Source organism: Schistocerca nitens, chromosome 1 (assembly GCF_023898315.1).
Source record: "Schistocerca nitens isolate TAMUIC-IGC-003100 chromosome 1, iqSchNite1.1, whole genome shotgun sequence".
Classification (NCBI taxonomy): Eukaryota; Metazoa; Arthropoda; class Insecta; order Orthoptera; family Acrididae; genus Schistocerca; species Schistocerca nitens.
In genome coordinates this window covers 458,264,956-459,418,388 of record NC_064614.1, presented here as the reverse complement: position 1 = coordinate 459,418,388, position 1,153,433 = coordinate 458,264,956, and the positions used below count along the sequence as shown (strand labels likewise).

Below are 1,153,433 nucleotides of genomic sequence, written 5' to 3'. Positions count from 1 at the left end.
GTACTTCCAACATGATGGATGTCCGGCACATAGCTCGCATGCGGTGGAAGCGGTATTGAATAGCATATTTCATGACAGGTGGATTGGTCGTCGAAGCCTGCACATTCACCAGATCTGATGTCCCCGGATTTCTTTCTGTGGGGAAAGTTGAAGGATATTTGCTATCATGATCCACCAACAATGCCTGACATGCATCAGCGCATTATCAATGCATGTACGAATATTACGGAAGGCGAACTACTCACTGTTGAGAGGAATGTCGATACATGTATGGCCAAATGCATTGAGGTTGACGGACATCATTTTGAGCATTTATTGCATTAATGTGGTATTTACAGGTAATCACGCTGTAACAGCATGCATTCTCAGAAACGATAAGTTCACAAAGGTAGATGTATCACATTGGAACAACCGAAATAAAATGTTCAAACGTACCTACATTCTGAATTTTAATTTAAAAAACCTACCTGTTACCAACTGTTCATCTAAATTTGTGAGCCATATGTTTGTGACTATTACAGTGCCGTCTATCACAAAGCGAAAAAAGTGGTCCAACTAAAAAATTCATATTTCTTTATGTACTACACAAATATGTAATAAAAAAATGGGGGTTCCTATTTAAAAAAACGCAGTTGATATCCGTTTGATCTATGGCAGCGCCATCTAGCGGGCCAACCATAGCGCCATCTGGTTTCCCCTGACAAGTTTTGTTATTTGTAGTTTTTTTGTTTGATGCTTATTTCGTGAGACATTTGGCCCGGTCACAATCAATGGACCACCCTGTATACAACCAAATCTGCAGAACAGCCGTGGGCACCTACATGGCACCATCTTATGCCAATCTGTTTATGGGCAATCTACAGGATAGCTTCCCAGCCTCCCAAACCCCAAACGTCTGGTCTGGTTCAGGCTTGTTGATGATATCTTCATGATCTGGACTCATGGCCAAGACACCCTGTCTTCATTCCTGCATAACCTCAACACCTTCTCTCCCATCTACTTTACCTGGTCCTGACAGCCCAGTATGGAGCTTCCTGAACATTGACCTCCTCTCTGATGGCCCCATCCACACCTCTGTCCACATTAAACCCACCAACGACCAACAGTACCTGCATTTTAACAGGTGTCATCCCTTTCACACTAAGAAACCCATCCCACACAGCCTTGCCAGCCACGGATTTACAGTGACAAGAACTGCCTTTCCCTGTATGCTGAAGGTCTCTCCAAGGTCTTCAAAGACGGGCACTACCCCTCGGACCTAAGCTGCAAACAGATTTCCTGTGTGTTTCCCCACACACCCCCAAGCCTTCCATTGCCCCCAAGAAACACTTACAAAAGAGTTCCCTGTTCATCACCCAGTACTACACTGGACTGGACACCTGAACCACATCCATCGTCAGGAATTTGATTATCTATCACCATCACCTGAAATGAGGGACAAGCTATGTAAGATCCTTTCCACCCCTCCTAAAGTGGTGTTCCATCACCCAACCTACCTCCACAGCATCCTACACCACTCCCAATACCAGTCCCTTGCCTCAGGGGCAGTCCCTATATAAAAGTCCCAGGTGGAAGACCTGTCCTATCCCCCCCCCCCCCCCCCCAGTACTTCCTATTCTGGTCCTATCACAGGCTTATCTTACCCCTTCAAAGGCTGAGCCACCTGTGAAAGCAACCATGTTGTCTACCACCTATGCTGCTATCATTGCAGAGCTTTTTATATTGGTATGTCTGCCAACCAGCTGTTCATCAGGATGAATGCCCACTGCCAAATGTAAGCCAAAAGCAAAGTAGACCACCCTGTGGCATAACATTCTGCTTCACAACCTGGTCCATCTGGATACTCGCCTCCTCCACCACCAGCTTTTATGAACTGCACAGGTGGGAGTTATCCTTAGAACACATTCTCCGTTCCCGAAATTATCCTGGTCTCAATGTTCGGTAACCTACCGCCCCCATATCTCCCACCCAACAGTTTCTGCCCCCTCATCCTATTGTCTCCTCCCCTCTCATATTCCCTCACCCTTTTGTGTTCCATGCTCTGCCTATGCACCTGTCCATCCTTTTCCCTTCTCTGCTCCCCTCCTTTTCCACTTCCCTCTTTTTCCGCTCCTCTCCCTTTCCACACCTCTCCTTTACCACTCTCCTCGTTTTTTTCCCTCTTTTCCTTTTTCACTCCTTTTTATTCCCTGCCACCCCCACCCCACCTCCTGACACTGCGCTCGGCAGTCTCTAGTCCTGCACGCCCTGCCAAACAGTGCTCTTCTCTGTCCCCAATAATACCCAACTATCCCTCCCCCTTCCTCCTCCCACTCCAGATTGCTGTTCACATGACAGTCACATTCTGGTTGGATCTGACAGTGATGGCAGCTAAGTATGCATGACGTGTGCTTTGCCCATGTGAATGTGTATGTTTTCTTTGACGAGGAAGGCTTTGGCTGATAGCTACATGTGTAACAGTCTTTTTGTTGTGCCTGTCTGTAACTCAATGGGTCATCTTTATGGTGAGTAGCAATCTATCCTGTTCCTAATAGTGTTGTTATTCCAACCTGGAACTTCTATTGTTTTAAATGAGTAAGCTGTTTTTCATTTATCTTTGATGTCCTACCTAGACTTCTCCAACCTAAACGTTTTTATTTAAGCAACAATAAGTTTCATTCACTTGCTCATTGCACTACATCCACAGCATAAAGTTTACAACTATGACTTAACAATTAAAGACTAACTTTAACTTCTGATAAATCTCCTTTAAAGTAATGCTTTAACATTTCACAAAATTAACTGTTTAGTAATGGATTAATGTTGCCCATCTATGCTACTGACAAAGGCTCCACCACTGTAGTCATGAACACCAGGGAATACCACATGGAGGGCATCCGTAAGCTGTCGGATATGCCATCCTACAAATCTTGCCACAATGACCCCATTTCAGAGGTCCAGTAGGATGCACAGCCCTCCTCAAATCCTTAGGTCCATCCCAGAAACTCTCTCCTCACCCCCCCCCCCCCCATCCACCATTCTCTGCACTCCTCCCTCCTGCAAGCTTTCTAAATTCCTTATACCCAACCAAACCAGGGTGCCCCACTGTGGTCCATTTCTGTGCCTCCACTGAGAAGATCTCTGTTCCCATGGACCAATACCTTCAGACTATTACCCATAACCTATCCTCCTAAATAAAATACATCAACAGTTCCCTCTAACGACTCTCCACAGTTCCTGTTCCTTAACTCCCCCCCCCCCCCCCCCCAGCACCCAGCTCATCACTGTAAATGACAGCTCCCGTTAACACTGATATCCCCAACGCCCGTCACCTTGCCGCTATTGATCACTACATTTCTCAATGTTCAACTGATGCCAAACCTTCCTGGTCACCATCATCAGTTACTTCTTTGCAAAATTACCTCTCCTTTGAAGGCATCACCTACAAACAAATCCTTGGTACAACAATGGGCATCCATATGACACAATACTATTCCAACCTATTCATGGGCCATCTGGAGGAATTCTTCCTCAACAACCAGAATCTCAAATCTTTCACCTGGTTCAGATTCACTGATGACACCTTTGTGATCTGAAGTGAGGGTGAGTACACACAATCCACATTCCTCCAGAACCTCAACACCTTTCCCCCTGTTCCCTTCACCTCGTCCTCCTCAACCCAACAAGCTGACTTCCTTGATGTTGACCTACATCTCGTGGATGGCTACATCAGTACATCTGTCCACATCAGACCTACCAACCATCAACAATACCTCCACTTCAACAACTGCCACACATTTCAAACGAAGAATTCACTTTCATACAGATTAGCCACATGTGGTCGTAGTATCTACAGTGGTGAGCAGTCCCTCTCCAAGTATGTCAAGAGTCTCACTGGGGCCTTCATAGATGGTCATTACCCACCAATTCTTGTCCAGAAATGGATCTCTTATGCCTTGGCCCTCCAGTCACCTACCATCTCCCACAAACCACAGTCTGACTACAAAAAGAGCACTCCTTGTGATTCAGTACCACCAAGGACTGGAGTAACTGATTCACTTTCTCCATCTGGGTACCAACCACCTGTCACCATACTCTGAAATAAGGAGTTACCACTCTCACAGTGGTATCCTGCTGCCCATCAATCTATGCAATATCACTGTCTGTCACTACTCCACCTGTGTTCCCAACTCCTTACCTTATTGCTCTATACAGGCTATAGACCTAGATGCAAGATCTGTCCTGTTGATCCTCCTACTATCACTTACTCCAGTCCTGTTACAGACATATACTACCCCATCAGAGGCAGGGTTACCTGTGAAAGCAGTCATGTGGTCTACAAATTAAGCTGCAATGACTGTGCTGCTTTCTATGAGAGCTTGACAACTAACAAGTTGTCTGACTACATGAATGGCCACCACCAAACGGTGGCCAAGAGACAGATGGACCACCCAGTTCCTGAACATGCTGCTCAATACAATGTGCTTCACATCAATGACTGATTCACAGCCTGTGCCATCTGGTTCCTTCCTAACAGCACCAACGTTTTAGAAATGCACAGGTGGGAACTCTCCCTACAACATATCCTATTTTCCCATGACTCAACTGGCCTCAACCTTTTCTAGTTCCTGTCCCCCATCTAACTATCCTCTCACCAGCTCCCATTGCAGCACAATACATGCCTTCCATTCCACCAATGCACCTTCCCCTTCTCTACATCTCTCCTCTCCCTCCCACTGCGACCCCAGCACAACCACCCGATTCTTTACCTAACAGTCCATCCTGTTGCCACCATATTGCTGAATGCTCCCACAACCACAAGCTGCACATCTTTCTCCGTCCCTAGCCTGCTATCCCTTCCTCTTCCCAACTCAAGTCTCATTCTTACCCACACCACCCACTTCAAATTGCTTCACACATCAGATGTGGGTCAGTCTGCAGTCAGGTCCAGCAGCCTGAGACAGTAGCCATATGTGTGTGTTTTCTAGTTTGAAAGAATAACTGTTTTGTCTGAAACCTTTAACATTTAGCAGTCTTCTGTTGGTGTGAGACCTGCAGCCAGTGAATACCCGTCATCCACTCCACCATTCCAGTAGAGACATGGCAGCTAGTACTTACAGCCCATCAACTATAGATCCTAGTTGTGACAGTTCGAGTGAATCTTCAGCACCATGGTCCTTGTGAGCATCCCTTGCCACAAGGGTCATATCCCTGTGGAAGACCCAGGTGTGAAACCTGCCCAATCCACCCACCAAGGACTTCGTAATCCAATCCTGTCACTGGTTTATCCTACACCATAAGGAGCTGGGCCACCTGTGAAGGCAGTCATGTCATTTATCAGCTCTGCTGAAATCACTGCACAGCTTTTTATATTGGTATGACTATCGGCCAAGATGAACAGCCACCGCCAGACTTTGACCAAGAGCAAAGTAGACCATCCTGTGTCACAACATGCAGCTGAACATAACACACTTGATTTCAATGACTGCTTCACTACCCAAGCCATCTGGATCCTTCCCTCCACCACCAGCTTTTCCGAACTCCGCAGATGGGAATTATCCTTACAACACACTCTCCACTCCTGCAGTTATTTCCGCCTCAATCTATGGTAATGCACTGTCCCCACACAGCAGCTTCCACTCTCTCTGTCCTATCATCTCCTCCCCATTCTCCTCTTCCACCTTGTTTGTTTGCAGCCCTCTGTCAACACACCTGCCCATATTTCCCCACTCGTCTCCTGTTTTGCTCCTTTTTTTCCCTCCTCCCTGTCCCACAACCTCCTGACACTGCTCCTGTTGGCAATCTAGTGCCTGCAAACTCCACCAGACAGTGTTTGTCTCTCCCTCTCCACCTGCACACTACCATTCCTTTCCCTTCCCAACCTCCTCTACATTGTTACTTGCATCCATGTTAGCTGTACTCTGGCCCAACACTGCCTCAACTTAACGTGTCTTTATTATCGTAAGTAGTATTGTTGACTCTATGGTAAAAAGTATTAATGCATTGTGGGCACTTGATGGTGTAATTCCTCATAGCATTTACAAAAAAAATGGTTCAAATGGCTCTGAGCACTACGGGACTTAACATCGTAGGTCATCAGTCCCCTAGAACTTAGAACTACTTAAACCTAACTAACCTAAGAACATCACACACATCCATGCTCCAGGCATGGAGCATGGATGTGTGTTAAGTTAATTGAACCTATCCTTTATTTTGTTTTGTGATTGTTCCTTTACCATTCTGTATAGGATAATAAACGACGACTTCTGTCATGAACATTAAAAATCTGCATTAAGTGTGTAAATTTTTCAGTAGCACAATAATTTTTCCCATGATTATTCTTCTGGAAATACCCTCAGACTTCAAGAAGAATATAATAATTCCATTCCCAAAGAAAGCAGGTGTTGACAGATGTGAAATTACTGAACTATCAGTTTAATAAGCCACAGCTGCAAAATACTAACACGAATTCCTTACAGACGAATAGAAAAACTGGTAGAAGCCGACCTCGGGGAAGATCAGTTTGGATTCCATAGAAATGTTGGAACACGTGAGGCAGTACTGACCCTATGACTTATCTTAGAAAATAGATTAAGGAAAGGCAAACCTACATTTCTAGCATTTTTAGACTTAGAGAAAGCTTTTAACAATGTTGACTGAAATACTCTCTTTCAAATTCTGAAGGTGGCAGGGGTAAAATAGTTGGAGCGAAAGGCTATTTACAATTTATACAGAAACCAGATGGCAGTTATAAGAGTCCAGGGACATGAAAGGGAAGCAGTGGTTGGGAAGGGAGTGAGAGAGGGTTGTAGCCTATTCCCGATATTATTCAATCTGTATATTGAGCAAGCAGTAAAGGAAACAAAAGAAAAATTTGGTGTAGGAATTAAAATCCATGGAGAAGAAATAAAAACTTTGAGGTTCACCGATGATATTGTAATTCTGCCAGAGACAGCAAGGAACCTGGAAGAGCAGCTGAACTGAATGGACAGTGTCTTGAAAGGAGGATATAAGATGAACATTAACAGAAGCAAAACGAGGATAATGGAATGTAGTCGAATTAAATCAGGTGATGCTGCGGGAATTAGATTATGAAATGAGAGGCTTAAAGTAGTAAAGGAGTTTTGCAATTTGGGGAGCAAAATAACTGATGATGGTCGAAGTAGAGAGGATATAAAATGTAGACTGGCAATAGCCAGGAAAGCGTTTCTGAAGAAGAGAAATTTGTTAACATCGAGTATATATTTAAGTGTCAGGAAGTCGTTTCTGAAAGTATTTGTATGGAGTGTAGCCATGTATGGAAGTGAAATATGGACGATAAATAGTTTGGACAAGAAGAGAATAGAAGCTTTCGAAATGTGGTGCTGCAGAAGAATGCTGAAGATTAGATGGGTAGATCACATAACTAATGAGGAGGTATTGAATAGAATTGGAGAGAAGAGAAATTTGTGGCACAACTTGACTAGAAGGAGGGATCGGTTGGTAGGGCATATTCTGAGGCATCAAGGGATCACCAATTTAGTATTGGAGGGCAGTGTGGAGGGTAAAAATCGTAGAGGGAGACCAAGAGATGAATACACTAAACAGATTCAGAAGGATGTAAGTTGCAGTAGGTACTGGGAGATGAAGAAGCTTGAGCAGGATAGAAAGCATGGAGTGCTGCATCAAACCAGTCTCTGGACTGAAGACCACAACAACATCCTTCTGGTGCAAATTCTTCGCTGTAAAGGGGAGGATTGTAGTGGCATGTTCACTTGCTTCTGAAAACCACTGCCTTAAAAATCTTGTCACGTTGTAACAGTCACCAGAATACTGCTTCAGCAGTCAGGACTCAGCACAATATTAACAACCACTACTTTGTGATTGATTCTCCCAACTAACAGTGCAGAACAGTCTGACACTGCTAGGCCTTTACTGGTCACTCATACAAGTTGCTGAGTACTTAACACTGGCCTATTAAAATGGCTGTCGACCTGCCCATAAAAAGAAGCCACTAACACCTGCCTCATGTTGATTCAAAGTCTTGGTGTCACAAGTTCCATCACTGTTAGACTTGTTGTAGATTTGAATTTTGTTGGGAGGACTGTCACAATAAGTATATTGAAGTTATTTACTGAGTCCTCAAAGTTAGTACCCCGGTCAGCCGAGCTGCAGCTACAGATGACACCACTTTTCAAAGCCGTGCCATGTCTGCCTCTGTTCAGGAACCGCAGTCCCTGTAGCACCCATCTGATATGTTGTTGATCAGGCCATCCTGAAATTCTCTATTGTTTTACTCCAGCTTTGTTACAGTTATGTGGTACTGCTTACCTGGCTGTATGTAACTGTAGTTTCCATTATTGAATCTTATTGATAACTTGTTCTCTTCTAGAGGTATACTTATTATGTTGCAAAGTTCTCACACATTTTTGATATTGTAAATAATTAACCTTTACTGTACTGGGACAAAGATGACTGAGCACACTGTAGGAGTGGTGGATAAGATCCTTTACTGTGTGTTGAGTCTTACCTTTGGTTGACTTGTTAGTCAGTTGTGCAGCGCTGAGTCATTCTTATTTGAAGTGTACTAGGATGCAGTTGAGGTTTCGAAAGAATATCGGTTTCTTTGCATATTTGGGAGAAGCTATCTTGAATACTTTATTATGCAGATAAAGAGACTGATGTATAATATTTTCTTGTTCTTATATTGATGAAGATTTTTGAGGAAATTTAACGGTATGTTTGTAATGAGAGAATTTTGTAATTGTCTTCTTGTTTTGTGCTGCTTTTCCTCCATAATCAGAGTTTGGTTTCTCAAAAATGATTTTCTTTGAAGGAAAACCTACCTCCACAATTTATAGTACAATTTTGAATTTTTATCATGTGTGCATTGCACCTCAAGAAACATTTCTGAGAAGATTGTTTACAGAAGATTATTTATCTTTAGCTGCAGCATCTGCTGATTTGTATTTGCTTTCAATAGCGTCAGTACAAAAACAGCTTGTTGAGTAACAGGTAGGTCACTTTTACATCAGGACATATCTTACCTTGCATTCTTGTGCAAATGGTGTGTAGCCAGGATTTTCATGTGTCATGCTAGCAAGTACATTAATTTTTAGTGGACAGTGTTGGTAATTTTAAACAGTTTTTTTCTTCTGTGTAGACAGTAATTTATTTTTGTTGATGTTCTAACATTGCACTTCACATTACACACTGTTAATAATGTACTTTGATATTGAGTTTCAGTTATATTGTTTTCAGTGTGCAGACGATTAGTTTCTTGGCATTTAATCTCAACACTCTTCACATGTTTGACACAAAGCCAACCAACAGTCAGTCTTGCTCAGCAACTGAATACGTTATCTAAAGTACACGTTACATAAAGGAAAGTTTTTGAAATCAGTGTATTCAGTTTTCTCTTATACAGACAATATTTCATAGAAAGTTTACAAAGTAACCTGTTACAAATAAATTTATATCAATGTTTCATAATAGCATATGTTCATGTGGTTCTGGTAGTGGTGTGGGGAACATTACATTTTATTATTTGTCCTGAATAATGGCTAAATAACTTACTTGTTCAAACGTATGTGAGGTCTTATGGGACTTAACTGCTAAGGTCATCAGTCCCTAAGCTTACCACTACTTAACCTAAATTATCCTAAGGACAAACACACACAGCCATGCCCGAGGGAGGACTCGAACCTCCGCCGGGACCAGCCACAGAGGCCATGACTGCAGTGCTTTAGACTGCTCGGCTAATCCTGAGCGGCTAACTTACTAAGTTGATAATATGAAGAGCTAGAATTACCTTTTTGAGCATGAACAGAGGGACTGATGAGCTACTCATAACTATGGTCTAATTCATAAAAGGTGGCTGAACACTGTATGGCTTGTTCATTTGTTGTCATAAAATCACCTATTAAGAAAAAAATTCTAGTCTTTGGTTTTCAAAGGATTTATCAGATTTCTATAGGGACTATTCTGTTCTTCGGGAATTGTTCATTTTTTTGTTGTGTCTGTGTCCTTCAAACCAGCCAATACAGAATTGTGTCACTTGCTAATTTTAATAACTTTTATGGCATAGCCTGCATATTATTTTATAAAAAGAGGCGTGGTTCACCCACAGTGCCAAATAAAAATTTTACAGGTTCTCCTATGAAATTACTTAAGCTACCTTGGGCCTTCAGTAATGTCCAGTAAGTTATGTGACCAAAATGGTCATGGTGTTACCTTCGTTTTGTACCTCTCAAATTGCTGTCAAGCATGTTAGTGTGTTGTGGCTGCATTTAAATTATGTGATCATTGATGACACTACTGTGTGACCTACTTTGTAATTATTTCTACCTTTGTAAGCTTATTCTTTAAATTCATTACATTGACACATACGGCAGTTAATCACATGCCCCTCATGATCTCTGCTTCCTGTCTGTTTCAGTAATTGAGAAAATAATATCAACAATGTCGGAAAAGACAGATTGCTACTTACCATAAAGAAAGAATGTCAAGCTGCAGACAGGCACAATTAAAAGACACTTACATAAACTTCCAGCCACAGTCATCACTAAAGGAGAGATGCACACCTTTCTTACGCACAAGCAAGCACACCTCATGCACACGACTGCCAACTCCAGCACCTTGGGCCAAGATACTGGAGGTGGCGGTCAGGTGTGCATGAAGTGTGCTTGCTTGAGTGTATCTCTCTTTTATTGATGAAGGCTGTGGCCGAAAGCTTTATGTAAGTGTCTTTTAATTGTGCCTGTCTGCAACTTACCATGTCTTCTTTACAGTAAGTAGCAATCTGTCTTTTCTTACATTGTCGGTAACAGACTGAAGAACCAAAGAAACTGGTACGCCTGCCTAATATCATGTAGCACCCCCGCGAGCATGCATATGTGTTGCAACATGACATTTCATGGGCTCAACTAATGTCCGAAGTAGTGCTGGAGGGAACTGACACCATAAGTCCTGCAGGGCTGCCCATAAATCCATAACAGTATGAGGCAGTGGAGATGTGTTCTGAACAGCATGTTGCAAGGCATCCCCAATATGCTCAGTAATGTTCATGTCTCGTAGCCAGTGGCAGTGTTTAAACTCAAAAGAGTGTTACAGAAGCCAATCTGCAGCAATTCTGGATGTATGGGGTGTCACATTGTCCTGCTGGAATTAACCAAGACCGTCAGAATGCACAATGGACATGAATGGATGCAGGTGATCAGACAGGATACTTACATACGTCTCACCTGTCAGAGTTATATCTAGACACATCAGGTGTCCCATATCACTCCAACTGCACACGTCCCACACCACTACAGAGCATCCACCAGCTTGAACAGTCCCCTGCTGACAGGCAGGGTCCACAGATTCATGATGTCTCCATACTCCAAACCCGTACAAGTCCATCCGCTTGATACAATTTGAAACAAGACTTGTCTGACCAGGCAACATGTTTCCAATCATGAGCAGTCCAGTGATGGTGCTGACAGGTCCAGGCGAGGCATAGAACTTTGTGTCGTGCAGTCATCAAGGGTACACGCATGGGCCTTCGGCTCTGAAAGCCCATATCAATGATGTTTTGTTGAATGGTTCACACGCTGACACTTGTCGATGGCCCAGCACTGAGTTCTGCAGCAATTTGCTGAAGGATTGAACTTCCGTTATGCTGAATGATTCTCTTCAGTCATCGTCGGTTCTGTCCTTGCAGGACCTTTTTCTGGTCACAGCAATGTCGGAGATTTGATGTTTTACCATATTCCTGATATACACAGTAAACTCGTGAAATGGTCGCTACCTTGGAGATGCTGTGTCCCATCACTCGTTTGCCAACTATAAAAGCATGTTCAAACTCACTCATTTCTTGATAACCTGCCACTGCAGCAGCAGTAACTGATCTAACAACTGCCAGACACTTGTCTTTGCAGGCATTGCCAACTGCAGCACTATATTGTGCCTGTTCCCATATCTCTGTATTTGAGATATACCAGTTTCTTTGTCACCTAAGTGTAATAAACCATAGACTCTGAAATAAAAAAATCCTTAGTTTCAGTTTGTGTTGTTTTAAGGTTATTTTTAAAATTTTTTGTACACATACAATTACAAGACTTCAGAATAAATAACACTTAATTTTTAAGGGAAGCTGTAGGTGGTTCGAGAAGTTTGAGAGAAGAACAGGCATCCACAACGTTGTGAGGCATGGCAGAGCAGCAAGCTCTGACACAAAGTTAGCAGAAAACTTTATCAGCAACTTCAAGATGTTTGTAGATTCTGAGAGTTATCTGCTGCAATAGGTCTGTAATTGTAATGAGACAGGTCTATTCTGGAAAAGAATGCCAAAGTGTACCTTGTAATGGTCCACCTGGTCATCGTTGATATCGCTAATTGCTGTAAACGCACTATTTCACTCCAATTTACGGAGCTTGTTAGCACTTGATGTTAGGTTGGCGCCATTACAATGTATTGTATTGTAGTAATCGCTGCTGCTTGCTGGATCGCTGCTGTGTCTCGATGCTGATGCTGGCTCTAAATCTGGTTATCTAGGGTTAAAAAACATGAGGTCCCGTGTTTTTCATGTGCTTTTGATGATAAAGAACGAGCGAAACCAACATGTATGTAAACATCAAATATTTATTACTTTAGTGGCCATATTAATTGCACTGTCCACCAAAGACCATAACACAACACAAAGTAGTACTTCCTTTACATGTTCTTTGCCTTGTTTTGCCAAACAATAACACAGAAACACACTTCACCAAAGTGACATTCCGACTGCCCCGACTGCCTCCGACTGCTCTTTTGACCCTTCTTGCTGCTTGTATTTATAACATTGTCAAAGAACTACTAAAAAGAGATATAGTTTATAAGTCACATGTACATCTGTTATCATAATTTGTGCAGAAAAGTTGTTAATTTGCATCGAGTGACATAATTTAACATGTTATTAAAATGACAGACAGATTTGTTGACTTGACAGAATAATTCTTTGTTACAAAAAGGCAGTGTTTTAGAAGTTTGTCAACTGACTTCTCTAATTTGCATAAATAAGTAAGTAACATGAATTATGAAGAATTACATTGGTTTTCGTCTAAAATAGGATTGATTACGTGAATACTGAGTGAAAACGCTCCTAGTGAACAAATAGGTTTCACTGGGTGATTTTTATTTAAGGAGATCCAAAATACCTATGTTGGCCACTATTTTTCGTACTTCATATTAATTATTTAAGATAAACTTAGTGTTTTTCGTGATGACATTTGCTGTATCAGTGATCAAGTGATATAAACTTTTGTGTGGGTCAGTTATTCAGTATAATTTAATGGGTTGACTGTTTATGGAGACATGTTGTGCAATCATTGTTAACATACACAATAACTTTTCTATAATCATAAATACTCGTTAAACTGGTTGAATTTGGAAGGGATCGCATACTTCATTAAAGTAAAGCCTTTAATATGTTCCGTTACAACCTTTACAACAGCTGAGGAGAATTCATTGTCCGGTCACTAGCCAATGAAAAACCATCTCACACTGCTATTCTGTGCCAATGCAAGTAGTGATTCGAAAATTAAACTGCTGCTTGTTTACCATTCAGAAACTCCAGGAGCCTTCAAGAAGTGTAAAGTCCAGAGAGCAGGTGAAGAGCTTTGGAAAAATCATTTCAAACATCGTTGCCTACATCAAGATGATCATAAAGGTGTCGGAAGGGTTTACCAAGAGAACTCTCACTTCTGCTTGGATGAAGCTTTGGCCAAAGTGCATTGTTGAATGTGACTCTGAGGTAATTGAGTCAGTACCTGTGGAGCTGGAAATCAATGAGATTGTGTCTTTGGCCAAGAGCATAGGACTATAAGTCGATACCAATGAGCTTGTGGAAGATCACAGCCAAGAAATGACCACCGAAGAGCTTATGGAGTTGCAGTGTGTTTCACAACAGGAAGTGGTGGAGAGGAATTTCTTCTTCTTCTTCAGAGGAGGAGGAGGTGACAATGTTAAAGCAGTAATCTTGTGGTGCAATAAGATAAATGCTGTAAGCACAGGAATCGGTTGCATCATACATTGAAAATCATCACCCCAATAAAGCAGTGACTTTGAGTGCTACAAATTTATCTGACGATAATGCTGTGTTGCATTTTCACCAAGTGTTGGAACGTTGGCAAAAACAAATGACTATAGATAGCTTCCCAGTAAAAAAGAATTAGTTATGTATCATGAATAATAAAGTATATAATACTGTATTCATAATTTTCTTTGAATAAATGGCATGAATAAAATAAAACTTTTAGTACTTTTTCTGCATGGATCACATTATAATATTTTACATTAATTTATATGGGGCAAATTGTTTCGCTTAGTGACTGTTTTGCACTACAAGTAAGATACTGCAAGGTTCCACTGTATTTTGGTTAGTGACATTTACATACAGAAAGCCAAAGACCAAGTTCTTGTCATGAACCTGTAACTGTATCAACTAAAACAAAAACTGGAGCTGTAAACTTGAACTGTCTGGAATACTGTCTTCATTGCAAGAACATTTTTCATTGAGAAAACACATTATTGCAGCCAGATTAGAATTTTAGCAGCAGAAAAAAGACCTCCATCAATAATATGTGGACTGGGTCAACAACTTACAAAAATTACATCAGATTTGTAGTTTTATTTGTTTGAGCTGGCAGAATTATGCAAACTCTATAATTAGGGGCACTGCGTGCATTTTACACAGACTCGGAAGTGAAAAACCATGCAATGACGAAATCAGAATCGTCTTTGATCGAAATGTCAACTGCTCAAGACTATGAAACTGTCCACGAGGCCCAAAGTTTGTTCTTGATGCGAGAAGACGTCACAGAAGTCAGCTCTTCAGCATTGGTCACACAGTGTGTTGCACCATCTCCAGCAGGCCCCCACCTGCTCCACAGCTTAAACAACCTCGTAAACAATCGTATGGCAATGGGCCACATCAGCAACAGTGGCGTTGCGCCGCAGCAATAAACATTGTTTTCTTTGCAACATAGTGTATGCCACCATCGGTATGCAAAATGCCACAGTTGTGTCAGGAAGGGACACCTGAAAGAGGTATGTTGTAGCTGTTCTGACACATATGTCTCAACCTTTGGAAGTGTATCAAGTGAGTGATACACCTGTGGAAGAGAAGACTTTGCAGGACACAGTCCACCGAAATGCACTTAAGATGCATTTATAGGCTAACACCCTGTGAAATTACTTCTGAACATTGGTGCTTCTGTGTCCTTGCTAAACCAGTTTACATATTTAACTTGATGGTTGCACCCTTACAGGCAGCCAGCACAAATATTTGGGCCTATGGACATCATCAGGTCTCCTTGGTAGGGAATCTTTCAGTTTTATTCACTTACAGACAAGTCACTTGCAAAGTAAATTTCCTAGTGGTATCTCACCCCCAAGTGGGTATGTTTTTGGGACAGATTCTTTCCACACTTTTGAATTTACAACTCATGAAACAGTGTACCCTATACAGGGTGGTCCACTGATCGTGACCGGGCCAAATATGTCACGAAATAAGCATTGAACGAAAAAACTACTAAGAATGAAACTTGTCTAGCTTGAAGGGGGAAACCAGATGGCACTATGGTTGGCCCGCTAGAAGGCCAGACAGATATCAACTGCGTTTTTTAAATAGGAACCCCCTTTTTTATTACATACCTGTGTAATATGTAAAGAAATATGAATGTTTTAGTTGGACCACTTTTTTCGCTTTGTGATAGATGGCGCTGTAATAGTCATAATAGTCACAAACATATAGCTCACAATTTTAGATGAACAGTTGGTAACAGGTAGGTTTTTTAAATTAAAATACAGAACGTAGCTGCGTTTGAACATTTTATTTCGGTTGTTCCAATGTGATACATGTACCTTTGTGAACTTGTCATTTCTGAGAACGCATGCTGTTACAGGGTGATTACCTGTAAATACCACATTAATGCAATAAATGCTCAAAATGATGACCGTCAACCTCAATGCATTTGGCAATACGTTTAACAACATTCCTCTCAACAGCAAATAGTTCGCCTTCCGTAATGTTCACACATACATTGACAATGCGTTGACACATATTGTCAGGCGTTGTTGGTGGATCACGATAGCAAATATCCTTCAACTTTCCCCACAGAAAGAAATCAGGGGGACATCAGATTCGGTGAACGTGCGGGCCATGGTATGGTGCTTCGACAACGAATCCACCTGTCATGAAATATGCTATTCAATACCACTTCAACCACACGTGAGCTATTTGCTGGACATCCATCATGTTGGAAGTACATCGCCATTCTGTCATGCAGTGAAACATCTTGTAGTAACATCAGTAGAACATTACATAGGAAATCAGCATACATTGCACCATTTAGAGTGCCATCAATAAAATGGGGGCCAATTATCCTTCCTCCCATAATGCCACACCATACATTAACACGCCAAGGTCGCTGATGTTCCACTTGTCACAGCCATCGTGGATTTTCTGTTGCCCAATAGTGCATATTACGCCAGTTTACGTTATTGCTGGTGGTGAATGCCGCTTCGTCACTAAATAGAATGCATGCAAAAAATCTGTCATTGTCCCGTAATTTCTCTTGTGCCCAGTGGCAGAACTGTACACGACATTCAAAGTCGCCACCATGCAATTCCTGGTGCATAGAAATATGGTACGGGTGCAATCGATGTTGATGTAGCATTCTCAACACCAACGTTTTTGAAATTCCTGATTTTCGTGCAATTTGTCTGCTACTGATGTGCAGATTAGCCATGACAGCAGTTAAAAACACCAACTTGGGCATCATCATTAGTTGCAGGTCGTGGTTGACGTTTCACAAGTGGCTGAATACTTCCTGTTTCCTTAAATAACATAACTATCCGGCGAACGGTCCGGACATTTGGATAATGTCATCCAGGATACCGAGTAGCATACATAGCACATGCCCGTTGGGCATTTTGATCACAATCGCCATACATCATCACACTATTGACCTTTTCCACAATTGGTAAACAGTCCATTTTAACGTGGGTAATGTATCATGAAGCTTATACCGTCCGCACTGGCGGAATGTTATGTGATACCACGTACTTATATGTTTGTGACTATTACAGCGCCATCTATCACAAAGCGAAAAATGTGGCCCATCTAAAACATTCATATTTCTTTACGTACTACACGAATATGTAATAAAAAATGGGTGTTCCTATTTAAAAAACGCAGTTGATATCAGTTTGACCTATGGCGGCACCATCTAGCGGGCCAACCATATTGCCATCTGATTTCCCCCTTCAAGCTAGACAAGGTTTTTCTTTGTAGTGTTTTCGTTTGATGCTTATTTCGTGAGATATTTGGCCCGGTCACTATCAATGGACCACCCTGTATATTCGAAAAGGCCTTGTGTTATCATAAAGACTCTCTTTGCCAGATATGCTCAAACTTCTCATCTAGATTAGGAAGACAATTGATTTTGAAGCTCACAGCACTCTTCAAGCCATATGTCACCCATAGGAAAATGATGTCTAATCTCACTCCCAACATCCTTTGTGGCGTTATAACAACTTAGTGCCATTCCAACTGAATGAAACAGCCCAGCAGAGTACTGTCTCAGCTGGCAATCACATGCTACACCCACTGTCAATGCATGTCATTGCTAAGGCCACTCCCTTCCCACCATAGCATAGGACCAGAAAATCAAATATCACCAAATCTGGATCCGTAAGTGAACTTCGCCTATCATGAGTCCATTTTGTTTACAGTGGCATCCCCCTACTCACCAACGCTGCCAAAATCAACTTCGCTTTTGCCAGCCTGATCAGGAACAGCTGGTTTCTCCAGCCCCGTGGCAACTTGTTCAGCTTCTGTGGCACCTAGTCCTGCTCTGCACTTCCGCAGCAACACCTATAGGTATCAATTTGTCACCTTTCCTGGTGGTGGCACCTCTGGACTGTGCACCACCTAAATTCTTCTCTGCCATTTGTTGCTGCTGAGGGTAAGGGGATGTAGTGGCACCACCTGATGTCACTATGGAAACCAAAAGATTATTAATGACCACGGTGGCATCACTACCCTGAAGGCACTGGTTATCTGGAATAGCCCTGAAGAGATCACACAACAATTTGGCTTGTAATATTAAAGAACAGAAAATTCTGTTTGAGAATTATGAATTATTTACAAATAGAGAAGATGACTCACAAAAAGGCAGAAGCACTGTGTCGTCGATAGGCACACAAACAAAAGGTACAGAGCTTCGCTAGCTTTTGGAATACACTTCCTGTTTCAAACTTGTAACAAAAACACATACACACACAGGCCCTGATAGGTAATCGAAGCCCTGACGAAGGACATGGTTGAGTCGTTCCAGTCCAGGGTGGTATTGGGTGACCAGAGAGACACTTCTTTGTGGTTTGTTCTTGGGAGGATCAGGTGTGTGTGAGAATATGCACGGGAAATCTGTTTGTGAATTACGTCTGGAGGCTATTGCCTGTTTGCGAAGGCCTTTGTGAGGCCTTCAGCATACTGGATGAGGGAGTTCTCATCACAGCCTGGCCACCTGTGGTAGACACATCTGCATCTCACAGCCATCCCAAGAACCAATCACAAAGAAGCGACCCCCTTGTCACCCAATACCACCCCAGACTGGAACGCCTCAACCACATCCTTCGTCAGGGCTTCGATTACCTATCATCATGTCTTAAATAAGGGACATCCTACCCCAAGATACTTACAACCCCTCTTAAAGTGGTGTTCTGCCACTCACCCAACTACCCCAACATTTTAGTCCATCCTTATGCCACTCCCACCCCCAATCCCCTGCCACAGGGATCATACCCTATAGAAAACCCAGATGCAAGATGCGCCAATCCACCCGCTCAGCACCACTTACTCCAGTCCTGTCACAGGCTTATCTTACCCTATCAGGACAGGGCCATCTGTGTAAGCAGCCATGTTACATACCAGCTCTGCTGCAACCACTGCACAGCATTTTACATTGGTATGACAACCAACAAACAGTCGACTAGACTGAATGGCCACATCAAACTTGCCAAAAGCAAGGTGGACCACCCAGTGGCACAACATTCTGCAGAGCACATGAGAGTCTGCTGCATAGCCCGTGCCATCTGGATGTTCCACACCACTACCAGCATTTCTGAGCTGTGCAGATGGGAGCTATCCTTACAGCACATCCTTCACTATCATAACCTTACTGGCCTAATCCTAAGGTAACTCGGATCACCACCCAGAAGTGTGTGTGTGTGTGGGGTGGGGGGTGGGGTGGGGGGGGGGGACACTTGCATGTTTGGACGTGTGCGCACCTAGAGTGTGTGTGTGTGTGTGGGGGGGGGGGGGGACACTTGCATGTTTGGACGCGTGTGCACCTTTCCCCTACAAGTTTGAAAAAGAAAGTACATTCTGAAAGCTGGCAAAGCTCTACGCCTTTTGTTTGTGTACCTATTGACAACCCAGTGCTTCTGCCTTTCAGTGAGTTGTCACTTTTATTCCTAAATAATTTGGCATAAGTCAATTGTCATGCGATCTGTGCTGTGGACTGAGCAACGAGTGTGCTACTGGTTTGGTGTGTTGGAGCTAATACCTTGGACTCTCTCTCTCTCCTCTCAATAACGAGTCGCTGATTTACAGTGATGGCACCCAATAACAAGCCATGTGGGGGTTCCACAAGATTTACACCAGGCGAACTTGGTCACTGAGACATCAACGCGAGTGCACTATAATGCTCCTCAAACCACTGTAGAATGGTTCTGGCTCTGAGACATACACAGTTCTACTGCTGAAAGATGAAATCACCATCAGAGAAGACATCAAACATGAAGTGATGTAGGTGAGTCGTGGCTGTCAGTGTATTTTTGGTTACTACCACAGGTCCCAAGCAAGTGCAAGAGAATGTCTCCCAGTGTATGAGGGCTATCCACAAAGTACATTACCTTTTGGAATTAAAAATAAATAAAGTTTTGGAAATTTTTTTTATTATATACAGATGAAAGCCACACTTAAATACTACTTTTCTACATAGTTGCCATTCAAATTAAGGCACTTATCGTAGCAATGGACGAGCTTGGAAATTCCTTCGTCGTAAAATTCGGCCGCCTGCGCCTTCAACCACGTGGCGACTGTCTTTTGGGACAGAAAAGGTGTGATTTTTGTGGATTTCCTGGAAAGAGCCACTACAATAAACTCTCAAAGGTATTGCCAAACTCTGCACAACCTCATAAGAGCAATACAAAACAAGCGCAGGGGAAAGTTGGGCTCAAAGATCTTGCTGATTCACGACAACGCCCGGCCCACACGGCAAATGCCACTCGTGAAGTTCTCGAAGCTTTTAAGTGGGAGTTGTTTCCTCATCCGCCGTACAGTCCCGACCTGGCACCGAGCAACTTCCACTTATTTCCAGCAATGATGAAGTGGTTGGCTATGCAGCGTTTTGATGACGACGCACAGCTTTAAGAAGAGGTAACCACGTGGTTGAAGGCACAGGCGGCCGAATTTTACGACGGAGGAATTTCCAAGCTCGTCCATCGCTACGATAAGTGCCTTAATTTAAATGGCAACTATGTAGAAAAGTAGTATTTAAGTGTGGCTTTCATCTGTATATAATTACAAAAAATTACAGTACTTTATTTATTTTTAATTTCAAAACGTAGTGTACTTTGTGGATAGCCCTCGTATAATACTGCTCCCATCAGCATGCACCTGTGGCGTTGCATGTTTTGAGCCGTCATTCACCACAGAGACTGTTTTTGTGGAGATGACCAATTATATTGAAGACAACCAACGACTTACTGTAGCAAAAATGTGATTACCCGAAGAGTTGACACATTTCCACTGATCAACAATCGAACCCCCATGGTCTCATCTCCACTGCAACCCTAATTGACAATGTCGATGGGTCAACATGTGAACATGTAGGGGTGGTCTGCTGCGGAACTCCATGTTCAACAAAGTACGACGAATGGAGTGCACCGAAACAATTGTGCATGTGCCAGCATTGTGTTGTTTTGGTAGAGAGACCATAGGTCACCATCTATCCTACTTCCCAGAGCAGACAAGCCTCTGAACACCACATTCTGTGAAGTCGTGGATATCCAACCATTTAGCTCCTAGTGGTAGTTTCATTGTCATACTTCTTTCCATAGATGCTCACAACAGCAGCACTTAAACATCCAATCAGCTTCACCATTTTTTAGATACTCATCCATAGGCTCTGGCCCTTTGTCAAAGTCGCTTATCTCAATGGACTTCCCCGTTTGCAGTCACCTGGAACACCACCAGGTGGCACTCAACACTGTGCTGGCCAGTGGTCATAATGTTTTGGCTTAGAGTATCTTGTTATACGTAAACCATGGTGAGACCCTGTTAGCTCATGTGCAACTTGCCTTCAGAACTTCTCAGTATATCATCTTTGGACTGAAACTTGAACAATGCTTATTAATGTAGTATTTTTGACCTCTCTCTGATACCTCCTTCATTTTTATCTCCCTAGTACTCACAATGAGTGGGTACCTCCATCTAGTGTTGTGGGTGACCTCTCCTTTTTAACCTTCCTCATCATATCCAGTCTCTCCATCCTATCACACAAGATTTATTTTTTATCATCCCATCTTTCCTGTAATCTTTGTACATTCGTGTTCTCAGAATTATGTTTGTCATTCTCCAACTTTAGATATTTTTTTAGCCAAAAGAGCCTCAGATCAGTCCTAGCTTCTGTTCAAATTTTCCTCCTGATGTTAAGCTTAAGATCAGACTTATCTGCACTTATACCTCCTCTTAAATAAAGTTTATCATCTTTCAGTAACTATATTTTTCTCTTCTGTCTACATCTGCATCTAAGTTCCGCACATCACCTTATGGTGTGTTATAGAAGATACTTTTATGTACTACAGTCATTTCTCCCTTTCCAGTTCCAGTTGTGAATGGTTCACAGGAAGAACGAATGTGACTTGTAATTTCCCTGGTTTTACAGTCATGACCTTTTTGCAAGATATATGTAGGAGGAAGCGCTATATTGGTTGACTCTTCTAAAAAATATACGCTCTCAGAATTTTAACAGTAAACCACACTGATGCACAATGCCTCCGTTGCAACATCTGCCACTGGAGCTGGCTGAGCATTTACATGACATTTTTGTGATTACTAAATGAACAAAACACACTGCTCTTCTTTGGATATTCTCTATTTCTTCTGTCAATCCTATCTGGTACAACATAATGACGTGCAATATTCAAGAATAAGATGAACAAAGGTTTTGTAAGATACCTCTTTTGTGGGTCAATTACACTTCGTGAGAATTCTTTCAGTGAATCTGTCTGGAATGTCTTACCTGCGATTAGGTTTATGTGGTTGTTCCACTTTAAATCACTCCATACATGTACTCTTAAGGTGGATTTACACCTAGTTCAAAACACGTTCTGCAACAGTGTTCATGGCTCGTGGACTACCACAGTTCACAAACTGCAGAAACTGTCTGAGATGGGCTAAAACTGAAGTAATTCCTTCACAGGAATTTCTTTTCTGAAATGTGTGTCTTTCTTTGAAACAACTGGCTCCATAATATTTATTGTAATTTCAAAATCCAAAGGTACGAACACTAGAACTGTCTTGCTATTCAGCTCACACAGCATGTCATTCCCAACATGTCTTCTATAGTACCAGTAAATAACCTCTGATTATTTTACAAATGTGTTAATGTGTTAAATACTCGACATGAAGCTTGTAAGTAAAAAATTTTTTTAAATTATGCTTATAGTTTCTTGGAAGTCACTACATGCTCTCTTCTACCAACAGTAGTTACATCTTTTTCTCACTATGAAATGCTAGATGAACATAGTTTGGGTAATTTGAACTCCATTTTAAGCAAAAACAAATTTTTTGCTCATCTGAATATATATTATGCCATATCTCCTGCACTGTGTGTCACACACTGATAGTTTTACTCACACATTCAATGGTATATGTAGATGCTATCAGCAAACCTGTGTTGTGAATAGGGTCTGTAGTAAAAAAGTGAGAAATTGTCATGTCTGATGCTGATGTTTTACTGCATGAACAGAAAAGGAAAGCCATAAACTTTCCTTTCTTCATTCTGTGTGTGTGTGTGGGGGGGGGGGGGGGGTCAACAAGAAAAAGGTTTGGAATTACGTGCAGAGTGTGTTGGAAGTCACTAAATGCTTTCATCCACCAACAGCAACTATGTTTTATTTCCTTATTTCGTCAAGTATTATTAATGCATCACCACATATCTATCATTAGTTCTTCCTTTTTACTGTCATATGGTAGCTCTTGCTGTGACAACACAATGTGAAAGGTTTGCTGCCAGTTGAGCATAGCTGACTATGTGAATAGTTATGTAAAAAGGTTGGCACTAGTGTAGATGGAAACACGAACAATGAACCTTACTGCCAATATGTTGCTGATTTCAGTGGAATAGTGTTGCAAATAATGATGTAAACAGAAACATGTTTTTAAATTTAGTGTACATGCAGCTACAGGTGCATCTGCTTCCAGTGACTGTTCTGCAATCATGTAACCCTACAATATTGGCTCTTTCTGCCTAATTGTGTGCAACACATTACATTCATTTATGTTGGTGGTCAACTGCCAATCCCTGCATCAAACAACTGTCTGCAGGTCTTCCTGCATTTTGCTACAATTTTCTAGCATTGTGACATGCTGTACACAACAGCATCATCTGCAGAAAGCTCATGGAACTTTCACCACTAGGTGATTTATACATGTTGTGAAAACACTCCCTTGGGGTACATCCGAAGTTAATTTGATGTCTAAGATTTCTCTTTGTTGAGAATAACATGTTGTAATCTGTAACAATATTGTGAAAATGAAAGTTGCTACTCACTCTATAGCGGAGATGCTGAGTCACAGATAGGCACAACAAAAAGACTGTCACAAATAATAGCTTTCAAAGCCTTCGTCAGAATTAGACAGCAAACACACACAGACACACCCATTCCATCAGAGGCCACACTCATTCCAACTTGGATTTTCCATTGTTTGACATGTTGTGATTTTTTAATAGACTCTCATCATTCCAATCACACAGCTGGTCCAATATTCCATAGACTTTTATTTTGTTTATTAGGTGGCACTGTCTAACTGTATGTAGTAGCTTCGGGAAGTCAAGGACCACAGCATCAACCTCAGTGACGCTGTCTACTGCTTTATGGGTCTCATTAACAGAGTGAACTGGATTTCACCCATATTTATTCCTTTAGAGGAGAACTTGCCTCCAGAGCCTACACATGTTCCAAAATTTTAAAACAGACCAACATCAAATATACAGGCCTATCGTTTTGTGCACCTATTCAATGAACCTTTTAGGAAAAAATCGAAATGACCTGTGCTTTCTTCCAATCACTAGGAACATTTCCCTCCTTCAGAAAACTACATTACACAGCTGCTAGAAGAGGAGAGAGTTCTTTTGCATCATTATGTAGAATCATACTGGTATCCTGTAAGGACCAGTGGCCTTTCCTCTTTTGAGCAATATCAGTTGCTTTTCTATCCATGGTGACTTATTCCAACCACCCTCATTTTGACATATTTATAACGATTTAAAGGAGAAACCAACATGATCTTCCACAGTGAAACAGTTTTAGGAAAAGGTGCTTAGTATTGTAGCCTTCTCTGTATTAACCTCTATTTTGATGCCGTTGTGGTCACAAAGACTGTGGACAGACGGCTTCAATACATTTACTGATTTAACGTTAACATCAAAACTTCTTAGGATTTTCAGCTGAGTTGGTAGAATTATACTTTTGAATCACTAAACACTTTATGCATGACTCTCTTTGAATTAATTTTGGTTTTCTTCAGTTTTTGTTTGCAAGGCTTTGGCTATGTTTAAATTTGCCCTCTTTGCTTTCGTAGCAACTTTCAAACATGGCTGTAACCATGGTTGGTCTTTCACACATCCCTCCACTTTCCTTGGCACTTCGCTGACTAATGCATATTATACAACACACACTAATTTGTTCATTTATGCAATGCATTGTCAGTGATGTTGTTTGATGTTGACCATTCAGATAAACTGTTTTCTGTTGATTTTGCTAAGCCAAAATATCTTCCTACCTTTCTTTATATTACTATTTACTGCCTTACTCTGGGATGCTAAAATGGCCTTATAATCATAGTTTCCTGGCAATTGCTGAGTCGAAAAGTTCATGTCTGTCGATGACCAAGAAATTCAATATATCATTTTTATAATTCAGTTCAACAGTTAACTGGTCGAGGCAATTTTTGGATAAGGCACTTAGAACAATATCACAGTATTCCCTGATCCTACTACCATATCTAATTACTTGAGTCTCCCAGTCTGCAATTGGCGAGCTAAAATCCCCACCTAACACTGTCACACGACCAGAGAATTTATGTGACACTATCCTCAAACATTCCCTCAAATGTTTCACCACTACTGCCCTTGAGGCTTGGGGTCTATAAAAGCACCCAATGACCATGTCTAATACAACTTTTACACATATCTTCACCCAAATTACTACAAATTTGGAATCTATACTAAATTCATTAAGTACATTTTGACTGCTATAAACATGGCTCCACCACAGGTGTTCAACCTATGTTTGTGATATAGTGTATTTTGATTGGAATTCAGACTTTAATTGCTATTAACGTCTGCTATCAGACTTGTTCTGGGACCTTTCCATTGATGCTCCTGGACTTACTGACAGTATACTGTAACATTTTGTCTCCAATCTGCCATGGCAAATGTCACTTTCAGTAAGTAATAGGTATAGTGCTCTTCCCTGTCTGAAATCAGGAAGTATATTGTTGGGCTTGTGGAGGGATTAATCATTATTAAAAAACCAGCGAAATGTACTATACTATCCTACTAGCGACTTCCTGCGCGTAAAGCATGCCTGACCTATTAAGGGGAGGAGAGGGTCCTCCAATTCTCCAGCCAAATGTGGAGGTTGAGAAATCTATATCCAACATTGTTAAGGAATCATCTGGACCTTAGGTTTAAGTCTTTCACTCTACTCCAAACCAGAGGACTGCAATTGGTTCTGGGAACCACGCTGTGAAATGCTAGCTCTGCTTCCACCTCACAGGTAATGCTAACTGTCTTCTTCACAGCATCCACCTACCCTCTCAACCCAGTCATTCATACTGACAGGAGTCACAATTTGCAGAGCCTCCTCCATATCTCAGATGTGACCTCTCTGACAAGCAAAGTGGACTCTGACCTTCCTACCCACCTAACCTTGGAGAGCACAATGACAAGCAATCCCAACATCAACCTTTCTGGAAGGAGGGGGTGGGGGGAGAGGGTGCACCCCCCCCCCCCCACACACACACACACTGAAAATTCAAACTCTACTGTAGTTTCTGATATTTGGTCTTGTGCACTCATTTCACATTATGTTGTTCAATATTCCAAATGTAATATCACTTTTAAGCAGTTGCTACTTGTAAATGACACACGACTGGATAGAATAATTTTTAAGGACTTCAGAAACATGCAGAAGAAAATAATGTGACAAAGGCGTTTTAATAGCAATGAATATACATTTGTTTCCCAGTGTGATATCCTCACAGACAGCAGAAATCACTTGTCTTCTCAGTATCATATCAGTTGGCCAAGTCTCACGTGTGACACATATTTAGAAAAGGCAACTCTTACAAAATCAAAACAAAAACTTAAAAGTAACAGCATGAGAAATCAGGTCTAGCCCTGATCGCTATTTTTATCATCCCAGAGGAAACACTCAATGTATTAATAAATAATGTAACAACTTCACACAAAAAAAATAGTTCAGGATAGACAGGTAGGGAAACAAATTTATGTAATCGATAAATATGATGCACCCCAAGCAGGTCTTCATCGTGTTCACACTTCACTGCTCTCTTCAGTTACTCCTGTCGAACAAGCTTCTTGTTCTGAAAGATTAAGTTCTATATTTTAACATATGCTGCATACTTGCATTAACTGCCAACTACAATCATCTGCCAAGGGTGATTCTACTGTCTATGCTCTGCATTATTAAAAATAGATATTGCTTTAAATTTTTTAAGTTATAACAGTACTGTTGTGAAAGAGCTTTTAATGTTCGCATTCAACAGACACATTGCTAAAAATTGTGTACATTCACTCTTGTCAAGTGAAACACGAAATGCTACCAATAATAAAGGAGCAGTGGAGCTTTCTTTGGCAGGCAAAAAACAGCACTTCAAAAGTTCCACAGCAATATAAATGACAGTATTTTAACCAGAACATACAGGATGTGTCCCTGCTTCCTTTACATCTGCTTTTTGTAAGTATACACGTCAACAAAATCATGCATATTGTACAATGTGCCTACACACACTGTTTGCTAATGTCAAAACACAACGTTAAACAAATTATGTCCATATGGTTTTATGCCATTAGACAGAACTGCCAGAAAATTAGGATTTGTTGAACAGGGCCTTGTGGATTGTTCCAATATCAGGAGCAACTGATGACTTCGTGCCTGTTGGCAATTTTATTGCTGCATCGGAAGTTGACCGTAAACCACTGAAACATAAAAATATACTGTTTTGTATCAATGGTGACTAACATTTTCCTTTAAGTATCTAAATCTGTTCAGAAAATTTTTAAATGTGTTCAGAAAATTTTCAAATTACACTGTTCTAAAAAAAATTCTGATAAAAAAATATTGCGATCCTAGTTTTTTTTTTTTTTTTTGGTCAGGGATAGTTTATGAGTAATCGCAATTTTACTTCTCTTTTCAGTTTCTGATATAGAGCAGCAAACATGAGGTGAAATTCGACAAACAAATGCACATCTTTATGATGTTATAAGTTCATCACATTAATGGAGGATGGGATCTAACATATAACACAGAAACCTTTGTGTATACACTTTGAAGCATTTATTTGACATGAGAAATTGTCTATTTTCTGTAAACAATGAGCCACTGCCTTGTAATGCACATCACTTTTTTCCTCTTGTATTTTGAATCTTTCTTCTCTTGAATGATATTCCAGCAATAATCCGCTAACATAGAAGATACCCACTTCCCTTCATAGCGCCTTTCTATGGTAGGAATGTCTTTATGGAATCTTTCCTCATGTTCATCCGATACGTCACTACAACTCTCTGTGAAGTAGTCCAGATGAGAGTCCATCATATGTACCTTCAAAGACATATTGCACCCCAAACCCTGATATGCTTTGATCATATCCTTCACCATTGCTTTGTAGTTAGTAGCTATTCTTCTTCAGGAAGTTTTCCGACAACATCTTGAAACAGTCCCATGCGGTTTTTTCTTTATCAGTTAAACATGCTTCAAAATTTGCATCTTTCTGCAGTTCCCTGATTTGTGGGCCCACAAATACACCTTCCTTTATTTTTGCAGCTGAAAGACGAGGGAATTTGGTAGCTAGATATGCAAACCCACAGCCTGTTGGATCCATGGCCTTCACGAATTGTTTCATCAGGCCAAGTTTGAGGTGAAGCGGTGGAAGTAGTACATATTCAGGAGCTACCAGACTTTCACGTTGTACATTCTTTTCGCCAACTTTCCATCTTCGCCTAGGCCATTTCTTTTTCACGAAGTGAGAATTTCGGTCTTGACTATCCCACTCACAAAGAAAACAAGGCATACTTTGTGTAGCCTTGTTGCATTCCCAGTACCATAGCAATTACCTTGAAATCTGCACATATTTTCCATTTGTGTTCATTGTATTTTAATGAATTTAGCATCCTTTGTGGGAATTCGTAATTCTCTTTTGTCAAACTAGCATAAGCTACTGGAACAGAGGGTATTTTATTTCCGTTATGGAGCAAAACACCCTTCAGACTTGTTTTCGATGCATCTATGTAAAGTCTCCACTCCTGTGAAATATAAGTGAAGTTTAATACTTTCATCAGGCCAGCAATGTCATTGCAAAATGTCAGTGCTTCGTCAGTTGAAAAATAAGAAATAAAGGCATGTTCTCTGTGCCTGAACACACTGATTTTAGTACTTTGGTGCAGTAGATTATACTCTTGTAATCTTGAACCAAGCAACTGCGCCTTTTGTTTACTTAGTCCTAGATCACATACTAAAGCATTTAAATCTGCCTGTGCTAACAAATGTGGCGATGACTCACTTGTGCAGTGATATAAAGAATCATCATCTGTGATTTCTTCAGTACTACTAATTTCACTGTCACTCGGAATTTGACCTCGAGCTCTTGAAGGTACTGGAAGGTTGTCAGAATGCTGCACTGGCATTCTCGCTGAAGGCAGATCTGGGTAAACAATGTGCCTCTTCGACCTTTTGTTTGTAAAACCCTGAATTTTTGTTAGACAGAAATAACAATCAGTAACATGGTCCTTAGGCTCCCTCCACACCATGGGAACAGCAAACAACGCCACATTCTTTTTACCTTTCCACCACTGAATTAGTTTGCAGTAACATGTAGCACAACAGAAATGTGGTACCCATTCTTTATCTTGGTCTCCTACCTCTACTCCAAAGCAATGTTTGTATGCTTTCTTTATGACTGAAGAAATTTTCTTCCTATTTCTAATAAAAGTGAACTTCCCACAGATGTAGCAGAAGTTGTCCGGCTTATATCGACATCCACGACGACGTGGCATTTCTGCAAATTTAAAAATACCGCTTTGGTAATACACCTGTATTAAATTAATAGTAGGGAACTAGAGGAACGCTGATGTGTAAAAACAAGCAGTCGTTTTACCTTCAGCACCAGGCTCAATCAGTTTACACACAGGAACTAAAAACTTCAACCGTGCTCGGAAATATGACAGACAGTTACTTGTCAGCCAAAACCGCCCCTCGTTAAGACTGACACAAATTGCAGCTAACACCACTGTTGTAAACTCTATGCCATGAATTGTGAATATACATATATATACATAATACATAAAAAGTATTCCTGACAACGATATTTTGTTTACATATTTGAATTTCCCATGGTAAAATGGTCTAGAAGCACGTACTTTAATATCAGAAATAGAACCCATGCCGAACAGTGTTATTGTACTACTACACAATGCAAGGTATGGGCAAACTCATTTTCACTTTATTCGAAAATAGCATACAAATGGTATCTAATACACAGTGCAGTTCATTAGCTTTAAGACTATGGCAATAAAAGAGACATTAAATATTGACTGTTTGCTAAAAAATATAATTTGAAATAATGTGCAGTTGCACAGGGTGTATATGCGGACAAGGAAAAACAATTCCTGGATTTCCCGGCTAAGAATACACTTTCTCCCGGATGAAAATACACTTTTTCCCTGTTAAGTGACAGTATACTTTCTCTCGAAACTGTAAAACTTATCAATCCTTTGAAGTGTTCAGGTTTTATGCATCAGCTTAAAATTCCCAGTACATCAGTAAACGACCGCAAGTGGAAAAAAAGGAAATATATTTTGATGTGCAGCAACAAGTACGCTGCATATTTTCATATTACAAAAGTATATATTCGAATGCCACCAAGCACAGCATGTTAGTTTCCAAAACGTTGAAACTGAGATTGCGATGTGCTTTTTTAAGCCAATCATAGTTCACATCACGTGATCTCACCAGCCAATAAAAGCAGATATTCAGAGCACACAACTCTGTCATATAGTCAGTCCACAGCAACTTCACTTAAGTAGCATGAATACACAAGTAGGAAAATTAAAGGGTTTAAATTAATATAAAAGTGTGGCTACAAGAAAAGCTTCGCTTTCACATATAATACCGGTCTCTAAGATCAATAAGCCACCAGAAAAGCTATGCTTTCATGGATAAATTTGTCCTTTTTTAAGTGTGTGTCACTTTAAGATACATCACACAAATGTGCCAGTAAAATTTTAAATAATGACAAATGTCTGGTCTGTGTGTCTGCTCCTCAAAATGTTAAGTTTTAAATGAGAGTCAAACACACTGTGATTTAAGAAATTCATTATGATTCGCAATATTTTCCCTTGAGCTATTAGAAACAGATTCATTTCAGCACCTGCCATTGACCACCAGAAAACAGTTGTTACTGCGTGTATGGAGATACAATGATGTGGGCAGCCTGTATGTTTCTACGTTTAAAGCATTAAGAGAGCTTACATTACGTCATAAAAGAAACAGGACACACATTCAGAGTATCAGAATTTCGTAAACCGTACTAACGTGCACTTGAAATCTAGGAAACAGTTTAAAGTAGCGAATAGTCTAGAATGAAACACTTCGTTACAAAAAAACCGACTGCCTCAGCGGAAAAGATTAATAACAGCCAAATTTCTTTAGCAAACTGACGAATATAACTTCATCATCCGCAAGGTGATTAATGCTTGACTGTCAAAAATCTGGAAATAAAATAAAACAAAAAACTGAAACTAATAACATGTTTTAGCCTTCCATAATTATGAGGACTATTTTAATTCAACTTATGGCTCCTGGCCACAGAAATCCATTTTGTTTTCATTTGACGTGAGAGCTGCACACGAAGAGGAAACAGCAGAATCACTAAATGTAAACACTGCATGCCAGAAAAATTTTTGCAGGCAGCATTTGACTGCTTGCTACAGTCAATACAACGAACAGCCACACTTTAAGCAGCCAGAAGTGGGAGAATGTACTGTTCACATGCGACTCAACTGCGCAAACGCATGAGCCCGCCGGCAAATGCTTTAACGGTGCTAATGTAAATATTTGTGACGTCACACTCATTGCAAACTGTTTATTGTTATGAAGTATTGCATAGTCTTTCGTCCTAATGCCTTTAGAACATTTTGCTGTTGGCAGACACTTGCATGGGCAGAGTGTTTCACTGTACATAGCCCATTTCATTTGCAACATTTTTATTTTTTTCTCTTTTTTATGTTCTATTGCTGCAGTATTTTTCTGCAGTAGTGGGATACAGTAATATTCTCTGTTAGACTATCAGTTCTTAGCAGACAAAAAATTACAAAAATTTAACTGAAAACTAAAACACTGAAAAATTCCTGGAATTCTAAAAAATTCCCATGTTTTTCCCAGTTTTCTCCCAGATGAAAAAATTCCCGGGGTTTTCCCGGATGTCCTGGTTCATATACACCCTGTTGCTGTATCTTCAGTGTCTCAAACAAGACGTCTTTCGGAATGTTTAAGTTTGTCAGCCACAGCCACAGAGATTTATATAGTGAAGTTGCATCTTCAACACTTCCTTTAAGTAAATTTTTTGTTTCTGGAAGCAGAACATGTCTGTAGGTGACAGAGGTGGTGGATAAGGTGAATGATGCAACAAAGAACTGCCCACTGTCTCTTGACATTGACATACAAAGAGAGGGAGGTGGGGAAGTGGGGTTAACAGGCCTGGCTTTTTTCCTTTTGATATTCCCACAATCTACAGTTAATACTTTTATCACAAAAGCTTTACTTACTGTTCTACTTAGAGGCATGAATGCTTTGTGAACGGTGCCACAGCCATCCAAGAAAGGGGATTTTTCCCAGAAGCACAAACCCCAACCACCCGGCCTCATCCCAAAAGTAATTTAAAATGTTGTTTCTGGAGAAAACTGCCCAACCAGTTTAATTGTCTGAGTCATCTGCCTTAGCGGCAAAGTATCCAAATGACCATGCTTAGCAGGCATTGAGAGCTACGAGTGAGGCATTCCCTCAGGACATGAGCTACTGTCTGTAAGGCTTATTACATTCAATAAAACTAGGGGTTAATCTGGCATGACTGATGCAGAGATGACACCGGGTGGCAGATTCCTTCTGTGAAGAACTAAAGCTGCAGCACCATGCAAGCAGAGTTTATTAGAGGGGTCAGTAAGCCACAACATGCTCAATCTCTGATGAGAGATCTTATTTGCACCTGCAAATCTGTACCCGAGATCATCAAACCAAAAGCTGTGCAAGTAATAAAATAATTGCTTCTCTGACCGAACTGTCAAATGTGTTCATTCCCTGACATACCCGTACGGCTTGGGATCCACAGAAAGACACGTGCAGAGGCAATTCAACTAAGGTCATGAATAGCAGGTATCACTGAGTGAGAAGATTATGACTGATCAAAGGCCTGGAGGTTGCTCAATGAGTCATTACAAATTAAAATGTGGTTGAGGGGGGCCTGTTTAATAAAAGATAGGGCTCTGTTAATGGCTATCAGCTGTAAAAACACTACATGTTGTCCATAGCAGGCAGAAGCCATCAGTGAAAATGATTGCAGACCCTGATACTCCTGAAGAACACAGGAAAATGCCAAAAGTCATGGGGAGAGAGTAGCACCTGAGACGTGGTAGGATTTTCCGTCTTGAGATGGGACCATTCAGTAAATTGCCACTTAAAGAGTTCATTGAATACTTTTCAATATCACCTGCAAAGAACTTTGTCCTAACAGGGTAAAAGGACTGTCCATCTGTTCAGGTGTTAACCAGGAATTACGGGGAGTATTAAGTGTCTGCAAGTCATTTGATTTTGCTTTCGTTCCCTGGTGTGATGAAGGAGGGTTGTAAAGATTTGCACTGAATTGTCATTTGTCTGAAGACACTACCAATGTCTCATTGACAGTGACTGAAATTTAGTTTCATGTAGCCAAACATCTTGCCGCCCACTGCATACGAGGGCTCTCATCACGGGAGCCAACCAGCCAGAGCAAAGGCCACCTGGTGCGGTGCCAGTGCCTTGAGTGGACAGGTTGACTCGTTACTGAGTATGTACTGTTATCTATCACCTGCCATGTGCAACTTTTAATTTTGTAGTATTCTATGAATCACTTATAGCTGTACAAATATTTTTTAAGGAAAGTTTAACCAAGGACAAAATTGATACTACAGCTCTATATAAGAGTAGATGAAATCACCTTTGGCCTTGTGAACTGCAAACCAAAATAATATAGCAAGAATGGGACTAACACCTCAATGAAAGTGTTCAAATGGTTCAAATGGCTCTGAGCACTATGCGACTTAACTTCTGCGGTCATGAGTCGCCTAGAACTTAGAACTAATTAAACCTAACTAACCTAAGGACATCACACACATCCATGCCCGAGGCAGGATTCGAACCTGTGACAGTAGCGGCCGCGCGGTTCCAGACCGTAGCGCCTTTAACCGCTTGGCCACCACGGCCGGCCCAATGAAAGTGTATGAGCCACTCTCAAGGACAAATGATACAAATAACAGAAATTTTTGGAGAACAGCAATGTACAGATTCAGCAGAAATAAGTGCATCACAAACAGCTGAAAATTACTCACGTGGAAGAACTTCGACTGCCACTTTGTAAGACAGGAGGTCGAGAATTCACCAACATGCACTTCATTGGCTGCCCATCAAGTTGTCGATTATGATAAACGTCAACTGCACGTAATGCATCCTCAAGTCTAGCATACACAACTTCCGCAGTGCCTGGCCGCACCAAACGTGATACAACTAATGTTCCAATGTCTTCAAACAATTCCTGCAAAACAAGCAAGAGTTTTAAAAATCAAACTATTAAGTTTTGCTTAATTTAACTAAAAATAACTAACACCCACTCCAACCCAATACAGAAAGTTAGTAAAAATTTTACTTCATAGTAGCTATGAAGTAAACGTAGCTCATACAACAAGACACTGCAAAAGATCACAAAAGGATGTTATGAGAAGTATGTTTATTGTAGCAAAAGAACTCAAAGAAGTCGACAATGAAGAGGAAAAACAGGGTGTATACGTGGACAAGGAAAAAAAATTCCCGGATTTCCCGGTTAAAATTACACTTTCTCCCGGGTGAAAATACACTTTTTCCATGTCAAGTGGCAGTATACTCTTCCTCGGCACTGTAAAACTCATCAATTCTTTGAATGTATGTTGACGTTTTGAAAGACATTTGATGTGCAGCAACATGTACGTTGCATATTTCCGTATTACGAAGGTATAAATTTGAATTCCACCAAACACCGCATGTCACTTTCCGAAGCACTGAAATCGAGATTGTGAGGCGCTTTTGTAAGCCAGTCATAGCTCATTGTCATGTGATCTCGCCAGCTGATGACAGCACGAACACGTGATGTAGTAATCCAATAGCAAGATCGTTCTTAAATAGCACGAACACACAAATAAGAAAAGTTAATGGTTTAAATTAATATACATAGAATTCGCATATAATATTGGTCTCTAAGATCAATAAGCTGGAAGAAAAGCTAAGCTTCCACATATAATGTTGATCTTTTTTGTGCGTGTTACAATTTAAGATACATCACATAAATGTGCCAGTAAAATTTTTAATAACGACGTAAATGTTTGATCTTCTGGGCTCGAAATTCTTCTAAATGGTCGTCCTCAAAGAGCTGACTTTTAAATGAGAGTCAAACGTTTAGTGATTTAAGTAATTCATTGTACATTCTCGCACATAGTTCATCTCGCGTAAAAGGAAATTTGGTTTGAATGTAACGCTTTTCAAACCACCATTCGCAATATTTTCCTGCGAACTGTTAGAAATAGGTTCGTTTCAGCATTTGGAAGAGAGCGCCAGATAATAGGCGTCACCGCGCTTACACAGCTACGATGACGCAGGAAGCCCATATGTTCATACGTGTAAAACATTAAAAGATCTTACATTATGTCATAAAAGAAACAAGACATCAGAGGATACCTCAAGAGCATTGGAATTTCGTGAACCATGTTAAAATGCATAATTCGGCGTAAAATACACATTCATATGTCCAAATTCATATATATATTTTCTTGGAGTACCAGTACTGTATTATCTCATGTTTGATTCTTTAATATGGCATAATGCCATACGTGCACTTGAAATGCAGTAACAGTTGAAACTAGCCAATAGTGTGAAATTGAACACTTCGTTTCAAATAAAACAGAAAAGATTAATGAAAGCCAAATCTCTTTAGCAAACCGACAAAAATATCTTCATTGTTCTGCAAGGCGATTAATGCTTGACTATCAGCAAGGTGGAAATAAAATCTAAAACTAAGAACATATTTTAGCCTTCCGTGATTATGCGAACGTGTTTTAATTCATTTGATAACTCCTGGCCACAAAAATCCGTTTGTTATCATTTAACGTGAGAGCAATAAACGAAGAGGAAACACCAAAATCACTGAACGTAAACACTGGTCACGTGGAGACGACCATCTCCCCACCACAACTCAGACTGTTCTGGGCATCAACGCCAGATTTACTATATTTCCGAACCGGAGCAATATTAAGTGGTGGCGCCCAGCCATACTTCTGTAACCAGAAGCGGGAGAAGGTAATACTCACACGAGACTCAACTGCGCATGCGCAAGAGCCCGCCCGCCACTGCTCAAACGATCCTAATTTAAACAGTTGTCATGTCATGGTCATCGGAGGCAATTTGTTGTTAGGAAGCATTGCATAGTCTTCCTAAAGCCTTTGACACACTTTGCTGTTGGCAGACGCTTGTATGAGCACTGTGTTTTGTTGTTGTATACGGCGCATTTCCTTTGCAACTTAAGTTTTATTTTAGTTTTTTTTTTCCTCTCGTTCATGATTTGTTGCTGCAGTATTATTCTGTAATAGTGGGATACAGTAATATCCTTTGTTAGAATATTGGTTCTACCCAGTCAGAATCACAAAAATTTAGTTGAAAACTAAAACATTGAAAAATTCCCGGAATTCTAAAAAATTCCGAGGTTTTTCCCGGTTTTCTCCTGGATGAAAAAATTCCCGGGTCTCCCGGTTGTCCCGGGTCGTATACACCCTGAAAAACTATTGGTAACTGCCAATTAAGGCAAGTTCACAATTTTAGGCAATAAATACCACCACATTTATCTGCAATTAAAACATTTGACATTCGAGTCCAAATTTAGAGAGCTGCAACATTTCTGTCAGGAAGAGTGAAGAGTCAAATGTTCCGATCGCAGCATATTTGACAATTTAATAGTTTTCTTTCTTCCTTCTAAAATGTTTCACAATTCCACTGATCTATCCTTTTACCCCTATCTGCAGATCCTTTAAGATTGTAGATAATACAGTTCAGTTATTTTCATTTGTCCTTGCTATTCTAGAGGTGTAAGGATAAGGTGACATTGTTACTAGATATCAGGCAACTGGCTACTATTAAAAGGTGAAGGAAGACAGGTGTACGAATGTCTCACATTTTCAAACTGCCAAATAGTCCAAGACTTTCTTGCGAGTCAATGTGCTAAGAGATCAACACGCTAATTACAACAAACTGAAGGTCTGAATGTGAACTATAAATTATCAAAGAAAGCACAAGGAGTCTCCATTTATGAAAGAAAGGATACACCAGCTGAAAGGTTGCTGAAAGGCAATAGAGGTAACAAGATGGAGACAGGATGATGAAAATGCAAGGAGGGATAAAGATGCATGGCTGAGAGAACAACAATGGTAGAAAAAGAAAATTGTTGTTAATTGGCTTCTAGTTTAATATTAGTATACTGGTAAGGTTGTTAAATTTATCATTAGTTTGGCTTGACACGAATGAGTGATTTCCATGTAGGAAAAATACTAGCATTTTTATGTAGTAATTTACAGACATCACTGAACACTAAATTCACGAACCATGGGTCAACTTTTGATCCAAGCTATGTCTGGGTACAAACCCACAGTTAACTACTGCACCTCCTCAATTTGTAGCAGCTGAATGGGTAAAAGTAGTAGCCAATGGGTTGTGAAATAGTGTGTGGAGAACAAAATGAAGGACATGAAACTGATTATCTTACAGGTGACAAATGGAAGAGGAAGACAAGTGGGAAGTTACATGCATTATGTAGAACAGACAATACGAGGCATGTTTTTAACAGAACAGACATAATAAAATGCATGTTTTTAACTAAGTACAGTTTTGAAATCAGAATATAACAAGTAAATTTCTCCAAGCAATTTTATTTTTACATGAAAGCCTGTACTTTAATTTACTTTTCTACATAAGTCTCACTAATATTAAGACACTTATCATATTGTACAATCAAGTTTGAATACCATCCTAGTAGGAATCTGCTGCCAGAGTATAATTTTCAATAATTTAAACATTTTGTAACAACTGCATAAAGCACAATTTACTTGAGGAAACACATCACATTACATTAAATCATGAAGGGTCTGTTCTCTCGCATCTTTTCATTAACTTTCTGCATCAAATTATCAGTAATGACTAAAGGTTGCCTACTTTGTTCTCCTCATGCACATTCGTAGAACCATCTTTAAAAGCTCTCATCCATTTCTGTACCATCCCATCAATCATAAGTGTCACGAAGTGTGTTCTATGAAATTGTTATAGACCATTTAAATTATCTAAAGTTATGCGCAGGCAGCACATTTTTATGAGGATGGTATTCAAATCTGGTTATATGGTACTATAAGTGCCTTAAAATTGATTGGAATTATGCGAAAAGATAGTTAAAGTCCAGGCTTTCATGTAAAAATGAAATTGCTAAAGAAGTTGACTGGTTTTATTTTTATTTCAAAATGGAACTTACTTAAAAAATAGGCCTCACACATAGGTGCTGACTGGCAGACAGGCACATTTAAAAATAGTTGGGCCTCAGTGCCTAGAGGCATTCCTGTCTGCTGATTAATTGTCTCAACTGTGGTAATTTATCCTACTTTATATTGTTATTCCCTCCCAGATTTTTCACTAAGACATAACACGTAAGTAAACACAGAAACAGCCAAAAATGAAAAACTGAAACTGAGCAATATGAAAACAACTGGGAAGACTATTAGAAATGACATAGCAAGTGTTTCACAGAAGGGATGGACAGATGGACTAAATACTGTCAGAGTTTTGTTGTTACACAGTTTCAATCTGTGCAGATGTTCAGGAATTGCACTTCAGTTTTACTCCACTGCAGCAGCAAAGTGTGCACAGGACAGCCCTGGACTCATGACCACCAAAATAGTCAAGAAGATTAAAGGGTGTACCTCCCAACTCTTCACGCAGTCCATGCAGACCTGCTCAACTGGACTAACATATGAGGGTCAGTCCAGAAGAAATGCACACTATTTTTTTAATCCATCTTTTATTCTTCATGTTTTAAAGTTTTACAGTGTGTAGATAAATCCTTTAGGAACAATATTTTCATTTCTCCACCTAATTTCCATCCCTCTCAACTGCCTTACGTCATCTTGGAATCAGCGCCTGTATACCTGCACAGTAAAATTCTGGACCAACCTGTTGGAGCCAATGTTTGGCAGCGTGCACAAGGGAGTCATCATCTTCAAACCTTGTTCCACGAAGAGAGTCATTCAGTTTCCCAAAGAGATGATAGTCACATGGAGCCGGGGCAGGACAGTAAGGCGGGTGTTTCAGTGTTGTCCATCCAAGATTTGTGATCGCTTCCATGGTTTTTTGACTGACACGTGGCCATGCACTGTCGTGCAACAACAAAACATCCTACTTTTGCCGATGTGGCCGAACACGACTCAGTCAAGCTTGAAGTTTCTTCAGTGTCGTCACATATGCATCAGAATTTGTGGTGGTTCCACTTGGAATGATGTCCACAAGCAAGAGTCATTCGGAATTGAAAAACACCATAGCCATAACTTTTCCAGCACAAGGTGTGGTTTTGAATTTTTTCCTTGGGTGAATTTGCGTGATGCCACTCCATTGATTGTCTCTTCGTCTCTGGTGAAAAATGATGGAGCCATCTGTCAAGAAATTCATCTAAATTCTTGTACTGTTCCAAAAGTTCGCTGCATACCGTTTTTCTTGTTCCTTTGTGAGCCACTGTCAACATCCTGAGAACCCACCTGGCACAAACCTTTTTTAACACCAACACTTTCAGTATTCTGCAAACACTTCCTTCCCCTATCCCAACATAGCGTGACAATTCATTCACTGTGATGCGTCTGTCAGCAGTCACCAATTCATTAACTCTCTGCACATTGGAGTGTGTGCAGTATGAGGCCTGCCGCTGCGAGGACAATCCTCAATATTGTCATGCCCGCTTTCATCACGTAACCTGCTTGCCCACCGACTAACTGTACTGCGATCGACAGCAACATCTCCATACACCTTTTTCAACCTCTTGTGGATGTTTCCCACTGTCTCGTTTTCACAGCACAGGGATTCTATGACAGCACGTTGCTTCTGACGAACATCAAGTGTAGTAGCCATCTTGAAGACATGCTGTGACGGCGCCACTCACGGGAACAGGTTGAACTAAGTTTGAAAACAAGTGGGAAGGATGTATCCACACTGTAAAACTTTCACACATGCAGAATGAAAACTGTATTTTTACAAAAATATTGTGCATTTCTTTTGGAGTGACCTCATAGAAACTATTATCACACTACTGGGTAACACGCCACACCAATCCCGTAAAGCAAACATCAACACAATCTCTCAGATCCTGTTTTGGAATGCCAATGGTGTCATAAACAAAAGAACTGAAATGGTTGCATTCATGGAGCAAAAGGGTATCCGAATCGCTCGTGAATGAAACGCTGCCTACACCTCACAAACAACTAAATATTCCAGGTTATTGCATCTATCATACCGACCAAGCAGACGGCAGGAATGGGTGCGACACAGCCATCATCATGTACAAAGACACAGAACACACGAACATTGAGCTCCCTGTACTTGAGAGACTAGAGTCTGTGGCTGTCAGGGTCAAGTACAACGGAACTAAACCCCACTCTGGTACCACTATACAACCCACCTAAAATCATAGGAACACATGATACCAGTACAGTTCTCAACATAGCACTGTGGGTAATCACTGCCGGAGATCTAAATGCAAAACACATTGAGTGGAATTCACAAATATGTACCTCCAATGGCAAGAAACTATATTTAACATGCACTAGGCGAAAACTACATTATACTAGGACCAGATGTCCCCAAGTACCAGACGTGTTAAACACAGACTTTATCAAGGGAATCACATGCTCAGTCAGTCTTACAGTTGGAAACCGATCTGGACTCAGACCACATGTCTGTAATACTTCACGTGGAAGAAACACTGCAGGACACAGAACCACACAGGATATTAAACTGCAAGAGCGCATATTGGACTCTTTTCACGGAAACGCTTGACAGTCATATCCCAGACACTCCCGAAATTAACAACACACAACAAACTGATGAGACGATGGAGTTTCTTACTACCAGTGTCCAACATGCAATGTCTGATACAATTCCACATACAACGCTCCCAGAAAACTTGACAGCCTTGCCCAGGTAATCCTGGGTCTTATCTTTATGAGGAACCGCCTTACGAGATACTGGCAGCGTACCAGGTACTAATAGGGAGAAAATACAAACATTTAGAAACGATCAATAGGGGCAGAAACCCTCAGGGCTAGATGCCATATGTCTTGGCATGTGGAAGTTCACCAGACACTTCACCAGGGATAAACATTACATTCCTACTCTACAAGGCCCATACTGCCCTGCATACTTTGCAAAGTAGAAGGCAGAGCTGATGGCAACAACACCTTCAGTGTCTTTCATGCCAAATCTGGCTCCTTCAGACCCAGTATTCACACTTTAAACGGACCAGGAGGTTACATGACACATAGCCCAGCCCACGTGTAACGAGATCTGACGTACTAGCATGAACGAAATCACTAGAGCTATCAAGTATTTCAATGCTGGGAAATCCCCTGGTCCTGATGGCATTCAAAACCATGTCCTCCAGTAGCTCACAGAGCTGCAGAATACCTTACATACTTAACGAATGTCACCTTGTAACACCAATATGTCGCTGACTTTGGAAGGCAGCAAAGGTCCTGATGTTCAGAAAGCCAGGGAAAGACCACTCCCTCCCACAAAACTATCGTCTCATCAGTCTGCTGTGCTCACTCAGCAAGATTGTTGAGAAGGTAATACTAAAACGCATCACTAGGCACTGCATCGTCAGTGACACCTTAAGATTTGAGCAATTCGGCTTTAGGAATTGCCACTCAACAGCACAACTCCTCTGCATAGTTGAACCTATAACACATGGCTACAACACGAACAAAGACACGGGGGTTGTGTTCCTTTCAATTGTCTCAGGCACAACCGCCTCATATGCAAACTAAGTGATGTTGGTTTCCCCAATGGGCTTGTATGTCTCATATCTCACAAACAGATGTTTCAACATTGACGTGCACGGCAAACAATTGACACAACATGGTATTCAAGCTGGAGTACATCGGGGAAGCATAATGGGGGTCATCTTGTCCAACCTCTACATTAATGATCTCCCAGCAACACAAAACACAATGCTGGCCGTCCATGCGGACGACGCAGCCATCCTTGCACAGACTGGAAACCGTCAAACATTAAATCATGATTACAGATAGCAGTCAGAACTTCTGAGCCTTTGTTAAACGGAACGTCAAAAACTGTGAAGAAGTTCTGTTCATACGCAGACCAAAACTACTGCGCAAACATCAACACTGTAGGCATGTAATAACACATGCATGCCCAACGTGTTTCCAAGAGAAAATCAGATACCTCAGTGTCTGGCTGGACTGGAAACTTGCGTGGTGGAACCACATGGAATACGTTCCCAACAGAGCGCATGTGAGGGTCAAACAAAACGTTCAACAGGGAAAGAGTACTAAACAGGAAGGTACATGTCAGTGATCACACCTCTGATGTACGCAGCTTGTGTCTGGGGATATGCAGCTCCTACTCACCTGCAATTCATATAGAACAAAGTGCTATGCATCATTAGCAACACTTCACACTGTGGACCTTCACAATGAATACTAACTTGAAACCCTCAAGAAAGTACTCAAAAAGCTCGTCACACCACTACACAGAAACTCTTAGACACACTAACAATCCTTTTATCCTTACTCTGGGGAACTACGATCACAACTGCAGGTGGAAGCATAAGTGACTAAAAACAAAGCTAGCCACGGCATAACCAACAATGGCAAGCTAACAAACAGTCACAAATGACAACATTGGCCAGCCCCTGCACATCAGCAATGCTGACTGTATATGCCAGCTGCTATCACAGCTGACCAACAGGCAACAGCAAAGAAGCTGACAAACTTTCATACTAATGCACAAACAAACCACCAATACTACCCTACACTGTGAATCCAGTGTGTGACCTATTGGACACTAACCTATGAACCCAACCGTTATAGATACGCTGATGTTGGTCGAGAAGTCAACATCGGTACCCAGCTGCGACAGCCAAGTAACAATGCCTCAAAGTAACGGGCACCCACCTGCATGATACCCACCACTAACTTACCTAACCCTTGCATGATCTGTCACAGATAGCAAGCAAACCACTACCCGACACAACTACGAGAGATGTTTTTTTCCCCCACTTAGTGCTTCTTATTCCCCCTCTTCCCTTCAAACTGCTATGCTTCATTCAACACTCAACCTAATGTATCTCCAGAGGAGCTTAGTAGTGATTTATCATAACCAGACAAATGCAAACATCAAAGTATGTACATCCTGTGAAGAACTCACTCAGTGAAAACTAACCACCATGCACAGATGGCAGTAGACTTACTGTGTTGGCCATCATGCCAGTGCGGGCATAGAGGGGCACTCTTTTTGACAGATTGAAGTTAGCAACCTAACTGAAGAGTACAGTTAGCACCTGTAAATCCAAGCATACAAGTTCAATTTGCAGTCTAAATATAGTATGTTACATGAAAGTCTGCCTATCGGTTTCCAAATTCTGAATCAGCACACGTCAGAGGGCTTCAATTAGTAGTTAATGTTGGCTGCAGCCAACATTATCTAGCTGATAGTAGGGATGGGAAAACCCACTGGTTAAACCAATACCGATATTTTAATTCTGAATAATGCATTTTTCAGTATTTGTTTGGTCCTGGTTATAGCAGGTGTATTTCATATTTTACTAATATCCAAAGTTGAGTAGTTTAGCCTATTCACAAATTTACCATTGCTTTGAAACACTATATGAATACCAACATTCAGAAACTAATCAACACTATCTTAATAACAATGCCTACAAACATTTGGCGTTTGCCGCAGTAATAACACCAGCTCCTGTCAGACCACAGAAGTTAAGCGCTGTCAGGCTGGGCTAGCAGTTGGATGTTGACCATCCGGTCTGCCGAGCGTTGTTGGCAAGTGGGGTGCACTCGGCCCTTGTGAGGCAAACTGAGGAGCTACTTGATTGTGGAGTAGTGACTCTGGTCTTGTAAACTGACATTCGGCCAGGAGAGTGGTGTGCTGACCACACGCCCCTCCATAAACACTTCCAGTGACACCTGTGGGCTGAGAACAACACAGCGGCCTGTCGGTACTGTTGGGCCTTCCAGGGCCTGTTCAGATGGAGTACAAACACATGGCATAAGAATCAGTAGACACACAATAATTTAATTGTTGCTGTGTGGCACGGCATACTGGACGCTATGTGTGTACGTGCACTGTGTAATACTTGGCCCCAACTGATCTACATCTACATAAATATCCATAGGGACCAGAAAAATTTTCATTTTGTGATAAATGTGAAAAATAGGCAAATTCTGCCTCAAAATGCAAAATTACTTAATAGGCGCTGTTTCATAGAAAATTGTATCTATATGAGCTACTTAGCAGAGATGTTTGAAACAGCTTTATTTTCTGCATGCAATATCAAAAATTCAAGCAGTTACTGGCATATATATATATATATATATATATATATATATCATCTGGTGAAGCCCAATTTGGCAACAAGAATGTGCTAAGAATGCAGTTGCAAAGTAAATTGTATGAAGGCAATGATGTATTGATGTGCTCAATGATATGCTGCATGCCAACTGTGGATGACTGACTGGTCTGTTTAAGATACACATCGTACAATGCAATATAGTCCTCAGCCATGGGACCTAGTATTTTACAAGGAAAAATGTGTAGTTTGTTAGCTGTAGTTCAAGACATAGTATAATACAGACAGATTTAACTTGGCAAATTACATGGCAGATGTTTTGAACTGTTGTAGCATCGACTATCCCCTAGAGTTCAGGCTGGAACTACATCGTTAACAATACTGTCAACTTCAATGGGCAACTGTGAAGTAGCCGACCCCACCAATGCTTTGTGTTGAGTGTTGCTCATTGTTTACTTTTCTTATTTTGAAATAAGTAATGTGACTAATCCTGGTCCACCACAGGTTTCTATTATGACCCTTATAACAACAGAAGAGATCGGTGACCCCTGTGGCAATGTGTCAGTTCTGCTGTAGGCTGCTGCTGCTCAGTGAAAGAGTGTCGAGGTTTGTTTCCCTGCAACGCTCCTTCCCCTGTGGCGGTCAAAATTTTAGTCTGTTTATGCTCACGGCTATTTGCGACTATAGCCTATAGCACCCACCCTCTGCGATATAGCGACTGGAAAATAAAATCTGTAATATTTTTCAATGGCACCGAAATTCTTCCCCTGATGTTAAAATCAAGTTGCCATACGTTTGGTTCTACTTCTACGCTAAGTGCCTTGTCAGTTCTATCTGTAGTGTTGTCAAGCATGGGTGATAGGGCTATGAATGCCCATGAAAGGTTGAAATTAGTAGTGTGCAGATTTTTTAATCTTCATATTGGTCGGGAAAAGACAAATAATGTCCAGAAACACCTAATATCAGAGACACATTCACTTAACTGGCAAGAAAATGCTGCTGCTTTTCAACAGAGCAATCATTTTTGAAAGCTTAAGTACAGCCAAACAAAGAAAACAAAGGTCATTTCGGAAGAAAAAGATGTTGAAGTTTTCACTCAAATAAACATTTCAGTCAGAAAGTTCCCAGTCAGCACTTTTTAGTCAATTTCGAAGAACTAATAACATGTTTGTCATCACTCATGTAGCGTGACAACCTTTTAAATTTCTGCATCTCATTTACGAACTAAAACTAGTTGTAAAAAGAAAGGGGGGTGGGTGGGTGAGGGGGGAGGGGGGGGGGGGGGGAGAGAGAGAGAGAGAGAGAGAGAGAGAGAGAGAGAGAGAGATGGATTTTGCCAAAAAGTAGATGCTACATTTTCCGGTCCCTAAATATTCCGTAATTCACCATATAGTATGATGTACCACTGCTAATTACTTCCATTTCTGTTCCACTTGCAAACAGAATGAGGAAAACCAACTGCCTATACATCTCCATACTAGAAATAATTTCTTTTATCTTTGGTGCCCTTACGTTGGTCGCAGTGGAATTATTCTGCAGTTGGCATAATTTGCCAGTTTTCTAAATTTTCTCAATCATGTTCCACAGAAAGAACATCGTCTTCCATCCAGGGATTCCAATCAGGGCACACAAAGCAGCTGTGTAATACTTGTGTTTTAATCGATCTTACCAGTTGCAAAATGGCTTTGATGTCTGCCTTTAACCCGACATGGTGCAGATCCCAATACTCTAGCAGTACTCAACAATGTACCGTTCAGATTGAACTGGAGATGAAAAGAACAAATGTATCTGAAAACTAGTTGACTCAGCAATAACTGCTATCCCTAGTAGACAGTAAATTCTGAGGTAGCCACTGTTGTCTGCTGTATTGTACTTCAATATTTCACAGTTTATCTTCCGTGTAGTAAGTGTATGCAATTGCCGCAGCTACAAATTTTATCACAGGGTAATACACGAGGCCGGTGTTGAGCTTGGTGGGTGTGCAAAACTTCACACGTGCACGAAGTGCCATCCAGGGCTCGGCCAGTCTCAACAATACTCTGTACAGCTCGGTTTTTTCTCAGCTGTCCTCTAAATTGCTCTGTGCAGCAAAATATTTCACCTAGCAGGTTGATGCAACACTTTCTTTGAGCACCTGTTGCAGCATTTTTCTACCGGAACGACACTCTGCAGTTCAGCGAGTCCTAATATCAATGGTGTTTGTTCTTAGCTAGTCGCTTGTGGTATAAAGGTAGTTCACAGGGCCCATGGCTATTCACATAAAAAAGTGGCAATCTCGTGATCTATTATCACAACCTTTAAAAATGAATAGGAATCACAATTCTTTTTCAAAGAGCCGTAATATAATCGAAGAATATTGCAAATTTAATACTGAATGCCATTACACCATCATGCACAAATAATTAAAAGATTTAGTTGGGGAGGAGGGGGGGGGGGGGGGAAGGGGGTCAAGTGTGAGTAGGACACACACACTGAGGAGGGTTCCATGAAAACAATTTTATATACATATTTTTTTCTATCCATCCTGGAAATCTAGGATCTCAACAATTTATGCCCATATTCTGAATAGATACTGTAAGGGTATTGGTCCCGGGAATTCCAAGATCTTATCAAAATCTCTACGGTAGTTCCTTAGACTAGCCCAGACACACCAACAGAAGCGAGCAGAGGAGTTCAGTTTGTATACAGGTTGATAATTATTGAACAATATGAAAAAAAGGTAAATTAGTTACAAACTACATCGCACACACACTTTATTCAACATGTAAACGTCACTACAGATATTCTGATTTAGGTTCGGACACATTTGATACGCCTGCCATCCTTGGCGGTGATGTGGTGCAGACGAACAGTAAAATTGTGCATGACCAGCTGAAGTGACTGAAAAATCGATGCTGTTGATGACCTCCTGAATGGCCGTTTTCAGCTCAACAATGGTTTTGGGGTTATTGCTGTACACCTTGTCTTTAATATAGCGCCACAAAAAGGAGTTGCATGTGTTCAGATCCGGATAATATGGCAGCTAATCCAAAACCTTCATGTACTGTTTGGTAGTCACCGTGCCATCAAAGGAATATCGCACTGTTTATTCCGTGACTGGACACTGTACACCACACAGTCACTCATTGAGGGTTAAGAGACTTCTCAATTGCGAAATGCTGATTCGCAGTCCTCCAAACAAGCCAATTTTGCTTACTGATGAACCCATCCAAATGAAAGTGGGCTTCATTGCTAAACCAAACCATATTCCCATCAAAGTCATATTCGTCAATTCTGTGGACAACAGTGTTGGTAAAACATAACCGCTGTTCCATGGCCCTGGGGCTTAATGGCCAATGTGTTCCAATTTTGTATGGGAAGACATGCAGGTCTTCAGCAACATTTTGTTGCAGTGTCTCCTGGCTGATTTCCACCTGTTGTGCAGGCAGCTTATTTGATAGATTTCCTGGGGCTGATTTGAAAAACAGCATGTGTCTTCTCTATGTTTTCATACATTTTCTCCTTTTTTGGATGACCGACGTTGCCACCACTGTCATCACGAACACTGACCATTCTCTAAAAGTTGCAAATCAAATTATTGATTATTAGGACAACTGGACTCACTGACTTCAGCTTGAACTTGGTCGCAAACTTTCTCTGAGCTCCCACGTGGGCTGCTGTTTTGACTTCACAAGCGCTATAGACACAACCATGCTGTACCATGACCTCTTCACGTGCAAATGGCCGAAAACAACATGACGCGTGTGCATATGCATACTAATTCCCATCATGTCCCACAGTCAACCACGCAGTTTGGGTGTCCTAACTCAAACCATTCAGAAGTTATAATGATTTTGTTTCATATACCGGGTGATCAAAAAGTCGGTATAAATCTGAAAACTTAATAAACCCCGGAATAGTGTAGATAGAGAGGTAAAATTTGACACACATGCTTGGAATGACATGGGATTTTATAAGAACCAAAAACAAAAACACCCCATATTGCTAGACGCGTGAAAGATCCCTTGCGCGCGTCGTTTGGTGATGATCATGTGCTCAGCCGCCACTTTCGTCATGCTTGGCCTCCCAGGTCCCCAGACCTCAGTTCATGCGATTATTGACTTTGGGGTTACCTGAAGTCGCAAGTGAATCTTGATCGACCGACATCTCTAGGGATGCTGAAAGACAACATCCGACACCAATGCCTCACACTATTAACTCCGGACATGCTTTACAGTGCTGTTCACAACACTATTCCTTGACTAAAGCTATTGTTGAGGAATGATGGGGGACATATTGAGCATTTCCTGTAAAGATCATCATCTTTGCTTTGCCTTACTTTGTTATGCTAATTATTGCTATTCTGATCAGGTGAAGCGCCATCTGTCGGACATTTTTTGAACATTTGTATTTTTTGGTTCTAATAAAACCCCATGTCATTCCAAGCATGTGTATCAATTTGTACCTCTCTATCTACATTATTCCGTAATTTACTCAGTTTTCAAATTTATACTGACTTTTTGATCACTCAGTACTTCAATAATTGTCACCCTGTATGTAGACATAGAAGGTTTAATAAAATATTTTTTACTTACTTACGAAAACATGAACTACAACTTATATTTCAAGTTTACATGCAGTAATGTTTGTCTATGGTGAATGCAATGTATGTTCTAATGGCAAAAACATTTTTTTCATGATGTAATTACAATTTGCGATTTTAAGATGTTTTTACTTGTACAATGAAACTTTGCTTCTCGCTAAATTTCACGATTCTCCATCAATGGGAAATACCCTGTATTTCTTGATTTGTTTTCAAGTATCAAAATATAGATGGCCATATCTTTTGACTCAACTGACTTACAAGCTTAAAATTTTTATGCTGGCAAGAGACTATAGACATTAATATGTGACAGACATAACTTAGAATGATATGTCTCCTTGGCCCCTGAGAAAAAGAGTTCTTAACAGTTGGACAGTCTGAAAACAAAGCTATTCTATAAGAGTCCCATAATTTGTATGAGATTCACTGTTCTGCATACTTTAGGCTAAATTTGCATCTAATGAAATTGATGGTACGAATAATAAATGTTCTCACATCGCAACAATAAGTTTCAACAGTTTTTGATGGAACTGAAAGAAGACCATGGGGAGATTATATATTAGTGCAAAGTACGACTTAAGGGGACATCTGAATTTCTGAAGGAAAAAGGAAATTATAAGATATGGGATGAGTTTTAGATACCAGATTTTAAGCAGACTAGTGTGTACTGCCCTCAGTAAGATGTTTTGCAAGGAGAGAAGCAACTGATCACCGACTTGATGGTGGAAGTGAATGCATTTAAAAAGAAACTCAATTTGTGGAGCAGACAACATCTGGCAAAGAATACTGTCCACTTCCCTAAGCTCACTGGCATCAAAGAAAACATGAATTTTGAAGAATTCATTGCAGCGTTGAAAGAATTACAGGAATGGTTTCCAATTTTTTTTTCAAGACACTGTCAGTCTCACATCTGTTTTTAAGCTGTTTTCAAGATCACTTCAGTTAAAGTCTCTCTGAATGTGCAGATGGAACTGATGCATCCGCAATGTAATTCCTGCTTAAAAGCAATTCTTTTATGTTAAAATTGTCCAGGAGTTCTATGAAGACTTCCTCGTAGAGTTTCACACCTCAATAATGAGGTTGCAAAAGTTATATCCATGTTCTGACAAAAAAACATTAAAAGGTATTTTCAATTAAATGGCAACCGGAGTGATGAAAATCTGCAAGATGTCCAAGTCTATCAGTATGCCAATAGTTTGTGCAAGACAAATTATAATGTGTCTTTGGTGAGTCAAAAATAATTAGATAATACTGAATATTTCTTTTTATGATCTTTGTTGTTGAGAAATATGAAACTAATTTGCATAAAAAGCTATTGTTCCATTTCCCTTTAATGCGGCACTTTTCCCACTCACAAGGGAATGATCCAATAAGACATGTTGAAACCTACCCTGAAATTTTTTTTACACAGGAAGAACACAATGGAAGAAAAACCACTGTCAAAATTTTAGCTGCTAAGAGGCACTGCAAGTATTAAGGTCAGTGGTACATTTGTAACCAGGAAACATGACAACCCAGATCACGTATGAAACAGATTGACCGTCCTTACGGCGGAACAGGCAACCGTAAAAATAGTTTTCCCGTCGATCAACAGATGTCGCAGGCGACGCTACAATGCTAACTGACCTGTCCATGTCGCGGAATTGGCAACACTGTATCTTCGGTGACGTGAATGATGCTGATTCGTGTTCAGTTTGAGCACTGCGCGCGAAATGCATTCGTCACACAGCTGACTGTAGCTCATGATCGGCTGTGGTTTTTCCAGAGTTTTCAATCAAAGAATGTAGATTACCTCCTGTAATTCTACAAACCAAGTTTATTTCTACTGTAGGGATATTTCTCACAATCATATGCGAAATGAAATAAATGAAAAGTAACACACAAACATTTCTCGTGAGTTACTGTTTAAATGCAGACTGTATTGCAGTCGCATAGGTTTTACACTCGCCTTCCATGCCATCTATTTCCTCTTTATTATACAGCTCTTCTGATACGGATTATAGTGGTAAAAAAGATCTCCACATGCAGGTTAACACTAGAAAGTTTTCAAAATCTTCTCAACGTCTTTGAAATATAATCAGTTAATTTACTGACAAACATTGCACTGAACAGTGGGTTTCGCGTCCTGACACATTACCGACATGATTATTTATTTTGCATAGAGTATCTACAGGGATTAGGTGAGTTATAACGACAATATATTTTTCACATTGAAACTGTAAATAAGTTAAAGAAACAGATTTTGCATCCTTTCTAAGAATTTCAGTAAGCGTTCTTAAGTATAATCATAATTTGGATAAGATTACTGTTAGTTGTAAACGAATATAATTTCACGTACGCACTTAACAACGATATCTTCGGAAAAAAAACAAAAAAAAAAAAAAAAAAAAAAAAAATATTGTGGAACTTTAAATATCGTGAGTAAAAAAAAAAAAAAAAAAAATTCTGTGATGGTAAACATCTTAACTTTGCGGTCAGCACATCTACTATTGTCACAAGCAGTACTGTTTTGCTCAGATTTAAGACATTGCTTCTTTCTAGTTAAACGCGGTAGAGTGATCAAGGAAAGGCAATGAAACTTATTTGTGCAGCCTAACGGAGAATCTTTATTTGGTACTTAAATACAATATGAATAAACTACATATTTTATAATTTTCAGTTTTGAGACAGTTCTACTACATTTTTAGTTTAGGATTTGTCTGTCTACTCCTTCCACAGTTGATATACTCTCAAGCCCTCGGCATGACGACTCGATCCACTACCACCGGTATGTCAGAAATAGCTGTACTTCACAGACGCCGAATGGTGGAGAGCTGCACGCGTTCTGACGATGTTGCCACATATTTCACAGAACGGAGTGCCATCTAGTAGTTGGTGCCACAAGTAAGGGTGTGACATTGTTGCCGCCTGGTGGCCGTTCCCTGACAAGGGTTGCCTGCTAGACCAAGCGATCGGGCAATCTGTTTCTTACGTGATCTGGGATGACAATCTGATCTTGACTTGTAAAGAACGTTCCAGTTACTGTTCATTGATAGTTTCTCTGACACAACAGTACACAGTCATTATTCTCTTGAATTAGCCACTGAAGTAACATCTATTACGAATTATCAGTTGGGTTTCGCAGTATTGGTAAGTAATGACAATACAGGTAAAGCTGAATTAATATTTATTGTGCTTTCGTAAGGCATGCCTGCTAATAGTACCTTGTTTGTTCTTCCAGTTTCACAATAATGTGGAATCCAATTAACGTTCTCAATTTAGCAATGATGATATATTAAGAACGTGGTTTCCTGCCGAAATCACTTACTCCTCCTGAGAACGTACATATGTGTAATTTGTTAGCCGATTTCCTTGGCATTAATTTGAATGATGACATTTCATTTGAAATTGTGGATATGTTAGAAGAACTAGGAAATAACTCTACTGATTCCATGAATTGTGGTTTGGACGACGTCAGTTGTGCCAGTAACAGTTCCAAAGCAGAATACCTTCCAAGACTTTTTAATACGTACTGCAACAGCTTTCAGTGACAAAGAAAATGCAGTTAAATATTGGATAAACAAAGGAGGGAAGAAATGCTTGAAGTTACGCAGTCTGCAAAGGCATTTTCGCTACGTAAAATCTGACCATGAACTGCACAAATGGAAGAATGAATTACACGTAATAATAAATATGCACCAAACGGAAACTGTAAACCATCTGAATGAAAAAACTCTTTGAAAGTTTCACAACTGCTCGTGAGAGGCTATGCACTGTTACTCATGGATATCTATGACACTGTGCCCTCCAAATTACATCTGACAAATACATTTCTAATTTCCAGGCTTCATCGACCCGGCTACAAAGGTTCAAGAAATCTTACAGAATAGGAAGTCACAAAATTACCAAGTTTACGTAAGTGTGCAGAGCAGCTGCCAGTGATAGACAACGCTATAGAGAAATTCATGGCTAACAAAGACAAAACTTACAGTTATCCTCACAACTCCTGTTTCTAATGCTGAGCAGTCAGGTTTTGTGGAAGAACTGCCTGCACAATGCACTTTACCATTTCGGGGTGATACAAAGATGTAGTCTGTTGCCCAATCAATTAATGCAATGACACACACACACACACACACACACACACACACACACATACGATAATGCCAGTGATAAGTATGAGTGGTTTACTGTTTCTTCAGGTCTATATCTGTCTTCAAGAACAGCAAGAAATTAGGACCAAAAATGAAAAATGGACTGTTTAGTTGCAAATATCTTGTTATCAACCCATCAAAATCTGGAAAAATGGGAAAGAATAATTTTCAACATTTCATTCGAAAGGTATTCATACCAGTTGCAGAAACTAATTCACTGTTCCTTGAACAGTCCACGCGTGTACTGCCTGTCTATAGTGTCCAACGGGCACAATATTTCGGCGATCAGTAATGTCACCATCGTCAGGTGTGCTGACGAACTAAGCTCCGAAGGGCGGGCGGCCGTCCTAAATCCCCTTCTCCCATGAGAATAATTCACTGTTATTGCTTGATTCATGGTCTGGACATAACGACGCCTCTGTTCTTGTGGAGTACGACGAAAAATCTGTAGATATAATGTGGAAATTGTTTCACTGATAGACAAATGTACAACATTCAAACATTATTATTATTATTATTATTATTATAAGGAATGGCCTACAGGAATTGTTATAAAATGTAGTGCTGCAAAAAAATTTCATTTCAACAAATTACAAGTCCTCATTGATGGAAGTCGTCTGCGACGTCAAACACTGCCATGGTTTTATTTTCTCTGCTAGAAACTTATCAGAATTACAAGTGCCGAAACAAACAAGCTCACAAGCAAGAGTAAAATAGAATTGTGTCTGGTGTACACAGTAGCCCTCTTGCAGGTCTTTCAACTAGACGTCACAGCACCTACTTACATGTCCCTAACCTTCCCCAGTTACCTACTTGGAAAATGGAGACCTACAGTTTAACATGATATCCAAACCACACGTCTTTCGTGGCTACTCCAACATCTGTCAGAAGTGACTGCTCGGTTAAAAATCTTAGTGAAGAAGTTGTTGCCTGAACGGGATTTGACACCGCACTCTCTGGATCACAAAGCATGCGCTTTGCTACTAGACCAATTTTTTTTTTTTAAATGACCATTAGACCTTACAGGCATAACAGAAACACTAGCTGTGTCACCTCTTGAGATGATGCTTGACATTGGTAATTAGTGTTCTGTTTATAAATTTCCCATCAATGGTAATGACAAGCCAGGGGAAAATAGCAGCCGACATACAAGGAAAATTTTGGACCAGTGCTAAGTATCGAGAGAGAGAGAGAGAGAGAGAGAGAGAGAGAGAGAGAGAGAGAGAGAGATGCAATTCCGCGTAAAGTGCACGATCTCCACGCAGGTCTTCCATACAAACTGAGACGATTAAATTATTCCTTCAAAATAACTGTCACGGAATACCAAAGTTTCGCACTGTGGCTCTAACAAGATAGAGTTTTATCCTCAATGCTGAATATTAGCTCCAAAAACTGAAAATAACAACACAGCTTTCATAGGCAATGTTCACTACCTCGTGTTCTCTTTCGTTCCTTCTAGTACAAACTATTCTACCGATATACAAGCGAATGGTAGTAAATTTCTGCAAATGCTCATTCGCACGTATTCGCTTCCATACATTCCATCGTAAACCAGGCTTTAGATGCTTAAAATTGGTGTCTGTGAACTCGAGGTAATTCCACTATGCGGCACTGCGTGAATGATTCACCGAGTCCTCTATAAGAAAGGTAACAGAGGGTGTATACGCGGATAAGGGAAAAAAATTCTCAGATTTTACGAAGATATCTTGGGGGGGGGAAAAAAAAAAAAAAAAAAAGAAAAAAAAAAAAAAAACTTTTTCCCGGGAGAAAATACACTTTTTCTGTCCTAAGTGACAGTGGGTTTTCCATAGATTTCCCTCGGAAGTGTAAACTTTATCAATCTTTTGAATAATTTAAGTTTTATACACTGGCGTAGAACTTGCCGGCACCAGCACTTCAGGGGAAAAAGAGAAAAGTTTTGAAAAGACCTTTGACAAACAGCAACAAATACGCTGCATATTTTCGTAATACGAATGTACAAATTCAAATTCCACCAAACACAGCACGTCAGTTTCCGGGGCGTTGAAATCATGATTGCAATGCCCTTTTGTCAGCCTATCATATATCATGCCTTGTGATCTCTCCAGCCCATGACAGCAGATGTTCAGAGCATAGGACACATGCTGTAGTCAGTCAATAGCAAGATTACTGTTAAGTGGCACGAACACACAAACAGGAAAAGTTAATAGTTCATATTAATATACTTAGTGTAGCTACAAGAAAAGATAAGCTTTCACATATAATATTGGTCTCTAAGATTAATAAGCTACATGAGAAGCTAAGTTTCCACATGTAATATTCGTCTTCTTTTTGCGCGTGTTATACTTTAAGATACATCACACAAATGTGCCTGTAAATTTAAAATAATGACATAAATGTCTGGTCTTCTGAGCTCAAAATTCTTCTAGTGGCTGGTCCGCAATGTGTTAAGTTTAAAAGAGAGTCAAACGCTCTGTGATTTAAGGAAGTCATCCCACGTAACATAATTCATCTTGCGTAAAAGGAAATTTACCCTGAAAGTAACGCTTTTCAAACCACCATTGGCAATAGTTTCCTGAGGCTGTCAGAAACAGGTCAATTTTAGATGTCGCCAGAAAACAAGCATTATTACGTGTACGCAGCTGCAGTGACGTAGGAAGCCCTGATGTTCTTATGTATAAATCATAAAGAGGTCTTACATTACGCCATAAAAGAAACAGGACATAAGAGGATACTCTAAGAGCACTGGTATTTCTTAAATCATACTAAAATGCATAATTTGGCTTGAAGCACACATTGGTTTGTCCTGATTCACAATAAAGTAGGCCCCACCTGATATTAAGCTGTTTTCGGGATGTAAATCTTCTTACAGTACCAGTACTGTACAATCGGTTCTTTATTGTATGGCATTATGGCATATGTGGAGAAGATAAAAACATGCACCTGAAATTCAGTGAAGAAGTGAAACTAGCCAATACTGTGGAATGAAACTGTTTCAAATAAACTGAGGGTCTCGGCGGAAAAGATTAATAAAGCCAAATTTCTATAGCAAACGAACAAAAATAATTTCATTGTTCTACAAGGTGATTAATGCTTGACTGCCATAAACGTGGATATAAAATAAACTGAAATTAATAATATATTTTTGCCTTCCGTAATTATGTGAATGTATTATAATTCACCTGATAACTTCCAGCCACATAAATCCATTTTGTTTCCATTTGACATGGACCTGTCAATGAAATGGAAACAAGGAATCACTTAATGTAAACACGGGTTGTGTGGTCCCTACCCCCACCCCCACTACAACTCTGCACGTGTGCGAATCTGACAGCTACAGTGTACAAGAAAAAATTCTCGTAGCATGTGGCCGCTTGCTGTTACTGCTCATATGGAGTCAACTGCGCATGCACATGAGCCCGCTGGCAACTGCTCAAACGAACCTAATGCAAACAGTTGCGATGTCACGTTCATAGAAAGCAGTTTATTGTTACGAAGTATTGCACAGTCTTTGCCCTAAGGCCTTTGATACATTTTTTGCAGACCCTTATGCGTGCATGGTGTTTCGTTGTTGTAAATGGTGCATTTCCTAAAGTTTTATTTTGGTTTTCTCTCATTAATGTTTTATTGCTGAAGTGTTATTCTCAAGTAACACGATACAGTAACATTCTTTGCTAGAGTATCAGTTCTTACCAGACAAAACAACAAAAATTTAACTGAAAACTAAAACAATGAAAAATTCCTGGAATTACGAAAAATTCCTGGGTGTTTCCCAGTTTTCTCCCAGATGATAAAATTCTTGGAATTTTCCCGGATTTCCCGGGTGATATACACCCTGTAATAGAGAGATGTCAGTAACTAATGACCCTTTTCTTCATTACTAATATTATTCTCCAAAATTTTTGAGTGTCATGTATTCTAGAATAGTATCCCACCTGAGCAACAACATCTTAACAGTTTGTATTTCAGGAGAGTTGCTCAATGGAAAATACCATTTACACATTCACTCATCAAATTTTACGAGCATTAAAAAACAAAATTGCACCAGTTGCTATTTTCCATGACATATTTGAGGTATTTGACTTTATGAACCACAATGCTCTCATGGATAAGGTGAGATTTTATGTAACTGACGATACAGTCAATCAATGTGGAATGTCATATGTAACCAAAAGATTGCAGTAAGTTGTACTTAAAATTAAACCAATAGAGTCCAGGGATGTAATTCTGACTGGGGAGAAATCACATACAGGGTTCCTGAAGGCTTTATCTTAGGTTCAGTATTGTTCCTCAAATATGTAAATGATCTTCTGTGTAATATACAACATGCACAATTAGTTCTTTCTGCTGCTGACACTATTACTGTGATCAATCCAAGCATAAATACAGAAACAGAAGAAATGGTAAACAAAGATCTTAAAAGAATAACCAACTTTCTTCCATTCTCAATTTTAAAAAGACATGTCCAGTTTTGTACATCCTGAGGTACTACACCAATATTAACTGTAATATATGGTAGGAAAATAATGGATACAGTGGAAACAAATTCTTTGCTGTCCATACTGATGAGAATTTAAACTGCAAAAAACAGTACTTTTGGAACTCCTAAACCAACTTATTTCAGCCACATTTGCACTTAGGAGTCAATACAAATCTTGAGGAGAGACAACTCACTAAGTAGACACATTTTGCGTATTTTCATTCAACAATGTCATATGGAATAATGTTCTGGGCTAATTGATCCATTGCTCAAAAACATGTTGGAAGAATAATACACTGTGTTCGTCCAAAATCACCTTTAAGACATCTATCTAAGGATTTTGACTACTGGTTCCCAGTATCTTTATTCTCTCAAACTTTGTTGTAAATAATCTTCTACAGCTGGAAAGGAGGAAAGATGTACATAATTACAACAACAGACGAAAAAATGACATTCCTTACTCCACACTGGAGTTGTCTTTAGCACACAAAGTGGTGGACAAAGCTGGAAGCAAAATTTTGAATCCCTTATCAAATGATATAAAATGTCTGACAGGACAGTAAAAATTGGAAACAAACTGAAAAAGTTTCTCCTTAACAACTTCTATTCCAAAGAAGAATTTTTGTTATTGTAATAAGTAAAATGTGAGTTAGTAATTCCTACTCATCACATCTGCATATTTATAAACTAAATAAACAAAAATGTGCCCTTGTAAATAGTCAGCATGTAACCATATTTACAAATTAATTTATTATTTGAATGTAAAACGACTTGTTCCACATTATTGTGATTGATCATGCAAGTTATCCACAGAAGATTAGTGAATTCACTAATGTACATATTTGTTATCTCTCAGGTTTTCTCTGCATGACTGATTAATAATGAGCTGAGTGTCCAGTCAAGTTCTTTCCATTTTTTGCACAATATTCTGACAACCGACCCAGGTGTCTTCTTCAGGTGCTCTACTATGCATACTCACTGCATGGACTCCAACCACACTATAAGCTATTGATGGTCTCAGGCTTCTATTTATTACCCAGTTCGATTTCTGACTTTCACAGCGCCCTTTGATATGCTTCTTTGTTTTACAGAGCATGCACTGATACTTTATGAAACACAAATTTCCTCAGCATTTCCCAGTTCTGATGGGTGTGATGACTGGTGACATTTTAATAAACTGAGTGCCAGCCCCCAAATGTTACTTAAATTGAAACCTCCATCCCTGTTTGTTAGGTTTTCTGACATATGTATTTCAAAAGACTCCTTAATTATGCTGTCCCATAAACTCAGAATTTGCACTGTGACACAGCCCTCATGGTATTTCATTTCATGATTATGTTCAAGGCAATGCCCAGTGACAGATGATTTGTTTGTGGGATAGCAATGTATTAAAATCTTACCGACCACCACATCCATCAGAGTTGGAAAACTCTGAGGGAATTTTCAGTGCATGCTCCGTAAAAGGGGGCGGTGGATGTTGGGAATACGACTTATAAATAGCAGCATGAGACTAACAACAGCTCACACTCTTCTTGGAGTCCAGGCAGCAAACACACACAACAGCAAAACTCTCCACATCTGAGGAAGACGGCTTGGTTGTTTATTGAAATATTGTGCAGGAAATGGGAATCTCAACTTGGCTGCACATCTGCACGCTCACTATTAAATATAGTTGTTACCAAAAATAATTTAACAGTTGAGTTACCCTTAAGCACCTCCTCCTGTGTTTCTAAAAGATCAAGCAAATTCTGTTAATCAGATTAGCTATATTCTCTGTCTCATTATAACACATTTCATCAACACAAACAAATTTTTCATCCTTCTGATATAAAACATATTGAAGAAAGCTTCAAACTTTCACAAAAATGTATGAAATACAGCAAATAATTAATGCTGATAAGAAATGCAATGCCATTAACAAACAGGTCACTATGTTGTTATAGAAATCTAAGGCAATACTTAAGTCTGAAGATAAATGATATCACACCAACATATCTCTCTCTCTCTCTCTCTCTCTCTCTCTCTCTCTCTCTCTCTCCCGCCCCCCTCCCCCTCCCTTACACACACACACACACACACACACACACACACACACACACACACACACACACCACAAAAGGTGTGTACTGTGTACAATTAGTGATTCACAAAATAAAATCATATTTTAACTACATACCCTTATATCTTCCTGGGTCACACTTGGTTGCAAATTGGAAACTACAATTCGATGTCCTTGAGAAGAGGATGGTGTGTGGTGAACACTGCTGGGTGTATCAAGTCGTGCCTTCAGTTCTGAACTCATTCTGTGCGCCCATGGACCCTCCTCTTCCGAATCATCAAGTCCTGATCTGCAATGGCAATATGCATAAAACACCAGAAACAACACTAGTTCTAAACTAAATTTTAGTCACAGTGTACAGAAAGATAGCAAAATTATTAGAGGTACAGACCGCAATCTTAGGCTACTTGGTCTCAGTAAGCTGTTGTCCCGTTTCCATTCCTCTCGTTCAGAAAGCAGTAACGATCCATGATTCTGTAATTTATTAATAACGTAAGGCATTTCAAGGAACACTTAAAATTATTAAAACGTTAAAGAGTAATGTGAAGTGAGTACCTTGTGTGATCGAGCTGCACTACTCCTTACTATCGCTTCAAGACTCGAAGAGTCAGGTGTAGATGTATGACGACTGGGAAGTAATGGACGACGTTCACTCAGAAGAGAACTTGGCGACGGTGGGCAATCTCGACCCCAAGAAAAGGTGCTGTCATGAATTCCATGACCACGAAATGAAGTTTCATTGTTTACTGTGCGTCTAATAACTGGTGGCAGCAGATCTATATAATTAAGAAAAGACCACTGTTCCATGTATATAATAATTACAATTACTATATAGAAGTAATATATCTTATATTTTTCAGTATGACTGATAAAGCAATATTTACTCCACTGTCCAGTCAGAGTGATAATCCCCCATATACAGAACAATTAGTACCAAAAGTAGAGTGAAAAATGGTTCAAGAAAGCATTTCTAGTGGTTGAACAAGACCACACCACATTCCGATTTCAAAGAGCAGGAGTAACTTTAGGTTTGATTACACTTCGCCATCTAGTCAACTCCTTTACCAATTCACTCAAGAGATTTTGCTATAGTAAGGAAACCAGCAGCAAAACTTGCCCCAGCTGTCATTCCACAAGCACAGACGAGATCAAAAAACAGATATCTTGGAGAGATGCAAACTATGTGAAAGATTTCTGTAATTGTTTCAGGGATTAGAGAACACACGGGTTTAAGTGTGTAATATTTAATGGCGACTATTTTTAAGATGTAACAGTGATTTAGAAGAACAAATAAAATTCTTTACAAAATAAAAAATTAAATTTTTTAACACACCACGTACAGCCTGCACAGACATTGTATTAACTCTGATTTAAGAGGTGTGTTCAAAAAGTAAGGTGACTATACTTTTATGAAAAAATATTTATTTATTAATCAATATTCATGTGGTCTCCTTCAAAGTAATGCCCCTCAGATACAATACACTTGTGCCAACACTTTTTCCAATACTCTAAGCACTTCTCATAAGCACCTTTTGGTACAGTTTTGAGTACTTCCAGCGATGCAGTTTTTATTTCCTCAATTGTTGAAAATCTTCATCCTCTTATAGGTTTCTTCAGTTTTGGAAACACAAAAAAGTCGCAGGGGGCCAAATACAGTGAATATGGTGGCTGAGGCACGATTGTCATGTTTTTGGCTAAAAAATTTTTCATGAGTAACGATGAATGAGCAGGTGCATCGTTGTGATGCAAAAGCCACAATTTGCTTTTCCAAAATCCCAGACTTTTTTGCATATTGCTTCTCGCATACGGCGCATAATGTGAAGTTAATACTCCTTACTGGCCGTACGATCTCAAGTCAAAAATTCATGATGCCACAGTAAATGGAAAAAACTGAGCAAGACTGACATTTGATCAATCTTGGCATGCTTGTTTCAGTCTTGGCTCTCTCCAGGATGGTTCCATTGGGATTACTGCACTTTGGTTTCGATGTCATAACTGTAAACCTATGTTTCGTCACCAGTAATGACCCTTTTGAGCAAATCCAGACCATCATTGACATCATTCAAGAGCTCCTGAGTGAGGCTCATGTGACAGTTCTTCTAATCAAAATTGAGAAGTTTCTGAACAAACTTCAATGACACACCTCTTGCCCAACACATCAGAAAAAATTGCATGACGCAAGCTGACTGGTATGCCAACATCCTCAGCAACTTCTTTTATGGTAATCTGATTATTTTCCATAAACAATTTTCTTCAAAGTTTTGACATTATAATCTATTGTTGATGTGCTGGGGCATCTGGAGCAGGTTTGCCATTGGCATCTTCTCTGCCATCTTCAAACACCTTTTACCACTTGTAAACTCACTCACTCTTTTTCTTCCTTAGCAGCTCACCATATGCCACTTTCAACTTTTCAAGTGTTTTGGAGCACTCGATTCCATCTTTCACACAAAATTTGATGCAAATTTTTTGCTCCATTTTTTTATAATAATCTAAAATCACCGAGCACACTGAAATAGGTCTAACCTTTCTATCTGTCAAAAACAAATTAAGTATGCTGTACACTTTAAAACTATAAACATAAGTTTGGGACATGTGCACCAATAATTAAAAAAAAGGATCAATAATCTAATGTACATTTCCCAGGCCATTGGAAAAGTCACTTTACTTTTTGAACAGCCCTCGTATACGTAACAGTTACTGTATGTAGCAAGAATTCCATAACCTGTCGACCAAGAAAAATGATCTTAGACAGTTTATATTAATGTGTATAACAAGAATTTTATTTTGACTAAAAATGAAATGTTGAAATTCTAGCAGTCTAAAGCAAAAACAATTGGTATGAAATATACTCAAAGTTATATTTTCAGAGAATACAATGTGTGGCCTTTGCAACAGAAATGAGTGGTAACTGTCTTTAAGTCAGAAGTATTTTTAACAAAGAAAGTGATTTAATCATTCTACATGTCTCATCCTCTGCATCAAGATGCAAATACAAACCTGCAAAATTAATAAAGAACCCAAATCAATACAATATATTCTTAAGTTTGCTCAAAAGACATGATTTGTTGAGTTTCCACACCTGCCTATAAAGTTTGATGTGCTTATTGTCATGGAGTTTTCAGATACTGATTAATGTAAGTTAATATGGAAAAACGATGTAAGAGAAGTAGTACAGAGGAAACAATGCACTTCGCCTGACTGACATGCCTACCTTCTTTAGAACAGTGACATTTATACTGCATCCACAGTACAAAGAACCACTGAACACTGTCTGCATTTATACACGTTCCTGCAATTCTTATGTTTTACATACTTTCCTCTGAAAATTTTTAGATGCTGATACTGTATTTGCTCACTACACAATAAATTATATGTATCAATTAATAGAAAAGACACGTGTTTTGTTCCTGTACAAAACCATTGTACATCAGAAACCATTTTCCATGACTGAAATCAATGAATCTCTATCTTTGTGTTTCAATATGTCTTTGAAAAATAAAGTGTCTAGACAATTCCAAGAATTCCTTGTAAGGGCAAAATTTGAGTGGAATTATAGACAGGAAAATAATAAGAATGGAAGAAAGTATTGATTGTTTAGTGAATTTTTAGCTCTTAACCATCTTAGAAATTAACACATTCACATTCATGAACTGTAGTTTACAATCAAAACTGTTAACTGACTTTCTTTTAATGCGTACCTAAAATGAGGGTGACATGTAAAGCTGTGCAGATTCAGAGTGACTGTATTAGTATGAGCAATTTAATGATGAAGTGCACATTAGCATTTCCAATGTCACAACTGTAAAACTTGTGTGCATATAGGCTTTCTATTTTGAGCCACTTTCCCGCAAATTACTGTATGTGCGTTACTTTGTTTTTAAAGAGAGACTGCTGGAAAGTATTAAAATGTAGTTTTGTCACCATGGGTTTTTTCCTCTTTCCACTGAGCAAAGTAGCCACCGAGACAAAATTTTCATGTACACCCTTCCTTCCATCTCCTGCTACAGGCTGTAGAGCAGCCCACTATTACATTCAACAAAAACAACTCCACCAATGGGACAAAGGTACAACAGATTTGGCACAAACTGCAGATATGCATATAGTATCACATCAAATTACTGTAAATTAGTTGTCACTCATGAGAAATTTTACACAATGGGAAATACAAGATGGAATATGACAATATTATGAAAAGAACAATTCCTGAGTCACAGACAAGTACAACAAAAAGACTGTCAGAAAGTAAGCTTTCAACCAACGGGGCCTTGATTGGAAATAAACAACACACACACACACACACACACACACACACACACACACACACACACACACACACGACCACAGTCTCTGAGTCCAGTCTGGCCTTGTTGGCTGAAAGCTTACTTTCTGACAATGTTTTCATTGTGCCTATCTATGACACAGCATCTCCACTATATGATGTGTGTGTGTTTTATAAAATGTTAACTAGTTCCAGTGGTCGTTCCACTACTTTCTATAGAGCCACAGTATTATTAAAAGTAGCTAAAAGTCTGACTAACCAAGAAAATTTGGCTAAAATCCCCTCAGAGTGCAACGTTATGTTGAAAAGATACTTGTACTCACCATGTTCATCATTGAAATCTATATCCATATCCATAAGAGCTGGTGCAGAACTTCTAAAACCTCTGGAATTTGGAAGTATGTTGTCTTTATTTCTTGGCCAGCTTTCTCTATTTTTGTTTGTGCTCAACGTTACCTGCCCATTGCGATTTGTTCTTCTTGTAATGTTGGCATTAACTTGAGAGCCTGGTCTGCCCTATGGGGAGAAAGAGCTCACATACAAAAATCAGACACAAAATTATGATCAATATACTATTTAAATATTTTTACTGCTACAGTAAACACTATCACATTAACACAATACACCAAGAGCCCAATAATCCATGTTAACGTGGACCTGAGTGTATGGATCAACCAAATTATAAGATTTTGGTAGAAACGAAAGTTCAACGAATTTACAATGCCCACTGCATTACTTACACTTGACTGACTGTAAACTGACAACTTATTTCCAAAATTACACTTAAAACACAAAGTATCTTGCATCACTTTCACAAAATAATCATCCTGGTACCTCTGTTTCTGATTTCACATTCACTTTTTTCCTGGAAACATACAGACAGGTAACTGGCAGTGGACATGTTGCAAGGGTAGAGTACCAGCATTTACCTGAAGGTTGAATGGGAAACTCCTGAAAAAATACATCAGGGATGGTCAACAGTAGGATTTGTGCCTGCATCATCTTGCAGTAGAAAAACACAGGTCACATGGGTAGTAATATGCTAGAAACAGAAATGTTCCTTCTAATTACAACAGAATATTTCAGACCCAGTTCCTCACTATTTTTTTTTTTTTTTTTTCAAATATCACTGAACTACAATGGCGTAATAAAGTATAATCCAAACCAAATCTTGCCCCAACGGCAAATATTCGACACTCTTTGCGAGTCATCTGTCCCTTGTTCCCAGCAAAACAATTACCCAAGGGAGAGAAGAAAAAGACGTATGGCACAACAACAGGAGAAAGGAAGAACCTGAAGAATGACAGGAGGACAACAAACACTACAACGGACAAAACACGACAAGAAAACCACAGAGATAGACAAGAAACAGAGAGAAGAGATTAAAAACAAAGCAAGAAAGACAAGCATGGCTAGCTGACCTTGAGAATAAAAACGGAGAAGCCTGCCACCCTGCAACACATTAAGACCTCCACCCTAAGAGCCATAGGGTGGAGGACACAGAGGGACAAAGGACATGTGCTAAAACTCAGATCAAATGATAAAACCCACCCTCACGAATAAAATGTAAAACTAAAGCAGCTGTAGAGGCATTGTCACCTAACACCGAAGGTAGGGTGCTGGTAAAGTTAAAAGTCTGCCACAGAGCGCCTAAAAGTGGGCAGTCCAGCAAGAGGTGGACAACTGTCATTTGGGAGCCACAGCGATACCGAGGTGGGTCCTCACAACGGAGGAAGTAACCATGTGTGAGCCACGTATGGCTAATGCGGAGGCGACAAAGTGAGAAGCCCGCACGGAAGACTTCCACACATTCGCAGTCTCCTTAATGACACACAGTTTGCTGTCTCCCAAAGCTGAAAAACCTTGCGGTGTAAGACAGAGCGCAGGTCAGTTTCAGAGATGCCTATCTCCAGGAGCGGTTTCCGCGCAGCCTGTTTGGCCAGCCTGTCAGCAAGTTTGTTGGCTGGGATTACAATTTGTCCTGGGGTCCACACAAACACCACTGAACGACTGGACCGTTCCAGGGCAGAGAAGGACTCCTGGATGTTTGCTACCAACGGATGGCGAGGTTAGCACTGGTCTATAGCTTGTAAGCTGCTCAGGGAGTCAGAACAGAGAAGAAACGACGCACCATAACAGGAACAGATGCACTGAAGTGCATGAGGTATGGCCACAAGCTCTGTAGTGAATATACTGCAGCCAGCAGGCAAGGAATGCTGTTCAATATGGCCTCTGTGGACATAGGCGAAGCCAACATTACTATCAGCCATCGAGCTATTGGTGTAGACAACTTCAGAGCAACGGAACATGTCAAGAACCGAGAGGAGGACGGCAGGGTTAACGTAGTCCTTAGGGCCATGCAAAAGGTCCAGATGAAGCTTCAGCCGAGATGTACACCATGGAGGTGCACATGAATGAACCTCACAGAAGGGGTGACCAATGGCCCTACAGCTGCTGCTAGGCCGCTGATGGTCACTGAAAATAGAGATACATTCAATACAGAACCCTGTGTAATGCCATTCTCCTGAAAACAGGGGAGAACTATGGGAGGCACCAACTTGGACATGGAAAGTATGGAGCGACAGGAAGTTCTGGATAAAAATCAGGGGCAGGCCCCGGAGACGCCACTCATACAATGTGGCAAGGATATGAAATCACCAGGTCATGTCATATGCTTTTCGTAAATCAAAAAAGACGGCAACCAGGTGTAGGCGTCTAGAAAAGGCTGTTCAGATGGCAGACTCAAGGGATGCAAGATTATATGTGGTAGAGCGACCCTAGTGGAAGTCGCCACCTGACTCCAGGACCCAACCCAACCACCGACACATCATACGTTCCAGCTTACAGAGAACGTTGGTGAGGCTGATGGGCCTATAGCTGTCCACATGAAGTGAATTTTTACCAGGTTTTAGCATCAGAATGATCGTGCTCTCCCGCCACTGCGATGGAAAAGACACCTTCGCTTCAGATCCAGTTGAAGATGATGAGGAAATACCGCTTGTAGTCAGACGAGAGATGTTTAATCATCTGACTGTGGATCCGATCCAGCCCAGGAGCTGTGTCGGGGCAATGTGCAAGGATGCTGAGGAGATCTCACTCTGTAAATGGGGTGTTACAGGGTTCACTGTGGCTTGTAGTGAACGAGACGACTTTCCTTTCCATCCATCGTTTGAGGGTGCAAAAGGCTGGGGGTAGTTCTCCGAAGCAGAGGCTGGAGCTTAGTGCTCAGCAATCGCGTTTGCGTCTGTGGACAGTACGCCACTGATGTTAATGCCGGGGACATCTGTTGGGAGTCCAGTACCCAAAAAGATGCCTGACCTTCATCCAGACTTGGGAAAGTGATGTATGGCACCTAATGGTCAACATGTACCTCTCCCAACACACTTGTTTTCTTCATTTTATAAGCTGGTGAACACGGGCACGGAGCTGCTTAAAGGGTATTAGGTGCTCTAGGGAAGGGTGCCACTTATGTCACTGAACAGCTCGCCAGCATTCTTTAATTGCCTTAGTGACTTCCAGCAACCACCAAGGGATTGTCTTTCCCTGGGAGCACCCTGAAGAACGAGGGATTGCATTTTCCACCACAGAAATTATCGTTGTAGTGACCCGTTCAATCACAACATCGATGGCACCACGTGGAGGAGATTCAACGGTGACAACAGAATTGAAGGCTATCCATGTGGGTAGGCATCTGTGGAAGTGACACCGGGGGAGTGACAGGAAGATGGGTACGTGGTCACTACCACACAGGTCGTCATGTGCTCTCCAGTGGACAGATGGGAGAAGTCCTGGGCTGCAAATTGATACAGCAATGGCCAAGTAACTACCAAAAACCACACTGAAATGTAAGGCAGCCCCAGTATTTAAGAGGCAGAGGTTGAGGTCGAGTTGGGACAGCAAATTTTCGACATCTCTGCCATGCCCAGTAAGCATGGTGCTACCCCACAAGGGGCTATGGGCGTTAAAATCTCCAAAAAGTAGGAAAGGTTTAGGGAGTTGATCAATCAGTGCAGCCAATACGATCAGGTGTACCGCACCATCTGGAGGGAGATACACGTTGCAGACAGTTATTTCCTGTCATCTGTATCCTGACAGCCACAGCTTCAAGAGGAGTTTGAAGGAGCATAGGTTCACTACATACAGAGTTCAGGACAAGCGCAAACTTCACCTGACACACTATTATATTCGCTATGATTCTTGTAATATCCCCTGTAGCTGCGAAGGGCAAGGGTCCGCATTGCCGGGAACCAGGTTTCCTGGAGGGCAATGGAGAAAGCAAGTGTAAAGCTTAACAGTTGCAGTAGCTCAGCCAGGTGGTGGAAAAAACTGCCACAATTCCACTGGAGGATGACGTGATTGTAAGACTGAAGGCATGAAACACTCAATGAGGCAGTCTACAGCTCAGGGTCACCTGCTGCCACCGACTTATTTCCTGAACAGGCTATAAACATTCTGTCCAAGTGTCTGGAGAGATCTAGGTCCTCAGTGGACGCCAAAATCTCCACCTCGTCCTCTTCGACGCAGAGCTTGTAAGCAGCAGTGGCGTGGGTGCCACCGCAATTCCCTTGGTCTTGGGGGGGTCTTCTTTCTGGATTTCTCTTGCTGATCCTTGGATTTCTCTGGCTGGGAGGGCTTCACTGATTCAGTCTCTGGGACTGAGGATGATCGTGAAGCCCTAAGACCAGCTACTTTCGGGCACACCAGCCATTAGTGGGAGTCATCTTTCCCACTAGGAGAAACCTAGGGACCAATCCCTAGCTACAGAAACCGAACAAGACTTACGATTCTCTGGCTGAGAAGTGAGGACTGATATCCTTGATGGTTGGGGGACAATGCTCCTGAAGTAGGTGGTGCGGGAGCAATGGGTAGGAGGGGGGGAAAGTGCCTCCACCATCAAGGCGGCAGGTGTAGCGTTCTGGCTCTGAGAGCTGACTAGAACTTGCGGAACTGATGGAGCTACAACTGTTCTCGTAGCGGCAGCATAAGAGAGGGTCATAGTTACAGGATGTAGGCACTCAAATTTCCTCTTGGCCTGAGAGTAGGTAAGTCGGTCCAGGGTCTTTTATTCCATGATTTTCCTTTCTCGCTGTAAAATCCTGCAGCCTGGTGAGTAAGGGGGCACATGGAGTACTGGGATGGGACGGACGTCCACAATCTGGTTTCTGTAAATAGTCTTTCACTCTCTGTATTTTACCCCCGTCACCTTCAGAATTTAGGAGAGTACGCCAGTCAACACTACCAATAGCTTTCTCTAAGTCTAGAAACACTGGGAACCTAGGTTTGCCTTTTCTTAACCTATCTTCCAAGCAAGTCTTAGTAACACCTTGCGTGTTCCAAAATTTCTGTGGAATCAAAACTGATCTTCACGGAGGTTGACTTCTACCAGTTTCTCCATTCGTCTGTAAAGAATTCGTGCAAGTATTTTGCAACCACGACTTATTAAGCTGATAGTCCGGTAATTTTCACATCTATCAGCGCCTGCTTTCTTCAGAATTATTATATTCTTTTTGAAATCTGAGGGTTTTTCACCTGTCTCCTACATTTTGCTCACCCGATGGAAGAGTTTTGTCATTGCTGGCTCTCCCAAGGTTGTCACTAGTTCTAATGGAGCCTTGTCTACTCCCGGGGCCTTGTTTCAGTGTAGGTCTTTCAGCGCTCTGCAAAATTCTTCATACAGTATCGTATTTCCCCATTTCATCTTCCTCTTCATCTACATCCTCTTCCATTTCCATAATATTGTCCTCAAGAACATTGCCCTTGTATAGACCCTATATGTACTCCTTCCACCTTTCTGCTTTCCATTCTTTCCTTTGGCCTGGTTTTCCACCGGAGCTCTTGATATTCATGCAGGTGGTTCTCTTTTCTCCAAATGCCTCCTTAATTTTCCTGTAGGCTGTATCTTATCTTTCCCCTTGTAATATATGCTTCTACATCCTTACGTTTGTTCTGTAACCACCCTTGCTTAGCCATTTTGCACTTCCTGTTGATACCATTTTTGAGACGTTTGTATTCTTTTGCCTGCTCCATTTACTGCATTTTTATATTTTCTCCTTTCATCAATCAAATTCAATCTCTCTCTTGTTACCCATGGATTTCTACTAGCCCTCGTCTTACCTACTTGATCCTCTGCTGCCTTCACTATTTGATCTCTACCCATTCTTCTTTTACTGTATTTCTTTCACCCGTTCTTATCAATGGGTCCCTAATGCTCTCTCTGAAACACTCTACAACCTCTGGTTCTTTCCATTTATCCAGGTCCCATCTCCTTAAATTCCCTTTTTTTCCCCTTCCAGTTTCTTCAGTTTTACTCTACAGATCATAACCAATAAATTGTGGTCTGACTCCACATCTGGCCCTGAAAATTTCTTAAAATTTGAAACATGGTTCCTAAATCTCTGTGTTACCATTATATAATCTATATGAAACCTTCCAGTGTCTCCTGCCATCTTCCACATATAAAACCACCTTTCATGTTCTTAAAGTGTTAGCTATGATAAAGCTATGTTAGCTATGTTCTGTGCAAAATTCCACCAGGCAGCTTCCTCTTTCATTCCTTACCCTCAGTCCATATTCACCTACTACTTTTCCTTCTATTCCTTTTCCTATATAGAGTTCCAGTTCCCCACGACTTAAATTTTCGTCTTCCTAAATTATTTGAATGATTTCTTTTATCTTATCATACATTTCTTCAATCTCTTAATCTGTGGAGCTAGCTGGCATATAAACTTGTACTGCTGTGGTAGGTGTGGGTTTCGTGTCTACCTTGGCTGCAATAATGCATTCACAATGCTGTTCATCTAGGTTACCCGCATTCCTATTTTTTTTTTTTTTTAATTCATTATTAAACATACTCCTGCATTATCCTCATTTGATTTTGTATTTATAACCCTGTATTCTCCTGAGCAGAAGTCCTGTGCCTCCTGCCACCAAACTTCACTAATTTCCACTACATCTGACTTCAATCTATCCATTTCCATTTTTAAATTTTCTAACCTACCTGCCCCATTAAGGGATCTGACGTTCCATCCACAATCTGATCTGTAGAATGCCAGTTTTGTTTCTCCTGATAATGACATCCTCCTGAGTAGTCCCCACCTGGAGATCCTAATGGGGGACTATTTTACCTACGAAACATTTTCCCTGTAATGACGTCATAATCATTTAACCATACATTAAAGCTGGATGCCCTTGGGAAAAATTACGGCTGTAGCTTGTCCTTACTTTAAGCCATTCGCAGTACCAGCACAGCGATTCTGTTTTGGTTGATGTTACAAGGCCAGTTCCATCAATCACCCAGACAATTGGCCCTGCAACAACTAAAAAGGCTGCTGCCCCCCCCCCCCCCTCTTCAGAAGCCACAGATTTGTCTGGCCTCTCAACTTATACCCCTCCGTTATGATTGCACTTACGGTATGGCTATCGGTATCACTGAGACACGCAAGCGTCCCCACAACAGCAAGGTTTATGGTTTGTGGGAGATAAGTTTAATGAAATGCATTATGTTGAAAAGAGGTTATAATATGAACAGCAAGACAAAAATATTCATCATGGGTAGTAATCAAATTAAATGAGATGCTGTGGGAATTAGTATCAAGATATGACACATTAACAGTAGCCGGTAGGTTTTGTTATTTGGACAGGGAACTACCTGATGTTGCCCAAAGCAGAGTTTATGTAAAATGTAGACCGGTAATCCAAACACATTTCTGGGGAGGAAAAAAATAAATATATAAAAAAAATTATAAAAATGAATGTATTAAATGTCACCAATTTAAATGTTAGGAAGTCTTTTCTGAAGCTATTTGTCTTGTATGGAAGCCAAATGTTGACACTGAACTATTCAGTCAAGAAGATTATAGAATCTTTCTGATCTACAGAAGAATGCTAAGTATTGATTGCAGTAGGTGTATTCCAATTAATAAACAAATCTGTCAGAAAAACACTAAGTTCAAGAAAAATTGTCTCCCAAAGTAATCACTGTAAAAGATTCGTTTTTGGAAATTTTTTTCTCTATTAGAGTCTTTGTGGATGTTGTTAAATTTAGTTCTCAGAACTGGATCGTTCTCAGAAGTGGACAAATATTGTGCCTGAAGGTTTTCCTCAATATTTAGGCAATTTTAAACTCTTATCCCAAAAAGGCTGTTCACTGAAGGTCTAGTACAAACAGCATGTTTTTCCTCCAGTAGACACTGTGATTTCATTCTGGCATGTTTAAAGCAAGCCCAAAATGATAGGGGGAAAAACCTTAAAAAAACTATTGCTTTTTGAATTCAGCAAATTGCTATTTCATAATTGTAAAACATAGTTTAATTGCAAAGAAATCCTATTACATGGATTATCTTAAAACAACGATCAGATCTTTTGAGCGAACATGTTAAATTCAGCCAAAACCATCTTAAGAGAGAGTATGATGCTGATCCCAGAACACTCCACACAGGTCAAAAGTGGCTTTTAGCACTGCCACACACACTCTGAAGGAAATGATATTCCCATTACCATGAAAGCGTAGCCAGGCAATGCAGTTTCTGTTTTTATTTATGTTTTGTGGTGCTTAAAACGGATGTCCAACCATCACAGCAGGTCGCTAAAGTAACAATCCCAAATTGCAAATTGGTTACCGAATGAATCATATGCTAGCATTCTGTCAAAAAATCTATTTGTCAATGTTGCTACAATTTAAATTGGGCATAAAATTATCAAACAAGCACAATCAAGATATTTTCTGCTGATCCAAAAACATGATTCAGAAAACAGGCTGCTTATAGAGAACAGGCTGATTGTAAATAGTGAGTGTACCTCCTAAACGACCTGTGGAAAAAGCATTAAAAAAGGTTAATCAGAGCATCACATGATATTTCAAAAATGTTACCAACCCATCACCTTTTACTGCAAATGCACAGATTGACCAGTGAATTCCACTTTACTGTTTATACAGTCAATATTTTGCACCATAATGAATGTTTGTCACGTTTTGGTGGCAAATGAGCACAAATCAGTGTTAGAATTCTGTTTTCTTTTGGGTGTTTGCATCCCTTGACTTGACAGGTCCTCTAGCACCATCACATGCAAATTATACCAAAATCACGATAATGTTGCCACAATTGACAAGTGTTCTTGACATTTTTGTGATCACCTAGTTACACAATTTTCTGCAATTCAATTATCCTCTATTTCACAGCAGTTCTGTCGCAAAACCATCAACAGCTTCTGTGTTGAACCATAGACTTGTCACCATGCATATGTTCATGCATGATATTTGTTGAAAATCAACATAACAAATCACTATGGTGCTATTTCATTTCAAATCATGTATGTCCAGAGTGAATATGTCATCACTATTTCAAAGTTTGCTGGGAAAAAAAATGTTGAATTTCCTAATGATACCTCTCCAAAACTACAATATTTTTCTTTTCAGGTGATTTGTTGACACTCAACAGACCTTTCCTAAATGATAGTATTTGTGAAAATATGTAATGACAGGAAAAATTGTAATAAAAAAATCAAAAGTGATAGGGATCTGAATTTGTTTTCAGTCAATACTTTGTTCCCAATACCATAAGGCATGTTTAATATACACACTTCTGAGCTTTTTTCATTTTTTGGAAAAAACCTATGTAAAACTAACTTTTTGCCAATTTCAAAATTATGTTTTGAAAATATTAATAGTCACAGGATGTTAACTGACTTCAGAAATCAAAGTGGAAGGACTGCTAACTGTCAGCTATAACATAAATGCATGAAATTCTTAAACTGTCAAAATATTTGTACATAAAGATGAAAGAATGTAACATTCTTTGGTTATTTAAAAATTATTCTCTCCAAAACCCCCATCCTAAATATTCTAAAAATTTCATGGTACATTAGTTGGTCATTGTACTTAGGGAATGTACGCTCAGAGTGGGCAATACTTATCTGTACAAAACGTGAGAAATTTTTTACTTACACCTAGCTCTACTCTCAAGGTCACAAAAATCATGGAGACTTAAATATGTAAATTGATTGCCGCTTTTAAGCAAATGTTATCCAAAACTGGTATTTCTGAATCAAAATAATTACTTTACAACACTATAAGTGAGCCGGAAAACAATTCATAATTTTGTTTGAAAGCATTTTACAACAATAAGGAGATATAGAATATATACAACGATTTTTGTTTTTATGATATTATTAACATATTATTTTCTTCAGTCATGATTTTACTTCATGACTTTCCATTAATTAAAGATGCTTACAATATAACAATCAACACTGCACTGTTGAAAACAGTTCATTTGGTCTTTTCGTCTGCTTCTCATTGAACTTTTATAGCAAGCTGAATTTGCACACAGACAAGGATGATCCAACAAGAGTAGTATCTGAAAAATGGGAACTGCACACTGACCTTTTGATGATGGGCATTTGAAATCATTAACAAGACCATGAGGTGTCAAAGGAGACGGTTGTATCTTGCAGCTCAAGACACACACTTATTATCTGTCCCACTCACCACTTATTGTCATACACAAAAGAAATGAAGTGGCTTACTAGAAAGTCTTTGATTGCAAACTGTAGTCTCTGCATTTCATGCACAGTAACAGGTTGCATTTTGCAGAGAACCATTCTCACAATGTACGTACCACTCCGGGATCAACCCATTAGTGACTTGACTGAATTCCTACATAAAAACAAAGATGATGTGACTTACAAACGAAAGCGCTGGCAGGTTGATAGACACACAAACATACACACAAAATTCAAGCTTTCGCAACCAACGGTTGCTTCATCAGGAAAGAGGGAAGGAGAGGGAAAGACGAAAGCATGTGGGTTTGAAGGAAGAGGGTAAGGAGTCATTCCAATCCCGGGAGCAGAAAGACTTACCTTAGGGGGGAAAAAAAGGACAGGTATACACTCGCATACACACACATATCCATCCGCACATACACAGACACAAGCAGACATTTGTAAAGGCAAAGAGTTTCTTTGCCTTTACAAATGTCTGTGTCTGTGTATGTGCGGATGGATGTGTGTGTGTATGCGAGTGTATACCTGTCCTTTTTTCCACCTAAGGTCTTTCCACTCCCGGGATTGGAATGACTTCTTACCTTCTCTCTTAAAACCCACATCCTTTCGTCTTTCCCTCTCCTTCCCTCTTTCCTGATGAAGCAACCGTTGGTTGCGAAAGCTTGAATTTTGTGTGTCTATCGACATGCAGCGCTTTCATTTGGTAAGTCACATCATCTTTATAATGTTCTTTTTTTTTTCTTAATTCCTGTACTACAGTGTTGACCAACCTCATAAAGCTGAAAGCGGTTTTTAAAATGAGATGCTGCACCATCAGTCACATACAAATGTTTAGGAAAGGCATGGCCTTTGGATGCTATGTCATCAATTATCATACTGACCGTCATGAATGAGATCATCACTGACATTAGCAAAACAGTGTGATGTTCCTCCAAGGAAGTGAGCCACACTTGTGAATATTGATATCTGTCATGTGTGCCAGTGGTAAATTAATCTCACTCTGCAAAGCAACAGACCAGTTCTCAGCAAAGTCAAAATGAGGAACAAATGTGTCAGTATTCTGGGATGTGGCTGATTTTGCTTCTGCTATGGCCTGTCTCTGAATCCTCCAGATATGATTGTGAGCTATTCCTTTCATGACCCAATGCCTAACCTCTGTAACAAACTTCTCTGGCTCCAGTCTTCTTTGCCAGCTCTCCTCCTTTCCACAATGCATAGGTTATGTCACTGTCAGCAACCTGATGATATAATGCTTCAACTGTCATCACTTCAGCACCAGGACACATAGCACACTCCTGCAAGCAACATTTAGCTTGCTGCTCTTGACATATACACAAAAGCATCAGGTCCATACCTGTGTACTTCTTTCCTGTGACACTGCTTATGGCGAAACAAAGTTTCAAATTAGAGCAGTGAATACATGTGCATACTTTCTTCACTGGCTAGCGTTTTATCCATTTTGATCATAAGGAGTAGAACTTTGTGAGACTAATTTTTAAATTTGGGTTCTCCTTTTCCATTAGGAGATATGCTTCTCTTGTTGATATTGTCATATATCTTCCTACCGTTTTAATTTTTTCAGCATTTTCACTAACAGAGATGACAGCAGCCTGGTTAGGACTTCCGACTGTTGCATTCTTTGCCATCACTTGGGTAGCATTCCAGCAACAGTAAGCGTATCATCTGACGACTGATACCGAAGAACCTTTCTCATTCTTTATTTTACGAGCTTTTGAAAACAAACAATATTAGGAAGAGGGTGTGTGTTTCTGTATCTGCTGCTTAGAGTGGCTACTTGGTATCAATGTCAGTAAATGTACCTTCTCAGTATAGGGTGCTGCTGAGATAGCAGTATTTAGGTTTTGAAACAACACATCATATTTCGTGCACATATCACTATCTTCAGGTTCTGCGTTAAGTGCATCTACACTACTGGCCATTAAAATTGCTACACCACGAAGATGATGTGCTACAGACGCAAAATTTAACCGATAGGAAGAAGATGCTGTGTTACGCAAATGATAAGCTTTTCAGAGCATTCACACAAGGTTGGCACTGGTGGCAACACCTACAACATGCTGACATGAGGAAAGTTTCCACCCGATTTCTCATACAAAAACAGCAGTTGACGGGCGTTGCCTGGTGAAACATTGTTGTGATGCCTCGTGTAAGGAGGAGAAATGCGTACTATCACGTTTCCGACTTTGATAAAGGTCGGATTGTAGCCTATCACGATTGCGGTTTATCGTATCGCAACATTGCTGCTCGTGTTGGTCGAGATCCAATGACTGTTAGCAGAATATGGAATCGGTGGGTTCAGGAGGGTAATATGGAACGCAGTGCTGGATCCCAACAGCCTTGTATCACTAACATTCGAGACGACAGGCATCTTATCCGCATGGCTGTAACGGATCGTGCAGCCACGTCTCGATCCCTGAGTCAACAGATGGGGACGTTTGTGAGACAACAACCATCTGCACGAACAGTTCAATGACGTTTGCAGCAGCATGCAGCATGGACTACCAGCTCGGAGACCTTGGCTGCAGTTACCCTTGACGCTGAATCACAGACAGGAGTGCCTGCAATGGTGTACTCAACAACGAACCTTGGTGCACGAATGGCAAAACATTTTTTTTTTGATGACTCCAGATTCTGTTTACAGCATCATCATGATTGTCGCATCCGTGTTTGGCGACATCGCGGTGAACGCAGTTTGAAGTGTGTGTTCGTCTTTGCCATACTGGTGTATCACCTGGGGTTATGGTATGGGGTGCCATTGGTTACACGTCTCTGTCACCTCTTGTTCGCATTGACGGTACTTTGAACAGTGGACGTCACATTTCAGATGTGTTACGACCCGTGGCTCTACCCTTCATTCGATCCCTGTGAAACCCTACATTTCAGCAGGATAATGCACGAACGCATTGTGCAGGTCCTGTATGGGCCTTTCTGGATACAGAAAATGTTCGACTGCTGCCCTGGCCACCACATTCTCCAGATCTCTCACCAATTGAAAACGTCTGGTCAATGGTGGCTGAGCAACTGGCTCGTCACAATACGCCAGTCACTACTCTTGATGAACTGTGATATCGTGTTGAAGCTGCATGGACAGTTGTACCTGTACACGCCATCCAAGCTCTGTTTGACTCAATGCCCAGGCGTATCAAGGCCGTTATTACGGCCAGAGGCGGTTGTTCTGGGTACTGATTTTTCAACATCCATGCACCCAAATTGCGTGAAAATGCAATCACATGTCAGTTCTAGTATAATATATTTGTTCAATGAATACCCATTTATCATCTGCATTTCTTCTTGGTGTAGCAATTTTAATGGCCAGTAGTGTATATTATACACTTCACAAAGTTTTGAAGATTTTGCTTGTGTAAAAGTTGTTTCAATTTCTTCCACTTTTCTTTTTGCAAACTGTTTTCTTCTTGTGCTTCTTACTTTTCCTGGACATGTAAGGGGAGATATAGTAGAGGCTACAGCAGAAATGCAAACTTTCAACGCATCACTCTCAGGAATATAAACACCTGCAATGCCTTCTTCAGTTTCACATTCGGGTGCTGGTGGTAGTTCACATGGGTTGTCACAAAATTTTTTATTGTAGTGGGTGTAGTAATTCCTGCACAACGGATGTGATGCTAATACCATTACTGGAGGACCATAATATCACTGCAATTCCTCTGACAAACTTCCAACAACTATGAAGTATTTTTCACTTTTTTGAAATACCACCTTCTTGTGTTTTTTTCACAGTTCACATATCTCACTCTTTCACTACTGTATTTCCTCACTGACATCTTTTCTAACAAAAAGTTCAAGCCGACTACAAAACTCAACGCAGAATGTTATATGTGCTAGTTCTCATTCTTCTGTTATAAACAGATTACTGGGAATAGTGTTGTCAACATGCATATTTTACACAAGAAATTCAGTGATGGGAAACATGCAGAATGTTGAAAATTTTTTAACACTTTACACAGAAAAATATTGTTCACTGTGTCTGCACTGACTACGAACATATTAACATAATGTTTTTTTGTTTAATTCTCGTAATTACTCAGATGGGGCTTTTCGAGTAAATAATTTGTGAAAACTCAAACATGGAACTTTTTACAGTTTTTAGTAATAAATATTTCCATAATACAAACTGCAGGAGCAGAGAATATATTGTTTATAATTATATCAGTAGAATCTGGTAATATGACAGAAAACATAGTGTTCTGTGACTTTCCAAATCAGGAAAAAAAAATTAACTTAAATTCCGTGTCTTAATCTTAAATTGTAAATTAAAGAAAGCCCATAAGTGTGCAGGTGTCAACTAAAATTCAACACATTGCAAGGGAGCTTTAATGCTAAACATCTGCCAGGTCTCCAGTACTCTTAGTTTATTAGTTACATTTTTTTGCCTTCTACTGTTTTAAGAGTTATTTACAAAATATACATTTTTCAAATGGCCATACCATTTATAAAAATTAAAATAAAACAAAAATACTTTATTTCTTAACAGTTTGATATAAATGTCTAATATACATTTTTTCCAGAGAAGTTCATAACCATGAGTTGACATGACCTGTATGATGTGAGATATTACCCTAGGTATGTACAGTCTCCTTAATGTTTTTTCAAAGAAAATCTTACACAGATCCAGAACAAAGAAAATATTTTTCTGCAAAATTTTAAAATTTATGATTTTTTGAAGTAACATGGTGAATTAAAGTCCCTGTCTATTTGTGTGTTTAAGAGGCATAGTCTCATATTTAGTAACTAGTGTAGAGTTTTGATGCCTGTATCGCTGCTATCATTTGTTTGGCTCGAAAAGCCAACGATGACTGTGGAAAGCTCTGTCAGGTTCCATCCCCTATCCGAGAACCAAAAGGTGAGTAGATCGGTTGTTTGTGTCTGAAAGCATGGAGTGAAATGGTGTCAGTGACAGACTCATGTTTTTGTGCCAACTTTCTTGTGTGTTCTCATCAAGTGTGGTAATGCAAATCCTTGTGCAATAGACAAGGTTAGTTTTCGTCATTTTTATTTACCTATTGGTTTCAAGCTAATTTTAATAACAGGACAGACAGGGACTGTGCATCCCACGTGCAGACTTAAGAGTTGGTCACAGTTCAGGAACAGCTAAGGATGTTGTTATCTGCAATTAGCTTTCTGCAAACTGCTACCTCAGGGTGTTGTGGCAGCAGGGAAACTGACACACTACATGGGACAACTCATGTGTCATTTATTTTTTCCATGCAATGTACTGCCTAGACACCTTCCAGCATACCCAACTTGGAGCAGCCACACTCACCACAGAGGAAACCAGCAAGTTATCAGGCATTTGCGTTGCTCAAAAAGGAGAGTCATATGGAGATTGGCCATTTGTCCTCACTCATTCACCCTGTGAGTGGACACATGGCTGCTCCTTCAGCAAGGTCCAAGAAGGCACGTTGGGGAAGGGATCTGCTACTTATCAGGAGCTCTACTGTTAGAGCAGATCGTGGAACCCTTTAGGGAAATAGTTTCCATGGTTTGAAAGGAGTTCAATGTATGCTCAGCAAATCTACAGGGAGGGAAAGGGGGGGGGGGGAGGAGGAGGAGGGAAGCCATGTCTGAAAGGAGGTAGAGGCATTAAGGAGGCATTCATCTGAGATGTGCAGCAGTCTGCAGCTATCAACATTGAAGAGTGTAGTCATCTCCAAGTTGAAGCTCATGTCAGCATCAATGACACCTATCATGTCGGCACCAAAAACACCAATCACTTGGAATCTGAGACCATCCTCAGTTCATACAGGCAGCCACTAAAGTGTTAAAAATACTGTTGGCCTCACTCGTGAGGTACAAATAAAGCTCAGAATTTGTAGTATCAAATCCAGAACTGACGGAGGTCCTTGGGTTTTCAACCTGAGTGGAGAGTGTCAACCAAAGCCTCTGTCAATTCTGTGACTGTCTTGGCTACAGACTTCTGGAACTCCGTTATGGGGTGGAGAATATGTGTAGCAATGAAAGGGGCACCCAAATTTGTTATAAAAGTCAGTAAATCACTCAAAGGACGGTATTTTTCAGTACAGGTATTTCGTTCATTCCAAGCAAGTGTCCATTCGTGACATTGTCCAGACACGAGTTGACTGTAATCTGAATCCATTTTAGCAAACTGATAGTTTCTCTCAGGTGATAAAATTTATCGATTATGAAACACAAGATATTTAAGTTTATTCAGAAACCGGAAATATTTAATTAGTAATTGCATGTCATAATTTATCTGTTTAATATAAAGGTGTTTTGATTTTGTATGCAAAACAAAGTGTGAATTTGTGTGTGGCTTTTACTCCGAGGCGAGTTATCACTTAAGGGTGCAAAAGTGTGCGTGTACAGTTCGTTGACCTGTGCGGTCAATTTTATTTTTTATGATTTTGACTCAGATGGACACAAATCCAGTTCCAGTTAGACTACGCGAGACCAAGTTATTACAGAAAAGTCATTTAGCCCATTAGGGAAAATAAACTTGCGGGCTCGATTTAAAATACGTTACAAGCCAGTGCGTAATCGAACTGTCCTACACATACAACAGTTACAAATGCGCTTGGACTTAATGCACTAAGTTGAAAGTTAATTTTCAGACAAGAGACAAGTACCGATTTTGACAAAAATGACCGAAAGTTTATTTAAAATATCAAGGTTCAGTTTTAATTGAGACACACATTACCGTGTTGATTATGTTGCCTAGCAACACTTTAATGCAGCTTAATTAATTTATCTGAACTATTCGCAACGCAGCAAGTCCGATTACACACACAAAATGTTACACATGACTACATGAGAGTCTCTTTCTTTCCATAAATGCCAATAAACTTGCAGTTTTTAAAAGTTAAATCACCAACTGTTGCGTAACTTCATTGTATCACTATGGAACTTATTATATTGTGTCTCTTCATCAAGAGATCTCAGGAATCCGGGACAAACAAGAAGATGACTAAAAGAAGAAGCATCGGTAAAAATATATGGCGCCACAACATGGGGCCTGAAAAGGATATACTAACTTCAGGTGCAAGGCACGAGCTTCGACCTATTGGAAAGGATAAGGAATGATGACAGATTTGGGTTGAGGGGGTGCTCGAAATCATGGTTATCAGCACCCTGACGAAAAGTCAACATGAAATCTCATGGGTGGGGACGAAGGCTGTCCCCACATGCGGAGCAGTTTATAACGTACTAAAGTCTGCCGCCCTTCCCTACCAGTTTACGGATGAGGCCTGACAGTTCACAAATTTTCACCACTCTGTTAACACTGGTATTGGTATCTGCGAGTATGGTGGGCAGATCTCCAGCAAGACCGAGGGCTGCCCTAATATCAGTATACAGGACACACACAGCCACAATACACTGAACTGGAAGCAGCACGCCACAAACTTCACAGATTGGTGGATCCTCCCACTGGAGTAGGAAGCCATGTGTGAAAGGACCGATGCGCAGTCTGGTAAGCAAACCCTCCTGCCAGTGGTGAGGCTGACACGAAGCTGCCAAGTCTTTGTGGTCGATTTGAGCGACCACAGTTTGTTGTCTGACACCTGCAACCATTCAGTCTCCCACTGACGCATGATGCATATGTCAGAAAATGAGATAATGGCGTGCAATGGGATGGAACACTGATGGAGAGCACCTTCCCAACATACTTCCTTGGCAGCTTTGTCAGCCATGTCGTTACCCTGTATCCCAACGTGGCCAGGGACCCAGCAAAAGATCACCTCCTTGCCAGGGCATTGGAGCTGCTGTAAGGAGTCATGGATGGGCTAAATCAGCGGGTCTACCGGATACATTTGGTGAAGTGCTTGCAGTGCACTAAGAGTCTGAACAGTCAAGAGAACTCGTACGGTGATGTCTGGCAACCCTCTCCAGTGTCATCAGAATGACATATAATTCCGCATCATAATGTGTAAATTGTTCTAGAAGACTCACTTTAAAAACCATATCAGGGAGAACCACAGAACAACCAAGAGCATGCGCCTGCTGGGACCCATCTGTATAAATGATGATAAAACTATGGTACATACTTAAAATAAACGAAAACAAAGTTGTAAAAACCACATCTGGAGTACAACTTTTTGTGTACTGTGTCAAGCTTAAAATCACTTTGCGCTGTGGGTTCCATCCCTGGGTATGTATTTTCATGCCCGAGAGATCCAGATCCCTGAGACATCTGTAGCACATGTACCAAATGGCTGGGTCACTTGGGGCCGATTCCTGAATAGTCGTTCGAAGATGAGTTGGATCACTGAACTAAATGCCAATGACTGAGGTGACACTGCGATTTTCAGCGCCTGTCGAGCCAAAAGGATAAATCACCGAATCCAGAGGGGTACCTCACCAGCCCCTGCACACAGACTCTGAACTGGGCTGGTCCAAAAGGCTCCAGTCGATATCCAAATGCCCTCATGGTGGACATCATCTAACATCCAGAAATAGGAAGGACGGGCCGATCCGTAGACACGCTGATATAGTCTAGGTGTGATCGAAAAAATGCCTTATAAAACTGGAGGAGTCAGGACCTGTCAGCTCCCCATGTTTTTCCGCCAAGGCACATTTCAAAATGTTCAACAACCGGAAGCCCCTTCTTCATAGGTATTTCAGGTGTGGGAGGCATGTTAATTTCGAGTCAAATAATAAACCCAAAAAGCGCACAGTGTCTTGAAAACGTGAAATACGGTCCCCCATTGTAAGCTCTGGTTGGTTAAAACTTCGACGAGCACGATTAAAATTGACACACAGTCTTCTCAGGTGAGAACCAAAAACCAGTTGTCTGGGCCCAGGTTTCCAGCCTCCTAATAGTCAGCTGTAGCTGCCTCCTCATCATCGTCATAAGATCAGAGGAAGAGTAGAAGATTGCAAAGTCATCCACAAACCAAGAGCATTGACAGGGCTCCTGACTGCGGAGGAAATTACATTGATAGCGATGGCAAACAATGTGACACTGAGGACACTGCCCTGGGGCACACCATTCTCCTGAACAAAGCAAAAAGATAGGGCATCGCCAATGCGATAATAAAATGCCGGTCCTCAAGAAAGGACTGAATCAGAAGGGGCAGGCACCCACGTCGTCCCCATTCATGAAGTTGGCGAAGGATGATGTACCTCCAAGTAGTGTCATATGCTTTTTCGAGGTCAAAAAACAAACAAAGTAAATGGTTTCGGCGTAAAAAGGATTCCTGTATTGCCGTCTCCAATATAATTAAGTTGTCAAGAGAGGAATGGTAGTGCCTGAAACCGCACTGGGAACGGCTCAGGTGACGTCGCGACTCACGAGGCGGCGGTTGACTATGTGTTCCAGAGTCTTACCCATAGAACTGGTAAGGGTGACACTCCGATAACTGTTAGGGGTGCTATGATTCTTGCCTGGTTTCTATCAAACCAAATACGATTGAAACAAGAGAGGAGACGACGTTTCGTTTCAAGGCATAGATGACGAAGCATGGCATAATGGATCTCATCATCAGGTGCTGGAGCAGTGTCTCTGGCTGCAGATAAAGCTGATTCAGTTCCCACATGGAGAATGGAAGGTTGTAGACTTCCTCATTATGCGAGAAGAAATTGAGCTTCCTGATCTCTGCAGTCCAACGGAATACATGAACAGCAGGAGCTTGTCTGGATGACTTAGTAACAGTAAAGAAGTGTTCAGCTAAAAAACGAGTCATGTCTTCCGGCATGTCCACTAACACCCCATTATTTGACAAGGCCAATAGGGAATGTGGACTACCCTTGCCTGAAATCCGTCTTATTGATTCCCAAACGCGCGCAGTGGAAGTGGGCCGATTAATGGAAGTCGTGATTTCCCTCCAGGAAGCCCTCTTCCCTTCTATCACTCACCTTGCATGTGTTCTCGCAGACCTGAAGGCACGAAGATTGTCTATAGCTGGGCACTGTTTGAAGATCCGCAGAGCTGTCCATTGGGCCCTGATTGCCAATTGAAAAGTACAGGCTGTTGCCTGAGATTGTTACTAGACCTGGGGATAAACTCTGTGGCAGCCCTTTGGATCTCACGAGTGATATGGGCCACCACCTCCTGTGCACAATCCTTTAGTTGAAAAATAGCCTGTAGACTGTACTGTAACCAATTTGCCCTTTGTATCAGCCACCTGGGTGGTCTCCTGCTGGCCACCGTCCTAGGCGGCAGTCAAATCCACATTGGGAAGCTGTCACTAGAATGTAAATCTGGAGCCACTTCCCACTGAACTGAGTCTGCAATAGCTGGGGAACAAAAACAAAGATCAATAGTAGAAAAAGACCCTGCAGCTGTGGAAAAGTGAGTCATCTGATCTGCATTTAGAAGGCAGATATTCTCCGAATGGACGAGTCGCTCAATCATCCGAAAATTGGAGCAAGTAGTAACCGAGCCCCACAGCACATTGTGGGCATTGAAGTCCCCCACAAGGAGGAATGGGTGTTGGAGTGGGAGTGCCTGGAAGAGGTCTGCCAGAGCATCCGCATCCAAAGTGTCATTGGTGGGGGAGGGACAGGTACAACACACTGTGATAGTAAACTTTCACAGCAACTGCTTGCATGGTCGTGGTAAGAGGGACAGGAGAGGATTGGCATCTGTAATCAAGGAAAATAGCCATTCCACCTTTAGCCCTGTCTCCAGTAGTATCGTCCTTCCTGTACATGTGGTTGCCCCGTAATGCAGGTGTGTCTGTGACTTTAAGATGTGTCTCTTGTAAGCAGATGCAGAAAGGTTTATCCTGGACCAGCAGCTGCAATTCTTCCAAATGTGAGCGATATCCATTCAAATTCCACTGCAACACAGAAATCCCGAGGGAAGCCACTGGTTAGCGCTGGTGGTTCTTTTCTTTCAGGTACATTGACAAGTGCAAGTGCTCATACTGGAATCTGTGGTCTGAGTTTGTGTGGTGGTATCACACTTAGCTATTGGTGTCTTAAGGGCTGGTGCAAAAGAAGTAGCAAAAACCAATGGTTGCATGGCTTTGTAAGCCTTTTTAGCTTTACCACAGGGTATGCGTCTCTTTACTTTCAACTCATGAATTTTCTTTTCCTCATTGTAAACCCCACACTGCTCCACACTGGGTGATACCCAGAGCAGTTTACACATTTCGGAGGAAGTGCACAAGAAGTCCCGTGCACAAGAAGTCCCCGATTCGTGAGCGGAGCCTCCACAATTGCTACACACAGCCTTCCCGTTACATCCCATAGTGGTATGGCCAAATTTTTGACATTTATAGCATCGCATGGGGTTAGGAACAAACGGGTGAACCTTAAAACAGATACAGCCTGCAAGGACATATTCCGGTAATTCGGGAGTACTAAACATTAGAATAAACGTTGCCGATTTTTCCAATTTGCCATTGACTCTTCTCATATAATTCTGCACCTCCATGACGCCCACATTCTTCCACTCTTCACGTAACTCTGTGGGGTCTATCTCTGTTATATCGGAGCAGGTAACCATGCCCTTATTATAGTTAAGGGTGTTATGAAATTCAGCCTCGACTGGGTAGTCACCTATGGTCTTACATCCCAGAAGCTTAGATATTTGGTTGGAATTAGCAGGTTCCATTATGAAGTCATTTGACACTTTTCAGAGACCCAGCAATACCTTCCAATGCCTTATGAATATAGAAAGTGAATATCTTCTCAATGCTTACCCGTTTTTCTTGATTACAATGAAAGTGGGATGGCACACTAATGCCCTGTCACTATTACTCTCAGGCTTCTTTTTGGAAGGACTGACCAACTGAGTTCTCTTTGAAGAGAGGGTGTAGGTGCTGCTTGACAGTACACACGCCCTGTCAGTAGTACTACTTTCATGAGACAGTTCCATAAGGATCCCACAAGATGCTAGGGAAACAACCGTTGACCCAGGCAGATCCCTGCATGCCTGAGCAAGCCTGATACAATTGCGGGAGGGGGCGGGGCGGGGCGGGGGGGCGTAGGTGCCCCAGAGGTTGCCCGCCAAAGAGTTTTTTACCTCAACAGCCATTCACCACCTCAGCACGTAGCAGACTTTGAGGCTGACTTTTTATTTTTATAGAGGTGTGTACCTTCCTCGTGGTCCAGGCAGTGAAGCCAAGACCCTGTTCTCCGAAACACACAACATTCCACTGGTGTGCCACGCGGTGATCGTTGAAGAATGACCAGAGCTTATGGTGACAGGACTGATGGCATTTACCAGACCCCAGCTCATGAACCCCAGGGTCGCCAAGCCCGTACTCAGCAAATGAATGCTGAGCCCCCGAGAAATGGAAAGGATAAGTACTCACAGCTAACGTGAGATACTCGCAGGTTTGAGTAGGATAGGTGTGTTGTGTTGCTACTGATATTTTAACTGCGTATAAAGATATTAGGAAAAATGTGAACCTGAACAAGGAGAGCAGGAGATAATGCAACCCACAGTTTGGAAATGACGGGTGAGGGGAGTGAATGTGGATATAATCCTCATGAGGAGGTAATCGAGGAACCAATTATGGACCAGTGCTCGCACAATTTGAGAGAGAAAAATCTTGGTGATTGAGTCCTAAATGTGATAAATGTACGACAGCAACCACATAATTTAAGTGATAGTAATATCACTAGTGTACAGGTGAGAGTAGAAGCACACCCGAGTACAAGTAGAAATAGTAACATACAGGAATCTATAAATACCAAAGTTACACAGGAAAGTGTGAACCTTAAATCAAATGTTACAGAGCTTAAAGATGATACGATTGTTAAATCCTTGGCGAGCACGCAACATCAGTTAACTAAGAATATGCGATGTTTAGATGAGAAGTTCGATGCTAAATTTGATTCCCAAATTGAGAATATTAGAGCTAAATTTGACAACAGGTTCGAGTCTCTTAAAGATGATAATAGACAATTAAATGAGAAATCCCCCCCCCCCCCCACACACATGAACCATGCATGGACCTTGCCGTTGGTGGGGAGGCTTGCGTGCCTCAGCGATACAGATGGCCGTACCGTAGATACAACCACAACGGAGGGGTATCTGTTAAGAGGCCAGACAAACGTGTGGTTCCTGAAGAGCGGCAGCAGCCTCTTCAGTAGTTGCAGGGGCAACAGTCTGGGTGAATGACTGATCTAGCATAATAACATTAACCAAAAGGGCCTTGCTGGGATGGTACTATGAACGGCTGAGAGCAAGGAAAAACCACAGCCGTAATTTTTCCTGAGGGCATGCATCTTTACTGTATGGTTAAATGATGATGGCGTCCTCTTGGGTAAAATATTCCGGAGGCAAAACAGTCCCCCACTCGGATCTCTGGGCGGGGACTACTCAAGAGCACGTCGTTATCAGGAAAAAGAACACTGGCGTTCTACAGATCGGAGTGTTGAATTTCAGATCCCGTAATGGGGCAGGTAGGTTAGAAAACTTAAAAAGGGAAATGGATAGGTTAAAAGTTAGATATAGTGGGAATTAGTGAAGTTCGGTGGCAGGAGAAACAAGACTTTTGGTCAGGTGAATACAGGGTTATAAATACAAAATCCAATAGGGGTAATGCAGGAGTAGGTTTAATAATGAATAAAAAAATAGGAGTGTGTGTAAGCTACTACAAACAGCATAGTGAACGTATTATTGTGGCCAAGATAGACACAAAGCCCATGCCTACTACAGTAGTACAAGTTTATATGCCAACTAGCTCTGCAGATGAAGAAATTGATGAAATGTATTATGAGATAAAAGAAATTATTCAGGTAGTGAAGGAAGAGGAAAATTTAGTAGTCATGAGTGACTGGAATTCGATAGTAGGAAAGGGAGACAAGGAAACACATTAGGTGAACATGGATTGGGGGTAAGTAATGAAAGAGGAAGCCGTCTGGTACAATTTTGCACAGAGCATAATTTAATCATAGCTAACACTTGGTTCAAGAACCATAAAAGAAAGTTGTATACTTGGAGAATCCTGGAGATACTAGAAGGTATCGGATAGATTATATAATGGTAAGACAGAGATTTAGGAATCAGGTTTTAAATTGTAAGACATTTCCAGGGACAGATGTGAACTCTGACGACAATCTATTTGTTATGAGCTGTAGATTAAAACTGAAGAAACTGCAAAAAGGTGGGAATTTAAGGAGATGTGGATAAACTGAAAGAACCAGAGGTTGTACAGAGTTTCAGGGAGAGCATAAGGGAACAATTGACAGGAATGGAGGAACGAAGTACAGTAGAAGAATGGGTAGCTCTGAGGGAAGTAGTAGTAAAGGAAGCAGAGGATCAAGTAGGTAAAAAGACGAGGGCTAGTAGAAATCCTTGAGTAACAGAAGAAATATGGAATTTAATTGATGACAGGAGAAAATATAAAAACACAGTAAATGTTGTTGTTGTTGTTGTGGTCTTCAGTCCTGAGACTGGTTTGATGCAGCTCTCCATGCTACTCTATCCTGTGCAAGCTTCTTCATCTCCCAGTACCTACTGCAACCTACATCCTTCTGAATCTGCTTAGTGTATTCATCTCTTGGTCTCCCTCTATGATTTTTACCCTCCACGCTGCCCTCCAATGCTAAATTTGTGATCCCTTGATGCCTCAAAACATGTCCTACCAACCGATCCCTTCTTCTAGTCAAGTTGTGCCACAAACTTCTCTTCTCCCCAATCCTATTCAATACTTCCTCATTAGTTACGTGATCTACCCACCTGCAGGCAAAAATGAATACAAACGCCTCAAAAATGAGATTGACAGGAAGTGCAAAATGGCTAAGCAGGGATGGCTAGAGGACTAATGTAAGGATGTAGAGGCTTATCTCACTAGGGGCAAGATAGGTACAGCCTACAGGAATATTAAAGAGACCTTAGAGACCTTTGGAGAAAAGACAGCCACTTGTATGAATATCAAGAGCTCAGGTGGAAACCCAGTTCTAAGCAAAGAAGGGAAAGCAGAAAGGTGGAAGGAGTATATAGAGGGTCTATACAAGCATGATGTACTTGAGGACAATATTATGGAAATGGAAAAGGATGTAGATGAAGACGAAATGGGAGATAAGATACTGCGTGAAGAGTTTGACAGAGCACTGAAAGACCTGAGTCAAAACAAGGCCCCGGTAGTAGACAACATTCCATTAGAACTACTGACGGCCTTGTGAGAGCCAGTCCTGACAAAACTCTACCATCTGGTGAGCTAGATGTATGAGACAGGCGAAATACCCTCAGATTTCAAGAAGAATATAATAATTTCAATCCCAAAGAAAGCAGGTGTTGACGGATGTGAAAATTACCGAACTATCAGTTTAATAAGTCACGGCTGCAACATACTAACACGAATTCCATACAGACGAATGGAAAAACAGGTAGAAGCCGAGCTTGGGGAAGAGCAGTTTGGATTCCGTAGAAATTTTGGAACACGTGAGGCAATACTGACCTTACGACTTATCTTAGAAGAAAGGTTAAGGAAAGGCAAACCTACGTTTCTAGCATTTGTAGACTTGTTGTTGTTGTTGTTGTTGTTGTTGTTGCTGCTGTTGTTGTGGTGGTCTTCAGTCCTGAGACTGGTTTGATGCAGCTCTCCGTGCTACTATATCCTGTGCAAGCTGCTTCGTCTCCCAGTACTTACTACAACCTACATCCTTCTGAATCTGCTTAATGTATTCATCTCTTTGTCTCTCTCTACAATTTTTACCCTCCATACTGCCCTCCAGTACTAAATTGGAGATCCCTTGATGCCTCAGAACATGTCCTCCCAACCGATCCCTTCTTCTAGTCAAGTTGTGCCACAAACTCCTCTTCTCCCCAATTCTATTCAATACCTCCTCATTAGTTATGTTATCTACCCATCTACAGCATTCTTCTGTTCCACCACATTTCAAAAGCTTCTATTCTCTTCTTGTCCAACCTATTTATCGTCCATGTTTCACTTCCATACATGACTACACTCCATACAAATACTTTCAGAAATGACTTCCTGACACTTAAATCTATACTCTATGTTAACAACTTTTTCTTCTTCAGAAATGCTTTCCTTGCCATTGCCAGTCTACATTTTATATCCTCTATACTTCGACCATCATCAGTTATTTTGCTCCCCAAATAGCAAAACTCTTTTACTACTTTAAGTGCCTCATTTCCTAATCAAATTCCCTCTGCATCACCCGACTTAATTAGACTACATTCCATTATCCTCGTTTTGCTTATGTTGATGTTCATCTTATATCCTCCTTTCAAGACACTGTCCATTCCATTCAACTGCTCTTCCAAGTCCTTTGCTGTCTCTGACAGAATTACAATGTCATCGGCGAACCTCAAAGTTTTATTTCTTCTCCATGGATTGTAATACCTACTCCGAATTTTTCTTTTGTTTCCTTTACTGCTTGCTCAATATACAGATTGAATAACATCGGGGAGAGGCTATAACCCTGTCTCACTCCCTTACCAACCACTGCTTCCCTTTCATGCCCCTCGACTCTTATAACTGCCATCTGGTTTCTGTACAAATTGTAAATAGCCTTTCGCTCCCTGTATTTTACCCCAGCCACCTTTAGAATTTGAAAGAGAGTATTCCAGTCAACACTGTCAAAAGCTTTCTCTAAGTCTACAAATGCTAGAAACGTAGGTTTGCCTTTCCTGAATCTTTCTTCTAAGGTAAGTCGTAGGGTCAGTATTGCCTCGTGTTCCAACATTTCTACAGAAACTGATCTTCCCTGAGGTCGGCTTCTATCAGTTTTTCCCTTCATCTGTAAAGTATTCACGTTAGTATTATGCAGCTGTGACTTATTAAACTGATAGTTCGGTAATTTTCACATTTGTCAACACCTGCTTTCTTTGGGATTGGAATTATTATATTCTTCTTGAAATCTGAGGGTATTTCGCCTGTCTCATACATCTAGCTCACCAGATGGTAGAGTTTTGTCAGGACTGGCTCTCCCAAGGCCGTCAGTAGTTCTAATAGAATGTTGTCTACTCCTGAGGCCTTGTTTCAACTCAGGTCATTCAGTGCTCTGTCAAACTCTTCACGCAGTATCGTATCTCCCATTTCGTCTTCATCTATATCCTCTTCCATTTCCATAATATTGACCTCAAGAACATCGCCCCTGTATAGACCCTCTATATATTCCTTCCACCTTTCTGCTTTCCCTTCTTTGCTTAGAACTGGGTTTCCATCAAAGCTCTTGATATTCATGCAAGTGGTTCTCTTTTCTCCAAAGGTCTCTTTAATTTTCCTGTAGGCAGTATCTATCTTACCCCTAGTGAGATAAGCTTCTACATCCTTACATTTGTCCTCTAGCCATCCATGCTTAGCCACTTTGCACTTCCTGTCGATCTCATTTTTGAGACGTTTGTATTCCTTTTTGCCCACTTCATTTACTGCATTTTTATATTCTCTCCATTCATCAATTAAATTCAATATTTCTTCTGTTACCGAAGGATTTCCACTAGCCCTCGTCTTTTTACCTACTTGATCGTCTGCTGCCTTCACTACTTCATCTCTCAGAGCTACCCATTCTTCTTCTACTGTACTTCATTCCCCCATTCCTGTCAATTATTCCCTTATGCTCTCCCTGAAACTCAGTACAACCTCTGGTTTTGTCAGTTTATCCAGGTCCCATCTCCGTAAATTCCCACCTTTTTGCAGTTCCTTCAGTTTTAATCTACAGCTCATAACAAATAGATTGTCGTCAGAGTCCACATCTGCCCCTGGAAATGTCTTACAATTTAATACCTGGTTCCTAAATCTCTGTCTTACCATTATATAATCTATCTGAAATCTTTTATGATTCTTGAACCAAGTGTTGGCTATGATTAAGTTATGCTCTGTGCAAAATTCTACCAGGCGGCTTCATCTCTCATTTCTTTCCCCCCAAATCTTATTCACCTACTATGTTTTCTTCTCTCCCTTTTCCTACTATCGAATTCCAGTCACCCATGGCTATTAAATTTTCATCTCCCTTCACTATCTGAATAATTTCTCTTATCTCATCATACATTTCATTAATTTCTTCATTATCTGCAGAGCTAGTTGGCATATAAACTTGTAATACTGTCGTAGGTGTGGGCTTCGTGTCTATCTTGGCCACAGTAATACGTTCACTATGCTGTTTGTAGTAGCTTACCCGCACTCCTATTTTTTTATTCATTATTAAACCGACTCCTGCATTACCCCTATTTGATTTTGTATTTATAACCCTGTATTCACCTGACCAAAAGTATTGTTCCTCCTGCCACCGAACTTTACTAATTCCCACTATATCTAACTTTTAACCTATCCATTTCCCTTTTTAAGTTTTCTAACCTACCTGCCCCATTAAGGGTTCTGACATTCCACGCTCCGATCTGCAGAACGCCAGTTTTCTTTCTCCTGATAACGCCGTCCTCTTGAGTAGTCCCCGCCCGGAGATCCGAATGGGGGACTATTTTACCTCCGGAATATTTTACCCAATAGGACGCCATCATCATTTAACCATACAGTAAAGCTGCATGCCCTCCGGAAAAATTACGGCTGCAGTTTCCCCTTGTTTTCAGCCATTCGCAGTACCAGCACAGCAAGGCCGTTTTGGCTAGTGTTACGAGGCCAGATCTGTCTATCATCTAGACTGTTGCCCCTGCAACTACTGAAAAGGCTGCTGCCCCTCTTCAGGAACCACACGTTTGTCTGGCCTCTCAACAGATACCCCTCCGTTGTGGTTGCACCTACGGTACGGCCATCTGTATCGCTGAGGCACGCAAGCCTCCCCACCAACGGCAAGGTCCATAGTTCATGTTGGGGGGGGGGGGGGGGATTTGTAGACTTAGAGAAAGTTTTTGACAGTGTTGACTGGAATACTCTGTTTCAAATTCTAAAGGTGGCAGGGGTAAAATACAGGGAGCGAAAGGCTATTTACAATTTGTACAGAAACCAGATGGCAGTTATAAGAGCCGAAGGGCACGAAAGGGAAGCAGTGGTTGGGAAGGGAGTGAGACAGGGTTGTATCCTCTCCCCAATGTTATTCAATCTGTATATTGAGCAAGCAGTAAAGGAAACAAAAGAAAGATTCGGAGTAGGTATTAAAATCCATGGAAAAGAAATAAAAAACTTTGTGGTTCGCCAATGACATTGTGGTTCCACCAGAGACAGCAAGGGACTCTGAAGAGCAGTTGAACGGAATGGACAATGTCTTGAAAGGAGGATATAAGATGAACATCAGCAAAAGCAGAACGAGGATAATGGAATGTAGTCTAATTAAGTCGGGTGATGCAGAGGGAATTCGATTAGGAAATGAGGCACTTAAAGTAGTAAAAGAGTTTTGCTATTTGGGGAGCAAAATAACTGATGATGGTCGAAGTAGAGAGGATATAAAATGTAGACTGGCAATGGCAAGGAAAGCGTTTCTGAAGAAAAGAAATTTGTTACCATCTAGTATAGATTTAAGTGTCAGGGAGTCGTTTCTGAAAGTATTCGTATGGAGTGTAGCCATGTATGGAAGTGAAACATGGATGATAAATAGTTTGGACAAGAAGAGAATAGAAACTTTCGAAATGTGGTGCTACAGAAGAATGCTTAAGATTAGATCACATAGCTAATGAGGAGGTATTGAATAGAATTGGGGAGAAGAGGAGTTTGTGGCACAACTTGACAAGAACAAAGGACCTTTGGTAGGACATGTTCCGAGGCATCAGGGGATCACAAATTTAGCAATGGAGGGCAGCGTGGAGGGTAAAAATCGTAGAGGGAGACCAAGAGATGAATACACTAAGCAGATTCAGAAGGATGTAGGTTGCAGTAAGTACTGGGAGATCATGAAGCTTGCGCAGGATAGAGTAGCATGGAGAGTTGCATCAATCCAATCTCAGGACTGAAGACCACCACCACCACCACCACCACCACAACTGAGAAATTCAGTAACTTAAAAGTAGAGTGGGAAGAACCATTAAATACTAAATTTAGTGAATTAAAAATAAAAGCTTCCAGGGATATGACTAACCTACACACTGAATTTATGGGTAAAATTAATGAGATGGAGAATAAATATGTAACTATTTCAAAGGGGCATAGCGATTTGTCAGATAAAACCTGTAACTGTGAAAGTAGTTACTTGGAGACCAATGTGCAAATTGAGGATCTGTCTAAAAAGATGTCAGAATTCGAAATAAAAACTTGCAAGGGCATAGATAAATATTTAAAAGACCAAACCAACAAAATTAGATAATACTCTTCCTGAGTGGATAGAAGTTAGAAATAAGGAAATTGAAGAGAAAGTCAGTACCACTTTCGAGTTGAAATAAGCTGAGGGAATTAAGGAAAAACAAATTGAAAATAACTTATCACGTTATTTACTAGTGAGTTTCAGGCTATTAAGGATAAAGTAATTGAATTACCTAAGTGGCAAAGTGAAACAAATTGTAAATTGTCAGAATTTATTAAAAAAGTACCTGTTGTGAGAATACACCAGATAAATTTTGTGACTTATGGAAATGAAAATGACATTGTTGTCCAAAGAGGGTACTTGTTGTCTTCAAAAGCAGACAGTTTCCTACCTTTTCAACTGAAAAAGATGACATCCATCCGAAAGTTTTCTTCAACTTTTTAAGAGTAGTTTTCCTTGCAGTTGGTCTGAACATGATAAGACTTTAATTTAATAAGTCCAAGATCACAGGTGAAGCAGCAATGTGGTCTGCAGAAGTGAGTGAGAACTGTAATACATGCGCGAAGTTTGAACAACTTTTCTTAGTGAAATACAGGTCGAGTAGTAAACAAGAGAGTTTACGAAAGGAGGTGTATCATCTGGAATTTTATAATAGTAAACAATTTATCAAGACAGTATTTCAAAAAATACATTAATAAAACAAGGTACTGGAGTGATCCTATTTCACATAGGGAAGTGATACGTATTTGGAAAGGAAGATTACCAATTCATACACGTGAGGAACTTATAAATGTCCCTGACCATGACGTGGAACATTTCCTGTCTGTGGCCAATTGACTCGATATGATACTAGAAGATTCCCGAGTATGGAATAATAATCAAATGTCTAGCTCACAAAGTAATAATAATAAACCAAAAACCAACTCCAGGAGCTATTATAAAATCTTTGGGAAACAACTACAACAGTATGAGGCCCCTACACTAATACTGAAAGATGAAGGTGCAAGAATGACACACAGTAACAAGGAAAATGCAGGAATCATGGCAAAAGCATTTAACAAACTTCTGAATTGCGAGAAACCCAAAGAACCCTTACAACTCAACATAAATACCCCAATAAAAACCAAACCTAACAAACTAGATCCTCCAACTTTCCAAGACGTAGGAAAAAAATTGTTATATAATTGTAAGGCATGTGGAGATCAGGTTTTTGTTGAAATGTGGAAATATGTGAGTGACACAGTCAAGACCCCCTTACACAGGGCTCTAACAAAAATTTGGGTAACAGAATGATTCCTCGAACATTGGATCACAGATATCATCCACCCACTACACAAAAAGGGAGATAAGAGCAACCCAGACAACTACAGAGGAATCTCTCTCCTTGATTGCACATACAAAATTCTATCCAAGATCTTATATGAAAGAATCAAGGAGCAATTAGAACAGGAGTTAGGGGAACATCAGGGAGGTTTCAGACCATGGTGAAGCTGTGCAGAGCAGATAATTAGTTTAAAGTTGATTATGGCATACTACAAGAAACAGAGCAAACCTCTGGCAATAACATTTGTACTTTTTAAGAAGGCATATGACTGTCTCCAGATACCTTCAGTACTAAAAATTTTAAGAAATCTAGGACTCCATCCAAAACTAATTAAAATAATACAACTCACTCTAACCAACACCAAATCAAAAGTGAAGTTTAGAGGAGAAATTTCTGAACCATTCCTCATAAAAACAGGCTTAACAAGGGGAGGCCGCCAATTGTGAAATTCAGATTCGATTCATACTGCGCAAAATAAAAGCTCATGGCCAGAGGTGTAATGTGGCAAAGCACCAAGATGCACTTCTCAGCCGTTGTCGAGAAAATTGACAGTTAAAAGAAACCGTTGCGGTGAAATACTCTCTACGATTAATAATTTTCTACATTTTTTTATTATTAGTTTTTTGTAATATATATATATATATATTAAAGTAATAATTCCGGCGGACAAGGGTTCCACGACCGTGGTACTTGATCGTCGGGAGTATGTGGCTGAGGGACTGCGTCAGCTTTCAGACAACACCACATACAAAGTTTGCCAAGGTAACCCCATTCCCGATGTCCAGGCGGAGCTTCAAGGAATCCTCAGAACCTTAGGCCCCCTGCAAAACCTTTCACCTGACTCCATCAACCTCCTGACCCCACCGACACCCCGCCCCCCAACCTTCTACCTTCTTCCTAAAATCCACAAACCCAATCATCCCGGCCGCCCCATTGTAGCTGGTTACCAAGCCCCCACAGAACGTATCTCTGCCTACGTAGATCAACACCTTCAACCCATTACATGCAGTCTCCCATCCTTCATCAAAGACACCAACCACTTCCTTGAACGCCTGGAATCCTTACCCAATCTGTTACCCCTGGAAACCATCCTTGTAACCATTGATGCCACTTCCTTATACACAAATATTCCGCACGTCCAGGGCCTCGCTGCGATGGAGCATTTCCTTTCACGCCGATCACCTGCCACCCTACCTAAAACCTCTTTCCTCATTACCTTAGCCAGCTTCATCCTGACCCACAACTTCTTCACTTTTGAAGGCCAGACATACCAACAATTAAAGGGAACAGCCATGGGTACCAGGATGGCCCCCTCGTACGCCAACCTATTCATGGGTCGCTTAGAGGAAGCCTTCTTGGTTACCCAGGTCTGCCAACCCAAAGTTTGGTACAGATTTATTGATGACATCTTCATGATCTGGACTCACAGTGAAGAAGAACTCCAGAATTTCCTCTCCAACCTCAACTCCTTTGGCTCCATCAGATTCACCTGGTCCTACTCCAAATCCCATGCCACTTTCCTTGACGTTGACCTCCACCTGTCCAATGGCCAACTTCACACGTCCGTCCACATCAAACCCACCAACAAGCAACAGTACCTCCATTATGACAGCTGCCACCCATTCCACATCAAACGGTCCCTTCCCTACAGCCTAGGTCTTCGTGGCAAACGAATCTGCTCCAGTCCGGAATCCCTGAAACATTACACCAACAACCTGACAACAGCTTTCGCATCCCGCAACTACCCTCTCGGCCTGGTACAGAAGCAAATAACCAGAGCCACTTCCTCATCCCCTCAAACCCAGAATCCCCCACAGAAGAACCACAAAAGTGCCCCACTTGTGACAGGATACTTTCCGGGACTGGACCAGACTCTGAATGTGGCTCTCCAGCAGGGATACGACTTCCTCAAATCCTGCCCTGAAATGAGATCCATCCTTCATGAAATCCTCCCCACTCCGCCAAGAGTGTCTTTCCGCCGTCCACCTAACCTTCGTAACCTGTTAGTTCATCCCTATGAAATCCCCAAACCACCTTCCCTACCCTCTGGCTCCTATCCTTGTAACCGCCCCCGGTGCAAAACCTGTCCCATGCACCCTCCCACCACCACCTACTCCAGTCCTGTAACCCGGAAGGTGTACACGATCAAAGGCAGAGCCACGTGTGAAAGCACCCACGTGATTTACCAACTGACCTGCCTACACTGTGATGCATTCTATGTGGGAATGACCAGCAACAAACTGTCCATTCGCATGAATGGACACAGGCAGACAGTGTTTGTTGGTAATGAGGATCACCCTGTGGCTAAACATGCCTTGGTGCACAGCCAGCACATCTTGGCACAGTGTTACACCGTCCGGGTTATCTGGATACTTCCCACCAACACCAACCTATCCGAACTCCGGAGATGGGAACTTGCCCTTCAGTATATCCTCTCTTCTCGTTATCCGCCAGGCCTCAATCTCCGCTAATTTCAAGTTGCCGCCACTCATACCTCACCCTTCTCTCAACAACTTCTTTGCCTCTACTCTTCCACCTCGACTGACATCTCTGCCCAAACTCTTTGTCTTTAAATATGTCTGCTTGTGTCTGTATGTGTGGATGGATATGTGTGTGTGTGCGAGTGTATACCTGTCCTTTTTTCCCCCGAAGGTAAGTCTTTCCGCTCCCGGGATTGGAATGACTCCTTACCCTCTCCCTTAAAACCTACATCCTTTCGTCTTTCCCTCTCCTTCCCTCTTTCCTGATGAGGCAACAGTTTGTTGCGAAAGCTTGAATTTTGTGTGTATATTTGTGTTTGTTTGTGTGTCTATCGACCTGCCAGCGCTTTTGTTTGGTAAGTCTCATCATCTTTCTTTTTAGATATATATATATATATATATATATATATAGCTTGTGTCTGTATATGTGTGGATGGATATGTGTGTGTGCGCGTGAGAGTGTATACCCGTCCTTTTTTCCCCCTAAGGTAAGTCTTTCCGCTCCCGGGACTGGAATGACTCCTTACCCTCTCCCTTAAAACCCACATTATTTCGTCTTTCCCTCTCCTTCCCTCTTTCCTGATGAGGCAACAGTTTGTTGCGAAAGCTTGAATTTTGTGTGTATGTTTGTGTTCGTTTGTGTGTCTGTCGACCTGCCAGCACTTTCATTTGGTAAGTCACATCATCTTTGTTTTTAGATATGTTTTCCTACGTGGAATGTTATGTGTGTGTGTGTGTGTGTGTGTGTGTGTGTGTGTACACACACATTTGAATAACAAAAAACAAATACAAAAAAAAAGTTGCATGGCACGAGATTCGATCCGGCGACCTTTGGATTACGAACCCGAGCACTTACCGCTGCGCCACGACGCTGTAGAAAATTATTAATCGTAGAGAGTATTTCACCGCAACGGTTTCTTTTAACTGTCGATTTTCTCGACAACGACTGAGAAGTGCATCTTGGTGCTTTGCCACATTACACCTCTGGCCATGAGCTTTTATTATGCGCAGTATGAATTGAATCTGAATTTCACAATTCGCGACCTCCCCTTGTAAGACAAGGTGACTGCCTATCACCATTTTGTTCAACTGTGCACTGGAATACATAAGGAGAGAATGGTACAAGGACAATCCAAAGATGATAAGAATTGGAAGTGCTAAAGACGATATTATCTTAAACTGCTTGGGATTCGCTGATGATGATCTCTCCTAGCCAACACCGTTCAAGAAGCCAGGCACCAAGTGAAATCACTACAAGAAATAGCAGAAAAAGTAGGCCTTAGAATATCATTTGAAAAAACGGAGATTATGCTAACTGATCCACCACTTGCAAACAAAATTACAATATGAGAACAAGAAATCAAAATTGTTGATAAATTTAAATATTTAGGCGAAATAATAACATAGGCGAAATAATAACATACAATCTAAATGAGAAGCCATCATGGCAGAATAGAATAAAAAAAACTGAACTACGCAAATTACATTACCAAAACTACATACAATAAAAAAAAGCCTATCTGTAGATGCAAAATTAAAACACTATAAAACAGTTACACAACCAGAAATAACGTATGCAGCTGAAACTATCTTCAAAACTACTAATACAGCAGAAATTGACAAAATACTAAAAATAGAAAGAAGAATAATTAGGACATGTAGAAATAAACAGTATAAAATAAATGGACATTGGAGAATAGCATCAAATGAAACAGTATATAAGAAAATAGAGCCAGTCATGAGCACAATCAGGAAGAAACGCATCTCATTCGTTGGACATCTGATGAGAACTCCAGAAAACAGAATTAGTAAAAAAATAATACAAAAATTGTGGAATAGCAAGAGCGACATTAAATGGATTACAGAAATTAAGGAAGATATAAAAGAACCCCAAATTACAGTAGATGACCTAAAAAACAAGACAGAGAATACCACAATACTGCAAGACCCGCAAACCAGACTACAAATGAAAGTCAATAAAAGGAGTACAGGGAGAGTCGTCTCAGATGAAGAAAGAAAGAAAATATCTGAAAGAATGAAGAAATATTGGGCAGACAGAAGAGCAAAACACCTTTCATATAAGAATAGACTAATAATTATATTACCTAAATATCATATTAAGTTATCGTTGAGCCAAATTGTATCCCTCTGTAACAACTTGTGTTTTTGACTAGAGTGGTCCAATGAAGGCCATAAAGTAAATAATAATAATAATAATAATAATAATAATATCCATACCCAATACAACAAATATACAGAAGAAAACAGGAGAAAAATACATCCAACTGGCTGAGGAAGTCAAGGACATGTGGCATCAGGATAAAGTTGTCATTATACCAATTATACTATCAACTACAGGAGTCATACCACACAATATCCACCAGTACATCAATGCAATACAGCTACATCCAAACATATATATATATATATATATAACTACAGAAATCTGTAATTATTGATACATGTTAAGGGGCTCCGGAAAGGCTCAAAATCATGAAAAGTTCAATTTTTACTTTTTTTGTGTTTTCTGAATCTGCAGACTATTACCTTTTAATAGATATATAATTTATTCAATTCCGAAGAGTACAACTATTTTTAAATTTTTTTTTGAAATGTGTTCTACATGGGCGTGACCTACTGTGGCACTGTTAAACTGCTGTCAAATGGTGTTATTATTAACGTCCATGTTCATCAGGTACATTTTAGTGATGTGAGATAAAGTATGTGTTGTGGCTAACCTGTGATGGTTCAATATATATCGCTGGTGTGATTGTGATTGTTTCATGTTTATTTACTCTGTCGTTATCTCGGAAATATTCGTAATTAATTCTGTTTCTTGAGTCTCTGTTTTGTTGAAGTATAATAATGAGTAAAAGTAAAGTTATTAGAAATCCTCTGAAGGCTTTTAAGAAAAGGAGAAATGTTGGAAAGCCAAAGGTATTTAGAAATATGGGAATGAAGATAGGTTCTAACATGGTACGAGCGATGCTTGCTTTAGACAAGGAACGCCTTCGGGCTGCAGACAGGGCTGTAAAGATTCTAGAAATACAAGCAAGAGTAAACAGGAGGAGGAACAAGAGGAAGCTGGAGGAGGAGTTTGCAGAGGATGAAGATAATCCATCCTATGGACCTGGAATGCACTAAAAAGTTAATCCAATCTTTGTCACTCGATTCCCAAAACTTTTATTTTCTCATACTAATTACATGTTTTCTAAGGATCTTCCAAACATATTTGTTTCAAACTTTCAGTAAATGTTACACAGTACCTTCTGCATAATTTAACACAGCCTTTTTCCAAAAAACTGTATATTTCTGAATATATAAATAAAAAATTGCAAAAAATGTTGTGAATTTTCATTACAATTGAAAAAAAATCATCTTTAATAACTGAACTAAAATTTTGTAAAATCCCTGTGTTAAGTTATAGCCCATATTCCAATAAATAATCTGTAAAAAGTTCAACTTCCTAGCTCAAATACTTTGTGAGGAAAGATGTAATTTATAAGCGTTATTTTAACATTGCAAGTATAGGGTGTTCCGGAGCCCCTTAAATTACCCGAAAGTTCCTAAATGCAATGTAAAATATACCGTACAGTTAAAAGGAAGTCACGCTTGATCAAGGTCCGCGTCACTTTCCATTTTTAACCAGACCTAAGGTCTGAGAAAGGAAAGAAGATAATAATAATAATAATAATAATAATAATAATAATAATAATAATCAGGAAAACCAACTGATCTAGGACTACTTTGCCCTTGATCACAGACTGTCAAAATGTGATTCGAATAATCAGTATGGTAATTCACGCAGACGTGATATATACCCAGAAGACAATCCTGATAGTAAACATCCTTGGAAAGACTCTTCGACACCTGAAGTTTGATGGGTAGATGCAAATGCAACTCAACAAGCACAACAACCGCAAGGACCGATACCACTTGGCAACGGAGCAATACAGTCGTGAAGGCAACAATCAGCAAATTCTGACCATATTGTACGTATTGTTGTAGTACATGAACCACCGAACATGACATCTACTGAAAGATTAAACTAGAACCGGTCAGCGAAAGCCTTCCTAGAATGACTTCAAACTGAATGTACTGAGGTATAATCTGGACCTAAGGGAGGAACTGATTGAAGAAACACTTTACAGTTAGAGTAAGTGTGGACGAATTTTGCAGACAGTAGTTCAAGCAGTAATAAATGGTATTTATGTTGAAATTTTGATTGCTACTGGAGCAACCATTAGCGTAATGACGCAAGATTGTTTTAAACAAATTAGTCGAGGAGCAAAAGTGCTTATATTTCCTGTTACTGGATGTACTGTACCTGGAGCATTTAGTGCGAAAACACAAAAGGGCTCAAAGCAGGCACAAGTCAACATTATGATGCGGCGGGGGGTGGGGGGGGGCGGGCTTCAATAGAACGTATCTTCTTAATTGTTTCAAGAATGACCGTACCATGTGTTTGGGGTCTAGTTTTTTGTATGATGCTGGAGCAGCACTAGATTAGAGATTAGATTCGTTTTTGTTCCATAGATCCGTGCTGAGGAGATCCTCGTAGATGTGGAACATGTACTAGTGGTATGAATATATATACAATACATCATTTGTTTCTATTAAAAAGTTCGTCAATGGAGTGGAATAGTATGAATATATATACAATACGTCATTTGTTTCTATTAAAAAATTCGTCAATGGAGTAGGAGGAGTTGGCCACTAGTAAGTCTTTCAGGCTCTTTTTAAACTCATCTTTATTTGTAACTAAATTTTTTATGTTTGCTGGCAAATTATTGAAGATGAGTGTTCCTGAGTAGTGGACCCCTTTTTGAACTAAAGTAAGTGCTTTTAAGTACTTGTGCAGATCATTTTTGTTCCTGGTATTGTATGTATGAACTGAGCTGTTCGTTGGAAAAAGAGAGATTATTTAGGACAAATTTCATTAAGGAGTAAATATACTGAGAGGCAGTAATTAGTATACCCAGTTCTTTGAAGACGTCTACAGGACGTCCGTGAATTTACTCCACAGATAATACGTATTACACGCTTTTGGACTGAAAACTTTTGTTTGACTTGAGTTACCCCAAAATATTATACCATATGACATTATGGAATGAAAGTAGGCAAAGTATGCAAGCTTTTTCATTTTTATGTTGCCTATGTCTGCTAACACTCGAATTGCAAATAAAAATTTATTAAGGTGTTTCTGCAGTTCTGTGGTGTGCTCCTCCCAACTGAATTTATTATCAAGTTGTAATCCCAGGAATTTAAGACTGCCAACCTCTTCTATATGCTCTTCTTCATACTTAATGCATATAATGGGTGGAAACCTCTTACAGGTTCTGAATTGCATATAGTGAGTTTTTTCGAAGTTTAATGTCAGTGAGTTGGCTTTAAACCATTTATTAATATCCATGAAAATATCATTAGCAGATCTTTCTAGAACTACACTCGACATACCATTTCTTGCAATACTTGTGTCATCTGCAAACAAAACGAACTCTGCTTCTGGTAGTGTAACTGATGAGAGATCATTAATGTACACAAGAAAAAGAAATGGCCCTAAGATGGATCCTTGTGGGACACCACATGTAATTTCTTCCCATTCTGATGATGACTGATGACTTAATTCACTAGTCCCTTGCACTGACACCCTTTGTTTCCTGTTTGCAGCACTGCCCGTGACACCATAGAATTCTAATTTATATAAAAGGATGTTGTGGTTCACACAATCGAATGCCTTTGAGAAATCACAGAAAATACCTGCTGCTTGTAACTCGTTATTTAATGAAGTAAGTACATTTTCACTTTAAGTGTAAATAGCCTTCTCGATATCAGAACCCTTCAGAAACCAAAACTGTGTCCTTGATAATATGTTATTTGTGGTCAGATGGTTGAGAAGCTGCCTGTACATTAGTTTTTCTAAAACTTTTGAGAATGCTGGCAAAAGTGAAATCGGTCTGTAGTTTCATGGTATCTCTTTATCCACTTTCTTGAATAAAGGCTTAACATCTGCATATTTTAGCCAGTCAGGAAATGTCCCAGTTATAATTGACTGGTTACACAAGTAACTCAGAATTGTACTAAACTCACAAGAACATGCCTTAATTAACTTTGTTGATATTTCATCAGAACCACTAGAATGCTTTGTTTTTAAAGATTTTATTATGGAAGTTATTTCTTTTGGTGAAGTGAGTGACATATTCATGTACCTGAAGCTATTTGTAAAGGCTAGTTTCAGATATTCAAGGGCATTATTAACTGATCCTGACAATCCCATTCCATCAGTAATGGATAAAAAGTACTTGTTAAATAGATTTGCCACACGATGGCCCATCGGTTACTAATGTGTCATCTACCCTTACTGCTATTTGCTCCTGTTTAAAAGATGGAACATGTACCTTGGACTCCAAAGGAGACATTTTGACAGCCTCTGTGATAAAGGGCAAAGTAGTCCCAGATCAGTATTGCATGAAGTTAATGGTTAGCTATATTGGTATTGACTGTAATTTAATTGATTATACTTTCTATATTGAATATATTGGAGAAGAAATAAGTCAAATTATACTTCAGGAGAAAATCTCCAAATCCAAATACCTATCTGCAAGTCAGCGAGAAGATTTGTGTTGCTTGTTTAAGTAATTATCTGCCCGTATTATGCAAATGTCCCGGAATAATCAAAGGTTTTGAATACGACATTAAGACCTATCCACACTAATCTTTTTGTCGCACTCCCTATTCTGTTCCTTGGTCAAAGAGAGAGGCAGTCAAGAAAGAAAATGCCAAATAGATAAACAAGATAATCAATCGGTAGAGAGAAGACCTGAGAATTTGGACAAGTTAATTCAGAAATTCTGTGGTGCCCACTTTCTAACATCCCTTGATATGAGAAGTTCATACCGGCAAACAAAAACCTCTATTGAAACTCGAAAGTATACTGCTTTTATTTTTATGGGCGGAAGCTGCCAATTCACCGTTATGCCATTTGGACTAAATATTAGTGGAGGTGTATTTATATTGGCACTAGACACTGTACTTTATAGAGATTTGCTCAATAGAGTTACCTTGTATGTGGACGACTTATTGATCGCTACCAAAACACGGGAGGAGCATCTGTATCTGCTTGAAAAAGTATTTGCACAATTCTTAAGAGTATGGAGTAATGGTAAATTTAATGAAATCTAGATTCGCCAGAAGTCAACTAAAGTTCCTAGGACATATAATTACGCCAGACGGTATTGTGCTGAATCCTAAGAGAGTGAGTGCTATCAAAGAGTGTCCCTATCCTAAAAATAAAAAGGAATTAAAACCTTTCATGGGATTAGCCTCATTTTTCTGCCAATTTTTGCTTAACTAATTAATCACACAAGAATGTTTATTACATTTATTGCGAAAGATCATGTGGATGGAAATGGACCCCTGAGTGTAGTTGAGTGTTTGACAAAATCCGAGACGCTTTAGTTAACGCCCAGTTGTTACACCATCCAAAACTTGAACAACATTTTTACATTGCCACTGATGCTTCCGAAACAGGCCTAGGCGCTACGCTGTTCCAAATGGGTGATCCACAAGATATTCATATCATTAAGATTATAGGATTCGCAAGTAGAATGCTCTCTAAATGTGAAAGGGCATACTGTACAACAGAGTTAGAGGTACTAGCTTAGTATGGGCACTTAAAAAGTTTAGATATTTTGTCTATGGAAAAAAGAATAACCGTATTTTGTGACCATAAAGCTTAGTCTTATATTTTAACGGGAAGAATGGTTCACTCAAGGTCAACCAGATGGGCCTTGTAACTTTAAGAATATAACATTTCAGTGCAATATATAAAAGGAAAAGACAACACTGTAACTGAAGACAGGATAATGAAGAACAGACTTTAGATATAGAAGTAATGAATATATCTACTGCATTTTGTGAAAAACAAATTTCAAAGTTGTGTCACAATATGTCTCAGTTGCAAGAACAAGATCCTTATTGGAAACCTATTCGAGATGTAATCAGCCAAGGAGCTACAAATCATTCTGGTAGTCTATATACTTTACAATCTAATATATTATTTCGTAGAAAAACTCATGCCGAACCCTGGAAAGGGTGTGTTCCAAAGGAACATCTGGAACCTTTACTGTGGTATACACACCTGCAGTGGGGACACTTTGGATCTTTACAATGCAAAGCCAAGTTAGCCCAATATTGCTGGCATCCGAACTTAGAACGTTTGACTAGTAACATTCTAACGAAATGTAAGATTTGCCAGAAAACTAAACCCATCAACTATTGCCGAAAAATTGAATTACATCCAATCATACCACACCAACCTTTAACACTGATATCTTGTGATGTGTGTGGACCATGTCCTACTACTCGTGGAAGATTAAGTATATTCTGGCGGTCTACGATATTTTTTCAAAGTATGTGAAATTGTATCCTTTGAGGACTCTCCATGTGCATCCTATGTTAAAGAAATTTGTCAATGATTTCGTGACATAGTTGGAAAACGAAAGATGATATTGACAGACAATGCTGCCTACTGTACCAGCAGAATCTGGAGAGACACTATGAAAGAATACAATATTAAACATATATAAGTATCATGTTTTTATTCCTGCAAGAATCCAATCAAAAGATTGTTCTGCGAATCAAATTGATTTCTACGTACATATACCACACACCAACATTCCAAATGGATCGAGTGGTTATCAGGATTTAAAGTATTTATAACGACTCGCCTCATACATTTACAGGATACTCGCCCAACCAAGTAATGTATGTCAAGGATGATTCTCAAGACTGGCTAAAGGGATGTCCACAAATTGAAGGAGACAATCTCACTAAGGAGGACACCTCAAGGAATCTACAACATCAAGCTCAATTACGAAAAGCAAAATTCAATAAGGTGATGCTGTTGGAGAAGAAATATTGTTGAGAAACCATCCAAAGGCCTCGATAAAAAGTTAAATAAGATATGGCAATATTAATATACTGGACCATACAGAATAATACAAATTCCCCATGAAGGAAGTTATATACTTGCTGACTGTGATTCTGATGTCATAAAAGGTTTATTCCACCATACAGAGATAAAGAAATATTATCAATGAGAAAAAATGTACCATTTATGAAGAGAAAATGAAGGGAAAGAGAATGAGAAGAGTATTTACTAACAGGACATCAATATTAGAATTGAGCCACAGGATGAGCTACAAGATGAATTATTTTGTTCGTTATTTTATATATAGTTAAGAAGACTATTTTATTCAATTATTATTAATTACAAAGTACTTGTTATGACAAACACACCACAATAATTTAAGAAAATTACAATGAAAAAATTCACAGAAAATAATTTCTGGAAAGAAGAAAACAGCAGTTAATAGATTGAAGAACAAGAGAAAGCAAGATTAACTGACTTCAGGTTGATTAGTTAAGTTTAAAAGAATGCCCTAGAAGCAGAAGTATTTTACGTTTATGAATTGTTGAAGGAATTTTTTATGTATTAATGGTAGAAGGTATATTTCATGTGTGTGTAATGGGCTCGATCAAAGCTAGAGGAAATATGAGAAAGAAATGAAAAAGAGCTGATGTAACTGTCTAATCGGCGCTATAATATGGAAAACACAATAAAAAAACCATGTACTGAAGACAATGAAAGTATGATACAAAACATACAGAAATAATTATTTGAATTTCATGATGAACCAATAACCATTATGGTAAGGAAAATGAATACAAATCTCATGAAGGCACGGTGGTAGGAATAATATAAACTGAGGACAATTATGAGATGGAACAAACATCAATATTGGATGACAATGTACACGGGAAAAAAAAAATCACCAAAACAAATACTGGCAAACAATACTCACAGTATTTATGATGAATAGGCAAATCTGCACAATAAGGGAAAAATGCACAATCAATTCTGTAGTGCGCTTTTATAACAATAAATCAGCACTTGACGGTTGACAAGTGAAACCTTTCGAACACAGCAGTACATCACGATACACACATCGACGAGAATATTGCCAATCTGCAGTAAGTAACTTCAGCCGTGAAACAGACAAATGTTGTAACCCAAATTTCAGAGAAATAATCTTTACTAAACAAATTACGAAACACATTCATCGAAGAACTGGAAGAATTATGCATTCACTTCATTTTTCTGTTGACAAAACAGTATCAGACAGACACAACACTTGCACCATACAGAATTGCAAGATGCACAGTGGAGAAGCAGAGATGAGGTTACCAGCTGATATGTCACTCAACCCAACACTGTACGCAGCACGTTTGAAAAGCAAAAAAGAAAATGGCCGAGCCGACTATAGCTATGTATACGACTCGGTGGGGATTGCAGTTCTACCAGTTTTCTATCAGAACTGGCTGCAATCCCTGCCTTGTGCAGCCAGTTGAAAGGGCTTCTCACCAAATAGTGAAGGGTTTTGTGTGTGTGTGTGTGTGTGTGTGTGTGTGTGTGTGTGTGTGTGTGTGTGTGTGTGTGTGTGAAGTGCATCGCGCCTTGAAGTGAAATTCAAACAAATTAATTGACTTTTGGAGATTCATTTAAACAGGCAATTTATGTTAGGCCCCCATTTACAACTACTCATGTAAAATTTGAATTGAAGTGTATGTTACAACTTGTGGTATGAATCTTGGAATGCCTGGACTAAGGTATAACAGCACAGTACACAATCCTACCACGCTCCAATGAATCCTGTAAAGTCTTCGGTCTTATCGCGACATCACAGATTGGGGGGCAGTGTAGCGGTGCAAGGGGTACCCAAATTTGATCACTAAATCACTCAAAGGACAGTATTTTTCAGTACAGGTATTTCGTTCATTCCAAGCAAGTGTCCATTCGTGACATTGTCCAGACACGAGTTGACTGTAATCTGAATCCATTTTAGCAAACTGATAGTTTCACTCAGGTGATAAAATTTATCGATTATGAAACACAAGATCTTTAAGTTTATTCAGAATATGGAAATATTTAATTAGTAATTGCATGTCATAATTTATCTGTTTAATATAAAGGTGTTTTGATTTTGTATGCAAAACAAAGTGTGAATTTGTGTGTGGCTTTTACTCCGAGACGAGTTATCACTTAAGAGTGCAAAAGTGTGCATGTACAGTTCGTTGACCTGTGCGGTGAATTTTATTTTTTATGATTTTGACTCAGATGGACACAAATCCAGTTCCAGTTAGACTTCACGTGAGATCACGTTATTACGAAAGAGTTGTTTAGCCCATTTAGGGAAAACAAACTTGCGAGCTTGATTTAAAATATATTACACACCAGTGTGTAAGCAAGCTGCCCTGTAAATCACGTACAATAGTTACAAATGCGCTTGGACTTGATGCACTAAGTTGGAAGTTAATTTTGAGACAAGTACTGATTTTGACAAAATGAACCGAAAGTTTATTTAAAATATCGAGGTCCAGTTTTAATTGAGACACATATCACAATGTTGATTACGTTGCTTAGCAACACTTTAATGCAGCTTAATTTATCTGACCGATTTATGATGCAGTAAGTCCCATTACACACACAACATGTTACACATGACTGCAAGAGAATCTTTTTCTTTCCATAAATGCCAATAAACTTGCAGTTTTTAAAAGTTAAATCACCAACTGTTACGTAACACACTACGGAACTTATCGTATCTCTTCACCAGGAGATCTCAAGAAGCCGGGACAAACAAAACTATAACTAAAAGAAAAGGTATTGGTAAACAGGTATGTCACAGGTACACTAAACAGAGGAAGCAGCTAATCGTGTAGCTGAGTACTTGGGGAGTACACACAAGGGTTTCTTAGGCTAGGCGATAGTTTGATCCACAGTCAGAATTTTAGCAGTAAACTGCGAAGCATACATTGTGAAGTTCTTGACTTAATTCTTCTGGAATGCTGTTGCACTCAAATTATACTTGGAACGAAGATGCTGATGAAGCTGAAGTAGAAAGGTCTGGATTACTTAGTGATGGATGGAAAGTATATTGAAAAAACTGGTTAGCTGACACAGAAAGGGAATGAGGGTGTTCATTGCATTATACAAAAAATATTGTGTCTTTAGAGGTCTAAAGTGAGCCTGACCGTGAAATTATCCAGACAACCAGGCTAAGGGAACTACATTCATTGGATGATTCAACTTAGCAGTAGTTCAATCATTGAAGGCAAGTACTGCAGAAGTAACCCCATCAAGCTATATTATTTGGAGGCAACTTTAATGCGCCAAGTACAGACTGGGACATCAACGGATTCACAGCACACATTTTCTGAAAACTTATCTCGAGCAAATAATTAGACAACCCATATGCTATGTAAATATTTTAGACATTTTAGTTACAAACAAGCCTGATCTTATCAAGAGAGTCAGTATAAAGACAGGCATTAGTGAGCATGATATGCTAGCTACAATGGTTGTCAAAGATTAATAACTCAATTTAAATCCATTAGAACGGTTGCAGCATTTTTGTGGTGAAAGGAGCAGGTAAGAAGTCATTGGCCTCCCACAGAGAATAAATAGAAATCATTTAGTTCTGATGTGATGGACATAGAGGAAATATGGGATAAGTTTAAACTGACTTTAAATCATACTTTGAAGACATATGTAGATTAAGGGTGGAAGAGATTCACCTTGGTTTAGTAACAGAATTTGGAAAATGCTGAGGAAGCCAAGTGTTGCATTCTTGTTCAAAAATGAATGCGGAAATCTTGCCAGGAAAAAGTTAGTAGACATTCATATATGTGATGTATGCAACATTCACACCCACATCTCAACAAAAGATCTTGCTGAGAACCCATGAAAATTATTCTCCTACATAAAAATCAGTAAGGGGGTAGAACACTTCTATCTCGTCACTTGTCGACTGGCCTGATATTGCAACAGAAGGCAGCAAAAGAAAAGCTGAAGTTTTAAGGTTCACATTTAAAAGAATTGTTGACACAGGACAACTTGGGTCAATGGAAGCATCTGATTCCACCCATCTGCTTTAACCCACGACATAAGGATGTTGTGTGTGACTTCATTATGGCACAGAGTTAACGAGTTGGTTGTGTTTGTATATGTCGTCTTGTGTTTGATGGGCCCCCCTCAACATTTTTTGGCGGTAAGTAATTTTTTTTTTGTGTATTTTTCTCGAGTTGTAATGTTTCGTGTACTGAATGTGTTTTAATTTACGTAGAGATGTTTGACTTTTTATTTTTTGAAGTGTTGACATTTTGGTTGTTTTTCATATAGTTGTAGGTGGTGGGTTTTTCATATCAATAGTTATGGTTTAAAGTTAAAGGTCAAGGTAAATGACCTAGTTTAATTTTTGTAGTTTTAGCTGTAGGCATTGGTCTTTTGGTATCGTCAGCTGCGGTTGACCTATGTAGGTCAAAGGAAGTGTCCGATTCCTGTAGATTTTCATTATTTTCTTTTCGTCATTTTGCATGGATCATGGTGTCTTTTTTTACTGTTATATTCAACTTGTCCCCTCCCTAAAACCCCCAATTTCCCACAGCTGCCGCGTTAGTTTGTATTTTTTGAGGGAGACGTTATTATCTTATTTATATGTATTTTCGTTTTTGCTGCCGTGTGTATGTATTGACATCATAGGTGCCATATTGGAGATGCTTAGAATAGCCATTTCCGCCATATTGATGGTGTCATGGGTCAAAGCAGACGGGTGGAATCTGTCACTTTCATAATCACTGATGTATCATCATTTGACTGTAGCAAGGATTCCATAAGTTGGGCATTAGAAATTCTGGCAGTCAGAAGCATGTGAAGGAGTTGAAAACAAGTCAGTCATCAGTTCCAGATGGAACCCCAGTTCGGATTTACAATAAGTCCTCTTTAACCCTGGCTCCCCACTTGGATTGCCTTCTTCACAAATCTCTCCCCAGTTCAAAGTCCCAACTTATTATAAAGATGGCTGATAACTGCTGTATATGAAGGGTAAAAGAACAGACCTGCAAAATTAGACAAAAATCCTTAACACTGGGTTGCTAAATAAATTTGTACATTTGGGTTATGTGACAAGTAACACTCACTTTAATCTGTGAACACAGAATCTGAAAATGATATTTTTAGGGCCCAACACAATATGCAACTATCATATCATACAAAATGCTTAGTTACAGTTTCTTAAGCTTCTGACTTAACTTCCATTCTGGAGGACAGAATAATAAAATACGGGTTGACCAAAGCGTCCGATCCCACCCGTCGGCTTTGACCCGTGACTTAAGGCTGTTATGGTGTGTGACGTCACGACGGCGCGGAATTTAGTTTGTGAGAGTGGCGTGTTTGTAGGTGTCGTTTTAATGTGATCGGTGGTGCTCTCTGGTGGTGTGTTTATGGGTAGCGTGTTACGTGATGTATGGGGTTCATTTGCGTGATAGCATTGCACGTGTGTGGTGTTGGGACTATGCATTCAGTGGAATATTTTTCTGTGAGTTAATGATTTTAGTTTTGTTATTTCGACGTTATTGTAGTTTTTTTTCTGTTTGTCATGTGTGAATTTTGTTAAATTGCTTTTGTTTTATGTCTTACGTAGGTATGGATATGACTGACAAGATCAACAGTTTTTGGTTGTCGGGGATGACGGGGGACAATGCGCTGTCTCTAATAAAATTTCTTCAACTGTTCGGATTTTTTGATGAAGTCATTAAGTGTTCAGTATGTCGTGAAGAAATGAGGCTTACTAAAGTTCCGGCGTCTCTGACCAGGAGCAGCTGTACGTGGAGATGTCATAAGGGTAACAGGTCAAGGGAAGTGTTCGATTCCAATTTTGTTGGTTTTTTTGTGTTTTTTGAGGTAGTGATGATTGTGTACGTGGTTGTAGTTCTGGGTTTTATGATTTGGTATCTGTTGACCTATGTAGGTCAAGGGAAGTGTTCGATTCCAATTTGTGAGATCGGGAGCTGCTGTTGAGCTATATAGGTCAAGGGAAGTGTCCGATTCCAGAGGATACTGTGTTTAGTGGAATTTGGGGAGTTTTGTGTTGTCTGTTTTTTTTTTTTTTTGTCGTTTTGTGTGGTTTGGTATGGTGGTGTGTGTCTAAATTTGTTTATATTTACTTTGTCCCCACCCAAAAACCCTCAATTTCCCACACTTGTCCCATTAGTTTCATTAGGTTCCTTGTGGAACGTACGTGTGTGTGTGTGTGTGTTTTTCAATGTATTTTCGTGTTTGTGGTCATGTTCACGTAATGACGTCATAGGCGCCATATTGGAGCCATAGTGTATGGTCGTTTCCGCCATATTTTTGACGCTATGGGTCAAAGCAGACGGGTGGAATCGGACACTTCTGTAGTTCCTAAATACATTACAGAATCAGAAAGAAACACACTTTTTTTCTGTCTAGCTGGCACAGCCAGAACTCAAACCTAATTTTGCAATTTTTGTTTTCCACATTCTCTCAAACTCCAAAATCTGCAACCGTCTTTCTGAAGTACCAACTGTCGGATGCCAAGGTTATGCTTGGAATTTTTTTTTTATGTGACTAAAATTTTGTAATAAACCTCATTATTCATTTGGCCTGTTCCGATGACCAGGCAGGTCACTCACATTCTTCGAATAGCAAATAGGGACCCCTACAGTTCTTAATATGAAAAACTTCTTCAGTCTTCAAATATATTTCAGGGTGCTCTTACAAAGCAAAAACAATAGAACTTACACTTTGATTAAAATAACTGTCATTGATGTTGTGGTTGGAGTCAGCCAGTAGAAAATCTAAGGACATTCTCAAGTGCCACTTGTGTTGTCTGTTTTATAAATTGCCAGAGTATTGTCTTCACACCAGGAACAAGCCCTTCCCCATCTGCCATTACAATCTTGAGGTTTAATTTCAGTGAAATACAAAAAAGAAAATGAAATAAGCACTTAGTGTGCCAATTAGTACGATTTGAAATTGAAATTTGATTTCACACACTTCTGTTAAAAGAACTTATGAGATACCAGAACATAATGTCAGACTTTTCTGTTGCTGAAATGAAGTAAAACCTAGCAGTAGTACAGATCAGCATACAGTTAAGAAACAGGTCTTTGATACTTTCGGAATGCCTGTAAACATACTAAAACAAAATGAAGATGTCAAAAGAAAAATAGCTAAAATAAAAACAAACAAAGTCAAATACACATCTCCAGTTTACATCTAAGTAGAAACTAACACTTCAAAAAACAGACAGTACATGGCAGCAACAATATTACATAGCGCCTGATGATGGCAATATGCCAAAATGGGCTCATTGCAAATGATATATAAAATAAAAACCATTTAAAGAGCAGTGCAACTGGTTTATATTCATAATAATAATGTCATTAGAAGACATATTTTGCACTGCGGGCCCCAGATAACAAAAGCTATATGTAGTAGCATTTCTGATGTATACCAGAGCAAGAGTTGCCTAAATATCAAGAAACTTTTTGGGTCAAACTTCACCTCAAAGTATCTCAATAAACCATCCACTTTAGTAAGCTAACTTTTGTAGACTCACAAAAAAATTAATACAGAAAAAGCCTCAGAAATTTTTGTCAATACAATAAAATTTCTTTATCACTCATGCAGTGAACTCTATCAAACTATAATGGCACTCTTTCACCTATCTGTACTATCCAATTAGTTTACCAACTCTCAGGACTACAGCTTACCTATTTAATGAAAGATGTAACCTCTTAGTTTACCTAAACTTCTGATCCTCATCAGAAAATATCTAAAGCTTTGACTTGTGTGCACAGCAAGTGAACTGACAATGTTTTGTAATCCCTATGGGCATGTCCAGTTAATTTGTGGTACAGTTACTAATGACTCTTACCAATAACGTAAGCATGTACATATTACAAGTGCAGGCATATGTGAGCACGTAGTATTTATGCTGCTTCATTTTACTGTTGAATTTCTAGAATTGTTCCATGTTGTTCTCTGCAATATGATCTGACTGAGAAAGAAAGGAGGAAGACATTATTTAGAAGCAAGAGACAAATTATGCATCAACAATGTAAAGTAAAAAATAATTACTGAATGAAGCAGAATTAACACCTAGGAAAATTAGAAAAAGATATAGGGCAACCCAACTGTAAGGGAGTGAAGGGTTAAAGTACAACAGTAAATCACAACGTACTACAGTAGTCAACTCTAAAATAGTCAAAAACGAAGTGAAACATTGTACATGGTTTTCACCAAGAAGACTTGACATTCAGCTAAAGTGAAACCAACAAAAACCTGGATAACAACTCCGAAACATAACATTAGGGGAATACTGAAGAATGTGATACAACACACAGGCTTTGGAAAATGACGTTACAAGTTACCACACACAATACATTGCAAAGATAGACTAATGTTAAGGAACAAAGGGATGTAGCATAGATAAAAAACATTGTTGACAAACACTTAATATGCCTATATTTCGAATCAAATTTATTCTTCAGTTGGTCTATATAGATCATCTGATGGACAGGATACCAATACTGGCAAAGACACAAAAGCAACAAATGTAAAATTTGTGTCCTGTACTTCAGCTGACCTATACAGGTCATAAGTCAACTGACGAATAGGAGACATTTGTAGTTCAACTGGGATACAAGATGCCAGCGTTGTGTGTGTCACTGTTTTTGCTTTCGCTATCACTAGTATCCTATTCTTAAGTTGATCTACATAATACAGGATATGAATCAACTGCAGAGGAAACCAACTGAAACAACTCATTATGAGAAAAAGGTATAATTCAACATGTGTACACAAATAATTTTAGGTTACCACAAGCAACAAAAAGAAAACAATATCTATCTCTTTGTAAAACATTTATTTTTATTTACAATTATGCTGCTTTGCCACAGAAGATAACCGATTTGGGGTCGACAGAAGCGTCCGATCCCACACGTCGGCTTTGACCCGTGACGTAAGGGTGTTGTGTGTGACGTCATGACAGTGCAGAGTTTGGTTTGAGTGTGGCTGTCTCCAGTTCTGTTTTATCTTATTTTATTTACTTTTCTGATCTGTTTGTTCTATCTCGTGAGTTTTTTTTTTTAATTGAAAAACACTTATTACTTATTTTAATTATCTGTTTCACCCAATTTCTGTTTTAGTTTATTATATTTATCTTTCTGATCTGTTCGTTCTATCCCGTGAGATTTTTTTTTTTAAGACAAAAAACACTAATCAGCTACTGAAGCATCTTTATCTTCTATGGGTTGCAGGGGTTACGACCCCTGGGGAGGTGGGTGGGTATTCATGCATGGCTGTCTTCATTTACGCGTAGAAGCTACGCAAGGCGTCTAAATTTGTTTACATTTAGTTTGCCCCCCTTCCAGAACACCCCATTTCCCGCGCTTGTCCCGTTAGTGTCATTAGGCTTCTTGTGGAAAGTGTGTGTGTGTTTTTGTTTCCGCCATATTTGTGACGACATGGGTCAAAGACGGGCGGGATCGGACGCTTCCGTATTTCCCCGATTTGTTATCTACACCTCAAGAATAAACTAATACCTATGATTAAAATAAGAAATCACTGGTCAATGCCTAAGAGACGTATCCTGTTCTTCAATTGACCCAACATAAGGTCTGGCTGTGCATAAATGTAGTACCCTGTTAGGTATAGTGATGAGAAGACTAACTTTGGGAACATACTGAATTATTAAAGCAGCAGCGTTGCAATAATACAAGTGCATCAATATATCGTTCTTAACAGCTTACTTCTTCCTAGACATACATAAATCCATTACTCTCCCTTAGGCTGTTATTTATACCCCATTCACAAATATTGCAACTGTTGGCAAATAGCCCAAGATGAATTACATACCTACGTAACTGGTTTATTATCCACTGCCGCTATAAATTATTTGACTAGTCAAAGCCGATTCACGGAACGACAACAAGCAAACACGGGATTACTGGATAGAATTTGTCTAGAGACGAATTGTGTTCTCGTGAAAAAGAGCACACCAATTTCTGCACTTACAAGCTACACAATTCTATTTAATAAATACGTAAATGGTATAATTTCATAGGTTAAGAAGCTGTCAGTAAAATTATTTTCAGTACTGGGAGTGAACAAAGCCATTGAATCACGTAATAAGTTAAAAATGACATCAAAACCGTGAGACTTACAGAAGCCGACAACAGTTACTCAAAAATGTTTATGAACACATCTTTAATTCAACGGATTAATAACTGTCTGTTAGACGTAACTGAAACAAAACTTGGTTTCAAATGTCACAACAAAAGAGTGACGAATCTATATTTTGAAACTACCAATATTACACTCACTTTCATCCGTTTTAGTCGAAGTTTCTCCAGTTTCTCTCTAGCATCACTCTTCTTCGCAATTTCCGCCAACTTATCTCGGGCATCTGTCAACTTCTGTCGCTTATTTTGTATGATTTTCAACCGAGCATCGCTGATTTTTGTTATGCCCCCTCTCTTACGAGGCGCATTATTTCTTTTAACATTTCGCGAAGATTCATTTTTCTGCTGGTTTCTTTTCAGCCTATAAAATAAAAACCTCATAAACACTTCACCTTATAACCACTACTTACAATGCACTGAAGAGTTTTAGTATAATATGAAACATTAAAAATCGAGCTTTTTTAATGAACTTCATTAAATTAAATACACGTCACATACGGTTTCGCTGAAAACACTTGCCTTGCGCGCCCATAAGGGGTTTTCACTATTTTCTTTTGAATGATATCGTCAAGACTCATATCTACACTCGCCATGCTTTAACAATGTTTGGCTGTATCCAGAGACACATTTGAATTTTATTCCAACACCTTAGGCAAAGAGACAGTTAAAAAGGGCGACATTTCAAGAGCCACGTAATACGCCTTTCTTCGTAATTACATTTGTCATTAGTTTTACTTGCAGTTTGTTATAAAATATTTAAATTATCTGATATATCTGTAAATGCAGATGACAACAAACAGCAACATTAATAACAAACCAGATACTGTAAAGTTTGTTAAACGTGTTTTGCAGATCTACTATGTAAATCGCAGAAAAACTTTCCAGAGAACTCGCTTTTGCTCTTTGTAGGAACATGAGATTGATCGGATGATAAGGTAATAGCTATATACTGATTCTAAATTGAAAAGTATACACAGATACTTAGGTAACAGAAAAATAAAATTTCAATATTAAAAGCATAGCTTTTACAAACTTCAAAATCGCTTTGTTGATTTAATTGCAACACGGTGTATAGCACATACTTTTCCTGTGTCATTAATCTAATTTACATTATCTTGGTATTTTGGATGCTTTCTACGTCCATCTTCATTATACTAAAAGTGAAACTGTGAAATAAAGGTTAAACCTAGTTTACACGACGACATTGGGTTTCGCCACTCGTTGCGTGGAATGAGTTGCACGCAAGTGGTTTCATATATGACTAAAGACACGGCAACACCAGTCAGTATACACTTCAGTCTCGTCGTTTTGGGGGTTCATGAGTCGTGTCTGAAATGAAAATATTGGCAGTTGCACGTCGCACGAGTTGTGACAGAGTTAAAGCTTGTGCGTGGAATCGCTGCATAAGAAAAACAATAAGAAATGTATTTCGATTCACGACTGGATAAAGAAAAGACGTCAGCTAGGTTGCTCATAATCCTTGCTGAAATTTATAACGGAAGACCCAAGAAGTTCTTCTAATTATCTTATAATCTCACCAGAACTGTTCACGTTTCTTCTAAATAGAGTTAATTATGCGATAAGGAGTAAAGGTACTGCAACGCATGAAGCACTGTCGCCAGAACTGAAATTACATATAATATTGTGTGCATTACAATCGAGAACACTAGGCACGATACAAGATGCGGGTTTAGGTGGTGATGACGCTTTTTCATTAATGCAAATAATTATTGCCAATAATAATTATTAACATTAACAGCAATAATTATTCGAAGCAGGCCGCACTAAGAAGAGAATGGTTTGCACACCACTCTGTTGAAGATGGATCTGAACACGCATTATTTCAAAATTCCAACGTATGTGAATGGAGAGCACTGCAATAACATTTTAGATAGATGAATATTGACTAAAGACTGCAGCTTCTGGAATTTGTATAGCCTTCCCTCCTGTCAACAATATTCCTTAACAAAGAGTTGGCCAACTCGAACGATGGGATTTTAGTGTTGTAGACGAGAGCATTGCCACAGCTAAACTTACACTTGTTTGTATTTTTCTTAATTCAATTATATACGTGCTCCTAACGCAATAAATTTCGCCCTGCAGCTTGGATATTGTCAAACCATCTATATTATAATCACACATGATGGTCTCAGCAGCAGCAATACTTTGGTTATTTTTGTAATCAGCATCACTGAAATCCTACAAACACCTATGCAAAGCATAGATATCCATAAAGCGAACATTATTCTCCGTTTCCCACTTCATATTTAAGTTTGTCTACACTCTACAAACACACGTAACCTCAAAACTCATGCCACTAGTGTTTAGTTTCATCAACGAGTTGCGCAAACGCGAGGTGCGCATCTGCATTGGCCTCTAGCGCAGCTGCCTGCAACCTAATGTCATGTAAACTACGCTTTAGAGTTTAATTATTTTATTATTATTATTTATTATTGGTCCTGTAGATCATTCAATTTGTACAGCAATGCACATCATGATATAGGACAAGTCAATTTGAAAAATTATGTGAAGATGGTATATGATGAGAGATGACAGTAGTGGTACATAACTCACATAGCAGAATACATACAGGATATATAGACAAAATATAAAAAAAGGTGGTGTGTGATGAGAGATGACAGTGGTGCATACTGCACATAGCAGAATACATATAAGAGATACAGACAGAATAGGAGTAACAAACAATAATTAAATTATCTTACCAAGTAGAAATATCTACCAGTGAATATACAGCTTATTACAAGTAATTAAAATATTGTGGTACATAGTTCACATAGCAGAATACATATATGAGACACAGACAGAACATGAGTAACAAACAATAGTTAAAGTATCTTACTAAGTAGAAATATCTACAAGTGAATAGACAGCTTTTTACAAGTAATTAAAATATTGTGGTACATAGTTCACATAGCAGAATACATAGGCCTATATGAGATACAGACAGAATATAGATAAGATACAATAATTAAATTATCTTACTAAGTAGAAACATCTACAACTGAATAAACAGCTTATTTCAAGTAATTAAAATTTTGTTTCAAGAAATTCATGTATGGAATAGAAACAGTGATTTAGTAGCAATGCCTTTAATTTAGTTCTCATTATTTTTGGGTTTTTGCTTGTTTTTATGTCTGTTGGGAGGTGATTGTATATTTTAATGCCCATACATTTAACCCCATTCGCATATAATTTTGTGTTGTGGGCTATAATTTGTAACTGTGTTTTGTTTCTGGTGTCATGTGTGTGGTGGTCTGCATTTCCGTCGAGGGCATCCAAGTGCTGTACTGTAAAACAAGCTAATTCCAATATATAGAGGCATGGCAGTGGCAGGATTTTTAGCTGTTGAAATAGTGGTTTACAGTGTTCAGTTCTTTTTTTACATTTCATTATTCTTACTATTTGCTTTTGTAGCTTGAAAACTGTGAGAGAATCAGAGCTCTTTCCCCAGAAGATTAGGCCATAGCTCAAGACAGACTCAAACAGGGCATGGTACACCAGCTTCAAGGTATCTAAACTGGCTGTGTCTTTTAATGATCGTAATAGATAGCAGGTTTTACTAAGCTTTTGTGACAATGCCTCAATATGTGGTTTCCAATTTAGTGTGTTACTGATGTTAACTCCAAGAAATTTGATATCCTGCTTGTACGTAATGTCATCTTTGCCGATAACTATAACTGCATTGAAGGGGGTTAGATTTTGTCTAGTACGGAAGTTCATACTTACAGTTTTTTGAGTATTTATGAGTAGTCTATTTGCTTCAAACCACGATTGTAAATGACAAGTAGCTTCATTAACTGCATCTTGCAATGTGTCACCTCTACTGCTTATCAGGACATTTGTGTCGTCCGCATACAGAAAGGAGCTGGTATTTGGTATGTGTTCTGGGAGATCATTTATGAACAATATGAAAAGAACAGGGCCAAGGACAGATCCCTGAGGGACACCATTTGTTGTATGTAGTATATCTGACCTGCAGTGCCTGAACGTCCCTGATTTTCTTATTTCTACGTATTGCTTTCTATGACTAAGGTAGCTATGGAACCAATTGTGGGCTACACCTCTAATCCCATACTTATGGAGTTTCATAAGCAGCAGCTTGTGGTCGGCCATGTCAAAGGCCTTGGACTGATCAAGAAATATACCGACAGCAGGTTGTTTATGGTCAACAAACCTTGAGCACTTTTCTAGAAATGCATACAGAGCATGTGTGGTGGACCTATTTTTCCGAAATCCATATTTGGAAGATATGATTACGTTGTTAGAATTTAGACACATTTCTAATCTAGTTAACATACAGTATTCAAATATTTTTGAGAGGGCAGATAGTATAGCAATTGGCATGTCCGTTTTCTCTCCTTTCTTGTAGAGAATTTCCTATAGACAGTAACGGATGGGCAAACATCAGGAATGAAATCATACGTGCACTTGATAATTGAAGCAGTCCAAAATTTATCGCGAGTGATTTAGGTAAGTAACGTAAATACAAAATAAGGTTTTCTGGGGATCTTACCCCCAACTACCCATTTTTTGTGTACAGCAACAAGGTAGTGCAATTGCTCAGACTCATCTGACAGATTTCTTTAATCAGTTGTATTGAGAAAATTCTAACAGAATACAAATAACCCTTCATATGATTTGACTGATTCTGAGTACATCTTGTGTGCCTGTTTTCACAAACTTTTGGCTTCACCTCATTAAGGATCAGTTCTCACAGGATGTCAACAAGAGCAATGGGTAACAATAAGACACTTCGATTATCCCAGTGCCAAATGCTGAAAGAGAGGTTGTGAGTTACCATCCAGGATATAAAAATTCTGAATACAGTATCAGAATTAAGAAACTTGCTACGATAAAGTTTATGAGCGGCCAAAGCAAATTCATTAAGGATGTTTTCCAAAATGACTGTTAGCTCAGATTAAAAAAATTACGATATTAAATATTAAAGAACCAAACATTAAAATCAGTAACATCAATCGAAAAATTGCAATAATAACAATCATTTGCAATAGGAGTTTCTGAACATCTTTTATTCACTGGTATAGGAATGTTCAATATCGACAGATACAACTTAGTTGTAGCATGTCAGGTGTGGAGAAAGGTGGAGATTCTTACGTAGTATGAGTTGTTCTGTTGACAGTCTTATGCTGTCTGCTATCTGGCTACATTAATTCCCAAAATTCACGAATTTGATCGTCAAGATATTCATATACCCTTACAAATGGCATTGTGCACAGAGAAAATTGGGCTGTGGATTGCCATAAAGCGACTTTGAATTATGTGGCCAATCTTTTTCGATACCATCTTCACTTCTGATGTCTGCTTTTCCTACATAATTTATCCATTTATCGCCCTGTTGAATGAAAATGAGACCAGCCATTCATTTTTCCAACAAACCAACGCTACTGCTCATATAGCATGTCAATCCCTATGACGTTAGGTGAAATCTTTGGAGACATAGTAATTACAAAAGGCCTTTAGCCACCACATTCCCTAGATTTGGCTCCAGCTGAGTATTTCCCCTAGGGTGCGGCTAAAATATTTGTGTATCAAAATAACCCAAAGACAATAGATGAACTAAAGACAGCGATAATTATCTGCATTTGATTACATGTAAAACAGTGGTAAAAGTGTTCACAAATAAATGTAAAAGTGTTGAACTGCACCTTCAATAAACAGGAAAACATTTCCACTACCTACTGTGTTATTGGTGAGTACAGTGTAATTAATATAATTAATTAATTTCATTGTTTTAGTTGTACTAATATCGAATCCCATCTCCCAACATAACTGCAGCCACTAACAGTGAATCCCACCCCCTAGCTTATACAGCGACATGAATGTGCTGCAACATTACATGTCCCGCAAGGCAAAATACGTGGAGGTCGCCACCGCCACTGCAGAGAGATTTTGTGGACTTACTATATCTGCAGCTTAGTGACTCTACCTCCATATCGTCAGGCAAATTTAAATATAAACCAGATGTTAATATAATGAGGTATAAAGAGAAGTGCTTTGTAAACACTACAACATGTCGCCCTACAATATCTTCAAGAATGTATCTCACTGCCTCATAAACAGTGAGGAGCTCTCGGTCAAAGACTGACCATTTGAACTGAAAGGATGTGAGTTTTTGTGAGAATAATTGAAGAGGTTGTGCCTCCACAGTCGCTAGCTTTTGCAGTGCAGCGCCAGTTGTGGTGTTGCTTGCATCATTGCTGACTGTGAGTTGTGTGTCTGGAAAGCGGTGGGACAAACTAATTGTGTGTGCAAACCAATCCTTAGTGAATTCGAATGTCTCCTTCGTTATTGCTATCTACTCAATCTTCCACATCCCTTGCTTGTTAGCAAGCAATGTGTCAGTGAGGTGTGCTCATAAAGCCATTGCTTGCAGCAGGTGATGCTGATAAAAGTTCAAATTTAATAAGAATCGATGGAGCTCATGATAATTCTGAGAAAGGGGAAACTGTCTTAAGGTGTCAGTTCGGTCCAGGATTGGTCTGATGCCTGCATTGTCCAAGGAAGACAACTTCTGCTTCCTGTAACTGAGATTTGTTGACGTTCATCACCAGACCCCCATCTCTCAGAGCAGAAAGAAATTGTTTCAGGGATCGGTTGTGGTCTTTCGGGATAGTCAGAAAAATGAGAAGTCATCCAAATAGGCATAGCAGAAATGAAACTTGTCAAGTACTTCTTCAATGAAACACTACCACATTTGAGCTGCATTCTTCAACCTGTATGGTGTAAATTGGTATTCACAGAGACAAAACAGTGTGATAATTGTGGTTTTTGTGATATCATCTTTCTGCATCAGGATTTTTAGGAAAAATTTTTGCACTCAGTCACAATGAATATAGCTGCACCTACTAGCGAGTGGATGAAATATTGTGTATTGGGTACTGGGTTCCTGTCATAGGGTTTTGACGACTCTGTAGTCGCCTTAAGAGTCTCAAGGTTCCGTCTTTTTTTCGGTACTAATTTGATCAGCGAAGCCCACAGGCTGTCGGATGGGCGTAATATCGGTGCCCATAACACCGGATGTTATCCGGAACCTCGTGTCATACTGGCGACCCGGCATAATGCCATTATTTGTCACACAAGCTTCTGCCATCATGTGAGGGTGAGTGGAGAGGGTGATGTGGTCTATGTCCAAGGTGCTGTGCGTCGAGGCAGAGTACGCTATACCAACCTTCATGGTGTGCCATGCCATCAGGTCACTAACCGTACAGGTGCTGGGTCCATGGAGGTCCACGGTTGGTCGGTGAGGGTGAGGCCGCGCTTTCTTCCTCACACTCATTAGAGTGATGGATGCATGAGAAGACTTGGAGGTGCACATGTGCTAGCAGGAGTGCATCAGATTTGTCATTGATTCATTGTAGGATAGACTGTTGGTGCAGAGTATGTTAGAACTAGGTCATAGTCTTTGTAACACAGTTGTGCCAACAGCAGTTTTTCTGCCATCATGACGCTCTCCCTGAATGTATTGACGTTTGTTCCCCATATGGACAGCACATTACGTCATGTAGGAATGGGGTTCTCAGGGCGAATTGCCCTAGGAAGCAGCAGCCCATATTCTGCTGCAGGAGCATAGCATGTTGTATGTCTGGAGAGGGATAGAAGTGATGTATGATGCCAATTCCCACCCACTTCTGTGATGCCCATGAAGTAAAAGATCCATGTGTGTTGGTGATGAGGCAACAGTTGTAGGAACTGTGCAACATGATTTTTGATTTATTAGCCAAGTGAAGTGTAGTGATGATGTTTTGTTGAATGTCAATGTGCTCTCCAGCAGTATTTAGCTAATGTTGGATCCAGTGTCTAACAAAATGCCCTGTCTTGAAGTTAGGTCGAAATTGTACAGTCAGACTCCCAGGTGTGCCATTGAGGGGACATGTGCTTGAATCACTTGTAGTGATCTTTGGAGACTTTACACTATGATGCAAACCTATGTGTCTGTTATCACCCACGTCTGGATTGTGGAGGAACACACACAGTGCAAAGTAGTTATGTCCAGTGGTGCAAGACTAACAATGGTACCAGCATAACTGTGACCATGATGGTGGCCTTGTATCTAGGTACCAATGAAATGGTGTGAGGGCTGCTTGTTGTTCCGTTTGGATGATGGGTGATGACGTCCTCTTTGTGAGTAATCTTTGAGGATCGTGTCGGGTCAGTGGGTTGGGTGCACGGCGATGGTCATGTGCTGTGTGGTGTGAATTTATACTTGTTGCTGATTTTCTGGTGGTGCACTAGTACAGTAAATATTCTGTACGCCAGAGCTAACCGTTCTTCTTCGGGTTCAGCTTTGTGTGCTATCACTGGCAGTTGTAGTTTTGGCATAAGTTTAAGAATCCAGAGCATATGAAGGCCAGCATCCAGCAGGAAGTTAATGTCAAGTGTGGCTCAGAGTTGTCACCAAAGCTGAGATGGCATTCTATCAGCCAATTTATTGTCATAAATACCTTGTTTTAATTGTTACTTGGATATTCATAAAAGTCGTTGTAACAGAGCAGATTTGGCAGCATAATACTTTTTGTGGGTAGACGGCGCTAATATGTTGTTACTGATGTTTTCCGCCAGATGATAAATCAGGATGACAAATTGGGTGTTATCATCTGAAATGCCTAGTTAACTAAATAAACATTACATGATGGCAAATCATATAGCAAGTTGCTGTGGTCGAATCTGTGTCAGTTTAGACTCAAAGCTGATTCTGTGAGGTTGGTAATGGCTGTGTTACGGTCGGCCAAGCTGTGTTGGCGACAGCAGAATTTGATGAGGTGAAGGCACAGTATGAAACATGGCTCCTAAGATGTCAGCATACCCAACTGACTCTGTAGGTATGTGCAAAGCAGGTGAATGTCTGGTCGTATTATGTGCTGCAGGCATCCCAGTTGGCTCATAAAGTTCATTACTTCCGGATTTTGTGTACATTCTAAGTCCAATAAAAATTTGTTTGTTGGCTGTCATTGTAGAGTAGTAGGAATTGTTTTGGTCAGTACTCTTCTACTCATAGCCACGTTAAATTCGTGTTTTATCACAGGTTGATGATCGACACAATGATTGCACTGTCAGTATACTTCACGTGCATTAAACCCAGGAGCGATGTTCCAATGAACAGGCTGATATGCTTTTACAACGAAACAGGACTGCTTTGATGATATGCATCAAAATATTCATACAAAACTTTCCATGACGTGTTTTGCAGTTGACACAGGGTTATCACTGCGGAAGTATGACAGGAAACAGGAGTCGAGACTAGTGATTACGAATATAACATGTCTACATTGTATCACCACTCTGCTGTTTTGCACTCGCCCACAGATATTCCTCTGCTCTCTGGTTAGCGATGTGTGTCACTACCGATGTCCCAACAGACTAAACGTCTAGACATACAATATCATTTCACTCATGGAAAAATGAATGATGGTTCTGTTCTTGGATCCTGTGACAGATCAGAAATCAGTTGGTGTGCATGTTTATTAAAGCACTTGTCAAAGAAAAATTCCACTGTAGTTGTAGATAATTATCAATTGCCTCTTTAATATCAGCAAACAAGAGTGGGAATAATATATAGCGTAGCTTGTTGTGCTAATAATATTGTAATGTTTGTGTGCAGATGAGCAATAACTCAATGGAGCATATGATGTTTTTATATATTTTCTGCTTCCAATTGACACACTATTTTTTATTCCTTTGCATATTTTTTGTCTTGTTATCACCATTAATGAATTCTACTCTGTCTCTAGTGTTTAAAGTGCCTTCCTCTTTACTCAAGAAGTAACACTTATTTACCCCAAACTGTAATAACTTAATTACAATCAGTCCAACAAGCTGTCAGTTACGTGAAAAAAGGATACAAATATAAAGACATGATGACTGTACATTTCACAATTACGTGCATGTTGGATGCTTGTGCTGCAAAATTGGGTTTACATAGATAGTTAATGATAAGTCGCAATATTCAGGGTTCCATGTGGTAATTTTCAATCATTTAAGAAACAGTTTGGTGCAATTTTAATATTCTTGATTGCCAAGCAGAATGAGGTAATATTGACAGAAGACTTAAACTGAAATTTCTAGTGTGTACACATGACATTCAGTTCAGTACTTCTTATAGAACTCCAAAAACAATAAAATAGTTTTCTCAAGCAAAGACACACAAGACATAGAGAGTGTTAAGCTTCTGGGACTACAAACTAATAGGAAAACCCCATGTTGTGCCTTAGTTCAACCACTTTTGCAGTACAAGAGATTGCTGCAGTAGGTGATTTAAAAAATGAAGAAGCTTGTCTATTCTGGATGTTTCCATTCCTTAATGCGTTATGGAATCATCTTGTGGGGAATGGAACTTACAGGGACAGTATTTTCAGAAAATAGAATGACAGTTATATCTGATGTTAATTCTAGAACTTCTACAGTGACTTCTTCAAAAATCTGCTATATTGACAACTAGTTCACAATACATATATATTCATTTAAGTCCATTGTCATTACCATTATTTCTCTTTTTTCCAAACACAATACAAAGCATGAATGAACAATTATAACCAATAACAGCTTCTATAAAGACAGAAAGGAGTAAGATGCATAGGTATATTTTAACCGAGCGAGGTGGCGCAGTGGGTAGACACTGGACTCGCATTCGGGAGGACGACGGTTCAATCCCCCGTCCGGCCATCCTGATTTAGGTTTTCTGTGATTTCCCTAAATCGCTCCAGGCAAATGCCGGGATGGTTCCTTCGAAAGGGCACGGCTGACTTCCTTCCCCATCCTTCCCTAATCCAATGAGACTGATGACCTCGCCGTCTGGTCTCCTTCCCCAAACCAACCAACCATGGGTATATGTTTATGTCAGCTACAAACTACCATACCAAATTATATGTGAAATAAACAATGTAATGCAGTTTAAGACTGAATTGAGGAAATTTGTGTTGGGCACCTCCTTTTACTCCATTGTAGAGTATAAATCCTTAAATTTAATGTTTTAGCTTATTTTTTAATTAGAATTAGAACAGTAGTACAAAAAGTTTTACTAATGTTATGTGTGGCAGACATTTCTGTATCTTTGTCAATTATAAATGAGCAAGCATGTACACAGTTTGTTTGGTTTTCGTACCTGAATTGAAAGGGACCAAAATGGTTCCAAAGGATGTTATTTGGTATAGACTTATCCCGTATATTTTCAATTATTTGTTTTGTATTTTTCAACTTGTTTGAGGTGTTCTTTGGGCAGTGTGAGGCAAATGAAGTTCATCTTCAGACACTCTATGTCTCAGCAGGTGCTGAACGAGGCTACCATCGCCATACAGTGTGTCTAGGAGGACCTCCGAGTACTTCATTTTATGAACATCGAAGACAAAGTCAGCTAGTATGTAAAGTATGAGATTATGCAAAAGATAAGGTTAAAATTTGAGCCTGTCTCTGTTCAAGTCAGACGTATGTATATCTGAAACAACTGGGAGGAGCACACCACAGAACTGATGAAGCGTCTTAACAAATCTCTGTTTGCAATGCGAATTTTGTCAGACATAGGGGATATAAAAATGAAAAAGCTGGCATACTATGCTTACTTTCATTCCATAATGTCATATGGGATTATTTTTTGGGGTAATTCATCAAGCCAAGCTAAAGGTTTCCGGGCACAAAAACGTGCAGTAAGAATTATATATGGTGTGAACTCAAGAACATCCTGCAGAAGCCTGTTTAGGGAACTAGGGATACTAACTACTGCTTCCAAATATATTTATTCCTTAATGAAATTTGTCATTAAAAATATATCACTTTTTCAAACCAACAGCTCAATTCATGGAATCAATACTAGAAATAAGAATAACCTTCATAAGGATTTAAAGTCACTTAGTCTTGTACAAAAAGATGTGCATTATTCAGGAACACACATTTTCAGTAACTTGCCAGCAGCCATAAAAAGCTTAACAACCAATGAAATTCAGTTTAAGAGAAGCCTAAAGGATTTATTGGTGACCAACTCCTTCTACTCCATTGATGAATTTCTTAGTAAAACCAACTGATTTGTATATAAGTACAACATAACTTCTGCACAATTTCAGTGCAGTAATGTGTTCATTGAAAATTTGTGTGTGTGTGTGTGTGTGTGTAAGTATAATCTAACTTCTGCACCATTTCAGTGCAGGAATGTGTTCATTGTAAATAAGTATTACAGTAGTTGTATTACATGTTTATTACTTTATAAATAAATAAAAAACTTTTTTATTTTAAATTCAGTGCATTAGTATTTGTAAAATGACTCTTAGTGTTCATTAAAAAATGACGATCATTCCACTTGGGACCTGTGGAATGGTACATTAGCTTATTTGTTTTAGTTGTAAATATTTGTCATGTATTGTTGTTTTTCTGACATGTTCCACATCCTGGAGGACCTCCTCACTACAGATCAATTGGAATGAAAGTAAATCTAATCTAATCTAAGTTAACAGTTATTTAAACGAATGACAGTTATTTCAAGAGAAGAATACTAATATATTATTAATTAATTCTATTTAAAGAAGAAGGATATACCCAAAACAGGAGTTGTATTTCATATGGTGACCACATTGAGAAACGAATCTGCAGCAACCAGAGGAATGTAGTAAATAAAGATGAAGAATTGGTTACTATTACATGGTTTTTCAATATTCAGAAAGATGAAAAGACTTATTGAAATCACTTTAAGTACGACTCTGTTCCTTGCTATCCAAAATTTTCGCCACTTTCATGTGTCAACCATGTTGGGCAGTGCATCTGTGAGAATTTAATAAATTCATTCTCTGTGGAGATACTATGATACAGTGATCAAAACTCAATGATTGTAAAACATCGTAAGAAGTGAAGAAGTATGATTACTTTGACTTTAATATAAAACTGAAAATGGGACTAAAAGACTGTTTTCTAAATTGAGACGATGAATTATTTAAAAGTGATATTGACGTACTGTACTTCAGTGGGGCATGAGCTACATGCATAATTTTATAATGATAATAAATCAACATTGATAAGAAGTCGCACTAATGCTTAACTAAGGCAGGAGGTTGTTAAACACTTTATTAAACAGATGTTAAATAATTTTGAAATTATTAATATTACTTTCACGAAATATATATGAGAGTATTCTTGATAATAACAGTAATAAAATAAGACATCATCAATAAATCCGACATTAGAGCAAACAGCAATAACAATTGTTTGAACTGACTGAGTGGAATTTTTCTCTGACAAGTGCTTTTGTAAACATGCATGCCAACTGATTTCTGACTTGTCACAGGATCCAAGAACAGAACCATCATTCATTTTTCCATGAGTGTAATGAAACTATTTGCCTAGGCACTTAGTCTGTTGGGACATCGACAGCGACACACATCGCTAATCAGGGATCAGAGGAATATCTGTGGGTGAGTCAAAGATAGCAGCCATGATACAATGTAGATATGTCATATTCGCCATCAACAGTCTCGATTCCTGTTTCCTGTCATACCTCCATAGTGGTGACCCTGTGTCAACTCCAAATACCTCATGGAAATATTTGTACGAATATTTTGACGCACGTTATTAACGCGGTCACGTTTTGTTGTAAATACAAATCAGTCTGTTCCTTGGAACTTCGCTTTCTGACGTTAATGTGAATGAAGTGTACTGACAGTGCAACCATTGTGTCAGCTGCTTGGTGCGTATCAAGCAAAACCAAGACAGTCATAAACTCTAAGAGTCTATATGTAAGTGTGACACATGTCAAAGGCAGATGATAGGCATCTCAGTTACTGGACTCCAGGAAACGCAAAAGAGTTACAAGTATAGAGATACAATTATTTAATATGTTACCACCTACAGCACACAGTGTATCGCTGAATGTCTTCAGAAATATTGTGAAAAGGTAGCTTCTATATGATAGAAAAGTTTAAAACACGTAATAAAAATGATCAAACCTACTAAAGCTCCTGATACGACCACTATATTACTTGAGCTATTCCGAAAAGTTATTGTATCCTACTATTCCGTTTTATCTTCATAGTGCATTTATACTTAATGCATCTATCAAACATATCTCTAAACCATGTATACCTTGACCATGTTAGAAATGTATGACTTATTATGTAGCTATTTAAAATGTATGTAGCTACATAAAATATATGTAAAATGACCAAACCAATTGCATGGAAAATGTGTAAAGATGAGTCAATAAATCGAATCAAATCATTATCATAGTTCTATTGTGGCTGCAAATGTTCTAGGCTCGTGTTTCTAAGTGTCAGGTTGGTATCCGAGAAATGCATTATACTTGGTTTTGATATCGAGAAGATATATTGAATTTAATTGATGAAAGGAGAAAATATAAAGAATATAGCAAATGAAGCAGGCAAAAAGGAAAGTGGAAATCCTTCGGTAACAGAAGAAATATTGAATTTAATTGATGAATGGAGAGAATATAAAAATGCAGTAAATGAAGTGGGCAAAAAGGAATACAAACCTCTAAAAAATGAGATCGACAGAAAGTGCAAAATGGCTAAGCAGGGATGGCTAGAGGACAAATGTAAGGATTTAGAGGCTTATCTCACTAGGTGTAAGATAGATACTGCCTACCGGAAAATTAAAGAGACCTTTGGGGAAAAGAAAGCCACTTGTATGAATATCAAGAGCTCAGATGGAAACCTAGATCTATGCAAAGAAGAGAAAGCAGAAAGGTGGAAGAAGTATATAGAGGGTCTATACAAGGTCAATGACTTGAGGACAATATTATGGAAATGGAAGAGGATGTAGATGAAGATGAAATGGGAGATACGATACTGTGTGAAGAGTTTGACAGAGCACTGAAAGTCCTAAGTCGAAACAAGGCCCTGGGAGTAGACAACATTCCTTTAGAACTACTGACGGCCTTGGCAGAGCCAGTCCTGACAAAACTCTACCCTCTGGTGGGCAAGATGTATGAGACAGGCGAAATACCCTCAGACTTCAAGAACAATATAATAATTCCAATCCCAAAGAAAGCAGGTGTTGACAGATGTGAAAATTACCGGACTATCGGCTTCATAAGTCACAGCTGCAAAATACTAACATAAATTCTTTACAGACGAAGGGAAAAACTGGTAGAAGCTGACCTCGGGGAAGATCAGTGTGGATTCCATAGAAATACTGGAACACGTGGACCAATACTAACCCTACGACTTATCTTAGAAGAAAGATTAAGGAAAGGCAAACCTACATTTCTAGCATTTACAGACTTAGAGAAAGCGTTTGTCAATGTTGACTGGAATACTCTCTTTCAAATTCTGAAGGGGTAAAATAAAGGGAGCAAAAGGCTATTTACAATTTGAACAGAAACCAGATGGCAGTTATAAGAGTCGAGGGACATGAAAGGGAAGCAGTGGTTGGGAAGGGAGTGAGACAGGGTTGTAGCCTATCTCCAATGTTATTCAATCTGTATATTGAGCAAACAGTACACGAAGCAAAAGAAAAATTCGGAGTAGGAATTAAAATCCATGGAGAAGAAACAAAAACTTTGAGGTTTGCCAATGACATTGTAATTCTGTCAGAGACAGCGAAGGACTTGGAAGAGCAGTTGAACGGATTGGACAGTGTCTTGAAAGGAGGATATAAGATGAACGTCAACAAAAGCAAAACGAGGCTAATGGATTGTAGTCAAATTAGGTCGGGTGATGCTAAGGGAACTAGATTAGGAAATTAGACACTTAAGGTAGTAGATGAGGTTTGCTATTTCAGGAGCAAAATAACTGATGATGGTCGAAGTAGAGAGGATATAAAATGTAGGCAATGGCAAGGAAACCGTTTCTGAAGAAGAGAAATTTGTTAATATTGAGTACAGATTTAAGTCTCAGGAAATACTTTCTGAATGTATTTGTATGGAGTGTAGCCATGCATGGAAGTGAAACATGGACGATAAATAGTTTGAACAAGAAGAGAATAGCAGCTTTCGAAATGTGGGGCTACAGAAGAATGCTGAAGATTAGATGGGTAAATCACACAACTAATGAGGAGGTACTGAACAGAATTGGGGAGAAGAGGAGTTTGTGGCACCACTTGACTAGAAGAAGGGATCGGTTGGTAGGACATGTTCTGAGGCATCAAGGGATCACCAATTTAGTATTGGAAGGCAGTGTGGAGGGAAAAAATCGTAGAGGGAGACCAAGGAATGAATACACTGAACAGATTCAGAAGGATGTCGGTTGCAGTAGGCACTGGGAGATGAAGAAGCTTGCACAGAATAGAGTAGCAAGGAGAGCTGCATCAAACCAGTCTCTGGACTGAAGACAAATGTCTCTGAGCACTATGGTACTTAATATCTGTGGTCATCAGTCCCCTAGAACTTAGAACTACTTAAACTTAACTAACTGAAGGACATCACACACATCCATGCCCGAGGCAGGATTCGAACCTGCGACCGTAGCAGTTGCGCGGCTCCGGACTGAGCGCCTAGAACCACGAGGACTGAAGACAACAACAACAAAAACATACTTATCTAAATTTGTGGTAATTTCTAGCATTAACACACATTTCTCTACCACCTGTAATTAGCTTTTTAGAATATTCACCAAAGCCACAGACGAAACAAATTCAAAAGTTTCAGTGTAAATTAAAAAAAAAAAAAAACCACACACTACATTTCGACCACTCTATATCCAAGGTTTTAATGACTTCCACAATAGAAATTCAAATTAGGGCCCGCCGCTGTGGCCGAGCGGTTCTAGGCGCTTTAAACTGGAGCTGCACAACCGCTACAGTCGTAGGTTGGAATCCTGCCTCGAGCACGGATGTGTGTGCTGTCGTGCTGACGTGAGGTTGATTAGGTTTAAGTAGTTCTAAGTTCTAGGGGACTGATGATGTCAGATGTTAAGTCCCATAGTGCTCAGAGCCATTTGAACCATCTTTTTCAAATTAGGCCTACATACACATATTTCATGGCAAGTCTTTGTTTGTGGGGGCGTAATAATCACTTCATATTTTACTTGTGCGCAATGTTTATGCTGCTATGCACTTTATATTCAACAGATTCAATAAATTCCAGCTTACAACATTAACAAAGATGAAATATTAAACGTCAAGCTGAGTCTTGGCTTTGTGTGGATAAAAGGAGGAAACACAAAGTTTCATGGTTTGCCGAACTGGTACGAATTTTCTTTTGTTTCTCCATTTACTGACGCACAATTTTTTTTGTAAATGTCAGAAGTTAATTTCCAGTCATTTCGCGCCGAACATTTTCGTTGCCTGATGGTAACTTGGTTCTCATTGCTTGTCTGTACTGTCGAGACTTATCTTTGGAATGTAATGTATTTTTCATAGACCATTGCTACTAGCACCCAAAACAGCCTCGGAGCAAGGTCAGATATACCAGTAACGTTAACGGCGAAGAGAGAGATCAAGAAAAAAGTAGATTATTAACACAGTCCCCATTCTAGAACCTGTAATTTGTAAAATTCTTGGGATTACAACTTGACAATAAATCCAGTTGGGAGTAATATACTAACGAACTGCTAAAGCGCCTAAATAAGTTTGTGTTTGCAATGCGAATTATGTCAGACATAGGAGATATAAATATAAAATAACTGGCATATTTTGCTTATTTTCACTCCATTATGTCATATGGTATCGTATTTTGGGCTAACTCCACAAACAGAGCAAAAATTTTTAGAGTACAGAAGCATATAACAAGAGTAATGCGTAGTGTAAATCCAAGAACATCATGTCGAAACCTATTCAAAGAATTGGGCATATTAACCACAGCTTCTCAGTATAATTATTCCTTAATGAAGTTTGTTGTAAATAATACAACTCTTTTTCTAACTAACTGCTTCGTACACAGCATCAATACTAGGAATAAGAACAATATACATAAAGATTTAAAATCACTTACTCTTGCCCAGAAAGGAGTCCAGTATTCAGCAACGCATATTTGCAATAAGTTACCAGCAACCATTATGAGTTTAGTTTAAGACAAGACATAATTTAAACATAATTTAAAAGAATTTTTGGTGACCAACTCCTTCTATTCCATCCATAAGTTTCTCAACAAGTGCAGTAGACCATTTTAATGAAAATTTATTATACTTGAATTTTCGACACTACTTGGTTGTAACAGCCAAGTAACTACCTACTGTGTGAATGATGGATGTATGGAAAGCAGATGTAAGTCTTAAGTCTGTAAATAGTGGAAGTTTAATTCTAAATCTTGCACATAATCTGACTGTTCAGGACACTTAGCCTCGACTTTGTTGCCTACTGCGCCAGTAGCGCCCCAAGCGCCCAGTAAGTTAAACTGTTCAGTTCGGCGCGCACGTAAAAGCGAATATTGGTTGGTTGGCTACCATCCTACTGGAATCTCTGGCGACGACGGCCAAGATCCAAACAAGTGACTGAAGGTATATGAGCATATAGCCAAATTTAACAAATGGGATGACACCATGTGTTTGACTAACGTGTTTTTCTACTTGGAGAGCATTTCCAAGCAATGGTATGAGAACAACAAGGAGAAGTTCACAAACTGGGAAATATTCCAGCCGTAACTGCACAAGTATTTCGACGACACACAACGACAGAAGTGCAAGGCTGAAGATCAATTAAAGTGCAGGGCACAGCGTCCAGGAGAAACGACAGCATCCTACATTCAAGACGTCTTGAAGCTGTGTAAAATAGTGGTTCAGATGGCTCTGAGCACTATGTGACTTAACTTCTGAGGTCATCAGTCGCCTAGAACTTAGAACCACTTAAACCTAACTAACCTAAGGACATCACACACATCCATGCCCGAGGCAGGATTCGAACCTGCGACCGTAGCGGTCGCTCGGCTCCAGACTGTAGCGCCTAGAACCGCACGGCCACTCCGGCCGGCTAAAATAGTGGATCCTCAAATGAAGGAGGAAGACAAGGTTGCACATCTCATGAAGGGTGTTGCTGAGTACATGTATCAAGCCCTACTCCTGAAGGAAGTTTCGACAGCAGACAACTTCATAAAATGGTGCCAGTATATCGAGACAATGCAAGCAGGTCACCGTCGCCACAAGCTAGCCGCTGGAGAGGATGCTCCCCAACACTCCGATCAAGGTCTCCATAGCCGTTTAGAAGCTCCAGCCGATCATCTAGGCGCCACAAACTGGAAAACTAAAGGCTGTGGCGTTCCTTGGAGGTGATGCTGCTGAAGAGAAAAATCCTCCGCCGTCGATCACAACAAAAATGATAGGAACTACGTTGATAACCTCATTGATGGCCGACCAACTCAATCTCTTGTGGACTCTGGAGCGGCATTTTCAGTCATTTAGGAGAAGTACCGTCGCCAGTTGCAGAAAACCGTATTCGTCGACAACAAAACATCTCTACTGAAGGTGGCTAACGGGAAACATGCAAAACCTACAGGAAGATGTACCATTCGCGTGGGTGTAAGTGGTCATACACAGCCCTTAGCATTCATCGTCTTACAAGAGTATAGTCACGACGTCATTCTCGGAAGGGGCTTTTTGAAAGCTTCTCAGGTAATTATAAACTGTGGTCCTCGAAGATTATGCCAGACGAGATGAGATACTGTGACAGAAAGATGCGCATCAAAGTGTGTGGAGAATATGTGTGCTGCATGAAGTGATCATTCCTGCAGTCAGTGCTAGAAAGGTAGCTGTCATGTGTCATGCCATGCACCAACTCATGGACCTTGTAGTGGAATGTTAGAGAAGCATGCCACTGAAGAATAACTTGGTCATCCCAGTCTCTGTCGTCTCGTTTAAGAACGGATTCAGTGAATTGTGGATAGTTAATTGTCACCGAGAACCGCATCCTTCCAAGACGCATGTGCGTAGCAAATGATGAGCCATTAATTGCAGAACAGCTGAGCGTCATAGAAACCTCCCATGCCGAGTCTGTGGGCGAAATTATCGCTACTACTACGAGACAAGATCTTCTACCTCGACTATCACCACATCTCACTAAGGAACAACAGAAGAAGCTACCTGCCATTCTTCAAGAGTTCTCTGAATGCTTCTATCCAAATGTGAAGAGCAAATTAGACAAATCGATGGTGAAGCACCGGATTAGCACTGGATACCATCAACCATTAAGCCAGAGAGCATACCGTGTGTCAGCAACGGAACGTCGAATAATACACGACGAGGTAGAGAAAATAATGAAGAATGACAGCCTTGGCAGAGCCCATGGTAGTCACCAGTGGTTCTCGTCAGGGAGAAGGATGGCAGTTGGCGCTTTTGTGTCGATTACAGGAAGCTTAATAAGGTAACTAAAAAGGACGTTTACCCTCTTCTACGAATTGACAGTACACTAGATTGTCTGAAGGGGGCTACGTTTTTCTCGACCATGGACATGTACTCGGGATACTGTAAAATCAAAATAGATGCGGCTGATCGTGAGGAAACTGCCTTCAGGTAATGCCGTTTGGTTTGTGTCATGCACCAGCAACTTTTGAACAGATGATGGATAATCTTCTAAGTCACCTGAAGTGGACGATGTGTCTTTGTTATTCAGATTACATTATAGTGTTCTCAAAGACATTTGATGAACGCATAAAAAGACTGAGGGCCGTTCTTCAGTGTCTCCAATAAGGCGGACTGAAACTTAATCCAAGAAAGCGTCTCTTTGGAGCAAAAGAAATCAAAATACTTGGACACCTTGTGTCAAACGAAGGTATACGGCCAGAGCCAGAAAGGGTGATATCTATAACGAAATTTCCTATTCCTAAAAGTATTAGAGATATGAGAAGCTTCCTCAGATTATGTTCCTATTACCTTCGTTTTATCAAAGACTTTTGTATCAAAGCCTGGCCACTCCAAGAGTTGTTAAAAGCTGATGCTAAATTTATCTGGGGTGGTGCTCAACAAGATTCTTTCGATGTGATGCGCAAATCTCTGACGGCTGGCCCTGTACTTGGTCTGTATGATGAGAGAGCACCTACAGAACTACACACTGATGCGAGTGGGTATGGGATCGGTGCTGTTCTGGAGCAGATTTCGGATGGAAAAGAGAAGGTTATAGCCTATGCTTCTAGGACACTTACAAAAGCCGAGAGAATCTACTCAACTATAGAAAGAGAATGTCTTGCTGTGATCTGCGCCATGTGCAAATTTCGACAGTATCTCTATGGAAGGCCATTCACAGTTCTTTCAGACCGTCATTCACTTTGTTGGTTGAGAGGTCTTAAGGATCCAACAGAACGACTCGCCAGGTGGGCACTACGTCTTCAAGAGTATGACATTACCTTAGTGTACAAAAGTGGAAGAAAACACCAAGATGACAACTATCTCTCAAGAAACCCTGTGCAAGACCATCAAGACTTTGATGAAGATAGTGAATGTCTCGCTGCACTCCAGGATCTCTCTGCTGAGCAGAAGAAGGACGCTTGCCTTAAATCGGTCAGAGGACGTGAAAGGACAATTTAAGATGGACTAGTCTGCAAGAAAAACTTTGATCCGTTTGGAAAGAGGTGGCTACCAGTGATTCCTAAACACATGCACTTAGTTTTTCTACAGAAATCCCATGACACACCTGAGGCCGGACATTTAGGACCCGCAAGAGATTTTTCTGGCCAGGTTTATTTAGGAGTGTCCGTCACTATGTGTCACACTGTCGAGAATGCCAGAGGAGAAAGGCAGTTGCTCAGAAACCACATGGCCGACTCATATAAATTCCACCAGCCAAAACACTTTTCCAGCCTGTTGGGATTGACCTCCTCGGATGATTTCCGTCTGCTAATGGCAATAGATGGAGTATTGTTTGCACTGATTATCTGACGCGCTATGCCATTACAAAAGCCGTGAAAACAGCCGAAGCATTTGAGGTAGCCAAATTCATCATAGAAGACATTGTATTAAAACACGGTGCCCCAAGGTCGTTAATTACGGATCGAGGGAAAGTTTTTCAATAAAATCTTGTGACAGAGATAAACCATCGGTGCAACATTATTCGTCACATTATGACTGTCTACCATCTGCAAAGTAACGGGCTTACTGAATGCCTTAACAAGACCTTGGCCGACATGCTATCGATGTTCGTTAACATTGAGCAGAGTAACTGGGATGAGGTGCTACCTTTCGTGACGTTTGCCTACAACACCACCAAACAAGACACCACAGGATTTACGCCATTTTTCTTGGTGCACGGTCGTGAAGCGACGACGACGACGATGGACACTGTGTTTCCGTTACATCCTGGTGACGTGGACAACGACTACATCGGGCACCAGAGCTGTGGAAGCTCGGCAGTTAGCTCGACTCCGCACGCTGCAAGCTCAAGAAAACGATCGCCGAAGGTATGACGCGAACCACTGCCCTGTTGTCTGCCAGCCTGGTGATCTCGTCTGGATATTCACTCCTGTTCATACCGTTGGTCTCTCTGAGAAGCTCCTCAGGCGCTAATTTGGACCTTATCAGGTTGAAGGACAGTTGTCTGGTGTTACATATGAAGTTGAAGATTTCGACGCCGAAAGATCAGAGATGTGGTCCACGTCCTTCGAATGAAGCCCTATAAGGATCCTGCAACCCAGGGTAAATTCGAAGCTCCAGCGACAGGCAACAGGCGGAATGGTGACGAAGAACATAGTGGTAAGGGAAGTTCTAAGAAGGTCACTGCCAGGGCGAACATCCGTCATGGGGAGTCAGAGTATGCAGAACCGATGACTCGTTCCCGGACTAGGACGACGTAGCATCGAGATGCTGTTCTCTAAACGAGGGAGCAATGTCGCAGAAGAAGCTGAGTAGCACAGTCGCTGTAGTGTAAGTCGGCTCTCAGCCGTGGCAGCGTGCGGACGGCCCCGCACGCCGGCCAGTGCTCCGCTGCAGGCGTTGTTTACTTCCGCGTCGGGGCTTTAAGGCTTGTGTCCGTCCACCGTGAACAATATGTCAAGCGCTTACCGCCGTGCGACCCTTAAAGTTTCCTTCCCAGCTGAACATGCACGACCTCGTGCACATGAAGTTGAAACGTTCCTACGTGAAGAAGTTCGTTTAGATCCTAACCACGTTATCGGAATCCATTTTTCGATCACGAGTAGTGTCGTTCATATTAAAATGACAAACACCGAGGTGTGTGAAGATGTTATTCGCCGCCATGCCAATGGACTTAAGTTCAAATACTCTGATGGTCACGTCGGAGCTATAACACTTGAACTCGCAGAGTACGGTCAACGCGCGATTAGGGTGTTTGAACTACCTTTTGAAGTGCCGAAGGACGAAGTTGTCTCTGCGTTACAACCATACGGTAACGTCATCGGTTACATAGAGAAAAAATGGCAAACCTTCACGACCTACCATGTCCTTAATGGTGTGCGTCAGATCAAAATTGAACTGAAAAAACATATCCCGTCATACCTGACAATTGGCGTGGTGCGAGCCATTGTCATGTACGACGGCCAACCCCGAACATGTGCGGGTTGTGGACAAGAAGGCCACGTCAGATCCACCTGCATGCGACGCCGCCCGATCCAGACGCCGGTCGGCGAGGAAGCGTCCCCAGCGGTGATCACTCAGATCCCTGTCACATATGCCAAGGTTGCCCAGGAAGGTAGCACCTCTACACAGGGTCTTCCTGCTCCGTTGACGTCGTCTGATCAGGTAGATGCAACCGCTACTGAGATTCCTTCTGAGGTGCCACAGACGCCAGATCCTGACCTGTCGAATCATCGCAGCACTGTGACTGAAAATGCTACTGAGATGGACGTTGATCCGGGAGTGGTACCTACTTCTGCTTTCCTTCAGACTGGTCCGGAGCCAGATGAAAGCCACCTGCAATCAGACTCTGAACGACCTGTACGAAAACAAGGGTCGACACGAAAGAGAAAGAAACGTAGCCGTACACCCCCTGATGAATCCATTCTACGGATGGATACCAGGGATGCAGACCCGAAGACGGACGACAAACCGCTCTTCGATGACCAAAAGTCTGATGCGAACGACCCGCCACAGGCGACCACTGGCAACGAACACCCCTTCTTACTGGCGCCGTCACCCCCACAGGTCGACGTTGAATAGAGTCTGTCCGCTGAGCCGAAAACCACGTCTCCTCTCCACGTGGATGATGTACACAGCCGCTGCCCTACCGCAGTATCAGTCTCCTGGGCAGACGACGTGGAGATCAAAGGGACTGAGGTGGACGGTGCTGATGATGGGGCGCCCCCATCGGTTGCGCCCGCGCCCGCACCCGCAAACTCTCCGCAATAGCAGCCTCTTCACTGGACCGGCAAGATCGACGAACTCTCGCTCCTGAAGAAGGAGCCCCACCTGTGCCTGTGGGACTCTAACACCAGCATTATCGTGTCGCAACGTGTAACCTCGCGACCATTCGTGCGCCCCACAAACTAGCGCTGCTCCGCGATATGATTTATGATGCGGACATAGATATTGCGCTTTTTCAGGAAGTGCATGTCGCCGATTTTTCACCAGCACATGGCTTCACGGCGCATCTTTCTCCCGTTTCGGACACCGGTAGTGGTGTTGCCATCATCTTACGAGATGGTCTTCCTGCCAAAGTTGTCCTATACATCCCAGACGGCAGAGGTATGGCCCTTACTCTCTTTGGTGTACGCAACGTCAACATTTATGCGCCATCGGGCTCCAGCTGCCGTGGTGAACGCAATGCCTTCTTCGCGAATGAAGTTACACCCCTTTTTATGGGACCACACAATGACTGGGTCATGGGTGGAGACTTCAACTGCACCCAGCGACCTCAGGATCAATTGCCGCGTCACTCACCATGCGCAGCTCTGGAAACAGTCGTTACGTGGTACAATTTGTCGATACGTGGAGACATGTTCACGGTGATCTTTTGGGCTTTACGTACTACACTGCACACTCCTCTAGCCGTCTGGATCGCATCTACATCTCGCGATCACTAATTCAACACACTCGACAGGTTGAAATCTGGCCTGTTGCTTTCTCAGATCATGAGGCTTACTTCTGTGACGTTGTTCTCACAAGACAGGCAGTATGGCACGGTCGTGGTTTATGGAAACTGAACACGGCACTTCTTAATTCACCTGACTGTCGACTTCTAATAGAAGACACTTGGATCACATGTAATAGACGCCATCCCACGTATCCGTCTACCATATCCTGGTGGATCCAGTGTGCAAAACTTGATCTTCGAAAAACTTTGATCCGTTATGGCAAAGATGTTGTCGCTTGGAGGAAGAGCACTATGGACTTTTACTACAGGATCCTAAGAGAATGCTCCACGATGCCAGCCTCCCCTGAGCGCCATACAAGGATGAACCATGCTAAGGCCCAAATCTCCAATCTCATGCAAAGGCATTTGGAAGGAGCGATAGTACGATCTCGTACTGCTGATCGCATGCCTCACGAACATCCGTCGATGTACCATATCATCCAAGAACGCCAACATCGACGCCGAAAATTGATTCACGTCCCAACAGACCACAAAGGGCGTCGCTACGTAACCCAATCTGCAATAGGGAATGTGCTTCACGCCCACGACCAGCAGCTCTACGCAGCAATTCCACATTCCCCAGAGTTGATAGAGGAAGTCTCACAGCTCAACTTCAGTGGTATCCCGGGAGATGCAGCGATTGACTTGATGTCAGAGGTGACATGATGAAGTCCGCGATGCGATCCGGGCAGGAACTATCAATCGCTCCCCAGGACCCGACGGTCTTCCCCTCGAATTTTATCGCACCTTCCATGATTTGTTAGAGTCCACCTTCACCTCCATCTGTCGGGAACTGATGTCTCCAGAAGTACCTGTGCCGGACGCTTTCATGGAAGGAATTATTATTCCTGTACATAAATCGCATGGTGGCAACAATATCAGTGATTATCGGCCCCTCACCCTCCAAATCTTCACTCGCCTTTTGGCGGCATGGCTTAAAAACGTTGCCCGATATGTTGTGTCGCCAGACCAAGCATCTTTGGGAGCGGATAATAATATCCGCACGGCTTAATGCCGCTACAGGGATTTGATCGCCGTTACCCAGGCACAACGCCTCTCTGGGGCACTTGCGTCGTTGGACTTCAGTCAAGCTTTTGATAGGGTTGACCATTTGTTCCTTACGGCCGTTCTCCACCATATGGGTTTCCCAGTCGCCGTTATCACGGTAGTGATGCGCCTTCTGCGGGGTGCCTCTCCCAGGATTATGTACAATGGCAGACTCACTCCTCCGATAAAAATAGGTCGATCCGTACGTCAAGGTTGCCCTCTATCGGCGATTTTGTATGCCTTTTCCTTGGAATCGTTGCTATGTGGACTCAGCCAACGTTTGTAGGGTTGTCCATAGATCGCTACCGATTCTGTTGCACGGCCTATGCTGACGATGTAGTCATCTGTTTATGTAATGCCGACGAGGTTCGATATGTTTTGATGTGGGTAGTGACTTATGGTGAGGCGTCGGGTAGCTCTTTAAACGTACGTAAGTCACAAGTTATGTTCATTGGCACGGGACTTCCCATGGAGTGCGTTACACCTCTCACCATCATTGATACCATTCGCTGTTTGGGAATAGATTTTTCATCTGATCTCCGGCGTTCATCCACCATCAACTGCCGACGCCTCCTTTTAATGATCAGAGCAGGTCTTATGGACCATTGCCTTCGATCCCTAGATATTCTCCAACGAGCTCGATATGACAATATATATATCGCATCCCGAGTTCCCCATGTAGCACAAGTTCTACCTTTCCCGCTGACTGTGGCATGTCGCATGTTGGCAGCGGTGGCATCTTTCGTCAGCTCTGGGCTGTTGTTCAAAGTTAACTATGCAACCTTACTCTTCCCCGTGAACGAGGTGGAATAGGTCTGTTTCACATGCCGGATAGAGCTCGCGCCCTATTTGTCAGCTCCCAGATGACGGTATGTACACGTTGCCCAATGAGCCTCACTGGCCTCCTCCTGTCGGCCTATACGCCGGTCTCACTGTCAGTCCCAGTGATGATATCGGATGTTCCGGCCCAGTTCCATTATATACGATACTTCTTTCTTGAACTCAGTTATCTACGCCTCACCTTACCAAGACAGGTTTTACTCAAGACAAAGGCAGTATACAATGTCCTCCAATTAGGTCGTCCACCTAACCCGATTGAACAAAAGTTCCCCCAGGTTGATGGCGTCACATATGGCGCGCGGTTTTCGCCAGTTACCTTGACGCGAATGTTCAATCTGTCTGGTACCTAACTGTAAATGGTAAGCAATTTCGTCTTCATCGTATCCACCTCGCCCAATCACCTCTATGTTCCACGTGTGGAGTGCCAGACAGTGATGAACATCGGTTTGTTTGCGGACCGTCGGCGGAGGTTTGGCACTTGATTCGTCGTATTGTGGCTTTTCTAATGCGGGACATTCTGGATCGGATTACTCCCCTTTCATTATTATTTCCGGAATGTGACTATTTTCCTCGGACTACGACCAATGCTGTGAATTGGATTCGCAGACATGCCATTCACTACCTATTTGGACAAACTGTAGACTCTGTACTCGATTTTTGGACATACCTCAATGACCGTCATTATGTCGTTGTCCGTCACCCAAAATACAGACAATTTTTCGAACTTCCTTGGGAGTGTTTTCCACGACCCGCCTCGCTGCTGGAATGTGTTAAGCCAAGAGAGAAGAAGGTTTCCTGTTTGAACCAATAAACATTTCTGAACAATTGAATGGAACACATCAATTTCGAGAAGACGTGACTCAACATATTACCAGCGGGGCGCAGAAGGCCCCTGATCAATTACAAAAACAACATAAAAATAAAATTCAGAAAAAGGAAGATTTTGTTTTGTTTGTAAGGATAGCCCTAACCTTGAATTCCCATATTTACCCTGGTATATAGGCAGCTCTCTGGGGCAGGGTTAGTCAGGAGCCAACGCCTGAATGGACCAGATTTTTTTTGTTATAGGATGAAAAGTGGCGGTGGCACTTACGTTCTTTTTTTAGTTCCATTTTATTAAAATAATTAAAAAAATAGTGTAGTGGCTATGATACTAGACTGTTGCATGGCGGGTCACGAGTTCGAAACTCAGTCGAACTGAAAAATTTTAATTTCTTTATTCAGTTTGAGTACATTCTAGAAGTATCCACAAATGGCAAGACTCACTGTACTGGAATGTTCTGTAGCTGTATAGTAGTAGTAGTAGTAGTAGCTTTATTCATCCATAGATCTCTTTATACAAGGATATAGGACACATCAAAGTATTTACAAATTTGGATCAATTTATAATATGCTAATTCGTATACACACATATTTAGAAACGTCTAGTTAGAGACAATCATTAGATTTACTCCTCATATTCAATACTTTTTTTACAAGCAACTTATTAAAAAATGTAATGCCACACTGGTCACTCATATCTCACTATCAGTCACTGCACACACTATACACACATTGTTTCATAACCCCCCCCCCCCACACACACACACACACTTGCCATTGCTGTCCTGAAAAACTGAGTCAGCATCCCTCCATAATGAGTGAGATGTTGAGCTCAGAAAGAGGAGGAGGTGTTAGTATTGTGCTATGCATAGCTCGGTGGTAAGCATTTCTAGAAAGGAAACACAAGGGAAAAAAAGTGAAGGTGTTATGTGGAATGTTGGATATTTTATAATCATTATTATTATTTATTTGTATAACATTTTTTATCAAACCCCTACTCTGTTTTAGCTAAGTAATCCTTCAATGTATAAAATGTATTGCATAACAGGTACTTTTTAGCTACCTTTTCAAATAAGTGTATTTTTGAAATTTCTTTAATCTCTTTTGGTAATTTATTGTACAATTTTACTCCTTGGTAGAAAGTGCTGTTTTGAGTTTTATGTTTATTTTTTCTTGGTAAATGTAAGTTGAGTCTATCTCTTGTTGTATGGTCATGGACAGAGCTGTTTGAGTAGTAATTACCAATATTATTTTTGATGTGTACAATGTGTAAATGTATTCACATGGAGTACTTAAAATTCCTAGTGTTTTGAACAGATCATTACAATGAGCTTGACTAGTAATTTTGGTTAGTATTCTTATGACTCGTTTCTGGAGTTTGAAAATTGTGTTCACATTTTGTGCATTTGTTCCCCAAAAAAGAATGCCATAGCTATGAATTGAGTGCACATATGAATAATATGTAACTAAAAGACATTGCATGTTACACACTGATGATAGGATTCTAAGGGCATAACGTGCTGATGACATTCTGTTTGCAAGTACCTTTGTGTGTTCACACCACTTCAACTGACAATGAATATTCATTCCTAGAAATTTTGCATTTGTCACACAGTCTATAGAGGTGCCATCTACATTTAATTTAACATTGTCATTTTTCCTCTTCAAACTAAAGTTCATGGCATTAGTTGTCTTTGTGTTAGATGTCACTTTATTGCTTATTGACCAGTCATAGACTTCCTTGATAGTTTCATTTGCTTTCTTGGCAAGGATGTCTCTTGTTTTCTCAGTGACTATAACATTGCTGTCATCAGCGAAGAGAATTTTTCACGAGTAACACTACTGGGAAAGTCATTGATGTATATCAGGAACATTATTGGTCCTAATATGTACCTTGCGGAACCCCTATATTAATGTATTTTGGTTCTGACAAGTGTTTTTCTAAATGTTTAGATCTATGTCTTGTCTCTACTCTTTGTACCCTATCTGTTATGTATGATTGAAACCAGTCATTAGCTACCCCTCTTATTCCTAAAGCTTCTAATTTATTTAATAGAATCTCGTGGTCAACTGTATCAAACGCCTTAGAAGATCCAAAAATATGCTTGTGACACACTCATCTTTATCAAGAGCACCAATTACAACTTTTGAGAATTCTACTATGGCTGATTCCTTTTTTAGCCACTTCAGAAACCAAACTGTGATTCACTTAAAAGATTGTATTTAATCAGGTAATTCATTGATCTGTCTTTCATAGCTGCTTCTATTATTTTTGAGAATAGTGACAGCTGGGAAATGGGCTGGTAATTTTCTTTGTCTTCTGCATTACCTGTCTTAAGCAAAGGTACAACTCTTGTCCGTTTTAACTGTTCTGAAAATGTCCCTGATGTGAAGGATTCATTTATTATATTTGTTAAGGGGCCTTGTATAATCCCTATGTGTTGTTTCAGTACACACATTGGTACTTCATCTAAGCCTACCGACTTTTTATTTTTTGAACAGTTTTATAGACTTCATTCTCTGTGGTTGGAAGTAACATCATTGTATTTAGTGCAACATTATTTACAGGTGTTATATTTGTTTGGGGGAATTTTTGCTGTAATACTTGAAAAATGGTCGTTTACATAGTTTGCTAAGTGTTGTGGATAATTTATTATCTTATCCCCCTCGGTTAGCAATATGTTATTCTGTGTTTGTTTGCCTCTCCCTGTTTCCTTTTTTATAACGTCTCAGACTGCTTTGCTTTTTTGTGTGCATTATATATTATTTTGTCATTAAATCACTTTTTCGCAGCAATCAGCACTTTCCTATAGATCTTTTTGTACCTATGATAGAAATTTAAGAATTCTGGATCATTGCATATCTTTTTCATGGAACTGAGCTGTTTAAGTGTTTGGGAGGACTTCTTAATACCTGCTGTTATCCATCTGTTTTTGTGAGTTACTGATACAGACATGCTTACTTTTGGAAATGCCTTTTCAGAGTTCAGTTTAAACAATGTGGAGAATTTAGAGAATTTCATATTCACATTGGTTCCCTTATACACTTCATCCCAGCTTTGTTTTTCTAAATCTTTTGAAAAATCTTTTATTTTTATTTCTGATAGGTGTCGTTTGTAGGCTTGTAGTTTAGGGAATGATTCGATGCCTGATTTTGCTGTTGTTATTTGGCAGAGATGGTCTGATAGTCCGAGATCTCTTACAGCTGCATCACTCTTTTCCCTGTCCATATTTGTGCCCACATGGTCAATTACTGATTAAGTCGTTGTAGTAACCCTTGTTGCACTATTGACCAATAGGGACATGCCAATACTTTGAAGGATGTTTATGAAAGTGCTGCTGGATTCATTTATGATATTAGTGTTGATGTTAATGTCCCCACACAGAATTATGTTGATTTTTGTACTTGAGACTTTATCTACTACTTACATGTCCACACTACCACTGGGAGATCTATGCACACATAAAATGATTATTTTCTTGGTGATATCAAGTCCTGTTAATTCAATAGCTGATATTTCAAAGTGTTTGTCTTCACTTACTGTACAAAGGTCATGTCTTGATTTGAACTGTGTTCCTTTTCTGATATAAATGCATGATCCTCCACCCCTTGAAATAGTTCTGCAGTAAATGTTTGCCTTTTCAGACAATGATAATACTACATGTTGGATTTCTGTGTCTCTACGCCAGTGCTCAGTAATACAAACTACTGTGCAATTCAAAGATTGGAGCTCAACTACTAATAGTTGTATTTTATTTTTTATTGATTGCATGTTTTGATGGAGGATTGTTAAGTCTGTGAAATGCCCATGTTACTCTTTCCAATGGTTTGTTTTTCTTTGTCACATCTGGTATATGTGATATTTGAGGCGTTAAAATCTGTCTTGTGAGTGATCATTTCAGTATTTTTTAAAGAGCTGGAGATACTCTTTAAGCAGGGGAACCTGTTGTCTGGATTTATCCTAAAAAAGACCTACTTTTCCTTCCTATGACAACAGGTACTTCACCATGTGTGGCCCAAGATCCACCCCCTATACTTTCATGAATCAGCTGTACCAATCTTCCCTTCCCAGTCCTGTTTAGGTGTAGGCCATGCCCAGTGAAAACCCATCTGTTGATAATCCCGAAGGGCACCAGAGAAACATGAGCAAAGTTGGCTGTGCTCAGAGCCATCCCTACCTCCACATTGATTCGCCTCACAGCTCCATCAAGATGTGGTCGGATCATGATGCTGGAACAGCTCAACAAAGTGTATGTTGGTGCCATGACTCAGGGAAGTTATCTTGTCCAGTTCACCACCTATGTCATATGCCCCATCCCTGACCAAACTGTTTCCCACCCCACCCACTATCACTACATGAGCCTCTTTTGTAAAGTCCTTACATAAAGACCCTAGGTCCTCTATCACTTGACTTATCCCTGCATTTGGCTTGAAGATACTGGTGGCCTGGTACGTTCCCCCTAAACTTTCCTGTAACTGAGGGCCTACACCTCACCCACGGCTATTACCTAGCAGCAGCACTTTCTTCCTCCTAACACTTTGTACATTCCTAGGCTTCTTGGCCTCAGTTGAAGTGTGCTGCACATTTCCTGCACCTTGTTATACCTGAGGCTCTTCTCCACTTAACTCTGACAGTGGTAAATACCTGTTTTTGGTGTTGATGATAAAATTGTCAGTTCACATTCTCTTTCTTCCTATCCTCCTACAAGCTGCCAGTTCCCAACCACCCTCTTCCCCCGTCTCCCTTGATGCTTATGACTTCCTCCTTTGCTTCCTCCAATATATATACCGTATGTGTTCTGGCGGGAGACAGTTCGCTTCTAGTGTGCAATTGCTGAATAAACCTTCATTAAGTGAAGTTAGTGTTCATTTTTCATCTACTTACCCCTTCTTCTATGTGACAATATTAAGTTTTGTTCGCTACACTTCAAACAAAACCAGTTCATGAATGCAGACAATAATAAACTCATGTGGAATGCATTACCCACTGTTGGACATCCCAAATAAGCCACCTCAACTGACGATGAAGAGGAAACTGCCACAAAGGTACGACAATCCATCTAAAGCTGTAAAACAGTCCTACGACACAGAAGCAGCCAGTTCAACTCTCCATGTAGCAGTGCCAGATTCATGTGAATGATCATCACAAATCTGCTTTGACAAGCAAGTTGTTAGATTAAGTGCAGTTGTTCATATCTTAAAAAAGCATGTGAAGTGTCAGAATGTGCAGATCGCAAGAAAAGTGCCTATCATTTTAAGTACAGACAGGAACAGAAACTATGTCAGAAGGATCAAGTAATCAAGGACAAATGAATTTTGAAGAGTGTAGGATCCAGATATTTAAAAAAAGATGCCCATGACTTGTTGTTAAGCCAGATTAGTATGCAATTGAAAGAGAAACATGCTTCAGGATGAAAAAACGAAAATAAGCTGTTTACACTAAATTTATTATATTACAGGACACAGGCATATAGGTTTTTGTCAGAATGTTTATGCTTCCATCTGTGCGTACATTACCGAGGTATGTGGAAGGCATACAGATAAAAGTTAGGATAAATGACAATATATTTCACCTTTTAAAGCAGAAGGTACAGCATTTCTTTGATAATGATAAACTAGTGAATATGTAATTTTATGAAATGTCTCTAATGGCAAATTTAACGTATGACAGCACTTCCGACAGTTTTATTGGCTTTGAGGACTTGGGGCTTACATGCACAGATAAAATTGGAAACAGTGTGTTGGTATTAATGATTAATGGCATTTTTTCATGTTTAAAATAACAGTTTTTGTAAAGGAACAGTGGGAGCTGCACATTTGACTGCTATATTTTATGAAGTAGTCAAAAGACTTAAAGGAAATTGGCTTGATTGTGAAGACTTGTGTGACTGATTAGGGTTCAAATTTTGTGGACTGGAGAAAGAGACTGGGAATTACACAAGACAATCCAAGTTTGGTATATGAGGAACAGAAAATCTACTTTTTCTATGACATGACACATTTGTTTAAGAGTACCGGTATCAGAAACAACCTGTTTAGGTATGACCAAATTTGTACATCAAATGATGATTTGATTGGTACTGCTTCTTGGAAGGACACTTCTCAGCTCTATTCCAATGACTGGCACAGAAAATAAAAGTTAGCTCCCAAGCTGGCTAAAAAAGCTGTATAACTGCCAACTTTTCCAAAAAGGAAAGTGGGTAATGCAGTTCGTGTGTTAGCCACAGTTGTTTTTTGTGGTAGTATGCCATTGTCTGCAATTGGAGCTTCAGACTTTTGTCAGAGAGTTAATAATATTTTTGATATCTTTAATACATACCTGTGCCTCTAAGGAACTGTATGAGGAATGATTTAGATCACCTGGATGTTCTACATATGATGAAGTCATGTATTCACTCTTGGAAATTTGTAGACTGTGATAGAAGAGATTACTCCATGAAGATAAAATATCTAAAGGGGCTTCTAAGTAACATATACACTTTGGAAATGCTTGCTGCTGAGGTACTGACTGGATCAAAATTGTACTTATCTCACATAAAATTAACCAAGCCATATTAGGAAACTTTTTTTCAACTATAAGGCAGAGAGGTGGCGTTTGCAGCAACACATCTCCAAGGTAGTTTTATGCTGCATTTAACAACTGTACACTATGTAAATTGATAAACTCTTTCAATGTGGAAGCAGTAATTCTGAAGGAATTGATTGGGGTCAGGCAATACTGGACATGAAATCTGCTCAAACATTAAAGGTGCCACTGTTGTTATGCAGTAGTGACACACGTTCTATAGCAAAGATGCCAAATGTGGAAGTTTCAGCAACCTCAGAGAAGAAAACAGTATGAGATATGTGTTTGGTTACATCGTGAAGAAACTTTTTTTCCTTGCATAATTGTGTCAAGTCAATCTACATGTAGACAACAACCAGGACTTCGATGCAAATGACAAATTTTATTGCCATTTCAAAAGGTATCAAGACAATTTTGGAAGCTTGATTATTTGCAATGAAAATGTTAGTTTATTTTTGAGGGACTGTGAAGATCAAATGGTTTCAGATTTTGATGAACATTATCACAAGAAAAACTGTGGCCTTGTTGATGGCTATCCCAAGTTTTCCTCCTGGATTCTGTGAAGAAACTAAGCTGCTGTTGATCAACATATTAGTTAAAATGAGACACTTTTACCAGCTCAAATATTGGAATCAAGACTTAGTTTCTAACAACAAGAAGGCAAATAAGAGACCGAAGAAGTTAGTTCATTTGGGCTGCTGATTTCTTTGGTATATATTTCATTCACTTCTCTTGTTAGTCACTTAATTTTCCTTGGTTCCTTCGTATATTATTTTGTTACGACCTTGTTCACTGGCAGAGAATTACTGAAATATTTGATTTTGTGTGAAATGGAATGTATTCAGCTCATTATAATGTCTTCAACATATTTCTCCCAACTGTTTGATATTATAAACAAATATTTTTGCTCAGTAAGAGTAAAGTGTAAAAATGCTGTTATCTGGTTTTTACAATGTTAACTATGATGAGACCACTGCCGGCTACAGCAGAGCTATCTGTTGTGACCACCAGCACCTTCTTACCAGCAAACGGGTTAATACACAAAAGTGGGCAGGGCAAGACTTGGTCCTAATTCTCTTTGGTTGAAGCAGCTAAAATTAAATTTCCGAGGTTTGCTGAAATCATGTTATCATTATATTCCCTGCATGATTTAAAATGTTTACATTGAAATAACAGTGACAGTGCGTAATATTTTTTGCAACTGAGAATAGACACTTAAAAAGTGACGAGGGAATATACTCGTGAAACCCTCCAGTATCAAACCTGACAATTGTACTGACACACAAGTAAACTCATCTGAATGGTACACTAGGTTACATAAGCATTAGCTCTAGGTAGAGAATAGGTAATTTACTCAGTAAATTTTCCATACAGATTTTACTGTAAAGCATACTACAATTAAGGGAAATATGCAATGCACAGATGAGATAAACTTGGGCAGGCAAGAACTGGCTTCACTCAGATATATGGAAAATGAACTGTAGTATTATACTGACATATTTGGTGCTGTTTCCTATGATCCAAACATGTCTGAGATGCAAATTTCTGGGAGAGGAGAGATTACATTGACAATATTATGAATAGGAAAGCAGAGATGCTGAGTCGCAGATAGGCACAACAAAAAGAATGTCACAAATAAAGCTTTTGGCCAGTAAGGCCTTCATAAAAAATACACACACACACAAACGTAACTCACACTCACATGACTGCAGTTTCAGGCAACTGAAGCCACACTGTGAGCAGCAGCACCAGTGCATGATGGGAGTGGCAAGACTTGGTGGTGGTAATGAGGAGGCTGGGGTGGATGGGGGGGAGGGTTAGTAGGATACGTGTAACAGACAGTGAAGTGCTGCCTGGGGAGCGTGCAGGGACGAGGTGGAGAGAGGGTAGGGCAGCTATGTGCAGTCAGGTGTTAGTCGGTGGGAAAGCGAGAAGTGGGGAGTGGGAGGGGGGGAAGTGGAACAGGAGACACGTAAAAAGACTGGGTATGATGTTGGAATGAAGGCTGTGTAGTGCTGGAATGGGAAGAGGGAAGGAGGTCGATGGGTGAGGAAAATGACTAACGAAGATTGAAGGCAGGAAGGTTACAGGAACATAGGATATATTACAAGGAAAGTTCTCACTTGCGCTATTCAGAAAAGCTGGTGTTGGCAGGAAGGATCCACGTGTCATGTTTCACAGCTGTGAAGCAGTCATTGAAATGAAGGATGTCATGTTTACCAGCATGTTCAGCAATAAGGTGGTCCAGTTGTTTCTTGGCCATAGTTTGTTGGTGGCCATTCATGCAGACAGACAGCTTGATGGTTGTCATACTCACATAGCATGCAGCACAGTGGTTGCAATTTAGCTTGTAGATCACATGACTGGTTTCACAGGTAGCCCTTCCTTTGACGGGATAGCTGATGTTTGTGACTGGACTGGAGTAGGTGGTGGTGGGAGGACGTATGGAACAGGTCTTGCATTTAGCTCTATTACAGGGATGTGAGTCATGAGGTAACGGATTTGGGGCAGGGGTTGCGTAGGTTTGGTGGCCGATGGAATCCCACTAAAGGAGGTGTGGGAAGGATAGTGGGCAGGAGATTTCTCATTTCTGGGCATGACGAGAGGTAACTGAAACCCTGGAGAATGTAATTCAATTCAATTCAATTTATTAGCGCCCTTGTAGTACATCATCAAAATGACATAGGACTCCCTTTCTTGTTCTTAGAAACTAAGTTGCTCCATTTTTGGGTGGTACTGAGTTACAAGAGGAATGCTCATCTGTGGCCAGACTGTGGGACTTTGGGAGATGGTGGGAGACTGGAAAGATAAGGCACGAGAGATTTGTTTTGTACAAGGTTGGAAGGATACATTGGTTGGGCAATTACATGGCACTTGTTATATACGATGGCAGTTCAATAAGTAATGCAACACATTTTTTTTCTCGGCCAATTTTGGTTGAAAAAACCGGAAATTTCTTGTGGAATATTTTCAAACATTCCCGCTTCGTCTCGTATAGTTTCATTGACTTCCGACAGGTGGCAGCGCTGTACGGAGCTGTTAAAATGGCGTCTGTAACGGATGTGCGTTGCAAACAACGGGCAGTGATCGAGTTTCTTTTGGCGGAAAACCAGGGCATCTCAGATATTCATAGGCGCTAGCAGAATGTCTACGGTGATCTGGCAGTGGACAAAAGCATGGTGAGTCGTTGGGCAAAGCGTATGTCATCATCGCCGCAAGGTCAAGCAAGCAAGAGGAGCTCACAAAACTTCAGTGGACTGTTCTTCCTCATGCACCCTACAGCCCCGATCTCGCACCGTCGGATTTCCATATGTTTGGCCCAATGAAGGACGCAATCCGTGGGAGGCACTACGCGGATGATGAAGAAGTTATTGATGCAGTACAATGTTGGCTCCGACATCAACCAGTGGAATGGTACCGTGCAGGCATACAGGCCCTCATTTCAAGGTGGCGTAAGGCCGTAGCATTGAATGGAGATTACGTTGAAAAATAGTGTTGTGTAGCTAAAAGATTGGGGAATAACCTGGTGTATTTCAATGCTGAATAAAACAACCCCTGTTTCAGAAAAAAAAAATGTGTTGCATTACTTATTGAACTGCCCTCGTATATGGCGCACTAGATAGTTGGACAATATCTGAGCTGCAGGGCAAAATTTATTGAGTTAGGAGGACATATACAACTGATTTAAGAAAAATACAAGCAAGTGTAATTCTACCTATGGCAATGCTCTGGTCTATAAGACAAAAATCCCATCGTTCGAGTTGGCCAACTCTTCGTTAAGAAATATTGTTGACAAGAGGGAAGGTTATACAAATTCAAGAAGCTGCATTCTTTATCAAATATTCATCTATTTAAAACGTCGCTGCAGTGCTTCCCATTCAAATATATTGGAATTTTGAAATATTGCCAGTGTACAGATCTATCTTCAAGAGAGTAGTTTGCAAACCATTCTCTTTTCAATGTGGCCTGCTTACAATAATTATTGTTGCTAATGTTAATAATTATTACTGTTAATGTTGATATCACTTGTGTTAATGAAATAGCGTCATCACCAACTAAAACTGTATCTTATAGCATTCCGAGTGTTCTCGATTGTAATGCACGCAATATGATATGTAATTTCAGTTCTGGTGACAGTGCTTCATGCATTACAGTACCTTTACTCCTTATCACATAATTAACTCTATTTATAAGAAACGTGAACAGTTCTGGTAACATTCTAAGATAATTAAAAGAAATTGTTGGGTCTCCAATTATAAATTATTTCAGCAAGGAAGCTAAGCAACCGACCTGACGTGTTTTCCTTATCCAGTCACGAATCGAAACACGTTTCTTTTTTTTTTTTTCTTATGCAGCGATTCCACGCAACAAGCTTTACCTCCATCACAACTCGTGCGACGTGCAGCTGCCAAAACTTTCATTTCAGACACGACTCAGGAAGCCACAAAACGATGAAACTGATGTGTTTATTGGTTTCGCTGTGTCTACAGTCAAATATGAAACCATTTGCGTGCAACTCATTCCACGCAACGAGTGGCGCAACCCAATGTCGTCGTGTGAACTAGGCTTTACGCAGAGAAAAGATTATCTCCAGGGTGAAGTGAATGCAAAGGAAAGACTTATTCAAATGCTGCAAAAAGAAATTGAATCCGTCAAAGAAGCCTCGTTAGCGTTAAAAAAAGAAAACACCGAGCCTATGCGCCAAAAATAGTGTGATTACGGTGATCACAGCGCCAGAAACGATGAAAATCTGCTGGTGTGGAATGATATAAACTGTGTTTCAACTAGCGATAACGATGCGTCCTGCGAAGTAATAAAACGACAATCAGAAATATTGCAGTCTAGAAAGGAATGTGTGGAACTTATTCACAAAGAAAACTATGACTCAAACGAACCTCAGAACAAAGTAATCGATGCAGACAAGGAAGCACGCCACTCCCGGAGGTATACAAATACGAGTTCCTTGCGAACGAGTGATTCACGTCGTGTGAATTAAAACAAAGTGCAGACTCAGTAGGCATAAATGCTACATCAAATGGACAAGTCAAAACACGTTACAGTATTCAAAGTGCAGCTGAAAATGAATTTCTCATAATTGGCGATTCCATGTTGAAAAATGTTCTAGTGACAACCTGTAAAATTGTTGGCAGGCGCCGGCCTCTGTGGCCTAGCGGTTCTAGGCGCCTCAGTCCGGAGCCGCACAGCTGCTATGGTCGCAGGTTCGAATACTGCCTCAGGCATGGATGTGTGTGATGTCCTTAGGTTAGTTAGGTTTAAGTCTACGGGACTGATGACCTCAGATGTTAAGTCCCATAGTGCTTAGAGCCATTTGAACCCATTTTTGTTATCTGCCCAGAAATTAGGTCCCATCAGCTCAATAACTAGTTTAAAAACATTAAAAATTCAAGAGAAAACCTCGAAAAAGAATCGAAAAAAATTCCAAAGCCATTTTCATCCATTTTGGGTCGAATTCCCTCCGAGCATACAGTGAAGAGGAAATTATAATCGAATCAAAAAATATAATGCGATCAGCCAGAAAAATTTAACCTGCTTCCAGGATAGTGATTAGGGGAACCATAAAAATGAGGTCAGTGAGTGATAGTTATACCAGAATTAATGAGGAATGTGATAGACAAGGTGCTATATTTATAAAATCAAATAATTTTTTGGGCAAGGAATGTCTAGCAAAGAATGGACTGTACCTAAACAGCCTATACTCTGTTCATCATAAGAAATAACCCGATATAATCATTAAGCCATGTTATCTTCCGCATTTGCTTGAATCTAATTGGATTTTGCTTCACGTGGAGCAGAAGCCAAGCTGTGACCAGTACAGTCAAGCACGATCATAAGGATACATTTTATGCTGTGTTACATGAACATAGACTCAGCGATAATGTGGGACAACAGCTTTACCAGCGCATTAAACCAGCCAGCGGTCCAACTAATCTGCAATGGTGTGAGCAGTTGTACTTCAGGTGTAAAAAGAGACGAGCAAAGAAACAATATAGCTCTGAATGTCATTTAATTTTTAAAGAGAATGAAATAATATTCGGAGAAAGTCCAGTACTATCGCGCGCTTCTTAGGTAACCAGATGGAAAGCATAAAATGTACGCATTCTAACATGACATAGTATTCTAATTACAAACAAAAGTGATTAAAATTTCTAACTTAAATACAGGTTAATTTTTCCGAATGAGCTGTCTGTAACGCAAAAGCATACTGCAGGGATTTCACTGTACTGTTGAATAATAAAGCCACTAAAGGTATTAATTACAGTCAGTCGTCTGCTAATCTCTTAGTTCCTTCCTTATCCGAATTCAATAAATACATTTCAGTTCTCGTAGTGTCATCTGCTATGTTGATAACGAATTTATCAACAGCAGAATCCATGGAGCCAACCAGGCGCCGCATTTTCTTTTCTTCTTTTATGACGAGCTGTTACACAGGGTGATTATAATTAAACTTTCAAAACGTTGTAGAAATAATATAACTGATCAGAATGACGTCAAATTGCAATGGATTATTATCGGAGAAGGGGGAAAACGTATGGCAGAAGAAAAAAAAATAGTTTGAAAATTGATTAATAGATGGTGCTGTATGTGGCAGAATACGTAAGTGAAAACACCTGTCTTGCGCACGACCCATTGAAGTTGTTATAAACACGCCAGGTACATGGTCCTTCCTCCTTTCATTCCTGCGACATTCGTCATGACTGTCTCACTGCAGGATCACACTCTGCTTGTAAAGTTGTATTACAAGAATGATGACTGCGCACATGTCGCTCTGCAGAAGTCCCGGACACTGAAGGGTTTGAAAAAAGGCGTTTGTCCGATGACTGCCGTGGGTCTGGAGAAAATGATTCAGAAATTCGAAAAGATGAGTTCTTTAGGTGTGCAACCTGGTAGAAGGAGGATACGAACTGATTCGATGTCAGTGGAAGCAGTGGCCACAGCAATACAGGAGGAGACGAGTGGTGGTGTGCAAATGTGCAGTGTATGGAGAATTGCCCGAATATTGGACATACCTGTGAGCACGGTGCATTAGGTCCTCCGAAACAACTTTCTTGACTATCCATTCAAAATTACCCATGTGCACGAGTTGCTTCCTGTCGACTTGCCAGCAAGAGAGATACCTTTGCTTTAGAATTTCTTGTTCACATGGAATTGGACAATGATTGGCTGTGGAAGATTTTGTGAACAGACGAAGCCGACTTCAATCTTACAGAATATTTCAATACACAGAATTGTCGAATGTGGGCAATGATAAATCTACACACAAATCAACCAGTACCACTTCTTCCTGAAAAGGTCACTGTGTGGTGTGGGTTTAAGGCATCATTTATCATAGGGCTATATTTTATCGAAGAGACAGGTGCTTCTTGTCCTGTTACCTGTACCATCGCTGGCAAGTGCTATGAGTCTCTTTTGTGCAACCATGTCATTCCAGCTCTCCAAATGTGTGGACATGTGGATGGGATCTTTTTATGGCTCATCTCCGTGCATTGCAAATCCAGTTAAGCAGCTGCTGAAGCACCATTATGGAAATGCTAGAATTATCAGCCGCCATTTCCCTACAGCCTGGTCATACTGATCTCCTGATCTTAATCCGTGTGACTTCTGGCTGTGGGGCTACCTGAAAGATGTTGTGTTAAGTGTTTCGTTTGCATACTTAGTAGCACTGAAGACACACATTGTGCAATACATTCTGAACGTGACCGGGAAACACTTGAATCAGTTGTGGAACATGCTGTTTCTCGATTTCAAGTTGTTGTAGAAAACGGTAGACAGCATATTGAACATGTTTTGCGTCAGTCACATGGAAATTAATAATCCGATTTGATTTGAATTGATGCTTTTATGTGGTTTTTGGCCTCTGCAGTTTTTGGCTTCAGGACTGTTAAAAACGCATGTGACTGATGATTTTTATGCTGCTTTTGACGTCATGACAATTAAATACCAATGTGAGTGATGCTTCTTATGCAGTTTTTGGTCTCAGGACACTTGAAAATCTATTTTTCCCCTCCGATGTGATATGACATTTCTGTGGTGGATGGGGTTATGTAACTAAAAGTATCACATCTGTACACCCTTGCACACTGAGTGTTACAGTGTGTTTAATATCAAATGTACACCTTAGGCATTGTTGTATGATTCATCTAACGTTTGTAGTCGACCACTATTAAATTATGATGCTTACTGCACTATCTATTGCTACATTTTGTAACTATTTATTTTTCTTCTACCATACGATTCCACCTTATCAGATAATATGCTGTTGCAATTTGACGTAATTTTGACTAGTGGTGTTATTTCTATAGGGGTTTGAAAGTTTAACTTTAATCACAATAACCCTGTATATCCACCAGCTTTCGGGAGTGACATGTAAAAAATCTGGATGTGTTAGTTCCAGTATGTCTGGCAGCATAACAGGCTTGTTATTTCTCGGACCAAATCCCGCAACTTGGCTCCATATCGGGTCTGTTGGATTTATATTGTAATTGTACTGCAGCAAATGTAAAAAGTCAGCATTTGTATGATGTGCTCGATGCTGTGAAAATGATTGTTTTCCATGTTTCTACGATAGTTATCTACCTCTGTGTTATAAAACGACGGATATAGTCCATATAAAGAGGATTTGGTTTTTCATTTTTGCCTTAAAAATTAAATTGTTATGTTTTCTTAATTTAAGCAACTTTTATGAACACTCTTTCATAAAACTTAGATAATTAAGAATTTGTATTTGAAATGAAGCAGGAATTTCGAGTCCAATGTGTAATTAAAAAAAATAGATGTGCATTATTCATAAAAATGATAAGTTTTATGATTGCGAGATGTAGGTATTTCAAAGTGAATGGGGGGGGGGGGGGAGGGGGGGATGATGGCACTAACTCCATTTGGTTGACATTCCATTACGTTACCGACTGCACGACACGTACAATGTGGGTTTGTGTATCAATTGTGTTATATACAGTGGCTGGGAAAACTTCAAAGCCGATTATGTCCATAAATTTATGAAAAACATTAAGAACAGCCTTTTTTTCGGCATTTATAAATCGTATTCACACATGTGTGTTTCACTACACAACAAAAAGCAGCTTCAGCAATTTTCATACTGCACATTAACAGTGCGACAATCAGAGCACAATGCTGCAGAGTCTGTGATTGTACACGATTTTTGAAATAAAAACTATGTAGCTGAAGTGTGATTAAGAAAAACGTTGTTATCTGTTAATACATTTGAATATCTTAAAGTTTCATTTAGTGCAACTTAGTAATAATATATCTAATACATAAGTAGGATCTATTTCCAAGACTGTAATAACGCCAGTTTACGTTGCTATGGCTTCTGATCAATCATCGCGTTTGTTTTTGTTTATATCAGGTTATTCTTATGATGAAGGGATATAGGATCGATAACGTTCAGCAAAATGGTTATAGATGTTTGTAAAATCATTGAAACAAGGGAAACTAATATTTACTGGAGAGGATGTAAAAGAAAAACGCCTGTTAACTGAAAACTGCTAAACAATGTATATGGAAAATGTATGCTTAATACCATTAAAACAAGGGAAAATTCTTATTTGATGCACTGGAATATAAATAGCTTAAATTCGAAATCTTCCAGCAGCCTAAGCTACAAACTTGATGACTTACAAATTCGTCTCTCAGAATGTAAAAATATAAAAGTTATTTGTTTAAAGCGAGCCGAAAGTGGTCAAATCCAAAAAAACTGCGATTTTTTGGCTGTAAAAAATTAATTGGAACATTCCTCTTTAATGTAAACTTTGAATTATTGTTCTAATCACCCTAGAAGTGGAGTTATTACCATTTCCTCCCACGCCTGCAGAGGAACTGGGTCGGGCCGCTGAATGCATCTAGCACCCTCTTGTGACTTCTTGGCGAACTACTTGGCATTTTCTCGTCCTGAAGTTGAATATTTCCTTATGTCGCCCATACAGCGAGCGTGCACGGAATGGCTACATTGTTTTCTGTGGCAAATATAGCGCTAAAAGCGCCAAACATCGTCTCTGTGTTATTGATTGATTCGAATTACTTCAGTGTTGCGACTGTTGTTAGTGATATTTTACTTCCTGTGTAAAGTGTCCTTCTGGTGACGATGCCACGTTTTAGTAATCGTGCATGTAAGAGGAGGAAGAATGTGAGGAAAAGAAATTAGCACTAATACCAAGTTGTGATGCTGCAATTACGGAAACAATGCGTTCTTCTGCTAAGTAACACATGTCTGACCATAGCCCTGAGACATCTTCTAATAAAAAGATGGGGTCAACAGAAAGGTCCGATCTTACTCGTCGGCTTTGACCCGTGACGTAAGCGTGTTGTGGTGTGTGACGTCATTACGGCGCGGAAAACCTAATACATGGTTTGATGTACTCTTGTTTAAAGAACATGTATACGTAATATGAAGCAATTTGATGAACATATTGATCTGTAGCGTAGCCCACTTGAGGTTAGGTTGGGAGTTTTTTTTTTGGAATGCGGCCGCGGCAGCGGCCGCCTATGATTCGAAAATATTGATTTGACACTAATGAAGCCTGTGGGGGATGGGGGGGCACTGCAGACTCCCCCCACCACATAACGACATATTTAGTTTCTCCCCACCCAAAAACCCCCAATTTCCCACGCTTGTCCCGTTACAGTCATTAGGCTTTTTGTGAAACTTGTGTATTTCAGTGTTTACAATACGTATTCGATGTTTTTATATCCGCCATATTGGAATTGTTGTTTATGGTCGTTTCCGCGGTATTTGTGACGTCATGGGTCAAAGCCGACGGGTAAGATCGGACGCTTCTGTATTTCCAAAAGATGATTGGTGGAAGTTAATGAGTTTGTGAATATGTGAGTGACAATGATAATATTAAGGAACTACTGAATATTGGTATATTATCTCCTGTGCTGAAAGAAAGTGTGCTGTGCAAAATTTGTTCAAGTGTAAGAGTGGGACTAGAGATAAACTTTGATTCGCTGTGTTTTTTAGAGTTTTCTGTGTGTTAAAATAGTTTAGTAAATTTCGTGCTTTAGTTTGCAGGTGACATTTCTTATTGTTTATAGGGAGATATTTCAGTTAAATTTTCATTCAGTGTTTTAACTTCGTTGAGTATTCCAGTGACTGCTTGAATTTTTGGTTTTAGCTAATAATTTTGTGAAGTTTTGTTGGTATTGGTATTAGCTCTCGTGTAGTAGTATTAATATTAGTAGTTGCTTTCTTAGTAGACAGAGAATTTCGAGACCACTATTGTTTGTTCTATAAATAGTTCTACTGGTATAACTGAACTTAGATAATGTAGAACTATAGTTTTTTTCTGTAGCTGAGGAATTTTTCCATGAGTGAGAAGTATGGGTTCTGTCATACGTTTGTGAATAGTGTGTTACAGTGTGTGATTTGTTCAAAGTATTTTCACTGGGGGGAATGCAGTGGGGAAGCCAGTAGGCATTCTAGCGAGATCCTCTCCTGGGAATGCAGAATCTGTAGTAGAAATAATTTGATAGAGGAGCAGGAACGTAAGACTGGTGCCCTTCAGGTGCAGTTACAACGCACAAACGAGGAACTAGATAGATTGAGAAGGGTGAAGGGTGGTGGAGATAGGGAACTGGCAGTTGGCAAGAAGGGAGCTAGAAGGAGGAGAAGGTATTCAGACAGTTATATTTTGCATACATGAAATAGATTTGACCAACTGTCAGAGTTGAGTGGAGAGGAGCCTCATCTAGCTGTAGATGCAGGGAACATGCAGTAGTCCTCTACAGTTAGGAGGCATAGGTCAATTGCAAATTCTAACAAACAGAAGAAGGTTCTCCTGCTACGTAGTTTGTGTGGTAGAGGTGTGGGCTAGAAGTTGCAGGAAGTGTTGGAGAGTGGGTACCATGTCACCAGCATGGTGAAGCCTAGTGCAGGTTTGGCAGGGGAGTTATGTAGGAATTTTATGGAGGAGGATCAGGTAGTGATAGTGGATGGAGCAGGGAACAGTCTTTATACGAATGGGAAATGTGATGTAGGTGGTGACCTGGTAAAGATAGCTATTCAAACTGGTGGCACTATTGTGCACTTCGTTCAACTGTTTCAGTGTCATGATCGGCCTCATCTTAATGGGGCTGTTAGATGCATTAACATGGGGCTGGTGAGGGCTCTGATGGCAGATGGCATGGGTCACATTTCAGTGGTGCCAGTTGGGTCCATCAGTATATCGGATTTCACTAAGCATGACCTTCATCTCAATGGGTATGGGAAGGGGAGGCTGGCGCAGCTTATAGGTGACAGTGCAGTGGGTGGTGGTAGGATCACTCATGGAAAAATTCCTGTAGCAGTTGGTGTTAGAGCTGCACCTTTTTTAGATTGAAGCCAGCTGATAGGCAACTTAAAGGATGCCCCTCTAACTAAGGCTCACTTTCAGAGGATGTCATGTTTCCAAGTAGAGAAGGATTTAGAATATTTCATCAAAGTATGAGTGGTATTAGAGATAAGGTTAGTGAACTGCTTATAGATGTTGAATCTGAAAATATTGGTATATTCGACCACCACTTAAATAATTTGACAATTCAGAGGCTTCCTTTACCAGGATACAGATTTTCAAAGAGTTCCTTTCGGGGTGGAGGGGGGGTGGCTATGTATGTAAAAAACGGTATCCCATTTAAGCCCATAGAAGTATCACAGCACTGCGCTGAACAAATATTTGAATGTTGTGCAGGGGCAGTTGAATTAAGTGAAACTAAACTTCTATGATGGTGCAAGAAAAAGTATGTTGGTAGATCTCCTAAATTCATATGATCTGATGCAGACTGTATTATTTCCAAATAGGGTGCAGGGGAACAATAGCACAGCCATAGACAATATTTTTATTCCTTCTTCACTACTAGATGGGCATTCTGTTAATAAAAGGGTGAATGGCCTTTCAAACCATGATGCACAGATTTTAATACTATCTCAAACAAATGTCACATATAATTACAAACTGTGTAGGAAAGGTAATCCAACAGCAACAGAGAGTTTTTTAAACCTTGTCAAGGAACAAGAGTGACAGGGTGTTTATAGTGCCTATAACATAGATGATAAATATAATGCATTCCTTATCGCATTTCTCATGCTCTTTGAGAGTTGCTTTCAATTAACAATAATAGGCAGTCCAGGTGGTTGAATAGTGGGATAAGGATATCACGTAGAACAAAGTAGGAATTATATCAAAATGTTGTCACAATCAAGCTACAGTAGCCCATTACAAACAGTATTGTAAGGTGCTTCAAAATGTTATTAGGATGGCCAAGAGTATGTGGTATGGTATGCAAATAGAATAGCTAATTCATAGGATGAAATTAAAACCCTATGGTCAGTTGTGAAAGAACTGTCTGGTCAGTAGCACAAGGTCGACAATATAATGTCAGTTATAATAAAAGTATTTCTGTTATTGATAAATCAGATGTAAGTACAGTATTTAACAACCATTTTATGATCGTTGCTGGTGAATTAAATAAAAATTTAGTTTCTTCAGGGAATCATATAACTTTCTTGGCAAATGACTTTTAGAGATTGATGACTGAATGACTCCTTTGCGATACAGACAAGGGTGAGATTGAGTCAATAATGAAATCACTGGAGACTAAGGACTCTCATGGATATGGTGGAGTGCCTAGCAGAATATTAGAGTACTGTGCTGCACTTGTTAGCCCTGTATTTAGCCATATTTGTAATTTTTCATTTAGGAATGGTCAGTTTCCTGAACAGTTAATACTCAGTAGTAAAGCCACTTTATAGAAAGTGATAATGCAGACAATTTTAGACCTATTTTTATGCCATCAGTGTTTGCTTAAGTTACTGAAAATGCTGTGTATGTAAGAATAGATGATCATTTTATATCACACAATTTGCTATCACGTCTACACTTCGGCTTTAGCAGTCGTTTAACAACTGAAAATGCTACATTCTCCTTTCTCTATGAGGTACTGGATGGGTTAAACAAAAGGTTTCGAACGGTAGGCATATTTTTTGATTTAACTCTGCTTTTGATTGTGTTGATCACAAAATATTGCTCCAGAAGGTGGATCATTACAGAATACGGGTAGTAGCTCACAACTGGTTCACCTCTTACTTTAGCAACACACACCCAAAATTCATTATTGCCAATGTTGAGAATGGCTGTGACGTGGGGTCTGATTGGGGTTCAGTCACCTGGGGAGGGGGGGGGGGAGGACAGACAGACATCAGTGTTGGGGCCACTCCTGTTCCTTATTTATATAAATGATATGCCCTCTAGTATTACGGGTAACTCTAAAGTATTTCTGTTTGCTGGCAACACTAGCTTGGCAGTAAGGGATGGCGTGTGCAACATTGGCTCTGTTTCAAATAGCACAGTTCATGACTTAAGTTCATGGCTTGTAGAAAATAAACTAACGCTAAATCACAGTAAGACTCAGTTTTTACAGTTTCTACTGCACAATTCAACAAAACCTGACGTTTTAATTTCACAGGATGAGCATATGATTAGTGAAACTGGACAGTTCAAATTTCTAGGCGTTCAGGTAGATAGTAAACTGTCATGGGAAGCCCACATTCAGGATATTATTCAAAGACTTAAAGCTACCAGTTTTTACTGTTCAAACTATCAGAAGTGGGTGATCGTTTGACATGAAAATTAGTCTACTTTGCTTACTTCATTTGCTTGTGTCGTATGGTATTATATTTTGCGATAACTCTTCCCATCTGGAAACAACATTTCTGGCTCATAAACGGGTGGTTCAGGCAATAAGTGGTGTAATTTCACAGACCTCTTGTCAACCCCTGTTCACTAGTCTGGGTATTTTGATATTGGCCTATCAATATATATATATATATATATATATATATATATATATATATATATATATATATATATATATATATATATATATATATTCCTTACTGTCATTTCTTGTTACCACTCAATTAACACTCGGCAGGAATCAAACCTGCATTTAGATTGGACTTTCTTAACTAGTGCAGAAAGGTGTGCAGCATACTGCTGCATCCATTTTCAATAAGCTACCACTCGAATTCAAATATCTCAGCCATAATCCATGGGTTTTCAAATCGAAACTGAAGCATTTCCTCATGGGTCAAATGGTTCAAATGGTTCAAAAATGGTTCAAATGGCTCTGAGCACTATGGGACTTAACATCTCAGGTCATCAGTCCCCTAGAACTTAGAACTACTTAAACCTAACTAACTTAAGGACATCACACACATCCAAGCCCGAGGCACGATTCGAACCTGCGACCGTAGTGGTTGCGCAGTTCCAGACTGAAGCGCCTAGAACAGCTTGGCCACCATCGGTTGGCCCTCATGGGTCACTCCTCCTATTCTGTTGAGGAGTTCCTTGAAAAATTAAGCTGATTCTTGTTGTATTGTTGATTGCATTTACTTAAATGTATGGGTTGACTTCTTTCGATTTCATGAAGATTTTACTTTTATCTATTATTACTTTTATATTATAATTTCATATACTGACACATTACATGATCTTGGAGATTTGCCCTTCAATTTTATCCTATGGAACTAGACGTGTAAATAAATAAATAACAAAGCACTTTGGTTTAGATGCCAGTCTCTTTGGTGAAAGTGGGCCATCTAGAGTGTATGATGTGAATGTTCGACTTGTATGTATTCTTCGCTCCATTGCAAAAGGTTCTGCTGCTGGCAAACTATTTTGTGGTATTATGAACTTGCCATCGCCTCCAAGCATATTTGGGAACTACTGTGAACTCGTAGGGTTCTCCGTTGAAGATGTGGCTTTGAAAACCACGAAGGAAGCAGTGGAGGAATCTATAGAAATGAGTGGTGGTTCTAGGGACTTGGTAATGGCATTAGATGGTTCATGGCAAAAGAGGGGTCACATATCCCTGAATGGGGTCGTAACTGCTACTTGTGGTGATAATGCAAAAGTGATAGACGTTGCAATATTGTCAAAACATTGTAGGTGCAAAAATAAAATCAAAGGAGAGCACAGCGGTACCTGTGAGGCAAATTTTAGTGGGTCAAGAGGAGCAATGGAAGTGGAAGCAGTAAAACAAATTTTTGTTCCGAGATACAATGTTAGGTACAAATACTACCTTGGGGATGGTGTTTAAATACTACAGTGGAACTGAAACCATATGGAAATGAATTTGTAGTTGAGAAGTTGGAATGCATTGGGCATGTGCAAAAACATATGTGTGTACAGCTTCGAAAGCTCAAACAAACTTTGTGTTCGAGTAAGCCCAGTGATGGAAAGCAATAGGAGGGAGAAGGCGGCTTACTGATGAGGTGACTGAACGTCTGCAGAGATACTATGGGTATGTGATAAGACAAAATACTAGTAATACTAGAGACATACGAAAAGTGGTGTGGGCATTGTTCCTTCATATTGCCTCTTCCAATGAATGCCCTCAACACAACCTGAGCCCAAAAGGACTATGATCACATGCATGGTTAGCCAGCAGCTGTGATAAACGCAATAAAACTGATTTTTCATGACTTAGCAGAGCCAGAATTGTTACACAAATGTCTACATAGTTAAACACAGAATCATAATGAGATCATTACCAATTTAATTTGGACAGTGATTCCTAATAGGGTATTTGTAGGCTTAAAAACACTGAACTTTGGCATTTATGATGCAATAGCAACCTACAACGAAGAGACCAGTGTGAAGTGTGAAGTATTGAAGCCACTAGGATTTCTAGCTGGGGTGAACACTCTACGAGCACTAAGAAATATTGACAGAGAGAGGATAAGAGGAGCAGAAATAAGAATAACCTATATGAAATATAATGGGACAACAGGCCAAAAATATACCAAAAAGGAAGCTTTCTGAGGATGAAGAAGAAGACACTGATAATCCACCCTATAGTACAGGTATATATTGAGAAATTTTGACAGCCATTTCCCGTAAATTAGAATTTTTGAATGAGAGGAAAATTTTCTCAAAATCCGCTCAACATAGGGGTATGAAATGTTTATACAGCACTCCTAGTGGTCGAATTTACATTGTAACACGGCCATTTGGCAATATGTTCAGTAGTTTCACCTCAATTTGATTAAATAAAGCAATTTTTTGTAAAAAAATTGGGACATTAATAAAAAAGGACATGAGAAAAGATACTCCAATATCACTCCATCATAACTGCAATACTAAACCACTCTATATGTTAAAAAAATTTCAAAAATTTCACTTTGGTAGATTATTCATAAATGTTTCTCAGACCAAGTGATTTCAACATGAGCAGCACACACACCTCCGGTATCCCTTAGCTCCAATACAATAAATATCTTAAATTAAATTGAAAATTTCCATGTTACAAGCAGCTATTGCAGGGAGAAAACAACTCACAGTGGTTGCTGCATACTACTGGTTTCTTCTATAAGCTATGAAGTAAATATAGATTATAATCGTTGTATATTTGAAAGCAGTTGCATAGACTTAAAAGACCTTAATACGTTAGTAGTTTCAATTTATACAACCCCAGAAAAGGCATTAGTCACACCATTCCTTTCTAATTTCCAGTGCTTGCAAGATAAATTAAAGAAAGAAAGTAAGAAAAAATTGTAGTAGCAGCTGGTTTTAATACAGACACTGCAAATGACAATAAAGAATCAACAAAATTTATTGATTGAATAGAAACATTTGATTTTAAACTAATTTTTTTGGAGTTCACCAGAGAAAGTATTCACTCAGAAACATGCATTGATAACATTGTAACAAATTACTACTTTGATGAAGTACATAACTCTGTCTAGACTTTGGACTTTCTGATAACTCAGCCTTGTTTGTCAAACTGCCAAACAATGATAAACACAATGTAAGAAAAACTTATGTCAAAAGAAGTTTCAATAAAATAAATACTCAGATATTCTATGAGCAACTTAGTAAAGTGGTCTCTCAGGGATTCTGAGTCAACAAATGAAAACTTCAGTACATTCTTAAACAGTTTTCTTGAAGTATTTGATGAAAGTTTCCCACAAAGATCATATTGCAATAAAACAACAAGTAAGATAAGATAGATCATACCAGGAATAAAATTTCCAATGAGAGTAAAAGGAAGCTACACAATCAGCTGAAGTACAACTAAGATCCCGGTTTTGTAAAATATGTCAGGGACTATAAGACTACTTTTTAAAAAGTTGTGAAGACTTCAAGACAAATGGCAAATAATACATTCATTCTAGGGGAAAAAATAAAACAAGGGCAATAAGATATGCAGTGAAGTCAAAAATCACAAACAAAAGATTTCAGAAATCAAATTTAAGGAAAAATATGTTGTAAATCCAGCTCAAATATCTGAGTGTTTCAATGAGTACTTCACAAATGTAGCAAAATGTGCTTTAGATGTAACGAATTACGAGCAGAAAGTAAACAGTTTTGGATTGAAAGGCAATATCAGTGAATGTCTTAAAAAATTCAACACAGTCTCAACAAAATTTGTTGAAAATGTCATACTCTCCATGGGATGGAATATCCACCAAAATAGTTTACAAGATAGTAGCTCACCTCTCTTAGTAAACAAATCATTTGACGAATGTTACTTCTCTGATGTCTTGAAATACGCAGAAGTAAAACCATTGTTTAAAAAAAGATTCAAAAGATGATATGGGAAATTATCATAACATTTCTGTACTTCCAGTCACATCAAAAGTATTTGAAAAGATTTCTGCATTATGTATTGTTGTTTTTCTGACATGTTCCACATCCTGGAGGACCTCCTCACTACGGATCAATCGGAATGAAAGTAAATCTAATCTAATCTAATCTAATCTAAACAGATATTACTTCAAATCACCAATTTTTCATCCAACAAGGCAAAACACAGTAGATGCAATAAATGAACTTATTGAAAAAATTACTTCATTATTAGATAGGAAAGATAAGTCGCAGGAATAGTCTGTAGTCTTACAAAAGCATATCCTGCTGCTTTTCAGACTCAACAGTTGCGGAATAAGGGTTACTGCTTTGAAATTGTTTGAATCATATCTCATGGAGAGTAAACAAAGAGTAATAATCAAAAGTAGAAGATTACTTCTCAGACAGAAAACTGTGTCAGAAGGTTTTCTTCAAGGCTCAATTCGTGGACCAGTTTTGTTCCTGTTTTATGTATATGACTTGCCTCTCCATATAAATACTTATTTAAGTTTGTTTGCAGATGATACTTACACCCTAATTGAAAATCAAAATTCTGATAGAATACCACAGAGTGTCATGAATACGTTAAGTAACTTGGAGACATGGTTCAATGTAAATAGCTTCAGGCTAAACATCTGAAAAATCAGCATGGGCAGTTTTGAAGCCAAACAATCAAAAACTATATTCACATATAGAGTATCTAGCAAATAAATTCAACTGCCTTGCATTTGCTATGGAAATTTTAGCCAGTGCCACTCATATGGACACCAGGAAAATAGCATACTATAACTACTTTGAATCTGTTATTTGATATGCCATAATGTTTGGAGGAACTCGGTAAATAATATACAAATTTGAAAGTTGTAAAAAAAGAATCACTGGAAACATGTGCACCGCACAGCTGAGGGCATCATGTCGACCATTATTTAAAGACCTAAAAATATTAACTGTACCGTCTTTATACATCTTTGAGGTGATTCTTTTCCTAAGCAGCAGATCTGAGCTATTAATAAAGAAAAGACATGTTGGACACTTATATAACACAAGTCACAGAAAACTTCATGCTCACCTCACATCATTTAAAATTGTGTGCTCAGACTCCTCAGTACATAGTGGTGAAAATTCACAACTTAATAAAAGGTTGTAACAATGAATAAGAAGAAAAATATTTTAGAATACAAATTACATAATTTTCTAATCGAAAGACGCTACAACTCTGTGGAAGATTTCATGAAGAGCGAAGTAATACTTCTCGCGGGAGCCCTAATATGAAATAAAAATTCATGATTGTTATAGTGGATGTAAATATTGTAAGCTTGACAAATTTTAAATAAGTAAATTCTTCACGAAGTAATATTGTAAGTGTGAAAAAATTTGAAATAAGCGAATTGTAACCTGGAGATGTCTCTTGTATATCGGCCATTTCTTCTGAAAATCCGTGTGTTATGAGATGAATAAAACACATTTCCCAACTGCAGTATACCAGGCAGTATGGCCAGGCAGCCAGTATCGCGAATATCAATATAAAAATCGATAGTCGATACTCATTCGCAGGCTCCAAGGACGTGCGCTTATTTCCTTAACGTGAGTCTTGCAGGCCCCACAGAATTACTTCGTGACGTTATGAAAAAGGCCGAATGCGTGACATCGCCGCCTGGTGACTGGAGCTTTAAGCAGCTCTATTAACGTAAGTAATGTCAGTCACCTATTGACCACAGCCTTTACACAGACCTACCATCAGCCGTTATTTTGGATCATCAAGTCAATACGGATTGCTTGAATGAAGCTTCTGTTATGAAAATTAAATGCGGAAACAAGGTCTGAATGTGAATAATCTCGATTATGGTGCCATACTAATCTGTAGCGTAGTCAGAGTTACAGATTATAGTCTTATGTGTTTGACTGAAGCCAATTGATGACGAATTATTGGTTGAATGGCAGAATGATTTTTAACATAGCACACAATATTATGTCTTCAGGACAATGTCTCTAAATGTTTTTTTAACGTATTAAGTGCAGCTGACTGATATAACTATCACTTAGACGTTTGCAATACCTAACTATGAATTTGTCTTTGCAAATACAAAAAAAACATATTAAATGTGGGTAAAAGATACATAGTGAAACGACCCTTGCATGTTTATAGTTTGTGAACGATGAATATAAGTAATATGCATCAAAATACACGTCAGATACTTGTTCACTGTCTAATATATGTTTTCGGCCATGACCGAGTAGTTTTATTTTTTATTAGGAAAAATGCGTTAAATATGGGAAACTGCATTTAATATGGCACAAAAAACATATTAGGCAATGCCACACGTTTGTCTGTTATCACATCCTTTACTTCTCATGTAGTTTCTCAAAATCCAGGTTACTTGTATGTTGCCTTCTGATAAAAAGGAGTGAATCAGGAATTATTAATAGATTTAAGCAATACTCAGATCTTCAAATGAGTGTATACGTGGGACAAAATAAGTCGTCTTTAACAGGGTGCAATGTATCTCGTATCTTGGGGGTGGCAGAAGAAGCCAAGCCAGCAGCTTTCCTACCACACTATTGGGCAACGAGCAGCAAGTTAAGATGTGTTCTGCAGGGACCTTTGTCCCAGCCTGCCCCCAAGATACTCTTCAGTTGCCTGGTGTGTACTGTGTCCCTTCCGAGTGCAGCAGTATTTATATAGGCCAGACAGTTCGTACAGTTGCCGTGAGTTGTGCTGAGCACAGGAGGCATATTAAGCAAAGGGAGATCGACAAGTGGCCATTGGTGAGCATTGCCTCAAAAATGGACAGAAAATACAGTTTGAGAACACGAGAGTCTTAACTCATGCGTCCATGTACTGGGACTCCACTATAAAAGAGGCACTTCAGATTGGAATTAACAGCATCAATTTCAACAGAGGGCAGGTCACACATTGAGTAGGGCATGGTGGTGGGCTTTAAATGTCGAAAGGAAGCAACTCTTGTAGGGAGGAGGGAGCGGCAGTTTCAAAAGTGGCGCTGGCCCCTCGCGCCACTTGACATCACTCGGTCCCGCGGCGGGGGAGAGCTACTACGACCTGCTCAACTTGGGTTCTCTGCACGCATGGTTTCAGGCCCCTCTGATTGGTGCCAGCAGCCATAATTGTGGGTATATAAGTGAGAAATAGTTCCAGCCCCAGCAGTCAGTTATTGTACTCATGAAAACGATAGCAGAGCTAGCGATCGAAAGATCGAGAATTTTATTGGAACTGACGCAGCTTGAAAACTGAGAAGATTTTCTCCAAATGCCAGATGTATCAAGGTTTGTATCTGGCGGTTTTATGTTGTGAATAAGCTTCCTACTTAGGTTGTTGTTGGTGCTGAAGCTTATTTTCACATCTGTGTTCTTGAATAGCCTTGCTAATTTAGCAGACATTATTCCAGTGTATGACATCTTTACATATTTAATTGGTGGGCTTCTTGCAGTTGTGAGTGTACTTTGGTGTTGTTTGTTCAGTTTATTTTTAATCTTTTGTGACATTGCATTAGTGAATGAAGGATTATATCCATTGTTTTTTGCAGTGCACTGTTTCTTGTAGGAGTTCTGTATGCTGAAGTGGAAATATGTGGGCTTTGTATAGCACTGATCTATATGCAGCTTTTTTATGGGAGGTGGTATGTGTGGAAGAGTTTGGTATAGTGATATCTGTACCAGTAAGTTTTCTTCTTAGTCTCTCTTGTTCGCCCTTGAACCAATGCATATTCAAGAAAGCCTTTTCAAGGTCATCATACTTTAGATATTTTTCAGACACTGCAGTCACCCGTAAGGCAGAATCAAAATGCAGAAAACCTGCCATAAATTTAATCTTCTGCATGTCATTCCAGCTATTCAGAATGAGAAATTTTAATGATATAATGAATATGATGAGGTGGGTATCCCATTGATAGGGTGAAAATGTAGCAAACCGTATCTGCAGGAATATGTTTTCCACCATGAAATATGTACGAATATGTGGTATGACCCTCATAACATGATGTACAAGGGTTGATTCTACTTGGTTGTACCCTCTACCAGAGCACACACCATCATGGTGTGACATGGTTGCTTACACTAGATGCATCAGTCACATCAATCATTGAAGTACCAGGTTCTAGTAGTTTTTTTCAGGTAAGTAATTTAAAGGTACTGGATTTAATTTCCACACGTAACTGGTCAACGTAATTTTTGTGGCCCACATCATATTTTGGTACTTTCTTTACCATAACTCCAGAAACGCACTCATCCATATCATGTAAATGTTAACAAAGTGCCTTTAGGACTTCAGCATTTGTTTGTGTGCTTTGGTCCTCACTCCACTGCACAATGTGATCATTGTACGCCGGTTCCATTGTGGAGAATTTAGTTTCAATAGTTTCCTCTTTTTTTTTTTACTTTGTGAGCTACACAACATTTGTTTCTTCATCGAAAAACATGCTCACTTAGTTTTTCCTCTATCTTTTTGTCTATTCTGATTGAAATCTCATCTACTCCATGATAGAACTGGGATCTTTCCCAATTTAGTTACAATCGTTTTGTCTTTTTCTGTGATAAAATCTGTTGTATTTAATTTTTCTGTGATAGACTCTATTACATTTACTTTGGTCACAATGCGAGTTTATTTTCTTTGATGAAATCCATTATATTTAGTTTGGTCGCTATACAAACCATGACACCTATTATTCACTGTAGTTTTGTCGTCATATCATTCATTTTCTGCTTGGTAGTTAATATGATGATGCTTCCTGGGGTAGTTTCAGATTTGGAAGCTGGTAACTCATGCCATCCGACCTAGACCAAGAACTGCTACATAAATCTGTCATGAAAGTTAATATATTCATTAAACCATAAAATTATTATATGAAATACTCTCAGGTATTTGCAATAATTAGTGATGATAAACACAACCATTAGCGATAATCGTTAGTTGCACTACATGATAAGTTATCAATTAAGAAATTGTGCTGCAGACAACACTATGTTAACACTATATCTACAAAGTGACTTAATTAAAAATCATAGAAAAGTGTAGAAAATTTACGTGGCAAGAATGCAGTACATTAAAGATACTCTTATCTATTAATGTAGCTAAAAGAGAATTTCTACTGAAATTACTCATTGTAGAAATCGTCATGTGAATTTTAATAAATTTTAAAAAATATTAGCCAACTTTCATGTGTAATCCTGTTGAGTATGTCTGGATTGGTTTCTTTTATATACAGGGTGGACCATTGATCGTGATTGGGCCAAATATCTCACGAAATAAGCGTCAAACGAAAAAACTACAAAGAAAGAAACTTGTCTAGCTTGAAGGGGGAAACCAGATGGCGCTATGGTTGGCCTGGTAGATGGCGCTGCCATAGGTCAAACGGATATCAACTGCGTTTTTTAAAATAGGAACCCCCATTTCTATTACATATTCGTGTAGTACATAGAGATATATGAATGTTTAAGTTGGACCACTTTTTTCACTTTGTGATAGATGGTGCTGTAATAGTCACAAACATATGGCTCACAATTTTAGACGAACAGTTGGTAACAGGTAGGTTTTTTGAATTGAAATACAGAACGTAGGTACGTTTGAACATTTTATTTCGGTTGTTCCAATGTGATACATGTACATTTGTGAACTTATCATTTCTGAGCACGCATGCTGTTACAGCTGAGAATGCATGCTGTTACAGCGTGATTACCTGTAAATACCACATTAATGCAATAAATGCTCAAAATGATGTCCGTCAACCTCAATGCATTTGGCAATATGTGTAACGACATACCTCTCAACAGCAAGTAGTTCGCCTTCCGTAATCTTCGCACAGCCATTGACAATGCGCTGACGCATGTTGTCAGGCGTTGTCGGGGGTTCACAATAGCAAATATCCTTCAACTTTCCCCACAGAAATAAATCCGGTGACGTCAGATCCGGTGAACGTGCGGGCCATGATATAGTGCTTCGACAACCAATCCACCTGTCATGAAATATGCTATTCAACACCGCTTCACCCGCACGCTAGCTATGTGCCGGACATCCATCACGTTGGAAATACATCGCCATCTTGTAGTAACATCGGTAGAACATTACGTAGGAAATCAGCATACATTGCACCATTTAGATTGCCATCGATAAAATGGGGGCCAATTATCCTTCCTCCCATGATGCCACACCATACATTAACCCGCTAAGGTCCTTGATATTCCACTTGTAGCAGCCGTCGTGAGATTTTCCGTTGTCCAATAGTGCATATTATGCCGGTTTACGTTACCGCTGTTGGTGAATGACGCTTCGTCGCTAAATAGGACGCATGCAAAAAAAACTGTCATCGTCCTGTAATTTCTCTTGTGCCCAGTGGTAGAAATGTACGCGACGTTCAAAGTCGTCGCCATGCAGTTCCTGGTGCAATCGATGTTGATGTAGCATTCTCAACACCGACGTTTTTGAGATTCCGGATTCTCGCGCAATTTGTCTGCAACTGATGTGCGGATTAGCCGCGACAACAACTAAAACACCTACTTGGGCATCATCATTTGTTGCAGGTCGTGGTTGATGTTTCACATGTAGCTGAACGCTTCCTGTTTCCTTAAATAACGTAACTATCCGGCGAACAGTCCGAACACTTGGATGATGTCGTCCAGGATACCGAGCAGCATACATAGCACACGCCCGTTGGGCATTTTGATCACAAGAGCGATACATCAACACGATACCACCTTTTCCGCAATTGGTAAACGGTCCATTTTAACATGGGTAATGTATCACGACGCAAATACCGTCCGCACTAGCGGACTTATACGTTTGTGACTATTACAGCGCCGTCTATCACAAAGCGAAAAAAGTGGTCCAACTAAAACATTTATATTTCTTTGCATACTACTCGAATATGTAATAAAAAATGGGGGTTCCTATATAAAGAAACGCTGATGATATCCGTTTGAGCTATGGCAGCGCCATCTAGCGGGCCAACCATAGCGCCATCTTGTTTCCCCCTTCAAGATAGTCGAGTTTCGTTCATTGTAGTTTTTTCGTTTGATGCTTATTTCGTGAGATATTTGTCCTAGTCACTATCAATGGACCACCCTTTATATTCAAAATTCTTATCGGTAACCATGTTGAATGTGCAACAAAATTTACAAAATATGGATTAGTTTTTCTATCTACAGTTAAATTAATATAAGAGAAATAGCTAAATTAACAATAATCTTTCAAGGTATTATATTTTAACTAAAGTTCAGTCTTGATCACAACACTTGCATCTCAATAACATTACCTATATTATTGAGACATAAGTGTTTTGATCAAGACTGAACTTTAGTTAAAATATAATACTTTATTGATCACTGTTCCAAAAAGGTTTACCAAAATCTTTCAAGGAGTTCTGCAGGTCCAATGGAAATGCAGTCCCTAAGTTCCGTCACAGTCGCCACTTCCCGTATCTCATTAAGTTTAAATTTGACATTTAATAAACAAATTATATGTTGAATTTAAAGACTCTTTGACATTATTGAAACTGTTTCTGCTGCACAAATGAGATTAAAAAACAATTTACCTTTTGCACAACCTTGTCACCGTCTGGCAGCTTATTCTGCGAACGTGGATATCTAAGGGTTTTAGTAATGAAGAAAGCTTTGTCTACCTTTTTTTCGTTTTCTTTAGATCATTGTAGATTGTCATTTGCCAAAATGCACTCATCTGTACCGCTTTTATATGCTAAATATGTTAGAAGTCACAGTAATAATTAATCGTTTTATGCTTCCACAAAATAGCGAGTGAGACTATTACAAGAAGCGGTAATCTGCCACAAATAATTAAGCAGAAGTAATCTCTGATTTCATCTGTGTCATCGCTGAGAGAAAGACAACTGGTCGATCGCAGAGTTAAAAAAAAAAAAAGGTACATCGCTACCTTGCTAAGAAGTGCACAGAGCAGGCTATTAAAAATATCGTTATAAAATTAGTATTTCTACACTGGAATCTTTAAATAAATATGAGATATTGCACCAGCGACAATGTTGGCACCTTGATCAGTCTTAAAAGCATGTCTTTCAAAGAAGTCTCATGGATATCTAGGGACATAAATCGGCTCAACAGTTCTTTTCAAACGTTATCGCCTATTTGTCGTTGATGTGGAAGCTGGGCTGTGGAGAGAATTCGAGGTCAAAGAGTCCAGTCAACAAAATAGGAGACAATACATGTTAAATAATGGCTTCTTCTTGCACTATATGTCTGCACATCTGTAGTTGTCAAGCATTTACCTCTTTTGTATAAGCAATAATTTCAAATATATTTGTTAGGCTTTTAGCACTTTCTGCCATGTGCCATGACAGAGTTGTGCGATGAGGTGTCATAGTCTTAGTGGATGCCAAGACAGTCCAGTGTTGACTAATGTCTGAACAAGATCAAACAAACTTACACCTCCTACAGTTCCATAAGATCTTAGGTCTTGTGCACATATAGCAATTCATTTAGCAACAATTATCTCTTGAGAAGTTCTAGGAAGAAGGTCAGTACACAACAGTTGTGCAGAATGACAAATATAAAGGACTGCTAATACTATATGCAATACAGCCAGAAGACAGAGTAAACTGCTACACAACATAAGTACTGGGTGTCCAAAATGCCAACACAGGAGAATGAAAGAGGAGCAAGCTGTCAGTACTGACCACGCAGAGTGAAGTAATGAGTACTAAATCAGTCATAATAATGGTTATTCAGAGCGCTGAAACTGCAGAAGACATCCACCACTGCTTCTGAAAAGGTGAAGTGAAAACACCTTTCATCTACAGCTCAAATGTCCAGAAAGATGCACTATCAAGAAAACCCGTCCATGTGAAGTCATCATCACCTCACAATACGAATGCATTGAGACAGTGCTTGTATGAATATTAATACTATACATTGACTTGTTCTACTCGTAGTCAGTTCCCAGCTGGCTAGCCTGTGGGTGTGACCTGTGTCAGCACATTCTGTGTTCATTGAGACAGTCTTTGAACTCTGAGTTCTGCCAGGAGGGCATTGCCACTGCAAGCCACAGTGCTGCCATTAGTGTTACGATTGATGAAAAACTATTGTGACGTCCAAAACAAGGCGTTTGGGAGGCCTGAGGAGTGGGACCATGGAGCAGTCAACAACTGTCATCACAGAGAAGCATGCCATAGCTGTCACCTGCCTTCTGCATGTGTAGATGTACTATGATGATGTGGGACTTTGTATTGACAAAGGCCACATTGTGACCTAGCTTGACATCGCACACTGCATGCAGAGTTAGTGGGTGCTCACCAGGCTGCCAATTATGATGTCCATGAGAGCACCCTTGTATCCCACTGCCCCAAGCTGCTAACACCTGAGGTAGTGGAGACGACACAGACTGAGCTTCAGCCTATGTCCCTTGACGTTGCAGGGCATTGTGTATGTGCCTCCAAAGGTCGGAGCTGTGCTTGAAGGTGTCCGCACAATCTGGTGTGGCTAGTCGGCTTCTGCCCATCGCTGCTGCTGGCCGCCATCTCCCACAAGCTACGGCTGACACATGTGGAAAGATGATGGTCAATCCTGATCCTGACAAAGAAGACCTAACACTGTCAGCTAACGTTTCGCCTGCTCCGCAGACGGTTGGTTACACCTCTAAAACACCCTCTGTCCATTTTCTATGCACAAGTTCACAATTACAGAAATGGTTGCTACGCATAACCAGATGTAGTGTAACGAAGCCGAACTACTGGGTGATGTAAAGAGGGAAGGGGCAGAGCACTAGGTGACACACCCCTGAACCTAGGAAAATAAAGTAAAATCCACCATTGTAAAATGTTTGTATGACCGAGCTTGGAAGATAAATCACATCTAAAAAATTAGTATCGGTTGTAGGAAAATGGTATGTTTACATATACAGTGAAATCTCATTTATACGTTTATCATCTCTGAGTTTTTCGCATTTGTACGTTGTATATTGTGCACTTTTTCGGTTTTGGATGCAAAGTTGCTCCACTTTCATGTTTTCCACTTAAACGTTTTCGCATTTTTACCCTTTTTTTCGCACCCACAGTTATTTTCGTTGCACTTATTAGAAGGACCAAGAAGTCCTCACGAAACATTTCGTATATGGTGTGGTTAGTGATCTTTGATTTACTGCCTGTATGCAAACTTGCAAATATTACTGCGGCCGTAGCCAGTACACGTGGTGACGCTGTGGTTCATGACATTGTGGCATAGATAAGAGGAGGAGGGAACACGGCTTGGGTTCTAACAATAATAATACATAGCAGTGGTATGCCTCGTTTTTTAATTTTTTTTACATATCTAGCAATGCATTACATAGCTACTTGGGATCAGATGAAGCGAAACACAACAGGCAAGTGCTTTCGAAAAAATGTGATTACAAAGGATGAAACTGAAGCTGAGCACGAAAATGTTGAAGGTTTTGATGTATATTTCGAAGTACCGGAAGACAGCTACAAGACGAGGCTTATTTCAAATGAAACTCGCCTTGATGATATTGTTCGTTGTGACGCTGATACTGCCGTATATTTTGTGCAAAATAATGAAATAATTAAAGACTTTGAACAACTATCAGCAGAAAAAGCAGTTGTGAGGAACACGAAGAATCGTATGGTGAATGTATGGATATCTCAGACTTTCAGAAGCACTTATTTCATTGGAAGCAACACATTACAGAAGTTCGAGAAACGTAAGCGATGACAAAATTTGCACTGTGATTGATATGAACACTATACCTATGAATGCAGTGTTTCTTCCAAAAAAAAACCACAGCTGATTCATTAACTAGGCTTAAGTAACTTCAATTGTCAATGATATAGACGTACACCCATTTGAAGTAATACCAGTATGGTATGTATCTTCTCTATGCATGCATTGAAAAGTTAATACAAGTATGTTACGAAGTTTTATTTTAACGTTAATCTCGCTTGTACGTTTATTTTATAATGCTCTATGAACTAGGTTCTACTATAACTTATTTTCAAACCTGTGATCTGCGAGGAATTTGTAAACTTTCAAGTGACCAACTACAAACCGGTGATGTAAGGTCACAAAACATGATTTCAACTGTTCAGAGACATAGAAATTATGAAGCCTGCTACTTCTAAGGCACAGCTGTATCAGGAAAATTGACTTTATTGTATAAGATTCAGCGCATTCTGCTCTGCACTCTACAGTGTATTAAACAAAATTGACGTACACATACTCTAATTATAACCTTAATTTGAAACTAATCAGATTACGAGAATAACGAGAAGATTATCACCAAGATGAAGACACCTGTCATATTCTGCAAGTAACGAAGTGAGATTGAAATAAATTCTTTCCTCCGTCGTTTTTATTGTCACAAACTTCATTCGATGTGGTTCATGTGCATAGATATTATTTGACAGTTCGCAAGTGTAAACATGGCGGCGTGTGAAGGTGTAGATGAATTACCAAATTTGAAAATAGAAATTGAAAATAATGTTGAAGAACCTATGGAAACGGATGACTGCAGGGCAAACATAGAAACCGAATATTTGAAAGATGATATGGAAGAAGGTGAAATAAGCGATTCGAGGGACACAATTGAAGATGTGGACCCAAGGCCCACAGTGTCAACACACACATCACGGGTAGAAATTGATTTTATTCACTAATTGTTTCGTGTGTATTTGAACTAAAAGTCAGACCCTTTTTCCATTATTATAGTAAGAGAATGATACCAAGTACGTTGTCGTGGCATTACAAATAAATTAGTTCGTAAAATTCTTTAAATGGTTCGTAGTTAGGGTGTGTATGTGAAAAGTTGGCGAAGCAGTGTTCGGATGACTACAAAATCGTGCAGGTTCTCAGTTTAACTACTCATTTGCGTGCTTACAAACTATGTTGTGGTATGATACAGAAGTGCCAAAATTAGGGCATTGCAGTTCGTGTATTAATTTACAGTGTGTTAACGAGAGACCTTATGTTTACATGTAAGACTTTGTGTATTTACACTCTTCATTAATGATGTATGCGTTTTTAAGTTGTTTCGTTTTCATTGTAACAATCTTTGCGGAGCTGCTTACGAAACTGGCACGTGCATTACGTCTTAACAACAATAAAGAAAAAAAAACATCTTTTTAACTTCAGAAATAAATTTGTGAATTTGTAGGAATTATGCTTGATTTGAAATAGCGATTTTGTAAGGCTTGCGCAATTTGTGTCAGAAGGAGTAATACATCTAATATAAAACCTTATCTTACATTACTTCTAGTTTGTTTTAAGCAGTCTTGAATTGGACTATAACAGTTACAGAGCCCCTTACAACATTTCGCAGCTCTCCACTATAAAACTCCTAAAATTTTAAATTATATATATCCTGAGATCAAATTTCGTAAGGCTTGGTTTTATTTTGTAGACAAGTTGCGGTCGACAGAAGTGTTGGACCCCAATGTGTGGCTGTGGGGTCAGCCGAAGTTTTTGGTACCACCTGTCCACTTTGACTCGAATCATAAGTGTGTAGTGTTGTGTGACGTCGTGGTAGTGGATTGTGTTTGCAAGAGTGTTGGAGTATGTGGTGATGCTCTCTAGTGTGAGATTATTATTTCTAAATTGCTGTTAGTGATTCATTAGACTTATTGAGTGCTGTTTGTAAGAATAATATTAGAAGAGGTTCTGGGAGTTTGTTAGTGAGCTATATTCACGTTGGCAATTATGGGTATTAGATTCGTTTTTGGGTTTCATGTTATTAGTGCAGTGTGTTGTTTGTAGTTGGAAATTTGACTTTATGTTTCGTTTTTTTGTTGGTTATGCATGTTACGAGGAAGTTTGTCAGTACGTCCCTGAATGCTGCAGTGAGGGACAACAAGTTAACCACGATTAAATTCCTGTGGTCATTCAGTTTAATTGCCAAATACGTGAAGTGTTACATTTGTGGAGAAGGTATGAGTTTGACTGGGTTTGCTGCATGTTGGACCAGTGACCACTACATCAAGTGATGTATGCAGGAAAACATATGGCATTCTATCCAAATGTGTTCCTGGTTTGAAAAGCCAAGGCTGGCCATTAAAGAGATTATGTTAATGACCTATCATTCTTTACTATTGCTAGATTTATTTGAATGACTTGTTTTTATGTAACATTTCTATGGTTTTATTGTTTTGTTGTAGTATGTATGTTGTCTGTTTTCATACCTGCCTGGACAGCTTTATGCATTCAAGAACTGCTTAAGGGCTGGGGCCAGCTGTGCCAGTCCTGGTTCAAATCCACATGGCAAGTTAACTGCAAGAGGGATTGTGCCAGCTAGCCCATATATGGTTTTTAGGTCATTTCCCACATCCTGCTAAGTGAATGCTTGGGTAGCTCATACAGTAGAGCATTAGTCCGCGAAAGGCAGTAGGTCCTGAGTTTGAGTCTCGGTCCAGCACACAGTTTTAATCTGCCAGGAAGTTTCACATCAGTGCACAGTTCACTGCAGAGTGAAAATCTCATTGTGGTTTTAGTGATTGCTGAGGATTTCATTGCCTGTTTTTTGCTTTATTATTTGTTTTGGCATGTCTTATTGGTATGGGTGCATTATATTTAGTTTCTCCCTGCCCAGAAACGGGTCAACAGAAACCTCCGATCTTACTCGTCGGCTTTGACCTGTGACGTAAGCGTGTTTTGGTGTGTGACGTCATTACGGCGCGGAGTTTTGTTTGTTATTGTGGCGTGTTTGTAGATGTCGTGGGGATGTTTGTTGTGCCCTCTGGTGGTGTGTTCATGGTTTACATTTGTTTGGTTTGTTGGGGTCAGTTTTCTGTTGCTCAGTGGTGAGTGCTGTGTTCGTGGTTTTGAAGCGGAATTTGTATTAGTGAGTTAACGGTTTTGTGTGATGGTTAATGTAATGGTAATTGCTGTACGTCGTGTGAGTTTGTTATTGAGTGTATTCGGTTGTGGTTTTTTGTTCAGGAATGGATATGAAAGACCGCATGAATAGTGTTCGGTTGAGGGCGATGATGGGCGAGATACCGTTAGACCTGATCAAGTTTCTACAGCTATTCGGATTAATTGCCGAAGTTGTAAAGTGCTCTCTTTGCCGTGTGTGTGTGTGTGTGTGTGTGTGTGTGTGTGTGTGTGTGTGTGTGTGTGTGATTGTGGTGGCCAATCTAGGTTGTGGGGCTGGAACTTTTTTGTGGTAAGTTCCTTTTTTTTTTTTTTTTTTTTTTTTTTTTTTTTTTTTTTTTTTTTTTTTTTTTGTATGTGTTGTGTATTGGGTATAGGGAAGTGTTTCATTGAGATTTGTGGCTGTGAAGGTTGGTATTGGTATTCGTATTGGAAGATGTGTTTGAGATCATAGGTCATGGGTAGTGGTCGATATGGGATTGGTAACTGGTGTTGAGCTATATAGCTGGAGGGAAGTGTTAATATCAATGTTTGGTGGAGTATGTCGATTTTTGTAATTGGAGATGGGATCAGGAGTTGCTGTTGAGCTATATAGGTCAAGGGAAGTGTTCGATCACAATTTATGGGATCGGGAGCTGCTGTAGTTGTATGTAGGTTAAGAGAAGTGTTTGTTTGCTTTTGCTAGTGGTGTTTTTTGAGTTTTGTATTGGGGGATGTGATCGGGAGGTTCTGTTGAGCTATATAGGTCAAGGGAAGTGTTCGATCCCAATTTATGGGATCGTGAGCTGCTGTAGATGTATGTAGGTTTAAGGGAAATGTTTGTTTGCTATGGTTTGTTGTTTTTTTTTAATTTTTGTATTGGTGGATGGGATCGGGAGATTCTGTTGAGCTATATAGGTCAAGGGAAGTGTTCGATCCTAATTTATGGGATCGGGAGCTGTTGTAGATGTATGTAGGTTTAAGGGAAGTGTTTTTTGAGTTTTGTATCGGGGGATGTGATCGGGAAGTTCTGTTGAGCTATATAGGTGAAGGGAAGTGTTCGATCCTAATTTATGGGATCGGGAGTTACTGTAGATCTATGTTGGTCAAGGGAAGTGTCTGATTCTGGATAAGAATGTGTTTTTTTCGTATTTGGTCAGTTTCGTGATGTTGATTTTTTTCGTCGTTTTGCGTGGTTTTGTATGGCGGTCGGTGGCTACATTTGTGTATATTTAGTTTCTCCCCACCCAAAAACCCCCAATTTCCCACGCTTGTCCCGTTAGAGTCATTAGGATTTTTGTGAAACCTGTGTATTTCAGTGTTTATGATACGTATGCGATGTTTTTATATCCGCCATATTGGAATTGTCGTTTATGGTCGTTTCCGCCATATTTGTGACGTCATGGGTCAAAGCCGACGGGTAAGATCGGACGCGTCTGTATTTCCCCAGAAACCCCTAATTCTCAGCATTGTTTCACATTATTTCTGCAGTTAAATATTTCCCATTTTATTTGTGTCTATTTGCGTGTGTAGTGAATGACATCACGGTCACCATATTAAGCAAACTTGACATAGGGATGTTAGCCTATTTGATGACATCATGGGTCAAAGCTGATGGGTGGTGTGCACTCTTCAGTTGTCCTCCTGTAATTTTGTAGTATGCATTACTTGTGAAGAATGCTTTAGCTCCTTTTTTAATAGCTTTATCTTTGTAACCTTTTCATTTTCCTAGGGTGATTTATTATGCAGATATATTCCGTGATAGAAAATGCTAGGGTTGACAGAAGCTTCTAGGGTTGACAGAAGCATCCGATCCCATGCGTCGGCTTTGACCCGTGACGTAAGGGTGTTGTCGTGTGTGACATTATGACGGCACGGAGTTTGGTTTGTGAGTGTGGCATATTTGTAGATGTCGTCGTGTTGTGGTTTGTTGTGCTCTCTGGTGGTATGTTCAGGGTTTTCGTTTGTGTGGTGTAAGGGGCTCAGTTTGCTTTTGCTCATTATCAAGAATTGTTAGAGTGTCGGCTGTGTTCGTTGTGGAATTCGTTTGTGAGTTAACGATATTGTGTGAAGGTACGTCGTGTGGTAATTTTAGTAAAATTAATCGGTTGTTGTTTTTGTTCAGGAATTGATATAACGGATAAAATTAACACTGCACAGGTCAAGGGAAGTGTTCGAACTCAGTGTGTGGCTGTGTAAGTTGGTATTGGTATTGGGAGATGTTTTTGAGGTATATAGGCCAAGGGAAGTGTTTGATCCTAATTTATGGGATCGGGAGCTGCTGTTGAGCTATACAGGGTGTTACAAAAAGGTACGGCCAAACTTTCAGGAAACATTCCTCACACACAAATAAAGAAAAGATGTTATACGGACCTGTGTCCGGAAACGCTTAATTTCCATGTCAGAGCTCATTTTAGTTTCTTCCGCCTACGCTCAATGGAGCACGTTATCATGATTTCGTACGGGATGCTCTACCTGTGCTGCTAGAACATATGCATTTACAAGTACGACACAACATGTGGTTCTTGCACGATGGAGCTCCTGCACATTTCAGTCGAAGTGTTCATACGCTTCTCAACAACAGATTCGGTGACCGATGGATTGGTAGAGGCGGACCAATTCCATGGCCTCCACGCTCTCCTGACCTCAACCCTCTTGACTTTCATTTATGGGGGCATTTGAAAGATCTTGTCTACGCAACACGGTACCAAATGTAGAGACTCTACGTGCTGGTATTGTGGATGGCTGTGATACAATACGCCATTCTCCAGGACTGCATCAGCTCATCAGGGATTCCATGCGGCGGAGTGTGGATGCATGTATCCTCACTAACGGAGGACATTTTGAACATTCCCTGTAACAAAGTGTTTGAAGTCATGCTGGTACGTTCTGTTGCTGTGTGTTTCCATTCCATGAATAATGTGATTTGAAGAGAAGTAATAAAATGAGCTCTAACATGGAAAGTAAGCATTTCCGGACACATGTCCACATAACATATTTTCTTTCTTTGTATGTGAGGAATGTTTCCTGAAAGTTTGGCCGTACCTTTTTGTAACACCCTGTATAGGTCAAGGGAAGTGTCCGATTCCAGATGACTATTGTGTTTAGTGGTATTTGGGGAGTTTTGTGATATCGATTTTTTTCATTGTTTTATGTGGTCTTGTATGGGGGTGGGTGTCTAAATTTGTTTATATTTAGTTTGCCTCCACCCAAAAAACACCCCATTTTCCGCGCTTGCCCCATTAGTGTCATCAGGCTTTTTGTGGAAAGTGTGTGTGTTTGTTTTTCGATGTATTTTCGTCCTCATAATGTGTACGTAATGACTTTATATGTCCCATATTGGAATCATGGTTTTTGGTCGTTTACGCCATATTTGTGACGTCATGGGTCAAAGCAGACGGGCGGGATCGGACACTTCCGTATTTCCAAATGCTGTTTTGAGATTTTTGTTTGTTTTTCCTTTGTAAGTGTGAGTCCACGTTGGCTATTGTTCCAAGATAGAACTGTTAGCGAAATACGATATGCACAACACATTGGCAGATTTACTTACTTTTGCAGTAAGGATACCCAGTTTTTTTCTGGTTATGTACAAAAGGCCTACCTACTACTTTTAGTTATTATTCTTAGCCTACAGATACATCCTGCAGTTTAGACATCATTTTCATGTTTTGGATCTTCAATTTCCAGGAAGAAATCCTATATCTAAGAATTGAGTATATATAGGAATAGTGTGAACACTTGAACAGCATGACACTAAAAGACAATGGTTTACAAACTGGTAATAGAACCCTAAGAGCATAACATGCTGATATCATTATTTTTGCCTGTGTTCGTTCATTCTGTGTTAACTGACAGTCAGTATTCACATCTAAATATTTCATTTGCTACACAGTCTATAGATTAACAATATGCTTAATGCGACTGAGTTATTTTCCCTCTTTACACTGAGGTGCATACTCCTGTTTGCTTTTTGTTCAATGTTAATTTATTACGTGTTGTCCCATCATAAACATTCTTGAGGATTTCAGTTGTTTTCTAATATTAATTCTGGTGCTTTATCAGACTCTACAATATTGCTGACATCAGCAGAGAAAACTACTTTTCCGTGTCTTACATTATTTAGAAAGTCCTATTTGATATTTACTCAGAGTTTGTCTTCAGCAGGTGTGTAAACTATTTTTACCTTTTGCACCCTGTTTGGAAACATTTGTTTGCCATTCCTCATACACCTAGACCTTCTAGCTTGTCTTTTATGGTCAACAGTGTCAAAAACATTGACAACTCTTGAATATGCCTGATATGCAGTCATTGTTATCAAGAGCTGCAAGTACCACTTTGTGAACCGTGTAAAGGCTGATATTGTATTTCTTGTACTGCAGAAACCATACTGTTCTTCGTTATTGACCGTTGTTTCCAGTCCCTGTTGGCTTGGGTGACTAGTGTTCATACGACATGGTATATGGCTGTGAGTGGCACATCACTCCTTGTAAATATGCATTGATACACCAAACAATTAGTCAAACTTTCATGGTTTTGTCATGAGCGCATCTTAACACTTTGGCTCATTTCTGTCATGCGTTACATCAACCCATCCTATTATGTCAATTCCATACAGCTGGCTCCTACACGCCTCTTCACTGCTATGACTTCACCTTGTGCTGATCCAAATTGACTGGTGTACCCTATTAAGGGGATGATTAATAAGCTGTCCGGTGAGGTGGTTTTGGCTGTGGCAGTGAAATGAAAAATAATCAGTGTTGCACACAATGATGTATGAGTCGTGCTTTACGGTGTCGTGTTAAGTGCGTTATAACGAGTCTTGCTCATTTGTTGCTAATAACACTGATTATTGTTCATGTTTCTGTTATCACTGTCAATAAGTATCCTTGAACTGAATATTACACAGTCTAATTAGAGACTGCCCTGCCAGCTGGATATGTAACATTTAATTCTATACATTATTTTGTTTGTAGTGGAAAATAGTGTTTTCCATTGATACTAGCATCACATGACATTTTCGATGAGAAGCCTTAATTTTTGCTCACTCCATGAGCACAAAATGAAAACTCTCCTGCAGAACATAGAGGTTTTCTGAGCATTCTTAGGAAAGACACTGGGGTATGTGGATAGTTTTCTATTTGTCCACTGATTATTCAGTCGAATCTTGTCAACCTGCAGCTGACCCTTAACTGCCTAGAAAAATGGGAGAAGACCCCAATTTTCCTTTTTTTCAAACAAAGTTGTTAACATAAATATTAATTGATGTATTTTTATTTTAGTTTTTTATGTACCTCATCTGTATTAGGTATAGCTCTTACCTGAGAATTTATGGTGTTAACAAAATCATACTACATTACAAATCAATTTATTACCACAACATTTATTTTGCAGTCATGTTCATTGGCTTCATCAGATGCAATGAAATTGTTACATTCCAGTATAACCTATACTTTGAGCCACACTATGGATATGTAAGTCACCACAACCAAGATCTAGAGGGACTACTATCAAACTCAAACCAACTTCCACTCTCTCACTCAGAAGCCCAAAGCTCTTTGGAACTTAGATCAACAAAGTAATAGGTCATTGGTTTGTTTGAAAGACCAAAGAAATTTTTTAAATTTAGTGTGATAGATTTAATCCACATTTTTCGTGAAGAAATTGTCCAAACTGTCTTCGATGTAGAACTTTCTACAATCTTAAGAGCAGTAGTGTAGGCAAATATGATGAAAGAATGAAATTTATTTGGCCGGCCGAAGTGGCCGTGCGGTTAAAGGCGCTGCAGTCTGGAACCGCAAGACCGCTACGGTCGCAGGTTCGAATCCTGCCTCGGGCATGGATGTTTGTGATGTCCTTAGGTTAGTTAGGTTTAACTAGTTCTAAGTTCTAGGGGACTAATAACCTCAGCAGTTGAGTCCCATAGTGCTCAGAGCCATTTGAAATTTATTTGCTCTGATTAACAGTTATTCATATGATGTGCATCCATTGTCTGTACTCTGCAGGAATAGAAACTTCATGACACTATTTGTCAGTTTCTTTGCTCTGTGGGAATCCAGGTGAATAAGACAGTGAATATAGTATCAAAGGAGGCTTGTAAGAAAAAGACTATGGCACAATGTGCCATCATCACGCAACTAATTTATCTGTTCTTCAGCAAATAAAAATGTTTAGCTCAAGTGAGGAGCAATAAGCTTTATGTTGAGAAGGCTGTCGGTTGCCTCAGCCCAGCATTTGACATACCTGCTCACCATTTAAGTAGCTACAGTAAAAGTGCAGAGTGGATTTTACAATTTTGGCTATTGCTGGCCCTACTCCGAATTCAGTTCACATTTTGTTGCGGCTGTCCTTTTTATGCTGAATGTTTTAAACCTTTCTCTGACTAGTTTGTTTCATATTGTATTTCAAAATGTGTACATTTTCATTTTCTGGTCCAGATTGATAGTTTTGTATTTTGTGCATATTAAGGTTTTGTGTGTGTGTGTGTGTGGGGGGGGGGAGGGATGAACGGTCACCCATCCAAGTGCTGGACAGAGCCCAACAGCACTGGACTTCGGTGATCTGATGGGAACCGGTGTTACCACTGAGGCAAAGCTGTTGGCTAGTGTTGTGATTATGGATGACATCATTTATACTGAGCTCTTAGCAAATGATCAACAACAAATTTCTTGTGAGAAAATATGTGTTGTGCTGCTATAGTTAAAATACTATCTCTTTAAACTGTTGTTTACAAGACAATTGTGGATGAGCACATGTTATCCTTATTGCACACTTTTGTGCGATGCATACTTCGTTTCTTAAAGATGAGATAACACAGAGTAAAATGTTCGTATGTCGTCATTGAATAAAAATGAGTGAAGAATGTTTATTCATTTGTCTCAATGGCTTGCAATACGATGAAGCAAAAAAGTAGGTATGAATGTATTTCTCCCCCCCAACTTAATTTCTCATCAGTATGTAAATCCACATGTGTATAAGATTGTGCATTGGTTACTAATTCCTGCTTATCCTGTAAATTTAATGCAGATGTCGTACTCTTTGAATTGTAGAATTGAAAGTGTATCGTTTTGAGACCATTTACAGAAAATCAGTCAGTATTCCTCCTCAACACATTATTTAAAATTTCTTCTGTTTTTGTTTGTTTTTTTGCATTTGATTGTAATACCTGTGTCATCTGAACAAGGACTAATCATGCTCGATGTGTATTAAATGGGAAATCATTAACATATGTAAGAGATACGCTGGCACCCAGTATTGAATGTTTCGGATCAGAAACCTTAATGACGCAAGAAAAATATCAGTTTCCTACACTTGAATTAAGATACAACCATTTGCATTGATTTTGTTAATTATGAAATGCACCATATGTGACATATATCATTAATTCCATAAGACATCCGCATTTGAAACAAAATGTGATTTTCACACAAAAATACTCACAGGAATGGTGTGTTATTTAATCCATGTAAATTCTAGTGTATGAAGTATAGGTAGTATTATCAGTTGAGCCATGCTGCTACAGTCCGAATTGTGATTTCATAAGTATATTATTATTTCTGACATCAAAAACTGTTCTACAGCACATCACTCAGTGGCAGCCGATGTGTAAGAGCAAGGAAGCACCTGAACACCCGAACTTTTGACACTTTGCGGATTTATTGGCTATTTTTATGTGAATGCTGTATATGAAAGATATAGCACTTAAATCTACTGTGCTACAGCTTCTCTAGACTCCATGAAACTTGGTGCCAGGGTTGCGAGCACACTTTCAGTAGTGCACATTTTAAGGAGCTTTTACACATGCACAACTTGTGCGACATAATTGACTTATAGGTCAAAAACAGGCAGATTTGATAAACAACATGAACGTTTCACAATGTGCACAGCTTGCCCTTGCCACTCGACTAGTAGATTACATCAGTGCCACCAGGTGGTAGAACACTGCGGCAGACTTTTATCCTCGTTCGCATGGCATAAATCGTGATAGATTATAGCAGTCTCGTTAGATATGTTATTTCACTCACTGTATGCTGTAGTAAAATCAGATCGGACATAAATAAATGTTAAAGTTGTACTGACAGTAAACCTATTTTGTCGGTTGCTGAATGAGTTATAGTATATCAAGTTATAGATTTTATCATACAGTAATCCATTGGAGAAACTGACAAGGATCTCCTAATTGCACCCCCCTCAGATTTGGTGGTATGATGGCTCAGTGGATAGCCCTTCAGAAACTGAACTTAGATCAAGCATAAAAACAGGAAGAAGATATAATGAATTACAAAAAGAGAAGCAAAATATAAACAGTGAACAGTCTAAGCTCAACATGTGCAACATCGACCAAATGTCACAGGCAACATTGTTGTGGTTCTGTGGTTATGTGTTGTACTACAAAGGGGGAGATCTGAGTTCAGTCCTCCTTTGTACCTCATTTTTTTTTCTTTTTTTTTTTTTCTACAAAATTATGAACAGTCCATCCAGTCATTGACGTGTCTATTCGCTGTATTCAAATAACGAAGGGACCTCCAAATGTACGTATTTCCTATCTGTTCTGCACGGGTACCACTTTTTATGACTCTTGTGTTCCATTTTGGAAGTTTTGACTCTTGAATTCCTTTTATAGTTCACATCCACTTACTTGACGTTTTCACTTTTGTGAGAGATCTGTGCAGTCTCTCGCCTGCTCTCACTTCATCACATATACTTAAGACAGTAATGTATTCTTCCCACATGACTCATGTTCTATAACCAGTGTATGGTATGACAATTTTGGAGACTACAGAAGGAAAAGAGACATGTCATTGACTGGACAGACTATTCATAAATTTGTGAAAAAGAAAGTGGGGCACGATGGAGATTTGAACACCCGTCTTCCGCATGGCGGTCTAATATCATGACCACACAGGCATGACACCTTGCTTCTTGTATTTCCCTCTGTGTTGCCCTTTTTAAACTTGACCATACACTGTTTTGTTTGTTTCTTTTTACATACTTCAGTACACCTTCGTTCTGGGCTGTATTACCACTAAATCTGAGGGGAGTGTGATGGGGAATTTACCATGTGAGAATCATAAGGGCCTAAAGCACATCACTGTTGATTGAGAGATTGTGACATTTATTCATGCTTCTGAAGTCTGTTTATTTTATAGTGAGTCAGGTTTATCTGTTCTGTAACTCACATTGTATGTATGAAAATTCATGAAAAGCTGTATCACTGGTTGCCTTGATATTCACTTAAATGTGGAATCGATAGCAGTGTGCTTTAGGCTCTTTTGGATCTTAGCCTCCCATTTGTATTCTAGTCAAGTGACCCATGTTGGTAGACATTACTACTTGCGATTAATCATTTCTACAAATGGCACTTTGTGTTCGGAGTTGGTTGTTTACCGTGAAGGAATTGGCTTTCATGTGCAGCATAAACATGAACTACGTTGAATCTATTTTAAATGCTAACAGAAAAGTAAAGCTGTGAGGATGGGTTGTGAGTCGTGCTTGGATAGCCCACTCGGTAGAACCCTGCCCGCGAAAGGCAAAGGCCCCGAGTTCGAGTTATAGTCTGGCTCACAGCTTTAAGTTTCCAGGAAGTTTCATATGAGCACACACTGCACTGCAGAGTGAAAATCTCATTCTGATAACAGAAAGGTAAATTACCAGGAAAAATTAGCCACAAAGGAGCTAGGGCCTCCGAGAATAGATCCTTTGATTGAGAGAGTGACAAAATCAAATTAGCATGAATACATGCAAACATTTAACAAGGAAGAGTACAGTTAGCCCAAGTTGTTTGCTTGCGTGCAGTGCAAGAATATCCGATTTTCAGCCCGGAAGTAAATTTGTGAACTAAATCATATGTTAGGGATCTTGTACATTTGCCGCCACCCCCCCCCCTACTCCCCCCCCCCCCCCACACACACAGTGCCACTACACAACCCCAGATGACCAATGTCAGAAGTTATTGGTTGTGAAAATTAATTACTGACGGGTGTGCAAGTAGCATTAACTCTGTCCCCGCCCCATCTCCTTACCTACTCTCCCGTTATTTGATCAAGGGTGAGAGAGTAAGATACTAAGCAGAATTTAAGAAAAAATCTCTGTCTTTAATTATAAGAGCAGTTAATAACACTGTCTCAGTAGCTGGAAGTGCATGCCAGAATGCCTGTATTATACTCCATAGGGTAACAGATACGGAGACAATGTTCGCTACAGCAGCTTTTCTCAATAGTTGTAACAATATGTGATGCTTATGCTCAATCCTGGTCTGTTTGCTAATCTGCGCATACAAGCTGATTCACTCTAGCACCACAGCAGTGAGCAAACTGCTGGCTCATGGTGACTACTGGTGATTAACAGTGGGGGATGAAGAGGGGAGGGAGGAATTCGAGCATGTTAGCTCTGCAGGAAAAACTGTTGTCAACAGGACTATTCAGGGTTGCCACAGGTTCTGGAAATCAGGGAATATCAAACACATCAGAGTAATTTGAAGAAAAAAAAAAAACACTGGAAAAATCTCATTTTTGTCTCAGTAGATTAAATGGTTTTCTTACTGTGGTATCATGCATTGTTGCTGGGTGAGTGCAGCTGAATACTTGCACTGCTTCCCTACTCCCTCATTACTACTGCTTCTCCCCTTCCTACAACTCTTCTCAGCTTGCAGTCAGTGCCACCATCAATCACTTCCTGTCGTTAGCCTAGCAGCTGCCGGTGAGAGGCATGAGGGATGATTTGTTTGGATCTGATTCTCAGAGACTGTAGACGCAGTGGCCTCAGACAGAGGTCATGTGTGCATGAGTTGTGTCTGAGTGATTATGTGAATGTGTGTGTGCTCTTGTTATCTGACAAAAGCTATGACCGAAAATTTAGTTGTAAGAGGATGATTGTCTTTTCTGTGTGCCTGTCTGTGGCTCAGCAATTATCTTCACAGTGAGTTGCTACCTTTCCTCATTATTATTGATTCTCAGAGTATTTGAACTAGTTATCTGTTGCCTGGATTGATCACAACAGTCTTATTTCGTCGACATGCTGTCTGTGGCTCGTGAATAGCTGGCCACACGAGTGGATTTTCATGACAGGCCAAAACCGCAGACTGTTTTTGCAGGTATCTGTAATGGATCAGGCATGCCAGTTTGAAGCCATTCGGTTCCCACTAATGTGCAGGCCCTGCCCATTGGATCTAGTATCACCAATCTGCCCGCAGGCCAGGTCTGTGTGTGGCGTAATTCGGCGAATTTTCGTGGTTTATCCATGGACCCAGGACTGCAGTGCTCCACAGCAGGCCAGAGGCCTGCTGTGGAGCACTGCCTCTCACCGGCAGCTGCTAGGCTAACGACAGGAAGTGATTGATGGTGGCACTGACTGCAAGCTGAGAAGAGTTGTAGGAAGGGGAGAAGCAGTAGTAATGAGGGAGTAGGGAAGCAGTGCAAGTATTCAGCTGCACTCACCCAGCAACAATGCATGATACCACAGTAAGGTGGCCATTTCATGAGTTGTGACTGTTTCACCGCAAGTACGTTGTGCAGTGTGGCATTTTATAGACTTTTATTTGTTCTAGTACATTTTGGTACTTTGAAAGGAGTTTATATGTTACAAAGTATGGATGATAGGAAGAAGAAAATTGTGTCAGTTGCTGGCAGTTTGTACATTATGTACTCATATATTTCTCGAAAGAAGAATCACACAATACCTGCGGAATAACAGCTATAACACAGTGGGTAATAACTGATGATAACGAACGTAGTAGAACCAAAATTTAATTGGCGGTCACATACAGTGTTAGTTTACATGATTCTTCCTCTTCTTATACACTTCTTTCAAGAGGCCTACTTTTTCTGAGGTTATTTCTGAAATGAGTGAGGGTATTTTAAATCTGTCTTGCTACTCCAAGGAAATGCGTATTTTTGTCACCAAATGTGTTTCATTTTATTGAAATAAAATAACATCAGTCATCTTAATGAAACACACATACCATTTGGCTTGCTTTCTCTATCTAAAAACAGTTCATTACAAAAGATGTTGATGTTAGTACTTAAGAGTTTTGCTCACATCAGGAAACCCCATCTGCTTTTAAGTTTTTTTGGATATTTCCTTGTGTGTACTCTTGTTTCTTGTACCATAGCTGCAAAGGCGGATTGTCAACTTACATCTAACTTACCCTTGAGATCTCAAAATTTGTCGGGGGAAAATCCTAAAACTTGTTTGAAAGTCAGGGAAATATCAGGGAATTTAACTTCTGGAAACTTGTGGCAACCCTGCTATTAGACAGCCATTAATTTTAGTTCTATGGAGATGTATGGCTTCACAGTGCCCAATTCTCTTTTATGGCAGATTTATTTTCTAAGACAGTTGCACTGATGAGAAATAACAGCAAAATAAAACTTACATTTCTTTTAATTGTTGAATTGAAGAACATGGTGCAGCTAAGTACCAAACATGATATTTTTTACAATTAGTGAAGCCTTATGTTAAATGTTGTTTTCTGACGAAGGTTAAATTGACATCAACTTATGATTGTTTTATTCACAAAGTTAGTTAGTTACATATCCATAGATTATTTAACAGTTCCTTTATTGAAATGACGTGGAACGAGTCAGTTTATGCGATATGTGTACATTTTTAGTGTTAACATTGAACACGTTGGTTTTTAGTTGAACTCACACAACCATACTTAAAAACTAGGATTTCTTAATAACATTTCTACACTGGATGTTGATGAGTATTTACGTTGCTTGTCACCAAATCATCAGTGTCTCATACCACTTTCTGAGTGCTACTAATTTGAAGGTAAGCTTTGAAATTAAGTCTGTCAATGAGCTTCTGTGGGCAAGTTTCGTTCTCTCCATGCAGAAAACTGTTGCTCACACATACACTCAGATACAAACATTGACAAAATTGTAGCTACAAACTTGGATAGCCGTGGAAATTTATATTTAGGAAAATTTTCGTACAAGTCTACAAGACTCATTTTATTGTGAAATGTATTACACAATTGCTTTTTACAATGTAGGTCTAAACCTTCAAATTGTAGGTGGTATCCTTTACTGACATGTTGTAAATCTATCTGTACTAATAATAAGACTACAAAACCATCGCGTATGTCAGTTTCAATGTGCAAATAATCAAAACTACTAGACGAATTTTCATTGGGTTTTCACAGATAACTTTGAATGTAGCTTGGAGCAACATATAGGACACATTTAATCAATATTGGATCAGAGAAAAAAAAAAGAAATTGTAATTTAAACTTCTATCTAATTTGAAGAGTTAAGCACAACATAGGGTAACGTATTTACTTTTAGAAAAATCTGTTTACTCTTTGACATTTGAACTGTGTCATATTTGTGAAAATTCTTCTGTTTATTGATATGTTCTACCTAATATGATTCAGCGTAATGAATGCAATGTTTATGCAAGCCTCAACTTATTTGTTCTGAACTTCCGTACTAATCTTATTAAATGTGAAAGTAACTATGTTACTTTTTCACTACTAAACTGCTGAACCGATTTCTATGAAATTTGTTATGGAGAGAGCTTGAATCCAGAGGAAGAGCATAGGCTTTTGCTCTCTCTCTCTCTCTCTCTCTCTCTCTCTCTCTCTCTCTCTCTCTCTCTCTCTCTCTCTCTCTCTCTCTCTCTCTAAACAATGGAAAGGATAGTTGCTACTGACCATATAGTGGAGATGCTGAGTCACAGATAGGCACAGCAAAAAGACTGTCAGAAAGTGAGCTTTCAGCCAACAAGGCCTTATTTGAAAATAGACCAAACGCACATACACTTGTAAAATAGACCACACGCACACACTTGTCTGTGCCTTGTTAACCCAAAGCTCACTTCCTGACAATTATTAAATTTGTTGTGTAATGTCCACATTGTATGATGTATAGTTACACCTTCAGTTGCAAGATGTATAGATATGTGGTTCTGCCCATAACCTCCACACACAACACTTGGCAACGAAACTGTGCATGCTGCTGTGTCATGTGTTGGGGAAGTGGAATGATTGGGGGGGGGGGGGGGGGATGTTCAATCACATATCAGTATCTGTGCTTACTGCTTACCAGAACAGCAGACACATGAGGGCAGCTGATATTATTGTACATAAGACAGCTGATACCCAAGCACAGCCACGGGTAACAGCTAGTTTGAGTTCTAAAAAGCTGTTCAGATTCTCACTACCATGAGACTAAATAACTAAAAATATCAGCTTCATATAAAAAAAAAAACCATTCAGATTTCACTTACGCTGGCTCCAGGGTACATTCTTAGAAATCTGTCTTAACAGATTAGCAATAACAAGAAAGGGGGCTTCTCATAAGGCTTCCCATCTCAACTCCATCTATATGCTCATTGAACTGGTCACTGAATGAAAAGTAAGTTGAAGTCAACATATGTTGACATAAGAAAGTTAATTCAACAACAAACCTAACCTCAATTAATGGTAATGAATCAGAGAGAGGACACAAGTTAAGAAAGAGAGCACATAAAAAGTTACTAAAATATCACAGTCATTCAAATGCAGTTCCTCTAATCGACACACTTGAGGTTATATTAATAACTGACATTATAAGTAGAAACAGAGGTTTATGCTTAAATTCTGCTTGCAATCCTGCTCCCTCCCTGATCAAACAACAAAGGGACAGATTTACTGCCTGTTCACCCATTGGCAATGAATACTCACTACTGATAATTTCAGAAAATGGTCATCTTTGGTTGTGTGGTGGCACTAGTTGTTTACAGTTTGTGTGTTTATCTGCATATACTGTGTTTCTTGGTTGGCATAGCCCCCATCTATTTAGGGATTAAATTTGCTTGAACAGCTCTTTATTGTTGCATTTGGGGCTTGGAAAAGATGGGGTGTTCACCTGTTGAAATACTGGTGATTGTTGAAGATGTCACTTAGCTGCATTCCCATAAGTTGTTTGAACTCTTTATATGTTCCATTCACATTTGGAGCATGGGAAGAATGATTGATTGAATGCCTTTGTGCGTGCTGTAATTATTCTGATCATGTCCTCATGATCCCTATGTGAGTGATTCATGGAGGGCTTTAGTGTATTTCTAGAGTCATAATTTAAAACTGGTTCTTGAATTTTTGGGAGTAGACTTTCTTGGGATACTTTACTTCTGGCTTCAAGATTCTGCCATTTCAGTTTCTTCAGCATCTCTTTGACACTCTCCCATGGGTCAAACCTGTTACTATTTGTGCTGTCCTCTGTATTCATTCAATATCCCCTGCTATCTCTATTTTGTATGGGTCCCAAACTCTTGAGCAGTATTCTAGAATGAGATGCACAAGTGATTTATAAGCAATCTCCTTTGTAGCCTGATTACACTTCCCCAGCATTCTGTCAAGAAACGAAAGTATGTGTCCTGCTTTACCCATGATTAAACTTACGGGATCATTCCACTTCGTATCCTAGCAAAGTGTTACGTCATGGTATTTGTATGAGTTGGCCAATTCATACTGTGATCATAGGACATTATAGTCATAGGACACTTTTTTTTTATTTTGTAAAGTGCACCATTTGACTTTCCTGAACACTTAAAGCATGTTGCTAAAATTTGCACTACTTTGAAATCTTATGAAGATCTGACAAGATATTTATGCAGCCTCTTTCAGACAATACTTCATCATAGTTAACTGTATCATCTGCAAAAAGTCTGAGGTTGCTATTAATATAGTCCACGAGGTCATAAATATACAACAATAACAGCAAGGTTCCCAACACACTTCCTGGGATACACCGGAAGTTACGTCCATACCTGATAATGACTTTCCATCCACAATAACACAGTTCGTCCTCCCACCCAAAAAGTCCTCTATCCAGTCACAGACTTCATGTGATACACCATGTGATTGAACTTTTGACAGTAAGTATGGGTATGGTACTGGAGTCAAATGTTTTTTGGAAATCGAGAAGTGCTGCATATACCTGGCTTTTAGTATGTCTTGTGAGAAAAATGTTAATTGGGTTTCACATGATCAATGTTTTTGGAATCCATGCTGGTAACTATAGATAATGTCATTTTGTCCAAAATACCTCGTTAGGTCTGAGCTCAGAATATGTTCTGAAAGTCTACAACAAATCAGCGTCGAGGATATTGGACGGTAGTTTCATGGATCACTTCTACTACTATTCTTGTAAACGGGTGTGACTTGTGCTTTCTTCCAACAACTGGGCATGTTTTTTTGTTCAAGGGATCTACAATATAGTTAGAAGAGTGGCTAACTCTGCAGCAAATTCAGTATAGAATCTTATAGGTATTCCATTGGGCCCAGGAGCCGTGTTCAATCAACAAGAGAAACTCAAATTTTGCAATGATACTCTATAGTTTATTAATGACGGAAGCAAAATACATCATGGATGTTCTTGACAAAGGCTGTACAGTAATTCTCCACACTCATGAAGACAGAAAGAATAGAAATGGTATATTCCAAACCTTTGAGAACATCTACATAATTTTGTCTCCTTGAGAAAATACACATCAGACAGTTTTAATTAAAGACATTTATTCTTTTTTGTGCATATTGTAGGCTTTTTCTCTGTCCAGATATTGTAAAATGGAAATACCTCTTTGCTTTAAGATATTTCATTTCTGTTGTGGGAGAAGGCTAGTAGGAAAAATACTAGGTTCCTGTGCAACCTTTGCTATGTGTCATCAAAACAGTACAGACAGCAAAATAAAAATTAAGAAGACAAAAAGCACAAAATACCTTAATAGCAGAGAGCTCGATGAGAATAAATTGACTCAAGATGTTGGCAGGCAACAATACAGTCCCGTTCTGTACATATTCAGGATTTTGGAACTTCACAAAATCAGACTAGCATTGCTGTCACTGAGCCACTCGATACAGGTGGCAGTTGATTTATGCACAAGCACAAGGCAAGTGTTGATTTTGAGCAAGTCATTTATGTAAAATAGGCTTTACTCTGATATACACTCACAGGAGACCATTGTGGTGTAACTGTAAGCCTAGTAGGAGAGCAAAGCAGATTTGGTGGAAGTTATACCTTTTCCTTTCGCCAACTCTATAGTTTATCACATTGAAATGTATAAGTTTTGTTTTGGCGTAAGCATAATTTTCTGTTGTACACTTTTTAGTTATTCTACTCATGTCTAAACAACCCCTCTTTGCTGTTTAGAAATTCTACCGCCGAGCAAATAATTCATGCTAAACTGAGTTGTCTACTTTCTTGTTGGAATGATTGAACAAATAATTTGCCATATTAATTCCACAACAGTGGGTGCATTTTTTCAGAGATATGAGACCTATCTGCTTTTGATAGGTTTGCTAGACTGCTATTTGTTAGTTATATGCATGAATATGAAATAAATTTACTTAATGTTCATAATTTGTTTTAATTCATATCTAGTTATAAAATATATCTAAAATTTACATCCCATAAAACTTTCAGTTTATTATTTCAGGATATCGAGCGAAGATATGAGAATAAAGCTGGTGGTTTTGTGACAGGAGTAGATATTTTTGATGAAGATGAAAGGAAGAAACTTGATGTTCGAGCCAAGAGATTTGGACTCAGTCCTTCTGAGAGCAAAGCCCTCACAGAGCAACAGTTGAAAGATCTGTATGCAAGGTTGTAATCCCATGTAAGATGATTGTGTCAGTCCATTTTACCCAATGTTAATGTTTGCTTATGATTCATTGACTTTTCTCAACAGTTTGGGAGTGAAACCTGCTGAGAATGTTGAAAAATATTATCGACTCAATGCCATACACATGCGAGGTACAGAGAATATGAGTACTCAAGACATTTTTAGCTACTTCAGGGATTATGGACCTGCATCTGTTGAGTGGATAAACGACTGCTCTTGTAAGGTTTGCCATTATTCACAATTCCTGAAATTCTTAGAAACTGATCAGTTGAGTTGTAAGTCTCGTAGTGTACCTTATTTTGTTTACTTTCTCATGTTTCTTCTTTTTTTAACTATTTTTATCTGAAGATATTTTGAAAGATGAATTATTATGCGATGTGATTAAATAGTAGCAGGAAATTTTTTTCCTTATTAAAGAATCTTTATTTATTCATTACCATCAACTTCGTCCCCTGGAAAGAAATCCCCCTCAGATATAATACAAATCTGCCAGTGCTTTTTCCAATCTTGGAAGTACTCCTGGAATTCACTTTTCATTATGTTGTTCAACTCCCTCAGCAGTTCCATTTTTATCTTGTCAATGGTGGCAAAACAATATCCTTTCATGGTTCACTTCATAGAAAGAAGTCGCAGGGGGCCATGACCGACAAATATGGCAGGTGAGACAACATTACGGTTTTGTTTTTGCCTAAAAATCGTGAACAAGCATTGAGGTGTGAGCGGTAGTATTATCGTGATACAATTTCCAAGAATTGTTTTCTTCAAATTGCTTCATGCAAACGGCGCATAACTTTCAGGTAGTGTTCCTCATTGGCCATATGACCATAAGGCAGGAACTCGTGTTGCATTATCCCATTGTAATTAAAAAAAAAAAATAAATAAAACACGTGATCGAGCTTGTTGAAATTTTTTCCGTTTGGGCTCATCAGGCAGTGCCCAGTGGGAAGATTGGGCCTTCGTTATGACATCATACCCATACACCCAATTTTTGTAACCTGTTATAATCTCCTTTAGAAGTTCTTGTTCCTTGTTGATTTCCTTTACCAGTTCATGAGCGATGTCTGTGTAACATTGCTTTTGCTTGAAATTCAAGAATTTCAGAACAAATTGTGCTGCTACGTTTTCATGTCCATATCGGCCGAAAAAATTCCTTGGCACGAACCAAAGGATATGGTGCTGCACGTTGTTCCATTTTTCAAGCAGAATTTAATTAAAATTCTTCAAACCATCTTTTTCAAAAGTAAAAATTTGCTGAGCACTCAGAAACATGTATAACCTTTTCAACTGTCAACAATAATGTTAAACATTCAAAACAGCTGAAAATTCAAATGTACCTCTGGAACATGTGTACCACGAAGATAAGAAACATTTATAGATGGGTATATAAATCCCATAAAATTTAAGATTTCCCATTACTTTTTGATCACACACCGTATGAGTAGCACTTCAGACTCAAGTCTTTTACAAAGCACCAGCCGCCCGCCCCCCCACCCCCCCACCCCGCCCCCAACCCCAAGCCAACTTTTGAGAGAGGAGGGATCAGAGAAAGAAGTCTGACTCAACATATGAGGTGGATGAAAAAGGTAATGAGACTGGCATCATTGTGGACAATCTGACAGTGTTGTGTTGTTCTGTTAATGTGGACCATTGTGTTCATCCCTTACAGATGCTCAGTCTGAGTTTCAGCTCCATACAGCCATAAAATGATTTTTGTGGGTGCCAGCAATGAAGTCATGTTTTTGCTGTATGTTACAAAAATATTTGTTTTTTTTTCTGTTTTTGTCTTTAACATTTTTACCTTGGCTTCATCAGCCAAATGCACATGGACCTTTTTTTTGTAGCACATTAAATTTCCAACAATTTGTGCCAGGTAAACTTCTTGTCACCAAGGTGCAGAGCTTAAAAGGAATAGCAAATTTCGGAAATTATCAAAAAATGCAGAATTTAACATTGTATCTTGTATTACAAAACATTGTTAAATAGATAATAGTGCTTACCTCTAATGGTCAACTTTTGTTAATCCCAAGAAGCCCTCCCCCATCAGAGGAATATTACGTTCTGCTTGGGCTTATGAGGAGGTGTCATGTGCCTATTTTGTAGAGAAATACATCTCTCCTTTTAAAATATATGATCAGTTGTTCCTTAATTAATGTAATTTAGCATGGGGGGGGGGGGGGGGGGGAACAGATCTCAGCTGCGTATGGGCATTCCATTAAATGCAATGGAAACATGTGAAAATTTGTGCCAGTCTGGGACATGAACCTGGATGCTTGGCTTCTCTGGAACGGTCACCTTATTGCCTTGCCTATCTGAGCATGCCTCCTGTCCGGCCCAAATCTCCACATGCCGCACATTATAGATTCATTTAATGCAATGCCCATATCTTCCTGAGATCTGAAACTTTCGCTTTCATTCTACATATGCAGCTGCTGAATTATACAAATGGTGTTTGTTCTTTCAAATATGTGCATTGGTGCAACATTTTGTAGGGGTATGAAATGGAAAGATCACATTGGCTCGGTCTTGGGTAAAGCAGGTGGTGGGCTTTGGTTTATTAGTAGAATACTGGGCAGGTGCAATCAGTCTACGTAGGAGATTGCTTACAAATAACTCATGTGACCAGTTCTAGAATATTGTTAAAGTGTGTGGGACCCATACTAGATAAGACTAACAGGGGATATTGATTGTATACAGACAAAGGCAACATGAATGGTCACAGTTTTGCTTCATCCCTGGGCGAGTGAACTTGAAGCCCCATAAAGGTAGACATTAACTACCCCTAGAAAGTCTATTTAAAAAGTTTCAAGCACTGGCTTTAAATGATTACTTTAGGAATATGCTACAACCCCCTACAAATTACTCACATAGGGATTGTGAGGATAAGATTAGAACAGTTACTGCACACACACACACACACACACACACACACACACACACACACACACACGGAGGCATTCAGTCAGTTATTCTTCCCACACTCCGTACGTGAGTGGAACAGGATGAAACCATAATAACTGATACAATCGAACGTACCTCTGCCATGTACCTTACTGTGGTATGCAGAGTACAGACGTAGAATTAGATGTAGATGTAATATCATTTAATTATTGGTGGATGAGGCTCAGAAATTACAACAGCTTAAGATACTACTAATGGTTTATTATTTCCTTGTTGTTGTTGTTGCTGTTGTTGTTGTTGTTGTGGTCTTCAGTCCTGAGACTGATTTGATGCAGCTCTCCATGCTACCCTATCCTGTGCAAGCTTCTTCATCTCCCAGTACTTACTGCAACCTACATCCTTTTGAATCTGCTTAGTGTATTCATCTCTTGGTCTCCCTCTACAATTTTTACCCTCCACGCTGCCCTCCAATGCTAAATTTGTGATCCCTTGATGCCTCATAACATGTCCTGCTAACCGGTCCCTTCTTTTTGTCAAGTTGTGCCAGAAACTCCTCTTCTCCCCAATTCTATTCAATACCTCCTCATTAGTTATGTGATCTACCCATCTGATCTTCAGCATTCTTCTGTTCCACCACATTTCAAAAGCTTCTATTCTCTTCTTGTCCAACCTATTTATCGTCCATGTTTCACTTCCATACATGGCTACACTCCATACAAATACTTTCAGAAATGACTTCCTGACACTTAAATCTATACTCTATGTTAACAACTTTTTCTTCTTCAGAAATGCTTTCCTTGCCATTGCCAGTCTACATTTTATATCCTCTCTACTTCGACCATCATCAGTTATTTTGCTCCCCAAACAGCAAAACTCCTTTACTACTTTAAGTGTCTCATTTCCTAATCTAATTCCTTCAGCATCACCCGACTTAATTCGACTACGTTCCATTATCCTCATTCTGCTTTTGCTGATGTTCATCTTATATCCTCCTTTCAAGACACTGTCCTTTCCGTTCAACTGCTCTTCCAAGTCCTTTGCTGTCTCTGATAGAATTACAATGTCATCGGCGAACCTCAAGGTTTTTATTTCTTCTCCATGGATTTTAATACCTATTCCGAATTTTTATTTTGTTTCCTTTACTGCTTGCTCAATATACAGATTGAATAACATCGGGGAGAGGCTACAACCCTGTCTCACTCCCTTCCCAACCACTGCTTCCCTTTCATGCCCCTCGACTCTTATAACTGCCATCTGGTTTCTGTACAAATTGTAAATAGCCTTTCGCTCCCTGTATTTTACCCCTGCCACCTTTAGAATTTGAAAGAGATTATTCCAGTCAACATTGTCAAAAGCTTTCTCTAAGTCTACAAATGCTAGAAATGTAGGTTTGCCTTTCCTTAATCTTTCTTCTAAGATAAGTCGTAGGGTCAGTATTGCCTCACGTGTTCCAATATTTCTACGGAATCCAAACTGATCTTCCCGGAGGTCGGCTTCTACCAGTTTTTCCATTCATCTGTAAAGAATTCATGTTAGTATTTTGCTGCTGTGATTTATTAAACTGATAGTTCGGTAATTTTCACATCTGTCAACATCTGCTTTCTTTGTGATTGGAATTATTATATTCTTCTTGAAGTCTGAGGGTATTTCGCCTGTCTCATACATCTTGCTCACCAGATGGTAGAGTTTTGTCAGGACTGGCTCTCCCAAAGCTGTCAGTAGTTCTAATGGAATGTTGTCTACTCCCGGGGCCTTGTTTTGACTCAGGTCTTTCAATGCTCTGTCAAACTCTTCACGCAGTATCGTATCTCCCATTTCATCTTCATCTACATCCTGTTCCATTTCCATAATATTGTCCTCAAGTACATCGCCCTTGTATAGACGCTCTATATACTCCTTCCACCTTTCTGTTTTCCCTTCTTTGCTTAGAACTGGGTTTCCATCTGAGCTCTTGATATTCATACAAGTGGTTCTCTTCTCTCCAAAGGTCTCTTTAATTTTCCTGTAGGCAGTATCTATCTTACCCCTAGTGAGATAAGCCTCTACATCCTTACATTTGTCCTCTAGCCATCCATGCTTAGCCATTTTGCACTTCCTGTCGATCTCATTTTTGAGACGTTTGTATTCCTTTTTGCCCGCTTCATGTACTGCATTTTTATATTTTCTCCTTTCATCAGTTAAATTCAATATTTCTTCTATTACCCAAGGATTTCTACTAGCCCTCGTCTTTTTACCTACTTAATCCTCTGCTGCCTTCACTTCTTCATCTCTCAGAGCTACCCATTCTTCTTCTACTGTACTTCTTTCCCCCATTCCTGTCAATTATTCCCTTATGCTCTCCCTGAAACTCTGTACAACCTCTGGTTTTGTCAGTTTATCCAGGTCCCATCTCCTTAAATTCCCACCTTTTTGCAGTTTCTTCAGTTTTAATCTACAGTTCATAACCAATAGATTGTGGTCAGAGTCCACACCTGCCCCTGGAAATGTCTTACAATTTAAAACCTGGTTCCTAAATCTCTGTCTTACCATTATATAATCTATCTGATACCTTCTAGTATCTCCAGGATTCTTCCATGTACACAACCTTCTTTCATGATTGTTTAACCAAGTGAATTATCCTCTGTGCAAAACTCTACCAGGCGGCTTCCTCTTTCATTTCTTAGCCCCAATCCATAATCACCTACTATGTTTCTTTGTCTCCCTTTTCCTACTATCAAATTCCAGTCACCCATGACTATTAAATTTTCGTCTCCCTTCACTACCTGAATAATTTCTTTTATCTCGTCATACATTTCATCAATTTCTTCATCATCTGCAGAGCTAGTTGGCATATAAAACTGTACTACTGTAGTAGGCGTGGGCTTCGTGTCTATCTTGGCCACAGTAATGCGCTCACTATCCTGTTTGTAGTAGCTTACCTGCACTCCTATTTTTTATTCATTATTAAACCTACTCCTGAATTACCCCGATCTGGCATTCTATGCTCCGATCCGTAGAACGCGTTTTCTTTTTCCTGATAATGATGTCCTCTTGAGTAGTCCCCGTCCGGAGATCCCAATGGGGGACTATTTTACCTCCGGAATATTTTACCCAAGAAGACGCCATCATTTAACCTTACAGTAAAGTTGCATGCCCTCGGGAAAAATTACGGCTGTAGTTTCCCCTTGCTTTCAGCCGTTCACAGTACGAGCACAGCAAGGCCATTTTGGTTAGGCGTTACAAGGCCAGATCAGTCCTGCTGAAAAGGCTGCTGCCCCTCTTCAGGAATCACACGATTGTCTGGCCTCTTAACAGATACCCTCCGTTGTGGTTGCATATATATGGTACGGCCATCTGTATCGCTGAGGCATGCAAGCCTCCCCACCAACGGCAAGGTCCATGGTTAATGGGGGGGATTATTTCCTTAATGAACAGCAATTATGGAATCAGAGTAATGGAATCATGTTACAAGATTTTAACACCTTGAATTCAGAAATGATTCAATCCTGAACGATATTCTTTACCCTCACAGTAATGCTGAGTATTCTTTATGCACGTAACCGAACACTGATTGTGGCATTAAATGAGCGACGGCTCTCAATCACTTTTTGCTAATGCTTCTGCGAAAACCGATCGCAGCAGTTCTGAAAGACAACTCTTACTACTGCGTTGCATTCCCTGTACCAACATCATAATATCTGATTGTCGTGATCAGACAGGTTCAGCTATACATTGCCACAGCTCACATAGGCTGTACGGTATTTATTTTATGTTGATTGAAGTGCAGCGACTGTGGCCTCACAAACACAGAACTCATGAATTTTTTATCTTAGATTCCATGTACATATGAAAAATCCAAGAAAAGAAACTAAAAACAAACCCCAACCAAAACACTCAAGTTGTCCAAGAAAGATTACAAGTAGCAATTGATCTTTAGATCAATCAGTCGTTAACATCATGGCATGCCTATAACTGGGTGTATGCATTGTGTATTTAACATAAATTTAACTTATAAAGGAATATAATGTCAAGAAAAATACACAGTTATGAAATCAACATGTAAGTAGATAATACATAATACATAAATATAAAACTTGTCAGTTGAAGACAAGCACAGATGAAAAAAAAGGAACTTAATTTGACTTTGAAGCAGTGGCCTCAATGAAATAGTCAAAAAGAAAAGCGCTTGTAAAGATATTTATTAGTGAATTAAGGCCACTTCCACGTAAGCAGTACCTTTTCTGCCATTAAGAAGCATGAAAGCAACTTCTAATCTCTAAAGTTCCTTCAGGTTGACTGGCTTATGAGTCATATACTATGTTTTGTCAGAATGAGTGTAAGCTTGTGACATAACAATTGAGTTGTGAATATTTACCCTGATAAATGGTTTTTTATAAGATTAATTATGTGAAATAAAGTTATCAAAAGATATAGTAAAACACTATGCAGCAACATACCAATCATAATAAACAAGATAAACAAAGATGTCACCCAACAAGATTATTAAATCATCACATTATATGATAGATAAAGTTATTTCAGCAGAGAAAGAAGGTCCTTTCACATGAAATCACCCTGTGGCCTTTGCCGTTATATCACAGATGTTAGTGAAAATTTGATGTAAGATTGTACATAATAAAAGAGGGTTAAAATAATTTTTTCCAGAAAATCTGCTCAAAACTATATTAAGGAGATAATTTTGGAATATGGGGTCATTTTCACCAATTGGCAGTGAGAGACAAGATGGCTTATAAGAGTGTTACCATTATAGCTTTTTTTTATTTGTGAACCAATGTTATTTAATTTGGTGTCATTGGAAAGATAAAAGAATGAACTATAAAATAAAAGTATTAAAGTGCTATAATTGTGCATAGAAATAGCTACAAATCTGCAATGAATGTCTTTTCTAAAGGACTTTTTTTCCAAATTTCAGAAATTTTTTCATCAAAAACTACTCATTTCACAAGCTTTATTTCTGTTTCACTTAATGACTATTGTCATACTTTTCAACATAAAGAATCAGAAGGGTGTTTTTTCTTTCTTGCTAAATCTCATAATTTTTCAATGAAGCTGTGATGACTGTTGCTTCAAACTACTAGACAACAATGGGGCCTTGGGACAGCCAGCCCTGACAAAACTCTACCATATGGTGAGCAGGATGCGTAATATAGGTGAAATACGAGGGTTGTTTTTTAAGTAAGGGCCGTTCGCGCGTATAGTCCCGTAGTTTGCGCGGACGCCGCAACAAACCACCTCGCCACTTGCCGGCATCCTTCCCGTTCACACTGATGCATGTTGCAGCTCTGTGGCTGACGTGTACGCATCACTGTGCTACTTTATAATGTTTACGATTATTGAATCGCCCGCCGCCTGTGAGATACGGTCAGTGATACATTTTTTGACCGCGAGAAGCCTATCAGCTGCAGAAATTCATCGTCAGTTAACAGAAGTTTATGGCTTGAATGCAGTGAGTGAAGGTAAAGTGCGTCAATGGGTTAGAGAGTTTAAAAATGGCTGTCAAAACGTCCATGACGAAGAACGCTCAGGCCAGCCCTCTGTGATCACTGATGATTTGGTGGCTGCAGTTGAAACAAAGATTTGTGAGGACAGAAGATTCACAATTTCCACTCTTTCTTTGGAATTTCCACAAATTTCAAAATTGGTTTTGTACAAAATTGTGTCTGAAAACCTAAACTTTAAGAAACTGTGTTCTCGGTGGGTACCCAGACTCCTCACAGAGGACGACAAAGGGAAGAGATTTGCCACTTCATTGGACTTTCTGATTCGTTACGAGGAAGAAGGGAATGACATGTTGAGTCAAATTGTCACTGGAGATGAAACATGGGTATCCCATATCACTCCGGAAAGCAAGCGACAATCGATGGAATGGCGACACACAACCTCACCCGTCAAGGTCAAACCCAAACAGACGCTGTCAAAGCGCAAGATTATGGCAACTGTGTTCTGGGACCGGTGCGGTGTTTTGCTAGTGGACTTTATGCCACGAGGAACGACAATCAACTCAGATGCCTGCTGTGCAACTCTAAAGAAGCTCCGCAGAGCAATTCAAAACAAAAGGCGCGGCATGCTGACAAAAGGAGTTTTGCTCCTGCACGATAACGCTAGGCGTCACACCTCTCAAAAGACTCGGGATTTGATTGATTCTTTTGGCTGGGAAGGTTTGGACCATGAACCATACAGCCCCGACCTTGCTCCTAACGATTTTCACCTTTTCCGGTACCTGAAACACCATCTTGGCAGGCAGCGCTTCAATGACGACGATGAAGTGAAAGCGGCTGTGAACTCTTGGCTGTCGGAGCAGGCGGCCGAATTCTTTGAAGAGGGAATTAAAAACTTAGTTGTACGGTATGACAAGTGCTTAAATAAACAAGGCAACTATGTAGAAAAATAGGTAAAAGTGTGTAGAATCAGAAAATAAAAGCTTTTTTACAAAAGTATTTGTAACTTTTTTTGAAAATAAAAACTGCCCTTACTTAAAAAATAACCCTCGTACTCTCAGATTTCAAGAAGAATAGAATAATTCCAATCCCAAAGAAAGCAGGTATTGACAGGTGTGAGAATTACCAAACTATCAGTTTAATAAGTCATGGCTGCAAAATACTAACACGAATTGTTTACAGATGAATGGAAAAACTGGTAGAAGCTGACCTCGGGAAGATAAGTTTGGATTCTGTACAAATGTTGGAACACGTGAGACAATAGTGAACCTGCGACTTATCTAGGAAGATAGATTGAGGAAAGGCAAACCTATGTTTCTAGCATTTGTAGGATTAGAGAAGGCTTTTGACAATGTTGACTGGAATGCTGTCTTTAAAATTCTGAAGGTGGCAGGGGTCAAATACAGGGAGCGAAAGGCTATTTACAATTTGTACAGAAACCAGATGGTAGTTGTAAGAGTCGAGGGGCACGAAAGGGAAGCAGTGGTTGGGAAGGGAGTGAGACAGGGTTGTAGCCTCTTCCCGATGTTATTCAATCTGTATATTGAGTAAGCAGTAAAGGAAACAAAAGAAAAATTTCAAGTAGGTATTAAAATCCATGGACAAGAAATAAAAACTTTGCGGTTTTCTGATGACATTGTAATTCTGTCAAAGACAGCAAAGGACCTGGAAGAGCAGTTGAATGGAATAAACAGTCTTGGAAGGAGGTATGAGATGGACATCAACAAAAGCAAAATGAGGATAATGGAATGTAGTCGAATTAGATTAGGAAATGAGACACTGAAGTAGTAGATGAGTTTTGCTATTTAGGGAGCAAAAAACTGATGGTGGTGGAAGTAGAGATGATATAAAATGTAGACTGGCAATGGCAAGGACAGTGTTTCTGAAAAAGAAAAATTTATTAACATTGAGTATAGATTTAAGTGTCAGGAAGTCTTTCCTGAAAGTATTTGTAAGGAGTGTAGCTATGTATGGAAGTGAAACATGGACTATAACTAGTTTAGCCAAGAAGAGAATAGAAGCTTTCTAAATGTGGTGCTGCAGAAGAATGCTGAAGATTAGATGGGTAGATCACAAAGCTAATGAGGAGGTACTGAATAGAATTGAGGAATTTGTGGCACAACTTGACTAGAAGAAGGGATTGGTTGGTAGGACATGTTCTGAGGCATCAAGGGATCACCAATGTAGTATTGGAGGGCAACGTGGAGGGTAAAAATCGTAGAGGGAGACCAAGAGATGAATACACTAAGCAGATTCAGAAGGATGTAGGTTGCAGTAGTTACTTGGACATGAAGAAGCTGGCACAGGATAGAGTGCATCAAACCAGTCTCTGGACTGAAGAAGATGACGACAACAACAACATACAAACAAAAAATGAATACAAGAGAAATTTTGCGAAGTGCTCTGTGCAACGCCAAGCATGATTGCTGATACCAGTATTCATACATGCAAGTTTCAAGGGTTCAGACCAAACCAAGGATTACATCATGTTGCTTTCATGTGCCAAATTAAGCATGCTTTTTCGACAGTGCATTCTGAGAAACAAAAAATAGATACCTGCATGAGCAATGTGAAAGACAGTGCCCGTATGTGGGTTTTGAGAGTTTCTAACAGTTAAAATAATTTCAGATGGTCTTTCAGAATAAATTTTGGTCAGTTGAACAACAGTAGACAGCCAAGTCTAAATTATTGATGTCTCCACCATATGGCTGCAATCAAGCCACTTTTATTAATTTTTGCAGAGGTGTTGGGATTGTAAAGGACATTTAATTAAGATTGTCAGAAAAACAGAGCTCAGAGAGATTCTTGTACAGCTGTTATCATTGCACATCTGTGAGAGATTAGCTCTCCCAGGAGACAAAGACATTGATTATGTACATTTGATTGTGGATCGGACTGAAGCTCTTGACACCGAAAAAGGACGGCATAAGAAAAATCATTTGGAAATGAGACACAGAGACAATAGTGCATTGCGAAATGATCATTGCAATGAACAAAAATCTGAAGCACCGAATTGATGAAAAGATTGTAACAAATCAATGACTGCATGAAGAAAATGATGGGAGAAAAAATTTAAGGTGTAAAATTAAAATGAAATAATAATATTGTTGTTGTAACCACAGTTTCCTGTGCCCAGAAAATTGCAGACAAAAAATACATAGTCATCATTTTACTATCTTCCAATGAGTTTGCATTGCCAAACAGTCTGATTTTCTGAGAGAATTGTTCAGATTTGAATTTGAAGCCTTCCCAACATGTCTCTTCGCAGAGAATGGTATGTGCAAGTGCACAAAATGAGTGTTTATGCAGTGTTCAACATAAGTAGTAGACCTTGCCATGCACTGATTTGCAGTGATCGATAATGGATGTCTTTTATGTAATGTACAAATACAACAGCCACATTTGAGTCTGTTTACAAGATACACTATGTGATCAAAAGTATCCGGACACCCCCAAAAACATACACTTATCATATTAGTTGCATTGTGCTGCCACCTACTGCCTGGTGCTCCATATCAGCGACCTCAGTCGTAATTAGACATTGTGAGAGAGCATAATGGGACGCTCAGCAGAACTCACGGACTTCGAACATGGTCAGGTGATTGGGTGTCACTTGTCACACTTCTGTACGCGATATTTCCATACTCCTAAACATCCCTTCATCCACTGTTTCCGATGTGATAGTGAAACGCAAACGTGAAGGGACACATACAGCACAAAAGCGTACAGGCCGACTGCATCTCTTCACTGATAGAGACTGCGCCAGTTGAAGAGGGTCGTAATGTGTAATTGGCAGGCATCTATCCAGACCATCACACAGGAATTCCAAAGTGCATTAGGATCCACTGCCAAGTATTATGACAATTACACGGGAGGTGAGAAAACTTTGATTTCATGGTCTAGTGGCTGCTCGTAAGTCACACATCATGCCGGTAAATGCCAAACGACGCCTCAGTTGGTGTAAGGAGTATGAACATTGGACGATTGAACAGAGGAAAACATTGTATGTAGTAATCATGGTACACAATGTGGCAATCCAATGGCAGGCTGTGGGTTGGGCGAATACCTAGTGAACGTTATCTACCAGCTTGTGTAGTGCCAACAGTAAACTATGGAGGCGGTGGTTTTATGGTGTGGTCGTGTTCTTCACAGAGGGGGCTTGCACCCCTTGTTGTTTTGCGTGGCACTATCACAGCACAGGCCTACATTGATGTTTTAAACACCTTCTTTCTTCCCACTGTGGAAGAGTAATTGGGAAATAGCGATTGCATCTTTCAACACGACCAAGCACCTGTTCATAATGCACATCCTTTGGCGGAGTGCTTACACAACAATAACATCCCTGTAATGGACTAGTCAGCACAGAGTCTTCATGTGAATCCTACATAACATGTTTGGGATGTTTTGGAATGTCGACTTCATACCATGCCTCACCGACTGACATACATACCTCTCCTCAGTGCAGCACTCCATGAAGAATGGACTGTCTTTCCCCAAGAAACCTTCCAGCACCTGATTGAACATATGCCTGCGAGAGTGGAAGCTGTCATCAAGGCTAAGGGTGGGCCAACAGCATACTGAATTCCGGCATTGCCAATGGAGGGCACCATGAACTTGTAAATCATTTTCAGCTATTTATCCGGATACTTTCTATCACATAGTGTATATGTGGACTACATGCAAAAATAATTGTGATTTAATGCCATAGTAATTTTGGCTGGATGTCTTTCTGACATGTTACCAAAGCAACAAAATGATATTGCAGGGCTTTATTGTACTTGTCTATAAAATTTGTAGACACTGATATCAATATAATAGAAGGAAACATTCCACGTGGGAAAAATATGTCTGCTTGTGTCTGTATATGTGTGGATGGATATGTGTGTGTGTGCGAGTGTATACCTGTCCTTTTTTCCCCCTAAGGTAAGTCTTTCCGCTCCCGGGATTGGAATGACTCCTTACCCTCTCCCTTAAAACCCACATCCTTTCGTCTTTCCCTCTCCTTCCCCTCTTTCCTGATGAGGCAACAGTTTGTTGCGAAAGCTTGAATTTTGTGTGTGTGTTTGTGTTTGTTTATCTATCGACCTGCCAGCGCTTTCGTTCGGTAAGTCACATCAAATTTGTAGACTCTGTTAGTCTCACATGAGACTGAAGTGCATTGTTATGAAACATGTAATAGAAGATGCTGATGTGAACACTGTTATATCAGAAGTTGCTGGATTGTTGAAAGCAAAGGAGGTATAAAGCCCCCAGCATTCTCTACTGAAAAACATCATGCAAACTCAATCTGCAGGATATTGTCAATTTTTGCCACAACAGGCTGTGACACTCTTCAAACTGTTCTATAACGAAACAATAAAGTGAGCACCATTCATGAGAAAAACTGTGCCATGTACAGGGTGACAATTATTGAGCTAAATGAAAAAAAAAAAGTAAATTAGTTACAAACTATGGCATGCACACACTTTGTTCAACATGTAAACATAATTACAGATATTTGGATTTAGGTTATGACGTGTTCAATATGCCTGCCATCATTGGTGATGATGTGTGGCGCAGACAAATAGCGCAATTCTGCATGACCAGCAGAAGTGTCGGAACATCAATGCTGTCGATGACCTCCTGAATGGCTGTTTTCAGCTCAGCAGTGGTTTTGGGCTAATTGCTGTACACCTTGTCTTTAATATAGCCCCACAAAAAGGAGTCACTTGTTTTCAGATCCAGAGTGTATGGTGACCAATCGAGGCCCATGCCAGGCCTCTGGGTACCCCAGAGCCAGAATGTGGCCCCCAGAGTGCTCCCTTAGGTCATCAGATGCTCTTGTGCTTCAGTGGGGTTGAGCTCTGTCTTGCATGAACCACATCTTGTTAAAATCAGGATCACTTTGAATAATTGGGATGAAATCATCTTCCAAAACCTTCACCATGCCATCAAGGAAAATTGCACATCACACAGTCATCTGTTGAGTGTGAAGAGATTTCTCGATCGCGAAATGTGGAGTCTCCTTTCCCCCAACTGCGCCAGTTTTGGTTATTGATGAATCCATACAAATGAAAGTGAGCTTCGTCACTAAACGAACTATACAGTGCATACTAATTTCCATCATGCCCCCCACCCAACCATGCAGTTTGAATGTCCTAATGCGAACCGTTCAGAAGTTAATATGATTTTATTTCATAAAGTTCAATAATTTTAACCCTGCTTGAGTACTGCCAGAGTGTTTGGGACCCCCACCAGGTCAGGTTAAAGGAACATATCAAAGTAGTCCAGAAGCGGGCTGCTAGATTATTTTACCATTTGATCAACATGCGAGCATTACAGAAATGCTTTGTGAACTCAAGTGGGACTCCCTGGAGGGAATATGATGATCTATTTTTGGAACATATTGAGACAGCGTAGAGAACCACCATTTGAAGTTGACTGCTGAATGATTCTGCAGTCGCCAGTGTACATTTTGCATGACGACAAATAGAAGATAAATTAGGGTTTATAAGGGGGCATATAGAAAGACTTTTTTTTCCATCACTCTATTTGCCAGTGGAACGGGAAAGGCAATGACTAATAGTGGTATAAGGTATCCTCCGCTCACACCATACAGTGACTTGCAGAGTATGGATGCTGATGTTTTAGAGTTGTTACACATTGTTAATTAGAGGTACCTGCCATGAAAAATCTGCAATTTTTCAACATTTGTACATGGCTTTACCTGGAATGAGCCTTCCATTGAGAATAGCATGGGGAGGGGGAGGTGGAGACAGGGAGGGGGGGGAGGGGTCTTGATGTTGTTAAACATTGGCCATTAGAGGTATTAACACTATCCTTTGAAAAAAGACGTGTGAGCAAAGTTACAGTGCTAAGGCCTGATTATTCTTTTTTCTTTTTTTTTTTTCAAAATTTGAGGAATTTGGGATTCCTCTGAAGCTCAGTAATTATGTGGTGTAAAAATAAGTTTAACCACTGCAAATTGTAGAAAATCTAATGCTCTACAAAAAATTCTAAATGCCTTTTGTCGTAAAAAATATACAGTAAAGACTGAAAAAATTTCGTTATACGAGGGCCGTTCAGAAAGTAACCTCCGGTTGATTTAAAAAAAATACACCAAGTTAAATAAAAATATTTTAATATATACATCTTACAACTACATCTTTGCACTAATTTTTCTACATAGTCTCCATAGCGATTGAGGCACTTATCGTATCTCTTCACAAGCTTTGAAATTCCTTCTGCATAAAAATCACCCGCTTGTGCCTGGAGCCAGCCTGTGACCGCATCTTTGAGCTCTTCGTCGTCATCAAACCGCTGTGACCCGAGCCATTTCTTCAAATGCATGAAGAGGTGATAATCACTTGGCGCCAGGTCTGGGCTGTAAGGTGGATGGTTGATAACGTCCCACTTGAAGGACTCAAGAAGGGCCGTTGTTCTGCGAGCAGAGTGAGGACGGGCGTTATCGTGCAAAAAAACGATACCGGAAGTCAGCATACCACGGCGTTTGTTCTGTATAGCCCGTCGTAACTTTTTTATTGTTTCACAGTACACGTCTTGATTAATGGTCGTACCACGTTCCATGAATTCAACCAACAACACCCCTTTGGCATCCCAAAACACCGTTGCCATCAGTTTTCTGGCAGAAAAATCTTGCGAGGCTTTTCTTGGTTTGGTAGGCGAATTTGAATGTGCCCACATCTTTGATTGGTCTTTTGTCTCAGGGTTCACGTACTTAATCCAGGTTTCGTCACCGGTCACGATTCTGTTTAACAATGGTTCTCCTTCGTCCTCATAACGTGACAGAAAGTCTAATGCAGAGGCCATTCTTTGAGTTTTGTGGTGGTCTGTAAGAATTTTGGGCACCCATCGTGCACAGAACTTACGGTAACCCAATCTTGCTGTCACTATCTCGTACAAGAGAGTCTTAGAAATCTGTGGAAAACCAGTAGAGAACTCCGACATTGAGAAACGTCGATTTTCACGAACTTTTGCATCAACTGTCTGAACGAGTTCGTCAGTCACCAATGATGGTCTACCACTCCTCTCTTCATCATGAACGTTTTCTCGTCCACTTTTAAATAAACGTACCCATTCACGGACAACTCTTTCACTCATAACTCTTGGTCCGTACACGGCACAAAGCTCACGATGAATAGCTGCTGCAGAATATCCTTTGGCTGTAAAAAACCTTATGACGGCACGCACTTCACATTTGGCGGGGTTTTCTATTGCAGCACACATTTCAAACTGCCACAAAAACTAAACTAGCGCAGGTACGACGTTCACTCGACCACGGCTTGATGCCGACTGACCTGTTGAGTGCGTGAACGCACAGATGGCGTCGCTACTCCCCCCACAACCCGCACTGTGACCAATCGGAGGTTACTTTCTGAACCGCCCTCGTATTTTTGCTCCTTCCCAGTTAGCATAGGGATCTTGAAGTCAAAACATGGGTTCTACACTATTCACCAGCTAAATACAACATTGCTCCCTGTAGGTCCGGGGATTAGAGTAGGCCCGAGGTATTCCTGCCTGTCATAAGAGGCGACTAAAAGGACTCTCACACGTTTTGGCCTTTATGTGATCGTCACCTATGTGGTTTGACCTCAATTTTTCAAAATTTTCCCGAAGAGCGAGCCAATTGGGGAAGGGCACCTTACATGGTGAATTGTGTCCATCATGTGCTGAGACCTCTCGCATCCTTCGTCGACATGGATCTGCACTTCCACTCATTCTCCAGCTGTTGGCCGAAGTCACCCTCCTGGGTGCATTTCCCTCCGTCCTCTGTGTAGTATCGCTTTCTGTGCTGTCGACAAGAATTGACTTTTTAGCTCATTTGCACCTGCTATCCAGCATGGTAGCCAGTCTGTTGTCGTGGGGCTGCTATGTACCCTATTGGTTGTAGCCCCCCGACCACACAGGCATCTCTCTGCTGATGCCTGCACTGTTAACTTCCCGCGTATGTCAAGGAGTAGACCCCCTGCGGGTTCGGGGGTAAGAATAGGCCTGCGGTATTCCTGCCTGTCGTAAGAGGCGACTAAAAGGAGTCTCATCTGTTTCGTCCTTTAATGTGATGGTCCCCTAAGGGGTGTGACCAATACCTTTCCAAATTTTCCGTTAGTGCGTACCATTTGGGGAAGGACGCCTTACGTGGTGCATCTTAAATCCATCTTGCCCTAAGATCTGGCACACCTGATATTTTCATGGAGTTGGACTTACATCAAGCTTCCGGCCACATCCGCTGCAGTGTGTTCTGGATAGCATACATTCCCTCCATTGCGCATTTCCATCTTTGCCCTCGTGATGTACATGGATATTTCAACACCCGACATCCAGCACGGTAGCCAGTCCGTTGTGGTGGGGTCGTCATGTACCCTCTTGGTGGTAGTCCCCTGACTACACAGGGATCGCACTGCTGATGCCTGAGCTGCTACCTCCCCACGTATGCCGAGGAGTAGATGCTTATCCCTCTGGGGCATCGGGACTCCCGGCAAAGGCCATCCTGCAAGTTGGCCTTTGCTGCGGCTGGGTGGTGCCCGTGGGGAGGACCCCTGGTTGGAGTGGGTGGCATCAGGGCAGATGACACACCATGAAGCCTAGTACGTCATCTGTTGCTGGTGGTCAGACACCAGTAGTCTCTTAAGCGGTCAAGGTCCAACTTCAGTGCTAAGAAATACGACCCCAAATCATTCCTCCAGCCCGCCACCCCCACCCACACCCCCTGGCCCCACAATGGGAGGAACGCCAGGCTAAGGATGGCAGCAAAGCTTATTCGTCCTGGTACCTCGTATGTATGAGAGTTGATGGGGAACCTTCTTGTCAATGAAACGTCAGTTTTTTGTGGAGCATTTTGAAGGCAAGTTTGGGGAGGTGGAGGACTCGTCCGAAATGTGGTCAGGGTCGGTCTTGATCAAAACAGCATCCTCCGCCCAGTCATGGGCACTACTCGCCTGTGACAAGCTGAGACACGTTTCTGTTTCCATCACACCCCATAAAAGCTTAAATATGGTCCAAGGTATCATATTTCACAGGGACTTTCTTTTGCAGTCTGACAATGAGCTGTGCGCCAATTTAGAGTGGCAAGAAGTCCATTTCATATGGCGTGTCCACCAGGATCCAAGGGATAATCAGGTTGCCACCAGTTCCTTCATCTTGGACTTTGAGAGTGATGCATTACCCGAGAAGGTCAAGGTGATAGTCTACCGCTGTAACGTAAAGCCATATATCCCTCCCTCGTTGCGATGTTTTAAGTGCTGGAAGTTCGACAAAATGTCTTCCCGCTGTACTTCCAGCGTCACCTGTTGGTATTGTGGACGTCCTTCACATCCGAATACTCCATGTGCCCTGCCTCCCATCTGTGTCAACTGCGGAGAGCACCTTTCGCCTTGCTCGCCAGACTGCAGGATTCTCCAGAAACAAAGAAAAACAATGGAATACAAGGCCTTGGACCGACTGACCTACATGGATGCTAAGAGAAAATGTGAGATCCTACATCCTGTGCATATGACATCAACCTATGCTGCCGCTATGACAATGGTTCTACCATCTTCTGTTGTGCTGCGTGCAGTTGGCTCTCAGAGCCCCCAGACTTCACTGGCTCCCTTGATGTTGAAGGTGCTTTCCTCCCTGTTGTTCCTGCACAAACTACTTCAGAAGCAACAACCCCCCCCCCCCCCCCCCCCCAACCATCGTGGTCGTCAGTCCCCACTTCTCAGCCGGAGAAGCGTAAGTCTTCTTCGGCTCCTCTCACCAGGAAGGGATCACTTGATCCCTTGGGTCACTTCCTTCCCAGGTTCCTGCAATGGCTGAAGCAACCACAGCTAGCTGGTCGTAGGGCTTCACAGTCCTCCTCACTCCCTGAGACTGAATCAGTGAAGTTCTCCCTATCGGACAAACCTAAGGAGCAGCGAGAGAAACCTGAAACGCAAAATACCCCCAAGAGCCAAGGCACTGCGGTGGCACTCTCACCACCACTGCCTACAAACTCTGTGTCTGAGAATGAGGTGGAGTCTCTGGCGTCCGCTGAGGACGTAGATCTCGCTGGGCTCTCAGTCACAATGGATGTCGATTGCACAGGTACTCATCTGGTGGCAGCGGGGACCCTGAGGCATAGACTGCCTCATTGAGTGTTTCATGCCTTCCCAGTCTCATGATAACCTAATCCTCTAGTGGAATTGCGATGGTTTTTCCACCACCTGGCTGAGCTACAGCAACTGTTAAGCTTTACACCTGATTTCTGCATTGCCCTCCAGGAAACCTGGTTCCCGGCAATGCGGACCCCTGCCCTTCGCGGCTGTAAGCAATATTACAGGAACCGTAGCAACTATAATAGTGTGTTAGGTGGAGTTTGTGTCTGTCTTGCTCTCAGTATGTAGTGAATTTATTTATTTATTTATTTTACACATCAAGTTTTGTAGGACCAAATTGAGGAGCAAATCTCCAAGGTCATGGAACGTGTCAGTACATGAAATTACAACATAAACGTAATAACAGATAAAAATAAATGTTCATGAACCTTAAAAAAGTTGGTCCATAAGTTTAAGTAAACGTTATCAGCAATACAAAAAAAAAAAAAAAAATCAGCTTAATATTCCAAGGAACTCCTTGACAGAATAGAAGGAGTGACCCATGAGGAAACTTCAGTTTTGATTTGAAAGCACGTGGATTACTGCTAAGATTTTTGTATTCAAGTGGCAGCTTATTGAAAATGGATGCAGCAGTATACTGCACACCTTTTTGCACAAGAGTTAAGAAAGTCCGATCCAAATGCAGGTTTTATTTCTGCCGAGTATTAACCGAGTGAAAGCTGGTTTTTCTTGGCAATAAACTAATATTGGTAACAAGAAACGACAATAAGGAATATACGTATTGAGAGGCCAATGTCAAAATACCCAGACTCTTGAACAGAGGTCGACAAGAGGTTCGTGAACTCGCACCACTTATTGCCCGAAACACCCATTTCTGAGCCAAAAATATCCTTTTATAATGGGAAGAGTTACCCCAAAATACAATACCATATGACAATAGTGAATGAAAATAAGCAAAGTAGACCAATTTTCGTGTCGAACAATCACTCACTTCAGATACCGTTAGAATAGTAAAAATGGCAGTTTTAAGTCTTTGAGCAAGATCCTGAATGTGGGCTTTCCATGACAGCTTACTATCTATCTGAACACATAGAAATTTGAGCTGTTCAGTTTTACTAATCATGTGCCCGTTCTGTGAAATTAAAATGTCAGGTTTTGTTGAATTGTGTGTTAGAAGCTGTAAAAACTGAGTCTTACTGTGATTTAGCGTTAGTTTATTTTCTACAAGCCATGAACTGAGGTCATGTACTGCACTATTTGAAACCGAGCCAATGTTGCACGCAACATCCTTTACTACCAAGTTAGTGTAATCAGCAAACAGAAATATTTTAGAGTTACCCGTAATACTAGAGGGCATATCATTTATATAAATAAGGACCAGCAGTGGCCCCAACACTGATCCCTGGGGCACCCCACCCCCCCACCCCCCCACCCCCCACTTGACAGTACAGTACCCCACTCAGACCCCACATCACAGCCGTTATCAACATCGTGAATAATGACCTTTTGCTGCCTGTTGCTAAAGTAAGAGGTGAACCAATTGTGAGCTACTCCCCATATTCTGTAATGGTCCAACTTCTGGAGCAATATTTTGTGATCAACACAATCAAATGCCTTAGTTAAATCAAAAAATATGCCAAGCGTTCAAAACCTTTTGTTTAACCCATCCAGTACCTCACAGAGAAAATAGACTATAGCATTTTCAGTTGTTAAGCGACTTCTAAAGTTGAACTGTACATTTGATAGCAAACACTGATGGCATAGAAATAGGTCTAAAATTATCTACATTATCCCTTTCTCCCTTTTTATAAAGTGGCTTTACTACTGAGTACTTTAATCGCTCAGGAAACTGACCATTCCTAAAGGAAAAATTACAAATATGGCTAAATACAGGGCTAACATGTGCAGCACAGTACTTTAATATTCTGCTAGATACTCCATCATAACCATGAGAGTCCTTAGTATTGAGTGATTTAATTATTGACTCATTCTCACTCTTGTCTGTATCACAGAGGAGTATTTCAGACATCAATCTCGGAAAGGCATTTGCCAAGAAAGTTATATGATTTCCTGTAGAAACTAAACTTTAATTTAATTCACCAGCAATGGCTGTGCCCCTTCAAACTCCTTTTGAAGCTGTGGCTTTGAGGATAAGGACGACGCAGGAAATAATTGTCTGCAATGTATATCTCCTTCCAAATGGTGTAGTACCCCTGAACATATTGACTGCACTGATTTCCTATTTTTGGGAGATGTTAACATGCATAACCCCTTGTGGGGTGGCGCTATGCTTACAGGCCGAGGTAGGGAGGTTGAAAATTTACTGTCCCAACTCGACCTCAACCTCTGCCTCTTAAATACAGGTGCCCCCACACATTTCAGTGTGGCACATGGCACACATTCAGCCATTGATGTCTCAGTTTGCAGTCCTGGCCTACTCCCATCTGTCCACTGGAGACCACATGATGACCTGTGGGGTAGTGACCAGTTCCCCATCTTCCTGTCACTCTCCTGGCATCATGCCCATGGATGCCTACCCAGATGGGCTTCAAACAAGGCAGAGTGGGAAGCCTTCACCTCTGCTGTCACCTTTGAATGTCCCTCAAATGGTGCCATTGATGTTGTCGTTAAACAGGTCACTACAGCGATAGTTTCAGCAGCGGAAAACGCGATCCCTCATTCTTTCGGGTGCCCCCAGCGAAAAACAGTCCCTTGGTGGTCACCGAAAGTCACTCAGGCAACTAAAAGAGCGCCAACAAGCTCTACAGCTACAAAAGTGGCAACCTTCCCTAGAGCACCTAATAGCCTTTAAGTGGCTCCAACAAACTGCATATCATTAAGGAGACAACGAATGTATGGAAGTAGTGCACAAAGTCCTCTCACAGGGAATCAGTTGTCCTCTGCCGGCTCTGCATTGGCCATATGCTCCTAACACGTGGATACCTCCTCTTTCGCGAGGATGCACCTCGGTGTTGCTTTGGCTCACAAATGATGGTCGTCCAACTCTTGCTGGACTGCACACTTTTAGCCGCTCTGCGACGGACTTTTAACTTCCTGCATCCTACCTTCGGTGTTGGGTGACAATGCCTCAACAGCAGATTTAGTTTTACATTTTATTCGAGAGGGTGGGTTTTATCATTTGATCTAAATTTTAGCGCATGTCCTTTGACCCTCTGTGTCCTTCACCCTAGTGCTTTTAGGGTGGAGGTTTTAGTGTGTTGCAGAGTGGCTGGCTTCTCCTTTTTATTCTCATGGTCAGCCAGCCATGGTAATCTGCTCTCTTGTTTTGATCTCTTCTACATGTTTCTTGCGTGTCTGTGATTTTCTTGTCCAATTTTGTCCATTTTAGCGTTTGTTGCCCTTCTGTCATTCTTGTGGTTTTCTCCTTTCTTCCAGCTGTGATTTGTACGTCTCGATTATTTTACCCCCCCCTCCCCCCCTTTTGGAATTATTTTAATCGGAATGAGGGACCAATGGCCTAGCAGTTTGGTTGCCCCCACCCTCTTTTAAACCAACCAACCAAATACAACATTCTAAAGTTCTGAGAATTCGGACCTTAAAGGTTTAATGTACCTGCTGATTGAAATACGTGGGACTGTTAGGACACTATTGTCATTCCTCGTCTTTTTTGTATGTGAAGTAATTTTAATGTGTCTGTATAACACAAATCACTGATTAGCAGACATGTCAGTAGCAGTATTAGTTTCAGTGTTTAAAATTTTGGGTGTGCACCAAGGTCTTGATTTACTATGTTAAGGTGGACCTGATACTGCATGCCTAAATAAAATTCATGGTTAATCCAAAAAATATGCTGAGAGATACAGCCTCAAGTATTCACAGTTTAAGACCTTCCACAGAGAATATTCTATAACATTTAGAAAGCATTTGGTATTGTATATCAGAAATTTCTTTGTATCACCACTGGATCATTTTGAACAGGAAGGATATTAACATGTAAGAGAATGTTTTTGGTATGTGATTTTTCCTGTAGTCAGTTTTTGTCTTTGAATCAACATAATGTTGAGGACTTTTTGCAGTAGTTGAAATGCTGGTGTGTATAACATTTAACTTCCATGCCTGATGTTGCATTTACACTGTAAACAAGTCATGGCCTGAGGACAGTAAGCCCAAATGTAAGCAACATACTGTTATAATGTTTAGAGAATAATGGTCAAATTTATGGAGATGACGGCTTCTTGTACAATGAGGGCAATGTTCACAGTTTCCATACTATTCAGGTTGTCATCTGCACAGTGCTTAATGTTGAGCACCTCAGTGAACCAAGTCAGCAGTGAATGAGCTCAGATTTGCTCAGCCATGTTTCTCAAATTGAAGTCTGCCCAACAGTGTTAGTTTAGAAATACTATAAGCTGTAATTGTTGCGGAAACCATATTCAGGTATGGTAATGGAACACTGTGCTTTTCAAAGTGTGAAGAACTTGGCATAACCACCCTCATACAGAAACAGTCTGTGAGGAACTTAGCTTAACCATCCTTACACAAAAAGTTCCTCACCTTTAAAGTGAGTTGGGAATCAGTGAGGAGAATTGACACTGAGGCAGAACATGATGTGTTAACTTGGCACCAGTTACAGCCCAAGCTTCTTTTTTCTGCTCTGTAAGAGTAGAAAAAAGGAGCTTTGAGGAGCTTCACAACACCGTGAATTGTAGCAAAGAATTGTGAAATAGAACAACTTGATGGATTTTGATATTAGTGAATTAAAGAAAGATTGGGAGATTGGTATGACAAATGTGAAAAACCAGTTAATTTGTGTTGCGTCACAATATGCCCTTACTCTAAGAAGCCATTATAGCCTCAACATAAGATCCTATGTTTACAGTCCATTCACCACCACCACCACCACCACCAGCAGCAGCAGCAGCAGCAGTGATTTGACTTACTTACCTCTCAGATTTCTAAATGCAATAATAACTGAGCTGTAGATACTTGCAGTTTGTGGCATCATGTAAAGTAACTAAAAAGTTTTGTACAAAAAATTAATACACTTCTACATAGACTCCTTCCATAACATACAAAATGTTGAAACAATGTTCCGTCTGAACCCGTGTGCGCACAAGCATGTCTGAGGTTATGGAGCCTACTATATCCACAAATCTTCTCTGGGGATCTCCAAGGTTATTTACAGATGAAACAAACACAATGTCTTTCACATATCCTCACAGGAGGAAATCCGGGGGTGTTATGTCCACAAATTGAGGTGCCTTCTTGGGTGGTCTGTCACATCCTATCCATCACTGTGGAAGTGTTTGGTCCAGGAAGTCATGAGCATATAAACTCCAGTGCAGTGGAGCACCACCTGCTGGAAGGTTGCATTTTGCTGAAGAAGCTGAGGGACAGCAAATAGCTCAAGTATGTGCAGACAAATTTTTCTTGCTGGTGTGATTCTTCAACTTCTCCCATTGTAATTCGTGATGGAATAGTTCACAGTCGAAGGGCCCGATGTCATCAACCAAATGGCACAATATTTTGTCAATCAACCACATTGCCATCATCAGGTGTGCTAATGAATTGATCGCTTGGGGGATGGTGTAGGGCATATATTCCCTCCCCCCATTCCCCTCTGATCTGAGTCTGTGTCATACACTGAAGAGCCAAGGAAACTGGTACACATGCCTAATATTGAGTAGGCCGCCCCGAGCATGCAGAAATGCCACATGATAGGGCATGGACCCAACTAATGTCTGAAGTAGTGCTGGAGGGAATTGACACCATGAGTCCAGCAGGGCTGCAATAAATCCCTTAAGAGTACAAGAGGGTGGAGATCTCTTCTGTACAGCACGTTACAAAGTGTCCCAGATATGCTCAACAATGTTCATGTCTGAGGAGCTTAGTGGTCAACGGAAGTGTTTAAACTCAGAATAGTGTTCCTGGAGCTACTCTCTAGCAATTCTGGATGTGTGGGGTGTCGCATTGTCCTGCTAGAATTGTCCAAGTCCATCGGAATGCACAATGGACATGAATGAATGCAGTTGATCAGACAGGATGGTTACAAACGTGTCACTTATCAGAGTTGTATCTAGATGTATCCGTGGTTCCATATCACTCCAACTTCGCATGCCCCACACCATTACAGAACCTCCACCAGCTTGAACAATTCTCTGTTGACATGCTGGGTCCATTTATTCATGAGGTTGTCTCCATACCCGTATACATCCATCCACTCAATACAATTTGAAATGAGACTCATCTGACCAGGCAACACGTTTCCAGCCATCAACATTCCATAGTCTTTGTTGACACTCAGGCAAGGCATAAAGCTTTGTGTTGCACAGTCATCAAGGGTACATGAGCAGGCCTTTGGCTCCGAAAGCCCATGTTGATGATGTTACGTTGAATGGCTCGCGTGCTTACACTTGTTGATGGCCCACCATTGAAATCTGCAGCAATTTGCCGAAGGGTTGCACTTCTGTCATATTGAATGATTCTCTTCAGTCACTTTGGTCCCGTTCTTGCAGGATCTTTTTCTGGCTGCAGCGATGTTGGAGATTTGATGTTTTACCAGGTTCCTGATATTCACTGTACACTTGTGAAAGAAAATCCCCACTTCGTCGCTACCTCGGAGCTGCCATGTACCATCGCTCATGCACTGACTATAACACCTTGTTCAGACTCACTTAAATCTTATAACTTGCCATCGTAGCAGCAGTAACCGATCTAACATTTGCACCAGACACTTGTCGTCTTATGTAGGTGTTGCCGACTGCAGTGCCATATCCTTCCTGGTTCAAATGGCTCTGAGCACTATGGGACTCAACTGCTGAGGTCATTAGTCCCCTAGAACTTAGAACTAGTTAAACCTAACTAACCTAAGGACATCACAAACATCCATGCCCGAGGCAGGATTCGAACCTGCGACCGTAACGGTCTTGCGGTTCCAGACTGCAGCGCCTTTAACCGCACGGCCACTTCGGCCGGCTCATATCCTTCCTGTTTACATTATCTCTGTATTTGAATACACATGCCTATATCAGTTTCTTTGGTGCTTCAGTGTAGAATCTATCGAGACTTGAGCAAGGGAATTGATGATCAATTGTGACAGTGGCCACATCCTTAGTAAAGTCTCTGAACTCACACTTAGTCTGATTCAGAAGAGAAAATAGATATCTTACAACAAATAGACTCTGAATCCCTGGATGTGACTGCTAATGTAGCAATGTGTTGGCAGGAGGAGGAGGGGAAGAAATGCTGGCTGCATGCTTTTTCCTGGGTGTGGACTGTGCAGTTTGCACCATGTCAGAGGCAACTCTTAGGCAATCACTTCATCAGTGTACCAGATGATGGTAATGTGATCAGTCGCAGACATATTGTGCCTGTTGGATACTGACATCAGGCAGTTCGCCTGTGAATTATTTTGTCGCTTTGTGTTATGGTTTTCCTTATGCAAAAATCTGGTCTGACTATGCTGTCTTTCATCAGTGCACATCACTCATTCACCTTTTTGCTGTCTCTGATATGTTCTGGAAAAACTGTCAGGTTTTTCTGAACTGCAGGTGCAAATGTTATACTGATTAACCTTCGTACATGTGTGGAAGACTGCTTTGTCAGAGAAAATGACATTTCCTAGATAGCTGGAATTTACCTGATCCAATCCTTCTCAGTAGCTAATTCATGTTGAAGCAGCAAGTCTCGTCACTTCAGTACCAGCATGTAAGCAAAGCTGTTTGTGCAGTACCTTGTAAGTACCATTGATGGATGTTTTAGCTCTTGTGATGCTCAGTGAATGGCTGTGATGGGTTTCTTTGGAAGGTCTCTCTTATCTTATCAGGTACCTTATTTCTCTGTTCTTATGTCTAATTACGTAAAGTACTCATGATAACGTATGTCAAATATGTCGCATGATCTGATGATAATTTTGGCCATCTACAGTTATAATGTAACAGTATCTGACACGCCCTGTGGGATTATGGTAGTCATAGCGGATAATTTTATTCCTTTTTTTATGAGATATGCTTGGTGTAGAGTCTTCTTATTGAAATTTGGTATTCAGTGTGATCTTTATTGTGAGATATGCTTAGTGCAATTCTTTCCTGTATTTATTATTAAAAAACAATAACTCTGCTTCAGGCACTTCAATGAATAGAAAGTGGCACGAAAGAAATGATATCATTATATCTTTTTTAAAAAATTGTGAATTCTTATTTTAAATTGATACACATCTGACTATAGTGTAAGTGCTTGACTTATTATTTGAAAGTTATTGCTGGTTTCTTGTAAGTATGTGGACTTTAAAACTGCAAGAGAAATAATGCCCAACAGCTTCTGTTGTCCATGTTAGCTCTGGTGGGTGGTTCTGCTATTGCCACACTTTGCTCAGTCATTGTACAGTAGACACAAAATAATAATTACAGCTACAATTAACATACATGTAAGATGTAAATTTATCCTTTTTCTAATTCTTCAAGAACAAAAATTTAATTAGTGGCTTGACATTCTGAGTGGTGGAATATTTAGGTGGAAAACACTCACTCAAATCAGGAGGAGAGAGTGGCATTTTAACAGTCCCCTCTGCCATTTCATCAGAAGTGTGCTATTCTGCCAGAACCTGTGTGTCTGTTTATGCGTCCAGTATATAGGAGATTGTCATACCGAGCTTTAGTAGTCATAACACCTGGTGGCTCCCTTTGAAATTCACATGGGAAATTTCTTTGGACAGCAGTGGGTAATTTTGTTTCTGCTTACCGCTCTATGCATTGGGCTCTCTCTCGGGAAATAGTCATTTCTGGTAATTATTTAGCACAAACAATCCTGTTGGAAGAACATCCGCAACTGAGCGTTGTACCAGAGGTTGAAAATACCGCTTCAGTCGTAAAGTTCTTTTATTATCACACGATTAGTTTTGGGCTATTATAATCCCATCTTCAGGTGTTGTAATTTGGTGCTGTAGCCCCCGAGCGCCGCAGTGGACATGTACTAGGTGCAGTGTGCTATCTATGAGCGCAGAACAGGGAGTTATTTAGCAGTTGAAATAAAGGAATCAATTAGAAAAAAACTTACATAGTACTTTTTGACTTTCTTTACATTTTGCGACAAACTGCAAGGATGTGTGTCTCACTTTTTAATTGCATATGGAAATCAGAGAAGTTTCATGTTGTCGCCTTGTACACTGCTAGGTAAAGACCTCATACAGACTTATTAATGCATTATGGTCTTCAGCTATTCTGATACGTGTTGCTCCTCCTTGTTTCCTGCCATTATCTACCCATTTTCCATTAGGCCAATGACCTCCCTTGACCTGTCTGCCTACATATTCTGCCCTTTCAGTTTCATTTTCAGTACAGGCTTCCCACTCTTGATCCAATGTGTTTTATGACTCTCCCAGTAATTGTCAACTTTTGTCTCTTTGGTGGCCAACTGCTCACCCTCAGTTATTGTATTTGCCATCCAGTCTGTAGTTAGAATTGCCATATGTATGTGTAAGAATAAAAAGACAAGAATTAAAATTACAAAGTGAAAATTGTACTGTTTTATGCCAATTTAACTTGGTGGTTGAAAAATGAGTTCAGAAACTCATTCCTCCACACACATAAGAAAACGATACAAGCCCCACTACTGTTAAGGGTGGAACTGAGAGCGTGTTATGATCAGAGATTGCCTGTAGATTAAAATCTTGAACCTCTGTGTTTTTTTGCTGATGGGTTTTTAAAACCACTACAGTTCTACTCTGTGTGGTAAATAAATGTATTCCAGCTCTCAAGTTCATATATGTCTTTCATTTAAAAGAAGCTATGAACCTGTAGGAGTATGTGTAAAAAAAAAGGAAAGAAAAGAAAAAAAGGGTTACAGGAAAGCACAGACAGACATTATTTCATTTAGTGTGTGTTGCTAGCAGAATTCATTTTTGCCATGTCACTTCCTCAGAGAAGATTTAAATAACAGCAATCTTGTCATACACAACTGATTTCTTTGGTAAAGTTTCTTCATTCTTCTTTAGTTAATAAGAAATACGTTTTTAAATGTAATGGGGATTTCTTCTCCCAAACAGTGTGAACAATCAGGTAAGTGATGATTTTGGAAAATTACTACAAGAACAGAGAGAGATTTGAGATTCATAGAAGGTTCAGATGATGTTAAAACCTTGTCAACAAACTGTTAAAACAAGCGTCTTGGCAGCTATGTGAGAAGCAGTTAATGAAAATGAAAGCTAGATCATACCCACAAAGTCATCGCAGAGCTTAAAGTTCTCATTCTGTGTAAAATCAGTCATGTGTCAAAGTTGTCTATCCAGGTTTTTGTTGATCTTGCTGGCATAGAAATGAAAGGTCATGGAATGAAGACTCAGTTGTGTCTTGTCATAATGGTTCATCAAAGATAACTGTAATATGTTTCAGTATTATGAGAAGGGAAGCTGCTATTCACCATATAGAGGAGATGCTGAGTCGCAGAAAGGCACAACAAAAAGACTCGCACAATTACAGCTTTCGGCCATTAAGGCCTTTCTCAACAAGACACACACACACACACACACACACACACACACACACACACGACTGCAGTCTCGTCAACAAGACACACACACACACACACACACACACACACACACACAAACACACACACACACACACACACACACACACACGAGACTGCAGTCTCAGGCAACTTGAAACTACACTGCGAGCAGCAGCGCCATGTTTTGTGTGTGTGTGTGGGGGGGGGGGGGGGTGTATGTGTGTCAATTTTTGATGAAGGCCTTAATGGCCCAAAGCTATAATTGTGAGAATCTTTTTGTTGTGCCTAGCTGCTACTCAGCATCTCCACTATATGGTGAATAGCAACTTTCCTTCTCATAATATTGATATTCCATCTCGGATTTTCCATAATATATTTCATTTATTTGATTGTCAGGTGAGTGCAAAACAGACATATTAAAATGCTGAATGGAAAATAACATAAGTTTCTCAGTGGAGGAAAGGCCATTACATCTGAAGCAACAGAATTGTGTAGTTTATAATCCTTATATTACTCAGAGTGAAGAAGACTCTGATTTTCTTAATAGACATTAACAGTTCCAGTTCCAGTATACCTCTAGTGTCAGTAATGCTCCATCTCGAATGACCTTGCTATCAATGGAATTCCAATCATAAAAGATGGAAAAATGAAAGAAATGGTTTAGAAATAGTATCACCAGAACTGTTGATGTCTAGTTTCAACACCAAACAGTAGATTAAGAATTTGTTTTTCTTACTCAATGACATAATTTTTGTGTTTGATACTCATTCATAAGTCATAGGTGTATAAATAAAAAACAGTGTATTAAATCTTCATGTGGAACAGCACCAACCTAGATATAATCACTATGATCTGTCAAGCTTCAGTATCTACTTGTTTCTGGACACTCTGTCTCTACTGACTATTGAATCTGAAAGTTTCCAACACTGAACTCTGAATTTTCTGTAGGTAATGTTGTGTGGTTAGATGAAGCATCTGCTGCAAGAGCTCTCCACAGTCTTTCTAAACAAATACAAGGACTTGAAGCATTTCATGCAAAAGCTGACCCATATAGGAAAGAGGAAAAGAGACAGGCAGCAAACAAGGAGAGTGATAAAAATGATGATATTGTTGTTTTGGACCAAATTCGCTCTCAAGATGGTGAAATAATCATGGTTGTGGATGAAGTTGATGCTGAATCTGATGTACATACTCCATCTGAAGATGTGAGAGTGAATACTGCTGTGAGTTACTATGTCATACTTAGCTATTAACTTTTTTTTAAAAAAAAATTGCTGGCATTTATATTAAAATTAATTTTCTGTAGCAAGTGTCATCAAATAATGAAGCAAAGGATACTGTTAATGCTGTTGACATCACAGTACCAATACCACCTGGCTTATGGCGAAAAGGTGCTGACTATCCTAAGGCTAAATGTATTCTGCTTCGATTTTCTACTAGAGCAGACAAGAAGTATAGGCATGCCGAAAAGTTAAGCGAATATTATAAAAAACATGGAAATCCCAACTATGGAGGTATGATTTTTTTTTTTTTCAAAGTGTGTGATGCAAACTTTTTTGTCTGTAAAAACATGTAAGTCTTGACTTTTCATAGGTGTGAAAGGTATTATAACAACTTCAAGAAAAAGACGTTTCCAGGCCATTGATATGAATGAAAAAAAGTTTGATGATGATCTGGGTGATTATTCAAGTGTTCGAGCTGATTTAGTTCAAGAAACTAACAGTAAGAATCCTTGGGGTGTGTTAGCGAAGAACTGGAGTACAATGGATAAAAGTTTGCTTAGAAGACCAAGTAAGTAAAGAATATGTAATATTTAAACGTGAACTACTTTCGTTGTGTGTAAAGCATCACCACGTGGCCTGTGAAAGAAGCACATACTTACTAATTACTGAACTATGAGAGAGGGAAAACAGTAGTACTGACAGGTACACAGACAGAGAAAATACATTGTGTCTCCCAAGTTTTTGGAATTATATATAGGTTTTTCATTGGAAGAAAAGGCAGGCAGAAATATGAATTGATATAGGCTCTGTTAAAGGGAAAAAGGTATAATAAAAAAAAAAAGTAGATGGCAAAGCAACCTGAAAATAAGTATTTTGCGCCTATCAGTTTTCCTATTTTTAAGTGTAAATCTCAAATTGTATTTGTTTGGTCTGTTGTGTATCTGTCAGTCAAGATGCACTTTTTCTTACTGTAGTGTCTCATGTATTATCAATACATTTTAATTAATTTACATATGATCATTTGATGATTGAAGGAAGTGAATTACACCACTTTTGAAGGAAACTTATTGCTCTGAATTTCTGCCTAGTAATGTGATGGCAGTGAATGTGTGGTGAGAATGAGGCCTCAAGCGATTGCTGTACTCTTTCCTTAACTCTTTCTCTTTCCTGTGCTGCAATCCTTTTTCCTTACTTGGTCTGTAAGATGGATTCCTTGTTGATTCCAGTCTCACGGGGACCGCATGCAACAATTCATGTAGCACTGTGAGTTTTATTCTCTGTAATGTCCATCTACCATCAGATATGGAGCTGATATATCAAGAGATAGTTAACATTGTTTGTCAACCCTTGCCTTTCCCAGTAATGGTTGATTTCAGTGCCCACAAATCATTGTGGGACAGTGCTATGACTTTTGATCAAGTCATTCTAGCAAAATAAGTAATCACAGATTCTGACTTAGACGTATTCAACAGTATCACTCCAATTCATTTTAGTGTGGTAAAGGGAACGTGTCCAGCTATCCGTCTCTTGATCTGTAGCTCCAGCTACATCCCCTCAATCCAATAAAGAGCCCATGATGGCCTCTGTGAGAGTGGTCATTTCCTGATCGTCATGACACTTCCACACCATTACCTGGCAGAGTACCCACCACAGTGGGATCTCAAGAAAGCCAATTGGTATACTTTCAACACTGCCTTTCCATCTTATACTGTTCCACAAGGCAATATTGACTACATACTACAGGTTACAACTACATGTGAGATGCTTACTCCTTATTCATGTCTATTATGGCTGAGTTTTCTCTAAAACCAGCTGTGTTGATGTAACCACAGTGCTTGGACCAGTGTGTATGCCTCACAGGGTAGAGTTGACGTCTCGCTCACAAAGATCATGCCCCTGAAGACCAAAATGGGACTGTGTGCCTACTGGTATATGTCCTATCAAAATTACCACACTTGTCATTAAAAATCTTCACACTCAATCAGTTCTAATTACATGAAAAGGATTCGAAAGGAGACCCTACCTTCATAGAACAGAAAGGTTTGTCACAAGTACAAGACACCGTTATAACATTTCTACATGTATGTGTTGATGGTCACACTTATTTGGGCTTGTTATTACTTTCCTTAGGTAACCATTGCTTCTGCCAATCTTTGCTAATGACTCACCTTTAATGTTGATAAGTCCATGATCCTGCCCACAAACACTGCAATATTTAATGGATTTATTGAACTTCACAGCACACAGCCTTCTATCATTCAGCCATGTTTGACATTCATCCACGACACCCCACTACTCATTGCGTTTTGCACCACCTGTAATGGTTTGTCCCAAGCTGAGCGTCTTGATCACTGAGGGATTTCCCTGAAAGCAGTGCTGCTACACTAGACTGCTACATGTAAGGTGCAGATATTGATACTCAAAGAGTAACTACACTCCTAGAAATTGAAATAAGAACACCATGAATTCATTGTCCCAGGAAGGGGAAACTTTATTGACACATTCCTGGGGTCAGATACATCACATGATCACACTGACAGAACCACAGGCACATAGACACAGGCAACAGAGCATGCACAATGTCGGCACTAGTACAGTGTATATCCACCTTTCGCAGCAATGCAGGCTGCTATTCTCCCATGGAGACAATCGTAGAGATGCTGGATGTAGTCCTGTGGAACGGCTTGCCATGCCATTTCCACCTGGCGCCTCAGTTGGACCAGCGTTCGTGCTGGACGTGCAGACCGCGTGAGACGACGCTTCATCCAGTCCCAAACATGCTCAATGGGGGACAGATCCGGAGATCTTGCTGGCCAGGGTAGTTGACTTACACCTTCTAGAGCACGTTGGGTGGCACGGGATACATGCGGATGTGCATTGTCCTGTTGGAACAGCAAGTTCCCTTGCCGGTCTAGGAATGGTAGAACGATGGGTTCGATGACGGTTTGGATGTACCGTGCACTATTCAGTGTCCCCTCGACGATCACCAGTGGTGTACGGCCAGTGTAGGAGATCGCTCCCCACACCATGATGCCGGGTGTTGGCCCTGTGTGCCTCGGTCGTATGCAGTCCTGATTGTGGCGCTCACCAGCACAGCGCCAAACACGCATACGACCATCATTGGCACCAAGGCAGAAGCGACTCTCATCGCTGAAGACGACACGTCTCCATTCGTCCCTCCATTCACGCCTGTCGCGACACCACTGGAGGCGGGCTGCACGATGTTGGGGCGTGAGCGGAAGACGGCGTAACGGTGTGCGGGACCGTAGCCCAGCTTCATGGAGACAGTTGCGAATGGTCCTCGCTGATACCCCAGGAGCAACAGTGTCCCTAATTTGCTGGGAAGTGGCGGTGCGCTCCCCTACGGCACTGCGTAGGATCCTACGGTCTTGGCGTGCATCCGTGCGTCGCTGCGGTCCGGTCCTAGGTCGACGGGCACGTGCACCTTCCGCCGACCACTGGCGACAACATCGATGTACTGTGGAGACCTCACGCCCCACGTGTTGAGCAATTCGGCGTTACGTCCACCCGGCCTCCCGCATGCCCACTATACGCCTTCGCTCAAAGTCCGTCAACTGCACATACGGTTCACGTCCACGCTGTCGCGGCATGCTACCAGTGTTAAAGACTGCGATGGAGCTCCGTATGCCACGGCAAACTGGCTGACACTGACGGCGGCGGTGCACAAATGCTGCGCAGCTAGCGCCATTCGACGGCCAACACCGCGGTTCCTGGTGTGTCCGCTGTGCCGTGCGTGTGATCATTGCTTGTACAGCCCTCTCGCAGTGTCCGGAGCAAGTATGGTGGGTCTGACACACCGGTGTCAATGTGTTCTTTTTTCCATTTCCAGGAGTGTATATCCGCAACCTTACATATCACAATACTAAAAGCAGCAAAATTAACAATCCCCTTTTCCTTGGGAACATCTTACCAGAAATCTGTCCCATGCGGTACACACATCAAACCACCAAGGCCATCTAAGCTTGCAGGCAGGTGCTCCTAAGCATTGCCAATCTGACTTTAAAAGGCTGTGCGCTCAACTACACTATCTCACAAAATACCAACCAGTTGAAGGAATGTTAACCCATTAGCGACGGAATTAATTTTTTCGTGATTTTTTAAAAAAAAAATTGTGTTGTTATGTCTGTAAAAGGCATAAATTACACAACAGAGTTGTTTCGACGAAAGTCATTACCGCCATTAGCAAGGTATTTGATGTTGCCATATGGCAACACTAGGCGTTTTCACTACCTAAATTTATACGGATTAAAACTTCAACTAAAATAAGTAGGTTATTGAAATTTCTTACTACATATACAAATTTTGTGCAAATTTATTATTCAGTCTTCATTACACAATTGATACTTTATAACACAGAACAATTAATAATCAAAAATCAAATATCAAATCTTGAACTCAGAATTATTTTACATGAAACGGAATAAAACAGTCAATACACAATCCCACATTACACTTTGAGCACATTGTTCTCACAATAGATTTACAGTCCTTGTGTGCACACCTTTTTTTCTTCTTTCCTTGTGAGTGCTGGATGAGGTGGTCAGTCTTATCAAACCTAATTTAATCAGATATGCGGCTGTCGGAACATGCCCTTGTGTGCAGATGCTCTCCCGGCTCCTTTTGGTAAAGCTTGGTGCCTTTGCAAGTACACTGTTGCTACTTCCCTCTTGAAATCAAGCTGAGAAATAATTTGGTTTTTTGCTTTATTATACAAAATCTAACTGTTTTGTATGACGAAATCTAACATCCATGCAAAGAGACACCAGTACCATTTCTTGCTTCTTATTGCAATGCAATAGCATGCTAGATTCTGATCCATCTGATCAGTATCTCCCATATATGTATTATATTTGGCTACCAGTTTTGGTCTGGGAATAATTATATTTCGCTTTTTTAGTTGCGAGAATCTCTTGGCTTGGCCAACTTCTTGTGCACCACATGAAGAAGATATCATTGTGACAATTGAGTTGTCCAGCCACCGCACGTACAATAATCCATCATTCTTCTCTATTGCTGTCTCAAAATATCCCCGATCTTTCTTGGAAAATAATTTTGGGGCTCAACAAACACATCACCTTCAATATCGTCATTATAAAGAATCTCCAGCGCCTCAGCAAGCAAGAAACCTCTTCTAAAACAAAAAAGAGAAAATTCGTCCTTTTACTGAGTACAAGCGCCTAGCATTGCCATATGGCAACACCGACGTTCAAACGGCCTAAATGAATGTAGTTTATTTCACAGCAAGCAGTAACCTCCAAAGAATATATATTTGAGTATTTAAAGCACAACCATACTAAAAAACCAAATTATATATCGTAAGTTACTGTGTAAAACATACTTACTTGAACTTATACTCTATTTTTCTTCATCATTCAGCAGACGACGACTTCCAACACTGCCTAAGCCGCAGAATTTAAATGTATTGTTAAAACTGTTGTTTTGTAGTGATCTTTACAGTCTTGCGGAATGGAATCCAGTGCTGCCAACACTCTCGCTTCGTTGATGTCTTGGTGATTAAAATTTTTGTGTTAACAATGATGCTGTTTCTAGTGGATGTGTTGTTGTTGATGTGGGTATCTTATCTTCTCTGATAAAGGAAGTGGCGAAATGTAAACAATGTGATGATGTAGGCTGTCTGGAAATAACTGAACAACACAGTAACAGAAGGGCTTAGTGTCAAAATTAGTTGTTCTGTGTAGATCCTGCAATAAATTTGCCTCGAAAATAACTGTGAATATTGTGCATTATTCATATGATGTGACTTTGAAGTTAATGTATTCAGTGCATGCAATAGGAAAAGGAAAAAAAGGCTGCTCAAACATTTTGTGGTTTGAAGTACCTTCCTCCTCCTTCTCCTCCTCCTCCCAGTAGGTTCAGCAAGTACATAAAAATGCTTTCAGGTGCCTTGACTGTTGTGTCTAAAGCATCTGTGAAATGTGTAGTAGAAGAAACTGTAAATATTAGTGGAGCCAGGGACATTGCTCCTTGAATGATGTTGTAAGTGCTACTTCTCTAGAGAGTGGAAAAGTTGTTGATGTTGAGTACTTATCTAAGTACTGCCACTCGTGCCATGGTAACACTCAAGGACATATTGAACATCAGTGTTCTAAGAATTATGATGTTTACAGTGGAGGTATGGAGCTCTAAAAATATTACGGAGGTTGGTGCCCGTTTATAACATTAGATATACCAAGTACCTAGGTGATGGAGACTCTAAAGCTTTCAATAAAATTAATGAGTTCAACGTTTATGGTGATACTGTGGTAACAAAACTGGAGTGTTATGGACATGTGCAAAAGAGGATGGGTGCTAGATTGAGGAAGCTACAAAGGGAAATGAAAGGAAAGTTGCTATCTGATGGAAAATCTTTGACTGGTTGAGGCAGATTGACAGAGACTGAAATAAACCTCTTTCAGAGTTATTATGGACTGGCCATTAGACGAACCGCACCTCTGAATGATGTTACAGCAATGGAAAAGCTGTATGGGCCACCTACTTTCATAAGCTGTCCACAGATGAACACTCTGTTCATGGACTTTGCCCTAAAGGAGCAGATTCTTCGCGTGGTTACCAAAAAGCAAATGAAAGTGGTCAAATATACCATCATAAGCATTCTCATCCTGAGCTTGCTAGGAATGAAATAAAACCAATTTTTAGATACCTGAGTGACCCTGTATTGCTTAGTAAATGGCTTCATGGGGCACTTAGAATACAAATAAAAGTTTCAACCATTGCATATTGGAAAGACTATCCAAGAATGTTTTTGTAGGACTAAATACAATAAAAGTTGGTGTACTAGATGCAGTGATATGTTTCAATGATGGAATGATAGGAAGGTTGGAAGTCCTGAAAAATTTAGGCATAAAATGAGGCTCTAATATGGAAGATGTGACAGGCAACGGATGCATGAAGCTGAAAGATTTGCTCTTCAAGTTACGTAAAAAGCAAGAAGTGCTAAAAGGAATGCCAAGAGGAGGCTGGAAGATGAAGAAATGCTGCAGGATGAAGCCTGTGCTTCAGGAATGTTTTGAGGCACAGTTTAATTGGACTCATATCTTCATTCGCAATTCCTGCAAGTTGTATTTTTCGGAATTCAGGTACAAATATTTCATATAGTTTATAAAGCATTGCTCTATTTTTCTTTCTCTAACTTGCCATAGTCCATACTTATGTAGTAGACCTGAGCTTTATTGAAGAATCAACTAATTATAGAAAAAATAACATTTTTAGTAGGAAAAAAAATATAAAAATTAAAATGTAAGGCATGATGTTTTTTATCCTTATAATATACATAATAGGTGAAATTAAATAGGTCTAGTGCCTCAGCCATCATGTCATGCATATCTGGTAAAAATTTTGTCTCCTTCAAATGTATAACATTGGATTAAATGGTATCTCAATTTGAGGAAGCATTTTGGAAAAAAAAATGCATCAGTTTCTTTGTAATATTTTTAATAACCCTAAGCAGGTTCAATAATATCCAAAATACTTCTAATTTGTTTCGAAAGTGTGCTGCATTACATACTATCGACAAAAAATCTGTAAAACATATACATTATAAACAGTGCCTGAAAGAAATAGATGTTGATTTTTACATAATATTGAGACGGAAAAGTACCTTGTATCCTTAAAGTTAGAAAGTAATGCTGTAATTGCCACAAAAATGTAAATTTACAATTGCTAAAATAATCTCTATGTTATTGTGAGAATGGCACTGCTGAAATTATGTAATCTTTATGTAGGCCTACATTTTTTTAAATAAATCCACTTACAGTGTGCAGATGCTGTCGCATGGAACTAATTTTATGATGTTGATCACAGCATGTAACTTATGTCAGCTAGTAAATTTGGTTATGGAATAGGAGAAGTAGGTCACAGATCAGTCTTGTAAGCTCCCACTATCGTGTTCTTCATTAGCAATCAAACAGTTTACAATTGTTATTGAAAATGTGAGCCCCTGAATAATGCATACCTCTTTGGAACAAATGAAATTCCTGTAGACTCAAGTTATTCCTAATCTGTATTGCTTAACTAGTACTTGTAATGCAAGTTGTTGGTTGGAAAAATGCATAGATTACACATGATTAATTTCATTAAAGAGTAAATATACTGTGAAGCAGAAGGTATAGACTCAGTTATTTACATTCCTCAATTTTTTATTTAAACTTATGTGTCTCATTGTCATAATTCTAAAATGACAGTACATGTAATTGTAAATATTCCCCTTGAGGAATACTGGAAGCTTAGTTTTGAAATTTTAATTTATCACAATAGCTCTTGGCTGCTTTACTCTCTCATTCATTTCAGTTTTTTTCCCCATCAAGTAGCCTTCAGCTGCCCTAAGTAAACTTTTTATCTTGTTGCAACTGATTTTCAGACCTACTCATAAGATGCAGTTAAATAATTTTTATGGTTTTTTACTTGTCACTTTTGTATCCCTCTCACTGAATGTAAACATTGGAGTGATCATGCTTATCTTGTTTATTTAATAAAATTGCAGCCAAATAGCCACATACAGTTACTTTGCTTAACATTTTACATTTACACTTTTGCACATTCATATATAGATTTCGGGTCGACAGAAGCGTCCGATCCCATGCGTCGGCTTTGACCCGTGACGTAAGGGTGCTGTCGTGTGTGACGTCATGACGGCGCGGAGTTTGGTTTGAGTGTGGCTGTCTCCAGTTCTGTTTTATCTTATTTTATTTACTTTTCTGATCTGTTCGTTCTATCTTGTGAGATTTTTTTTTTTAATTTAAAAACACTTATTACTTATTTTAATTATCTGTTTCCTCTAATTTCTGTTTTAGTTTATTATATTTATCTTTCTGATCTGTTCGTTCTATCCCGTGAGATTTTTTTTAAAAAAAAGACAAAAAACGCTAATCAGCTACTGAAGCATCTTTATCTTCTATGGGTTGCAGGGGTTACGACCCCTGGGGAGGTGGGTGGGTGGGTATTCATGCATGGCTGTCTTCACTTACACGTTGTAGCTACGCAAGGCGTCTAAATTTGTTTATATTTAGTTTGCCCCCCACCCAAAACACACCATTTCCCGCGCTTGTCCCGTTAGTGTCATTAGGCTTCTTGTGGAAAGTGTGTGTGTTTGTTTTTGTTTCTGCCATATTTGTGACGTCATGGGTCAAAGCAGACGGGCGGGATCGGACGCTTCCGTATTTCCTAGATTTCACTCTTTTACTGCAAAGCTCTATGTGATATCATTCACAGGTTTCATTATACAGTTCACACACACATTTTGTGGTTAGGTCATGATAATTTTTGTTTCTGCAAATTAGATGATGAAAGCCGTGAATAGATAATCTAGTTAGTACCTGTTGCAGTTCGAAGTTTGGTGCTGTCCATGAGCAGTTTGTCATTGCTTCGGTGCCATAGAGCTCCGGCCATACTTTTTCTTGTTTATCCTCCATGATCTTCAGTTGATTTCTGTGTGGCATCATATATCGAAGTTTGATGTCTTCAATTAGGAATGCCTCTCTCGCTAGCAGGTACTGTAGTCTAGATGATGCCTTTGAGAGACTAGTGCTCTTTTTAGATAAGTTGATTTTACATTTTCTAGTGTTTCTAGATTTTTTTCTGTCAGGTGATCCCATATAACCTCCATCCCGTAGGCCAGGATTGGCAAGATTCTTGTGTTGAATAATTTCATGGCAGTTTCTAGACTGAGTAATGTTTCTGATGTCTTGTATTGCTATTATTGCTTGGGTTGTGCTTTCTGTTGTATGTTTTGTGAAGCACTTGGCTGTTGGTTGCAATGTCACCCCTAGGTATTTAAAGTCTGATGAGATTTTTATTTTTTGCCCTCTGATGTTGATTTCTGCATTCTTGGGTGTTTTGCCTCTTTTTCTGAAAATCACCATTTCGGTCTTTGTTATGTTTATGTGTAGTTTGTGTTCACTGCACCATTTATCTATTTTCTCAATGATTTTCTGCAGCTTCTGCATATCTGTTGATCCTACGGCTGTGTCGTAAGCATATGCATATATCAGGTTACCTTCGATTCTGAAAGCTGGCGTATTCAATGGACTGTGGATGAAGCCCGACCAACAGGCATTACATGCATTGAGCAACAATAATAGTGCATGGAAAATGGCTAGCTTCTAGCTGAAAACTAGATCTGCCAATAAAATTTAAAAAGGATGACTGATTGCTGGAATTCTGTAATTTACAAGTAAATATGCATATATGTATACATATTCTTCATCTTCTCCAATTCGCAGTAATTCTTCAGTGGCATGAATGTACAGCAAAGGGCTCATTGGGTCACCCTCTAAGGTTCCATTCAATTGCAAAATGAGGTTTGGAAAAGAGAAGTTGTCTGATATTGTGATTAAGTTGTGTTCGAGGATTGACTTTATTATTCTTGCCCATACGCTATCTTCTCCCATTGTGTTTTCCAGTTTTCAGACTATGGAATCTCTTTCCATAGGTCAAAGGCTTTAGTAAAGTGTATGAACACTGTGTAGAACATTTGTTTCTTTTGTAGTGCTTCGTCGATGTTGTTTCGAAGAAGCCTGACAGCTATAAGTTTGATCTTCCAGATCTGAAGCCCATTTGTGGTTCTGGAAGGTGAGTGTCCACGAAGGCTTTGGTTTTTTGTGTAATTATCTTTGAAAACATCTTGAACTGAGTATTTTCTAGGGCTATGCCTCTGTACTTGTTTGTGCCCGTTGGTTGTAGAGAACTTTTATTATTAGTGTCTCCATTGGGTCAGAATTCTTCCAAGTTCCAGGCATTTGTTGAATAGTTTGATCCATATGTGTTGGAGAGCCTCTTTTGCATCTTTTATATGTTCATTAGAAAAAAAAAAAAGATGATGTGACTTACTTACCAAACGAAAGTGCTGGCAGGTCGATAGACACTCAAACATACAAACAAAATTCAAGCTTTCGCAACCAACAGTTGCTTCGTCAGGAAAGAGGGAAGGAGAGGGGAAGATGAAAGGATGTGGGTTTTAAGGGAGAGGGTAAGGAGTCATTCCAATCCCGGGAGCGGAAAGACTTACCGTAGGAGGAAAAAAGGACAGGTATACACTCGCACACACACACATTATCGGGACCTGCTGTTTTTTTGTTCTTCATGATTTTTATTATTTCTTTCACATCTTCTTCATTTAGAGGTCTTTTTCCTTTGTTTAATGGTCTTTGTCTTCTTTGGGGGTGTTTGGACTCCTCGTTTGTCCAGTATCTTACTGACGTGGTCTTCCCATTCCACCATGTTTATATTTGGTGTATGAATGTGTCTTCTTGGTCTTATTACTATGTATGGGTCTTCCGCTGCTTCATCTGCTTCGCTTACTCTCTTTCTGTGTTTTTTTCTTCCCCCCTCCCCCCCCCCCCCACCTCCCCCTCCCCTTCTGTGTATAGTTTGCATGTTTCCTCGTCGTGCTGCTTTCACTGTCTGTGGTGCGTTCTTAGAACAGTGTTTCTTTTGCTATAGCATTCAAAATCGGACCATCTTTTTGCTGTCCTTGTTTTTGAGTTTGTTTCTATCACTGAATTTTTTAGGAGGTCTTCTATTTTGTCTGTTGCTTTTTCAAGGTCTCCTTTCTCTATTAAAGTTTCTATTTATGTTATTTGTTCTTTTTGGTTTTTTATTTTTTCTTTATCTATTTTTTTTGTGTTATTTGGTGGGTCTTTCTTGCTGGTGGTGAGGTGGAGATATTTATTTTTATCCTCAATGGAATGTGCTTTCATATAGGAGTGATGGAGTCATGCCATATTGGTTGAATACTTCCTTTTATTTCTCCTCTTGTTAATGCGATACCAATGGTACTTTTTCCATTATGGCACATATATGTAGGTATTTGTCTGTTGTTCAGAAGGGTGAAACCGTCTTCTTCTAGGGTTTAAGTGACTAGTCTTGCTTTGTAGTGCTCTGTGTCTATTCTACAGTCGAGATCGCCTGCAATAATGGTGGGTTTGCTGTCGCATTGTTTGATAAGTATGACTATTTTGTCAATTATTTCTACTGCATTTGTGTACTGTTGGAAATAGGCTGCAATTATATTTATGTTTGATGCTTTTTCAAGGTCTCCTTTCTCTATTAAAGTTTCTTGTTTTATGATTTTTTTGGTGGTTGTCATGCAGGGTTTCAGTAGGATAGATATTCCTCCCATTGGTCGCCCACTTTCTCCTTTCTTTGCCGTTAGGTGAAAATTGTAGAAATCTTTATGTTGCCAGTTGTCTATCAGGAAAGTTTCTGTTAGAATTGCAAGATCCAAGTTTCGCAGAATGTCTGTTGGTGTTAGATTAAGAGCACTTTTTATTTTCCCTCTGTATTCCATAAGATGGCTTTTATTTATTGCTCTCCTTGTTTTCTTCTTGATTTAGTTGAGCTCTGCTCCCTCTTCCATTGATCTTCTTGGGAAATGAAATCAATGTACTTTTCTGTTTTCAGGCCAGAATTCTAGTTCTTGTGTAATTTGTAGATCTTAGAACGGAATGCCCTACTTTAAAAGCTTTTTTGTCGCCCAGTGTGTGCAGTTCTTCACATTCTAGTTGTCCTAGTATTCCGTTCTTGTTGAGGTATTTCACTACTGTGTCAGTTGTGCTGGTTCTCTTTAAGTTACTGATATATAGCCACGTTGTTTTTTTCTGCTGCTTGCATTTCTTTGTCTATTTTTTTTACACATTATGGTTTTATTAATACTCCGGTTTCTTCTCCTGGACTAGCTCCTTCCTATCACAGTACTCCAAGATGGTCCCTCTAGTTCATTAACCTCATTTCAGGTTTCATGATGTTGCTCCTGTGCATTGATTTGGACTTGTGCCTGATTTTGTTGCTGGGACAGAGGATTTATGTATATTGTCGTTCCCCATGGTTTGGCTCTGTTGTTATACGTAGTTTGTATGTTGTTTCCATCAGTTTTGGTTTTCTCTGGTTCTGAGTGACTTCCCTTTTCTAGAGTTTTCTTTATTTACTCCTGTATTAATATCCTTAGCTGGTTTTTTAGGAAATCTGTTACCTCCTCCGTTTTATGCTTCAATTCTCCCACTTGTGTTATTTTTGCCTTTTTTTGCTATTTTCCAGAGAGCTACTCAATCCGAAGATGTCTCTGTTGAAGTTCTTCTCAGATCCTGTAGATGCCTCTTCCGTCTGCCTCTGTCCGCTATGTGCTGTTTCCTGCATTGCTCCAATAGATGTCGCTAGTTGTCAGGCAGTGGAGCTGTCTTTTTCCTCACTCGTCTCTTCCTGTTGGCTGTTCATAACCTCTCTTGTAGGCTTCCTGTTCTCCTCCCCCTTTGCTTTTGTTTCGTTTTTCAAAGATTCTAAACATTGTCTTATTTCTCTCACCGCCTCTAGTAATTCGTTCTTCATTTCCTTCTTCTTATATCCTCCTCCTTTTGCCACTTTTCCGATGTTAATTAGAGCATTCTCAATACGTTACACTGCACTGTCTGCCATATTTTTATCATGCTTATCTGAAAAATAGCTACAAAATACATGTCCTGGACTGGAACTTGGACCAGAAATCTTGCCATTTGCAGGCAATGCTCTTATGAACTTAGCTAACGAGGCACGACTCTCAACACATCCTCACAACTTCAATTCTACCAGTAGCTGCCTCTTACCTTCGAAATTTCACATATATTTTTATTCATTTCTTCTGCGTACTTTGCAGGACTTTAGTGATACATACCATTCCTTGAATGAGAGGTATCATACCCTTAAATACATATGCCAGAGAAAAGATGTTCGTGACTGAGAGTAGTGTATAAGTGTTGAGCCCCTCACTGTTGGGAGATGTTTTAAATTGTACGGGCTGATACCAGAGCTAATGATCCAGTAACTGTGCAGAAGTGAATAGCAGTCAGAAGACCCTATCTGCTTAGGTGGAGTGGACGGTGCAGAAGAAAGAGCTCCATGAAATCTAAGAATGTGAACTGTCAAAGATAGTAAATGTATTGTAACTGTTGATTATTAAGTGGAATATCAGCTCTAGTATGTACACAGTATAGAGAGGCAGTATACGAGCTGGTAGCTGCCCTCATTTGTCATATATTGGCTTGTAATTTTGAAGATAATATAAGAAAGTGAATTGAATCTCGCTTCTTGTTTATGTGGTGCAGTGAATGGGAATGAGAAGTTAATTTTAAGCAGCTTTATGTGCAGCCTGTAAGCAGGTGAAGTCTGAGCCGAGATATGTGAAGAAGGCACATGGATTCAGGGCACATAACCTGACTAATGATACTTAACATTGACCAGATATTCAGTAAGCAACATTCATTGTATATAAAAGGAGTGTCCAGGTGGCAACTTAAAGTGTCTGGTGCATTAGGTGAAGTGTAACAAACCACCACGCAGCCCAAGCCAACCAGAAGCCCTTCAAGACTAACTCTCCTGGATGAAAGAAAATTTGAGCAGATTAATAAGTGCTTAATAATGAACCACACACTTGAAAAATCAGACATTTTGCAAATTGAGCTTAAAAGTTTGACTAAAAGTGCCACTCTGTAACTGAAAGTCTGTTGTGTGTTTGAGGACTTTTAAAAATAATCTGTTGTAGATTGATCCCTTTTTTTGTGAAGAATGGGATAAGTACTATTTGTGTAAGCTACTTCTCAGAGATTCTTCTGGAAAATATGTATATCTCTTATGATAATGTTCTGTATTCTGTCATAGGACCTTACGAGAGTGAATCTCCTCCCCCATCTCCAGATCCACCACCACGGCAAGTTCCTCCTCGACATCGGGAACAGAATGATTCTTCTGATAACAGCAGCAATGGTAATAATTCTCCTGACCGTGATGATGCAAGATGGACTCGACGTAGTAAGGTTAGTCCTTTTGTCACATTTATGCCCCATTTGAAACATGAAATGCATAAGATAAAGAGTAGTAAACACTAGAAACTTAGGAGCAATTTTGCGTACACAACATAGTCTAAATTATACAAAATATTTATATTTTCAACTGAAATTGAAGTTAAAATTGGCTCACTGAACCGCCTCGCCCATCATGTAATCAGACGCTATAACTTTCTTATTTCTGACTACATAAAGTAGCTGTTACAAGAAGCGTCAAATATGTTGCACTAGATATTAATAGTTTTGGCCCTGTATGTCTTTAATGTTGTGCTATCTGATACCCCGTGGAAGTTACAGTCATAGCTGAATCAGTACTATAGTTTCAAAGGAACCCATTAGCCTTAATTGCTTTATGGCACTACGACTTTTATTATGAGATTCACAGAGCACAGTACATTCTTGTGAAATCTTTGTGCAGCTGCCTTTTCAACCATTATCTTTGACAGAGAGATGCCACAGTGCAACGAGTTGCTCCAGGAAAAAATACTATTGTCATTTAACCACAATAACATGCAAAAATCCTTGGATTTTTAACTTAAAATTTATTTTGTGTCTGGCTGCTTATGTTAATCATGTTTAATGTTGTTGCTTGACATTAGGTTCATAGGTAAGTATTACTTTTTTCTCATTTGGGTCTTGTCTGTTATGATGTTAAAATTGCGCAATTGTGAAGGAACATACTCTGTCCACCAATAAATATCAACTTGTGTTGCAGGACCATGAATTTGTTTTTATTCATTAAAACTTGTATGCTTATTTGCATAATGTTGAGTCAATGAATAAGAAAGCTAATAATCTCACTACTCCACTAATAATTCCAATCTGTGTGTATTAACCATAAAAAACACAGACAGAAGGCTTTGCCTTCTAACCATCATCAAAAATGTCCAAGTATGATTCTATAAAATATTTTGTCAATTACACCCAAAAACTACATCTGGCTAGAGAATCGAAACATACTCCTTTTCATATCTTCCAGCATATCAGCAGAAATGTATAGAATATTCTAAATGTCAGCATTTTACCATGGCTGCCTTGGAGTTCATACCCTCAATAAAACTTATGTACTGTTAAAATTTCCTTGAGACATTTAAGTCTCATCTTTATCTACAATAATGATAGAAGCTGAAGAAATGATTTAAAATTTGTGTCACGGCCAGGACTTGAATCCGGGTCTCCTTGCTTACTGGGCAGGTGTGCAAGCAATTACACCCACTGCAGCAGTATAGATAACACAGCTGCACAGACTACCCTAGTCCAATGCCCTCCAAAACACAAACTTCAATAAGCTGAACATGTGAATTGAAGTTCATGTTTCACGTTGGGGAGCACATTGGACTAGGGTAGTCCTTGCAGCTGTGTTACCTGTACTGCTGCAGTGGTGTAATGGCTCGTACACCTGCCTAGTAACCAAGGAGACCTGGGTTCAAGTTCTGGCTGTGGCATAAATTATAATTCATTTCCTCAACTTCTATCATTATCGTAAAACTTATATAGGCCACAAGGCAGCGGTGCCTTAACGCATTATAATCATAATGCTAATCATGTCTCTCACTGTTTTTCACCCAAAGCTTTCTTGCACAATATCACTAGCTCTCAGGAGTACCTGTGATGCAGTTTCTCACTAGTAGGGTCGCAGGTGGGTCTGCAGTAGCCACATTTCTCTCAAGTGCTATATGGTGTATGCAACATAATAATTACAACCACTGTTAATACATACTATGTGATCAAAAGTATCCGGACTCCCCCAAAAACATATGTTTTTCATATTAGGTGCATTTTGCTGCCAGGTACTCCATATCAGCGACCTCAGTAGTCATTAGACATCGTGAGAAAGCAGAATGAGGCACTCCACGGAATTCACGGACTTTGAACGTGGTCAGGTGATTGGGTGTCACTTGTGTCATATGTCTGTACACGAGATTTCCACACTCCTAAACATCCCTATGTCCACTGTTTCTGATGTGATAGTGAAGTGGAAACATGAAGGGACATGTACAGTAGAGAAGTGTACAGGCCGACCTCGTCTGTTGACCGACAGAGACCGCCGACAGTTGAAGAGGATCATAATGTGTAATAGGCAGACATCTATCCAGACCATCACACAGGAATTCCAAACTGCATCAGGATCCACTGTAAGTACTATGACAGTTAAGCAGGAGGTGAGAAAACTTCTATTTCATTGTCGAGTGGCTGCTCATATGTCACACATCGTGCCGGTAAATGCCAAACGAAGCCTCACTTGGTGTGAGGAGCTTAAACATTGTTCGATTGAACAGTAGAAAAACGTTGTGTGGAGTGAAGAATCACAATACACAGTGTGGTAATCCAATGGCAGAATGTGGGTATGGCGAATACCTGGTGAATGTGCCGGCCGGAGTGGCCGTGCGGTTCTAGGCGCTACTGTCTGGAGCCGGGCGACCGCTAAGGTCGCAGGTTCGAATCCTGCCTCGGGCATGGATGTGTGTGATGTCCTTAGGTTAGTTAGGTTTAATTAGTTCTGAGTTCTAGGCGACTGATGACCTCAGCTGTTAAGTCGCATAGTGCTCAGAGCCATTTGAACCTGGTGAATGTCATCTGCTAGCGTGTGTAGTACCAGCAGTAAAATTCAGTGGTTTTATGGTGCGGTCTTGTTCTTCATGGATGGGGCTTGAACCCCTTGTTGTTTTGCGTGGCACTATAACAGCACAGGCCTACATTGATGTTTTAAGCACCTCCTTGCCTCCCACTGTTGAAGAGTGATTGGGAAATGGCAAATGCATCTTTCAACACGATCAAGCACCTGTTCATAATGCACATCCTATGCCGGAGTGATTACACGACAATAACATCCCTGTAATGGACTGGTCAGCACAGAGTCTTCATGTGAATCCTATAGAACATGTTTGGGATGTTTTGGAACGTCGACTTTGTACCAGGCCTCACTGACCGACATTGATACCTCTCCTCAGTGGAGCATTCCATGAAGAATAGACTGCCAGGGAACCTTCCAGCACCTGATTGAACATATGCCTGCGGGAGTGGAAGCTGTCATCAAGGCAAAGGGTGGGCCAACACCATATTGAATTCCAGCATTACCAATGGAGGATACCACGAACTTGTAAATTATTTTCAGCCAGGTGTCCAGATACTTTCGGTCACATAGTGTAGAAACGATAGACATTCAATAAGTAATGCAATACAGTTTTTTTCTGAAAACAAATTGGTTTTATTCAGGATTCCTGTACATCATGTTATTCCCCTACTCCTTTGGCTACAAAACCCTGTTTTTCAACATAATCTCTGTTCAATAGGACAGTCTCATGCCATTGTACTGGACATGCCTGTATGCTGCGTGACACCACTTTACTGGTTGACATTGGAGCCATCATTTGCTGCATCAATATCCTTCCCATCATCCACATACTGCTTCGTGCTGAGTGCATCTTTCATTGGACAAAACAGATGGAAGTTTGAATGTGTGAGATTTGGGCTGTAGGGTGGATGAGGAAGAACGATCCAATAAACTTGATTACTAATTGTCTGGAAAACCTGGAATTCTCAGGGAATTATGTTTTACCAAAAATCAGGGAAATATTGGGGAATTTCTGGAATTCCATAAAATCTTAGGGAATTCTGTGTTTTTAACCAAGTATTGGAATTTAATTTTGTTGAGTTCTGTAAATCACAAATTTTAAAATACATAAGATGAGCATCAACAAAAGCAAAACGAGGATAATGGAATGTAGTCAAATTAAATCGGGTGATGCTGCGGGAATTAGATTAGGAAATGAGACGCTTAAAGTAGTAAAGGAGTTTTGCTATTTAGGGAGTAAAATAACTGATGATGGTCGAAGTAGAGAGGATATAAAATGTATACTGGCAATGGCAAGGAAAGCGTTTCTGAAGAAGAGAAATTTGTTAACATCGAGTATAGATTTAAGTGTCAGGAAGTCGTTTCTGAAAGTATTTGTATGGAGTGTAGCCATGTATGGAAGTGAAACATGGACCATAAATAGTTTGGACAAGAAGAGAATAGAAGCTTTCGAAATGTGGTGCTACAGAAGAATGCTGAAGATAAGGTGGGTAGATCACGTAACTAATGAGGAGGTATTGAATAGAATTGGGGAGAAGAGGAGTTTGTGGCACAACTTGACTAGAAGAAGGGATTGGTTGGTAGGACATGTTTTGAGGCATCAAGGGATCACAAATTTAGCATTGGAGGGTAGCGTGGAGGGTAAAAATCGTAGGAGACCAAGAGATGAATACACTAAGCAGATTCAGAAGGATGTAGGTTGCAGTAGGTACTGGGAGATGAAGAAGCTTGCACAGGATAGAGTAGCATGGAGAGCTGCATCAAACCAGTCTCAGGACTGGAGACCACAACAACAACAACATAATATTTCAAAGTGTGTTAATAATATGAATATTATTCCGTACAAACTACTGATATTTAAAACTGCGGTCAAACAATGGGTTATTGCTTATGGCTATTACTCTCACCTGAGGGGAAAGAAAAGTCGTTATTGTGAGATGCCCCCTCCCCCACTGTTAATTTATCAGGAAAATATTGTGTAGTCATCTTGTTTTCCATACCTGGTAATCTCAGTGATTGGCTCCTCCCCCTCTCCCCCAGTTCGAGTAGCCACCCTAAACAAAGTTGTCTGAACTATTGTTGTGTAGGCAGGCTTGTGTGAGGCCTTCTGTTGCAGTGGAGAAAGAGAAGTTTGTTTGCATTTTTTGGCGACAAACACACTGAAGTCGTTTCTTCAATTTCCATAGGGTAGCACAATACACTTCAGAGTTCATCATTGCACCATGAGGGAGGATATCAAACAGAATAAATTCTTTAGAGTCCCAGATGACCAATGCCATGGCTTACTAGCTGAGGGTGCGGCTTTCAACTTTTTCTTTGTAGAAGAGGTGATATGGTACCACTCCATAGATTCCTGTATTTCTTTTCCAGTTCAAAGTGATGAATGCATGTTTCAACACCTGTGATGATGTTCGACAAAATATCATCACAGTCAGACTCATAAAGTGCAAGCAATTCTGTACAGATGGTCCTTCATTGCTCTTTGTGGTCTTCTGTTAGGTGGTGAGGAACCCAGAGGGCGCACACCTTTTAGTACCCCAACTGGTGGATGAGTGTGTCAGCACTACAACAGAGATGTCTAGTTGAGCAGTGAGGTGTTTGATTGTGAGAGTGTCTGCACGTTCCAACATAGCAGGAGTTACAGCTGTGTGCAGCCAGTCAGTATGCCGGGGATCAGACAGATTTGTGCGACCTTGTTGCAATAATGACAGATGCCTCACCCTCTCATAGACATTCTGCAAGTGTTTATGAATGTCTGTGATACTCTGGCTTTACACCAAAGAAACTCAATGACACATCTCTGCTTTGAACGCACGGCAATTTCAGACGCTATTTAGAAGGTTGTGTGTAGTACTGCCACTTACTGGAACTTCGTGAAAGTATAGGGGCTGAGGTGGGGATATTCCATAATTTGTCTAACTCTTCGATCAATTCTCCTACACCATTCCCCCTTCTTTTTTACACTGCATTTGTATGATATTGGCGGCTTTCTAGTATCATATAGTCATGTTTGTCTAATTGTGATCCAGTAATTTTGTTTTGATTGAATTTATCAGTCTTAAATATACCAAATATACTTAGAGAAAAACTGTATAATCATTGTAAAATCAAATGATGCAGAACACTTTTGTGCAGTCCATTGTCAGTGTTGTTATCCATAGTTGTGGATACCAGCGGTGAGAGTGAATCTGCACACTGCTGGGAAAAGTCTATAATTTGTGTTTCTAACAAAGCTGTCATGCAAATTGGCAATGGATGACCAAGCTTCACACGTTCTTGTAAAAGGGTTGTTGTACTTCCATGTAGTTTAGGGTACCCTAATAAAAGATGATATGCACCCCATTTTTTCTCCATAAGAACAGCAAGGTGTCTTTACAATGTGTAGCCTGTGAAAATATTTATGGAAACATCTGGATTTAATTTGGTTCTGGCTATTAGTGGTGAGTTGCCTAGATATTGAATTTTTATGTGATTTCGTGACGTAGAGGACCGACATGTGAGTCATTGCATTCTTCTTGCCTTTGTGTCCTGTTGTTTCCTCCCATACCTGTTGTCCATCTTCTACCATGCACCTGTGTAGGACATATTGAAGTCTGTAGTTGGGATTGCAGTGTAGATGGTATGTTCTGTCATAGCGGCTCTTCTGGCTAAGCGATCGACAGCTTAATTGCCAGTAATCCCAATCTGTTTGCATCCTCTTCTGTAACACCTCTCTTGTAATACCTCTTTACTGACACTAGCAGCTCATAACATTCAATTGTTGATAACCTCTCCTCCTCGAGCAGAAAAGTGTTGGCATGGTGAATTATCTCTTGCATTATTGTTAAGGAATTAAGTAAGTAAGCTTCTAGATGGATTAGAGAAGTTACTTTCCTGGTAATTAGGCCATTTGCAGTTTTAGTGCTGAAAGTCTCTGTTTCAACTCTTCTCCTCCCAAATGATGACATGTTCAATATGTAAAGCAGCTATTACGTATTCAATTTATTTATGGCTATCGGCCTCAAGTATGAGGGAGAACATACTTCATTGTTAAATAAAGCCATGCTCAAGTAACCATTGTTACATTGCCTTTTCATATTAATTTATCAAGGTACCATTTTTCACAGAAGCTGTATCTGGTCAAATATCAGTAAGTTCCAACAATGGAATTTACTAACCAACAATCACAACACTTTTTCTTCCATAAATACCATAAATAATTATGTGCACTTTTCAGGGAATAAACCAAAACATACATTACTTTTATCCTAGAAACCAATTTGATACCTACAACTCATAATCAGCTCTTTAGCAAATTCTTCAGACAGTTTGTGTACGATGCAGCTGCACGTAACCACTTCTTGTGGAACCCCAACGGCAACTTCCAGCCCGTGTATTGTGTGTGACCAGTAGCGCTTGGGCATTGTTGATTTTAACTGCAAGAGAATGTCCCTGCCGGGGAAGAATATGCAGTATTGTATTACTATGTCATAACATCAAAGATAGAAGCACACCTAACATCCCTTCAGTAGGTTTCTTTCAAAAAATACAAAAAAATGTTTTTAGAAAACTGAGAAAGTAAAAACTAAAACTTGTGGAAAATTCTGACCCAGCGACAAGGTCTACGAAATAAAAAATAACCACATACTAACCAGCAATGGCTCCCTCCTCCAGAGTTATTATACTGTAATTCAGTATGCAGATAACTAGAAAACAGTATACTGCTTGATACTTTATTTTGGTTCATTGCCTTCATCAGTACATGTCCTGAAGTTGTAGAAGGACAAACTTTGAGTAAACCATTATTGCTGTCTGTAGTTGTTGCTTGTAATACTATTTTTGGCAACTTTTTATAGCTGTTCAATACTTTACTGTTGCACATGTATTATAATATGTTATTTACTATCTGACACTTGTAGAAATGCGAGGTTGATAGCTGATTGTTTGCTCCAACATCGTTTAATAAACAGCTAACTGTCAACCTTGTATTTCTACAACTGTCAGATAGTAAAAAATGTGTTATAAGTGCAACAGCATATTATTGAACAGTTATAAAAATTTGCCGAAAATAGTATTACAGGTAACAACTACAGACAGCAATAATGGTTTACTCAAAGTTGATATATGTCCATTTACAACTTCCGGACACGTACTGATGAAGGCAATAAAGCTGAAATAAGCTTATATACCAAAATTAAATATCGAGTAGTATACAGTTTTCCAGTTCTCTGCATAATGCCCTACTGTGACATAATATATGCTGCAAGTCTCACAATAAAGAAACTTACATTACGATAGAAATATCAGACAAACTTCTCATTTTCTTGTCCCTACACTGAAAATTACAATTTGTGTACATTTGACATATACGTATATGTGATAAGTAGAGGGACAAATGTGGAAATCAAATTGGTTTTTTATCTAACCCAAATAGCAACAAAAATATAAAAATTTTGTACGCAGATGTTGCAGTAGTGAAATTAGTCAAAAGCTACTTGAGGCAGTTAAATAAAATCTCTCTTATATTGTTCATCCTAATCATTAACTTTTACTGTGGTTCAGGTGTTATATTACTATTCTAAAGGAATATCCACAAAAATCTGCAGATGTTATGTGGACAGGTTGTCCAAATGCAGGATCAGTACGAAAACAATAGCTCATAAACAACTCAAAAACATTGCGTACCTTTCTTTTGTCGAGCTAACAATCACCAAAAATGCTTTCTAACACTGCAGTGATGTATGACTTACACATTGTTCAAACAGACTTTTAAAAGCTCAGCAAAAAGATAGTACTGCAAATGTACCCTGTTTGTAAACATTGGTCGGGTTATGCAACAAGAATCTACACTCGTGTGATAATTACACATTTAACCATATCTTAGTATATTGAAGCAATCAAGGAATACATATGTAGTGATGAACTGGTAGCTAATTAGTTACCAACAGCTTGCCTAATGTGGAAACAAATCTCAACTGGAAATTAAATTTGTCTGCTCGGATTATGCCAATAAGACAAACTAGAAAACAAGGCACAAGAGTAATTACTATCTATATCAGTATTTCAAATCAAAGAGAAGTGAAGTTTTTTACATATTTCCCAGACTATAGGCATATAAGCAAAATTGAAAATGTTTTTAAGTCACTGGTAAGCAGTATTACATGAATATTTGTGGTGCCATCATGGTTCAAGTGTTATCTTGCGGGGCATTAAGAAATAGAAGTTCATTTCTTCGCTGTATTAATGTAAAACAGACAGAAAATGTGGTATTTGCAGTTGTTGGAAAACATTGAGAAACATAATGGATACAAGTTAATAATTAGGCTGCTGAAAGCGACATCCTTATGAACACATGCATAACTGATGTTTTTACTTTGCCACGTAGCACTTCAAACAATGTGGACACTCACTAACTGATGGGCATAGCAGCTGATTTTGACATTTATTACTGCTAGAAATGATTGTATGGCATTATTGGCTGGCAGACTATGTCTGGTGTTGTCTTCTTTTCTTTGACTCCTCTTCGGCAACTTACATGTGAATGAAATTGAGATGAAATGATGAAGATAACGTGAGTACCCTGTCTCAAAACAAAGAAAATCTCCAACCTGCTTGAGAATCAAACACAGACTCTGTGATCTAGAAGCAGCAACACTAACTGCTGCACCACAAGATGCCAAGACAGCTGAGAATGCTGTGGTTAGTGCGTTGGGGTGGCGATTGTCATGGCATGGTAGCAGTCAGTGGCTTCTTGGCTCTTTGGGGTGATGGAGAGTAAACAGAGCAAGCACACAGTCCATCTGCACACCTCCTGTTGCCTGACTGTCCATTGCAGCAAGCAAAAGGTAAAAAGAATTTCAGTTCCCCTTCTAAAAGGCTTTAACACAGCGACACATTATTTTTTGGACATCACAATAAAAACTTGACACAGGGACAATAAACCATAACAAACACAGTGCACCCGTTATTGTTGTGTAAAAAGTCAGCAACATAATTGAAGTATCCAGTAAGAAGGTTTCATGAAACATTTACATTTAGGTATTTTGTGTTTACTATCCCATCTGACTTCAGAAGATATGTAAATGTTACACGGTCACTTGACAATCGCAGTCTTTTAGAAGTGAGTGAAACAAAGCTGTTAAGTGTTAGCTGACTGATCCCAGACTTTCACAGATATGCTTGCATGTCAACTGAACCCCACAGACTTTTTCGACATAGTTCTTATGCAGTTGATAACATGCAAGGGATGGGAATTTTAGGGTGGGGTGAGCTATTTAATGACTTGCATACAGATATTTGTTAATACAGAAACAACATACCGTTTTTAAAATCATCTGGGCTAGATTTCATTATTTTGCAGTTGAACTTAAATAATTGTTTGGTTCATGTGTTGTAAATTATAAAATTGTACAGAATTATCTTACACTTCTTGGTTGTGAATACCCTACCTGCGAGTGTGGCATCCATCTTGAAAATAACTTTACATGATGATAAATTACTCGAATCTAAATTCTTAGCTTAATTAAGTGTTGAGGAGTGTATCTGGTTGAGAAAAAAAGTATAGCAACAAAAGTACTGTGTCAAAGTTGTGTGAGGGTAAAATTGTCAATGGAAAATTCGTAATGTGTAAACTTTTAATGTCAGTTATCTCGTGAGTTAATTAGTTTCTATAATTCAGAATATGTTCTCAGAATGAGTGGAGTGACTGCTTTCAAATGAATGATAACAATATTCAGATTCTGCCAATTACCTCAGTATGTTTCCAAGTAAAACAAATTGCATCACTGAAATCAGCATATATCTCACTGGATAACAAATTTAAATACATCTTTCCTAAATAACAGTTTGAAGTCTTTACGTACATATTTCATAATTCATGTGCAATTATATCAAAAATAGAATGAAAAATCGGAAAAAGTTGGTTATTGGTAGGAGTAGAATACATAACTGATGAAAAGTTTCCAGTTTGCCACGTCTAAACTTCAAGCTAAAAAGTTTAAAGTGTAAGTTTCTTTGTGCTCCTTTTGACTAATATTATGATTTAAATCCTTGTGAAACTTGTTCAACTTATATGAAACTCTCTTTAACTTCGTCATGCCCCATTGCAAGGCATCTCCCTCTTCTTCAGGTATTGTATTCGGAGATCATCTTAGGAAGACAGTGGGATGGACATCACCATTTGATTCAAATATTGGAAAATTGTGTAAACCTCCCTTCTTTATTTCATATTTAATCTTGTCTAAAATATGTTTTGTCTGCACTAGCTGTCTTTCTCTCTAAACTCCTGCTCACCACTGGGAGATTAACATGAGACAGTGGTTCTTCCAGCTTCCTGCCCTCAATAGAAGACTTTTATTAAATATTTCTGTGTTCCTCAAACCCAGGATAACAACACTGAACCAACCACTGCTGGCAAACTCACGCCTGTGATCGTGACAATTTTTTGATTGTAACTTTTCTAAGACCTAACTCTTGAGTCTTAGCAGTTTTGCCATCCCCACAATCTCTGACCTGCTTAATGTATGTGATGACTTGTTATTCCCTTTGATTAATGTTATCTACTTCTGTTACTGTTGGTCTTATCCAGGCAAAATTCTGGTCTCTCTGCTGTCATGCTTTGGGTACTTCTCTGGCAAACCTACTCTCTCTTGTATCCAGCTGAAAAATTATCTGATTCAAATCACTTTTATATTTGGCTCTCTCACAAGGCACTGTCCCTATTTGATCCTGAACATCCACTCTAAAGAGTGCCATGCCCATTTTCCTTTGAACTCTTTATTTATTGAAAACAAGTTCTGTACCTTCCCTTTTAATGCCGATTCCCTCTGTAATTCGTTCTTTGTATCACCTATTGATTACCTGAGTTCATTCTTTACTTTGGTAATTTTTTCTATGATCTGCCTAAACATTTCAAATACATTCTCCTCCTTGTTTACCACTGTAAAATGAGGTGAATAGATAGTTTTCAACCTTGAAAGAATAAAAATTCATAATTTTAAATGGAATATGAAAATCGCATAGGGTATTACAGGTGTAGTGCCTAACTTCAGACTTACTAGATTTGAGACCCAGCTTTTGCTTTTATAACAAAAAAGAAAATACAAAAATGTTGTTTCTGTTCACCCCAAAGAGAGGGACAAATAGAAAAGCAGTGTTAATATTATTATTTTTCAATTTTTTGTTGTTTGGGATGAATATAGACATGTGAAAATGTGTTTTGGATCTAGGAGAATATGAAGCAAAATTTATCTGGTTAAAGAAGAGTCTCATTTTGTACCAATATATATATATATATATATATATATATATATATATATATATATACTACAAGAATTGTTATTTTTATTCTGTTTTTCAAATTAAAATTGTTATATTTTTAATTATTTCATTGTAATATTAAGTTTATGGGCTTGGTTTGTTAATGCATTAACTTAACTGCCATCGTGTTAAATGCCTTTAAATCTAAAATTGGTACCCTCAGAAGTAACAAAGAGCATTCTTAACAACATCTCATGACTTCATCTGTTAAAATAAACAAATTTATTTTTCACTCTCCTTCCCCCACCCTCCACACACACACACACACACACACACACACACACACACACACACACACACCTGCCCCCCCCCCCCCCCCAAGAAGAAGAAGAAGAAGAAGCAACATCACCTCTTCGCTTTCTAAGTAACACATTTTACACCCATACAATCTAAATTACTGCATAATTTTTCCCTATACTTGGTGTAATCACAGCTTAATCTTCTGGATTGACAATAGAGCCATGTGATTCTTCATTTCCATCAAATTCTTGGTCTTCTTCTGAAAAAACACTGATGATTACTGTTTCAATTGACCCAAAATATTTCGAAAACACAAGCATATATATTTAGTTATCTGAAACACAAGTCAGAATGAGTACATAAAAGATGATTGAAGTTGGCAAGCTTTAGGAGCCAGTGGCTCATTCTTTGGGCAGAAGGGTTGAAGGGGAGGGAGAAGGGGTAGATTTTGGGAAAGTCACCCATGAGAGCTTAAAGGTGGAAGACAGGGTAATATGCAGACAGAGATTACTGCTTAAACATCATGCATGGGTTAATAAGAGTTAAAAGCTAAGTGTGTTGTATGTAACGGAGGTCCAAGGGGGGACGATGAAAAATAAGGGGTAAAACAATGAAAGGTGTAGAAAACTAAAATGGAGTGAAGCAAAGAGTAGTTACAATGAAGAAATGCTGAGACAGAAGAAATTAACATAAATTAAGGCCAGGTGGGTGGCGAGAACCAAGGATATGTTGGAGTGCTAGTTCCCACCTGCGGAGTTCTGAGAAACTGGTGTCTGGGGAAAAATCCAGATGATGCGTATGGTGAAACAGGCGCCGAGGTCACGACTGTCGGGAGCATGCTCTATGACGGGATATTGCGAGTTGCCAGTATACACCCTCTGCCTATGCCCATTCGTCCTAATTGGTAATTTGGTGGTAGTCATGCCGATGTAGAAAGCCTAACAGTGTTTACATAACAGCTGGTATATGACGTGTTATTTCAGATCTGGCTCCCCTTTGATAGTATGTGTTTTGTCAGTTACAAAGCTGGTATAGGTGGTGGTAGGAGGGTGCATATGGCAAGTCATGAAGTGGGGCAGGTCACAGGGGTAGGAGCCATAGGGTGGGGGGATTGGTGCAGAAGGAAATTTCTGATTAATGAAATGGAATTGGAAATTTGCTTACCAGATACTAAAATTAAACAACATGATTTAGATTGTTACTTACAAATAAAGTTTAGAGTAAGGAAAGTTCAGCACCACATCCTATATTTGCCATAAAGTGAACAAAACATCAACTGACAGTGTTGCCCACATTGAAATACACAATTACCTTGTTAGATTGGTTCACTAAAACCTTAGACAAACAAGTCTTCAAATGGTACTCCTATTTGTCTTCTGACATAATAACATAGAACTTTTATAGAAGTTTCCTTTCTTTTCATGTGATTTTATTCTGTTCATCCCATTTTACATTATTTATTATACACTAAATAAGCCAACAGAATTTCAGTTTATACCCGAACCAGATTTAGTTCTTTCCACTTTAACATTAAAACATTTAACATTTAAACAATTAAATAGTACCACACTTTAAAGGCCGCTCACTGTAGTTCAGTACCAAGCACAAACTGTCTAGCCACGGTCTGAAAATTAAATCGTTCTTTATACAAAAGTCTCAACATTGAGAATGCAACTGTGTGTGTGTGTGTGTGTGTGTGTGTGTGTGTGTGTGTGTGTCAAAAAGCATTTGATAATTGGCATGGTACCACAAAACTGATGAGATGTGTGCATCCTCTTTCCTAAATGGCCCTTGCTGATAGTCATTCCCTGCACAAATTTTCAAAGTGTTTAAGACCCCAGTAATGACAAAATATCTCGCCAGTTGGCTCAAGATTTTTCATAGGTCAAACAAATTTCCTATTGCCAAAAAATTTTTTCATTAAATTGGCTATTATTTATGAATCGTGGCAGACACATCAACAATCAATTCAGATGCTGTAGTTTTCTTTTCTAAAAGATAGGAGGGGCATGTGGTCAGCACACCGCTCTCCTGGTCGTTATGACGGTTGTCTGTGACCGGAGCCACTACTGTTCACTCAAGTAGCTCCTTAATTGGCATCACAAGGCTGAGTGCACTCCCCACTTTAGATAGATCAACATTTAAGTTACATTTTTCCTTTTCTAAGATGTTCAAGTAAGTTGTTTCATCCGTGCTACACACTTCAGCTGCAAATATTGGAGGTAGCATTATTGGATTCTCCATGGCTTTTCGTGATTGGTTACTTATTTCCATCTCATCTTCTTCAACCAGCAGTTATTTTCTCATCTGAGGAAAAAACACCTACCAGCTGCAATTTTTTTTTATTGTTAATGTAGTACAGTTTCCAATGAGAATGTCCTCTTCTATAGTTTGTGTGGAAGTCTTTAGTCCAAAGTAGAATCTAGCTGGTTGGTGAATAATATTGTGGAGATGGCGAGTCGTAGATAGACACAACGAAAAGACTGTCGGAAAGTGAGCTTTTGGCTCAGCTGCCAGAGGCTGTGGTTGTGTGTGTGTGTGTGTGTGTGTGTGTGTGTCCATTGTTTGTTTCGTTGTTGAATAAATTTTCTATACCCTTAAGCCTTTTATTCATTTGAGTACCAAGACATTCAGAAAATTGAAAGTATGTCAGAACAACAATGTGTGTGGAACTGTCTCATGTTGTTTAGTTCCTTTCATGCTTTTAGTTGCTGTGACATTCTTTCAGATATTTGTGCTCTGATGCAAGCACTTTTCAAGTCTAGTGACAGTAGGTTAACCTTAATGTCTCTTTTTTTTTTTTTTTTTTTTTATTTATTTATTTTAAATATGACTTGTTTGTCAATAAAAGTAGCTTGCAATGTAAGCACAAAGAAACAGTGAATTTTGCAATTGTGGTTATGTCTTTTATGCCCTTCAGCCCTCAGTTGTACCACCCCAGAGAGCTACCTTGTCTAATGGTTTGCTGTTAATTCAGCACAGTTGTCATTAGGCATAGTAGCATCATCGCCAAGATTTAACAGAAGCCTCTGTGAATATTTCCTGTGTGTCTTTATATGTGGTATCTCCTCTAGCTCACTCCATCTTTTAGGTGTTCTAGCCATTCTGTCCCCCCCCCCTCCCCCTCTCATTTCCTCTCCACCCTCCCCCTCTCATTTCCTCTCCCCCCTCCCCCTCTCCCCACCACCCCCTCCCCCTCTCCCCACCACCCCTCCCCCTCTCCCCACCACCCCCTCCCCCTCTCCCCACCACCCCCTCCCCCTCTCCCCACCACCCCCTCCCCCTCTCCCCACCACCCCCACTTCCACCTCCCCCTCTCCCCACCACCCCCACTTCCACCTCCCCCTCTCCCCACCACCCCCACTTCCGCCTCCCCCTCTCCCCATCACCCCCACTTCCGCCTCCCCCTCTCCCCACCACCCCCACTTCCGCCTCCCCCTCTCCCCACCACCCCCACTTCCGCCTCCCCCTCTCCCCACCACCCCCACTTCCGCCTCCCCCTCTCCACAGCTAGGTTTTCTCAAATGATTTGCATCGAACCGAACCACCACCTTAAATATACTTGAAATTAGAATGAAATCCAGAACATTAGCTGCTCTGAGACGTTGATAAATATCAATAGGGACAGTTGAAATTCTGTGTGTCACAACTGGGTCTCGAATGCGGGATCTCCTGCTTAAATGGCATACGCTCTATCCAACTGAGCCATCAGGGACACAGAAGATAGTGCGACTGCAGGGACTTACCTCCGGCACAATCCCCATGGACACACAATTCCAGCTTAGTATCGACACACTACATTTGTAGTGCCCCTGCCCACTATACTCATTACTCAACTGTCCCCGTTGATATTTATCAATGCCTGGAAGCAGCTAATTGTCTGGATTTCATTGTAATTTCATTCTTAGAGAGCTTCAAGATCACCAATGGTATCTGTTCTTCCAGACATGTCCGAAAGAAGAGATACCAATTTTCATATACTCATATTAAATATACTTAATCGGGTTTCACAATAGCACCAATATGCACGAGATGTTACTTTGGGTTTGAGGTTCATTACATTGTAGTACCATTTCAGAAAAAACAAAACAAAAAGAAAAATCCAATTGAGAGGTGGTCTCAACTTGTCATCTTGAATCTGTCTTAAACCAAGACCTTTTGCTCATACTGCAAAGGCCGCACCAATGCCATTAGTCTTGCATATCAACATTTTATTTTGTTGCAGTTTAAATGACCTGTCCTCTGATTGATGTTTCAGTTTGGATATCCAATCAAAGAATGTCTTGCACCTACTAGTTTATATGCTATTGTCTAGTAATCAGATTTTTGCACTTTTCATCCAAAGTGAGGGGAAATATATTTAGGTCCAGTAAGCTTCAAGATCTGTGAAGAAAACATTCCATTGTAGGGACACCTGATGTATTTTGATTGCCATTATGTAACTGCTTAGAGCAGTTCAGCTGTGTTCGTGGCCCAAGGTCTTGAATTTAGTGATTTTGATTATGGTTTCGTATGCAAATTTCAGAATAGGCCTACCCCAGAAATTTTGGATTCTTTTTAAAAGAGTTGTGGTACGCAAAGTAGGTTGATAGTAGTGATAACATTTTACTATTGAACATTCTTTTACTTTCAGCCACAGAGATTGTTGTGGCAAAACTGGTCAGAATAACAAACTTTATAGATGTATTAATATTCCCTTTGAAAATACCAATGTAATCAACTAAATATTATCTACTAATAGTGATAAAAAGCAGCTATATAATAAAGGGATAAGCTTTTCTCAAGGTAGCCTTTTTTTAAATTATTAACTTGGTGGATTAAATTTAGGTTGCCTAAGTGTGAACAGCATTAATGCCATGTTGTGTTAGTTTATTGTTTATTCAGTTCACAGATTGTTTCTATGGTGTCTTTGTCTCATGTTAATGCATACCTGGACTCATGCCACATCTCTGAAGGTTGTTGTTATTGATGGTATCTACAGAACACGATGACTTAACGAATTTTAAAAATGCACCATTAATACCTATAGTTTCTGCCTGATATGCTAAAATGAATGTACCTCCATATTTATCTGAATATATGTGCTCTGGTAAGTGCTATTAAGTCAGAACGGCATCCATATGAGGTCTCACCGTGAGAGGAAATCAAAATAATTCAAAAATAACTGCACGGTCATTTGGTTTACTTAGTCTGTACAGGAGTGTTGAAAATGTGAGAACAGCGTGACTAAATATAAAGCTTTGCTGTAACCGTGCTTCTTATTATCAGACCCATAAGCAACATTGTGATGATGTGTACCAACAGTATCATAGTAATGATTGGATCTATTGTAGTTGTCACAGGATCATATGGCTTAGTGCTTCCTGTTTTACAAATCTTGTTTCCAACCAAGATCCAGCATTCCAGACTTACAGTGCTACAATGAAAGCTACTTGGCATGTTCTGTTGTTGTTTGATGAACAAGTATATGAAGTTAAATATCTTCCATGATCTGCCCATTATCCAAAAATTATAAGCATCTATAGTTTAGGTCTGTGAATCTAGTACATATTTTCCTATCGTTCCATCAGTGCCATACTACAGAATAACAAAGAATTCCTCTGGAAACAATTTGGTGTGTTGTATTGTCCATTTCTTTGTGAGTCACAGCCCAAAGGTACCTTAATAGTCAATACCATTCTATTGTTTTCAGTATTTTCTAAACAGTCTATATTTATGTTCATGTTCCATCATTTGACAGCAAAAATTGTTACCAGATGGGATGCTTATGCTCTAAAAGTAGTCATCACATGCAAATATGTGGCTGGAAATGTCATTGTACTGCATTTATGTACAACCCAGAATAACTCGTAACAGTGCACAGTATTTCAAAGAACAGTGGATGCATGTGTATGTGCCACGGTTTCATCAAAATCCCTTGAAAAGAGACTGGATGTTTATATAGTCCGCACTTCAAACAGGGTTCCTACAGCTTTTTTTCCCTCTATGCGTGTGAATCTACACAATCTTAAAACATTTGGGTGCCCATTCTGTGTCATTGTATTGTCTGGTGTCCAGGAACACACACACACACACACACACACAGAGAGAGAGAGAGAGAGAGAGAGAGAGAGAGAGAGAGAGAGAGTCAGTCAGTCAGTCAAAAATGAAGAGAAATTGGGTTTTGTTCCAAACGGAGACCTCTTCATGCACTGTTTTTCAGGTTCCAAGAATGCGGATGTATGCTGATGAGGAACAAATACGATTGGAGAGGCGTCGCGCCATATCTCAGCAGCTCACCAGGCGACCGCGCACACGATCTCCATCACCAAGTGACCACAGCCGATCACAAGATCTGCGTCGCCGACTTGTAAAAGCACGTCGTGCAGTTACACCCGATATTATTACTACAAGTGATCTCCGCTCAAAGCTTAATTTAAAAAAGACACTTAAACTAAAGGCAAGGCAGAAGTCACCACTGCGAATAGAAATAGACAATGATGAATACTATAAATTTCTAGAAAGTGATCGAATGTAACTGTTGTATACTATACTTTTTCTGTTTTGACAGAAATAATATTCACTCATATGCTATTAAAATCAGATAAGTTGAAAAAGTCAGACTGATTTTTAGTTTTAAATACATTTGTGTGTCTCAATTTTCAGTTTGCTCCCTCATACAGTACATCCCTTGAAATGGCATACAGATTATTTTGTTAATTTTTAAATGGATGAGTGGTAAGCCTTGAATGGTGCTCATAAAAATTTGTGTGGTAGATGTGAGTAGTAAAATTGTTTTTATTATTAATTTTCTGTGCATTATGTATCTTAATAAATGGTTAATCTGGGGCAAAAATCACTGCCCTAGTTGCAGGTTGCCCATCTAATGCTTCCAAGGCCAACAAAAGTTTGTTTCTCAATATTTTATACAATTATTGACAATATAAACATTCAGAAATTTGTAGTAATTACTTATTAAAACGTATAAAAATATGTTTAATGTTTAACATGGTTAAGGTAAGTAATACAGTTAGAAATTTTGCAGATGTACTGAGGCAGTGTAGCTCATGATGTGCAAATTACCCAGACTCTTCATCCAGTAGTTGAGCATGAGAGCATTTAGTTTCTTCTGACAGTCTTCACACACAATTTTGAACCTTTACAAAACTTTTTCTCACTTGACACCCCAACAAAAAGATGAAAAGAGAAAAACATATCGCTTACTACATTTTGACTGTTCGTGCAGTAAAACATCACAATGAGGCATTTATCAATTCTTTTCTCTAGTACCCCCTCTCCCCCCTTCCCCTCTCTAGTCACAACGGTTTTTGCATTCAATATCCACGTTTACCACTGAACATCCTTGCAAATTTACACTCCTGGAAATGGAAAAAAGAACACATTGACACCGGTGTGTCAGACCCACCATACTTGCTCCGGACACTGCGAGAGGGCTGTACAAGCAATGATCACACGCACGGCACAGCGGACACACCAGGAACCGCGGTGTTGGCCGTCGAATGGCGCTAGCTGCGCAGCATTTGTGCACCGCCGCCTTCAGTGTCAGCCAGTTTGCCGTGGCATACGGAGCTCCATCGCAGTCTTTAACACTGGTAGCATGCCGCGACAGCGTGGACGTGAACCGTATGTGCAGTTGACGGACTTTGAGCGAGGGCGTATAGTGGGCATGCGGGAGGCCGGGTGGACGTACCGCCGAATTGCTCAACACGTGGGGCGTGAGGTCTCCACAGTACATCGATGTTGTCGCCAGTGGTCGGCGGAAGGTGCACGTGCCCGTCGACCTGGGACCGGACCGCAGCAACGCACGGATGCACGCCAAGACCGTAGGATCCTACGCAGTGCCGTAGGGGAGCGCACCGCCACTTCCCAGCAAATTAGGGACACTGTTGCTTCTGGGGTATCAGCGAGGACCATTCGCAACTGTCTCCATGAAGCTGGGCTACGGTCCCGCACACCGTTACGCCGTCTTCCGCTCACGCCCCAACATCGTGCAGCCCGCCTCCAGTGGTGTCGCGACAGGCGTGAATGGAGGGACGAATGGAGACATGTCGTCTTCAGCGATGAGAGTCGCTTCTGCCTTGGTGCCAATGATGGTCGTATGCGTGTTTGGCGCCGTGCAGGTGAGCGCCACAATCAGGACTGCATACGACCGAGGCACACAGGGCCAACACCCGGCATCATGGTGTGGGGAGCGATCTCCTACACTGGCCATACACCACTGGTGATCGTCGAGGGGACACTGAACAGTGCACGGTACATCCAAACCGTCATCAAACCCATCGTTCTACCATTCCTAGACCGGCAAGGGAACTTGCTGTTCCAACAGGACAATGCACATCCGCATGTATCCCGTGCCACCCAACGTGCTCTAGAAGGTGTAAGTCAACTACCCTGGCCAGCAAGATCTCCGGATCTGTCCCCCATTGAGCTTGTTTGGGACTGGATGAAGCGTCGTCTCACGCGGTCTGCACGTCCAGCACGAACGCTGGTCCAACTGAGGCGCCAGGTGGAAATGGCATGGCAAGCCGTTCCACAGGACTACATCCAGCATCTCTACGATCGTCTCCATGGGAGAATAGCAGCCTGCATTGCTGCGAAAGGTGGATATACACTGTACTAGTGCCGACATTGTGCATGCTCTGTTGCCTGTGTCTATGTGCCTGTGGTTCTGTCAGTGTGATCATGTGATGTATCTGACCCCAGGAATGTGTCAATAAAGTTTCCCCTTCCTGGGACAATGAATTCACGGTGTTCTTATTTCAATTTCCAGGAGTGTATATCATTGTACTACACATAGTTGAGAAAATGTGATGTTATAAAGATTGAGATGTGTGAAAAATTAGTTTTTGCTTAAAATGCAGTGCTAATTAACCAGTGTGTAGGGTCATTCCACGTGAAGTGTCCTAGGGCTCCCAGCTCAGCCATCTTAAATTTTGATGAATTTTGTACAGTATGTACCTGAGGGTCCTACATGACCTTATGTGAAGTTTCAGGCTCACCTGTAACTTGGTTGAGTTGCTAGAGCCACTTTTGTGAAGACCAATTTTACAGAGACCAAAAAGTCGCAAAGAAATTTTCAAGTTTGGCATTCCACTGTTCGTAATGTAAAAGAGCAAGACTCTTGCTTCTGGGTATAGTGGTACTACTTTTTGTGCTCTACACACAAATTATGGAAGTAGAGTTCAGAAAGCAATGAATTTGGCTTAATCTCAGTTCAAAGTGGCAACAAATCATGTCGCAAGAAATTTGTCCCATACTTTAACGAGGCATAAGTAGTGGAGAAAGTGTGCTATGGACCTGTCTTTTGCCAAACTACTGTCTGTCTAGGTGTTTAGTATATCACAAATTTGGGCCGGGCTTGTGTGTTTAGTTACTGTACAACCATCCTGTAAATTTGCTAAAAAACATGAATGTATTAAAAGTCATTACATTCATTAACACCATTCAACAGAGCACATTTCATTCTATTAGAAAAACTTATTTTCATTTTTGTGTCACTTTGAGTAAGGTGCAAAAATGGCACCTAAACTATTGAATTTTTTTGTAATTTGAGAAAAATCCTTGTGTTGGTCCATGGTGGCCATGCCATTACCAATCTGTGAGTGGTAGCCCCATTGCTGAGGGGCCATGCCTGATAACTATGCAAGATCAGCCACGAGTGGGTTTCTTTACTGCTGGTTCTCAAGCCGCAATGTGGGTATCCAACAGGTTCCCAAGTCTTGTTTGGGTCTCATTGTGGTTACCAAGCCATAATGCAGAATTCTTCAGTTGTTAAATGCCTTAAATTTGTTGTTGGGAACCCCGAAACTGACACACTGTTGGAGCCTCTGGCAGGGCTACCTGCACAATGCTCCCCCTTACCAGGTAAAATACAGGTCTGATCACCGCTGACCCTACATCTCTATTAAAAGGGTGAAGGATTTAGTACTGCTGATGGATTTGGAAACCAATATCAAGATGAACATTCCAGCATTGACCATTCAGAGTAGCATGGTTTCATGGCCACACTGAAAACAGTGTGGATACCATGTTCATTGGCAAGATCCTCTAACGGCATTGGCCATGAGAAAGTTCATGCACATTCCTCAATCAGTTCTGATGGTACATCCGAAGCTCTTCAGTCACCAATGTTACTATTCACACACAGTGACATACTCATACACACATACATACATACATACATACATACAGCAGTTGAAATTCTTGGATTCAAGTTTGACTTCCTCCTGGTTTGTCTTTTTTTGTGTTGGAATGTTACGTGGTTAGTTTTGAATTTACTCCATGTATGAACTGTCACCCTGACCTGTGTATGTCAACTTTACCTCATAAATTCTCAAAGTTAATTACTTTCATGGTCCCGCTATGCAGTGCCTTGTCATGTTCTTGTGATATATGGACGCTGAAATAAAACTCCATGTTTGTCTAAGCTACTAAATGGCATAAACAGTTTTGCATCAACTCTTCTATATTTTATGTTTTTCTTGTTCAGCTTCAGTTACAATAATAGTAGAACAGCTCATGACAGATTACAGCATATATGTGTATTGCTTTAAAATAAGCAGTCGAGAGAAAATGACAGTTCATATAACAATTTTTCAGTCATTTCTATTCATTTACATTCTTGTGCACATCTAAGTTGTGGTGTCCAAACAAGTACTCCACCACAGCTGAAGGAGAGTTTATCTGCCATTGTGCCTTGCCAATGCCCAGCACTGATATGACTTACGCATCATATGTATATACAGAAAATGAGAGTGTGCACAATGGGACATTCAGTGCTGGATGACCGTTGCAATAATTCGTATTGATACTACTACTAAATCTACAGCTACGTCTTTGGAGCAGATATCTCCTCGAGATGTTTTGGGTTACAACTACCTAAACTACGTTTTCATATCTCATGAACATCTTTCATTGGTCTAAGAAGATAAAAGTGGAGCATGTTATTGCAAAGAATTCCAAATTACACGATGGATTCACCCACTTAGATGAAAGATGTGTAACTCAAGATATTTAACTTACTGCACACATAACAACATATTTTTAGATGATGATAATAATAGGTTTATTCTTATTCCTATTATCATGATTTTCTGTGCTTGTAATGTGTTAAAGCAAAATCCATTTCTGTTTTATAAAATGAATCTCAATCAGTCAATCCAGTTGAGTTTCAGTCAGACAAAGGATAAAGTTGTACGTAATATACTTCATCGGGAATATTTGTCCATGTTTAATTGATCATTCATTCCTTTCTTCATAATCTCCTACATTCCAGTAAATAATTTCTCCCATTTGTATTTTATTGCTCTCTTTGTGTGGGATTTCTGTGTACATTGTTTCCCTTTTTGCAGCAAATAATACAAGAAATAGTAGGGCTGCATATCCAGACTACACTGTTGTTTCTCATGTGTAAATATTCTTTTTCATTATTATTTATAAGAGCATAAGTTTCTCAAGTTTATTTAGAAGAAAACAGAAATGATTAGTTTTGTCTTTACCATTAGGAGTTACATCCTGACATTTTAAACTACAATACCTTTTCTAACCTCAAATCTCAGATTTGTGATAAGTAAAATGTGCAGAAATGTGACAACAAAGAATCATCTGTGCCCAGATATGTCTATTATGTTGTTGTTGTTGCTGTTGTTGTTGTTGTGGTCTTCAGTCCTGAGACTGGTTTGATGCAGCTCTCCATGCTACTCTATCCTGTGCAAGCTTTTTCATCTTCCAGTACCTACTGCAACCTACATCCTTCTGAATCTGCTTAGTGTATTCATCTCTTGGTCTCCCTCTACGATTTTTACCCTCCACTCTGTCCTCCAATGCTAAATTTGTGACCCCTTGATGCCTCAGAACATGTCCTACCAACTGGTCCCTTCTTCTTTTCAAGTTGTGCCACAAATTCCTATTCTCCCCAATTCTATTCAATACCTCCTCATTAGTTATGTGATCTACCCATCTAATCTTCAGCATTCTTCTGTAGCACCACATTTCGAAAGCTTCTATTCTCTTCTTGACCAAACTATTTATCGTCCATGTTTCACTTCTATACATGGCTACACTCCATACAAATACTTTCAGAAATGACTTCCTGACACTTAAATCTATACTCGATGTTAACAAATTTCTCTTCTTCAGAAACGCTTTGCTTGCCATTGTCAGTCTACATTTTATATCCTCTCTACTTCGACCATCATCAGTTATTTTGCTCCCCAAAGAGCAAAACTCCTTTAAGTGTCTCATTTCCTAATCTAATTACCTCAGCATCACCTGGCTTAATTCGACTACATTCCATTATCCTCGTTTTGCTTTTGTTGATGTTCATCTTATATCCTCCTTTCAGGACACTGTCCATTCCGTTCAACTGCTCTTCCAAGTCCTTTGCTGTCTCTGACAGAATTACAATGTCATCTCAAAGATTTATTTCTTCTCCATGGATTTTAATACCTACTCCGAATTTTTCTTTTGTTTCCTTTACTGCTTGCTCAATGTACAGATTGAATAACATCGAGGAGAGGCTACAACCCTGTCTCACTCCCTTCCCAACCACTACTTCCCTTTCATGTCCCTCGACTCTTATAACTGCCATCTGGTTTCTGTACAAATTGTAAAAAGCCCTTCGCTCCCTGTATTTTACCCCTGCCACCTTTAGAATTTGAAAGAGATTATTCCAGTCAACATTGTGAAAAGCTTTCTCTAAGTCTACAAATGCTAGAAACGTAGGTTTGCCTTTTCTTAATCTTTCTTCTAAGATATGTCGTGAGGTCAGTATTGCCTCACGTGTTCCAACATTTGTATGGTATCCAAACTGATCTTCTCCGAGGTCGGATTCTACCAGTTTTTCCATTCGTCTGTAAAGAATTCGCGTTAGTATTTTGCAGCTGTGACTTATTAAACTGATAGTTCGGTAATTTTCCCATCTGTCAACACCTGCTTTCTTTGGGATTGGAATTATTATATTCTTCTTGAAGTCTGAGGGTATTTTGCCTGTCTCATACATCTTGCTCACCAGATGGTAGAGTTTTGTCAGGACTGGCTCTCCCAAGGCCGTCAGTAGTTCTAATGGAATGTTGTCTACTCCTGGGGCCTTGTTTCGACTCAGGTCTGTCAGTGCTCTGTCAAACTCTTTATGCAGTATCGTATCTCCCATTTCATCTTCCTGTAAATCCTCTTCCATTTCCATAATATTGTCCTCAAGTACATCACCCTTGTACAGACTCTCTATATACTCCTCCCACCTTTCTGCTTTCCCTTCTTTGCTTAGAACTGGGTTTCCATCTGAGCTCTTGATATTTATACAAGTCGTTCTCTTTTCTCCAATGGTCTCTTTTAATTTTCCTGTAGGCAGTATCTATCTTACCCCTAGTGAGATAAGCCTCTGCACCCTTACATTTGTCCTCTAGCCATCCCTGCTTAGCCATTTTGCACACCTTCTAGTATCTCCAGGATTCTTCCATGTATACAACCTTCTTTTATGATTGTTGAACCAAGTGTTAGCTATGATTAAATTATGCTATGTGCAGAATTCTACCAGACGGCTTCCTCTTTCATTTCTTACCCCCAATCCATATTCACCTACTATGTTTCCTTGTCTCCCTTTTCCTACTCTCGAATTCCAGTCCCCCATGACTATTAAATTTTTGTCTCCCTATGTCTATTATACTTTAACTATTTTGGAGAACACTTTGACAGCATGACTAGTCATCACTGTAAAGTGTCATACCTCTATAAAAGCTGTACTCACACTTTATTCTTTGGGCAGATGCTGCATAAATACCTTTTAATCTCTTCAGAGTGAGTGTCCTTCTTCTCAGCCCTATACATAAAAGAAATAGTAGAGATAATTCAGTCTCTGGATTCACATGACCTAGATATAGGCCATTCCTTCCATGGGTTCACCTCCCCTTTAATCTCCAACACCTACCCAAAATTGGGTACACCCCATCTTAAATCACCCCTTTTCTTTTAAACATTCTAATGATGAAGTTTCTCTGCAGTGTACTGTCTCTACCCAGTTTTCAAAACATATGTTTCCTAACTCCTTCTTTTATAACTTTGACCTGTTCTCCGTCAAGTGTCATAAGTTACGTTTGTGTAAGTACTATCTGTTAATTAATAATGACTACTAAATCATATTTTCTGTATTACCACAGCAGTCGCATTGTACACACAATAAAAAACATTCTGCTGGAGGGCATCTTACTGATAACATACTCTAGTCTTCACATCTTGAGATGCATACTCGCATTATATATTAAAAGCCTTGTCTCGAGTCCTACTGAGAAAAAAATTTAAGTTTAGTCTTACTCTATATTAACTCTGCTCAATAATTGTAAGGTATAACACACCTACCTATTATTTCATCAGTTCATCGATTCCAGATTAAAACTGAAATATGTTAATAACTACTGCCTTTTATTGTATTTATTAAAATGATTTACATACCAGCACTATCTCTTCAGAGATAACTTGGATCTCCTGTAATACATTTTCTGCTCATATATTAATCAGTCTGTTAGTGTTTCTTCTCTGAAGATAATTACATGTTCAGATATGGCCACCAAACAATTTTCTCTCTGGATTGCTGCTTTACCTTTATTTATAAGCTAGTTCATGGCAGCTACCTTCACTTAGGGAATGGATTCCACTCCTGTGATTCCCTCATTATTATTTTTTTTTTTTTTTTTTTTTTTTTTTTTTTTTTTTTTTTTTTTTTTTACTTGGCTAACATATGTATTACTTCCAAATACACTGTCTGTGCCAGACAAGACTGTCTTGGAGGTTTGTTATTGCCTCATGCTATCCTATGTTAATAGGTTGTATTTATCACAATATGGCCAATGTACAAGAAAGTTTTCAGCTATAGAAACATGTGAATATGGCAAGAGGGATGACAGGATAGGTACCAGCCTCACCCCAGGATCCCTTCGCTAATGGGTTCTTCACCCAGACACCAAAGGATGGAGTGTGGTCAGCATACCGCACAGAATGGACTTGTCTCAGCTTCACCTGTACACACCCCAAAAATTGATGCTAATGTACACCTACTGCAAGCATGGTGGTATGGAGTAACAATACATTCATAATTTTTCAAACAGTCATTGTTATAAGTAAGTCTGTCTATTATCTCTGTCTTCGCATTTTGCTACTAGCAAGGTGATAACTTCCTTTACAAAATGTCATAGAAATGCAGCCATAATATGTCATAGTATAGGAAAAATAAAAAAAATTCTGCTTACCCCTAATATACATTAATAATCATGTATATGCCAATTCTGTCTTGTCATATACAATGACTGTAATGGGTTCTGTATTATATATGTTTCTTATATTTATGACAGAATTATGTTAAGTCTATCTGTGACATGTCATTTGACAACTAAAATTAGGACAGGACAGTGAGAGATACATTCAAGTTAAAGATCACAGGATAACAAGAGTAAAAGAAACTACTTTAGAGAAAATGAAATGTGAAGTAGTGAAATAATTAACTCAGACACCTGATGTACATCAATCTGCAAAGCACACAGATCCTCCTGAGATTTAAATTTCTCTACTGTATCAATATTTAATAATCATTTCCTCATCCTGTTTCAAGGACTGCTAAAAAGCTGCTTTTGGATTAGTTTGAATGGTCCACAGTATTTTGGAAAAAATCTTTCTCTTTATATTTAAATTATAATAATATGATATAATCAATACACTCCAGGGATTACACAGTGACCAAGTGTCAGTTCCAGCAATTACCTTTAGTTTTCTTAACCTTACAGTCGACTCTGAACCATAGGCGCTGCTTACTTTATTCATCCTGTATTTAAAAACACTCTCTTTCAACTTTAACCAAGCATTAAATAAATAGCCATGCCTGGTCAGCTTTTATGGGGGTCTAGCTCTGAACTGAATAAGACATAACTCTGCGTACGACACTGGGATGGGGGTCCTCAACCCTGACATGGTGCGTCCCAATGGTTGGTAGGGGAATTCCTGTAGATATGCAGGACAGGTGTCAATAAGGCATAGCCAAATAAGCACCCGCGGATCAACTGAGAGAATGAGGAAAATGGTCGATGGTCTCGAAGGCAGAAGAGGGGAAACCCTAATGGCAAAGAGGGAGGATGAACTGACTTAAATCCACTCTGCATCTGACTTGCAACAAGTGGCAAAGTGGTCAGCATCTGATCACCAGAGGTGCAGCTGAAAATGTATGTTCTGAAACTATCCACTCAAGTCCTATGAAACTGGACTATCGTCCAAAACTTGTGATGAGCAAGTACTGGGAGGCGTGACAGGAAACAAATGTGTACCCCAAGTGGTAACCAATCCACTTCTGCCATCAACAGCACAACCAGACTATTGGATTCTGGAGAGTCTGGCTTGACACACATACAGAGGGAAGCTGAGATCCTCTGGCCAATTTTGCCCAAATACCAAAACATTTTTCGGAACATTAAATATAAATTCTCTCTTGCGGGTAGGGAAGTTGTATGAACTAGAGAAAATCCTTAACAAACAAGAATTGGAAATACTGGCACTCCAAGAAACAAGACTGACCGATGAAAATGCAGTGGATTTCAGGAACTATAGACTTTTCAAAAACAAATCAAACGGATTCTCAAAAATACACCACATTTAGGAGTTGCTTTTGCAGTCAAAAGAGCACACTCAACTTAGTAACTCATGTGAAGCCTGTAATGTATCTATCGCTTGCGCCTTGTCCTGCAGTTACGCAGTGTCGGCCATGGTTAACCGGATTTGGCATGTTAATTTTAAGGGGTGGCCGGATGCCCTTCCTGCCGCCACCCTGTACCCCTCAGGACGGAATGAGTGTACCCCAGCTGTCTGCGTCTAGTGTAAATCATGAAATAGTGTGAATGTGTTTCAAATGTCTGTGAGTCGTGTAACTGAGGCGGGACATGGGGACCAGCCCGGTATTCACCTAGTAGGATGTGGAAGACTGCCAAAAAACCACATCCAGGCTGGCCGGCACACCGGCCGTCGTCGTTAATCCGCCAGGCGGATTCAATCCGGGGCCGGCACGCCTACCCGAGTCCAGGAAGCAGCGCATTAGCGCTCTCGGCTATCCTGGCAGGTCATGTGAAGCCTGTAAATAATAGGCTAATAACAGTCACCCTAAAGTGTGCAAGCAAAACATACACACTGATCAATTCACACATGCGTATCAATGATGACAATAAAACAGATCGCACAAAGGTAGACAAATTGTGGGAAACACTAGAAATTCCACAACACCACATCAAAATTTCAGTGTGCAGCTAGGCAAAGAAAGAAAATATAGGAAAACAATAGGAAACTTCCCAGCACATAAATGGACTAATCAAAATGGATGGAGGTTGGTCGAATTCTTCAGGATATTAAACCTTAAAATCATGTCAATGTATTTCAAGAAGAAACCATCAAAACAAATGATATTGAGATCACCCAACTCACTCATTGGTGAATTCCAAATCGATCATGTAGCAATTTCCTATCCAAACCACAGAGAAATCATGAATATCCAAGTAAGAAAGGGTGCAAATGTAGACTCAGACCATTACCTAATAAGAATCAAACTATTGTTAAAACCTGAGGTTCACAAAAAGGAAGCCACTAATCCCAAAATTTGACACTAGCCAGATCCAAACATCTTACACAGAAGAATTAGAGATAAAATGCTCCAACAATTGGAAGCAACACAGAAGCAAACTAATCGAAACCGCACGAACACTGATACCTCTGCAAAAAAGAAAAAAAAAAAAAAAACAACCTTGGTGGAACGAAGAATGTGAACAATCAATCCAATCTCGACAGAAAGTTTACAGTAAGTGGAACAGCAGAAAGACTGAGAAGAAATACAGAACATTCTTGGCAGTGAGGAAAGAGACTGTCCAATTAATCAGAAAAACCAAAAGGAAATTCAAAGAGCACCAGCCACTTGAAATTGAGAAAGACTTTGAAAGAAACAACACGCAAAATTTTTAAAAGAATTTCAAAACAAAACTCACAGGATATCAGCCGCAAAATCTTTGCTTCAAGAAGGGAAATGGGCAATTTGCACTGAACAATCAAGAAAATTGCAAAGAACTTTGAAGATATTTTGAAAAACTGCTGAACTGCCCAGAACGAACACATAGATTTCTGCCTTAGGAACCTGAATCCGCAAACCCAAACTCATTATCACCAGATGTAGAGGAAATCGCCAAACAGATCAAACGTCTTAAAAACAATAAAGCTGAAGATGGAATCATAGCAGAAATCCTCAAATCAGCAGGCCCAAATACTCTAAAAGAAATCACCGAAATAATACAAGACATTTGGCAAACAGAACGAATTCCGGATGACTGGACAAATGCATTAATTCATCCTCAACACAAGAAAGGAGATAGATAGGGTGTAAACAACTATAGGGGAATCTCATTGATATCAGTAGCTTACCAAACTCTATCCCAGTGCCTTCTCGATAGAGCACAACAATGACTACAACCCAAAATTGGAGAATATCAGGCGGGATTCAGACCAGGCTGTTCATCTCCAGAGCAAATTCTGAACTTAAAACTACTGTGTCCAGACTAAGCGCCTGCAACTCCCGCTTCCTGCAAAGCAGACCGGTACAGTAGGCCCTGAACCGAGTAGGGGTCAGCCTCGCTGGTCGTCCCGGATACACAGACGCTTCCCAGAGACCACCAGGAGGCGTCCACGACGCTGCAAGAGGTCGCTACAGCCGCGGACCTCTTTCCTTCCGCTCGACACGTGACTGCAAATAGAGCCAGCCATATCCATGCACCAAGCAGTATTTAGGCTGGCGCAGGAGCCTGGAGAGGCAGTTTACGCCGAGTGAGCCCACTGGTGTCATCGTAGCCGCCGCATCATCGTTCATCGCTGCCCGCATACCGGAGCCATCCTCGCAGGGCCTCTACTCGTCCTCGGACTCAGGTGACGGCAATGTGGACTCCGCGCCGCTCTTCACGAGACGCCCGGGGCTTGGTTTGGAGAAGTTGTATGGTTACTACAGACAGTTTATGTTTGGAAGAATCTCTGATTTAGTTATTGGTAGGCTTGGAGGATCAGTCCTACCTCACGAATATTGTATTGTAGATTTTGAAGAAAGACTTTAGTTTAAATAAAAATGCTATAACTCACACTCTGAGATTTTCCTATCCGCGGACGGCGGATATATTAAAAACTAATCTTAAGACATCAGCAAAGATGATGTTTGCACATTTGTTGGCTTTAAAAAAGCCTATGATTCAGTCGATCATCAATCATTATTCAAAATATTAAAAGAACGGGTTAGATCTGAACCTTTTCTGATCAAAATACGAGTAAGGCAAGGAGGTGGACTCTCTCCAGTACTGTTCAGCTGCATCCTTGAAAGGGTGATACAAGAATGGCGCAAACTGAAATCAGTCCTCAAGATTGACCAACCAATTACTCTCATCAGAGGAAAATTAACAGTAGATTGCCTAGCATTTGCAGATGATATAGCCATCTTAACTCACGATGTTTCAACAGCCAAAAAACAGACTGAACTCCTGAAAGAAACTAAGGAAAAAGTCCACCTGCAAGTATCTTTTGAAAAGACAGAATATATGACTTGCATCAAACAAGCACCAAAATTCATAGAGACAAAATATGGCAAAACTAAATGAGTCCCACAATTTAAATATCTCGGTGAAAAGATTCAGGAAAATGGAATAGAAACGAAAGCCAACAAAGTCAGATGCCAAAAGATGGACACTGCTTATCGACTCACTCAAAATACATTATAAAACCATCATAAAACCAGAATGCCTATATGAATCAGAGACACTAATTTTAAACAGGGAAACAGGCATAGAAAAGATTCAGCAAAAGGAACAGAAGATAATTAGAAAAATTTTAGGCCCAAAACTTGTAGACGAACAGTATCGGCTCAGGGGCAAACAGGAAATCAAACAATAGTCTAATATTCACAGTGACATTAGAAAATGCAGATTAAGATTCTATGGACACATCAAAAGAATGAATCCAGACAGAATTTCAAAGCAAATAATTGAATTTTATGAAAACAGGAGTAAATCCAAAACAGACCCAATGAAATGGATTGGCAAAATCAAAATTCACATGTGGCAAGCTGACTAAGAGGAGAAACCAAAGAAGAAGACTGGAACAATGTGGTCTCGAGTAAAAAAAAAGTCCACAGCAAAAGAATGAAAGAAGTATGGGTACAAGGAAAGGGAAATGCATGCCACTATGTACTTTGCGTAGTCCTTATGGGCTCATTCGCAAATATATATAAAAATAAGGCTATAGTGTCTCAGGTAAGGAGTAAAATTAATTAATAAGGTAATAAAGTTATAAACATAACTAAATATAATTATATAATGTTAATTGATATATAAAAAATCTGCTCACCAAGCAGTGACAGGAGAACACACATATAAAAGGTATTACATATGCAAGCTTTTGGAACCAGTGGCTCCTCCTTCTGGCAGAAGGGTTGAAGGGAAAGGAAGAGGGATGAAGGAAAAGGACTGGTGAGGTTTAGGAAAAGGGGTGGAGTTTGGAAAAGTCGCCCAGAATCCCAGGTCAGGGGAGACTTACCAGAGGGGATGAGAAGGAGAGACTGATTTTTGGGAGTACACCAGACGAATTTGAGGTTTTCAAATCTATGTGCTCATGAAAACTCTTCACTCCAGAGCTAAAGTTGAGCAGCTTTGTCACCTATCCTGTGTAACATGTAACAGGGAGACCTAACTCTCTTCCTCCTAAGAGGTGCAGACTAATGACTGACACATGTGCACTTGAGTTCCTTGTCATGTCCTGAGCCTCACAAGCAGCATTCCATCTTTGCATATACATATGTGGCATATTATTTTCCACTGGGAATGCTTCTCAAGGGCTGATGCATTCTCATTTTCATTTAATGGAAACTTTTTCGGTGGCTATTTCCTTTGCTTCTTGTTCCTGTTTTCTCGTGCCTTCTGATTAACTTATACATACGCATAGCACTCTGGTTGATGACAGTGCTTTTGCAAATGGCCTTGACATTTGTATCTGTAACACTTTACTTCAAAAGTAAAGACCCAGTGGTCAATACGCCCTTTTGTAGCAATATTGATTCTTCCAACTGTGTGGCGATTCTAACAGCTGTGGCCAGATCACATGGATTCTCCATTCTGACTCTCCATGACATGTCAACAGGGAAACCCTGTAAAAAGACATCAAGAACCAAGTTCTCAGTTTGATGTAAGGTGACTGCATCAGCTTCTGCATTTCTCGTCAACACATATGTTTGTGTATTGATCTTTCAGATTCAATCTGAGAAGGATTCTGCTGATTTGTTGTGTTTCTGTGACAGACCATTTAGTTTTTCTTTGAAAAATCTCATGCTATTTTGTTTCTGGTAGCACTGCTGCAGCCTTCAGCTAGCTTTGGCCTTCAGCTAGCTTTGGAATGTTTCTGACTTGCTATGTGCTTCACTGTACATAATGTACATTTCAGCCTCGTGCACTAACAGTAAGTTAACAATGTTTCACCTGTCCAATTTCTCAGCTTGGCATTAGCTATGACATCATTAATCAATACAGTTACATTCTTCATTGTTTTTCTGGAAAAAGGTGTTATGAAGGTGGGTGCTGAAAAATCTACAGCAGGATTGACACACTCCTTACTGAGCTTACTTTTCGTGATCCTGACTGTTGGGGGGGCTTGCAGTACTTCTAAGTGCCATATAATTCTTCATTTTATTCCTTCTGCTGAGCATTTACTATTAATATCATCATCACTTGTTTTTATAAAGCAGCAACAGACTCACCCATGGTAGCCGAACATGTGTCTGGCATTTTGCATATCTTTCAACTGCCATTACAATAACAGAAATAATGGGAAAAACTACACTTATAATACACACAAAAAATGAACTGCATTAGTTTTTATGCTGGATCATGACCCAACATGACTCAAAACAGTTCTGTGCTAAATTAGCTAGTGCTGACTTAGCATATTGTAACTCTTGCCCTGATAAAATTACACCTCTCTGGTATTAAATACTCTTCCTCACAATTTCCCTTAAATAATGACAAGTCTGTAGGCTCCTGCAGTCTAACAAAATGGCGCTCTGTCAGTACTATTAATGTTCTTATTACTCATCATGGTCACAGAAGGATAAACACAATCAGAAAGACCAACATAAAAGTCCTCATGCATTGCACTGCATTGTGTTGACTGGAAGTCCAGATGGTATCAATGATGGATGCTGGAGACATGGTTCCACTGCCACTGAAGTTCTGAGGTGACAGCCAATTCTGACACCAATACATAACACCTGGGTGGGTTGTGACCCTCGCAGATGCAGGATGATGATGAGTGAAGCAGGGTGGTGAGGGTCTGTCTGGCACTGTGGGTGCTGATGAGGGAGCACTGGGGAATTAGACATTCATTAGCTTTAGTTTAAAATTGAATTGCCTTCTCCACATAAGTAGCAAGGGAGGCTGCAGACACTGTAGGCAGAATGGACTGCACTGATGTGTATTCAACAGTGTCTCTAGGTTGTTGGTGCAGCTCGCACAGCAGAGAGGTGCCATGCAGGGGAGCCTGCCAATTGGCTGGAGGCATTGCTCATGTGTTGTTGAGACCTAACAGCTCCATGGTGATTTTGACTAGGGCACACTCGAGAACCTTGAAGGGGAGCTCTGCATTGGATGGCAATGATAGTGCAGAATTTCAGCATGGCATCTCCGTCCAAGGATGGCTGTGGACGCGAGTGTCAGCTCACAGAGATGAGTCGGGGGCAGCAGCAGCTAGCACATTTCCCAAGTACAACAACAGTGTGATAGTGCATCATGCACCATCAGTTCAGCCCCAGTGATCTGGTGATAGTAGACGCCAAGTCTTGACATCTGTGGATGAGAGGTTGACAGTTCATAGCAACTAAGTCCAGCAGACAAGGTCGACTACAATCTCAAAGATAGAAGTAGACAGCAAATCAAGGGTCCTACCTTGATGCTGGTTCACTGCAACTGGAAGATAGAGGGACTTGGAAGCCCAAGTATTTATAATCATCTGACAGAGGCAACAACATTATATCTTGGCAAGGATGACCAAATGTGGCCTCATTTTCTAGGTTCATCAGCAGTCTTTGCCACACATCTGTGTCCCAACAGTGCATTTCAGCTCTTCAGCTTGGTGCTTTTGTGCAATATCATCAGGCTGAAAGGCATTCTTGTGTAACATTTGTGTGTTGTTACAGTACCTTGCAGCACTGTCAAAATGACGTTATGTGCTTCCCACAGTGAGGTCATCTTGCTGAACTGATGATTCAGACGTCTTGCTCAAGTGATGTAGGTGATGACCTCAGTTGTTTACCTTGATATTGGAGCTTTGGCTCTCCTGCCTGTTTGACATTCTAGTTGAGACATTCTGCTTGAGCCTACCTTACTGTGGCTCATTGCTAGCTGGCAAAAACTTTAAATAATTTTAAGTTCACTCAGTACATCCTTCTGTCATGCAGCACATCTTTCTCGTTGCTGTTGTTTAAAAGGAGATGAATATAATTTGCCTTACCAACTTCATTCATTTTATGACTAATAAAACTCCAAATTGTTATTGCCTTGTTTCTGAAATCCTGAATGTTTTGTGCATAGTGCTTGTTTTTTGAGACATGGTGAAGAATTTTGCATAACTGCTGTAGCTCATCTTTAAGTCTTGAACAGAGTCAGTCCTCTGCAATAGATAAAGCTCTCTCTTCCTAGAATAAAATGCATTGATATCAGATGTTGCTGCCCTTTCTTTGCCTTCCATTGCTATTTTCCGTGACCCATTCTAAACAAAAACTAGGTCCATAGTGCTATAAGAATTATTTGAGAAAGAATTTTATTTCTCATTTATTGTATGTATGTTGTTAATCTCTTCCCAATTTTTATCCTTTAAATTCTCCCTGAACAGTGTAATTATGTCAGCATTTACAATTCTGTGAAATTTAACATTTTCATTTTTAGTTAAACCTGATTGAGGGGGGGGGGGGGGGGTGTGCTTTATTGCTGCCAGTTAACCACTATAGTAGGATAATCTGCTTATTATGGGTCTCTCATCTATTTCATGAAATCAGTTGCATTTAGAAATACATTATCAGTTACTTTTGCACTTGGTTAAAGACAAATCAAATTGCTTCATCTTCCATACAAGGCTACGCACTTGCAAATTACTTCTGTAGAAGAAATCACAAAAATGGAGGTAATGTTATTTTAATAAAAATTGGGATGAAACAAACAAAATTGAGAGTTTTCAGTATGTCACTGCAGAAAGATACTTTGAGGCAACAGTCATACAAATTAGTGGTGCAAATACAGTTGTGTGTATCTACTGTATTGCTCTCCAAATAGGAACTTCGAGTCATTTCTCAGTAAACTTGGAAAATAACTAAATAGGATATAGATAGACAAGAAATCATTAGTACTATGTGAGGATTTCAAAATTGATTTTCTTGGAACAAACAGAAGGAAAGAACTGCTCAGCCTAACAGATACTTTCAATTTAAAACAAACAGTAACAAGCACAACAAGGATTACAACTCTGGACCAAATATTTGTAAACACAACCTATACCACAAATACAAATTTTAGTGACCATGAAGCCCAAGTGCTAACCTTAAAAAAATCTGTGACTGCAAGAACGTTCAATACACAGAGCGTAGAAACATTCACTCAATTATTACCAAGAGAATGGCGGGAAGAAGCTTCACAGATGCATTACATCAATAAAAAGTTTGAAAAGTTCTCTGATATTTTCAGTTATTATTTCAAAACAGCAATTCCTCTCAAAACATAGATGGTGAGAAACATAAATCTAAAAGCAAAGATATGGATAACAAGAGACATAAAAATGTCAAGCAACACAAAAAGAGAATTGCTCAAGTGCAGAAAAAGTCACAATATATCACCTCTCCTTAGCAGTTATGTTACAAAATACATTCAGATATATAGAATAGTCATATGTCAAACAAACATAATGACTAATAATAAGTTTATATTGGAGTGGGAAAACAAAACCAAAGCCAACTAGAAAGTAATAAAGTAGCATGGAAATAGTAAAAAGGAAAACATGACCCTGAACTGTGACAACAAGAGTTACTTACCTCCAACTGACTAAAAATCTCTTCATGCAGTACTATGTACAAAAAAAACTACTTAATAATAAGAGAGGCAGCCAAAAAAACAACCAGCAGTGATTCCTATTCATAAAAAAGTGGCAAAAGCATATTTAGAGAACTATAGATCTGTCTCTTTAGCATCACATTTTGCTAGAATCACTGAGAGAATCATGTATAACAGACTAATTAGATTTCTGAACAGGAAAAATTTCCTCTCTGATGCCCAATATGGTTTCTGAAAGAATAAATGTATGACTAGTGCCATCTCTAACTTTTTTTTAAATGCTCTAGGGCAAATGACAAAAAACAAAATGCTGCTGGTATTTTCTTAGAGCTAAGCAAAGCTTTTTACATCTTAGACCACAAAATCCTACTGGAAAAGCTCCAAAAGTATGGCAATAGAGACACTACATTAAAATAGTTCTCCTCAAACGTAACAAACTGGAAACAGAAAGTAGTAATAAAACATGAGTCAATGATAGCACTAGATCACATTTTTCACATGCAAGAAGATTAAAAGTGGAGTCCATCAAGGGTTCGTTCTTGGGGATATCATTCTCCATCTGTGCATAAATGACCTAGATCTAAGCACTAAATTGCAAATATATACCTTGTTTGCAGATGACACTAGCATCCTTCTTACAGGGATAACCTCAAGACTGTCACAAGCAAACACGCGTAATGCTACAGACCAGATAAATGACTGGTTTGATGGAAATAATCTAATCTTAAATGCTTGTAAAGCAACTTTTCTAAACTTCTGGTTAAAGGGAGAAACCTTCAACACCTCAGCAATCATAACTCCAGCACAATGATACCCTCATTGGAAACAAAATTTTTAGGTACATTACTCCAACATGATTTTAAACAGTATATACACATAACACAAAACAAATGCGACACTAAAGAAAGTATACTAGCCTATGTTTACTTGCACATAAAGCAAGCTTCAACATGGTTCAAATTGCATACTTTTTCTGGTTTCACAGCATTCTACAGTATGGGATTATATTGTGGAGAAGCACAACTGCTAGCTCAGTCATCTTCTTGACCCAAATATGAGCTATAAGCGCAATGCACCACGTGCAACAAACAGATTCCTGCAGGCTCCTCTTTCAAAAGTCTTTGATCCTCTCACTCCCCTGTATTTTTGTTCTAGAAACTTGTGATTATGTGAGAAAGAAGTTGAAGGAGATTAATAAAAATTTTAACATACATGAACATGATACCAGGCAAAAAGACAAAGTCTGTGTTCAGTCAGTGACATCAGCCTTTAAAACCTCAACAACAAGTAGTGCTATACAAAGGTACAAAGGTTAGTCACATAAAGCCATTTCTTCATTTCCTCTTTCTGCTAAATCCCTAAGGGCATTCTCATTAGATCACTCCTTCAATTCAGTTGCAGAATTTTTAGACACTATGAAGCTTAGCAGACTTGAAGCAAGAATGCGCAAAAAGTGACAATCTGTAGAGATCTTCTGGATGAATAAAGAATTTGAATGTATGTCTTTTTATTCCTGCCACAAATTTTACTGAGTGTGGTGTGTATTTGATGGATGCAAGATAAGCACTGGTAGCAATGACAAAACTAATGAAAACATTAAAGTTTTATGTGTATTGACAAATGCAATATTATCCAATATTTTGGGGTGAGTGCTGCCAATTTTTCATGACTCTCAGCAAAATTCATAAGTTTGTAATCTACCCCGCCCTCCTTTGTTGTTGCTACTCTCTGCTATGGTGAAGTATTTTCAGAAAATTTGAGAGGAGTAAGATTTAGAATAAACTTTTTAATTATATTTTCTTGCACACTTGGCTCAGTTCTTCATGTCTAGGGGTCTGAATCTTCAAGCTAAAATTCTCATGGTTCAATTGATCTAAATAATTATGAAGAATGTCTGCAGAATTTTCAGTTTCTACAATGATTTATTGCATCAAATTTTACTATATCACACAGTTTTTTGAATTTTCACATTAACAAAGCCGAAATTACATTATTTATCCAAACTACAAAGATACATCTGATCACATCAGAGGCATGCTTACTACTACTTCACTCTGTGGTAATAACAATATTCCAAAGGGTTTACAATTTTTCTTGACAAATGAATTTCTATTAGTTTAGATTATTATTTTATAAATAAATCCAGAAATAAACATAATAAATAGAAGTAGACTGCATAATTAATAACAGGAATTTTAAGTATGCCAAATATTTTGTAATTTCAAATATTTCTGAAAAAGCAATTTTAACTGTATATTCATAGCTATTACATATCAATTGTAACAATGAAAATAAAGTAATTCCTTTTCATAAATTTTAGCTTGAAATGTAATGCATTGTGTATAGAATTATATGAAATTTTTCAGAAAAACAGCTCAGGTAATACTGACCTGTCCAAAATTTGAAAAATATTTCTGGTATCGACTACCTCTGTTGAGGAAAAGTATTGCTACAGGGGGATGCCCCTTTACAAGTTCACGTTTGAAATGCGTCATGATTCAGGCAAGGACTGATATATCTGAACAGGCTGTACAAGTGACAGCTGGAGCACCAAGACAGGTGTCTACCTGGCTACCTATCAACCCTTGGCAGTGGATCGAATTGGAAGGCTTTGATAGAATGCTCGCATTGATGTGAGGCTATAACAATTAAAAGTTGCTTTTCTGGTGTTGCAGAAACAAACACATTGTTAAGGCAAATGACTAATAACATATGTGGTACATAGTTTTACGTTATCTGAACACCATAAACAGCCTTAACAGTTTATGATAATCATGACATAGGTACACTGCTCTTGAGAGGAAAGTAGTATGGAACAAAGCCTGTCATGTATCGTACTGCTGAGCAGTGAAATTATGGAAATACAAGTAGGCAGTTGTCATTGTAAATGAGATCTCTGCTGCACCATTTTGCTGCCACAGTCTCCAAACGAAGAACAATAGAGTATAAATAGGTAGACCTACAAATGGATTATGTATCGTAATCAGAAATATTACACACAATGTTTATGTATGCAACTCTATGACAGCAACTAATGGCTACCAGGGTGCCCTATTATGCAAAATCTGAATATACACTATTGTGTTAAACTCATACATTTCCTCCAGGAATATGTCATAAAGCTGAAACATCATTTGATATATTCTTTTGCATTTACAGGAATGTTAAATGTGATACAGAAGGACTTGACTGCATCTGTTCCTAACACATTCATGAATAAATTAAGAAAGGAGAAAAATGAATCAAATTTTGTCTCAGTTATTCTGGATGAAGCAACTGATGTCTCCTCAGTACTTCGCTATGTCACAACTGCTCGTCAAGCCATAATGTGTGTTTTTTTTTTTCTTTTTTTTTTTTTTCTTTTTGGATATGATCAAAGCTACAACAGAACAGCAGTAAGCTGGACATTTGCATGGGCTGCAGTCGTGCCTGATAAACATGTTTTCTTCTGCAATGTTCATTGAACATTCTGCTCATTGACTGAATTCATTTCTATCCCAAGTCATGTCAAAGATCATAGAATGCAGAATATTTTTTCTCACTTCAGATCGTCATGCTACTTCTTCCAACTCAACAAAAGGAACATGTGCTGTAGATGATGAAGTAAAGAACTGACTGCCGAAGGTGTCTGCCCTGTGGTATATCCTGTATACTTTTGCAGATATTTTGGTTCTCACTGACAACATATTTGATATACTCGAGAGCAGAGATGACATGGGCTACTCTGTAACAAAATTAATGAATTCAAAGAAATGTTGAAAACCATACTTGATGTATTTGAAAGAATATTGCACTGAGTCACTCATGGCCAGCATACAGATGAACCAGTGACTAAATGTCTTAGTCAATTTGGAAACAAATTTTGGAAGTGTACACAATGATGTGTCAGTTACAAGATAAATTCAGTTACTAGGACCTTCTGTAATTTTTGTAAATTTTAAACATACTAAATTTTGCTCAATGTAAACAATGTTATGCTGAGCCAGCTTTACAATGACTGAAAGTCTGCTGTGGATCAGTTTTTGTTTCTTCCTGTTTATGACAACAGCTAGTGATTGTGCATATTTTTAGAGAAGTCTGTTATAATAGCGTTGGTGATCTGTTGAAGTTTATTGTAAAATGGGCTCCTGTTTGCATCATGTGAAACTTTTAAAACTCTTTGAACTTATATTTAGTTATTCTCACATCCGGTGTCTTAGTTGAGAGAAGTTTCTCAGTCATAAAAAATAAATAAATAAATAAATAACTGAATAGGCTATGTATGTAGTTCACACTCTCAAGAACAACTTGCAAACTTAACTCTATTATTAACTGACAAGGATCTCTTGCAGTAGCTGAGATCTGAGTTTTATGGCCCGTTGCAAACAAATTTGCCAGATATGTATTTTCATATTTAAAAATGACATTTTATTCTATTGTAACTACTTACCTTAACAAAGAGTTCACTGCACACCACTTTTCCCATGGACATCTGTTACTCTAGATGTCCTTAATCAGAACTGCCTGAATTAAATCAGAACAGAAGTATCCACACACAACAGCTTCTCAGTAATTTTTATTAGTAGCCCCTCTAACTGCTTAATGGAGTTTGAAACATTTCGTGTGCAATCTGTAGACTGCCACAATTGATATTTTGTATATTTTCAAATATATTACTGATGTACAGCACTCAAAGAACTGTTTAATGCAGTACTCATTGAGATCTCTGGTCTTGACTTTGATACCCCATTTTTTGTATGTGGCCCCTCCCCCTTTCTCGTATTATGCCTGCAGTAACATGATACCAATCTGTATCTATCTAAAATCCATTGCTTTTGTTGATATACATCAATGATCTGCCACTTACCATGACAGGGGATTCAAAAAAAATACTTTTTGCGGATAACACAAGTGTTATTGTATGGAGTGAAATGTAAATAATCTAGCTAATAGGTAAATTGTGGCTTTCAGTGAGCAGATTAATGCTCACACATATTGGAAAAATTCCTGTAGTAGTTGGTGTTAGAGCTGTACCTTTTTTAGATTGAAGTCAGCTGATAGGTATATCTGCTTAAAGGAAGTCCCTCTAACTAAGGGCTCACCTTCAGAGGATGTAATGTTTCCAAGTAGAGAAGGAATTAGCATATTTCATCAAAATATAAGAGGTATTAGAGATAAAGTGAGTGAACTGCTTATAGATGTTGATGCTGAAATTAGTGGTATATCAGAGCACCACTAAAATAATTTGACAATTCATATACTTTCTTTACCATGATACAGATTAGCTGGCTGTTTTTCAAGGAGTTCCTTGCGGGGTGGGGGAATGGCTATGTACATAGAAAATAGTATTCCGTTTGAGTCCATAGACGCATCACAGCACTCCACTGAACAGATATTTGAATGTTGTGCAGGGACAGTTGAATTTAGTGAAACTAAGTTTCTAATTGTTGTTATTTATAAGTCCCCAAACTCTGACTTCAGAGAATTTCTCTTCAAGCTAGAGAGGGTTCTTGATTCACTTTGTAGGAAGTATCAGAAATTAGTTATACATGGTGACTTAAATATAAATTTTGTATATGATGGTGCAAGAAAAAGGATGTTGGCAGATCTCATAAATTCATATGATCTGATTCAGATAGTGTTTTTTTTTTTCAACTAGGGTGCAGGGGAACAGTAGCACAGCCATAGACAATATTTTTATTCATTCTTCATTACTAGATGGGCATTCTGTGAGTAAAAAGGTGAATGGCCTTCAGACCATGACGCACAAATTTTTAACACTAAAAGGCTTTAGTACTCAAATAAATATCAAATTTAATTACAAACTATGTAGGAAAGTTAATTCAACAGCAATAGAGAGTTTTTTAAACACTGTCAAGGAACAAAAGTGGCAGGATATTTATCATGCCAACAACATAGATGATAAATATAATGCTTCCCATAACACATTTCTCATGCTCTTTGAGGGTTGATTTCCATTAGAACATTCTAAACGTGGTAGTAGCAGTAATAGGTAGCCCGGGTAGCTGACTAGTGGGATAAAGATATCATGTAGAACAAAGCGGGAATTATATCAAAATGTTAGAAGTAGTCACAATCAAGCTACAGCAGTCCATTACAGGCAGTATTGTAAGGTGCTTAAAAATATTATTAGGAAGGCCAAGAGTATGTGGTATGCAAATAGAATAGCTAATTCACAGGATAAAATTAAAACCACATGGTCAGTTGTGAAGGAAGTGTCTGGTCAGCAGCACAAGGTCGGCGATATAAAGTCAGTTTGCAGTAAAAATATTTCTCTTACTGATAAATCAGATATATGTACAGTATTTAACAATCACTATCTGAGCATTGCTGGTGAATTAAATAAAAATTTAGTTTCTACAGGGAATCGTATAACTTCCTTGGCAAATGCCTCTCTGAGATTGATGTCTAAAATACTTCTCTGTGATACAGACAAGAGGGAGATTAAGTCAATAATTAAATCACTGAAGACTAAGGACTCTCATGGTTATGATGGAGTGCCCATCAGAATATTAAAGTGCTGTGCTGCACATGTTAGGCCTGTATTTAGTCATACTTGTAATTTTTTGTTTAGGAATGGTCAGTTTCCTGAGCGAATAAAGTACTCAGTAGTAAAGCTGCATTTTATAAATGGAGAAATGGATAATATAGATAATTTTAGATCTATTTCTATACCATCAGTGTTTGCTAAAGTTATTGAAAAGGCTGTGTATGTAAGGATAATTGATCATTTTATATCACACAATGTGCTCTCAGATGTACAGTTCGGTTTTAGAAGTCATTTAACAACTGAAAATACTATATTCTCTTTTTTCTCTGAGGTACTGGATGGGTTAAATAAAAGGTTTTGAATGCTACGCATATTTTTTAATTTAACTAAGGCATTTGATTGTGTTGATCACAAAATATTGCTCCAGAAGTTGGACCATTACAGACTACGGGGAGTAGCTCACAACTGGTTCACCTCTTACTTTAGCAACAGACAACAAATGTTGAGAATGGCTGTGATATGGGTTCTGAGTGGGGTACAGTCAAGTCTGGGTATTTTGACATTGGCCTCTCAATACGTATATTCCTTACTGTCATTTCTTGGTAACAATATTAGCTTATTCCCATGAATAAGCAGCTTTCACTCAGTTAATACTTGGCAGAAATCGAACCTGCACTTGGATCGGACTTTCTTAACTCTTGTGCAGAAAGCTGTGCAGTATACTGCTGCATCCATTTTCCGTAAGCTACCACTTGAATTCAAAAATCTTAGCAGTAATCCATGCACTTTCAAATCAAAACCGAAGAGCTTCCTCATTGGTCACTCCTTCTATTCTGTCGAGGAGTTCCTTGAAAAATTAAGCTGATTCTTGTTGTATTGTTGATTGCATTTACGTAAACTTATGGACTGACTTTTTCAGGATCATAAACTTTTATTTTTATCTGTTATTACTTTTATGTTGTAATATCATGTACTGACATGATCCATGACCTTAGAGAAAAAATGGTTCAAATGGCTCTGAGCACTATGGGACTTAACTTGTAAGGTCATCAGTCCCGTAGAACTTAGAACTACTTAAACCTAACTAACCTAAGGACATCACACACATCCATGCCCGAGGCAGGATTTGAACCTGCGACCACAGTGGTCGCGCAGTTCCAGACTGTAGCGCCTAGAACCGCTCGGCCACCCTGGCCGGCAACCTTGGAGATTTGCTCCCCAATTTGGTCCTACGGAACTTGACATGTAAATAAAAAGAAAAAAATTATCTGCTGCAAAATCCAGTTGGACTGTTTCTGTCATGGAACTCATGTACCATGGTGGCCAGTCTGTCAGTGAAATCAACCATTTCAAATTCTTAGGATTGAGGGTAGATAAAAAGATTTCTTGGAGTATCGGTTCATGATCTTGTGTAGAAACTGCGTGGTGCTATCTTCATTACAAGAATAATTTCCATTGTCTCCAACAACTTTGCTTACTTTCACTCTATTATCCCCATGGAATTATATTTTGAGCCAACTCTGTGTCCTCACCAAACATATTCTTAACCCAGCAGTCTGTGAATTTTGTGGAGGCTATTTTCAGGTGTCTTGGAATTCAAAATATGCCTTCTGTTTACATATATTCCATCATAGTATGTGTTTTGACAATACTGACTCACTGAGAAGAAACTGGAACATTCATTCAATAAAAAATGATTTCCATTTAGATAACATTCAACTAACAGGCAGCAGAGGATCAAGTAGGTAAAAAGACGAGGTCTAGTAGAAATCTTTGGGTAACAGAAGAAATATTGAATTTAATTGATGAAAGGAGAAAATATAAAAATGCAGTAAATGAAGCAGGCAAAAAGGAATACAAACGTCTCAAAAATGAGATCGACAGGAAGTGCAAAATGGCTAAGCAGGGATGGCTAGAGGACAAATGTAAGGATGTAGAGGCTTATCTCACTAGGGGGAAGATAGACACTGCCTACAGGAAAATTAAAGAGACCTTTGGAGATAAGAGAACGACTTGTATGAATATCAAGAGCTCAGATGGAAACACAGTTCTAAGCAAGGAAGGGAAAGCAGAAAGGTGGAAGGAGTATATAGAGGGTCTATACAAGGGCGATGTACTTGAGGACAATATTATGGAAATCGAAGATGATGTAGATGAAGATGAAATGGGAGATACAATACTGCGTGAAGAGTTTGACAGAGCACTGAAAGACCTGAGTCGAAACAAGGCCCCCGGAGTAGACAACATTCCATTGGAACTACTGACGGCCTTGGGAGAGCCAGTCCTGACAAAACTCTACCATCTGGTGAGAAAGATGTATGAAACAGGCAAAATACCCTCAGACTTCAAGAAGAATATAATAATTCCAATCCCAAAGAAAGCAGGTGTTGACAGATGTGAAAATTACCGAACTATCAGTTTAATAAGTCACAGCTGCAAAATACTAACACAAATTCTTTACAGACGAATGGAAAAGCTAATAGAAGCCAACCTCGGGGAAGATCAGTTTGGATTCCGTAGAAACACTGGAACACGTGAGGCAGTACTGACCTTACGACTTATCTTAGAAGAAAGATTAAGGAAAGGCAAACCTACATTTCTAGCATTTGTAGACTTAGAGAAAGCTTTTGACAATGTTGACTGGAATACTCTCTTTCAAATTCTAAAGGTGGCAGGGGTAAAATACAGGGAGCAAAAGGCTATTTACAATTTGTACAGAAACCAGATGGCAGTTATAAGAGTCGAGGGACATGAAAGGGAAGCAGTGGTTGGGAAGGGAGTAAGACAGGGTTGTAGCCTCTCCCCGATGTTATCCAATCTGTATATTGAGCAAGCAGTAAAGGAAACAAAATAAAAATTCGGAGTAGGTATTAAAATCCATGGAGAAGAAATAAAAACTTTGAGGTTCGCCAATGACATTGTAATTCTGTCAGAGACAGCAAAGGACTTGGAAGAGCAGTTGAATGGAATGGACAGTGTCTTGAAAGGAGGATATAAGATGAACATCAACAAAAGCAAAACGAGGATAATGGAATGAAGTTGAATTAAGTCGGGTGATGCTGAGGGAATTAGATTAGGAAATGAGACACTTAAAGTAGTAAAGGAGTTTTGCTATTTGGGGAGCAAAATAACTGATGATGGTCGAAGTAGAGAGGATATAAAATGTAGACTGGCAATGGCAAGGAAAGCGTTTCTGAAGAAGAGAAATTTGTTAACATCGAGTATAGATTTAAGTGTCAGGAAGTCGTTTCTGAAAGTATTTGTATGGAGTGTAGCCATGTATGGAAGTGAAACATGGACGATAAATAGGTTGGACAAGAAGAGAATAGAAGCTTTTGAAATGTGGTGGAACAGAAGAATGCTGTAGATGGGTAGATAACATAACTAATGAGGAGGTATTGAATAGAATTGGGGAGAAGAGGAGTTTGTGGCACAACTTGATTAGAAGAAGGGATCGGTTGGGAGGACATGTTCTGAGGCATCAAGGGATCTCCAATTTAGTATTGGAGGGCAGCGTGGAGGGTAAAAATCGTAGAGGGAGACCAAGAGATGAATACACTAAGCAGATTCAGAAGGATGTAGGTTGCAGTAGGTACTGGGAGATGAAGAAGCTTGCACAGGATAGAGTAGCATGGAGAGCTGCATCAAACCAGTCTCAGGACTGAAGACCACAACAACAACAACAACAACAACAACAACAACACTCAATGAAGCATTAGAAGAAAAATTTAATCTATTCAGCAGGTTTCATTTTTGGCAGGCTTCCAACAGATCTGAAAAAAAAAAAAAAAAAAAAAATCAGCAATAAAACCCAGGTCAACAAATTTAAGTTCAAAGATTTCCTTGTGGCACACTCGGCTGTTCTGTGCAGGACTGCTTGTCAGTGGTTGAGAACTTTCTCTTTAATGAATCAACAAAAATAATCATTCTTTGAAAATATTATACAATAGGATGGATAAAAAATCCACTGAAAAATGATGGCAGGAGAAAAAACATACAAAAGTTAAGGAAATGTGTATGCTTTCAGAGCCCGTGGCTCCTCCTCCTGGCAGAAGGGTTCAAGGGGAAGGAAGAGGGATGAAAGAAAATGACTGGCGAGGTTTAAGAATTTGGGAGAGCGGTGGAAAAGTCCCCTGAACCCTGGATCAGGGGAGGGTTACTGGATGGGATAAGAAGGAAAGACTGATTGTTGAGGATGGTACCAGACAAGATTTGAAAACCTGAGAGCCTGAAGATGGAAGATAAGTTATAAGCAAGACAGATATCATGGACAAAAAATTATGCAAGACTCGTTTACTTTGCTTACTTTCACTCGATTATCCCCCATGGAATTATATTTTGAGCCAACTCTGTCCCTCACAAAAGATATTCTTAGCCCAGAAGTCTGTGAACTTTGTGGAGCCTATTTTCAGGTGTCTTGGAATTCAAAATATGCCTTCTGTGTACATATATTCCATCATAGTATGTGTTTTGACAATATTGACTCACTGAGAAGAAACTGGAACATTCATTCAATAAAAAATGATTTACATTTAGATAACACTCCATGAAGCATTACAAGAAAAATTTAATGTATTCAGCAGGTTTCATTTTTGGTAGGCTTCCCCAATAAAACCCAAGTCAACAAATTTAAGTTCAATATTTTATATATACAGGGTGTTACAAAAAAGTAAGGCCAAACTTTCAGGAAACATTCCTCACACACAAATAAAGAAAAGATGTTATGTGGACACGTGTCCGGAAAATCTTAATTTCCATGTTAGAGCTCCTTTTAGTTTCGTCAGTATGTACTGTACTTCCTCGATTCACCGCCATGATTTCATACGGGATACTCTACCTGTGCTGCTAGAACATGTGCCTTTACAAGTACGACACAACATGTGGTTCATGCACGATGGAGCTCCTGCACATTTCAGTCGAAGTTTTCATACGCTTCTCAACAACAGATTCGGTGACCGATGGATTGGTACAGGCGGACCTCCACGCTCTCCTGACCTCAACCCTCTTGACTTTCATTTATGGGGGCATTTGAAAGCTCTTGTCTATGCAACCCCGGTACCAAATGTAGAGACTGTTCGTGCTCGTATTGTGGATGGCTGTGATACAATACGCCATTCTCTAGGGCTGCATCAGCACATCAGGGATTCCATGCGACGGAGGGTGGATGCATGTATCCTCGCTAACGGAGGACATTTTGAACATTTCCTGTAACAAAGTGTTTGAAGTCACACTGGTACATTCTGTTGCTGTGTGTTTCCATTCCATGATTAATGTGATTTGAAGAGAAGTAATAAAATGAGCTCTAACATGGAAAGTAAGCATTTCCGGACACATGTCCACATAACATATTTTCTTTCTTCTTTCTTTGTGTGTGAGGAATGTTTCCTGAAAGTTTGGCCGGACCTTTTTGTAACACCCTGTGTGTGTGCAACTGAATACCTGTCCCTTTTTTCCCCTAAGGTAAGTCTTTCCGCTTTCCTCTCCCGGGACTGGAATGACTCCTTAACCTCTCCCTTAAAACCCACATCCTTTCGTCTTTCCCTCTCCTTCCCTCTTTCCTGATGAAGCAACCGTGGGTTGCGAAAGCTTTAAATTTGTGTGTGTGTTTTTTATTGTGTCTATCTACCAGTGCTTTATCGTTTGGTAAGTCACAGCATTTTTTAATATATTTTTCCCATGTGGAATAAGCAGCAAAGAAATGAATAGTTACTGAAAAGAGATGCTGAGAGCAAGGAAATTAATGTTAATGTAAATTAAGACAAGATTGATGGTGAGGATCAGGGACATGTTGTACCACCATTCCCACACATATGGTTTTGAGAAGATCTAGAAAGGGAGAGACTCCAGTTGGCACACTTGGTGAAATAGGTGCTGATGTCACTATTGTCATGGTGCAACGTGATATTGTGTGTTGCCGATATTCGCCTTCTGTCTATGCCCATTCATCCTAATTGATAACTTGATTGTAGTTGTTGTGTCGACACAAGAGCCGACACAGTGTGTTTGAGGGGGCCGAGATGCGCGCTATTTGTGCACGAAGGATGGCGTGAGGTCTGAAACAGGATACGTAATGAATGCTATAAAGAAAAGTACGTAGCTCCTTGAATACTTAACTTTAATCCATCCTTGTGGTACATCGCTCTTGACGAATCAAGTGAGACTCTTAAGATACATGCAATGTTACAAATGGCGCCTTGCTAGGTCGTAGCCATTAACTTAGCTGAAGGCTATTCTAACTGTCTCTCGGCAAATGAAAGAAAGGCTTCGTCAGTGTAGTCGCTAGCAACGTCGTCGTACAACTGGGGCGAGTGCTAGTCCGTCTGTCGAGACCTGCCGTGTGGTGGCGCTCGGTCTGCGATCACTGCCAGTGGCGACACGCGCGTCCGACATGTACTAATGGACCGCGGCCGATTTAAAGCTACCACCTAGCAAGCGTGGTGTCTGGCGGTGACACCACATTCCTCCTCCGCAAATCGGCGGACGGTCGTGTGATAAGGCTTCCGCCCGCCGTGGGGAGGACCCCATGTTGACGTATGCGACGAGGTGGGGAGCCTAACAACAGGCGAGGCTGTGCCACCCGCACCCTGCCATTCGGACCGAGGGGAGCTAGGAAACGCCTGAAAACCTAGTCCAGGGTGCACGTCAACATGCGGTGTATGCGCCCGTAGAGAGACAGGAGGGGCCGAATGGTCGACCGCCATGTGGTCGGGGCACCCGACGGGCGAAGACGACATCTGGTCCGGAGCGGGCAAGAGTTCCAGTGCAGAGGACGGCTGGTCACGGGCAGCGATCGGCGGCGCGTGACCCAGGGAGGCGCCAGGCGGTTGCAGCGACGCGTCCACTGCGGGCAGCGCCGGCGGGAGAACAGGCGGCGGCGGCGGCGCGTCGCCATGAGGCAAAATGGAAGGCAGCGTCGGTAACACCTGGGGATGAGGCGAGCCAGTAGATGGGTCCCCAGGGCGCTGATCGGACGGCAGCGTCGCTGAAAGCAGACGGGGAGCGGCAGAACCCAGGCGACGACAGAGGCGCAGCTGATTGAGGTATGCCGACGCACCTCACCAGAGGCCCCCAAAACCAGATACATAGCGCGGCCGAGGCAGCGAAGAATGCGCCCTGCGAGCCAACGCCGTGAACCGCGATAGTTGCGATAGAATACAACGTCGCCTGGAGCAAAAGCAGGAGTCTGCCGCAGCACAGGAACCCGATGCGGCGGATGCAGCATGAGGCAAAATGGAAGGCAGCGTCGGTAACACCTGGGGATGAGGCGAGCCAGTAGATGGGTCCCCAGGGCGCTGATCGGACGGCAGCGTCGCTGAAAGCAGACGGGGAGCGGCAGAACCCAGGCGACGACAGAGGCGCAGCTGATTGAGGTATGCCGACGCACCTCACCAGAGGCCCCCAAAACCAGATACATAGCGCGGCCGAGGCAGCGAAGAATGCGCCCTGCGAGCCAACGCCGTGAACCGCGATAGTTGCGATAGAATACAACGTCGCCTGGAGCAAAAGCAGGAGTCTGCCGCAGCACAGGAACCCGATGCGGCGGATGCAGCAAAGACATCAAGGTTCGATGAGGACGACCGTGGAGCAACTCAGCCGGCGAGTGACCATCTCGGGGCTGAGAGCGATACGAGGACAAAAAGAGCAATAATGCAGCCTCCCGAGAATGCGACGCTTTCAGCTTCAACATCTGTGACTTGAAAGTCCGGACCAATCGTTCAGCGGCACCGTTTGACTGAGGCGAAAACGGCGCGGACGTCAGATGCTGAATACCATTGGCCTTGCAGAATGACTGAAATTCTGCGGACATGAATTGTGGACCATTGTCGGAAACAATAGTCTGTGGAAGACCTTCAATGCAAAAAATAGCAGACAACGCTTGGATTGTGGCAGAAGACGTCGTGGAAGACATCCGGACAACAAAAGGAAAATTACTGAAAGCATCGACCACAACCAACCATCGAGCATTCCAGAATGGACCAGCAAAATCGATGTGCAAGCGTTGCCAAGGGGAAGTGGCTTTCGGCCATGCAAAGAATTTCGGCGGTGGGGCGGATTGTTGTTCGGCACACACCATGCAAGAAGAGCACATATTCGAAATCGCAGCATCGATTCCGAAACAAGTACAGTGCTGACGAGCAAGTTGTTTTGTTCGCACTATACCCCAATGTCCTTGGTGAAGAAGCCGTAAGACAGAGGACTGTAACGAACGTGGGACCACGATTCTGGACTGATCATTATCAGAACGCAACAACAAAACACCACGTCGTACAAAAAGACTCTCCTTGTGAGCAAAAAATCGGCGAACCAACGGATCCTTGATCCGTGACTTCGACAAGGGCCATTGCGTAGCAACAAAACGCAAAACAGTAGCAAGGACAGGGTCAGCAGCTGTGGCTGCTGCTACACGACGAAAATCAATCGGAAACGATTCGACCACGTCATCGGTTTCCGAATCAATGAACATGCAAGCAAGTTCGGAAGAATCGAATGCTTGATCCTCAGCAACAGGCAAACGGGTTTCCGTGCTTAGCAGTGGACCGATACAAGATATCGTAGCAGTACTGCGAGAGGAAAATAGACCAGCGAATGAATTTCTGCGCTGTACGTGGAGGTACAGGCTTGTTCGGATGAAAAAGCTATGTCAAAGGTTTGTGGTCTGTGATTATGGTAAAGTGACGACCATACAAGAAATCATGGAACTTAGTAACACCAAATACGAGAGCCAAAGCTTCTTTCTCTATCTGTGAATAATTTCTTTGCGCAGACGAGAGCAATTTGGACGCAAAGGCGATAGGGCGATCATGCGATCCATCTTTGTGCGCAAGCACAGCACCGATCCCGAAATCCGATGCATCTACCATCAACAAAAGGGGTTTCTGGGGATCGAATGGCGTAAGGCAAGTATTTGAAAGCAACGCCGATTTCAACTGGCGAAAGGCGCGTTCGCATTCTGTCGTCCAGACGAACGGAACACCTTTACGGCGTAAGCGGTGAAGCGGAGCTGAAATGGAAGAGGCATTGCGCAGAAAGCGATGATAGTAATTTATTTTACCCAACACACTCTGCAGCTGCTTCAAATTCTGCGGCGAAGGTAAGTCCTGTATGGCACGGAGGTGCTCTGGACTGGGGTGTATGCCTTGGGCATTGATGACATGTCCCAAATATGGTAAGTCACGAGCAAAAAACACACATTTGTCCTTCCGCAAGCGAAGACCATTCTGTCGCAAGACCTGAAATAATGTTCTTAGATTTTCTAAATGTTCGGCTGCTGTCCTTCCGGAGATCACAATATCGTCCAGATAGTTCGCAGCAGTAGGGACCGACGAACAAACAGTTTGTAAATATTGCTGAAACAATGCAGGGGCGGATGCACACCCAAATGGCAGTCTTTTGAATCCGTACAAACCAAGATGCGTGTTAACCACCAAGATGCGCTGGGATTCTTCGTCCACAGGTATTTGCAAGTACGCATCTGCTAGGTCCAACTTCGAAAAGTGTTTACCCGGGCACAGTTTATCAAAAAGATCTTCCGGGCGGGGTAAAGGATAAGTGGCTATCACCAGTTGTGGATTCACTGTAGCTTTGAAGTCCACACAAAGTCTCAGTTTTCCGGAAGGTTTTGGCAAAATGACTAAGGGTAAGGCCCAGAGAGAAGCCTGCACACGTTCAATTACACCTTGTGATTCTAAATCGTGTAAAACTCTCGCGACCTCATCACGCAAGGCGTGGGGAACATTGCGCGCTCTGAAAAATTTCGGTTGCGCGTTTACTTTCAGTTCCAAATGTGCTTCATAGTTCTTAGCGCAACCAAGGCCCGGTGCAAAAATGTCTGCAAATTCCTCACATAGACGAGAAACACTGGCGGAAGGCACAGTCTCGTTCACTGATAGGACCTGATTTACGATTGACAAGTTAAACAACTGAAATAAATCTAAACCAAACAAGTTCACTGCAGAAGAAGAACGAAGGATGTAAAACGACACAAGTTTTGTTTGTCCCTTGTACGTTGCAAGAAGAGTGCACTGTCCTAACACAGGGATCTGCTGTCCTGAATAACTAGTGAGCTGAACATTTGCGGCACGCAATGGCGGTTCGCTCAGTTGTTTGTACGTGTCGTGATTGATTAATGAAACTGCAGCTCCGGTATCGAGCTGGAATGGTATCACTTTATTGTCCTGCTGACGACAAGAGCGACTTTCACGTGCAATTTGAACTGATACAGGTACGGAAGCACGTGCGACCTGACGAGATTTCCGGCGACGTCGACGTACACGTTTTGTGGGACGAACACAGTCACTGTTAGAGAAAGGGGCACTGGACGGGGTGGAATGAACTACATGAATGTCCATGGGCGAAGGTCCACGAGCCTGATTGTCCTTGGTTCGATTCCGGCGTAAAGCAAAGGGCCTGGAATGGTTGTGATTGATCTGAGCTTTTTCTGGCAAACACTTTGAACATGTCCTTTCTTATGACAGTAAAAGCAAATAGCTTGGCGTGACGGGCAATTTTCACGCGAATGTCGAGTTGCACACCACGGGCATGATTTCAGAACTGCATTGGCATGCTTACGCGGCATACGTGTTTGAGAGCTAGGCCGCAGCTGCACGGACGTGCGCGAGGGCTTTTTAGCGTTCCGTGCAGCGCGCCCGGCGGGCCGGTTAATGTGACACATGGCTGGCGAAGTTTCAAATGATTCCTGAGCAAAGTCAAGTGTGTCTTGCCTATCTAATATGTCTATCACTTGTTGAAGGGAGGGATTTACTAGTTTCAAAATCTGTTCCCGTATACGAACATCTGAAACGTTCTGTGCAATTGCATCACGCACCATAGTATCTGAATAAGGGAGTCCACATTCACACTCAAAAGCACAATCCCTAGTTAGTCCTTGCAATGTTGCAACCCACTCCCTATTAGTCTGACCGGCCGTACGTTTTGTACGAAAGAACGTATACCGTTTTGCAACGACATTGACTGTTTCCTTGAAATAGGCATCTAAAGCAGACAAAATTTCTTCGTAGGACAGAGTTGCTACGTCGCGTCGGGGAAACAATTTCACTATCACACGGTAGGTGGACACACCTACACACGAAAGCAAAAACGGCTGCCGCTCATTACCTTGAATTCTGTAGGCGGCGAGATGAAATCCAAATTGGCGTGACCACTCCGTCCATGATTCCTGGGCTGAATCATACGGGCGAAATTGGGGTGCAACTGCATGTTGTGGCTGCGGTAGCGGTGAAGTGGCGGCGGCCACATCGGTTTGCAGTGCACGTTGACCCTGGACGAGCTGTCCAAGGGCATCCAATAACGCCTGCGTCTGCTGATTCTGCAAGCGATAAAATTCGGACAGTACATCTGGAGAATGTGGTGAAGCCATGACACAAGTAAATTGGAGCAAAGCAAGTAGAAAGAACAAGATCCTGATTGATCCTCGTCGCCACTTGTTGTGTCAACACAAGAGCCGACACAGTGTGTTTGAGGGGGCCGAGATGCACGCTATTTGTGCACAAAGGATGGCGTGAGGTCTGAAACAGGATACGTAATGAATGCTATAAAGAAAAGTACGTAGCTCCTTGAATACTTAACTTTAATCCATCCTTGTGGTACATCGCTCTTGACGAATCAAGTGAGACTCTTAAGATACATGCAATGTTACAAATGGCGCCTTGCTAGGTCGTAGCCATTAACTTAGCTGAAGGCTATTCTAACTGTCTCTCGGCAAATGAGAGAAAGGCTTCGTCAGTGTAGTCGCTAGCAACGTCGTCGTACAACTGGGGCGAGTGCTAGTCCGTCTGTCGAGACCTGCCATGTGGTGGCGCTCGGTCTGCGATCACTGCCAGTGGCGACACGCGCGTCCGACATGTACTAATGGACTGCGGCCGATTTAAAGCTACCACCTAGCAAGCGTGGTGTCTGGCGGTGACACCACAGTAGTTACACCAGTGTAGAAGGCCAAACAATTTTTACATAACAGCTGGTATACAACGTGTGATTCCACAAGTTGCTCTCCCTTTGATAGTATATGCTTTCCCCATTGCAGGGCTGGTTTAGGTGGTGGTAGGAAGGTGCATAGGGCAAGACTTACAGTGGGGCAGTAGAGATAGTCACAGGGGTAGAGGCCATAGGGTAGGAAAATGGGTGAAGATTAGATTAGATTGACTTTCATTCCAATTGATCCGTAATGAGGAGGTTCTCCAGGATGTAGAACATGTCAGAAAAACAAAAATACATGACACATATTTACAACTAAAGCAAATAAGCTAATGTACCATTCCACAGGTCCCAAGCAGAATGATCATCGTTTTTAAATGAACACTATATGAAAGTGTCATTTTACAAATACTAATGCATTGAATTTAAAATAAAAAAGTTTATTTATTTATTTATAAGGTAATAAACATGTAATACAACTACTATAATACTTATTTACACACACACACACACACACACACACACACACACACACACACACACATATATATATATATATATATATATATATATATATATATATATATATATATATATGTGTGTGTGTGTGTGTGTGTGTGTGTGTGTGAATAAGTATTATAGTAGTTGTATTACATGTTTATTACCTTATAAATAAATAAATAGACTTACCTTGGGGGAAAAAAGGACAGGTATACACTCGCACACACACACATATCCATCCGCACATACACAGACACGAGCAGACATTTGTAAAGGCAAAGAGTTTGGGCAGAGATGTCAGTCGAGGCGGAAGTACAGAGGCGAAGATGTTGAAAGACAGGTGAGGTATGAGCGGCGGCAACTTTGAAATTAGCGGAGGTTGAGGCCTGGCGGATAACGAGAGGAGAGGATATACTGAAGGGCAAGTTCGAACTTGCCCTTCAGTATATCCTCTCCTCTCGTTATCCGCCAGGCCTCAACCTCCGCTAATTTCAAGTTGCCGCCGCTCATACCTCACCTGTCTTTCAACATCTTTGCCTCTGTACTTCCGCCTCTACTGACATCTCTGCCCAAACTCTTTGCCTTTACAAATGTCTGCTTGTGTCTGTGTATGTGCGGATGGATATGTGTGTGTGTGTGCGAGTGTATACCTGTCCTTTTTTCCCCCAAGGTAAGTCTTTCTGCTCCCGGGATTGGAATGACTCCTTACCCTCTCCCTTAAAACCCACATCCTTTCATCTTTCCCTCTCCTTCCCTCTTTCCTGACGAAGCAACCGTTGGTTGCGAAAGCTAGAATTTTGTGTGTATGTTTGTGTTTGTTTGTGTGTCTGTCGACCTGTCGACCTGCCAGCACTTTCATTTGGTAAGTCACATCGACACACACACACACACACACACACACACACACACACACACACACACACACACACACAATGAAGGAACATAGAGTCATTATAGTCTTGTCAAAGTAGCTGATCAATACATCCAAGACCAGGAGAGTATTGAGTGACAAGAAGTACACTCCTCAGTTGTTTTTTTGGAGGGACCAGCAGCACTACAGCTGGATGCAATGGCCAGGGAAATCAGCTTTTGAGCTAGGCTGTTGGGGTAATTATGTACAGTGAAGGCTGAGATGAGAATGGTGGTATATTGCTGTAAAGAGTCTGCATCTGAACAAATACACTTGCTTCAAGTGCTAATGCTGTATGGGAGGGAACTTTTGATATATTAAGGATGGCAACTGTCAAAATGTAAGTTTGTTAGTAAGCTTAATGTGAACAGAAGTGTTTAGCTGATATGCAGTGAGGATAATGTCAAACATTAAGGAAAGTGGCATGGGATTCGAAATAGAATCATGGGAATTTCAATTGGGAGAATGTATTTAAAGATTCCAAAAATTTTCACTAGTCAGCATCACCATGGGCCCAAATGATGAACCTATCATCAATGTATGTAAACCAAACTGGAGTCTGAAGGCTAATGGATACCAGGAAAGACCCCTCCAAGTGGCCCATGAAAAGGTTGGCAAAGGTGAGAGCCATCCTGATTTCCATGGGCATGCCCCTGATCTGTTTGTACATCTGCCCTTAAAGCAATGTAGTTGTTCATAAATATAAAGTTAATTATGGTGAACAGAAAGGATGTCATAGGTTTGGAATCAGGTGGGCACTGGTTGGGGTAAGGTTCAGCAGCAAACAGATCATATACGTCAGAAATGCCGGTATAGAGAGATCTGGTATCAAAAGTGACAAACAAAGTGTGTAGTGGTAGAGGGGTGGGTATAGAGTTCAGTCGATTGATGAAATGGTTGGTGTCTTTACCACGGAAGAGGAATCGCTGACTATAGGTTGAAGATGTTGATCAACTAAGGCAGATATACATTCGGTGGGTGCTTTGAGGCCAGCAACTATGGAACAGTGAGGCTGATTGGCTCTGTGGAGCTTAGGAAAAAGGTAAAAGTTGCGAGTGGATGATTTGGATGGGATAAGAAGTTCTATTGACTGAGGTTGTAATATATTCATTCTTCCCTCTTGTATTTTATGTGAATTTGATTTGTTACCTTTTCTCATTTCAAACAAAATAAAACACATTGGAACATTACAACAGAAAATAATGATGATCCAAACTCTTACCAACAATGTATCACATATACTCTTCCTGTATCTGGAAGCTATAGTCTAATGGTGGTGTATGAGTGTACTGCATAGCAGGCTTACGTTTGTGGTTCTGCATCGCTGAGGTACAACTGCACCATCCAAACCTGTCAAATCCGCCTGATCTCGCCCACAGGATAGGTGACATCACACTGTACACCAACCTATGAATTCTAAGAACAAATATGCTATATAAATAATACTCTGAGGAAGATATTACACTTGTGATTTATTCACGGACAAATCTGGTAAAAGCTTGATACACTGTTGAGGCTCAGTGTCCTGCAATTTTAATGATTATAAAGAATCTGCCTCAATTGAAAATAGAAACTGGATGTTGATCTAGGTTTCGGTGCGGATAACCACCCCTTCTTCGGATCACTAAAACTACAAACTGCCTAAAGAGGTATGGTCCAATATTAATACAGAACACCAAAAAGGGCAAACGAGTCGCATAAAATGTAAAATAAACAGTACGTGTGTACCATGTCAATAGCTCTACTTAGCTCAAACGTCATAAGAGTGCTTCCTCACCCCAGCCAATGTTCAGTGGGCCGCGGGCTCTCAGGTAAACTGAGGTGGCGCTGGCAGCTAGGCTGTGAGAATGTCAGAAAGGAATGCGCATGCGCAAATTGAGAAATCATCTTCTTCCATGTGATTGGCATAAAATGTGTTACAAAAGTGATCCGATGACCAGATCAAAGGCACAGGAAGCTAATGCGTGTGTATGTATAATGTCCTAGCTCGAGGATGATTTTATAGAACTATAGAATGTGGATAGGCTGAAACTGTATATGTGGGATAGCAAATTCCACGGATGGTCAAAACACATGCATGCAGGACAGGCAAAATACTATCAGCTAGAAGCAGTCTAACAATATGGGGGATGAATAACCCATTTTTCAATTACTTGGGTCGGTGATAGTATTTGATGACTATGCTTGGATAAGCGTGTAAAGTTACTATATTAAATTCTAAGCGCTATTGACCAGAAAAGGGTGAAATTAGTATGACAGGCTTAATGTAATTGCATGAAAGGATTTACAATGTCACCTTCATCGCCCTTAATATCTAATGACTGACAGACGTCATTCTGAATAGTGCTATCGGATGTATACCAAAATAGTGTAAAAAGAACCTAAAGCTAAATTAGTTTCTTAAAACCAGGTACTTGAGGTACTGAACCGTGAAGCTTAATCAAGTGAGGTCTGTGAACACATATAGCATGGAACAGACAAATTACCTTTATGTTCTAATAGCTGTTGATGTGAAATTTAAAATAATGTAACAGGCTTAATATACATGCGTGAAAGGACATACAACATTGCTTTCATCACCCTTGTTATCTATTGACTGACACAGGTCAAAGTGATTAGTGCTAGTCCTTTCACACATGTATATTAACACATTCCGGTCGTTGCCCGTAGAAACTACGAGCGCGCATTTATTGCCGTAACAGTCGGCGCAATTCTCCGAGCGCCGCCTTCTCGATTATTATTTCAGGTTGCGGCGCATTATATCCGTGCAGTGACATCTGGAGTTGAGTGTTTCGGTCTTGTAGTACATCGGACGACCGCTAGATGGTGTTCCTGCATCCTCTAAGCGCTATGTCACTCAAAAAAGGCGCCAAAACAATTCCCGCGCATTCACTCTTGCAGTGTGCTTATGTAGTTGTCTTTATCGCAAAAGTTTGTCGTAAAATGGGGGACAGTTTGACTGAAGAGGAAATTCTGAGGCTGCTGGAAGAATCTGGATCTGAAATTGACGATGATGGATTTCAAACTGAAAATAGTTCTTCTGAAATAGATGGTAATTATAATGGTCTGTCATTGTGTTTACGAATCACAATTATAATCTCGGCAGTTTCACTGACTTATGTCATTTATTTCGAAGGTAACAACGAGTGGTCCGAAAATGAAAATGAGCCATCAGACGTATTAGAAGAGTGTGAAGCTCCCATTCAAAAAGGCAGAGGCAGAATACAACAACAGCAGTCCCAAAACAACGTTGTTGAATGGGTAAATGACGATGTCCTACAACAATTACCGCTCTTTGAAGGCGTAAGTAATGTCTTGGCACCTTTGAGCGCCGAAAGCACTGAATTTGACTGTTGGAGCGTCTTCATTGACGCAAATGTCATCAAAAATATAAAGACAGAAACAAACCGCTACGCTGCAGCAACAATTTCCAAATTGCGGATGCAAAATAAAATAACTTCCAGGTCGCTTTGGGCCAATTGGTCTGCTGTGAAGCTACATGAGATGTATCAGTTTTTTGCTATAATTATTCACATGTGCCTTGTACACAAACCAAATATTACGGACTATTGGAGCAATGACCTAATGCTAGATTCCTCCTTACCTGCAAAAATCATGAAAAGAGACAGATTTAGGTCAATTTACTTTATGCTTCACGTAAATAACAACGACAATTATGTACGAAGGGGTCAACCAAACCATGATCCTATACACAAAATCCGACCTTTTTTTGATAACTTTGTACTGAAAAGCAAGAACAGTTTTTCTCCTGGCGAGAATCTCAAAGTTGATGAAGGTTTATGTCCATTCAGAGGGAGAATTCGATTTCGAGTATATATCAAGAACAAACCGAGCAGGTATGGTATAAAATTTTTCATTCTAAGTGATTCAGCAACAGGATATGTTTTGAACTGTGAAGTGTACACCGGTGCAGGTGAAAAAGACAACAGTGCAGATTCAGTGGTGCTACGTTTGTGCAACAGTTATCTACGTAAGGGTCATACATTGTACATGGACCGCTTTTATACTTCTGTAAAATTATTTGAAAAGTTGTTTGTGAGGGCACATCTGCTGTTGGCACAGTAATGAGAAACAGAAGAGGCCTACCACAGGAATTCAAACAGAATAAACTAAGAAGAGGTGAAATCGTATTCAAGAGAAAAAATTCCGTGCTAGCACTTCACTGGAAAGATACTAGGGATGTGTTTGCCCTTTCTACCGAACATAGAATGACAAGTAGTGTTACTAAGACAAAATCCAAGGCTGGAATGGTAGAAAAACTGAAGCCTGATCTCATACTTGATTATAATAAAAATAAAACTGGTGTTGATCATGGAGATCAGCTGGTGACCTACTATTATTTTCAACGACGAACAATGAAATGGTGGAAAAAGGTATTTTTTCATGTATTTATGATGTGCGTGGTCAATTCTTACATTCTGTACAAGAAACTTCGGCCTGTCTCTCACAAACGAACCAGCTTGTTTACTTTTATGGTGAACCTGGGAAAACAAATACTGGAGAAATCCGGCGAAGTTTTCAACGAAAATGAAAAGGAGGGTTCAGCAGCAAACAGGCTAACAGCAAGGCATTTCCCCACTCACGTCCCATCGACAACAAGCAAGAAATATGCATCAAGATATTGCATTGTTTGCTCTGAGAGGGGCGCACGGAGTACTGGCAAACGAGTGAGAAGGGAGACGAGATGGTGGTGTGAAGAATGTAATGTAGGATTGTGTCTACCTGACTGTTTCAAGCAATATCACACAAAGACAAATTTTACTCAATGAAAAGAGTTGTAAAAATTCAATGAAATAATTTTGTACATTTATTTTATAATAAATTCTGATTTCTTGCAATTTCAAACTTTTTTTCTAATTTTTAAAATATAATAATTCTGTAAATATATGATATCTTACAAAAAACTTTAAACAAATGTTTAGATATAGGATGATAACACACACATCAGTTAAAAGGTTTTGCTTTCCTTCATTACCTTTTGGTCAGGAGCCATGTAAAAAAGGCGCAAAAGTCTACGACTTCTGAGGGATTGCAGTAGTATCTGTGGCCCGACTGCAATGTGTTAAGCTCGTTACATTATTTGCCCATTACATTATTGGACCATGCCTCTTTAGGCAGTTTGTAGCTTTAGTGTTCTGAAGAAGATGTGGTTATCCACGATGAAACCTAGGTCAACATCCAGTTTCTATTTGCAGTCAAGGCGGATTCTTTACAATCATTAAATTATTCACAATTGCTGATGCACTGCAATGTTAAAAGTTCTCATCCTCTAATTTTGTATACATTCATTACAGCAGTGGCACAAAGTTCCATCTGCTTTGGTCAGAATTCACAGTGCGCCCATGATCATAACTTTTACCTCTTGGCCCTACACTACCAGTATGCAAGAGCAAATTTCTTGTACCAGAATGGGCAATAATAATATCCTATAATTCTACTCTGCTTGAAAACTGTACATACCATGTTGGTTTTGGTAACACACCACCAGAATAGTTTAGGATACACGAAACAACATAAGTCTCTCCCTGGCACAATCAGATGGTCATCGCAATCTTAAATTCACTACACTGAGGCAGTGAACATCGTAACAGCAAAAACTAACAACTTACCTACCTCTATTGAAGTATAAGTTGGCATAAGCTTTGTGCATTGTCTGACATCATTTAATTCTGCAAATTTTTCAACAATCAAAAATACTTACAATTCCCAAACACATTCACCTCCTACATGATTACATGATTTGTCTCACTAGTACATTGTTTATGTACTAGGCACCAAGACAAAGCATATTTTGCCATAACTGTGGAGAATCTCTCAATATATATCTGTTTGCTTCAGGCTTGAGCCATGCTCTCCTCGAACAATGATGCATCCTCCCCACTGATGCTTCATGGTGTTGACAATGGCATCATAACCTTACTTTTAAGAGTTGTTAATTATTTTGATATTAGAATGCCTTCCATCGATAGCTCCCAGTGAAATATTGCTGAATGATATCTGCCAGAATTTTACCTCTCTGTTATTACAATCCATAACATTATCAGGCCCTACTTTGCCTCTGACTTTTTACATAATCTTGGACCTGTCGACACATTCAGAAACAACAGGTGTCCATTGCTGTGGAATATGCAGTATATTTGCTTAGGACACCGTTTATATCCATCGGGCAGCGTTCTAAATCTTCCAAATGTTGCTTCACACGTTATTGATGGCTTGCATTATCTTGGCCAACATTCATCGACAATGGCGGAAACCACTCACTACTGTCACTAGTGAATTGAGATCAATCAGGAATCTCTTGAAATCTGCTATGCAGGTCACATTGTGTTTTAAATTATAATTATTGTAATAAAATACTCTATACGGTTAGGCATACTTAAACTTCCTCAGTTCTTTCTTTCACAATTTTAACATTTTTTCGTATCATGGAAGAGGTGTATAGTGAGTGTGGATAGTGTATAGATATACCACTACCATGTCTCATTCTGCCCCCACTGCTTTTAAAATCTCCAAGAATTTTAAAACAATAGTATCATTTATTCATATTTTGGCGATTACTCAATGAAGTTTTCTTACACTTGAAATTTCTATATTTTACAGCCTTTTTGTCTGGCTCTTTCATCTTCTTTAGCAATTGACATATAAAATACCTCTATTCCAAACTTAATATTGATACATCAAATTGCACTCATGCCGTTTCTTTACGGCTAAATACTCACTGCATTCACATTTAATTTGTTGTCCAATCTATCACATCAAACCAGACCTCACCACACTCTTTCTTGTGCTAGTGTTGAGACAGTAAGTGACAGGAACTGTAAGGAGTAACTCTAATTCTCTACTTGAGAACTACCACTGCACGTAAGACCAAGAAGGGTACCACTATACTTCACAACTGTGTTGACATTACCTTGTTCTTCATACTTCTATTGTTTGCTCTGGCTGCTACCTCTTCACTCCTTTTTTTCAATTTTGAGTGAGCTTTACACAAAGTCTGCAAAGTGCCTGAAGGCCTTACTGCACAATAAAAATGATTGTTGATGTAGACCCAGAGTCTCCTATTAGAGTTATTACTTTTTGGCAAAATAGTTTCTGTGTGCTTTTCCTCAGGATAAGGAAAACATTGGAAGCTTCTCGTTATTACAAAACCCATTTTCCATTGACTCATGACTGCTGCTCTTAATTCCCTCACCTCTTCTTCATCAGTCACTCTCCCATCATACATGTTCTCTTAGTATTCTTTTTTGTCTTTACTTAATTTATGGACCTTCATATGTTTACATCATTTAAATAAACTTCTTTGGTGCTCATGGCTGTTCAGTCTTTGTTTCATTTTGACAAGCTTATAGCTAACTACAAAAAACCAATGTACAACTATTTGATGCTTTATGCTGCTCAGTCTATTAGTTACCCAAGTATGATATGCTCAATGTGTCTACTTAATGTTATTCTGGTCCTCTATGTTGCACATACTTGGTTTACTTAGGTTGGATATAGACTATTTACAACTTAATCACTTGTCTGTGCTACCCTACATTTGTCATGTTGACACTCTCATGTATATACAAACTTTCTGACTGTTATTTCAGTTAAAAGCTGCCTTTCTTTTTGGCTCCTTACTTGTTGCACCTCCTTGAATAAACCATCAAAACCGCTAATCAGAAATAAACAAATCAGAGCATTGTTTCCAGTATTCTCATTTTTTCTTAATTATATCTAATCTTTTCTCATATTGTTACATTCATTGAATTTCCCATTGTTATTTACTTGGCTCTACTTTTAGTATTCTATATTCCTCCTGTGGCCTCCACAACTTTTTGTAACAGCCGCTGGCTACTTTTTCTTCTGCCATTTCTCTGGCCATTACTTCTTGACAATTCTCTGCCGCCTAAAGTCCCCTACAAGAACAATCCACTAAACACTACAGATAAAGCAAGAGAGGAAGAGAACAGAGCAAGGTAAAAAAAAGGATTGTTCTATACAGATCAGGTGCAAACATTGTCCTGACTGTAAAGTTCCCCAAAGTATAGGAAACCGTTTATGCCTGTATGTAAGGGCAATTTACCGCTCTGTCATGTATTTATCCACCTTCCTTTCATCCATTTCAGATTTGGTTTCACTCCAATAATGCCTACGCCCATTTTCCACTACTTTTTAAGCCCCAACATATATAGATTTATATTTTGTATTAATCACATTACTCCTGGCCATATTTTGACATTCAGAGGTCCCCTTCCCTGGCTCCTCCTACCAAAAACATCGTATCATGTTTGCCTTTTCTTTGACATAAGTTTTCAAAGAACACAATACAAACTTTACCTCACAACAAAAGTCTAGCCCAGTCATCAGGTTCACATTGAATTTAGGATTGATTAAAAATGTGTACTCTATGACAACACCTTCAAACAGCACCAACTTTATGCTGTATTGATTTGGACACCTTCCCAGTAGCTCCATAAATTTTAAAATTTGAGACCAAAAACACTGCCATGTTCCTTTCATTTGGCAATGCTGAAAAATATTCTCGCAAAACTATGGAAATTACTATTTTTACAGTAGTAAACAGATTGTATGGGCACTGGATTTTCTATATATAACAAATCTTTCATTATGGCTTTCCTATCAAGCTTTCTTCTTTACTCATCCTGTAGCAAAAAAAGCACTCCGTCTTCAGGCCGCAAATGGCTCATCAGGACCGTCTGACTGCAGTGTCATCCTCAGCTGAAGATGCGAATAGGAGGGGCGTGTGGTCACCACACCGCTCTCTCAGCCTTTATGATTGTTTCCTTTGACCGGAGCCACTACTATTCATCTACATCTATGTGACTACTCTGCTATTCACAATAAAGTGCCTGGCAGAGAGTTCAATGAACCACCTTCAAGCTGCCTCTCTACTCTCGAACGGCACGCGGGAAAAACGAGCACTTAAATTTTTCTGTGCGAGCCCTGATTCCTCTTATTTTATCGTGATGATCATTTCTCCCTATGTAGGTGGTTGCCAACAGAACGTTTTCGCAATCGGAGAAAAAAACTGGTGATTGAAATTTCATGAGAAGATCCCGTCGCAACGAAAAACGCCTTTGTTTTAATGATTGCCACTCCAATTCGCGTACCATGTCTGTGACACTATCTCCCCTACTTCGCGATAGTACAAAACGAGCTATCTTTGTACTTTTTCGATGTCATCCGTCAATCCCACCTGATGCAGACCCCACACCGCACAGCAATACTCCAGAATAGGGCAGACAAGCGTGGTGTAAGCAGTCTCTTTAGTAGACCCGTTGCACCTTCTAAGTGTTCTGCCAATGAATCGCAGTCTTTGGTTTGCTCTACCCACAATATTATCTATGTGATCGTTCCAATTTAGGTTATTTGTAACTGTAATCCCTAAGTATTTAGCTGAATTCACAGCGTTCAGATTTGTGTGACTTATCGCGTAATCGAAATTTAGGTGATTTCTTTTAGTACTCATGTAAATAACTTCACACTTTTCTTTATTCAGGGTCAATTGCCACTTTTCGCACCACACAGGTATCTTATCTAAATCATTTTGCAAGTCGTTTTGATCATCTGATGACTTTACAAGACGGTAAATGACAGTATCATCTTCAAACAATCTAAGATGGCTACTCAGATTGTCTCCTATGTCGTTAATACAGATCACGGACAATAGAGGGCCTATAACACTTCCTTGGGGGACGCCAGATATTACTTCTGTTTTACTCGATGACTTTCCGTCTATTACTACGAACTGTGACCTTTCTGACAGGAAATCGCGAATCTAGTCGCACAACTGAGGCGATACTCTGTAGGCTCACAGTTTGGTTAGAAGACGGTTGTGAGGAACGATGTCGAAAGCCTTCTGGAAATCTAAAAATATGGAATCAATTTGACATCCCCTGTCGATAGCACTTATTACTTCATGAGTATAAAGAGATAGTTGTGTTTCACAAGAACGATATTTTCTGAAACCGTGCTGACTATGTGTCAATAAATCGTTTTCTTCGAGGAATACAGTATATGTTCCAAACCCCTACTGCAAATCGACGTTAATGATAGAGGCCTGTAATTCAGCGGATTACTCCTACTTCCCTTTTTGGGTATTGGTGTGACTTGAGTAATTTTCCGGTCTTTAGGTACGGATCGTTCTGTGAGCGAGTGGTTGTATATAATTGCTAAATATGGAGCTATTTTATCAGCACACTCTGAGACAAACCTGACTGGTATACAATCTGGACCGGAGGCCTTTTCTTTATTAAGTGATTTAAGGTGCTTCATCACACTGTGAATATCTACTTCTATGTTTCTCATCTTGACAGTTGTTCTTGATTGGACTTCAGGAATATTTACTTCGTCTTCTTTGATGAAGGAGTTTCGGAAAACCGTGTATAATAATTCGGCTTTAGTGGCACTGTCAGCAGTGACTTCACTGTTGTTATCGCGCAGTGAAGGTATTGATTGCATTTTGCCACTGGTGTGCTTTATGTATGACCACAATCTCTTTGGGTTTTCTGCCAGATTTCGAGACAGAATTTCGTTGTGGAAATTATTCAAAGCATCTCGCATTGAAGTACGCGCCATGTTTCGAACTTCTGTAAAACTTTGCCAATCTTGGGGATTTTGCGATTGTTTAAATCTGGCATGCTTTTTTCGTTGCTTCTGCAACAACGAACTGAACCGTTTTGTGTACCATGGGGGATCAGTACCATCACTTATTAATTTATGTGGTATATATCTCAAATTGCTGTCAATACTATCTCTTTGAAAACATTCCATAACTTTTCTACACTTACATGATCAGATCGGAAGGAGTGAAGACTTTTATTTATTTATTTATTTATTCATCCGTGGAACAATATATATTGTATGGATGTCGTCAGTTTATAATACATGAGCAAACATTTACAATGAAACAGATTTCTCATATTTTATGTACTTTTTATAACTAGTCATACACACATTTATAATTACATCATATTTTGGTGATAATGTCATATGTTGCTAATAATCTACATCCATGTTAAATATTCTTTTACAGTATAACTACTTTTACTTACTAAGAAGGTTTTAAGCTTTTGTCTGAAAGTGAGGGGCTCATTTATTTCTTTAATTTCCTGTGGTAATTTGTTATACAGTTTTATCCCATTATAAAATATACTTTTTTGCGTCTTTGCCTTGTTCTTTCTATCTAGATGGAGGTGGTGACAAGATCTTCTTTCATGGTCATGTATTAGGCTGTTTGTGTTATACATGTTGAGATTTTTCTTAACGAACATTATGTTCTGAAAGATAGAATCACAAGAAACAGTTAGAGTGCCTAGATTTCTAAATACTTCTGGACAGTGGGCCCTGTTGTTGCTGTTTGCTATTATCCTTATGGCTCTTTTTTGTACTTTGAACACAGTTTGTATGTTACTGCCACTTGTTCCCCAAAACATGATCCCATAGCTGAGGACTGAGTGTAGATATCCGTAATATGTTATTTTAAGACAGGTATTATTGCACACTGGTGCAAGGATTCTAAGAGCATAGCATGCTGTGGATAATTTCTTTGCCAAAATGTTGATATGGTTTGTCCATTTCAGTTGGCTGTCTACATTCATCCCTAAGAATTTGGTACTTGTTACATATTCTAATTCATTATCATTAACTTTTATTCTAGTGGCATTGTGGTTTTTGTTCAATTGGAAGTTAATATAGTTAGTTTTCTTTACATTTAGGATTACTTTATTTTTAATGACCAATTGTGGACCTCATTGAGAGCCTCGATTGCTCTTTCTGACAGTTGTGTTGGATTTTCACCTGTTATTACTATGTTGCTGTCATCAGCAAAAAGTATTTTTTCTCCATGTCTGATACTTTGTGGGAAGTCGTTAATGTATATAAGAAACAATATTGGACCTAATACACTTCCCTGTGGGACGCCTATGTTCACATGTTCTGGGTCAGACAGGTGTTTTACAAGGGAATTGTTTGATACTTGAGTATCTCAACTCGTTGAACTCTGTTTTCCAAGTATGATTTGAACCACTTCTTTGTCACACCTCTTATTCCTATTTGCCATAATTTATGAAGTAAGATTTTGTGGTCTACTGTATCAAAGGCCATTGACAAGTCTAAAAAGATACCACTTACATTTTCATCTTTGCCCAGTACTTCTAAAATTACTTTAGTGAACTGTGCTATAGCACATTGTGTGCCTTTTCCGGGCCTAAAACCAAATTGGTCATTGGAAAGAAAGTTATATTTATTCAGGTATTTTAGCAGTCTCTTTTTTACTAGTATTTCTATTATTTTAGTAGTGATAGACAGTATAGAAATCGGCCTATAGTTCTCTACATTTTCCACATCTCCATTTTCAAGGATAGGTATAACTTTTGGTTGTTTTAGGTACTCCGGAAATTATCCAGATTCGAAAGATTCATTAATTATGTCTGTTAATGGGCCCTTTATGGAGTCTATACATTCTTTAATTACGCAGACTGGGATTTTATGAAGTCCTACTGAAGTTTTCTTTTTTAGTTGGTGTACTACTAGTGCCACTTCCCTTTCTGTAGTTGGCAAGAGCACCATTGAGTTTGTTGGCTGGTTCTGAGTAGGTAAATCATAAGCATCTGGAAATTTCTGCTGTAATTTTTTTGCAATACTACTGAAATATGAGTTTACAAAATCAGCTTATTTTTTAGGATTAGGTACTGGTACATCTTTGTTTTTAATATGTGAATTGAGGTCCCTTTTAGCGGAGTTAGCTGTTTCCTGTTTGATGATGTTTCAGGCAGCTTTGCTCTTGTTTTCAGCTTGAAGTAATATTTTGTTGTTTGAAAGTTTTTTTGTGGCTAGGAGCACCTTTCTGTATTTTTTCCTGTACTTTTTGTAGCATTGCATAATTTCTGGGTTAGATTGATTTTTTTTATGTAGTTGAGATATCTAAGAGATTCAGAGGATTTTTTGATACCTGTAGTCACCCATTGATTTCTCTTTGTAGTTTTAATTTGATAAAGAGTTCTGGGAAACATCTCTTCAAATCTGAGTTTAAAAAATGACACAAACTTGATAAATTTCTGATTTGCATTAGTTTCTGCATAGACTTCCCCCCAATCTTCATATTCTAGCTGGGATTTAAACTCATACAGGGCCGATTTGGAAAACATTCTTTTGTATGTACACTGTTTATTTTATTTATTTATTTATGCATTTATTTTACCTGGTAAGATTAGGGCCTTCAGGCCCTCTCTTACACCTAACCAGGCATACTCAAATTGAACGAATTTCAGTTTGTACAGAACATTAAGGACATATAACGTGTTATACAGTATTAATGTTAAAGAAGAAAAAATAGAGATTATAACAGTAGTACAATGATAATTATAACAATCAAAAAATAATTATAACAATCAAGAATAATAATAATAATAGTAATGACTATGTATATAAAAGTAAAGATATTTTTCTTTTATGAATGTCAGTCCTATTGCTAGTTGGGAATTTTCTCGTTATGTTCTTGCAGCTTGTGAGTTATTCTCATCGAGCAGACATAAGACGATAGAATGGGGTGAAAGAGATACAGAAGAGGCAGCTAGGTTAGAGGAAGAGAAATAGAATGGTAAAATTCGAAGCTATGATGGAGAGGAGAAAGAAATAGGCGAGAGTGGCACAACAATGGTGGCTATACCGTCCCTAATATGTAAGTTTTGAGTTCCCTCTTGAATGTGTGGTTTTGGATAAGACGCAGATCACAGGGGAGTGCGTTCCATAGTCATATGGCTGAGATGGAGAATGACACGGGGAAAGATTTTGTGTTATGCAAAGGTACAGCCAAGATGCTAGACGTATACGATCTGGTATTGCGGTTGTGGAATGATGATAGGTGTTTAATATGACAAGATAAGTATTGGGGGCACCAGTGGCTAAGAAATCGATAAAGTAAGCACATCGTGTGGAGATCGCATGCCTTATGTGGGCGTATCCAATTTAGCTGGGAGTATGAAGGACTGATATGGTCATACAACTGTATATTGCACACATATCTAATGCAAGCATTTATCACTAGCTCAAGGCATCTCGAATTTTCACTATTTGTGCCGTGTTGAACTACATCACAGTAGTAAAGATTAGGCAAGACTAGTGTTTGGACTAATTTTTGTTTAACATGGGTTGGAAATATTTTTCTAAATTTTTGGATTGCATATAGGGAGGAGAGCAATTTCCGCCATGCTGTGACTGTTTGTTCTTCCCAGTTTAGGTGTTCATCCAAGATTATGCCAAGATCTTTTACTGGTTTTTGGTATGGTAGTTGGGTACCATTGAGGAATATTTGAGGGACTGTTTCGCGAAAGTACCAGCTGATTAACTTTGGATGAGATATAAGAATGACCTGGGATTTCTTGGGGTTTAGTTTCAGACCTGGGTTCTGTGCCCATCGAGAAACAGAGAAAAGATCTGCATTCATACTCGCTACTGCATCAGCAATGTTCTTGGGGCTTCCACTTGTGTACAGTTGGATGTCGTCGGCATATAGATGGTAGTTGCAGAAGTGAATCACTGAAGAAATATCATTAACGTACAGTGAGAAGAGTAATGGACCAAGGACGGAGCCTTGGGGAACTCCAGAGCGCAAGTTTTTCCATGATGACTTCTCCGACCCACAAATGACTTGTTGACTTCTGTTTTTGAGGTAGCTGTCCACCAGTGTGTTGCGCCGTTTGAGAAATTCAGCTGTTTCATTTTAATTAGTAATATATCAAAGTCAACTGTATCAAAAGCCTTGCTAAAGTCAAGCAGTGTTAGGATGGTAGCTTCATGTCTGTCCATAGCATGTTTAATGGCATCAGTAACTTTGATTAATGCAGTTGCTGTATTATGGTGCTTTCGAAGTCTGACTGATATTTATCATGGGTGTTATGAGTTTTGAGGTAATCCGTCAGCTTTTCATGGACGATGTATTCTAGGGCTTTAGATATTGCAGGTAGTATGCTGGTCGGCCTGTAGTCATCTGGCGACTTAGGGTTGTCAGTCTTGGGTATAGGTTGAATTAAACTTTGCTTCCACTCAGTAGAATATGTACTAGAGGTTGAAGATGTCTGTGATAACTGGAATAATAGTGTCTACGACGTTCTTAATCATGCCAATGCTCACTCCATGATTTCCTACTGCCTCGGAAGAGATTCTCATAATTGCCTTGTGTACTGTGCCTGTAGTGACATGTTTTAGGAAAAACTTGTATCTCGAGACATTGATATCTTGGGGCTGGTAATTTGTCACTGCGTGGCAGTTTACAGCTGTTGAGAAGAACTCGTTTAATTCTTCTGCAGACGCTTGATAAACAGTGTCAGATCTTCGCTTCCCTATACCGAAACTGCACAGCTTTTTCCACAGTGCAGCAGGTTTCGATATGCCGCATGCGACAGAGCGGGCATGTTTGATTTTGACATTCCTCACGCTTTGCTTGGTTTTGTTTCTGAGTTTCCTATAAGCTTTGTACGCTTCGGGAGTTGGATTACGCTTAAAGGCCCTATATGCAGCATCACGTTTAACGGTTATTCTGGAGTAACCGTTATCACAGTTCCAGTTATTCTTTGATAACCGTTATTGTTAACGGTTATTAATAACTGCCAAGTTATTTTTCGCTAGCGAATACCGAATACTCCGAGGGGCTACAGTTAAATAACGACATAGTTGGAATCAATCAGTTTAGTTATCAGTATAACTGCGAGTAGTGTGAAATGGCAGGAATGTCGTATGAATCGTGTCATAACCTTAGCTTATTAACTCCGGGTACGTTTCAGTTGATGTTAGAATGATTATTAGTGTTTCATATTATATGTTTGTAGGTTATTGGTCGCTATTACAAATATTATCTTCGCAGCTGCAACAGAAAGTACGCGGAACTTCGCCACAGCACTGTTTAAGTAAAATGTTAACAACATACGTTTTTAAGTATGAAGTAACATGTAAACTGAGTACTGTAGGTTAAATTCGAAGCTTAATTTCTTGTGCTGCTCACGTAATAGAATAAAGTGTACAGCCTTGTAATACAACAAAAAATATACGTAATGTGACAGATTCGTTTACTCTTGTGCTGTAAAAGATAGTCCTATTGGGGGAAGTGAGAGTACGCTAATCCAAGTTTTATGTGAGATTTGGAAACTGCTAGATTTCTCCAGCTACAGCATGTTTATAACATATGAAGACATGCAGATCGAAAAGGTTCATAGTGTTACATTTCTGGGACTACAACTCGATAATAAATTCAGTTGGGAAGGGCATACCACATTTTTTTACTTTATTATTTCATAAGGGAGCATATTCTGTGGTAACTCATCAAACATAGCAAAAGTTTTTAGCATATAAAAGCGTGTAATAAAAGTCGTTTGTGGTATAAATTCAAGAACATCATGTAGGAACCTGTTCAAGGAACTTTGTATTCTAACCACTGCTTCCTAGTATATTTATTCCTTAATGAAATTTGTTACAAGTATTTCCAACCAATAACTCAATACATAATATCAGTACTAGAAATAGGAAAAGCAATCTACATAAAGACTTAAAATCACTTACCTTGGTCCAAAATGGGTCCAATATTCAGGAACATGCATTTTCAATAAACTGCCAGCAAGCCAGCAACCATTAAAAACTTGGTTTCAGATAAAGCACGGTTTACAGTGTGTTTGAAAGACTTTATGATACAGAAGTGTCTGATTCCACCCGTCATCAATATGCTGGAAATGGCTATTTTAAGTGTGTCTATGACCTCACTACATACACATGGCAACAAACACGAAGATACATATAAATAATACAATAACATCTCCCACCAAAAATACAATCAAACCAACGGCACAACTGCGGGAAGTTGGGGTTTTAAGGTCAGGACAAGCTAGTAAAAAAAACACACCATGATCCCAAAACACAAAATGAAGAAAAAAAAATACAGCATTCTGCTACACCAACAAAAATCTGCTGGAATCGAACACTTCCCTTGAACACTATAGGTCAACCATAGGTGACTATACCAAAACACCAATACCCTCAACTAAAAGCACGAAAATTGGAATTGGACATTTCCCCTGACCTACATAGGTCAACCTCAGATGACGATATCAAAACATCAACACGTACAACTATGAAAATGGGAATCGGTCATTTCCGGTGACCTATATAGGTCCACCACAACTACTGATGCCAAAAAACCAACACCTACAACTGCAAAAAATAAAACCATAATCCTAAAAGTCCACAAATCAATCATCCCTACATAAATTAAATCACATTCAATACTCCATGAATACACAGAACATCACAGTTAGGAAAAAAAAATTAATTACCACCAGCAAATTCCGGCATTGCAAACTAGATCGGCCAGCCCCCCCTCCACACACACACAAAAACCAACTCATAAACACTGTGCCGTAATGACATTCACACACCACAACACCTTTACGTCGAACCAGATGGGTGGAGTCGGACACTTCCCCTGACCCCTCCTTCTACTCTGTAGATGAATATCGTAGCAGAGACTGATAGACCAGCTTAGGTAAAAATTCTGCTATATTTCAGTTTTGGCAGCACTTGGTTGCAACAGTCAAGATCGGGTATTCTGTGTATGATAAATTTATTAAAAGCTTGTAACTGTTTTATTCTGACAGTGTATCAATTCTGTAAATATTAGCAGTTGCTGTAATATATTCACATATTTTGACAATCGCCTGACAAATGATGAGGATAATAATTATTATATTCAACTGTGTTATGTTATACTTTCTGACATGTTATTTGTCATTCGCGATGGCCAGCGGCTATTTCCGAAGAAGTACGTAAATATTTGTTCGCTCCAGTAACTATCGTCTCTGAAATATCACTGGGGTCTAAGACTGGAGTCACTGTGTCAGGAACACAGACACACACAGTTATTCCGTTACCAACTTCCAGGTTACCTGTAATGGTAGCCTGATAACTGCCAGAGAGCGAGAACTGTGAGCCAATAACGATAACTGCCAGAGGAAAATACCGATCTCTGACAGTTATTTCCATAGTCGCTCGAATTCCTTATGGTACCTCTCTTTATACTACCCGTCCAAGCTAAATTGACATATGAGGCGGCGGCTTAAGGGAACGACCGTACTTGTTAACGCCTGTACTGCAGCTTGTAACGGAACATATTAAAGGCTTTACTTTAATGAAGTATGCGATTCCCTCCAAATTCAACCAGTTTAACGAGTATTTATGATTATAGAAAAGTTACTGTGTATGTTAACAATGATTGCACAACATCTCTCCATAAACAGTCAACCCATTAAATTATACTGAATAACTGACCCACACAAAAGTTAATATCACCTGATCACTGATACAGCAAATGTCATAATGTAAAAACACTAAGTTCATCTTAAATAATTAATATGAAGTACGAAAAATAGTGGCCAACTTAGGTATTTTGGATCTCCTTAAATAAAAATCACCCAGTGAAACCTATTTCTTCACTAGGAGCGTTTTCACTCAGTATTCATGTAATCAATCCTATTTTAGACGAAAACCAATGTAATTCTTAATAATTCATTTTATTTACTTATTTATGTAAATTAGAGAAGTCAATTGACAAACTTCTAAAAAACGGCCTTTTTGTAACAAAGAATTATTCTATCAAGTCAACAAATCTGTCTGTCATTTTAATAACATGTTAAATTATGTCACTCGATGCAAATTAATAACTTTTCTCCACAAATTATGATAACAGATGTACATGTGACTTATAAACTATATCTCTTTTTAGTAGTTCTTTGACAATGTTATAAATACAAGCAGCAAGAAGGGTCAGGGGCGCAGTCGGAACGTCACTTTGGTAAAGTGTGTTTGTGTGTTATTGTTTGAGGTGGATAAACAATGAAAAGAACATGTAAAGGAAGTACTACTTTGTGTTGTGTCATGGTCTTTGGTGGACAGTGGAATTAAGACGGCCACCAGAGTAATAAATATTTGGAGTTTACATATTTGTTGGTTTCGCTCGTTCTTTATCATCAAAAGCACATAAAAAACACGGGACCTCATGTTCTTAACCCTAGACAACCAGATTTAGAGCCAGCATCAGCATCGAGACACAGCACCGATCCAGCAAGCAGCAGCGATTACTACAATGCATTTTAATGGCGCCAACCTAACATCAAGTGCTAACAAGCTCCATAAATTGGAGTGAAATAGTGCGATTATAGCAATTAGCAATATCTACGACTAGGCGACCATTACAAGCTCCTATCAGCCACCGCTCGGACATTAACTTTATTTAATTGTTTGTGCTAAAAGTACCGAAGACGCACGATATAGTACACAGTTCTTACAACAGATGTCACGCAGTATCACAGTTATTCCCATGGCCTATAGAACGCCTTCTAAATGGTCTACCCTCTCCGTCGTTCCTAGCCATATCTCCGAGGAGTTGACGGGAAAGTGTAGTACGATCTTCGGCCAACAGATGGCGCGAGGCACAGTTGTCATTAGACTGTTATTGAAATAACTGCCTGTATCAGAGGAACGGTTATCGCCGTAACCGTTACTTCTCAGTAACTGGTTATTTCTATCAGTTACGTTATTTTTTGCCACCTCTAATACTGTGACAGGAGCGAGGACAGGGCAGACTGAAAGGAGGACATAGCACCGACGTTTGGAGGTTTATAGATTACTCCAATAAGCAGGTTCTGATTTGATGTATTTATTTCGAAAAACAAGAACTCTGCTTCTCCTTCGCCCTTTGCATCCGATGTGCATAGTATAGTAGGTGTCAGATCAGAGCGAACATAGGCACCCACACCACCCCCGCGGTGTGTTTCACGATCTGCCCTTAGGAGAGAGTAACCAGTGATTCGGATAGCGTCGGAAGAAATGTTTGGTTTCAACCAAGTTTCAGAGACGAGGATAATATGGAATAGCGACTGGCAGAACAGGTCACAGAACTCGTCGAAGTGAGCCGTTAGCGACTGTGCGTTCGCGTTTGCCACAAAGAGCCCGCCGCCGGAACCGGTTCGTCCCATTGTGGCCGCCTGTAGGACCGAGCGCGCTCCGTTTACCTGCTGGCCGGAAGAGGGACAAAAGCTGGATTTCGTGGGGGAAGGCATATTTGCAGGTGTGCCCAAGGTCGTGGCTGACTCAAACGTCTGTGGGTAGAGGTCTGCGCGGATAATAAAAGTGCAATTCGCATCCGCACCGCATCCGCAAAGTCCTAATCCGCAGCCGCAGTCGCAGCAATTTATCCGCATCCGCAAGTTCCTTATCCGCATCTGCATATATTTAAGTTTTGAATGAGTAATTAATAGTAATATACAGTAGTACTTAGAATTATCGTATGTAATGACATAGTTATTGTTAGCGTGCCATTTCTGCGACAACTTAACTACTTTTTATATATACTAAGATGGTATCTGTTCATTCGGACATGTCCGAAAGAACGGATACCATCGGTGACCATGCAGCTCGTTAGAATGAAATTACAATGAAATGAGCACCCTTATTTGCTTACAGGCGTTCACATACACCAACGGGGACAGATGAAAATGTGAGCCCCAACCAGGACTCGAACTCGGGATCTCCTGCTTGCATGGCAGACGCTCTATCCATCTGATGGTAGACAGTGGGCAGATCTGCCACCCAGAGAGCACTTCACAGGCCACACAAAAGACACGGTCGCGGAAACGGATTAGGCGCAGGTCTCTTGGGTACAGCTACGTCGGTCGTAGCCAGGGGCTGAGGACAACAGACATCCGCTCTACCCGGGGCCTGCAAGATTCCAAGAATGTCAACAGACTTGCAGTTTTCAACTAACATTGCAACATACGTACTGGGCAGATGCCTTGCTCATTATTCGCAGATGACCCGCGGATATCCGCGCCGGTCGCGATTTTATCCGCCAAGTAACAAATACCGCGGATATCCGCATCCGAGCAGACCTCTATCTGTGGGCTAAAGGTGAAAAACAGGCTAGAGGTATCGGAGAAGGGAGCGAAAAGAAAGATGGAAAGTGCAGTAGTGGTTACGAAAAAGACAGTAGTAGTAGTAGTAGTGGTAGTGACGAGGATGAAAATAATAGATATAGAAAGGCGAATTTAAGGAGATTCCTGTTAATGGAGAATGTTAATTCCTGTGTGACTGACAATATGAATGTACATGAGCATGTATGATAAAGAAATAAAGAAGCAATATTTATGGGAAACAATTGACTTATTTTAAACGGAGTACTTATGGTACTTAGAGAAATAACGAAACAATATTTACGTTAAAAAATGAAAAAAAATTAACTTATATTAGACAGAGTACAATATGAGACTTTTGTGTCTCACTAGATTTCGCTCAGTCTTTCAGTTCGAACATGTTGGTCACAGTTTTCCTCCCTCCTTCCGTCTTGACTACTATCCTGCCATCCTGGGTCCATACATTTTGAAGGCCGAACCGTGTGATCGCAGCGTTCAAAACTTTTAGTCCTTCGCGCGTCAGATCTTCCCTCAGGGTAACCCCACTCTTGGAAGTTTTCTTTTTTGAGCCCTTTTCCGGTATGACACAAATTTTATTATTATGGGCCTGGGTTTCATGGCACCTGGTATCCTGCGCCCAACATCGTGGCTTCTGTCAGTATCGGCCACGTCGACCTGCACGCCAAGTTTCTCACGCACTAGGCTAATGACCAGGTCGCCGGTGTTTTCACGCTCGTTTTCGGCTACCCCGAACAAGCGCAAGCTGTTCCTTCGCTGATACTGCTCAATTTCATCGGTGGCCGCAGACAGTTTAGCTTCTATGTCGGTGGCTTTTTTCTCTCGGCCAGGGACTTTCTAAGAGACTGGATTTCGGCGCTGTTGCGCCCGACAGACTCTTGCAGTTTGTCCATGACCGCGGCCGTCACAGAGCCCGTGATGGATTGCACGATTACGTCTAGCGTGTCTTTACTGTGCAGCGCCGCACTCACCTGGGACCGGACGAGCTCCCCGATGTCGGGCAGCGAGGCCTCACCTGCCGCCGGAGAGCGGGCGCCCGCGCTGCCTGCGCCCCTGTAGCCTCGCCTGCTGCCGCTTACTCGTGCTCTTCCCATTTTTCACTCACTTATCACTTGTGGTAATCAACGGAGAACAGTACACCACGGGAAGTAACATTTGTTTAGTCGGATGCACACGTAGTGGACTGCCGCACTGCTCTGTAACACCTTCAATGAGCGGAAAAACTCGCGAGCCGAAGAAACGCACGTCACTCAGAGGCCGCCATCTTTAAAAAAGAAGAAAAACCATGAACGTTAGTTTTTAAGATCTGGCAGAGGTGGTCGATAGGCCCAGGGTTTGGACAACAATATGACATTATGACATTTTTTACTATCAATATCTGTAGCTACATGATCTATAGGTGAGGAAGATTCTTTCGTTATTTTAGTTGGACAATTAACAAGGGAGGATATTCCATAACAGCTTAGAATATTCACATATATGTAGCTAGCCTTATCAGGCTTCATCATATTAATGTTTAAGTCACAACAGATAATTACATTTGCATTTGGTCCAGAAACCTTGTCTAAGCTTTGATTCAGTTTTGAGAAGAATATATCAATGTCTCCACTGGGAGAGTTACACACAAAATATGACTAATATTTTTGCTATGCCAGGTCCTATTATTTCAACAGCGGAAAGTTCAAAATGTTTGTCCTCACCTAGATCTAAGAGATCATATCTGTCTCTTAAAAAGGCGTTAGAGCATTTTTTTAATAGATATACTTTGCGTTTCTTTTTTGATGGTTGCAGGTGTTACGGTATTCAGCCTAGCAGCAACTGCCTTGTAGTCGCTAATCCCGTATTTGTCACAATACTCACTATTTGTCCAGGATTATTTGTTGCTAAAAGTCAAGTATGCTTTCACAACCATTTACGCTTCGAGTGGGCCCATGAACTAATTGTTCAAAATAATTTTCTGAGAAAGCATTCAGTACAATTTCGGATGACGTTTTATGCCTGCAGCCGGCTTTAAACGTGTAATTTTTCCAGCATATCGAAGGTAGATTGAAGTCACCACTGACTATTATTGTATGAGTTGGGTACTTATTTGAAATGAGACTCAAGTTTTCTTTGAACTGTTTAGCAATTGTATCTTCTGAGTTGAGGGTCGGTAAAATGATCCAATTAATAGTTTAGTCTGATTGTCAGGTATAACCTCTTGAAACGTCCCCTTAGAAAAATTATACAAGACTGTGCTTAACTGACACTTTTTTAGCGCAACGCAATCTGACTTTCAAAAACCCCTACAGAAGAATGGCCCTGACTAACATTAACCTATACCTTTCACAAATCACTTACCTCACAAAAATCTTCGTTACTCGAAGTACTGCAATACAGCGAGTGCCACTACTGCCAGCTAAATAAAAGATTCAAACTACGGAAGGCACTAACTACTGATAGGCATAGTTAGCAAATGAAAGATTTTAATAGAGAACAAACAATGTATTTACCTTAATAATCATAATATATATAGCAGTTCATGCCATCCAATCTTACAAATTTCAAATCTCCGCCATTTCTCTCCCCACATCCACCACTGCTGGCGGCTCACCTCCAACTGCGCAACGCTACGCGCTGTTCACATCCAGCTGCCACTGCCCAACACTACAATGGCAGACAACAATGCAAACTAGCCACATACTGCACACAGCACAGCCAGTGATTTTCATAGAGAGCGCTACGTAACGTTGCCAATAAGAAAACATAAACAGCCTACTTACATAGCCCCCATGCTCCCCACAAAAAATTTTACAAATTGTTTTGGGCAGTGGCCAATAATGATTTGATAAAATTTTTCATAATTACAGTAAGAAAGATATCAAATGCACACACTTATTAATACAATGTTGGTCAAAAGCTAAAATTTTCTCACAGTCCATAAAGACAGTCCTGATAATTCATCACAGTAAAACTGCTGTTTCTTTTCTCAAAGTCTGAGCAGTAAAAGACAATGCACATGGAAGTAGTGGATTTCCATGCAGTCTTGAAGAAGTAGTGTTGTCCTTCCAATGGAAAGACAGTGCCGACTCTTGACATGCTGACTGATAAAGGGCCACAAGAGAGCAAACCCACAGCAGAGTCAGTCGAAAGTTTGAAGAGTATTGGTAGGTAGATCATCACAGAGCAGACACACTGTAGTCCTGGTAGAGATTACTGTATTGGTGGGCCACCAGAGGTGCAGACCCACTGTAGTCCTTGTCGAGATGGCCAGCAGCCATCTGTTGTGACTGTGCAGGTGCACAATCACCATTGAAGAATCTTGCAGATAATATAGCAAGTCCATAACCACCACTTGTGCACTCACAAAGTTTTTGGAATTGTCCTTAGAACCAGCAATGCTGTTATCCAGTCCCTTGCTGAATTATTAACACACGTGCAAACACTAACAGTCCCTACTTCTCACATATTGTCCATATACTATGACCAACAGACACGTGTGCAGTGAAATGGAACTTACAAGTTACTTAATTTGATGACCTGGTGTCAATTACAATTTTATAACATAAGAATACAATTACAAAGGTACAAAATACATCATTAAAGAACATAACAATACAGAGAACATTTGTAGTACAGGCTTTACAAAAGAATCGAAATGACATATACGTCAGTGTTACAGGAATTATGACATGAGTACATACATAAAAGATCAGAATAACTTTCGAAACATCAACTTCACACATGAGCATTAAAACAAAACAGAATAAATAATGTCTAAACATCTTTACAAAAAAAATAACATAGTATTTGAAAAATTCTACAACATATCTCTTATCAGATAAACACATAAAGACAGGAAAAACACAAATACACAAGAGTGCACAAACACATACCAGAATAACACAGGAGGAAAGGACAGGGTTTGTTTTCAGTGTAACATTTGGTACTGCAGTCCAACCCAAAACTACATTCCATAGATCTTTCGTCTTATTTCAACATTTGTTTCCACCAAAAAAAATCCTATCCAAGCATGCTTTCTGTATTTATATGTTCACATATTTCTTACCTCATTATTTATTTCCAAGAAAATCCTACCTAAACCTGTTGTCCCTAAACCCTACTTTTTTGGTTCATATTCTCTTTCAAAATACTTTTTTTTTTGGCCAAACCATTTTCTTACAGCTTCTCAATGCATTTCTTCCAATTCATCACAACTCGTTCTCTCATATAGCCTACCCCATCTTAAGCTAACTTAAATCTACTGAGCTCAGATGCTAAACTAAGGGACGAGGCAATGCAGCAGTACAAAACAATTAACACAAACAACAATGACAAAATATTCAAATTGGCCAAGCAAGCAGCAATATTACAACTAATATTACGCAATGAGCAGCAAACAAGAAAAATAAATCAGTAGTAAAACTGGCTTAACAGAGTAATGTAAAGTGAAATTTAGTAGTACTATGTCTGGCAAACAGCAGAAGCAAATGCAATAAATTATATCTAAACATGACAGAGCTCAAGCAGAAAAATATTACAGTAAAGACAACAATGCAGATAAGGGAAATGTCTATTCACATCATAATATCTATGTCATTAAAGTGGCTCACCACAACTTATTCTACAAAATAAATTACCAAGTACTTGAAAAGAAAATTATGAATGCAGTTCCTGTGAAGGTAAATGTCTTTTTGTGCTCCCTCAATTTTTTGAAAAAATTATTATTTACTCGATCTGTAGACAGAAAATATTTATATTAGAACATCTATAAAATTTTATTTTAACCAATGCTGCAGTGCAGCTAGAAACTAGATATTAAACAAAATGAGTAAATAAATACATAAAGCAAGCCATATGGCATTTCTCTCAATTAGCAAGACAATAGCCGTGAAATGTTTCTCATCGTTTCATTAGGCATTTTAGTAAATATCATAAATTAAGAGCTCCACAGTATAATCATATGTTTTCAAGTTCGACCGTGTCGTTTTTTGCGATGCTTTCTACAAAGGAATGTCAATAGCGAGGATAATGGCCTCTTTTTTTTCACCTGTGCCTCTGAAAGGCACTCACTAATGACTCCTTTCCAGGCGACTGTCGCCCATCTGGGTGCCCACAACGCATTACGTGCAGGTGGTCACTTAACTTTCTTACGGAAATGTTTACGACAGCAGTTTCCGCTACAGTGACAGTCTCATATAAAAATATTTCACAGGTCAAGAATTTGCGTTACAAGTGTGTAGAAACAAAATCCTATTGATATAACAGAGTCCAAAAAATTTTCGTCGGCATTGTAATACATTCACGCATTTACATACATTTCATAACTCTTAAAGTACGATTCTTGGTTTCCAACAACCTGTTTCACAAACCAGAGTCCCTAACCACTACTCATTATTCCTTACCTTATTCGTCGACACTTCTTCAATATTTCATCATAACAGATACGTAGCATACTCAAATAACTCATATAGCATCAGCTTATTGATCATAAACATACCGCAACAGCATAATACACATAGTCATCGTAGTAATAACATCATAACACCTCACTCAACTCTCATAATCGTCGTAGCTTCCTCCAATAATTTCAAAACCTAAAAAAAATTCTCTGCTCATGTCAAAAGTGTCATCTGCCTCAAACGTACTTTAAAAATCGTGATCCCATACCAAATTTATCATTCAAAGCTCTCATAATATCATAATGGGTCCAAAAAAATATGAACAGTTCACAAAGTACAGACAAAATACAATTTCGTAAGTGTGAAGTTACCCAACTGTGTAATTGCGTAAACATGTGTCACTGATGTAGTAAAAAAAAGTATATCTCTCAGTTAAATGATCAGATAGCTGTGTAATTTGTGTGTTAGAGAAATATGGTACCGATGTGTAAATTTGTATAAGCAAATACCATATTAGCTAGAGCTCCTTGTGCTTGCCAAACACATGGTACACAAATTAATGTAATTATACCCTCAGGTGTTACAGATTACAGCAGTGGAATGAAATGTTTCACGGAAAACCTTTGTATCATTGTACTTCCAATATCTTTAAAAATAAATGATTTAAGTGCAAAATTAATAACTCAAATACGTGTCCTGTAGCGCTAAATGTGCGTCTTGTTGCAACATAATCTCTGTGGAAGTGTCGTAGTTATCGTCCTCCGAAAGCTAAGTTCTGCAGCAGTCAATGTACTTACCTCATGATAAACAAAAGTGAAATGCTTTGCGTATAGATATCTTAGTTATTACGCTTATTGCCGTGATGAAGAAAGTACTGTGCTGTAACGTATTGTTGTGCTACAGAAAAGGCTGTCTCATTGTAGCTACACCACAAAAGTTACTACTAAAACATGTTTTACTTTCCAGAATAATTCAGAAAAAACTGTGCAGATATAAAACAGATACACCGCAAAAGCAACATTGTAAATTGTCACTCATTAGTAGCGTTGTGATAAAATCGTGTAGCTGTCACAGAAACCAAATACTAAGTCATCTTTAATCTCACACAAACTACTTCAAATAAGGAATGTCTTTTCAAGTAAACCAAAATGTTGCATTAAAATCTCATTAGCGGTATATGTTCTAAGTATGTAAGCCTTATAGTCGTTACGTAATCGAGCAACTAACAAGCAAGAATGTACACATACAATAACACTGTGTCGTCTGTTCACAATAACAATGCATTTGTAATTTCTGTTTAAGGGGCTCCGGAAAGGCTCAAAATCATGAAAAGTTCAATTTTTACTTTTTTGTGTTTTCTGAATCTGCAGACTATTACCTTTTAATAGATATATAATTTATTCAATTCCGAAGACTACAACCATTTATAAATTTTTTTTGAAATGTGTTCTACATGGGCGTGACCCACTGTGGCGCTGTTAAACTGCTGTCAAATGGTGTTATTATTAACGTCCGTGTTCATCAGGTACATTTTAGTGATGTGAGATAAAGTATGTGTTGTGGCTAACCTGTGATGGTTCAATATATATCGCTGGTGTGATTGTCGATTGTTTCATGTTTATTTACTCTGTCGTTATCTCGAAAATATTTGTAATTAATTCTGTTTCTTGAGTCTCTGTTTTGTTGAAGTATAATAATGAGTAAAAGTAAAGTTATTAGAAATCCTCTGAAGGCTTTTAAGAAAAGGAGAAATGTTGGAAAGCCAAAGGTATGTGTTATTACTGTAAACAATAAAGACGATAACCAAGTGAGTGAACCTAACCTCTCAAGTACACCTGCCCATAGCAGTCAAAGTGGGAAAGAAAATACTTCACAGAAGAAGCTTGGTTCAATGAGTGAAAACTGTGAATGTTTTATGGGCGAATCGGATGTGAATGAAATATTTGATATGTCGGTTCTAAAAGGAATTTTTTCAAACTGTGTAAGATGTATTCATTGTAGTGAAGTTGGTCTGGAACTCTCCATAATAAAGCACGTAGGACTTGCTAGTGAAATACAACTGAAATGTGATAAGTGTTCATACATGACCACCTTTTGGAACAGTGTTGCAGTAACTGCAACTGAAGAAAATGGTAGCAAAATCTACGAACACAACATTAGATTTGTTTATTCCTTGCGTTCAGTTGGTAAGGGTGCTACTGCAGGTGTAATTTTCTGTGGCATCATGAATCTTCCAAATCCCCCAACCAAGTTTACGACCTATAATAAATTAATAGGGTCTAAAGTAGAAGATGTCTGTATAGAATCTATGAAGAACGCTGTGGAAGAGGCAGTAATGAAAAATAATGGTAACAGAGATTTGACTGCAGCGTTCGATGGTGCCTGGCATAAACGGGGACACACATCTCTTCATGGTGTAGTATCTGCCACCAGTATGTATACAGGGAAAGTTTTAGATGTAGCAGTAATATCAAAGTATTGTAGATGTCCACAAAAATATAAAGGTACACATGAAAATAATTGCAAAGCTAACTATAGTGGCAGTAGTGGAGGAATGGAAGTGGCTGGTGTTGCCAGTATATTCCAGCGTTCTGAGGTATGTGATAAAGTGCGATATGTTAATTACCTTGGTGACGGTGATTCTAAAAGTTTCAAACATGTTCAAGGACTGAAGCCCTATGGTGATGATGTTGTAGTGCAGAAATTTGAGTGTATTGGACACGTACAGAAGCGAATGGGAACAAGACTTCGGCGACTGAAAGCTTCGTACAAAAAACAAAAACTCAGTGATGGTAAAGGGTTGGATGGGAAAGGAAGGTTAACTGACAGTGTAATTGACAAAATACAGAACTATTATGGAATGGCTATTAGGCAAAATACACAAAGTGTCGACGAAATGAAGAAGGCTGTTTGGGCTCTTTTTTTTCATACTTCTTCAACCGATGAAAATCCGCAACATAGCTTGTGTCCCAAAGAAGAAGACAGTTGGTGTAAATATAACAAAGGATTGCTAACTGGTGAAGTGTACACTCACAAGCATAGTCTGCCTCATGCAATAATGGAGGTGATAAAACCTATTTTCAGAGACTTAGCAGCACCTGAACTGTTGAAAAAGTGTATTCACAGAAAAACTCAAAACCCCAATGAAAGTGTAAATAGTGTTATATGGCCGAGAATCCCCAAGACTGTATTTGTTGGAATAGAAACACTTCACTTTGGTGTGTATGATGCTGTTGCGACTTTCAATGATGGCAACATTGTAAGGTGCAAGGTATTTAGAAATATGGGAATGAAGATAGGTTCTAACATGGTACGAGCGATGCTTGCCTTAGACAAGGAACGCCTTCGGGCTGCAGACAGGGCTGTAAAGAGTCTAGAAATACAAGCAAGAGTAAACAGGAGGAGGAACAAGAGGAAGCTGGAGGAGGAGTTTGCAGAGGATGAAGATAATCCATCCTATGGACCTGGAATGCACTAAAAAGTTAATCCAATCTTTGTCGCTCGATTCCCAAAACGTTTATTTTCTCATACTAATTACATGTTTTCTAAGGATCTTCCAAACATATTTGTTTCAAAGTTTCAGTAAATGTTACACAGTACCTTCTGCATAATTTAACACAGCCTTTTTCCAAAAAACTGTATATTTTTGAATATATAAATAAAAAATTGCAAAAAAATGTTGTGACTTTTCATTACAATTGAAAAAAAAATCATCTTTAATAACTGAACTAAAATTTTGTAAAATCCCTGTGTTAAGCTGTAGCCCATATTCCAATAAATAATCTGTAAAACGTTCAACTTCCTACCTTCAAATACTTTGTGAGGAAAGATGTAATTTATAAGCGTTATTTTAGCATTGCAAGTATAGGGCGTTCCGGAGCCCCTTAAAAATGTTCCCTAGGTTCTAGACTGGATATTTAACTTCAAACATTGTTGCATGTTAACAGTTTCTTAAGAGTGACAAAGCATACTAGAAATTTGAAGTGAAAAGTTTTATGGCAAAGACAAAGTTAAAAAGCAGATTATCCTTCAATAAACGGTTTTACATGTGAAATGTGGTGTAAACCTTTACTCTTCCTAGTACGCAGAGTTTCAACTTCAACGCAATTATCATGTGGTATACGTCGGATTCTGTAAGGTCCATTGTAAACTAGAAAGAATTTGTGACTCAAGTGTTTCTTCTTATGTGACAATGAATGAGCTTTAATGAGAACTTTCTGACCAATATATAATTTCTTTGCATTTGCTTTACCGTGTAGTTTTCTCCTTTTGTCTGCTGCAGATTTTATATTTATAATAGCCAAATCAATTATGTCTTTGTGCGGAAGTTTACGTGTATTCGGGAAAGGTACAAGCTCTCTGACTCTGTTCGGTGTTTCTTCATTCTTTAGTACAAGAGTAGGTGGTAAAGCAGTGGAGTCGTGAGGCATTTCATTCAGCACGTTTTGAAATAAGTGTAAATATCTGTCCCAATGCTGATGCTTTCTGTGACAATAAAGTCTGCAAAGCTTATTGATTTCTTTCATAATCCGTTCAGACGGGTTACAATGTGGTGAGTACAATGAAATAAAAACAGGTTTGATTTTATGATTCCGAAGCATGCGTGACCAAACAGCAGATCTGAATTGCGGTCCGTTATCTGAAATGACTTTACTAACGTGTCCAACTTCATGTAAGAAATTTTTAACAAAGGCGTTGGATACAGACCGTCCAGTGGCTTTACGTAACGGAGTGAAAGAAACAAATTTTGAAGTAAGTTCAACAGCGACTAGAACGTACGAAAATCCATTAGATGTTCTGACAAGCGGTCCCAAGAGATCAACAGCAGCAAATTCTTTTAATTTAGAAGGAATAATAGGAAACAACGGAGCACGATGTGAGACAGTAGATGGTTTCGCCTTTTGACAAAGTTTACAAATAGACAAGACTTTTCGAATTCTCTTTTCCATATTGTTAAAATAACAAGTCGTTCGAAGAATATGATAACATTTTAGTGGACCAAAATGTGCGTAGCTGAAATGAATGTACCAAATGAGCTTATTAACAAAATCGTCTGGAATGCAAAGTACCCATAGCTTGTCATCAACAGAGTAGCGTTTGAAGAGTATGTTGTTTCTAACCAGGTAATAATGCCGAATCTGTGTGTGTGTGTCTTTTCATGCCATTTGCTCTTGATGTCTTTCCAAATGGGATCTCTATCTTGTTCATGAGCAATGTCCTTTAAAGATGTGGTGATGAAGTTTTCAAAGGCGACTTTCTGAATGTAAAGAATAATGAAATTTTTCTCGAGGTTGCCTTCTGTGTTACTTTTCTCAAGCCCTTGCCGGGAATGTAGACTATTGTGAAGTGGAATTCTTGCAGAAACAATGCCCAACGTTTTAACCTGTCATGATTTAATTTTGAAGACATAAGAAATTGTAATGCACGATGATCACTGTATACTTTCACGTGCTTACCAGAAAGAAAGAAACGGAATTTGTTAAATGCCCAAACGATAGCTAAAGCTTCTAAGTCAGTAACTGAATAATTTTTTTCAGATTTTGTTAGCACTCGGCTAGCAAAAGCAATGGTTTTCTGAACGGTAGTGTCATTTTCTATGGCTTCTTGAAATAAATGGGCACCAAGACCGACTTTAGAAGAATCCGTGCTAAGGCAGAAATCTTGTGACAGATCTGGATGAGCTAGTATTGGCGCATTAAGTAGCGATTCTTTCAAGGAATTGAATTCCAACTGTGCTTGTTCGTCCCAGTTCCAAATAGTATTTTTTCCAGTGAGAGAACAAAGTTTTGGTGTAACTAGAATTTGCATATTCAGAAAACGACGGTAAAAATTTACAAGACCTAGAAAACTGCGGACTTGTTTTTTTGTGGATGGAACTGGAATGGCTCTTACTGCTTCTAACTTTTCAGGATCCGGCTGAATACCTTCAGAAGAAATAATATGTCCCAAAAACTTTACCTTTGTCCTACCAAATTCAGACTTTTCCAAGTTAACTGTAATTCCAGATTCTGCAAAAATATGTAACACGCTGTTGAGGATGCGATTGTGTTGTTCCCATAAGGCTTCTGCTATCAGAATATCGTCCACATATAAGGTGATGTGACGTTTTAAGAACTCAGGTAATATGGAATTTAGCCCGCGAATGAATGCTGCCGAAGAAATGTTCAAACCAAAAGGAAGTTTCCGAAACTGATAACAAACGCCGAAACAATGGAAAGCTGTGTATTTTCTACATTCTTGATGAAGTTCGATCTGATAAAAGCTGGATCTGAGATCAATAGAAGACATCACTTTTACACCATTAAAATTTTGAAGAAGTTCTTCCATCGTTTGCGGCCTGTATGTTTCAGGAATGATGATAGTATTGATTTGTCTCGAATCTAAGACAAGTCTGATCGATCCATTTTTCTTCTCAACAACATGTAATGGATTGTTGTATGAGCTTACTGCAGGCTCAATAATGCCCTCATTAAGCATAGATTGTATTTCTGTTCTAACACGGTCCCTATAATGTGCTGGAATTACATATGGTCTAACACAAAATTTAGTATGCTCACGAACACGAAATTGGTATTGAAATCCCTTGATTGTTCCTGTTTTGTGAGTAAAAACTGTGGAATGTGCTTGTAAAATCTCAAAAAGGTCTTGCCTATCAGTGTCATTACAATTCTCAATTGTTCGAATTTTATTCTGAATTAACTCATTAGTATGAAATATGTCGTCGATATCATCTCTGTCAGTACTTGCAGAGTGATTGTTAGTGTCTAGTTCCGTAGAAAATTCCGAACTGTTGTCTAACAGAAGGTAAAGCCGATTAATTTCCTCGTCATGGTTTGAGAGCCAATCTTCAAATTTCAAAGCTATTGACTTACCTTCTTTCTCTAAACTTATTTCAGCATCGTGAAAGTTTAAGATTGCTTTGTATTCATTCAAAAAGTCTACTCCCAAAATAATTTCCGTCGACAATAATGGAACAATGAGAAAGTTCATAGAGAAGCTGTGGCTTTTACACAAGAATTCTAAGTTGGTTTGTTGGCGTACATCTACACTTTTTCCAAAGATTGCACCTTGTAATTTAATCTTACGTAACGGAAGTGTGGGGCAATCGTTCGATTTGTTACATTTGCTAAAGGCTGTTTCACTAATTACTGAAATGGGACTGCCAGTGTCAAGTAGTGCCGTAAATTTTACGTCATTTACTGTAATGTGAATCACAGGATATGCAATGTTGTTCTGTTTTACGTCGTGTTCCTGGAGTAAGATGTCCCTAATGTCTTCCATTTTTACGTAATTACTGGCTACGGCAGCTGCGTCGTCAGTTTCATACATACGTTTCGTGGCTGCCAGCGGTATGAGTCATTGCCTATTGTCTCTTTGTTGGCGCACGTCGTTATTGGGATTTGGAGACCTAACTTCTACCAATTCACCTTGCCGAGAGAGCCCTGCTCTGTTTGAATCCCGCCAGTTCTGATGCAATTCAGGTCTGTCGTTACGATCATATCGTCTGTTGTCATGTCGGTAGATTCCATAGTTTCTTTCTTGTCGGTCACGTGGTGGAGAATTTCTCCCTGAATCGTAACTGCGCGCTGGACCGTTGCGTCTAAAGTTATTCTGTCTCCCTTGATAATAATTATTTTGGTTCCCATATTGTCTGTTTCTCTGATTGTCTCTGTGATAGTCACTACCGCGGAGAAGTGATCTTTCCCTGTAATTATTACTGCTCTGCCAACGGTTGTCATACGGGTGGTGTCTGTTTTGGTCACGATTTGTGTTGTGAGAATAGTCTTGTTGTGTCCAGTTATTATTTCTTTCATCGCGGAATTGCGACGGATGTGACCTATAATTGTTGTGTTCCTGTTTTCGCGTTCCGCGATTGTCAGTGTCAATTTCTAATTCTTGTAAGAGTCCCTGAAAAGCTTCAATGTCGTCTTTGCAACGTCCTGCTAAAATAATATGTCGTAAATGTTCAGGCAATTTGATTAAGCAAATGCGGATGAGTTCTGAGGGGCTGTATGGGTTTGAAAGATACTGATTCTTATGCAACATGTCTTCAAAATATTTGACAAGACTGGAAAATTCAGATTGTTCAAAGTGTTTCATCATCATGATGCTATGTTTTACTCGGTCTTGTGTAGCTTGAGACCAATATGCTGAGAGGAAGGCATGGTAAAATTCTCCTTCACTGTGACAATCGTGAATGACCGATCGCATTCTTACAGCTGGTTCATTCTCTAAATAGCCACACATAAATTCTAATCTATGTTCTAACGACCAGTTGGGAGGAAAACAATGAGAGAATTGATGGAGCCATGCTTGTGGATGAATGTCGTTGCCAGAATTCTTAAATGTTTTGAATTTACGTGTAGTAATGAACAGCTTATAGTCAAAGTCATCATGTCGGCGAGTCGCATATCGGTCATTGTTACGTTGTTTCGGCGGTTCCATTTCAAAATTCGGTGCACCTTGCCAATTTCTTTCATAATTTCCGAAATGCCCTGTGTTATTATTTTGTGGCTTTTCCGTATTTCTAAGTTCCTCTTCCCGTATTGGGGCGCGAGTGTCCTCTGAAATACGTAATTCTTGTATTACTTGTGCCAACTGATCTTGCACTTCCCGGATTTGATTTTGATTTTGTTTGAATTTTCTAATTTCTTCATACTCTTCAGTGTCAGTGAAGGCTACAGGTGTTGTGTCATTCAGATCATCATCTACCTTTGTAGATAAGTTAGTGAACTGATCTGAAAGTTCGGCTACTTTATCCGATAGTGAAATTATTTCCTCTGTATGTTTTTCTGAACCAAGTTTCAGAGTGTCCATTTGTGTTGAAATCGTATCTACTGTGTCCTTTAAGTTTTCCTGAGTTTTTGCAAGTTGCGTAACCGTATCGGGAGATGCAACTGAGTCAATTTTAGCTTGCAAGGTCTCATGATTTTCATGATCAATAATTTGCAGTTCTTTTATGGCTGCTTCGTGATTCTGTAATGCATTTTCATGCCGCGAAAAAATAGGTTGAAAATGCTCACAAATTTGTGTTTTTACGTCATTACATACTTTTTGACATTTCGATTCAATGTTATGTAACTCAGTAGTTAAATCTTCACGTGTTTGTTCAAGCTTATGTTCCACTGAGTCTAACTTTTGAAGCTTTTGTTCCATTGCGTCTAACTGTTGCTGTGTTTGTCTCTGGTGTTGTTCCATTGTGTCTAACTTTTGAAGATTTTCTTCCATTGTGTCTAACTTTTTAAGATTTTGTTCCACTGTGTCTAACTTTTGAAGATTTTGTTCCATTGTGTCTAACTGTTGCTGTGTTTGTCTCTGGTGTTGTTCCATTGTGTCTAACTTTTGAAGCCTTTGTCCCATTTGTTGCATTAATGCTTTTCGGCAGTGAATTTGCACCAGCAACATTCACATTTTGACAAGCAGAAAATGTGTCTTGACTTATTTGAGAAAACGGTGAGGACCCAAATCCTGAATCTACATTATTTGCGAAACTGTGTCCTGTCATTTCGGATTCCTGACGCGAGCTGTTGCCGACCGATTGATCGATAATGCTTCCCTGTTCACTACCTGTTTCACTGTCTACACCATTATTTGCCGCCCGCTCCATTTCCCTATGCATAGTTACCAAATTACTACTTTGAATGTCAGTTAATTCATTACACAGTGGTGCTGATAAGCTATGCTCGTCGTCACTATTATTTCTCAGTTTACTTTGTAGCCTAGTGTTACGTTTTTCACACGCCATTATTGTCACAATATTTCACACGATAACACAGAAAAGCACAATTTGAAGAGCAAAAATAAGAGAACACATTAACATAGCACTGAAAATAATATCTAGTTAATTGCAGCTGCGAAATACTTGGTGCAAATCTACATGCATGACACAACTGTTTTACTGTACAACAATGAAAAACTACAACTACAAAGGAAATTCTCTCTATGATTACGCACTAGCAATAAACAATAGCTACACTAATTACACAAACTACAAGAAAAAATCAGAAGATTCCAGTGAGGTATCTTCAGCTAAGGGTCGACATATGAAACGTCACCTTAGAAAAATTATACAAGACTGTGCTTAAACTGACACACAATATTTTTTTAGCGCAACGCAATCTGACTTTCAAAAACCCCTACAAAAGAATGGCCCTGACTAAAATTAACCTATACCTTTCACAAATCACTTACCTCACAAAAATCTTCGTTACTCGAAGTACTGCAATACAGCGAGCGCCACTACTGCCAGCTAAATAAAAGATTCAAACTACGGAAGGCACTAACTACTGATAGGCATAGTTAGCAAATGAAAGATTTTAATAGAGAACAAACAACGTATTTACCTTAATAATCATAATATATATAGCAGTTCATGCCATCCAGTCTTACAAATTTCAAATCTCCGCCATTTCTCTCCCCACAACAACTACTGCTGGCGGCTCACCTCCAACTGCGCAACGCTACGCGCTGTTCACATCCAGCTGCCGCTGCCCAACACTACAATGGCAGACAACAATGCAAACTAGCCACATACTGCACACAGCACAGCCAGTGATTTTCATACAGAGCGCTACGTAACGTTGCCAATAAGAAAACATAAACAGCCTACTTACACTCTACCCATACTATTTCACACGAACTATCTACTTCAATTTCGCTGTAGCGAAACTACCTCTGACAGCAATAAATACTCAACCACAAACTGTATTTAATCTATCCTTTCTTAACACTATTACATCGTTTGAAAAAATGTTGGCTGAACTTATTTCCGGCTTTAGCCAGCTCTCTGTACCTACAACTATTTGAGCTTCAGTGCTTTCTATTAGAGCTTGGAGCTCTGGTTCTTTCCAAACACAGCTACGACAATTTACTACTACAATACCAATCGTTTCTACAACTACCTTACTGTGTTTTACCTGCCCACTTTTAGAGGGACGTCCCTTCTGTGGTTCCCTGAGACCCACTAGCATAAAAAACCGTCCAGTCCCTTCCACACAGCCCCCGCCACCCATGTAGCCGTTTCCTGTGTGTAGTGGACTCCTCACCTATGAAGCTGAACCCGGAAACCCACCATCCGATGGTGCAAGTCAAGGAATCTGCAGCCACACAGTCACAGAACTGCCTGAGCCTCTGATTCAGACCCTCCACTTGGCTCTGCACCAAAGGACCACAGTCAGTTCTATCAACGATGCTGCAGATGGTGAGGTCTGCCTTAATCTCGCAAGCAAAACTGGCAGTCCTTACCATTTCCACTAGCTGCCCAAAACCAGACAGAATCTACTCCGATCCAAAGCAACACATGTCATTGGTACCGACATGAGCCACCACCTGCAGTTGGCTGCACCTTGTACTCTTCATGGCATCCGGAAGCACCCTTTCCACATCCAGAATGACTCCCCCCAGAATGCACATGGAGTGCACACTGGCTTCCTTCCCCTTCCTGGCAGCCATGTTCCTAAGGAACCCCATTACACGCCTAACGTTGGAGCTCCCAACTACCAGTAAACCCACCCTCTGTGAATGCTCAGACCTTGCTTGCCGAGAAGCTCCCTCTGGAATAGGGTGGACGACTGCAACCAGCTCAGAGACATCGTCAGCCACAGATAACACCCGAAACCTGTTCGTCAAACGAAGTGGGGAGGCCCTATGATCGGACCCTCGGAAAGTTTTTCACTGCCTGCCAGGCTTTGGAATGATCTCCCACTCGACCACGGTTGAAGGGTCAACCTCAGTGCAGGCAGTACCCAGGGTGGTCACAACAGTGGACCGATTGGAGGACACATGGGACATGCTCAACGTCCCTCACATCCCTGTGTTCAATCCGCCACAGCGACGACCCTTGGCAGCAGTCTCAAGCTGTGTGACAGAAGCCATAGCAGCCTGGAGCTGTGAGCAGAGGGTCGCCAACTCAACTTGCATCTGTACACAACAATCACAGTTCATATTCATTACTGCAGTCGCTCCTGTTTGAAGCTCGTAAAAATATGCAACAAACCAGCAGTGCACTCACCTTATTAGCAGGGGGAAATTGAAGTCCTCTCTCACTGACGGTCTAACCAACACTGAGCTGTTCTAACCAAACAAACAAAAGCCTGTACGATACAAGGGTCTATAGCAACGGTGATACTGTACACTACACTGTTATTTAAATAGAAGGTTGTGCCTAGGAAGCACTCTAACACGCAATAAATTGCAAAAATAAACTAGTAACTACCCAGATAGCTGAAAATTAGTCGCTCCTGTTTGAAGCTCGTAAAAATATGTAACAAGCGAACGGTGTACTCCCTTAGTAGCAGGAACTAGTGGTATGGTCTAACCAACAGCGAGTAGCTCCTCAATTGGCATCACAAGGCTGAGTGCACCCTGAAAAATGGCAACAGCGCATGGCGGCCTGGATGGTCACCCATCCAAGTGCCGGCCATGCCAGAAAGTGCTTAACTTCAGTGATCTGATGGGAACCAGTGTATTCACTGTCGCAAGGCCATTGCCAATCTTGATACAGACACACGTTTAAACTTTCAAAACAGTCGTCATGAAGCAACAGATCACAAAGATGCTTGGCTTCTCAGCACTCAGCTTGAGAGTCTAATAGCTTTGCAGAATTATTATTCGACATTGTGGGCAGTTCATACTCAGACTCTCTACTGAACACAAATTTATAAATAATGTCACTTTCCTCCAAAGGCACTCTTGCGCTGTCTGATTCAGTTATGTGTTAGAGTTCTCTTGCTTGCATTTCAGCAATATTTGAAATCTTATGTTCTTTAATTAGCATTTCTGGCATCCAATGTTCCCACACTAGACAGCTCAGAGAATCATTACCCATAATTATTTCTGTTACAGTTAATTCATATTCCTTAAACAATCACACAAACCAGTTCTCATAAGCTGCAAGGACTTTGTCAAGAATATCATGGTCACTGGAAGTCCTGCTTCTATGCTCATGCCTCCCATACAGCAGTTTTGGGGAAGTCTCTGATGCTACGAATGTTGCCTAGAACACCCCTCCCCCTTCCCCATCAGCTGTTGCTCAGTCAGGTTAGTCAGTGAGCCTACTCTCTCCAACAATCGGTTCTCGATGCTCGTCAAGGTCATCAGTGTCTTCTGCCATCGCCATGCTGTCTGCCCTCCATCTTTGATTGTTTACTGCATGTTTTTGCCTTAAACTTAAGACATCGGACCTCATTGTCTCTGGTCAATGCATCACCAAGACAATATCCAATTTAACAGATCCTGTGGAATAGCCTCATTCCCATATTCTGCAGTCATTACTATAGTTTCCACTGTGCCTTCTGTTGTGTAGGTTAGGACTGTGGCCAACCCTTGTGCATCAGACTCACCAGCCTAACACTTTCTTGTGGATTCGTTTGTGCATTTGGCCATCCATTGTTACTATGGAACCATTCTATTCTTTCCAAGAAATTCACATACTTCTCGTAATAGTCTCATGGTACTGCCACCAATTTGTGTTGGATAAAAAATGGCAGCATTCATTCTATACCTGCAGCAAACAGTTCAGCTGCCAAGCCTCCATCCAGGTACTTAATACGCTTCCACCAGTATTCTCAGAATCGTTTCATTGTGCTGTGATCTGGTTGATACTTGTGATGTGACCAGAAGTCTTTGACGGATTCTTACTGAATTTCTGCCAACCAACAGTCTTTTAAAAACGTGCTCTTGTGTAAAGATGGCAGGATATTATGACTGTCGAGATTGCAGTTCTCTGACAGGAGGTTGGAGGGCGTGGACATCAGACGATTCCTGATGGCAAATACATTGCCTTTATTTCAGTAACAAGTCACTACAATTGCTGGGTGGCCCTCAGGTTGAATTTTCTACTCCTTGTAATACACCAGCAGAGATGCAGCTTGCGACAGGTACCCAGAGCACCTGCCTTGGCAGTATTCTGCTGATCCGGTACCAGTGCCAGCCTCCTGTGTCTGCTGGTTATTTCAGGGAACAGTGTGGCCATTGCACACAGTGCTTGTAACCTCCCCTCACTTATTGACCTTAATGACAGTGAAAAATTAAACTGCGTGTACCTAATGGAAATTTGGGAAAAGAAATTGTCACCAAAGTTAATCAGTCGGTAAAGAGGGAGGAAAGGGTTACATCTAAACGAAAGGAAAAATGCAAATGAAGTTGGTGGAAATTAATTTTGAAAAGGGGTAAAGTTAATAAAGAAAGTAGATGTGCGGTCGTTCCGTTAACAATTAAATGGCGTTACTTAGATATTTGAGATTTGGGGAAAATTACGGTCGCCAGTCCCATGGGCAACTACTATAATAACTGAAAATGAAAGATTAATGCACATATATTAAGCACTAAAAGCGTGGCAAATGAAGGTTGACATGTGTTGTGTGAAAACTGAATGTTTGTCACAAGTAATAAATTTCGCTACACTCTGACTTAATTTAGCAAAAGAATTAATAAAACCGGAAAATTGAAAGTTAATTTAATGACTGAAATTAATAGTGAACTTTGTTTCTGAAGCACTACGAAATTCAATAAAATAAGGTTAGTCTTGGGCTACCTCAGCAATCATTTCAAAAGCCACTTGAATCTACGCAATTTAGAGATAACAGATTTAACTTTGAACTTGAATTAAATTATTCTGAACAATTAACAATAGTAAAATGGTTCAAATGGCTCTGAGCACTATGGGACTCAACTGCTGAGGTCATTAGTCCCCTAGAACTTAGAACTAGTTAAACCTAACTAACCTAAGGACATCACAAACATCCATGCCCGAGGCAGGATTCGAACCTGCGACCGTAGCGGCCTTGCGGTTCCAGACTGCAGCGCCTTTAACCGCACGGCCACTTCGGCCGGCTAACAATAGTAAAATTTAGTACGTAACAAGCTGAGCTGCAGTCACAGGTAAGCTAAAATATGGTAACAAAACTCGCACTCTTAATTTGTGCTTGTGTACTCTAAATATTGTAGCCAGGCATGAACACTTCAACTGAACTTTGAAATTAAAGCAGTGAAATGGAATGATATTACTTTAATGCTGGCGTTTGAATTTCAACGACACTCGGGTTCATTCCAGAAAAGGAAGGGACCCTGCTTGGTAATGCGATTGGGACATTGAGCAACAATGGTTCATGCTACGTTGCTGTAATTTTGAAACAGTTTGAAAAGCTGAGGCCTGCCATACAGTTATAAAACTTTACGTTCTTCCAGTCTTCCTTGTTGGTTGATTGAAGGTTTGAAGTCGTCGATCGAGGAGGTGGCGACAACCCCGAAAGCGCGGCAACTCGCGGGAGCGTCACACAACGCACTTACTCCACCGCCCTACTCCAGCCAGCCTCCCTCTGCCCGCTCTCCAAGCGGCAGATTTCACACTACCAAAGATCCTAAACACTTTGGTTCTCCACACGACCTATCGATGTAATCGTTCGATAGCATAGTTTTCCCTAGGCAAGACCCAGCGTAAAAATACGAATAGTATTTACAAAGCAAACCAATTATACATCGACATAAATGCATAAATATATACATGCAGACAGTAAAACAATTACAATATATAAAGACACAGAAATGTCATATCTTTAGGTAACAAAATAAGGAAAAAAATTATAGTACAATAGATGGAAATAGGAGGATATGCATTTCCAGCAGCTGTGAGTGGGTGTGCTTTCTGCCATGTAGATCATATCTGAGTCAGGGGTTATTTAGCAGGCAGGCAGGCCAGAGTATGGGGCTTGAGGCTCAGTCATGGTGTCGACAGTGGCAATGCAGCTGGATGATGTGTTACTCGATTGCCCAGCTGCATGTGACAACGATGGGCTGGTCTGCAACCATTAAGTATGCTTCTTCCCTGCTGATGTCTGCTATTTTCCTCTGGTCAGTAGGATGATGGAAATCTCTAGCATGGGCCGATGCCTTCAGCTGATTTAATGAGAGCATGGTTAATGTACCATGTGGAGAGTGCCGTCGATTGTCACATAACCCACCTGTTGTTGACCTCATATTGTCATCCTGTTGCTTGACTTGGCTGCTCAGCGATCCACTTATGACCCACCCTCATTCTCCTGAGTTGCTAACAGAAGTCACAGTACTTATTCAAACCTCTTTAATGCTTGTAATCAATTTAATCATATTTCCTCTCCACTCCTCCTCTTTGCCAAAGAATTCACTCCCAAATTCTACTATTACCCCAAAAGCACTCTTTCCTTATTTAAAATTGCTAGACTATTCACTTTTATATGGTCCTTGTGTTGTGGTACTATGTTCTTCACTACTTCTCTTCATGAATACTCAATGTATTTACACATTGTATATCATGGTTTGGGGTACACTGAGGCTGTATACAGTGTAACATTTGGCTCTTCCCTGTAGGCTCTGACCATTGTTTTCATTGCAGTTTTGGTTGGTGCCATTTCTACTTGTCTGAACAGTTAGGTTGAAGGTAGGCAGGAGTGAGATTTAGGCAACTTTTCTCTTGGATAGGTAGTACACAATCCCTATGGCAACACAAAATGTACAGGCACCTGTGGTCAAAGACCATGGTCATTCAGCTATGCTGTGAGACAATCATCTGGTACAGTGAGGTGAGTAAGTTCGAGTCCCTAGTACTTTTATTTTAAGCTCGTTCCTATCTGGATCGAGACAATACAATGCATTACAGTAATTAATATTAAATAGAGATCAATTAAGTTTATGGACTGGTAAAATATGTTTCATACAAACTCTTGGCACTTGAGCATGGCTTTTTTCATGTATTTTTAACTGTGTTTCTTCTATCTGTGTTTTCACTAAAATCGGACTTCATAATAAGACAGCGCCCGAAGACGACAGTGGATCGAGCTGGACGACTTTTTGCTTAGAAGTACGGAACCTTTTGCCACACCAAGTCACCAATCAACCGTACAATGACTAAAGATACCTACAAAATAAAATGTTCATAGGTTATTACTAACAGTATATAAACACGATTAAATTATGACACTTATATTGAGACTTGCATTATGCAACGAGTGCCGTGTGGTTGCAACTCGCGAATGAATTAACAAAATAATGGAGTTCTAATGGCGATGTGCCAAAATAAGCCGATCTGAACAAGACCTAGAAAACAATAGGTGCGTGTTATTCCGCCAATAATCTGAAGGCCAAAAATCTTCAAATGTTTCCAGCGGCTACATACAATATTTGTACAGCTGTGGGCTATATCTATGGCTCAGATTATTTCATTACTTATAATTACGTTTCCAGCTAATAAAAGCTCAGCATGCAAATGTACCTTTAAACTGCCACTTGAGTTGCTAGGCGAAAGGACATACCTGCAGGCGAGCAACTCACTCTAAAGCACATTGCATACATAAGTCTACAAATACACATACATATCATAACTTAATATTTACACAAACAGATATTCAATGTTTGAATGTGGCGCATGCGCCTGTAATAGTTTTATGTTGATATTGCGCGTACCGCACAAAGTGCAGTACCAGCGCAGCCGTTGCGAAGAGTTCATCACACGATACTGATATATATTTATTTATATTTATATTTATATTTATTTGTCTGTAGACAACTGTTGTGTTGTATAAGCATCGTCAGATGGTTATACAAATGATTATATGTAAGGTCAGTAGTTACATACTTACACATATTGTGGTACAAATGATTACATAAAAGTTAACATATGGTATATGATTATACAAAAGGTCAGTATGGTTGTATGACATAAATTACAGTTTCTTTTATCACAATCACATTTATAATAATAGAGAATCATATTTTTTCATTATGTAGGAATTCACTTATGCTATAGAATGCTTTCTCTTTCAACCATGTCTCTACCACCATTTAAAATCTATTCTCATGCAATTCCCTCTTTCCATGTGATGTATTGTTGTAAAATGTTTTGCCAGCATGTAAAAAATTATTTTGGATTTTGCTCACACATGTCCAAGGAATGTCTAATAAGTTCCTATTTCTGGTTTCAAATGAGTGCACATCTGACCTGCTTTCATACATGTGGGCATTCTCTTTGGCATGCATAAGTGCTTTAAGTATGTATAGACTGGGAACTGTAAGAATTTTGTGCTCAGTGAAGTACTGTCTGCAAGAAGTTAAATTGCTCACACCAGAAATACATCTAATGGCTTTCTTCTGCCAGAGGAAAACATCTTTTGTCCCAGCAGAGTTTCCCCAAAGAAGTATTCCATAATGCTGATGAGTATGAAAATAGGCATGGTGTGCCATAAGTATGCACTCCTTACTGACACAATCCTTCAGTTTCCTAAGGAGATGTAGAACTCTTGCCAACTTACTGCACAGCTTTTCTGTGTGGGTATTCCAGCACAGTTTGGTATCAAGATAAATGCCTAGCAATTTTACTGAATGTCTGAGTTCATTAGGCCCATCATTTATATCTCTAAGGGAAAAGAGGATGTGTTCAGTTTTATTTTTATTTAATGACAGCCTATTTTCATGGAACCAGTGAGCTGCCTTTTCCATCATGGATTTGTTCATTTGTTTGACAACATTCACACCATTATGTGACGTGATAAAAGTTGTGTCGTCAGCATTCATTACAGATCTATATGGTAATGTGTTGGGCAGATCATTCTCATACACATAGTTTATACTATCCGTGTGTTTATGTGCACAAGACGTTGCAGAGACAAGATTTATCATCATGGATTTCACAAATGTGGATTAACATTTAAAACAGGAACAAAATCTTAATGTCACATCATTCGTTAACATAAAATTACAAATTCTTATTGTTGATAGTCTCTTTCGCACAGTATTGCCCTTGAAATGTCTTTTTGTTTCAGATATAATGTCTTTTCACGACGTATCGTCGTTCACAGTTTCATGAACCGAAAACATACGGTAATATTATAAAGGTGAACATTGATTATGGCAGTTAAATGTTATGTAAATGCTGTTGGAATTATAATTATGTTGTCACAGTTCGCAATTTTGATGCGCCATCACTCATAGCACAGTTTATATTTTTACACTGTTTATTTAGACTGACGCCACTGCCCCCCCCCCCTCCCGCCCCCAAGTCGTACATCACTTGATAGAAGACTGGTGGATTCCCATTCCACAGCATAAGTTCGTGAAGGCATGGAAGCAGGACCTCGGACAGCACAATGCTGGCGTCGATTCCTGTGTAGACCAGGCAAGAGTGTCCGTAATTCCCGAGAACATTTTGCTTCCTGAGGACCTGTCCAAAATTCCTCCACCCGTCGAGTGGTCTTCATCGTTTTGGAGCAAAGCGACCGTAGGTGAAGTAGTGAACCGGTTCTTGCTATTCAGACTTGCAGACATACAGAGATGCAGCGCAGTAAATGTCAATTTGCGATGCACACAGAAGTGTCGGTGCACTTCACTATGACAGTTTTTTAACTTAGTTTGCCAGGCGATATACATATATTAGTACACACGTAGTTGTGATGTTTTGCTTTTGCAAATTATGTCACCTGAAATAGAGGAAGATTAGACATGACATCCCACACCAGCAATAAGACCAAGCACACAACTACAAATAATCAAATAACAAAAACAATGAACTAACATCAAACACAAAAAATACTCACGACATGAGTGTAAGTGTGCTGTGTAAGCATGGCCTTAGCTACTCGTAAGTGTGTGTGTTCAATGGTGAGATGCGTATCCAATCAGTTTCAAGGTGAAAGTCTAAGGGTGTAGAATGATTAAGTACTCACGTCAGTGCTTCGTTAGTAGTCGAAGACTGTCGGTGCAGATAGTCAATCTCGAAGGCTGAAAATACCTTCTTCACACCTGTATAAAAGTTAATATAAAATTTGCTTTAAAATTTTAAGTTGCTGCTGTAAGTATTTGGCGAAGACGAATCTCTTTTTTCTCCTTTGTCTGCTGACAGGAACAGCTGAAGTAAAACTCTTATACTAGAAGTACTGTGAGGTACATGTATTTAATAGTTGTGTATAACTTTAAGCATGATCCGTAAATGTGTTTACTGTTGAGCATGGTATACTCTAAGACCACGGTAAGCATATAGTCCAATAATTCTGTTTGTTTTAGGATGCTGCAGCAGATATGCACCAGGATGCGGAATGTTGACAATGACATGGACCATCGTAGAGCAGATGGCACTTCGCGTTGCGCCGCTAAAGAGCAGACGACTTATGGTGAGTGTGCAAAAGCACTAGCATACCAACTTTAAATTCCTACGCGCATAAGTTTTGTTCCTAAGACAGCGTCACACAGACTTCCTTTACCATTTCGTCGTGTGTTGTTTTCTGAAAAAAAAAGTTTTGGTAGCGACATTGTCCAATAGTTGTATTCTTTGCAATCGAACATGAGCTTATTAGGAGTGTACGGAGTTTCATAAACATTGAGGTTGTTTTGTACCTCTTCAAATGAAGACAAATATGTTACCCAATTGGTATGTTTGGTAGAAATGTAGGTTCTCATAAATCTGTTGATCTCACAGAACACACGTTCAGTGAGATTACACTGGGGCCAAACCTTGAGATAAAAATACTCTTAATACTATAGTATTTGAGAAATTTACGCCACTTGTACCCAGCATAGTATGCAGCATTGTCAGATAAAATAGCTTTTGGTTTTCCCACGTGTAGGAATGTAGTCACATAAGAAACAACGAATGATGGCAGTATACAGTTTAACATGGTTGGAGAATAAATCGTAAAATGCAAGAACATATTTAACACCATTACTGCTTGTGGGATGTGGACCACTCGTCAGAACTTACAATTTCTAGAGGTTTACTGGGTAGTATAGGATGCCAGTCAGTCTTCATAGGCAAGATCAGCTGTTTAGACTTTTGGCAAATCGCACATATTTTGAGTACACTGTGGATCTAAGACGAGACAAAGCGTCGGCAATGATGTTTTCTTTACCCTTAAGATATTTACAATTTTAAAGTAATAGTTTTCCAAAGATAAAACCCAGCACAATAATCTGGGATGTACAAGATTACAAGTTAACAGATAAGTGAGACCTCGGTGGTCAGTATAAATTTTAGTGCACTTACCATACAAATAATAAAGTATAAATTTTAGTGTGCTTACCATACAAATAATAACTGAATTTCTTAAAGGCGCACACAATAGAATGTTTCAAGTTCTGTGGTAGAGTAAGTGCACTCACATTCACTAAGTGTGCAGCTCGCAAAACCTATGATTTTCACATGTTCCATTCTTTACAACTTGAAACAAACGACAGCCTAAGCAATAGGATGAGGCGCCACATGTAATACAAAAATCTAAGTTAAAATCAGGGTGATCCAAAACGTTTGCGTTAACCAAAGCATGTTTAATACTACTAAAGTCTTTCTGACACTGGTCAGACCATATCCATATCTGATTCTTTTTGAGTAGGTTCCATACATGTTTGCTGTTTAAAAGCTGGTGTGCTAAAAGTCGTCGAAAGAAAGAACAAAGTCCAAGGAAAGACTTCAATTGCTTTCTAGTCCATGGACTAGGAAAATTCCTGATTGCATCTAACTTACTTGGGTCAGGTCTTATACCTTAAGCATTAATAATATGTTCAAGATACTGAATTTCGCTGCAAGCAAATTTCGACTTTTTGAGATTATCTGCCACTCCAGCTTGTGCAAATTTATGCAGAATCTTTTGCAAAGTATCAATGTGTTCAAACCAAATCTTATTAGCTATGAGCAGGTCATCAATGTAGTGAGTAACTGATTCAACCAATTCATCACCAAATACAGTATCCAATGCGGTGATAAACATGCCTGAACTGACGTTCAGACCGAAGGGAAGGACACAAAATTGATAGGTTTGCCCCCGAATATAAATGCAATACACTTTCTAGACTCTGGCGTCACTGCGACTTGCCAGAACGAATTGGTCAGATCCATCGTTGAAACATACTTAGAATCTAAAAATTTCTGGTGTTGCTCCTGTAAATTCTCAGGTTTTGTGCGAACAGGTAAAATAATCACATTAATTGCACGAGCACCCAAAGCAACTCTGATATTCCCATTGTGTTGCTTTACAACAAGTAAAGGGGTGAAGTAAGGTGACGAGGAAGGTTTGATTATTTTCCACTCTAACATTTGTTTCAACTCGTGCCACACAACAGGTCGTTGGGGTAGTGGCACATTATAGATTTTGTGGAAAAAAAATGTGGTGAGGCTTAACTTCTATTTTATACACATATGTGTTGATCACACCAGGTCGTATGCTAAACACTTATATATACTTGTACAAAACATTGTAAAGTTCATTACATTCGTCACGTGCGACAGCTGTGGTTTCTAATTTATTACTAATTAAAGTTTTCAAGTCCTCAAACTCGGCCTCAGGTGCGTGTGTCTGTTTGTCAACATCATCAGTGTCCTGCATTAACTGAATCTTGTACCCTGTGCAATATTTATCGTGCATCAGAGTTGTGGTATCCAGGTCAATTGGAATTTCACCGCCCTTATCTGTAAGTATACACTTACAGTGGGAGAAGTCAAGAGTGCTGTTCTTCTCGCAGCCGGCCGCGGTGGTCTCGCGGTTCTAGGCGCGCAGTCCGGAACCGTGCGACTGCTACGGTCGCAGGTTCGAATCCTGCCTCGGGCATGGATGTGTGTGATGTCCTTAGGTTAGTTCGGTTTAAGTAGTTCTAAGTTCTAGGGGACTAATGAACACAGCAGTTGAGTCCCATAGTGCTCAGAGCCATTTGAACCATTTTTTGTTCTTCTCGCACAATATGTCTAAACCCAAAATACAACTAGTGACCAGGTTTTGGTCGACGAGGAATGACCATTGTACGATTCAATTACCTACCTTGACTGTCACAAACACCTGTTTCTTAACTCTAGAAGACTTATTGCCTATGGCAGTTAAAATTTTACAGTTCTGGACAGAATACTCTGGTACAGTTTCAAACTCACACATTTTCTTGTAAAAACCATAGGACAAGACACTAACAGCCTCTCCTGTGTCCAGAATAATAGTAGTGGAAATACTACTCACAACACCAGTAGTTGAGGCCAAAATAATGTCATTGGGTGATGAGCGACATTGTGTGTTCTCTAGTAAAAGTTCATCACATAAGTTTTCATCATGATTATACCTTATGAATAATAATGGTTGCTGTATACAACTGTCATATACATGATTATTGTGCTGTTGCAAATTGGATGTGTCACATAATAAATTTAAACTGAAGTCGCCTCCCCAAATCTTCCTCAGTCCGACTTGGGGCACAGTAGTGACTGTTTTTGGTTTGACGCCGTCACATTTGTAGTGGGTGAAGGCACAGCGGAGATGGAGTATCACTAGTTACTTTGATAATATTTACACTAGGGTATTTTTTATTCCAGTCTACAAACTGTGGCGGTCGTTGCGATTGCATGTTTTGACTCACCTGCGGGTTCGTAAATGCATTCCAGTTTTGAGTTTGCATTTGCGGCGGCAGCAATTGCCACTGCCCTGTGTTATTGTTTTGCTGCGGTGGTGTCACAGTGTTTTGATACTGAGCAGTGTAGTTGTTGTTACTCCAGCTCTGTTGCTAGTTTGGTGGGGAATGATAGTTATTTTTGTTCCTCTTAAAATTTTTGTTACCATTCTGCTAATTATTATTACCGTTGTAGTTGTTGTGCCGTCTCTTATTTGGATTGCCGCCAGTAGAATAAGTAGTGTTATAATTGCTGTTTGTTCTGTATTGAGCATGTTGGTTCTGTTGTGTATATACATTTTCCCTGTGCAGCGGTTGATTCTCTGGACTTGCGTGTCCCACAGCAGCCAGCGCGCCGGAATTGGGTTGGCTAGCCTGCGTACTTTGCATGGCGCTGGTGTAAACATTGTAGCAATTGCTTTGCCGTATGGAAAGCACATTAACAGAATCGAGCACCGTGAGAAAACACTCTGCGTCTTTGACTGGGATGTGCAGAAGTTTTTCTTTGATATTAAACGGCAGTCTTGCCCTCAATGCGCGGAGGATGTCGCGCGCTTCAACCGGTTCGTCAAGGAAATGTCCCATATTTTAATATTTCTCAAAATACCGGTGCAAATTGCCGGGCTTACGATTGAATGCTTCAGGATCCACAGTCTGCCTACCAAGACGTTCCTGTACAGAATCTGACCTAAATATAGGTAAAAAGGTTCCCTCAAATTGTTCGTACATGACGCAGCTGTCGGCTTCATTATACGCCCATACAGCTGCGTGGCCTTGGATGTAAGGCCGGTATTAACATGTGTCTACAGGGTGACAAGCAACTGCGGCACCGGAGCCGAGCGTTCGCGAAAAGAGCCGATGCTGAACGACGCATAACTGCGGCACCGGAGCCGAGCGTCAGCGAAATTAGCCGATACAACAGACGACACGGAAAATGGCATGTTCGGCGAATAGCTGCCTGATGCTAGTAGCCTGTGTGGTCTATTGTGTACGCGTCGCGTGTTTTCGTTGACGTCGTGTGAAATCTTCAAGGTATTGTGAAAGTGCGAAGGTTTTCTCCTTCTTGAACTAGGACAGCACCATCAGAAATATGATGAATCCAGAAAAGAGATACACATGTTCAGAGTGTGGAAAAAGCTAGCTATAACAAGACTCTGTGGAAACATGTATCACAGGTACATACAGGAAAGTTAAATGATATCGCTCTACAGTTAAAAGTGCAAAAGTTTTATAAATATTTGTGTAGTTTAGGTGGCAAACAGTTCAACCATGAGCGCAATGTAATGTGCCACGAAACAAAGGAACATGGATTGGAAAATAGTTTTATGAAAGTGAAATGCCCATTGTGCGATATTTCAGTTCTTTCGAAGAAAAGCTATTATGATCACTTGTCAATGAAACATGCTGTGTCGATAGCATCTGAAGAGACTGAATTTGCATCTTTCCAGGAATTCAGTGAGTGGAAGAAGCAGACTGAGAGAAAAACGTTGTCACTGTACGTCAAAAAGTGTGGGTCGTATCGTACTTCAGACAATGTCAATCGGCATTCCTTAGTATGCCATCGTTCAGGACAATATGTATCTAACAGTAAAGGTATTCGCCGCATGAAAATCCAAGGCACTAACAAAATAGAAGGTGTATGTCCTTCCAGCATTGAAGTAACCGAAGCTGGAGATGGTAGCTGCAAAGTGAAATACGTGGTTACTCATGTGGGTCATCAAGATGGTGTTAGACATTTAAATTTGACAGAAGAAGAAAGAAACACGTTAGCCGTTGACATCGCAAACAAGGTACCATTGCAAGCAATACTCGACATAGTAAGAGACACTTTATCTGATTCCATGCCAGAGCGTATCCATCTGCTGACAAAAAAAGATTTATACGACACTGAGCAGTGTAATAATTTACGTTCCGAGGTCATGAGACAGAAAGACGATGGCATCAGCGTAGAAGCGTGGGTAAACGAAATCAATGCTAGCGTTAATCCCTGTGTTTTATTCTACAAACCACAAGATACAAGCAGCCAAAGTCATCCTCTCCTGAGAAGTGAAGACTTTGTCCACATCATTATGAACAATGCTCAATGTGAAATTCTGAAGAAGTATGGCAGTGACTGTATTTGCATCGATGGAACTCATGGAACTAACGGTTATTGTTTCGAGTTAATTACACTTCTTGTGCTTGACGACATGAGACAAGGTTTTCCTTGTGCTTTTCTTATCTCAAACAGGTCTGATCAAGATGTACTGTCATTATATTTTAATGAAATAAAGACTAAAGTAGGAAAAGTACGTCCTCAAGTGTTCATGTCAGATTTAGCTGAGTCTTTTTACAATGCTTTACTTTCACAGACAGAAGAACCTGTGAGAAGACTTTATTGCTCGTGTCATACAGACAGGGCATGGAGGAAAAATATATGTATTAAAACCAAATCAAAGGAAAGACAGGTTGAAACTTATAAGCTAGTGAGGAGTTTAATGCAGGAAAGAGACGTCGTAACATTTGAGCACGTATTTCCTTTAGCTCCAGAGCACCTGGTTTCAGATCCTGTAACAGCTGAGTTTGGGTTCTTCCTCCAATGACATTATGCTAAAAGCACCAGGTGCTGGGCATATTGTTACAGAGCCAACAGTGGTATCAATACAAACATGCATATTGAAAGGATGCATCGAGCAATAAAATACATATATTTGCGTGGTAAACATGTAAAACGACTTGACAAATTCATTCATGCATTAATGAGCTTCGTCAGGGACAAATTACATGACAGGCTCATTATTCTGATCAAGGGAAAACTGACAAGCAAACTGCAGGATATTCGCTCAAAGCATGACTTAAGTTCTGAGGTAGTTCAGGAACGCATAGTTGAAGAAGGAAAAGGCTGGCTTGTACTATCTACTTCTGAGGTGGGTGTCACTTATTTTGTACAGCAGAATGTGCAAGACTGCAGATGTAAATTGATTTGTATTAACTGTCAGACCTGCATACATCAGTATATATGCTCGTCCGTAGATTCAAGTATCAGATGGAACATGTGTAAACATATTCACTCTGTCTGCCTATACAAAACAAGAGTAATGCAGTTCAGTGAACATCAGTAATTTTCATGATGTTAATGATGATGATATACAGGGTGATTCAAAAAGAATACCACAACTTTAAAAATGTGTATTTAATGAAAGAAACATAATATAACCTTCTGTTATACATCATTACAAAGAGTATTTAAAAAGGTTTTTTTTTCACTCAAAAACAAGTTCAGAGATGTTCAATATGGCCCCCTACAGACACTCGAGCAATATCAACCCGATACTCCAACTCGTTCCACACTGTCTGTAGCATATCAGGCGTAACAGTTTGGATAGCTGCTGTTATTTCTCGTTTCAAATCATCAATGGTGGCTGGGAGAGGTGGCCGAAACACCATATCCTTAACATACCCCCATAAGAAAAAATCGCAGGGGGTAAGATCAGGGCTTCTTGGAGGCCAGTGATGAAGTGCTCTGTCACGGGCTGCCTGGCGGCCGATCCATCGCCTCGGGTAGTTGACGTTCAGGTAGTTACGGACAGATAAGTGCCAATGTGGTGGTGCTCCATCCTGCTGAAATATGAATTGTTGTGCTTCTTGTTCGAGCTGAGGGAACAGCCAATTCTCTAACATCTCCAGATACTGTAGTCCAGTTACAGAACTTTTCCCTTTGCACAAACACCCATTCTCTGTAAACTGTTTATACCAACGTTTAATACACCACCTATCAGGAGGTTTAACACCATACTTCGTTCGAAATGCACGGTGAACAACTGTCGTCGATTCACTTCTGCCGTACTCAATAACACAAAAAGCTTTCTGTTGAGCGGTCGCCATCTTAGCATCAACAGACGCTGACGCCTAGTCAACAGCGCCTCAAGCGAACAAATGTACAACTAAATGAAACTTTATAGCTCCCTTAATTCGCCGACAGATAGTGCTTAGCTCTGCCTTTTGTCGTTGTAGAGTTTTAAATTCCTAAAGTTGTGGTATTCTTTTTGAATCACCCTGCATTACATATTTATGAAGAAGAGGAATCAGTAGTAAGTGAAAAAGAAAGTATATTGGCCGAACTCAGCAGAGTAAATAATGAATCTTCAGATTTAACTCAGGAGAAGGAGAAAATTTGCTGAAGTGATTGACACAATAACTTCTCCAGGGCAACTGGAAGTTTTAAAACGCCAGCTGTCAAGCTTGAAAACTACATTAGCTGCTGTTGACTCCAATAAAGATCATAAAGAAATTGGCCCCTGCACTACTTCATCAAGAAGGGAACAAAATATACAGTGTCAGAGACGGTTGTTCTCTACAAAGAAGAGGAGGAAAATAGTGGACCATTTCGAGAAAGCAAGTACAGCTGAGGCACAAGACATTACTGTTTCTCTATTACAAGACTGTTAATAGATATTGACGTGTATACAGTGAAAATTTACCTTACCTAATTCCTATGTTTGTGACGTTTCTTAGTATTTTGCAGTTCACATTGTAATTATGCTTTTGCTATTAAACTTCAATCAGTGGCATAAGAATGACTATCATCCATTATTAAACATGAAGAAATTAATTTAAATCAGTGCTGTGTGTTTGGCTTTCAAGTTTAATAGTTTTATTTTCTGCTACATTCGCGATTAAAACAGTAAAAATTTATAATACAGTAAGTAAAAGGTCTCCTTTTCTGCTTGTCAGCCGCAGTTGCGTGTCATCTGCTACCTCGTGCATCTTCGGTTCTTTCCATGAAAGGCCACTCGGCTCCAGTGCCATACTTGCTTGTCGCTCTGTAGACTCAAGTCCGGTATTAAACTATCAAATTTCTTTGTCAAAGATTTGATCAAAGATGTGATCAAATATTCGTCAAATATATTTGATAAAGAACTTTGATGTGGCGCTAAAAAGGGGTATTACACTGTCATCATATTTTTCGTCAAAGTTCAAGATGGTTGATAACAACAACTTGTTGTCAACAGCAGTTGCACGTACCACAGTTGTACTGTGTGCACATGCGGAAGAGAAGCGGGGAAAAAAAAGGAAATGCACCTGGGTGAAGCCGCGAGTTTTACTACGCCACGATAAAAGCATTCAACAAAACATTTTTTGTGAGCTTATAGTGAAAGATGTCAAGTTGTACATCAATTACTTAAGAATGGTTGAGCATACATTTCTGTATGTGGTCAGTGAAGTGTATCCTCATATCACAAAGCACAATACTCACTTAAGAACTGCTATATCTGCAGAAGACAGACTCACTGTAACATTCCGATTCCTTGCTGCAGGAGGGAGTCGGGTTAGGTTAAAAAATGGTTCAAATGGCTCTAAGCAATATGGGACTTGACTTCTGAGGTCATCAGTCCCCTGGAACTTAGAACTACTTAAACCGAACTAACCTAAGGACATCACACACATCCATGCCCGCGGCAGGGTTCGAACCTGCGACCGTAGCGGTCACGCGGTTCCAGACTGACGCGCCTAGAACCGCACGGCCACACCGTCCGGCTGGGTTAGGCTATGTCTCCAATCTTCTCAATCTATTTTTGTATTCAGGGTGCCTCACGTTGTAAAGCGCCTCATCAGCTTCATACATCTCTATTAATTTTGTAGTTGCCGGTACACACCAATTGTATTTACTGGCAATGTTTATAAAAACACTACAGACGACAGAACGCTGCAGCGATGCTAACGCTCCATGTGGTACCATGTCACATTGCAGTGAACAGAAGACAAGCGATTTCTTTGATCAAATCTATAGCGAGGCCCTAGATTTGATCAAATATTGGACGACATTTGACAAAGTTCCTATTACACCATCAAATATCTTTGACAAAGATTTTTGACAGAGATATTTGACAAAGAAATTTAATAGTGTAATACCGGCCTAACCGACAACATAAGATATCTTCTTACAGTCACTCCACGTATGAGGAAAAGCATTTCTGAAGGCTTGTGACAGGATGTAAAGCTCTATTTTCAGGTATAAATGGCTGAGATTTTGTTTTTGAGGCTCTCCTCTTCCTTGGCACTATAGTTATGTTTAGTTTCGGAATGATTACTGTAAGGTTCAGCTGGTGAATGGCAAGGAATGACGACTGCAATACAGTGTGTCATGTCGAGGTGCGTACAGTTTTGTGAGTACGTACTAGTGTGTGGTGTGTATGCATCGTAAATGTACTCGAATTCATTGCACACTGGTTGTAGGTAATAGTCACACGTGATTACGTGTTTGTTGTTATTTATAAATTTCGCGACCGTTTCGTGGATAATTGGCAGTTTTTTTTGTAACCACTCGTCAAAAGGTTTGTCTTTTTGCTCAAAAGATTAGTGTTTTTGCTCTATCCAACTGTGAAATTCTGTATTGCTGCATGAGAAGTGGTTGTCAGCGCGTAGTCTTACTCTACCAGATAGCTGTTTGTCAGTTGTGTCAGCCTTGTTTTCGAGGTTGGCAATACGCGTTTTTATAACATAATGCACTGCCAGATAAGATTTAATCTGAGTAACTACAGACTCACATGTTTGAATGAGATTGTTTACTTGTGTTTGGATATCTGTCATATCTTTATTTGTTTTCTTGTTGTAATGTAAGCTCTGAAAATTTCGCGTTGAGGTCGGACACTTGTCCCGTCAGTTTATTATTTATCCCCTCAACACGGCTACACAAAGTGTCGTTTGATGTTTTAAGTGCAGCTAAATGTGATTTAATTTCATCATGTTGTTTTTTCATCTCGTCATGAGCTGTTTTCAGAGTGGCGAGTTTAGACGTCATCTGTTGGTCGATACGTCTGTCAATGCCCTGTTTATGTTGCGTCATTTGACTCTGAATGGATTCCATCTGATTTTTGTTGTCAGTCAAGTGTTTTTGTTCGTTCATCTGTTGAATAATAGCATCGAACATACTGGTAATACTAAACAGTACGTGCAACTGTTCCGCCCTCGCCACGTCGTCTGACATGACGTCAGACACCAAAATGGGTTTCGGAACTAGATTTAGGCATATTACTGGTGGATGGTCTATTTTCTAAATTTATGTCACCAGAATAGTCAATAAAATGTCACTCGATGGTATTTTAGTCAACCGTAACGTCACTTTCATTAATTAAATAATTATTTAATAACATGTCAGAATCAGATTGCGCCTTTGTTTGCAGTCTCTGGTTCTCCATCTTTGCTAATTGTGTTTTGGTCAATACCATGCCACACGTCTTAATGTATGACGCAATAAAAATTTTAACTCGTATGTGTGAAAGAATAAATGTAAAAATTAATCTCGCTGTGCGACAATGTCTGAACAAGAAAGTAATTGTCGTAAGTAATGGTGGAATTTTGAACACTAATGGCTGCACGCCATATTACGTCGCACAGAACTAAATTCGGCCATATTGTGAACTGATAAAACTATTGTTGCACTGTATGAATAATGAAAATAATTTTGAAATCTGCGATGTAGATTAAAGTCACTGCTACGGAAACGGAAAATTGTGATTGACCTACCAAGCAAGTTGTGATAATACAAAGCCCTTGGGCACGACTGCTGATATAAAGATGCGGTGCCTTACGTTGTATCCGTGATTGCAGCGTAATTTCAGGTGTCGACATACAATTCAGCAGTTTGTCTTACTTCAACGTATTCCAATGGTCAATAAAAGGGTCTCGGATCCAGTTCGTAGTATCCAATAAACATGTAACGAAAGTAAGACAATATAGTACATATAACAATGCTTCCAGACACGAAGTAGTCAATTTAATTTTAAGCCCGTTCGTATCTGGATAGAGACAATACAATGAATTATAGTAATGAATGTTAAATAGAGATCAGTTAAATTTACGGATTGGTAAAATAGGTTTCATACAAACTCTCGGCGCTTGAGCATGGCTTTTTTGTTGTTGTTAAAAGTCCGTTCATGTATTTTTAACTGTGTTTTCACTAAAGTCGGACTTCGTAATAAGACAGCACCCGAAGACGACGGTGGATCAAGCTGCTTAGAAGTACGGAACCTTTTGCCAAGCCAAGTCATCAAACAATCTTAACAAGGAATAAATATACAAAATAAAACCTACATAGGTTAGTAGGCCTACTAACAGTATATTCTGAAATAAAACAATTAAATTACGTTGAGACTTGCATTCTGCAGTTATGAGTGCCGTTTGGTTGCTACTCGTGAATGTATTAATAAAATAATGTAGTATCAATGGAGATGTGTCTAAATACATCAGATCTGGACACGCCTTTGTAAACAAAAGGTGCCACTTATTCTACGAATAATCCGACAATCAAAAATCTTGAAATGTTTTCAGCGGCTACATACAATATAAGGCCGTGGGCTACATCTATGGCTCAAATTATTTCTTTATTTCGTTACTTATAATTACTTTTTCTGCTAATAAAAGCTCAGCACGCAAATGCTATTTACAAGAGTGAGGTGTTCTGTAGATAGGATTTTGTAAGGTTGGTCGAGTATGTAGATTAACGTATGAACCACACTGAGGGTGATGGTTTCAGTTCTGATGGCTAGCAGTCGAAAAGTGGGCCCAATTATATTTCATTTAGTGCCCTTGATATCAGTCCTGGTCCTATTAATTCTATTCTTTGAGTGCCATCTCGCCGCCCCTGCTCATAGCAAGTGAAAATTATAACCATTTGCTTTGCTATGGAATACAACCAATGTTGGTCTGCTCGTTGGAAAAAACTACATCTAATGTCCTTGGCACATTCTGCGACGAAGTTTTGGGAATGGAATAATGAGAACTCACATGATCTGGGGATGGTACATACTAATTTTGTAGGACAGATGGTTATTGACCCAGTGGAGCAGTGAAGCAATTTCTGTGCGGACAAGACAGCGTGGGTGGGTCCTTTGGGAGCCAGCTATAATATCTTCTGCACTCTCAGCTGCACAAATTTTCATAGGTCCTCCATGCTCCAAGGTATGCATGTGAAATGTAGCATTTGAATTTACAATTGTTACACGTTAGAGGTATTTGCATCTGAATCTCCAGGCAAGTGCCTGTTTGTTTGCTTGTGATGGTCACCACATGATGGTAGAGGGACAAAAATTCCATCCTCACTAGCGTTAATAGCTCTAAGAGTGTGTACACTTTGGCTTGGATCCTCCTCAATCCCTGTTGGAGCTGCTCTGGTATGCCTGAGTGTGAAACATTAGTGCTGTGGCCAGAGCACACAGCTGCTGGCTGTTGTTCTCTATGTTGCTTTCCAGATTGCAACTGGATCATTTAGAAGTCCACTTCATTCTGGTTGCCTTTTGTCTCCCCCTGTACTTGCTGTTCTTGATTCAGGACAAAACCTAATGAAAAACTGCTTGAGTCATACAAAAGGATGAACTGTTTTTGGAAATCTGGGAAAGCCAGAACCAGACTAGATATTAATGAATCTTTTAGTTTTTCAAATGCTGTTTCACATTCCAGTGTTCAGTGGATCTTCACTCCCTTCTCAATAATTGCATAAAGGGCCTTGCAATCTCTGCAAACATTGGCACATACCATTGATAAAAATCTGCGAGGCCCACATATGACTGCAACTCCTTCACTGTAGTGAGTGTCGTAAATTTTTTTACAATGTCAACCAGCCACAAGTTAATATGAACACCATCTTGGGCGAAAAATGTGACCCAAATACCAGACTTCTTGTAACATAAAATGACACTTCTCCAAGGTCAGCACAGAGCTTGCTGCACATAAACAGTCAAAAACTTTGTGTAACCATACAGTATGCCTGGGATATCTCTGGAATATAGGATCATATCATCCACATATACCATGCACTGCTTCAGGTTCAACCCTTGCAACACACTATTCAACAAATGCTGGAAAGTTGCAGGGGCACTTAAGCCCTAAGGGCATACATTGAAATCACTAATGCCTGGTTGCCATTGAAAACACGGTTTTAGGATGGTCTTCCGATGCCACTTCTAACTGGTGGTAACCCCTTCAGAAATCTAAAGTTATAAAATACTGGCACTGACGCAGAGTGTCTGATGTGTCTGTAATGTTTGGCACTGGGTATGTGCTGGCACTGTTTTCTGGTTCGATAAACGGTATTCACAACAAAACCAACACTCCTTATATCTGGCAATTTTGTACATACGATGACTACCAGAGCAGATCTTAGACTATTACTTGTCTCTATAATTCCATTCCTAAGTTGCTGATTAATAAAATCCTCCATAACTAGCTGTAAATGTTGTGGAATGTGATATGGTCTCTTATAGGTCGGAGTTTCGTTCGCAGTGGAATATGATATTGTACTAGTGGTGTAGCAGGCAACAGACCTGAAGGATTAAACAACTCTATGTAATCTTCCAGAAGCTTCTCCATTGCCTCTCTGTCTCAATGTTCCAGATGCACTTCCTTGTCTTTTAGTGTGATCCAGTTAACAGACTCTTACAGCACCTTGTAATTAACTGTAAAATATCTGTCCAACTCCTCCTCATCTAACATTTCTGAACCCATTGTAAGAGACTCTGTGATAACTACACTTCTTTGGGGCCAAAATTATCTACAGTGAGAGGCACTATTTTGGAACCTTCCATGCCATGAATGTAGGACATGCTACATTGTACAAAACATTTGACTGTATCTAACTTTTCATTCTCAGACAGTGGTTCAATGACACACAAAGAATTTTATGGTAGATCAGTACCCACATCAGCCCAGACTGTCTTTCCCACACCATTTGGTATAATATCCTGCGAGTTGACTTTAAGGGACCTTGTATACAGTTTAGGTGGCTTACGCAGGACTAGGGGTGAACCTTTCAACAGCAGTGGTATTCCAGCCATAGATCCTAGATGAAACAATGTTCCAGTTAGTTCCACCATTCACCGTTCCAAGTCAACCTTTGTGAGATGTGCAACCAGGAAATCTAATCCAAGAGCCCCCCAGGGGGTCCACAACTCTTTTGTGGATACGTGCGTGGCGAGCACGGGGCCCCGAGCCATTGCAGCCTTCTTTCTCTCCAGGGCTGCATTTCCTTTCCCTTCCCCTCCTTTCCCCTCGCCCTCTCCTCTCCCTCTCTTGGTGTCCTTGCTTATGTTGGCCCCCGCTATCCTCCTGGTTCTGTTGGTTTTCCAATTCGGCTTTGTTGCATAATCATCTCCTCCTTTTGGCATTCCTTGGTCCCCCTCTGGGGTTTGACCACCATTACAAAATTTCTCCTCCGTAGTGTGAGCCATTTGGGGAAGAGCACCTTACCTAGTGTCTCCGACGTGCGCCCTCTTAGTACATTCCACCTTTTCTTTTACATCGTTGTCTGATACTAGGGTGCATAGCCAGCACGGTAGCCAGCCCTTGTGGTGGAGTCGCTATGTACCCTTTTGGTTGAGCCCCCTGAACACACAGGGATCACACTTCTGGTATCTGAGCTGTGACCTCCTCATGCATGCCTTGGAGTGGTTGCTCATCATCCTGGAGCATCGGAACTCCCGGCAATGGCTGCCGTGCCAGACGGCCCTTGCTGTGGCTGGGTGGCGCCTGTGAGGACAGCCCCTGATCAGAGTGGGTGGTATCAGGGCGGACGCTATGCAAATGAAACGCATACGGGTCCAGAACTCTGGCCGTTCTTCTGCGGCCGTCTCTCTGCGTGGAACTGATTCCTCAAGTGCTGCTTCTCTTGCCCCTTCGGCCTTCCCTTCCATGGCTACCCCCTGGGAAGAGCGTCAGGCCCGTCGTCTAGGGGCAAAACCTTTCCCCCATTATCTAGTTTGCACCAGGACTGATGGAGATACTTTCACCAGTGTCAAACCTTTATTCTTTGTGGAACACATTGAAGACAAGTTTGGCGAAGTGGACTCCCTGAGCAAGATGCAGTCGGGTTCATTGCTGATAAAAACTGCTTCAGCTGCCCAATCTGCGGCCCTCCGTGCCTGTACCCATCTTGGCACAATTCCTGTGTCCATTACCCCCACCAGTCTCTAAATATGGTACAAGGTGTGATTTTTCACCGGGACCTCATCCTTCAAACTGATGAGGAACTTCGGGGCAATCTCGGACGGCGGGGTGTTCACTTTGTTCGGCGTGTTCAGAAGGGTCCTAAAGACAATCATATTGATGCTGGTGCCTTTATCCTGGCCTTTGAAGGGGATACCCTCCCTGAGAAGGTGAAGATTATGGTCTATCGCTGTGATGTGAAGCCGTACATCCCACCTCCTATGAGGTGTTTTAAGTGCTTGCGTTTTGGCCACATGTCTTCCCGCTGTTCCCAGGCCGCTCTCTGTGGTGACTGTGGACGTCCACTCCATGAGGGGAGTCCCTGTGTTCCCCCTCCTGTATGTGTAAATTGTCTCCTGTGGGCGCTGCTCCCCCTCCCCAGCCGGAGAAGTGTCCCACTCCATCGGCGTCTGCCGGTCAAGGGCGCCTCTCCTGGGATGCCCCTTCCCGGCACCTTCCAGGCCAAAGGTCTGCTGCCGCGCGACGACCGCGAGAGCCGCGGTCTGTCGGCCCCCAGGTCGCCCGGTCTCTTTCTGTTCCTGATCTTGCTGCAGCTGGCTCCTTTATGCCACACAGCCCTCCTCGATCTCAGCCTGAAAAGAAGAAGAAACATAAGTCCCGGGACAAAGAGCCTCTGGTGTCACCGGAGGTCCCTTCACCGACTTCACAACCGGATTCTGACCTGTCGTTCATGGATGTCGCCCCCTCCTTGTCGGTGACGGGTGGGGACCCGGCGGTATGACTGGATTTAGCATGTTCAGCCCCCATTTAAACCATCGTTCTGTAGTTCTCCAATGGAATTGTAATGGATACTGTCGTCACCTTCCGGAATTGAAATCCCTTCTTTCGTCATACTCTGCAGCTTGTGTGGTTCTCCAGGAATCTCATTTTACTGATGCTCACTCACCGACCCTCCGTGGGTTCTGTGTTTTCTGTCGAAATCGGGTCGGACCCCTGCGGGCTTCTGGTGGCGTTTTTACGTTGGTCCGTACAGACATTGCTAGCACGTGGATTCCTCTTCAAACTACATTGGAAGCGGTTGCTGTCAGGGTCCACCTGAACTCTGAGGTCACGGTTTGCAATCTTTATCTCCCTCCTGACAGGACTCTTACACATGCTGCCTTATCCGCCCTTCTTCAGCAACTTCCTCCTCCCTTCCTCCTCCTTGGGGATTTTAATGCTCATCATCCTTTGTGGGGCAGTGCCTTTCCATCTAGACGAGGTCTTCTTATAGACCAATTTATTACAGACCACGACCTGTGCCTTCTTAATGATGGCGCCCCTACTAATTTCAGTGCCGGTCATGGTACCTTTTCTGCCATTGATCTTTCTCTTTCTCCTCCCTTCATTACACTGGTCGCCACACGACGACCTTTGTGATAGTGACCATTTCCCGTTGATTATCACGCTCCCTTCCCGCTCCCCGATGGACAGGTTACCTCGTTGGTCTTTCCAACGCGCCGATTGGCCTCCTTACACTGCACAGGTCGTGTTTTCTCCCTCTTTGTCGGGTTGTATTGATGACGTCCTACGTGACGTGTCTGACGCAATTGTTAGCGCTGCTAGCCTTGCTGTCCCGCGCTCATCTGGACTATTTCGTCGCCGGCAAGTCCCGTGGTGGAGTACGGCCATTGCCATCCGTGATCGCCGTCGAGCTTTGCAACACTTTAAGAGGCACCCATCCGTAGCCAGCCTTGCTACCTTAAACACCTTCGCGCTAAAGCCCGTTATTTAATCAAACAGAGCAAGCGGATATGTTGGGAACGATTTGTTTCTTCCCTTGGTTCTACTGTCCCTCTGTCACGGATATGGGCTACACTTCGCTCTCTCCAAGGTTGCCATCGGCAGTCCACCCTCCCAGGCCTTCACCTCTCAGATGGCATTTGTACGGACCCATTAGTTCTTGCAGAACATCTTGCGACCCATTTTGCAGTGGCATCAGCGTCAGCCTCCTATCCAGCTGCTTTCCTTCATCAAAAACAGCGGGCTGAAGCTTCCACCTTATGTTTCACCCCTTGTGAGTCAGAATCTTACAACGAACCTTTTACTGAATGGGAATTTCTTTCTGCTCTATCTTCTTCTCATGATACGGCCCCTGGCCCAGATTCCATTTATAACCAACTGCTTCAACATCTCAGTGCTCCACAACGGCAACATCTTCTTCGGGTGGCGCAGAGTTCTCGGGCTTCCAGCCGGTTGGCGGTGTCTTCAAACTGCGACGTTTCGACGAATGACATACTCATCATCTTCTGGCGAAGTGCCGAGACTTTCCGACTCCGTTACGCGGATGCCGGTCCCTTTATACCTGCGGTGTGCCCCCCACCACCTGACCGCGGGAGGCTGGGTCCAGAGGAGCCGGCGGGCGGGGTGGAGGGGGAAGCGGGTGCGCCGTTCGTTCTCCGTCAGAGCATTCTGATCGCGTCTCGTGAGCTGGACGGTTCTCGTGGCGTTCCTGTCGTATTGCGGCTAATGCTGGATTCCAGGCCGCGCTCAGTTGATAGCCTTCGTCCCTGTTCACAAGATTTTCGTGGACCCGTATTTATATTGATTCTTTAATGACGCTATCCCAATAGCTCCCGGCTCGGCACAGCACCCTGGTGTTGTCGAAATCAAAGGTGTGGTTTTCTTTGATGCTATGTTCAGCTATTTTCAAAATCAAACATAAATACCGTCTTCCGACCACCGCCGAAGACGAAAGAGCTGCTGGGCTCAGCTAAAGACCCACTCAAACTAAACACACCTGGTATATACAGCACTGTATGCGAATGTGGTGTGCAGTACATTGGTCAAACGCAGCGCTGCATCTCTAAAAGGTGCGAGGAACACATCAGGCATGTTCGACTTGGACAGATGGAGAAATCTGCTATAGCTGAACATAGCATCAAAGAAAACCACACCTTTGATTTCGAAAACACCAGGGTGCTGTGCCGAGCCGGGAGCTATTGGGATAGCGTCATTAAAGAATCAATAGAAATACGGGTCCACGAGAATCTTGTGAACTGAGCGCGGCCTGGAATCCAGCATTAGCCGCAATACGCCAGGAACGCAACAAGAACCGTCCAGCTCACGAGACGCGATCAGAATGCTCTGACGGAGACACGAACGGCGCACCCGCTTCCCCCTCCACCCCGCCCGCCGGCTCCTCTGGACCCAGCCTCCCGCGGCCAGGTGGTGGGGGGCACACCGCAGGTATAAAGGGACCGGCATCCGCAAAGTCTCGGCACTTCGCCAGAAGATGATGAGTATGTCACTCGTCGAAACGTCGCAGTTTGAAGACACCGCCACCCAGCTGGAAGCCCGAGAACTCTTCGCCAGCTGTATACGCCGGGAAAGCATACATTCACATCTTCTTCGGGTGTTTAACCGTATCTGGCTCCAGGGTGACTTCCCTTCTCAGTGGAGGGATAGCATTGTGGTTCCTGTCCTTAAGCCTCGTAAGAACACCCTATCTGTTGACAGCTATCGGCCAATTAGTTTGACCAATGTTGTTTGTAAGTTACTTGAACGGATGGTAGCCCGTCGGCTCAATTGGGTCCTCGAATCTCGGGATCTATTGTTCCCTTACCAGTGTGGCTTTCGAGCGGGACGGTCTCCAATCGATCATTTACTTCGCTTGGAATCCGCAGTTCGGCAGGCTTTTTCCCAGCGCCGCCATTTGGTTGCAGTGTTTTTTGACCTTCGCAAGGCCTATGACACGGCCTGGCGCCATCACATCTTACTTACCCTTCATCAGTGGGGTCTTCGGGGCCCACTCCCGATTTTTATCCGCCAGTTCCTGATCCATCGGTCATTCAGAGTTCGAGTTGGTACTGCTTTTAGTTCTCCACGGACCCAGGAGACGGGCATCCCACAGGGTCCTGTCTTGAGTGTCCTTCTTTTCCTCATTGCTATCGATGGACTTGTGGCCTCTGTCGGTCCCTTGGTCGCCCCTGCCCTGTATGTGGATGATTTCTGCATTTGGGTTAGTTCCTCCTCGATGGCATCTGCAGAACGGCAGCTCCAGGTAGCTATATGGCGTGCCTCTGAATGGACCCTCTCACACGGGTTTCAATTCTCTCCTTTAAAATCGCGAGTGGTCCACTTCTGTCGCCGTACTACAATCCACCCTGATCCAGAGCTCTATCTCGCTGCACAACGATTGCCTTTGGTCCCACAGTTTCGTTTCCTGGGTCTTCTTTTCGACAACAAGCTCACTTGCCTGCCCCATATCAGACTCCTGAAGGTAGGATGTTTCCGTAAACTCAATATCCTTCGCTTCCTTGCCCACTCCTCTTGGGTGCGGACCGTTCCCTCCTCCTCCGTCTTTATCATGCTCTAGTTCTGTCTCGCTTGGACTATGGTTGTCAAGTTTATGGTTCAGCTGCTCCTTCCACACTGCACGTGCTGGATCCAGTCCACCATCGTGGTATCCGTTTGGCCACCGGTGCCTTCCCTACTAGCCCTGTTGATAGTCTCCTAGTTGAAGCTGGGATCCCCCCCCCCTCCTCCTTTCTGTTCGGCGGTCCCAGCTTCTGGTGTCTTATGCACTCACTATCCGTTCCTCTCCCACTCATCCTTCCTATTCTATCCTGTTCCCAGACCATGGACGTCGCCCACCCGACTCCCACCCTCGGGCGGGTTTACCGGTTGGGCTGCGCCTTGCGTCTCTTTGCCGTGATTTTCAGCTTCCTTCTTTGTCCTGTCTTCCTCGCTCCCTCCCCTCCACCCCTCCTTGGTTAGTTCCTCGGCCTCGAATTCGGATGGATCTCCGCCGAGGTCCGAAAGATTCCATCCCCCCGGTGGTGTTCCGTTCCTTTTTCCGCCAAATTTTATGGGAGTTTCGGGATGCTGTTGTTTTTTACACTGATGGCTCTAAATCTGCTGATCATGTTGGGTATGCCTTCACGTCTTCTGTTGGAACGGAAAGTCGTCTGTTGCCACCTACATGTGGGGTGTTTACTGCGGAATTGATGGCAATTTCCCAGGCCCTTACCTTTATTAAACAGTCCCAACACAACCGCGTTTTGTTATGTACGGACTCGATGAGTGGCCTTCTTGCTATTGACCGGTGTTTTTCGCGCCATCCCTTGGTCTCTGCCATCCATGACCATCTCGCTGATATTCACCGTGCTGCTTGTTCCATTGACTTCCTTTGGGTCCCTGGCCATGTGGGTATCCCGGGTAATGAGCTCGCTGATCGTTTGGCTGGGGGAGCAGTTACTTACCCCCAGTTTTCTGTAACCACTCCTGCAGCGGATTTACGGCTTCACATCAAATCTCACTTCGCACAGTCATGGGCCAATTCTTGGGAGGCTACTCCCCTGTCTAATAAACTTCGTGCAATTAAGGTGACACCAGGCCCGTGGCGTTCTTCCTCTCGCCTCTCCCGAAAGGACTCGACCACACTGTGTCGTCTCCGCATTGGCCATACCAGGCTGACCCATGGTTTTCTTTTGCGTGATGAACCACCCCCACTATGTGGTTGTGGGGCCTTCCAGTCAGTAGCCAACATTTTGGTTGAATGCCCCCTTCTTTTGGCTCTGCGTGCTAAGTACAGACTCCCCCACACTTTACCTTTGATGTTGGCTGACGATTCCCGGATGGTCTCTCTGGTTCTCGGTTTCCTCCGGGAAAGTGGTTTTTATTCGCAGTTTTAAGGTTTTTAATCTCTCTCTGGTGTTGGGGCAGGGCGGTGAGTGTTTGGGTGTCTCCCACTGTAAGCAGTGTTCGGAGATTCCCGATTCACCTCCCTGACCGAAATCCTCTTTTCTTCCCCTTTTACTCTGTTTTTACCCTTTTTTTAAGGCTTGGTTAGTCTTTCTATTACCATACGTACTTTCTACGCTATAGAGTTGTACCTTTTAAGTCACAGGTGGTCTTGCCTATGCTGCTTCAGCATAGTGTTGGGTTCGTTCTCTTGCCGACTTCCCTCATTTTGTTTTTTACCAATGACAACATGACTGCCCTTTTACATTTTTCCCTTTTTCCGTTTTATTGTTCTGACTTTACTGAGATGTCCCATTAGCAGAATGGAGCATATTTGAAACAAGGGACTGATGACCTTGCTGTTTGGTCCCTTAAACCTCAAACAACCAACCAACCAATCTAATCCACGAGTGATGTCATAGTTGCTGCCAACTATGGGAAGAACTTCTGCATTAACCTGGAAGTTAACTTCCCTCACCTGAAAACTCAACTTCGCTGACCCAAGTCAACTCACATGGCCCCTACCTTTGCTGCTTGATGTCCAACATGGTTCTTTTAACTCCTTTTACCTGAATGTACTTCTACTCGCCACAAATACTGGTATAAAAAAACTTGCACAACCTATTTTCCAAGTAGCTGGTCAACCACAGATTTCACACACGTGCTGGTTCTTACTGGGAGCCTCGTACAGTGGACACCCCATCCCCTGTGCTGTTTAAGTGCAGAGAGTGGAACTGGCCGTCCTGTCATTACCAGTTCCTGTTACCACAGCTTTGGTCAGATTGGCCAAACTTCTTGCAATGTTTACACTGCTAATTCCACATTCCCCACTTCATATGCCCTTTGAGACCACACTTAAACCATTGCTTATCTGTACTAAACACCATTTTCTTTTACCATCTTTTGGTGATAGAATCAGTTTCTAGTAACGACAATGCAGTTTCCATAGTTTGGTTTAATAACTTTGGAAGCTCCATTCACACACCCCTCAACATTTCAGGCTGTAAGCTCCATAAGAATACATCTAGACCCCTTTGCTTGGCTTCCTGTAAGATAGATGATTTGACCCCATCCTTTTCCCTGAGTTTATAAATGCCGATATTAATCTTGAGGATGTGATCCACAAAATCTCCAACCAACTCCAATGCCTTTGCTACCCCCTACAGAGTTGCTGTTGGTAGTACCTTGCTGTGTTGTTTCTCTGATAACTATCTATCAATTCCCCCTGGATATTTTAAAATGATTTGGCCTCTCCCAGAGAACATCCTCCTCTATCAATTCCAACTGGATATCCTCAAATGATTTGGCCTCTCTCAGAGAACATCCTCTCCTGATATTCCCGAAAATGGGATGACCAAAGCTGTGGTTTTGTTATCCAGTGTTTGTGGGCCAGAGTGTGACTGTTCACTCTTCACCTCTCTAAGTGCCTCCTAATCTGCCTGCAACCAGTCTACCTGCTCTATGACCTGCTGAATGGTTTGCTTAGCCAAAACTTCCATTTTGACAATGGCCTGTTGATTCCAGGAAAAAAAAAAAGTATGCCCAAAGATAAATATGTAAGTCGAAAGAAGACAGGAGAAGGATCATACCAACACATTCAGAACAAAACTTTGAATCTGCCACTTACTGTTTACAATGTGTGGAAAGTCCGTGCTGTTGCAGATCCACATTGCTCATTGTCATATTCTGTCTGCTAGACCTCCATTCTTTACCAGCAGTTATTGTGATGCCAGCATAAAGGAGGAAGGATATCGTGACTGTCGGGATCATGGTTCTCTGGTAGGAGATGTGAGAGCATGGACAGTAGATGACTCCTGATGGCAAATTTACTACAGTAAAAAGTCATTGCAATTGCTGGATGGCCCTCAGGGTGAATTTTCTTCTCCTCATAATACACCAGCAGAGACGGTGGCTAGCAGCAGGCACCCAGGGCACCTGGCTTGGTGATGTATTTCTGATCTGATGGCAGTGGAATAAGACACTGCAGGGAAAAGTGAGTGCCAGCCTTCTGTGGGTACTGGCTGTGTCAGAGTGCGGCATGGCTATCACGTCCAGTGTGGTCCAGCGAGGTGTAATGTCAACTGCTTCAAGCAGATCTATGTCCCGCCACACAGACCATCTCTGAAATGACGGCTGTCTGGTGGGCAGGCAGGCTGGAGTCCCGGGCTTGAGCCTTGGTCATGGTGTCCATGATGGTGATGGCACTGGGTGGCACAGGTAGTGCATTACTGGATTGCCCAGCTGCATCCGCCAGTGATGGGCTGGCCTGCAATGGTTAAGTATGCTTCTTCTTTGTTGATGTCTGCTGTTTTCCTCTAGTTATCAGGATTGTGAAAAACTCCAACATGGGCCAATGCCCCTGGCTGATGTAATTGTGGCATGGTTACTACATCCCATGCTGTCACTTCAGCATGGAGCATGTTATCGAACTTCACATAACCCACCTGTTGTCATCCTCATTTCCTTGTGCTGTTGCCTGATTTGACTACTCAGTGATCCGCTTATGACACACCATCAGTCTCATGAGCTGCTAACAGAAGTCACAGTACTTCTTCAAATCTTTAAAACACTTTTAACCAATTTAATCATTTTCCCTCTTCAGTTGAACTGTTGTATATCATCACAATCATTAGCCACATCATTCACCCATGTAACAGTGTCTCTCCTACAATGTCCTGTGACTAAAGAAATTTGTTCCTGAGCAAACCAGCCTACTCGTAGCACATCCATAAATTCTTGTATGAACAGTTTCGGATGCAGATTTCTGTGTGGACTGAAATAACTAAATTTATGACAATGAATAAATGCAGCTTCCACTGAAGTAATGGGTTCATGTTATAACATAGTTCCTGACAACATTAAAATTTCCTTATCATGTTTAATCACGTTATTGTCTACGGAGTTCTTATGCACCAGCTGCATTGTTTGAAATGATTAATGTGCTGTGCACTCCACACTCACGAAATGTCCTGTCTCATTTACATGTTCATCATACTTAGTATTTGATAAAGCATTATCATATTACTAACATCATTTAATTTTTGGCCTACTGCCTGCTCATGTTCTAAAACACTTTTGTATGCTTTTTGATCAGTGAAATTGTGATAGACAGTGTTATGCTCTTCCAATCTTTCCGCTATCTTTCCTTCAGCTTCCCTAGCTTGTGTGCCACAATTTTTGCAAATTTTCTTCAGGTCATAATATACTTTTGAAACCACTGTTTCCAATCTTTCAACTTTCTGCTCTAATTCAAGTCGGCATTGGGCAAACTGTTTTTCCATGTCACGCCTTATGTCTGATTTTAACTTCATCATTTCTGTGAACACATGAGAATTTATTGCTTTACCTAATATTTCATTGCCCTTACTTATTTCAGTTTGCAGTTCTGTCTTGAGAATGCTAATACTTCAGTCAGTGACAAAAGAAAAACATTTTACTCATTGGTCTTTACCTCTGGAGCCAACTGCGTCTCCATGTCATCTGTCATTAGTTGAGTACCAGCAGTGCTTGCAAGCCATGGATCACTCAAATTAATTTCCAGCTGTTCCACTTTCGGTTGTCCAGCTCTAAAATATATGGACACTCTAAACCCGTTTCCTCCTCATCTAGCATTCTCAATGAGGATAGTTCTTTCTTAATCCTATCTGTGTCAATTATACCTTCTATTTCCCCTGGTGAAGCGGACTCTCCCAGACCCCTATCACAATATGCCATTCTGCTATCTAAAGTTACAATGCCCCAACAACTGATAAACATTATGAGAACTTAGCAGTGGCTGTGGTCAGTGCTGTGTCACATACTGCTGTCTTGTGCAACTGCCTGCAGTTCTGTCTCATGCTACTGTCATGTGGCACCACGCTCTCATTGGTCAATTGGCTGGGACCATCCATAGCTGCAGATAGACAACCATGTTCAACAATGATATCTGCTTTGGCTAAAGTGCCCGACCCATTTCTGCGCTCTTGCTTTCCTTGCCACAAGTCAGATGCTTCTCCAACTCCAACTGCTACTGCTCACAGTTGTGAGCCTCTACTTACACCACACTATTTTAAAACTTTCTAACTACCTTCTCAGATTATTGCTTATCTTTTTAACAACACAGTGGCCTATTTTGAAATTGTATTTTATTTTTTCTTCAGCAATATCCAAGCCATTTCTCATATGCCTACACACCACTTTGTAAAGTATTTGGTTTCACTCTCGTATTTTATATGAATTTGACTTGTTATTTTTTTCATGTCAGAAAAAATAAAACACCTTGGTCTGTTATGAGAGAAAATATTGATGGACAAACTATAACCAATAACATATCACATGTACACTTTTTTTTATCAGGAAGCTGTAACCTAACAATTGCGCATGGATCTAGTGCATACCAGTCCTACATTTGTGTTTCTGCATCATCAGGGTCCAATCGTATTGTCCACAGCTGTCAGACTCACGTGATCCTACCCACATGACAGCTGACAGTGCTTTGTACACCAGCCTGTGAAACCTTAGTATGATGTCAAGGCCCAGTGTCCTCCAGTTTCATAGGTATACATTAGTTACAGCAATTGCACAAAGTTCAACCACTTCAGTTAAAACGTGCTCACAGTGCTCAGTTAAAGTGTGCTCACAAACATAGCTTTTGCCTCTTGGCTGTACACAAGAGACAGTTTCTTGCACCAGAATGCACAGTAATAACCTCTCACAGTTCTGCTCTGCTTGAAAACTGTACCAGCCATGCGGGTCTTGCTAACACACTGCTAGGATAGTTTTGGAAGCACTGGCACTTTCTCAACAAATGTGAAATAATGTAATTCTCTCCCCATTGCAACGAGTTGGTCATCACTACACTAAATTCACTACCCTGAGGCAGCAGACATCAGAACAGTAAAGACCATCAACTTACTTGCATCCATTGTAGTGATGGTGTCATGATTGGCATAAGCTTTACACATTGTCTAAGTCTGTGAATTTGTCACCAATCAAAAATACTTATAATCAACAAAAAAAGACTTGACTTCCAAATGTATTATTTATGCATTAGGTGCAAAGACAAAGCATATTTTGCCACAACCGTGGGGCTGTCTATCGATACATATCAACTCGCTTTGGGCTCCAGCCGCACTCTCCCTGAACAACAGCGTGTCCTCCCCATTGCTGCACCATGGATTTGACACTGTCACACCCTTACCTTTAAGCACTGTCAATGTCTTAGGTATTAAAATACCTTCCACTGGTATCTCCAAGTGAGACCGTTGCAGAACATCTGCCAAACTTTTACCTCTCTCCTTACATCCATAGCATTACTGGGCCCTTACTTTGCCTCTGACTTTTTACATCACTTAGGACCCATCCATCCAATTGGAAAGAATGGATGTCCACTGCTGCAAACTAAGCAGTATTTTTGCTTAAGACATGTTTTGTATCCATCTGCTAGCCATTGAAACCTTCCAGAGACTGTGGCTTCACATGTACCGTGACGGCCTGCATTACTTCTGCCAACACCACCCTACTCTTTGACAATGGTGGAGCCCGCTCTCTACTGTCACTCATGAACTGAGCGAAATCAAATGAAATGAAACAGGAATACCTTCTGATCCACTAATCAGATCGCATTGTGGTTTTAATTACAGTTATTCTAATAAAATACTCTTATACAGCTAGATAAGGTTAAACTTTCTCAGTTCTTTCTTTCATTATGTTAACTTATTCTATCATGAACAAGGAGAGCAATGAGCTTGGGCTGTTGGTAGACATACCACTGCCATGTCTCAATTTGTTAATTGTTGTGAGGGGCCTGAGGTATTAAGGACGGACTGTAGGTCAGTTAATATCACAGGAATCATGGCGGCAGATTCTGTACGTAGGAGTGTCAGAAAGCTGGTGCAGACTCTTGCTTACATACTCCTATTGGAAGGCTTGTGAGTTAGTGGTGGTGATGAAGTTGGGATAATGGGCAGAGCTATTCAAGCCAGGGGTCAGGGTTCAATGTCAGGTTTGCCGTAGGAAAGGTTTTAGAATGGGTTGCAAAATGGTGTTTCCAGCTGAAATAGTGCGTGAACCAAAGTAGCATGATTAACCGCAGACTCTTGGATGATACAGATGATACAGATATTCGTCAGGAGAGAGGGTCACAAGTTACCATTGCTCTTGGAGGCACTTTTAGATGTGTTTTTTCCTGCCACTGCTTGGTGAGTATGTATTTGTTATCTATCCAAATTACGTTATATTTTTAAAAAATTAATTATTTTCATTGATGTGTTAGCTCTTACAGCTATCATTCCTTCTTATGTAACCCCCTTGTCAGTCTTTGCTGCTTATTTTCATATCGGATCTCCATTTGGAACATAATGTCATCTTGACACAATATTTCGGCAATCCACCTGGCCGCCATTTTCAGGTGAGTAAACCATCAAACTAACTTTCCGGAACTGAAATCAAAATGCAGTGGCAGTTCCTTTATAAACTGCATGTAGGTCCACTGTGTGTGTGTGTGTGTGTGTGTGTGTGTGTGTGTGTGTGTGTGTGTGTGTAAAACTGTCAAATAAAACAGGGTTCCAACTCTTACTTAAAGAATACCCTTTATCTCTGTTTATAATATTGTCAGACATCCAGATTTCAATAGCTTTTTTCAATACTCAGTCCCAATATCGTGACACAGGGACAACCACTTGTGTCTCATCGTAAAATATTTTATCTCCTGCAGGAAGACTATGTTCTGCGACCGCAGATTTTTCTGGTTGAAATAAATTCATGTGGCAATAGTGTTCCATGCCTTAATCCTGGACTGCACGAATAATTTGTCCAGTATAGGCTTTCCCACAATAGCAGGGAATTTTGTAGACACCGGGCCTCCTCAAACCCAAATCATACTTCACCAAGCAAAGCAGCACTATAGCCTTATCCGGCAGATGCAATACACTTTTAATATAAAAGCTCTTTAAAATTTTACCTATTTTTGAAGATATGTTTCCTACGAAGGGTAGGAATGCCACTGATTTTCTTGTATCTTCTGTTGGTTCCCACAAAAGTCCAATCTATAGAGCACAATGGATGTGATTGTAAGTATAACCATTCCATTTGAACTCTGCTTTTAGATGACCCAGTTCTTGTGTCAAACTATCTGCATCTGAGATGGCATAAGCTCTTTTTACTAATGTATGTAGGACCCCTTTGCGTTAGGATAGGCCACAAAGCCACAGTTTTTGCTGTTGTCTATTTTGTTCAAACTGTCATTTGTTTTCAACATTTTGTGCCAGTTTGCTGATTTATTTAGCTGTGCCACCTAAATTAACAAACAAGTTGCCCCTAAATCTATTCTACTACTGATTTCTGTGCATGTAGACAGGTCCATTGTCATTTACGAATTTGCTTGTAACTCTTCGTTTACGGTTCACTAAATGCTGCACAGCCTTCTCTTGACTGTCTTTCATCAATTTATTTGCAAATTTGAAAGCACTTTTTTTTACCTTCTCACCACTTACCTTGCATGTAAGTGATTCTTTCACATTTTTTACCAATCACCACTAACAATGATTACTGCCATCTTTAGCAGTCTTCTATTAGGTTGATGTATAAGTTAATGGTGTTTTTCATAAGTTTAATAAATACAACAGATACATATAACATAGACTTTAGTCATCAATAATATATTCTCCTTCAGCATTTAGAACAGTCTGCCAATGCTGGGGTAATTTTTTGTGACTAGAGATCATGTGGGGAATATCTGAGGTCACAAGATCAGGTGAATAAGGTGGTGCAGAATGACTTCCCAACCAACTCCTGTATAATGTTTATTGTGTCTAGCAGAATGTGCATGGGCATTATAATGGAGTATAATCACTTCATGCAGTCTTCCTGGTCGTTGTGCTTGGACTGCATCTGCAAGCATTTCAGTTGTCATTATGTTAGCATAAAAATACCATTTCTCATCACCAGCAACAATACAGGATAGGAATGCCAGTGTTGTTCACAAGCCAGTTGATGATAAGCAAGCAGAGATGCACATATGGCCAGCTGCTGATTTCTGTGATTTTGGCTTAGAGCTTTCAGTACGTGTAGACCCAACTTTTGAACTTTCTCCATTGCATGCAAATATTGCACAATTGTGGAATGATCACAGTTCATCACATAGCCAGTTTCTAAGTGCACTGATGTGGATAATTGTGGACCAATGCATTTAAATGATTTTCATGAAACCTAAAGGTCTTTCTGAGTGTTGAGAATCACTAATGTCAAAATAATCCGCCTCAAAATGAGAAAATCATTTTCTTGCCATGCTGTCTCCAATGGCATCTCTGTACATGGTTCAAATGTTTCTGACTGCCTCCACTGCCATAATCCCTCTACTGAACTCAAACAGAAGAATCAATCAGAAATGTTCTGATTTATCCACTTGGTACTTCATTTCCTAGCATCCACAGCTCCACTCACAACCTCCAAATGACTAAGTGACAATATGAAAACTCAAATAACAACAGTGAACTGTTGTTGTGTTGTTATTGTTGTCTTCAGTCCAGAGACTGGTTTGATGCAGCTCTCCATGCTACTCTATCCCATGCAAGCCTCTTCATCTCCGAGTAACTACTGCAACCTACATCCTTCTGAATCTGCTTAGTGTATTTATCCCTTGGTCTTCCTCTATGATTTTGACCCTCTACGCTTCCCTCCAGTACTAAACTGGTGATCCTTTGATGCGTCAGAATGTGTCCCACCAACCAATTCCTTCTTCTAGTCAAGTTGTGCCACAAATTCCTTTTTTCCCCAATTCTATTCAGCACCTCCTCATTAGTTACGTGATCTACCCATCTAATCTTCAGCATTCTTCTGTAGCACCACATTTCAAAAGCTTCTATTCTCTTCTTGTCCAAACTATTTATCGTCCATGTTTCACTTCCATACAAATACTTTCAGAAAGAACTTCATGACACTTAAATCTATATTTGATGTTAACAGATTTCTCTTCTTCAGAAGCTCTTTCCTTGCTATTGTCGGTCTACATTTTATATCCTCACTACTTCAACCTTCATCAGTTATTTTGCTCCCCAAAGAGCAAAACTCATCTACTACTTGTCTCGTTTCCTAATCTAATTCCCCCAGCATCACTGGACTTAATTTAACTACATTCCATTATTCTCATTTTCTTTTGTTGCTTTTGTTCGTTTACTGGTTGCTCAATATACAGATTGAATAACATCAGGGGTAGGCTACAACCCTGTCCCACTCCCTTCCCAACCACTGCTTCCCTTTCATGCCCCTCAACTCTTATAACTGCCATCTGGTTTCTGTACAGATTGTAAATAGCCTTTTGTTCCCTGTATTTGACCCGTGTCATCTTCAGAATTTGAAAGAGAATATTTCAGTCAGCATTGTTAAAGTCTTACTCTAAGTCTAAAAATGCTAGAAACATAGTTTTGCCTTTCCTTAACCTATCTTCTTTGAGAAGTCGCAGGGTCAGTATTGCCTCATGTGTTGCAACATTTCTATGGAATCCAAACTTATCTTCCCCGAGGTCAGCTTCTACCAGTTTTTCCATTCGTCTGTAAAGAATTCGTGTTAGGATTTTGCAGCTGTGACTTATTAAACTGATAGTTTGTTAATTTTCACACCTGTTAACACCTGCTTTCTTTGAGATTAGAATTATTACACTCTTCTTGAAGTCTGAGGGTATTTCACCTGTCTCATATATCTTGCTTACCAGATGGTAGAGTTTTGTCATGGCTGGCTCTCCCAAGGCTATCAGTAGTTCTAATGGAATGTTGTCTACTCCCGGGGCCTTGTTTTGACTTAGGTCTTTTAGTGCTCTATCAAATTCCTCACACAGCATCATATCTCCCATTTCATCTTCATCTACGTCCTCTTCCATTGCCATAATATTGCCCTCAAGTACACCGCCCTTGTATAGATCCTCTATGTACTCCAAAACAGTGAACTACAAATAAAAAATGACAATTGAAATACCAACATGCAAAACAAAAATGCTACGAACTTATGCACCAACCTAATATTTCCAAAAGCTGTATTTTCCATTTCCTACAATGACTTCTTCTTTCTGTTTGCTCTGTTTTTAAGCTTGTGTCTGTTTTAACGTCTTTTCCATGAAATTTCCCAATTGCAATTTATTCCTTTCATATAGTGTACTTTTTTGCAAGTAATTCTCATCCATTCATTTTCTCTTGATAACCCTTGTCTGTTCTCACAATTTTCTGCGAATTTTTTGACATTTTGTTGATCATTTTCCTTGTTTGTCTTCCTTCTTTCTCTCAATGTTTCCTCTTATGCCTCTTTTTTGACACTCCCATCATCTCTAATACTCCAAACCCTTCTTTCTTGTTGTGATTAATCCCATCCCATATTACATTCAGCCCTTTCAAAAACTCTTTTGCACTATCTGAACTAAGATCCAACATTCTGTTTCTTGAAATCTGCTTACTGGGAGTTACCACCCAAAGGCTTAACAGTGAAAGCCCCTGTTTCTGGGTGTAATCCCACTCTATATCGGCCCCTTTTACAGTTTCAAATACAACAAACTCTTGTACTTACCAGCTAATCTGTGCCCTATATGCCTCGTCTGTAAATTTCCATTCCAACAGACTTATCTCCTTCTGCAAAATCCTGCAGTTACCTGCCCCCTATACACTGAAGTGCCAAAGAAACGTATAAGCACGTGTACTCAAATAAAGATATATGTAAACAGGCATAATATGGCACTGTGATCGGCAATGTCTAGATAAGACAACAAGTGTCTGGCACAGTTGTTACATCAGTTACTGCTCCTACATTGGCAGGCTATCAAGATTTAAGTGAGTTTGAATGTGGTGTTATAGTCAGTGCATGAGTTACGAGACACAGTATCTCCGAGGAGTGATGAAGTGGTGATTTTCCCATATGACCGTTTCACGAGTGTTCCTGCAAGAATGGGACCGACAATGACTGAAGAGAATCATTCAGTGTGACAGAAGTGCAACCCTTCCGCAAATTGCTGCAGATTTCAATGCTGGACCATCAACAAGTGCCAGCATGCGAACCATTCAATGAAACATCATCAATATGGGCTTTCGGAGCCAAAGGTCCACTCTTGTACCCTTGATGACTGCACGACACAGAGCTTTCTGCCTTGCCTGGGCCCTTCAACACCGACATTGGGCTATTGATGACTGGAAATGTTGTATGGTCAGACGAGTCTCATTTCAAACTGTATCAAGCAGATGGATGTGTATGAGTACAGAGACAATCTCATGAATCCATGGTCACTACATGTCATCAGGGGACTGTTCAAGCTGGTGGAGGCCCTGTAATGGTGTGGAGCGTGTGCAGAGTGATATGGGCCCCTGATATGTCTAGATACGACTCTGACAGTTGGCACATATGTAAGAATCCTGTCTGATCACCTGCATCCATTCATGTCCATTGTGCATTATGACAGACTTAGGTAATTCCAGCAAGACAATGCAACACTCCACACATCCAGAATTGTTACAAAGTGACTCCTGGAACACTCTTCTGAGTTTCAACACTTCCGCTGGCCACCGAACTCCCCAGACATGAACATTATTGAGCATTTCTGGGATGCCTTGCAATGTGCTGTTCAGAAGAGATCTCCAGCCCCTCGTACTCTTACGAATTTATGGTCAGCCCTGCAGGATTAATGGTGTCAATTCCCTCCAGCAGTACTTCAGACATTAGCCGAGTCCATGCCATGTCGTGTTGCGGCACTTCTGCAAGCTCGCGGGAGCCCTACACGATATTAGGCGGGTGTATCAGTTTGTTTCGCTCTTCAGTGTATTTCCCTGAATAGTGTCATCTGCCAAGACAACTTCAAACTGCAACAACAGGGCAGACATCACCTCAAAAAACCAACCTACCTTTTTCTAAACTACGTACATAGCAGTGTTTCCATTCCTGTCTGTCATCAACTCCCTAGGCAGCCGCACCCTCAACCACCACTCCTCTCCTATAAATCAAACTTGGTCAACCTTCATAACATCCCACAGTGTTCACCATTACCTCCCAGACTAATGATAACTAGAACCAAACACAACAGCACAGCATTCTCAATTTCTCATCTGAAGTCCTCTCCCTCCTGACTAAACTGTATACTAAAGAGTCTCATTTTCAGCTCTAAACTTGCATTTCATCTCTCTGCTCTGCTTGAGGGCCTGCTTTCCTTCAGATACAATCTCAACTGAAAATATCACTTTGCAGCTTGATTTCAATATCATTCTAACAGCAAACCTGATATAGAACCCTGAACCTTGCCTTGAACAGTTCTGCCCATGATCATAATTTGATTCATCACTGCTACCTCAAGATCAGCCCTTCCAAGCCTTCCAAGTATTCCTAATGTCTAGCACTGTTTCACAACCCTTTCTCAGGACACTACAACATCACCCTAACCTGTCCTCTGCAGAAATCCGGGCTCCTCATTCCCTACAACCTGATCTGCCTATCCTTGTGATACAAACTGATCTACAGTCCATCCTTAAAACCTCAGGCCCCTCACAATGTCTAACACCTCAATCCATTGAACTTCTTATCCCATTCAAACCAAGCACTCCCAACTTTTACCTTCTTCTTAAGCTCTACATACCCAATCGTCCTGGCTGTCCCATAGCTGCGGGCTTCAAAGCACCTACTGAACATATATGTGTCTTAGTTGATCAACATCTTCAACCTGTAGTCAAAGACTTCCGTTTTGTATTAAAGACACCAACCATTTCCTAGATCTTACGCAAAAATTAACCCAAAGTGAACAATCCGCCACAAAGTGTATGAATAATCCACCAACGGACATAATCTCTCAAGCACCAATATATGTGCAGGACAAAAACGAAAGAAATTCCAGAACGTTACATAGCAAGAAAATCTTGGAAAAAATGAAAGTACTAATATTGAGTGACAGTCATGGAAGAGACTGTGCTCAAATACTGCAAGACAAACTAGGGCCCTCATACCAGGTAAAAAGCATAGTAAAACCTGGCACCCCACTAAAAGAAGTGATAAAAAACGCAGAAAATTTGACAAGAAGCTTCGGTACATGTGATACTTTGTTGTAATAGGGGGTTCTAACGACATAGATAAACCTCTCGATCTAATGTTGGAGCATGTGGTAGAACCATTGGAACCAATACTCGCTCTAAGTCACAAAATGAATATCATTATCCATCCTATACCCAGGAGATATGATGTTCAAAATTTAAATAGTAAAATTAATACTGCAAACCGCCACCTGATACAGGCTCTGAATTTAGCTAAACATGCGTACAAAAAAAGAATTTCTGTGAACTTTGAAATAGAGAGACTAGCCAGAAACCACTTCACAACACATGGCTTACACCTAAACAAATGTGGCAAGGAGATTATCTGCAATAGACTGGCCTTCCTGACACAAATGGGGACAATAAGAAACCAAAAGTCAGAAACCATAAACAGACGCTAATAAGCAATTGGATAAAGACAAACAAGATGGGAAATAAAATGCGTAATAGTGGCCATACTGTGCAAACTACACTAGACAAATGGATCACGAAGTCACAGAGACGAAACACAAACCCCCTGACCCCTCAAAAAGGTCAGGAACCTGAAAGGATCAATAATGTGATGGTGAACATTATCAAGACATCCCTCCAAAACATCAATGTGATGCCTCAACAGTGTGAAGTGCATGTGGATACTTTTCAGGCCCACCTGGAAGATGAGATGGCTGCCAAGGACGACCAACAGAACCAGCACAACTGCTCAGAAGTCAACATACCTGGAATACAGCACAATTTAAACTAAAGGTCAGTGACACAGTAAATATGACTTCGAGCCCCGTGAGTAAACCCCACTCAGACCTGAAAATCTATTATCACAATGTCCAATCCATGAGCAACAAAACTGATGACTTAAGCATTTTGCTGACCAGTGAACTCAGTGATATCTCAGTAGTATGCCTAGCAGAGCACTGGCTCTGCACTGATGTGGTTAAGCTAATCTCACTACCCAACTTCAAATTGTGTGAACACTACTCCAGATCAAATGATGGACATGGTGGGGTTGCCATCTTCATCAAACAACACATTGAATATAGCCCACTTCCTACCCTAAAGGAAATAGGAACAGATAAGATCTTTGAATGTGCAGCCATAAAGCTTACAGATCTAAATCTAATTGTAGCTACAATTTACCGTCCCCCCTCCAGTAGTATTAATGATTTTCTGTTACAAATGGACTTGTTTCCATCAAAAATATGTCAGAGGAAACAGGATGTGATTATATGTGGTGACTTTAATATAGAATTTCTCACCCACAACAGAAACAGGGAAACATTGATTAACATTGCAAAAACTTATAATCTGCATGGCCTTGTAAACGAGCCCACTAGAATAACACCCACATCCAAGACAGCTCTAGATCAAATTTTTGCAAATAGAAATAAACTTAACCCAACTCTAGAAGTATACAATGCAGGATTCAGCGACCACCAAGCTGTCATTCTAAAGGTCGATGTTAGCAAAGATACCTCAAACCCAGTCCCACCTAAAACTTTACGAAGGTTTTTCACCCAAGAGAACTTGAACAAGCTAAATGCCCTCCTTAGTAAAGAAAAGTGGACAGAGATGTACACAGCCAATGATGTCAACAAGAAATTCAACATATTTCTTGACGAAATGATCCACCATTTTGAAGAGGTCTTTCCGCAAAAACCAATAAGAATAAATAATAATAATAATAATAATAATAATAATAATAATAGAAACAAGAGTTGGATTACACCAGCTATAAAAATCTCTTGCAAACATAAAAGAATACTCCATATGTTATGTAAACAAAGTAGTGACTCCCCCCCAACTAACAGAATACTATAAAAACTACACATGTATCCTAAGAAGAGTGATAAGACAAGCAAAAAGGATGCAGAATGGTGAGTATATTGACAAATCCAGCAATAAAGTAAAAGCAGTGTGGAATATCATAAAAAGGGAAAGAGGGGAAATGAAAGCTTCACACACGAACACAGAAATCAAACTCAACAATGAATCTATATCTAATCCTGAAGTTGTGGTGAACTCTTTCAACAATTTCTTTACAAGCATAGCTGAAAAACTGGTCCAAAATAATCCTAACACAAATCACCAACCAGCAAACCAAAAATATCACACATGTGCAGAGTCAATTTTCATTACCAAAGTCACTGAAAATGATGTTGCAAAAGCCCTCAGAGAGTTAAAAAATTCATATTCAGCTGGAATTGATGGCAGATGTAATCAAAAACTGTGAACACACAATTGCTGAACCATTAACTCACCTCTGTGACTGTTCTTTCCAGGCAGGTATCTTTCCTGAAGCTCTGAAACTTTCTAAAGTAATTCCTGTCTTCAAAAAAGGTGATAATAAAGATATGAGTAACTACAGGCCTATCTCAATCTCATCCTGCTTTTCTAAAGTTTTTGAAAAAATAATGTCCAAAAAAATGATGGACTTCATTGAAAAAAAAAAAAAGATTTACTAAGTTTAGCTCAACATGGGTTCAGAAGCAATAAATCTACTGAAACTGCAGTATATGATTGCATAAATACGATTTTATAACTGTTAGATAGAAAACAACCCATAACAGCCATATTTCTGGATCTGTCAAAGGCTTTTGACACTGTTGACCACCAAATATTACTGGAAAAATTAGAACACTACGGTATCAGAGGAATTGCAAACAACTGGATTGCTACATTCCTAACCAATCAGATGCAGAGAGTCAGCATGAAATATACTAATAGACAAAGCAACTCAATAACCGAAATACTATCAAGTAACAAAACTGTAAAGCAAGGTGTTCCACGGGGCTCAGTATTGGGAACCCTACTTTTCCTGATGTATATTAATGACTTAAGCCTGAATGTTGATGCACACAAAACAATAATATTTGCTGATGACACAACTGTACTCCTCAAAGGGGAGAATACAGAGGCTGTGCAAAAAGCTGTGAACTTGGCTACTGATCAACTCAGCAACTGGGCAAAAATCAACAGATTAACTATCAACACCAAAAAGACAGCTTCCATGAACTTCCACACAACACAAAATCCAAATTCTTCTCAGCCATTTATCACTATAAATAACCAGTCAATAGATACCGACACTGTTTTCAAATTTCTAGGTCTGTGGGTTCAAGATAACCTGAAATGGAATACAGATACAGGAAAGGTAAATGCCAGGATTTGTACTGGCTGTTATGCATTGAGTGTACTGAAAACAGGTGCTAGCCTGAAAACATTAACCAGTGCATACTACGCTTACATACAAGCCCACCTAAAATATGGTGTAATATTCTGGGGAAATTCTCCAACTACTCTGAGCACACTCAGAATCCAGAAGAGAGCAATGAGAATTATTACTTGGAGCAAACCCAGAGACTCCTGCAAACCCATCTTCAGAAAGTTGGAAATCCTTACACTGCCTTGCCTCTACATTCTTGAGACTCTAAAATTTTTCAGAAAATACATAGTGCCAACTGACCCCAGAGTCGTAAAAAACAATGAAATACATGAACACAACACCAGGAAAAATGCAAACCTGCATGTTATACGTACAAACACTCAACTGTGTAAAAAGGGAGTTTTCCACATGGGCCTCCAACTTTTCAACAATCTTCCCACTAGTATTAAGTCCATCGAAGACAACATAAAATTTAGCAAAGCCATGAAGTCATATTTGTTGTGTCACTGTTTTTACTCTGTAAATGAATACTTAGAACAGTAATCTTGCTGATTGTGTTACATTGAAAACATTGAGCAATATAATACATTAGGATACTATAGGCCTACATTAATATATGTTAACAATGTTAAATGGTATTTTCTGACATCTGCAACACACTGTGTACCATCAGATCACATGGAATAAATAAATAAATAAATAGATCATCTGAGGTCTATGCCCATCTCACCCCCACCATGCATTTTGGTTGTCACCATTGCACCACTGGCCACCTCCTTCTGTACCAACATTCCCCATGTGTATGGTATGTCTACAGCTGAAAATTACCTCACTAGTGCCAATCTGGTTCCAAACCCATGACATCCTTCCTACTCTGTAGCTACTTCTACACCTATACTATGCTAACCACTGTGAAGTGCATGGTGGAGGGTATGTTCCATTGTACTAATTATTACAGTTTCTTCCCATTCCACACATATATGGAGCACAGGAAGAATGATTGTTTCAAAGCCTCTGTGCATGCAATTATTCTAATCTTGTCCTCACAGTCTCCGTGTAAGTGATAAGTATGGGGTTGTACTATATACATAGCATCATCATTAAAAGCTGGGATAGTTTATGCCTACTTTCAAGAACCTGCCAGTTCAGTTTCTTCAGCATCTCGATAGCACTGTCCCATGAATCAAACAAACCTGTGACCATTCATGCTACCCTTCTCTGTATACATTCAGTATCCCCTGTTAGTCCTATTTGGTACAGGTCTCACACACTTGAGCAATATTCTAGAATGGGTAACACAAGTGATCTGTAAACAATCTCCTTTGTAGACTGTTTGCACTTCCCCAGTATTCTACCAATAAACTGAAATCTACCACCTGCTTTATCCATGACTGCACCTATGTTTTCATTCCATTTCATGTCCTTATGAAGTGTTACACCCAGTTATTTGTATGAGTGACGGATTCCAACTGTGACTCACTGATATTTTAGTCATAGCATACTATGTTTTTTTTTTTTTTTCATTTTGTGAATGAAAACTTTACATTTATGAACATTTAAAGCAAGTTACCAGTCTTTGCACCACTTTGAAATCCTATCAACATCTGACTGAATATCTATGTAGCATCTTTCAGACAGTACTTCATTACAGATAACTGCAGAAAGTCTGAGGTTACCATTAATATCATCTGTAAGGTCATTAATATTTAACCTGAACAGCAACTGCTGGGCACAGCTTTTTGTTTGAGGGACCTATGATCAATCAGGAACAGCAATATACAACAAGAACTTCTCTGGGGCACACCCGAAGTTACTTCTACATTTGACAATGATTCTTCATCTGAGATAACATGCTGTTTGTGCCCTAACAAGAAGTCCTGAATCCAGTCACAAATTTTGCTTGATACTCCACATGACTGAACTGTTGACAATCAGCATAGGCATGGTAATGAGTGAAATGCTTTTTGGAAATCAAGAAATACTGCATCTGCCTGACTGCCCTGCTCCAAAGCTTTCAGTATGTCACGTGATAAAAATGCAAGCTGAATTTCACATGATCAATGTTTTCAGAATCCATGCTGGTTGACACAGAGGAGATCAGTCTGTTCAAGATCCCTCATTATGTTTGAGATCAGAATATGTTCTAAGTCTACAACAAATTGATATCAAGGATATTGAACAGTAGTTTTGTGGATAACTTCTACTTCCCTCCTTGTAGACAGGTGTGGCCTGTGCCTTCTTCCAACTGGGCATGGTTTTTTGTTTGAGGAATCTATGATAGATCATCCTTAGAAGAGGGGCTAACTCAGCCACAAACGTAGTGTAGAATCTGAAACGGATTCCATTGGGTGGTGGAGCGTTGTTCAGTATTAATGAATTCAGCTGTTTCTCAATGCTACTGACACTAATACTGACTTCACTCATCTTTTCAGTGATATGAGTATTAAATTGGAGCAGTTCTCCTGGGTTTTCCTTTGCAGAGGACCATTTGAAAATAGAGTTCAGCATTTCAGATTTTGCTTTGCTGTCCTCAGTTTCAGTTCCTCTCTCATTTGCTAGGGACTGACACTAACTTTGGTGCTACTAACAACCTTTACATATGACTAGAATTTCTGTGGGTTTTGTGAAACATCACTTGAAAATATTATGCTACAGTAGCCACTGAAGGCATCTACATCTATGTAGATACTCCACAAGCCACCATACGGTGTGTGGCAGATGATACCCTGTACCACTACTTGTCATTTCTTACATGCATTGCTCTCTTGACAGCCAAATGCGCTTCATTCAGCATCTCTTTGACTATAGCCCTATGCTTTGTTTTACACCTATGTTGCAGTAGTCTCTGTTTCTTTACAAAATTTCTTTACAGTGACAGTATACCATGGAGGGTCTCTCATATCATGAACTATTCTACTCAGTACATATCTGTCCATTGCATGGTCAGTTATTCTTTTGCACTTGAGCCACTAAGAAAACTGCAATTTTCTCAATTGATTGTTGGATGATTAAGAGTTCTACCGATGATTGTAGTATGACTAGGGAACTTATATATAAGCAAACTGAGGTTTTCTCTCAAGTTTCTGATTACATCAGGAGGTAAGTCTGGTGAACGATAGGAGAGAGTTACCATTTGATGCCCACTGCTGATGCTGAGCCTTGCCCAAACAATCACTTTAATCAACTTTATACTTAAGAATAACTACATTACCTTTGAGGGCAAACATACAAATAGATCAGGGACATGGTACTGGGATGTCTCCTTCCTATGCCAACATTTTCATGGGTTGCTTGGAGGGGGTTTTCCTGGGATCTATGAGCCTTTAGACTCCAGTTTGGTTTAGATACATTGATGACATCTTTTGTCATATGAACTAGTGGTCAGCCAGACCTGCTAAAATTTTTGGAATCTCTAAATATATTCTCCAAATTAAATTTCACATTGTCCTATTCAGAACCTCATGCCACTTTCCTTGATGCCACTTTCCCTCATTGAGGGTGAGCTACACACTTCTGTTCACATTAAATCTCCTTAACAAACAACAGTACTTACATTTTGACAGCTGCCATCTTTTCCACATCAAAAGTTCCCTCCCAGGCTTGGCACTTGAGGGGACTGTATTTGTCCAAATGCAGACTCTTTACAGCAATGTACCACCATTCTCACTTTGGCCTTCAGTGGACATAATAACCCCACCAGCCTTGTTCAAAAGCTGACTTCCCAGGGCATTGAATCTCATCATGGTACTGCTGATACCTCCAAAAAAACAGCTTAGGGTTATACTTCTTCTCACTCAGTGTTAATCAGCTACTTTGACAAGCCTATAATGAGCCTATACTCCTGCACCCATTTCCCTACCCTACGGCCCTACCCCTCCAACCGTCCCCACTGTAAGTCTTGCCCTAAGCAGCCTCCTAAACCAGCTCTGTAACAGGGGAAACATATACTATCAGAGAGAGCAACTTATGGAATGATACGTCATGTACCAGCTGTTAACATTGTTCGCCCTTCTACATTGGTGTGACTACAACCAAGTTATAGTTTAGGGTGAAAGGACATAGACAGAGGGTGTACACTGGCAACACACAATGCAGTTGCACCTCAGTACCTGTTTCACCACACTTGCCATATGGGTTCTCTCCCTTTCTATGTCTTATCAGAACTACACAGATGGAACTGGAGTTACATGTCCTTGGCTCTCACTGTGCACCTGACCTTAATTTACATTTACATTAATTTCTTTGGTGTTGGAATCTCTTTTCAGTAACTGCTCCTTTCTTCGCTCCCTTTTAGTTTTCTATGGCATTTATTTTCTGACCTGTCTATTTTCCCTCAGCCCCCACCTCACTTGTCCGCCATGTACAAAGCACTTAGCTTTCCATTCTTACCAATTCTTGTCAGTAATCTCAGTCTTGCTTATTACTATTCTTTGGTCTTTAAGCTCTAAGGTTTTGAAATCTTGTCCATTACATTGTCCAACAATCAGACTTTCAATCTCATCCCATTCGGTAAGTCTCTGCTGACCCAGTGTTCTGGATGATTTTTCTGTAATTTTCTCATTTAAAAACCTTGCCAGTCCTTGTGCATCATATGTCTTCCTTCCCTTTGAACCCTTCTGCTAGAACTAGGAGCCACTGATTCTTAAAGCTTGCACATTTCCTTGACTTTTGTGTGTTTTTTCTCTTGCTGTTGCTTATTGAGTTGACTTTTTATCTATCCCATTATAATTATTTTCTCTAGCTGCTATTCATTTGTTTATTCACCCATAATTATTTTTACATATTATTAATTTTCTAATAAACATACTGTGGACTATGTACTAATTCCATGAATAACATCATAGCTCTAGCTCACTTCGCCCCACGCAACATGATACATAAAAAATAAAATAATAGGAACTTCTCTTTCTGGGACTCCCAAATGTTTTGTCATGTATACCACATCTGCAGGAAAGTCCATTAAATTTTTCCATTTTCTGTACTGTTGAAAAGATCATCTTTGTTATTTAATAAGCTTCTTATGTTCCATAACCACCATGGTCTGAATCTCAAATAATCCCTGTTCTCTTACCTCTTCACCTTAACAACTCTCCTACCATGGCTCCTCCAACCTCTTTGCTTTCAGTTTCAGTTCTTCTTAGTAGCTTATCTTATCTCTTATTTTATTTTTCAACATCCTTTGATGAATCCCCCCCCCCTCCCCCACCTCTATTTTCTATTTGCTTCCATGTCCTCCTTTCAAAGCGTGGCATAATCTATGGCTTCACACACTTTCCTTCTGCTATCCAACTATCTGCAGTCTACACTGCCACTCCTGTGAATTGCATTTTTGGTTTTAGAATAATTCCAGTATTCATCATCATTATCATCACCATCGTCATTGTCTTTGTCATCACTACTTTGCCACTCTTTGCTTAATATTTTAGATTGCTACTGTTCTGTTTTTTAAGTCAGTAATTACAAAGAATATACTCTCACTGATGAATTGCAATCATTAGTAGTAACTTATTATAACTGATGGAAAATACTGTAATTATTTAAGGGCGTTAATCTCACTTTAGGGGTTGCAACAGCTTTTCTGAATTATAACAAAAGCGCCTTTCTGGATATAGAATTCAGTTTAATTAATCTGTTAGTAGAGTATGTCAACAAATTCATATGAACAAGAATAATTTATAAAAATTAAGTGCTTCATTTTTTCTTAAATTACCTATACTGTGCTAAACTTGTGCAATGCTCTTTAAATTATTAAAATTTCATAAACCAAACCTAAAGCTATGATAACCACAGCAGGTTAAAGTGAACAAACTTTGGCATCTTCTACTGTACTGTATTTCTACAGTATGATATGTCTACACTAAATGAGTTTTGTTACCAGACTGTGGATGACTGTGCAGGGATAAGGAAAAATTAAACTGATTTAATTATAACAACATCTTTATTAGACATTTATCACAATTACAAGACTCACTCACAGTTAAGAATTATTTCAGGCCTCTGGAAACAAAGAGTATTTCAGAAGTTAAATTAAAGCAACTGCTTAATTTGATTAATACAATTATCATAAATGGCACAGCATACCACCTTTACCCTTCACCGAAAAAAATTTTGAATGAAGAGATTCCTAATATTCAAAAGGAAAAAAAAAGTATCCCTTCAAAATAACTAACAGAAGCACATTAGTACAATCTGGTAGAAACACATAAATTACACTGCAGAATGTGCCCATGTTAGAAACTTTGTTCTTACAGAATAAACAGCAGCTTGCTGATATAACACAAATGAAACCACTGAAAATTCTGCAATTTTGGCATTATATACAGAAATTTATTTTCAGACAAGGTGGTATGCACAGCATAGGATGAGAATTCTTCTGTACAATACATGAGGCAAATGTGACCAACTCATGCATATCTACATCTACTGTAGCAAAATGGCAGTCTTTTATGGGACAAACATTTAATAAATATTTAAATGAAGATGTGATGAAAATAAGAGTGTAGGCTAAATTGTCAGTTCTGCTGCAATCTAATTGCAAATGGAAGACTTGTTATTCATGGCTTTAGAGAGGTTCAAATCTTTTCTTCAAGTTACAGCAGATAAATTAATAAATATTATTTGGAAAATTATTTGACATTCAAAACATCATACTTCTTTATTTGTGAAGGTGTGTAATGATGATTGCAAAACTGGCAGGCAGGTTTACCATACTGTTTTTTATGATGAGTTAATGATAAATTGTGACATGGAATTGTAGAATATTAGCACAAGTAACAGAAAAGTATCTGACACAAACAACAACATAACACACAAAATACATATCAACATTATTCACATTTATTATTTATATCATTGTAACTACTCAAATCCTCCAATGGCTAATTCAGTCAAGCTCACAATGCAGCAAAGAAATCTAGCTTAGGGGTACAAGATGTAAAATAATAAAACCAATAGCATAAAAGTGGAGGCAATCCTACATTAATGACCAAAATCATAACAAGTTTAATTCTGACAGTATGTTTTAAGTCTTGCAATACCAAGATTTTCAGTATGAACTACTATAAAATAAACCACCACCACTGCTATGTGGAACAAACCCTATTTCGTGTCATTTACACAAAGCCATTGGAGGAGGTGACTACATTGTGGAAAATGCATTTTAGATCTTCAGATTATGACTATGATATGATCTCAATTGCATTTTCACTTTTCCTCCTTAGCAACACAAGATACATACTATACATTCTGAAAATAGTCCATTAATAATTGAAGCTAACCATTGTATGAAGGAGGAACTAGTTTCTTTATGTCAGTCACAAACTGAGCACCAGAGTGATTGATTCAGGTCCCACATGTTTTACTTGAGTAAAATATCACAAATCACGTAAGATAATCAGGCGAGGGTTCGGCAACTGGTTCTGGTGTTGTAAAAAGTGGATTTGGGAATTCAGGAGGATGAGGCAATGGCCCAGCCAGCTTTGGTCTTCGACGGTAAGCTACAAGCCAACACGATACTGCTACTGCCACAGCTACTAATGCAAGGAGAGCAGTTATCACAAGAGCAATTATGAATCCAACCATTGATACACATATGTCTTCAGGTTTCTGTGTCTCTGGTGCTGTAAAATTAAGGAAAATTTTCTTTTTTAGATAAAGGAAATATCATTAAATTAATAATAATTTAGTATTAGATATGATTACTGAATGTTGCATTATTTGTAAACATTGATTCATTCATTCATACGACGTGTTCCACATCTCTATATGCTTCCACACATAAGTGCACAAAAAACACATAACTATGTTAGCAAACCATAAAATGACAAACTTTCACTAAATAGTGATGAAAATGAAAAAGTTGACAATGTTGCTCAGATTAACCTATCAATTTCAAAGTGGATCTTTTGTACACATTTCCTTTATGCATTACTTCCTTTCTTCATTTCAATTGCTATGTCAAAGCATATATTAACAATTTAGTGACTATTTTGCTGAAACTATCAATTAACAAACTGAGATATATGAAAAGCACCTGATAACTGCCAGGCATTATTATCACCAGTCACACTTGCCTTATCATTTAATTTTGAAATGGTTCAAATGGTTCAAATGGCTCTGAGCACTATGCGACTCAACTTCTGAGGTCATCAGTCGCAATTTTGAAATCATGGCACATTTTCTACAAGTATATGTACCTGTCGAGCCCTTGCTTATCATAATAGTGGTGCATACACTGTAAGTAACCATTACATATATGTAAATGCTCATAACTGTCTGTAATATCTACCACACCTTTGCAAGCACTGGAGGAGGGGGATACTGAAAACATGTTCACACCTGAAGACTGAATGACAACCGAATCATCTATGCAATGTGAATAGTCCATTTAAATGTGAACTAATGAGGTGCCAGCCTCTACTTTACAGACACCTTCTTCCTATGTTCTAATAGACGCCATCCTTTCCTTTTTCCTTGGGAATTTCAATCTTCATACACATCTTGGTCATCTGATGCCTTCCATCCTATCTCTCTAGTTATTGGAGCCACAATAGTTGTCTTGTTTCTATGGAACAAATTATCACCATATTCGCTGTCATAGCTTCTTCTACTGAATTGTTTCTACATATTCCATCCTAAACATGCCACAATTTTTTGTACAACAGTGACTCCAGTGCCAGCAATCTTCTTTTCACTCTGTCCTTAATTCAGCTCACAGACCTTCACATTATATATGGCAATACTTTTGGTAATAGTTTTGTAAATTATGTAGTGTTCTTTCTCTTACACTGTTCAGCTGTCATGTGTACATAATAATCCAATGTCTTTCCAAAATACGATATTAACATAATTTCTGGTTGTTTATTGTAACTTGAATCTTTCTTACTGGTCTACATCTACATGGATACTCCTCAAATAACATTTAAGTGCCTGGCAGAGGGTTGATCAAACCACATTCACAATTCTCTATCATTACAACCTCGAGTAGTACATGGAAAGAACAAACAACTATATCTTTCCATACGGGCTCTGATTTCCCTTACTTTATCGTGGTGATCATTTCTCCCTATGTAGGTCAGTGTCAACAAAACATTTTCGCGTTCAGAGGAAAAAGTTGGTGGCTGGAATTTCATGAGAAGATTCTGTCACAACGAAAAACACCTTTCTTTTAATAGTGATGTTCAGCCCAAACCCTGTATCATTTCAGTGACACTCTCTCCCATATTTCGTGATAATACAAAATGTGCTGCCCTTCTTTGAACTTTTTCGATGTACTTCATCAGTTCTATCTGGTAAGGATCTCACACTGTGCAGCAGTGTTCTAAAAAGAGGACAGACAAGTGTAGCATAGGCAGTCTCCTTAGTAGATCTGTTACATTTTCTAAGTGTCCTGCCAATAAAACGCAGTCTTTGGTTAGCCTTACCCACAACATTTTCTATGTGTTCCTTCCAATTTAAGTTGTTCGTAATTGTAATTCCTAGGTCTTGGTGATATGAAACCTACAAACATTGGAAAAAATGTGGTAATTTTAATGGTAGTTTTTTTAAGCCTGGCAAAGTCAGTCAGTATATTTCATTCTCTTTTTCAACATACTGTAGAAAAGTTTTTATCTTATTACTTTAAGACCCATAGATGTGTTTTTCTCCCAGTTTACAAACAATCCAATTATACAAGGAAGTAAATTTCACAATAAATTGCTTTTGTTACTTTAAAGAAGATATTTAATGTTCTCTGTTTCTCATTTAGTTCTTTCGGTCCTCACTTATAAAAGACTTTACTTTTTTTTAAATTTTTTATTTTATTTTATTTTATATATATACGAATATAATAGAGGGAAACACTCCACGTGGCAAAAATATATCTAAAAACAAAGATGATGTGACTTACCATACGAAAGCGCTGGCAGGACAATAGACACACAAACAAACACAATCATACACACAAAATTCTAGCTTTCACAACCAACGGTTGCTTCATCAGGAAAGAGGGAAGGAGAGGGAAAGACGAAAGGATGTGGGTTTTAAGGGAGAAGGTAAGGAGTCATTCCAATCCCGGGAGCGGAAAGACTTACCTTAGGGGGAAAAAAGGACAGGTATACACTCGCACACACACCCATATCCAACCACACATACACAGACACAAGTATGTGTGGTTGGATATGGGTGTGTGTGCGAGTGTATACCTGTCCTTTTTTCCCCATAAGGTAAGTCTTTCCGCTCCCGGGATTGGAATGACTCCTTACCCTCTCCCTTAAAACCTACATCCTTTCGTCTTTCCCTCTCCTTCCCTCTTTCCTGATGAAGCAACCGTTGGTTGCGAAAGCTAGAATTTTGTGTGTATGATTGTGTTTGTTTGTGTGTCTATTGACCTGCCAGCGCTTTCGTATGGTAAGTCACACAAAAGTGCCCCACTTGTGACAGGATACTTTCCGGGACTGGATCAGATTCTGAATATGGCTCTCCAGCAGGGATACGACTTCCTCAAATCCTGCCCTGAAATGAGATCCATCCTTCATGAAATCCTCCCCACTCTACCAAGAGTGTCTTTCCACCGTCCACCTAACCTTCGTAACCTCTTAGTTCATCCCTATGAAATCCCCAAACCACCTTCCCTACCCTCTGGCTCCTACCCTTGTAACCGCCCCCGGTGTAAAACCTGTCCCATGCACCCTCCCACCACCACCTACTCCAGTCCTGTAACCCGGAAGGTGTACACGATCAAAGGCAGAGCCACGTGTGAAAGCACCCACGTGATCTACCAACTGACCTGCCTACACTGTGACGCATTCTATGTGGGAATGACCAGCAACAAACTGTCCATTCGCATGAATGGACACAGGCAGACAGTGTTTGTTGGTAATGAGGATCACCCTGTGGCTAAACATGCCTTGGTGCACGGCCAGCACATCTTGGCGCAGTGTTACACCGTCCGGGTTATCTGGATACTTCCCACTAACACCAACCTATCCGAACTCCGGAGATGGGAACTTGCTCTTCAATATACCCTCTCTTCCCGTTATCCACCAGGCCTCAATCTCCGCTAATTTCAAGTTGCCGCCACTCATACCTCACCTGTCATTCAACAACATCTTTGCCTCTGCACTTCTGCCTCAACTGACATCTCTGCCCAAACTCTTTGTCTTTAAATATGTCTGCTTGTGTCTGTATATGTGTGGATGGATATGTGTGTGTGTGCGAGTGTATACCGGTCCTTTTTTCCCCCTAAGGTAAGTCTTTCCGCTCCCGGGATTGGAATGACTCCTTACCCTCTCCCTTAAAACCCACATCCTTTCGTCTTTCCCTCTCCTTCCCTCTTTCCTGATGAGGCAACAGTTTGTTGCGAAAGCTTGAATTTTGTGTGTATGTTTGTGTGTCTATCGACGTGCCAGTGCTTTCGTTTGGTAAGTCACATCATCTTTGTTTTTATATATATATAAGATTACTTGTCACGGTGAAACTTTAAATCTGACAGAATGTGTACTGAGATATCTTATTCTTTTATTCATTGTATTAGGCCACATTTAAGACACATTTGCATATATGACATGTGCAATATTAATGTGTGACATGGTGGCCTTCATAATCTTAAAATGGGTACAAACAAACTAAGTTTACCCTTCAGTGACTTTCTAACTGATTCAGTCTCCTCCATGTATGTTTCACATAGCTGCATACCACATAACTCCTGACAAAGGTCCACACACTTGAAAATTTGCTTTCAGCTTACAAAGTTTTTGGCAGGATATGATTAGTAAATGTTATGCCTATCTATTGTGGACCACTAAATATTTTTCACTTTTTCACAGCAGAGATCTGTTAGCTTGAGCTTCTTCTTCCTCACTTAATATGCCTTTTGGGTCTAATGAATATTTTTAACCTGTATGACTGTACCCTTCAGCAATTTGCAGCAGTTTTTGATATGAAATTCTGCAGCTGGATTGTGACAGTCCTTTGTACTGTTATATAGATGCTGACCTCTTCTGTATGATATTTTAGCACCATTACTAATCAAACAGGTGGCAGATTAGCAGTATACTTCTGCTTGCATGTTTTAATGAGAAATGCCATTTGAAGTGACTGATGAAAATTAATTAACAAATATCACTTCTCTCTAAAGTTGTGTAAATTGGAGACTTTCTGCCAAGTATGACTTTGAAGCTGGTTTATATATGACTTTATTGCAAGTGAACATGTATTTCTAATCTTTTGTTTATCACTTTGGGATATGATTATGTCTTGGTTCAATGAGTCAGTTATTTTTGCGACACGATTTGAGGGACTGCGATGGATTTTTATCACAGCATATCTCTCAACTAAAGAGCAACATATCAAGACCCTATTCTGAATTGTGTCCACATTCTAGAAAGTACATTAACTGTACCAGATTGAAGAACTAAAGCAGAATTAATAATACTCTTATCACTTGGAAAAACAACACCCACGCACGCACGCACGCACGCACGCACACACACACACACACACACACACACACACACACACACACACACACACACATTAAACATACACATTTCTTAGGGCCTCAGAACAGTATGAACTTGTTTCTACTCACTTACTATTCATTTAATTCTTATTTTCTAGCTAAGCATGCTCTCCGAGTCAGTTAATCTTGAACATACAAACTCTCTTAGACTAAGGGAGAGAGGCAGAAAACTGGTTAAGATAATATCCAACACTACATAATAAAATAATTGCACATATTATGACTTTAATTACTCACCATCAGTTGAGGCTGTGTATCTTTCCTCCCTTCGTTCGAATGTCAGTATTGCATTGGACTGTATTGTTATCTCTTCTCTGAGCTGCCCTTCATACATTGACTCCGCAATAGCTACATTAGTGTCATTCTCTGGTGCTTCAATTTCTCGTTTCCGTCGGCCAAATGCATTAGTGTCTCTACAATTTACCTGTATACAAGAAATTAAATATTAGTAATGGTGTACTGAAAAAAAAACACTATACATAAAATATTTGTTGAAAATTACTGCAAATAGCAAAAAATTTATCCTTGAAGTATTACAGTAACAAATAAAAACTTGTTACATACCGGCTGACATTTTCCAAAGCAAACTCTGATGTTGCACTGAAATTTGATGTTGTCACTGCTAGGAAATTTGAATGCATTGAAACTAGCCACTAGAGACTTCGTTTCAGCATTGTATTTCCATTCTCCAAATATCGTTGGATCTGTGGCACAGCCATTTTCATCAGTAACCATATATTCATTTTCTACATTGTTTTCAACAGTTTTTGCGATACAGCTTCGTGCAAAACCACCATATATATCTGTAGAGAAAAAAAAATTGCCTGAATTCTTAAGAATAAGTTTGTGAGTAGTATTGTGCATATATGCAAAGCTCTTATGTTAAATGGTCACTATCTTAAAATGGTCTTCACCAGATTTATGCATGTAAGTCTTATTATCATGCTCTTCCTTCATGTTAGTGAGCACAAAATTAAGTCTTAAATCTACTGGATAACTTGTGAATGCATCTGATGTTTGCACTAGTCCACTGAGTAAGATATAAATGACTTGTAGAATTTCTATAATCAGTTATCTATATGCAAAAGTGAGCATGTTGCTTCAAGGCAACTATCATGGTAATCTTTTATGACACTAGGCTGGAATAACTTCATATATCCCATCCCATTCATTAATCCCAAATTAAAATTTCATGTGCCTGTAGGGTGATAGATTTCTGGTTTCTAAATTTTGTTTCTAATGAGATGGTCACTTGTCTATTAGGTTCCAGTAAACAGTGTTAATTCCATTTTCCTTTTCAAATATAGATTACCCTTTTTTTTAAAGAAAGGAACCAAAAACACTCTTCAGAGGAAACTAGATGTCATTAAAGGTTCTTTTATTAGGTAAGTGCAGTAAATACGCCAATGTTCAACATTTCCATTATATGGTACATGATGGTCTTATGATCTTAATTTCATCTACAAAGTTTTCTTTTTTGAAATTATTTGTGCAAAGGGTATAAATAATTCATGTTTTTACGTGTGTGAAATTGGTAATGGAGTTATAAATCTGCACAATTAAAGCTTTTGTTTGGAATCTAGCTTTATGTTCATCTCATAATTAACTACTAGAGAACTAAATAAAAATCCTACAAATATAAGCCTTTAAAAGGTGTTTTTTTTTTGACATAAAAAAATGCTTACTGGATGGTGTCACCTCCACGTGAAGCTGCAAGTTTTCACCTATTTCAGCTGACCTAATTTCTTGTCCAGCATTTGTAATTATCTTCATTGTACACACAGGTGGTGGCCCTGTGTTTGCTATAGTGCCAGCTGTTGTGAGCATTGATACATTAAATCCTACTGTTACATTCTGCTCACCAGTTTGATACTTGCAAACAATGTGATATGCTTGTGCTGTAGACGTTACAAGTTTAGGGTGTTTCTGTAGCACAAGGAGGAAACTTGCTTCTCTCTGAAAAATATTTTTGAAACACAGTTAAGAGCAGCCCAAAGATTGATGAAAATAGCTAGTCGTGAGTAAATAATTTATAATTAGTAAAAATAAATCTAAATGATATTTTGACTCTTTTTTTAAAATAATTTTAGGATTAACTATTAAAATTGGTTCAGAAGCTTCTATTCCAAATTGGAGTTATGATCTAGCTCATTCCAACTCTTTAAAGCGCAAGAAGGACAAGACAAAATGAGCATACTTACATTGAAATGAATAAGACCACATGTGCCAAAGTTTACTTTAAAAAGTAATGACTGAGGTGCAGAACCAGAAGATGGGGTAATCAATCTGCTGCAACGATCATCTTTGCTATGGCCTTTCACATAGAGAATACCATTAAATGTCTGGTCAGGCAAGCTAAATTCAACTTCAACCCCGTCTGACTTGCAGTTCACAGTGATCTCAGGCTTGGGGAACTCTGTTCTTGGTACACGTGAATCATCTGTAAACATAAATATAACTAATATAAAGAGGAACATGTCATGGCATAGAGGCTGCTAATTTACTAAGCAATGGGTGCCTGTAAATATTACATTCAAGAACACAAAGAAGAAAGACTGGAAGTTTAGGGTTTAAGATGTAAATGATGAGTTCATTAGAGACTGAGCATAACTGTGGACTGGGCAAGGAGAGCAAATTAAGATGGCTATGAAAGATTCAGGCTTTTGTCTAAACTTCTTTAGGGAAATCACAAAATATGTAAGCCCTCTCCACAGTTTACACAGAATGGGTGGAGGAAAAGGAGGAAAGGGTCAGCTGTGATGAAATATTAGGCTATAAAAGCATTTGGTTATAATCATAAACTGCAACAGAATTTCTGAAATTAATTAAACAAAATAACACTGACAAATTTTCCCAGGTTCTCAAAATGAAAAGTAAGATGATACTGCTCACGTGGAATAGAGTCATAAAGAGTAACTTTTGAGAGAGAGAGAGAGAGAGAGAGAGAGAGAGAGAAGGAGAGAAAGTAGACTTTTTAAATTCCAGGGACAGAAACTCTTAAACTCTGGTGAGGCTTCCAGTACTTTAATGCCTTCCTAAAATTGTGAATGCTATGTCATGTTTATAATTGTACAAACTGCATGATTGTGATGAATAACTGTGCTGCATAAAATGTGTGTATTATTATGAATGACTATGTAGTGAAAGGAATGGAGATGATGAAACTAAATGCCAACATGCGATTAACTTATTTCAAAGAGCATTAATGGGGCTTTTGACTTCATGTCCAGATCTAATAGATATATTACTACAAAGTGTTTTGTTATGGAAGGATTTGGAATTCAACTCCACATAATGGTGCGCAATCTGATGAAGAGCAACTGACCTCACAAATTCTGGCACTGGCAATTTCTTCCATCACAACTTGTTCTGGAGCCAATCATTTCCCTAGTCTTCCTAGTCAATATTTACACTTTGGTTCTCCCGGTTGACATTCCGAAGCTTTCATAGAGTATCGGCAAGTCATATCCCAGATGGCCACTCCCCCCCCCCCTCTCTCTCTTTCTCTTTTTTTATTTTTGTACTAGAATCTTATTTGCCATGAAAATTATCTTTGAGATAGATTATGCAACTGATCTGAACATGTGATATAAAATTTTTCTCATAAGTATGCTACCTGTATTCACTATTTATTGCATTGTATGTGATGGTTGTTCAGAAAGTAACCTTGGTTAGGCTATAAATAAAATACTGCAATGGTCAAAGCAAATTTATCACACAAATCTTAGGACTACACCTTTGTATTACTTCTCTATATAACCCACAATATAATCACAATTCGTAGGCGAATTTCCTTTTTATAAAATTCTGCCACTTGAGGTAGCAGCCAACCTGTGGCAACATCTTGAAGTTCTTTGTTGGAATCAAAGCATTTGAACCCAGGATACTTGTCCATGATCATGAAGAGTCAGAAATCACTTGGGAGCCAAGCCTGGAATGTAAGGCTGCTGTTCAACACTGCCCAATTTGAACTGACACAAATCAGAGTTCGGGCAAACATTCCCATGCAAATATATGACAGTAGCAACTTGATTTGAATGGATCTTCTCACTTTTTGATTGTTCTTCAACATTCGATAAAATCCACAAACAAGATTTCTTTAGTGTACCAAAAAAATGGTAGCCATAATCTTTATGGCTGACCATTTTTTGCATGCTTTTTTGGTTTACTGGATAAGTTGATACGACCCCACATCACTGACTGCTTTTTTATGTCTGCTTTAGCAAGAAAAACTCACATATTTTCTCTTGTGATGTGGAAGGAGAAGGCCTACTGAACAGAGAGAAAGGAATTTTGGAACTCAATGAGCACAGAAACTCTGGTACTTTAAAAATTTAGTCACAAAACACACCATTGAGAGTTGAGATATCATGAAATACCCATTTTCATGAATATTTTCATCAATTTTTTTATACCTGTTTGTTGATAACTACATACAGACAGTCAAATTTTTGATGATCATGAACATTTGTACATCAAATCTTACACAAATGACACTGTTATATGAAAACGAAGGACTGTTACTCACCACGTAAAGGAGGCAGTGTGTTGCAGATAGGTGCAATGAAAAAGATAGCTAAAAGATTAAGGTTTCAGATTAGGTCCTTTCTGTAAAATAGGAGATACACACATATTTTCACACAAGCATAATTCACACGTACACGGCCAGTGTCTTCGGACATTGGAGCCCAGCTACTCCAGTGCCTGGAGACAGTGGTCATGTGTGTGTGAGTTGTATGAAAATGTATGTGTGTTTTCTATTTTGGAAGAAGGACATTGCCCAAAAGCTTAATATTTTAGCAGTCTTTCTCATTGTGTCTGTCTGCAACTCAGCACCTTCTTTATGTGATGAGTAACACTCTATCCTTTCTATATTATAGTATAATTTGTGTAAGAATTGAAGGACAAATGTAGCCTGACTACTCCAGTGTCTGCAAGACAGTGGCCATGTGTGTGTGCGTTGTGCTTGTGTGAATATGGGTGTGTGTGTTTTCTGTTTCGGAAGGACCACCTTGTTCAAACACTTAATATTTTAGCATCTTTTTTATTGTGCCTGCATGAGACTCAGCATCTTCTCTTTGTGGTAAGTAGCAATCTATCCTTTCCACATTATCATTATTTCATACAGGGCTTTCCATTATCTGACACACAACACCTATGGTCATCACATGCCATCCCTATTACAATATATATTTCCTGAGGGAAGTGGACAGCTTGGATATTTTTTGTCACGAGAAACTAAATTACGAAATGGGTTTTACATTCGGTGAGATTTTAAATTGCAATGCTCATTTTGACTGCTACTGTAGGCACGGATTTCTAATTTTCATGGCCGTAAGCACAGATCTGACTGTGTAAGTTAGTGTAATGACTGTTCCATTCCCTCCTGCTTCTTCCCACACCACATGAAATGGGCATTACTTTCCAGATAGCTCTAATATTTTTTGTCATTTAGGAATGTATTCCTTATCTTGTCTTTTCTATAGCACCTTTTAAGAGCTCTAAGAAATCTCACCTTAATGTCCTGGACTCTTGAAATTTTGCTTTTCCTAGATGTCTAAGTTCAGATTCGATAGTAATAAAACTGGACAAGTTAGTGTGTAGAAGTTTATCCTTGTTCGTCTGTTGTCTTGTTGTTCAGAAATTTTTGTATTGTTTCACTTATCTGACTGACATTAGTGATTTTGTCATGGTCCAGTATCTCTATCACAATTTAAATTGTATCCATGAAATCTGAAGTCTGATTCTTGTTCCACAATCTTAATTTCAAAAAGACTGACAAATTTTGTCAAGTGAGTTGGAGCAACAAAAATTTGACCACCATCCAGGTGACTTAGTAGCTGTCTGCCAGAAAATCCTACTCCTACAACAAAAAGGTAGAAGCCACATGGTTCCTGGACATCACGCACTGAAAGTCACTGATGCCTTAAAATTTGGCTTTCTGACTAAGGGGGAAAAATCCTGACAGAGAATCAGAGGTTCTCCAAGGAAAAGAGAAGCAACTGAAAGAGATGACAACAAATAAGTTGCCTGGTCCAGATGGAATCCCAGCTCAGTTTTACAGAGAGCACTCTACAGCACTGGCCCCTTACCCAGCTTGCATTTATCATGTATCTCACACTCAGTGGAAAGTCCCAAGTGGCTGGAAAAAAATGCAGGTGGCTTCCGTACATCAGAAAGGTGCGAGATTGTATCTGCAAAATTACAGACCAATATCCGTAACATCAGTTTACTGCAGAAACTCTCGAACATATTCTCAGTTCTAATACAATAAATTTCCTTGGGATGGAAAATCATCTTCCACAAATCAGCACAGCTTTCGAAAGAATCGCTCGTGAGAAACTCAGCTTGCCCTTTTGTTGCATGATATCCTGCAAACCATGGATGAAGGGTAACATACAGATTCCATGTTCCCAGATTTCTGAAAAGTGTTTGACACAGTGTCCTACTGCAGACTGTTAATGGAGGTACAAGTATAGGGAATCCCCAGATATGCGAGTGGCTTGAAGAAATCTTAAGTAATAGAATCCATTATTTTGTCCTTGATGGTGAGTGTTCATGAGACAAGGATATTGTTGGGAGAAGTTCAGGGAAGTGTGATAGGACCACTCTTATTTTCTACACAACATGGTCCAAAACAGTTTTAAAAGCTTTTAAGTGTTGCAGGGCAGGCCGCGCCGAGAAATAAATATTAAGAAAAAAATTCAAAAGGTTGCACTGTTTCATATTTAATTAGTGTTTAATTTAGTCAGTCAGGTCACTGTGCATGCAAATTCAAGCATGCCACCAGATGCAATTAGTACAGTTATTCTCATAACATAGACAACAGCGACAAAGACTGCTCAGCCTTTGGCTTGGATTCAATCCTTACTATGGCCCCTTGTCCAATTTTTGTATCACTTTCTTGTTTGGTTTTAGGACACCAAATGAAGAACATGTTTGGCAACACTATCATTGGTGGGGTGCTTGAATTTGCATGCACAACGGCCTGAATGGCTAACTTTGATGCTAATTTACTTCAGAACAGTGCAATATACTGAATTTTTTCCTTAACAATTGTTTCTCGGCAACAACCCATTCTGCAGCACTATTACAAGCTTTTCAGACTCGTTCTGGCCACCTTGCATACATAAGTGATCTGACAGACAGGTGAGCAACAATCTGCAGCTGTTTGCTGATTACACTGGTGTAGAGGAATGTGTCATTGTTGAGTGATAAGATGATTTAGACAACATTTCTAGTTGGTGTAATGAATGGCAGCTTGCTCTAAATGTAGATAAATGAAAGTTAATGTGGATAAGTAGTAAAAACAGTCCTATAAGGTGCAAATATAGCATTAGTAGTGTGCTGCTTGACACAGTCATGTTGATTAAATATCCAGGCGTAATGTTGGAAAGCAATATAAAATGGACTGAGCACAGAAGAACAGTAGTAAGGAAGACAAATACTTGACTTCGATTTTTTGGAAGAATTTTAGGTAACTGTTGTTCAACTGTAATGGAGACCACACACAGAGTAATAGTGTGACCCATTCTTGAATACTGCTCGAGTGTTTAGGATCTGGACGGATTAAAGGAAGACATCGAAGCAATTCAGTAGTGCACTGCTAGATTAGTTACTGATAGGTTTGATCAACACGTATGAATTATAGAGATGCTTCGTGAACTCAAAAGGGAATTTCTTGAGGGAAAACGACATTCTTTTTGTAAAACACTGTTGAGAAAGTTTAGAGAACCAGCGTTTGAAGCTTACTGCAGGACAATTCTACAGCCACCAATGTACATTTTGTGTAAGGCTACAAACATAAGATAACAGAAATTAGGGCTCATATACGGAGGCATATAGACAGTCATCATCCCCTTGCTCAATTTGCAATTGGAACTGGAAAGGAAATGACTAGTAATGATAAAAGATGCAAACTACCATGCACTATGTGAAATATGTCAGTAGCCGCAGGTGTAGAAATTGGGGTATTTTAGAGAACATGTATCTCACCCACGTAATTACTCGTAGTATGAAAAGAAGTGTGAGCATGAGATGTCAGGCAGAATAGATGACACAAAATTTAATTAACCTGTAAAATTAAGTACTTACTGCAAGCAATTTCAGGGTTTCCAGACCATCCAGGATGGCACACACATACTGCCTGGTGGTTACTTGCACTGCAATATGCATCCACTCCACACTGTTTAGTTCGACATGGATTCTCACAAGTCTTGGTTTCCTGATTACAGTACATCTCATCGGCACAATCATCATCATCATTACATTTTGGAGATTTGTCTGTTAAAAACAAGATAAAATTGAAAACTAAACTTCATGGTATAGCATTGTTTAAACATTTTTAAAGAATTTTTTCTGTACTGAGATCTTTAAAGAATCTGTGAGCATTCTCTTCTTGTAGTATATAATAACATTGTTAAATATTGCAGGACACAAATTAAACTGATGATAATAAGTTATGCAAAGATGCCCCCCCCCCCAAATAAATAAATAAATAAACAAATAAATATGAATATAATAGAGGGAAACGTTCCACGTGGGAAAAATATATCTAAAAGATATAAATAAATAAATAAAATATATTTACCTTTTACACAATATCCCTTCTCATCCAAGTGATAACCCACTTGGACTGGACAGACACAACGACCACGTTCATCTATGATCATACCTTTCTCCAGTGCACAAACACATTGACCCTTTTCATCAATTTTGAATCCTTGTTGTGCAACACAACGAATACATGTGTCACTGTCATCTAAGCCATAACCAGGTGGACAAACACAGTTGCCCTTTTCATCCAGAACTTGACCCTTCCCAACTGGACATGTTCGAGCTACACAGACAAACACTTGAGTCAAATTGACTGTGAGATTTACATTATACTCATATGTATATGTTAAAAGTTTTGCTTATGGAGCTAATAAAATTTGGAGGTGAGCACCTAGTAATTATTAAAAAAGAAAGGCAACATTATACTCCATACTAGCTAATATACTTAATATGTATGTTCCATGAAACAAGGATGTATCTTCATTCCTCAGAGTCCCTGCATGTAGACAGTCAAGTTTTCTAGAAGGGACAACATTAAAATAGATGTTTTATTTATAGGGCGCACAATGGCCTACTGTATACTTCACTTATGATTCTGCAAGACCCCTAGGTGATTATAAAAAGATAAATATGTATGAAAATAACCATTCTTCGGTCTTATTTCACTATCTAAAGATCATCACAAAATTAAAACTTTAGCAATTCGGATACCACATTTAACATCAAAGTTGCCTTAAGATTTTCCGCAATCTCGCGGATAAGGGTTTTTGTACAGAGTAATATGTCAAATATTTTAAAAACAAGGGCAATATTTGCAGCATACAAAACCAATTATCTGTCATTTTACCGGTATTTTCTGCTTTTGTTGAACCTACACATGTCAAGAGTGTTCAATCACTTCTCTTCCAAAAGTTCCATTTAGAAATGGAGAACCAGTTGCACAAAAGAATATTCTCAGGTAAGAAACAGTACACACAGAGCTAGTTCTGAATGTTGCTGATAGCATGAAGAAAATAAATAAATAAAAGCCCTGTTGGCATACGTTTTAAATAAATGCACTGAAATCAACACATCATTTCAAACTCTTAAAACTTTCTTCATGCAGCCTTTGCCAGTACTGTTAACACTACTTGCAGTTTGGAACAGATGAGTGTGTACAACATTTCACAGTGTTTCAGACCATTACTCTTACTGTTTCTCCAGTATGACACTGGGTAATACTCTCTACAAGACGGCATTCATTTCTACACCCTTTCATGTCTACTTGACCATCACTGTACCTCAAATTGAAATGAGGCTCATCACAAAAGACAATTTTTTATCAGGTGGCATACATATGAGACCATTCTAGTTGCATATTGATCTGACATCAAAAGTATCTTGTATAAACAAAATTATGCACATCGTCCTCACTGCAGCAGAAAACAGTATGGGTAAAAAACAGCACAAATGGCATAATGCTCCATCAACAATGTTTGAGATGAGATGTAGCTAAGCAGTATACCACTGCAGATGAAGCATATTTCAACACATGCTAGAGTGACTGAGACTGAGACAGAGAGACTTATAAATAGCTCCAATCCCACAATTTAAATCACCATTTTGGAATTGCTACCTTCAGTTATCAGACAAATGCTCAAACTGATAATCCCCTTCTAAATATAAGTTTACTGACCAAAATATTAGCCACCCCTCTAAAAGAGCATATTAGTCACTTTGGAGGCCTGTAGATGGTATAGAAAAGGTACCAGGCAGTCACGTGAGCCTCTATCTGTGACTTAAGTCACAGAAGTAAAGTGGTGTGTATATGCCAGTTGGTTATATGCAATTAGTGCACCAGCAGTAAGGTGGTATAATGTTTGGATGTGCCCATGAGCACACCATGAATAACATTGCCCTCTTGGTGGACTGTCCAACATATTTTCAAGCAATAGTGTACCACTAGCAGTCACGTAACCACTCCTGTAAAAAGCCAACAAGGCCTGGAGAAGAGTGTCACACCTTGTCAATGACAACTGGTTTCAAACCAACTGTCAGTGAATGCAGGTCCATCACAACTAGTTTATGAGTTATACTGCAAAGGGAGCTGCATACAATGGACATTTGAAATTGGGCAACTTGCAAAGGGGTCTGTTTCTTAGCATTATAGAGCTGCATGTCTTCAATACGCCACAAAATACAGAAATGAGAAATTGGCAGACCATAAGTGTGGAGTCCAATGAGACATGATTTTGCCTCTTCACAAATGATGAAGAGCATCGAGTGTACCAAAGGCCCACTGAAGCATTGAACTCTACAAGGAGTAATTAAGGCTGCAGGTGGTTCTGTAAGATCTTGAGGATGTTTTTTGTACAGTGACTTGGGCCCACTCTTTCAGATTACCACAAACATGAACCAGGATGTTTATTTCAACATTCTTTGTGATCAAGTGTTGCTCTTCCTTCCACATCTTTATAATCAGCATGCTGAGGACACTCCTGTCTTCCTAGCTGACAACAATTGTGTTCACAGGGCTGCGTTCTTACATATTTGGTACTCTATCGCACATTGACTGGCCCAGTAAATCAGCCAATCTTGTTCCCACAGAAAATATTAGGGACTATTTGAAAATGGTGGGTGAAACATACAATCAAATTCATCTCCACAATTTGGTAACTCTTTGGGATCTAATCATTAATGAGTGACTTCAGCTGGATGTGACATAACTAAAGGAACTTGCACACTGTCTTCCTAGCTGACTACATTCTTGTTCTATGTGAGTGCTACAAAGTTCACATTCATACTCTTGTTCTGTACATTATATCATCTAGATGCCGTAACCTGTTCCCAATGTACCACAAATTTCATTTACATAATTTGTATGTGGTGGTGTCATTATTACAAACTGCAGTGGGTATTAGTAAAACTGTCAATAAAAATGTAACAATAAGTGGGGCAGGTTATTTTACCAAAGTCACGAACAGTTTACCATTCCAACTACAGTACAAATACAGTAGAGAAATGCTTGATATTTTAAATTAAAGGAAATACTATTCACACAAATTGAGACAATGGTGTCATCAACTATGTAATTCTGAAGGAGTTTTATTCTGCATCAATGTGCACACCGGTTTGAAACTTTTTGGCAGATTAAAACTGTTTGCAGGACAAAAATTCGAGCCTGGAACCTTTGCCTTTAGGGGGAAATACATCTACCGACTAACCTACACAAGCACGACTCTCGACCCATCCTCACAATGTTACTTCCACCAGCACCTCTTCTCCTACCTTCCAAACTTCACAGAAGTTTGTGGGACTAGCACATCTGGAAGAAACATCTCACATTTGAGTCCTGGTCTGGCACACACATTTAATCTACCAGGAAGTTTCAATTTAAATTAATTTTCTTACAGAGCTTGTTGCCTACTTGGTTAATGAAAACAAATGTCTTTTACAAATATCTTAATATGTAATATTTGCTTTCATTAATGAAACCTTTATACTAAAAACTAAGTGTATCAAATAGTATACACAAAACTCTGCAATCTGTGTTCCTTTCAGAAGTCAAAGCCTTTAAAAGCTTCCAACAATTCAGCATGGATGGCATCTGAATAAATAAATACAGTCTCTGGTAATAAAAATTATAGCATATATCAGATGTAATGTGTTCTATATAATGACAACACTGGACTTTACTATTCCATTACTTAAAAAAAAATCAGAAATATACACATGGCCCTTCTAGGAAACATATATCTTTCAAAAATGCTCTCCCAGTAACACGTGTAATGACCTAAGATCCGTAATTTTCTCTGTGTACTCATTGTCCTTGGTATCTAAAATAAAAATATTGGCAGCTTGTAGTAATTATACAGTACTGTGCCTATCATTTTGTAAGGAACTCAGTCTAAACTGCGTATACCTCACCTTTTTCGCATTTCTCAGCAGCATTGCCCTGATAGCCAGGAGGACATTCACATATCATTGTACGTACAGGCACTGTATCAAGCACTTGACAGTTTGCATTATCACCACATGGCTGAGTAACTGAACATGGGTTAACACAGCTGTCATTAATGCATGCCATCTTTGATGAACAATCACTGTCAGCTTGGCATGTCACATTTTCTGTGGAAGAAAATGACACATGCATTAGAGTTTTTACTAAGCAGATGCCATTTAAACTTACTGAAAAAATAATTCACTATTGTAATGATGAGAAAAAGAAGAGAAAATAGAGGCAAAATAATAATGTAACACAAAAAGAACTATAGCTGCATACTAACTGGTGAAAATTAATGGCATGAACAATGTGATTAATTTGCAGTACATCTGTTATAGCAGAATATCTAGGAGTAAAATACTTTGTGGAGATAGCTTTCATAAATTCCAGGAACTACATCACTGCATAAAAATATATGTGAATATACTGCAGTATATGTGCAGTATGATTGGCAATTTATCTCAGGAACTGTATCATCACATAAAATATATTACATATGTCAATATATTGAATATATAATGTGCAGTATGGTGAACAATTTTATTTCTTGATATACAATAATGATCTAAAATATCTTTTAAGCCATGTATGTTATTTACATAATTGTCTACATAAGTGCACATGGACATAAAAGACAACATAGATTGTATTTTTTTAATGCTTAAAAATGAATAATAAATAAAACACAACTGTTCTTCTCATTTTATTTTTGACTATCAAGTTTGGTCAATTTTGGACCATTTTTGGGTCATCTGTATCAAAGGAGAAGAGCATACCATAACTGTACATACTGCCTAACAAAACCTTTTTTTCACTGAACTTATGAAGCACTATGCACAGGTATTGTATGCACTTTATGTATAGTTGTTCTCCTTTTTTTGCAGAGAAACTACAGCTATGTATTATATGATGTTGTTCCTGATATCTAGGAATGCATATGGTCATACAGTCTAGAAATATGATTACACACTGAACTATATCTACATACGACAACACATAACTAGGCATTGTAGAAAATATTCTCTCTTCACGAATTTTCCATACATGTTTATAGAGATACTGAAATTCATATTTTTTTCATTTGTGTCACATAATCATGTCATTGTGATGTGTTGTTGGTACTTATTGGGCTATCTGAAATACCTAGTTTCTGGTCATCACTATTCACACATCTTCGATGAGAATTAGTAATTCATGTATGTACTAAAATTACACAAGTTGAAATGAAATTGTAAATTCATTTCCATGTACACTGAAAGTGAAATATTTAATTTCATCTTCACGCTTACAAATTTGAGTCAATCTCCTGACAGAAACCAAAAATATATGGAGTGGGTTGGGGGGAGGGGGAGCAAAAGAGTCCTATAGGCTCTGTGTGTGAAGTTTTCAAATTTTAAATGTCACTAGACACACACACACACACACACACACACACACAGAGAGAGAGAGAGAGAGAGAGAGAGAGAGAGAGAGAGAGAGAGAGAGAGAGTTCAGTTTGTTAAATGGAGGTTCTGGTATTGTGATCTGGGGCTGTCTTTTTGAAATTTGGATGTCTTTAAATGTCATTTTAACATTTTGTTCCCCCACCCCCTGTCAGATATACTGGTATGGTTACCGACATGCACTGTCACAAATTAAGCACTGTATAAGTGAAGTGATTGTATGGCATTGATGGCTGGGAGCTCCACTTGGGGAAGTTTGGCTGCAAAGTTACTGTGGTGTCTGCAGTGGCTGATAACAGCTGCCTCATAACTGTGATGAGTGATTAGTTGTAGGAACTTTCTACTGTGACAGGGAAGCCACACTGTTTAACAGGACACACACATTTATTGAAGGAGCTATCAGACACTAGATGAAGCCTGTTGTCATTGTCATACCAAACCAGAAAATTGATTAGAGTGCTAAATAAAATGTGATGTGATAAATAGCAGCATAGCGCGTATGCCCATGTAGGTAGCTGCAAAGGAGCCACTGAGAACTTGCAACATAGGACTTACTCAGATGAGTCTTCATACCATTTCTTTCAAGATGATAAACAGAGTGGCATATTCACAGACTTTGCATTATGCTGGTTAGTGGTGATACCATACAAATGTAGGGTCATTTCCCACTGTATGTGTCTTCTTAAAAATTGGCAGTGATAATGGCTATTGTGGAGGCTGCTTGGACAATTGGTCCTTATGTTGAAGGAGAAAAGTTTATAAATCATTATCATATGAACTCAAAATGTTGACTGGAAAAGTTTCAAATTGCAACTTTGAAATGCCTCTCTATCTAAGAACTGATGAATATAAATTGAAGCAATAATTTTATATTGGCTATGGACATCATATTTAGTGCATACCATATAAATATCAACAACACTTAAACTTTTGTCTGGTGTAATGTTTTATGAACTCAAATACTGCTCAATTTTTGTAACAGTTTTCAGAGTGCAAATAACACTGCACATGTACAAAAGCTTTGACATTGCCCAGAAGTGTGAAACAAAATTAAAAGGTCACAACATTGATACAATGAAAACAAGAAATTTATATTGTTATGAAAGTATGATAAGCAAATTCTTCAACTGCAGCAAGCGGTCCATTTATTTTTGCTTACTGAGTTGATCAATTACTTGGGGGAGGTAATAATAGAGCTGATGAGGCAAATCTGAAATATGAAGGACTTTTGCTGGTATGATGCTTCACTTTTTACACCTACTCAAGAGCAAAAGAATACATCAGAGCTCATTTCTATTGCATACTCTAAGGACTACTTACGTTTTGTGCACAATGTTCCTGTAATATATCCATCTCCTATGTAGCCTGGTGGACAGATACACTGTGCTTCATGTTTGTAAACTTTACATTCAGCTGGTGGAGCACATGGTGAGGAGCTGCAAGGATTAGCACAAGTTCCAGAGATACAGCTGTGCTCTGCTGGGCAGTCAGAATTTGCTCGACATCCCACTGCTACACAAGCCTTTTGTGGATTTCCCAGCAGTCCAGGAGGGCACTCGCAAATAGCACGGTGTTGAGCACCATAACATAATGCGTCTTTACCACATGAACTTCCATCAGACGCACAAGCTGGTACACATATCCGTTGCACACAATGATGCTGAGGTGAACAGTCACCATCAGTACGGCAGCTCACTGAAAAAATTATGTAAAGCTGTGAAACTGTGTAACTATAAAAATGTTGGATAAGTCCTTCAGCATTGAATAAACTACATAAAATTTCTTGTGTGACTGATGGCTACCATTTTAATTAAACACTTTTTTCCATTACAAAAGTAGATGAATTTAAATGAAACATTTCTATACATTCAAGACAATGGCAAAGACAACTATTGTCTGCTCTTAAGAGGAAAGCCTGCAGAATAATTTTCTTTGATTTAGTATAAATAGTCATTTCAACATAAAACTAAACGAATTTGAGTTACATCTCTTTTTTTCATACAGACTAACCTTAATTACGTCTCTGATAATGATGTACCCAAATGAGTGCAAACAGTGACATTCAGAAATGAGATCTCATACTATAGTAGGCAAAAAGAATCTCTATGTATCCAACGTGAAACTTAGCAATGGAACTTGGTATATTCAATGTCATTAGTTTACAAATACAATCAACTCCATATCAGAAATAAGAAAACTATATGATTTTCCTGTTAAAGTTTAAGAGTTGTTAGTCTTATAATATGTAAGTATTTTATGATACCCCTTAACCTAAGAGGAAACAATGGGTTAGTTTTTGTACAGAAGTAGTGTCAAAAGCATAAAACTCAATTTGTGAGTAGATACATTTAGGATGCAGAAACTATAACTCAGCATTAAATCCTCAATTTTCAGGTGTCATGGCTTGTGATAGCATGCCACAGATACTTAATGCTGCTCCTAGAATCCCACCCATTGAGTGAGGATGCAGAAACTATAACTCAGCATTAAATCCTCAATTTTCAGGTGTCATGGCTTGTGATAGCATGCCACAGATACTTAATGCTGCTCCTAGAATCCCACCCATTGAGTGTCTTTAGACTGGGAGTGGCCAATTCTGCTACTGTACAACAGTTATGTTTTTGACTAACTGCGGCGGCACGTATGAATGGATGACAGCTCAGTGGAAACTCTCCTGTTATACCTCTGGCACTGAGGCAAGAACATAATATTAAATTACAGAAAGTACACTAGTAAATGTGATTTGAACTACCATATACTTACTGGACCAAAAATACATCTCCCTACCACTATTTATACCAACAGTACATTACATGGAGTTCAATAAGTGATTGATAAAGATATTTATGCAGCTACATAGTTCTGCTTTGAAGCTTGTTCAGGAGACAAACCACTGACCTAACAAGAACATAGACAACAAATTTCTCTGTTTTAAGATTTGTTTTCTGTGTGAAGTGCAAGAAGTTAAGTATGAACCCCCCATTATGCTATATAAGATAAACCCCACAGTAAATATTATGTCTTAATTTAGACAGTAAACATGCATGTATGCTATATCACAACACAACAAACTTTTCTGCCTTAAGTATTGGCAAGGTATTTGGTCAGAAAAATGTCTTTGAATAAATGCTCATTTATCACATCAACAGTCAGCAGTAATACTCAAACTGAAATAAAGCCTGGCTTTCTGGATATATCTATCTATCTGCAAACCACTGCAAAGTGCATAGCTGAGGGCATGTCCCATTGCACCAGTTATTGGGGTTTCTTCCCATTCCATTCTCATATGGAGCACAGGAAGAATGATTGTTTGTATGCCTCTGTGTGTATTGTAATTATACTAATCTTGTCCTCACAATCCCATGTGAACAATACGTAGGTGTCTGTAATATTTCCAGAGTCATCATTTAAAGTCGACTCTTGAAACTTTGTTAGTAGAGTTTCTCAGGATAGGTTATGTCTTTCTTCAAGAGCCTTCCAGTTTAGCTTCTTCAGCATCACTGAAACACTCTCCCATGGGTCAAGCAAACCTGTGACCATTCACGCCACCCTCTTTTGCATACATTCAATGCCTCCTGTTAGTCTACTTGTGTACAGGTCCCACACACTTGAGGAATGTTCTAGAATGGGTCACATGAGTGATTTTTAAGCAATCTCCTTTGTAGACTCATTGCACTTCCCCAGTATTCTACCAATAAGCCTTTGTTTACCACCTGCTTTACCAACAATTCAGCCTATGTGATCATCTTACAAGGTATTCAAACATGGTATACCAGTATTATTGATTTACTGATCTGGTTTTAATCTGTGAGAAAGTTTCATCTAAGTGCACACTCTGCTGCAGAATTAAACTTCATTTTCAGTTATTATTGATGGGTATAATTCAATTCACACATCTATATCAAATTTTAATTTGTTTCATATGACCCATAATTTTCAAAATATAGAATTTAAATAAAAGTAAAAAGAAAAATTGCTGTAAAGGAGGTCCGTTACGTGACTTCGACACTACTTATTCATGTACAGGCATCTTTGTCATTTTAGTGAATTATTTTTTACTTAACAGAGCACAAAAATTATTTAATTTTTAGAGGCAACTGTTCTGAGTTTTTTCAGATTATGTCTGACTGTTTTCAGAAACTGATGTTTGGACACAGACTTTCTATTCTATTAATATACATAAAGAAAACCAAACATGCAGTCCACAAGGTCGCCTTGTCAGACAAGAGCTGTTATGGATGCTCACAGGCATAAAATCTATACAATCTGCTGTCTGACCATAGTGCAAACACATACAGAGTGTGTAGCAAACCTGACAATAACTCAAAACGCACTGAAGTCATTTTCACAACTGTGGAAAAGAATAACTCACTAGTGTGACATCTAGTGGCAGCGTGAGGTACTTGGTGACGGGATATTATGAACCATGACCTCAGAAAGCTCAGGATTTAACTTCAGTAAAATATATCTTATATGTTGACTGAATAAACCAATCCTATGAGACAATGTTATAAGTCAACATAAAAACTCAGATTATTGTGGACATATTTAGTGGCAGATAGGCCATAAGCAAGTAGTGCAACATGATAGTTCAGCTATATACACATATATACAGGCAGCAATGTTATCTCAGTCCTGCAGGCTAACTTGATCAGTCACACTTCAGTGCTGAGACAGTGTGGTAAGGTGTGCATTCTGAAGGGAAATAAAAGTTTGTAAAATGAGCCACCATATTCCAGTACATATTCATGTGCCTTTCTACTGCTGAATGCCTACATATGTGATGAAGGCTATCTCTACTCATTTCACTGTTTGATTTTTCATTACCACATTAATCTTACCATACAAATATTTGAGGAAGAGAGTGTTTCTGCACAGAGTCATGTAATAAGAATAATATGTGGTGTCCACTCTATAATGTCTTCTAGCCAACTCTTTTAAACAGTTGGTCAAACTGACAACAGCTTCACAGTTCATATACTTTCTTGTGAAGGTTGTTATCAACAATCAACCACCACTTGAAGTAGCAAGAACATTCATGCACACTGAACTAGGAGAAATTGCTTCACTCAGCCTTAGTGTCACACAGAAAGGTGTGAAAGGTGTTATGTACTTAGCCATGAAAGTCTTTGACTATCTACCTGGTGATGTAAAACATTTAATTGAAAGTAAAATCAACTTCTAACACAAACTGAAATCACACCTTCACGACAACTCTGTCTACCCCCTAGAAGAATTTCTGAATATGTAATAACATGGTGAGCGTGTGGGGTGGGGGCTTAAGGCAGCCACATAAATAAGCAGAATGTTGCCATATTTTCACTGAGAAAGTGTACTACAATTGTAAAACTGACTTGTTTCAGATCAAAGTGAGAGGTCACAACTATGATCCATGAGCACGTAAATAACTACTTAACTAAATCAAATGTGTTTCCAAAATTCACATCTTACACATACCTCTTACACATTCTACATCTGCATTGCCGTCAAATCCTGCTTTACAGGTGCATGTGGGCCTGTGATCTTTCACGTGACAATCGGAATTAGCACCACATGTGCAGGGATTTTTGCAAATTCCTTGTATACATGTCTTGTCATCAGGGCAGTCTCTGTCAAATGAACATCCACCAATAGCTACGACAGAGGGAGTCGGACGACACACACCACTGCCTGAACTCACATAACCAGGAGGGCAAGTACAGAACATTGTTCTTACTGGCACAGAGCTAAATACTTGGCAGGATGCAGGCTTGGAACATGGCTGCAGTTCAAAACAAGGGTTACGGCAGTGGCCCTGAAAACAGTTTCCAAAAAAGAATATAAATACAAATAAATAATCTGACAACTGGAAATTGTTAATAACTTTAAGCCACATTTACAAGAACCCGTGACAAGAACAAATTTTGTTTTACTTCAGTTGACAACACAATTAACATACTATGTTAATGATATCTTAAAAATGCATGTCATTTTCAAGAGGAGTTATAAACAGAAGGTAGTACATACATCAAGGCATGCAAGTCTTGGTGGGCAGTCTGGATCACCATTGCATTCAGCACGAATCTTGGGTCGACAAGCAATATATGGATTGCCAGCAAGTAATGCTGGTGGACAACGGCAAACAGCACGATGAAGAGTTGGCTTGCAGAGTGCACCTTGTCCACAAGGTGCTGGGTAGCCATGTGCACATGGATCTGCACAACGACCTGATAGGCAGGCACGGTCGTAAGGACAATCAGAGTCCACACGGCAGCCAATGGCATGGCAGCCCTCATGAGGGTCTCCCATAAAACCACTGATGCAACGACACTCAGCACGGTTAGCAAATGTGTAACACTCTGCGTGTTGTCCACATGGGTTGGATACTGTACATGGATCTACACACACACTGTTCACACAAGCTTTCCCGGAATCACATTCAGAGTTTGTGCGGCATCCCACTGAAAAATAAATGATACATTTTAGAAATTCAAGTTATTAAAAATATAACAAAATCAAATAGCCCTGAATTTAAAACTGAGTGCCCAATATATACTTAAGACCAAAGATTCAATTCCTTAAAAAAATTTTAAAAAAAATAAATAAAACATCAAGAGAAATAGAGAGAGAGAGAGAGAGAGAACACTGTTCTGGAAACCTCTAAACTGATAACTTATAATTCAGATTTCTCTTTAACTTATGTGAAGTATCTGCACAAACAAATAATTATTTTTTGTTTTGAATTAGTCAGTAAAACATTTAATTGCATGAATGTTTGAAGCAATTGAAACTGACAACAAGACCTCCAAAATAACTGACTGAAGACTTTTTGCAACAGAAGTTGTTATACCAATTACATTTGCTTCTTTTCATATTTTGATTGTTCACATATATTGCTGAACAGTGTAAGGATTGGTGAATAGTACATGTTGCAGATCTGGACTGTAATTACTAACCAGCATAACAACCAATGTTTGGATTCCCATCATATCCATCTCGGCATGAGCAAATTGGACGATGGTTTTGGACAAAACAGTTGGCATTTGTACCACAGTCACAAGGATTTCTGCATATTCGATTAATACATGTTTCATTTGTTGCACAATTCTCATCAGATGTGCATCCAGGAGGTACAGGCACCACAACTGAAATATTAAGAAACATAGATTATCAGACAGATACTTACATATAATGATATAAAAAAATTATAAGTATCGCAACTGAACTTGATTACAATACTTGCACTTATGATTTGTTTAGTTTTAATATGAGTATGTATGCAGGAGTTTTGAAATCACACAACTGGTGATATGGAGAGCACAATGCAATCATATTTAATTGTGGATCAAATTTTCGTTCATCTTGAAAAGTATCATCATAGTTATGACTTTTACTACTTGCAAAAAACTTTGTTTTTGATGACAAACTTATTTCGGGCATATTGATGACATCTCAGAATTTTACTTCAGAATGGAACCCAGCATATCAAAACCACAATACTCATTCTAATTTCTGTACCTTATTTTTAGTCAAAAGTCTTATAGGAGAAAATAAAAAATATAGGCATGAGTACACAATAAAAATGTTTTGTATATGTTACATACTCATTTTGCAGTGTACCACCAATCAGAAAATCATTTTAAGTTTAAAATGCCATATTGAATCACTACTGAGCCCAGTAAAAAATAACAAAACCGTTTAAGATTCACTGTAACAATGATAGTGCAGTTTGCTCACCAGGCCGACATTCCCCGTCGCTGCCAGGAACCCAGCCTTCAGGACAAGTGCACACCATAGTTCTTACAGGTACCGTGTTGAGAACTGAGCATCTTGCTGTTGTTGCACATGGTTTCAGTTCAGTACATGGGTCGACACAATGTGATTTTAGACAAGCTTGTCTGCTAGGGCAGTCAACATCTAGCTTGCATTCAGGTTCTTGTTCTTTTGCAGGTGGCCTTTTCTCACAGAACGACGTTGGATCACCAAGTGGTACATCTTCCGGGCAGCGACATGCAGCTGCATGGTTGCGCACCACACATATTGCATTTGATGCACATAATGAGGCCACAGCACAAGGATCGACACAGTGGCGTTGCACACAAGCTCTAGTAGAAGGACAGTCACCATCAACACGACATTCGGCTCTTTCACAGTGCAACAACGGGTCACCAACATATCCCACAGGACAGCGGCATGCTGCACGGTGATCTGTTCCGTAGCACTCGGCATTGACAGCACATACTGCTCCTAGTATGCATGGGTTCACACATTCACCATTGTAACATTGTGTGTCAGTGGAACAGTCATCATCTGATTGGCACTGAACTGTGTAAGGCAAATAAAAGATCGAATTAGAATTTATCATCAAATAGACTTTCCGTTTTACAGTACTAATTTATTTACATTAGCAAGTAAAATTTGAATTCTGTACTACTGCATCTTCTCATACATTTACTTTGAATTCCTTGTTTTAATCTTTTTCTTTCCCTTACTGATCTGTACTTGTTCAAATATTTATTTCATGAATGTGGAGAACAACACTGCCTTTGTATGGAAGGTCTGCAAACTTCATTATCTGCACAACTGCCACAACATGAGGAGCTTATTTATTTCTGTTTGTTTGAGTAATTAAACGTTAGCAACTGGATAGGGTGTGCATCAAACAAATATTGTCATCTAATGGAGAGAGACAAGAGTAGAAATTTTAGCATATAAATACTGTAATTTATGTTAACAAAATGAAATACTTTCAGTAAACTTGCAACACTCTTTACTTTAATTGTCTCTCTCACTTTTCTGCATCACATTCTCAAATCTTAAAAGTTCATTTCGTGATGCATATAATAAACTAACTCACCTTTAATGCAACCAATTAGAGGATTTCCAGAAAATCCAGGTTTACAGTAGCAAGTGGGGAAATGATTGCTGACTCGGCACTCAGAATTAGGTCCACAATGGCATGGACTCACACACAGTTGATTAACACACGATTCTTGTTGTGAACAATCAGAATTTGCTGTGCATCCAAGAGGTGGTCCAGATACTATTGAGAAAACAGTTATTATAAACAACTGACTAGTATATATTGTGTCTTATAGTTGATCAGTATTTCAGCTCATAACTGTGGTGGAAGCTACAAAACTGCTTCAAAACATCTAAGATAATATACAGACTTTTAATAAGAAGGAAATAAAAGAGCATTACATTAACTTCAAATAAATTTCGTAATGAAATTTTATCATATTACTGACCTGGATGACACTCTTGGTGAGGGTTTCCTTCATATCCACTAGGGCAGCGACACACAGGTATATGGTCTTCCACATGACAAAAAGCTGTAGCTGCACATGGTGTTGGACTTATTGCAGAACATGGGTTAACACATCTACCCAACTGACAAGCATGATCTGCTGAACAGTCTTCATCCATTATGCACTCTGGAGGTGGCGGTGGTGGTGTTGGAACTGTAACATTCAGAACAAGATATAAATACCCTATGCCTCTGAAAAGCAACTACAGGGTATTTTGTGAATCTGCCCTGTGCCTGAAAAGTTTTTTAGTTTAGTTTAGTTTTAGTTATGTCATGTTATGTTCCAAGGATCATTTTCCCGATTATTTTATTGATATGATGTGGAACAAATCAGATTACAAGATATATATACACACATGAATAGTGCTAATATTAATATTAGTGAAATTTTTAATTCTACACATGCAACTACATTTAGAGTTACCTTTTTTTTACAATTTCTGTAACAGAAACTAATCCACGGAGTAGGAGGAGTTGTCCAAAAGAAATGATTTTAAGTTAGATTTAAAACTTGATCTGCTACCTGCCAGACACTTTATGTTGTTGGGCAAATGATCATAGATTTTTGTTGCTGAATAATGTACTCCTTTTTGAGCAACTGACAACTTCAAAGGTAATTTTTCCCTCTAGTGTTGTATGAATGAACATCACTATTCTTTGCGAATTGAGATGGATTATTTGTAACGAATTTCATTAGCGACCATATGTACTCTGATGGTGCAGTTAAAATACCTAACTCCTTGAAAAGATGCCTACATGACGTCCTTGGGTGAACACTACTAATTATTCTCACTGCTCTCTTTTGTGCAATCAATACTTTATGTCTACGTGGTGAGTTACCCCAGAAAACTATTCCGTAAGACAATTATTGAGTGGAAACATGCAAAGTACGTTAGGAGGCTGATCTGTTTATTACCAAGACTAGTGATTATACGAAGAGCGAAAGAAGCTGAACTTAGTTGTTTGAGAAGCCTAGTAATATGCTTCTTCCAGTTCAAGTTGTCATCAATGTGAACACCCAAAAATTTGGAGAAATCTATCCTGTTAACTGAGCCCTGTTCATATGCTACACCAATTGTCAGTATGACTATTCGGTGTACAGAACTGGATGTAGCGCATTTTTTCAAAATTAAGGGAGAGTCCATTTTCTGAGAACCGCTTAATGATTATTTGAAAGACATCCTTAACAATATCTTCAGCTGCTTTTTCTGGAATGGGATTTATTATAACACTCGTGTCATCTACAAAAAGTACTCGTTCCGCTTGCTGAACATTAAATGGGAGGTCATTCCTATGAATAAGCAACAGCAGAGGACATAAAATTGAACCCTGTGGGACTCCCTTTGTGATAACTCCCACTAGAATTTACCACCCTCCCAACATTATTTGTGCTATTCAGCACTACTTTTTGCTTTCTGTTCATTAAAGTGTTCAAACCAGCTGTGTGTATAGCCTTCAATTCCATAAAAGCTGAGTTTTTCTAAGAATGTGACATGATCCACACAGTCAGATACCTTGGAGAGATCACAAAAAATACCAACTGGCGATAATTTGTTACTTAGGGCTTGTACTATTTTATGGGTAAATGTATAGATAGCATTCTCAGTCAAGTAACCCTTCTAGAATCAGAACTGTGACATGCTGAGTAAATTATTTTCACTTAAATGTGAGACTATGCTTGAATACACAACTTTTTCGAATATTTTAGAAAATGAAGTCAGAAATGACATTGGTCTATAATTATTTAAGTCACTCTTGTCCCTTTTCTTATGAAGAGGTTTGATAATTGCGTATTTCAATCTGCCTGGAAAAATTCCCTGTGCTAGCCAAGCATTACATATATCGCTAAGGACTCCACTTATTAAATTAGAACAACACTTCAAAATTCTGTTAGAGACTCCAGCAACACCACATGAGCTCATGTTTTTCAGTTTATTTATAATTCCGTTAATTTCAGTGGGGGATGTTGGTGCTATTTGTAAAGGCCTGAAGTCCTGGGGAATGACATTTTTAACATATTTTTTTGCTTCTTCAACTGAACCCTTTAACCCTATTGTTGACTCTACATTCAGAAAGTGATTGCTAAAAATACTTGCAACTTGTGAATTATCACTCACAACATCATCAGTTAGCTTTATTGCTATGGTATGCTGTGCACTGTCAGGCTGCCCTGTCTCCCACTTCCCAAAAGAAATCAAATGGCATAATTATGAGTGAATAGAAAAGGTTGATGAAAAATGTGTCCGCACCATGACTTAGTGATATTAATACTACTAATCTTAGAACACTGTAGTAAAAAAGTAGGAAAAATGTTGTAAGAATCACTCTCTACCATATCTAAAAGCATTTTGTGCTTCAGGTGTATTTCTTGCAAATAACTAAGATGTGTTAGTCAGTTCACTGGTTATGTATTAAATTTCACACTTACGCCAAAACTTCTGGGACAACATAAAACAGCCAATCCACATAAGCGAAATAAGACGATTGATCATTAACAATTTATGCACATTTGGAGGAAAACAGTATTTCCTGCCTGTACCCATAAGGGGCAAATTAAGAACTGCTCACTCTCCTTAGCCCTGTACACCAATGATGATTGACATTTAAGTGTGCCAAAGATGGACACATCTATGGGAATACAGTGACTTCCATTTACATAAATGGTAGCTGTGATAAGATGAATTTTTTCCAAAACCAGGAAGCAATAACCAACTAAAATATTATCTTTCCTGACAATTACTGAAAGGAGTAAATGGGTGTAATAAGAGGTTGTGTTCTCCTACAGTCATAATTAAGTATTTTAGCTCTATCTTTAGCTTTCAGTAAGATATATGTATCTCATATATATAAATGTAGTATCATGTATGTAACTGTGAAGACGGACTGCAGTAACAGTATTATATCTGACAGGATACATGTTCTAAAGCAAAATATATTATTTCAGTTCACATAATCACAACAGCATCAAGCCAAAGAACAATGATAAAGATGTAGACTTACGAATGACACAATCAACCCGTGGATTTCCTGTGTATCCAGGAGGGCAACGACAAACAGCTCTATGGTCATCAGACTGACAGATAGCATTTATGCCACAGAAGTCAGTGCGGCAAGCTTCCACACATTTACCCCGTACACACTTTTCAGTATTACCACATTCTGAATCTGTCACACATTGTGGTTCTCCTGGAACTGAGGAATATACAACAAAATTATTATAACACAACAGAAGATAAAATTAAACAACGGAAATTCCAGTTTGGAATATCAACAATGTAAGGAAAAGATATATTGCTACCTACCTAAAGATGACATGTTGAGTTGCTGTTAGACGCAACAAAAAGACACACATTAGCTTTCATCAGAAAAAGAAAACACACACACACACACACACACACACACACACACACACACACAAGATTCAGTCTCACGAGCATTCCAGTCAGCTACCAGAGATGGCGGTCATGTATGCGTGAGATGTGCTTGCTTGTGTGAATGAAAGTGTGTGTGTATTTTCTTTTTCTGACAAAGGCTGTGGCCAAAAGCTAATATGTAAGTGTCTTTCAGTTGCACCTGTCTGCAACTTAAACTGTCATCTTTATGACAAGTAGCAATCTATCTCTACCCTACATTGTAGAAGATAAATTAAAGTACGGTACTCAGTAAATGTATCATTTCTGGTATTAACAAATGGCTTACAAGTGTTTTGTGCAATACTTATCATATCTATAGCACAATTTTGTATATATTTATTGTTTAAATTTAAAGTACATTTAGAATCTAAAATACTAAGAAAGTTTCAGTAAAATTATTGGTTGTAGTCAGATACTCACCAACAGGTATACAATACCCTGAAGCATCAGCAACTGCATCATGAGGACAGTGACATGTCACTGTTCGCAGAGGTAATGTATCAAGAACATGACATTGTTGATTAGCTGGACACACTGATGATACAGCCACACATGGATCTTGACATACAGCATTTAGACATGCTTGCTGTGATGGACAGTTATGATCAGCCTCACATTCAGCTGGAACAGTTGGTACTCTTGCAGCTGTGAGAAATAAATATACTTGTCAGCTTTGTCCATTTGTATTTCACATCACAGTGAGGAGATTTCAAGCTTATGTATCAGTTAGTAGATGAGTGTGCAATAGTTTAGTAAAATATAACTATAATTTTCTATAAACAACTGAGAAAAAAGTAACATATAAAGTGTTTGGTATTTTGAGGAAGGACAGAAGAAAGGATGACACAAAGATGAAAGACATGAAAACTGATGGTACAGGTATGAATGAGAGTGCTGAATATATCAAACACTTTCAGTATATTCACACAGGGCGCAGTAGTGTTTTTACCAATAAGGCAATTCTGATAGCATTCAGACATGGATACATTTTTTACACTCTAAGGGGAAAAAAATCAAATGCACCACAAAGGAATTATCCAAATGGGATTGAAATTGGGAGATGTAATGCACACACACACACACACACACACACACACACACACACACACACACACAGAGAGAGAGAGAGAGAGAGAGAGAGAGAGAGACAAAAAAATAAAACTTCAGAAAAATGGATGATTTATTCCAGGGAAAGAGCTTCATAACATGAGCAACTCAGTAATGCAATGGTCCACCTCTGTCCACTACACAAGCAGTTATTCAGGTTGGCATTGATTGAGAGAGTTGTTGGATGTCCTCCAGAGGGATATCTTGCCAGATTTTGTCCAATTGGCATGTTAGATCATCAAAATACTGACATGTTTGGAGGGCCCTGCCCATAATGCTCCGAGTTTCTCAAATGGGGAGAGATCTGGCGATCTTGTTGGCCAAAGTGCTGTTTAGCAAGCACAAAGACAAGCAGTAGAAACTTTTACTGTGTGCAGGCAAGCATTATCTTGCTGAAATGCACAGGCGGGCTTGCCATGAAGAGCAACAAATACATTATCATCAACATACTACTGTGCAGCAAGGGTGCTATGGATGACAACCAAAGGTATCCTGCTGTGAAATGAAATGGAATCCCAGATCCTCACTTCTGGCTGTAGTCAGGTTGGTACCCCTTTGTTGTCCGAAGCATACCCAGACACATCTTAAGACTGGAATCCCATTGAATGGAGTAGAATTGTCTTTAGTAATGAGTTCTGCTACAAACTGAGGCCCAGTGAGCAGTGGGATACCAACCTGACTGTCACCCGCCATACGGCCCGAGTACCAGGACTGACAGTCTGGGGTGCCATTTCATTTCATAGCAGGATCCCTTTGGCTGTCATCCACAGCACTCTTACAGCACAGCAGTATTTTGATGATATTTTACAGCCCATTCTGTTGCCCTTCACAGCAAGCCAGCCTGGGCTTACATTTCAGCAAGGTAATGGCCAACCACACACAGTGAGAGTTTCTACAGCTTGTCTTTGTGCTTACTAAACCCAACCTTGGCCAGCAAGGCCACCATATCTCTCTCCAGTTGAGAATGTTTGTAGCATTATGGGCAGGGCTCTCCAGCCATCTAATGTGCCAATTGAGCAGAATTTGTCACAATATCCATCAGGAGGACATCCAACAACTCTATCACTCAATGCCAAGCTGAATACTGCTTGCATAAGGACTGAAGTAGACCAATACATTCCTGACTTGCTCAGTTTGTGAAGCTCTTTCTCTTGAATAAATCATCCATTTTTTCTGAAATTGTAATCACTTGTTTGTCTGTACATGTGTATCCTTAGTGGTGCATCTTTTTTGTGTCTTAGAGTGTACATACAATTTCCTGGAAGTAATGATTGAGTGAATTAATAAATAGTGATGGCATGATGCTGATTTAACAGAGATGACATAGAGAATGAATCAAAACAGAATAAAAAGGTCAAAGAGTAGTGTCCTGATTGCAGATAAAAACTCTTAACATGCGTACTATGTTCTCTGTTATCCTAGGCAATAACCTTTTGAGAACAATTCAGTAAAAATAAAAAATATATTCAATTTACAAGAGCTAAAAATAAGAATAGTGACAATGAATTCTCTTATTCTACGCAGATTACATGCTGTGCTGATTATATATGATAATTTAAAACTGTGTGCCAGAGCAGGATCAGAGTACAGGAGGTAAGGAGCATGAGACAAGTTGAAGTTTTTGAGTCTATCTACCAGATGTTTTTGGATGGTTAAATTGGAAATGCTCTGCCTGCTAGAGGAAGTAAACCATGTTTGAATACCAATCTGGCACAGAGTTTTAACCTGTCAATATGTATATTATGACCATATAAAAGGCAACACTATAGGCCTGTTTAGAAACTTTCTTGTTTTTACATTTAAATATCAGTGCATTAGCTTCTTAATGTGATTTGTTGCTACAAATAAAGTCAATTTCATGTACTTTGTCCTATGATTAAAAAAGTAGGATTTATTTCCAGTCTTATAATAAATTGGTAAGAATCCATAGTCAGATTATGTACATAAATTACGTAAACAGTAAGTGGATGTATTTTCCAAAATAATTGTTTTTCTGTGTGATAAGTGAGATGATGGTTTACATATATTTTAAGAAGAAATGAGTAAAACAATGTTCTTAATAATCATGTAAAGAGACAGCCATTAATGACAATTTTACAGAATACAAAGTAATTTATAAAAACTGTTTTACTGATAGTTAATTTCATGACTAATTAAACAGAGACAAAAGGCAACCACTCACCTTTAGCACACTGATGAGTGCAACACAGACACATGTAACAAAACACAGTATTATATCTAAAAACACAGATGATGTGATTTACCGAACGAAAGTGCTGGCAGGTCGATAGACACACAAACAAACACAAACATACACACAAAATTCAAGCTTTCGCAACAAACTGTTGCCTCATCAGGAAAGAGGGAAGGAGAGGGAAAGATGAAAGGATGTGGGTTTTAAGGGAGAGGGTAAGGAGTCATTCCAATCCCAGGATGGAAAGACTTACCTTTGGGGGAAAAAAGGAAAAAAGGACAGGTATACACTCGCACACACACACATATCCATCCGCACACACACAGACACAAGCAGTATTAACTAGCTTTAGAGCTCTGGCTCTTTGTTTAGCAGAGAGTACACACACAGATATCCAAATGCATACTATTACAATGACATGTATTATCAGGGAGCACCTGCTTGGGCTAATGGATGAGGAGACGAGGCAGTGAAGGACACATGAGGCAAGGAGTGGTTAGTGGGATAGTGTGAGCAAGAAGCAGGAAAGTCATTAGACTCGGTAACTGCAGAGCTCTATTGGGTGTTTGTGTGATTGTGTGCATGAACAAGTATAGTTTCTGCCAGAGGAAGAGCTCTAAAGCTAATGAATACCATGTTTTGTTACGTGTGCCTATCACCACACATCGGACTGCTAAAGGTGAGTGGTTGTCTTTGTGTATTGTTCCATCCAGGAGTTTCCATTATTATTATAAGCATAAACAAGGATTCTTCATCAGCTGTAATCTATGAAGCATACTGTATGAATGAATAAATAAAAGCAGATAAAGTATTTTTCGGTAAGTTTCTGGCCAGCTTTGTAAGCTGCAGACAAGCAATAATAACGCATCAGCTGAACTTTTACAGTTGCAACATTTTGGTACAACATTTAATGGCAGGCCATTAACTCCTGACTGAAAAGCTTACTCAGGATCTTTCATTTACATAAGGTGCATATTGTTTTTAGGCAGACATAAAGTGTAAGATTTAATGACTGTCTGGCAGGAAGACCAAATGCACAACTTCTTTTTTTTTCACTTTGAAAAGGAAGAAATTAGCAGTATTTGTGATGACAGTATGGAGAACGAACTGCAACTTTAATGAAGAACTTTATAAGTCAATGTTTTCTTATTAATAAGCCTAACACCCCCACTCATTTCTCATCCACGTATAAATATAGTGAAAATATGCGTAAGTGTGTATTAGCATTTTCTAAATTTATTGTATAGTTTTTGCTGTATTATAAGTAATTCTCAAAAGACTTACAACTACATTCAACATATGGATTTCCATTTGTGCCATGAGGACAAGCACACGTAGGCTGATGATCTTTCCCAATACACACAGCACCAGATGCACAAGTGTCTTCTTCACAGACAGGGCGACAAATACGATTCAGTCGATCGCAGGCTTCATGTCCAGCACAATCTTCATTGTACTGACATACACCAGTGACACAAGTGCGATATGGATCTCCCTGGGAACCAGGAGGACACTGACAACGAGGTCTGTGTGCCTCTGTGATGCATTCAGCTCCGCGTCCACAACCAGCATGTTCGCAAGGATCCAAACAACTTCCTGATTCACATGCCTTGTTGTATGGGCAATCTGCATCATTTGTGCATTCAGCTAAAATAAAAGAGCATTTGTTTAGTTAATAAACAAGTAAAAGTACATGTTTAATTTTGGAAGAAGTTAAGCAGGAACTTTCAGTGCCCCATATGTCCCATCATTAAACAAGTTTAGTGTCATTTACAAACAGCTTGTGGAATATCCTGAGAGTTTTAAACAAGCATTCTTTATTCAAAAGCAAAACTAAGCAAAAATTTGGTATTTTTTCCAAGACAAATAGCTAAAAATTTTGCAGTTATGCAGCCATAAAATGCAACTAGCTCAGCTATACAATTAAGAACACAGCATTACCTGACAGTAGACAGCATAAGATACAAGGGTAAGATGAAAAGGGATGATAAGCCCAGTTACTGCCCAGCAGTAGTCATAGCCTGGGAATGTGCCTAGCTCACTGAGTCATGATTACAAGGTAAGTAGCAAATTTAAGATTATTGAAGGCCTCAGTGGTGTCATTGTTCATTTAGGCCTTTTTGAGAAAATATCTTGGTAAAGAAATTCATGCAATTAATGTTGGGTGTGCAGGTAACAGTTTGGACAGTAATTTCAGACATTCAACTGATGATGGTATCAGACACATAACTGACAATGCTTCTCATATTAGTTTGCGGATCATGTCATTCTCAGTGGCATGCAAGCCTTTGATCCAGAGTTCTATGAAACATGTTAATGTAGAGTCTGGACAGTCACTCAGGAGAGAGGGGTGTTCCATTGTGCCGATTCTCAACAGGTAGAGGAGCACATTATGAAAGACTTTACAGCTGAACATCGCAAAAGTAATGGCCATCAACTTTTACATTGCTGCTTGATAAAATGAACAATTATTATCTGATAATTACAGTTGTTGAAGGCCACATTTTCATTAACTAGTTACATCCATCTTAATCAATTTAGTACCCTCTTATTAAACTCTCCTAACGGATCCAACTAGATTACGACATTTTAAATCTTACTCCGTCAATACATTCTTGACTCAGATTCTCGGTTGTTTTCTCTCGATTATTCCACTTTGCCTTTCCAGATAACTTTGACATATTACCAATCCCACTGGGTCTGCTTGGATCCAACAAGCCTTGTAATGCAATGTCTGCCCATCATATATCATACATCTTTGGTTGGCTAATGCTTACACTTGCCTCCATTTTAATTGCTAAAAGGATCACACCATGACCTTTCCTTTGGACAGACGAAATTTCTTTCCATCAGACTTTCTACCTGTCCACTGTAAAGTACAAATGTGGTGCTTGTACATCTTCATCTTTGTTATTTATGAAAGTGTTATGAAAGTTGAAGTATCCAGTACACAACTTCTGCTTCCATCCTATCTTTGAAACTGAAGTGTAATTCATTGTATGTTAAGAATCATTCTTCCAGGCTTGGTACCTGAATGTCCTTACTGGGTTGAAAGTAATATACCTAAAGAGAGTGTGGTTTTCTATTCCTCCTCCTTAGTGTCAGTACATACTGTCATTAACCTAAAGCCCACTTTTCAGCCTGCGGCATTTTTGTAGCCTACCATCATCCACAGCTGGCCTCTGACTCATTTCTTCACCACAAGTCATTTGTACAGGCTTACCATTATGTGTGTGTTCAGTTCAACACCATTCCACTTTCTTATATGATGTTTGCTTTCTTATATGATGTTTGATGACCATTCCACAAATTGTGTACAAATCTAATATAAAATATAGTGCAGTTATTTCTTGTGCATGGCATTATTTCCAGTTAAGGGGATACGGAATCACCTATCCCCGCAATGTTAATATATGCCTACTATAGGGAACATTTTCTCACAAACTACTGGAGACAGAGAGGTAAAAATTTTACTGTATGTGCATTCATATGTTACAACAATACTGAAACAACAGTTTATTGTCAAAGTATTTTCTTACAGAGATATTGTACATTTATTTTTAAGTAAATTTTTTCCATCGCTTTTTACTAGACTATCACCCCTAAGTCTTTTGTAAATCAAGTAATTAAAAAATCGTTGTTTCAGTATGTAATAGGGACCTATGTCACTACGTCATAAAAATTTCAGACTTCTAGGTTGACCAGTACCTGAGATAATGTTCCTAGATGAAGTAAAAAGTAAACTTACGGGAAACGGAGAAAGAAGATTAAAACATTCCTGATCCGTAGCTAATACCCCCTTCACAGTCTTCATAATCATCTTCAAGTCTTCTTTTGGCACCCCTCTGCACCTGTCTTGCTTTTTTCACTAATGTCTTGATTATATTATCAGCATGCCTTAGTCTGTGCTGATCTAAAAAGAACATAGCACGTACCGTACGGGAACCAACACACATACCCAACTTTTGAAGGACCTGGCATTTAGTTATATTTCCAAGATTGAAGGTTGCCACAGCATCATACACACCAAAATGTAGTGTATTAATTCCGACAAACACTGTTTTTGGGAGACGATGCCATATCACACTATTCAAGCACTCGTTGGGGTTCTGCGTTTTTCCGTGAAGACATTTCATCAGAAGACTTCTGTCAGCCAGATCTCTGAAAATGGGCTTTATTTCTGCCATGATGGCTGATGGTAGACTGTGGTGGTGAATGTATTTCTCTCCTGTTGTTAGTCCCCTATTGTATTTACACCAGCTGTTTTCACCTTTGGGGCACAAACCATGTTGTGGATGCTCATCCGTGGATGCGGTGTGGAAATATAAAGCCCATATAGCTCTCCTCATTTCTTCAAGATTGCCTGTATTTTGCCTGATTGCAAGGCCATAGCAGTTCTGAATGTGGTCTATTATGGAATCAGTCAATCTTCCTCTGCCATCCAAGGTTTTCCCATCATCTAGTTTTTTCCCTTTCATAACTGATTTTAACCTTCTCAGCCTGGCACCCATTCTCTTCTGCACATGTCCTATACATTCAAGTTTGCTTATATTTACACTGTTCCCATATGGTTTGCTTTCCAAAACTTCTTTGAATGCTTTAGAGTCACCATCTCCCAGATATTTGACATAGCGAACATTATACCACTGTGAAGAGCGATGAAAAATTTTCTTCACCCCAGCAACCTCCATGCCACCACTACTACCATAATAATTAGCAATACAGTCATCACTGTGTTCATTTTTCAGCCTGCCTGTGCACCTACAGTATTTAGACATTATTGCAACATCAATAACCTTGCCAGTATCAACACTAGTTCCTGTTACAACACCATTGTTGGAGGTGTGGCCCCTTTTCTGCCACGTGCCATCAAACGCCACTGTGAGGTCACGACTGCCGTCATTTTCTTCCACTGCTTCTTCCACAGCAACCTGCATTGACTTCTGTGCTACATCTTCAACTGCAGATCCTAGTACATAATTGTAAGCTTCAAACTTTGAAGGTGCACTTGGAAGATTTAGAACACCACATAGCATATCACCAGCTGCTTTGCCCTTACCAATTGCTCGCAATCCATAAACTAACCTAATATTTACACTATAAAGTTCAGTTTTCTTGTATCCATTATTTACAGTTACTGAAACCGAACTTGGAAACTTACAGCTGTATTTACAAACACTGCATATTAAATTAAACTGGGCAGCCAGGCCAACATGGGATTCTACTTTCAGAGAAACGTTTCCATGACATTTTTTGCAGCACAAACTGTTTTCAAGAGCTTCACACAATATATTCGTATCAATGAGTTCAAAAACTTCATTCCCTCTATCAAGTAAATTATATTTCTCTTCCAAATCTCTTAGTTTTTTATGAGAAGCACTGTTTTCATTTGGTGTAAGTTCGTTCGGCAAATCAGTAATAAGGGGATTCACATTTTCCAACAGTGATGATGATGAACTGCTTTGCTTTGCTAATGAATCATTATTTCTTTTCTTTTGCCAGTTCACACGCTTTTTAAATACTTTTGCTTTAGCTCTAGGCATTTTCACTGCGAAAAATGAAGCACTAAATACGAAATAACTCAACAACAACTACTTTCTTATATCACACTGTTTACAAAACAGTCCCGCCACAAAGTCAAAGAGTAACTTGAGGAAACCAGAGAGAAACATTTTCGGGCAACTAGTGTATAAATAGTCGCTGGAAACCGGGATATTTGAATTCATGTCACTTTAAAGGTACTGCCAAAAAGTTCATGGTCAGCCACGAGAGACGTGTATAACTAAAGCGCAATACCCGATCTCACAAATATATAAAAATAAAATAGTTATAATTGTAGTAGAGCTATGTATGATACGTCATTTTAAAGAGGAAACATGGCAGAATATAATACGCCAATAAAAAAAAATTCGATTTTTTAACCCAAAATCCGATTCCGTATCCCCTTAAATACTGTCAGAAATATCATACTGAAAATAACAAGGAACATGCCACAAAGATAAACAAGAAACGTATATTAAAACAGCAAATGACAAGGAGAATGAAGTCTTGGTCTGTATTTGTAAATGTCTATTCTTCAGTTTGCAACTTTGGATGTTTTTTTTCATACATCTTTTTTTTCTCCTGCCTTCACTTTCCTCCCCTTTCTTCTTCTTCTTCTTCTTCTTTCAAGTTCATTTATCAAGGAATGGGATGCTTAAACTATAGTTTTAGATCTTACATTTATGTTTGCCATGAAGTTTACAGACTTCACAAAAAGTTTGTTTTTGCAGTCTCAGTTGCACAACATACAATTTGTTATGCCACTGAGACTATAAAAATAAACTTTAATAAAAGTATACAGTTGTGGTATGTTGTCCATTATTTTTACAGTCTTGGCTAATACATGCCTTTTATATTACACATGAAAATATGTTTTGTGTGTTTAAACATTTGCATCACTCTAATGGTGCACTGAAATAGATTTGTTCACTTCCTAGTCAATATGTATGGGAACATTGTTTCCAGATGATTCAGTTTGTATCTGTGTGTTGTGAACAATATTTATTTATAAATAAAGTAAATAAATGAAGATATTACTGAACTTCAGAGTGTTTGGTGCTTCTTTACATGTCTCAAGTTAAATTTTAACAAAAATGTAGAAAATGATAATTTAATTTTCAACTTACGTCTGTAGCAAAATCTTTCTGGATTTCCAGCCCAGCCATCTGGACAACTGCAGATAGCACGATGGTAACTTGAATGACACAAAGCTCCCACACCACATCGAGAACTGACAGTGCAGGGGTCAAGACAGTGTGCAGAAATACAAGAGTGTTTGTCTGAACAATCCGTATCTGTTCTGCATTCTGATTCATTGAGGTGTGCTAGAAAAACAAAAATAATAGAATTGGTATTATGCATTTTAATGAGTATTGATGCTAAATGTACTAATAATATTTGTTAGATTCTTGTCTTTAAGTCTCATTACTTGTAATATTAAGCATTTGTAAATGTATGTGTAATGACTGTTATTAAAAGCAGACATAAATTCTGGCATTTAATCACCAGTAAATTAAAAAGAATCATGTCAACTTATGAAGACACATCAGGTTTGAAACCAATGAATTCTGAGGGATACTTTCCCATCGTACTGATCATGAAGCAATTTTCTTTTGTGGGTCTTAGTTTTCAAGACATTTATGTAGGAACAGCAATTTTTTAATGGTTTGTACTGAACAATTACTTTCTTTGATGATTTAAAAAATGCAGAGTGGAGTTTTGAAACAGAACTATCTCCTTTTGTTTTCCAATTAGTAAATATTTTGCTTAGCATGGTAGTCTCTAAAAGAAGGTAAACTCTTCATGAATATATTGAACCTCTAAACCATCATAGAGTGCCTGGGAGGATATCTTGAATCATAAATTCATGTAATTAAAACATTGTTAATTATAGCTGATTCTCCAAAAAAAAAAAAAAGAGCTTTTCTGGATTCTAAGTAAAGATGCAGGATGGTGTCCTTGGGTCACTTGATGAATGTTGTTAATTAATTTAGAAAACTAATCCCCTAGATATAAATATATATTCATTATTTTCTTTTCAGACTATATCTTTAAAAAATATACTACTTCATCAAACTACAACTCTGTTTGTCTTTGATATTTTGGCATACTGACTAGGCAAATTGTATTTAGGATTAAAAAAAAAAAAATACTAGCATTCATAAGGATAACACAGCAATCATATGATGAACATTGGATTATAAAAGGAATATTTACCTGAATAGCAGTTACTATATGGGTCACCGACTAGGGTACTAGGGCAGACACATGTTGCTTGATGGTTTGTTGCTTGGCACAGTGCATTTGGTGCACACAAACTTGGATTCAATGTACATGCATTGGAACAACGTCTGTTCACACAAATCTCAGATAATGTACAGTCTGCATCAGACTGACAACCTTCTTTTTCATCAGGAGCTGCAAAAACACATATCCAAAATGAACATTCATTGTAACGATTATCTGTCATCAGTCAGAACACAGAAGAGTACTTGCAAGAGACAGAATACACCACATACAAGTATTATACCAGACAGTATTAATGTCAACTACAGGAAATAAAAAGGAAATCTTTACCACAGTATCTTTTTTTTTCTTTTTCTTTCTTTCTTTTTTTCTTTAAAGAATTTCCTGGAGTTTTATAACAACAGTTTTCTGTCTTCTCACACTTAAATAACCATTTTTAGCATTTTTATATTTATAACGGCAAATTTTAATGTTCATGTTTATATGGGCTCTCCTAAGCTGAGATAAAGTTATGTTCTTGTAATACAAAATGGGTTGAAAGAAGTCATATGTTATGAAGCATAACGCAACAGCAAAAGAAAAATACTTTACACTTATAAATGTTATGACTGTAAGCAGCAAATTTAAGGCATTCATTGAAATCATTGAAATGAGATTAAGTACTCTTCATTAAAAATGGCATGCAACAATACAAAATTGCCCATTTCAAGTAGCAAGCATTGTTAGGTAGCATGTTATGTAATATCAAAACTCTATAGTTCATTACTACAAAAGACATTAAGTGTGTTGCTGTTTATCAATTAAAAATGTAACTTTGGGACAGGTAAAAAGTTAATGAGGTAGGTATGCTGTTATCACCATCCCTCCCACCACCACCATCACCAGTGGCCACCTGGAAAAAATATAAGCATTTTATTTCATTTGTTAATTTCAAAACCTAAAACACTTATTTTCAATAGTCAACATCTTATTACCTGGTTTGCATTCGATGTCTGCATCCCCTACATACCCCTGTGGACAGCGGCAGGCCATGGTCCTGAGAGGAAGAGTGTCTACAACCGTGCATTCAGCATTTGGACCACATGGTTTTGTTTCAACACATGGGTTTCGACAGTTTCCACTAAAGCAAGCTAATTTGCTTGCACAGTCAGCATCAGCTCGACACTGTTTTGGCTCCGTAATTTCTATCAAACATCAACAAAAGAAACAATTATTATAGCTGAATAACTGAAAGCATCTGATGAATCAACAGCAGCAAGCTTAAGATTTTACATTTCATACAAAAAAGAGGGAAAATGGAGAAAGAGGAATGCAATGACATTGTATTAACTTTGTACATGCATAAAAAAATCCCAATAATATTTTTAATCTTATGGAAGTAAATGCACTGTAAAACTTGCAATTTCCATTTTTAAATATTGTTAACCGCAGGAAACTATTCAACTATAAATCCATGAAAATAATTAAACTATGCAAAATGAATACTACCAAAATTAGTGATCAGAGAGGAGCACATGCTTACCAGTTGCAGAACTAGGAATAAATGGAAAGGAATTGGCAGAAAATGATATCTTTCAGCACAAAATGGATTGTAGGGAACATTACATCACCTTTGATCTAGAATTTTAGGTGATTTTCCTTGCCTTGTACTAGTTTTTAAATTGTTTTTACATATGACAGCTGGATATTCAATCACAATTGTATTTTTTAATTTGTGTGACTGCTAGGCTTAAACTATCTTTGACATTTTTAATCATGAATGTAATTGACCATTTAACACCAAAACTTTGCCACTTCAAACTGCGAAGTACAGAAACTGTTGTAACGGAATGTTGGAATATATTTTGTTAACAGGATATCGACTGTTTGTGTATTTAAAACTGAAAATATATCTCAGTACTGACTGACTCACCAAGAGTGCATTGTGACCCAGGATTTCCAGTGTAGCCTGGTGGACAGTGACATGTTGCTAAATGGTTAGTAACAGTGCAGATAGCATTCTGACCACATGCACCAGGACAAGGATTTTCACATCGATTGCCAAGGCAAGCTAGGTTGTATGGACAGTCAGCATCAGATGAACATTCTGGCTTTCTGCACAGTGTGTGTGGATCTCCAGTCCAACTTTCAGGACAGCGGCAACGTGCATGATGCCAGCCATCAGTCTCACAAAGAGCATCGATACCACAATGTGTGTAGGAACATGGAGACACACAGTTGCCGTTCACACATGCCTCTGTGGGTGGGCATTCTCCATCTGAGCGACAACCAACTGTAAAAGGCGCAAAATTGAACAAATTATTAACTTAAATAATACATTTGTTATGTTAAATGTGTATATTATGAATGCTATATCTTTCCCACATAAGGTAATGTAAGTGTTTGTTATTTTGTGAGAATGACCCATTCTTATACCTTCATTTAGCATTCCTGAACAGAAAGAAGCTACCAAAAAGAACTTTTAAGGAGACAAACTTTTGTCTTAGAATTCACAGTGTGATCTACTATACTCATTCAATGTTCCATGATATTAACAAAATATCTGTGAAAAAAATAGTAAACACTGTACGTAAGATGTGCATCTCTTCCAGAACATCCCTGGTTCTCTTAGTAACTCTTAATTTAAACCACTAATAATAATATGATAACTAATTATTGTAGCTTTGCTTACTTCAGTGGAGTACAACTGCTATAAATATCAAACAATATACAGAAATGCAAGTTAATTTATATTATAAAGTATATTTTAATTTTATTTATAGCTCTTATTCTGTAGTCTACTATAACAAAATGTATGTTGTTCTGCTGCATGGAAACAAGAGTATAAAAAGTATTCAGTATTTTACTCACTCTGATAACAATGGCCATTGGCATTTCCAGTAAATCCGTCCTTACAGGTGCATATTGGCCGATGCAACTGAACATGACATTGTGCATTAGGTCCACAAATTCCTGTATTCTCCAGACAAGGATCACGGCAAAAATCATTTATACAAGCCTTGTCATTTGTACAGTCATTGTTTTGAGTACATTCAGGGCGTGGAGCTGAAAAGTTAGAAGGGTTTTGTCACATACTGCAGCAATTTACAAAAGGGTATAATTTAAGTGACAATGCAGCTCTGCAAGAGCTGAAAATGGTTTATCACAGTGAAATAATATATATTCATATATTACATGATGTAGTGTTGTTAAACTCATAATCTGTTTTGAAAGCTTTATGTAATGCTAAAGTATGTTTAGTTGCAAGGATCTACAGAAATTTATTCCTATGAGCAGACAGTTAAATCAATAAATAATATTTCTGAATATTGGAACAGTTTACACACAAATGATGAAGTCTGTACTCTCATTGGTAATAGTAGCAGAATAAACATTGAAATTTTTTAGAATGATTTTTTACTAAATAGTCTACATGAAAACAGCCACACCAACTGAGAACAGTTAATGATTAACAGCAGGTAATACACATACCTGGAGGAGTTACAGGCACTGGGTGGCACTCCAGCCTAGGTTCTCCTGTGTAACCTGCTGGACAGGAACACACAGGGACATGGCTGACAGTTTGACATAGTGCGTTGAGACCACAGACAGTTCCCTCACTGCAAGGATCTCGACAACGTTGAGCAAAACAAGCCTTGTCACGAACACAGTCTTGATTGATTACACATTCTGGATATGTGCAAACAGCAGCACCTTTCACAACACGGCACTGTCCATTTGGTCCACATGGTGAGGACTCACAGGGATCGCTTGGAACAGCTGTAGAATAATTAACAGTTGTTGAAAATCAACATTTTCTCTTTATTTTGATGCTGAAAATTATAACTATAATAGAAATTTCAGGGTTTTACTGTCTAACTTTATGTACAAATGAGAAAGATGAGAGTGTCTTGAAAAAAGCCAGTAAGAAAGCAAAGGTAACTGGGAGGAATGATGGGTGGGGTGGGGAGGGGGGGAGAGGTTGGGGGAGGAAAACAGAGAGAGAGAGAGAGAGAGAGAGAGAGAGAGAGAGAGAGAGAGAGAGAGAGAGAGAGAGAGAGTACATAACTGATAAAAAGAAATTTTCATCTCCTCACAACTCAAGGCATGAAACAAATTTAGTCTATTATTTATTTTCACTGATGATTAATATTATGATAAACATATTTAATGAACAAAATAATTTTATGATTAAGAGGTATAGTAAGCAGCTGTAAACTGGTGATCATTTTGACTGTGGGTATCTAGGCTAATACAGACATTCTGCAAGACTAATTTATTTTTATTCAGGAGATTGATGCGTCATTAAAATTCCATTTAAAGAAAAAAAGAATGGGTTTTGCTGTTTTTCATAAAGAAGTTATTTTTCAGATAAAGTCACATCACAAGTCATCAACACCACATAAAAATTGCAAAAGGAGAATAGCAAAGTGATAAAGAAAGAAAAAAGATATTCAGTTCTTCTAAAATTATTTGTTATTGTTAAATGAATTGATATGCAAGCATTTAAGATGAAGAAAAGAAATTTGGCAGATCAAATGGAAGCAAAATAACATAAAAGAATGTTATGTCACTGATCTAAGATTGCTGTTAACTAATCATGCAGAATACTCTACATATATTAAAGGGAAATGAAAACTTTAAAACGATTTCAACAGTAGAGTAGTAAGATACTTACGTGGTTGCTCTGTACATTGTACAAATGGATTTCCTCCTGTACCAGATGGGCAAGAACAGATGGGGCTGTGGTTTATAACATTGCAGTTGGCACCATAACCACAGGCACCTGGACATGGGTCCCGGCACTTGCCACTCACACACGCCTTGTCACGTGGACAGTCAGCACTGAGGACACACTCAGGCCTGCATCCACTTCCATCTGGTATACCCTGATAACCTGGTAAGCATTCACACAAGGCAGCACCAGAATCACCTGCTCGGCAAAGTGCATTTGGCCCACAGGGTGAAGGTACACATGGGTCACTTGAACCTGGCACCGGCACTGCAAGGCAAAGAAAATAAAAACTTTAGCACTATTCCAACCAAATTTTTATGGCAGTCTAGTGCTCACTAAAATAATGCTCTGACAGTTCTGACATATTACAATAAAATGATTCCTAGGTTGCATATGATATGATGTACTGAAATGTAAAATGGTGACTATAATTTTAATACCTCTTAGCTCAGCTACCTACCATTGCAAAATTAAATTAAAAAGTCACAAAAGGAGGTTATGAGAGGAATCACAACTAAAGTAAAACAATGATCCAATGAAATGTTGTTGAATTAAATTAGGCAATGTTGAAGGAATCAGTTAGGAAATGAGACACTAAAAGTAGTACATGAGTTTTCCTATTTTCACTGCAAAGTAGCTGATGAAGGCAGAAGTAGAGAGGGAGTAAAATGAAGACTTGTAATAGCAAGAAAAGTGTGTCTGAAAAAGACAAATTTGCTAACACAGAATACAATTTCAGTGACAGGAAGTCTCTCTCTGGAGGATTTGTCTGAATGTAGAATTGTACGAAACTGAAACATGGATGATAAACACTTCAGACATGACAATAACAGAAGCTTTTTAAATGTGATGTTACAGAAGAAGGCTGTAGATTAGATGGGTACATCAGATAACTAATGGAGAGGTACTGAACTGAATTTGGGAGAAAAGAAGTTTAGGACACAATTGGACTAAAAGAAAGGACTGGTTGATGGGGCACACCCTGAAGCATCAAGATATCACAAATTTGGTAATGGAGTGAAGTATTTAGGGGGAGGGGGTAAGAACTGAAGAGGGAGGCCGAGACTTGACTACAGTAAACAGGTTCAAATGGATGAAGATTTCATTGTTGAGTAGGGATAAAGGAGCCTGCACAAGATTAAATAGTGTGGAGAGTGGCATCAAACTGATCTTTGGACTGAAGACCACAACAATATATACTGATAAGATAGTGTGATCACCAAAATAAGGAAGATCATCCCAACTGTTACAAGACCCAAACCATGTACATATTCACAATGATTATTCGATTTATGAATATCTCATGGTGTAAATATCACTCCTTGTCACATATCTTTTTACACTAATGCTGTTTTAAGAGTTTTTTTGAACTAACCGTATAAGTTACCATATACCTTCAGCACAGATTTTGTCACCTGTGATTATCCTCCCCTGCTTTCTCTGAATGTTCTATCTCTGACCCCTCAGCTGTATCCCCCACCCTCCTTCCTCCACCACACCCAAAATAAATTTCTAGTGCCCTTTTAAGAAAAGGGCACATTTGCTTTACACATTATTTTGTTCCTAAACTATAAATTTGCCTCTTTACATTTCTTTGCTCTTCTTTTTTACTCATATTAATAATATAAGATTGTGCATAGTTAGTGCCAACAGCTGGTGAATACAATTTACATTTCCTTTGTAAAATTTCAGTGCCTCCAGTCACTGTGAGAAATTAAAATTTCCAGCCATTACCGTTCAGACATATACTGTGATAATCTCAGTCTATATTATGACTTAATTTGAATATAAACAACATAAATAAAAATCTCCTTGCCTCCCTCTTCTAACCAAATGTATAAAGTCTGAATGATACTCACATATTACAGGCTGACAAAGATGGAAGGCATCTCCTCTTGTTCCCTCAGGACAAGAGCAAATAGGAATGTGATTTGTAACAGAGCAGATGGCACCTACACCACAAGTTCCAGGACAAGGATCCTGACAGTGGTTCTGTATACAAGCACGATCCATAGAGCAGTCCGAACTGACTAGACACTCAGGTCGGCACCCATCATATGGGTTACCATAGAAGTCTGGCAAGCATTCACATGATGAGAAACCATTTGCTTCAACACGGCAGTTAGAATTTGGCCCACAAGGTGAAGGGTTGCAGGGGTCAGTTGGAGTTCCTTGTGTTGGACCTGTGAAAACAAACATAAAAAAGCTTAGAAGTTTGTAAATAATTATCTACATAGCAGCATTGCTGCATTGATGAAAAACTTGCAATATATATTCTTTACCCAAACTCCCAGTTTAATCAGGTGAAATTTTCAGTAACTGAAGTCCTCTAAACCTGTAACTAACTACTTGTTCCATGATCATAAAACCAGCTACTAGTAAAATAATTACAACAGGGTTACATGCATGATTTTCTGTGCTACAACTTGAAGCTGAACAGCTTAACTGAACAACAAAATATCACATAAACTGCTAACAAAACAGAGAAAAAACTGAATTATATTGTAATGTGTGCCTTTGGGCTAAGCAGTTAAGTATTAACTATGAGTCCAATAGATAGGTGTTTGATCCTGTGTGCCTTTGTGGCTCAGTGGTTAAGCATTAACTATGAGTCCGATGGATAGGTGATTGATTTGCAGTCAGTCCTAGAATTTGATTCTGCCACATGTTAGCTCTTTCACCTTCTTCAGAAATGCTTGTCAATACGAAAAATATCACGTTGCACTCCTGTTGGACCATAGGGCAGTAAACTGGCTGGGAAAGTCAGTTCAAAGGTCAGAGGTAGGCTGAGGCATACCACCTCCAGTAATACCATGTGCAGTAGCACTGGGGAGTTCAAATCAACCATTGTGTTCAACACAACTATATCTTTTTAATTACCTTTATTGTAATGTATGGAATCAACTTTTTTTTAGTTTCCTATACTTGCTATCCATAGAAAATAGTTGTACCTTGTCTTCACAATTTGGCAAATGCTTTTTTTTCCAGTTTCAAAATACCTCACTGTCTCTTCTATCCCACTTGATCAATGATCTTATGTGATTTTCCTAAATATTTTGTTTCCTCCAACCATTTCCTCTCCTTTGCATTTGGGCCATTCACTATCCATTTAAATGTGAGAAAGAAATTCCAGAGAGAATGTTTGTCTTGCTGGCAGTTTAGAAGCAAGAAAATGGGTGATTTTGTACAGATAACAATGCAGGATGTTTCGCAGGATTTCATGCACCGAGCTCACAGGCATGTTCATCTGACCCCTCTTGCAAAGCTGTGGCCACATCTTCAGTCAGTTTAGCTCCTTTCCTCCCTCCACCACATTGCACTTCAAAAGAAGCCATCTATCCAAATTCTGTAATCATTTGCTCCAGACCCTTAGCAGACATTGAAACAATGGCTTTTTTCATACCCTTGGGGGCCAGGAACTTCTGCAGGGCACTGGTGCACAGTTACTGTTCCTGTAAAAGAGCTTTACCAGCACTGTGCAATTTTTCATAGAGACAGTGAGGTTGGGCACCTCAGACACAAACCGAGGAACAGCCATGTGCCACATGTCTGCTGGTATGCATATTCTGACACTTACGGCGCCATCTATTGGTCAAATTTTTTTTTTCTTTCTTTTCCATGCGTTTGCCTCTGTGCCAATAACACACTGTTCAAATTTGATGTCATTCTAAATGGCAATTCTCTTTCTACAGCATCTTGGAACTGGAATGTTCAAATTTGATGTCATTCTCAGCGGTGGTTCTCTTTATACAGCATTTTGAAACTGGAACTTTAATTATGGACACCCTGTATGTTTAAATTTGGCTTCTAATACACAGAACGGAAAAGGAAGGAATCTTAGATGTCATAAGAAAATATCTAAAAATGTAATTAATACACTCTCCCTCTTTACCTTATATTTTTAGCATAATTGTATTGTATCATTTTGACTTGCTCTTTGATGTATACTTTACTGGACAATGTTTGGTATACATATCAATCAGTATAACAGTATATCAAGGGCATTTGATTTTCTTAGGTTTTCGTTGTCTGTCTCTATAGTCTTAGACCTCAGAAAAAGACAGTGAGAATGTCCTCCACAATCCAGTAGATTTCTTTATATTGACCCTATCTACAGTCACTGATTGCATTTATAACTTGCTCTTTATTTTATCACCTATTAAAGCAAATGTCAACTGAATGAAGTACAAAAACTAGAGATTAACTAAGAAATTTCATGTGATTAGTCCGAGTATGTACAATATTTGTCATCAAAAGAGTCTATCTCATTTTCTACAACTGTCAAGATAGATGTTTTTTACCTCCAAGTCTGAATACAGAACAAGTAATATGAGTTGAACGATGTATGGCAGCTCTGAATCCATGCTTTTGTATTAAATAGTATTCTAGATCTGTGCTCTGCAAGCCATTTTATGTGTGTGGTGGAGTGTATGTCTACATATCTCCCCTTTCCCTGACACATTTGTGAATGGTGCATGGGAAGAATGACTGTCAGCAAGCCTCTATACTCAACATTAGTCAGGTCACAGTTACAAGACAACCGTTCAATATTCAAATAGATCCCACTAACCATTTTTATGCATGGCAAAATACTTTAGTTGATGTGGAAAAGTCTATGGCGTTTTAGCAACTATAGATGTCATAAAAAATCACCGTCTTTTCATTTGTGGACTAAGTTTATCACTTAGTACTATGGCTTAATTTGAATACTGTGAAATGGGCCATTTTTTCATCAATGCAAACATGTACTGCTGCATGGTAACAAGTCTGTAGTCTGAATAACACAGTATACAAAAAAATGTATGAAACAAAATTCATCATGCAATGGCAATGCTTTGTTTTTCAAAAAGCATGCATCTTCATGTCATGGCATTATCATTCTCAAACTGAGACACACAAAAACTGGCTGGCATGCATATCAATCAGCAAAGAAGTACATCACTCAGAATAACATGCAATCATGCACGTCAACTTATTAACAAAATAACAAGACTCATCATTATATGTTAATCCAACACAGTCAGACCATCACACAAAACATTTAGTAACACAGTTAAATCAAAATGTCCATAGACATAATGTTTTCAGAATTATGATGTTGCCACTCTACCAATCTGTGTAAGTTTCATCAGTGAAATATGCTAAGGCAGCCTGCATTTTCATGTAAAATTTTATAATTTGTAGCTATTTATTGCGATGGATTATGACCTGATACATTATATGTGCATGTTCAGTTTGCTTTAGCTCTGCGTATCAGTATTTGAGGGTAATAAATCCTACAGATTCGAAGGTTTTTGTTCTTGTATGGCTCAACAGCTAATTGTTAACATGAGAAGATTTCCTGACTACAACAGTGACACAAAGTACGTGTCATTTTCACACCTCACTGTACAGTAAATGAGAAGTCAACAGAGACACACTAATGATTAAGGACACATTCACAAAATGTGGCGAAACAAGTAGTTGCTGATGACACACAAATTTTCAACTGCAGTAATTGCAAAAACCAATATACCTATGACTAAGTAGAAAACTTAATATTCACTGGATTAGTTTACATTTTAATGTCACAAGTTCATATAGATGTATGTCCCAGAAAAGACAACCAACACTGAATGAAAAATGATATAACACTGAATGATTAATGATATGAAATAATTTAACTGTACTAAAAGAACAATAAATTAGAATAAAATCATGACATGGATAAAAGCTAGAAACTAAGTCAAAATGAAATGATGCTCTTTCTTTAGAGCCTGCAGGCAGGTGACTCTAAAGTGAGAAATAATTTGCAAGCACTTTTATGGGTTTCTATTGTAGTTTTGGTTTGAATATTAAATGTATTTTGCACATTCTGAGTGAGGTGTATACAACACACACAAAGATGATGTGACTTACCAAACAAAAGCACTGGTAGGTCGATAGACACACAAACAAAAACAAACATACACACAAAATTCAAGCTTTCATCAGGAAAGAGTGACGGGAAAGCGCTGGTAGATAGACACAATAAAAAAACACAAACACACACACACCAAATTTCAAGCTCCCGGGATTGGAATGACTCCTTACCCTCTCCCTTAAAACCCACATCCTTTCGTCTTTCCCTCTCCTTCCCTCTTTCCTGACGAAGCAACCGTTGGTTGCGAAAGCTTGAAATTTTGTGTGTGGGTTTGTGTTTTTTTTATTGTCTCTATCCACCAGTGCTTTCCTGTTTGGTAAGAGGGAAGGAGAGGGAAAGACAAAAGGATGTGGGTTTTAAGGGAATCTTTGTTTTTAATATATATACACCAATCAAAAGCGTTGGTATGTTGATAGACACACAAATAATATTTTTTAGGGTGAAGGCATGTTTGCGGAGGGAATGTAAATGAAACTTAATGGGGTCATTGTGGGGATGTTGTGAGGGTGACATGTTATTAGAAGGTGGAAGACCCTGCAGGAGAGACGCTCAGTAGCTCGGTACGGGCTTTTGTTAAAGTTTCGAGAACATACCTTCACCGAAGAGTCAAGCAGTATATTGCTCCCTCCTACGTATATCTCGCGAAGAGACCATGAGGATAAAATCAGAGAGATTAGAGCCCACACAGAAGCATACCGACAATCCTTCTTTCCCTCCTTACCCTCTCCCGTAAAACCCACATCCTTTTGTCTTTCCCTCTCCTTCCCTCTTTCCTGATGAAGCAACCGTGGGTTGCGAAAGCTTGAAATTTGTGTGTGTGCTTGTGTTTGTTATTGTTTCTGTCAACGTACCAACGCTTTCATTTGGTAAGTTACAGAATCTTTATATATATAGACTCAAGGTCAAACACAAAATGATCACAGGAAAAGTATCCATGAAAGAAAGGAAGCCTAAAGCCACGTTAATGAAGACAGTGCAGAAGAAAGCAAATGGCAAACATAAATGTAAATGAAATGAAAATTTTTGATTGATACACAAAGGAGTGTACAGAATACATGTAATGGTTAATCATTGGGACTGACACTGTAAAGTGAAAAATTTCCATTGACACACAAGTTCCATGAGAAACCTGTATCTCATCTTGAGATGACTGTATTTGTTAAACGAAGGTTCGTCTTGAAAAATTGGAGAGCTTCAGTTTGAATAAGAGGATTGCAACTGAATGTGAGCATAAAGGTGAATTATTAAAGAAACACTTCACTATTATACAAGAACTACAGTTCAGAACTTTCATTTTAATCAGCTGAGTTTTCAGGTTACCAGCCCATTTTCTAGTGTTGTATACCAAAAGCAGGTCATGTAAAATAAGAAGTTGTGAAAAATTATGTTTTCTTGTGTAATAATTATGGTGCATTATCAAGAAGTCAGGTCAGCTCATTACAAAGACTTTATGCACAAGAAAGTGATTTACAGTGGGATGATTAACAGCTGTCAGATACTCAAATAGTTTCTGCATGATTTAATTTCCCAATTACTGCTTCTAACTCTTTCTTCATCTTATTTTATTCCATACCACACAAAACAAAAATCTCCAGGTTAGTATAGACTCGGTATCTTTAACTTCTTAAAGTGCTTCTGCAGGCCTAAGCACTAAACTTACTGTTTATAAATAAGGTCCCTTATTTAAACATTAGTCATATGTGTCACTTTCATTTCCAATTCATCATAATGGCTGTAGGCATGTAATTTTGAGTAATAGTAATTAATAAATATATGCAGCACTATATACTTGCATATAAAAACATTCACATAGCTTATAATACATGGTGATTGAATAGTACTTACTTATCTCTGGTGGGCTGGTACAAAATGTAAAAGGATCGCCTGTGAGTGGTGGTGGACATGAGCAGCTTGGCACATGAAGGATAACATGGCATTCAGCACTAACTCCACATGATCCAGGGCAAGGATCCCTACATCGTTGACCAATACAAGCTTGCTGTGGACTGCAGTCGCCGTTGGATAAACATTCGGGACGACACAGTGGTGGGGTGCCAATATAACCATCCAAACAAGAACACAATGGACTTAAACCATCGACTGATACCTGGCAGACTGAATTAGGCCCACATGGTGATGGCTGACATGGTGTAATTGGTTTTGGCTGTGGTGGTGTTGAAATAACTGAAAAAAAAATATTGTAATGAAATGGGAAAAATGTTATAAAAGTAATTATGGGAACAAAGATGATGTGACTTACCAAATGAAAGCGCTGGCAGGTCGATAGACACACAAACAAACACAAACATACACACAAAATTCTAGCTTTCGCAACCAATGGTTGCTTCGTCAGGAAAGAGGGAAGGAGAGGGAAAGACGAAAGGATGTGGGTTTTAAGGGAGAGGGTAAGGAGTCATTCCAATCCCGGGAGCGGAAAGACTTACCTTAGGGGGAAAAAAGGACGGGTATAAACTCGCACACACACACATATCCATCCACACATATACAGACACTGTGTCTGTATATGTGTGGATGGATATGTGTGTGTGCGAGTTTATACCCGTCCTTTTTTCGCCCTAAGGTAAGTCTTTCCGCTCCCGGGATTGGAATGACTCCTTACCCTCTCCCTTAAAACCCACATCCTTTCGTCTTTCCCTCTCCTTCCCTCTTTCCTGGCGAAGCAACCGTTGGTTGTGAAAGCTAGAATTTTGTGTGTATGTTTGTGTGTCTATCGACCTGCCAGCGCTTTCATTTGGTAAGTCACATCATCTTTGTTTTTAGATATATTTTTCCCACGTGGAATGTTTCCCTCTATTATATTCATATAATTATGGGAACAAATACACAAGTTGCTATATGAGATTTTACTCATTTGAAATTAATGTTCTCACATACAAACAAGCACTTTGAAATATATTTTTGTTGTTGCCCAAATGTATTCTCCTTATTACTGGTATCAGATTGTGGTAGTGAAGTCTATCCATTAATATAAACATAGTACAGACAAAAAAGTAAAATTCTGCTGGCAGAACACCTTGCAGAATGTGTGTAAGTTTTTGTAGACCAGCTATGACAAGTAATTCCAGTCAATCATTTACATTTGAAAACAACAAAAACTGAACTATATCTGAAGAATAAATTATATAAGTAAAAAAATTTTAAAAAAATATTGAAGTACAACAAGGTCACCAGTAGCAGTAATTTTAGACTTCGTTACATCAGATGTAAACATTAAATATGTACATATTTACTCCTTGGTGATAATACTTACTTATTGAGGAGCACCTGGTGAAGGGATCTCCAGAATAGCCTGCAGGGCAAGAGCAGATTGGATTGTGGTTGACAACATGGCAATGGGCATTGATACCACATGTACCAGGACAAGGATCTATACAGTGTTGATTGAGGCAAGCCTTTGTTAAAGCACAGTCTGAGCTGACAGTGCACTCTGGATGACATGATGGTGGTACACCCAGAAAACCGAGCACACATGAACAGACAGCCTGTCCATTGATTTCCCGGCAGACTGCATTAGGACCACAAGGTGATGGACTGCATGGTTGCCTTTCTATAGGAGCTGAAATGATACATCACATCAAGATATATGTAAAACATACAGTGTTTTTTATTGAACTACGAAACTAAACCTTTTGCAAATGTTTTGGAACAAATATAATACAAATTAAATACTTCTAAACCTATGTTTGCTGATAAAATATATTTGATCTGATAGTTTTATTGGTGCTTAACATCATGCTTATGTTGCACTCAGGGGATAGATTCATCTGTGTGATACTGACAGCTGCAGTTCATTTTTTTATCCTGACAATTCATTTTTACTTACAGACAGTGTCTCATTCTTCATACTTCCTAAAACTTTATTACTCTCCCCCAGTTATAATGATCTTTTATGGTTTCTTGCAGGTATGTGGAATATTATGACACTATGTTTTCTAACTATATGACTGTTCTGCAACACTTTATCCTATTTTGGTGGTTGCAATATTCCTTTTAATACCCATTCAAGTTTTAAAAACCAACAGTCCGATTACAGAGACCACACATGTGTAAGTTGTGGACATATGAATGTGTGTGTGTGTGTGTGTGTATGTATGTGTGTGTGTGTGTGTGTGTGTGTGTGTGTGTGTGTGTTCCTAAACCTGGAGTAAGACTTAGTCTTATAACTTTGTCTACTTCTAAATGTGCCTGTCTGTTGCTCAGTATCTCCTCTATGTGGAGTAGCAATCTATCCTAGTTCATATTGTAGTTCTTTATATCTGACAGCTTAAATACTGAATAATTATCATGTATTTAGGCTGTTTGCTGTGGTTAACAAACACAAGACTCTAATAAGAAACAGATATTATTATACATTTTTTGGCATTTACTCCTGTTACCACAATAATTAATGCCAAAATCCTTTACATTTATAAAGAAAGTTCTTTTTCACATTTGTCACAAACTTTTAATAACTACATTATTGTTTTTTTAAAACATAAATAGTAATAAAAATTAAATTTACTTTAAAATTACCTTCTACTTGGCGGCAGTAAACAAATGGATTGCCTGAGAGCCCCTCAGGGCAACTGCATGTTGGCACATGATTTATGACTTCACATTGAGCATTTTGTCCACAGGTTCCTGGGCAAGGGTCAGTACACTTATTCCTAATGCAAGCCTGTTTCCTTTCACAGTCAGTGCTGAGGACACACTCTGGACGACACCCTGCGTATGGGTCACCTTGGTATTCAGGCAGGCAAGTACAAACACCTTCATGGCACTGAGCATTGGAGCCACATGGCGAAGGTTTACAAGCATCTGATGGTAAAGGTGCAGGTACTGTAATACATAACATATTTTTATCAGACAATCACTAAAATTAATCAACCCTCACTTCAGTTTAATAGTCAAGTAACCGACAAATCAATATCCCTATTACCTGCTGTTGGTTTTGGGTAGCACTGAAAGAATGGATCCCCTGTGTAGCCTGGCAAACAACTGCAGACAGGTGTGTGATTGATAACAGCACAATCAGCACTGACACCACAAGAACCTGGACAAGGATCTCGGCATTTCTCCCGTAGACAGGCACGATTATGTGGACAGTCTGTGTTGACAGAGCATTCTGGTCGACAATTCGGTGGTGTACCAAAGTAATCTCTGATGCAAGAACAAGATGGAACTCCTCCAATGTCCCGACATTGTGAATATGGGCCACAAGGTGATGGGAGACATGGATCAATGTGCAAAGGAGGGGAAGTAGGTTCAGATGGCAGAGCTGAAAAATGAAAATAATTTTGTCAGCCAACATTCTAAGACAACCTTAGAGAAGTTGTAAGTTGTAAAAAGAGTTTATGTAATAAATAATATTAAATAGTTCATTGTCTGGAGCAAGTATTTAGATGTGATGACACTAACATTTTTGACAGAATGCTGCTTATTATTGAAACAACCATTCTTAGGAATGGAGCATATTCCTGATAATGAAATCTCAGAAGAATGTGGACTGACCACCAGGAACTGTCTGTAGACACACTCGCACCAGTAATGAACAGAGCAAACTTCTGGCCCAGAAATACAGTTTAGCTGTACTCTGAGAGATAATTTTAGTGTATTAATTTATCTTAGTGTAAAAATTATAAACTTACTTGGTACTGAATAGCATCTCGTGAATGGATCGCCAGTATAACCAACATTGCATGAACATATTGGGCTGTGGTTAATAACTTCACACCGAGAGTTGAGCCCACAAGTTCCTGGACAAGGATCAATACACTTGAGATTGTTACATGCTCTGTTCTGTGCACACTCTGCACTGACAGTACACTCTGGGCGACATCCAGGTGGTGATCCAATGAAGCCAGGTTGACATGAGCATACTGCCTGCTCATTAGCAACACGACATGTGCTATAAGGACCACACGGACTCGGAGAACATGGGTCTACATGCTCAGTTACTGTTGCTAAAAGACAATATAAATAAAATATAACTAAGTTTATTGGCATTAATCATTAAATTATACACAAATTTTAATACAACATGAAACATAAATTATAACTACCACAGCAAAATATCTAGCAGCTAATGAAACAAGAATATTTTTTAGTTCCTTAGGCACTCAGATAGACATAGAAACACAATGCAGCCATGCACATTTTCAAATATTTGATGCTCTCTTATACAAGGCTAAAGCACATCTATGTAATACAAGAAAAATAAATAAATAAATATATATATAAAAAAACACAGAACTTACGTTCTTGAGAAATGCTGCAGTATCTAAATGGATCTCCAGTAAACTTTGGCAAGCAATAACAAGATGGTATGTGATTAATAACTTGGCACTGAGCATTCTGGCCACATGTTCCAGGACATGGATCTTGGCACTTATTTCTGATGCAAGCCTTTGTTGCAGTACAATCAGTGTTCAGTATACATTCTGGCCGGCAGCCTTCGTATGGGTTGCCAACATAGTCTGGCAGACAAGAACAGGAACCAGCACCATTCTGTTCCCTGCATATAGCATTCGCACCACATGGCGATGGTATGCAGGGGCTTGTCATGTCAGCTGGTCTAGGAACTGAAACTGATAAATATTTTTTCTTTTGTTACAACTTAGCAGATACTACAAGTTACTGTGTTCTTCCAATGAATACAAACATTTTATACATACCCTCAGGAATAACGCAGTGTTGGAAAGGATCTCCCGAATATCCTGGAAGACAAGCACAGTTTGGTGTGTGACTGACAACTCGGCATTCAGCGTTTGTTCCACAAGATCCCGGGCACGGATCTTTGCATTTCTGACCTATACATGCTAAATTACTTGCACATTCACCATTACTAACACATTCAGGTCTACAGTTTGGAGGAGTTCCTTTGTATTCAGGTAGACAACTGCATGTTGGGCTTTCTCCAACAACTTGACACTGAGAATATGGTCCACATGGTGATGGCTGACAGAGATCTTTTGATGTTTGTGGTTTGATCTCTGCTGCAAATGGAGAACATTAATGGTGAGTATACTAAGTATATATTTTTTTCTATCCAACAAATATAAGGGTAGAGAGTGACTATCTTACCTTTTGGTTGACATCTGACAAATGGATCACCAGTGTAGCGAGGTGGACAGCTACATATTGGATTATGATTCACTACTTCACAGCGTGCTCCTATCCCACATGTACCTGGGCAGGGATTCCTGCATTTTTGATTACTGCATGCTTCACTCTGGCCACAGTCAGAGCTAAGTATGCACTCAGGTCTGCATGCTGGAGGGCTTCCCAAGTAGCCAGGTACACATGAGCACACAGCCTGACCATTGATCTCTTGACAACGACTGTTAGGTCCGCACGGAGATGGGTTGCACGGTTGTGTCACCGGTGGCTCTGTGATGAGGCAGTACATATTAACAGACAACATACGGACTTAATGTTAACTGGAGGAGTTAAAACAGAGAACAGAAATGCTGCATTTAATCTTTTGGATCATACTTACGTGGAATAGGTCTACACTGAATAAAAGCATTGCCAGATGTGCCCTCTGGGCAACTGCATATTGGAATGTGATTAACAACATCACATTGGGCATCTTGACCGCAAGTTCCTGGACATGGATCCACACATTTATTCCTTATACATGCCTTCGTCCTATCACAGTCATCACTGAAGATGCATTCTGGGCGACAGCCTACATAAGGATCACCTTGGTACTCTGGCAGACAATTGCATATACCATCATTGCATACAGCATTTGGTCCACAGGGAGAGGGGTGGCATGGATCAACAGGCTTAGGTCCTGGTTCTGAAAATAAAGGCATATATCTACACATGAACCGAAATTTATTGAAAGCTGTGCTAATTCATATATTTAAGTGGCAAATTAGGTAGTATTACAACTACCTCAAAAATTTTTGAAAAAGAACATGACTTACCTGAAACTGGAGCAGGATTACAGCTGGTAAATGGGTCACCTGTGAAATCTTCGGGGCATGTACACACTGGTGTGTGGTTGACAACAGAGCAGAGAGCTCCTGCACCACAGGAACCAGGGCAGGGATCGCGACACTTTTCACGCAAACATGCAAGACTGCTTGTGCAATCTGCATTGATGGCACACTCCGGACGACAACCTGGTGGCACTCCCATGTAACCAATAATGCATGAACATGATGGTGTATCACCCACAGCTTGGCACACTGAGTGTGGCCCACATGGTGATGGAAGACAAGGGTTCACTGGCCTTGATGGTGGTTCTGAAATAGCTAAAAGAAAAACATGAACTGTAATAACTGTAGAGATATAAAACTTTTAACAATGAAATAAATATAATCTGCTCCATATATGTGTGATAAACCCTTTAATATACCAATTTTTTTACAAATTATGTTCCAAAAAATAGTATTTTTTATTATTGAAAAAGTCCTTTAATGAATGAAATTACATACAAACACATAAAGATAATTTAAAACTCAAAACAATGAGTTACAAATTTTTGAAAATAACCTTTAATAAAACCTTAAGCATACTTGTGCACTGGACCCTGATTAAGGTATCCTGAAATTTAAAGTCATCTTTTTTTTAAAAAATTTCTATGTAGATATTAAGTTGAACCATGTATCTGTCAATGATTTCCTATGAACAGAAATTTTGGAGGAGCTGGCATAGCACAGGAGACATATTTATCTTGTATCACTGGCGAGTACATGTCAGTGATCCAATGAACAGTCATCATTTTGTCTCCAATGAAGCAATATCACAGTCTTCTTCACTTTCTGATCTGCTAAATTAAATGTCAAAGGGTTGGGTTGGGTTGTTTTGGGGGAAGAGACCAAACAGCGAGGTCATCGGTCTCATCGGATTAGGGAAGGACGGGGAAGGAAGTCGGCCGTGCCCTTTCAAAGGAACCATCCCGGCATTTGCCTGGAGCAATTTGAGGGAAATCACAGAAAACATAAATCAAGATGGCCGGACACGGGATTGAACCGTCATCCTCCTGAATGTGAGTCCAGTGTGCTAACCACTGCGCCATCTCGCTCGGTTAAATGTCAAACTCAGGATCACTATAGCCATCCATTTTTGGAAGCACTGCCTAAACAACAATACAAGATAGAAGCTGAAAGTGCGTATTTTATCATCAAATACCCAAAACTGAACACAGTTATTGTTATATCTAGTTGCAACTATCTCAAATAGACCATAGGAGTTGATCCTCTCTAGTCGCTGAACACTTAACTGTCAGTGCTGAAATGGATATAAATGAGATTTTATTTTTTTGAAAGCCTGTTATTAAGTTGGCTGAGTATACCTGAAATTTTAAATTTTTATAAAAATAATAAAAACAAGGTAACTTGGGCCTTTATGTTAAGGGGCTAATGATGAAAGTGGCCTTCAATTTAGAATAGACAATGGACAGCCAGGCACCAACAGCTGCAGAGACACAAGCAGTAATAGTGAAGTAACCTATTTCGTGACATTCTACAAGTTCCTAACCAGGAGCAAATTGTATAGTTTCATCTGTGCGCTTTCATAGTTTAGTTTCTTGCATTTCCTCGTGTTAATTTAATATCTGATAAACACAGTTCTTGTGTTTTTGTTTCTTTTGGAAAATAAACCGATTTTGTTACCTATTAAAAGTTCCTAATCACGAGGCAAATTATTTAGCCTCACCTGAGTGCTTTGGTAGTTCAGTTTTTTAATCTCTGCATGTTAATCTAATTAGTTAGACACAATTCTTCCTTTTTCAGTAGGGATCTACAGTAGAGTTCTACAGTAGAGTTCTACAGTAGAGTTCTGTAGTGCATGTCAACAGTCCTTCATTTGTCTGTGTAGTGTAGATCTCCACGGTCCTTAGTATGGATAGGGTCAGATGGTTCTGCAACTATGCACACTGCAGATTCCTGACTTGCGCCATAGGGTGGTGGGGTTTTGGGTTCTGCTAAATAGGTCAGGAGTCCACTACACACAGAAGATGGCTCCATGGGTACCAGGGGCTCTGTGGGATGGACTGGGCAGTTTTTTAAGTTAGAGAGTCTCGGGGAAACACAAAAAGGGTTTCACTCTCGAAGGGTGTAGGTCGAACACAGGAAGACTGTAGAACCAGGAACCATCAGTATAAGAGTTGTAAATTGTCATAGCTGAGTTGGGCAAGTGCCAGAGCTCCAAGCGCTACTCAAAAGCACTGTCGATAAAATCGTTATGGGCAATGAAAGCTTGATAAGGCTGGATATAAGTTCAGCTGAAATTTTTGCGAAGGACCTAACGGTGTTCAGAAGGTTAAACACAGTTGTTGGTGGTGTGTTTTTTGCTGTTAGAAGTAGCTATTTTGAGCAAAATTGAAGTAGGTAGTTCCTGTAAGATAGTATGGGTAAAGGTCTTTCTTGGAAACCAGAATAAAATAATAACTGGATCCTTTTACCGACTTCCCAACTCAGATGACACAATTGCTGAAAGAAAATTGAATCCAATTTCAAACATTTACACGACTCATACAATTATAGTTGGTAGTGACTTCAATTAACCTTGATTTGTTGGAGAAAATACATGCTTAAATCCAGAGGTATGCATAAAATATCATCCGAGCATTCTTTGGATCTTATTTCATGCAGTTAGTTCATGAGTCCACTTGAATAGTAAATGGCTGTGAAAACACACTTGATCTCTTAGCAACAAATAATCCTGAGCTAATAACGAGCATCAAAATGGATGCAGGGATTAGTGAACACAGGATTGTAATAGGGAGGTTGAATAATGTAACTCCAAAATCTTCCAAAAATAAAAGAAAAATATACCTATTGAAAAAAGCAGATAAAAATTCACTTGATGTCTTCCTGAGAGACGATCTCCACTCCTTCCATATTAACAACATAAGTGTAGACCAGATGTGGCTTGAATTCAAAGAAATAGTATTGACAGCAATTGAGAGACTTATACCAAATAAATTAACAAATGGTGGAGCTGATCCACCTTGGTACACAAAATGGGTTGGAACACTGTTGCAGAAGCAAAGAAAAAAGCATGTAAAATTTAAGCAAATTAATATCTTTAAGATTGGCTATCTTTTACAGAAGCTCAAAATTTAGTGCGGGCATCAATGCGAGATGCTTATAATAATTTCCGCAGCGAAACTTTGTCTCGAAAACTGGCAGAAATCCAAAGAGATTCTGGTCATATGTGAAATATGCTAGTGGCAAGACACAGTAAATGCCTGGGTGACAGCAATGGGAATACTATCGATGACAGTGCTGCCAAAGCAGAATTACTAAACACAGCCTTCTGAAATTCCTTGACGGAAGAAGACAAAGTAAATACTCCAGAATTTGAGTCAAGAACAGCTGGAAACATGAGTACCTCAGAAGTGGATATCCTCAGAGTAGTGAACTAACTCAAATTACTTAATAACAGCAAGTATTCTGGTCCAGACTGTATACCAATTAGGTTTCTTTCAGTGGATGCTGATGCAATAGCTCCATACTTACACATCATATACAACCACTCGCTCGATGAAAGATCCATACCCAAAGGGTGGAAAGTTGCACAAATCACACCAATATTCAAGAAAGGTGGTAGGAGTAATTCACTAAATTACAGGCTCATATCATTAACTTCGATATAGAGCAGAATTTTGGAACATATGTTGTGTTTGAACATTATGAATTAACTTGTAGAGAATGGTCTATTGACACAAAGTCAACATGGATTTAGAAAATGTCATTCTTGTGAAACTCAGCTAGCTCTTTACTCACATAAACTGTTGAGTGCTATTGACAGGTGATTTTAAATTGCTCTTCTGTATTTCTAGATTTCCAGAAGGCTTTTGACACTGAACATCACAAGCGGCTTGTAGTCAAACTGCATACTTATGGAATATCATCTCTGTTATGTGACTGGATTTGTGATTACCTGTCAGAGGGGTCACAGTTTGTAGTGATTGACGGAAAGTCTTCAAGTAAAACAGAAATGATTTCTGACGTTCCCCAAGGTAGTGTTACAGGCTCTCTGGTGTTCCTTATTGATACAAATGATTCAGGAGACAATCTGAGCAGCCATCTTAGGTTGTTTGCAGATGATGTTGTCATATATTGTTTAGTAAAGTCTTCAGAAGATCAAAACAAATTGCAAAACAATTTAGAAAAGATATCTGTATGGTGTGAAAATTGGCAGTTGATCTTAAGTAACGAAAAGTGTGAGGTAATCACATGAGTGCTAAAAGGAATGCATTAAGCTTTGGTTTCATGATAAATCAGTCAAATCTAAAGACTGTAAATTTAACAAAATATCTAGAAGTTACAATTATGAACAACTTAAATTGGAAAGAACACATAGAAAATGTTGTGGGGAAGCCGAACCAAAGACTGCATCTTACTGGCAGAAAATTTAGAAAATGCAACAGATCTACTAAAGAGACTGACTATGCTACGCTTGTCTGTTCTCTTTTGAAGTACTGCTGCATAGTGTGGGATCCTTACCAGACAGTATTAACAGAGTAAATTGAGAAAGTTCAAAGAATGACAGCACGTTTTGTATTATCGAGAAATAGGGGACAGAGTGTGTCACTGACATTTGGTGTGGACATCGTGCCAACAAAGGCATTTTTTGTTGCAGCAGAATCTTCTCATGAAATTTCAATCATCAACTCTCTCCTCTGAATGTGAAAATATTTTGTTAATGCTGACCTACATACAGAGAAGCCATCATCGTAATAAAATAAGGGAAATCAGAGCCTCCACGGAAAGATACAGGTGTTCACTTTCTCCAAGCACTGTTCGAGATTGGAATAATAGTGAATTATTGTGAAGGTGGTTCAAAGAAACCCTCTGCCAAGCACTTAAGTGTGATTTGCAGATTATCCACGTAGATGTAATGCAGACTTTCACAGTAATCTTTTATGTTGCAAAAAGTAATACCTGGAAGTACATTTAGTATTGTTCTTGAAGTTTGTTGTATTTGTAAATGATCTAAGCAACCTTGCACAAGAAGTAAGGCTGCCTTCGAACAAAATTATGATTTTTATAAATAAGTGAAAACGATTTGTGGTTTGAAAAGAGTAGATACAAACCAAACTGAAGTTCAAGAGGCATTTGAGAGAGACATTGACAAATGGTATCATTAAACTCTATGTTTCCTAAACAACATTCAGTGTGTCAAAATACACTAACTGTTCTGAAGAAAATATTGCCAATTCGAAATGAAAGTAATCTGCTTCTGACGTTCTCTCTGTGCCATAGAATATACTGACAAACGCATAAGGTATTCTGGTGTGCAGGATATGCTGTCACCAGTTGATTCTATCTTTTGACAAAAGCCAGTTTTTTTATTTGCTTTAATTAACATTCAATGAGAAAGGTTGCAATACTGTTAATAATAATTTATAACAAATTCTTTAAAGCAGGCAGCTGCTACAAGAACAAAACCAAAAGGTGCATATGATATACAGAAAAATATCTGGATTTTTTTTTATTTGTGCAGTCGCATAACTATAAAATGTACCAGTTATTCCTATAAATTTACAGACAGGTTTCTGTGAGAGCTTCACACTAGTGCTCCCCATTAGATAAAAAATAATACATAATGCGAGATTATTTTGTTTACAATCAGTTACAAATGAGCAAAAAGAACTATGCAGTGTTCAATTATGGCTGTATATGAAGTTTACGCTGGAATTTTTGCTTTAGCTATGAGTGGATATTTTACTGTGAACTGTATTTCTGTATGTGCAGTCAGATATGCTGGTTGGAAAAATATGATGAAATAACAAAAGTGAATACGCTATTGAAACACTTACGAGGGAGAGCATAGCATCTGGTGAAGGGGTCTCCAGTGTGCCCAGCCTGGCAACTACAGATAGGGCTGTGATTGATGACCTCACATCGTGCACTGAGGCCACATGTTCCAGGGCAAGGATCGACACATTTGTTGTTGACACAGGCTTTATCACGTGGGCACTCAGCACTTACAACACACTCAGGCCTACAACCTGGTGGTACACCCATATAGCCTGCTTGACAAGAGCACACAGCCTGCTGGTTTGCTATGCGGCACACACTGTTTGGACCACAGGGTGACGGTTGACAAGGGTCCCTTGGCGGAGTTTCCACACCTGATTACAATAAGCACAAGGTCAAAAATATAAAACTTCTTCATGTAGCTATTTATAATGATTACTACTGATACCTACCTACTATGACAGTACAGTGTCTGAACGGGTCACCTGTATACTGCTCAACACAAGTACAAGAGGGAAGGTGGTTTACTGTTTGACAGTAGGCATTGGTACCACATGTGCCAGGACAAGGATCCTGGCATTTATTTCGTATGCATGCCCTGTTAGGAGAACAGTCAGTATTAAGCACACATTCTGGTCGACATCCTTCATATGGGTTGCCAACATAGTCTGGAAGACACGTGCATGAACCTGCACTGTTTTGTTCTCGGCAGACAGCATTTGAGCCACATGGAGAAGGAACACAGGGTGTTACCCTCTCTGCCTGTATTGCCTCTGTAAAAAGGTAAGAACATTACCTTCCCATAATCTACTGATATTTCAGATGTGCATTAATTAAAACTTGAGAAATCACTTACCCTGTTTGAAACACTGTGTGAATGGGTCACCTGAAAATCCTGACAAACACACACAGTTTGGTGTGTGACTGACAACATGACATTCAGCATTGGCTCCACAGGATCCTGGACACGGGTCTCTACATTTCTGACCAATACATGCCAAATGACTGGCACATTCACTGTTACTAACACATTCTGGTCTACAGTTTGGAGGGGACCCTTTGAACTCTGGCAAGCAAGAGCATGAAGGACTCTCACCAATCACTTGACACACAGCATTCTGTCCACATGGTGATGGAACACATGGATTAGGTGATTCTGGAGGGGCTTGAGATACTGCAAAAGATAAGATCAGTGTAAATATTTTCCTGAAATAAAACATTCTGTTAAGATCCTTAATGAGGCCAAGTGTACTTACTTATTGGCAGACATCTGACAAATGGATCACCAGTGTGCTCTAATGGGCAGCTGCAAATTGGATTGTGATTAACTACTTCACAGCGTGCTCCAATGCCACAAGTACCGGGGCATGGATTCCTGCACTTTTGATTACTGCATGCTTCATTCTGAGCACACTCAGAGCTCACAATACACTCAGGCCTACAAGCAGGAGGACTTCCAATGTATCCTGGTACACAAGAGCATACTGCCTGACCATTGATCTCTCGGCACTGGCTATTGGGACCACATGGAGATGGGTTGCAGGGCTGCATTACTGGTGGTGCTACAATAAAGCAATAAAGGTTTATTTATAAATACTTCAGAGTATTTAAACACTTTAAAAGAAATAAAAGTGCAACAAGTGGCACACTTACGTGGAATAGGCCTGCATTGGATAAATGCATTACCAGACATTCCATCTGGACAACTGCATATTGGTATGTGGTTAACAACATCACACCGAGCACCCTGTCCACATGTTCCTGGGCAGGGATCATTACATTTGTTCCTGATGCAGGCCTTTGTTCTATCACAGTCTGCATTAAGAATGCATTCTGGGTGACAGCCCAGGTATGGATCACCTTGATAATCTGGTAGACAAGTACATGTGCCATCTGTACATACAGAATTTGGTCCACAAGGTGATGGAGAGCAGGGCTCCTTTGGAATCGGTTCAGGACCTGCAAAAACATTAGTCAATGAAGTTTTCATAACTTTAAAAGTATTACCAATAGTTAACATTATAGCTATTTTTTCACTTACTTGGAGGTGGCTTGGGATAGCATCTAGTAAATGGATCTCCTGTGTAACCTTCTGGGCAGGTACAAACAGGGGTGTGATTAACAACAGTGCACAAAGCACTAGCACCACATGATCCTGGGCATGGATCCATACATTTCTCCCTGATGCACGCCATATTGCTGGGACATTCAGCATTTATACTACACTCAGGTCTGCAGTTTGGTGGCATTCCAATGAAGTTTGCTAGACAGGCACATGAAGCTGTACCACCTGCATTTATGCACTGAGCATTGGGACCACAGGGTGATGGAGAGCATGGGTTAACTGGTCGAAGCACCTCTGCTGGAGGAGGAGCTGAAAATAAACATGGAATTTATAGCTGTGATGATAGTAGATAATTTTCATACTTAATAAGCTTGTGTATGTGTATTCAAGAAAATTACAGAAATAAATGTAAGGGAATCCAAATTACTAACTGAAATTGCAATAATACTTGTCTCAAAATAGTCAAATGTTCACTTATTCACATTTAGAGAAAAAATATGGTACATGTGAAATGGATGCCAAAAAGAATGTTTTGATTGAAAGGAAATCCTTATACAGAAATGTGAAAAATATATAGAGATACAATTCACTTTAGCTCAGTTCAACTGACAGTCATACAAAACCAAAGAAATTAAACAAAGAACCCTTTGCTTCCTTTCCCTTGTTACCTCATAACTTAGGTTGTGAGTGACCTGCATCAACATTCCCCCTCTATACAACCCTCCACTCTCCTCCCTGATCAAGGAACACGTTTCCAAAAGCTAGGTTTTATTTATTCTCATCACTTTTATGTCACTGTCAGCTGTACTGAGCTAAGGTAAGTACAGGCTCATCTGCCTCTGTATATTTTTGAAGAAGAATATTTCTTCTTACAGCATTCTATGTTTACCTGGCACAGCAAAACAGCGTGTGAAGGGATCACCAGTGTACCCAGCTTGGCAGCTGCAAATCGGACTATGATTAATGACTTCACAGCGAGTGTTGAGACCACAAGTACCAGGGCATGGGTCAGCACATTTCTGTCTAATGCAAGCCCTATTTTGCTGACATTCTGCACTCACTGTGCACTCAGGTCTGCAATTAGGAGGTGTGCCCATGTAATCCGGAAGGCAAGAACATACTGCTTGACCATTTACCTCACGACATGCACTGTTAGGCCCACAAGGAGATGGCACACAAGGGTTACCAATTTCAACTGGAACATCTGCAAAATGGAGTAGCTACATGATAATTCTGAAACATTTTTTAGATTTGCTACAAAGCAAGGAAGTTGTGTAATAAACTTACGTTCTATTATAGGACTGCAGTACTTGAATGGATCTCCAGAGTACCCTTGAATGCAAGTGCATGAAGGCAGGTGATTGACCACTTGGCATTCAGCATTTAGGCCACAAGTTCCTGGACATGGATCCTGACATTTGTTACGTATGCAAGCTCTATTGGATGGACAGTCAGTATTCAAAATACATTCTGGTCGGCAGACCTCATAAGGATTACCAACATAATCTGGGAGACATGTACAAGAGCCAGCTCCATTCTGCTCTTTACAAACTGCATTTGAGCCACATGGTGATGGTATACATGGTGTTGGTCTTTCTTCTGGCACAGGTGGTTCTGGAAAAGAAGTCAATGATTATTGTCATACATGCTGTTCAGATGTTTCAGTGACATGTAGCTAGAGGCATAACAGACTTTCTTCTTAATTAAATTGCTCTTACCCTGTAATAAACACTGGATGAATGGATCTCCAGAAAATCCTGGAAGACATGCACAGTTAGGTGTGTGGCTAATAACTCTGCATTCTGCATTAGATCCACACGAACCTGGACATGGATCTTTACAGCGTTGCCCTATACATGCAAGGTGGCTTGCACACTCTGTGTTGCTAATACACTCTGGTCGGCAATTAGGAGGTGATCCTTTAAAATCGGGCAAACATGAACAAGATGGACTGTCACCAGAAACTTGGCAAACTGCATTTGGTCCACAGGGAGATGGCTGGCAAGGGTTTGTTGGTTCCCGTAATGGAGTTTCAGCTGTAAGGAAGAATTTTAGTAATTATATTCCAAGGTTCATATTCAGTATACTTCTTTTTGGTTAGAAGAAATGTATTTTAATTAATATAAACTGTATTGGAAACTTACGGACTGGATAGCATCTTGCAAATGGATCGCCTGTATAGTGTGAGGGACAACTGCATATAGGATTGTGGTTAACAACCTCGCAACGAGCTCCAATACCACATGTTCCTGGGCAAGGGTTCCGACATTTCTGGTTGTTACAGGCTTCATTTTGTGCACAATCTGAGCTCACAATGCATTCTGGTCTACATGCTGGTGGACTTCCTAAGAAGCCTGGCACACATGAACACACTGCCTGGCCATTAATCTCTCGACATTGGCTGTTAGGGCCACAAGGAGATGGGCTGCATGGCTGTGTCTTTGGCGGAGCTATAACGAGATACAATTTATTATAAAATTACAATACTTGTAAATGTATTAAACATTTACTGTTACAGTATCAAAACATCCACTGGGTGGTTTGGACATACTTACATGGAATAGGTCTGCATTGAATAAATGCATTGCCAGACATGCCCTCTGGACAACTACAGATTGGAATATGATTGACAACATCACAGCGTGCATCCTGCCCACAAGTCCCTGGACAAGGATCTGCACACTTGTTTCTTATGCAAGCCTTTGTCCTCTCACAATCTGTGCTCAGGACACACTCAGGTCGACAGCCAGCATATGGATCACCCTGGTATTCTGGCAAGCAAGTACACACTCCATCATCACACTGTGTGTTTGAGCCACATGGAGATGGATGACATAGGTCAGCCTTCTCAGGTTCTTGTTCTGAAAGTAATTTAAGTAAGTCATTAAGTAAGATCAGTGCCTGCATTTATCTATTTGTTCAATTTATACAATAGTCTTAAATTTTCAGTAGTCCTTTTATACACAAACCTGGTGGTTTGGGGAAGCAGTTGGTGAAAGGATCTCCAGTGTATCCCTCAGGACAGGTGCATACTGGTGTGTGGTTGATCACACTGCATTGTGCACTAGCACCACATGAGCCTGGACAAGGGTCGCGACATTTTTCCCTAATACAAGCCTTATTGCTAGGACATTCTGAATTAACAGAACATTCTGGTCTACAGTTTGGTGGAGCACCAAAGTAACCAGCATTGCATGCGCATGAAGGAACTCCTCCTGAGTTGATACACTGTGCATTCGGGCCACAAGGTGATGGAACACATGGGTCATGATATACTGGTTTTTCTGAAGGAATTACAACTGCAAAGGAAGACAATGTATAAAATTACAAAACTTTGCAAACAACTGTGTCAGATGGACCTACACAGAGTCTTAGCCAAATTTAATTGGAGCTATTACATACCTGGGTTCAAATAACATTGTGCAAAAGGATCTCCTGTGTAACCTGGTCTGCAGCTGCAGATTGGGCTATGGTTTATTACCTCACAAATTGAGTTCAAACCACATGTGCCAATACAAGGGTCAGCACATTTCTGATTGGTGCAAGCTCTGTTCTGTGGACACTCTGAGCTTACCACACATTCTGGACGACAACCAGGTGGTGTGCCAATATAGTTGGGCAGGCAAGAACACACTGCTTGCTCATTAACTTCACGACATGCACTGTTTGCCCCACATGGTGAAGGTGAACAAGGAGTTTTAGGTTCCTCTGGTGTTTCTGTAAATAAGAATCATATACTAGTAAATGGTTGTAATCCCACTATTTGTTATTTAAACTCAAATACTGAACTTACCTCGTACTATACTGCAGAATCTAAATGGGTCACCAGTGTATCCTGATATACATGTGCATGATGGTAAATGATTGACTACGGTACAGTCTGCATTTTGTCCACATGTCCCAGGGCAGGGATCCTGGCATTTGTTTCGGATACATGCCCTATCTGGTGTGCAGTCAGTGTTTAAGGTACATTCTGGGCGACAGCCCTCATATGGGTTGCCAATGTATTCCGGTAAACATGTGCAAGAACCAGCACCATTTTGTTCTCTGCACACAGCATTTGACCCACATGGGGAAGGTGAGCAAGGAGTTGGTCTTTCTTCAGGAATAGCTGGAAAACACAAATTTATTATTGAAAAACTTAAACAATAATCATCAACCGAATAAGAATTTGCATTTGCCGGAGGATAGATTACTACCTGGTTGGGGTGAACAGATAACAAATGGATCTCCAGTATATCCTGAGAGACAGAAACAGTTAGGAGTGTGACTAATAACGCGGCATTCAGCATTAGCCCCACATGATCCAGGACAAGGATCTTCACATTTCTGTCTTATGCACGCAAGGTGACTGGCACATTCACTATTACTCACACACTCAGGTCTACAATTGGGTGGTGATCCCATGTATTCTGGAAGGCATGTGCATGATGGAGTGTCTCCAATAACCTGACATTGTGCATTTGGACCACAAGGCGATGGAGCACATGGATTTAATTGTGCTGGAGGAGTATCGGCTGAAAAATGAAACAAAATACATTTTTATTATTTAAGAATTAATATGACACTCAATTTTAAAAATTGTAAGTATATGTGTCTTACAGATTGGCTGGCATCTGGCGAATGGATCACCAGTGTATCGTATAGGACAACTGCAAATTGGATTGTGGTTAACTACTTCACAGCGAGCTGCCACACCACATGTGCCTGGGCATGGATTTCTGCACTTCTGATTGTTGCATGCTTCATTCTGACTGCAATCTGAGCTCACAACACACTCTGGCCTGCATGATGGAGGACTTCCAAGGTATCCTGGCACACAAGAACACACTGCTTGGCCATTAATCTCCCGACACTGGCTGTTTGGTCCACACGGAGATGGGTTGCATGGCTGTGTCACCACAGGAGCTGGATGGGAATATAAAGAAAATTACCAGTTACTTTATACTTATCTAGAAATTAAACATAGTTAACAATGTACTGAAACTTCAAATGTCAACTGCTACAGTTAATGTCACATTGCAGATCAAAAACAGCAGAGCCACAAATCTCATCAAACTTACGAGGAATAGGCCTGCACTGGATAAATGCATTCCCAGACATTCCTTCAGGACAACTGCATATTGGGATGTGATTGACAACATCACAGCGGGCATCCTGTCCACACGTTCCTGGACATGGATCAGTGCACTTATTTCTGATGCAAGCCTTTGACCTGTCACAGTCAGAGCTTAGAACACACTCTGGCCGACAGCCTGCATAAGGATCACCCTGATATTCTGGCAAGCAAGTACACACTCCATCATTACATTGTGTGTTTGGCCCGCAGGGAGATGGATAGCAGGGATCACTCTTTTCTGGTTCTGGTTCTGTAAAAAAAAAAAAAAAAAAATTTTTTTTTGGAAGGTACAAGTGAAACATTTTGCCTATAGCTAATTAATCATTCAGTTAATGTTGTTATCTAATTTCTATATCATACAAACCTTGTGGCTTTGGGTAACAGCTGGTGAATGGGTCACCTGTGTAACCCTCAGGACATGTGCATACTGGTGTGTGGTTGATTACACTGCACTGTGCACCAGCACCACATGATCCTGGACATGGGTCACGGCACTTCTCCCGAATGCAGGCGTTGTTGCTTGAGCATTCTGAGCTGATGACACATTCAGGTCGGCAGTTTGGAGGAGAGCCAATGTAATTAGCCAGGCATGAGCATGAAGGTGTTCCTCCAATGTCTCTGCATTCTGAATTGGGGCCACAAGGAGATGGAACACAGGGATTTGTGTAGGTAGGTTTGGTAGTTGGAGGCTGGGACACTGCAAAATTTGAAATTAAAAATTACATATCCCTCTTTTTATTACCTTCACAATTACTATCAGTATCTTATAAATATAATTATGGTGTCATATTTTGAGCAATTATCTTTTGACCTTGAGGATAATGAAAGGAAGTATCATGTTTCTTGCTTCTTAAGCAGTTAACCCACATATATTACTATCTTCCACAACAGCATATATTTCAAAGGAGGAAGTATGATACATTGTATATATTTACAAGTTTTAAATAAAATGTCTATCAAATTGGTTGCCACATTCAAATCTTAAGCCTGTATTCTTTCGAACACAGGGTAGTAAACTGATACAATCAAACACAAATAAGTTGCTGTGAATAGAAACAATTGTTTGCAAAACCCAGTGAAAGCTGTATAAGGCTCATTTGACACGTTCCTGAGAGAAGTGAAAAGTAGTATAAAATTGTTTATGGCAGTCACTGTCTTGGTTTTATCACATTTCAAGTAAGATTATTGACAAATATATTCTTTTGAAACTGGAAATGAAGGTGAGTATAATATAACAGTGAGGTATGGATTACTTTTCATGGACAATGACTGTGAGTGGCAATATATTTAATATCACTTCTCTTTGTAACCTCCAGCAAACATATCACATATCTGTATTCGTGTATATTGGTTTAGCAACAGCAATTCTGCAATGGAGACTGCAGCTCCAGCGTGTACAACACATAAGACAGTTTCAATATGCCACATCTTTACTAAGCACACATTAGGCCTTATCTTGGAAAAGTGACATATCTCAGAGCAGGAAGGTTTTACTTTGGCGAACATAACTATCTGGTATCCTTCCAAACACACTTAAAAAAAAGAAAAAAAACTGAATTTAGCAACTAAAAAATTGTTATGATTCAAGGGAATCACACTGACAACTTGTCAACTGTGATGGACTGGACTCAGACTTCAAGAAAGGTCTCCACGCAGAAAGTGAAAACACAAGTCTTGGATATAACAGAACAAAATCAGCTTTGGCTGCAAGTGCCTTCCCTCCCTTGCTAATAATTCTAATTAAGTTTAGCCATGGCTCATAAATATTGTCAGTTTGTAATTGAAAATGATTCATGAATGTAAATGAGCTTTTACAGTATACTTATTTAGGAATTATAGTGATAAATTACTATGTCTCATCTTATAAACCAAATACAATGTTTAGTCATGAGTATTCTTATGTAAAAAAGGTGGAGGAATCTTGGCCTGGCAGCAAAAGACTGTTTATGCAGTTAAAAGTACAGCTTCTGGGTCATTAGGCAGCATCATATACCTCTTCAAATCCTTTTCCAAACACAATGTTTTGACCCCTTTGCTGATACCTTCTTCATTTTTTTAGGTTATAGGCTGCAATTACTTTTTGACATAGACTACATAATTAAGTCAATGTACTATGATGCTTTCCAAGAGAGCGGATTCCATCCCTAAACTGACATTTGGAAGACCAACATAATGGCCATCAAAAGCTCACTCCCAGCCTCAGTGTCATTTTTTCCACTGTAAAAATTTCTCACACAGAGGAGCATCATGAAAGAGAACCTTTTCTCCCCTTCATGTGTAATCTGGGCTTCTGGTAGGTTCTTCATCCAGTTGTCCAAAAGACTTTTGCAGTTTTACTTAACCTTTGAAACATAATATTAAACAATATGCAGAATGCCTTCTGTATTCCAGAAACAAAAAGGTTTTCTTTTTAGTGTATGAAATCAACTTTGCTATTTCACAGTCTTGCCTTATCCTGCAGAGGATTTACTTGGCACAATGCTGGAAGTGGCGGAATTTCCAGATTGCATTTGGTCAGCATCCAAGAGATGTGGCATACTCTTTCTTGTGATATGTCTTTGCTTCAGCTGTTTTATACCTCTTTCATTCTGGCTGTCTAATATCATGATACACATTTTCTAAATGTTTTCATCTGTGGTTGATTTGTAAGATGTGCTCCATGTTGATCATCTTTTGCTGTATTCAGTTCAGGTGCCCATTTAACAGGGATAACTGGAGGAGCAGACTCCTTACATATCCTCACCAACTTCAGATGAAATCCATCTAGGTGCTTAACAGTTCAAAATGACAAATTTTATAATTGTAGAATATTTCAATATACCCACTTGGACAAAGCACACATAACAAATTTATCATATATCATACCTAGTTGACATTGCACTTACATTGTTGCCCTGTATGTATCAAAACAATAACACTAATATGAAAATGATCTCTGTGCCAGGTTGACAAATTTACATGATGAGGGCAAGGTGAAAGTAAATACGTTCTCTGAATACATTTTATATCAACTTGACTACAATTGATGGTAGGCAGAACTGCAGTAGCTATTTTGGTAAGAATGCAATCCAAGAATCAGAAACTATAAAGTGTGAAAGTAGCAGACACTCACATGGTATTGGGTAGCATCTTGCAAAGGGGTCTCCAGTGTGTCCAACCTGGCAGCTGCAAATGGGGCTGTGGTTGATGACTTCACAGCGTGCATTGAGGCCACAGGTACCAGGACATGGGTCAATGCACTTGTTGTTGACACAGGCCTTATCACGTGGGCATTCAGCACTGACGATGCACTCGGGCCTGCAGCCTGGTGGTGTTCCCATGTAGCCGGACTGACATGAGCAAACTGCCTGTCCATTTACCACACGGCACACGCTGTTTGGTCCGCAAGGTGACGGCTGACATGGGTCGCCGATTTCTGGTGTCACTGTGGATCCATTGTAACAATTCATACTTGGAAGTCAATCAAAACATACAGCAGTCATGGTAATTTAATTCTTATGATGTAAGGTAACAAGAGGGTTTAATAATTTCAATACGGCACAAGAAAAATATAGGCTCGGTCACATCACTTCCCTGTTATGAGTGTAATCTGGCAAAAATGTTGCAAATACATAGCATGAATCTGGCAGGATTGCAGTTTTCAGGGAAGGACAAAGGATGCATGGTGAGACTCCTACTACTACAGCTAGGAAAAGTGACTTAAATTGGTAATCTGAATAATTTGATGACATCAAAAACAGATTTTTCACAGGTGACAGTATGTGAAGGGATAATTATTTTCCTGTATGGTCAATGTCATAGTGTAACATACCTTAGTATTCAAACAACATTATTTCTTTAAAAGGGGCAATGTTCTTTTGAATTCCGTTCTAGTATTATGACACTTTATGTTTTTCGGTGAAACTTTCCATAAAAGGGATGGAGATTGCTTTATATAAATGTAAAGACTGCAAGTACAGTGCAGGTTCTGTCTCGTGAACCGTGGCGCCGAAACGAGTAAGGCTGTGCTGTGTTGTCGAACATAGACTTCACAGACATACAGTTTCACTGAAAACCATTAGAAATGCCATTTCGTTATACTTCTCCTGCAAGAGTACGGAACTCCTAGTGGATCTTGGTAGGTACAAACGTTAGTTCTATCACTCGAAGAAACATTGTCTTCATCTACATCTGTACTCTGAAAACCACCGTGAGGTGCATCGTAGAGGGTCTCGATATTAAACGCGCAAAACAAGGTTGACACTCGGAGCGCTGGCTGATGGGAGCGGCTGTAAATGGGAAATGCCTTTGCAGTCGCTCCCATCAGCCACCGCGCCGAGTGTCAACTTTGTGCATTTAAATATGTATCAGTTGGTCGCCACGTTGCGTTCCTATTGGTGCTTCCGATGTGTTTTTTAATAACTAAAAACAGAAAAGATTCGACATACATAACTCAATAGATGTTAAATTTATGTTTCACTTATTTATTGCGTTACTGGAAGGGCAGGGTCGCTGTTGTAGCGTGTAGGAATGGTAGTCTGCAACCATAACATCCATAGCACCAACTAGCAAACTTTCCGCTGGATGTAGTTTTGGTCCTGTACTTACTGTCATAACCATTTTCGTATGAATTTCTTACACAATGTGACCGTTACTTTTTGTCGAATGTACAAGTTAAACTGTGCGTGCAATGAGGAAGGTTCAAAATCGGGTATATAGGATCCGCAAGCTCCAAGATAAAATCACAAAAATCTGCCAGTGGCATATGTCCATCTCTGCTTGTATACCATCAGTTGGCTCGTTAACAACAGCGACGATTCCTACCCTGTACCAATACTGGTGACGAGAAATGGTGTCTTTATGCTAACATAAGAAAAAGAAACGAATGGTTGAGCCCAAACAAAGCGAGGACTCGGCGTATGAAGACCTGTGCGCATCCACTGAAGATGATGTTATGCACCTGGTGGAACAGCAACGGTGTGGTGTGCTACGAATTGCTTCCGCGAGGTGCAACCATCACTGCTGAAATTTATTGTCAACAACTGAGAAGTCTTGCAGACGCAGTCCAAGGGCAACGCCCATGAAGATTGCGTTAAGTGATGCCACTTCACATTAACGTCCGCCCGCATTCTGCTATATTCACACACACACAAACACTATACAAGATTTGGGGTGGAAGTCATTCTTCACCCACCCTATTCACCTGATCATGCACCCTCAAATTCTCACCTTTTCCGCTCTTTATCGGACAACCTGCAAGAAACTTCCTTTCCGGATGACAATGCGCCCCGAATATGGCTCTACGAGTTCTTCGCCTCGAAGCTACATGATTTCCGTAGTCGCAGAGTCGAAAAGCTACCTCAGCGTTGCAGACTGTTGTAAATAGTGAAGGACAACATATTGCCGATGACTAAAGTCTCTGTTATGTGTATGTATTGTGTTTATTAAACTTATGGAAAAGCGCTACGAGTTTATGTACTTATGGCCGGGAAAGAGGCAACACCTCTACCATTTTCGTAATTGTCAGTGTTACTTTATTTTTATCCTTGATCGCAGTTTCCATAAATGTGAAAACCGGCCAGTGTGGCCGAGCGGTTCTAGGCGCTACAGTCTGGAACCGCGCGACCGCTACGGTCGCAGGTTCGAATACTGCCTCGGGCATGGCTGTCTGTGATGTCCTTAGGTTAGTTAGGTTTAAGTAGTTCTAGGGGACTGATGACCTCAGAAGTTAAAGTCCGATAGTGCTCAGAGCCATTAGAACCATAAATGTGAAAACTCACGATACAGTGGATAAATTATTATAAAGCCCTTTTTCGCTTGACATGAGCGGTGAAACATCGACACAAACAAGTCCTCCAACTTGTTAAATCTGCTGCCAGTAAAAATTTCTCTCTGACACGTTTTATGTTTGACAAACACATCAAACTGTGCCGCACGCGGTCAAATGTTTGACAAACCTATTGACGTTGGGTAAATTGATCGTGCAAATGCCGATTTCAAACCATAACACAGAAGAGAGAGAGGTGGGTGTAGTCTGTATGTACTGTATCCATGGTCTAAGAGGCCTGTGGCCTGTTTCTCATAACAACTAGTTTCCAGGAATGTGTATTTTGTGTAAGTTTGTTAGAGATTGTAGATGAACGGTTTCTTACCGTAATATTTCTTTACACAGAAACCTCTTCGGGCCAAAGACCTTAAAAGTACAGTGCGCTCACACGTGACTGCAAGCCTGATCCTCACACATGATCAAGAATTTGCTGGAAGCACACACACAAATTCCTTTCGCCTCTACACAGGGCTAACCATTAATTTGTCTTCCAGTCATGTTGTGTCTGACGACCATGATACGGTCCCGCTGTTCGGCTTTATCTTTGCCGTAAAAATGAAAACAAAATGGAAAAAAGAAACATTACATCTGGTGTAAAACTGATTAAGGAAATAATAAACCTTACCCCAGGTTAATCTACTCAGTGATTGAAGAAATACTCATGAAATTAGCGTAATTACCTCTAAATGAGTGAAGAAACGTTAACTGAATTTACTGTCACTCATTAAGCCCTTTTGTTAAAAAGCAGCAGTCATCCATGAAAGAAGCTATAGTATCACGCGAAAAACTGACAGAAACATTGTGACTTCCGAAGACTGCATGCAGCTAATTGAAAGGTCAGATACACGTCTGTAATACTAATTTGTTGGTTCGTTTGCAGTTGTCCTGAATGGATCTATGACTACTTTCCTGCTCTTTCTCCTCCTCCTGCGTTTGGTCCTCAAGGAACTGATTTTAACAGCGGCATCTTTGTAAGCAGCAGATTCAATTACGGAATTAATCCTTTTGTTAAGGGCAAATCGTACATACTATCTCTCCTTGTTTTGTAATAATGGGATTTCTTATTGATGCTCCAGAGACCATATTGGTTTTGATACGTTGGAATAAACCTTTCCAGTAATTCGCAATAGATTTTCTACAGACTGTTCTACATGATGCCTCCACAAAGACTGTTGCAAGACTGACGTTTGTTTGAATAAGCCTGCAAAGTTGGATTAAACAACATTTTTGTCGTTAATGGATACGGTATCATGAGATTGAGAGATCCGTCTATTACAGAACTTTTGCTACAATCACTATTTTAGATAACTGACAACCATATTACCGGATTCAGCCACTGTTGGCCATCTTCAATCGGTATTGCAGCGTTGTGCTTGAATAAGAACCATGGTATCACATCGCCATACAGTAGTGAAAATGAAATTTTTTTGACAATGTGGGCATTCTAATTACATGTTGTTCTTTTGTGCTGCTACAAGTGACAACGTGATTGAGAATTTTTCCAGATCATACTACATCTACATGATTACTCTGCAATTCACATTTAAATGCTTGGCAGAGGGTTCATCGAACCACAATCATACTATCTCTCTACGATTCCACTCCCGAACAGCGCGCGGGAAAAACGAACACCTAAACCTTTCTGTTCGAGCTCTGATTTCTCTTTTTTATGTAGGTTGGGCTCAACAAAATATTTTCGCATTCGGAAGAGAAAGTTGGTGACTGAAATTTCGTAAATAGATCTCGCCGCGACGAAAAACGTCTTTGCTTTAATGACTTCCATCCCAACTCGCGTATCATATCTGCCACACACTCTGTCCCCTATTACGTGATAATACAAAACGAGCTGCCCTTTTTTGCACCCTTTCGATGTAATACTTTCTGAAGATGGCCCACAGCGGCTGAAACCGATAATTTATAAGGTCGAAAGTAAATGTGCAACCGCACTGAAAGGTGTGGATTCACCGCCCATCGAGGCGCATTAATTGCATGAATGCGTGGTGTTTGTTCTTTCGAACACGTCCGAAAGAACAATCACCACGCATTCATATAGTCACTTAAAATAATTTCTGCGTTTCCGTCATGCCTCACGGAGGTCGCTTCCAACATAGCTCCGCGTTACACGTTAGGTAACAAACGGCAGCCGATGTAGCAACACAAAGCTGTCGAGTGACAGGTCAAGCAACTTTTTGATCAGACTATGGGCGTAAATCGTTTCTGAAAGTATTTGTATGGAGTGTAGCCATGTATGGAAGTGAAACATGGACGATAAATAGTTTGGACAAGAAGAGAATAGGAGCTTTGGAAATGTGGTGCTACAGAAGAATGCTGAAGATTAGATGGGTAGATCACATAACGAATGAGGAAGTATTGAATAGGATTGGGGAGAAGAGAAGTTTGTGGCACAACTTGACTAGAAGAAGGGATCGGTTGGTAGGACATGTTCTGAGGCATCAAGGGATCACCAGTTTAGTATTGGAAGGCAGCGTGGAGGGTAAAAATCATAGAGGGAGACCAAGAGATAAATACACTAAGCAGATTCAGAAGGATGTAGGTTGCAGTAGGTACTGGGAGATGAAGAAGCTTGCACAGGATAGAGTAGCATGGAGAGCTGCATCAAACCAGTCTCAGGACTAAAGACCACAACAACAACATGGGCGTAACGTCTACCACCGTGATAAAATTTGAGGTGTTGATGTTGGCGCTGATTGATCAAATCGCCACAAACGTTCCCGTAACTAAGACTGTTAACACTCTCCATGGGGCTTCATTGTCTCTTAACTTGAAACAGGTTGTGTAGTAGGAAGGAAGATACGCAAGCTATATGCAAGCAAATGGCGTAATAGCTCTGTTCTGGAGACTTATTGAGGCATTCTCTTGAAGTAAAGCTGGAATGTACTTACGTGGTGTATGCATTACGTTGCAATATCTGAAGGGGTCTCCAGTAAATCCGTGGATGCACGTGCAAGTCGGCAGGTGGTTGACGACCTGGCACTCGGCGTTCTGCCCGCAAGTACCGGGACAGGGGTCCTGGCACTTGTTACGGACGCACGCCTTGTTAGGAGCGCAGTCCGTGTTGAGCACACATTCTGGTCGGCATCCTTCATACGGGTTGCCCACGTACTCTGGCAGACAAGTGCAAGACCCGGCGCCGTTCTGTTCTCTGCATTCAGCATTCGAGCCGCAGGGCGAAGGCAGGCATGGCGTCGGTCTCTCTTGCACCGGTGGCTCTGAAATACGAGAAAGCCTAGTTACTTATTGCACGTGTATTGTGTATCATGTGCTCTTACATATGATATATGTGTTTTCCGCAACAGACCAGTATTTCTCTATTATCTACTCGTCTTTAGATTGTGAAATAGTTGGAACCACGCACACACTGGCAACGGTAAATTCACTTTTCGGAGTTTGAAGTGCTTCTCATTAAAAAGGATGGGGAAAAGTGCTGGAGGGAGCAATACAGTTAGATCGTTACAACGATTGTGCTTGCCTGCTGCTCCAGTTGATCTGCCTCGCACCAGGGGCCTTCTAAATTAAAGCATGGTTCAGCACCAATTGACGCATCTTGTGAACAGATCGGTTGTCCAGATAAACGATTGCGCGTCTGCCGTGGTGGTAATGGTTGCAACTATTCAGTAAATTTTACTCTCTGAATCTGAATGGGTTGGTCATTTAGTGAATTATACCTATGACAATTTGCTTGGAGTATTCCGAGTTACATGGCTGCCACTAATATTTCACAAAAAAAAAAAAAAAAAAAAATATTGCGACAAAGTTTTTGCAAGTTGCTCTGCACAAATGGGCAAGTAATTTTCTGTATGCTTAATATTTGTAACCTTTTCCCTTACTATGGTACTGAAGCGCCTAGTGTTTTACATGAAACGACGAATTTAAAGAATACTACTCCTTTTGCGGACTATTAATTGCTCACAACTTTGTTTCGGTAATATGAATCGTTTGTGAAATATAGAAATACCAATAAGAAGTAGAACATCTGTATATTCGCTACATGGGCTGTTGTAACTATTACAAAACGAACAGCTTTTTACCCGCTCATGTTGCTTATAAATGCTTATCATGAAAAAAAAAATTACTAGTACTGTTGAGTAGTAATCAAAAATTTGCTGGCAAATTAAGCGCTGCTGTATTAGTTTCAGTTAATTTATGTAATGCTACATACACACAGACACAGTCATTCACATAAAAGCCGATTAAAAAGCAACAGAATGCACAACGCCGGTTTTACGAAATGGAGAGAGAGAGAGTGAAGAATCCAATGATTGTGATTCCAGCCCTTCAGAGATTGAATACCGGTAATACGTATACCTGCCCCGTAGAGTAAACCACATTTATTTTGCTAGTTCCATGTTATGACCGAATATGCACAAGTATTAAATGCAGATAAAATTATTGAGGTTTCATAGTCGTCGTTTGCAGAATTTATCTGGAGGTTGGTGCTCAGTCATATTGGCCAACATGCCCACATTGGCAAATATGCCCGAGAAACAACCGCCAGATGAATTCAACACTTCAACACTAAGTATAAATGTTGGACGAACTACTACCTTCATCTTAATATTAACATAATACAGTCCCTCTACTGTTTATTCTTTTTATTTCAGCCTGTAAGAAATGTTCCAGGAGTTATAACTGTCATCAGGGACTTTAATGTGATAGGTTTTGGCCGCCCGAGGTGGCCGAGCGGTTCTAGGCGCTATAGTCTGGAACCGCGCGACCGCTACGGTCGCAGGTCCGAATCCTGCCTCGGGCATGGATGTGTGTGATGCCCTTAGGTTAGTTAGGTTTAAGTAGTTCTAAGTTCTAGGGGACTGATGACCTTAGAAGTTAAGTCCCATAGTGATGAGAGCCATTTGAACCATTTGATACGTTTTGATGTTCAGCGTGCATCAGCTTTCAGAAGCTTCAATTTCAATGTGCCTTTATGAGAAAGTTAAACATAGTGACAATGATCTTTGAGATCTGCGGAACATGTCGTCCGAGAAACGAATACTTTATAGTGGATTAATTGCATAGAATTTAGTTTCGGGAGTGGGATAATATTTGATTGAACGTGAGACAGGTTCAGATCTGCACGTTTGGAAAGTTTTGACTGACGCAGAAAAGTTATCACAATAGCCTCATAGAGCAGTGTGTCGCAGTGGAGGTAAAATGTCATCTCATTAACATCCCTCTGGCTGTGGTTAAGTCGAGCGTGCCCTTATATTCAGTTTCCAAAGGTTGTAGTCCCACAGTGTACGAGAGGACTTGGATTAAAATTCCTTGTCCAGCAATCCAAATTTAGGTTTCCAATGCTCGCGCAAGAAGGTGATGCGCCACAGCGAGTAAATATCTGAAAAACAATGATTTACCGCCAGGAGTTGCTGATAACATTTCTTCGTTGAACAACGAGTTTCGTTCCACGGACCATCATCAGGTTCATAAAACATTTGCAGCATCACACTAGGAGTCGCAAAATCAATGGCGTCAATAAAAAAATCCATAAATTCGTTGTAGTTGTCAAATAGTAACATCAATTACACCGTCAGTTATAAAAATGTGGCAAATATGGCAGTCACTCATGTTATAAGAAGAGTTTTACTGTAAACAATAACCAGCTGTGCAGTCGGCAGTATATAGAATGTCTCCTTTCGTAACGTTAATGCTGACTGTTAATGTAACATGAATGAGTGCCCTGTTCGGCACATTTTTATGATTGACGATGTAACCTGTATCACTACTTGACAACAACGACGAATTCATGGATTTCATTGACGCCACTGATTTTATGTCGTCTAGTAAGATGTTGCATATGTTTCATGAACCTGACCATGGTCGATGAACTGAAATCGGTTGTTAAATAAAGAAATTTTACCAACAGTTCTTGGCGGTAAATCATGACGTTCTACAAGCACGTAGCCGGGTTCCAAAACCGCCATATACTTTTAATTTGGCAGAACGCTAACAGCAACGTATATGCCGCTATAGATCAGTAGCATGTAATTATATTACCGTATTCAGTTTGTTGATCAAGATGTGTTTGACAGTGCCTTCAGAATAGATATTGGTCTGCAAGAAGTTTGACAATTTTCTGTCACACACTTCTCGACGTAATAGAGGGGTTAGTAAATAAAGTTTTACATATCGCCTCATGTTTTTAGCTTCGTAACTAATGCTGATGTTTCTTTGGAAAGAAATGACATATTATTAAAAGAAAATAAGTGATTTACTAATTTCTGTCTTTTATTTTCTTGCGGCAAGAATCAGAAAAGCTTTTCAAAATTCAGTTAATGCTTTCGACGAGCCAGCGGTAACCAGATTATCTAAACTCACATGCTGCAAAAGGTGACGTAATGTTTTCATTGTATTGTCAACGTCAGTGTACAAGTAGGAAGCAAGAAGAACAAATGAAACCGCCGCTAACGAATTCCATTAAAAAAGGTAAAAAGAATATCCGTCACATCAAAATCAAATCTGTACCGACAGTTTCCAAACAATTAAAAAATAAAGTAAACGCTGATTACCTACAAAGTAAATGAATAAAAATTCTCTCTTAAATAAAAATACGAAATGACGGACGTACTAATCATAGAATATAGCATGCAAATAAAAACTTTTGTCAAACAGGTATTCGATCTTAGACCTCCTGCATGTGGAAGGTAAATGCCTCGATGATAAACTATTTTAGCAAACAATATAGGCCCGACTCATATTTTCAATACCACTAATGTTTTCCAATTATTTTTACGAACTGTTCACGAATGCAGGAGAGTCGGCTCCAAATCTTAGTCTGGCACAAATATTCATTTCTGATGCCATAGCCATCACAATACAAATTAGCATATCTGAACGTACCAGTAAACTTCCGGCTGTATGAAGAATCGAAATCTCGCGCAGCAAACAACTTCAAAGATCTGATTACTTTATTGATGAGTTAATGTGTTGCATTCTTGACGTTCAGCATATAAGGAAGAAAAATTTTCATGGAGGTTTGAAATTACGTGTAAAGTTTGTTGGAAGTCGCTAAGTGCTCTCTTTCAAAAATACTGGATCAATATATTCTGGGTATTTTTGAGCGCCGTGAATTACGCTGCCTCAAACATACGTACAGTTTCTATCTGTGGACTTATCCCACTGTGTTACACCTTTAACGTAACATCACAGCTCTCAATGAACCGGATTTTAAATTTTTAAATTCGGTCAATAAGGTATGAACTATTTAAAATCAAATTTTTATTGCCCCTGGAAGTCTTTAGATACGCAACCTGCAAGTGGGATCGGGTGACCGTGGCTGGGCTAGCCGGTTACTAATTTAGATAGCTGAGACATCAACAAGTTAATACCATAACAAATCAATGTATCCTTCTCAAGCGGTTTAATTCACTACATTGGTTTTCTTTCCATTGGCACTATACTAAAGGAACGTAGCACCGCTCCAAATTTATCCATAAGTAGTACTATTCGCGTATATTTCGTGGGGGGAAATGTGGCGCTACTGTTTGGAACTAATATGGCGAAACATAAGCAAAAACGAAAAATTTACTGCGAGCATAGAGGCGAGCTAAGATGATCTAATTGTTATGGCACAGACACAAACTTTATTCGGAAGACATGGCAAACAGCTACTAATAATCCGGTCAACAATAACAAAAAAAGGTCGATTAGACAAAAAAATCGTGTAGTCGCAAATTTTTGCGCAGTGGTAGGAGGGAGGGGCGTGAACAACATACTAAAAATTCTGTCCAGTGGGACGTGAGCGCGGATTTGGTCGGCGTTTAATGGCCACTTTTTTATGTTTTTCTTGAATAACTCGAAAACCACGGTTTCTAGCGGAAATATTTCGCAGTAAAAAATTAAACTAAGTTAAATTTATTACTAAAAAGGTCTAATTAATTTTTTTCTCCAGGACTAATAATATCCGCATTGCAAGGGATGGAAAAAATTGCAGATTATTAAAACCTGGTAAACCCTGTTTCTTTAAAGATTCAAACTCTCATGTAAAACAGCTTCAAACGTCTGATTACTTTACAAACGAATTAATGTACTACATATTTGCCTTTAAACACGCAAACGAGTAAAAATTTAGAAAATATTTGAAATTACGCTTTAAGGTTTTTGGAAGTGTCTAAGTGCTCTCATTATGGAACAACGTATGAATGTAAGGTGGGAAATTTGCGCTCCATTTTAAGAAGCAGCTAATTTTTTACGCATCTCAATGTTTATGATGTCATGTCTGTAAACTATGTACTGAACAATGATATAATTTTGCAGGTGCATTCGGTGATACATGTAGATACTGTATGGGAAGAGTGTTGCGGACAGAGTTAGTTGTAAAGGAGCAATAAATTAAACCGTCATGCCTGACATTGAAGTTTTACTGCGCGCCATTTGAAACAAAAGCTAGTTCTACACGCATCTCAGAGTTTATGACGTCGTAACTCCCTGAACTATGTGTCATGCAGTGACGTAATATTGCAGGTACATTCAGTGATCTACACAGTCCAGTCGCATTAATATGACCACCGCCTATGCAGTAACTATTCAAAGACGGTGGGTGGCAGCACTAGCAGAGGAGGGAATATAAAGCGTGTCGGGGCGGGAGGGGTGTTGTGGAAAACAGTGCAGTCGTTGTCATAATACGGAAATGGGAGCGATTTATCTGACTTCCAAACGGGTCAAGGGTGGAAGCGTCTGCGAAACGGCTAAGTTTGTAAACCGTTTGCGTGCCACCTGGTTAAGGTATTCCGTGCATGGCAAAATGGTGCTATCCAAAACCGGCGCCGAGGCAATTGTGGTGCACCACGGTTCAGATATGACGGGAGTGAACGACGGCTGCGGGGATGTGTATGGGCGAATAGACGTGGAACTGTTGAGTGACTGACGGGCCAGACGAACCAAGGGGCTACGAACAATGTCTCCTCAACGACTGTTCGGCAAAAGTATGGGCCTACGCAGCAGGTGCCTGGTTCATGTACTCATGCTGACTGCTGCTCATCGGCGACGAAGGCTGGAATTGGCACGCCAGTCTCCCAACTGGACGCACTGAGTGGCCTTTTCACATGAATCATGTTTTATGCTCCAACGGACGGATGGCCGTTGGCGTGTACGGCATGAAATGTCCGAAAGCAAACACCCTGCACCAATCGTCGGAAGGGTTCAGAGCGGAGGAGACAAGAGAATGATCTGGGTAATGTTTTTATGGCATTCCCTGGGCGACAGTGTCGCTCTGGAAGGCACACGGCATGAATCTATCTTTGGGGACCATGTCCACCCCTATACGTAGTTTGTTCTTCCTCGGTACAATGGCATCTACCAGCAGGGCAATGCATAGTATCACACAGCTTGCAGTGTACGTGTGTGGTTCTAATAGTGCCGGGATTAGTTAACCGTACTCCTCTAGCCGCGAAAACTCCCGGATTAAAATCCCATCGGGAATCCGTGGGACCACCTCGATCGGCTTGTTCGCGCCATGGATCCTCAACCGAGAAACCTGACGCAGCACAGGCGTCAGCGTGGCTCCACATCCTTGTCGGTACCTTCCAGAACTTCACTCACTTTCTTCCTGCGTGTCTCACAGCGGTCCGCGCTGCAAAAGATTGTTGTTCATCCTTTTGACAGTTGGCCACATTAGTGTGACAGGACAGGGTTTTTTGAAACCTTTATATGTGTTTTTGTTTATTTATCATAGTCCAGTTTCTTGATTACAACAGTGGAAATGTAGATAATGTCTGCAAATTACGTCACGAATAGAATTAGTTGTGGGGTTCAAATGGCTCTGAACACTACGGGACTTAACATCTGAGGTCATCAGTCCCCTAGAACGTAGAGCTACTTAAACCTAACTAACCTAAGGACATCACACACATCCATGCCCGAGGCAGGATTCGAAGCTGCGACCGTAGCGGTCGCGCGGTTACAGACTGTAGCGCTTAGAACCGCTCGGCCACCCCGGCCGGCTAGTTGTAAGGAAGTAATAAAGTAAAACATCGTGTTTGGTGCTGAAGTTTGACTGCATGAACAGCGAAAATGTAGTAAGCAATAAAATTTCTTCCTTTTATCGTTTCGTGTGGGGGTGCGAACGAGAAAAAGTTTCATAAAGGTTTGAAATTAGATGCTCTTATTCTCAAATACCGGATGAATGACTTATTGTGCTAAACTTTTATCATAGGATTAACCCCTTAATGAGTAGATTACGACAGCATTCTCAATTTTTAAATTCGGTCAGTAACTACGCGAAATGCTGAAAATAAAATTTTTGTTGCTCTTACGCTGCAGTTGGTACCGTTTTCTGGGATAGAGTTTTAATTGTATAAAAATAATATTCGATGTTAAATAAAATGGGTTAAGAACAAGTATTAAATGTTTTCACTACATCTAAGTGCAGTAGAATCGTACTAAGAGGTATATTGTGTTCTGAGGATGTGACGGTCTTGTGGGGCGAGGAAGGGGTGGAGGAGGAGAGACGCGTGAGGGAAGGTAGGTCGGCAGTTAGTGTGGTCATGCACTTTCCTCCTCCGTAGGTCTGCAAACTGAAGAGCGAGCGCCGAGCAGGTGAGTTCTACGACGTCACAAGAAGTAACTATAGGATGTTCCACAAAGTTACACCGGTTCTTCCAAAGCGCGCTTTGTGAATCACTAGCGATGTAGTTTACGGACATGCCCACAGGACGTCTGTCCTCCACGAAGCGCGTTATGAGTTAGGCCTACTAAAAACTCTACCCAAAGAAAAACATATGGACAGATTCTGCGTAAATCTTTAAACACTGTTCTACATTGCTAAAGAGAAAATTGATTCCTTGCAATCAAATATGGCAGTTTTAGCATTAGTCCGGGAAAGACGACGTCCACCACGAGTGATGCTTGCTTTTCAGTTTACAGACTCGCTATACTTCCTCAGCATTTCGTGTCCAGTTTGTTATATTAGTAGACAAAATAACTTCACTGACCTCGTGTTTGTATAGTGGAGCTATTTTCTGTTTGTTAAGTGAGTACTTAATTGCAGTTATTAAATGAAATTTTACGTAAAACACGTTCCTATAAACAATGAGTAAAAAGTTTTTAGTTTGTAAATGTGATATTGCCAGCGACTTATGTAGTGTTGACGGGAAAGGGATTGGGCTGGTAAAGGTGAAACAATACTACTATCATTGAAAGCGTGTACTAGAGTTGTGGTGAATTATTGAAAGATGAGAAGGTTACTGCACTTCTCTCGCCATAAATTATGTTAGTGGTTGATTGCTTGGATCTCTTCCATTCAGGAGTTTCTGACACTAGTTAATTAGGTTGCACTGAGTGAAACAACTTAAGCACTTGCAGAGTCTATCTTGCAAGGAGGATTTGAATATGTCCGATGAAATCAGACTGATCATGCTCAAGTTTAGGACAGTGATCTGCTGTAGCGCTGAAACGTCCGAAGTTCCATAACACCTAGGTGACGTACTTGTGTTGCAAGAGATCCAATTTAAGCTTATGAACCTCTTCAGCTGTTATGAGAGTTGAGCTGGGGTGATGCATTTAGTACCCCTCAAGCTGTGAAAAATATTCCAGCCACTGTTAGTGAAGGCAAAGAAATCCACATTGTCGAATGCGAATTGTGGGCAAGTTAGATGTGGGGCACGATCATCAGAGTGATAGACGATTAACAGTTTCAGCAGTTGAACTCTTTCACATAACAGCAGCAAACAAGTACTCACATAATAAATAGAAAATAACTCTATACATAAAACATTGATCCAGTGTAGTTAATTTGTCTACCCGTAAAAGAGAACTGGACAAGAAGTGTTGGTGGTGAGGGAAGTCGCCTTTATCGAAAGAATGCTATAACTGGAGTACAGACGATCAACCTTCCCTCGCGATTCTTTCAACTCCAGTCCTTTTCCAACCTGTCAAACCCTCAAAATACAGTTTATTAACACGGTTGTACCGTACGCAAATCTGATACACACATTTAATACTTCCGCTTAAGCAATTCCATTCCACAATAAACATTAATTATATATAATTTCTTCCTCATCATAATTTTAATAATCTGCAATGTCTCCAACCCTTGCGAAGAGGAAAATGTTAGTCCTGGAGGAAAAATGAAAGGGACTTTTTTTGCAGGAAATAGGATGCAGTTTAATTTTATACTGGGAAATATTTTCGGTGGAAGCAGCAATTTTCAATTTATTCAAGAAAAACACAAAAAATTACCTTTAAACGCAACCCCACCCCCACGCTTAAATCCATACCGGTCAGAATTTTCAGTGTGTTTTTCAGTACCCCTCCTCCTGCCAGTGTAGAATAATTTGCAAATACACGAATTTCTCCCATATTTTGCCTTCGTTGATTGGACTGAAAAAAATTAAATAAAATAAAACGATCTTAAGGCATTTATTGGCCAGTAAGTCCGAGACGGGTTCCACCGAGTGCAAGTCTTATTTCATTCGGCGCCACACTGGACAACTCGCGGTGGATGATGAGGAAGAAATGATGACAAGGACAACACAACACCCAGACCACAAGCGGAGAAAATCTCTGACCCGCCCGGGAATCGAACACGTGCCCAGTGCATGGGACGCAAGCATTTTACCACCCAAGTAAGAAGGCGGACGACGAATGTACTGCTACAGAATCTACGAACGGACAAAACTAATGGCACCAAGCGTCAATGAATGTAACAGCAAAGAAATTAACTAGTATAATTCCCACTGACTTACCATAATTAAAGTCAGAGATTCTAATTCAAATACTAACAATAATTAATACATCACATATAGAGCAACATATATTAAGGCAAAGAAGTCAGCGTACGGCACAAAAAAACAATACGATGCAATGCTTCCACTTAACAGTAAAAGGATAACATATAGGATTAAAAAATCACCAGCTAAACTAAAATCAGTAAATGTAATAAAGTGGCCACAGAAGCTTACGTGAAAAAACTAGACACTTAGAGAATGGGTCCCCAGTGAATCCAACTGCACACACACATGTAGGCGTGTGGCTGACCACTCTGCACTCTGCATTCGACCCACAAGCTCCTGGACAGGGGTCTTTGCACTTCTGCCCGATACAGGCCAGATGGCTGGCACACTCGCTGTTGCTGATGCACTCGGGCCGGCAGTTTGGAGGCGAGCCCTTGAATTCTGGCAGGCATGAACATGATGGGCTGTCTCCAGCTACCTTGCACTGAGCATTTGGACCACATGGTGAAGGCTGGCAAGGGTTCACTGGCTCGCTGACCACAGGGTTCTCAGCTACATGAGGGCAAAACGAATATGTGAGAACATTAACGCGGCACATGGACATAAAATGTACAAGGTACCAACTATGACATCAGTACAAAGCAAAACTTTCGTCAATCTGGTGCTTACGTATGGGCAGACATCTGGAGAACGGATCGCCGGTGTAACGAGGTGGACAGCTACAAATTGGGTTGTGATTGACCACCTCACAACGCGCTCCAATTCCACACGTTCCTGGGCAGGGATTCCTACATTTCTGGTTACTACATGCTTCGTTCTGGCTGCAATCGGAGCTCACGACGCACTCTGGTCTGCACGCCGGAGGGCTTCCCAAGTATCCAGGTACACAAGAGCACACTGCCTGGCCATTAATCTCCCGACATTGGCTATTTGGTCCACATGGAGATGGCCGACATGGTAGTGTAACTGCAGGAGCTGCATAGGAACAAGAGAGCCCTCTGTCAGTCAGATGCATTAGTTAGAAGACATACACAGTACACAGAAGAACTTGAATCGTAGGAGGATGTTCTCTCTTCTCAAGTAACTATTTTATGGAAATATACCCAGACACTATTCGGACGAGTCACTGGCAAACTTGACTTAGTCCTCAAATTTACGTCGTCAAGAACGAAGGACTCACCCTTATCCTATTCCACATCTCATATTACATGCTAAACGTGAGCGACAAGGTATTGTTAACAGATAACAGAAAGTGGTTCCTCTCTACTACTAGAAACACAAAACAAAAACAGAAAAGCGCTCGACTGTTGGATAGGACTTCTGAATCACCATTTGTTAAGAGTCAAGAGCATGGTGCCCCCGGAAAGTACTACTTCAAAGGCACTAAATTGGAAGATGGGCGATTACGTACGTGGTACTGGTCGGCACTGGATGAAAGCGTTTCCAGAGGTGCCTTCCGGACAGGTACAGATGGGGATGTGATTAACTACATCGCACCGAGCATCCTGTCCACAAGTCCCTGGGCAGGGGTCAGCGCACTTGTTCCTGATGCAAGCTTTCGTCCTGTCACAGTCAGTACTCAACACACACTCTGGCCGGCAACCAGTGTATGGGTCTCCTTGATATTCCGGAAGGCAAGTACAACTGCCATCTCGGCATTCGGCGTTAGGCCCACAAGGCGATGGATTGCATGGGTCTGATTCCACAGGTTCTAAAACTGTAGGAATACCGAGAACACAGTCAGTACCACTGTAAGTTCCAATCTGTTGTTGCTAATCCGCTATATTTATCACATGGCACAATGGCTCTATAAATTACAGATAGCTTACTTGGTGGCTTCGGGAAGCAGTTAATAAACGGGTCTCCAGTGTATCCCTCAGGGCATGTGCAAACTGGGGTGTGATTGATCACACTGCACTGTGCGCCAATGCCGCACGACCCTGGACATGGGTCACGACACTTCTCCCTGATACAAGCCCTGTTGCTGGGGCACTCCGAGTTGATGGAGCACTCGGGCCGGCAGTTTGGTGGAGCGCCAATGTAGTTTGCCAGGCACGAGCATGAAGGACTGCCACCTGTATCGCGACACTCAGAATATGGCCCACACGGCGATGGGATGCAAGGATTCACAACCACTGGGGCACTCGGCCTCTGAGGTGGAGCTAAAATGAGAAAGGAAACAACGTTCTAGGTCATTCCTGCGCTGTCACCAAGGCTATATTGCGACACACACACCAGAAAAACCTAATGCTCCAGAATCTTACGTGGAATTGGATGGCATCTGGCGAAGGGGTCTCCGGTATATCCTTGTTTGCAGCTGCATATTGGGCTGTGGTTGATCACCTGGCAGCGAGTATTGAGGCCACACGGCCCAGGGCAAGGGTCCACACACTTCTGGTTCACACAGGCTCGATTCTGCGGGCATTCAGAGCTAACCACACACTCCGGTCTGCATCCTGGTGGACTGCCAATGTACGACGGTAGGCACGAGCACACAGCCTGCCCATTCACTTGGCGGCATTGGCTGTTTGGACCACATGGCGATGGGTTGCATGGATCTCCCGGTTCAGCTACCACAGCTGTGCAATACAAGAGCTCGTCAGTCATAGAAATACAATCGAAAGAAGACTTGCTTACAAAATAACTCAATCCAGACAGAGAAATGATTTCAGTGGAAAGAATAACATAGAAGTTGGCTCCTTACGTTCGCTAGCCTGCACCGTGCAGTATCGGAACGGGTCTCCAGTGTATCCTGGCCGGCAAGTGCACGATGGCAGGTGATTGACAACCTGGCAGTCTGCGTTCGGGCCACATGTGCCAGGGCACGGGTCTTGGCACTTGTTACGGATACATGCCTTGTTGGGAGCACAGTCAGTGTTTACCACACATTCTGGCCGGCAGCCTTCGTATGGGTTGCCCACATACTCTGGTAGACAAGTGCAAGATCCGGCGCCATTCTGTTCCCTACACACTGCATTCGAACCACATGGCGACGGAGAGCAGGGCGTCGGTCTTTCCTGCGGCGCGGCCACAGCTGAAATCCACATGTTACATTTACTGTCGGTTACAGTTACTCTCTGCACAAACGTGCATTTACAACCACACAAATGGAAAAGAAGTTAAATAGGACTCAATTCTTACGCTGCACAAAGCACTGAGAGAATGGGTCTCCAGTGTATCCAACTGCACACACACATGTAGGCGTGTGGCTGACCACTCTGCACTCTGCATTCGACCCACAAGCTCCTGGACAGGGGTCTTTGCACTTCTGCCCGATACAGGCCAGATGGCTGGCACACTCGCTGTTGCTGATGCACTCGGGCCGGCAGTTTGGAGGCGAGCCCTTGAATTCTGGCAGGCATGAACATGATGGGCTGTCTCCAGCTACCTTGCACTGAGCATTTGGACCACATGGTGAAGGCTGGCAAGGGTTCACTGGCTCGCTGACCACAGGGTTCTCAGCTACATGAGGGCAAAACGAATATGTGAGAACATTAACGCGGCACATGGACATAAAATTTACAAGGTACCAACTATGACATCAGTACAAAGCAAAACTTTCGTCAATCTGGTGCTTACGTATGGGCAGACATCTGGAGAACGGATCGCCGGTGTAACGAGGTGGACAGCTACAAATTGGGTTGTGATTGACCACCTCACAACGCGCTCCAATTCCACACGTTCCTGGGCAGGGATTCCTACATTTCTGGTTACTACATGCTTCGTTCTGGCTGCAATCGGAGCTCACGACGCACTCTGGTCTGCACGCCGGAGGGCTTCCCAAGTATCCAGGTACACAAGAGCACACTGCCTGGCCATTAATCTCCCGACATTGGCTATTTGGTCCACATGGAGATGGCCGACATGGTAGTGTAACTGCAGGAGCTGCATAGGAACAAGAGAGCCCTCTGTCAGTCAGATGCATTAGTTAGAAGACATACACAGTACACAGAAGAACTTGAATCGTAGGAGGATGTTCTCTCTTCTCAAGTAACTATTTTATGGAAATAGACCCAGACACTATTCGGACGAGTCACTGGCAAACTTGACTTAGTCCTCAAATTTACGTCGTCAAGAACGAAGGACTCACCCTTATCCTATTCCACATCTCATATTACATGCTAAACGTGAGCGACAAGGTATTGTTAACAGATAACAGAAAGTGGTTCCTCTCTACTACTAGAAACACAAAACAAAAACAGAAAAGCGCTCGACTGTTGGATAGGACTTCTGAATCACCATTTGTTAAGAGTCAAGAGCATGGTGCCCCCGGAAAGTACTACTTCAAAGGCACTAAATTGGAAGATGGGCGATTACGTACGTGGTACTGGTCGGCACTGGATGAAAGCGTTTCCAGAGGTGCCTTCCGGACAGGTACAGATGGGGATGTGATTAACTACATCGCACCGAGCATCCTGTCCACAAGTCCCTGGGCAGGGGTCAGCGCACTTGTTCCTGATGCAAGCTTTCGTCCTGTCACAGTCAGTACTCAACACACACTCTGGCCGGCAACCAGTGTATGGGTCTCCTTGATATTCCGGAAGGCAAGTACAACTGCCATCTCGGCATTCGGCGTTAGGCCCACAAGGCGATGGATTGCATGAGTCTGATTCCACAGGTTCTGAAACTGTAGGAATACCGAGAACACAGTCAGTACCACTGTAAGTTCCAATCTGTTGTTGCTAATCCGCTATATTTATCACATGGCACAATGGCTCTATAAATTACAGATAGCTTACTTGGTGGCTTCGGGAAGCAGTTACTAAACGGGTCTCCAGTGTATCCCTCAGGGCATGTGCAAACTGGGGTGTGATTGATCACACTGCACTGTGCGCCAATGCCGCACGACCCTGGACATGGGTCACGACACTTCTCCCTGATACAAGCCCTGTTGCTGGGGCACTCCGAGTTGATGGAGCACTCGGGCCGGCAGTTTGGTGGAGCGCCAATGTAGTTTGCCAGGCACGAGCATGAAGGACTGCCACCTGTATCGCGACACTCAGAATATGGCCCACACGGCGATGGGATGCAAGGATTCACAACCACTGGGGCACTCGGCCTCTGAGGTGGAGCTAAAATGAGAAAGGAAACAACGTTCTAGGTCATTCCTGCGCTGTCACCAAGGCTATATTGCAACACACACACCAGAAAAACCTAATGCTCCAGAATCTTACGTGGAATTGGATGGCATCTGGCGAAGGGGTCTCCGGTAAATCCTTGTTTGCAGCTGCATATTGGGCTGTGGTTGATCACCTGGCAGCGAGTATTGAGGCCACACGGCCCAGGGCAAGGGTCCACACACTTCTGGTTCACACAGGCTCGATTCTGCGGGCATTCAGAGCTAACCACACACTCCGGTCTGCATCCTGGTGGACTGCCAATGTACGACGGTAGGCACGAGCACACAGCCTGCCCATTCACTTGGCGGCATTGGCTGTTTGGACCACATGGCGATGGGTTGCATGGATCTCCCGGTTCAGCTACCACAGCTGTGCAATACAAGAGCTCGTCAGTCATAGAAATACAATCGAAAGAAGACTTGCTTACAAAATAACTCAATCCAGACAGAGAAATGATTTCAGTGGAAAGAATAACATAGAAGTTGGCTCCTTACGTTCGCTAGCCTGCACCGTGCAGTATCGGAACGGGTCTCCAGTGTATCCTGGCCGGCAAGTGCACGATGGCAGGTGATTGACAACCTGGCAGTCTGCGTTCGGGCCACATGTGCCAGGGCACGGGTCTTGGCACTTGTTACGGATACATGCCTTGTTGGGAGCACAGTCAGTGTTTACCACACATTCTGGCCGGCAGCCTTCGTATGGGTTGCCCACATACTCTGGTAGACAAGTGCAAGATCCGGCGCCATTCTGTTCCCTACACACTGCATTCGAACCACATGGCGACGGAGAGCAGGGCGTCGGTCTTTCCTGCGGCGCGGCCACAGCTGAAATCCACATGTTACATTTACTGTCGGTTACAGTTACTCTCTGCACAAACGTGCATTTACAACCACACAAATGGAAAAGAAGTTAAATAGGACTCAATTCTTACGCTGCACAAAGCACTGAGAGAATGGGTCTCCAGTGTATCCAACTGCACACACACATGTAGGCGTGTGGCTGACCACTCTGCACTCTGCATTCGACCCACAAGCTCCTGGACAGGGGTCTTTGCACTTCTGCCCGATACAGGCCAGATGGCTGGCACACTCGCTGTTGCTGATGCACTCGGGCCGGCAGTTTGGAGGCGAGCCCTTGAATTCTGGCAGGCATGAACATGATGGGCTGTCTCCAGCTACCTTGCACTGAGCATTTGGACCACATGGTGAAGGCTGGCAAGGGTTCACTGGCTCGCTGACCACAGGGTTCTCAGCTACATGAGGGCAAAACGAATATGTGAGAACATTAACGCGGCACATGGACATAAAATGTACAAGGTACCAACTATGACATCAGTACAAAGCAAAACTTTCGTCAATCTGGTGCTTACGTATGGGCAGACATCTGGAGAACGGATCGCCGGTGTAACGAGGTGGACAGCTACAAATTGGGTTGTGATTGACCACCTCACAACGCGCTCCAATTCCACACGTTCCTGGGCAGGGATTCCTACATTTCTGGTTACTACATGCTTCGTTCTGGCTGCAATCGGAGCTCACGACGCACTCTGGTCTGCACGCCGGAGGACTTCCCAAGTATCCAGGTACACAAGAGCACACTGCCTGGCCATTAATCTCCCGACATTGGCTATTTGGTCCACATGGAGATGGCCGACATGGTAGTGTAACTGCAGGAGCTGCATAGGAACAAGAGAGCCCTCTGTCAGTCAGATGCATTAGTTAGAAGACATACACAGTACACAGAAGAACTTGAATCGTAGGAGGATGTTCTCTCTTCTCAAGTAACTATTTTATGGAAATAGACCCAGACACTATTCGGACGAGTCACTGGCAAACTTGACTTAGTCCTCAAATTTACGTCGTCAAGAACGAAGGACTCACCCTTATCCTATTCCACATCTCATATTACATGCTAAACGTGAGCGACAAGGTATTGTTAACAGATAACAGAAAGTGGTTCCTCTCTACTACTAGAAACACAAAACAAAAACAGAAAAGCGCTCGACTGTTGGATAGGACTTCTGAATCACCATTTGTTAAGAGTCAAGAGCATGGTGCCCCCGGAAAGTACTACTTCAAAGGCACTAAATTGGAAGATGGGCGATTACGTACGTGGTACTGGTCGGCACTGGATGAAAGCGTTTCCAGAGGTGCCTTCCGGACAGGTACAGATGGGGATGTGATTAACTACATCGCACCGAGCATCCTGTCCACAAGTCCCTGGGCAGGGGTCAGCGCACTTGTTCCTGATGCAAGCTTTCGTCCTGTCACAGTCAGTACTCAACACACACTCTGGCCGGCAACCAGTGTATGGGTCTCCTTGATATTCCGGAAGGCAAGTACAACTGCCATCTCGGCATTCGGCGTTAGGCCCACAAGGCGATGGATTGCATGGGTCTGATTCCACAGGTTCTGAAACTGTAGGAATACCGAGAACACAGTCAGTACCACTGTAAGTTCCAATCTGTTGTTGCTAATCCGCTATATTTATCACATGGCACAATGGCTCTATAAATTACAGATAGCTTACTTGGTGGCTTCGGGAAGCAGTTACTAAACGGGTCTCCAGTGTATCCCTCAGGGCATGTGCAAACTGGGGTGTGATTGATCACACTGCACTGTGCGCCAATGCCGCACGACCCTGGACATGGGTCACGACACTTCTCCCTGATACAAGCCCTGTTGCTGGGGCACTCCGAGTTGATGGAGCACTCGGGCCGGCAGTTTGGTGGAGCGCCAATGTAGTTTGCCAGGCACGAGCATGAAGGACTGCCACCTGTATCGCGACACTCAGAATATGGCCCACACGGCGATGGGATGCAAGGATTCACAACCACTGGGGCACTCGGCCTCTGAGGTGGAGCTAAAATGAGAAAGGAAACAACGTTCTAGGTCATTCCTGCGCTGTCACCAAGGCTATATTGCAACACACACACCAGAAAAACCTAATGCTCCAGAATCTTACGTGGAATTGGATGGCATCTGGCGAAGGGGTCTCCGGTAAATCCTTGTTTGCAGCTGCATATTGGGCTGTGGTTGATCACCTGGCAGCGAGTATTGAGGCCACACGGCCCAGGGCAAGGGTCCACACACTTCTGGTTCACACAGGCTCGATTCTGCGGGCATTCAGAGCTAACCACACACTCCGGTCTGCATCCTGGTGGACTGCCAATGTACGACGGTAGGCACGAGCACACAGCCTGCCCATTCACTTGGCGGCATTGGCTGTTTGGACCACATGGCGATGGGTTGCATGGATCTCCCGGTTCAGCTACCACAGCTGTGCAATACAAGAGCTCGTCAGTCATAGAAATACAATCGAAAGAAGACTTGCTTACAAAATAACTCAATCCAGACAGAGAAATGATTTCAGTGGAAAGAATAACATAGAAGTTGGCTCCTTACGTTCGCTAGCCTGCACCGTGCAGTATCGGAACGGGTCTCCAGTGTATCCTGGCCGGCAAGTGCACGATGGCAGGTGATTGACAACCTGGCAGTCTGCGTTCGGGCCACATGTGCCAGGGCACGGGTCTTGGCACTTGTTACGGATACATGCCTTGTTGGGAGCACAGTCAGTGTTTACCACACATTCTGGCCGGCAGCCTTCGTATGGGTTGCCCACATACTCTGGTAGACAAGTGCAAGATCCGGCGCCATTCTGTTCCCTACACACTGCATTCGAACCACATGGCGACGGAGAGCAGGGCGTCGGTCTTTCCTGCGGCGCGGCCACAGCTGAAATCCACATGTTACATTTACTGTCGGTTACAGTTACTCTCTGCACAAACGTGCATTTACAACCACACAAATGGAAAAGAAGTTAAATAGGACTCAATTCTTACGCTGCACAAAGCACTGAGAGAATGGGTCTCCAGTGTATCCAACTGCACACACACATGTAGGCGTGTGGCTGACCACTCTGCACTCTGCATTCGACCCACAAGCTCCTGGACAGGGGTCTTTGCACTTCTGCCCGATACAGGCCAGATGGCTGGCACACTCGCTGTTGCTGATGCACTCGGGCCGGCAGTTTGGAGGCGAGCCCTTGAATTCTGGCAGGCATGAACATGATGGGCTGTCTCCAGCTACCTTGCACTGAGCATTTGGACCACATGGTGAAGGCTGGCAAGGGTTCACTGGCTCGCTGACCACAGGGTTCTCAGCTACATGAGGGCAAAACGAATATGTGAGAACATTAACGCGGCACATGGACATAAAATGTACAAGGTACCAACTATGACATCAGTACAAAGCAAAACTTTCGTCAATCTGGTGCTTACGTATGGGCAGACATCTGGAGAACGGATCGCCGGTGTAACGAGGTGGACAGCTACAAATTGGGTTGTGATTGACCACCTCACAACGCGCTCCAATTCCACACGTTCCTGGGCAGGGATTCCTACATTTCTGGTTACTACATGCTTCGTTCTGGCTGCAATCGGAGCTCACGACGCACTCTGGTCTGCACGCCGGAGGACTTCCCAAGTATCCAGGTACACAAGAGCACACTGCCTGGCCATTAATCTCCCGACATTGGCTATTTGGTCCACATGGAGATGGCCGACATGGTAGTGTAACTGCAGGAGCTGCATAGGAACAAGAGAGCCCTCTGTCAGTCAGATGCATTAGTTAGAAGACATACACAGTACACAGAAGAACTTGAATCGTAGGAGGATGTTCTCTCTTCTCAAGTAACTATTTTATGGAAATAGACCCAGACACTATTCGGACGAGTCACTGGCAAACTTGACTTAGTCCTCAAATTTACGTCGTCAAGAACGAAGGACTCACCCTTATCCTATTCCACATCTCATATTACATGCTAAACGTGAGCGACAAGGTATTGTTAACAGATAACAGAAAGTGGTTCCTCTCTACTACTAGAAACACAAAACAAAAACAGAAAAGCGCTCGACTGTTGGATAGGACTTCTGAATCACCATTTGTTAAGAGTCAAGAGCATGGTGCCCCCGGAAAGTACTACTTCAAAGGCACTAAATTGGAAGATGGGCGATTACGTACGTGGTACTGGTCGGCACTGGATGAAAGCGTTTCCAGAGGTGCCTTCCGGACAGGTACAGATGGGGATGTGATTAACTACATCGCACCGAGCATCCTGTCCACAAGTCCCTGGGCAGGGGTCAGCGCACTTGTTCCTGATGCAAGCTTTCGTCCTGTCACAGTCAGTACTCAACACACACTCTGGCCGGCAACCAGTGTATGGGTCTCCTTGATATTCCGGAAGGCAAGTACAACTGCCATCTCGGCATTCGGCGTTAGGCCCACAAGGCGATGGATTGCATGGGTCTGACTCCACAGGTTCTGAAACTGTAGGAATACCGAGAACACAGTCAGTACCACTGTAAGTTCCAATCTGTTGTTGCTAATCCGCTATATTTATCACATGGCACAATGGCTCTATAAATTACAGATAGCTTACTTGGTGGCTTCGGGAAGCAGTTACTAAACGGGTCTCCAGTGTATCCCTCAGGGCATGTGCAAACTGGGGTGTGATTGATCACACTGCACTGTGCGCCAATGCCGCACGACCCTGGACATGGGTCACGACACTTCTCCCTGATACAAGCCCTGTTGCTGGGGCACTCCGAGTTGATGGAGCACTCGGGCCGGCAGTTTGGTGGAGCGCCAATGTAGTTTGCCAGGCACGAGCATGAAGGACTGCCACCTGTATCGCGACACTCAGAATATGGCCCACACGGCGATGGGATGCAAGGATTCACAACCACTGGGGCACTCGGCCTCTGAGGTGGAGCTAAAATGAGAAAGGAAACAACGTTCTAGGTCATTCCTGCGCTGTCACCAAGGCTATATTGCAACACACACACCAGAAAAACCTAATGCTCCAGAATCTTACGTGGAATTGGATGGCATCTGGCGAAGGGGTCTCCGGTAAATCCTTGTTTGCAGCTGCATATTGGGCTGTGGTTGATCACCTGGCAGCGAGTATTGAGGCCACACGGCCCAGGGCAAGGGTCCACACACTTCTGGTTCACACAGGCTCGATTCTGCGGGCATTCAGAGCTAACCACACACTCCGGTCTGCATCCTGGTGGACTGCCAATGTACGACGGTAGGCACGAGCACACAGCCTGCCCATTCACTTGGCGGCATTGGCTGTTTGGACCACATGGCGATGGGTTGCATGGATCTCCCGGTTCAGCTACCACAGCTGTGCAATACAAGAGCTCGTCAGTCATAGAAATACAATCGAAAGAAGACTTGCTTACAAAATAACTCAATCCAGACAGAGAAATGATTTCAGTGGAAAGAATAACATAGAAGTTGGCTCCTTACGTTCGCTAGCCTGCACCGTGCAGTATCGGAACGGGTCTCCAGTGTATCCTGGCCGGCAAGTGCACGATGGCAGGTGATTGACAACCTGACAGTCTGCGTTCGGGCCACATGTGCCAGGGCACGGGTCTTGGCACTTGTTACGGATACATGCCTTGTTGGGAGCACAGTCAGTGTTTACCACACATTCTGGCCGGCAGCCTTCGTATGGGTTGCCCACATACTCTGGTAGACAAGTGCAAGATCCGGCGCCATTCTGTTCCCTACACACTGCATTCGAACCACATGGCGACGGAGAGCAGGGCGTCGGTCTTTCCTGCGGCGCGGCCACAGCTGAAATCCACATGTTACATTTACTGTCGGTTACAGTTACTCTCTGCACAAACGTGCATTTACAACCACACAAATGGAAAAGAAGTTAAATAGGACTCAATTCTTACGCTGCACAAAGCACTGAGAGAATGGGTCTCCAGTGTATCCAACTGCACACACACATGTAGGCGTGTGGCTGACCACTCTGCACTCTGCATTCGACCCACAAGCTCCTGGACAGGGGTCTTTGCACTTCTGCCCGATACAGGCCAGATGGCTGGCACACTCGCTGTTGCTGATGCACTCGGGCCGGCAGTTTGGAGGCGAGCCCTTGAATTCTGGCAGGCATGAACATGATGGGCTGTCTCCAGCTACCTTGCACTGAGCATTTGGACCACATGGTGAAGGCTGGCAAGGGTTCACTGGCTCGCTGACCACAGGGTTCTCAGCTACATGAGGGCAAAACGAATATGTGAGAACATTAACGCGGCACATGGACATAAAATTTACAAGGTACCAACTATGACATCAGTACAAAGCAAAACTTTCGTCAATCTGGTGCTTACGTATGGGCAGACATCTGGAGAACGGATCGCCGGTGTAACGAGGTGGACAGCTACAAATTGGGTTGTGATTGACCACCTCACAACGCGCTCCAATTCCACACGTTCCTGGGCAGGGATTCCTACATTTCTGGTTACTACATGCTTCGTTCTGGCTGCAATCGGAGCTCACGACGCACTCTGGTCTGCACGCCGGAGGACTTCCCAAGTATCCAGGTACACAAGAGCACACTGCCTGGCCATTAATCTCCCGACATTGGCTATTTGGTCCACATGGAGATGGCCGACATGGTAGTGTAACTGCAGGAGCTGCATAGGAACAAGAGAGCCCTCTGTCAGTCAGATGCATTAGTTAGAAGACATACACAGTACACAGAAGAACTTGAATCGTAGGAGGATGTTCTCTCTTCTCAAGTAACTATTTTATGGAAATATACCCAGACACTATTCGGACGAGTCACTGGCAAACTTGACTTAGTCCTCAAATTTACGTCGTCAAGAACGAAGGACTCACCCTTATCCTATTCCACATCTCATATTACATGCTAAACGTGAGCGACAAGGTATTGTTAACAGATAACAGAAAGTGGTTCCTCTCTACTACTAGAAACACAAAACAAAAACAGAAAAGCGCTCGACTGTTGGATAGGACTTCTGAATCACCATTTGTTAAGAGTCAAGAGCATGGTGCCCCCGGAAAGTACTACTTCAAAGGCACTAAATTGGAAGATGGGCGATTACGTACGTGGTACTGGTCGGCACTGGATGAAAGCGTTTCCAGAGGTGCCTTCCGGACAGGTACAGATGGGGATGTGATTAACTACATCGCACCGAGCATCCTGTCCACAAGTCCCTGGGCAGGGGTCAGCGCACTTGTTCCTGATGCAAGCTTTCGTCCTGTCACAGTCAGTACTCAACACACACTCTGGCCGGCAACCAGTGTATGGGTCTCCTTGATATTCCGGAAGGCAAGTACAACTGCCATCTCGGCATTCGGCGTTAGGCCCACAAGGCGATGGATTGCATGGGTCTGATTCCACAGGTTCTGAAACTGTAGGAATACCGAGAACACAGTCAGTACCACTGTAAGTTCCAATCTGTTGTTGCTAATCCGCTATATTTATCACATGGCACAATGGCTCTATAAATTACAGATAGCTTACTTGGTGGCTTCGGGAAGCAGTTACTAAACGGGTCTCCAGTGTATCCCTCAGGGCATGTGCAAACTGGGGTGTGATTGATCACACTGCACTGTGCGCCAATGCCGCACGACCCTGGACATGGGTCACGACACTTCTCCCTGATACAAGCCCTGTTGCTGGGGCACTCCGAGTTGATGGAGCACTCGGGCCGGCAGTTTGGTGGAGCGCCAATGTAGTTTGCCAGGCACGAGCATGAAGGACTGCCACCTGTATCGCGACACTCAGAATATGGCCCACACGGCGATGGGATGCAAGGATTCACAACCACTGGGGCACTCGGCCTCTGAGGTGGAGCTAAAATGAGAAAGGAAACAACGTTCTAGGTCATTCCTGCGCTGTCACCAAGGCTATATTGCAACACACACACCAGAAAAACCTAATGCTCCAGAATCTTACGTGGAATTGGATGGCATCTGGCGAAGGGGTCTCCGGTAAATCCTTGTTTGCAGCTGCATATTGGGCTGTGGTTGATCACCTGGCAGCGAGTATTGAGGCCACACGGCCCAGGGCAAGGGTCCACACACTTCTGGTTCACACAGGCTCGATTCTGCGGGCATTCAGAGCTAACCACACACTCCGGTCTGCATCCTGGTGGACTGCCAATGTACGACGGTAGGCACGAGCACACAGCCTGCCCATTCACTTGGCGGCATTGGCTGTTTGGACCACATGGCGATGGGTTGCATGGATCTCCCGGTTCAGCTACCACAGCTGTGCAATACAAGAGCTCGTCAGTCATAGAAATACAATCGAAAGAAGACTTGCTTACAAAATAACTCAATCCAGACAGAGAAATGATTTCAGTGGAAAGAATAACATAGAAGTTGGCTCCTTACGTTCGCTAGCCTGCACCGTGCAGTATCGGAACGGGTCTCCAGTGTATCCTGGCCGGCAAGTGCACGATGGCAGGTGATTGACAACCTGGCAGTCTGCGTTCGGGCCACATGTGCCAGGGCACGGGTCTTGGCACTTGTTACGGATACATGCCTTGTTGGGAGCACAGTCAGTGTTTACCACACATTCTGGCCGGCAGCCTTCGTATGGGTTGCCCACATACTCTGGTAGACAAGTGCAAGATCCGGCGCCATTCTGTTCCCTACACACTGCATTCGAACCACATGGCGACGGAGAGCAGGGCGTTGGCCTCTCCTGGGGCACGGCTACAGCTGAAAGCCACAAGTCACAATTATCCTCTGCACGAACTTGCATCCACAATCGCACAAATACAAGAGAAATGACTCAGGAGTTCATTCTTACGTTGTACAAAGCACTGAGAGAACGGGTCTCCAGTGTATCCAACCGCACACACACACGTAGGCGTGTGGCTGACCACTCGGCACTCAGCATTTGATCCACAAGCTCCGGGACAGGGGTCTTTGCACTTCTGCCCCATACAGGCCAGATGGCTGGCACACTCGCTGTTGCTGACGCACTCAGGCCGACAGTTTGGTGGCGAGCCTTTGAATTCTGGCAGGCACGAGCAAGAGGGGCTGTCTCCAGCTACCTTGCACTGAGCATTTGGACCACATGGTGACGGCTGGCAAGGGTTCACTGGCTTGCTCACCGGCGAATCAGCTGCATGAGGGAAAAACCAATGTGTGAGAAGAACAAAGTAGTAGCTTACATTGTTTTCTGATATGACAGGAAGAAATGTTTCATCAGTATGGTTCTTACGTATGGGCAGGCATCTGGTGAAAGGGTCTCCCGTGTGGCGCGGTGGACAGCTACAGATAGGGTTGTGATTCACCACCTGACACTTAGCCCCAATTCCACACGTTCCTGGGCAAGGATTTCTACATTTCTGGTTGCTGCAGGCTTCATTCTGGCTGCAGTCGGAACTCACAACGCACTCTGGCCTGCACGCCGGTGGGCTTCCAAGGTAGCCGGGCACACATGAACATACAGCCTGGCCGTTAATCTCCCGACATTGGCTGTTGGGACCGCATGGAGACGGGTTGCATGGCTGTGTTGCTATGGGAGCTGTGTAAAAAGACATTTGGAATTACTCCATTTACTCCATCCAATTTATCATTATTCTACTGAATGCGAAGATAGCGAACTACATTACATTTGTTGTGCATTTTCGTGTTATCAGCGAATTGTTCAATGCTCTTACGAACGATGTTGGCGTAATAAAAGTATACTCTGAAGAGAAATAAAAGTAGTATAGGCATGCGTATTCAATTACAGAGATATGTACACAGGCAGAATACGTCCTTGCGGTTGGCAACACCTACATGAGATAACAAACGTTTGGCGTAGTTGTCAAGTCGATTACTGTTCCTCCAATGCCAAGTTGTCTAGATGTAAGTGAGATTGAACGTAGTGGTATAGTTGGCTTATTAGGAATGGGACACAGCATCTCTGAGATAGCAACGAAGTGGGGATTATCCCGTACGACCATCTCACGTGTGTATCGTGATTACCTAGAATGCGGTAAAACATGAAATCTTCGACTTCGCTGCGGCCGGAGATAGATCCTGTAAGAAGGGGCTAACGACGACTGAAAGGAATCGTTCATCGTGACAGAAGTGCAACGATTCCGCAAACTGCTGGAGATTTCAATGTTGGCCATCAATCAGTGTCAGCATGCGAACCTTTCAAAGAAAAATCATCGATATGGGCTTTGCAAGCCGAAGGCTCGCTCTTGTGCCCTGGCTGACTGCACTACAGTACTTTCCCAACACCTCGCCTGGGACCGTAAACACCGACATTGGACTGTTGATGACTGGAAACATGTAGCCTAGTCGGACGAGTCTCGTTTAAAATTGTATCGACCGGATGGTCGTGTAGGGGTAGGGAGATAACCTTATGAGTCCATGGACCCTGCATGTCACAAGGAGATTATTCAAGCTGGTGAAGGCGCTGCAACCGGCCGCTGTGGTCTAGCGGTTGTAGGCGCTTCAGTCCGCACTCGCGCTGTTGCTACGGTGGTAGGTTCGAATCCTGCCTCGGGCATGGATGTGTGTGATGTCCTTAGGTTAGTTAGGTTTAAGTAGTTCTGCGTCTAGTGGACAGATGACATCAGATGTTTTATGACACCAGATGTTAAGTCCCATAGTGCTTAGAGCCACTTGAACCATTTTGGAGGCTCTGCAATGGTGTGGAGCGTGAGCAATTGGAGTGATATGGGATCCCTGATACGTCTCGATACGACTCTGATAGGTGACATGTACGTAAGTATACCGTCTGAACACATGCACCATTTCATGTCCATTGTGCATTCCGACGATCTTGTACAGTTACAGTAGGACAATGCGACACCCCACAGGTACAGATTAGCTGCAGAGTGGCTCCAGGAACACTCTTATGAGATTAAACACTTCCGCTGGCCACCAAACTCCCCAGACAGCAGTGCTGGGATGCATTGCAACGTGCTGTTCATAACACATCTCCACCCTCTAAGACACCTACAGATTTATAGACAGGCCTGCAGTATTCATGGTGTCGATTCCCATCAGCCCTGATTCATACATTAGTCCAGTCCATGCCACGTCGTGTTGCAGCAATTGTGCGTGTTCGCGGGGGCCCTATACCATATTACGCAGGTGTACCAGGTTATTTGGTTCTTCAGTGTATGTTAAATGTAGAGGATCGATAGGAAATAAGCGATGGAGGATGTACCTTGCCGTGTAGCACAGCATCCGGAGTGTGGGAGACAATCAGTAACTTCTTGTGACACTCTGACGACGAGGAACCTTTAACCACGCATAGCATGCAAGGCAGCTAACTTGCAAACTGTCTTGGCCTTAAGCTCAATGGTGTAATCTAAAGTCCGCTTGTGCTTCAAATATCTTATGTAATATGAAAAACGTGTATGACCGCAGATATCAAGCACCACATGGGAACTTACTTGCATAGTACAAGCAAAACCTAAGAGTTATTACTTGTGTTGTAATACTGGGATATCTACATCAGTAAATATAGACCGTCTCGCCTTGAGGTGCTAAGATTCAAAGAAGTTTAGTTACTTCGAATAGCATTGTTGTGTATTTCAACAAATACTATGGGTGTTCGCGTCAGTAATTAAGATAGCGAAGAGAAGGCGTTAATTCTAAATTATAGTTATTTATCTCGTTTAGCTGACCTCTTGCGTGAGCTGGAATGATGCATTCCCCACACTATCCAAGTGATTTTAGCATTCAGCACCACAAGGCGTGGATAAAAGAGTAAACTACTCAGTCTGCATTTTTTAAATTTTCATTATCTCCACCTGAATTGCCTTTCATATTCTTAGAAAATAAGATGTTAATATAAAATCAAAACCTTTTTGATCTCATATGAAAATCGGAATCGCTACACTGCAAGCAATTGAAGAACTATACTCACTCTCTTCAGCGAACATCACAGCCTAACTTAGCCATTTTCTACTGAAATTATTCAAACAAATTCACAAAAACTGTTCGACATATAAATGTTAAGATGTCAAACTTGATTAGCTTCTAATTAATTCTAACCACGAAACATAAATTCGAAAAAATCAATGTCAAAAAGCCTCATAATGTGGTTTCCATCCTTAAGGTGATATCTAACATAATGCAGGTAAACCCACACATTCTTAATCGGGTTTGGAAAGGAACACATAGACCTGATGGAAACGGACAAGATATAGTTCTTGTACAACTGAAAGTACAACGACCGTCTGACTGTATTACTTCCAAATGTAGGGAAAACAAACTTGCCTGTCCAACCACCTCCCGACATCATGAGGAAAGACAAGTTTGATCTGGCAGGCCCTGAATTGTATCAGCCATGTTAGTTGCCTATGTTTCACCACCACTGCATATTTGTACCACAGAGCGTTTTATTGAAATAATGCAATAAGGCAAAGAAAACGGTGGGGCTATCATACACCTATGAGCCACTGTCCGTTTGGGATGCTTGACTACTGATTTAGCTCTGCAGCTCCACCGCTTTGATGTTGAAATGGAGCAGGAAAAAGTTGTGTGCGCAAAAAGCAGTAAAGCGTGGCTATACACGCTGGTTTCTTGGAACTCACAGTTCAGTTGGCGAAGAGAGGGACGATCATCCATCTGCTGAGCATTAGAGACACAATAAAGCATAGAAGGAAGAATTTTCCTTGTATAAAGGTAAAACACATATTGCGTAGTGAGGTAACATTCCAAAGACAACGTGGTGATGATAACGATCACCATGACAAGGCGAGGCATAGCCGCTGAACGTTCCCAACCGTATGACAGACAGCCGCCGAAAACCCCACAGTTTGGAAAGGTCTTCTTTATGAGCAAACCAACAGTGAATAAGAGAAATGAGAGCGTGACAGGTACATTTATATTTATTGTGAGAGAATTTCCATACGCGAATGTCCAGACCGTTCCTCCCAACCCCCACAACAGATGCTGACGGAGTAGATCACTATACATCTGGTACATACGTGGAATAGGCCGGCACTGAATGAAGGCATTTCCAGAGGTGCCTTCTGGACAGGTACAGATGGGGATGTGGTTGACTACGTCGCATCGAGCACCCTGTCCGCAAGTTCCTGGGCAGGGGTCAGCACACTTGTTCCTGATGCAAGCTTTCGTCCTGTCACAATCAGTACTCAACACGCACTCTGGCCGGCAACCAGTGTATGGGTCTCCTTGGTATTCTGGAAGACAAGTACAACTGCCATCTCGGCATTCGGCGTTAGGCCCGCAAGGCGAAGGATTGCACGGGTCCGATTCCACAGGTTCTGCAACTGTAAGCAATTTGAAGAACGAAGTGAGTTTGACGTGAACACAATCTGGAGTTTCTACTGCCACATGAAATTAATTTGAAATCATACTTTGCGTAGTTTAAGCTTTCTTACTTGTCGGTTTTGGGAAGCAGTTGGTGAATGGATCTCCTGTGTACCCCTCAGGGCATGTGCACACTGGGGTGTGGTTGATCACACTGCACTGTGCGCCAATGCCACACGACCCAGGACATGGGTCACGACACTTCTCCCGGATACAAGCCCTGTTGCTGGGGCACTCCGAGTTGATGGAGCACTCGGGACGGCAGTTTGGTGGAGCGCCAATGTAATTTGCCAGGCATGAGCATGAAGGATTGCCACCTGTATCACGACATTCAGAATACGGCCCACATGGTGATGGGATGCAAGGATTCACAACTACTGGGGCACTCGGCCTCTGAGGTGGAGCTAAAAAGAGAAAAGAGACAACGTTCTAGGTCATTCCTGCGCTGTCACCAAGGCTATATTGCATCACACACACCAGAAAAACCTAAGGCTCCAGAAGCTTACGTGGAATTGGATGGCATCTGGCGAAGGGGTCTCCGGTAAATCCTTGTTTGCAGCTGCATATTGGGCTGTGGTTGATCACCTGGCAGCGAGTATTGAGGCCACACGGCCCAGGGCAGGGGTCCACACACTTCTGGTTCACACAGGCTCGGTTCTGCGGGCATTCAGAGCTCACCACACACTCTGGTCTACAGCCTGGTGGACTGCCAATGTACGACGGTAGGCATGAGCACACAGCCTGCCCATTCACTTGGCGACATTGGCTGTTAGGACCACATGGCGATGGGCTGCACGGATCTCCTGGTTCAGCTACCACAGCTGCGCAATAGAAGGGCCAGTCAGCCATACAAATACAACCGAAAGAACACATGGTTACCAAATAACTCACTCCACAGAGATAAAGTATTTCAGCAGAGAAATTGGTCCTTACGTTCGCTAGCCTGCACTGTGCAGTATCGGAACGGGTCTCCAGTGTATCCCGGCCGGCATGTGCACGATGGCAGGTGATTGACCACCTGGCAGTCTGCATTCGGGCCACACGTGCCGGGGCATGGGTCTTGGCACTTGTTACGAATACATGCCCTGTTGGGAGCACAGTCAGTGTTCACCACGCACTCTGGCCGACAGCCTTCGTATGGATTGCCCACATACTCTGGTAGACAAGTGCAAGATCCTGCGCCATTCTGTTCCCTACACACTGCATTCGAACCACATGGCGACGGAGAGCAGGGCGTTGGCCTCTCCTGGGGCACGGCTACAGCTGAAAGCCACAAGTCACAATTATCCTCTGCACGAACTTGCATCCACAATCGCACAAATACAAGAGAAATGACTCAGGAGTTCATTCTTACGTTGTACAAAGCACTGAGAGAACGGGTCTCCAGTGTATCCAACCGCACACACACACGTAGGCGTGTGGCTGACCACTCGGCACTCAGCATTTGATCCACAAGCTCCGGGACAGGGGTCTTTGCACTTCTGCCCCATACAGGCCAGATGGCTGGCACACTCGCTGTTGCTGACGCACTCAGGCCGACAGTTTGGTGGCGAGCCTTTGAATTCTGGCAGGCACGAGCAAGAGGGGCTGTCTCCAGCTACCTTGCACTGAGCGTTTGGACCACATGGTGACGGCTGGCAAGGGTTCACTGGCTTGCTCACCGGCGAATCAGCTGCATGAGGGAAAAACCAATGTGTGAGAAGAACAAAGTAGTAGCTTACATTGTTTTTCTGATATGACAGGAAGAAATGTTTCATCAGTATGGTTCTTACGTATGGGCAGGCATCTGGTCAAAGGGTCTCCCGTGTGGCGCGGTGGACAGCTACAGATAGGGTTGTGATTCACCACCTGACACTTAGCCCCAATTCCACACGTTCCTGGGCAAGGATTTCTACATTTCTGGTTGCTGCAGGCTTCATTCTGGCTGCAGTCGGAACTCACAACGCACTCTGGCCTGCACGCCGGTGGGCTTCCAAGGTAGCCCGGCACACATGAACATACAGCCTGGCCGTTAATCTCCCGACATTGGCTGTTGGGACCGCATGGAGACGGGTTGCATGGCTGTGTTGCTATGGGAGCTGTGTAAAAAGACATTTGGAATTACTCCATTTACTCCATCCAATTTATCATTATTCTACTGAATGCGGAGATAGCGAACTACATTACATTTGTTGTGCATTTTCGTGTTATCAGCGAATTGTTCAATGCTCTTACGAACGATGTTGGCGTAATAAAAGTATACTCTGAAGAGAAATAAAAGTAGTATAGGCATGCGTATTCAATTACAGAGATATGTACACAGGCAGAATACGTCCTTGCGGTTGGCAACACCTACATGAGATAACAAACGTTTGGCGTAGTTGTCAAGTCGATTACTGTTCCTCCAATGCCAAGTTGTCTAGATGTAAGTGAGATTGAACGTAGTGGTATAGTTGGCTTATTAGGAATGGGACACAGCATCTCTGAGATAGCAACGAAGTGGGGATTATCACGTACGACCATCTCACGTGTGTATCGTGATTACCTAGAATGCGGTAAAACATGAAATCTTCGACTTCGCTGCGGCCGGAGATAGATCCTGTAAGAAGGGGCTAACGACGACTGAAAGGAATCGTTCATCGTGACAGAAGTGCAACGATTCCGCAAACTGCTGGAGATTTCAATGTTGGCCATCAATCAGTGTCAGCATGCGAACCTTTCAAAGAAAAATCATCGATATGGGCTTTGCAAGCCGAAGGCTCGCTCTTGTGCCCTGGCTGACTGCACTACAGTACTTTCCCAACGCCTCGCCTGGGACCGTAAACACCGACATTGGACTGTTGATGACTGGAAACATGTAGCCTAGTCGGACGAGTCTCGTTTAAAATTGTATCGACCGGATGGTCGTGTAGGGGTAGGGAGATAACCTTATGAGTCCATGGACCCTGCATGTCACAAGGAGATTATTCAAGCTGGTGAAGGCGCTGCAACCGGCCGCTGTGGTCTAGCGGTTGTAGGCGCTTCAGTCCGCACTCGCGCTGTTGCTACGGTGGTAGGTTCGAATCCTGCCTCGGGCATGGATGTGTGTGATGTCCTTAGGTTAGTTAGGTTTAAGTAGTTCTGCGTCTAGTGGACAGATGACATCAGATGTTTTATGACACCAGATGTTAAGTCCCATAGTGCTTAGAGCCACTTGAACCATTTTGGAGGCTCTGCAATGGTGTGGAGCGTGAGCAATTGGAGTGATATGGGATCCCTGATACGTCTCGATACGACTCTGATAGGTGACATGTACGTAAGTATACCGTCTGAACACATGCACCATTTCATGTCCATTGTGCATTCCGACGATCTTGTACAGTTACAGTAGGACAATGCGACACCCCACAGGTACAGATTAGCTGCAGAGTGGCTCCAGGAACACTCTTATGAGATTAAACACTTCCGCTGGCCACCAAACTCCCCAGACAGCAGTGCTGGGATGCATTGCAACGTGCTGTTCATAACACATCTCCACCCTCTAAGACACCTACAGATTTATAGACAGGCCTGCAGTATTCATGGTGTCGATTCCCATCAGCCCTGATTCATACATTAGTCCAGTCCATGCCACGTCGTGTTGCAGCAATTGTGCGTGTTCGCGGGGGCCCTATACCATATTACGCAGGTGTACCAGGTTATTTGGTTCTTCAGTGTATGTTAAATGTAGAGGATCGATAGGAAATAAGCGATGGAGGATGTACCTTGCCGTGTAGCACAGCATCCGGAGTGTGGGAGACAATCAGTAACTTCTTGTGACACTCTGACGACGAGGAACCTTTAACCACGCATAGCATGCAAGGCAGCTAACTTGCAAACTGTCTTGGCCTTAAGCTCAATGGTGTAATCTAAAGTCCGCTTGTGCTTCAAATATCTTATGTAATATGAAAAACGTGTATGACCGCAGATATCAAGCACCACATGGGAACTTACTTGCATAGTACAAGCAAAACCTAAGAGTTATTACTTGTGTTGTAATACTGGGATATCTACATCAGTAAATATAGACCGTCTCGCCTTGAGGTGCTAAGATTCAAAGAAGTTTAGTTACTTCGAATAGCATTGTTGTGTATTTCAACAAATACTATGGGTGTTCGCGTCAGTAATTAAGATAGCGAAGAGAAGGCGTTAATTCTAAATTATAGTTATTTATCTCGTTTAGCTGACCTCTTGCGTGAGCTGGAATGATGCATTCCCCACACTATCCAAGTGATTTTAGCATTCAGCACCACAAGGCGTGGATAAAAGAGTAAACTACTCAGTCTGCATTTTTTAAATTTTCATTATCTCCACCTGAATTGCCTTTCATATTCTTAGAAAATAAGATGTTAATATAAAATCAAAACCTTTTTGATCTCATATGAAAATCGGAATCGCTACACTGCAAGCAATTGAAGAACTATACTCACTCTCTTCAGCGAACATCACAGCCTAACTTAGCCATTTTCTACTGAAATTATTCAAACAAATTCACAAAAACTGTTCGACATATAAATGTTAAGATGTCAAACTTGATTAGCTTCTAATTAATTCTAACCACGAAACATAAATTCGAAAAAATCAATGTCAAAAAGCCTCATAATGTGGTTTCCATCCTTAAGGTGATATCTAACATAATGCAGGTAAACCCACACATTCTTAATCGGGTTTGGAAAGGAACACATAGACCTGATGGAAACGGACAAGATATAGTTCTTGTACAACTGAAAGTACAACGACCGTCTGACTGTATTACTTCCAAATGTAGGGAAAACAAACTTGCCTGTCCAACCACCTCCCGACATCATGAGGAAAGACAAGTTTGATCTGGCAGGCCCTGAATTGTATCAGCCATGTTAGTTGCCTATGTTTCACCACCACTGCATATTTGTACCACAGAGCGTTTTATTGAAATAATGCAATAAGGCAAAGAAAACGGTGGGGCTATCATACACCTATGAGCCACTGTCCGTTTGGGATGCTTGACTACTGATTTAGCTCTGCAGCTCCACCGCTTTGATGTTGAAATGGAGCAGGAAAAAGTTGTGTGCGCAAAAAGCAGTAAAGCGTGGCTATACACGCTGGTTTCTTGGAACTCACAGTTCAGTTGGCGAAGAGAGGGACGATCATCCATCTGCTGAGCATTAGAGACACAACAAAGCATAGAAGGAAGAATTTTCCTTGTATAAAGGTAAAACACATATTGCGTAGTGAGGTAACATTCCAAAGACAACGTGGTGATGATAACGATCACCATGACAAGGCGAGGCATAGCCGCTGAACGTTCCCAACCGTATGACAGACAGCCGCCGAAAACCCCACAGTTTGGAAAGGTCTTCTTTATGAGCAAACCAACAGTGAATAAGAGAAATGAGAGCGTGACAGGTACATTTATATTTATTGTGAGAGAATTTCCATACGCGAATGTCCAGACCGTTCCTCCCAACCCCCACAACAGATGCTGACGGAGTAGATCACTATACATCTGGTACATACGTGGAATAGGCCGGCACTGAATGAAGGCATTTCCAGAGGTGCCTTCTGGACAGGTACAGATGGGGATGTGGTTGACTACGTCGCATCGAGCACCCTGTCCGCAAGTTCCTGGGCAGGGGTCAGCACACTTGTTCCTGATGCAAGCTTTCGTCCTGTCACAATCAGTACTCAACACGCACTCTGGCCGGCAACCAGTGTATGGGTCTCCTTGGTATTCTGGAAGACAAGTACAACTGCCATCTCGGCATTCGGCGTTAGGCCCGCAAGGCGAAGGATTGCACGGGTCCGATTCCACAGGTTCTGCAACTGTAAGCAATTTGAAGAACGAAGTGAGTTTGACGTGAACACAATCTGGAGTTTCTACTGCCACATGAAATTAATTTGAAATCATACTTTGCGTAGTTTAAGCTTTCTTACTTGTCGGTTTTGGGAAGCAGTTGGTGAATGGATCTCCTGTGTACCCCTCAGGGCATGTGCACACTGGGGTGTGGTTGATCACACTGCACTGTGCGCCAATGCCACACGACCCAGGACATGGGTCACGACACTTCTCCCGGATACAAGCCCTGTTGCTGGGGCACTCCGAGTTGATGGAGCACTCGGGACGGCAGTTTGGTGGAGCGCCAATGTAATTTGCCAGGCATGAGCATGAAGGATTGCCACCTGTATCACGACATTCAGAATACGGCCCACATGGTGATGGGATGCAAGGATTCACAACTACTGGGGCACTCGGCCTCTGAGGTGGAGCTAAAAAGAGAAAAGAGACAACGTTCTAGGTCATTCCTGCGCTGTCACCAAGGCTATATTGCATCACACACACCAGAAAAACCTAAGGCTCCAGAAGCTTACGTGGAATTGGATGGCATCTGGCGAAGGGGTCTCCGGTAAATCCTTGTTTGCAGCTGCATATTGGGCTGTGGTTGATCACCTGGCAGCGAGTATTGAGGCCACACGGCCCAGGGCAGGGGTCCACACACTTCTGGTTCACACAGGCTCGGTTCTGCGGGCATTCAGAGCTCACCACACACTCTGGTCTACAGCCTGGTGGACTGCCAATGTACGACGGTAGGCATGAGCACACAGCCTGCCCATTCACTTGGCGACATTGGCTGTTAGGACCACATGGCGATGGGCTGCACGGATCTCCTGGTTCAGCTACCACAGCTGCGCAATAGAAGGGCCAGTCAGCCATACAAATACAACCGAAAGAACACATGGTTACCAAATAACTCACTCCACAGAGATAAAGTATTTCAGCAGAGAAATTGGTCCTTACGTTCGCTAGCCTGCACTGTGCAGTATCGGAACGGGTCTCCAGTGTATCCCGGCCGGCATGTGCACGATGGCAGGTGATTGACCACCTGGCAGTCTGCATTCGGGCCACACGTGCCGGGGCATGGGTCTTGGCACTTGTTACGAATACATGCCCTGTTGGGAGCACAGTCAGTGTTCACCACGCACTCTGGCCGACAGCCTTCGTATGGATTGCCCACATACTCTGGTAGACAAGTGCAAGATCCTGCGCCATTCTGTTCCCTACACACTGCATTCGAACCACATGGCGACGGAGAGCAGGGCGTTGGCCTCTCCTGGGGCACGGCTACAGCTGAAAGCCACAAGTCACAATTATCCTCTGCACGAACTTGCATCCACAATCGCACAAATACAAGAGAAATGACTCAGGAGTTCATTCTTACGTTGTACAAAGCACTGAGAGAACGGGTCTCCAGTGTATCCAACCGCACACACACACGTAGGCGTGTGGCTGACCACTCGGCACTCAGCATTTGATCCACAAGCTCCGGGACAGGGGTCTTTGCACTTCTGCCCCATACAGGCCAGATGGCTGGCACACTCGCTGTTGCTGACGCACTCAGGCCGACAGTTTGGTGGCGAGCCTTTGAATTCTGGCAGGCACGAGCAAGAGGGGCTGTCTCCAGCTACCTTGCACTGAGCGTTTGGACCACATGGTGACGGCTGGCAAGGGTTCACTGGCTTGCTCACCGGCGAATCAGCTGCATGAGGGAAAAACCAATGTGTGAGAAGAACAAAGTAGTAGCTTACATTGTTTTTCTGATATGACAGGAAGAAATGTTTCATCAGTATGGTTCTTACGTATGGGCAGGCATCTGGTGAAAGGGTCTCCCGTGTGGCGCGGTGGACAGCTACAGATAGGGTTGTGATTCACCACCTGACACTTAGCCCCAATTCCACACGTTCCTGGGCAAGGATTTCTACATTTCTGGTTGCTGCAGGCTTCATTCTGGCTGCAATCGGAACTCACAACGCACTCTGGCCTGCACGCCGGTGGGCTTCCAAGGTAGCCCGGCACACATGAACATACAGCCTGGCCGTTAATCTCCCGACATTGGCTGTTGGGACCGCATGGAGACGGGTTGCATGGCTGTGTTGCCACGGGAGCTGTGTAAAAAGACAAAAGGTATTACTCCATTTTGTCTGTCCAAGCTATTACTATTCTACTCAACGCGAAGGTAGTGTATTACATTACATTTATTGTCTATTTTCGAGTTATCAGCGTATTGTTCTATACTCTTACAAACGATATTGGCGTGGTCAAGATATATGGTAAGCGTAGAGGATCGATACGAAGTAAGCGGTGCTGGATGTACCTTGCTGTGTAGCACAGCATCCGGAGAGCGCGAAACAATCAGTAACTTCTTGTGACACTCTGACGAAGAATCTCTAACCACGCATTGCATGTCAGGCGTTAAGCACAATGGTGTAATCTAAGGTCCGCTTGTGTTTAAAATCTCTTATGTAATCTGGGGAATGTGTTTGACAGCAGATATCAAGAGCCACCTGGGCAGTTTCCTCATAGTACCAGCAAAACCCGAGAGTTACTGTTTGTGTTGTATTACTGGGACATCTACATCAGTAAATACAGATTGTCTCACCTTGACCTGCTGAGATTCTGCCAAGTTTAGTTACGTCGAATAGCATTGTTGTGTGTTCCAGTAAATACTATCGGTGTTCGCTTCAATAAGTAAGATGGCGAGGTGAAGGAATTAATTCTGAATTATAGTTATTTATCTCGTTTAGCTGACCTCTTGCGTGAACTGGAATGATGCATTCCCCACACCATCCAAGTGTTTTTAGCCTTTAGCAACCACAAGGCACGGAGAAAAGTTTAAACTAATCAGTCTACACGGACACTAACAAAACAGTGTCAGTGGCCGGTCTTCACTCTACCGGATGGTCACGTTCTTGAAAAACCATGTACTGGTATTTACCATGGTATCAAGACCGATCTTAATACGAACAGTATACACATGAAAATCTCGTTTAATAGATCTGCTGTTGAAGAATCGCCGCCAGAAGATGATTGAGCTTGCATCGAGAATGTTGTCTCTCAGCTAGCGCAGTAACTGTAGCCCCTAGCACACTACAAATACATGAATATGTAAATGAGCATTGAGAAAATTGTCAGGAAATAGGTTCTCAAGCGAACTGAAGAGTGCAGCTTGTTTTGCAAAGTGTTGATGCCTGATGCCTAGAGCTACTAGGATGTCACTTGTCATTTGAGAATTCGATGGGATTGAAGAGGAACTTGACATTCCGCAATGACTTGATAGGCAAAGTGCTGAACACTAAAAACTAGGACAAAGGAGAGAGGAAACTCGCTGCTCTTATACACTCAGACTGACAAGAAGGTGGACCAGTCTTAAATATCACGGACGGGCCATCTCTTGGTAACATTTGCTGCCTGTTATATTGCGTAGCACTGTGTTACTTCAGTCACGGCTTTGATATCAAGAGAACAGTTGCCTGAGATGCTCAAGAATGAAATCAATCAAGGCAAATCCGCAACAGCTCGGCGTACCATTACGAAATACAGACAGTGGCTCCCACGAAAGCGTCGACAGCAGTTCTTCTAGCCGCTACTAGAATTATCTGTCGAAGCAGAGATATGTGTAGCAACCAAAGAATTCGCGAGGAAGAGAGGCAAGAGAAGAACGGTACCAGTGTGCGCGACAGTCAAGGATGACAGACTCCCTTTTTCTTCAGAACAACATATTCTGCAGCTTCCACAGCAGATAACTACGGGGACACAGAAAGCTAAGTTCTAATCTCACTACATCTATCGACTGGCAACGATCCGAAACGCCACAACCTGCACACTTTTAGCCCCATAATCCAGTTCTATTAATGCAAAGCTGCCTCGATAGAAAGACAATGAATTTCACGCTTCAAAGAGTGACCACACAAATCCTGTTGTATAATTGCTGCTACTTGCACAATGAACACTTCAGTCGCATCTTTTCTAACAGAACGCAGAAAATGAGAAGAATGGACTCGCTCTTACCGGGACAGATACATTCCAGGCGAGTTGCACATAACGCTTTAAGGTGCTATTTAACTTCCTGCACGTAAACCCACACATTCATAATCGGGTTTGGAAAGCAACACGTAGACCTGATGGAAACGGACAAGATATAGTTCTTGTACAACTGAAAGTGCAACGACCGTCTGACTGAATGTATTACGTCCAAACGTAGGGAAAACAAACTTGCCTGTCCAACCACCTCCCGACATCATGAGGAAAGACAAGTTTGATCTGGCAGGCCCTGAATTGTATCAGCCATGTTAGTTGCCTATGTTTCACCACCACTGCATATTTGTACCACAGAGCGTTTTATTGAAATAATGCAATAAGGCAAAGAAAACGGTGGGGCTATCATACACCTATGAGCCACTGTCCGTTTGGGATGCTTGACTACTGATTTAGCTCTGCAGCTCCACCGCTTTGATGTTGAAATGGAGCAGGAAAAAGCTGTGTGCGCAAAAAGCAGTGGAGCGTGGCTATACACGCCGGTTTCTCGGAACTCACAGTTCAGTTGGCGAAGAGAGGGACGATCATCCATCTGCTGAGCATTAGAGACACAATAAAGCATAGAAGGAAGAATTTTCCTTGTATAAAGGTAAAACACATATTGCGTAGTGAGGTAACATTCCAAAGACAAAGTGGTGATGATAACGATCACCATGACAAGGCGAGGCATAGCCGCTGAACGTTCCCAACCGTATGACAGACAGCCGCCGAAAACCCCACAGTTTGGAAAGGTCTTCTTTATGAGCAAACCAACAGTGAATAAGAGAAATGAGAGCGTGACAGGTACATTTATATTTATTGTGAGAGAATTTCCATACGCGAATGTCCAGACCGTTCCTCCCAACCCCCACAACAGATGCTGACGGAGTAGATCACTATACATCTGGTACATACGTGGAATAGGCCGGCACTGAATGAAGGCATTTCCAGAGGTGCCTTCTGGACAGGTACAGATGGGGATGTGGTTGACTACGTCGCATCGAGCACCGTGTCCGCAAGTTCCTGGGCAGGGGTCAGCACACTTGTTCCTGATGCAAGCTTTCGTCCTGTCACAATCAGTACTCAACACGCACTCTGGCCGGCAACCAGTGTATGGGTCTCCTTGGTATTCTGGAAGACAAGTACAACTGCCATCTCGGCATTCGGCGTTAGGCCCGCAAGGCGAAGGATTGCACGGGTCCGATTCCACAGGTTCTGCAACTGTAAGCAATTTGAAGAACGAAGTGAGTTTGACGTGAACACAATCTGGAGTTTCTACTGCCACATGAAATTAATTTGAAATCATACTTTGCGTAGTTTAAGCTTTCTTACTTGTCGGTTTTGGGAAGCAGTTGGTGAATGGATCTCCTGTGTACCCCTCAGGGCATGTGCACACTGGGGTGTGGTTGATCACACTGCACTGTGCGCCAATGCCACACGACCCAGGACATGGGTCACGACACTTCTCCCGGATACAAGCCCTGTTGCTGGGGCACTCCGAGTTGATGGAGCACTCGGGACGGCAGTTTGGTGGAGCGCCAATGTAATTTGCCAGGCATGAGCATGAAGGATTGCCACCTGTATCACGACATTCAGAATACGGCCCACATGGTGATGGGATGCAAGGATTCACAACTACTGGGGCACTCGGCCTCTGAGGTGGAGCTAAAAAGAGAAAAGAGACAACGTTCTAGGTCATTCCTGCGCTGTCACCAAGGCTATATTGCATCACACACACCAGAAAAACCTAAGGCTCCAGAAGCTTACGTGGAATTGGATGGCATCTGGCGAAGGGGTCTCCGGTAAATCCTTGTTTGCAGCTGCATATTGGGCTGTGGTTGATCACCTGGCAGCGAGTATTGAGGCCACACGGCCCAGGGCAGGGGTCCACACACTTCTGGTTCACACAGGCTCGGTTCTGCGGGCATTCGGAGCTCACCACACACTCTGGTCTACAGCCTGGTGGACTGCCAATGTACGACGGTAGGCATGAGCACACAGCCTGCCCATTCACTTGGCGACATTGGCTGTTAGGACCACATGGCGATGGGCTGCACGGATCTCCTGGTTCAGCTACCACAGCTGCGCAATAGAAGGGCCAGTCAGCCATACAAATACAACCGAAAGAACACATGGTTACCAAATAACTCACTCCACAGAGATAAAGTATTTCAGCAGAGAAATTGGTCCTTACGTTCGCTAGCCTGCACTGTGCAGTATCGGAACGGGTCTCCAGTGTATCCCGGCCGGCATGTGCACGATGGCAGGTGATTGACCACCTGGCAGTCTGCATTCGGGCCACACGTGCCGGGGCATGGGTCTTGGCACTTGTTACGAATACATGCCCTGTTGGGAGCACAGTCAGTGTTCACCACGCACTCTGGCCGACAGCCTTCGTATGGATTGCCCACATACTCTGGTAGACAAGTGCAAGATCCTGCGCCATTCTGTTCCCTACACACTGCATTCGAACCACATGGCGACGGAGAGCAGGGCGTTGGCCTCTCCTGGGGCACGGCTACAGCTGAAAGCCACAAGTCACAATTATCCTCTGCACGAACTTGCATCCACAATCGCACAAATACAAGAGAAATGACTCAGGAGTTCATTCTTACGTTGTACAAAGCACTGAGAGAACGGGTCTCCAGTGTATCCAACCGCACACACACACGTAGGCGTGTGGCTGACCACTCGGCACTCAGCATTTGATCCACAAGCTCCGGGACAGGGGTCTTTGCACTTCTGCCCCATACAGGCCAGATGGCTGGCACACTCGCTGTTGCTGACGCACTCAGGCCGACAGTTTGGTGGCGAGCCTTTGAATTCTGGCAGGCACGAGCAAGAGGGGCTGTCTCCAGCTACCTTGCACTGAGCGTTTGGACCACATGGTGACGGCTGGCAAGGGTTCACTGGCTTGCTCACCGGCGAATCAGCTGCATGAGGGAAAAACCAATGTGTGAGAAGAACAAAGTAGTAGCTTACATTGTTTTTCTGATATGACAGGAAGAAATGTTTCATCAGTATGGTTCTTACGTATGGGCAGGCATCTGGTGAAAGGGTCTCCCGTGTGGCGCGGTGGACAGTTACAGATAGGGTTGTGATTCACCACCTGACACTTAGCCCCAATTCCACACGTTCCTGGGCAAGGATTTCTACATTTCTGGTTGCTGCAGGCTTCATTCTGGCTGCAATCGGAACTCACAACGCACTCTGGCCTGCACGCCGGTGGGCTTCCAAGGTAGCCCGGCACACATGAACATACAGCCTGGCCGTTAATCTCCCGACATTGGCTGTTGGGACCGCATGGAGACGGGTTGCATGGCTGTGTTGCCACGGGAGCTGTGTAAAAAGACAAAAGGTATTACTCCATTTTGTCTGTCCAAGCTATTACTATTCTACTCAACGCGAAGGTAGTGTATTACATTACATTTATTGTCTATTTTCGAGTTATCAGCGTATTGTTCTATACTCTTACAAACGATATTGGCGTGGTCAAGATATATGGTAAGCGTAGAGGATCGATACGAAGTAAGCGGTGCTGGATGTACCTTGCTGTGTAGCACAGCATCCGGAGAGCGCGAAACAATCAGTAACTTCTTGTGACACTCTGACGAAGAATCTCTAACCACGCATTGCATGTCAGGCGTTAAGCACAATGGTGTAATCTAAGGTCCGCTTGTGTTTAAAATCTCTTATGTAATCTGGGGAATGTGTTTGACAGCAGATATCAAGAGCCACCTGGGCAGTTTCCTCATAGTACCAGCAAAACCCGAGAGTTACTGTTTGTGTTGTATTACTGGGACATCTACATCAGTAAATACAGATTGTCTCACCTTGACCTGCTGAGATTCTGCCAAGTTTAGTTACGTCGAATAGCATTGTTGTGTGTTCCAGTAAATACTATCGGTGTTCGCTTCAATAAGTAAGATGGCGAGGTGAAGGAATTAATTCTGAATTATAGTTATTTATCTCGTTTAGCTGACCTCTTGCGTGAACTGGAATGATGCATTCCCCACACCATCCAAGTGTTTTTAGCCTTTAGCAACCACAAGGCACGGAGAAAAGTTTAAACTAATCAGTCTACACGGACACTAACAAAACAGTGTCAGTGGCCGGTCTTCACTCTACCGGATGGTCACGTTCTTGAAAAACCATGTACTGGTATTTACCATGGTATCAAGACCGATCTTAATACGAACAGTATACACATGAAAATCTCGTTTAATAGATCTGCTGTTGAAGAATCGCCGCCAGAAGATGATTGAGCTTGCATCGAGAATGTTGTCTCTCAGCTAGCGCAGTAACTGTAGCCCCTAGCACACTACAAATACATGAATATGTAAATGAGCATTGAGAAAATTGTCAGGAAATAGGTTCTCAAGCGAACTGAAGAGTGCAGCTTGTTTTGCAAAGTGTTGATGCCTGATGCCTAGAGCTACTAGGATGTCACTTGTCATTTGAGAATTCGATGGGATTGAAGAGGAACTTGACATTCCGCAATGACTTGATAGGCAAAGTGCTGAACACTAAAAACTAGGACAAAGGAGAGAGGAAACTCGCTGCTCTTATACACTCAGACTGACAAGAAGGTGGACCAGTCTTAAATATCACGGACGGGCCATCTCTTGGTAACATTTGCTGCCTGTTATATTGCGTAGCACTGTGTTACTTCAGTCACGGCTTTGATATCAAGAGAACAGTTGCCTGAGATGCTCAAGAATGAAATCAATCAAGGCAAATCCGCAACAGCTCGGCGTACCATTACGAAATACAGACAGTGGCTCCCACGAAAGCGTCGACAGCAGTTCTTCTAGCCGCTACTAGAATTATCTGTCGAAGCAGAGATATGTGTAGCAACCAAAGAATTCGCGAGGAAGAGAGGCAAGAGAAGAACGGTACCAGTGTGCGCGACAGTCAAGGATGACAGACTCCCTTTTTCTTCAGAACAACATATTCTGCAGCTTCCACAGCAGATAACTACGGGGACACAGAAAGCTAAGTTCTAATCTCACTACATCTATCGACTGGCAACGATCCGAAACGCCACAACCTGCACACTTTTAGCCCCATAATCCAGTTCTATTAATGCAAAGCTGCCTCGATAGAAAGACAATGAATTTCACGCTTCAAAGAGTGACCACACAAATCCTGTTGTATAATTGCTGCTACTTGCACAATGAACACTTCAGTCGCATCTTTTCTAACAGAACGCAGAAAATGAGAAGAATGGACTCGCTCTTACCGGGACAGATACATTCCAGGCGAGTTGCACATAACGCTTTAAGGTGCTATTTAACTTCCTGCACGTAAACCCACACATTCATAATCGGGTTTGGAAAGCAACACGTAGACCTGATGGAAACGGACAAGATATAGTTCTTGTACAACTGAAAGTGCAACGACCGTCTGACTGAATGTATTACGTCCAAACGTAGGGAAAACAAACTTGCCTGTCCAACCACCTCCCGACATCATGAGGAAAGACAAGTTTGATCTGGCAGGCCCTGAATTGTATCAGCCATGTTAGTTGCCTATGTTTCACCACCACTGCATATTTGTACCACAGAGCGTTTTATTGAAATAATGCAATAAGGCAAAGAAAACGGTGGGGCTATCATACACCTATGAGCCACTGTCCGTTTGGGATGCTTGACTACTGATTTAGCTCTGCAGCTCCACCGCTTTGATGTTGAAATGGAGCAGGAAAAAGCTGTGTGCGCAAAAAGCAGTGGAGCGTGGCTATACACGCCGGTTTCTCGGAACTCACAGTTCAGTTGGCGAAGAGAGGGACGATCATCCATCTGCTGAGCATTAGAGACACAATAAAGCATAGAAGGAAGAATTTTCCTTGTATAAAGGTAAAACACATATTGCGTAGTGAGGTAACATTCCAAAGACAAAGTGGTGATGATAACGATCACCATGACAAGGCGAGGCATAGCCGCTGAACGTTCCCAACCGTATGACAGACAGCCGCCGAAAACCCCACAGTTTGGAAAGGTCTTCTTTATGAGCAAACCAACAGTGAATAAGAGAAATGAGAGCGTGACAGGTACATTTATATTTATTGTGAGAGAATTTCCATACGCGAATGTCCAGACCGTTCCTCCCAACCCCCACAACAGATGCTGACGGAGTAGATCACTATACATCTGGTACATACGTGGAATAGGCCGGCACTGAATGAAGGCATTTCCAGAGGTGCCTTCTGGACAGGTACAGATGGGGATGTGGTTGACTACGTCGCATCGAGCACCCTGTCCGCAAGTTCCTGGGCAGGGGTCAGCACACTTGTTCCTGATGCAAGCTTTCGTCCTGTCACAATCAGTACTCAACACGCACTCTGGCCGGCAACCAGTGTATGGGTCTCCTTGGTATTCTGGAAGACAAGTACAACTGCCATCTCGGCATTCGGCGTTAGGCCCGCAAGGCGAAGGATTGCACGGGTCCGATTCCACAGGTTCTGCAACTGTAAGCAATTTGAAGAACGAAGTGAGTTTGACGTGAACACAATCTGGAGTTTCTACTGCCACATGAAATTAATTTGAAATCATACTTTGCGTAGTTTAAGCTTTCTTACTTGTCGGTTTTGGGAAGCAGTTGGTGAATGGATCTCCTGTGTACCCCTCGGGGCATGTGCACACTGGGGTGTGGTTGATCACACTGCACTGTGCGCCAATGCCACACGACCCAGGACATGGGTCACGACACTTCTCCCGGATACAAGCCCTGTTGCTGGGGCACTCCGAGTTGATGGAGCACTCGGGACGGCAGTTTGGTGGAGCGCCAATGTAATTTGCCAGGCATGAGCATGAAGGATTGCCACCTGTATCACGACATTCAGAATACGGCCCACATGGTGATGGGATGCAAGGATTCACAACTACTGGGGCACTCGGCCTCTGAGGTGGAGCTAAAAAGAGAAAAGAGACAACGTTCTAGGTCATTCCTGCGCTGTCACCAAGGCTATATTGCATCACACACACCAGAAAAACCTAAGGCTCCAGAAGCTTACGTGGAATTGGATGGCATCTGGCGAAGGGGTCTCCGGTAAATCCTTGTTTGCAGCTGCATATTGGGCTGTGGTTGATCACCTGGCAGCGAGTATTGAGGCCACACGGCCCAGGGCAGGGGTCCACACACTTCTGGTTCACACAGGCTCGGTTCTGCGGGCATTCGGAGCTCACCACACACTCTGGTCTACAGCCTGGTGGACTGCCAATGTACGACGGTAGGCATGAGCACACAGCCTGCCCATTCACTTGGCGACATTGGCTGTTAGGACCACATGGCGATGGGCTGCACGGATCTCCTGGTTCAGCTACCACAGCTGCGCAATAGAAGGGCCAGTCAGCCATACAAATACAACCGAAAGAACACATGGTTACCAAATAACTCACTCCACAGAGATAAAGTATTTCAGCAGAGAAATTGGTCCTTACGTTCGCTAGCCTGCACTGTGCAGTATCGGAACGGGTCTCCAGTGTATCCCGGCCGGCATGTGCACGATGGCAGGTGATTGACCACCTGGCAGTCTGCATTCGGGCCACACGTGCCGGGGCATGGGTCTTGGCACTTGTTACGAATACATGCCCTGTTGGGAGCACAGTCAGTGTTCACCACGCACTCTGGCCGACAGCCTTCGTATGGATTGCCCACATACTCTGGTAGACAAGTGCAAGATCCTGCGCCATTCTGTTCCCTACACACTGCATTCGAACCACATGGCGACGGAGAGCAGGGCGTTGGCCTCTCCTGGGGCACGGCTACAGCTGAAAGCCACAAGTCACAATTATCCTCTGCACGAACTTGCATCCACAATCGCACAAATACAAGAGAAATGACTCAGGAGTTCATTCTTACGTTGTACAAAGCACTGAGAGAACGGGTCTCCAGTGTATCCAACCGCACACACACACGTAGGCGTGTGGCTGACCACTCGGCACTCAGCATTTGATCCACAAGCTCCGGGACAGGGGTCTTTGCACTTCTGCCCCATACAGGCCAGATGGCTGGCACACTCGCTGTTGCTGACGCACTCAGGCCGACAGTTTGGTGGCGAGCCTTTGAATTCTGGCAGGCACGAGCAAGAGGGGCTGTCTCCAGCTACCTTGCACTGAGCGTTTGGACCACATGGTGACGGCTGGCAAGGGTTCACTGGCTTGCTCACCGGCGAATCAGCTGCATGAGGGAAAAACCAATGTGTGAGAAGAACAAAGTAGTAGCTTACATTGTTTTTCTGATATGACAGGAAGAAATGTTTCATCAGTATGGTTCTTACGTATGGGCAGGCATCTGGTGAAAGGGTCTCCCGTGTGGCGCGGTGGACAGCTACAGATAGGGTTGTGATTCACCACCTGACACTTAGCCCCAATTCCACACGTTCCTGGGCAAGGATTTCTACATTTCTGGTTGCTGCAGGCTTCATTCTGGCTGCAATCGGAACTCACAACGCACTCTGGCCTGCACGCCGGTGGGCTTCCAAGGTAGCCCGGCACACATGAACATACAGCCTGGCCGTTAATCTCCCGACATTGGCTGTTGGGACCGCATGGAGACGGGTTGCATGGCTGTGTTGCCACGGGAGCTGTGTAAAAAGACAAAAGGTATTACTCCATTTTGTCTGTCCAAGCTATTACTATTCTACTCAACGCGAAGGTAGTGTATTACATTACATTTATTGTCCATTTTCGAGTTATCAGCGTATTGTTCTATACTCTTACAAACGATATTGGCGTGGTCAAGATATATGGTAAGCGTAGAGGATCGATACGAAGTAAGCGGTGCTGGATGTACCTTGCTGTGTAGCACAGCATCCGGAGAGCGCGAAACAATCAGTAACTTCTTGTGACACTCTGACGAAGAATCTCTAACCACGCATTGCATGTCAGGCGTTAAGCACAATGGTGTAATCTAAGGTCCGCTTGTGTTTAAAATCTCTTATGTAATCTGGGGAATGTGTTTGACAGCAGATATCAAGAGCCACCTGGGCAGTTTCCTCATAGTACCAGCAAAACCCGAGAGTTACTGTTTGTGTTGTATTACTGGGACATCTACATCAGTAAATACAGATTGTCACACCTTGACCTGCTGAGATTCTGCCAAGTTTAGTTACGTCGAATAGCATTGTTGTGTGTTCCAGTAAATACTATCGGTGTTCGCTTCAATAAGTAAGATGGCGAGGTGAAGGAATTAATTCTGAATTATAGTTATTTATCTCGTTTAGCTGACCTCTTGCGTGAACTGGAATGATGCATTCCCCACACCATCCAAGTGTTTTTAGCCTTTAGCAACCACAAGGCACGGAGAAAAGTTTAAACTAATCAGTCTACACGGACACTAACAAAACAGTGTCAGTGGCCGGTCTTCACTCTACCGGATGGTCAAGTTCTTGAAAAACCATGTACTGGTATTTACCATGGTATCAAGACCGATCTTAATACGAACAGTATACACATGAAAATCTCGTTTAATAGGTCTACTGTTGAAGAATCGCCGCCAGAAGATGATTGAACTTGCATCGAGAATGTTGTCTCTCAGCTAGCGCAGTAACTGTAGCCTCTAGCACACTACAAATACATGAATATGTAAATGAGCATTGAGAAAATTGTCAGGAAATAGGTTCTCAAGCGAACTGAAGAGTGCAGCTTGTTTTGCAAAGTGTTGATGCCTGATGCCTAGAGCTACTAGGATGTCACTTGTCATTTGAGAATTCGATGGGATTGAAGAGGAACTTGACATTCCGCAATGACTTGATAGGCAAAGTGCTGAACACTAAAAGCTAGGACAAAGGAGAGAGGAAACTCGCTGCTCTTATACACTCAGACTGACAAGAAGGTGGACCAGTCTTAAATATCACGGACGGGCCATCTCTTGGTAACATTTGCTGCCTGTTATATTGCGTAGCACTGTGTTACTTCAGTCACGGCTTTGATATCAAGAGAACAGTTGCCTGAGATGCTCAAGAATGAAATCAATCAAGACAAATCCGCAACAGCTCGGCGTACCATTACGAAATACAGACAGTGGCTCCCACGAAAGCGACGACAGCAGTTCTTCTAGCCGCTACTACAATTATCTGTCGAAGCAGATATGTGTGTAGCAACCAAAGAATTCGCGAGGAAGAGAGGCAAGAGAAGAACGGTACCAGTGTGCGCGACAGTCAAGGATGACAGACTCCCTTTTTCGTCAGAACAACATATTCTGCAGCTTCCACAGCAGATAACTACGGGGACACAGAAAGCTAAGTTCTAATCTCACTAGATCTATCGACTGGTAACGATCCGAAACGCCACAACCTGCACACTTTTAGCCCCATAATCCAGTTCTATTAATGCAAAGCTGCCTCGATAGAAAGACAATGAATTTCACGCTTCAAAGAGTGACCACACAAATCCTGTTGTATAATTGCTGCTACTTGCACAATGAACACTTCAGTCGCATCTTTTCTAACAGAACGCAGAAAATGAGAAGAATGGACTCGCTCTTACCGGGACAGATACATTCCAGGCGAGTTGCACATAACGCTTTAAGGTGCTATTTAACTTCCTGCACGTAAACCCACACATTCTTAATCGGGTTTGGAAAGGAACACATAGACCTGATGGAAACGGACAAGATATAGTTCTTGTACAACTGAAAGTACAACGACCGTCTGACTGAATGTATTACGTCCAAACGTAGGGAAAACAAACTTGCCTGTCCAACCACCTCCCGACATCATGAGGAAAGACAAGTTTGATCTGGCAGGCCCTGAATTGTATCAGCCATGTTAGTTGCCTATGTTTCACCACCACTGCATATTTGTACCACAGAAAGTTTTATTGAAATAATGCAATAAGGCAAAGAAAACGGTGGGGCTATCATACACCTATGAGCCACTGTCCGTTTGGGATGCTTGACTACTGATTTAGCTCTGCAGCTCCACCGCTTTGATGTTGAAATGGAGCAGGAAAAAGCTGTGTGCGCAAAAAGCAGTGGAGCGTGGCTATACACGCCGGTTTCTCGGAACTCACAGTTCAGTTGGCGAAGAGAGGGACGATCATCCATCTGCTGAGCATTAGAGACACAATAAAGCATAGAAGGAAGAATTTTCCTTGTATAAAGGTAAAACACATATTGCGTAGTGAGGTAACATTCCAAAGACAAAGTGGTGATGATAACGATCACCATGACAAGGCGAGGCATAGCCGCTGAACGTTCTCAACCGTATGACAGACAGCCGCCGAAAACTCCACAGTTTGGAAAGGTCTTCTTTATGAGCAAACCAACAGTGAATAAGAGAAATGAGAGCGTGACAGGTACATTTATATTTATTGTGAGAGAATTTCCATACGCGAATGTCCAGACCGTTCCTCCCAACCCCCACAACAGATGCTGACGGAGTAGATCACTATACATCTGGTACATACGTGGAATAGGCCGGCACTGAATGAAGGCATTTCCAGAGGTGCCTTCTGGACAGGTACAGATGGGGATGTGGTTGACTACGTCGCATCGAGCACCCTGTCCGCAAGTTCCTGGGCAGGGGTCAGCACACTTGTTCCTGATGCAAGCTTTCGTCCTGTCACAATCAGTACTCAACACGCACTCTGGCCGGCAACCAGTGTATGGGTCTCCTTGGTATTCTGGAAGACAAGTACAACTGCCATCTCGGCATTCGGCGTTAGGCCCGCAAGGCGAAGGATTGCACGGGTCCGATTCCACAGGTTCTGCAACTGTAAGCAATTTGAAGAACGAAGTGAGTTTGACGTGAACACAATCTGGAGTTTCTACTGCCACATGAAATTAATTTGAAATCATACTTTGCGTAGTTTAAGCTTTCTTACTTGTCGGTTTTGGGAAGCAGTTGGTGAATGGATCTCCTGTGTACCCCTCAGGGCATGTGCACACTGGGGTGTGGTTGATCACACTGCACTGTGCGCCAATGCCACACGACCCAGGACATGGGTCACGACACTTCTCCCGGATACAAGCCCTGTTGCTGGGGCACTCCGAGTTGATGGAGCACTCGGGACGGCAGTTTGGTGGAGCGCCAATGTAATTTGCCAGGCATGAGCATGAAGGATTGCCACCTGTATCACGACATTCAGAATACGGCCCACATGGTGATGGGATGCAAGGATTCACAACTACTGGGGCACTCGGCCTCTGAGGTGGAGCTAAAAAGAGAAAAGAGACAACGTTCTAGGTCATTCCTGCGCTGTCACCAAGGCTATATTGCATCACACACACCAGAAAAACCTAAGGCTCCAGAAGCTTACGTGGAATTGGATGGCATCTGGCGAAGGGGTCTCCGGTAAATCCTTGTTTGCAGCTGCATATTGGGCTGTGGTTGATCACCTGGCAGCGAGTATTGAGGCCACACGGCCCAGGGCAGGGGTCCACACACTTCTGGTTCACACAGGCTCGGTTCTGCGGGCATTCGGAGCTCACCACACACTCTGGTCTACAGCCTGGTGGACTGCCAATGTACGACGGTAGGCATGAGCACACAGCCTGCCCATTCACTTGGCGACATTGGCTGTTAGGACCACATGGCGATGGGCTGCACGGATCTCCTGGTTCAGCTACCACAGCTGCGCAATAGAAGGGCCAGTCAGCCATACAAATACAACCGAAAGAACACATGGTTACCAAATAACTCACTCCACAGAGATAAAGTATTTCAGCAGAGAAATTGGTCCTTACGTTCGCTAGCCTGCACTGTGCAGTATCGAAACGGGTCTCCAGTGTATCCCGGCCGGCATGTGCACGATGGCAGGTGATTGACCACCTGGCAGTCTGCATTCGGGCCACACGTGCCGGGGCATGGGTCTTGGCACTTGTTACGAATACATGCCCTGTTGGGAGCACAGTCAGTGTTCACCACGCACTCTGGCCGACAGCCTTCGTATGGATTGCCCACATACTCTGGTAGACAAGTGCAAGATCCTGCGCCATTCTGTTCCCTACACACTGCATTCGAACCACATGGCGACGGAGAGCAGGGCGTTGGCCTCTCCTGGGGCACGGCTACAGCTGAAAGCCACAAGTCACAATTATCCTCTGCACGAACTTGCATCCACAATCGCACAAATACAAGAGAAATGACTCAGGAGTTCATTCTTACGTTGTACAAAGCACTGAGAGAACGGGTCTCCAGTGTATCCAACCGCACACACACACGTAGGCGTGTGGCTGACCACTCGGCACTCAGCATTTGATCCACAAGCTCCGGGACAGGGGTCTTTGCACTTCTGCCCCATACAGGCCAGATGGCTGGCACACTCGCTGTTGCTGACGCACTCAGGCCGACAGTTTGGTGGCGAGCCTTTGAATTCTGGCAGGCACGAGCAAGAGGGGCTGTCTCCAGCTACCTTGCACTGAGCATTTGGACCACATGGTGACGGCTGGCAAGGGTTCACTGGCTTGCTCACCGGCGAATCAGCTGCATGAGGGAAAAACCAATGTGTGAGAAGAACAAAGTAGTAGCTTACATTGTTTTCTGATATGACAGGAAGAAATGTTTCATCAGTATGGTTCTTACGTATGGGCAGGCATCTGGTGAAAGGGTCTCCCGTGTGGCGCGGTGGACAGCTACAGATAGGGTTGTGATTCACCACCTGACACTTAGCCCCAATTCCACACGTTCCTGGGCAAGGATTTCTACATTTCTGGTTGCTGCAGGCTTCATTCTGGCTGCAATCGGAACTCACAACGCACTCTGGCCTGCACGCCGGTGGGCTTCCAAGGTAGCCCGGCACACATGAACATACAGCCTGGCCGTTAATCTCCCGACATTGGCTGTTGGGACCGCATGGAGACGGGTTGCATGGCTGTGTTGCCACGGGAGCTGTGTAAAAAGACAAAAGGTATTACTCCATTTTGTCTGTCCAAGCTATTACTATTCTACTCAACGCGAAGGTAGTGTATTACATTACATTTATTGTCTATTTTCGAGTTATCAGCGTATTGTTCTATACTCTTACAAACGATATTGGCGTGGTCAAGATACATGGTAAGCGTAGAGGATCGATACGAAGTAAGCGGTGCTGGATGTACCTTGCTGTGTAGCACAGCATCCGGAGAGCGCGAAACAATCAGTAACTTCTTGTGACACTCTGACGAAGAATCTCTAACCACGCATTGCATGTCAGGCGTTAAGCACAATGGTGTAATCTAAGGTCCGCTTGTGTTTAAAATCTCTTATGTAATCTGGGGAATGTGTTTGACAGCAGATATCAAGAGCCACATGGGCAGTTTCCTCATAGTACCAGCAAAACCCGAGAGTTACTGTTTGTGTTGTATTACTGGGACATCTACATCAGTAAATACAGATTGTCTCACCTTGACCTGCTGAGATTCTGCCAAGTTTAGTTACGTCGAATAGCATTGTTGTGTGTTCCAGTAAATACTATCGGTGTTCGCTTCAATAATTAAGATGGCGAGGTGAAGGAATTAATTCTGAATTATAGTTATTTATCTCGTTTAGCTGACCTCTTGCGTGAACTGGAATGATGCATTCCCCACACCATCCAAGTGTTTTTAGCCTTTAGCAACCACAAGGCACGGAGAAAAGTTTAAACTAATCAGTCTACACGGACACTAACAAAACAGTGTCAGTGGCCGGTCTTCACTCTACCGGATGGTCACGTTCTTGAAAAACCATGTACTGGTATTTACCATGGTATCAAGACCGATCTTAATACGAACAGTATACACATGAAAATCTCGTTTAATAGATCTGCTGTTGAAGAATCGCCGCCAGAAGATGATTGAGCTTGCATCGAGAATGTTGTCTCTCAGCTAGCGCAGTAACTGTAGCCCCTAGCACACTACAAATACATGAATATGTAAATGAGCATTGAGAAAATTGTCAGGAAATAGGTTCTCAAGCGAACTGAAGAGTGCAGCTTGTTTTGCAAAGTGTTGATGCCTGATGCCTAGAGCTACTAGGATGTCACTTGTCATTTGAGAATTCGATGGGATTGAAGAGGAACTTGACATTCCGCAATGACTTGATAGGCAAAGTGCTGAACACTAAAAACTAGGACAAAGGAGAGAGGAAACTCGCTGCTCTTATACACTCAGACTGACAAGAAGGTGGACCAGTCTTAAATATCACGGACGGGCCATCTCTTGGTAACATTTGCTGCCTGTTATATTGCGTAGCACTGTGTTACTTCAGTCACGGCTTTGATATCAAGAGAACAGTTGCCTGAGATGCTCAAGAATGAAATCAATCAAGGCAAATCCGCAACAGCTCGGCGTACCATTACGAAATACAGACAGTGGCTCCCACGAAAGCGTCGACAGCAGTTCTTCTAGCCGCTACTAGAATTATCTGTCAAAGCAGATATGTGTGTAGCAACCAAAGAATTCGCGAGGAAGAGAGGCGAGAGAAGAACGGTACCAATGGGCGTGACAGTCAAGGATGACAGACTCCCTTTTTCTTCAGAACAACATATTCTGCAGCTTCCACAGCAGATAACTACGGGGACACAGAAAGCTAAGTTCTAATCTCACTAGATCTATCGACTGGTAACGATCCGAAACGCCACAACCTGCACACTTTTAGCCCCATAATCCAGTTCTATTAATGCAAAGCTGCCTCGATAGAAAGACAATGAATTTCACGCTTCAAAGAGTGACCACACAAATCCTGTTGTATAATTGCTGCTACTTGCACAATGAACACTTCAGTCGCATCTCTTCTAACAGAACGCAGAAAATGAGAAGAATGGACTCGCTCTTACCGGGACAGATACATTCCAAGCGAGTTGCACATAACGCTTTAAGGTGCTATTTAACTTCCTGCACGTAAACCCACACATTCTTAATCGGGTTTGGAAAGGAACACATAGACCTGATGGAAACGGACAAGATATAGTTCTTGTACAACTGAAAGTGCAACGACCGTCTGACTGAATGTATTACGTCCAAATGTAGGGAAAACAAACTTGCCTGTCCAACCACCTCCCGACATCATGAGGAAAGACAAGTTTGATCTGGCAGGCCCTGAATTGTATCAGCCATGTTAGTTGCCTATGTTTCACCACCACTGCATATTTGTACCACAGAGCGTTTTATTGAAATAATGCAATAAGGCAAAGAAAACGGTGGGGCTATCATATACCTATGAGCCACTGTCCGTTTGGGATGCTTGACTACTGATTTAGCTCTGCAGCTCCACCGCTTTGATGTTGAAATGGAGCAGGAAAAAGCTGTGTGCGCAAAAAGCAGCGGAGCGTGGCTATACACGCCGGTTTCTCGGAACTCACAGTTCAGTTGGCGAAGAGAGGGACGATCATCCATCTGTTGAGCATTAGAGACACAATAAAGCATAGAAGGAAGAATTTTCCTTGTATAAAGGTAAAACTCGTTAGTCCTTTGGAAGTAACATATTGCGTAGTGAGGTAACATTCCAAAGACAACAGTGGTGATGATAACGATCACCATGACAAGGCGAGGCATAGCCGCTGAACGTTCCCAACCGTATGACAGACAGCCGCCGAAAACCCCACAGTTTGGAAAGGTCTTCTTTATGAGCAAACCAACAGTGAATAAGAGAAATGAGAGCGTGATAGGTACATTTATATTTATTGTGAGAGAATTTCCATACGCGAATGTCCAGACCGTTCCTCCCAACCCCCACAACAGATGCTGACGGAGTAGATCACTATACATCTGGTACATACGTGGAATAGGCCGGCACTGAATGAAGGCATTTCCAGAGGTGCCTTCTGGACAGGTACAGATGGGGATGTGGTTGACTACGTCGCATCGAGCACCCTGTCCGCAAGTTCCTGGGCAGGGGTCAGCACACTTGTTCCTGATGCAAGCTTTCGTCCTGTCACAATCAGTACTCAACACGCACTCTGGCCGGCAACCAGTGTATGGGTCTCCTTGGTATTCTGGAAGACAAGTACAACTGCCATCTCGGCATTCGGCGTTAGGCCCGCAAGGCGAAGGATTGCACGGGTCCGATTCCACAGGTTCTGCAACTGTAAGCAATTTGAAGAACGAAGTGAGTTTGACGTGAACACAATCTGGAGTTTCTACTGCCACATGAAATTAATTTGAAATCATACTTTGCGTAGTTTAAGCTTTCTTACTTGTCGGTTTTGGGAAGCAGTTGGTGAATGGATCTCCTGTGTACCCCTCAGGGCATGTGCACACTGGGGTGTGGTTGATCACACTGCACTGTGCGCCAATGCCACACGACCCAGGACATGGGTCACGACACTTCTCCCGGATACAAGCCCTGTTGCTGGGGCACTCCGAGTTGATGGAGCACTCGGGACGGCAGTTTGGTGGAGCGCCAATGTAATTTGCCAGGCATGAGCATGAAGGATTGCCACCTGTATCACGACATTCAGAATACGGCCCACATGGTGATGGGATGCAAGGATTCACAACTACTGGGGCACTCGGCCTCTGAGGTGGAGCTAAAAAGAGAAAAGAGACAACGTTCTAGGTCATTCCTGCGCTGTCACCAAGGCTATATTGCATCACACACACCAGAAAAACCTAAGGCTCCAGAAGCTTACGTGGAATTGGATGGCATCTGGCGAAGGGGTCTCCGGTAAATCCTTGTTTGCAGCTGCATATTGGGCTGTGGTTGATCACCTGGCAGCGAGTATTGAGGCCACACGGCCCAGGGCAGGGGTCCACACACTTCTGGTTCACACAGGCTCGGTTCTGCGGGCATTCGGAGCTCACCACACACTCTGGTCTACAGCCTGGTGGACTGCCAATGTACGACGGTAGGCATGAGCACACAGCCTGCCCATTCACTTGGCGACATTGGCTGTTAGGACCACATGGCGATGGGCTGCACGGATCTCCTGGTTCAGCTACCACAGCTGCGCAATAGAAGGGCCAGTCAGCCATACAAATACAACCGAAAGAACACATGGTTACCAAATAACTCACTCCACAGAGATAAAGTATTTCAGCAGAGAAATTGGTCCTTACGTTCGCTAGCCTGCACTGTGCAGTATCGGAACGGGTCTCCAGTGTATCCCGGCCGGCATGTGCACGATGGCAGGTGATTGACCACCTGGCAGTCTGCATTCGGGCCACACGTGCCGGGGCATGGGTCTTGGCACTTGTTACGAATACATGCCCTGTTGGGAGCACAGTCAGTGTTCACCACGCACTCTGGCCGACAGCCTTCGTATGGATTGCCCACATACTCTGGTAGACAAGTGCAAGATCCTGCGCCATTCTGTTCCCTACACACTGCATTCGAACCACATGGCGACGGAGAGCAGGGCGTTGGCCTCTCCTGGGGCACGGCTACAGCTGAAAGCCACAAGTCACAATTATCCTCTGCACGAACTTGCATCCACAATCGCACAAATACAAGAGAAATGACTCAGGAGTTCATTCTTACGTTGTACAAAGCACTGAGAGAACGGGTCTCCAGTGTATCCAACCGCACACATACACGTAGGCGTGTGGCTGACCACTCGGCACTCAGCATTTGATCCACAAGCTCCGGGACAGGGGTCTTTGCACTTCTGCCCCATACAGGCCAGATGGCTGGCACACTCGCTGTTGCTGACGCACTCAGGCCGACAGTTTGGTGGCGAGCCTTTGAATTCTGGCAGGCACGAGCAAGAGGGGCTGTCTCCAGCTACCTTGCACTGAGCATTTGGACCACATGGTGACGGCTGGCAAGGGTTCACTGGCTTGCTCACCGGCGAATCAGCTGCATGAGGGAAAAACCAATGTGTGAGAAGAACAAAGTAGTAGCTTACATTGTTTTTCTGATATGACAGGAAGAAATGTTTCATCAGTATGGTTCTTACGTATGGGCAGGCATCTGGTGAAAGGGTCTCCCGTGTGGCGCGGTGGACAGCTACAGATAGGGTTGTGATTCACCACCTGACACTTAGCCCCAATTCCACACGTTCCTGGGCAAGGATTTCTACATTTCTGGTTGCTGCAGGCTTCATTCTGGCTGCAATCGGAACTCACAACGCACTCTGGCCTGCACGCCGGTGGGCTTCCAAGGTAGCCCGGCACACATGAACATACAGCCTGGCCGTTAATCTCCCGACATTGGCTGTTGGGACCGCATGGAGACGGGTTGCATGGCTGTGTTGCCACGGGAGCTGTGTAAAAAGACAAAAGGTATTACTCCATTTTGTCTGTCCAAGCTATTACTATTCTACTCAACGCGAAGGTAGTGTATTACATTACATTTATTGTCTATTTTCGAGTTATCAGCGTATTGTTCTATACTCTTACAAACGATATTGGCGTGGTCAAGATACATGGTAAGCGTAGAGGATCGATACGAAGTAAGCGGTGCTGGATGTACCTTGCTGTGTAGCACAGCATCCGGAGAGCGCGAAACAATCAGTAACTTCTTGTGACACTCTGACGAAGAATCTCTAACCACGCATTGCATGTCAGGCGTTAAGCACAATGGTGTAATCTAAGGTCCGCTTGTGTTTAAAATCTCTTATGTAATCTGGGGAATGTGTTTGACAGCAGATATCAAGAGCCACCTGGGCAGTTTCCTCATAGTACCAGCAAAACCCGAGAGTTACTGTTTGTGTTGTATTACTGGGACATCTACATCAGTAAATACAGATTGTCTCACCTTGACCTGCTGAGATTCTGCCAAGTTTAGTTACGTCGAATAGCATTGTTGTGTGTTCCAGTAAATACTATCGGTGTTCGCTTCAATAAGTAAGATGGCGAGGTGAAGGAATTAATTCTGAATTATAGTTATTTATCTCGTTTAGCTGACCTCTTGCGTGAACTGGAATGATGCATTCCCCACACCATCCAAGTGTTTTTAGCCTTTAGCAACCACAAGGCACGGAGAAAAGTTTAAACTAATCAGTCTACACGGACACTAACAAAACAGTGTCAGTGGCCGGTCTTCACTCTACCGGATGGTCAGGTTCTTGAAAAACCATGTACTGGTATTTACCATGGTATCAAGACCGATCTTAATACGAACAGTATGCACATGAAAATCTCGTTTAATAGATCTGCTGTTGAAGAATCGCCGCCAGAAGATGATTGAACTTGCATCGAGAATGTTGTCTCTCAGCTAGCGCTGTAACTGTAGCCTCTAGCAGACTACAAATACATGAATATGTAAATGAGCATTGAGAAAATTGTCAGGAAATAGGTTCTCAAGCGAACTGAAGAGTGCAGCTTGTTTTGCAAAGTGTTGATGCCTGATGCCTAGAGCTACTAGGATGTCACTTGTCATTTGAGAATTCGTTGGGATTGAAGAGGAACTTGACATTCCGCAATGACTTGATAGGCAAAGTGCTGAACACTAAAAACTAGGACAAAGGAGAGAGGAAACTCGCTGCTCTTATACACTCAGACTGACAAGAAGGTGGACCAGTCTTAAATATCACGGACGGGCCATCTCTTGGTAACATTTGCTGCCTGTTATATTGCGTAGCACTGTGTTACTTCAGTCACGGCTTTGATATCAAGAGAACAGTTGCCTGAGATGCTCAAGAATGAAATCAATCAAGACAAATCCGCAACAGCTCGGCGTACCATTACGAAATACAGACAGTGGCTCCCACGAAAGCGACGACAGCAGTTCTTCTAGCCGCTACTAGAATTATCTGTCGAAGCAGATATGTGTGTAGCAACCAAAGAATTCGCGAGGAAGAGAGGCAAGAGAAGAACGGTACCAGTGTGCGTGACAGTCAAGGATGACAGACTCCCTTTTTCTTCAGAACAACATATTCTGCAGCTTCCACAGCAGATAACTACGGGGACACAGAAAGCTAAGTTCTAATCTCACTACATCTATCGACTGGTAACGATCCGAAACGCCACAACCTGCACACTTTTAGCCCCATAATCCAGTTCTATTAATGCAAAGCTGCCTCGATAGAAAGACAATGAATTTCACGCTTCAAAGAGTGACCACACAAATCCTGTTGTATAATTGCTGCTACTTGCACAATGAACACTTCAGTCGCATCTTTTCTGACAGAACGCAGAAAATGAGATGAATGGATTCGCTCTTACCGGGACAGATACATTCCAAGCGAGTTGCACATAACGCTTTAAGGTGCTATTTAACTTCCTGCACGTAAACCCACACATTCTTAATCGGGTTTGGAAAGGAACACATAGACCTGATGGAAACGGACAAGATATAGTTCTTGTACAACTGAAAGTGCAACGACCGTCTGACTGAATGTATTACGTCCAAATGTAGGGAAAACAAACTTGCCTGTCCAACCACCTCCCGACATCATGAGGAAAGACAAGTTTGATCTGGCAGGCCCTGAATTGTATCAGCCATGTTAGTTGCCTATGTTTCACCACCACTGCATATTTGTACCACAGAGCGTTTTATTGAAATAATGCAATAAGGCAAAGAAAACGGTGGGGCTATCATACACCTATGAGCCACTGTCCGTTTGGGATGCTTGACTACTGATTTAGCTCTGCAGCTCCACCGCTTTGATGTTGAAATGGAGCAGGAAAAAGCTGTGTGCGCAAAAAGCAGTGGAGCGTGGCTATACACGCCGGTTTCTCGGAACTCACAGTTCAGTTGGCGAAGAGAGGGACGATCATCCATCTGTTGAGCATTAGAGACACAATAAAGCATAGAAGGAAGAATTTTCCTTGTATAAAGGTAAAACTCGTTAGTCCTTTGGAAGTAACATATTGCGTAGTGAGGTAACATTCCAAAGACAACAGTGGTGATGATAACGATCACCATGACAAGGCGAGGCATAGCCGCTGAACGTTCCCAACCGTATGACAGACAGCCGCCGAAAACCCCACAGTTTGGAAAGGTCTTCTTTATGAGCAAACCAACAGTGAATAAGAGAAATGAGAGCGTGATAGGTACATTTATATTTATTGTGAGAGAATTTCCATACGCGAATGTACAGACCGTTCCTCCCAACCCCCACAACAGATGCTGACGGAGTAGATCACTATACATCTGGTACATACGTGGAATAGGCCGGCACTGAATGAAGGCATTTCCAGAGGTGCCTTCTGGACAGGTACAGATGGGGATGTGGTTGACTACGTCGCATCGAGCACCCTGTCCGCAAGTTCCTGGGCAGGGGTCAGCACACTTGTTCCTGATGCAAGCTTTCGTCCTGTCACAATCAGTACTCAACACGCACTCTGGCCGGCAACCAGTGTATGGGTCTCCTTGGTATTCTGGAAGACAAGTACAACTGCCATCTCGGCATTCGGCGTTAGGCCCGCAAGGCGAAGGATTGCACGGGTCCGATTCCACAGGTTCTGCAACTGTAAGCAATTTGAAGAACGAAGTGAGTTTGACGTGAACACAATCTGGAGTTTCTACTGCCACATGAAATTAATTTGAAATCATACTTTGCGTAGTTTAAGCTTTCTTACTTGTCGGTTTTGGGAAGCAGTTGGTGAATGGATCTCCTGTGTACCCCTCAGGGCATGTGCACACTGGGGTGTGGTTGATCACACTGCACTGTGCGCCAATGCCACACGACCCAGGACATGGGTCACGACACTTCTCCCGGATACAAGCCCTGTTGCTGGGGCACTCCGAGTTGATGGAGCACTCGGGACGGCAGTTTGGTGGAGCGCCAATGTAATTTGCCAGGCATGAGCATGAAGGATTGCCACCTGTATCACGACATTCAGAATACGGCCCACATGGTGATGGGATGCAAGGATTCACAACTACTGGGGCACTCGGCCTCTGAGGTGGAGCTAAAAAGAGAAAAGAGACAACGTTCTAGGTCATTCCTGCGCTGTCACCAAGGCTATATTGCATCACACACACCAGAAAAACCTAAGGCTCCAGAAGCTTACGTGGAATTGGATGGCATCTGGCGAAGGGGTCTCCGGTAAATCCTTGTTTGCAGCTGCATATTGGGCTGTGGTTGATCACCTGGCAGCGAGTATTGAGGCCACACGGCCCAGGGCAGGGGTCCACACACTTCTGGTTCACACAGGCTCGGTTCTGCGGGCATTCGGAGCTCACCACACACTCTGGTCTACAGCCTGGTGGACTGCCAATGTACGACGGTAGGCATGAGCACACAGCCTGCCCATTCACTTGGCGACATTGGCTGTTAGGACCACATGGCGATGGGCTGCACGGATCTCCTGGTTCAGCTACCACAGCTGCGCAATAGAAGGGCCAGTCAGCCATACAAATACAACCGAAAGAACACATGGTTACCAAATAACTCACTCCACAGAGATAAAGTATTTCAGCAGAGAAATTGGTCCTTACGTTCGCTAGCCTGCACTGTGCAGTATCGGAACGGGTCTCCAGTGTATCCCGGCCGGCATGTGCACGATGGCAGGTGATTGACCACCTGGCAGTCTGCATTCGGGCCACACGTGCCGGGGCATGGGTCTTGGCACTTGTTACGAATACATGCCCTGTTGGGAGCACAGTCAGTGTTCACCACGCACTCTGGCCGACAGCCTTCGTATGGATTGCCCACATACTCTGGTAGACAAGTGCAAGATCCTGCGCCATTCTGTTCCCTACACACTGCATTCGAACCACATGGCGACGGAGAGCAGGGCGTTGGCCTCTCCTGGGGCACGGCTACAGCTGAAAGCCACAAGTCACAATTATCCTCTGCACGAACTTGCATCCACAATCGCACAAATACAAGAGAAATGACTCAGGAGTTCATTCTTACGTTGTACAAAGCACTGAGAGAACGGGTCTCCAGTGTATCCAACCGCACACATACACGTAGGCGTGTGGCTGACCACTCGGCACTCAGCATTTGATCCACAAGCTCCGGGACAGGGGTCTTTGCACTTCTGCCCCATACAGGCCAGATGGCTGGCACACTCGCTGTTGCTGACGCACTCAGGCCGACAGTTTGGTGGCGAGCCTTTGAATTCTGGCAGGCACGAGCAAGAGGGGCTGTCTCCAGCTACCTTGCACTGAGCATTTGGACCACATGGTGACGGCTGGCAAGGGTTCACTGGCTTGCTCACCGGCGAATCAGCTGCATGAGGGAAAAACCAATGTGTGAGAAGAACAAAGTAGTAGCTTACATTGTTTTTCTGATATGACAGGAAGAAATGTTTCATCAGTATGGTTCTTACGTATGGGCAGGCATCTGGTGAAAGGGTCTCCCGTGTGGCGCGGTGGACAGCTACAGATAGGGTTGTGATTCACCACCTGACACTTAGCCCCAATTCCACACGTTCCTGGGCAAGGATTTCTACATTTCTGGTTGCTGCAGGCTTCATTCTGGCTGCAATCGGAACTCACAACGCACTCTGGCCTGCACGCCGGTGGGCTTCCAAGGTAGCCCGGCACACATGAACATACAGCCTGGCCGTTAATCTCCCGACATTGGCTGTTGGGACCGCATGGAGACGGGTTGCATGGCTGTGTTGCCACGGGAGCTGTGTAAAAAGACAAAAGGTATTACTCCATTTTGTCTGTCCAAGCTATTACTATTCTACTCAACGCGAAGGTAGTGTATTACATTACATTTATTGTCTATTTTCGAGTTATCAGCGTATTGTTCTATACTCTTACAAACGATATTGGCGTGGTCAAGATACATGGTAAGCGTAGAGGATCGATACGAAGTAAGCGGTGCTGGATGTACCTTGCTGTGTAGCACAGCATCCGGAGAGCGCGAAACAATCAGTAACTTCTTGTGACACTCTGACGAAGAATCTCTAACCACGCATTGCATGTCAGGCGTTAAGCACAATGGTGTAATCTAAGGTCCGCTTGTGTTTAAAATCTCTTATGTAATCTGGGGAATGTGTTTGACAGCAGATATCAAGAGCCACATGGGCAGTTTCCTCATAGTACCAGCAAAACCCGAGAGTTACTGTTTGTGTTGTATTACTGGGACATCTACATCAGTAAATACAGATTGTCTCACCTTGACCTGCTGAGATTCTGCCAAGTTTAGTTACGTCGAATAGCATTGTTGTGTGTTCCAGTAAATACTATCGGTGTTCGCTTCAATAATTAAGATGGCGAGGTGAAGGAATTAATTCTGAATTATAGTTATTTATCTCGTTTAGCTGACCTCTTGCGTGAACTGGAATGATGCATTCCCCACACCATCCAAGTGTTTTTAGCCTTTAGCAACCACAAGGCACGGAGAAAAGTTTAAACTAATCAGTCTACACGGACACTAACAAAACAGTGTCAGTGGCCGGTCTTCACTCTACCGGATGGTCAGGTTCTTGAAAAACCATGTACTGGTATTTACCATGGTATCAAGACCGATCTTAATACGAACAGTATGCACATGAAAATCTCGTTTAATAGATCTGCTGTTGAAGAATCGCCGCCAGAAGATGATTGAACTTGCATCGAGAATGTTGTCTCTCAGCTAGCGCTGTAACTGTAGCCTCTAGCAGACTACAAATACATGAATATGTAAATGAGCATTGAGAAAATTGTCAGGAAATAGGTTCTCAAGCGAACTGAAGAGTGCAGCTTGTTTTGCAAAGTGTTGATGCCTGATGCCTAGAGCTACTAGGATGTCACTTGTCATTTGAGAATTCGTTGGGATTGAAGAGGAACTTGACATTCCGCAATGACTTGATAGGCAAAGTGCTGAACACTAAAAACTAGGACAAAGGAGAGAGGAAACTCGCTGCTCTTATACACTCAGACTGACAAGAAGGTGGACCAGTCTTAAATATCACGGACGGGCCATCTCTTGGTAACATTTGCTGCCTGTTATATTGCGTAGCACTGTGTTACTTCAGTCACGGCTTTGATATCAAGAGAACAGTTGCCTGAGATGCTCAAGAATGAAATCAATCAAGACAAATCCGCAACAGCTCGGCGTACCATTACGAAATACAGACAGTGGCTCCCACGAAAGCGACGACAGCAGTTCTTCTAGCCGCTACTAGAATTATCTGTCGAAGCAGATATGTGTGTAGCAACCAAAGAATTCGCGAGGAAGAGAGGCAAGAGAAGAACGGTACCAGTGTGCGTGACAGTCAAGGATGACAGACTCCCTTTTTCTTCAGAACAACATATTCTGCAGCTTCCACAGCAGATAACTACGGGGACACAGAAAGCTAAGTTCTAATCTCACTACATCTATCGACTGGTAACGATCCGAAACGCCACAACCTGCACACTTTTAGCCCCATAATCCAGTTCTATTAATGCAAAGCTGCCTCGATAGAAAGACAATGAATTTCACGCTTCAAAGAGTGACCACACAAATCCTGTTGTATAATTGCTGCTACTTGCACAATGAACACTTCAGTCGCATCTTTTCTGACAGAACGCAGAAAATGAGATGAATGGATTCGCTCTTACCGGGACAGATACATTCCAAGCGAGTTGCACATAACGCTTTAAGGTGCTATTTAACTTCCTGCACGTAAACCCACACATTCTTAATCGGGTTTGGAAAGGAACACATAGACCTGATGGAAACGGACAAGATATAGTTCTTGTACAACTGAAAGTGCAACGACCGTCTGACTGAATGTATTACGTCCAAATGTAGGGAAAACAAACTTGCCTGTCCAACCACCTCCCGACATCATGAGGAAAGACAAGTTTGATCTGGCAGGCCCTGAATTGTATCAGCCATGTTAGTTGCCTATGTTTCACCACCACTGCATATTTGTACCACAGAGCGTTTTATTGAAATAATGCAATAAGGCAAAGAAAACGGTGGGGCTATCATACACCTATGAGCCACTGTCCGTTTGGGATGCTTGACTACTGATTTAGCTCTGCAGCTCCACCGCTTTGATGTTGAAATGGAGCAGGAAAAAGCTGTGTGCGCAAAAAGCAGTGGAGCGTGGCTATACACGCCGGTTTCTCGGAACTCACAGTTCAGTTGGCGAAGAGAGGGACGATCATCCATCTGCTGAGCATTAGAGACACAATAAAGCATAGAAGGAAGAATTTTCCTTGTATAAAGGTAAAACACATATTGCGTAGTGAGGTAACATTCCAAAGACAACGTGGTGATGATAACGATCACCATGACAAGGCGAGGCATAGCCGCTGAACGTTCTCAACCGTATGACAGACAGCCGCCGAAAACTCCACAGTTTGGAAAGGTCTTCTTTATGAGCAAACCAACAGTGAATAAGAGAAATGAGAGCGTGACAGGTACATTTATATTTATTGTGAGAGAATTTCCATACGCGAATGTCCAGACCATTCCTCCCAACCCCCACAACAGATGCTGACGGAGTAGATCACTATACATCTGGTACATACGTGGAATAGGCCGGCACTGAATGAAGGCATTTCCAGAGGTGCCTTCTGGACAGGTACAGATGGGGATGTGGTTGACTACGTCGCATCGAGCACCCTGTCCGCAAGTTCCTGGGCAGGGGTCAGCACACTTGTTCCTGATGCAAGCTTTCGTCCTGTCACAATCAGTACTCAACACGCACTCTGGCCGGCAACCAGTGTATGGGTCTCCTTGGTATTCTGGAAGACAAGTACAACTGCCATCTCGGCATTCGGCGTTAGGCCCGCAAGGCGAAGGATTGCACGGGTCCGATTCCACAGGTTCTGCAACTGTAAGCAATTTGAAGAACGAAGTGAGTTTGACGTGAACACAATCTGGAGTTTCTACTGCCACATGAAATTAATTTGAAATCATACTTTGCGTAGTTTAAGCTTTCTTACTTGTCGGTTTCGGGAAGCAGTTGGTGAATGGATCTCCTGTGTACCCCTCAGGGCATGTGCACACTGGGGTGTGGTTGATCACACTGCACTGTGCGCCAATGCCACACGACCCAGGACATGGGTCACGACACTTCTCCCGGATACAAGCCCTGTTGCTGGGGCACTCCGAGTTGATGGAGCACTCGGGACGGCAGTTTGGTGGAGCGCCAATGTAATTTGCCAGGCATGAGCATGAAGGATTGCCACCTGTATCACGACATTCAGAATACGGCCCACATGGTGATGGGATGCAAGGATTCACAACTACTGGGGCACTCGGCCTCTGAGGTGGAGCTAAAAAGAGAAAAGAGACAACGTTCTAGGTCATTCCTGCGCTGTCACCAAGGCTATATTGCATCACACACACCAGAAAAACCTAAGGCTCCAGAAGCTTACGTGGAATTGGATGGCATCTGGCGAAGGGGTCTCCGGTAAATCCTTGTTTGCAGCTGCATATTGGGCTGTGGTTGATCACCTGGCAGCGAGTATTGAGGCCACACGGCCCAGGGCAGGGGTCCACACACTTCTGGTTCACACAGGCTCGGTTCTGCGGGCATTCGGAGCTCACCACACACTCTGGTCTACAGCCTGGTGGACTGCCAATGTACGACGGTAGGCATGAGCACACAGCCTGCCCATTCACTTGGCGACATTGGCTGTTAGGACCACATGGCGATGGGCTGCACGGATCTCCTGGTTCAGCTACCACAGCTGCGCAATAGAAGGGCCAGTCAGCCATACAAATACAACCGAAAGAACACATGGTTACCAAATAACTCACTCCACAGAGATAAAGTATTTCAGCAGAGAAATTGGTCCTTACGTTCGCTAGCCTGCACTGTGCAGTATCGGAACGGGTCTCCAGTGTATCCCGGCCGGCATGTGCACGATGGCAGGTGATTGACCACCTGGCAGTCTGCATTCGGGCCACACGTGCCGGGGCATGGGTCTTGGCACTTGTTACGAATACATGCCCTGTTGGGAGCACAGTCAGTGTTCACCACGCACTCTGGCCGACAGCCTTCGTATGGATTGCCCACATACTCTGGTAGACAAGTGCAAGATCCTGCGCCATTCTGTTCCCTACACACTGCATTCGAACCACATGGCGACGGAGAGCAGGGCGTTGGCCTCTCCTGGGGCACGGCTACAGCTGAAAGCCACAAGTCACAATTATCCTCTGCACGAACTTGCATCCACAATCGCACAAATACAAGAGAAATGACTCAGGAGTTCATTCTTACGTTGTACAAAGCACTGAGAGAACGGGTCTCCAGTGTATCCAACCGCACACACACACGTAGGCGTGTGGCTGACCACTCGGCACTCAGCATTTGATCCACAAGCTCCGGGACAGGGGTCTTTGCACTTCTGCCCCATACAGGCCAGATGGCTGGCACACTCGCTGTTGCTGACGCACTCAGGCCGACAGTTTGGTGGCGAGCCTTTGAATTCTGGCAGGCACGAGCAAGAGGGGCTGTCTCCAGCTACCTTGCACTGAGCATTTGGACCACATGGTGACGGCTGACAAGGGTTCACTGGCTTGCTCACCGGCGAATCAGCTGCATGAGGGAAAAACCAATGTGTGAGAAGAACAAAGTAGTAGCTTACATTGTTTTCTGATATGACAGGAAGAAATATTTCATCAGTATGGTTCTTACGTATGGGTAGGCATCTGGTGAATGGGTCTCCCGTGTGGCGCGGTGGACAGCTACAGATAGGGTTGTGATTCACCACCTGACACTTAGCCCCAATTCCACACGTTCCTGGGCAAGGATTTCTACATTTCTGGTTGCTGCAGGCTTCATTCTGGCTGCAATCGGAACTCACAACGCACTCTGGCCTGCACGCCGGTGGGCTTCCAAGGTAGCCCGGCACACATGAACATACAGCCTGGCCGTTAATCTCCCGACATTGGCTGTTGGGACCGCATGGAGACGGGTTGCATGGCTGTGTTGCCACGGGAGCTGTGTAAAAAGACAAAAGGTATTACTCCATTTTGTCTGTCCAAGCTATTACTATTCTACTCAACGCGAAGGTAGTGTATTACATTACATTTATTGTCTATTTTCGAGTTATCAGCGTATTGTTCTATACTCTTACAAACGATATTGGCGTGGTCAAGATATATGGTAAGCGTAGAGGATCGATACGAAGTAAGCGTTTGTGGATGTATTTTGTTGCTTAGCACTGTACCAGGAATGTGGGAAACAATGAATATCTTCTTGTGACACTCTAAAGAACTGACGATGAATGTCTATCCGCGCATTACATGTTAGGTAGCTACATTTCGGGCAATGGTGTACGCTTCGATTTGCTTGTGTTATAATCTAGTACGTAATGTGAGTAACGTGTTTGACAGCAGGTATCAAGCCCACAGGTCGACCTGTTGACATGCTACACGCAAACCCTCCTTGTGTAGAAATACTGAGTCACTTGCAGTGACGCTATAACACAATATCGCATGCTGACCGTGCTGTCTTGACCCATCTCGATACAGAGTATGTTTTAGTTCTGCCCAGCTAGCATGTTCTCCAGATCTCTCACCAAGTGAAAACAACTGGTCATGGACTGCTAAGAGACTGGCACGCCTTAACTCGTGTCTCTACGATTTATGAACTCTACTGTAGAGTTGAAGCCGCTTGGATTCGTATAGCCGTATATGTCATTGAAGCTGAGTTAGATTCGATGCACAGCCAGATAAGAACCGTTGTTGCTGCCAGAGGTGTAGTTCTGTGTACTAAGCTGTACACCCTATACTCACCCAAACCATCTACAAATTTAATAATGTGTCCTTTCGTTTGTAGTATACATGGTGAACATTCATGAAATCGGCAAACTGCACGGACGGATTCCTGACTGGAAATGGGGGAAAAGAGGTCCTTTGAACATGAATCCGGATATGCATAGTTACCCCGGTAGATGGTGCTGGCGAATGACGGTTCCTCTGTCCACGTGCAGTGTCTCCTTGTGTGTTGCCGGCTGTGTGATTGACGCAGTGTACTGTAGACAGCAGTTTGGTACGGTACTCATGTCGGAAACAAGCCGAGATGGTGTTTGTGTGCGGCCAAGCAGAAGGAAACGTTCGAGAGGCAACACGGCTATACCAAAACAGGGAACCTCACAGACACCAACCACATCATACATTTTAATTCCGTTTTGGATGTTTGCGTGCTCATGGGTCCTTTGAGACAGAAGTATGGGCAGGGAAGTGGTGGACTATACGTACACCAGATTCGGAGTTTGTACTATGGTTCGTCCCAATATTCTGTAGAATCCTGTCCTCCAGATCTGGAGTACGCACCGTCAGCCGCCTCACTGCATGTTCGTCTGTCTGAAAGGACCCATGATCACACAAACAACCTAACGAGCTTAAAATGTATGATGTGGTTGTTGTATGCAAGTGTACTTGTTTTCGTATGCCTTGCTGCTTCTTGACGTTTTCCATCTGCTTGGCCGTACGGAAACATCATCTCGACATGAATACCTGACCATTCTGCTGCTTACAGTACGCTGCGTCCATCACACAGCCTGCAACACACAAGGAACACACGGCACATGGTCGTAAAAACGCCATCTAGCGTGGCAACGATGCGTTGCAGGACACATGTTCATGGGACCTTTTTTTCATTACAAGTCACGAATGCGTCCCAGCAAGTTGTAAGTCTTATTATACACACACAAAATGAGTATATTTCCTGGTGTTGCAATTTGAATGGGCGGCAGTTTATGCAGTTATTTCCCCCTCACGCTTGTCATTATCACTGTCTATTCAATGTTGGGGTATTTCTTAAAGCTCGAGAATCTTTCTTTAAAAGGATTGGCCGCTTAGCTATGTGTTGTAAGTGGTTACGTCTAACGTCATTGTTCCCTAAGAAGTAAGGGATTGCTGTTATTATGAAATATGGTTTCTCTGGGAACTTATTCTTAATATACTTTTTTCTTCAAGAAATAAATATCTTGTTTCGATTGCATGCATGAACTGCCTGACAAGAAAACCGTGCCGCGTTGTCCAATTACGGAAACCGTGGATTTTCGCTTTATCGAGTGAAGCATATGGCATGCTTTCTACACACGGTTCGTGTTTAGTTGTAGAATCATAGTAGTTTTTTTACTTTAAGTTGTGGACTATGAAATAGCTTCATAGATGTGCAAGCGATTTTTTTCTGTAATTTAATATTGCGTGAGAAAACGGTGCCATGCTGCACGTGCAAGGAAGAGTAGGTATGTCTAAATTGATCGATTGTGTCTCAATCTACACGGAACAAGAACAAGATTGTCAGGTGTATGATTATTACACATTCATAGTTTTATTAGCTTCTTCCGGGCACTGAGATGATTTTTTTCTTCTAATACACAAGTCGGACGAACTATGGATCGTTTAGAACTTGGGGTTTGGTCCTCCCGCATCTTGTTTCCCTTTAGTTCTCGGGTAACTGGGTGGATTTCTAGACTTACCTTAAGTATTATTATTTTTGAATGCATGCTGAAATTCGCATTCTATAACGACGGAATATAGGAAATAATTGACATCCGGTATGTTCCAATGAGGAGGTACTGTGTAGAATCGGGGAGACAAGAAATTTGTGGCACAGCGTGACCAAAAGATAAGATCAGTTGATATGACACATTTGAGACATCAAGAGATCAGCAAATTAGTATTGTAGGGTAGTGTGGAGAGTAAAAGTCGTAGAGGGAGCCAAGAGACGAACACATTAAGCAGATTGAGAAGGATGTGGGCTGTAGTAGTTATTCGGAAGAAGCTCGCACAGGATAGAATAGCTTGTAGAGCTGCATCAAACCTCATCGGACTGAAGTCCACAACAACAAAATGTTTCACTTGCTCACAATCTTAAAATATACTTGAGCAAAACAATACGTTTTCACATGTCTTAATACCGCTGCACTTATTACTGATGACGAATTGTTTAGGATGACGCCATGGAAAACAATGTCTGCATTTTACTAGTTTTGGAGATTTGATGTTTTAGAATTGCAGGTAAACTGAAAATGCATCATGTGATGTAATAAGAACAATACTTCTGAAGAAGATATTTTTACAAGTATCGAAACCATGGCCAAGGGGTAATAAACCTTTATTTGCAACAGGTTGGCTGATTTTTCAATCTATACTGAAAATACTTCTTTTTATGGGACAAACGTGGTTGGTTGGTTGATTTGGGGGAGGGGACCAAACAGCAAGGTCATCAGTCCCATCGTATTAAGGAAGGGTTGGAAAGGAATTCGGCAGTGTCCTTTCAAAGGAACCATCCCGGCATTTGCCTGGAGCGATTTAGGGAAAAATAAGGATGGCCGGACGCGGGTTTGAACCGTCGTCCTCCAGAATGTGAGTCCAGTGTGCATAACCACTGCGCCACCTCGCGATGGACAAACGTGAGGCCATCGTTATCATAATGTAAATAGCAACTTATACATCACGAGGGAGCTTGAAGTTCCTTAGAGTACAATGACCAGAACATTTAACGAAAACGTCAAGGACCTGCATTGAAGGAACTTGCAATAGATGAAAACTATGTGGAAGTATTGACGGGAGACAGATTTTTAATAGTAAAAGGATATTCTATCGAAGAATATGTAAAATAAGAGACAAGAAGATAAGAGCAGAGATAGATACACATTTCACAAGTGAAAAATGAGTAATGTGAGGAAAATAGAACTACAAACAAAGAAAACGTAAAAATTTAGCTAAACTAAATAAATAAACGATTTAATAATGAAGTATATGCGATATATACTGGTAAAAAGAACCTGTAAGTAGCGAATAAACCTTTACTGATTGATCCCGTTATTGCTCATGGTGGAATTGGAAGGCCCGATATCTTAGAATGATCACAGATCTATACAAAAAAAGTATATTTGCTGCGTGTAAAATGGTCTATTCACGAAAGTACTGGTTATGAGATTAATATGCAGAATTTGAGCCACAATTAGGGGGCCAATGGCATCACATACAAATGAAGCCAATGTATCACCTGAAGATGAATTTGTTCTCTGAAATGCATTCTGGGTTATATAAATGTCTCAACAGTATCTGCTTGCGATAATTTTCCTAACCTATAAATATTATACAGCTATCAAACGCAGTACTAACACGTTAAACGCGATGATGTTTAACACTGACACTTGGGTAATAGAAGACGAAACGAAGTACAATGTGTTTTGCAAAGATTCTTCCGATGTCATAAGTGTAGGTGTTCTACATGAATGAAGATGGAAATTTAGGGTGAATTTTAATTACTGCATTTAAAGTAAATGCTTAGCTTGGCGATAGATATAATATTCTGCTTAATGCAATCTCCCTGGCGCGGTTATCTCGCTCGCACATTATTCCGTGTGCGTCTAATCGAACTGACAATAACACATGAACAAAAGGCATTTTGCGTTTTCCGTTTCAGAAGGTGCATTTCAGTTACTACCGTGTGATATGTGTTACGTCGAGAGGACGATACTACGACTCATACACCTCAAGACGTTCGATACGGCAACAGTAGCTTCAAGTCACTCGTTGTTTATGTAAGGGGAAATCCACAGGGCGCCCTCGTGAGTTCGTTCAAGACGTACTTGTAGAGCGCATTCAGCAGTCTTGCATGTAGTCTCAGAAGTCTACGGATAATACCAACCGAGAGTTAACCATTTCTTTTGTCACTGTCAGCGTGTTATGTGGCGACGTTTGTGTTGCAAACCGTAGAGTGATGGAAAAATATAGAGTGGCGGAAAAAAATAACTATTTCCTTTATCTTTAGTGTTCAGTGATGGGGTCACACTCCATTTAAATGGAAAAATGAAGCACCACAACATAAGAATACTGCTAACTTAAAGAAATTAAATGTTATGAGTCCCCAACGCAATAGCTCTAGCAAGGACGCGGTGAGTTGGGCGTCCCCGCGCGAAGTGGCTGCGCGGTTTAGGGCGCCATGTCACGGATTGCGAGGTCACTCCCGCCGGAGGTTCGAGTCCTCCCTCGGGCATGGGTGTGTGTTGTTCTTAACATAAGTTAGTGTAAGATAGATTAGGTAGTGTGTAAGTCTAGGGACCGATGACGTCAGCAGTTTGGTCCCTTAGGAATTCACACACACACACACACACAGTTGGGCGCCATCGCTGGAATACTGATCGTTAAAAGTAGGCAATATTTAGAACCCGATTGTTCCCTGTTGTCACACTCGGTGACCCCGAAGTTTTGACACTGCAATGCATTATGTAATATGAGTGACGATCACAAATGTTTAGTAAATGTTTTGAATGCCATTTTTCTTCTACTCATTGCATTGTATTACAACAGCCTTAATATTGTCATACTCCTTGCTACAGATATGTACCACAATTAAGATGATCCACTCTTTAATGCGCATTCACGAATCCACGTTACTTCCGTCTGAAATTTATACTATAGCAGCTCATCGCTATGAGAGACACACGTCCACGAGTTGTCAGCACTGGAGAACAAGCAATAAAACACTCAAGAAATGTATTCGCAACTGCGACATGATCAGACTCCAGCTGCACAGTGTGTTGGTGACAAGGAAAATCGGGACTCGAACCCGGTTTTCCCGCTTTACGCGAGCTGTCGCCTTAGCCGCCTCGGCCATGCGAGAACGTATCCACGGCCGACCCAGACTTCCATTTGCTACTGTGGTTCTACTTCTTGTATTAGCACAAATGCTGTGCTGCATGTCTGAAGGGCACTGCACAGTACATCGTAATAACACAGGCACTACAAAATAGTATAATATAATAAAACTTCCCCATCACACATCCCCTAACCCCGCAGTGGCCATGCCACTTACCGCTCTGCCTCTGACGTTAGCATCTAAAGTTACTTAGTTCACGGTCGAATTACCCAACGTCAATTACAATAAAGCACATCTTAAAATATTGCTTTCTCTATAAGTATTTTTGTTTGTTACTGAGAAGGAAAAGCTCATAAGTCAGCTGACGTTTTTGGATTCGGCTGTTAGTTGCTAGATGCATCTTATTATAAAATAGGCTCTTATTATTATAAAATACGCTGAGAATTGCGGGCCGCACGAATACTTGATTCGGACCGCATGCGCCCGCGGGCAGCGTTTTGACGACCACTGATCGAAGGCTTCATGTATTTTCCGCCGCTTCCAGAGAACAGATTAACGTCCCATCCTTTTCTTCGAAAATATGGTTACTGGAATCAATTATCTTTTGTATAGTTGCGAGAACATGCTGAAAATATCGTTTTTCAACTTGTGTAGCACCATAGCACTGGTATCTGCATGTAAGAACACTTCTTAACAATAAGCTGCCCGGATCGGTCGGAAGGGCTGCGCGAATCTGGCATTGCACAATAGTGTGCGTGTGCGTGTGTGTGTGTGTGTGTGTGTGTGTGTGTGTGTGTGTTTGTGGTTACCGGGCGCTCAGGGCCGAGGTTATTAGAGATGGGCAAACTCGTTCATCCTTGGGAACTAGTTCACTGGTGATTGCTATTTTTTGGGAACCTTCATTTTCACTCGTTCACCGTTCATTTGTGCTTGGTATACGGTTCTTAATCAGAGTCTTCATTCATAATAGAATTCTCACAAACTTGTAATTTTAGTGATTTTGCAAAACCTCTCGTTTAGCCAACTGTAGCGTTATGTGGCTGATCGCAATGAAATAATATAAGGTGGCGCACGAAAAACTGGCCCCGAGTACAGACTGCTCGCCAATTACCCATGATCTGTTGACCGCTAGGAGCAGAATAGATAAACTTGTAATAATTAGGCAGTGAAGGAACAACAAATAAGCTAATGCAAACAATAACTTCGAAACAACAGATGACGATTGGTAGTGACAATACACAGTTTATCACTCGGGTCCGATTTTTCGTGCGCTATCCTGTACCATTGAAATAATTTGTAGACGTTATCATATTCTCTTTACAAAATGTGACACCAGACACTCGATTATGGAACGCGGACTTCATTCAGTTGTAAGTCGGCCTGCCTTCCATAACAATGAACATGCTCTTTTATCTTGGATCAAAAAAAGACGGAAAATGGCCACTCGTGTGTGCCATGCCGACTTCCTTTACATGTATAATAACAAAAAAATCTTGCCTTTTCAAAAGTATTTCTTCTACTGTTTATCGAAATAGTGAAGTAAGTTTATATTCCGTTTTGTTACCTGAAAAGATGTATGTATTACATACCACGTAATTTTATGTAATTTACGTAATTATAAAACACATTTTAATTACCGGTCAGACACTGAACAGAAAACGAAAAGAACCAGAAGTTCAGAGTTCAAAAAAGGTTTGAAACAGATCTAGAATGGGCGCGCACAGCGAACGAAACGAACGACTCTATACTGAACTATGAGCAGTTGGCAGTGGAACTGCGACTAGTGGCCACACGAAGAAGGACGAGTCCGGCCGAACGAGACCGAGACAGATGGGAACTGGACCGAGTCTGGAACGAGACTGGCCGACGTGCCGTTGTGGGAACGAGACCGACCGTTTCCCGTTCCCGGGAACTATAACTAGAAAGCCACGACCGAAGTAAACTATGAAAGACCGTTCCTTAGAATTCGTTCATCGCTCATTCCGTTCATCTTGATGAACCTTTCCTTTGGACCCGTTAGTTCGCGAACGACCCATCTCTAGAGATTACCAGAGTCCTTACAAATATTGAAAGAAGCGGATGTGGATGAAAGGGCTAAAAATACTGTCACAGCGAGAAGTAAGCCTGCAAAATGAAACTCGCTCACTCCCAATTCACTCGCGTTGACCCACAAAATCACTCAATCTCACTCGCCGTAAAGTCCGTTTTACTCGAACGACTTCCTGGTCAAAATCGACTACTCGAAGTGCGTGCGCCTTTCGTGCCTGCGTTAAATCAGCAACCAATCGCGACGCGCGTGTGTGTATGACGTCAATGATCTATAGATTATGCCCAGTGTCGGGTTCTAAATTTGAGAGTATGCTACACACTGCGCATGCGTAGAAACAGGGGTCTACGGCGGCGTCTGCTAAACATTAGAAGTTAACGTATTCTGGGGGCGCTCACTTCTATTACAGAAATGGGTTTTGTGTTTTCGTGTCTTCTTAATCTTATTGTGCAGTTTGCTTCGTTTTCTTGACACACTGAAAGTGTTCTCCAAACTAGAAAAAATATCTGAAAGAAAAAAAGTATTTACGTTGGTTGGTTGGTTGGTTTGGGGGATTAAAGGGACCAGACTGCGACGGTCATCGGTCCCTAGGTATTTACGTTACAGACAAAAAAGACTACACTGTGCATAAATAAGAACGCAAATAGATAGACGGGTTTCGGTGAAAATTATTTCGACAGTGAAGAAGTCAGAAATATTTGACGAAAAAATAATTTCTGTGTTATTTGGCTCTCAGCCAGAAAACATGATACGAATGATAAAGCAAAAATGCGCTATTTACTGCGTTCTAGTAATTATTGGATGTGTTTGAAAGTATGTCTTTTCTCGAGCAAAATATGTATATGTTCTGAAATATTTGGATGACGCTTTCGCCGCGAGGTTTGAGGCGCCATGTCACGGATTGCGCGGCCCCCTCCCGCCTGAGGTTTGAGTCCTCCCTCGGGCATGGGTGTGTGTGTTGTTCTTACCATAAGTTAGTTTAAGTAGTGTGTAAGTCTAGGGATCGATGAACTCAGCAGTCTCATCCCTTACGAATTCACACACATTTGAACATTTGATGACGCTTTTCCCATTCTTTCGGTTATCAGAAGTTCAAGGGACTTAGCAAGAACTTCCACGAGGGATCCTCCTTTGGTCACTAATAAGCTCTATTATCATCGCTTTTTCCTACATTTTGATACTATAGTTAGGTTTTTTCGTAAAAAGGATACTCTTATAACCTCACTTTCACTGTTCAGATGCCAAGCTTCGCAGCAGACAGCTCTCAAAACACACAATTTTGATGCTGGCGTGTAAGCGAATATGACCACTCGAAATAGATCAGACTCAGCACAGGAATAGAACAACAGGGGTGCTGCAGTAGACTCACTTGCCCCGAGTAGTCAAAGGAGGCAAGAAAGTCGATTGTGTACAAGGAGCTTAAGGCAACGGAGAAAAGGGTGAAAGGGCCATACCTGGGATTAAAGCAGAAAGAAAAGAGGCGCTAAGACAACAGCAGTGGGAAATGTGACCGGCCTCCAAGTTCGGCTGGTCTCACGATATGTGATTTTCTTTTGTGGAGGCTTGTGAAAGACTCCGTCTATGTACCGCCCTTCTAGCAACTTTTAGAGAACTGCAACATTGCGCAGCAACAGTAATTAGTACCCAGCCTTTCTCACAAAAGTATGGGATGAATCGGACTGTAGTCTGAATGTTTACCATGCGTCCAATGGAGGGCAAACTGAACGTTTGTGAAAGGTAAACGAAAACTTTTATTCATCAAGTAATTGTAAAAAGTACCCCAAAGTTATATGTGCACAAATGTAAAAGATATACAATCTTAAAATCGGATGGTTTTTTTTGAAAATAAAACTTTGTAGCCAGATGCGTAAATAAAAAATCCCTGCGCCACAGTACCGTAGAACACCAAAAGGGGAGCCAATCAAAAAAAGTGCATTCTATCCCAACTTTATCAGCGGGCTGCGCCATTTTATTTTGAGTCCTCTTGTAGCCTTCTAGGGTACTGTTGCGCGGGGTTTCAGTGTTTGCCAGGACTGCAGATACGTAGGGCTCAGATTACAAACAAACAAACAAAAAATTAATTTTGTAACTTCGTTTTTGAGGTATGACAATTAAAATTTATGACTACGCCTCGTAACTGGTCTCGAAGTAGAGGGAAGTTTCATTGGTATAAAGCGCATGCGACTTTGTACCTCGAATAGTGGCGGTCAGTACTCTCCACAGAGCCTCAGGTTCCTCTAAAGTGGTTCTCGACGTGGATTGATGTACGAAGACGAAGGCCACTGAATGCGACAGATGTGAGGATTCAGGCGTGCTCATTCAGGATAGTATCATTTTTGGAAGATGTACGGAGCTTTATCTGCTACCATGAAGTACCGCAAGTGTTCGGCATTGTCGGGGTAAGATCTTTGATCGTCGTAATAAATGATTCACACAAGAATGCAGAAGATAAATCACCTTGGAAAACGATAATCTACGATCGTTCAGTCTGTCTAGCAGACTAGTACTAAAAGACCGCAATTCTATCAAGCCAGCAATACCTCACAACCTTAATCCTATCGAGGATGCAGGAACGCTCTCTGTAAGCGTCTTTCATTGGCTAAAGAAACTGAAGAACGGGTATGGACGGTATACCAGTTGAAAAACGATATACAAAGACAATGGGAGGCAGCTAACAATCGAAATGATCATGGCTCTGAAGTGCGTGCAGCACTGTTCTGAGGGTTTTGCTGTTCCGGTTGATCATATTCTCGAATGGAATTGAAGGCAACTTTCGTATTCTATTTTAGACTGATCTTTTACGGTGTTACATAAAATATTAATTTCTCTAAAAATTTATTCGCATATTTTAAACATCGGCGCATGTGTGTTTACAAGGTTTATTTGGTTGTAAATAAAATATGTACACAAGAATTTGCTTTTTTAAATTTTGTATAATCTGACTTGCATTTGGTACTTTCTCATAAGTGGGTGTATCGTGTCAAGCACGACCGTAAAAATGCTCTAGTCTTCGGGCTTGTGCCTCTACACAATAACGCTTGTAATAAACACATATTATTCATGATACAGTATAATAATCCTAACATAATAGTTCTAAATATAGAAGTCGCTTCACATGTTAGTTACCTGAACATTGAAAAACACTGAATAAACAAACTATTTCAAATTTAATAAGACTATAGATATACGAAAAAGAAATCTTGTACATACGTGGTACTGGTCTGCAAAGCACGAAAGCGTTTCCAGAGGTGCCTTCCGGGCAAGTACATATGGGGATATGATTAACAACATTGCATGTAGCACCCTGTCCGCATGTTCCTGGACAAGGATCTGTGCACTTGTTCCTGATGCAGGCTTTCGTCCTGTCACAGTCAGTGCTCAACACACACTCGGGGCGACAGCCCGTGTAAGGATCTCCTTGGTACTCCGGAAGACAAGTACAGCTGCCATCTCGGCAGAGAGCGTTAGGTCCACATGGTGACGGATTACATGGGTCGGTTACCACTGGCTCTGGAGCTGTAAGAAGCAGGGAACTGTTATTCCGCTGAACTGAAGCCTGACACGATGTAGCCTACTCAAAACAATACTTAAGACGGATAACATCAATTGGTGGTGCTTACGTTCTGGTGGTTTTGGGGAGCAGCTTGTGAATGGGTCTCCTGTGTATCCTTCCGGGCAGCTGCAGATAGGAGTATGATTCACGACACTGCATTGAGCTGCAATTCCACACGATCCAGGACACGGATCACGACATTTCTCTCTAATACAAGCCTTATTCTTTGGACACTCTGAACTAATAACACATTCAGGTCTGCAGTTGGGTGGTGTACCAATGTAATTCTGCCGGCACGCACAAGATGGAGAGCCTCCGACGTTGCGACATTCAGAATACGGACCACAGGGAGAAGGCATGCACGGGTCGACATGCACAGGCTCGGCAGGATGCAAAATAGGCGCTAAAATTCAAGACAAACATTCGGATAGATGTACAGTAACACAAGAAGATAGAATGAGCCAGAAGTAACACAAACAACAGAACTTTTTAAAGATGTGAAAGAAATAGCACTTAAACACCAAGAAGTCACATGAATAGAAAAATCTTAAGGAGAAGAAAGAGAGCACGAGAAAATCATCATTTAATGCACGAGTACATCATCTGCTTTCGTGCAATAGTGCTTGGGAAGCTAACCACTGATATAAAAATAATTTTTGTCTTATATATATTTAATAACATTGCCACGAGCTTGTTTAAAAAGTATCTCATAAGAATGATTTTGCTATGGTGTTCACCTTTTTTCTGTGTTTCAATTAATTTTCCTTTGAAGTGTATTTTTCTTCGTAAAAGTGATTCTGATTCAGGACGATTACCTAAGGTCGCTAAGTCAGTACCTGGTTACCTTAGGCTGCAGGGCCGGGTCTCGTCGTATTTATGTTGGTGGGTTTTAATGATTATCTCTAGATGACACACAGTGTTATCTTTTGGCTTCACCTGATGCTGGACACTAATCATGCACACCTCAGCTTACAAGAGGAAACAGTCAAGGAAAAAGAAGCCATGAACCATGTAATCAGTGAGAACTATCTCAAAATCCATACTTCAATAACAGCGTATCCCAGAAATGTTAAGAAAAAAGTGAAGTGGTCGGATGTCAATTTAACTTCGTACACGTATTCACCGTCGGCTGATATGTAAATGATTAGAGTTGAAATCCTAGTAGGGTATATAAGGCGAATGAACAGCGTCATTCGTCGAATTGTATAATATCTAGAGTTATGGAGAATTCGGATTGACAGTGGCCCGATGATGGGCTGCACGAGGGCAGGCAGGCAGACATGGGAAAAATTGATAGAACGTCTCTTATTCTCTACACACATAGACGATCTGACCGCTACGGTGATTAGCAATCTACGAATGTTTTCTTACAACGTTGTAGTGTACGGAAAAGTGTCGTCGTTGAGTGACTAGGAGGATACAGGATAACTTAGTCAGAATTTCTAATTGATGTGACGAGTAGCAGCTTGCTCTGAATGTAGAAGATGTAACTTAATGAATATGCCGGCTTCTAATACAGCTCACGATACCACCACGAACATTCGTTGTATACCACCACTTAATGTACTGAAGGAGAAGATTATGTAATGGTGTAAAGACAAGTATGCGGCTGCTCAATGTATTGCAAATTTTGGATACAATTATGTGTGCCGTAATGATAGTTGCTGTATCCTAGTGTTTTCGGTCCCATCTTTAGAGATCCGAAGATGGCAACAGAGAATTACCGAAACTGTTTATCTATATGAATAAATGATTTCAGCAATCTTGGCAGTTAAAAATTTCTTCAGTGTTCAAATAACTTGCTGAAGATGAGTAGGAAAAACAATCGTGTAATGTTAGAATACAGTATTCGTGTTGTGATGCTTGACACAGTCATGTCGATTTAATATCTGGCTGTAACGTTGCAAAGTGGTATGAGAGGGAACGAGCATAGAAAGTGAATGGCTGACTTTATTTCATTGGGAGAATTATAGGAAAGTGTAGCTCATCTACAAGGGAGACCGCGTGTATAACACCCATTCTCGATTACTGCTCGAGTGTTTGGGATCGGATTAAAAGAAGTGATCAAAGCTATTCTGAGGTGTGCTGCTAGATTTGTTAGCGGTACGTTCGATCAGCAGTTGAGTATTACAGAGGTGCCTCAGATGGGAATCCTTGGAGGGAAGACGACGGCCTGCAGTAGCTCGGATGCCCGTCGTCGGCGTGAGGGAGTGGCCTGGACGGAGACCCCAACCTTCCAGTGCTTTGTAGAGGCACAACAATGTTACTCCTGGCGTCACTGTTTGGGGAGCCATCGGGTTTGACAACAGGTCACGTCTGGTAGTGACTTAGGGAACACTGATGGCACGACGGTACGTCACGGGCATCCTGCGTCCTCACGTATTACTCTCGTGCGTCAGCATCGTGGTGCCATTTTCCAGTACGGCAGTGCTCGTTACTCCTGTGGCCAGATAGAATACGTGTGGGATAAACTTGTACGTCAACTTAGCCCATTGCCAGTATCCAGGATATCAAGGACATGTCTCAATAGTTGTGACCCAGCTCGCCTCAGGAGGGGATACAATGGCTTTATGACACACTTATCAATCGAATAACTGCAAGCATCAAGGCCAGAGTGGGCGCAACGTCTTACTGATAACTGGACTCACTCTGTCAAATTGTATGTAAATTTGATTCAGTTTTGAATCTACTGCATAACATGACATATCCTCGCAATCCGCGAAGTTTCATTTCGTTTCCTCCTCCCCTTCTGGATGCTTCACTTTTCTCTCGGGCAATGTTTATCAGTGGTTAACTTCCAGCAGCATTTCTGAATTCTCACTAAAAACAGAATATGTGAAGAAAATATCACAGTTAAAAAGAAAATCGCAAATTTCTTTCACTTTGATTACCGACATTAATTTATCGGTCAAGTCATGAACCACAACGACTTGCCTAAATGACCTACGATATGTCTCAAAGTACGTATTCTAAGCCAATACTTGGGTTTTTCTTAGTGTCATGTTCACAAAAGTACGTTACGAACTAAGGTAGAATCCCTTTTACTGCAAAGTGTCCCACATTTTCGTGTGCGTTATGTGAATGACGCCATATTTGTTTACAAAATGTGACAGTGTACATGTGATGTGTTACGACAGTGAAAGGAACATGTGACCACTGGAGGCAGTGCCACAAATTCTTCCAAAAACTCGTTTAACACAACACATACACAAACGTCATACTAACAAATGTAAATACACCTGATAATGGAGGTTTAAACCATTGAAACGCGTCGTGGAGATAAATAAACAGTGACTGGTAATAGTAAACTTGTTGTTTAATTTAATGTCAGTTACGCTGACAAGAACGAAATAATAACGTAGTTTCACTGAACTACGCTTCGTATGAAAGAAATTTGCGATTGTAAGTGTAGAGTATAGTAACAGACAAACAGTTTGTAAGACAGAACAGAGAAGTAGTGGAGCCTTACGTGGTGAGGGATAACATCTGACAAAAGGATCCCCCGTGAGGCCAGGGGGACAGCTACAGACTGGGGAGTGGTTTAGGACACGGCATGCAGCCCGCTGGCCGCAGGGCCCGGGACAGGGGTCGACGCAGCGCAAATCTACGCATGCGCGCTGCGGTGGGCACTGGGCGTTGAGCGTGCACTCGGGCCGGCAGGCGGGAGGCGCGCCCACGTATCCCCGCAGGCACGAGCACGCCCCGCGCCGGCACTCGCTGAACGGGCCGCATGGCGACGGCCTGCACGGATCTTGAGGCTCGGCCGCTACAGCTGCGTGCACATGCGACATGCTCATGCTCACTCACACTCTCCCTCTCCCTCTCTCTCTGTATGCTCTGTAAGCACACGGCACTACCAGCCAGAGCTCCTACTGGATCATCTCGTTCCGCTTGTGTTGTGTACAATTTGCATGTAAGCCTATGTTCATATAAAATGTAAAGACAATCTTTTGGCAGCAAATATCTTGTGATCAATACTGAAATCGTGTCAGAGCGCTCGTATTTAATTCGTGGAGGTTTTTTTATACTGACCCAGGCCACGATTTAATATGAGAGACAAAATTGACCTTCTGTACCAACTGGTACAACCGATTTCTGAACAATCCTCATGACGTTATTTAATCTATGTTCGGTCTTGTGAACTCAGCGGCCGTTAATTATAGCTGACGAATAACGCAACCAGCCATAAATACTTTTTAAGTGGTTTAATTTTGCGTCAAAAACGGTTTCGGGCTACCATGCCCATCTTGAGGTGGCTAACATTTTTAGTTACACAGCTATTTTGACCAACAGCATGTCGTCTGCTCTCACAATAAGTTCCAGCAGATGGCGATTTGTTTTGTTTTGGTCCATTTGGCTTTCCAGGTCGATGTACATGTTGCTGAGTTTCATACACACACATATTGTAAATAAATTACTGTGGGACATTAAAAATATTCTTAATGTCAGTACTGAGCATCACACATGTGCTGTACACTTGATGTTTTAGTTTGCAAGTGTATAGCACATGAGTGATGCTCAACACTGACATTAAGAAATTATCAAGTGTGCCACAGTAGTTTGTTTACAATATGTGTACTGTGTGGAATTCAAACACACATACATCGACTTGGAAAGCCACATGGACCATAGCAAAACAAATCGCCATCTGCTGGAACTTATTGTGGGAGAATACGACATGCTGTTGGTCAAACATCTGTGTAACTAAAAATATTAGCCTCTTGAAGATGGGTATGGTGGCCCAAAACTGTTTGTTACGCTAAAATAAAACATTTAAAAAGTATTTGTGGCTGGTAGCGTCATTCACCAACGGTCCTCAAGATGTTTGGTAAGCAGCAAGCAGGTACTGCTTACAGTCATCTTTACCGTGCAGTGACCAATTAGAAACCATAACTCACATACTAATGTAGGTAATTGATTATATAACGATGTCACTGAAATTGTTTGACACTTTAGAGCCTTTTGCTGGTGGTGGAACTGTTTAAAAATTAGCTATTTACCCAACGCATTTACTAGCATTACTTACGCTCTATATTGGAGCTATTATTGAACTTATATAATTGCCATGTTCTCTGCGGGGGCATGTACCATTTATGATATGCGTACAATCAGAATTTTGATCAACTGTGTCTTAATATCTGTACCGTTAGGGCGTTCGTAATAAATGGTCACAATATTAAAACGAAGCACCGCTGGTCACCTATGCATAGAAAACTGTGTACAACTCGCAAGCGCTGTTCTTTCTTGACTGAAGAGGTACAAACTTTTTTAAGAATCGAGTGAATGCTTCTGTAATATATCAAGCAGTAAAGAAACAGTCAAATCTTCGCTTGCATTGAACAACACACTCTTCTGCTAATGGTAGTCATATGTAAGGTAGTATACTTCTTCTCTTCCGCAGGGCTAGTAATCAATTTTACGTAGCAATCCAAACACATGACCATCTTCATATCTACGTAAAACTTTAACGAAGTTAAAAATCACAAAATATCTTAAAAAGTCCTGCCCATCCCCAGTGAAAATTTTAACCGGACATCATCAAATTTCTGTCCTGAGGCCATTAACATGAGTCAGCAAACCATATAATAAGATAATGCGATCAGCCACACTGGCATCCAAAATTAAAGCAACAAACCGCTATCTCCCCGTCCCGTGTCTAATTCACGATATAATCATACAAACTGCCAACCAGATGTCCGTACGATCGGGTTCTGCACCGACAACCATGTTAACGATGACGTCAGGGCGCCTATGCAACGAGGTAATGTTTGCCGGGCAGCCCCACATTCACAATCACTGTATACACTGTCACAGACGGTGCAATATGGGACAGAGAAGATTCGTACCAGACTCTCTGCGGTGGAGAGCCAGAGAAAGAACGAAAGCAGGGCAGTCGCAAACCATGTGGCTCGATGGTTTAGTGTGAATCGTTCTGCTGTTTCTCGGACGTGTCGACAGTGTGTAGAGATCGAAACTGTATTCCGAAAACCAAGGCAGGGCTGCCCACGTGTGACTTCAGAAGAGAGGACCATTATTTGGCTGTACGGACACGACAGTACCGACTTAGTACTGCACAGAAACTGGCATGCGAACTCGCAGCATCCACTGCACTTGCTGTATCGAGGCAAACAGTGTGCAGAAAGCTTCGGCAAAGTGGCCCTTACTGTCGGAGACCTGCTGTATGTCTGCCTCTGACGTACCTTCACAGTAGGGAGCGTCTAGAGTGGGGTCATCAACATGCCACCTGGACGGTCGAATAGTGGGACAATGTTGTTTTCACAGATGAGTCCCGAGTTAGTCTGGACAATGATTCTCGATGGCTCTGAGCACTATGGGACTTAACAGCTGCGGTCATCAGTCCCCTAGAACTTAGAACTACTTAAACATAACTAACCTAAGGACATCACACACATCCATGCCCGAGGCAGGATTCGAACCTGCGACCGTAGCAGTCGCGCGGTTCCGGACTGAGCGCCTAGAACCGCGAGACCACCGCGGCCGGATTCTCGATGGATTCGCATCTGAATAGATCGTGAAAAAACAGGATTTCGGGACCCAAGCATTATGGAAAGAAACTGACATCGAGGAGGATCCCTAATGACGTGGGCAGACATTATGTTTACCACGAGCCCGTCTTCATGAAAATGTGCGGGCGAATCGGCAAGGTTTAATTGGTGTCAGCTAACGTGATGAGATCTTGGGAGCTCATTTACGATTGTTGCGAGGTGCTGTGGTCCCAGGCTTTGTACTGATGGACGATAATGCTCGACCTCATAGAATACAGGTGGTTGATAGAATGAAATTTTCACTCTGCAGCGGAGTGTGCGCTGATACGAAACTTCCTGGCAGTTGAAAACTGTGTGCCGGACCGAGACTCGTACTCGAGACCTTTGCCTTTCGCGTGCAAGTGCTCTACAAACGGCATTCCGGTAGAGCACTTGCCTGCAAAGGCAGAGGTCTCGAGTTCGAGTCTCGGTCCGGCACACAGTTTTAATCTACCAGAAAGTTTCAGGTGGTTGATGTTTTCTTGGAAACGGGAGATATCGCACGCATAGCGTGGCCTGCTCGACTCCCGATATGAGTCTCATAGAGCATGTCTGGGATGCACCAAGGAGACGGCTTGCATCACGTCAGCATCCACTAACCACTCTCAAAGACTGCGAGCAGCTCTCCAGGAAGGAAGGGCGATATTGCCTGAGCATGAGACTGATAACATGATTCACAGCATACCCCGCCGTTGTCAGGCCTGTATTGCTGCCAGAGGTGGTCACACGCCATACTGAGCACATTAATCATTTGTCGGAATGCGTGTGCAAATCCATTAAGTTGGAAAAAACGAAGAACATTTTTGTCTATCGTTACGCATGTTGCAGTTGTTTACATTCTGTATTCGTCACATTGTTTCTACTTTATCATCACCTGTTTATGCTGATTTGTACCAAAGTAAACAGAAGCTTGCAAAATTTCTGTTTGTTGCTTTAATTTTGGACACCAGTGTAGTTTTACAGTTCTGAGAAGAAACCAGTGGGAACAACTTTTGCGCCTTACTTTGAATTTCGGTTTTCTTTCATCGAGGACTACTGCTGATTAACGTGTCATCCAATCTTTAAAGATCTCAACCGCAGTGCAAATCAATTCTTACTCTACACGTGAACCTCTTCCAGGCTGCGACTGAGAACTGGCGTGACGCCTACAGCAAGATCAGTTAAGATGCGACAAAATCATGGAACATTGTGTAAACTATATATATTGGACCTTCGTTGTTGACGTTTCAACAAGCTGAGTGGTTGGGACCAGCCGTCAGCCAATTGTACTTCTTTTCCGGGAGCCACATTCTCGTTGCGTCGCCTGTTTCGAAGGTACATAAAGAGCCTTCTCTTGCGTGGCCGACTGGTCACGAGTGAAACTGACATTTCTCAGTCACAAATTTATTTCTTTCGTGTCTTACCAGATTGCATTTTTCGCATCACTGAATTAAAAGAGTCAATCTAAGTTTCAATTCTGTACTCAGCGTTTCATTTCGTCCAAAATAACTAAAAATGTATCAAGGGTACTCCTACTGGATTCATTTATTCATTTTTTCAGTACTCTTTTACTTTGTTATCCGCTAATCATCAAAATCTGGTGGTTCTATTCTTCTAGCGCACACAGGCCAGCAACACATGCATGAGTAACACACAAAAAACTACGAAATTGTAAGACATTAACACAGGTATGACGACACATGCTATTATATTGGCGAAAAACTATTTCCGACTGATAAATCATAATTACCACAGCACGTTCCCAACGCAATATGATAGGTCGATGTTTTCCACAAAATGTACGATGGAAGTATCGACTGAATTATTCTTCACATATTTCTTGCTTACGCGTAACAGAACGATACGTCAAAATCCATCGAGAGGCGCAGTTATAGGAAAAAACAGAAACAATAGGAGCTCTGGCTGATTTCTAAACAGTGGCAGCGAAGAGAAGAAGATTTTATACACATTACAAAAGAATGACAGATGCAACATTAAGAACACTCAACATGCACTTTCACTAAACGTGCACTGAGTTATATTATCATAAAAAGAAAACATATATTGAAGAAACTAAAACTGGAAGAAGAAACATGCATTGAAATCGAAAGTAAATAGGAAAAACAAACGTAAACATGCATTTAAATAAAAATTAATAGAAATTGAAAATAAAACCACACATGTATGGAAATTAAATGTAAAGGAAATTAAAGACGAAAACACATGCACTGGAATTAAAAGTAAAGGTAATTGAAAAGAAAAAAAATAAACGTATACACATACATGCAATGAAATATGAAAATTAAAAGACACAGAAAAAATCAAGGCATATTTTTCCGAAAATAAGGCAGCAGACATATAAGGAAGAAATCAGAGGATGAGTCATTAAGTCGAGACACAGAGATTATTGACATGCAAACTGGTATAACTTTTTACATGCAGCCACGATCTTAGTTTGATGCGTGCATCCATTTATCATTGATTTCAGACTTCACTGACCCATTTCGTCCATGTCCTTAAACAACCGAGTGGTGATTTCCTTCCTTTATTATTTTCAGAAGCAACAATGGTCTATTTTAAATCAACGATATGAAGAAGAGCAGGTGAGATCAGAAACCACTTGAGATTCGTTTACAATAACACCTCTAGTGTTATTTCTTCTACTTCTCGTCTTGTCAGTATTACAGAAGGCTGTGATAGCATCCGATGTCAGCGAGGCATGTTAACCTCGTTTCCTCAGGTTTCACGTTGTTCAGAATTGGAGGCGACAGAGTTTTCCACGGTTTGCCAGTTGCCAGTGGTTTTAATCTCGTGTCCTCGCTTAGTGACTCTGCCTCGTACACGCGCGACGTGGCTCGGGTGGAGATCTTACGGGCTGTGGGCTCCGGGGAACACTGGCGGAAGGGGTCGCCAGTGAAGCCGGGGCGGCACGAGCAGGTGGGGGCGTGATTGACGACGGCGCAGTCGGCGTTGAGGCCACACGTGCCGAGGCACGGGTCGGCGCACTTGGAGCGCACGCAGGCTCTCTCGGGCGGGCAGTCGGAGCTGAGCACGCACTCGGGCCTGCAGCCCTCGTACGGGTTGCCCACGTGGTCTGGCAGGCAGGAGCACGAGCCGGCGCCGTTGCGCTCTCTGCACACTGCGTTGGCGCCGCAGGGGGACGGCGAGCACGGCGTGGGGCGCTCCTCCACTGCCGGTGCTGCAAGGCGGGGACCAGTCCGACATGGCTCTCATTGCTCTGTGAGGTGTCAGTCTCGCTAACTACTCTCCTGTGGCCATCCAGGTAAGCTGTGGTTAGTCCGTATTAGGGCGGCTGGTGCTCTGCGTACTGTGACAATTGCATTAGCAGTTACTTTTAGTGCTACTCTCGGACCTTGACGTACCTTTAAGTGGAAGCATTGTTTCTTGTGACAGTGGTATTAGCGGTTATTTTTAGTGCTACTTTTCGACCTTAGTACACCTTTAAGTGGAAGCATTGTTTCTTGTGACAATAATATTAGCGGTTACTTTTAGTACTACTCTTCGACCTTAATTTACCTTTAAGTGGAAGCATTGTTTTCTTTTTAAATTACTTTTAGAAATTAATATATACAATAATCGGTTAATAGGCTCGGCTCAATGTTACATCCACCATGAAACATTCGTTCTCGGACTTAGAAGAAAAATAAACCCTCAGGTAACACAAGGAAATAGTACAGTATGTAGCGAAAGTGAATACCACGAGTTGTATATTCGATGTTGCTGCTAACATGGATAACACCAATACATCGTAATAGTTTCAGATTAAACAAAATAGGTTTTCAGGCACGAAAGTATGAGTGACATATTTTCTTTGTTGGTAATATACCTTATACCGATACGTAAATGACTTTTTAATGAGAACCGTGCACTCTTCTCTTTGTTGAATTTGAAAGTTGTTGAAAAGCAGAATTCATTAATTTAACATTTGCCAATGAAGTCGTCTCTCGCTAAAAGTTCCCAGACAGTGTACTACGAAAAAATGATGACGAACATGCCATTCCTCGGGATAGTTCTCTCAGTTTATATAATGAATCTGTTGATGCACAGCTATTTGTACATTTCCAGAGTGCTCGCCGTCGCAAACACATATAGATCTGGGAATGTATTTAGTGGTTATATCGCCCACACTAGTTTTACGTCATGTCATTATCGTCTGCAAGTGCAAACCTTCCCGTGCTATCGTGACAATTTTCCTGTCGATTTTTGTCCGTTTGTTTCAGTGAAAACTTTCGTTATAAACACCAGCAAGTGTCACAAAAGTGTCATTACTTCTTCGAGAATCTTAGTTACACCGCAAAGCTATCACTATCAAACATCGTGCCAGTTATCTTGAACCATTCACGAAATACTGTGGGTACCCATGTCAGCTAACTTACTATGTAGGGATACGAACCATGCTTCGTTTCTTTATTATTTCAAACAATTTTCCAGTAGTGTGCAAATAATAACACATCACCTTCTGAGTACTTCGTTTTTTATGCTTAGGTTGTCATTTACAGATGAAAACGGTTCCAATACACTACTGAAGATATAGTAGTAAAAGACCTTGTCGTTAATTTCATCTGTAAACAAAAACCTCACCCCAAAAGGATCAGTGTACTGTCATTATTTCAATGCTACTGGGAAATCCCGCAGAAATAATAAAATGGGATACGAAAGTAATCAATAAACTATACACATAAATTTCGTGTCATCATGAAGTGAACCTGTTCCTTCTAGTTTCTGTAGCTTTCACGGAGATCGTTTTCTTCCTTTTGTCCAAGAACTCAGTTTCATCATGTAAATCACTAGTTATCAAATCTCTTCGGTTGGCTCTGTATCAGCGCCTCACTGTAACACAGCAACTTTTCATATCGCCGCAGTACATTAAATGTACAGCTTCGGGCATTGCGAGTGACAGTTAACAGTGTTTCAGTGCGACGTTGAAACTGAAAACAGTCGACAAGTGTGACTAGACGACTGTCTTTACTATTAATAAAATTTCAGCTAATGTTTTGTAAGACAAATTTCCCCACCCAAGCAAACGTTTTTGGACAGATTCGGAGACTCAACGATGGCAGCAGACAGGAATGAATCCTGCGACCAAAGGGAAAGAGTTTTTGCTTACTTTTATGCGCTGGTTCCTCTTCTTGCTCCGGCCATGTGCTACAGGTCTCTGCCTAGTTGTATTACCGGTAACTACTTCACCTTGGAGAAAAGTTTAAATTAGTTACTGAAACACCGACGTTCTCTTATTTTCCTTCCATAAAAATGAAAACACGTTTTATCTGTTTTTTTTCGGTTTTACAGAAGACTCATTTCTACCTGAGAGATAAGCGAAAAATTAATTCTTTATCAGTGGTACAATCTTTTTTAATTGTTTAGTATCTAAAAGATATGGAAGTTTGTGCAAGGTGTCCGCCTTTCTATGGCTGTTACCCTAAAACACTAGGTGGCTACAAAGAAAATTCTACGTACACTTATTTATCAGTTGATGTTATCACAGTTTCCGCTTGAAGAAATCAGTGACCAAGTTGTATATCGTGAAAGCTCAGTCCAGCGAACCCATCTGCATTTTCCTCACACGGCGTATCAATACGCACACTGTGAAACTTAATGTAATCTGTGTTTGATATATGTCTTAGTATTTCTTTTTCATTGTGGTACCACAACAGCAACTGCATAGTGATCTTTGTACCGCACTGCAACACAGGGAAAAAATTCTGGGATGTAGAGAAAGTTATTTAATAAATGTATGTGGAAAAAATACCAGTATTGTCGCGTGAGGTATAGGCATGGACGAAGTACTTGCGACGATAAACAGCTTGATCACTGACTAAGTTATGAAACTTAGGATAAATCCTAACGTGATTTAGAAAATAATTATATTGACAATAATGGAATTCGTACGTTGCACTATATTTACGATCTGTAAGTATATCCAGACTGCTCCAAACACAATCGTGGCACAGAAGTAACGGTTTACCCTAGCAAGCGTCACACAACGAACGAACAAATGTCTATAAAATGTTTGCAGAGACCCGTTTGCTGGGCACATGGGCGGAGCTAGCATTCCATCGGCGAGATGACGTTGGGGGTCTCATAACTTACCTTTGGTGGGACCCCTTGCATGCTCGCCGATGTGGACAACGTCAAAAAAGGATGCAACGTGCACATTCATTTCACAGACACACAGGCTATATACAATGCAGCATGCAACATGCAAAAGCGTTAGCGGTTACCGCTGCCTGCCTGGCCAAGTACCTCTCCTGAGCTGAAGGGAAAAAATAATCGCAAGTGTTTACAGCAAAATCAGTATGCTGACATAATATAACTAATATAACAGTTTTGGGTACAAGCGTAACCTCCTTAAGTGAGCTCTCAGCCTACTTTTCCGTAATATCATTAACATTGAAAAATTAACCATTTATTCTTCATTATACACAATAAATGCATCGCTTCTGAATATCAAAGAGCTGTTCACGTGTAAGTTGTTTTGGCTGTCAGTGGCTTAATTGCTTTTTCGACTTCTGTAGATCTAAGAGTGCTGGCACAAAAGCAGCTATCAACATACAGGGCTATTCAAAAAGATGGAACAGATTTCAAACATTTATTGCTTCCAAACTACAAAAGATAGAAAAAAAATTCCAAAGTCCCTGGAAAGAGAAAAGTTCAAATTTTTATGCATTAATTTGAGCAGCATGTGTTACACAATAAATATCAAAACGGTGGCTCATTTCCTGCCGCACACAAAGAAGCTGGTCTCTCTTTACCGAATTCACAGCTTCAACAGTGCGATGTCGCAGGCTATCAAGAGTGTCAAGCACAGGGGGAAATAAAAACGCGGTCTTTTACGTAACCCCACAGATAAAAGTCACAAGGTGTGATGTCTGGAGACTTGGGAGGCCATCAGCGACGAGAATTTCTCGAAGCACGTCCGACGTTACCTGAATGACAAATGACACCTTTCCAGGCTGTTGGATTGGAAGAGGAGATAAGCAGAAGACGAACTCCATCGCCGGTGGCCTCCAAGGTCTCCAGTCCTCACACCTTGTGACTTTTATCTGTGAGGGTACTTAAAAGACCGCTTTTTTTATTCCCCTTATGCTTGTCACTCTTGAAAGTCTGCGACATCGCATTGTTGAAGCTGTGAATTCGATAAAGAGACGCTAGCTTCTTCATGTGTGGCAGGAAATGAGCCACCGTTTTGCTATTTGTTGTGTAACACATGGTGCTCACAATGAATGCATAAAAAATTGAACTTTCCTCTTTCCAGGAACGTTGGAATTGTGTCCCTATCGTTTGTAATTCGGAAGCAATAAATGTTTGAAATCTGTTCTTTCTTTTTGAATAGCCCTGTATTATGAGTTTCTACTGTGTAAGTTCTACCCTCCTGAAATTACTATTAGAGGAGAGTCCCTAATTTTTTGTAGCCTGGTAGGTCCATGATATCAATTTACTTTGTGAATTTCGCGAAGTTTGTGTTTCAAATGGCTCTGAACACTATGGGACTTAACATCTGAGGTCATCAGTGTCCTAGACTTCGAACTACTTAAACCTAACTAACCTAAGAACGTCACACACATCCATGTCCGAGGCAGGATTCGAACCTGCGACTGAAGCAGCAGCGCGGTTCCGCACTGAAGCGCCTAGAATCGCTTGGCCACAGCGGCCGGCCGCGAAGTTTAGTCTTGACTTCGTTTAAAAATTGCCTTTCTTCTTGTTCGTTTTCGTTCTTGACTCTTTTTGAAATATCCTGTGTTTGAGTTTATTTAATACACTGCACATTTTTCTGTTGCTATAATACGATAAAATGAGAAAATAGAAGTTACGTCTATTGTTGTCTACGTAAGTGATTTTCATGACTGACGAATATCGTTCAGCCTGGCACGCTGTTAGTAACTTCCGTTTGTTCAGAAGAGATGTAATGTACGTAAAATGATTCAGGATATTTGTGAGAATTGGTTATCGTCATGCTTTCATACTCAGGCAAGATGCATCTCACTCTGGAAAATACGTTGATAAATAAAGAGATAGCCGCATAAATAAAACTGGAAAACATGCAACATGCATTACTCATATGTTGGGGACATGCCCAGGACACGAGGATGCTCATGCACATATACGAGGATGCACATGCTCAAACTTCTAGAAAGTTGCACACTTCCTAGTGGTATGTGACTCTGTTCTCTTCAGTAGGCTCCTCAATGAAACTGGATTCAGCGTAGTGCTAAAATTATTAAACTGCCGTGAGTTAATTTAACTCAAAAAGAAACTAAAACTAATGTGGAAGTAATATTTCCTCTTTTTGTTTGTAAATACAAGGTCTTCTGTTAACGTTAAGTCCTCTAAAACTGGAAAAACTGTTCAGGATACCGAAACAAGGTTTACAGCGAGTGATAGCACATACGGGAATAAATATTTTACCGTGTGGTTCACACTGGAACATTTTTTTGTCTGCCGATCAATTGAAACAACTACATGCGTTTATTTAAATGGAGCGATGCACATACAATGTACAACGCTTGTTAATTTTTGCAGCCAATGATTTCGTAAAAGTTAAATATGAGATAAAATTATGTGGACACGCAGACACATTCACCATGCCGTCACAGAGGCATATGGATGAACTTTGCTGGAAACAGCAGTTTCAAAAATACACGTTAGTGTGCTTATTTTATTTATTTGTATTTCTTTTTAGTTTCCGCGTCGAAGGCTCAGCCAAGTTATGACCTAAAAACTGGCCGAAAAGGAAGAAATATAAATAAATAAAACAAAAACAATATAGTAGCCATGGAACTGATAAATCCAGAAAAATTCTTTATCAGCTACGGTTACACACACAAAATTCTCCTAAAATAACTGAGAAGAACATGTGTGTCAATGTACTTGAAAAACATTAATTATTTAAATACTTTACTAAATGAGAAACGTTACAAATGTTAACCGTAAAAAAATACTACTCCTCTCTCCATTACTTCCAATCGACAACCTTATTCTGATCTCTGAACGGTTTCTCAAATTTTAAAGGCTTGTACGTTACGTGGGAGACCCTGCATAGGACGTTTTCTGTATCCTCTTGCATTCAGTTTACTTCGATAAAGATTTTTCGGAATGAACACACTGGAGCTCTAGGAGAAATAATAACGTTTTTCCAACTACTTTTCCTTTTTTAAACAGAATATTCTATGAGTAAGTAAACAGGCATTTGATTCTCTCAGTTTACTGCGAGACATGGCGATTTTGGATAATTCTTACAGCAGACGTTCAAAATTGTAGTGTTAATGTGACTCGTAATATTTTACCTAATCGTAATAAAGTTACTAGCGCCAAATCCTTCTGTGGAAAGAGGATATTAGGAAACGTTTATTCTACATCTACATCCATACTCCGCAAGCCACCTGACGGTGTGTGGCGGAGGGTACCCTGAGTACCTCTATCGGTTCTCCCTTCTATTCCAGTCTCGTATTGTTCGTGGAAAGAAGGATTGTCGGTATGCTTCTGTGTGGGCTCTAATCTCTCTGATTTTATCCTAATGGTCTCTTCGCGAGATATACGTAGGAGGGAGCAATATACTGCTTGACTCCTCGGTGAAGGTATGTTGTCGAAACTTTAACAAAAGCCCGTACCGAGCTACTGAGCGTCTCTCCTGCAGAGTCTTCCACTGGAGTTTATCTATCATCTCCGTAACGCTTTCGCGATTACTAAATGATCCTGTAACGAAGCGCGCTGCTCTCCGTTGGATCTTCTCTGTCTCTTCTATCAACCCTATCTGGTACGGATCCCACACTGCTGAGCAGTATTCAAGTATGTGTAAGAACTAGAGCTGTCGCGTGAGAATTGCATTCTCTCTTTAAAAAGGTCATTCACTTCTGTTGCTGACGATTGTTTTAGTGGATGCGAGCGTAACGGCAGTGGATGGAAATAATTAGATGTAAGAGAGCATCCTGATGAGAATTTTGAGTCACCTAACATTTAGCAGTAGAATTTCATCCGGGAAGGAGGTACACAGGCCGTTTGGCAGACCAAGCGGCCAACCTTTGCATGCAACAAGCAGTTAGTAGATGTAAGAGAGAGATGTGCTTCCTACCTTGTGGAGCAGGACTGCATCCGGTGAAGGGATCTCCGGTGAATCCAGGGACGCAGCTGCAGACGGGCGTGTGATTCACGACGCGGCACTCGGCATTCGAACCGCACGATCCCGGACACGGGTCAGCGCAACGCTGATTGATACACGCGAACCTACTTTGGCACTCGGGATTGATGGTACACTCGGGCCTACAAGAGGGCGGTGCGCCCACGTAACCGTCGAGACACGTGCAAGCGGGGCCGGCCCCTCGAACTTGGCATTGCGCGTTCGGACCGCACGGCGAAGGCAAGCAGGGGTTCTCCGGCACTGTCGGCTTGTCCTCTGGAACTGAAAACAAATCGGCAATTAATGATACAGCTCTACGGAGACGAGACGCATCTGCTGCAGTTTTGTCAGCAAATTTATTAATCTGGCAGAAATTCAACGTATTTGTGGGACAGTGGTACTTTTGTCCCTTACTGCAGTTTGTGGGTGACACAGAGAGGAAGCAGGGTAAGTATCTGAATTGTGATGCTGCAGGAGAGTTTTAAAAATTAAGGGGACAGATACGTCACAAGTGGTAAGTTCCTAAACGTACAAGGAAATGAAAGGAGGGACAGAATTACAGCAACCAGGAACACTTGACTTTATAGGAACAATAGAGGGAGAAAATTTGTAGTCAGGTAACAAGTAGAAATTGAAAAACGGATTGTGGCGGTTCTTGCCTACATGGAGATGATAGGCTTAGCAAAGAGACTGAGGATGTTAACAAATTGAGACGTTGACGACTTACAAAATGTCACGTCTGCCAGCCATTTGTCAGTGTATTATTTATGATCTGTAATACTAGCCAAAGTAAAAAAAAGCAATGATTCATATTTATTGCATTTAAAGACTGCTGAATTCTCTTGTCTCTTCAACGTCGAGAAAAATAGCTCAACTCGTCCACATTAGACAATGATCTGTTAAATTGTGGCGCTAATGCAAATCTTGAGCGACAGAGATCTCTGCAACTGTGCTTCTTTACTTATTCAACTGTTTATTAACACATGTGGACATTATAAAAAATAATGAACCACCTAAAACTTTCACCGCAAACACTGCGGAAATGGAAACTGTTATTGATGTACGGTTTAGACAGAATGGATTAGTTGTTAGGGGTTCGTGCTGTTAGCCAATCAACGGATTGTAATAATATTTAGAAAGTGTATTTTTTGTGCAAATACACACCTCCTTTAAAAGGAACAATGCTTATTGACATTAACTAAAAGCAGGGTACATTAAAAGTCAGTGGCGTTTGTTGCAGGGTTCAAGCGCGAGTCGTTTACGAGATATAGTATTTTGAAAAGTTCCCACATGACGAAGACAACAAGGATTGTCAAAAGACCAATAGTGCTTGTTTCGGCGGTTTATCTGGCCGAGATTGGTAAATATGGCTTCATCACTAAACAAGATACATGATACATCTGTAGTATCCGGTATTAATGCCAGTGTATTGAAGTTAACACCATTCTCACAATCGTTTCCATGCAGCTTTTGCTGGAGAGAGATGTGATAGGAATGGAACCTATGTCGATCGAGAATGCGTAGGACGCTTGCCTGACTCATGCCACTTCCTCGTGCAATTGCGCGGGATTTAACGTGCGGATCAGCCGCAACAGCAGCAAGAACATTAATTTCCTCCTCTTATGTCGTCACTTGTTTCCTTCTGTTACGTTGTCTAGGTGTTACACTTCCACTTTCACTAACTCGTTGAAGAGGTTGATAAATAATTGCCAAGATGTTTGACATCTGCTGGGATATATTGCCGCACACACCGTACAAGAACTAACTGCATTCTTTCTATACTCTCCGTACACTATGAGCATGTCGTTTTTTTCTGCATTGGTAAATGCCGTCGTCAAGTCAAGAAGTACTGTTTGGACTGTAACACACTAAGTAACTAGCAAGTCGCAATGCACGCACTGAACACACAAGGACACTGTAAGCAAACATAACACCATCGTACCTAACAACTACGCAGCTTGAATGCCATAGACAAGTGCCGCTGTGGATACGATATTTCGTAAACGACTTGCACTAGAATTCTGCAACAAATACCACTGACGTTTTAATTTATCCTGCTTTTCGTTGGTTAATGTCAACAGGCATTGTTCCATTTAAAGAAAGTGATTGTCTGCACAAAAAATACACTTCCTAAGTATTATTACAATCGGTTGATTGGCTAACAATAAGAGCCCCTGACTAGCAATCCATTCTACGAAACTCTCACATCAATAGCACCTTCCATTTCCGCAATATTTGTGGCGCAAGTTTTAGGTGATTCACCCCGTATTTAATAATTTCGTCTCGTAAATCATAACTGCATATCGGAAGACCAGTAGACTTTTCGAAAATGCTTGTATCAACAATGAAATTCAAGAAAGCTGGCATTTCTGTGGCAGTCGAGTTTTTATTGGGACGGCGTCAGCTTCACCGAGGTTAGATACACACAGCCTCAGAGTTGCGATGCGCACGTAGGTACTCACCTCGCTGCTGGAAGCATCTGGAGAAGGGATCACCGGTGAAGCCCGGTGCACAGGAGCAGATGGGGTTGTGGTTGACGACCTGGCAGCGCGCGTTGACGCCGCAGGTGCCCGGGCACGGGTCGACGCACTTGGTGGCGAGGCAGGCATGCGTGAGCGGGCACTCGGCGCTGACGACGCACTCGGGCCGGCAAGAGGGCGGCGCGCCCACCAGGCCCGGCTGGCACGAGCACACCGCGTGGCCGTCCACCACCCGGCACAGCCCGCCGGGGCCGCACGGCGACGGCTGGCAAGGATCTCGCGTAGCTTCTGCAAGCGCACCACGTCCGTTACCACCGCCTCCGACCGACGCTGCGGCCGCAATAAATCTTACGATTGGATTGGATTGTTTGGGGGAAGAGACCAAACAGCTAGGTCATCGGTCTCATTGGATTAGGGAAGGAAGTCGGCCGTGCCCTTTCAACGGAACCATCTCGGCATTTGCCTGGAGCAATTTAGGGAAATCACAGAAAACCTAAATCAGGATGGCCGGACGCGGGACTGAACCGTTGTCCTCCCGAATGCGAGTCCAGTGTGCTAACCACTGCGCCACCTCGCTCGGTAAATCTTACGATTAATGTTTACTTTGAGTAGGATCACACCTTTTAGAATAGAGTACGTCTGTCAATAAGGGAGGCCATCATCTACGAAAAGGCAGAAGTGGGTATTAGAACTTTAGCGTCCCGTCGACGACGAAGTCATTAGAGCCTCTTCCACAGAGGCTCGGAAATTAGAAGGATGAGGAAGGAAATCAGCCACGACCTTCTCACAGGAACCGTTCTAGCATTCGCTGTAAGCGATTTAGGGAAACCACGGTAGTATATCTGGATGGCTGGACGAGAATTTGTGCAGCCATCCTTCAGAATCCGAGTTCATTGTGTTAACTGTTGCGTCACCTTGCCCAGTACCGTCTATAACGAAAACAATGTCGGAGAATAGAACTTTGCTATGTGTCTTACGTCGTTCGTTCAAAGGAAAAGGAGGTTTTTAGGGTTTAAACCTCAATCGGTAAAAACGAAACCCTCACAGTATCGTTCACCTGTCCGTCCGTCCGTCCGTCTGTCTGTCTGTCTCTCTCTCCGGCTGTTACGAACCCTTTTCTCTCAGAAACCGGTATACGTATCAAGTTGAAAATATTTAAGCTTCTAAGTCAACGCAATCAAAAGATACGACTATTCATGTTACGTGTTTTGATACTCGCAAACTCTCTCACCAGAACCTACCGGGTACTCCTCATTACCTGGAATTACGAAATTTGGCAAGAAGGAAGGTGTCACAGTACAAGTAAGGAAAAAGTCCGAAAATGGTTAATTTGTAATTACGTCACTAGATAAGAAAATATTTTTTGTCACTTGCTATCCGATTGTCTGTCTCTCCATCTGTTATGACTCCCCTTTTCTCAGAAATTACAATAGCAAATGCGAAATTTCACCAAAACGTTTAAACTTAAAATTAAAAGATTCTCTATAGTCTTGCAATTCCTGGGACTGATGTTTTTCCAGTGTCGTTATCGATAACAGACAACATTTGACCATATTCTCCATTCTCGGGATGATGAACTATCTATATACATAATTAAGTTTCCGTGGAAGCCTCAGAGCGTGAGTTCTATTCACTACTTTAAAGACAGATCCAAAACTTGATGTGAACGTGTTAAAATAGACGAGTATCATAAAAAAATCTTAATGTGTCTTATTCTCTACAATAGAGTAACCATGAAGTGTAATGAATATGATGTTAGTGGCATAGCAAAAGGATGATAACAAACTGTGAGAGGGCAATCGACACCAGTATACCGGGTGTCCCTCCTAAGACTAGTCAGGTTCATTGTCTCTGGCGTTTCGGCAGATTTTTGCTATTTTGTTTTTTCAGTCTATGGCTCGAATCAGCCCTAAAAAGCACTGGTCATCAAGTCTTTCATGCGACGCCCATTGTCGACGGAAAGCAACGTTTTGTTTCCAGTTACAAACAATATCATTTTTAAAGTAGAATTTTACGGGCTTATTCGACAGAACAGTTTCAAACTAGTCTAGTGGGATATCTGTTTTTTCAGTATAAGTTAACAGGGACAGTAAAACACGGAGAATAACAAGTAGTCCAATGGCGAAAGCTGCCGAAAGCTGCCGCCATGTAGTAGCGCTGCTCAGTCGCTGCTGGAGTCTCGTTATTCGTCGTGTATTACTGTCCCTATCAATACATATCGATGAAACAAATATCGTACTAGACTAATCTGAGACTGCTGGAAACAAACCGAAGCTTTCCGTCGACAATGACGTGATCACCAGTATTTGTCTGGGTTGACTCGAGGCATAGACTTCAAAAACAAATTTGCAAAAATCTGCTGAAATACCAAAGAAGATGCACCTGACGACTCTTAGGTGAGACACCCTGTACAAAGCGTAAGACGCCTAAAGCTTTCATCCGATATAGCTTTTGACTCAGTAAGAACATATGAACTCCATTTACACGTGGACAAAGAGTGAGCAGCGGCTCATATTGTAAGCCCCAAGCTGTTTTCGTGATGTATAAATCACCGAGGTACAGGAATTATGCTCCTTCATTTGCAGCCAGAACAGCAAAACTAGATGAGACCAACTCAGTTATATAATTCCTTTGGAGGCATGACAAAAAAATTGGGTGATTAATATATAGCAACTAATGTATGAATAGTTTCCAAAACTAGATGGTCTTTATTTTATGACCTAAGTGATGGAATAACTTTTTGAACTAAAATGTTTTGCACCTCAACCTCTACGGAGGAAAGCTCTTCTATGCCATAAGACTGCACGATGCGGCACCGGAATATTTTCACTTACTCCTGGGAACGCAAATTATTCTTCATGTTTTCCTTTCACCATCATTAAAAATCGTCGAATTAGGTGTGTTGCCGGGTTATTTTGGGATTGATTTACGAATTGGACATACACAGTTTCAGTTTAGAAGACAGCATTTTGCCTGTAAAGAGAACGTAAACGACATGTCCCGTTTGTAACGACCGCCTTACGATACACGCTATGGCAACCCTGTTTGGGCTGACTTCACCAGCCTTTAGAAACAGCAGAGAAATGAACGCTAACGGTATACATGTCACAAAACGATACCGACAGATACATGAAATGTATTCGCAGTTGCGAATACGGACAACCATCAGCTGTATAATGGAATGACGACAATGAAAATTTGTGCCGCACTGGGACTCGAACACAGATTTCTCACTTTACGGGTCTTAATCAGTTTGGTTATCCGTGCACAACTCACTGCTAGATGCAAACTTCCAGACGTCGTCGTTCATGTGTCAGAACATGCACCCGTACGCGTTACGAAATTTACGTACAGGGCACGGACATTTTGACATGTTGTGAAGAAGTACGATGCAGTGTTCCTTCGGAAGTAACACAGGATTGTATTCCTTACGACAACAGGCACTGCAGTATCGTATTGATGCCAACAAACTTCTAAGAGTTGTAGTGGGAACAAAACGAGTATAGGAACCCACGTCCGAAACTATTATACAACGGCTGTGGTACAGAGGGCTGCAGTTTTAGGGGGCTACACCCCTTCGGCAGCAAACGTGAGTTTGTAATTTGGCGGGCCGCAAGCATAACCTCGCTCTCAAAGCGCCATACAGTACTCAGGAGGTTAGGTGGCGTCTAGATGTCCTCAAATCTCGCAACTACACTTTAGAGGCTTCTCGCCTTAGTCATGTCAGCGTAGAAACTCACATTTGAGGGTGAAGGGTGGGCTTTGCGGCGGCCTGGCACCTATAACTGCGACGACCTTTTGTGCCGGTGTATGATGTTTGCGACCAAGCACAATCTGGTGCTCAAAGCCGCCTCTACAACTCCTTGAAATTCGTCGGCATCGTTTTGTGACATTTTGTACACAAAAGAAAACTCGTCCATCAGCAGAAAGGCTTGTTGGATCAAAAAATCGTAATCGTTAGTCAACACACTTATGGCTTTATGCTATAGTTTTTTTTTACTCCGTTGTATTGGTAAAAACATGAGAATTCACGTACCGACAGCCTGTACAGTTCGGCAGAGGGTGAAGGGGTCGCCAGACGTTCCCTCCGGGCAGGAGCAGGTAGGGATGTGGTTGACGACGTCGCAGCGCGCGCCCTGGCCGCAGGTGCCGGCGCACGGGTCGACGCAGCGGAAGTTGGTGCAGGCGCGGTTGCGCGGGCAGTCGTTGTTGGTGGTGCACTCGGGCCGGCAGCCGGCGGCCGAGTAGGGGTCGCCCTGGTACTCGGGCGGGCAGCTGCAGCTGCCGTCGTCGCATCGCGCGCCGGGGCCGCAGGGCGACGGGTTGCACGGGTCTTCTGGCGGCGGCTTCTCCACTGCACACGCACAAAATGCCCTTAGCGCTGCTGACCGGATGTCCTTAGTACGGGTAAGAGAGGCAATGTGACGCGCACCAAGACTGATGTCTTGATTATATCCTGTTCCAATACCAAAACTGTCTCCACGTTGCTATAGTTAATAGGATTATGTTGTTACTGGATGAAATAAATCTGACTTTGGTTGCCAAAAGACAACATAAAACTACTAATTTATTGTAATAATATTTATTCTATCAAACTGCCACATTAGCGAGACTACAGAATAGCTTAACATACACTCCTGGAAATGGAAAAAAGAACACATTGACACCGATGTGTCAGACCCACCATACTTGCTCCGGACACTGCGAGAGGGCTGTACAAGCAATGATCACACGCACGGCACAGCGGACACACCACGAACCGCGGTGTTGGCCGTCGAATGGCGCTAGCTGCGCAGCATTTGTGCACCGCCGCCGTCAGTGTCAGCCAGTTTGCCGTGGCATACGGAGCTCCATCGCAGTCTTTAACACTGGTAGCATGCCGCGACAGCGTGGACGTGAACCGTATGTGCAGTTGACGGACTTTGAGCGAGGGCGTATAGTGGGCATGCGGGAGGCCGGGTGGACGTACCGCCGAATTGCTCAACACGTGGGGCGTGAGGTCTCCACAGTACATCGATGTTGTCGCCAGTGGTCGGCGGAAGGTGCACGTGCCCGTCGACCTGGGACCGGACCGCAGCGACGCACGGATGCACGCCAAGACCGTAGGATCCTACGCAGTGCCGTAGGGGACCGCACCGCCACTTCCCAGCAAATTAGGGACACTGTTGCTCCTGGGGTATCGGCGAGGACCATTCGCAACCGTCTCCATGAAGCTGGGCTACGGTCCCGCACACCGTTAGGCCGTCTTCCGCTCACGCCCCAACATCGTGCAGCCCGCCTCCAGTGGTGTCGCGTCAGGCGTGACTGGAGGGACGAATGGAGACGTGTCGTCTTCAGCGATGAGAGTCACTTCTGCCTTGGTGCCAATGATGGTCGTATGCGTGTTTGGCGCCGTGCAGGTGAGCGCCACAATCAGGACTGCATACGACCGAGGCACACAGGGCCAACACTCGGCATCATGGTGTGGGGAGCGATCTCCTACACTGGCCGTACACCACTGGTGATCGTCGAGGGGACACTGAATAGTGCACGGTACATCCAAACCGTCATCGAACCCATCGTTCTACCATTCCTAGACCGGCAAGGGAACTTGCTGTTCCAACAGGACAATGCACGTCCGCATGTATCCCGTGCCACCCAACGTGCTCTAGAAGGTGTAAGTCAACTACCCTGGACAGCAAGATCTCCGGATCTGTCCCCCATTGAGCATGTTTGGGACTGGATGAAGCGTCGTCTCACGCGGTCTGCACGTCCAGCACGAACGCTGGTCCAACTGAGGCGCCAGGTGGAAATGGCATGGCAAGCCGTTCCACAGGACTACATCCAGCATCTCTACGATCGTCTCCATGTGAGAATAGCAGCCTGCATTGCTGCGAAAGGTGTATATACACTGTACTAGTGCCGACATTGTGCATGCTCTGTTGCCTGTGTCTATGTGCCTGTGGTTCTGTCAGTGTGATCATGTGATGTATCTGACCCCAGGAATGTGTCAATAAAGTTTCCCCTTCCTGGGACAATGAATTCACGGTGTTCTTATTTCAATTTCCAGGAGTGTATATTCAGTTCTTTTACAATGACTCTTCATGTTGCAAAAGTATTACTCGAAAGAACAGGGTCCTGTTTCGTGATATTTCTGTTTTGTTTAATCAACAGTTTACAGGTTTAAGATTTATGTCTGAAAAAGAAGTGTAGGATTCCACTCTTATGTTATGTTATGTTAACCGGGGACCTAGAAACGACGGAGAGCCTCCGTCCCCGCCGCAGCCGTAGTGGTCCGCAACCTCACGACGACTACCGCAGTCCACTTCACCCCTCCGCCGCCCCACACCAAACCCGGGGTTCTTGTTCGGTTCGGCCCCCGGTGGACCCCCCAGGGAACGTCTCACACCAGACGAGTGTAACCCCTATGTCTGCGTGGTGGAGTAATGGTGGTGTACGCGTACGTGGAGCACTTGTTTGCGCAGCAATCGCCAACATAGTGTAGTTGAGACGGAATAAGGGGAACCAGCCCGCATTCGTCGAGGCAGATGGAAAACCGCCTAAAAACCATCCACAGACTGGTCGGCTCACCAGACCTCGACACAAATCCGCCGGGCGGATTTGTGCCGGGGACCGGCGCTCCTTCCCTTAGACCGCACGGCCATCCGGGCGGGCATATTCCACTCTAACTGAACAGGTGGGTACAATTCTCTACACAGCTACGACTTCGACTGCACTCTTTGTTGATGTTTCACAACAGCATACTGCCTTAATAGTAAAGTCACTAAAATTGCAGTATGCTTCTTTAGCGTTGTACAGTCACCTGAAAAATATAGCGCTATCGCTTGAAGAGAAATGAAGATACGAGCATCAAGAACACTTTTCAGCGTCCAGCTCTCAGTGCGAAACATTAAACATCTTTCGAACAATTTCAGGCAAATATTTGCAAGCAAAATTACATCCAGTGGCACCAAAATCCACAAAAATTTCACAAGATTCGTATTCACACGAATTACTCATTTTTCAGAAACGACTTAACACAGTACAATTCCTGTCGTTCCGATGTCGCAGATTAAAAGGAAAAGATGTGCGCTGACGTCTGATATCATTCGTCAGAACACGGAAAGCAAACACGTAATTGGTTAGGGCATGTAACAATTACCAGCCAGAACTTCTCACATAGAAGGAGAACGAACATTATTTCGTGCTAAATATTTTACACAGCGTTAAAGCTGTGTTTTTTGCATTTGCCTCAGTCGTAATCAGTATCATCATTAGACTCAGATATGATTTGACTCACCTCAAAATCCCACGAGGTTATCATATCTGAGTTGAGCTACCCAAATTCTGCCTTCAGAGAGATCAAATGTGCCACGTGATTATGATCTCTCCTCCACTTATTCTTTGTACTCAAATTAAGCCCATTCTAATCCAACACGAACATACTGGGAAATTCTGAGAAGTCAACTGGAATGTAAATGTTCATTACTTCTCAGTTGACTCAGACAGACCCCATGCTTAATGATAAATATTATTCTTCGTCAAGTGTAGGGTACATTGCAACATCGTTTCTTAAATGATAAGCGAAATCTTCTACTTGCAAGCCGGAAACATTGCTGCCGTAGTACTTACCCACGAGCTGCGTGCACGTGACGAACGGGTCACCAGTCATACCGGCAGGGCAGGTGCAGGTAGGGATGTGGTTCTGCACGCGACACTCGGCGCCGAAGCCGCACGAGCCGGCGCAAGGATCGCGACACTTCTCAGCCACACAGGCCTTCGTTGGTGCACAGTCTGTGTTGACTACACACTCCGGTCGACACGAGGGCGGCACTCCGATGTAGCCAGGTCGGCAGGAACACGAAGGACGGTCTCCCTGTAGGCAAACGGAATGCTGTCTTACCTGTTTGGCAATATGCCAAAGCAAAAGGGGCAATAAAAGCTACGTTTTCTACTTTATCCTGAAAGATGTTCACAATTTGAATGTGGAAAGTCCTTTAGATTGGTCCTGCTATGGCTGCTTATATGGCTCTGAGCACTATGGGACTCAACTGCTGAGGTCATTAGTCCCCTAGAACTTAGAACTAGTTAAACCTAACTAACCTAAGGACATCACAAACATCCATGCCCGAGGCAGGATTCGAACCTGCGACCGTAGCGGTCTTGCGGTTCCAGACTGCAGCGCCTTTAACCGCACGGCCACTTCGGCCGGCCAATGCTTATATGGAAATACAGAATATTTCAAACTCTACCATTACGTGGATTTAAACAGGTTATTGCCTACCACGTTATCTTTTTGTTCCATAAATTGTGATGTAGTCACCAAGACCAACGGAACAGACAGTAAGTTGGAATGCGTAGAGAGACAATTACGTTCTCCCTAGCAATTCACAGACACGTAAATCTCACATGCGTTGACAGGATCAAAGAGAACCTGTTTCAACAGACAACTGAGTATTTGATCCAAAAGCTACATCAGATATTTGGGAAAAGCTGTCTCGCACACTCACTTCTCCGATCCGCTGTTGTTCATTGCCTTCTTATTCTCCCAGAACTTGCTGCGAATGCTTCAAACATCCTAAGGCTTTGGAGCTAGATGAACTGCAGGAAATGTGGAGGTGTATGTAAAACGTGAATATGTCTACCGCATGTGTGTCTTAGTAATCAGATGAAGCAACAATAATTCAAATTAGTCAGAGAAGTTAACTTGAGTGGCCAGGATATTATTCAACGTTATCCGACGTGACGTCGGGAAAGTCGCAAACAGCACAATAGCAAAGACGTTTCCACATTCTAAAAGCATGCGCAGCAGTGACAGCACAAAGTGCTTACCTGTGGCTGGCAGTCTGCGTTGGGCCCGCACGGTGAAGGCCTGCAGGGGTCGACGGGAGTGGCCGGCTGCACCGGCTCGGCCGGTCGGCGGTAGCAGCGCGCGAACGGGTCGCCTGTGTAGCCGGGCGGGCAGGAGCAGATGGGGTTGTGGTTGATGACTTGGCAGCGCGCCTCGAGGCCGCACGTGCCCGGGCAGGGGTCCGCGCACTTGAAGCGGTGGCAGGCGCGCGTCTGCTGGCACTCGGCGTTGACGACGCACTCGGGCCGGCAGTTGGGCGGCGCGCCGCTGTAGCCCTGCTGGCACGAGCACACCGCCTGGCCGCCGACCGCGCGGCACTGGCTGTTGGGACCGCACGGCGACGGCTGACAAGGTTCTCGAACTGTCTGCGGCGTCGTCACTGCCAAACACAACTCCAGCTACTCAGCCTCTGAGTCGGAGCACATTCCCAGTCAGTGATACTGACACAACAGCTTACATCTGCACCACTAACAAAATGTTCCCTTACATTGCAAGCTGACTTCAGAGACCATGTGTTGCTTATCGAAATATATTTGTTATGATGTTCTCTACCTCCTGTATAAATTTGAATGAATAGTTTCGGAATATCCTGTGTATCTTCACGATTGGCGTTAGAATGTTTAATTATTCTAGATTGACTTAATTGTATCTCTTAACGCACTATTTAAAAAAAATGGCTCTGAGCACTATGGCACTTAACATCTGCTGTCATCAGTCCCCTACGACTTAGAACTACTTAAACCTAACTAACCTAAGGACATCACACACATCCATGCCCGAGGCAGGATTCGAACCTGCGACCGTAGCGGTCGCGCGGTGCCAGACTGTAGCGCCTAGAACCGCTCGGCCACACCGGACGGCGCACTCTTTCATTTCTTATCTATTTTGCTCTCTACTCCTCAGCATATTCATTTCTGCAACTTGTTTTTGCCAGATGTTGGAGACGGAGAAAAGCTGATATAGTATTAACTCTTTGCATCCCTTATCGCCGTAATAAACTATGCTGAGGGTTTTGTTTACTTGAAACCATTTCATTCTCGATATGCCATGTGAATCGTAGTAGACTTTGCATGCAGGTGCATCGAGCGAGGTGGCGCAGTGGTAACGCTTTGGACTCATATTCAGGAGGGCCATGCAGATTTAGCTGTGCTGTGATTTCCCTAAATTATGTGACTGCTTGGATGGATGCCTGAAAGGGCACAGTCAGTTTACTTCCACACTCTTCTCGAACTTGAGCTTGTGCACTGTCTACAATAGTCTCTTTGACAACGGGACGTAAAAGCCCTAATCTGCCTTTATCTTGCGCAGGTATCCTCAGCTCAGCAGCTGCGTGATAAGTGACCGCAGACAGAAAATATAAACGCTTGCTTTATAAGTTGCGTTTTCTCAGCTATCCTCTCTCTCTCTCTCTCTCTCTCTCTCTTTGTTCAAAATAATATCTGTAGAGAGCCTACTAGAAGCTCTACAAGATGACCGCCGAATTTGTGAAACTGTGCGTCGTTTTTGCTTACCTGCCGGCGGCGTCCGTGTGCAGGTGGCGAAGGGGTCGCCCTCGTAGCCGGGCAGGCAGGTGCAGGTGGGGATGTGGTTGATGACGGAGCACTGCGCGTTGAGGCCGCACACGCCCGGGCAGGGGTCCTCGCAGCGGTTCCTCTGGCAGGCGCGGTCCGTGGGGCAGTCGGAGCTGAGCACGCACTCGGGCCGGCACGCCTCGTACGGGTTGCCCTGGTAGTCGGGCAGGCAGGCGCACGAGCCCGCGCCGTTCCGCTGGCTGCACACCGCGTTCGTGCCGCACGGCGACGGCTCGCACGGGTTGCGCGTCTCCTCGGCGGCTGCAATGCACACTCATCGTCATGTCTGCAGTCACTGACACTCGACAGATTCAACTGCCTAACAGCAACTCCTTACGTGTCATACTCAGTACTTTCCCCAGTCCTTAAAACATAAGTATTCCATAATTTGGGACCTTCCATTTTCTGGAATTGATACTTGAGTCTAATTAAACGGAGACTGAATGGAAGAGCTTACATTTCAATCACATTTGTACTAATTTCGACAGTATTCCACAGGGAAGACTGGGGTTAGACCAGATACGCAGGTCAAACAGGGTACCTACAGATCTGTGACCTTCCATTTTCTGGAATTGATACTTGAGTCTAATTAAACGGAGACTGAATGGAAGAGCTTACATTTCAATCACATTTGTACTAACTTCGACAGTATTCCACAGGGAAGACTGGGGTTAGACCAGATACGCAGGTCAAACAGGGTACCTACAGATCTGTGGTTACCATTGCACTGATAACATTCGAAACTACTAACAGCCGATATTTCGGGGAATCGCACATAATCGTTATTAGCGGACGCCTGTTCCTTTTCTTCCCAAACTTTTTAAACGTTTTTTGTGTGTTGGAACTTGTAAGAGCAGAGTTTTGAAAAGAAACAGTACCTGATAAGAAACAGATAAGTAATAATTTCGATTAAGCAAATTTTCCAGTGTATTTCAATGTTTTTATGATAGTCATAATGTGAATGCTAACTTTCTAATGCTATGTTTTGTTCAATTTTCCACTACAGGGCAAAACGAGGTACATCAGGTGGAGTTCACCGCACCAAACAGAAAGCAAAACACCACAAGGGGAGTCTCAAAGGCCGAGACATTTTAAGGACTTCCTTCAAACCAATACGCTACAAGACAAGGTTTCCCAATTCTCTACAACCGAAAAATTTCCAAAATCATAAGATGAATTGGTAACTGTTTCTGGAACTTCAGATATGACACTGGGGAGATTGGCTGCGATTGCTGCAACGTTTGGTATGTCAGCGTCGTTCTCTGTCACCAAAGATTTTAATGCGACCTCCAAAGGTTGACTTGGTAAAGAGTGCAAAGAAAATCACTGATAGTATACAGTAATACTGACCTCTCCCCATATTAAAAATTATTTGCAACGCGCGGAAAAGAAGAAACGAAAAACTCATCGACGAGGGCCGAGTGATAAGGAAGCAGAAGCAGAAAACGACAGTTGGGAAGACTCGATCAGCTAAAAAAAAAAAAAAAAAAAAAATTAAAAAAAATGAAAATGAAAATATAGAAGATCCTTTGACTTCCTTGGGCGAAGGAGTCCCATATTGAGCATTCATATTTTGTAATAGGCTATATTTCGACATTATCGCAGGAGTCATGGATCGAGTGTCTATCTTGTCGTGGCTGGACTCATGAGCAACGTTCCACTACTGAGAAAGAAGACAAGCACTTCATCTGCGATTTCTGTTCTTAATAAGTTTGTTTCTGTTTTTTATTACGACCAGTTATTGAGAAATTTTCCTATATTAGTGTAATATTGCGAAAATTCCTACTTAAAATAGATTTGTGGAAATTGTATTTTTAAAGATTTCTATACGTTTTCATATATGGTGGGTGCAGCTACTCACAGAGGTCCAGTGTGGGCTGTAATTATCGTACAGCAGCGCAGCTTGGTATAAATTGTAATGCGTTGATGCGGAACCGATTAACACTGGAAAAATTAGCATAATATTGATTTTATTATTAGCCGCCGCTTTCTTAATACGTCCAATATGAGCACCGAAGACGCTGAAGATGCTGTAGAGCGCTACACTGGCATCTGGTGGCCAGAACTGGAACTAGTTTTTTTCCAGAGTAAATCGGTTCCACGTTAACGCATTAGTATATCTACCAAGTTTCGCTGGTATAAAATAATTACAGCCTACACTGGATGTGCGTGGGTAGCTACAATTCAACGATAACCACCTTGCATTTTACAGTAGAATAAAACTTTTTTCCATTCGTGTAAATGGGTAACCCATTTTTTTCTCAGGGATGGAGCAAAAGAGGGTATTTTGTAACTAATGAGGCTATAATTTTAATGTTGAGATGGTTTATTTTAAGCTGAAACCGGACTAGTATCATTTTCTTGAATATACAAGAGATGTGAATAACCTGTATGCGAAATTACTGATCACTGGAAACAATCTATACAAATTAAAAGCTAATATACACTGTTTTGCCCCACTTTATTCTAAAGAAGTGAATAGCAGCTCGTAGCAAAGCAAGTAGCTCGTAAACGGTTTGTTTGCGGGTCCATGTTTACTGGAATGTTTTTGATTCTGCTACGGCACCCAAGTAATCGTAGATTCACAAGTGTCGTTATGTGGTGTTGTGCAGCAAATTATAATAATACTATCGTTCAGGTAGTGGGAGCTCACTGAGATGTCAACTCACGTATGTGTGGCGTGCACTGCACGAAGGGATCGCCGGTGTAGCCAGGGGCGCATATGCAGGTGACAGCGTGGCTGATGATCTGGCACTGCGCGTTGACGCCGCAGGAGCCGGGGCAAGGGTCGCGGCACTTGCCGTTGACGCACGCCAGGTTTGACGGGCAGTCGGGGCTGATGACGCACTCGGGCCGGCAGTTGGGCGGAGAGCCGACGTAGCCTTCCAGGCACGAGCACGACGGCACGCCTCCCGCCGGCTGGCACTGCGCGTTCGGACCGCACGGCGACGGCTCGCAAGGGCTCACCGGCTCATCCTTCGTCGGCGCTGCGGGTGAAGCAACAGTCACATATGGTGTTCATGATCTTCTGCTTTACTTTTCAAGTAGAATTTTACCGGCGGGTCAGAAGCTGTGAAAATATTTGTTTTTCAGGAAATAAAAGTTCCACAGATACCCTTTTTTTAATTTCATTTATCTTTCGTCTTTGCTACTAGTTTTGGAGCCTTAGCTGCATTTAAACAAAGAATTTCTTCCATGAGTCGAGCCGTTAGGCTGGGCCCCGGCATCACCACTGGTCAGAGCCAAACTAAAATTGTATTCACTTTAATATTTCCAGGCTGACAGGCCGTGATCGTTGCATAAATCTTTCCCCGAACTTTTCACCTCCGACTGCGAGGGACCTCTACAGAGGTAAAGCGGTAGTTCGCCACTTTACCTCTGAAGATGTCTCCCATAGTTGTAGGTGAAACGTTAGGGGAAAATTTATGCAAAGACCACGGGCTATAAGCTCGAAAGTTTTAAGTGAAATCAGCACCAGCCATGAAAGCCTACATTGTGTGATAAAACTATATTCCTATTCCTGACGGTAGGAATGGTTGCTTGAAAATGGGGCTACGATTCCGAAATTTGCAACAAGGACAAAAGATAAATAAATTAAAACCAGACTGCTACAGAACTTTTTTCCCTAAAACCGAGAATACTTGCCAGAGAAATTCTCGCTACACTACATTGGAAAAGGGCTGGAGCTCACAAACCAATTCCCAAAAAAGAGAAATGGTACTACAGAGAAGACGCTCATTGAAGTGTCTGCTGGGTGTAACTGAATCGACAAAAATGGAATGTTGTCGATTGATACTGACTCCCTTCTGGTCATTGCCAACTCTACGCAGAAAACTACATTGTGTTCACTGGGTCTGCATCAACGAAAAAAAGTGACATGCAGAATTAACGTTACATGTAACTTAGTTTGAAATAATCTTGTATCCTGACATGTTTGTCGGTTTAAAGACTAATATGTCTGCTAGCTACTGTTAGCGGCAACCGTAAAGTATTCAAAACCCATCAAAAAATTTATATTCCTATCGACTAAACGACTCCCGTTAGCTGTCTACCGAGAGACATCTTAGACTGCCCGAATGGTAATTTTGACGCGAAATGTCTTTCTAACGGTCACTCTAAGCTCACTGTTCTGATACATATATTGGCTTACTACACTGCTCTATAAAATGGTAATCAACTGAATGATTTACAAACCAAAACTGCAGATGAGTTCCGTACTTGCTGCCTAAACTAGGCAAAAGGCGCGCACTACCTGTGATGGGGCTACTTGCTACTTGCAAGGAAACATCACCAACTTGATCTCATATTTTTTGAAGAAAAAACGCGCAAGCAACATATCGGCCACGGCAATCGATACTGGGGAACATTGGGGCCATAATTCTGCCAGTAAGCAGTTATGACCTTCCGAAAATACAGATTTTAAACTTTCACGCGCACCGTTTGTTTGTCACTCACTCTGCCCCTTTGCACTCGCTTACGTCCGAGAGCGAAGTAGAAGGGTAGTTGGTAAGACATTTGTGAAACACAAGAGCAGCGGATCTGACGATGATAACCAAATTTTGCTTCAACTTTTACTTAAGGCGTCATTAGATAGTAGTGGAAATGCATAAAGAACACATCCTATTCCTGATCGTTGATGTCGGCTTTTGAAACTGGGCCGGCCGCGGTGGTCTCGCGGTTCTAGGCGCGCAGTCCGGAACCGCGCGACTGCTACGGTCGCAGGTTCGAATCCTGCCTCGGGCATGGATGTGTGTGATGTCCTTAGGTTAGTTAGGTTTAAGTAGTTCTAAGTTCTAGGGGACTGATGACCACGGCTGTTAAGTCCCATAGTGCTCAGAGCCATTTGAACCATTTTGAAACTGGACCTCTGCTCCTCCTTCAAATTGGCATCAAGGAACAGTTTCCAGTCCTCTCACCCAAGAAATCTCCCTGATAGTACTGGGAACACAATCTATAAAACAAAATCATCGTATTAGTGGCATCAATAAAGTCTCCAACGTGTTCAAGAGCTGAAAAGCACACGAAAAATTGTTTCATCCGTCAGATCCGACTTTAGCAGATGTATTTCGTACCTCACGCGCCTGATAGCAGTAACGGATTGTCAGCAAAGGAACTATGAAAACAGGTAGCACTGCTGCCTTGCAGCTTCTAACAACGTATACAATGAAACAGATCTGATGATGGTCATTAAAGACCGAAACCGGTAATCTGTTAACAAAAGTTTGTGACCATAGACGGAAATTAAAGGAAACTTATTGTATACAAAAACTTCAAAACTGGAGTCGTAGCGATGGGTGCCTTTTAAATTTGAATTCAGTGCTGTTCAAGATGTGTGAAGAGAGGAAGAGCAAAGCTTGACACAGTGAGGAAGTCCGGAAATGTTATTACTGACTGGTGCTGGATTTAATCACTCACGTGGTAGGTCCTGGCAGCTTCGGAACGGATCGCCAGTCTGGCCAGGTCGGCAGGAGCAGATGGGGCTGTGGTTGATGACCTCGCAGCGCGCTCCCAGGCCGCAGGAACCTAGGCAGGGGTCGGTGCACTTCTTGTTGACGCAGGCGCGAGTCTGCGGACACTCGGCGCTGACGACGCATTCGGGCCTGCAGGAAGGCGGCGCGCCCACGTAGCCAGACAGGCAGGAGCACACGGCGTGACCGTCCGACGCGCGGCACTGGCTGTTGGGCCCGCAAGGCGACCGCCTGCACGGGTCAGTCTGAGACGGCGGTTTCTCTGCAACAAAAAGGCACCTCTAACTTCAACACGTGCGCAGCTTGCTGCAGGTAGGACGAACCGATACTCGAACGAGTACCTTTTAGTTCGGCGAGGACAGTCGACCCCTTGAATAGTCTGGTCCATCTAGCGGCGTCGATAAGATGGGATGGTAGCACTTAAGAATAACTACCTCTCTAGCAAGGAGGGAGTTTGCGTTACGTCACCGACGTCTTGGTTTCAAATAACACTTGTTGATGGTCGAAGAGATATAAATAATATATATAAATTTGCCGAAGAGAACACTTCAGCATCACATTTAACTAACGATTTCTACTAACAAGCAGCTTCCATTCATACATTTCATTATCATCTGTACTCGGAAGGATTGTAAACGCCTGTTCTTCCCCGCCTCCATACCATCTCTCTCTCTCTAACTTTATCTCACACACACGCACGCACACACACACATACACACACACACACACACACACACACACCTAAGTAACGCTGTTCCATGGCGGATGGCGGCAGCATAGACACAACGTGGAGTGTGACGTCACAAAAGACGGCCCAAGCGCCAGTATTACTCAGTCGCTGTTGGAGCACTGGTTAGTCTTCATGTTTAACTGTCCCTGCTAAAAACATATCGTCAAAGCGAATACTGCTGTAGACTAGTTTGGGATTGCTCTGTCGGATAGAGAAGCAAATTTCCACTATAAAAAACTTCTTTTCCAACAAGAAAGCGAACGAAATTTTACGTTTGCACTGAGCTACGCATGAAATACCTGTTGAGCAGTATTTATTTAGGCTGGCTCCATGTACACATAGGATAAATATTGCTGGGGAGGTTGAACCAAGAAATAATTGTCAGAAAGAAAATTCGACATGTTGCGCCGTTTCCTACTTATTTGGCATTGAAGTTAGCCAATCAGATCATTGCGCGCTCAATTCGAGCACTTGAACGCGCTAAAAAGCGGTAACGCTTAGGCATCTGTGCCCCCGTGTGTTACCACTTTTTCAAATCCTCATTACCAGTTCAAGTGTATCGTTTTCGGAAACGATAAAATTTAAGTTAGACGAGCGAAAGCTACGTTGTTCGGTTTGAGGAAACGAAACGAAGAACACGTTCGGCGAGACAGCTTCTTGAAGACTGCTGAAATTTGCGCGTGCAATGACCTGAGTGGCTAACTTCGATCCTAAATACCACGGAAACGGCGCAACGTATCGAATTTTTTTCTTAGCAGTTATTTGACAGCACAATCCTCTTACAACATCCTTGTAAGCTTTTCAGACTGTTTCTGATCACCCTGTACATAGTGTTGTCTTTCTTGGCGTATATAAATTGTCGCTTTTCTCGGTTTATCTTGTTGCCCATGGCACTTTCTCACCCCGTTTCGTTGAAAAATTGACTTTTCGGCTTTACTTGAGTGCAATTCTTGTTCCGAAAAATCATCTTCTTGGTTTTGTGTAAAACATCTATCGAATATTCATATCTCTATGAACGTCAATATGATTTCTTGTAATATGTTCGTAGAGTTCTTTGGGGTAAGAATGACGGAACAGAGTATAACGGCTGAAAGCAAGTAGTAGACCAGGATGGTCGGGGTACTCACCTGTGAGGGCGATTCTGCAGTTGGTGAAGGGGTCGCCGGTGTAGCCGTCGAGGCAGGCGCAGACGGGGATGTGGTTGACGACGTCGCAGCGCGCGTTCTGGCCACAGGTGCCGACGCACGGGTCGCGGCACTTGCTGCGCAGGCACGCCTTGTCGCGCGGGCACTCGCCGTTCGTCACGCACTCCGGCCGGCACTCCTCGTACGGGTTGCCCTGCATCAGGTGCTCCTCAGTAAACACCCTCCTCACTCACATATATTAACCCAATACAAATAACTGCTTGTTTAAGTAGGTAAACAAAAGGATAAAATAAAGAACAACCGCCTTCAGTCATAATAGTGATTCTGTTTCAATGCTCGATCCATTTCGGAACCTGGTGGAACATCTCCAGGTGTTTTGACAGTCTAAATTTATTATTTTTCCTGATTTAGGTTAATTGTGGTCTGTTTCCATTGGTGGATGCATGGTTTTTGAAGCACAATGTGAGTAAACATGTTTACGTACATATAAACACTTCTCGTTCTACAACACTTTTTTATACACAGGTCAAATTAAAATAAGAAAACATTAACAGAAATTCGAAATTATAATTTTTACTGAGTAGTCAATTTTTTAAAAAAAGTAATGCATATTCAACAGTTTGATAACGATTCTTTTACGTTATGCACAAGATGTGCTAATTATGAATATCATCATATGCTCATCAAAACGAGGTGTTTTTACTTTTACTGTTAATGTTAATAATGTACTTTGAATGAAATTTATTTTAACAACTTAATGGTCCATGGTCCATACTTGTGTCTTGCCCCCCCTCCCCGCGCACCCTCTCCCCAATTCTACTCCCGCCATCCGTGAAATAAATATTTGTGCAATACGAATTGGCTTTTGTAATATGTTGTGCACGATCAGAAGCTGCCACAAAGAGTTTCGGGTTGGTGTAGTAGACGTTCTTATAACATATAACTCCTGGCTGAGTGTTTATTATTGAAAGTTTTTCGCTGATCACAATTTATGACTATTCAGGTAAAATTAAAATATCGGATTTCTGTAAATGTTTTGTCCATTTATTTATCTACTTAAATAAGTGCATATTGTTACTTTAGTTTTATTTGCAGATCTGAATATGATTACTGCATGACCGAGGCTAGTTATCATTTATGACCTATGCAACTGAGACTATGAGATAAAATTTATTGATATATACCGTTCCCGTATCTCTCCCGATGAAATTTAGTCCTTCATCAATATCACATTAATCTAATCGTCTGAGAAAGAATGTTGTCTACTCCATCCGTCTGCAGCTTGTGTGAATTAGGTTCAATTTGTTCCCACGTATTTAGGAGTTGAGGAACCAGCTACGTACTCGCCTAAACGGCTCTGAGGAACCTCGTGAAATCGACATGCAAGTTGGACAGTGTCTTCGCCAGCAGTCTTTGATCAAGCACCTAGTTTCTATGTGTGTCTAGAAACGACGTCATGCCCCGCCTGGCTTTTTACTTGTTTATCTCACAATCGCGATTTCAGTGTGTGCTGTTCACAGTGTGTAACTTAACACGAAGTGCGTCGGCATTCAGGATGTTTCAAAGACTTTGCATCAAAGGTCTAGGAGTGATAGATGAGGTCATGGGTAACAATTTTTGTTAGAGACAAAATTGTCTATGACACTCCCGGCGGCGATTGGCATTGGTTATGCCACTGAGAGGCGACAGGGAACAGGAATTCTGTGACGTGCGAATGCTATACGTGTTGCCTATAAACCAGTCATCTGCTCCACGTGAAAGGCTCAGTCAATCGAAACTCTTGATTCGCTTCTAAATTATCGTTTTCCGCTTAAAGACACTTATTCTTAGGCTTTATTGTTGAAAATCACTTTATCAATTTACTAGGGATGTGATATGCAGCAGATGTGGCCAGTAGACCCTGCTAGATAGGTGAAGTCTTGTCCTCCTCAGGCCGGCGAGTACTACAGGACGCCTAGAGTTATCGCGATCCGTCAGCGAACATTTTGTTTCTAACAGAAGTTGTTCCCCACGACGTGATATATCACCCCTAGACGTTTAAAAAATGGCTCTGATCACTATGGGACTTAACATCTGTGGTCATCAGTCCCCTAGAACTTAGAACTACTTAAACCAAACTAACCTAAGGACATCACACACATCCATGCCCGAGGCAGGATTCGAACCTGCGACCGTAGCAGTCTCACGGTTCCGGACTGCGCGCCTAGAACCGCTAGACCACCGCGGCCGGCCCTAGACGTTTAATGCAAAGACTTTCAAACATCACTTTTTTTACTATTAGGAGGAGATCGTCCTAGTATGCACACATATCCGTATGTTTCACTTCATCTATGTAAGGGTAAACAATAAAGAATATGCATTCACACGCCCCGTGTTAATTTATACTCTGAAAATGGCGCACACGCCGAAATCGCCAGTCCAGGCACCAACTATTGCCGCTCTGATATTGTGCATCCAAGTAAACTGAAACTGTTCGTCCTATTCAGTATCTAACAGACTGTTTGAATAACTCTTTTATAATTGCAAGTACACTTCTCGGATCTGCTGCCAGATCATATTGTGTATAACCCCAAAATATTTCGTCGATACAACTTTCCGACACTTTCCGGTGGTGGTAAATGCTGTTCTTACTGCTAAAAGACGCGACTGCTGATAATCACATGCCGGGGCCGAAATTAATCGGGCGAGGAGCAGGCAATACGCGTGCGCGGGAAGAAGCTCTCAGTTTACTTGGAGCTGCATTCCTCCAACTGCGAGCGTCTTCCCTCTCACGCGTGTTGCCTTCTCCTCGCCTGATAAATTTCGCCGCCGCCGCGCGATTACCTTAAATCGCGTCTTCTAGTCGTGAGAACAACATCTACCACCACCTGATGATGTCGAACAGTTGTATCGACGAAATATTGTGGGATTTGCGCAATATAATCCGGCGGCGAACCCGAGAACTGTGTTTGCAACAGGTCCGTCGGGAAAGCCTGAAAAGTCACACTTCTACAATTAATTTTAGAGCTCGGTTTTGGCTGCGCACCCATCAAACAGTGGTGAGTGGCCAACCGAGGGTGGACCTCGAACGTACCTGGTAGTCGGGCAGGCAGGTGCACTCCCCTTGGCCGCTGCAGATGGCGTTAGGACCGCAAGGCGACGGACTGCACGGGTCGGTGACGGTGGCCTCGGTGCTGGGCGTGACCGGGATGGGGTCGCACCGCGAGAAGGGGTCACCGGTGAGTCCCGGCCCGCAAGTGCAGACGGGCACGTGGTTCTGGACCCTGCACTCGGCGCCGTGGCCGCACGAGCCGGGGCACGGGTCCTGGCAGCGCAGGCGCACGCACGCCAGCTGGCTGGGGCACTCGGAGCTGAGCACGCACTCGGGCCGGCAGTTGGGCGGCGAGCCGCGGTAGTCGGGCAGGCACGAGCAAGCGGGCACCCCGCCCACCATCTGGCACTGCGCGTTCGGCCCGCACGGCGACGGCGTGCACGACGGCGGCCGCGGCGTCACCGGCTGGTCCACCACTGGCGCTGCGAACACCACAAGCGGACCTCTCTCATCTAGATCTACAAGCGCTGTCCAGATAATGTCAGTGTTGAGCGTAAATGAGTGTGATGACAGCTTGTGTAGTTTCAGGGAGTCGGTACGTTGCTGATGGCGATGAGAGAATCGGGACGGTGAGACCCGGTACCGTCAGAAAGCCTGTTGAATATAACCAAAGGAAACTGCCGAGTGTGGCGTCACCATCTGACGGTCTAATCACAGTCAACAGTGCAGAGTACCCGCGCTGCGTGAGACACATAGGAGAGGTTTCGCGTGTAGCCCAGGATACTGATGCGAAGTCTGGTGAGCAGAAACAACACACCCCCACCTCCCTCTAACTTCGCTGGCCAAAAGTGGCGATGAAAATTTCTTCCAGCATCAGGATTCGAACCGGCTACCCCAGAGTCGAGTATCGTTGAATTAATGTACATTAGTGCTATCTGTCACGGAGTCGAGTAATTGGTATGTGACAAAGTTTGCGAGAACGCACAACGTAACTCTGCTTCAAAGTCACCACCGGCTCTGATGAATAGGACAGGCGTCATGAGCAAGAAAACCATATAATGTGTTGACGGTTAATGCAGTTTCACGAAAATTGTGAAAGCGTCTGTGATGAAGAATCTCTGGGTGGGCATCCCTCGTCCACGACTGCCTTCAGTAGCAGGAGGAGCAGCGCGTGAAGGACAACCGTCGCTTTAAGATTACAGAACAGAGTACTCATTGCTTGGAAATATCCGGCTGCAGGTTCTGTTAAAGCACCGTTCAGAAAAAAATGGTACAGTTTACTATGTTCTGGTGTTCTGATCCACTCAGCCACATAACTGCTCTCTGCACGTCAAAGTTGCAACAGGCGTTCCACTGGGAACCGTTTGTCGCTGCATTGTACAGTTCTGTCGTTATTCCCACACATTACATCTACCGTACATCTGAAGAAGTTACTGTCCGGAACATTTAAGCAAAACTGGAGAGGTTGTCACACTACAGTTCCAATCCCAGTAAGCAGACTGGTATGGTACTAGAATCCGAAAGTTGATACCAAGGTAATGAGAAATATCTTAGCTATTGCTGGATCCGTTCCAGTGATGCTTTCCAGATGATTATGTTTCCATTCTGTTTAGGGCTGTAGCAAAACGTACTTTCTGTATAACCGTGGTATTAACTCGCAGGACAGATTAATTATATTAAGGCAATACAGCAACTCATTCATAGTGGGGCCCAAAACTTTCATCATCGGCTGTGGAATGTTCAGTAAGACACAGATCCGTTACTAGAATTCCCCTTCGCCAATGAACTGTCGCGTAAGCTACTGGACACCAAGAAAGCTTCTAAGATAGAAACAAGTAACTCAAATGTACAAATAGCTATCTGAAAGCCTACTTAGAATCTGGAAGTACTATGCATCTTTTTGGAATATCTATGAAAGATCCCTACAAATGTTCCGAGTAAGATATCTGTAAGCACTACATATGATTATCAATAAAAAAAGGGATAAGTCGACGAGCAGGTACAGAGGACCACTCGGTGTTAACCGGCCACTATGTCATTCTCCGCGAAGTCGCGTCATATCGATGCGGTATGGAGGGGCATGAAACCAGCACACCATTCTCCCAGCCATTGTCAATTTTCCATATCTTTTTGTTCCTACTTCTCATTCAAGGATCTCCTCAGTTGGGCTCACGAGGCCTCGTGCATCCCATTTCTTGGTAGTATTAGAAACTGAACCCAGTCCCTTTCTTGGCAGTCGGACGCAGCGATCGCTCAACCATGGAGGTTGACACATGAGTTTCCGTAAACAAAGAAAACGGTATTCAGCTCATTTGCGACTATTTTGTCCAAGTCAGTTGTATTAGTGTCCCTTATTCTCCTTCAAATGTCACCATGAGTATAAGGCGACGGCAGTTCATAGTGTTTATTAGCAACGAGGAGGGTATGACAGATGATAAAAAACAGCTGTGTCAGTAGAGAGAGTATGGGGAGACTTACGTAGACGCGTGCACCTGGAGAATGGGTCCCCGGTGGTGCCCTGCGGACAGGCGCAGATGGGGCTGTGGTTGCGTGCGCTGCAGCGGGCGCCCACGCCGCACGTGTTGGGGCACGGGTCGGCGCACTTGTTGTTGATGCAGGCTCGGTCATCCGGACACTCGGAGCTGACGACGCATTCGGGCCGGCAGTTGGGCGGGGCACCGATGTAGCCCGCCAGGCACGAGCACACCGCCTGCTCGTTCACCACGCGGCACACGCCGTTCGGCCCGCACGGGCTGGGCGCGCACGGGTCCACCACCGTCGGCCGAGCTGTGCCGCAACAACATACGTACGTCACTCACGAGTGAAATGAGATTTACATTGCTCTTCATACCAACACACACACACACACACACGCACACACGCACACACACACACACACACATATATATATATATATATATATATATATATATATATATATATATATATATACGGACGATAACAAAGCTTTCAGGCACGTTAGTGTGTTATGAAAACAGAAAACTCTAGAGTTTCAGCAGTTTCAGTGATTTCGAAATAGGTTTGTGTGGTGGTCAATACTAAAACCATAAGTTACAATATTCTGACTGTCAGCCTACTTATTCACAGTTTCAGCATTTTAGCTAGAACAATGTCAACTATAATAAGCAGTTGTGGCACAACGGTCAGTTCCGGTGCCACCAGAAAATGTTTCTCGGAGGTAAGCGCCAGGACAAGACGGGAAATGCAAAAGAAGGGGAAAGAAGCAAGGTCAGAGTCTGACATTAACGTCACTGCAACGGAGGCACAGGCTTAGTTGAAGAAGGGTGGAAAGGTATGTCCCCTAAGCAATCATCTTGCCATTCGCCTTGGGTGGCTCAGAGGAATTAACGTAAGCTAAATCAAGAAGGCCAAGTTGTAAGCCCGCTTCCCCACGACAAAAGAAATGCACCATGCTGTTCGGTTGCAAATTAAGAGAATCACGCCCATTCTATAAGGAGACCAAATACAGTAAACACATCTGTAATCATTAAACTAACAGGTTATAATAAAATTACAACAGACAAATATTGCTGTGAATGCAGTAAAGTTTATGGTTGATTCCCTTCAAATTCATTAATTCCATTCAAATGATAAAAACATGTTGAAAAAGTATAATTACACAAGTATCACTATTGTTCGCTACTTGCTCTTCGTTTGAATTAAGTCTGTGATTATCCTGTGCTACTGCAACTGCAAGCCAAAAACCGTTACTTCTTCATAGACGAAAAATGAATGTTTCACAAGTAAGTGAACCGATCTAATCATCTCGCTGCGGTATCCGGATCTCGAAAGAGCAAGGAAAAACAGTAAACTGTGTGCTGAAAGAAGAAACTTTCATACGGTAGTCGGATTTGCAGGTGAGATTGATTGTAAATATTTTACAATATTTCAATCAGTTTCTTCCGTACTGGCTTCTGACGAAAAGGAAGTCTTACTTCTAGAAAGAAACTTCTCAATCCGAACACTAACGCTCGGTCAAACAGACTTTTGTGACACGGTATAAATGTTATCTCGCTGATTACGGATTTATTGTCAGGAGCCATAATTGGTCGCGTTCAATCGTCAGGGAGTCGTGATATGTCTTACATCTCTAGGACAGAAGGACAGATATAGATGTCATTTTCTATCCAGAGAAGCATGATGAGGGAAGCCTCAAGCATGGAGAAAAGTCATAAACCAAAAACAAATAGTACCCGTGCTGATTTATAAAAGAACAGATATGCTCACGTTCCTTCCAGAGATCTTAAGTAACTTGGCCCTGAAGAACGCTGAATAAATAAAATATCTTTAACATATTTTCATCTGAAAATTAATAACAAACTTGTCACGAATATATCAATGTACATGCCCTGAAGCGCGTAAGTTATTAGGTTGCTGTAGCCGCGCATAATCATCAGACCACATTACTCCACTAGAGATGTGTAAAGGTCAGATTTGACGTGAATACTTATATTATTTGATGTTATTAATATATATGTATGTCATTTGGTTCTGATCAGAAACTCGTTGATATAACAGTAAAGGACGGAAGATTGGGATTTAATGTCTCATCGACAGCGCGGCCACTAAAGACGAAGCACAAGTTCGGTTTACGGAAGTACTGAGATGTAAATAAGCCGTGTTGTTGTCACAGGAACCTTTTCGGCAGTTGCCTGCAGCGATTTAATACGGCAGAAGGAGTTGTACATCACTAGATGCCTTAGACGCCTTTTAAATTGTAGGCCTATTTTATCAGCAGCTGAACGTTTTATGGCTAATAATAAGCTGTCGACAAAATGTGTTTCTGAATAATGGAAACCCTTGTGGACCAAAGTATGTAAATAAATAAATGTTACGTGGCTAGGATCTGTTTGAGATCACTTTAGTTGCTTATAGTATGAAAGTGTTTCTCATTTGGCCTCACGAAGCTGAGCTGAGCACATCCCACCCTTCCCTCTACAAAAAATGTGAAGCGGTTACCGAAATCGAACACGGGACTCCGCGTTAGTAGGTAGCGGCGCTGTCTACTAGAGAACGAAGGTGGCCAGCAATGTAAAGTGACTATAAATCTTTATTTAGATTACTATTATTTCCAGGGTGCATTGGATGAAGTGCGCATTGATGAGAAAATGAGTTTCATTATTTATGACTAACTTAATTAAAAATAATTACACTGGGAAGCAGTAGTAAGTAGTTTCCTGAACAGGCCCCAAGAGGCTCTTGAGGTCACACGACAAATAATTTGTTTTGTATTTCGAATCGCTAAACGTTAGACTGTTCGATGAATTACCCCAAAATACGGTCCCATATGACAATTTGGAATGAAAGTAGGCGAAGTATGCCAGATTTTGTATTTTTATATCACCTACGTGTGACGTGACCCGCATATAGGAAGGCAGAAGAGGTAACTGGAAGACGAAAAGGTGGTAGACTTGAACTCACTGGTGACTTGCACACGGCGGCAAGAGAAGAATGGGTCTCCGGTGAAGTCGGGCGGGCAGTTGCAGACGGGTACGTGGTTGGCGACGGTGCAGACGGCTCCGACCCCGCAGGTGTTGGGGCAAGGGTCGGCGCAGCGGTAGGCGACGCAGGCCAGCTGCGGCGCGCAGTCGCTGGACGCCTCGCACTCGCGCCGGCAGCCGCGCGCGCCGTCCTTGGCGTACGGGTCTCCCTGGTAGCCGGGCAGGCACGAGCACGCGCCGGCGCCGCCGCGCTCGCGGCACTCGGCGTTCGGCCCGCACGGCGACGGCTGGCACGGCGTCGACGCAGGCGTGCGCTCCGTCGCTGTCAACGGAGAAACGCGCTCGTACCCAGTCCCAACCATCTCAACAATTCTTCACTTCCACCACACTCAACGCGTCTTCTGAACGGACAGGGGAAACATTGCTAACATGTAGCGAGAGGGGTATATGCCAACGGCTAAGACAAACTAAGAATACACACGCACGCACACACACACCTTGTACGTCAATGTTTGTTCTTATCACGCCAATTGAAATTATGCAATTCTACAGAAATATGTGACAATCGGTAGATTTTTAACAATAAATGGAACTATTTTCGTCACTTGCGAACAGCATGGTCAAACAAGTAGCTCTCACTCGTCTCTGCAGAATGTGCATGCTGGGCTTAGACTTACAAATTAAGATCCGGCAGGATATATCAGCGCTGGCACAGCAGTAGTGAAACGAATTTTTCATTGTTGATATGCCCAGAGTAGCTTTGTCAGCATACCCATATTTTACCGATTGACTTTTATTACCTGAGTTAATATGTCCTTAGAAAATTATATGAGTACGCGAGTCCTCGAAAAATATTGTACTGTGTTCAGAATCAGTTTGCATCATGAACCCTGCTCTCAGCTACAGATCTAAGCAACGTAATGAATATGGTCGACCACGTTTGGTTCTTAATAATAGTGCTTCGTGCCTACGGCTCCAACTTTAAAAGCGACATACTGTTATGCATTGCAAGCTCGTTGCAACGACATGAATGTCACAACCTGCATGAGAGTTCGAAGAAATTAAAGACCAATCGGGTCTTTTTGTACTTCTTATACGGTACTTTTAGAAAATTATGAACATACAACTTGAGTTAACTTGTTTATACCTTTAACAAATTACTCGTGTAAGAGAATAAACGAGCACAGAAACTGGAATTTCGAAATCAACACCGCTATTTGAATACATACTGTCGTCAACACTACTGCTTTAAATTTTGGAAAGAATAAACAGTTGGACAAAGCCTAGACAAATCTTAGTTTACGACATTCTGGCTCACTTGCCAAGAATCATAACGAATTTTTGCTAACCATATCGCAGAGCATATGTTTATATGGTGACGAATTACAATCGAAATCTCTCGCAATGAGACTGACACCATAGCGTCGAAAGCTGCCACGTTTACCACAACACTGTAGACACCGATAGCGCAACTGTGGCGAAGGCATCAACGTACAAATTTACGTTTGCTGGCAAAGGGTGACCTAGCGGCCGACGTTGGATCCCTAACTTCGAAGCTATTGAGCTGGATGACTTTCCCGGACATGGATTCCCACACACCCGCTACAACGCCTCGAAGTCTGTCGGTATCGTTTAGAAGCGAAAACGTCTGTACGGTTGTTACAGTGATGGTAGAACTGTCTTCTGTGATAAAATACCGTCAGATTTGAATAGAAAATAACTACGAGACTAATAATTCATAAATAATAGTTGAGCCCACAAAGGACAGGTCATGTCTGTACATGTTTGTCCAGCAGTATTTGTTTTGCCTGTGACATCAACGTACCAGCTTAGGCTCAAGCGTTTGGTTATTACAAATTAGTTTTGTCTAGAGTTATAAATTGCTGTATCGTGGAAAGACGTTTAGCTGGAACATTGATTCGGGTCTTATTGTGAAGAATAACTAACAGACACTTCCGCTGCTGTTGGTCTTCATGTCGAATACACAACACAAATCTTTGCATTCACTGGTGACACTAATTGTTTGTCAGATGCATATAGGGTTAAGAAAGTCAAGAAGAAGAGACAGAAAGTGAAGATGGAAGACAATGTAGACACTCAATGCAATTAGAAGACCGACAACAACTGGAAGCCTGTAGTGCACTCGTGTATGGAGGCGATAATGGTGAAGGGTGGGTAAGGGAGCTAAGGCTGCGGGGTGGAGCCTTACATGGCGGGGCGAGCACGCAGTTGGTGTTGGGGTCGCCGTGGTAGTCCTGCGGGCAGGTGCAGACGGCGCGGTGGTTGGCGGCCACGCACATGGCGAGGAAGCCGCACGCGCCTCGGCACGGGTCGACGCAGCGCAGGTCACGGCACGCCCTGTTGCCGGGGCAGTCGCCGTCAGAGGAGCACTCGGGCCGGCAGTTGGGGGCTCGCCCCACGTAGTTGGGCAGGCAGGAGCACGCGGGCTGCGAGCCCACGGCGCGGCACTGCGAGTTGGGTCCGCACGGCGACGGCGAGCAAGGGTCCCTCGGCGGCGCGGGGGGCGTCACGGGCTCTGTAAGGGACGCGAGCGTGCGGCGGCTCAGCCGGCGTGGCGGCACACGGGGCTTCCTGAGAGCACTAGCTGCTTCCACCAGACAACCTTCCCAGATGGCTTCTCCTCTATGTCCCGCCTCGCTCTGGCATTTGCAAGAACTGTGTCAATTTTGATATGACGAGAAAGTGGTTACTGCAGAGGTTGCTTCCTCCCTATCTCCGTATGCCCCCCGACTACAATTTGAATGACATATTCTATAAAAATACTGTCACTATCATTTTGTATAGGGCAATCAAATGAAAACGAGACACGTGGAGAAAAGTAAGTAAACTGCTTGCTATTTCAAAAATAATCGCCACACTATTAATACTTGTATCCCATTGTGAGACAAGACAGTCAGTGCCTTCATGGAAAAATGTTTGCGGCTGCCTACGAAACCATCACTGTACCCAAGCGAGCACCACTTCGTTAGAAGCAAATCGACAGTCAGAAATATCTTTCTTCAGTGTGGCAAATCGCACGGCGAAGGATCGTGACTGTATGGAGGCTGTGTAAGGGCTTCCCAGCGAAACTTTTGTAGTATAGCGGAAAAACAGCCACGCCAGTGTCGGGAAGGTCGTAATAACATTTTTCTTTGACTGCAAAGGCTCATTGCTCATTGACTTTCTAGACATGACGCCACAATTAAGGTACAGCGGTACAGGGACACTGCAAAAATTGAAGCGCGCCATCAAGTCCAGACGCTCAGGAATGTTGACGGACAGCATCATTCTGTTGTAGGACAATGCTCGCCCACATGTAACCAAGGTTGTTTCGAACACGCTGCACAAGTTTCATTGGGAACCCTTACACATCCTCCAGACAGTCTAAAGCTCTTTCCGTGCGATTTCCACATTTTTGGAGCCTTAAAGAAAGACATTCGTGGTCGCCGATTTGCTTCCGGACGAAGAGGTGCACGCCTGTAGACGATCATGATTCCGTAGGCAATCGCGAATATTTTTCCTTGAAATCATCGACCGTCTTGTCTCACAGTGGGATAAATGTATTAACAGTTACGGCGCTTACATTTGAAATAAAACAGTTTACTTACTTTCTTCCGTCTATACCGTCTTCATTTCACTGCCCCATATAAACATTGTTTTCGTCAGAATAGCAATTTATACGATACAAATTCAGCGTTATAACTTTTTCGGAGGTCTGTCAATAAATAATGGAGTACATAGACACTGAATACGAGGATATTTTGTGCGCTTCCTGTGGCCGTTAGAGCGGCCTACAAACCAAAATTTGAAGCCAATCTTTGCGCGGAAACTAGTGCTACTGAGACTTTTGGGTGTTACGTCATTAAAATGGCCGCAAAACAGCAGAAAAATCCCAATATTCAATTTATATTTACTATGTAATATTTTGCAGATCATCAAAAATGTCGTATCACAGACTTTGTCTGATGCAGATCTGCCGTGCAGAGTAGACGCGCGGTCTCAGGCGCCTTGTCACGGTTGCGTGGCTCCCCCCGTCGGAGGTTCGAGTCCTCCCTCGGGCATGGGTGTGTATATGTGTGTGTGTGTGTGTGTGTGTGTTGTCCTTAGCGTAAGTTTGATTAAGAACTGTGTAAGCTTAGGGACTGATGACTTCATCAGCTTTGTTCCATAGGATCTCACCAGAACTTTCCAGAATTTGACACAGATCCTGCTTTTCTGGCACAAAAGTATCGTAGTACCATTTAAGAGATGCCTGTTCCGGACTACAGTTTGGCAACATGCCATCTAACTGATTTTCAGCAGTGTAAGTAGATAGACTTTTTGGAACAAATTGCCTCTCTCTGCACCATTTTCTTGTCACATCAAAATTAGCCTAGTTACTGCAGATAGAAGAGTCAAGTGGTACACCTTTATATACCGCATGTCCTTCTTAAAAGATGAAAAGTACCTTTTCTAAAGATATTCACATTCCCCCTCCCTTGAGGTGTAGACAGAGTCAGCCAAATAAAGACTCTTCATTGGGTGTTTATTGTGTGGTCGTGTACCAACGGAAAACGTTGTTTTGGTTATAATTACAAACACAACTTTGTCTGACTTGAAATTTAATCTGTCCAATAAATAGAGTAATCTCAAATTAGTCTGATGCCATACTCAGGTTAGAGACTTTTATTGGAGGTGACAGCAAAACACAAGGAATAATAAATGTCTTAACATACCCTTTAAACAGCAGTCTGATGGAACTATGAAAAGACAGCACCGAAGGATACAGCGATAGTACACAATTGCTACAGATGACACTGATTATTTAGCGTGTTTTGCTGTCATCACCAATAACTTTCCTGATCTGAAAATAGCATTACAATAATATGAGACTCATGTATAGATCTATTAAATTACAAATTATACAGACTGAGTAACTCATTCCGCAGTACATTATGCGCTGTTTCGAGACTTCCTAATGGATTAGAACTGCTGAACTGAGTAAAAGTGTTTTTGTTGTGAATATTAGAACAATCAGAAAAGTACCGATTTCCTGAAAGTTGTCCTTTCTGTATGACAAATATTTTCCGTTCCTTCTGCCGGATAATACAATTACCTACTACGCGATACTAAAGTAGCTAATCAGTGACCGATAATCATCTTCTCAAAAATAACTTCACATGGAGGCACGGATTTTTGAAGAATACATATACCGTCGAGTACGTGTCTGTGTTAGGTAGGAAAACCTAAGAAATTTATGTGACTAGAAGAGGCCTGATGACGTATCAATTCTTTCTTATCGTGCAAGCAGCATTGAATGGTGGAAGCATGGCTTTTGCTCACAAGGCAGCTTCGACAGAGAAACAAGAATGCTTGAAAACAGAGGAAAGAAAACAGAGAAACAAAAAAGTAGTATTGTCTTGTCTAGACAGCATAACAGTGGAAAGGATTCCTGTGGTATTTTTCTTGTTCTTCGTGGCAAGATTGTATAATATACCTTCATCTTTTTTGTTTTTTTTATTTATTTGTTTAATTTGGTACTGTACCTTTTGGTTAAGGGTAGAACTACAACTTTAAATCGACCGCCACAAGATATACATGTATTTCAATAATTGGGGTGTGATCAGACGCAGAACATTTGCTAGAAAGTATGGCAATGTGTAATTCGCCTGCTTTCTTTTGTACATTCATTTTCAAATGTTAGAGTAGTAAATACGTGGGGTGGAATTGTGAAAACGTCACGCTCATCGTATGGACACCATATAAAAATTGTTGCTAAACCGGTGCATTTATTTGATTTTGGTATGGGGGAATTCCACTATGAGAATAGGTTATTAGCAGCTAGTGGATTCTAACTCCCAGACCATCATTTCGAGTGAAGTAAGGCTCCAGTGGGAGCATGTCAGCAATGATTCTGTAACTTATGATTTGATTATGTTGAAAGTGTGTATACATGTAATTAATCAATTCTTTACCGTCACACTTTTCTTTGCCACATCAGTGTACTAAAGCTAAGGAAAGCTAACTAGAGAAAGCATCCTTCCTTATCAGTGTTGTGCAACGTTTGAATAACACTGAACAGTGGCTGCCAGTATTTCGTCCACGACAATACTGTCCAAATGCTTCAGTCCTTGAACTGTATATATTTATATACAGAATGAAACAGACCTCCAAGGACAAAATTGCTTGGGTTGTCGAGGGATATTTACCGAGTATTTTGATGCAATGTACCCATTGTCTCCCGTGGCACGTTACAGAGTAATTACATATTGTTTAATTTCTTAGCCCTTATGCTGCTGTTGCATTTAAAATATCTGCACAACAGTGAAAATGCCGTCGATGTGCTCTGTGTGCCTCGTTTGGAGACAAACTTGTTCCATTTACTCACGGATCGTGCTATTGACAACAACAATTCCCACTTAACTCTTGGCTCTCAAGCTTGAGTTCACTACTGCGCGGTCCAGTGTCGGAATGGTTTTCCTGGAGTGTTAGTTGTACGTTAATAGCGATACACAAGTGCCGATAGGCTTACTCACGAAGCATCGGCCTATGTGCATCTCGTCTATGGGTTCATTGAATGCAGTGAAAAAACGGCACGAAGACGATATGCTCAGCTGTTCCCAGAACGACGTCAACAACATAACAGTAGTTTGCCATCTGTAAATAGGCGTCCGCGAGTAACCATATTCTATCGAGTTATTACGTTTTGTCGATTGGATATTACAAATTTGTGGCTGTTGGGGAAAGCATTTTCACAGAAACGAAGATAATTCTGGCAATAAATAAAAAAAAAGTCATAATTATATTATTACTTTATAACGAGCCACCAGAGACACGGGGTCCCCGTATCAAAATGCTCAGTAAATATCTCTGAACAACCTCCGAAATGTTGTCCGTGGAGTTCTGATTCAGTCTGTATATTTCTATACAGAATAACTCATTGACCGGAGAAATCGATGTCACTAAATTAGGTTCCTATTTTCCATAAGAATCCCCATAACATTCTCATCCGTTCGGGCCCCTTTGACATTACTGCATGGAGGAAGCATGATAGCTTCCTATATTCATATCAACATTACACCGTTTTATCTCGCAATAGGTGCAAATTATGAGGTCTTTAAATCAACATGACAGTCATTTTATCACGGTTTCTAACACATATCGCGAACGTGTTGATTCAGGTGAAGGTTTGTACATAAACTTCTGGTATACTGTGTTACAGTATACTCCCTTTGGCATCAACTGTGAAAGAATTTTATTAAATAGGATATTCCACTATGTACGAGGAAAGTTTATTTAGGGAACGTTAGCAACCGTGGGTTATTTGAAAGATATTCTAGTTATAACCAACAGAAATCACGTGCACCAAAAGCGTGTTTTGAAGTATCAGGATGCGCTCTAGACAAGACTGAAGGTAAGAGTAATATACATGTAATACAAGGAATGAGACAGCTAATAAAATTGCCACACTAGACAGATAATTGAAGTGAGAACAATGTAAATTCAGGACAGAGACACAGAAGAAGAAGGAGGTCGGCTTACGCTCTTTGACGCAGCGGGAGAAGGGGTCTCCAGTGTACCCCGGCGGGCACGAGCAGATGGGGTTGTGGTTGACTACCTGGCAGCGCGCGGCCCTGCCGCAGGTGCCGGGGCACGGGTCTACGCACTTCTGGCGCGAGCACGCTCTGTTCTGCGGGCACTCGGAGCTCACGAGGCACTCGGGCCGACAGTTGGGCGGCGCGCCCACGAAGCCGGTGCTGCACGAGCAGACGGCGTGTCCGTCCGTGACGCGGCACACGCTGTTGGGCCCGCACGGCGACGGCTCGCACGGGTTGCGCGGCTTCTCCTGCACGGCTGTAGGGCGCAGCGGTCAGTCGCGGCTAGCTGCCGCCCGGGACGGGCAGGCCGTGGAGGGGAGGGGGTGGGGGTGGGGTGCGTCCCCGGCTCAGCAGGTCCTGTAGCCCAAACCAGCTCCTACTCTGATGCTCTGCTCTACCGACAGGTGTCTTGTGATGAATACAGGTAACTCGACTAAAGGTGTAACTAGCATTAATTGAATGATGACAACGTCGAAACATTCCTTTTCGCAACGTGTCGTGTTGACAGTGTATTCTGTAACAACAAATAGACTGCTGCTCGATAATGCTGTCCTGTTGAACCACTACTGTCTTCACAAGTTGTCATCAGGTGATAATAAGCACAGTAACGAGGAACGGTACATCAGTACACACTGTGACATATCTGGAAAAATCCGATGACGACTACTGGTGGCTACTACCAGTGAACGATATAAAACGTTTTTTGTGATTGTGTCGAAGAAAAGTTAAGTGCGGTGTATCTCGTTACTGTACAATACTAAGCATGAAAATCTGTATTGAGCAGTTTATGGCTGTAACGGGCATTTTCTTATTTATACCAATACTGGCTCCGGAGATTTGTTTTGTGAACAAAGAGTATCACATTAGAAACGTCTATATGATGAGGGGTATTGTTTCGAATGTCCAGATGGACTGACGGTCTCATTTTTACGTAAAATACGAGGTTGGAATTTTAATAGTGGCAGCTATTTATTTACAACTTATACAAAATAGAGACATGCTTCCTTCAGAGTAGTCACTAGCATTGTATATAGCCCGTCTCCAGCGATGTGGAAATCGCATGATACATTAGCAACGCCAGTCATGTTGACAGCGCCAGTGAAGCGGTCTATTGTTCGACGAGTCTCTCTAACAGTTCTGAAGCTAATGCTAAGAAGTGCTTTCTTCAATTTAGGAATCACGTTATAGTCACAAGGGCTTAACTCTGGGGAGTATGGTGGGCGGTACAGCACCTTCCGTCCCCATCGATCGAACAGATCACACTCACCTTGCCCCATATGCGTCTGAGCATTGCCCTGCAAAACGATTTGAAGGCACTGCATAAAGTGTCATCTTTCTGTAAGCTGGTCGCTGGCTGTGTTGCAAAAAGGAACAACTCAGAGAAAGAAGCGGTGACACTTTCTGTAGGACCCGCCCATCATTTGCACGACAATGCTCAGGCGCGTAAGGAGCTAGGTGCGACTGATTTGTTCGATCGACGGGGCTGGGAAGTGCTGTATCACTCACCACACTCCCCGCAGTTAAGTCCTTTACACTTCAACTTGATACCTAAATTGAAGGAATCTCTTATTGGCATTCGCTTCAGAACTGTTACAGACACTCGTCGAGCAATAGACCGCTTCACTGGCATTATCAACACAACTGATGCTGCTAAGGGTTTTCTACGATTTGCACATCTCTGAAAACGAGCTATACCCTATGCTGCTGACTACTGTGGAGGAGAGTAAAGTTGTAACGAAATAGTTGCCACTATTAAAGTTCCAACCCTTATATATCCACGACTTATAGAACTTTGTGAGGTGCTGCGAGCACGCGTCTTTTGGAAATACTGGCGAGCACGGATATGTCGAAATACAACTGTATAAGGCTAAATTTGTCAACACGCCTTCTTGCCCGAGACCTTAGCGTCTGTCACGCACTCCAGGAAAACTTAAGAAATTACAAGTTTACATGCCAGAAGTGTGTTACAAATTCGTACCTGTTGCACACTACCTTTTCTGTCGTCACTGAAATGCCTGTATCCTCTTAACGTTTCCTTTTATGCTCCCCTGCTTCATTCGGGGACGCACTCCTGAATTTAGTTTGAAACAACAAGAGTTGGAAAGGGAAGTGACAGAGTACACCAAGAATTGGAAAAAAAACACAGGAAAATGTTGAGTGGACTAGAAACAGTAGTAAACACATCATCGAAGAGAAAGACACTTAAACCCAAAGATACAGAATATGTAAGAAGAAACTGTAGTAAATTAAACACATAAATTACAGCGACAATATGTATTCGTGCAACTCAGGTACTTCTCTGTCCTTACGAAGAGTAAGGCATCACATTTATGAAGCAAACGCCAATAATTTTTGGGCGTAGTCATTGTGTTTAAGTTTCATGTTATGACTCTGAGTTGCGCAAAAACTTAGTCGTGTCTGCATAAAGATAAAGTTAAGTAAAGACAAGTCACTAGTGGAATAAAGATATAGCCACAAGTTGTGTAGTATAGATAGTACAGATGAAGTATCTTACTGGGCTCCCTGAGTACGCATGCAGTGAGGGGATTTCCAGAGTATCCCGGCAGGCAGGTACAGGAAGGCGCGTGGTTGACAACACGGCACTCGGCGTTGGTTCCGCAGGTGCCGGGACACGGGTCCCTGCACTTGTTGTTGACGCACGCCTTGCTACGGTCGCAGTCTGTGTTGAGCACGCACTCGGGCCTGCAGCCCGTGTAAGGGTCTCCAAAGTACTCGGGTAGGCACGTGCAAGAGCCCGCGCCCTGGCGCTCTTTGCATACGGCGTTCGCACCACAAGGCGAAGGATTACATGGGTCTCGTGGGCCTTCCGTTGAAGTTGGTACTGTAAGGATAAATTGTACACCTAGTATTGGTTTCTTTGCGGTCTGTTACTCAAAATCTGCGCTTGTTGGACAATACTGTTTGACAGTTTTTCGTCCATGTGATTAACTTTCAACAAATAGTGTAAATATCTCGGAATACAATCACACTGGTAGCAGTTGCAAGTCAACACACATACCTCGACACTGTTGTTGAAGATATTGGCGGCAACAAAACAAATGTTAGTAACTAAGAATAGAAATCAACTTAGTGCTACGACAGAGAATTGTTGTGGCAGGTGCCATAGTTTACCATCAAATAAATGTGTTAAACACTTGTTCATCGTATTAACTGCCACACACATCTTTTCATAGTATCAGACACTAGATAAATACAGTACTTCCTCAAGCATGCCAAATATACTTAGGGAAAAATGCGTTATTTCAACTAATCAATACAGGTGTCTTGAATACGGAAGTCTAGGAACTTGCAGGTATTTTCTGTGTTGCTTATACGTAATAATATCACGTTTTCTAATGCCAACTTATGCTGTAAAATGCCAGTAGTTACTTCCATTTACTTGTTTTTAGTCTGTATAGTAAAGATTCGGAAATCTATTTCACAAAACCTTAATAGTCTAACAAAGCCTACGAAAAACTCTAAAATTAAGTTTAGTAATTAATTAACCCGACGAAACAAAATGAACGCGTTTCACTCTGGACGACTAGATTTGTATACACACTCCTCACCCTATTTCAGTAGCTTGTATTCAACACAGTAAGTTCCTGCGTACGGAAGAAGATGCGAGGTTTCAAACTGTGTGATTGAGCAAGGCAAGGCGTTGCCTTATGCTTGCTGTGCTCTGCCGTCGAATCTAAACTCACGAACATCTCAACTTACCAACTTCCAATGCTGTTGTCATACAATGACCGAGTCTTTGAGCAGATCTTTAGACAGGCTCGCACAGCTCAATTGACAGAGAATTGTTAACGAAAAGTAGAAATCCTGGCTCTCGACCTCGACAAAGTCTCACATAGTTCATTTCAATGAACACTCTTCAGTCGAGTTAAATGACTTAATTTAGCAATCAAATTACTTACTACCCTCATTCTTGCATCAATGAAAATGTATGGAATATTCACGTCGCAAATGATCTTAATATTAAAAAACCAGACGACCGAAATTTTCCTTGTGGTAGCAACACATGAGATCTCAGCGGGCATATAAACTACCTGTTCAAAAGTGTCCGGACACCTATTAGTGGATATTAACATTGGTTGTGTCCACCATTCGCTACTATAACGGCTTGAACTACGTTGGAGACACTTTCGGAGAGGTGCCTGAACGTCTGCGGAGGAATGAGTCGATTCTTCCTCAAGAGCTGAAAACAGAGAAAGCAGTTATGTTGAACACTGGGGTCGACTTTCTAACTCATCCCAAAGGTGTTCCATAGGGTTCATATTGGGATTCTGGGCAGGCCAGTCTATTTCAGGAATGTTATTATCCACAAATCATTACCGCACAGGGGTGCTTTATGAAAAGATACACTGGCATGCTGGTTCAAACACCCAACGTGTTCGAGTCACAATGTTGTAAAATGTGTTCATATCCTTCCTCATTTAGTGCTTTGTGAAAAGATACATTGTCATGCTGATTCAAACACCCGTTGTCTTCGTGTTCCAATGGGTAAAATGTGTTCATATCCTTCCCCATTTAGTGCTTTGGCTCAAATGGCTCTGAGCACTATGGGACTCAACTGCTAAGGTCATTAGTCCCCTAGAACTTAGAACTAGTTAAACCTAACTAACCTAAGGACATCACAAACATCCATGCCCGAGGCAGGATTCGAACCTGCGACCGTAGCGGTCTTGCGGTTCCAGACTGCAGCGCCTTTAACCGCACGGCCACTTCGGCCGGCATTTAGTGCTTTGTTAAGCGCAATAAGGGAACCACACCCTAGCCACGAAAAAGACTACCATATTGAAACACGACCCCCTCCGTACGTTACTTTTGGCGCTACCTTTCTAGTGGATGGCCACAGAGTATAGCGCGATTCATTACTCTAAATCACTGGTCTCCAGTCATCCACCGCCCAGTGGTGGCGCTCCTTACAGCACCTCAAACCTCGCTTAGCACTGACTACAGATATGTGTGGCTTATGATGAGCTGCCCGATCGCTGAACCCGATCCTTTTTAACTCCCTAGGCTCAATATTGTGGTAGCCGGACTTCTGGTAGCACTTTGGAGCTCACGAGCGATTCCTTCTGCTGATTTCATGCGATTTCTTACAACCAGCCTCCGCAATGCTCGACGGTACCGGTCCGTCAGTACATGAGTTCTGCCTGATCTTGGTTTATTTGAGGTTATTCTCTAGCGGTTCCACTTCACAATCGCATCAGCAACAGTCGAACTGGGCAGCAGTGGAAATGTTGAAATGTCCCTGATGGATTTATTACTCAGGTGACACTTTCGAAATCATTGAGTTCTCCTGAGCACCTCAGTCTGCTGTTATGCTTCTCTCCTGACAACACAATACTTGCCGCGTCCTTTTATAATGGAGGTCCCGCTTTTCGTGGCATCTAATGATCAGCTCCACATCAGATACGGCGTTCGGACACGTTTGATCGGATATTGTATCTGGTTATTTTGTTAGCAGATGAGATATCCTCTATTTAATAAAGAAACACTAAATAACAAGCACTCTTTTATAGTTTTGTTATTCCCCCTTTCAGATTTCTGTCCTTGCAGTCGACACAACGAGGTTTAATCAGTGACAAGCGCCTTTCTGTAACGAAACGAGGGTGAACTAACTGATATCTGTGACGTGCCACAAGCTTACGTTGTATAATCTGGGAGCACCCGCTGAACGGGTTGCCGGTGAAACCAGGCCTGCAGAGGCACATGGGCGCGTGCTTGACGACTGTGCACGTGGTCTGCGCGCCGCAGGAGCCGGGGCAGGGGTCCCTGCAGCGCTCCGACTGGCAAGCGAGGGCGCTGGGGCATTCCTCGTTACGCGTGCACTCTGGCCGGCAGTTGGGCGGACGCCCCACGTAGTTGGGCAGACAGGAGCACGCGGGCTGAGTGCCCACGGTGCGGCACTGCGAGTTGGGCCCGCACGGCGACGGCACGCACGGGTTCCCGCTCGGCGGTTGTGCGACTGGTTCTGGTGGGCAAGCGCGGATACGGTGAAGGAACGTGCGGGACGCAAGCGTACGGGGGAACAAGAAAGTGCACAGCCCCAGGAACATATCACGGCAAGTGAGGGACCTCCGTCGGATCAAAAGGTCACTTCGAACTTTCTGCTTCTTCTCCCTGTTAGACGTGTGCCGTCTCAACGCAAGCTTCTAGAATCTATTGTCTTTTACGGAATGATATATGATTAGATAAAAGAAATTATTCAAATAGTTAAGGGACACGAAAATTTAATAGTAATGGGGGACTTGAATTAGATAGTAGGAAAAGGAAGAGAAAGAAAAGTAGAATGTGAATATGGACTGCGGGTAAGGAATGAAAGAGGAAGCCGCCTGGCAGAGAATAACTTAATCATCGCCTACACTTCGTTTAAGAATTGTGAAAGAAGCTTGTATACGTGGAAGAGTCTTGGAGACACCGGAAGGTTTCAGATTGATTATATAATCGTAAGACAGAGATTTAGGAACCAGAGATTTAGCCAGATGTGGACTCTGATCACAATTTATTGGTTGTGAACTGTAGATTAAAACTGAAGAAACTGCAAAAAAGTAGGAATTTAAGTAGATGGGACCTGGATAAACTGAAAAAAAACAGAGATTTTAGAGAGTTTCAGAGGGAGAATTAGGGAAAGATTAACAAGAACAAGGCAAAGGAAAGGGAGAAGAAATAAAAACCTTGAGGTCTGCCGATGACACTGTAATTCTGTCTGAGACAGCAAAGGACTTGGAAGAACAGTTGAACGGAATGGACAGTGTCTTGAAAGGAGAATATAAGATGAACATAAACAAAAGCAAAATAAGGATAATGGAACGTAGTCGTATTAAATCAGGTGAAGCTGAGTGAATAAAATTAGGAAATGAAGCAGTTACAGAAGCAGATGAGTTTTGCTTTTTGGGCAGCAAAATAACTGATGGTGGTCGAAGCAAAGAGGATATAAAATGTAGACTGGCGATGGCAAGCAAAGCGTTTCTGGAGAAGGGAAATTTGTTAACATCGAGTATAGATTTAAGTGTCAGGAAGTCTTTTCTGAAAGTATTTATATGGACTGTAGCCATGTACGGAGGTGAAAGATGGACGATAAATAGTTTAGACAAGAAGAGGATAGAAGCTTTCGAAATGTGGTGCTACAGAATGTTGAACATTAGATGGGTAGATCATATAACTAATAAGGAGGAACTGAACAGAGTTGGGGAGAAGAACAATTGTGGCACAACTTGACTAGAAGAAGGAATCGGCTGGTAGGACACGTTCTGTGGCATCAAGGGATCACCAATTTAGTACTGGAGAGAAGCGTGAAGGGTACAAGTCGTAGAGGGAGGCCAAGAGAGGAATACACTAATCAGATGCAAAAGATGTAGGTTGCAGTAGTTACTCGGAGACCAAGAGGCTTGCACAGGATAGAGTGGCATGGAGAGCCACCACCACAACAACAACAACGGAATGATATATTCATGTGAAGCGAGAACTCATGGATTGAACAACCATCGAGATAACTGGATGAAGAAATGTTTTCGGTTCTCGACTGAGAAGAACGCAACAAACTTAAGGCGGTAGTGCCACCTTTCAGTCATTCATGGTCGTGTCAGATGTAACACTCTCGAAATGCACATTTGTGGAGAGCAATCGTTAGGTATCTTATTACATAATTTGAGAAATTCTGGTCGCGAATATTTACAGAACACTTCGCTGCTTGGTGGCTCAAATGTTTAAGTAATACGCTAGGTGTCTCCCCTAAGTGTCGTCACGGCCTTATCTCCGGTATTACAGTAGATTTTTGCAGTGTACAGATGGAGCCCACCCGAAAAAATACTATTCATAATGTGTTTCGTGTGACACCTAGTGTCAACTGAAAATATATGGGTGCTTCTCGTTCCAACACAAAGTAATTTTTTAAGTGGAATTTTGGGTGATTTTTCGATACAGAGATCTTGAATTAGTCTGATGCGATATTTGATTTAATGATCCACTGAGTAGTGCTGCTGCGTCAGACGGTATAACACAAATCGGCACATGAGACGGGAAACCCGGTCAAGGAAGGCGTGGCCAACAAATATACGTAAGTGACAAAGAGCGTATCTTTAAACCGAATATCGTACTTGAACAATTTGGGACTGCTCTACACAATGGTAGACTTTACAAAAATCGACTTTAAATTTTTTGTTATTTTTAACGAGGAACAAACTGCGTATCAGTAACACAGGAAGTTGCAGAAAACATGCGATAAACGCTGCATGTAGGCTGACTCCATCTGCCCATTGTCATTATCTGTCGGAACACCAGAATACGCCTGATGACTCTTGGATGAGATACCCGCTATGAGAAACAGTAGGTCTCGAGAAATATTTGTCCTGGGTGTCATGACACTTCACGTATCTTTAACGTTTGAAAAGGTTTTGCGTTTGTGAGAAATGTTAAGTTGTGTCATACGTCAGACTTCGTGTTAACAATGAGCGTGGTAATGCAGTGGTCAGCGATATAGATTAGGGTTATGGCCCAGATCACGTAATACGTGATCTGGGGTTATGGGTATCGTTGGCTTCGAGGTCACTGGAGACGAATTACCAGCTTAGCTAGAAGAGGATGAGGGGAAGGAACAGCTGGTAATCTCTTCATAGGAAATATTCTAGTACTCGTATGAAATCTGCAGCAAACCTAAATCTGGACAGTAGGATGGAAATCTGAATCCAGATTTACTCAGATCCGAGTCCAGGACGGTAATCACTGCACCATCTCGTTCGATTTTTTTTTATATATGAAAACTGTAGTTATTAAGCTATGTCCGTAATGACATAATAACTGACTACTCCATCTGAATATGCTTTTTCACTCATTATGACCTTATACAGCTGCATTTCAACAATACGATGCACGATCCTTGGAATGTTGCAGCTCATTACCTTCTATTTTGAAATAGATGCTGAGAAAGTGAGACAGCAAAGGACGAGATGTTATCAACATTAAAAATCCTGATAGCCATTCGGACAAAGCCTGTAATAACAAGGCTATGGATCTTGCTCGAACTGCTTGCGTCTTAATACTGCCGTGATATGTCACCTGCGGCTGTCAAAGAGTGAGAAATAAAACATAGAAAGTTCATGCTTACTTTCTTCCTTAATACACCTAGTGAATGGATCTCCAGTGAAACCAGGGGCACAAGAGCACAGAGGATTGTGGTTGACGACTTGGCAGCGAGCGTTTATGCCACATGTACCAGGGCAGGGGTCTGTGCACTTCTGCTTGACGCACGCCCTGTTCTGCGGACATTCTGTGCTTACGACGCACTCCGGTTTGCAGGCGGGCGGAGCCCCTATATAGCCCTTCTGGCACGAGCAGACGGCGTGTCCATTTGTCACACGACACACGCTGAACGGCCCACAGGGAGACGGCTTGCATGGGTCCTTCGTCGGTTCTTCTTTTGGTACTGGCAAGACGAAAGAACAGATGCAAGAAATTGAAGAAGCAGTACAAGCTGCAAGAAAAACAGAATACAGAGAACAGTGCAGGCGAGGAAGCAGGAGAAATAGAGCTCGCTGGTAGATATTGCTGAGTCTTTAAGTTTAAAAATAATGAGCGACAAATTTCACACCAGAAGACGAGAGGGAAAAGAGATGACAGTTAAAGGCAAGCATGAGATCGTCGAGGCACATTGCTCCTGCCGCCTCTATGCAGATAAATAGATAATACAACAGGTATCAGACAAGAGTATATAAAGAGAAAAGAGAAAAGTTGCTTACTAGACGGAGGGAGATGGCAAGAACTTAGAGGGTTTCCAATGTATCCTGGTAAACAGCTGCAAGAAGGTGCGTGGTTGACGACGCGGCATTCAGCATTGAGCCCGCAAGTGCCGGGACACGGGTCTCTGCACTTGTTGTTAACGCAAGCCTTGCTACGATCGCAATCCGTGTTGAGCACGCACTCGGGCCTGCATCCCGTGTACGGATCTCCGAAGTACTCGGGAAGGCAGACACACGAGCCAGCGCCTTGTCTTTCTTTACACAGCGCGTTCGCACCGCAAGGCGATGGATTACACGGGTCTCGTGGCGTCTCGACGGGCGCTTGAGCTGCAACGGATGAAACCCTTAGCAGATGTGATCTACTGCCACTTATCGTGTAGAGAGTTAATGGTAAGCGTTCTTACATGGTACAGCTGCGCAGCCGGCAAATGGGTCTCCTGTGAAACCTGGCAGACATGTGCATATAGGTGCGTGCTTGACTACGGTACAAGTAGTGTGCGCTCCGCACGAGCCTGGACAAGGGTCTCTGCAGCGCTCAGACTGACAAGCCAGCGCACTCGGGCACTCCTCGTTCAGTGTGCACTCTGGCCGGCAGTTAGGTGGCCGTCCCACGTAGTTTGGCAGGCAAGAACATGCAGGGGACGTCCCGACAACACGGCACTGCGAATTGGGCCCACACGGTGATGGCACACACGGGTTGCCACTAGGCGGCTGTGCTATAGGCTCTGCAGGAAGAAAGAGTTTGTGAGGACAGGAGAAACATAAGATATAAGCAGACAGTACAGATTGTCCTAGGAGGAATGGTCAACATTCAGAGATATGACAGGAACGCTCATTTGAAGCGAAAAACCTCATATGCACATATGCCCTATTCCGAGTTGTTTACGAGATGGAACACATTTAATGAACGTTTGTTTTAGGGCTACCAGCGCACACTTGTGTCTCTTACGCACCCAAGCTTTTTGATGTTTTATTCTAGCCCAATCTACCTCGTTGCTTTCAAACTCGTTAATCGGGATGGCTTTCTGCTCTATGAATAGGGGTGGACTTAAAATCGAACCCTATGGGGCTCTGTTTGTGTTTTCTCCCCAGGCACTAAAGTTTTCTACCTTTTCAACATTGCTTGAATTACTCAGCAGTACGTTTTGCATTCTGTTCGTTAACTATGACTCAAACAAGTTGAGTGTAAATCCATCTGTTCCATAAATTATAATATACGTAAAATGTGTTCTACCTCAGAAACCATTTGGAATACTGCATACGCCTATAATAAGTTTTTAGCTTCAAATGATGCTTTTTGTCACAACCATGAATACTGACCCTTCTTCTTGGGAAACCCGATATACTGAAATGAGAAGTAAGTTGAGTCTAGAGGCTAAGTAATGGTGTCTGTGACCTTTCGTTAATATAGCTACTTAATTCTTATTTTTACCAGTATCGTCGGGTCCTGTAAAAGAAGGAATATTGCATTTTATTTATTTAAACCAGATGGTTTGAGTCAGATGTGTACAACATTCTGTTTCTACCGTAACGAAAATTGTTCCCACACTATTTTTATATGGGCAATGAATGTCACTTCTTTCAACTATCAGTGAAATAAAGCACCGATACTTTAATTTCCGCTATCAACGAAGGATTGCCACTGAACTATGTTTTGGTCTGGGTGCAGAACAGGAGTACTAGTCTTGCAACCGTCTCCAATAGAGATGGGAGCAATTCTAAAAATCTTTTTTTTATCCTCTGTGTACCCACGGAATCACACTCGTGTCTGAAAACGAAACGTTAGTCAATTTTTGTAGTTACAATGCCAGTTTTCGCTCGAGTCAAATAATATTATATATGAAACTTCCCAGCAGTGTAAAACTGTGTGCCGGATCAGGACGCAAACCCGTGGGCAAAACTACTACCGACTGAGCTATCCAGCCATGAGTGAAGAAGCGCACTCACAGTTATCAGTACCTCTCTCTTACTCGTCAAACTTCTCAGAAGCTCTCCTGCTATCTTGCTAGACTAGCACTCCTGGAAGAAAGGATATTGCCGAGAACGGGTTTGGTCAGTGCCTAGAGAACTGTTTCCGAGATGAATCTTCCGCTATTCAGCTGAGACTACACTGTTTTGAAACTCCATGGCAGATTAAAACTATGTCCAGCACACAGTTTTAATAACCCGGACAGTTTCCAAACAGCGTACGCTCCGCTACAGACTGAAAGATGGTCTCAATTGTTGAGAATGCCTTTAGTGTATCCCTACAGCGCCTTATCGTAAAATTAATATTGACACTCGGGAGCCTTGCAGTTATGATAGTGAATTAGCGTTCTTAAGTAAAGTGTTTATACGCTTTGAATCTCTGTAGCTACATGTTATCTTTCTAAAGCAAAAACCATACCATAATAATTTTTATATTAATACAGAAAATTTGCAACGGACCAATCTCTTATAATCATGTTGGGTCACAGACGGAAAAGAAAATGTAATCAGCAAAGTCACGAATGAAGTAAACAAAAAGTAATAGATTACAAGTTGGAAAGTTGACTGAAAAAGGTGAGAGGCGCTTACTCTGCTCCTTGATACATCTAGAGAAGGGGTCTCCTGTGTAGCCGGGAGCGCAAGAGCAAATGGGGTTATGATTGACGGCTTGGCAGCGGGCATTGAGACCGCAGGTGCCGGGGCAGGGGTCGACGCACTTCTGGTTGACGCACGCCTTGTCCTGCGGGCACTCTGTGCTGACGACGCACTCTGGCCGGCACGTGGGCGGCGCCCCTACGTAGCCGCTCTGGCACGAGCAGACGGCGTGTCCGTTCGTCACGCGACACACGCTGAACGGGCCGCAGGGCGACGGCTTGCACGGGTCCCGGGGCGGCTCTGCGGTTGGAGCTGGCGTGCACGACAGACAGCGGGCGTACAGAGTCGGAAGGACAGACACAGAAGGCGAGGCAAACAGGCTACAAGCTAAGCTGCAGTTACAGTTACAGTACTAGAAGAAGGCGTGAACTCTAGACATTTGTTTCGTATTTCAGACACAGAAGAAAAGAACAGAATTTTAAGAATGTACTCACTTCATACAGAAAAGCACATAACAATGGAGAAATAAAAAATAGCAGAATTTCTTCATAGCTAGCAGAACTAAGCAAAGCATGCACTCTAGAAAAACCAAATGTATTTCAATCAGGCAGTAAGATCAAAGAATAAAAACCTGTGAAGGAAAGATCGGAAATTACACGATTTTTTCCATGCTTAAAATAGAGTGAAGATTTTTTAAGAATATGTACAAGGCAAAGAACATTTCACTCCGTTTCCGCCATAGCTCTACAGTCAAAGCCGATCAATAGGTTCGGTGATCTCCAATTCCAGGATATGTGATGCGGAATGATTGGGCGAGTACAGCTATGTAATATTTTTTCTAGTACTTTGTGCAAGTTAATATTTGCTCCAATCTTCCGTCTAACTTGGATGATTGTTAATAAATGCCGAAAGAAATCTAAATAAATTATAGATCCCAATAGCCTATATTTAAACGGCTAATTTTCGTAAGTATAAAGGTAATCGATCAAAAGAACGCATAAAATATAAATTTCAAGACATGTGGTAGTTATTACAACATCAGTTTCTGCAATATAATTGGGATAGACACACGTTATATTAAAGTAACAGAAACGTAATTATGAGCATTGATTAGCGCTTCTGAAGAAAAAGCTCGATTCTTAATCAAATTATTCTGATTTGTTTTGACTATCTGCAGGTAGAAAGATCAACACTGTTAATTTTTATAGCTACTATAATTTCTGCAAATATGTAAGTCTTCCACACTGAGATAAAGTTACCCGAATTTAAATATGGAAGACGGTTTATTAATAAACATTGTTATTAGTGCAGTTTTGTACAACATGTTACTGAACATTCGCAGCACGTGCTCACCGTTTGGAGATTTATCCTGCGCTGCCGCAATACTTTCGAAAGGAGCGATACGTATTTCCCCTGTGTATAGCTGTGACCACACTCGTGTTAATTATTTACCAAAGAAAAATCGCCAAAGAGCTGTAAGTTTTCAGAAGTTACTTTATTTAGACGAGCAGTTTCGGCATCTCATTAATGCCGTCTTCAGGTACCTGTACACTCCATGTACAGACAGTCAGATATATCTATCATGCATAACAACTCAAAGTTACCAAGTAAACACTGCGCAATCGATTCACGAAATCCATGTATTGATGGCTCCAGGTTCAAATGGCTCTGAGCACTATGGGACTTAAAATCTATGGTCATCAGTCCCCTAGAACTTAGAACTACTTAAACCTAACTAACCTAAGGACAGCACACAACACCCAGCCATCACGAGGCAGAGAAAATCCCTGACCCCGCCGGGAATCGAACCCGGGAACCCGTGCGTGGGAAGCGAGAACGCTGCCGCACGACCACGGATGGCTCCAGTTATGAATGTATCGATATATCTGATTGTACATACATGGAGTGTAAAGGGGCTGAAGATGGCATTAATGAGATGCCGAAACTGGTCAGTTCAATTAAATAACTTCTGAAAATAAACGGCTGCTTAGCGATTTTTTCGTGGTAAATATTTGACCAGCCGCTGTTCTGCGCCAACTACGGATCAACAGATACTCTTGGTAAGTTAGTGTTAGAACAGTTGCTATAGAAAACTATCAAATGTTAATCAGTCCCCTGCCTTTTATTAAAAATGTTTTTTACACGCCCTCAGACGATTTCGAGTGATATGTTCTTCGCTCTTGTGATCATTGCAGAAATGAAAGTAATTAAAATATAAAAGAAAATGTGAAGAAACAGCAGCTTACTAGGAGGCAGATGGCAAGAGTTAAGAGGGTTTCCAATATAGCCTGGAAGACAGCTGCAAGAAGGCGCATGGTTGATGACGCGACATTCCGCATTGATGCCGCAGGTTCCGGGACACGGGTCCCTGCACTTGTTGTTGACGCACGCCTTGCTTCGGTCACAGTCGGTGTTAAGGACACACTCTGGCCTGCATCCTGAGTACGGGTCTCCGAAATACTCAGGAAGACACACACAAGATCCAGCTCCCTGCCTTTCCTTGCACACTGCGTTGGCACCACAAGGCGACGGGTTGCAAGGGTTTCGTGGTGCTTCGACGGGCGATTGAGCTGGAATTAATGAGCGCAGTCAGACACGAGCAGGTAACCTCAAGACAACTGTAGTGACAGAATGAAAGACCTAAGTGTACTGCATCTTACTTGGTGCTGGTATGCATCCGGCGAACGGGTCTCCCGTAAAGCCTGGCAAGCATTTGCATATTGGCGCATGTTTAACGACGACACATGTGGTGTGTGGTCCACAAGAACCTAGGCAAGGATCCCTGCAGCGTTCAGATTGACAAGCCAAGTTGCTAGGACACTCAGCGTTCAGCGTGCACTCTGGCCGGCAGTTCGGCGGACGGCCAATGTAATTGGCCAAGCATGAGCACGCAGGCTGTGTGCCTACCACACGACACTGTGAGTTTGGACCACAAGGAGATGGAACACATGGATTGCCGCTCGGCGGACGAACTATAGGTTCTGGAGAGAGAGAAAGAGTGTCGCAAAACTAAAGATTAGACAGACAAGCAAGAACAGTAACAGTATTATTATAGTAAGAAAAGAAAGAAAAAGAAAGTGAAATGTGGGAAAAAAGTTGTACTCTGTCGAAGATTGTGTACGCCTTGTGTGCTGTGTTCTGTTGTAATACATCTATAATTTATGATAAAAGGTTATTTCATTTTATTCCTGCTTGAGTAGTTTGGGCTAAAATGGTGGAACAGTTCGTATTCATCTTTACCAGTCACAAACATTTTGAGGAAATTCCTTTTCCTCCGATTGGTTTACCCGAACCGAGAGACGACGCCCATCCTGAACTGCAAAAGCTTCTTTCCTAATGCCCATTTTCTTAGTTTACAATGATTTGTATCACGTACACCATCGAGTCGCGAATCCTGTAAACTCTCTACCATGTATTTTAACTGCTTGGGTATTGTGTACGTGTGACTGAAATGAAAGAACAGTGTTCATTCGTCTAGATGAAGTGCACACAGCACGGTTTTTATGACACAAAATGGCTTGTATACAATCGACCCAAGTGTGCGGAGAAGCACGACTCGGCCCCGTTTCTGCTTCTAGCGGTAAAATCTGTCATTTCTCAATTTGTTAGATCCTCTCGTTTTGTTTGACAGTGTCAACTGATAACTGTCTCACCCTACCCCTTGTTCCATACTCCGCGTCAGTTTAGATGGTGTTCGCTTGCTGGCCCATATGATACTCTCTGGAAGCCAATGTAGCAAACTAAAGTAAAAATTCACTTTCTAGAAAATCATCTAATCCGTTTATTATTGCAGCAGCCCCAAGGTTGAAGTTCAGGAGAAGTTTCCTCAAAAGCTCTCCTGCCTTGCAAACAACAGCAGCTACAGCAAGAAAACGATTGTGGATCTCTCGACTTGAGAGTAGGTCTGCCTGGCTCCTCCCTTCAGAAACCCTCCCACCTGGGCATGAACGGAACTGGATGGTGTGGAGGTCACTCAAAAGTTTTCGTTCTTTGGTTCCTCTAAAAAAGTTATTGGCTTGCGGTACGAACCCACACAGCCATCTCCACGGTGTAATGTCAATTCTGACGTTACGAACGAAACGACAACACAATACCCAGTCCTCGAGCTGAGAAAAATCTCTGATCCGCCAGGGAACCGAACCCTGGCCCGTAAGGTTAGTAATTTGCGGCGCTGACCATGCAGCTACCGAGGCAGACCAGCGGTCTTTGGTCTGGAGTTGGAAGATCCACGAGTAACTTCCAGCAATGGCACTTCCCTGCGGATATCATCAACCGTGAATGAGAAGAACCAAAGACCATGGAGCACCTACTGGACTGTCAACTACGCCGTGCGTCTTGCACAGAAATTCTGCTTGTGACACCGGTTACAACTGAAGTTATAAGATTTTGGTCAAAAGTAGTGTAGATTGGTAATGCTTTCTTTCATTTGTTTGTAATGGTAATTACCATATGTTATATTTGTTTTCTGACTCGAATAATTAAATGGTTCAAGCCGTGAACGACATGTATACGGATATAATGTAGCTGAGGCAGGAGAAACAAGGGCACCGTTCCAGACTGTGCGAAATGGCAATGGAAAACAGCCTACAAATCACAACCGAAAACTCTCAGCGCAAAGTGCCGTCGGACTGTAAATTGAGTAAGCGATTTCGTTCGCTGTGCCTAAGGTATCAGATGTCGGATCATTACTACAAACTAACCTGTCTGAAATTAATTTGTCTCATTGAACGTACATAATAGACAATTCGTTTTGAGAACTAAAAGGAGTGTTTCTGTTTGCATGAGTGTAAGAAAAGTTGCAGTTGAAAACAGTGAAACAATGAAATACATAATAAGAAACTATACAAAAAGATAAGAACTAAAGATGAAGCTACGAGCACGTAAATAATGACAGTAAAGATAAGAAGGAAGAAGCCCCTTACTATCTTCCTTGTGGCAGCGCACAAACGGGTCGCCCGTGAGTCCTGCAGCACAGGAGCAGATGGGATTGTGGTTGACCACCTGGCAACGCGCGTTGAGCCCGCACGTGCCGGGGCAAGGGTCTACACATCTCTGCCTTGTACAGGCCTTATCCTGAGGACAGTCTGCGCTCACAATACATTCGGGGCGGCAGGTGGGCGGCGCGCCGATGTAGCCTTGTTGACACGAGCAGACGGCGTGCCCGGCGGACACGCGGCACACGCCGAACTCGCCGCACGGCGAGGGCAGGCACGGGTCTTGCAGTGCGGGCGGCGCTGCAGGCCATAACGGACACGCTACATACGACGCGTGGGCCACCACTACCGAGTGCAAGGAATACCTACCAATCTTGGCCTCTTCCAATTTCCGGTCATGGCAAACAGACTTTGGTTTACGAGCAGTTGCAACACATGCTCTGCAGGACTGAAAGAAGGTCTTCATAGTTGGACCTAAGAACTCCCGGAACCTGGATTTCATTCGTCAGATGCGCTCGAGCCTGATACTATCCTTGACGGTACGGGGAGCTGGGAAGCACATTCACATTTACACTTTTTCTAACTGTCTGGAGGAAACAAGTACTTTCCACCAAAGGCTGATATAAAGGCTGACCCAAACCTTAAAGTTAAAAATTATGCTTACATTACAGGATCCCCCACTGAGTATTTTGAGGTCTGAAGTGAAGATTTTTTTATGAAGATAAGCAACTACCACCTTACAGCAACAATTTATGCTCGTAATTCGGAGTTCGGTGCCGGCGTACTGCCTGGATAACCCACTGACAGATCAGAACTCTGAGTTCAAAATCATTTGGCTCCACTGTTTATACCTATTGTTTATAATGCGGTGTAACTACAGCACCAGCCCTCTGCATTCCAATGCCTTATTTTACGGCCCAATTGATGGGTACTTCTTTCATACGATCCAATACCATCGCTTCAGATTTTGTTGTGAGAACAAACCTTTTCGAGAGCCTTTGCATTCTCTGTGAGTTCAAAGTTCCAGTTTCTCGTAAATTTCTATCAATGGCTATAAACTGTCGTCTGTTTCGAAACTTCACTTTGTGGTTTCGTTCGTCTTTCCGGACACTACCTTCTGCTGTCTTCTTCTTCTCCCTCTCTTTTGCCTTTTCCCGTTTCACTGTGGACTCGGTATTGTTGTACGGCTTGAAGCTACATCGGTAACAGATACCGATACAAATCGGGACGGAAACTGTATACTCCATCTGTTTGCGTCGAGCGTAAATCTCATGTTCAGGTATAAGAACGTTTTCTAAATTTTTGCGTAGCGAGTATCTGAGGCTGGACATTGGTACCAGCACGGTATCTACTTAGGTAGATGTGGGAAACCACCTGAAACCACATCGTTGCTGGCTGGCTTACCAGCCCTTGTCATTAACCCATACAGCCATCTCAACAGTCTAATGTCAATTATGACGACTCGAGCGTAAGGGCAACACAACACCCAGTCCCAGAGTGGAGAAAATCTCTGACCCGGCCGGGGATAGTACCATGGCTCCTTCGGTTAGCAATCTGCCGCGCTGACCGTGCAGCTACCGAGGCGGACCAACCATCTTCGTTCTTGAGTTGGAAGATCCAGGAGTAGCCTCCAGAAATGGCACATTTCCTTGTGCATAACACCAACTGTGACTGCGGAGAACCACAGACGATGGCGCACCTACAGGATTGCCAATATGCCTGTGCCCTGCACAGAGGAATCCCGTAAGCGGCGCTCTATGGCACTCGGTTATCCGGGCGGATCACATTACATTCTGCCGTACCTAAGATTAAATGCGTGTCTGTTTCGAGAAATGATACCCCTTCGACAAGCAGTCAGTATAAATAGTAAACAGTGGTATAGTTGTTTGTTATTGAACATAAGCTGTTTACAAAACGTTGCATAACACGCATTGTTCATTGAAATTTTACTGCCGCCTAAAATATTCACTTCATGACCGTTCTTTATCTGAAAATAATCAATTTACTGTAGGTCTGTATTATTTTTACCCTAGAGGTTTGAAACGCCCTGTGTATTGGCGATTTACGGAGTGGACGTGTATCCTTGACTGTTACAAGTAACACTGCTGCCTATATTACTGATTTCTGGTGGCAAAGAACGCAATAAGAAATGCAGGGCGCGAAATATACAATTCAGAATTTTGACTACAGTGACTGAAATATGTTACAGTACCGACTGCTGACGTTCATCGAAATGGCCAAGGATTGCGCTGTTGTGGATCGAGTCGACGATTGCCAATGAACTCGTCACGCAGAGAGACTGTACAGTTAAATATCCCCCAATAGACTTTAAAAATCTCGCGCAGAAGGACTTACAAGGGAAATACTTTAATCCAGCCGCTACTAAGTATTTAATATGCATCTGTAACTATACTATCATCATGAATTCTTATTACAAATGACAGGAATGATATACTATTCGGTACAAAGCAGATTTAATATCTCTAATAACGCAAGGAACCCATTTTTTTTTCGAAGAGTAGTCATCTAACATTCTAAGTAACGATTCTATCGGAACATTGTTGTTTTTCGTACTTCTTCGATAGTTCTATCAAAAAGCGGATAGAGCAAAACATGTCGCAGTGACCTACTCACTTTGACCATTGCCAGTCGAATGAACGAGTTCTTCTAAATCATCTGCTCTGACTTCGCTAAATAAAGAACAAGTCTATCCTAAACCTGACCAAAAGAAAAAAGTTGGCGTTAATATCGCGTTTATATGTGCGCCATCAAAATTCAGGCTGTACTCACAGCGCATCTCACAAATGAAATCCATCTTGAATTAACGACTTGACCGGTAATAGAAAGTGTGAAATGTGCTGTTATACTACTTTCGTTTTGCTGAATGGCACTGTCAATGGAAAGTTTGACGCCGAATTTTAAGTCATAAATATCCATCGTCCATACCAAGGCCAAATGAGACATGTAACCTTGCACTCGGTTTGCAGACACTGACAGACACAGAATGAAGAAACGAATGTGACAGAGACAGTAAGACAATAAGTTGAAAACTACCCAGTGAAAATAGTGTCCAAAGAAGAATATGAAAATAAATTTTACAGATAAAATAAGAATTACTGAATAAATAGATAAACAGAAACGCAGTACTCTGGTAAAGACGTAAACATGCAGTAAACTGAGGAACACAGTTGAAATTGAAACATTTTGTACCATACCTTAAAATGATTTCTGTATAAAATTATATTTTTCTGGGGACTATTCAGTTAGTTGCGTTTATTACTAGCAGCTCTCAATGGAGTAGTTAGCAGAGTATTTTACATCCAACTGGCATTCACAGTTTCATTTTGCCAATACTCCTTCTTTGAATAAAGAGCGAGGTCAGAAGCATTTGAAGGTATGGTACTGGACAGACAGTAAAGTATACAGAAAAGTAAGAAAATAAGTAGGTCTTACGAGTCACAGAAATAGCTTGGCAACTTTTGAGAGGGTTGCCTATAAAGCCAGGAAGACAGCTGCAAGAAGGCGCGTGGTTGACGACGCGGCATTCGGCATTGAGCCCACAGGTGCCGGGACACGGGTCCCTGCACTTGTTGTTGACGCACGCCTTGCTACGGTCGCAGTCTGTGTTGAGCACGCACTCGGGCCTGCAGCCCGTGTAAGGGTCTCCGAAGTAACCGGGCAGGCACGTGCAAGAGCCTGCGCCGTGGCGGTCTTTGCACACGGCATTTGCCCCGCAGGGCGATGGATTGCAGGGAGTCACTGGCTCTTGATGGACAGCTGTAAGATCATGCAGTAGAATCTTAGAATCATGGTTCCGGTTGAACATGGCAATCGCCAGAACCTTCAAACTAAGCTTCTTAAATAGTATTTACAGAACAGAAACATGTTACTGCAACTAACTGTGATATCTCTTAGCTATCTTCAATATAAAGCAGCAAGAACGACGTCTCGTGGATCTTGTGGCACGTCACAAAGTTTGAATCCTAACGATAATTAAATAATATTCATTATTCTTCTGACATGTCAATTATCATTATAAATGCTCTTGCTAGTTTTTTTGCCTCACGAGCATGAAATACATCTCGAACTCTGAAGATTACACAACAGTGCCTGATGCCACTTATCTGTAGTGGAGGTAGATAATGCACAATGAATATCACAACTCTGTAAATTTTTAATATCTTTTCCCCGTACGTATAAACTGAACTATATGAGACAGAAATCCTGAAAAAGATACATCTTGTCTTTAAAGACCTAACGCTCAGCTTACCTCACCCACAAAAATAGACTGTTTGCTCTATTTAGTCTACTCTGCAGACGTGTGTAGCTGCCCGCTCGTTGATTCAATATTTGTATCTGCTATTGATTGCAATGCAGTATGTATCTGTACAGGGTGGTCAAAATAAAATTGGTCCGGATTATGTACACCAATCTTACTATTTTGGAACAGCTGTTCAATCTAGTGATGATGATTTCTGATGCGTAATGGCGTTCTGTGAGTCTGCATGCCAGAACAGGCTGAAGCTGGCTTCATCTAAAGAAATGAGAAACTGAAACTCCTGTGATCACAACACCCCTTCGTCCAGAAACTAACAACGGAAGTGAACACGCTCAAGCTTGTCCTGCAACGTTAACTCACACACATCAGAAATTTTCAGGAATAAAGATACAAGTTCTTTCTGATAATTTTATGATATGTGGATATTTTAATTTCCATCTGCATACTTAGCTGGCTTTGCGACTGTTTTGATTTTTCTGCAGGCAATCTTTTACTTCAGCAAAGATTCCTGGTATTCGGAAAGTTTTCTAGTTATCTCTTTGCTGTTCAGATTACGTTCTCGCGAAATAACGAAACCTTTTCGGTCCAGTTTCATTTCAGGTACTCTAAATATGCGATAATTATTCGCTAACGATGAACTATTTGAGGCAAAAAATCTGAAAAAAATGCAGGTTCGATATGTCCCTTACGTACATGCGAAAACATTAACCATTGTTAACAACGATAAACAGCAGCGAGAAATATACTTATTGATACAAACACCTCTTACACTGCAATTTAAGTCTCGTGAATGGAATTCTAACACAAATGTAAAAGGAAATTTGTCTTAATGAAATACTCATGGCAGATTGTTCACTGTTGGCCTAATATCAAAACGGTTGCCAAAACTCAAAGGAACATTCCTAAACTTCATTCTTTCGTTTTACAGTTTACACGAACTGTAAAAAAGTGGATTTCATTCCAAGATACAATTTCGACAGTGGAAGCAACTGAAATAAAAAATAAAATGCAGTCAATAAAACAGAAACCATGTCTAGTGAGTAATATACACTGAGCAACAACTTTCTCGAAACCCCTTCGATTTCTCTCGCTGAGACGCAAAAGTGGGAAATCTGGCTTGAATGTGCTTACAACCTCTATAATGGTGTAAAAACGTGGCGTTCTACGGTTCTTCAAACAGCTAGGTGTCGACACTTGATAAAGAAGGAAAAAAAAAAGGATTGTGAGTTCATGTGAAGTGCAAGGTGGGTTAATGATGTCATATTTTACCAAAATTCTGCCCGACGCCACCATGGACGTGTCACACCACGGGAGGGTCGCCACATCCCTCCTCACACGCATCTCACCCATTCTCTTGACGTCTCTGCAAAGGAATTTAGAACCGCGGTCTCGGCGTTGCAATCACGCGGTTTTATTATGGGTAGCCGAGGAAAACATTTTCGACATCGCTGCTCCGAATCGACACGAAAAGGTCTTACAAGGTGTCATTAAAGGCGGGACTGAAGCCACATCTTCCTTTGGGGTGTTCATTTCTACACATTTTACAGTCGAAAACGACGATCTGCAATGTGATGTGTCAACGGATGAAATCACGTTAATTGGGGTTGGAGCCGCACGATGTCTTTCGAGAAGAGTTGAATCGCTGTGGGTTCCAGCAGTGTCAAGGTTTGTCAAGAACATCATCCTCTTGCACATCGCACTGCAAACTACTGTTTTCGACCACAAAATGTGTGGAAATGAACGCCCCAAGGAAAGGGGTGGTTTCAGTCACGCCTTTTATGAGACTTCCAGAGGCCTTTTCATATCGATTCTGAACAGCGGTGTGTTCGAAAAGTTTTGTTCGGCTACTTCGGCTGCCCATAAGAAAATCGCGGAATTTCAACGCTGGGCCTCGCGGTTCTGACCTCCGTAGCGGAGAGAGGCGTTAAGAGAAGAGGTGAAATGTGAGTAAAGGGAGGTGTGACGACCTTCCCACGACAAGACACGACCACGGTAACGTTGGACAGAACTGTGGTGAAAGTGTTGTTCTTTTTTTCTTTTTTTGTGTCGATTCCTAGCTGTTTGATGCACCGCAGAGCCCGACGGTGACGTTGCAGGGTGCCACACTTTTCCACCACTACAGAGGAAGGTTTTAGGTATCTTCGAGTCAAATTTCGAACTTCCGTGTCGAAATGGCAAAAAATGACACAGTATCAAGAAAATATTTTAATTTTGATGCGCAGTCCATTTCACCGAAGTTACAATTGAAGCTTTGCAACGCGCGTGTGTGTGCTATGTGTGATACCATACAGAAATATCCACATCTTTTACATACGTTGACACTTCGTTTCCTGTAAAACTAAAAGATAAAAACAAGTCACACATATCATGAACAATATTTCCATAAGAATAACTATTAAGTGATGAATGATCTGAAAAAGAAGTCCTTAATTTGATCCTGACACAATAAAGAAGCCTAATCAGACACAGCAATCAATAACCCTTAGCTGCAGCATCACAGTTCTCGTGGTAGCTGAAAACGCAGAGATGAAAGAGTGACATATGTAGCAATATGAAACATGAACAGGAACAGCGGTATTACTTGCTGCCTTATTATACAGCCAGCACAAGAGCTTACTTGGAGGAGCGATAGTGCATCCTGAGAAAGGATCACCAATATATCCGGGTAAGCACGTGCAGACAGGCCCGTGATTGACTACCCTGCAGACGGCGAAGGGCCCACAGGAGCCGGGGCACGGGTCCCGGCAGCGCATGCCCTGGCAAGCCAGGTGGGCGGCGCACTGACCGTCGATGGTGCACTCGGGGCGGCAGTTGGGCGCGCGGCCCACGTAGTTGGGCAGGCACGTGCAAGCCGGCCTGCCGCCCACAGATCGACACTGCGAGCTGGGGCCGCACGGTGAGGGCACGCACGGGTCACTGCTCGCAGGCGCCACCACGGCAGGGGCTACACGGGAGCAGCGGCTATCAGCTCTACACTTAGGCTATCACTGGGGGAAGGGGGAGGGGGGGTTGGAGAGTTACGGCTTTAGGTCGTGGTTGGCGACTTGGTATCACGTGTCACATCGTCAGCGGACTCATCGCAGCAGGATCTTGAAGGGTACAGGTCAATGTAACGAGATTTTATTGGCCTAAGTTGTTGGTGAAATAGGGTTCGGAGAGGTGGTTTGAAGTGGTTAATTTAGAAGCGAAGGACTCAGAACTGTTCATAGAAAATATATACAGGAAAATAAAGGATGACAGCTGTACGAAGGGTGTATTATACAGTGCTACTAAGAAATAGTGTTGTTATGATAAAGCCATTCTTCAAAACGTGAAATACTTATTTATCCAAAAGTCAAACATCATTTTTTTTCTTTATGGCGATTAGTATTTTCCTCTATCAATTGACATTACAATTCAGCTTGTATTTACATCCAGATTACTGAAGTACACAGTTTCATCAAGCATTACAGGAACAGCGGTTCCTGACACACTTTTTTTCGTATCAAAGCAAAGAAACTTTGAGGTTCCTTACTGTTGTATGAAACAGTTCAGCCGCAGCTTGTTGTGAAGGGCTTCTGAAAATATAATTATCGATTAAATATTTTTGTAAACGTTATTACTACAGTTTTTGAGAAGGCTAATAAGTACTTCACGTTTTCTTCAGTGCAATTAACTAGATGCTATCAGAAGGGCAATTATAAATTAGGTATTTTTTAAAGAGCACAAGCTATATTTTTGTCTGAAGTTAGAAACGATGCATCAGAGGAATAAGTAATTTTTCAATTATTGTGAAGGATTTGCATCAACTGGTAGCAAAACCATGACAGACATTTAGTTTCAAGGCAAATAAATAAACACATAATGGAAGGACGTTAATTATTAATACGAGACTGAGGCATAAGTCTCGCAATAAGATGTTTTCTCAAGGATAATGTGACTAAAATATAACAACAGATATCGAGAAAGTGCCGCTCATATTGTGCGAGAATGACGTTAGAATGTAGTTAAGATGTGTCGCTCAGCTGACAAATACAGATTAGTGGTCAATCAGTATCTGCGTAAGATGAATATCAGCCGTATGAACAACATTCTTATTCCACATTTCCCATGTCGTGAATGATTCTTCTACCTCATTTGATCGTTCACACGATTTTCGTCAGTTTCTCTTACACAATCTGTTGGCTCATAGATACTTGCAATTTAATGGTTTATGTTTGTGGCTTTAGCCACTGTTTCGCGTTCTAGAGTAAGAAACATATTTGCAATTACTTATGCCTCAATCTTCGTATAACAGACCAAAGGAAAGAGAAGGAAGTATTCAGGGAAGGCGATTACTTAATAATTAGCTAATACATACTATTAATGTACAAGAAAGATCATTTAGTCATTTCAGTAATTTATTAATCAGTTAAAGTATAAAATTTAGGAAGTGCAGCTTCATAGTTTAGGAGCTGAAATAGTAAGAACTTAAATAGTGACATGAAGAATTGTTGTAGGCAACTACTACTCTGTTAATTATATGACTAAGAAGTTTAAAGCTATTAGAACATTTGGAAATACAGATGACTATTATTTGTTTTAGAGTAGTTAAGAAAGAGGTAAGGGAATTTTTAGCAATAGTTTCTAAAGGATTATACGTCATACAACCACACAGAGTATCAGTATAGCAGGCGCATTCGAGATTAATATTGTTGTGAGTCTTATAAATGGAAGTAAATGAAATAGGAGAGAATGGGACATGTAGTAACGCTTTATTTGACGTAAGAATTTCTTCGTTCTTAGGTTCAAGAGGGTCTCTAGTCAGGAAGAGACTTTGGTAGAGGTTACGTGAAAAGCAAGATTATTTATCTGTATGACGAGGAGGATGGGTAATTAACAAAGAGAAGTATAAGAGCAATTCTATTCTACGTGGTACCTCAGCGTCTGGTCACATCATTCTGCTTTGCCTCTCGTATTTTTGTCATTGCGTGCGTATGATTAACAGCACCAAGTACTGCCTTGTGTTTGTGTTTCATTTGCCAGTAAACGTTTGTTCTAAGACATCCGCACGTTCTCGTTCGTCAGAGTTTAAAAAGATTTCAATGAATGTGTGGAAATTCTATTCTTCTAATACTGAATATTTCTGTTTCAGCATAATCTTGAAATACTACGGCTTTTCCACAAATCAGTTTCGAAGATTATGTGGATTCACAATCAGCTGACACAAATTTCACTTCATTTACTGGACACTACCAAATTACAGATACAACACCATATAAAAACAGAAAGAATTAAGGCAATATACACTTACTGAAAGCTCTCACAAGTTTATATATGCCGGTAGACACCACTTAGAGCGCCACGTATTGTAGACGCCATATCGCTTAAACTGGCTTCACGTTAAAATATAAACAAATACTTTTTACATAACGGAAAACCTACAGAACGGAAAAAGCGAAGTTCCTCTTTTCAGTTCGTAAAAAGTACACAGCTCGTCGAATTACTGCAATGTTAGCATCCATTCCATGACAGAACAAAGGATATTCAAACTGGAGGGCAATGATTTTTTGTTCGCAAATTGTTGTTAAAACACATTTCAGCGTTCATGTGGATGTCTGCGCATAGGCAGTAGCTTTGTTAGGTGAGGATGGAGCGGCCATAAGATTTCATCAATGAATAACATGAAACTGTGTGCCGGACCGAGAATAGAACTCGAGACCCTTGCCTAGCGGGCAAGTGATCTACCATCTGAGCTACCCAAGCACGACTTACGACCCGTCCTCATAGCTTCAATTCTCCTACCTTCCAGATTCCACAGAAGCTCTTCTGCGAACCTTGTAGAACTAGCACTCCTGGAAGAAAGGATATTACGGAGACATGGCTTAGCCACAACCTGGGGGATGTTTTCAGAATGAGATTTTCACTACGAAGTGGAGTGTGTGCAGATATGAAACTTCCTGGCAGGTTAAAACTGTGTGCCGGACCGAGACTCGAACTCGAGACCTTTGCCTTCCGTGGGCAAGGTCCCGAGTTCGAGTCTCAGTCGCGCACACAGTTTTAACCTGCCAGGAAGTTTCATATCAGCGCACATTCAGCTGCAGAGTGAAAATCTCAGTCTGGGAAGGAAGAACATGTGTGTATTGTGGGCATTTATAAAAAACTAACACGACAGTATGGCGCAGGAAATTTCGCAAATGTATGTTATCAAAAAATCTTTGCCAACTAGTTTGAATAAAATGAGCACAAACCACGAAGTACAGCAAAACATAACTATTGCAATTTATGTTCGGACGTATTGAGATGGAGATGGTTCCCGATGAGCAATGCGACAGGTGATAAAATCGACTTCATCATTGACAATATTCATGTAAAATTATCCTCACCCCGAAGGTAGATGTGAACACCACAATGCTTTACCGGATACGGTCTTAATGAAAGCGTATATCCTTGCTTCCTCCGACTGTTGACCAGACTTGACCAGTCAGTTACAGCGAGACCCATAGTTTAACATGGACTCAGAACCACAGTCTGACTCGTCAGAGGTGAAAGGCGTGATTTGAGACAGAAACATACTATCAGCTGAGATTTGAACCTCAGAGGACTGGATTTGAAGTTCACACATGCCCGTCGAACATTATCAAACTAAATTACAACGAAACAAAGTCAGACTACCAAATGGCTCCACCACTGTCATAATGAAATCAAAAACGAGACGAAGGAGCAGCTGCTCGATGTACTCTAGGATCGTGACAGTACATGCTCTTAGTTTTCTGCAACATACGGCATGGAGACAGGGAAGAGGAAAACAATTAAGCATTACATAATTTTCAGACGTTTTTATTAGCAGGAATTAAGCAATGCCCAGACCTTAAAAGCAGCTGTATGTAAGAGCTTTATTTCAGTAAAAACCATAGTTTCGTTACTGTGGATATTATTTTTTTAGAAAGTAATGTGGTTTTGAGTGATGGCAACCACTTTCTCATTCGATCGCGTCATTTGTATGCACGCCGTTTCCAACAAATCGCTCTATAACAATAAAGATACGAGAGGCGAGGGTTATGAATACGACGTTATTATAAGCGCACTGCACGACTCTGTTTGGGTTCAGTAATTCAATGTTTTAAATACAGCTATAGAGCATTGAAAAATTCGATATTTTATGTAAAAGATAATCACGCTTTATGTGAAGCCAGCTGGTGATTGTGTTGAGAAGAGTTCGAAGTTAAAGTTTTTGAAAAATGAAGCAACAGCAAAGTATCGGATGAGAGGGATTGTTAAATGGAAGAATCTGCTATTGACTTACTGCTGTTTTATGAAACCGCTGGTAGACGTAACCTCTTTTCCTCCTGAAAGTGTTTGGTGGTATGGCGTGTTTGTCTGGTTTCCAGCTTCCAGCTGGTGACTAAAAGATACGGGAAGCAAACGATGAGTGTGACGTTACAAGCAGAACAATGCACGACTCTGACTAGGATCCGGCATAAATTACCATACCGGGAAAGCCTAAGCGGTCATAACGTGGTTGTATGACGCTATATCGGGAGAAGGGGGAGGGGGGAATGAAGGAAAGGTTGAGATAGCGTTTCCTGGGAGGGGTCAATGCGGGGCGCTTACTTTGAGGCCTGACGCAGCGAACGAAAGGGTCTCCTGTGTAGCCCGGAGCACAGCTGCAGACAGGGCTGTGGTTGACGACAAGGCAACGCGCATTGCGGCCGCAGGTGCCGGGGCAGGGATCAACGCAGCGCTGCGCGACGCACGCCCTGTTGAGCGCGCACTCGGCGCTGACGACGCACTCGGGCCGGCAGTTGGGCGGCGTGTTCACGCAGCCCGGCCTGCAGCTGCACACGGCGTGCCCGTCCACGACGCGGCACTTGCTGTGCGGACCACAAGTCCCGGCCGCGCACGGGTCGCGGGGAGCCGGCGGCGCTGCGGGCCGCATCGTGTTAGGGCAAAGGCGGGGTCAAGTCTGTCTCGTCTGGGCGCTACCGGGGGATCGGCAAACGTCAAAGCGTCAGCGTCGCATCTCACGTTAACACCAACGGCAATACTATCACTGACTCTCAGTTAGTGATTCTTCACTTACATTACGTACTTACTGTGTGGAATGGATAAACATACCACGATGTCCACTCGCAGTTTTTTCGACGTTATGTATCGTACTCAACATTTCTGTGAACCAGAAGGACGAAGTTATCGAAACACGGAAATCTCCTACAGATTTAGTCTAGGAAACTGTGGAGTGTAGTTTGAGGTTTTGTATAATTCTCATTCCGGGCACAAAACAATTGAGAACACTGATTATGACAGTCCGTATTATAAACACTAGGAGGGAATGTAAACTTCACGGTCTGTTAAGAAATCGAAACACAAGCTACGAAAGCTTTGCAAGGATCCTGTTTTGAGAATTAACTATTTTCCCCTAGTATGCAGATATCTTGAATACTAGCATGCGAACTACAAGGCGGCCAAGAAACGAATTTTTTTTTTAGTAGATGGCGCACTCCATTTCGTAGTTCAGTTGTAGGTATGTTTCCCAACAGTAACTGAAAGACTGACACCCAGCTAGACAATATTTTAATTGCAACAAGGTCCAAAATAAACTGTTTGAAAGTCAATAATCTGCCGCGCTGAGTGTCGTAATCATTCTTTTACTTTATCTTTTCCATCACACAGTTTCAGCTGTGTAGGTATACTCAAGTGAATTATAGAACCTTTCAAACTGGCATATTTGTGTTACAGTCAAAACACAAATATGTTCTTTTGACAGATCATACCATACGCTTGAGGATGGGTACAGGCTGAGACTGTGTAGCGGAAAAGACAAAGTAAGAGAATGTTCTAATCCAAGTTAAGCAGACAGTACGGCAGATTGTTGTCATTCTTGAAACTAGACGACAACGACATGCTTACACCAGAAAAATCTGAAGCGGTAATCAGGAAATGAACCCTAGACGTCCCTGTCAATAAAGAATCTCGACCACTAGAGCATTGAGTCAGTCCACACACTATTTATATCCTCATTAATTTACAGATTGTCATCTACTTACAGCTTAAATAAATTGGTGAAATAACAGCGAGTTCCTCTCGCGCAATATAACGAACGCTTTCAACAACGATTTTAAACGTGTTTAACGTGTGGATCAAACAATACAGTGATTCGGTTACAAATTCAATAGGCGGCCATGTCTTTACACGACGTCAATATCAACAGCAAAGTATCTTACACGGGCATTATAGCATGTGAGACACCACTGTAATAGACTGATTTAAAAATTTTGGCTTTTTCAAGTGCTGCCAAGGTGTTGTAAATGCATACAGAGAATACGAAATGCCGCGTGCTTGTATGCGGACCAGTGGAGGCACACTCTCAAGGTGGTCGAGAACACCACTATGGTACCGTTATTATGAGCTGAATGAAAAAAAAAAATGGTTCCGGTTCTACAAAGCATTTCCTCATGCATCAGGATGCATTCCGAAATACCGTGAACTATTCGAAGACTATCACTCATTTCCCTATATTTGGTTTACACGCATATTTAGCTGACAGGCAAAGCAAACCGCAGGACATGTTTTGAGCACTCATGCTGGGTTCTTACAAAAGATGCATGTCTTGAAGAAACGAGAAAGCATAGAAAGGACACTAAACGCTTCGTGCGGTGGCCAAGGGTAACTAGTACGTTGCACGTATCCATTCCAGACACAGCTCTCGTAATGTTCAGTAAAATTAACAGAAATTAGTCGGTTTGCGTGTAGTTCTTATGTGCTGACCGACATAAACAGTTGCTGATCTAAGGAGGAATGCCACAATGTCAATTGAGCTACAACTCAAGACAGCTCTCAAAACAAGAGAGCGGGAAACTCAATAATCGATGTAAATGTCTTACGACGTTTAACAGCGAGAGTGGTTAACATTTGCCTTTCTCCCCGTTAGCGTTCAGACGATTTACTGGATAATTAGTGCGGTAGTAACTGGGTTTTATGGAGCAGTGGTTGAAAGGATAGTTTAGGAAAGATGTAAGATGTACAGATTTCAAAATTAAAAGGAAATCAAGATACATAAGAATTAAGCAGCAAAGTTTCATCTATTTGTGAAGATATTAATAATATGGAAAATAGTGCTGTTACTGTATTCACAGATTTACAGATTTACAGACTGTACAGCAGTTTACGTGTTATCTTAAGCACTGAGTGCAGTATTAGCGTAGATGATTTTAAAATATTATAAAGTTTTTGAAATGCTGTATCTAGAAATTTTAATTTGCGAGACAGTGTGGTTTCTAAAAGTAGATGCAATTGTTAACAATTAGGTAATTAATTGGCAAACTGAAGTAAGAACTACAATAAGAATGAAGATAATAAATAGCTACAGTTACAGGTAAGAGCTAGAACTTTTTACAGTAAGGACAGATTTACAAGAAACGACACCCTAGCATTGTGGACTACAGCTTTGAAAACAGGAGTACACAAGTGTGTTTACCACGAATGATAGATCCCTTAAAATACGTTTTAGAAAATCAGACAGAGTGCGCAGGATAAGCATATAAGCACAGTTTGCAAATCTCTGTAACTTTTCTTGCACTTATACATGTTACAGTTGTTACTGACCATCTCGAGCGTGAGAAAAACACCTATTTTGAATGCCTGTATTCATGTTCTTTGACGCAGCCGGTGCGAGATGACATTGGATTGGTTTGTTGTTACTAATCTTAGTAATAACAAGGCACATTTTCGAGTCCCTTTGAGTAAGTAAAAAACTATTCAAATAAAATACTAACAGTTTAAGAATTATGGGTTATGTGGGTTAACTGCTTCTTTCTTCCTATGTAAACAATTTGAAGTTGAACAATATTGTACTATTGCCATGTCAGGGCACTGACCAATCGGCAGTTAAAAGAGAACATGCGCCCTTGTAAAATAAGATGTGTTGTTTTAAGTACATACAAGAATTACAAAAAAAGGGCGGAACGCTGATGGTCAATAATCCCCTTTTTTTTCAAAAAGACAGACCACATATGACCGACAGATAATATTCCAGCAGCCAGTTGATCATCACAAATATTCCATATATCTGAGGCAGAGCAATTGCTATTGTGATGGTCAACAGAGTACATGATCGTCATCTATCGTTCATATACGCTGTTTAATTTTTTTTTAAATCTGTCCATCAGTGTTTCGTCTTTTGATTTTTTCTTCTCGTACGCACCTGGATTAACGTATAGCCTATCATTTTTCAAGGGGTCGTATACTCTTTTTGCTTGTAGAAGGGGCAATGTTCCGAAATTGCGTTAGTATATTACTTTACAACCCCCAATGAATAAAATGATTTTTTTGTATTGAAAATGGAGCTATGATGTTATGAATCTACTAAGCAAAATAAAAATATTACGTAACTCTGACTTGACTTTCTTTTCTCTCATCTTTGTAGATCCAGGATTTATGCTAACTTCTGTCTTAATAGCAATATGCGTTATTAACTTTCTTTTCCTTTCTGTGTTATTGATTACTTAAGTAAGAGTCAGTCTGGAACATTATATCGTAAACCGTTGATGGACAGACATTGTCTACTGCTGTGCCTTCTCGGTCTCTAGCGTGTCTAGAAAGAAATAGTGATGTTTCCTATAGGACGAAGTATTCCAGATGTCACTGCAGAATGTCCCAACATACCACGATACCAGAGTCGTTACCATCGACACGTTAAATGGGAAATATCTTACCCCTCCATATAGCCGACAGAACATTATGTGCGTTCGGAGCTTCTCGGAGCAGTAACCTCGACAAGTCAAAAAACTTCCTGGGAGCGTGACCATTATTTACGTCATCGAAAGTTGTTAATGCCTCTACATACTGACATTTTAGTCGAGGTGAATGATAAGGTTAGGAGCTGCAGCCCACAACGCTAAGGGGCGCGAAACAGGGCAGGTGGTGTAGAGGTTAGCAAGCTTACTGGCAGGTATCGGAAAACATGATCGGGTAGCGTCTCCAGTGAAGCCGGCGGGGCAGCCACAGGTGGGCACGTGGTTGGCGACGAGGCAGAGGGCGCGCACGCCGCACGTGCCGGGACACGGGTCCCGGCAGCGGTTGGCGGTGCAGGCGAGGTGCCGCGGGCAGTCTGACGACAGCACGCACTCGGGCCGGCAGCCCGCATAAGGGTCGCCGTGGTAGCCGGGTCGGCACGAGCACGCGCCCGCGCCGCGCCGCTCGCGGCACTCGGCGTTCGGCCCGCACGGCGACGGCTGGCACGGCCGGCGCGGCGCTTCCACCGCCACCACTGCCACAACGCAACACCGGCTCACACACAGCGACCTCACGTGTTGCCACCACCGACACCGTCTCACATCTCACAAGGAAGCGATGTTCATACTAGTTCAAGTTTGTTTCATTTATAAAGAAGTTTTGTTACAGTTTTAATCAGTTGTAAGGAGTTTTCCTCAGCTATCAAAAATTGCAAGTTGCTGGCGTTTGTGGAGCATCATACCGCAAAACGTAACATGTTTCAACTACTAGTGAAAGGACACTCTTCACATTTTATTGTTTTTCTGTCATCGCTGTTCATCCAGGTGCCCCACCTAACTCCGACATCTGCAGGAACTACGAGGGCCATTCGGGAAGTAAGGTCGTGAAATGGAAACCACTGAGAAAATAAAAAAATGTGTTATTTGCAACAGTTAGCTACTTCTTCCAGCTATTTCCCTACATAGTCGCCGCCCCGACTTAGATATTTGTCGTAGCGTCGTACCAACTTTCCAATACCCTCATCGCAGAAGGCAGCCGCCTGTGCTTTCCGCCAAATCTCTACGCTGTTCTATAGCTCGTTGTCTGTACCAAAATGTCGTCTTCATAGTCAGCGGCTCACAGAGATGAAACACAGGGGAAGCCAATTACAGGTTATATTGTGGCTGATCAAACATTTCCCATAGAAAACGCTACAGGAGTATCTTCATTGCCATTGCAGAGTGCGGCCGAGACGAAGAAGGAAACGTGTGAGTTATGTTATGTGGGTTGCATGACATCAGGCGAAATCTCTCACAAGGTCCTCATACTTGGCGGGAAACACTATTTTCAAGGTACCCCCGTGCTCACTGTGTGCTCAGAACTGAAAACAGCGACATGACGTGATCGACAGACCTACTAGAGACATTGCTCAACATATCTGTGCAAAGCTTCATCGGATTTTTACTGGGGTTTCCATTTTGCGCCCGGCCGGCTTTTACTTTCCGAACAGCTCTCATATATTGACTCGACAAGCCCTGTCTCTTTAGGGTACCGAAACGCATTTCAATGATATGTTCTAAAAATACAATGGTCACTAACATTTTTAAATATTTATTTGCACCAAAATGGTAGACCTATTGACACAAATCTAGTGATACAACTTGGATCTAATAAGAAATTATAGAGTAAAAAACAGATTTCATATGGGGACTTTTGTATATTTGCTGCTACTGTTTGAATAGCTCAGTTGGACTTTTACACCACTCTCCGCAGAAACTAGAGACGCATCTGCAAATTGTTGCGTTTGGTATGTAACCATACAGTGTGATTCAGCTGCTCATACCCATTGATTTTATACAACCCGCAGCGCCTTCAAATAACACAAGCAAGATTTTCATATTCTCTCGCTCGCTTCGTGGAAAGTATTTGTCCTATAGAAAAAATGAACAGGATCTTTTTGTAGAATATTTAATATAGTTTACTTTGTACTCGGAAACGTTTTCGCTAGAGGCCATAGTTTTCGAATTATTAAAGAAAAACGTACAACAGTGGCCTTGAAACGTGATTTTCTTGAATAACTCGACAATCGTCGCCTCCAGCGAAAACGTAACCCAGTACAAAATTTAACTACATTAAATTTCCTACAAAAAAATTCCTGTCCCTTGTTTTCTGTAGGACTAAACTCTGTTTGTAGCGTGTGAGAGAATATGAAAATCTCGCGTGTTTTTTTATTTTTTATTTTTTTAAAGGTGTTATGGGTTGCATAAAACCTATTGGTAGGGGAGCTGATTCACCCTGTATATTCCAAGTGAATGAACTGTAACTGACTATGGGTGGTCCATATTCAACACTATAGAGTTGTCTCCAATCACTCATGATTTTTTTTTATTTTAGTACACACCAGACGTATCAGTTACCAATACGAAATAATTTTACTTTCTCGTTGGATGGAAAAGGATGTTTCATGTCCTGTGTACAATGACACCTTTTTATTCTTTTAATTTTTTGTATGAGGCGACTTGCAAAATTAGTAAGTGTAAAGGACTTGCTAAGTATTCAAGGGAAACCAATTTCCATCTGTACCTCATCTAATTCTCCAGCTGCTCCGTTCCAGAAGATAAAAGAAGCTACTTAAAAGTATGTCACGAAACGTAAAATGTATTCCAGTTTGTATCTCCTTATTGTACCTCAGCCGCTTGCAGCGGACAGTTTTAACAGCACAATATCCGCCTGCTCAGTACCAAAAATAATACTTACCTACTGTACGCGAACAACTGAAACCTGAATTACCATAGCAGAGAAAAGAAAAAATTCTTTCCAAGTACACATTCTGAATGGACATAAAGGCGCTCTCCCTTTTCGGTTAGAAGAACGCAATGTTACAATAGCTTCAAGTGAGCGAAGTTCACTGACTCCGGACAGATGCTGGAAGTTAGACGCTCAGGCTGAAACAAGTGGCACTGCACACGGTGACCGACAAGCACATGTCGTGGAGCAGGGCTGGATCCGGCGGCGCGCGGTCCTACCTTGTACGGGGTTGCAGCCGGAGAAGGGGTCACCCTCGAAGCCGGGCAGACAGGAGCAGACGGGCTGGTGCGCGCGCACCTCGCAGCGAGCGTTGAAGCCGCAGGAGCCGGCGCAGGGGTCGCGGCAGCGCGCGCGGACGCACGCCAGCGTGGCGGGGCAGTCCTCGTGGATGACGCACTCCGGCCGGCAAGAGGGCGGTGTGCCCAGCATACCGGGCGAGCAGCTGCACACGGCGCGCTCTCCAGACACTCGGCACTCGGCGTTCGGACCGCACGGTGACGGCACACACGGGTTCTGCGGTACCATCTCCGGCCCTGCAATCGCCGATAAGGCGTCACACCCTTCTCCGCGTTTATTCTGTCCCAAATGCCTACTCGCGTAACTACTTCACCTACACATGATGGTGTGTGGCGGAGGTTGCTCTCGGAACCCCTTCCCAGTTCCATCAGCGAATGACGCGTACGAAGGATAACTGAAGGTAAACCTCCATAACTACATTACTAAAAGTGCACGGTAAACCGGTACCAGTTGCAGGTCTAACTGATCCCAGGACCAACAAAAATTTGAGTTTCTAAATTTCATATAATTACTGATAGAACTTGAAATGCTGTCATAATACGCTCATTGAGAGGTATAAGCTTATATTAACACAGTACAGCAAGCACTACAGTTAGAAATTGGGTATGTGTCCTGAAGCAACATAGCTCACACAAACCTTTTCTTCCAAATTTTTTCTTGCTGACGCCCCTCACAAATGATGGAAGGAAAAAAAAAAATTGTCGCTTACTACATACTCGTTGTTCATGCAATAAAATTTCAGCATCAGGCAAAATGCTTTAATTTATTACATATTACTCTACTCGCAACACATTTTGCAGCCAGTATCCACATATACCACTGAATATACCTAAAAATTATATAATTGTACGACATATAGTTCAGGAGAACGCTGAGATACGTGAAAAACTGTAGTTTGCTTTAAAAGGAGCGAAAATCACCCTGACTATACTCACCCAGTATTTCAGAATGAGAGGACCTTTTCTAAACTTTCTCTTACATGCTTGACGTCAAATATACACTCCTGGAAATTGAAATAAGAACACCGTGAATTCATTGTCCCAGGAAGGGGAAACTTATTGACACATTCCTGGGGTCAGATACATCACATGATCACACTGACAGAACCACAGGCACATAGACACAGGCAACAGAGCATGCACAATGTCGGCACTAGTACAGTGTATATCCACCTTTCGCAGCAATGCAGGCTGCTATTCTCCCATGGAGACGATCGTAGAGATGCTGGATGTAGTCCTGTGGAACGGCTTGCCATCCCATTTCCACCTGGCGCCTCTGTTGGACCAGCGTTCGTGCTGGACGTGCAGACCGCGTGAGGCGACGCTTCATCCAGTCCCAAACATGCTCAATGGGGGACAGATCCGGGGATCTTGCTGGCCAGGGTAGTTGACTTACACCTTCTAGAGCACGTTGGGTGGCACGGGATACATGCGGACGTGCATTGTCCTGTTGGAACAGCAAGTTCCCTTGCCGGTCTAGGAATGGTAGAACGATGGGTTCGATGACGGTTTGGATGTACCGTGCACTATTCAGTGTCCCCTCGACGATCACCAGTGGTGTACGGCCAGTGTAGGAGATCGCTCCCCACACCATGATGCCGGGTGTTGGCCCTGTGTGCCTCGGTCGTATGCAGTCCTGATTGTGGCGCTCACCTGCACGGCGCCAAACACGCATACGACCATCATTGGCACCAAGGCAGAAGCGACTCTCATCGCTGAAGACGACACGTCTCCATTCGTCCCTCCATTCACGCCTGTCGCGACACCACTGGAGGCGGGCTGCACGATGTTGGGGCGTGAGCGGAAGACGGCCTAACGGTGTGCGGGACCGTAGCCCAGCTTCATGGAGACGGTTGCGAATGGTCCTCGCCGATACCCCAGGAGCAACAGTGTCCCTAATTTGCTGGGAAGTGGCGGTGCGGTCCCCTACGGCACTGCGTAGGATCCTACGGTCTTGGCGTGCATCCGTGCGTCGCTGCGGTCCGGTCCCAGGTCGACGGGCACGTGCACCTTCCACCGACCACTGGCGACAACATCGATGTACTGTGGAGACCTCACGCCCCACGTGTTGAGCAATCCGGCGGTACGTCCACCCGGCCTCCCGCATGCACACTATACGCCCTCGCTCAAAGTCCGTCAACTGCACATACGGTTCACGTCCACGCTGTCGCGGCATGCTACCAGTGTTAAAGACTGCGATGGAGCTCCGTATGCCACGGCAAACTGGCTGACACTGACGGCGGCGGTGCACAAATGCTGCGCAGCTAGCGCCATTCGACGGCCAACACCGCGGTTCCTGGTGTGTCCGCTGTGCCGTGCGTGTGATCATTGCTTGTACAGCCCTCTCGCAGTGTCCGGAGCAAGTATGGTGGGTCTGACACACCGGTGTCAATGTGTTCTTTTTTCCATTTCCAGGAGTGTATAATAAATTTACTTACTTGTAAACTCATTGGACGTTCTGAAATATTTTATACATGGGAGTTCAAGTCTTTAAAGAATAGGGGGTTTACAGGCGAGGCCTAATTTCTTTGATTCTCTAGTAGTGGTCATTTCGTGAGACATGTGTGGGAGGAATTAATATGTTGCCCAAATCTTCCTGAACGTACGACAACATATCTGCTTCTCAAATTTTCAGATGAATTCTTCGGAAATGCGAAATGCAATTTCTTTAAGTTGTGCTAAGGCTATTACTAACTATGTTAACGTAAACAAATTTTTATAATTGTATTAAAATGTTTCGATACATTATTAAAATCATTGGCATCTATGGCACGTTAAAAGTTGGAATGACGGCTAGTTATGTTGGGGGAGAGGAGAAAGATGATGCGACAGTAAAAGACTGATACCTCCATCCCTGCCCCCTCCCCCCCCCCCCCAACACTTACACTAAAAAAATAATCCTGGATCTGTCCCGCTCCGTGACCGTCTCGCTCTTATTACACAAACCCATGGCGAAGTGTACCATACTTCTTGAATCTTTCCTGTCTCCTCTATTAATCCTGGCTGGTAATGGTATCCTTCACTGATGATCTTGCAAGCTAGAGGATTCTGTTTCGCACTTTTGTCTCCTATTTGCCGTGAGGTCTCGAAAATTGAAAGCATTACTTTTGTGTAATAAATAAACTTTGTTATGGCTGATGGGTTATCATTACATTACTTTTGTGTAATAAATAAACTTGGTTACGGCTGATGAGTTATCATTACAATTTTTTTTTAAATTTGTGGTAAGTTCTTATGGGACCAAACTACTGAAGTCATCGGTCCCTAGGCTTACACAGAACTTAATATAACTTAAACTAACTTACGCTAAAGATAACACATACATCGATGCCCGAAGGACCCGAACCTCCGACGGGGGGAGCCGCGCGAACTGTAGCAAGGCGTTCTAGACCTCGCGGCGTTATCATGGGACTGATCCTTACAATTCATATACAAAAAAGAAGGGATTGTGCATTTCTTGATGTTTAGCGTTCATCTATGCTCATGTCTCTATTCTAATATGAGAATATATGCAATCATGCTTCGATTGAAACAACTTTGACATTTCAGCAAATTGAGTGGCAGGGCCAAACATTAGCTAATTGTACTTCTTTCTCAAGCACCAGTGCTCCCTATGTTTTAGTTTTGTAGGTGCATGCAGATTTTTGTGAAGTTTTCGTGGCTGCGCTCCGAGAGGACTGCCAATCTGTCAATAATAGGAAAGTTACCCTGACCGAGATGAAAATGTGACAGAAACGTGAACCTAGATTGGCTACAGCAAGGTTTGTAATAACTTTTCCGAGAGTTCTAGCACTGAAACTTGAAATATGAGTGCCGCAGAACACACTTACCTTTAGCCACGTTGCAGATGGTGAACGGATCTCCAGTGTACCCAGGCGCACAGGAGCATATTGGATTGTGGTTGATGACCTGGCATCGTGCGTTAAGGCCGCAGGTCCCTGGGCACGGGTCGACGCACTTGCGATTGATACACGCTTTGTTTTGGGCGCACTCAGAGCTGACGACGCATTCGGGTCTACAGGAAGGCGGTGATCCCAGGAAGCCCTGCTGGCAGGAGCACACCGCGTGTCCAGACACAGTGCGGCACACGCTGTTCGGTCCACAAGGCGACGGTTGGCACGGATCGGTCACAATCACCGCTGTACAAAAAAAGACCATCTCTTAGCTGGGCAGGTGACGTAGGAAGTAATGAGATGTTTAGACGGGAACTGCTGGAAACAGTTTGCAAACTGAACGACGGGTTGCCGAAAGAGGCGATAGTTATCCATAATTTTAACGGGGAAAGGAACACTGGCTATAGTAGATATACAGAGTCACAATTCATGTTACACACTCCTAGAGGGAACTTAGTAGATCTAGTTTTACAAAGGAACGCATGTCCGGAAACGTCACCCGACGACGCTACAGAGCGTCGAAATTATAGGCGCCGGTGCCTGTAAATTTACGAGGGTTGTAACTTTAATAGTGGCAACTATTTATTTGCAGCTCGCACAAAACAGACACGTGTTTCAAAGTTTTATTGACCTTCAAAGTAGTCACCATCATTGTGTATAACCCGTTGCCAGCGATGTAGAAGTCGTAGGATACTCTTAGGAGTGCCAGTTGTGTTGACAATTCGAGCGACGCCGTCTATTGCCCGACGAATTTGTAGCAGTCCTGAAGCGAATGCCGTGAAGTGTTTCCTTCAGTTTAGAAATCGAGTTGAACTCACGGGGGCTTAAGTCAGGGGAGTGCAGTAGGTGGTATAGCACTTAGCAGCCCCATCAGTCAAACAAATCAGTAACAGCCTGCACTGTAGGTGCTTGAGCATTGTCCTGCAAAATGATGGTCAGGTCCTGCAGAAAGTGTCATCACTTCTGTCTCCAAGCTGGTCGTAGGTTATGTTCCAAAAATGAACAGTAAAACTTTGAAACACGTATCTATTTTGTACGAGCTGTAAACAAACAGTAGCCACTATTAAAGTTCCAACCCTCGTATGTAGGGTAATTCCGTGATGACGTTACAAGCTCTCTAGGATGATGGAGAAGGATAAAAATATCAATTTGAGGTAAGAGTCCCTGTACTGGAAACGAACGATTTGAAAGTTATAAGCGAAAACCGTTCTGATACCACTGACAGTGCAATACATGTACAGGCACTGTAGCTGCTAAGACTGTAGTGTAGGCAACTTTGAGAGGTGGTAGTATGGACCAAAGCAAGGAAAAAATGTCCGGTAAACATGTGCTATAAAATGCATATTTGAGGAGTTATAAGCACTTGTTCGTCTTTGCAACTATGAAACACATCCCCTCTATTGAACAAAAGTTCGTGAGCATTTTAGAACCCATGTTTACTGGACTTTTTTTCTTTGTTTTGGTCGATACAACTATCTCTGAAAGTTGTCTACCCTACAGTCTTAGCATGTATTCCACTGTCAGAGGTATCAGAACGGTTTTCGCCAATAGCCGTCGACTCGTTCGTTTCCGGTACGGGACCTTTACCTCAAATTGATACATTTATCCTTCTCCATCATCCTAGAAAGTTTGTAACATCATTACGGAATCACTCTACACACATTTACAGGCACCGGCGCCTGTAACTTCGACGCTCTGTAGCGTCGTTGGATGACGTTTCTGGACACGAGTTCCTATGTAAAACTTTATCTGCTAAGTCTCCTCGGCAACCTCTAGAAATGTGGTACATGAATTGAAAACAAAATCTATAGAAGAGGGAAGACTAAGGCTTGGTGTAAGGAAGTGCACGGAAAGTTTTAACATTCCGTCTTAGAGCAGGTGATAAGAGGGAAATCACAGGCTCCACAAAAGGGAAGAATGGAGACGGCAATGTGTCGTGACGTGTTGAAACGAACCATCCCAACATCCTCCGTTGTAGATTGTAGGATGTAGCTGTTAGATAGAGATAAACGTATTTGCAGTTCATTGGCAGATATAAGTATTTGAAGACCGCTGTCGGAGTGCTGTCACTTGTTGAGTGGATAGACGTTAGGAATGAAGCTCGGAATACTCACGAGTGGTGGTCTCGACCCTGCAGGCGCTGAAGGGGTCGCCCTTGAGCCCTGGCGGGCAGCTGCAGACGGCGACGTGGTTGACGACGTCGCAGCGCGCGCCGGCGCCGCACAGCCCCTGGCAGGGGTCGCGGCAGTGCTTGTTGACGCAAGCGAGGTGCGCCGCGCAGTCCGAGTTGATGATGCACTCGGGCCGGCAGCCCGTGCCGTAAGCGTCGCCGATGTTGGGCGGGATACACGTGCAGCGCGCAGCGCCGTTCTGCGACGAGCACTGCGCGTTTACGCCGCACGGGTTCGGCATGCACGGGTCCATCGGGATGTCCACAGGCTCTGTGTACCATAATACTACATGCAACGAGTGTAAACAACCGCAGCACAATTCCAAAACATCATACGTACATTCAGATATCTTCACCAGACAAAACATTAGCACTGGTATCACGAGGTTACATGATCCTTCACAAACAACGTAAGCCACGGCAGTGAAATGGTGTGTCTGTTCGAGTTAGTTCATCGGTGTCATCGCATTAGGAAGGGTCAGCGTGGATACGTGATGGGATAACAGAAAGCAGTCAACGTTTACGAGGAATGGTGTATCACTCACAGTCACGTAATTCGCAAAAGAACAGTGATTGTATAAGGCGCGATCAAAAAGTTTCCATCCGAGGGCGTTGCTGCAACGTATTTACAACGTAGCGCGACTCTCAATGGCTCTGAGCACTATGGGACTTAACATCTGCGGTCATCAGTCCCCTAGAATTTACAACTACTTAAACCTAACTAACCTAAGGACATCACACACATCCATGCCCAAGGCAGGATTCGAACCTGCGACCGTAGCGGTCACGCGGTTCCAGACTGAAGCGCCTAGAACCGCTCGGCCATACCAGCCGACAGCGCGACTCTGATGCGCGTATATGACCACCGACATGTAGGCAAGAGATCAGTATGGCATTCGGGTCTTTCCGACGTGCGTGCGGAAAATGTAGAAACGTGAACTATGGCGACGTTTTTACCAAATGCGTCCAAACAGGACCAACGTGATGTTATTCTTTCCTACGACGCTGAAAGACAAACACCGGGAAACATCCAGCGGAGAGGGAAGAATGTGTATCGGGCAGCATATCTGTCAAACCCACCGTTGTAGAATGGTGCTCCAAGTGTGCTGCTGCTTCATGATGGCGCACTTCCCTATATCGCAAACGACGTAACACAGAAATTACGCCAACTCAAGAGCGAAACATTCGACCACGCGCCCTATTGTCCTGATCTCTCCTCATGGAACTATCCGTCCATTAAAAAAGTGCTTGAAGGGTCGACGAGTCCTGTCAGACGAGGATGTGCAGCAGACAGTTGCGGACTTCTTCACGGATTGGGACACAGTGATTTACCAAACGGACATCTTCGACCTTGTGCGTCGCTGGAATGATTGCCTCAATGCTAAAGGCTATTCTGCTTAAGTTGCATACCGGTTCTGGACTGTGCGGCCTTAGAACGAAAACTTTTTGATCCGCTCTTATTAAAAGATCCCAACCAACAAGGGAACTGGGACCAGCGATGAATGTCATTTCTTATCAATGAAAATCGGTTTCAAACACGACAGGAACTAGCACTGTAGGTGACTACAGGTCCACTCAACCAGTTACTGAGCGAAAATTACTAAGGGAATGGAATGAGACATTCGGAGTCGGGTACGTAGCAAAAGGCCAATGCACACAGCGGTACAATTATCTTAGCGTCATCAGTGGGTCAAAAAACACAGAAACTGGAAAGCAGTCGACTGGAGATGTTTAATGTGGTCCAGCTAGTCGCGATTTGGCTTCTTTTCAAGTGTGTCGAGTGCACCTACGGCCCAATGAGGCGTTTAAACGGTAGTGTGTAGAGGGCGTAGTTCACACCATATGTGGTTCGGCGACGTTTTTTGTCCTGTTTTGGACCATGAAATTTGGTTCACGCATTCAAGTTACCATGAACATGAACCAGAGTGTTTACCTTAAGTTCTTGGCGACCCAGTGTTGCTCATTCTTCTACATCTTCGTGATGAGTATGCAGTGGACACTCTCATCTTCGAAGAGGAGCAAAACCATGTTCATAGCGGTGCACATGTAAGTTCTTGGTCGGACCAACTCTTATGATCCACATCGCACTTCGAGTGGCTATCTGAATCACCCGATCTTACCTCATAGAAAATGTCTGGAGCTATTTTGAGCAGCGCGTGAAAGGTAGCAACCAATATCGCCATATTTTTCTAGCACTACTGGATTTACTCAACGAATGGCTTCAGATGGTCGGCCACCGGTTCTAGGCGCTTCAGTCCAGAACCGCGATGCTGCTACAGTCGCAGGTTCGAATCCTGCCTCGGGCATGGACGTGTGTGATGTCCTTAGGTTAATTAGGTTTAAGTAGTTTAGGGGACTGAAGACCTCAGATGTTAAGTCCTATAGTGTTTAGAGCCATTTTGGCTTCGGCTGAACATGGCATCCCTGAAGATACTTGAGGACATTCTTCCTCGCTGGAAGATGACATAAAAGTTGGATGCGGTGTTAGATTGCGTTAGCATGATGTCTCCTGGGGATGTTAATTTTTGCCCAGTGTGCTTACAAATGCTCATATTAGCGGTAGGACTAATGGTTTCATAATTCTATTAATTTGCTTTTTATTCAGTTAACATCACAAGGGGCAATTAAGGGGTTGGACAGAGGTACCCACCTCGCACAGGCGTACATCCGATGAAAGCGTCGCCCTCGAAGCCGGGCAGGCAGGAGCAGAAGGGCGTGTGGTTGACGACGTCGCACTTGGCGTTGGAGCCGCACACCTGCTGGCAGGGGTCGCGGCAGCGCTCGCTGATGCACGCCTTGGAGGGCGGGCACTCCTGGCTGAGCACGCACTCGGGCCGGCAGAAGGGCGGGCTGCCCAGGTAGCTGGCCTGGCACGAGCACACGGGCCGGCCCTGCTTCACCACGCACTCAGAGTACGGCCCGCACGGCGTCGGCTTGCACGGGTCGCCGCTCGGCTGCTTCGGTTCGCCTTCCACTGCATCACCCCATAACACAGCGTCACAATTGTTGTCTAACCTCAGTCGCTACGTTACTAGAACCTGGGGCCTGCTCTGTTTCAGTGGCGATGTTTACAACAATTTCTAGGAAGCAGATATATACTGTCTAATTCCACACATTCAGCATCTTTCGCTACGCAGACGTAATTGGTATTCATTTTTATTCATTTTTATGTGATCTTCCGTTCTTAACTACTATACATAATACACATTCCCTAAGAATGCCGATGACAACTGGAGAAATGAAGCAATCACTTACTGAAAAGAAGAATAATTGGTTAAATAAAAATAGATCTTTGACATCCACGTTGTTAAATAGAGCTAAAAATTTTAATTTCTCCTAATCTCCTAATCCCACACAGATAGTCCTGAAAATCTGTGATTGTGAATTTTTAATAGTTACACAATTACTTGTAAGATTTTAAACGAAAATCGTGGGGCAAATACAATACGTAATTGTTGTATGAATATATACCTCGTTACTTTTATCTACTGGATGCGCCCAACTTTTTTCGTTTTTAATCTTACATAGCTCTTCATAATCCACAAACACAAATTTTCAGATTTATCTATATGGAGTTAAGAATTGTATGTACCAAGGAGAAATTATTATATACTTTTTAGTCCGATTTAAAAACGTGGTAATTAAAATATTATTTTTATTGAAACAATTATTTGCTGCTCTTTAGTCTGGAGTGTGTGAAAATTTGCAATGGGTTTTAAACGTATTGATTAGATTACAGGAGAGAAATATGTTAAATTTAAAGTTTTTATTTCAGTATATTTTCATCTGATAATGTCCGAAATGGACTAGAGTTATATCTACTGACTAATTATATATCAATTTATTCGTTATTTTCCTAAAAAAATAAAATAAAGAAGTAAGCAAACTTAATTTTATATGATTCTTTGTCAGATTTTTATTTCAGTACTAACTTTATACCCACAGCTTCGCCCTTGTACGCATATGTCCACATATTGCACACCTCTCCCTCCTCTGCCCTCTCTCTATTATCTCTTTCCCCCTCTCTCACTCTGTCAATCTCCTTCTCCCCCCTTTTCTCTGCTCAGTTCCTCCTTTCCCTCTCTCTGGCTATCTGCCTCCCCCCCCCCCCATTGTGCCGTTCATCTCTTCCTACACTCTTTCTTTGTCCATTTCCTCTTCCGCATCTCTCTGTCCATCTCCTCCCCCCCCCCCTCCTCCTTTGCTTAGCATGCCTGTCCACGTGTATAACTGTTGGAACACACTCTGCATGACACACTGGTCATGCAGGGAAGCCTAATTTCAGGCGTTACCAACCTTTCTCACCCCCACCCCAACCAAACAGACCAACAAGAAAGCGAGTTAATATTGCACTGTTATGCAGTTCTGGGCTATGTTTAACATTTCAAGTTGCTAGATCATCAGCATGTTAATTTAAAATCAATAAAAAGTAGGTTTGTCTTGGACAGCATTTTGTTAACCACTGAACAAGAAGGGTTGGGCTACGCTGCAGGCTCTGTACGCAGTACATTTTGAGCAGAACTGAAAAATGTGATTCACAAATCCCAGATTTCCAAATCTGAGTGGCTTTCTTGTAGAACAGTGCTTTCGTTTTGTACGTTCCTTGCAGTAATTTAGAGCCTGTCATTGCAATTTCTTCATACTATTTCAATATGTAATGCTTATAGGATTCGAAAAGCAGTCTATGATCACTAGATGACTGTCACAGGCTTCCCACAAACATCAGATGAACAAATTTTCTATGTATTGTTAATTTAAATAAATGTGCCCGATTGTCGAGATATAGTCTTCTGAAATGCACAGTAAGAAAAGATTTTTTAACCAGTCTACAAGTAACAGTACTGAAACTCCTGTACAAAATAAAATTGTACTCAGACAAAACAGGAATTTATATGACTAAGAATGGAATTCATCTAATAAATTAATTGTTTTGAGTTACTGCACTAGCAGTGGCAACATCCGTGTAACTTTTCTGTCGCTTCCAAATTTCGCTCCAATTCGGATCTAAGACTTTTCATAAGATTCCTCAGTTGTCATCAAAGAGTTTATGTGGACAGTAGGTTCGGGTGTATGCGGTATCAGCTAGGCCACCGACAGTCAGCTATTTGAAATGTGTCGCAAACACTTACCAAGAGGAGGGTGGCAGCTGGTGAAGGGGTCTCCCTGGTAGTTGGGCGGGCAGGAGCAGATGGGGTTGTGGTTGACGACTTGGCAGAGCGCGTTGAGCCCGCAGGTGCCAGGGCAGGGGTCGGCGCAGCGCTGGCTGAGGCACGCCTGCCACTGCGGGCAGTCCGAGCTGACGACGCACTCGGGCTTGCAAACGGGCGGCGCGCCTACGTAGCCGGGCAGGCACGAGCACGCCGCGTAGCCCTGTGAGGACGGCAGGCAGCGGCTGTTGGGCCCGCACGGCGACGGGTCGCACGGGTTCGTCGGACGCGGCAGCGTCGGCTCTGCCGAGCACCAACAAAGCACTCGTTATGTGCGTGACACGGAACAGTGTTATTGGAGTACTGAAATGATGAGAACTTAATACTCATTGATATACAATAGTATTTACAACTTTTACAGAAACCAGGCGCCAGTCGTAAGAGTCGAAGGCCATGAAAGGGAAGTAAGCATTGGTTGAGACGAGAGTGAGGTGGGGTTGTAGTCTATGTCCAATGTCACTCAATCTGTACAGTGAGAAAACTGTGAAGAAAACAAGTAGAAATTTGGAAAGAGAATTAAACTTCAGGGCGAAGTAATAAAAATTTTGCAGTTTGTCGGCAACATCGTAAGAGGCAGTAAAGGAATTGGAGGTCCAGTTCAACGGAATGGACTGTGTCTTGAAATGAGGGAGAAAGATGAACACTGACAAGAGCCAAGCAAGGGTAATGGAATGTAGTCGAATTAAAATAGGCGCTGCTGAGGCAATTAGACTAGTAAATGAGACAGTAAAAGTAGTAGAAGAGTAATGCTATTTGGGAAGTAAAATAATTTACGATGGTCAAAGTACAGAGGATACAAAATGTAGAATGGCAATGATAAGAATAGCATTTCCGAAGAAGAAAAATTTGTTAACATCTAATATAAAGTGTCAGGAAGTCATTTCTGAAGGTAATTGTCTGGAGTGTAGCCATGTATGGAAGTGACAAGTAGAGGATAAGCAGTTCAGACAAGAGGAGACTAGGGGCTTCTGAAATGTGGTGCTCCAGAAGAATGCTGAAGATTAGTAGGTAGATCGCGTAACTGATGAGGAGGTACTGAGTGTAACTGGGCAGAACAGAAATTTGTGGCACAACTTGACTAAAAGAAGGGATCGCTTGATAGGACACATTGAGACATCAGTTAATCGTCAATTTGGTATCGGAGGAGAATGTGGGCGGCAAGATCCCAGAGGAAGACGAAGAGACGAATACAGTAAGCAGATTTAAATGGGTATCGTTTGAAGTAGTTATTCGGAGACGAAGAGGCTTGCACAGGATACAGTAGAATGGAGAGATGCATCAAACCAGTCTTCGGACTGAAGGCCACAACAACAACAACAAAGTACGAATTCATTGAAACAGCTTGTATCAAATACTAACCAGGCTTGAACGGGAAGCAGTTGACGAACGGGTCTCCGGATGTTGACGGTGGGCAGTAGCAGACAGCGACGTGATTGATGCACTGGCACTGGGCGTTGAGGCCGCAGGCGCCGACACAGGGGTCAACGCACTTGCTGTTGACGCACGCCTTGTCGCGCGGGCAGTCGGAGTTGATGACGCACTCGGGGCGGCACGCCAGGTACGGGTCGCCCGCGAAGCCGGCCACGCACTCGCAGGCCACGACGCCTCCGCGTTCGCGGCACACGGCGTTAGCGCCGCAGCGCACCGTCGCACACGTGTCCGTCTTGTCTCCAGCAACTGGAAAGCGCACAAGGACAAGATGAGAACGGGGACTGTCGACTGCCTCATTACATCGAACTGCCGACAACACTAATCGGGGACGCAGGATCTCTTCATAACGGAACTGAAAAGACAGTCCTGTTGTAACAGTGATCCCTACATAAACTGGATGTCGAAACGTATACCTGATAAAGCTCGTCGTATTTGGTTTATTGTCTAACTACAGCATGGTGGCCACGAAGCGAGGTTAGAACACATTAGTCTGTTACATCAGATACTCCAGAAAAGAACAAAATGAATATTTTCAAAACTAGTGAAAAAAACCATGACTGTTCTGCTCTGTCATTTAAAACTCAAGCGTGATGTGGACACTGATTAGTTGATTAGAAAATTCACTCTGCTTTATTGGGTTTCCGTTTTACTATCACATTCCACTATTGCGTACAACAACGACATGAGATGCAGCGTGTATCGATAAATTAGATACTATATAAGCCAAATGTAATTCGGTATATCAAGTGTTGCAAATAATAGAGATGCATGTTCAACAAAGTTGACACTGTTTGATCACACATACAACAACTAATTACAAATTTAAGGATGTACTAAGCAAGTACTTATTAAGACTCAACTGATATTAAAATTTGAAATTTCTTAATCTAAGGTGGAGCACATTTTTACAACTTGGTATCTGAAGCGATGCATTGCCTACCAGCAACAATGTTTCCACTCATTGTCACAGAGGCATCCACTGGAAATGCTTCGACGACATTCTCTATGCAGGACATTTGATATCAACTTTTCAGGAAGATTATCTGCATCTCTGAGTACTACAACCAGTGTCATTTGTAAAGCACATGGAGCACGCTGTCGTATTTTTAATTCTGTGGCCGATAGAAAATATAAACGGAGCCTGTCAAGTGCTGCAAGTCAGCACACAGCTTGACGCTACAGAAATAAATATGTAATCCTTAGATGTACCTGAAAAGCTCGATAACTAGTTTATGGATATAAACAAATCTTTGGCAAGTGACCAATCGCAATTGTCCGAATTTGTGTTCAAGTAATACACAGCCAAGTGTTCTACATTATCCGAATCGACAAGCTCAAATTAGGACATGTTCAGAGCTCTCCATCCAGAGTGAAGAGATCACAATAGCTAAGAATCTAGTCGTTATGTTACTGATTTTAAAGTTATCTTACTGATTAAAGGCAAGATGCCTTTTGCTTCAATTTATTAAGGCACCCTCAGAGGAGTGAAATAAATATACATTTTCAGTTAACATATTTTGATACTGTTATGCAAGCTGCAAACAGTTGTAACCAACAAAACAGAAAGAGCACAAGTAGAACAATATTAATACACATAGCGAGTCATTGAACATACGAGGAACAGCTCGGAGCCGATACCTGTTTGTATCAGCACGATAATGGACACTGTCATAAAGCAGCATCTGTAAGACAATAGTTTGTAGACAATAACAGTCCTGAAATGGACGGACCTGCCCTGGGCCGCGACATGAACACAATGGAATTCGATTGGGATGAATTACAACGTCGACATCGCTCCAAACCCAGTATCCAATATCACCATCTTCTCAATTTTTGAGTCGGAATGGACTCATTCCTCTGCGGACATTGAGACAGACAATGAAGGCTTTCACGACCGGATGGTACTGTTGTTGACATTTCTTCCGGGTTATATGGCCGTGGTCCATGGAATACTTCTATTCCTAACGTTTCGTCCAATACTACGTTGGACATCCTAAGAGGTATGGCTGGTCCTATTGAGTCCTGAGGACCAGTCATACCTCTGAGGATGTCCAACGTAGCATTGTACGAAACGTTAGGAATAGAAGTATTCCATGGACCACGGCCATATAACCCGGAAGAATTATCAACGACATTCAGACACCTCGTTAAAAGTGTCCCCAGCAGAGATCAAGCCGTCATAAAGGCGAAGGGCGTGCACGCCCCTTATTAAAATTCAATAGTAGATGTAGGTATACTTTTGATCCGACAGTGAAGAATAGAATAATATGCAAGTAATGAAAATGTATGCGTATTTCACGCCATTGACGATGCCATAAGAAATTTTGGCGAAGACCTTCTGGTGAAACAAATATTGTCTTTATTCGGTTGCATACAAACGGTCCGAATATAACAATCAGTAATATGATTTTAATAGCAGCTGAGGCTTGACAAATGAATAAAAATAAAGATGTCACTATTTTTCTCTGTATCACTTTAAAGAAGCTGTCCCGCCTGTGCAGCCAGTTGCTGTAATACCCACCGCGCCAGGAGGCAGTTAAGGAGAGGCTGAAGCGGCACCTACCAGGCTGTACGCAGTACTCGAAGGGGTTCCCGCGCAGCGGCGGCGGGCAGCTGCAGATGGGCTGGTGGCGGACGACCTGGCAGACGGCGCGCAGGCCGCAGGCGCCGGGGCAGGGGTCGACGCAGGCGCGGCCCACGCATGCGCGGTCGAACGGACAGTCCGAGTCGGTGAGACACTCGGGCCGGCAGAGCGGGCCGCGGCACGGCAGGCACGCCGCCACGCCGCCGGACACGGCGTCGCACGTCTCGCCGGCCAGGCACGGCGACGGCGAGCAGGGCCGCCACGCCGTCAGGTTCGCCTCTGGCGGCGGCGAAGCTGTGGGCCACGTGAGCGCTCTAGCAACACTACTTCGGCAAGCTGAACCCCACTTCACCATACCTCGTCGCCACCGATGGTTTTACATCAGAAAAATGCTAACAATAATGGAAATAATTATCCTTTTACGTGGCTCTCCTCAAGCAACAGTGACCAAACTTTTGGGAATGTAGGTCTCTTTCCTTTGGATGTCCAATAAGTGGACGGCGAAGGCAAAAGTAGTCAGAAATGAAATAGTGGAAGGCACGAAGTATGATTCTATCTCCAGCTACATGGAATTAAGGTCGCTGTGTAATTTAAAATTTTAAGAGAATATTTCGGCTCAGTTACTCTTATAACGTTAATCGCCTTAAAATCACATCACATTAAAAATGGCCAGTAGCTGAACAAGAGGCTTTCAAATTCAGGCACTCGCTCATCAGAATAGCCCAACGAATAAAAGTTATACATCGTTTCACAAATACAAAATAAAATAAAAATTGAGACTCACCATTCTTGTTTACTTATCTTGGTACTCCTCTTGTCGGCCACCATCTCTGTCGAATCATACAGTTTAGTATGCAGGGTCATTCAGCTGCCCCTACCTATGTGCTTTATGCAAACCACAATGCCTATAAATACCACAAGGAAGCTTCCATATTCTCACGCCTGTTACATGCTTGACCTTTTGCAGCAAATTCGATTTAGTTAAATTTTGTACTGGGATGCGTTTTCGCTACAGCTCGTAGCTTTAGCATCATTCTAGATAAATGTGCAAAAATAAGCTTCAACCGAGTTTTTCTTGAATGACTCGAAAAGCGTGGCCGCCGGCGAAAGCGTTTCCCAGTACAAAATTTAACACCACTAAATTTCCTACAAAAATGGCCTGTTCATTTTTTCTGTAGGACTAATACTGTAGCTTGCAGGTAGCGAGTGAGAGACATAAAAACCTTGCGTGTGGTTGCTGAAGGCGTTGGAGGTTGCGTGAAATCTCTCTGTAGGAGCAGTTAAATTACCCTCTACAGTCCAACATACTATTGGTCACAATGAACATGGGAACTGACTCGGGGACTGCCAAGGGAAGAAAACGAGAACATATTCCTCTGATTTCTTCTTAATTTTTTTGATTTAGGAATCCATTTGCATCACTAACATTTTAAACGAGTCGAAGTTGGTAAAGGATTTGGAAGAGAAGTTTAACAAAATGGACAGAAAATGGTTAAAATGGCTCTGAGCACTATGGAACTTAACATCTATGGTCATCAGTCCCCTAGAACTTAGAACTACTTAAACCTAACTAACCTAAGGACATCACACAACACCCAGTCATCACGAGGCAGAGAAAATCCCCGACCCCGCCGGGAATCGAACCCGGGAACCCGAAAATGGACAGAGTCTTGAAAAGAGTTTATAAATGAATATCGACAGAAGTAAAACAAGGATAGCAGAATGTAGTTGAAGTAAACTGCACAGTGCCCAGGGAATTAGAACAGAAACTGAGACACATTTGAGCAGCAAAATGCATGTCGGTGGTCGAAGTCGAATGGATTGAAATGTTAATGACTGTTCAGCTAGGAAGACAATGGGTGCTTTTGAAACGTGTTGCTGCAGCAGAATAATGAAGATTGCATGTGTAGCTCGCGTAACTAATTAGGAGGTATTGAATAGAATTGTGGAGGAAAGATATTATAGCACAGCTTGCGTATAGGAAGCGTCCACTTGATAGGACATAAGAAGCATCTGGTAATGGAGGAATGTGTGTGTGTATGTGTGTGTGTGTGTGTGTGTGTGTGTGTGGAGGAGGGGGGGGGGTGTACAAGGAGGAAAAAATGAAAGGGAGACAAGGCTTGACTACCGTAAGAAAGTTCAAATGGATGTAGAATGTGGTAGTTATGCAGAGATGAAGGAGCTTGCACAGGACAGAGTAGGGTATGGAGCTGCATTGGACTGAAGGCTACAACAACAAGAGCATTGCAGCTATCCTGATTCTTGTGATGGTATGTCTGAGGATAGAAGCTTATTATTCCCCAGTGTGTCAGTTTTAATGTAATCAGTTTTGAAGATGATTTACATTGTAAGTCTGGTTGAGCCAAAATATTTTCTTAAAGTGTTAAAAACAAGGCGTAATGCTGAAGCGTTTTTGCATGCAGCGACTCGACCTATCTAGTACCTCGACGTCGACCATCTAACTCCCGCATTACTAACTGCAGCGACCATTTGTGAAATGTAATCCATGACTGCAGTGTGTTGAATAAGAATGTGCTGGAGAAAGGGTCGAGGAGGAGAAGGTGTACTCACGCCTGGGCACGCACTGCAGGAAGGCGCTGCCGATGTAGCCGGGCGGGCACTCGCAGACGGCGGTGTGGTCGCGCACGTTGCAGACGGCACCCAGGCCGCAGAGCGAGCCGCCGCCCGCGGCGCACGGGTTGACGCAGCGCATGTCGAGGCACGCCTTGTCGGGCGCGCAGTCAGAGTTGAGCGTGCACTCGGGCCGGCAGCCGGCCTGCGGGTCGCCGAAGAAGCCGTCCAGGCAGGTGCAAACGGCGCGCCCGCCCATCACCTGGCAGCGGGTGTTGGCGCCGCACGGGCTGGGCTCGCACGGCGACGCTGGCAGACCTGTGCCACCGACCATATGTGCATACGCCGGACATCGAGCAACAATATTCACTATCATAAATTACAGACAACTATCGCCTTTACCTTACAGGTGCCAACGGAGTTCGTGCGAGTCTGACTGATTCCGGATCAGCGTTTGTTTGGGACATTCTCCATGGGAATATTCCGAAATTCTACACGTATGTTATCCACTTTCTTACACACGGTGACTTGCAGACCTCGCCTATACCCAGTGGGAATCAATTCGGAAGAAATTATAAAAAACTCATTTCAGACTCAATGGCACAGCAAGGTAGTTGATTCTTTTGAGTTACGTTTTGTCACCCATAAAAATTAAATCATGGTCCACTGCGCGACGGAAATATCGAACACTGTCTCGGCAAAATTCTTTTCCCTGTGATACATCCTATTACAAAGAAAATGTGCTAGTGTTCTTGTCTTGATCACGTTCAGCCCATGACTAAAATTTCACTGTGTCACGTCGCTTTTTTTATATATATATTCTCAGCACGGTAACGTGTTGCTCTCCACATCAGCTCGTGTCCAAAATCATTCGTTACACTGAACGGAGATTAAAATGAAAATAACTTTATTTCAATTGAAATATAGTGCACATCTTACAAAGCTTAGTTATTTACGTTATCTTCAGGTGCTTTGAAAACTATAGTACCTAAGATAACATTCTCCATTCGCTGCAACAGTACATAGGTACAACAATGTAGGCTACAATATTTAATTAAATTACGGGTATCTTGCATAAGAGCTGGCATCAGTAAGAAGTATTTGCCTAGCTTATTCATACTCTGTATTTATCAAAACGTATGAAAATTGCATAATTACTTAAGTTGAGACCAGTGACATTTATTTGAAAGCAGGGTAATTTGAAGAGGATTTATAATGAATTAGGCACGATAGTTGAATTCTCCACAGACATAATGTTTAGAATTATTCACGATGACCACAGTCACAATAATCATGACCTTCACGATGACACGTACATCTACTTATTTGAGACTTTTTTTCAAGCAGGTTGCACTTTTTTGCCGCTAGTTGCACTCGCATTCCTAGCCGCAGTTCGTTTGATGTACGGGCGATCAAAAGCCTTCTGCGATCATAATGATTCTATTGACAGTACTATCGATCCTGTAATAGGATTATTTCCTCCGTATTTCCTCTTCCAACAGTCTCCTAGAGATGCAGCTTACCGATTTAGCGCAGCAAATTTTCCCTGACCAAGCTACGATATCGCTGTTGGATGTACTGCTGAAGCAAATTACTTATCATTGGCATCTGCAAATAATTTAATTTACATGAATCAGTGCAACGTGGTTTGCGTTTTATATGTAGTCTTCCGTTTGATGAATGCAATTTGTCCAATGATATCCCAGCTAGCAGATTCCATTTTTGGAATGCGATTCTGGAACGTTCTCAAAATTCCTTTCCTCAGCTGCGATAATCTCTCCACCAGAATCAAAACGTCTTACGACCACAAATTTCGTTAAACGAAGGAAAAGTTGGAAATCTGCTAAATAGGATTGTTTTTCAAGTATTCTAACTATAAATACTCCAGTTTTTTGCAATCCCAAACCACGATGCACTGTTCTGTCTATCCACCTGAAAAAATGTGCAGTCTTACCTCCGCAGGGCCACCGACTTCGATAAACTGAGTTGACTGCTGTCTAATTTCTAACATGACGTGGCAGACCTACGTCACATATACACTAACAAATCAGCCCAAAGGATTTATTGCCAGATTTGTAATCGGTCAGCATGCATCACAGGAGGGGCATATCTTCCCTAAGGTTCTCTCGTAGTTAATTATTCATGTAAAATATATGGCATATACTCATTTTTCTGATACACCTATGGGTTTAGCTGTTTTATATTTTAATCGCTGATCCTCATTTTCATCTATTGTTGTACTTTAGGATGTCCTTCACATGTATCTCGTCCAAGAAAAGTAGGGTCACATTTGAAGTCAGCCACTCACATCTAACCTTTTGTAAATGAACGGGTCTGAATTGCTGTTGGCAGTAAACCATTCGGAACAAACAATAATATGGCTACATTTGAAGCAAACACCTGACGTAACCAATTTTCAAAACGGTTCAAATGGCTGTGAGCACTATGGGACTTAACATCTTAGGTCATCAGTCCCCTAGAACTTAGAACTACTTAAACCTAACTAACCTAAGGACATCACAAACATCCATCCCCGAGGCAGGATTCGAACCTGCAACCGTAACAGTCCCGCGGTTCCGGACTGCAGTGCCTAGAACCGCACGGCCACCGCGGCCGGCCGTAACCAATTTTCCTTTCTGTGTAGATAACATTATTCCGCAGATCGAGATAGTATTAGACGCATGTCACTGTGCATTATGTACGAAAGTAATGTATATTGCCTAATGGTTAACCTGGTGCACTGTCAGTCAGGCCTAGTTGCAGGTTGCCTATCTAGCTGCTTCCAGGGCAATGAAAACACGATTTTCAATGCTTCATATAATTATTGACCGAATTACAAACTTTAAAAAGCTGTCATAATCCATTCAAGAGGTATAGTCGAATGCTGAATGTTTAACACATTAAAACAAGTTAGAAACAGTGCATACGTCCTGAGGCAGCATATTACCCGGACTGTAATTATTGACCTGGTATTTGAGACTGACCTTGCGGAGGCGAGCAGCGCAGCAGCGGGTTGCCGACGAGTCCGTGCAGGCAGGTGCAGACGGGGTGGTGCTTCTCGACGCGGCAGGAGGCGCCGACGCCGCAGGAGCCGGGGCAGGGGTCCCTGCAGCGCAGGCCGGTGCAGGCCAGGGTGAGTGGGCAGTCGTCGTCGGTGCGGCACTCGGGCCCGCCGCAGCCCTTGGGACCGGTCGGGTCTCCCGAGAGCCCGGCGGGGCACTGGCACATGGGCAGCCCGCTGGGGGTCACCTCGCAGCGCGCGCCGGGGCCGCACGGGTTCGGCTCGCACGGGCTGGGCGGCTGCGCCGTGCAACCCGAGTACGCGTCTCCGGAAAAGCCGGGTCGGCAGTCGCACTCCTCGCGGCCGCCCGACACCACGTAGCACACGGCGTTTGCGCCGCACGGACCGGGCTTACACAGCGTCTTGCTGCGCTCTGAAAACACATCAAAAATGTCTCGAGAAAGGTTTCAATATTGCCTTCAAAGAGTGGTACCGATGGCAGCGTCGATATTAACCGCCGAGCTGTACGCCATTCATCGAGCTATTATTTGCATAATCGACACTCCAGTCGACGAACTCTTAAATAAGTAACGAGTTGATGCGCGCCTGCAGTCTCTTACGAGCCCCCCCTCCCCCCCCCCCCTCCCAAGAGAAAAACTATTAAATAATTTGGCACTCGTTATACTGAGAAGTCTCGACAGAGCAATGGGTCTCCGTCAGCTGGTCCATCTACTACAATGGACGCAGGGACATGTTGATATTAAGGGTAATTAACGTGCAGACCAACTGGCGAAAATTGTGTAGCATCTACTTTCCACAGACCTAACCATATCACATACTGATTTCCATAGTATACTCGCCAATCGAGCAAAAACTGAATGGACAATGTTAGTGGACATGGATCTAACATAAAAGGCACATAATACTGGGCGATTCAGCAACAGACTCAACGCACCGTTAGTTTTTTCAAATCAGGGCTCACAAGAAAAGAAATTGTGACTATTAAGAGCAGGTCACATGAACAGCCATTAGTAAAACGAGACATCTGTTTATATTAATACGCTATTTAAGATGTGATTCTTGACTCACTGACAAGGACATTGTTGATATACTGACACAATGTGATAAATGCAGTATTCCAAGAACAATTACACTCTACAGTACTTTAAAAATTAAGGATTATTTTTCTCTTAGATGAGCTTTTCTTCTGTTTCATTGTGTGTATATGAAATTGTATTTATATTGAAAATTTTTTGCTTTTTTTGTAAAGGTGCAGTCAGATTAGTGTACTTTGTAGATTAATTATCTTGCACGATTATGTTTTGTATTTCGTTATGTAATCAGACAAGTGTCCTGTTTGTGTCATTACGTGACACATTGTATCTGGTGAAATGGGTTTAGCATGAAATAAGTATTCCAAGAACAATTACTCTCTATAATACTTTAAAAATTAAGTACTGTTTTTCTCTTAAAATAGCGCCTAATTCCATGGACAGGTCCGCTGCCAAATGTATTTGCCATTTGATTCACCTTTGTACAAAAGAATTTTAAAATCTGAGCATCTTTCCTTATGGTTCAATACATTCTGAGCATCTTTCCTTATGGTTCAATACATGAATATAAGATTGTATTTTATATTAAAACCTTGTGGCTTTTATTTTAATGGCGCAGTCGCACTAACGTACGTTGTAGACTAATTATCTTCCACAATTATGTATTATTATTTCATAATGTAGCTAGAAAAATGTGCTCTCTGTATCATTAAATGACATAATTGTGTCTGGTGAAATAGGCTTAGCCTGAAACCAATAAAATAATAGAAAAAAAGTGAGTGCTGGTGTGCGTCTATTAGTTATGTTATTTTCTATAAGTGATTATATAACGAGTCATTTTGGTAGGAATCCAAGAAATGGAGGTAAACCTCCCAAGGGCTAAAAGCGGTGGCTGTCGTGTGTTATTAAACGAAGCATGATAACGAGGACATCACAACACCCAGTAACTGAGTGGAGAAAATCTCCGACCCAGCCGGGAATCGAACCCGGGCCCCTTGGCGTGTCTGACCGCCGCGCTGACCACTCAGCTATCGGGGCGGACTCTTTACAGAAGAATGGAAAAATTGGTAGAAGTCGACCTCGGGGAAGATCAGTCTGGATTCCAGAGAAATGTAGGAATACGCCAGTCAATACTGACCCTACGACTTTTTTAGAAGGTAGGTTAAGGACAGGCAAAGCTACATTTATAGCACTTGTAGACTTGGAGAAAGCTTTTGACAATGTTGACTGGGACACTCCATTTGAAATTCTGAGGATAGCAAGAGTAAAACACAGGGAGCGAAAGGCTGTTTATAACTTATACAGAAACTAGATGGCAGTTACATGAGTCGAGGGGCAGGAAAGGGAAGCAGTGGTTGGGAAGGGAGTGAGACAGGGTTGTAGCGTATCCCCGATGTTATTCAATATGTACACTGAGCGAGCAGTAAAGGAAACAAAAGAAAAATTTGGAGTAGGAATTAAAGTTCAGGGAGAAGAAATAAAACTTTGACTTTTACGAAGACATTGTAATTCTCCCAGGCACAGCAAAGGACTTGAAATAGCAGTTGAAAGGAATGGACAGGGTCTTGAAACGAGAATAAAAAATGAACATCAACAAAAGAAAAACAAGGATAAAGGAATGTAGTCGAATTAAATTAGATAGTAATGAGGCGATTATTTAGGAAACGAGACACTTAAAGTAGTAGATGAGTTTTGCTATTTGGGCAGCAAAATAACTGATGATGGTCAAAGTAGAGAAGATATAAACTGTAGACTGGCAACGGCAAGAAAACCATTTCTGAAGAACAGAAATTTGTTAACATCGAGTATAGATCTAAGAGCCAGGATGTCTTTTCTGAAAGTATTTGTATGGAGTGTAGCCACATATGGAAGTGAATCTTGGACGATAAATAGTTTAGACAAGAAGGGAATAGAAGTTTTTGAAATGTGGTGCTACAGAATAATGCTGCAGATTAGATGGGTAAATTACTTCAGTAATGAGGCAGTTCTGAATAGAAATGTGAAGCAAATAAATTTGTGGCACATCCTGACTAGAAGAAGGGATCGGTTGGTAGGATATATTCTGAGACATCAAGGGATCACCAGTTTATAGTTGGAGGGAAGTGTGGGTGGTGGAAATCGTAGACGGAGACCAAGAGATGAATACAGCAAGCAGCCTCAGAAAGATGTAGGTTGCAGTAGTTACTCGATGATGTAGAGGCTAGCACAGGATAGAGTAGCATGGAGAGCTGCATCAAAGCAGTCTTCGGACTGAAGACCACAACAACACAGGACTGCGGACTTGTAACCGTAAAAAATCAAAAGTTTAATTACGTAACCATATTTTTTCGCGGTGATAATTAAAATTTTATAACTTCTCCTCACATGCTTTTCTTTGTGACACGCCTTCCGCGTTGCTTAATACTTAACAGCATCAAATGAGTAACAACACTACATGAGTTTGATTCATATTGTGAGACTGCTGGGCAGAGACGTACCTGCGCAGCCACGGTACGGGTTCCCCACGGTGTTGTCGGGGCAGTAGCATGGTGGGTCGCGGTCGGGGTCGCAGGCGGCGCCGGGCCCGCATGGCGACGGGTCGCAGTGTGAGCGGCGAGGCACGCAGCCGCGCACCGTGTTGGGGCTCTCGACGAAGCCGGGGAGGCAGGTGCAGCGTGCGATGCCGCTCTGCTGCACGGCGCACTGCGTGTTGGGCCCGCAAGGTGACGGTTCGCACGGGCTGGCCGGCGGCCGGCACGGACGCGCTGGCGGGCTACCTTCGAACTCAGGCAGGCAGAAACACACGGGCGACCCAGCCACGCGCCTGCACCCGGAGTTAGGCCCGCACGGGTTCGGCGAGCACGGCTCGCCCTCTGGTACTGTGGAGCACAAAAGCGTTTGGTATAGCTGTATGCCTAAATACGTATCTGTAATTTTTTAACTAATTCATTTACTCGGTAACAAAGTGAGATCAGCTGTATAACGATTTAAACGATGAAATAATGCGCCACGTAAGTTTTCTCTTGCATAGTACGAAGCTTCTAGGAATTTATTTCCGTTGTCATGTGCTGTGAAAGTTTATATTGGAATTGTAAATGATATCTGCGTGTGTGTTGTTTTGTTTCTCTTGCCCTGCAGCCGTCTTTATACGGCATACGTACGTATTTACGAGGTGTGGCTAGAAAAAAACCGGACTAGTACTGGTGAAACAATAAAACGAATGCAATAATGCTGAAAGTCGCGTGGCCTGTCACGTGACTCTCGCTCCGCCTACTGCTCGAGTTTCATCTGCCTCCTGCACTCAGTCTGCCCGTGGCGTCTGTTTTAAGTAGTTGACGTTTTGTCTGTGCGTCGGAAAATGTTGAGTGTACAGAAAGAACAGCGTGTTAACATCAAATTTTGTTTCAAACTAGGAAAATCTGCAAGTGAAACGTTTGTAATGTTACAACAAGTGTACGGCGATGATTGTTTATCGCGAACACAAGTGTTTGAGTGGTTTAAACGATTTAAAGATGGCCGCGAAGACACCAGTGATGACGCTCGCACTGGCAGACCATTGTCAGCAAAAACTGATGCAAACATTGAAAAAATCGGTAAACTTGTTCGACGAGATCGCCGTTTAACAATCAGAGCAGTGTCTGAGTTAACAGGAGTTGACAAGGAAAGTGTTAGGCAGATTCTTCATGAAAGTTTCAACATGAACAAAGTGTGTTCAAAAATGGTTCCAAAGCGTCTCACAATTGAACAGAAGGAACGCCGAAGAATGATTTGTTCTGACATCCTGGAAAACATTGAAAGTGATCCCACCTTCTTACAAAATGTTATTACTTGCGATGAATCGTGGTTTTTTACTTACGATCCCGAAACTAAACGCCAATCGATGCATTGGAAAACTCCTGGTTCTCCACGACAAAAAAAGCACGAATGTCAAAATCGAAATTCAAGGCAATGATGATTGTTTTTTTGACATCAAAGGGATTGTACACAATGATTGGGTACCAGAGGGACAAACAGTGAATCAGCATTACTACATTAGCGTCCTGGCTACCCTACGTGAGCGAGTACGGAGAAAACGGAACGATTTGTGGAGAAAAAAGTCATGGATCCTTCACCAAGACAATGCCCCAGCTCACAGTGCGTTGTCAGTGAAGACGTTTTTGGCAAAACACAACATTCCCATCTTAGATCATCCACCCTACTCACCTGATTTGGCCCCCTGTGACTTTTTTCTTTTCCCTAAAGTCAAGTCAGCTTTGAAAGGAACTAGATTTGAGACTGTTGAAGCAGTAAAAGAAAAAGCGACGGAAGTAATGTATGGACTCACCGAAAATGATCTGCAGCATTGCTATGAACAGTGAAAAATTCGTATGGAGCGGTGTAGAGACCGAGGAGGAGAGTACATTAAAGGAGATAACATGAAATTGTAAATAATTGTAAATAAATGTTTTTCCAGCATCAGTCCGGTTTTTTTCTAGCCGCACCTCGTATGCTTACACCTCGCAGCTTTCCACTCGCAGGCATGGCCCGGCGGTGATGAAACAAGCCCACAAAGTCTTGTCGGCCCACTTAACCTGACCATCACTGCTCGCAAACGATCCTCTTCAAGCGTTGATATCAAGCTGGTTTTGTTTCGCGCCGCGACCATTGCTGCAAACTTGAGCCGTAATTGACTGCTTCAGTGTCACTGCAGCACTGCCTTATTTGACTCCGCTAGCACTCTGCTACCTTGTGAACAACTGCAAAGTAATTATTTTCGATGAACAGCTCCAGGCGAGCAGCAAAGCGCCGTGTGCCAGTAGCTGGCAGCGTGGCTGCATAGCGTTATTGTGCCTCCTTCGTTATGCAAAAATTCATACAAACTGATTGCCGTACGTAAAATCGTAACATGGTACAAAAGCAAAACGTGTTGGTGAGTGTTTACGTGTTTATATACTTCTGCATAACGGTGGCACAATACCTTGAGACTGTAAAAAGACCAATGGGTGGTCGGAGAAACAGAACAACAAACATGAAGAGTTTTCATATAATAGTAGCGTAACTTCCCATAGCACTTGAAAATGGGGATAAATTCCTGAAATGCGTCATGCCATACTTGGGAAAAACATAGCTGGTGTAGTATCCTGCTGTTTAAATCCTTATCGGCGCAACTGCAGGCTTTCGAAAAACATCGTTTATGACGACTGAAACAAAGAACTAAGTGTACGTCTATTGGGTTTAGGATCTAATCTCGAAGTGTAGTATTACATTGTCTAGCCTTTGCAACTGGCATTGCACTGATTACCAGAGACATCACAAACGCACAAGAACAGCTTGAAATATTGCAGGAACGACTGGGAAAAACTGGATTGTATTAAAAAGATAAATTAATGTAGCGTGATTTGCCAGGAATCATCAAAAGCCACTTCAACCGCTTGTTTGCAAATTATTTCAATTGGCCATCACTTCGGCATCTTGCACGCGTTTAACCTACAATCCTAAGTGGGAAAGGGGGCCTTCAGTTTAACGTGGAATCCGAACCAAGCGTCGTTCCCGGCATATTTTCGCGTCATTGAGCTGAACTGCGAATTTCTCGGAAAAAAGGAGCAAGACTGATATAAAAACAGAACCATGTATGCTCTAAATTGGCAATAATGAAATTTCCTGTCTTAGAGTATTTAAAATAGATGAAGGAATCACTGAAAATTGTAACAAAAAGAAAATAGAAAACACGTTTTAGTTAACAAAAAATACCTTCCCTAGAAATGGAAAAATCCAACATTAAAAACAGTGATCAAACTTGAAGTACACTTCATATCAGGTACACCGTTCATCAACAAAAAAAAGAGTAAAACAGCGTAAACAACTTAAAATTATTAGAAAAATGTTAGGACGAATGGGTGGTCGGAGAAACAGAACAACAAACATGAAGAGTTTTCATATAATAGTAGCGTAACTTCCCATAGCACTTGAAAATGGGGATAAATTCCTGAAATGCGTCATGCCATACGTGGGAAAAACATAGCTGGTGTAGTATCCTACTGTTTAAATCCTTATCGGCGCAACTGCAGGCTTTCGAAAAACATCGTTTATGACGACTGAAACAAAGAACTAAGTGTACGTCTATTGGGTTTAGGACCTAATCTCGAAATGTAGTATTACATTGTCTAGCTTTTGCAACTGGCATTGCACTGATTATTACCAGAGACATCATGATGCTGTAGTATACAGAGAAGTTGCAGCATTAGAAAATTGTAGCGAAATGCAGGAAGATCTGCAGCGGATAGGCACTTGGTGCAGGGAGTGGCAACTGTCCCTTAACATAGACAAATGTAATGTATTGCGAATACATAGAAAGAAGTATCCTTTATTGTATGATTATATGATAGCGGAACAAACACTGGTAGCAGTTACTTCTATAAAATATCTGGGAGTATGCGTACGGAACGATTTGAAGTGGAATGATCATATAAAATTAATTGTTGGTAAGGCGGGTACCAGGTTGAGATTCATTGGGAGAGTGCTTAGAAAATGTAGTCCATCAACAAAGGAGGTGGCTTACAAAACACTCGTTCGACCTATACTTGAGTATTGCTCATCAGTGTGGGATCCGTACCAGATCGGGTTGACGGAGGAGATAGAGAAGATCCAAAGAAGAGCGGCGCGTTTCGTCACAGGGTTATTTGGTAACCGTGATAGCGTTACGGAGATGTTTAATAAACTCAAGTGGCAGACTCTGCAAGAGAGGTGCTCTGCATCGCGGTGTAGCTTGCTCGCCAGGTTTCGAGAGGGTGCGTTTCTGGATGAGGTATCGAATATATTGCTTCCCCCTACTTATACTTCCCGAGGAGATCACGAATGTAAAATTAGAGAGATTAGAGCGCGCACGGAGGCTTTCAGACAGTCGTTCTTCCCACGAACCATACGCGACTGGAACAGGAAAGGGAGGTAATGACAGTGGCACGTAAAGTGCCCTCCGCCACACACCGTTGGGTGGCTTGCGGAGTATAAATGTAGATGTAGATCAAAAATAAAAGATTGAATTCATCATCCAAAACCCAGAACGGGAATCTACAGGCAAATATCTAAAATCGCACTTACAAGGAATCTAATTCATGGGACACAGAAAGAACTGGCACAAAAAGTCTAAATTGCATTACTGGATCCAACTGGTACAAATAATATAAAACGGCCGGTTTTATAGGACCGAGATGCAATCACGCAAGCTGCTTTCGAGGAAGAAGAGAGGACCAAACTCCAGACATAGACAGAGCAATGGAAACACGCTCACTCGTTACGCACAAAAGATGCCGGGCTAATTAAAGATGAAAAAGAGTCGATTCTGCGGGGTCCTAAGCGACCTACTCTCGAAAAGAAGAGGAGGATCAGTTCCTGACGCTGAACTTTATTTCACGAGTTCTAAGTTTTGGATTTGTTGATGACAGTTTCCGAACTCGTCGTAATAAATGAAAGAGACCTAGAAGAGATTATTTACAAATAATTAATGTTATTTACATATCGGAAATACTTCACACGTTAACTTTAAGGTACAGCTAAAACTTGTGAGTGTGTTTTGATACACTGTTAGTGGATTTTGTATTGTGCAGATGCTGGTTAGAAAAGTATAAATCGACACAGCAATCAAGCTGTATAGGAATTAGGGCTGAAAACTATGTTCCACAGGATACGCAAAGTTAATTTTAACCAAACAATGCTAAATGAGTGAAAATAGCAGTCACGTAACGAATATAGCAAGCATGTACGCTTATGAGGACCGTGTTTTGAATTTGCTCGTAATTTCTGCATTGGTCATCAACGAGACTACTGTCTTTTGGAATGAACATACCTTTGTTGGGAGGAATTCGTTACGTTTCCCCTTCCTTTTCAAAGGGACGGATATCGTTACAAATGAGTATAGAGCATTTTACACAAAAATAATTTACCTTTTTACAATGCGCATGCTGTAGGAACACAGAGCACGAGAAATGAAAAAATCTAGTTAATCACAATATGGCTTCCCTGATTTGAACAACGCGGGATATCTCACCCATGACCATTCATTTGTTAGTCAGCGGTACTGTGACTCTACCTGTATCACAAAGTGCCGTTGTGGGATAATAATGGAGTTGCAGTGCTATCGAAAAAGACATTTTGTTCGTGCAAAGAAACAGCTATCCCTTTCGTTTTGACAGATTGCTGCAAGAACAACTAGACATTTTCTTGCATTAGTTATTATCATACAGTATTTTTGTCTTACGTGAGTTAATGTTGGTTAATATCATAATCTTTGGTTTCGATTAAAAATAAAAGAAAATCAGATGTTTTCCTGATTTTCCTGATTTCCTTTCGGTCCCATTGTGAAAAAAAAAAAATGTAACTTAACAACAGTGCCAGACTTTTGTGCAATAAGCCGTAAGGGGCGAGAGAGAAAGAGGGGAACATCAAAGGTTTACGATATAGAACGCTACTGATTTAGTTTTTCAAGTCAGCATGAGCTACGTATAAATTGTGCTGCATGGTGCAAACCTTTCCATATTATACGCTGTACAATAATCCTTATTATAGGAATTCCATGTTATTGTTAAAGTACACGGAAATTTTATTGTAGCTGATTATTAGTGGTACATTTAAAAAACTACGCAGTACTGTCAGTTATATTCATAGCTGTGGTCTTCTATGACGGGTTCAGTTTCTTCATGTGCTACAACACGAAATACTATCACCTGTCTCCTATCCGCTTATATGTTACTGCTGGTGAGTCCCTATTGTATGCTGTCTATACGAGTTCGAAGAATTACTGTTTGTAATCACCATGTTTAAGCGTTTCAACGCAGTGATTTAAGCTGACCGTTCACTTAAACTGATGGTTCATAATATTAGAACTTAAGTATGGTAAAGAAACTTATTGACTGAAAGAAGAAAGAAATACTTACTGCAGTTTTTGAACGGATTGCCAGTCATTCCCTTAGGACAGTAACATATTGGGTTCCCATTGTCAAGCTCGCACTTAGCATTTATGCCACAAGGGTTTGGATTGCAAGGATCCGATGGTGCTGAAAATTATCTGCATTATAGTTTCACGTATAATGAATTATAAATTTAGTTACACACATCATATATTGCATTTTGCGTTGTTTAGGAGATAACCATCGTAGATCTCATTGAATGACAATTTTTTTTTTTTTTTTGCTCTTGATGAAATGTCAAATGGAGCATGTCTGTGGTGCAGTACTTACCTCTACATTCCACTTCCGGGTTTCCTGTATATCCTTGTAAACATTTACAAACTGGCTTATGTTTCAGAACGTTGCATACTGCGTTAATTCCACACTGACAAGGATTTCCACATCTGCCATTAACACAGGCCTCATTTGCAGGGCATTCATTGTCACTGCGGCAGCCTGCAACTGAATAAACAAGAATTTATTTGTTTGTGGCGTGATTACAGTGAACTGATATCCTGTAGCTCAATACATAGTATAGACACCAATGACTTTTTGTCTTTGACGTACCTCTGTTGCACTGTACATAAGGATTTCCTGAGTAGCCAGCTAAGCATCTGCAGTCAATAGCATGATTTGTTGGAACACATTCAGCATTTTCACCACATGCTTCTTCCAAGCAAGGATTTATGCAAACCCTGTTCAGCCTGTCACACAGCTTGTCTGGAGGACAGTCCTCATTGTACTGACAAACGTTCTTTGGTCCTGTTACTGATGAAAGGAGACGATTTGAAACATTTTTTTCTACTTACAGTTATTGTCTTCTTATTGAAATATTTTGGGTACATTGCAACTAACCTGGCACACATCCCACATATCCATTCCCATGATATCCTTCTGCACAGCTGCAATCTGTGCCATGATTTGTGTTGATGCAGACAGCATTTTGAGCACAAGGATTGCGAACTTCACAGGGCCGTTGACATTTTTGGTCAATGCAAGCTTCAGTCAGGGGACAGTCAGCGTTACTTGCACAACTCACTGTATTGCGTTGATAAAATAAACAGTTAACAGTTGTACAAGAACACAGAATAAGTTATGGGAAAGGAAAAAAGAAGACAATCTACCTATATACAAAGTTGATTGTGCAACATCATTGTGAATTTCTTACAGTTTGTAACTAAGTATGTACAGCAAAGTGAATGATCTGTATGTTTCTACAAATGATAAAAGTTATTGTACATAAAATGCTAAAAATTAATTTTTATTCATTTACGAACTGTAAAACCATTGTGGTACTGTCAGACAAAGCACAGCTTTTGCAGATTATTCAGCATGTTATTTAATATTGACTAATATTACTGCCTTTGATTACTGTATGCAGCAGATGTTAGACAGAACCATTAAGTATACATAAATTCCATTATTAAATGGTGGGTACATGCCGAAGCACTGTTTTGATACTCATTGTTATATTCTCTGAAATTTCTGCATGACATTAATGGTTCTTTCCTTGTTTGTTTAATGATTAGCTGCTGAAGTTAATAGGGGACCAGCAGTCAAATGGTAGATTGTCATGAGATGTAACTGGCTGTATCACCCAGTTCTTGTTTTAGATGTCTAAAGACGGACATATTCACTTTGGAAAGACAACCTCACATAGGAGAAATAAACTTTCACTTAGGGACTTCATGAAATCTACCATTTGAGAAACTAGATACCCCTGCAAAAATATTAGTTTTCTTACATGGTTCTGACAGGAAGCACTTTACTGCAGGATCGCCTTCGTAGCCAGTGGGGCAAGTGCAGACTGGCCTGTGTGCCTTTGGTTGACACTTAGCAGTGGGGGCACATGCCTTGGAAAACTCACACGGGTCTTGGCACAGCTGCCCATAGCATGCCTCCGAGTCGAGGCAGTCATTGTCAGATTCACAGGGGCTGGGTGCCTTCGGCGATCCTGTGGGTTCTGGGAGGAGCATTTGAGAAGGGCTACATTAGTGTGACTAAACAGAAGTGCTGGGAATTTGTTAGCATATTATGAATTATTTTATGGCATGCATTTTATTAGTGCAAGTAAACTATATACACCATTTACATGCTACAGTTTTGCTTTATCCTCATTCTTTTAAATATGAGGTAGAAACACAATTTAAAGGTTAAATGTGACATATACTACTTGTTATAGTGTAAAAGTTTTTGAAGAAATATTTGACTCCTAGTTTTGTGTTACTGACTATTCCACTTTTTGAAGTACAGTGAAATTCAGCTTTAGAGAAGTTATTTTAAGTGCAATTTTATGTATAGTGCCACAAAAGAATGGACTGTGCTACATTTTTAAGTACACTACATTGAAAGCACAGAGTAAGAAATTCACGTATATTACAAGACAAGGTAGAAAACTGAAATCATTCTGAAAGACAGGAATAGTCAAGAACTGAAGTACGACTGTATTTACAAAATAATTGTTTTCAGTATTCACTGATTAATAGTATGGGCTTCAGTAATTTTTTAGTACCTCGTTGGCAGTCCACGGTTGCATTTCCAGGATGCCCGATTGGGCAAGTGCAAAGTGTGGTGTGGTTTGAGACTGTGCATATGGCACCGGATCCACAAGTGCCCACACAAGGATTGAGACACAGGCCATCCTGACAGGCTTCAGTCTCAGGACAGTCTTTGTCAACAGTACATGGAATAGTTGTAGTAGTCTCAAATCTGTTGTCAAAGTCAGTTAGAGTAGTAGATGTTTCTGTTGTACTTGTAACTGTCTCACTTTCCATAAATTCTGATGTCAGTTCTAGCATACTCTCAGCTGTTGTTGTGGTTCCTGCACTACTTTCTGTTAGAGGTGATTCAGTTACACTAGGTGTGGTATTTGGATTTTCTGTCTCCAAGTCAGTTACAGAGGATTCTGTGTCAGTTACTGTCAGTTCATTACGCAGTGTTGTTGTCTCATATGCTGATGATTCTGTTTTGTAATCATCTGTGGGCTCTGTGGTAGTGAGTGTCACTGTGTCAGGCTGTACTTCTGCTGTAACTGTACTTGCTGTAGTCCGAGTTGTTGCTTCCGGCAGCAGTGTTGTTTGTTCATTCATTGTAGTTGTTTCAAATGTTGATGGGCTTGCCTCAGTTGTTACTGTACTTTCGTCCTCTTTTCCAGTATACTGATTAATTGTGTATGCTTCCATTGTTGTTGATTGATCTTCCAAGATATTAATCCTACTTTCTGTTGTGGTTTCTGTTTCTTGCGTCACAGTTACTACTTCATCCATTCTGAATTTAATGGTTTGCGTTTGTTCTGTAGTTATGCCAACAGCACCTTCAGATGAGGTACTGGTCTGTATGTCATTTTCTGTTCCTTCATTTTTCTGTGCACGAGTACTTGATTCTGCAATGTTATTTATTGTAGTCTGATAATCTGTGGTTGTTGTTCCTATGTCACGTGGTGAAATCTCTGTTTCAGTTACAATATTTTCTGTTGTGGCCTCTGATACTGGAAAGAATTCTGTGGTTACTTGTGTGGTGCTCTGCAGAGTAGACTGGCCCACTTGTAGGTTTCTGTCTGTTGTGAAAACCTCTGGTGTTGCAGTTGTAGTACTAATTTCAGATGGAAAGGCATTTTCATCTTTGGTTGTAGCTTCTAGGCTTGGAGTGGTATTTATGGAAATATCAGTTGTGATAGTGATGTCAGGAGCAAGTGTTGTTGGAACTTGATTACTGTCATTTATATTTTGTGTGAAACTAATTGTAGCAGTTGGCAGAGTTGTGTCTGTTGGCACATCAGTTATATCATTCACCTTGGTGTCTGATGCGCCAGTAGTGGTTTCATCATTTAATTCAGTTGTCATTTCCAGTGATTCTGTGCGCATTGTACTACTTTCATCTGGTTGTCTTGTCTCAAAAACCTGTCTCGATATTTCAGTGGTCATACGTTCTCCGAATTCTACCTGAGTACTGCTGGGTAATTCTTCCGTTGCTGCCTCTTGCTGAGGTGTACTTGTGTATTCGAATGTTGTTGGGGCTCTTGTGGGTTGCTGTGTTGTACCTGTCTCTGTACTTCCTTCAGAAAACTCAGGCTCTGTTATCAGATTCATAGCACGTTGTGTTGTAACTTCTTGGTTGTTATAATTCATTTCTGTGGTTTCCTTTGCAGGTTCAGTTTGGGCATCTAAAATTTTTGTCTCAGTGACTGTTGGTGAAGGACTTGTAATTGCCTGTTCTGATATGTCCGTGGTAGATGGTACTAGTGGTTCTGACAATTCTTCTCTGGTTGTCACTACTGTGGTTCCTGATGTTGTGTCTTCTCTGGTTGTCACTAATGTGGTCCCTGCTGTTGTGATTTCTGTTAAACTTGCCTCTTCGCCCATAGAAGTTGTTGTTAAATTTAAGTCCCTCCCAGAGGAAGTTTCTGTAGTAATTGTCACTGATTCAAAGTAACTCTCATCATTTGCTGCTGTAGTCACCTCTGCAACTTTTGTGATAAGAGATTCAGAGTCTGTTGGAGTCTCAAAATTGATTTCCCTCTGTGTTACAGGTAGTTTGGTTACAGATTCTGTTTCCATACTTGATTTTGTTGTGCTAAAATCCTGCATTTCTGTTACCAGGCCAGATGTAGAAAGTTCTGTTTGCATAGTAACAGGAACAGATGTCGGTTCTTGTGCCTCCAGAATAGCTGTAACAGTAACCACCTCTTCATTGGTTGAACTTTCCTGTGTGGCCGTTTCTGTTGGCAGTAATTCTGTAAGAGGTACACCTTGTGTCGTTTCCGTCACTCCCACAGACACTGCCTTTGTTGTCATTTCATTAGGTGTTGACTCAATGTCACCTGAAGTAGGCAACATTTCTGTATTTACTGCTGTTGTACTTGCCATTTCTGTTGTAGAGAATATTTTAGGTCCTGTGTCGGAAACTTTATTATCAGATAAAGTCACATCTGACGGAGGTTCTATAGTCGTGTTTTCCTCATCCATGCTAAATATGGTCGGTACTACTGTGTTTGTTTGTGCAGTTCCTTCAGTGTTTAGTTTGGTTGTTTCACCTATTTCTGTCATTGTCGGGGTTACTGTCTCAATTCCTTTTTCCACAATGCCCGGGCTTGGCTGTGTAGTGATAGATGTGCCACTTTCCTGGTCGTCGGTTACTATAGATGAGTAAAAGCAGAAAAAAAAAAAAAAAAGAAACAAAGTTGTTAATCTTGCTGAGTGAATTTTAAAAGAAATTTTAAATTGTTAGAATAAAAATTAAGTCCAAAGACAGTTCTGAGATAAAGTATATATGTACAACTACAATTTAAGTCAACTATAACTCTAATATACAAAGATTTAAAAGACAGAGGAAGTAGGTAAACATTAATATAGAATGCAATTTCTTCTATTCCAAATATTCTGTTTTATTTAGGAAACAATATATTTTAATGAAGAAAGACATTATATTTACAGTATTGGATTTATGTTATTTTAGGTATAGAAGTTAATTATGCCCAGAACAAAAAAAAAAAAAAAATCCCTGCACACAAGCAGTTTGCCATTTACAGCACAGAAGCAGTCAGGAAAAAGCCAACACCAAAAAAGTTTATCATGCGAAAGTGACTAATTAAACAATAGTCTTTGCACTGGAAACTGTTGCTAGAGTTTATAGATGAATATATTGCTGTCCCACATGCTATTAGGCCTACTGTAAAAGTTGTACAAAATATTTCTGAATGTATAATATGATACTGAATTGATAAAGATAGTCACTAAAATATTATTTAATAAAATAATAATAATATTGTTGACAATATGATTACAGAAAAGAAAAGATTTGTAGGAGTGAATAAAATAGTTTTTTTGTCTTTATACATATAATATTTGTGTAATGTGAAAAACTACACTCACAGTAAGCAAGTGTGAAAAAAAAAGCTATGAAGGAAAAAAAAGAGGCACAGTGTGGTACATCTTTATAACAATATACCTGACCATTGGGAACTGTACCATAAGTCTTCTTATAGGACCACTATTATTTTAAAGAAAATTGATCCATTTCCATTCAAAATACAGCAGTGCACAAAGACAATTGTAACTGGCTATGATGCAATAATTTGTTACATGCATAAATCTATCATATTAACACTGTAAGGAGATACTGATGTGATCAAAGGGATCTGCTTAATTGATGGGCATTGAATGCCATCATCTGATATTGAATGCTTTCCAGTTGCTGCCAACTGCAATTGGCAGATAATACTATATTTAGTGTGTTTACCTCTACGACAGTGGAAGTGAGGCATGAAGTTAGTAATTGCTGAAATGTTTTGGGAAAATTGAATTTGAAATTGTCTTATTTATTAGCATAGTAAATGCACTAACTGTAATTTTGTCTACCTGCTACCATTGGCAGTGGTAAAAAATCATGCAATACTGGGTGGACAACTCAACTACCCCTAACAGTCATGTCACTCAATACCTTCTTAAAATGTGTATGTAGTATTGCTTTTCTGTGATCATACTGTCTTTCAGAAAAAAATGCAGATGTGTGGTAAATAAGGAGGCATGATATACTTTAAATGCAATTTTCAAGCATTACAGTATTATGCATAAATTACCATCAAATTATTCATATCCACTTCATGCAATTTGGTATACCAATTTTTTAAAATTATGTGCTGTCACCAAATGAAAGCACCTTGTTGCAGCTGATTCTTTACATTAGCCAATGATATTTACTTATTATAACTTCAGATGAATGAGAAAATGAAAATTGAAGTTCCTTCCATTCAGCATTATATACAGGGTGTTTCAAAAATGACCGGTATATTTGAAACGGCAATAAAAACTAAACGAGCAGAGATAGAAATACACCGTTTGTTGCAATATGCTTGGGACAACAGTACATTTTCAGGCAGACAAACTTTCGAAATTACAGTAGTTACAATTTTCAACAACAGATGGCGCTGCGGTCTGGGAAACTCTATAGTACGATATTTTCCACATATCCACCATGCGTAGCAATAATATGGCGTAGTCTCTGAATGAAATTACCCGAAACCTTTGACAACGTGTCTGGCGGAATGGCTTCACATGCAGATGAGATGTACTGCTTCAGCTGTTCAATTGTTTCTGGATTCTGGCGGTACACCTGGTCTTTCAAGTGTCCCCACAGAAAGAAGTCACAGGGGTTCAAGTCTGGCGAATAGGGAGGCCAATCCACGCCGCCTCCTGTATGTTTCGGATAGCCCAAAGCAATCACACGATCATCGAAATATTCATTCAGGAAATTAAAGACGTCGGCCGTGCGATGTGGCCGGGCACCATCTTGCATAAACCACGAGGTGTTCGCAGTGTTGTCTAAGGCAGTTTGTACCGCCACAAATTCACGAAGAATATCCAGATAGCGTGATGCAGTAATCGTTTCGGATCTGAAAAATGGGCCAATGATTCCTTTGGAAGAAATGGCGGCCCAGACCAGTACTTTTTGAGGATGCAGGGACGATGGGACTGCAACATGGGGCTTTTCGGTTCCCCATATGCGCCAGTTCTGTTTATTGACGAAGCCGTCCAGGTAAAAATAAGCTTCGTCAGTAAACCAAATGCTGCCCACATGCATATCGCCGTCATCAATCCTGTGCACTACATCGTTAGCGAATGTCTCTCGTGCAGCAGTGGTAGCGGCGCTGAGGGGTTGCCGCGTTTGAATTTTGTATGGATAGAGGTGTAAACTCTGGCGCATGAGACGATACGTGGACGTTGGCGTCATTTGGACTGCAGCTGCAACACGGCGAACGGAAACCCGAGGCCGCTGTTGGATCACCTGCTGCACTAGCTGCGCGTTGCCCTCTGTGGTTGCCGTACGCGGTCGCCCTACCTTTCCAGCACGTTCATCCGTCACGTTCCCAGTCCGTTGAAATTTTTCAAACTGATCCTTTATTGTATCGCTTTTCGGTCCTTTGGTTACATTAAACCTCCGTTGAAAACTTCATCTTGCTGCAACAACACTGTGTTCTAGGCGGTGGAATTCCAACACCAGAAAAATCCTCTGTTCTAAGGAATAAACCATGTTGTCTACAGCACACTTGCACGTTGTGAACAGCACACGCTTACAGCAGAAAGACGATGTACAGAATGGCGCACCCACAGACTGCGTTGTCTTCTATATCTTTCACATCACTTGCAGCGCCATCTGTTGTTGAAAATTGTAACTACTGTAATTTCGAAAGTTTGTCCACCTGAAAATGTACTGTTGTCCCAAGCATATTGCAACAAACGGTGTATTTCTATCGCTGCTTGTTTAGTTTTTATTGCCGTTTCAAATATACCGGTCATTTTTGAAACACCCTGTAACTGCGCATTATATAACTGCAGTTAGTAAACTCAGTTCTTGCTTCAGAATGGTTTAGGATCTGAGAATATTGATACAAAAAATTGTGTTTCATGTGGTTCTGTTTATGTAAAATACTGAAATACATGCTCACAGGAGTATGCAAATAAGTTTCAGTTTATTTTTTATCAACAGGTAACATGTTTACCCTTTGCAATCTCAGGTATTATTTCTAAATAAAGTTTACAACCAAAGTTCTTTATTCTTTTAGGGAAATGAATCACACATGTAGGAAAAAATGGTTTGCCCAGGGATTGTCATGTAAATTACCATGCAAAATTATGTGTGTTGTATGCAGTGTTATATTAACATGAACTAATTAAAACTTATACATAAATTATCAGCACAACACTAAGTTTGAATAGCTGTAATGTGATTAATATTACATTGTGTGATATGAATTTTGAACACACGTTTGCCTAATAAAATCATACGGAGTAGAGCTTAGACAATTATATTGATGTTTGAATGTGACTCAGTCTATCTCTAGACTTATTTTTGCAGAATCCTACTATAGCTGTCATCTCACCATAAGTTTCATTAAATTTTTGTAACTGGATGAGCATCTTGTCAAGGTCCTGAGAATATTACTATGGTTTCTTTTTCCCACCACTGCAGTCCTAGATACAGCTGAATGCTTACATTGCTTATAGTATACCATTGGTATTCAAAGCAACAATCCATCACCGCAAAACCTGCAAGACATGCTTGTTGCCATGAAATGTACACAGAGCTGCAAACTGCTTTCAAACACTGTGCTTCAGTGTCTTGTTGGTTTACAATGCCCAGAAAGCTAAAATGCAACACCACACCTTCCTAAATGCTCATTAAAGTGTCCATGCATGTGTATTTACAAACTTTCAGTGATAAGCAAATGTGTACAGTTTGGACAGTGTGTAGCTTACGTGAAAAATTTTAGGGTAATGTGGACCAAAAATGGTGATAATGCTTCACTGTAATGTTCACAACATAATGCTGTTGCATAATAATGTATTGGAAAGTTTGATGTGTGTAAGAATGATTTGGAAAAAAAGCTCCCAAGTACAAAATCATTAAAACTTTTCTTGAAATTATACTCTAAAGCAGTCATTTGTGATGACTGAGTTCCATATGATAGAGAAAAGAAGCTGAAAATATTTACAAAATGAAAAATGAGTTTTAGGGAAAGACCCAAGATCATACAATTCCAAAAATATTGTTTGTGAATGGTCATGTGTCTGAAATTAAATCTGAAAAAGGAAAAATTAATCATTTTAAAGTTAATTATAAGGTTCATTTTTGTGATATAATTCTGAAAATTAGAGTTTGTTACCTTTTCTGTTCTGTTCCATGTATATATTAGTACACCTTTGTAACATAATGCAGCTTAGAAAATGCTTCATTCACCATACAGCACGTGATATTGGCATGAGAGGTATGAGTTGGGCAAAGGAAATTGGATAACTGAACTCACAGAATTCAGTTGTTCAATGGTAATGTGGGATGTCCCTTATTTAGAGGCAACAAAACAGCAACACACTGTGTTTTCTAATGTTAATGACTCAGGAAATTTTGTCCTACCTTTGTAGCAAGCACCAGTTGTTGGATTGCATAACATGCCAGGTGGGCAGTGTTCACAACCAGATGGTACCACATTTGGTTCGGTACCTATCAAAGAATAAACTGGAATAAGTTGAGTGTGTTGTACTATAGTTTTAGATTATTGATTTTACCCTCTCGTACAATTGCAAATCAATTTCAAAAATGTATTCAGTCCACAAGAGTTTGAGGATGATGATGATAATAACAATAATAATAAAGTTAATGTATATAGAACAAACTTAAAGAGCGATGGATTGATCATGATTTTGAAGTAGTTTTGTTGATTTTTTTTGGTAATACATACAGTCTATGTTGAAATCCATGTTTCAGAGTGTTGTTTTGGGGGAAACTGCTTTCAGTTTCTCAGAACAGTAGGACATAATGTTCCTCCTGTCTACATCTGATACTTTTATTCTTACTGATTGGTTATTTCTAATTATTTCCTTTTGCAAAAACATGTATATGAGTTGAAAAAATCTCAAAGAGTTCAATTATGCATCTTTCAGTTAATTCAAAGGACGAGTATGTTGAAAACATTTTTATTTTGTTGGCTCACTACTGGCTTCAGTACCAGTAAAATCACACTACACAGTTAAAATGTTATTTAAGAAACATTTACAAAATATTTTTACCCTATTATGGGAAACACATGGTATAAAGTACAGTTTTAAAATAGAGGCAGTTGCTTACCCAATCACAATCTAAAAATGGAGGTCAATGCTATGCTTTAAATAGATGCAAAAATGCATGCAGAAGTGATAAGAGTGCCCCTGTTTACAGATATTTGTTCCTTTTTATTTAAAAAAGGAAGTCACAGTGTAAAAGCTATCTAAGAAATTGTAGGGTGGTGTGGTGATGGTACTTAGTACGGAAAATATACAAAATAAAAGTGTGACTGTAGACTAAAGCAAATAATTTTTTTCTTGTTGTCATTTAACTGGTTAAGGAGGACATAACTTTCAGAGTTGTTGAATCAGTAGCAAAAAGATCTATTTGAAGTTACAGAGTTACCATTAGTTTGTCTTTGTTTAAATTGATCACATTATGGAGGAACATCAGCAATTGTCACTTACTACGAAAAAATTTTATTTTCGGTCATAATCACTATCAACTTTTGCAGTTATTACCAGTTTTAATGTTGTCTTCAGACAAACAATCATGTTATGGTCATTGATCCAAATGATAATGTCATATTCAATTAACTTCTGTGGCCGAACATGTAACTGCAGATGAGCTGACCAGCATGCACAGCTATAGAAGATTATTGGTACCATTCTAATGACAGTGTGTCCCTAGATGAGTTAAGAGCTACGATTGGGCTGTCTGTCCGAAAATGACATAAATGTTTACACTGATAATCACTGCAAAAAATTGTTTATTAGTTTGTATATCTAAATCTGCAATAATGAAAGTTTCAAATGAAGATACAGGAAAGCTGCAATGTTCTTTCACAAATACATAACTGACGTTAAATAATTTTTGTATTAAAGTATTCATTATGGGTCAGAGACAGAAAAATAATCAGGCTAGAGCCTGAGAATTGCTCTAACTCTGTATTCACAAATGGCATTTTTTAATTTTTTAAATACAAATTTCACTTTGAATATGTTGTAGCACTCTATAAACACTAAGATAACAAGAAGATGAACTAATGTGCACTTTGAAAAAAGTGTCTTACTTGTAGAAACACAGTTGCAGCCATCACATATGAGACCAGATCTGCAGTCACTCGATTTTTGGCAGGAACAAACTGCAGAGCAAAGCAAATGGAACATTAAAGATTAAACAATTACTAAATGGTGTTCTGGTTCTGAATGGTTTATGTATCAACAGACTATTATAATTGTCATCCAAAATTAGGTAGTTGCAAAATAATAGAAATGAATGTCCTTTATGAGACTGCTGGGTGTAATTCAGTTGAACATTTAATACATACTTAACTGCTAAATACTAAATCTAGACTTTATCGAATGTTTATTAACAGAACAGGTGAGTGTAGGTGAAGCACCACTTATTTCAATGTTTCTTTACAAGGGTGTCAGGGAAACAAGCTACATTAACCAAAGGCTCTGCATAAAACATCAAAATTTCACAAATTTTCTGAATTTTGCATTTCATTGCTGAACTACCATATTCAGTAAGAAATCACAGTGAAATCAGTTATGAAGAAAGTGTGACATAACTGGAGTATTTGAAAATAAGGCTGTCAGATCAACTTGGTATGTACTAATTTATTGGGAAGGGGATATGAGGGAGGGGATAGGCTGTGTGAGTGTATGGCTTCAGTCCGAGGGCAATAAACATAGTTGTAACTATCCATAGCTTTAGTCACCTTGGATTCAGATGATGATTTGAAATGGTCGTATGAGGGAGGGCTGAATTGTTATGTAAAGTAATAGAGATATTATTTATACAAAAAACAAAAATGCACTTCTCAACATAATGCACAATGAACTCATTATTGCTCAGAAAAATTCAAGTTACAACATTGCATATTAATTATAATAATAATTTACAACACAGATAACCTTTGCGTTCAAAGAAAATTTCTTCCTTTCAAGATATTTCCAAAGTTAAGAAAAACAAAAGTGTCACTTGGTACCAAACCAGTAAGGGGATTGGGTCATAAAATATGTTTTTATTTGTTTAAAATTTAAAGGTACATTGTGCTTCATACTATACATCAGCCCATGAGCTGGGGGTAGTGTCTTTAAATGGTAATCAAAATGGCTTGAGTCCCGTGTTCGAACCCAGCCACTGCTTAAATTTTGAATAAAAATCATCAGCGATGCTGATGAAAGATTTCCAGCAGAAGAAGTCACCTTCATTCTGCCGACGGCATTTTCAAAGAGGGGGAAGAGGTGGACAGAGGTTCAGGGCAATCTCTTGCACTTGGGGTGGGAAACTGCCCTAAAAAGGTGGAAGAATCATCTATTATCAATGGCACGAGAACGCAAAGCAGTGGAAACCACAGCATTAAAGACACATATGTGTATTTACAGGATGATCTCTCCATTGGCACAAGATTGTTGATTAGTCTCCCATTTGGATCTCTGGGAGGGAACCACCAAGGGAGAGGTGATCGTGAGAAAAAGATAAAACAACCAATGAAAGGGTAACATTCTACAGTATGGGGTGTGGAATCTCAGAAGTTTTAACTTGGCAGGCAAGCTAGAAAATACGGAAAGAGAAATGCTAAGCCTCAAACTAGACATAGTGGGAGTCAGTGAGATGAAATGGAAAGAAGACAATGATTTCTGGTCAGACAAGTATGAGGCAGTTATAATGGGAGTAGGATTTGTTATGAATATGGAAGGTAGGCGAGAAAGTGAGTTATTGTGAACTTTTCAATGATAAGTTTGTTCTCACCAAAATTGACAGCAGACCAATGTCAAGAACATAAGCTGAGTTATGCATGCCAAGAGACAGAGAAAGTAAGTGAGGATACTGAATGGGTAATTCAGATGGTAATGGGGAGACAAAAATCATGGGAGACTGGAATGTGATTGGGGGAGAAGGAAAAGAAGAAAGGGTTATGGCAGAATATGGTCCAGGCACTAGGAATGAAAGAGGAGAAAGACTAATTGAGCTCAGTAATAAATTTCAGGTCAATTAGAGAATTCTCTGTTCAGAATTCTTAATAGGAGGTACACTAGGAGAAAGACACAAGAACAGTCCAGCTGGATTACATCATGATTAGACAGAGATTCTGAAATCAGTATTGGATTGTAAGGTGTACCTAGAAGCAAATATAGACTCAGATCATAATTTAGTGATGATGAAGAGCAGACTGCAGTTTAAGAGAATCATATGGAAGAATCGGTGTGGTAGGAAATGGGATAGTGAAGGACTCATGAATGATGAGATGTGGATATTATGATAAAGAATATCACAATGAGGTCATGCGAGAAAAAGCACAAGCTCATAGAAGGTAAAGATGGGGAAAGAACTTGGTCATGTCCTTTCAAAGGAACCATCTTGCATTTACCTGAAGCGATTTAGTGAAATCATGGGAAACCTAAATCAGGAGAGCTGGACACAGGCTTGAACTGTTGTCCTCGTGAATGCAAGTCCAGTGTGCTAACCACTGCACCACCTTGCTTTGTCAAATATCATAGTACGCAGTTCATTTGAAGAGAAGTGGACATCTCTAAAAATGGCAAACACAGATATTGGACAGTAAGACATAGGTACAGGGACGGTAACTCTGAAGAAACCATGGGTAACAGAAGCAATATTTCTGTTGATCGATAAAAGGGAAAAAGCACAAAAATGTTCAGAAAAGGCAGCAATACAGCAATGTAAATCACTTAGGAATGAAATAAACTGAAAGTAAAGGGCAGCTGAGGTGAAATGGATCAGGAAAAATGTGAAAAAAAAAATTATTGTCAGAAGGACGGACTCATCATATTGAAAAGTCAAAACAGCTTTCAGTGAAACTAAATGCAGGTATGGTAATATTAAGGGTGCAATGAGATTTCCACTGTTAAAAACAGAAGAAAGAGCAGATGGGTAAAGAGTACACTGAAGGCCTCTACAAGGGGGAAGAATTGTTTAACATTTTCACAGTAGAAGACCCTGGAGGCAGTAAGGAAGACATAGGGGATTCAGTATTAGACTCACAATTTAAAAGTACTCTGGAAGAATTGAGATCAAATAAAGCAAAAGGGATAGATAACATTCCATCGGAATTTCTAAAATCATAGGGGGAAATGAGGCTATATGACTATTCAAGTTGATATGTAGAATTTATGAGACTGGGGATTTACCATCAGACTTTTGGAAAAATATCATTCACATAATAATGTAGATATCAAGGGCAGATAAAGTGCAAGATCTCTTGCACAATCAGTTTAACATCTCTTGCATCCAAGCTGCTTACAAGACAAATATACATGAGAATGGGAAAGAAGATTGAGGACCTGTTACATGATGATTAGTTTGCTTTAGGGGGGATAAAGGCACCAAGAGGCTATCCTAACATTCCACTTGATAATGGGAGAAAGACTGAAGAATAATATATGCTTGTAGTATTTGTCAGTCTAGTAAAAATATTCAACAATGTGAAACAGTGCAAGATGTTCAAAATGCTGAGAAAAATAGGAGTAAGCTACAGGGAATGATGGGTAATATTCAATATGTACAAGATGGAACAATAAGATTGGAAGACCAAGAATGAACTGCTTGGATTAAAAAGGGTGGAAGACAGGGATTCAGTCTTTCACCCCTAAATTTCAATCTATACATCGGAGAAGCAATGGTGGAAATAAAAGAAAGGTTCAAGAGCAGGATTAAAATTGAGGGCAAAAGGATATCAGTCATAAGATTTCCTAATGACACTGCTATTCTCAGAAAAAGTGAAGTAGACTTAACCAGGATATGTTGAATGGAATGAACAGTCTAATAAGTACATATTATGGAAAAAGACAACAGTAATTAGAAGTAGCAGGAATGAGAATACTGAGAAACTTGACATCAAAATTGGTAGTTACAAAGTAGATGAACTCTAAAGAATTCTGCTACTTCATAAGCAAAAAACCCATGGAGGATAAAGCAAAGAGGACATAAGAAGCATACCAACATATCCAAGGTGGGTATTCATATCCAAGAGAGGTCTACTGGTATCAAACATAGGCCTTAATTTGAGGAAGAAATTTCTGGGAATGTACTTTTGGAGGACATCATTGTATGGTAGTGAATCATTGAAAGTTACAAAACCAAAGCAGGAGAGAACTGAAGTGTTTATCATGTGGTGCCACAGAAGAGTATTGAAAATCATGTGGACAGACAAGGTAAGGAATGAGGAGGTTCTTTGCAGAAGTGGTGAAGAAAAGAACATATGGAACTCACTGGCAAGAAGAAGGGACAGGATGATAGAACATGTGTTATAATGTCAGGGAATAACCTCCTTAGTACTAGAGAGAACTGTAGAAGGTAAAAACTGTAGGGGTAGACAGAGACTGGACTACATCCAGCAAATATATGAGGACATAGGATGCAAGTGTTACTCTGAAATGAAAATGTTGACACAGGAGAGGAATTTGTGGTGGGCTGCATCAAACCAATTACAAGATCACAAGACACAGAAAAAGAGTCACATTATAACTGGTTGAAGACTTTTGCATCAGTATCTCATTCTGAAAGTTAACAAGGAAGTAAAGTGTACATAGAAATTATTTTTCTGTACTCGGTTTTGGTTGTGTAAATCATAGCACAGCTGAACTGCTTTCTGGGTTTAGTAACAAGTGTTATCAAGACTTACAGTGGTAATATCTTCTTGAAGTGACAAATCGTAACACATGATGTCTTAAAAGAAAGTTTATATTTGAAGTTTGAAGAGCTCTCTGCACATGCTTGGCCTGCAGGAATTCAGTCAATATGGAGCGATTCTCAGGAGCAGCCTGCATGTTCTGTGTGCGAGAATTTTACGAAAATGGTGATTCGGCAAGTGTAGCATGGAAATTTTGCAGTGATGGTGGACTGAATAATGTAATTGATGCTCCAAATGTTCCCCTTAACCACAAATGGATCAAATTAGTTTGAGGAGACTGGTTCAACACTGGCCCAACCAAAATCTGGGTGACCAGGGCCATCAAGAATGGGCAAATCTGTGGAGAGTGTAAATTGGCCTGTTCGTGATGATCCTAACCTCTTTGTTCATAAGTGTGTAAGTTCTGTAAATGTGCATAGATCATCACCGTACTGAATTCTGTACCTTTACAAAATTCAACTGGTGCAAGAATTAATGCGTCAGGCTGCCAGACATATCCTGCAGTTTGCTAAAGATGTGATTGAGTGTCCTTCATTTAAGAACATCTTGTTTTCTGATGAGGCACATTTTCAGCTAAATAGTCATGTCAATAAGCAAAATTGCCGCTACTGGAGTGCAATATATCCTAAACAGAAGCACGAGAAACCCCTTTATTTGCCAAAAGTTACTATATGAGTTCAAAAAAATGGTTCAAATGGCTCTGAGCACTATGGGACTCAACTGCTGTGGTCATAAGTCCCCTAGAACTTAGAACTACTTAAACCTAACTAACCTAAGGACAGCACACAACACCCAGCCATCACGAGGCAGAGAAAATCCCTGACCCCGCCGGGAATCGAACCCGGGAACCCGGGCGTGGGAAGCGAGAACGCTACCGCACGACCACGAGATGCGGGCACTATATGAGTTGCAGTGTCAGCTTGGGAAATAATTGGTCTATACTTTTTGAGGAGAAGAGCGGTTGAGCAGTTACAGTGTATTCAGTACATTATGTGACAATGTTAAATGACTTACTGGTACCTGAATTGCAAAATTTTCCGGGCTGTAACCATAGAACATGAGTTCAGCAAGACAAAGCCACAGTACACAAGTCCAAAGTGTCTATACTGTGAGTTCAGTAATTTTCCATGGCAAATTGATCTCCAGGAGGGATGACATAAACTGGCCTTCACGCAGTCCAGATTTGAGCCCCATGGATTTTTTCTATTGGGGATATGTCAAATCTAAAGTTTATGTCAATAATCTGACCTCTCAATTGAAAGAAAATATCTGTAACAAAGTGGCAACCATCCAGATGTGTACATGCCAAGCTGTCATACAAAATTTTGTTCATCATTTAAATAAGTTCCATATGTGTGCTGGATTACATTTAAATGACATTATTTTCAAGAAGTGAATTCATAGACTGTATATTTCAATAATAAATAAAGATTTTGCCTATAGACTTCAATCTCTATTTTATTTTGATGCATCAGATATAAACTTTCTTTTGAGACATCTGTACATTTCAGTGTCATCACTCTCAATTATCCCGTTAACAAAGCCACATGTGAGGTGAAGCAATGGATCACCATAATCATTTCTTTACAAAACATCAAGAAATCACTTTCTTTCCCCAGTTTGCTCAAATTCCTGGACTGGCCATTCCCATCACAATGCAGTTTGTAGCTATGTGATGGGACAGTGAAATGCCATAGGAATTTGTGAACTGATAATGTATGATTCAGTGATCACCCAATGTGTTTTGATACTGTCACATTACTTTATCCACTTCCAAAACTACAATAACTGTTTTATGAATGAGACACTCCATGTACCTCACTAATCAGTAACAGAGTTTGGCGGGTGGATGCATGTTGAGACTTGTTACTGCTTTAATTAGACTGTAAACTGTATTTAACACAAGGAAAATTACAACCCCTTGTTTCAGTACTTTGAAACAAAGGGCATCAAATTTAAATATGGCTTACCTTTTATGCAGACAGGTTGATGATCACGTACTTCACAATCATGTTGAGTGCTGCATGGATTGGAGACAGTGCATGGATTCTGACATTTGCCTTTGATGCATGCAAATTGAGCAGGGCACTGATTGTTGTTGATGCAGCCAATAACTGTTATGCAAGAGTAATTTAAAATATCTCTACATAGTAGTATAAATAGTTAATAATTATGTTTATATGGTAAACAAAAATAGATTGCAAAATACATTTAGAAAGCAATCTGTGAAATGCGCTTGTTGCATGAAATTCCCAATTTCTCTCATGACAATCAGTCAATTGTCTCAGATTAAGCGGAACAAAAAATACACTGCAGAGTATTGCAATGTGTCACTGCTACATTTTTAACTCGAGAAAAAACACAAGATTTGACTGTAACTTTTTATTTCCCTTTTTTCCACACATCCTAATTTTAAATACCAGTAAGCCCTTTGATGCAATGACCGAGAATTTTCTTCTTTGTATTTTGTTTTTGTTATGCGTAAAGTCCACCTGGTTAATGTAAAACCACATGTTGGTCACCCACCAGTCTTGTTTTCTCACTCACCTCAGCTTCTAGTTGTCTGTGACAAGAAATGATACTTTTTTTGTACTAAATTGGTCTCTTAATAAAAATGTTTTGACTTAAGTGTGTCATTTATGAAACACAAAATAAGTGACAAGCAAAGAGGTCATAGGGGTTCCTTATTTAATTAATGGTTTTTCTGTGGTATTACCCTAAACACCTATAACTTTTTTGAGAAGTTTCAGAGTAGTCATTGCTGTCAAGTTTTGCCATTTCAGACATGTTTAAGAATTAACAGGAGGCATTATAAACTGTAGTTAAAGAATTCTGTAACAGAAATTGAACATTAACCTGTGAACAAATGGTGGCAATAAGCCTGGATAACTAATTTGGAGCATGGCGTTTTACTGTGTCTGTGTGCAAAGAAACATTATACCTATGAAAATCATATTTTAAGAAAAAATTCTGTAGAACAGGTTTCAATAATTTTTAGAAGTGTAATATTTTAAATGTATGTTTGACAGAAAATTCTTGACTATCATTCTGAAGAAATATGCTACTAATCATATTTACTAAACATAAACAAATTTTATGTATAAAAAAGAATCTGTATACATAATAGCTGAATAGCAAGCATATTTAAGAAGCTTATTTACAGAAGCAAATCTGTAAGCCAAAAGCCAAAAGCACTTAGGAGTTTGTTCATGCAAAAGTTATGCACCACACCACAACATCAAAGCCATTGTTCCAAGTTACCTGATGTTATTACATGGAATACATCAATATTTTCTCCAAACAGCTTGCTGATGTCACAAAAATATGTGCATCATTTATTACATCAAAAAAATGCATGGGTTTAAAATAACTACAAAGCAAAACATAAATATACTGATACTGACTCCCACCCTAAATGTATGTTTTCCCCCAATCATTGCAGGAACTGGAATCAAAGTAGAATTGAAAAACATTATGCATGTTTAGGTCAGCAAATATCATTTTGTGTGAGGAACTGGAATAGGCACACATTTCAAAAGTATGTGTCTGATGCAATGTGCTGCATATAAAGAACCCAAAGTACAATGAAGGATGATAACTGCATGCCACTGAACTTGAAGATATATGAAGCAAGTATTGGAAATCAAATAACCATAAACCATAGAAAGGACACAGTCTAACAGAATGTGGAAGGAATCATATAACACTGCCAGTAGTGTACCATCATGCAATGAGGAATGTTGCAGGGCCAGATACATCCAAGGAAGAAAAAATAACTGGAATCCAAAGCTGCAGTTGAAGAAATAGGGATTTTCTTACTTCAGTCCACATAATTATTCCAGTGAGACATAGTGAAGGAAGTGGTATGATGCCCACATATTTATGAGATAAGGGCTCCTTTCTCAAATAAGCATTCTCCATGACAATAAAATATAGTTACGACAGCAGACAAGAAGACTGCAGGAAGCACTTCAGAATTGCATTTATAGATTGATTGTTGCACAGAGTATTAGGAGATTGAATGAGATGGAGCTCTCATAAGGTAAAGGAAGTGTTTCAGAGGGACGTTGTGCAGTGTTGTGTTTACCTGGCAGTGTTCTACATTCAACAGTGGCTGTGGTCTGGTTCTCATGTGATGGACAAAGGCACACTGGATAATGGTTTCTGACAACACAGGCTGCGCCATTTCTACAAGGACTATTGATGGAACAGGGGTTCTTACAACTTGCATTGATGCATGACATGTTACCTGGACAGTCAGTATTAGAGAAGCACAATGGAGATTCTGTCTGAGGTGGGATGCTCTCTGTGTGTTCGAGAGTGATTCCCATTGTGTAGTCCAGTGTGTGGGTGTTTCCTGTTATGAGCTGTGTTGGCTGAGGTTCAGTAGTTTCTGAATACTCAAAAATGGTTCTGTTCAGTTGTTTAGTGTGTTCCAGTGTTGTAGTAGTTTGCATCGTAACAGCTTGAGTTCTTAAGTTAGTTTTTGGGCTGTATTCTGCCAGTGTCTGCTTTGTCGTTGAGTCTGTTACTAACGTCTGACGAGGCTGTGAAGTATGCTTGGCAATCTCAGTATGTTGCTGCGTAATTATTTCTGTGACATTTGTAAGAGTTTGTGCATTTACTTTATTAGAGTATTTTCCATCCTGCGATCCTCCGGCCTGAATGATAGGTACTGAAGTCACTTGTTCTGTATCTCCAGTGATACCTGCTGTTTGTGACTTTTCAATATTTTTTGTAGTAAGAATGTTGTAAGAAGTTTGCTGCTGGTGGTTCTTTGCATCATGTCCTTCACTTGTAACAATAATTTCGTTTGTCTCTGTGGTACTGTAGTCCATTCCTTCTGTGTCATACTCATGTAATGATGATAATGTTGTCTTTACCTTATTTGTCATTACTGTTCTCTCTGTTCCTTTTGGTTGTGAGAACTGTTTATCTGAAATTTCAGCAGTAGTTCTTTCATATTCAAGAGTAGGTTCTGTTTTGTAATGTATTAACAATTCTCCATAGCTAGTGGTATGTGTTCTTGAAATTTGCCCTTCATCACTGGACACAGTCCATTCGTTTGATCTATCTGTTGGCAGAAATACTGTTTGTTGTACATTTGTCACTGTTGTAGAATCTGTTGTATTTCCTTTTGACATTCCAACATCACTGGAATTTTCTGACTGCTGTCTGGTTACAGACCATAGTTTTGTTTCGTGACTTTCAGAAGTCTTATCAGTCACAAGCTGCATTACTGATACATTGTTTACTTCTGTATTTCCATTTGGGGTGTTCACTGTTTGCTCGTTTAATATTGTACTCGCAGGTTTAAAGATTTGGGAAGTGTCTCTTGTAGAACCAGGGGAATATTCCTCAGTATCAGGCTGTGTGTACTGTAATCCTGACATTTCAGTATTTGTGGTGGCGGAAGGAGACACCTTAAGCACTATTTTGTAATCTGTCACGTCTGTGGGTAACGTACTTTCAGCTGTATTGCCTGTCACTTGTTGATCTGAGCTAATGTAGACATTCTCAGTGTGCTGGAAATGCCCATTACTTTCTGTTGTTCTCCTTGGGGTATTGATTTCTTGTGTGGTTGGGATCATGTTTGACAGTTCTTGTTGCCTTATGGTTGAAACATCTTGGATGCTGTCTGTAACTGTCATGTGGTCATAACCAGTGCGAGTAAGCGGTTCGTTTCTCTGATTAGCGACTGTACTCTGTGAAGGAAGTGTTTCCCCTATAGCAGGTCCGAATGTTTTTTCTGCGGAGGTCTGACTCGTAAACATGTGTTGTTTTGTTGACTGTTGATTTTCGTTTGTATGATATTTTGTTACAACCTTTAGATGTTGCTCTATGTGGGGAGTACTAGTGGGAAGAATATTTGTAGAATGAGGTATAAATGATGAAGGTTCCATGGTTACTGTAGGTATTTTGATCATAAACCCTGTTGTTTGTTCGTAACCGAACGGTTCATTATTTGATGATTTGGACTCATACTGATTTGTTACTGAGGGCTGCATTTCAGACTTTAGAGTCACTTTGTTATTTGTATCGGTTGATCCCTCGCCATCAAAGTGAATGCTGATAGTCGACGTAATCCTCTGCCCTGTGGTGGTGTAATAATTGTTCTTTCCATCTTCTTCAGCAATTGGTGTAGTTACTGGGCCATGATCATATTTTGTGGTAATCGTGCCAGTGTCTTCTGTTCCCACCGACGAACCGTGTACAAAATTTTTGGTTGTCCCTAGGAAACCAGGATACGTGTATGCCTTCCCTGGCTGTATCGTTTCGCCTTCTGCCCTTTCTGTAATGATTTCTGTAGTATCTGGTGACTTTGATGTTACGCAGTTAACATTTCCCAGGGAGTTGGAGCAAATTATTTTTACAGTAGAGGGAAATTCATGTTGAATGGAATCCTTTGTTGGTACTTCGATCATGTCTCCCCAATTAGAGAGTTCTTGGTTGAGTTGTGACGTGCTAATGGAAACAAGCGATTGGGTATGATCGTTTGTAAATATTTCCGGCGCAGTGGAAATCTCCTTGGGTTCCGTTCGTACTATAGCTTCTCTTACAGTTCCGAGAGTCTGATCAGTTGTCTCTGCTGTGAAATTGGAAGACTCCTCTGCTTGGTTTGTAGTTGTTGCAGTCTGTATAGTTTTTTCCTCCTTTGCTCGTTCAAAATCTGTGGGTAGATCGTTTCTTTCCGTTGTATGTGGCAACAAGTTTTCTGTGGCTTGGAAGTTGTTTGTGTTTGTTGCAATATCTTTGTCACGCGGAGATGTAGGAAATGGAGCTAGATTTGCTTCTGTCGTTACTCGTGGCAATTGGCCCGTAGCCGCTTCATCCAACGGTTCAAAGCTTTCGCTCGATTTTGTTGTATGTTGAAGATCTGTCGTATTTTCATCATGCGTACTGGAACCTCTCCTTTCAGACTCTGTTACACCAACGCTTTCGCGGAATGGGCTGTCAGTATTTAGTTTTACCTTTGCTGTGATGTGATGCGTTTGATGCGTTTTGGAAGAATGATCCGGATATTGTGGTGCAGGATTTGTGTAAGAAGACTTCATCCTATCTGCAACAGTATTTACATCAATCCAGTATTCTGTGGATTGGGGGACTGAATCAGGAAGCACCGGTTTCTGTTTAACATGAGAATCTGAAGTTATTTCATATTGTTTTTGCGGGGTCGATGATGGCTGAAACGGTACAAAAACTTGCGTTGAAATTTTCTCCGTGTTTCCTGCCAACGAAACAACATCCGTGTACCGAGTTGTATCAGTAAATACCGTTTTCTCCGTAAGATGCGAATATGCTTTAATTTCATATTGTTTTTGTGGGTTCGTCGATGGCTGAAACGGTACGAAAATTTGTGTTGAAATTTTCTCTGTGCTCTCTGCCAACGAAACGGCAGCATCAGTGTTCTGAGAAATTTTAATTGTCGTTGGCAAGGAGATGCTTGGAGTTTTGTGTGTTGCAGTAGCTTTTAATGTGTCACGTTCCGGAGGAAATTTGACTTTCGGAACCTGTGATACATTATCGTAAATTTCAGTTGTACTTGGAAGTGGAGGAAAGGACGTGCGTACGTTTTTGGTGTTACTGGACGACGAATCGAATGGTACAGTTGTTTTTATGTTTGGCTGCGTAATTTTTATGTCGTCTTCTATAAAGACGTGAGACTTGTTTCCGCTTCCAGATTGTCTGTCATCACCTGTTGTAGGATTTCCATCGCTAAATGTTCCATTGTCTTCCGACGTCTCACGAGGTAACTCTTCATTTGTGTAATCGCCGGAGGTACCTGATGACGTATGAGTAAATTCCGTAGGTTGAGAGAAATCTAGTGTTACTGATTCAAAGGTAGTTTCTTCTTGGACTACCCATTTGTTTGTATCCGATGAGTGCTTCATTGCAGGTGTAAAGCCGTTTGTGTAATCAATGATGTCGGAAACAAACTCTGTAGAAGTCCTTTCCTCTAAATCATTGCGCCAAGTTTCCGCTTTCGTGGGAGTAGTTTTTATGTTTTGATCCTGCCGAGTCGAAATCACACTGGTTACATCTGCATCTGAAATTTTATTTGTTGTTGATTCAGGAATCGTTGTTTTGGTATCGTAGGGTAATGCGACGTATTCTGTTGTAGTTGCAGATGCCGTGTCTGTTATTACTGAGACCTGTGAGTATGGATTTTCATGTGTTTCTTTTGTAATTCCATCATAAGTAATAGTTACTTTTGGTACAGACACTCTTGTGTAGTTTTCAGTACGTTTAATATTTTGCGTAGAACTCTTCTCTTCTAAGTGATTCTCTGTTATCATTGCATCTACTGTTCTCTCATTGGAAGCTGGTGTGTTTATTGCCGATGTTATAATCTCGGGAGATTGGTCTGATATTCGTTCGGTACTTTCTTCGACAATAACACCTATGGTAGTAGAGTGGTTGACCTGCGGAAGTTGATCCTTAGGTTTGTTATTGACTTGTGGTAACCTGATCTCCTTTGTAGCTGAAGGAGTTGTTACAGACTTCTCATCTATTTGCGGTGGCCCATAAGTTTTCTTGTCTTGTGAAACAGATGTATGTTCCTGCGATGTTGAGGTGAAGTTGTCTGTTGTAACAAGAGTGTAGGATGTCAACGTTTCGGAAGAAGTACTTGTTTCTGCTTCCGTTATTTCTTCATCAGTTTCTGGTGACGCAGTGTAAACTGTCTGAGCATAAACTGGTACAATTTTTGTCGTTACCTGTGTTCTATCGCGATCATTAGTTTCAAAAATAAGCTCGCTGCTACTGTTGGTAAGTTCCGTACTTATTTCTTCAGCTTTACTGCGTTTCTCATCGACAGTCGTGATTTCTTCGTCCTGTTCTGCTGTTTCCTGGCCATGATGTCTATGTCCTAGAGGAAAATTTGGATTCTGTGCCCACCTTTCTGTCGGGAAGGTGGGGTTTTCACCAATTCTTGTAGACATTACACTGCTTTCGGTCGTCCCTTGCTGGAAATGTGTAGCCTCTCCTATTGGAGGACTTTCTTTTGGGGTAGTACTACTAACTATGTCATGCTTTATGACCGTCGGCATTGAGGTGTGTATCTTTTTTTCGTTATTGCCAAACATTTTTTCTGTCTGCATGTCTGTGTCCTTGTATGTTGTATCCAGTATGTCGTCTGTGTCTGTTATTCTGTATGTTTTCTGAGGTACTAGGCCATTCTTGTGTTCTTTTTGCAACAAATTGTCCTGTTGTAAAGCTGTTACTTCACTAACTTGAGTAAACGAGTATACTCGTTCAGTATTAGTTGAATTATCAGCTACATTTTCCGTCGATAGGATATCGTCAGTGCTGGTGATGCCGCCCTTTGGAGATACAGTATGTTGCGCAGGAAATAATTCCTCATTTTCATTTTTTTGCTTTGTGATATTTTCAGTTGAACCAAAATTCGTTTGTGGCACTGTGCCTTGAGTTTCAGTGAAGCCATCAGTAGCCATTTGCACAGTGTTCTCTTTTTCTGTCGGGTTTGTGCTTTCAGCACTATCAGTATTGTGAAGAGGAGTCACGGTGTACACTTGTTCACGTGGTGTATAGTTCACAGGGGTCACTGTAACGACTGGTCCTCTGTCACGTCCGTGCACTGGCGTTACGATTATCACGCGGCCTTCGGTGGCACTTTCCGCCGTTATTGTCGTATCTTCCACTCCATTGCTATCTGTTTCGTAAGCAGGACCGTATTCTGTCGCTTCTGTGTTGACGTGTACTTGGATGTTCTGGGTTGTATGGAAGTCATACTCAGGGTTTTCCACGGTCGGAACGGTACTTCCATACTGTGGTGACTTCGTGTTTTCTGTGGCAGTGGATGAATAATTATCGACTAAAATGCTGTATGGCTTTTCTTTGACTGGTGTATTTGTTTCAGCCGTCTCGGTGAACTCTGGTGTTACTGTTATTGTTTCTAATACTGTAGAAGTTTCCGAAGTGGCAGCACTACTTGTCCACGGTGGCACCGAAGATGTGTCTTTTCCTATATTATGGTCTGTAGAAATTTCATTGAGAACCACATTGCTTGATGGAAAGCGTGCTGTGGAACTCTCTTGAGTCCCATCTGCACCACCTACAGTAGCGTGTGCACTACTGACCGATAATGGTGAACCTGTAGCCCTCTCCGAGGTGAAATGTTCGACCTCTGTCGTAGTCAGTGAAATAGCGTGGGTCGTAATCCCAGTTCCCGTTTTTGCTTCAGGAACATACGAATGGTCGTTTTTTGTGACTAACTGATGATAGTTTGCAGATGTCGTTTCATGTACTCGCTGATCAGTAACGCTTTCTGCTGACGATCCTTGATAATTTACGGGAAGCGTGACATCTTGTCTGCTTGTGATTCCTTTGTAATCACTATAATATTTTTCTGTCGAAGTTTCTGGTTTTGTCAAGCGTGGTGTAGATGTTTGTCCTTTACTGACGTGAGAAACAGCCGTCACAGGAATATCGTATGGAGTTAATGTCGTTTCGATCTGTTCACCAGATGGCCCGTAATAGCTGTAGTACGATCCAGTGGTTTGATATTCCTTCTTTTCAGAGTGTAGCTTGGTAGAGCTAGGTAATGTGGTATGAGGTGCTTCATTTGATGTCATCATACTTTCAGTATTTGTTTCTTCTGTCAGGGTGCTGAACAATGTATTGACTGATGTGTCAGAATTTCCTTGTTCGCTTGCCTCGCGTATATCAGACGTCACTGTACTCCGATAAACAATCTCCGTTACTGTCGTGTATGATTGTGTTGTTTCTTCTGTGTGTGGCAGTCTGCGGGAGGAGTACGTGAAAGAAGTAACAAATTCCTGACTGTCAGTCTTGTATGTGCCACCAGACAGGATATCTTTTGTGATTGGAGTAATCTGAGTAGTAGTGGCTTTGTCACCCACTTTTGGGGCTGATTCTGTTGTGTCGGGAGCCGAAGTCAGCTCGTCGCTAGAGAATAACTTGACAGGTTCATTAAAGGGCGTGACCTCCAAATCAAAAGAAAAGTCCAGTGTCGTTTCTGATTCGTTTGTTACGGCGGGCGACGGCTCAGTTGTAATCGTCGTATGCCCCTGCAATGTTTCCTGCGAGTCAGAGGACGTAGCTGCTTCTGTCATTCGAGCCTCGTTTGTCGAAGTTTCGTAAGGTATCTCATTTCCTGTTGCAGGATGTCTTGCACTGACTTGAGGAACCGACGAATACGTAGTTGTTTCGGCATTCGTTGTAGTATCGGTAAGAATATCTACTGTCCTTAGGGCCTCTAATGTGGTGTGTAGGTTATCTGTTTGTATTGTGGGATTGTCTGTTGCCAGTTTATATGTTACAGTTGTCCCCGAAGTTGTATCTGTAGGTAGAGAAGAGCCGTGAATGGATACTGTAGGAGCAGCCTGAGATGTCGAGAGAGCCGGAGGGCTATCGGCGGGCGTGCAGCGAACGGCCGCGTGCCCCCGGTAGCCCACGGGGCAGAAACACACTGGCCGGTGGGCCTCCACCCTACACCGAGCGCTCAGACCACACTTGTTGGTGCAAGGATCTACGCATTCTCCTCTAATGCACGCCAGCGCACCTGTGCACTCGTCATCCAACGTGCACTGAACCGGTGCCCTCGTGCTTGTGCTGACACCTGCTGTGAATAACCAACATAATATACATATATACACACACTTACATATATTTACAAACTCAATATTTACAGAATGTTAATTTAGGGAAGTTGTTAGGAAGAACTGAGAGAAACTGAGTGTTACTGTTACTACATCGATACTGTGTTATAATCGGATGCAATGTAGATAAAAAAGTATATACACAATGTATCTACAGATAATTACTGAGTGATACATATTTACAGACTGATCAAGTGAGCGACAAGGATTTTAAGAGAAAAGAAAAAAATATCTCTAGTCGAACAGGGAAGAGGAAGAGGATATGTCTACCTCAAAGGTCTGTGTCTTTTTATTGCCTGCATCTTGTCTCGCGGTCTTTTGAACGGAAAACACCTGTTAATAGATTTACCGGTAAATTTGTCAGAATGACGACGTTGAGAATAGCTTTTATCTTTGTAAATCTGTGAGATTTGTGAATCGGCTTTTTTTATTTGCATTTTATGCGCTTATCTTTTCTTTATTTATTCTAGTTAGTGCCGCGCCGGGTCAGTCATCCGTAACCAATATTTGTTTTTAGAACATTAGTCTATTCTAAATCCCCGTGCGTCGTCGCGGCCCCACCCTTTTACGCGACCGTCGTGAGTCAGCAGTCGTGTGTGTCGCGCCGTCCGTCCGTTTACCTTTGAGGCATCCGTATTTCGCGTCAGGGACAAATCCTGCGGGACAGAACTTGCAGACGGGCGTGTGGTCCTCGACTCGGCAAGGCGCGCCGGGCGCGCAGCCCGCGCCCTCGCACGGGTCCACGCAGCGGAAGTTGCGGCAGGCGAGGTGCGCCGGGCACCCCGCGTCGCGCAAGCAGATGGAGAGCGCGGGGTTGCAGCGGCGCACGCAGATGCAGACGGGCCGGTGGTCGAGCACGTCGCACGCCTGGTCGGGCTCGCGGCAGGGCGGCGGCAGCGCCGAGCAGGGGTCGACGCAGCGGCCGGCGGCGCAGGCGCGGTTGGAGGCGCAGTCGGCGTCGGAGGCGCAGGCGGGCGGCCCCGAGGCGCACGCGAGCTCGCCCGCGTCGCTCAGCACGAAGCCGGCGGCGCAGACGCAGACGGGCCGGTGCGCGCGCACCTCGCAGCGCTTGCCCGGCTCGCAGGGGCGCACGCAGGGGTCGGCGCAGCGGCCGCGGACGCAGGCCGCCGCCGGCCCGCAGTCCGCGTCCGCCGCGCACGGGCCCCCGCCCGGCCGCGGCTGCTGCTCGAGCCCGCAGCGCGGGTCCGGGTCGCGCACGCACTGCACGTGCGGCGACCCCACGTGGCACTGCGGGCACGAGCAGCGCGCGCGGTGCATCAGGGGCCGGCAGAGCGCGCCGCGGCCGCACGCGCCCCGCAACGAGCACGGGTCGGCACACTCGCCGCTCACACAAGCCTTCTCACTTGGACAGTCTACGTCACTCGCACAGGTGTTCTCTGTTGGTGAGTTTTCGTGTCGAGTCGGGCCGGGGTCGAGAGAGAGAGACAGAAACAAACACAGCGTGTGGTGAGTGGGGAGAAAGAGAGAACAGTCGTCGTAAGAACTGTGAAAGGAAACGAAATTCTCACGTGCACAGATGGGCCGGGAAAACACACAGGCTCTGAAGGAGGTCAGCCCACATCTCCACGGAAAAGAAAATTTAGACACACAAAACTACATAGGCTTCTCACAAGCAGGAAAAACTATTTACAAAAACACAGACATCCGGGTGAGTGCTATGACGCAAAGATGATTTCTACTGTACATGTAGTGTGAGAATGCTCCTTTCACAGTTCCCAATCTGACTTATCGGTTATATTTTAACACAGCGGCGGCGATCGCGGTGTATTGGCTTTACTGTGTCAGGGAACATTATTTCTGAAGTAAGTCGAACAAAAGCTGTGAACGCGTCGACGTACAATGAAGAAAGAACGGCGTTCTAAACACGCATTTAGCAGTGGCATTTGAAGATTCTGTTTTTCTGTTAAGTGCTGTGGAAATCTTCCGAAAATGAAGGGGGACACAGTACAGATTAAATGGAGTACGTTTAGAGAGGGTTGTGAGGTAATTCCCATGTCACTCGGTTTTGTGTATTGTGCTTTACAGCAGACCATGTGACAAGACAGATTGGAATACTGTGGCAACATTCTGCACGTGAGCCTACTAATGTGCTACGAGGTTATACGAAGAGACAGTGAGTATTTACAACCTGAAACATGAAACATGATGACAAAAGGCGTAATGCTGCAGACTGTTATACAGTGAGTGCCATAATAACAATTTGCTGTCAGTATTAGTGTTATTGTAATACCCATTTCCTAACCAGCAAAATGTATTCACATGTTATACCCCGTGCACAGTAAAATACCAGCGGGTTAATGGGACGTGCTTACCGTAATTCAGCAGCAAACGGCAACGAAAACGTAGAAGCATGCTTTCTTCAAAACAACCTCATTTGTGCATGCCCAGATCTGTGGTTAACTCGACGGCTTACGGTACAGGGTATCGTCGTCGAATCCTGTACGCTCATCTGTACAGCAGTTACGCTGTTAATTCTCCTTGCAGACTAATGGCGGAAACCCGTAGGTATTTACAAGATATTTGCTAGAGCTTAGGCTCGAATATTATTAACGCAGCGTTTGGCAGCTGCCGCGGACGAGCTCCGGTTCTGGTGGCGGTCCACAGTATTGTTACGAGAGGGTGGCGAACGGGAGCTGTCCGCGGCGACAGAGCGTCAGGCAGCGTAGCAGAACACCAGCAGAAGGAGAGCACCTACCTTTGCGGCAGCCGACCTCGGGGCGGCCCGTCGTCCCGGGCGGGCAGCGGCAGACGAAGGCTGTGCCGTCGCGGATGCACTCCGCGCCGGAGCCGCAGCCGCGCGTGCGGCAGTCCACGCCGGAGCGGTCCGACACGCCTGCGGAACGCACCCATCCACCCTTACTACCACCTCTCCCACACACTGAATCGTTCTTTAGGTTCGACGCGAACGCCTGCTGCGATAATCCTAGACTGACGCGAGATTCTGAGTTACAACAATAATTTATTCCACACTCTACATCTGGACTAAACCCTCGGCTACCGAAACAGCGGCAAATATGTTCAAACCTCGTGCAAACATTATAAAATAACAACTTCCGTGTCCGCCTGTAACAGTTTAAATGAAACTTCCGCTAACACTGGATTACGTCAGAAACGTTTTCCACCAAATGGGGCCAGTTCGCCGGTAATTCGACACATACATTTTCATCACTCACTGCCGGTCACCCAACACCCGCATCCTGCCATCAGTTACCTGTGCAGCACCTTCATCTCTCCCCGGAAGTGCCACCCTATCCAACCGCAAACTACATTCTACACATTTACCAGGAATAGTTGAAGTTGTCATGTTTTACACCATGGAGCAGAATCCTAGTTCCCTAGCTCATACTTCGAAGTCAGAGCTCACTAGAGCCACACGAGCCTCTTCTTGATTGTAAACAAACAGAATTGTGGAAACTACTCTCTGGGCTTGTACTGAAGCAGTCACGATGATTTATGTATGGGCTGGGAAGGAAGGAAGCTTCCTTAAGCACGAGCTCGACTGGAAGGGGAGGGGGGAGGACGTCGGCCGTGGCCTGGACTGATGCGCAGCGACACTGTCCTCCTGATGCGGTTTATGGAAAACATAAATCAGACTAGGGGGTCACTTCGTACCCAATGGGCCTCTAGGAGACACGCACTGGTGATAGCCACAAACTAGGCAACTAATACTTCAAAGTCTGGGAAGGAAGGCAGTCTAGAATGTACAATGGAAAACAGCTGCAACGTGAACACTATAATGGGACCACTGGCGTGTGCCTTTTTCTTGATACTAAAGAGTCAAGCAAGATGTTGGTCTGTGTAAGAATCGTTATTTGAAAAGAGTTTCTTTAAAAGGGCCAATAACAGAAAGAGGGATACAGGTAAACCGTTAAAACTGTAAGCAGTGACTCGCTTTGCACCGCTACTGCACGTAGAGGGTCATATTTTACTGGCTGCCAGCGCAAGATGTTATTTTTAAGTATTCATAAATATGTAGTATGGAAAAGGTGATGGAGTAGAGCTACAGAAAGTACGACAGACAGTATATGGAGGCTCTACGAGCATATTTTACCGCGCATTAGACTTAACAGCAGCAACTGATTGCAGTAAAGTAACTGATTAGACGAAATGAAAAGCGAATGATATTTCGTTACTTTTTCCTTTTCAGAAAATCTGATGGCAGTGTGTGCTGCCTCTGCAAGAGACAAAAGGAATCGTAATTCACACATAACATGGCCTTAGTAGCTATGAAATGACAGATACGGACACAGAAACAGGCAGATCTGTCACAACTCCTGCTTTCAATATTTGACGATCCCTTAGTAGCTTCCTTACTGCTCTTATGAAAGAAAATCGCTCTCGGGTTTCTTTTTGAGGGAGTATAGGGCACAATCCATGCTAATGATAACAGGTGCATACAAGTTATTTTAAATTTCGCTATAGTCTTATCTTCTCCCTGAACGTATGTTTCGTCCTAGCACGAACAGAAAGTGTGGAAAAGTGACTTACCTGTTTTGCGAGCTAGTGAGCTGACATTCTGACAGATTTTGCTGAAAAATTACTGATGAAAGCTTCAGGTATTTCAACTTTTTGCCTGCATACAGAAATACAAACATTTGTAGTAACTTCTCTGTCACACAACAGTTGTTTCTCATCGAATCAGACTAGTACGTAGCTCCGAAACTTACAAGCGCAGTCTTAAATGTCTGAATTAAACGACCTGAGAAGCGGAATAATTAAGAACATTATAAGATAGAGGCATTTGTACTTTTTTAGTATTTGTTACTTGAGAAAATTCGTCCATAAACTGCAATAATTGTGTACGAGAGGTACCTTTCTAAAATGTGTCGTGACGTGTTTTCTACTTTGAAGTGACTTTTACACCACCTTGTGCAATACTGTTTTGTTGCTATTTTCTATCGCTCCTGCTGGCTCGGAGACGTTTGATACATTCAAATCAGTTTCATCTATGCTCCCGCAGGGTTGTACGGTGGTAGCCGGATGTAGACGAAGCAGACGGTCCGCTAAAGCGACGTCGACAAAGCGAGAGAGGTACTCACATTCACGCTCGGGGTTTCCGACCGGGAAGTTGGCAGGGCAGTAGCACTCGGGCCCCCCAGAGGCGGTGACCCTGCAGAGGGCGTTGGCTCCGCAGCGGTGTCCGGCGCAGGCGTTCTTGAGGCCGTCCTCGCAGAGGCAGCCGCGGTGCGGGTCGCCGGTGCAGCCGGGCGGGCAGGAGCACTCGTAGCCGCCCGCCACGTCGCGGCAGCGCGCGTTCTCGCCGCACGGGTTGCGCACGCAGTCGCCGCCGCCTCCTGCAACCACAGCGCCGCCGCCGCTCTGTACACAGCCCCTGCTGCACTAACGACATCCGGTTCTCTCCTGTCGACTCTTACGGATACAGAACCTGAAGGGGTAAACTACAGACAAACGGCACCGCCGTTTATTGGCACAAGAAACTGATTTCTCTCATTTTGAAAGTGAATTAGTATGAACAGTCAGCGTTACAGTATCATGAGTTGCATCTTTTGGGCGATGCGGTGCTTTCTTTCGTAAAGTTTAACATTTTTACTCTAGCATACAGTCTTTAATGGCGGTTGTAATATGAATTTTAAAGCTTGGATAAATGCATTAAACACACTGTGCTGTCTTTACTACCGGTTCCGATGATGGACATGTTCACAGTGTTAGCAGAAAAACGAGAACAAAGTGAAAATTGTGAATCTCAAAATACACTACTGGCCATTAAAATTGCTACACCACGAAGATGACGTGCTACAGACGCGAAATTTAACCGACAGGAAGAAGATGCTGTGATAGGCAAATGATTAGCTTTTCAGACCATTCACACAAGGTTGGCGCCGGTGGCGACACCTACAACGTGCTGACATGAGGAAAGTTTCCAACCGATTTCTCATACACAAACAGCAGTTGACCGGCGTTGCCTGGTGAAACGTTGTCGTGATGCCTCGAGTAAGGAGGAGAAATGCGTACCATTACGTTTCCGACTTTGATAAAGGTCGGATTGTAGCCCATCGCGATTGCGGTTTATCGTATCGCGACATTGCTGCTCGCGTTGGTCGAGATCCAATGACTGTTAGCAGAATATGGAATCTATGGGTTCAGGAGGGTAATACGGAACACCGTGCTGGATCCCAACGGCCTCGTGTCACTAGCAGTCGACATGACAGGCATCTAATCCGCATGGCTGTAACGGATCGTGCAGCCACGTCTCGATTACTTAGTCAACAGATGGGGACGTTTGCAAGACAACAACCACCTGCACGAACATTTCGACGACGTTTGCAGCAGCATGGACTATCAGCGCGGAGACCATGGCTGCGGTTATCCTTGACGCTGCATCACAGACAGGAGCACCTGCGATGGTGTACTCAACGACGAAAGTGAGTGCACGAATGACAAAACGTCATTTTTTCGGATGAATCCATGTTCTGTTTACAGCATCATGATGGTCGCATCCGTGTTTGGCGACATCGCGGTGAACGCACACGCCGCCAAAGTGGCCGAGCGGTTCTAGGCGCTACAGTCTGGAGCCGCGAGACCGCTACGGTCGCAGGTTCGAATCCTGCCTCGGGCATGGATGTGTGTGAAGTCCTTAGGTTAGGTAGGTTTAAGTAGTTCTAAGTTCTAGGGGACTGATGACCTCAGAAGTTAAGTCCCATAGTGCTCAGAGCCATTTGGTGAACGCACGTTGGAAGCGCGTATTCGTCATCGCCATACTGGCGTATCACCCGGTGTAATGATATGGGGTGCCATTGGTTACACGTCTCGGTCAACTCTTGTTCGCATTGACGGCACTTTGAAGAGTGGATATTACATTTCAGATGTGTTACGACCCGTGGCTCTACCCTTCATTCGATCCCTGCGAAACCCTATATTTCAGCAGGATAATGCAAGACCGCATGTTGCAGGTCCTGTACGGGCCTTTCTGGACACAGAAAACGTTCGACTGCTGCCCTGGCCAGCCCATTCTCCAGATCTCTCACCAACTGAAAACGTCTGGTCAATGGTGGCCGAGCAACTGGCTCGTCACAATACGCTAGTCACTACTCTTGATGAACTGTGGTATCGTGTTGAAGCTGCATGGGCAGTTGTACCTGTACACGCCATCCAAGCTCTGTTCGACTCAATGCCCAGGCGTATCACGGCCGTTATTACGGCCAGAAGTGGTTGTTCTGGGTACTGATTTCTCAGGATCTATGCACCCAAATTGCGTGAAAATGTAATAACATGTCAGTTCTAGTATAATGTATTTGTCCAATGAATACCCGTTTATCATCTGCATTTCTTGTTGGTGTAGCAATTTTAATGGCCAGTAGTGTACTTTTGTCCCTGTCTACGAAAGGTCGTGCTGCATACGACTGTTGTAGACCCGCGTGTTTCTCTGACGTGTCTGCAGTGCTCTCACGGCATATTGTCAATTGTCATATATGGCGTGTTGATCTTTATTCATCGATTGTGTAGTCTGTTAGTAAGTTGAGCTCACGAAATCGTAGATTTCCAGTAATTAAAACTAAAGTTGTTACGCGGTATGTCAGTCACGTGGAGAATGGTTCCAATAGGGCCGCGGTAGAGGTCTCGTTGTGTGATGTTAGGGGACAGACGCGAGTGGAAAAGGGACTTACCTTGCTTGCATTCGAGCTTAGGGTTTCCGTAGTATCCAGGTGGGCACGAGCAGACGGCCCTGCGGTCGGCGACGCGGCACTGTGCGTTGGTCCCGCAGGCGTCGGCCTGCAGACACGGGTTGCGGCAGGCGCCGTCGGCGGGCGAGCAGAGCTGGTCGGGCGGGCAGTCGGCGTCGGCGGAGCACTGTCCGGCGGGCAAGCAGGCCTTGCTGGGCTCGCCGCGGTGGCCGGGCGGGCACAGGCAGACGGCGCGGTGGTCGGCGGCGCGGCACTGCGCGCCCGTACCGCACGCCGACGGCCCGCACGGGTCGCGGCACTGGCCGCCCGAGCACGCGCGGTCCTGCGGGCAGTCCGCGTGCGACAGGCAGCCGGGCACGCACGCCCCGCTGTCGCTGCACACCTGGCCCTGCAAAGCGACACACCCCGCCCTTATCACTGTGGCCTGCAGCCGAGCGCAAATCGAGCTCCGGCAGAGTCGCCCACTGCTCATCGACGATGGCGGGACACAAAGGAAATATCAACGGCACACGCCCACACGGTTTGCAACGCATTAACTGTTAGGTTCGTGCGTCAGTTCGTAGCGATTTTGTTTCCCATCTTGGTATTCCGATTGATGAGGGTTTATTCATCGATTTCACTTTTTATTTGTGTTTCACTGTTGCTATTTGATCTTATAATTAAATTTTTCTCGTGACTTCTAAGTTTCGTCTTTATGTACGATAATGGTGGAAGCAGAATAAATGCTTTAATTTTTCTGCTACGGCCGGAACTTGAACCCGGGTTTCCTTGTTACTAGGCAGTATTCCTGACTATTACACCATCGCAGCACTACGACCAACATTGCTGCACGTACCACTGAAGTCCAATGTTCTCCCCAACACAATCTTCAGCTTATTTTCCCCCTAAATCGTTATAATAATTACTTTTGAATACATTATGGGAGTGCAGTGATCAATGTGTTACAAATATTTACTATAAAAACAGTCTTGATCACGATTTATTTATTAAGGTGACCGTTTTCGACCACTATTGTGGTCATCTTCAGACCATTGAGTAGGAACCTCTTTCTGCTGGAGAATCACTAGACGCAGCACAAGTAGCACAATCTGCGACGGGCAAGAACGCTGCAGCGTCCTTTTTAAAGGAACTAACCCAGCAATTACGTTAAACGATTAAGGGAAACTACGGAGAGCCTAAATCGGGTGGCCGGACAGAGATTGGTACTTTGTGCTGTAAGAACTACAAAGACGTTTTTGAACTTAATATTTATGTTGTGCGTCATGTCACATGTGCGCAAACAGAGATAGAACATACCACTGGTAAAGTTTTAATTATCACTTACAGAAAATTAGTTGCATAATTAATGTCTTTGTGTGTTTGGAGGTACATGCCTGCCCTGTTAGCACACACTGAAATTCCCGCGCTCCACTACCGAAGCGCGAAGAGCCAAAACAAAATGCAATATCGTGCGGTAATTCGTTTTCGGCAGGAATGGAAATGTCGCAGTTGTGTCAGGCCAGTCTGGACTGCTAAATAATCATCTGGAGTGGCCTGCCGCAGCTGCAACATTTCTGCCGCTATCGAGATTGAATTACGGAACGGTGCCCCACTTCATGTATGGGCGGCGCCATTTCGGTCTGACCCCTCTAGCGACTTGCCGCTGGGTTGCATTGTATACCAGGAGTGCAAGCACGTACTTGCAAATGGACAAAAAGTTAAATACGAGGGCTAATCGAAAAGTAATGCTCGATAGGTCGCGACATAGAAACGACAGTGAAAATCAGGCGAAGCTTTGCACAGATGTGTCGGGCAGTGTCTCTAGTACGCCTGTCAATCGCGTCACGACGCTGTTTTCACTTCTGGGCACACAGTGAGCACGTAAATATGCGTAGAACAATAGTGTCTCCCGCCTAATGTGGGTTTCCGCTGAGAAGTTTCTTGACAATTCTCGGCCGCACACTGTAGGGGCAGCGACGAAGCGAAGCCCCTCCAGCATTTTCGATGCCAAGTGTTTGATCACCCACCATACAGCACGGAGTTGTCTGCCTCTGATATTGATGATTGCCCACATGAGCCGTTGGCTATGAAGACAACATTTTGGCGCAGCCAACGAACTGTAGACCAGCGCAGGGAAGTGGCGGAACGCTGCCTTCTATGATGTGGGTATTGGAAACTTGGTACAACGCTATGACAAGTCAGAACGGCGACTATGTAGAGAAGCAGCTGGAAAGTATAGCAAACAGTTGCAAATAAAATATTTGCGATTTTCACTGTGGTTTCCATTGTGTGACTGATCTAATGTTGTTTCCCAAATAGCCCTCGTATGTCATTTTAATGTTTTGAGGTGATATTTAAAACTTAATGACCACGCCTTCTATATTATTTTTGGAATATAACTTACGGTGTAAGACTGTTTCGTAGCGTTTCTGGGTTGTTTGGGGGAGGAGACCAGACAGCGAGGTCATCGGTCTCATCGGATTAGGGAAGGACGGGGAAGGAAGACGGCCGTGCCCTTTCAAAGGAACCATCCCGTCATTTGCCTGGAGCGATTTAGAGAAATCACGGAAAACCTCAATCAGGATGGCCGGACGCGGGAATGAACCGTCGTCCTCTCGAATGCGAGTTCAGTGAGCTAGCCACTGCGCCACCTCGCTCGGTGTAGCGTTGCCGAAGACCTATGTCAAGTTGGAATGCAACTCTTAGGTTTTTAAACGGTGAATCAATGAACGTGATGAGTAGTTGAAGTCCATTCTGGAGGGGTCCTACTGTACTACAACAGAGCTTTTCATAAGTTGACGGCCTCTTCTAGGCTGTGAACAGTTGCAGGTAGCGCGTGTTGAGAAGTGTGCGAGTCAGCCGTACCTGTGGGCAGGCGCCGGCCGGGCCGCAGCGGGAGCGGCAGCGGCCCTGCACGCAGGTCTCTCCGCAGGCGCAGGCGGCGTCGTCAGAGCAGGGCTGCGCGCAAAAGCCGCCCTCGTCGCAGTCGGCGGGGTCGCAGCCGGGCGCGGGGCAGCGCGCCGCCGGCTTGGAGCACGCGGACAGCGGGTCGCCCGCGAAGCCGGCCGGGCACGAGCACTGCATGCCGTGCTTCGACACGCGGCACTCCGCGCACGCGCCGCACGCGTTGGGCGCGTCACACGGGTCTGCAACACGTCACCACCCCTCAGTATCTGCACACGCCCTGAAGTGCAGCCCCCCACTTACAAGTCAGTCACCCAAGTATACCGCAAACCATGTCTCTGATGTCTAGAGTAGTGTTCTGCCCCGAGAGAGACGGAGAAGACTTTGTGTTAACGTCAGCGTCTTGTCTGTCTCTGCCCTAAACCACGTGTTTCAGCCGCTACCTCGTAGAAAGAGGCAATGTTGGGGGTACGCTTCTGACTCTCCCTCAAAAACTTTGCACAGGGTATTAGGCGTTTAAGTGCAGATACGAGGCGTGTTTTTTTTAAGTAAGTACCGTTTTGAAATTAAAAAAAAGACGTGCTAAGGTATCTCAATAATTTTATTTTTACATGAAAGCCTGTACCTTAATCTACGTACACTCTGATTCTTCCTTGTTTACGTGCTGTGTACTGAGTGTTTAAGATGCCTCCGATGATCGTGAGTGCCGCCGACTGTGAAGTACGGGCTGTTATAACATTTCTTAGTGCTAAAGGCCTAAAAGCGATCGATATTCATCTTGAGATCTGTGCAGTTTACGGAGAAAACATTATGAGTGATGGAATGGTAAGAAAGTGGGTGAGTGCATTTAAAGATGGCCGCACAAATGTGCATGATGAACAACGGAGTGGGCGTCCTTTGATCGTTAATGAAAGTTTGGTGCAGGAAGTGGACAATAAGGTGAGAGAAAACAGACGCTTTACCATTTCCTCCTTGCGGGATGACTTTCCTAATGTTTTCGTAGTGTTTTCTATGGCATTGTGACCGAGCACTCGAATTACCGAAAATCGTGCGCACGTTGGGTACCGAAAATGTTGACGGATGTGCACAAAACCAAACGTTTACACAGTGCATTGACTTTCCTTGAGCGGTGCCACAACGACGGTGATGATTTCTTAAGCCAAACTGTTACGGGCGATAAAACATGGGTGGCCTACGTCACACCAGAATCAAAGCAACAGTCCATGCAAGTTGAGCAAGGGCATCGTTTTGCTGCAAGACAATGCCCGTCCGCATGTGGTGAATCACACCAAAGATCTCATCACATCTTTTCGATGGGAAACTCTAGATCATCTTCCGACAGCTCCCATCTTGCGCCCAGTGACTACCATCTGTTTCTGGCCGGTCAGCGTCTTCAAGACGATGACGAAGTCAAAACAGTGGTGACACAGTGGTTAACAAGTCAGGCGGCAGACTTCTATGAGGAGGGTATTCAAAAACTGGTACAACGTTATGACAAGTGCCTCAATATTGACGGAAATTATGTAGAAAAGTGGATTAAGGTACAGGCTTTGATGTAAAAATAAAATTATTGAGCTATCTTAGCACGTATTTTTTTTTTAGTTTCAAAACGGTACTTACTTAAAAAACACGCCTAGTATTTCTGTTGATGACTGAGGACAGTGTACTGCACAACATTATATCAGTATTTCATTCACTTGCAGACAAATAATTATAGCTATTATGAGTAATATGATTTTAGATTGGTTAGTATCTCTAAGTATGTATGGCACAAACAAGCCATTAACATTTACTTTCCCTGGGCGGCAGATCCGCTATTCAAGTGTGGACACGAGGACACAAAACGGTAGTCTATACTGACAAGCGCAGTTCACTTCACGGCATACTGAGAGGCGTAGTTCGCTTCATGGCACAGTTACGACTGTGCAGAAAACATCAGTTAGTAGCAGTGAAGTGTTTGCGGGAAGACCGTTAGACGCAGAGATAAAGCAACTGACTCACTCAAGTTGGTACAGATTAAGGTACCAATTATCAAAAAATCTGTATCTGTATCATAGGACCCTGCTTATTTGCATAACTATTTTATAACTTATCAATATAGTACTTTACTTTACGTCACCCATAGCAAACACTACAATTGTTAAACAGCTTCACTATACGGGCAATAACATGAATATATAGGCTAAATTTTCCATGTCACTCTCAAGTGCACGCTTTGGGCATATTTGTCAGAATGACACTATTGACTGGTGCTTAACATGGTACACTATCGTTACTACTAGGCATCGCCCCACCACGCACCCTATGCAACGTGTTACAAAGTTTTTGCGTCAAGAGACAAAATGTTCCCCTACCCTGCATTGAATTCGCCGGCCCTGAGACGATGATTTTTTAGCGAACTATCAGTGATATTAACCAGGTGTCCATCTGCGTACTACCTACCCCAGTAAACTGACAGAGTGATTTTTAACAAGAAAACTTTAAGAGTGAGTGTCTCTAAGCGAAGGAAGATATTTTAGAACGAAACAGGAGATTTAATTTTGCCCTTTCACACAGAGAAAATGTCTGAATTGTAGACAAGACGCATTGCATACACACGCAGCAGAGAGCCTACGCCCTACTACCTCTCAGGGACATAACTAGCAATAAAAGACGCCTAGAGTCACACGAAAGCGTCAGCGAACATTTTTTCTCAAAAAACGGTTGTTCTCTAAGACGTTTGATGTTTGATGCAAATATTTTGCAACATCCTATGTGTACACTTTATTTTAACTTTTGGCACAAGAAATATTAATGCTCCAGAGAACAGGAGAGCACTAGAACGAATGTCACTTTGAGTGAAGGCTGTCTCAATGGCTGTTCATATAATTATATTACTACTCTGGTACGACATTTGGTCAATATGTGCGTTCTTTACCGACATTAGTTAAAAAGCTACTAATATGCTGTCGACTTATTGTCTGTTATACTCATTTTTAATGGATTTCTGATTATCCTGTGGGAACAGCTTTACAAAAATCTACTCTAATGAATAATTAATGAGTCAGTTCCCATTTAGTTTCTTCTGTTTTGTCATTTATTGGCTTTTCCAGGAAATAGTAGAGACCAAATTACTAGTCTCAGCGAAAGCGAAAATTATCATAACTGGGTATAGTGATTCCAGAAATCATTGCAACAATTCATTCCTGAAAGTCTTTTTAATCGTTTGTCCTGCATTACACGTTCACCATTATACTGTGTTAGCTGCTCTGTTTCCTTGTATTATTCCTCGTTTTTGTCGTCGCTATTAACATTTCGTGAATTCCTGAAGTTTGACTACAAAACGAATGGATAGTTGCGAAAAGGTACTTTTCATGTGTTGAAAATAGTAACATACGATAAAAACTTTCTAAAGCTAAGATTGCAACAATATTTCTTTATTTACAAACAAACGGCTTCGACTGACTTTGCTGTCACCTTCAAGCCTTAAAAAAATTATATTATAAATACGTTCATTTTGAGTTGGACATCACGCCAAATTGTCCAGCTCAAACTGAACACATTTTATAACACAAAATTTTAAAGTCCTGAAGATGACAATCAAATCTGTCGAAACTGTTTGCTTGTAAATAAAGAAATATATGTGCGGTCTTGAATTTAGAAAGTATTTACCAAGTAAAAACAGATCATTCCTACCAATTTCTCAGCATGAGAATCTTCAATTAACATATGATTCAAGCACGTTGAGATAAACAATAAACATGTTACTCTGTACGAAACGAAAAATTAATCTGCTAGCAGTTTATTCCTCGGAGGAAGGACAAGATGTAGGGTGAGCATACTCTCGTTATTATAAAGGCATAGGCCACACAAAAGACGATGTTTTCATACATTCAGATATTTGTGGAAATGAATTTTGTCTGGACGTGGCCTTCCGTGCATTGGGGTAAAATCAAGAACAAGTATGACAAAACCAGGCGACTTACTGATACACTTGTTGTCGACGCACGCCTGATTATCGGAACAAACGTTGTCACTTCGGCAGCCCACGACGCACAGTCGGTTTTCACAGATCTGTCCGGCCCCGCAAGCAGCGTCACTGTTGCACACTGTTTTACACAGCCCTCCGACACACCGTTCATCAGATAGGCAGGACAAGTCACTGCGAAAATGGGAAGAAAAAATGTTTAACAAAGAACGGTTGTAAGCAGAAGCTTAATGGTGTAACCACTTATTAGTGTAACCACGGCATTAGCATCTACAGAGATAGCTCGCTGAGAGACACTCACTTTCTGCAGGTGGTGTGGCATATACCGACGTAGCACGTTTGCCCGTCGGAACAGTCTGCTTCCGTCTGGCACGTGGTGGTGGGCTGGCGGCAGCTCACGTTCGGGTCTCCCACGAGAGGCTCCGGACACTCACACTGCTTGCCGTGGTTCGACATGGAGCACACTGCGTTTGTACCGCAAGCCGTCGGCGACGCGCACAGGTCTGTACAGAGAGGAGGAGACGGTGATTTAGAAGTTGCGGAGACATGGACTCTCGCGTTAGAGATTTGGCCGGCTCGCCCTCTCACCTTGGCACTGTCCGTTGACGCAGGCGGCGCTGGAGGGGCAGCCGGAGTCGGAGCGGCAGCCGGCGACGCAGACGAGCCCCTCGCAGACCTCGCCGCGGCGGCAGGCGTCGTCGCGGCTGCAGGCGGGCCGGCAGACGCCGGCGCGGGCGTCGCAGCGCTCGTTGCCCAGGCAACCGCCGTCCGCGGCGCACAGCGGCCGGCAGGCACCCGACAGGCACGTCAGCCCGGGCGCACAGCCGCGGCTCTCCAGGCACGGCGCCGCGGGCGCGCGCACGCACGCCACCTGCCGACGCCGACACACTCGTTTCCAGCCGTAACACCGGAGAAATTTTCCTCGGCTGATAGCAGCCTGCCCGCTCAATCGCTCTTAACAAATTACCGTGACCAATTTCCTGCGCGTTTGGGGGACACACTAAAGTATTCGGGTAGAGTCTTTCGTCATCAAAATGTGTCACGCCTGTATCTGTGTTACGTGGACGACTACAGTGATTGCTTGTTCAGTGTCTTATAATCTCTGTGGTGTTATAACTGGTTATGAGCCTATCCCCAATGTTATTCAATCTGTACATTGAGCGAGCAGTAAAGGAAACTGAAGAAAAATATTGACCTTACAAATGGCTCTGAGCACTATGGGACTTAACTTCTGAGGTCATCAGTCCCCTAGAACTTAGAACTACTTAAACCTAACTAACCTAAGGACATCACACACATCCATGCCCGCGGCAGGATTCGAACCTGCGACCGGAGCGGTAGCGCGGTTCCAGACTGTAGCGCCTAGAACCGCTCGGCCACACCGGCCGGCTATTGACCTTACAACTTCTCATAGAAGACAGGTTAAGGAAAGACAAACCTACTTTTATAGCATTTGTAGACTTAGACAAAGCTTTTGACAATTTTGACTGGAATACTCTCTTTCAAATTCTGAGGGTATGGAGGGTAAAATACGGGTAGCGAAAGACTATTTATAACTTACACACAAAACAAAATTGCAGTTATACGAGTCGAGGGGCAGGAAAGGGAAGCAGTGGTTGAGAAGGGAATGGGACAGGGGAGTAGCGTATCCCCGATGTTATTCAATCTGTACAGTGAGACAGCAATAAAGGAAATGAAAGAAAAATTTGGAGTCGGAATTAAAAATTAAAAACTTCGGGGTTTCGCCGATGGCAGCAAAGGACTTAGAAGAGTAGCTGAACGGAATGGACAGTGTCTTGAAAGCAGGATACAAAATGAACATAAACAAAAGCAAAACGAGGATAATGGGATGTAGTAGAATTAAATCAGGTGATACTGAGGGAGTTAGATTAGAAAACGAGACATTTAAAATAGGAGATGAGTTTTCTTATTTCGGCAGCAAAATAACTGATTATGGCCAAAGTAGAGAAGATATAAAATGGAGACTGGCAATGACAAGAAAAGCGTTTCTGAAGAGGAGAAATTTGTTAATATCGAATATAGATTTAACGCTTTGACTACCAATTTTATTTAAAAAACATTGAGATATTATTATTTAAGTAAGAAGTAACAATATGAAAAGAATATTTCTCGCCGTTTCGTTTCCCAATGGGTCTGGGGGGGGGGGGGAGAGCAGTAGGACATACAGGATTATTCATACGTACTTCCAGGGCTTCAGGACCGATTGAGCAAAAACTACAAGACGTACTGATAACAGACACATATCTATGGACAGAGAATCTACCCAAGTTTTTAATTCACACTACAAGTGCTCAGTATGTGCTCAGTTTGTGATAATGCAAGCGGCAATTCGTGGGTGCAAGTCGTTGCCACGATGCGTCCCGGAAGGAAGGCGCGAATGCAGCCCGCTTTGCGATTCTAGTAATTAGGTTGCCTATCTACAGTTACGCACCGTTGTATTATAGAACCTTATATTTGTTAAATATTGTTATAATTGTGGTAAATAACTAAGTTCTAAATTGATAAAAGTATCTTTGTCGTAAAGAATACATTTCGTTACAATTAACCTTCGCACATCTGCAGCCAGAGTAAGCAGAGGACGTTTCAGATACGTTTTAAATGAACTTAGGTTATGTTACCGGACTCGTGTTGGTTGCTAGTCTCCATGTGCAATGACAGCGTGAGAGAATTCCTGGCGTCTGAATCTTGAGATGTAGGTGCTAACAACTCTGGACAGAGAATCGTATCGGGACGTACCTGTGCTGTTGGGCTGGGCACAAGCCCCTGCGGGCACGAGCACACGGCCCGCTGATTGGACGTGGAGCAGATGGCGTTGGGTCCGCACGGCTTGGAGGCGCACGGATCGACGCAGCGGCCGCCCATGCACTGCTCGCTGGCCGAGCAGTCCTCGTCAGACTTGCAGCCGAATATGCACATGTTGTTCAGGCAGATGTGGCCCAAGAAGCAGTCGTTGTGGACGCGGCACGTCACTGCAGACGAGAACAGCTCCCGTTAGTCTTTTGCAGGCTTCGCGCTTACTCGAAAATGTATTTTTATTTAAAAACACTTACGCATGCAGTTGCCCTTGAGGCACTTCTCATTGAGGGCGCAGTCGGTGTCGGCGCTGCACACTGGTAGGCACATGCTGTCTCTACACGTGTTGCCTTCAGAGCAGTCCTTGTTCGATTCGCACGATACAGGTACTGTAAGAGACGAAGGAAGGATGTAGAAACTTGTCCACGTGCGCTTTCATCTTTCTTGGTGTCTACGTGTGAGCTACTTACTCCTGACGCACTCGACGGCCTGGTTTCCAGTGAAGCCCGGCGGGCAGCTGCACTGCTTGCCGTGGTTGAGCACGCGGCACTCGGCGTTCATGCCGCACGCACCCCGAGCTTCGCATGGGTTCACGCACTGGCCGTTCACGCAGTTCTCCGTTAGGTTGCACTCGCCGTCCGACTGGCACAGTGCTGCAACCGGAAAAAATCATCGTGAGTGCACTGTTCCTGGTGACAAGTGTTTACGTTTGAAGGATTTCGTCTGTCAGCATGTTTCAGCACAGACATAACTGGACTTGCTTGTCATTATCTAGAACCGTATGAAATACTCAATCTAATCCGTAATTGGGGTCGATGATCACAGATATTTTGCAAATGTCCTTGGCTCTATGAAATATCCACTTTTACGACCCCCAAATGATGTATTTTTCTCGTTATTCTTTCGACTGTTTAGATGCCGTCAGCTAATGTGCTACACTCTCCCATTGTGCATACAAGCCACAGCAACATCATCGACAGTGATATTTCCATTTTCCAGTAAATTTTTGTCTTCCAATAAGTCTATTGCTACTAAGTGAAATATTATTGGATGCATTATCTTTGTGCCCTGTTAATCTGTGCCTCACGAAGGAAAAGATTTGACACACTTGTGTCTTCTCACATATGCCTTCGAAGGCTTTTCATCTGTCTGAAGGAAATAACTGCAGCCATCCACATTTTTTGACGAATGTTTTATTTCGCCGCAAATAGTTTCGGACCTGAGCCCATCATAGGACGCCAGCGAAATCCCTTCTCCAAATTTGTTGAGGAAAGGTTGTTTTGTAAGTTACTAGACACTACTTCAGGGCCTCCACATTCACTCTGAATAGTTAACAGTTATTTCTTTGGGTCATTAGTGACGCAACTGCATTTTTTCGCGTCATTTTGAAACATTAAACGCAGAAGTGTCACACTTTCCCATCTTACATACTATTTCATAACGAACAATTTGCTTGACACTTTTCATAAAAAAGCCATTTGGAGGCAAGTTCGAAAAGGTGTTTGTCTTTTTCTTTAATCACGATTAGCTTTGGTGTCTCATGTTGTAGAAATCAATGTTCCTGTGTGTCAACACTTCATATGGAATATCCCCCGTTACTGTAATCCAGGTTTCGAAACACGGATAGATACGTCGAGTTCTGACAGATATAAAATTACAAATAAGTGATACTCGAAGTGAGGTTACAAATCCTCGTCGAAAATATACTATTATACTTCACGATAAATGATGACAGCCAAAACAGTTGCAGGATAAAGATTTATTAAAATTCTTGACCAAGGTTTCGGTATGTATAAATATACCTTCATCAGAAGTAAAAGATCTAAAATTACATCCTGCAATGGAAATTAATAAAACAATTGTGCCAAAGTCAGTAGTTATGACATCATCTCCATTTATACAACATGATTGTGGATACAGGGTCGATGCGAACACAGTTTAGCATCAGTACAGGCGAAATACTGATGCTAAACTGTGTTCGCATCGACCCTGTGTCCGCAATCATGTTGTATAAATGGAGATGATGTCTTAACTACTGACGACGCCTTTGGCACAATTGTTTTATTAATTTCCATTGCAGGATGTAATTTTAGATATTTTACTTCTGATGAAGGTATATTTATATATACCGAAACCTTGGTCAAGAATTTTAATAAATCTTTATCCTGCAACTGTTTTGGCTGTCATCATTTATCATGAAGAATTTCAACAGTTGCTGTTTCAGCCATGTTTAAAATCTTGATATTTCATGATAGAAATAACTTGTATATATATTGTAATATAATATACAGTTTACCTACAGCTACAGTGTTTCGATTCCTATACCACAAATAGACGAAAAAAGTGATATTTTCATTTTCTACTTTGGCCAGTGTTGCACTACAGTTCTAGAATCGACCGTTTTCTGAAGCACAGCGTTTTATTTTACCATATGTGCCAAATAACGTGCTATTAGTGGAAGTATCACTTGCAGGAAGATTACCTTTGATGGAAAGCATTCGCTTTCGATATCTTGTTAGTCCCGATTCTAAACTAAATAGTTAAGGCATCAATAAAGTATGGCATTTGCATCTGTCGAAGCTTTGGAAATGAAATCTAGACAAGCGCAAATTGAGAGAGGGCTTGTGTGGTACTGACGCTTGCAGATGTGTCCGTAGCAGTAGGTGCTGGCGGGACACTCGGCGCTGCTCTGGCAGGGCAGCGGCCGCGGCCGGCAGCCGACGCGCTGGTCGTTGGCGTCGCCCTCGTAGCCGTCGCGGCAGCGGCACGACGCCGCGTGCCCGGAGGCCACGCACTCCGCGTTCTGGCCGCACAGCGTGCTCTCGCACACGTCTGCAACACCAGGTCACTCGACGTTCAGGAGGGGTTAACAGGGGGCTGTTCAACTCGTTTCGTCAAATGGCATTATAACTATTGAGAGTGGCTAAGATATCATATTCACGCTACACTGTGGCCACTGAAGACCAAAACGGAAAAAAGCGTTTGAGGATCTGACTCCAGCATTGAACAAGTTTTAATTAAAAGGAGAAGGAAATAAGCATATTTAGTGCGTGATTTGAAAGTGGCCGTAACTCAATAACTGATGCTATAAACACACACAAAATATTTTTCCACTTTCCACTATAGTGAAAGTAGGGAGTTAGACAGAGAGAGAGAGAGAGAGAGAGAGAGAGAGAGAGAGAGAGAGACGTGAGGCGAACGAAGTAGAAGGACTCTTTACAAATGATGCTGATAAATTGGAGGTCAAGCAGTTTTACGTAAGTAATATGAGATCAATATCATTAAAATACACAGAGACAGCAAAGGACTTGGAAGAGCAGTTGAATGGAATGGACCCTGTCTTGAAAAGAGGGTATAAAATGAACATCAAGAAAACCAAAACGAGGTTAATGGAATGTAGTCGAATTAAATCGGGTGATGCTGAGGGAATTAGATTAGGAAATGAGACACTTAAAGTAGTAAAGGAGTTTTGCTATTTCGGGAGCAAAATAACAGATGGTGGTCGAAGTAGAGAGGATATAAAATGTAGACTGGCAATGGCAAGGAAAGCGTTTCTGAAGAAGATAAATTTGTTAACATCGAGTATCGATTTAAGTGTCAGGAAGTCGTTTCTGAAAGTATTTGTATGGAGTGTAGCCATGTATGGAAGTGAAACATGGACGATAAATAGTTTGGACAAGAAGAGAATAGAAGCTTTCGAAATGTGGTGCTACAGAAGAATGCTGAAGATTAGATGGGTAGATCACATAACTAATGAGGAGGTACTGAATAGGATCGGGGAGAAGAGGAGTTTGTGGCACAACTTGACTAGAAGAAGGGATCGGTTGGTAGGACATGTTCTGAGGCATCAAGGGATCACCAATTTAGTACTGGAGGGCAGCGTGGAGGGTAAAAATCGTAGAGGGAGACCAAGAGATGAATACACTAAGCAGATTCAGACGAATGTAGGCTGGAGTAGGTACTGGGAGATGAAGAGGCTTGCAAAGGATAGAGTAGCATGGAGAGCTGCATCAAACGAGACTTAGGATTGAAGACCACAACAACAACACGAAATTTAAATACTGGTAAGGCCACACATAAAAATCAGAATCGCTCAATTCAAAGAAGCAAAATTAAAACCAAATAATGTACACTTTTCATTACGTACTGTGCATACTCAACTACGGAAAGGGAAAATATACAGAAGTAACATGTCCAGTAAATGCGATTGGGTGATGACTCAATGACGATAACAAGAAAATCGCTTGATGTCACAGACGCAAAACTCACAGAAATCTCCTTCCTAACTATTCATAAATGGATTTAGACAATACAAAAATTTAAAAATCTTACGACATTCGTCTCATTATCACATGAAATATGTGAAAGATTAGCGACATGTCGATTGCTGCACTTCTGTCTCAATGTTAAACATTGAATTGAAATACGGCGTACGGAAATCATTGTCACACGAAGAGCAGAAACTGCTGGGCCTCCTACATATAAATAAGACAAGGTGGAGAAGTTAAAGAAGACAGATGAACACTAGAACAGACGATAATATGTGCAAAAGGTACTAGCCTACTCAACCGATGCAGCTTTCACTGAGAAGTGCCTAGAATATAATCAAGATCATGAATATATCGACAAAAATATTGTAGTGCAAGGTCCAAGTTTCTGCGACAGCGTCATTAAATAAATCTCTCGAAACAACGGTTTCGAAAACCCTGTAAATGGGGGCGAGTGTTAACCAGGTTTCAGACTGGAATTCAATTCAGCAAGGCCTCGCCGGATATTCCAAGCGTCGGAATGGGAACGACTCACGGGGTGTGTGATTGAGGAAATGACGGCATGGGAGGCGAGAAAGCCCGAATCGACCAAGATGTAAATTAAAGTTAGTAAAATTGTACACAACGGAAAGGTTGGTTTGAACTCCATAGTCCTTCAATTTGCATTGTGCTGTTGGAGGTGGTATGCCCTTGCCTTCCTCCGAACTTTGATGTGACGCACTCACTGGACAAAATGGGGACGAAATACTTCATATACTCTACAACAGAACCATGCAAGACTCGAGTTAATCGATGTAGAGAAGTCACGAAAATGTATTTTTATATGGACGCATTAGAATTGGGCTCCACCCAGATGCGAGTGCTGTGCCATAAGCACTGCGCCTTCTAGCTCAGTACGACTCCAACATCTTGTAGGGGAGTGTAGGCAGCAAGTACACAGAAGACTGCCACTCACAGTATATTAACAATTGAATCTGGTCAGTCGTCGGAATATTGTACACAGAGACAGAAGCGCCAGTTCGGCTCGAAATCCGAAAACATACTCTCAGATAATCATTCCAAGAAAGTCTCAGATGTACAAAGATTTTTGAATTGATAAGAAGAAGTATGGAGAATAAGACAGATAAAATTTATTAAGTGTAATAGCACGTCTCCTTAATTGATAGTGCATTCGTTCCATTGATGCGAAATAGAAAGGGAAATCACCTATTTTTTGGACGTTCCGTGAGTTGCTAGCAACGACTTTAAGTTGGTAAATAGATTTGAAAAGTAGTTATGTGAAGAGAATCGTTCATTTCGAGAGTTTCGTGCAAAACGAGCGCCGCAAGAAATATAGTTGCTTACAGTTTGAAAAGTGCGAGTAAGTGCAGACGAGTTATGAGTGGAGACACGAGAGGTGGTAAGAGCAGCTGGAAGGTGAGCAATGTGGGAGCTGGTGCTGACCTCTGCACTTGGGCACTCCGGTGACGGTGGAGCACTGCGTGGCGGCGGGGCAGTCGTCGTCGACCTGGCACTCGACGGGCGCGCGGCAGCCCTCGCGGGCGGCGTCGCCCACCGTGCCCGGCGGGCACGAGCAGCGGAACGAGCCGCGCGCGTTCTCGCACAGCGCGCCCGGCCCGCAGGGCGAGCTCGCGCACGCGTCCACCGGCTCGCAGCCGCGCGACGCGTCGCCCGTGAAGCCCGGCTGGCAGTGGCACACCTGCAACCGCACACCGCCAGTGCTGTGTTGAACCGTGTCCGTGTTGGCGTGCTGACACTATTACTACTAGTGCTCTCTAAAGTGTTTGTGTCACCTACCGTCATTTGGTCCTACGACTGTGACTCCGTAGAATGAGGCTGCGTTTTCGATGCGATTGCTTGCGACAAAGATTTGGGTACATATTTGTCTATGCCGGATTAGAACGGCGCTCCACCCAAATGCGAGCGCCTTCTAGTGCAGTGATGTGGATAGTCTTTGAGCACTATAAGCTTCCGGAAATAGTTACAGGTCAAACAGTATTTGGCTGGATGTAAGACGTATTTTAGCCAGCCATACGTGAGGAAGCCTTAATGTACATTTCACATATCGTATTTGGTTTCTACATGTTCCTGTTTCAGTGTTATTCACATTATTAGGGATAGAGTTTGGTTATGACGGAGCTCTGAACAAAAAATTCTTTTACTTGGCATAATATTCTATTTGAGCATAAAGCGTTCAAAATGGTTCAAATGGCTCTGAGTATACGTGAGGAAGCCTTAACGTACATTTCACATATCTATATAGTAAGATGGTATCTGTTCTTTCGGACATGTCCGGCAACGCGCCGCGAGTAATGAGTATAATGGGCGGGGGCACTACGAATGTAGTGCGGGACAATACGTTGAGAATGTGGGTTTCGCGGGAGGCGTGCCAGAGATAAATCCCTGCAGTCGCCCTATCCTCTGTGTCCTCGGTGGCTCAGATGGATAGAGCGTCTGCCATGTAAGCAGGAGATCCCGGGTTCGAGTACCGGTCGGGGCACACATTTTCATCTGTCCCCGTCGACGTATGTCAACGCCTGCAAGCAGCTAAGGGTGTTCAGTTCATGGTAATTTCACATATCGTTTTTGGTTTTTACATGTTCGTGTTTCAGTGTTATTCACATTATTAAGGATAGAGTTTGGTTATGACGGAGCTCTGAACAAAAAATTCTTTTACTTGGCATAATATTCTATTTGAACACAAAGGGTTCAAAATGGTTCAGATGGCTCTGAGCCCTATGGAACCTAACTTCTGGGGTCATCAGTCCCCTAGAACTTAGTACTTAAACCTAACTAACCTAAGGACATCACACATATCGATGCCGGAGGCAGGATTCGAATCTGCGACCGTAGCGGTCGCGCGGTTCCAGACTGTAGCACCTAGAACCGCTCGGCCACCCCGGCCGGCCCGAACATGAAGGGTGTTTCGAAGTTTTTCCCAAGGTTGCAGTTAGACGCCGCGCGGTCTGAGGCGCCTTGTCACAGTCCGTGCGGCTCCTCCCGTCGGAAGTTCGAGTCCTCCCTCCTTAGCGTAAGTTAGTTTAAGTTAGATTAAGTAGTACGTAAGCTTAGGGACCGATGATCTCAGCAGTTTGGTCGATAAGACCTTACCACAAATTTCCAATTTCCAATTTTGCAGTTAGAGAACTAGGGTCGCCATCTTATTAATTTCCGCCTCCATAGCTGAGTGGTCAGCTTGGTAGAATGCCGTACAAAGGGCCTAGGTTCGATTCCTAGCTGGGTCAGAGATTATCTCCGCTCGAGGTGTGGGTATTGTGTTGTATTCATCATCATTTCATCCTCATCGACACCCAAGTCGTCGATGTGGCGTCAACTAAAAAGACTTGCACCAGGTGACCCGTCTAACCGGCGGGAGACCCTAGCCACACTACATTCCATTTCATCTCATTAATGGTAAAATCTTTGCGTTAAATGTTTATGAGTGGTAAATGGCGTCATTGGAAACAACTTTTGTTAGAGACAAAATATAGATCCCGGCGGAGGTTCGAGTCCTCCCGCGGGCATGGGTGTGTGTTTGTCGTTAGGATAATTTAGGTGAAGTAGTGTGTAAGCTTAGGGACTGATGACCTTAGCAGTTAAGTCCCATAAGATTTCACACACATTTGAATATTTTTTTTGACAAAATATATGCCGGAGTTTTCTAGCGACGCTAGACGTCCTTCAGTATTCGCCGACCCCGGGACGACATGATTTCTCCGAATCAGCAAGGTGCTGTAGGGCCTATACTACATACCCCAGTAATATGATAAAGGGATTCTCAATAAGGAAACTTTAAGAATGATTGTCTCTAACCGGAGAAAGATATTTTAGATGCGAAATCACTTACTTTCATTTTGCTGGGCCTGCCCCCTCTGAAACTGAGCAGAGAACTGGATCATAGGCAACACGCAAGACATACGCACGCCGCAGAGTGCCTAAGCTCTGCAGTCTCCCAGGGGCCTAACCAGTACAAAAGGACGCTTAACGTCACCAGGAAATGTCAGCGAACATTTTGTCTCTAACAAAAGCAGTTCCCCTTGAAGCGACCTATCACCCCTAGACGCTTGATGGAAAGACATTGAAGCACCCTGCATTATCCGCTACACCAGGTGGTTACCCCCACAACATATTATAAATGGCATTAGAAATTCTTCCAATCCATATGTGGCATACAGCAAACCAGTGCTTAACAGTATTGGTTAAAAACAGTCTTGGTTGCAATTTTAGTTTTTTATTTTTCAACGACACGTTTCGCCTTATTTAGGCATCTTCAGGTAATCTATTCTAGATGGACGCCAGAGGCACCAAGATCTGCATAACGTGTTCCCGTTCACATGAGCGAGTAACAGAGTAACATGGGAGCTCAGGTAGTAAGCTTACGCGTTATGTAGATCTTGGTACCTCTCGCGTCCATCTAGAAAAGATAACCTGAAGATGCCTAAATAAGGCGAAACGCGTCGTTGAAAAATAAAAAACTAAAATTGCAACCAAGACTGTTTCTAACCAATACTATACATGGCATTGACAGATTTTGTGGGATTAAAGGGACCAGACTGCGACGGTCATCGGTCCATTGATAGATTTACTGTTACACATAAATACCAGTGTTTTGGAATAATTTGTTAAAGATTGCTCCCTCACTACTCGTTCAGCTGGCGGTTCAGTTTATTCTCACATGTGTCAGTAAAATGAAGTCGATAGAAGTGTCCTTTTATGCGTCAACTGACATCGCCTACGTCCCAACTGTCAACACCTGAATAAGTGTCCAATATTCACAGCCAGGCAGCGTTTCTGAGGGAAAGCAGACATCTTGCACAGTGAAATAATCATATTGGTGACATTTACACCTACGGCAGGGATAGCTTCATTGGGAGAGAGCGAGAGAGAGATATATATATACAGCAGGTACTCACGGGTCGGTGGTTCTCGGCGGAGCAGAGCGCGTTGGAGCCGCAGGAGGCTGCGGGCGGCGCGCAGGCGGGTCTGCAGGAGTAGTCGTCGCAGCGGCGGTCGGGCGGGCAGTCGGCGTCCGCCTGGCACTCCTCGGGCCGGCAGCCGGCCAGCGGGTCTCCGCGGAAGCCCGCCAGGCACGAGCACACGGGCCGGTGGCGCTGCGACACGCACTGCGCGTTGCGCCCGCACGCCGCCGAGCCGTCGCACGCGTCGCGGCACTCCGCCTGCAACACCCACGCGTCCGTTTGCCCTTCTTCCCTACTGCGCGGCGGAAACGATGTCGCGTGGAAGTGCAGATGTGTCGCCTATGTGTAGCATTCCTCACTTCTGACGGGGAAACTTTTCAGAAATTTTCTGGGCATTTCAGGTAAGCGTAGGCTTCTGTGTGGTCCTGGACAGGATATGTAGAAATACAGGGTGTTCTATTTATCTCACGACCGCACACACGGCGCAGTAGACGGCGGGCAGTGAGCGCTCCGTTTCCCGCCGAATCAAATGCCGTGTCGCCTGTCTACTATCGCAATACTAAATTTAAAATACATGCAAATAGTCGCTCCTGTCTTGCAAGGAGATGTTGCAACTGCCTGCTATTGTTTTCCGCGCATTTCTGACGTCTACTCAAAAATGATTCGTCACACGATGTAATGCTGTTTGAGAAATTGAATTAACTGACTCTTAGATATTATCCTTGAGTTCCAGTAATGTGTAGAGATTTGTTGTGTACACCTTTTCGTTTAGTGCTCCATAAAAACAGAAATAGCATGGGTTTAAATCGGGACTTCGAGTGGGCTAGATAATCTTTTGCTGATGACTCTGTTATGAAACACGTCGTGCAAAGAAACACTGGCCCTATGAACCCTCGCCGGATTCTGTTGAAAAAGCGCGAAGCTTCGTCCTCTTTCATTCAGTTCACAAAACAAGGTTACGAAGTGTTTTGCGCATATCTTTCACTGTTAATTGTCTCATTAAAAAATTAGCCTGTTATTCTGTCACCACTAACTGCGCACCACAGTCCTATTTTCTGATCGTGAAGGGGTTCCCAATGAAGCAGAATAGGTCTACCGACGCTCCAATCTCAAAAGTTTTGCCGGGTTCGATTCCCGGCGGGGTCAGGGATTTTCACCTGCCTCGAGATGACTGCGTGTTTGTGTTGTCCTCATCATTTCATCATCGAGACTGGGCTGAGCAAAGGTTCGGAATTTGTACGGGCTCTGATAACCGCGCAGTTGAGCGCCCCGCAAACCAAACATCATCATCATCATCATCATCTAAAGTTTTGGGAATTAAAATCGCCGTGTAAATGGAAACAAGCATCCTCTGAAAACAGAATGAGGTAAGGATCCTTATCACCATTATGCACTTGGTTCAGAGCCCATTCGTAAAACCTAACTTGTGCACGGTATCACCAGGTTTAAGTTCTTGTACTACTGTTACTTTATAGGGCCTTAGCCTAACTAATTTAGCGGCTCTTTGTACAGAGGTGCAAAAAATTTGTGTTTGTTGTAAAAGCCGTCTAAGAGACTTTTTGGGAAAATTGGTATGCAACGCCATCGAGATGAGCTTCTATGTGCATTGTACGTTGTCGTTTACACTTCCTGTCTTGAACGCGTCCCGTTTCACGAAACTGCTTCACTATTTTGTGAACTGCATTACGACTCCGGACTCCAACGCTTGGAAACTTTTGTTCAAACAATCTCGAGACAATACGAGTGGACTGTGGACGCACGTACTAATCGTATATAAACACTCATTGCGGAATCGAACAATTCCTTCTTGCCATTGTTGCGTTCGCGGACTTCACTGTTACACTTGTGAGTTTGTTTCACCGTTGGAATGACATTGCCCGAAAAAATGCATAGAGCAGCATTAACAGGGAAACGCGGCACCCATTCGACCGGCCTGCTCGGCTCCGGTGGCGGCAACACAACTCCCCGTGCGTACCGTCTTCAGATAAATGGATCTCCTATAGATTCCAAGGCGCCTTTCGTTACATCAAAGAAATGCGGTGTGCATTTACTACGATTATACGCCACTGCTTTATGGTAGGGATTTGTCCATTCTTAGAACTATCGTTAGACGGCATATGGCGAATAAATAAAAAGAACAAGTAAAAAGTGTGTACGAAAGTGGATAATGCGGATAGTGCACTGATGACTCTGTGCATGGTGAAACAAATCGGCTGGTCGGAAGAACTGTGAGTCGTTGGGACAAGAGAGTTCAAAACCTTTGTTAGAACCAATGTTTGATTGCTGACAGGACAAGAGAAATTGTCGACGCGAGATGTAGGGAAGGAACACATTTAGTCACAAGCTATAAGTATGCAAGAAGTAAAATAAATAAAATACGAGGGGGCTTCAGGAGTAAGCCATACATTATTATGGCAGGACAAGTAACTTGTATTGAATGCAGCTCTACGAAGTAGCAGAGGTAAATGACACTATACCAATCGTTCAATCCCTCGACGCTAGGAATTCGCTTCTTGGTCATTCGCGACCAGCTCATCGTTGGGGAATTAGCGATTGTTGCGAATCGGTTCCTCGACTGTTCGGACACTGTCGTCTGTGATCGAAGTCGACTACCTTCGCTCCTGATCAGCATCATCCACGTCTATGCGGACTTTGTCAAAATGTTGGCACCATGTCACTACAACTAAAAGCGACATTGCACTTGGTCCATACACCGCCAAATATTACTGTAAATCTCTGTGCAAGTGAAATGTTTCGCGCGCAAGAATTGTACTGTTCTGCATACTTCAACTTTGGTATACCGTACTTTTCCAGTTGCCGCGTTATTTCACTCGCACGCTATGATGCACCTTTTAATCATAACGCAGTAGAACTCTGCGGGAAAAACAGAATACGTACTTTCTTCTGACAATGCGCCACTACTGTTTCGCAATGACCTTAGTGTGGGACGACATGTATAATTTACTGTTTGAAACTGCTCATCTGAAAAGTCCGGATGCCTTAAGGTAGTATTCCCCATTTATTGTAATTTGTCAAAGTGTTCTTGCTCTTTCTGTCTATTCAGCGCTAAAATCCAATTGCGATAGCGAGATAGGATCTGCAATTACGAACAACTGTGTCTCGTCCTTTCTTTCTTTTAAAACATTAATTATACCACTGCGGAACGTTGTTACATGTGCGCGCTTCCCAGATAGCAAGCTCATTTAACTTACCTTTTTGTGGTTTACTTGATATACAATGGCGTATTCAGTCGTGTGTTCTGCGTTGAAGGGATTGAAGTGCGTGTTCGGTAAGAACTGGGAGTGGCATTAGCGGAAGCACAGCATTTTGTACAGTGAGGAGGTGGTCTACAGCCTGCCGCTGGCTTATACAGACGTGGAACACTAAGGCAGGAGCTTGCTTACCTGTCCGAGGGCGTTCTCCATACACTTCTCGTTGTCCGCGCAGTCGCTGTCAGCTCGGCAGCGCACCTCTTGTATGCAGATGCTGTTCTGGCACAGTTGTTTCTCCGGGCAGTCGGAGTTGGCCTTACATGTGGGCTGGCACACACCTTGTATACACAGCTGGTCCGTGAGGCATTCGCGGGCCGAAGTACATTGTGCTGCGGAACAAAGGGAAAAAATGCCAGTCAGTATTCTCTGCCGAACACTGAAGATTTCCTTGTGAACAATGAACGTCGTTGCTGATTTTACGGGAATCATATAAACGATAAAGTCCTGAAATGATTCAGTATACAAGTATTACTGTTGAGAAAGCCCATATATTCTCAGCTTCTGTTAGCTGTGTCTGTGGCTTTTAACTGTTTATGGAAGCAAAATATAAATAAGAAAGCAGCCTAGCTTTCCCCTCGGTTCGAGAAAAATCACGCAGGAACAACAAATATATGTACACGACAAACGGAAGCTCATTCACGTTGATAATGCAATTCCAATCTGACTAATTCTGATATTCGTGCGATTGTCTACTCCCATACCGATCGTTGATACACAATTTTACGTGAGAGCTTTATTAAGACCAATAAAAAGACAGTAACAATGCTAGGGGGTCTAGCTCGAAGAGATGGGCAAAATCAAAATGTAACGACACGCCTTGCTGCCCTACCTGTGTGATATGTGTTTGTGCCGAAAAACTACGGTGTAGTCCTTCTTGTTTCGTTAGTGTTTCATGTTAAGGAGTATACCTCTATTATATGTGCACAGCGAAAAACGCTTATGTATTTCCGTTGTTATGAATGATTAGGTGAAATTATATTATCGGATTAGGAGATACTTTATTCTCCTCTAATGTTTCATAAGACTGAATTCCACTGGGCTATCACTAAGATTTATGCTAACGATTTTGAAAGAACGTTTTTATTCTTCTTTTTTCCATTGCATCGTATGAAATGTGCAATGCACGTCGCGCAGAGTAGTAGAAAACTAATTCCTTATTCACTCTGTCTCTCCAAGTACCACTGGTTTTCTGCATACCTTTCCTACGCGACTGGCAGACATATGTAAATACGGAACTACCCAAGATGTAATGCATGATTTGTGAATAATCTCTAAAATCAGCATCCCTTTAGTCTGAAAGTGAGATAATTAGTCGTCACTCAAATAATGGGTTTCAGTCTGTCTATACCTACGTTCTTAACGCAACAGATTTCAGTAACGCTAAAAGGTCAAAAATTATTTTAGCATTAGGAACTTCGATAGTAATGTTAGTATTGGAAAAAGTGCAAAGTAGAAGACATTTCCAATTGTTTAGCCGGATTTTTGTAACCATTTTATGGCACAATATTTTAACACCTGAGCCTAGTCTTCTTCGGATGCTGCGGTGCGACCGTTTTACGAGGGACATAGAGTTTTAATTATCAGATCAAAAAATTAAATTGCTAATTAATATTTTCTTTTGTTTGTAGGTACATGTTCCTAGTGATGGCACCCATTGGCGTCCTAAGGTGTTAAGGGCGCTAGTTTCACTGTGTCGCAGGACTGCAGGCATACACTTGCAAACAAAAAAATAAATAAATATTTTTTCGAGATTACGGTTAAAGCTTCATGACCACCCCTCGTAGAGAAATGCGTTGCTCGCAGAGTCTCTGTAAAGAGTCCAGGTAGCGAACAAACCTCCAACTGCAGCCCGCAGAATTTGCCGAAATGTTATGAGGGATACCAGTATGACCTAATGCAGAGTGCGCTCGGCAGACGTGATACTCACACTTGCAGAGTCCGTTGTTGCAGGCGGCGCCGGCGGCGCACTGGGCGTCGCTGGCGCAGTACTGGAGGTCGACGCAGCCGAGGCGCGGGTCGCCGGTGGTGCCGGGCCGGCACGAGCAGACACCCGCGTGGTTGTCGGCCACGCAGTCGGCCTGCGCGCCGCACACGCTCGCCACCGAGCAGGGGTCCACGCAGCGAGAGTCCACACAAGCGCGGGACGCCGGGCAGTCGGCGTTCTCGGAGCACTCCAGCTTCACGCACTCCACCTGCGCAAGCCGAGATACTCCTAGTGTAACAGCTTCAACAAGCGGCTCAACGTATCATCTTCCTGCTTCAGTAGCTGCAAGTGCAGTGTAAACTCAAACCATTTTTGCCCGTTCTACTACTCCCCTTCTCTTACTTCACAGGTAGTGTCCTTCAAACAGACCCGCTACAGCGAAGCCAATTGAAGCGGTACTCTCAACCATTAGTGGACTTGTATTCGGGACCACATATGCCATTCTTTAAGTGCGAGTTCTAAATATCTGAATTGTGCTGATTTTATTTCTGTGTATGATTTTCGGTCATCATAAGTACTCTTATATGGGGTACTATTTTAGTATGATGTTTGTTATAAGGAATGGCAAATTACTGATCAACAGTTACCTTTACTTCATAGACCTAAAGTACATGAAAAAATAAGATCGTAGGATGGAAACAACATACAAATCAAATGTGCAAAAAATCAAAGTATGTAGTGATATATGTCTGGCATCCCTACCTTAACCTCTGTATAGATTTCAACTAAATTTGGCACACAAACAGCAAACTTCACGAGTATCAGAAGTGTGTGGTTTATAACCTCCTACCTCACCAGGTGTTTTGTGTGGGAATGGTATTCGCCTTCCTTGTCAACTTACTTTGCGACGCAGCCTATATGTCAGGGGAAAGAAACAATTTTACATTTGACGTGTGGAGTGTCCTGCACAACAGGTGTGTCGTGTTGTAGTAGTAAAAATATGGCTCTGAGCACTATGGGACTTAACATCTATGGTCATCAGTCCCCCAGAACTTAGAACTACTTAAACCTAACTAACCTAAGGACAACACACAACACCCAGTCATCACGAGGCAGAGAAAATCCCTGACCCCGCCGGGGTTGTGGTAGTATCAGCCTGCCTTATCAACCTGTTTTTCAGGGGCTACAGTTGAGATAGGCACAGCTGGTAAAATGATGAGATGGTTAGAGATGGGAGGGAGAGAGAGAGTGTGGACTAGCTGTTGGACGTAGAGGACTGGGTGGAGTAAATGGCCAGAGAGTTGGATGTCGAGGGGCAGAGAGAGAGAGAGAGAGGGGGGGGGGGCTGGGAGCAGGAGGAGATGGACAGAGCGAGTGTAGAGAAAGAGGCGACATAGACAGGGGTTGGAGAAGATAGAGAGAGGAGAGAGGAAGGGATGGACAGAGAGAGGTGGAAGGGGACGTGGTTAGAGAGAGAGAGGGAGGGGATGAGGATAGAAGGAGGGGTATAAGATATAGTTGGAGAGGGGGAGTAGAAGAGATGGACAAAGAGGTGGAACAAGGAGATGGACAGAGAGCACTGGAAAGATGAGATGCACGATAGAAGTGGGGGAATGAGGGAGCAGAGAGACAGGGGGAGGAAGAGGTGATGTGTGCAGTATATGTGCCGAATACGTTTGCGAACAAAGCCAAGGGGAAAAGGCTAGTGTTATTATAAAACAAGCAGATTCAAAACAGATATTTGTGTGGCTGTAAAGGGTCCAGCCAAACCAGATATTACGATGACCAAGCACTTCGTGTTTATGAAATATGTATCACCAGTCGCATGTTATTGGAATCTTTTGATAGGTTACAAACTATCTGTCAAATGACGACATTTCTCTTTCTTATAGTATTACATATTTTGAGTATAAGTGACGAAGAAGAGTTTGATATATTACTGAAGAGCCACTGCATGTATAGTACACCTCACTGTTGTTAAACATCATAAGCGATAGGGAGTACTAAAATCAGATTGACTCTTATGAGCCACAATACCCTTTCTGTTGAGATTTGACGCAGAAAGACTTATGCACGCATATTATAATTCTAGATATACCTTATACTTAAATGAAATAATACGCAAAATGTTTAATTAAGGAGGTGAAGTTCTGTGATAGGTGTTACATGAGTAACGTCGTTTTCTGAGGGAAAGAAACGGTTGGCAAAACAAGCCAGTGTATTTAAATTTGTATAGCTTTCTAAAAATCATTGTGCACGTTCTGCTTCATTAGAAAGAACCCAGCGCACTAAACGTGTTCGTCTGTAGAACAAAAAGATTCAAATGTATATGTCCACCTCTATGAATAAGGCACACTTGGTATGTCAGCTGTGTCAGATCAGTGTCAGCTTCCAGCTTCGTCTTCTGACAAATCTACTGACGCTCTTGTGCGGTTAGTGAACCATGTTATATTGCCAATAAAAGACATACAGTAAGATTCTTAGATGAGTTTGCGATCGTTATGAACTTTTGCGAGTAATAATGTCAAGATTGGTATTGTATCTTTTATTTATTACATACTTGACGTGTTTCAGGTGCTGTCGTCGTTAGAACTTGGGAACGAACTTTGTTTCAGAAATTGTAAGTTTTGTAACTAATGATGGCAGTAGTCGAAACATGTCAATAATGTAATAAATAAAAAAATACATTACGCGGTTTAAACAGTGTTATTCTTAAAAACACGACGTTATCGTTGGTTGTTTTTGATGATGAAGACGTGAGGCAGCGACCGAAACGCGTACCTTGGGGTCGCCCCTGGTCTGCTGGGGGCAGCGGCAGAGCGGCAGGTGGTCCTGCACGAGGCACTCGGCGTTGGCGCCGCAGACGGGCGCGGCCGCCTCGCACGGGCTGCGGCAGCGGTTGTCGACGCAGGCGGCGCTGCTGGGGCAGTCGGCGTCGCCGAGGCACTCGCCGGGCTTGCGGCAGCCGCCGCGCACCGGGTCGCCCACCAGCCCGTCCGCGCACTCGCACGAGAAGCTGCCCGGCGCGTTCCGGCACCTGCGGCACACACACGCGCGTCACGCACACTTCTCACTCTGCCACACTGCGTACCGCACACTCTGAAGCTGGGCTACTCACACGGCTGTGCTGTGGCACGGGCTCGAGGCGCACTCGTCGACGTCGGCGCACTTTCCGTTGAGCAGGGTGTAGCCCTCAAAGCAGGAACACGTGGCTTCGTGGTTTTGAACTTTGCAAGATCCTCTGCCGCAATTGACTTGGTCGCACGGATCTGCCCCAAAGAAAAGAAAACCACAATTTTACAACTTCAGAACTGCTTCCAAATCAGACAGTTAAGTGTCGATAAGAGAATGTAGCTGACTTTCAGTAAAAATAACCATGTCCCAGCATCGAAAAGAAGAAATTGGGAATAAATTTATTCTTCGATAATGGAAGAATGTCGTGTGACGAGGGCCTCCCGTCGGGTAGACCGCTCGCCTGGTGCAAGTCTTTCGTTTTGACGCCACTTCGCCGACTTCCGCGTCGATGGGGATGAAATGATGATGTTCAGGACAACACAACACCCAGTCCCTGAGCGGAGAAAATCTCCGACCCAGCCGGGAATCGAACCGGGGCCCTTAGGATTGACAGTCTGTCAAATCTCAGTCTGGAAACATCCCCCAGGCTGAGGCTAAGCCATACCTCCGCAATATCCTTTCTTTCAGGAGTGATAGTTCTGCAAGGTTCGCAGGCGAGCTTCTGTGAAGTTTGGAAGGTGGGAGACGAGGTACTGGCAGAAGTAAAGCTGTGAGGACGGGGCGTGAGTCGTGCTTGGGTAGCTCAGTTGGTAGAGCAATTGCCCGGAAAGGCAAAGGTCCCGAGTTCGAGTCTCGGTCCGGCACACAGTTTTAATCTGCCAGGAAGTTTCATATCAGCGCACACTCCGCTGCAGAGTGAAAATCTCATTAGTCTGTCGCGCTGACCACTCAGCTACCGGTGGCGGACTTCTTCGATAATGATAGAAGAATACATGATTATTGTTGAACTCTAGCAAGTGTAAACAGTTATAGCAAGTGTGAATGAGGGGAAACATGATGATACAGTAAACAGAAATTAGAATGCATAATGGTGTTGAATTTCCGTATTCACCCACGACGTACAAGCGATACGTACCATCTTCCTTAGGTATGAATACATCTCAGACATATCATTTTTATGCAGTTACGGGTCTATGACACGACGAGAGCAAGACCACTAGTTTCATCTGATTGCAAATACCACTGAGTGTAACGTAGCAGCTACGAAACTTCTAGAAAGCCGGTGTTGTGAGACAGTTCCATCTATGGAATACATCAAGTAGTCACGATATCGAGATATCTACTGGTGGCGCTAAGGCCTGCAAAAACAAATATACTGGAGTTCCCGAAAGGTGGGTGTTCACTCTCTCGATCCCCAGATGGAATGCAGATTCTGTCCCTTTGTTGATATTCGGTACAGCCAATATTTCTCTAGAAGTTATGCTTTTTTCTAGATTTACTCCACTGATCGATTTTGAGGCGCTGCTAATGGAGCAGGAGGCCTTTGTTTTGTATAATTTACATGTTGCAGACAACTTTAATCTTACTTTCTCAGGTAAGTTTTTGTGTAACTCTGCGGTAGCCAATAACAGCCCCGCCAACTAGACTTTCCCCTTACAATGCCAAAAGCTGTCGTCATCCGCGATTAAGGTGAAATGATTGGTAACACCTTAAAAAACGTTCACTGGTAGTATCTTGCAAGGGGATCTGGCGAGAGTAACGGCGAAGACTACACCAGTCAATGGGGCCAATGGCGCCAGGCAATCACCATGGAGTTCGAAGGAGTAGCCCTCTCTGTTAGGATTGGTGTACAGAGCATCGTTATACTGGTGGAAGGTACGTTATCGCTAGTAGTCAAAGGCTGCAGAAATGAAGGGGTTTGGTGCAGTAATTGCGATGCTACCTGCACGGATGTTGGGGACAAATTTAACGGCTCTAATACTGCAATTAGAAGGTAACAGGAAACCAATATATTATCTATCCTCAGTAGATGCATTCTTCTCCAAAAATGTTCGCAGCTCATGGTCAAGCGATAAGCTTTGCTGCCTTCTAGGCACTGGGGTTGCATGTTCGATTCTCGGTCATGTAGCAGATTTTCTCAGCTCGGGGACTAGGTGTCGTGCTGTCATCATCATCATCATCACCATCATCATCATCATCATCATCATCAATGACGCGCAAGTCGCCGAAATGGCGTCAATAGAAAATACCAGTTGGCCGACCTACTCCTGGTCAACAATGCCATGTGATCAGTACATTTCTTCCAAAATGACATGACGGTTTACAGCTAGGTAAAATATTCCGGTGGTAAAGTGGTTCCCCCATTCAGATCTCCGTGTTACAAATTCCGATCTCAGTACTACAATTTTTAACTACGCAAAGTAACGGCCAACAATAAACAGTAAAGTCGACGCAATGGTGCAGGTCAAGGCAGACAAGACTGCAGATTGGCCGGTAGTCAGGGGAGATAAACAGAAAACGTTATCAATAATTCTTGACAACATTTCTCGTAGAGAATAGCGATATGGCAAAAAGTACTTTAAAAATCCACACAAACTGTGTCGACCAGAAAAACATTTATTTGGCCGGTAACCAATTTCTGTCAGTTTTTGACCATCGTCAGACTCTTATACCTCGATGATAGGCGGTGACGGTGAATGGAGTGGGTGTTGACATTCGTGGAGTTAGAAGCCCCGCTCCATTTACCGCCACCGCCTACCACTATGGTATGAAGATGGTCAAAAACCGACCGAAACCAGTTACAAAATGTTATTTCAACTGTTACGCAGTTCTGTTAGGTACTTCCCCATATAATAACCAATACAGGATACCCGTTTCATTATACAAGTCAGCACAAAAGAAAATCAGATAATTCTGAGGGAAAGGTAGGCGTGCAGAAGGTGCGGCAACTCACCGATACACTTGTAGCTGCGCTGGTCGCAGGTCTTGTCACGGGCGCAGTCCTCGCTGGTGGTGCACTCGACCTTGAAGCAGCCGACGTCAGAGTCGGTGGGGTCGCCGAGGTGCCCCGGCGGGCAGCTGCAGACGGCGGCGTGGTCGAACACGTTGCAGAGCGCGGACGGCCCGCAGGGGGCGGCGGCGCAGGGGTCGGAGCAGCGGCCGGCCTGGCACGCCAGGTTGTCGGCGCAGTCGGCGCTGTCGTCGCAGGAGCCGGGCGCGCGGCAGCCGGGCTCGAGGAAGGGGTCGCCCACGCTGCCGGCCGGGCACTGGCAGCGGAACGAGCCCGCCGTGTTGACGCACTCGGCGCTGTGGTGGCACGGCGCATCCTCGCACTCGTCCACGTCCACGCAGCCGCCGGCCGGGCCCGACGTGAAGCCCACGCCGCACCTGCCACCGAGTGCTCTTTCGAGTGCGCACGCCACTGCGCGGGCAACAGTGGGAGAGGCGGCGAGGGAGATGGGCGCTGGAGAGATTTCTTACAGGGACGCACAAATTGAAAAGTTTGTGGGAGAGGAGACATGTTACTGGGACGTATACTACGAGATCCGGAAAAAGTTACAAGGGTCGATCAAAAAGTTTCTGTTCGAAGGCCGTATAGTCCAGAATCGGTACGCCAGTCAGGCAGAATCGCCGTGAGCATTGAGGTAATCATCCCACCGATGCACCAGATTGAAGATACCCGTTTGGTAAAACACCGTGTCCTACTGCTTGGAGAAGTTCGTAACTAGTTGCTGCTCATCCTAGTCCGACAGGTATCATCAACCCTTCGATGCCTTTTTCTAAGGGACCAAAGGTGTGATAAACGCATGGTAAGAGATTAGGGCTATAGGGAGAGTTCTCGAGTGTCTCCCATTTCGGTTTCTGCTTTACGACATTTGCGATATCGCGACGCGAGTTATCGTGAAGCAGCAGCACCCTTGGCGCCCCATTCCACAAATGACTTGCTGCCCCATACACGTTCTTCATTCTCCGATGGAGTCCTCCGGCAGCCAAGAAAAGAAGAACAGCAGGTTGGTTCTGCATTTGGCAACAACGTCGCCATAGTCCACGTTTCCCTTTTTACCGCATGCACGTCGGAAAGATACGAATGCCACACTTATTCCTTGCCTAAATGTCGAAGCTTGTGTACCCACGTCGGAGACAACACAACGTTGGATACAAGCTGCAGCAACGCCTTCAAACTGAAACTTTTTGATCGCCCCATGTATCTTGGGACCTGAAGATGCTGCAGAACAGAAAAATCGAGGAGGTAGAAAAAGTAATTCTCAAAGCGGGAGACGACGCAGGGAATAGACAGTTATGGAGAGGTTTCAATCGCTTGTGAATACTCAGTATAGTGAATTTTTGTCTAGAAGTTGCGCTTGTTTGTGAATAAACTACATTGATCCATTTCGAGCGCTCGCGGAGCTTTCCGGCAGTCGTTTTTCCCGTGAACCATACGAGACTGGAATAGGAAAGGGAGGTAATGACAGTGGCACGTAAAGTGCCCTCCGCCACACACCGTTGGGTGGCTTTCAGAGTATAAATATAGATGTAAATACGGTGGAAGAACCCTCCTTTGGTTAGAGAGGAGTCTCTCTCTCGGCAGTATTCAGTGGTATCTGGGAACGCAGCATATTGAGATTGAGACATTGAAGAGGTCGTACGAGTAACAAGGGCTCGGATAGGAGCGCCGGAGGTACGCACCTGCACTTTCCGCGGAGGCAGACTTGTCCGAGTGAGCAGTCCTGGTCGGTGGCGCAGCCTGGCCGGCAGACGCCCTCGTCGCAGATCTCGGCGGGCAGGCAGTTGCTGGCGGCGTGGCAGACGCGCACGCAGTGTCCCAGCTCGCCGCAGCGCTCGCCGAGCGCGCAGCCGCGGTCGCACGGCCACACGCAGAGGCCGGCGGGCGAGCAGGCGTAGCCGGGCGCGGGGCAGTCGCCGGGCGCGTGGCACGCGGCCGGCTGGCGCACGCAGCCCTGCTGGGGCGCCGGGCTGCCCGCGAAGCCCGCCGGGCACCGGCACTCCGTCGCGTGGTCCACGCACCGGCACTCCGCGTTCGGCCCGCACGCGCCCTCGCGCAGGCACGGGTCTGCAAACCGCAACACTACACTTCAGCGCCACGCTCGCAAGCGGCGCCGCTAAACTACAGTAGTACCGTGCTCTCGTTACATTCCAGAGCACTTTACAATGTCTCCTCTGATATCTTGCAGCTTCCAGCATGGTGGGAGAAATGACGGCGTAGCCGGCCGCGGCGGTCTCGCGGTTCTAGGCGCGCAGTCCGGAACCGTGCGACTGCTACGGTCGCAGGTTCGAATCCTGCCTCGGGCATGGATGTGTCTGATGTCCTTAGGTTAGTTAGGTTTAAGTAGTTCTAAGTTCTAGGGGACTTATGACCACAGCAGTTGAGTCCCATAGTGCTCAGAGCCATTTGAACCATTTTTGAAATGACGGCGTCGTCCGGTAAGATTTCTCGGAGAAAAATAAATAACATTAATATATACGAAGATGGTATCTGTTCTTTCGGACAGAACAGATACCATCGATGTCCGAAAGAACAGATACCATCGGTGACCATGCAGCTCGTTAGAATGAAATTACAATGAAATGAACACCCTTAGCTGCTTACAGGAGTTGAGATACGTCAACGGGGACAGACGAAAATGTGTGCCCCGATCGAAAGAACAGATACCATCTTAGTATATACAGGGTGAGTCACCTAACATTACCGCTGGATATATTTCTTAAACCACATCAAATCCTCACGAATCGATTCCACAGACCGAACGTGAGGAGAGGGGCTAGTGTAATTGGTTAATACAAACCATAAAAAAATACACGGAAGTATGTTTTTTAACACAAACCTACGTTTTTTTTTAAATGGAACCCCGTTTGTTTTGTTAGCACACCCTAACATATAAACAAATACGTAATCAGTGCCAAAATGTTAATTTCATCCGGAGATATTGTAACCTAAAGTTGACGCTTGAGTGCCACTCCTCCGCTGTTCGATCGTGTGTATCGGAGAGCACCGAATTACGTAGGGATCCAAAGGGAACGGTGATGGACCTTAGGTACAGAAGAGACTGGAACAGCACATTACGTCCACATGCTAACACCTTTTTATTGGTCTTTTTCACTGACGCACATGTACATTACCATGAGGGGTGAGGTACACGTACACGCGTGGTTTCCGTTTTCAATCACGGAGTGGAATAGAGTGTGTCCCGACATGTCAGGCCAATAGATGTTCAATGTGGTGGCCATCATTTGCTGCACACAATTGCAATCTCTGGAGTAATGAATGCCGTACACGCCGCAGTACATCTGGTGTAATGTCGCCGCAGGCTGCCACAATACGTTGTTTCATATCCTCTGGGGTTGTAGGCACATCACGGTACACATTCTCCTTTAACGTACCCCACAGAAAGAAGTCCAGAGGTGTAAGATCAGGAGAACGGGCTGGCCAATTTATGCGTCCTACACGTCCTATGAAACGCCCGTCGAACATCCTGTCAAGGGTCAGCCTAGTGTTAATTGCGGAATGTGCAGGTGCACCATCATGCTGATACCACATACGTCGACGCGTTTCCAGTGGGACATTTTCGAGCAACGTTGGCAGATCATTCTGTAGAAACGCGATGTATGTTGCAGCTGTTTGGGCCCCTGCAATGAAGTGAGGACCAATGAGGTGGTTGCCAATGATTCCGCACCATACATTTATAGTCCACGGTCGCTGTTGCTCTACCTGTCTGTCCACGTAATGCATGTTCCGTAGATTCACTGCCCCGTGGTTTGTTAAATCCGCTTCATCGGTAAACAGGTAGAACCGCAACGCATTCTCTGTTAACGCCCATTGACAGAATTGCACTTGATGATTAAAGTCATCACCATGTAATTGCTGATGTAGCGACACATGAAACGGGTGAAAGCGGTGACGATGCAGTATGCGCATGACACTACTTTGACTCAGTCCACCGGCTCTCGCAGTGTCCCGTGTACTCATGTGTGGGTTCATGGCAACAGCAGCTAACACACCAACTGCACCCGCTTCTCGTGTGACGGACCTGTTACGGACCCGTTTGCGTGCTACGACCATACCTGTTGCATACAGTTGGCGGTAGATGTTTTGCAATGTGCGGCACGTTGGATGTTCTCTGTCCGGGTACCGTTCTGCATACACCCTGCAGTCTTCAGCTGCATTTCGTCGACACTCGCCATAGATGAGTACCATCTTCGCCTTTTCAGAGTTCGAATACACCATGGTCACAGTTCCTACAACACTACACTATCGCAGACGTCTGGTAACACGGTGTACTACAGTTGGTCTGCGTGCGGAGACGAATGCAGAATAACAATAGCAGCAAGCGCTACATGCGGACACTAAGACAGCTAGACCAAACCACAACAGTGCACTACAGCCACACTCGTAAACACGGTCGTCATCGTAAACATGTCCCTGCAGATGCTGCTCGCCGACCTTGGCCCGTGTTTGTTACAACACGCAACAGAACGTCGGAGGTTCCAAGCGTCAACTTTAGGTTACAATATCTCCGGATGTAATTAACATTTTACAATGCAACAAACGGCACTGATTACGTATTTGTTTATATGTTCAGATGTGCTAACAAAACTAACGTGGTTCAATTTAAAAAAACGTAGGTTTGTGTTAAAAAACATACTTCCGTGCATTTTTGTATGGTTTGTATTAAACAATTACACTAGCCCCTTTCCTCACGTTCGGTCTGTGGAATCGGTTCGTCAGTATTTAATGTGGTTTACGAAATATATCCAGCGTTAACGTTAGGTGACTCACCCTGTATATAGTTAAGGCTCACCGGCCACTTGACCATATTCTTCTTCTGTGCGAGTGCACAAACAGTGCCCGAACTCTTACGGGAATCGGCAACGCGCCGCGAGTAATGAGTATAATGGGCGGGGGCATTACGAATGTAGTGCGGGACAATACGTTGAGAATGTGGGTTTCGCGGGAGGGGTGCCAGAGATAAATCCCTGCAGTCGCGCTATCCTCTGTGTCCTCGGTGGCTCAGATGGACGCCGGCACGGTAGCTCAGCGTGTTCGGTCAGAGGGTTTAGCTACCATCTGTAATAAAAAAAACTGAGTGAACGAATCAACGAGCAACCTGAACGAGTGTCATCTGACGTCCGCCACGAACAAATTCAACGATCAGTAAAAAAAAAAAAAAAAAAAAAAAAAAATAGAGCGTCTGCCATGTAAGCAGGAGATCCCGGGTTCGAGTCCCGGCCAGAGGACATATTTTCGTCTGTCCCCGTTGACATATGTCAACGCCTGTAAGCAGCTAAGGCTGTTCATTTCATTGTAAATAACATTAATTCATTTAGAGACGTTCCCTGTTTCCAGCTGTCACTAATAGGACTCTCTGTGAAGTGCAGCTTCCTACCAGGACTTTTCCAGTGGATGCTAGAAAATACTTCCTGGAAAGTCACAAGCCCTTAAGCCAGCCTAGTAATCCTTGCCTACAACCTACTTACAGTAATACCGGCCCAGCATCTCGCTGCAGAACAAAGCCGATTTCTACCAGATACCGGAAACCAGCTGTGGTGTAGACAGTAGCAAACAGGCCGAGACAACAAACTTGCTCAAAGTTGCTGTCTGTTTCAAGATCTTGACGCTTCGTTCTCAGAACGTGGACATCAGTACATAGCACTTTCACATTTTCATTGAATACGGTATTTTATACCTGAAGATGAAGCTTTGTGTCTTAGAAATCGATTGCTATTAAAATGGAAGGCATAGATTATAGCTGTTTCGATACAGAGCTTAAAACTGAAAAATTGTATTGAAATTTAGCCATGCAAATGTCTTTCCTCTGTTTTCCAAAATCTGTTTAATAAAGTTTCCCCATACTGACCGGAGAATACACACAGAGTGTAACAAATGTAAGTGCAGATGTCTCTATTGCTGACTTAGGTCGGTGTACTCAACAAAATTATATCAGTATTCATGTCATTTGCAGACTAATAAGTATAGCTATTACTAGTGGTATGTTTTTATGTTGTATAGTACCTCCAAGTAGATATGGCAAGAACAAGCCATTAACGTTTATTTTCCCTTGGTCACAGGTCAGGAATTGAAGTGTGGACTCGTGGATGTAAAACGGTTAGTCTGTACTGACAGGGGAAGTCCACTTATTGGTGAAGTTACGACCGTGCAGGAGATATGAGGTCGTAAAGTTCGTGACGTGTTTGTGGGAAGACTGCTCGACGCAGAGAAGTAACCAACACACTGGCATGTCTACATATTAAGGTAACAATATAAAAATATCTGCACTTATACCCGTTACACGCTGTATTTTAAAGTTTGTCTGTTTACTGTTAACTTCTATTTCAATTTTAGTTTTAGTTTTATATTTTCATTTTAATGCTTATTGTTATTATTATTATTATTATTTCAGCTCTGTAGTCTCTTATAACAGATAATTTTTCACGTATTCAATTTCTGGAACATACACACTTTAGTTTTACTTACTTATCGTGTAACAAGTAGTAAAAAACCTTGCGACCATGATCTATTATTTAAATGCTGGTAACGTATTTATAGATAGTAATAAATAAATTAATGTCTGAAAATAGAACAGTTTGTGAAGCTGGGTGGGCCACAAAAACCGAATTCCACATGGAAGAATATATTCCACCTTGCCTTTGCTACAAAACAAATGAATAATGTTATGCAGCTCACTGAGGAGTGCTATTTATCTCCTGTAGGGTGTGGTAGGCACGCGCTCAGAGGATCTCTAAACCCATTATCATTGTGAAATGACAGACCCGTGTCATTAGAGAGTGGCGCACCTAGCAGGAATTTATCGACCGGGCTGCTGGTTTCAAGAACAATATGTAGGCTATCTTCATTCGTTCGAATGGGCGAGTGACGTCTTCTATGTGTAATTTGGCGTAAAGTTAGCAATAAATATTGAAATTTTATGTAAAACTTATTTTTGCTGAACTATGAAACTCCACTGCACTTGCACTCCTAGCACCATTATGGAACGGCAATTTCTCGTACCAGGAAGTTGCCCTGGTTGCCTGCTTTCCAGGCGGAATTTTGGTAGCAGGCTTACAGAGTTAAATGCTTTACCACGTCATACCAACCATGCAGATGTTAATTTAAGTTTACAGGAAGTTTATTCTTTCTTAAATAAACTGCTGATTTTCTCAGAGATGTCACGAAACGGTATCTTAGTTGAGTATGTGGTATATAAGATTTAGAAATGAAACCTTGCTTCATGCACTTTTGGACGTAGCATTCTTTCATATGACTTTTTGTCCGCGGTCTTTTTCGCCACCCACTATCCATATAATAATATTAATGCAATCGGTTCTTTTTCATGTAACAGGAATTATTATTGTTCTACAGAAGCAATCAATGAGGGCAGGGATATTATATATTTTGCGTTGTCTCCGCTGTCGCTCAATATTTTAACGGAAGAGTAATCTTAGCATAGTTTCCGAAGGTTTTACGAACAGAAATAGCGTTGAATCAGCGTATTTCTCTCTACCAGGGTAATAACAATTAGATTGTATGTCACACATTTACTGCTGCTACATTGGTTATGACTCTTCTTCCCAGGTGACGTAACGTGTAGACTCACTTACCTTGACATTTAGCGTTGATGCAAGCCTGGTTGCTGGGACACTCTTTGCTTGAGCGGCAGCCGAGAAGACAAGAGCCATTGGTGCAAGCAAGACCTTGAGGACACTGCGTGTGGCCCACGCACGGTAGCACGCACAGGCTGAGTACGCATTTCTCACCATTCGAGCAGTCGTCAGAGTTTCTGCAGGCAACTACAAAAACAAGACTCTCCTTAATCTATAGAAGTCAACGGACACAAAAAATATGAAGGCGTAAGAAAATATTTTATTCTTGTTTGTAATAATGAATAACACAACTTTTCAGTGATAATCGATGGCTAGTTTGATTTGAGCTTTCCATCTAAATTAAAGTTATAAAAAAAGTCAGTCCTTATGTGTTTACGTAGTATAGGTGCAGCAATAGCAGCTTTTGAAATCTGGAGTTAGTTACGAAACCAGAAGTGAAAGCAAGGAAATAAATGAAACATTATGCTGAAATATATTCCATTCTAGAAAAGCTTCCATCTTTAGTGCTAAATGTTCTCATGCAACGGACGGACCACCATCAATATTGTGATGTGCCTGAATTTGTTGGACACTGCGGAGGAGATTGGAATTGCTATTTAATCAGAATATTGAAGAATAACCTGGTGATCAGGAGTTCAAAACCTCTTTCCTCCTAATAGTGACCTTTTTCTCCTCTTCTTTCTTTTTCATGTTCTTATTGTTGTAAGACGTCAGTTTTTCAGCTAATCTAATACTGTTCAACTCCACTTTCTATTTTTTCGCTTAACTACATCTCCCACAGCAAACATACTCGATAACCTCTAATCTTTGCAGGCCCCTACAGTTTATCTCTCACACTTACCCAAATACCAAGTTAACTGTTCGGAGGCCTCAGCAGGTGTTTCAGTAGTCGATCCCCTCACTTGCTAAGGCTTTCCCATCAATTGATTCTAGCTTTCTTCTTTCCGAACTTTTCCACGATTTAGAACGCACTTCTTTCTCAGTTGCCTATCAATATACCTTAGCGGTCATGTGCAGAAGAACGATTTTTTGTCCGCATCTGTATGCTCCATATGTCTTTCTTGTTCCTGCAGTCTTGTCTAAACTTTCTTTTTTATTGCTATTCAGTTTCGTTTATCCTAAGACGAATTTATTAACTAAGTTCCTTGAACATTTCCTTAATAGCTACTTCTAAATATCGCTTCCGGTTGAAGGTACCATATCGTCTGTGAATCTTGGCATTGGTATCTGTCCATTTGAACCTTTATTTTTTCTATCAAATTTCGTTTCACTTCATTCATTATGACTTTAATATAGGCTACAAGTCAAACAAGGAAATGTACTTTACATCCCTCTTAACGAGAATTTGTTTTTGTTAATTTTGCACTTTTATTACCCCGACTTGGTTTCTGTAGAAATTTTAAGTTACTCGTCGGCACGTTTTGCTCTTTGTTTTATGCATTACGGACACCTTAAAGTGGCTGACATAAACCCAAGTTTTCTGTATAACGAAAAACTATTTGAGGTATCTGCCTGTTTCTTTATTACACGTTTTGTTATCAAGTGAAAGTCGAATTGCCCCTTTGGTACCTTTCGTTCTGAAGCTGAATTAATTTTCTTGCAGTAACTTTCAAGCTTTTATTTCAGATTTTCTGGCCAGGTTCTATGGCCTTCGGTTATTAGATTGATTGTTAGATAGTTCTCCCATTTCTTGAGTAAGGGCGTATGGCACTGATGTTGGTGATCCGCCTGTCGGGTGGGCTTTTTAAGCTCGTCCTCCATCTTGGCACTATTGTGAAACAGGAGACCATATGCGACCGCCAGATATTACCTAACCACTTCGTTTCATTTTCATAATTATCAATAACAATAATTCACTGGAGAAACATTTACGGTGCACAGAAAATTTTAAGGTGTTGCGCATATAAAACTCAACGAAAAAGTGCCCCGAGGAGTTACTACTTTTTTGTGGTTTATTTCTTTTAGGACGAAAATTTACAACGTAAATTTCTCTCTATTTCGTAAACACTTTAAGACGGTCTCGGCCTTTCTTTTGCGTCCTTTTGTTCTCAGTATTCTTTTCGTCCTTGTTTGTATAATTGCATAGTTTATTTACATTTATTTTCTAGTATCTTCTTGTCTAATCTGCATTGATTTGTCTCATCTAGGTCAGGAGGCTATTCTTGAGTGTCCTACCTGACTGCTATTATCCCTTACGGAATCTTATACCTTTGTCAATCTTCAGGGTGGATTCTGCTTGCATCGTTTAGCTGTCGGACCGCGTACGGCTACAGCAGTTTTGGTGAAGAGCCGTTCTTTTGTAGGTACTTCTCTTACAGTTCAACATGGATGTCTATTATACTGGCCCATCTAGGAGCTGCAGCTTAGTCATTTATTTTGTACAACTTGCAGGCTTTATACTTTTTTAGCACATAGCCACATTAATCAATATAATAAGTTTCTGTATTTACACATGCACTCCTCAAGCCACTGTAAAATGCATGGTGGAGGTATGTATTAGAGCAATGCGATCGATTCCCTTTTCTATTCTATAAATGTGTTCAGCGAGGGAAAATGACTATCTATATGCCTCTATTCGTCTTTTATGTTACTTATATGATCCCTGAGCGAGGTACATGTAAGGGGCAGTCATCTCAGAATACCAGTTCTCTAAATTTACAGAACGGGGTTTTGCAAAAACTATGTCTTTTTTCTTTGAAGGATCCCTACTTTCGTTCTCGAGTATTTCTATTACTTATGATTTATGTAATACAGCCAGCCGGTTACAACAAGATTTAACTTGGCATGGTTTCGACCCCGAATATGGGTGTCATCATCTGAAAAACTAAAAACAATTGTACGAATATGTAGTGACAAATGAATACACATTTGCGAGTAATATGATCTCATCACACATGATTTCAAATATGATTTTATGAAGTTATTTTATATGAAAAGAGTAGTTTGCTCGAAAATCTATTTCATGTCACTAAATACAATTGTTTTTGGTTTTTCTGATGAAGACATCCATAATCGGTGTCGAAACCAGGTCAAGTCAAATCTTGTTGCAAGAGGTTGGCTGTATTATATTCAGCAAATCATATTCAAGTACGGTTGCTGGATCACACTCATGTTGAAAATTGTAAGATTTCTGTTAGACTTTCGACCTGTTACGACTATGGGGATTCTTCTCTGAATTTTTTTGCTGTCTGCCATCATCCCTACCTACTAAGAACACCAAACGCTGGAAAAATACTCTAGAACAGGTCTCACTAGCGTCTTGTATGCGACTTTGTTTACAAATGCTTTCTCGGAACCATTCCAACAAATCTAAGTCCGCCATTTGCCGGTAGGGTGAATTAAGGCTATATACAGTTTTTTTTTTCTTATGCTAAGCTCTTTAATAGGACGAGTGCAAGTTTCAAGTGTGAAGGAAAGAAGGACTGTGCGAGTAGACGACTAAGCGGGAGTTTGGGCTAGTTGAAGGTAGGAGAAGATGGAGCGTACCTTTGCATTGTCCTCCGTGGCAGATGTCGCCGAGACAGTCCTGGTCGCTGTTGCAGGGCGCGGGAGAGCGGATGCAGCCGCCGGAGACGCCGTAGGGCCCCGGCTGGAACTTGGCGGGGCAGGAGCAGACGGGCCGGTGAGCGCGCACCTCGCAGAGCGCGTTGGGCCCGCACGGCCGGCCGGCCTCGCAGGGGTTGATGCAGCGACCGCCCTGGCAGGCGGCGCTGGGCGGGCAGTCGCGGTCTCCGGCAGGGCAGCGGCCCTCGGGCCGGCAGCCCGTCGTGTACGGGTCGCCCACCTGTCCGGCCGGGCAGCGGCACACGTGCCCGTCGCCGCCCGGCGCCGCTTCGCACGTCGCGCTCGGGTGGCACGGGCTCGGCTGGCACACTGCTCCCGGCGTGCACTCGATCTGTGGGCGCACGCAAACACTCGATTACAGACCTGCGTTACGCTTCGGAGACAAAAAATTACTATTTAGGCAGCATATTGACGACAAGAAGTCGGCAGCCCCGAAGATGGTCAGGTCATCGATTCCGTTCCTGAAGAGTAAGGATCTCAACCCTAAGACTAAACTCCTATTGTATATGGCAACGGTGGAACCCACAATGTTATATGGCTCCACCTCGTGGGGAACTACGTGCGTCTCCAACTCCAAACGCTGCAAAACATTTGCTATCGATGGATCACAGGAGCTTCATGGTGGACAAGACATCCGCACCGCATTCCACGAGACCACTATACAAGAGAAGGTCCATGACTCGAATTTGGGACCTTTGCCTTCCTTGGGCAAGTGCTCGATCAATTGAGGTACCTTAGCACTAGGGTACCTCAATTGGTAAAGCACTTGCCCGCGGAAGGCAAAGGTGCCGAGTTCGAGTCTCGGTCTGGTTTTAATCTGTCAGGGAGTTTCATATCAGCGCGCAGTTCGCCGCAGAGTGAAAATTTAATTCTGATTTACAATATAACCTCCACACGCAGCACCCACAACATTTACAGCTTCCGTTAATACCATTCCACAGGAAACGATGCGTCTTGCCACGGTTTTTTAAAGTTTATCTGCAGTACGTTTCGGAAAACAGCTGCCAACGCAACTCATATAAGTTATATGAGTTGCGTTGGCAGCTGTTTTCCGTAACGTACTGCAGATAAACTTAAAAAAAAAAAAACATGGCAAGACGTAGTGTTTCCTGTGGAATGATATTAATGCTCGTTGCTTTGCTTGCGTAGATTGTACGGTCTACACAGATATTTTTGTCTTTCTTTCATCGAATTTTATGTTACCGCCAAGCTCTTCACGCTAATTAAGGCAATAGAAACATGGTCTTCTCTGAATGTATTTTTGACCATAAAGCGATTCTGATAGCTGGGGTGGAATATTTTTTTTAATTAGGCCTTTGCCGTTCTTGTGGTGAAATTTACATAGAAAATTTTATCCCTTACCACATATTTGTTTATACCCACCCGAGAAGTGAAATACCAGTTTTCACAGATTTAACTTTAAAATTTGTTGAATATAACGAGATAGTTTCTTAAAAGTTGCTACCCTCTATTTCACTCCCCTGAGGTTGAATTTCCAAATACAGTGAAATAGGAGTTTTTATTTATTACCGAGAAGCCAAGTATGAATTTTGATTGATTTAGCTTTGAACATGCTTTCGTAATGAAATAATTATATAAAACTTTTCATCCCCTATTTTACTCCATTGGGAGGCCGAATTTCCAAAAAACACTGAAACTCCTTTTTTTCCTTTTTTTAATCTCTAACCAAGAAGCCAAATACAATTTTCGTAGCTGTAATTTCAAAAATGCTTTAGTAGTTGTTTAATAATGATTTATTTTCAAAATCCTTTCAGCTCTTGCTTTATCTCCTTAGTGGCTTAATGTTCAAACATGCTGAAATACATATTTTTTTAAAAATATCTGACTGAGGAACCAAATGCCAGTTTTCGTAGTTCTAGTTTCAAAACTGCTTTAATAGCGACATATTTTCAAAAAGCCTTTCATCTCCTATTTATTTCCCCCTTAGGAGGGACCTGTAGTGTAAGATCAACACCATCTGCAAATTTCAAGTTTCTGTCCTCGTTGTTAGAACAGGGCGATGACGAGTCAGTGAGTGAGTCAGTCGGTCGGGACATTGCCTTTTATATATAGAAATTACAGAAATATTGGCCCATTATCTGTTGGCTGGGCAGAATCCTCCAGATGCCGGAGCCGGCTATGGCGACGATAGTAGTCGGGGAATGACGTGCTACAGAGACAGTGGGACGCAGCGGCTTACCTCTGGATTCCCCCTGTATCCCGGTGGGCACTGGCAGACGGCCTTGTGGTCCTCGGCGACGCAGACGGCGTCGGTGCCGCACGAGTCCTCGTGGCAGACGTCCATGCAGGTGTGTGAGAGGCGGTCGCACAGCTGGCTGGGCGGGCAGTCGATGTTGTAGACGCAGGGCACGGTGCGGCAGCCGGCCGCCGCGTCGTACGGGTCTCCCGCGTACGGCCCCGGCGGGCAGCGGCACTGCGCCACGTGGTTCTGCGCCGCGCACACGGCGCCGGGCCCGCAACGCACCGCCTGGCACGCCGGCCGGCACGAGAACGAGTTCGTCTGCGCGTCCATTCGGCACACCTAGGTTACATTAGATCAGATTAGTTTTTCGTTCCATAGATCCGTGCTGAGGAGATGCTCGTGTATGTGGAATATGTCAATATTTTTTTTAAGTTGAAATAACAATACTAATAGTATGGCTCTGAGCACTATGGGACTCAACATCTATGGTCATCAGTCCCCTAGAACTACCTAAACCTAACTAACCTAAAGGCATCACACAACACCCAGTCATCACGAGTCAGAGAAAATCTCTGACCCCGCCGGGAATCGAACCCGGGAACCCGGGCGCGGGAAGCGAGAACGCTACCGCACGACCACGAGCTGCGGACTACTAATAGTATGAATATATACAATACTTCATTTGTTTCTATTAAAAAAATTCGTCAATGGAGTAGAAGGAGTTGGCCACAAATAAGTCTTTCAGGCTCCGTTTAAACTGATCTTTATTTGTAACTAAATTTTTTATGTTTACTGGCAAATTATTGAAGATGAGTGTTCCTGAGTAGTGGACCCCTTTTTGAACTAAAGTAAGTGCTTTTAAGTCCTTGTGCAGATCATATTTGTTCCTGGTATTGTATGTATGAACTGAGCTGTTTGTTGGAAAACGAGATATTATTTAGGACAAATTTCATTAAGGAGTAAATATACTGAGAGGCAGTAGATAGTATACCCAGTTCTTTGAAGAGGTTTCTACAGGACGTCCGTGAATTTACTCCACAAATAATACGTATCACAACTTTTTGGACTCTGAAAACATTTGTTTGACTTGAAGAGTTACCCCAAAATATTATACCATATGACATTATGGAATGAAAGTAGGCAAAGTATGCAAGCTTTTTCCTTTTTATGTCGCCTATGTCAGCTAACACTCGAATTGAAAATACTGATTTGTTAAGGCGTTTCTGCAGTTCTGTAGTGTGCTCCTCCCAACTGAATTTATTATCAAGTTGTAATCCCAGGAGTTTAAGACTGTCAATCTCTTCTATCTGCTCTTCTTCATATTTTATGCGTATGCTCGGTGGAAACCTCTTACAGGTTCTGAATTGCAAATAGTGAGTCTTTTGGACGTTTAATGACAGTGAGTTGGCTTCAAACCATTTATTAATATCCATGAAAATATCATTAGCAGATCTTTCTAGAACTGCACTCGACATACTATTTATTGCAATACTTGTGTCATCTGCAAACAAAACGAACTCTGCTTCTGGCAGTGTAGCTGATGAGCGATCATTAATGTGCACAAGAAAAACCCACCAAAGTGGGATCGCCATTAGAAACTAAAATGGAGTTCCTGCGCTGAGGTCCATACGAGACAGGAGTAACGAGGAATGTTGAACATACGCAGAGGAGGGTAGTACGAATGGTTACAGCTTACCAGGGAAGACCACGGAAATGCCAAAAAACCGGAATGGGCATTTGAAGTAAGCTGTAAATTATCCTGTAAAACTTTAATGAAGGTAATCAGTTGTCATCGGAAATCATGTTTTATTTCATCAGCGGTGACCGATTTAAGTCTTAGTATACATCTTCGGATCAGAGAGGCACTATTAGTTACCCGCGTAGACGATCAGCAGAGCTGTGTTATATGCCGTGAGCGACCAGTCGTGAACTGCATTTGACGACTGGTGCCTCGCGGCATATGCCACAGCTCTGAAACAAAACATCATTTGCGATCACGGCTGATTATTTTAATAATAACAAGATAAAGATCGCTGCTGTTCCTGATCTGCTTCCAAAAATTATTGTTCCGTGAAAGCATACTTACAAAGTTTGGAGAACCAGTATCATGTGAGGGAATTAGGAGCCACAAAGACAAGATAACGCTAATTTAAACTCGTACTGAGGTATTTGCGCTGTTTAGTTCGTCTCTCGATACGCGTATGGAAAGAAATATGTATTTTTTCCTTTATTCCACTCTATAAAATGAACTCTGAAATTTTATATGAGATTTTCTTGTGTAATTGGGTTTGACGTCGCTAACTGTATTTTGCTGGAGTAGGCCTATGAATATTCTGTTTTAGATCTGTAACTACGTCCTAACGTGTGACCAAAGAATCCAGTCAGAAGTTTCTCCTTTTTAATGGAGAATTTCTCTGGTCATTAATCACAAGCGTAGCCAGCACATTCTCTGATACATTTCCGGGATTTGACCAAACAAGCTATTTAGATAAGAGCAACTTTTGATTTATTTACAAGATATCTCATGTATGAACGTCTTTGTTTACTCACCAGATCTACATTTTAAAAAAAATTAATGTTAACCACGTCCTTTCAATGAAATATATTTCTGTAATTTAATACCACTGTTTAACCCCCCTTCCCTCTCCTCTCCCCCCTCTACCCCATTACACTTCATCCCTGGCGTATGTCACTACATAATGTGTTGTACATCATTAGAAGCTGCCATAAAGAGTTTGGTTTTGGTGGATTAGATTGTTTTGACTTATAACATAAGATTGAGTATTTTTTAAAGTTTTGCCTGACCATGATTGCTGACTGCTTAGGTAACACTATTATTTCGCAAATCTGTACAAGTTTCCTTCTTTTTAAACTGAAGAATTGACAGGCTTCCTCAAACTTTGACTTTTTCCGAACAGGTAAATAGGCCTCGCCCTTAGCCTTATAGCTGCACCGAGACTAGAAGAGGGAAATAAAAACGAAGGAATTTCAGTCTTTGTGTAACATGAACGTAAGCAGATATGGAAGACTTGTTTATGTTTCACCAATTCTCAAACATTTGTGGTTTATGTTTCTCTCTTACGGATATGAGGACGGCTGCAAGGCCGAGTTCGTGGCTGTTTATCTGTTCGGGTATATCAAAATGTGACCGAGCGTGTGAACTCTCCATTTTATTTAGATATCAGCATATTCCGTCTCCTTCGAAAGTCCAAAAGACCTTTCATTTTCTTTTACCTGACAATCAAATGAATGTGGTGCGACTTACAGTTTTAGAATGTCCCAATTATTCCCTAAAATTTTAGGGAGAATCTTTTAATGTGTTAACACTTCGTTTGGCTCATACATATTTTTGTAAGTGATTAGCCAGTGTCAAGTCCCTGCGTGATTTTTTTTAGCTTTTCTCTTATCTAGCTTCTATTTTAATTGTCAGTTTTAGAACATCTGTTTACTTTCACGCCGTCTTGATGCACGTGAGCCAGTTTGAATGCAGGGATTATCGTGAGTGACATTCAGGGAGAGTGCGTGTACTTGCGAAAGACTTACTATCCCTAGTATTCTGACATTTTAACATATTCGTTCCTATTAATATTTGCAAGGGTGCTGAGAACCACGCCGTTGGGCGCCCGTAAACTACAGCCACAACCACACACACACACACACACACACACACACACACACACACACACACTGTTTACGCCCTCAACAGATACTTTTTGTAATTTTAATTTTGATAATGAACCTTGAAATGGTTCTCTATTAACGTGACCATTACGGCACTCCAACCCCAGTTCTAGATACCAGTAATATCGTATTACTTTTCTGCGAAGTAACAGACGTATCTTTGTCACAATATTCACATTTGGTTTTATAAATCTATAGGTACTCCAATGTATCGATATATTACAATGATATGGTTCTTGTGTGTATTCATTTCTGTGAGACTGTCATAATCTTTGACTTACTTGTAACCGTTTTGGTGCGAATGCGCACAGAGCAGTCTTTGTTTCACTTTGCAGAAGTTAAGTTGTTATTTTGCTTAGTAAAAGAGTAGTCAAGTCTTGTGTTTGGTTAAAGTGGAAATTAAATATATGAAGATTGATACAAAACTATTTTCTTGATGATGTGACAATTAAGAAGAAGTATATGTGAATTTACAAGAAGTTAAATAAAAATGTGGATTTTGAACACCAAGTCAAAAATTACTTCTACCATACCATTGTTCTGATCCGGGAGGTTTTGATCATCAAGAATTTCCTGAAAAACGCATTTGATAGGTCTTCAAATATTGCTAAAATACAGATCTGGACCTTCTAGCAGTCAGAGTGTAATCACCCTAGAATCAATAAGATGAGCCATAACGACTTCGACGAAATCTACGTGGGAATCCATTCAAGATAAGTGCCAAAATTAATGACTTTTTTGCAGTGACTTCATTATTTCCATTCTGACTATACCATCCACAGACAATAACTTTGTTGTTGCCCGATGAAGCGAACATATGCTGCGTGAGCAACATTATTAATCTGATTTCTAATCTACTTTGCAAGTGGTGGTATTGTTAGAACCTGAAGATGATCACTAACTGCTCGAGTCTCATCACGTGCTAAAACGAACGTTTCGTAAAGTACGCTGTCTTGAAATGCCCGGTGTTGGGTGCTCACCTCGGCCTCGGCGCAGTTGGCGTCGCTGGTGCAGGAGTTCCTGGAGGCGGGCACGCAGCCGGCGCGGTCGGCCGGGTTGCCGGTGTAGCCGGGCAGGCAGCGGCAGGTGGCGCGGTGGTCGCGCGCCTCGCACTGGCTGTGCGGCGGGCAGGAGAGCGCGGCGCACGCGTCGGCGCAACGCAGCACGCCCAGCGCGTCGGGCCGGCAAGCCGCCGCCGCGCCGCAGTCGCCGTCGCTCGCGCAGTCGGGCAGCGACGGCTTCTCGCACGCCGACGACACCGGGTTCCAAACGAAGCCGTCGCGGCAGTGGCACACGGGGCCGTGCTGCGCGTCCAGCCGGCACACCTGCGCAACCGCCACACACTCTCAAATGGTTCAAATGGCTCTGAGCACTACGGGACTTAACATCTGAGGTCATCAGTCCCCTAGAACTTAGAACTACATAAACCTATCTAACCTAAAGACATCTCACACATCCATGTCCGAGGCAGTGTTCGAACCTGCGACCGTAGCAGTCGCGCTGTTCCAGACTGAAGCGCCTAGAACAGCTCGGCCACAACGGCCGGCCACACACACTCACCTCGCTCTTATAACTGGAGCGCCCTCTGGCCCGTAACGTCTACATTCGTCAGAAATGGAGCTATACAACACACATCGACCAAACAACAGCGAAGGGTATGCGTGGAGTTCTTCAGTAAACTAACTAGCGTTGCACAAAAAACATTTCATTTACTGCCTTCGTCGATAAAACTATACCACAATCGTTTGCTAGCAATTGTGGGTATGGCTCAAATGCATGGGTCCAGTGACACGTTCTTATGAGCCCAGACGTGTCAAAAAGAAGAGTTCAGAGAAATGTTATTTTAAATGTGTGGCAACCTAGGACTCTGGGTGCAACTGGTACATCGCGCACTGATGCACTCTTAGTGATTACGTTGTTTTGTCTTTTGGACCCGTGGTCTAGGGGTAGCGTCTTTGATTCATAATCAAAACGTCTTCGGTCCCGGGTTCGATCCCCGCCACTGCCTAAATTTTGATAAATAATCAGCATTGGCGGCCGAAGACTTCCGGCATAAGAAGTCACCCTCATTCTGCCAACAGCCTTGTCAAAGAGGGCGGAGGATCGGATAGAGGTTCAGGGCACTCTCTTGTCCTAGGGGTGGGAAATTGCCCCTAAAGGCGGAAGAATCAGCAATGATCAACGACATGAGGATGCAGAAGGCAATGGAAACCACTGCATTACAGACACGTAACGTGTATCCACAGGACATGTGGCCTGTAATTGAAGAAGTGTCATGATGATCTCTCCATTGGCAAAAGATTCCGGAATAGTCCCCCATTCGGATCTCCGGGAGGGGACTGCCAAGGGGGAGGTTAACATGAGAAAAAGATTGAATAATCAACGAAAGGATAACGTTCTACGAGTCGGGGCGTGGAATGTCAGAAGCTTGAACGTGGTAGGGAAACTAGAAAATCTGAAAAGGGAAATGCAAAGGCTCAATCTAGATATAGTAGGGGTCAGTGAAGTGGTGGAAGGAAGACAAGGATTTCTGGTCAGATGAGTATCGGGTAATATCAACAGCAGCAGAAAATGGTATAACAGGTGTAGGATTCGTTATGAATAGGAAGGTAGGGCAGAGGGTGTGTTACTGTGAACAGTTCTGTGACCGGGTAGTTCTAATCAGAATCGACAGCAGACCAACACCGACAACGATAGTTGAGGTATACATGCCGACGTCGCAAGCTGAAGATGAAGAGATAGAGAAAGTGTATGAGGATATAGAAAGGGTAATGCAGTATGTAAAGGGGGACGAAAATCTAATAGTCATGGGCGACTGGAATGCAGTTGTAGGGGAAGGAGTAGAAGAAAAGGTTACAGAAGAATATGGGCTTGGGACAAGGAATGAAAGAGGAGAAAGACTAATTGAGTTCTGTAACAAGTTTCAGCTAGTAATAGCGAATACCCTGTTCAAGAATCACAAGAGGAGGAGGTATACTTGGAAAAGGCCGGGAGACACGGGAAGATTTCAATTAGATTACATCATAGTCAGACAGAGATTCCGAAATCAGATACTGGATTGTAAGGCGTACCCAGGAGCAGATATAGACTCAGATCACAATATAGTAGTGATGAAGAGTAGGCTGAAGTTCAAGACATTAGTCAGGAAGAATCAATACGCAAGAAAGTGGGATACGAAAGTACTAAGGAATGACGAGATACGTTTGAAGTTCTCTAACGCTATAGATACAGCAATAAGGAATAGCGCAGTAGGCAGTACAGTTGAAGAAGAATGGACATCTCTAAAAAGGGCCATCACAGAAGTGGGGAAGGAAAACATAGGCACAAAGAAGGTAGCTGCGAAGAAACCATGGGTAACAGAAGAAATACTTCAGTTGATTGATGAAAGGAGGAAGTACAAACATGTTCCGGGAAAATCAGGAATAAAAAAATACAAGTCGCTGAGGAATGAAATAAATAGGAAGTGCAGGGAGGCTAAGACGAAATGGCTGCAGGAAAAATGTGAAGACATCGAAAAAGATATGATTGTCGGAAGGACAGACTCAGCATACAGGAAAGTCAAAACAACCTTTGGTGACATTAAAAGCAACGGTGGTAACATTAAGAGTGCAACGGGAATTCCACTGTTAAATGCAGAGGAGAGAGCAGATAGGTGGAAAGAATACATTGAAAGCCTCTATGAGGGTGAAGATTTGTCTGATGTGATAGAAGAAGAAACAGGAGTCGATTTAGAAGAGATAGGGGATCCAGTATTAGAATCGGAATTTAAAAGAGCTTTGGGGGACTTACGGTCAAATAAGGCAGAAGGGATAGATAACATTCCATCAGAATTTCTAAAATCATTGGGGGAAGTGGCAACAAAACGACTATTCTCGTTGGTGTGTAGAATATATGAGTCTGGCGATATACCATCTGACTTACGGAAAAGCATCATCCACACAATTCCGAAGACGGCAAGAGCTGACAAGTGCGAGAATTATCGCACAATCAGCTTAACAGCTCATGCATCGAAGCTGCTTACAAGAATAATATACAGAAGAATGGAAAAGAAAATTGAGAATGCGCTAGGTGACGATCAGTTTGGCTTTAGGAAAAGTAAAGGGACGAGAGAGGCAATTCTGACGTTACAGCTAATAATGGAAGCAAGGCTAAAGAAAAATCAAGACACTTTCATAGGATTTGTCGACCTGGAAAAAGCGATCGACAATATAAAATGGTGCAAGCTGTTCGAGATTCTGAAAAAAGTAGGGGTAAGCTATAGGGAGAGACGGGTCATATACAATATGTACAACAACCAAGAGGGAATAATAAGAGTGGACGATCAAGAACGAAGTGCTCGTATTAAGAAGGGTGTAAGACAAGGCTGTAGCCTCTCGCCCCTACTCTTCAATCTGTACATCGAGGAAGCAATGATGGAAATAAAAGAAAGGTTCAGGAGTGGAATTAAAATACAAGGTGAAAGGATATCAATGATACGATTCGCTGATGACATTGCTATCCTGAGTGAAAGTGAAGAAGAATTAAATGATCTGCTGAACGGAATGAACAGTCTAATGAGTACACAGTATGGTTTGAGAGTAAATCGGAGAAAGACGAAGGTAATGAAAAGTAGTAGAAATGAGAACAGCGAGAAACTTAACATCAGGATTGATGGTCACGAAGTCAATGAAGTTAAGGAATTCTGCTACCTAGGCAGTAAAATAACCAATGACGGACGGAGCAAGTTGGACATCAAAAGCAGACTCGCTATGGCAAAAAAGGCATTTCTGGCCAAGAGAAGTCTACTAATATCAAATACCGGCCTTAATTTGAGGAAGAAATTTCTGAGGATGTACGTCTGGAGTACAGCATTGTATGGTAGTGAAACATGGACTGTGGGAAAACCGGAACAGAAGAGAATCGAAGCATTTGAGATGTGGTGCTATAGACGAATGTTGAAAATTAGGTGGACTGATAAGGTAAGGAATGAGGAGGTTCTACGTAGAATCGGAGAGGAAAGGAATATGTGGAAAACACTGATAAGGAGAAGGGACAGGATGATAGGACATCTGCTAAATGAGGGAATGACTTTCATGGTACTAGAGGGAGCTGTAGAGGGCAAAAACTGTAGAGGAAGACAGAGATTGGAATACATCAAGCAAATAATTGAGGACGTAGGTTGCAAGTGCTACTCTGAGATGAAGAGGTTAGCACAGGAAAGGAATTCGTGGCGGGCCGCATCAAACCAGTCAGTAGACCGATGACGAAAAAAAAAAATCCAGCTAAGGACAGTCTATTAACACTAGATGTGTGGGTGCATTTGGCACAAATCTCATTGATGGACAATTAGTGACTATGGGATTTTGTGCTTTGTTCTTATGATGAGGCACAATGCAGCTATACAGTAGTAGTAGTAGTAGTAGTACAACTTCGAACATGGCTGACGTTTGCAGCAACCGTATACACAAATTTGAAAAATATGTAAAAAAAAAAAAAAAAAAAAGAAATCAGCCAACCGGTTGCATAGGTTTTCTATATACTTTGACCAGGTTTCGTCACCTCTAAGGGTGACTTCACCAGAAGGTAAGGTAATTACATGAAGAACATATCGTCAAAGATGTACAGTGATTTAAGAGCTGAGTTGCTCAAGTCATACATTAAAATATAAAACATAATGTTCTTCAAAAGGTCTCCTCACGCCACACCTGTGTTACTTATGTTTTAATGTTTGACGTTTTGAAGAACATTATATTTTATATTTTAATGTATGACTTGAGCAACTCAATTCTTAAATTACTGTACATCTTTGACGACATGTACTTCATGTAATTACCTTACCTTCTGATGAAGTCACCCTTAGAGGTGACGAAACATGGTCAAGGTATATAGAAAACCTATGCAACCAGTTGGCTGATTTTTTTTTACATATTTTTCAAAAAAGTAATAGTAGCAGTTAGTTGCTTTGTAGTATGTTTGTTCAATAAGTGTGGTGGAGGGAAGTACATAATCATAAGCGGTAGCAGTTAATAAGTAGGGCCGGTCAACATCCAGGGTTTAGCCCAAGGTATCTAAGTGGTCCATTATCTCATTCACATGTAATTAGGCATTGCAGTATAAAGACTGTGCAGTAAATTATTACACTGTAAGTAGAATAACAACACAACAACAATATTTAGTATTAGTACCCACTCAATAGTAATTCAGATAGTGGGCTTACACTATAATATCACATGTAAACAAAAATGTCTTTGGTCCATTCTGGCTCTATTGTCACTGCCCACCTTGCACTAAATTTAGTTCTGAGGATTTTAAATACTGTTCTGACAATTTATAGTGTTTACGTAGGCAGTGACCCTGTACCTGCATTACGGTATGGCACTGTTGTGAAATGTTGTTGCTTGATACGTCTGAATACTGCTAGGGGGAATCCATGCAGATCTTCCTAGTCAATAAGCACATTTATAATCAAACAAGACGAGAGACTGCACTGCTCACTACCTTCACTGAATAATAGGAAAGTGATCTCTAGCTTGTCCACTGTACACAGAGATAACGCTGTGAGAACAACGAGCTCTGTTACGCAGCAGGTTATATTTATTATTAATGGGTCGTCCATTGTGGAAAAGCTGCAGGACAAGTTAAACGATTTTTACATCAAGTCTGAATATAACAGATTTTTAATTACTCTAGTTATTGAACACGATACACAAGCTGTTAATGGACAGCAAATTTTTCTAAAAGTCTGGATTGAATTTACGCAGAATGACGCTAGCACTGCGGGAAAGTACCAAATGATACGGAAGACAGCATGGAGAAAATGCGAAAAGTTTTATTTATCTGCACAATGTTGGGAACGAAATCAGAAATTATAATCAAATTTGAGAACACAAGTTGCGTGCCACAGCACGTAAGTAGCGAGATGCTCAGAGTGCAGGTCGTGCTACTAAAGACTGCGAAAGTTACAGTTTCCCAAAATCAGCAATGTGAGCTCCCATCAGCACCAGATGGTGACTGGGAGACGAACTGCACACTGCCCAGAGCACGAATGCCACGAAAAGAATTTGTTCGTCCTCAACTCTCTACTTTCAAGAAACTCTATAAGGAAGAGACAACTCAGTGTTATTGCCAATGATGTGGACGAGAATATCGTTTACTTCATGTGAAAACAGGAGAACACAGAAGAAATTTCCCACTCTTGGTATAAGAAACGCACAGTAACAAACATGAGGCTGGATCTGGTTTCGAGCAGCGTCTCCTCAATGGGTCGGCCTGTTCGTGCCAAGCACGAAGTTCGACTGGATGATCAAAATCTTGGAGTGAAAGTAACCATATTTCTCATGCTGGCTGGGTGGCAGCCGCATCTTCTCGACCTTCGATGTTCGTAAAGAAAAGACAGGAATGCTATAGTCAGTTATTCTATGGAGGCGGCAGTGAGGCACAGCTTCCCTGCCCTCAGGTCAGCCAGGTACCGGCTGTGCCCGCAAAAATAAGAAGCAAACCGCATCCTCAGTTCTGCGAAAACTGCTCATCTGGCTGCGAGGCTGACCTCGCCTAATAAGATACATTGAGTGCCTTATGCCGACAATAGGCCGTGAGACCACAACAGGAGTGCATCTTCCCAGTGCAAAAAACACAAAGCCTTCTTCCCAAGTCCATATGTCCAGCACTCCCAATAAAATAACTACAAAATATTGGCAGAGCATCACAATTCTTAGTTATTCTGAATTCCCAACCACAGCATACAACACACCAATTTTAGCTTAACTTGAGATGTATAACTAATCACACATTTTATACTGTTAGGTAAGTGATGGAAGAGTATTTTGGTAGAAGTACAGTTGACCAGTCGCTGAGAGGCTGCGCCGTACGCACCTCGTTGATGGCGCAGGCGACGCTGAGGCAGGGGTCGACGCAGGCTCGGCTGGCGTCGAGGCCCAGCGTGCAGGCGAGCCCCGGCGGGCAGTCGGCGTCGCTGAGGCAGCCGCGCTTCGGCTGGCCCTCATCCTCGGGCCGGCAGCCCAGCACCAGGTCGCTCGGGTCGCCGCTCGTGCCCTCCGCGCAGATGCACGACGAACGGTGCTGCTCGGACACGCACAGCGCGTTCGGCCCGCACTGAGCCTTGCTGCACGCGTCCACGCACTTGCGCACGCCGCTAGAGCCCTGCAACACGTAAGTTAACACAATCACGTGTCGTCACCTCTCAGTCTCCCTACAAGCACGCTCGACGAAAGTAGGTTGGGGGGGGGGGGGGGGAAGAGGCGGCACCAGGGTTGGTATCCACAGGGTAATGCTGCGAGGTAAAGAGCCCACTCACACATTTATTAATTTTTTTTAAAGGATGAATACGAGAAAGGCGAACTCTGTTTACACAAGTTTCAACTCACAGAGAGAACACCATCATGTCTGTTTGAAGGTAAAGAGAAGAGCACTCTCGTTTCTCTTTCCATATTACCGGGAAAAAATGGAGGCATTTAAAGAATGTGTACTTTTGTGCCGTGCCAAATTACTTTAATGGCTTGTCAAACATGGTGTCATGTTACTAACGGAAGGTATTCCCACTTGATATCGTAAAATCAAACCGTAACATACAGTGTATACTACACGCTGTTCTTGTGTGACTTACTTGTTGCACACTTATTGTTATGCTCAAATGGCATACTATGTTATGAAAGAGAGCTTCTTTTGTCAAAATTATCCATAACCCACTTCAAGGGATTGAAAACAAAGAATTAGAAAGGACATTGGCTGCTTTTGCAGTAAGGACACAAGGTTCGACAAGACCTACTCCAGGGCCCATCCTGACTCTCCACTGGCCTGAATGCAACTAATGACGTCCGAATAGCGTCCTCTGCTGGTTATATGTCACATTTTAAATCTGTGAGCTGGACTTGGACGCAGGTGCTCCCAGTATACTTCGCGGACCGTTCAACTTGAAAGAGGCTCTTCTTCATTTCATTCTAACTCTGTAGTAAAACATTCATGACTTTTCTGTGCTGTTTTGTCGTCCCCTGCGAGGCATGCGTCTGGTAGATTCGTATACAGGCACAATTAAGATTAACGTACATGTCTGGTCCTTCAAGTTCTTTAAAAACGCTCAAGACACCAATTAAATTATGACTTAACTTGTAACGATCTTACACAGTGTCCAGGTCGCGATACAACTCGTCTTTATTTAACCTTGTCAGTTTCGCGAATAGCGATTTTGTAATGCTCATGAAGGCTTCCATGCTATGAAATCAATGCACCGTATTTATTAAGTGTTGTGTGAAACGTAGCAGTACTAAAACTCCACTAAAATGTCTGTGAACGATTTCTAAAATGTTTTTCTTCTTCTGGAGAAATACACAGGTGTTTGCTTGGGTTAGTCTATACGGTATATGGCGGAAGCACTTTGTACTAATATTAGCGACTTTATGCCTTCTCCATTCTCCACCAGAGCGAGGGGAAATGACTACTTGCGTCGATACACTTGCTAATCTCCTTCATATTATTACCACGGTCCCTACACGAAAATAAGCTACGAAGGAAGCTGCAAATTTACCCAAGAGGGTTTCGTGAGAATAACACCGCTTTTCTTCCAAAGATTCGCATTTAAATCCACTAAATATATTTTTCACATTTTCACCTGTAAGTGCCGACTTTGTCAAATCACAGCAACGCGTCCCCGAATTCCTACGACGTGTGCTGCTATGTGTTCTTTACGTGGAACTCAGAATAGGTGACACTAGTCTCTTGCATGTGAGTTTCTTTACAGGTATACTGCAATTTCTCAGATTTCTCCCAAGAAATCTATGTCTTCAGTTTGCCTTCCGTATCTCTGACACCATGTGGTCGTTCCATTTCACATTGATTCTCAGTATTACGAATAGTTTTTTAGGTGACGTGACACGATCCAGAAACTTACCACCAACCTTTCAATGGAATAATGTCGAGTTCTTTCTCTTTTTTGGGAGAATGATCGTACATTCACCCACTTTTACAGAGAATGGCAACATAGCATGCTAACTGGAAACAGTCCAAGTCGTTTTAAAATCAATTTTTAGATGAAACTAAATGCAAACGATATTCGTCTTTTTATTGTTTATTTCATTGTTGTTGTACGGATTAAAAGAATTTTGAGCGAGGCTCATATGAAACACAATACGAGAATTTAGTCGATGTTATAGAAGAGTGTGTGACATCTTAATTCAGTAGTGATCTCGATAAATAATTTTCTGTCTTCCTCAAAGTTATTTTCTAACTGATGCAATTCACGTAAATGGCTCTTTACTACAGTCACGGGGAATTCTATTACTTTCCACCGAAGACACTGAAAGACAACTGTGCAAATTTAACGGCTGGTTAACAGACTAAAGGCCATGCAGAAAAGAGGCACACATATAAATGTTTTAATAACTAACATTATTTGGAGAATGGTGAGAAATTATTAAATGCAGATCATTTACTGTGTGATAGAAAAAGAAACACTTACCTTAACACCAAGGAAATGGAAGCATATCTCTGAAGAGGCACAGTCCAGGTCGTTGTTACAGTGGCCGAGCGGCTTGCAGGCTTTGCTGCTGGCGTCCAGGTTGTATCCCGCAGGGCAGATGCACTTCCCGGAGTCGCAGGTGGCCATGGAGCCGCACTTCACTCCAGCGCACAGGTCGCGGCACTTGCCCTTCTCGCAGGAGAACCTGTACACGGCCAAGGTAGTCCTTATAAATAAACACGGAGGCTTGTCTCTGCTCAGTACCCCTTCATCCTTCAGACTTGCCTCAATTTACGCCAGATATCTTCAATATAACGGAGGGCCGCTTGTTTTTTATGCTAGTAACGTCAACGAAAGCAGATATACATCACGACCAGGGAATCATTCTCTATTGATCACCAAAAAGGGGAACCGTTTCTTTTGCCTGTGTGGTCTTTTTGCACCTACTTTCTTGTATTCACCCTTAGCCGTCTCACGGGCTGAGCTCGAGTTAGAGGACATGTCTCTGAGCATAGAAGAGCAAAACATGCAATTTCGTCGGATAACCTAAGGACACATTTGAAAATGTAGTTTATTTCTGATTGAGCACTCTACGTTGCTGCAACGACAGGACATTTTCATTTACTGGAAGTATTTAATCGTGTTGAAACCTGCCCACGTCCTGGCCTAAAGAGAATTCCTAACTGAGCCAGATTAATGTAAAATGAATATGCTGGAGTAGAAGCTCAGTGTAATGACAGTGAAAGTTATTGGGCAGCAGATGTATTGAGGAAAACATTAAATAATGTAAATAAAAATAATTTGTGGAAATGTACGGAATGGGAAAGAACAAAGTCTGGAGAATGTTTAAACACGAAGAAACCCAAAACTTATCTTAAAGATGGAATGCTGAGAAGAACTCATATTAAGCTTCAGAGGGCACAGTTAGCTTGATCTAACAGGTAACGGAAGAAAAATCATGAAAGGCAGGAAGATGTGACTTTGTTTTGTTTCTTTCTTAGTGATTACTCCCTTTACCCGTTTGCTTTTATTTGTTTCGATCTCCGCCTATCGTGTTCATTTTCTACAGTTTCCCGATTTCTTTTCGTCATTTCGTATTCTAAATAACTTCTCTTCCTTCTCTCTTCTCCCTTCTGACTTCCCTGTGGTTTTTGTTTTAGAGACGGCAGGCTGAAAGAAATCTTTATTGTGTAACTTCAGATGGTCTAATTGAGGACCACGCGTTCTTAATCTCCAATATGAATTTTCTTCGTCTCGATCGCAAATTAAAATTATGATTGTCGGTTTCTAACGTTAAATTATCATTTTCACAAAAAACTTAATTGCAACAGTAACACGTCGCAAGCAGCGTATGAACATGCTATGTTACTAAAACTGCTGCTGCCCGTAAAGGGAAGGAAAGCTTTAATCTGTCACCAATTTGCAAGACCAATATAATATGTATGCGGATCTTTATGGCTGATGTATGTGTGCGTATCCATACACGAAGAAACATCTCCTGTTCCGTAACCAGTCCGTGTGGCCGATTACAGCTCTTTAAACGCTTGTTCGCTTGCTTGTGTCTAGTGGATCTGAAGTATTTATTTATTTATTTCATTAACAGTACAAAATAGCCCACCGCCTTGAAATGTAAGGTGGGTCGGATGCTTCTGAATCTAATAGCAAAGACTTATCGTTGTTACAGTCTTATTGGTAGATAGTTGTTAATAATATTGAAGATTTCTCTGAGATTACAGCGAATTGAATGGTTAACAATTGTTAAAATGGTTCCATATAATTTGTTACTACCTAGTTGATGAGAATATAATTTATGCAATGCAAGTGTCAAAGAAAAAGAAAAAAAAAGAAAATGTTACACAATGAGCGTGCTTAAGCATAATTTGTAATATATAGAGGGAAGTGATACGCTGTATTTGGATGAGTAATACAGTCTAAGTAGCATGTTGGTTAGTAATGCCCTATTTCTATCTATTTCAGATGAGAAGGTCTCGGTACAACCTCGAGCTATTCTCATCTGAAATGGTTTGCGCTAAGTAGTAAAGGACTTTTACTATTTGGGGAGCAAAATAACTGACGATGGTCGAAGTAGAGAGGATATAAAATGTAGACTGGCAATGGCAAGGAAAGCGTTTCTGAAGAAGAGAACCTTGTTAACATCGACTACAAATTTAAGTGTCAGGAAGTCGTTTCTGAAAGTATTTGTATGGAGTGTTGCCAGGTATGGAAGTGAAACGTGGACGATAAATAGTTTAGACAAGAAGAGAATAGAAGCTTTTGAAATGTGGTGCTACAGAAGAATGCTGAAGATTAGATGGGTAGATCACATAACTAATGAGGAGGTATTGAATAGAACTGGGGAGAAGAGGAGTTTGTGCCGCAACTTGACTAGAAGAAGGGATCGGTTGGTAGGACATGTTCTGAGGCATCAAGGGATCACCAAGTTAGTACTGGAGGGCAGCGTGGAGGGTAAAAATCGTAGAGGGAGACCAAGAGATGAATACACTAAGCAGATTGAGAAGGATGTAGGCTGCAGTAGGTACTGGGAGATGAATAAGCTTGTATGTTCGCACAGATTATACAGATTAAATTCTGATTGAGCACTTCATACATGGAATACATGAATCTTAGCCTCACATGAGAAATACACTTATGTTTGTAACTGGTTAGTTGAAATAAAATATAGTTCATTGGTACTTGATCTGAAGTACAGGGAGCAGAGGTAAGAGAGAGGGGCTCACCCTGGCGGGCAGGGCACGTCGCGGCCGCACTTGCAGGTGGCGGGGTCCGTGCAGGGCCCCGGCCGCACGCGCAGGCACACGGCGAACGGGTTGCCGGCGTAGCCCTCCTGGCAGCGGCAGTCGTAGCCGCCCGCCGTGTTGATGCACACCGCGTGGGCGCCACACGCTCCCGCGCTGCTGCACTCGTCCACGTCTGTCGGCAAACAGGGCAGCTCTATCACAACAGCACGGCGCAGGCACAGTTTACTACAAGTCCTCTCAGACCACATCTCCAACAAGAACGCGCTACTACGATATCTTGCAAAGTCCTGGGGACTGAAGGTTCATCCTTGGAACGGAGAAAATAGTGGATTGCTGCATGGGCCGTCAGGGGGAGAGCTACAGGAGCCCTCCTTTACTTGTATTAGGGAGTAGTCTCAGACTAAAGCTTTAACATATAACATACACTGGACAGAAACTATCGGGCTGAAATAATATCCTCTGTAACCTTACCTCCCGTAACTGAAAAGCCCATTCTACTTTCAAAATTTTGCTCTCAGTTTCTCTGCGCTGGTGTTTGAGACGCTCGTATTATTCAGATAGGCATAAACAAATCGGGTGTATACAGCCGTTAGTGAAATTTTCCGGGTGGTTAACGAGTGATCGAGACTGATATTAAATGAAAGATTTAACTGCCTGCCTCGTATCACACCTCCACAAATAAGAAAGGTGTGGGAAGACAGCTGTAAATTTCAACTGACTCCACCAGTTTATTGGAGAGCGACCTTGATCCAAAAGGGTCGAGTACGAGTACAAGAAAAGTTGATTTGATATCATCAGTATCCTGGACAAATCACTGATAACAAGACGCCTACATCGATGGTGAAGCGAAACTAGATATCTCAAAGACTGGATATCAGTTTTAAATCTCTGGACTCTCTGGAAACAGTACCTGGTGTAAGTAAGGAGTGGTATTGGCTGTGGCTGCAAGTAGTTATGAAGTACCCCACCCAAAGTGCATCTGTCAGCTGTGCTCTTTCCAACTCACGATTCTAAACGCGATTCAACCCACGGAAGAGGAAAATACTGATATCTATTTCTGGGCTGACTTTCTGACTGCAGTATTTGGGATACACGATTTTTTTGTCTTTCTGACGTACATTTTTATAACTTGTAAATTTCAGCAGGAAGACTCGAAAACAGAAATTGTTACATGTAAATATAACTTCGAATATCTGGAGCAGTCTCAACCAAACGTGGTACTTGAAAAAAATAATGTGTTGGGACTTGGACATTGCTAGGTCTTGCGTCTTCCCCAACAATGCGTGTCACGTATTGACGTTTGCCACGTCAGAAACGGTGCATATACTGAGCACCTGTAATACGAGTTTAAAGACTAGGAGAGAGGCTCTATGCGCTGATGTGTACCTGTTTTCCGGATTTCTTGTAGTTTTTTTCAAAAATTCTTTATTCAGAGGTACTAACGATACATGATTAACCCACTACCTAACTACATTAGGGGCCCTAAGTTTACATTCACATTAAAATTACTGCAGCTAGATTATTATTTACTACACGTGTGTTGATACTTCTAGTACTGTTCCACTATAGGCATTTCTAAGTTTTGCTACTATTTAATACTACATGTTTCTTTGATTTACTAAGTTACCTATGAGATTAATTTACTAACATCTATTTCTATTTGTATACTACTTTGTACAGTACTTGTAGTTTTTAGCTAGTTTCTTCCGAATCCCCGGAGGTACTTATGAATAACCCTTTATGTGACATCCTTTGTCGTGTTGAAAAACGAAACCGCGGAATTTTTTTTTAATGATGTTACTTCCAGAATTAATTTCTTTCACTCCGAAGAATTGAAATGGTTAAAGTAATCGTAAACGACCGATATTAGTGGCTAATCCTTAGGTTTTCGTGTTGGTGACAATCCCGAAGACATTTCATCGTTTGGGGTTTGTTGCTGATAGGGATGGTGCTGGAATGTAGATAACTTAAAAGTGGTCGAAAAGCCAAATATTAATGTCAATAGTGTTTAGCGTTGTTAAACTGAATGATAAAAGTCCTAATGAGAATTGACCGAGAAGGATGAGTGTGTGAATAGGAAGGGTTGGACATGCAAAGTGTGGAATGTGTGTAACGATTTCAGCCACACGTGGTACATGATCATTTAGTATCTCGAAAAATGCTGTTGGTAGCACATGCCGAAGTCTTCTGGGGCCTTCTACTGGTGATGTAGGGGTGGGAATGGGGTGAGATAAAAATACGTTCTACATCTACACATCTACGTGATTACTCTGCTATTCACAATAAAGTGCCTGGCAGAGGGTTCAATGAACCACATTCATGCTGTCTCTCTACCGTTCCACTCTCGAACGGCACGCGGGAAGAAGGAGCACTCAAATTTTTCTGTGCGAGCCCTGATTTCTCTGATTTTATCGTGATGATCATTTCTCCCTACGTAGGTGGGTGCCAACAGAATGTTTTCGCAATCGGAGGAGAAAACTGGTGATTGAAATTTCATGAGAAGATCCCATCGCAACGAAAAACGCCTTTGTTTTAATGATTGCCACTCCAATTCACGTATCATGTGTGTGACACTATCTCGCCTATTTCGCGATAATACAAAACGAGCTGCCCTACTTTGTACTTTTTCGATGTCATCCGTCAGTCCCACCTGATGCGGATCCCACACCGCACAGTAATACTCCAAAACAGGGCGGACAAGCGTGGTGTAAGCAGTCTCTTTAGTAGACCTGTTGCTCCTTCTAAGTGTTCTGCCAGTGAATCCCAGTTTTTGGTCTGCTCTACCCACAATATTATCTACGTGATCGTTCCAATTTAGGTTATTTGTAATTGTAATCCCTAAGTATTTAGCTGAATGTATAGCCTTCAGATTTGTGTGACTTGTCGCGTAATCGAAATTTAGCTGATTTCTTTTAGTACTCATATGAATAACTTCTCACGTTTCTTTATTCAGGGTCAATTGCCACTTTTCACACCATACAAGTATATTATCTAAATCATTTTTGGAAGTCGTTTTGATCATCTGATGACTTTACAAGACGGTAATCTGCAAACAATCTTCACACACATTACCTTGTAATAAACTAGTAATAGTAACTTATTCGTGTGAGCTGGAAGTGGATTTGAATTTCTGCCAGCAAGAGCAGAGTAGTCGCTCTTACGGTGGGAGTAGGCAGACAGAGGAGTTTACCTTGGCAGAGGATGTAGGGGTTTCCGGCGAAGCCCGGCGGGCAGGCGCACTGCATGCCGTGCGGGCCCTGGCGGCAGTGGGCGCCCTGGCCGCAGGCGGCGCTGGCGCACGACGCCTTGCCCTGCGGCGCGCAGCCCTGGTAGGGGTTGCCCTCGTGGCCCGCGTCGCACACGCACACGTTCACCACGCCGTACTCGCAGTGCGCGTTCTCTCCGCAGCCCGGCTCGCAGTGCGGCGGCAGCACGGCTGCAACAAATACACACACGTTAATGCACGTCCACCAGCAGCGGCGCCCCCGGGTCCAATCCGAAGCCTGTGCGATGAAAGAGAGGTCAGACAAAATTTTACGACACAGAAACCTGTTAAGCGATAGCATATGTGACACAGTCAAACATAAAATATTATTTTAAATGTACGAGGGTTAGTCGGAAAGTAAGGTTCGATGGGGCGCAAAATTGGAAACTACAGTGAAAAATTCGATCAAGCTTTGCTTTGCGCAGATGCTTTGAGTAGTGTCTCTTGTATGCCCGTCGATTGGGTCACGTCGGACTTTTCTGTTCTGAGATCACAAGCACGCAAAGATGCTAGAACAATAATCTTTTGGCCGCGCGTTTAGAGGCGCCATGTCACGAATTGCGCGGCCCCTTTCGCCGGAGGTTCGAGTCCCTCGGGCATGGGGGTGTGTGTGTTGTCCTTAGCTGAAGTTAGTTTAAATAGTGTGTAAGTCTCGGGACCGATGACCTTAGCAGCTTGGTCCCTTAGGACTTCACACACATTTGAACGTTTTTGCACAATAATATCTCCCGCCAAGTACCTGGGGAGAGATTTCGCCTGATGTCATTGCAGCCCACATACCTTAACTGTCATGCGTTTCCTTCTTCATGACAATATTATGCCCCACCCAGCAAGTGCAATGAAGATAACCCTTCAGCGCTTTCGATGACATGTGTTTAATCACTCACAATACAGCCCGTAATTGGCTCCCCCCTGAGTTTCATCTCTGTTCACGTGAACCGCTGGCTATGAAATCAACATTTTGGCACGACCAACGAGGTGTTGACCAGCGTAGAGAATTGGCGAAAAGCGCAGGCGGTTGCCTTCTATGACGAGAGTATTGGAAAGCTGGTACAACGCTGGGACAAATGCCTAAGCCAAAGCGGTGACTATGTAGGCAAGTAGCTGGAAGGAGTAGGTAACTGTTGCAAACAACACATTTCTGTTTTTGACTTTTTTTTTTTTCGCGACCGATCGGAACTTACTTCCCGATTAGCCCTCGTGTCCTCATTTCAACCAGTTCAGCTGTATATTAATATCTCTACTATTACATCCAAAAATCAATAACGTTTTGTTAAATCCTGTAGTTTCACAATCGTGCTAGTTATTATGCAGGGAAAAATGTTCCTAGGAAACAGAACTGCATTATTAGTGACGGGATTCAGTGGGAACAAGTATTGACGGTAGGTTTTGTAATCCTTTACGAAGCTGGCCTTGAGAAGCTTCCTCTAATTATTCACAATCAGATTTGATTATGAATAGCGCAGAACACAGTCAGTAAACTACTTGTAAACTAACTTCTCCTAAAAACGATGCTACTCTGTCAAGCACAATACTCTTCGCCAAACCATTATTTGATTGTAAATAGCAATTACATGGAAGTTTGAGACTGGAGGCACACTGTGGTATATTTTGTAAAGGCGTCTTCTTAGTTACCCTTTTCAGGAGAAGTGATCGGTTCAGACTTTAATCTACCATACAATGGCATTTTTTTATTTATTTTGAGTATCAGAATAGCTTCCAGTCTTTCCCTCCGAAGTATTACTTGGCACAGTACTGTCTTCATTTCCAAACTTACACTATGTTTGACGAGACTATAGGTAGATTGTTCTTGCCTCCACTGTCGCATTTTCAAACGTAGAAACAAAAGCTCCTCACCTTCTCCCCGATAAATCGGAACACAACATAACGGTCTGCCACAATGGCAGTTCTATTGAAAGCACTCTTAGGGCTTCCAGATGTGTTCAGTTAAGATCTTCGACAGAAGATGATGAATCCACTGGAATGTTGCGTGCCGTACAATGTCTCATCCCCGGGCAAAACGACTTCCACCCTTGTTCGATATTGGGGCGTCGTGCCATACACCTGTGTGAGCGACCGCCGAACATTTACCCCGTGCTAGTAACTTCTACATCTACATCTACATCTACGTCTACATGATTATTCTGCAATTCACATTTAAGTGCTTGGCAGAGGGTTCATCGAACCACAATCATACTATCTCTCTACCATTCCACCCCCGAACAGCGCGCGGGAAAAACGAACACCTAAACCTTTCTGTTCGAGCTCTGACTTCTCTTATTTTATTTTGATGATCATTCCTACCTATGTAGGTTGAGCTCAACAAAATATTTTCGCATTCGGAAGAGAAAGTTGGTGACTGAATCTTCGTAAATAGATCTCGCCGCGACGAAAAAGTCTTTGCTTTAATGACTTCCATCCCAACTCGCGTATCATATCTGCCACACTCTCTCCCCTATTTCGTGATAATACGAAACGAGCTGCCCTTTTTTGCACCCTTTCGATGTCCTCCGTCAATCCCACCTGGTAAGGATCCCACACCGCGCAGCAATATTCTAACAGAGGACGAACGAGTGTAGTGTAAGCTGTCTCTTTAGTGGACTTGTTGCATCTTCTAAGTGTCCTGCCAATGAAACGCAACCTTTGGCTCGCCTTCCCTCACGCAGAAGGGTGCTGGCAGTTACATTAACACAGCGATGAGCTATGTAAAATATACGGTTCGTGGGAATGACTTATAAAGCATATCTGTCTCGGGACATCAAAATCTGTGGTCAATCTGGTCACTTCTGGTGTGGACGTCCCACATGTTTAGACCTCACCGAAAACTGAGATACAAATCATTTTGGCTGTTGAAAATGTCTTAAAGGATCTACAATGACTTGTGAGCAGGAGGGAAGTTATCATGTGATCATATTGGAAGACTGCTCTTTCCGGGCTGTAGCTCCACGTCGTTGAAACGTCATATGCTGTTTGTACGCTGCAAGCGGTAGATGACATATTCTATATTTACATTTAACCTATACAATGGGAAAATGTGTTTTGGTCACGAAGTGCTGATCCCAGTGAAGTGAAAGGCAAAGGATTTAGTTCTGTCGTATTTGTAAATTAAAAGACGTGTGTGACAGTAACGCGCCGTAATGGTGAACTCATATCAACATTAATGTCTTCACAGGGAGATGAAGTGGGAAGATTAACCATTCATAAATTAACAGATAGCTGTGCAGTGTGAACCGCGCGTAGCCGAGGTACTCACGCGGCATGCAGATGAGGTCCGGGTTGCCGACGAAGAAGGGGTCACAGACACACTTGTTGGTGTTGCGGTCGCAGGAGGCGCCGACGCCGCAGACGACGCCCTCGCAGCGCTCCTTGCAGCGGCCGCCGATGCAGACGCTGGGCTCGGCGCACGGGTTGCTGGCCGAGCAGACGTCGGGCACGCACAGGCCGCCGGGGAATGGGTTGCCGATGAAGCCCTCGACGCACTTGCATGTGGCGCCCAGCGCCGTCACGATGCACTGCGCGCCGCGGCCGCACACCACGCCCTGGCACACTGCGCACCCACAACACAGTCCTCACAGTCTCCCTGCCGTCCGAGGGCACCTAGCTTCAAAGCTAAGACTCTTTGTTAATCAGCATTTCATAATCTAGCCTCTCATACGGAACACCTGGCTACCAACAATGCAGATGATTGCTCTTCATCCGAAAGAAGTAGACAAGTACATTTCAGTTAGTTTTAATACCACAGAACCACCCCATGGAAAAAGAAGATATGACTTTCACGAAGCAGCAGTATGACTGTATTAAATCATGACTAATTACGATTTCTGTCACCTTCTGGCTGCTGTAATTAACTACTCATAGACCCTGAAGCAAAGCTTTCATAACTATACAGGTATAATTAGCACATTCTGGAATTACTGTGAAACTGGTGGACATTACAATAAGCGATTACATTATTATACAGCGTGTCCCAACAGGAATGGTCAATATTCAGGTACATGACATTGGTGATTATTCGAAGCAATAAAGTCTAGCAAACAAGGGTTCTAAAATGCGTATCTTAAGAGCTGTGAGCACTTCTTCATGTTAGATACGGGGAAAAAATGGTTCAAATGGCTCTGAGCACTATGGGACTTAACATCTATGGTCATCAGTCCCCTAGAACTTAGAACTACTTAAACCTAACTAACCTAAGGAGAGCACAGAACATCAGTCATCACGAGGCAGAGAAAATCCCTGACCCCGCCGGGAATCGAACCCGGGACCCCGGGCGCGGGAAGCGAGAACGCTACCGCACGACCACGAGCTGCGGACAAATACGGGGAAACAAATGTCATCTGCTCAAAGCGCTGTGCTTTCCCTACTTCTAGAGTGGTAGAATGGACAAAGACCAGAAAAAATTTCCTGTAAAATTGGGATTTAAAGTGCATTTCCTAAGAAGTATGAGTACTCGTTCATCATCGCTCCGCGAAACATATCTCTTCTACTGAACAAGTCTTCATAGCCCTTAAGCTATACACTTTAGAGCCAAAGTTTGTTAGAGTTTTCTTTCCTGACTTGGTCTACACTATCTCCTCCCAGAATATGGAAGGGAAACAACTTGCAGCAGAAGACATTAGTTTCGCACTATCGAAGATGAAGAAGTACTCGTAGTTCTAAAGATATGCGTTCTACAGCCGATGTTCACTAGACCTTCGAATAATCGTTCCTGTCATATCCCTGAACATCCCTCCTGGGACACCTTGTATAATCAGGATGTATTGAATATAATGATGTATTTGCTAACTATGAAGTTCACTAGCTCCAGAGTGTTACCAGTGTATGCCAGTTATACAAGAGCAGTTACAAAAGTTTTGTGCAGTGATCAAAGCTTCACGGTAGATGATGTCACCGGTAGATGTTAACACTGGCTCGCTCTAACAAGCCAGTATGACTTCATCAACCAATAGACGACAGGATTATTGAAACTAGTCATGGACAGATAGTCATACTGCACCTTTTTGGCGCCAATATTATCTTCTTTTCAAATATTTGGAACTCCACCTGCACAAGATCAGTTACATCACTCTAAGTTATGAAGCTATAAAAGTCTAAACCACGGCACCGATTTAGTTCTGAAAATGAAGCTGATGGTCGGTGAAGCGGAGCACTGCGTTGAAAACTGTCGGACCAGCGCCGAAGAAGAATCTTTCCGAGGCTGATGGTCATGTTGCATGCATTTTCGGTGTGAGGCAGCGTTGGTACACTTATTTGGGGTTCGAGAGCTTCTACAATGTAACAGAATTCTTGCTAGAACACAATGGAATCCTGTCGATGTTTATGCAGTGGAAAGGAAACCCTGATGAAGGGAAGGGTACTGAGGATCTGGCTGAATTCTGTAGGGAGGATACATCTCAGGTCGGATTTCGTGGCTGGAAGTGAAAGTTGCTGCGACAAAAGGTTTGTTAATGCTGGTTGTATGGTGGAACGGGAGGGGGATGTGTTTCTGTAGCTTTGTAGCGTAGCCGGATTACATATTTTGGAGGTACTATGTGGGATAGTTGATGTAGCGTTTGCAGAAGTATATAATGTATGTATGTGTTCAGTGCCTGGCTGGAGTGACAAATGTTTGATTCAGCTTATAGATTGTCCGTATTGAGGGTGCTAAGCAAGATAGTCCGTAACTGACGAGGCAATAACACATAAGATGCAGACTAGCGCTGGAATTGCTCGGCGGAAGAAGTTTAGTAGTGCCAAAGATAGGCCTTTGTTTGAGAAACGAATCTGCAGAGAATACACTTCTGGAGCACAGCACTATATGGAATAATGGTCTGTAGAAAGCCTGGAAAAGAAGAAACTCAGTGCTTTTGACGTGTGGTATTACAGAAGTACGATGAAAATTAGAGATGAAATAAGAAATGGGAACTTTCTGTGCAACATCGGCGAGGAAAGGAATATGTGGAACAGACTAGCTAGAAGAAAGGAGAGGACGATAGGGGATATTGCAAGAAGTCAATAGTTTCCATGGTACTGTGTGAGCTCTAGAGAAAAAATGGAAAAGACATAGATCGGAATAAATTTAACAAGTAATTGAGGATGTAAGTGCTTCTCTGAGATTAAGAGTTTCGCACAGGGAAGAAATGCTAGTGGGCAGCATCAAGCTAATCAAGAGGCTTATGACCCAAAAGAAATGGGGTTCGTTGCGTTCAAAAATTTACAGGGAAAAGCAGAAATCCACTTAAGAGAGTTGAGGATAAGTTGGTCAAGGTATTTTAGTGTGGTTGATAGTGTTTAGTTTTACCGGATGAGAAATATATAGTATCGCTGATTGCTGCTAATGTAGCGGAGATCCCCTTCACTCGTTTTGTCGTGTTGCCCTACTGCGTTAAAGGCAGAGAGTGTGAGTTTATAGACAGACTGGGTGCGTACCTGAGACGCACTCTCCGTTGGCGGCCTCGGTGTAGCCGACGGCGCAGCGGCACCAGGCTGCGTGGTTGTCGGCCTCGCAGTAGGCGTGCGGCCCGCACGGCAGCGTCGAGCACGGGTTGACGCACGCGCCGGACACGCACGCCAGCTGGCCCGCGCAGTCCGCGTCGCTGCCGCACTCCGCCTTGCCGGCGCCGACCGCGTTCACGCCTGCGCCCACACACATTCACTCCAGTTACGAGCGCCAAACGTCTCACTCACTCACATTTATATTTTGATTCTGCCTACTTTCATTAATCACTGTTTTGTGAGCTTTTCGTTTGTACTGTTTGTTCCCTGAGTATTCACAAACCTTTGCCAATCAAATACTGCACTGAAGCCTTACGATTTCTGGATACCTGCTTCTTCACACACATAGTCACACACACACGCGCACACACACACACACACACACACACACACACACACACACACAATGTCATGTGCCATGTCTGACCCCCGATGGGGACACAACTTACGGCCAGTATTTGTTTCTTCCCACAGTTTTGCCCTTTGGTTGACTCCACCCTGCTACCCTCTTTTTTGTAGTTACTGCATCTGATCTATGAACGACTACGCAGGGCGATTCCGCGATGTCAAAAATGGTTCAAATGGCTCTGAGCACTATGGAACTTAACATCTGAGGTCATCAGTCCCATAGAACTTAGAACTGCTTAAACCTAACTAACCTAAGGACATCACACACATCCATGCCCGAGGCAGGATTCGAACCTGCGACTTTCGCGGTCGCGTTGTTCCAGACTGAAGCCCCTAGAACCGCTCGGCCACACCGGCCGGCCTGTCGGCCTCCGTGATGTCGGAGAGGGGTAAATGTATCAAAGAGCCCTGGTCCTAGACGACCGAATCGGAAGATATAGGCTAAAATCGTTCTCTTCCTCCTAACAGTCTACTTCTTCAGCTGAAAGCTCTTTGCTGTTCATATTTTGGGAGGAGGTAGTACGGACAAAAACAAGAAAAAAAGTCCAGTAAACATAAGCTCTAAAATGCACACCTTACGAGCTATGAGCACTTGTTCATCTTTGCTTCTGTGAAATACGTATCTTCTACTGAACGTATCTCCTACGGTACGTGTTTTGAGACCCCATGTTTACTAGACGTTTTTTTTTCTTCTTTTTGGGCCATCTAGCTTCTTCAAAAATATGGAAAGCAAAGCGCTTGCAGTAGAGGAGATCCACTGTCAGACGTATCAGGAGTTTCGTTTAAAACTTTCGACTCGGTCGTTTCCGGACCAAGGTCCCTTGCTTCACACAGATACATGTACCATTCTCCATCATCCCTGAACGTTTTCAACACCATCACGGGATCACCCTGTATATCTCCTTTTACCGATATGTGGGGTACGTGCATTCGTTGCGTTTTCAGTATTTTGAGCAGGCATATGGTTCAGTATGTTCCAGTGCTAACGGTCTGCGTGTTGGTTAGTTATCCCAAGAGTTAGTCAAATTGGTTCAAATGGCTCTGAGCACTATGGGACTCAACATCTTAGGTCATAAGTCCCCTAGAACTTAGAACTACTTAAACCTAACTAACCTAAGGACATCACACACACCCATGCCCGAGGCAGGATTCGAACCTGCGACCGTAGCAGTCCCGCGATTCCGGACTGCAGCGCCAGAACCGCTAGACCACCGCGGCCGGCGAGTTAGTCTTAAAGTAAATACTAGTCACTTAAGACTCTGTACCATGAATAAGCGTCCAGTGTCATCAACAGCCTGCGTGGCAGTATATTTGATAATGTTCTTCAAACCGATTTTCTGTTGGGTTCCAGAGGCTGAGTAGATCCCATTTGTAGATTTTCCCGTCCCAGAAGCTGCTACGTACTCATTGGAAACATCTCCACCTTTCAAAAATCTCCTACGCTATCAGCGGGAATCGACTCCGTGCTCCCAGTGTTAGTAACTACTGACGCTAGGTAGTTGACCATGGAGACGTAAATAGCGTGGGGTCAGAGAAATAGGGAGTGTCCGAGCTAAGCATGTAATAATATAAACTGTAGTAACTTTAGAAGTAATTGAGATACTTATTGACGGTATGTCTCTACAAGTATAGTAAATCATAATGTTTCATTGTTTTTTTTCACATCTAATATTGGAGAATGTGCGCACTATTAATAGCGCGGCGGGCCTTTAGTGTGTATTCCACTTCTCTCCAAGCGTTTTGCAGTACTGCAGGCATAACATTTGCGATAGCTGCGCGAATACGGTGGCGCAGATCCGATAGATCACGAAATTGATTCTTGATAAACCCCAAAGAAAAAAATGAAGTGGCTCCATGTCTGGACGTCTAGGGGCCCAAGAACTCGATGGACTACCTCTCCCAACCCAACGATCTAGGAGCTGATGATTCAAGAAATCTCTCACAATGATGATCCAAGAAATCCCTCACAATGTTCGGAAAAGTCTACTTGCTTGCCAGATTGACCTGTGAGAGATACGCTGAAGAGACGTACGGTTTAATTCAACAGTATCCTCTGGAACTGGCGTGGTGGCCCAATACCGAAAGCAAAATACCAGTTTCTCGAAGTCGTTTGTCCCATTTCTTAATTGTTACGTAAGTAGGAACTTTGTCAGGTGATCGCAGTCCTTACGCCGAAAACGACATTGTGCCAGGGTCACAGACTTGAGCTCCGCGAGAGAAAGCACACAGAACACTTTCTGCTGTAGAGTCCATACGGCTAATGTCACGCGTTTACAGGAACAAAGCAGTTACGCGCATGCACACGCGGTACCAACAGCCGGAAGCAAACACAGAAAACAATCTGAGTTAGCGTACTTGTGGAAGCAGACCACCAATACGCATCTCAATTACGCATCGATTTATTACATTTTATGTTATTATGTGTTTAACCCGGACACTCCTTATAACAAGTACATGATTCGTCAACTGCTGAAGAGCTTTGTGGATGTGTTCTTCCATGTTTTCTGGTGATGTATTCGTAAGGTACTCACATCCGGATCGGTAGGGGTCGCCGGTCATGCCCCTGGCGCAGACACACTTGTAGCCGCCCTTCTCGTTGAGGCAGTGCGCGCCGTAGGCGCATGGGCTGTCGGCGCACTCGTCCACGTCGGAGCAGCCGGTCAGCGGGTCTCCCTTGTAGCCCGGCTCGCACATGCAGCGCGGCGGGTCGCTAGGCGTACACTTGGCGTTCAGGCCGCACGGGAAGCGCTCGCACGGGCCTGCCGCACACACACACAGGCGCGTGTCACACATAACAGCTACTTACTACCTGAGTAAAAACTTTTGACTAATTACCTGTTATGACCACAAAGAGCATCATTAGGCCCATAAAAAATGGTTCGAATGGCTCTAAGCACTATGGGATTTAACATCTAAGGTCATCAGTCCCCTAGAACTTACAACTACTTAAACATAACTAACCTAAGGACATCACACACAACCATGCGCGAGGCAGGATTCGAACCTGCGACCGTAGCAGCAGCGCGGTTCCGGACTGAAGCGCCTAGAACCGCTCGGCCACCCCGGCCGGCATTAGGTCCATAAAAGTTGGAGGCAGTGTGTTGTGCATAGGTAATGATGGAAATAATAAAATGTAATCCAAATCGTGCTTTTATAATCATATCCGCTGGTAGAAACTCATTTGGCGTCATAGCTATAGCACCAACAGCCTTGCCGCAGTGGTAACACCGGTTCCCGTCAGATCACCGAAGTTAAGCAATGTCGGGCTGGGCTAGCACTTGGATGGGTGACTATCCTGTCTGCCGAGCGCTGTTGGCAAGAGGGGTGCATTCAGGCCTTGTGAGGCAAACTGAGGAGCTATCTAATTGATAAGTAGCGCTTCCAGTTTCGTAAACTGACATACGGCCAGGAGAGCTGCGTACTGACCACATACCCCTCCCACAACCGGATCCAGTGACGCCTTTGGGTTAAAGATGACACGGCGGCCGGTCGGTACCGTTGGGCCTTCATGGCCTGTTCGGGCGGAGTTAATCGCAGCTATAGTGACCAACGCCAGTCACAGACATCTTTTGACTGCTACGATTATAATGGCATACGATTTTCTGTCGCCGTATATGATTATAGAAGAACCACTTAGATTACATTTTATTACTGTCACTGTATAGACTATGATTAACTGCATCTCTTTGATTTTTTTTATTAACTTGATGAGCGATCGAAACTGGTAACGAATACAATATTATTATTGAAGCAGTAGCTCATCCTGACGATCATAAAGTTCTTTAAATATTAATACACTGTTGCGCACCATCTGCATAAATTTTTAGCAGACTGTTATCTCTGGATTGCTCTTTTGTACCGCAGTAAAAGCACGACGACAGAACGATGATGCGCTTGCGTTGTATGTGCAGTAAACATAGTACATCGGCAGCAGCATTAATGGACTAATTACTCGGCCAGATTGGCCAGCTTTTATCTCTAGAAGCTGCAGATGTCCAGGTACGAGTACTCACTCTTGCACTTGTTGCCATCGAGCGGGTCGACGAAGAACGGCGGCGGGCAGACACACTCTCCCGGCTGGACGCACTTCTCGTTGGCGGAGCAGTCGGCGTGGCTGACGCAGCGCACCTGGTCCGGCGAGCAGACGCCGTTGTAGGGGTCGCCGCTGTAGCCGCGCGGGCACACGCACCGGTGCGAGCCCGCGCTGTTGACGCACTCGGCGCCGTAGCCGCACACCTGCCGGCCCTCCGAGCACTCGTCCACGTCTGCGCAAGAGACGCTGTCGCTACAGCACGCTCCGCTGCCGACACTTACCTTCCGACGCCACGCCAACAGCCCCGCTGTTCGGTGCCAAGTTAAGTAATTAAAACTGTCTCGAATGAAAAACAGCCCACAGTTGCACTAAACCAGAAACCAGGGGCAAGGCTTAAAATAAACATAATTTAGTGCAACTGTGGCCTGCTTTTCATTCGAGATAATTTCGTAACGGTTGTTGTTGTCGCTGCCATCATGAAAATAATGTAATTAAAAGTGCAAAATGTGGACAGTGCCTGTCAAATGAGTTATCAAAAATCGTACTGTACATATCAGTTAAGCGAAACCATCAAAGAGTCGCCTAACTGATTACTACAAGCTACCTGGGATATACAGGGCGAATTTTCAATTTCGAAGGGCCTGGAACGTCACTTGCAAGAAGGAAACATAATCTGCAGACGGAAATTCTTCTTCCACTTATTTGCTAAAAGTTCAATCAATAAAATAGCTTTCGTCATAGGAACGACTATGGAAACTCCTGTGGGCAGCACAGGCGACCACGTGCTGATTTCAGAGCAAGGAGCTCCGCGGAAGACTTCGTGGTTCATGTTTATAGTAAACATGGATACGTACTAGAAAAAGCATGCCAAATTTGCTCTATGAGATCCGAGTAACCTTTGCCGGCCAAGCACGGACATAGTACAGCGTTCCTCTTTATATTGTGAGCGTTTTACTTTCTTTGCGCTTGTCGTTTGTGAGCTGCAAAAAAGTGGTGATATCTGCTTAAATATCAGCTTGCGAGAAACATGTTACATAATTTTCGTTTCTTTTCAGTATTTTCTGTACTTGGAAGCATCAGTCGCTACTACAGTGCGCGCGTCGCGTCGTAATACGTCTCTGTACAAATAGAGAGAGAGAGAGAGAGAGAGAGAGAGCGATAGCGATAGCGAAGCGTGGAATGAATTTTGTTTAACCGTGGCGGCAGTGAGGTGGAAAACATGTTCCATGTTACCAAGCAATATAATGCGTTTCTGGGAACAACAACGAATTGAACTGCATCGGCACTGAAGCATGGCGACATCATGGTCTGGAAGAGAACATCGAACGCCCCTCAGTGCTGTTCATGGCATAGCCTCCAAGACGATATCGTTGGCTGCCGAATGTTACTGGCAGGGGATTCGCTCATTGTTTCAAAACAGTGCCACCTTCGAATGTGATAAGCTCTATAATAAATATATTGACTCGCTTAAGCGGGATTTACCACCACAACCTAGATTAAAAAACCGTGAACACCACAAGTTCCTGAAGAAGGCCCCAGCAGAGGGTTCGAAACATTGATCGCATGGGAGAAAAATGACGTGTCCTATCTAGAAGATTTTACCTTCAAAATAAATAATGTCAGTTTTTCAACGAAATATTGCGACCATTTTACTATAACTTCTTAATACTCATTTATTTCAGTAGCGCGATTTCGGCTTTCGAGCCATTCTCAAGTGCAAACTGTAGAAAAACGTCACTAAATACCCGATCTGCCTGAATTACATGTCGTCGATGAAATATTATAACACATATGTAGACATATATGTACCAGTGATCTCGTAATAAGATGTGGATGTGAATTAGAAACATTACGTGCTGCCAACATACTTTAACGTAATGTGGCGTGTTAATGATGGCCAATATACTGATGTGGCAAGCGCGACCCTGTTCTTACGTTTGCACTTGAAAATGCCTCTAAATCAGAAAACACGATAGTGTAATAAATAATGATAATGAGCGTATGGCATTGGTGGCCGGGAGACCCCTCTCGGGGCGGTACGGCCGCCGCTCCACAAGTTCTTTAACGAAACTACGGCGAGTTGCGAGGGAATGAGGATGAAATGATGATGAAAGACACACAACACCCAGTCATCTCGAGGGAGAGCAAAACCCTGACCCCGCCGGCAATCGAACCCGGGTCCCCGTGCGCGGGAAGGGAGAACGCTGCCGCAAGACCACGAGTAGCGGACGTGTAATAAATGAATATTAAGAACTTAACAGTCAAATGGCGTCGATGATTTGATTCAAAAAGTATTTAAGGCTGTGTTGACTCCCGAAGTTAAAATGATTATATACTGTCCGTGTTCTGGTCTCTTCTGTTTCCGTATGTATGAGAATGTACGTCAAATGATTAATGTCTCACTAAAGGTAGATTCAATCGACTTTACTCGTCAATTAATTCTATGGAACGGCTTTTTGCCTTTTCAGTCGGAAATCTTCCTTTTTTCCCGAGGACGTAAATAAAATTACTTCAGTGAACAGTGTACAAAGTACGCGATAACGTAATGTCTGGGAATGGTCTTTTGAGACAGAGACAGAGTGTGGTACTGACCCTCGCAGGAGCCGTCGTGGCGCGTGCGGAAGCCCTTGGGGCAGGCGCAGTAGCTGACGCCGCCCGCGATCGTGATGCACTCGGCGCCCGGCGGGCACTTCTCGCCTTTGGAGCAGCCCGCCAGCACGCAGTTGCCGTCCAGAAGCTGGTACGGCGGCTGGCACTGGCACTCCAGCGTGTTGCACTCTGCAAGCACACACAGGCGGTAACGCACTGCTCGAAAACGGGACGCGCGTGTGGATTACATTTGGTAGAGGGCGTTTACCTTCGCAGAGCAGGAAGGGGTTTCCGTTGAAGCCGGGCGGACACTGGCACTCGTAGCTACCGGGCAGGTTCTTGCAGACGGCGTTGAGGCCGCAGGCGGGGCGGTCTCGCAGCTCGCGGCACTCGTCGACGTCGCGGCAGCGGCCGGAGGCGGGATCGCGCGTGAAGCCGCGCTGGCACAGGCAGACGCTGGTGCCGGCGTACTGGTCGGCGACGCAGTGCTCGCCCAGCGGGCACGGCCGCTGCTTGGAGCAGGCGGCGGGCGCCGGGCCGTGCGGGCGCGCGCAGCCCGCGCCGCGGTACGGGTCGCCGGCCCAGCCGCCGGGGCACTCGCACGAGAAGCCGCCCGGCTCGTTGCGGCAGACGGCGCCCGGCGCGCACGGCGACGCCGCGCACTCGTCCACGTCGACGCAGCCGCCGGCGGGCGCCGCCGCCGCCGTGTAGCCGCTGGCGCACAGGCAGCGCGCCGCGCCGTTCAGCAGCAGGCACTGCGCGTTCGGGCCGCACACCACCGACTCGCACGGGTCTGCAAGGCGGAGGGTGGCACACTCACAACACACGCTGCACTGCTCGAGGACGCTAACTACATCTCTTCTCAACTACGGTATTGGCACGTCAACTGGACCATCCTGAAGATTCTCCCTTCTGAACTACGATACTGGCACGTCAACTGGATCATCCTGAATATTTTATTGCCTCAATCTACTGACTGGTTTACAGGTTTTTGTTTTCCAGCCGAGTCATCTACTTCTCTCCGTCAGGTATCAATTTCGTGGCTCGCTTTTTGAACTACAACCAAACTGTACTCGTAAGACGCTGCGCGCAGCTCTAGTTATTGTTTTTCGGAGCAGCTACCGACAGCGTGAAGCGTCCACCCATCACAGTTTGGTTGGACTTCAAACAGCCAGGCACTAAATCTTGCCTCGATACTTGACGAAGACAGCGAAGGATATTGTCGAAATATATCGTACAAAGAGAAAAATGACAACTCGACTGTCAACCAAAAAACTGACAAACCATTGATTTTGACGCGGAAGACTGAAGCATTAAATCCTATAGGTGGAAACTGAGATACGCCAAGATGTGAAGTCGTGTGATTCACAGCCTGGTGCGAGGATTGCCACTTGGGTGATTTGCATGTCAAGTGTCTCAAGTGTATCTGCCTGGTGCACTTGGCTGTCACGAGATCGTGTAGAGCGGTAGTTTTTGTTTTATCCAGGAGCGTGGCACACCGTTTACAGCTTCGTCCTTACATGAAACTTCCTGACAGATATAAACTGTGAGCCGGACCTGGACTCAAACCTGCGACCTTTGTCTTTCGCTAGCAAGTGCTCTACGGACAGAGCTATCCAAATACGAATTATGACCCGTGCTGTTTGGAAGGCAGGAGATGAGATACTGGCTATGACACCGGGTCCTGAGTCGTGCTTGGCTATATCTGTCGTTATAGCACTTACCGCATAAAGGCAAACGTCTCAGGTTCGAGTCCTGATCCGTCACACATTTTTATTTGCTGGAATGATTCTTATTTCCTGTGGTTACTCAAAATCATCTCCGACGAATGCCTGTCTGGGTGCCTTGCTTCCTCAAAAAGTTAATTACCATCCTTGTTCTTGTTCAGCTGAGGTAGTGTTTGAACTCTAACGCTGCTCACGTCGACGAGAAATTAAATTTACTGTTAAAAAAATGGCTCTGAGCACTATGGGACTTAACATCTATGGTCATCAGTCCCCTAGAACTTAGAACTACTTAAACCTAACTAACCTAAGGACATCACACACAACACCCAGCCATCACGAGGCAGAGAAAATCCCTGACCCCGCCGGGAATCGAACCCGGGAACCCGGGCGTCGGAAGCGAGAACGCTACCGCACGACCACGAGATGCGGGCTAAATTTACTGTCGCCACCCTAATACTGTAGAGCAACATGCTCCTTCATTTGATATGCAGAAACTGAATTATAAGATCCAGATGAGATAGACTGAGCTTCAGGAACACGCACACACACACACGCACACACACACACACACACACAGAAGGAGAGAGAGAGAGAGAGAAGAGGTACTCACGCCTGCAGTCGGGTCCGACGTTGGGCTCGGGGCAGAGGCAGCGCTTGTGCGGGTCGCAGATGGCGTTGCCGGGGCAGTCGGCGTCGGCGGCGCACGTCACGACGGCCACGCACTTGACCTTGGGGTCGGGGTCGGGCACGGATCCCGGCGGGCAGCCGCAGCTGTACGAGCCCACCACGTTGGTGCACACGGCGCCCGCTCCGCACGGGCTGCCCGTCGCGCACTCGTCGATGTCTGCGAACAGGCGGCCACCACTCTCACAAATACTCCTCTTCACACACCGGCCCATACCGCTACTGTGATTAAAAACATTAGGAGGCAGCGTCCACGATATGACGGAGATTGTTTTTATAGTGCAAAAGTAAAATTTCAGCACATCGACATCTACATCTATATTCTCCAATCTATTGTAAAGTCGATATCATAGGACACTTCCCATTGTACCGTGCATTAGCGTTTTATTCGCGCACCGAGCACTGGAAGAAAGTCACCAATCTATTCTTGTCTTCCCAGACCTTAGAGGAGCGATTTGTGGAGAGCCGAAGAACATTCCCGAGATTCTCTAACTATTGGATCTTGAAACTTTGTTAGAAGAGCTTCAGGGGCTAGTTGACGTTTTTCTTCAATTGACTGTCATTCCAACCTCTACAGCATTTTCACAATTCAAAGGAAGGGTGACGATGGTTTCGCGAAACACAATTGAGAAAATTTAGAGAAACGGAGTTTGTGGCTGAATATCGCTGATGCATATTTTGGGTAAGAACCGCGGAGACAAGATAAGAGATATTAGGACATGCGTGGAGGAATATATATATATATATAGTAATTTTTCCGTAGCTCCATTTGCGAGCGGTACAGTAGGTGGAAGAAGTAGTAGTGTAGAAGTGGCCCCCGCCATGCACCGTGCGGCGGCCTTCGGAGCATGCGTGAAGATGTAGATCTAGATAGATTATGGACTGCTTATCAAATAGCCTCCTAGTTCTCTCCCGCCTCACCCTGATTTCTTCACAGATGTGCCGTTGACTGCAGCTTACTCTCTCGTTAGCCATTTCAAATTCTTCTTGAACAACATTTAACTGCCGTAGATATGGACCATTACGATATATTTCTGCTCATGTTGCTTATGGAAAGTGACAAGGAAGACAACAACGGTGTCCCGTTTCATGAGCTGTAAGTATTTATTTAATTAAGAAATAACTGGTTTGATTGCCCAGTTAGGTGCGCAAGAAATTGGCAATAACTTACGGAGTTAATGATTGTTACAGCACATTACTCAGTAGCATACGGTAAAGACGCATTGGACTGATAAACAATAGAGTGCAAAAGTAGACACCGGCGCCGTTCTTACCTAGACACTGTTTGAATGCATTTCCAGTAAGTCCAGGCGGGCACTGGCAACTGAAGCCGCCTGGCGTGTTGGTACACAGCGCATTGGCACCGCAGCGCCCAAAGGGTCCATTGATCTTGTCACACTCGTCGATGTCTGCGATCAAAAATTCGTCAGTAAGTAAAACAGGTAAAACAAATCACCAAACAAAAACACGAGTAGACTTACTTCGTGATTTGGTCGAGCACTTACCAACACATCCTGCTGTTATATCCAGTGGATTGAACGACCAGCCGTCCTCACAAATGCAGTAAGCTTCTTGACCGTCAGGTTTACAGAAGGCGTGGTCTCCACACTTGACATCTTCGCACGGTGCTGCAAAATGAAAATGATATTTAGAGACTCTACATTACCTGGGAGTAGTTAAGCCAACAGGAGAGGTTCTGAACGAGTGCAAGTAACTGTTTCCTAGTTAATGGTTCACGCTGACCATTTCATGGCAGAGATACGGAAAATTTTCGGTGCAACGTGGAACCGTTATTCTGTAAGCCTATAAAATGGAGCTTAAAAATAAATTACATATCATTTACGGCGTTTGGTCATGCAACTGTTGATTATTTGTCCGATTTATTCAGAGTAATTACTGCTGAATACGACGAAATAATTGTTATTAGTAAGGAAGTGATGAGTAGTTCAGAGTAACAGAGACTCATAGGAGAACTGGCGCAGAAAACTGTGTTACCGCAATCCGTATTGCAGTAAAACATAGACTAGGACAACAAAACGAAGTACAAAATATGAGTGCTTTCGGATAATGTCAAGAACACAGTCTGATTTTGCCAGTTTATAAGGCGGAAATCCAGTGATAATTAGAGATTTTCATCACAGCCTTAAATTCAGTTTGTGTCCTTCAGTTGCGCCGATTTATGTTTGACTAACTTTAATTCACTGGTATATTAAAAGCTGTTTTGCGGTTTAATATCACAGACATATCACATTTTTTTAATTGTAAATATGTTAACTTATTAAGTGAGTAGTACATACAGTACTTTATTGTCGATGATTCACTACTGATATTCTGCAAGGAGCAACTATTATGTAAGGAAAAAATATTTAGGAATAATAAATAATTAAGTTAAGATATCTCTCTTTTTATAATCTGAGCATATTTTCTGTTAGAGAGAGAAAGGAAAAAATTCAGAATTTATCGTCACCTGACGTAATTTCGAAAACCGAACGAGTGCCGTAAAGCAAAATGACCAGACGGATTTCAGCCTTGCTCTTGTCAAATATTTTTCTAATCATTGCGGTATTTTACCCAGTTCCCAAGAGGCCAATGAAATATCGGTTCGCGTCATAAAAGATACTATATAACTTATCGATTCTTTTCAGCACCATCTGTGACTATGTGTGTATGCATACCTTATGTCGTAGCAGAATACGCACATGCCGTGGAACTGTTCATATTTGATAAATATTTTGACAGAAGCCCTGCCGAAGAAACTGGAAGACATTTTGTGTGATCTATCCACACAGGAGCACTCACGGAGCGTGTTCAATGGTGAAATTTCATTAGTTTTAGTTATTTTATACACTACATAGTTTAAGACCTGTTACCCAGTATTTTAAACAGGTCGTACGTTAACCATTTCCATCTTATGATAATATAAATTATTCCATATTACGGACCTAGAGGTCAATACTGTTTTTAACAATGTTTTTCACACAAATTAAACAATTAAAGTGATGAAAAGAAATTTGAGCAAACTGTAAATTGTAAATCAGTTGGACTTGTTGGACGTTGTTAACTGTATAATTCCACGAGAGGGAAAAAGAGGCTACAACAGAATGGGAGGAAGCAGGATAATCTATGGACCATTGCGAACGGATATGGAGACCTTGGAACAGAGGGTCGACCTGCAGTATCTTTTTTTAGGTAAGCAGTCCAGCGAAGTGATTCCGCCACGATTCTTATCCGTTCCGCATAGGGCCTGTAGTATTAGTAGTTGATGCGCTACTCCTGTGTCGCAGTTAATTACTGTCGGTGGTGACACGCCGCCAGCTACGCACCTTTGCAGGGCAGACGCGGCGGGCTGCCGACGAAGCCGGGCTCGCACTCGCAGTGGTAGCCGCCCTGGACGTTGGTGCAGCGCGCAGAGGCGCCGCACGGCTGCCCCTGCGAGCACTCGTCGATGTCGACGCAGTCGGCGGCGCGCGCCACGAAGCCCTTCTGGCAGAAGCACTGCCCGTCCACGCACTCGGCGTTGTTGGCGCAGTCGAAGTTGGAGCGGCAAAGGATGTTCACGTCCACCTGCTCGCACGCCACCTTGGCGTCGGGCTTGCCCGCGTAGCCTTGCGGGCACACGCACGTGTAGCCCGGCACCGCGTTCTCGCACAGCGCGTTCGTGCCGCACGGGCGGTCCAGCGCCACGCACTCGTTGATATCTGCAACGGGCATGTTCACCCTCACTTAGTCTGCCAACAGCGGACGGTATCTGGCGCTTATCTTTCAACATCATTCGACGGCTAATCCGGGTCGTGGTTCATGATGCTCAGCCCCAGTAGCAGATTGCCTATCTAACTGCTTCCAGGGGCAACAAAAATGTGATTTTCATATTTGATACAATTATTGACCAAATTTAACAAATTTAAGATCTTCACATACTCTACTCATAAAGATGTATAATCATATGTTAATGATTTAACAGAGCAGTACAGGAATTACGGTTAGAAACTGTGTATAAAGATTGACTTAGCTGCACCTATGGATTTTATGCAACCCGCAACACCTTCAAATACCATGCGCAAGATTTTCATATTCTCTCTCTCACTACGCGCAAACTATTAGTCCTACAGAAAAAATGAATGGGACCTACTTGTAAAAAATTTTATGTAGCTCGGAGCCTATTTGAAGGAAATTTAATGTAGCTAAATTTTGTACTGGGGTACGTTTTGGCATGAGGGAAGTTTTCGAGTTATTAAAAAAAACGCGGTTGAAGGTAACTTGAGGCAATGTTTGTGGCCCGCAAATACCCAGACTATATTCAAACAGAATGACAGCACTTGGCGGCTTCCAACAAACTTTAACCATAATTTCAACCCCTTTCTAAACATGATCTCGCTTACATGCTGAACGACAAATACTTAACACATTAAATCATTCGTAAATTAATCTTAAGTCTGAATCTGTTATGTAGATGGGAGTTCGATTGTTTGCAGAATCCGGGTTTACTGGTCTCTATATGGTTTCTAAGAGAGACTTTGCAGTATATGGAAATTAGGAGCTGATACTGCCTGTCTGATGCTTTGTGCGGGACTGTGCGGCATTCCTGAAAATTTAGGTTAGAACGAGCATGTCCGTTAAAGCCAAGCGTTCGAGTTCAATCTGTAAGCATATCTTTTAATGCCGTAGTTTCAGGTCTTAACCCGACTTGCTTTTTCCCTTTTCTGTACGATTTTTTTGGCGATCTAGTAGCTTTCCTCAGATGCTGCGAGCTTGGATTTTGTGAAGACATATAACAACACATCTTGCAGCACTTGAAGGAGACGAACAACAACTTGGCCGAAGCCCCCAAAATATATCATTAAATATGCACTCTGCGAAAACCTCACAGATCACCATATCTTTACTAATGAACTCAATCTAGATAGCGTATGTTATTTATACTTCACAGGCTAATAGCTTCGGTCCACCGACCGTCTTTGCATCATCACTACGTCAAACATCTGATATTATGTACTAGGTAATATACTCTTGGCTACAATACTGTGAGATGTTTGACGTCGTGATAATCTTGCGATGGTCAACGGGGCGAAACTAGTAATGTCTGAAGTATAAAAATAAAAGTATTTCCTAACTAGACTGAATTCGTTAATGAAAGTATCAAAATAGTATTTGCTTCTTACGCAGATCTTGTGTTTTCATGTTATACATCAGCAAATCTTCCTCTCTGGAGTGAAAATTTCATTCTACCACGAAGAAAATTGTTGCGCAGGCTCGTAAATTCTTCAGATCTCCATCGTTGCTCCATGACAGATAATTGCTATTCTTCATTGCTGACAGAGCGAGATGTCCCAATGGTTAGCAACCTGCACTCGTACGAAATCTGCGGTTCAGATACCCAACCGCCTTTCCAGACTTGAAATTTTTGTTGTTCTTCTACAATGATTGGAGAAATATTTTCTTTCGAAAAGAATACGACAGATTTCCTTTCACGGCATGGATGAATTCAAGCTTGTGTAACCATAATGACTTCGTCGTAAAAACGTGTTGCTAAAGCAAATCTTCTTCCTTTTCTCTTTCCCTCAATGAAACGGAAACTTTTAAATTTTCCACTCTCGAGTAGCTGTTAGCCTGCAAGGGAAGAATAGTGACAGTAGGTGGAATACAGTAATAGTAAGATTCAATGCGATATACACTTTTTGTACCAAGTGATTCGTGAAGAACCTAATACCTTTCACCAAAACCATCAATATTTTAATCTGACAGGCACTAATAAGAAAAGTTTTAGTCATGTCAAGTCCTCTATATCCTTTACTTGCCATCGGAAGAAGTCATCAGACACATCCGAATACAGTCTAGATTCTAGATGTGTGACACTGCACTTTCTATAAGGAGCGATCAAAAAGTTTCCTTTCGAGGGCCACACTAACCCCTTGCCAACATGAAGGTGCTTATATACACACATCGGAGTCACGCTGGTTTGCATATACGCTGCAGCAACAGCCTCAAACGGAAACTTTTTGATCGTCCCTTATTTGTCTTCTGGGGCCAGGTATAGCGTTATTGAACCGTTTTTTTTTCAGATCCACTGTTCCACTTCATACTATCTGTGAAAACCTTGCCCTTTTACAGAGGGCAATTTAAAGCGACGCTGCTTGTTCCGAAAAATAAATGATGTAATTGACAACAGAGGCTCGGAGTCAGGAAAAAGTCTGCAAATGAATAACCACTGATGCATTAACTGATTGAATACAATTTAGATCTACGGGCAGGGGGAATCACCTATAACGAGGCATGTATAAGAGCAGAAGTAAAGTATTGGAGGCAACCATTAGGTATGTTAGCATTTACTTTATGACTTCTCTGACTAGCGCTTAAGTAAACGGCGGCTATTATGCATATATTTGAAGCATTTTTTGTTGTGCACCAACATATATTAGGAATATGATCGATTATCTGCCTCGCATTGTGAGGTCGAGTATCAGATGTAAGTATATAACTTACCAGTGCAGCCCTTGAAAGCGTCTCCGGTATAGTCTTCCTTGCAGGTACAAATAAAGCTGCCGACCGTGTCAGTGCATATAGCGTTCTCGCCACAAGGGCTGTCATCGCATTCGTTGACATCTGGAATATTTGCAAAAGTGAACAGTTAGCGCCCGAGCTAGAGATCGTTTCAGCCTAACATAATGAAGCGAAAGGTGATATGAAGAGAATTACATCTGACCAAAACCGATCCAAGGCTTATGAAACTGTACTACACAGTAAGAGTGGGAAATGTGAAGATAACAGAGGCACAAGGCGTTTGTAAGCAAGCTCTGAAAGAAAAATACAGTCAGTTAAATGACATATTTTCAAGATATTGAGTCCAATCTATAAAGTCAAAGATAAGCAAAATTTCCAGACAAAATATTTACAATGAAAAATAAACAATAAGTGTACGAGAAAAATGTCATTGAACACTTGTTTCTAATGAGAGACGACAGTGCTGACCACTACTGATATGATGTTTCATTCTATACCAGGTTATCGAACCATATTGCACTAATAAAGAGGAAATACAATTCATCACTCATTGGGTGGTTAACATCGTCATCACTTTTTAATCCTAGAGTATAAGTAGCCGAAAATCTAAAAGCAAAGAAACATAAGGATACACAAAGCTTCATAAGCAACAATTTTTAAGAGATTATTCTAAGAAAAACTGAAGTCTGTAAAAGAAAAGACACTTATTAACTTTCTTCAAATCAAGCAGTGTTCTTACAATTATACCAAAAAGCACAGAAAATAGAAGTTTGTTCATTGATAAGTATCGATCTCAAGCTGTACTGTAAAAGAAATACATGTCTGGAAAATAGGTATATTAGTTATAAGAAACAAACATAAAGGCACCTGGAAAAAACATGCCGTTAAATAGCAAGACAGTTTTACGTAGTACACAGTCTGTCGTCATCTTAACCATAGAAGGCCACAAAGAATCGACAGTGGCTACAGAAACAGGAAAAGCACAAGAACTTACACCTAACCACATCACAGAGAAGCGACGCTGTACAGACATTTAGGAATACAGATCGCGGAATCTATGGGTGTTAGTTTATGGTTATGGGTAAATGTAGTATATTCACAAATAAACACACTGAAATTTCTGTATGTTGACGAGAGAAAAAGGGAGCTAAAAGGAGAAGTGGAGAGAAAAGGGTACCACAGGAGGACTCAGAACGAAACGGAGCCTAAGGCGAAAGAAAAGATACAGAGATAGTCCGCAAAGAAGAGCAGAGAGGTAATCTGCCCTTTTCATCCTTTTTCTACATTTCAGTTACTGGCATTGTATTACCGTACTGTCTGCAGCACTATTAAAGGGATCCGAAAAATTTACATGTTATCATTGTTGAAATAAGTAAGGAAGGATATGAGGGAGAACATACATGTGTGAAGCCAAGACGACCAACAAATAAATAAGGAAAACAACATTGGAAGAAAATCAGGAAAGACAGACAAGTACAATGAAAGCCAAATTGAGAAAAATAGTCCAAACGCCAGTCCCGCAGCTACTAAAACGAGCACTGAAAACCGTTCATACTGTGGAGAGCAGCACTTCGGGCACTACAACGTACATGTCATAAACTCTACGATCTATTTGTCTACTTTCCGTGGTCCACAAGTACAGAACTTTAGAGGGCATCAGCTTTCAATGAGAGCGAGATTTTTCTCCGTGTATGTGAGACTAACAAGCAAAAATTGTAGGTAAATCAAACTGTCAATGTAATCTGTTCGCATCATTCAGTTATGATTGCCATAGTTTTTTTCTGTCGCGTGCAGTGAATAGTTTGCCCTTGTATGCGGGAAAACATTTCAGAACTTGTTGATTGTTTACAAACAAAATGATTTCGACAAACTCATTAAAAGAAGAGGCACATGTTACTTACTTTCTCATTTTCTATATGTATTGTAGTATATAGCTAATATAGGGTATAGGATGTTGGAGAAGGATAAATGTATCAATTTAAGGTAAGGGTCCCTGTTTCGGAAACGAACGAGTCGAAAGTTAGAAGCGAAAATCTTTCTGATACCTCTGACAATGGAATACACGTACCGGTGCTGTCGTTGCTAAGAATGTAGGGTATGCAGATTTCAGAGGAGGTAGATCGGACCAATGAAAGAAAAAGTCTAGTAAATATGGGCTCTGAAGTGCATACCTGAGGAGCTATGAAAATTGTTCATCTTCGCTAGTCTGAAATTCATTTTTTCTATGTAACAAGCGTGCATAGTTCTTAAGGTATGCTGTTTAGAGCCCAAGAGCCCATGTTTACGAGATATTTTTTCTTGTTTTGGTTCATACTACCATCTCTAAAGGTTTCCCACCTCACATTCTTAGCAACAACAGTACCGGTTCACGTATTCTACTGTCAAAGGTATCACAACGGTTTTCACCTATAGCTTTCGACTCGTTCGTTTCCGATAGAGGAACACTTGCCTCACACTGATACATTTATCTGTCTCAATCATCCTTGAAAGTTTGTAACATCACCACGGAATCGCCCTGTACGTACTTACAATTACGGGCGCCGGTGCCTATAACTTTGATGCTGTGTTTCTGGACATGGGTTCCTATGTAAAACCTGATCAAATACGTCCTCTCTACAACCTGTGGTAGTGCGAAACATCCTATGTTAGTCTTCAGTGGCCATTTTCATTGAAGTTAAAACTGAGCTGTTACGCCATGTCATATTCCACTTTAGACTTGTCCAAAACTTCGAGTTTCGCCGTCTCTGCTGGGTGTCTTCTTCAGAAGGTTTCTGGTGTCACCAAGTGGCTGAATACTATCAAAAACAAGTGTCACGTCACTTATTACAGGCTTCTCTGAAGTGCCAGGAAAAGAGCCTTCGCAAATTGACGCGACGCGTTTTCGACCGTGCTCAGCGCCCCGGGACACCGGAAGACTCCCTGAAGAAGATTCCAGCATACGGGTCGAAACGTCAAGGTTTGGAGAACTTCGGAGAGGGATATGATGAGGCATAAGATTTTAACTTCAGGAAGAATTGTATTGGCTTCCATAAAACATTGATAACTGTTACCCTCCTCTGCATAACGGAAAGAAAATAAAAATGCGATACTACACGTATTTTAAAATTTGAAATGCTGTCTGAAACTCGCGACGGAGGTCCCACTAGCTGTGAGACGAGAGGCGCGTGGTGCCCGGTGCCGCTCCCGCAGTACTACTAACTTTCGCAGAAGATGTTGCCGTGTCCGGAGAAGCCCTGCGGACAGATGCACTTGTAGGAGCCGGGCACGTTGATGCACTTGGCGTTGACACCGCAGCTGGCGGCGCCGGCGGAGCACTCGTTGATGTCGCTGCAGGCGAGCAGCGGGTCGCCCGTGAAGCCGGCCGGGCAGGCGCAACGCGCGGCGCCCGCCTCGCCGTCTCGCCGGCACTCGGCGCCCTGGCCGCACGCCGCCGCCGCGCACGCGTCCTTCGCCTCCGGCTCTGCGCAACGCCAACACACCTGCCACCACCTGCTTGCTGCCTAGCCAACTACACGGGGACACAGTGGCTCCAGGGCACACGCTTTCAGTTTCTACAGTGAGAGTGCTCATGATATATGCTGGAGAATTTCATGCTGTAAGAAACAGTATTTTACCGTGCCTTCCAATGATGTTGTGAGTCGACGGTCGTCTCTCTTCTGAAGCAGTAGGGTAGTATAATGAGAACTAGTCAGCTGGAAGGCCGCCCTCAATACGTGGGTATTGAGGTAACAATGATCGGAAATGTGCAATGAATATTGTAAGGGAAGACAAACCATTTACAAGAAATGCACGCAGCCGACAAGAGATACAACGTCTTCAGTTCTCAGTTGACCACCTACAGTGTAACACATGTTCATCATTACAATGCCCGTATCGATATTAAAACATTTATTTATTGAAAAAAATTGTAAACATCGTGAAATATGTAAAAATGGTTGGACACGAAAACGATGTTCATTTAACAGTGGAGAATATGCATGATGTTAGGGGTATGTTGTGATCATTTACAGCTTAATATGCACCCACTTCAGCGTGTTAGTTGTTTTTCTCTGTAGCTAATAGTCTTCCCACAAACACGTCACATAGTTTACTACTTGATGTTTGCTGCACTGTAGTAACTGCACCACTAAGTGGACTGCGCCAGTCATACAGACTAACCGAGTGCACTCTTCACTTCAGCACCTGACCTGCTGCCCAGGGGACATTAAGCATTAATGGCTTGCACTTCCAATAATTACTTGCAGGTACTAACCAACCTAAAAATATACTACTCCGAATAGCTATAATTTAATCAGCAAATGAAGTAAATACTAATGTAATGTTGTTAGTACACTGTTCTGTCACCAATAAAATACTATACTTATACCGCATATTAATGATTGCCATGTTGAATTATTACTTGAAAATGATACATACACTGAAATCGAATTTGGGAAATAAACAAATCCTGTCCGGGCAGAAAACATTGTCTTTCATGTCAAATATTTGCATGTTGATGATGATGCAGCCAGTCACAGCGATGAGCATGACGCGATACAATGTATATAACCACCAAAATCTAAAGATGACCTTTTACTACTGAATTCCGACCACGATAACTTGATCCATTCCGCAGAATTGACTGTAATAAATAACCAGTTTAGCAAATATTATGTAGACAGATCTTGGGCTCTAAGTTTAGAAGTGCATATTGTCTACCACTACAAAGAAAGACTCAGAGAAAATGAAGGAATTACATTCTGATAATTCCCTAATAAATGATTTTTTTCTGTAAGGACGCTTCATCTAAATGTTAATGAAATTGACAATAGGAGTCACTTGTTTAACAGGTTTTATTATGAATGACGTTAGTTGCAATGAAGCTGGCAGGTGTCGATGTTGCAGCTGCTACTGGCACTTTGTACTCTTGTTGTAGGAATAAAATTGGAAGAAACTACTAATTGCAGTTAACAATGTGACATATTTCGCTGCTGAAGAATTTGGATCTATCGCATATTCCAAAATAATAACTCAAATTATGTATCGAAGCCTAAAGTTGTGAAGATTCATATGCTTGACAGAAGCTTACAGAACAGCAAAGCTGTCAGTGGGAAGGTAAGCATCATAAAACAGCAATATCCTACGGGTGTCGTGGGGTACGAGACAAAGAACCTACAGCTGGTATTGCAGCATTTACTTGTTTCTTCTTACAAAATTTTTCAAATTAGCGTTTTATGTTATTTGCGCAAAAGTAGAGGAGCCCTTGTAATGGAGGAATAAGTAATGGCTAGAGGGTTAACAAAGTCATCAACAGCCAAAGTTAATGAAAATTCCTTGAACAAATTTGTCTGAAATAAATATCTTTCGCTCAAGATGACAGTCTGCAGTTTGGTAGGGCTGACAGGTCACGCTACATTTGAAGTGCCTCAGGCAGCACGTAGGTTTTTGTGATAGATACTGGAAGAGACATTCTAATCTTACTGAGGCCATTATTCGAAGCTGTAGCTCCACTGATCACATAGTTTCCTGCTTATAGGGTTCTTTTCATTAATATGCCATGCTTCAGTCTCACTGTTGGCTGTTCGGACAATAGATAACAACGGAGGTGCTTACTGTCATTCAAATTGGAAATGTGGTAGCCCGCTGTTCCAGTTGAAGAGTAGGGGTCCCTGTTTCGGATAAAAGGTAAAAAAGATCAGGAATTTAGAAATTTTATGAGAGATTTACATGGGCAGGTTTTCTTCATATTGCGGTAGCACTGTGGCACACATACTTACGTGAAAAGACTCTATAACGATGGAAAATGCGAGCAATGTTTCAGAAATTGCGAAGCACTGCTGTAATTGGACGGCCGCTGTGTTAGAATACACGGTCAGAATGAGACTTTGTGACAAAGGCTTACCTTGGCAGGCGACGTTGGGGTCTCCGTCGTAGCCGGGCGGACAGGTGCACCTGAAGCCGAGGTCGTGGTTGGTGCAGATGGCTCCGCGGCCGCAGGGGCTGCGCGCGCACGCGTCGGGTCCGGCGCAGCCCTCCGAGTAGGGGTCGCCGCCCACCGAGCCCGGCGGGCAGTGGCACTCGTGGCCGTCCAGCGTCGCTACGCACAGCGCGCCGGGTCCGCACGCACCGGGCAGCGAGCACTCGTCCTGGCGCACGCACTGCCGGCACACAGCACCGCCTTATCTGCTGCTCTCTCTTCAGGCCACCACATATGTTATACGCATTAAAGAAAACCTCCATTCATTGTCATATTATTTATATTTCCTCTACAACACATGGATCGTAGTATGGAGATTACGTTGGGCTACATCCTGTCGGTGTCTGAATATGAAGCTGAAAGTGACTATCAGAAATACACTGACAGAAATTGAAAATATTTAACATTGTGAAGCACCAGTCCAATGTTTATCAAACTTTGTGGAGATGTTCATCATACAAATAATTAATATTTCATTCCATTTCGTTTCATATCCATTATCAACGTCGGCATGAGGTGCAATCCGCACGAGCATGAATACACAGTTGTAGTCGTTGTGGAATTAAAACAACCCACCCCTGCATATCATCCTGAGGGATTTTTTACCGTCACCGAAACACATACTGAATCACTTCATGAAGAGTGCTGGCTGGCGCCATCACATCCCAGACAGGCTCTGTACAGGCATATCAAGGATAGGTAAATTCCTCAAGGTGCCTGTGGTGTGCATTTTAGAGTGGAAGTGCGCGTTATCCTGCTGGAATATGCCATTCGGTACAGTGTTCATAAAGGGTAAGAGAACTGGGTTTACCATTCAATAAATGGCTCTGTAGCCTACTGCCAATATCCCAGAATAATTCCTAGAGGCAACTGCTCGACCTAGTTATGTGGTGACTGTTTGCTATTGCAGGCAAGTAGCAACTACCAGAGACCGTGCTACAACTGTCTGTATCGAGTCTCGCATGCAAAATCGAATTTCATTCAGATGGATGACGGAGCGTGTTCAGAGACTTCGACGCTTGCGCCAAGTGACCGGAACTGCTGCCGAATGTCAGTGTGGCTCAGAGCGAAAACAATAATGTTGTTAGGTGGAAGCTCCAGTATGCTACGGTGTCAAGTGTCGTCGGAAATTCATATTTCTTACTATGTCAGTATAGGATTCATACTATACTTAACTGGAATCTTGAGTCCCTGTTTGTTATCGGAATGTTTATTGCGTCCTTTGCCACACAATCTGACAAAAATGAAACTGAGGATATGATCTTTGAATTTTCGTACATCGTGCGGTGTCCTGTATTAACGCAGTGCTCTGCTATTGCAGACTTACAGTTGGCCCAGACATGTAAGACGATGGTGTTCATCACATCGGTCTCTCACTATACAACAAGTCTGGGCATAAAACGTGCTTCCGCGAAAACCTGATAGCCATATATTAAGCACATCTGCGAGGAAAGTCTGATGGGTCACGGAGTTGAGTTTTGTTACATAAAGGAGAGCATTCAGCCTCTCTTCGACAATTACCAAATCAACCGTGTTATCATATCCAAGGGAAGGGTTGAAGGGCAGTAGCTCTGAGCTGGAGATTCTTGTGAACTGTTTTCATACCTCTGTGGAGAAAGTATCGCTAGTTGATTAATGGCAGAGTTCTGCTTGCCACTGGTGTTCGAGTTGAACGATGGTTATTATGGGGCGCGAAGACGGGCGGCTGACGTGCTGCGCTGCAACAGGTCACCACCGAATCACACCAGATGCACCAACATACTGGAATCAGCTATAAAGCTTCAGCAGTTTCTGGTATGTACGATGTTCTAAAGCCGAAAGATGGCTTTTTTATCCAGGCTAAGAATGTCGCATCGATGAAAAACATAAAGAAAAACAGGGGCTAATCAGACAACTTAGCCATTCGTCAGTCAGCGGTGACCAAGTATTTTTTAAATTTTTTCTGGCACAATGACTCTATGTTTGCTTAATACTCTCGCAACTTGATCGTTTCATTCATCCATATCGTAGGCTCTGGTTGCGTTGCACTGAAATGTGCTCATCTGTGCCATGCTTGACGCCGGTGCTACTCTTTTGTCACAGACTGTTGGGTCGTCATCCCTAATGTTAGGCCAGTGTGCTAACCACTGCGCCACCTCGCTCGATACTGGGCTTGTGCGTCGGCGTTAAATGCAGGAGGTGGTTGTGATAATGCAACTTGTCATTATATTACCACTTGTAAGTACACACCTCTTGGGTCACATTCATCGTAAATAGAATTATTAAGAAAGTATCTACGCATCAGTCTGTGCCTGACTTAATCGTCTTATGCGAGAATTGATTTTAAAGGGCTGATTTGAAAACTGTTAAATAACTAACACTATTTTGTACTGTACTGCGAAAATTGTTAGCGTTACTTAGAAAGTAAGTTTGCCCTGTTTCCAGAAGGTGGCAACCCATGTAATGAGAAATGCGAGCGCACCTGAAAGATAAGGATCTGACAATTGTATTCGACTTATCATTTGCAGTATCGCTGCTGTAGCAGATGAAAATAACAGCTACGAATTATTCTTCCACTTACTGCAAAATACGGTTCTTGATAGAATTTCGGAACGCGCTTAACGAAACACTCCAGCTACTTTGTCGTCGGGATTACACGACCAGCGTGGTGGTGCGCTATTGGCGAAGGCTATTTTCTGTAGGCGTCAAAACGAGAGCGACAAAGAGTGGAGTGATTGACCATATCACAGCAGCGATGCCCTTGTGAAGTAGTGCTTCAGTGCGTTACGGAGACCAGTGCTTCACAAAGACGAAATACAGCTACCGCTTCTCGTATTTACCTCGATCTCAGAACCAAAGGCGCACAGTATTCAGCACAGTTGATGTGCTGACCCAGGATAACGCTCGCCTATATAAGACACTGCGCAGCACACATATTCTGCGGACGTTACACTGGAAGCGGTCTGGGCATCCTTCTGTAGTAATAATTTCGTCCCCGCCGATGGGCACCCCGCTGAGGCACGTCCTCTCCGCTGAATATTTTCACAGTTTTAAAATCAGGTGTAGACGGCCGCCTCACACTGGTTTCAATCCCAAAAAGCAGACTTCAACAGCACATGAACACAAAATTTGATTCCACTATATTCAAAGTATTTCATTTCCTGTGCTGGGGTAGTAGCTCACATTTGAAGTAAATATTTCGAACTATCTGTCTGTCTTTCATTTTACATCCTTCACTTACTTCCTGGATAATGTTTCAATTGCGTTCCTTCTGTGAATTAAGTTTACCAAGTATGCCGAATTTAGCGTCAAGTAGCATACTGCAGGCTAATGATAGTTATTTCATAGTTTACTGTTGCTGGTCGTTTACTCCGCACTTGCTTTTTTGGCGGTTAAATGTGCGGAGCAATGGCGAGGCACCTGAAACAAACTTACCCCATCATACGGATTTCCGACAAAGCCGTCCAGACAAGTACAGGTGTAGTTTCCAGGCAGGTTGGTACAGTGCGTGTTGATTCCGCAAGCACCAGGCAGTTCACATTCGTTTATATCTGTCAACACAAAACATGGTGTTACGGTATCTGGCTAATAAACACAGAGAACATCACATTTGCTTTCTCTCTCTCTCTGTCTAACACACACACACGCACCCACACACCCACACACTTTCACACACACACACACACACACACACACACACACACATACATACAAACAAAGAAATAATTACTGATGTGTAACGTTTACTATCAACTTTTAAAGAAAATATGCACACAATTCAAAATGATCGCAAGTTTTTTCATGAATGATCAGTAGAAACATTTAATGACGAATTGAGGGGCGACGTGCTTAGTTACGATGTTCATTTTCAGCATTTGCTGTTTCATTCTCTTAATAGAAGTGATGAAATTAATGTCTGTATAAACTGCGCAATCCCGTCTAAGTTGCCGTAATGGTCACATATACCGGCTGTCGGTTCCTTTGATGTTTAGGAGCCGCATTAGCGACATCTGCCTGCACTTGGAGCGGCAGAAAACACCCTTAGGACGAGGGGTATAGGCTGTAATTTTGAGGCGGCCGAGGATTGTTTATGAATCGTGTAATGAGCGGTGACGTGTCGGTATTTCGGGAGAGAACCTCGTTGGGCAGGCAACAGGCGAGCGAGCGTTACGTCCGAGCGGCCTTCAGGAATGTCGCGTCATCGCCGATGACTGGAGGACCGGCGCGGCGCAGGAAAACCGCGACCTCTTTCCCCCGAAGGCTCCGACTGCCGCATCCGGCTGAGAAGCGATCGCAGTGCCGAACTTGCCGCGTGATCGTGTTTTAGGCTCGCCTTTTATAGTGTACCGCTTTTTATTAGGAAAAATTTCGTGCCACCTCTCTTAAACACGATGGTCGTCTAATTTAGAGATGAGAGACGACCCACGCTTTCCTATCTTGTAAACTGAAATTCTAAATGGGCATTCTAACGAAAATTGATGCGCACGAATTTTTCTTCCGGTTTACTGCTTTTAATTGCGAGGTGATAATCACTGCCCTATACGAAAAAAATTTCTTCTTTATCAACTACGTAGGCATAACGATATCTTGTGAACTCTCTTTTCCGAACTTGTAGGAACATGTGTCGCTAGTAGTAAGTAATCCGAGCCTCTTTAGTGCCGAATGTCTGGACCACGTCACAGCGTTTAACCATTTAGGGGTTATACAAACTCTCTTCCTTGTAAATATTAACTCCAAGCTGCAGCAGAAGATAGAAGTGACTCTTAGAGAATATTCGATCAAATGTCAATTTACTAACATGGCAGTTCGCGTTTTCTTAATGCATCTTTCACTTTGGAACGAACGGCAGCAAGAAACTGTTGAAGCTTGTTAATACCAAGTCTCGTAAGACGTTACACCCCATTTATTTCGTGAACGATTCAAGATATCTAAACGAGATTTTCGGCAAATGACTGCACGCCGAGAGGCACGTAATTTTGTTACATACTTAATACTCTAAGCTCTTTTATCAACAGAGGTATCAAATATTTTTTAACGGAACCACATACTTTTAAAAGCATTCCAAAGTTATTGAAAACACGTAAAGTGATATAACGCTTGTTAATGTTGACATTGAATCTTTTCACAAAAATATCCGAGAAATGTACTAGAAGCCGCAACCCGCCATTGTGGTGTAAACACCACCAAATGGAGCTCTCGTGCCTTTAACCTTTTTACTTCTTTTCACAAAAGGTGTTCACTTAAACATGAGTAAAATTTTCCTAAGACTCTTCTAATAAGCTACCAGTTACTGTACAGTTCCATTTACAACGGTCTTAGCTGACCCTGTATGTATATCTTACAAGTAGAGTCCAGAGAAAACACATTTCATCTTAGGAGCGTAAGCCTATTCCTACTGCGCATAAAGACGGAGCCTGGCATAAGAGCACTTGGCGACATTTACACCAAAATAGCATATTCCAGCCATCTTGCCTTTCAATTTAGCACATTCTTGGACAGTTTTTCGAAAACTTTTAACGTCAACAGTAAAAAATCTTATATCACTGTACTCACTTTTTCAATGGCTTTCTAATGCCTATAAAAAGAACATCGTACTATTCAAAATATATTTGCTTCCGTATCTCGGTCTGTACAGAGCTTAATAATATATTAGTATTAGTAGTTTGGTCTGTTTATATTCACATAACATACAATGAAAGGCTTTAACTTCAGAACCCATTTTCTACTCCGCAAGCATGACAGTCATGGTGTGAATTTCTAAGACTGTCATTTACTGCAGGTCAACAGAGGTATTCGTCTCTTCGCGAGGAACTTCTGTTGGGCAGTAATCACAACCGTGGACGACTGGCTGACTTACCTCTGCACTCGACCTCTCCGTCTCCCTCGTAGCCCGGGTTGCACTTGCAGAAGAAGTGTGCCGGCAGGTTGCAGCACTCGGCGTTGGCGACACAGCGGGCCCTGATGGCCGGGTCCTCGCACTCGTCGATATCTGCACAGCACACAAGATGTCATAATGACGAGCGGCTCAATTTCTAGGAGATATTGTTCTATGAAAATAAATGTGAAGTAATGTTAGTTTAGTAACGTATAATATGAAGCCACGGACTATCTGCACGCTTTCTTGATCATTTGATTCTCGTAGCGTTCGATGGATATTAAGTTTGATAATACTGCTGAGTTCAGTCGCGAAAAGTGCGCAGGAGAATCAATTGTTGGCAAGCCCCCGTGTGAACCCGAATGTCTCTAATCTTGCATATATGCTCTTTTCCCAGAAATATACTTAGGATGAAGCAGTGTATTAACTGATTCTTGTACAAACGTACGTTCTCGGAATTTTAACAATGATGCGCAACGCCCCACTTGTAGCGTTTGGCATTGGAAGGGGGGGAAAGCGTTACTGTGAGGCTTTCGTGCTTCGTGCTTACTAAAAGAACCTGTGACTTACGTTAATCACGCGAGGAACAAATTTTCTGGGAAAGAAAGCTTTTATTAAAGACAACTAATTTCGTGCGACTAGTACTCGACTACGGTAAGGGTGAAAATTATGACTTAAATTTTGCCTTTTCGGCTGACGAGTGCGATGTGTCAGCTATTATCCGTGTATATGTGTGAGGGGGGGGGGGGGGGGAGGGAGGAGGGAAATTCGTATTCTTTCGTCGCTTGCGTGGCAGGTCCGAGAGTACAGTTTTTTACCGTCCTCCGTTTCGATACTCTGCTCCGAGAAGAAAAATTATATTCCCAAAATTGTATTCCATATCAATTCTAGGATAACACCCAATTCGAAGAAAAACTTGAAAATACCTCTACAGAAAATTACTTTCTATTACTACTGAATATGGTCATCATTTCAAGAACTCTTGCTTTCCAGTCAGTACTTCCGATATTCCCGAAAGTTTGCGCTTTTTAACTGTCAGATACCTTTGACTGCAGGGTTTGTTACGCAAACCTAAGAAGCGTGGAAAACTTCCACAGCACTCTACCAGTTTGGTTCGTTGCAAAATGGATCTCGCCTTTAGCTCACCAGGCGCGTGGTGCTTGAACTTCTCCAGAGTCAACAACAGTCATGTAGCTCTGAGGATACTCGGTACTCTACGCACGTTGTCGACCGGGTTTCATATTAAGCGTCTGGTGGCTGAGGACTTTCCCAGTGGCATTCAGCCAAACAGGTGGCATCACCAGCTTATTTATCGAAGCGGGGACAGGAAGTGGCCCTGACCCTCCGCATCCCCGAGCGGGAGACAGCGCCATGGAGGGCTGCAAGTTTACGGCGTGCGATCGCATTGCAGGAACACGGGCGGCAGGCGAGCGCGTGCCAAGGACGGCTGCACCTCTGCCTGGCACAGGCGTCTCCAAGCTGTGTGGCGGGCTGCCTAGTGGCCAGGCGCTCCCAGCAACGACATGGAGCACAGTGCTTCTTCCCCCCGTGTCTTACAGTACTTTTCATGCTTCTTGGGCTCGGCACTCTTAGTCTAGTTATGTCATCTTGAACGTATTTGCGGCATTTCAGCCCCAGTTCTATACTTTTCAGATCGTTCTTTACGGACCTAACCACGTGCTAATCAAAGTAGTCGCATTAGCAACAATACGCATTCGCCCGTCCATCCGAATGGAACACCCGAGCATGGATCATAGATCTAAACGGACGGTTTTTTCGGGTGTACGGATGAGTGCGTTTTGTTGCCAATGTGGTTATTGTCACTATCTTTATTGCCGTCACATCATACGGCTCATACGAGAGCCCATCATCAGATACTGTCTCTCGCCATCTTTAACTTTTAGTTCAAACAGGAAGGAAGTCGACAAATAGTCGCGATACAATCAGTTCTTTATTGCACAACTAGATTTCAGCTACTATAGCTATCATCAATGCCCAAGAAGTAAATGCACGTGTTATTGCAAGACCTTAGCTTAACTGAATTAAGCTATGTATCTCAGTAGATGAGCATAACGGTTTCAACGGAGGTTCAACCTCGTTATCATTTTCTTGTAGTTGCCTCAGTTCATTCTACTGATAACGTGGTGTAATATAGATTTTCTGGGAATTTTGCTTCTAAGAAGTTTTCTTAATTGAAACTTTTACGTCAAATTAGGAGCCCTATAAATTTAGTTTTTCTTCTCTGTAACATGCTAATGTGTGCCCCTTCCTCTTTAATTTCATGTATTATGTTTTCATTGGATTTCCTTTCAGTCTAAGGTGTTTTTCGTGGCTCTCTACGTAAGAAAGTAAATAATCCTAGGACATACTGAAATCTAATACTAAATATTTCATATATTTAAAAGAACAGTTCATACATTTAAAAGAACAGTTTATCGTACCATGACAATCTGAAGAGGAAAATATCTGAAATTTTTATGAATTTCCTATATAAAACACGAAATTTAAAGTAACGGTAATTCATGTACTAATGTGAACGATGAAGGCATCAAATTTATTTATTTTGAGATTCAGCTGGTAATCTATAACAGGATAAAAATCTTACATTAAGGAACTCCAAATGAATACGCACCCATGCACGCATTCATTACGATAACCTTCAGTTTGTGGCGGTAAGGAAAATAGGTTCAAAATGCTTTCAGTTGAGGTGAACAGTACTAACATATTGGTGGTAAATATAACGCCATTCGGAGGGTATCACAAACGTGATAAACTTCAAATATCATACCTACCAGGTGTTTGCACCTAAGAGGTCGAGGCATATGCTACGACAAAAGATAAAAAGATTGTTGGAAGATTGGTAATTAATTACAGAAGCTTCTTTTATACACAATGTATTACGATGCCATAGTCAAAGTGGTACTGTTTCAGTAAGAAGCCGAAAACACTTATGGTTATCTTTTTTGCTCTTTCCAAATGTAGGGCATAAACTACAACGACGATATCTGCTTTCTATAAATCCGTGTCGTTACAGAAGAAGAACATGAGAAGCAAACGAGCTTGCGCGCGCTCCGCGCTTACAGGGCGTAACCGGTCCGGTGCGGCACTATATCGGCAGATAAATCGCTCTCTCCATCCACTTCCTCAGCAGTGCTGAGTACTCGTTAGCGCTGCGCGTGTCCCTAGGCAACCAGTACAGTTAACAGACACACGCTCGGCCGCATCCGCTCTTGTTTTCCTCTCATCTTGCACGAAATGACAGTGCATCAATTTTGGTATCAAAAAAATGGCTCTGAGCACTATGGGACTTAACATCTGTGGTCATCAGTCCCCTAGAACTTAGAACTACTTAAACCTAACTAACCTAAGGACATCACGCACATCCACACCCGAGGCAGGATTCGAACCTGCAACCGGAGCGGTCACGCGGCTCCGGACTGAAGCGCCTAGAGCGCACGGCCACACCGGCCGGCAATTTTGGTATGCCAAGTACCGTAGTTTCAGGGTTAATGAATTTCGAAATCATCGTTCAGTCTTACAAATTTAATGTATTTAGATCTAAAATTCTTGAGGAATGAATCGTTTCTTACTAATACTGTTAAAAAAAGGTCTGAACAAACGACATTAATGAATTTAGAAATATATTCCGGCTCTTTTTATACCGAAAAACCAGGCGTTTACTTCTCTGCTGGAAAGATATCCTTAAGAGGTTTTCTTGATATATTTAGCGACACGGTTGAAAAATGCTGCTGTTCATACCTATCACAGATTATGAGAATACGGTAAAAAAAGGACATCAATGTACGCCTAAGATAAAGAAGTTTCAAATTAGCCAAATTGTAGTAACATATAGTGTTTAAGGAAGAACCAATAAATGAGATAACATCGTAATTAATGTACACTGTAGTGCGACTGGTGCTTTGAATATGATTTGATGAGATGATTTATAAATGTCCCAATCAATCGACATAAAGCTGTCCTTAGACTAAACAGACCATTTGCTCTTCAAGTACAGTTATGTTTTCTTCCTAATAATGGCCTAACAAATAACTTTTTAATGTAAAATAAGCAACTCCGTTTGCGTATCTTGTAGTAGTCATGACTGTATAAGAATGTAACTCAACGTAAGGTGAAACTACCACGAAAAAGTATTGTTCCTGCCCATTCTTGTTGGAAGATCTGGACATATCTTCTTAATGAGCGAAACATCGAAATGCCTTCATCGAATCTCACATTCAGAATTTAGATGTTGTGAAGTTTTAGCACTTTGATTATTGGGAGAACTAAAACTAAAAACTAAAACTAAACTCCTCCCGAACAGGCCATGAAGGCCCAACGGTACCGACCGGCCGCCGTGTCACCCTCAGCCCCTAGGCGTCACTGGATGCGCATATGGAGGGACATGTGGTCAGCACACCGCTCTCCCGGCCGTATGTCAGTTTCCGAGACCGGAAACGCTACTTCTCAATCAAGTGGCCCCTCAATTTGCCCCCCAAGGCTGAGTGCACCCCGCTTGCCAACAGCGCTCGGCAGACCGAATGGTCACGTATCCTAGTGCTAGCCCAGCCCGACTGCGCATAACTTCGGTGATCTGACGGGATACGGTGTTATCACTGCAGGAAGGTCGTTGGCTGTATTGGAAGAACCCCACACGTTTTACGGGTCTCCACAACATAATTTGGACGTCAGGAACTTTGTCGTTGCATGAGATACTTTTGAATATAATTTTCTCCGCTTTGTGCAGTTACACGAAGTTTTGAGGAAAGCTGAAGTCCTCAGGCATTTCAGTAACTTAAATCACATCTGTGTGTCTTTTATTTTTTAATTTACCTGTTTTAAGTTGTTTTGCTCTTCGAAGAACTACGGGCCATTTGATATTCACTTGAACAGTTAATTGTTGATCGTGGTCTTGGAAAAGATATTGACGCTACTGTCCTGCCTCTATTTATATTGGAGATAAGGACGGTCACAGAGCGGCAGTAATAGTTTTAATAAAGTTACTGTTAATTAGTGGATGACTGTTATGCTAGAATTTTTCGTTGTGACTGAAGGACGTAGGCATATTATCTGGCAGAATTTTTCTGGTTTTCAATCCAAATATGTTTCGCATGATAGTCGCGTACTTCTTGACTAATCATGGCTGAGATAACGGCACAGAGATGAGGGCAATGTTCTCTCTCTCTCTCTTTCCCCTCTCTGCCGATGAAAACAAAAGGAAGTGGAGGGTCAAAAGCCATGCGAGTACATGGTCTTTAACTTCAGAAATGCACGACAAATGGTGGCAAGCACAATGTCTCCATTTAATTATCCAGTATATCGTTATCAGTACTGTTAGATGACCGCAAGAAACAACAGTGATACGTGGTTTCTAGTTTTACCTAGTATGTTTCCGCTCAATGTAATGACCACACTGTGGCATTTCTCCACTTAGCGACCAATTCCTGATGATTACAGAATTACATAGGAAACCTGGAGATGTATATTCCATAGGCCTGCAGCAGTGGCCTGTTTATTTTCGCATGTTAATACATTTCCTTGACGAGGTACAAGTCTTATATCTTGAAGTGTGAGCCGTGCGGGCTCGTATCGATAATGCTTCTTCACAGTTAGTTGCCCAACAACGGGTTTTGGATCATCTCCGGTGAGACTTGAAAGCACTCGTCGCTCCGGTTCGAGGAGGACGGAAGCGGGTGAGAAGTGGCAGCGCTGGCCGAGTGCGGGAATACAGAAGGAAGTAGACCCACTGCGTGGAGGCTACTTGGATGGAGGACGCAGTGGGCCAAGTAACACGATCGGCCGCAAGCAGAGGTTGGAAACACTGGTGAACAGGATATAGATTTTCAGCACCGTCCATCGTAGGTGGAAGAGAATTTCGTGAGCACGTTTTTGAACATTTGCTTTCGACATTTGTGCGCTATGGGTGGCATGCCCTGGCGAGTTCGTTTGATGCTTTGTATCAGCTAGTGTAGGCAACGGGGGATACTGATGTAGCGTCCGGCGTTCCTCTTCTTGTATTATAGTGCAGGTCCGAGAACTTGAATTAAATGAGGTCTGTTTTGTCGCTTAAACCTGCACGGGTTAATTCGGCTTTAAAATTTCTTTTATTTTACTCATTATTGTGGATTATTAGAATCTAAATTGCACAGTGTTTATTCAAAGCTGTAAATTTGTTGTTATCAAATTCCTGAGTTTCACAAATGCTCACTAGTCACCTAACTTAGTCCAAGTTAACCTAAACTTCTTAACATCTCTCACAAAGATGCCGAGGTTCTTGGACCCCTTCTAGTTAGATTTGTATACCACCGCTGTCTGGGGCATCTATAGACATGTCTTCTGCCTGTAATCTCATTGAATGGAGTAGAACTGTCTTCAGTGATGACTCTCGCTTCGATCTGAGACCCGATTACCAATGAAGACGCGTATGGAGACAGCGATGGGATACCAACCTGGCTGTCGCCCGCCGTGGGAGCCGACAAGCAGGGGTGCCATTTTATTTCATAGCAGGACCCCTTTGGCTATCAACTGCGGCAAACTTACAGCACAGAGGTACGTTGACGATATTCTACGCCCCGTTTTGTTGCCCTTCATGGCCAGCCATCCTGGCATTACGTTTCCTCAGAGGTTCTACCGCTTGTCTTCGTGCTTGCCAAACACTAGCTTGGCCAGCAAGGTCACCTCATCTCTCCCCAACTGAGAACGTTTGGAGCATAATGGGCCGGGCCCTCCAACCATCTCGAAATTTTGACATCCAACAGCTCTATCAACGCCAAGCCAAATAACGACTTGCATAAGGGCCAGAAGTGGACCAGAATTTTATTGACATGCTCATTTGGTGAAGCTCTTTCTCTTGCATAAATCTATCATTTTTTCTGAAATTGCTTACATTTGTTTGTCTGTACATGTACATTAGATCTACCGATTTCCGTCCAATTTGAATAATTCCTTCGTGGTGCGTCGTTTTTTTTTCTCTTAGAGTATATTCTATTAACTACAAAGCCTCAAATAGAATTATCTTTCACAAATAAAGGAGAAATCATATTTGGAGAATGTTTCGTTGTCCTGAAGAGGATCGCTGCTAAAACGGTCGAAACGGCGATTTTGTTTCATCGTTGCTTTTAGCGTACAAAATGACTCGGTCTAATTCCTAGAAGGATATTATTCAAGTTGATATTTGGAAGAGGGATATTTGTCAACTTATTCTTCAGTTGAGCAGTTATTTCTTGTGTGTCTAATTATGGCACTGACGATTGTACGAGCGTGTTTGAAAAGCGTGAAAGAGAACTCAGTTAGTGTTGTGTGGAGACTGTGTCGCCCCGTAGAGAATGTCCATCGAGAAGAACGCAACGGCAGCCACTGGCACTCTCTGCGTAACAGGTTTGAGGCTGGGACCGCTGTGGCCGGCTGGCGCAGACGCGGGTCAAGGAAATCCGGCTCGCCGCCTGCTGTTGTCGGACCGTTACAGCCGCGCGCCGTTTGATATACCGAACGTTCACAGCGTTCCGCGGAGGCGAATTAACAGAGATATACGGCCAGTCCCGGCTCGGCTCAAGTCTCCGACGTGGTTTTATTGCAGAGACACATGCTTGCCTGGAGAGAGTCAGAACCTGAGCGGCTTCTTTAACGTCAGGGGAAATGCCACAGCTACGAGTGTGACTGTCTAAAATCACAGCTGCTTTCCGTTCCGATTGAAGTACACAGTCTCCAGCTGAAGCGTCACAGCAATAAAATGTTGGACACTAGCTGAAGTGGCACAGCGACAAAATGTTGCGCTTGGCATGAGACAGATCGTCATTTCATTTGGTATGTAGCAACTCTAACAATTTGAGCCCGGTCACGTTTCGCTGGACGTTGTCGGTTAAGGGGCAAATTAGTGACTGGGTATACTGAGTTGATTTAGCAGCCATTAATCAACACAAGACATTCCAACAAATGTGTACAAGAGTATTTACTGGTAACGGGTAGCGTGTCGTAATTGTTTGAAAATCAGGCTTGCGAGACCTTTTTTTATCATTAGTCTTTCGACTGTAGGCTGATGTCCTCATTATCTACGAGTAGCAATCCCATTGATCCACTGTCCAAAAATGGTTCAAATGGCTCTGAGCACTATGCGACTTAACTTCTGAGGTCATCTGTCGCCTAGAACTTAGAACTAATTAAACCTAACTAACCTAAGGACATCACACACATCCATGCCCAAGGCAGGATTCGAACCTGCGACTCTAGCGGTCGCCGGCTCCAGACTGTAGCGCCTAGAACCGCTCGGCCACTCCGGCCGGCTCCATTGTCCACATTTGTCTGTTGTATATATTCGTATCTCTGTCTTTCCCTACAATTTTTGCCTTCTACTCCTCTCTCTAATATTATGGAAGCTATTCCCTGATATCTCAACAAGGGTGCTGTTATCCAGCCCCATCTTCTAACCAGTATTTTCCATATATTCTTTACCGTGTCGATTCTGCGCAGGACCTCCTTCATTTCTTGTCAGCCCATTTAATTTCACCACATCTCAGAATTGGTAGAAATATGTTGCTCATATTATGTCCTACATTAGAAAAGTCTGCAAGCCGTTGCCAATTTTGATAAAATCCTCTCAGCTGTTACGCCCTCACCAGGGGGAGATCCGAGCAGGGTTGAAACGTCGAGCGTCCTAAATTTTGGAGACGAATATGACGCAGACAGACAATGCAGAAGATTTTGGTATCATTATTAGTTTCTTTTTGGCAAGGAATGCTCCTTTTGTCTGTGTTAACCTGTTTTAACGTCATCCTTGATTTATCTGTTTTATATTATTTTCCTTTCAAGGTAGTAGGATTCCTTCACTTCGTTTACTGTTAAGCTGATGACTGATTTCATTTCTGATAGTCTCTCCTGTTTCTGCCTTTCTATGGTTCACTCTCAGTCCATATTACGTGTTCATTCCCTTTGCTTTTCGTTCACTTCACTAGGTCTTGCAATTCTTCATTACTTCCATTAGCGAATCTTATCACTGATATCATTTTACTCTCTAATTTACTCCCCCTATTGGACTAACATACTAACACCCATGCAGATGGTGTTGGCAATGCTTCACTGTAACGCAAATGACTATCGCGTAATCTTTCAGATTCGTCACGTCAGATAGTGCTGCGGAGAGTCATTCGCAGACTCATGGGCCAGCCGTAGCGCAAGCGCAGCAGGGTCCAAATCTGCGCCGTGGCTGCGACGGGCCGGTATGAATCACGGTACCCCGGGCGTTCGCGGCCCGCGCACACTTTCACCCGTCGCCAGGTGCGCCGCGCCCACGCCGCTATTGGCTTTGGAAAGCTACACTGCAGCCGTTGCCGCTCCAAAATTCAGTGCCTGCTTCCAGTATTAAGTCTTGTTGCGCTTGAAGAAAAGCGGTGTAGATACGAGTGATGTACGTTCCGTCGGACATGTCCGACATAACATATACCACTCACCTGTAATTCTACGGGCGCGACGGCTGTTCGATGAAAAAGTTTCAGTGCGGATGCACAACCGACGTTCGAACTCCTATGGGAATCAGAAATCTACGAACTGGGCGTTAATGGGCGGGGGGTCATTGCGGTGCGGCAAGCGGAAGTTGGGAATTTGGGCTTGAAGGAAATCGTGTCCGGATGGCCGAGGCGGTTAAGGTGACCTTTCCGGAGAAGCATAGCATCGGTATCCGAGGCCAGGGGCTGTATAGAGAATCTGTAAGGGCACCCCAGCAAAACTGCTGCAGCGTAGTCGAAATTACCTTGGCAACATGTGTGTGTGTGTGGGGGGGGGGGGGGGTGGATTATCCTGCAACAGAATGACGTCGGCCGTCAACATTGCTGAGCGTTTGGACTTGATGACGCGCTTCAGGTAACGCGCGGAGGTCTGGAGGTACGTTAAACTTGGCAAAAATTGTAGCGAACCATCAGGTCCAAACGCCCTAGAATGTTGCACCAATCTGTTGTAGGACAGGAAATGACCTCCCACATTTTGCCATGCTGCAGAAGTTTCGTTGTGAAGTCCTTACACTTCGTCCATACAGTTCAGATCTCTCCCCAAGGGATTTCCATATTTTTGGGTCCCTGAATAAGGACATTCGTGCCCATCGATTTATTTTGTAGGAAGAGGTGCACGCCGGGGTACGATCACGCTTCTGTTGACAGCCGCATACTTTTTTCCACGGAGGGAGTGACCGTCTTGCCTCACAGAGGGATTAATTTTGAAATTATAAACAGTTCACTTACTTTTTCTCCATCTGTGTCGTTTTCATTTGACTTTACCATATATTTCGCTATGAAATACGGTTTTACTGTATTTTTATGCGAGACGCAGGCTTCATGACCGTCGTGTTACGACGGTTGCATCGTATCAACCTACTCCTTCCAAGTTAGAATCCATTCCCTGAACCACTGGGCCATCTCGCTCGCTGAGTACTCCTGGAGATCTAGCAGATGTACGTCAACATGTGCTTCTTGTTGACCGCCAGCTGCCAGTTCGAAAGTAACAGGTTGAGTGTGTACCACATTCTCAGACGTGGTAAAGGCTGTGCTGACTGTGGCAGACGGTGATTCACGGAGCAGAAGCAGGCGGAGCCGAGAATAGCGCTCTAATAAGGCGAGCAACAGGTTGCGTGCCCGCGGCTGCGGGTTCCGGCGGCCGTCCTTGGCTGTGCGGCAGGCCGCCGCCGCCGCCACTGTCGTTGCCGGAACTGCCCGCCGCACTCACACGCATCGCCTCCTCGGGCTGCCTCTGTGGGGCATCGCTAGCTCTCCCAGACGTCTGCACACCGGGACTTCACAGAGGACGGGCGTCAAAGAAAGCCCCGGTAGCCCTCGGAAAACTCCAGTGGCCGATTAAGTACAACTACTATAACAACAATGTTCTGTTGAAGATTGTTTGCAAGAAAATTAATCGTCATCAGCAACGCATTTTGCACACAACAATAGTGTTTCAGATTCAGTTAATCTGTGATGGTTCTAAAACTGTGACATAGTTTACAATTAAACCGGCGTTTCGAAAGCCGCTGAAGACGTTGCAGGTAGCCTTAACCAGAATAACTACTTGAATGAGATTTTCACTCTGCCACGGAGTGTGCGCTGATATGAAACTTCCTGGCAGATTAAAACTGTGTGCCGGACCGAGACTCGAACTCGGGACCGTTGCCTTCCGCGGGCAAGTGCTCTACCAACTGAGCTACCTACGCACGACTCACGCCCCGTCCTCATAGCAAAGGTCCCGAGTTCGAGTCTCGGTCCGGCACACAGTTTTAATCTGCCAGGAAGTTTTAGAATAACTGCTTGTTTTTGTATTTGTAGCTGTCAGACGTTAATGGTATTGTATCCCACCAGATGGATTGTTGACTTAATGTTTCAGGAAGGCTGTGGTAGCAGAAGCAATCTTCAGTATTAGAGCTGTAATACTTCTGCAAGGAAACAATATTCATCATGAATGAATAATGAGAGAACCAGCAGTACAAAACGCAGTACTAGTAGTTGAATAATAGCCACTTTTACAGATGTGTGGGCTGTACGGCCTATTTAAGCGGGTTGCAACTGAGAATAATAAATAAACAAAGAAATATCCCCAGCGTCAGCCGATCCTTCTAGCCACATACTCGTCACAGCACTCGGAAGTGCAGCCCGCGGGTGCAGCCACTCCTTCGGCTGGCAGCCGTTGTCAACCAGCAAGCCCATAGAGTATGTCAGCCATCGCGTTTCCTGTTGGGGATCTTCTTGCGATCCAAACAATTTTTCTCTCGTTAATATCTTAGCGATGTGACTTTCTGTAGCCATCAGATGCTTAAAGAGCTGCATTTTTAACCCTCAGCTGTACAAACAAACCTTTACACTTTACCGGTTTCGGTCTCTTAGAATTTCTTCACAGAAAGAAAAGGCAAAACATCAGATAGAAAAGCAATTAGATGGCTCGAAAGTGAACAACGTTACAATAAGTATTCATGACTGTCCATTGTATCCCATGACCTTAAACAACATAAAATTAGTCTTACAATAATACACGACAGAATGTGAAAGAACTGTGACGAAGAATCTCATGATAGTTCATTCACATCCGATCCTGTATTATTGTAAGACTATTATGGAAAGGTCGATTTGACGCTGTTTAACGTCATGGTGTATGATAGATGGTCACGTATATTAATTGTTACGTTGTGGACTTACGAAACACTTAAAAGGAAATTGCTTTCATATTTGATGTTCTGCCTTTTCTGTCTGTGATGATGGTCTGAGAGACTAAACCGGTGAAGATTACGATTTATTAGCACAGCTAATGGTCTGGCTACCCTGCACGATTCCGAGATTCTGTAAATAGTTCTGGACTGCCACACACAAACTGATTTTCTGCCACCACAGATTATTTATATTGACATAGCTGCGTATGACGTTCTTTCTTTGCCGAATGTACTTTAACAGGTCCTTCAGTGGCGCCATTGGAGACCAACGTGCTTTCGTAGCTCAGTTCATAATCACCTAGTGCGACATGAATGTCTGTTGCTTCTCTCGTGGAACGTAGATAATCTCGACCTGTTTGCTGCTGTGGTTACTCGCATGGTGCTTGCCCGATGGAATATCTTCATTATCCTGTCGCTGTCACTCTACACGCATAGTAAGCGGACGGTTTAACACTTTTCTTCCTCTTCACCTCTTCTCCCCGTATCTTCTGTTGTCGTTTTCTGAATAACTCTCTCTCCCGTATCAGTTCCCTCTATGTGCGTGGAACCTAGCTTCTGTAGTTCACCTCGCAGGTTTCAGAGACTCCATAGGTAGTGGTGGTAACTCTCGAATCCCAAAATTCCTCTCATTGGGAACTTGGTGAGCCATGATGAACAGACTAATGGGCTTTCTTAAGATCGTATCTACAGCTGTGCCATGTCGTGTCCAAGCCCAGCAATGCTGCTTATCGACTTCCTCGAGTTTTGCAAATTGCGTGTTGAAGGCCCGTTGTTAGGGACTAATTTTCCCCGACGTCGAAGGATAAGTATGTCGTCTACGTAATTTTGGATGCAGAGGAATGAAGAACAGGGTCGTGCCTTCAGAACTCATGAGGAACATGACTGTTGCTATTTTCAAGAACCCCAGTTCCCCTATTCTTCTGTCTTTAAGTTTTCACTTCGTGCAACGCAAGCTTAAAAAAAAGTGACGTCAGATCGATTAGGCACGTGAATAAGCCTTAATGTTACCATACACAAGTATCGGAAGGTCGTTGGTTACATTCGGTAGTGAGCCAAATTCTGTTAATGCAGAACCATAATTTCCATCTCTAATTAGAGACATCTAAATGTGGTAAAGGCTAGCCATTGACATCACTTAACCTTCCGGGCTGAGATGCCGTGGTCCATACATAAGACTCTCCCCTGACGTTTCGCCTTCGACTGCGGAAGGCGAAACGTCAGGGGAGAGTCTTACGTATGGACCACGGCATCTCAGCCCGGAAGTGTTAAGTGATGACAACACCTGCCGTGAAAGCCTTCATTCTATGAACTAGCCATTGAGTTCGAAATGAAAGACTATTGAAAGGGAGAAAACGTAATAAAAGTTTCACTTCAGGAGTCAAATGGCTTCTTAATGGATTCACTACCGCGGTCGTGCTCGCAAGTACTACGTTGTAAATGTTTTACGTCTGTAATAATTTTGGCGCACGTAATTAACTGTCTAAATTTACCAGCCTTCTTTGATTTGCTTTCGCAAATATAACAAGAGCGTCTAACAGAAAAACACAGGTAACTAACATTTGTTGTTCTGGGATTTGTGTTAGAGCAATACTGCCTTTCCAAACGAGTCAGTCTAAAACGAGACATTCTTGTACCACTGACAAGGCGAAGTACGCGAATTCCATCTTTTTCTTTTCTTCGTTAAAGAGTTTAGCAAAACAGAGATTGTTCTGCTAGCTGTCTACAGCTTTTAGAACAAAGGTGAAGCTTTGAAGAAGCGACTTTCGGACAACTGCAGTAACAGTTTGGCAAGCCGGTGCGAATTGCTGGACAAACAGCAACGTGCGGAAAGCGCGAAGTGTTCCTCTGGACGGGCGGGGTTTGCTAGCAGAGAGCCGTAAGCCGCAGAGAGCAACGACATTCGCAAACAGCGAGCGGCCGCCGAGGTGGGAACTGTAAATAGGGTGGGGCCCTCCAGCGGAGCCCAAGGCCGCGCCGCCGTACTGAACACCTGTCGGAGAGAACTGCACGCAAGCCTTTGCAGAATGTGCAAAAAACCTCGCCTGTCCCTTTGCTCTCCGTCCATGTACAGAGCGGATCATTCTTGTTTCCTTAGAGACGGACTGTCGATGATAGCCGCCTTAGTGTTTCTCTCAAAAAGATTAATTACTGTCGAATACGGGTGGATTTCTCATAAATCGGATCTGTGACTCTATTAGTAGGGAGTTAGTGTTCCACACGTCGACGAAGAGCTGAGTAAAGCCATAGTATAAATCCGCATTGGACAGAGACGGGTGGGATAATTACTTCCGGCCTATCAGAATAGCCATATTAGAGTTCCCCTTAACCGATTTCGGAGAACGGGTCGAAGGATGTTTGAATCACGACTTTTCACGAATGCGAATCTAGTGCTTTAACCACTAAGCTTCTTTAATTAGTACCTTGGATAAGGTACATTTCAAATAACAATAACGCTGCTAGACCATCTGAATTCTGAGCTACCGTATCATATGTTTGCTTGTGTAATGAGGAACTGCTACGAGATAAATTTCGGAGTGATAACCATGAACAATGTTCTTGATTTAAGCCTGCGCAGTGTTCAGGCGACAAAAATCGTTCGCACGTAGATCACTGTTCTTTGAGCAACAATAGAACAAATAACTGGTCGATACACGGAAATTTTCTCTAAAATTGGCTATCAACGATAGCATTTCGCAGACAAACCTGTGCTTTTCTCTTGTCTACGCTCCAGTACATGAAAGTCTATAAACCCTCCGCTAGAGGATCTGATTTTATGGTTCCGTTTCTAATGAAACTGTATCGACTCCATTTCTAAGCGGTATAACTGCATCTTTGCCGGCCAGCGAAATTTTAAACAATATTTACTTCACACTAAAAATGTTCGAATCACTTAGTAATCTATGCCATTACGAGTCTGCCCATTTTCAGAAGGGGTATTTCATGTGAGTGACACACCGCATGCTCAATTTTGCTTCCTCAGTCACTTCCGTTGATTTAATGCGCGACAGCCATAGGCATGTGCCTGCTTCAAAACCATATGCCACAAAAGAGGACTGAATACGTCAAATTCGATTGCCGTAGTACGAGGGCTATTCGGAAAGTAGTCCGATCGGGCGCGAAATGGAAATTTCAATGAAAATCCGAAGAAGCTTTGCACAGGTGTGCTGCGCAGTGTCTCCAGTATGCCCGTCAACTGCGTCACGTCACTGTTTTCAGTTCTGAGCGCACTGTGAGCCCGTAAAGATGCATAGAAAATAGTGTCTCCCGCCAAGTATCGGGGCCTGGTGAGAGGTTTCGCCTGATTTCACGCAGCCCATATAGCATAACTGTCATGCGTTTTCTTCGTGACAATTCTCGACCATTCTCTAGAGGGACAATGAAGATGCTCCTACAGCATTTTCAATGGGAAGTGTTTGATGAACCACAATGCAACCCAGTGATTGTCTCCCCCTGAGTTTCATCTCTGTTCACATGAACCGCTGACTATGAAGGCAACATTTAGTCACAGACAACGAGCTGTAGACCAGCACAGAGAACTGGAGGAAGGAACAGGCGGCTGCCTTCTGTGACGAGGCTACTGGAAATCTGGTACAACGCTACCACACACGTCTAATTGGGAGCGGCGACTATGTAGAGAAGGTGTAGCTAACTGTTGGAAATAAAGCATTTCTCATTTATGCAGCGGTTTCCTTCTCGCGACCGATCGGACCATACTTCCATATAGCCATCGTAATATATACCTTGCTGGAAAAGCCAAGCAATCTAGAACAATTCGGAGAGAAGGTAAGTGATCAAGGTTTCGAAGAAATCCGTAAGAAAAGAATAGCGACTATTGATAACTCATTAAAAGAATAATCGCAATTAAAAAAACAGGCACATTTACGACAGCTAATAAGATTATTTAACTGATTACTATTGTCAAGGAAGTTTTCCAGTTTCAAAACGAACATTTAATCAAGGATTGCAGTTTTTTTGACGAGTGTGGCTAAGAGGCCGTAGCGCTGTATTGTAGTACACCAGCGTTGGTCAACTTGAAACATTTACGAAATTTTGTAATACATATACAGCTGTCGTAAGCATGAATTACAATCCGTACATGACAGTACTTCACTAAGCACTGTCTTACGCTAGGCAGGATGCACCTCTATGGCAAATAACTACAACAAATCTTTGTAAATTTACGAGGGCTATTCCGAAAGTAAGGTCCGATAGGTCGCGAAATGGAAACCACGGTAAAAATCAAAAATGTTTTATTTGCAACAGTTAGATACACCTTGCAGCTACTTATCTCCATAGTCGCCGACCCGACTTAGACGTGTATCGTAGCGTTGTACCAACTTTCCCATACCCTCGCTATAGAAGGCAGCCGCCAGTGCTCTCCGCCAATTCTCTACGCTGGCCTACGGCTCGTTGTCTTGTGCCGAAATGTTGTCTTCATAACCAGCGGTTCATGTGACCTGAGCTGAAACTCAGAGGGAGACAATTACGGGCTGTATTGTGGGTAATCTCACATTTCCATTTGAAAACGATGCAGGAGCATCTTCATTGCCCCTGCAGAATGCGGCTGAGAATTCTCTTGAAGACGAAACAGCACGACAGTTATGTAATGTTAGCTGCATAGCTTCAGGGGAAATTTCTCACCAGGCCCCCGTACTTGGCGGCAGACACTATTTTCTAGACATCTTTACGCACTCACTGCGAGCTCAGAAATGAGAAGAGCGACGTGATGCTAACTGGGGTTATACTAGAGACACTACCCAACACATCTGTGCAAAGCTTTATCGGATTTTCATAGTCGTTTCCATTTCGTGACCGATCGGACCTTACTTTCGGAATAGCCCTCGTACATAAACTGACAGACCCGCATATTTGTATCATAAGCAAAAGTTTAAGAAATTAAGTAAAGATCTATTCCCCCCCCCCCCTGGTCACCAGAATTTCCCCTTTTGCTCCGTAAGTATGCAGTTGTGATCATTGATCCTTACCATACAGAGCGTCCGCCCCTGGTAGCTGAGTGGTCAGCGTGACGGAATGTCATACCTAACTGCCCGGGTTCGATTCCCGGCTGGGTCGGAGATTTTCTCCGCCTAGGGACTGGGTGTTATGTTGTCCTTATCATCATCATTTCATCCCCATCGACACGCAAGTCACTGAAGTGGCGTCAACTCGAAAGATTTGCACCAGGCGAACGGTCTACCCGACGGGAGGCACTAGCCACACAGCATTTCTATTTACCCTACAGAGCAATTCTGTGACACTGAGCAGAAACAGCAAATGTTTGTATAAAATATTGAAAGGGGGATGCTGGTAACTACAGAATACTGACGAGTACTGTACGGACGATTCAGTATTTCTTCCAAATGTTAAAAGAAACTCATCCCTTTTCTTTCTGCTGTGTGACTGCGTTCGTGTCATGTTCTGCGTGTCAGTCGCATAAGGTATGCACGAGAGTTTCTGCAAAGTTAATTCGATTGTAGGAGAGATGTACTAGGAGAACTCAAGTTGTACAGAGAGTCGTGAGTTCCACATTCGAGTCTCGGTCCGAGCACAGCTTCAAACTATCAGGGAATTTCGAAAAAGCGCACATTCGGCTGCAGAGTGAAAGATTTACTTCGTAAACGTTCCTGAGGACGAGTCACAAAGTGATTCTGCTATTGTGCTCGGAACTTTTGTTCTCCCCACGCGGCTATCTCTAGCAGAGCTATAACGGCTGTTTCAGCGCCTGTGACTTCCGCTCGAGACAGCAGGAACGGCGTCGTGGCGTGTCGGCGTTCGCACTGTGCGTGGAGGCGGCGCGCACATGCCGGAAGCGAGCGACTCAGCAAGCAGACCACGACCACGCGCGGGGCTGCACAGTCGCCTGCTAATTGCTCCCGATGCGCCGGCGGCTCCTCCCCGACGAGCAGGTGCCTGTCACTCTGTCACGCGTTGCCACGTCAAAGCTTCACTGCGCGTTTTCTCTACATGCAATCGTTGACTCATATTTCGGTGCTTTTGTCATGTGAGAGGCAGGGCTGCCCGAAAGAATTTATTTAAAAAATAGCGATATTAATCTTTCTTAAAATACGAATATTTATTAAACTTTCCAGTTTCCCTTAGACAGATGAATCTGTGAATGCTTATTATTGTTGCATACTATCTTGTTAAAACTATCCGGACACCTATTAGTGGATATTAACATGGGATATATCCACCCTTCGCCTTTGTGACGCCCTGAACTCTGCTGGGAACTCTTTCAGTGAGGTGTCTGAATGTCTCTGAAGGAAAGGCAACCCATTCTTCGTCAAGAGCCGAAACCAAAGAAGGTAGTCATGCTGAACGTTGGCGTCTGGAGCGAAGTCGACGTCTGAACTCATCCCAAAGTCGTTCCAGTGGTTCAGGTCGTGCTCTGGACAGGGCAGTCTATTTCAAGAACGTTATTCTCTACAAACAGTTACATCACAGATGCTGCTTTATGACAGGGCACGCTGTCGTGCTGATACAGTCACCGTCTCCGAACTGATCCTCTACTGTATGAAGTACACAGGGCTGTAACATCTGATCATATCCTTCCCCAATTACCATTTTCTGAAGTCCACGACTCCCCATTGTATTGTATTCTATCGTATAGAACTGGGGACTTAGAAACGACGGAGGGCTTCGTCCCCGCCGTAGCCCTCAGTGGTTTACAACCCCACTAAAGGCTACAGCAGTCCACGCACCCCACTGCCGCCCCACACCGAACCAGGGTTATTGTGCGGTTCAGCCCCCAGTGGACTCCCCCCCCCCCCCCCCCCCCGGGAACGTCTCACACCAGACAAGAGTAACACCAATTTTTGCGTGGAAGAGTAATTTTGGTGTACGCGTACGTGGAGAAAGTGTTTGCGCAGCAATCGCCGACATTCGCCGAAGCAGATGGAAAACAGCCTAAAAACTATCCACAGACTGGCCGGCACATCGGACCTCGACACGAATCCGCCGGGCGGATTCGTGCCGGGGACCGCCACGCCTTCCCAATCCGGAAAGCAGTGCGTTAAACCGCACGGCTAACCGGGCGGGCAAAGACCCCCATACTGTAACACCACCTTCTCCATAAATCACTCTTTGGATGGGAGTTAACGCTCGCCAGGTATTCATCAAACCAAAACCCTTCCCATGGATTCCCACAGGATGTACCGTGATACATCACTCTAAATCACTCATTTCCAGTCACCCACTGTCCACTGCTATCGCCCTTTGCAACGCTTCAGGCGTCTGTTAGCACTGACTACAGAAATGTCTGACTTACGATGAATTGCTCCACCATCGTACCCTATTCTTTTGAACTCCCTAGCTGTTTCGAACTCACATTGATTCCTTCCGCCGATTTCGTGTGGTTTTCTACAACCACCCTCCGCGATACTCGACGGTTGTGGGCTTAGTTAACCGTAGCTGTTGCTTCCATTTCACGATCACACCACCAAAAATCGAATTGGGCAGCTTTAGAAAGTTTGAAATGTCCATGACGAACTGGTTACTTTGGTGACATACAATGACTAGGCCACTTTCGAAATCACTGAGTCGTTCTGACCGACCTATTCTGCTGTTTCTGTTTCTCTGTTGACAACACAGTACTCTCTCCCTCCTTTCATACTGCCGGGTCCGCATTTTTGGCGGTCATTTCCACCGTGACCTGGACGGGAAATGTAATCCGCAGTTTCGCTTTTCGTAGGCGGACTTTACCATTTTATTTTCTAATATTCCTACCTTTGAATTCCATTTCCACACTTCCTTTCTTTGCTGACTTTACAGATGATGTTTCAAAAAGCCAGTAAGAGACTAAACGGAGATTGTGAAATTTAAAACTTCCCTGTTGTATAGATCGTTCTATGACATTTCGGACCAGTTGCCAGATGTCGTGTCAGCAAGTTATTGTCATCCAAATTTCGCCCAAAGTTTCATGTAAAAAACGGAGGTAGTTAGCGCTGTTTGTTTCTAGGATGATGACCAGACCTAGAACTTGTCAGAGCGCAATCGAATTACTTCTGGGCTATAGCCAACTGTGCGCAAGATGTGACTCTTGAACCTTGTCTCCTATGTCAGTGGACGGTGTCAGCATTTATCAAAATTGCTTCTCGAATACAACAGTGCACAGAGTTGATACGAAAACGCCGATTGCCAGTTCTTTCACCGGCAGTGGTGAAATCACGTCGCAAAGCGGGACTGCGTGTCGCAAGCACGTGTTTAGCGGCACGAACGTACGCTACGCCGCGCTGTTAAGGAGAGGCGAAGCGGAATGTTACAAGCTAAAACGCGAAGGTTATTTCTAGAAGTACATTCAGTGATCCAGCAAAGTCATGAGAAACTGTATCCAAAATCTGAAAAGTGATAATTTGATGTCCTGCTGAACAAGGAAAGAAAGCTGAAACAAGTTGCATTGTGTCACCAGCATTTCTTTAAAAGTGTAAGGTAGCCAGAAAGGTGTGTTTGTCTCGCAACATTCCACATTTTCTTGGAAATTACCATGCGTCACGGAAGTGGTATGAGAAAGACTCGTCGTTGGCTCATGTGTATTGGTATCCAAATGAGGAAATGGAATGAAGTTTGCGCCGTAGAGGTACAATTGTATATAAGACAGGGCACTTTCTCCTAGTGTCGTATGTGCTTACAGTTCTTTATCAGCATTAGGCAAAATCTTCATACGTCGCCTTTGAGTAGGTAATTTATTTGATAATCGATTGAAATACGATTCTTCGGGCAATGTATAGCATCTATATCAGTTTCAATCACTTGAGCCCTGCAACACATCTTATGAGTTACTATTCCAGGTCTCACAAATCAGACCATGTTACATTAAATGACCCCAAAATGCAGACGGAATAGGGCCGTTACTCAGATGGTGCAAGCGCACAGTCGTGTTAGTTCATCAACGAATCAGCTTTCCTTTCTTCTCCAGTTACAGTGCGTGGTTTCCGACCTGCAGAAGATCATACTTTGCGTCATGAACGTTGATTCTGCGCTGAACGTTAAGACACGTCTCATACCTCAAACTCAGCAGCAAGCATCGAGGCGCTGCCTCGTTACACCGCGCCGTAACGAGTTTCCTCACAAATAACTGCCGGCGGCAATAACAGGAACCGGCATCCATTCTCGCCGTGCTGTGCACCCCATTAGCTGCCTCGCCGCAGCTCTTTCAGTGTCCGGAAAGTCTCCTCAATCACCAACTCAGTGCAGCGGCAGTCAGCTAACTTCATTTCTACGCCACGATGAATTGCTCATCTGTTGTAGACGTGGCAGCCAATTTCTCGCTGGCTGGCAGATAATGACTCTTCCTCAGTCTCTCGTCCTCGAAACTACGTTATCCATCGAACTTGTACTGAGTGTCCTTCTAATTTTGGGAAAAAAATTTCGTAGCCCTTTATCTCAAGTTAAAAAATAAAAATAAAAAACAAAATAAAATTGAAGGCAGAGATAGTCCTGACTACAAAGAAGCAGTAAAGTATCAGATTTAATGTGGTAGTAATTAATCTAGAGTATGCAGGAAAACACCTACGAGCGAAGCTGTTAATAATGTTCGAGTTATTTCCATTAGGGTTCCTGTGCCTACAAACCTGACAATGAAACATACTTTCGTTGCAAACAGTTCTGACGCTAAGGCCACGCGGGATTAGCCGAGAGATCTGAGGCGCTGCAGTCGTGGACTGTGCGGCTGGTCCCGGCGGAGGTTCGAGTCCTCCCTTGGGCATGGGTGTGTGTGTTTGTGGTTCAAATGGCTCTGAGCACTATGGGACTTAACATCTATGGTCATCAGTCCCCTAGAACTACTTAAACCTAACTAACCTAAGGACATCACACAACACCCAGTCATCACGAGGCAGAGAAAATCCCTGACCCCGCCGGGAATCGAAACAGGGAACCCGGCGTGGGAATCGAGAACGCTACCGCACGACCACGAGCTGCGGACCTGTGTGTTTCTGCGTAGGATAATTTAGGTTAAGTAGTGTGTAAGCTTAAGGACTGATTACCTTAGCAGTTAAGTCCCATTAGATTTCACACACAATTTTTTGAGTTCTGACGCCTCGCTATCAAAGGACCAGTACTTAGCTTGATTTCTGAAGAGGAGAAATTTGTTAACATCAAATGTAGATTTAAGTGATAGGAAGTCTTTCTCTGAAAGTATATGTATGGCTTGCAGCCATGTACGGAAGTGAAGTATGGACGATAAACAGTTTAGACAAAAAGAGAATAGAAGCATTTGAAATGTGGTGCCACAGAAGAATGCTGAAGATTATATGGTAGATCGTGTAACTAATGAGGAAGTGCTCAATAGAACTGAAGTTTGTGGCACAAATTCACTAAAAGAAACGATCGGTTGATAGGACACAGGACACATTGTGAGACATTAAGGGCTCACCAATTTACAATTTAGTATTGTGCGGGGGGGGGGGGGGGGGAGGGGGTTGGAGTGGGAGGGGGGACGGGATTTTCGAGGGAGGCCAATAGATGAATACAGTAGGCAGTTACATAAGGATGTAGACTGCAGTAGTCATTCGTAGAACAACAACAACAAGGTAAGTCATGGTGTTGATGCAACTTTGAGAGACGTCGTACATGATTCTACACTAGTGTGTATGTTCAGTGTTTCGTATTTGACTGTTGTAATCACAAAACAAGTTTGACATCCCCAGTGCGCCGCGACTGACTAAAAGTCCAATTGCTAAAACACATTCCGCATTGCTGGAATATTAGAGACGATCTTTCATGTTCACTTGTGTTCAGTTTACTGATATTATGCCTCCTATTTTATCGTTGCGTTGTTGACGTAAGTGTGTTCTGCTCAGTCAACTTCTGTTGGTCATGATACAGTAAGACTGCGTTCGTTAATTAATTTCATTTATCTAGTTTAGGACACAATTTTTCCAATTCTGATCATGTTAAGTTTTACTCGGGCTCGTAAACCAAATTTCAAACAGAGCAGACCGCTTACAACTTGAGCTACCAGTCTTCGACTGTTGTGATTCCTGTCCTGAAGGTATGAGCGACCAGCACAGATATTGTTCAAAAGACGCGCCTCAATTTCCACGCTGTATGACAAAAGTGCGGTGACTCAGACTGCAATTGCAGTTGTAGACGTGACGTTTCGAAGATACTGCGTTTATTGCAACAGGTAGTTAATTGCTTTTCGCTGAACCGGGCCAGTAATCGGTAATGTGAGGAAAGCGGACCCGTCGCGGGATGTGGGCCAAGGACTGCCGCCGAACCAAGGCCCCTCGCGCTCCCCAGATGACGTCTCGCCATCACGTGTCTCTCTCTTTAAGTGGCTGGGAAAAGGGAAGACTGGGCTGCAGTAAGCGACTGAAAATTACGTAACAATTGCACGAAACGCCATTCGTCTGTAGTATCTCAAGTGAAGGATTTAGAAATGTACTGCGGTTTCAGCCGCATCCAAGTGAGACAACAGAAATCTCTCTCTTCCTCTCACCCTCCTACTCCTCTCCCCGGCCATTGCCCTAGGATACGGGGAAGACAGGAGAATAACTGTCGCAGCGGCCTTTAAATCAAAGATCTTGTTGTACTCACCTTGACAAGAGAAGCCGTCGCCGGTGTACCCAGGGAAGCAGGAACAGTGGAAGCTGCCTAGAGTGTTTGTGCAGTGCGCGAACACATCACAAGGACGGTACTTGCACTCGTTCTCATCTGAAACAATACGAGACATGCCATGCTACAAATACCGAACATTCGAGTCTACAGTTTGAGGTGTAATATGAAACCATTGATGTAAGGAATACATTCATCCTACTTAGACTTCCATTAGCTTCAATATTTTCATGGAAGCATTTGTGATAGGCCGCTTGAGGTTGAAGAGAAAGTAAACATGTTTAGGTACAATGTTACAATCGTTACGGAGACTAAATGAAACAAAGAAGGAATCATGGCAGAAACGATGAAACCTTTCATCACTCAACACGGAACATAAATAGACAAAGTGATAAAAATGAAAAACTAAAAAGTAGAAGAAGTTTGAAAATGTAAGTACTTGGAGATCATTAGAAATACCACGAGAGTACTGATTAATCACTCTTTCCGATGGCGAAAAAACTATCATTGTTTCGAATGAAGTCGTTTCCGTCTACAACAAAAAATGTGCTTTAGAGATTTTGCCTTGTTAAATTGAAATCTCTTAAAACGGAGTTAATTCCAGAGTGGAAAATTAAAAAGAAAATTTGCTCGAAATTACATTGTAGCAAAGTCGTTTCTAAGATCACGTGTAAGGAAACACAGCAATTTGTGAAGTTGCATGTGAGAGCGTTGAACCGATGAAAGTAACTTCAGTGCAAGTCCAATAAGCGTGAGGAGTTGGATGTAAAGATACTTATACTTACTTCGCAAATAGGCAACACGTAGTGGAAAACAATTCTACATTTAATAGCTTTCGAGCCGACCATACGTGAACATCAAGCAGTATAAAGATACAGGGAGAAGAGATGCGGTGATTTTAGTAACTGTCAATAATGTTCAGTAAGACCTATCTGTAAAAATCCTGAATAAGTTATTTATAACAAACCGGAAAATGAAACCTATCATATCTAAATGCTGCATGACAGACACAGTTAAGAGGTACAAAACCTTTGAAGAAATGGCGACGGAATGCTATTATACAATTACCAAATTTTTCCTGTTGCAGCAAATCGGAAAAGAAGCGTTATTACGTAAAAAATACATGTTTGGAAAAACTGTTCTCCCAGTCTTCTTTAAGAGAAAATTCATAAAACTAGCTGCAAAAAAGGAAACTTCTAAACTACATGTTGGAAAAGGCTTAAAATAACAGAGAAATAGTTAAGGTAAATACCGAGTGATCAAAAAGTCAGTATAAATTTGAAAACTGAATAAATCACGGAATAATGTAGATAGAGAGGTACAGATTGACACACATGCTTGGAATGACATTGGGTTTTATTAGAACCAAAGAAAATACAAACGTTGAAAAAAATGTCCGACAGATGGCGCTTCATCTGATCAGAATAGCAATAATTAGCATAACAAAGTAAGACAAAGCAAAGATTGTGTTCTTTACAGGAAATGCTCAATATGTCCACCATCTTTCCTCAACAATAGCTGTAGTCGAGGAATAATGTTGTGAACAGCACTGTAAAGCATGTCCGGAGTTATGGTGAGGCATTGGCGTCGGATGTTGTCTTTCAGCATCCCTAGAGATGTCGGTCAATCACGATACACTTGCGACTTCAGGTAACCCCAAAGCCAATAATCGCACGGACTGATGTCTGGGGGGACCTGAGAGGCCAAGCATGACGAAAGTGGCGGCTGAGCACACGATCATCACCAAACGACGCGCGCAAGAGATCTTTCACGCGTCTAGCAATACTTTTTTTTTGTGTTCTAATAAAACCCCATGTCATTCCAAGCACGTGTGTCAATTTTTACCTCTCTATCTACATTATTCCGTGGTTTATTAAGTTTTCAAATTTATACTGACTTTTTGATCACCCGGTATTTGACTGGAGTTTGGTAAAGTGGGCATTAGACGCGATGGAAATCAACAAAGTAAGTTTGGAAATGTGTTTGAAAATAAAGCGAATAGCAGGTTGGAAATGAGTTTGAAAATAAAGCGAATAGCAGGTTTTAGGAGACGCGTGCTTGTGCTTACCTGGAACTTCGCAGCCGCAGCCTCCAAAGCCGTCGTTGCAGTGGCACTGGGAGTCGAGGCAGGCGCCGTTCTGGCACTTCACCTGGCACGTCGGGTGGTCCGGCAGCAGGCCGCAGTCATCTGCACGCAGCAAAAGCACACCACTGAGGACAGGGCGACACGCACACCGAAAATTTACAAACGGTGGATATAGGAATAACGAGGGCAAGTATAGATACTTCTACTGGTGACCGCGTACAGTGCACTGAACAACATTACATTAGTATTTACTTCATTTTCAGACTACTAGATATAGCCGTTATGAGTAATTCGTTTTTAGATGGGTTCTACTTCCAAGTTCATGTGGCAAGAGCAAGCCATCAATGCTTATTCGCCCCTGGGCTCCAAGTAAGGTGTTGTATAATGTACACGTGGACGTAAACCGGTTAGTCTATGCTGTCAGGCGTAGTCCACTCAGTGGTGCAGCTACGACCATACTACACTACTGGCCATTAAAATTACTACACCAAGAAGAAATTCAGATGATAAACGTGTATTCATTGGACAAATATATTATACTAGAACTGACATGTGATTACATTTTCACACAATTTGGGTTCATAGATCCCGAGAAATCAGTACCCAGAACAACCACCTCTGGCCGTAATAACGGCCTGGATACGCCTGGGCATTGAGTCAAACAGAGCTTGGATGGCGTGTACAGGTACAGCTGCCCATGCAGCTTCAACAAGATACCACAGTTCATCAAGAGTAGTGACTGGTGTATTGTGACGAACCAGTTGCTCGGCCACCATTGACCAGACGTTTTCAATTGGTGAGAGATCTGGAGAATGTGCTGGCCAGGGCAGCAGTCGAACATTTTCTGTATCCACAAAGGCCCGAACAGGACCTGCAAAATGCGGTCGTGCATTATCCTGCTGAAATGTAGGGTTTCGGAGGGATCGAATGAAGGGTAGAGCCACGGGTCGTAACACATCTGAAATATAACGTCCACTCTTCAAGGTGCCGTCAGTGCGAACAAGAGGTGTCCGAGACGTGTAACCAAAGGCACCCCATACCATCACGCCGGGTGATACGCCAGTATGGCGATGACGAATACACGCTTCCAATGTGCGTTCACCGCGATGTCGCCAAACACGGATGCGGCAATTATGAAGCTGTAAACAGAATCTGGATTCATCCGAAAAAATTACGTTTTGCTATTCGTGCACCCAGGTTCGTCGTTGAGTACACTATCGCAGGCGCTCCTGACTGTGGTGCAGTGTCAAGTGCAACTGCAGCCATAGTCTCCGAACTGTTCGTGCAGATGGTTGTTGTCTTGCAAATGTCCCCATCCGTTGACTGAAGGATCGAGACGTGGCTGCACGATCCGTTACAGCCATGTGGATAAAATGCCTGTCATCTCGACTACTAGTGATGCGAGGCCGTTGGGTTGCGTATTACCCTCCCGAACTCACCGATTCCATATTCTGCTAACAGTCATTGGATCTCGACCAACGCGATCAGCAATGTCGCGATACGATAAACCGCAATCGCAATAGACTACAATCCGACCTTTATCAAAGTCGGAAACGTGATGGTACGCATTTCTCCTCCTTACACGAGGCATCACAGCAACGTTTCATCAGGCAACGCCGGTCAACTGTTGTTTGTGTATGAGAAATCGGTTGGAAGCTTTCCTCACCTCAGCACGTTGTAGGTGTCGCCACCGGCGCCAACCTTGTGTGAATACTCTGAAAAGCTAATCATTTGCATATCACAGCATCTTCTTCCTGTCGGTTAAATTTCGCGTCTGTAGCACGTCATCATTGTGGTGTAGCAATTTTAATGGCCGGTAGTGTAGGAGCATCAGGCAGTAAACTGTGTGACGTATTTGTGGGAAGACTGTTCGACGCAGAGAAAAACAACTAACACTGATGTGTGCACATATTAAGGCACCGCATATGAAAATACCTCCACTTATATCCGTTATACCCTGTACGTGAAGAGTGAATGTCGAATGCTTGTAGACTCTCCTACTAAGGGCCCTCACTGATTCGGACCCATTGCTAAACTAAAATGTAGAACCAGAATGGATGCGGAAAAAGCAAAAAAAGAAGAAGATAATTAAATCAATAAGATTCGAATTCGTCATCATCACCATCAGGAGCAGCAGCAGCAGCAAATTACATCCATTAAGTTTCCTTCAAGACTTATCCATACATTATCCTCTTCTGATATCCTACTCCCATCTTCCATTACGTCGCTTACTCTTTTTACTACCTCTTAATACCCAGCTAGGAATCTCACTCACCTGTCTGTATATCTCGCCCACCTCTACTTTATTTCCGTTGCAGTCATAAAACAAAATATTACGTTGCAATCAATGCCTCACAGGTAAGATAAATAATTTAAATACGGGCTAATTATACTTTCAGAGTCTGAATCTCAGATGGTTGCCAATAAACGTCGATTAAATCTGGGAGTGTTTATGTCGTTGGTAGAAAGTGCCATGATTCCAGAAGCAACTAGGTTTTCTATTCGAATTTTAAGGAATTCGAATGTGATAATCTTGCTTTCACAGATCAATACTGTCTGAAATAAGCTTTTTGGACATTATGTTTAAAAAACGAGGTCTCTAGAGGATAGAGATAAAATGTTATAGCTACAAAAGTTGTCTAGATCAGTCTATTTATTTCAGACACCAATTAATTAGTAAAATAAACGTCTCACTACTTTAGATGTCTGAATACGCTTCAGTAGACCCGAGCTCCATTTTCGGTGCTATCAAGGACTTTTACTTGGTGGGAGCACTGCGACGGAACCCACTCAGCCCCGTGATGCCAATTACACAAGTACTTGAATGAGAAGTGACGGCTAAAAAGTCAGTAAAGCTGACGACGGATGGGAGAGCGAAGTGCTGGTCCCATACCCCGCCATATCTCAACCGGATCACACCATTCGGTAACGTCAAGGTGGCCAGTCTGTATTGCGGAGTTCTCTGGTGCTGATCGCGGAGCTACTTTTATATTATCAATATTACAGATTTGGTTTTGGCAGTACAACGAAGGCTTTCACGACGGGTGTTCAGTTTAATTTAAAAGCGCATGTTCGGAGGTCGTGGTCGATATAATTCTTGAGCAACAGTTCACAGTAATTAAAAGCATTCTACATTTTATATCCTGTCCAGTTCTGACAGTCACGTATTCTACTGAGCGAATAGCTAAACAAATCCACTATTTTTAGTGTCTCACTTCCTAATATAATTCCCTCAGCATCACCTGATTTAATTTGACTACATCATATTGCCATTGTTTTACTTTTGTTGGTGTCCATATTTAATCATCTTTTCAAGCCGCTATCCATTGAATAGGATGAAGGACAGGGGTGTAGTCTTTCGCACCTACTGTTCAGTCTATAGATCGAAGGAGTAATGAGGGAAATAAAGGAAAGCTTCAACAGTGGGATTAAAATTCAGGGTGAAAGGATATCAATGATAACATTCGCTGATGACATGGCAACCCTCAGTGAAAGTGAAGACCAATTACATGACGTGTTGAATGGAATGATCAGTCTAATGAGCATAGAATATGGATTGACAGTAAATCGAAGGAAGACGAAAGTAATGAGAAGCAGCATAAACGAGAAAAGCGAGAAACTTAACATCGGAACTGGGGAGCACGAAGTAGATTAAGTTAAGGAAACCTGCAAAGTAACCCATGATGGACGGAGCAGAAGTAAAACAAAGCAGGCTAACAGTGGCAAAAAGGGCATTCCCGGCCAAGAGAAGTCTGGTAGCATCACACATAGGTCTTAATTTGAGGAAGACATTTCTGAGAATGTGCGTTTGGAGCGTATCATTGTAGTGAGACCTGGACTCTGGGAAAAAGGAAAACAAAAGAATCGAAGCCTTTGAGATGTGGTGTTACACAAGAATGTTGTAAAATTTGGCGGACTGACAAGGTACGGCGAGTTAAGAAACATAAGGAAAACAATGAAAAGAAGAAGGGACAAGATGATGGGACATCTGTTAAGGCATTAGGGAATAACTTCCATGGTACTAGAAGGAGCTGTCGATGATACAAACTGCAGAGCATTACAGAGATTGGAATCAATCCAACAAATAATTGATGACGTAGGTTGCAGATGAAAAATTAGCATAGGAGAGGAATTCGTGGCGGGCGGCATCAAACCAGTCAGGAGAGTGGCGACCCAAAATCCTTTCGGTTCAGCCCACCATCCAAGTCCTTTGCATACTAACGATAAATTAAAAACCTACATCTGCGCACGTACCGGGACCCATACCATGCAGGCTGGCTACAAAAGGGTAAGATAGTTAAGGTGGGAGAGCGGAATGGCTGAGCTACGTGACTCTCGTATCTGAGCTGTGTGACGCGACGCGCTGTCGAGTCCCGCTGCCGCCTGTGGGTTAGCGCGGTGGCTGACAGTTGTCGGCCACTACTGGCTGCCGCGTGCCCGTGTTGCGGAATCCGGCGCGGGCAGAAGAACTGCCGCCTGCGCCGCCGCGCAGTTAAGCGCGAAAACGCTTTCTCCCTCTAGTTCCGCACGTGCTTTCTCGGCTACACACGGCTCACTTACGGCACTACGCGTTCCGCGGCGCCTCGGCCGTTACGTTCATTGATAGCGCGGCTTTCGCGGGAACTCCTGCTGTCCCGACTCAGTCCTTACGACACCGACTAACATGCCGTGCGCTTCTCTTTGTGACTGATACTTAACTGGTTAACAAATCCCTCCCGTTTTGGGCATTAATTTATAAAGTATTTTGAAATACATTACACTGGTACACGATGAAACTCTGTTCATTATGCTACTTTCTGCTATCAGGCGTGATTTTTGTCATCTTTGAAAGTTAGTTTACAGCATATAGAATCATGCATTATTCGTTTGAATCAGATACGAATATGATAGTTATTATTTGATTCCTACAGCACTCAATAAGAATATGACTATTTGATGTAGAAGTTGGGATCTCAGCACGGTGTACCTTTTACCAAAAACGATACGTTCTCTTGATGATCTGAATGCAATTACAAGGTACATACAATAAGTGATGCAACTATTTTTTTCTCTGCCCATTTCGATTGTAAAATGCGGAATTTTTTGTGGGACACGGGGGAATATTTCTGCTTCAGTGCTTATAGTTTCATGAAATTCTGGTAGGTGGGGGCACTATATGTAGCCTTCAAACTGGCGTCTGTAACGAACGTACGTCCCAAGCAGAGAGGTGTCACTGAGTTTCGTTTGGTGCAGGTATTCATATGCGGATACAGAAGGTCTACGGAGACCTGGCGGTGAACAAAAGCGCGGTGAGTCGTTGTGCGAGGCTTCTGTCATCATCGCAACCAGGTCGTGCAAACCTGTCCGATGTCTCGCGTGCCGGCCGGCCGCGCACAGCTGTGACACCTGAAATCTTCGAACGTGCGGACACTCTCATTTGAATGATCAACGTATCACAATGAAACACTTAATGCTCAGCTGGACGTCTCTGTTGGTAGTGCTGACACGTTTGTCCACCAGTTGGGGTACTCAAAGGTGTTTGGCCGCTGGGTTCCTCGCCGCCTGACAGAAGACCAGAATGAGCTGCCATCCCTTTGGCCCAACGAAGGATTCACTCCACGGGAAGCAGTATTTGGATGTTGAGGAGGTTATTGAAGTAGCAAGACGTTGGATCCTACGTCGATCAGTAGAATGATATCATTCAGATGTAATGCGGTCGCAATGAACGAAGATTATGTTCAAAAATAGTGTTTTGCAACCAGAAGAGTGGATAATAATATGGTTTATTGGATTCCTGAACGAAACCATCCTGCTTACAGAAAAAAATGTGTTGCCGTACTTATTTAAAACCCCTCGTATATTATTCTTCCACACAAATTTAAGGCAGTCCTGGTTCCGCTCACGATTTCAGCCTCGATGATACTTTTTGTAAAAAAGATTTCATCCACCACCGTATCTGCGAAATTTTATATTTGGCTCAAGACGATAGTCGTAATGTTGTCCGGTTTTACGATTCAGTGTATTCGTTGGTAATGACTTGATTATCGGCGTTAAACACAATACTGAGTGAAAACTCTCCTATCATATCTTTTATAATTATCTGTCAATATTTAGACGTGCTAATGCTGAGTGAGATACGAGAAAACATTTATAAATGATTCCGATTATAGTCGCAGTGAAATCGGAAATATGAACTGGAGATTTATTTATGACTTACTCACAAGAAATCAGTGAAATACGAGGAGGAAGGAAGACTAGCTTTTAACGTCCCGTCGCCATCGAGGCCATTAGAGACGTTGGACAAGCTCGGGATGTTTTTATGAATGGTGAAGGAAATCGGATGTGAATTTTCAAAGGAACCGTCCCGGCATTTACCTGGAGTAATTTAGGGAAATGACGGGAAACCTAAATGTGGATGGCCGGACACGAATTTAAAGCATCGTTCTCCCGAATGCGAGTCCAGACTATTAACCACGGACCAGCAATGAAATGTAATTCGGCACTGTGTGGACCAAATTTAACGATTTCAATATTTAGTTTGCTTCACAGTTACCGAGAGACATGTATTCTGCTGACACTTGTTTCGACATCTGAACGAGACAGCGATCGGCAAATCAGCGTCAGTACATTGTCCTATCACGAGAGCGGCTCCCGAAACCGCGCAATACCACATGGGCTCTCACATGTATATCTTCGGCAGCATCACCTTGCGTACAAGTTTGCCTATTCCTCGTTTTCTGGTGGAGTACTTATCTTTGATTCAAAAAGGGACTTAAGCAATTGATGGTTCAAATGCCTCTGAGCACTATGGGACTTAACTTTTGAGGTCATCAGTCCCCTAGAACTTAGAACTACTTAAACGTAACTAGCCTAAGGACATCACACACATCCATGCCCGAGGCAGGATTCCAACCTGCGACCGTAGCGGTTGCGCGGTCCCAGACTATAGCGCCTAGAACCGCTAGGCCACCGCGGCCGCCTAAGCAATTGATGTATCACTTAAAACTGCATTTTTTTAATGCGCTACTAATGAAAGTGGGTCCACCTCCAAATCTGAAAGATCAGCACATTTGACTCCCATGTGGAGGGTCCTGGTTTAATTCCTGGCATTGAAAGGAATTTTTGCTTGGCGAGGAGAAATGGCCCAGTGTGTACTCAGCCTCGTGATGCCAATTGACAGACAATTTGAACGAGAAGTAACAGCTGGAACTGTAAAGCTGAAAACAGTTGGGAGAGTACTGTGCTAGCGCCATGCCCCTCGATACCGCATGCGAGTGACGTCATTGGCGGAGGATGTTACCACGGCCAGGTGACTTAGTGTGATCCTCGGGACAGGAACGTGAAGTTAGTAATATTTGGATAGAATAACGGATAGATGCACTGTAAGTGTCGTTCTGGAGACACGTATGTGTCATGTTTTCCAAAGCTGTTCATGAACGGATGTGGTGCAGTGTTTGCATACTGCATTGCGGCATGACTGAACCTGCCTGGGTACTGCTCTTGCCCGCTGAAGTATTTGCGAGTGTGCACAGTGCCGGCTGTCGAAGGAGTGGGCGCACGCACAGTGCACGGGAAGCGGCGGCGAGTAAGGAGCAGCGCGGGCGCTGCGCGGCTGCTGAACCCGCGTCCCGTTACCTGCCCGCCGTCTCCGTAATGACGCCTCGCCTCGCCCGCCACAGCACGCAGCCCGCTTCCTGCCCACCGGCCCGGGACACCCTCCCAACAGGTCGCCTTACGTCATCCAGCGGAGGGCGCTGCTGCCTACTCCGCCGTCTTCAGTACATACGTTATCGTCTAACATTATCGAGGCAGTTTTCTAGAGGCGGAGTCTATACCGGACAACTCTTGACATGTGTCTTGCAGTTCCTGCCCTAGCGAAGACACGTCGCTGAAATCAACGATATTTTGTATTTCTCTCGTTGCTAAAAGCTGCGCGCTACTGCTGAGACCAAGGGTCGTGAATGATAATACCGGGTCTGGTCAAAAATATGGAAACACATCTACCTCTAAATGATGGTTCTGCAGTTCACAATTAAATGCCATCGAACCACCTTTAAGCTATTTGTTTACCGCTCCAGAATGGCACGTGGGAAAAAACGAACCCTTAATCTTTCTGTGCGAGCTCTGAATTCTCTCATTTTATTATGATAATCATTTCTCCCTTTGTAAGTGGGCACCAACAAAATATTTTCACACTCTGAGAAGAAAGTTAGTGATAGAAATTGTTTGACAATATCATGCCTTTGTTTTAATGATTGCTACCTTAATTCGCGTATCACATCCGTATCTCTACCCTATTTCGCGATAATACAAAACGAGCTACCCTTCTTGGAACTTTCTCGATGTCCTCCGTCAATCCTATCTGATGCGGATCCTACACCGCACAGCAATACCCCAGAAGTGGACGGACAAGCGAAGTGTAACCAGTCTCTTTAGCAGCCTAGTTGCATTTTCTAACTGTTCTGCTAGTGAATCGCAACCTTTGGTTTGCTTTCCCCACAACATTATCTATGTGATCGTTCCAATTTAAGTTACTCATCATTGTAATCCTTAAGTATTTACTTGAATTTATAGTCTATAGATTTGTGTGATTTATCGTGTAACCGAAACTTAGTAAATTCGTGTAAGTACTCTTGTGGATGACATCGCGCTTTTCATTATTTGCCACTTTTCGTACCATACAGATATTTTTCTTAAATAATTTTGCCATTGGTTTTGATCATCTGATGACTTTATAAGACGGTAATGATAGCATCGCCTGCAAACAGTCTAAGAGGGCTGTTCAGATTATCTCCTAAATCGTTTGTATGGATCAAGAGCAGCATACGGGTTATATTGCTTTATGTAGATCAGGAACAGCAGAGGGCCTTTATTACTTCCGTTTCACTCGGTAACTTTCCGCGGGTTAGTACGAACTGTGGCCTTTCTCAATGAAACAACGAATCCAGTCGCACATCTGAGTTGATATTCTGTTGCCACGCAGTGTGATCAGAAGTTGATTGTGAGGAACGGTGTCAAAAGGCTTCTGGAAATCTAAAAATGTGGAATCAATTTAACATCCCCTGTCGATAGCAGTCTTTATTTCGCAACAACGATATCTTCTGAATCTGTATTGGCTGTTTCGCAAACGGTGAGAAATCGCTGCTTGAACATAAATGCAGATGGTAGCCAAGCCTGCGGGTTGCACTGTTGTATTTTACAACAAACGGCAGCTATGCAATATCCTCAATACGTTGCAGGTGTCGGTCATGATCAGATCAATTTTCTGTAAGGCTGTGCGTGCATTATGTCGCAGTTAACTAAACTGTTGGTACTGGCATCGTCGGCGCTTAGGTAGCCAAGATAGCCGAAAAGTCAGGTGTTTCAAGAGGCACAGATCCAAGATTTGTGCTGCATACAGAGAAATCGGGAAAAAATCATTCGCAAAGTGATAACGTGGACGAATGAGTGTGTTGAGGGATCGTGACGGACGGTCATTGAGGAGGATTATGACGAAAAAAAGCCTCAAAAGTCGCTGCAGATCTGAATGTCGCACTCGCGATCCTGTCAGCATCAAAACAAGATAAAGAGAGATCGATCAGTCAGGAATTTCATGGCGAGCTGGAATTCCAAAACCACACTTCAGTGAAGCAAATTACTGTAACAAGAAAACGTGGTGCCGAGGCCATGAACCCTGAACAGGGGAGCAATGGATTTTCCTACACAGTATTAGTCATGGTAATGTATTGTGTTTTTGGTGTTTCCATGTTTTTTTCAACAACTGTATGCCTGTGAACGTGGTAAGGGGGGGGGGGGGGGGGGGCTTGGTTCTCTCCAAACTTCCAGAGCTTTGCGACACATATGTGTTCCTGTCTAAAAGATTTAGAAGCAACGGTGGCATAATACTGTTTTAATTTTCCATTCGCCTTGTTTTGTACTTACTTTTATCGCGAAAATGCTGTTTTTGCGGATAGTGACAAGCAACTATTTTACATTTTCTCGGCTACAGTCACTGGGTCCGTTTGTTCTTACTGATGCAGGTAATCACTTTCGTATGCAAATTACTCACTGTATGCTGTTCTGCAAAGAATTCCAAGATACTGGAAAATGGTGGCCGTGGAATGGGTAGATAGGGGAGAGAATAATATGCCTTATACATTATTTTTTACTATAAAGCAATTTTCACTTCCCATTTACGATTCATCCTCGTTTCCCTAACGAAAAGATCCTTGGATCCATGATGGAATCCTGATGTGTGTCGTGATTCCAAAAAGTCGTTAAAATTTTCTAAATACGCTCAGTGACGTAAAAGTTAAGCTTCTACAAGTAGAGGAGGAACTGAAATTAAACTTCCATCGTTGAAAGGTTATGTAGTTTTATTTCACTGATTAGAAAATCAAGTCAAATGGACAACGAAAGTGGCTTTATAAAGTCACTGCAGGTCTCTTGTGAAGAGGATGTTTCAACCCTGTGGGCCTAGACGAGCGCGATGATTTGGCTGGGAAAGAGGTCATCCTCCAGACATAAATTGACCAACAAATATTGGAACTGACTCTCAAGGGCCGCGCGGAGTGGCCGCGCGGTTTGAGGCGTCATTTCACGGATTGCGCAGCCCCTCCTGTCGGAGCGGGTACGGGTGTGTGTGTTGTTCTTAGCATAAGTTAGTTTAAGAAGTGTGTAAGTTTAGGGACCGATGACCACAGCAATTTGGTCGCTTATGAATTTACATACATTTGAACATTTGACTCTCGATTTTCTGGAACTGGTGCCACAGAAGTTAAATCTATTGGTGACGGGTTGAGGGACCTTCCTTGTCAACCTCAATGTTATGTAGGCAGTTTATAGACACAAATGCCGCATGAGGATGAGCTTTGCTGTGTCTGAAGACTGTACTATTACGCAGTCTCCCGAGGGCGTAAACAGTCTCTGACGTACTGCTGTGTCGTCAGAGTTCCCTGAATCATAGCGATGTCCGATGGCTCCCCACGCATGGATTCTAGGGATAACAGCAGATGTCTCCCCATAACGTTGGCAGAATGTGTCCTGTACCCTCTGCGTGCCACAAGGCAAGCAGTTGTCATCCGATGTAGCGCAGAACCGTCGCTCATAGCTGAAAATGACGTCATGGCGCTCGTCACTACTTTACAGGTAGCCGCCTGTCCTGATGTGTTAATGGCAGCCTACGCATCAGATGTCCATTCAGAAGCTCACCTTCTGCTGTTCTTGTAACAGTGGCACGAAATGCAAGGGTATTTGTTACCATTACTTGTACCTGGATGGCAAGCGTAGATGTGGAACGGTTACGATGAGCTTGGAGCACAATAGGAAAATTCCATAGTGTGGTCAGACTTGGTTGAAGAGAGGCCTGAAGACACGTTTAGTTTTTCAAGTTCTCATTCAGTTAATACAGGGTCACTGTCACATTCAAACGCCCCTCACAAGGGGATACTGCACAGTTCGGCTGGCTGGCCACTTGCAGATCCACAATCATACCCCTTTCAGACTTCGTCAAGTGCTGATAACGTTCTCTCATGCGAACACGCGGCATTCTGCTGATTAATCATCTGACGCATTGTTCACAACACTGACAACATTAATCCACCCGAGTGACCGTTCCATTCGTCACATTGCTGCTCTAATCATTATTTGTTTGTGAGGAAGAATATGTTTACAATTCGCATGAGTGCCCGAATTCGCTCAGTCGCCCGTAAGTTGAGGTTTCTTTCATTTAACGCGTAATCAACCACGTAAGAGATCGACAGGCAAATGGCACATTTGTTGCTTGATCAAAGCTTTTCTGTGTGGTCTTCTTTTAGGCTTCGAACCAAAAAAGTTTTCTGCGTTTTTGCTCATTGGCTAAGGCATTCCTACAAAGCTGCCGTTCTGATGGACGAGCTAATTATCTTTCCTAAAATCAGCAGCTCAGCGTCATAACGGTGTCAATAACTGTCGCTCCAGAGGCAACGCTCCGTCTGAACCGTGAAAGTCCATCACCAAAAAGAGCGAAACAATTTTCTGTGACACACAATCGTTATTTTCTAGAGATTGAATTGGCGTAGCGTGGTGGCGGGTGAGAGGTACGAACTGGTCCGAGGAGAGCGATTGACGGGTGTGGTGCCTGCGAGCGTGGACACGGGCGATGCGGAAGGAAGAGCAGACGCCTTATATAAGGGAGGACCCGTTACGAGGCGATCATTTTGGCGCGGCCGGCGTAACGGCAGCTGCCCGCCGGAAGACAAAGGCGTGCCGGCACGTCGCACGTCGCACGTCGCCGCCTCCGGTCTGGACCAGCGAGGAACAATGGCCGCGCCGTCCGAATACTAAGCGACGGCGACAGGATGCAGGATGCAGGGGAGGCGGCGCTCTTCCTCACTGCGTCAGTGGAAACCGAGCCACCACAGTGCAGCCCGACAAATAGCAGACTCAGCTTTCAGGAATTCGTCATTACTGACATAGCTATGGCGTTACTGGCGCCCAGGGCAGTCTTCAACATTGCAACCCCCTCTTCCTGCCTATATATCTGCCTATGTATCAAATTTGTTGTACGTTTATTGAGATCAACAACGAAGTAAAAGGTACACATTTCAGTAATTCTTTTTTGCGTGATGTAATTCCAAATATGGAACAGCACATGATACAAAGCCGCATAGCTCGTAAATATAACATGATTTGTTTTTTATTCTTTCGATGCTAACCAATGCAATACCGTAACGAACAAAACTGCAAACACAAAATACTCTGCCTGAGAAATAAATTGAAGCACCCAAAAGGGCAGGAGGAAACGAAATAAGAATTCAAGGGCTCGAGAGGCTATGTGACGATATTTCAGTGATTCCAGAATAATCAAATTTACAAAGTACTCGTCCTCACTAACGTATTACAGAAGCAGCGCGTAAGTGGTCACACTGGAGCACAAGCTTGTGATAGGTCTACTTTTAGCTGGGTACATCACAGCTTAAATCTTTCATTAATATGAAGATGTTAAAGGAAATACGATCGCAATGTATCATCTGTGTCACCTCGCTCGGCCATAAATAATACCGTTACGGTATCTTACTACTAAGTTACCTTAATGATGGCTGCAGAGCCCGTAAAAAAGCTCGCTGAACGGCGGGAAACCGGTTTGGAGACTCAACCCCGCATCCACGAGATTGTAACATGACATTCATCTTCAATTAATTCGGACAGTGGTCTCATTCGAGTTACAGATTACAACTCCTGGGGGTGTTCTTGGATTCTCAGAAATGCGATCACTGTACTCTATATTATCCATTGGATATAAGGGACAGTCAAATGAAAACGAGACAGATGGAAGAAAAGCAAGTAAACTATATGTTATTTCAAAGCGAACCACCAAAACTGTTAATGCAGTTACCCCACTGTGAAACGAAGCGGCCAGTGCCTTCATGGAATAGCATCTGTGGTTGCCTACGGAACCATGGTTGACCCAGGTGTGCACCTATTCGTACGACGCAAATCTACGGCCACGAATGTCTTTCTTCAGGGCTTCAAAAATATGGAAATCGCATGGGAATAGGTCAGAACTGTATGAAGAGCGTGTAAGGACTCCCCAGCGAGACTTCTGCAGGGTAGTCGAAACAATTTTGCCAAAATGCAGGTAGGCCCACAATCGTGGTTCTGTAGGCAAATAAATTCTCCGTAAGGCATGAAACGTCTTGTTCCACAATGGGACAAATGTATGAAGAGTTATGGCGATTACTTTTGGAATAATAAATAGTTCGACTTACTTTTTTCCATCCTTCTCGTTCTCATTTGACGTCTTTTATACTACGCTTAGTGCTGCGTTGAATCAAAACTAATAGGCAGACGAAGAATAAAATATGTGGTACGCTTTTACCAAAAGAGGAAGGAGGCATATTAACTAGTTACTTTGGGAATGAGGAGAACTCTACAGGCGAAAATTTGCTGCGGATGACGTAGGTTGCTATATGTATCCCATTATTATTATGTACATTTAACGTAATACTCTACTACGGTATCGAAGAAGACGAAAGACTAAGAATTCGGAAAGAAAAGAGCAGTGGTATCCCTATATTTGACTTTTACATGCGTCCTAAATATACCATTGGCTTACTACTAAAATGTTGGAGGCACAAATCGTAAGTAAGTATTTCCAATGACAAAGTATGGCCATGAAGTGAAATATGAAATCATGATCTTTTTGAAACGGTGTTTCCATCCAGCGAAGTGGCGCTGTATTACGACACCGTAGTCTTCTTCGGGAAGACAAAGGTTCAAATCGCGTTCCGGCCTGCCAGGTAGTTTCTCGCTGATTTCCCTAAATCCTTTAAGGCAGTTCCCGAAATATTGGATTGAAAGACCACAGACAACTGTTTTCCTCGCGCTTTCACCTTCCGAGCTCCTGTTTCGTCTCTTAAAGACCTTGTCGTTGATAGCACATTAAACCCTAATTTTGTTTCAGCCCTTTTAGACCTGTGTTTCTTCTGGAGGAAGAAAAATTTTTCTTTGTGTGATATACTCTCACGTGACTTTTTAATAATTTTAGATGGAAGATTTATACAAAAAATATGTATCTGTTCCCTAAACATACTTTGTACATTTGGCTTCAGTCTATGGACTACAATAACTCGTTACGAAATATTATCTATTTTAATAAATAATAAAATGATCATTCAGTAATTACCGTGTAAAATAAAAGTATTCAGTTATACAGTGGAACCAAGCTAATCTGTATATACTGATGGTCACGAGATGCTGCGCACTGCTACACTGACTTGCTGATATTTTTATAGTGATACACAGCAGTTGGCAGCACTTGCGCATGATGAAAAGATTGTACATTAACAAATGTGTACCTCAGTTTTCCATTGGGAAGTAATGCTTCTGTTGCAGCTGGGACACATTTAAAATTAATGTACGCAATTGTAGCCAGAAGATCTGACAGAGTTACATGCACTTTACTCCTGAATTCGTCATCACGAACTACGGTTTAAGCATTCAATTACGTTGAGGCAAAGTATAAACTACCGAAAAGCTTGCTGCCCGCGATGAAAAGGATAAGTGCACAAATACTGTCGAACAGGCAAGAAAACATTGTCTGTGACTTACCTGAACACTTTAGCTCGCGCCGCAGCTCGTCGGATGCCTGGAAACAGTCCGGAACTCCATCGCAGAGCTTGGACAGTTCGTACAGTTGCAGCACATCGGTCGATTCATTCACCTGGCATCCGAAGTAACCGTCTTCCAAGTTCAAGAAGAATATTTCGTGTTTGATTCCATGGCCGAGTCCGTTATATGATAATACCTGCAAAACAAAAGAAAAAAAAACCGATTACAAATACTGCTTCACCGAGTATATTTCATCACTTTACAGAGTGCGTCACTTCTGTTCTACATGTATTCTATCACTGAAAGTCATTTGTAATTTACCATCTTAGAAACATTATACTTAAAATTGCTAGTTGTTGCGACGATAAAATTATAAATCAGTAACACATCAGTTGTGACGCACGCAGCAACAAAATAGATTTGTGGCTTCCTAGAGAGACACGAAATTTTCTTATGTTAGTATTTCTACATCTACATCTCCAACATTACTCTGCAATTCACACTTCAGTGTTTCGCACAGCGTACAAAGACCCGCTTCTGTACCGTTCCACTCTCGTACTGCGCGGGGGATAACAAACACCTAAATCTTTATGTGTGAGCTTTGATTTATATTTTGTCAGGATGGTTTTTTCTTCCTTAATCGGTGGGAGCCAAAAAAATATTTTGTTATTTGGAGCAGCATACAGTTAGTGACTGTAATTTTGTGTAAAGATCTCGTCGCACTGAAAAGCGTCTTTGCTTTATTGTTGCAGACAGTTCCTTTAGTAGATCTGTTGCGACTTCTAAGTGTATTGCTAAGAAAACGAGTGTTTGTTCGTTTTAACCACAAGTTTTTCATGTGATGGTTTCAATTTAAGTTGTTGGCAACTGAAACCCTAAGGTATTTAACTGAATCGACAGCCTTTAAATTTTATATATAAGTGATGTCTTTCAGACATCTCCGAAAGAACAGACACCATTTTGATCCAGCAATCATTATGAATTACGATACAAGGGAATTAATGACATTGTCTGCAGGAGGGCATAGGCTGAGGTCAACGGGGAAAGTTGAAAATTTGGACCAAACCCGGATTCGAACCCGCGTCACCTGTTTAGTAAACAGATGCACTGACCACCAAGCACTCTGGACACAGAGGTCAGTGCACCTGCGCAGAATTTCCTACCAGGCCTCCCGACTGAACAAATACTCGAATATCCACACATTACTAATGTAGCGCCCCCTGCCCATTATCCTCGTTACTCACGACATTTCGCGAAAGAACGGACACCACACACACATATATGTATGTGTCGAGACGGACAGTGATCTCTGCAGTGCAGACGCTCACCAGGCTCGAACTCTTACGGGAATCGGCGAAATGCCACGAGTAACGAGGATTATAGGTAACGGCGCACCACATTAGTAGTGTGTCCGTGCAGTTGCAATGACCACTGCGTCCGGATGATTTCGTGGAGACCCGCGTTCGAATCCCGGTCCGGCACAAATTTTCAACTTTCTCTATTGATTTCAGTCAATGCCAGCTTGCAGCCAATGTCTGTAATTCCTGTGTCGTAACCCTTCAATTGTGTTATTAAAATCTGACGGAATTTTTAGTACTGATATGGAAAACCTCACACTTTTTAATGTTCAGGTTCAGTTTCATCGTACGAGGCAGATATCTTGTTTAAATCATTTTGTGTTTAGCTTTGATCTTGTGTCGACATTACTAGACGGTTAACGATAGCATCATCCGCAAACAATCTAAGAGAACTTCAAATCTCGGAAAGTAGAGACAATGAAACTGGATGCACGGCGGGTAAAAAGCTTCGTGTAGCACCAGCAAAGGCAATACATTTCCTGCGTATCTACCTGAGCTGTTTAGCTTTGATATGCGCTCTGAATAGTTTGCTTCCTGACCTGAATGCGTGTTTGGCTTATGTCTACGAACATTTTGTAGGTGTTTATATGAAGGTAACAGGAAGTTTAAAAATTTTTCTTTAAAGAGAGCAATATGAATATGCTATCTTCCCCCTGGCTATTCGTTTGTGAAACAGCGCTTAATGCACAATTCGATAAAGGGTATTCAACGATTCGTGGTTTAAGTGTTGAATACGCTGAGTTTACGGTATTTAGATAATCAAAAGAAGCACTACTCTGAAAACAATGACATCAACTGGTGCCGTTTTGGAATCTATGGCGGCACTATTCGAATGATTTACTCAACAATGGCATGTAAGTAGAGAACGTGATACGCGAGAACAAAGTTAGCGGCACAGAATCGTTGCCTTTAGAGTTTGGAGGCGACTGTAGACAGTGAGCCTTGCTTGTGTACAGCAGAGCAGAGCAAAGGCGTGGAAAGGAAGTGGATGGACTCGGGACGCCACGTTCGACGGCGGCTCGGTGGTCGCGATCGACGGCAGCGCTCGCCGCCTCGCCCTGTTTTTACGATGAAGCCGCAGTGAGAACGCCAGAGCGCTGAATAGCGACGGTGCTCGCTCATACCTACTCCGCTGCGGTTTTTCCACGCCGCGAGCATTTCGCGAGCCGTTTCCCTTCGAAATGCACATGCCGACGCCGACTCTTAAGAGTGAAAGAAAAATGAAATCGTCGATCAAAGGCTCGTTTCTGACGGACACAGCTCGGTATCCTGATCATTTCTCAAGGTCTGTGCTCCAAGAATGTTCGACGTTAACCCCATCAACGAGGGCACGCTTTTAAGAAACCGAATTCTGTCAGTCACAACCCAGCACAACAGGAAGAGTAATGGAAGAGTAACGATTCTTTAAAATAACATTGTCTAGTAAGGTCCTTTAGTTGGGTTGCAGGCGAAACGGCAAATGATGTTGAAGGTTTTTGACAGTAAGGAAACGGAAGAATGATAAATGCGGGTTAATAACTTCAGTTCTGTTACGAGGAAGGAGTAAGAAGTGAGTCGACGAACGCTTCTACAAACAATTAACTGTCATGTTAAAGCGACAAGACTAGGGGCGCAAACAGTCGGATAGTGGGGAATCTGTACTTGGTTGTTAAAATGGATTCGGATATTTATTTCAAACGGTTCTACAATCACTGATATCATTTATAATTACCATATTGGCCAAATGTGGTCGCTTCTATGACAAGCGATGGAGTGGAACATATTTTCTTCTATCGGGCAGGCCTTAGTCACCCTGTTGCGTGGTCTAGACTGTGGCCGTCCTCTATGACGCACGTTTGTGGTTCAGAAGTGCAGTATAGTGAGAGGCGTCTTGCGTGAGGGAATAGCAAGGAAAAGAAGATTAGACTAGGTTGTTAGGAACGGAGGGCGAACACGGATCAGGAGAAGGATATAAAAGGAAATGGGCTGTGTCCATATCCAAGGAACTACCCGTTCATCCTACGTGGTTCAGGACGCATCATAAAACCTAAATGATAGACGAGCTGGAATGAAATGAACAGTCTATTGACAACCCACAATTGACTGAGAGTTAACTGTTGAAGGCGAAAGTATCTAGGAGTAGCAGAAACTCTACCTTGGGAGAAAAATAACACATGATGGAGGAAGCAAGGAGGACATAAAAAGCAGACTAACACAGGAAAGAGGGCATTCCTGGGAAAAAGAAGCTTACTACTATCAAACATCGACCTGAATTTGAGTAAGAGATTTCTCAGAATAAGAGAAAAAAACAAGAGAATTTGAACGTTTAAGATGTGGTGCTGCAGAAGGATGTTGAAAATAAGGTGGACTCATAAGAAATGGAGACCTTCTCCGGAGAAACAGTAAGTAGAAGAAAATGTGAAAAACATTGACAAGCAAAAGAGGCGTGTTGATGGGACACCAAAGAATAACTTCCACGGTACTTGACGGGGCTATAGGGTTAAAAACTGTAAGGGAAGACAGATTTTGGAATCTAACCAACAAATAATAGTGGACACTCGATGAAAGTGTTACTTTGAGATGAAGAGGTTGTCACAGGAGAGGAATTCGTGTTGAGCCGCATAAAAAAAAAAAAGACAGACGAGTGACGACTATGAGGATCAATGATGCAATGGTAAAATGATTCAAAGCTGTGAGCTTTGTAGTTTTTGTAGCTCTGGCCTTATTTGAAGAAAGTTTCGCAGGTTCAGTTATCCGCTAACTATGTTGATTACATAGTGACAATGATGATGTTCTACTTTCCTCCCTCCGAGACTAGTAAAGATCGTGCCACGGAATAGTTAAACAATGTATGCAGCACCTGCTTAAGCTGCTTTCAGTCTTCATGGACTGCTTCGTGCGAATACCGATCTTGGAAACCCCTTAACCCCTTCCTCTTACCGCCTCCACCCCCCCCCCCCTTACAGTCAAACACACATACAAAACTGCTTTGGAAACGATACTCACGTGGCGATCTTGCTATTCACATGGCGGGTGTGATGTAGATACGTATTCGTAGTGACATATGTACAAGGTGAGTGACCCACGTATCTGATTATAAGAGAACACAGAGATCAACAGACTGAAATAAAAATTATTACAGTAATATGGTATCGAAAATGGTTTCTATCTAGGATGTGTACGTACAGAAAACTGAGACTGCTGTCAAGCGGATGATCTAAGACCACTTTGTGGCAACTGCATTGCTCTCAAGGCGTTGCCGTCAAAAACTGAGTAACTGGAGCGCAGAGAAACTGAATACAGTGATTTATTGGAAGAAAACGCAATACACAGCTCGCAAATATCATTCACCGAAGCGAATGGCGAGCAAAATGCGCACAAACAGGATCTAGACCAGCGACTCGCTGACTGATGGCTCTCCGTTACTGCAACGAGTTTTTCTGCTGTGGAGGTGATCCGGCCGTCCTATGCCACCTGCATTTCCTCGCGCTCTGCCCCAGACAGAGAACTGATATCGCCTCGCTTCTCTATTACTTAAATACGGAATCAGTAGGTTCCTTCCTAGAATCGCGAAAAATTTCGAGACAGTCTTATCAGTAAATATAGTTCCCTGTACCGCGAACACAGTAATAAAAATTACTTAAGCCTTCTGCTTGGTCCAGTAAGCCTGTTGTGTCCTGATTAAAGAATAGTAGTGTGGTAGTTGCTTCAGACGGGTATCAGAAAACTGGATGTCAAAGGTTGATTAATGATGCCCGCTTAGTAACGATTTGACGTATTACTTATATTCCCATGTTAGTATGGTGAACAGTTATAGAACCGGTAATTATGATGTCTGTTTTAGTCACATCACAATGAAATAGCGTTAATACAAGCAATGAAAGGTGATTCTCGAGGAAATATTTTTCTGCAAATGGTTTAACTAAATTAACGAACTTTGGAAGAATTAGATATTCATGGGGCAAGGTCAGAATGGTAAAACAGGTACCGAAAGAAGAAAACTATGGTCAACAAATTACTCACTACGTAATTTTAGCCGTGATTGGTTTCAGCCGAAAGACTAGTCTTTCCAGAGAAAAGTGTAGTTGTACTTGTGCCATCTCAAGATATTTCTGAAGTAAGTTTCTAGTAAATACGTGTTAATACTTGAAAAGGAGACAATGTCTAACACATCTTACTTTAAAGTACAACCTATAGTCAGAAATGTGCAATTATCTTCAGAAATTAGTATACGTCTTCAGCAAGTGTTGCAGCTCTGGTATTTATATTTAAACCAAGAGGCGCAATTACACAATTAGTTAAATATTGGCGTGTGCAATAGTGTAGGTGCAATCACCCTCACTCCACTGCAAAAAAAGGATAAAAAAGTGTAACGCCATTGTTTGACGACATTTTTGTATATGACTTACACCTCCTGAAATCTTGCTTCTCTTGTATCCCGCGAAGATAGCGGCCGCAACGAATCCAATAGTGAAATAACAGAAGTTTACGGCATTTCAGACAGGACAGGAAGGGAGGTGTCCGACCTGAGTGAATCACTGCAGCAGAAGACTGATCGAAATTCCGGAGGAACAAGTCCGCAATGGCACTACCAGACGGCGCACCACTCATTTCACGTGGGCTGATCCCGTGCTACAGGAGAGATCGACACAACCGGAACCGCCGGACGGAACGACCACTTGCCGGCTGGATTGTGAGCTCCCACGACTTCTACTACAGCGCTGCAAGGGTCCTTTGTCACGGCATTACGACTGCTGAACTGTGGACCGGACTGTTTACCTGTGTGCTGTGGGCAAACTTGGCTTGTGATTACGTACTTGGAAATCTTCCGGGCCATTTTTATGCTAGCCTGTGTTAATTTTGCATTCATTTGTTTATACGAACCCTACTTGCTACGTGTCAATAAACGCTGCGCACCACCGTGCTCTGCAAGAAAAGCTGCAGATTTATCAGCTTCATCCTCTGCGAAAACGATGTGTAATTTTGAGGGCCACGCACCCCCGACTGTTACGTTTGCTTTCGGTAGAGTAGCTTCTTAGTTATTCTCGAGAGGTCCTCTCTAGTCTTCCAACTGAGGGTCATTCCTTAGAGCCATCGAAAATACTGCGGAAATGTCGATTCCTCTGTTAAAGATGCACAGAAAAATGAAATGATCGAGTGAAAATGTCACGGTGCTAGGAATGGTATAATGAGGAATTTTGACCTACAGAACTGTAGGTTAAATGAAAACCTAGTAAATAGTTTTTGCTTCGCGATGATTCTAAATTAAGCGAAACAGTCTTCTAAACGAGTTAGCGCGTTAGCTACGGGAAGTGGATTATCATCGAGAAAGTAGCTACATTCACTTTACAAGTCACGACTGCGAAGAGCAAAAGGAGTGGTGTGGCATTGTCAGAACCTGCTGAGGTTGCGTCAGAGGCAATGAGAGTAGCTGTGGATAGCGTGTTCGTGTTGTGATACCACGGCAAGGCACAAGTATTAAGACGTTTAGCGCAAAATAAGAGGACCGGACCATGCCGGGGGCGACCGTGTGGCTGAGAGGTGTAGTGGGGTAAGGAGAGGTAGGAGAGTGGGTGAGCAAGTGAGAGAGAGAGAGAGAGAGAGAGAGAGAGAGCGGCTACGGCTACGTGATCCTGCGCGAGAGGCCGGCGGCGGCGTTACGTAAGGCGCGCACCGTTAGCCCAGGGCGGGCGGTGACGTCGGCGACTGGCCTTTGCGATGCACTCACACTTACTCCAGGCCAGGTGAGGGAGGCAGACCTCCCCTTTAGTCGCAGAGCTCAGCGCCGAGGCGCTCAATCGCCGCGGCCAGAGCTTCGCCTCTCCTCTCGTCTCCGCGGTCAATGCCGCGCCATTCCTTCCGGCCATCTGATACGCTCATCGGTTCCGCAGGCAGCGTTGCCGACAGTTCTGCTGGACGACTGCGCGAAATGCGGTCGCTGCTTCAAACAGAGACCGCCTTCTGCGACCTGTCAGGAAACTGCTCTTAATGGCCTATCTGTCCCATCCATCACGGCCGAATGACGCGTATGCTAATTTCGAATTTCGAATATATTAGAACTCAAATATCATCTTATCTAAGTAAAACACTGTTTAGATCACTTCATCTTCAGATCTTAAATATGCAGAGTAGGATAGCTGTCACCAGCGTCAGCTGGTGGTTGTCATGAAAACTGACTCATCATCAATGGCTGAAGTGTTAGTTCACACACACACACACGCACATATATATATACTTCTTTTGGCATTTCGTTGCTTTTCTGCGACCTAAAACCGACTCGCACATTTATTTATAGAGGGACCTATAGTCTAAGGCAGATGTGGGAAAACAGCGGTCCACGGGTCGCATGCGCCAGTTGATAGTTCTCGTGTGGACCACTAAGGCAGTCAGAATTTTTATGTAACCACATATACCTTTCCTGAAATACAAAGTTAACTAATGCATGCAAATATTTTAAAAGGTACGACCCTTCGCTAACCTCTGCTTCCCCAAAGTGGCCCCCAATCCGAAACTGTTATCCACTCCTGGTCCAAGTTGAAACCGAACCACAATGAAAATACTGTAGATTGTTGCACATAAAAATCGCCAGAGTTGTAGGTCACATTCCTAAACCGACTAGGACTATGGTTCCTCTCTGTCTCTCCCCAAGTAGAGCTGCTGATCTGTCACTAATGACCTCGGTGTCGACAGGACGTTAGACCATGGACGTCCTTCAAAATGTTCTTTGCGCTATCTAATATTGCTGCACATCGCTAATTCTCTTTTAGTTTTGAACTTAATATTTGTATCATTTCACATTACCAGGATATGAACCACTACACTCAGAGCAAAATCTGCGCGTTATGGTAAGGGCTTCCTTTAATTTGAAAACATTTCTACTAGCTCCATCTTGAATTAGTTAACAAAGAGAAACTGTCCAATTTTGGTCTGCAGATCGTCTCTATTTGTTTTTAGGCAACCGGTTTGTCTTTCAGCTACGGAGTCACTTATCGGTACGGAACTGTAAGTTCAGTGTCATATCCCAACGTTAAGAGAGGGAACTTACAGTTGCGAATCCGTAACTGTAACAAATGGTCTCAAGGTGAGCAACTTTATTTAAAAATAAAAAGAAGCGTTCTGCAGGCTGAAATTGGAGAGTTTTGTATAAATATGGATTCTGGACAGTCCTTAGTGAAGAATATGCCTAGTTTTGAGCTAACATAGTATTCACATTTTTTATGTATTTGAAAATTAACTCATTTGCTACATCACTGAGTCCATGAACAGAACAATTTCCATGTATTTACACAGTAACATACTTTTAACAAACACAGAAATAGTAGGTGGTAATTTTTTCACTTGATGAGTTCATTGTTTATTGGCTCTGGCTCTGAGCACTATGCGACTTAACTTCCGAGGTCATCAGTCGCCTAGAACTTAGAACTAATTAAACCTAACTAACCTAAGGACATCACACAAATCCATGTCCGAGGCAGGATTCGAACCTGCGACCGTAGCCGTCGCTCGGTTCCAGAGTGAAGCGCCCAGAACCGCACGGCCACTCCGGCCGGCCATTGTTTATTGCAGACGTTAAAGAGTGTTGAAACGATAATGACAAACTTCGTAGAATAGCGCTTCTCTACTTTTCGCCAATGGAAATTTCATTATACATGGCCATCATTAATGCTGCAGCTTACTACTGTGTGAATGTTATGATGGATTATGTCAACACGATAGCAACAGTTACCGGTGTGAGGTTAAACTGCATTAAAACGACGTAATGTAGGCAGATGGGAGTCAGAGGACAAAAAAATTCTATTCGTCATTACCGCATTATCGACCTTCTTTTGCTGTGTACGATGAAATGGTGTTCTGTTTCCTGTCGAACGCAAAGGTCGCCAGCGGAGCGACATTCAGCCCGCAACAGCTGCTCGGTGTCCAGTTATGGCTTTTTGCACGAGTGAGTCAAGTATTGTGATCACCGCCTATTCTGTTTCGAGCGCGCCTCGTTGCCCGTTACCCAGAAGGTCGCGCGAGCGAAAGGTAACTACTGCTGAGCGGACAGCCGCCAGCCTTGTGGTCAAACAGCTGGCGGGGCTGCGAATTACCGCTGTACTGTGTAAGACTGTGTGCCTTTACCGCTCATCTGTATGGACGCGTGGGATAAAGCTGCGAGTGTCAGAGACGTAGATTTCTGTGCAAAGCACGCCACGTTTCACGACTTTGTTCCAATTCTCAAGTGCCCCGCCATATACATCTGTTTCAGTGCGATGTCTGGACATGTAAATCATCTGCATTTCAGTGAATTTTCGTTATTTATTCGGAACTGTTAGTGTGTTTTGGGAGCAGTGTTAAAGTTGAAATATTTACAGAACATGTCAGCAGGTCTAAATTGTGAAAGATTTAAGATTTTCTACTAACTCCAGGAAACAATGAATTTTTCGAGATTTTTTTCAGAGGTTTTTGGGCAAATCTGCAAGCTATCCGTACTGAAATTTACATTATTACGCAAGTAGATGCTATTACCACAGCTCTTGACAAAACGACTACATATATGGAACGCATTTTGTTTTGAAGCTATGTAATTCCCCTTTCAAAAAAAAAAAAGTTCGAATGGCTCTGAGCACTATGGGACTTAACATCTGAGGTCATCAGTCCCCTGGAACTTATAACTTATTAAGCCTAACTAACCTAAGGACATCACACACATCCATGCACGAAGCAGGATTCGAACCTGCGACCGTAGCGGTCGCGCGGTTCCAGACTGAAGCGCCTAGAACCGCTCGGCCACATCGGCCCACATACTTACAAAAGAAGACAAATTGTTATTTGTTTTCTTATGAAAGTAGAATTACAGAGTTGCAGACATCCAAATAATATTTTTTACGTTCAAAATTTTAAACCTGAGATGATTACTGTCTTTTGAATTATTTATGTTGAATAGAATAAACCAGTTGATATTAGAGTAACAAGAGACATTCATCCCTTCTCACAAAGAATAAGGAGCAGAAAATTTTAGCTGCTGATGCATACAACCATTTCTTACTCTCCAGTCTTCTACTTTTGTTGCTATTATATTTGCTTTTTTTTTTTAAATCACTATTCTTGAGAAATGTCTGCTCTAGACATCTTTCTTTTTCTACCGCACAATGAGCCTCTCGTGAAGATCTCACTGAAGTTGACTGGTCAATAGACAAATTGCGCAAGGCAGGAGAAGTTGAAAGGGAGCTGTACAGTATATTGTACAACCCTTCATTTATCACGACCTTCAACAGTAGTCGATGTTTTGCCAGTGTGCTGCGGTTTATGAATATATCTTTGCCATCAGTCTGCCTGCCGATTGTTATAGATCTTATTTTGGTTTAGCCATGAAGTATACGTCATTTAATATCAGAACACAGTGCGGGGCAAAGATGCAATGTAAACATGCCCGAGCCAAAAAGAGATGTGTACGAACAGGAAGATGAGCATATATATGTATTCTAATGCTTCCTTAAGGCAATGTCAACGCTTTTCACTCTTTAACTATCAATCTCTTCCCGTCCGTGGTGCTCGGTGGACGTGCAGCATTATGTCAGACAAAAATATATATTTGTGTAAAACTTTTTACAATATATCTTCTGGAAAGGGTGGCAGTTTCTTTCATTTATAAATTATTTCATTCTGAAAATGATACCTGGATATGTCGTAGCCTGCAAACTTCGGAAAACACGTCGAAATTATATATGATTGTATTATACAGCATTCTTTATCACGGATCTGCAGGGTGCATCCTTTTCTTCAAGAAAGAATAGGTAAATACAGGTATCACTCTGTTCGAAGGAAAGTTAATATATCAACCTATTTAGACTGTTACAGTGGTAATCACAGCGAGAGACTTTGGAGTTACGAACTTAGACGCTTGAACTGCTGCTGGTGAAAATATCCGCCAGCCACACACCTCGAAATAATCCACATTATTCGCACTTGCTTAGGGTGCCAGTACTTAAACATCAGTATACGACGTTGACTATCGTAGCAAGTATCGATAGTGTTTCAAAGTTTGTTGAGTTTGATTTATGCTTTACTCGAGCGATATGATGTCGTGCATTTACATCCGACAAGCAAAGAGAGTTGTAAATGGCACGCTTAAGACACTTGCTGGCTAGGTGTTACGGGAGCCGGACGCAGGATGCAGCACGCGGGGAGTTGATGTGGTACTTCCAACAGGTAATCTGTGGTCATCCAATTCAAATGCAGTGATACTTGCAAATGAAGATTATGTCTTGCATGATTGAGCCATACTGACTGTGAATTGGAGTTTTTTTGCTTTTGGACACTGTTTCAAATCACGACATTCCGTGGCACAAGCCGGCCGCTGTGGCCGAGCGGTTCTAGGCGTTTCAATCCGGAACCACGCTGCTGCTACGGTCGCAGGTTAGAATCATGCCTCGGGCATGGATGTGTATGATGTCCTTAGGTTAGTTAGGTTTAAGTAGTTCTAAGTCTTAGGGGACTGATGACCTCAGATGTTAAGTCCCATAGTGCTTAGCGCCATTTGAACGTGGTACAAGAATTCCTATGTGTTCGTTCAGAAGCGTACTATCCCGCCTGCCAGTGCAAATTTATATGAACTTCGCTGCATCGATTAATTAACTCAGCGATTTTACCCAGTGTAAGAGATTTATTTCTTAATATCCAGAAGTCAGTGTCTGAGTCTTCAACTCATGATGTCTTACGTATAGTGTGACTACTGTGTCCCTACAACCAATGATTTCGAGATTCTTTAACCTTCACTATGCGCTTATGACAAATAAAGTAGAAACATAAAGAAATGTAAATATTGCCCTTGGTCGACCTTTTTTTGACTATCCTTGTCCAGATTTAGCATATAGAAACGTAAAAAATAAACTTTCACGAACACGTAAATGGAAGGAAACTTGCAAAGGGCACGCTGAAGAGAAGTCACTCTCAGAAACGCGCAGACTGGCTGTAGTGGCTGCGACGTCCGAAGGCGAACAGACAAAACGAGAAGAGGCAAGGGGATGCGCGCACGCAACTGCGATTTGTGTAACGAGAGTGAAATTGCTCGGTGCTCGCTTCCGCTTCTTTGTCTGGAGGAAATCTTACCGCCCCAACCACGCCGCTATTCGTTCTTGCGTCACTGCGAGCATCAGATTACCACCCGTCAAGGATCGTGCTTGCGGTACTGTCGGAAGTGTGGCGCTCCGTCACGTCAGCTCGCGATAGTCTCACTCCGTATACCCTCTGCACTGGTGCGGCACATCTAAGGCGACGGGAACGGAATCATCATTCCGTCACTCAGCACAAAGAGACCGAGCTTATGACAACTCGCGTGTTCGAGCGACAAATACGAGACACATATTCGACAATCAATAAAAGCATAGCTCTTGTTCAGTTTCAGATTACGGAACAGTTCTCTTAACGTCTGAAATCAGTGTAGGTGTTTGGTGCCAAAGGCGAGAATTTTTCTGAGCCGACCGGTGTGGCCGAACGGTTCTATGCACTACAGTCTGGAACCGCGCGATCGCTACGGTAGCAGGTTCGAATCCTGCCTCGGGCATGGATGTGTGTGATGACCTTAGGTTAGTTAGGTTTAAGTAGTTCTAAGTTCTAGGGGACTGCTGACCTCAGCAGTTAAGTCCTATAGTGCTCAGAGCCACTTGAACCACTTGAATTTTTCTGCCCTTTAATTTCATCTAAATCACTCTTAGTTAGATTGAAGTAAAAGAGATTTTTTGAGACTTACGGCCCCTCCTAAGAGACGGAAGTATAAAACAAATGTTTTTCCCCATCCAAAACGGTATGAAGTGATAGAAGCCCTCCGGCCTTCCCTGATGGGTGAGGGCATGTGCGAACTTTGTCATAGGTGACGAGTCCTGAATGGAAAGGATGGTAATGACGGCCAACCTGATATCAGCCGCTTAGTACGAATTCAGGAATGGGTTCCTTCGGAATTATGTCTAGATTTTCTTGGAGTACCATACGGCAGTGAATTTAGCAATGTGGACGCCGTATTAATGTTATAAGTTGATACGTCATACACATGGTGTGCGTCGATAACCGTATCACGCTGAAAGGTTAGAAAAGAGGAAAAGAAATTCTGGAGCACGCCTGAGTAATTGCCTTAACTTACCTGAAAATAAAGGACTAATGCACAGAAATACAAAAAATCGCACGTTATTTATCTCGACACATGTCCATCCGTTATTTCGGAAATGTAACCAATCTTTCATTCACATTACGCGGAGGTCTAATTATAAGATATTGAATAGCAGATGATCAGAAGGGCTCGTCTTTAACAGAGCGTTTTCCCTCTTTTTTCTTTGGAGCTATTCCTGCTTCTATTGCTGACTCTCATCCTCGCATTAGCATAATTTTATTTCTGTGGCTGCATGTCATTCTTGTCACCATGTAACGATTTAGCTTAAAAATAAGGCAAACTGTCTGTTGATCGTGTAAATTTTGTGTGTGTGGCGTCGAATTTTAATCGCTCGTTATGGTGCTGAAGCTACAGTGGATATCATCCGATTGGAGAGTGAATGCCATAACTTGGAATAGCTGTCAATCAGCGACGATAATCCACTCAATGTCTGGCTTTCTTCCCTAAATCGTGAGCAAGCGCACTACGCCTTAGCCTGTACGAGTGTGATAAGAGAGACAATTGGTTATCATCAGAAACCGGTCAGCGATTTGTACACTATTTGATGCATGAACTATGTTTCCTGGAGAAAAGGGCATTAGATTTTAAGCGTTACCGGACACGCTAATGTAGGATTCGACAACATTTGTTTTGAAGTCTTCATTTGCCAAAAATCGGTCAATTGCTTAGCCACGTTTGCGCTACGGTCGTGCGTCACATTTCCACTTAAGACTCAAATGGAAGGCTACACTCGCAGTGTGTTTAGGATGGCTACGTTGTAGTCCTGGTGGCACATATTTATACGACCAGACGTTTGAAGTCCACAGATTCTATTCCCAGAATGCGACTGTATATTCTGCCCCTTAAAAGGTTTCGCTGTGATTCCGGTACTTTCCTTATAAGGTGACTGGATGCTTTTGGGTATGTAAGGTGTTCCCACTTCGCTGTAATCACAGAAACCTTTGTCTGGGGAGACAGTGTTGCCACATTGTGGATAGCCGAGTACATCCAGCTGCAAAGCAGGAGAACGTACCTACTATATTACACATTTTTGCGAAGATTTTGCAGGTACCTGCTACGGACAGTAAAATTGCACGTACGAGACGGCGTAAGGTGGGAGAATCGTTGGTACAGAGGCTGCAGACTTGGGGCCAAGGCCAGTCGCAAGATGGCGGCGCGGCGCTGCCGGCTAACGGGACAAACCGGCGTCCGCCACATGCAAAACTCCAGACGGTCAACGCTCCACACCTTCGCTCCTTCCGCACTATTTTCTCCATTCAGGCACTCCTTCCGGTCCAAACGTTTGAGAAATCAATCTCTGTATCATACGCAGTGATGGTATCACTAGGCTTCTCAATTTTGTCTACATGGAGTGATGTAAGCCTAATCTTCGGAAGAACCTCACAGGAATAGCTTTTACACTGATAGATTCTGAGAACTGGATGGTTGTCTGGAGAGTGTATTGTCTGCGCCCGGTGGTGAGCGAATTATCTGTCTACCTGGAAGTGACAGACATGAAACTGGTACTCTGTGACGTTCTGTAGCAATGGGATGGGATTCCACCTTGTTGAAAAATGAATCTCTTTTTGGTATCTTCCACTGTAAACTATGGCATTCACCAGTGTTCCAACCCTCACGCCGTAATAGTTCTCCTGGCAAGATGAATGGGTTTCAGGGAGAGCTGAACGTGCAAATTACGCATAAATATTATCCAAACAACAGAAATGGAAACTCTTTCTCTTCCCACATATTTAAGCGCACACAAGCTACGATTAGTAAAAAAAGAAGTCATGCTCGGCAACGATGACGACGATGACGATGACGCCCACATTTCCCACACAAGGAGGATACCGCTTTTATTCCGTTTCCACAGGAGTAATTTCTTTAGAATGTAATGACTCTGAAGGTGATCTCAGAGGCAATTTCAGTCACTTTTTTGTGTTTTATAATTCGAACAGAAATAATCAGGAGCCGTAAAAAATATTTACTTTTCACCAAATACTGCAATGTGAAATGCTATTGCAAGGAGCTTCACCCCGCTATTTCCATGCAAGTGGTTTGTCTGTCTGATTTCCCTTCATCCACGTGAGTTGCGTACAGCGACAGTACCGTTGAAAGCGCCGATTCTTCAAGAAGACAATAGCTTTGTGCGCGGGAATACAAGCATGCGTGTGTATCAGTGTGTGTGTGTGTGTGTGTGTGTGTGTGTGTGTCTACGAGCAGGAGCTTGGATCGGTGGGTAAGGATACCGTAAAACATCAATTTGTTTACTGTATTTATTTGATGCTAATATGGGTCAACGGTACGATACTAGGACCAACTCAATTTTGACTCTGTTTCGGAAGAAATCTTCTGTGAGGAGAAGTAATTCTTCCCATTATCACCTACCTTCCAAAGAAATTTGTCTCTTTGTAATAGAAAGTACATTTTTTTAAATGTCGGCAGTCTTTTTATTGTATCTATTCTCAAATTAATTTATCAGGACACATTATCACATTTTCCAATAAAGTTTTTTTTACAAACAATTTACATGTACTTGTTTCCGTGATTTTTATTTTGAGTACCTGTTCGTAGCACAGTTTGTCATTCCTTTTTTTTAACATTCTTCTGTAGTATTACTTTTCAAGTGTTAGTAGTTTTATTTTCTGTAGTCTTCCAAAACTCTAGGTTTCACTTACAGAAACTGATGTAACCTACACACACAATCTTAGAAATATCTTCCTAAAGTGGGTGTTGATATCAGCTAGGTGAAGACCTCGTGCGCAAAGAAATATTTCTTCGCTTCCCTCAGTCTGCTGCTTACGTCTTTGATCCATTGGCTGTCTTGCGAAACATTGTTTCCAATCATTTCAATTCATTCCCTTCTGTGTGTTCCCCAGTGTGGAGGTTTAGCGAGTCGCTGTGCTCCATTCGACTACTATGGTATTCATGAGATGGTTAATAACAGACTAAAGTGGAAGAGGCTTGCAGCGTTTTGTGAAAGTAAGACACGAAAAATGCGAATGAGCGCTTATTTCTTGCAGTGGGGCCTTTTTGGATTTCGCAGATGATGGATCACAATCCGCCAGAGATAGGACCGTTCTGAAACACATTTGTATATGACTGATTAAAACTGTGTGCCGGACGGACCTTGCCTTTATCGCATACTGCTTTTATCGCCTGAGCTATCAAGGCACGGCTAACAGCTCACACTCACAGCTTCAGTTCTGCGTGTACAGTTTTTATCTGTTATAACGGCTCATTTCAGTGCATATCTGATCGAGAGTAGTACCCACACGATATTCTAAGCTACTGTGTGTATACGTGCTGAAATGGGAAAAGTCGCGCCGTGCCGAATTATTATGGTGGCGAGAGGTAGCTGTGAGTATGATTCTACTCGGCGAAGTGTAGAAATGGGCGGTACCGCTGATGGATCCGGTTTCGCAAGCTGAAGGTGAGGCGGCTTTGCGGACAATGGAGTGAGCGAGGTTCGAGCCCCGGCGTGCGCTTTTTGTGGGTCGCGCGGCCGGCCTCGAGCGGCACCTGACCGGCCCATACGGCAGCCCTTTCCCCCAGAGCCGCGTTACGCGTGCCTCTGCCAGCCCAGCCGGCAACAGCGTTCTGCCGATTCCGTCACTCTGCTGCGCCATGACCCCTCGTGCTATGCTGCGAGGGAAAGGGAGGAAGACTAGAGTTTCGCGTTTAACACACGCCGAGGTCAGTGGAGAAGAAGCGCGATCTCTGAGGGACGACAAGGGCAGATGAAACAGCGCAAGTCCCTGCTACAGAATTCATCGCCTTTTTTTTTTTTTTTAATAGTTTAACGAATGGGAACCTAAACTACGATGGCAGTACGGAAATTTGCACACCAAGTTAGATCCAATATCTTTTCTTTGAGCCATTCCGCAAGGTAGTCGTGTGCAGATCTTATGATAGCAACCTTTCCGTGTTCCAAGAAATCTGTTACATTTATTTTAAAATGCTATGTTCCATCATAAAATTCTGCTACTTACGGTACATCTGTAGCACATTTGTTGTTGTGTTCTTCCGTCCGAAGATTGGACTGAAGCAGCTACTCACGCTGGTCTATCTTGTGCAAGCCTCTTCGTCTCTTCAAAACTACTTCAACCCACGCCCTCTCGTATCTGTTTACTGTATTTAAGCCTTATTCTCCTCTTAAAATTCCAATACTTGACCCCATTACACTTGCTCCATTATAAAAATCAACTATTCCTTCATGCCACGGGAAATGTCCTATTAACCTGTTACATCTTTTAGTCAAGTTGTGCCATTAATTTCTTTTTTCTCCGATTCGATTCAGTCCTTCTTCAATAATAATCCCATGTACATAATATTCAGCATTCTTTTGTAGTACAACGTTACAGAAGCTTCTATCTCTTGTTCTCTGTACTACTTATCGCTCTCGTTTCACTTTCATTTCGGTCTATACTCCAGATAAACACCTTCCATAAAGAATTCCTAACGCATAAATTTCTGTTAGATGTTAACAGGGAGTTAGTTTCTATGAGTCGTTTGGTATCGGCAATGTTTATGTATTTGCCAGAGATCTGTTTCAAATACTACAGGCTGCATAAATGTTACTAATCAAAGGATTAAATCAGCAATAGCAGACAAAAAGGAGAAAACAAAATATACTTCTGAGTAACATCGTTAACCATTTATTGTCCTGTCGTCCTCAGTTGCGTGGCATATTATGTTGATAATTGTTACTTTAGATCCATCTATCACAACTGAACAGAAAAATTAAAAAAAAAAAAAGATTACTTGCTATACGCGTTTCGCCATTATTATTTCCTCGCGTGGGCACTGAAATAGAGTAATTGTCAACTCTCCGCTTTCAAAAGCCATTCGACATACACTGTTACGGCAGCGTTTCTCAATGGTGTGAAATACAAGTCAGTGTCTTGTTCGCTCCTTGTAAATACTGGCCATTTTGTGCCAAAATGACATATGGCATTTCATGTAATCAGAAATTGTATGCATGTGTTTAAACTATTTTGCTTTACGTATGACAAGAAAAACTGTTTCATTTAGTTGTAACAGAGGGATCTAAAGAAATAATTATCAACGTAATAATTCTGAATGTTAAATTTTCCAAATGCCAAGAGAAGTACGTACGTATATCGATGCAAATTGACAGAGTCTCATCATTATTATATCGATTTTGCTTTGGCCCTTTTCTGGAATGCAACAGGATTTCTGCGATAAGTAAAGTCACTGTAGCCATCACACATATGTGTATGTAAATTGGGCTTTGGGTGTCAGACAAGTAAAACTTGTACCCCGTAACTGTGTGAAAAGGAATTTTAGTCCTGCAATAAACTTATTTCATTGCCCACGTCGAAAAGCTATTTTAACGCAGTTTTATTGGATTTAAAAACTGTGCAGCCATTTAACAACTAAAGTTCACAATGGATAAAATGTCTGCTTGGGAAATCTAATTGTAACTTTAAGTGTTGGTATATATGAGAGGGCGAAGTTTACCAAAGGCCAAGTGAAATTAATAGCAATAACAACTTCTTTCCATTCCAGACTGGCCTGTAGTGTTCGAAAGAGTAACCATCGACGAGTACCGGAACTGTGTAATAATCCTTCTTGCTCAACTATCCATGTCTGGAAAAAAGTAACACCTTTCGATTATAAAATCTCCGGTATAATTACGAAAGAATTTTGAAGCTCGCTGGAGAACGAAAAAATAAGGTGTTTCAGTGCGTGTGTTGCAAGCGCTTCAAGTAACTTGTGAGCTAAGTGATGGTCTTATAACATCTCAGTTCGCCGCCCGAAGACGACTTTCAAATGTGGCAATCCGCCTTTCCAGAGATCACGGTGTTGCAATCGAGCACGCAATAAAACTCGTTCTCTTCAGCGCTCTCGAGCAGGTCGTTCGTCGCCATTTATTACCGGTAATCTTCAAGCCTTACAAAGGGCTGCGACTGCTACCCGCTGATCTACTAACGTAAGTTAGACCATAATACATAACGGAGACATCGTGGTATGTGTGCGTCCACGAGTCACCAAGCGGCGAGCGCTGAGGAATCGAGGTCGTTTGGCGTGGAGGCTGCCTGTCTGTCTGATTAACGAGCGCTGCTACAAATACCACACGGTTCACACAGCATTTCGCAGCGTGGACGCCGAGGTACGAGTAATTGTCAACTCTCCACTTTCAAAAACCACTCGACACAAACTGTTGCGTCAGCGTTTCTCAATAGTGTGAAATACAAGTCAGTGTCTTGTTCGCTCCATATTGTAAATACCGGATATTTTGTACCAGAATGACATATGGCATTTCATGTAATCAGAAATTAGTACCGTATTGACATGTGAATCCTACTGTCGTAGTATCAAAAAAGTACTTGAAATGTCGCCTGTGGTAGTTATGACACCAAGAAAAGCAGAACAAGATCTGCGCAAGACAAATGATACGAGACTTGAGCTCTGAAAGCAGCACTATATCCCGCCACACAGTAAATGGAACGGGAGCACCCGTTCCGTATTCTCTATAACTTTTTCCTGCAATACATGCAAGAAGTAATTCTTTATTTTGTGGTCGATAGTGTTACATTTATTAATAATATTTCATATATATCTTTGCAACTAAAAATACATATTTCTTTTACCGCATTCGTTCCCTTTTTTATTTAAAACATCGCCAGTGGTAACATTCTTGTTTGACGTAGCTTACATCTGGAAGCTTTGCTTGCACATTTTGCAGGTATTCCTGCATTTATCACTGATGGTTTTGGCTAATTTCGATTGGCTGGCAGTGCTACGCAATCCTTGGTGTGAAATACGACAATATTGGTGTACACAGTTATAACTTTTTACTATCACAGTCGCTATTAATGTTTCACAAACGGAACGAGATAACCAGGGGCTACTTTTTATCTGCTTTGTTACTCTACAGGCATATTGAAGCAACTAGGCTTCTGAAATGAACGAATCACTGTCACCAATTGAATTCGAAAACGCTTGAGAAGAGCCGTGTGGAGTGGCCGCGCGGTTAGAGGCACTATATCAGAGATTGCGCGGCCCCTTCCACCGGAGGTTCGAGTCCTCCCTTCGGGACGGGTGTGTGTGTATTGTTCTTAGGATAAGTCAGTTTAAGTAGTGTGTAAGTCTAGGGACCGATGACCTCAGCAGATTGGTCCCTTAGGAATTCACACACATTTTCAACTTGAGAAGAGTCCAGTAGCGAGGCGCTTGTTAAATTTTTCATAGGAGATCTGCTGACAATGAAGATCAAGGCTGCTGGCTAAGTGGCTTAGAACTGTTTCCGTCCAGTAGTACATAGTTTACTTGTTGATGGAGAAACCAGTCGTGATGAACTCGGCCTTTCGGTACACTATTCTGTTTCATAATGCGAAAGCTATAATACTGCGAACAACGACCTGATATGTCACTATTCCCCTCACTGCAGGAGGAGCTATAGCATTCCGGTAAAAAGTGACTCGGTTCCGCAGTAATGTATTTGCTTCACTGTCTCTGTAGCTAAAAGAATCTACGAATAACATTCAGTAAAATCTCAGTAGGTGTCATGTGGCAATCCTTACACCAATGCACCAACAAATTAAATTGGATCACGATCCGTACTGGGTACAATATATATGAAGGCCAATTTTTTTCAATATCACAGTGAAAATCAATTTTTTGCAACATTTAGCTATATCTTCCAGCTACTTCTCTTCATAGTAGCGTGTAGTTGCCGGAAACTCCCTATGCATGTCTGCAAATCGTTGTCTAAGCCAAAATGCTACCGCCTTGCCAGTGGTTCATATGATCAAAGAAATGAAAATCACATGAGTAAAGTCTGGCCTGTATGGTGGCTGATCAAACACTTCCCATCGGGAGGGCTGCAGGAGCTTCTTCGTCGCACCTGCAGAATCAGGTCGAGAATTGTCGTGAAGAAGGAAACACATGACAGCTACGTTATGTGGGCTGCATGAAATCAGGCGACACCCCTCAGCAGAACACACTAGGCGGGAGACACTGTCTTGTAGGCATCTTTACGTACTCACTGTGCGCTCGGACCTGAAAAGCGCAACGCGATGCGATAAACGGGCATACGACACAGCGCAACACATCTGCGAGAAGCTTCACGGGATTTTCATGGCGACCAATCGGAGGTTGAAGTAGCCCTTGTATAACTACACTAATGGACATTAAAATTGCTATACCACGAAGATGACGTGCTACAGACGCGAAATTTAACCGACAGGAAGAAGATGCTGTGATATGCAAAATGATTAGCTTTTCATAGCATTCACACAAGGTTGGCACCGGTGGCGATACCTACAACGTGCTGACATGAGGAAAGTTTCCAACCGATTTCTCATACACAAACAGCAGTTGACCGGCGTTGCCTGGTGAAACGTTGTTGTGTTGCCACGTGTAAGGAGGAGAAATGCGTACCATCACGTTTCCGACTTTGATAAAGGTCGGATTGTAGCCTAACGCGATTGCGGTTTATTGTATCGCGACATTGCTGTTCGCGTTGGTCGAGATCCAATGACTGTTAGCAGACTATGGAATCGGTTGGTTCAGGAGGGTAATACGGAACGCCGTGCTGGATCCCAACGGCCTCGTATCACTAGCAGTCGAGATGACAGGCATCTCATCCGCACGGCTGTAACGGATCGTGCAGCCACGTCTCGATCCCTGAGTCAACAGATGGGGACTTTTGCAAGACAACAACCATCTGCACGAACAGTTCGACGACGTTTGCAGCAGCATGGACTATCAGCTCGGAGACCATGGCTGCGGTTACCCTTGACGCTGCATTACAGACAGGAGCGCCTGCGATGGTGTACTCAACGACGAACCTGGGTGCACGAATGGCAAAACGTCATTTTTTCGGATGAATCCAGGTTCTGTTTACGGCATCATAATGGTCGCATCCGTGTTTGGGGACATCGCGGTGAACGCACATTGGAAACGTGTAATCGTCATCACTATACTGGCGTATCACCCGGCCTGATGGTATGGGGTGCCACTGGTTACACGTCTCGGTCACCTCTCGTTCGCATTGACGGCACTTTGAACAGTGGACGTTACATTTCAGATGTGTTACGACCCGTGACTCTACCCTTCATTCGATCCCTTCCAAACCCTACATTTCAGCAGGATAATGCACGACCGCACGTTGGAGGTCCTGTACGGGCCTTTCTGGATACAGAAAATGTTCGACTGGTGCCCTGGCCAGCACATTCTCCAGATCTCTCACCAATTGAAAACGCCTGGTCAATGGTGGCCGTGCAACTGGCTCGTCACAATACGCCAGTCACTACTCTTGATGAACTGTGGTACCGTGTTGAAACTCTATGGGCAGCTGTACCTGTACACGCCATCCAAGCTCTGTTTGACTCAATGCCCAGGTGTATCAAGGCCGTTATTACGGCCAGAGGTGGTTGTTCTGGATACTGATTTCTCAGGATCTATGCACCCAAATTACGTGAAAATGTAATCACATGTCAGTTCTAGTGTAATATATTTTTCCAAAGAGTACCCTTTATCATCTGCATTTCTTCTTGGTGTATCAATTTCAATGGCCAATAGTGTATATTTCTACGTTTCGCAGGCTGTGCATTGCCATGTCTGCTAATAGAACGAATGATGTAGCTTCGTAAGAAATGGAGAATTACAGTGTGTGAGTATTTTCGAAGGCGAGCCCAGAGACTTTCGGATACGGCAACATTTTCCAGTCTTACATACGGGGAAGTTCACCTGCGTAGCTCAGTGGTCAACATGTCTAGTTGCCATGCACAAGACCCTGTTGGTGCCAGGGATTTTTCATTGACAGGACGGCGGCACCGTGGTGCGCTGAACCTCGTGGTGCATATTGAGAAGCTACTTGACCGAGTAGCAGGGACCCCCAGGTCAAGAAAGTCTGCAATGGCCGGGAGAGCGCTGTGTTGGCCACTTGCCGCTCCATGCCGCATCCGAATGACGCCATTGGCAGAGAGTGACATGGCTGTTAGTCGGTTCCGATTGGCCCATCAGGGACAGAGCGCGGAGCTTTGATTTGCTTTTTTATGCGAAGGGAGAAGTTTTCGTGCTTTATTTATCGTTGCCATAACACTTTGGGGCTAGCTCCTATACAGAATTAGCTGAATGCCTCCCTGTCGCTGTCGGTGATAAGGCACAGACTTGGCGACCGTTGTGTGGACAGCGCTCCCCCGTTGCGGACGGCGCTCCTGGCATCGACGACGTGCCCGTCTACGGCGCCTGACGTCACGGTGCGAATATGGCAGCGAGCGCTCGGGCGGAAAAACAGGCTGTGAGGCGCGGCGACTCGCCAATAGTGTGGAGGCGCAGCCGCGGCATTTCCGCTACGGCGCCGCTGACCAACTCACTTTCTTCACAGGAAGACGGTGCCTCGCGGACCGTCACCAGAAGCCCTGCGGACCGCCCAAAGCGCCGGGAGACAGCACTGCCTTTCTAACGGCAGTCTTTCACTCCGCAGTGGAGAGTGCATTCTAATGACGCTTCGCGACAGATTAAAGCTGGCTATGGCGAGCCTGTGACGAGAGCTTTCCCTGCGAAAGGCAGAAGTCCCTTTTCGAGATGACGTGAACGAAGGAAGATCAGCGTTCAGCAGTCATTCGGCAATATTATTAGAAACGGAGCTCACTTTTAGATGGTTCCCCTTTCAATCTGAATGTCAGGAAAGGGATTCGCAACGTTGTCCTCCCGAAAGGCAAGTCAGTGTTTTACCACTGCTCCACCTCGCTCTGTTGAGATGAGGAGCAGGACATAGTTTTGATCTGTTTGGAGCCCTCATTACAGAGTAAACCGCGCTGCTAGAGTGAAACATCCATTTTGGAAACAAACTATAGGCTGTGGCTGAAAAATCCTCTTCTGTGGAATTTAGATTGGAGCTCCCGCCCGTATCCCACACAATTTCTTAGGATGTTTATCTCGACTTGCAATAGCAGACGGTCCCACTCGCTACCATCCTCGGAGATTGCACAGTTTTCCATAATTTTATTTTCTTTCCTATTTCTTCCCCAGTGTGTAGGTGTAACGTGTGATTTACACAATGATAGCTACAAATGTAGCATTGTCTCCGGTCTAGTAGAACATGTGAGAGCAGGTAGGGTTGAAGGACTTATCGGACGCTAGAGTCAGATGTTTCTTCAAATACTTCTATCCCCACCGACATAATCAGTCGGACTGTTGTCTGCCACGTCCCTCATCTTACTCGAACCTCTGTTTAATCTCAAGAATGTTTTCGGAAACATGCTTTACTGTAGACATTTCTTTCTAATTTATTCTAAATTCTAAGTACTCCGTCGTAGAGTTAACATTTTGGCACAATTCGAGTTGGTGTTGCTTCGTATGAGATACTACTTTTTGAACACCTGTGCTACTAGTTACTGAATGTTGCGCTCAGATTCTTTCGCAGCTGGAATACGATCAGTATTTTTCAGACGTACAAGTGGTTAAACGAAAAGGTTACATGTTACATTTAATTGCTTAGTCGTATGAGAGAGTGCAGAAAACAATTATTATCCCACATGGACTGACATACAGAAATATCTCACGAAAACACTTAAACATTATAGAAGAAATGTTGCAACTATTAGTTTGGTGAACACGTGTATGGTAGAGAGATAGATCGCCAGTAAGAGTGATAAGGATTGATTTGTCAGTAAATTCGACCAGAGAGGTGTTACTGATGAATAATGCCAGTCATGCGTCCCAATTACACGTTGCTGCAAGTTCAGTTAACTCGTCGGTCCTTATGGCGAGTCCTGCGTTGTAAAAGGTGAGACTGCTCTGTGCCGTTTGGATTTCCCCTGCGAGTTGCGTAAAGGGCGGTGAGATCAGCGGGACAGAGGCGCGTCGCCGCCTGCTGCGCGCTGCCGAGTGACAGGGAGGGCCGCCCGGCAGAGCGCTTTCCCCCGCGTAACCACCGCCGCTCCCCCCAGCAACCGCACTTCCAGTCACATTCTCCTCAGCCAGTACCGATGACTAGTTAATATCTGCCAGCTGTTATGCAAGTACCTGCAATATTTATATTTATAGAAATTTGAGCATCGTGACCTAGTAGTTATTGATTCTTCAGAGTTAAGAGTCGTGAAATAGCCATGAGCTGGTGACGAATGAACGAACTGAAGAACCAGCCGCACATTCCAGTGTTCCGTAGAGCTCATCGGTGATTTTTTTGCAATGAAAAGACAATTTGTAGTACGTATGTATTTTTTTATGAATGTGGCAGATTAAACAAACCTCCTAAATTTAGTGTTGCTTTTAGGGATATAAAAAGAAAGACTGATATCACGTTTTTGACTGGCAGACAATGGGGTGTTGTCAAGGCACTTTACTGGAAAATGGTCCTTGTTCCGTACACAGTAGCACCCTTGTTAACGATGTCGTATATCTCACGTGTATCTCTTTTCGACGTAGATGATTTGAAGTATTCGTGTATGGTGTAGCATTGCAACTGAAGGGGGTGAAACGCGATGCCCGACAACATTTTGCCTCTCGAATGCTAATGAAGGAGCCATACAATCGAAGTACGGATCCCACGGACTGATTTCTAATATTAACGCGAGGCGGGACATACAGATTGATTACCACTCGATGTACGTTATCGCATCTCCCCCTGTTGACGCCAAATACAGGTCACGAATATATCTTCTAAAACGAGGATTCGCACCAGCTGCCTGCAGATCTAGAGTATACCTTACTAGAAAACTTAACCACGTAATCATTTCACATTGCAGTCTACTTAGATTAAATAATACTATGTTCACTGTTTTCCTATGAACATTTCAACCTGAAACCATCTTTCTGAACGACTCTCTCAGTACGTAAGATCGTTGAGAAGCATATTACATCAATGTATAAAATATACTGTAAACTCTCTTTCTGCAAGTATCTTCATCTTTGTAGCCACAGCTTCTTCCCTGTTGTAAGGTGGTCGCTGTGAGTGAATGTAGACTAGAAATTTTCTTACTGGTTTCCATTTCACTGCCAGGATGGTGGTTTTGCTCACACAGCTTGGAGATTCTAGCCACTAATAAAAATGTTATGAATGTCGTGCCCTTTAAATGCGCTCTATCGTGAACAGACGTGGCACGTCACTGTACGGTTTCCCTATAGATTTTCCTCAACAGCAATGCAGCTGTGTGTTTCCTTAATTTTTCGCCTGTGGAATTTTGAGTTACACATGCAATAGCACATACAATAATCTAAACTAGTTACGTAAGGATAGAGAAGGTCAAATGAAGTTGTCTCTAGTATGGTGACATGGGCACATTCGTATAGCCTGCCATTTATGCTACATGCGACACACGTGTGGTATTTGGGCTGCCGCCAGACCCATCTTCGTCGGAAGCATGCAGCAAAGATGAGGGAATTTGCTATGAATGCCAATTTATGCAATTATTCATTTTGTGTCATCATATTGTAAACAGATTTGCCGATTTCTTCTACAATACAAGTGTCTTACTTCCAAATAATTTTGTTATCATCATGAACATGAAAGCGAACTACAAACTTGAAAAAGCAAAATATGAACGTAATTTTAGCTTCCAGTTATCTTTAAAAATGATACTAAAATACTAATAGTGGTGCCAGGTTATTAATTTGTTATTTACAAATTAGGCTGTATGTTACTTAACTAATTCGTGAGTCGAACAGAGTCCATCAAGGGAACCGTTGAGATACCGAAAGAGAAAGGTCTCTAAAGGAAGTGAATTAAGCATGTGAAACTTACGTAAGTTACGGGTAGGTTTACTACACTATAAAATATGCAGACCTCCGCCGTAGAGAGAATCTGTGGCGATATAAAAGAGAGACATAGGGAAGTAACATTTTTAACGCTGTAAAGAAGTACAGTTTTAATCCAATAGAAAGCCTTGAACTGTCGGTTGAGTCACAGATATCCAACAGCTGAAATCGGGAGATCAGAGCTGTGAAATACTTATTCGAATCATTGTTACTAGTATTCGAATACGCTCGTGGGTTTCTGTTGGGCGTCATTATTATTGAGAACATATTGTCATAAAGGCAAACTAGTGGCATCGTTGTAATAATGTATTGCTACAGACTGCATTATGCTACCAGTAAATGATCACACGATAATTATCAAACTGCTACGAAAGAAGACGTAGTCAGTAACTGACCCCAGTCGCGAAACCAAAGCCGCATCTAGAGGAAAATGAATAGGCTGTAGCTATAAAAACTAAGTGATGATACAAATTCCAGATGCTGTATGAGTAACCTTCAAGGGCATTGCAGCAACCGAATGAAATGAACTCACAGTAGAGGAGGACCCTGCAGAGTTCCCGTTGTTTTCCTCAGTCACATAAGGGAAATATGTCTTCCTTTTCCATTGACAGTGCAGTGATCAGCTTCCATTGCTTTCTCTGGGGCACCGCGTGACTGACATGTTTCCCGAACAAGTCCTGCAGCCGTACGCTGCTTTGAGTCAGCAGGTTCAGTGCATGCGCAATCGCATGCGGCTGGTCACTTGTTACAATAGGCATTGCAAGCGCGCCCGGCTGTTGCCTAAGTGCCGTACTGCCAGTTGACTAACAGGGGGAGGCAGGGAGGTGGTGTCCGTGGGCGTGACTCCCACAGAGAGGCGCAAGAAATAACTGAGGTGGCTGACCGGTCAATTAGCGAAGACTGCGGGAACCTGTTCCACGGCTCACACCGATTTAGGCAGAAGACGTGGGTCTGAATCGACGATGATGATGACAAAAGCAAGTTGTCCGGCATCGCAGAAGACACTAATGTTCAGCGTGTACCTATTACCTGTAGGGGAAAATACGTTTTGAGCTAAAATACATGGCTTTAAATCGTTCCTCATTAACTTGTGCGATGCATCTATCTGCAGCAGTACAGTGAAAGCCAAAAGACTGTGTTCATGTCCAGTACCGCAGGCGAGGGACAGGAAGAAGGGGCGAAGCGGCGGGCCTTCAGTCAGAGCGCCTCGCGCCGCCACCGCCTCCGAGTTTGTTGACCTCGATGACCGCCGGCGGGCAGCGCCTCCTGTCGGAAAAAATAGCCACAACCGACTGCGAAAGTGGCTACGCTCGGACACTGACCGCGGTATTCGTAATCGAACATGAATTGCTATGATTATAGCAACTGAAAGAAATTTACTATTCTGAAGCAAGTCTAAGTGTATTACGTCTTTTGCGACATTGCTCTAGCGGCTAACGTTGTGAGCTCGTGCCCAAATGTAAGCTGGAATATTAACAGGGCAATAATACCACCTTTTTTACTTGTGAAATACCTTCAGTAAAAGTTTCCATTCAGTACGGAAATAATAGTAACCTGTAGATTGCAAGAAGAGCACACTGAAGTTTCAAAAGTCACGAGATAGTGATATGCACATACAGGGTGTTACAAAAAGGTACGGCTAAACTTTCAGGAAACATTCCTCACACACAGAGAAAGAAAATATGTTATGTGGACATGTGTCCGGAAACGCTTACTTTCCATGTTAGGGCTCATTTTATTACTTCTCTTCAAATCACATTAATCATGGAATGGAAAACACACAGCAACAGAACGTACCAGTGTGACTTCAAACACTTTGTTACAGGAAATGTTCAAAATGTCCTCCGTTAGCAAGGATACATGCATCCACCCTCCGTCGCATGGAATCCCTGATGTGCTGATGCAGCCCTGGAGAATGGCGTATTGTATCACAGCCGTCCACAATACGAACACGAAGAGTCTCTACATTTGGTACCGGGGTTGCGTAGACAAGAGCTTTCAAATGTCCCCATAAATGAAAGTCAAGAGGGTTGAGGTCAGGAGAGCGTCGAGGCCGTGGAATTGGTCCGCCTCCACCAATCCATCGGTCACCGAATCTGTTGGTGAGAAGCGTACGAACACTTCGACTGAAATGTGCAGGAACTCCATCGTGCATGAACCACATGTTGTGTCGTACTTGTAAAGGCACATGTTCTAGCAGCACAGGTAGAGTATCCCGTATGAAATCATGGCGGTGAATCGAGGAAGTACAGTACATACTGACGAAACTAAAATGAGCTCTAACATGGAAATTAAGCGTTTCCGGACACATGTCGACATAACATCTTTTCTTTATTTGTGCGTGAGGAATGTTTCCTGAAAGTTTGGCCGTACCTTTTTGTAACACCCTGTATACAGATGACGGTAGTATCGCGTACGTAAGATATAAAAGGGCAGTGCATTGGCGGAGCTGTCATCCGTACTCGGATGATTCATGTGAAGAGATTTGCGACGTGATTATGGACGCGCGATAGGAATTAACAGACTTTAAACGCGGAATACTGGTTGGAGCTAGATGCATGAGACATTCGGAAAATCGTTAGAGTATTCAAAATTTCGCGAGCCACAGTGTCCAGAGTGTGCCGAGGATACAAAATTTCGGACCGTACATCTCACCACGGACAACGCAGTGGCCGACGCCCTTCACTTAACGACCGAGAGCAGTGGAGCATTTGTAGAGTTGTCAGTGCTGAAAGACGAGCAGCATTGCTTGAAATAACCACAGAAATCAATGTGGGACACACGACGAACGTGTCCATTAGGACAGTTCGGCGAAATTTGGCGTTAGTGGGCTGTGGCAGCAGACGACCGAAGTAAGTGCCTTTTCTAACAGCACGACGTCACTTGCAGTGCCTCTCCTGGGCTAGTGGCCATATCGGTTGGACCCTAGACGACTGGAAAGACGTGGCCTGGGCAGATGAATCTCGATTTTAGTTGGTAAGAGCTGATGCTAGGGCTCGAGTATGGCGCAGATCCCACGAAGTCGTCAACAAGGCACTGTGCGAGCTAGTGTTGCGCCATAGTGATGTGGGCTTCGTTTACGTGGAATAGCCTGGGTCCTGGTTATCTTCGGGTACTTGGAAACCATTCTCAGCCATTCACGGACTTCATGTTCCCAAAACCCAATGGAATGCGCCATGTCAACGGGCCACGGTTGTTCTCGACTGGTTTGAAGGAAGTTCGGGACAATCGAGCAAATTATTTGGCCACTCAGATCGCCCGACATAAATCCCATCGAACTTAATCGAGAGGTCATTTTGTACACAATATCCTGCACCGGCAACACCTTCGCAGTAATGGGTGGCTATAGAGGCAGTGTGGCTAAATATATGTGCGTGGAACTTCCAGTGACTTGATGAGTCCATGCCGAGGAGGTCCCATACGACATTAGGAGCACCCCATGAGTTTTGTCACCTCAGTGAGTATGCATCACTTTTCACGTGGCTGCTGCCTTGTTAACTAGTGATGGCTTTGCAGTGGTTCTGAGGACACCGTATTGAGGACAACTTATAGCCGGCAGTTATTAAAATTATGCTGTTTGCAGTACCTTGCAGTGACATGTAAACTAGTCCTGTACACATCAGTACACGTGTCACTAGCATGTCCATTCTTCCGATAAGTGTTTTACATTGATGTTTTGCATCTCTATGGGCTTATTATTTCGTAATTTGTCTCTACATTTAAGCTTTACCATTCTTCAGTAGCTTCCCCGGTTTTTTCAAGAGCCAACTCCCCACAATAACAAGGTCATTCGGTATTATCTTCCTGTATTCCAAGACATTATTTGACACCAAGGTTCTCTTTTGTTGAAGAAAGAGTTGCGCTAATTTGGTTTCAAGTTTCCAGCTAAGTCATAGCATCTAGTAAGTATTTCAGTGTAAAAAAAAGGAGTTTTAAACAATGATGTGATGTACGACCAGTAGATCACTAAACGTATGCCCTACAGAAAAATGTAAACATGCCGGAGAAATAACTAGCTACTAGAAGTTAACATTGAACACTTCTCGAATATGACTGCATACGTTTCATACGATACACCATCCGTCCAAAACGTTCTGAGACTGATTTTCTTCCTAGCGCAGTAACTATGATGACAGCATGAACTAACAACTGTAAACAAATGTAAGCATTCGATCAGCTGGCAATGTTAAGTAGTGAACGTGCGGCTGTGGGTGCCAACGTTGTTTTGTCCCCAATCGCAATGAAGCAGAATTTCTAAAACTAATGCTCAAGATCTGAAGAAGGGAAAAGTGTATGCAAAGTTTGTTACAGATACCTTGACTCCCGAACAAAAACAAAGACGGTTAGAGGCATGCCCCGCCTTGACTGAATTGCAAAACGCGGACATTTCTTTTCGGGAAAAAAACCTTACAGGTCACGGAGCCATCAATACGAACCTACCGCAAAACGACAAAATGCATAAATTGACATAAAGGGTCAACGCTTTGACAACATAACCGCCAATGGCACGCGTGAGTTGAACAACTTCCCAAAAAGGACATAGCTGAACATTTTGCATGGTTGTATGAACGTTATACACGTTGTAATCAAGTGAGGATGGACTTTTTGTAACATATGAAGCTCTAAAATCACCTCTCCATTTTTCTCTACTTTTTATTAATTCAGTCTCGAAACTTTTTCGGCTCGCGGGTTGCATCTACTCGTTTTATTGGCTTCGATACATCTGAGGAAGATAGCCATTGCCTTCCCCATTTAATGTCCAAATCTGCCTATATGAATCGTGCGTAACGTGTCGATAACGGCCTGCTGCTTATTAAAAGGAATCAAAAGACCGAATTAGGGCAATTTTGAGGTAACAAAAAAGATATATTTCCTCCTAAATTTTCACGTTGGTGTAATATCAGTCAATTGACAAACGAACATGTCATGAATAAAACTGAATACATGCAATATTGACTATGCTGAATCATCCTCTTCAGTTTTATTTTCCTGGATAACAATATGGCTTCATACGACCCTTCGTGATATATTTTCTCCCCGGAAGACAGAGAAGCACTGCCTTCGCCTGAGTTGTCAGGATGCTGGAAGCTAATTTTATCGTAACGATCTACGTCGTGAACACTTCCTCAACTCCTGGTGGAAATAATTGCAACGCATGGTGGCTGTTATGCCAAAGAACGCACCGTTAAGTTTTCGCGAGCACTTGGCCGTTCGTTGACCTCGCAGCGCCTCCACCTCTCGGCATCAGCAAGCGCAGGGCACGCCATCCTGTCCGTGCCGAAGAAACGACGGAAACCTGACATGATTTTGGATGGCCAACAGTGCAGTAGTTAGAAGAGGTCGCTTCTAAAAATATCTTCTCCTTTAAACTCCGTGTTTTTTTACTCCTTCTAACAGTGTAGGTGAATTCCGTCGGTTTTCTTCAATTGTTGACCTTAAAAGCTATAGAAGGCAGAATTATTTCTAATAGTCCTAAGATCTATTCCTTGACCAGTTATTTGCTACTTCTACTTGTGACTGAGATTAATTTTCTACCTCTTTCTGGCAGATCTCCAGGCAGTTGTTTAGGTAGGTCATTGCTTTAGCTTACTTAATGGATCTGCAGCCGTGGACATAGCCTTTCTCTCATAATGGCTAACAGATTCCTATGAAACAGAGAATAGCTGTCTCTAATGACTGTGTCACCTACGAGATTTATACTCCTAATCTTCCTTTTTTTGTGTTCTGTGAGTTCACTCGAAACAGAATAATCCATCTTAAATTGCAACCAGTTGATCAGCATTGGTCGCGGAGCTGCTCAAAAACTCAATACTGGTGTTAAAAGAGGGAAATGATAGAACCACAGACAACTTGTACCTTGAAAAGCATTCAATACTATTTTACGCGTGTAGTCATTCATGCTTATATTTTTGACGCGTGGTCAGTCCTTTTCCTTTACTACGTTGCTGTTGGTTTCTGTGCCCCTTATGCCTCTGCTTCCTGCTCAGTTGACTGCCAGGTTTAAAAAATAGTCCCGCAGTTTACCTAAAAACTTGAAATTTTTGAGTAGCACGTCCTTGGCTTCTATCTGCGTATAATTTCTGTGTAATTCTTGTTTCATTTATTTATGAGGAATTGTGGATATGGATAACGCAGCAATTGTTGCTATTAAAGGGCCTTTGTACTCTGCAAAGCTACCAGCGGGTCGTGAGTCATGCTACAATAGCTCAGTCGGTAAGAACATTGTCCGCGAAAGGGTTTGGGTACCGGTCCGGCACACACTTTTAATCTGCTAGGAAGCTTCCAGACGGCGCGCCCGCGCTGCAGAATGAAAGACTCATTCTGGAAACAATCTATTAGGTTGTAATTAAACCACTTCTCTGCAATACCCTTTCTTCGAGGAGTACTAGTCCCGCAACGTATGCGAGCGAAGTTCTGTGTGGTTCGGGAAGTAGACGAGAGATACTAGCAGCATTAGAGCTGCGAGGCACAGGTGGTAAGTCGAGCTTGGACAGCTCAGTCGTTAACAGCAAAGACCACTGAAGAAAGGGTTCCGACTTCGAGTCCCGACCCAGTACATACTTTTGACCTGCAGGGAAGTTCCAGCCGCCACGTCGCTTTATCAATCGCTCCATCAACGATTTCGAACCAGTCGTGGATCTTCAACATTTTAAGGGTGCTTCACGCACTAAACCGCTCTTTGAGACTGGAAGGGATCACACTTCTGCTCTGTTCGCATTATGGACACCAAAGTGTTCCCACTCGTGCAGTGAAACAGCACCTACGTTTTGCCAAACACGTATGAGTCATCGTAACTCTTCTCCCTAGCCCTTGAGGAGAAACTGTATGACGAATGCATTAGTGCGTCAGTCACAGTTTGTCGACAGTGTGACAGAACAGGTGCCAGCGATATGGGCCAAGGCCGGCGGAACAGCGGCGTGGGCCGTCACGTGGTGTGGCCACGAGGCCCGCAGCTTCCCAGCGCCGCCGGCCGCCTCGTGTGAAGAAGACGACACGCGCGGTCTTCAGCCGCCCTCGCCACCGCCCGCGGGCAAGTCTACCTGTGTCTACAGGCAGCCACGATTTGGCACTGCGTTTCAAATGACTCAATCTATTGTTATTGAACGATGAATGCTCAGTCATTCGTTATTTAATCAAGTATGCGAAACTTCCTTGCAGATCGCTTCATAATTAGTGTTTACATTACCGTTATTACATTACCGTTATCGGCAACTGGTTGGCATCTTCGGATTTGATTAATTCACTAACAGCTTCATCATGATATATACACTACTGGCCATTAAAATTGCTACACTACGAAGATGACGTGCTACAGACGCGAAATTTAACCGACAGGAAGACGATGCTGTGATATGCAAATGATTAGCTTTTCAGAGCATTCAGACAAGGTTGGCGCCGGTGGCGACACCTACAACGTGCTGACATGAGGAAAGTTGCCAACCGATTTCTCATACACAAACAGCAGTTGACCGGCGTTGCCTGGTGAAACGTTGTTGTGATCTACATCTACATCTACATGCCTCGTGTAAGGAGGAGAAATGCGTACCATCACGTTTCCGACTTTGATAAAGGTCGGATTGTAGCCTATCGCGATTGCGGTTTATCGTATCGCGACATTGCTGTTCGCGTTGGTCGAGATCCAATGACTGCTAGCAGAATATTGAATCTGTGGGTTCAGGAGGGTAATACGGAACGCCGTGCTGGATCCCAACGGCCTCGTATCACTAGCAGTCGAGATGACAGGCATCTTATCCGCATGGCTGTAGCGGATCGTGCAGCCACGTCTCGATCCCTGAGTCAACAGATGGGGACGTTTGCAAGACAACAAGCATGGGCATTAACAGTTCCACGACGTTTGCAGCAGCATGGACTATCAGCTCGGAGACCATGGCTGTGGTTACCCTTGACGCTGCATCACAGACAGGAGCGCCTGCGATGGTGTACTCAACGACGAACCTGGGTGCACAAATGGCAAAACGTCATTTTTCCGGATGAGTCCTGGTTCTGTTTACAGCATCACGATGGTCGCATCCGTGTTTGACGACATCGTGGTGAACGCACATTGGAAGCGTGTATTCGTCATCGCCATACTGGCGTATCACCCGGCGTGATGGTATGGGGTGCCATTGGTTACACCTCTTCTTTGCACTGACGGCATTTTGAACAGCGGACGTTACATTTCAGATGTGTTACGACCCGTGGCTCTACCCTTCATTCGATCCCTCCGAAACCCTACATTTCAGCAGGATTATGCACGACCGCATTTTGCAGGTCCTGTACGGGCCTTTGTGGATACAGAAAATGTTCGACTGCTGCCCTGGCCAGCACATTCTTCAGATCTCTCACCAAATGAAAACGTCTGGTCAATTGTGGCCGAGCAACTGGCTCGTCACAATACGCCAGTCACTACTGTTGAACTATGGTATCGTGTTGAAGCTGCATGGGCAGCTGTACCTGTACACGCCATCCAAGCTCTGTTTCATTCAATGCCCAGGCGTATCAAGGTCAGAGGTGGTTGTTCTGGGTACTGATTTCTCAGGATCTATGCACCCAAATTGCGTGATAATGTAATCACATGTCAGTTCTAGTATAATATATTTGTCGAATGAATACCCGTTTATCATCTGCATTTCTTCTTGGTGTAGTAATTTTAATATATAACAGTTAAGGGCTCTGAACGTCATCATCTGACAATGTGCGAATATTAGTCTCTTTTCATATAGGACCACATGAGATTTAATACATTGACATATTTTATATGACTTCATGGTGTTTAAAGTCATAACTGGATTTCTTATATACATGATCGGGAAAAAATTAGTGTACCCGTTCAGAGGTTTCTAATTCACTCAAGATTTACTGTTGCAACAGTGCATCTTGAGTAGATAAAATGATTACATTTTTTGATCAACAGCACAAGCTGTTCTCAGGTACCAGGTGTCGACCCATGCTGAACCGTCCATATTACTACCTGGTGTAGCCTCGACGCCGGGCGGCAGTGCAGGCGCCGACTCTGGCATCCAGTCAGTACAGATGGCAAATCCTGTCCTGGGGTACGTTATGCCACGCCTGCTCGACCTGTCACTTGGTACTGTAAGAGTTGTTAGTTGACGAGCCGCACGAGTCACTTCTCCTCCCATCATATACCACACGTGCTCGATTGGAGACAAGTCTGTAGACCGTGCTGCCCAGGGAAGTTGCTGCACGTCTTACAGAGCTCGTTGATTTTCACGGGGAGCGTAGGGGTAAGCATTATCCTGTTGGAACAACAATTCACCTTCCTGTTCCAAGAATGGCAAGAGAACGTTTCTAACAACATTCTGCACATACCGAGTGCTGGTTGTAATCCTCTCTCTAGAAACCCCAAAGGTAAACTAGAGTCGTAGCTTATTCCACGCCAGACCATAACGCCTGTTGTGGGGCCGGTGTACCTTGAACTTTTGCAATCTATGAGACAGCACTCACCAGATGTACATTGTAGTGCAAACGACCGTCACTTGCGTGCAAGCAGGATCTTCTTTCATTGCTAAAGACCACTGCGTGTCATGCCACATTTTTAAGTGACCCTCTGACAGCAGGTCGAGCCGTGGCCGTTGATGCTGTGGTGTGAGTGGGAGGCAGGCTAGTGGCGTGCTTCCCCGTCGTCCAACTACTTACAACAGGTTCGCAACAGTTTGTGTAGACATGTCTGGACTCACAAGCCCTCTTACCTGGGCTGTGGTAGCTGTACGATCTGCAGTAGTGCCTTTAGAATATGACGCCCGTGGTGGGCGTCTGTGCTGCGCGGCTCTCAGAACCTCATCTACAGGTGTGAGAATGTTCACGTGACCACTCATACAAGCGTAGTTGCAAAACTGACGCAGTACATCCAATTTGGTTCCTAATTCCCCGAAAGGACCGTCCCGCCACTCGGAAGGCCACAATTTGACCCCATCCAGACTCGCTCAGTTGGTTGTAGGAGGCACGAGTGCTTCTCCGTGGCATAGTTGCCCGCATGCTTCGTACGTTTGCGCCACACTGAGGCATCTGACTGTAAGCGTTCCCCATTAAAGGGTAGACACAGATGATGCTCTGGTTTGCTATGCTTGTACGCTGATAATTGGCGGACGACGTTGAAACCATTATATGTACATCTACTATCCCCAAGCTGGTATGTGCCATAATATGATCAAAATCGACGTTGTCTTTCAAGGTGTACTTTTCTTGCAGTGTTTTACGACGAAGTTGTCAGCGGATTACTCTCATTTGAAAGTGATAATCAGTTGCCGAAACCAGTGATATCAACATTGTTAAAAAATGGTTCAAATGGCTCTGAGCACTATGGGACTTAACATCTATAGTCATCAGTCCCCTAGAACTTAGAACTACTTAAACCTAACTAACCTAAGGACAGCACACAACACCCAACCATCACGAGGCAGAGAAAATCCCTGACCCCGCCGGGAATCGAACCCGGGAACCCGGGCGTGGGAAGCGAGAACGCTACCGCACGACCACGAGATGCGGGCATCAACATTGTTATTATTAAGCGATCTCGACGTAATAAATTGATATATAAACATTTAAAAGGTTGCATGCTTTGGATCATGAAAAATATGTTTGGAACACAGCTCTGTATGGGTGCGAAATATGGACAGTCGATAGTATAGAAATGAAACGATTAGAAACCATTGTAATGTGATGTTGTAGCAGATTGTTCAAGAATAGATAGACTGACCGAGTGAGAAACGACGACGTGAGTGAATGAGAAAAAGGAGTCTAACCAAGAACACAACGCAGTAGAGAACTGCAACATACCAAAGTTAGGTTGACGATCGAAACACCACCAAAACTTGCTTGTGGTAAGAAAAACATTTGCTATAGATTCGAACTACAGGCTATTCTGAGAGAATTTACAAAAAAGTTGATGTACTTAAATAACAAGTCCACCAGGTGTTTTGATACGAAAAATGTAGTGCAAATATCGTTGGTTCTAGTAACTGTCGTTTAAAAATTGCGTAGTCCAAGTGTAAAGCTTAGTAGTGAAATACGTATACAAAACAAAAGCGCAAAACCTTAGCTGTTTACGCAATAATTTCTCAAATGTAGCGTATTTCTGTAATAAATTATAGGTTTTTCAACAGGAAATTCAATTATTTCATGACTCATAATATCGTTACGTTTCTGAGAGCTGCAATGAAGAGCTAATATACAAATCTGTTATATGAAGATGAAACAAAGACACCGAAATACTTCGTCAGAAATAAACATAAACCCAGAGTGTTTCTGTTGCTTTTGCGATATGGTACTAAAATCTTTTCAAGCCACGTCGTAGGATTATTTTGATAACAGATAGTGGTCCTGAGAAGGAACAAGATAACGGTTCTTTTCTTGTAGCTGACTGTCAAGCGACGAGGAAGTGATACAATAAGGCACAGACAACAGAGTTCTTCCCTGCTGCTGAACTACTTGTGATATCTCCCGGTCGATCGCTCCCGCGCTCTCCAGGTGGTCCGCCACCTTAATGGTTTGTTGTCTACAGGCATCTGCCAACACTAGATTCCTGATGGGCTAGGAAAGATGCAGTTCTCTACGAAATTGTGTCAGGGGTCTGTTTATATGGCAGCAGATCGTATAAAGTTACCTTATGCAGCTACAGTTTAAAGTAGCCGAAAGCTGTAGTGCGGTGTACGTCTGACAGTATACGGGTGTTTAGTCTTCCCAGAGTAACTACAGTTTTACCGCTACCATTTTAATCCCGTAGGTAATACGCACGTCATATTCGGCTCCCAGTGTAATACTAATTTTGTATCCACAAGCAGAGCTCTGTTTCCGTTAACGCCCCGCTGTTTAGAGAAAGTCACTCGTCCTACTCTGCGCGTTGCTCAAGAGGGAGCGGCTTCCTGAAAGCTACGCGCGTGTTCCAGCGTTGCGCTCATATGTTACTGAGCAACGTCCCAGATTCCAAACTATTTGGATTATCTCTTAGGCCTCTCTACTCACGAGCTAAACGCTTAAGAACTTACGTGTTCGTAACAGGTTTGGCCCCTCCCGCCGGAGGTTCGAGTCCTCCCACAGGCATGGGTGTGTGTGTGTTGTCCTTAGCATAGGTTAGTCTAAGTTAGTTTAAGTAGTGTGTAAGTCTAGTGACCGATGACCTCTGCAGTTTGGTCTCTTAACAACTCACACATTTTTTCGTAACAGGTATCCAGCTTTGCAGAATCTACGCGAGGAGACTAGAGGAACTACTAATATTAATGTGAAAGTTTATTAGTTCGTACGATTAGGGCAGAAAGACGCAGATCGTTGATCCATATACTATTATACACTCCTAACGCGAAGATACCGTCATTGTACTTTTTTTTCAACAACTTATATTCAGCTTTTGTGCGAGGCAACAGATCTGAATCTGTAGCCTATAAAATGGGAAAACAGCAATACTTCAGATAAATTTACTTCATTAATTGTGATAAAGGTTAGTGGAGGTGCGAAGTAGACTGTTCTGGGATCCTTGTGTGACCAGTTCTTTCGAGAAACTTGACTGTTTGGGTTTTTCACTAAATCGGGTAAAAGAGATTCTGAGACGTGTTGCTGGATTCGTGTCCGACACATGTCATTACGAGTCTGTTACGGAGAATCCTCATGTGTGTTACGTTGGAAGGCTTTGTTCTCACTAAACACTATCGAACGAATTTATACAACCACAATTCGGGACAGGTTGCTAAGCATTTTCACTGGCTCTTTCATATTAATTTTGGCACAACCACGAAAAGAAGATAATGGAGAGTAGGGTGCGCACGTACGCCCATTTCCCCGCGGCCCGTTCACAACTGGAAAAGGAAAGCGAGAGATATATAACCATAAAAAGCAGTCTTCACGATGCACAGTAAAATGGCGTGGCCTTTATGAAAGTAAGTACAGACTAAATGCAAGACAAATTTGTGAAACTGTGCGGTACAGTGATTTATAGGTTGTCTGGTGGATTTACAGTAATGCCAAACCGTAATGGAGTAACTGAAATTATGACACGGTAAGCCTCGTAGGAAACCTGCAGTCACTGAACTGACTGAAGGTTAACGAATTAAGTGTCACCTCAACATATTTAGTACAAATACATATCGCGCAAGGCTATTCTAGTGTGAAAATAAATTGTGTAACTGACTGAAATCTGATTTTGTGGTTCTTGGAGATCCTGTTGTAAGAACGTGTGCAGGTTTCGGAATTAAAACCTGTGAAGATATGGCAGTGGCTGAAAAAAGCGGGATTTTATGAATTTTTGACCACCAGACAAAAGAACATTGTAATTTCTAAAACCCAATGGGTCGGTTAGCTTTATTATTCTTCCGTGTTGGCGAAATTCCAGTGTTTCGTGTTATTGTTCTTACCCAGTTTTTGTAAACAGATTTTAGCTAGCACTACAGTTACAATTTGAGTATCGAAACGGGAGACAGTACCTTCCCGGATAACCGCGCGTGCTAAAATGCCGCTTCCTTGCCGGGGAGGTGCGCCGGCCCCGGATAGTATCCGCCAGTCGGATTAAAAACGAGGGTCGGTGTGCCGTGTAACCTTTATGTGGTTTTAGGCGGTTTCTCGCATCTCACTAGATGAGTACTAGACTGATTCCAAAGTCTGGCTTAAATCACGCTATTTACAAACATTTAGAAACTTTCACTCACTTTCACATGAATAACACTATAAGCATACAATTGGGGTACAGATATTCCATTGCGTGGGGTAACGGCCTGGCGACAGGAAGGGCATCCGGCCACCCCTTAAACCAACCATGCCAAATCCGTTAATAATCATGTCGACCCTGCGTCGATGCCGCTCAAAGGAACAAGAAAAAGAAGAAGATCGAAACAAGAGAGAGCGAGCTGATCCCAAGTGATTATTGCTTTACAATTTCAACGCATGCAGTAACGTACAATATATAGAAACTCTGCTGTTTACCTTTTCTCGAACAAGTGACACGCAACCTTTGCTCTAAATTCTACATTTTGCTACTTTCTGTATTTGTCTTTCAAAGTAATGTACCGCTCTCTTTCTCCTCTAAGTCTGATAATTGTCTTGATTCCGTGCAGGTAAACTACCTTGGAGTATCCGAAGGGGTTATTCCAGTCATCAGTACAGACCGCTTAATGCCACTTCCGCCTTAGCTGTTGTTGAGAGATACCGACGCATTTCTAATACAGGTAATTAGTTTTAATTAAGCTCCCAAGTAATTATCTGGGACGTTGTTGCTTCGTTTCAGAGGCCATGTCGTTTCCATCCTCCTTCCATATTTCTTGTAACGACTTTGTTTACGTTTTATGTAACAGGCTTCTTGTTGCCGAAAATAGTCTGAAAGCCGTGTCATATGTTCATTTGTTCGTCGTCACACTCAGTGCTCAGTGCTATGCTGTAAAAAATTACCATTTGTGCAGTGTACTAAGTTGGCCCGACGGTCCGCTTCGGGTATTAGTAGTCTATAGCATTCTAGAAGTAATCAAAGGGTATGAAGCTTGAAACTTCTGTTGTCAATGTACTCACTCAGGTCGCTTGTAATAATGGAACTTAACTTGTTGCAAAACCGGTTTGAGGCAGCTTGCGTTAATCTGTCGTAAAATTGCCTGCCGAACATCGCAACCGTGGCCAGTTTCTGGAGCACTGGAGTATGTTCATCTGAAACATCTGATCCTCCTGGGAAGTGTGCCGTGGCATTGTTAGGATCTCTGTTTTCTAAAGAAGAACAAGAATTTTAGTGGGCATGTTCGTGCTTCTACTTTCCGACAAGTGAACGACCTCGAAAGCTGATTCAGTTGTTTCTTGCGTAACGTATTCGCCCAAGGCATGATCAGTACACTATACTGTAGAAGGACGAACATTTACTTGCCACAGCTACACGACTTTCACAACAGTTGCCCTCGGCGTCTCTCTTGCAAACTTCTTTCCACAGAATGATTTCTGTGTACAGGCTTTCGCAATACTTTCTAATTCACAATATATTAAGACAATAATAGGCGAGGAAAAGAAAAAAATATACTTACTCAATATTAAATAGTATGTCGACGATCGAATAACCTTGACCAATATTCAGTTACGTGGTCTCTAGCTTGAACGCTTCTGTTTTATTTTATCCATTAGAAATGATACTCATTGAAAACCTGCGATGGTACAAACTATACTTTAGTTTTCAGTATTAAAAGACTTGCCACCGCAAATTATTATTTAATTTTCGTTGTTCGATTCATTAAACAAAAATCGTTATTGGTACTAGCATGAGCATTGATGATAAAAACGGTACCATCCCAAATACCTTTACTAAAAAATTAAAAAGGTAATGGATTATAGGCGGAAGCAGTTGCCCACACTGAATTGTGAGTTGCTACATTTTTTTCTGGATTTGATTGCATTAGAGGTGCACTAGATCTCAAGGTGCACTAGAATTCAATTCACGAATATCTTTAATTGATAGAGGCAATCAGTACGTTCTCAGGACATGGTTAGATTAAACATATACTGCGCACATTAAGGAAGCAAACAATGGTGCTCAGCTTTCTGATATATCAGTAAATCACTGCGATGGTTATCTAAGGCTCTGATCAAAACCCTGCTCCAGCTGTCGAATTTAGGTTTATTTTAACTCAGTTGAATACTGATGCCGTTCTTGAACAAGGTCACAAGTGTAACTTTCGCTGATTCTTGTCTGTCTCGAGTACGCTTTGCGACTATAGCGGGTTTCGTCTTTAACGGAGACAGGTACCGAAAATCACGTGTCTACAGTTGCAGAATTAATTTCACTGTGTAGAATTCTAACGTCTCTGCATCATAGTAGGGAATTTCAGCAGAATAAAACGTTGCTGTCCAGTTCTCAAGGAATAAGGAATACAGAAACCTAGTGAGAATGTAGAGGAACCTAAGTACCGCATATCAGGAGAAGTGCGGAACGAGAACAGAAAGCAGAAGGACGACGGATAGAAGTAACCCTGTAAATATTTCATTGTGGTTAGTAATATATACTATATGAAGGAAAGACACTGAAGATAATTTCTTACGATCATTCACTAAATAACCAGTTGCAGAGAAACAGTAAAACGTCTTGTCACGCAATTACTACCGAATAGTGCCTATGCGTCTGATTATGTAGACTGCCAAGCAAACAAATTCTATTTAAATTTATCCATGTTATATGGATGTTGTTTGAGGTCTGCGACTGTATTACTAGATTATGTGGAATAATTTATACTGCTGCAGTCACTTTTTACTAATATTTTATTAGCACAGTGCATTTCGTCAGCATGTTACCATCATCAGGTGATTTATATAGTTACAGTAACTGTATAATGCACCTGATGATGGCAACATGCTGCCGAAATGCATTGTGCTAATAAAATATTAGTAAAAAGTGACAGCAACAGTATAAATTATTCCACATAAACAAATTCTATGTGACTTAGTCTGGATGGTATTTTTCATAGAATTTCACTTCACTGTTCGTGACGGTCGGAAGTGAGAAAGCCTAGGTACGAAATCATGAGAACGTTGTCTACGACACAGCACAGGTTTAGCGACCATCCTCCCGCAGCGGTAGTTATCTCTCTTGGGATGAAGTCTCCTAGTGATTTTCTCAGATCATTGCATCTATCAACAAAGCTTCTTTGGAAAAGAACAGGGATTGGAAGAACGAATTGTTAGTACGTCCGCCGCGTTCACTATGTCTGTCGCCTGTTGGCACCACATAATCCCATTTGTGACTGTAAAAAACGTTCTGAGTCCATCGAAGAGATTATAGCAATCGTAGAGCCATAATTAGCATTTCTTCCAGAATAACGTTCCAGAGATGCAATTTATCCTCGCAAGCGGGGCTCAACAAAGCGTATTCTCCAAAAGTGGACTTCTCCGAAAAATAGTTGTGTTTTTTCCTCGATTCCTTCTCTTACCCGAGCAAGTGTTTTCGACGGCGCCAAAGGGTGAAACACTGGACCGTGTCACAAGGATGTGAGTACAACACGCCTGATAAGTTGTAGGGATTGTGGACGGCGTTAAGCCCACAAATCTGTTCGGTTCGCCTCGTCGAGGCTTCTGCCTTGGTGCGGGCTAGCTGAACCTACCCAGGCAGAGCAGAGACGGGTAACGGTGCCCGCGGCCCAGCCAGGAATTCCACGAGCCGTGCCAATCTGGGCTCCCATCAGCGGCCTAATCCTCGCACAATGCGGAAGCGCACCTGTTGCTCCCGTCTGTTTACTGCCAGCAAGTCGGAAAAAAAAGCTCGCTCAGGATTTCCCTCGTTACCTCAGATCGCACGCACAACGGTGCATTTACGGTTTCTTAGCTGGCCCACTGCTACAGGAGTATTGTAACTGGCACCCTTTGCCGTAATACATATTTTAGTCACCGTTTAATTAATGGACCTGGGTGGACTTAGACTACTTATTGGCACCGAAACTGTTGTCGGAGTGAGATGGAGAAAAAATTGAGGCAGTAGACTCGTCTTCGGGATGAGTGCAGTTTAAAACCCAGTCGGTCGATTGTGATTTAATTTTTACGTGGTTCACTACGGGGTGAACAGCGGGGTGTTTCATTCGATAAGGATACGGCTGAGCTCTTCTGACGACCTCGTTGGATCCGAACTTCTGCTACGACTCTGGTGATATAGATATCGACGTGACGTTATGTTCTCGCCATACTTTTATTCATTTTTCATATCAATCAGTTTGTATGATATCACCAACACTATCATCATATCATCATCTTCAGAACATGAACTGGATCTGTCTGTTAAGACGCCCATCGATTTTTGTGCCACCCTACAACTTTTCTGTCACCTGGGTGACACTTCAGGATGGCTATCGGCACATGGCAGATTTATTTCGGATACCCCCATTAGTGAAGTGTTCTGTGCAGTCCTTAACTTTCTTTCATATTTCCTGCCAATATCCATGCTTCACAGCCTTATGTCAGGGTTAGAGCAGTCAATGTTTAAACAGGTATATAACTGATGTAAGTTCGTTGGCTTCCACGACCAGTGGCATTTTGAACAGTCACCAGAGTAGCACAGTAGAGCAGTATCTCACACATGTGATGTCAGCAGCCATCACATAACCGAAATAGGGAAAGAAACTCAGCACTATCCAGCAGTTAAGCGGCGAGACGAGGACCGCTGCAAAGTAGGTCTTAACGTTGGCAATGCAGATGCTTTAGTGTTTTGTGAATACGCGGCGTAATACTCAAAATTATTTTATTTAGTATTTATGTTTTTTTACATCACAGAACTTCATATCTAATTTGTGTTTAGAGCTATGTTAGACGTGAGTAGTATTAATCCAGCACTCAAGAATAAATTGAAGAGAAATCGGAGCAACATTACGCGTTCAAAACAAGTTAAAAATGGGGATACGTGTATAAAAAAAGATTTGCAGTAGATTTGAGCTTTGTTAACGTAACTTTGAAAAAATGTAAATATAGTGGAAATTATAAATTTGGGTTGCAGGCGCTGTGCCATAAGAGCAGGAAAAGAAGAGAAACAAGCTCATCAAAGTGGCTGTAACTGAGGTTGAACCACAAGAAATATCAGGAAAGTCGAATCGAATGGTGCGAGCAGTTAAAGCAAATTGATGATGTATGTGTCTGATATTGTAGTTGATAAGTGAAGAAAGAACAAGGCAGAGCGTCCAATAAGATTAAAAATTTATAAAGAACTCCACGGATGAATGTCTGGGTGCACGTTGGGTGGACGGCAGGACGCGATGGGAATATGCACAGTCAGTAATGATTCAGCATGTGTGTGATAACGATAGCTCAAGAAGAAGAAGACCAACAACAGGTAATGAGTCTGTTGTGCAAATCTATTATCTCGTAGGGTAATGCAAATATCTTGATAATGCTAACAAGCCTATGTTACTATGGTAGACCAAATATCGTATAGTTAAGGGAGAAAGAAAAGTCGACTGCCGGGGTGAATGAAGGAAAATTAGTAGTAGTGAGACCTAGTTTAGAACCGCTCAACGGTGCATAACATACGGGTTCATGTCTTCCTAAGCGATATGGCAATCAACAAGGTGGACTAAATACGAAATCCACTTGCAGAAATAACTGACATAATATCCTTGGAGATTAAATCTGCAATCACTGGTTTCAAAACAGATTTATTATGCGTCTCGACTGCAATAATTTTTTAAAGAGATTGATTTCGGTTTGACATGAACCATCCTCAGATATGATTGTTTCAGTTACGAGATTGACCCGTATGTGACGTAACATGTGAGTTTTGGTGATAGTTGGACGGGTTACTCTTGCAATCGATCGAGTCACTTCTGATGATGGTTCGTATCGAACCGAAACTAGTCATTTTAAAAAAGTAGTTGATTCAATACGGGTAATAAATGTTTCACCCGCTCGTAGCTCGTCGAGTTGCGCCAGGCGCGTAGTGTTCGGAGGGGTTACGTCGCTTGTCTGGCGGCCGCGTCGGGGCTGAGACGGTGTTCGCCGACCGCCATTAGCACCGACGCTAATAGCAAATTGGAGGTGCGAGCAATCTCGGTGAGGAGCGAAGAGTGGCGCGAAAGCCATCTGGCACGGTGCCGGCGCCTGCGGAGGGCGGCCGGACGGGCCGGACATTGCGCACGGCCGAGGTGGCGCGCTTTCTCGCCGCCGCCTTTGTTCCTCTGCCAGAATGGCCGGCCGCAATTTTAGGTGAGAAACAAGACTAACGCGTCTGCTGGCCGGCCGCGACCCCAGCTTTCCTTCGGGCGCCCCGGACGCGGGGGTGGCAGCGTGCGATTCCACGAGCACCCTGAAAACTCTCCTGCCCGAGCTCTCAGCCCCCAGAGGCCAGAGCGAAATTGCACTGGTGTGCAAAACGCAAGGACGAGCGCTGTCTCACTGTGAAGCGACATAGATCGATTAACCTGGACCAAACGTAGAAAGAACTGCTACAGTTTAGTACAGAAGGTAACTGAAAGAAATAAGCAATGAGAAAAACAGAATCGGCGCTTTTACTAAAAGGCAATAATTACACTCATATCAACGCGATTCGTAATGGTAGCCTGGACATTACAGTATGCGGGGCTTTGCTGTTCATAGGATGTATGACAGCCACGGACCGCAATGCATGCTCTGCAACCTGTTCCCATGCTAGCCACAAGGCTGGTAATGATGATGATACTTGGTTTGTGGGGCGCTCAACTGCGCGGTCATCAGGATTTCGTACGTGCGCCGTTATCAGTACCCGTACGAAATCAAAATTTTTTCACAGTCCAATGTTTTTCACAGTCCATTCTAGCCACTGTCGCGAGTGATAATGATCATGAAATGATGAGAATAACACAAACACCGAGTCCCCGGGCAAAGAAAATCCCAACCCGGCCGGGAATCGAACCCGGGACCCCGTGATCCAGAGTTAGCAACGCTAGCCACTTTTTTTAAATTTATTTTGTTCGTTGTATTTGGTCCTAGCGGACATCACATGACATCCGCTGAGGTTCGTTGTTCATCCTTTCACTCAGTTTTTTTATTACAGAGGCCAACCAGCTCACTGACCGAACACGCTGAGCTACCATGCCGGCAGCCACTAGACCACAAGCTGCGGACACACGGATGGTAAGTGGAAATCCATTAATTAAATCAGCCGAGAATGAGGGGCGGCGGGTGGGGGGGGGGGGGCAAAAAAATCTCGCCCACTTGGCCCACTTTCATTTAAAGGGGGAAGGCAATGAACATCTCGTATCAAGTTTTTAATTCAAAAAGTATACATTACTATAACGGATAACATTTTGTTTTATATAAGTAATCTCGAACACAGACAATATTAAAGTGCCCCCCAATTTTTATGGCCGCTGAGAACTGAACTGAATGCTTTACACATGCACACGCCTGGGATTTCCCAATTTGAAACAAGTGCCACACCAGTGTTATATTTCATTTCGGGGAGTTCCCTGCAGTGCTGGTCGAAATCACTGAGTGTCAGTCAGTGAGACAGTCGCGATATTCTGCAACACCTGCCAGCCCGATCTTCTTGTGTTCAACACGAATATATACCAAAACTTTTACTACCGTATGTTTAGAGGCCTGCCAACAAGTCGAAACACACGTGCGAAAGCTGAAGTTCACCAACAAGAACTCTTAGTGATCATATAAAACAAGAGATTGAAATGCTACATAACCATACGGTTCACAGGAAAGTACATACAATGGTGTCTTTCATCTGCAAAGTAAGTAAAGGTACAATTACATTTAGTGTATATGACGTACCAATAAAAAGTCAATTTTTAGGGACTCATCGAAACAGTTAATACTATTTTCTTGGAGCCTGTCCGTCCAAATACTACTCAGGGTTGGCATGTTTAAACACAAAGTGTTTTTAATCGCGTGTTAAAAACACTGCTTAACATAGTTTATAAATAAAACAATGCTTTATCAAAGTGTTTCAATTAATGTTTAAAACAAATTTTAAAAAATTTATTTTTACGTATTGTCACCCGAAGACATAGCAAACATCAGGTGAGAGGGGAGGGGGGCACACATTACCAAATCTCATCAGGGACGAGGGTCGAAATTTGGACATCCCCTAGGAAGATCTTGTGATAGGGCGTTCCACTTCTCCATCAGCGTGGATGACAGCTGCTGCATGGTCGCTGATGCATATGGACGTCTCCCCAGTCCATCCCCTAAGTGCTCGCTCATGTTCGACTATGTTCCTGAGTGCATTACATGTTTCTACTTTCGCCATATGAGGGCACGTAAATAAATGTGCTCGCTCCCCCCATCCCCCACCCTCGCTCATATCTACCGATTCGTTTGCAATATTTTGGCGTTTGGACTTTAATAGAGAACAGCGAGTTAAATACACAACTCACGTTGTGCAACCTAGCAGTTTCTATGTTCCCGACATGCTTTGAAACATGAAAAGCCATCGAACTGACGTTCAACCACGAAAATGATATTGTCGACGCAGCGATTTTATAGCAAAATATGTTCATGTGGGAAAGCAACGAGAACGTCACTATTGCAGAAAAAGAGGTATTATTTCATTACTAGATGGCTTATTCAGTTTGTTGCTCAGTAATGGAACTTCAAAATCTTGTTACTGTAATAAGTAATTATTCGTTTTACTGACTTTCTAAGCCCACAGTCTGTATTGAATAAAATAATTTTGGGTATTAGACCGCGTCATCGTCATTATGGAACACGAAAACAACTGAAATGCCGACGTTTCGACCGATTTTGCAGCGGTCCTCTTCAGTGCACCTAACTGCTGGATTCTGATACTATTTTGACTGTCAGATGGCTGCCGATGTCACATTCTGGGATACTCAAAATTATTTTATTCAAATTGACACTGGCCTACGAACTTACTCATCTGTTTTAATTTCTTCCACATTTGAATAACTGTATTGATCCTTTGCTGCACGTACACACTATGGATTAAGTTCCAAAATGGAGGTTACGTATGAATGCTAAGTATTTGTGCGTCCAAGCCAAGCCAACGCAGTGTAGAAACGGAGAGGTTTGGGCTGGAGGAACACGCTGCGTGGCGGCGGCCAGGGGACGTTGACTCCAGCACACACGCAGCGGTGAGGCAGCCATTCCGACAGGACATTGACTTCACATGCGAGGGCCCGGACCACCCGTTCCCCGACCCGCGCCATGCTGGCATTTCTGCGCCTAGTCACTGCTCCAGCGAAACGCCTCATTCCAAACTCGCTTATATGGACTTCGTGTACACGACCGCTTAGAGATTTCGAAAGGTCGGACACAACTCTCTGGAATGTTTGCCAGTTCATAAGATGATAATATGAGAGTAACAAGCGACTGTCTGTACCAGATGAAGTATTTTGCCCAATCGATTGTATACTGCCGGTGCTCCTCTTCTATTCGTGCATCGATGTCTCCAAATTTCATGCTTATGACCGCTGCAGGAAAAAAAAGTAACACCTGATCGACCAAGTTTCGAACAGCTATCTGCAAAGGGAGTAGCAATTATGGGCTTCAACATCAAATTCATAACGTTTTATGTTAGCAATTCTCTGCTACGGACTGTAAATTTAGAGTGCTCCTCTCCTGCCCTAGCGTCGATGTCTCTAGGATTCATGCGAAGAACATCTTAGCAATGCTAATAAACTGAATGTATAATAGGCGCCTAAGAGTTTCCATTTGGTAGTAAGCAGACTTCCTGGATTCAGATCTGTTATATTTGTGACTTTCTACGATGACACTGCGCCCTACAACGCTACATCTTATGTGGTTTCTTTTCTTAGTGAGATGGAACATTAGATTGGTTCTTGATATAAGGATGTCATTATTGCCATACTTATCTTCAAAAGGTACGGATTAGCTAACTGCAAGCAGAAGAAAGCAAAGGATGCTAGAAAGAGCTTGTGTTTTTGTATTTGTTCAACGGGAAATAATACTTTGATTAAGACTTTTCTAAAACACGAATCTTTAATCGCTATAAGAAATAAATGGAAGGATCTGTATTTCTTATTCTGCAGAGAGCTGCTGCCGTGAAAGGATAAAAAGACTGCCAAGCTGAAGTTTTGAATCAGAATGTAAGGCGAAACCGGATGGCTCAGGGGTTAGAACGCTGGGCGCTAAACACACACATTAGATACGGCGCTCCATTTCGATCACTCGATAAGCTTCATTGTCGTGTACATTACACTGCAATGTAGGAATTTCGTTCTGGTATCTTTCATTACTACAAATATTAAAAAATAAACGGGCAGGTGCGGCTCCGACTCGCGCACTGAGGGTTCGGTACAAAAGTAAGTATGTATACAGACAGCTCATCCATTCCGGGAATAGAGAATCTCGACCATTTCTGCCTGTTATCGATACTGACACTGGCAAGATATCGGTCCCAGGGACTCCAAGATTTTCAGTAATGTTTTAATTTCAGTAATGTAAATGTGACGTAAAGTAATGCAGGGGGCAGGCGACCATTATTATTATCATCAGTAGTTCTCCATTCACGCTGACTGGATCGCATTGGTAAAAGTCAAACATCGCGTAAGGAATGACTTTATTCCTTATATGACGCAGAATAAGTTGTATGTGTATCGCCCCCGGATATCTTGTATGAGCAATAAAGTCATTCCTTGCTCGATGTTTGAGTTGTACCATTGCGACCCAGTCAGTCTCAATGAAGAAATACTGATTGTTTTAATTTCAACTTTGACGTCTGACAAAAAACGACGAAAGAAATATTTCTTCGTGTGATATAATTACTAATCAACAAATTCCGTATTTGTTCTTTACTTGTACCGTGAAACCTTGCTTCTTGGCCAATTTAATGATTCTAGACGAACGGAAAATACCGTATATGTCTCGACGAGTCAGTTTGCGAGTGTTAAAATATCTCACATAAATGACCGAATCTTCTGATTGCATTAACTTAGAAGCTTCAATGTTTTACACCACCAAGGGAACATAGACCTTAGTATGTGACATAAATTTCAACCCGTTTCTGAGAAAAAGGGTTTTCAACAGACAGACAGACGGACAACATAGTGATCCTGTAAGTGTTCCGTTTTTACCGATTGAGGTACGGAACCCTAAAAATATGAAGTAGAGAAAACAAGTATATCACAATTGTTTTGATGTTTCTCTCTTCGATTTCGCTATTTGTTGTTGTATGTAACAGGGACGCCCCTGCTGCGACGCAGGTAGATGAAACAACAGATGGAATTAGCGGGAGAGAGCGGAACCCCCGTGGTGGACCCCAGATGTGAGGGCGGGGAGGATGGCAGGCCCTCTGAGGCTGCGTCTCGCCGAAGGTGCGAAAGCTGCCTGCAGAGCTATTTACGACCAGAGGGCGTGGATTTGCAACCTCCGCGGCTCCGCGGGAGAGCCGCCAACTGGAGCTGATTTGTGAGGTTCAACAAAGGAGCTTTCTGCCAGCCAGGTATTTCCCTTTTCTTGGAACTCCACTTGTGTTAGCGAGAGGTTTGCAGATCTCGCTCTTTCACGTGTGTACCAGCTGTCGCTGTTGGTTCCGGGGAAAATGAAGCTGCAGCATCAAATTACTCCTATTCTGCAGAGACGATCTGCGACTTCTTGTACAGCTGACTTGGAATACAAGTGAAAGTTATCGAAACAGTGTTTTCCATGGCTATTTTACGTAGTTTCTGTTATGAAAAGCACTTTTATGAAATTCACGCACCTTATTCGTCTCGACATGCAACATTATTTATCTCTACAATAAAAGTCCTTCAAAGGTCACATAACACGGAGCAGTTCATGCTATTCAGAGAGCTATTAGTCGTTTTGTTACTTACAACTATCCAGTTTCGTGTGATGATAATTCGACTGAACGTGTCCGCTTGGAGAATGAATTTTCACTCTGTAGCGGAGTTGCGCTTGTTCAAAACTTCCTGGCAAATTAAAACTGAGCCTCATCGGAACTCTAACCTTAACCTGACTGACTAACGTGACTGGATCGGGAAAAAGCTCTAATAACCGGTACAGTCAGAAGTACCCACTGCCGCTCACTTCACAGTGATTTGTATAATATAGATGTAGATGCAATAACATCAGCGTGTGCTGTGAGGGCAGAAGCTACCGCCTCAGCGCTGCACCTGGCAGCTAGCCGCATGACGTGAGGCCGTGGAGGCAGCTCCAGGAATGGCGAGCGTCGCCGGCTCCAGCCTGGCTCCCACCGTCTTTAAGCCGACAAACGGCTGTCCGTCTTCTGTTTTACAACGCGTCCGCGAGAAACTGCTTTCTACTCGTGTCTCGCCACTAATGCGGTGCCACTCGCGCCAAAGTGTGCACTGAAATGTGTATGCACGTGCAAGTAATGCAACAACTGAGCTTGGGCAGAAACACAATGCACAGGGTGAATTATGGCTTAGAAGCGTCATATTTGGTACTTAGAGACAATGTTATTCTGAGCTTATAACTGTAGAGTCATTTACATAATATTGACAATGCAGTGGGAACGTTTCATCACAACTTGCAGCGTTTGCCTTTAGTCTGAAGATGATTAACGGCTGGTCGAAATAGGTTACCGCATTCTGAAACGATGATATAAATGTTTGATATCAAACATAAAAATGAAAAGAAAAATACTGATATTTTCTTTATTTGTTTAATTAAAATTAGTCTTCAGAGTGGTTTGACGCCGGCTGCTGTGATTTCTCATTTTACTCTCCTGTGCTAAGCTCGTCAACTTACACTCAATGACACAGTTTTTTGTTAGATATACAGCATGTATTGCAACCTTTGTCTTCCCCTACAATTCTTACCCTCTACTGCTCCCTCCAGTACTACGGAAGTTATTCCCTGATATCATAAGAGATGTCCGTCTCTCAATTCTCGTTTCCAAATATTCATTTACTCGCCGATTCTGCATAGAACATTGTCATTTCTTATTTAATCAGACCACCTAGTCTTCAGCATCTTCCAATAACACAACAGTACAAAAAATCGATTATCTTTCCTTCCGATTTTCCCACAGCACACGATCTACTTCCGTACAATTCTGTGTTCCAGATGTACATTCTTGGCAATTTCTTTCGCAAAATAACTCTTACGTTTAACACTAGGACACTTATTTTCTCGAGAGATGCTGCCTTTGCCTGAACTAGTCTATTATTTGTTCTTGCCTCGCTCGTCATGCATTATTAGGCATCCGAGTGAGAAAAATCTCTCTGCCTTTTCTACCATATGGTCCCGAATTCTGATGACAGACTTGTCGCTAAAATCATTTCTGCTACTTCTCAATCCATATTCTGTGCTCACTGTGTTCATTCCATTCGACAGCTCCTGCAATTATTTCTCACTTTCACAAAGGACAGCAATTATCCAGGCAGTCTTTTCGTTGATATCATTTCATTCACCATGGGCAGATTGAACACTGCAGGAGTGAGACTGAATCTTTGTCTTAGGTCCTGTTTCATTTATACAGCGTGAGAAAAGTTAACAGACTGTTAATTTGTCGTGCTGTGTGGCAACAAGGTTTGGCGTCACCCTGACCGCTGCGAGATTCCGCCATCAGCGTGGCGGCCGGCGCGTTTGTTCTGCAGCCTCCTGCCGGACCGCAAACCGGTCTGCGGCTGGCGGTGCGGCTATTTATAGTCGCCGTCTCCATCTGCGCCTGTGTCTCCTCCTTTGGTCAACGTGCAAGTATGGCCACGGGGAAGTGACCGTCGTCCTAACATTTGCTTCACGCCGCTAAAGAATTTTATATTCTGAGCGAGTCCTAATGTCATACAGGTTCTCCTAACGTCGTCACATCAAGCAAAAGGATGCAATATAGTCCTAAAAAACTTCTCCTACTCTCTAGTATACGGAGGTGCTGTTTCTCTGCAAAGTGAAAAACGCGTTCTTGCCCGTTCGGGCCACTTGGGACCGAACGATCGCCGTGTCATCTGCTGCCAATGGCGTTATTAGTTTGCGCGATGGAGGGACATATGGTCAGCACACCACTCTCCTGGTCGTTATCACCTTTCTTGACTTTGGAGCCAGTAGTTCTCAATAAAGAGCTCCTCCACCGGCACTACGAGGCTGAGTGCCCTCTCTTCTAGACCTTCCACCAAGCAAAACTCCATGGCAGTACCGCGTATCGAAAGTGAGTCCGCTTCATAGCAGCCAGAGCCGCTGACTTCTAAGCTAAGCGGGCGGATTGGTGTCTGTCTGAATCAAGTAATAATCTAAAACCGTTTTGTCGAGTTTCTTCTATCATTGTAAAGTGCTCCATATTATTATCAGCCAACAACAAAAAACATCTCTATGTAAATTGAAGCCGGCCTATGTGGCCGAGCGGTTCTAGGTGCTTCAGTCCGGAACCGCACTGCTGCTACGGTCGCAGGTTCGGATTCTGCCTCGGGCATGGATGTGTGTGATGTCCTCAGGTTAGTTAGGTTTAAGTTGTCCTAAGTCTTAACGTCGAGTATTGATTTAAGTGTCAGGAAGTTGTTTCTTAAAGTATTTGCGTGGAGTGTAGCCATGTATGGAAGTGAAACATGGACGATAAATAGTTTAGACAAGAAGAGAATAGAAGCTTTCGAAATGTGGTGCTACAGATGAATGCTGAAGATTAGATGGGTAGATCACATAACTAATGAGTAGGTATTGAACAGAATTGGGGAGGAGTTTGTGGCACAACTTGACTAGAAGAAGGGATCAGTTGGTAGGACATATTCTGATGCATCAAGGGATGACAAATTTAGCATTGGAGGGCAGTGTGGAGGGTAAAAATCATAGAGGGAGACCAAGAGATGAATACACTAATCAGATTCAGAAGGATGTAGTCTGCAGTAAGTACTGGGAGATGAAGAAGCTTGCACAGGATAGGGTAGCATGGGGAGCTGCATCAAACCAGTCTCAGGACTGAAGGCCACAACAACAAGTCAAGGGGACTGATGACCTCAGATGTTAAGTCCCATAGTGCTTAGAGCCATTTGATTTTTTTTGTAAATTGAAGGTGGAAGGAGCAGAATTGAAAGGAAAGGCAAGGTAACATCGGGACTGTATGTGGAATCAGGGACGACGAGTGAAAATGTGTGCCGGACTCGAGCCCGGAATCTCCAGCTTACTAGGCAATTACGTTAACTATTGCGCCATCCGGACACTGTGTTTATCGCAAATGCGCGGACTATCCCGGCAAGCTCATCGGCCGCCTCATATTCCCACCTAACGCTACCACTTATCCGTAGCCCCGTCCATATCCTCCGTGGTCGCTAATTTTAGATTCCCGCTGGAATTCGAACGTATATGTGCATCTGCACTGATGGTTGTGCATTAATAGCCCATCGAGGCGTATCAGTTACATGAATACATGGTGTCTGTTCTTTCGGACATGTCTGAAAGTACACACAGTACGTTTTCATACAAAAAGTGTCATTATCTCCTCAATGAAAACCAGAGGACCGAGCAGTGCTGATGAGACGCCGTGTCGACCTAGGCCAACGCCGTCTGTGTTTGGAGGGTCAGGAGCATCACATCACTCTGTCCTCAGGCCGGGTGTGTCCTGTTTCAATCCTCCCAGCAAGAAAAAATTCCTGGTAATACAAGGAAATAAACGGGGTTGTCCGCATTGCAAGCAGACATGGTGACCTCTAAGATATGGACGTCAATTGCATCGTTGTCAAGAGTTTCATTTATCTCATTGGTACATCAACACTAACACTCTCCAATGGTCACGTACTGCTCGCAGGTGTTTCTAAGACATCAAGTGATAAGTTACATGGAATGTTGAGAATAACGAGATTGGTTAAATGATATAAAGTAAACGGGAGATCGAGGAGATATAAAATGTGTTCTTTGTTCAGGAATCGGCTGTTGACGTCTAATGTCGGCGACCTTCACTGAAAAAGCAAGGTTTCAAGAGAAAATAATCATAATCACCCTCCAACCTATAATCAAACAGGAAAAATGGCACTAGGCTTCCTGCAACTCTTTCAACGAATGACTGAAAGAGGAATTCTCGGACAGCCTGTTTTGTGGAGTCACTTCCCTTGCTTGAAATCTGGTCTGTTGTGGCAATGGAAAAAGAGAGAGAAAAAGAAATTTTTAATTTCATATGCCGGAAAATTGTAAGAGACCTCATGCAACCTTAGTATGATGTCTTGTCCCAAACGACCGTCCGATAGCTGCTGACGGCGAAGTTACGCGGGTAGCAACTGCTCGCCATGCGCTACGGTGTGCACGGCTGAGGATTGTTGGTGGAACTCGTTATGATTTGGAAGAAAGCGTGACCGCTGCGGTTTAAGCTCTGTAGCGGAGAGTCTGAAACGAAAAGAAATTCTGGCGGATACGCTCACCCACAATCCTTCAGGGAACCGAACGCGGCTTCCTCAATAAAAAAGCAATGAGGGGTAAATCGATCACTTTCAGTAATGTTAGGGCTCCGAAACTTTCTGCGTACCAGTCGTATTCATGGATCTGTCGTCCTCGGAACGGAAAAAAATATTATCGGTAGTTTGACGGTTGACCTATGTTGCGTTCTTTGCAGAAGGAGCACAATGACTGTGTCGTATGTTAGAGAGGAAGGATATGCTGCAACCATTCACTATTTATAAATAAAATTTGCTATCTACGGAAACTCCACATTTAGTTTATTACATAAAATAGATAGCAGCTGTAGTATCTGTTCTCAACACTCGTATTTTCTTCTTTCTTTCATAAGCACTGTTATCGAAACGTGAACACAGTGAAGTGTAAAGTAAACCTGAAGAAGCGGTACTCGCCACAAACTTTAACCAGTGGTACCGGTATCCAAGATTTCAAAAAGAAAGAAGAAAATGTGAGTGCTGAGAACAAATATTAGACCTACTATTTCTTTTATATAATAAACTGAACATGTACCTTCCATAGATGGGGGCGGAAACACTCGAAACTGGTAAAGGGTAATAAATAGTGAATGACTACTGCATATCCTTCCCAGTAGTATGAGATAGTTTTGACCTTTAGAGTTACTGTTCCTGAAGGTTCAATGCGTCAGAGTTTCCCTGTCCCCATACTTTCAACGAGGAGACTTCAGTATTTGACCTTGATGTTGAATGATATCTCACAAATCCGTCTACACATCAATATCTCATCAAAAAGCATTTAACATGTGACACATTGCCGCGTCTTCTCACCGGGCGATTTTCAGAAGGCTACATCTGCTTCGATACTGCTGCTCTCCCCCCCCCCTCCCCCTTCCACCTTCCCTCTCCCGCTTTCACTGAAAGAGTGGCTCATTGAAAGAGACTCTGGGATCGAACTGGCGAGGACGACTGTTCAAATCAAAGTCCGGTCGTCTAGATTTAGGTTTTCTGAGATTTCCTTAAATTGTATAAGTCGACACCCAGGCTGATTCCCTTTAAAGGGCACGATCGGTTTCCTTCCGCCTTTTTCCCAACGCTACTTTCTGCTTTTCTAATGATCCCGCCGTCGACAGAAAGCTAAACCCTAATCTACCTTCCTTTCTCTTTCTCCCCTCAGTGTATAAAAGTGATTGCATTAAATTTTACTGTCGTAGCATCATCTTAGACGTATATGGATAGAAGAAGCAACCAAAAGTGACATTTCGAAGGAACTGTTACTGCGTTTGTCGGAGCCACTTTGGAGTCAATTAAATAAAACTGCAGAAGGCTATAAAGTGTGTCGCTTTTGAGACTCTGTCATCCTGTCTAAGAGACAGGCGGCATAGCATTTGTATCCAGGGAGCGACGTGTTTCGAAATGGCACTAGAACATGATGTACCGACGGGTTCCGTACTTGGCCCTCTGTTCTTTTTAATATTTGTCAATGACTGAAGTTGTGATGGTCATACCCTGCTTTTTGAAGATGATACAGCATTAATGATTCAGGGTAGAAATTTAGCTTAGGCACTTAGGGATGCTGATATTTTGTTTGAAGAGCCAAAAAGTGCTTCAAAGTAAACAAAAATGAAATGAAATGAAGATAAAACTCAGAAAATATTATTCAGCCTTGGTGACGGTGGACCCATAGTAAATGTTGATAGTGTCAGACTTCTGGGAATCACAATTGACAATAAGCTGACGTGGACCGAACACACTGCACATGTGTATTCTAAGTTCTCAAGAGTAATTTAGCTCCTCACGAAGCACAAACACCTACCACCGGATTTTCGAACATTAACGCTGAGAGTGTTCAGAGCTAGACTGACGCCTGCGCTCAGGCAACAGCCACTAAATTCTGTAAATAATTTTTCTCTGCAAGTCGAACTGTAGACTGGTAAACACGGTACTAGCACTTGTGAACATGATACTATCACATTGTGAAGCCACAAGCTGGAAACAATTAAGAGCTGTAAATTTTTGTTTATAACCATTGTTTATAACATCAACGTTGTGTAACGCTTCTTGTCTGTTATGTTAGTTTTAGTAATGGTTTTAATATATAATCGCTAAGATGTGATGCAATCTGTTCATAGCCAGTAAACGATTTGACTTATTAACAGTAATGTTACTGACTGTCTTATTATTTTGTTTTACAGTATACATTTTAGTATGACGGTTCAAATTGCAGTACTGCATTCATTTTATATATTATTTTAAGCTTGACGGTGTCTGTCCAGTCATTGCCGATGAATGACATGGAATTGCTAATAAAGGTAATAAATGAATCTCCTGATTACTTCTACATCCACACGGAGACTCTGCAAATCACACCTTCACAATAATTCTCTATAATTACTTCCCCGTATTTAACCACTACGAAACATCCTGCTTTGATCCAATTGTGTTTGTTGTTGCCACACTACCGTAGTAGCCTCTGTAATATCTGCTTGTGATGTCTGGTGCGTTCTGTCTGCCCTTGAATGCTTAATGCACAGCTGGCGCCGTAACGCACGTCAGGTCCCATGATTTCGTTTCCAGCGAACAGCTGCGCATAAGTGACAGCGGCTTTGGAATCAATCAGGCGCGACTGCGCGGCAGCGGTTTCACTTTTGCTCAGTCCCGTTAGCGGCTCTACTTGTGCCACGCCTCGAGCCGCTACACTCCGTTCAGACAATATCGCCAGAACAGCTCGATATTTTCGAGTTGAACAGTATCGGTGTAGCATAGCACTTTCACTCTGCGCACGGTCCAGACACCGAACGCCATCTGAGTGCTGCAGACAAACGCAGCACGCGTTCAGTCCAGACATTCCAGCCGCTGTCGGAGTTGTAACTAGACCTTTTGTACCCTATCGGAGATCATGGTGAAGAATTCTGACACATTTTCGCTTCAAATGAAGAAAACAATGGATGCTGGCTCTACAGGAGAAATGACAACATTTTATGAAATGATGCAGGATAATTAGCTTCTCAGATACTCATGAGTGTTAGTCGTCGGCCTAGCAACCTTCTCCCCTTGACAGTACTGGTCAGACAAAGCACGTTTATTAACCGGTGTACGAGTCGATAAACTGTATAGCCGACTGATTCAGAAGTAACAATATCGTCAACTCTGAGATAAATAAAAGCCAGCGAGAGGCAAGTCATTTATGTAATATTTTTACCACCCAGTGAAGAACTGTCTTTGTATGAGATGGACTTGTATTCAATAGGAGGGGGGTTCAATTCCACTTAGTTTAGATATGCGTTCTAGAGAGTCACGCATGATTACTCTTCCATCCTCGTCCAAATGCTCTTCTGCTTAGTCCCTAATGACTACGACTTCGATGGGACGTTAAAATCTAATCTATTTTTCATTTCTTTTCTATTTTTCATTTTATTGACTCTATTGCCATGTATTTTTGCCTTCAGCCTTCAGTCAGATGAAGCACGAACTACACTATTCCGGAAAGCAATCTGATGCTTACGTTGCGCTCGATATATATATATACTTTCGGGTTATCCGTTACCAAAGAGTAACGCCTAGAATGGGAGCTGTAAGTGAATCACAGCAACTAGTGCCGAGACTTCTGTAAATCTTACAAATTCAGGAATATCCCGTGTATAAATTTTGTATCATTGCTTACTAACTCAGCGCCATGTTCCCATACTTTGCATCTCTCTCTTGCAACAAAAAAAAGGGCAGTTTCAGCATCGCCATAGTATATGCAACTCTTGTTAACCAACGGATAGAATATCAAACTAATCTATGCTCTCGAAAAACGTTGTTTAAGTTTCATCAGTTCGTTTACTTCATTGTGTCATTGGTCCACAGATAAAATAAGGACTGAAAGAAGTGATGAAAAGTGAGCTTTTTGGAGAGTCAAAAAGAAGGGAATAAAATGTAAAAATGCGCATGTAAAATGAAGATGAAATTTGTGATGATATTAAAATTCGAACACTAAAGTTTCTACAACTGTAGCTCCCGTTATCGCCTGCGTTGTTCGTCCCTTGAAGTTGAGATGACAAAAGTCGTGGGATACCTCGTAATATCGTGTTGGACCTCCTTTTACCCGGCGCAGGGCAGCAGCTCGAAGTAGCAAGGACTCAACAAGTCGTTGGAAGTCCCCTGTGGAAATGTTAAGCCGTCCGTAATTGCAAAGGTGTTGCCACTGCAGGATTTTGTGCACGAACTGACCTCCCCATGGCGTCGCATAAGGGTTCGATTGAGTTCATGTCGGGCGATCTGAGTCGCCCACTCATTTTCTAGAACTATCCAGAATGTTCTTCAAACCAGTCGCGAACAATTATGGCCTGTAGACAGGCGCGTTGTCTCCCATAAAAATTCCGTCGTTGTTTGGGGGCGCGATGGCCATGAATGGCTGAAAGTGGCCTCCAAGTAGTCGAACGTAGTCATTTTCAGTCAACGATTGTTCAGCAGAGGACCCATTCCATTCCACGTAAAAGCAGCCCACACCATTATAGAGCCAACACCAGCATATACAGTCTCTTGTTGACAACTTGTGTTATATGTTGATATACGGCAGCCGCGCGGTTGGAGGCGCCAGGTCACGGATTGCGTGGCCCCTTCCGCCGGAGGTTCGAGTTCTCCCTCGGGCATAAGTTAGTTTAAGTAGTGTGTAAGTCTAGGAACCTATGACTTCAGCAGTTTGTTTCCTTTGGAATTCACATACATTTGAACAACTTGTGTTCATGACTTCGTCGAGTCTGAACCACACTCGCACCCTGACATCAGCTCTTACGAACTGAAATCAGGACTCATCTGACCAAGCCACGGGTTCGCAGTAGACTAGGATCCAACCGATATGGTGATGAGCGGTTAGAAAATGCTCCAATAGCCCATTAACTCCAAATTTCGCTGCACTGCCCTAATGGAAACGTTCGTCGTTTGTCCCACGTTAATTTCTGCTGTTAGTTCTCGCAGTGTTGCTTGTATATCAGCACTAACAACTCTACGCAAACATCACTGCTCTCGGTCGTTACGTGAATGCCTTGCGTTGTCCGTGGCGAAAGGTAACGCCAAATTAGGTATTCTCGGCACATTCTTGACACTGTGAATCTCGGAATATCGAATACTTTTAAGGTTTCCGAAATGGAATATGCCACGCTTCTAGCTCCAGCTACTATTCCGCGTTCAGAGACTGTTTGTTAATTCCCGTCGTGCGGCCATTATCACGTCGCAGACCTCTTCACATGAATCGCCTGAGTGAAAATGACAGCTCCGCCAATTCACTGTCTTTTTATACCTTGTGTACGCAGCATTATAAATACGACGTTTATGGTAAATGCTTCAGCAATACAAGAGTGCGGTAGAGTCGTGTTTGTAATCTTCCAAGTGAGAGTGGTTAGCCTACTAACTCCCTAAAGTTGCCCCGCGGCTCTTTGTGCGTCTGGGGAGAAGTGGGGCACCCTACACCGCATTCACATTCTTTCCGGTAGCCTACTTTCAGAGGAAGCCGGCTGCAGGCGCGGTCCCATTCACTGCGGCATATTAGTTCACAGGTCCATTAACTGTCGTAATCCCATCTCCGTGGAGAAATTCAGCAGGCGCTTTTGACCGCAGAGAGGCCACGCAGAAACGGCAGAATAACCACACGCGGCCAAGAAGATACGCTTCTGTGAATTAGTCTTCGCAACCGCAGCTACCCGACAGCAAGGAGCATGTGAATCACCGCAGAGAAAACAACCCTCGTCCGCTTCTGCTCGCATCTTAGTCCGAGCCTCATTTACGAGCCTTAGTTACTGTCGTTCTTAATCGTGTCGTGCATTCTTTTTTGTCTCTAACTGATGTTTTTTTTAGGTTAAAATGAATTTCTATAACGGCCCACTTTTGTTGTTGTTTTCACTAGACACTTCCTGGTTTCCAAACCCCATCATCAGGAAGACTGATTGATACTCCAGTATATGGCCCAAGCTCTTCGTACACGACATTGTGTGCCTTATGGCTTCATTAACTGCCAACTAAAAAGCAAAAACAAAACCCATTATGTCCTAGTAATGAAACTGGAAGACTAAGATACTGAATAGTTATGGCTACTTTTACGACTGCAGTTACTGCAACATAATTCGTGCGAACGCATTTTGGTTTATTTCAGCGGACTATCGTTGGAAACTCTAACAATCGGGGTAGCTTTTTTATTACCTGAAACGAGTCTGGTAATAGACCTGATGTAATTTTGGCTTAGTAGTACTCTCATTTGTCTTCGTCTCACGCCGTTCCTAGATACTGGCTTCAGTTTTCCGTTAGACACCACACGGTATTTATGCATTCTTTGCTTTATTTCGTAACTGTGCACAACAACCACAAATTACCAGGGTTTATGCATCAAAACGACTACTTACATTGTATCTAGAGCTGTCTTGTGTCTGGCGAAAAGCTCTCTCTCTAGTGTTTGAAAGAAGTAATGTGAGTGACGTAAGATGACGGTAAACATGTGTGCCATAAAGGCAAAATTATGAGTAAGAATGTTTCTGGCATCGTTTAACCAAATTACAGGCGAAACTGTAACTTTCTTAGTGCCCACTGATTATGCTCTGGAAGTGAACCGAGTTTTGTTACATTAAACAGACTTATTGCAGTTTCAAAAGGGATCATAACAACAGCTACGATTTGGGAATTGGGGTGGCAATCATTAAAGCAAAGGCATTTTTCTTTGCGGCAGAAACATCTCATGAGACTTCAGTCATATGCCTTCTCCTCAGAGTGTGACAATATTTTGTGGGTGCCCACCTAAATATGGAGGAATGATCATGACAATAAAATAAGAAAAATCAGTGCTCACACGGAACGATTTAATTGTTCGTTTTTCCCGTGCGCTCGTCGAGGCTGGAACGCCAAAGAAATGGTTTGAACGTGGTTCCATGAACCCTCGGCTAGACACTTAATTGTGAGTTGTAGAGTTGTGGAAGTATATATATATATATATATATATATATATATATATATATATATATATATATATATATATATATATATATATATATATATATATATTACTATTTGTAATGTGGACCTAAGGCCACAAAAACAGATATGTACTGGGGTACACTTGTACTTCATGATTAGTACAATTTCTTCAAGTACAGGGTTATTACAAATGATTGAAGCGATTTCACAGCTGTACAATAACTTTATTATTTGAGATATTTTCACAATGCTTTGCACACACATACAAAAACTCAAAAAGTTTTTTTTAGGCATTCAAAAATGTTCGGGTCCGCAGCTCGTGGTCGTGCGGTAGCGTTCTCGCTTCCCACGCCCGAGTTCCCGGGTTCGATTCCCGGCGGGGTCAGGGATTTTCTCTGCCTCGTGATGACTGGGTGTTGTGTGCTGTCCTTAGGTTAGTTAGGTTTAAGTAGTTCTAAGTTCTAGGGGACTGATGACCATGGATGTTAAGTCCCATAGTGCTCAGAGCCATTTGAACCATTTGAACAAATGTTCGATATGTGCCCCTTTAGTGATTCGGCAGACATCAAGCCAATAATCAAGTTCCTCCCACACTCGGCGCAGCATGTCCCCATCAATGAGTTCGAAAGCATCGTTGATGCGAGCTCGCAGTTCTGGCACGTTTCTTGGTAGAGGAGGTTCAAACACTGAATCTTTCACATAACCCCACAGAAAGAAATCGCATGGGGTTAAGTCGGGAGAGCGTGGAGGCCATGACGTGAATTGATGATCATGATCTCCACCACGACCGATCCATCGGTTTTCCAATCTCCTGTTTAAGAAATGCCGAACATCATGATGGAAGTGCGGTGGAGCACCATCCTGTTGAAAGATGAAGTCGGCGCTGTCGGTCTCCAGTTGTGGCATGAGCCAATTTTCCAGCATGTCTAGATACACGTGTCCTGTAACGTTTTTTTCGCAGAAGAAAAAGGGGCCGTAAACTTTAAACTGTGAGATTGCACAAAACACGTTAACTTTTGGTGAATTGCGAATTTGCTGCACGAATGCGTGAGGATTCTCTACCGCCCAGATTCGCACATTGTGTCTGTTCACTTGACCATTAAGAAAAAATGTTGCTTCATCACTGAAAACAAGTTTCGCACTGTACGCATCCTCTTTCATGAGCTGTTGCAACCGCGCCGAAAATTCAAAGCGTTTGACTTCGTCATCGGGTGTCAGGGCTTGTAGCAATTGTAAACGATAAGGCTCCTGCTTTAGCCTTTTCCGTAAGATTTTCCAAACCGTCGGCTGTGGTACGTTTAGCTCCCTGCTTGCTTTATTCGTCGACTTCCGCGGGCTACGCGTGAAACTTACCCGCACGCGTTCAACCGTTTCTTCGCTCACTGCAGGCCGACCCGTTGATTTCCCCTTACAGAGGCATCCAGAAGCTTTAAACTGCGCATACCATCGCCGAATGGAGTTAGTAGTTGGTGGATCTTTGTTGAACTTCCTCCTGAAGTGTCGTTGTACTGTTATGACTGACTGATGATGTGAGTGCATTTCAAGCACGACATACGCTTTCTCGGCTCCTGTCGCCATTTTGTCTCACTGCGCTCTCGCGGCAGAAACCTGAAGTGCAGCTTCAGCCGAACAAAACTTTATGAGTTTTTCTACGTATCTGTAGTGTGTCGTGACCATATGTCAATGAATGGAGCTACAGTGAATTTATGAAATCGCTTCAGTCATTTGTAATAACCCTGTAAATTACTATATATGTGTACATGTGATTCGGATCTTGTAATTTCGATACTTATATTAGGGCGACTTCCATCCTTGTGAAGTAAAGAACTATAAAATATTTTCATTGTGCATTTGTTTCATTTCTGTTACGATATTATACTTGAGAATAGAAAAGAGTAGAAAGTATTTACATTTTATAAACGATTAACGTAATGTGAGTGGAGTATAATTACAGTCTACGACGAAAGGTCGCGGAACTCCAGCAACCGAAACTGCAGCGCTGCCAAGCGGCTAGCATGTAATCGTATAAATACACTGTGAAACGATTGTGAATTGTATATATATGGAGTGTAGAAGCACGTTCAAAAGGCAAATGAAATCGTATTTCGGAGTTAATTGTCCCGCTATAAATTGTAGCAGCAATAAAAAATGTCTCCAAGATTGTAAAGAAACGTGCCTAGTTCTGAATTTGTTAAAATATGTATGAAATTCCCAAAGAAGCTTGTGAAAGAAAGTACAATAGGCGCAAAGCGTAGAATTCAGAAAGCACGCCGAAATACGTGTAATCAGTTCCTTTAGAACTTAAACAAATCAGATCAGAATTCATTTCCCGTCTTCAAAGGTTTTCGGTGATGCGATTAAACTCTGCTACTGTGAACCCTATATGTTAATTACATTACACTGATATTTCACTATTATATCTTGACTACTTTTTCTACTTCTTTGAGTACATTTTCATTTTCGTATTGGACAAGTCAACGCCACCTTTAATGACGGGAAAAATGGAAGTAACGTCACTGCAAATAGCAGGTCCACCGTTGATATCACTCCATTCTTCTGTTATCACACACCAGCCGCTTGAACGCTAGCATCGCTGCAACTGTCAAAACTTTTTAACAGCTGTAGCGATGCTAGCGCTCCAGGCGGCTGGCGTGAAGTAACTCGACCTATCGAGTTTCGATACCATTTGTTGTAGACTGTGATTTAATAAAATCTGTGTTCACGTACAAAATCTTAACGTTATATCCAATCATCTTTGACTTCAGTGTGTGTTCCGCGATAAACATAGCTGTGAGGATGCAGAGGCGATATTTTTGTTTTGTTTCTTTTTTTTCTATGTACCCGAAGTTGGAATGTTTATTCGCTACGGATGTAAGTTACGGTTTATTTCACAGAATGTATATCATATCGCTCCTTCCTAATATTTATTTCGTCATACTGGGTCCATTATTTCATGATAACGAAACAGGGCCTGACAGTCAAGTTTGATTTATAGTTCTTTTAGCAACTATTTTGTTCTTTAATTTCAAGTTTGTAGCTACATACCCTTCCTGTCCACTCGATCGTTAGTTAATCGTTCGTGCATCCTATTTTCTGAGGTTGAGGTTACGGAGCAATCCATCATTCGCTTTAACGAGCGTGGAAAAACACCTAAGGCCACACTCAGGCTACAGGTGTACCATACCAACGGTTGTTACTGAGCCGCATATTTTAAATCAGGGTCTTGCTCGCCTCCCAGCCTCGTGATCATGGGCGCTGCACGGTAAGCTATATGAGAGGTGGTGGTGGTGGTGGTTAGTGTTTAACGTCCCGTCGACAACGAGGTCATTAGAGACGGAGCGCAAGCTCGGGTTAGGGAAGGAGTGGGAAGGAAATCGGCCGTGCCCTTTCAAAGGAACCATCCCGGCATTGGCCTGAAACGAGTTAGGGAAATCACGGAAAACCTAAATCAGGATGGCCGGAGACGGGATTGAACCGTCGTCCTCCCGAATGCGAGTCCAGTGTGCTAACCACTGCGCCACCTCGCCCGGTTATATGAGAGGGTTGCACTGAATGTGAGCCATGTAAAAAGTATTAAATGTTGGTCTTTAGATCACAGTAATCAGACCGCACTTAATGACGAAAGTAATATGACAAGATAATGCGTAATTAGTAGATGGCAGCATGCTGCTCTTGTTGCGAGAGTAAATATTTTCATTAAAAAGTGAATGAAACATTTAGGAGTGGTGTTTATAAAATCTGTAGAGTCACAGATTTCATCTACTTCTATGTGCCATAGATGAAAGTAACCTTGCAGTTTTAGGTTTTCCGCAGTATCCCTAAATTGATTAAGCTATATGCAGGGATAGAGCCTTCGGAAAGGCCACGGCCGATTTCATTACCCATTCTTCCTCGCCGGCCGGAGTGGCCGAGCGGTTCTAGGTGCTACAGTCTGGAGCCGCGCGACTGCTACGGTCGCAGGTTCGAATCCTGCCTCTGGCATGGATTTGTGTGATGTCCTTAGATTAGTTAGGTTCAAGTAGTTCTAAAGGACTGGTGACCTTAGAAGTTAAGTCCCATAGTGCCCAGAGCCATTTGAACCCATACTTCCTCGATACAACCATGTGTTTTGTCTCCAATGTTGTCGTTGTCAAAGCGATGATACACCCTTACCGTCCTTTCTTTCCCTAACAGCTAATGTGAATAATCTTGAAAGTCGTATGCTCGTTCAGTATTGCAAAATTACCGTGGTTCAATTAAGTGAAGTATACAGTAACAGTAACCATTACGTTCAGAAACGCCAAGTCGTGCAATTCGCAGGATAACAGTGGTTAACACTAATAAGCATTTAATGTACAGGTCCAGCAGAGCCTTTGTTTTTTGTCTTTTGTCGCCGTCCAGAAGGAAAACGGGTCTGCTGGGCGGGCTCGCTGGCTGAGTTTGGCAGCGACAAGTCTGTGGAGGCCGCGGGCCGCCTGCCTTCCTGTCTGCAGGGCAGGGCGTGTGTGAAGGCTGGTGGCTTGCGGCCACACCCAGCCCGGGCCGGCCTGTCGCTGACCCACTTCTGCCACCTGGCCGCCCACTCACACACCCCCGCATTTGCTATCGCGCCTATCGGAACTCGCTTAGCGCTACATGTACCGCTTTTACACCCACTCACTATCACGGAACCTTGAGCAATCTAAAAAGACTTCTGTTCTACAAGTTTCCAGTGGGAAATTTACTTAATCACCCGCATAGGCCTTTGCAAACCTCTGTTGAGGTTATTGTTGTTGTTGTTGTTGTAATCATACATAGAAAGAACGTTTTGATGCGTCATTTCTTGCTCGTCTATCTTCTACAACTCTTGTCATTTCTCCGTAGCTGTTGCATCCTACGTTCATTTGAACCAACTTATCGCATCAGTTAGATTCTTCTCTTGTGTGACCATATTGTCCGTAGTTCCTTTCCAATTCCTGAGGGTATTTTTGATCTGTCGTTACAACTACAAGAAAGTGCCTGTTTTTCTCAGCAGATGCTTTTCGCTTTATTGGAATAAAGCATTATCAATGGTCTGTAATTAAAGATATTTACAATCTGATTTGTTTTTAAGATCGCAAAACAATTCATTAACAAGTTATGGTAATTTCTGGCTTGGTTTTCCGCCTACATTAGCAAATGCCCTGTGCTGGCACGTCTTCTATTTCGTGCAAGCAGATAGCATTTCCTGACACAGGGGAAAAATAAAATAGAAATTATCGTAAGCAGAGACCAACAAATTGTTAACGAACTGTTTTCCGATCTTAAACACAAATCAAACTGTAAATATCTTTACTTATAAACAACTGATGATGCTTTACTTTAATAAAGTGAACATCATCTGGTGACAAAAACACACAATTTCTTTAACGATAGATAAAAGGCACCCTCTGGAATTATCGTATCAAGCTTGGCCTACCTTATATAAAAATAAATTGTTTAATTGTTTTTTCCTAAAAAATAAGGAAGCAAACAGAATTAATTATATATGACCTTTTACTAGATTTATATTTCACTATTAGGTTTAATCCTGTGGCTTTCACCTTGTATGTGTATGTCTGTACGTTACATATATTGCACACATCTTCTCCTCCACCTCTTTCTGTCCATATCATCCTCCTCCCTCCTTGTCCATTTTCTCCTTCCCCTCTGTTCATCTCCTTTCCCCCCCCCCTTTCTCTATCCATCGCATCCACACCCTCTCTCTCTTTGTTTCCTCCTCCTCCTCCTCCTCTCTCTGTCTCATCTTCCCCCTTCACAGTATACATCTCCTCCACCTCCCTCTATCTTGTCAGCCATGCCTGTCCTCATGCATACCCTCTGAAACAGATTCCGATACTACTTGCACAACACACTCGTCATGCAGGGCAGCCTAGATGTCAGATATTGCCAATCTTTTTCACCCCTACCCCGCTCTAACAAACAGACCGACAAGAAAGCGAATTAATATTATATTGCCATTAAGTTCTGAGTGACGTTTGAGATCCCAGGCCTCTAGCTTATTGGAAAGTTAGTTTGAAATCAACTGCAAAATTTGTACTGAACAAGAAATCGACCTAATAATGTCTTAAAATATGGCCACAAGCCATAAAAATCAAGAACAAAAACATTTATCATAGCAGAAACACTATCAGTCATGACTGTATCTCTCTTTTATTTTTACCTCTTGTCTGCTTCTTTTTCTTCGATTTTTTTGCAACTCATATTAAAAATACGTCTTTATAATAACATTCATAATATGAAATCTTGTGTGCAGAAACACGAAAAGAATTTTAAGTGCAAATGAAACAAAATTATGCAAATCGCACAAAACCCATTGTACATTATGAGACAGAGATTTCTATAGTGGATCATGCATTTCAGTAGGACAGTACTGTATTGCTTGTAGTCTGAGAGCAGACCAAAATTATATTAGAGCATAATAATAGAGTCTAGCGCTAGTTTGTAGAAGTTTGTGATCGCTATACATTTGTAGGGGTTCCACGCGATAGCAAATTAAAATTAAAGTCCCTGGCATTAACAACAGTATATAGTGGAATTTCTATTTTATGTTCCTCATTCTCTAATAATCTATGGAAGTAACACTGTGTATGTCTTTATTAATGTTTATTTCCACTAGTGTTTTACTATTAGTTACTACTGTATATAAATTGCATCTTAGCTTGTGTTGGAAGAATAGGATCACTTTTTTACTTGTTTCTTTCTAAAAGCTGTGAGTAAGTGACATAACAAGAAATGCTCCAGTGGCAAGTAACAGTGAACATCTAGAAGTGATGGTATCTTCTAGGAATGTCAACTTTGTAATGAGTCGATTGAACTTTTCGCTGATGTTTTTCAAAATACTATATGGAAAGGAACCGCCTTAGAATTAATATATTTGGAGGATACTGCCAGAAAAAACAGTACGTATCGAAACACTCTCGTTCTCTCTCTCTTTCGTATACATTGTTAATGTAAATCTCTTATTCATTTTCATATTCACCAGAGTCAACAACATCATCATTTCGTGTCTCGCAACTCAATAATTTGTGAAGCCATAAAACTGAAGCCGATACACGTTTATTGATCCGTTTACCTGAGTAATTTAAACTAATGTAAAAGCACCGTCACGAGTTGAACGTTCTGATTACACTTGCTAAATCTATTGCACACGCAGACTATAAAATAGTCACAGTGTTGGCTGTTTTCATTTATCCGTAGGAACATTCCACACGAAACAGGCGAATGAAAATAAAATCGAATGCTGATAGGCCTACTATGAAAACAACCGACACTGTGAAAAATTATTTATAAATAGTCAAAAGTACTCACATTTGTTGTCGCTAGCGTTAACCAAACTACTAAGGCGAGTAGTGCCCTCATTTTTGCTGAAAAAGAAAAATAATAGAGATTAGGAAGACCAGAAAAAATTGATATATTTGAGTTACATGAGAGGAAGAAATTAAGAAATATAAACATGCGAATTAAGACACATTCAAAAGACAGTTTCATTTTGGGCATTGACACATTGTTGTACTATTTGTGACTCTGACTACTATATATGTGACTGTCCCCCCCCCCCCCCCCCCCTCCCTCCTCCATACAACGTAGAAAGTGAAAGACGTCGAATTTATACTAAGGACAATCTGTGTTCACACAGGAAATGAGCATAATGGGAACTTAATTCCCGCTAACAGTGGGAAGTTCTGCGTTCTTGGGAATACCTTGGAAACTACTGCGGAAATGAAAACTTTTGTCTCACATAAAATCAAAGAATTTTCGCTTTTCTTCCCGTATAAGAATCTAAGCTTCCAGAGTTCCTAATGACTATCTGCAAGATTGCCAAAGAAAAATACGGACGTTTCTAGTGCAAACATCCTTCCGCAAAGGAACGGTTGATGCATAAAAACGTTGTACATTGAAAAATAGTGAACAACTAGTACGCCGAAGAGATGTCGAATCTGCATTTTTTGTTCAATAAAGTCGTCACTATATACATTATGATGTAACATGTAGCTTAGTAGGCCGGCCGGAGTGGCCGTGCGGTTCTAGGCGCTACAGTCTGGAACCGAGTTACCGCTACGGTCGCAGGTTCGTGTGATGTCCTTAGGTTAGTTAGGTTTAATTAGTTCTAAGTTCTAGGCGACTGATGACCTCAGAAGTTAAGTCGCATAGTGCTCAGAGCCATTTGAACCAGCCATGTAGCTGAGTAATTTTACAGACGGCTCCAGGAGAGGTAGTTGCATTCCGAGTTGCATTAACGTAGATTGAAATGTACGTCCAAATTACATTAACTGCTTTGATATTCTTGATGTCTTTGTAGGACTGGAAGGAAAGTTCGGTACCCGCTTGAGACGTTCCTGTTGTCAGAGGTACGACTCTTTGTTCTTAAGCTGCATATCTCTCTAGTTGCGAGCTTCATACCAAAGAATAACTCCGGTCGCTTTCTGTATTGCACACTTCTTCCCTTGTCCGTCCGTTACAGAAATGAAAACAAAAAGATTACAAAAACGCACTGGAGGTCGAAGATAATATGGCAGTGGTAATCTAAAGGGAGGTTGTTACCAATGTGAAACTGAATAGCTAATTAATGTGTACCAGAAGAAATGGCGTGTTAAATACAAATATGCAAGGTTATACATTGCAAAATTACCACCTGTAATTTCTTTTGTTCGGTGTTCATGCCGAGACGGTGCTGTAATTAAGGCCGTTGATACCAGTAACATTACACTTTTTTCTGTGTAGAAACAGGTTGTTACAATGTTCTGTGGAAGTAGTGCCAGAGAAAGAAATTGACGAGTAATCGAACATGTAGCCCATTCAGTGAGTGGAAAGATGTAGGAGCCGCTGTTTCATGTATGAACGTTCTCAGCCTTCTGTAGATCAACTGAAATGGTGAGCGATACTTCTATCGCGTCAACAGTTTCAGTGGAAACAAAAAAATTCCTTTTAAGGATAAACACGCCACAAAAGAGCGCTTTAGTTAATACAATAGACTCGTAATCGAGAGCAGCTAGGTTCAAAATGCCGCCTGTCCCGAAATCACTTAAGGCAGTTTTTGGGATGTTCCCTGTAAGAAGGCAGCGGCGATATGTCTTTCCCGTCTTTGTCCAAATTAGTTCCTTCCTCGTAAACATTGTCTATTTAAAAGAGTCGCCAAACCTTAACGTTTCTTTTATAGATCCATGGCGTTGCAGGAAAGCAATCCTGCTATCTGCTCGCTTTGTTGCCAGAACGTTGGTGACCTCTGAAGGATCTGCGGCTGTGGGAAGCGCTTCGGCCGGCACTGCTTTCAGAGTTGTTTGCTCAGGTCGCATCAGCGCTCCGGCGGAGACAATTTGTGCCTGACTGCGCTTCATTTCTGGCGAATCACGACGAGTCGTGGCACAGCGCTTCTCTTGGTTTACCCGCTCCAGGTTGGGGGTCATGGCCACGGCCATGTCAAGGGAGCGAGAACGATGAGGAACAATCTCTCCACGGTCAAGTCTGACGGCTCCATTTAGTTGCTGTCGCATAAATTAGAACGGACGGCGACGTTGCTAGGGAGTAGTGACATTATGTGCATTTCAGTCGCGACAGTGCTGATGCGCTAAGGGGTCAGTTCGACTGATACAATTTTAAGAATGTATACTACCCTTGTCTGCTTTCATAAAATTGATCTCAAAGTTAACTGCACGCCTTGTTACTAATGGTAACATACGTTTCAGCTAATGCTAAGCAAGGCTTATTTAGACTCCGAACAAGATGGTAACAAGCCTATAAATTTTGTATGCAATCATCGGTTATTTTAGCTGTACCCTGATATCGTTCCTCAGACAGAAGTTCATGTCGGAGATGAGACTGTTAATTCGATGAACACCAATGCTGTCTTCACACGGGACCTGGTTCTCAACGCGAAACATCGCAAACGTAGTGTCCAACGAGGCTGGTGCATACTCAGAAATGAGCTGTTACAGCATACGGAACATGCTCCTCAAAGTGATTTTCGACCGCAGCGTTCTCCAGCGGTAGTTGTCGGCTACAATTGGAGTGCGAACCACACTACTTGCGGAAATGGAAGAACGTAAAATAGTTACGTTATGTCTGTTATCGATCATCGAAGATGCACGGAGAAAACATACTGTAATGACGCTACTCATTAGTCCAGGTTCCTTGTCACGTCACGAAATCGAACAAATTCATTCCCGAACGGAGAGCGCTCTTATTTATAAATAATGTCGATTATTCAAAAGATCTATGAAATTAATAACACAGTCACAGTATCATTTAGAAAACATATAATATTTGGAGAAAGAGGTCTCTATCCACTTTGCTACAAATGAACAAAGTTATATGAAACTATCTTTTTGACCTTCCTATGTCCTGAAGGCATTAATCACCGGTGTGTCATTACCTGGCACTTAATTATGACAAATCGTACCAAAAAGGAAACTTTTCTGATAAACCTTTCATTTGAAACGGCTTACTTTTATAGCACACAAGTTATAATAGGAAAAGCCTTTAACCTCCGATATGTCGTTTGCGGCAATTTTATTATAGCAAATAGTAATAAAAACGACACGTTTTCGAGATATCATCAATATGCCAGTGCTTTCAAACGGCATGTGCTCATAGTACTTAGATAATAACATAAAAACCACCAAATACGGGCTTCAACTACAAAGACGTAATCCTTTACGCCGTCTCTTCAGTTCTGCTTGTGTCCTAAAAAACGATCTTGCACCTTATTGGCCACTTTCCTCGGCACGCTGCAAAAATCTGACTCGTCTAATCCTGGCTTTCACGCTTTAGACTGCTCCACAACGCGGAACTACACCTTTTGACGTCACAAAGTCTGCCAGGTTCCTTTTCACGCCCAGTGTGACGACGATTTAAGCCGAAAATTACGCGAGCTGATAAAGAAGGTCCAGGCGACGTACCCGCTGTTGCGGGAGATCTCGTTGTGTTGCTTCTGGCGACTCGAAGTACATCCCTGAGCCGCGCGACCAGAGAGGTGGCTCACAGCTGAGAGGCCAGGCGGATGTGAGGAGCGGCCACAGCTGGTCTCGCGTTGGCGGCGGCTATGGAACAGGCAGGGCCGCGCCTACCCGCGCGTAGGCACCGGCCCGCTACTCCGTGGCGCAACGTCTCCGGCCTTTCACCACTTACCGCCGAGGCCATCTTCGCACAAATTGATTGTGACGATGCCACGGCAGGAAGTCGACTTCTGACATTTTGTGGTGCAGTCGGTAATCGTCTCCGGAGTAACGAGAACTTGCAAGTGAATCCTCGTTTTAATAACTGTACAGGTTTCTGCACATAACGATCATGACTCGTCAGTGCTTGCCCGTAGGTTGGTAGAACTCATCGATTAAAATCTCCCGTCTTACTATTTACTGAGAATTTCGTCAGTTTTCTTTACGCCGAATTCCACATCTGCGAAGGATTCGATCATGGTTGAAACCATAATCCTACCGGTGCTGTATACTATTGTCAAAATTTAATTGACATTCACCAAAGACTTCTCAATGTACTGAAATATACATGTGTCACAACGAGTATAACTTGACAGTGGCTTAAAAATAGGAACAGGCGTATAGTTAGTGTCAATAAATTTTTGGTTTTGATAAAAACTTTACTGACTTGGTGAAATCATCGATTTCACTTTCAACAAACTTATACACTTCTTTTAAACCTTGTACATCTTTGGACTGCTAAAATAAAAAGCTCAATAATCTATATTACCAAACAATTAACCCGATGCACGGTCACCTAATACCAGTTTCAGGTTGCATCTCTACTAGGGGCAATAAAAATTTAATTTTCCATATTTCATACAATACTGACCGAATTTAATAATTTAAATGCTGTCATAATCTACTCTTTAAAGGTTTAACACAGTAAATCAAGAATTGAATTTAGAAACTGCGTATATCTTGGGGCAACGTAACTCATGACACGCAATTTACCGTGAATATTCATCCAATGTTTGAGAATGACTTCCAACAAATTTTACACACAATTTCAAACGTTTACGAAACCATTTCTCGCTGATACCCTGCACATTATGATGAAAGAAAAAAAGTTTTTCGCTTACGACATTTTTAGCTGTCCATACACCTAAACTTTAGTATTACGCATGACGTTTTAATTAATTACCACTACCCCTATTCGCAGCACATTTTGCAGCCAATATCCACATATACCTCTGAATGTACCTGCAAAGTTATGTCATTATTCAGGATATATGAAATCCCAAACATTGAAAGACGTGAAAAGCTAGCTTTTGCTTCAAACGGAGTGCAAGTTACCCAGACTATATTCATCCACGCTTGACAATGAGAGCACTTAGCGACTTTCAACAAGCTTTAAACCTGATTTTCATCGCTTGCATGCATAACAATATTTAATACGTTATACAACTTTTAAAGTAATCGGACGTTTGAAGCTGTTTCCCTCACACGAGTCTGATTCCTTAAAGAATCGAGGGTGGGGAGTTTACTGGTAAATAAATATGCGACACGTTTTGTAGGAACCCTATAATGACGCAGTATTGACCACTGGGGTATGTAGAGAACGAGCGATTTTAGCTGTTTAATTTGACATGCAACGATGGAAACTGACCGGCGAAAAACCATGTCTTGAGAACAATATTATGAATCCCAGACAAGATTTCTAAGTGTGTATCTTCTCCCTGACGGAATACTCTCTCGAAGTAGACTGGAAAGTGCAACACTGCAGGGACATTTTCGTATCTGTTCATTGGCCGCGCGGGGTAGCCGCGCGGCTTAGGGCTCCCTGTCACGGTCCGTTCGGTTGCCCCCGTCGGTGGTCCGAATCCTCCATCGGGCATAGGTGTATGTGTTGTCCTTGGCGTAAGTTAGGTTAAGTAGTGCGTAAGCTTAGGTACCGATGACCTCAGCAGTTTGGTCCCATAAGACCTTATCACAAATTTCCGAAATATCTGTTCATTAACTCAGTGTGCATGATGGTCTCCTGAAAAAGGTAGATAGAATACAATAAGACGAGACCAATTCGCTCAAGATACGAACGATCCATTGCTTTGATTGCTTACAATACATGTTTCAGCTGTATAGTACAGTTTGATGAAAACTTCATCTCAGCAATAGTCTTATAGCACGTGACATTAACGCAATGGCCTGGGACATACTCAAACGGCACTAGGTGATCCGATTGATTATCCAACTGTTGTAGACACGTATCATGACTGATGAAACCAAGTCCTATAAATGTGGATAGAAGGTAAACTGAAATACCATTACTGGAGAGATAAAAAAAACACCAGTAGATGTCGAAGTAAATAAGAAGTCTCGGCTACCAGATCATATAGAAAACTGTGTTTTTGGGCCAACTGACGAAATTGTGACAATAACAAGAGATCTTTATCAATGAAAAACTACAGATATTATCATGTTGCTGAAGAAGGTATCTTCCATGTTTACGTGTGGTGCACTGGATCACTCATATATCCGGTTCAGAGCGAGCTCTACTGACGTGGTAGATTTGGATTTTCAGCTTTGACTCATTTAAAGAATATCCTGCAACGGGACGGAGGGCAAAAATAAATGTTGATTTGATGGATATTTTCGATGCAGACATCACTGAACTATATGCTTAGGTAGTAACCACCTAAATAATAGGCTAAAATTATTATCTAGATGAAGGAGAAAGGTCACGCTGTGAAGTCATGTCGATATCCAGCTCATTAGAGAAGGAACACTAGCTCGGTTGTACGAGCGTGGGAAAGCAAACCGGCCATAACCATATTAACGTTTATAAATGACCTAATTACTGTAATGAAATGAGTATTTATTGAGGCATGCAGCTTTTTAAAGCCTGTTTTGGAGCGTCGAGCTGTAAGACTGCTGGGGCCGAGAGACTGTTTAGTAATGACGATGGTAGGGAACACGATTGCTCGTGAAAGTGGGTGTCGGGTGTTACGACGTGGCGAAGAGAAGAGCTGCCCAGCGGCATCGGCCTTCCAGGAAGTGCGCTGGGGGCACAGTGGAGGAAATTCTTACAGCCTAACTTGTCCCCGCGGCAGTCTTTCGGGACAGGCGGGTGTGCTTTTGTCATAAGAAAGAAGAGCTGCCGGCCCTGCATCTCAGTTCATCACAAGGAGCCGGAGTAATGGCGACAGTTACCGAGGGGACGGCGCTCGTGTTAAACAGACTTACAAATACAGATCCTGTTGGTCGCTTTTTAGAAATAGCAAGTTATTCCAAAAATCCTGAAAAATGCGTATTAAACGAAAGTCTAACTTTGTTGCCATATACATTTCCTTTATTCTTTTATGGACAGGGTAGAATGAACTGTATTACGGAAGATTTTAGAAGAACACGATTATAGAACGGAAAGACGTACAGGGGACTGAAACTTCCTGGCAAATTAAAACTGTGTGCTGGACCGAGACTCGAACTCGGGACCTTTGCCTTTCGCGGGCAAGTGCTCTACCATCTGAGTTACCCAAGAACGACTCACGACCCGTCCCTACAGCTTCAATTCTACCGTACCTTGTCTCCTACCTTCCAAACTTCAGAGAAGCTCTTCTGCCAACCTTGCAGAACTAGCACTCCTGGAAGAAAGGATACAGCGGAGACATGGCTTAGCCACAGCCTGGGGCATGTTTCCAGAATGAGATTTTCACTCTGCAGCGGAGTGTGTGCTGATATGAAACGTCCTGGCAGAGACGAGGTACTGATAGAATTGAAGCTGTGAGGACGGTTCGTGGGTCGTGCTTGGGTAGCTCAGATGGTACACCACTTGTCTGCGAATGGCAAAGGTCATGAGTTCAAGTCTCGCTCCGGCACACAGTTTTAATCTGTCAGGAAGTTTCATATCAGTGGACACTCCTCTGCAGAGTGGAAATCCCATTATGGATACAAGGGACTGTCAGATACTCATTAGAGATTATTGAAAGGATTGCCTCATCAGCTTTAGGACAGTAGAAGGGCGTACTGAAAATAAAGAAAAAGGTACAGACAATCTCTAGTAGGTTGTTTCCTTTATAATGACGTAAAATAGGTTAAAACGAACTGTTTCACGTCGAGTATGGAACGTCACAGTTCACACCGCTTTCAGGAACCTCATTTCTTTGTCTCATGGCGATATCAAATGAGCGCCGCTATTTTGGAGCGTGAGCCACGTGATGTGGACTACTCTAAAATTTTATCAACTGATTGAGACATCGAAACAGGCTACTACACGAAAGGACGAGTATTTGCTTGTGTAATGATTTTAACTCTTTTTCCTAAGTAAATATTGTGACAACTAAAAGACGCTGTACTAGTGAGTTATGGATCGGCCTGTAAAGGCCTATTATCAGATGACACCAGTAAGGTGTGTTGCTGTGCGATACATGATACAAAACATATACATGCTGGTAAAGTTTCAGTTCATCTGCAGACTTCACTTTGATGGCACGAAATTAGCAGCTCGCAGCTAATTTAAAGCAGGGCACGTTATTATAACAATTGCTAAATAAGTATTATCATTCCGAAATGAATATCAATTTAAATATTTTAGTTTTTTCATGGAATATAAGAAACTACAGAAAATATACATACATTGGCGTTGGTCCTGAATATTACTGCCCATTTATTTAGTAAGGCGGCTTTTATTGTATGCAGGCTCATAACTTCCGCATGCACGCCATCTTCAACTGAAGCATTCATACGTGGCTAAAGCAACACATCTCTCCCTCGTCCCTCTCCCTTCCCTCCTCCGAAAATACAATTCTACCAGCTTAAAACTCGGCGCTCGTTGTTACTGAGACGACATTGACTAACCTCATATCTAAATAGCACGAACTGTTGCGCTAGTAGCTTTCCCACTACCGAAAAATGACAGCAGTAACCTCCCAGTTACTCATCAGGAGTCCGCCTCTTCATAATGAAACTAGTTTTCAAACATATTTGAGAGCTATTGGAAAGATAAATTAATTTTATGACATTCGCCATAGTTTTCAGTGAGTCAAAAGATCTAGACCGCCAGCAAAACGCTGTTTCACCTGGCTCGACTGGCAAGCAATGTAGTGAAATAATAACTCTTGTGCATATTATTCTCGAACGCTTGGTTCACATCTTGACCGTTAGTGAATTGAGCTGAAGAATGCGTAGGCTTCCACAGACAGTTTTCAATTGTAATAAAGTCCTTTTGGGTATAACGCCGCATCATTCTGAGACACTGACAGAAACTATAAAAACAAAATCGCCTTTGCAGCGCTTCTCTTTCGGGCGAGCGTTTCATATCCTCAAGCCAAGCGTTAGAAACGCGTTCGGAAAGATTATTTTGTTTTATGGCTTTTAGTGTTACAAAATGTCGCTGTCTAAATGTCCAAATGATATTACTCAAATATTAGTAGAGTCTAACTCACGTCGACATCGTCTATCTATAGGTATAAACGAACTGCTAGTGCATCCATTTGATCAGACAGCGATAGTCTGGAATTGGTTCCGTACGAAGTGTACGCGGATTGTCAGTAAGCACAAAGCAGTCTACTACTGGGCAGCGACAAGGAGCCGCGTATTGAGAACGCCGGCGAGAGGCGGATCTGCGGCGAGTGCCGTCCGCCGACGCGCGCCCCATTGTCGGCGGCCTCTGGCCACAAAACCCGCGCAGAAGCACAAGAAAAACACCAGCCCACTCACTCTTCCCGCCTGAACGCGATTGGATGCATCAGGTAATGGACTTTCACAGCGAATTTCCTCCGTGCCGACGTCCAACTGTTACTACGGCATTGAGGCCGCAGCCCCAAGTCACTGTTTCCAAAACATTCTCACTCAGTTCTACTCCCAAACATGAGCTTTGCGACAGAGTACCACCGAATCTTGTGGTGAGGCTATTTCAGAAACACGAGACAACTATTATCATCTGCATCGTATCCTCTGTTCTGTTTAAAGACGGGGAGAGAATTTCGCCGCCCTAGTGCTTTGGCATTAAACAAGTGGGCAACCAGCGATGTCTGTGCCTCGGTGACTCAAACACTTTCGGACAAAGTTTGTTTCAAAATGGGCGTTACAAAATCTCAAGAGGTGTAGAGGACGCCAGTAGATGATATGAATACGAAAGCAAAAGTGGAAGAGCGACAATCATTTAAGGCGTATCTGGGAATTATAGCTTTTGTAACAAACTAATTGTTGTGGCGACACTGTCCAAAGGTAATGTGTGCGGCAAATGTTTACTACTCAGCGATTCACACTACGTACTATGTGTACCTTTGTTACACTGATGTCAACATCCCGTTCTATTACTTCGTCAGAAATTAGCGTGAAGAATAGGCGCCACATTAATTACGTAGTTGGCTAAAAATGTAACAACCTGTAGAGCCACAGTCAACTATTATCATTCTTCCATTCTGCAGACATATTTCTTCGACGTGGATTTGTCTTCACGCTGTTTTTTACCCAATGCCCACTACCCGGTGCAGGAACCCTTAAGGATAATTTAGAATCAGTTTGAACTCTGCCGAGTTCTGCCCCCTCCTCCCGCCCCCCGCCTCCTCTATTGCCACTATCTTTAACTGCATCTGTTACTAGTCAAAACGTTAGAATTTTTGTACGTTTCCATTATAATATACTGATTATTGCATTGTGAGTGATTTAATAACGGAACTACCACGAAAGACGTCGAATGCGACAGCATGCTTGTCTTATTTCACGGTTGAAGAGCAACCTGACATCGTCTAGTGGAAGAAGAGGAAAATAAAACACTATTTCAGAATATGGCTCATAGTTTTGTGAAGATCTTTGCCTAAAAGGGCAAAGAAAAATATAAATGTAAAAGTAAAGTTAAAAATACATCCTGTGATGACAAATTCCTGTTCCTGTCGTGTTATATCGCATACCTCATGACACTTTGTAAACACTGAAGGAAGCAAAGATGGCGTCTATAATGTAATAACTGCAAAAACCATATAACAAACAGGTCTCAAAGCATAGTGGAGATGCTTGATTACATAGATGAACGGAAATGTAAGTGTAAATATCTCCAGTTTTCAACAGGTATGTTCTAAAATAATGTTCTGTTTTTCTATTCTTCTGCTAAACGATGTTAGAGGTTATCCCAAAGCCTTATCACACCACATAAATCCACCTGAGTATTTGCACTGTGATTTTGGCCCTAATGCCCAGAGCCCAGCGGGAGGAATGATACACCCCGAGCAGGCCTCAACGGTTGCGCGGTCCCCGTCGCCTGTTCTACCTACCAACCTCCCTACCAGCTACCTTATAAGTCAGGCTGGAGAAAGCGACGCTTGGCAATCCATACTGCGTTTCGCGGCGTGACCTCAGCATTTAGGAGGAGGCATCTGCGACATACGCTCCGTTACTGAGAAATCACCTCCGCTCTCAGCCAGACGACCTACAACAAGGTTTTGGAGAGGACACTCGTGTATTCCCGCACTCGTTTCTTTTTCATTTTATTGCCGGCTACCACATATGACTAATTCTAGCATCCTATAATGGTGGAGAGAAAGAGAGAACAGCAGCACCTATGTTTATGGAAAGAAATCTCACGATTTCGGTGAGTTTCGGGCAACAGTGAGCGAACAAAGTATTAAGATAGGTTCTGAAAGAATACTTTAAACTTGACTCAGACGTGATGAAACGGCATTATAATTGTGTTAGCAGAATCCTGATACAACAGCTGGTGCTTACACCTCTCTCTGGAACGGTGGTGAAAGTCAGTGATTCATACAGCAGCCCTGTCTCCCAAAACTTCGCCTACACTTTCTTCGTATTCTGGCTCGGGCTGTGTACGACCTCGCAGTATCTTAAGTGATACGACACCTCTGCTACTGTTAAAGCCGGATTTTCGTGCGAGTAGGAATTTGGTACCGTGTAGTATGAAACGCAGCTGGCGTAGTGTATCGCCATCTCGACAGCTACAAAATAGTGCAGGCGTTTTTCGACAGAGCGCATAGCGTAGTGCACCAGCGTGTTAACGCCGGATATGACAGGTCAGCTGCTTCTGGATGAGTCTAATGCTTTGTACGCTTCGGCCTGGTGATGTAACTTCTTCAAGTCGGGTAAAGTTGATGTGAAAAATGGCCACAAAGTGTGGTAAAGCTGCAAGAACGTTTCAGTACCGAGGAAGAATAAACTGGTAATTGACACAATGTCAAAAACAAATTAGTGGTTGTTTTTCTGCGCTTCGCGTAAGTCTGATACAAACAATCCTCCTCTTCATCGCTCATTATTTGTTTTCTTTTCTTTTCACCGACGCGATCCATCAATATTTTATAGTTCGAGGGCGTGCTGAAAAGTAATGCCTCCGAATTTTTATGCGAAAACTCTAAAATATGTTTAAATAAAACAAACTTTATCAACATGCTACATTATTCTTCGTGTCTACATATTTCCAGCACTCTGCTGCCAATGGGCCTTGAACTGTAGCGTGTAACGTGACTGTGTGTATCGTAACTATGTCGGTGTGTGGGAGACACTTGCTGTAATCGAGTTTAGATTTCGAATAGTTCGTCCACACATGGAGCACCCTTTCGTTCAGCATGTCAGCATAAAACGCCAGACCACACACGAACGCTGCGACATCTGCAACAATCCGACGCCTTGGGTTCACTGTCACAGATCATCCTCCGTCCAGTCCCGACTTGGCCCCATCCGATTTTCGTCTGTTAAAGAGCTCCGAACACTTCAATTTCATAGTAAGCAGAGGTGAGGTTGTGCCTCCGTCAGCAAAGTGAAACATTACACAGTGACGGCATCAACAGACAGATCTTCCGTTGGGAGAAATCTTTTCGTCACCAGGGTGACTGTGTTGAGAAATAAATATGTACACATGAAGAATGAAGGTGTAGAACGTTAATAACGCATGTTTTATTTAAAAAACTTTAATAAGAGTTTTCACATTAAAAAAATCGAGAGCATCACTTTTTGGCACGGTGTCGTAATACGTAATACTGATGGATCGCTTCGGAGAAAAGAAAAGGAAATTAACATACAAGGGACGATAAAGAAGACGATTACTTGTATCAGAATTATGCGATATTAGCACTTTGGTTAAAGTAACAACAGTTTGTTTGATCACTCTTCCCAGGCTACACATCTGGCATGACAAGTTAATGTGCTTGCCGTTTTATTTTACGGAAACGCAGAAATGTACAACGTATTTACGTTTTGCGTCTCTGCTGACGCAAGATGTCCTATCCTGTTCACGCGGCGCAAAATTCCGGATTTTAGGAAAACCCACTTAAGGCAAAGTATCTTTTATTCCGTATGCAACTGCGCCTTGCTTGGCGGAGAAATGAGAGATTTCGAATTTTGACTCGGTGGGTAACAGATAAGTACCGGCTTTGAATCGCGGTTTGTTAGAGCCTCCATCTTTAATTCAGTTCCTTTACATTATTCTGTTTCGAGCACCACTGTCCACCACTGTTCGTTATGCAAATGAAACTAATTGACGTTCGTGATCATTTTCAATACGCGAAAAGAATTAGACAGAGTTTCTTGCTTTATTCAGTAGTAGTCAAAAACTATGGTTTATGACTGCATTCTGCAATTATAAGCTGTATATGTCGGTATATTACAATATGCTGTAAAAGCTCTTTTTGACGCTTGATTCTCAAAGTTCTCAGTCTGTTAAACAGTGCAAGTTTGAGACAATGAGACGCAGGTAAGAGCTACATCGTGCTGTTGGTGTACGTAATGCAAGTTTGTCACCGCGAAATATAATTAGTGAAGTAGTGTATTGCGTTAATTTTTTGCCAATTTAAGAGAAATAGATCAGATGAATTACAGCGCACACACAAGCATTTGACGAGTCAGTTTTGCCGCGCTCCATACGCGAATTGAACTAAAAGAAACCCTAATACTTAGGTCCAATGGGAAGTATTTTGTGCGAAGCACTTCACAGTGGTTTGTAGGATGTGAATGGAGATGGAGATGGAGATAGGAAAGACGTTAAATTGCTGAGGCCTGTATCAACCAACCAGCGGAAACTGCATAATACTAATACCGCTCCCGTTCCAAGAATTAGAGGGGTGGTGGTCTTGACTCTTCCAGAAGAGTGACAGATTTTGCTTGAGAGCTCTTTGCCGATGAAGTCTACGGCTGGTGTTGCGAGGTGTGAGCGTCTCTTCATTGCCGAACGTCCGGCAGCAACAGTAGTTATTAATTCCGATCATACGCGTGAGGTGGCGCCGACCTATTGTGTGAGGGGACAATGTGCGCTGGCACTTCGCTGTGGGGAAACCCTCACTGCCTACGTCAGATAGCGCCACTGTGCTGCTGGCGGCTGGGGTCATGTTAGGACAACGTGGCTGGAGTCGCACCGGATCTGTTCTTCTTGTTTTTCTTTTTGCATAATACTATACGAAAGAGTGCTACATAAAGGAAATTGCAACGTATATTCGTATCGCTTTTCCTTCATTACAGTACTAGGGAGCAAAAAGAAAACTAGCCATCCTCTCGACATTTGAAATGAGGAACAACGTGCTTTACTGGGTCTCCTCCTAAAGAAGGTGATATGCCCTGACCTGTGAACTAATTACACTCGGAGTTGCAGGGACACCTACGCTTTAACGTCGAATCTGAACCACGATGCAACTTGCAATTTGTAACAAACATAAAGCATCGTTAGACATGAAAGACGCGCCACGTGCCAGAGAAAATTATAGGAATATTTGCAGTTTGACAGCTACACACTGTGCAATTAGGAGGACTAATTACTTTCTCGTAAACGATTATATGAAATGTTCAGGTAATGGCCCGTAATGTGATGTGGACTTTACTGGGTAATGTAGTGTTCAAACAGACGATATACATACTATATGATACGCATACATTCTTTGTATCTTCCTCTTTCACTGTAACACAATGTCTTTTTAATAACCAATCATAGCACTATCCCCTCTTCCACTCTTAATTCCTGTTTTTTGTGTATCACTTCATAGTAGCTAAGTTATTGGCCACTAAATTACTAAGGGAAGTTTGGATATAACATAGTTTGTTAGATAATATACGTTATACGTTTTCCAATAGCTCTCGGTAAGACACTTAAAGCTCGCTGTTATTACCAAACACTTTATGAACTTTGTAGTTACTTTAGTAAGCAAGACTTGTATCACTTACACACTTGCGTCTTTATGGACATAAACTAGTTACTCGTTGATGGCGTAACAAGCCGAACTCCGGTTTGAAGCCGAACAAATTCTAACAAAATAATCTCAAGTGCTATGTTTATCACGTCAAAAAAATGTGCTGAAAAACGTAAATGGTGCAGATTTCACGTTCCTCAGCTCCGGAATTGTGCTACACTCATCAACCTCGCCAAGTATGACACTGAATCTCAGACAGTGAGCGATCACGAGTAAATAGGGAACATATGACACTGAACAGAGTAAAAGTGGGCATTTTACACATAACGTAGTATTGGCAACGAAAATGAGCAGCGCCTAACGGTGATAAGAATGTAAATTTTCCTGCAGTCATACTGCGTAGAATTCCTCCAATTCACGTACAAAATTAAATACAGCTAGTTGGTGCAATGAAAGAGACACTGGATCCATGATCGTCAGGAAAAGTGCATTACATGCTGATTTAGCCTTGTTCTTTCTTGCTAAAGAGTTATAGAGCCAAAGAGTCACTTCGGCCAGACAGCAGGGTGCTTAGTTCAAAAGGCTACGGTCACTGCCCCCCACCCCACCCCTCGTCGCTCTCTGCCCCCAACCATATCCTTACCCGATACGCATTTTTTCTGCAACTGAGATACTATTCCGTCTTTACTGACATTGGCGTCAGGAAGATGTTAAATTGTTCTTTCCTTCCATAATAAAACTGCAGAGCACGTGTCCTTACTTTATGGTTCTGTTGGTACTACGCTAATGCGGTGCCATGTATCGTAGAGGAGAAAGGAAAAGGCGGCGGATGCACGAAGAGGAGACACAGCACAGCACAGGCCAGCTGTCGCGACACGGCAGCTGGTTAGGGGCCGCCAGTCAAGCCTTTTATATAAGCTGGCCCGCCTTTCACCGGCATGGGTGACGGGCCTTGCTGGCGCCGCAGTTGCTGGCTACATGGTAGCTATGTGCGGCTCACCGAATGCAGACACCGTCACAGAGACCTCCACTAGTGTTGATCGTACCTCTCAGCACTTGTAGCATGTCCACTGCAATAAGGTACAATTGTTACCTTATGTTTTCTGTGACCTGTTATTTGACACACACGGAGACGGCTGTGCGCGTCTTACTGTAGATTCAGAAGGAATGCAAGGCTTTAAAACGGCTCTGAGCGTCGCTTTAAACATCGATAAAACTTGCTTTGGGTCCTAGAAATTTTGCATTATGTGTCATATTATACAAATAACTGGGTGTAACAATTTGTAAGGATACGAAACGGAATGATCACATAGGCTAAGTCGTAGGTATGTCAAGTGGCAGACTTCGGTTCGTTTCTGGGATACTGGAAAAATTCACTCGACCTAGAAAGCAAAATCAGTTGTGTGCCCCATCGTAGAACACTGCCCAAATGTGCGGGACCCATACCACACAGGGGTAACAGGAGATAGTGAAAGTATACGAGAGAGGATGTCACGAATGGTCACAGCTTCGTTTCACTCAAGAAACAGCATCACGGAAACATTGAAAAACTCGCATTGGTAGACTCTTGAATATTCCGCAAATACATACCTACGAAGTCCCAAGAGCCAGTATTGAATGAACAATCCAGATATATTCTTCGGCTCCCTCCGTACAGCCACCGTAGGGATCGTGAAGCCAAGATAAGACTAATTACAGCGCAGGCAAATCCAGGTAAGCAGTCGTTCTTGCCGTGCTCCATGCACCACTGCAATGTGAAATAATCCTCACACGTGGTAAAATGCTAAGCACTCTTCCACGCAAACCGCAGAGTTAGCGGAGGATTGCGGTAGTTGTAGAAAGGGGATAAGCAGGCATAGCAGGGTACGCAATAGGGTATAAGGCCTTTAGCTAAATTATCTTATGAAATCGTCTCGTGTTATTGTCAGAATAATCTCACCGAGAGAGTTTCAAATACTTCATTAGCTCTCACCTTCAGAAGGTTCCAGTAGAAGAATGTTTAAGCAGGAGGAAGGTAAAGTGCACTTACGGTGTCGACGGTTTTTTACGTAACGCGTCGATTTTGTAGCGTGGTCAATGAAGACGGTCGGTCATGGGCCATATGTAGATAGCCACTGAGAATGTCATGTTTGATTTCTTTCAGTTCGTAAATAATGTTAACTTGTATTTTGTATCACGATGACATAGATGTTGATATTCAACGAGAATGCTTTTTCCCATTTCTTTCGTTTCGTAAGTATAGTTTGCCGATATTTTCTGCCCGAGGCAGGATTCGAACCTGCGACCGTAGCAGCAGCGCGGTTCCAGACTGTAGCGCCTAGAACCGCTCGGCCACTCCGGCCGGCTGTGTATTTAGTGCTGTGGTGTTTCGGAGTAGATTATAATATATTCCGTTATATATTCAGATGTGATAGTATTCAGTAGCTAATGATAATCGCTGAACATAGTTTCTTTGTTTTGGGCGGAAGATGCTAGTGTACTAAATTTTTGAGGATGTAACTATGCAGGAAGCTAATAGTGTAGCTTAAATTGTTGATTTTTGTTTATGAAGCGAAGATTCATTGGCTATCTGCGTCTGAATCGTGACTGGCTGTCTTCATTTCCCATGATTCATCGCAGTATTATCAACAAGTATTATTCGCGCGAAGTTGACACTCGGCGCGGTGGCTGATGGGAGCGCCTGTAAATGGGAAATGCTTTACAGTCGTTCCCATCAGCCACTGCGCCGATTGTCAACTTTGTTTGCGCATATAATACATGCCACATAAAAACGACGACACCGTAAGTGCAATTTTACTAAGAAATCTCACTACTCTTTCGATTTTGGTGTCTCATATTCTTGGTTCCTGCGTAATGTTTGTATAAGGCAGGAACGTAGCCATTTCTTGCCCAGATGAATTGTAAAATTGTCTCGCGCCATCAACCGAGCAAGTTCGTCAGTAAGTTGTTCTCTTTCGGTAAGCTGATTACCTTCCATCTTTGCCGGAAAATAAGAGGTCAGCAATCTACTAAAGCGTTGCATTCCACCGATTTGTTAAATGACTTAAATCGCCGTACACTTCATCAAGGTAGGCAGTTCACAAGAAACTACAGTTGCCTCAGCCACATGCAATTTACACGGACTACTGTATTATACCTCGACTCAATAACGTCACGCGTGGTTCTCTTTTCTCCATCGACCTGTTTCTAAAGAACGCTAACAACAGCTACCGTGAGAACGATGTTTGGAATTTTGTTGCAGCAAGGAACAGCAACAAAGCCGGCAGCTGCAAGCAATACTCGTACCGTTCGCAATAGCCGCAACGCAACGCCCTCAGCAGGCGTGTCTAACTCACTGCAGCTGCATATTCGCACGCATGGCGCGCTACAGCAGTGGCGGCAGGCAGCTCGGGGCAGCATCGCAGCAGATAAAACATCTGCGCTGTGTGGGCAGCACACACAGGGAGCGGGGTACCCCGCTAGCGTCGGTAGCACAATGAGGCGAGCGCCGGCGAGTCTCTGCGGTACCCTGTCGCTCTGCACGCATACCACACGAAGGAGAGTATGCTTGCTCAAGAGCATTCCCACGCTTCGCCCACGCTTCACCGTGACACAGATATAACACAATGAACTCTAAATCGAAGGAGCGGAGGTATAAATCCCCGTCCAGTATTCAAGATTTAAATTTTCCTTAGTTTCCCTACACCGCGTAAGGCAGAAGCAGAGACGATTCCATTGAAAAGGACACGACCGGTTTCCTTCCTCATCTTTCCTCCAATCCAACCTCGTACACCGTCTCTAATGACTTCGTCGTAGACGAGACAACAAACTCTAATCTTGCTTCCTTCATTCCCAGGAAATTTGTCAAAAAGCTCAAATATTATGCCTCATTAGTCTTGTGTTTTAAATATATACCAACTCGTCGACCGCGTGCGCTACAAATCGAATAAGGAACCAACAGTTCAGATGGATTGGTTTAGGCTTTAGTCTTCCAGTTAATCAGAGGAAACCTATTTTAGTTTGTTCCTGAACGGCAGATCATTGTCTTGCTTTACGTGACCGAACTCCTTTAGTCCCTATACACATTCGGCAGGTTCGAATTCCAGTCCTGTCATCGAGATATAGATTTTCCCTAAGCCACTTAAGGGTAATATTGGGCTGGTTCCTATGAAACGGCACGGGCTGTTTCCTTCCCCATCCTTCGGTAATGCGAACCTGTGATCCATCTCTAATGATTTCGTCGTTGACGACGGGTCGTTAAGCCCTAATCTTCCTTCACTCCTTCTTTCACTCTTCACATACATTGTACTTTGTAATTACGTAGCCCAGAAGTCTTTAAATGCTAAACTTTTACTATCACTCTGGGTCTCTCACAGTTGTTTTCAAGGTTACATTCACAGACAAACTCGCGTTAAAATCTCGCAAATACCGGTAATTTAAGAAAAATTTGTAGGACCTGCACTGCTGATGAAAGGGGAGATGCAGTGAAAAACAATATGACAGCTACGTGTAAGTGAGTAGAAAACACTATTACGTCGCAGCAGTCAATTTCGTAAGAGCTATACTTACGTCGTGACCATACACTTTCAAACGTTTCCATAGAACAACCTGTCAACGAGAGCAAATAAAAAACAAAGTGCAAATATTGCACTAATTACGTAAACATCTTCACTACGATTAAGGTAAAAACGATTTTCCAAATCAGATAGTGCTGCTCGAAGTTTCAGGAGGAGAGTGAAGTGTCTAGGATATGCTAACTACACATGAACATCAGGGAAGTGTAGTATTGTAGCGTTTTTGTGAACTTGTGTGAAAACTCGTGCACGTAAAAATGTTTCTGCTGTGCTGTAGCGTAACGGATTACCAGTGATACTCAATACCCACCTCCGTAGCCGAGGTCGCTAGTGCACACCTGTGCTGTGTCGCTTGACTCGGAGGTTATCCGATTCGATTCCTGGTGCCAGTAGTTGGAGTAAAGTCCATGATTCTTCAGTCTTTGCGCCAATGTACTGGATTAAATTCCAAATCTCTCCGCAGTATCTCGCGGAGTGATGCCGTTAATGGTGAAGGTCCGTCGGATGGAGAGTTAAGATCTTCTGTCTCTTTGGTGTTATTCGAGAGTAGTAAACTATGTGCCGGCACCTGATTTCAAGCTCTCCCTTCTCTCATCATCATTATACAACAGGAACATTACGCTACGCACGCATCTATTACACTCACCTGCACACTACAAATACACATGTGACGCAAGTGTCACATATTCGTAAGGAAAGGGGCCAATCTGCGTCGAGGAAGAACACCTTTTCCTACAGGCGACTGAATCCACCCCGCGGAGTATCCCAGCCAACAAAGCCATCCGACATTTACGTTTAGTGACACTTATTCCATAACGGTAGAAGTGATACTGCTGTCAGAAATGTGAAGTACATGCGTATGAAATTTTAAAATAACTTCGGGAACTCTGCTGACAGTAAAACCCTTTATGTCTTACTGGCACGACGATGTGAGAAAACAGTAGCGCGATGAAGTAGTGAGTGACTCACAGAACGTGGCAGATGCCGAATGTCACTCTTGTAACTTCAACTTGACAGACTACGTGTAATTAGAAACAAAGTAATTAATATAGCTTGAGAATACTACAAGATTCTGTGCATTTGTCACGTTAGTAAATACTAACAGGTTTTTAAACACTTTTCCGCGAAATTCAGTCATGATCCTTTTGTCACACTGCATTTCAGTGCTTAGAGTCTAAGCAGTGATATGTTTTACATGTTGTCTAAGAAATGACGAACGACTTAGCTCGAAGCCGCCCTCTAATAAGACACACCGTAAAAATCTCATCCACAGATTTAGTAGGACGAAATGTAAGAAATGAAACGTGTATATGACTGAATGTAGCCAGGTTCGCTGTTAAAATTTTACAGAGTGGAGGTGACTTGTCCATCTGTTCGTACAGTAGAGAGTTCACCCGGTGTCGAAGGCCACGCCGTCGGTTAGCGTGGAGCTGTTAACAATCCGTGGGTCCGTCGAAGGCCGACGGTAGCCGGGAGCATGTATGCGTTCCGGAGGCTGCCTGGGAACTCAGGTTTCCCTCCAGGTTTTCTCTGCGTCGAAAACTGTTTGCTGCAGCCACAGGTGTCTTCTGTTTGCCTAGGCGGGCGCCGCCTGTCTGGGGCCATTAAGGGAAATCCTTCCTATTCCTACAGGGGAGGCGGGGAGGGTGGAGGAGAGGGTAGAAATGCTTTCAGTGACATCCAGCCGCATCGGCGGCGTTTATGGAAGCTTCATAAACAAGAGCAAACCTTGTTTGTTTCTATGTGAACTACCGACCGGGGGGCGGGGGGGGGGGGGGGAGGGGCTGTGTATTTTGTTTCTGGAGGGATTTATTTTCCTTTTGGACCTCGAAAGCACGGTGGCTACAACATTAAACTCCAACTCGGGGAGGAGCGAAGATCGAATCTCCATCTGGCAATCCTGATATAGACTCGCCGTCATTATTCTGAGTCACTTAAACAGGCCACTGCAGTTTCGTCAAATTGAGCAGGAGCCGAATCTGTACTACCCACGTCGTAGACGAGACGTTAAACCTTAAACTTATTTCCATATTTTCGGACCTTGAAGTTTCTTTCCTTATCTTATATAATATACCTTGTTCATAAACGTGTGCTCAATTATGATGTGGAAAGAGAACACGCCATGTGGATAGTTAAATAATTTTTCGCATTCAGACCCGTTATTGGTGAATCACTGCTATTGTTAATGCATTTTCAGTAACAGACTGACTCCACGTTTTGGTTTTTGTGACACTTGTCCCAAAAAGTGCCTCTGCAAAGAGCCGACAACACACATTTAATCGAAGGATCCACGAGCTTTCATTTCGCATGTACCGGTAATTGTTACCCTATTAAAGCAAGATACTGAATGTCGGAAAGCAGGACTAGCGGAGACAGTGGCGACGCTTCGACGATTCGACACGAGTAGGACGTACAATCGTCGGTATGAACGCTTGTTCAAAATATATTCTGTTATCATTATTTTATAATTCTTCTATCTTACGACATTTTCGGATAACAGACTAAGATATTGCGCATGGGAAGCAAAAAAACCGCAGGTAAATTGATGGATTCGCGTTTCATCTAGTGGAATGTGGCACGCAATTTTAGTAAAATGACACTATTACTCTTTATTTCCCGTTATTATGAAATAACAACACGTAAAAGAATCTAGAAAAATCTAAGTATCACACTAGAAGTGAAGAGTGGCCTAAGGAGGAAAATGCACGATATCGAGGATTTAACAGCCAACATTACATCAAGGCGCACCAGATTTGAAAATAAAGGATAGATTTTTATAATTCTGCAAAGGACAACAACAAAAACGAAAAGTTTCTAATCATAAGTCGACTAGGACATTACTGTCAGCAGCACATTACAGTTACAAAGTTTACAAGGAATACGCAGCACATAACTTCAAAAATCGATTGCTGCTACCTAGAAGATGTCACGGAATGTCAGTGAACATATGAGCGTAAAAATGCTGGCAGTTTGTCAAAATAATGAGTGTTTCAATTTGGTACGCACATCAACACACTAATTCCTGCATCAAATGTAATGGTGCATCATCTGTCAACTGAAGCGACGACTTTCTACCATCGAATGGCCGTAACCTCTGGCAACATAAAAATATCTCGCAGGTGGCCTATTTATCACGCTGCGAGATAACCACCGTCCACGACGTAAGCACACAGCATAGAAGGAATACTTCTATGATCTGTGGACGCAAATGCTCCCCTTTCCCCTCGACTCCCCAGTCGACATCGCCATCAGATCGGGTGTTAGCAATAGCAAGCGGCTGTAAAGGGGCTTAGAAAGCGCCCAAACAACGGCAGCCGAGTTCCGCCCAGTGAGAGCTGACCAGGGCGGAATAGATTTCTATCCGCCGCCCATGTATTGTCTTCACATCGGGCCCACCCACCACACTGGCCCCTTCTGAATTAGCTTTTCATAACTCGTAGTCTCAAAAACCTCGCTGTAAACATCTCGGTGGCAATGTATAAAGTGTCTATCGTTCTAAACTCCATTTACGGCATTACATTTTCTTGGTGAATCGTTGCGTTAACGAAAATCCGAGCTTTCGACAATGTCCACCATTGTCATCTTCAGGAAAACAAGTGACTCCCAAAGAAGTGACATAATTACACAGAAGTAACTAATGTAGCGGTATCCATTGCAACCAGAGATTACATTGGCACTAACGATGAAAGTTCACTAGTAACACTTTTGTTTCCATCACAATGTCTAATATGGAACATATTCCTATGCAGTCTTTTACCCAACTTAAGTAGAGATTGGAAGACGTCTGGGGGAAAAGCTCTATATCGATTGCCCGCTTCGACGCAACGCTAATTGATAATCTATCTGGTATATGCACTAGTAAATTTACTCACACAGACAGTTATTTTAACGGGCACAGTTTCCATCATGATGCCCAAACGAGAGCTCTTCTGAATACTCTGAGGCACAGAGATAAAAGAACGATCTCGGCATCGAAATAAAATATTTAACGTCTGTGTTCAGATAAAATCGCTATCTGACAATTGAAATCGAAAATCTGTCGCTGGGAAACGCAAATCCCAATTTACTCAAGCAACATGACATCAGCACACAACGTTTCTTCTGTTTTGCGAGGTAACTTGTTTTTCTAAATTAAAAAATTCAAGAATTACTCTGTTTTTATTTCTAATTTTTTCTCTCTTCAGATGCCGAGAGAAAACGCTTAAAAACGGATGAAGAATATGTCCCATATTATACATCGTGATGTATAACAAAGATGCTGAGAGTGATTTTTCATCGTTGGTGCCAATGTAATCTCTCATCGCAGAGGGCACATCTCTACAGTTACCCGAGAGTCATTTGGTTTCCTCACGATGAACACGGTGGTACTGTCGAAAGCTCGGATTTTAATCTAGAATTAACTCGATAGGTGTAGGAGGACATACAATACAACTAATCTGCCTCGAAAGGCATCGTATTTATGTAAGTGCGAATGTCGAAGAACGGAATTGTACTATAACAGAAATGCACATTCAAATTGTCCGTCTCAGCAGGTGAGAGGTCAGCGCGGCTGCCTGCTATGCTGAGGAGCCGGATTCGATTCCCGGTGTTGACAGTGACTTTTCCTCGGTGGGAGGACTGGAATGGGGTGCTCTCAGCCTTGTGATGCCAACTGAGGAGGTACTTGACCAGGTAGTAGCAGCTCCAGGTCACGAAATTTCACAACGGCCGGGAGAGCGATGTGCTGACCCCACGCCCCTTCATACTGAACCCAATGACGCAATTAGCGTAGGATGACACGGCGGTCGGTTGGTGTCGATAGGCCCTCGGGGCCTGCAGACGAAGTTTTCAGAAATAATATCTCTATGCTAAAATCTGTTCTTCAGTAATAGTCTACTGTATTTCCTGCAGAATTCGATTACAGGAAGTCACTGGAGTACTTTGCAGCCGTGTAAGCCAACACTACAGTGCTGAAACTGTCCGCGTTTCGCTCAGTAAATGAAGCTGCTCCTCCAGCGCTGGATGGAAATAGCTGCAATAAAATAGGAGCTGAAGTGTCTAAGAAGACAACCGCACCTCTACCGAGACGAAGTTGCAGGAAATAAATAAACCTTTTACAGTCAGTGGAGTACTTTGCGATACGCGTGGGTGGCTGGCGGGTGTAAGGGAGGAGAGGTGTCAGGGTGGGAATGGCGCCAGACGCGGAGGCGGCAGCCGGCGTCCAGCGGCGCGTGGCGTGGGCGCCGAGCGAGGACGCCGGCCACTCTGCCCTGCCCTGCCCTGCCCTACATGGCGTCCGCGTTCATCAGCGATGCGTAATTGCCGGTGGACTCGCCGAGGTCGAGCGAAATTATTCAAAAAAATTACGCTTTGTGGATCACCTTGTCTTCCTATTCAGCACAATCTGAATTGATCAGACACCGAAGGAATCTGCAGTTATAACGTGAACTCACTTCCATTCTGAAAATGTAGACAAAGGAAATGCTGTCCGGTGGAACGGGTAGGGTTCTTCATACCTGTGTGTGGTTATTAGTCGGAACTTAAACCGGTATAAATGAAGAAATATTAATCTTAAGTGTCACAACGAAAGGCAAAGCAATAATTGCTGCTTTCCAGATGAGGTACGTAATTTCAAAGAATTTGTTCGTTTTATTTTTTATTCCATTTTGAGATTGGACTCTGTTTCTACATCTACATCTACATCTATACTCCGCGAGCCACCTTACGGTGTGTGGCGGAGGGTACTTATTGTACCACTATCTGATCCCCCCTTCCCTGTTCCATTCACGAATTGTGCGTGGGAAGAACGACTGCTTGTAAGTCTCCGTATTTGCTCTAATTTCTCGGATCTTTTCGTTGTGATCATTACGCGAGATATATGTGGGCGGTAGTAATATGTTGCCCATCTCTTCCCGGAATGTGCTCTCTCGTAATTTCGATAATAAACCTCTCCGTATTGCGTAACGCCTTTCTTGAAGTGTCCGCCACTGGAGCTTGTTCAGCATCTCCGTAACGCTCTCGCGCTGACTAAATGTCCCCATGACGAATCGCGCTGCTTTTCGCTGGATCATGTCTATCTCTTCTATTAATCCAACCTGGTAAGGGTCCCATACTGATGAGCAATACTCAAGAATCGGACGAACAAGCGTTTTGTAAGCTACTTCTTTCGTCGATGAGTCACATTTTCTTAGAATTCTTCCTATGAATCTCAACCTGGCGCCTGCTTTTCCCACTATTTGTTTTATGTGATCATTCCACTTCAGATCGCTCCGGATAGTAACTCCTAAGTATTTTACGGTCGTTACCGCTTCCAATGATTTACCACCTATGGCATAATCGTACTGGAATGGATTTCTGCCCCTATGTATGCGCATTATATTACATTTATCTACGTTTAGGGAAAGCTGCCAGCTGTCGCACCATTCATTAATCCTCTGCAGGTCTTCCTGGAGTACGTACGAGTCTTCTGATGTTGCTACTTTCTTGTAGACAACCGTGTCATCTGCAAATAGCCTCACGGAGCTACCGATGTTGTCAACTAAGTCATTTATGTATATTGTAAACAATAAAGGTCCTATCACGCTTCCTTGCGGTACTCCCGAAATTACCTCTACATCTGCAGATTTTGAACCGTTAAGAATGACATGTTGTGTTCTTTCTTCTAGGAAATCCTGAATCCAATCACAAACCTGGTCCGATATTCCGTAAGCTCGTATTTTTTTCACTAAACGTAAGTGCGGAACCGTATCAAATGCCTTCCTGAAGTCCAGGAATACGGCATCAATCTGCTCGCCAGTGTCTACGGCACTGTGAATTTCTTGGACAAATAGGGCGAGCTGAGTTCTCTTGAGGCGCTCTTGCAGAAAGTGGAGACTGTACTTGGCTGGCAAGTAATCGTCTTGGTGCCCGACACATCTACCAAATGTTGACGTCTTCTTGTAAGAATACTTTATTTGCCAAAATCGCAGTTGTTTGGTCAGTGACGACTAGTTTCCGTAAATTTGAATTGACATTTTCAAATCACACTAGTACAAGCAGTAGGGTCAACAGCGACCATTATGTTTGTTGAAGACGCTACTGCTTGTACTAGTGTGATTTGACAATGTCAATTCAAATTTACGGAAACTAGTCATCACTGACCAAACAACTGCGATTTTGGCAAATGAAGTTTTCATATAAGAGGATTTCAACATTACAATTACAGATCGCCTCCTGCAAGACTGACTACGCCAGGTAATCGACTTCTACCAAAGCCCGCCAAGTCGACCTGGTATGCTCCTTTGTCTATTGTATCATCGCTCGACACGTTAACGAAAGAATGTGAAGCATTTTGTGTCTGGACTCCATCTCTCTGTATCAACCTGCTCCTCAAAATCTCCTCCTCAGTGATACTAGAGTATTGACCGCTCTCATAAAAATTACATGCGAAGTAACTACAAGAACGGTTTTGTGGAATTCAGACTTAGAGAGATGCGATTAATTTGTGTTCCGTCTCTAATGACTCCTTTCTTTTCGAAGAGGGGGAGGGGGACGACGAACTTTTTTGCCTGATGATGATACTGAGAGATAGTTTTACTGATGTCTCTTGATAAAGGAGCCTCACATCAAAAGTCAAAGTATGTGCCACAATGCTGAACTTTGACGACATGGTAGAAATCGTGTTCGGCTCTCTTACACAAGTCGTAGAACATACGGCATGCCTGAGCCATCCTCCGACCTTCAGTAATGTGTCGAGTGTGAATCTCTGTTCTGTGGATGGCTGATGAGTTCTCGCATAGTGCACTATTACGTCTGCGTTTTAATCGTGAGTGAGTATGAAATAAAGGAAAGGGAGTGAGTGATATGCGATACGAGCACAAAGAGATCTCAGAGTTCACAGTTCACATCCGATGTAAGGATAGCCGTCTATAGCCTCTTTCGTCTTCATCAGACATACTGGACCGACTTGCTCGCTGTACAGTTTGAGATAAGGAATTGTATTTATCTACCTTTCCATTCGTTGCCGACCAACTTCTTGTGATCAAACGCCTTGCACAGCCACTGTTCGAACCGCCCGTTAGAGATCTTTCCGCAGAGACAGTCCTGAAAATAGTTACATAAACGTATTTGCTTACGTGATACAAAAAAGAGCACGGCCACTCACGCGTTTCATCCCTTCCTCAAGTACCACACATTCGAGTTTCTGATGGACCACCGAAGTTAACTGCCTATGCCCGATGTGTGTAATGTGGCAGTAGGTGAGTGCGGCCGGCAGTATTGAGTAACGGCCAGATAACCGCAGAGCGGGGCGGCTAACTGTGATGTGCAGCCAGTGGCGGTAGCGCCGGCCCCGCCCCTGCGCTGCTGCCGGCCTTGGCGGAGCGCGCAGCGGGATCCGGTTTAATTTGGCGGCCGCGGGCCACCGACAGCCCACGCCGTCTCGCAAGGCCGCCGCGCCGGCCGCTCCTGCCGATGCGCGGCTTTCCCGCAAACGACCGTTATCCGCTTCTTGTGCCCCGCAGGGAACTGCAGTCACAGTGACTGCTGCGCTAGTTCACAATGCCCGACAACACTGCCGACATGGCCGGCTTCCAACACTTGCACTCCAACTTGAGAAACTTTCAACCAGACCTCGGCTCTCGTTTTGTAGCAGCTCCGTTCTGTGTTAGGGGATGAAATGGGAGAACAAGTCTCATAATTCGTCGGAATTCCTTTTTAGAAGATATTTTCAGCGAACTAAGGTTTTGCAACACTTTATTTAACAGTCACAATCTGAAAAAAAGGAAGTGGGGATGATGCCCCGTTTCGAACTTCTACGACCATCAGGTTTCCGAGTCAATCTTATTAAATCTGTAACTTCCCGTGGTCATATCTGCAGGTACCTCAAGCCATTAAATTAATACTTGTACAGTTATGAAATAACTACACATTAAGTGGGCAGTATACAGGCCTTTGCTCGACGGTATACCTTCGCTGGGGAAATTGATACGTGAAATTGATGTGTATAACCTGCCTATGCCACATGTACTGCAGATATGTGTAATTCACAAGTGTTTAGTTACCCTAAAGCGAAATGAGCAATATGTGTTATCCTTAGGAGCGAATCAACTAATAAAATAGATATCTGCAGCTCAGCAACTAAAATTCACCCTAGCTGTATCTTTATACGAAGGATGTTCAGAATGTAATGCAACACGTTTTATCTCGGCCAATTCAAAATATCTGTCATTGAGTTTCCTTCGGCGAAAACCACAGTATCGCAGATATTCATAGGCGCTTGCAGAATGCCTACAGAGACCTGGCAGTGAATAAAAACACGGTGAGTCGTTGGGCGAGGAGTTTGTCATCGTCCGATGTCCCGCGTGTCGGGCGGGCCATTATGGCCGAGCGGTTCTAGGCGCTTCAGTCTGGAACCGCGCTGCTGCAACGATCGCAGGTTCGATTCCTGCCTCGGACATGGATGTGTGTGATGTTCTTAGGTTAGTTAGGTTTAAGTAGTTCTAAGTCTAGGGGACTGATGACCTCATATGTTAAGTCCCATAGTGCTTAGAGCCATTTGAATCATTTGAACCGCGTGTCGGCTGTGATTCGTGCGATGTTGGAACGTGCGGACACTCTTAATCGAGGTGAACGACGAATCACAGTCAGACCCCCCGCTGTTCAACTGGACGTTTCTGTTGGTAGTCCTGACACGCTCGTCCCTCAGTCTGTGTACTCAGAGGTGTGTGTCCTCAGGGCTCCAGGGAAGACCATGTAGAGCAACGAAGGACCACCTGTGGGGAATTGCTTGCATGGTCCGGGGCTGATCATTACAGCAGGCGACGAAACGTGGGTTCATCACTTCAAACCGGAAACAAAACGGCAATCCATGGAGTGACGCTGCACTCCCTCTCCTCCGAGAAAAGGTTCACAGCCGCACTCCCGGCCCGTAATGTCATGGTAGCTGTCTTCTAGGACTCCGAAGGTGTTAGTTATTCTGTTTGATGTCTTCCCTCATGGTGCAACAATCAACTCTGAAGTGTATTGTGTGCTACCATCAAGAAATTGAAGAAACGGCGCAGCGCGTGCGTCGCCACAAAATTGCAAACGAACTTCTCCTTCTCTGTGACGACGAAGACGTCATAGTAAACCACAGAAAGACGTTGATACCGACGTCGACTAGTCGAATGGTAACATGGGGGCATACAGGCCCTTCCTATAATATGGCGTAAGCCCGTCACATTGAACGGAAAAATGGCTCTGAGCACTATGGAAATACAAATAACTCCAGCGCAGTTTTCGTAATTTCTGGATCAACGCAAAAAATTAACATCTTCACTTACCCTCTAACATTAACGATAGGTAGCAAACAGACGCATTTTTCTCTTCGCTTCCTTTTCCTCTTGTTTATCTAGATGAATATCACAGTTTTTAGTCGTAGTGTGACTGGTTTTGTCTGAACTGCAATCGCCTACGAATCAAATGGTGCAGCCACAAAGAGTTTCGTAACACCTGAGGCGCATATATTGTCACACTCCCTTCCATTTTTCGTTTGTTTCGGTAGGTGGTACACATGACTGTTGACTTAAAAGTTCTTAAGACTTATTATGGTTCAAATGGCTCTGAGCACTGTGGGACTTAACTGCTTAGGTCGTCAGTCCCCTAGAACTTAGAACTACTTAAACGTAACTAACCTAAGGACACCACACACATCCATGCCCGAGGCAGGATTCGAACCTGCTACCGTAGCGGTCGCGCGGTTCCAGACTGTAGCGCCTAGAACCGCTCGGCCACCACGGCCGGCCATTGAACGGAAGATTGAGGAATAATATGATATTTTGGAAGCCTGAATAAAACAAACCTACTTCCACAAAAAAGTGTTCATTACTTATTGAACATCCCTCATGTATAGCATAAATTTTGTGTTACACCACCGGCATAAACTTCAGTCATAGGTATACAGTGGCCGTCCGAAAACTTCCGAGATTGATTGTATTCATGTCTTGTAAATGACTTCATCGCAGTAACTACGGTAACAGCTTGAACTACCAGCTTTAAACAACAGGTGTGCATTCGACCAGTCAGTTTGTGAGGAGGCTGTGTCAAGTAGTGGTCGTGTGGCTGTAATGTTCTATGTTGTTGTGTCACAAATCACAATGGAGCTGCTACATATCTAAATCAAGTGCAGGACATTCTCCGGTTTGTGCATGGTTTGTCCCGCTCGCCTTGAGTTCCGAATGAAAACAACGACAATGGACGCCGACGCCTGCCGAGACTTGCTTGAAATGCAAACCGCGGAGCATTCTTTTCTCTAAAAAATCATGACGGGTGACGAGACTTTGTGTTATCAATATGAACTTGCCGAAAAACTTCAGTGCGCAGAAATTAACAACATAACTGACATTCAAGCCAATGTGACGCACGAGCTGAACGACACCCCAAAGAATTGCAAGTTCTGATAGTTTCACGTGGTTGTACTCAAGTGGGCGGGGGGTAGACTATAACAGAAAATCTGAAGCATTAAAACAACTATCTTTAATTATTCTCTATTTTTTTATTAATCAAGTCTCGAAACCTTTTGGACTGACTGGGAATGCTGAATTCGGTATATCGCTCTTAACGTCTCGGGAATGTTATTTATCTCATATTCTATTTATGATTGTGCAGAATTGTCCTCGTAAATGTGTAAGGTGTATTTAGAAGAGACATCTTAATTCTCCGCATTCTCTTACTTTAGTACAATGCTCGTAGACTGAAATAATTTGATAAATGTTAATATGTAAATTGAATTGAAACGTAAATGTAAAAACTGAAAATATTGAAATAACGATAACAATAATAGGGGCATTTACTGTCCTGGTCAATGTAGCTTCAGTAATTAGCCATTATGTGTATGATCCGAAGATGAGTAGATTTGAAGAACTCCCTGAGAAAAGAAAAAGTCCCTGTAGGATACATTTTACAGAAGCGTTACAAGAGGCCTCTGCGACTTTTCCCCATAGCAGTTTAGGCGACCTGACGGCTGTCAACAGCTGTGTTGGGTACAATGAGAACTGACAACAACAGACCGCGTGAGTCAGCAGGCGCCGCCGCAAGGATTGTACGGGGAGAGTAGAAGGGTGAAGGAAAGTGAAGGTGGAGGTGGAGGGATGCCGGCTGGCTGCCAAGGCCGCGGGGGTGTCCACCGCTCCGCCCCGCCCCACTCTGCCCTCTACCACTCAGCACTGATCTGCCTCCAGTCGGACGGGTTAGGACTGTTGTGCCGTATTGCTGATACCTCACACTATTTCTAAGATAATACACCGCGTGTGCGTGGGTCCAGTTCCGCGTCACAATATTACTTACAGCAGGGACGCACCGATTAGCTAGTAAGGTAAATAGGTCAGTGTGAAAACGCGTGTTCCTGCAGATACACGGCTCATGTCAAGGTAAATTTGTATGTGCCTTATACATCACTAGCCTAGAATCAACTAGATTCCCTTAATTGGTGGAAACAACTCGAATATGACTGTGTTAATGCTCTGTGTAATCATTTCCCCGGTATTCGTTGTTTTACTGGAACCACGAAAGCATCACCGAATTTCTTCGGGAAATTCTGGATGATGTTCTGGCAAAAAGATTCGGCTGTGCCCAGTGTTCTGTCATTACCTTTTCCAGTAGATCCTTGCTTCCTTGAATTGGTTGTTTTGTTAGGCATGGATTGAAGAGTTCATCAATGACATAAGAGAAAATGATGTAGTGGATGTGTAAGCAAGACAAGGCATGATTTATAGTCATTTAAAGCAAGACGAGCGAAGAAACTGGGGGAAAACGAGAAGAACGAAGGGATGTCTTGATGTATAACTCTTCTCTACGGTAGTATCCTATTTTTCCATGACACGAAGGGTAAACGCTGTTAAAAATTTGTTACTTGAGTTTATAAAACGTTATTTCACAGTAGGGCAGTTCTTAATTAATTTTTAGTACTTTCATACTTGTTTTGAACTATGTGAGTCACAGCACGAGTATGACTGTTGGGTTCATACAGGAAAAAAGCAAATATAGTATCGTATCTCTCATTATATTTCTGTGATGTTCATACAGTTTATTTGTAAAAGGCATAATGCATTTATTCTATTGACTACGCTGTGGATATTCGTGAAACATGATTTCAGGGAAAATACGATTGTTTGTATCTTGTTTCCGTAATTATTTATTTTCATGGCCAGCGTTTAAGTTGAACTAGAAAATGGGCTAACAATCCTTAGCTTAGACCGCAAAAACAGTATATAGTTACACAAGTGCAAAAAGGTTTTTCTCAGCATAATACATCATACGTCACAGAGTTGATAATCTGAAACACACAAATAACTACGGCCACACAATCTAGACTTAAATATTTCCGCACGGAGCAGTGTTATCACTGCAAAAAATTTAAATGATCCCAATGTCACCGTTCTGACTAAAGGTGACGGGAGACTTCCCTTGGTTGTAAGCAAATACCGAAAATGGAAATTCGACCGCTAACGTTTGCAATTAGAATTATCTCTGCTCCATTCCAACTCTTTGAGATCAGTTGTTTGTACTTTTAAGATATGTTTGTTAGACAGACGTTTGTCCAGAACAGGTCAGTCAAGAGCCTTGTACCTCTGTTCCTGTTTTGAGATGCTGTACATTCGTAGATGCATCATTACCAGAGAAACTACAGATTCAGTGAAAACACGCAGTTGGACTTCGATGTCACTGAATTACTTTACCGGGATACATTTCCATGAAGTCCTCTGTTTCCTTTTCAATCTTATCACGTTTCAACTTCGCCTAAAAAACTGCTGAGAGCTCTATTAACAAATGTATATTATTTCAATAATTTCCTCTTTTCAGTTGGCATTTTGAACGTAATGTTGTAAATATGGCCGGTACGTAAACCGCTTCACCAGTAAATACAGTGTATCGGTCATCTTACATTCGGTACATCTCGCTGGTCAGGCTGTTTGAGAGAGTCATGCCGGAATTCGCCGCTCCGCTAGCTCTGAACAATGCCGGAGCGAAAGCGAACCTCACGGACGAAAACAGCCTCTGCCAGGTACGGGATCCTCACAAGCACCCAATTACATCCCTTACAAAAAGAGTGTCACTCGTCGAAATCTTACCCAGGCAATAATGACGGGTTTGCAGATAACGCGTTTCATAGCGTCGAAAGTCATAAGGTTAAACCATGACGCTGCATATCTGTTGATGAGATCTCATGTCATCGGCAATTAGAAATGAAAGTACATACGAATTTTTTTAAAGAAATATTTTTTGTTTTGTTATTTAGTCTTCTTGAACTCCAAAACGGTCTCGTAATCTGACATACGGCCGGGAGTGCGTTGTGCTGACCCCATGCCCCTCCATGTCCGTATCCATTGACGTCTGTGATCTGAGGATGACACGGCGGTCGGTCGATACCGTTGGGCCTTCATGGCCTTTTCGGGTTGAGTTAAGTTTTTTAACTCCAAAAAGTTTTTCTATTACTGCATCGCTGTTTTTATGTAATTAATGAAAATGGTTAAAAGTGGACGATATTTGTACCATTCCTTCCAAAGGAAATATAGGGGTTTCAGTAAAGATTAGAGTCCTTTTCTTTTGGCAATTACAGAACATTTATCACAGGATTTGTACTCAGGTAGTTATTAAAAATCATGATAATTTACATTCCAGAAAATAAATACACGTTCTTAAATGACATTGGCGGTTTAAGTTCGCAGCAAAATCTCGTATGGTTTCGATGGTATTGATATTCATCACTGCAGGGGAATTATTTGTTCCATGCTCGCCAAAAGTAATACGAAATACGTTTAACGTAGTTCGAGCAAACATCTCAGGTTTTGAACAGTCAACTTTCTCTGGATTGGGGCGCTTCCAAGACCAGTGCTGCCAAAGAGTGTGAAATGTTTTTCGGGATGTTCTGCTGTGACATCCAGTATATGTTGAATGCTGTTAAATGTGTGAATACTGAGCTTATTTCCTCAGTCACCTAACGAAATATACCTCCACAGAGATACAACTATTCATTTCAAAACGTATCTGAAAATAAGTTCAATGCTGTCTAGACAGCTTACCTTCCAGGCATACCATATGATCATTTCAGAGGACTGAGGGCGAAAAGTAGTACGATTGCTTCGATTCCACGCGGGAAAACTTAGATCGTGCAGACAAATTGTTTAGTCAATTTTTGGCAGCATTAGTACGCTGCAAACCTTCTTACGTTCTGTGGTGGATGGTGACTTCCGTTTCTTTCCCTAGTTTTACTTGCGAGCGTTGGGGAAGGGGGATGAGCGTTAACCGACAAAAAAAATCTGTGCATTCAAACGAATGTCTAGAGTTTTCTATTTGAACTGGATATGAGGTCACGATTGTGTAACGTTAATAAAATATTAACACTTGGTTCAGCCACATAAAGGTCACGATAAGATCACAAGTAACACAACGATTTTCTAGAACAGGCTATCGTATTTACGTAAAATATAAAGGAATATTTAAAAATGGCTAATACTTTAACAACGCAATAAAAAACAGTAAAACTGTGGACTTGGCAGCCTGCATCTTAATTGACATACAACCCTGTCCAGATTCTGCTGGCACCGTTGAATCCACGTACTTTTTAATAAATCAATGTCTCTTGACAGTTCAGTAAAATGATGCAAACTTCTGCAGCAGGTTGTATTGTACACTCATGACGTGCAGTGAAACGAGAAACGTAATTTATACAAGAATAAAATAACAAACTAAGTATTTCAAGAGGAGTGGGGAAATGTGTTCTGGTTTGAAAGATGGTAATGAATACTTTGGAAGGTATTCGAAGCTGCTGAATTAAAATAAGTACATTTCTGTATAGATGCAATGAACGAACGCCGCAGATTTTACCAACGCTAGAGATACGTGATGGAGTGAAAGCTAAATTCCGTCAGACTGTAAAAAACAATTTAGCCTTTCACACGAAAACATCTCTGTGAGAATCTGTCGGACATTTATAAAACACATGATCACTGTGCGAGGTGTAGGATTGCGAGCAACAGGAGTGTGAAGAAGAGAAGGAGAATGTTCGATATTATCCTCTGTGTAGTGTGTGTGTGTGGGGGGGGGGGGGGGGGGGGGGGAAGACAGCGCGAAACACGTAGCGTGTCAGTTCAGAATTGCTGTATACCCGTGTGTTGGCTAGCTGTCGTGGGTGCGATACGTGTATTGCGCAACACGTGCGCTGTTTGTATGTGGGAGACAGAGGCGCGGAATGCGGACCGCCTGCTCGGCACGCCATGCGTGTACGCACACGCACGCGCTCACACTCTCCGTCACCGCCTACGCCTCCCCCACCTTCCTGCCTCCCCTTTTTCTCCCGCCCCATCCAAACATCGGCACTATCCGAGTACGCAGCTCGCCGCCCACGCCAGGTACAGCTGCGGGACTAAAAACAGAGAACAATAATTATTCTGGCCGCGGTGGGAGGAGCGCACACGCCACGAGATATAAGTTCCGTGCACGGTTATGGAAGACCGTCGGTGCACCGTGGCGAGCTACAAGCATACCAATGCGCCTCCTCGTTGCGTACATGAGTACTGCAGTTGACTCGTAAAACGAGTCGGCCGCAGTACCAACTGCAGGTACCAGAGGTAAATGCGTGTCTTATACGGCTGCATTGCCTAAGGTGACAGTAGGTATAGCTACCTATGTCAGTCCCTTGTGGTCAATGCCGACCTGTCGTGCACTGAATGGGGAAAAAGCCAAGAAATATAACGAGAAAGGAAATACCTTACTGTTCCTGCATATAACGTAAAATATGTCGAATCACGATTGTGGATTCCGCCGTCGACCGACGTCGGCCGAAAGTGGCCGATGTTTTCAAATCAATCTCATCGCACTAATGTACAGACTTCGGACGACAGTCGGTAAAATTCGAACCAGTTTGTTTTCTTGCGTCATAGCGGCCGACACGTTACGGAGTATAGACTGTGAAAAACTGACACATTTAGTCAAAAAAATGACTTTGTGGGATCCTGAGGATGAAAAATGTCATAAGCGGAATACTGTTCCGAATGTGTGGATTGAAATCGCATGCCTATTGGATGCCACAAGTAGGCAAAATCTTTACTGAAAATTTTAGGCGTAAATAATAACCTCAAGAAACCATTTATTGAATTAAGAAGGGTGGCGTATCTTACTGTAGGGAATTCTTTTTGAGGCTGTGGTAGATGGACATTAGCTGTCTACAATTTACCGTTACTGCTTATAGGCGGTTTTGTCTCAGTAGCATGGTCGTTCTGTTATATGAAGTGCTTTGCAAACGTCGCGTATGTTTTTCCACGTTTCGGTGCTTTACGTGTTCAGATGATCTTCTTCTAAAGTTTGTATTTGTTTTTCAGGGAATTCTTTTTGTGGCTGTGGTAGATGGACATTAGCTGTCTACAATTTACCGTTACTGCTTATAGGCGGATTTGTCTCAGTAGCATGGTCGTTCTGTTACATGAAGTGCTTTGCAAACGTCGCGTATGTTTTTCCACGTTTCGGTGCTTTTCGTGTTCAGATGATCTTCTTCTAAAGTTTGTATTTGTTTTTCAGGGAATTCTTTTTGAGGCTGTGGTAGATGGTCATTAGCTGTCTACAATTTACCGTTACTGCTTATAGGCGCTTTTGTCTCAGTAGCATGGTCGTTCTGTTACATGAAGTGCTTTGCAAACGTCGCGTATGTTTTTCCACGTTTCGGTGCTTTTCGTGTTCAGATGATCTTCTTCTAAAGTTTGTATTTGTTTTTCACGTGTGTGTTGAATGACAGTTGTTGAAGATTAATTGACGTACCTGTGCTTAACTTCAAATAAATTCAGCAAAAACAGAGCTTTTGCAATTTCCATTTCCAAGGTCACCACGAATCATACCGAGTATGTAACAGAGCGGTTCTACCTTCAAATGGTTCAAATGGCTCTGAGCATTATGGGACTTAACATCTGAGGTCATCAGTCCATTAGAACGTAGAACTACTTAAACCTAACTAACCTAAGGACGTCACACACATCCATGGACGAGGTAGGATTCGAACCTGCGATCGTAGCAGTCGCGCGGTTCCGGACTGGAGAGCCTAGAACCGCTCGGCCACCGCGGCCGGCGTTCTGCCTTCATCTCATATACTGGTAAAGGTTGTCTGGAACTGAGGACAGAGCGTACAGTGCTCACCATGTTATTTTCGAGACAAATATAGCTCATTCCATGCATTCGGCGCCTTTTTAATAGCAAAAGCTGCATTGCAGCACTCGTCTTCAAGCACAAGAGGCATCGTGGTATCCAACCCACCTTAGGAGGTAAAAATCTAACCTACTTCATACATAGAATAGATTATAACCTCAACTAACCCCCACAACTCCGCCAAAAAGTCACGGCTACACGACACACTGTGACCAAGCTGTCGGACGATGTTACCGGACGACTTCTGGCGACGCTGTCTGGCGACCGCTGTTGGTACTTCTGTGAACGCAACCCACGTATGCATAACCGAATTTTAACTCCAGGCTAATGGGGTAGATATTTACAGACATTTTGTAATCTGTATCCCATTTTTTTCACAGTTAACGATATTTTTTGACATTATGTGACAGTTCAGTCCTCGATCAGTCGTAGTATTTCGTTTCTGGTGCTCCAAATATCACTTATTTGTCATTTAATCTCTTACAATGTTTGTTAATGTGAAATACGCTGGACTGCACCGTGGTTCGGACTCCACTTCAAATGTACGAGGGGCGTTTGAAAAGTCCTTGCAAAGTCCGAGAGATGGCACCGCCGCCACGTATCGAGGTCATGTTTAGTTAGTAGCATCTTTGGAAAGAATGCACACCAAGTTTCAGCCATATTGGCCTATTTCTTTGTGTTTGGCATTCGTGTGACTCAAGGAAGTCGAGTGATTGTCAAAAATGGACGAAAAAGAATTTCATATGGTGATTAAACATTACTTTATGAAAGACAAAACGCCTCCGGAGAATAAAGAGAAGCTTGATAAACATTACGGTGACCCTGCACCTTCGATTAGAACAGTTTATAAGTGGTTTCAAAATTTTCGGAGTGGCCATATGGGCACAAGTGATGCTGAACGTTCTGGACGCCCTGTGGATGTTACGACTCTAGAAATCGCTGATAAAATCCATGATATGGTGATGGATGACAGAAGACTTAAGGTGCGTGAGATTGCTAGTGCTGTGAGCATCTCGAATGAACGGGTACATAATATTTTGCACAAACATTTGGGCATGAGAAGGCTATCCGCAAGATGGGTTCCGCGATTGATCACGCTTGACCAAAAACGGAATCGTGTGAAGTGTTGCACGGATGGTTTGCAGCTGTTCAAGAAGAATCCGCAGGACTTAAAGTGCCGTTTCGTCACTGTGGATGAAACATGGATACATTAGTATATTCCTGAAACCAAACAACAATCTAAACAAAGGGTTGCCAAGGGAGAATCTGCACTAAAAAAGGCGAAGACCATTCCTTCGGCCGGAAAGGTTATGGATACTGTCTTTTGGGATTCGCAAGAGGTAATCCTCATCGACTATCTGGAAAAGGGTCAAACTAATACCAGTGAATATTATTCACCGTTATTGGACCGTTTGAAAATCGATCTGCAGGAAGAACTCCGGCGATTGTACCGCAATAAAGTCCTTTTGCATCACGACAATGCACAAGCACACACCTCAGCAGTTGTGGTCGCAAAATTAATGGAAATAGCATTCCAGCTCGTTTCACATTTCCCCCCCCCCCCCCCCCCCCCCCCCTCTATTCTCCAAACTTGGCTCCCTCGGACTACGATTTGTTCCCTAGTTTGAAGAAATGGCTGGCGGGACAAAGATTTTACTCAAACGAGAAGGTGATTGCAGCAACCAATAGCTATTTTACAGACGTGGACAATTCCTACTACCCGGAAGGGAGCAACAAATTAGAACAGCGTTGGACGAAGTGTATAAGTCTAAAAGGAGACTGTGTCGAAAACTAAAAAAGGTTTACCCCAAACATGCAAGTAGTTTTTATTTTTGCTCGGACTTTTCAAACGCCCCTCGTAGGTGCCTGCAACTGGCTAGGTTGTTCAGCTCGAATGTCGGACGAAGGCAACGACATACCGCCTCTAAGAGGACCGTGCCTAGTAAAGCACTCAGATCTTCAAACCAACGTTTGCGTTGTTGACAGTTTTACTTTACTTCCACCATATGTATGCACGTATGACCCCCTCCCCCTCATGCCTTCCATGTTGCACATATGTATATCGCACTTAGTATTTTAATGTAAATAAAAATAATAAAAACACAATACCCGATCAGAGGCAGGGGCGTTTAATGCGACTGGAAATTCGTAGTACTTCAGCTCTACCTGGTATAGTGTAGTCGCAGATGTTTGGCCGAAAAAAAAAAATTATGAGTCACTAGTCGTTACAGTGCTGGCTGCAGTAGACTGAACAGGAGACATAACGCGGTGACAGAAGTGTGTATAACTGGTCATCAGTGAGGGCAGGTCGGCTACCTGGCTCACGGTACGGAACAGTTTCCGCATTGCTACCTCCGGACACTGAGATAAAGCGTGTGAGTGACACGCGCGGGTGAGCCTCCCTCAGCTGTGGCTGACAGCTGCAGTGGGGCGCTCAGAACGACGTAAGCTGTCACAGGTGACCAACACTTACTTCCCGACACCGCCTTCCTGTCTGCGGCAATTATACCTTAATCCATTCCGAAAGTCTTATCTGGTCCGCCTAAAGTCAACTTAAAAATGAAACCACCAAATGCCGTTAAACTGCGTGTCACAGACGTGTGTTTTAGAATTAGTGTTGTGGGGACACTAGTATTGTCTGATCGGCAAATTAGTTCTGAGTCTTGCTCATAACTTCCTGCACGCTATTAATGTGTCCTAATATGTGTGCATTCAAATCTCGTTTGGATTTTCTAATAACTTTGCCGATGAAAATATCTGTGGCATATTCTGAATAAACATCATCCTGTGCATACGAATCATGGAGCACGCTTATGAAGGATTTTAATTCTAGGTCTGGAAAGGTCAATAGATTTATAGCTTAGCAGACAGTTTGGTCTTTTCATAGATAAGAAAAAAAAATTTATGAAAATTTTTCGAAATGTTTGTATGGAGAAAACTACCTTACACCAACGAAGAGCCAGATGGTACTGTATGTCACTTACTCTGTATGTATCGTAAAAGTAACTTTCGGCTTAAAATATTTAATATTAACAATAAACTTTCCTCAGCCTTTTCGTTTTTCAGTGGAACACCGACAGAAACTTGAGTGCAGTCCTTGAGAATAGAGCTGTAGCAACTAAATATGGCGGCCATCATAAAAATAATAATCACACAGTGAATGGATCCAAGTTGTTATTATTAGATACTGCACGTACTGATGGCGAAAACTGGAGGTGTTCGGTTGAGAGGAAGAGTTTGAAACATGACGAGAAAATATGATACTTTTACTCAGTACATTTCGACAATGTGGAGATTACGGAAGGAGAACACAAAGTACCCTCCGGCACACAGCATAAGATGGCTTGCAGAGTATAGACGTAGATGTAGGGTCGTTTTACTGAAGCGAGTGGGAAGAGAGTATCCACTCCAGAAAAGAAGAAACTAGGTTCCCTCAAGAAGTATTCCACTGACGGTATGCATAAGTGCGCTATTAGGCAGAAATTTATGCAACATTGTGAGCAGAATAAAGGAACTACCAACTGTGGGAAAAGTTCACACGTTTTGCTGTATTTCAAGGCTAGAAGAGAAGCTCTCAGCTTAATTATTGTAAATATTTCAAATGTGTGGAAATAAACGAGTGATAATTTATGAAGGACTAGTCATACTTTTGAAAATGGTGTAGCGGGGCTGGATTAGGTTTTTTAAGAAAATAAAGTACGTATTGGAATTCAAATGGCCAGTGGTTTATTTAAATCAGACGTGAATGCACACGAAATGCATTATGGCTAAGTGACGGCAAAGTGGCACTGTCCAAAGATTGTTGTCGAAAGAAAATGGTAATTAACGTTTAACTTTTGCTGGATGTTTAGCGTTCAACTGCTCTCAGTTTGTAATAACACTAGGTTGTAGAGTATTTCATGTCTTTGTTACTCGGCCGTAAATACAGCGGTGTTGCCACCCTCATCGAAACTCCGGTACCTATTATCGAATAATACTTTCCGGAGGAGAATTATGTCAGGTTCGGATTAATATTAGTGGATTATACAGACGGTCAGTACGTACTTGACTCCCGATCACCGCGTATGCTTACTATTCGGTCTAGGACTATATTCTAGACTGTGCGTTGTTCTGTAGTGATGCTTTTCATTCGTCACATATTTCCTGCATTGACAACAGCATTCACAGACACATACGTAACAAAGAAATGAGGTGCGATATGTAGTAACTACAAATATACTACTATAAGGAACTGTGATAATCAAAGCTGTATTCATAGGTAAGCGGCAGAATGAAATGTCTGTCAACAAAAGCTGGATGAATCTTCGTTAACAGTGCCTGCGATTAAGGAGTCGTCGATATTGGCGGAGATACCGCGTGACCTGCTCGCGGCACGAACCATTCAGTCTATCCGACTTTCCCTTTCGTTCTTCTCATTGTAGGCCCCTCCGTCTGACCTACATCCCCCGAACGGGGAGGCGTCTGGGGAAGTTTTTTATGACCGTCAGACTGCCTGCGGCGAGGGTGAAAGCGACTGAGGGTTGCCGAGGACGCCCGGGGCTATATCGCTTTATGTCGTCAAGAGGGTAAGGTATACTTCACGCATGGCCACCTCCACTACAAGTTGATTTGGCTTCTTCCGCCAACCTTTAAAAGTAGTTAGGCTAAAGTGAAAAACACACCATAGCAAAGCTTTTCTTAGTTCATCAAAGAGGTAGCCATGCACTTTTTTGGTCTCTCAGCCTCTTCAATGAATCAAGTAAAATCTCAAGTTCGTTTCTTTGCCCGACATCGAAGTCTTCAAAGTTTCGCAGCGCAAAAAACTTTTGCAGTACGCACAGATTTATGGGTCTCTCTTGCGAACGATGTACGAATTACTAGTGAATACTTTCATCGGAGCTAAGCCAATTAATAGCTATGTGTTTCGTCAGGTTTCCATCGTTTTAGGTGATGAAGCTTATTGCCTGTCTTTTGTGGGAGCCTTTTCTCATAAATTTCCACCGTGTAGGGCAGCTAAGCCTGTGAATATCCAGTACTGTGACAAGGTCGATCCTGTTGTGCGAGAGCGGCGATGCGGTGCGAAGGAAGGCCGAGCCAATTACTGCTTGCTGGTAGCAAAGTGCCCGCTTTCGCAACAGTCCACAGTCTGGAAGCCTCGTGTGGCCGCACGTCTTCACAAACTGTTATTTTATGCTACCCACAAGGGTATCCACTCGAAACTGTGATTAATAAACCTACTTTAGGTTCTGAACGTAAACCGATTCTTTCCAATGGATGTAAGTGCTGTGACGGAATATCCCTTTCCCCCCTATCAATGTTGATCAATTGGAGTTTTGGGCATATACCGCTGCGTACCAAAATTCTTAAACTATTTCTTTAATAGTCCTCCAAATTTCAGAGTAATGACGCCGAAGGGAGGCAGAAGTTGATGCAAGCTTATGAGTAGTTTCGAGAGAAATGTCCAGGTGTCTCAGATAATAAAAGTCCACACACTACCTAATACAGTGTCTCGATCTATCGCACCGTTTAAATATGTTGCCAATGAGTGCAGAAACTAATGCACTGAGAAGATACTCTTCAGTAAGATGAAATGCGTATGCAATGTCATTTTGGCTCAGGTGAGCGGTGTGTGTGCCTGAAACTTAAGGGACTACAGCTTCGTATATTTTATGAGACCATGCTAAAAAGCTACTTTTGCATTTCGATGACAAGAATACTGTAGTAATGACAGTACGAAAATTTTACGGACCTATCCTGTGATAAAAGAACTTCAGCATAGTTCTTCAGTTAGCCTGCTGTAGCCGTTGCCTCGGACGCAGTTTAGTGACTGACTAATGGTACTAATTTTTATTGCCTCTCCTTACGATATGAGATAAACTGACACCTTCTTCTTCTGTTCGACATTACCATTTCTGCAGGTAAAGCGAGAAAATGCGAAGGAATAAATCAGTATCCGTTGGCACAATCTTAGGAATATATTTGTGACGTCTAGGAGCTATTATGATTCAATGATCTCAGTTTTAAAATTTTTTATATAAATTTGGTTATTTTCTTTTATTGGGTTCAATTTCGGTTTTATTAATTCATCCCCCAAATGATTGATTCCTAGACGTTATAGGTCCCCAGTTATCGAGATAATTTGGTGGTTCTTACGGTTTTAGCTAGTTATGGCTGATGTTACTATTTCATCTACTTGGAGTAATATAAAGGTTCTTCTATGGGCGACTGTGTTCTGATTAATTGTAACCTCTTAATTTCGTTATAGTGAATCATCCACTTTTAGATCTTTTTTTTTTTAAGCATAAAATATGCTGTCACATAACTGCTTTGAGCCCCACCTAAGTGCGTCGCCTGCAGACATTGTGTGCAAGCCTCATTCCATTGCTTGCCTGTGTGCTCACTTGATGCTCCTGCCGCGAAGTTACGGCGGCACAGTACGATGTGTTATGTTTAACTGTGTACACTTCTTTGCTAGTGTTGTCCAACCATTGCACCATTCTGGCCTCGTGGTACGGCATTATTAAGGTATGTCTCGTTCAGTTTGACTAGTTATTTAGCATTTAATGCCTCGCTTACACGATATTATATTAGCTGTTTTTGGTTAGGGCTCTGTGGGTTCACTAATACGACGCGTGCTTCAGTCTAACATAGAGCCGTTTTACGATTTTTAAAATGTAAAAGGAAAGTTTTAAGCTCATTAACAACATTTAGAATCGTGCAAGTTAGGAACATATCCTAATTTTTGCTCATTTCGCTATATAGAATCTGAAGAAGCCCCACAAAAGCAAAAGGCGTCGTTAATAAAAGGATAAGTTGCAACCAAGACTGATTTTAACTCAAATAGTTACGCATTTTAAAAGAAAAAAAGAAAAATGGAATACTGTCCACGTTTTTCAGAAACTGCTATACAAAACATATTAAATCACTTTGATGTGGTTGTGTGGCGTTCAGTCCGAAGACTTGTATGATGCAGTTTTTCATGCTAGTTTATACTGTGCAAGCTTCTATATCTGTGCACAGCTACTGTAACCTACAGCCATTTATGCCTCCTTACTGCAGTCAAGCCTTACTCTACCTCTATGATTTTTACCCTCCCCCACACATCCTTCCATAACCAAATTGACGATTTCTTGACGCCTAAGGATGTGCCATGTTAACGGATCACAAGTCAAGTTGTGCCACAAATTTCTTCTCTCCGCAGTTCGATTCAGTATCTTCTCAATAGTTGTCCTATCTATTTCTGTTCAAAGCCTAACTATCTTATAAAGTGGTAGTATAATTCTGCGCATTCAGGAATAATACGCACACATAATTCGCAGTTAGTATGATGATGAATTCTGATTTGTGGGACGCTCAACTGCGCCGTCTTCAGCGCCCGAACGAAGTCCCAATTTTTACACAATCCAATTTCGTACACAGGCCAATTAAGCCACTGCCACGAATGATGATAATGATGATGATGAAATGATGAGGACAACACAAACACCCAGTCCCCGCGAATCGAACCCCGGTCCCCGTGATCCAGAGACAGCAACGCTAGCCACTAGACTACGAACTGTGGACTGCAGATAGTATGCTAGGTATGTCCGACATGCTAAAAAGTTCGGGCAACCATTTAACATGAACCATAGAATGCTACAGCATTTTTCGCATACCATGTTCCAAAATATCGTTAAACGGCAAGAATTTGTACAGATTCGATACAGGCTCATTGAATCCAGTAACACTAAAGTGGCATTCCGGCAGCTACCTGCTGAGGGAGCTAACTACACACTTCTGAGCGAGCGAGATTGCGCAGTGGTTTGCATTTGCGAGGACGACGGTACAAACCCGTGTTCGCCCATCCAGATTTAGGTTTTAAGTGGTTTCCCTAAATCACCCCAGGCAAATACCGTGATAGTCCTTTGAAAGGGCACGGCTGAATGCCTTCCCCATCCTTGACACAATCCGAGCTCTTGTTCCGTCTGTAATGACCTCGATGTAGACACATTTCTGAAGCCGTCCCATCTATTGCTTTGACAGAAGTATGGTCGAATAACACCGATATCTAAAGAGTATGATTCGGTGTACTGTACGTCATCTCCGAACATACAAAAATTCTTATCTCTTTTCCGGAATCTGTAACTTACATTGATCTTAAACAAAATTAATATTTAGTTTTCGCTCCAATCATTCATCTCAGATGCAGGCTTCACACAGTACTCCAATTACTAGATATTGTAACGTGCTGTTGCGTCTATTAAAATGCATTATCGTCATTTTCTCGGTTTCCTTATGGAGGCGTGATGGAAAGCTTTTAATATTCTAATGGGCCTGTTTCTGTGAAGGAGGTGCCCTGGTGAGCTCATTTTCCCGTCGGAGCTGTCGCGCTGAGAGAAATGCAAGAGACGGCACGTACGGTGGGGAGGTGGACCGTGCCTGTCCGGGAGAGGGACGAAGGCGTGTGTGCGTGTGTATGCGTGTGCGTGCGTCAGGCGAGGTATGCCGCAGCAAGAGCAAAGCGACGGCGGCGGCGCCGAACCCGTTCCCGCCGCCAGAGTCTGGGCTCTGGGACGCTCCGACAACGGACACGTCTGCCCCGCCTAATGCGCGAGCCAACGGCTGCCGATCAGTCACACACGCCGCCCACCCACTACTGTGCTGGCGGAGGCGAAGCTTACAGCCCTACTGAACTCTCCAGACAGTGGAACAGTGCGCGTCCAGCTGTTCAGGACCTCCACAGTAACTTCGTCGAATAATGCACCCGGTATCAGGAGACGAAAATTGCGATCTCCATTTTCGTATTATTATGGGCCCATTTGTGATAGTAATATTTCAGGAGAAAAATCTTCCACGGCTACAGCTGAGTCTCTTCTTTATTTATTCTGTCATAACAAGTTTCGAGGCCAAAGCCTTATTATCAAATGCTGCGTGACGTAGAGCATTTGCCATAATGGGGCTTCCTCCTCGGAATTGTTTATGACATAACTAATCAATAAAGAAGTGAGCTCTAGACATGGAACGTTTATTTCCCGAAATAGATGACAAGGCTACAAGGAAAACCGAAATGAACGTTTTTTTACACAACTTCCGCGTATTCAGTGCAACCGCAAACGCCCAGTAAATTCTCTATGACAGCTTGCCGTATGCACAGAATCGAAACTTTGGTTAAGCTAAAAAAAAAGGGAGTATGGAAGTCGAACTTCAACGCCGCATCAAGATCTAGATCATTAAAGATGAAACACGAGAGGTTAGCCGTTGCGCTCTATTGAACGAGCGATTCCTGCGTTGGCGTGGAAGAGATTTAGGTAAGCGAATATCAGTGCGGCATCTGAAACCATAAATATGTTGTAGAAACATTTCTGACCCAAGGCTTAATATGAGTAATATAGGGAAGAACACACCTTAGTTGTATTAGCGAACCTTCAGAAAGTCATCTGCAACGCAGTTCTCGGAAAATCTCGTAAATTTTAGCTAAAGCTTTCGGTTACCAGAAGGAATGAAAGAGTAACTAAATTCCCGACTAATTACGAATAGGCGTATGATGAGTGTAGTTGATATCCTACAATAGTACATCATAGCTGAGCGACCAGCTGCACTAGCAGCTGCTCCACTACAATTCAGCACGTGTGATATACGCCCCCGTTCCCGGCAGTTACGAAATCAGTGCTGTTTCCTCGTATAGCCGAGGGTCTGCGTAGCGCGGCAGGTAAAGAAATGCATCATTCTGTGCGCGTTTCTGGATGGGCGGTTGGCAGCTGTGGGAGAACGCACAAACAGGAACTACACACCCAGACGGCCAGATGGCGAATTTGGAACAGCTGCGCTGTGTGCCATGGCGCCGCAGTGTGCTCAGACAGCACTCGTGTCACGCCGTTGCGCAAGCCTGCCGACTGGTTATGTAGCTACAGTGGCTAACACCGGCTGCTTTACTAACCAGACAGAGCGCGGACTTGGCGTGGCGCGAAAATGTATTTTCGCTTAAGAGTGCTATAGCCACTGCCACTAAGACATAGTACCGACTTGTTGAAATGACGTCCGTAGTCTGCATGAATCTTTCTCACACAAACTCTGTATGTAAAGCAGTTTTTCTGTATTGATCCATTTCTGAGTTACACTAGCGACCAAATCCCAGGTTTCCTATTACAATCAGAGCGGCAGGCTCACTTTTTGTTAATGTTAGAGGGTTAGTGAAGATGTTAATTTTTTGCGTTGATGCAGAAATTACGAAAACTGCGCTGGAGTTATTTGTATTTCCATAGTAGTCTGGTGTATTCTAGTGTTATTTAAGTGATGAACTATGACCGTTTAATAAAATAGTTGCTACTTTTTGAGATCTTCTGACGAGAAGAGTATACTGTTTTATTAAACAATTACTTTGGTTTCAATTCTGTCCGTATTTCGCATGCGCTTTCAGGTTATCGAACGGGTTATATCAATGCAATCTTTTATTCGTATACTGAATGAAGAAAGAAAGAACGAGAAAAGCAATGAAAAATGCACACAACACTGTTTCTACAACCTCTCTGAATTAGGTGTGGCTTTCTTTAACATACACCAAGACCGCCCTTTTCTAAAGCGTTAAACTTTTATATCCTACTAGAGAAAACGCTAAACACGGAAAGAAAGTTTTTATTATTATCAGAATTATATTTTCGAAACTGATGTGCTGGAAATGACGATACGTGTTCTCAGCAGCGTCCCCTGAGTGGACAAGTTAGACTTGCAGGTAAGTCCTGATTCTATAAGATGCAGCTGACGTAGGATGATTGCCATAGTGTCACAATGAAAGGCAGTTTGTTGGAAAATATACCACAATTTAAGTTTCAGATTTTTGGCTTCACTAGATCTCACGCAAAGAACGTATTTTATTCTTATAGCGCTTTTTCTCGATTTTTTATAATACTTAAATCAGCTCATTGCAGCTATTAATTCAACGTAATTCTGCTACAGTAAGGAAAAATGTGTAAAGGAGCAATGTCGGCTGAGCAGCTCTGTTGTAATCTCGCAATTGCCTATTCCGTAGAGTGCTGAGCGCCCATCCCCTGTGGACGAGGACTGCTTCATGCCTGTGGAATCTTGGAAAGAGTCCACCAAGGACGTGTTTCACGGGACGGGCGCGCCGCGTGGCTTCAGGCCGTATTTGTGAACGGGCTGCCTCTGGCGGCCAGCCTTGACGGAGCCCACGTCACGCGTTTTCTCTGTTATTCCAACGTCACGGGCCAGCCAGCCAAGCGCTGCCGCTTTGCTTCAGCTGCTGGTCGTGTACTTCATGGCTTTATATTACTGAGAAGCCCACCAAACGGCCTAGAACTCCTTGCAAGGTAGTCTTCTCCCTTCTTCCGAGCTCCAATGACTCATTAGCTGTTAATGATCTTAAATGTTGTATCACGCACTGAGGTGATAAAAGTCATGGAACAGCGACTTGATTGTGGCCTCACGTCGGCAATTAACAGTCATTGAACGCGGGGTGGTTGTTGGAACCAGATACATGGTGCATTGTACACTCCTGGAAATTGAAATAAGAACACCGTGAATTCATTGTCCCAGGAAGGGGAAACTTTATTGACACATTCCTGGGGTCAGATACATCACATGATCACACTGACAGAACCACAGGCACATAGACACAGGCAACAGAGCATGCACAATGTCGGCACTAGTACAGTGTATATCCACCTTTCGCAGCAATGCAGGCTGCTATTCTCCCATGGAGACGATCGTAGAGATGCTGGATGTAGTCCTGTGGAACGGCTTGCCATGGCATTTCCACCTGGCGCCTCAGCTGGACCAGCGTTCGTGCTGGACGTGCAGACCGCGTGAGACGACGCTTCATCCAGTCCCAAACATGCTCAATGGGGGACAGATCCGGAGATCTTGCTGGCCAGGGTAGTTGACTTACACCTTCTAGAGCACGTTGGGTGGCACGGGATACATGCGGACGTGCATTGTCCTGTTGGAACAGCATGTTCCCTTGCCGGTCTAGGAATGGTAGAACGATGGGTTCGATGACGGTTTGGATGTACCGTGCACTATTCAGTGTCCCCTCGACGATCACCAGTGGTGTACGGCCAGTGTAGGAGATCGCTCCCCACACCATGATGCCGGGTGTTGGCCCTGTGTGCCTCGGTCGTATGCAGTCCTGATTGTGGCGCTCACCTGCACGGCGCCAAACACGCATACGACCATCATTGGCACCAAGGCAGAAGCGACTCTCATCGCTGAAGACGACACGTCTCCATTCGTCCCTCCATTCACGCCTGTCGCGACACCACTGGAGGCGGGCTGCACGATGTTGGGGTGTGAGCGGAAGACGGCCTAACGGTGTGCGGGACCGTAGCCCAGCTTCATGGAGACGGTTGCGAATGGTCCTCGCCGATACCCCAGGAGCAACAGTGTCCCTAATTTGCTGGGAAGTGGCGGTGCGGTCCCCTACGGCACTGCGTAGGATCCTACGGTCTTGGCGTGCATCCGTGCGTCGCTGCGGTCCGGTCCCAGGTCGACGGGCACGTGCACCTTCCGCCGACCACTGGCGACAACATCGATGTACTGTGGAGACCTCACGCCCCACGTGTTGAGCAATTCGGCGGTACGTCCACCCGGCCTCCCGCATGCCCACTATACGCCCTCGCTCAAAGTCCGTCAACTGCACATACGGTTCACGTCCACGCTGTCGCGGCATGCTACCAGTGTTAAAGACTGCGATGGAGCTCCGTATGCCACGGCAAACTGGCTGACACTGACGGCGGCGGTGCACAAATGCTGCGCAGCTAGCGCCATTCGACGGCCAACACCGCGGTTCCTGGTGTGTCCGCTGTGCCGTGCGTGTGATCATTGCTTGTACAGCCCTCTCGCAGTGTCCGGAGCAAGTATGGTGGGTCTGACACACCGGTGTCAATGTGTTCTTTTTTCCATTTCCAGGAGTGTATTTCGGAAATCGTTCAAGAAGTCAATATGTCGAGATCCACAGGGCCACGAGTGTGCCAGAATACCGAATTACAAGCATTACCTCTCACCACAGACAAATGCACTTTATGCCCACCTGACGAAAATTTTGTAATCTAGTCACGTACTTTATATTTTAAAATTTGGAAAAAATTATTGTTTTTAAACACTTATTATACCAAATTGCAATATCGTTTTGAATTTTTTGGCGACACACAGCCCAAAAACTTAGGTATGCTACTAGTAGTGTATATGATGTTTTGCAATTAGTGTCATATTCATATTCTCAAGTTCAGGGCTCTTCCTACAAGTCTTTATATCTGTAAGAAGTATGTTGCTAATAAAACTCAACGACAATTAACGAAATTTGTATTTTTTAAATTTTTTATAGTGGGAATATAGTACCCTTCCCCTCAGTCTATACATTACGGAAAATGCGTTGGTACTGTTGAGACTGTGCTGAAAGATATTTTCATCTTCAGGACTCTATGTATACATCAGTACCTATTTAAAAATATATTGTCAGTAAAAGTATTTTTGTGATGGAACCAAGTAACCCCGCCGCCCCCCCCTCCCCCCCCCCCTCATCCCCCGTGGTAGTACGCATTATGGAAAATGCGGTTATGTTTCTAGGGTTAATGGCGTGCTTCCGGGTGTTCTGCCGAGTTACTGCTTCCATTTTATGCTCAATATTTCGACCACCGGCCCAGACCTCATCTTCAGGCGCTGCGAGTTTAATTGTTGTGTTATTTTGCATAACATAACAGCAAAACTCGCAACACCTGAAGAAGGCGGCTGGGTCCGTCGTCGAAATATTGAGCATAAAATGGAAACGATAGAACACGCGGAAGCACGCCATTGATTCTTGATTTGGGCATAATTTTTATAAAATTACTTGTTTTCGATAAGTGCTATTAGAAGGCCGTCTAGATTAACGCGACTGACTCGGCCCGGACTTAAAACCAGTGCATTTGTTTTGCCTGTTCGGTAATCAGACAACTTCTTTCACTTCCGCTGTGGGAATTTGTAATGCTCATGGTAGCTTAGCAAGGCTAGCGAGTTCATTAAAAAAGGAAACTGCTTAATAAGAGTGAGCAGCGTTTTCTAATTAAACTTCCACGTGTGCAGCCGCAATTACTACTAACTAGGGAACCTCCCCATCGCACCCCCCGCAGATTTAGTTATAAGTTGGCACAGTGGATAGGCCTTGAAAAACTGAACACAGATCAATCGAGAAAACAGGAAGAAGTTGTGTGGAACTATGAAAAAATAAGGAAAATATACAAACTGAGTAGTCCATGTGCAAGATAGGCAACAGCAAGGATAATGTGAGGTTAGGAGCGCCGTGGTACCGTGGTTAGCGTGAGCAGCTGCGGAACGAAAGCTCCTTGGTTCAAGTCTTCAAAAAAATGGCTCTGAGCACTATGGGACTCAACTGCTGAGGTCATTAGTCCCCTAGAACTTAGAACTAGTTAAACCTAACTAACCTAAGGACATCACAAACATCCATGCCCGAGGCAGGATTCGAACCCGCGACCGTAGCGGTCTTGCGGTTCCAGACTGCAGCGCCTTTAACCGCACGGCCACTTCGGCCGGCTTCAAGTCTTCCCTCGAGTGAAAAATTTAATTATTCATTTTCAGTTTATGTGACAAACTCTTATGTTTTTATCACTTTTTGGGAGTAATTATCACATCAACAAAAAAACCTAAATCGGGCAAGGTAGAAGAATCTTTTTACCCATTCGCCAAGTGTACAAGTTAGGTGGGACGACAACATATTCCTGTCATGTGACGCACATGCCGTCATCAGTGTCGTATAGAATGTATCAGACATGCTTTCCTGTGGAGGAATCGGTTGAACTATGACCTTGCGATCAAATGTTTTCGATTACCATTGAAGAGGCACGTCCTTTCGTCTACTAATCGCACGGTCGCTCGCTTTTGCGGTGCGGTCGCAAAGCACAGACACTAAACTTATTACAGTGAACAGAGACGTCAGTGAACGAACGGACAGATCATAACTTTGCGAAAGTACATACAGTAAAATTTTCACTCGAGGGAAGACATGAACCAAGGACCTCTCGTTCCGCAGCTGCTCAAGCTAACCACGGAACCACGGCGCTCCTATCCTCACATTATTCTTGATGTTGCCTATCTTCCAAATGGACTACTCAGTTTGTATATTTTCCTTATTTTTTCATAGTTCCACACAACTTCTTCCTGTTTTCTCGATTGATCTGTGTTCAGTTTTTCAAGGCCTATCCACTGTGCCAACTTATAACTAAATCTGAGGGGGGTGCGATGGGGAGGTTCCCTTGTAAGAGCAAGAACAGTGAGACAGACGGCAGGGTCTTGCCAATGCAGCGGGGTAGTGCGCGCTGTGCAGTGATTCATCCACCATGATTCGGGGAAACACATATTATTTCTTTATTTTATTTTTACTTTATAGGATTTAGTGCCCATGCTTTATTAAGAATGTTGATTAATTTATTTAACAATGGTTATCTGTAAATCTAGGTGCACCACAGAAGACTTAGCCTTGTTGAAGATCACACAGAATCATTATATGTTCTCTCTGCTGTGTTACAGTTGATCTGAAGATGATCGTTTGGTTCTGTAGAAACCTGTAGTATACAAACTTATATGTGATAGTGCCTGGTAATAAAAAATATTTTAACATATACAGCAATGGCGTTCGTCCCCACGTGATAAAAAATTGTCTCGCTTACATGTAACTTGGATACCCTAAACATTCACGATGCAGAAACGGAGTTGTATGATGAACACTCGGAGCCAATACGTGACATGTTTGTCTACAGAGATATAAAATCAACTACTAATTTTTAAACAAAATTCACTAACTTTTAAAATAATCAACCATTGACGCTCTTTGTTTCTGTTATGCAGTGCTTAGGTGGGAACGGAGGTGCCGTAAAGCTAGTCCTAGCGCATCAGCCGACAATTGTTGCCAGAGATTTCATATTTAGTGTTGATAAAGGTTACGTGCCTGGAATTTCCCTCTCAAAAGCTACCTAACATCGTTAAAAACTACAGCAATACTCCATCATTTCAAATTACATTTTTCAACTATTAACAGCAGAGAAAAACGCGCCCTTTCAGGTACTTGTTTGCTTCGGATAGATAGTCGGGTCTCAATTTTCTTCGTACTTGCAATATGTAGAAATTCTAGTATCTTCATTTTTCAATGTAGACATGGACTTGGCGTATTTCTATAGGAACGCCCAACTGCTGCAGGAGACTGTACTTTCCAGAAAGTTCCTAAAGATGGTACTGAAGAACAAAATCAAAACGAAAATTGTATCACCCACTTATACCGGACGTTATCCAACAGAACATTTACTTGCTGTCACAGTAGTTGACTCTTTCCCTTTACTTATTAGTTGTCAGCCAGACATGTGTACCAAGAAATATACTTTTTGTTTTACCTAACTCCTGTTTAATTAAGTATTTTATGTCACGATTATGTAATAGTTCTATTTAAGCGTGAGGAAATGGCACGAATGGTCATGTAGATAAGCATACTCCCATGAATTGTTATTATTCCTTTAAAATGTTGCTAGACAATTTGTGAAGGATGTAGAAAGAATCCATGAGCCATTGTCCCAAGAAAATTGCTTAGATAGAATAACTTTGCTCTCACTAAGCATTTTGTTCATATTCTGAGGGCGCTGACAGATAACGATGCTGTTGAGCGCTCTGAAACAAGTATCAGCACCACCACCACCACCACCACCACCACCACCACCACCACCACAACAACCATCATCTTCATGCTAGTTGACAGACCAGAGTTAGAGTCGACCAGCACTCGAGTTCCAGCATGGTTAACGACTTTTGCCATAATCTCATGAGTCATAAGATCTGTAGCTAGTTCAATTGTGTCACTGCGTGAGAACGTAAGTAAATGTAATGAAATGTGCGTAAATAGAGAAAAAGATCCTACATCGTTTGTCCACACAGTGGTTGGGCAATGTCTAAGATCAATCAGAGCCTTCAAGTATCTGAAAGTTTCTGTCCAGTGTGATTTAAGGTGGAATGACCAGAGAAATTTAACGTCTGGGAATACAGATGCCATATTTGCATTTGTATGAACATCCCTAAGCAAGTGTTATTCATTTAAGAATGAGATCCCTTGCAGTCTCCTTAATAGACCGATTCTTGAGTACTGTTTATCAGTCTGAGACCCTTGTCCAACTGGATTAAAAGAAGAAATAGAAAACAGAAGAGTTGCACGAATTGTCACGGGTTTTGTACAGGTTTAGGCAGCGTGAGAGGTAGAAACGCCCTTCGTACTGCTGCGAGAGCTGTAATAGTGGCATCCACGAAGGGAATGGGAAAGGGAGAAAGCGATGGTGGTCCACTGTGTACGTTCCGACGCGCACGCGTGGCAGCTAGTGGAGTACTGAGGAAAACTGTTGACTTTGGTGCGATCTGTTGCAAACAGCATCTTTGGAGTCAGTGGAGAGACATGCTTGTGGGGCAAGGTAGCTGCTGGGTTCGGTGCCCTGGGCGGGACCACCCCGCGCTGATGTGGGCTAGACTGCGGCCCCAGTTACGTGGAGGGCGGTGCCCGCCACGCGAGCCGCGGCTGCGCGCTGCAAGGACGCCCTCAATGTCGCAAAGCGATCGCCGTAAACGGGCCGTCGAGTCGTAGTCATAGCCGCCATACTTGCTGCTTCCGGCGTACTCGGCATGTGCGATAGGCGTCCGTTCATCGGCGTCACTACAGCGCTTCTGCTCCTGCAGCATTCAAGAAAGCGCCAGGGATCGAAACGATTGCTGACAGGGACTTAAACTTGTCCTACTGTACCATTCCTACAATCGTCTGAACTTGTTCTTTGTCTGGTATAGAGAACATGCAACCAGTACTGTTCCTTCAGCGGCTAAATAAACGGAAAGTCCCTAGATATGATAGCTGTCTTAGCGCACAGTTTACTAGCAAAAATAAAATGACCCGAAATTATAATATTTATCAGACGCAATATATAATTTCAGTGCTTACTCAAAAGATTTTTCGAAAGCTGAATAAATGTCTCTTACCAGGGAAAAGTCTGCGTTCCATTCAACTACAGCTGGAACTACTCATTCGAAAGAAGCGAAGAGGGAAAATGGAAAAACGTTTCCTCTGCCGTAGCCACTACGTTACATGAATTTCATGAATGAATGTTACGCATCGTTTCGGATTATCGATGTGAAACGAATTATTTTTTCATATGTGAAGCACTCAATCATGTTTTTTTCCTTGTTTTCTGCTCAAAGTACAATGGTTTTATTTGGAGATTTTTGCAGACAGAGCTGTGGTGTCACCGCCAGACACCACACTTGCTAGGTGGTAGCTTAAATCGGCCGCGGTCCATTAGTACATGTCGGACCCGCGTGTCGCCACTGGCAGTGATCGCAGACCGAGCGCCACCAGACGGCAGGTCTCGAGAGACGGACTAGCACTCGCCCCAGTTGTACGGACGACGTCGCTAGCGATGCACACTGACGAAGCCTCGCTCATTGGCAGAGCAGATAGTTAGAATAGCCTTCAGCTAAATTAATGGCTACGACCTAGCAAGGCGCCATTAGTAACATTGCATGTATCTAAAGAGTCTCCCTTGTATCGTCAAGAGCGATGTACAACTATGATGGATTAAAAGTTAAGTATTCAAGAAGCTACGTACTTTTCTTTATAGCATTCATTACGTATCCTGTTTCAGACCTCACGCCATCCTGCTTTAGCTTAGCGCGTGCCTTTCGGCTTCCTCTCATTGTGTCTAGGCTGTCTTGTCTAGACACAACAAGAGCCACGTTTCACTGGCAGGGTGACTAAATGGGTAAGTGCCAGACTGTAAACCGAAAGATCCATGTTTGAATTCTTGGTCTGTCCAAGGATTTTTTTGTCAGTAATTGCTTGTTTCAGCTCTGGCTTCGATTTGTTAATGGGGAGAAAGCCAAGTCCCAGCTTGAGACCATGTTAACTGTAGATCTTCCCTTATTAAGTGGATGGGTCAGTCAGTTCAAAATCGACATACCATACGGCAGCGCACAGTAAATCGGTTGAGAACAATTTACTATGTAATCAATGTTTGTGAAAACTATTCAAGGGGATAAGACATTCTAAAGGGATGCAGTTTTTTGCTACAGTCAAACCAGTTCCTTGTTTGATTTCATAGTGTTTACTAACACCATCATACGACAGTTTAAGAGGCAAGAAAAAAGAAAATAAATGCTTTTAAACCTCGTATTTCTAAATTCTAAACGGTACGCCTCCAACGACATACGTGTCTTCCACGAACACAATTTCGCGTATTTACATAGCTTTCCTTACAACAGTCTTTATTAAGCAGAATTAGTAGATATTTTTATATGATGCTGGTTTTATTTTAGGTCGACGACAAGTATCCGAAAAAAATGTTTTTTATGTTTTCAATAATTTCAAAGAATCCAAACATGATTTTGCATATTTTTATTGCACTCATCTTCGCATCTATTGGGTATGCGGACGAGACAGTTCAATCCACAATTTGCTTCCTTTTTTATATGTTAGTTGCAATCACTTGCGAAGCAGTCCAATCCGCAATTTACTTCTTTCTGTGTCAGCTGTAACCACAGGATCAAATATTATCTTTAGTACGCAGAGTCGTTAAAATGACGTAACTGCCTTTTTTTCTCTGGCGTCGTTTTGTCAACGAGAGTGCTGAGACAAAAAGGCGAGCTTTCGTAACATTCGTGCAGCTGGCAATTGGCACTCCGTGCACAGTAAGTGAAACAAAACCTGTGAAATCGAAGTTACACCACTCGAAAGTAATTTTTCTGCCCGATATTCGTCGTGCCTTTGAAAACGAGGCTGGCCTGGAACGTAGGGAACTAAAGTATATGTACGGTGCGACGAAGCTGCTGCCTGTCGCGGACTCACTGGGAGAGAGGCAGGCGGCGGCGAGGTCGGGAGGTCCGTGTACTGTGCCGTGGGGGACGCGGCTGCTGGCAGGAAGCGAGGCGACGCCTGCGGCGGGTTTTGTCTTACCGACCCGGCGGGCTTTTTGTGTGCGCACCTGTAGGCCGGCTGGCGCCGCTACGGACGGCTACCAGCCCGCCGCGCTCCGCCGCTCCCGGCAGCGCGCCACAGCTGGACGTTATTACGCGGTAATGACCTATCACCCGCTACAGGCTCATAGCACAGGGCGGGCACTGGCCAATAACTACACGATCGTGTAATCAGATCTGGAGGTGATGACATGAATGAAAGCTGGGGAGAAGGAAGGTTAGCATGAAACGTCCAGTGGATGCCGAGGAGACAACACACACGTGTAGTCGGATTGGTAAGACTATGGGTCGGAAATGGAGTGCGTTGAATCTGCCGATACGGGACGACAGCATTGACTCGTAACGTAATGATGATGCGCATGATGAGTGTTAACACACGTCCGTAAACGGTCACAGAACGAGACACTGGGTCTATGTTAATTTTTGGTATGTATGAGAGGCGTTCAATAAGTAATGCGACATATGTTTTTTCTTCGGCCAGTTGCGGTTGAAAAATTGCAAAATTTGTTGTGAGACCACGTGGAATATTCCCGTTTCAGTTCCTATACTTTCATGAAGTTCTGATAACTGACGGCGCCACACGTAGCCTTCAAAATGGCGTCTGTAACGGAGGTGCGTTCCAAGCAGAGACCTGTCATTGAGTTTCTTTTGAAGGAAAATCAAACATTGCAGATATTCATAGGTGCTCGCAGAATATTTACGGAGATCTGGTAATGAACAAAAGCACGTTGAGTCGTTGGGCGAGGTGTCTGTCATCAGCGCACCAAGGTCGCGAAAACGCGTCCGATCTCCCACGTGCGCCGGCCGCACACGGCTGTGACTCCACCAGTGTTGGAACGTGCAGACACTCTCATTTTTCTTCCTCTGCCTTATGACAACGCGAGGTCTCACATGTTTGCGCACTCGAGAGGATCTCAAAAAATTTCATTGGTCTGTTCTTCCTCATCCATCCTATACGCCGGATCTCACACCTTCCGAACTCCTTCTGTTTGGCCCAATGTACGATGCCCTTCGCATGAAGCAGTACGTGGACGATGTGGAGGTTATTGAAGCAGCAAGATGTTTGTTCCGACATCGACCAGTATAGTGGTACAATGTGGGCATACCGGTCATCCCAGTAAGATGACATAAGGTCGTCGCATTGAACGGAGATTATGTTGAAAAATAGAGTTTTGTAGCCAAAAGAATGTGGAATAATATGGTGTATTGGAACCCTGAATGAAACCAACCTCGTTTCAAAAGAAATGCTTTGCATTACTTATTGAATGCGTCTCGTAGTTTGTGGCGAAAGACTGATATGTAATGTAGCTTGAGGCCTAGGATGAACTGAAAGGCGACAGTTCGATTATCAGTTGGCGTAGCCAATGAACGTGAACATGTAATTCAGCAACTAAACGTATTGGACTCTAGCGTAGCCCGAGGTATCATTTCGCGTTGGCGTCATCAGAACAGCTATAATCTTGTTATGGCGACCAATTACATTAAGATGATTGATACGAATCCGGCAACTGATGATGTCATGGATCAAAGCAGACGAGCTGGTATTGTCGCGGAGGACTGGAGTTTGGTTCTATGGTTGCATCAGTGATTTCTCCTGGATGGGAAGCGTGTAATGCGATGCACCACTTATTGCCCGAACCACCCGTTTCTGAGCCAAATATATCCTTTGAGAATTGGAAGAGTTATCCCAAAATACGAGGGTTGGAACGTAAATAGTGGCAACTATTTATTCACAACCGATACAAAAGAGTTACAAGTTTGCACCTGTTACTGTTCTTCAAAATAGTCACCAGCGTTGCGTAGAAGACGTTGCCAGCGACGTGGAAGGCGTAGCATACCGTTAGCAGAGCCTGTTCTGTTGATGGTGCGAATGGAGCGGTCTCAAGTCAAGGTGATTCTCGTGTACGACTATGATGGTGTTGTCATAACGCATTACGTTCCTGCACGGCAGACCGCCAATGCACAGTATTACTGTTCGTTTTTGGAGCATCACCTGCGACCAGCTTTGCGAAAGAAGCGGCAACACTTTCTGCGCAACCCACCCATCATTTTGCACGACAATGCGCGGGCGATACATCGCAAGCTGTAGCTCCTCTGTTCGGTCGATGGGACTGGGAAGTACTGTACCATCCACTATAATCCCCGGACTTAAGTCCTTGTGACTTTGTTTTGATTCCGAAGATGAAGGAACCACTTCGTGGCATTCGCTTGAGCACTGTTCAAGGGATCCGATAGGCAGTACACCGCTCCGTTCGCACCACCAACAGAACAGGCTCTTCTAACGGTATATTACGCCGTCCACATCGCTGGCAACGAGTTCCATACAACGCTGGTGGCTACTTTGAAGGACAGTAACAGGTGCAAACATGTAACTCTTTGGTATCGGTTGTGAATAAATAGTAGCCACTATTTAAGTTCCAACCCTCGTATAATATCATACGTCATAAATGCGAATGAAAATAATAAACAAAGTAGACTTCTTTTCGTGTAGAACTATCACTTCCTTCAGAGACCGTTCGAATAGTAATAATGGCAGCATTACGTCTTTGAACAAGATCCTGAACGTGGGCTTTCTACGACAGTTTCCTGTCTCAACGCCAAGAAATTTGAACTGTTCAGTTTCACTTACCATATACCCATTCTGTGAAATAAGAACGTCGGGTTTTGTTGAATTGTGTTTTAGAAACTGTAAAAACTGAGTCTTACTGTGATTTAGCGTTATTTTTATTTTCTATAAGATTTATGCCACGAAGTGCATATTTGAAATAGTGCCAACGTTGCACATAACATCCTTTACTATCAAACTGATATCATCAGCAAACAGAAATATTTTAGAATCACCTGTAATACTACAAGTCATATCATTTATATAAGTAAGGAACAGGAGTGCCCCTAGCCATGATTCCTGGGGCACTCCCCGTTTAACAGGGTCCGACTCAGACCCCACATCATAGCCATCCTCAACACTGTGGATAATGACCTTTTGTTGTCTGTTGTTAAAGTAAGAAGTGAACCGTATTCCATAATGGTCCAACATCTGAAGCAATATTTTGTGATTCACACAATCAAACGTCTTTGTTAAATCAAAACAAGCTCATTAGTTCGTAAATTGGTTTCTAACCAGTGTCAAACTTGACAAACTTTGGCAGAGTACGTCTTGATAGATACAAATTAGTTATTCTACTAACACATGCAGCAGGGGAATAGTCTACAATGTTCTCTCAGATCTTTGCAGTCAACTGAGACTCCGTATTAGACAAAAAAAGATATATTCTGTCAATTAATTCAACTCTTAAGTTACCGAGGATCCAATATAATGTGATAATAGTGTATACTGGTTAGCGTATGCAGAAAAGTTTCTGTTATTGTGTAGAAATAGAAAATACACTACTGGCCATTAAAATTGCTACACCAAGAAGAAATGCAGATGATAAACGGGTATTCATTGGGCAAATATATTATACTAGAACTGACATGTAATTACATTTTGACGCAATTTGGGTGCATAGATCCTGACAAAACAGTACCCAGAACAGCCATCTCTGGCCGTAATAACGACCTTGGTATGCCTGGGCATTGAGACAAACAGAGCTTGGATGGCGTGTAAAGGTACAGCTGCCCATACAGCTTCAACACGATACCACAGTTCGTCAAGAGTAGTGACTGGCGTATTGTGACGAACCAGTTGCTCGGCCACCGTTGACCAGATGTTTTCAATTGGTTAGAGATCTGGAGAATGTGCTGGTCAGGGCAGCAGTCGAACATTTTCTGTATCCAGAAAGGCCTGTACAGGACCAGCAACATGCGGTCGTGCATTATCCTGCTGAAATGTAGGGTTTAGCAGGGATCGAATGAAGGGTAGAGCCACGGGTCGTAACACATCTGAAATGTAACGTCCACTTTTGAAAGTGCCGTCAATGCGAACAAGAGGTGACCGAGACGTGTAACCAATGGCACCGCATACCATCACGCCGGGTGATACGCCAGTATGGCGATGACGAATGCACGCTTCCAATGTGCGTTCACCGCGATGTCGCCAAACGCGGGTGCGACCATCATGATGTAAACAGAACCTGGATTCATCCGAAAAAATGACGTTTTGCCATTCGTGCACCCAGGTTCGTCGCTGAGTACACCATCGCAGGCGCCCCTGTCTGTGATGCAGCGTCAAGGGTAACCGCAGCCATGGTCTCCGAGGTATTAGTCTATGCTGCTGCAGACATCGTCGAACTGTTCGTGCAGATGGTTGTTGTCTTGCAAACGTCCCCATCTGCTGACTCAGGGACATGCGGATAAGATGCGTGTCATCTCGACTGCTAGTGATACGAGGCCGTTGGGATCCAGCACGGCGTTCCGTATTACCCTCCTGAACCCACCGATTCCATATTCTGCTAACAGTCATTGGATCTCGACCAACGCGAGCAGCAAGATCGCGATACGATAAACCGCAATCGCGTTAGGCTACAATCCGACCTTTATCAAAGTCGGAAACGTGATGGTACGCATTTATCCTCCTTACACGAGGCATCACAACATCGTATCACCAGGCAACGCCGGTCAACTGCTGTTTGTGTATGAGAAATCGGTTGTAAACTTTCCTCATGTCAGCACGTTGTAGGTGTCGCCACCGGCGCCAGCCTTGTGTGAATGCTCTGAAAAGCTCATCATTTGCATATCACGGCATCTTGTTCCTGTCGGTTAAATTTCGCGTCTGTAGCACGTCATCTTCGTGGTGTAGCAATTTTAATGGCCAGTAGTGTATGTAGGAACAACAGCACAAAGAAATCGGAAAAAGAACACACTGGAAGTAGTGTAACAATGAGGCGGTACTACAGTTGTTAGTAGCGCCTGTTATCTGTAGAAGAAAAGGCAAGGCATTGTGAACCTCCTGCGATCGCTGGCGTCTCCGCCCATCCATTCGACGGCGCTTTAGTGGCTTACGTGGAACAGCGACAGCTAGTCTTTTAGCGGAGGAACCACTTGTTGCGATTAGCCTTTGACGAAGCAGGCAGCCGTGGAGAGGAAAGAAAGTGTCGCGCTGGGCGCTTTCACCGGGGCGTCAGAACAACAACATCCTGTGCAGAGGGCCCGCTAAGTGGAGCAATGAGATGGGCCGTCACGGGACACACTGTTTCCTAGGAGAGGCCAGGGCTCTGTGCGCGCGCGTAGGCGGCTCCTAACGACTTGTGCTGCAAGTGCACAGTGAAAGGGCGCCGCAGCGTCTGCCGTCTACGCAGAAGCCCAAACACCGCAAAGCAACACGCGCGTCAGCTGAAATACAAGTCGAAAGTTAGCTTGCTACCCTCAATACTCCACTTGCTACTTTCACTATTCAACTGTCTCACCTGTTAGTTAACACAGGTCTTCTGCAAACACGCAGTTATGTACCTAGTCATCTACTGCGAATATCTTATCTATCTTCGGGTCGGTCTGTGAGGTGCCCCGGAAGTATTCTTTGAGTTCCAGCTGGGCCGACCGGTCGGATCACGGCCTACCTCTCTGGGAATGCTGGGTCGTGAGTCCTGGCGTGCTTCTAGTGAGACTTATTTTGGAGTCTGAGGCCGCAAGTTGCTGTTTGCTGTACGGTACGGCGGTAAGATGTAATTTAGCTGTCTACAGGAAGATCACACTCGCAGTACGACTTTGTTAATCATTCACAGCAAGCGTATGTTTCATGTGTAATTACGTTGTTGCTTCGCATTGCGAAGTTACTAAAACTTTCATAGTCTGGTGGAATGTGTGTCTTATGGACATTCAGTATTTGTGTCTTCGTGAGAAGAGTATGTTTCGAGATACGGTACAGAATCAATTTGCTATTAATTCATCCATATGGTAGCACAGTTAATTCCGTCACACTCCCTATCACTCATCATTCGTCAATGTTTTGCGACTTTATTTTCTCACATTCTGGAACTCCGTATGCTTCGTGTTTTCAGAGAGTTATTGTGAACTAAGTGCTTTTGAGTCAATTATATGAATTTACATTAAAATAACGTTCGAGAACAGTTTCTCCTTGGCAGTCGCGTTCCACTTTAGAGGAGTTTATACCGTTTAACACTCGGCTGTTAGTGTACTATCATTTGATGCGAAAAGTACTACTTGCCTTTAGCGACTAATGGAGTTTTGTTGATTGCTGACTATCAGTTTCAAAACTAGCCCCAATTTTTGTGAATATCGTACTTCGCTTTCGTTGCACGATCTTGCAGCAGGGAAGGTGTTGATGTAACAGGCAAAACCACTATCCTGAATTCTAAATAAAAGTTGTTTATCTGATGTCTTGAAATTGTGAGCTATTATAATAGATTGGGTCCACATGCTCACAGCACTGCACGCAGCGATAAGTCACGTTGCTTTACACGTTTTTCACGCATAGTGATATGCTTGTTTCTTTTAGTCTAGTTTCATTTTTCTGTGACCATTATGAATCCTAGTGCAAAAATTTTTCATTGTGTAGGTTACTTTCTACAAACTCTTTGGGGTCTGATAGTGTTCGCCGATATAAACATTATATATAAGAGAGAATACCTTTCAATTCACGACATACCCAGACTTACTTTCACAAGTAATCCGTTCTCAACCCTAACAGGAGCCTTGAAATGTGCTTCGTACTTCTGACTTGATTGCATCGATTATTTGATATAGCCGATTTCTACAATCTTCAACAAAAGTCAGCGTTTTGTTGTGGATAACAGTTAACACCAAAAGCTCAAAACACCTGCAGTGTTACTCTTAGTGTTAGACATAGACAAAAGCAAGGGACACGCAGTAGAAAAAATAAAATAAAATAAGAAAATTAGAAACCGCTGTAAGAGGAAATTATTCCGACGATTTACGATTCTGACAGACTCTGACACTCTTGGTAAAGAGCATGAAAAGAAGCTACCAGCCAAATTTCTGAGAGCTGAATTAAATTGAAGGTGGCTTTATTGCAAGATATGACCAAGCATTCTCTTCAAGTGATTTACAGAAGGAAGCCTGCTCTCGATGCCAGTTATGAACCCAGCTGCCTTCCAATACGAGTGCAGTGCTTTGGCCACTAGATCATGTCTCTCGACACGACCTTTCGAATACAAGGCTGATGCAAGAGTGGCGGTCATAGTGACTTAAGCGCCACACAGCGGAGCTTTCGACTATGGAACCATACAGGCAGCTGAAAATGTCGCCCTCGCACGCAGCTGCATACCGGATTAGAAAGCTGGACCGCCCGGTCCGAAACGGCTGTGCCGGAAGGCGTCTGGCTCAGCTGGTGCCCAACCACGCCCTCCTCCCACGCGTACCGCGCTTTAACCACACGGACTGCCCAGGGCGTCTTCTGCGAACTGTTGAAACACAGCCTTCGCACTGCGAATGGATTTCATCAGTATTTGAGCCTCGCGATGTGTCTTCATTGGAAACAGCAGAAGCAAGTGTTTCGTCATGACTTTTTTCTGAAGTTTTTGATTGCTTTTAACCACGAAACTGCTGCAGACGTAAATCATTACAGAGAAGTAACACAAACGCACGCCACGGAATTCTTAAATCTGTTCGCCGAAGGGACACTACGATTTTCCGCGAAGAGTTTAGTCTGCAGTATCGGAACTGTTTGTGAATTTTTATTAAATTCGTGCACAACTACTATTTGGAGTACGTTGTCACTTTTGGACGATGTGAACGAAGTTTTGATATGCTAAGACATAAACGTCTCTCAAGAACGTGACGAGTCTGATTATTTCGCTATTCTTCGGCACCAGAGATGATGTCACGGCAATAGAAGGAAGTTAATTGTTGCTGAATATTCTATTGACCATTATTCATCTGATTTGATACAAAGAGCGTGATCTATGTAACTACATACATTGAATGCTTTAAACCGTTTAGTTTCATAAATGAACGGTTTATTATTCCTCCCGCTCGGAAATATATTTTCGATAACACAACTGTATCTTTTCATAAGGGCCTCGAACTGATGTGTAATAGAACCCATAAAAATCTTGTACTACATACGCCAATAAATAGATCCACAGACTACACAAGAAGTACTGACTTTTAAATCAAACTTTTTCTTTTCTTCCCTTTTTTGCCATTGAGGGTCAGAGCACCATCATCGGTTTCGTGGGCAGTAAATTTTGATGTGTGAATTCTGTGATTATTCATAGGTGACTTACATGCTCGTTGCTGTCTTTACACACTCTTCATGTCAAATTTGAAAACCTCTTGTCCCCAGAAATAATCTAGTAAAAAAAAAGAAAAAAAGGAAGGGAGACTGGATATAACGTCCCGTCAACATCGAGGTCATTAGAGACGGAGCACAAGCTCGGATTGCGTCAGGGATGGGGAAGGAAATCGGCAGTGCACCTTCAAAGGAACCAGTTTGGCATTTGTCTGGGGCGATTTTGGGAAATCACGGAAGACGTAAATCTGGATGGCCAGACGTAGGTTTGAACCGACGTCCTTCCGAACGCGAGTCCAGTGTATTAACCACTGCGCCACCTCGCTCGGTGAAATAATCTACCGCTACGATCGCAGGTTCGAATCCTGCCTCGGGCATGGATGTGTGTGCTGTTCTTAGGTTAGTTAGGTTTAAGTAGTTCTAAGTTCTAGGGGAGTGATGACCTAAGAAGTTAAGTCCCATAGTGCTCAGAGCCATTTGAACCATTTGAAATAATCCAATGGTTTGTCATATCATACATGCGCCTGCTCTATGGTTTTTAATTTTTCAAAACCGTATTTTAAGTGGACGATGTACTGGATGCAAATAGTTATTTATTGTATCAAAAACAGATAATCTGAATCCTATCTTCATTTGCCTCAACAATCGGCAAACGACGTAATATCAATTATCTCCATTTCCGTTCTTAACTGAAGCTTAAATGACCTTTAATGATGTTAAGTCCATTGGCATGTGTAGATAAATAATTAATATTTGTGCAGATCACATACAGTTGTTATCATGTACTGACGAGAAAGGATTAACTGCGTATGCTGCAGTATGAGAAATGCTAATGAACATGGCGATACGTCAGCAGTACGTGTCCGCTTCCTTCGCTAGAAATCCCCCCTCCCCCTCTAGAGCAGGGACAGATCAGCACTCGGTGCGTGCAGAAGTCGGAGGCAGCCGTCCGCTGCATGTAGTTGCCCTTGTACTGTACTGTGAATTGAATGGGGATGTGAGATGCGTGTAGAACGGCCAGTGCCGAGAGAGGCACCGTAGACGAAGAGGCGTGGGGGAGGAGGAGTAGTTGCGGAGGCATCTGTTGCAAGCGCCTGGCGCCGCGGCCCGGCCCGCGACCTACAAACCCGGACCGCGTGCAGGAAAAGTGGCCCAGCGGCGCGCCGCGAGCCACGCGGCTCTCTAGCCGGGGCCACGGCTCGTCTCATCTCGCTGGTTGTCCAGTAACTAAACACACACACCATATACCCCACTATCAATATCTTGGGAGCTATTACTGTCTCCTGTCCAGCAGTGCGTTACTCGGCACAAATATTCAGTCAGATCGTGATAAAATTTGAAAGTGGTACATAGTTTAACAACTCGCTTAAAATACTCAGAAATGTAAAATTGTGAACTTCACAAAACAGAATACCAGCATCTTGCCTGATCTTTTAATTTATTGCTTCTTTACTGCTAAGTCTATTCACAACACTTTTCGCAGCCAATAGCCACTTATACCACTGGATGTACCTGCAAAATTACACAGCACTTAGTTAAGGAGATACGATGTCATAAACATTAGGCTGTGTGAAAATGAAACTGCTGGGCGAAATTCGCTAGAGATACACGTGAAATATGTGTACAAATACGTGCGAAATATGTTAAAAATATGTGAAATATATGTGACAGGTGCGTAAGCGGGCAAAACCACGGACAAGTAGTTCATCTTCAACTCTTGGAACGATTACTTTCAAATTTTGTACACGTATTGTATTGTAGTGTGTGGAACTGGGGACCTAGAAAGAACGGAGAAGCTTCGCCCCGCCGGAACCTGCAGTGGTACACAACCCCACAACAGGCTACAGCAGTCCACTCACCCCACTGTCGCCCCACACCGGACCCAGGGTTATTGGGTGGTTCGGCCCTCGGGAACGTCTCATACCAGTCGAGTGTAACCCCAATATTTGCCTGGTAGAGTAATTATGGTGTACGCGTACGTGCAGAAAGTGTTTGCACAGCAATCGCCGACACAGTCTAACTGAGGCGGAATAAGGGGAACCATCCCGCATTCGCCGAGGCAGATGGGAAACCGCCTAAAAACCATCCACATACTGGCCGGTTCACCGGACCTCGACACAAATCAGCCGGGCGGATTCGTGCCGGGGACCGGCACGCCTTCCCACCCGGAAAGCAGTGCTTTAGACCGTACGGCTAACCGGGCGGGCTGGTACACATACTAGTTCCGATCTGGAAAGAAGCACTGCAGGCGTAAGAAACAGCGGCGTCCTATTGCGGTGAGCGTAATAACGTGGAGAGAGAAGGGGGAGGAGACGATGGCAGAGAGAAGGCAGAGAGTAGAGGAGGAAATGGTCAGAAAATGGAAAGAGTAAGAGATAGGTAGAGAGAGGGGGAGAGAAGGTGATGAACAGAAAGATGGGATAGACGAAAGGGACAGAGAAAGGGAGGAGGAGGAGATGGTCAGAGAAAAAAAGAAGACGACATGAACGGGAACAGGGGGGAGGAGGAGATGGAGAGAGAGGGCTAAAGGATGAGGTGGACAGAGACGAGAGAAAGGAGGAGATGGATTAATAGAAGTATGAAATAAATACATACGCAGGAAACGCCAGGTATTCAGCTATTCAATCTATAAAGGAGATTGTTTGCAAAACTGTCGTTCGGCCCATCCTAGAGTATAGCTCAAGTGTGTGGAACGCACACTAAGTATGGCTATTAGGAGATGCTGAACGTATAAAAAGAAGAGCAGAAGGTCTGGTCACATAATTGTTTGATCCGTGGGAGAGCGACATGGGGATTTTGAAAAATCTGAACTCGCTTGAAGACAGACGCTAACTATCCTGCGACAGCCTACTTAGTTAGTTTCAAGGAACAGCTTTGAGGAATCTAGGAACATACTTAAACTCACTACGTACTGTTCCCTTAGATACGGAGAAGACAAGATTAGACTAATTACAGTGAGCACAGAGGCACTTAAGAAATCATATGCAGTGAGCGCTAGATGGTACATACTGTGCCAGTCCCATTTCCTCCCCTTACTATTATTTTCTCTCTTTTAAAACGTAGGATTTCGTAATTTTCTGATTAAGGCGCTTACTGCAGTATTTTTCACTGCAGTTTGTTTTGGGAATCATGAAAGTGGGAAAGAAATGCTCAACAAACCCGTGACGAGTGGAATAGAACTTCTTTGAATCTTTTGTATCACTTCCGTCAATCGAACTTTCGAGGTGTTCCAGAGCGATGAACGCAGAAGAATGGGTGGAGCGAGTGTTTTTTTTTTGTGTGTGAGCTCTCTTGTGTATGACTTATTCTTCGAATAAATTTGAGTATGGTTAAATTTATGTCTCATACAGACAGAAACTCCTAGATTAACAAGAGCGAAGTCAGCGTTGCGGGGGTTTAGACTCCCCTTCCATAGAAAAAAAGATCTTCACAAACTAAAGTCGAATCCTGCCCCACCGCACAGACAGACGTATCAACTCGGAATGAATTTCAAGAAAGACGGAATAAGTAGTGGGTACTGCGTTCTAGAAAATGTACATAGAAACACATGGCTTGAAATATCAAAAGTGCTTCGCCTTACAAGTGGTTCCACCTCTCCCCATCCTTACGCCCAAGCTCACATCCCGGACAGACTCTTCTACTTTAATGTACTGATCTCAACAAATGGTAGCCGATAGAAAGTCAAACGATAACTGATCATTTAGCCCATTCTGCGTAGTCTTAGATGCATTATATATCTTAGATGCCATTATTTTCTCTAGGCGATGATCACCTGAAATGTCCCTGACAGAGGAGCAGCAATCAAGATTTGGTGATTCGAGAGCCTAGTAGAACTTGGGGACACGGCCAGTGCACGAGTTGAGCGGCCAGTTAGGGGCAGACGGCCGCCCGCACAGCCGCGGCGCTGGAGAAAGCCAGCCAGCAGCCAGCAGCCAGCCTGGCTGAGCTGGGGCCAGAGCGGGCAGACACAGGGCTCCAGCGCTGGCCGCCGCGCCGGCTGGTTTCTCCGGCACTTTCAACACCGCAGCGCCGCACCGCGGCTCGCTTTAACGGTCCACGGTCCAGCCACAGCCACAGCCTGGCCTTGCAGCCCGCGTCTCGCCCTGTTCCGCAACTATGCGGCTCAATCTCCTATCTTCTCGCACTCGTACTCCTCATCACTCATACTCAAGACCGTAGTATTGGAGGTGAAATGATTAGGCTAAATGCTCTCAGAATGACTGTACATCACTTTGGGTAAATCTTGCAATAACGAGTGTGTGTGTGTGTTTCTGGAAGATGGTTCAAATGGCTCTGAGCACTATGGGACTCAACTGCTGTGGTCATTAGTCCCCTAGAACTTAGAACTACCTAAACCTAACTAACCTAAGGACATCACAAACATCCATGCCCGAGGCAGGATTCGAACCTGCGACCGTAGCAGTCGCACGGTTCCGGACTGTGCGCCTAGAACCGCGAGACCACCGCGGCCGGCGTTTCTGGAAGAATGCATACATATTTTAAGAGTATATGTATGTATTTATATGTATGTATGTATGTTTGTTCGTTCGCTACACATCATCTAAACCCTTGTATCGATTTCGACCAAACTTTGTAGACATATTACTTACTAGCTGGAAAGAAATAATATAGGGGTAACAACTAGCAATCTTCTATTGTGGTCGGGGTGATAGCATGGAGGTAGGAGGGAGGAGTAGAAGCTGGATTGAAAGAGGGGGCAGGAGCAGATGGACAGAAGGGGGGAGGAAGAGATGGACAGAGAGGGGGGGGGGTGCAGGAGATGGGCGGAGAAGGGGAGAAATAGATGGACAGAGAAAGGGCGAGGGGGGAAATGAGCTAATAGAAGACTGGAATACATACATGCCCTGGCAACGCCAGGTACTCGACTAGTAGTAAATATTTTAGATCATAATATCGACTAATTCAAATAAAACATTACTCATACCATGTGTCCAATTTGCAATCGTTACATATATACAGATGGTTACAGAAACATATTTTTTATTTCGCGTTTTGCCACTCCAGCTGCTATGGCTTTATTTACCGTTCGTCATGTTTGTTTCGACGTTCTAGTAGTGAACTTGTGCTTGTGCTTCCATAATTCAGTTTTCCAGCTCTGATTTGTGGGACAACACTATTGCATCGTTTAAGCACCTTTTACAGGTCTCTGTTATCTAAACATTCTTGTAAACGAGCTTCCAGCATTATTGGAATTCTACAAAAATCGCAAGTTCTTATAGCACGGCGGGACCCATGCATATTTTAATCTCAACATTACGTTTCATCTGAACCTAACATTCTTCGGGTGATGAACCGACGGGGAAGGTCACGTTTCGTTGCCACCAAGGTCCCCGGATCTTACCGTTATATTTCTGCCTGTGAGGATGATTGAAAAGCAAAGTCTACAAGGAACAAGTAAAAACATGAAACGAATTGGTCTTTCGGATTATGAAGAGCGCTGCTCTAATAAAATAACGGCAAGGCCACCTCAGATGAGCTGCACGTGGTGTTGTCAAGAGAATTCGGAAGTGCACTGAAGTCGCGACGCAGCTGTATCTCTGTAATGAATAACCTTTTATGCACCCATTACCACACTTTCTAGGCACTATATCAGACGGTGGGTGCCCATAGGTGCATAATGAAACCATACTTCAACTTCCAGGATTACACTACGTCACAATGACATCATCGAGTGCATTTAAATATCCACCACCTGACGGGGAACCTGCAGTGACTTGAAAGTGGGCTAGTGGGCAAATGAAAGCTTTTAAAGGACATTATAAACCGTATGATCGCAGTCTTAGTCTTCAGCATCCACAGCAATTAAGTCACATTCTGGCCGACGACTGTTTTCTACATCCGTTGTCAAATTGTGCTATTGCCCTGAGTATCGGTTTGACATTAAACATTCATCATTTTTACTTTTCCACACAATAATTCTACTAACTATTTACATACATTGCATTCTCAAAAGTAGCAGAAGCTAACCCGCAGCACGTCAAATTAATGCATTTGTTCAACGATTTAATATCGTTTGAATATCTAGAGTAATACTAAAGAACGTTATGAAATGATTAAGCGTCTCAAATCAGTAGCACAGGCGGCATAGGGACAACCTGATATTTGCACGGTGTGTTCTGAGGAAATGCGGCGCATCTGTGGAAGAGACCACGCGCTGGGCGCTAAGGTACAAATTCTACAGTACTGCCTAAGTGCTTCGAATTATTATCAAGTAGGCATGAAAGCAGACCTCGAACTAATCCGGAGAAGAGCAACTAGGATCGTTAAGAGTCAGTGAAGGTATATCAGAGGCGCTCAGGATACTTGTAGGGATGACTTCGGGAGAACCATGACGTGTTCTCTGTAACACTCTTATTGAGTTCATCTAGAGAACTACTATTCGAGTAAAATGATGCAACAGTTCAGCTGCTCCGTCTAGATAAAAGGCATATAGACGTTTTCAATGACTCGTTACACTAACGGAATACGACAGCAAGAGCGCCCTTACGATTGTTTGTACGGAGGGGGGAGGGGTAGCAGATCGGGAGTATAACGTATTTTTAGTATTTTGAAAGGTGAGAGGCGGCTTCTAAGTAGCCAGTTACAACCCTGTTAAAACCGACTTTTGAGCCATTTTTTAAAGAATGGGGGGATGGGCGCCCTTGTTGGGCAGCAGACAGACGACTACACGCGACAACTTACGCATGAACGTTGCGGTAACTAATAAAACAAATTTACTTTTCTCCTAAGATTATTACACGGCGCCGTTCCCGTACTACTATTAGTACTAGTAGTAGTACAACTATGCTGGTTTTATATTATTACTGTTATTTCAAGTTTGACCAACTTGTTGATGCTCACATCTCGTAAAGCCTTTTAGGTAAAATTTCATTTTACATCATGGTTAGATTTTTAAACAGCCATGACTAGATAATTTGATTCAGTGGATTAGTGGTATACCGAGCCAATAATCTTCGTTAGACTATGCCAAGCAAAGCGTAATGGCGTTTCGACCGGATTTCGTGAGGTTACGGCTTAGAGGTAACGAACGATACGGCATAGAAATCTACAGAAAGTTGTCGAAAGCGGCTTCTGAGCGCTGGAAAGGTCGACAGTTATCGACTTCCGTTGAAAAATTCCGGAAGCTATGAGATTTCTTGCGGAAATGAATATGAACAGCTCGGGCGATAGACTGGTACTCTGTACCCTTCTACTTCGGATGTGCGTTTCGTAACGTTAGTTTCGCAAGATTGCCACTGTCTGTACTATACGATTTGTTAATAAACAGGATTTCTGAAACTGAGTGCTTAATACCCGCAACAATTTCCACCTTATTACCTATCTTCCACCAACCTGAATGACGAGGGGGCCTCATAACATCTCCTTCATGCGCTAGGTTCTTACTGGAAAGTACATTCAGGTAGCTTTGAAACTTCATATCTGAACCATGCTCGTTTCTCATATTATCTGCAAAAAAAGCACTTTTTCTCCTCTTTTGAAGACGTATAGTGAAACAGTTTATTTTCGTCTTTGCCGGTCTTAACATGTTCTATACATCGCAAAGGACGAGACAAAGTTGGGTCGTTATCTCCAAGTCCTACAAAATTTTAGAATCATAACTGACTGTTGCGTAAAGATCAGGCAGGAATAACCGAAATGTGTTATACAGAGGCAAAAAACAGCTTTTAACTGTAAAGTAAGGATAGCAACTGAAAGAGGGTTATACGAACCGTAACCTCGTGATGAAAGCATAAATGGAACGTGGTGCTTATACTCACGAAAATGTGAATCCAGATAGACACAGATGTAGACGACTAGTTGAAGAATGCTTTACACATTTATGTGTACAGCCACATGCCTTGCTCAGCATTTTTGAGTAAAATAAGTTACTCAGCTGATTCTGCTATGGGTGACAGTACAGTCTTTCTCCAGTGATGACAGTAAATGATGAACAAGCTATATACATTGCTCAAACGAAAGGTAGAGGAGGTACCTGGGTGCATTGGAAAAAACGCTCCACGAATGGCTACGGACTACAGACAAGCTAGAATATAATTTGTTTCAGTTCAAAAGATATGTTACTAAAGGTATGTTGGAGTGTATTTTCAGACGAGGGCATATAAGCTCTTGCATATGATGCAAAATAGTAAAAGAACGTTACAGTTACGGTTCTTAAACCAGTAATTATATGATTTAAAAACAGTTAAATTCGTGCTGAACCATAAGGATTGTATTGTTGATCTTGGATGCTGCGAAACGCAATACCAATGTTAAATAAAAAGAAAATCCGCTGTGTAAATCAATGACAGCGGAAGAAGTTTGATGTTAAGAACTACGTAGCAAACAGTTTGTGTGAGTCCCCTTCTAAGTAAAAATAGCCAGAAAATTGCACGTCGGTTTACAATATCTGAAAGCAAAACCCCGAACTTTGATATGATACAGCCGAACTATGCATGTTGCATCATTCACTTTCGTAACGGAATGCTCGCTGTCATAGAGCACCTAGTCTCTTCTGGGAGTGACTGAATGTTCGAGCACTTACATAATTAATGTTTCTTTACCACTGTCAGCCCAAAAAACTTCGACTAGTCCTTTCAGCGCGCTAGTTAATTCTCTTGGATTTTCTGTTGATTCATGTACAGAATTATGTGGAAACAATCCTTGAGTATAATTTATGCAATGGAAAATTTTGTTGAGAGAATATTGAACAAGATTAGGAAATACACATGTAGATTAGGATCTAAGAAGCATTAGACGAGCACTAATTATTAGTATCACTTCTTCGTAGCGTTAAAAGCCGCAAATGTAGCTCCTCAAACCCAATCCAAAAACTTACGTTAAAGAGGCCTCTGTACACTGGTTTCGCTTAAACTTGGTTCTGGATTATTTGCCAGCGGCCGAATGTCTATCGTTTATCGTAGCAGTAGGGTTTGCATTCTGAAGTTACCACGTAATTGTGCAACAGTTCCCAGAGACAAAGAAAAAAGAAATAGAATTCCGAATCGACCTTTTAGAGTACCTACAGGAAGTTTGTCTTCTTAACTCCACCCACTTTGCAATTGGGGAAAAAAATAAATGCTTGCTATCTCCCAAGTTAACTCTTTCGGCGATCAACGTATTTTTTTCATTTGGCAATTTAACAGGCTCATTTTGCTTGTTCGATAGAGCACGGTAAAACTTCTTAATTTCTCACATAATCAATGTGATGTAACGCTATCGGTTTCCTAATGGTTCTAATGGCTCTGAGCACTATGGGACTTAACATCTATGGCCATCAGTCCCCTAGAACTTAGAACTACTTAAACCTAACTAACCTAAGGGCATCACACAACACCCAGTCATCACGAGGCAGAGAAAATCCCTGACCCCGCCGGGAATCGAACCCGGGAACCCGGGCGCGGGAAGCGAGAACGCTACCGCACGACCACAAGCTGCGGACTCGGTTTCCTCTTTCCATGTTCGTATATCCCGAATATAACATTGATAGTACTTTTTGTTCTTGGCACATGTTTCATTTTGATACAAAATGCTCTTATATCCCTCGGCAGGAAGCAGTTACAAGGAAGTGCCTTCCGTAACGGACATTTCGTTCTGAAGACATTGAACTTCTCCACAAATGCTTGCGTCACTCTGTCTATAGATAGCTGCCACGTTAGTGTTCTTACCATTACATAAATCTATCCCGAATGAAGTTCTATAGGCACGTACCAACTACTGCATTCACTAACCTGCTAACTGAATTTCAGACGGGGGACACTGTAGGGGTGCTGATAACATTATGTCATTTGTGCAATTCTCGAAATCTACTTTTACTTGAGTAGACGAACAATTTTGTCCACCACATTGATAGTCGTATGAATTTCTTCACTTGGCATATGAATCACTTTCTGTTTTCTGTAGCTCCATTTAGGCTCACGATAAGCAATACTTCTTTCTCTTATAGCAATATACGCGACCATCCACGAAAGTCATCGTACAGTATGCGAAAGACACATCGTATTATTATTAGTCTCTTCCTTGTACGATTTGAGCCCAGGAGAAGTAAGTGCCTCCTTACGCACATTGGGCTCTCGACCAAGAACATTTTTGCAAAGGGTGTGATGAAAGAAGCAGAGTGCTTTTCTTATGTTACTCAAAATCAGTTTCTCTTCTTTACGTTTGCAGTTCGACGTTCGTTGGAAGTCTATCTTTCTTCATAACCGTGTCATTTGAGATTACGGTCGTGACATTCTCTTACCAAAGAACTGTCCGCTCACAATCCTAGCAGCGGATCTACGGCTTCTATCCATCTGTCCCTTCATTACAACTCGTGAGCGTATTCATACTCTCTAACAGTACTCAAGAATGGATAGCTCAGGCTTTGTACGTATTGTTATACGTAAACTCGCTACAATGGCTCTGAATCCGTCTCTTTAACCGTGATCATTACATACTAGTATTAACCTGACCTTTCATATGGATTTTCACGACTGTCAATGAGTATCTGACTGTTTGACTCACAGGGAGATTGGCGACGTAGTGATTAATTATTGTTATTTGATACGTTGTATAATTTTGAAACTTAAACATAGATAAAATATTCAATTTTATCCATGATGGTAATGATGTTTCGTTACATACACTTGTGGCGTAAAGTAGTCCAGTCAGTTAGTTGCTTTCCGATATTCCTATATTATCTTCTACGTCCAATTTCCGTGACATTTCGGAATTTCACATCGCCGTCGCGATTAATGCACTCGTACCAGTCAGTAATAATAATTTGTGACGATCTGTACCGACGAGATATTTTCTTACAATATTTTGACCACTACACAAAACTCAGCCTCTGCTAATTTCACGTATCCTTAGCTCGTGGAACCTGCTGTTAAAGTTCTGCCTAATACCAAATTTAAAAACGTCTCTGGGAGGGCTAGGAGAAACACCTAATTGTTTTGCCATTGCGACTTACGACATTTGATGGTTACTAATTTTTCCACCACAAGAAGCTTTAGACAGCAAGAATCACTTCGGTGGCCTGCAATGTGTTATCTTGCGGTGCACAAGAAGGGGATCAAGCAGTCAGTCACTCTGCGTCCAGGAGACAACACTAGCGTCACCACTGCCGAAGCACAAACAGAATGCAGGCGGTAGAGGTTTTAGTCGCACTGTAAGCACAGACACACAGCACAGCTACGACGGCGATGGTTAGCGGCAGGTGGAGGCTGGTCTTACCCGTGGAGGCCATGGCCCGGTTCGCCACAGCTGCAGCGCGGCCCTCGACGGTCGCCTCCCGTCCTGTTGGTGGCCGGCACTCTCAAAGTCTTCAGACAGACTGCCGCGCCCGCCGCACCCGCTCGCGCACCTCTCGCCGCGGCTCCCGCTGACGTCACTCGGCCGCGCGCGCCCATTGGCCGAGCCGGGCGTGCCGCCTTCGCATCGCCTTGTACGTCTCGCGACCGGTCCTCGGCCGGCCTCTTCCTCCGCTACAAGTCTTTTACGAAATTTATTTCTGCAAGTCTTTAAATTTGTGGCTCCGGTCAGTCCAACGTTCGCCCGCGCCTCCACCGCGACACGTAGTCTCGGCGATAGCTCGGGGATCTTGCAGCTTGATGCGCAGAGAAACTAACACCGATAACGGGGGAAAAGCGTGACCGTAACCATTAACTGTACTTCACTCTTTAATGTATGGCAGTGTGAATCGGCGACCACGCCTCACTATCAGGTGATATGCAAAATCCTTTCTGTGATTAGCCTGATCCGTGTTCGGTCACGGTAATGTGTGTTGTTCTGTACATGGGCACAAAAGTTTGTTAGCTCTTGTCGCTAATTTTACGACCACCCATAGGAAAATTTGGATATTACGATGCTGGAAACAGAAGCGTGTAAGCTACGAAAAGAACTTGTACATCAACTGAGGATAGATTATGATCTCCTAAATGGTTTTTCTTTCTTTCTTTTTTTTGCGACCACAGAGAAGTTATTTCGGTGCAGTGAAGGCTACTAGCTTTCCCGTTTAATACGGACCTACCGAATAGGTGTTGGGAGTGTTGTAGTTCCAGTCTTACAGCAAACGAATAATGCTAACGGTAATTAACTTTTACCACTCAGACATATGGCTACTTTGCGGCAGCAGCGAAAGGTTTTGCAGACAAATTTCCGAAAGACAAATATTTTTGGTAAATTCCCTGTCCAGCACACGGATTTTATTTGAGAATATCTTTCATTTCTCTATAGTCAGTGTTGCTAGAAAACATGTCCCGCTACACTTTGGGAACACAAGGTGACATCAGCGCTAGGTAATTTGTAAAAAAATAAAGAAAAGGCAAAAATGCAAAAAAAAGTAACGTAAAAGGTGCAACAGGGATGAGAGTAGACTTTTTGTGATTGCCTGACTGTAGCCATAATTGACTTAGGATCTTAAAATCAATCAATATCAAGATTTTCACTGTATTCCATTCTTGTTATTATTCCATTAGGAAACGCAGTCGTACTCCATTAAAGTTACACTTTGTTGAGATATAATCTATGACAATTCAGCAGTGTGACCCACAAGAGAGATATGCTATCGGTAATTCGTCGCCATCTTTAGGTCCTTGCTAGAGCTAGTGTTGGTTAGCCCATGACTGTGCTCAAGCGCTGACGCGCTGTGCTTATGAAAGTGGAATGCGAAACCGTGGTTATGATTAGTGTCTCAACGCGACGGCGCACATAAGCGTTATTTCTATCTGATTCCTCATACTGGCTTGAAAAGTAACCAGCATTACAGAGCTATGCAGTGCGACATTTTCTGTAAGGCGAGACGAAAACTGCTAAAGAAGCACAAAGAATTATTTCCCTTAGCATTCACATTGGATTTATGAACTTAAAATGCGTCAGTTGGTGTTGAGTTAGAGACTACATGTGTTGCAAGTGCACGTAGCTGTAAGGGGTATTCAAATGAAAACGAGACAGATGGAAAAAAGTAAATAAACTGTTATTACAAAAGCAATCTCCATAACTGTTAATACCTGTATCCCAGTGTGAGACACGACGGTTAGTGCCTTCTGCCATTATTGGACAAATATTTTCAGTTCCCTACGGGACTATGATTGTACCCAGGCGTGCACCTCTTCGTCCGAAGCAAATCGACTGCCACAAATATCTTTCTTCAGGGCTCAAAAAATATGACATAGCACAGGGATAAACTGGGAAGTTATAGAGGATTTATAAGGGCTTCTCAACGCAACTTCTGAAGTGTGGTCTAAACAACTTTGGCAAAATGTGGGCGCGCGTTATTCTGTAACAGAATGATGCTGTCTGTCAACATTCCTGGGCATTTGGACTCGTTGACGCGCTTCAGAAAGTCAACGAACGGCCGACCCTTGCAGTCAAAGAAAGAGGTCATTATGACTTTCCCGGAGCTGGCGGGCATGGTTTTCGATTTTTTCGGTAGAGGTAAATCTATGTGCTTCCACTGTTGGCTCTGACGCTTGCTCTCCGCCTCAAAATGATTTACGCTATTTTCAGCTCCTGCAACAATACAGAACAGGGGACTGTATTCTTCATCATAAAACCGTTCCAGCTGCTTTAGTGATGCCAACATTCTATTCAGCTTCTGTTTCTTCATCACGCTGTGGGAAATCCACTGCGCACAGATTTTCCGGAATTTCAGATGCTCTGTCATGTTGGCGTGAGCGGTACCGTGACTGGTGCCAAACGTCAGCCCAGTGTCTTCCACCGACAGCCGTCGGCTATTTCTGACAGCAGCACCTACCGCAGCAGTGATAGAAGGGGTAATGACACGATTAGCCGTACTGGCCGACTATTGTCTTTTAGTAACACACGACCTGCTCGAAATAGTTTATTCCACGCTAACACAGGCTCACGTGACGTACTCTGTTCGCCATACATAGAACCCATTCGGGCAAGAATTTCGCTGCATGATACTTCTTCGGCAGTTAAAAACCACGCTACACCTCATTGTTCCTCTTTCCCGGCGTCCGTAGTTGTCATGACTCGCAGTGAGTGATTGGCTCGAAGACTTTTTCACTAATAGAACCAACAATATATTTACTAGACGACGAACTAAAAAAAGAGACATCGGGTATGTTCCAAGGAAGCGTAATAGGATTAGCAATGTTTTGAAAACACACAAACAATTCATCAGACAGTATCTCTGGCACTACAAGATGATTAATTAGCGATGTACAGGAAAATATCGTAGTTAGACTTTTTTTGTGTCGTCAGTCTTCTGATGGTCTGATGCCGCGCGCCACGAATTCCTTTCCTGTGCCAACCTCTTCATCTCAGAGTAGCACTTGCAACCTAGGTCCTCAATTATTTTATGGATTTAATCCAATCTCTATCTTCCTCTAAAGTTTTTGTCCTCTACAGCTCCCTCTAGTACCATGGAAGTCGTTCTCTCATGTCTTAACAGATGTCCTATCATCCTGTCCTCCTTATGAGTGTTTTCCACATAATCCTTTCCTCTCCGATTCTGTGTAAAACCTCCTCATTCCTTACCTTATTAGTCCACCTAATTTTCAACATTTATCTGTAGCACGACATCTCAAATGCTTCGATTGTCTTTGAGATTAGTAGATTCCTCTTGACCAGGAACGCCCTTTTTGCCAGTACTAGTCTGCTTTTGATGTCATGCTTGCTGCGTGCGTTGCCTAGGTAGTAGAATTCCTTAACTTCATCTACTTCTTGACCATCAATTCTGATGTTAAGTTTCTCATTTCTGCTACTTCTCATTACTTTCGCCTTTCTTCGATTTACTCTTTGTCCATATTCTGTACTCATCACTGTTCATTCCATTCAGCAGATCATGTAATTCTTCTTCACTTTCACTGAGGATAGTAATGTCATTAGTAATCGTATCATTGATATCCTTTCACCTTGAATTTTAATTCCACTCCTGAACTTTTCTTTTATTCCATCATAGCTTCTTCGATATACAGTTTGAACAGTAGGAATGAAAGACGACATCCCTGTCTTACACCCTTTTTAATTCGAGCTCTTCGTTCTTGGTCGTCCACCCTCATTATTCCCTCTTGGCTATTGTACATATTGTATGTTACCCGTCTCTCCCTATAGCTTACTCCTATTTTTCGCAGAATTTCGAACATCTTGCACCATTTTACATTGTCGAACGCTTTTTCCAGGTCAACAAATCCTATTAACGTGTCTTGATTTTTCTTTATTCTTGCTTCCATTAGCAACCACTACGTCAGAATTGAGTCTCTGGTGCCTTTACCTTTCCTAAAGCCAAACTGATCGTCATCCAGCACATCCTCAGTTTCACTTTTCATTCTTCTGTATGTTATTCCTGTCAGCAGCTTGGATGCATGAGCTAAGCTGACTGTGCGATAAATCTCACACTTGTCAGCTCTAGCAGCTTTGGGATTATGTGAGGATATTTTTCCGAAAGTCAGATGGTATGTCGCCAGACTCATACATTCTACACACCAACGTGAATAGTCAGCTTGTTGCCACTCCTTCTAATGATTTTAGAAATTATGATGGAATGTTATCCATCCCTTCGGCTACTGTCTTGTCGGGTTGGTACAGGCCATACAAAAGTGTAATAGAGGTGCTTAGGGAACATAATGATTTTCGCCGAAAACATTGCGACATTTCTACGACCTCCATCATGTATTTCGCGCAGTGACTATATGAATATGAGAGATTGGAGGCGGAGGAGGGATCGAAGAACATAGAAAAGACATCTTTCACTCACGTCGTACGAGCGTTGAATATGACAGATAATTACTGATATTAGTAAGAAGTGTCTCCACAAAGCAGTCTACTATAGATTTAGGAGTATATATGTTGACATGGATGTTATTTTAGTGTGTAAGGATCCATGTTTATTAACACAGGTATTGGGAAATATTTAAATCGTAAGCGAGAAAATAGCGGACAGAACAATAACTAAAATAACCATAATAGAACACAACCAAAGTTTTCCGTAAATAAAATTAATGTCCATAATAATAAAATCACAACATATTGTGATAACTATTATTAGGAAGTGCTTCAGAATTGCACCTACTAAACTAAGGTCGCGCCTATGTCTCTTGAGTTGAGGAAAATTTAGGAAGCGAGAGGGCCGCACGTGTATGGGCGGAATAAGTGCACAAAAGTAATCTTTTTACTACTGCAACTGATTTGCCTTTTTTGACCTTTTACCTTCCGTAAATTATTTGAAGAAATCGAATAAAAAGCAGAAAGAAAAGAAATAATGTGAAAGACGGCGGGAGAATGAGAAAACAAATAATGTTTTTTTTTTTGCTTTGTTCCCCTTACATGTACCGTGGAATAGAGAAAACATTTTAATCCAATTCTACATTCAAAGGTTTCAAATGGCTCCAAGCACTATGGGACTTTAACATCTGAGGTCATCAGTCCCCTAGACTTAGAACTACTTAAACCTAACTAACCTAAGGACATCACACACATCCATGCCCGAGGCGGACTGAAGCGCCTAGAAGCGCTCGACCACAGCGGCCGGCCTAATTCTAGAAGCATTGTTGAAAGAGACTGCATTCAGGGAATGTGATAACAAATAACGAAGGTGGCTGTGATAGTGAACAATTCATTTAGATTTAACACTATAAAATTCACGGAACTGTTGCGCTGTGTCACATACAGTATAGCCTTGCATTAGGCTTGATGACTGTTATTTGCATTACATGTATGCTCCGGTACGTACTGCAGAACAGGTAATGCTTCTATTTCAAAGCGAGATGTTTTCGGTCAGTAACTAGTAGAATTCTCGCTGGCAACCGTTCCACGTTTCTAGACATCCCCCTGTTTCAGTTTATAACTTTAACGGTAAGTTTTCTCCAAGAATCCTTATCGTCACTAACCCACTTCAGTATGCAAAAAAAAGGATACATCCGTAGGTTAGGTTAACGGAAGTGATGACCATAATAAATCAAATTAGTGCTTCTTATAGTCGCGGAGGGTGGAGGTAGTCACGCACTTAGTATTTTTACACACGAAAAGTTTTTGATTCAGTAGCTCATCTTCGCTTGCTGCAGAATGTATGTGATGCGGCTTTGAAGTTAAAATTGATGTTATAAGCCTACATATGGTTCAAATGGCTCTGAGCACTATGGGACTCAACTGCTGGGGTCATCAGTCCCCTAGAACTTAGAACTACTTAAACCTAACTAACCTAAGGACATCACACACACCCATGCCCGAGGCAGGATTCGAACCTGCGACCGTAGCAGCAGCGCGGCTCCGGACTGGAGCGCCTAGAACCGCACCGCCACCGCAGCCAAGCCTACATAATTTGAATGGAAGTGGTCGTGAGAATTATGGAGAGACTGGTAACGTTACTTTTTAATTTAAAGTGCGCAGACAGTATGTTTATCTACTTACACAAATCTTAGTAAGAAAAATTTTCGAAGAGGTGAGGGACAAAGTAAGTTTCACCGCGTTTTCAGTGGCACTTCGCTTGTCCTTCAGTTTCAAATCATCGCACAGTAGTGTCAAACAAGTTGACTTGCGGAAAACAGAACTGCAACTGTCGATCAACAAGAAACAATAGAACCACTGATCTACCACTTTCTAACCTTTTGCTGAAATGCAAGATGTAACGAAGAGGGCTTTAGCGTAAAATATACGCTAAGGTACTATTACTCACTGGTACGTGAAACAAATCGTGCTCATACAAGACTAGCGTTCGTGGGTGACAGTAGAAATAACATCTACACAGGAAGTGCCTCATCTGCTACAACTATTTGCTTAAGAGCTCTTTGAGTGCGTACAAAGTTTAATTCCAAAGAGTCATTGTTATTTCATCCATACTGCTAGTGCATTTATCTAGGAAGATTACCTAGTCGGAGTGACTTGCAGATGATGAAGTTTAAGGCATTCTTACTCTATTATGCAGCTGCGTTAAACAAGTATTCATATAATTTGTTTCGACTACAGCTTTTATATGAATTGAAATGTATAGGTCACCACGCCAGCCTGGAAGGTGAAGAGGAGGGGATACCGTGGCTATTTTATTAATTAACATTTTTTCCCATTTAAATTTTCCCTTTCAGTACGCATGAACGTACAACTCAGGTGATCTGTGTGACGAGTAGAACCATCATCTCAGTATAAAGTTGTTTCATCTGTGTAATCTGCTGAGCCAGGTCTGCACTTGCCAAGTGAGTGACCATGAGGAGCGTGGAAGGAAAATCGCGTGTTGCTGCGACATGCAGTTGGGGCAGCGGTCGACAGACTCAATCCGGTTCCGGCTTTCAGCGAAGCGTCACGTCTTTTCCCTTCCTCTCTCTCCAAACAGTGTTCGGACTCTGCTTCGTGGCATGCCATGACCGTGCTGTCTGCCTTGCGGCCTGTTCTCCAACTCCAGGGCCTACTAACATTTTGTCTCGTTTATAACTTCATCCGGTGCCCATGCCTCTGGTAACCATCCCAGACATCACTCTGGTCTTGTACAGCGTAAACAAACTTAGTCTCAAACAGTAAAAAATCGACGCCTCCACGAAACAAAATCGGTTTAAAACTAACAGTAAAATGACGAGTTCGGGAATTACCTATCCACGTACAAAACTATTTGGGTGATGGAACGTATACACCACTACTGCAATACTAATTTTAGAAGTAGGATGACCTCAGTAGTTGTTCAATTTCTCACATTTAATTTTAACTGGGAGAAAATTTATAGAAGTTGTTCTACCTACAGGGCCGATGCTAGGGGTTTTGCCGCCCTAGGCGAGGACTGAAAAATGACGCCCTCTCTTTTTCACTTCCAACTGTCTCCCTAATATCCCCCTACCCTCCATAAACACCAACGTCTTAACAGCACAACAATGCAAATCTCCTATTATACTTTTAACCATTAAACTACGGTGATCAGATGTTCTCATTTTCAGGGGACAGACCTAAATTTTTGTGCTTTATCCTCACTTCCTTTAAAACTGATTGAGGGCAACAAATGTCTTCAGTTTCTTATTTTTTGCTCTCAATGTTTGAAATTTCCTAAAATAATTAAAACAGAAAGGATGTTCTGAACATTTAAAACTAGGCATCAATATATTTCGTGTTTTATTTAATTGCAAGAAAATGGGCTAATTCCTTGAATTTAGAAATTATGCTACACTGACGAGACACATGCTGCTGCAGCGTCAGAGTAGGTAATCTGGATAATCCTGGTAATACTTCGTTTCTATTGCAACTGAAATATTTTTAGAATGAGGAATAAATCTCATCTTTTTCAGCGTCCACATCAAATAAATAAATGACACCATGTGTTCTTTTACTGTTGAGTGTTCTGTTACTTTTATTAACCGCCCTGGCGGCCCAAGCGATTTTCGCTTCGTACTCAGTAGCAGCTGCTTTAATTTTGATGTAGACTTAAGCAATGTGTTTACTTTCGTCAAAACTAAGAAAAGACTTATTAAGTAACTGTTTCGTATGCTTTTGAAAACACTTCGGTATTTCAATTTTTCCTCTTTCTCCCCTCGTTTGCTCAAATTTTTCGCTCTTTGCCACCCCCAAAAATTTTGCAATGTTCTTATTTATCTTTGCAAATGGAGAGTTTCGTTATCAGTTGTTCGCAATGAAACACATTAATTCTAATCAGCAAAAAGATCATAGTTGATTGTAAACTGGACTTTCCCGAGAACACCTGTAAATAAGCCGTCAAGAGGGCGGTAATTCATATTTTCATGCAAATATTTCAGTTACTTTCATTTCCTCCAAAATATAATGCTGAGACCACTACCTAAGGATTCGGATCCTCGTTATTACTACTTAACCGGGTTGCTCTGTGTCTGGACTTTCCGCATTCAAGCTGCCACTATTGTATTAGATCGCGTTTGTGCCGGACTGCGTTTCCGCTAGCAAATCCGTGCTTCCTGATGTGTCAAGGCTTTTATAGTTTGCTTCAAATCTGCTATAACCAAAATTGAATGCAATGTGCCACCACAAGCGAATTTTCTTCAGAGTTCTTAATTACTGTTGCCCTTATGCTTCAATTACAGAACAGGAAAGTTAAAATAACGCCTGTCCTCACTATTTATTGCACAGTATGTGTCGGTGGTCATCAATTAAACCTGCCTAAGAGTGAATATTAGACGGTTCCATCAGTTTTAATCCTACAACAGTTTTTAGATCTGCCTCAATGATGGTAAAAGGCATTTTTTCTCGAGGATCAGTAATTTCGATCACGAGGAAAGAAAGAAAACTAATTGGAGGAAAAATGCTACAATGTTTTAAATTTCGATCTAGTAGTAAGACAAGCAGTGATGACTGACGAGTCTTCACCCACGCTTTCCTCGCCTTCCTCTTAGAATGAGTGACATCAGCTAGTGGTGAAACTTCTTTGCAGTGCTTAGCAAACTGCTGATGAAATCTATTGCATTGGCGGTCTGTTGGGAGAGAATACACGAAAGCCGGTTTACGGAGACTATGTCAGGTATTTTCAGAAATCACCAGTTTGTATTTGCATGTGCAACCAATTTTGAAATTAACAGTAACGAACTAACAGTGATAGACGACTGAAGCAGCCTTCATCTCTGAGTTCCGATAGGGTTTTGAGGTTGCGTGACTGCCACGCGGCTTTTCATAACAGTACAGGAAAATAAGCCTACTCGGGTTATTCGCATCTCCTGTCTCAAATACATATCTGACAAATGAATGAAAAATGAAAAAAATAATTGTCTAAGAGCTTAAGTAATAGCGCAATAGGGACACATTTAACAGTTAATAAATAAAGTGGGAAATACCATGCAGCATCAGTGAATACAAACAGCGTACAGAACTCACAGCACATCACGAAAAAGATTACGCTTTCCCGCTGTAGCTGCAAATAAATTTACCAAAGCCTCCACCGCTTAATCCAACTGCAATTACTGTAGGCCACGTACGTGGGGCAGACGTGTAGAAATTTCAGAACAAGATAATTAAAAAATTTAAAAAAACCACGCTTCCAAACCACGTTATAGAAAACGATGAGCACCATAATGGCGCAGAAACAGCGCTCCAGACAATAAAACAGAGCTGTCAATCGTACTACTTGTTAAGAACAAAAAAAAAAAAAAAAAACTACGACACTCAGAAAACAATTACATACAGCATAAAAATCCAGAACCACGGGGGACAATGATTAACACGGCAAGTGAATAATCGAGCAACGAACAGATAACGGGCGAACAGCTTATTTTCCCCTCCTCCTCCCCTCCCCCTTTGCATACACCCCCCCCCCCCCACACACACACATACAATTAAGCACCAAGAGCTCACTCGGAAAGTCATATTTCGCGCTCAACAAACGCAAGCAAATTGGCAGAACAAATCACTACCAACCGCACTGTGGTAATGCAAAGGGCAATGAGACGAGTGCGAAAACCGTGATATCAAATTCATAATTCGTGAACACTGCGGACGAGTACGAGAAAGTAATGGAAATGCCGTGTGGCTAGGGCCTCCCGTCGAGTAGACCGTTCGCCTGGTGCAAGTCTTTCGAGTTGACGCCACTTCGGCGACTTGTGTGTCGATGGGGATGAAAGGAAGATGTTAAGGACAACACAATATCCAGTCCCTGAGCGGAGAAAATCTCCGACCCAGCCGGTAATCGAACCCGGGCCATTATGTATGACACTCCGTCGCCCTGACCACTCAGCTACCAGGGGCGGACTATGAGAAATTGGTACACCGCTACAACCCCAAAACAACGTGCACAACTAATAAATGATATTGTACCATTTTTTCCCATTGAGCTAAAGTGCATAATTTGCTGACATCCACGGCTCACGTTAAACACAAACGTAGCAATAACGCGCGAACACACACACACACACACACACACACACACACACACACACACACACACACACACACACAAACAAACAAACTAGAATAACTTACAGCAAGTCCACTGCAACAACAGCAATAATGTTTCTTACTTTAGTATGTTTTTACTTACATTTTTGATCTAATTGGCAATACAGACATTGTCTTCATAACATTTTCAATTCATGTGATACTTGCCAATCCCCTTTGTGAAATTCTGAATTTATAGGTCGAATTCTCATCCGAAATTTACATACTGCACACTTTGGCCATTGCGGAATAGTAGCCAGGCATCCTCGCTTCCATGGAGCAGGTGCTTGGTATGAACGTAACGTGTCAACTAAAAGTATGCTGCTTCTTTAGTGCTTAAAAGATCCAGCTGACACTGTAATTCAGTCTAATTCATTACGAATGCGGAAGAAAAACTGCTGTAAACATCTGCAGTTCCTTTTAAACGATAGATATTGGCTCGTGATTTGCTATTTCCAACAGTACTTCGTTTAAATCATACTTCATGATGACAGTTCCCTTGGTACCGGCCGGTGTGGCCGTGCGGTTCTAGGCGCTTCAGTCTGGAACCGCGTGACCCCTACGGTCGCAGGTTCGAATCCTGCCTCGGGCATGGATGTGTGTGATGTCCTTAGGTTAGTTGGGTTTAATTAGTTCTAAGTTCTAGGAGACTGGTGACCACAGATGTTAAGTCCCATAGTGCTCAGAGCCATTTGAAGTTCCCTTGGTCACCACTTTGCTTTTTGTATAAGTCTTCAGACAGGCAATACAACAAAGACGCTAGGAAATTAGTATCTGAACAATTAGGATTTAGGTTCTTTCCTGTACATCCGTAGGACACCTGCTAAGTAATATGCGAGCTTACCACGCCACCATTACGCAAGCGGGTCTGCGCACAGTCATCTCCACATCATTCATTCGTTGCTCGGCAAGTAACTGACAAGGAACACCTTGAGGGCGAAGTCACAGGTTCAGACTTTAGTAAGGCTCATTTGAAAGTGCTGTGTTAACAATTATGACTGGAAAAATATTAGTTGCTAGTGACTCACCATGTGCATCAGGAGGGCTACAAAAAATAAGTGTCCGAGAGGTGCAGAGATCAATCTTCTGTGGGATGTGCGTATTACATTTCACAAAATGGACATCGTCGACATTCAAAAATATTCTGAATAAACAATTAACTTGCTCCATGAACATCGAATAAAAAATAGCTCTCGACGGTGATCACAGAGGTCCGCACAATCAAGTTTTAAGGCGAATTTCATAGGAGCTACTAACCATGCAGGACGTTCAGCTAGGTGCCGACTCTTAAAGAATGCATATAGAATAATTGTGGTGTAACAGGGTGATGAGAATTGATAGACTGTGATGCCATGCAACCGCGAAACTGGTTATCCTTTATGGCGTAGCTGCAGGTAGTGCGATAATATATTTTGTAACCACGGAAATAACAAAAACATCCAAAGACTGAATTTGTCCATTGGTTCCAGGTTGTATGAATTGCAATGTTACATCCTTTTAGGGAGTCGTACTATACTCTAAAGGAGTATGATGTTATGCGCATACCAGGAACCAAGGAAAGGCAAGTTTTTTTACCAGCTAATCGGCCAAAAGCAGTGCTCATAACATAGTTCCAGTTCTCTTACGCACATTTTCCCTATCTTTCTCGCTGTGTTGTAAATATTCCCTTCTGCCCTTGCAAGATCACGCACAGGAGAAACAATCGCAGCACCTCCAACTTCTCGCAGCACAATAAATAACTTTCCAGACAATTTACCATCCAGATTAACGGTCGCTATAACTCTATATGAATGCGTTGACGCATTGCTGTTAGTTGATCTTGATACGACTCACTTGGTACCTCTAACTTCTAGGGGTTCTGTCATATGCATTTCGTCTTCGAATCCCGATTCGTCGGTGTTGAAAACAAATTCCTTACTGAACGATGGGATAATATTTTTGTCTCATCTACAAATTTTTAGGCCGATTCTGATGTTTGCTGTGCATCATCAAGTTGACGCTTTGTTTGAAATTTCATTGTTTATGTCTTCTAATTCTGTACCACTGTTTGAAGTATGCAACCATCCACTACCTCATGGAATCTACAGGATGACAATTATTGAACTATATGAAATGAAATCGACATAACTTCTGAACGGTTTGCGTTAGGACGTTCAAACTGCACGGTTGGCCGTGTGGCATGATGGGAATTAGTATGCACACATTTAGGGGACTGAGAGTCCGCATTTCGCTATCGAGAAGTCTCTTCACCCTCAACGGGTGACTGTGTGGTGTGCAGTGTCCAGTCACAGAATAATCGGTGCGATATTCCTTGATGGCACGGTGACTATCGAACGGTATGTGAAGGTTTCGGAAGATGATTTCACCCCCATTATTCAAAGTGGCCCTGATTTCGACAAGATGTAGTTCATCCAAGATAGAACTCTATCCATCGAAGCAGGACAGAGTTTGATGCCCTGTAAGAGTACTTTACACACCGCATTCAGGCTCTGGGGTAACCGGAGGCTACTGGCCTACGTCTCGATTGGTCGCCATGTTCTGCAGCTCTGAACACATGCGACTCTTTTTTGTGGAGCTCTATTAAAGAGAAAAGAAGATGTACAGCAATAACCCCAAAACCATTGCTGAGCTGAAAACAGCCATTCAGGACGACATTGACAGCATCTGTGTTCCGACACTTCAGCGGCTCATGCAGAATTTCGCTATTCGTCTGCACCACATCATCGCTAATGATGACAGTCATATCGAACATGTCATAACCTGTCATAACCTGCGAGGTGCCGGGGCTAGCAGTGTATTTGACACTAAATTCTTCTTGAATCTACATATGTAAATGATGCTCTAAGCCCCCCCTATTCTAACTCCGACTTTTGCTGTTGCACAAGGATAAAAAATACACGCGAACTGACTAATCAACCCTGCCAGTGGAGTAGAAGAGAGTCTGGCACCTGCAATAATTTAATTTGATAAATAAGTTAAATAAACGAAGGTTTCATTAACATAGTGGGAAATGATGGGTTGCTCTACCGATTAACAGAATGAAAGTTCTGTCCAAAATAACAATATGATTTGTTAAGACTAAACACAAAATAATAAAAAAAACACATGAAATATTTATAATACATCAAATTGGCTCAGATTGGAGACTCATACAAACACTGTAAAGGTGAAGTTGTCCCTAAACTAGATCGTGAGGTTTAAGACGAAGTGGTATGTGGAGCCAATTCCTTGCCACTCAAATCTCAAGAGAGACACACAGCTAACCCAACAGTAATTGCTGCTACTCAAGACAGAACAAAGTTAGAAAAAGACGAACAGGCGCGCTCTGCTGAGCTCTGATTGACTAGGAAAATCCCTATCTGCCGGTGCTGCGGACATACATTACCAAACTGTCTTCTTGACTGCCAGAACACGATCTGGCGTATCGGCGGCGATGGCTGGTTGCTTCGACGTCCTCGACCGAAAGGCGAGAGCCGACTACCTAGAGCACCCGTACAGGCCGAACACACAACATTCCCGCCCCCACGACAGTGGCCGTGGTTAAACGTTCCAATCAGCAACTCGAAAACCGGCGGAAAATTCCACTCCATTGCCGGAGCACTACCATTCCACCAATGGAGATTCTTGGCGCCAATTTCTGTGCTGATTTTGCTACGTCACGGAGCTATGCCCTGAGCAAGCCAATCACAGTTACTATTTTGCAGAAAGCGCGGGAATTTTTCCGCCACAACTGCCTGGGTACACAAGTCATTCCCACGCCTCGCTGGTAGTCCGCCAGAAAGTGTTTTCGCTAAGATTCTGCGAAGTAACGGAACCTCTAGCCCAGCCGCTACTTCAAACCCCTCCGGGCGTGTCTTTTGACAATGTCGGCGTCTGCAAAGCATTCACTCGACTTCCTCGCACCCGTCGGCTTAACCCTCTCCACCACCCGGGTGACGAGAGACGCTGCGTGGGAAGTCCGCGTGTGAAGGAATAGCAACTTTCCACCGCATGCAATTAGAGAGGAGAATCGTAAGATAGAAATATGAGAGGGGGCTCATGCCACCTCTCAAACCTCTCGGGTTAATGCGAGCCTGCGACCAGTATTAAGACTATTTTCTAATTTAGTCATTCAGGAAGTTTATCCCCCGTGTGGGGTTGCTAGTCCCCCATCGGGCGCCTCCCCGGGTGGCGGATTGGGGAATGCTCTCCAGATATGGGGGGTACCGGGGAAATAAAATACCCAGGGTGGACCAAAACTAGCACGGGTAGGGAAGACTCGTTAAGCCATGGTGAAGGCAAATCCCTAGGGGTAGAGTACCCCAAAATCAAGACTCCTGGTCCTCCAGGTTGGGGGTTGTGCAGAGGGCTACCAACCCACTCACGTAAAACAATGACCGGTCAGGACACTCAAGGTATGCCTCGGAAACAGGACAGAATTTACTGGGACAGAAATTGGCAAAGTTACAAGGATTTCTCTTTTGGTTCGTGGAATGTCAGAAGTCTATACCGCCCAGGAAGCGCACAAATACTAATAAACGAACTAGGAAAATACAAGGTACAACTGGTAGCGCTCCAAGAAATAAGATGGCAGGGAACGGGATCAATGAAAATAGGAGACGGGACAATAATGTATGGAGACTGCGGTCAGCGCCATGAATTTGGAACGGGCTTTTACATTCATAAAACAGCAATTGACACAATAAAGGAATTCAAATCAATTAATAACCGAATATCACACATTACAATCCAGGCTCAGTGGTTTGATATTACATTTATAAATGTTCATGCACCCACAGAAGATAAGGAAGATGACGTGAAAGAAGAATTTTATAGTCAACTGGAACAGACATATAATTCGATAAGTAGACATAACGTAACAATAGTGTTAGGAGACTTTAATGCCAAAGTAGGAAAAGAAGAAATCTACAAACCAACCATTGGGAATTACAGCTTACATGATGAAAGTTCAGAGAATGGTGTGCGACTCATAAACTTTGCAATGGCAAATGGTCTCACATTAAGCAGCACAAAATTCCAACACAAACGCATTCATTTAGGGTCATGGATATCACCAGATGGAAAAGTAGTGAACCAGATTGACCATGTCGCCATCCAAAGACGATTTCAAAACAGTATTAAAGACGTTAGAACTTTTAGGGGAGCAGATTGTGAGACAGATCATATGTTAATCATAGCCCAAATGAAAATAAAGCTAAAAAGAAACAAAGCACAAATAGGGTTGAAATTAAAAGTTACGATGTAGAAAATCTGGCAGAAGAAAAAATAAAAGAAAACTTTAGGAAAGAAATGGAAATTAACCTATCGGAATCTAGACTGACCAGCAAGACGTGGAAAGTAGATGGAGACACCTCAGAAACAGTATTCAAGATGTAGCTTCCAAAACTATAGGTAAAAGAAAACGAACTAACAAAATCTGGTTTAATATAAAGTGCCAAGAAAGAGTACTGGAGAGGCAAAATGCGAGGAAGGCATGGTTACAAGACATGGACAATATTACACTAAAGGAGAGATACTATAAAATCCGCAAGGAAACACAACGAACTCTAAGACAAGAGAAGAGAAAACACTACAACAACATGGTAAGAGAAGCGGAGGATGATTTCAAGCATCACAGAGCAAGGCAGATGTACCAGAATATAAAAAAGTCCTTGGGAAAATTCACTAAAAGGGAACAGTTTATAAAGGACCATAATGGGAAAATACTTACAAACAAGAATGACATTCAAGAAACATGGAAGACATACTTTACACAGCTGCTCAACTGCAATGATCCACAATATTACTTTACATTTGAAGAACCAGATACAGTTGATATACAAGTCACCACACCATCAGTAAATGAAATAAGACAAACAATAAAGAAATTAAAGAACAACAAGGCCTGTGGGGAAGACCAGGTATATGCTGAGCTTTTAAAAAATGGAGGACCACAATTGGAAATAGAACTACATTCCTTAATTGAAACAATTTGGGAGACAGAAAACATACCGGCCGATTGGAAAACTGCAATTATATGCCCCATCTTTAAGAAGAATGATCCCCTTGTCTGTGATAACTACAGAGGAATTGCCCTACTCGATGTCACGTATAAAATTTTGTCGATGTGTATACTGCACAGACTGATTCCCATAACCGAAGAACTGATTGGGGACTACCAATGTGGTTTCCGCACTAACAGATCCACTTTGGATCACTTATTCACATTGAGACAAATAAATGAGAAGGCATGGGAATTTAATGTAGATATCCATATTCTATTTATAGACTTCAAGAAGGCCTATGATAGCATACACCAACAGACACTCTTAAACACCATGAAAGAATTTGAAATACCATTAAAATTAATCAAATTAGTTAAAATGTGTTTGGAAGAAACCATATGCAAAGTTAAGACACCTGCAGGAGAGACTGAAAATTTTAAGGTGTACACTGGACTGAGACAAGGGGATGCCATCTCACCTATTCTATTTAATATTATCTTAGAGAAGATTGATAGAGAATTCACCAAAACTCATCCACAAGGGATCCAACTGCAGGGACAGAACATTACTAGACTTGCTTATGCAGATGATGTAGCCTTAATAAGCACTTCAAAAGCTGAATTAATCAGGATGATGCAAAATTATTACAAAATAGCTGAGAAAGCTGGACTTCATGTGAATGAAGAAAAGACAGAATATCTAGTCATAAGTAAAAAACTCCAAAAGAATACACCACTGACCGTAAATGGTCTCACTTTCAAGGCAGTTGACCACTTCAAGTACTTAGGGAGTCTTTTTAGCAGAGACAATAGAGCAGAAATAGAAATACACGCCCGTCTAGCAGCAGCTAATAGAACTTTTTACAGCTGTATCAAAATTTTAAGGATGAGATCACTTAGTACTGAATTCAAAATCCGTTTTTATCAGTCAACTATTGTACCAGTAGCATTATATGGATGTGAAGCTATTACATTCAGGAAAAAAGATGAAGAAAAACTGTTGATATTTGAAAGAAAAATACTAAGAAAAATATTTGGACCAATCTTCGATGAAAATGTCATGGAGTGGAGGATAAGGAAAAATGAAGAACTACGGGAGCTGTACAAACATAGTACCATTGTGAATATGTTAAAGAAAAGAAGACTGAACTGGGCTGGTCATGCAGCAGGGATGCCGGAGAACAGACTACCCAAAATAGCATCCACTAAGAAATTAGAAGGAAAGAGAAGAAGAGGAAGACCTCGAATTAGGTGGATGGAGAATATCCGGGAAGATGCAGCTAGGATGGGCATCGACTCTGAGTGGACAACAATTTCCCTGGATAGAAATAATTGGAAGAGGCTCGTAGAGCAGGTGTATGGTCGATAAGGCCTTAGCCACGTGTAAAGTAAAGTAAGGAAGTTTATCCGGTCCCATCGATAAACATTTCCTTGTGATTTAGTGATGCCACGCGTCGCGTAGATTCCAGTGGCGGAAGCGCATGAGAATTCTCTTGAAAATACAGCATCAGAGAGGATGGGACGAAGGAACGTCACACAGATGGGACTGATAGAGGAAGAGAGGAGATTCAAAGAAGATCAACACGTTTCGTCAAAGGTTGGTTTTGTAAGAGCGGAAGTGTCACGAAGAAGCTCATCTAACTGCTTTTGGACACGCTACAAGAGAGGCCTTACGGTTTGTTTTACTATTAGCTAGCTAGTAGTTATATGTTCCGTAGATCATCTCAGCGGTTCTTATTTTGAAATGATGGTGAACCAGTCAATTTACAGGATATGTATACATGATTAGTGTTAACATTAATGAACACATTATTTTCAGTCCTACTCACGGAACTGTAACACTTTACTTTTCTTAGAATTATTTTTTTACTGGTTACCAGTATTTAAATAAAAATTCATCAATAGAATAGAAGGACTTATCCAGGAGAAATGATTTTCCGTTACATTTAAAATTTGATTTGCCACCTTTCAGACATTCTATGTTACTGGGCAAATGATCAAAAAATTTTGTGGTTGCATTATTTATGACTAATTTCATTAGTGAATATATGTATTGTGGCGGTGCAGTTAAAACGCTTAGCTCCTTGAAGAAATACCTACGTGACTTCCGTGTGTGAACACCACATATTATTCTTATTGCTCGATTTTGTGCGATCAGTACTTTCTTTATAAGTGACGCGTTAACCCAGAAAATTATTCCATGTGGCATTATTGAGTGGCAATATGCGAAATATTTCAGGAAATTGCTACGCCTGTTTCCAAGTTTAGCAATTGTATAAAGAGCAAAAGTAACTGAAAAAATGGTTCAAATGGCTCTGAGCACTATGGGACTTAATATCTATGGTCATCAGTCCCATAGAACTTAGAACTACTTAAACCTAACTAACCTAAGGACATCACATAACATCCGGTCATCACGAGGGAGAGAAAATCCCTGACTCCACCGGGAATCGAACCCGGGAACCCGGGCGTGGGAAGCGAGAACGCTACCGCCCGACCACGAGCTGCGGACAAAAGTAACTGAACTTGATGGTTTGAGAAACTCAGTAATATGCTTCTTCCAGTTCGAGTTTTCATCAATAGTACACCCAAAAATTTGGAGTGTTCTACCCTATTTACTGACTACTGCTCATGTGCTGTATCAATTATCGGTATGGATATTTGTTGTACTGAACTGAATGTAGTGTGCTTTTTTCAAAATTTATCGCGAGTCCATTAACAGAGAACCAATTAATAAACTTCTGGAAAATATCATTTACCAACTATTCTGTTGCTTTCTTACTAATGGGATTCGTTATAATACAGGTATCGTCTGAAAAAGAACCAATTTTGCTTTTTAAAAGCTAAGTTCACGGCCATTCCTAAGGAAGAGGAGTCGACCCAAAATTGAACGATGTGGGACTGCCTATGTGATCTTCACATTTAAACGCCTTGGAAAAATCACAAAAAATAGCAACGAGAGCGTGTATTCCTAGAGGAGTCAACCGATATATCACTTCCTCCTTCATACATCTCGTTAAGAGAACGTTAAGGTTACATTAGAGAGATCTAAGCTCACATTGGTGCTTAACATTTACCAACGCTAATTCCTGCCGCGCGCCTACCAGCGACTGGAGCAGAAGAGAGAGGAAGTGACAGCGGTACACAAAGTACCCTCCGCCACACACCGCTTGTGGAGTGTCGGTATACACACAGATGAAACCGATCCCACTGATTTAAGCTGCTGGAAACGAGCACCGTCTTCCACCAGGTTGACAGGCACGCCAGTAAGATGGACGGCCTCCGCTGAGAAAGTGTTAACAGCAAAGAGATTGGGGAGGAAGGATGGGTGTCAAGGCCACGGCAGGTGCGTGCGCGTGTGTGCGCCGGCGATGCGCATGGCGGGGCCCAGGCGGCCCCACAGGAAGCGACGCCAGCCGCTCCGGGGAAATTGAAAGTGCGCGCCACAGGGTGTGCAGCAAGCCGCGCCGCTCTCCGCCGAGGCAGACGCAGACGCCCCCGCCGGCCGCCCAGCGAGAGGACGGGACCTCCAGTCAATAAGTGGCAGGCGAGGAGAGCTCAGGTTATCACAGTCCGCCGACTGCCGGCGTTTTGTGGACCTGCTTCAGCTGTCGAGAGGCTACCACAGTCGCCTTTGTTAAGGCAGCAACCAACTTCTGCCGTTCAGTTTACCAGGAATTACAATATAAAACCAAGAAATATACAACCGAAGTTAATTTCCCCCTCTTCTGACGTACGGACTACAAAACGCTTATCTCAGCAAAAGACATGACACTCGTATGTATGAAAACAGCACATAAAGTTATCGGGAAACTTAAAAAAACGGTATGATGAGTCGAAATGGAGTACATTCTCAAGGGCCAAATGCAACATTCGTCAGGCGAATGAAAAAACAATGCCTGCCTGTACATATCTCTTTCGTATTCGGAAAATTGAGAAGGTATTCTGATACTGCAGAATTATACTGCTCATCGCAAAAAATGAGACAAAAGTAAATACTTTATTAAGAACGTTGTAAGTGCCGTACCAGGAAAACTGACTGCTTCTAACAAGGGAACCTCCCCATCGCACCCCCCTCAGATTTAGTTATAAGTTGGCTCAGTGGATAGGCCTTGAAAACCTGAACACAGATATTTCGAAAAAACAGGAAGAAGTTGTGTGGAACTATGAAAAAAATAAGCAAAATATACAAACTGAGTAGTCCATGTGCAAGATAGACAACATCAATGATAGTCTGACCTCAGCAGCGCCGTGGTCCCGTGGTTAGCGTGAGCAGCTGCGGAACTAGAGGTCCTTGGTTCAAGTCTTCCCTCGAGTGAAAAGTTGACTTTCTTTATTTTCGCAAAGTTATGATCTGTCCGTTCATTCATTGACGTCTCTGTTCACTGTAATAAGTTTAGTGTCTGTGTTAATGCGACCGCACCGCAAAACCGTGCGATTAGTAGAAGAAAGGACGTGCCTCCCCAATGGGAACTGAAAACATTTGATCGCAAGGTCATAGGTCAACCGATTCCTCCACAGGAAAACACGTCTGATATAATATTCTATACGACACTGGTGACGGCATGTGCGTCACATTACAGGAATATGTTGTCGACCCACGTAACTTGTACACTTGGCGAATGGGTAAAAAGATTCTTCTACCTTGCCCGATTTAGGTTTTCTTGTGGATGTGATAATCACTCCCAAAAAAAGAGATGAAAACATCAGAGTTTGTCACATAAACTGCAACAAATGAATGCAACAGTTTCACAGTCGCAGTTTTCCCTGTGCTCTGTCAAAACATATGATTTGTTTCGATGTTTGTTTAGGTGTAGCGTCCCCATACTACGGCGCAGTTACCTCGCATCGGGCGGACAGATAATAATTGTCTGAAAATAAAAAATTAAACTTTTCACTCCACGGAGGACTTGAACCAAGGACCTCTCGTTCCGCAACTACTCACGCTAACCACGGGACCACGACGCTCCTGAGGTCACATTATCCTTGATGTTGCATCTTGCGCATGGACCACTCAGTTTGTATATTTTGCTTATTTTTTTCATAGTTCCACACAACTTCTTCCTGTTTTCTCGAATGATCTGTGTTCAGTTTTTCAAGGCCTGTCCACTGTGCCAACTTATAACTAAACCTGAGGGGGGTGCGATGGGGAGGTTCCCTTGTAAGTGCCGATAAGAAAATTTTTGCAAGTCCATTCGTGCGAAGAAGTAAACAGCTACCAGCCACCTTTAGTGATGCTATTTGTTTACAGAAACAGACCTGTTACCGGTTTCGAAGCGATAGGTTGATCTTCAGACGGCTGTTCATGTTTGTATTGCATCTGGTGTTGTTGATATTAGTTGTTGGCTATTTTTTTCCCAACAGCTAACGTGAACAGCAACAAATGTAATATAAACGTGAAGAAAAAGCTGCCTGTTCGAAACGGGTAACGGCGCTATTTGTGTAAATACACTCTTTTAATTTAAAAAAAAGACACACAAAAAAGGATTTATCCGAATGGTACGGAAATCGGTAGATGTGAGGTGCATATACCAACAAACAAATGTTTACAATTTCCGAAAAATGGATGATTAGTCAAGAAAAAGATTCATAAAGTGAGCAAGTCAGTAACGCGTTTGTCCAACTCTGACTCTTGTGCAAGCACTTACTCAGCTTGGCATTGATTGATAGAGTTATCGGATGCCCTCCTGATGAATGGTTTTGTGCCAAATTCTGTCCAACTGGCGTGTTAGATCGTCAGAATTCCCGAGATGTTTGGATTGTTCTGACCATAACGCTCCAAACGTTCTCAGTTGCGGAGCGATCTGGCGACCTTGCTGGGCAGGGTAGGGTTTGGTAAGCAGACGCTCTCGTCGTGTGTGGCCTGGCATTATCTTTCTGAAATGTAAGCCTAGGACAGCCGCGTGGTGTAGCCGCGCGGTCTCAGGCGTCTTGTCACGGTCCTTGCGGCTGCCCCCGTCGGAAGTTAGAGTCCTCCATCGGGCATTAGCGTAAATTAATTTAAGTTAGATTAAGTAGTGCGTAAGCTTAAGGACCGATGACATCAGCAGTTTGGTTCCTTAAGACCTTACAACAAATTTCTAATTTTAAGCCTAGGATAGCTTGCCATGAAGGTCAAAAATCGGCGCGTAGAATATCTATCGTAAACGTACTGCTGTGTTGTAAGAATGCCTCAAATGACAACCAAACGGGTCCTGCTACGAAATGAAAAGACACCCCAGACTATAAATGTTGGTTATTGACCCCTATGGAGGGCGACAGATTGTTCAAAATGGTTCAAATGGCTCTGAGCACTATGGGACTCAACATCTTAGGTCATAAGTCCCCTAGAACTTAGAACTACTTAAACCTAACTAACCTAAGGACATCACACACACCCATGCCCGAGGCAGGATTCGAACCTGCGACCGTAGCAGTCCCGCGGTTCCGGACTGCAGCGCCAGAACCGCTAGACCACCGCGGCCGGCCGACAGATTGTTACCCCAACGCTGTTCAGGACGTCTCCCGACACGACTTCGCTGGTTGGTGAGCAGTTACAAGTCGAACTCACCGCTGAAGACAATTCTACTCCAGTAAATGACATTCCAAGCCGAAGACGTGTCTATAGACGCTCCGGACAGTGGCGGGTCACGAAACTGACTGCCGCACACCATACCGCCCGACAACCAGGCGTGATGGTTTGGAGTGGCTTTTCATTTCATAGCAGGACACCTGGTTGTCATAGACGCACCCTTACAGCTCAGCGGTATGTTGACGATATTGTATGTGTTGTCTTTTGTTGTCCTTCACGGCAAGCCAGCCTGGGCGTACATTTCAGCAAGATAATGCCTGCCTGCACAAGGCGGCGCTTTATACTGCTTGTCTTCGTGCTTGCCAAATCCTGCCTTGGCCAACAAGATCGCCAATCTCTCCCCAATCGAGAACGTTTGAAGTATTATGGTCAGGGACCTCCAACCATCTGGGGATTTCGACGATCTAACGCATTAGTTGGACGGAATTTGGCACGATACCCAACAGAAGGACATTTAACAGCTCTCTCAATCAATACTGAGCCGAATAACTGCTTGTCAGAGATGGACTAATGCGTTATTGACCCGCTCAGTTTGTGAAGCTCTTTCTGCCGAATAAATCATCCAGTTTTTCTGAAATTGTAATCATATGTTTGACTCTATGTGTACGTCGCACCCGTCAATTTCCATCCCATTCGGATAATTTTTTCGTGGCACACCTTTTGTGTCTAATAGCGTAAACAGAATTGTTAACAGTAGCAAATTGCTGCCTCCTTCTTCGCAAGAATCAAATAGCCTCACCCTAAAAATGACAGTTCTCGACAAAATAGCAGGAAGAAAGTTTTTGTTCCAAATACCATTAATAAGTGCATTAGGTTTTTTTAACTTTTAGAGCTATAGTAACTAAAACCACTTTTCTCATCTTGTAAATGTTGCAACTCCAGAGAGTTGTGCAGCTTATTAGGAATTATTAATCTGATGGAAGAACTTTCACACGGAGCATTAACGCATATTTGGAAGACTTTTGCATGGTATCGAAAGGTGCACATATGTTAGTGGACTGCGCGTTTACCTGCGGATAGATTCAGAATGAGTGGAAATTTTATGTTACGCGAGCGAAGCAGTCGCGTGTGACATCTGTTTGATAGTTGATTTACGGCAGTGACAGCAGTATCTCTGAACTTGTGCATCTTTGCCTCAGTTGTAGAGCGGACAGTAGTATAGTCTTGGACATGGAGTAAGCTGGCAGAATTTTTAGCGTAGTGCATTTTGAAGGAGGATTTCGCTGAAGAAAATTATTAGGAATTATTAATCTGATGGAAGAACTTTCACACGCAGCATTTGTGGAACAGAGAAAACGGGTTTACGTTATGGATATGTTTTTAAGATAATAACTTTTACAGGCGCGTACTGATAATGTTAGCGATTTTTGCAACAGAAGAGTCCACCTCCCCATCTCAGTTTAGGTCATTTCAGTTTAATTCATTTGAATTTGCATGATCGTAAAAGCATTGCCTTGTGAGACTTTCGTAAAGAAAGTAAAGTTTTTGGTTTTCTGTGAGTTTTATATTCTTGTGAAATAAGAGTTTAAAATATAGCAGTGTCATTACAACGAACAGATTAGTATTTTCATTTCAAATAATAAGTATTTTTATGAGAAAATCATCCCACTCTTTCTCCCAGTAGTTTAATGTTGTTTTAGCATTTTTTAACTGGCGCGATTTCTTCAAGCCGTGCTGTTACTGCTGGTTATGCTGTAATTTTTAGGTGAAATTCATTTCATATTTTTTTGGTTCTTTCTTTTCCCGTTTCACGTTTCCATTGCGCAAATTCTCAGCATTTCCTTTGTTATTCAGATTTTTAATGGGCCAGTGAAGAGTGGGTGTTTTATAGTGTTGCTACGTAATTTTCATGTTTCAATTTTTTCGGAGGGTGCACAGTTTGATTTTGGTAGTCGTTTTTTAGTAATAGTTGTTGTTGTTGGTGGTTGTGGTTAGTGTTTAACGTCCCGTCGACAACGAGGTCATTAGAGACGGAGCTGATGCTCGGGTTAGGGAAGGATTGGGAAGGAAATCGGCCGTGCCCTTTCAAAGGAACCATCCCGGCATTTGCCTGAAGCGATTTAGGGAAATCACGGAAAACCTAAATCAGGATGGCTGGAGACGGGATTGAACCGTCGTCCTCCAGAATGCAGTAATAGTTTTCATTAAATTTCCTGCACAGTGAACGCCAGTTAGTTTTGTCTTTGTGTAAATGTGTGCACTGATGCACACAGTTCGCAATAGTAATTTCAGTTCAACCTTTTTATAACAGAAGACAGTGCACTCACTTTGGAGTAAAAAGCATGCAAATATTTTAATGCTCACGACCGAACGAACGATCGAGTCAGAGGAAGTAACTTTCAGAATGGCACCTTTATCATGTCCAGTGACATGCAACAGTGTACCCTGATCACATTAGCATCGAAAACGCGTTTTAAGAAAAAATGGCACTTAGATGGTATGAAAAATGGAGATGCAAAACGTTCTATCGGATTTACTCGGCTTGATCGATTTGGGCGTTGAACCGAGTTGTCGATTCCATTTTTCTTCACGATATTTCGACGACCGATCTATACGGCTTGTTAAGGTGCTGTGGTCTCTGTTATTATGGGTTCCCTGCCTACACTCCAACCTTGCTGTGAAGCATTGTTGGTGTCGTGCCGCTATTTGTAGGTGACATCCACCCCCAGTACGCGCTATGCTCTTTTGCTTTTCGAAGCCCGCACCTTTCTTCCGTGAAAGGTACCTCTTATCTTCGTCTACCTCTGATGAACGAGCTGACCGGCGAGGTCTTAATGAACTGACTGTTGGGACCGAAGTCTTGCTTAAAATGAAACCTACGTCCCAGTTTATTCGGGCTTCTCATATCTTTATTTCGAGAGACTCCTTAATTACACTGCCCCATAAACTACGAGGGTCGGTCAAAAAGTAATGCCTCCCATTTTTTTTCTACTTAAAGAAATTAAGTTAAGTGAAAAATTTGAATTTGGCGCCATTCCTCAAACCTTCTTCTGCAATCCACTGCAGTAGTAACTTTCTGTGTCAACAGGTGGCAGCACAGCAGAAGTTTGTAAGATGGCCGACATCGATGTTCGTTTGAGACAGCGTTGTGTGATTGAATTCTTGAATGCAGAAGGTGAAACGCCCATACGCATTCATGAAAGACTGAAGAAGGTGTATGGTGTTGTGACAGTGGATGTCAGCACTGTTAGACGATGGGTTCGTCGTTGTAAGGAAGCTGAAGGGCAAACACCGTTGACTGACGAAAAGCGGAGCGGCAGGCCGGTGAGTGCAGTGACTCCACACAACATTCAGCAAGTTGATGACATCATTCTTGGTGACCGTCGGGTGACTGCAGATGAAGTGTGTCGCATTATTTCTCTTAGTAAAGGCAGTGTGATCACGATTATTAAACAATTGGGGTACTCAAAAGTTTGTGCACGGTGGGTTCCAAGAATGTTAACCGATCAGAATAAAGAGGCAAGGAAAACAATAGCCTCCCAACACTTGCAGCGCTTCCGTTTGGAGGGAGATGAGTTTCTGAAAAAAATTGTGACCGGGGACGAAACATGGGTGCATTTTTTTGAACCCGAATCAAAGAGGCAGTCAATGGAGTGGCGTCACACAAGCTCGCCGAGGAAGAAAAAATTCAAAACTGTGCGATCGGCAGGGAAAGTTATGGCAACAGTTTTCTGGGATACAGAGGGTGTGATTCTGGTTGATTTTTTGGAGCAGGGATGCACAATAAATTCTGTTCAATACGTCACAACCCTCAAAAAACTTAAAGCACGTCTTCAGCGAGTTCGCCCAACAAAATCAATGGCAGATGTTCTTCTTTTGCATGACAATGCAAGACCACACACCAGTCGTCACACCTCTGACGAGATTGTCAAAATTGGATGGGAAGTTTTGCCTCATCCCCCATACAGCCCTGACCTGGCACCATCAGACTTCCATCTGTTCGGGCCACTAAAAGAAGCTCATCGTGGGATTCATTTTGAAGATGAGGAGGCGGTCAAAACATCCGTGCGTCAATGGCTTAGGAAGCAGAGCTGTGATTTTTACCGTGCTGGGATACATGCCCTTGTTCAAAGATGGACCAAAACTGTAGAGATGGGCGGAGATTACATTGAAAAATGACAAAATGATCCTCAATGTTGTGGTTTTCAACCTATGTAATTGCATTTAAATTTCCTGACAATTAAACGTAGAAAAAAAAATAGGAGGCATTACTTTTTGACTGACCCTCGTATTTGAACCACGTTACTAGTGTCACCGGATTACATTTCATGGCTAATTCCTGTAGGAGTCTGCTGATCTTCCCGGAAATTTGGGCAGCATAAGCAGATAAATGATTCTTGTTTCTCTCATTCTTTCGCAGTCTCTAGCTCTTACTCAGCTATTATTGAGTTTGACTGCACCGCCCGCTCATTTTGTCGATCTAAGTACAAATATCTTCCGAAATAAGATTCGTATGTATTGTAATTTTTCAGCGAGGCTCTATTGGTCTGTCTCGCTAACCATATCCGCCATCAGACCTGACAAACACTGAAATAATTTATGTTTCACGGAATAGCACTGCGGGCTCCGAAAAACCAATGGGCATCGACGGGCCGGACGATGGAAGTCGAAATCGGCCATATATGGTGGCGAGACACTGGAAAATACATCACGTTCTGACTGGAATTATGGCAGCGAATGTGCTTAAAACACGGCTCACAGCACCCAAAATATCACAGCACTTCAAACGTCGAGCGGAAAAGTGGAACTGTCGACTCGCCTAAACACCGAAAGTGTAACATTAAAAAGATACATTAAAAAAAAACTCTGAGCAGCTCTATAGGATTGCAAAATAGAGTGCCGCCAGTACCAAAGTGGTCACTCTAGAGCTGATCCGGCAGCCCAATACTGTGTCATTCATTCAGAGCAAAAACGTTATGTATAAAAATAACGGGACTGAAAACCTAAGAGACCAACCAAATTCATGTTGCATGAAGAACATGCAGATAAAGTTAACAAAGAAGCAGCTCCATCATAAACTAAGGATGACTGACGTCAGAAATTATCTACTGGAAATTAACTCTGTCCCTCTGTCTCTTTGTGTTTATTAATTTCACTGTCGTTAACTTCTGATAACCGTCTTCTTGGGTTTGTGATGAAGCTAGAGTTTACAGTATGTGTGTGTGTGTGTGTGTGTGTGTGTGTGTGTGTGTGTGTGTGTTTTCCATAGTTTCTCTGCAAACCGAGATTTTAAATTCCTTTTCATGGGTGAGCTCCTATCGAATATAAACGGTTTTCGATAACGTCACCCGGTTATTTGACTATTGTACACGCCAGGAGAATCTCTGGTCTCACATTGTTTACCTCTGTGGGGAGGAAACCCACCCATGAACCTGGACCTTGCCGTTGGTGGGGAGGCTTGCGTGCCTCACCGATACAGATAGCTGTACCATAGATGCAACCAGAACAGTGGGGTATCTGTTGAGAAGCCAGACAAACATGTGGTTCCTGAAGAGGGGCAGCAGCCTTTTCAGCAGTTGCAGGGGCAACAGTCTGAATGATTGACTGATCTGGCCTTGTAACATAAAAAAAAACGGCCTTGCTGTGGTGCCACTGCGAACGACTAGAAACAAGGGGTAACTGCAGCTGTAGTTTTTCCCTAGGGCATGCAGCTCTTCTGTGTGGTTAAATGATGATGGCATCCTCGTGGGTAAAATATTCCAGAGGTAAACTAGTCTCCCATTCGGATCTCTGGGCGGAGACTACTCAGGAGAAACGTCGTTATCATGAGAAACAAAACTGGCACTCTACGGATCAGAGCGTGGAAAGTCAGACCCGTTACTGAGGCAGGAAGGTTAGAAAATTTAGAAAGAGAAATGGATAGGTGAACACAGGGTTACAAATAAAACACAAAATGAGGGTAATGCTGGAGTAGGTTTGATAATGAATAATAAAATAGGGAGCAGATAAGCTCTTATGAACAGCATAGTGAACGCGTTACTGTATCCGAGATGGACACGAAGCCCGTATCCACCACGGAAGTTCAAGGTTATACACCTACTTCCTCCACAGATGATGAAGAGAATGAAGAAATATATGATGAGATAAGAGAAACCACTCAGACAGTTAAGGGAGACGAAAATTTAACGCCCGTGAGGGACTGGAATTTGTTAGTAGGAAAATGAAGGGAAGGAAAATTAGTAGATGATCATGGACTAGGGGAAAGGTAAGAAAGAGGAAGCTACCTGTTATAATATTGCACAGGGCACAGTTTAATCATAGCTAACACTTGGTTTAAGAATCATAAAAGAAGGTTGTGCACGAGGAACAGATCTAGATACAGCGGAAGGTTTCAGATTGACTATATAATGATTAGACATAGGATCCAGATTTTAAATTGTAAGACATTTCCAGGGCCAGATGTGTACTCTGATCACAATTTACTAATGCTGAGAGTTTCAGAGTGAGGCTTAGGGAACGACTGATATGAACAGGGGAAAGGAATACAGTAGAAGAAGAATGGATAGCTTTGATAGATGAAATAGTGTGAAGCAGCAGAGGATCAAGAAGGTAGAAAGACGAGAGGTAGTAGAAATCCTTGGGTAACAAGAGATATTGAATTTAATTGATGAAAGGAGAAAATATAAAAATGCAGTAAATGAAGCAGGCGAAATGGAATACAAACGTCTAAAAAAATGGGATTGACAGGAAGTGCAAAGTGACTAAACAGGAATGGATAGAGGACAAATGCAAGGATTTAGAAGCATACATTACTAGGGGAAAGATAGGTGACACCTGCAGGAAAATTAAAGAGGTCTTTGGAGGAAAGAGAACCACTTGTATGGATGTCAAGAGCCCAGATGGAAAACCGGTCCTAAGTAGAGAAGGTAATACTGAAAGGTGGAAGAAGTATATAGAGAGTCTGTACAAGGGAGATGTACTAGAAGGCAATATTTTAGAAATGGAAGAGGATGTAGATGAACATGAGATGGGAGGTATAATACTGCATGAAGAATTTGACAGAGCACTGAGAGACGTAAGTCGAAACAAGGCCCTGGGAGTATAGAACATTCCGTTAGAACTACTGATAGCCTTGGTAGTGCCAGCCATGACAAAACTCTTCCATCTAGCGAGCAAGATGTATGAAACAAGCAAAATGCCCTCGGACTTCAAGAAGAATATAATAATTCCAATTCCAAAGAAAGCAGGTGCGGACAGTTGTGAAAATTACCGAACTATCAGTTTAATAATGGTTGCAAAATACTAAACGAATTCGTTACCGAAGAATGGAAAAAAGTGGTAGAAGCCGACCTCGGGGAAGATCAGTTTGCATTCCTGAGAAATGTAAGAACACACAAGGGAATACTGACCATACGACATCTAATAGAAGATAGGCTAAGAAAAGGGAAATCAGTGTTTATAGCATTTGTAGACTTAAAGAAAGCTTTTGACATGTTGACTGGAATACTCTCTTTGAAATTCTGAGGGTAGCAGGGATAAAATACAAGGAGAGAATGGCTGATTTCTACTTGTACAGAAACCAGATGGCAGTTATAAGAGTTGTGAGGCGTGATAGGGAAGCAGTGGTTGAGAAGGAGCAGCCTAATACTTACGTTATTGAATCTGTACATTGAGCAAGCAGTAAAGAAAACAAAAGAAAAATCTGGAGTAGGAATTAAAGTCCAGGGAGAAAAAATAAAAACTTTGAGGTTTGCTGATAACATTGTACTTCTGTGCGAGACAGCAAAGGACTTGAAAAATAGCTGAACGCAATGGACAGTGTCTTGAAAGTAGGATATAAGATGAACATCAACAGACGCAAAACGAGGATAAAGGAATGCAGTCGAATCAAATAAGGTGATTCTGAGGGAATTAGATTAAAAAACGAGACACTTAAAGTAACAGATGAGATTTGCTATTTGGGCAGCAAAATAACTAATGATCGAAGTAGAGGGGATATAAAATGTAGACTGACAGAGGCAGAAAAGCGTTTCTGAAGTAGCGAAATTTGCTAACATCATTTATAGATTTAAGTGTCAAGAAGTCTTTTCTGAAGGTATTTGTTGGGAGTGTAGCCATGTATCGAAGAGAAACATAGACGATGAACAGTTTACACAAGAAGAGATAGAAGCTTTTTAAATGTGGTGCTACAGAAGAATACTGAAGATTAGATGGGTAGATCACGTAACTAATGACGAAGTTCTGAACAGAATTGGGGAGAAAAGAAATTTGTACCAAAACGTGGCCAGGAGAACGGATCGGTTGGTATGACATATTCTGAGACACTTAGCATCACCAATTTACTACTGGAGGTAAGTTTGGGATGTAAAAATCGTAGAGAGAGACCAAGAGATGAATACAGTCAGTAGATTCAGTAGGATATAGGTTGCAATAGTTACTCGGAGGTAAAGAGGGTTGCATGAAGAGGGTTGCACAGGACAGAGTAGCATGGAGAGCTGCATCAAACCAGTCTTTAGTTTGAAGACCACAATAGCAAGAGCACGGGAAGGGAATTTTCCGTTGCTTGCGCAGCTGTAGGGTAAGATTTTATTGAGCGGTGTCGTTGTTGCTGAGTTGTCATGATCAAAATACTGTTCCAACGTTTGCCGAAGTTGTGCATCATATTGATTCTCCTACCGCCAATCGCATCAAGCAAAGCGCTGCCCTAGCTCTTGTTCATGAAAGGACTCATTACAGTCTTGGATTTTGTTTCCAAGGAGTCGTTTTGGCTTTATATAATGATTTCTTCAAAAACGGCTTATTCCCGGTATTAGCTGAATGGTGCTTCATGGTCGCAGTCTGACTCCGGATTTCATTCTGTAGCTGCCCTGTCTTTGGCGAAGTCTGAACATTTCCGTGGCTCGGAGTTTAATACCATGTCTGAACGTTCTGTGATAATTCTTTCGGAGAAAGCTTTTGACGTCGCAGCTTTATCCGTGTTTGAGAAAGGTTTAAATTTTACATCGACGCTCAAGCGGTTGCCACTGGTTGATTTTATTAGTTCTCTTGAAGATTCTGCTTTTAATTAAACTGCTTCCTGATGTTGCAGAGAAGGCTAGGAGGGAGACATGTCGTTTGATGACTGGGACACGTCAACCAAAGAGTAATATAACAGCAGTTGAGAGGGCTACGTTATGTTAACTGGGAGTTGACCTGGATGTTGTTATTTTGAATGCGGACTAGGGCAGTGCTACCGTTGTTTTGGACAAGCAGGATTACTTTCAAAAGATGCAGTATTCACTGTGCGATTCAGCGTATCGCAGTATCGGTGTGGACCCCTTTTACGAAAGGAAATTTCTTTATCGCAGGAGACTATGAAGAGTCATAATTTTTATTGTATTGTTCCCCCAAGGCTATATGACATTCCTAAGATCCACAAGGAAGGGGTCGTCTTCGGCAGATTGTCAGTAACATTGGTGCTTAATCACATCATGTAGAAAAACACCTTTTTGAGAGTATAGGTAGATCGGTGTGAGCATCACATTAAGAACTCTCAGGATTTCGTACATCGATTGGAGAGAGTGCGTTTGAATGACTCTGATGTTCGCCGGCCGGGGTGGCCGAGAGGTTCTAGGCGCTATAATCTGGAACCGCGCGACCGCTACGGTCGCAGGTTCGAATCCTGCCTCGGGCATGGATGTGTGTGATGTCCTTAGGTTAGTTAGGTTTAAGTAGTTCTAAGTTCTAGGGGACTGATGACCTTACAAGTTAAGTCCCATAGTGCTCAGAGCCATTTTTGACTCTGATTTTCTAGTACGTTTTGATGTGGTCTTTCTCTTCACTTGCGTTCCTCTGACTGATTGATTACGGTTGATTGAGTTTAGGTTAACGTTGAATTACCGAATCTATTTCGACATGTGCTGACTTCCACATACTTTTTATTCAATGACCAGAACTAGGAGCAGACACGTGGAATTGCGATGCGAACCCTGTTGTCTCCTACTATTGCCAAATTGTTTATGAAAGACTTCGACGCACATGCCTTGGAGTCGGCGGCTTAGAAACCGGCGTGTTTTTTTTCAGATATATTGACGATACTTTTGCTGCACAGCATTTGGTACATTGGACATGCGCAAAAGAGAGGCATGATAATTAATTTAGAGAGATCCACTTCGGTTGTACTAATTATCGATTCAAACAACGACCGGTTTCGGGATTTTTAAATTCCATCTTCAGGTGTATGAAACTGTAACGAACAAAGAACAGGAGGGAAGAAATATCATGCGACTTACGTGTAAAAGCCAAAAGAGCAGACTGCCGAAGCAAAGGAACTTACTTATTGTATTTGGTAACACACAACGTGCGGTAGGGCGAGTCACTGCAAGAATTCCAATCACTGCATGCTTGTGGAAGTAGGAAAAGGGGAGGGCCTAATAATCAAACTAACCTAAAAATGTAACATCCATGTGTGAAGGACGAAGGAAACAGTAATCTTGTTCATTCATCAGTATCGTGACTATTTGTACTGTTGAAGTATAGTGTTATAATATAAAGTTTTTAGGTAACAAGGCGAGTTGTGTTATTTTGCAACTCGCCTTGTTACCTAAAAACTTTATATTATAACACTATACTTCAACAGTACAAATAGTCACGATACTGGAAAAGCCACGTATAACAATATTACATGGGGAATTGTGCATGTTGTATAATGTTACCCCTTTTATTGGATTTGACCGTGAAGTATGACTAGTGGATATGAAAATTAGAGTATTAGTTCCTTTTCCTAAGAGTTTTCTACCTGTTAGAAAGAAACGCTGTAAATATGGAATAATACGGAATATAGGATGTTTCTCTGTACCAAGTTCATTGAATGGTCTGTCTAATGAATTTACGATCGCCAGCCTATGGAGGCAAAGAAATGGTTAAGTTTCAGAAACGCTGAAAAGTAATTTGGGCTACTTTCCTGCTGTTCCTTAATATAACTTCACAAATAAATGTAACTTTGAGGATACAGTTCTAAGAAAGACACAAGAATCTTTTGGCTAATACACTCAAATAAATAGTTACATACGAGGGTTGGAACTTTAATAGTGGCAACTATTTATTTACAGCTCGTACAAAACAGATACGTGTTTCAAATTGTTACCGACCTTCAAAGTAGTCACCAGCATTGTGCATAACCCGTTGACAGCGATGTGGAAGTCGTAGGATAATCTTAGCAGTGCCAGTTGTGTTGACAGTTCGAGCGGCGCAGTCTATTGCCCGACGGCTTTGTAGCAGTTCTGAAGCGAATGCCGTGAAGTGTTTCCTTCAGTTTAGAAATTGTGGTGAACTTACGAGGGCTTAAGTCAGGGGACTGCAGTAGGTGGTATAGCACTTAGCAACTTCATCAGTCAAACAAATCAGTAACAGATTGCATTGTACGTGATCCAGCAAAATGATGGTCACAGAAAGTGTCATCACTTCTGTCCCTGAGCCGGTCGTAGGTTGTGTTCCAAAAATGAACAGCATAGAGACAGACGTGATGACACTTTCTGCAGGACCTGACCATCATTTTGCAGGACAATGCTCAAGGACGTACAGTACAAGCGAAATATGTTCGGGATTACATTTTAAATTGTACATCTCATTTTCCCGGGCTGAGTTGTAGTCGGGTTTGGTGGTCTAGCAGTCAACCTGCGGAGTGCGTGGCGTGTGCTGGTTTTGTTTACATTCTACGGCCGTTACTTGCGCGCCGTCTTTTACTCCAGATCAGAGGCCAACAGATTCCGTAAATCAGCACTCTGTTTCAAGTTTTGCAATTACTACGCAAGACCGAAGGCGCTCGCTGTAGGTAGAGCGCTTTCTTTGTGATGTAGTTAAAATCCTGACGAATAACGTAGTGAATTTCGACTTATTTATACTGGAAGCATGGTGTATGTTAGTCACTGATGACGCGACTTGCGGGAAGATTCTTCTGAGCAAGCAGCGAGACTCAGTCTCTGCCACGCTTACGGTAACATCGGTCCGGTGACAACCAGTCACCCTCGATTAGGCATGCAGACAATTCGGGTCTTTGAACTGCCATTCGAACTCCCAGTGGCTGACATCACTGACGGCTTCAGTCCATATTGCACCGTTCATGGTCATGTAGCCAAACGGTAGTCACAGTTTCGGATATACCCGGTTGTCAATGGCGTCTGCCAGATAACCATAACCTTCGTCGTCTTGTACCATCCTATCTCCAGATATACGGCTGCCTTTCGGTCGTCACTTAAAACGGCCAACCCCGGACGTGCTCAGCATGTGGCAAGGAAGGGCATGTTCGATTAGCATGTCTCCAGTGTCGCATCACACAAACGCCAGTCTCTGACCTGACGCTCGCACTAATTCCTTCCATTCTACTACGCGACGTCGCTTGTTGCACCCAATATTTCGCACCACAGCCTGGATCATATGTCGACGCCCTTACTGGACGCCACGGCACGTCTGTTGCACAACCTGCACAGCAAGAAACGGCTATATCGACAGAAAAATGGTTCAAATGGCTCTGAGCACTATGGGACTCAACTGCTGAGGTCATTAGTCCCCTAGAACTTAGAACTAGTTAAACCTAACTAACCTAAGGACATCACACACATCCATGCCCGAGGCAGGATTCGAACATGCGACCGTAGCGGTCGCGCGGTTCCAGACTGTATATGTCGACAGAAGCCGATCATACCTCAGACGACATGATGAGTTTACGACAACGATAGCACTGGTGACAGCATTTACGCCAGAACGGCGTGATGCGCTCCCATCGTGGAAGGCTGGTCACGGAAGCAGCGATCACCCAAGCGCCGTAAACGTTGCGGTCACCCAAGCACCGTAAACGTTGATGTCGCACGGTCTCAGACTGGAATGCCTCGCCTTCCAATGGCGCCTCGCCTGCAGTTCCCATGGACGACTATTTGTTGACTGGACTCGATGACACCAACGTAACCCCGACTCCCATGAACGGACAGCCATCAACCAAGTCAGCGATCAGCAAGTCAAGGGTTTATCGACACGAGGATGTATCCGACCCATTGGATGCTTCTTCATCAGTCAAGCCCCCTATACCGCCAGAGCGAACGGATGATTCGCCAGGAGTCCACATTTCTGCGTGCAGCGCCGAAATAGAAATCGACGTGACCTCCCTCCAGACGGCGGCGGCGCCTCCGGCAGCCACGACGTAAACATACCTAGGCTCTAATTTTGGGAGCTGGACGGGATGGTCCGTGACACCTGGTACAGCCTTTACCTAAGTAATGCCGAATCTCTCCTTACCACGCCAACAATCATACAGGTTTTCAATGATCAACAGCAGCCACATGTTCGCTCTAAAGTTATCTGTATTACGAGACATGATCTCGTAATCAGACGTTGACATTGCACTCCTACAGGAAGAAGAAATTGCTGCTCTGCCTCACATTGCCGGATACGTACATTGCCAGCGTCCCCCTTGGCAGGGGCAAGGTTCAAAAATGGCTCTGAGCACTATGGGACTTAAATTCTGAGGTCATCAGTCCCCTAGAACTTAGAACTACTTAAACCCAACTAACCTAAGGACATCACACACATCCATGGCCGAGGCAGGATTCGAACCTGCGACCGTAGCGGTTGCGCGGTTCCAGACTGTAGCACCCAGAACCGCTCGGCCACCCCGGCCGGCTAGGGGCAAGGGTGCATACGTTCGTAAAGCAATCCCCACCACAGATCTCACCATTATCCCAATGACACGAGGAACGGCCTTTACCACTATGAGCAGACGAATCATCAACATCTGTGCCCCCACCCATTTCCACCTGCCAGCAGGAGAGAGCCACATTCTGCTCCGAAGGAACTGTTCCTTTGTTCTTAGCGCTTTATGCTAGTTGCATATTGGGAGACAACTTTAACCGTGTCTTGCAACAGAAAGATCAGGCGCCTCAGCACATGTAGTACCCTCCTATTCATCCGATTGTGTAGAGGTTCGGGGACACCGTGGCCGGGCCTCAATTACGACCCTGCCCTTCCTGCCCTCTGTGTCCGCTGATAGACGGATATATATCCCGACTGCTCCTCTCCTCATCCTTCCCTTATCGTCTTCGTTATACTGTAAATGCGTTTTTCTGTTGTTCCTCAACGGTGGTCGCTAATACAGTTACTTAGAAAAGACAGCGGTCTAAGGCGCCAGACTCAAGGATCACATTGCCTGTTAGAACGTCTGCGGGCGTGGGTTCATTCCTGACAAAGTTTTAAGAGAGGAATAATATTACGAAATGTACGGAAATTCCCCGTAGTTTATTCAGCTATGTTTAAAAAAAAGGCGGTATAATGCGGACATGTTAACTGAAAGGCTGCGGTATCGAAACCTGGTCAGACTACGGATTTTTATCCTACCAATCGCCCTTTAATGTCGTGGAGACGCGCCGAAACGAAACTTGTTTTGGATCTCACATCAAACTTTAGACCGCCTTTTCCCAGTTGGATAACTGGTTAGGAAAACGAAAATTGCCAAAGTGACATCCAATTGAAAGACTTGCACTAGAACATTGAGCCAAACAAAATCATAATGTCGAGAATCTGTACATATACACATGTACTCTGTGGTGTCACCGCCAGACACCACACTTGCTAGGTGGTAGCTTTAAATCGGCCGCGGTCCATTAGTACATGTCGGACCCGCGTGTCGCCACTGTCAGTGATCGCAGACCGAGCGCCGCCACACGGCAGGTCTCGAGAGACGGACTAGCACTCGCCCCAGTTGTACGGACGACTTAGCTAGCGATGCACACTGACGAAGCCTCGCTCATTTGCAGAGCAGATAGTTAGAATAGCCTTCAGCTAAGTCAATGGCTACGACCTAGCAAGGCGCCATTAGTATTACATTGCATGATCTACAGAGTCTCACTTGTATCGTCAAGAGCGATGTACAACAATGATGGATTAAAGTTAAGTATTCCAGCAGCTACGTACTTTTCTTTATAGCATTCATTACGTATCCTGTTTCAGACCTATCTCTAGCCTGCGTGAGTTTAACGCGTGCATTCGGCCTCCTCAACCAAGTAGTGTGCGCAGTGTTGGCTAACTGTTAACACTGCATACTCTGCTTCCATACATGTCATAAAGTTCCCTTCTGCCTTTTTCTGCCTCAAGTATGTAGACTAATCTCAGGAACGACTGTGGGAATTTTGATACTGGTTGCGACTGCCGCGACAGCCCCGCTGACAAATTAACGACGGCGGAGGCGCGGCGCCTTTGATGCGCGGCTCGCATTGTTCACGGGTTGCTGTCTTGACAGTCCGCTCACGCCTTAAGGGGCTGCCGCGCTTGCTAATGGCGTGTTCCTCTTAAATCTTTAATTTATATGAAAGTGATGAAATTCAGTTAAATACTGCTGCTCTCTGATTTTTAATCATAACTCTAAGTAGTGCCCAAACAAAATTACCACTACGCCCGATTCGCCTCAGGCGAATGGTTATTAAAATATAGTCACAAAGCACCATTTCGTGGTAACGCTAAAACAGGTTAGTCGGCGTGATTCTGCAGTATAAACAAACAAGCAACAATTCGAATGTGAAACAATTGAGAAGTTCTGTTGATATTCCCGTTGTAGAACATCACTACTGTTGTCTGACTACATACTGGTTGCTATTTGAATAAACTTTCGTAGACAGCTCGACTCCATGATGCTGAATCAGCTATTTGATTATATTTGGACTGGAGCAATGATACGTGCTTTCTGTTACTGGTGTAGTGGTAGGCAGAGTGTTATTCCTTAACGTTTCATATTCATGGGATAGCAGTACGCAGCTCAGTGCTGGCAGACAAGCAACACTGCGTGAAACGACCGCAGAAATCAATGAGTGACGTACGAATGATGTATCCGTGAGGACAGTGCAGTGAAATTTGGCGTAAATGTCCTATGGCAGCAGACGACCGACGCGAGTGCCTTTTCTAACGAGATCGCCTACAACGCCTCTCCTGGGCTCGTGACCATATCAGTTGGACCATTGGACCACAGACGACTGGAAAACCGTGACCTGTCAGGTGAGCCCCGATTTCAGGCGGTAAGAGCCCCCCGCCCCCCCTCCAATGGATCTTCCGTGAGTTCGTGCATGGCACACACAGGACCCCGAGCTGCATTTCCTTCACCCTACTCCTAACTGGGGGAAGAACTACCTCCCTAGTGCCAACTGCGTGGATTCCTCTCCCCCCTTCGTTCCCCTCTTCCTTCCATGCCGTAGCCTTCCTCCACCGCACTAGGTCACCAGCACATGTAGACAGTCCATGTGGTGGGGCTGTTATGTACCCATCTGGCTGAGTTCCCTGATGCAAGGATCATACTACTGATACCTGAGCTGTTCCCTTCCCATGTAAGCCAAGGAGTGATTGCTTGGCTTCCTGGAGCCTCGGAACTCCTGGCGATGGCCACTGTGCCAGGTGGCCCTTGCTGTGTATGGGGGAGCCTCTGTGCTTGGTATCAGGGCGGATGATTGATGCATGAAGCTTATCAAACTGCAAAAAATCGGGCCCTTCTCAAACTGCCATCTCTTTGAATGGTGAAGGATCATTGAATGCTGCTTCATATGACTCGACAGCCTCCACTTCCCTGACTACACCATGGGAGGAGGGCCAGGCTCGCCATCCTGGGATGAAACGCTTTCCCTGCTACCTCGTCTGTACTACAATGGACGGGGACACATTCACTGGCACAAAGCCATTGTTATGGAGAATAATATCAAGGATAAGTTTGGTGAAGCGGAGTCTGGGTAAGATGAGGTCGGGCTCGCTGTTGATCAAAGCTTCTTCTGCCACCCAGTCTGCTTCTCTTCGGCTTGTGATCTTTTTGACAATGTCCCAGTGTTAGTTACCCCTCACCAGTCTTTAATATGGTCCAGGGAGTGATTTTTCAAGGGACCTCGTCGTACAACTCTAAGCTAATCTGGAGTGACACAGTGTTCATTTTGGTCGACAACTGTACCAATACCGGCACCTTCATTCTGGCTTTTGATGGGGATAATATCCCACAGAAGGTCAAGGTTGTAGGCTACAGATGTAACATGAAGCCCTATGCCCCGCCACCCATGAGGTACTTTCGGTGCTTTCGTTTTGGGCACGTGTTTACCTGTGGACCCTCTGTGTGGTGACAGGGAAGCCTCTGTGTTCTGCCACCTGTGTGTGTGTGTGTCAATTACCATGACCGCCATTCCCCTTGCTCGCTAGATTGTGCAGCTTGTAAGAGAGAAAAGAGGATCCAAGAGTACAGGTCCCTGGATCACCCGCCAGAAATATGAAAGACTATCCAGTGTCACTTTCTTTAACTTTTGCCTCTGTTACATCCTTTCCCTCTCCTACCTCTCTCCTACTCCTCTACAGTTCCTATGACCTCCCCTCCAGACGTTGCACCTCCTCCCTGGTCGAAGAACATCTATTGGCCTGACATGTCGGGACACACTCTATTCCACTCCGTAATTGAAAACGGAAACCACGTGTGTACGTGTACCTCACCCCTCATGGTAATATACATATGCGTCAGTGAAAAAGACCAATAAAAAGGTGTTAGCATGTGGACGTAATGTGCTGTTCCAGTCTCTTCTGTACCTAAGGTCCATCACCGTTCCGTTTGGATCCCTACGTAATTCGGTGCTCTCCGATACACACGATCGAACAGCGGAGGAGTGGTACTCAAGCGTCAACTTTAGGTTACAATATCTTCGGATGTAAATAACATTTTACAATGCAACAAACGGCACTGATTACGTATTTGTTTATATGTTGAGATGTGCTAACAAAACTAACGGGGTTCCATTTAAAAAAACGTAGGTTTGTGTTAAAAAACATACTTCCGTGCATTTTTTATGGTTTGTATTAACCAATTACACTAGCCCCTCTCCTCACTTTCGGTCTGTGGAATCGATTCGTCAGGATTTGATGTGGTTTACGAAATATATCCAGCGGTAATGTTAGGTGACCCACCCTGTATAGTGAAAACGGAGAAAATTGAATATGTTAATGGGTGTTGTGTGATGTCCTTAGGTTAGTTAGGTTTAAGTAGTTCTAAGTTCTAGGGGACTGATGACCATAGATGTTAAGTCCCATAGTGCTCAGAGCCATTTGAACCATTTGAATTAACCACTTTTAATTAATCCACTTTTTGAGATATCTGTATTTTATTTGCGTGTATTAACCGAATGATTTTTACTGTATTCTACCTAGTTTTATAAGTTATTTTAATGTGATGTCAATTATTTTGCCAATTCTGCAAACGAATGCAAAAGTGTCATCTTGCCCCACTGTTGGGGAAAGATGACTCTGACCACGGGACAAGATGACAGTACTGATAAAAGATTGATATATTTTTATCCATTAACTGCATTCCCGATTGTGGCTACTTTGCAATAACTAGCACTCAATGTTGACGATGTCACCAACTTTCCCCACCCGTCTTGCCCCAACTAGCTGCATTAATTTGCCTGGTTTTTGGTGTAGGATCGGTAGGAATCAGGCATGAGCGAATAGTGGCTGCAAACGCATGCTGTGGGAGGTAGTCGTGTGTATGCAAAGAACAATCAAATATCTATCATATTGTTCCAGAAAAGCTTATGGTGAATACCTTAAAAATTATGTCACGCAGACTATACCAAACTGGCGACAGCGTCTTCGCTGTTTGAAATTTTAGTGTCTTACTTTATGAAGCCTTCTTATACGAGTGGTGCTGATGTTTGTAAGTTTGTTAAGTTGCACCAGTTTCCCGTGTTTTTTCATCTTCCTATCCCTTCTGGCTTTTCTTAAATATTTTTTCCTCTTTGTGGATAAGCTACTTCAGTTCGTGTGTGCACATCACAGTATAGGTTGCTGTCTCAGTGGTGTCAGCTATAGGCACTGGTTGTAGAAATATTTTTTAATATTTATCAGAAACCCGTTTTTGCATAAGGCAGCCATGTCCTCCATATGCACTTCCAGACTTTTTTATTTCTTCTTTGTCTATTCGATACTTGTTCATACTCTCATGCCTTCAGCTTTTTCACAAATTACGATTCGTTAGAAGTCTCCTCTGACTCCCTAGTGTGATATACACGACCACGGTCTCATATAGAGAGACGAAATGAGGGGTAGAAGACTCTGATAGCGTCGCTAACCTCCAATAGCTTTATTTGTTTGTAAATTTTTCTTTTTGCTTCATCTGTTACGGATAATTTTGCGCCCCTCTTCAGAAGGTGTACAATTTTTGAGTGACCAATGGTTGATTTTAAGTTAGACCCGTTGTGTTAGCTGTTCTCGCCTTCTCGTATATTCTCATTCCTCTTTTTTGTTTGAATCACTCAGAAATTTATTGTAAGATGCGTTTTGTTTGTACTTTGCTCTGCAGTTTTGCTTGTGTAGGAAAAGAGAAGCTAACAACACGTTGTGCTAACATGCAAAAAGAGCCACACTCGCGTTCGTACATAAGCGGTGTAGTGTGTTTACGAGTTTGTGCACATTGTTTATCAATAATTACTGTATTTCATTAATCATTTAAGACCAGTGGCAAATCAAATGACTGTTTTATGTGTAAACTCGATATGATTACATAAGCTTTTTTGTAAATTACAATTATTCAAAAATTATTATGAAATGGCTTCCCAGCCGGCCGAAGTGGCCGTGCGGTTAAAGGCGCTGCAGTCTGGAGCCGCAAGACCACTACGGTCGCAGGTTCGAATCCTGCCTCGGGCATGGATGTTTGTGATGTCCTTAGGTTAGTTAGGTTTAACTCGTTCTAAGTTCTAGGGGACTAATGACCTCAGCAGTTGAGTCCCATAGTGCTCAGAGCCATTTAGCCAAATGGCTTCCAGGTGGTGTATGCACACAGTATATACACGACTTTCTTCCATAAAATGGCGAATAAATAACAGAATATTTATTTGTTCTTAATGAGAGATGTGCACCTACTCATCTGTGTTGACACGATCCCAGTCTTGCGGTTTCATAACTCACTACATGATGAATAAATGGCGTGGGCCAGCAGTCGAAAAGCTACAGACTCCGTATCGCATTCTGTTTGTTTGCGCCCGCTGGGGATGCAGTCACGACGCCGCGGGCAATAAAATTTTTCAATTTAAATCGGCATCCTGTTTGCAGAAGGGGCGCTGGCCCCAGACGTGCCGCCGCCGTAAACGCCACCAGCAGCAGACAAAGAAGCGACGCCAGGCAACCCGGCTGTCTCTGCGGCGCGCTCGCTGAGAGGAACGCCGCAACCTGAAGCTGGCGCTCTATGTTTGTGCCGTGTAACGCCCTGAGGGCGCGATTAAATCTGCGATGTAAACGTTGTAACAGTTCTTTCGTGTCTATACAAAAGGAAACTGATTATATCATACAGCATACAAAACATGGCCACTTGAAGTACGGACTGCGTAAGAACGCTGAAGATTACACTGAGATGGCAAAAGTCATGCTATACCTCCTAATATCATATCGGACCTTCTTTTTCCCAACTTAGTGAAGAAACTTGACATGGCATGGACTCAACAAGTCGTTGGAAGTCCCCTGCAGAAATACTCAGCCATGCTGTCTCTATAGCCGTCCATAATTGCCAAAGTGTTGCCAGCGCAGGATCTCGTGCACTTATTGACCTCTTGATTGTGTCTCATAAATGTTCGACGGGATTCATGTGGAACGATCTGGGTGGCCAAATCATTCGCTCGAGCCGGCGGAAGTGGCCGTGCGGTTCTAGGCGCTGCAGTCTGGAACCGCGAGACCGCTACGGTCGCAGGTTCGAATCCTGCCTCGGGCATGGATGTGTGTGATGTCCTTAGGTTAGTTAGGCTTAACTAGTTCTAAGTTCTAGGGGACTAATGACCTCAGAAGTTGTCCCACAGTGCTCAGAGCCATTTGAATCATTCGCTCGAGCTGTTCAGAATATTCTTCGAAGTAATCGCGGACAGGTATGGCCCGGTGATATGTTTGGGAGCACGAAGTTCATGAATGGCTGAAAACAGTCTTCAAGATGCTGAATATAATTTCCAGTAACGTTTTTATATGTCCATCCTTTTGATTGGTCTGGCGGACTACGGGCGTTACTATTGTAAGGAAATGAGACACCTACAGCCGTTCTTATGATATTTATTGTGTAGCTAACCGTTTCGGCTCTCAGTCCAACATCTTCAGGCCTTACTTGATGCTGAAGGAGTTATCACAAACCATATATACGATGCGTCCGTTGTTGACAGTTGATGGTTGGAGACACGACATTACAATTACATATAGTCTGTGTAAACCAGTTATGTTGGCCACTGATGATGCGTCGTGTGTATGGGTCATGACAACCCCTTCAGTAACAACTAAGGCCTGAAAATGGTGCACTGAAGCGCCGGAACTGGTGGCTACACAATAAATGACATAAGGATGGCTGTGCGTGTTGCACAGTCTTACAGTTCCCAGTAAATGATCGGTTCCGTTGGACCAGAGGACGCAGTCCATTCCATTTAACACAGTTAACACCGTTAAGAAAGCCAACATCAGCTTGTACAATGCCTTGTTGACAACTTGGGTCCACGGCTTCGTGGAGTCTGGGCCCTACTAGAACCCTACCATCAGCTCTTAGCAACTGAAATCGGGACTCGCCTGAACAGACCCCGGTTTTCCAGTCGTGTTGGGTCACGAGCCCTGGAGAGGCGCTGCAGGCGATGTCGTGCTGTTAGCAAAGGCACTCACGTCGGTCCTCTGCTGCCATAGCCCATTAACGTCCGATTTCACGACACTTTCCTAACGGATACGTCCGTCGTACTCCCTCATTGATTTTTGTGGTTATTTCACGCAGTGTTGCTTGTCTGTTAGCATTGGCAACTCTACACGAACGCCGCTGCTCTCGGTCGTTGAGTGAAGGCCGTCGACCTTTGCCTCGTCCGTGGGAGGTACTGCATGAAGTGAGATATTCTCAGTACACCCTTGACACTGTGCATCTCAGAATACTGAATTCACTAACGGTTTTCGAAATGGAAGTTCTCATGCGTCTAGCTCCAACTACCATTCGACGTCCAAAGTCTGTTAATATCCATCGAGAGGCCTTATCATGCCGGAAACCTTTTCACATCAATCACCTGAGAACAGATGACAGCTTCGCCAATGATCTGCCCTTTTATACTTGGGTACGCGATAGTACCTTCATCTGTATACGTGCGTATCACTATCCCATAACCTTTGTCACCTCAGTGTAGATGGGTAATGGCTTGCTTTCAAGTATCTAATTGAGTTGTTTGCATTTTGAAGCACAATCATTTGACTATATACTCAGTCGCCTTGCGCAGGTGCTGCGTGTTGAGTGCTTACGCGTGCATGCTGCCTGGAGTCCAGGCAGTGTGTGAACCGTTGTTGGTGTCATGCAAAGGATAATAGGAGCAAGGAACGTCAGCGACACATCCGAATAAAGCAACCGAGCAAATCAGCTGGCGACGTCCACTTCCTGCAATATAATCATGAAATGAAATACGATGGGACCAGTATCATGGTCAGAAAGTATAATCAATGTCTATTGAAATAAACATTTCAAAAATCGTTTTAGTTTAAATGTTTTGTGTCTGGCATTCAATATGTTTAGATTTCCTCGGCCTTCTCATAAACCAGAGCTGGAAGACACTGAAAGAATGTACGCTGCATGGAATAACAGTGCTTAAGCTGAAAAACAAATAAGCATCAAAAGGGTGTAGCCGGCATCGGTAGTCAATAACAATCATTCTTGATTTAAGAGGTAATGAAAATTTTTCTGTATTTTATGTTAATGACGAATGATTGCGTAATATGGTGACACATATATTTGTTGTGGAGTCGATGGAAGGCCCAAGTGGGAGGAAGTTTCGAGGAATCCCACTGATTGTACAGAATGAATGAAGAGGGCTTAACAGAGTCAGACCGGAAAGTCAATTAGAAAGGGGGGCTAGTTAGGCGAATTGTGTGTGTAAAGATGTTTTGGAACACTACAGAATGACATGAAGACAAGGTGTAGAAGCGAGCCAGCGCCGCAACAAATGAACTGCCAACAGCCGATACCGTGTAGCGTCTCGGACGGGAGCGGAGAGAAGGGTCTCCAGAGATACTGTGACAGGGAAGGTATCACTGTAATTGTTTCAAGAACTTTAAACTGTTCGTTACTTGCGACAAACATTACTGCTGAGGCGTCCACGAACATCCATGTGGTTTTCAATACCCAAGACCGCTAAGAGCATCTTTCTAGTGCACAGAACGACAACGAAAGGCAGGAATTTCGAGCGACGCCGTTTGCAGTCGCTGCATACACTGAAAGACGCCGGCTGCAAGATGTCTCAGCCGTGAATACCTACAAAAAGACTGCCCAGTGGGACTGTACTAAGTGTATCAGCTTTTGGAGAAGAAAGGGTAAATGTTATCTGACTTCACATTCACAATAACACTTCAAGATACCTTCGAAAGCAAATACTGTAAAAAACCAGTAATTCGTTTTCGTTCAGTGTCCAATATAAAAACCACCCTCTAATAATGCTACTGCTTTTGAAAACTACTGGGGCACTTTATAATTAGTTTTAGTCTACTGTATGTAGTTGTACATCTGTGGATCCAAACTCGGAGACTTTATCGAGTTTCCGGCGTTGTGGCTTATAAGGTGAGTGGAACCACATGGGAGAACGTTGTGACAATGCCGTTCAATTGCAGAAGGTTGCTGACTGTCGTTAGGTCAACGTTTAGAGAATCAAGCCGTGCCGCCAACGTAGTGTTGGATGCAGGGAACGGAAGACATTTAAAAGATGTGCGTGGTGTGGGGCAAAGAGGTCTCCTACCTCCGTGGCAGTTTAGGGCAGAATTATAACAGCAGGGGACCAACCGAATGTGCCGACCGGGCTGCGACAGCCCTATTGGCTTGCGCGGTGTAAGAAGAGAATCAACTCGAATGAACGCAAATCGATTACCTGATCGATTAAATTCATAGCGTTCACCAGCTACTTCGTACTTGCAAATGCAATCTGGACACAGCGTTGGTCTCTCGGCTAGAAATTCATGGTACAACATGACTAAAAGAAGTGTTAGGCTGACAGGACATATCTTGTGTTATCAAGGAATAGTTAATATGGTAGAGGAGGGATGTGTGGGGTCTAAAAATTCTAGATCGAGACAAGAATTGACTACAGCAAGCAGTATCAAATGAATGCAGTTTGCAAAAGCTGCGCAGAAAAGAAGAAGCTTGTGTACCATGCACAAATGTATCACAACTGTTCTCGGACTGAGGATTACAACAACAGTCCTATTTTACCCAGACCAATTATAAGAAAGTGCTCACTAAACGACGTATACTCTGGTGTCATTGTACTGTAAATTGCAGAGAAATTGATATGTATTTGTTTCTTTCCTCCAAATGAACTCTAGTTACTTTTCCTGCAAGTAGGCTATAACAGATCCAAAAGAAACGCGTACAACTATGTTTTACTTTTCCACACATAGTAAATAGTTTTAGAGAAATTACATTATTTAGAACTTATGACTTCTCTGTGCTGAACTTGAAACTCATTGCTGTCCTACGCGGACGATCATTATTTCACAGCTAAATAGCAAAAAAATCGTCCCGGATAAACAGAACGTTACATCAGCGCGATAAGGGAATTAAAGGGGCAAAGAGGAAATGCATCTTAATATGTTGCCTATCCACGATTTGAAATTTGGTTGTATTTTCACCTCTGTGCATAAAGATCGAGTGATCACAAGCCTGACACATCCTCGTACGACCGCACCGATTTTATTGACACTGTTGATGTGGTCAATGTAAGGCCTAATGTTTTGCCTTGACTCGTTAATATCGGAGGGGTCGTTTGTGAACCGTCGAATTAAAGTCTATAACTGTAATACAATCGTAACCCTTTGTCACAGATAGACAAGTTAGCGAATAATATATAAATATGTGAAATGACTGAAAAAATCCCATAGGATTAATGATGATCACAAAACTAGACAGTTATGTTTTAAGCCAAATAAATGTTTTTTATTAATAAAACAATTATACAGGAATCAAGAATTGAAGCATGTAATATGAGTAGATAGTCTAAACCAGAAACACTTGTGGGCAAAGTTAATTTAACTACACATTAATTCAGAAATATCAACAGCAAACTTCCAGGGATTGGAAGTGCAGTTTCCCATTATCAATCGTGACGTAAAGTTCGTTATCCTGAATAACCGCTGCCAAAAGGTGTAGCAAGTCCTTAAACACACGAATATAAACATCAACTGCAGCAAATAATTATAGCCCACAGCTGCCTCAAACCTCGCAAACAAAATTAAATTTCTTATAGTCATACAAAATCAGTCACCGAGAATACAGTCAAATAGTAATCTAAGTGCAGCGAAAAGTTAAACTCTCTATCTCATGTTCAAAGATTTACTCCAGATCCACTTAAAAGTTAGAGAATGTAGTTCACGTGACTGCGACTTTCAATTAAGATGTTCTCCCCTGCACAGGAATTACATAATGTGTGTACGATTGCAGGTCGTGACATAGGAACAACGACGTAGTTATGAAGCTTGGGTGTGGTCGTGAGTTAGCCAAAGCGATTAAGGCGACCGCTTGCACGACGCGGGAAATCTGGGTTCGAGTCTCGGCCCGGCATAAATTTTCATCGTTGTTGTTCCCTTATATAGCTAATGGTTGTTCGTACTGACAACTGCGGACGCATTTCAGCATTTATTAATGTCCACAAAAATTTAATAAACCGGAGTTTCTAATACTATACTTGATTTACTATTTGTTGCGACGTTTACATCATCTCTAAAAAAAACAATGTCGACTTTTTATAATGTTACTCACGAATGGTCATTAACATACGGAGGAAAAAGTAATGGCTCTAAGACAGAACGTTGTCGAACACCAGATTTAATTAGTGCCCAGTTGGATGGTAACTTAGAACTCAATACAGGCTCTTTCCTATTGATACCCTCGACTTCCTGTCAAAGAGATATGATTTGAAATATTATGAGGCATTTCCTGTTACATCATTTACACCATAGTATCCTAATTTACTTCACAGGATATTCTAATTTACTCAGACAAACGCCTTTGACAGATCAGTACTTCTGAAGTTCACTATATAACGAATTAAATACATTTTTCAATATCTGTGTAAACAGCCTATTCACTGTGAATCTTCAGGTTTTGGTGGCGCAAAGACTGTTTCATTAAGTTTCGGGTGTGCAGCCGCAAGAAATCTCTTTCTTCTTCTAATATTTCGGCTGTGTAACGTTCAGCCATCTTCAGAGTGAGCCGCAAGACTGCCGCTCCAGTTTTTTTTTTTTCCTTTATTGTGATTTCATTCCCCTGCCCCATATGGGCAGGGGAGGGCTGTCAGCGGCACAATCCGCCGCTCTTCAGCCGAGTGACACGACAACTAAAACAAGAATAAAATGATACATACATAAGGAGATAAAAAAGGGGAACATAAAACAGAGTAAGGGGAGAAAATGGAGGTAAAATATACACTGACATAGAGACGTTCATGGGGACTGTTAAAAAAGTCACCAGAAAGCTAAGAAAAGCAGAGTTGGCGATTCATAAAACACAGAGAAGACACTGAATGCGCAGGCACAGGTTAAAAGTCGGCCACAGTATTAAAAACACTCTGGAACAACACACTTAAAACCCACTTGGACCACACACAACGAAGAATAAAACTGCCAGGTGGGACCTGCTGAGGGAAAGGTCAGAGAGGATGGAAAAGGAGGGGAGAGCATGGGGCAGCTGGGGAAGCGGCGGGATGAAGAGAGGAGGGGCATCAGTGGGTTCACGAAGAGGCAGGAGACACGTGGGGCGGGAGAGGAAGAAGGAAGACAGGGCAGGAGGGAGCACAGAGACGCTGAAAGGAGGCACAAGAGATGGAAGGGGAGTAGGAGGGGGAAGCCGCTCAGGAGGAGGGAGGGGGAGGAGAGGGAGCCCTGAGGAGGAGGCAGGAAGATGAGGTTAGAGTTGGTAGGAAGGATAGATGGCAGGGCGAAGCTCATCATCCGGGAGGGGTAGACGGTGGAAGTTGTGTTGGGAAAGGAGATGGAGGGTGTGGAGATGGGTGGGACACAACGGTAAAGGTGCGGCAACTGGTTGGGGGTGGAGAGGATGGGAGAAACCAGGGGGTGAGGGGGATCAAGGCGGCGGACAATATATAGTGTGCGGATGTGTTCAAGGAAAAGGAGAAGGTGGGGGAAGGGAATGAGGTCACAGAGGATGCGCGTGGCGCATGGCGTTCGAAGATTTGGAGGGCTTTATAGAACCGGGAAGGGGCAGAAATCCAAGCGACACTGGCATAACAGAGAATGGGGCGGATCAAGGATTTGTAGGTGTGAAGGATGGTGGAAGGATGCAGACCCCACGTCCGGCCGGGCAGGAGTTTCAGGAGGCGGAGGCGGTTGTGAGCTTTGTTTTGGATGGTAAGGAGATGGGGAGTCCAGGTGAGGTGGCGGTCGAGTGTGAGGCCAAGGTATTTGAGGGTAGGGGTGGGGTGGATAGGACAGCCATAAATGGTGAGGTAGAAATCATGGAGGCGGAAGGAGCGGGTGGTGCGGCCTATGATGATCGCCTGGGTCTTGGAGGGATTAACACGGAGGAACCACTGGTTGCACCAAGCGGTGAATTGGTCAAGGTCGGTTTGGAGGGTATGTTGGGACCTTTGAAGGGTAGGATAAAGGGCTAGGAAGGCGGTGTCATCAGCGAACTGGAGAAGATGAACAAGAGGGGGAGGTTTGGGCATATCAGCAGTGTATAAGAGATAGAGGAGAGGGGAAAGGACAGAACCTTGGGGCACGCCGGCAGAGGGGTAGAAAGTACGGGAGTTGGAATTGTGGATAGTCACATAGGAGGGACGATGGGAGAGGAAGGAAGGCCGCTCCAGTGCTCGCTTCGTCCCTTTATACTGTTGTACAGCGCGACTGCGCATGCGGCCACAGATGCAAATGCGCCAGAGACGTTGGTCGGCGGCAGAGACGTGCACAATGCGCGAGTTGTATCTATGACTCCGCAGTTGATCTGCGGATTCCATGATTTATCAAGATTGAAACTACCATCTCTGTTAATTAAATTCGTCGTCAAGCGAATTTAAATTGCCTCCTTCACTATCGAGTCCCAAAAGGATGATGTAGTTGCCAAAATTTCGACGTTGTCATACAACATACTGTGATGATTATCAATACAGTGCTCTGCCACTGCCGACTTGTTAGGTTGTAAAAGTCGTGTGTACCTCCGGTGTTCTGTACATCTTTCTTGGACAGTACGAGTTGTTTGTCCGATGTAAAAAAGGCCACATTCACATGGAATTTTGTAAACTCCATATTTTCGGAGCAGCAAATCATCTTTGACGGAGCCCACGAGTGCAGCTGTCTTGGGTGGAGGACGAAAAATCACTTTTACTTGGGTCTGCCGAGAATGCGTCCTATTTTTGATGAGAGGCTACCCACATATGGCAGGAAGGCCATCGATTTAAAGGTTTCTTCATCTTCTTCTGCTTTCTTTGTGGCCTCTTTCGGTCCATTTTCAGTGCCCTCTGTATCTGTTGTGGAGAGTACCCATTGTCTTCAAAGACTCTTTGTAAGTGGGAAAGTTCATCTTGCAGACTGCTTTCGTGAGAAATAATATGCGCTCTGTGAGTCAAAGTTCGGAGAACACTCATTGTCTGGGCAGGATGGTGGCAGCTATTTGCACGTAAATACAGATCGGTGTCCGTCGGCTTCCTATACACTTCATGTCCCAAAGTGCCATCCTCTGCGCCGAACCAAAACATCCAAGAATGGAAGGCATTCCTCCTTTTCAATTTCCATTGTGAACTTTATTTGATCGTGGAGGGAGTTCAGATGTCTTAAGAAGTCTTGCAAGTTGTCTTCACCATGGGGCCAAATTACAAAGGTGTCATCAACATACCTCCAGAATACCGTGGATTTCAAGTCAGCAGATTCAAGCGCTTTCTCCTCGAAGTCCTCCATAAATAAATTGGCCATCAGAGGGGATAAGGGACTACCCATGGCGACTCCGACCGTCTGTTCAAAAAAATTCGTTGTTAAATAAGAAATACGTGGAGGTCAGAACATGTTTAAATAAAGCTGAAATCTCTTTGTCAAAACTTCTTTCAATAAGTTGTAGAGATTCTGGAAGGGGAACCTTTGTAAATAAAGCAACCACATCAAAACTAACTAATATATCAGACGGGTTCATTTTCAATGATTTCAGTTTACTAATGAAGTCAGCCGAGTTTCTTATGTGGTGAGTACATTTTCCCACAAGTGACCTCAGCAATGATGCCAGATGTTTGGCAACGTCATAGGTCAGAGAGCCAATGTTACTCACTATGGGGCGTAGAGGAACATATTTCTTGTGGACCTTTGGTAGTCCATAAAGTCTCCGAACAACTTCTCGTGGAAAGGGAGAATCATTCAGAAGCGAAACAATTTTCTTCGCCACTCGATTTATGGGATACCTGCTGATCTTCCGGTACATGCTATCACTCAATAAATTGTACATTTTATCATGGTATTCGTCCCGAGACAATAAAACAGTAGCATTACTTTTATCTGCTGGGAGTACCACCGTCTGAGTATCCAGGCGAAGCTTACGTAGAGCAGCCCTCTCTGCCACAGATATATTGCTCCTTTGTGGGCGAGCCTTCATAATTGCATGGCATGTTTCACGTCTTATTTCCTCTGCTGAATCAGAGGGAAGTGGTCGAACAGCTTCTTCAATGGCGCTGATAAACGAAGGCAATGGCAGAACCTGTGGCGTGGGTGCAAAATTCAGTCCCTTACTCAAAACCATCATCGTAGCATCGTCCAAAGCTCTATCTGTCATATTAATAACAGGGCGTCGAATAACAGTTTCTCGCTGCGATGTCGTCTTGAGTCGACTAAATTTTGCAGTCTGTCGGGATGTGGCCACCTCACGAAACCAGTCTGTTCTGGCCCAAGTTTTACCATCAATCCAATTTCAAGAATCATAGGTTATCTCCACAGATATCTTCAGGTGCAGGCGATAAAGTTCTTCAGAAACCAGGTCTAAGTAAAGTGGATCCTCTCCTCAACAATAGCAGAGCCAGCTTTTGTTAAAATCTTATTCATAGACTTCGTTTATATAAAATGTACTAATCTGGCAAACTTCAGAATTATGTGATTTTTCGTCCTCCACCCAAGACAGCTGCACTCGTGGGCTCCGTCAAAGATGATTTGCTGCTCCGAAAATATGGAGTTTACAAAATTCCATGTGAATGTGGCCTTTCTTACATCGGACAAACAACTCGTACTGTCCAAGAAAGATGTACAGAACACCGGAGGTACACGCAACTTTTACAACCCAACAAGTCGGCAGTGGCAGAGCACTGTATTGATAATCGTCACAGTATGTTGTATGACAACGTCGAAATTTTGGCAACTACATCATCCTTTTGAGACTCGATAGTAAAGGAGGCAATTGAAATTCGCTTGACGACGAATTTAATTAATAGGGATGATGGTTTCAATCTTGATAAATCATGGAATCCGGCACTTGCTGTAATAAACTCGCAAAGACGTCGTCACAGTGCAGCTCACAATGATATATCGACATGCCAACACAGATCAACTGCGGAGTCGTAGATTCAACTCGCGCATTATGCACGTCTCTGCCGCCGACCAACGTCTCTGGCGCATTTGCATCTGTGGCCGCATGCGCAGTCGCGCGGTACAATAGTATAAAGGGACGAAGCGAGCACTGGAGCGGCAGTCTTGCGGCTCACTCTGAAGATGGCTGAACGTTACACAGCCGAAATATTAGAAGAAGAAGAAGGAGATTTCTTGCGGCAGCACACCCGAAACTTAATGGAACAGCCTATTCACTATCGGGAATGTTAAGAAAACTGACGTTGGCAATATCATATATGTAGTCAAATAGTTAATAAACTGCTAGTACATTACCTTTCCTAAAATTTTCGAAAGCACTGGAAAAAATGTATTTAGAAGGCAGTTTGATGGTATTTTTATCTTCTTTCTTATATATACGCTTTACTTAAGCATATTTCATCCCATAGGAGATGTTACAGTCATAAAATAAATATAGAACGCTGGTGTGACCCTTTCTTGAGTATTTCTAAAGTGTTTGGGATTCCCATCAGGTCGTACTAAAGGAAGTAATCGAAGCAGTTCAGAGGCGTGCTGATCGATTTTTTACCTGTACGTTTGGTAAGTACGCAAGTATTACAGAGATGCTATGTGAACTCAAATGGAAATCCTTGGAGGGAAGATGACTTTCTTTTTGCAAGCCACTATTGAAGAAATTGAGAGAACCATCGAGGCTGGCTGCAGAACGACTCCACTGCCGTCAGCGTACATTCCGCAAAAGGAACAAAGGGACAAGATGAGAGAAATTAGTCTTGTACGGATGCTTATAGATAGTCGTTTTTCCATCGCTCTATATGCGAATAGAACAGGAAAGGATATTACTCGTAATGGTATGAGGTACACTCCGTCATGCACCAGACTGTGGTTTGCGGAGTGTGAATGTAGATGACTGCTTTCACAAATAACTCTGTATGCTAATAAATTTAAAAGAACACTCCTTAATTAATAGGTATTCTACTATAACCACCAAAATCTTTTACTTTTAAAATGTTTGAGAATGGATACCACTTCTTCTGGTATCATCATCATGATCATCATCGTCACCGTCATCAGTGTTCTGCCCTAGGGCATTTCTTCACAAGTAGTTCTCTATGCAATCCTGGCGTTTACTGCCTTCTTTGTTTTATCATAATTGTTTCCTCTCCTTACACTATCCACCATATTGTATCTACTGCGTCTTCTTTTTCTTCTTCTTTCATTCACCGTTCCTTCAATCGCATCCGTCAGCAATCTCTCCTCGTCCAGTGTCCAAGCCAATTATGTCTCCTCTTGCTGACTACCTTTAAAATTTCTCTCTCTTTCCCCGCTCCTCTCAAAATCTACTCATTTCTCACTTCGTCTGTTTATCTTATCCCTTATATCCTCCTCCAACTCCACATCTCTAATGCTTCTATTCTTCATTGTTCCTTTTTACTCAGTGTACATGTCTTAGCTCAGTATAATGCCACACTCTACATGAAGCACTTCGTCAGTTTCTACCTCAGGTTTCTGTCCACGCGCCCACATAGAAGCTTCCTCCTTTTATTAAATGTCTTCTTGACAATTGCTATACTTGTTTTCACCTCCTTATTACATTTGATGTCGTCCATAAGAATGCTTTCCAGATATCTGGAAGCACTAACTTCTACATCGTCCTTCTAACTTGATAGTTGTTCTTACGTTTCTTGCACTTATCACCACAAATTTTGTCTTTTTCTTATTCCGACTCCGAATTCCAGACAAGTCTTATTTAACTCTTTTAATATTCCAGTCATAGTTCTTCCGCTCTCTGCCAACAACACCATACCATCCACATATCGAATACACTCTATCCTCCTTACCACCAGCCATCACTCCTCAATTTTGTTTCAAACATTTCTGAATAATATCATCTAAATATACACTCCTGGAAATTGAAATAAGAACACCGTGAATTCATTGTCCCAGGAAGGGGAAACTTTATTGACACATTCCTGGGGTCAGATACATCACATGATCACACTGACAGAACCACAGGCACATAGACACAGACAACAGAGCATGCACAATGTCGGCACTAGTACAGTGTATATCCACCTTTCGCAGCAATGCAGGCTGCTATTCTCCCATGGAGACGATCGTAGAGATGCAGGATGTAGTCCTGTGGAACGGCTTGCCATGCCATTTCCACCTGGCGCCTCAGTTGGACCAGCGTTCGTGCTGGACGTGCAGACCGCGTGAGACGACGCTTCATCCAGTCCCAAACATGCTCAATGGGGGACAGATCCGGAGATCTTGCTGGCCAGGGTAGTTGACCTACACCTTCTAGAGCACGTTGGGTGGCACGGGATACATGCGGACGTGCATTGTCCTGTTGGAACAGCAAGTTCCCTTGCTGGTCTAGGAATGGTAGAACGATGGGTTCGATGACGGTTTGGATGTACCGTGCACTATTCAGTGTCCCCTCGACGATCACCAGTGGTGTACGGCCAGTGTAGGAGATCGCTCCCCACACCATGATGCCGGGTGTTGGCCCTGTGTGCCTCGGTCGTATGCAGTCCTGATTGTGGCGCTCACCTGCACGGCGCCAAACACGCATACGACCATCATTGGCACCAAGGCAGAAGCGACTCTCATCGCTGAAGACGACACGTCTCCATTCGTCCCTCCATTCACGCCTGTCGCGACACCACTGGAGGCGGGCTGCACGATGTTGGGGCGTGAGCGGAAGACGGCCTAACGGTGTGCGGGACCGTAGCCCAGCTTCATGGAGACGGTTGCGGATGGTCCTCGCCGATACCCCAGGAGCAACAGTGTCCCTAATTTGCTGGGAAGTGGCGGTGCGGTCCCCTACGGCACTGCGTAGGATCCTACGGTCTTGGCGTGCATCCGTGCGTCGCTGCGGTCCGGTCCCAGGTCGACGGGCACGTGCACCTTCCGCCGACCACTGGCGACAACATCGATGTACTGTGGAGACCTCACGCCCCACGTGTTGAGCAATTCGGCGGTACGTCCACCCGGCCTCCCGCATGCCCACTATACGCCCTCGCTCAAAGTCCGTCAACTGCACATACGGTTCACGTCCACGCTGTCGCGGCATGCTACCAGTGTTAAAGACTGCGATGGAGCTCCGTATGCCACGGCAAACTGGCTGACACTGACGGCGGCGGTGCACAAATGCTGCGCAGCTAGCGCCATTCGACGGCCAACACCGCGGTTCCTGGTGTGTCCGCTGTGCCGTGCGTGTGATCATTGCTTGTACAGCCCTCTCGCAGTGTCCGGAGCAAGTATGGTGGGTCTGACACACCGGTGTCAATGTGTTCTTTTTTCCATTTCCAGGAGTGTATGTTAAACAGTGTTGGGGAGAGACTGCAGCTTTGCCTTACTTCTCTTCCAATTGTGCTTTCCTCTAACATCTTATTCCCAACATGTACTTGTTTTTGTTGTTGTAGGTATAGGTTTTTAATCAGCCTTCTAGCCCTCCAGTCGACACCATTCTTCCTTAGAATGCACATTAATTTGTTCCACTGTACTCTACCAAAGGCTCTCTCTAAGTCAATGAAAAGAGTATAAATTTCTGTTCCTCTTTGAGTGCATCTCTCATCTATAATTTTCGGCATTACAGCTGCATCTCTTGTACCTTTCCCGCTTATAAATCCATACTGTTCTTCTGCAAGACTTTTTATTCCAATTACCCTTAATAGAACTTTTACTGCATGAGAAATCGAACCGTTCTAAAATCCTCACATTTCTTGGCATTCCTTTTCTTCTCCGTCGGTAACATTACTGCCGAGAGAAAATCATCCGGCCATTCACCTTCTGGTGTAGTAAAGGTGATATTCATATCACCGAAGCTATTGGTAATGGCTGGTCGGAGGTATTCAATAATACCTGAACACCATTTTTTCAGTAACAGCTATAAATTGCCTGTTATAATGTTAACAAACACTGCACAGATCATTTGATCTTTAAGCTGTCTGGTCCTCCTCATCTCTGGTTCTACCAGTCTCCTCCTTCGCCATATCCCATACTATCTTTGTTGCCTATACTTTACTCGTAACGCATTTGGTTTGATGTTTGTATTACTATTGTGCCGTGAATTACGGCACGTTTGTTTCCAGTCTCAACGATGGGGATGTCCAACCTTTGCTTGTCGCCTGGTCGCCCACGTGCGCATGGATCGCGACAGTCTGATTACAGTGCCCACCCGTTCGAACTGCATAGGGCTTTAGCAGAAGCAGGAAGTCAATCTGTGGAGAGCCAATGAGGTATGACTCGATGAGAGTGCAACGCAGACGGCAGTTTGGACAATATGTATGTAGCTGCAAGTCTGCATGGCCAGAAGCGGGGCAGTGTGGTGTGCAATCCAGTTCTGAGTTGGCGGCTACAGCTAACTTGTAATCGACACGCTGACATCGGCTGCTGATCCAGGTAGGTGGCTGGTGCTTGGTTTCTTGCATCCATTGCAGACTGGCTGTACACATGTGAATGTGTTCTCTTGAAATACGGTATACAAGACGGGTATCGTGTCAGCGATATTCCACAGAAATATTAGTAATGCTGTATTCCCAGACTATCCCTGCAATTACAACTACCTCACAACGCAGCCGCACTCGGAGGATTGCCGCGCTTCAGATCCACATGGGCAGGAGGCGCAGCTTCTCAATCACAATACTGGCCGACATCTGCTAAATGTAAATAAATACAAAAAACTATGTACACACACCGACTAGCCAAAGTGTCTATAAGCCTTCAGTGGGCTCTCCAGGCATGAGGGCAGCAGAATTCGCGACACTATCTTACCTGTGCGAATCGCGTGTTCACCGAAAGCAAAGCAAGTATCCGTCCGCTGCGCATCTTCTGAAGATTCCGTCTGGCCGTAAGACAAGCCGTTCTCATCGTGGAGCCACAGTCGAATCTAGTTCAAGCCATAATATCAACTACGGAGGAACTTTTCAGCAGCACTGAAACGAGCATCCAGCAGCTGCTACCAGAGCCGTCGCCTCCATCGACAAGGCCTCACTGAACACTGTGCTCATGGGACGGTATATGCTGCTTGATCTTTGTCAAGCAATTGTCTTCAGCAACTAGCGTGTGACCAGACTTAGAATAATACATGAGTTGTTCATCGCAACGATGAACTACACTCATGCTCATAAATTAAGGATAATTGCAGAATGTGGTGCCACACAACGTGGCACTACACAAAACGCGCTAATAGCACAGGCACATAGGGAACACACACGACACAGATCTGTAAGTCCACGGAATTGGTGGTGAGTTGAGAAAACCGTCCCGAAACACATGTGCTACAAAACGTCACTGTTTCCTGCGCATGTATCTCGACATCAATATGGGATATGATCACCATGCACACGTACACAGGCCGCCCAACGGGTTGGCATACTCAGGATCAGTTGGTCGAGCAGCTACTGGGGTATAGCCTCCGATTCTTGCACCAGTGCCTGTCGGAGCTCCTGAAGTGTCGTAGGGGTTAGAAGATGTGCAGCGATACGTCGACCGAGAGCATCCCAGTCGTACTCGATGGGTTTTAGGTCTGGAGAACAAGCAGACCACTCTATTCGCCTGATACCTTCTGTTTCAAGGTACTCCTCCACGATGGCAGCTCGGTGGGGCTGCGCGTTATCATCCATCAGGAGGAAGGTGGGACCCACTGCACCCCTGCAAAGGCGGACATTGTTGTTGTTGTTGTTGTTGTTGTTGTTGTGGTCCTCAGTCCTGAGACCGGTTTGATGCAGCTCTTCATGCTACCCTATCCTGTGCAAGCTTCTTCATCTCCCAGTACTTACTGCAACCTACATCCTTCTGAACCTGCTTAGTGTATTCATCTCTTGGTCTCCCTCTACGATTTTTACCCTCCACGCTGCCCTCCAATACTAAATTTGTGATCCCTTGGTGCCTCAGAACATGTCATACCAACCGGTCCCTTCTTCTTGTCAAGTTGTGCCACAAACTCCTCTTCTCCGCAATTCTATACAATACCTCCTCATTAGTTATGTGATCTACCCATCTAATCTTCAGCATTCTTCTGTAGCACCACATTTCGAAAGCTTCTATTTTCTTCTTGTCCAAACTATTTACCGTCCATGTTTCACTTCCATACATGGCTACACTCCATACAAATATCTCCAGAAACGACTTCCTGACACTTAAATCTATACTCGATGTTAACAAATTTATCTTCTTCAGAAACGCTTTCCTTGCCATTGCCAGTCTACATTTTATATCTTCTCTACTTCGACCATCATCAGTTATTTTGCTCCCCAAATAGCAAAACTCCTTTACTACTATAAGCGTCTCATTTCCTAATCTAATTCCCTCAGCATCACCACACTTAATTCGACTACATTCCATTATCCTCGGTTTGGTTTTCTTGATGTTCATCTTATATCCTCCTTTCAAGACACTTTCCATTCCGTTCAACTGCTCTACCAAGTCCTTTGCTGTCTCTGACAGAATTACAATGTCATCGGCTAACCTCAAAGTTTTTATTTCTTCTCCATGGATTTTAATACCTACTCCGAATTTTTCTTTTGTTTCCTTCACTGCTTGCTCAATATACAGATTGAATAACATCTGGGAGAGGCTACAACCCTGTCTCACTCCCTTCCCAACCACTGCTTCCCTTTCATGCCCCTCGACTCTTATAACTGCCATCTGGTTTCTGTACAAGGTGTAAATAGCCTTTCGCTCCCTGTATTTTACCCCTGCCGCCTTTAGAATTTGAAAGAGAGTATTCCAGTCAACATTGTCAAAAGCTTTCTCTAAGTTTACAAATGCTAGAAACTTAGGTTTTTCCTTTCCTTAATCTTTCTTCTATGATAAGTCGTAGGGTCAGTATTGCCTCATGTGTTCCAATATTTCTACGAAATCCAAACTGATCCTCCCCGAGGTCAGCTTCTACCAGTTTTTCCATTAGTCTGTAAAGAATTCATGTTATTATTTTGCAGCTGTGACTTATTAAACTGATAGTTCGGTAATTTTCACATCTGTTAACACCTGCTTTCTTTGGGATTGGAATTGTTATATTCTTCTTGAAGTCTGAGGGTATTTCACCTGTCTCATACATCTTGCACACCAGATGGTAGTGTTTTGTCAGGACTGGCTCTCCCAAGGCCGTCAGTAGTTCTAATGGAATGCTGTCTACTCCCGGGGCCTTGTTTTCACTCATGTCTTTCAGTGCTCTGTCAAACTCTTCAGGCAGTATCGTATCTCCCATTTCATCTTCATCTACATCCTCTTCCATTTCTATAATATTATCCTCAAGTACATCGCCCTTGTATAGACCCTCTATATACTCCTTCCACCTTTCTGCTTTCCCTTCTTTGCTTAGAACTGGGTTGCCATCTGAGCTCTTGATATTCATACAAGTGCTTCTCTTTTCTCCAAATGTCTCTTTAATTTTCCTGTTGGCAGTATCTATCTTACCCCTAGTGAGATAATCCTCTACATCCTTACATTTGTCCTCTAGCCATCCCTGCTTAGCCATTTTGCACTTCCTGTTCGATCTCATTTTTGAGACGTTTGTATTCCTTTTTGCCTGCTTCATTTACTGCATTTTTATATTTTCTCCTTGCATCAATTAAATTCAATATTTCTTCTGTTACCCAAGGATTTCTACTAGCCCTCGTCTTTTTACCTACTTGATCCTCTGCTGCCTTCACTACTTCATCCCTCAGAGCTACCCATTCTTCTTCTACTGTCTTTCTCTAGCCCATTCCTGTCAATTGTTCCCTTATTCTCTCCCTGAAATTCTGTACAACCTCTGGTTTAGTCAGCTTATCCAGGTCCCATATCCTTAAATTCCCACCTTTTTTCAGTTTCTTCAGTTTTTATCTACAGTTCATAACCAATAGATTGTGGTCAGAGTCCACATCTGCCCCTGGAAATGCCTTACAATTTAAAACCTGGTTCCTGAATCTCTGTCTTACCATTATATAATCTATCTCATCCCTTCTAGTATCTCCAGGATTCTTCCATGTATACAACCTTCTTTTATGGTTCTTGAACCAAGTGTTAGCTATGATTAAGTTATGCTCTGTGGAAAATTCTACGAGACGGCTTCCTCTTTCATTTCTTATCCCCAATCCATATTCACCTACTATGTTTCCTTCTCTCCCTTTCCCTACTCTGGAATTCCAGTCACCCATGACTATTAAATTTTCGTCTCCCTTCACTACCTCAATAATTTCTTTTATCTCATCATACATTTCATCAATTTCTTCATTATCTGCAGATCTAGTTGGCATATAAACTTGCACAACTGTAGTAGGCGCGGGCTTCGTGTCTATCTTGGACATACTGGGGCAGCCGGCCGCGGTGGTCTAGCGGTTCTGGCGCTGCAGTCCGGAACCGCGGGACTGCTACGGTCGCAGGTTCGAATCCTGCCTCGGGCATGGGTGTGTGTGATGTCCTTATGTTAGTTAGGTTTAAGTAGTTCTAAGTTCTAGGGGACTTATGACCTAAGATGTTGAGTCCCATAGTGCTCAGAGCCATTTGAGCCATACTGGGGCAAAATAATGTCCCGATACACCTGACCTGTTACAGTTCCTCTGTCAAAGACATGCAGGGGTGTACGTGCACCAATCATAATCCCACCCCACACCATGAAACGACGACCTCCACATAGGTCCCTTTCAAGGGCTTTAGGGTGTTGGTATCTGGTTCCTGGTTCACGCCAGATGAAAACACGGCGAGAATCACTGTTCAGACTATACCTGGACTCGTCCGTGAACATAACCTGGGACCACTGTTCCAATGACCATGTGCTGTCTTCTTGACAGCAGGCTTTACGGGCTCTCCTGTGACCAGGTGTCAGTGGAATGCACCTTGCAGGTCTCCGGGGAATAAACCATGTCTGTTCAGTCGTCTGTAGACTGTGTCTGGAGACAATTGTTACAGTGGCTGCGGTAAGGTCCCGAGCAAGGCTACCTGCAGTGCTCCGTGGCCGTCTGCGGGCACATGGTGAGATATCGGTGTTCTTGTGGTGTTGTCCACTGTGGACGTCCCGTACTGTAGCGCCTGGACACGTTTCCTGTCTGCTAGAATCGTTTCCATAATCTTGAGATACTTTGTGGCACACGGAGGACCCGTGATACGACCTGCTGTGTTTGACCAGCCATCTGTCGCCCTAGTGTTCTACCCCTCATAACGTCATCAATATGTGTTCTTTGAGCCATTTTCAACATTTCAACACACAGTCACCATTAGCACGTCTGAAAACGCCTGCACACTTACTCGCTGCACCGTACTCTGACATGCACCAACACGCCTCTGAGTATGTGGACTGCTGCCAGCGCCACCGTGCGACGACCGGAGGTCAAATGCACCGCATGGTCATACCCCGAGGTGAATTAAACTCGCAAACCGCCTACCAGAGCGTTGTTTCACTATGTATCAGCATTATCCTTAATTTATGAGCATGAGTGTAGTAACCTCAGTGAACTATAATGTTCTCTGACGAATAGTCAGAGAACATTATAGTTCACTGAAGGTTGCATTTTGTGTGCCCTCCCGACTTATATCGAATAGCATTCCCATGGACATTTATTTGTGAATTACTTTCATTTTCTGTATTGTAAACAAAGTGTTTGTTGTTGTACTGCCGGAGAAAAATTATTTTTGTATGTGGGGTCACAATCTAGTCACTGCAGTTGCCTATGGTCTGGATGTGATTCACCTTTAAGCTGTGTTACCAGTTAAAGTGTTTTCCTGTTTACTATTGATTTAATGATGTGTCTCTCTAAGGTCAAATTGTGCTTGTCTAAAATACGTTGCAGTTATGGAAGGTTCTATGTTAAATTGGACCCTGGGGGCGTGATGTTATATTATTGTTAAGTATGTTTAACTGGTTAACTTTTCTTACATTTAACCGTTGGCCTAGTGTTTTTGCATTTGGTGAGCCAGTTTGTTTCTCACCCCGTTCTAGCGTCGTGAAGGGCTTTGTCTGTATTATTTCAGTTCAGTATTTCTTGAAAGTTCTTAGTTTTAAGTTGCAGAATTAGCCCTCGCATTTGAATGTCTTCTCTAATTTATTTATTTTTGTTTAAGAGACAGTGTTTCCTGAATCTGTGCCCAGAAACGTTGTTTCATTGTTGCTCTTTTCCAGCTTGAATAGTTAGTTAACTGTAGGCTTATTGATTGATATTGTGCTCTCATTTTATTATTTAATCGAAAGTTATACAAAGTATAAACATTTGTCAGGTCGACGTTTAATGCAAGATCTACTGTTCATGTATTGTCTGTTTGAGCTGTTATTTAAACTGATGCGCTTTGGTTAGCTAGGTAACTTTATAAATCAATAATATTGAGTTCTTCTTCTGGGGCAGCCGCCTCTGTACAAATTCATTTTGAAAAAGGTCGTCCTCATCCCAGTGTTGGTTTCATGACAGCGTTGGGACGAGGATGACCTCCGATAGTTAAGTGATTTTATTTTTTACGCCAGTTGATGGAAACGTAATTGTTCCGAAAACGGTCGTGTACCCAATGAAATATTGTGTATTAAGCAACTGTCCTGCGGTTTTTTCACTTTTTTGATAATATTGAAACGGACAAATGTTTATGTCCCTACAAGGACCAGCCATCTGTCACTATCTACATCTACGTCTATACTCCGCAAACCACTGCAAAGCGCATGCCAGAGGGTACGCCCCACTGTACTAGTTATTAGCTATTTCCTCCCGTTCCGTTAACGTATGGGAATAATGAATGTTTAAATGCCCCAATGCTCGCTGTAGTTAATCTAATCGTATCCTCACGATCCCTACGGCAGTGATACGGAGGGGGTTATAGTGTATTACTAGAGACATCATTTGAAGCCGTCTCTTGAAACTTTATATGTAACCTTTCTCGGTGTTCAAGAGTCTCCCAGTTCAGTTCCTTTAGCATCTCTGTGATACTCTCACACGGATCATACTTACCTGTGATTGTTCGTGCTGCCCATCTCTGTATAGTTCACTATCCTCTGTCAGTCCTATTTGGTACGGTTACCACACGCTTGAATGATATTCTAGGATGGGTCGCACTAGTGATTTGCAACCAATCTCCTTTGTAGATTAATTGAATTTCTCCAGTAGTCTACCAATAAAGTGAAGTCTATCACCTACATTACCCACGACTGAGCCTATGTGATAATTCCATTTCGATCCCTACAAAATGTTATACCAAGGATTTCACCCGTGACTCACAGATACTACAGTCGTAGGAAGCTATGTTTTTTCATTTTGTGAAGTCCACAGATTTACATTTTTGAAAATTTAAAGCAAGATGCCAATCCTTGCATCACTTCGAAATGTTACGAAGATCAGACTAAATATTTATGCAGCTTCTAACAGACAGTACTTCATTATATGTAATTGCATCATCTGCCAAAAGTCTCAGTTTACTGTTAATGTTCAGTATTTTGTAGTATGATTGGTAATGATCTATATCATGAACATAAGAGTGAAACGTCCCCTTAGAAAAATTATAAATGACTGTGCTTAAACTGACACACAATATTTTTAGCGCAACGCAATCTGACTTTCAAAAATCCCTACAAAAGAATGGCCCTGACTAACAATAACCTATACCTTTCATGAATCACTTACCTCATAAAAATCTCAAACTACTGCAATACAGCGTGCGCCACTACTGCCAGCTAAATAAAAGATTCTAACTACTGAAGGCACTAACTACTGATAGGCATAGCAAATGAAAGATTTTGATAGAGAACAAACAATGTATTTACTTTAATAGTGTTCAAAAGTCATTATATATATATATATATATATATATATATATATATATATATATATATATATATATATATATCAGTTCATGATATCCAGTATTACAAATTTACTCTCTCTGATGGACACACGTCCAGATCATCCGCTCTCAAAACTCCGCCATCTCTCTCCCCACATCCACCACTACTGGCGGCTCACCTCCAACTGCGCAACGCTATGCGCTGTTAACAGCCAACTGCCTAACACTACAATAGCAAATTCCAACAATGCAAACCAGCCACAGACTGCACACAGCACAGTCAGTGATTTTCATATAGAGCGCTACATGGCGTTACCAACATAAAAACCTAAACAGCCTACTCACAAGAGTTGTTCCTGATTGACAGATACGGTTTCTTTTTTGGCCTAGAAGACACCTTTATGATTTGGGCAGTACATGGTTTCGTAGACTTTGACATAATGTGGGTTAGCTATGGGGAAGAACAGTTTTCGAATAACGTAAGGGATTTATTATTGAATGTGTTGCTGCTTTTCGTACTTATGCATCATACTAGAATTATATAGCTTAGTTTCTTTCTCAAACTTGAAATTTGTCTGTCAGTAACATTCTTCAGGGTTTGTGAATGCACTGTCAATATGTAAAATTGCTCGACATTTCGGCCACTGTTGCAAATGGCTTTCCTCAGGGTGTTTCGCTGGCAGTGAAAATATCTGCGGAAGCCTACGCTTACACTGAAAGTTGCCTGTTGTATCATGCGTCAGTTACTCACAGGCAATCTTTGCTGTAATATCTGCACCACTGGTCGATTATCCGTGTAGTCGCGCCTTCTTTTGTTGTAATGGTTAGTCTTAAATAAATCTTTGGCTTGCAAGTTTGATGGGAAAGGTTTTTTTTTTCTTCCTAGTCTGTTCTGCTCTAGCTTCGATTATGTGCGTTTTCTTATGGGTGTTACGCTGTGGTAACAAGAACGGCTGCTCGGAATTGTGCTGGGACAGAAAGAGAGTGATATATGGAAGCCGCACTGGGTTTGTATATACGAAATTGCGCTGCGTACGCGGTGCAACTCGCTGCCCTCCAGCAGGAGTCGCATGGCTGGATGGCAGCTGGCTCATACGGCAGGTCAGCAGCGCTGAGGCACCAAGTTCCACAAGGAATACAGTGCTGCGTGTGGCTGGCCCCAGCCGGAGTTAAACTTAGGGCTGCTGCTGGCAATGCCCTGTAGATACGTCGTATGGCGTGGGCCTGGCATCATGGTGACGCTGCTGGACTCTGTAGTGTCCCTGCCTCAAAGTGCTGACGTGTTTGCGTATATGCCTCTAGAACGCATTTGTTGCATCAAAACCTGGCACATAGTTACGTAACCGATAGTAAGAGAATTGCCCTGGGTTGATGATGTTGATTCAACTGCTGTAGCTATTACTGCTGTGCGGTGCAGTTCCGGTAAGTGTGGCTGGCCCGTCTAGCAATCTGTTTGTGTACATGTTATTCCGACCCACATATCACAACTCTACAGCCATCCGCCTATGACTGCTATTGCAATATTTCATGGTGGCTTTCTTTCCTCTTCTTATTAATTGCTCTAAAAAGTTGGTAGCGGCACTATGCTGCCTCCCTCCACGCAGAAGTCCCGTTCTTCATGCCTTGCTAACTACTTCCATCCTTAATCTATACAATACTTGGACGTTACTCGACTGACTGTTATTAAGCGCTACAAAATTACTAGATTAATCTTTAGAAACCCCATAATTTTATCTCTCATCTCTTGCTAATACTACTTAATTTCACGACATTTCTCTAGGATCCCACACCTACCTCATTAAAGAAAATAATACGAAACATATTTCCACTGCTAGGCGTCTTGCCATGCTTATATACACCCAACTCTTAACTATTCATTTCATACTTATGAAATAAATATGACACTCTTTTTTTCATAATAAATTACCTTAACTTATCAAATTCAACGAAACGTGATCTGGCTCCATTAAACTGTTACATGAATTTGTGTGATCCTGGAGGAATTCGATCCATCCATTTCACGGTTAATGAATTTGTGTGATCCTGGAGGAATTCGATCCATCCATTTCACGGTTAATGAATTTGTGTGATCCTGGAGGAATTCGATCCATCCATTTCACGGTTACCAGTCATGCAGTTTAACACTAGAACACCAAGCCCAAACCAGGAATTAATGGAAGGTGGATATATGACATAAGAAATCATGCAGGAGCAAAAGGGATGCGTGCCTCTGAAGACAATAGTCCACAGAAAAGCGTAGAGAAGGTCTTTATTCACCAGTAGGTGTCAAATGTCTGATGGTGATGGACCAGTATATAACCTGCATGGTGACTGATCTTCACGGTATCTATTGAGGATACGAGTAAACGAGTAAAACTAAATCTGCTCTAATGATGTTTGAGTAGCGTGTCAACGAAAAGAACTGATGTGGTCTTTTGAAGGAACGCGGTTGCTCAGCGATATAGGTGATGTAACAAAGCTCATGTGAGACATTAGTATGACAGGCAGTAGATCCGATATTTTCCCCAATGCTTGACAGGCCACACAGTATTCGAAGAACGGAGCATCGAGGAAAGCCTCTATTACGCTATCCTATCGAACATAGGCGCCTCCTGCATTGACTCCTTGTGAAGTACCCTGGAGACAATTGTCTCCCCCCCCCCCCCCCCCACACACACACACACTCACACTTCACCCTCACCACCCGAGAGTGCGATAGCCCTCGACCCTTCGGTAACCGTTTCGAATAGTAGTGGCAGAATAAAAGTTAAGTACCAGCATTGTTTCAGTAAGGGACCAACAGGTGGTAGCGCAAAATAGACTGAGCGCCAGTAATCGTAAACCTGTCATCAGTTGCAGGCTTTATATGAATAGCACAGTGCTCGACTAAGAATGGATCCGTGGTCTTCCTCCAACCTTTACGTTTTATCGGGGCTTCAAACTACGGTTTATCTCGACCTTTAACATGTACTGACAGAGGTGAAAGAATTGATACAAGGCAGAAGAATTTGTAGGACTGACCGGGAAATGAACCCGAGATTTTTGAATCCATTGTCTTGCTTTCTACACTGAGACACCCAAACTTCTTCACAGTATCCCAAGTACTATTGGTGTTTATCCGCACAAAAATGCGATAGTGTTATTTCAGAGGATAAAAGTATAAGACGACAAAATCTTTAATACGAACAACACAACAGTGCACTCGACATCGTGAGCATGTGTTCTGTGGCGTCAACTGTTACAGTGTTCTGTAGAAACAATGAGAAGTTGAAATTCACAAATATAGGACGTTGCGAAAAACAGAAATGACCTATAAGTTATGCTGGACACTTGCAGTTATTGAATGATCGAAATAAATGGTGTGCTCTGATTAATATGTTTGAGGATTCAAATTCTCGCTGATTCACACTTTATAGGACCTTGGTTTTAACTTCTGTGGCTGCTGATCTCACGTTGTGGTGTGCTGCGTGGCGAGTCGAACTAAAGCCATTAAGGTGATTATTGTCATTATCTCGTTGCTGTTTGTATAATGAAGGGAATCATAAAATTAGGGGTTATGGGTTTCCTTACTTTTCGAGGCCTGCTGTGTGGTATTACTGGATCGTTACAGGGATGTAAACGTGCGCATTACCCATCGTAAAGACAGTAACTCTCAGGTGGAAAAACACACGGAGGGGCTTTGTACTGTCCGCCCAGATACGCCGCAGGTGCACAGTCGCCCTGTGGGCTCTGTTCTTGCCTCTACGGCGATTCTGCTCCCTAAGCACAGTGGAGGCTGCGGGTATCCCAGGTAACGGCCGTCTCCGGTGTCTGCGGTCACGATATCAAACTTAGGTCAGGGAGAGTCACTGACAGTCGGTATGTCTTATGTTGGTAGCAAGCCATGTCTCTTACAGTGGAGCTTGGTGATTACATGTCAATGCTGGCAGATCTTCAACTGTCATGAGAACTCATGTTTTTCGTAGTAGAAACGCTACTTCAACATAATCTGGTATCACCAACAAACCTGAGAACACAAATATTAAACCAAACGGATGTACAAATGAAAGCTGTCTAGGTGACTCAATTTAGTAAACTCGTGTCATGGTTCCATCCATAATGTCTGCCACGGAGACTCGCGGTCTATCCAGTTCTTGTAGGATTGCCTCCGTATTATGGCCAGAATTATTTCCAAATTATTTCAGAACTTTCATTCTGCCTGAATTTCCATCATTGATGGTGATCACAGTTTCATTGATCCCAATCTTCAGTGTTTTCAAGCGCATAAAATCGTTTTTGGGCATCCTGGTCTTTACAAAATTGTTGAAACATTCATTTACATTTTGAGTTTTTCTTGTGAGGCATTTGTTCGGAAGATCTGGATGTGCTAGATCTCTAAATACTGGCTCCAACAGCTTCAGGGATGGTGTTTCTGCCTCAACATTGCTGTATTTATACCAATCAACTAAACACAAGTTTTGTAGTGGCTTCTCGTCACTTGACCTTCCTGGTTGTTTATACTTCCTGACGGCTTGGCCACAGTATTTACTTAGCTCATTGTTTGTTTTGTCAGTCAGAGCGTCCTCTAATAGTCTTTCCTTCTCCAGGCTTTCTACTAGAAATGTTCTACCTCATTTTACGCAGCCGGGTACCCATTCTTTTCTGCACATGATGGACGTATTCTAACTTTTGCTGTGTTAGGTATCATAGGGCCTACTGTCAATTAATGATTTGAATGAATTGGAATCACCATCACCAATGAATTTAGCATAGCGAAGCCCAAGTTGTTCTTGAGCGTGCAGAATACTCTCCACAGCTGAGGCAATTTCTATTCCTCATACATTTTCTTTCTTTTAATTAATGGTACCCAATTTTGTGAATCCACGGCAATGCTCTGACAGTACTTCAAACTAAGCACATTCCCCGTATCAGTACTTACTGCAACTGCACAAGAAATTTTAGATTGATGGCACCAATGCTGTCACGATCCGTCAAATGCTTTGCAAATGTCTTTGTCACCATAATTTTTTTTACTGCTTCCACTATCGCAGATTTCATTGATTATACTGCAAATATTTTTACTGTTACCCGTAAGGCTTCTGTGCATCTTGAAACATTAGTAGGGAGGCATGAGAGGTTCATAAGAGCACGCAAAGTTTTTCCATCCCTAGGGTCTTTACCCACGCATTTTAATGAAATTAAAAAAAAAATAAATAGTTACCTTCTTTTAAAAAATTGTTTTTTGTTATTTTATCTTTCTTTCAGTCAGTACGTGCGAACCTTGTTGTAGAACCTCTATTTACGTGTGGTAATAAAAATTCATTTAGACAGAATTAAGTACATTTAAAATTACGTGAACTTAGTCAACCCTCTCATGCTGATAAATTCATATTAACTGATTAAGAATATTTAGTTGAGAATTAAATCCTTTACATAATTCGGCCTTGGCACACATTTTCTAAATGCAGTGGGTTTTTTTAAAAAATATTTACTGAATTCTTTCCCGGCGTTAGCTATGGAACGCAAGACTGTCTCTATTAGCAGAAAATGGTTAAATATTGCCAAGCCGACGTTTAATTATCATTGATAAAACACACTTCACTATATATTTAAGTTATTTGAAAGAACCAACAAACTGTTAAATTTCAACGTTAACTATCCGCCTATGAATGCACAAATGTGAAACTAGTAATAAATTCCGTCAGTCTCAGGATCGCTGTGAAAGAAAAACATTTTCTTAATTCACTGCTAATTTTTATCTGCTCCCGATTTACGTGTTTGGTTAATTTTTCTTAGCGGAACAATTTTTTAAATGTGCCGCCACTGCAAATCGTTCGGCCGCGGCACAGCCCAGCAACACCAGCGATCATTACTAAAAATGCTGAAAATTCTTTAAAGCAATATTATAGATGACATGGGCAAGCTAATTTACATTATTAATACACACTTCTGATAAATTATAATGTATTTAGGCCACAACAATAATTCAACTTACATTAGTTTGTAATTTCTCCTCTAATGGCGGCTAAATCTAGATACAGACAAAAGAAGTGTACCCATTCATAAAATGCTACGTCACAGGTTCCTCTCACTTTCAGCTCTCCAGGAAGACGACAAAGAATACACACTACGTGGTGATTTTTATACTACTGTTGACCATTAACATCTCTTTGTAATCTTACAACATTATTTTCCTCTGTGGCTGAATTTTACATTTTTGTTATCGCAGATATTGACTCATTTCGCAATTACATTATGAGTATAGAAATATTACAATCATAAATACATCGAGAATATTACTACAGAAGATATTACAATAATAACGAATGTCCTTTACACAAAATTAAATAATATTTTTTGTTAAATAATTACAGTAGATACAAATTGCTTCATAGCATCGTATATAGTACAATTAAATTTTAGTTTATTAATAGTGTGAGTGTTGTCAGCGAACGTTACAGCATCTCGGCCCACAGAAATATCTTATGTTCGTCTCAAAAAGGGTATCGTTTTTACATTATTAGATGACTAAAATTATTTCTTATTCTCAAAACTCGAACAAGAGATCATACAGTGAAAGCTTTCACATCTGGTACTTACATCACTTAAAACGTTCGGACTAATAGGCCCCGGGCGATGTGTAAAACTTTCTCCTAACGTTTCCTCTCCGACTGCGGAGGATATCTTCAGAGGTAAAGTGGTCCTCTGCAACCAGAACTCGAGGGAGCGCCGAATGTATGTGCGAGTGGGCACCATTGTCCATCACGTGACGTCGGCTGCGAGATTATCTCTCGTAACGCCAACATTATCGATTGAAAGTAATCGATCGTCATTCTTATGCTGCAATGTTCACATCCAAAATTTATCTAATTTAACACCATTCATTTTTCTGCTAAAATTATTCCGATGTTTATAACTCTCAATAGCCTCTCTACACATACGCGCACGATGATGCGATGTTTTCGGTACTACACTCATCTCAGTGAATTTTGTTTCATGATCATCCTCTTGGTAAAGATGTTTCTCAACGGCGATTTATCCGTGTGTCCCAAATGGCAATTCCTCTTGTGTTCAATTAAACGGGTGTATACACGGAGCAAGGAGGACATCAAAAGCAGACTCGCTATGGCAAAAAAGGCATTTCTGGCCAAGAGAAGTCTACTAATATCAAATACCGGCCTTAATTTGAGGAAGAAATTTCTGAGGATGTACGTCTGGAGTACAGCATTGTATGGTAGTGAAACATGGACTGTGGGAAAACCGGAAGAGAAGAGAATCGAAGCTTTTGAGATGTGGTGCTATAGACGAATGTTGAAAATTAGGTGGACTGATAAGGTAAGGAATGAGGAGGTTCTACGCAGAATCGGAGAGGAAAGGAATATGTGGAAAACACTGATAAGGAGAAGGGACAGGATGATAGGACATCTGCTAAGACATGAGGGAATGACTTCCATGGTACTAGAGGGAGCTGTAGAGGGCAAAAACTGTAGAGGAAGACATACACTCCTGGAAATTGAAATAAGAACACCGTGAATTCATTGTCCCAGGAAGGGGAAACTTTATTGACACATTCCTGGGGTCAGATACATCACATGATCACACTGACAGAACCACAGGCACATAGACACAGGCAACAGAGCATGCACAATGTCGGCACTAGTACAGTGTATATCCACCTTTCGCAGCAATGCAGGCTGCTATTCTCCCATGGAGACGATCGTAGAGATGCTGGATGTAGTCCTGTGGAACGGCTTGCCATGCCATTTCCACCTGGCGCCTCAGTTGGACCAGCGTTCGTGCTGGACGTGCAGACCGCGTGAGACGATGCTTCATCCAGTCCCAATCATGCTCAATGGGGGACAGATCCGGAGATCTTGCTGGCCAGGGTAGTTGACTTACACCTTCTAGAGCACGTTGGGTGGCACGGGATACATGCGGACGTGCATTGTCCTGTTGGAACAGCAAGTTCCCTTGCCGGTCTAGGAATGGTAGAACGATGGGTTCGATGACGGTTTGGATGTACCGTGCACTATTCAGTGTCCCCTCGACGATCACCAGTGGTGTACGGCCAGTGTAGGAGATCGCTCCCCACACCATGATGCCGGGTGTTGGCCCTGTGTGCCTCGGTCGTATGCAGTCCTGATTGTGGCGCTCACCTGCACGGCGCCAAACACGCATACGACCATCATTGGCACCAAGGCAGAAGCGACTCTCATCGCTGAAGACGACACGTCTCCATTCGTCCCTCCATTCACGCCTGTCGCGACACCACTGGAGGCGGGCTGCACGACGTTGGGGCGTGAGCGGAAGACGGCCTAACGGTGTGCGGGACCGTAGCCCAGCTTCATGGAGACGGTTGCGAATGGTCCTCGCCGATACCCCAGGAGCAACAGTGTCCCTAATTTGCTGGGAAGTGGCGGTGCGGTCCCCTACGGCACTGCGTAGGATCCTACGGTCTTGGCGTGCATCCGTGCGTCGCTGCGGTCCGGTCCCAGGTCGACGGGCACGTGCACCTTCCGCCGACCACTGGCGACAACATCGATGTACTGTAGAGACCTCACGCCCCACGTATTGAGCAATTCGGCGGTACGTCCACCCGGCCTCCCGCATGCCCACTATACGCCCTCGCTCAAAGTTCGTCAACTGCACATACGGTTCACGTCCACGCTGTCGCGGCATGCTACCAGTGTTAAAGACAGCGATGGAGCTCCGTATGCCACGGCAAACTGGCTGGCACTGACGGCGGCGGTGCACAAATGCTGCGCAGCTAGCGCCATTCGACGGCCAACACCGCGGTTCCTGGTGTGTCCGCTGTGCCGTGCGTGTGATCATTGCTTGTACAGCCCTCTCGCAGTGTCCGGAGCAAGTATGGTGGGTCTGACACACCGGTGTCAATGTGTTCTTTTTTCCATTTCCAGGAGTGTAGATTGGAATACGTCAAGCAAATAATTGAGGACGTAGGTTGCAAGTGGTACTCTGAGATGAAGAGGTTAGCACAGGAAAGGAATTCGTGGCGGGCCGCATCAAACCAGTCAGTAGACTGACGACAAAAAAAAACACTTCTTTTTGTGGTACCAATATAAACTAGTCCGCAACTACAAGGAATTATATATACTCCTGGTGTAGCCAAAGGATGTCGTATATCTTTTGCCTATCTTAAAAATTCTTTTATCTTCCTGGTGGGTCTGATGTTAGTTTCCACACCAAACTTTCTCAAAACTTTGCCAATGTGATCTGTAAGCGTATTGATGAACGGAAGGAAAACTTTCTCTTTGGGCGGCCGTCGTTCCTCGTACACTTACACCGAATATTAAACTGATATCACAAACACTGGTTTCACTGTAAACGTCGTTACTGTTCGCAGGTTGCATCTTGGAAGCTCTTGGTGGTGAGGAGCTATGTTCTGTGTTGCTTGCCTTAACCTCATTCTCTTAATGTAAGCTTCCGACAGGACTTGTTCTGTAGAAACTATTTCCCTTATTCCTTCCATTCTTAAATATTCCCTTTGATGGAGTCATGTTAAAAAACGCAATTCAATGAGCAACGAGTCCAAATATACACGACAAAAGGTGTTCAAATGGTTCAAATGGCTCTGAGCACTATGGGACTTAACATCTGTGGTCACCAGTCCCCTAGAACTTAGAACTACTGAAACCTAACTAACCTCAGGACATTACACACATCCATGCCCGGGGCAGGATTCGAACCTGCGACCATAGCGGTCACGCGGTTCCAGACTGAAGCGCCTAGAACTGCACGGCCACACCGGCCGGCACAAAAGGTGTAATGCGCCTTACAAAACGTTGGTGATGCCACGCATTATACCACAAACGGGAAACGATGTCACAGGAAACAACGTAGTAAACCTGTCCAACAGGATGTTTAATATAAATGAACATAAATCACCACCTTCTACAGCAAACAGTTCACGATATTTCGTGTCGTAACTGAACAAGTGCCCATGAAACCTACAGAAATTACTTCTGCTCTAAATTATTTCAAAATAAATTAGAAATACTTATAACCAACCAAAATCAACAGAAATATACATTAAATTAAAGAGAGAACTCCAAACAGCAATTTTCAGCAGAAAATAAAAATGGACATTTTATACCCACACCACCTTTTGTACTCCCATTAAACAAATTAAATATGAAGTGGTAAATTGATTTAATTGATTTGATAGAAATATATTTTATGTACCAATTTTGTTCAGAAGTAAAACAATGATTTGACCCACAAACTACGGTTATGTTGTCGATACTTGATTTATGGAGATGCACCAACCATTCTTAATCAACAAGTTTAACTTATTTCCTTTTTTATTAGTGAATAAAACTTACAAAACCTTAATATACCACTTTCCACCTACACATTTTTGCTCTGTAGAATTCACTTTCTCCAATAATGTTCCGTTGCTATCAAGAAAATATAAATTTATTTGCAAAAACCAAAATAAAAATTATTTTGAGTTCGTGAATTTCTTCTGCAACTATACCTACCTACATCTTCATGGATACAGTGCTAATCACATTTATATGGCTGACAGAGGGTTCATCGAACCATCTTCACAACAATTCTCTAGTATTGCAATCTCGTACAGCGCGTGGAAAAAACGAACACCTATATCTTTCCGTGCGAGCTCTGATTCCCCTTGTTTTATTATAATGAACGTTTCTCCCTATGTAGATCAGTGCCAACAAAAATTTTCGCATTCGGAGGAGAAAATTGATGATTGAAATTTCGTGAGAAGATTCTATCGCAACGAAAAAGCCTTTGTTTTAATGATGTGGGCCCTGTATCATGTCAGTGGCACTCTGTCCTCTATTTCTCGATAATACAAAACGTGCTGCCCTTCTTTGAACTTTCTCGATGTACTCCGTTAATCCTATTTGGTAAGGAACCCACACCGCGCAGCAGTATTCTGAAAGAGAAGTGCAGGCAGTCGATTTACTAGATCTGTTACATTTTCTGTGTCTTACCAATAAAACGCAGTCTTTGGTTAGCCTTCCCCAGAACAAGTTCTCTGTGTTCCTTTCCATTTAAGTTGTTCGTAATTGTAATTGCTAAATATTTGGTTGAATTACGGCTTTTAGATTTGACTGATTATCGTGTAACCGACACTTAACGGATTCCTTTTAGCACTCATGCGGAAGACCTCACGCTTTTCGTTATATGGATCAATTGCCAATTTTTGCACCATACCGATATACAGAGTGATTCAAAAAGAATACCACAACTTTAAAAATGTGTATTTAATGAAAGAAACATAATATAACCTTCTGTTATACATCATTACAAAGAGTATTTAAAAAGGTTTTTTTTTCACTCAAAAACAAGTTCAGAGATGTTCAATATGGCCCTCTCCAGACACTCGTGCAATATCAACCCGATACTCCAACTCGTTCCACACTCTCTGTAGCATATCAGGCGTAACAGTTTGGATAGCTGCTGTTATTTCTCGTTTCAAATCATCAATGGTGGCTGGGGGAGGTGGCCGAAACACCATATCCTTAACATACCCCCATAAGAAAAAATCGCAGGGGGTAAGATCAGGGCTTCTTGGAGGCCAGTGATGAAGTGCTCTGTCACGGTCTGCCTGGCGGCCGATCCATCGCCTCGGGTAGTTGACGTTCAGGCAGTTATGGACAGATAAGTGCCAATGTGGTGGCGCTCCATCCTGCTGAAATATGAATTGTTGTGCTTCTTGTTCGAGCTGAGGGAACAGCCAATTTTCTAACATCTCCAGATACTGTAGTCCAGTTACAGTAGCACCTTCGAAGAAAAAGGGACCAAAAACTTTACTGGCTGAAATGGCACAGAAAACGTTCACCTTAGGCGATTCACGTTCATACTGAGTTGTTTCCCGCGGATTCTCAGTGCCCCATATACAGACATTGTGACGGTTGACTTTCCCGTTAGTGTGGAAAGTTGCTTCATCACTAAACACAATCTTTGAAACGAAAGATTCATCTGTTTCCATTTGAGCAAGAATAAAATCACAGAAATCGATTCTTTTAATCTTATCAGCTGCAGAAAGTGCTTGAACCAATTTCAGACGATAAGGTTTCATAACTAACCTTTTTCGTAGGACTCTCCATACAGTTGATTGTGGAATTTGCAGCTCTCTGCTAGCTCTGCGAGTCGATTTTCCTGGGCTGCGAACAAATGCTTGCTGGATGCGTGCTACATTTTCATCACTCGTTCTCGGCCGTCCAGAACTTTTCCCTTTGCACAAACACCCATCCTCTGTAAACTGTTTATACCAACGTTCAATACACCACCTATCAGGAGGTTTAACACCATACTTCGTTCGAAATGCACGCTGAACAACTGTCGTCGATTCACTTCTGCCGTACTCAATAACACAAAAAGCTTTCTGTTGAGCGGTCGCCATCTTAGCATCAACTGACGCTGACGCCTAGTCAACAGCGCCTCAAGCGAACAAATGTACAACTCAATGAAACTTTATAGCTCCCTTAATTCGCCGACAGATAGTGCTTAGCTCTGCCTTTTGTCGTTGCAGAGTTTTAAATTCCTAAAGTTGTGGTATTCTTTTTGAATCACCCTGTATTTTCTGAATCGTTTTGCAATTTGTTTTGATGTTCTGATGACTTTACTAGTCGATAAACGACAGTATCATTTGGAAAGAACCTAAGACGGCTGCTGAGATTGTCTCCTAAATCGTTTATATAAATAAGGAACAGCAAAGGGCCTATAACAGTACCTTGGAGAAGACCAGAAATCACATCTGTTTTATTCGATTCGAACTGTGACCTTTCTGATAGGAAATCACGAATCCAGTCTTCGAACAGTGGAATACTGCTTCGATTCGTAAACATTTGTCACGCATGGTTGCGTACCCAGTGTTGCTCAGTATTCTTACAACAGACGAACATTCCCGACTCACGATAACCGTGCCCAGGGACTTGTACCCTGTCTTCTGAGACGTGCGATGGCGCCTCCCTCCCCCTCTCCTCCCTCTCCTCCCGCTTCCCGTCTCTACGCACAGCTTTAAGCTGGTCGGTACCTCTGTGCTACGTGAGCACCTGAATAGAGCCGCGAGGCAGATGGCGGGTGCTAGACTGCAAGCGTCTCTCCTGAGTTGTGTTCTAGGCACTGCTTGTTGTTCCACCGCGAAATGTAAACGTTTCTTTGTTCTTGAGGAAATGATTGCCAGCACTTGAAGGGACTGTGCTACAGTTCGTATTTCAGAGAACGTCTTTACTGCCGCACAAATACGGCGATGACTGGTGTCTTTTAACCATGTCGGGAGATACGTAGTCTTTCAGTACGACTGACAATTCGCTAATAAAGATCAGTATTTATTCTTTCAATAATGTGTCGTATAGGGCTGACGTTTTGCTTTCCTGAGCCGGCCGCGGTGTTCTAGCGGTTCTAGGCGCTCAGTCCGGAACTGTGCGACTGCTACGGTCGCAGGTTCGAATCCTGCCTCGGGCATGGATGTGTGTGATCTCCTTAGGTTAGTTAGGTTTAAGTAGTTCTAAGTTCAAGTGGACTGATGACCACAGATGTTAAGTCCCATAGTGCTCAGAGCCATTTGAACAATTTTTTTGCTTTCCTGAAACTGAGACTACCGCTTGGAATACAGTCCACAGGTATCCAGAATGAGATTTACACTCTGCAGCGGAGTGTGCGCCGATATGAAACTTCCTGGCAGATTAAAACAGTGTGCCGGACCGAGACTCGAACTCGGGACCTTTGCCTTTCGCGGGCAAGTGCTCTACCATCTGAGCTACCCAAGCACGACTCACGCCCCGTCCTCACAGCTTTACTTCTGCCAGTATCTCGTCTCCTACCTTCCAGGTAGTTGATTCTTCATTCACATTCCTGGCAAATCTTACATGACATAAGACAAAACTGAGAAATAATGTTCTTCCTCTCGTAACAATACTTAACTCTTCTACCAGCTACTATAAAACAAGTTAAATTTATATAGTCAGCAAACGTAAACAGCTGTGTATTGCCTTCATTAATTTCAAAACTTCTATGCACAATTATTTTCACAGCCATTGTATTGTGTGTAGTACCGAACTTAGTGAATAGACCTTATAAGTAATACTTAGAATATAGATAAAATGAGTACTGATTTTTACTTTAGTATATGTTATTATGTTACGGTTTAGGCCTAATTAAGATACACGACCTCCGTTGAGATTTAGTGTGGACCTGGTGTGAATGGCCAGTCACAGGTAACACAAAATTTGCTCTAAGGTAATGTAAAATAAACAAGTGTAATTTAATCAGTAACGGCGAGTTTAGTACTTAAATTCACACTGTTTTTCTGCGTCCATACGTCGAGGAAAAGAAACCAACGTACACTGACAAGGCTAATACTTTTGTGAAAGATGTTTTGAGTAAAAAAATTTAAAACGTGTTCTTAAAAAGAGTACCATTTTAATGGTTGTTTTTTGTAAAAATGGGAGCAGAACTAATCACTTTGTTAGTGTTCTAGTATTTTTTACTTTTTACAAAGACATTTGAAATTGTTGGGTACAAATTGTCTTTGTCTTTGCAACTTAACATTCAGTTTACTTAAGTACTCTGCAATAACTGCAGGAAAAGATAAACCATGCGTTGTATTTTTTATGGGCTTCATCTCTGCGTAACAACTGCAACCTATGTCCATTTGAACCTGTTTTCTATAGTCAAGCCTTGTGTTCCTCTTCAATTCTAACCCCTCACACTTTCCTCTATTACTAAACTGACGATTCTCAGATGCCTCGGAATGTGTCTTGTCAGCCGAGCACTTCTTTTAAGCAAGTTATGCCATCATTTCTTTTTCCCCGATTCGATTCATTACCTAATTAAGTATCTGATCTACCCACACAATCTTAAACTTTTTTCTCTAGCATCACATTCTCTACTTGTCTGTGCTGTTCTGTTCTGTTCTGTTTCACTTCCGTAAAAGGTTACACTCTAGACAACACCTGAACACTCGAATTTATATTAGTTATTAGTAGTTTTCTCTCTTTGAGAAAACATTTTCTTGCTATTGCAAGTCTGCATTTTGTATCCTCCTCATTTTTAACGGCTCAGATATTTTCCTCCCCAAATATTAAAACTCTTCTACCACTCTGTGTCTCATTTCCTAACGTAGTTGCCTCGGCATGTTCCATTGTGCTTACTTTACTTTTGTTGATTTTTACCCAATAATCTCTTTTCAAAACACGGAAACCACAGGCGCGTTAAAATGTTTTTACTTGCCTTGCTGTGTTTTCTTTGAGCACAGAAAGTCTGCAGTTCAATGCCTCGGATAATAAATACTTTTAACAATGTACCGTTATTAAACCACAGTTTATCATAACAATAAGACAAGCTTCGGATTCTGAAAATCTTTGTGTCAAAAGATTCTGATTGTGAATAAATGCAACTACTATACAATTTTTCTTCATGAAATCGTCTGAACCATGTGTAACCGCTGATGCAGCATGGAGTAGCAGTGCATAGTATGAAGGCAGATTTTTGAAAAAGTACATGTTAATGTGGCTCACAGAGCAAGGCCCCTTCATTAAGATTCTTACCCAGTCAATCTCCCTATGACTTAGAACGTCATGTGTTATGGGAAATTCATTTTTTTAAATTAAAAAATATACATAGTTACTTCTCACCATCATAAGAGTAAGAACCTACAAATCAATTTTATTTGTAAATTACATCATTTTCAACTAATCGTAGCTCGAAAAATGTACCAACTATTTACATACTAGAACAACACTAATTACGTAGTTGAGGTCGGAAAAGAGCAGCGGTGTCCGAGCCTTGGGGGAGTCCTGTTTCTTAACACTGCAAGGGATGTGGAAACCACGGATGTTCATGGCCCCAAAGAGAACTTGTTTGTCTTGGTAGCGCGTGAATAAAACTAATACTACACAGCCGCCATCAGGTCGCTAGGAGGTCGAGTGTCTCTAAGAATATTTTCTAAATGTGTTTCACAAAATGTTGATTACAGGAAACAGTGGAACATTTTATGGGACTAACAACCATATCACTGATGAAAGTTCTCAGGTATTAATGAAAGTCGCCTGTCAACCAGAAGCGCTCCAGTCGTAGAGCAGGATACAGCCTCCAGTAACAGCAACAGCGACACCTATTCAGTATACATAGTTTGCTTTAACAGATTTCTTACGACCTGTTGAAAATAAGTGAAAAAATTGTTTATTTATCTTTTTTAGTTATGTTATTAATTTATTCTACGAGTTCACGTATTTTGCGAGATTTATGTTCTTGTGAGATGAATTTGTGGGCCGGTCGGAGTGGTCGAGTGCTGTGCACTGATTGCTGGGAAATTTTGTTAACTACGTCCTTAACAAATTAGGATCCGATAGCATCATAGAGTTCAAGGTACACATGCTGTGTGAGTTTCACAAAATTAGAAGCTATTCGAATCACAAGAAAAAGTTCGGTAATATGTTAAAAATTGTATTTGAAAGAATAGGCATTGGTTAATATAAAAAAGAAGACTGTGTTAACAGTGATGTATTGTAGTTACCTTAAGGATACTATTTACGATTTTACAGTATATTAATGATGTGTACTTTTTCTACTTCGGAGAGTAGTTTTTGCAACTTATAAGCTAATGTACAGAACTTATGTGACATTGAGATTGTGTGTCGAAATAGTGTCAAAACACAAAACATTAAAGGTGCATTATTGGCTTATACTAGAAATTTGGAAATAGACAGTTTTTATAGAAATGTCCTCGATTGTTTCAAACCATAAGATTCTATCTGATAAATGTAATATTCAATGGCTGGCACATTGCCATGTTCATTTTTGCACTGTGATGTGTAAGTCAGTTTCTCAGTGAAAGGCTGATTATGTAGATCTGATCCAGTGAAAGACTGATTATATAGATCTGATCACTTCAGATTCAATTAATGTCCAGAAAGTGTAGTTGGAAGGTTAGTCAAATTTATTATATATCTCCTTTCCGCTATTCTCAAGTATTTCAGAAATTGTCTAATATGATTATTAAATTGTTTTAATTAAAATTATCCCATCAACTTGCTGATATCCATCATAAAGAAATTATGCTTCTGTAAAGATTGCACCTCATGTAATTCAAAGTGCAGATTTTACTTCTTCAGGTTGAAGTTTTAATGTCTTTAAAAATTTTGTTCTTGATGTTTAAATTAATTCTTTCTGGTAATTAGTCAGTAACACAATCCTCTGTTGTCTTTACTTAACTGTCACCGTAACTGAAATGTTTAAATAACTTCATGTATGCATAACTTAGTATGTATTTGGAGTGTAACATTGTTTTTTTTTGAATAAATGTTTTTCTAAAAAAAAAGCGGTTCTAAACGCTACAGTCTGGAGCTGCGCGAGCGCTACGGTCGCAGGTTCGAATCCTGCCTCGGGCATGGATGTGTGTGATGTCCTTAGGTTAATTAGGTTTAAGTAGTTCTAAGTTCTACGGGACTGATGACCTCAGAAGTTAAGTCCCATAGTGCCCAGAGCCATTTGAACCATTTTTTTTTTTTTTGAATTTGTGGTAGTAGTGTCTAGATTGTACCTACAGATTGCTGAGGTTAGTAGTATATTTCTAGTCGGAAAGCCGAATGCAGCTAAAGATGGATAGGGACTACACCTGTTGTGAACTGATTCAAGGGGAATAGGCCACTCTCCGCAAACATTCTGAAGCTTTGTTGGCTACGTTGACTAGCATTAAGATGCTGCCCTGGATTGCTGTGGCGTTGAGGCACCTGAGACGAAGGCCATGACATATCTGGCGCCGACAGGGTCCCTGATGTCGCAGCGCCTCCCGATTCTCCTGATATCGCCGATTAACCCTCAGCTGACGGTGAATGACGAACAGTGATAGCTCGCGTAACACTGGGCGGAATGCAGAAATGCTTGGTGATCTCAAGGCTATACCATTTCTTCGTAAAAACAGATTCGAAGCTGAAAGTACATCCTAGCCAACAAGAGATTACTCGTCTGCTGGTATTGGGGCCACTCTTCCTTGAAGGTCCGTACAGGAATAGAGAGTGGGTTAGCATATCAAGCTCCAAAATTAGGCGGTTATGAGGCCCCATGGTGAAACAGGAGACAGGTATGAGACTTCCTGGCAGATTAAAACTGTGTGCCGGACCGAGACTGGCAGAAGTAAAGGTGTGGGGACGGGGCGTGAGTCGTGCTTGGGTAGCTCAGTTGGTAGAGCACTTGCCCGCGAAAGGCAAAGGTCCCGAGTTCGAGTCTCGGTCCGGCACACAGTTTTAATCTGCCAGGAAGTTTTGTATCATCGCACACTCCTCATTCCAGGAGACAGGAAGACAGGTATGCTTACCAGGCGTCTCATCTGAGACGTAGAAGATGCTATGCCGGCGACTATTGAGCACAATGGAGGCAATCGGCTCCAAGTCGTGGCTCATATCGCCACGAATGGCACCTGCTGCATGGGTTCAATGGACATTCTCCAGTCCTATGGGCGGGTGACGGAAGTAGTGAACAGTTATCCTCACTGAGCTGAGGGAGCGGTTTGCAGTATCGTGCCCAGAACCGGAGTTGACTGGAGGGTTTAAATAAATGTAGCTGATACTGGGACGAGATTGAGTGTTGGATCTTTTGATTTCCACCCATCAGATGCAAAATTGTTGCCCCTCACGCCCTTTGAAAATGTAGAATATAAACGGACGAAATTCCACAGTATTGTACAATACGCGTCAGACAGATATGTACCGGACTAAGTTACGAGGATAGGTAAGCTCTAACGTGATTCAACTACTGTGTTGGACAGTTACTCTGAAAGCCACAGAACTTCAACATAGATTTAAATGTAGCCAATGCCTATTAAGAAACAAAAACAGGAAGACGCTAAAACGAGTGTTAAAGAGAGAGTTATGCGAGAAGCCTTCGCGAATTCGTAACTAAAATTCTGTATATCGATACGACAATACATCGGAGAAGTTTTCGTCTTAGTTTAAATCAGTAAGTTGATCATAGTCATCTATCCAGTCACTCAGTAATCGTAGTGGCACCGAAATGGAGGATGACGGAAAGAAGACCGAAATATTAAATTCCGTTTCCGAAATTGTTTCACCGAGGAAGAATGTATGAAGATGCTTCTTTCTAATCGCCGTACGAACACCAAAATGTATCGAAATAAGTGTCCGTGGAAGAGAAAACCGACTAAAACCACTGAAGAGAATGAAGACAATTGGACATGATTGAACACCGATACGCTTCTACAAAGAGTGTGTGAAAAAATATGCTCCTCTTGTAATAGTAGTCTACATTATGTCACAGGAAAAACGAAGTATTTAAAGTGACTGGAAAATCGGCAGGTCACTCTGGGCCTCAGATGAACGTAATTGTAGAACTATGTCGCTGACGGCAGTCTGCTGTAGAATTATGGAACATGTGTTATTCTCGTGCATCTGTAAAAATCAACGTTTATTCCGTAATAAACGGCAGTGTGAAGTTCTGCTCGCTCTTTTCGTCCACGGTATCCAGGAGACAATAGAGAGGAACGCTCAGGTTGAAGTTGTGTGCCATGAACTCCGGAAGGCGTTCGACACAGTTCTGCGCTGTCGCATACTGGACAAACTACGAGCTTACGGAGTATATGGCCAGTTTTTCGGTAGCTCTGAAGAGTTCATAGGTGATAGAACACAGCATGCCGTTCAAAACGGAGAGGAAGCTTCTGAGGTGAATTTGTTTTCTGTCGTATGCTATGAGAGCGTTACTGGACCATTACATTATTCGTAAATGACCTGTATCAAATGATACACAAGACTGTTCGTGGATGATGGAATTGTACGAGTACTGTTCAATAAATAACACTTTCGATTGAAAACTACGGAATTTGTTGTGGGAAATGGTAAAATAGGTCCGTTTCAGCCCATGTATTTTCGTGAAGTTTCGATAGGTGGCGGCGCTGTACGTAGCTTTCAAAATGGGGTCTGTAACGGAGGCGCGTTCCAAGCAGAGAACTGTGATAGATTTTTGGCGGAAAACCAGAGCATCGCATATGTTCATAGGCACTTGTAGAAATCCTACGGAGAGCTGGCAGTCAACAAAAGCACAGCGAGACGATGGGCGAGGCGTCTGTCATCATCGCAACAAGGTCGCGCACACCTGTCCGATCTCCCGTGTGCGGGCTTGCCTCACGCGGTTGTGACTCGTGTAATGGTGGAATGTGCGGACACGTCATTCGAGGTGATCTACGGATCACTATGAAACACCTCGCTGCTCAGCTGGACGACTCTGTTGGTAGTGCTGACACACACGTCCACCAGCTGGGGTACTCAAATGTGTGTGCTCGCTGCGTTACTCGCTGCCTAAGACCGTAAAGAGCAACGACGGACTATCTGTGTCGAATTGCTATTTGGTCCAATGAAGGATGCACTCCTCAGGAGAAGTACGTGGATTATGGGGAGGTTATAGATGCAGAAAGACGTTGCCGCCGGCGTCGACCAGTAGAGTGGTACCATGTGGTCATACAGGTCCTCCCAGTTAGGTCGCGTAAGGCCATTGCATTGAACAGATATCATGCTGAAAAATAGTATTTTGTAGTCAAAAGGAGAACGGAATAATATGGCTTATTGTAATCCTGAATAAAACCAACCTGCTTTCACAAAATAATAGTGTTGCATTATTTATTGAACGCTCCTCGTACATAGAGGGATCCCAACGCTAGAAAATTGATGAGGAAGGACAGTAAATGACATTTCACTTATTGGGCGTATAAAGAATACAAGCAAGAATAGATGCCTAAATTTTTAGGTGTTTAGGGGTTCACAGAATGCAAAAATATCAGTACACAGAGCCACCTCATCTGGCAGCAATAGTGAATCTAACCCTCTTCGGTATCGAGTGGAACTGAGGTTGGATGAGAGATAAGCGTACGTCATCCTATGAAGCTTCAACTAGACGCCAGAGCTCTGCAATCGTAGTGGTTCGCGAGGTGTGGCATGCTAGTCTCTCGGTAACCCACGACCAGACGTTTATAATAATTGAGAGATTTGGCCGCATACGGTCTAATGATATCTTTTTGAAAGTTAATGTCACTGAGACATTGATCGTAGGGCAGAACTAACTGTCTTAACACGTTAGAAATGTAATAGGTCTTGTTAAAATTACCGTACAGGTGTACCAGAAGTCGTCGGGTTATGTGACCAATGGCACCACACACAATCATGCCAGTTCCTGGACCGGTACGACTGTGACTAATTGAATGCGGCAATGTACGTTTTCCTCTGAACCTCCACACGTAGATACGTCATTCAAATGCTCTACGCAAAATCAGAACTCGTCTGAACAGATCTGGTGCCACTGCTGTGGCCAGCATTGTCATTGGGCGCAGCACTGCCGGAGCGCCACTCTCTGTTGCCGGGCAAAGAAAACCCTTAACAATGATCGGGATGCTGAAAGTTCGTGGTGCTCCAGGCAACTTCGCACAGTCAGCGTGGATACTTGTCTTGATGGCCACAAGCCAATTTCCAAGTTCAAGGAACGTGACGTGGGTTTAAGATCATGCACCAACGAGCTAACACGTTGGAGTCAAGTTCTCGCTGCAAAAATAACTCTCCCCCACTCCCCCCCTCCACTTCCCCATCATCCACGTACTGCTTCCGGCGGAGTTTATCCTACCCACAAAAGGTGGGAAATCCGGGCTGCAGGATGGATGAGGAGGTACTGTCCATTGAAGTTCTCCAAGGCGCTAGTCATGTGGAGCCACAGAGATTCTGCATGGCATCATATATGGTCGTCTTGAACTCGTGATGACCTCTTTGCATGCCACTCACGGGATCTCGACTAACACGAGTAGCAATATCGCAGAATAACAAACCGCAGTCTCGATAGACCACGATCCTACCGCTGAAGAATTCCGATTCGTTAGTAAATATTTCTTCTTATTACACGGGGCATACGTGGGGCATTCAATAAATACAGCAACATTTTTTTTTTCCTGGAAGCAGTTCGGTTTTACTCAACAGTCCAGTATATTATATTATTCCCCACTCTTTTGACTACGAAATCCTATTTTTCAACTTAATCTCATTGCAGTGAGACGGTCTGACGCCACTTTATTGGGAGTGCCTGTATGCCCGCCCGCGTGACACCACTCTTCTTCTAGTCGACTTTGGAGTCAACTTCCTGCTGCAAAAATACCTCGTCCTCTCTCCAATCATCCACGTACTGTTTCCCGTGGTGTTCATCCTTCTCAAAAAGGTGGGAAATCCGGGCTGTAGGGTTGTTGAGGAAGAACTGTCCAATGAAGTTTTGTTAGCTCCTCTCGGGTGCACGGACTTCGGTGAGGGTTTGCGTTGTCATGAAGAATGAGAAGGTCGTTTGCATTGTTTTGGCGATGAACACAATGAAGCCGTTCTTCAGTTTCCTGTGGGTAGCGCAGTACACTTCAGAGCTGATTCGTTGCACAGTGAGGGAGGACATGAAAGAGAATAACCCCCTCAGAGCCCAATTAGAACGCTGCCATGAATTATACAGGCCGAAGGCGCGCCTCTGAATTTTTTCTTCGGGGGAGAGGTGATGTGGTCACTCCTTGGTATGCCGTATTATTTCTGCTTCGAAGCGATGAATCCATGTTTCATCGCCTGTGATAATGATCGAGAAAAAATTGTCACGATCAACTTCGTAACGCGCAAGCAGTTTCCCACAGATGGTCCTTCGTTGCTGTTTATGCCTTCTCTTAGGCGGCTAGTGACTCAGCGGGCACACACCTTTGAGTACCCCAACTGACGGACGTATGTGTCAGCACCACCGACAGAGACGTCTAGCAGTACAGCGAGGTGTCTTGATTGTGATACATTACTGTCACCTCGAATGAGTGTGTCCGCACGTTCCAAGATTGTAGGAGTCACATCTGTGTGCAGCCGACCTTGTTTGCGATGAAGATAGACGCCTCGCTCAACGACTCACGGTGCTTTTGCTCTCTGCCACTTCTCTGTAAACATTCTGGAAGCGCCTATCAGGGTCTTCGATGCTCTGGAGAAGTCTCTTCAGAACTGACCTCCGTTGCTGACGCCATTTCGAAGGCTACGTATAGCGCGCCGCCTATCGGAACTTCATAAAACTATATAGATACAGAAGAGGGAATTTTTCACTATGTCCCGCAACAAATTCTGCACTTTTTCAACCGAAATCGGCCGAAAAAAATGTGTTGCATTGCTTATTGAACACGCCTCGTAACACGATTTTCTAACAAACAACCAACATTCAAATGCGACTTATAAATGAGAAGAAATCCACTGCGTAACCTTTGATTGTAGGCTACGCGTAATGTAGATGGCGTTATTCTTACCTGCTTTGTGCGGATGTGCTGAATTGGTCATCATTTGCGTATGAATGTAGTACAGTTGGTGCCAATGCACCGTTAGTTGTGTGCCTCCATTAAACAGTACGAGACTTCAGAGTATGGGACGAAGCTGAAAGAAATCGTCGCTTGTGGGCAAGAGCGGCCGGCCGTGTGCCGCTGCGGATGAGCAGGAAGGAGTTGCTGCGGTGCTGATTGCGAGTGCCCGTACCCAGACCGCCGGCAGAGGGTCGGCCTGCAATTACCCGGCGGCTCGGCCCGCCCCGGCCATCTTGGGACGGCCCGCTTCTGCTGCCACGCCGTTTAATTACCGTTCCTTGTTATCCGGAATTACAGTCGTGCGTTGCTCCGCACGAAAATTCCATAGCGTTACCTCCAGAGTGAACCAATTGCGGGTCGATACTCTTCTGATTGTCTTCTTGTTTCTTTCTGAAGCGTGTGTTTGCTGCCTCGATTTTATTTTATTTTTTTCCCTTTTCTAAAAGAAGTCTTGTTCACTGTAGAATAAAATTCCCTCTCAACTGTAAACATCTACATTTTTGAAAACCTACATCTACATACATACTCCGCAATCCACCATACGGTGCGTGGCGGAGGGTAACTCTTACCACAAGTAGCTCTTCTCTCCCTCTTCCACTCCCACAGAACGAGGGAAAAATGACTGCCTATATGCCTCTGTATGAGCCCTGATCTCTCTTATCTTTGTGGTCTTTCCGCTAAATATAAGTTGGCGACAGTAAAACTGTATTGCAGTCAGCCTCAAATGCTGGTTCTCTAAATTTCCTCAGTAGCGATTCACGAAAAGAACGCCTCCTTTCCTCTAGAGACTCCCACCCGAGTTCCTGAAGCATTTCCGTAACACTCGCGTGATGATCAAACCTACCAGTAACAAATCTAGAAGCCCGCTTCTGAATTGCTTCTATGTCCTCCCTCAATCCGACCTGATAGGGATCCCAAACGCTCGAGCAGTACTCAAGAATAGGTCGTATTAGTGTTTTATAAGCGGTCTCCTTTACAGATGAACCACATCTTCCCAAAATTCTACCAATGGACCGAAGACGACTATCCGCCTTCCCTACAACTGCCATTACACGCTTGTCCCACTTCATATCGCTCTGCAATGTTACGCCCAAATATTTAATCGACGTGACTGTGTCAAGCGCTACACTACTAATGGAGTATTCAAACATTACGGGATTCTTTTTCCTATTCATCTGCATTAATTTACATTTATCTATATTTAGAGTTAGCCGCCATTCTTTACACCAATCACAAATCCTGTCCAAGTCATCTTGTATCCTCCTTCAGTCACCCAACGACGACACCTTCCCGTACACCACAACAAGATTAGAGGATAATGCTTTATACACTGCTTCCACTGAAGTTACAGAGTGATGACAATTACATACATAAAATACAGTTTCTGGAAATGTTGCCAGTTCTGTTTCGCCTGATGAACAACTGTTAACACTGACGAGTGATCAGAACTGGAAATTTAAAGAAAAATTTGGCAAAGAAAAGTTGGTAAATAAATAAATAAATACGAAGCTGCCAGTTGTTCATGAGCATGCACTGAATCAGGTAGTATGACCCAATTCCCTCACTTATCGTCAGTCGATCGACATTGGTAGAAGGTCTACTGAGGTGTCGTGCTGTATATATGAGATGTGAAATTATCACCTTCATCAGTTACTGCTGCAATACGTCGAGGAAATAAACTGTCCAAGTGACATTCTGTTGACGGTTATCATGTTGCGGTTTAGTTTGGATTGTGTGCTTTTTGAATTTACATCCTGTTTGGATGAAAGTGTATTTTGAGTTGACACTTGGTATCAATGTGAGTAGCATAGTAGTTGTGAAGAACTATTTATCATTAATGTTCTACGTACGGACATGAATAACGAGGGATCGATACATTACAGACGCAAAATACATTATCAAGTAACCAGTCGCTATCAAACCTTACACCTTAGCAGTGTTGTAGCGTGCTTGTTTGAATAAAGTATCTATAAACAAAGCAGATAATTGTTGTGCATATTAGCCGGCCGGTGTGGCTGAGCGGTTCTAGGCGCTTCAGTCTGGAACCGCACGACCGCTACGGTCGCAGGTTCGAATCCTGCCTCGGGCATGGATGTGTGTGATGTCCTTAGGTTAGTTAGGTTGAAGTAGTTCTAAGTTCTAGGGGACTGATGACCTCAGATGCTAACTCCCATAGTGTTCAGAGCAATTTTTTGTGTTGCGCATAGGCTAGTGTAGATCATCAGGATTTCCTCATCCATATTATCTTCTAGGAGGCAAATGATAACTTACAGCAGAATAAAGGACTGTGTCGAAGTGTTTAGAAGAGTTTGACGGTTTATGATCCCAATAAAGCATCTCATGAATTCCATTATCCCATAATCTCCCACAGCTAAATTAAACAGAACTGGATGAGTACAAAGCTTCATGCACAATTTGCCACGCTACTCCCAAATGATTTAGGATCCGCTGAAAACACCGTGACTCCAGACACGAATGACAACAGAAAATATCACAACATCAAAATGAGTATCTTTGACTCGCTTTATGCTACTAGAATCGTTTACAACGCGACTTTGGTGCTACGGTAAACACCTTTTTGTAGCTATCCATTTACAGCATTTGAAGAAACTGTTGCTCACCATTGGCTGTTTTACATATAACTTTTACGTAGTTAGTCTTTATTTTCTAAACAGGGGGAATACGCATCAACTTTGGCAGTAGTGGATGCAATAATGTCAGATGCTTTAGCTGAAAGATGTTATTTTACTTAAGACAACCTCCAAGTTCTTAATGAAGTGGCAATCTAATGATGGACACAAAGTTCTGAGAGTTCCTTACATTTTTTATACGAACACGAAAATAAAATTGAAGCAGATTTTAAAATAAATGTCCAGAAAAGCCAACGTAATCACTAATAAACTACAATAATTTTTTTACTAATTTTGTCCACCGTAATGAATTCACCATTTTTTATCAATTTTTCAAATCCTGATTCGTATTCAGTGACTTAAAAAACCGTTGTCTTTCAGTATTCTTTATTCTTATAAAGCAAATCCATCGTGTATATTGTGCCGAATTTTGAGGTAATGAGCATGATTATGTGTGCGAAAAAATGCCATACATTGCTATGAATTTGTTCCCGCAGCGTATCAATAAGCCATCAATGGAATAGATAAATCTTTGAAAGTTACGTGTCACGTTTACAATTTTCATTGCCCTGCTAAATTATTTCGTGTATTGTTAATCCGCAGATTCACTGCGAAGATGCACTCTGTACTGTACGCAAAACATAGTCGTCTTTGGTACGTATGTAAGGTTGTCGGAAGGATTTTTGAGTTCTGGTCTCACGAACCAATTAGCTTCGAGCCTGCCTCGTGCCGAACGGCGGAACGGTTGGTTTGAAAGACGCAATAACGTGCATAGTATAATCTTGTGTCGGCCGCTGAATGAAGCTCTACGATTTTACTGAAATGGTACATGATTGAACAAAAGTTCATTACTTTTGCAATGTGTGTTCCTTAGTCATCACGGATATCGTGTAGTAAATAGTTACCGATTTTTCTTCTTCGTATTGTGAAGTTTATACAGCGGACTTGCTGCAGTGGAAACGCAGGTTCCCGTCAGATCTACGAAATTAAGCGCTGTCGGGCTTGGCTAGCACTTCGATGGGTCACCGTCCAGTTCGGCCGAGTGATGTCGGCAAGCTGGCTACACTCAGCCCTTGTGAGACCAGTTGAGCAGCCATTTGATTGAGAATTTGCGGCAGCGGTCATGGATACCGACAACGGCCGGGTGGAAGGGGGTGGTGACCACATGCCCACTCCGTACCTGCATTCGGTGACGCCTCAGAGCTGGGCTGACACAGCGGCCGGTCGGTATCGTTGGGCCTTCAAGGGCGGTTCGGACGGCATTTGTTTGTTTGTACTACGAACTTTAAGGTGAAGAATTTAACGGAATATTTCTTGACTTCAAAACATATATTCCACGAGGAGACGTCACTTTTGTCCATGAAGAGAGTAGTCATTAATCTGTTTGCTACCAGTCGATCCGAATAGTAGAGCATTAAAATTCGTCACACTCCCAGCCAATAGGCTTTATTCAGTGGTGTTAGATATATCGAGACTTCTTTAAAAATGGTTCAAATGGCTCTGAGCACTATGGGACTCAACTGCTGAGGTCATTAGTCCCCTAGAACTTAGAACTAGTTAAACCTAACTAACCTAAGGACATCACAAACATCCATGCCCGAGGCAGGATTCGAACCTGCGACCGTAGAGACTTCTTTACGTTTGAACTTTTCATGTGTTGTAACCTCTTGTATGACGCATTCTCATCACTAATGTTGTGTCTGTGATAGTGTCGTAAGTACTTTAAGAAGCACAATCCCTAGCAAAAAACAAAAAAACAAAAATGAAGCCAAAGGGGAAGAAGCAATGTAATGAAACTTCACGGGCTGAAACTGTATGTGATACTACTGCAGTGATTACAATATCGAGTCAAATTCACAAAGAACTGCGCAGTAAGCCCACTCATCAGTAAGACGTTGCACCCATCTGCTCTGGAAACATGCACAGATTTGGTTGGGAAGGGTGTCTCAAAGAAGTTGTATCCTCTCCTGAGCCAAGCTGACCCACGACTGTTGTAACTGATTCTCAATGTCCTGGATACTGACAATGTGACAGAGTTGACATCCGACCTGGCTCTACACACATTCTGTAGGGTACAGATCTGGGCATCTTTCTCGCCATGGGAGTTCCTCATCATCACTCAGGCAGTTCATAAAGAGACGTGCTATGTGTGGGTAAGTAATGTCCTCTTGAAAAATAGAATCACAGTACTGTCGTATGAGATGTAACACATGCGGTTGCAGGATGTCTTTGATGTACCATTCTGCCGTTAGAGTTCCCTCAATCACGACCAGCCGTGACCTGAAGTCATAACCGATGGCTCCTCACACCATGACACCAGGGACAACACCACTGTGCCTTTCCAAAACACTGGAAGGGTGGGACCTATTCCCGAGTCGCCATACTCGTCGACGATGGTCATTCAAGATCTTACAGAACGCAATTCACCACTACACACAATGAGGCGCCTACCGTCAGCAGTCCACGCTTCTCGGTCACACGTCACCGCACCAAACGCAGCCATACGTGTTCTTGTGTTGACGGCAGCCTATGCGTGGGGCTCTGATTCCCTAGACAGGTTTATGATAGCAGTAGATGACATAGCAGGGAATCGATTACTTATTTTCGGATGGCAGGCGCAGATGTGAAGGAGCTATAATGTGCTTGGTGCACAATACGGCGATCAGTCCTCGTGCTGGTCTGACATGATTGACTGGAACCTTAACGGCGAGTATTCCTGCCCTTACGTTCCCACGCATTCCAACATCCAGTCACTGTCACATCTGAATGCCCCCAAATCTGGATGGTGCCCAATTAGACCAGCTGCCAAAACGTAGGTCACAACGGAGCCATTTCAAACTCTGTCAGGGGCTGAAAACGCTGCCTCACATGAGTAGGAGGCAGTTTCGTATCCTTAATAGTCATTACTTAACATCTGATGCTATTCACGCCCCCTTATACACCCTACCAGGCCAGATAACACTAAACACTTCAGTGGCCGCTATACCTTTTGTGGTGCATTCTAGAGAGAGGGAGATGTTGCTGAGTTCATTTATCGCGCATTTAACCATTTTTTCCATTGTTCTCTCGGAGTGTTACAGTTGTGTGGTATAACCTGCACTTGACTCTTACACAAATGTGTGTTATGTGTGTGACTTGGAGCACTACCTACCTGCGATCGTTAACAGCAAACCACATTAAATGTTCTGTTCCTTACATCTTATCACTGTTGACGAAAAATGGCTGTTTCCCTGGATCCCGATGCTTCCATGTCAACTTTTCCTTGTATTCCTCTTTTTCCCACATACTTGTCCCCATGTATATGAATTTGCCTGCACCAAACAGAAGACATGCAAGTTGACAGTTGAGATGAGGTTGTAATGAAGTATGATTTACTGGCAGACTGGCGATGCATTCTAGAAAGAGGGAGATGTTGTCACAGGTCATTTATCGTGCATTTAACATTTTCTTTTCCGTTGTCCTCTCGGGGTGTATCAGATGCGTGGCACAACATGTGTTCAACTCGTACACAATTGTGTGTTCTGTGTGTGACACGGACTACTATCTATGTACCATCATTAATCATAAAACACTCTTTGTCTCACTGCACACAGCGTTGTTTTTACGTTATAGGGCCTGCTTATTTCTATTACCAACAGCTCAGTACTTTAGCCCATGACTGGCTTTCTGTGTAAGGTAACTTCTGTGGTGGTATATTGTAATTTGGGCTGCAGGTTCTGACAAACATTTTGATTAAAATAATTGACAGTACGTTTAGTGACCTTGGGTGTGAAATTTGCAAATTAATAGTTTAACACGCAAAGGAATAGGATATGCCAGCTGTAGGAATGTTTGGCGTGCAAACTTCCCACTATGTGCTGCCATTCTCTGGCCCCATGCTGGCTGTAGTCCATCCTGCAGGCTGCCCAGCTAACCGAGTTGGTAAGTGCAACGTCTTGTATAAATCAGTGATTCCAAAAATGAATAACCGGAGTGGTTAATAAGGCACAAAATTTTCCACTTGTCTGCTACACACAGTTCTTGCTGGTTCTAGGTCGCTCTCGTATATGTAAATGGTTTATTTTCTTCTTTTTTTTTTGGATTTCGCGGCTTCTAACGTATTTAAAACACTTGGGACGCCATCGGAGCGATGATTGCGCCGAGGACACACGTAGGGCCGATCACTGTGAGTCGCGGGTGACAATCAGCCAGATATACTCGTATCTCTGTTAAGGCATACAATTATCTCAGTGATTTGTGGAACTTTCTGCGAGCGTTTGTCACCATCAGCAGAGTGGAAGAGGCCTGTGTGACCTCTTAGTTAAGTGTTCCTATTGCAGTTCTTAGTACAGTTTGGTGGGTGAAATTTTAAGAACAGTTTGTACATGCGAAAGACGGAATATAGTGCCTAAATCAAATGAAAGATGGTATTGGGAGCAATCCAGTATGGAGGGTCAGTACCACTAGATAACTTTTTTTTTCTGTCATTAGTCGTCTGACTGGTTTGAGGCGGCTCTCCACAACTTCCTCTCCGGTGCTAATGTCTTCATCTCAGAGTAGCACTTGCAACCTAAGTCTCCAACTATTTGCTGGATGTATTCCAACCTCTGTCTTCCTCTACAGTTTTTTCCCTCTACAGCTCCCTCTAGTACCATGGAAGTCATTCCCTCATGTCTTAGCAGATGTCCTATCATCCTGTCCCTTCTCCTTATCCGTGTTTTCCACATATTCCTTTCCTCTCCGATTCTGCGTAGAACCTCCTCATTCCTTACCTTATCAGTCCACATAATTTTCAACATTCGTCTGTAACACAACATCTCAAATTCTTCGATTCTCTTCTGTTCCGGTTTTCCCACAGTCCAATGTTCACATCCATACACTGCTGTATTCCAGACGTATATTCTCAGAAATTTCTTCCTCAATTTAAGGCCGATATTTGATATTAGTAGACTACTCTTGGACAGGAATGCACTTTTTGCCACTGCTAGTCTACTTTTGATGTCCTCCTTGCTCCGTCTGTCATTGGTCATTTTACTGCCTAGGTAGCAGAATTCCTTAACTTCACCTACTTCGTGACCACCAATCCTGATGTTAAGTTGCTCGATGTTCTCATTACCTTCGTCTTTCTTCGATTTACTCTTAATCCATACTCTATACTCGTTAGGCTGTTCATTCCGTTCAGCAGATCATGTAATTCTTCTTCACTTTCACTTAGGATACCAATGCCATCAGCGAATCGTATCACTGATATCCTTTCACCTTGAATTTTAATTCCACTCCTGAATCTTCTCTTATTTCCATCATTACTTCCTCGATGTACAGATTGAACAGTAGGGGCGAAAGGCTACAACCTTGTCTTACACCCTTTTTAATACGAGAACTTCGTCGTCCACTCGTATTATTCCCTCTTGGCTGTTGTACATATTGTATATGACCCGTCTCTCCCTATAGCTTACCCCTACTTTTCTCAGAATTCAAACATTTTGCACAATTGTACATTGTCGAACGCTTTTTCCAGATCGACAAATCCTATGAACGTATCTTGATTTTTCTTTAGTCTTGCTTCCATTATTAACCACAACGTCAGAATTGCCTCTCTGGTGCCTTTACTTTTCCTGAAGCCAAACTGATCGTCATCTAGCGCATCCTCAATTTTCTTTTCCATTCTTCTGTATGTTATTCTTGTAAGCAATTTGGATGCATGAGCTGTTAAGCTGATTGTGCGATAATTCTCGCACTTGTCAGCTCTTGCCGTCTTCGGAACTGTGTGGATGATCCTTTTCCGAAAGTCGGATGGTATGTCGCCAGACTCATACATTCTACACACCAACGTTATTAGTCGTTTTGTTGCCACTTTCACCCCAATGATTTTAGAAATTGTGATGGAATGTCATCTATACCTTCTGCCTTATTTGATCTTAAGTCCTCCAAAGGTCTCTTAAATTCTGATTCTAGTACTGGATCCCCTATCTCTTCTAAATCGACTCCGGTTTCTTCTTCCCCTCATAGAGGCTTTCCGTGTATTCTTTCCACCTATCTGCTCTCTCGTCTGCATTTAACAGTGGAATCCCCGTTGCACTTTTAATGTTATCACCCTTGCTTTTAATGTGTACGCTGAGGTTGTCTTCCCGACAATATTTTCTTTTTCCATGTCTTCACAATTTTCCTGCAGCCATTTCGTCTTAGCTTCCCTGCACTTCATTCCTCAGCGACTTGTATTTTTGTTTTCCTGAGTTTCCCGGAACATTTTTGTACTTCCTCCTTTCACCGATAAATTGAAGTATTTCTTCTGTTGCCCATGGTTTCTTCGCAGTTACCTTCTTTCTTCCTATGTTTTCCTTCCCAACTTCTGTGATGGCCCTTTTCAAATATTTCCATTCCTCTTCTACTGTAACTCCTACTGAGCTATTCCGTATAGCTGTATCTACAACCTTACAATCCAGTATCTGATTTGTGAATGTCTGTCTGACCATGATGTAATCTAACTGAAATCTTCCCGTATCACCCGGCCTTTTCCAAGTATACGTCCTCCTCTTGTGATTCCTGAACAGAATATTCTCTAATACTAGCTGAAGTTTATTACAGAACTCAATTAATCTTTCTCCTCTCTCATTCCTTTCCCAAGCCCATATTCTCCTGTAATCTTTTCTTCTACTCCTTCCCCTACAACTGCATTCCAGTCCCCCATCACTATTAGATTTTCGTCCCCCTTTACATACTGTGTCAACCTTTCAATATCCTCATACACTCTCTCTATCTCTTCATCTTGAGCCTGCGACGTCGGCGTGTATACCTGAACTATCGTTGTCGGTGTTGGATTGCTGTCGATTATGATAAGAGCAACCCTGTCACTGAACTGTTGACAATAACATACTTTCTGCCCTACCTTCCTATTCATAACAAATCCTACTCCCATTATACCATTTTCTGCTCCTTTTGATATTACCCTATACTCATCTGACCAGAAATCCTTGTCTTCTTTCCATTTCACTTCACTGACAACTACTATATCTAGATTGAGCCTTTGCATTTCCCTTTTCAGAATTTCTAGTTTCCCTGCCACGTTCAAGCTTCTGACATTCCACGCCCCGTCTCATAGAACGTTGTCCCTCCAAGAATCTGTTACCAATGGAGAGATCATCACGACACTTCTTCAATTACAGGCCACAAGTCCTTTGTATACACGTTTCGTGTCTTTAATGTAGTGATTTCCATTGCCTTCTGCATCCTCATGCCGTTGATCATTTCTAATTCTTCCGCCTTTAGGGGCAGTTTCCCACCCCTAATACAAGAGAGTGCCCTGAACCTCTGTCCGCTCCTCCCCCCCTCTTTGACAAGGCCGTTGGCGGAATGAGGGGTGACTTCTCTTGCCAGATTATTAATCAAATTTAAGCAGCGGTGGCATTCGAACCCGGGATCGAAGACGTTTTGATTATGAATCAAAGACGCTACCCCCTCTTTTATTAACAGAATGACTTGGTACTATCATGACACTTCAGTAGACCATAGTCATCATGTAATATAAGCTGCAAATGGGAGGAAAAATTAATTCTGATAACAGAATAATAAATAAAAGGAGAGAGAGAGAAAAAAGAGAACGGAGCCGACAAACCACCACCAAGCTCGCGTGATATGGATCAACAAATATTTTTACATGGCTTTTTGATAATTTTTAATTTTATTATTATTTTGTGTTTTTTATATATTTTTGTAGTTTATTATGGAATCTAAAAGTAGAAGGAAAAACGAAAGCAGATTACATTCGAAATAGCAAACAAAGAAAAATACCAGTTCGAATGCAAGGATTGTATACGCTCATGTGTATCTATACTTCATCTATACACATTTTAAAGTAGAACTGGAGCGATGCTGAGTCAAAACACAAAACAAAACGAACAGGCAAACCAGGAGAGGACAAGCTGAAGCAATCAGATGGGAACATACATAACAAAGAAAACACTTATCATCAGAAAAATTAAATTAACCAGCACCTTGCCGACGGAAAACAAGGTTCAACATGTTGGCGAAGAGGTTTAGATATCGTGACATTCGTAAGTATGTCCAGTAGGCGGTGATCATGTACAGCATGAAGTTCATGTGATCTTCCCCCTCCCCTTCTACAACATAATGAAGTTTCCCAGCAACCACGTAACGGAATGGATTTTCGACCGTGGAAAGAAAGAAGAATCTGGGCGCAATGTGATGTCCGTAGTGTATGCAGTCCCAGAAGATCGAGTAAGGAAGGCCAATTGTGTCCTGATCCAAGACCCGTGTGCCATATGACCTCAACAAGTAAAGCGATGCCGTATCGTATCTGGAGACCTACAACGACTACATAAATCCGTGTCACTAAGCCCAATACAGAAAAGTCGCTCGTTCGTTGGAATAAAGTTATTTACTCCTTTATACCACGAGGACGCTACGCGCATCGGCAAAATTGGAAGACTGATGTTGAACCAAACTGTTGTCCAGGTTGTTTGCGGTGATTCTCTTTCAGCGAGGGTCGGGCAAGGGTTGCTTCCCAACGAGTATTTAGGAATTTCATGCTGAGGACAGGTCTCTATAAGATGTCAGCCCCTAAATAGCGCACTCCAAGATAGAAGTCACGAATGTGTTTTATCTTATAATTTATATGAGCACATCAATAGGGGGTTTAAGACTAGCGGGACAGACACACAGAAATAAATGAGACTTGAATGTGTGAATTTCTTGAGTCATCGTCAAAACAGTGCGACGCACATATAGCATCTGCGTCTTTCTTCGTATATCAGTCCGGTCCAGCCCTCCAAAGGAACGAGGCTTCGTGATTACCTTATACCGTAAGCGAAATATATGTCTTTTCCATAAGAAACGACAAGACAATTGTTGTAGTTTCTTTGCCATCATCGAGGGAAGCAGATAAACTTGGTCCACGTAGTAAGCTTTGCATAAGACATACGAGGTTTGTCCGGAAAATACGTATAAAAGTTGGATAATGTCTTTATGTTACAAGTTGCAGTCACCGCCAGGTGGGACTACTGCTTTAATCAATCCCATCAACGCTCAGTTCGAGTCAGAGCACTCTGTGTGAAGGTGGGAGTGTGCGGCAGCTTGTTGACAGTTACCCTTTTTCACCTGCCGTCGGCATGGAGCTCTCTCTGATTGAGGAACAGCGCGTCAACATCAAGTTTCTTGCAAAGCTAGTCAAGAATGGCCGTGAGATTTTTGAGTGTTTGAAACAGGTTCACGGAGACAATTCTCTGAAGGAACCAACCGTGAACAAATGGTTAACAAGGTTCTGGGATGGCCGAGAAGAAGTGAACGATGACCCTCGCCCAGGACGCCCGTCGACATCGAGTTCCGATGCGAATTTTGAACGAATTCGGGCTTGTGTTCTTAAAGACCGTAGATTGACAGTCAGAATGATTGCTGACGAGCTGTCAATCCCCAAAACAATCGTTCACGAAATCCTGACAGAAAAACTTGAAATGAAGAAATTGTGTGCGAAAATCGTACCGAAGCTCTTGACGCCAGAACAGAAAGCAAAGAGGGTTGAGTGCTGTGAGGATTGGTTGGAAGCAGAGGAACGAGGGGACTTTCTCAACCGAGTCATCACCGGAGACGAGTCCTACTTTTACGAATTCGATGTGGAGCTCAAATCTCAAAGCAAGGAATGCAAACTATCAGGAGAACCGAGAACAAAAAAGTCGCGAAAATCAAGGTCCAATGTGAAGATAATGTTGATTGTTTTCTTGGAATCTAGGGGCATTGTTCACAAGGAATTTGTCCTTCCCGGCCAGGGAGTGAACGGAAATTTTTACGTTGAAGTTCTGACACGTCTCAGAGCTCGTGCGGCTCGAGTTCGACCGGAGTTGGCAAAAGGGGGCAGATGGATCCTTCATCACGACAATGCGCCCGCTCACACGTCGCTCGTTGTGCGCGAGTTTTTGGCCCGAAGCTCAATCACCGTGACAGACCACCCGCCTTATTCACCCAATTTAGCCCCGTGTGACTTCTTCATGTTCCCGAAATGCAAAATGGTGCTTCGGGGGCGGCACTTGGGAGATGTGGAAGCTATCAAGGCGGAAACGACACGGCAACCGAACAACATCACAACTGAAGACTTTCAGCAATGTTATCAACAGTGGAAACGGCGTTGGCAGAAGTGTATCGCGTCTCAGGGCGAGTACTTTGAAGGAGACCATATTTTAATACCTGAATAATTGTAAAATAAAGTTATTATTCAACTTTTATACGTATTTTCCGGACAAACCTCGTATGTATCCAGTATTCGGACTTTCTGGAGCAGAGTAAGAGAACGCCTTTCATGCTCTAGTATCGTTCCTTAAATTTTTTTCGTAACAGACTTCCACTTGAGCGCCGCCATTTTGAGTGGACAACGATTGATGATGATACCGAGAGACGTATGGCGATCCACCGCAGTAGCCCATGAAACAACCGCATCATCAAAACCTCGTACGGAAAGCAGCTTACATTTACCTTCACTAAGTTTTGCACCTGAACTCCGACAAAATCATCGATTACAGTCTTCAGTCGAGGAATCTCAGCAGGATTACGAAGAAGAGTCATCACGCCATCCGCATATGCAGGAACAACTAGATCCCGCCGGAAAGCGTCCGACCTGTCAGCTGGGATGCTAGCATCCGACGTAGGGACTCCAGAAACAACACAAACAAAGTCTTAGACAGCGGTTTTCCTTGAGGCACCCCCTACGAATATTTATTGGGGGCGTCAGTTGGCCATTAACAACCACCGAAGCCGAAATACCCGTAAACAGATATGAGAGCACTCGCCGTGTGTCAACAGTGAAACCAACTGCCTCCAGAATTCGAAGCAGAATTCGAAGCAAGGATAACATGCCTTGTTGAAGTCTAGAAGATCAAGGGCACAAGGGACGGACGTTACAGCAGCAACCGGAACCACGTCACGACATTCGACTATAGGGGTAAGAGTGGTACGACCATGTACGCAGCTTTGATGTTTTGCAACAATCGCCTCCATCAGAGCCGACATCCTACTATTAACTGCCCTCGTCACAGTCTTATAATCAAAGTTTAACAAGTACGTGGGCGAAAGCTATCGGGGCAGCCGGTTCAGTGCCGTTCGTGATTAAAACAATTTTCCCCACTTTGAATGAGGTCGGCACTACTCTACACCTGTAACATCTCATTCAAAAGGGAGGTAAAAGTAGCACCCAACAACGTCCAAAAGCGCACGTAAAATTCCTTGGGAAGCCCATCTACACCCGGGGACTTTTGAGAAGGTGATCCACAATAAGTTTGTTAACTTCCTCAGGCTGAAAGGCAGCTAAGAGCGTTGCATTATGTTCAGATGTAATTGTCGTATAAGATGCTGACAAATGGGTCGTAAAAGGTTTCAGTGGGCTCATCGGTGTCGTAGACGTGTACATAGTACTGGTGTAAGATACGCACTACATCAGCTTTCGCCGTTACGACACGTCCATCATTTGTCGTGAGAGAATGAATACAAGCGTGTCGGCTACGGGTCTGATGCCGAAGCAAATGGTATAAGGAAGTCAGTTCTTCCGTCACCAATGAACGCAGCTTCGATCGGATTTTCAAACCTTCTATTTGTATTCTCTTCAAGGTCAACAATTTTGCCTTTACACGCCTAACATCCGCAATTCGCAGAGGGGCCTGATCCGAAGCAGCATGAAGTTCACGCAGGATGGAATAGTAATATTCAGAAGTTCTCCGGAAGTCTCGCGCTTTGCCAGCACAGAAAAGTGTCAAAGATTGCCTGAGCCTCGGTTTTGCTAACTGTGTCTACCATTCAAGGGTGGAAGAGTATTTCCCAGTGGATCGTAGAGTACGCTCCCACACGACTCGCATCACGTCACAGAGAGAGGGGTCAGCTATGTGAGCGACGTTTAACATCCACGGAGGGCGAAACAATCTGACTGGTTGCCGTTCAAGATTGAGAGTTGTGGCCACAGCACAGTGATCCGTAAAGGAAGCTGGGATGACTTCAACATTAACAGGCCGTCTAATAAGTAAAACCTATCTAATCTGCTACTAGAAGTCGCAGTAAAGTGGGTAAATTTAACTAACGTTGGGTATTTACATATCCAGTGGTCTTTGAGGTATAAGGAGCGGACGAATTCATGTAATATACGAGAGAAATTAAAATTTGGAGATTGATCTGCAGAATGCAATACACAGTTAAAAATCATCACCCAACAGAATACCCGGAGGAATCTTACGCAACAGATAAACAATATCCTCTTTATAAAAACGCGAGTGCGGCGGGTACCGGCGGAGGTTCGAGTCCTCCCTCGGGCATGGGTGTGTGTGTTTGTCCTTAGGATAATTTAGGTTAAGTAGTGTGTAAACTTAGGGACTAATGACCTTAGCAATTAAGTACCATAAGATTTCACACACATTTGAACATTTTTGAACATAAAAACGCGAACTATCCACTGCGCGACCAGTGCCATAAGGGGCATATAGAAGAATCAAGGTAAGATTAAAAATTTGACAACCTATGCCCCTGCCAGACTCCAACATTTCCAACTCCGCAATAGGAATGCCCATAGAATATTCGGGTGCGACATTAAGGGTCATACGAAAACCAGGTAAGGAGAAATTACTAAATAACACCTCCTGTAAGAAGATTATGTCCGCACATGAATCATAAATGAACTGACCCAGCAAAGCCAATCGCAATTCTGACTCCATACGATTAACATTTAAGGAAAGGAACGTGTAGGCTTGGGTCATTGATCACAGCTATACAGGGATGCACGGACGATATTCAGCAGAATTAGGTAGATAGTTGAGCGTCAAGGTCCATTGCGGAGTCCACAGATGAATCAGACATCTGGGGACCAAAACCCCCATCATCACAACCTTTTTTCTTATTTCTTACGTGCTACCGCAGAGTCAGGTTGTATACGCTGCTTCTGTCGGCTACGTGGCATGGCGGCCTCTGCAGACGGAGGAGTGGGAGGGGTTATAGGCACAGCCTCCTGCCCCTCAGAACAAGGGTCATGTGCTGCAGGTCCAGTCACTAAGGCGGAAGCATTCTGTGGAACTACCAATACAACAGGTGACACCTGGTCGCTAATTTTATTCTTCTCAGGAATTGTTGTAGGTGGCACATTCGAGAAACCGTCGGCGTCTGAAGACGAAGGAGCAAGACGACATTGCGTTGTCTCAGACTGTAACAGAGGACACAAAGACGGAGACTCCGCTCCCTATCCACACACAGGCAGATCAGGAGGAGCCAGTTCGCGAGCAAGAGGGATGCTGGAAATAACTTCTCCGCCACTCACCGTAGCACGGACGGGAGGTGTCGTAATATCGAGAGGAGCAGGGGACACAATCGATGCGGAGGAGGTTGGGGCAGAAGGCACAGCCAAATCCTCACCCTCACCCTCACCATCGTGAGTGCGACGTCGCTTATTTTTCGCTGTTACGGGTTCTGTCCTGGGGGCAATAGGATTCTAAATCTGTCGCGGAGGAAAAGGCGGAAATTCATCTACACGATTATCAGAAATGACTTTTTGTTGATTATGACATGAAGCAGAAGCAGGTCCGACGTCGGGAGTGGAAAAAAGACGATCAGCAACCGTCAATTTGCGACGCTACATTAATGACGGCTTTAATACGAAAACTCTCCGCGGGCAATTAGACCGAACGTGTCTACTTTCATTACATAGGAAGCAGGTTCCCTCTTGACTAGTACACATGAAACGAACGCGATAACCACACACTAGTAAATGTTATAGAATATTGAGTTTAACATGTATTTTCACGGAACGAATTACGCTATAACACTGTAATCTGTGTTGAGTAGACCAACGTTTTTCACGTTACCATAAGGAGTCAATATGTCCTTCAGAAAGTTGTCATCAACCTCCGGCGGGAGGTTGAACACTCGAACATCGGTATAGTGAATTTCAGCATCTGCGAGTGACACCATACCAATAGACCTATCGCGATGCTTGAACGGGATTTCAGAACCATATCGCGACAATAATCTTTCAATGTGAAGGGGATCCATAAACTTCACGTAAAGCACGTACTCGTCTGCGTCAAAATAAGCGGTGTGCACCTGGTCAGATTTCACATGAATGGTAACGTTAAGCCAATCGTGGATTTCTAGAGACCCGAGCTGCACATGTCGCGTTATTTTATCGGAAGTGAAACTCACAGTATCTTTTCGTGGAATACACGCGGAAACCATGGTAGCCATAGCGGAGCGGCCGACACCGCTGAAAGTAGACGAAGACGAATAGACGGTATGGCGGAGAGGAGGCGTTACGACTCACTCGGTAGACAGAACAACACTAACACACAAGCGACGCTTCGGCAAGTGAAATAAACAAGAACCTTTCTGCTAGGCGCTCGAAGCGGAACTATCCCTAGACCACGGGTGCTCTCCTTACATTTTTTACAATGCATAAATGTGTCCATCTTTGGTTTGGTAGGTGTGACAACTTGAGATAATTATTGTCTCTAGGCCTGGGGCCTTGTCATTACCACTCAGCAATGCTCGTTTGAATTCTTTGATCACCAGATGTTCGTTTAGAAGATGGTCATGTTCTTCAACTGTCTCCTCTACGTGGAGAACTATTGAGTCAGGAACTTAACCGTTCTGGCAGGATGTTCACAATGCTAGAGGACATGGCGGTAGCATGTGCTGACTGTCAAAAATTTGGTGCAGTCTTCTTGTCTTACAACATACACGTACACTGAGGTGACGAAAGTCATGGGATAACGGTATGCACATCTACAAATGTCGACAGTATCGCATACACAAAGTATAAGACGGCAGTGCGTTGGCGGAGCTATCATTTGTACTCGGGCGATTCAGGGGAAAAGGTTTACGACGTGATTGTGGCCGCACGACGGGAGTAAACAGAGTTTGGACGCTGAGTGGTAGTTGGAGCCAGACGCGTGGGACATTAAACTTCAGCAATCGGTAGGGAATTTAACATTCCGCGATAGACAGTGTCAAGCTGTGTGCCGAGAATACCAAATTTCAGGTGATTCGTGTCGGTTCTTTCGGTTTAGAAACTGCCCGCCTTGTCCGAGTTCACAGCCGCGGATTAGAGTGCGATGTTTATCTAGAGAGCGTGGTGGTTGTGTCGGGAGAGAGTAGTAAGCTTGGACCGGTGGTGCTTGGGTGTAAGGTATCTCGATGGCAAGGGGGTCACGTGGCTCGAATTTGTGGCGAAACATACTGACCTTGGGTACTGGGAAGTTTGTGTGTGTACATTTTTTTTAGTGTAGAGCTCACTCAACACTTCCGGAATTGATTAATTTGCCTTGTCATAATCTATTTGCGCATGGTAAATGATTCGTGGCCGTGGAATTAAGTCCCCTCATTGCTTGCTCGCCTATTGTGAATTTTGGCTGCGATAAACACTTCCTGTCTGAAAAGGTAGAACGAACTTTTACAAGTGATCGTCATTGTTATGGCTGTGTAAGAGTGTCACTGACCTACCTGTCTCGTTCCAGGTGTGTTTGTAAATTCGAGGGGATCCAAGTTGAGTTGCAAATTTTTGGATGTTTAGGTTTCTTGGTAGTACTTCTGGAATTGTTTTTCTATTCTACCATCTTTATTCTATTCTACCACGTGTATTATAACATTTACTCCACGTTAGTCTTCTTGCTGAATGCTATAACAGCGGCAGTGTTGAGAGTGCGGTAGTGGCCCAGCCATAGACGCGTTTAGTCTGTTCCAGCGTCACGAACAGTGTGGTATATATAGTGTTTTGTAATGTTCATAAAGTTTGACAAATGGTGAATTATGTGTATTTAAAATCCTGCCCCGTCTTTCCACACGTTTGATTTTTGTTCAGCCGCACTCTGAACAGAGACATTTCATCAGGCATTACCTCTCACCAAGGACAATGCAGTGACTTCACTTAACAACCGAAATGAGCGACGTCTGTGTGGGTTTGTCAGTGCTAACAGACAAGCAACAATGTGAAATAAAAGCAGAAATCAATGTGAGACATGCCACAATCGTATCCGTTACGACGGTGCAGCGAATTTCGGGGTTAATGGTATATGCTAGAATACGGCCAACGCCAATCCCTTTGTTGACAGCACGACATCGTCTGAAGCGCCTCTCGTGGGCTCGTGGCCATTTAGTTAGACACTAGGAGACTGTCCGCCTCCGTAGCGCAGCGGTAGCGTTACTGCCTACCACGCAAGGGGGCCAGGGTTCGATTCCTGGCAATGGACTGGGTGTTGTGTGGCCCTCATCATGATTATCATCCTCATTGACACGCAAGTCACCGAAGTGGCGTCAACTAAAAAGACTTGCAATACGGCGGCCGAACTCCGAAGGGGATATCCCGGCCAATAAAAGCCATACGATCATCTCATTTCACTAGGCGACTGGAAAACTGTAGCCTGGTGAGATGAGTTCAGATTTCAGTTGGTAACAGCTGATGGTGGGGTTCGAGTGTGGTGCAGATCCCACGAAGCCATGGACCCAGGTTATCAAGAAGGCACTTTGCAAGCTGGTGGCGGCTCCATAATGGTGTGGGCTGTGTTTATATGGAATGGACTGGGTCCTCTGGTACAACTAAACTGACCATTACCTGGAAATGGTTGTGTTTGGCTACTTGGAGACAATATACAGCCATCATGGACTTCATTTTCCCAAACATATCACAATTGTTCGCGATTGGTTTAACGAACATCCTGAACACTTCGAGGGAATGATATGATCACCCGACATGAACCTCATCGAACGTCCGTGGAACATAATCGAGAAATCTGTTCGTGCCCAACATCCTCCCCCAGCAACACTTTCGCAATTGTGGACGCCTATAGAGACTGCAGGAGATTTACAGAGACATGTTGAGTCCATGCCGCGTCGAGCTGCTGCACCACACCAGGGGAAAAGGAGGTCCGACACGATATTAGGTGGTTTCACATGACTTTCGTCACCTCGGTGCGTATATTATAAAGCGTGTGTGTGTTACTAAAAAGTATCATGCACTTATTATTGACAATGTAATTCATTTGACTTCATGACGACAGTGACGTGTGATGTATTTTATGCTATTTGACGCCTTAGCTTTTATGTCACAATGTAATCTGTAAATGTGTTATGCTAGCTATAGGTGATCCGAGGACTGGAATTGACTGTTATACAGAAGTACTTACTCGCATAATGAGCTCATTGTGTGAACTACGGGCCTTGGAGACACCACCTTCACAAAATAAATTCCAAATTACTTCTTAAAGCAGAAGGATTTGTCAAGAAGATAAGGTTTTAGTTCTTCAAGTTAATTTGTTTTTCTACTAAATTCTTTATTTCTTTCACTATTATTTACGAATATTGCTGATTTTTTTCGGAGCAGTGATTGTTGGCTACAAGGAACATTTTTGGAAGTAAATCTGCTGTGAGGCTGTTGTCAGTACGCCCAGCTGTTTAAAGAGCTATCTGTAAGAGGTTCTAGGGTAGGCGTCACATATAATCCTTATTAAATGCTTCTACGAAATAATTTTTTTCCTCAATAACGAGGAACGGAAGGCTGTGATGCCGTAACACATTTGTGGATGGAAAGAGGAGAAGTTAATCTTAAAAAGTGTGAAATACCTAACGGGTAAGTTTCAGAAGACCTCTTATGATATTTCGTCATCAGTGTACACTCCTAGAGAATTTAAATTAATGTGCTTCATTTATTGAATTGCGCTAATTGCTTGTTTATTAGTGTGTGGTCAGGCCATGTGCAGTGCATTATTGCATATGTTGTCCCTTATCCAAATCCGATGACAGTTTCTCTTAGAGACTAGTAATTAATTTAATATTTTTTTTTTCATTTTCAAGCGTTGAAGTTTCTCCTGTTAAACTTCGTTATAATACTCGCATTCTCAGCCAAGAGAGCTGTCCCTGCTTCTACTACACGTTGGAATATGCCAACGGCTGTGGACGAAACTGTGGAACACCCGGTTGTCAGCGGCGAATCTTATAGACAGGTAGTGGACAAAACATCGGCTGATGGGTATTTACTCGAAACGACATGGTAGCTGAATTGCTTGCTAGTGTCTATACTCGCGTGTCACACACGGATCCAATGTACAGTCATATGAATCCGTTTGTTTGCACACAGTACCTTGCAGGCAACTAGTACCTATCCGAAGGCAATGCACAACTCGTAGCTCATGAGCTGAGCTGTTTGAGAATCACGCGAGCAACGATCCACGTGCATGAGGGAGCTTCAGTAGTTTCCCACGGCACTATATGTCAAGCTTGTCGAGACTGCAGTCAGCAAGATGTGCTCGCAATGAATTCAGCATTCCACAAACACCACCGGGCGTTGAGCGGTCATGTGTGCGACGGGATGTCATTCCATGCGTTCCGTGCCTCTTGCAGTCCAGATCATGACGCGCCGCTGCATTCGACAGAGCAAAATTAGATGCTACACACAATTAGGTAGGTGTCTCTAATTGTTCATGGTTGTATAAGGCGTTGTGTGTATGTTGGATTATGGTGGTGACAACAATTTAGTATTTTTAGGTGTAATCCTGGAGGCCAATATTCAATTTAAAAAAAAAGTCTTCTCTCACAAATAAATCTTCCTGTATATCGTCAAATCCATATGTCTGCCTGCTGGAAAGTGAAAAAAAAGCGACAAAATGTATGAAAAATTTACTGAGTCTTGAAAGAAATGGAGAATTATTAGAGTTTACTGTTCCGTCAACGTAAATTTCAGATGGACAAGAGCGGAGAAGAAAGTTCACCGGGTCCTTTTGGAAGAGACCATACTGGGAATTTAAGCATTTCTTACGCCCTCCTTCCGAGAACAGCTTTACATGAGTGCCCAGTCTGGGAGAAAGCACACCACGGTTACGGATAAGTAAAAGAAAGCCCTTGTTCATTAACGTAACTGTTATTCGTTCTGTATGAAATAGGGACTTCAGTAGTTGACGACATAATGGTTACCTTGCAGAACGAAACGGGTCTTAGTTTTGAGCACCATCGTGTAAATCACGGCATTCATATGAAAATGAAAATCTTAATTTTGTCTAGATCGCGAGATTAATAAGAGCTGTTTCCACTGTGCTGGTATATCTTCACATCTAAAACAGACAGAAAAATATTGTTCATAAAAAGTTCTACCTACTACAGTACATTCTATAATACATATGAACAAAGTGACAAATAACACACCATAAAATGTCGCTACAGACTTACTTGTTACATGTACAATCAGGTACTGAGTCATTAAAACTGCTGTATGTTTCGTGATGTTGCTATTTAAGATAAAAAAATGTGCATCTGTATGCACAATTACGAAGTAGAATTTATCATAAAAAGTTTGAGCAATATACAAAAAATATTGGCAAGTTAAATAGCAAAAAATTTCAACTGAAAGTTATAAAACGTGAGAAGAATATGTGGGAATATAAAACAATAATTCTAACGGACAGGCTGCTAATTGATATTAGGTGTTCCTCAGTAATTACGGAGTAACTTCACAAATAAAATGCAAAGCCGAAAAAGGAACACTGATCCGTTATAAAGTTCATTGTACGACAGTAAATTGCGAAATAATGTAACAAGTACAATGCAAAATACGACGCGTTCATTGCAGCTACAAGGGGTCGCTTTATTCGACACGCTGTGCCTTCTTGTTGCCGATAGTGGCCTATGCCCTGTGGAGGAGTGCAGGAGGGTCCAAGAGGGAGCAGTCAGGCCGTCTTCCCGCCTTCACACGAGGCACTAAGCGTCATAACCGCTCTAGTTTCTGTACATCTTTGTATCACATTTTAGCACACGACGCCAAAGTATCAGATCACGAAAGCAGATCCTCAAAATTGTTAAAATACTTGTTCCGATTAAACTCGCACTGTTCATTCAAAATCGGTTCCGGAGAGCACTTTTGTGACGTTTATGTCTAAAGTAAGGTGTGGTGTTTATGTCTAACAAAGAACAGTTAGATCAATGGTGTGCTGACTGCGTATCTGATAACGTGTATCTGTATATTCACCTGACCCCGTTTTAAACAGTCTGTGTACTAGCAAGAAAGCAATAGCAGTAAACGGCAAACTAATTAAAACCTGTGCGCGATAATGACAAATTACAGGTATGTATGTCCAGATGTACTCATCTTACTATGGCACTGTAAATCTGAAAAAGTACAAAAGTGGTCCCTGTGTGAAAATCAATAACTTGTGTGAAATAAATTTCTTACCTCGCAGCCGGCCGAAGTGGCCGTGCGGTTAAAGGCGCTGCAGTCTGGATCCGCAAGACCGCTACGGTCGCAGGTTCGAATCCTGCCTCGGGCATGGATGTTTGTGATGTCCTTAGGTTAGTTAGGTTTAACTAATTCTAAGTTCTAGGGGACTAATGACCTCAGCAGTTGAGTCCCATAGTGCTAAGAGCCATTTGAACCTTACCTCGCATTTGTGTCGCCTTGGATAACTCTTCGTTCTGTTCTCAGCACTACTAAACTAACTACAGTTGCAAAAGCCAAAAAGCGAGAGATTCTTTCTACAGCAAAAGCGCATAAATACATGAATATTGAATACCTTATTGTAGATGGATGTAAAAATATGTACAAAGATTCTTTATCAGAATTTCATAATAATATTTGTAGAATTTTCTTAATTTTACTTCAAATCTTATTTCTTCCATGAATAATTAATACACAACACTGAAATTATTACACCGAATATTTAATACTAAGTGAGTGCCCACTCCGGAGCACCGCAACAGAAACTGCCAGCCCCTGGCTGCTACTCTCCGAGCAACAGCTGCCCACCTGCGCGACCTGACATAAGCTCTCTGTTACACATACTCTGCCTCAGCGACAGCGGCCTCGCAAGGTTCTTTCACACGTACTTCTTTGTAATCGATATATCGCTTATGCTCTTGGAGAATACGTGAAAAATTTCAATTTTTATTATATGTATCTATTTCACTTTTTCCTACTAAAGATCTGAATTTCCTGTAGCACGTCTAGCAGTCTTCGTTTAGTTGCTGTATGTAGCACTTCCATGTTCCGTTCTGTGTTCGTTATACAGCGCTTTTTGATGTAGAAAAGTTAAAGTTATAGTCTATTTCTGCTTTGAAATGCGGATGGATGTAGTCTTTGAAAAATTAACATTTTGTGTTTAGACTCCTCCCGAAAATGAGAAAAAATGGAAAAGGTTTAACAGAAGTTACTAAACGATTAGCTCACTGGATGTTTCCTAATCTCACAGCTTTGTGGAAATAAAAATAAAAACGTTTTATTGCGACTTAATTATTTTGCGCATGTTTGTGAGAAAACTCACAACCGCAAATAAGAGGTAGAATCAACCAGCTGAAGTCTTGTCCTTCAAAGATATTTATTATGTGTAGATCCAAGAATACTCTGATTTAAAATAAGGAAATTTACTCCAATTACTTTGCCTCCAATTTAGAACAAGACTTGCAGGCTTCTTGTGCGTTAGTGCTTCATTGGCTTCACTGAGCATTTTGAAAAATTACACTCCTTTTGTCCTACAAGTACGTTTAACACACAATGATCGTAAGACAGTGTTCACATACACTAGGTTGACAGAATTCATGGGATAGCGATATGCACATATACAGATGGTCACAGTGGCACGTACAAACAAGGTATAAAAGGGCAGTGCATTCTCGGAGTTGTCATTTGTACTCAGCTGAATCAGGTGAATCACGTCATTATGGCCGCACGACGGGAGTTAACAGACTTTGAACGCGAAATGGTAGCTGGAGATACAGGGTGTTTCAAAAATGACCGGTATATTTGAAACGGCAATAAAAACTAAACGAGCAGCGATAAAAATACACCGTTTGTTGCAATATGCTTGGGACAACAGTACATTTTCAGGCAGACAAACTTTCGAAATTACAGTAGTTACAATTTTCAACAACAGATGGCGCTGCGGTCTGGGAAACTCTATAGTACGATATTTTCCACATATCCACCATGCGTAGCAATAATATGGCGTAGTCTCTGAATGAAATTACCCGAAACCTTTGACAACGTGTCTGGCGGAATGGCTTCACATGCAGATGAGATGTACTGCTTCAGCTGTGCAATTGTTTCTGGATTCTGGCGGTACACATGGTCTTTCAAGTGTCCCCACAGAAAGAAGTCACAGGGGTTCATGTCTGGCGAATAGGGAGGCCAATCCACGCCGCCTCCTGTATGTTTCGGATAGCCCAAAGCAATCACACGATCGTCGAAATATTCATTCAGGAAATTAAAGACGTCGGCCGTGCGATGTGGCCGGGCACCATCTTGCATAAACCACGAGGTGTTCGCAGTGTCGTCTAAGGCAGTTTGTACCGCCACAAATTCACGAAGAATGTCCAGATAGCGTGATGCAGTAATCGTTTCGGATTTGAAAAATGGGCCAATGATTCCTTTGGAAGACATGGCGGCCCAGACCAGTACTTTTTGAGGATGCAGGGACGATGGGCAGGCAACATGGGGCTTTTCGGTTCCCCATATGCGCCAGTTCTGTTTATTGACGAAGCCGTCCAGGTAAAAATAAGCTTCGTCAGTAAACCAAATGCTGCCCACATGCATATCGCCGTCATCAATCCTGTGCACTATATCGTTAGCGAATGTCTCTCGTGCAGCAATGGTAGCGGCGCTGAGGGGTTGCCGCGTTTGAATTTTGTATGGATAGAGGTGTAAACTCTGGCGCATGAGACGATACGTGGACGTTGGTGTCATTTGGACCGCAGCTGCAACACGGCGAACGGAAACCCGAGGCCGCTGTTGGATCACCTGCTGCACTAGCTGCGCGTTGACCTCTGTGGTTGCCGTACGCGGTCGCCCTACCTTTCCAGCACGTTCATCCGTCACGTTCCCAGACCGTTGAAATTTTTCAAACAGATCCTTTATTGTATCGCTTTTCGGTCCTTTGGTTACATTAAACCTCCGTTGAAAACTTCGTCTTGTTGCAACAACACTGTGTTCTAGGCGGTGGAATTCCAACACCAGAAAAATCCTCTGTTCTAAGGAATAAACCATGTTGTCTACAGCACACGCTTACAGCAGAAAGACGACGTACAGAATGGCGCACCCGCAGACTGCTTTGTCTTCTATATCGTTCACATCACTTGCAGCGCCATCTGTTGTTGAAAATTGTAACTACTGTAATTTCGAAAGTTTGTCCGCCTGAAAATGTACTGTTGTCCTAAGCATATTGCAACAAACGGTGTATTTCTATCGCTGCTCGTTTAGTTTTTATTGCCGTTTCAAATATACCGGTCATTTTTTAAACACCCTGTATAAGCAAGGGATAGGGAATTCAGTATTCCGATATCCACATTGCCACGAGTGAGTGCCGAGAATAACAAATTTCCGACGTTACCTCTCACCACGGACAACGAAGCGGCCGATGGCCTTCACTTAACGACCGAGAGCAGCGGCGTTTGCGTAGAGTTGTCAGCGCTAACAGACAAGCGGTATTGCCTGAAATAAGCCCAGAAATCAATGTGGGACATACGACGAATGTCTACGTTACGATAATGCGGCGTGATGTGGTGTCAATGGTTACAGCAGCGGTCGGCCGACGCTAGTGCCTTTGCTTACAGTACAACATCGCCTGCCACACCTCTCCTACGCACGTGGCTATATCGATTGGACCCTAGATGAGTGGGAACCGTGGCCTTGTTAGATGACTCCAGATTTCAGTTGGGAAGAGCTGATGGTAGGGTTCGAATGTGACGCAGACCCCACGAAGCCATGGTCCCAAGTGGTCAACAAGGCACTGTGCAAACTGATGGTGGCTCCATAATGATGTGGGCTGTGTTTACGTTGGATAGACAGGGTCCTCTGGTACAACTGAATTACTTGGAGACCATTTGCAGGCATTTATGAAATTTATGATCCCAAACAACGATAAGACATGTCATCGGGTCACAAGTGTTCGCAACTATTTTGAAGTACATTCTGGACAATTCGAGTAAGCGGTTTGACCATCCAGATTACCCGAAAAGAATCCCATATAACATTTATGGGAGATAACAGACAGGTCACTTCGTGCGCAAAATCCTGCACCGACATACTTCCACAATTGTGGACGCTATAGAGGCAGCATGTTTTAGTATTTCTGGAGGGGAGTCATAGGGCTTGTTGAGTCCATGTTACGTCGAGTTGCCGCACTACTATGTGGCTAACAACTTTAAGATATGTAACAACTTCAGTTAAGATTTCATATCATGAAGTCTTGTAAAATATAACAGTGACTACATCGAATCGTCACACGTTAAAAAGGATTATTTTATAATGTGATGATATGATGACGATGTTTTGGTTTGTGGAGGGCTCAACTGCGTGGTCATCAGCGCCCGTACAAAGTCCCAATTTTTACAGAGTCTAATTTTTTTCACAGTCCAATCTAGCCACTGTCACGAATGTTGTTGTTGTTGATGATGATGATGAAATGATGAGGACAACACAAACACCCAGTCCGCAATGTGACGATATGATGTAATTATTCACATATTTTAAAAGAGTTCGTGATGATGAGAACGCTTAACTGAAAGTGTTGTATGTCTGTTGGTGAATTAATCACATCCGAACATGGCAATCAAATAGTGAAAACGGTAATGGGAACATTGTAATTTGTAAGAGGTCTTGGATGTAATTAATTATCATATGAGGGAATCAAAAGGTTCTGTTAATAAGAGGTCAAGGCAGATTTGCATAGGAGGCAAAAGTCCAAGGACAATGGATGCCATTACAGTGCCTTGAAGGAGGCGTTGCCCTATACAATTGACGGCAAGACGGAACACCTGTTTAAAAGAACTAAGGAAGGAAGAAAACTAGCGTGCAGCATCCCGTCAGCGAAAGTTTCATTAGAAATGCGCACAAGGAACCCTACTGAAATTAGCCTTTAGCGATTTAGGTGACCACGGAAAGTCTAAATCTGCATGGCTGGACGGGCATTTGAACCGCCGTCCTCCCGAACACGAGTCCATAGGGTTACTTGAATGGCGCAGGTGAATAAGCTTACTGCAGCAGAAATGTTCTATACGTGTTGAATGGTAACGTGGAGCGGAATACCGGTTGTGGAGCACTGCACTGCCCGGAAGTGGCACATTAGCAATGGCAAAACTGGGTTGGAAGAAACTGGAAATATTTGAAATGTGGTGGTGTAGAAGGATGAACAGATAACAGAATGCTAGAGGGGAGAAGTATATGTCAAATCATTACAAGAAGAAAGGACAGTTGACTGCTGTTTTCTGTGGAGAGGTGCTGGGACTGTAGAGCACCCAAAAGATGTAGAATTTGAGTTTACAGTGAATATTTGGTGTAGTATATCATAGAGATGAAAATAATCGATCACGGAGAGATGGAGGTGCCATGGAACCAGCCGAAACCAAGACGAACTGCCGTGTACCTTATTACTCGTCAATATCGAACAGCACCACCCAGGAGAATTTTCGCGAAAAAAAAATGGAGAAAACACTTCGTCATACGAATACCGCACAAAACGCAGTCCTGTGGCGCGGGAATGAGTCTGGCGTGCGAACACTGCCATTTACTTACGCTTGAGAAAGCGTTAACTTCACGATCTGAGTCATGGTATGCCTGTATTGATTAAAGGGAGAAGGTATGTGGTGTTTTTGAAATGTGTTGTGTGCCTGTACTTATAAAGGGCTTAGGGAAACTGCAGGTTTGTGCGATGAAATGAATTCTCGAGTAGGGCGTACTATGGCATGTACATTTGGAGTTACAAGCAACGAGCGGTGTGTTTTTTGTGTGTGCTATTGGGCAATAAACATGTAACCAAAGACGTTCGATGTCGTTCATACATCACATTTATATTTTAGGATAGTCACATATGTGACGCGGGTAATCTACAATGTTACCTTTCGAACAGCGAATAAATCGAATTCAGTTAGTAGTAATACTTTATAGCGACTTAAACCGTCTAGAATCATTATACTGCCAGGAGAGCTATTGCAACAGAAAGTAGAGACGCTACAAACATTAGCTGCTTTTTCGATCCATTGATTTCTCCTTCTGTAATACGAAAAACTAGGGTCGTTACTTTGCCTTTGCCACTACATTTTTTTAAACTTTGATCATCTTATCCTTACGAATTTCTTATGAGAATTATTTAAGTATTTAACAATCTTGATTAAATATCCAAAGTTTATAAAATGTTATTCAGTAGTCACATTCCACTTATTGTGCGTCCTCTCCTCGACTACATTTCAGTTATCTGCTATTGTAGTTTTTTAACATAATATAAAAAGGTATTCGCCCCTCAGTTGTATGAGTAAACTTCTCTGCAACAGTCCGCAGCTCGTGGTCTCGCGGTAGCGTTCTCGCTTCCCGAGCACGGGGTCCCGGGTTCGATTATCAGCGGGGTCAGGGATTTTCTCTGCCTCGTGATGACTGGGTCATGTTGTCCTTAGGTTAGTTAGGTTTAAGTAGTTCTAAGTTCTAGGGGGCTCATGACCATAGCTGTTAAGTCCCATAGTGCTCAGAGCATTCTCTGCAACAAACAATTTAAATGAGTAATGAATATTTGTTACTACATTAAGAAGTTTAAATCTCATTTAACGTAAATTTCCTTGTGTATTCTTATAATTGATAATACATAACAAAATGTATTTTTTGGTTCAGCTACTCTTCTCTTTAGTCCACTGCGCTTTCTGATGCCACAAACAGAATACTCTACGTAAACAAAATGAACTACACTCTACGATTATCACATAATCAACCTAAACTGTAGTGCACTTTATGTTGTAATGCAATGAAAAAACCTATGTTACTCGATGTATTATCATTTTACGCCTCAAAAAATAGCGTCTTATTCTCGAAGTGTGATTGATATCAGACTGCTGACACAGTCTCAGTTATCCAAAGTTAATGAGACGTTTCGTATAAGCGCTAATAGTGTACGGTGAGGGGTACATTATGTGCGTCGGTTTAGGTGACCATTGCACGCTACTGGAGGTCTGCAGGTTGACTAAGATGGTAAACAATTGAATCGCTGATGAACCTTTTTAGAACATTTCTACGGCTACCTTAAGGACACAGAAGAGCTGGTATCGTAAATAGCCTGACAATGCTAATGAGCTCATCTGTGGTAACGTCAACAGGCAGCATGTAAGCCACAACCTGCTGTGACCAAATCCTTCGTGTTCTTGAATGGTTACCAACCGTTACGATTTTCAAACCTTTCAGGATACTGAAAATTTCAGGCCTTATCACTGCTCTTGTTAGAACGAAGGGATGCTGCAGGGTGCTAAGAAGTAGCCTTTGGTTCAGTTGCTCATTCTGAGGGTAGTGATCAGCTTGGACGAAGTGAATGAAGCCTCTGCGAGAAACTGTGCCCCAGTGCGCTTCGTGTGCATGTGACTTTGGGAACACGGCGGCTTTACAGGCGGCTGCGGGTGTCGCAAGTCCTGTAGCTGGCTGGGCCTGTCGGCTGTGGGACGCCGTTACAGTTGCTGGCTGGCGGGTGAAAGGCGGCCGGTCACCTGGAACAACGACCGCGGTGGACACCGCCAGCGCCGCACGCACCGGAAGGCGGCGCGCGCTCGAGATTACCGTCCCAGAAAACTGCACTCCTCTCAGAAAAGGCTCCTCCATTTACTTAGCACCGAGATAGAAAAACTCGAGGCAATATATGTTCAATGAGGTGACAAAAGTCATGGGATAGCGAAATGCACATGTACGGATGGAGGTAGTATCGCGTACACAAGGTATAAAAGGGCAGTCCATTGTCGCAGCTGTCGTCTCTACTCAGGTAATTCACGTGAAAAGCAATCCTGTTGGCAGAACATCCGCAACTGAGCATTATAGCAGATGTAGAAAATACCTCTTCAGTTGTAAATTACTTTATTTTCACAGGACCGGTTTCGGACTGTTATAAGCCCATCCTCAGGTGTCGTAGCTGTGCTGTGGTCCCCGAGCGCCGCGTGTACCAGGCGCGGTGTGTTGCCTATGGACTCCATGTTCTGCGCTCATAGGCAGCACACCGCTCCTGGTACACGCGGCGCTCGGGGACTACCACACAGCACAGTCCGAAATCGGTCGTGTGAAAATCAAGTAATTTACAACTAAATCGGTATTTTCAACCTCTGTCACGTGAAAAGGTTTCTGATGTGATAGTGGCTTCACGACGGGAATTAAGAGAATTTGAACGAGGAATTATAGTTGGAGCTAGACATATACGATGTTCCATTTCGTAAATCGTTAGGAAATTCAGTATTCCGAGATCCAGTGTCAAAAGTGTGCAGTGAGCACCAGATTTAAGGCATTGCCCTCACCACGAACAACGCAGTGGTCGACGTCCTTCCTTACCGACCATATCGGTTGGAACCTAGGCAACTGGAAAACCGAAGCTTGGTCAGATGAGACTCGATTTCAGTTGGCAAGAGCCGCTGGTCGGATTTGAGTGTGGCGCAGGCCTCATGAATCCATTGGCCCAAATTGTCAACAAGGCACTGTGCAAGCTGGCGGTGGCTCCAAAGTGGTGTGGGCTGTGTTTGCATGAAATGTCCTGGGTCCTCTGGCCCAACTGAACCGATTAATTACTGGAAATTGTTGTGTTCGGGTACTTGGAGACCATTTGCAGCCAATCATGGACTCCGTATTCTCAAACAACGATGTCATATCACTGGGCCACAATTGTTCGCGATTGGTTTGATGGACATTCTGGACAGTTCGTAAGAATGATTTGGCCACCAAGATCGCCCGACATGATTCTCATCGTACATTTATGGGACATAATCGAGAGGCCAGTTCATGCACAAAATCATTCACCGACAACACTTTCGCAATTGTTGACGGCTATAGAGACAGCACGGTTCAATATTTCTGCAGGGGACTTACAACGACTTGTTGAGTCCATGTCACGTCCAGTTGCTGTCCTGGGCCGGGAGGAAGGAGATCAGTCACGATACAGATATCTGACACCTGTCACCACCTCCTGTATAAGCACTTTATTGTCTAATGATGATTTGCTGACAGCAGCTGAATAGGTTCGGGTCGTTGAACCTCGAAGTTAGAATAGACAGATTCTGAAAGACTTCACATCGTGGGACGAGGTATTGTTTCCCAGTGAGAGGATTACCTCATGAAAAATACCTGTAGCCTTATCTCCAGTTCAGGCCTGCTTTGTGGCAGAGGCACTCTTACTTGCTATACGCGTGAACCCGGTATGAAACCGCCGTGTTCCGTATCAGGGAATGCTAACCTCAAGGTGGACATGTCTAGACAGAGAAATCTTCTTGCAGTCATACAGCGTAAGTTCAGCGCATTTGGTTATCAGAAATTAACTTCTTCTGTTTCACCAGCGCAGGTGCACTCCACAGATCGAGCAACTTGAAATTAGTTAACTGAATACATAAACAAATATATATGCACCTACACTAGGATTTCGTGTTATTGTTTGGGTCGTATTATCCAGCAGTTAAATAAAAAATAATTCGTATCATCTGGTTCTTAGGGAGATTTTCATAGATTTTGTCTTTATTATAAGGCAAATTCCAGCCGCTGTGGCCGAGCGGTTCTAGGCGCTTCAGTCCGAAACCGCGCAGTTGTTACGGTCATAAAGTCTAGGGGACTGATGACCTCAGATGTTAAGTCACATAGTGCTTAGAGCCATTTTAAGTCAAATTCCGTGGTTGAGAATCTTTTGCAAATATTCCCAACTGGAACTAACTCTGTCACGACACCAGATTGACTGGTTTATGCCTTAAGAATCAGACGCTACAATGGGGCAGAACTGAAAAATCTGTTCTGTCCAAATGTAATATTTTGACTTCAGTATGACCGCACAAATTTCTTCTCTTTCATTAAAGACCTTCTCCAACTATCTAATGGGTACAGAATCTTATATGAGCCCTTTGTCGAATGAGCACATGCACACACTAAACCTTAATACTTCCCCAAAATTCCGGGAAAAATGATTCACAGTTCAGTGCCCGAGAACGAAAACTCACTTTCCGTATTGAAAAAGTAACTATGTCGGTAACTTTCCAAATATTAATTACTTCCAAACACTGTCCCCACCCTAGGTGGTCCACAATTTGGCATCTACCACCTTTGAGGGCCACCGGCCCGACTTCTCGATGTCGCGACCTCCAAGCAGCTCCACGAAATTGTTATAATATTCAGACCTTTCAACCAGTCACCATCAGGCGCAAATTGCTATCTTTTTGTATGCTATTTCCTGACTCCTGCAGCAACACTCTTCTGGAAAGTGCTGTTTCTTATGGGGACTTTCCGCAAGTTCAATTACGACAGGTGTTAGAAAGCATCAGGCCTAATACAAAAGTCACTACCAGTTCTGCCAGACTTGTAGGACTACTTGAACCAGATTAGGAAAAGACCAACCCAACAACTCCTGACTAGAACAAGCCTCGTATCGGCAGACACTGATTGCTGACTGTCGTTATTAGTAAAAACCCGATAGTTGTGGCTAAGAATCATATGGCGTATACTGACAAAGTAATAAGAAAAGGTGATAACATTTTTTTAAATCCAATAATGAATCTGCCTGTAAACCAATTTAAGTTCGCAGCACTTTCTTTTACTCAAACAGACGCAACCCCCATATCAGAAACGCTTAATCCGGTATAGGAAATGAGACTGTCCAGATATATTGCTGATCAAGTAACATGTGCCCACAGTCACATTGAAAATTTACTGTTGCAGCTCCTGGTGGAGAACTAGTGAGTGTTATGACACTGCAGCTGAGGTCTCTAGAGCAATTGTAAGATATAATTCCTGGCTGCACTGTGGAGTCGTCCGTCCCCCTGGTTGTAACAAATGTCAGAGACAGCATACGGCTTTCAGTTGAAGGGTGTTTCGTCCAGGAGGTATGTCCGGCCTGGAGCTGATGTGTTAGTCTTTCCTTAATGTGTCCTAAGCGTTTTGCTGTAGATGCTTATTATCCTGGCTTAAGCGTCGGTAACTTCCCTTTGACGGTAGGTATTTCGAAACACCTTTTGCGCACAAACTTGTGAAAAGTCCTAACAGGTAGCAGCTCTTTCCCGATCAGTACTTTTAGTGAGAGTAAGAAATGTCTGCATGCTACTCCTGACTTTGATTGGCTGTAAGGCGTGAAACTTAAAGTAATTTGTGGAACTGCTTGTGGCTGTCAACACTGCGGAGTTGCCTGACAGTTCTCCTAGGTTGCTTTGTGATGGAGGTCGTGATAAAAAGTGCTTACCATTTATGAAGTTGGGAATAAGTGGTACTGCTTTATCATCAAAATTTCTTTTCCAAGACAAAGACTGCAATAATTCAAAACAGCGTTTCTATATACTGACATGAAATTCTACGCGAGTTTTTCAGATCAGTTAGCGTGAACGTGCCTCTTTGGAAGAATATTGACACTAGAGCGAGGGGTCTTTAGCCAGCTGGAAGCTCTGCTTAAGTGACGGATTTGAACCGAAGCCAATAAATTGCATTTATTTCTGTCGAAACGTCGGATATGGTTTTTGTCTGACTTTTTATCTCTCGACTTCGAAACGTTTTCCCGTCTTTTATTCGTGGATATTGTTGGTGTAAGTTACCATCCAAGTGGAGACAGAGTATTGGCTGTTATCAGTGTGCGTTTTCAAGGCAATTGGGCTGATCTCGGAACGCTGTGACTGCAGCTAGGTAGCTACAGGCATTTAATCATTCTTTTGGACCTTTGACTAGTCTAAGCCCGTCCCTCGTTTCAGTGCGAGGACCAGTGACCCTTATTAAGGCTGCTTTGTAGCAGAGAAGTAAACTGATGCTGGTACTCCAAGAAACGTTTCCTAGATAATCTCCGGAGCATTATTTGGGGTTAGGCCTACGTGTCACGCGGGCCAGGTTCAAATGGTTCAAATGGCTCTGAGCACTATGGGACTTAACAGCTGAGGTCATCAGTTCCCTAGAACTTAGAACTACCTAACCCTAACTAACCTAAGGACATAACACACAGCCATGCCCGAGGCAGGATTCGAACCTGCGACCGCAGCGGTCTCGCGGTTCCAGACTGAAGCGCCTAGAACCGCTCGGCCACTCTGGCCGGCACGCGGGCCAGGAACCGTGGATTTTGGCTGCCGACGTAAGTGGGTCTTCGTCTGAGGCCACAAAGCTCCAAGTACAAGACGAACACTGTAATGTTGCTCTTATGGTATCAGCAAGCGTGACATGATACAAGGGCATCATGCTGCAGCACCATGTACTCACTGGAAACATTTATGAATGATGTCTTTGGCTGTCCTTGAATCTGACACACTGATTCTCATAAAAAACTCATAGTGGCTTCGCAAATGGGCGCTGATTGCTCATTGAAAATTACTGCCATTGTCGTTTGTCTTATATTCGGTGGACAAAGTAAGAGAAAACTACTCACGTCACGTTTACTTGCACTAAGCATATTATTAGATGCGCTTCAACATGCGTCACTTCAGAACTGCTTCGCTTCCTCATTTTCTTAAAAGGCTAACTTGAATTTGAACTGAAATATACTTGGATTTCGATAAATCGAAGTGTCTCTTTATCCAACTGATAAAGAAATTTTGTCTGGTATTTTGGCAGATACTTGGCATATAGTTTTCACCCTGTGTAGACGTTGGCAACCCAAAAAATACTACGCAGAATGTATCTGATGCGAACACTAATCTGTTCCTCATAACGAACAAAATTTTATGCACTCATTCGATGAGCGGCCAAAACTAAGTCTCGTTAGGTATTTAGTTTCACAGTGCGTATTATCGGACCGGCAAACCACGAAAAACAGCAAGCAGACCAGAAGCGACTCACTGCCTGGCCCGGGCGGGTACATGAGGCAAGTTAGGCAAGAAAGACGTGGAGAATAAATTTTTAACAATCTTTCTGTATCTATACGTTGCTACAGATTACATTAGAGACTAATCGACGGCAAGCACACAGCTACGGTGCTAGTGCGGCTCAAGAGAGTGTATGTTTCTCTACATTTTGCCTAAACGTTGAAAAAATTAAAATGCCAGTATCCTCACAAACAGCAGAGAAAATGTTTTTGATATTTCCTAGGAGACACACGTGGTATACACTGAAGAAGTGATGACTGAGTATTAGAAAATAAGATTTTATTTGTTTTTGTACTTAAGTAACACACAAATTTATATGCATATGATAATGTCGACAACCTGCGTATTGTACATTTCTTTCTGAATGACCTCTGTCATTGTACCAAATCATCAAAGGATGAACTTTTATTATTATTCCACATAGATCTGGAAACACGTGCAGTACCCATCACAACTTCCAAAAAAAGAAAGAGCGAGACAAAAAAAAGCAAGGTATCCGTATTATCGTAGCTGATCTAACTGAAAGCAGAAGCCACAAATAATCGTCAGCACTTAATGCTACCGGCAGGCGCTTCTTGCGGCAACAGTGGCCAAGGTCCCGGCAGAGCCCAAGGCTCCCAAAGGAGGCAATTAGCGACCCGACGGCGCCGGAAGAAAGGTCTCGCTGAGTGACCTGTGCCACCCGAAGCGAAGGTTGGTGACGTCATTACACTTCGCGCTCTCAGCGCCTGAGTTGCTTCGGGCCTGAGAAACGCAGAACCCTTCTGACGTCTTCCGTCACCAAGACTGCTCGTGTTCACAGGAACACGTTAACTGTGCATTGTGATCAGCCAGTAACTTTAGAAAATCTTCGTGACTTTAATGTTCTACACATCATACGAACAGATACTCCTTTTTCTGTCACATAGGATCAAAAAGAAAATGACGTTGACAGGCCAAATTCAGAAAACATAACGTTTCTGTGGGCGATACTAGTAATTTCTGGGATAAGTAGCCTCTTCAACAATAATTGAAGCAGTGTCAATAGGATTTGCCATAGTTACTGTTGTGTTGTTTTGCTCTTGAACCAAAATCTTTGTACGCCACCATAAGTGGCATTTTCTTAGCATTAGATAGTATAATCGTTGGAGAAATTAAATCATTGATGTTAGTAGTATCTGTTGGATCATTATATGGTTAGTAGTAACTGTGTCAGACACCGTACCTAAATAGCGAAGTATTTGTGCACAAAGATATCAGCAGTTCGTTTCTACATCCTGTTCGTTACACAACGTAAACGCTCACTTCACTAGCTGCATAAGGCAGTGCGAAAACTATACATGATAGCCGTAAGGGTTTGATGGGAATAATTTTTGTTATATTTCTCGATCTCATTGTTGCTCAATTTTATTGGTAAAATATCTCTTAACAAAAAGATTAAAATGGAAAACTTCTCAAATGTGATACTAACATGTTTAATCATAAAGTGTAGGCACAAAAATTCTGATGGGAGTTTATATCCATACAAAAATAATGTTACTGCGACACATGGCAAGGCATCCAGGACTAAGCAGTAGAAAAATTAACTGGTACTCAAATACTGAGATAAAATTAAATATTGAAGTAAATATTGCAAATTACTGATAACATAAGACAAAGAAAAAGTTATTCATCAAACGAATAGTGGACTAGAAGGCACGCTTATGAACATGCACCTGCTCAAATAGCAACTTAATAAATACAAAGAGTAAGCAGAACTAGCAAAGAATGAAGAAAACTCAACCAATATATTTGCAAGTGGACTTGACAGATTAGATTGTAATACAATGAGGGCTGGAAAATTGCTTTAGATACAACAGCGCTAAAGAATACTTTGTACAAAACTAAAGTGTAACAGCGGATCGCGGGTTCGATTCCCGGCGGGGTCAGGGATTTTCTCTGCCTCGTGATGGCTGGGTGTTGTGTGCTGTCCTTAGGTTAGTTGGGTTTAAGTAGTTCTAAGTTCTAGGGGACTTATGACCACAGCAGTTGAGTCCCATAGTGCTCAGAGCCATTTGAACCATTTTTGTAACAGTGGAAGAAACAAATACAAGAATGTTCAAATTAATAGACCATAATGTCCCGCCCCCACCCTTCCCGTCCCCAGGAGGCCCACAGCTCCGTTGTTGGTAAGTGTAACACATGCAGGACCCAGAGTTATCGCAGCCTTTCTTCTCTCTGTGGCTGCATTCTCTTCCCCATATCCGCTCCTTCCTATACTTGCTCCTCCTCCTCAGCCTCCTCTTTATCCCTCGGTGTGTCCCTTTAGATGCCTGGCTATTCCCTCAGTTCTGCTATTTCGTTTTTGCCTCGTGTCTTGTGTTTCCACTCTTTTCTTTCGACTTTTTCTAGTCCCCCTTGGCGTTTACCCTCTCTTTCTAAACTTTGGTTCCACAGTGTGAGATATTTGGAGAAGAACTCCCTACATAGCTTCTCTGGCGTGGATTCCTCTCCCTTCCCTCCTTCCCCCTTCCTTCCCCACCAAAGCCCCTACCCCCTCCCCTTCTAGGTCGCCAGAATGTACAGGCAGTCTCTGCGGTGGAGCTGTCATAACCCATCCCACTGAGCCCCTGACAACACAGGCATCACACTACTGGTGCCTGAGTTTTCACTGCCTCACAGATGCCTTTGTGTGGCTGCTAATCTTTTTGGGGCCTCGGAACTCCTGCAAACAACCCCCATACCAGGTGAACCTTGCCATGGCTGGGTGGAGCACATAGGTGAGCCCCTGAATGGACTGGGTGGTAGCAGGGTGGACACACTGCATGTGAAGCGTGCTAAGTGCCGTACTTCTGGCCACTCTTCCGAGGCCGTCGCTTGAGTTAGGAATGGTTCTCTCTCTGCTCCTACTTTTGCTTCCTCAGTCTTCCTCTCCCTGGCCTCTCCTCCAGCTTGAGGCAAAACCCTTTCTCCATTACTTGGTTTGTTCTACGTGGGACAGGTAGACTTTCGCCGCTATGAAACCGCTCTTTTTTGTGTAAAACATGGCAAATAAATTCGGTCAAGTTGACTCCGTTGGTAAGATGCAATATGGTTTCCTACTGATTAATACCTCTTCTGCCAGTCAATCGGCTTTACTTTGTGCCTGCAAGCACTTAGGAGACATCCCAGTGAGCATTACTCCTCAACAGTCCTTAAATATGGTCCAAGGCATTATTTCCCACAGGGTCCTCCTTTAACCTGACCAGGAACTTGGGATAATCTGGAACGACATGGCCTTCATATCATATGGCGAGTCCAGAGAGGTCCTAAGGACAATCACGTTGACGATGTTTTTATCCTGGCTATTGAGCGATACACCCTTCCCAAAAAAGTAAAAATTATGGTTTAAAATTGTGATGCGAAGCCACATATTATACCTCCAATGCATTGTTTCCAGTGCCCCTTCCTTCTCCCTGGGGATTTTAACTCCTATAACATGCTTTGGGGTGAAACTGCAGCCACTGGCCAGAGGAGGAATGTTAAAGACCTGCTGTTAGGGCTTGAGAGTTTAACATGATAGCCCCCCCCCCTCCCCAGGTATTTTAGTGTAATACTTTCTACGAAATTGAGCTTTCCATCTGTAACCCTGGATTCCTGTTCACCAATCAATAAGGAACTCATGAAGACTTTTTTGACAGCAATAATTTTCTGAATGTGTTAATTGTTCTTCAGCTTCACTCGCCTGGACACCCTTCCAGGTAGGCCTCTACTAATGCGGAGTGGGATGCCTTTTCTTTGGCTGACACCCCGATGATTCCACTTCATTTCGGCATTTGACTGTCACTGAGCATTTTGCTTGGCATTTCAGCCAGGCGTCAACATTCATCCATTATCTGCTTTCATTCCATCTTCTCAAACCCCATCTAGAACAACAGCCTTTATCTTTCGTCGGCACTGATGAGTCCATATGTAGTTTGACTGATACTATTCTTTCAGCAGCTGATTCGCCAATTCCTTATGCCTCTGGTTCTCCATGATGGGAGACAGTCCCTTTGTAAATCTCTGAAAACTATGTAGCTATTGAAGAGCACTATCATGCACCCCCCCCCCCCCCCTCAATGCTACAAGTGGCATCCATCTCGCTAGCTCTCCTTTATCTTTAAACAACTACCTTACTATGCCTGTTACATGAGTCAATGCCAGAAACAGATTTGTTGGGAACGATATGTCGCTACCATAGGGACAAATACTAGTACTTCACAGTTATGGGCCAAGATCAGGCTCACTTCTGGCCAATGTCCTCCCACACGTGTCCTGGTAATTCCCATGAATGATGTTACCCTCACCAGCTTTGACTGTCACTGAACATTTTGCTTGGCATTTCAGCCAGGCGTCAACATTAATCCATTATCTGCTTTATTCCATCTTCTCAAACCCCATCTAGAACAACAGTCTTTATCTTTCGTTCTCCACCGCCCAGAGCCTTATGATGCCCCATTTGGCCAGTGGAAATTCGCCAGTGCCCTTCCTCTCTGCCCCAACATGGCTCCTGGACTGGACCAGATGCACAAATAAATGTTACAACAGAATGAAATTGTCACTCTGCAGCCGAGAGTGCACTGATATGAAACATCCTGGCAGATTAAAACTGTGTGCCGGACAGTGACTCGAACTCTGGACCTTTGCCTTTTGCGGACAAGGGCTGTACCATCTGAGCTACCCAAGCACGACTCAAGACCTGTCCTCACAGCTTCAGTTCTACCGTACCTCGTCTCCTACCTTCCAAACCTTCTTCCTACCTCCAAAGGTAGCTGTGAGTACGGGTCGTGAGTCGTCCTTGGGTAGCTCAGATGGTACAGCACTTTCCCGCGAAAGGCAAAGGTTCCGAGTTCGAGTATCTGTCTGGCACACAGTTTTAATCTGCCAGGAGGTTTCAAATGTTTCAACAGTTGTCGGTGGCTTGCCAACGCCATATACTTGCCATTTTAACTGTATCTGGTGCGAGGGGGAATTCCCTTCCCAGTGGCGAGAAAGTGTCGTTATTCCAGCTTTGAAATCGGGTAAACTGCGTCTTCAGATGAACAGCTATCTGCCGATCAGTTTAACCAATGTCCTAGGCAAGTCACTTGAACGGATGGTGAGTTGAAGGCTGTATTGGATCCTTGAATCCCTGGATCTTTTGGCGTCGACCCTGGGTGGTTTTCGCCAAGACTGCTTTACTGCGACAGTTGCAGTCTTCTTTGACCTCCATAAAGCTTATAATACAAAATGGCACCACCTCATCCTTACTGACTTACAAGAGTGGAGTCACTGTGGCCCACTCCAATTTTTTTTCAGAACGTTCTTTCATGTCGCACTTTTTGGGAACACACTGGCACCTTCCACAGCACCTCTTATCTGTAGGAGAATGGGGTTCATGCAGGGTTCTGGTTTTAGTAGCCCACTACTTTTAGTGGATATCTGGTCTGGTAATGGCTGTGGGACCTATGGTGTGCTCCTCTTTGCATGCTGATGATTTTTGCATTTATTTTTGTGATGGGCATAGCTGAACACAGAGAGAGGAATATACTGAGTGCAATCTTGGGCTGTCACTCGGTTTCCAAATTTTGGATGCCAAGACCAAGTTATGTATTTCTGACATCACTGTACAGTCCATCTCCATCTGGTTATGTACCTTGATGTCCGGTCCCTCAATGTTGTGGACTTATTGTTTCTTGGGACTGGTCTTTGCTGCGCAGTTGACTTGGCTTTCCCATTTCCATCAATTCAAGTGGAGATGTTGGTCGCTCCTCAATGCTCTTCAGTGCCTCAGCAGCACTAATTGGAGTGTGGATCACTATTCTGATGCAGCTCTACACAGCATAGGCCATTCCCATCTAGCCTAATATAGCTTGGCTGACCTTCAACATTACAAATTCTGGACCCAATACGCCATATGGGGTATGATTGGCAACTAGGGCCTTGCAGACTAGCCCCATGACCAGCCTCCTAGCAGAGGCAGCGGTTCCACTGTGTGGGCCCAGAGCCAACAAGAGTTGATTGCTAAGGCATTATGCATCTGCTGCTCCACAGAGCACCCTAACTGCCACCTCCTCTTTCCAGATTTGGAGATCCAACTTCAATGACTGTGGCACAGGTTTGGGGTTACAATCGCCATCTACATCCAGTCCCTCTTTCCTCTCTACCATCTCTTCTCCTTGCCAACTCGGATACACCTCTGTGGTGGGTCTCCTATCCACAGATCTGTCTTGACCCATCACGAGGTCCTAATGACTCAGCTCATCTTGAGATCTCACTGTCAGTCTTTCTCCATTCCCAGCACGTGCTGCGGTTCAGAAATACTCTATATACTGATGGCTGGATGGTTGCCAGTTACACGGGCTTTGCTTACATTCATGCAGGATGTAATGAACTGTGCTCCTTGACAGATGGCTTCAGTGTTTTCACTGTGTAGTAGGTAGCCATCTCTTATGCCCTTTAGCATATCTATTCCTGCACTTGTGAGTCCTTCTTCATGTATAGCGACTCTCAGCGGTTTACAAGCTGTTGACCAGTGTTCCCCTCGCCATCCTGACTATCCAGGATCCCTTTTTCACCCTCGAACCATGTGGACGCTCAGTGGTCTTCGTTTGGACCCTGGGTATTGAAGGGATCCCAGGAAATGAGCTTGCTGATGGGCTTGCAAAATTGGCTGCCAGCAAGCCACCCCTTGATACTCGAATTCTGGAATAGGACCTTTGGTTGGTCTTTGGTGGTAGTTAGGGTGCTCTGTGGAGCAGCAGATGCATAATGCCTAAGCAATCAACTCTTGTTGGTTCTGGGCCCACACAGTGGAACCACTGTCTATGCTAGGAGACTGGTCATGGGGCTAGTCTGCAAGGCCCTAGTTGCCATCAGTTTCTAAGGATCTGGAATATGGAATGGATACACTTTGCTGAACAAACTACGTGTGATAAAGAAGACCACCAACTATTGGAGGTCCTAAATGCAGGCCTCTCACAAGGGTTCCATTGTCCTCTGCTGCTTGTCAGTCAGCCATACTTGGCTGACTTATGGTCATCTCCTCCATAGTGTGAATCTGCCCCACTGTTATTGTGATGCCTGTTTAACAGTGGTCCACATTTCTCAACACTGTCGTAAACTAGCTGCCCTGTGGCAGATTCTTAATGTTCCTGACTCGCTACCCCTAGTGTTAGCGAACGATGCCTCAGTGGCTGACTTGGTTTTACGATTTATTCGTGAAGGGGTTTTGTACCGCTCTCTAAGGGAGCCTTCTTGGCTCATTAAGAGATTGCCAAGAAGCCATGTTTTCCTCCTCTGTCTTGGATGGGCAGTGGCTGGCTGGGTTTTATAGTCCGCTCCAGCCCTCGCCCTCCCTACTCTTCTGCTGTTCTTGCCACTTCTCGCGTGTTCTGTTTGACTTAGTTTTCTTCCTTTGTTTTTATGTGCTTCTCTCACCCTGTCCGTGTCGATTTTTCTGGGTATTGTTGGGTGGGGTGCCTCTGATAAGAGGCGGGAGTATGTTTTCCACCGCACTTTCTGCATGTGGGGCCTCTGGCCGCTCCTTTAATGGGACTTCTCACCTGCCTTTCCCCCTTTTCTTCTTCCTTGGTCATTTCTGTAGACTTTTTTGACACCCGGTAGATTTTGGGGTATTCTTTCCTCGTGTTTCACACACTGCGCCCTTCTTGGGTGTGTAGTTTTGTTGACTTCCCTGTTCCATGCGGAAGGGACTGATGACTCTTAGTTTGGTCCCATTAATCATTGAACCAACCAATGATAATTTCGATTTTCTGTTTCAGTAACTCCTTATTTAAGTTCTACCACGCGTTTCGATGCTGCTCATGCCTTAGTTATCAGCTGATTCAACTATGGTTTACATCTCGTTATGAGCGTTGAAACATTTGGTAACAGACTTTCTTGCCAGGCAAAACAGGAAGTAAAAATCAGCAAAAGCAGAGAGACTGAGAGAAAAATATGTCACAAATCTTAGAATAAAATTGTGTCGTAAGACCGGTAGAAAAATTAAAGAAATGCATTGTGCGGAACTAAAGAGAAAATTTTCTAGCTAATATCATAAGTACAAATGGGAAAATACGAGAACAGTTTTACGTCAGAAAAAAAGAAATAGTAGCAGATGGAGTATTACCCTGAAACTTATTCAATGTTGACGAAGTGCCCAGCAACTTTATGGAAAGAGACTATAACGTATGCGGACGCAATGTGGCTTTCAATGTTGTAAATTGCACTTTGCAGAACAGTGAAAGGTTGGGTTTTGGAAGCTAGAATCGCGACTGCACTTTGAGCTAAAGATAATAAAAACACGGGTACACATTCATTATGTAAAACGTCTTCCTCATAATGTCTTTCACAGTTACAAATGTTAATGATCTTATGGCGTTATTGGCCGGGAGAGCCCGTCTGGGCAGTTGGACAGTTTTCTATTTGACGCCACTTCGGCGACTTTCACGTGGTGGTGGTGGTGGTGGTGGTGGTGGTGATGATGATGATGATGATGATGATGATGATGATGATGGTGATGATGACGATGATGACTATACATCCACTCCACGAGCGGAGAAAATCCCCAAACCGGCTGGGAATCGAACCCAGGATATCAGGATCTACAAGCAGCAAGGGTCAACACTAGATCACTGTGTAACATTTTGAAGCAATCTGGGCTTAGATTAACTCTTACGCACTACGTAACTTATTTGGTTGTGAAAACAAGTGATCCTTAAAGATAACAGTACGTGCATGTAATTTATGGAGTTAATTAAGTGGTGTTTCATGAACATATAATCACAGATAAATTGAAAAGGAACACAATTTTAAATTTTAAAAGGTTGGGAGCTGAAATCAAACTACTGTAGAGACATTTTGTCGTATTACGCAAGTATCTTATCACTGAATCTTTTGTCCAATAAATAACATCTTTGGCAGGTGTCTTTGTTGAAATGGTTCAAATGGCTCTGAGCACTATGCGAATTAACTTCTGCGGTCATCAGTCGCCTAGAACTTAGAAGTAATTAAACCTAACTAACCTAAGGACATCACACACATCCATGCCCGAGGCAGGATTCGAACCTGCGACCGTAGCGGTCACGCGGTTCCAGATTGTAGCGCCTAGTACCGCACGGCCACATCGGCCGGCCTTTGTTGAAATACTGAGACCCTATGCTGCAATGACAGTGCCTTGTACTACCTGTTCTGTAACTTGCCGGTCTCGTTTCAATGTGTTGCGGAGAAATTATGAGCGCACTGCAATTACGGGGTGTCATGCGGTCCACATCCCGGTTTGCTGAACCCTGTAGCACCTGGCCGTTCAGCGCAGCCATATGGGGTATGATTGGCAACTAGGGCCTTGCAGACTAGCCCCATGACCAGCCTCCTAGCAGAGGCAGCGGTTCCACTGTGTGGGCCCAGAGCCAACAAGAGTTGATTGCTAAGGCATTATGCATCTGCTGCTCCACAGAGCACCCTAACTGCCACCTCCTCTTTCCAGATTTGGAGATCCAACTTCAATGACTGTGGCACAGGTTTGGGGTTACAATCGCCATCTACATCCAGTCCCTCTTTCCTCTCTACCATCTCTTCTCCTTGCCAACTCGGATACACCTCTGTGGTGGGTCTCCTATCCACAGATCTGTCTTGACCCATCACGAGGTCCTAATGACTCAGCTCATCTTGAGATCTCACTGTCAGTCTTTCTCCATTCCCAGCACGTGCTGCGGTTCAGAAATACTCTATATACTGATGGCTGGATGGTTGCCAGTTACACGGGCTTTGCTTACATTCATGCAGGATGTAATGAACTGTGCTCCTTGACAGATGGCTTCAGTGTTTTCACTGTGTAGTAGGTAGCCATCTCTTATGCCCTTTAGCATATCTATTCCTGCACTTGTGAGTCCTTCTTCATGTATAGCGACTCTCAGCGGTTTACAAGCTGTTGACCAGTGTTCCCCTCGCCATCCTGACTATCCAGGATCCCTTTTTCACCCTCGAACCATGTGGACGCTCAGTGGTCTTCGTTTGGACCCTGGGTATTGAAGGGATCCCAGGAAATGAGCTTGCTGATGGGCTTGCAAAATTGGCTGCCAGCAAGCCACCCCTTGATACTCGAATTCTGGAATAGGACCTTTGGTTGGTCTTTGGTGGTAGTTAGGGTGCTCTGTGGAGCAGCAGATGCATAATGCCTAAGCAATCAACTCTTGTTGGTTCTGGGCCCACACAGTGGAACCACTGTCTATGCTAGGAGACTGGTCATGGGGCTAGTCTGCAAGGCCCTAGTTGCCATCAGTTTCTAAGGATCTGGAATATGGAATGGATACACTTTGCTGAACAAACTACGTGTGATAAAGAAGACCACCAACTATTGGAGGTCCTAAATGCAGGCCTCTCACAAGGGTTCCATTGTCCTCTGCTGCTTGTCAGTCAGCCATACTTGGCTGACTTATGGTCATCTCCTCCATAGTGTGAATCTGCCCCACTGTTATTGTGATGCCTGTTTAACAGTGGTCCACATTTCTCAACACTGTCGTAAACTAGCTGCCCTGTGGCAGATTCTTAATGTTCCTGACTCGCTACCCCTAGTGTTAGCGAACGATGCCTCAGTGGCTGACTTGGTTTTACGATTTATTCGTGAAGGGGTTTTGTACCGCTCTCTAAGGGAGCCTTCTTGGCTCATTAAGAGATTGCCAAGAAGCCATGTTTTCCTCCTCTGTCTTGGATGGGCAGTGGCTGGCTGGGTTTTATAGTCCGCTCCAGCCCTCGCCCTCCCTACTCTTCTGCTGTTCTTGCCACTTCTCGCGTGTTCTGTTTGACTTAGTTTTCTTCCTTTGTTTTTATGTGCTTCTCTCACCCTGTCCGTGTCGATTTTTCTGGGTATTGTTGGGTGGGGTGCCTCTGATAAGAGGCGGGAGTATGTTTTCCACCGCACTTTCTGCATGTGGGGCCTCTGGCCGCTCCTTTAATGGGACTTCTCACCTGCCTTTCCCCCTTTTCTTCTTCCTTGGTCATTTCTGTAGACTTTTTTGACACCCGGTAGATTTTGGGGTATTCTTTCCTCGTGTTTCACACACTGCGCCCTTCTTGGGTGTGTAGTTTTGTTGACTTCCCTGTTCCATGCGGAAGGGACTGATGACTCTTAGTTTGGTCCCATTAATCATTGAACCAACCAATGATAATTTCGATTTTCTGTTTCAGTAACTCCTTATTTAAGTTCTACCACGCGTTTCGATGCTGCTCATGCCTTAGTTATCAGCTGATTCAACTATGGTTTACATCTCGTTATGAGCGTTGAAACATTTGGTAACAGACTTTCTTGCCAGGCAAAACAGGAAGTAAAAATCAGCAAAAGCAGAGAGACTGAGAGAAAAATATGTCACAAATCTTAGAATAAAATTGTGTCGTAAGACCGGTAGAAAAATTAAAGAAATGCATTGTGCGGAACTAAAGAGAAAATTTTCTAGCTAATATCATAAGTACAAATGGGAAAATACGAGAACAGTTTTACGTCAGAAAAAAAGAAATAGTAGCAGATGGAGTATTACCCTGAAACTTATTCAATGTTGACGAAGTGCCCAGCAACTTTATGGAAAGAGACTATAACGTATGCGGACGCAATGTGGCTTTCAATGTTGTAAATTGCACTTTGCAGAACAGTGAAAGGTTGGGTTTTGGAAGCTAGAATCGCGACTGCACTTTGAGCTAAAGATAATAAAAACACGGGTACACATTCATTATGTAAAACGTCTTCCTCATAATGTCTTTCACAGTTACAAATGTTAATGATCTTATGGCGTTATTGGCCGGGAGAGCCCGTCTGGGCAGTTGGACAGTTTTCTATTTGACGCCACTTCGGCGACTTTCACGTGGTGGTGGTGGTGGTGGTGGTGGTGGTGGTGATGATGATGATGATGATGATGATGATGATGATGGTGATGATGACGATGATGACTATACATCCACTCCACGAGCGGAGAAAATCCCCAAACCGGCTGGGAATCGAACCCAGGATATCAGGATCTACAAGCAGCAAGGGTCAACACTAGATCACTGTGTAACATTTTGAAGCAATCTGGGCTTAGATTAACTCTTACGCACTACGTAACTTATTTGGTTGTGAAAACAAGTGATCCTTAAAGATAACAGTACGTGCATGTAATTTATGGAGTTAATTAAGTGGTGTTTCATGAACATATAATCACAGATAAATTGAAAAGGAACACAATTTTAAATTTTAAAAGGTTGGGAGCTGAAATCAAACTACTGTAGAGACATTTTGTCGTATTACGCAAGTATCTTATCACTGAATCTTTTGTCCAATAAATAACATCTTTGGCAGGTGTCTTTGTTGAAATGGTTCAAATGGCTCTGAGCACTATGCGAATTAACTTCTGCGGTCATCAGTCGCCTAGAACTTAGAAGTAATTAAACCTAACTAACCTAAGGACATCACACACATCCATGCCCGAGGCAGGATTCGAACCTGCGACCGTAGCGGTCACGCGGTTCCAGATTGTAGCGCCTAGTACCGCACGGCCACATCGGCCGGCCTTTGTTGAAATACTGAGACCCTATGCTGCAATGACAGTGCCTTGTACTACCTGTTCTGTAACTTGCCGGTCTCGTTTCAATGTGTTGCGGAGAAATTATGAGCGCACTGCAATTACGGGGTGTCACGCGGTCCACATCCCGGTTTGCTGAACCCTGTGGCACCTGGCCGTTCAGCGCAGCGGGCGGTGGCGGTTACGCAGGCAGCGCGGTTTTGATCTGTGCAACCCTGCTCCAGCTTCTTGCAGCACTCTGAGGGATTGTCTGTGATTATGAGGCTAATGTCGTTCACACGAGCAGAAAATAAACTTATTCACGTTCCTTACATGGGAGGAAAAGCTTCTCTCGTCTGGAATTTTGAATTCCTTCTGTCATAAATCGGAAGCGACTGAAGCTGCCTGATAAAATTATGACGTTGGGGGCTCACTTCTGATGTGTTTCCATAACACACGAGGTTGCTACAGGATGCAAAAACATTTATTTGCGTGTCTTACTGTGGGTATTCACCTTTGAGGCTCGAACAATTTAGTGGTTTTGTACAATACTTTCTTTTACAGAGTAGAGGTTTCAGCACTGTGAAGATTTAGCAGCAGCAACACACCAGAGCCAAATTATAAAATAGAATGTTTATTTCCACAGCACAGATTTTCTGAGGTGATAGCTTCTTGTTGAATTTGGGTGAGTTTTACAGAGTGCGAGGCAGTATTTGCGAGGTTTGAGACTTGAAGAAAAAAAAAAAAAAACTATGACGGTATATTTTAAAATTGTTCGTTAAGTGCGTTACGTATTTCACTGTGGCATGAAAGAAGTGGCGCTTCATGATTCTATCTATTAATATCAGTAAAGCTTTAGAAACTATTGCAGTTCATTAGTCCTAATTATGTTACATATATAGCTTCCCTGTCAAAAGTTATAAGTTTGCTTATAGTCAACGAATAAACTGCCTTACGTGATCTACATTAAGGTTCAGAAAAAATCTGACCTACGTAAGGAATTGTCGAGGGTAACTACTTATTTAATAAGACGTTAAGAAAATCGTACTTCGCGAATGGAGGTATCTCACTGCCCATAATCATTACGCCATAGCTGTTTCACTAACAACCGAAGAATTTATTCTCTTGCGCTTTGTCTCTGGCTCATGGATCTACGCGCACATGTCTCATTCAAAAAACTCGCTGTCCCAGTAGCAAGAGAATGAGCAGCCCTGCCTTATATGAAGCGTACGTGACACGGTACAGACGCTAGATAATATGTTTGCATCAGCAGTGAAATAGTTCAGTTGGTTTCTTCGTAAAAAGTGGAAAAAGCTACTGATCTACGCTATTTTAATGCAACATAAATTATTAGGGCTCGGCAACTGAGAACAAGTGCCAGGTAACCTGCATGTCTTGGCAGATGATAACGTACTCCTGTCAAATGGTTCAAATGGCTCTGAGCACTATGGGACTCAACATCTTAGGTCATAAGTCCCCTAGAACTTAGAACTACTTAAACCTAACTAACCTAAGGACATCACACACACCCATGCCCGAGGCAGGATTCGAACCTGTGACCGTAGCAGTCCCGCGGTTCCGGACTGGAGCGCCAGAACCGCTAGACCACCGCGGCCGGCGTACTCCTGTCCTTAGTGTGTATTGAAAGAGGATGATAAAGGAGAAAATGCAAAATGGCTAAGCAGGATAGGCTGAAGGACAAGCAAGGCTGCACAGGCATATATAACTAAGGGAGAACTGGATGACGGCTATAGGAAAATTAAAGAACGCTTTGGGGGAAAGATATACTCATTTACTAATTTTAAGAGTTCTGATGGCAAGCCAGTACTAAGCAAATAGGGGAACATTAAAAAAATGGCTCTGAGCAATATGGAACTTAACATCTGAGGTCATCAGTCCCCTATATCGTAGAACTACTTAAACCTAGCTAACCTAACGACATCACGCACATCCATGCCCGCTCGCACGGTTCAGGACTGAAGCGCCTAGAACCGCTCGGCTACCACGGCCGGCTGGAACATTCAAAGATGGAAAGAATATGTAGAAGGGCTACACAAGGGAAATGAACCTGGAGTCTATGTTATAGAAAGGGGAGAGGAAATAAATGAAAATGAGATGAGAGAAGAAGTTGACAAAGTGAGTGCCGGCTGCGAAAAGGCTCCTCCATCTGATGTGCAAGATGTTTGAGACGGGCGAAATACTTTCACACTTCAAGAAGTATATAATAGTTCAAAATCCAAAGAAGGCAGGTGCTGACATGTGCGAGTACTACCTAACCATCAGTTTAACAAGTCACGATTGCAAAATACTGACACGTATTATTTACAGAAGAATGGAAAAGTGTTAGAAGCCGACCTCGGGGAAGATCAGTTTGGGTTACGGAGAAATACAGGAACACGCGAGTCACTACTGATCCTATGTCTTTCCCGAGATGATAAGCTAAGAAAGGCTAACCTACGTTTATTGCATTTGTAGAATTGGAGTAAGCTTTTGACAATGTTGACTGGTTTGTACACTTTTTTAAGGTAAGGCAGATGAGACACAAGGAGCGAAAATTTATTTACAACTTGTGCAGAAACCAGACGGAAGCTATAAAAATGGAAGCCTCGGTTGAGAAGGGAGTGACGAGGTTTGCAGCCTTTCCCGGATATTATTCACTCTTACTTTGAGCGAGATCTGAAGGAAACCAAGGAGAAATTTGGAAAGGAAATTAAAGTCCAGGGACAAGAAATAAAAACTTTGAAATTTGTTATGACAAGACGGTGAAGGACTTTGAAGAGCAGTTGGACTGAATAAACAGTGTACTGAAAAGAGTTTATACGATGAATATCAAAAAAAGTAAAATAACGGTAATAGAAAGTACTCTAATTAGAGCAGGTAATGTTGAGGGAATTAGGTCTGGAAATGTGACACTGAAAGTAATAGAAGAGAACTGATATTTGGGCAACAAAACAACTGATGATTACTAATGTAAACAGAATTTTATAAATAATATTACACAGAATTTATAATGTTGAAATAATTTTATTGGCATTGTACAATGCTTCTGTTACTTTTCTACATAGTTTCCAGGTTTTCCAAAGCAACGTTTTCCAAATTAATGTTGTACCAGTTCGGGTCCTCTGCTAGTAATCAGTTGTTCACTGTTGTGATTTCATCATCGATGTCGGAGTGCTAACCTCCAAAATGACCTCCGAGTAGGGGGGAAGATGAGGTAACCACTTGAGGCAAGATCTGGTGAATATAGAGGACGCGGGAACACTTCTCAGTTGAATATTTCGACCTCCGCCTGTGTCATACGAACGACATGAGGCCGAGCATTGTGCTGAAGGAAAAGAAATTTTCGAGACAAAAGTACAGAACGTTTTCTTTTGATGGCATCTCGCAGTTTGCTCAGGACATTAAAATACCTCTCGGCATTCATTGTGGTATTGCGAGGCATATAATGAAAGTGTAACAGCAACTGACAATGCCGTGCTATGCGCTCGCTGATGGTAGACCGCATCCTATGCACATTAAACGCGGCGTTCGGGGTAACAGCACGAAGTTATCACACCTGATGATGGGCATGTAAGAGCCCGAAACAGGTCCTGGATTAAGTATTGAAAAATAAAAAGAACCTTACAACTCGAGCGGTATTTTCAACCTCTACCACAAAAATGGTTGCCATAACTTTTCCTGCCGAATGTCTTACCTTTGCCTTTTTTGGGGCACTTTGATAGGTTTCTTCCACATAATACCCTGACGTTTAGTCTCAGGGGTCGAATGATGGACCCACGTCTCATCCCCATTTGAACGCCCATAAAGACTTCCCCCTCGAGGTTAACTCGTGGTAGATATCGATAGCAGATATTAGGTTTGCTGCGAAAAAAAAGGATGAATGACAGATTGCAGCTCACAAGCGGACATACTTCGTAGCGGCAACTGCATGCTAACTTGCAGCAAGATGGCAAGATACTGCGGTATGCATCGTAAGCCGGAGTGAGCGTTTTCAACACACACCAGACGAACTTGCCAGCCCACGTATGTCGCGAGCACCGTTTATTTTGCGGAGAAAAAGAAGGGAACTTAGTTATTGGACGATACTTGTAAAATGTAGACAGACAGCAGTAAGAAAAACATTTACGGTAAAAAGGAATTTAACATCTAATACATATTTATTTACTAGGAATTCTTTTCTGAAGGTATTTGGAATGTATCCTTGTATGGAAATGAAGCGTGGACGGTAAGTAATTCACGCTAGAAGAGAACAGTTTTTAAAATGTACTGTAGAAGAATGCTGAAGATTAAATGAGTAGATCGAATAATAAATGAGGAAAAGCATTTATGGGACAACTTTATGTTGGTAGGAAACATCCTGAGGCATCAAGTAATGGAAGGAAATGAGAGTTTTAAAAATTGTAGAGGGAGAGGAAGGCTTGAATACAGTAAGCAGGTTTAAATGGATGTAGGTTATGGTAGTTATGCAGAGATGAAGCTTTCACAGGATGTTGTTGTTGTTGTGGTCTTCAGTCCTGAGACTGGTTTGATGCAGCTCTCCATGCTACTCTATCCTGTGCAAGCTTCTTCATCTCCCAGTACCTACTGCAACCTACATCCTTCTGAATCTGCTTAGTGTATTGATCTCTTGGCCTCCCTCTACGATTTTTACCCTCCACACTGCCCTCCAATGCTAAATTTGTGATCCCTTGATGCCTCAAAACATGTCCTACCAACCGATCCCTTCTTCTAGTCAAGTTGTGCCACAAACTTCTCTTCTCCCCAATCCTATTCAATACCTCCTCATTAGTTACGTGATCTACCCACCTTATCTTCAGCATTCTTCTGTAGCACCACATTTCGAAAGCTTCTATTCTCTTCTTGTCCAAACTGGTTATCGTCCATGTTTCACTTCCATACATGGCTACACTCCATACAAATACTTTCAGAAACGACTTCCTGACACTTAAATCTATACTCGATGTTAACAAATTTCTCTTCTTCAGAAACGATTTCCTTGCCATTGCCAGTCTACATTTTATATCCTCTCTACTTCGAACATCATCAGTTATTTTGCTCCCTAAATAGCAAAACTCATTTACTACTTTAAGTGTCTCAGTTCCTAATCTAATCCCCTCAGCATCACCCGATTTAATTTGACTACATTCCATTATCCTCGTTTTGCTTTTGTTGATGTTCATCTTATATCCTCCTTTCAAGACACTGTCCATTCCGTTCAACTGCTCTTCCAAGTCCTTTGCTGTCTCTGACAGAATTACAATGTCATCGGCGAACCTCAAAGTTTTTACTTCTTCTCCATGAATTTTAATACCTACTCCGAATTTTTCTTTTGTTTCCTTTACTGCTTGCTCAATATACAGATTGAATAACATCGGGGAGAGGCTACAACCCTGTCTCACTCCTTTCCCAACCACTGCTTCCCTTTCATGCCCCTCGACTCTTATAACTGCCATCTGGTTTCTGTACAAATTGTAAATAGCCTTTCGCTCCCTGTATTTTACCTCTGCCACCTTCCGAATTTGAAAGAGAGTATTCCAATTAACGTTGTCAAAAGCTTTCTCTAAGTCTACAAATGCTAGAAACGTAGGTTTGCCTTTTCTTAATCTTTCTTCTAAGATAAGTCGTAAGGTTAGTATTGCCTCACGTGTTCCAACATTTCTACGGAATCCAAACTGATCTTCCCCGACGTCCGCTTCTACCAGTTTTTCCATTCGTCTGTAAAGAATTCGCGTTAGTATTTTGCAGCTGTGACTTATTAAACTGATAGTTCGGTAATTTTCACATCTGTCAACACCTGCTTTCTTTGGGATTGGAATTATTATATTCTTCTTGAAGTCTGTGAGTATTTCGCCTGTCTCATACATCTTGCTCACCAGATGGTAGAGTTTTGTCAGTACTGGCTCTCCCAAGGCCATCAGTAGTTCTAATGGAATGTTGTCTACTTCCGGGGCCTTGTTTCGACTCAGATCTTTCATTGCTCTGTCAAACTCTTCACGCAGTATCGTATCTCCCATTTCATCTTCATCTACATCCTCTTCCATTTCCATAATATTGTCCTCAAGTACATCGCCCTTGTATAAACCCTCTATATACTCCTTCCACCTTTCTGCCTTCCCTTCTTTGCTTAGAACTGGGTTGCCATCTGAGCTCTTGATATTCATACAAGTGGTTCTCTTCTCTCCAAAGGTCTCTTTAATTTTCCTGTTGGCAGTATCTATCTTACCCCTAGTGAGATAAGCCTCTACATCCTTACATTTGTCCTCTAGCCATCCCTGCTTAGCCATTTTGCACTTTCTGTCGATCTCATTTTTGAGACGTTTGTATTCCCTTTTGCCTGCTTCATTTACTGCATTTTTATATTTTCTCCTTTCATCAATTAAATTCAATATTTCTTCTGTTACCCAAGGATTTCTATTAGCCCTCGTCTTTTTACCTACTTGATCCTCTGCTGCCTTCACTACATCACCCCTCAGAGCTACCCATTCGTCTTCTACTGTATTTCTTTCCCCCCATTCCTGTCAATTTTTCCCTTATGCTCTCCCTGAAACTCTCTACAACCTCTGGTTCTTTCAGTTTATCCAGGTCCCATCTCCTTAAATTCCCACCTTTTTGCAGTTTCTTCAGTTTCAATTTGCAGTTCATAACCAATAGATTGTGGTCAGAATCCACATCTGCCCCTGGAAATGTCTTACAATTTAAAACCTGGTTCCTAAATCTCTGTCTTACCATTATATAATCTATCTGATACCTATTAGTATCTCCAGGATTCTTCCAGGTATACAACCTTCTTTTATGATTCTTGAACCAAGTGTTAGCTATGATTAAGTTATGCTCTGTGCAAAATTCTACAAGGCGGCTTCCTCTTTCATTTCTTCCCCCCAATCCATATTCACCTACTATGTTTCCTTCTCTCCCTTTTCCTACTGACGAATTCCAGTCACCCATGACTATTAAATTTTCGTCTCCCTTCACTACCTGAATAATTTCTTTTATCTCGTCATACATTTCATCAATTTCTTCATCATCTGCAGAGCTAGTTGGCATATAAACTTGTACTACTGTAGTAGGCATGGGCTTTGTGTCTATCTTGGACACAATAATGCGTTCACTATGCTGTTTGTAGTAGCTAACCCGCACTCCTATTTTTTTATTCATTATTAAACCTACTCCTGCATTACCCCTATTTGATTTTGTATTTATAACCCTGTAATCACCTGACCAAAAGTCTTGTTCCTCCTGCCATCGAACTTCACTAATTCCCACTATATCTAACTTTAACCTATCCATTTCCCTTTTTAAATTTTCTAACCTACCTGCCCGATTAAGGGATCTGACATTCCACGCTCCGATCCGTAGAATGCCAGTTTTCTTTCTCCTGATAACGACATCCTCTTGAGTAGTCCCCGCCCGGAGATCCGAATGGGGGACTATTTTACCTCCGGAATATTTTACCCAAGAGGACGCCATCATCATTTAATCATACAGTAAAGCTGCATGTCCTCGGGAAAAATTACGGCTGTAGTTTCCCCTTGCTTTCAGCCGTTCGCAGTGTAAGTAGGCTGTTTAGGTTTTTTTTATTGGTAACGCCACCTCAGTATGAAAATCACTGGCTGTGCTGTGTGCAGTCTGTGGCTGCTTTTCATTGTTGTAATACTCGCCATTGTAGTGTTAGGCAGCTGGCTGTGAACAGCGCGTAGCGTTGCGCAGTTGGAGGTGAGCCGCCAGCAGTGGTGGATGTGGGGAGAGAGATGGCGGAGTTTTGTAATTTGTCATGAACTGCTATATATATGATGATATCAAGGTAAATACATTCTTTGTTCTCTATTAATATCTTTCATTTGCTAACTATCCCTATCAGTAGTTAGTGCTTTCCATAGTTTGAATCTTTTATTTAGCTGGCAGTAATGGCGCTGGCTGTATTGCAGTAGCTTGAGCAGCGAAGATTTTTGTGAGGTAAGTGATTTGTGAAAGGTATAGTTTAATGTTAGTCAGGGCCATTCTTTTGTAGGGAATTTTGAAAGTCAGATTGCGTTGCGCTATAAATATTGTGTGTCAGGTTAAGCACAATCATGTATAATTTTTCTAAGGAGACGTTTCATATGTCGACCCTTGGCCTAGGATACCTCACTGGAATCTTTAGATTTTTTCTTGTAGTTTGTGTAATTAGTGTAGATTTTGTTTATTGCTAGCGCGTAATTATAGAGAGAATTTCCATTGTAGTTGTAGTTTTTCATTGTTGTACAGTAAAACATTTGTGGCATGCATGTAGATTTGCACCAAGTATTTCGCAGCTGCAATTAACTAGATATTATTTTCAGTGTTATGTTAATGTGTTTTCTTATTTTTGCTCTTCAAATTGTGTTTTTCTGTGTTGTCGTGTGAAATACTGTGACAATAATGGCGTGTGAAAAACGTAATACTAGGCTCCAAAGTAAACTGCGAAATGACAGTGAAAACGAAAGCAGTGTGTTAGCGCCACCGAGTAATGAATTAACTGATGTTCAAAGTAATAATCTGGTAATTGTGCATAGGGAAATGGAGCGGGTGGCAAACAATGGTGTAGACAGTGAAACAATTAGAGAACAGGGAAGCATTATCGATCGATCGGTCGGCAACAGCTCGCCTCAGGAATCCGAAATGACAGGAAACAATCTCGCAAATACTGTAGATTCAGGATTTGGGTCCTCACCGTTTTCTCAAATAAGTCAAGACACATTTTCTGCTTATCAAAATGTGCATGTTGCCGGTGAAAATGCACTGCCAAAAAGCATAGAGAAACAGATTCCAGACACTAATACATTATTATTGCAATTAATGCAACAAATGGAACAAAATCAGAGACAAATGGGACAAAATCTTCAAAAGTTAGACACAATGGAACAAAATCAGAGACAAACACAGCAACAGTTAGACTCAATGGAACAATACCAGAGACAAACACAGCAACAGTTAGACGCAATGGAACAAAATCTTCACACCACGCTTGAACAAACACGTGAAGATTTAACTACTGAGTTACATAACATTGAATCTAAATGTCAAAAAGTATGTAATGACGTAAAAACACAAATTTGTGAGCATTTTCAACCTATTTTTTCGCGTCATGAAAATGCACTACAGAATCACGAAGCAGCCATAAAAGAACTGCAAACTACTGTTCATGAAAATCATGAGACCTTACAAGCTAAATTTGACTCAGTTGCATCTACCGATTCGGTTACGCAACTTGCAAAAACTCAGGAAAACTTGAAGGACACAGTAGATTCGATTTCAACACAAATGGACAATCCGAAACTTGGTTCAGAAAAACACACTGAGGAAATGTGTTCACTATCGGAGAAAGTAGCCGAACTTTCGGATCAGTTCACTAACTTATCTACGAAGGTAGATGATGATCTGAATGACACAAGACCCGTAGCCTTCACTGACACAGAAGAGTATGAACAAATTAGGAAATTCAAACAAAATCTGAGTCAAATTAATACGCAACAGCAAAGAGAAATCCGCGAAGTACAAGATCAGCTGACACAGGTAATACAAGAATTACGTATTTCAGAGGACACTCGCGCCCCAATACGGGAAGAGGGACATAGAAATACGGATCAACCACAAAATAATAACACAGGACACTTCGGAAATTATGAAAGAAATTGGCAAGGTGCACCGAATTTTGAGATAGAACCGCCGACACGACGTAACAATGACCGATATGCTACTCGCCGACACGATGATTTTGACTACACGTAAATTCAAAACGTTTAAGAATTCTGCCAACGACATTCATCCACACGCGTAGCTCCATCAATTCTCTCATTGTTTTCCTCCCAACTGGTCATTGGAGCACAGGTTAGAATTTATGTGTGGCTACTTAGAGAATGAACCAGCTGTAAGAATGCGGTCGGTCATTCACGATTGTCACAGTGAAGGAGAATTTTATCATGCCTTCCTCTCAGCGTATTGGTCTCAAGCTACACAAGACCGAGTAAAACATAGCATCATGATGATGAAACACTTTGAACAATCTGAATTTTCCAGTCTTTTCAAATATTTTGAAGACATGTTGCATAAGAATCAGTATCTTTCAAACCCATACAGCCCCTCAGAACTCATCCGCATTTGCTTAATCAAATTGCCTGAATATTTACGACATATTATTTTAGCAGGACGTTGCAAAGACGACATTGAAGCGTTTCAGGGACTCTTACAAGAATTAGAAATTGACACTGACAATCGCGAAACGCGAAAACATGAAAACAACAATTACAGGTCACATCCGCCACATTTCCGTGATGACAGAAATAATAACTGGACACGACAAGGCTATTCTCACAACACAAATCGTGACCAAAACAGACACCACCCTTATGACAACCGCTGGCACAATAATAGATACAGAGAAAGATCGCATTTCCGTAGTAATGAATATGACAGAAATAACCATAGAAACAGACAATATGGGAATCAGAACTATTATTATCAAGGGAGACAGAATAACTTCAGACGCAACAGTTCGGCGCACAGTTACGATTCAGGGAGAAATTCTCCACCACGTGACGGACAAGGAAGAAACTACGGAACCTACCGACATGACGACAGACGATATATTCGTAACGACAGACATGAATTACATCAAAACTGGCGGGATTTAAACAGAGCAGGGTACTTTCGACATCGTGAATTTCTAGAAGCTAGGTCTCCTAATCCCAATAACGACGCGCGCCAACAAGGGAACAGACAATGACTCGCACCGCAGGGAGCCGCGTGCGCCCGCTGGCTCCGAGAAAAATAACATAAGACGCTAGCCTTGAGAAAAATTTTAGCATTCTTTACCGATGTATAAAACATGACAATTGCTTTTCAGTTGAAAGTCTGAGTACTATGAAGAGTAAAGGTTTACACCACATTTCACATGTAAAACCGTTTATTGAAAGATAATCTGCTTTTTAACTTTGTCTTTGCTATAAAATTTATCACTTCACGCTACTAGTATGCTTTGTCACACTGAGAAACTGTTAACATGCAACAATGTTTGAAGTTAAAAATCCAGTCTAGAACCTAGGGAACATTTTTAAACAGAAATTACGAATGCATTGTTATTGTGAACAGACGACACAATGTTGTTATTTGTACATTCTTGCTTGTTAGTTACACGATTACGTAACGACTATAAGGCTTACATATTTAGAACATTTACCAGTACTGGTAATGAGATTTTAGTGCAACATTTTGGTTTACTTGAAAATACATTATGGATTCAAGGTGCTTTTTGAGAGATACCAGATGACACAGTGGTTAGTTTATTTGACAGCTACGCGACTATATTACGACGCTACTAATGCGTGACACAATTTACCTTGTTGCTTTTGCGGTGTATCTGTTTTATATCTGCACAGTTTTTCTGAATTCTTCTGGAAAGTAAGAACAGGTTTTAGTAGTAACTTTTGTGGTATAGCTACAATGAGACAGCCTTTTCTGTAGCACAACAATACGTTACAGCACAGTACTTTCTTCATCACGGCAATAAGCGTAATAACTAAGATATCTATTCGCAAGGCATTTCATTTTTGTGTATCGTGAGGTAAGTACATTGACTTCTGCAGAACTTAGCTTTCGGAGGACGATAACTACGACACTTCCACAGAGATTATCTTGCAACAAGACGCACATTTAGCGCTACAGTACACGTATTTGAGTGATTAATCTTATACTTAAAATATTTATTTTTAAAGATTTTTGAATTACAAAGAAAGTTTTCCGTGATACTTTTCATTCCATTGCTGTAATCTGTAACATCTGAGGGTATTATTCATTTATCCTCAGGGGGGTACACGCTTACTTTGTGTACCATGTGTGTGGCAACCACAAGGAACCCTAGCTAATATGGTATTTGCTTATACAACTTTACACATCGGTACCATATTTCTCTAACACATAATTACACAGCTATCTGATCATTTAACTGGGAGATAAACTTTTTTTACTACATCAGTGACACATGTTTACGCAATTTCACAGTTGGGTAATTTCACACTTATGAAATTGTATTTTGTCTGTACTTTGTGAACTGTTCATATTTTTTCGGAACCATTGTGATACTATGAGAGCTTTGAATGGTGTATTTGGTATGGGATCATGATTTTTAAAGTACGTTTGAGGTAGATGACACTTTTGAAATGAGCAGAGAATTTTTTTTAGGTTTTAAAATATTCAGGAAGCTACGACGATTTTGAGATTTGGCTGAGGTTTTATGATGTTATTATCACAACGACGATGTGTATTATGCTGCTGAGGTATGTTTATGGTCAAGAAGCTGATGCTATATGAGAAATTTGATTATGCTACTTATATGTTATGGTGAAATATTAAAGAAGCGTCGACGAATATATATATGTGTAATAAGGTAAGGAGTAATGAGTAGCGGTTAGGGACTCTTGACTTGTGAAAAAGGATGTTGGAAACCAAGAATCGTACTTTAAGAGTTATGAAATTTGTGTATATGCGTGAATGTATCACAATGCTGGCGAAAATTTTTTTCGACGCTGTTATATTTATAGGATTTTGTTTCTACAGATTTGTAACCCAAATTCTTGACCTGTGAAATATATTTATATGAGACTGTCACTGTAGCGGAAACTGGTGTTGTAAATATTTCGGTAAGAAAGTTCAGTGACCACCTGCACGTAATGCGTCGTGGGCACCCAGCAGAGCGGCCAGGTGTGCCAGCCGCCTTGAGAAAAAGCCATTAGGTGGTAGAAAAAGAAAAAGGGGGAGGCCATTATCCTCGCTATTGACGTTCCTTTGTAGAAAGCATCGCAACATTTCACGGCTATTGTCTTGTCGTGCTAGTTGAGAGAAATGCCATATGGCTTGCTTTGTGTATTTATTAACTCATTTTGTTTAATATCTGGTTTCTAGCTGCACTGCAGCATTGGTTAAAATAAAATTTAATAGATGTACTAATATAAATATTTTATGCCTACAGATCCAGTAAATAATTTTACGATCTATTAAAAAAAAACGAAGGAGCATAAAAAAATATTTCCCTTCACAGGAATTGCATACGGAATTTTCTTTTCAACTACTGGGTAATTTTTTTTTGGTAGAATAACTTCTTGTGGTGCACCACTTTAATTACTTAGACATTAAGATGTGATTATACATTTCCCTTATCTGCATTGTTATCTTTAGTGTACTATTTTTTCTGCTTGAGCTATGTCATGTTTAGGTATTTCATTTTCTGCTGCTGTTTGCCAGGCATAGTGCTACTGAATTTTAATTTGTGTTACTCTGCTAAGCCAGATTTATTTTTCTTGTTTGCTGCACATTGCCTTATATTAGTTGTAATATTGCAATTGCTTCGCTAATTTATAAAATGCTGCTTCCTTTGCAAATCTGCACTTTTTTGTCATTGCTGTTTATGTTAATTGCTGCTGCTGCATTGCCTCGTTCCTTAGTTTAGCATCTGAGCTCAGTAGATTTAAGTTAGCTTAAGAGGGGGTAGAATATATAAGAAACTAACTATGATGAATTGGAAGCAATGCATTGAGAAGCTATACGAGTAAAGTACAGAAAGCAGGTATAGATAGGACTTTTGGAAATAATGAAGAACGATGGGAGATCTCCAAGAACAAAAAAGGTTTTGTTCGCAAAATACTGCAGTACCAAAAGTTACACTGAAAACGAACCCTGTCCTTTCCTTGTGTTATCCCACTATGTGTTTGTGTTCCCTTGTGTATTTATGTTTTTCCTGTATTAATATGTTTATCTGATAAGATTTATGTTGTAGAATTTTTCTGGTACTTCTCATGTGTGAAATTAATGTTTCGAAAACTATTCTCATTATTTTATTTATCTACTTATCTCATAATTCCTGTAACATTGATGTATATGTTTATTTCTATTCTGTTGTAAAGCCTGTACTACAAATGTTATCTGTATTGTTATGTTCTTGAATGATGTGTTTTGTACCTTTGTTATTGTGTTCTTATGTTATAAAATTGTACTTGTCACCAGTTCATCATATTATTAACTTGTAAGTTACATTTCACTGCACACGTTTCTGTTGGTCATAGTATATGGACAATATGTGAGAAGTAGGGACTGTTAGTGTTTGTATGTGTGTTAATAATTCAGCAAGGGACTGGATAACAGCATTGCTGGTTCTAAGGACAATTCCAAAAACTTTGTGAGTGCACAAGTGGTGGTTATGGACTTGCTATATTCTCCGCAAGACTCTTCGATGGTGATTGTGCACCTGCACAGTCGCAACAGATGGCTGCTGGCCATCTCTACAAGGACTACATTGGGGCTGCATCTTTGCTGACTCACCAGTACCATTATCTCTACAAGGACTGCAGTGGGTCTGCGCCTCTGCTGGCCCACCAATACCGTAATCTCTACCAGGACTACAGTGGGTCTGCTCTGTGATGACCCACCAATACTCTTCAAAACTTCGACTGACTCTGTTGTGGGTTTGCTCTGTTGTGGCCCATTACCTGTCAGCATGTCAAGAGTCAGCACTGTCTTTCCGTTGGAAGGACAACACTACTTCTTCAAGACTGCATGGAAATCCACTACGTCTGTGTGCATTGTCTTTTACTGCTCAGTCTTTGAGAAAAACACTGCAATTCAACGATCAGGACTGTCTTTATGGACTGTGAGAAAATTTTAGCTTTTGACCAACATTGTATCAATAAGTGTGTGCATTTGATTTCTTTGTTATTGTAATTGTGAAAAAAAATTTTAACAAATATGTACTGGCCAGTGCCCAACAAAATTTGTAAAATTTTTTGTGGGTAGCATGGGGGCTATGTAAGTAGGCTGTTTAGGTTTTTTTTATTGGTAACGCCACCTCAGTATGAAAATCACTGGCTGTGCTGTGTGCAGTCTGTGGCTGCTTTTCATTGTTGTAATACTCGCCATTGTAGTGTTAGGCAGCTGGCTGTGAACAGCGCGTAGCGTTGCGCAGTTGGAGGTGAGCCGCCAGCAGTGGTGGATGTGGGGAGAGAGATGGCGGAGTTTTGTAATTTGTCATGAACTGCTATATATATGATGATATCAAGGTAAATACATTCTTTGTTCTCTATTAATATCTTTCATTTGCTAACTATCCCCATCAGTAGTTAGTGCCTTCCATAGTTTGAATCTTTTATTTAGCTGGCAGTAGTGGCGCTAGCTGTATTGCAGTAGCTTGAGCAGCGAAGATTTTTGTGAGGTAAGTGATTTGTGAAAGGTATAGTTTAATGTTAGTCAGGGCCATTCTTTTGTAGGGAATTTTGAAAGTCAGATTGCGTTGCGCTATAAATATTGTGTGTCAGGTTAAGCACAATCATGTATAATTTTTCTAAGGAGACGTTTCAGCAGTACCAGCACAGCAAGGCCGTTTTGGTTAATGTTACAAGGCCAGATCAGTCAATCATCCAGACTGTTGCTCCTGCAACTACTGAAAAGGCTGCTGCCCCTCTTCAGGAACCACATGTTTGTCTGGCCTCTCAACAGATACCCCTCCGTTGTGGTTGCACCTACGGTACGGCCATCTGTATCGCTGAGGCACGCAAGCCTCCCCACCAACGGCAAGGTCCATGGTTCATGGGGGAAGTTTCACAGGATATACTGCATCTAACCAATCTTTGGACTGAAGACCACAACAACAAAACAACAGAATAGGAGAAAATCCCTAACTGGCAATTAAGTGATGGGCGTATCATTCCTAATCCAAGGCATGCATGTCGATTGCTTAGAAATAACCAATAGTCTGTGGCAACACTGACAGTGGCAACAAACTCAAGGGAAGGCAGCATTGTTTGCTAGCAAGCCTTTCACCGGACGCTGTGTGCTACGGTGAGATGTTGATGGATGATGTCTGCTCCACCGGATTTTGTCTATTTGCAATAGGACAAGCCCCTCCATTACGATGCTACAATCGTACGACAATGGTCAACCATGGTAATGAAGCAGCAGGTACAGGCTCGACACAGTTCCGCATTGCCGCCTTACCAACAAAATACGATTGGACGGAATATCAGACCAACTGTGTGACTGGATTGAAGGGCTTCTAGCAAACAGAACAGAGCTTGTCATTCTGAACGGAGTGAAGTCTTCAGATGTAGAAGTAACATCCGACGTTCCCAAAACGAGTGTTATAGAACCATTACTTTTCACATTATATGGAAATGACGTAGTAGACAACGTTGAAAGTTGTTCGGGGCTTTTCGCGGTTGATGCTGTTGTGTGTGAAGA

At 42.2% G+C, this 1,153,433-nt stretch overlaps 4 protein-coding genes, 1 non-coding gene and 1 pseudogene across 5 annotated transcripts; 3 read left to right on the top strand and 3 right to left on the bottom strand.

Moving 5' to 3' along the window:
* Nucleotides 1–26,476: 26,476 nt before the first annotated feature.
* Nucleotides 26,477–118,313, bottom strand: LOC126251785 (uncharacterized). Its single transcript, XM_049952416.1, has 8 exons — nucleotides 117,974–118,313; nucleotides 117,596–117,815; nucleotides 64,312–64,504; nucleotides 60,262–60,482; nucleotides 60,098–60,180; nucleotides 59,824–59,995; nucleotides 34,158–34,360; nucleotides 26,477–27,500 (listed from the first exon to the last, which is right to left on the bottom strand). Exons 1-8 carry the CDS (start codon nucleotides 118,045–118,047, stop codon nucleotides 27,392–27,394), a joined length of 1,275 nt encoding a protein of 424 aa, XP_049808373.1. The 5' UTR covers nucleotides 118,048–118,313; the 3' UTR covers nucleotides 26,477–27,391.
* A 63,356-nt stretch (nucleotides 118,314–181,669) lies between these two features.
* On the top strand, nucleotides 181,670–266,362 carry LOC126251777 (nuclear cap-binding protein subunit 3-like). Its single transcript, XM_049952403.1, has 8 exons — nucleotides 181,670–181,887; nucleotides 201,518–201,684; nucleotides 201,770–201,921; nucleotides 232,527–232,801; nucleotides 232,885–233,092; nucleotides 233,172–233,369; nucleotides 247,466–247,620; nucleotides 265,965–266,362. Exons 1-8 carry the CDS (start codon nucleotides 181,678–181,680, stop codon nucleotides 266,277–266,279), a joined length of 1,680 nt encoding a protein of 559 aa, XP_049808360.1. The 5' UTR covers nucleotides 181,670–181,677; the 3' UTR covers nucleotides 266,280–266,362.
* An 89,401-nt stretch (nucleotides 266,363–355,763) lies between these two features.
* On the top strand, nucleotides 355,764–357,062 carry LOC126253607 (uncharacterized). The gene has a single exon (XM_049955101.1). It carries the CDS (start codon nucleotides 355,764–355,766, stop codon nucleotides 357,060–357,062), a length of 1,299 nt encoding a protein of 432 aa, XP_049811058.1.
* A 37,162-nt stretch (nucleotides 357,063–394,224) lies between these two features.
* Nucleotides 394,225–1,000,715, bottom strand: LOC126253539 (uncharacterized). Its single transcript, XM_049954972.1, has 223 exons — nucleotides 1,000,622–1,000,715; nucleotides 923,905–923,960; nucleotides 852,752–852,947; nucleotides 837,686–837,805; nucleotides 835,600–835,716; nucleotides 811,875–812,006; nucleotides 809,453–809,568; nucleotides 805,964–806,219; nucleotides 803,892–803,896; nucleotides 803,282–803,528; nucleotides 800,065–800,184; nucleotides 796,908–797,282; nucleotides 795,090–795,212; nucleotides 794,859–794,993; nucleotides 793,511–793,744; nucleotides 791,442–791,966; nucleotides 791,177–791,362; nucleotides 788,565–788,816; nucleotides 787,083–787,310; nucleotides 784,078–784,284; nucleotides 780,926–781,219; nucleotides 777,598–777,843; nucleotides 774,387–774,579; nucleotides 771,655–771,853; nucleotides 769,050–769,337; nucleotides 762,179–762,523; nucleotides 757,515–757,856; nucleotides 755,237–755,645; nucleotides 751,748–751,936; nucleotides 745,820–746,204; nucleotides 744,087–744,520; nucleotides 741,237–741,387; nucleotides 740,900–741,155; nucleotides 738,122–738,386; nucleotides 736,327–736,523; nucleotides 732,917–733,180; nucleotides 729,447–729,702; nucleotides 726,373–726,567; nucleotides 724,206–724,388; nucleotides 723,993–724,124; nucleotides 723,679–723,911; nucleotides 721,510–721,792; nucleotides 721,223–721,424; nucleotides 720,920–721,095; nucleotides 716,916–717,196; nucleotides 714,054–714,459; nucleotides 711,468–711,719; nucleotides 709,124–709,261; nucleotides 707,028–707,804; nucleotides 698,751–706,367; nucleotides 696,736–696,879; nucleotides 690,173–690,244; nucleotides 688,474–688,560; nucleotides 681,077–683,698; nucleotides 680,309–680,527; nucleotides 679,420–679,602; nucleotides 679,132–679,332; nucleotides 678,856–679,026; nucleotides 678,553–678,672; nucleotides 672,142–672,522; nucleotides 672,029–672,036; nucleotides 668,596–669,043; nucleotides 665,519–665,920; nucleotides 663,020–663,334; nucleotides 661,437–661,459; nucleotides 660,385–660,688; nucleotides 658,948–659,268; nucleotides 656,469–656,792; nucleotides 653,763–654,089; nucleotides 651,586–651,894; nucleotides 647,678–647,992; nucleotides 644,884–645,207; nucleotides 643,784–643,792; nucleotides 640,554–640,865; nucleotides 635,599–635,925; nucleotides 632,156–632,479; nucleotides 628,691–629,002; nucleotides 626,429–626,749; nucleotides 626,015–626,338; nucleotides 623,763–624,080; nucleotides 621,611–621,931; nucleotides 621,207–621,533; nucleotides 620,576–620,893; nucleotides 617,120–617,443; nucleotides 613,976–614,302; nucleotides 611,405–611,716; nucleotides 606,093–606,419; nucleotides 603,864–604,205; nucleotides 600,900–601,208; nucleotides 598,464–598,903; nucleotides 595,373–595,583; nucleotides 593,463–593,777; nucleotides 590,717–591,034; nucleotides 587,988–588,308; nucleotides 586,458–586,855; nucleotides 585,258–585,501; nucleotides 581,683–582,000; nucleotides 577,629–577,934; nucleotides 575,122–575,448; nucleotides 546,126–546,468; nucleotides 545,712–546,013; nucleotides 545,277–545,609; nucleotides 544,860–545,165; nucleotides 541,730–542,035; nucleotides 541,294–541,629; nucleotides 540,891–541,214; nucleotides 540,464–540,778; nucleotides 540,029–540,361; nucleotides 539,612–539,911; nucleotides 536,461–536,766; nucleotides 536,043–536,360; nucleotides 535,622–535,951; nucleotides 535,195–535,509; nucleotides 534,760–535,092; nucleotides 534,343–534,648; nucleotides 531,192–531,497; nucleotides 530,775–531,092; nucleotides 530,354–530,683; nucleotides 529,927–530,241; nucleotides 529,492–529,824; nucleotides 529,075–529,374; nucleotides 525,945–526,250; nucleotides 525,527–525,844; nucleotides 525,106–525,429; nucleotides 524,679–524,993; nucleotides 524,244–524,576; nucleotides 523,827–524,132; nucleotides 520,697–521,002; nucleotides 520,279–520,596; nucleotides 519,858–520,181; nucleotides 519,431–519,745; nucleotides 518,996–519,328; nucleotides 518,579–518,884; nucleotides 515,449–515,754; nucleotides 515,031–515,348; nucleotides 514,610–514,939; nucleotides 514,183–514,497; nucleotides 513,748–514,080; nucleotides 513,331–513,636; nucleotides 509,610–509,915; nucleotides 509,192–509,509; nucleotides 508,771–509,100; nucleotides 508,344–508,658; nucleotides 507,909–508,241; nucleotides 507,492–507,797; nucleotides 503,771–504,076; nucleotides 503,354–503,671; nucleotides 502,933–503,262; nucleotides 502,493–502,807; nucleotides 502,058–502,390; nucleotides 501,640–501,945; nucleotides 500,898–501,203; nucleotides 500,460–500,780; nucleotides 500,023–500,352; nucleotides 499,583–499,897; nucleotides 499,148–499,480; nucleotides 498,730–499,035; nucleotides 497,988–498,293; nucleotides 497,550–497,870; nucleotides 497,113–497,442; nucleotides 496,673–496,987; nucleotides 496,238–496,570; nucleotides 495,820–496,125; nucleotides 495,078–495,383; nucleotides 494,640–494,960; nucleotides 494,203–494,532; nucleotides 493,643–493,660; nucleotides 490,853–491,158; nucleotides 490,418–490,750; nucleotides 488,202–488,207; nucleotides 470,044–470,349; nucleotides 469,583–469,888; nucleotides 469,180–469,497; nucleotides 468,774–469,091; nucleotides 468,383–468,697; nucleotides 467,950–468,279; nucleotides 467,536–467,841; nucleotides 467,125–467,430; nucleotides 466,699–467,016; nucleotides 466,268–466,594; nucleotides 465,870–466,184; nucleotides 464,957–465,289; nucleotides 464,569–464,874; nucleotides 464,172–464,477; nucleotides 463,772–464,089; nucleotides 463,368–463,688; nucleotides 462,975–463,289; nucleotides 457,126–457,455; nucleotides 456,690–456,995; nucleotides 456,275–456,580; nucleotides 455,866–456,186; nucleotides 455,449–455,778; nucleotides 454,840–455,154; nucleotides 454,131–454,469; nucleotides 453,725–454,030; nucleotides 452,463–452,768; nucleotides 451,037–451,375; nucleotides 445,149–445,472; nucleotides 443,233–443,556; nucleotides 442,047–442,334; nucleotides 441,426–441,620; nucleotides 440,488–440,847; nucleotides 439,550–439,759; nucleotides 438,546–438,746; nucleotides 437,456–437,653; nucleotides 432,072–432,434; nucleotides 427,907–428,131; nucleotides 427,074–427,265; nucleotides 424,015–424,227; nucleotides 423,621–423,806; nucleotides 422,501–423,088; nucleotides 421,720–421,908; nucleotides 420,791–421,224; nucleotides 420,242–420,578; nucleotides 416,105–416,479; nucleotides 413,267–413,467; nucleotides 409,395–409,643; nucleotides 408,899–409,087; nucleotides 403,006–403,244; nucleotides 402,490–402,760; nucleotides 401,369–401,607; nucleotides 401,042–401,228; nucleotides 394,225–395,924 (listed from the first exon to the last, which is right to left on the bottom strand). The coding sequence occupies exons 1-223, from the start codon at nucleotides 1,000,632–1,000,634 to the stop codon at nucleotides 395,686–395,688; spliced, it is 72,759 nt and encodes a 24,252-aa protein (XP_049810929.1). The 5' UTR covers nucleotides 1,000,635–1,000,715; the 3' UTR covers nucleotides 394,225–395,685.
* On the top strand, nucleotides 787,752–787,869 carry LOC126207580 (5S ribosomal RNA; annotated as a pseudogene).
* Nucleotides 920,051–920,123, bottom strand: Trnaa-cgc (transfer RNA alanine (anticodon CGC)). Its single transcript has one exon. It is a non-coding gene; the product is annotated as a tRNA-Ala (tRNA).
* Nucleotides 1,000,716–1,153,433: the final 152,718 nt, after the last annotated feature.

Coding starts and splice junctions, on each gene's coding strand:
- LOC126251785 (XM_049952416.1), bottom strand. CDS start 118,047: ATGGCGAGTGTAGATATGAGTCTTGACGATATCATTCAAAAGAAAATA. Junction 117,816..117,973: donor ACCCCTTATGGGCGCGCAAG/GCAAGTGTTTTC, acceptor TTTATTTTATAG/GCTGAAAAGAAACCAGCAGA. Junction 60,483..64,311: donor AGATTTCAATGATGAACATG/GTGAGTACAAGT, acceptor TTAATTATATAG/ATCTGCTGCCACCAGTTATT.
- LOC126253607 (XM_049955101.1), top strand. CDS start 355,764: ATGTGCCACGAAACAAAGGAACATGGATTGGAAAATAGTTTTATGAAA.
- LOC126251777 (XM_049952403.1), top strand. CDS start 181,678: ATGGCGGCGTGTGAAGGTGTAGATGAATTACCAAATTTGAAAATAGAA. Junction 233,370..247,465: donor AAGTTTGCTTAGAAGACCAA/GTAAGTAAAGAA, acceptor ATTCTGTCATAG/GACCTTACGAGAGTGAATCT. Junction 247,621..265,964: donor GATGGACTCGACGTAGTAAG/GTTAGTCCTTTT, acceptor ACTGTTTTTCAG/GTTCCAAGAATGCGGATGTA.
- LOC126253539 (XM_049954972.1), bottom strand. Junction 525,845..525,944: donor CACCAGATGCCTGCCCATAC/GTAAGAACCATA, acceptor TCCCTCATGCAG/CTGATTCGCCGGTGAGCAAG. Junction 465,290..465,869: donor ACGCTGTTTTGCTGTGCCAG/GTAAACATAGAA, acceptor GTTTATTTTCAG/CTCCTCCTCCAGCAGAGGTG.